Here is a 1,125,645-nt window from a genome sequence, read left to right as displayed (position 1 = left end):
TATACCATGACGTTTTTGTCACATTTTTTACGACATACTATACTATGACGTTTTTATCCAATGTTGACGACATACTACACTATGACGTTTTATCCTGTTTTTGATGACATACTATAGTATGACGTTTTTATCCCGTGTTTGACGACATACTATACTATGACAATTTTGTCACATTTTTGACGACATACTATACTATGACGTTTTTATCCTGTTTTTGACGACATACTATACTGTGACGTTTTTATCCTGTTTGTGACGACATACTATATACTATGACGTTTTTATCCAATTTTGACGACATACTGTATTCTGACGTTTTTATCCTATATTTGATGACATACTGTACTATGACGTTTTTATTCCAATTTTGACAACATACTATGACATTTTGGTGAAATTTTTGACGACATACCATACTATGACATTTTTACGACATGCTATGCTATGACGTTTTTATCCTGTTTTTGACGACATACTATACTATGACGTTTTTGTCACATTTTTGACGACATACTATACTATGACATTTTTATCCTATCTTTAACGACATGCTATACTATGACGTTTTTATCTTATTTTTGACGACATACTATACTATGATGTTTTTATCCTGTTTTTGACGACATACTATACTATGACATTTTTATCCTATCTTTAACGACATGCTATACTATGACGTTTTTATCCTATTTTTGACGACATGCTATGCTATGACGTTTTTATCCTTTTTTTGACGACATACTATACTATGACGTTTTTGTCACATTTTTGACGACATACTATACTATGACATTTTTATCCTATCTTTAACGACATACTATACTATGATGTTTTTATCCTATTTTTGACGACATACTATACTATGATGTTTTTATCCTATTTTTGACGACATACTATACTATGACATTTTTATCCTGTTTTTGACGACATACTATACGATGACGTTTTAATCTCAACACTGACAACATACTATACTATGACATTTTGGTGACATTTTTGACAACATACTTTACTATGACGCTTTTATCCCAGTTGTGACGACACGCTATACTAGGACATTTTTATCCTATTTTTGACAACATACTATACTACGTATGATGTTTTAATCTCAGAATTTACAGCATACTATACTGTGACATTTTGGTGAAATTTTTGACGACATACTATACTATGACATTTGGTGACATTTTGACGCCATTCTATACTATGACGTTTTTATCCAATTTTGACAACATACTGTACTGTGACGTTTTTATCCTATTTTTGACGACATACTATACTATGACGTTTTTATTCCAATTTTGACAACATGCTATACTATGATGTTTTAATCTCAACATTGACAACATAATATACTATGACATTTTGGTGAAATTGTTGACGACATGCTATGCTATGATGTTTTTATCCTATTTCTGATGACATATTATACTATGATGTTTTTGTGAAATTTTTGATGACATACTATAACATTTTTATGACATTTTTGACGACATACTATACTATGGCGTTTTTCTCATTTTATTTGACGACATACTATGCGACGACATTTTTGTTACAGTTTTGACAACATGCTATACTATAACGTTTTTATCGTATTTTTGACGACATACTATACTATGACATTTTTATCCTATTTTTGACGACATACTATACTATGATGTTTTTATCCTGTTTCTGACAACATACTATGACGACATACTATAAGATGACATTTTTGTCACAGTTTTGACAACATACTATACTAGGACGTTTTTATCCCATTTTTTAAGAGCATACTATACTATGACGTTGTTGTCACATTTTTGATGACATAATATACTATGACGTTTTTATCCTATTTTTGACGACATACTATACTATGATATTGTTGTGACATTTTTGACGACATACTATACTGTGAAATTTTTATTCTATTTTTGACGACATGCTATACTATGACATTTTGGTGACATTTTTGACGACATAGTATACTATGACGTTTTTATCCTATTTTTGATGAAATAATATACTATGACATTTTGGTGACATTTTTGATGACATAGTATACTATGACGTTTTTATCCTATTTTTGACGAAATAATATGCTATGACATTTTGGTCACATTTTTGATGACATACTGTACTATGACGTTTTATCTTTTTTTTGATGACATACTATATGATGACATTTTTATCCTATTTTTGACGACATACTATACTATGATGTTTTTATCCTATTTTTGACAACATACTATACTATGACATTTTGGTGACATTTTTGATTACACGCATTACATTTTAGTGATATTTTTGACGACACTATATTTTGACGTTTTTAATCACATTTTTGACGACATACTATACTATGACGTTTTAAATCAAATTTTTGACAACATACTATAGTATGGCTCTTTTTTTAACATTTTTGACGACATACAATACTATGACGTTTTTGTCACATTTTTTACGATATACTATACTATGACGTTTTGAAGACATTTCTGATGACATACTATATTTTTTATCACATTTTCGAAGAAATACTATACTATGATATTTTCATTACATCCTTGACGACCCACCATACTATGATATTTTGGTGCCATTTTGGACGACATACTACTATGACATTTTATACATACTATACTATCACATTTTGGTGAAATTTTTAATGACATGCTATACTATGTTTTTAATAAGATTTTTAACGACATACTATAGTATGATGTTTTTATAACATTTTTTGATGCCATACTTAACTATAGTGATGTGACTTGCCGTGCCGAGGTTTCGAAGCGTGTCGAGTAATCCAGGAAGTGTTTCCGCAATGTGTGTATCGAGGCTTGTGTCGTTTCAGACGAGTGATGTCATTGGTGACGTCCGAAGCCTTGCTGGCCGGCTGTACCACGTGACTGGTTCGGGAAGTGGTTCAGATCTATATATACAAACCACTAAGTGTAATAGCTTTTTTTGTCCAGTAGATGGCTTAGTAGAGCAAATGAAGCATCAAGAAGCTTTGCCCTTGAGTGAACCAATTTGATGAAAAGCTTCAATGCTTCATGAAGCTTCATCTGCCCATCACTACTTTACTATGACATTTTTAATCATATTTTTGACAACATACTATACTATGACGTTTTTGGTGACATTTTTTGACGACATACTATACTATGACGTTCATCACATTTTTTGACAACATAATGTATTATGACGTTTCATACAAAATGTTTATGGCATATTATACAATGACCTTTTTATACAAGATTGTTATGGCCTACTATATTCCAACTTCTTTCATTACATTTCTTATGACATATTATAGTACAATCTTTTTAATCAATAATTTTATGACATACTATACAAAGACATTTTATATTACTTTTTTTATATGAACTTTTTTCATTAGTTTCCTTATGACTTAATATACCATGACATTTAATATAACATTTCTTTCTGACCTACTATACTATGACTTTTGATGGCACGATATAGTATCTTTAATATAAATCACAACCCACTTTTACAAAAAGTAATCACATTTATTTTAATCATCATACATGTTCACCATATATTAGGTCTACCCACTTACTTTGATTTCACATCACATGTTCTCATGCATCACTGATGCCCTCTGATATACATCTCTCTAGCCTCTGGGTATCTCCAATACACCATAAAGGAAAGACATTTGTGCTACAGAATGTAGGCATGGCTTGGCCAGTCCTGGCTCCTTGGTAGTTGTCTTTGTCTCTCTGTCTGCCCCAGAAATCACAGTTGTAAGAGAGTCTCTGAATCCAATTTCTAAAACTTAGTCCAGGTTCCTGTGTGTCTCTGTGCCGGTCCAAGCTGTGGCCTGCGAGCTGGCTCCAGGCAGCCCCTCGCACCTCTAGCCAATGGTGACACCGAAGCCACACTGGAACTTGTTCTTACGGTGGTTGAGGAAAGCCCCTAAGGCCAGTGTGAGAGGCAGCGGCACCAGTTTCTTTTCAAGGGTTGCCCCAACCACCCAGTTACTGTCAACCGTGCCTGTAGAGATAGATGACAACGTAGAAGAATTTCAGGACATTTGATATTAATTAGCAATTTAAAAATAAATAGTCACTTAACTGACGTAGCTACTGGTGTATTTATACTCTATTTACCTTTAAAAAGCAAGTTAGCTTTGGGAACGTCCAACTGGTAACCAAAGGATGTTGTGGTGTCTTGCATCCTTGTGCTGGCTTCAAATTCAACTCCTATCTGCAACTGTATTAAAAAGCAGAAGTTAAAGGGTAGACTTGAATAGATGTGAGCCTGTCTTAATACAATACTCACATGCCAATATCAATAGAATGCAATCACTTCTCAGTTTTGTTTCCCACCTCTTAGCCTGAGCTCTCAGCTCCCTGCTCATAGTTCCTACCTCCCTACTCCAAGCAGTATTTGAAGGTATAAACCAAACACAGCATTAGTGAGGTGTCCACTGACAGAGTGCAGGCCAGTTCCCATTTACAGTTCTACAAAACTGCCAATTACAATCCATCACCACTGACGTCACACCTTTCCAATAAACGTGCAGCAGAGATATGTGAATGTCTGTCACTGTCAGGAAGGCCTACCTAGCTTTTGAACAGTGGTGGCACATAACCAATCTTGTCTTAAGGTCATCATTGATGGTGACTCTTTCATTGCATTAAATGAGGCTCATCATGTTCTCTCATCCGTAAATAGTTAGCAAATCATCCTCCTTAATCTCATCCTCATCCGATGTCTGCCAATTTGTCCGTATCTGCCAACAATTGGGGGTTAAAATCCACAGGTTTCCTTTAATGTAGAAAAGGTTATTTTAAAATCAACTGAAGCTACGTAATGTGAGGCTTCTGAGTGGTATCTTCCAAAGTTACAGTTGCTTTTTAGCACATCATTTCCTCTTTGTGTTTCCACAGACAGCAGCTGCAAGAGGAGAGTTATTAACACACAGGAGAACTCTTTGTCCTACAAGGACTTTAACTTCGGAAGATAACTACTTGACTTGTTTACCCCAAACTAATAAAGCCTTACATTACCTTCAGCCGAACTTTAGAATTTTTCTGCATAGAACAAGGACTGCAACGATCTAAAAACCTGCCGGTTCACACCAATTCAACGAGATGAAATGGTGTATCATCCCAACACAACAACTCCCTGTACCTCTGCTGTGTTTTTTTACCTTTTCAGTCTTATTTTGTGGCTGAATATAATTTGTAGCTTCTTAAAATATAAATGAGGATAGTGATAGTGAGATACTGGCTATGGCTGTGGCTATATTTGTAGTGGTGAAAAACAAAACGAGAATCAGATGGACTGTATTCATAATAAACAGGCCACAATAATATGCTGTAAGTTAGCAGTCAGGCACACACACGTGAGGACAAAAACAGAGGGCTCCGCAGGGATGGAGCACTGGCAGCAGCAAGTGAACATGCCGTCTGCAGTCATTTTCACTTGACCAGGGGACTTCACTACAAACTGACTGACCGTGGAAAACAGGTGATGTGCTTTACGTTCTAAAACCAGCTGCTGCTGTCAATTTGACTATCTGTGTTGCAGGTAGGGATGCACCGAATATTCAGAAACCGAATATATTCGGCCGAATATTGCAAAAAAACACACATTCGGTATGCAGTGGAGTAAGTTAAAAGCAAGGCCGAATAATAGCGGCATGTTTTGATAACGCAAACAAACAGCGTGCCATGATGGGCGGAGTAAAATGTCAGCAGTGTGGCGATCAATCAGTTACCACACTCGCATTTGCGACTAAAAATAGTTTTGAGCGAGCAAAATAGGCTTAAATCATTTGTTGTGCGAGCAGCCTACAGATTTCAACCAGCAGCAGAAACAAAAGGCGAATCCCATCGGTTGTGGGTTGAACGGGGGTCACAGACACAGACAGTAATGTATTCCTGTCAAATACAACGGCCATCGGCTTAGCGGCGACGGACAAGTCGGCTCTTCTTGGCGTGTGGACTGCCCAAAACCTGAACAGCTGAGCCAGCCGAACACAGGTACGTGAGGTGTCAGAGGAGAAACGAGCCGTTCACGGCCCTCAAACCTCACCGCACTTTAGGGACTGTTCTTTACTTATGAAGGGACTTGTCAGAGGAGGAGGGTGGCTGGTTGATTCTTATTTTATTTATTTATTTTGATCCCCCCTATGTTAATCACTTATTGATGCTGTTTTTGAAGTATGAACAAGTCAATAAGTAATTTATTCCATTGAAATATCATTGATGTATTATAGAAAAGTGATTTATCTTTTTATAAATGACAAAAGGCACATCTGTCTCATTTTCGCTGTGGTATCGTGATACTACTCAGAACCATGATATTTTCATTGGTATCGTACAGTGGGATCCAATTTTGGTACCATGACAACACTAATCTGGAGGGGGTTCATCTGCAAAAACTAAACAACGATATTCGGTATTCAGTACTCGGTATTCGGCCAAGCGTTTAATATTATTCGGCTTCGGCCACAAATTTTCATTTCGGTGCATCCCTAGTTGCAGGTGACAACATCAGCCGGCTTGAGCCGAGCTCAGACGGCCAGTTCAAACTTATGCAACTTTTCTCTGCAGCATTCTAAAATGGCTTCATCTCGTTGCAAATCTTCGGTCTGAACTGGGCTTCACAGTGACCACATACTGTTTCAGTGTAAATAAAGGCATGCGTGTTGTTTTAAGACAGACTTCAAAAGACGCAAGCCTTTCCTTTAAGCAAATATGCAGGGATGGAACCAAAACACTGCATTTGAGCAGTTTTGTAAGACAAAACATGACCAACAGAACTATACCCACACACGTTCACTAATGTTAGGTACCTGATCATTGGCTTTGTGATAGTACGTAGCATGAGCTCCCGCTCCACCCAAAGTCAGTGTCGCAACGTAGTTTTCCCCTGAGGAGAAAAAGGGGATTTAAACATCTATCACACTGACAACATAAAACAATGAGATGGAATTAAGAACCACTCAATTTAAATCCAGGTCACAGAACAGCAAAGTAACTAACCACAATTATAATTTGACAAATACACAATTATTAAGTGAACAAAGCAAGACAGTAAAATATGAATTCAGGAATCAGTGCAGTGCATGGTTCAATACACACAGAGTGGAGATTTACCTGTGTATCTGCCTAAGAGGGAGGTGACAGCTCCTTCCTCCCCAGGTCTCCTGTGGTACACCAGCTCACCACCCAGAGCCAGTGCTGGTGTGATCGACTGGAGATAGTGGCCCACCAAAATGCCTGTGGGAAAGTAGTAAAGGAGTCTCCATTATAATGTGTAGTCCCTTCTCATCCGTATTTTTAGTATAGAAGTGTCTGAACATTGTGTAGACTGCTGATACTTCCCTCTACACAGCGAGCTCAGACACAGATTTGCTCCGACACCAACAAATCCCTTATCTGTCATTTCTCCTCTTAATAGCAAAGATGTACAATGTGCAGAACATTTAAATCACACTCTCATTTTTAACAGTTAAAATGAAAACGTCGCTCACCAGTAATCCTCAACACCTGCCGCGTATTAACGGTAATTCCATGACTAAGTTGTTGACAGGCCAAGACTAAACGTGCTTGTGGTTTGATTAAAGTGCTCTCTGAAGCCTGTCTCAGCCACAGCTTGTTAGTGTAACTCTGCTGTACAGCTGCAAGTAGAATGAATGTTCCTGCAGTTTCTTTCTAGCAGAACCCCTCCTGAAATTCTCTCAGTTAAACTTTCATTCATATCAATAATCTAAGCTTATAAATATTTTTAGACCAGAGCTTCTGGTATTTGGCTTGAGTAGTTTGTAAAAAATAAGGTGCGTCAGATTTAGTAGGCTTGGCCGTTACTTTAATGTCAGATACACATTTAATTGGCTTTTAGGTAAGCTTTAACAAGTACTGGTTCAACTGAAGAAATCTGGTATACATATATATCCAAAGCCCACCCCAAGTTTCTTAAAATCTGGGGCCCCTTTATTGAACATGTCAGAAGAGAGATGTGTCAATCTGTGAACTAACTTTATTGGACTGCATTGTACTGTTGTGTTGCTTTGATCTGCCAGGATTTCAGTTATCTAGCCTTTATCTTGGGCGTTCCTCGACCTCAATTGGTCTTGGTTACACTGCCTCTGTTCCTGACCCTCATTTCAGTCATTGTGTGGATTGAAATGAATACGTGCACTTTTTCTGTGAGTTGGCAGTTTGGTTTGTCTTGTCCTATTCTGTCATGTCTATACTTTTATTTCTGTTTGTTGCATGGTAAGAAAGGGGGGAAAAATCATACATACATGTGTATAAAAAAGACTGTATCCACAGACAATCTATATTAAAGGACTGATTAGGGAGAAAAATACTTGACTCAGACATCCCTACTTATTATGCGATATTAATGTCAGCCCTATCACCCAGCTGTAAACCATGGTTATATCTTATCACTGATCTCACACACAGCATACCTGTTGTTGAACTTGTTATTAGCAATATATACAACAAAACCTCACGTACAATTTAGTGAAAATTAACGTACCAGATCCAACAAGCACGTCTGGATTTCCAAGCGTCACAGCAGAGGTGAAGTCTTCGCCACGATACTCCATGTCACACTGCCAGTTCACAAACTTATGCTGCTGAGTCTGCAGCACACAAAAAGTACAACAAAAATTATGATGGGGGAACGACCACGTCAATGACACTTGAAAAGCTGAGAGAAGACACACAGACAACGACGAGTCTACATACCTGGATGGCTATTTTGGAGCGTACAGCAGAAGTGAGCTGGTGGATGATCTGGGCGTTCAGACTACCAGTGTTGTCCATATCTCCAACCATGACTGGGAATGACTGAGGGGGACAAAACACACATTCATCAGCTTTCAAGTCATGTAGACAACATTTGAAGTCTTGTCATCTGTATTAAAAGGTTGAGTTATTGATTAATTTTCATCCATTCATCAGATTGACTATAGCCAAGAAGATTCAAACCAAAAGTTCTATATATAAACAGCATTTTAGGGATTTGTTGAACAGATGGGAAAACTATCATTACCTCTGCTGGTCCAGTCTGTTTACTGCCGACGTAGGTGGAACCGAATCGATAGCCAGAATCACCCAGGGTACTGAGGGTAATAGTATGGCTGACCTGGAAGTGGTTACTCAGGCCCTTGTTGACCACTAACCGCACCCCTTCCATCTGCAGAGGGAACACCTCTAAAGCAGGAAAGGGGGACAAAAAGATCTTTGTAACTCAACATCAGACGATCATATGACAATAATAACACTGTTATAACAATCCCAAAATTATTACTTAAAAAGGTGAACAAATGTGAGGAATAACCTGCACATCTCGCACAATTCAACAACTGATTTTCTGACCTTTACATTTGCGGTGGCACTCCTCATATGTGCCTGGGTTTGGGAGCGGGGAATCTCCTTCTGCTGACTGCTGGCCAGATCCAGATGCTGGAGGGACGGAAGACACTGAGGGCATAGTGAACCCTGGAGGGACGGACACCAACCCTGGGACCCCTTGACTACCTCCAGCTGCAGCTGGGGCAGGACTGGGGGAGGCGGCAGCCAACACACTGCCCATACTCTGAGACTGTAACAGACTGGAAGAAGAGATAGACGGGGGGTGAATAATTTATGTGATTCATTAATTATATCAGCGTAATTCAATCACACAGCTGCAGGCTGCTGACTGTTAAGATAATCCTTGAAAAGGTGTGAGTCAAAATTGGAGGAGTGTCATTTGACCAGTGGTGGAAAGTACAGTACATTTATTCAAGTACTGTACTTAAGTTTTTTCATTTTATGTTACCTCACACCTCCCCTCCACTGCAATCTGGGAGTTTTTAATCCAATACATTTGTGATAAGTTTAGTTACAAGGCCATCTGAGGCACTTGTTATTTGAGATATTGGGCTTTAAAATAAAATGTAATCAGCTGAAATTGAATAACATATTTAGATTAATAATACAAAATAGTGTTGTCATGATACTGTAATTTTTTCTTTGATACAATACCTTGATATCCAATAGCATTTTCAAGACCAAGGAGAATATTGACATTGAGAGCATAGATTTTTATTAAAAGATAAATCAGTACCTTTATGACAAGGCTATAAAGTGACAACAATGGCCTGTCCTTCCTTGGTTATTGGCATAGAACAGCTGAATGACTGCACTTCACAATAACAATTAGAGAGAGCATAAAGGCACAGTTGGTGCCAGTGTATCGATACTGTGGAAAATGGGTATTGAAACCTTTTTTAAATATTCAGTATCGATAAACTGATATTTTTTTACCACACTAATACAAAATACAATTAACAAATAAACTATGATAATAGATTAACATAAGTATGTATTGTTCCTCAGGGTGGGAATTTACAAGCTGCACTGCTATAGCCTATACAAAGTAGTAAAAATTGGCTCCACGTGATGAACACATCAGTGCATTCGTATTTATAATAAAACTAGGGCTGCAACTAACGATTATTTTCATTGTCGACTAAGCTGTCACTTATTTCTTCGATTAGTCAATTAATCATTTTATCAAAAAATGTGTTAAAATGTTGAAAAATGTCGGTCTGTCTCTCCCAAACCCCAAAATGATGTCATCTAATGTCTTGTTTCGTACTCACCCCAAAGGGTTTTAGTACACCGTCATGGGAGAGCGTGTAAAGCTGCCAATATCTGAATGTAAGAAGCTGCAATAAGAGTATTTTGGGGTACTTTTATAGTACTTTTCTATGAAAAATGACTCAGATTATTCGACTACTAAAATAGTCACCGATTATTTTAATAATCGATTAGTCGACTAATCGTTGCAGCCCTAAATAAAACCATATCATATCACGTTCCATTACTCCGAAATGGTCCCTTAAGAATGTGTATGTTCCCCTGTGGTACTTTAAGTATTTTGATACTTAGACTTCTGTACTTTTAGTTATGTGCAATTTAAACGCATGACTTCTACTTTCTATTGTATATATTCAGAGTGCAGCAGCCAGTTTTAACAAATACTAAAAAGGTCCGAGTACATAACTCACTGGCCCCCAATAAAACAGAGAATCTTTTTTCAAATACTTCTTATTGTTTTTAAATGTTTTCTCTCCCTACTGTGTTGCTGACATGCTCACAGAGTACACAACAGAGAGATCCCTTAGATCAGGGGCGTCAATTATACGGCCCGCTGGATGATTTTGTACAACTAATGGTGAAGCACTTGAGAAGGTTAGGAAGTACCAAGTTTCAGGAGCAAGTTAAACAGTGAGAAGCTTTTCCACCCTGACCAGCGTACAGTTCTTTTCTTTCACTTTGCACAGTGAGTAGTTGACATTAAGAAAATTAAATTTAAATTTAATTTAATTTTCTGAAGACATCATAGGCTTTTCGTCATCTGTTTTATAAATCGATGAGCGTTCTTAAAATGTACTTCTTTAAACAAGAAAATATGGGGATGTTTGTTACTTATAGGATATTATGCAATGGTTTTATTGGTCCAACCCACCTGTCATCAAATCGGACTCTATGTGGCCTGTGAACTAAAATGAATTTGACGTCCCTGCCTTAGATTATCAAATAAAGGTCTACTCACTGTATGTAAAATCAACTCTGAATCAGCTCATGGTGCTTTTAGTCATTATATAAAATATTTGCTTATCAGGACTAAGCAAATCTTTTTTCACAAGCTTTGGATTCTTAAGTACATTTTTATTTGTTTTAGGAATTATTATTATTGTTTATCTCCCCATTTTTCGAGAATAATAATACCTTCTTATTTTGTTTGTTTTTATAATGTCCTGCTTGTTTTTATATATGTAATATTATTTTATCTTTTAAGATATTTTTATGTTTGTCGTGCATGATGCATCTTAAGCACATTGAGTTTACACTTGTCCTATGAAATGTGCTTTATAAATAAAATTGACTTGACTTTTTCTTGTGACAGAGTATTTCTACACTGTGGTACTGCTACTGTTACTTAGCTAAAAGATGTGAGTACTTTTTCCACCACGGCATGACTTGCAAGGTTTGATATAAACATATTAACACTGTACTAAGCATACAATCACCACCTCCTCACAATGTATCCAATGCACTTGGGTACAGCTAGCTTCAGAAGCGTTAGCTCACTTACTCAGCTACCATTAACTTGGCTAGCTCCAGTGGTTGATCTGTCCTACAGCAGGGTGGCTGTAGCTCAGGCCCAGTTCAGTCAGACTCATGATATATATAATTGATTAAAAAGGAGCCTGATAACCACAAGAAATATCGAGCTGCGATTCGTGGTTTGCTACAGAGGCCACATTTGAAGCTAAGCCGGCAAAACTATCCGCTGGCAGTATTTAACCTGTGAAGGCTAATGTAAGCTAGCAGGGTAGGCTGGTTAGCTAACTGGCTAGGTAGCCATGTGGAGTCGACCACGAGATCTCTTCTTCTTTATGTTTAAAACACAGTAACTAAGAATATGATATATAGCGGGTTAACACTCCCAACTATCTCCTTATTATAAAAAATATTCCTGCAATTTAACGGTTTAGCTACTCACGCTGACGGTTTGGGTCCAGGGGTAGTTCAACACCGGTAAAGTTCACCACAACGTCCCTGACCGTAGTTGACCAGTGCCCGCCTATTTTCAGATACTTGTCCGCCGATTGGCTGACGTACATCTCATCTCAAACGCTATTGGCTGATTTTGCTGCTGGGACCGTCCCCTTTAAATGACGTATGAAGGGGCTCATTCGCTCAACGGTGGTTTCATTCAATCTCTGCTGAATGACATTCCAAGGGTACACCTATTTTAGGGCCCTTAGTGTATGGTTACATTTACAAACTGTATACTTACACTGCAGTAGTATGTAAATATAAATATTAAATAATAAATAAATAAAACCTAGGCATGCATGGGAATTTTTGTGGACATTTTTAAGAAGATAATGTCCAGGAATACACCACATGCATTTGACAAATGTTATAAAGCAGAAAAAAGCAGTATTAAAATTTCTGCAAAGTCTGTGGTTTCAAAGTGGGCCCCACCTTCCAAAGCAATCACTAAATAAATAATAAAAAAATTGGCAGAGAATTTTAACAACAGCTGAAACCTGAACTGAACTTTTTTTTTGTATGTGACATTTACACTTAAAGTATCCTGCTTTCTAAAGCCTAGTTCACATTACACAATTTTTAGCTCGACTTTGACGTCACAAGGATCTTGAGAGCCACCTTGGGTTGGAGGCGAGTCAGCAAATAGTCTGACACGATGAGTCCTCAAGTTCGAACAAGCCTACAAGCAAGTCGCCCCCTAGTCTGTGACTAGAAATGCTAGGAAACTGAACAAGTCTGACACGACAAAGAGCATCAGCTATGGATACGTCCCATGTCGGCACACAGGAGGACGGAAGAAATGTGAGGAGGACAAGCTGCAGGGTTTTCCAGGTCCGCTTATTAGCCGCGACTTTGGGCTCGGTTTTTTGTAAAGTCACTTACAAATATTGGTAGTTGCGGCTTGCGTTTTTTTGGGCTTGTTTCTAATGTGGAGTTGCTTATTTGGGCTTGCTCTCTGTCGCTTCTTTTGGGCTTGTTTCCATAGCCCTGGTTGCTTGTTCTTCTCCCGAGATCAGGCAACACTGACAAGTCAGCAAGCAACAACAATGGCAGCGTCCACAGGATCACAGGGAGCGAATTGAGTTTGGACCCAGGCCCTGGAGGCAGATCTGATTCAACACTGGGAAGAATATCCATGCCTTTACGATGTGTCTTCTCCAAGGTGTTATCTGGGGCTCTGTCGTCAAGGGCTCTGTGGAGAAATCTTATGGTGTGCACACAGGTCGTAACGCAGCTGGAGAGACTCCCGATGACAGAAACACACATCGCCAGGTACGAACACTCAGAAAATTACGATAGTCTCTACGACGTAAAATCGGGGTGAAAATCGTGTAATGTGAACTAGCCTTAAGCGTACACCAACTGGCAGTGTGCAAGACTAACTGAAGCATCTTTTACAAAAGCACAAGTATAAGAAGATTAAATTAAAAACAAGCTGAAATGAGGAGTTCGTCAGTTGGACTTTTATTAAGGCGCTGGCATTGACACACAACAGAAATTTGCTGCCTGTCTTTCTACTTAAAGCCTCTGGACATCAAGTCATAAAGATAGTAATTTCTCCAGGATACAGTGATGGGACAAAATGGTCTCAGGTTACAAACCCACTCAGAAAATGGTCATGTATTAATTCAAATGTTGCCTGCACTGAGGCTACAAAATAGGGGAAGCCAAAATCTATCATCAACAAGGGCACTCGAGAGGCAGACGCGAAGAAGGAAAGAGGGCTCACACGTGGGTCCCCTCTCTGCTGGTGTTTTGTAGTAACATATCGGTCAAGGAAACAAGAAGAGGTCAGCTGGAAATTTCACAGTATGATTGCTTTAAATCTGAAATACATATAGTTTGTGACATTGTACTGAAGTTGAGAAGTCTGAGGCTGTAAGATAATCACACAGCTGGTCACACTTACAGTTTGTCATAAGCAAAACAATGAAAAGCTGAAAATCCTTTCTGGCAGTGACTGTGCTTTCAAGACCAACTAATAAGGGAAGGTTTGGGTGCCATTTTGTCTATAATACAAATGTGGGATACAGTAGGAGTCTGACGTTAGACTAAGGCACTTCAGAGGGAAGAGCGGATACAGAACCTACGTTAAAATGACTGACGAAGTTGCCTGGTTTCAATATGTTGAGTTCAGGCTCTTCCCATCCTGTCAGACCTAAGAAAATGCTGCCTGGTGCAACGACTGTAAAGGGATCAAAGAAACTTTACAGTTAAATACTGACTTGTTGTAATTACTGGATCTGTGCTGTAATAAAATGCACTACAGTGTCACTGATGTTACACTGTTGTCATGTAATGTTTTATTTCTGCAGTAAACACTTTTAAAATAAAATAAAGTCCACTATCAGCAATACGGTTTCAGGTGCTCTGTACTGGAGCACCGCAGCAGCCCAGTCAGAGCAAGTGGTCATTTTGGTTTCTGAAGCCATCTCTACCTTACTTTTGTAATTCTTTGTCTACTCTCCCAACTTTGGTTCCCTTTTGAAGGATGTTAATTTGGTTTAACTAGGGATATGTGTATTATCAGTCTTTTTTACACTGCACCACCAACTGTCACCAAGAGTTGGTGGGCAAACTGTTTTTATAACCAACCTGGAATGATGGCAAAAGCAACAAAAAAAAAAAATGTAACACTCAGTGGCCACATTATTAGGAACACCTGCTCATTAACAAACAACCAGTCAACCACTAAATGCGTAGAAGCATGCAGACATGGTAACACCATTGAGGTCTGACCTGACTGAATGTCAGAAGGGGGAGGAAATGTGACTGTGAAATGATAGTCAGCGTTAACCTCCTGGGGATTTTCACACAAGTCTACATGTTGACAGGCAAAACAAACAAGAGTGGCAGCTCTGAGGGGTACAAAAAGCAACTCATTCATGAGAGAGGTCAAATGAGAATGGCCGGACCGGTTCAAGGTGACAGGAAGGTGGACAAAGAAAACTACAGCGAGACAGGCTCACCAACACTGTACAGCAGGTGGAAAAACGTTGCCTGGTCTTGCTAATCTTTAATTCTGCAGCAACATGCAGATGGTATGGTCAAAATTTGGTTTAACAACATGAGTCCAAGGTTTCAGGCTGGTCATAGCAGTGTAATAATGGCAGTTTTGGTTACTTAGCACAAACTGAGCGTTGTTTAAATGTGCCTTCTGGACTGTTGTTGCTGACCATGTCTGTGCATCCCTTGTTGGCCAGTCGACCAGGGTTGGAAATTAGCAGCACCAGCCAAATGCTGGTAAAACATGCAAGTGGCTGCTAAATTTGTTTCACTCACCAGCCAAAAAACAATGATCTATTGAGCTGCTGACAGATTTGGGAATCCATCAGCCACAGTGGCAGGTGGACGATAGAAGTTACTATCCAAACCTGCCATCTTCAAATGGGTATTTATTAGCAAGACATAATGCCAGATCAGTGAACACGTCATCCCAAAAGAGACAATGAGTCTCCTCCAATGGCCTCCAGAGTCACCAGATCTCACTCCAACACAACATAAATCCACAAGAGGAATGAGCAGCTGACAAATGTGCAGCAACTGCATGAGGCTCTCATGTCAACATGAACAGGTCTGTCGAGGGAATGTTTCCAGCACCTTGTTTAATCCATGCCACTGGGGTCCAATCCAGTACCAAAACAAGAATCTAATAAAGTAGCCACTGAGTGAAGATGTTAAAAAATGTGGGTTTCCTTTAAAGCATGTGCTCAAGACCTGTCAGCAGGATGTGCACACAGGATGTGTAGTTCATCTGCACAGCGAGGATGTGAGCTGGGCTCTATCATCCAAGTCTACCTTTGGTTTCACATTTTCATTCTTACAGCAAAGTACAAAAAAAAAAACAAAGAGTCAATGACAATGTCAAGAGTGGCACAGTTCAATGACAGACTTAAGCATTGGCCCAAATCATGTGTACAGTGACCATCTCCGGCAGCGATAGTGGGAAGATAACAGTTTACCAACATATAGACAGACAGAACTGGAAAATGCTGTAAACTCAGACTGGAAATAAAGAGCCATCTAAAATAGACCATTTTGGTGGCAACATAGGGAGCAGTAATCATCACTTGGGATCTTGTGTGATGCGTAGTCAATATTGTGTGATGAATGCCAGGCGCCGTTTTTCTCCTGAAAAGAAAAAAAAAACCAAACAAGACAAGTTAGTGTGTCTGCAAACAACCATATGAATGAGTCACGGCTTTAGCAAACCTGCGGAGCAGACAGCTGGCTGTGTGTGCGCTGATCAGCTCTGTGTAAATCTAAGTTGACTGCTGTTGTGCAGCCCGAGGACAACAGCCCTTAACCCTTCACCTTTAAATCCTGTAAAACTTCAGTTAATCTTCTTGATGAAAGAGGATATTACACATTAGCAAGGTTGCTGGTATTTGCTCTCTTTCAAGCTACAGTAATCACTTGTTTCTAGTGTTAATGAACCAAAATGCTCATTCATATACTCACAAATCAACCTAAACCAGAATGTGGAAATGAAAAGTTTCTCCAAGATTATCTACCTAATTTAACATATTCCTTGTTTATGAATGTCAAAGTGGGTTCAAGGCAACCAGTCAATCCCTGGACTGGCAATTCATAGCTGGGCAGTTGAGTAAGTAATGACAGCACACCAAAGCACCTCGGCCGAAAAAATGCCTCAGTGGCCCTCTGTGTTCTGCATCACCAATGAACAAGCATTGTATTTGTTTTAAAAATCTCTGTCATTTAAAAAGCACCAATATACCCAATAATAGCTCAACAACAACACAGTGAAATCAGGACAAATTAATGTGCAAAAACAGTATTAACAAAAAAAAAGGAAAGAAAAAGGTGGTAATACTGCATATTGCACTGTTGAGCCACCTTTTATCACCACAGGGGAAATTCCTTCACCGTGACAGCTTTTTTTGAGAGCAGAAAACCCCCCTACTAGAACCGTTAATCAGCACCAACCTATAAAACTACTTCAGCTGGGTTCATAAGTACATTTAATCCTGAAGGGTTTTTTCAGTCTGTTTTTTGAGCTCTTGAAAGAACTGACCATTCACTCAGATCGCCCCCAGTTCATTGTTTAAGGCTCCACCCTTATCGTCTCCGTCAACATCTGGGTCGACAGAGTGAAACTCTGCCACATACAGGCTCTTATCAATGCTGCTGGGGATGGGCTTTATGTCAGTGACCAGCTGATCCTCAATGTTCTTCAGGTTGTAGCGGTCATCTGAAGTTATCAGATTGATGGCCAGACCCAGATGACCAAAGCGCCCTGCAAGAGGAGAGACATCATTTAGCTATTGTTTGTGGTTTGTAGTGTAATGAAAGATTTTGCAAGTTGTAACTGTAAACAAAACTGTTAAAAGTGTGAAAAATTCTGAATAGTTCATCTTACCTGATCTGCCGATGCGATGCAGGTAGGTCTCTGCATTTTTGGGGAAGTCAAAGTTGATGACCACATTGACTGCCTGGATGTCGATACCCCGAGTAAACAGGTCTACAACAAAATATGTATGTTAGTCAATCATTATTAATTTAAATTTGCACTTTACATTTTAAAATGCAAACTCTCTTCACCCACCTGTGCAGACCAGGTTTCTGCACAGTCCGTTCCTGAAGTCATGGAACACACGGTTCCTGTATTCCTGCATCATCTTCGCATGGATGTAGAAGCAGGAATAACCCAGCTGGGTGATTTTCTTGGCCAGAAGCTCAACCCTCTGGGTGGAGTTGCAGAAGATGATAGACTGGTTGATCTGAAGCTGTAACAGAAATATACAGATTTATGATTATTGATGACTGAAAGAATAACCTGCTATTGTACTATGCTACCTGTCTCAGGTATCTTTTGGCTACAGTTTATTCTAAGGAGGCCAAACCACTATCTGTAAGCTGCACGCCACTCCCTGGTTATTTGCCTGTGTATTTGTGGCTCTTCTTTTCTTATCCTGTTTTGTCTTTTTAATTTCATTTTGAATCAAATTTTATTCATGACATATGCACATCACTGTCCTAATATGAGAGCTGGTGTCTTGAATTAATAAATTAATAACAATGCACACTTCAAAGAGGACTAATCGCAAACTTTTGATCATATTTTACAAGTTCAAGTCAGCTATAGGTATAAAATCCTCAATCATATGTAATTCTATATTGAGGTATCAATATGCACATATGATAATACACTACATTTTCTGTAAAATCTTATTTTAAATTGTAAAAACATTAGTGAATAAAATAATCAGCATTGAAACTTAAAACCAGAGAGGTAGTGCTGCTTTTTTTTGCCTGGTATCGATTAACTCCCTGAAACTTTTAGGCTCTTAATATCCAACTGATAAGGGCTAAAAACTCACCCTAGAAAAGAGTGTGTTAAGACAGTGGACCTTCTGTCTTTCCGTCACATAGGCATAGTACTGAGTGATGCCCTTCAGGGTCAGTTCCTCCATCAGATTGATCTCATAAGGCTTCCTCAGGTGCTTGCTCTGGAAAAATCATTCACAGGTATATTGTTAAACAAGATTTTAATTAATATCTTTTTTTTTTTTTTTTCCGGAGAAATAAAATACAGGGTTCTCACCATGAACTTTTGCACACTGATGGGGAAAGTGGCAGAGTAAAGCAGGATCTGACGATCTTTTGACATGAAGCTTATTATATCTTCGATCAGGACCACAAAGTCCTGGGACAGCAGCTTATCTGCCTGAAAAATACAAATATTAAAAAGAAAACTTAATGATAAACACAGTCAACAATACTGACATTAGGGTTAAGTAATTAAAAGACCAAACATACCTCATCCATCACAATCATTTGGGCCCGGTCCATTTTTGCCACACCCTTCTTGATCAGGTCGAGTATCCTGCCTGGTGTCGCGATCACTACATGCACTATTGGGAGAGGAGGAGACAAACAACATATCACAACAACTTCTGAGAACAGCTGCACATTTTTAACCAATGAAAAAAAAAAAAAAAAAATTAAAAAAACAAAAAGGACAAGCGTGAGTTGTCCTGATCTTATGTGCCATGACCTCAGAGTAACAGGATAAAAACATTCCATGAAACACTGGTCAGTAGTGTCACAGAAAGAATTACTTATCTACAATTTTCCATTTCTTTCTATCTTGAATATTAATGGAACTACAAGTACCTATCTCATCGAGGCGCATGATGTCATCCCTCAAGTTGGTACCGCCTGTAGTCGCCATGATCTTGACCCCTCCTAGGTGCTTGCTGAGCTGAATACTGATCTGGCTCACCTGCAGGGCCAACTCTCTCGTTGGCACCATCACTATGGCTGGATTGAGACAGAAATGGGAAGGGCTGATGAAATGCCAGGGTTGATGAGATGCATAGAGACAATAAATAAAGTGGTGCTTGCAAATAGAAAATAGAAAAAAAAAAAAAAAACAAAATACACGTATTCTAACCCAAAACCCTGTTAACCAACAGTAGAAATAAATACATTTGAGACAGAGTGGTGCAGTTATCATGGACTTGACCTTATCTTGTTTAATCTTGTAACTGCAATGTTTATGCCATGTGCTTTGTCTGTTGACCTGTATTTCCCCCAAAATTTAAAATATTTCCACAGTGCTGATTTATGCTAGAATAAATAATGTTATCTTCATCGTCATTCACTTGGCTGCTTGCCATCTGCCTGCTGCTGTTAGACAGTGACAGAGAATTTTACAAAGCCGTAACCTAAAGATGGTGATACTGATCGATGTTTTCACTTTGCACTGATGATATTAGATCACTGATCACTGAATTGGTGTATCAATTCAGATCAGTGGTTCATTAAACCCCTACTTTTTTTGGCTTTCAGGAGATGTCAACTGAAACTCACCCTGGATGTGATCTTTCTTCAGGTCTATCCTCTCCAGGAGAGGGATGAGGTAGGCTCCACTTTTTCCTGTACCATTCTTGGCTCGAGCCAAAATATCTCTTCCTGACAGAGCGATAGGGATACTTTCCTCCTGTTGACAGACAGACAAGTCCCGTCAGTACAATGGGCAAGGTTCATTGGACATGACACTGACTTGGAAATAAGGCAAACAATCAGGCAGACCTACACACAAATTAATATTCTATACCTGACCCTTTCGAATCCACAACAGGGCCTTAACATCACACCACAATACAACAATATGTGCTACAAAGAAGAGCATCCATGACTGCAATTATTTCCTCATTTAAAATTGTGCAATCTGCTGTTCAGATATAGCGGGGATACGGGGAAAATCACAACCCTTCAGACCATACAACTGAGAAGTGGTTTGTAGGAGTGCATGTACATGTAATGGGATCCTGTGGCTGGCTAAAGGAGGCTTCAAGACAGGCCCCAAATTCTCTTCCATTGACATGCACATGCAACAATGACAGGTTAGGGTGAAGGATAGTCAAATGCATTTGTCAGAGAGCCAAATGAAGTCTAAAGCCCAGTACAGACCAAAGTTTTGCAGCAAACAGAACCATTTTAGAACGCTGAACAGAAAAGTTGCATCAGTGTGAACTGGCCAGCCTCCGCTGGACTCTCAAACTGGTTGATGGTGTCACCTGCGACTCTGCTTGACAAGTCGCCAGTGACTGGTTTTAGAACGTAAGGCACATCACCTGTTTCAACAGCCAGTTGGCTTGTAGCAAAGTTTGCTGGCCAAGTACGGTACAAACTGTCCACAGGCAGTGTGCTCATTCCCTGTGCCATTCCTTGACAACAGCCCTCCATCCTCGCCAAGCCCATCTCATTTACATCCCCGCAGCTGTTGTCATGTGCATCTGTCTCTGTCCTCAGTGTGGTGGTGTTGGGCAGTGGGTCACTGATGCTCCCCAAAGTATGTTCGCATGTCACACACACACGTTGACTGATTAGTCTGCCATGGTTATTTACATTATTGTGGTGTATTTGTTATTATGAATACAGCCCATCTGACATGCAAGTTGTTTTGTTTATATTTTGATTCTGTTTCATCAGAACTGGAAATGCAACTGAAGCAAGTAACTCACTTTCACTATTCTCAATCATAATTAAGGAAGCTACAAATTATCTTCAGCTACAAAATAAGCCTGACAATCAAAGCGGAAGTACCAAGAGTTGCTATGGAGACAATACACCATCTGATCTAGTCGTATTGTTAAAATGGCAGGTTCTCACAACGTTGCAGACCGGCACATTACAAATAGTTGCAAGTTTCAACTCCTCTCATCATGAATGTTTGGTCTGAACTGGGCTTCACAAAGATGCCTGAAGTGAATAAATGGATCATTTTAGTGAGTCAAATCTGGAACTGTCTCAACTTTGAAACATAAACTGAGGTAACAAAGCACTGTTCTGGGTTTTGGTGAGTCAATTTTAGAGGTCTGATTCATGAGAACGTTTGGTAGGTTCGTTTTAATTCAGTCTCAAGGTGGTTTGCAAAAAACACAAACCAAGCTCCCTTCACATAAACAAACGGGGCCCTAAGTTCTGACATAGTTACTTACCTGGACAGGGGACGGTTTCTCCCATCCCATTTCAAAGATTCCCATTAGTAGTTCCCGCTTTAGGCAGTAGTCTTCGAATTCATTTCCCTTAGTTGATGTCACATCCTGGAAGACCAGAGCAGAAACATATGAGACTATTGTTTAATAGGATCCAGAGGTTGATGTGACAGCATGTCAAAAACATATAAAAATTCAACAGAATATGTGGAAAGTATCTCAGAGTTATAAACAATGGATGTGAATAATTATGACTGGTAAAATCAACAGTTACGTTACCGAAGTTTTCATTCTGGTGTCTTTTGGGGGAAGTTCCAGGCATTTCTTCCAGTCATCTCCAAACCTAATTGTAAGAATTTGCGTTGTTATGTCTGAATAAATAACAACACACACAGACAAAGGAGGGCTCTGAAATATACTGAACACAAAGTGCACAACAGCAAGACACAATGGAGCCACTATTAGGGTAAACTATTGCTGTTGTTAAAATACGTTTGCGGTCAACTTCATTGTGCAAGATATACCCATTAGAAGTTTTGTACAAGAAATTACACTTGTATCTATATTTATAATCTGGAGATTTTTTGTATCCAGCAGAGCTTCACAGATACAAAACTTGCGTTTCTTTCAATACAGATTAGCTGAGAGAATATATGTCACTGGATCTTACTTGATGCCCCCACTGCTTTGAGGAATGCTGGTCTTTTTCTGGAGAGCACTAGGCTGTTGGGCAGTTGCAAGGAGTCCCGGCTGTCCTCTGAGCTGCCCATTTGCTTGTTTGTTCAATCCAATCATTGCTGCTGGGTTTGCTGTTCTTGCTGTAGCCATGGATTCGACACACTTGAACTGGCAAAAATCCTCAGTATGTTTTATTTGCCTCTTTTTGTGATGGTTGCTTTTACTTAATGCACCAGTGTGTAAAAAAAAAAATTTAAACTAAAAGCTGAAAAAAAAAAAAAAAACTGTTTTCTCTTTCTTTTTTTAAAGAATGTATTGCGTACACAATCTGACGTTCAGACCTCTTGAAAAGAAGAAGCCTGCCTATCAATTCTGTCTATTTACAAGACAACTCTCCAAAAAAGGGAGAAATTAACATTTATATCAATAAATAAATTGACCAAAACATAGACTCTTTCTTTTCTTGTCAGAGTACTCTTATTCTTGCTGTATTGATGATCCAAAATTTTCTTTATGTTCTTCGTTAATCTTGGCTTTTTAAGTCCAAGTGCTATTTTTATACATTCATAATGGCCAGTAGTAAAATACGATCTTCTTGGTCACGTCTCAGACTACGATTTGTTCCTGTGACATCAAAAAGTCTTCTTCTCTAGGGCTCAATACTGGCTCAAAAAAAAGTCACTCCAGCACTGTGTTTGTCTTTCACATGGACAGTTCAGTTTGAAAGTCTGTGGTTATGTCTTTCTGGTTTCCTTTACTCCTGCAGCAAAACTTGAGATAGCAGTCTGCAAAGTGCTTGGGGGATTGCCGATCAACAAGAAGTCCAGGTTACCTGTCAGGCCATAAACAATCGTGGGTGGTTAGTTTAGAGCAAGTGGCACAAAAAATAACAAAGGGCTACCCAAACTTTAGCTACTATCGATCAATAACACATATCAGATGGGTGCAAAAACCACCTTCGATATGCTACAAACAATGCCACGTTAAGCAAAACCATCAAATGCCAGCAACAAATGCTAAGGTTCAACCGCAAAACTAGTTTAATTTAAAAATGACCTGGTAATAAAATATCAAATTAATGTTAACAGGCGAAACTGTGGCGTCAACAGCTTCATTTTTAACACGAAATAGCAAGTAATAACAACCGTGCCAGTGCGGCTTTGTTCTGATACCTTTGGTTTATAAGCTAGCCTAAAGCTAACTTAAGCTAACGTAGTAAGAGTTGCGAGCTAACACCAACTGACGAAGTTACGTTCAAAGTTAGCTTAGCTAGTTGGCCACTAAACTTTAAACCCTTCTTGAACAAAACGTAAAGTAGAGCAAAACACTGGAGTACTGCCCGTGTGTATCTTCTTTCATAAATAATTCGCTGTCACTGTCGAAAGCATAGCTAGCAGGGAAGAAGTTAACTTAGTAGCACACCTATAAACAGCGTAAAACTTTAGGCATAGCAACGTGGCTTTAACCGTCCAGCTAGCAAGCTAACGCTAACTTTTAATCGTATTCCCGTTTGCTATATGGACCGTGTGTCAAACCTCTCACCAAGAAACAATGAGAACAAAGCAAACCTGCGTGGTTCATTTCAATTCGAGTCTGTTACTTTAACGTTTAACTCAACCTGACCAAACGGTTAAGTTATCATGCTAGCGTTAGCTTAGCCGGAGTTAACGTACACGGCAGGGTTAATCAATATGCTTGAGAAATAACTCTTTACCCAGTCGGAGGAAGATGCTACCTTCACTTTGCTACATCCACCCAAAGTTTTCCCAGTTGTGTCGTTGCTTTACTTTATAGCGTCAGTTTTAATTAAGTTTCGGTAAATACTCGCTGTTTCGAGAATTCCACCGAGTTTTTTAACTCTTTTGTCTCTTCTTTCGGAATATTCACAATTCAACATGGCCGCGCGCTCGTTTTTGGGCCGGTTGTTTGCCCCAGAGGACCGCCCACCGACCAATCACAGCACGGCTTTCAAATTCTCAAATGTTACTGAGAGACAAGCTGCAAAAACCAAGACAAAACTCAACTCTGTTGGACACGTTTTATATAAAAATAGCTACACATTTTTACAATATAGCATCACACACACACACAGGCTCATAGAGTGGGTTATTAAAATGACAGATAGAAGGATTTAAACTGTGCAATATTAAGTCAAGTTACAGTTCCAGTAAGCAGACTGCATATATTTTACATAGGGTGTCTAAATATGTTCTTGCCCTTCATTTCCTGTCATCACTCTTCTGTCCCCTGTAAAAAAAAAAAAAAAAAAGCTCCACCATTAACTGAAATCTCCAGGCAGTTTTTAAAGCACTCCTTTGTGTTCAGCCTTCATTGCATGCAGTGGCACATTTCTGCTACTACATATATGCATATGGAGAAATCCAGTTGAGCGCTGCAGCAGCTTGTCAGTCACTAGTTTGGTCCCAGTCATCAACTGGGGTGCCCACAGCAGTGGCTGGATGAGGAGAGAGGTTGCAGACACTATGTCCAGGCATCAAAACCCGACGAGGGATTGCAGCTGTGACTGTCTTTTCTGGGAAAGAAGACTAGCTTGTATTTCAGCTGCAGTCTTTTGCCAGCCTATCATCCCTTTTGGGCACTGAAGTCTCTTTGTTGGCTGGCTGTGCAGAGGTAGTTGCAAGTTGCACTGGACAGTAACTTTGAGCTAGTAAAATGGAAATACAAGCATGGATGGAGTCTTTGGAGAGTGGGAGTTGCTGCAATGAGGGGTGTGTGGCGTAGTCGACGGTGAACACCCATGACTGTGGCTGGGGGATGGGGACCCTAAAGAAGAGGCAAAGAGTACAAATCAAATGCTGGGATTTAATTGGCTGTGTGTACTTGTGTGTGTGTATGTGTGTGTGTGTGTGTGTGTGTGTGTTAACTGTGTGCATTTTCTTACCATTTTCTGTTATGCTGCTCCGATGTGGTGAGACAGACACACAGTGTTGATCTCTTATCTGGTTGGAGCCTCTCCCTCGTAACACATCTGCTATCTGCAAAAATATTTACACTCTGTTACAACCTTGTGTGCATGACCTGTGAGTGTCACACTGATCTACAAACAAACAGCTCTTGAGCCAAACGAGCATGTAACACTGGTGGAGAAAACACTGCACCATTCAGGTTTGTCCTCTAGAGGGAAGGATGCACACACTTTCTTTCCCATCTGGCCTCAACCATGTCTTTGACTATCCTAACCAGAGCTGAGTCAAGAGGGTTTTGCAATGGTTGCATTTGTTCTGACGTAACTGAACTATTGGTGGGATTTTCCATCGTAAAATTACAGTGTGTGAATGAAAATTTGGACAATCACAAAGAAGTCGTTCAGTCATTTTGGTCACCTTTTTTTGGGAGTTCATTTTAATTTTTTTTTTTTATCTAAATTGTCCTGATGCCGCAACTCACAACCATGAAAAGACAAACAATAGAGTAAGAATGGCATTTCAGCTAGGTCTATTTCATACTGCATATTTTCTGTCTCTCTGTTGTCCCCTCACTCACTTTCTTGTTCTTGGCCACCATCACAGGGGTGTCATTATGGTAGTTCTTGAGACTGCTGTCAGCTCCACTCTTCAGCAGCAGCCGCACCGTGTCCACCTGACCCCGGCCGCAGGCACTGTGAAGGGCTGTGTTCCGACTGTATGACTGGCTGTTGACATCACAGCCACTCTGCAAGAGAAAAACACGAGAAGTTGACACAGATGTGATTCACAAAGAAAGCCAGAGGAGACGCAGTTCAGCATAGAAAGTGAAACAGAAGACAGATCCATGGAGAGGGTGAGTGAGAACAGATAGGAGAGATGAAGAGGAGAAAAAGCTTTAAAAGGAGAGATGAAGGAAGGAGAGAAGATAATTCTGCCCATGTACAACACATCTGCTAAGCTCTGATAATAAAGCTATACTATTAATGTTTTGCTCCGATTCTTTGAAGGCCTTATCTATACACGAGAAAAGAATAGTAACTTAGTATGCAGCTTACGAGCTGGAAAGAGAAAACCAGACTTATCAAATAGAGCTGAGTCACAACCCCTCTCTCCCCTCCCTCCTCCCTGCCCACACACCCTCATTACCTCAATGAGGAAGTGGACCATGTCTGCGTTATTGCTTTCCACCGCGTGCATGAGAGGACTCTGGCCACTTTTGATGTCCTGATGAGAGTATAAAAAAACACCATCGGAAAAGTCAGAGGATGCACAGACGGTAAATGTTAAATTTGTGAAGTTGTGAAACTTAGTCAGTGCTGAGTCAGTGCAGCACAGGGACTGACCATAGCGTTGATGTCAGCGCCTGCGTCCAGCAGCATTTTGGCCAAATCTTTATGGCCCCGCAGCACCGCCAGATGGAGAGGGCTCAAACCTGAGAACAGGGACGAAGCAGAACCTGAGTTTCATATTGAACCAATTTAGACACACATGTACACACAATGGGCATAAGTCCAAATAAATGCATATACACACACCTGCGTAAACCTGTTATTACACATACTGCCTCCACACACAGTACACAGAGACACAGGCAGTGTGTGGCATAACATTTAAGTGTGTAGGACTTAGTGGCATCTAGCAGCGAGAACTGCAGATTGCAACTAGCTGAAACGCCTCCCATGACCCAAGCGTGAACTGCCAGTTGGATTCCTTCACTGTTCATTGCCGAATTATCAACAGAGGCCTCCTCCTCTCCAAACAAACAGACCAGGTGTCTTATTTATAATATAGTGCATAAGATCCATACTACAAATGTATGTACGGACAAAAGCCAAAGTGGCGTGCATCAAAAAATATTCAACCATTTCTACAATCAGGCTTCCACCTCACCTTCTGTGTCACCAATTTCCCGTCTCCAAAATGTTTGTGAGCATGGGTCAAAGTTTATCCCATCAATTCTGTTTTTATAGATCGCAGCTTCTGCATGGGAAGTGGTGCACACCTCTTTTAGGCATCGTTTTGTGCACACGCCTGGTGACCCCTGGTAATTAAAACTTGTAAAAACACTGAATAAAGCAGTGTCCATTACAAATCAGGGTTTCTCTGACATTAGCCCAGCACATGCTAATGTGTGCTCACCTTTTTTTTTCTGGTAACTTAAGATCCAAACGTTCAGGAGTTGTTGTTTTTTTGTTTTTGTTTTTTTTTTGCAGGAGCTGAATTATCCGCAAAGGTCTCCTCCTTTCCAAAGCACATGGACCCGGTGATTTAAACCGGTAAAAACACTTAATAAGGCAGTTTCACGTAAAAATGGGTGTTTTTCCGATGCTGTTTCAGTTCATTGCCAAACGCAAAAACCCAAATGGCCCTTTCCAGAGCTATTGTCTGATTTGTCCACTCTGGGCTACTGTAGAAACATGGCAGTGCAACATGTTAGACTCCGTGGACAAGGACTCGCTCACTATGTAAACATAAACGGCTCATTCTAACGTAACAAAAACACGACGATCCTTATTTTCAGGTGATTATACATACATACTTTTATACATAAAAGAAAACACATTTATTATAATATATTCCATTTCTGCCAGTATATCCCCCTAAACCCTACACACTGGGCCTTTAAAGTGAGTTTAAAGCTTCTCCATGTTTTTTTGGGACTGGTTAGCAGACTGCTACCAGATGGCGAGCCAGGCCGAGAGGTTTCTGTCACTGAAAGATTCATAGACTAGCAGGAGCATCTTAAACTGAATCATGTGGTACACAGGAAGCCAGTGAAGAGACCTGAGTATTGGTGTGATATGTTCACCTTTCTTCACCTTTGTTAGAACTCTTAAAGCTGTGTTGTCTAGACAGGAAATTATTCCATTACATTAAAATGAAAGTAGACTTTGCTATTTGGTTGAAGTTGTTGTAATTAGATCTGATCCCTGCTCCACAAATAGAATTGTAGAGAGACGAGCCTATGTGTATTTTGGGGACTTTCTTCTGTACCCAGACTTGTTACTTTCACACTAATGTCTCCTGTGCTTTAACATCACAGGCATACGCTGGTGATGTGACAATGTGAGACTACACAAGACCACAAAGGAAGGACACGTCCTTTTCTCTTCCTGCCCACACACCCAAAAGCAACCAACCCCACACCTACCTGAAAAGGCTTCACATCTCTTATAGCCCCCAACAAGCTAGTAAGGTAGACTGTGGCTGTTCACTATTTTACTGCTCACACATGTACTGTAAATGACCTGATGTCAAAGTGTCTGCAATTTCTAGATGTCAATATAAACTTGGTTACACACATATGGAGTAGTGAGAAAAAGGCAGCTGACCACGATGCCCAAAACTTCAGCGTAATGATAATGGCTTTGCTTGTACTCATTAAATTAAACACATAAAAATCACTAAGGAGGAAATGGTCCAGCACAAGCCTTTATCAGATTAAATAACGTAATGAGAAGAGCGAGTCAGTCATCTGAGAGCAACTTCTATACAGACTGAGGGGCCTCCTCTGTAGACCCCAACTTACCCTCATAGTTTCTGATCTCCAGGCATGTGGAGGATGAGGAGCGAGAGAGCAAGACAGATAGACAGTCACGCTGCTCATATTCGCAGCAGAGGTGGAGCGCCGTCTGGCCATTACGGTCCAAGGCAGCAGGGTCGGCCCCTTCTCTCAACAAAGCCTCTACCATGTTGGCCTGCTGGGTGATCACTGCCAGATGAAGTGGAGTCTGAGGGGGAGGATGACAGCAAAAACGACAGTTTAGACAAACCAGTTTATTCAGGTCCATAACCACAAAAGCCAATACACAGTGTCTCAAAATAGTTTTCATGTTTCACACTGCAGCGCACAGTAGACGGCATTCAAAAAGCGTAAACCCCCCACTAATGCTGAACAGTGCTCCAAGACATTATTCCCATCTCTTAAAATTTGAGATAAATAGATTTGTTACCCTGCATGGATGCCATTATTTCGAAACAAGTCTCTATGTTAGTGTCACTGTTCTGACTAAAAATGCTCATCTAATAGTGGAAATCCCAGATCCTGAATTTCACCAAATGCAATTACTGTATGCTAATATAGTTCCTCTCCCAAGGCTTTTTTTGACAATCTCAAAATTACAAATCCATAAAAGAAACAGTTTGACATTTTGTAAAAATACGCTTTTCTTTCTGGTGGAGAGTTAAATGAGAAGATATCATGTCTGCTGTCACTAATTTTTCATTGTCTGTTTTTTCTCCTCAAGTTGGGGAGGTCTGTTTGTATAAGTTTGTGGCTCTTGACCTCTCCTGACACATTTCTTATTTCTTTTACTAAACTGTTTTTTTTTTTTGCAGTTTTATGTGTGTACAAATAATAAATAAATAAATAAATAAATAAAAATAAAATGTCATGTAGCAAACATGAAGCCACAGCAAGAGGCAACCTCTGGAGCTGAAAAACAAAGCTAACATGAAGTGCCAAAACTGCAGTTCCTGGCTTCTTAAGCGAGTTAGTCCTCATAGACACTCATGTTAAAATGCAGAAAGCAGAAATAAACAAGGTTTACAGCCTGGTACAACAAACGGCTTTGGTCTCTATAGCTAATTTTAACATTCATGACAACTGTATGGGGGGTGAATTTTCTTACAACTCAAAAACAGGGCTGCTTGAGTGACAGGATGTTTGCAAGGCATTGTTAAATCTATGAGTCAGATTCACAGTCTTTTGGCAACGGCCAAAACGCCAAAATCTGAGGCTTCAAAATGAGAGTCCACAAACCGATGGGTGACGGCATGGTAGCTACATCCACTATTTGATACAGTCTATGAGCGAGAGCAGGGAGACAGTTAGCTTAGCTTAGACTGAAAACGGGGAAACAGCTAGCCTGGCACTGCCTGCAGATAACAAAACTTGACAAACACCTATAAATCTCACTAATTATCACATCTTGTTTCTTTAATCAAAGTGTAAAAACAACAAATCATCATTTTACAGGCATATATGCCTGAGTATTTCGTGACTCGGTGCTGGTAGTTGGATTTCATTGCCTTTGGACAGAGCCCTCTCACTGGACCACTGTTTCTAGTTTAAATGTTAAGCTAAGATAACTGGCAGATGGCTGTAGCTGCATTATGCTTGGGTGGTATCAAGGTATTACTGTTTATACTGTATTTAGAAATTCCAAAGGTATGATTTTCTCCTCTCCTGCTCCTCTTTCAATTTCAAACTGATACAGAGATGCTGTATTGATGTGATGTAGTGCACAATATGCGCCACAAGAGGTCAATCTCCACTGATGGAACAGGCAGTGGAGCTAAGAAAGACGTCAACTGCGAGTGGTGGGGATAACGTTACAGAACTAGTAAAAAAGAAATATGCCTCTGTGCCTATGTGGGGGAATTGCCATGTATAACATTATCTTTAGGTCACGTTGTTCTACTACAAAAGCAGTTAATTAGCAACATCATTTTATTCAACACATGATCTCAGTTCAGCCCACTGATCATTCCATTCTGCTCCTGTATGTTTGCACAATGACAATAAAGACATCTGAATCTGAATCTTATGTGTCAGTATCCGCCACAGCAACAAGTGTCATCAGGTCGTCCGGCAAGTAGGGCGCTTATTTCCTATCTATTCATTATTCTATGGGACATGAGTATTTAAACCAAGTAAGACTTGTCTAAGTAGATTAATTGCATATTAGAAACACAGCATTGTAGGCTAGACAATGACATACACACTAATATGACCTCTATCACCAGCAGCTCAGCTTTTACGTTTTTGTTGTTATTGTTTTTTTTAACACAAGTACCGTCATATACTGTATACCTGGTGAAATGCCAGGAGGGTATGAAGGTATGAAAAAATATCTGCATATTAACTGATCAGACCTGAGTGTGGTATGATCTCTAAAGCTCAGCCAGAAAGCCAAGTGTTTCATATATCTTGTTGCCAACCGGACTAACTAGAAGTTACATCATAAGATCCGTGTTGGCAGTAACAGATACAAGACAGGAAAAATAACAAGGTAGGAATTTACAAAATCTTACAATTAGCACATCTCGTAAGTGAGGTTGGCGGAAGAGTGCTGTTATTTCTAGTAAAGGCCTGCTTTCATCTCTAACCTGTTCTACAGGTTAAAGGTCAGATACACAAAAGCAACAATGCCTGTAAGGACGGGCCAACGCCTAAAATAAATAAACAAGGAGGAACCATGTCAGCTAAAATTAGAAGTATTAAACATCAGAAGATCATGAGATACAGGCATGTGTGCGCCGTGCCTATTCCCACATATATACAAACACACCTAACCCACATATACACACAACACACACCCACCCACAATGCCAATATTCATAGTCATCAGCAACCAAATCAAAGTCCAAAAAAACAGCAGACTGTCAAAGATGAGACCTTTGCACCATATATCACAGAACAAACAACAACAACCCTTGCATGAGACTGTGTGAGTATATCCAAACAAGGAGGAACATTTATTAGGTGTTTGCCTGCAAGAGGACGTGCTGATTGGATACACTTGAGCAATCTAGGATGTTCCTTTGGGTGAGGTCAGCATGTATCATCCTGTCGATAATTATGTCAACTCCAGTCACTGAAAAACTTCTGTTTAAATTCAGCAACGCAACAGTTCAGTCATAAAGGGAAGTCTTTTTAACCTGGACTTTTTTAGCTGCTATTCAAGTTACACAATCAGCGCAGCAATCGGGAACAGATTGTTGTTCCAAGTTTCACTTTTGCTTTATTGTTACTGTATGTGAGTGTGTGTATGTGTGTGTGTGTGTGTGTGTGTGTGTGAGTGTGTGTGTGTGTGTGCGTGCGCGTGCTGGGCATTTGTTCCAGTAAAGACTATTAAAAAAAGTAGTCTAGCAGTGGGAGAGTGCCTTTGTGGAATTCCTCAAGTGTGTCAATGCCAGTGTTCATCTCCCGTTTCCCTGAATCCAATGACTCACACACACACTTACGGATACAGAAACACACAGAAAAGAGCACACACACACGCACATACAATCATATCCCCTATAAAATCTACATTTCTTGAACTTCCTATAATCAGTCACTGTGAATAGCAGCCATACTACTATTTTGACCCCACACAGCACTAATGAAACATGTATGGTAGAATCCAGGAGTACCTTCCACACTAAGGCCTTTTAAGGCCTTAAAAATAGACCTCTCAAATTTGGCAGAGCCTAGCTGTGGCTTCCTGTAAAGGATTTCAGAGTGACTCAAACAAAAATCCAGCAAAGATAAGAGGAAGGGTGGGTAGGGAGTGAGGGGGGGGACGCAGGGCGGAGAGATGGAGGAATGAGGAAGAGGCGGAAGCGGCAGAGGGGAGTCCAGGGGAAAGACAGGATAACAAGGGAAAATCCCTTCTCTTTCCCCTGGGTCTGTCCTTGCACACTTGCATTCCTGCAAAATGAGCAGCTCAACATTCGGGAGGTGAAAAGATGAGAGGAGGTTTCTGGGCACGAAGAACAGCCCCGGGCTGTAGGCAGAGCCAAACACAAAGAGAGGTGGAAGGCAACAGACAGAGAGTCTTCTTCTGTGGTGAAAAGTATAGCGTAAAGCAAGTCCTGTTGCACAAATAAACATCACATGCTCTTACGTCAGTGTTGTTGACGTTACTCTGATAACACCAGTCAGTTCATCAGTTATGGTGACAAACCCTGAATTATGTCAAGATATATGCGGCCAAAGATGTAAGAAAAGATACTGAAGTAAGAGCGAGACAGATAGAGAAAGCACAGAGAGAGACAGAGAGAGAGAGAGAGAGAGAGAGAGAGAGAGAGAGAGAGAGAGAGACGCGCAGCAAGGGAAAGTCCCCGTAAACTACCCATTGAACCAAGGTATGTTGAGAAACAGCCCAAAGCAAGGGAGGGGGGGGGGGGAGTCATGTGACTTCTCGGAACAAGGATACTAAAGCACACACAAACACACAGAGATGTCTCACTCGTGTACACACACTCACACACACATTTAAAAAAAGGCATGCCACCAGCAAGCACATAAAAGCTGGGGAAAAAAAAGAACTGATATAAATCTGAACAAAAAGATTTTTACAGTTCAGTGAATGTGACTATTTGCAGAAATGTTTTTAAACAAGTGATTATAAATTGTTACGGATCATCTGCATGCTGCATTGCAGAAGTAACACACGCACTTTGGTGGATGTCTTTAAAGCACATGACCATAACAGTATGTTTCGTGTAGGTGGCCCCTGGAGATTCAGTCCCCAAACCCCACTAGTGTCAGTGCCACGCACTACACCATCAGCTGTGGGGAGAGCAGCGAAACGTTGACTACTACGCTGTGTGTTTGTGCAGCCACACTGATAGCATGACCAGTGTGGGAGTATCAAACAGCTGTCTCTACCATCATAGTAGTTCATGGAGTGGAAGGCAAATCAAGCACTGACACTTGCACTATTGTTCAGTTACAGTACTGATAGTAACACTCTGTCAAAAAGTTCCATACGCAAAACCACAGAAACTCAGGATTTGTCATCAACATTGGAGGAGCTGTATTTTATTTTTTACTATATCTTTGGGAAGTTGGCTGATGCCAGAAAGTGTTTTCAAGTCTGTCTGGTAAACTTTATGTTTTGAAATATAGAAAGTTCCCTTTTGAAGTCTTTATGCCTGGTAGTTAAAACCACACAATCTGGTAGGCAAATGACTGTGATGGGACTTGGGCCTGAAAATCTCCCTTTTTGGGTTGGAAATGCATTTGGCATAATATGTGTGAGTGTGTGAAAAAAAGGTTTGTGAGTGTGTGTTTGTCGCGTGCATGCATTTTCATACTAGGGTTTACACAGGATATCACAAAACCTATTCTGTCAAGCCTCAGCGATGAGGAAAGACAACAACCAATGATAGCACAAGCGTTATTTCTGGTAAGCGAGCCTGTGGTGTCCTGTGTGGTGTGAAACTCCAGCATTGAGAACTAAAGCTCTGCACGACTCAGGTGCTTTCTCTGCTGAAGGATGAAAAAGAGAAAGCTGGCAGAATGCAGAGAAGGTGGAGACAACAGAGGGGAAGAGTGCTGGCTTGAGGCCAGTGGTCGGGACAGCCCTGGATTGGGAAACACTCAAAGATTACTCCTTGTGCACATTCCAGTAAGGTACACTGTAACTGGTACAGTCAGTTTTCATAAGACTACTCTCCTAAGTGAAAGTTTAAAGACCCTTTGCCCATTATTATCATTGTAACTAGTCAAAGTTGCCCTGGACAAAGAGTCAGTCAAGAAAAAAGCAAATGTAATATGAGTTTAAAGTGACATGATATCATGTCATTTCTCCACTCTCTTCATGTGCTTTGAGTTAAGAGGCCAAGACATGAGATATGAATGCTGGGTTCATGAGAGTTCATGGGAGTCACACTTCGCACCACTTAATCATCTCATCTGAATTTCACAACATGGCAAATCCAAAATGCAAAACCTAAAAATCCCTACCTACAGGGACACCGAACACTAGAAAACCATGTACAAAATAAAACAAAACACTGGAAAACACATGTAGTCCCTCCGGGCATGTGCTTGGCTTTGGCTTGAGGCAAGTGCAGGTGGAGAAACCAGGAAGGGTGAATTCCACTGCATAACCATCAGCAGCGATGACTGTAAGAGAGTGTGATAACACAGTGCAAGGCAAGGAGGAAACCAAGGCACTTCCTCTTTCATTCTTTTCCATGTTACTGTTATCAGAAGGGTGAGGCGGCACGGGGAATGTATTTTACACACTGTGGTTGTCTGGGGCAGAAGTTCCCTTCTCATTTCTATTCTATCTTTCATTATGTTATACTGACTGAGACCGAGACCTCTTTCATATGTGTTGCGAAATAGAACTGAAACATTTAAAAAAAAAAATGTGGATTGGAAAGGAGGGCAATATTTTCCCACAAATGTCAAACTATTGATTTTGAATTCTGCATTTGTAAATGTAATGACAGCAGCTATGTGTGCATGCATGTATGTTTTCATAGCACACAGAAAAATGTTGGTCCCTTACAAGTTCTTTTGCGTGGGTTGAGGTGCTATATAGCACTGCTGCCACACAAACAACTTTTTAAGTTGAGTTGAGTTTAGTTTGACTGGGACAAAAAAATAAAAACATGACATTAAAATAGCCTGCAAACGGTGTATTTTCAGAGGATAACAAATGAAAGGAGTGGCTCTTGACCTTTGCCCCACATGAACGTTAATATTCCAGGCTTGAAAGGGTAACATATTGAATTCCTCAATAAGAGTTTAGTACTGCATGCATACAGAAAATCTCAAAAATCTAAAACAATATAGTAGTATTTGCCACCTCTAATGGCTCTATGTAGTCGAACTATATGACAAATGTGCTATACAGCAGTGGTCCCCAACTGGTGGGTCATAGTACAAAAAAAAGTGGTTTGTTGGTCCATTCTGAATGGACCGCAAGTGACTTGCGAAGGTTTGTACAAAACATGCTTTATTTTAAAGCACAGTGAATTGGAGGCACAAAGCTGTTTTTTTTAAGTGCCATTTCTTGCTGTAGAGTCAGTGACAAACGGACAGCTACTTGACAGAGACAGCAAACTAGCTCCATGACATGGCCAAATGCAAGTGTGATGCTGAATATATTAAATTGTGTGGACCTTGAACTGATGACTTAAGAGAAAGCTGGACTCAGTGGCTGGACCAGTTGGGAACCACTGCTGTATAGCACCTTAAGATGTGTGCCATATAGCACCAAACAGATTCCCGGAGCCAAATAGCTGCCTTTGGGTACTGTTTAGTACCATTTTTGTTTAGTGTGCTGCAGAAATGTAACACATGCGTATCAAAAGTGCATTTGGTTTACCTGACGGAGGTTGTTGTAGACATCAAGGCTTCTGCGAGCCAACAACAGGAGTTGGATCAGTTTGCGGACGATGGCCAACTCCCCCTGCACCACCGCTATATGGAGGGCTCTGTAATGGATACACAAAAAAACAACAGACACAAATAATTTTACTCTACAACAGCTGAAAGAGAGATTATGCAAAAGGATATTTAAGTGGGTCTGACTGTAAAACCCCACACCAGCACTTTAAAAGCTCAAGTTATATCTAGAAACTAGAAGCAAAATGTCTTCTTGACGTCTCAGCCAGTTACCTGGCAACCTCACAGCTACGCCAAATTTTTTAAAAGTTTGTTTTACACATACATGGCTTTCGTATGGATTGAACTCATGAGATACAACATGTTTATTGACAGCTTTTGATTTGCTGGTAGGCCGATGTTGATGCCCCTGGACCAAGTCAGGCAAGGTTTCTTCTGCTTTCTGTCTTTATCCTGATCTAAGATATGCAGAAACTGTTGCTCTAATGTATATAGCTATATCACTCATGCTGATGAAACATCACACATTTTCTTCTCGCCTTTAAAATCTAACCGGCGAAAGACTTTAGTTTTTCTGAAATCAGAAGTAACAAATTCTGCTTGCTCTTAATTATCCCACGGCAGTTGTACCGTGGAGCTCCACAAATGTACAGGCATGAGTCACACCACCCTTATCACACCCTTATCAAGACTAAAGGGGAAACCACTATCTATGGTCTATACGTGAAGCGAAAGAACAAACGCAGGCCAAAGTTTAGGACAGGGAAAGGCAGGAAACTAAGCGGGGGGAGGGCATGCTAAAGAACACCGTATAGCAGTTTTCACATTTTTCTTTTCATGCTGTCAGAAGAAGCAGCTTCCAGTAAGAGCCAGACTGATTTTATGTCACTTCCTGTTGTCAGTAACAATGGCAGCATTCTTTATCTTGCTCTGTGTGCTGTGAAATCCAGCCATTAAGCTGTATGGTTTCTGACAGGGGCTTTCTGTAACCAAAAAAGGAGGGAGAGGTTACACTTGTACTTTGCTTTGTGATCAGTAAGTCATAACCAGACAAAAACCAAGGCACACTGCTTTGCAAAAGTTAAAAGGCCTTTAATAAATGGGCTTAGCGCCTACGCATTTCAACTCACAGTCCTCATCTGGGCATCATGCCGAAATATTAAAGGCTTTTTAACTTTTGCAAAGCAGTGTGCATTAATATTTTTCTGTTTATGAATTATTAATCACAAAGAAAAGTACAAGTCTAACTTCTCCCTCCTTTTGGGTCACATATGTCCTTGGATCCAAAGAGCACCTGTTCTTGATACCTGCATGTGTGAAGTAGCACTCCTCAGCCAACCTACTTTGCAGGGGCTTTCTGTATGTACACTCAGTAAGCTTCATCCAATGGGGAAGTCAAAATCAGACGTATAGTATAATCATGTCACAGGAAACAGGGACGCTTCTTGAGAAGTTAAAGCACCCTTGCACAGAATTTGAGGTCAGAAAATAAGTTCTTATAATGACAACAGCACTTGCAGCACTTCCACTGACATGGAGTCATTAATGATGGTAATTTCCTGCTTGAAAAAAATATAGATTAAAGAGACCTCTCTGAGCAAACAACAGACACCCAGACATACAGTGCTGAGCTCTGCATTTACACACGGCTGGTGTTTGGTTCAAGGAATCTATCTATGTGCCTTATTAACAGTATCAAATTACTGTAATTATCTCTTCCAACCACATATAAACCAAACATCTTACATAATCTCTATATTCACAGTGGAAACATTCAGATTCTTTGCAACTTGATGAAGGCAAGTATGAACAGAATAATGCCTCCGGTTTGTTAAACTGAAGGATAAGCATGTGCCAACCTTCACTTGGTGGTTGCAGGGAAAGAAAAACAAAGGCTCTGCTATGTCGGTGCATATAACTCAACTAAACCAATAAATAAGTGCAAAATGTGTGCATGTGCACATACATGCATAAGTGCACATGCATGAGCCAGCAAGGACATCAACTCTCCAACTACATGCTGATGTGCACGAGCAGGTTAGAGCTGCAACTGCAATAAACAATCAGATGATTTGCACCTGACATCAGAGCGAACAGCAGAAAAAGCAGAACTGCACATTGGAGCGGGAGTGTGATGGTTCTTTCCTCAGCTGGTGTGTGTTCCTGTAACTGAACTCAGCACTGTGAATAAATCTGTAACAACACAAGATTTATTAATCATATTTACTGTACATGTACTGTACACTCATTGGCACCTACCACATGCCTTGAAAAGCCCCTGCAGAGTCTCAGCAATAAATCTTTTTGCAAATGGTGTGATAAATCATACTACCACCCTAGATACTTATCTCTCAAAGCACTGAGCTCAAATAATGTGTCAATAGTTGCCTTCATATTAGAGCCGACATGATTATTGTGGCCAAAAGAGTTCACTTCAACGATATTATCGCAATATCTATATATGATATCTATTCATTTTCTGACATTGCGCGAGAGGCAGGGTACACCCTGGGCAGGTCACCAGCCTATCAGAGGGCTGACACATAGAGACAGACAACCATTCACACTCACATTCACACCTACGGCTAATTTAGAGTCACCAATTAACCTAACCTGCATGTCTTTTGATTGCGGGAGGAAGCTGGAGTACCTGGAGGAAACCCACAATGACAAGGGGAGAACATGCAAACTGAAAAGAAGGGCTCCCCCACCACAAGGATCAAACTAGGAACCCTCTTGCTGTGAGGCGACAATGCTAACCATTGCATCACCGTGCCACCTATGACATCTATACATAAAATTGAAAAAATATGGTATCCGGTAAAATTCATCTTTAAATGAATGTACGCAACATTCAGAGCATCAGTGTAGCAGAACACTATTTGCAATGTAAAGATACGGCAGAGTAATGACGTCCTGAGCAGAGAATGAAGTCAAGCTACCTCAGTGGTTTGTTGGGGTAACCAAGTCCGGGCACACATGTATGTTAGCGCATGTGTCTTACATTGGCTAGCTCATCGCAACCGCTTTGCACTGCAATCACACAGCAGGTACCGCCGATATCAGGACAGTATTCTTGCGGCAGCAGCCCACCCTTTGGTTCCTGCATGGTTAACACCATTAGCTCTGTCAGCACTGTTTATGGTGATAGCAGCATAGCTCAGCCACCTCCATGTTGAGAACCGTGTACAACTCACACACTCTGAATTTCATCCACAGCCCCTTCAACTCTGTTTGTTATATTTTCTGTCTTTTGTCAAATTAATTACACTCAAAATACAAGTGTAGGGAGGTGGAGTGAGTCTGTAACCATAACTGTATGAAATCATATAAAAAGAACAATTACACTTAATGGATGGTGAAAAGGCAACTAGAAGCATTGGAGGAGGGAGACAAAGCGAGAATGGATAAAAAAAAGACAAACGATTTAAGAGGTGCTGGATTACACATGACATCATGATGTGTTTTATTAACATGATATTAATATTTAATTTTTAAATGTCGTCAGTGCCAGTATATTGCAACACCCCTACTTCTAAAGTGACTCTATCTCTCTTGTTATACTCTCTTCTATCTGCATCCATCTCTCTCTTTTTCTCTTAAGATGAAACTGTGCTGTTTCTAGTTCCTGGAAGTGGGGCAGACCACAGCCCCAGATAACCCCAGGCACAGCGGCACTGACGCAGACAGGAGTCCCGAGCCTGCCGCGTTACTGACAGTCACAGTGTGTGTGTGTGAGAGAGAGTGAGAAGAAAAGAGACTGCGAGAAAAAAAAAGAAGAAGGCTGAGAGAGAAGGCAGCATCGTGCGGTATCCTGTTTGGTATGGAGGGTGAAGGACGCAGCTGAACTTCAGACTAAGCCTTAACATATGCTGTGGTCTGTGGACCAGCTGAGCAATGAGGTGATGTGTCAGTGGTGTGAATAGTAAACAAAAGAGAAGCAGAGAGCCCGCCCCACAGTCCGGTTAACAAGAAATGACGGTTTACAGTCCGCTATGCTCGTCACAAGGAATGCCACGACTTCCAGATTTTGTGGATAAAGTGGTCGTGGGGGAAACCTGGATGAGCAAGCAGTTTGTTGTATGGTGGGATCTGGGGTTTTTCCATCATAACGGTAACAACTCATTGTCAAAAGCAATCATAGTGTATTTTACAGTAATGTGCTCAGTTTTAATCTTGATTCAGACAGTTATTGAGTGAGTGAGTGAGTGAGTGAGTGAGTGAGTGAGTGAGTGATAGCCCTTTGAAGCTCCTATATGAGCTCCATTCTTGGATGATACAGGATATTGAACATTAATCTGCACACATCTCAGGTCGGAAAGCTCCTCAGAAAACTTGGGCTCGCAAAAGCAGTTCAAAGCACAGCACACACAATCTCACAGATAGTATGATTCACTCTTTCATGCCACAGTTGAGCGTTGCTGGATGATAGCAAAACAAGTCGGAGGAGGACTGTGGACTCATTCACACCATAAGCAAACACCATCTTTTTCCTATGTAGTTGCTTCGGTGTGTGAAAAAGGAACGAGTGACTGGCTGTCTGACATATACGTGAACATATACAATCAACAGAAATACCTTAATTACTATCAGTACCATCATTAGATCAGATTAGTGCCCTAAAGGATGTGTGGCAGTCTGCAGAACACGCACTGCGAACTAAGAGGCAGTAAGTAGAGTTCCATTTCTGGTGGTAAGTTGCTGTGTTGATATGTGTGCAGGTTGTGTTCAGTTATTTGCCGTTATAGAGTGTTTCTGGTCATGCTAGTGGCGTGGCTGTATGGTGGTAATGTCAGTCAGTTGGTGCAACCACTGTGGTCCAGTCTGAAATATCACTATTGGATGGACTGCCATCAGATTTGGCTCAGACAGCCATAGTTCCCAGAAGATGAATTCTAATAACTTTTCCTCTGGCGCCATGAGGCCCTGATCACACAGAAAGGCGCACTGCACTGCCTTTTTTTTTAAAAATTGAATGCCACCATGTAATCAATCTGCCGTGAATTTATTCATTTATTTATTACACAGTAATTAGTAGCTTGTTACTAAAATGGACAGGCAGAGGGTACTACCCAGTAGTTTGGCGGACACAGGGAAACGGAGATCTGTGTGGGTAAATGAGACCCGAAAAAGAGGGTGGATCACGTGGGGGTACCACAACTTGGTCCAGGAGCTTCTCCTCAATGATGGCCATTTCCAGGCATATTTTAGGATGACTCAGGGGCCGTATAGCTCTGCACACCCAGCAACCGCTACCACCAATCTCTCCTCCTTTGTACACCAACTATAAACTTGTGACCACCACAGAAGGCCCAGCTCTCAAGTCATCCCATTGGACAATGGGGAAAAAGCTGTGATGACGTGGGGTGCTTTTCCGCTCTGAGTTGAAGTTTGTTCAACTCGCTCCAGCAAAAGGCCCCAAGAGTGCAGAAACACGAAGCGCATCACAACTCAAAAACTGGGAACAAAAAGGTTCATTCTCATTTAAAACTATTACAAAAACCCGCCTCCAGCTGCTAAAATGCTTTCTGTGTGATCAGGGCCTCAGGTACACAACTACTGTATGGATTGCCATGGAATTTGATACACACATTCATAAACAGTAATAGCTTTGATGATCTGCTGACCTTTCATTTCAAAAACTGCATTTCCATCGACCATAAATATGCTTTACATTAAGTGCCAATTAGCTAATATTAGCACGCTAACATGTTAATCTAAGATGGTGAACATAGTTAACATTATCCACTGAACATCAGCAAGTTAGCGCTGTAATTGTGAGCACGTTGCCATGCTGACATGAGAATTTAATTCAAATCATGTGTACGCCCCATGGATGTATACCGAGAACTAGATACAGCGTTCAAGGCAAGGCCCCGTTTATTCCCATGAAAGGTGGCATGGAGTTGGCATGAAAGGTACATGAAGCCAAAACAGTTTCACTTCCCCTGTTTGAAATTACCCCGTATCTTCCACATCATTGAGCCCACAGAGTAAGAGTGGTTAACTTACAGTTTAGCCCTCTGCTAACTTGAATGGAGGTTAAATGATTTGATTGTGCAGCTCTTCTTGACATTGGAAATGTTGTCAGTCTAAATGGATCAAATATATCATTGAATCTATGGGGGAAAAAAAGTCTTTTGGGGCCCAATGGCATCACATGATGGACCCGAAGATGTAATTCCACTGTTTGGCCTCTATGAAAATTGTCTTGAAAGCCCAGCTCACTTCCTAGGGGCCTGGTTTCACCTTACAGAACCACTAGTGTGGCTATAGACTTTTAGTCTCTTGTGTTTGTGTCTTTTCTAAAAGTTTACATGTGGTTAAGAGCATATGCAGAATTACAACATCATTAAAAATCAAAGTTCTGGGTTTACATGACATGGTGATTTAAAATGATCCAAGTCAGCAAGTAAGGTAATGATTCAGTAAAGGTGTTAGATGACAGTTTCAATCATCAGAGTGTTGCCAAACTCTGCATATAAAAGTGTTTTTATGCATGTAAATGCACTGACTGACTGGAAGCACCTAAGGAATTTATTTGTAGGAGCTGTAAGACAATCAGCACATCTCGTGTACAAATAATAGCGTGGATAAGCAAGTGACAAGAGGTGAGAGAGAGAGAGAGAGAGAGAGAGAGAGAGAGAGAGAGATGAATCTGATAGAAAGAAAGCGGTAAATGAGGAAGTGAGGAACGGATGTTTGGGTTTTTTGAGCCCATTCATTTAAAAACACAGAGAAGAAAGAGAGAGAGACAGAGACACCTGAGAAAAACCGCAATCGTGTTTAAAAACTGAGCACTCACTGGTTTTCCCGAAACTAAGGGGCTCAGCAGCGCTGAGAACAGACGATGAACGCCCTATTGACGTAAGAGGACGCGCACGCTCCCCGTCACTCACTTTATGCTGACACGCATACACACATACACACTCATGTACATACAGACGGTGTGAAAAGTACAGGGGGGCTGAGAATGTTTCTTTCTGTAGAATTCACACAAAGTTTCAGACGACCACAGAGCAACAAGTAGTTACTGCAGAAGCCTGCCGAGGTCTCCACTTCATCGCAAAGGGGCCAGATTTTTGAAAAGTCTTTGCACTGCAGCTTTGGTGCATTAAATCTCATAAATAAAATATCTCCATTTAGATCTGTGTCTGCATTGCAAATTTGGATAACATTCTCGTATGACGCTCCAGAGAGGAATGTCAACAATTTATTGTCATAATACAAGTATATATAAACAAAAAAAAGTACCGTTTATCATGGCTATTGTGAGTGTTAGCGTAGTTAACATTGCACTCTACTTATTTCCTTGCCACTATCTGTTAATAGGGGATGTGTCATGGTGATTATGAGTTTCTCGGGCAGATATGGGACAATAAGCAGCTGTGACTTGTCACGGGACTTATGGCTCTGCTAAATGTTGGTCATCACGAGAATGGATGCAAATGATGCTGATACTTTTTGAAACCGCAACATCAAAGTCATTTAATTCTTGGACATGCTATGTTTCCAGTCTTATGACTCTGTGTGAGCGTGTGTGAGCGTGTGTGTATGTGTGTGTGCACTCTTGTATGAGTTTGACATTTCAGTTAGTGTGTGGGTGGATGTTAAAACTTTACACAAAGTTAAGTATCCATGCGTTAAAGCCTAATATTTGCATTCATGTGGTCTCGAGAACTCCTCCAGTGTCCTGTGTACGGTACTCTCAATCCTACGCCCTGAGAGACTCAAAATTATAGACTCAAGCAGCACGGACTCATCTGCTACAGTGTCCAGGTTAACGTGACTGATCAAAACCTTCACTGACACTTTGTGAATCATTCCTGATCTACACTGTACCAGGTTCCCTTAAAGGAAGTGAAACAACAGTTGGATATAAAGGGGGCACTGACTGTACCTGTTCAATATGAACAACCAGGTGAGTCACAGGGAGCATAACAAATAAACTGAGATGATATTACAGATGCCTCACAAACCACATCCAGGTTGCGCAATGCCAGAAGTTTGTTTATGAGGTCAGATCTTCACTTGCTGAGACTGGTGTTTTATGGGTGTATCCCTGTGACTCACTTGTGTTAACTTGTTTTTTACGTGACCATTTCAATTTCACTCTTTATGACCGTGTCGACGGTCTCCCCTTGAGAAGATAGTTCAAGTAGTAAAAGTGTCAGGCCTGCAGAGAGGCAGCGTGCAGAACTGCAGTCTGTTATTGGCTGGTACGGAGCTATGATGCCAGCTGAAATGTCACAGAACTTTTATCATGTGAGACATTTTAACACGTCACAGTAGGAAAAGATGAGGTGTAAAGAATAAAATTAATGATGGCTGAATTCCATTTAGCTGCCGCAATTTCAGGATCCTGGTAGTGAGCACAGTGTCACAGTATGACGGCTTACAGGGACGTTTGAATACTAATAATAGTAATACCTACTCCTACAAGTTAAAATGTCTGCTGTGGAAAACATCTAATGGTTCACGCACAGAGGAGGATGCAGCTCTATAGACAGATTTACCAGATCCATGAACACACATAGATTATGTGTGAAACTTTAAACATGAATAGTTACCACTTTAAAGAAAAAACAAAACAAAACTTAAAGGAATACTTCACTCCCTAAATGACCATATGTATATCAGTTAATCACACCATGTTACATGAACTTTGTGAATGTGTTCACGTTAAACAATAGCAAAACTGGTCAACAGTATGATGTTTTTTGGTGGGCGTCGCTCAGCTGGAGGCAAAACAATTCTCTACAGACATTAGCTAGTGCTAGTTAGCTAGTTCTGTTGGCTTGTTTTAGGCAATGGCAGAAGATGATGCATTCAGAAATACTCATTCCAAGTGTCAGAGCGCACTTTGGCACAAACTGCACCGTTCCTAAATTTGAACCACTCTCTGAATGTACCCTTTGGTTATCCTGAGCACCACACTTTCGGAGCAGCAGAGCGTACTCCCGGAACTCTGTACGGGGAGACGTAGCAGCAGAGCGCTGAGTGGAGTGAATGTGTGATTTACGTAACCATTAGTCAATTTATAAAGGTATATAACGCTCTGTTTCTTCGTCCAACAGGGCTCTCTTTTTCATGTAGAGCGTCACACTGAATCTACGAACGCACCATGTCAGGTCACTCACTCACTCTCCAGAACTGTGAGTGTTACTTGAATAAGTAAAGACTGACCAATGGGACCAGACTAGCCGACCCGTATGCTCTCACTCAGTGGATGGATGATTTGACAGGATGTCGGCTTTGTGGTTGATTACTGTGCCAATCTTACAAAGAGAGACAACACCTGAACGGTTTCCTACGGTTTGTTTTGCTATTGAAACTAATGTTAGCTAATGTGCTAAAAAGTTAGCGTTACAGAGAAATACAGTATTCCTCTTAATACTTCCCCAATTTCTGATGAGGTGGACATGATAACCCTTAATACGCACAACATTGTTTATCCCTACAACAGGAAATACTTTTTCCCTAACCTGATATGAAGTGTGTGCTGCACATGAGAGCATTTTTGATCATCGTCTCCGTCCAGTCCTTTCGTCTCATCGCATTTAACCATAGTCGTCTTTGTTTTTGTTGACAGGCAGTGGCGGCTGGTATGTAATAAATTTTAAGCTTTGAGTCATGACTCCTTCTATTTTGGCTCTCAATAACACAACAATATGACATTTTAAAAGTCCTACGTAGCCTACAGCCCTGTGGTGGAGAGTCGTGCTTTGCCTCCAGCTAATGAAATGACGTTGTTGTGATGGTGGACCTAAAAGGGTCTTTATGAAAACATCTGTTTACAAACTCACTTAACTGGTGCAGTATAATCCCAGTTTTACTTATGTAATGTAACATAAAGGATGAATCACAGTAGTCTTTAAGTTTACTGTATGCATCAGTGACTTGGATATGTGGCATAACTTCCAACTTAAGCCATTTAAAAGACATTAACATACGTGTCTCCATCCTCATCTTGACGTGTAGCCAGACTGATAGCAGTCAGCAGGTTTTCAGCTGGGTGGGCCACAGGGCGGTGCGGCTCTGGGACATGGGGCAAACAGTACACTGGGTATGGAACTGAGTGGGAACGACACAGAGAGAAAGAGACAGAGGGGGAGAGTGAGACATAAAAGTCGAGAGGCAAAGAGGAAGAAGAAAAAGAGAAAATTATTAAAATACATATAATAATGGAAACACAGCCCTGACACACAAGCCATTTTCTGTAATAAGGAAGTGTGCAACTGTGCATGTAGGAGTGTGTGTGTGTGTGTGTGTGTGTGTGTGCGTGTGCGTGTGTGTGTGTGTGTGTGCATACTATTCAGTTAGGCTGTGAGTTGACCCAGTGAGCTACTTTTGTCCATGCAGAAGAAAAGCTGCAGAATAGCTGACTGGACATTTTCCCATTGATTCAGTGGCAGTGCTGCATCACCTGCAACTCTGCTGCCTTTTCTACCACAGTGTTACAATGTGACCCAACATGTTAAGTAAGGAGGAGCGTGTGCTGTGTGTTGCTTAAAACCAAAATAGTGTCATGTACCAAAATAAGATAATTTAGAGAGCCCCTGCAGGTTGTGTCATGATGTTCCTGCATCTCCCACTTAACATTCGCTCAACAGGGTGCACAGACACACATTATGCACATATATATACCCAGCTTGATTATTTTGAACATACAAAATTATGGTTTCCTTAGAAATACAGTGCTATAGATGAAACCTTTGAAGTGTAACAAAGTTCAACACCCGATTATTACATATATGGGTAAAAACACTTAAAGAATATAATAAAAAAAAGTTATATAATAGAGTGAATGTTGGCCAGCATGTCTTACCATAATCAAACTGGTGCAAAAAGCGGATGGGATATCTATCTGGACTCTGTGCTGCCTCGTCAACCCGCCTGGGAATCACTGCTGCTCCCAACCTGCCTTCATCCGCGGCTCTCTCCAAACGCCCAGTAAAACCGTCTCGTATTGTGAAGTCCGTTTCTGCCGCAGGGGAAAAGCGGTCTGCGCTCTCTGATGGAGCCGGTGACTGTCTCTGGGTCTCCGGCTCGACAACAAACGGGCGCTTCCTGAAAGGAAGCCTGGAGGAAGATTTGTCCGCTGGCCGTTTGCGAGGAGCACCGGTCTCTGAGCCCGGGACGCTCCTGACCGTGGGACTGCGTATTTCCAAACTGTCCGTCCCTGTGCACGTGGGTGGTGCAGGTGAGCCGTCCGTCACCCGAGCGTCCCTGCTGGTGCAGCTTTTACAGTCCGGAGTCCTCGACCCGGCGCTCCCACGTTCTCGGTTAGTGGTGCGCAGATCCAGCGGCGCGGTGGCAACCGACGGATGGTCACCGTTCATGGTCATGATCCTCGGCATCAACCGGGGGGCGAGGGCGCTCAGGATCTGAAGAAGCTTCAGGTGTGTGCGCGTGAAGAAAACTTGTCGACGTTCAGTGACAGTTTATGGGATCACTCCATCCAAAGTGGCCAATAGTGCGCCTTTCCCATCCCCATGAAATCAAATGGGCAGCGATCAAATCATCACTGTTTCCTATTAGTGTCACTTAAGTATTTTAGATAAGCGTGCAAATGTATTTTCGCAGAAGAGCTAATAGAAGTTTGGTGTAGATAGCTCCTAATGTGTATCCCAGCGCACCTATGGTAACAACTGCAGGTACAGTGCAGCGCTCATCTTTTAATGAACGCACAGTGACACTTGACTGGTGCTTTCCCCAAACTGAAAGCGATTAGCGCTCAAGGGCAAATTACACTGCAGGAAGGAGAAGAGACAACACTTCGTTGAATTCATAATAATTTCTGCATTTCCGACCTCTCTGACATCTGCCTGTTTTGCATTCAAGTTCAAAACAACTAAGGCTGAATTTCTCAAGAAGTTCAAGGATCGATGCTTTTCTCGGTTCGGGTGCTTTGGTCATGTCTCGGTGCAGAAAATGACTCAGTCTGGGTCAATGGTTTTTACTCTTAACGTTTACCCCATCTGCAATTTAATGCACTCTTAATTATTAACATGAATTCAGCTGAATGTGTTCAAAGGCACACTTTTATTTCTTGCTTTGAATGGTTCAGTCATGTTAATAATAAAAGCTTCAGGAATAAATTTAAACGCAGTCAAGATGCCAAATGCAAAATTAGCTTTTCCCAAACATGAGGAGCACTTAACATAAACTAGTTTCACACAGCATGAAGAGAAGTCTTTTGCAAATACAGTCACCAAAGTGTTACTTAATGTAAAGTCTATTTCTTTGCTTTAGTGCAGAAACAAACTGTCCCACTCCTACTTTATAGAGAACGCAACAAGGAAAAGACTTTAACAACATGCAGTCTGCAAAATGATACTGTTATTCTGAATTGGGCGTATTATCATGCTTAAGTCATGTTAATGTCAGATCAGTGTAGAGTAGGCAAACAAAAACAGAAAGGCACTGAAACTTAAACTTCCTTTCTGAACTTTTCTGTGCCCTCTTGATGTCATGGAAGGGATTTTTTTAATGTTATTTTGTTCACGTTTCAGTGCCTTAAGTCAGCAGAGAGAACGTTGATTTTCACACCTCAGGCTCATTATAGAGCAGACAATATTGTCTCAGTTGTGGCACATTACAGCTGATTATACTTGTCTACAAATGACAGCTTTCTGGTAATAGCTCATAAATAGACTCATAAATGCTCCATGTTCTGTATCAAGTGAATTCATATCACTATGAATAAACAAGACGTAAAAGCTCGTGTAAACTTTATGCTTCACTCTATAATGTTTGACAGTAGTCTCCTTTGGAGGATGCAGATTTTGCACGTTGCAGTAAATCAGCTACACAGTGTCAGTCAGTTCATCTGTTGCCTCGGGCTGGTCATATGTCACCAAGCTGCAGAATCAGAGCTAAACTTGCACTCCCAAAAGCAGGAATAAGGAGAATAGAAGAAGAATTCAGAGAGAAGATGCCCTCTTCAACAGAGTGACTTAATGTCACTGCTGCCCTGTGTGTGGCCATGTTACCACATCACAATACAAACCATAAATGCACGTATAAACCTGCATATGCACCCACGCACAAATTACATCTATCTCCTTAACGTTATCCTGAGCCACCCTCAGACCAGGGTCTGATTACCAGGGTCACTTTGGGACTTTCCTCTTTCCACTGAAGTGTGGAGCTGGCAACAGAAAGTCAAGCTTGGTGTCTAAAGTCCCTAAAACACCCTGAGACTATACAAACATGCTCTGCAGCTGTCAAGGCACTCAACCATTATGGTCCCCCCTGGCATTAAGTATCATTGTTTATAAATATATAATTATGGGCCCACCTCTATAACGGCCAGTCTCAACCTGAACACACACTCGACAGAGTTCATTGCTTAATGAGTGAGACATTAACTGAGGTTTCGCAATCTTTAAAAGCACATTTATGTACACAGAGAAAACCCATACCCCTTTAATATTTAGGGGTACCATATTTCTGAGACACTGTAGCAGGATAACAATGCAGATCATGAGGTAACATGAGGCCCCCTTGTGCCAGGAGAGCAAAGGTGCAAGCAGGATGCAGCTAGACTCTGAACTAAGCATTTAGAAATACATCTCCAAAATAATTAATCTACATCTGAACAATACAGAGCAAACTGCTGCTTTTTGGCTGCTGATTAGTAGCTTTAATATTTGTATTTTACAGCAGGCCGTGGAGCTGTTACTGCAGCATGTACAACTAGAGAAAATCCAGCAAAGTACTTTTGTTGAGTCTTAAGATTTTAAAGTATTTTTAAAGCACATATATGCCCTTCAGTGAAGTTAAATTAAGACGGATTTGGGGGCATTTAAATGGGTCAAACAGTCATATTTTAGTGGCAACAGTGAAATGGCTGAGCAGTGGTTGAGTTAGTGTCTCCCTCTTGTGGATGTTGAAGCAGAGGTTGTTGGTTTACTCAGTCTAATGGTGCAGATTGTGTGCTATGCTCGTGCCATGTGATGTTTTAGTGGCACCAAAGACACAAGAAATAATCATGACAAATGTATCCTTTACTGAAGGTATTTAGACATTAATAATTTATCCATTGCAATCCTGAAAATATCTGATGATTTGTACCCTATGTGTGTCCCACATAAAGAATAGCCTTCAAGTTCTGGATGCAAAGTATCTGGCTTGTGGGTGTGGGGTTTTAGTAGTTATCACTCTGTGGCTCAGCACCCAAATTTATCTCTGACATGCTTGTAACATATGAACCTTCTAGTACCCTGAGTAAATCTGGGGCCGACCTCTTGACCATCCCAAGAGCCAGAACAAAACACGGCGAAGCAGCATTTTATCATGCAGCACAAACCTCGAATAACCTCCCAGATGATGTTAGACAAAACCCGACTCTGACTTCTTCTAAGTCAAAGCTAAAAACCTTTTTTACACTGCCTTCTTCAACCTGTAATGACTGCGACCTTATGTTCAAACTCAATTTGAAATCATTTTGAATTATCTTTTTATCTTTGCACCTCTTGTCTGCACTTTAATTTTTGATTTTTTAAAATTGTAAATCATTTAGTATTGAATTGACCTTTCATATCTTTTTTTCTCTTCACTATTTTCTGTATGCTTTATTGTGTTTTATATTTTATTGCTCTGTAAAGCACATTAGATTGCCCTTGTGCATGAAATGTGTTATACAAATAAAGCTGCCTTGCCTAGCAGTGCACTGACTGTTGATAGAAATCATACAATCTGCAGCGTTCTTCTCATGTCTTTTACACATTAGTATATAAAAGATATGAAAAAGTTCTTCAAAGTAAGACATTTACATGTTTATAGTTTATGTACAGGTAGTTAATAACCCATGAAACAAAATCAAATTTACTTTTAAAAACTTTTGTAAAGCCATGCTAGCTTGCTGCTCTGTGAGGCTGCACATAGCCACAGTGGTGCTTTGAGCTAAAAGCTAACGTTAGCGTCAGAGACTGTATGAAAGATAAATAAGCTTTTGAACAGTTTGGGGTCAACGTGCTGGCATTCCCAAAATCGCAATGCTAACACACGTAGGTAAAAAGTAGGTAAAATCTTTACCACGGTCACCATCTTGTTATTTCAACGTCTTTGCCAATGTTTAGTGTATTAGCATGCTACCTAGTGTATTAGCTAACTAGTGTATTAGCATGCTATCTAATATATTAGCTAACTAGTGTATTAGCATGCTAACAACTGTATTAGCTAACTAGTTTATTGGCATGCTAGCAAGTGTATTAGCTAACTAGTGTATTAGCATGCTAACAACTGTATTAGCTAACTAGTGTATTAGCATGCTAACAACTGTATTAGATAATTAGTGTATTAGCATGCTAACAACTGTATTAGATAACTAGTGTATTGGCATGCTAACAACTGTATTAGATAATTAGTGTATTAGCATGCTAACAAGTGTATTAGAGAACTAGTGTATTAGCATGCTAACAGCTGTATTAACTATTGTAGTGACATGATAACAACTGTATTAGCTAACTAGTGTATTAGCATGGTAGCAAGTGTATTAGCTAACTGGTGTATTAGCATGCTAGCAAATTTATTAGCTAACTGGTGTATTAGCATGCTAGCAAATGTATTAGCTAACTGGTGTATTAGCATGCTAACTATCAAATTAGCAGAAAACAAAGTACAGTCGAGGGCCGAGGCAAATGGAAATGTCATTGATTATACTGGTACTTGGTCTTAGAGCAGGATATAGACTAATAAAAAGTTTGACCCGACGATGGCGCTGAAGGAAAGGTTATGTAATCATGAAGTAAAGTTACCTGAGAGTCCATGACAGGTCAGAAACCTGCAGGGCCACACTGCTGTCCTGGTTGAGGAGACATACACTTACAGGTAAGAGGGTCCCAGGCTGACAACCACATGATAAGCATGATTTTAAACAGATGGTCGTTATAAATATATTCATAACATTATTTAGCTTCTTTGTTTGGGTGTTTCATTCTGAAATGCAATATAGGCTACTTTACATTTTAAAAATGTTGATAAATAGGCTAACTCCATCATTAAATGCTTCATTTATTCAAGATAATGTCCTCTGATACCATTGGGACAACTTAATAATGTTTAAATTAGTAATCTGTCATTTGCCAAGAGTCATGTATCTTACATGTAGGCCTAACATTACTGTCAAACACAAAGTTCAACTGAGAGAGATGGGAGGGCAGGTGGGCAGGTGTAATATTTGATCAGAAACCAAAATGAAAGAGTTTTGACCTGATGATGGTGCTAAAGAAAGAGCCACCTAAGTAATAACAATTCATCCTTTGTGGGTCTCAAATGTGCATATTAAAGGTCTAGTGAGTACAATAGGGGCATCTAGTATTCATAACTGTCTTTTTATTAGTTTATAATAACCCCAAAATAATCATTGTTGTGTTTTCATTACCTTAGGATGAGTTGATTAGTCCATATCTACATATGGAGCGGGTCCTCTCCATGCCCCCAGGAACAGCGCCAGGTTTAAAGTCAATGTTACGTAGTAGCCTAATGTGGAATTTCAACTTACGGGTCTGTAATGGATGCTATTGGCCCCAAAAAGACTTCTTCCCATGAACTTACATTGTGAAAAAATGTCTGTAAATCATTTGAATTTGATGAAAACCATACAGAAGACATAGAAGTGGTAAAATACAACCATCAAAATTGTCAGTACATTTTTAATACTAGAATTGAGAAAAAAAAATCACCATATAAGTATTCAGTAAAATTTAAATCTGAAGTGGTATGCCAACGGCATGAACAACAGTTTCATTGATAAATCATTTTGTAAATCAAATGATTTTGACAGCAGAGCATTTCTAAGTCTCTTTTTGTACAAAGACAGTGACACAGATGAATCCAGTGAATTAACATTTTCATTCCATAAAACAGCTCCACGTTATTTGAAAGAAAACCGACCACGAGATGTTTTATACAAAGGAAGATGTCTAGTTGTGTATTCGATCCATTCAGTCCAACAACATGTCTAACGTCTAGAAAAGCTGCACAATTGAACCATTTTATCCCTATTCCCTATTGGGGCAGCAGCTCTTTCCATAGGGACTTGGCTTGGGAACCAAAGGGCTGCCTGCTCAAGTCCCCATACAAACCCAGTATGGAGGACTGGTAGCTGGAGAGGCGCTAGCTCACTGCCAAGGAGCCCCCAAGCAAGGCACCAAACCCCAACTGCCTGGGGCACCCGCCCACGACAGCCCCCCACCCAGTGCATGCATAGGTCCTGTTTGTGCATGTGTGTATTTCAGGCTGTGTGTATATGAAAACAGAGTGGGGGCAAAAAATTGAATTTCCCCTCAGGGATTAATAAAGTCTATCTAAATCTAGAGGGCTAAACCGGAGGGCTAAACCGGAAGATACCGAAACTGGCAGTTTCTAGAGCGCTTGCTCTATGGGAATGCGGAATGAATGGGTAATTGTACACACAGGAAGTCAAACTTTTTTGGCTTCATGTTCCTTTCATGCCAACTCCATGGCAACTTTCATAGGAATGAACAGGGCCCTGCCTCCAGTGCTGCGTCTAGTTCTCTTTATACATCCATGGTCTTCTCCCATAGAATCTGCCATGTTGTTCTACAGTAGCCCAACAGATAGTTGCATAGTTCTCCTACATGCTCTTTAGTTTCAGTACTGCAACCTCACAACTAGATGACATAAATCCTACACACTAGACCAGTGGTTCCCAACCGGTGGGTCAAGGTCCAAAAGTGGGTCGCTGGTTCATTCTGAATGGACCACAAATGACTCCTAAAGGTGTCAGGTTCATAAAGAAGACACTTTATTTTGAAGTACGGTGAATTTCTGGCACATATCTTTTATTTTGAAGTAGCTAGCTCGACGACCTGGTCAAACACAAGTATGACACTAAATATAATAAACTGTGTGGACCTTGAACTAATGACTAACGCAATTTAATGGCAGTAGTTGAGACATCACAAATAAAAACTTCACGGTGACACTAGAGGAAAAGTCACAGGATCACAAAAGTCATTGGGATTCATCCTCTGGGGAACATGAATATCTGTACACAATTTCATGTCAATCCAACCAACAGATCTTAAAATATTTCAGTATGGAGCAAAGTACTGACGTGACAAAACCCATTTAACTTCACAGTAAACATTGCTTCCTGCTGACAGTCAGGTGAAGATGATAATTCTTTTTTATCCAAACTGTTGGAGTTGCTGACCATTGAACTTTGCTTTGAGGCATCCTGTCTGTTAGTAGGCAGTCCACCTGTATTACGTGTCACTCAGGTCTGATGCACTGCTTTCATTCTTAGTAAATGTTTAATTTTGAGTTCACACCTCCCTGTCTTCCTCCCACCCATTTCTCTCTCTGTCTCTCTTTCTCTGTCTCTCTGCTTGCCTGCCCGAGCAATAGAGCAAAGAAAACAAACCTGTTTGGCTGGCTGCAACCAGGAAACCAATCAAAGGGTGCACCAAGAAGAGAGAGAGAGAGGGTGACGTCAAGAAAGAGAGACGAAGAAGAAGCAGCTGTGTTTCAGCCAATGACAGAGGACATGTTTCCACTGTGCTGTGAGTAGATGTCTCTGCTCTGTTGACCCTGACAGTGTGTGACTGCTGTGCTGCTCAGATGTGCGCATGAATATTGGTAAGTGTGCTGAACTGGGGGTAAGACAGGCTGAATGTGGAGGGGTGGAGGGAGCTGGGATGGTAGAAGTTGAAACTGTTTCAAGGGTTCAGTATCAGTGTTAAGCCCTTGTTTCCTTTGTTTTCAGTTGACTCTTTCTCATGCTCGGCCTCTTGTGCTGTCTGACTCTTAACAAAAACAGCTTGTGTGTAACAGACCTTTATTTCTGTATTTTTCTGAAGATCTGACAGAGGATTGAGAGGCAACAAACGGACCGGAGTGGCTGTTTTGGGAGGAAATACATAGCTTTGAGTGCATTTTTGGAGATGCCTTATTTGTACATGCTATACACTGTTGGAAAATGTAGTGCTGTTGGATTATTGTTATATGGCTCAAGGGTAGAAACTGTTTGAGGAGGCTGAGATGTGTGCTTTTCTACTGAAGTTTGGAACTCACAGAAGTCATTGTAAGGACAATAAAAGTCAGCTTAAACACTCAAAAACTTGAGCCAGTATGAATAGCTGCTCCTATTTTCGCTCCTAGAAATTCACTTATACAGACGAGAGCTTTCACACCTTTTAGAAACTGTAGGACTACCGTTATTTATCGTCACGCCCCCTCGCATGCAGACAGACTGACATTTAAGGTCACTTTTGATTCACATCACTTCACAACAGCTGAATGATGGCGGAAGCAGGTTCAGGAGCCTCCCTGAGCCCGAAGTCGAGCTCCCAGCCCCCTACAAGTGGAGACCGGCGGTTGGTGGACAGGGCCCTCAAGAGACTGGAAAAGCTCCACGAGCTGTGCACTAACCCCCGGCTGGGCCTGAGGAACAGTCCGCCATACCTGCCGGAGCTGGTATCTGAGACGACAACACTGTTAACGAAGGTTTGGGAGCCCTACCGAGGCCCCAGGGCAGGCAGCCAGGTGCCACGAGGAGATGAGGCCAAGTACCTGAGGGTACATGTCAGAAACCTGCTGGATAAGACAGAGAGGGCCGTACTGCTATTTAAAGAGGGACGGGAGAAGATATTCGAGGAGACATCCAGTTACAGGTAAGAAGGCCCCTGGCGAACATACATCTCAAGATAAAGACACATGACATTCTTAAGCTTCTGTTCTTGAAGTGTTTCCTTCCTTTTTAACGTAATCACAATAAATAATCAGTCATTTTTTAAGAGTTGAGTCACATTTTTCTCATTTTGAAATATCAAAAAAGTTTTAGTTGCATTAGATTAATTCATCATCAAATATTTATTCAACAATCAATCAATCATTTAAGTCATTTATCCAACCAAAATGCCAAAATGCTCTGCTTCCAGCCTCTTAAATGTGAGAAATATTGTAAATTAAATATCTTTGGGTTTTGGACTGTTGGTCGGAAAAAAAAAAAAAGACATTATCTCGAGCTTTTTGCTATCTTTGGACACTTCAATGATCAGTTGATTAATCTAACAGATAATCTACAGCAGTGGTTTTCAAACATTTTGTGGCCAAGCCAAAATCTCAACACGCCTGTATTTATATCTGTGCACATTAGCTTCTATAACATGTGTTATCACTCTTATCACGACATAAGACAATAAAAAAAGGAAATAATAAGACAAGTAGCTTTCATGATACTGTCTACTGCCATTTTTGTCTCTTTTCTTTCAATGGTAGGTCGTCTTCGCTGGTGCTTTGTTGTAATTTGCGCCGCACAATAAAGCGAGTCATTGTCCCACTCATGGCTTTCTACTTTTAGATATTATCATCCCTCACACTGGCTGCCAATCAGGGCTTTTGATGTGTCACACACTTGTAATTCCCATGTGCGAATGGTGACAAATAGGTTCCCTGAGAAGGTTTTTTTTAATGTTAAATTAAATTAAAGTACATTTTTAAGGTAGAGTTTGCCTCTTTATTAGGAAATGGTTGCACACAACATACTGATACAGTCACTTAAAAATCAATTTATATGTTTTTGTATAGGCCCAGTTGAATATTGTGATAATAATGTCTGGTTATCACAAAATCCCACGGCACACCTGGATTGGCATCACGGCACACCACTGATACAGATTAACTGATAATGAAAATAAATGTTGCTTTCAACCTGAAAGCTCATATTTTTCTGTTTTTAAAGGGTTCATGCAAATAAAAAAGAAAAAAATTCTCTCTTTCCTGAAGCACGATCCAGCCATTTTTGTTTTATTTGCACATTTTTAGATGTCTATCTTTGGTTTCTGCCACCACGGCACTGTACAACAATGAACAGTCTGAAAAAGATGAGCGCTCATAGCATTAAAACATGATATGTAAAAATATCAACAGCATTTATTTCCAGAAACAAAATCCCCATAACGGGCAGCATGGTGATGTGGTGGTTAGCACTCTCGCCTCACAGCAAAAGGGTTGCCGGTTCGATCCCGGGCATGGGAGCCCTTCTGTGCAGAGTTTGCATGTTCTCCCTGTGTCAGCGTGGGTTCTGTCGGGGCACTCCGGCTCCCTCCCACAGTCCAAAGACATGCAGATTGGGGACTAAAGGGCTCTAAATTGTCCGTAGGTGTGAATGTGAGCGTGAATGGTTGTCTGTCTCTATGTGTCAGCCCTGCGATAGTCTGGCGACCTGTCCAGGGTGTGCCCTGCCTCTCGCCCGATGTCAGCTGGGATAGGCTCCAGCCCCCCCGCGACCCTCAAGAGGATGAAGCGGTTAGAAGATGAATGAATGAAAATCCCCATAACTTTAGATAATTACTCTGTGGATTATACAATGTAATGGAGAAACTTCCTCTGGAACTAGATGCTTATTTCAATCTTTAATTAAAATTCTGTCCATTCAAACTCACTCAATCAAAATGTCCAAGAACTAAAAACAAAATAAAATTCAAACTATCTTACAAGGCCAGGTACCACCCGACGTAACCAACTATTTACGGGTATGCTCATATTGTGGTCACCATTTTCTCTACAACTCAACCGGATCATGTTCTCAAACCGAAAACATGATCTTTGTCCAGATGAATTCCTCTGTGTAAACTGACTGTTGGGTCAGAGAGGGGCCACACATCCTTCAAATCTTTATCCGGGACCATGGGACTGGGGTTCGGGCTGTTTGCTCAGCTTGTGCACTGTAAAAAAGTACAAGAACCCAAAAATAGTCTTCTGGAGTCATAACCTAGTACATGAGAGTTATGATAGAGGCGACCCTCCTTTTCAACACCAAATGAACTGAAATAACTATGTTACACTATCTATAAGGAGCTGCAGTTAAAATGAAATAACTTCCGCAGTTCCCACAAGTCAAATATAGGCTTTATTGCGTGCCGGGGGAAAAGAAACGACCACGTTCTGTAAGTTTGCTGTTTGGCTAAAGTGGATAATTTGGAGCAGCTTAAAAAGAGTGGCTTTTTTTGGGGGCTGCGTCCGCTGCTCCTGTCAGGACTACTAATGACGAAGGTGGAAAAAGGGCCAAACCTGCGTCTTTGTGATGCTAATGTGGAGGAAACTTGGCAAACGCAGTGACAGGCTCAGTATGTGAACAGCTTGGGAGAGAGGCTGTCTGGCATTGAACACACATTTTTCTTTCTGTGTATGTCCATATAGTTGTCTCCACAGAGTGTACACAAATATCCGCTTTTTTTACTGTATCTTTTAACCTGCATGTGGCCTTAAAATCAGGACTCGGTGAGCTCTCAACTGCTCTGCTGTACTCAATATCAATACTGTGACGAGACTGTAGTGCTGACTATTAATGCTTTACAAAATATTTAAAGAATAATGTGGATATAATGACTAATTGGGTGAAGACAAATAATAGAACAGCTAACTGTCCGGTAAGTTCAGAAAATTACATAATTTTACCGTAAAGCAGCCTTTAAAACCAGGAAAAGACAACACTTACATAATGATGCCCAAAATATATGAGGTTATGTAGTCTTATATCACAATATCAATATAGTTTGAATATATTTTGCAGCTCTAGCTTTGCTTACTGCAAATGAATCTCGACACTTTACAATATTTAGGAGGGACTGGACCTGAAAACATTGTGCTAAGTGAGGCTTTTACTGTGATTAAGAGCAGCAGGTAAAGTTTTAATAACCAGCGTGTCAGAGTAGAACGTTTTTATTTGAGTTTTTACTCTTTACTACTTGATGTTTCTCAGTCGTCACTGTCCATATATCAATCTATTGATCCATCGATCCATCAGTCCATCTATCCGCCTATCTATCTATCTATACAAAATTAACTTATAAATTATGATGCTTTATTAAAGATTAAAGGCTATGCATACACAGACAGGTGTTGTCAGTAATGAGGCTAATATTCAGACATACTGTACCTTAAAACTTCAGTTGGTCCTTTTACTAGCCTGGTGTAGCCACATATTTTGACAAATGAACGGCTGTCTCAATTAGACGCTTGGTCTGGTTGCCGGATGTATAAAACTGGGTTGTTGGCTACCTCAAATTATGCGTCCATTCCTTGATTACCCTGTAAGTTATTCATTTTCCTTTAGTCCGTAAGGGTCCTCAGATTAAAAGAATCACAAGTGTTTGCCAGGTGCCGTTATATTTGAGTGTCGTAACTCACTCTCTCTCTGATGTCTGTTAGAGCTAGATCAAAAGAATGACTCATAACTGATGTATTATCTGAAGCCTAATTTTTAAGGACGTATTCATACTGGTTTAAACGCACAATTTGATTCGATTTCCAGATCTTTGCTGAGCAAAACTTTTGTGTGAGGGGAATTAAAGGCCTGTCCCAAATATACGCCCATTGATTTCAGTGATTCACGCAAATAATAGCCCCTGAGCTTGCTTAAGCAGGGATTTACATGAAGTCACTATACGATGGACAAAGTTGTACTTTTTTAAGATTATTTTTTCAGGGCTTTTTGCCTTTAATGGACAGAGACAGGGTGAAATGGGGAGAGAGAGAGAGAGAGTGTGAGAGTGAGAGTGAGAGTGAGAGTGGGGGGATAACATGCAGAAAGAATCGCAAGCCAGAGTCGAACCTGCGAACCTGCAACCGCGATGATTCGCCTTTGTATATGGGGCACACCGGCACTATCCACTACGCTATAGACGCTCTATAGTTGTACCTTTAACTCCACCACATTTGTCTGTTTTACTGTTTATGCCCTTTCTGTCTAGCGAAAACCAGGTGTCTCTAAATTTGGTGATTTTGAATGTGTTTGTGATAAACTGAAGGATGAAGTGCTTCTTTATTCAGCGAGAAAATTCTCCATGAGCCATGAACACCACGAAAAATTGACTTTTTAGAGATATGTTGTTCTCAAAGGGCAGCCTGCCACAAACAAATGATGATCTAATAGAATATGATGCATCGCTGTAGATTAAACAACCCATTAGTATATGAAATAGTTAAACTTAGCATAAACCTTGAACATCTATAGCAGTAAAATGCAACATAGACATGAAAGCAGCATTAATATTAATCCTAAAACATCTTACGTAATAGTAAAACACGGAGCATTTTTACTGCACAATGAGGAACTTAACTTTCATGCTTTAACTACATTTTGCTGATAAAATTTACACATTTACTTAATTAAGGTTTTGAATGCAAAACTTTTACTTGTAGTGGAGTATTTTTACAGTGATTTTTCAGTGTGTTGAGGCCCCGCTGAGCTCTAATCTGCATACAGATCCCTCTCTGCTCTACCATACAACATACACTCATAGTATGCAAATTATATGCAGATTTTATTAAAGATTTCATCCGAACATCTGATAAGGCCATATTTATCATCTCGCACACACAAGATAGCAGATGGCCTCTTCACCACAGCCCGGTCTGCATGGGCAGTCATGTGGCAAATTCACATAGTGTTATGTGTCATGTGGCTTCAATGTCACAGCGAATTGCGTAAATATCCTCTTTTATGTTTTTTAAAACATTCTGCGATAATGTCATCTTATTTTGCAGCTCGTCAATCCACAGACTCAGATAAGTACTCTGTCTGCGTCTAATAACACTGACTGTTGGATGGTTTTAAGTTAAAGTCTGCATTTAGTGGGTGAAATTTCAATCATGTGAAGCTAAAAAGAGAACTGAGATAAGACTGATGGTGGAGGTGACAAAAGCAGGGGAAGGTTTGAGCGGCTGGAAGGTTATTGTCTGTGACAGATGGATGGCTTTGACTGGAATTTATGAGGCACATGCAAATGTGCAAACTGCGCTAATCATATGACTTGAACTGTAAGCAGAAACAACATAAGAAAAACACATGCACTTATTAGTCAATGACATAATAATCAGTTAAGGATGAAAACTAATCTTGAATGAAATGAAAATGAAATGAAAACTGTCCTAAGGCGCGTAATTTTAACACTGGCAAATATTTGATCAGCACTAAATATCTTAGTGTTCTCATCATGTTCAGGGTGTGGTTTTTAAATGTTTATTTACACTTACAATATTTAGTAATTTCAACAATTTTGCAAACAAACACTGACAATAGATCTCAGTGGATTTTAGGATGCAGAATTGATTTAAATGTAGAAAATATGAGCATTAACATTCAAGGTGAGGGTCATTCAGAGACAGCTTTAGGGTCTGGGACATGCTGCATCTGAGAGGCTGTCACTAGTGTATGAAAGTGGTACACAGCTACCTATAAATATGTCGAGCATCAACAGTCAGCCTAACCGAGGATTACCGTTATGCAGTGCACTGTCCGGCCTCGCTGCTGCACACAATATCATAGCCGTTGGTCCGAAAACATCTGCGCTGGTGTGTTTGCTCTAAATTTACCCACCATCATTCTTTTTCATGATATTTTTATGTATGCGAGGCCAGCCAGAGCGAGAGATGTGGCTTACACATTTCCTCCCACGTTACCCTCCCTTCCTGAGCACCGTAGAGGTTTTCTTTTCCTCGGTGAGGTGGAAATTCTATGACCACCACCCACATGATCAAATGTCCCTCTTATGAGTGTTGAATCACTGGAGGAATCTGCAGGTTTCCAGACGTACTTCGAAAATGTCTCGCAAAAGAGGAGATGAGAATTTACTGCCTGTATGAAATTGTGTGATTTTAACAATAGTGGTATTACTGTAGATCGTGTGTTTTTGAAATGAGTCCAAATTCAAAAAGGCAACATACATTTCAGCACATTTTAGTGTTTTTTAGGTGTGTTTTATTTCTTAAAGTAGCGTATAATGGAGTAACTTTGATGCAGTTAAGTTAAGGTAAAAAGGTAAAGTCCTCCTTCAGTCAAACATGTATTTTGTGCATTGTCACTTCACTTGAAAGTTTGACCTTTGCTGAGCAGAACAGTCTCTTCAGTGAAGCAATAAACACCTTGTCTTCCTAGTTAATTGAACTTTTTTTGTTTAAAACCACATCAGTGATTCACATCAAAGTCTTTTAATATGTATTATGTAAAACATGTCCGGAAAGAAGCTTTAAAAATACTTCAAAGACAAAGTGATGCAATTTTACTTGTTTTGCATCATACAGTTTGTTGTTCAAGAATGTTTTCTGCTGGTGTTAGAGTAGATTAAATTAATTTTGAGCAGTTTTAATTAAGTTTTAGTGCGGGATTACCTGTGGCACCAATCTGCATGTTGGCAGAGGGTAAAATGTTTTTTTAAAAATAATCTCTGAGTTGAGAAATGCGCAGAAACTATTGCCAAAAATAAATAAATCAAATGTTTTAAATGACCCTAGAAGAGAAAGTGAGAATAGTAACTGGTAAAAAGTGGCCTGAAGTGACACACTGGCCACTGGAACATTTTGTGGTATTTACAAACGAGCATGCAGCAGAGAGCATCCTGTTTGCTAGCTGGACCTGTTGTGTGTGTGTTTGCAAGTGTGTGTGAGTGTATCTATGGAAAGTATCAGCATGCTAGTGTCACCTTAAATGAAGCAGTAAAGTGTCGAAGGTACAGTCAGTGCTACATGTGTGTCCCCTAAAAGCAGCTATAGAATTGTATTTTATTTTATGTTTCCATTTTTACACAGTCTATTCAGAGCCAGCTCCCAGGGTTTACCACAGTAGTCACCTCTGAACATGCTCGTCTTCTTTCACACCCATGACTTCACACACCTACACCGCAAGTTGGAGTCTTAACTCTAAGCTGGTGATACTTTATGCAAAACTTTAAGCAAACAAGTTTTCAAACAGTCACACAGGTGGATAGCAAAAGAAGATTTTTGTGCAGATATGAATGACGCAGGTCTCTGACACTTTGAGCTGTTGGAATATCATAAAGAGGTGGGTGAGGTGAGGATTATGAGTCTGGGGCAAATGTATTATTGGCCCACAAGATGGTTTCATATGTTTCAGGGTTTTTTTTCCCAACACCACAGGACCAGAAAATGTTGACATGTCCGAGGAGAGTTTACCTTTCTATCTATTTCTGCAACCACAACTGAAAGTCTGCTGTGTTCTTCACTCTCAGGAGGAACTTGACCAAGCTGTCCCTGCTGTTCAGTCACATGCTGTGGGAGCTAAAGGCCATGTTTCCAGGGGGTGGTTTTCAGGGCGACACCTACAGGGTGACGAAGACAGAGGCTGAGGAGTTTTGGATGCGATCATTTGGAAACAAGTGAGTGTGGGGAATTTTCATAACGGGACTTCTGTTGTTGATTTGTGCGCTTCAGGTGTGTCCACATTCGCTACATGCTAATAATGTGTTGTGACAGGTGTATAGTGCAGTGGAACACTTTCAAAGAGCAGCTGCGGAGTGTACATGCATTCGAGGAGGGGATGGAGTCCATGGCTCTGAAGTCAACTATAGATCTCACCTGTAACGACCACATCTCTGTATTCGAGTTTGACATCTTCACCAGGCTCTTTCAGGTAAGGTGACACATTCCAGTTGAAGGTTATAAACTGATTATTCAAAGGAATTATAATTACAGTCAGTCGCTTGCTTGCCAAGAGTTAGACAAGAAGATGGATATCCCTGTCATATCTGTACAAGAAATACAAAGCTGCAGACGGTTATCTTATCTTAGCATAAAGAGTGGGAGCAGGGGAACAGCTAGCTTTGCTCTGTGTGAAGGGAACACAAAAATCCATCTACCAGCAACTCTAAAGCTCTGTTATTAAATGTTGTTTAATCAGAGCACTAATGTGTAAAAGCAGTTCACGGGGGGTATGTGCTGCACTGTTTCTTGGTTTGGCCAAAGATACTTAATAACAAAAGATAACTCATTACAAGCTGCACCAGTGGTATAAAAATGGTGTACACTTCTGGTCTCCTAAGTTGGCGTGGTCTCCTCTACCCTGCAAATTTGGATGCATTGTGCACGTGTGGATGGATGAACCACTTTCTGACTTTATGATGCACATAACTGTACATATTTCTTATGTTTCCTTTTATTCTATTCTTGTTTATGCTATTAATTGATTGAATTTCACACTTACAGCCTCAGCACAGTGACGATATATTTTTTATTTTTAATATTTTAATGTCTTAAGTTCTAGTGCTAAACACTGCAGCTTAATGCACATTCTATTATTTATTTTTTTATTTTAATGTATATTTTCATTTCTACTTTATTTTATTTTACTTTACTTTATTGCTTTTTATTTATCTATTTCACACTGTTATTCTTACTTATAATTCTCTATTCTTTACATCGGAGTGACTGTAACGAATCACAATTTCCCCTCTGGAATCAATGACGTATTTCTGATTCTGATTCTGAATCAGATTCAAAACTCTACAGCACTATATACAGCACAAACTTAATGCCTGTTCCTTATTTTGCAGCTCGTTTTTATCTGCTGGTTTAATGTCTGAAGGTCAATTTATCCCAGCACCCATATATGTGTCTATGTTTTTTAATTTCATTTGGCTCATTTTTATGCTCCGTAAAGTGACCTTGGGTGTTTTAAAAGGTGCCTTCTAAATGTATTATTATATTGATTATGAGTTGTTGCCAGATCTCGCAAGAGTGTGTTGCTAAAACCAAGACATGTCTCTGACAAAGTTAATTTTCTCCTTATTTGTCAATCTGGAAAAAAATGAGTGTCAAGTGGCGAAACCCTCGTGGCACAAATACAGGAAATGAATCTAAAGTGGGTCATCTCGGTTTATCGGCGGTCTCTGGTGTGGCACAGTGATTTCATGAAAGCTGGCAACCTCATGTTGATGATAAGACTCTAAAAAGTCACTGTGCTCCAGCTAAGTCATTTTCTCTCTCAGTTTTTGTACAGTTTTAAATAAACAAGATATGGTGTGCTGACTCATGTGTTTAGGAGGAGCTGGTAGGCAGATTTAATTACGGTCAGAGCCAGGCTAGCTGTTTTTCCACTGTTCTCAGACTATGCTAAGCTAAGCTAAACTAACTGGGTCTAGCTCCATATTTAGGATACAGACATGAGACAGGTATCTTCTGATGTACAATGAGAAATGGGCACTCAGTAGACTGCTGATCTCCACCAGAGCTGACCACAGGCAGTCCAGCAGACACAGCTTGTTTCAGAAGCTTTCCAAAAGCTAATAAAAATATCTATTTTGGATGGAGCTGTGGTACATCACTCTGAGGAGATCAAGTTCTCCTGCTAACAGGCACTGTATGCAAAATATAGATAGCCTACGATGTAATTATGAGGATTAATGTATTTTCTATAACTAAAACAAAGCCACAAATCTTTGATCTATGTCATTCACAACTGCACTTTTAAGGCTATTAACCATGTCTGTAGGTGACGAACTATAAACACAATTAAAACAGAAACCATTTAACTATGTTGCAAACTTACTTACTTATATAGAAGTAAAAATATCAAGGAAAAACCGCCAAATCAACAAAAGCTGCAGTCTACAAAATCCAGCAGGCAAAACGCTCCGCTTCTGAAATGCCCCTGGTGTGGTATGACCTTGTGCAGCGGACAAAACAAAACCCGGAGGCAACCTGCAACCATGACAGGTCCTTGAACATACAGTCATCCATGTGCACACAAAGTATTAGGCTGATTGGTCCAGTCGTTTTTAAGATTAGCTGCAGACAGACAGATACACACACTCGCACATGACCAAACACACAATCCCTTTCAGGCTTATGTCTGGCAGAGGTTATAACTCTTGGCAACAATATTTCCCAAAATGTTAAACTATTCCTTCAATGATGAAACATCCTCTCCTGTCTCCTCTCCTCCCCTCTCCTTCCCTCTCCTCTCCTCTTATCTCATCTCAGCCGTGGAGGTCAATCATAAGGAACTGGAACCAGCTCGCCGTGACTCATCCAGGCTACATGGCCTTCCTCACCTACGACCAGGTTATAGCTCGTCTTGAACACTACCTGCACAGACCCGGGAGGTGAGGACAGGCACAGCACAAGCTCTGACTGATGCACTTCCCAGAGAAGCAAAGCTGATTTATGTCACACATATCTCAAAACTCAAAATAGCACAGCTGAGGTTGTTGAGTGCTCGAGTTCAAATCTGGCAATTGATCCAGGCTGTAAGAAATGAGGTCCTTGAAGCAACACAGAACCACAGCACTCCAACTTTAAGTACCTGGCTGTTCATTAGCGGAAAGGGGAATTCATTACTTTTTAATCTATTTTGAAGTACCATGAGCTTTTGGCATATTTTTCATCAAACCTAAGCTTGCAAGGTTTCCATCTACCTTTCAAGAAATGTCCTTGTTGAGCCCAGCTCCAAGAAATTATGTAGCTAAATAATAAGCAGGGTCCAAGGTGTCATGCAGTTGGTCTCAGTGGTGGAAAAAGTACTATAGAAGTACAACAATGTCAAAATACTCAGAGCCCTGCATTCAAAATCATGCTGAAGTAAAAGTGCACAAGCACCTCATTCTTTTGAAGTTGCCTGAGGAAGACCGTTTGAGTCGAAACATTGCTTTTTTAGTCATTAAAAACTTACTGGGAGCTCTAATTCAGTGTGCGGATTTTCTTCTTCTTTCTGCATGAATCAGTATCAGACCAGCACAAAAAGAGAAACACAAGTGAGGGAAGCAATGTATCTTTTTACTGACTGATTTGTTTAGCACAAACAGTTTGTAATCTTTTGTGTTTACTAGCGCAGGGTAAATATCCTTTGTTCTTTCAACATCGGGTTGTGTTGTTAATGTGCGAACTGGCTAACTAGCGTCTTTAATCCCTCTTGTCAGTCTTCTGGTTCCCCTTTTTTAAATGACAGATACAGACAACTGTCGTCTGCATGCGTGGAGAGTTATTTTCTCTCACACAGGCACAGAACGCACATGCACGCTGGCTGTTAGCTGTAGTCTTTACGATGCATTCAAGTGCAACTTTTTGGCCGAGACACAGGTGACATGAGGCAAAGCAACAGTGGGCCTTTGTTCCCATTAGTTCTTTGATGTTGATTTGGTGTGTCTGGGCCAAGTACCAAAAGTAAAAGTAGTCATAATGCAGAATGGTCCATTTCAGAGTCATATACATGTATTATTTCAAAGGATAATAATTATTGATGCATTAATGTTTTCATCATTTTCTTGTTGCAGCTGGTGAATGTGAAGCTGATAACCTATAGTATTACATCAAAATTTATTAATTGACCTATATTTTTATTGACTTATTTTTTGTATCAATAAAAAAATAGAAGTAAAAATACACTTTAATAAATATATAATATAATATAATACAATCTAATCTAATCATATGTTTATACTCTGTATATATACACTGATCAGGAAAAACGTTAAAACCACTGACAGATGACATGAACAGTACTGACCGTCTCGTTACAACGCCATGCTCTGCTGTGAAACCTTTGGTCCTGGCATTCATGTGGATGCCACTTGAAGCACTTCAGTCATTCAAACTCCACTGCAGACCAGTTCTCCCCTCATGGCAATAGCACTCCTTAATGGCAGTGCCAGAAATGGCTCGAGGAACATGACAAAGAGTGCAAGGCATCAACCTGGCCTCCAAATTCCCCAGATCCCAATCTGATCGAGCATCCGTTGGACGTGCCAGTACCCCACTCCACAACTGTCAGGTCTCAAAGAATCCAACGCCCCAGTGCCAGACTCCAGTGTGTCAAGTGGTATCCACATGAATGCCAGGAGCCAAATGTTTCCCAGCAGAACATTGCATTGTAACAAGATGATCAGTGTTATTCCCTTCACCTGCCAGTGGTTTGAATGTTTTGGCTGATCGGTGTATATGTAGAAGCATAAAGACGCATTTTGGTATTTTTTCCTTTGTTGCCTTTTCTCTCTTTGCTATTCTATTTAAAATGACTGATGGAAGAGGGGTAGACAGAGGAATATGTAAGTGTAGACATGAATCTGTAAATACACAGAAGAACAACTAAGCAAGGATATGCCCATGTGGATGTAAGGGATTGGAGTATAGTAAAGAATAGTACCCTGTTTGTTTTTATATTTAAAAAAATTGTAAATAAGACAGAAAAGTGTCTCATGGAGAGCAAGTCCTTGGCCCCAATAAAAAGAGAAGTATAAAGACGAATAGAATGGAAATACCAACGTAAAGTACAAAGGGAAATAGTGTACTTACAGTAGTTAAATTCCACCACTGGTTAGTGTACATGTATGTATGCTATAGCATCAACATTACAAACCAAAGCTCTATTAGTAGCAAGAGGATCACTGACGCCATAAAACAAAATAATGTTCAAGTGACTTAACTGTAAACAAGTGTGAATTACAAGCATCTCTTGCTCTCCAGCTATATCTTTCGTCTGAGCTGCACACGAATGGGCCAATGGGCTATCGGCCACGTCACCAGTGAAGGTGGCATCGTCCAGACCATCCCCCAGAATACACCTCTCTACCAGGCGCTCATTCAGGGCTTCAAGGAAGGCTGGTTAGGAGAAACACACACACCTCTTGGCTTCATTTTCTTCTTTGTTTTTGTGTCTGTTCTCTCAGCGCTGTGTGTTTATGTGCCTGCAGCTACCTGCATCCAGATGGCCGCGATGTGAACCCTGACCTGACGAGCCTGTGTGAACCGACCCAGAGGGGCAAAGTCAAAGTAACAGAAGTAAGTGAATGTACTTCATACCTCTTTATCAATTTATCAAACTGCCAAAAAAACATCCCGAGGCGTTACCAAGACACCACATGAATCACAGCCTGAGATGTTCTCTTACTGTTTCCTGTCTACCCACCAACACCAACACCACCACTCTAACACCTGACAGGAGCAGTACGAGCTTTACTGTGACATCGGCAGCACCTTCCAACTGTGTAAGATCTGTGCAGAGAGGGATAAGGACACACGTATCCAGCCCTGTGGCCATCTCCTGTGCCAACCCTGCCTCACGGGCTGGCAGGTATGAAACCCCATCCACTTACATATTGTAGCCTAATGTACAGTATTTTAAAGCACATACTAATCATCGGCCAAGTGTTGAAATGAGACTGTTACGGTAACCATTTTGTTTGTTCAGTGGCGTGAAACAGTCTACATTTACTAAAGTAGATTTATTTTCATAGGTCGGTCTGAACAACAGCGCTCCGATGGTTTGGTGGTTGGTTGTCTCCCCACAGTACTGTCACAATGCTGGTTATTTGAATGTGGTTTGGGGTTGATGTCAAAAATATGCTGGTGTTTAACAAAGTGTGAGTGATTCACATGCGCTGTTATATAAGAAAACCCTCACAAATCAATGCCATGACTGATTTATTCAGTTTAAACCAATGAATTACAAATACCTCAATACTAACACGTACAATGTTTCACTGAAATGTGGAACAAAAAATAGCCTTGCTTTAAAACCACTATGAACAAAGTCTATAAAGTAACTTCCATGTCATCCATGTGCTTCTATGCCTGGATATTCCCATTCAAACTTAATGCGGAGCTATTATACTGCCTTCAGAAGGGCATTAGAGCACTTTTATATCACACTTCAGCTGCCATATTGCATAAGTCAGCCTTGTTGACACAACACCACACTTAAATAAATATTCACAACACCCATGCTTATAAAATTAGGTCACATTTCATCCACAAATGTGTCACCTTTCACAGGCCAGAAGAAGAACTGTGCACTCCACACTTTAATGCTCTTTAACCAATTCTTTGCATGAGAAGATAGTTTGATAATTTACCGGAAAGAAAAGCACAAAGCTTGGTTCAGCGGTTTAAAAAAAGAAAGGGTGTGTGAAGTGAACCATTACTATCATAGACAGATGCAGTCAGCACGTAAACTGACAACTGTAAAATGATAGACTTTTAGCTGGAACAGATCTCTTAATGTCAGACATACGGTCGTCTTACAATTAAATTAATTATATTTGACTATTTTAGATTGCACACAAATCCCAAAAGTCTGTGTGTACCACAAAATGTAATCATCATGTGGACAGCGTGTCCTGTATGCATTATTCTCCTCTAACGGGGCTCCCCCCGCTGACTTCCTACTTCCTCTTTTAATCACAGAGTGACACCGAAGACATCCAGTCAGATTTAAAGCTGCTGCTGGCAAATTAAAGCTTCATGCTCTGCTGCTATTTCTTTCAGTCAGCCAGCCGCTTCCCATCTGCTCTAGAGGTGTTTAAGTCTGTGCAAAGGTGCAGAGCTTCATGTCCTGACATTTGGCTGATGACTTCCTGTGCGAGCACAGGCTCACATCCTCCTCAAATTGTATCGGTCACATTCACTTTGAGTAAGAGTGTGTGCGAGAGAGAGTGAAGGGGAGAGGGAGAGAGAGAAAGAGAGAGACAGGAAAAGAGAATTAGATATGCTTCGTGGACGTCAGACCACAATGGAAAAATTGTAAGTTAGTCTAGATTGTGGTCAACCAAACTTCCTCATGAACAGCGAGTTTACAATACATGACACAACAATGAACAGAGCCAAGTAACTTCAAAGGTGTCTGCAGATGTTTGCAGCTGAAAACTACACGTTAACAAAACACTACCAAAAGTCTATTAATTTTGAAAGCAGCGTGGGCAAGTGAAATAGTTTTAAATAGGCCAAATAATAACTGCAGGTGTATCAGTCAGACTGCATCTGCAAAGAGGGTCAGTGGTCACAAACAAAAAATGCACAAACGTCATAAAACCTGGGGAGACACAAAGCCTGTGTGCTAGAGCAATGACAACAAACTGTTACGATTCATCTTCATCTGGTGTACGTTTGTGGAAACCGCAATCTACAGAGTCTGTTGAACCTGGTATTTCCACCTCCTTCATCTTTCGAAAAGCTGGGGGCTTCATTCTTTGAAGTCAAGTCCAACATATTCCACTACACACGCTTCAAAAGACAACGTGTTACTACCGGTCTCTACATTCACATAGTGTTTCCATTACTCTGCCCCATGACCGTTCGATGGTGACTATCTAGCAGAAGTCGGCTGGCCACACCTGCCCATACTGTCGCTGCGACATCAGAGGGACAGAGTCCATCCTTGTCGAGCCCTACCTGCCAGGCAGCGGTCACTGGGAGGAGGAGGGCGAGGAGGACACAGAGGAGGCGGACCATGAAGACATTGAGCTGATGGTAAAGGAAATGGCTGCCCTGAGAAAGGTGCGTGAATACGTCAATCACTAATCCTAACCCTAACCCTATACCTGGAAAACGAATGACATCCCCATTAGCCTCAGCTGGACTTTGTGTTAATGTGACAATGTGCTATACTAAGATGCTGAACGCTGTAAACACCTGCCAAACATCAGAGCATATTGATCGCACTGCAGTTGTACTACTAGCATTACTACAGACCTAATCTAAAAGATCAGTAGCACATGGTCTAAAGCAGTGGCTCCCAACTGGTGGGTTGCAGGTCCATTCTGAATGGTCCACAAATGACTCGCAAATGTGTCAAGTTTGTAAAAAGCACACTTTATTTTGAAGTACAGTGAATTTCTGGCACAGAGCTTTTATTTTGAGGTGCCATTTCCTTCTGTAGATTGAGTGACTAATGCACAGCTACGTAACAGAGACAGCAAACTAGCTCAACGACATGGCCAAATGCAAGTATGACGCTAAATGTATTAAACTGTGTGGACCTTGAACTGATGACTAAGGAGAAATCTGGACCCTGAGGCTGGACCAGTTGGGAACCAGTGGTCCAAAGTGCAGGGCACAGGTGCATTTAGGCTGTGTCCATCAACTTTTGGCAGTTTAACAGCACATAATCTGGGTCAAGGGATTGTATCTAGTCTTTTAATTAACGAGAGGTGTGTTTGGGGTGTAACATGACTTCAACCAGTCAGTGTCATCTCCCGTTCCCCAAAAGCCAGGTGTTCCTGCACCTGGTGCACTTTGTACATTGCAATTCAGCAAATTGGAGGAGTGAGCTGTTTTGTGCTGAGAGTAATGCAGTCAGAGCAGTAATGTTACTGCAGCAAATATCGTGGGACATTAAAGCAGCACAACTCAAACCTGTAGTTATAAACGTGACCAAGCAAACAGAACTAAACTTTTAGCTTCTGAAATAATCAATGTAGTCACACTGCTCCTCATAAATCTGCACAGAGCCTCTCTTAATGGGGAGTCGGACTGCAGCTCTGCTCTGCTCTCTGCTACGTTAACATTTTAATGAATGTTAATCATGTATTATTTCACCAACCCTCAACCCATCCGCGTGTCTCTATGTGTGTAACAAGCAGAGAGTGCATGTAGGAGCATGTTACTGTCTGAATAATGTGTCCTTTAATAGCAGGAAAATACTGCGTCATTCTGACTTCAGATCAGGTTTTTGATGGTCAATGGCCCAGTTACTTTCTGCTGCCTCAAAATAGCAATTCAACTTTGGTCATGTATAAAACTACAAACATTCTGGGATAGAATAACTCAGATTCTCAAGAGAGTTTTAGGTTACAAGATCCCAAGGGACCCACAGATTATGTACTTGGGATTAATACCTGAGGACATTATTCATATGAAGGACACTTATCTGTTCAGAATCCTTATACTGGCCTAGTAAAGGCTTAAATAATTGAAAAATTGATAACAATTCACTGACAATGTCCCTGACCACGCCTCATTTTAAGTCCCATGTGCCCAAGGTTGCACAGATAGGCCCAAGTACATTTGCTACTGGTGAAAATGGCAGTTGCATCAGTCTGAAAGTAGCAGTGACAGTTGCGCTGTGCCCATCTGTGCACCAGGTGTAAGATAGGGACCTTAGTCTTGTTTCCATGTGTTTGTCTCTGCAACTCATCCGGCCTATAAGTAAACTTACAGGGAGGAACTGTATCTATTGCAACATGCATCCTCATCCTTCCTCCAGCTTGTTTGCCACTTTAAAATAATGCTCTCATACTGTATGATGAATAAATAACCTTATTTTTTAATTCCTCACTGACTGCCTACACTTTCTCTCAACAGATCTCCAGTTTGGATTACAAGGTTCGCACCTCCCACCTGAGCGCTCCACCTCTGCCCCCCAAGCACAGCACAACCCCACGCTGTCCATCTCCCTCTGACCAACCCCAGACATCCGAAACCAAGACACTGGACAAACACTCCCACTCCCACTCAGTGAGTTCCCGCAGACACTGAGGCTATTTGCATTCTGTTGCTGTATGACTTTCTTGGCAGTTTGATGAAGCGATGTGTTAAATTTCTCCATTCCTCACAGACAAACTCTGAGAAATGCTAATTCATGCACAGTGCTGCAAAGGTTCACCAACTGTAGTGTGAATATATGTAGCAACCAGGGGTGGAGGGAACAAATTGTATTTGCTCTTGTTGCTGTAACAAAGTCTTTTTTTTATGTGTGTGTGTGTGTGTGTGTACTTGTACTTTTTGACTATTTTAAAAAAGTAATTTTGCTTGTACTAAAGTCATTTTTATATGTCAGGTTTTGTACTTACCTTCACCCTCGGCAGTAGCTGATGGCTGCATAATCATTGTGACACGTGTCCTCTCTTCAGCAGGCCCACAGCAGCGGTGAAGCACGTAGAAGACACAGAAAACAGACAAACATGAAAAGGTGAGACAGTGTTTACAGCAGAGCAGTAAAGGAGGAACATGCTGCTGTTGTTGTCTACATGTCTACATGTATACATATATATCAGAAACCTTAAGGAGTCTAAATTTGCTGCTAAAGCCTTATAGAGCAACTTCTCCCTACTGAGATTATTTATAGTCTCAGTTCCAATTGTCTATAAGGGAACGCTTCCACCAAGTTACTGTAACCTTTAACAAGTGTTTAACATTATGCTGGCAACCCACTGGATGGCTTTAAATACCCAGATCAGCTGTGCAAAGACTCAGCACATCAAATGAATTAACTGATTTTGCATTTTGTGGTTGTCATGTATTTGTTTTAGTTTTGTATCATACATGTTTGTGTGCATATGTGTATTTGTTTTTTTGTCTATGCAATAAAATCCTTGTAACAAAAAGAATAAAAATCAGGCATTTACCTGTGGACTGTGTCAAGATTAATATCACTGGTAGCAAGACAAATAGAATGACTATTGTGATTATTAAAGATATTTTCTATGCTACCTGTAAGTCCTAATTCTTTGTGTTTCTTTATTGTTAATCAGACAATTGCTGATATTTAATATCCTTATTTGATGAGGATAGAAGATTCCTGTTGGCTTTTGTTGATGCTGTTGCTAGTCACACATTTATGCATGTGACACGAGCTTTACTTTTATAAGGTGTCAGTGGTAAAAGTCACACTGCATTCACCTATATTTCCATTTTGTGTTCTGTCTTAAGCAGCGCTGATTTCCGCACAGAAGCAAAATTTTCCTCTTCCTCTCAGAAGGATGTCAACAGTAAGTTATGGCCTGTTTTAACCTTGTATGCTGAACTGTGCCCATACTAAATAGACATTAGATTATTCTACAATATGCAGATGATGTTGTCCTAAAAGAAATTTACAGTGTTGTCTTCCAGTGGTCCCCAATCTGTCACGCCTCCCTTCAAGGCCCAGACACACCAAACAGACATCGAGGTGGTGATGAAGGCCAACTGTTGCATTGCCTCACATAGCCTGCGTCTTAGCCAAAAAGTTGCTAGAGGCAATAGCCAACCAGCACATATGTACTGTGCCTGCATGAGAGGAAATAATTCTTCATACCAGCAGGCAGGATTAGTCTGTGTTTGTACATTCAAAAAGGAAAACTGTAAGATGGTCACGACGCCAGTTAGCACACATTCCGATGCTGAAAGATGTGTAGGCAAACAATTAACAAACTGGTTGTGCTAAAGAGCTCAATGGCTAAACACATAATCTCACATAATATAAAGACTGAAGTCGTTTGTTTGCTTCCCGTACTTCTGTTTCTTTTCTGGTACGCTGAACCAAACTGTGATGTCATTCAATGACAGGCCTCATCGACTCTGACGGCAATCCAACATGTTGAATCAGCTGGGGGGGCTTGGTGTGTCAGGGCCTTTAGACACCAATCAAAAAGTGCAGTTGAAAGCATACTGGGAACACTGGGAACCAAAGCAGCCCAGACAGCCATTTTTTATAGACATAATATTATCAAGACCGTGTACAGCATGTTTCTTTTTGGTTGTGTCCTCATTTTGTTCTGTTATGCAAATGAAAAATGTGAGTTCAACTTTGAGGTTTTACTTTTACTTTTTAAGACACAAGGCTGGCATGCTGCTGAGCACTCGATTTGCTTTTCTCCATCTCAAAATTTGTGCAGACCGTCCTGACCTTTACATGTTGTTATGCTTTCTGAATGAACCGTGCCAGCCTGAATCCTGTTTGCTTTGCCAACATCGTGTTATACTGTTTAACAATGCTTCATTTTATTTCTGTTTATTTTATTATTATTTATTTGTGTTTTTTCATTATAAGTGAGAGGGCATTTGTGAGGGGCGAGATTTAAGAAGTTCAGAATAGGTGTTACAATACAAACACAATGCTTTGTGAGGGCCTCACAGTTATGTAGACATCCCAGCCTGTATAAAGATATGCACCAATGGGTCTTCCTGTTTTTAATGAAATTTGACCAAAAAACTGAAGCTTTAGACAATTTTTAGATATTTTTATTTTATTTTAGTTAAATTTGTGAGTTTACAATGTAGTTTCAGTTTTTGTTACTTTCTGAAGTCTAGTTTTTATTTTTATTTCATTTGACTTAAATATTTTTTCACACCTTGAGTTTTTAGTTTAGTTTTAGTCAACTACAATAACCTTACAAAGCATTGCAGCAATTAATAATATCAGTGACACATTTGTGGCCCATTTGACTTTAGTTTCACTTTGTTTTTGCAGTTTTACACTCCCGTTTTAGAACCACTTGTGTAACCATGTAGTCTTAAATTAAAAATCAGGGCACCCGGTGGCTTAGTGGGTAGAGCAGGCCTGCCTTATACAAGGGCAATGTCTTTGCCACAGCGGTCGCAGGTTCGATTTCAGCCTACAGCCCCCTGCACATCCAGACCGCCCCACCCAATGAAGGCAAAAAAGTTAAAAAAGTAGTCTTTAAATCCGCTCCAATCCAGTAAAGGTACCACCCCAAACTTCATCTGTAACCTATAATCTAATCCAGGTCTCATGATAGGTATCATTCACTCATTTAAGAAGTTTTAGGTGATGGACTTTCCTCCTTCTCATGTAATTGTATATTTAAGTGTGACATGTTTCTGTGTGTAGGTGGAGTAGCGTGGCTCTGACATGAATAGAGGGACGAACAGAGAGCGGTGCTCAGAGGAGACAAGCATGACCTGGGAGAGGTGACTGCATCCTGACAGAGAAGCCATCTCTGCAAAATAAAGACTCTTTTAATAGAGGGAGAAATACTCAGCGACTAAAATATCCTCATTCCAGAAATCAGCTCTCATTGAATGTAAAAATAGTCTCTGGAGTCATGTTTAGCTGTAAATGACCGGCGTGTCAGCTGCACTGCTGAAGCTGTGATGTGTGTGGGCGGGGACTGACAGGAAAATTGCTTACTGAGGCCTCCTACTGTTCAATAATCACACTGCCATTATCTCTGCAGTAGGTTCAGTACTGATTCTTTATAATTAAAGTGTTTCCGGAGCCTCCTTGAGATTATTTAATGAAAGGCTTGATGAACAAGTGAAGGGGGCAACAGCTTATTTAGGGTGAATATATGAAACAATATAAATATGCTACCTCGTCATTTAACTCATAACATATGTCTGCTCTCATAAATAAGTTTTGTAAGTGAATAAAGGCCTCTGTGTAATTACATTTTATTGAAATTAAATAAACCTTTAACTGACACATGATTGAGTGTCTGTAGTTTCATTGTGTGGTGTGTTTCTTCCATTACAGACATGACCAGACAAGTGAAAAGTGAATATATTTGAGTGTTTTTATTTTGGCACGTGTGTTGGATATATGGGGGAGAAATTTTAAAAGGAGACAAGGCACCAGTGAAACACAGAAATTAAAGTCAGGGCTTCAAAAGAAAATAAGAATGAGGAGAACCAGTGGGAGACATGAGGAGAATAAAGTGAAAAATGGGTGACTTCTTCAGGGGTTTGCTGCCATGACGTCCTCAATCCAGTAGAGGAACTCACACAGTTTGACGTAGACCCCGGGGTAGTTGGGCTGAGCACACCCCCGACCCCATGACACCAGGCCGTGGACCTCTCCTTCACACACCAGAGGGCTTCCGGAGTCACCCTGACAAACACAGAGGGAGCGAGTGTGAGCATGTGACTCATTTTCACACAGACACACACACACACACACACACACACACACACACACACACACACACAGTGCTGTGGTAGTCTTTGGAAACTCACATTGCAGGCATCTCTGCCTCCGTCCAAGTACCCAGCACACATCATCCTGCGTGTGATCATGCCGGGATAGGCGTTATGACAGTCCTGCTCATCCAGGATGGGCACGTCCAAACACTGCAGACGGGTCGGCAAGTTCACCGCTACAGACGGAGCACAGATAGTCATGGAAACCTCAAAGACAGGAAAATGATTTTATAGGAAAAGGCCGGCAATATTCTGTGCTTTTGTTGCTGTCAACAAATTCCATGAAAAATAAATGTGTCCATTTCTCAACACTTTCCCTCCCCAGCTTGTCTACGACTCTCAGACTATCAGTTTGTTCCTGCTGAATCTAAAATCAGTGAATCTTAATAGAACCTATAAAAACAGGTCACAAACATATATGTTAATAAAAAGAAAAGGTAAATTATTCCTAAAACACTTGACGCTGAATATATTAAACTGTGTGGACCTTGATGTAATGACTAAGGAGAAATCTGGACCTGTGGCTGGACCAGTTGGGAACCACTGCCCTATTGAGTATTTACCACAGCAGGATGGTATATGTGGAGTCAGCTACAGCTGCAGAGTGAACTAGAGTGCCAATATTTAGTATGATAAAGGAACATGTTTCAATGGCTACATTTACATGTATACTAATGTTCCACTATCATTCAAAACATGACAATATTCTGATTTTGATAAGGGTTGTGTAAACAGCATATTTGATTTGGATATTCTGAATTAGGCCTTTTTCTGAAGGTAGCCTTTTCCGATTATGACGTGTGAAATGTACTATTCGGGGTTTTAACAGCATCCCCTGGACATGTATAAAATGTTTGCTTGACCCCTGTCCACCCTTTTGAGTCGAAATCAGTCGGTGTTTTAATGTAAGCAGCCGTATTTTGAAATAAAAGCTTTTCAACTTGATTCAGATGCATCTGTTTCTGCTCCACGCATGAGTGCCTGAGGTTCAGTTTACCCTCCCATGTGCCCATTTTCTTAAAGAGCACTGTCCCTGAGCACACTACTATCCCGTTCTTCAAAGTTTACAAGGCTGCTGTGACAATGCATGCCCAAAAGAAAAGCTGGCATTTCTGGTCAGATGGAGAAGCACTCCTACTTTTACAAAGGACTTGGACATCAACAGGTTTTTGGATATGCACAAACATGACATTGCTGACCTTTTCAAGGAGGTGATTGACGGAATAAAAGATGGAGGCTGTGTTAGCAGGGTTGAACAAATCCACCACTGATAGGAAAATCCTATTTTGATGCAAAGAAGCAAAATGACAAGGAGCTCCAGTCGTTTTGCTTTCCATTAGCCAGGTAAACAGCGTAGTAGGAATAAGGGCAGAAACTTGAATATGTGGTCAATGATGTCTAAAGTTTTTGGACAATGACAGAGGTCTATGATGTGAGGAGGAGGAAGAGCTACATCAGACTTTGGCTACACTGGCACTTCTTCTTCTCCTTTAAAGCTGCTATGTGTTCATGTGTAACTTGAAAATGGTTAACTTTAACACCCCCTGCTGGAAACTTAGATAAGAAGACACTGCTGCACCTTCCCCTCGCTGCCTCAGGTCTAACTTGTTCCAAAAGAACACATTGAAAACACTAGTTTGCCAAAGTTTTGCTGTCAGAGTAATTTAAATAAGCTAAAATCACAATATAAACCACCTGTTACATGATACGTGCAATGGTGTTGCGCTTGATGTTAAGATGTATAAGTTAAAACATTTGAATCAACCCACGCTCGCCGTCGGGGGCGGAGTTACCCCAGCCAGACACAGAGCAGGGGAGCCCCCCTATCGGGCACCATGTGGGCAACGAGATGGGCGCGACTGCTGCTGTCTCCTCCACCGGGTGGAAGAGCTTAATCAGCATGATGTCGAAATCCAGCGTCTGGTAGTCATAACTGCACACAGAGAGACAGAAAATAAGCTTCAGACTTCCTCTGCACTGAATGAATGAATCCGATGAGAGTAAAATTGTGCAAAAGCGAAGAAGATTCTCAGGCGGTAGTTTTTCACTTTGTCACTCACCTGGGGTGCCAGATGATGGTGTTGGTCTTCATGAGCTTCTCTGTACCTTCAAACACTCGCAAATCATGTTCTCCCAGCATGATCTGCATGGCAGTGGGACTGAGAGAGGAGATGAAATATACCAGAAAATGTGGATGCGGAAAAAAACTTTCAGTAGTTTATGTTTTTGTAATTCCACATCATTCTTCATCCTTTCATTTTCTCTCTTTCTGCAGAAACTACATTACTTTTAGATTTAGCAGATGTACTCCGCATATGGTCCTAAATTGAAAAGCATTTGTCTTCCGCCTACATGTTTTGTTTTTTAAATCTTAAAGAGAGAAAAATGCACAAAAATGAAGCAAGAAAAATGAACCTTGGCAACAAGATAATGTCTGTAATATTTAAAAAGCTATGTTGTCTCCATCAGAGCACACTTACTTGTACCAACAGTGGGCTACGGAGAGCACCCACTGCCTGTTGATGAGCACCCCACCACAGAAGTGGTAGCCATAGTTGAGGGAGGCCATGTATGGACGAGAGTTCGGCTCACACTCATACCCACCAATGATCCTGCCATCTTCACGGGGAACTGCCGCTGTCACACACACAAAAATAGATAGAGGGGAAACAGAAAGAGTGAGATGTGTGTTTCAAAGTGATCTTTAACCACAGTACACATCTACGGCTCTGTGTGTATTTCTGTCTTTACCAGCAGCTCCGATCACCAGCAGCAGAGCCAGCAGTCTCATGGTGTCATGCAGAATGATCAGAAGACACCTGAACACACCCCGGCTCTTATTTATGTCCCACAAGCCCCCGCTGTGCCTCGGCCTGTCCGCCCTCCCCTCCTCTCTTCCCTCTTTCCGTTGACCCCACCTGTGTCCTCAAAGTCTTGGCACCAAGTCTCACCTCAAATCTGCTCCCTTATCACACTCCTTTTTTTTAATGTTTGCCTGCCTCTGCCCCATCCTAGCACACCCCCTGTGGTTATGTCATCTGTGCACCTCATTTACACATGTGGACCAAGGTCTCCAAACATTTAACACCTGTTTATGGTTCTGTCATGGGTCACTCATTGCTGGTGAAGCTGCATTAAAGAAACAGAGAAAACAGTTACACAACCTTCTTTTTAGGCTTTGTTCAATATGACAAAAGAGATAAAAGAAGAAAATTACAGCAATTTTGAACCGAGAAACTTCGCTGGCAGACAGTACATTATTCATAGTTTGGTTAAAGAAAAATAAGTAAATGCATAATGCTTTTTTATGGCTCTGTTTTTTTGTTGGCCTTGAATAAAAGCCAAGAGAGGTGAGAAAGAAATCATCTGCTGCATCAGAAGCTGAAAACAACACGCTGTTTGCTGTTTTGCTGGACAGGAATCAGCCGCTTTTAAGCTCTGATGAGAGCCAATGCCATTTCATTCCAACATGTGCATATGTGTACATATCTCCTGCTCCAATATATGTCAGCAAGTCTTTATTAATGACCCCTCGAGATGTACTTGTTTTCAAGGGGTCCTCAGCGACAGTGATATGAGCACAACTAGACAATCAACAAAAACAGAAATAGCAAAAAGATGATTTACTGATACCAAATGTGACCAAAAAATAAACATTAACATCAAATAGTAAGACAATACAAACTCAGGAGATGATATAAGTCCCAGTCAGAGCATGAAAACAGATAATTAATCATAGATTTAAAAAAAAAAAAAGTGTAACACATTCTCAATCCAAATCGTCAAATACCAGCTCTTGGTCAGTGGCCCTGCACGTCAAGCTATGACACTCTAGCACGCCACGGCATGTGAATTTACGCTTTTTACACACATTGTGTAATTTCAAAATAAACTTACATTTTCACAGTTTCAACTCTTTAAATATATACAGGCTCTTTCAAAATAAACTTATAATGACGATAAAAGGTTAACGTTTGGACAGTACGTTGTCCTTTGAGGCCCACATCAGTAACGTTACTACTGTCTGCATACTTTCAGCTACAAAATATTAATCATCTTCGCCTGTCACTTACACCTCAGAGCGCTGCTATCCTCGTTCACTCTTTGGTTACATCCCGTATTGATTATTGCAATTCTGTCCTCTTTGGTCTCCCTCTCAAGCGTCTTGCCCGTATCATCACCAGATTACCATCACTCCTGTGACTTCACTGACTTCCTGTTAAATATTGCATCGATTTCAAGATTCCCCTTCTCACCTTTAAGGCCCTTCATAATCAAGCCCCTTCCTACCTGTCTGAACTCCTTTGTATCCACACACTGTCTTGTAGTCTTAGATCCTCTTCTGTGATCCAGCTCACATGACCATCTGCCTGCTTGACTAACTGATGATGACTTTATGATGTTGATCTATGGATACATTGCTGCTTGTTTTTTTATCTCGTAAGTAGTCCTTAAGTGCTCTGAAAGGCACCTATAAATAAAATGCATCATTATTATTATTACTATTACTTCCTTAAGGTTAAGGCAACAAAAGCACATTGTTAAGTTTAGAAGAAAACATAACGGGCTGGCTTTAAAAAAGAACCTTTGTCAGCATGCCACGAATACTAGCACACTACATTTTTTTTTTTTTTTGGAGATATTTCTGGGGCATTTTTGCCTTTATAGATAGGACAGTTAAGCGTGTGGGGGGGGTAATGACATGCAGCAAGGGGCCACAGGCTGGAGTCGAACCCAGGCCGCTGCGGCAACAGCCTTGTACATGGGGCGCCTGCTCTATCCACTAAGTCACCGACGCCCCAGCACACTACATAGTTATTAAAATAACTCAACTGACTTTTGGTTCACATGAGAAACGAACTTGTGTCTCTCGAGTGAGGGCCTGGAGTTTGTTTAGTTGTCAAAATCCAGCGCTTGGGCAGTGACTTGAAGCATCAGACACTGACGAAAAAAGCCCACCTTTCACAACAGCATAATACGCAGTCAGTCGGCGTTATAGTCTAATGGCGCTTGGTGGCATCAGGGGGAAACATGGCGGAACAAGAGAGAGTCCAAGTCGGGTGGGCAGCAGGGGTGGTGGATGGGTCCAACAAACACTAACTTTCACCCAAGAGAGCGGTGTTCACGTCCCATCAGATTATAAAGCCAAAGCCTGTTCTTTTTTCCTAAACCTAACCACGTGCGTTGGTTGTTGAAGGAAAAAAAGAGTTAATTTGCGCTGTTGTACCAATGTAGTGCCTTTATTTTGAAAGACTGTATGTAAACATTAAATTTCTTGTGAAAATAGAAGTGTATTTTGAAAGAAGACAATGCATGTGCCACTCAGACGTTGACACGGTGTCCCAGAACATTAACAACCAACACACCCAGGGTACCTTGCACATCGTATCTGGTCGTGGAAAGTCCATGACCAAACGTCAATATGTGACGAGGTCGGAGTGAGAACGTGTTGATCTAACACCCCCTGCTAAAGAGAGAGCCTGTGACGAAGCGTTAGTATCTGGGAGTGAGATCGGGCTGAAAAGTAATGTCAGTGTTAGCATTAGGTAATAAAGTTAAAAAAAACACAGAAGTGTTAAAAGTGTTACTATGGACAGGTGCCACTGATACTATAATAAAAAGACATTTTTTGAACATGGATGGAATATTCACAGGTAGATTATTTCTATCACAGGGAGCTTTAAACATTAAGGCTTTCATAGCTATTGACTTAGAGACTGCAGGAACAGAGAAGAGCTGAGTAGAGTGTCTCCACTAATAATTAAATGGCAAAAGGTGCCATAAACTGCTGTAAATAATGAGGGTAATTGAAATGTAAACATTTAAAAGTTAACTATATATAACACAGGTGGTTACATTAACTTATTGTGGTGTCTGCTGAGAAGGGAAGTTACACGTGTCACCCACGGCCACATTTATTTAGGTGATAGGTGCAGAAAATGATCCGTCGAAAGCAGAGTACGGAAAACAATCTCCAAGGCCGAAAGACGCAGCTCACTTATTAACTGAAAGGATGGACGTGGCACATAAGAAGATAAGGTTATTTTTCAGGGGCAGGGAGCGGGGCGGGAGGAGTGGGCACAGATTCAACAGTGGGTGGGCAGAGTTGGGTGGAGGTGTGGAGAGGGGGAGGAGTGGGATGGTGCATGGAAGGACACAGAGGAGTTTAGGTATAAATGCAATGACTGATGGATCATTCATGTCCAGTCTGGTTGTGAGAAGGCTCGAGTCAGCCACAAGATGATTGGCCTGATTGTTGTCACACTCCTGGGCGCTGCAGGTAAAGCACGTCTACAGTATGAACACTTTCACAGTGAAAGAGAAGTGTAACTGTGACAAATATAAAGACTCTGTTTCTTTTATACCACAGCTGCAGCACCCACTGATGACAGGATTGTGGGTGGCTACGAGTGTGCACATCACTCTCAACCCTGGCAGGTGTCTCTCAATATTGGCTACCACTTCTGCGGTGGCTCTCTCATCAACGACCGGTGGATTGTCTCTGCTGCTCACTGCTGGCAGAAGTCTGTATTACATTAATGCGTTCAATGTTTCTGTACGAACTGTATGTTTAAAAGAACTATAATAATTTTGTTCTTTGTCTCTGCTACAGCCCTTATTCACTGATTGCCATCCTGGGTGAACACCACATCTGGAATAACGGGGGCACGGAGCAGTACATGCCAGTTGATGCCATCTACTGGCACCAGAGCTACGACTACCAGACCCTTGACTACGACATTATGCTGATGAAGCTGGCGCACCCCGCCATCTTGAACGACTTCGTCAAGCCCGTCGCCCTGCCCACTGCCTGTGCTGCACCCGGGACCATGTGCACGGTGTCCGGATGGGGAAACATCTACACTGACCAAGGTGAGGAAGCACCTGATGTTCACGTTAAGAGTCATTAAGACATTTTTCTGACTCTGTTGTGAATCTGTTGTTTCTTGATGTTTTTATTGAGATCACTTGAGGAAACAAAATGTGACAAATGATGACACTTATGGCCCTCCATAGATTTGAACGCATTTCTTTTTCAAAAGCCTTTAATAAACTATTGAGGACTGATATGCAATAATATCTTGACTGCTGTCATAAACCAAAACAGAGCAGACCAACTCACCTGGAACAAAGAAACTAGGAGCATCTATCACAAAGAATATCAAACCTTTATGAAATAAAACATTAGCCAGGCAGGAAGAGGTGTTATTGTACACAGCAGACGTCATACATCTAAATACTGTAGCTGCTGTTTAGACCATCATCTACTAATGAATCAAGAGACAGGATGCAAAAAGATACTGGTGGTTTAGGGCTAAAGTTCATCTTAGAGGAAACCCTGTAAAAGGTATTAGAAATATATTTTGTGACTGCAAAACTTCACATATATACAAGGACAGGATTTTGTTTTCTTCAAAAAGGAAGCTCCAAAGTTAACCTGAAAACATAATTTGACTAATTGACCAATTGCTAAGCCCCGCCCCCCTCAGATACTCCTGCTCTTTCAGAAGGTTTTCCATTCTCTCCAGCACATATTTCACAGTGATAACCACGGCTTGAAGTTAACATTTTTGCTCGCCAGCCATTTAAGCTAGTGGTTTTCCAAAGTTACTAGCCACTCAGCATTTTAAGTAGCCACACTGTTGTTGTTTAAAAATACTTGAATAAGATTTACAATCTTTTTAAATGTTAATGACGAGGGCAGCCAGTGGTGCAGTAGGTAGGCCATGCACAAAAGCAACATCTAGAGGTTCAATTCTAGTCTGCAGCATGTTGTCTCCCTCTCTCTTTCCCTTTGACGCTTCAAACTGTACTGTCATTAAAGAAAAAAAAGCCCCAAAAAATAATCTCATCTCAGGGACTGACCAATTACTGGCCACGATATTCAGAATTTCCATGATTATCGGAGTTGTTTTTATGTGATAAGTGATATAAAAAATGAACAGCTCTACATAAATTCCTTGAAAAATGTGTTACTTTGGCTCTGATGCCGCCTGACTTCACTCCTTTGTAGCCTCGATCAACGCGCTAGTTTGCTGTCTCTGTCAGTAGCTATCCATTAGTCACTCACTCTACAGCAGGAAACAGCCCTTCAGAATAAAACCCCTATATCAGAAATTCACTGTACTTCAAAAATAAGGTGTGATTTTTACAAACTTGACATATTTGTGAGTCACTTGCTGTCCATTCAGAGTCGACCCGCGACCCACCAGCTGGGAACCACTGCTCTACGCAGTTGCCCAACACCCAACGTTTCCACTAGCAACGTTCTGCTGTTAGTACGTTAATGGATGCAGTATGGGCGGGGTTGAGGAGTGTCCCTATGTCAAGCCCTGATAATAACAGCAAAATATTTACCATTTTAAACTTTTCAGTAATTTATAAATCCAAGTGTCCAGTCTCTAGTCGATGACACTGAGGGACAACTGACGGCAGATCTCTATCAGCTGTTGCTAAGCTAATGTGGCTAACTAATGCTCACAACCTGATGGCTACATACTGGATATAGTGCTAATGCTAACAGTGGCTAAAGATCCAAAATCCAGCTTGACAGGCTTGCCGTACCTTGCTGTGGCTGCTAAGCTATTATTGGACAGTTACTATTTGGGGGTGGGGGTCAGTTGTGGCAGATAAATTAAAACCAATGGCTGTTTTTTTCTTAGCTACACAAAAGTTGGCATTTCAGAGATATCCACAAAGGTCTGATATTGTTAAAAATATTGACTCAGCTATCTTAAACTTACTGTTTTTCTTACTTGCAGTGTTCAACCCGTTCAACCTTCAATGTGTGGACGTCCCCATCCTGTCTCACAAGGAGTGCGACGGCTCCTACCCCGGCATGATCACTGACCGCATGGTGTGCGCTGGGTACCTGGAGGGAGGCAAGGATGCTTGTCAGGTATTTCCACACAATTACACATCACATAAAATAAAGCTCGGCGATCTGTGACTGTAAAATATTAACTGGGATGAGATGATGAAAGGACTAAACTCTGCTTCTCCTCCCTGCTCAGGGTGACTCCGGTGGTCCGATGGTGTGTAATGGGGAGCTGCAGGGTATTGTCTCTTGGGGACAAGGCTGTGCTCAGCCCAACTACCCGGGCGTTTACACCAAAGTCTGCTCTCTGTTGCCTTGGATCAACGATATTCTCTCCAGTTACACCTAGGCTGTGATCTCCCATCACAGAGCAGTGTGAGAGAGGGGAAGGCAGAGGGAGATTGAAATTGAAGGAGACAGAGACAGGAGGCGGTGGTGGGTAGTGTCAGACAGAAAGGCAGCGGGAGAGCGGCTGAGCGAGCGAGAGCCACAAGGAGAAACAGTGGGAGAGAGGGAGAGAAAGAGAGATGTAAGATGTGTTTAGTCAGGGCACAATCAATAAAATCTACCATTTTGTGATGCATCAGTGTGTTTATTATTGTTGACAATACTGTAGTGCTGCATCTGCTCCCAGCGCAGATGCTCCTGGGAAACTGTGTTACTGTTTTCTGAATACTTTATTTTAATTCAGGGGTGACATTCCAGCAAAGTAAATAGAAGCCACGGTCCCACAATAACACCTAATGTCACAACACTGCAAAAATATCCCCAAATTGCATCAGCTTGTGAGCAAATCCAACCCATTGTGTGTGAATGAGTTTTTCTTTGGCCCACATCCCCAAACTATCACTCCATGAGGTTTCCATCGAAATAAGACACACAAACTGTTGCTCTCACCTTTGTTTCCTTACTTGTGCATCTAATAAACAAGTTAAGAACATTGGTGTTTAGCTTGATAAATCTACATGAACAGTTTTAAAAGGTTTTGTCAGTCTTTTAGGGGTTGTTTCGGAGCACATGAATATCGCCCTCATTTTGATTTTCTTTCTCCTGAGTGCAGAAGGTTTTATTCACCTGGAAAGGAAGGGCGCAGATGTTGCAACACCCCATTTATCAATGTCAGTGTGCGACAAGAATCTGAAAAGGACTTCTGAAAATTGTTCAATGAGGTTACATTCAGAACTGAGAAGTTGGTCTCGAGTCTCCTCTGTGGCAAAAAATGTGGTGTCAGAGAAACTCAGAGAAAAGAACAGTTTGTTTCCTCGGCAGGAGGTCTCCCTTATCATCTATAAAAAGTTTTGTGGTGCAGAAGTCATGTGGCTGAAGATGAGTCACATGCTCTTCCATCATTTTTTTCCCCATCACACTACTTCTCCTGACAATATTTCCCTTCATACGGACAAAGTCTGAAATGATGCTAAAGTCGTAAAGGCAGTGTTAGGGAAGAATGAGCTAGATGCAATCAGTTAAAACAGCATTTTGCATTTGCTTGCAAGCTACATTCATATTTGGATAGTGATTCAAGGGGTAAAGTACTTTAATTGTTTTTATCATTATCATAATTTTTATTTTACCATTGCTTCTCTAGTGTAATTAAACCTCCTTTGACCAGCCCTGCCCCCTTTCTTTCATCCTGACCTCTGTGAAGGCAGAATCTATAGAGGTAAACTTGAATACATTAGGTGTCAATTATTCTGAAGTATTGATTATTGCTGTTTATCAACAAATCCTCAGAGAAGTTGCCTCATACTGTTTTATACCCCCACTTGGACTTTGGTTTCTGGAAGGCAGTTATCGAAGTCAGTGGTTCTCAAATGGTGTAATGTGGGATTTTGTAAAAACCACACGCTATTATTGAAATATTAAACTGGGCCTGTACAAAAAGTTATGAATGACTGATTAACTGACTGTATCAGTATGTTGTGCACACCCATTTCATAATAGAGAGGTGAAACTAGATAAAAAAATGTCGTTTAATTTAATCTAATTTAAAAAAAAAAAAAAAAACTTCACGGGGAACCAAATTGGTACCGTTCACGCATGGGAATTATAATTGTGTAACACATCAAAAGTCCTGATTGGCAGCCAGTGTCAGGGGTGATAACATTTAAAAGGATAAAGCCGTGACCGGGACAATGGATCGTAAATAGTGCTTTTGTTTTTTGGTTTATGGCCTGAGATCAAGTGGGAATATTTTTGCGATAAACTCAATTGAGTGGAGTTTTTGCTACAATGTGACTTTTTAAAGCAGCTGTGCAGGACTTTTTATCATTTATAAAACTGTCCCTAGTTCGTATCATTCCCCCCTTGAAGATCTGCATTTTTATTTGAACCCAACAGCGACAAAAAAGCCTTTCTCTATATGGCTATTTAGCGTAGCCTCGGTCGGGTTGGACACAGCGGAAGTCAGCAAACCAGAATATGGCACCCAGAGGCGGAAGTAAGTCTGCACGCCTGCTGCGGTCCGCAGCCATTAAACCACAGAAGAAGAAGGAGCTGTGTTTACGGGTAGGATTTAAGAAACAGGCTAAATGACATGTAGTAGGGAGTAGTGTCTTGTACAGTAGGTGGTGGTATGCACCTGGAAGTTGTTTGCGATCCGCCAATAAATTGAGAGAAGAAGAAGAGCTGTGTTTACAGAGAGTGTTGTTCGAGTAAACAGTACGCAACAGGCATTGCTGAACACATAACAGTTTTACCAGATGTATCTATAAGGACTTGGTTGTACTTTCGATGTCATGACGGATAAAGAAGGAGCACCATCTAAAAGAAAAAGAACAGAAGAACAGAAGAAGGCTAAACGGACAGTGACAGGGCTCGAGCCCAAACGCGTGTAAACCTCGGTCGGGCATTCACCAAGTGGAGAGAGCTGAGAGATTTGAAAGGTTTTAAAACTGATCCCGAGTTGGCCCTTTTCCTAATCGACAGGTATGTAATTTTTGTTTTTATTTAGAGAATATACCGCAACTTGTTAGACATTGTTTCACTTCAATATATGACAACATAGAAGTTATAAGCAAGCTAAATGTAACGTCAGCTGATGTGAACCGCTTTTGTCTAGTAACCATCAATCAATCAATCAATCAATTTTATTTATAAAGCCCAATATCACAAATCACAATTTGCCTCACAGGGCTTTACAGCATACGACATCCCTCTGTCCTTAAGACCCTCACAGCGGATAAGGAAAAACTCCCCAAAAAAACCCCTTTAACGGGGGAAAAAAAACGGTAGAAACCTCAGGAAGAGCAACTGAGGAGGGATCCCTCTTCCAGGACGGACAGACGTGCTATAGATGTCGTACAGAACAGATCAACATGATAAATTAACAGTAATCCATATGACACAGAGAGAGAGAGAGAGAGAGAGAGAGAGAGAGAGAGAGAGAGAGAGAGAGATATGCAGGTAATGACAGTATCTTACAACAACATTAATGGAAGTAATAATATTATAGTTATAGTTCTGGTTACTGCGGTACAATATGTTGAAAGTATGTATTAATACCTGGCAGTATACATGTGTGACAATAATCATATGTGTATAATAACAGAAGAAGTATGACTAATGACTAATGATGGCAGCAGCAGCAGGAGGCATCTGGCGGGACCACAGCAGCAGCACAACCACACATGTCACGCTGTCCAGGCACCGCTGTGATATGAGTTAATCTGAGAGACAGTGGAGCACAAAGGCTCCGGAGAAGAAGCCGAGTTAGTGACATCCAGAATGGCCGGGTTAGCTAGATGCAGTAATAGGATACGAGAGAGAGAGAGAGAGAGAGAAGGAGAGAAGGGGCCCGGTGTATTATAGAGGGGTCCTCCGGCAGACTAGGCCTAAGTCAGCCTAACTAAGGGCTGGTACAGGGCAAGCCTGAGCCAGCCCTAACTATAAGCTTTATCAAAGAGGAAAGTCTTAAGTCTAGTCTTAAATGTGGAGACGGTGTCTGCCTCCCGGACCGTAACAGGAAGATGATTCCACAGGAGAGGAGCCTGATAGCTAAAGGCTCTGGCTCCTGATCTACTTTTGGAGACTTTAGGGACCACGAGTAACCCTGCGTTCTCAGAGCGCAGTGTTCTGGTGGGATAATATGGCACTATGAGCTCTAAGATATGACGGAGCTTGACCATTTAGAGCTTTATAAGTTAACAGTAGGATTTTAAATTCAATTCTGGATTTTACAGGGAGCCAGTGCAGAGAAGCTAAAACAGGAGAGATATGATCGCGTTTATTAGTTCCTGTTAGTACACGTGCTGCTGCATTCTGAATTAGCTGGAGAGTTTTTAAGGACTTACTAGAGCTACCTGATAATAGAGAGTTACAATAATCCAGCCTTGAGGTAACAAAAGCGTGGACCAATTTTTCTGCATCTTTTCGGGTCAGGATAGGCCTAATTTTCGCAATATTACGCAGATGAAAAAATGCAGTCCGTGAGGTTTGCTTTAAATGAGAATTAAAAGACAAATCTTGATCAACATCTTACAACAAACGCCACAAAATTATCTGTGACTGTGACCATGAACACAAATATACAGCAGGCAGTTGTCCTCAGTTTATAAGAAATTCAGAGCTACACCAGAACATTTATGATTTTCCTCTCGCTCTCCAAAACAAATGCATGCGGTAATTGCCGGTTGCAGTCGAGATTTTACGACACCAGGCTGTGGGTCATACCGCTTCGACCAAAGGGGGCGCTATAATCAACGAAAACGTAAAGTTCCGCATAGCTGCTTTAAATTGTATTTTGCTATAATTTTGTATCACACGTACATTGTCAATTTTGAACTGCTTTTTCTAAATAGCTTTAGTTAACCAAAATAAGTTCCTCTGTCGGGTATCTTCTCTGTGGTTCAACTTCTTTGACTGTGAAGTCATTGGTAGCTTGCGAGGCTATGCTTTTAAAGCAACTTCCCCAACACTGTGTAAAGATCAAAGGTCATTTCCTTGGAAGTCGATTTTGCTTTTGGATACTAACAAAAGCTTATGCCTGCAAGATCTTAACTCCTACCCCTGCTGGTATAGATGTGGTTCGACCCCTCCAGGAGATGCTCTGTCATCATCCTGGTTCAGTCCAAGCAGGACATTCGAATCAAAGGCATCTTTTTAGAGCAATATCCAGTATAAAAATTATCATCATCATCATCATTATTATTATTATCATTATTATTATTAGAAGTAGTAGTAGTAGTGTATTTTTATTAGTATTATTAAATTTCATCTTTTACTTAGATGACATTTTATGACCTTATTTGTTTTATTCTCCTTGTGTTTAGTTTTATTGTACAGCACTTTATTACTGTGTTTTGAAAGGTGCTATATAAATAAAATTTATTATTATTATAATTTTTTTAACAGGACTTTTTTGTTTGTTTGAGTTTTTTGTTTGTTTTTCTAAGGGATTAATTCTGTGAGGTTTCTAAAAGAAAAATGGTGCTCTATTGTACTCTTTTTCTTTTTGAAAAATAAGGTCTTGAAGTCACTGAAGGGGGAGCAGGGGTGTCCAAGTGTTTTTGAATGGGGGCCAGATTAGCTGATGTGAAAAAAAACAACAACCCTGAAACCAGCTGCTTCTTGCATCTCATGGGTTGATAATAACATCCCATATACGAGACATGCAACTGTTTCATCTTACTGTAAAAAAAATAATCAACTTCCACTGCTCCTGAAAGCTGCAGCCCCTCCCTGTCGACTCTACACTTCTTCAAAGTGGCCATGTCTGCTACCTAGCAGGAAATGCTTGATGGGTAAATGTTTGTTTGCTTGTTTACCCTCTGTTTATGAAAACGCATTAGTTCCACATATGTAGTTTGTATTCAGTGCATGTCTACAAACTTCATCATAGTGCTGCCATCCTGCGGGACCCCGGGCTGGACTTTGGACGTGCCTGACTTAAGGCTTATAGCAGAAAAACATGAAACTGATGCAACTCAAGCTTGAAGTCACATATTTCTGATTGATCACCTCACCAAAAAAAAGAAAAGAAAAGGACCTTAAGCTATTGTCACAATCCAGGTAACCTTTATGATGCTCAAAAACACTGCACTTACTTTCACTCTTCAACAAGAAAAGAGACGTCATACCTGCCATAATTGCCTCATCTTTTGTCCATGGAAGGTTAGTTGTTGACAGCTCTGCCCAAAGTGATGGCACACATCTTGCCTGACACCTTGGCAGCAGGCAATAGACTGCCTGAAATCAATCGATGGGCAGTTGCACAGAAGTATCCCCCATCTCTTCTCCACAGACAGGAGTGTGGCTTATCCCTCTTCATCATCATCATCACCGCACTGAAACAAGATACACAAAGAGACGAGGTGATGAAATGGAATACGGCAGGAAGACAGATTAGTAATTGAGTGACTAAATGTAAAAATTTAAAGTCCCTTATCCATTCATAATTAATGTATTCATACTGCAAATACTGGGGAATGGGGTTTGAATTATTAATTGGCAACAACCACAGCAGACATCCCTCCTGTGATGAGTCGGGAGACTTTTAGTGCTGTATAATGCAGAAGTACCTGCAGTCCGTCCACATGTTCATCAAGCTGCATTATAAATCCACTAAAATCAAAGAGGGTTAAAAACATTTTAAATCAGTGGTGAAATCTTAATGTGGAAGGAATGTCAAAAATAAAGTGAATATTACGCCTTACACAAGAAGACCCCAGAACCAGAGCAAGGTTACTTAGTATTAGGAAACCCATTAGGTGGTACATTAACTTACCTTTTAGGAGAAACAGGTCAAAACTCCAGCAGCACTTGTACTATATAAAATAACTTGTTGGTCTTGAAATACAGTTGTTCTATGTACTACAAGTGTTGCTATTGTTTTGACATCATGCAAAAAGAACACAACAATTTTGATTCAAGCTCCCATCAATGTAATCCACATAAAATGTGAATGTCTTAAAATACCTCAAATTAAATGCAACATTTTAGAGTAAGAACAGGAGGAAGATCTGAGGGAACAGCGATTGCAATTATGTCACGAAAGTAGAAAAACACATTGACATTTGCTGAGTCATTCAATAGTACACAGTGGATGTGACACCCATTTAATATGAGCTTTCCTTTTGTTTGTTTTTTACCTGTTGGTAAAGTAGCTTGGTATTTAATGTCTTCAAAAAAAAAAGACAAAAAAAGAACAAAACTTGCTGAATCAAGTTTTTATTTTAAAGGTCCAGTGTGAGGGATTTATTATATATATTGGCAGAAATTGAATATAATGTTCATAACTATACTAATGTTTTCATTAGTATATAATCACATGAAAATAAGAACTGCTTTGTTTTTGTTGTCTTAAAATGGGTAGTTTAAATCGACATACGGAGCGGGACCTCGTCTAGACTGAGTCTAAATGTAGCAATTAAAACTCTTTTGTATTATATTATTCATTATACATGAAGACGAGAGTCACTGAGATGACATGTAACCCTTAGCCTTAAGCGGGATTTATACTTGTCTGTCAGCTCCGAGCAGAGCCTACGCCGTAGCCTACGCACATGGCCTACATCGTTGTGAGCATTCATACTTGTGTGGTGGTGTGTCTGTGTCACTCTGCAGTTACACCTCCAAACCAGTAGTTGGGGGTTTTTGTGAGATGCTGTAAAATTTAGTTGACTCAAAGCACACATTAAACATGGCTTCATAGAGACAATTTCAAACATAAGCACACAAATCAGCTTCACTATAACTCACAGCATTCACAGACAAAGCACTTGTCTTTATCTGGACACATTTTCCCCACAAATACAACATGCTAATATCTTTAGCACAAGCCTATGGCATTTTACAGTGTGTAAATTAGCCTAGCAGCTAGCTGACTTTTTCCTCTACTCATATGAAGCCACAAACAACAGCAACATTTAACAAAGGTAACGTTATAAAATTCAGCTCCATTACAACTACAGCTAGCTGACTGTCATCTTAGCATTTCCGTCATGTGTTCTGCTTCCAGACAAAAGAGCAAAGGGGATTGATCATTCAGGTATGGTGGGCGGGTCACAAAGCTGCTCCAACTGCAGCTATACCTGCTCACTATGAAGGGCCATTTGTGTTTTTGTGTAGACCACTGTAGTCCTCCCACATGTTGACACACAGGGGAAATTTCCAATAGATGCCATTAAATCCCACACACTGGACCTTTAAGCCATTACTGTGATGTAAACTGCAATCTCAATAAACAGATATCTGCGTATGCTCAGACAAACTGATAATGATCAAAGCATAACACATAATGTAAGGAAACCTTTAAGCATCACATAATGCTAACTGAATCCCATGTACATGTATAACTACAGCAGCTACTATTAGGAGGCTTTATTCATCACGTGGTTTCACACCTAATGCAATAATGGCATAATAAAGACTTAATAACATAAGAGCCATCTTTCTGAACTGTACCTTGGAATCTGTTTTCTTTTTTTAAGTATTTCTCATGACCCAAATGATTTGCTTGAAACTGTTTATTTGTCATAATGTTCAGTTCAAAAGATGGAACATAAACAGCAAATGATGTTGAGCTGTTTGACTGAACATGCTCGTTCAGATCACTTAGTACGTGGCCATGGTGCGCTCCAGCCAGTCGTTGAAGATGCAGACCTGTGAATGAAGAAAACCAGAGTCAGTGAATCAGAATTGCATTGCAGAATAAACTGGACACAGTGTGTTGATTAAATTTCCATTTTTTTGTAAGTTACCTTGGCGTAGACACCAGGGTGGTCCTTCTCAGCACATCCGTAGCCCCAGGACACAACACCCTGCAGCTCACCGTTGCACACGACGGGGCCACCAGAGTCACCCTGTGAGCAGACAGTGTGGAGTGTGAAATGACTTAGAAAAGTTTCACAAAAGCCAACAAGCAAAGCCATTTCATAGAGTTACTGCTGTATCCCTGCGTGAACATCGAATTACATACCTGGCAAGAGTCCTTGCCGCCCTCAAGGTATCCAGCGCAGAACATGGCGTTGGTGATCATGCCAGGGTAGGAGTTATCACAGTCCTCCTTGGACAGGATGGGGATGTTCAGGCACTGCAGCTTGTTCCTGTCAGCAGCTGGGGATCAAAAGAGAAAGATAAACTGAAGCTGCACTGTAGCAAAACATCCATGTTGAGAGCACAATGCAGGAGTTATCACTCACTGGAGCTCATGGTGTTGCCCCAGCCGGAGACGGTGCACATGGTGCCAGCAGGAGCACAGCTGGTGGGCAGAGCCACGGGCTGGACATACTTGTTGAGGGTGGCGGGCTCGCTCAGCTTGATCAGCATGATGTCATTGTTGATGTTGTAAGAGGTGTAGTTGGGGTGGCGGATGACGCGGGAGGAGCTGATGAACTGCTCGTTGCCCTCGATGACCTTGATGTTGTGCTCTCCGAGACGCACCTCAACACGGCTGAAAACAAGCGTCAAACAGGGTATTTTCATGCAACACTAGGGAAAAATGGGTGCAATATGTCAAACCTCTAAGACCTGACCTGCGTGTCCAAATATCTCATGTTACGTGTGCAATTGCGAGAAGCCAAACTGCTATATAGAGGCATTTTGATTTATTTTATTTTTTATTTTTTGGTTGTGTTTAGATATGTTATATCTCTTTTTTCATAGCCATCCCTTGGAAATAGGAAGAAAAAGATTGGATGAGTCGATGTTAATGAAAACACAGCTGCAAGATTATATTTGTGATAAAAGATTATTTCTTACTACTTTCTGTTTTTCACTGCTTGTACTGACTGTTGATGTGGTAATGCAGCATTTCAACATAAAGAAAAGTATTAGGAAAGATTTAGTGACAAAACACGGAAATTATCATCAAATATGAATCCTGAGGTGAGTAAATTATTTTGGTTTTTGGATTCCTGTCATACGATCACATGCCACCGCTTTTAGCGTCTTTACATCGGCTCCCTGCCCGTTGTAAGATTGACTTTAAAATTGTATTCATTGCTTCTCTCGACCTGGCTCCAGATGGTATTTCTGACCTTTTAATCTGTTATGAACTTTTGCACAGTTTGAGATCCTCGTGCAGAGGTCCAGGCTGAAGACTAATACCCTTTTTCCATTGACACTCTTGGCCCTGCCATTGTCAGCTTAGAGGCCAAGCCGCTCCGGAGATGGACCTTCTCTGGAGTAGGCCCAAAAGCCAGGCCGCTCACCCTCAAGTGGGTGGCGGTGACTTGTCGCCAACCACAGCCAACCCCCAACGACCCCACTTCTCCCCCCAAAACAAGCGTGTGTGTTGCAAGACTCTACTCACCTCTGTCTGCGGAAGACCAGATAGAAAGGAGTTTTTAAAAGTCTCTGCGTGTTCAGCTCACAGTGCTTTTGTAGCTTCTAACTGAATCTCTGTGATGTGGAGTTCAATATGGTATATTATATTAAAAGTTGTGTGAAGTTGCTGCTCAAAAACTCAACATTTCCTTATTTTTCTGCTTCACAATAAAAGCTTATACGTAACAAAATAACAGGAGACTTTTATTGTGAAGAATCTACAGGAAATGAAATGTGTTATACAGAATTAGCAGAACTTTGTTAGTCGCTTTTCCTCAATAAAGGCTAGTCTGATAATATGGCAAGGAGCAAAGTGAATGCAGAAACAGGCTCAGTGAGATGTGAGATGTGAGATGAAGAGCTGCAGATAACAGGCTCTTACTTAAAGGGGACAGAGCTTTTGCAACCAGGGCCTCGAGGCTCTGGAACAACCTGCCTGAGGGTGTAAGGCTGTCTGAGTCACCGTCTTTCCTAAAAACGTACCTCTATCGGAAAGCTTATTCTGATTTTATCTGAGCTATTTTATTGCTATCTTATTGATTTTAACTCCCATTTATTATCTTGATTTTAGTTTTGTCCTTATCTGGTCTTTGGTGACATTTTATGACATTTTTTAGTTTGTTTCATTCTCCTTGTGTTTTACATGCGTCTTGTTGTATTGCAGGTGTGTTTTAAAAGGTTCTATAAATAAAGGTTTTTATTATCAAATCAGACCTTTAACCCTGAAAAACACAAAGAGTGTGCTTACGACTTGTAGCAGTGAGCAGCAGACACAACCCAGTTTGCGCTGACCAGGGAGCCGCCACAGAAGTGGTAGCCGGAGTTCAGGGACACCTGATGGGCCTTGGAGTGAGGAGTGCACTCATACCCTCCGACGATCTTGTCGTCCTCGGTGGCAACTGAAAATACACACGTCAGCAACAAGTTAGTTGTTTGCTTTAAGTACTCGACAAAAAGTTGCAGCAACACAACACAGACGTCTCTTTGAATGCAGAACGTCCTTTTGTGTATTTTTAGTCAAACCCCAAAGTGCGCATTTTTAGTCTGAGTACTGAGGATGCTTGGAGATCAATCAGCTGCTCTCTAATTCAAAACCCTCGCTGTGGGGAGATGCTGTTATTCTGGATAAAGTTCTGGGATAAAGGCCAACAGGCTGTTAGCAGACAGGAAGGCAATCTGCTCGATAAGAACTTCACACTCACAGGCAGCTCCGATGAGCAGAATGAAGACCAGAGACCTCATGGTTGCTGTGTGATCGTGTCGATGAGAGGACTTCGCCTGGAGCCCTGGTTTATATCCGAAGTCGGGAGAGCTGCCCTGCTCTCCGGCCGCCCTCATTGGTCAGCGAGGGACCAATCTCTATCGTGGGATGTTGGGGTTCGATTTCCAGAATTACACATTAAAAAAAACACCTTTCCTTGAAAGCATGATAAGCAAGGATAGATTTCATGTCAGCAAATTTGGAAAACCATGAGGGAGAGTTAAGACTATGGATCATATTGGCTCCTGCATTATGTGTTTATCACTTCAGTACAGTACAATTAAAAACACAATATCTAGACAATGTCGTGTTAAAGTGAATCATTACTTCACGTTCCTTTATGGCCACACGACTTATAAAATCAACACTAACAGCCCAATTGATTGTTTTATTAATATTAGGTGTGTCTTTAATCCTGACAATGACAGAGAGGTTAAACATTTCCATACTAGTTAATACCTAGGAGTAAGTACACGGTATTTACGTGCAGTTTTGAGGAGCAGTGATAGTCCTACAGTTTTTATACGTCATATTACTCAATTCCATTTCAGAGAAAAAGTGTTTTTCAATCCTCTTTGTTAATCTTTCAGCTGGAGTTACTCAGTATAATTATGGTTTTGGAGCAAAATAAATGATCTTCCTCTCAAATATGATTTATGGCTATTAAGCAGTGTATGGAGTTTGAGTCAGAAGCACGTTGTCCAGCTCATCTCTATATGAAAACCTCAATGATTAAACTGCGAGTCTGCGAGGGGACCATTTTTCACAATGAGTAATTCTCATACTTAGTTTAAAGATTTGAACGCTGGATTTTTACTGGATTATTTTATTTCGGTAGAGGTTTGAATCCACCACCTGAAAGCTGGCTCATGTTTATCTGGTCAGAGTGCACAGGTACACAAGTCACCTCTATATTTAGACACATGCGAACACAGTATCTCACAGCTGTGTGTTTCTCAGCACCTGTTACCTGAAGATTAAACCCAGATATGAGGGGTAAGGCTGCCTTGGAAAACAAATGATGATCTTTGTAATATTTTTTGAAAGGCCACGTTTATATACTACAATTTAAAAAATACTTTGTCATAAGTTCTGCAAAAAAGTGGCAAAGGGAAAAATTGAATGGTTGAAAATACTATTGAAAACTGGGAAATATATAAAGGAGGCAAGGGGGAAATTTACTCAGTATAAAGTAAGTCATAGGTTCCACTTTACTTCTGCTGGCTCACACTTTATGTTGGAAGTGTCAGACAGGAAATGTAGGAACTCTACACGCAATCTGGGAAACTGGTTAACTCATTTTGGGAAAAAGTTGTGGACCACATAGGGAAGTCTTATGGGGGACCAAACAGAATTACTGAATATTTTTAAAAATATGACCTTATTGTGATAAATGTAGGGGTCGACACAGCTGCTCAAGTGATCCTCAAATTCTGGAAGAGTACATCACCTCCAGATTTTGAAATATGGAATGAATCTATGTTAGAAACTGTTTCATACGAACACGTTTGCAAGGGTCAGCAATTAATTTGAAAGCTTTAAGAGGTCATGGGCAGGCTTTTTTGATTGTAACATGTCTGTTGAACTGTAACAATGTGGGATATGTTGAGTTCCAATAACAGTACTGTCGGTTTGTTCAGATTTGACAGAATAGATAAATAAAAAACATTTAATTTAAAAAGAAAATCAGGGAAAAATTAACTTAAAAGTATTTAAAGTACTCCTGATGACGGTTAGGAGCAGGGGTCAGCAGCCTTTACTATGAGAAGAGCCATTTTTTTTGGTACAGCATACACCCCCAAAATCCACGTGAAGCCTCATAATTAAGCCTTATAATGAAGGTAACACACCCTATTCGGTCTAAATTAGCCTACTGATCTACATGAGCATTAATTAATGTGTTTTGCAGAAGGTGGCTGTTCTGCAGGGGACTACTTGATTATTTAGTACTTTGCAGCATTGGTGGTGAAAGCAAACAAATTAGAGGAAAATGTACTGCACCATGAGCGTAGGACGCACATTTTAGTTGACGAAATATCACTTAAAAACTATAATAAATAAAAATTAAAATGTAAAAAAAAAATATTCATTGTCATATATATTTTTTTGTCAAAGCCACAGGGAGCCACTGGAGAAGAGCTAAAGAGCCAAAGAGCCACAGGTTGCCTCGCTCTAGTCCAGAGGGACTGAAACATTAGTATGACAAACAAATTGTGATGCTGAGCGGGAGCAGTGAGCTGGATCTTTCTTCTCAAAATTGTACTTGAGTAAAAGTAGTTGAGTGTTACCACAAAAAATTAACTTAAAGTTTCAAAATAAAAAAGGTACATTTCAGAGTACTGAACTACGGAACCCCGGAGGTCCCAAACAATGATAGCCTTTTGTACACAAGTTGGTTTTCTTGTAGGACAAGTTACAGTTTTATCCTTTTTGTTAGCACATGGTGACCTCATGTAACCCAAAGCACAGCTTTACACAACTTCAGCCTGGATATGGCTAATCAGCCACATAACTGAAAACACCTGTGTGGGTACACATGGCCTTTACTATTTCATAATGCATTGTAATTCTTAGGTTAACTGTTTTTATATGCAACTATCCCCATCCAACAATAAATAAGGTGCCAATGGAAGTAAATAAAGTAAAAAGTCCCTGAGTCTCTATTGACTATTCATTTAAGTCCAGTGGGGGTAAGTAGTGGGTGTGGGGGAAGATCATGAGCCACTTCCACTGACTAAAAAAGCAGAATACTTGTCTTTGCAATGCAATGAAATACAGGCATCAAGGTAAGGTAATTTATATTTCCAAGTGTCGTCCCAGCCAGCATGGGCTTACAAGACACAACAAACAACAAAAACAAGAGCAGCAACAAAAGAATATAATCCACCTCGGTGCATGTCAAACAATGTCAAACAAAGTCAAAGCAGGTAAGAACACAATCCTGCTCCTCAGACATCACTGCTGCACAACATAACTCAGGCACATCTGAGGCACCGTCTGTGTCTGCAACTCATCAAACATAAAGCGCCCTCCTACACTGCTGGTGCCTTAAACACAAGCTGAGCTATAGGTGAAACACTCTGTAAACAGGTACTGAAGTCTACCTTCATGCTGCAGACATTCTAGGGAAAAGCCTCAAACTACAATCGCTATGGTAAAGGACAACAGAGCAAAACGTTGATTTCATTTTCAACCTCTCCCACATCACACAGGTGACACTTTCTAGTTCCTTCTGGAATTGAGAGGGAGCGTCCAGTTTCCACTGCCAGAGGCAAGATACCACAGCTCAGCTGAGCACTGACAGACCTCTGTGCTCCAGTCAGGGTCAGATTCTGATTAATTTATTTGTCATTTTTATGCTCCACATAAAAATGAAATAGTGTTTCACATACGCCACCAATCGATAGAAATGCTGGTTAAGAGTGACAAAGTACGCTTAATTTTGTTTTACACAAAACTTCTCTGAACATTTCTGTTTATAATGTTCATATAATATTGTTTAAATTTGACCAACATTACAAAATAAAAGGCAGTGCATTCGTAGCATGAATGGAAAAGCACTTGAGTACATCACCATTGTACTTTAGTATAGTACTGGAGTAAACATACTTAGTTACATTCCTCCACTGGTGGAAACATTTTGCAACAAGATAATGTGATATCTTGTAGTGTATGTATAAATATAAAGCAGTAGGGAGAAAGAGAGGTGACACAGACTCATGCCAACAGCACATTACAAAGTGAATAAATATTGGAAATAAGACACAAGGCAAAAAATGACAAAACAAGTTAACATGAAAACTTATTATAGAAACGCCTAATGACACAAATGTGTTTTGAAAAGTGACTTAAAGATGATGTGGACTCTGCCAGCCTGAGGACCTCAGGCATGTTGTTTCACAGGACAGATATAATTTAGAATACAGTTAATTTGTTTTTTCTCTGGGTCCATGTTGGGCATATAAAGTTTACTCGAGTGGAAAAAACCAAATTCATATTTTACTAGTACTGATGGTCTCACATTTATAATATTAAATGGCACCACTGTTCTGTTGGTGAAAAAAGTATTTGTTCATATGCCGATACATGAGATGGTGAAGTGATGATTAATTTAGAATATAATAAATAGTGTTTATAGGAATATGTATGTGTCAGTAATATCAGCCCATGACCAGTGGATACATTTTAAATTTTTTTATTTCTTTATTTATTTACTTCCCTGTTCATTTAAGAGGAAATTCTGACCTCTGTAACCTGCTGAAAACTCCATAGATTGTCATTTATTGTGTTAATAATTGCATTAATTGCACGAATACCTTCTAATAGAAAGAACACAATAATTGCACAGAAGACCCAACGAGTAATTTAAGACACTTTATTTCTTTCATTTGACTCCAGCAAAGACAAGATGCTATTCAGACAGCCAATGTGTGTCTGATGTGGAGGCTGGGTGTGGAGTTAATAGCTGGCCATTGTCTCAAGCAGCCAGTCAGTCTGCACACACACCTGAAAATGAAGACAGATATAAGTAAGTTTGCTGCAGTGTATCACAACACACATTAAAGTGGGTGATGGTTATATTTTTAGTTGTTGCAGTGAAATGTTACCTTGGAGTAGACACCAGGGTAGTTCTTCTCAGCACATCCGTAGCCCCAGGACACAACGCCCTGCAGCTCACCGTTGCACACAACGGGGCCACCAGAGTCACCCTGAGACAGAGAGAGAAGTATTATGTTCACAATGTTCACAGAGAAGTGAAAAAATGGCGCTCAATCTGTAAACTCAGTGGTGGAAAATCAGAGATACACACCTGGCAGGAGTCCTTGCCGCCCTCCAGGTATCCGGCACAGAACATGGTGTAGTCAATCATGCCAGGGTAGGAGCGTTCACAATCCTCATCAGACAGGATGGGGATGTCCAGACACTGCAGCCTGTCGCTGTCAGCGGCTGCAGCAACACAGCAAAAAGGAAGAGTGCAGTGGGGATGGATTGTTAGAGATAGCAGGCAACGTCTTTTCATATGTGCGTTTAGACACAGAGTGTTTTTACTCACTGGAGCTCATGGTGTTGCCCCAGCCGGAGACTTTGCACATGGTGCCAGCGGGAGCACAGCTGGTGGGCAGAGCCACAGGCCACACGTAACTGTTGAGGGTGGCAGGCGTGCTCAGTTTGAGGAGCATGACATCATTCTGAAGGGTGTAGCGGCTGAAGTCGGGGTGCTCGATGACAAGGGAAGCTTTGATGAACTGCTCGGTGCCCTCGGTGTTCCTGATGTGGTGCTCTCCCAAACGCACCTCAATGCGACTGAAATAGATAAAACATGGTGGATGATAATAAATGGATTCTTGTTTTTTTTTTGTCTTGCATCAGATAAATGCACTAAAAATATCTAGAGTGTGCTTACGACTTGGAGCAGTGAGCAGCGGACACAACCCAGTTCTCGTTGACCAGGGAGCCGCCACAGAAGTGGTAACCAGAGTTCAGAGACACCTGATGGGCCTGGGAGTGAGGAGTGCACTCATACCCTCCGACGATCTTGTCGTCCTCAGTGGCAACTGAAAACAAATGTAAAACAGCCAGATAGAGTTATTAGTTTGCTGCAGTATAGCAGGTATACCAAAGTGCGCCGTGCATGAAGTACTCCATCATACTCACAGGCGGCTCCGATGAGCAGAACGAAGATCAGGGACTTCATGGCTGCAGTGTGATACTGTCCACTCACCTGAATCCGCTTTTTATATCTACTCCAAGCTGCCTGATTGGTCCGATAAATGCCAATCAAAAAAAAAACTTGATACAGACTACCAGATGTAGGCGGTTCATTTCAGGTGAGTGACCCATAAGTCGAGGTCTCGCAGGCCTGTGGTCAAATAATAATCAATTCAATATGGCTGAAGCAGCTGGATTGTTCACACAGAGCCTTTAGTCAAGGCCGACACTGATCAGCACCAGAGCAGGCAGCCAAGATATAATCAGCAGTACATAACACTTTACCTAGAACAAGCCGAACATAATAACCAAAACTCACTGGGTGTATATTTTATAATGAAATTAATTCCATTCATTTTTATCTTTAACTCAGAGTAATTACAGTACAGAAAAAAGAAAACCATAGCCCATTGCTCATTACTAATTGCTGTTTGACAACCTATTTGATTGCTTTTTGACATTTCACAGTCACTGCTAATGACGTCTGTGTGGTTAAAAATATAACTGAGACAGTGTCGTTTAAGCACCTCTCTAAATGTGAGGAAAAATCCTATCACAAATGCCACCGTTCACTAAGAAAACACTGTACGTAGTGGATTCTAAATCCCTCTAAATCCTTCTGTGGATTTTGAATCTTCAGACTGCACCTGCTCTTCTTAATCTCCCACAAATATTCATGTGATTCATGCATATTTATCATGTGAAATTGCAGCTGCTCCTCTGTAATGTCTAAACAGTTGAATGTACCTCAGGTTGACTCAAACCTCACCGAACAGCAGAGCTGCACTGAATTTTACCCCAGATATCAGGATAACTGACTGCGCGACTGTGCAGATTCTTTCTTTATTACACAGTCAGTTATAATTCTTTGTATTGATTTTAATTCTCACTCCATTTTTACTGTAACAATGTTTAAAAAACACCATCTGATTACTTTTAAGACACTCAAACACAAAAATGCAGTCCCATTTACAATCTATTCACTCAGAAGTGTCCCTGCCGGTGATTTCATACAGTAATTGTTCGAGTAAGTAATTTTGTTTCTTGGAGCTGTTTGTCTCTTCTCACTTCACTGAATCAACTCACGTTCTATCTAAAGACATGTTCTCTGCTTTGCCAACTGTGGTTGTGAATCAGGCCATCTGCAGTGCTGTAACCATGTCCTCTCAGCAACAATCCATCCATCACAAGGTTAATGATCACAAAATGATTCCTGTGCTAAACATATGTACAGATGTTATTCCACGCATAGAGTACTCTGCAAAAATGTCACATGGAATGTTTAGATTATAGAAATGCATCATGGAAACTAGTTAATGCAGATACCAAGAGAAAGTGTAGTTTTACTGAATAGTAATTGAAAGCAGTGGTTCCAAACTAGTGGGTTGTGGCTCAAAAGTGGGTAGCGGATCCATTCTGAATGGCCAGCAATTGACTTGTGAATGTGTCAGCTTTGTAAAAAACACACTTTATTTCTGGCACAGAGGTGCCGTTTCCTGCTGTGGAGTGAGTGACCAAGAGACAGTAACTTAACATCAACAGCAAGCTAGCTCAACGACACGGCAAAACGCAAGTATGACACTGAATATATTAAACTGCATGGACCTTAAACTAATGACTAAGAGAAATCTGGACCAGTTGGGAACCACTTATTTAACGGACATGCAGGTGTATGTCATATGAATAAGGCTTTTTCATGAAAAATGCACACATTTGCTACACTAAGTTTTTTAAATGCTTGTTTCCCCAGTGTCCCTCCATTGTGAATGGCATTTAACATGCTTCTTGGGAGATTTACAAGAACAATTCTCCCCCCATGCTGTATGCTTGCACTAACCACCCCACAGCCACACAATATTTGCTTTTCCAATTCCCTGAAAAACTTTTTCCAGGGTCCTGATTGGTCAAAAGTAACCTAGGGGGTGTGTTCATCAGGTAAAGATTAGCAGGTCCGTTCCATATAAACCAGGGCTCCAGGTGAAGTCTCTCATCGACAGGATCACACAGCAACCATGAGGTCTCTGGTCTTCGTTCTGCTCATCGGAGCTGCTTGTAAGAATGTCTTTCTGCTTGTGTTCATTAGTTCTAATCACTGAATTAAAAAAATGGTCACTTATTGCTGACTATTTGACCTCCCGTGTGTTTTCAGTTGCCACGGAGGACGACAAGATCGTCGGAGGGTATGAGTGCAAGCCCTACTCCCAGCCCCATCAGGTGTCTCTGAACTCTGGCTACCACTTCTGTGGTGGCTCCCTGGTCAACGAGAACTGGGTGGTGTCTGCTGCTCACTGCTACAAGTCGTACGTCACATGCCTTATTATAAAGACCAGTATTATCTGCTTTTAAAAGGCATCATGAAACTCAGCTGCCACTAATCCTCTGTCTCCTCTCCAGCCGTGTGGAGGTGCGTCTTGGAGAGCACAACCTCAGAGTCACCGAGGGCAAAGAGCAGTTCATCAGGTCCTCCCGTGTCATCCGCCACCCTGAGTACAGCTCCTACAACATCAACAATGACATCATGCTGATCAAGCTGAGCGAGCCCGCCACCCTCAACCAGTACGTGCAGCCTGTGGCTCTGCCCACCAGCTGTGCTCCTGCTGGCACCATGTGCAAAGTCTCCGGCTGGGGCAACACCATGAGCTCCAGTGAGTAGCACCTGAATTTAGCAAGCACTTACACAGTGTTTATGAGCAACATTTACATTTGTGTTATTCTAACTCTTTTGTTTTACACATCGTAGCTGCTGACAAGAACAAGCTGCAGTGCCTGGACATCCCCATCCTGTCCTTCGAGGACTGTGATAACTCCTACCCTGGCATGATCACTGATGCCATGTTCTGCGCTGGATACCTGGAGGGAGGCAAGGACTCTTGCCAGGTACGTTACAAAAGGACTCTACAGAGGCTCTTGCTCCAGATCAGTCTCATTTGCAAATCCAAAACATTGGGAATTTTCTTCACATATACACTCTGTGTTCTCAGGGTGACTCTGGTGGCCCCGTCGTGTGCAACGGTGAGCTGCAGGGTGTTGTGTCCTGGGGCTACGGATGTGCTGAGAAGGACCACCCTGGTGTCTACGCCAAGGTAACCCTAAAATATCTCTTTATAATACATAATAAAGCTATTTGACAATGTAATTCCACATGTGTGACCAGTTATAATTAACCATACTCATTCTGTCTCCATTCACAGGTCTGCCTCTTCAACGACTGGCTGGAGCGCACCATGGCCAAGTATTAAGTCTGATCTTGCGATCGCCATCGTACTGTGCTGCCTTTCTATCATTATTTGTTGTAGAGTTTTTAACAGTGGCACTGTTTTACATTTGAGTCAATAAAGTCTTACATCTTGACTTTTAAATGATGCTTGTCTCCTGTCTTCATACATCACGGTATCTTCATCACAATACTTTAAAATGCAACTTGATTTATCACACAGGTGTTCAACTGTTTCCTGCTCCTCAGGATACAGTAAAAACAAAGCAAAGTCACTTACTCATCACTGCATTCTTTATGATTTGGTGGGTTGGACACCACTGACCATTTACAAGCAACAGCACTGGTGTATTTTTATCTTTACAGCAATATTGGGCAAACCTCTGGACTACCTCTGCATCCTTCTGTGAGTCAGCTCTGGTAGTTTTTAATGCAACCCGGGTTTTAAGAGATCTGGGGAAAACTGCATTCTCCTACTGTTCACCTTAGACATGGAACAATCTTAAAAAAAGATCTAAATTTAAAAAAGACGTATATCCATTGATGAATTGAAGGGCATCACAAAGAATGTGGTGACAGAGACATGTGCTTGTTTTTCTTGTGAGGCCACTATGTTTGAATTTGCTTTATTGTGGACGTTTGTATTGTTGCATTTTAGATGTGTTTTGATTGGCTGCTACCTCGGCCAGGGCTCTCTTGTAAAATATATTTTCAATAACTTCCTGGTTAAATAAAGGTTAAATAAATAAAAAAACAAAAACATTTAAGTGACAAACTTGTCATAATAAAAACATACAATGTGCTTAGTTTTAGAATTAAATCGATTTTCATTAACATGGCCGAAGCTAACTTCTTTATTAGCGATTAAGATGACAAATATTTTCACAATTAATCGTTTAGTCAATAAAACATAAAGAAATGACATGAAAAATGCTGATCACAATTTCCCAGAGTCCAAAGTGACCTCTTTGAATTGCTTCTTTTGTCCAACCAACAGTCCCATGCACACAGATAATGATTATTTTGCTTGATGATTAATCTGTTGATTATTTTCTCCATTGATCAATTAGTTGTTTGGTTTATAAAATGTCTGAAAATGGTGGCAAAACGTCGATCAGTGTTTACTGACGCCCAAGATGACATTCTTAAATGTCTTGTTCTGTCCACAACTCAAATATATTCAGTTACCTGTCCTAGAGAAGTAAAGAAACCTGAAAATATTTTACATTTCTATCTAAGGACACGTTGGCTGCTTTGCCTGTGAAAGCTACAATCAACAACTGTGGTTGTGAATCAGGCCATCTGCAGTGCTGCAACCATGTCCTCTCAGCAACAATCCATCCATCACAAGGTTAATGATCACAAAATGATTCCTGTGCTAAACGTACAGATGCAATTCTACGTATAGAGTGTACTCTGCAAAAACGTCACATGGAATGTTTAGATTATAGAAATGCATCATGGAAACTAGTTAATTATTTATTAATTTTAATTCATTAATATTATTTATTTATCCTTTATTTAACCAGGAAGTCCCCTTGTGATTGAAAATCTTTTTTATAAGAGAGACCAGGCCGAGGTAGCAGCCAATCAAAACACATCCAAAATGCAACAAATACAACATACATTACAAAAGTCCACAATAAAGCAACATCTATTCAAACATAGTGGCCTCACAAGAGAAACAAGCACATGTCTCTGTCACCACATTCTTTATGATGCCCTTGAATTCATTGATGGATATAAGTTCTTTTTTAAATTTTTGATCTTTTTGAAGATTGTTCCATGTCTAAGGTGAACAGCAGGAGAGTACAGTTTTTCCCAGATCTTTTAAAACCCAGGGTACATTAAAAAGCAACCACTTGGAGAAGCGAAGCTGGTAACTACCAGAGCTGACTCACAGAAGGATGCAGAGGTAGTCCAGAGGTTTGCCCAATATTGCTTTATAGATAAAAATACACCAGTGCTGTTGCCTGCAAGTGGTCACTGGTGTCCAACCCACCAAATCATAAAGAATGCAGTGATGAGTAAGTGACGTTTTAGATGTCAAAACACAGTATTTATATTAGATACAATATAAGCACCAATTGCTTTGTTTTTACTGTATCCTGAAGAGCAGGAAACAGTTGAACACCTGTGTGATAAATCAAGTTGCATTTTAAAGTATTGTGATGAAGATACCATGATGTATGAAGACAGGAGACAAACATCATTTAAAAGTCAAGATGTAAGACTTTATTGACTCAAATGTAAAACAGTGCCACTGCTAAAAACTCTACAACAATACTGAAGTTAGATTGATAGCAGAAAGGCGGCACAGTATGATGGTGATCGCAAGATCAGACTTAATACTTGGCCATGGTGCGCTCCAGCCAGTCGTTGAAGAGGCAGACCTGTGAATGGAGACAGATTGAGTATGGTTAATTATAACTGGTCACACATGTGGAATTACATTGTCAAATAGCTTTATTATGTATTATAAAGAGATATTTTAGGTTACCTTGGCGTAGACACCAGGGTGGTCCTTCTCAGCACATCCGTAGCCCCAGGACACAACACCCTGCAGCTCACCGTTGCACACGACGGGGCCACCAGAGTCACCCTGAGAACACAGAGTGTATATGTGAAGAAAATTCTCAATATTTTGGATTTGCAAATGAGACTGATCTAAAACGAAGACCCCTGCAGAGTCCTCTTGTAACGTACCTGGCAAGAGTCCTTGCCTCCCTCCAGGTATCCAGCGCAGAACATGGCATCAGTGATCATGCCAGGGTAGGAGTTATCACAGTCCTCGAAGGACAGGATGGGGATGTCCAGGCACTGCAGCTTGTTCTTGTCAGCAGCTACGATGTGTAAAACAAAAGAGTTAGAATAACACAAATGTAAATGTTGCTCATAAACACTGTGTAAGTGCTAGCTAAATTCAGGTGCTACTCACTGGAGCTCATGGTGTTGCCCCAGCCGGAGACTTTGCACATGGTGCCAGCAGGAGCACAGCTGGTGGGCAGAGCCACAGGCTGCACGTACTGGTTGAGGGTGGCGGGCTCGCTCAGCTTGATCAGCATGATGTCATTGTTGATGTTGTAGGAGCTGTACTCAGGGTGGCGGATGACACGGGAGGACCTGATGAACTGCTCTTTGCCCTCGGTGACTCTGAGGTTGTGCTCTCCAAGACGCACCTCCACGCGGCTGGAGAGGAAACAGAGGATTAGTGGCAGCTGAGTTTCATGATGCCTTTTAAAAGCAGATAATACTGGTCTTTATAATAAGGCATGTGACGTACGACTTGTAGCAGTGAGCAGCAGACACCACCCAGTTCTCGTTGACCAGGGAGCCACCACAGAAGTGGTAGCCAGAGTTCAGAGACACCTGATGGGGCTGGGAGTAGGGCTTGCACTCATACCCTCCGACGATCTTGTCGTCCTCCGTGGCAACTGAAAACACACGGGAGGTCAAATAGTCAGCAATAAGTGACCATTTTTTAAATTCAGTGATTAGAACTAATGAACACAAGCAGGAAGACATTCTTACAAGCAGCTCCGATGAGCAGAACGAAGACCAGAGACCTCATGGTTGCTGTGTGATCCTGTTGATGAGAGACTTCACCTGGAGCCCTGGTTTATATGGAACGGCCCTGCTAATCTTTACCTGATGAACACACCCCCTAGGTTACTTTTGACCAATCAGGTCCCTGGGAAAGTTTTTCTGGGAATTGGAAAAGCAAATATTGTGTGGCTGTGGGGTGGTCAGTGCAAGCATATGTCACATGCAAGCATTTACATCAGTGGTTCCCAACTGGTCCCCCCACACCCTCCAGATTTCTCTTAGTCATTAGTTTAAGGTCCATGCAGTTTAATATATTCAGCTTCATACTTGCGTTTTGCCGTGTCGTTGAACTAGTTTGCTGTTTATGTTAAGTTACTGTCTCTTGGTCACTCACTCCACAGCAGGAAACGGCACCTCTGTGCCAGAAATTTACTGTACTTCTAAATAAAGTGTGTTTTTTACAAACTTGACACATTCACGAGTCACTTGAAGTCCACTGAGAATGGACTCATGACCCACCAGTTTGGAACCACTGCTTTCAATTACTATTCAGTAAAACTACACCTTCTCTTGGTATCTGCATTAATCGATTAATTGTTTGGTTCAGAAAATGTCTGAAAATGGTGGAAAAACGTCGATCAGTGTTTACTGACGCCCAAGATGACATTCTTAAATGTCTTGTTCTGTCCACAACTCAAATATATTCAGTTATCTGTCCTAGAGAAGTAAAGAAACCTGAAAATATTTTACATTCCTATCTAAGGACACGTTGGCTGCTTTGCCTGTGAAAGCTACAATCAACAACTGTGGTTGTGAATCAGGCCATCTGCAGTGCTGCAACCATGTCCTCTCAGCAACAATCCATCCATCACAAGGTTAATGATTACAAAATGATTCCTGTGCTAAACATATGTACAGATGTTATTCCACGCATAGAGTACTCTGCAAAAATGTCACATGGAATGTTTAGATTATAGAAATGCATCATGGAAACTAGTTAATGCAGATACCAAGAGAAAGTGTAGTTTTACTGAATAGTAATTGAAAGCAGTGGTTCCAAACTGGTGGGTCGCTGGTCTATTCTTAATGGACTTCAAGTGACTCGTGAATGTGTCAAGTTTGTAAAAAACACACTTTATTTAGAAGTACAGTAAATTTCTGGCACAGAGGTGCCGTTTCCTGCTGTGGAGTGAGTGACCAAGAGACAGTAACTTAACATAGACAGCAAACTAGCTCAACGACACGGCAAAACGCAAGTATGAAGCTGAATATATTAAACTGCATGGACCTTGAACTAATGACAAAGAGAAATCTGGAGGGTGTGGGGGGACCAGTTGGGAACCACTGATGTAAATGCTTGCATGTGACATATGCTTGCACTGACCACCCCACAGCCACACAATATTTGCTTTTCCAATTCCCTGAAAAACCTTTTCCAGGGTCCTGATTGGTCAAAAGTAACCTAGGGGGTGTGTTCATCAGGTAAAGAGTAGCGGGTCCGTTCCATATAAACCAGGGCTCCAGGTGAAGTCTCTCATCGACAGGATCACACAGCAACCATGAGGTCTCTGGTCTTCGTTCTGCTCATCGGAGCTGCTTGTAAGAATGTCTTTCTGCTTGTGTTCATTAGTTCTAATCACTGAATTAAAAAATGGTCACTTATTGCTGACTATTTGACCTCCCGTGTGTTTTCAGTTGCCACGGAGGACGACAAGATCGTCGGAGGGTATGAGTGCAAGCCCTACTCCCAGCCCCATCAGGTGTCTCTGAACTCTGGCTACCACTTCTGTGGTGGCTCCCTGGTCAACGAGAACTGGGTGGTGTCTGCTGCTCACTGCTACAAGTCGTACGTCACATGCCTTATTATAAAGACCAGTATTATCTGCTTTTAAAAGGCATCCTGAAACTCAGCTGCCACTAATCCTCTGTTTCCTCTCCAGCCGCGTGGAGGTGCGTCTTGGAGAGCACAACCTCAGAGTCACCGAGGGCAAAGAGCAGTTCATCAGGTCCTCCCGTGTCATCCGCCACCCTGAGTACAGCTCCTACAACATCAACAATGACATCATGCTGATCAAGCTGAGCGAGCCCGCCACCCTCAACCAGTACGTGCAGCCTGTGGCTCTGCCCACCAGCTGTGCTCCTGCTGGCACCATGTGCAAAGTCTCCGGCTGGGGCAACACCATGAGCTCCAGTGAGTAGCACCTGAATTTAGCGAGCACTTACACAATGTTTATGAGCAACATTTACATTTGTGTTATTCTAACTCTTTTGTTTTACACATCGTAGCTGCTGACAAGAACAAGCTGCAGTGCCTGGACATCCCCATCCTGTCCTTCGAGGACTGTGATAACTCCTACCCTGGCATGATCACTGATGCCATGTTCTGCGCTGGATACCTGGAGGGAGGCAAGGACTCTTGCCAGGTACGTTACAAAAGGACTCTACGGAGGCTCTTGCTCTAGGTCAGAAGATGCAAATCCAAAATATTGGGAATTTTCTTCACATATACACTCTGTGTTCTCAGGGTGACTCTGGTGGCCCCGTCGTGTGCAACGGTGAGCTGCAGGGTGTTGTGTCCTGGGGCTACGGATGTGCTGAGAAGGACCACCCTGGTGTCTACGCCAAGGTAACCCTAAAATATCTCTTTATAATACATAATAAAGCTATTTGACAATGTAATTCCACATGTGTGACCAGTTATAATTAACCATACTCAATCTGTCTCCATTCACAGGTCTGCCTCTTCAACGACTGGCTGGAGCGCACCATGGCCAAGTATTAAGTCTGATCTTGCGATCACCATCATACTGTGCCGCCTTTCTGCTATCAATCTAACTTCAGTATTGTTGTAGAGTTTTTAGCAGTGGCACTGTTTTACATTTGAGTCAATAAAGTCTTACATCTTGACTTTTAAATGATGTTTGTCTCCTGTCTTCATACATCATGGTATCTTCATCACAATACTTTAAAATGCAACTTGATTTATCACACAGGTATTCAACTGTTTCCTGCTCTTCAGGATACAGTAAAAAACAAAGCAATTGGTGCTTATATTGTATCTAATATAAATACTGTATTTTGACATCCATAATTTTGAAGTGAGAAACCTGTAATTGTAAAAACATACTTTGCAATGTGCTTAGTTTTAGAATGAAATTGATTTTCATTCAACATAAATATGGCTGCAACTAGCGATTATTTTTATTAGTGATTAATTTGACAAATGTTTTCACAATTAATCAATTGTTTAGTCCATAGAATGTCAAAAAATATATTTAAAAAATACAATAATATTCTTCTTTTGTCTAACAAATAGTCCCAAGCCCAAATACTCTGTCAATTTTGATAGTAAATACAAAGAAAAGCAGCAAATTTTCACATTTAAGAAGCAAAAACCAGCAATTATTTGACACTTTTGCTTTGAAAATGACTGAATCGATTAATGGATAATCAAAACAGCTGGCAATTAATTCTCTTGGGATCCACTAATCAATTAATTGACTACTTGTTACAGCTCTCAACACAAATAAATATATGTCCAGTGCAGTAAAGTCCTGCAATAATAAACAGACAATGTGGAAAAAGAAGACCTTTGAGCACATTTGTTATATAAATAAATCCTGTGAGAGATGTCTGACTTTCATGGTTTAAAAGTCTCATATGAACAGAACTCTGAAGCAGTACCAGTTTTATCCCTTTAAATGTCCATTGATAGTACTAATTATTAGTAGTAGTTATTTTCTTAATTGATCGATTAGTTGTTTGGTTTATAAAAGGTCAGAAAATGGTGAAAAACGTCAATTAGTGTTTACTGAAGCCCAAGATGTCCTCAAATGTCTTGTTTTGTCCACAACTCAAATATATTCAGTTATCTGTCATAGAGAGGTAAAGAAACCTGGTATTACTATATATTCACATTTTAAAAGCTGAATTTAAAACATTCTGACTTTTTTCCCCTTACAAAAAAAATACTCAAACCAATTTATGGATTAGCAAATTATTTGGTGATTAATTTAATAGTTGAAAACTAATTGATTAATCATTGCAGCTCTTATTTCTTTTACTCAGATTTGGGTGTTTTTTGTTGTTTTATGCTGCATTCTGATTTTCAAAATATTAATAAAGAGTAAATAATTATTTTATTTATTTTAATCAGAATAACCTAAACCCTAGTGGAATAAAATCCGCTCTGCAAGCTGCCTATTACCGTGAGAGTCACGTCAAGTTAAGCCAATATATTTATAGAGCATTCGAATTAAACAGATACACAAGTGCAATAGACAAAATAACAGCACTGCGGTTATAGTTATGATTGTGAGAGAATATAAAGTAGCAGAAAATCATTTAATTGATAGACATCAAACGCACAGTCGGAGCTGATATAAATACAGACTGAGATGTTCTTGTTTTTTTTTTAAATGTGACAAATGTAATCACGTTACTGTGGAAATTTGATTTGGTGGCATATTAAATGGCACAATATGCGACTGTATGTCATAAATTGAGTCAAAGCAATCAACAACATCCATTAAACTTAGTGAGTGATTATTATTGTTGTTGTTTTTTCATTTAACAGCATTTTTGGTGTCATAGAATTTTACTTTTCCCCAGTTGTAATATTGAACTGTTTAATCTATCTGCATGTGTTTGCTTGAACTGTTTCTTAAGTTAATGCATTGAGTAGTTTCTTTTTTATTCTTTAACTCATTCTTCATACTGACAATTTGGAAATACTATCCTATCACTTTTCATGGCCACTGAAACTGAAGAGCTGAATCACACTGACTAAAACCGTGAGAAAGAGAAATAATTCATCTATACATTGTGAAGTGGTTGTTCTGTGTGTGAGAGCTTTCCCTGCAGCTTTCATTTGCGAAGGCCAAAGCCACTCGGTGGGCCAATCTGTGAGAGAAGCTCCACCTGGCACTGCGTCTGGGGCACAGTGAAGGTCAGGATGCTGATTACAGCCTGTACAAAACATACTGTACTGTACTCAAACCATGCCTGTGCAACAATGCATCAAACTAATGTAAAACACACAGGTTCAAGGTACATTTTTGGAACAGAGCTGAGAAAAAAATCATTAAACCAGAGCCCCACTGAAATTATATAGCCCAGAATTTTAGTAAGTATGTTTGCATCTTCCTATTTGCACCATTTGAGGGACATGTATTGTCCATAATTTTCATTTTATGTTCCCATAATTTAAGACATCTAGTCAGCTGTAGTTGTCTGTGTGCTTGTTGTTGTTGTTTGGGAAGATGGATGTGATGTGAGACAGATGAGTGTTGTTCACCTCTCCCTGTACAGTGACTGATATATTCATCATTGACAATCAATAAAAAGACATGTGAAAGCTCTACTGGAGGGTTTTGACTGGTCAGCAGCAGCGACAGGGGCGTGTCACTACAGTTGGCAAGGTTTCAAGCAGTCAATAAAAACCCGGCATGAGTCAAGGTAATCTTTGCATCTCCATTTGGCATCAACCAATCATGAGGTCTCTGGTCTTCGCTCTGCTCCTCGGAGCTGTGTGTAAGTATAGACCACATTCAGAAATAATCACAGAATATATTCTGTGTGGGAAATATTTTGCCTTCCAGACAGTAGATTCATTATGTGCCAAAGAAAATCTATGACACAGACAAACATCAAAGAGGCAAAGGGGATTAAAAAAAACTGGGCATTTGCCGAGCAGTGGCACCCCAGACACTTTTCATGGGATCACTGAAGATCTTGGGGTGACACACCAAAACCAAAAGCCTTAACTGAATTTCAGGAATTTGCTTATACTGTTGTAGTATGTAGGCTAGTTGAAAACTATGTCAGTATGAGAGTTACTGATATACTTTGGTTTCTTATTTCACAGATAAATTTACATATTTTCTTACATGCAAAGACTAAAACTGGTACAGTTCAAATTAAACCCAAATGTACAGCTTTAATTTGAAGGAGTGTACAAATAGTAAGGAACAACATACATCTTGAGGTGATAGTTCAAGGGGACCCCTTTGAAAATGCCCATGCCAGGTGTTCCCTTGCCAAAATTTAGCCTAAATTTGGAGCAATATTTACCTTCTTGTCTTGTTTCATGAGATATTGCTTTCTCTGTACTGGCTGGAAATTGAATGCACTACAGCCTCTTAAAAGGGAACACCACTTAAATTAAGAATTTCAATATTTCCATGGGGGCGGCACGGTGGTGTGGTGGTTAGCACTGTCGCCTCACAGCAAGAGGGTTCGATCCCGGGCGTGGGAGCCCTTCTGTGCGGAGTTTGCATGTTCTCTCCGGGCACTCCAGCTTCCTCCCACATTGATTGATAACTCTAAATTGTCCGTAGGTTGTCTGTCTCTATGTGTCAGCCCTGCGATAGTCTGGCGACCTGTCCAGGGTATACCCTGCCTCTTGTCCCCCCGCGACCCTCAAGAGGATGAATGAATGAATATTTCCATGGCCATGAATTTTTTTTTATTTTTTTGGACTCATAGTGTTAATTGTCTTATTCATATTAGCTTTGTTCTATACGTTTGAGCCATAATATAGTTTTGGTTTATTTTATCCTTATCTAAACACAAGGTAAAATAAAAAATACACATATGAAATTATGAAACTGAACGCAGGGTGGAGCAATAATGTGTGAAGTGCATAGACGTAAACTCCAGGTGATGGAAATCAGGTGTGTGAAACTGGAAGCAAACAGTTTTTGACGGTGTTATGGAAGCATGTCGTAAAGTATTAAGTATTAGTGTGCAGCCTAAAACTTATTTTTTGCTTAATGGAATAATGATTACATGCGGACAATGCTGCCGCCCTTCTGTGTTATGGAGAGCATGTGTAGTTTGTTTTGAGAATTAATGAATCGCCAAATCCAAATAGATGACATGCAATGAACATTGGTTTATACTTAGCCTAGAACACGCGTTCAGAACAAGTTCACCCGTTCATCCCTCAGTGTCCTCATATACTGAGACAATTACCTTGCTTTCAGTGTCATCTACAACACCTTTCCCAATTTATTGTCTATATACCCTATGACATCACAAGTTTGAGGTTTAGCACACTCGTTTTTAGATTCGGTAGAGAAATGTTATGTTTTCTTATATTTTTGAACTGTCATAGAACATACGAAAAACATATATGAATTTTAGAAATGGCCGCAGTTCCCCTTGAAGAACAGCAGATTTGTTTTTGGGTACATCTATTTTATATGTAAGTATTTTTTTTCAGTTGCCACAGAAGATGACAAAATCGTCGGAGGGTATGAGTGCACTCCTCACTCCCAGCCCCATCAGGTGTCTCTGAACTCTGGCTACCACTTCTGTGGCGGCTCCCTGGTCAACGAGAACTGGGTGGTGTCTGCTGCTCACTGCTTCAAATCGTGGGTGCTCCTCAAACATCATCTCCAACACTAGTAGTTTCTCACAAGTCACCATTCTCTCCGTGTCACTCACAACTTCTACCTCTCTTTCAGCAAAATGGACGTTGTCCTCGGTGACCACAACCGTTGGTGGCTGGACGGCAATGAACAGATCATTGCTGCTGAACTCGTGATCCCTCATCCCAACTACGAGTCCTGGCTAGTTAACAATGACATCATGCTGATCAAGCTGAGTGAACCCGCCACCATCAACGAATATGTTAAGCCTGTGGCTCTGCCCACCAGTTGTGCCTCCGCTGGCATCACATGCACAGTCTCTGGATGGGGTGTGACCATGAGCTCCGGTGAGTATTAACACTGAATCCATGCAGGGCTCCTGTTATTCACTCTCTGTTTGTCCATCATTCTGTCTCTGGCTCTGCATCTCCACAGCTGCTGACAGTAACAGGCTGCAGTGCCTGGAAATCCCCATCCTGTCTGATGAGGACTGTGACATGTCCTACCCCGGCATGATCACTGAGGCCATGTTCTGTGCTGGATACACCGAGGGAGGCAAAGACTCCTGCCAGGTATCAATCTCTGCTGTTGCAAAGTACACAAAGTATTTACTACTTATGAGAATCCCTAGCTTACGTGAGACTTTGATGTTAAACTGCTTTGCTCCCCCATTATCAGGGTGACTCTGGTGGTCCTGTTGTGTGTGATGGGGAGCTGCAGGGTGTTGTGTCCTGGGGCTTTGGGTGTGCAGAGAAGAATCACCCCGGCGTCTATGCCAAGGTAAAAAAAATAAATAAATCCCACAGCAATCATTTATTTCTCTATTACGATACAGGAATATTCTCAAAGCTGGGTGTGACACAGCTTTCAATATGCCTTTTCCATTTATTTTTCTTCTTTCTTGCATCAGACTTGCATTTTCACAGACTGGCTGCAGAGCACCATGGCCACTTACTAAGTCGGACTCATCACACCACTACAGCTGTTTCTATGCTACAGAAAAACCCTGTGCTAATGCAACTTGGCCTGTTGTAATGGAGATTTAAATTAAATAAATAAATATAACAGCTACATTTTAAGTGTGTTCCTTTGCTTTGTGTCATTCTGGCTTTTTCTGTCCTTCTGATCTACATAACAAGTCCACAAGACATGAGGGAAACAGTTTACTTAATATTATTTAAAACCTACACTGTATAATAAAAGACATTAGTGGTAAAATGGTGGGGCAACAACTAGCTACTTTGCTAAGATGCAAAACATTTAAATTAAACAGTTTTACAACTTCACATAAGCGTTATTTCACATATCCCACACTGTTTAACACAGGTGATAATCCGACTGAGCACTCACCTGTTCTCCTCAACGTGCGGCTCAACCGTTAGAGTGCGCTGTCATGTTAGCTCAGCTTTAGCTACGTTAGCTCTACCGAGGAAGCACATTTTCACCATGTTGTCCTGCTGCTTTCAGTTTTTTGTAATCCTTTCAAAAAAAGTTGCCTGAAATCCTTAAAGCTTGTTTTCGACCAACTGCCACTCCTGCCGAATAATTACACGAAAGGAAAGTTAAAAAAAAAAAAAAAAAACGTCGTCTCGGACAAGCTAGCATTAGCATGTTTTCTTCCGGTGAATCACTCCAACTTAAATTTAATTATTTTAACCGGCAGTTTGGTTCATAACGACGTCTCGCGGTTCGTGGGCACCAAGGAGTTTATTTGTTTTATTTTATAACGGCAGACATTGCAAGTTTTATGGAAAATAATCCACATCGTTTGTGTTCACTTTACTATATTTTTTAAAAGTTCTGCCAATGACAAGTAATAACGACATCAGTACTTTGGCAAACAGCCAATCAAATTGCAGAAAAGCAACAGGTGGCCACACCCACCTGTCATCGTTTCTGTGCCGCATCCATCTTACGATGCATTCAGGTGCTCCTCGGTATGTTCATAGCTACGTTCCAATACCCATACAGTCTATGTCCAATACCCATACTAACGTATTTTAATGTTCTACTACTACGGTTTTGCAGTATGCAAGCCAGCATTCTTTACTGGTTTTTCTGACCCGCAATCCTCTGCACAGTGTTATATATAGTGTTATATGTCACACTGACTGAGCCGCAAACATGACGGCATGACAGCTGATTGACAGCTGTCTAAGTTGTAATGACAGATGACAGCGCATACAAGTGACTGATGACCAGTCGAACAGTAATAATAGGAATATTAATATTTAATTGAATAAAATATTCATAGATATAACCAACAAAAAGGGGGATAATTAAATAACAATGACACATAAATGTATAGTCTATGTAATTTTGCTATCGTTAACATAATATGTTAGAATGTATGCACTCTTTATGTAATACCATGAATACGAGCTCGGTGAACTGCATTTTGTTTTATCTCCATGGTAAGGATACATTAGTAAGAGGGTCAAAGTTCAGGGCGTAACATTATGAGGAAGTAGTATATCTCAGGTGTGCATACTGCATGCAACAGTACATACTTTTTAAGGGCAGCTGCAGTACCTATTAAAAGTATAAAGAAAATGGCACAGATGCTACCAAGAATATGTGTTGTATTTTATTGCTCAGAGCATTTAACATCCCAGTGAAGATTCATGTTGCTATCCAGGTATGATGAAACAAATTTTAAGCTTTATATTACCAAGGAATTTTGTGCCAGACTTGTTGCTGCACCAGTCAAGGGCATAAATATAGACAGTGCAGGCAGTGCGGTTGCACTGTGGCCTCTGAATGCTAACTTAGAAATATGTCTATATTTTCTCAGATTGAAATGTTTAAATCAAAAGAAAAGTACATTGAGCATGATTCCCCCTCTTAACAGTTATATTACAGTATCTTATAGTATAATAAAATAGTATATATTAAAAAATAATCCAAAATAACATAGAGGTATACAGACGCACAACTGTCCCATGTGAGTTATTTTTAAGAGTCAGAATAACAATAATTTAATAATATCTTGATATTTGTGCTGTGGTTCTTGGTTCTCACTGTTAGTGGCTGCAGTGAGTTCAGCGGAACTCTCCTTCTTGGTCTGATGACCAAGTCGGACCGATTTGCCGACGCACCACCAATGTCAAACAAGCAAACCATGCACTGACCTCAGGATTTGTTCTGAGGGAGCTGCTTCATTAAACAATCAGAGGACGAATACTCTTCACCCGGGAACCTTCTTCCGTCAGTTTAGTCTTCCGTTTGTTCATCGCGGACTGTCTAACCGGACAAGATGCGCCTCACGTTGCAGATGTTGATCTCCCACGGCCGTATGGCCCGGAAGATGGGTCTGAACCCGGAGTCCAGAATCAACATGCTGCGGAACATCTTGACAGGACTGGTCCGACACGAGAGGATCGAGACCACGATGGCCCGAGCTGATGAAGTCCGCTTCTACGCCGAAAAGGTAACGACACCTCGGTGATGCTAACAGCTAGCTAGCTAACATAGCTGTGCATTAAGCTAGTGTTACATTACAATAACGTTAGTTTAACCAACTCTGAGCAGCCAAATATAAACAGTGTAAAGTTACAGATAACATAAACTGTGTCCTGACATGTTGTTGCTGTTAAGGAGCAATATCAGCCACCAGGCATTAGGTGTCCATATAGTTTTAAACTTGAGGTAACTTCTCACTGTTGTCATTTCATAAAGATCTGGTGTTATTTAATATTAAACTGATAGTTATGCTTATGAGCACCATAGACATATGATGAGCACAGTCTATAACCAATGTTGGGAAGGTTACTTTTGAGATGTTACAGGTTACACATCTTTAGTTACCCTGTTTAAAATGTAGTAAGTAAGTAACTATTTTAATTACTTGCTCAAAGTAATGTAACTTATTACGTAAAACTTATATTAATAGCCCTGGCTATTATTTGCTTAAATTAATGAAATCAACAGGCCTTTAATTCTTTTCACACAACACTGTTTCTCTGCAAATATGGAAATACAAAGTGTTTATTTAAACCAGTATGAATAGCATTTGTATAAAAATGAGGTTTCAGATAATATATCAGTGTTAAATCATTCATTTGATCGAGGGACAGACGGCACACCAGGGAGAGAGTGAGCTACGGCACCCAACATACTGACACAACACGACTTTATCCTGTTACTCCTACCTGTTACCTGTTATCCTGTTACTCCTACTGTTACCTCCTACTCTAAAGGAGTATGAATAACTTACAGGGTAATCGAGGAATGGACACATAATTTGAGGTAGCCAACAACCCATTTTTATATATCCGAAGAATGTCTATAAAAATGAACTGCTTGGCAGCCAGACCAGGCCTATAATAGAGACAGGCATTTATTTGTCAAATGTGTAGCCACACCAGGCTAGTAAAAGAGACTGGGTGTTTAATTGGGACTAGGCTTTTATTTTAAGTTTTACAGTACATTTGGGGCGGCACGGTGGTGTGGTGGTTAGCACTGTCGCCTCACAGCAAGAGTGTTCCCGGTTCGATCCCGGGCATGGGAGCCCTTCTGTGCAGAGTTTGCATGTTCTCTCCATGTCAGCGTGGGTTCTCTCCGGGCACTCCAGCTTCCTCCCACAGTCCAAAAACATGCAGATTGGGGACTAGGTTAATTGAATGTGAGCGTGAATGGTTGTTTGTCTCTATGTGTCAGCCCTGCGATAGTCTGGCGACCTGTCCAGGGTGTACCCTGCCTCTCGCCCGATGTCAGCTGGGATAGGCTCCAGCCCCCCCGCAACCCTCAAGAGGATGAAGCGGTTAGAAGATGAATGAATGAACAGTACATTTGATTATTTTTTTGAACTGGGCAATAAAGCTGAAAAATGTGGATCGCAGAGATTGGTGTTACATCTGGAAATATATTATAATATATTCTACATATAAGCTTTTTTTTTTACTGAAAAGAACACATTTGGTGTATCCCCTTTGTAATCCCCAATATTTTGATTGGTAACTGTAATTTAATTGCATTTTTTGGGGGGTAATTTAATGACATGTTCCTAGTTACTCCCCAACACTGTCTTCAACAAAATGAGTAATAAAACAAGCAAATGCAATATGAGCACACTTCATTGACCTGTTATACAATAACCAAAATTGTGTGGGCTGATAAAAGGCAGCTGGGTCTTCATCAGACAAATATTGAAATATGTGTATCAAAGTAAATGTAGGCAGTAGGCACAGAGCTGATGTTTATCCCTCATCATGCACAACTGATTGAAATAAAATACCAAAGCCGTACAATACAAACCATCAGATATATGGTCAAAGGTCAAAAAGTTAAAGAAATTGCAGAAACGTAATCTTGAGACGTGAATGCCTACATACATAACAAAGATATAGTATATTTGAATATTTGTATACAGAGATTTTAAAAAGAGAGGTGCATCGTAACACGATAACACTACAAACCGTATCAGACCTTAATCACTTTTGTGCAGATACATATCAAAATCTTGCCCTTTTCTAAGTTCACTGAAGTTTTGGGAGCTTTGATTCAGAGCTATGACACTCTTCACTTTTTCTTCATTGTATCTGGACTAAATATTGAACAGTGTGACCAGTTTAATCATATAAAAATATTTACACTGTGCAAACTGTCAGTGATAATAATGAGAGGATGGTCAAAGTATTCCTGCAGAACCCCTGAGACCTCCTGCAGGACGTTTCGGGGTCCCTGGACTTGGAAAGACAGTTACTGCACCACCTGATGACTTTATTTTGATCCGTCCAAAAATGTTCATCTCACAGTGTCTTCATGTTAACAATAATATTTTATATGTAGATAGTCTAAAATGCAGTATATTTGGGTTTTTATTTCTCTTTCATCCACACTCAATGGCTCTGACTGTGTGTTTCTTGTTATCTCCGACAGCTGGTCGATTACGCCAAAAAAGGAGACACTGATGAGAAGGCGATGAAAATGGCCAGTTTCTGGCTGACGGTACGTTTCAGCAGCTCCTCTCATCTTTATGATGTTACAAGCTGCGTCACTCTGAACGTAAAACACTTAATGTGAACTTGTTGTTTAGTATAACTGTGCTTTTTACCATCAGGAGAAGGATCTTGTCCCAAAGCTCTTCAAGGTCCTCGCTCCACGGTTCGAGAATCAGACGCAAGGCTACACACGGATGGCACGCCTCCCCAGCAGACAGAACCTGGACAAAGCTAAAATGGCCGTCCTGGAGTACAAAGGCAACCCCTTCCCGCCGCTTTATCCTGTGAGAAAAGACAATGCACTGACACTCATCAACCAGCTGCTCAAAGGCTACAGAGAGGAGAGGGCACAGCAGTTAGCTGAGAAGGCTTGATTAAAACCAACCTGGTGTTGGACCAGAGATGATGGTCGCTGAAGGGTGATGGTGGAAATGCTTCTGAGGAGTCACCTGCACATGCTGCAGGTCATAGCTGAAAGACACTGATTCATTTCTTCACCTAAAAACAATTCAGATGTCCAGTGTCGACTAAAGCCAAGAATGTTTCTGTAAAAGGACGTTTATGACTGATTATGTATTAATAAAATATTATTTCTTAACAAAAGGAGAAGGTTTTCATTTTGTTTCTTTGGCCAACAAAACAGCAGCACACAAGGAAAAATGCTTTCCTGGTACAGATTAAAGGGCTGCTTGAGTGATTTACAGTAGTACTGCGGTTTGATTAAGTCAGGGGGCTTGTGAGACAGATTAAAAACAAAAAAAATGGTCAAAAATATGAAGCAGCAGAGGAAGAGATATGACTTTAAGCCCTTAGTATGGGTCAAGCTCCAAAAACACTGGATCCTACATTTCCCATAATGCAACCAGATAGCATGTTTCATGTTTTCTATATGCCGACTTCGTTCAGAAAAAAAAACTCAATTTAATTTGGTTGAAACTGCAAAAACTATTTATGAAAATACAATGTCAGCAGTAAAAAAAAGTCTTATGTTGTACCATATTGTAGTGTTTTTGTTACTTCATCATCATCATGGTTTGTTTTTGTTTTGTTTTTTCAAAAAACAAAAGCTTAAGTCAGACAGTATTTAGACAGACAGACCGATAGATACTTAATCCCCAGGGAAATTAAGGCACCCAGTAGCTTTTTATACAACACAATGCATACAAAGACACAGACACATATACTGATAAAAAACAAGGTAAAAACACAGCAGTGAAATGATCGTGTAGTCCCAGGACTACAACAGAGAGCTGTTATTACAGTAGATATGCTTATGATGGTAGTACAAATTTGTGGTCCACTGCAGGTATTTCAATGTAAGCTGATTAAAGTGTAAGAGCAGTGCAGAAGTAATTAATACTTTGCTATGGCTGAGTGCACTTGTGGATATTTTCTTTTTTGTAGAGGGTGCTCCAAAGTAAAAAAGTAAAGACTGTATTAAACAAGGAATGCTTGGAAATATAAAATATAAAAATCACAGAGGGTTAAATATGAAATGCTAACAGAGGGTGAATATCTATATAAATACAAATGCAAACAGGGTGTACATAGGATAATGTAAATGCAAATGTTAGGAGGTTAACATATTTACATATTGTTGGACTCAATATGTCATGGAAAAATTAATTCAGAGCCCTGGTCAATGGACAGCGACAAATGGGAAATTGAGTGTCCTTCTAATCAGCAATATGAAACTCATCTATATATATATATATATATACACACACACAGCTGTTGTCTTACCTGCAGAGGTGCTGTCTCCTGGTCTTCTTCACCATGAACTTCTTGGTATCTACATAGCTGATGCTATAGCTATCAGATTTTTGATTTGGGGAATTTAAAAATGTGGATATATGTTGTTTAACACTACAGCGTACTGATAGTCAAAGCTATGTACAAGAAATCTGATTTCATTCAACATTTTCTTATGCTTATGTTGCATGAGGCCCCTGGTACTCGGTCAGAGGCCTGGGGCCCGGGACTTAAGCCCTGGTAAGTCCGTACATTAAAGAAATACTTCAATCGCAAAATGACCATTTGTTTATCAATTACTAACCAGGTGTTACCTTGAATTTGTGAAGAAAACTTTGTTTTTCTCATATGCCTCCACAATGGACGGAGAATCCAAAAAAGTCTTTTTTTCTTTTTTGCATTTTTGCTAAAACGTTACAAAGATTTTCACATTAAAATATTTAAACTAAACCTCAAGCAAAATTGTTTAAGACAAAGAACAAATTGGGGGCAACGAATCACCAATAAAATGCAGCTGAGAGTCGGGTCATTACTTTGTTTATAGTGATCACAGAAACATAAAAGCTGGAATAAATAAATGTTACCAAATGTAAAGTGGAGGACTGATATTTATTAAACAACAGCATATCTATCTGTTCTCACCTGTGATTGCTATATGAGCTTCAATGATAAGATTAGTTGACTAGACCAAATTATTATGATCCCTTTAGGAAATTTGGCGTAATTTATCGAAGCTAAAGCCGAACTATAGGCTACAGATCACAGTGTAAAAGTGAACCACCACATCACTGCTGATCGCCACAGAAGACAATGAATATAAAGGGAAACTTTGCTGATATTGAACCAGCTGTGTGGCATCACAGTGTGTGCAGATGAACAGGGTTTGGCTTTTCCCCTGTGATGCTGCCAGCACCTAGATCTCCGCCGCTGGACAGGCAAGATCTCCAGAGAAAGTCAAACAACATTCATCTGCACACAATGTGATGACACAGCTGGTTGAATATCAGTAAAATGTTTCCCTGCTTCCCTTCAGTGTTACAATCATTAAAAAGCAAAAGCAGCATGTGTATACATTCAGTAGGCTATATCTTCAGTAGCTAGCTAGCTAACCCTACACTTTTCAGGGTTTGATTTTGGTTTTGGAACAGGGAAGAAACGTATATCTTTTTCCAACCTCTCCAGGTAACGAGTATCATTAATACACGACGTGCCCCAGGCACAACATTTAGCTCCAAATCCACAAAACCAGCCTGAAAATGAAGGAGATCTGAAACAAATGGAGCACAGCTGTGTTGTTCTCGGACCCTGGTCTGTTCTGGCCCGATGCTATGTTATGATTGGCCAGTCTGCGTCCAGAGGCGGGACTTAGCGAAGGGGCGATTAATTCAGTTAGTGAAGAATGTTTGCCTTTTTTAGATTCTTCGTTCACTGAGAGAAACAGTTTTCTTCACAAGTTTAGAGAAACACGTGAGTAATTTACATGGTCGTTCTGTGGGTAAAATATTCTTTTATGGTGCCTATGGCTGGATTGATGTAGAGAGATGCAAAAGAATTAGTGGACAAAATATTTCACCAGTTCATCACAGAATAACTGCTGAACTGAACACCACAAATACTGTCTGAATTTCTCCTTTAAATTCTGTGGTGGTGATTAGCCTGAAAGCCATTTACAAATTTAGTCCCTTCTTGGAGAACAAGCAGAGAAAGGCTGGGTTTGTTGTGACTCTGCACCTCACAGAGCAGGATACTGGCAGGGACTGTGAAATAATTAGGCTAGCCTACATCAGATTGTGACCAGCCTGGAGTCTGTCCCTGTGGTGTTTTACTTTAATGGAGTCTTGTAATGAGAACAGATTCTAAATATGATTTACGGATATTAGATCGACTCCTTTGGACACACGCCCTTGTCCTAACTGGAACACAGACGCTCTGGCTTATTATCACCGCAGCCAAATAACACACACACCCAGACGAGGCCTCTAATAAAATCATATTTTTTATTATTTTGGCAAAAAGTGTATATGTACAGCATATTTAGAATCGTCATTTGACACCATTAAAATGCATTTGAACAGTGCTTCAGTGATGTGCTCTTAACCAGATCGCTCTGAGTAGCCTAAAAGCTGTGCTGTTTTCTGTCATGCATACATAATCTCTTTTTGTCAAGTTCTCTTCGCTAAAGTGTCTCGGTCCTGTAATTGTATGTCAGTATGCACAGGGTTGAAGCAGTGATACAGTAATCAGTATGCCTGTCTGTTAGTCGAGTCAACCAGTGTCTATTCCGTCAAAGTCATGGCAACCATAACAATAGGCAACAGCAGACAAAATGGCAGACGTGCCAAATATAAACCGGACACAATCAGAAATAACGACTAGTACTCTAATTCAAGTATCATTCTGTTTCACAGACTACGTTACACCTCTGACTACACTCATACAAGTTACACACCACAGTCCTAACATCCTACAGTACTCCATTACAGCGAGATTGCCATTGATAAATCTGTGGAATATTAGCTGAGTACCATCAGTAATCAGAAATCAACGAATGCTCCAGATAAATTTGTTAGCGTCCTTTCACATATTTTCTGAATAGCAGGAAGCCAGTGGTCAACTTAAGTGACAATCGTTCACGACTTATCAACTTCAGCAATCCAGTGTTAAATTACATTGACTGAGCGTGATATGTTCCGTAAAATGTCCGCACAGTCGACGACATTTTTCAGACTGTATTTACAGGTGTATGCGTCTGGGATACTACTCAAAGTGGTGTGAATACAGGTTTTCGAAGCAGTCGTATAAGGTGACATCATCACGAATAAACAGACTAAGACCAGGAACATTAAAGTGCTCCATGCAGGACAGACAAAATGTACAAGTTGTGTTGCCGTTTTCACAGTTCATCTGCAACGCTTTTTTTTTTCTTTTTAATTGTCCTAGCTTAATGTTAGGGGATACAAAACTAGTAATATTTGTTTCGCTTTTTGCAAGGTTCTAGTGAGATAAAGCCAATGTATATCCATGTTTCAGGTACCAGACAAGGGTGAGGATGAAGTTACTTGTATTTTTTAAAAAAGGCAACCTTCCCCACAGGCGTTTAAATCATGAATGTGTCGCAGAGAGAAAAGATAATTCGACAAAAGGTGTACTGTAGTGTTCCAGTAACTTGAAAATCACCCCTGTCCTTGTGCTGTATTGCATCAGTACATTCACCAACGTCTACATACACATAAATGACATTTTTGAGCAGGCATATTCTGCACTCTGGTGTAAAGTCAACTAAAATCGACACAGTATAATACTGATTTTATGTTGTGTTTCAGACAGCCCAAGGTTTGGGTCCAACAGAATTTATCCGGTTAAAAATATACTAAAGCCTATTGTATGTATTTACAAAAGTATAGATTTCAATACACACAATAAGCAAATATCGTATGGTCACATGGAGTTACATATATCAGCTTCTTGGACGGGAAATACGATACAAACATGCGTGTTTTTACGAGTACCTAGAAGTGCCCACAGTAAACGTGACATTTTACATTTACACATCAGCATATCAATCCAGAATAACCAGCTGCAATGAAGGCATATAAGAATATAAATTAACCCAACAAACTCCATAGAATATTTATGCTTTATCAAAATGTGTCAAACATAAAAAAAGTCCTTTATTCCTAACATGACTTGAATAAATGTAATGGCATGAGTTTTTTTTTTTCTGATGGTCACAGCACCAACTGGAATTTAATGATGTGGAAAAAAACATGAAAACAAATTTCCTTTTTTTCTTCTTTTTTTTAAATAAAAGTATATAGAGTGGTAGCTCTCTCTCCAGTTTTAGCTATTTACAAACTCTTCCAGGCACACCATCAATGCCTCATGAATTTTTGAATAGAAGTATTTCAAGAATTTTGTTCACTTCCACATCGTGCACAGCTATCATCCTATTGCTCTGGCTACATCCACTTTGTCATCTCTCTCCCTGTGTGCCTTTTACTGGTCAACATCAAATATTTATTGCTTCTTTATTCTTTAACAAGCTCAGCACTTCTATCTCACAGCCATCCACCCCCCCCTCACTCACTCTTCCATTCCATTTACAGGTGAAAAGGGACCGTTTAGGGATTCTGATGATTTCTCTTCTTTGTCCGTCCAAACTTTTTTTTGGCTGTTTTTAAAACAGTAACACCTCCATTTCCACTCTGACTCTTCTACTGTGTATTGTCATTCTGTCCATCCCCCCCTCTCCCTCTGTCTTGCCTTCTGTCCTGCCTCACGCCTTCGTTCCGAACCCTCCTCCTCCTCCGCCCTGCATGCTGAAGTACTCTGTGAAGGAAGGGAGCCGGGGTGGCAGCGGGGGCGAGCGTGCAGCAGGGCGTGGGGGTATTGGAGGCGGAGGTGGGGGCAGTATCGCCGTAAGGTCGGCAGCGGTGGTTATGATCTTCTGCTCGCTGTTCCTCGGCACCTCGGGTCCTTTACGGGCCACCGTCTCCTCCACCGTCTTCACGGGGTCCTGGAAGGAAGGTGGGGATGGGTTTACACCTTTGACCTGCTCTGATCCTCTGGATGTAGGTTACTGTGCAATGTGTAATGTGGACCTGGTTGACTCTGTGTCAGAGACACCACACTATACATCACATTCTGACAGCTTCCTTGAGAGCTCAGCAGCACTGTGGTGGTTATATAGGTCAAGGTAAATTACACCTGTACTGGGTTTCCTGACTTCCAGTGCAGTTACATTACTCTCCACACACTGACCCTGCTGGGGCAGAGGTCAGCAACCTTTAATGTCAAGAGATCAGAGTATTTGAGTCTTATAATGAAGATAACAGCCTATTGTGGCTAAAATAGGCTATCAACATTGCTGATAGGTCTGAATGAACATTCGTTAATTTTTTTTTAAATTATTTTATTTTATTTCATTTTTTTGGCAAGGGTTGGTGGTGAAAGCAACAAAAAAACCTAAACTCTCCACCCATCACTAAATTCTCTACTTTTGAGATTGTGTGGGGGCCAGGATGCAAATCACTAGTATATATTTTGGGAGTGCCCTGTCATAGAACAGTTTTGGTCTGAGAGGCATTTTTAACATAAAAATACCTTTCCTATCCAATACTATTATTTTAGGAAAAGGTGACTTTCAACCTGGACACTTTAACGAATACTTATCCAGTGTTTTGATAACCGCTGGTGAGAACACATCACAAGACACTGGCTGCTTTGAACTGGTGTTCATACTTCGGTTTTATATTTGTTAATCATCTTGTGATTTAATATTCTTTTTAAATCTAATGTGTGTATCAACGACTTTCATTTCTGTTTCTAACCCATTCCACAAATTTACTTCACATACTGAAACACATCTTTGATTTACATTTGTTCTGAGCTTCGTTTTTGTGAACATACAGTTCCATCTTAGTTCATACTGACATTCTCTTATCAATTAATATCAATATCACAATATGGCAAACATATGCAAAATATAGCTGCTAGTAATGATTATTTTCCATTATCAATATGTCAACTGTTTGGTCCGAAACTCAAACATATTAAAGTTAGTTTAACATATGACAGGAAAAAGCAGCAATTATTTTTTAATATTAAAGCTGAAACTATGAAATATTTTGGCATTTTGTTCTGAAAATGACTTTAATGATCTACCGACTGTCTAAATAATAAATGCAATTAACTGTTTTCCACTGTAATGCCTTACAGTGTATAGGACCAACATTATAGTAAATCCTTTTGTTTGTTTGTTTTTTTGTCAATTTCATCTTTATTTAAATAATTTTGGTAACAGTGACATGTCAGTTAAATACCAGGTAAATGCACATTTTTACAGCCTTAAGGATTACTGTATCTATTGATTATTATTCCAGTCCAGTGTTGTCTTTTTGAGTCTTGTATTGAGCCCGTATTTCCCATTTCCTTTCTAATTGTGCTTCTTGTAGTCTCAGTATGTGTCAATTTCTCCATTAAAGAGATTTTCTCCACAATTGTTAGCCACTGGCCCTTCGTTGGTGGTGTTTCTTTTCCCCAGTTCCAGTAACAACGTGCTATGATTAGTAATTTGGCAGCAGAAAATGCTACAAATCTAAAATGATAAGATCCCTTCAGAGGTTTAACAATTGAGTTATCGCCCAGCTCTTCCTCCACAAAATATTAGAAAGACCTTCTGATTGATTTGGATTGTTCTACCCAATCTCACTTGTCTTTATTGTCCTTTGATTCTTTGTTTTTAGACACAGTATTTAGCATTTTTAATGAGCTGCAGCCTCTGTATGGATCATTAGGCATTCTTACAACCTGCAGTTAAAGAATTAAGCCCCAACAACTTAAATGTTTTTATACTAAAACCAGTATTTTATGAGTAAAAAGAAAAAAAATCTTATGTTACATTTGTTTTTCAGTCTGGCTTCTGACCACATTAAAGCGCAGAAACTACTGTGATCACCTCAACATTCACCCTCCAGGCTGAATGCTACAAAACAATAACACTGAATACTGTTTAAAGCTACAACAATCAGATTTACTCTCTTTACCAAACAACCCTGGTCTAATAAGCTCACTGTGTCAATGCAAGTAATCGCACGCACCTCCATCTCCTTCACTTAAATAAAGACAAGACTGAGTGCATTTTATTTGGAAACAAAGGAGGAGAGATTCTCATTACCCACATTTGATACCAGGGTTATAAAGACGAAAGGCCAAGTTGAAATCGTGGCGTTTTACAGTGCTTAGATTTCCAGCAGCAACACTTTGCATTGTCTTTTCAGGGTCTTCCAATTAGATGTCTGTGGATAATGTAGGAGCTCTGGTGCTAGATTTCTAACGAGAACCAGGAGAGGTAAGCACATTAAGCCTCTTTGCACTGGCTTCCAGGAAGTCGGACAATTAATTTAATTCGGCAGTGGTACTAAAACACTTAATGGCTTACATCAGAACCGACTTCATTCATTCTGAGACACTTTCAAATGTAAATTAAAGAGTTGCTTGTTTTCTCTGGTGCATTTTGAGCTACTTTTTACTGCCATGTAACTTTATTAATTATAATTATCTGTAAGTTCTGATACCTTTTTATACAATGAGCATTTGAAATGTGCCCGTCCTTGTCATAGTGTCACCTATCATGTATTTTGTTGCTCCTTTGTGTTGTATTACTGTGTTGTATTAGTGGAGCTGAAGATTCAGAGCTTTTCCTCCGTCACTCATCTATGTGCATTTATGAAAAAACCCAAAAACTTCTCCGAGCCAGACAATTCATCACCACAAACACGACACCTTAATTTGGTCTTGTCAAAGTTTCTACTTAATCAGTATTTCCCTGTGCCCAAGTGTTTCCATATCAGTGCGTGTGCTACGTTACGCTGCGCTTAATGTCATTCACCTGGCGCCCACAGGAGAAGACGCCAGCTTCCGCCAAGAAATAATCCTCAAAAACAAGCCCTCCTACAAACTGCATTGTTACACTGATGCCTTCTAATTTGAGGCGTCTTTGTTAGATGAGACAGCAGTTAATTTCAAGGTAGGTTTGACACAGTAATGTTTGCATTTTTAAAAGCATCAAAAAATGAGCTTGGCTTAGATGAATCTAATTACACATAGCGAGTGCTGCAGAATGAGTGGGGGCTGTTTAAACTGGATACAGATACACATATATAAAACACAACTACATTTCTCATTTACCTTTGACCTTTCTACGTCTCCATATACTGCACTTTTTCATGAATGGGGCAGATTTAATAAAGAACAATACTAGTTTAAACACGAATTTTGCTTCGACAACTTCTATCCAGGACATTAAGCATGCATACACAAAGGTATTAAGTTTGACTCACTGATTGGATGGAGAAGAGTTCGGTAAAGTTGGGTTGAGAGTCTCCCAGGAAGGAGCCGTTACCATAGGCATGATGGGGGAAACTCTCAGCCCCCTCGCCTGCTTTCGGACTGGACAGCAGGATCCCGATCTGGGACGTCCGAACATGATATGGGAAGTTCTTATTGGCTGCTGAGGGTCGTGTGATAACCTACGGGACAAAAGGATGAAAAGATTGCTGTTGCTCTGATGTTAGGAACAGAGAATAATAAGAAGTAAGAATAAGAGTATGAAATAAAAGTGTGTAAATATAAAGCAATAAAATAAAGTAGAAATGAAATGTGCATTAAAATAAAATAAAATGTGCATTATGCTACTGTGTTTAACACTAGTACTTAAGATATAAAGATTAAAATATTAAAATAAAATATATATCATCATGATGATGAGGCTGTAAGTTTGAAAATGTAACTATAGTAGAATAAAACAACCACAGAATTAGAGTAAACATAAGGAATATGTACAGTTATGTGCAGTGTATGTCAAATTAATACATACATTCGAGAGGTATATGATCTACGATGTCTGGTTCCTGCCTCAGACCTCAGACCTCAGTTATGTATATGTGTTAGAGATGGCAATCGAGAACAAGTTCCAGTTGAGAACCAGTTCCAAATTGTTGGATCAATCAGAACTGTATGAACCCAAGTTTATCTGTTCCTTATATCGATGCTGGCAGGTTTTTCTCTTAAGTGTCTGCGCTTCTTAAAACTCGCAACAACACACAGTCATGGCAGAGAGGAAGAATCGCCTTATTTCATGAAGAATGATAACAACAGTGCTGCTAACAATGTCCGTAACATGATAATTATAAGTCAGGATGAAACACCAGCAACGTGCTGAAACATCTTTCTACACAACTCGGCACAAAAGCCATGTGTACACCTTTTTCCACAAGACCAGGCGTACACATGGTTTTACCTGAGATAGCTGTGAGTGATGGCTTTCTGCAAAATGTTAATCGAAGGCACATTTATAAAGTTGTTCTTAAATTATTTATGAGTGATGAAATGTCAGCATTATCTTTATTCATCTCCCTTTGAGCGGTCGTTTAATTTTATCCTGTAGAGCACTTTGTAAAGTCAGTTTCCACATGAGCCCTATGAATGAATCATTGATCATCCTCCCGACGTTTAATAATAACTGTGTTTGACATTATACCACCATGATGGTTTGGACAAATGTTTAAAATAGTGGCAAAGACACTAGAGATATCTACAGCCATGTGTAATGGCGGCTGCTCTGGCATTGTTGGACAACCTCAGGGATGCAACACAGTCCGTGAAATTGCTCTTCCTCACCGTATTTCTCATTGACAGGTCTAATGAGTGGTAGAAGGGCACAAGTATCAATATGCAAACACATGTTGAGGGGCGTTTTTACATCCATTTATGATGAATTATGGGTGCACCACAATGATTGAGATTTATAGAACTGAATCACGTGTACGCACGGCTTTATGACACTGCCAAAAAAAATGTGTGAATACATTTCTGTCATAGTGCGCACACACACAGTTTTAGTCATGAAACTACACAGAGTTTTATGCCCCAGGAATGCCATGTGTTTCACTCTACACACAAGTGCCAACGCTTCCCAACTGAGCAAAAGATAAATATCCTGTTTTATAATAAAGCTGAAAACCTGTCTAGGCTGCCGTTTTTTCCACACAGAAAAATGAACATGGATCAATAAGCAGGGTGTCCAAACCTTTTAAAAGGAGGGCCAGATAAGATAATGTGAAAATACCTGGAAGCCAGCTGCTTCTTGCATCACATGAGTTATAAAAAAATAAAATGATGATAATAAAAAATAAGAAACATACAAATGACACAAACACTGCTATTCCATCTTTCAGGGTGCTTTCAGACCTAGAGTTGTCTTGCTTTGGTCCGAATCAGGGACTCATTTTGTTACAAAGAAGCATAATTGCCTAGAGTTGGTTCGTGTTCTCACGGCAGCATTTACAGGCGGACCAGATAAAATGCCTTGTGCGAGAAAGCTGCTCTTGATTGGTCAGAATTTCCATGCAGGAAAAATCCAGGAAGTAAACCAAACGTTGAAGAAGAGTACACTTGCAAGATAAATGTGACACTTTCTAATGTCACAATGGAGGGACAACTACGCAGGTTGATTTTAGCGCTGCTCATCGTGGACTATATTGCTGTCATTGTTCATTTTAGTCAAACCATACAGTTTGAAAACGAGGCGCGGCTCCAACTAGAAAACAATGTTTTGATGCATTGGATGTGCTGAATGTGCATATTAAGACAGTACAGGAGGAGGCGCACATTAATAATCCTCCAGGACTGTAACATGCTCATGTTTAACCCAAACAATGTGTCATGTGACTGCAGTTGGTTCAGATCCAGGTCGGAACATGTTCTCACCACCACGCCTGTAACCGGACTGAGACCACCTCTTCAAGAAGGTCTCAGTCTGGTTGTTGTGGTGCGCACCTGAGTGTGATTGCTGTGTTCACACCTGCCCCAACGAACCACACTCAGAGGGCAAACAAACTTGAGTTTGACTGAACCGAACCAAACAGGGCAGGTGTGAAAGCACCCTCAGTGAAAAGGTATTTGTGCCACTCTGAAAGCAGTAGCCCTCGCTGTCGACTTTACGCTTCTTTGTTGTGGTCGCATCTGCTAAAGAGCAGGAAGTGTCTGCTGCTAGGTTACTGTACATTTGCTTGTTCACTGTCAATTTATGAAAACACATCACGTCCACCTGCGTAGTTCCTTTTTGGTGCAGGCCTACAGACCGTCTGATACTGCTGCCATCATAAGATGAACAGAAAAAATGTGAAGTGAACCTCCTTGATTAACCAATATTGTGTGGCTGTCCACATATAGTATATTTTGAAAGACATGCTGCGGGCCATTCCTAATCAGTCCGTGGTCCACAACTGGCCCCAGGGCTGGCTGTAAGGTAAGGCAATTAAAGAATCCATAAGCAGTCAGACTGATGAGCAGAACTGATAATGTCACTGGTGTCAATACAATCTTATCAATTCCCATCCCTAATGTGTGGTTTTTATCTTGTGTGTTTCGCCTTGTGTTCTTGTTTCTTTTGTTGTGTTTTGATTTATTGCTACTGCAGCAAAAGCACTTGCCCCGCAGGGACGAATAAAGGTCTTGAACTTAAACTATAAACAGTATATACAGTAGCTAGCACATAACCAGAGCATATAAGGTAGGGATTCTGGATTGCAATGCATGCGGCGAGCAGGAACATGAAAGGACATTTGCGTGAGCAGTACAGCCCATTAGTAAAGAACAATGTGTCGAAGGTGAGGAAGAGGTAGATAATGATGTGTGGAGGAGACAATCAGCATGTGGCAGTTATGACTCAAGGATAGTGAATAATGTATGACTGACAGTGGCAATAATGACTCTTGAATAATGTGAACTATGTGGAAGTGCAAGGGTCTGCATGAGCTTGTGTGTGTGTGTGTGTGTGTGTGTGTGTGTGTGTGTGTGTGTGGTACGAACGAGGAAGACGATGTGAGCGTAGAGGTGGATGCCGAGCTGGATGCCATTGACGATCTTCTCCCTGGCCCAGCGAGGGATCCCGAAGTTGGCGATCAGAGCCATAACAGGCACTGCGAAAAACCTGAGGAAGACAAGTGAGTAGATTTAAGATAACAGGAAAAAAAATACATTAAAAGAAGAGGAAAAAGACGAGAACAGGACTGGATGGTGAGAGAAAAAGAGGCAGCAGAAACAGATGTAAAGCACGCAGAGAGATAAAGATGGAAGAAGAGGAGAGACGCAGATAATGAGGCGGGAGATAGAGACAGCAATGAGAGAGAGATACAGAGATAATATTAGTCTTTGTAATCTACACTTCATTTGAAGCTTGTGCTATTACACCCAGTGAGTGAAGGGCAGAGAGCCGAGCAGTGTGCTTAGACGAGTTTTTCTCAGGGTTGTTTAAAAAGGGAAAACACTACTTTACAGTACAAAGCTTTAAACTATCTAGCACACATATATATGGAAGCATAAATTATTCTAATAGAAGAGACCTCATCAGCTGGGTAAAAATAGATGTTTTCCTCTAGCAATCATTCACTCAAGCACAATTATCTACAGTGTTAGTAGAGCACAGCGATCGAGCACACAGTGTTGTAGGAGGGTTGTGTAAAATAAACAACTTTTCATTCCTGGACCACTAAAGCATCAGCTATCTCACGCACATTTTTATAGAGCTGCATAAATTATTCAAATTGGAGAGACCTCAAACAGAGAAATGTGTATTTTTCTACTCCTGCAATCTCGCTCAGGTGCTATTATCTGCGGCGAGGGCAGAGTTAGGGAGGAAGCTGTGCAGGGCTCACCATAGCGTGTACGTGGTGAAGAAAGGGACATAGAAGGGCTGTTTCTCAGGGTAATGCTTCAGAGAGACCAGCACGGCGTAGCAGAACCACACGTAGGCCAGCAGCTGCAGACCCATCAGTCCGTAGCCTGCGGGGCTGTCGTAGGCGTACAGTACTTCACCTGGGTCAAAGAACTGGCACAGGGACATGAGAAGTTACGCCACAGAGGAGACACTTTAAATGAGCTAAACTTTTTTTTTACACAAAGCAGAAAAGGAGCAGTTTGGCTTGGCTACACATTGTAGTCTGTGTCCTAATTACTAAGATGGATTGGTCGTGGCTCGGCTGATGCACTGCGACGACCGAGCCAAAGCTCAGCTTGTTGCATTCTGCGCCGGTATTTGACATTGACACTTCTTCTCCACAACTGGGTCATCGGCATGTGTGTGGACAGGTTTGCGTGTGTGTGCGTGTGTGTGTGTGTGTGTGTGTGTGTGTGTGGCTTGCATCTGCAGATGCTAGATTGTATTTCACAGTCCAGTGACTGGATAGCGTTGGGCCATACCGGGTTACCCGTTACTACATAATGCATAGATCTCGCAGCTCGGTGTGGAGATTCCTGGGATCCAACCAGCCAGCCTGAGCATGTCAGATTCCCCCAACTGCAGGCCCGGCACCAGGAACACTCCTCAACTCTTTATTTCAGTTCCAATTGTAACCTAGTTTGGCGTATTTTTAGCAGGAGCTCCCCTGAGCTTTGAGCTCTTTAATAGCAGGGACCATGTAAGAGGGCAGGCAGCAGATAAATTACACTGCTTCAGATCCACATATTGCAGTGTGAGAGATGGCTATAGGCTCCAGCATTAAATATAGCACGAATACTTCCACTGCACTACTCCCACTGGGTCATTAAAAGGCTGTATTCAAAGGCTGTAATCCACTGTCCCTGAATGTACTGTCATTACATCCGACTGTGCCAAAGCCTCTGCAGAGTGCACGGATGTACTGTATGTAGCTGCAACCCTCCCGAGTGCCTAATTAATTCATGAGCTCATAATGCTACACATGCTATAACATCATGGCTGATGAAATCTGTTTCCTTCCTCACACACAGACAGTCTGGTTAATCAGAGCGCTGATTAGTGGTCTGATCTATGATTTATTATCTCAGGTACAGTACTAAGCACTGCAAATCTCTCTAGTCGTGTTGGTCGTCGGGAGTTAGGAGTCGTCTCACTGTTTACTGTTTAGACCCATAATTTGTAACTCATCAAGGAGTTCCTTTTTTTGACAATCAACTTGATGCATATTCATAATTAGCAATGTATCAATGTAATTAAGTGTCTTGACAGAAAAAGCTATTACAGCCCACGTTGATCTGTGGGCTCGACTCTTGCATGAATATTTATGGGATTATTAAAAAAGCCAAAGAGAGCAATAATACGGGTGCAGAGATACCGTGTCAAGTCAGAAATCATCACCAGTAATGCTGGGCATTATTCAGACGCTGCTTTCAAGTCACATCTGAAGTGCTGAAAGTGTTCATGTTTTACTAGCTGGAATCTGAACTTTGAATAAAAGGGAACCAAACTTCAGAGGACTTTGTTTTTGGTAACTACTGTATAGGTGATTTTTATTAGGGCTGCCATGAAAGATTATTTTTACTGCTCATGATTCTGTCAGTTACTTCCCCAGTAAATCAATACATCTTTGTCAACACAGTGTTGTAAAGAGAAGTGTTAGAATAGTGGAAAATGTCCATGGTAATTTCCCAGAGCATAAACTGAGGTCTTCATATTGTTTGTTCTGTCAACTCACGGTCCAAATTTACATAATATAATATAACAGACAGTGAGCAACAGCATTTGAGAAGTTCTTGGAATAAAACAACAGATTTTCTAACTTAGGTAGCAAACCTACAACTACCGGTAATGCCCTGCGCCATACCGGACCAATGAACGCTCATCTGAAAAACAATATGGTGGCCTGCTGGTAACAGGACTTGTATAACAGTTAAACGGGAAGTTAAAATATGTGTCTGAAAATGTTTTAGGTGAGAAATAGGTGACGCAGTAACAGAATCTTGGCTTGTATTTGATCAGCACTGCCTAGTTTTACAGTTTGTTCACAGTATTTTCAGCCTTTTCAGCCATTTTTACAATACAGGAAGCAGTATGGTGCCTGCTTCCTGTTTACACACTCTCATATTACAGCCAAACAGTGCACTAAAATATGTTTCTAGAAACATTTAGGTGAGAAATAGGCGACACAGTAACAGACTCTTGGTTTATATTTGATCAGCACTTCCTAGTTTTACTGTTTGATGAGTTTGGTCTGAGTTTGAGCGAGATGAGAGGGAGCTCTCTCTCTTGATCTGCTTCTGTACTCTGTAGCCACTTTCCCATTGCACCACAAAAAACCCAGTAACACCCACTAACATCTGGCTTTTATATGTAATAGGAAAGGTTACAGTCAGCATTCACACTCGGGTCTAGTTACTTTGCAGCAGACATGGGTATTTATCGGCTCTGGTTATGGCATTAATGGAAACACAACAACCTGGTGAATGAGCTCATTACATCCCTTTTCTGATGAGATGCAGTGATCACAAAATACGATCCATATCTGCCCAACAAGTACTCAAACATCGATCCAAATTAGTCTGCACTAAGCTTGAAATAAGACTGCTTTACTGTTTACTACCCAGTTTTACAGCCTGTCCTTGACCCAAAACATGGCAATCAATCAGTTAAAAAGGGAAAGAAAAAATAAACACAGAAAGGCGTGCTTGTCTGCAGCAGAGCTGTATAAGCAGCTCTATTCTATTGGCAAGTCTATGGCCTTTTTTTTAGCAGGTTTTATCGTGTTAAAAAAGCCTGCGTACATGCGCAAATTTTGGTGGAAAAGGGGTGCTTGTGTCCGTGGTGGTGGGCATTCAACAATGAGGAAGTACAATTTGTAGTTTGAGCAACAGCCCTGGCACCAGCGAAGCAGGAAGATCATGTCACTGGCAAGACGAGGGAAACTTAACATAGTTCATTTACACATATTACCCACAGTGTTATGATAGAAAACTGTTTAAAATTTGGTGAAGTAACCCTTCCTACCGCAGTAGCTTCAGTGTTTACCACAGTGCAGTGTGGGTATTGTATGTGTGTGTGTGTGTGTGTGTGTGTGTGTGGTACCTCTGCCTCATAGATGAAGAGGATGACGTAGGTGATTGTGTAGACTGTCATGTAAATGCTCAGCTTAACCGACCCACTGTGACTGATCCTCGCCCTGACACACACACACACACACACACACACACACACACAAACACACATACAGACAAATATGGTGAAAGGTCACACACAAGTTAGAGGAAGATAAGAAATACAGACACACTGAAAGATACACAGACACATGCAAACACACATACAAAATTCCACATTTGGATCTTAACACACAAAGCAAAGACAGCTTAATCTAAAAAGCAGCTATTCAACACCACACAGCACAAAGGACTGGTGTGCTCAGCTCTGAGAGTTATAAATATAAAATGGCTGCAGACTCATGGACACGGCAGGCTGTGAAGAAATCTGTCCACACTCACAAAATCAGAAATGAATGCCTCTTCATTTGCAGTCAACAAACGTAACGAGCATTTTCAAACACCCTTTTGCTCAGACTAATTCAACACCACACACCAGAGACGACATATCAAAGTTGTCGGGTAGTTATCTCAAAACTGTCAACTTATCAGTTACTGCAGATAAACAGTCGTGCTTCTAGCTTGATGGTGATGCAGTTTTAAGTTTATTCACCTGGGCTTTTAAGAGGGTTTAATAAGTCGAGGAGATCACAGAATCTTCTGAGCCCAGAGGAGGATGTAATCCTGGAGTCGAAAAAACCAGCTTAAATCTTGCAAGCTCAGTTTTCGCTACAAGAGTTCAGTCTGGAAAATATCCACAGAGATTCAACTGAGCCCGGAGCAGGACCGATCTTCAAACTGTGAGCAGTGGTTTAGATGATGACTCACCACAAACCAATACCTTGTGAACTGCCATTTAATTGAGCTGTTTCTTGCATAAAACTGACTCAGACACCGGCGTGCAGGAATAGCTTGGGAGAAATCTAACAACGTTTCGAGAACAACTGGCATGTTTGATAATTGGGATTTCAAAATTGGAAATGTAAAACTGGAGAGCACTCATGAATCATCTGTTGTGCCGGCTATCTGAAATGATGCCCGTCTCGAGCAAATGTCCACTAAGCCTTGCCAGGGAAACAGTCAGCGAACCAACAATTTGTCAGCTGGCCGTGCCGAGCGAAAGGTAATCCTGCAGCTGACACAAAAACATGAACACGACATAAAGTTCATAGCGTCGATCTATCAAATTCCCCCTGACATATCAGGTGTTCATCCGCACCGTCACGTCCCGGCTTACTAACTGACTTTTTGATTGGCATCTAACATTGTCATGTCATGAGATACTGTTATGACTGTGACAGCGAGGCCTGACAGCGGGAGACGGTGGCAGCATAAACACACCCGCACAAGGTGACAGGCTTGGCTAAAAAGAGACACACACAGGCTTGACAAAACACACACACACACATACACACACAAAAGCTGAAAAAAAATTGCAAACCCCCACCTGGTGACAGTGAAACCTTTGCCCAGTAATATGAGCATCAGAAGGAACACCAAGAAACTGACGGAGAACAGTAATTTCCCTGGAGACGGACAGAGAGGAGGAGTGAGACAGGGAGAGAATTAGGTTGTGGTTTCCAAATCTGTAATATCAGAGGGGAAAGATAAAAATCGGGTCTTTGCACGCACGCAAAATCATGCATGGTCCTGCCTGCGCCCGTCAAACCAGCTGATGCACCACTTCAGCCGCTCACACATCCATCATCGTGCGCTCGTTCATTCTGCTCGGGCAGTGAGTGATTCAGTCAGTCAGTCAGTCAGTCGGTGGCCAATGTGGGAGAAGAACTCACCAAGTATTTTCAGGCTGCCGTTGCCAACTCCATCTCTAGCATACAGGCCCCAGTAGACACAATGGAACAACAGGCTGAGCACTGCCAAGTAGAAACGACGCAGGGAGCACAGAAAATAAGGAAAGAGGAGAAGGAGGGGGGATGAGGAGAGCAGGGGAGGAAGAGCAGGAAAGGTAGAAGAGACGGAGATGTCAGAGAGAAGAAGTAAATAAAAGATAGAGAGGACGGGGAGATGATAATGAGGAAGGAGAGAGGGCAGGGGTAGGAGAAGAGGAGAGGAACGGAGAGTAGAGAAGCAAAGCACGAAAAAAAAGAGGAATTGATAAAAGGAGATGAAAAAGGAGCAGACGGCTCGAGAGGAGTGGGAGGAGAGGGAGAAGGAGAATTAGGGGTGGCAGGAGAATAGAGAAAGGGATTTGGAGAGGGGACAAGTGAGCAAGATAAGGAGGGGTGGGTGGAGGGTGGGGTGGGGGTGGGGGTGAAAAAGGAGAGGAGAGGTTGAGGAGGGTATTCGTCAGTAACAGCATGCTCCAGTGAACACTGTAACGCAGCACGGCTGTTTGCAAAAGTTCCTATTCAGAGGCTAATAAGGGCGATAATATCTCGCCTCTTGAAGTGGGGATTAAGGTATGAGATGCTGCAGCCGTGTGAGGGGCTCATTGTCGTCTTGAGTGTGTGTGTGTGTGATGTGGCACGATGTGTGTATTACGGTGTGTGTATTCAGGACAGACGCACTCACCCTCCACACCTGCCGCTGTCATAAACATTTTGTAGGTTGTGTGAAGAAGCTGTCTTCCCTTCAGATTGTCTGCAGGGGGGGAAAAACAAGAATGAGATAGAGGTGATGGAGTTGTGTGTGTGAGTGTGTGTTGGGGATAGAGATAAAAAGAATGGAGATATGCTAACAGATGGCGGAGGAGAGCGAGGGAGGTACAGAGAGTGAGAGACGGAGAGAATAAGAAAAGGGAAAGAACAAGGGAGCGGGCCAGATAAATTGGGGGGGAGCGACCATTAGTATGCATCCATCTTGTGACGCCCGTCTCCAGATGAGGCCTTATACATCTTCTCCACTCTCTCTCTCTCCCTGAGCTGTGGGGAAATATTTTTAATGCGTATTTAAGCAGCCAATTTTACTACCAAAACACTCCTGCAAACAGAGGCAGCCCCGGGGAAAATTTACAGGGGGAGGAAGGGTCATAAACGTTCACACACACACACACACACACACACACACACACTCACAGCTGCCCTGTATAACCGCAGGCTTGGCCAGCCAGACGCTGCTGGATCCTCCTGTGACTTCCACAAACGTACTCTAATGGTGGCTGTCAAAAGCACGTTTCTCCCAAAAGGCCTTTAGGCGCGTTTTGCTCTATTTGCACGACACTCCACATTGTTAATTTTTATGTCCTTTGTTTGAATTTAACTTGTGCAAATAAATAAAAACTCAATAAAACTCAAGCCTCCATGTCTGTGAATACTCAAATGAAGCCGGCAGAAGCAACATGCACGTGGTGAATGAGATACAGCGGTGCCTTCAAAGCCTCCTCTCAATCTGCATGAAATCACAAAAAGATTTCAGCAGAACTCAACAGCCAAAAGACGTATTTGCACCTCATTACATTATTCTGCTGCAGCGTGGCAAGCAAAGCGAAAAATAAACTCAGCCTAACGACGAGTATTTAAGGTTGCACTGCCATTTCTCTTTCTCATTTTACTGTAGGAAACATTTTACTACAAAACACTTGACTGACACTGAGTTAATCTGAGGAATATATAATGCCAGTTTTGGAGTTTAATATTCAGATTTCTCTCATTTTAAAGGATTAGTTTGCCCAAATTACATAAAAACTAATTACCAAACAAAACAAAAGAATGACTGTGTTTCTGTTGCTGTTGAATTGTTCATATAATATTGCTTTTAAAAGCAGTGAGCACAAAAACAAATTCACTTCCATTCAATCGGGGTGGCTGCAGAAATCTCATTGACAGATATCTCAAAATCCAGGCTAAGAAAACTGAAAGTGTTTGCATTACAGTTCTCAACCTGAAGGTCGATTAAATGAACGAGAAGGACAAAAAATATGTTTGTTGCACCATTAAAAAAAAATGACTTTGGTCTATTTTTGGTCGTTTTTGTTTTCTTTGTAAAAATCTTTCACCCTTTCAAGCTTTTATAAATTTTTTAAATGAAAAATGTCTCTGTGGCTGAACCACTCATATTCATTAAGGATTCATTAGGGATTTTTTCAAAAGAACATCTTTTTCATCCTTGTACAGTACAAAGACATTCAATGTGCAACTTCTGTTACGATTAAGGCTGCGTATTGTTTAAAAAGTGACGATACCAGCACCAATACTAGTACCCTCAAGGTGATACTGATACCAACTGAGTACTTCATTGGATACCCATAATATGAATGGAGCGGCGTGAAGTATAGCTGTCACAGGGTGATGGTATATGTCCTTGTTTTAATAAATTATTTTATGGTCCACATCGACAGTTGTTGTCTGCATGCTGACTTGGGTCAGTAATCTTCCCCAGTGGCAGTTATCGAAACCTGCCTTTAAAGTCACGCACCATACCCTTTATATAGCCATACTTTTGAATGTTTTGGTGACATCTCGGCATGCTGAACTGCCAACTCCGTCCACTCGACTCCACCTCACCAAAGACTTTATGACTTGTAGCTGCTGCTGCATGAGTGTGAGCTCTGTGCCGGGGACAGTTGATAAGTCCGTCCACACATACACAGTGACAGGGCTAACTCTTCCCATCATATGGTTAACGTTACCTAACTGTTATCAAGATTTAACAACAGACTCAAGTTGTTTTGGTGTCAGCGTGACGTTATCGGGACTGTTTACTGGCTCAGTGTTGGTTGTTAGATGCTGCTGTGTTAGCACGTGCTACCCGGGCATACGTTGAACTGACTGTTCGCCACGGGGAAAGCGGCTCTGACGAAAGCAGCAACAGAAAGTTTGCTTGCTGTTTGATGATGGGAGTTTGGATGTACCGGGATCAGACCCCTGGAGCAAAAAGGGTCGAACGCAGTCATCATTTAACTGGAGAATGTTTTGTACTACTTTAATGGTCAAGGTATCTAGTACCGATGCCCAGCCCTAGTTACAATGGTGCAACGAATAAGGCAAAAAATTCTAAATGAGTTAAAATAGCAATAACTACTGTTATAACATTATTAAAAGTAACAGGTGTTATAAACAGTGCAAATAGCTCAGATGTACAGTGCAGCATTAAAACCAAAACAGTGCAAACACAATATAGTCCCACTATTGTAATAAAGTCAGTTGTGCCAGACATTATGGGATCAGTCAGACAGATTACAGGGGGCGCCTAGTGGACTGCTTCAGTGCAGTTAAAGCTCTATAGAGAAAAAGCTATTAGTCTGGAGATGCAGGCGTAAAAGGTCTTAGAACATCTGCCAGATGGAAGCAGTTCAAACAGACGGTGGCGTGGGTGTGTGGGGTCCTTACAGATGCTGGAGTTACTTGTGTTACCCTGGTGCTCCTGTACGAGAGTCTAGACCAGCCTTCACATTCAAGTGCACAAGATAAGCCTGTTCACCTACAGTGAAAGACGCTGATCAATATAGACTGCAAAGTGAAGAGCAAAGGAGCTACTGACTGTCTTCTTCCTAAAGTCTGTCCCACTGACTTCTCACCAGCACCCCTAGTGGTCCGAACATAAAAATACTAGCTGAGAACACTTAAGTTAATGACAGCTCCCTTCTGAGAAGTAACAGTTGCTGCAAATTATTGAAGCCCAAAGTATACTTTTGCTGAGTCTACACCAACCTATAAGAGCCTTCGTCTACGGATCTTACATAGCTGCACATAATCTGTAATTTTACATCACTGAGGAGAGGCTACGTGATTATTTAAGAAACCCTTCAACAAATTATAACAAACACAGAAAACTTTAACTACAGATGAGCTACTTTAATTTAATCATGCAGAAGCTTACAGCAATATAACAGTCATATCAACCAGGCATAATGACTGCAATCAAACACAAATCAATTCCTCAGACTCGGAAGATCAAGGCTGGAAGTAAAGATGCAAAAAGTCCAAAAGTCTCTAAACTCAGTAACAGCATCTCGCTCAGTGGAGTGAGTGCGAACAGAATGAGCTCCAGCACTCGCAGTAACCCCATCTCATCAGGCTCTTGTTTGTCTCATTCATGACAACAGCAAAACTGTTCTGCTTGTTCTCGTTCTCAGGTGGAAAGACTCTGCTCAGCTCCAGTTCTTGTTCAGAGCGATGCAGTGTCCCTCAGCAATTGATCAGGGTATCTGCACTTCTCTAAAACCTTAAGTTCTTATACCTTTTCTCGATCCCTACATGGACGTCCCTCATAAAATCTCCTCCTCTAATGTCCCTACATTAGATCATAGGTACGCCCGCCTGATGCTAGCTTTTGCTGTTCTGTTAATCAACCGTCTATTCTAATTCAGGTACTTCCCATTTTCATCAGCCATCTGTGTCTGCTCAATAGTCTCGGTGCTAAAGTAAACTTTATAATCATCATGAAGTTCATTCTGAAACATTTCTGTATAAAATCATTAGAGGTTCAATATTTATCAAACTCTACTTGATTAAACACATTAAGTATAACTCACACACATTTCTACTCACTGATTCAGTGTCCATTACAGAATGACTTACAATATAAATCACGAGACTTCATTCATTTAGCAGTTCATTATTTTGCCACTCATTTCTTTAGCATTTTAAATCTCTTTTCTGATCTAACCTCCATCTTCTCTTACTGCTGTTTCCCTGCGGTGGTTCCTCCTCTCTACTGGGCCCTCACTCTGCCTGCAGTGGTGACAGGTTACTTAGGTTACTTATTGGTGACATACAGGTCAGGTAATCGATAATCAGCTCCGGTTCTTCCTCCTCTGTGTCTTCCTATGGACTGTCAGAGGTAGAATGGGCTTGTTGTGGTTCTTCCTTTTCATTAGGTTCTTCTGCTGCTTCTGGGTTTGGGTTGTTTAGTGTTTGTATTTGTGTTTCGACAGGGCTATTATGTGGCCTTTTTCACTCAGGGAGGCCTCGAGGCCTCCTATAAAGTCGTCTGGATTTAGCATTGTCGTCCATTTTTCGAGCCACTTTGACGCTTGAAGGAAAATATCAGTAGAACATTGCACTTTAAAATGTAACCATCACTTTTTTTATGATGCCTTTGTGTTCAGTTCAATGTTCAATTTGTTCAATAAAAGAATGTTGGAAAAATCTCTCATTTTTTATTGGTTGCATTTTACCAGTATACTGAAGGCTGCAGGGAGGTACTGAGTACACTTAATATCTAATTATTTATCGCAAGTCATATCGTTATTGCAACATTAGCGTGCATCACATCATTTCCGCATATCGTGCAGCCATAGTTACAAACCAAAACAGGCAGGGGACCTCTTAGAGATACGGTAAGTGAGAGAATATGTTAAATTGAAAGTGAATCAATCCTTTAAAGTTGAGGTAAAGTCAAATGTGAGATTAACATTGCAGGAAGGCTAAACATATAACTGCCGATGCCTCACATCCATTACACTCACAGTTTGAGCTGCTCCCGTTTGGGCCTCAATTTAGGGTCCTTAGAGCCAGTCAGAACATATATAAGAAGTCCTTTATTCCCGATGTCATACAGGCAATGAACACAGAATGACTGTGTCAGGGAACGCTACTATTTTTATAAGATGTGCTCTCTTTTACTCTATCTATCTGTCTATCTATCTAAACACATTTTACATGTTAAAACAACTTGTTGAAAATGTGAAAAGACTGGGAGCTATATAGCACTGAATTGTGGAGACCAAAAGTTGGACTGTTTTTCACCATTTCTGTGTCCAGGATTTTGTTTTTGGCGGGACTAAAAGCCTGCTTGATTACAATTTTTGTTGTTGTTTGACAAAATAAATTTAAAAAGTACCATTCTGTGGAGGACTGAGAAGAATGAAGTCGATCTTTGGGCAGGTCAGTGTCCTCTGGCTACGACTCTGGTGGCTCAAACATGAATGGCTGTACAAGTCCACTAACACTGTTAGACCGAGCATCCATTGTTCATTTGCTTATCCTGTTAGGGGTTGTGGGGGGAGGGGGCTGACACAGGGTGATAGGCGGGGTACACCTTGGACAGGTCACCAGACTATCACAGGGCTGACACATAGAGATAGACAACCATTCACACTCACATTCACACATATGGGCAACTTAGAATCACCAATGAACCTAACCTGCCTGTCATGTCTAGACTGTGGGAAGAAACCGGAGAACCCGGTGAAAACCTCGACGGCCAATTTAGAGTCGCCAATTAACCTCACATGCATGACTTTCGATTGTGGGAGGAAACCTGAGCCACACTGACACGGGTTCGAACCAGGAACCTTCTTGCTGTGAGGTGGCAATGCTAACCACTCTAACCACCATGCTGACATCCATTGTAGTAAAAATAGTCAAAAAATACGCACATTCCAAGGTCCACTTGGAGTGGGTGCTGGATATATATATATATACAAAAGTCATGAAAAAAGGAAAAAATGTACCGCACACCAAGTCTCAGCTCCCACTGAAGGCATCATACATCATGTAACAGCAGTTTGAGAAAGAGCCTTGTGCTCGAAACGTCACAGCGCAAATAAAAAAGCCTTCAATGGGAGCCGAGACTTGGTGTGCGGTACATTTTTTCCTTTTTTCATGACATCCATTGAAGTGCCACAGTTAAAGGAGGCTGCAGCTTTCCAGCAAGTGGGCGTGGTCTCAGCACATTCAGCAGACACGCCCCCACCATCCCAGATTTTGAAACTTAATTTCATGCACTTGGAGACTTTTTTAATAACTCAAATTTGACTAGGTGCTTAACAAAACATTTTTCTGTTGTGTGACAAACTCATTACACATATTTATTTTTACCCGGACTTTAACAGCTTGGAAGAACGGAAGATGGCTGCACAGGAAAACCTCACAGAACATGAAGGAAGCAGGGAATGACAGAGTTTTCACTGAGCAGTAAGTCATTCCTTAGGGCTCTTGTTCTCAGCTGCTTTGGGTTATTTGAGCTGTGACCTTCATGTGACAAACTCGCTTCACTAACCTCAAAGCTAGCGCTACCTTCTCCATTCAAGCGTTCACCTTTACACGAAAACCAAGCCCCACTCGCGCCATCCTCTCTCTCCTACTTTCTATGTTGCTCATGCTCTGTTCTGACAAACCCCCGGCCCCGAGAAAAAATAAGCACATGCTCCCCCTTTTACTTATCGGGGAAAACATGAGAACTTACTCCTATCCCATCAAGAAAACATGTAGACTTTATTATAGATTTGAAGCAAAGGGCACTTAATGACTGCTGCGGGCTCTGAAAGTCAGAAAAAATTGGCCGGTTCATGGAGGAGGAGAGGTACAGTAAGTGGAAAAGACAGTACTTACAGGCAAAGTAGCAGGAGAGGAGGAACACCATGGAGAAGATGACCAGGAACGTGATGTCCGTCTCCAAGATTCCTGTGAAAAGAGGGTGGAGGAAGTAGAGGAAAGAAATGGAATAATTGATGAGAACGAAAGATGGGAAAAAGTGGGAGATGGTGAAAAAGGGAGAGGAGGTGAAATCAAAACCAGAGTCAATGAGGTTCAGAGAATATCAAGGTGAAGAAGAGAGGGGCAGTAGGGGAAGAAAAAAGTAGAAAAAGGAAGGGATAAAAAAAAAACAAGAGAGGCAGGTACGTGATGAGGATATCGGATTAGTTAAGAAACCCAGAGAGTTACAGTAGGGGGAGAGGGAGAGACAGAGAGAACGTTGAAGATGTAGGAATAATTCATTTAGAAGCTACTTGGGCCCCCTCTTCTTTTCATCCCTTCCTCTCGGTTCATCTATCATCATTAATTCATTCAGCCGTCCCTTCATTATTGTAATTTGTTCAGTTCAGTGTGCTTTATTGGCCGTGCTAAGTGGTGTTGGCTTGTGCCATCAGCAATTCCTTCCATAATCTCTCTCTTTCTGTCTAATCACTCTTACCGAACTCATCTGCAGAGAAATGCTGTGTCCAGAAAGACTGGCCATTGGTCAGTTTCATCTCGTACTCCAGCTGCAAGCCATCGCCCTGCGAGAGAAGACAGAGGAGGAAGAAAAGACAGAGGAGGCAGGTGAGATAAAAAATGCATTCAGGCTTTGTGATCTGTACAAGATATACATTAAAGCTTAAAGCCGCACAATCCTGTGGGTCAAAATGGCAATGAGACTAATGATTCTTCAGATACATTTTTAAACATATTCTTATGACATTTTGATGATGGAGACCTGCAGGATCTGTTTGTTGGACTTAAATCCAGCATTTTACATGAACCTCTGACTGCTGGATCACCCAGACAGCATACGTGTTTTGAAATGTAAGAAATCAAACCGGTGCAGGGACACTGACAGAATCAAATACCACAACATCTTGGTTTCTATACATAAAATGTGATAATGTTTTGAGGATGAACCCTGACACATTCATAGCATATCTACAAAAGAGAACTTTTATTTTCACTTATTGTCCACAGAGATACAGCACATTCTCACATAGAAACAGATCCCATCCAGTCCATCATAACATTTCCAAAATTTTTCGTGCAGCCACACCTGCTGTATTTCCTCTCTAGAATGCTCAATCAGTGAATACTGAAACCAAGACTCTCCAGTAGCATGTATCAAGTAAAGGTAACAACCCACCAAACCACTTTGCCTCTCCGCCACGATGTCACAATCCAGGGTAAATAGAAAATAAGCACAATTTTCAGTAATCAAAACAAATAAATTGTCCTGGTAGTGGTTTACCTCATCCTATATTTTGTATTATTTTCCTCCCTTTGAAATGAGAACTATTTCTATGAAGAAATCAGATATTCTCTGAGAGTAAATTGGTAAATTTCCTTGGAAAAACTCATTTACAAGAAGAAAAGTGATATTCTTTGAGAAGCAAAAAGGGCATGTGACATAGTATAAAGAGTGGCAAAGTCCTGGAGGAAGTCATGGTGGATGGAAGGTCAAAAAATACAGGACTTTGACATAGGACACAAGGCTTCATGTCCCATGTGAGTCAACGTTGGCTTCTCATTTTCAGACTTAGATGACTTATTATTTTCAGTTTTTAGTAGAGCTGCCCCCTGAAAGTTGGAGATTCAAATCTTCAGTCGGGGACCCCTCAGTCAACTCAAATTCCACGGTGTGTGTGTTAGTCAATGTGCAGTGCACTTCTTCAGATTAAGCTTTAGAGTGAGCGTTCCTCACTTTCATGCTGCTCTTCGGTACAGGCCGCTGCAGACACAGAGGCAGCCTGCCTGAGGGAGGAGATAGGCTTTGCACCCTAACACGCTGACTTAACATTATCATCTGCCTTCTGCTTAGAAATGGTGAATTTGCAGCTCAGAGCAACTTAATACAGTACAGTCTCTGGTTTTTGTTCGATATCTAGTTTCGGCAAAAATGTTGTTGCACATTTACGATCCGTCATTAGCATAGTTAGCTTGTCTACTATATTACGTGAATGTCACTGTCACGATGAATGTCCTCCTGAACCCTGTTTAAACTCTTAAACTCTATATGTAAAAAAAGAAAAGAGCAATGCATGGATGGATAATTGTATTGAACAACCAAATATAATTTGACTGAAATAACTCTAAATAGGTCCATCCTTTGTTTTTAGGATGTATAGTATTAAGCTGCTGATGTTTTTCTTGTATATTTGGGGGGGTTTTTTTGGGGTTTTTTGCCACTTTCATCTCAGATTTTGTTTTTCTCTTAAATTTACAATTTTATCTCAGAAATTCTGTTTTTTTTTTCTTGGAATATTACCCCCCTCCCATGGCTACGTTTTTTTATTTTTACCTGCAACGGTCCTTACATTCCATTGAACATATGACACATAAAAAAATCATAAACCAAAATGGAGAAATGCATATTTGATAGTTTTCGGTCTCATAATGGCACTCCCTTCTCTTTGCATTAATCTGTTGGAAAACCATTGGTTCTCTTTCAGAGTAGATGACAGAATGTTTTTGGTACAAGTGCCAAAAAAATTCAGTGGCTCAAAAGGTAGTGCAGGTCGTCCATTAATCGGAAGATCAGAGGTTCGATCCCTGGCTCCTCCAGCCTGCATGTTGAAGTGACCTTGGGCAAGATACTGGACCCCAGTTTGCACCCGATGGCTGTACCACCGGTTTGTGAGTGTGTGTGAATGGTTACTGCGTAGCAAGCGGCACAACGTATGGTAGCCTCTGCAACCAATGTATGAATGAGTGAATGTGACATGTAGTGTAAAAGCACTTTGAGTGATCAGAAGACTAGAAAGGCACTACACAAGTGCAGTCCATTTACCATTTGACAATACAATAGCCGAGTCTGGAACCAATACCAAAATTAAACTTGTTTTCATTAGCTCACTTCATCTATCGACATGTAAAGCAACATAATGAACTCCCTTTACTGTCTTTTACCAAAAGTAGCCAAAGTTCTCAAAAGTTAAATGTTGTCGAAACAGCTGCACAAGAACTTTGCTTGAATTTTTTTTTTAAATTGTGATAAATCAGGATCTATTTATATAATAAATAGAGCACCAGACTAACTGATACTTGCTGCTTTTCATTTGGTACCAAAAGAGTACTGAAGATCAACACCCTGTCTTATTAACAATGTTGATACACTGACTAAGCACGTAGAAGCTCAGCGCTCAGAGGGATCAAATACGATCACAGCAATGCAGCCTTTAAGACCAGGAAAACAAAAATCTGGACTTCACCACCAAATTAGGTAAATTAAAATCCCAAAGGATGTTTAGTCTGTTCAGTCACAAAGTCAACATCCTGATTTCACTTGGACACCGTGCAACACATCCATAAAACTGATGAAAAACATCTTAGCTGCTTGCTGATGATCATGAGACAGTTTTGCTTTTTTAAGATAACTGACTCATCTTTCTCTGCTGCAGTCATTTCCCACTGATGTCCATTCTTCACACCAGAACGTCACAAGCGCGAACACAACGACAAAGGTGCCGCATGCGACTCTGTGATTCCGTTTGATGCGACTGTGTTCAAACGTGAAATTCCTGCCTACTGAAGCAGAGGCCAGATTTCTTCCAACCATTCCTGGTACAAGAGGAGGAAAACATCCAGATCCTCCTTGGGGACGGACACACTGTCGGTTTAGCTGCTCGGTGAAATTGTGCCATATACTCAGTCGGTCCCCCAGCCGGCCTGGAAGTGCCTTGGGATCCCCCAGGTGTGTGTGGAGGGAGGTAGTGGAGAAATGAAAAAAGGAATCTAGGCTGCTCTGCCTTCTGTGCCGCCAATGAGCAGATGACCCAGATTAACAGGAAGGAAGGAAGGATGGATGGATGGATGATAGCCATAGCAACAGTTTTCTCTGCTTTAATGCAGAGTCCTCTCTTTTTTAATCTTTAATAGTGTGACGCACTTATAAATTATTCGTTTGACTCATTATAATTATATGTCAATCAGATATATTTGTTCTAAGGTGCGATGTTATGAAAGGCAGCACAGCAAGATAATATCTAGGTGTGTAAACATGCAGTGAAGAAGAATTACCTTGGAGAGAATAAACGTACCTGAGTGTTAAACCCCTGCTGGAATGATGTTAATTTTTTTGCAGTCACACAAATAAAAAAGTGTCAAACTGAAAGTGAATTTGGGGAGGTGAGAAAAAAAGTGCGATGGGGACCGGGGGGGGGGGCGAGATGGGTTGACAATCAGAGCACAGAGAGCTCATTTCACACACACAAGTTCAAAGCCGATGGAGTTCGCGCTTGTTGCGGTGGAGCGAGGGAAAAGAGTGAGTGAGTGAGGGAGGGGGGAGAAAAAAGACTTTGATTTCATTTGGCAGCCTGAGACTCCATCTCACTCCCTCTATCAAAAAGGGCGAGAAGCATGGAGCGTGCACTGCCACAAAATCAATACAGACACAAAGAGCAAGGAGACAGAGATAAAGAGAGTGATAGATGTAGAGGGGGAGAAAGTTAAAAACACAGGTAGGGAGAAAGGTAGACTGAAGAGAAGGGAGCACATGCAAAGAGGGGAAGAGAGATGTATGCAGAGGGGAGAGGGGAGAGATGAGGGGAGAGGCAGCACTTCACACAGCGGGGATTATCTCTCGGTGGGACTGACAAGGAGTCACAAGATGATTTTGGGGTTGCTTGTTGGTTTCAGGTGTAAAAAGCCATCTACTTCTGATATACTGCACTGATATATCACACAATGAATGTGCTCTAACCATAACACCTGTGCAGTCTTGTACATCTTGTGCCCCCCTGAGCTGCAGGTAACTGCATTTAAAAGGGACTTCTGGGAGTCTTCTGACAGTGTGGATCTTTTATCTGGACAAAAAGTGTATATAGATAGCTGAACATTATGCTCATATGTGATTGTTGGACATGTCATTCCAAAACTATAGGGCAGTAAAGTGATACTTTGGGTTGTATGAGGTACTTATCCATAGTCAGTGTGAAACCCACAGTCAATGTCACTCAGACGCATCTCTCTCTTTAAACCCATTCAGTCTCCCTCTGCAGAAGTTCCTCTGTATACTCTGGTTCCTCTCGTCTCCACAGTAAGTGGCATTTCATCGTCACCGTCACGACCACTTATTTTTTATTTTGTCATATTTATTGTCTCTTTTATAAACTGCTGAAAGGCTGACCCAAACAGCTGACCTGCAGCCTAACACAGCACGCGCAGCACAGTTGCGGTTACTACATGTGTAGGAACATGGAAGTTCTATGGGTGAGAAAATCTAGCGCCAAAGGAAAGGGCTGTCTGACGGCCAGGTAAAGCAGTGAAAGTATTGTCAATGTAGCGTCCACTTAAACTGATATTGATTTTTTTTTCCGGTGAGCTTTTGATTAGATGGCTATAATTCATTTTGCTGCTAATCCCCATCCACAAAGTACTCTGCCTCTCCAAACTGGAGGCACACTGGGCCGCCATCTATTTAAGGTCAGACGAAGTCTTTGCACTCAAGTCCAAAGTAAGTCCCAAGTCAAGACTGACAAGCTGCAAGTCCTAAAGTTTGAGTTGAATGCTAAACAAGTCATACTGGACTCTTAAACTAATTCATTTCATTCATTCATTTTCTGTAACTACTTATCCTGTTGGGGGTCGCAGGGGTGCTGGAGTCTATCCTAGCTGACACTGGGCAAGAGGCGGGGTACACCCTGGACAGGTCACCAGACTATCACAGGGCTGACACATAGAGACAGACAACCATTCACACTCACATTCACACCTACGGACAATTTAGAGTCACCAGTTAACCTGCATGTCTTTGGACTGTGGGAGGAAGCTGGAGTACCTGGAGAAAACCCACGTTGACCCAGGGAGAACATGCTAACTCCACAAAAAAGGGCTCGACCACCCCAAAATGTGGACCCCCTACCCCAGGTTCAATCCAAGAGTCAACATTAGCTTGCTAACTATGTTCATATTAGCCTTGACTTTCCCTTCTTTGAAGAAAAAGAAGAAGAAGAAATACTAATACTACTCCTCTAGGGGGAATTTCATTTCATTTCACTCTGTTGTCATACACACATGCCCAAAATACACACATGCACAAACAGGACCTCTACATGTATTAAATGGAGAGATGTCAGGGCACATGGGGCTGCGCTTGGACAGGCACCCCGAGCAGTTGGGGGCTCAGTGCCTTGCTCGAGGGCACCTCCACAGTGCCCAGGAGATGAACTGGCAGGTCCACCAGTCCTCGCTCCATATTTGAACCACCAACCCAAGTCCCCATGGACTAAACTACTGTTGCCCTTTGTGCAACTTCTTTTTGATTGGCCTGGGTCTGACCTGAGTCCAGGTCTTGTGACTTGAGTCAACACCTGCTGAAGGTATTACACTGATGATGAGAGAGTAACTCAGTCAACCCCATTTCACAAAATCCAAACTACCCCTTTCATAAATTTGTGGGGCTCACGTAAGGCAGCTTTTAAAAAGAAAGGTCAAATACACATTATCCTGATGCTTAGTATCTCACAAAAATATTGTTTTCTGCTTCTCCTATAATGCGACTTATGACATATTTTCATTAGACCTCTCCTGCCTGGCAGATGCCAATGTCTTTTATACTCCATGCTTCCACATTGTAAAGCAGGCTTTCTTTCTCAGACTTGACAAATCTCCTCCAAAGCCAAATGAGCCAAGTGTCCCTTTAATATGCTGCTATAACAGCCTCTTCTCCTCTGGGAAGGCTTTCCAAAAGATTTCGGTACCTGGCTGCAGGGATTTGCTCCCATTCAGCCACAAAAGCGCTAAGTGAGGTCATGGCACTGATGTTGTGCTTATAAGGCCTGGCTCAAGGTTGGCGCTCCGACTCATGCTGAAATTGTTTGATAGGGTTGAGGTCAGGGCTCTGTGTCGGGGCCAGTCAAATTCTCAAACCTCAAACTCAAAAACTCTTTCTTCATGGAGTTCGCTTTGTGAAGGCTTTCCCAAAACTGTTGTAAGAAATCAATAGTCAGTCTAAAATATCATTGTGTGCTGTGGCGATAAGATTTCCCTTAATTAATAAATGAATCGAGAAAATAATCACCAGATTAAAAGCAACTGTGGTCGATGATGAAAATAATTGTTAGTTTCAGCCTTGACAAAGAGTTTTCTGACACACAAATAATATTGTGGGAGAATCACACCCTTAAGTATTGCACTCCATGTTCAAACTGTGAGCGACACAATCTACAAATCATCAGGTTTGTTCATTTCCTATAAAAGTGAGCATCTCTCCCGAAAGACTCCAAACACTGTCAAATACTCCCGTTATTGTTCCTTGTTTATCACATTAAAGAAGTGCAATGTTTCAAGTCCAAACTGACTCCCCATCTGGCGCAGAGTGATAGGATCCGTCTTCTGCATGCGACTGTGTCTGAAGTCTTTGTGAGACATACAGTTCTACAATTTTGGAAGAGCTGCGGTAGATGTGGGTGTGTTTCTGCATTGTTTGGTCTATAAAGATGAGTCACCTGGCCAGTCTAATTTCAGCGCTTCCTTGGTTCCCCACTGAGGTAATTTTGTTTCATTAGCAGCAGCTCTGCTCGGCATAATAAAGCGAAGGCTGATTGCAGGCATTCAAGTTTTTTCCATTTCTCCGCTTCTCTCTGAAAACCGCGAGGATAAACGCCTCATAAAACTAACGCTCAGACAACAGTTGCCGGGGTCGATGGCAAGCAATGAAGCCATGTTATTGAGCTGTTCTGTCTTCTGTTTATTTCCAATTAATGGTATAATTAGCTCCAATTAACGAGTGATATTACCGTAACTCATCAAAACAGTTTCATGAAAGGCAATAACACAGAAATAAGTGTTGTCATGAGAAAACTTTGCAACTGTACAGTCCACCCCTACACACACACACACAAGCAGAGTTGGATTGTACAGTGTGACGTACGTTGTTGATGCAGGTTTTTGAGATGATAAATATGATTCATGCAAAGATATCTGCAGACGAAAAATTACCATTCAAGCTTGTTATTATTAGTGATCTTTGGTTACTCTGGCAATTTACTTGTCGGAAAAAACTGACTGCCAGAGGTCCTCTGGTCTGTAATTTGCGATGACCTGAATTTTATTTATAATGATTGTCTTTTTTTTTTTTTTACTCTCCCTGATGAAATAATGATTATTTGCGGCCTTGAGGTTTCCTGCAATAATTAAACAAGTGAAATTGCCTGGAAATGTTAAATAACGATCAACCTCACATTTTATCATTTCGCACAGGCAAGACTACATCTGGGAATTGAGAGTAGACATCCTGAGGTTTTGAGGGGCTTATGAGCTGATATAGATTTAAACCCACTTCAGCACAGGTAAAGACTGAGATGGAAAGTACATGAAAGGAGAGCTGGATGAGAGCACAACAGGGACAAAGAGAGGAGAATAAGCAGCAGCACATAAAAGTGAGGGCGCACGGGAAAATGCATGGAATGAGCAAGAGGCGAAGGAGAAATGAGACCAGCGAGATGGCAAGATGGAGAGGAAAAACACAATTAGAGATAGGCCGATGGAGAGAAGCAGGAGACCGAGAGGTAAATGGATATGAAATGGCGTGGAGCGCGTCACAGCTTGGTGACAGAGTTGAAAGAGAGCAGGACGCAGCCAATGATTGTGAGCGACAAAGGAAGAAAGACGGAGAGGTGTGAAAGTGTAAGGGAAGCGAGGAGGCGAGCAGTGAGAGACGAGGGGTGGAAATTGGCTGCGGGGTGCGGCGTGCCTATGTCCCCCGGAGTGGAGACGAGCTTTTACACTTTAGTCCAACAGCATTAGGGAGCGTGTCTATCAGCAGACGCTGGCGTGACACTAAACCACACTGTGCGGGAAGCATCCATTTTAATCATATCCCTCTTCAACCAACAGCACAAAAACAAACCCACCAAAAAAAAAATCTCTCTAACACACTCCAGCACTCACAGACTCATGACCAGGAGCGTGACACTGATGCAACCCAGAGTGTGACACTGATATGCAGGCAAACATCCAGTGATACACATTCAGCAGAAATCGCACTTTAAAAAACATGAGTATGTTGCACACAGAAAAAAACAACACACCTATTTCCTGGGTTTTGTCCTTGACTGAAGACCTCTGCGTAGGAGGATGTATCACCACCGAGCAGAGCTATCATTATACAAGCTCATGATTTCTTCAACGAGTGCCCCAGTCCAGACTCACAACAACAAACAGCACACCGCAGCCAACGCTGTGCTCTTTTTCTCCCGGCACACCATTAGCACAACACTGAGTCCCATTATAAAACAACACAATACTTAAAAGTTCCTGAAGCTAGCTAATCAATAGACTACAGTGGAGCCCTTGTTAAGGCATGTTTAGCACAGTTTAAGCAGAGAGTCATATATTAAGAGTCTCTGCACTTTGTTGTACAACTGTGGCATGGGAGAGAGATAACGCACTGCATGGTGTCCAGAGGCAATTCAAAGAGAGAGATGCACAGATTAAGAATCAGCTGTGACATATGAGGAGAGGAGGGCAAGTGGGTGTGAGGGGCATTCTGGACAGCAATTATTATTGTCATGTATGTTACATTTGGGATTGGGTCTAAAGGTCTGCAACATACAACAGCGTTTGATTACCATTAGTAGAACAAACATTTTCAATATTACCTTTATGAGAGTCTATCAGTGGTAAGTATTTATGGTATCTACCATTCTATTTTTGGAATCTACCTATCTATGGTATTAGTCTTTCAATCTATGGTATCTTATCTATCGTATATATCTGTGGTAGGTTTTTATGGTACCTATCTGTCTATTTTTGGAATCTATTTATCCATGGAATCTATCTTCCAATCTATAGAACCTATTTATCTATCTATGGCATCTCTCTTTCTATCTCTCCTTTTATCTATGGAATCTATCTTTCTATCTATCTTTCTATCTATGGCATCTATATTTCTATCTATCTTTCTATCTATGGCATCTGTCTTTCTATGGAATCTATCTTTCTATCTACAGCATCTATCTTTCTACTGTATCTATGGAATCTATATTTCTATCTATCTTTCTATCTATGGCATTTATATTTCTATCTACCTCTGTATCTATGGCATCTATCTGTCCATCTAACTTTCTATCAATGGCATCTATCTCTCTATCTATCTTTTTATCTATGGAATCTATCTTTCTAGCTATCTCTCTGTGGCATCTATCTTTCTATCTATAGCATCTATCCTTCTATCTATCTCTTCATCTGTGGCATCTATCGTTCTATCTATAGCATCTATCTTTCAGTCTATGGCATCAATCTTTCTATCTATATTCCTATCTACAGTATCTATCTTTCTATCTATGGCATCTATCTGTCTATCTTACTTTCTATCGATCATCTATCTTTCTATCTATCTCTGTATCTATGGCATCTATCTGTCCATCTAACTTTCTATCAATGGCATGTATCTCTCTATCTATCTTTTTATCTATGGAATCTATCTTTCTAGCTATCTCTCTGTGGCATCTATCTTTCTATCTATAGCATCTATCCTTCTATCTATCTATCTATGGCATCTATCATTCTATCTATAGCATCTATCCTTCTATCTATATCTCTATCTATAGCATCTATCCTTCTATCTATCTCTCTATCTATGGCATCTATCTTTCTATCTATAGCATCTATCCTTCTACTGTATCTATGGCATCTATCTTTCTATCTATCTCTCTATCTATGGAATCTATCTTTCTAGCTATCTTTCTGTGGCATCTATCTTTCTATCTATAGCATCTATCGTTCTATCTATCTGTCTATGGCATCTATCATTCTATCTATAGCATCTATCCTTCTATCTATATCTCTATCTATAGCATCTATCCTTCTATCTATCTCTCTATCTATGGCATCTATCTTTCTATCTATAGCATCTATCCTTCTATCTATATCTCTATCTATAGCATCTATCTTTCTATCTATCTCTCTATCTATGGAATCTATCTTTCTAGCTATCTTTCTGTGGCATCTATCTTTCTATCTATAGCATCTATCGTTCTATCTATCTGTCTATGGCATCTATCATTCTATCTATAGCATCTATCCTTCTATCTATATCTCTATCTATAGCATCTATCCTTCTATCTATCTCTCTATCTATGGCATCTATCTTTCTATCTATAGCATCTATCCTTCTATCTATCTCTCTATCTATGGCATCTATCTTTCTATCTATAGCATCTATCCTTCTATCTATCTCTCTATCTATAGCATCTATCCTTCTATCTATATCTCTATCTATAGCATCTATCCTTCTATCTATCTCTCTATCTATAGCATCTATCTTTCTATCTATAGCATCTATCCTTCTATCTATCTCTCTATCTATGGCATCTATCATTCTATCTATAGCATCTATCTTTCTTTCTATGGCATTAATCTTTCGATCTACGGCATCAATCTTTCTATCTATATTCCTATCTATGGCATCTATCTGTCTATCTTACTTTCTAACGATCATCTACCTTTCTATCTATCTCTGTATCTATGGCATCTATCTGTCCATCTAACTTTCTATCAATGGCATCTATCTCTCTATCTATCTTTTTATCTATGGAATCTATCTTTCTAGCTATCTCTCTGTGGCATCTATCCTTCTATCTATCTCTCTATCTATCTATAGCATCTATCATTCTGTCTACGGCATCAATCTTTCGATCTATGGCATCAATCTTTCTATCTATATTCCTATCTATGGCATCTATCGGTCTATCTTACTTTCTATCGATCATCTATCTTTCTATCTATCTCTGTATCTATGGCATCTATCTGTTAGGGCTGGGTGGTATGACCTAAAATTTATATCACGGTATAAATCGAATCCCTTCACGGTAACGGTATATATCGCGGTATAAATTTAGGTGTAAAAGTTATAATAGAAGTGTTTCTGAATGGGTTTTGTAGTCCCTTAGCAAAGCTAAATTGATAAAAAACAACAACAACAACAACAACAAAAGCAAAGATATAATGTATTTTTTAGAGCATTTATTGTGCAGAATGCAGATCTCAAAACTCAAAATTAAAACCCAGTACTCTATGGTGCAAAATGTCCCCTGGGATCTATATCAAAAGGTAATTTCCTTCTTTTAGCAAAATCCTAAATGACTGAATTGTGTTTTTTCCACCTGGACCTTTATGCTCTGCCATTTCTCCTCTAATCATCACACTGTAACCTGTGACAGGCTGCTATGATACCACAACTATCACACATTCACATATGGAGTTTTTTGTGGAGCCCCTAGCGTCACATAGGTTTACATTACCAAAGGTTTATGACAAACTCTCTTGCCGAAAACCAACTCCCGTGTGTGCACGGCGAGAGAGGAGAGGGAGAGACGCTGTGCTGCTGCCAGAGGAGACACTGAATGAGTTCCCTCTGAGCGGTAAGTCGCTAAAAGAATCTGAGAAGTCTGGGGCTGTTCATAAGATATTAACTCACTCACTCACTCACTCACTCACTCACAAGTTCTCCAGCAACACATGTTGCACGTGCTACGCTAAATCACGGATGTGAACCAGCTCCTCTTGCTCCGCTGTCTCTGTGCTCACAGCCATTTTCACACTGAGGCAGGTGCGATGACATCATTGACGATAGGACGGTAGAGCGCAAATATCTACCGTGGGCCAAATTTATGTCATTTCTACCGTCTACCACATATACCGTACAGCCCTACTATCTGTCCATCTAACTTTCTATCAATGGCATCTATCTCTCTATCTATCTTTTTATCTATGGAATCTATCTTTCTAGCTATCTCTCTGTGGCATCTATCTTTCTATCTATAGCATCTATCCTTCTATCTATCGTTCTATCTATAGCATCTATCTTTCAATCTATGGCATCAATCTTTCTATCTATATTCCTATCTATGGCATCTATCTATGTTATTTTGAATATTACTGTGCATCATAGGGTTAAATTTCCTTGCAGTTTTCTGCCTGCTTAACTTAGATTACTTTACTTCTGGAATTTAAAATGTAGCCTAGTGCAAAATGCTCAAATGGGGAAAGCACATACTGGGACAGAAATTATGCTCAAGTTGATTTAAAATTTATGGCGAGAGACAGCACAAAAAAGTTTCACAGAGCCTTCCTCAGGGTGTGCTGGTTATATTTTCACCTGAGCTTTCTTATTTTAATATCTGATGCTGCTGCTGCTCCTTGCACCTGAAATCTATTCATTGAGTTGTTTGGCTTGACTGCAAAAACTTAAAACTGTGATTTAAATTGTTAAAATAGGTCCTCCTGGTGCATTTAACAACCACATGTCAATAAATGTATAGATATCTCAGACCTTTATACATATTCTTTTGATGTATATTTTTAATGGCTAGATGATGATGGCAGTGTTGACATTTGTTTATCAAAGGAGCAGCAGAAAACAAACAAATGACTGCACGGGTATGTTTGCATGTGAGTCCCCCGAGTCTGTCTGCATGATGAAGGTGGTGTGTTGCCATGGCAACCGCCAGGTAGTGCACCTGCCCCTATAGAGAGTAAGAGCCGTCGGGGTCAGAGGGGGAGTCAGAGGTCAGTGCTTACCCCACACTTGCTGAGAGCGATGTACCACCATCTCTCCCTCACCGAGCGGAAACTACGGCCGCCCACGCAGCTCAGAACCTCCTCATTCCCGTCTCCTTCCACCTGAGAAGGAGAGATAGAGGAAATGCATGGAGGTGTGCACAGAGGATGTTGTTATCCACAAAGGTGGCGCGTTTTTACCTCAGAGACGCTCTGAATTATCACTTCAGAGTGGGAGTCTGATATATCAAGATACAAACATATTTCACACCCCAATATAGCCTGAAATGTGGCAACAAGATCCACTAACCACCACAACAACAGAGTCACGCTGGCAATCACACTTCCTAATGTGATAAACAAACATGTTGTGTTGCTTATTGAAAAAAAAAAAAGTGAATATTATTTTTAAAAGGTGCTACAGGAGAGAAAGATCTTTTAGACCCTTTCTGCTCGACTGAGATGCATCATGCACAGTGGGAATGTGTGAATCAGTGAAATGTTACAAAAACACATTACAGGCCATTAGCGTCAATGCCTCTCTCTGTTTCCATTTGTTTACCTCTTTTACATGTTTCTGCTCCCTTTCTTTTTTGCATTACAAAGACTACCCGATGGGAAAGATGAAAATAAGTTTGACTTTCTGGGGATAAAAAAGTGACACTCACGCACACGTATATCAGAAAGCTCAGAGGTTAGCTTTAACATTATATTCTCCTAAGACAGTTTGCTGCTCAGAACAAGTGTGTGTACCGTATATATTTGTGTGAGTGAGTGTGTGTGTTCGCTCTTACCACACAGCCTGACCAGGTGTAGCGTGTTGTGAGGTTGATGACCTGGTTGTTCTCGGGCCTCAGCACTGCCTCCTTTTGGTAGCAGTTCTGACGGAAGACAACACAATTAAATTCAAATAGGAAGGTTTAAAACACTCAACATTGCCCAAGCTGAAGTTTCTGTTGAATCTGCACAGTCTCTCATCTTTTTATACCGTACTTCCTGCAGATTTCACAAAGTATTATTCAACAAAGCTCAGGAAAAAGTGCCCAAACTTGATGCATGTTGCTGTGGGTTATATACATTCAGCTGTATGCATATTAAAGGAAACCCTCCACCACAAAATGTTTGTGTTTCAGCTACTCATCCCATGTTATGATGAATTCATGAAGCAAACTTTGTTTTTCTCGCATGCCTCCTTGGTGAACGAATATTCCAAAAACCAAGAAACTTCTTGATGAATTGCAGTAAAAGGGGTCCATGTTTAACAGCAGCAAAACTATATTAAAACATCTGTTCCTGAGACCCTGTGTCCTCATATGAGGACATCACATTTTGGTTTACTTGACCTTAAACTTCATTCTACTTAACTTAGACCTGTTGTCCTCATTCGTGGACACTTTTTGTGCCATCTAGCGGGAATAAGAGCACAACACCCCAATCCACGTAAAAACAAGATGGCGGCCATCTCTGCCAAGTCAGTCTGCAGCCAATCCCCACACCAAAGTGGACAAGGTCCAAAACCTGATCACATATTATGGTTGAAACTTATTTATTTATGATTAATAATGTTTGTAGTTTGGTAAGGCAACAAAATTGACCAATTTTAGCAACAGTAACAAGCTAAGACACTGTTAATTAAGAAGTACTCGTTTGAGGACACTGGAACTTCATTGTTGTCTCATTTAAGGACATTGGCACTTAATTATTCTTGACAATATTTATTTTTTTTATACTTATCGGGTCCTACTGATCCCAAATAGCTAGGAGAAACAAAAGTTTTGGTCTCAAGAGGATAATCCAAGTCTCATTTATCCAGTTGTATGCTCATTACCTGCCAAACACATGCATTTTCACTAGAGCCTCATTACTTAAAACACTTCTGCATGAACAGTCTCATGCACAGATGAGTAGCGTGCCTCAGCAACTCAATGGACTGCACAAGCTGAGTTCAATCGCATGCGCTTTCCACGGTGTGCTACTCATATGTGGAAGTGTTATATAATGTAATATTTTAATGATACTGCGTGTGTTTGGGAAGAACTGAGCATCTGACTGGTTAAATGAGACTTGGAATATACTGCATGAGTTGTGTGAGAGTTTGTATTTTGACACAGTTTGCTGATCATTAAACACAGCCCCCGTTTACCCTTATTCATCAAGAATTTTTGGATTATTCATTCACCATACAGGTTTTCGGAAAGAGTAGGGTTTCTTTGAATTTTAATGTAACACAAAGCGAGTAATTGATACACAAATGATCATTTTGTGGGCGAGGTATTCCTTTATGTAACAACAGAGCATCAGTGAAAACATAAGAGACTGTTTTGCCAGTGCAGAATATACAAGGTGTGTTTAATCAAAATGTAATTGAAATTGTGGCTGCTTTGCCTTCTGGTCTACCGAGGCTGCTGTAAGAGGAATTAAAATTTATATTTTTTTGTTCCTTCTTCGATGGATTTCTGTTTATGTGACTGCTGAATATTGGTGAGTGCAGAATGAAGGCTGTACTTTTTGATTCTGGGAAACTGACACCAAAATCTGTCTGAGAGCTGAGAAACGTTGGGCTGTTTGTAGCTGTGCTGGAAATATCTCAACATAATGACACATCTGTGTATCAAAAGCAGAAAGAAGAATACACCAACAAATGACTACCAGGGCTTAGAAATTAGGGCTGTGTATCAGCAAGAATCTGGTGATATGATGTGCATCACAAGACAGGGCTTACAATTCAATATAGTGTGATACTTTAAGCAAGGTAATATATATTGAGTTTTTTAAAAGTCAGATTTCAGGAAAAATGTCACAATATAAAGAACATGCCAACATATGCATCAAAAAGATTGATTTTTTTAGTCATCAGTGTGATGTGTATTTGTATTTGTCACAGTCCCTGTAACATCCAACATTATGGCACGACTTTTTGTGCAATCTGAGAAAAGGAAATTGCCTGTGTCACAAAGATTAGGGCTGCACTTGAAAGTCGAAGATTCAAATCATCAGTTGGAAACCCCTCAATCAAGCAGTCCGTTTTTTTCCCACTCAGTGTACAGTGTACTTCTGGGGATGTTTTGGTCACCAGATTTAGCTGCAGACTCTCCAGTACAGGCAGCTGCAGACCCAGACCCAGGGTGAGTTTGAGTGAGACAGAGACAGCTGTCAGGAGCAGGAGAGGCTCTGTCCGGTCAAGCTTCAAGAGAACGTTATTTTCTACCATCTGCTTAGAAGTGGCGAATTTGCAGCTCACAGCAAAATATTCTCTGGCTTTTGTTGAATATCATGTCTGGGCAAAAAATGGTGCACATTCACAATCCGTCTTTAGCATAGATAGCAGTCATTAGCTCGGAGGGCTAACTTGGCTTGTTTACTATATAACATGATTGTCTCTGTCACCCTGAACATCCCACAGAGCCCCACTAAAACTCTCAAACTCTATCTGGAAAGAAAATAGTCAAATATCCGTATTGAACAGCCAAATCTGATTTGACTGACCAAAAAAAAGAGGTGCTTTTCAGTGTTCTTTCCGTAAACAAATTAATAAACTTAAATGTACACAATTAAAAATTTTGTGGTTTTGAGAAGTGATACTGTATCACAAAAAATATTATACTATACTCCAGTGTGTCGCACTTTTCTTACACTCCTAATAGAAATGCAAGGTATTTGGTGCTAGACCATCTTAGCATGAGCATCCTCATGCAGTGCACAGCACACCTGATAACCCTAATAACAGTTTTTACTCAGAGGCTCACCTTACTTTGATAACACAGAAACCAACAGATGCCGTACACTGAGCTGGTTAAGCTTTAAAATGGGCTAGCAGGCAGTACCAAGGTCTGCCTACAGTAAATGGTTGCATTATACATTATTCATTGGTTGTGAAAGCCATTTAATGTCAGCGTTATATACTATATCATGTTATATCTTTAGAGTACCAGCTGACTGTGGCATATACAGACGACTACAACACAGATTAAGAATTCATGCACGCTACTCCTATAGCCGAAGCCCATATTTCATGAATCCACTATCTTTAAAAGCCAGAGATCTCAGACCTAAGGCTCCAAATTATGGAGGCAACCAGGTGTTAAATGTACGCTGCGCGGAACGTGGACGGGAGAATAAGTTTATGAGGAATTACTCTAAATGCATACAGTGTAGTCTGTTAAGTACGTGGAAAGAGATGCACTTTCTGTTGTTTTGGCTTTGTACTTACGTAATTGGATTTGAAATATAACAATGACTACAAGGCTGAAGTGCTGATTTTCAGTTTTACAGGTAAACATCGGCTCCCCTAATTTTGAACAGTGCAGCAGTACAAAAACAAGGCTGTAATTCCTAAAATGTTCACGCAATATGGATGTAAATATCCTCAAATCAAGGTTGATACAATGCACTTTACCCTTTTAATCACTGTTCAATTCACGAGCTAATGTGTTTGAGTGCTGGGCCAAGTACAAGAAAACAGAAATCCATCTACAGAAAATCTTCCTGCTATTATTTTCTGTGCAGCAGCTTCAGTTTGGGCAGAGGTCTCTGGTGTCTCACTTTGCGTTCACAAGTATGGATTGTACCATCCTTGATCACTGCATGTATCATCAATAATATATCGCTGACCATGAATGAAAACCCCTTCAAGGGCTGAGAAAGACAGCTTTGTTTTATTCTGAGCAGCATGAGCAGCGCGTCATCCTTTAGTTCAAGTCGAAATGTGAAAATTATCAAAATTGGAGTCACAGGGCTTTTTCATTACAACACTGACATGCAAATTGGTAAATGGAGGTGTGTTTCTCTTTAATAATGGCTTGTCAAAAGACATGATGCGGAGGGTGTCAGTGTCTCACCTTTTCGTGCCTCTTGTACACAGCTGGCCACTGAGAACTGTCATCAAAGTAGAGCAATATGTTCTGACAGCAGCGAGACTGCACAAAGGAGAGAGGGAGCATAGATCAGAGAGGAGGCAGCGAGATGGTTTGAGATTTATACGACAAAAACTGTTTCCAAAGTCTGCAGGCTACAACAGTAAAGCCAGGCATGGGTAAAAGAAGACTGAGCGGAAGAACAAAACAGACGCAAAGAAAGATAGAGCGGGGGAGAGAAGAAAGGAGGAGGAGGGGACAGAAAAAAAAGAGGACGAGGAGGGTAAAGCAGGAACAGCCGGAGGAAGGAGGAGAGGGGAAAGAAAGAGCGATGGCATCAGTTGAGATGAGGTAAGAGGAAGGAAAGAGGGAAGGAGAGAGAAATAGATACTAAAGCAGAGAAAGAAAGGATGAAGAAAGAAGAGTAAAACACTTGGGCTGCCAGAGAAGAAAGCGTGGGCAAGCTGAAGCAATGTGGTAAAACTGATTGGAAATAAAAGATGTAAAACAAATGCAAGATACAGACACAAACAGTCTGACATACAGCTACAGCACAGTGAAGGTCTTAGCACACCGAGTCCGGATTTTTTGTCCAAAACTGTTGCACGCTTAAAAATAAATAAGACCTCCCCTTGTGTCTATCATGTTTTCACACTGACTCCAAAATTCATTCAGTCATTAAAGTTTTGCACATTTTCTCGCATCCATCAAAAGCCTAGAAAGTTGTTTGATCAAAAGGTGGTGAAGACAATGAGAGGAAACCTTTGGGACACACATCTACATCCGCAACAAGAGAGAGGAAATTGGCACACGGTTTCATTTCACAACTCAAATAGCCCACTTTCAACAGGTCAGATTGTAATACTGGTGGATGATGAGGATGAGGAGGAGGATGTAATACAGGATGAGGACAGCACACAGATACAGACAAAGAGCGACAGCGTGGAGACAGAGAAGGACAGCTCAGTTCCTTCACGTAGCCGCAGTGCCAAATGCAAGATGCTGGCAGAGAGTGGCGACAGTCAGGGAGGTAACTCAAGTGCAGAGAAGCAAGGGAGCAAATGTGTCTCTCCCCTTAGTCGTGTATTGCGAATTATTGCATTGAAAAGAATAAAATGCATTATGATATGTTTCTGTACATAACAATTTTTATCAGGTGACGGATGAAAAAACGCATACAAAAACATTTGGACTTGGTGTGCAAAGGTCTTACGTCGTCTTACCTTTGGATAGCGGAACCGGAAGTCCAGACGTCCAAAGTCGGTGAGAAAGCAGAAGCGTGTGAGGAAAACCCAGTCCTGGAGTCAAGAAACAGAAGAGAGAGGGGTTAAAGGTTCATTCAGCTATTCAGTTTACATAATCGCCTATCCTAGTGGAGGTCACAGGGGGGCTGGAGCCTATCCTGGCTGACACTGGGCGAGAGGTGGGGTTCACCCTGGACAGGTCACCAGACTATCACAGGGCCGACATACAGAGACAGACAACCATTCACACTCATATTTTACAATTTAGAGCCACCAATTAACCTGCATGTCTTTGGACTGTGGGAGGAAGCCGGAGTACCCAGAGAAAACCCACGCTGACACTGGGAGAGCATGCAAACTCCACCCAGAAGATCTCCCCCATCCCGGGTTTGAACCAGGAGCTGGTCTCCTCGAACCAGTTGGCATTGTGAGGCGAAAATGCTAACCACTGCACCATTTGTTTCACCCAGGGTTAAAGGCGAAACAAACAAAAAAATTAACATGGATAAAGCAAGGACGACATAAGTTTAAGACTCCACAGCCACACTAGCAGCTCTGTGTTCACATGGTTAACTCAGAACTGAGTACCACATTTCCATGGTAACAATCAGTGACACCTGCTGACCCTTAGCACCAAATGACAAAAAAGGAGCAAATCATGGGTAATAATTTATGGTTTAATAATGATATAAAGTAAAAATATGAGAAAGGAAAGACTTTCTAGAGAGCGTTAGAAATATACAGCCGCGAGGAGATTGTCAGTCATTTTGAGTTGTGAGCATGATGACTGAAAAGTTGGCAGACATACGAGCTCTGCTACATTAAGCATCTCAGCTCTGCATTAGGTCGGCGCTGCTTTGAGATTTCATGCTACTGTCTGGAAGCTTTTGTCACAGTTACAGTTTTTGCTGAATTTCCCAAGGAAAATGTCTTTGTAATATTTTCTGATGGAGTTGAAGGGAAGGGACTGCATTTATATAGCGCCATTCTACCTTACCGGACAAAGCACTTCACAATTTGCCTCTCATTCACACACACACACACACACACACACACACACATTCATACACTAGTGGTGGCCAAGCTGCCGTGCAAGGTGCTGGCCTGCCCTCTCAGAGCAACTTGGGGTTCAGTGTCTTGCTTAATGACACTTCAACATGAGGACATGAGGAGCAGTGGATTAAACCACCAACCTTGTGATTAATGGAAAACCTGCTCTACCTCCTGAACCGGTGTTTGTTCAGTTAACCATGTTTTAGGGGCGGCTGTGGCTTAGAGGTAGAGCAGGTCGTCCACCAATCAGAAGACTGGCGCCTCAGTCCAGTGGCTCCTCCAGTGTGCATGTCCAAGTATCCTTGAGCAAGATACTAAACCCCAAAATGCTCCCAATGGCTGTTCCATTGGTGTGTGAAAGCGTGTGAATGGTTGCTGAGAAGAAAGTGGCACCTTGTATGATAGTCTCGGCCACCGGTGTGTGAGAATGTGTGAAAACTCAGTAGTTTAAAAGCACTTTGAGTGGTCAGAAGACCAGAAAAGACTTTTGTAATGCCCGACTCAATATAATTCAAATGCGGAGGTGGAAATAAATTGCTGCCCTTATTGTGTTAATCGATTATGTGACATCATATCCTTTTCAAGAAAAACAAAGCCAAAACGAAAAAGCAGAAAATGGTTGACAGTCCAAGAACATGGACCTTCAGCTGCTTGAATAGCAACTCAAATTCAGCCAGCCCGGTGTAAACTCCCCGCTGAATCAGCAAACTTTCTGTTGCTGCTGTTACACAGATTAGGCCCAGTCTGCTGTGAGGCCAGGAGCTGGGGTTTGAGCCGGCTGAATTCCAGTTGCTGAAGCCACTACTATGTCCGTCTGTGGAGCTTTCGCCCACTCTCTTCCTGATGAATATTCTCCCAAAGGCAAGGACCCCAGGGTGCACAAGCTTGCTAATTACGCTGATCAAAACCATAGTCAAAAGTCTCGTTTTGTGAAACCAGACCTTGATGATGTTGTGAGGTGAAAAGTCAACAGATGACAAAAGCTATATTGACTCATCCTGAGCAGTGTATGTCAGTACCAGATTTCATGGCAATCCATCCAACAGCTGACAAAGACATTTTACTCAAAACCACAAACGGCTGCCTCTTACTGCCCTGGAGGAAAAGTCCGGGGACTACCAAACTCAGTAGCATTTATTGTCTGAGAACTATGAATGTCTGTGTAAACATTTGTGTCAATCCATCTTATAGATGTTGAGATATTGCACAGGATAAGTGAAACCATGACCTGCTGTTAACGCTAAAGGAAAAGTCAGGGGAGAAAGGGATTCATTCTCTGGGCACCACGGTTATCTGTACCAAAACTAAACATTAATCCATCCACACAGATGTTGAGATATTTCAGCCTGGACCAAAGTGGTAAACAGAAAGACCAACAGAATGATAATAAAATCTCGAAAGCTAGCGTGGCTAAAAGGAATGTTGTGCAGAAGCACACAGAGGAAAGAAGAGGTAGAAGAGGGAAGGGGAGCCGTAGGGAAGAGAAGAAAGGAAATAAAAGTTGGAGAGAGGGCATTAACGGGGCAATAAAAGAAGAGAAAGAGAGGAGGAGGGGGAAGGGGAGTTGAAACAGAAGGGCAGAGCTTACAAAAAGTTAAAGAAGAGATTGAGGAGGAGTTAAAAAAAAAGGTTTAGCTATAAGAGAAAAAGAAGCAAAGTGGAGAGGAGGGTGGTAGTGCCAAGAGGGTAAACTTCTAGAGAGGGTAAACAGAGAGGGCATCAAGGGGCTGCTGAGCACATTAATGAGGGAGAGAGAGGTGGAGAAGAGGCGAAAAAACCTATCCATTCTTAATATTATTCAGCCATAAGCTTGGCAGCATGAGACCAGATAATAGTGCTGATGGTGTACTTCACTGAGCTTACATAAAGCACTGCAGCAGCATCGGCGTGGCAGATCAGTCAGTGGTGGTCTATATATAAATATATATATATATATATATATATCTCCTATACAGCTGTGAGCAGACACATTTTGTAGATATGGATCACATTGCTGAACACAGCACTAACACCACATCACTTATATGATGTTTACACACTCTTCCCCTTATCTGGAGCACTGCCCAGTGTAAGTACGTCCTACTGAGGCAGACAGGCTAAATGAAGAGCTCTGAACCAGAAGGAGACATCAGATCTTTAAGAATAAGTAACAGCTAGTCTTGTAAAATTAGTACAACAAATGAGAGACGTTTTATTTAGACGAATGGCGCGAGAGACAGACCGAGGCTGGACGCAAATTTAGAATACTACAGATTTGTGGTAAATGCCTTTTAATCAATAGAGGGCCCCATTAACCAAGCGCATGGTTAACAAAATGACTGAGAGACTAAAGCAGTAAGTGATTAGACTGAGATTACAGCTGGATGATATTGACAAAGTAAAATACTGTATCATTTTTAGGCTTTCTACAGATAAATACACATTAGTCTAGACACGACTGTTACGACAATATTCTTCTCCAATATGTTAATAATATATTGCTAAATGAAATATTAGAGGACTATAAATATGTTTTTCTACAAAATCTGCTTTTTAATCAGCAACAGTCTTGCTAACAGATTAATTGTTTGAGGGAAATAAGCCAGAATCTCTTCTTCCAGCTTTTTAAAGTTACATATTTGCTGCTTTTCTTGGTCGTCCTTGATAGTAAACTGAACATCTTTCGCACTGTTGGTCAAACAAAACAAACAATATGTCAACTTGAGCGCTAGGAAATTGTGATGGATATTGTTTTTTACCATTTTCTAACATCTTATATATACATCCATCCATTTTCATCCGCTTCTCCAGGGCCGGGTCGCGAGGGCAGCAGGTCAAGCAAAGCACCCCAGACGTCCCTCTCTGTAGTGATGCTTTCCAGCTCCTCCTGGGGGACCCCAAGGCATTCCCAGGCCAGATGAGATATGTAATCCTACAATCCAGCGTGTTCTGGGTCTACCCTGGGGCCTCTTACTAGTGGGACGTGCCCGGAACACCTTTAACAGGAGGCGCCCAGGAAGCACCTCAACTGGCCCGAACCACCTCAACTGACCCCTTTCGACGCGAAGAAGCAGCGGCTCTACTCCGAGCTCCCTCTGGATGTCCGAGCTCCTTACCCTATCTCTAAGGCTGAGCCCAGCCACCACACGGAAGAAAATAATTTCAGCTGCTTGTATTTGCGATTTCATTCTTTCGGTCACTACCCAGAGCTCATGACCATAGGTGAAGGGACATAGATGGACCAGTAAATCGAAAGCTTTGCCTTCTGGCTTCTCCCTCTTCACCCCCACATTCGGTATAATACAAATATCATTAGTTGCAGCCCAAATTAAATAATACCAACCTTCTACAATTGTAAATTAATCAGAGTTTAATGTTATCCACACAAACAGCCATACAAGAACTTTGCCTAAATATAATACACATCAATTTAGTTAACCTGAATATTTCACCACTTTTGATGCTACAGACACAATTTTGTCGATATTTGATGCATATTTTCTTCCAGTGCAGGTGCTAAAACATCACCTGAGTTTTGGTACCATTACCAAAACATTTCTCCTATAACCTAGTTTAAAAACGAGCATGGGTTTGATGCCCCGATACAGAATGAATTTGCTTTCTATCCATTGTAGATGAGGAAATATCATATTGAAATAAACAATACTAATACCTTTTTCCTTACCAAAATTAGCACATGTACGCAGGTTTTTTAAAAAAAAACAACAGGAAAACCTGATAAAAATAAGCAATAGAGTCCTTTCCCATTTTCAGTAAACTAGAGCCATGTACACAGCTCTGCAGCAGATGAGCGTGCCTTTCTGTTTTCTTTTTTTACTGGTGTGTCACATTTGATGCCACAGACTGGAAAACAGGTTAGTAAACAGCAAAAAGCAGCATGGAAGCCAGTGAAAATGTTTCAGTGGTTACTTCTTTTTATATATACAGTACAGGCCAAAAGTTTGGACACACCTTCTCATTCAATGCGTTTTCTTTATTTTCATGACTATTTACATTGTAGATTCTCACTGAAGGCATCAAAACTATGAATGAACACATGTGGAGTTATGTACTTAACAAAAAAGGTGAAATAACTGAAAACATGTTTTATATTCTAGTTTCTTCAAAATAGCCACCCTTTGCTCTGATTACTGCTTTGCACACTCTTGGCATTCTCTCCATGAGCTTCAAGAGGTAGTCACCTGAAATGGTTTCCACTTCACAGGTGTGCCTTATCACGGTTAATTAGTGGAATTTCTTGCTTTATCAATGGGGTTGGGACCATCAGTTGTGTTGTGCAGAAGTCAGGTTAATACACAGCCGACAGCCCTATTGGACAACTGTTAAAATTCATATTATGGCAAGAACCAATCAGCTAACTAAAGAAAAACGAGTGGCCATCATTACTTTAAGAAATGAAGGTCAGTCAGTCCGAAAATTGCAAAACTTTAAATGTGTCCCCAAGTGGAGTCACAAAACCATCAAGCGCTACAACCAAACTGGCACACATGAGGACCCAGGAAAGGAAGACCAAGGTTCACCTCTGCTTCTGAGGATAAGTTCATCCGAGTCACCAGCCTCAGAAATCGCAAGTTAACAGCAGCTCAGATCAGAGACCAGATGAATGCCACACAGAGTTCTAGCAGCAGACCCATCTCTAGAACAACTGTTAAGAGGAGACTGCGCGAATCAGGCCTTCATGGTCAAATAGCTGCTAGGAAACCACTGCTAAGGAGAGGCAACAAGCAGAAGAGATTTGTTTGGGCCAAGAAACACAAGGAATGGACATTAGACCAGTGGAAATCTGTGCTTTGGTCTGATGAGTCCAAATTTGAGATCTTTGGTTCCAACCGCCGTGTCTTTGTGAGACGCAGAAAAGGTGAACGGATGGATTCCACATGCCTGGTTCCCACTGTGAAGCATGGAGGAGGAGGTGTGATGGTGTGGGGGTGTTTTGCTGGTGACACTGTTGGGGATTTATTCAAAATTGAAGGCACACTGAACCAGCATGGCTACCACAGCATCCTGCAGCAACATGCCATCCCATCCGGTTTGCATTTAGTTGGACGATCATTTATTTTTCAACAGGACAATGACCCCAAACACACCTCCAGGCTGTGTAAGGGCTATTTGACCAAGAAGGAGAGTGATGGAGTGCTGCGGCAGATGACCTGGCCTCCACAGTCACCGGACCTGAACCCAGTCGAGATGGTTTGGGGTGAGCTGGACCGCAGAGTGAAGGCAAAGGGGCCAACAAGTGCTAAACACCTCTGGGAACTCCTTCAAGACTGTTGGAAAACCATTTCAGGTGACTACCTCTTGAAGCTCATGGAGAGAATGCCAAGAGTGTGCAAAGCAGTAATCAGAGCAAAGGGTGGCTATTTTGAAGAAACTAGAATATAAAACATGTTTTCAGTTATTTCACCTTTTTTTGTTAAGTACATAACTCCACATGTGTTCATTCATAGTTTTGATGCCTTCAGTGAGAATCTACAATGTAAATAGTCATGAAAATAAAGAAAACGCATTGAATGAGAAGGTGTGTCCAAACTTTTGGCCTGTACTGTATATCTCTCTTACTTATTCAGTCTCTCGTTCATACTCAGTGCAGACTTATTTGGACCGATGTTTGAGTGCTGCATGGGCGTAGACGGATGGTATTTTGTGGCGGCACATCATTGCATGATTTCATCTTTGCCAATTGGAGCGGGAGCCGATAAATATCCATAACTAATGCAGAGTCATTTGACCCAGGTGTGAATGCCAACTGTAACCTTTCCCATTACATACAAAAGCCAGATGTTAGCAGGTGTTAGTGGGTTTTCTGTGCAGTGAAAAAGGGGTTTAAGAATCCAACCAAGTAGGTTATTCAAAGCCAACTTCACACTAGAGCTGAAACAATCTGTCAAAAAGGAGGTAGTCAATTAACGAAAACATAATCTGCAACTGTTGTGATAATTCATTAATAATTTAAGACATTTTTTCAAGATACAACATCAAATATTCCCTGTATGATTCCAGCTTCTCAAATGAGTTCAATGGCTGATTTTCTTGTCTTAAATTCTAAGATAAGATAAACTTTATTGTCCCTACAGGAAATTTGTTTTGGACACATAGCTGCATAGCAAAGTGACTGCAGACTGTTGGTTAGACAAAATAACTTCACATTGGGCTACTGGAAATGGTGATGGGCATTTTTCATTATCTTGTGACATTGTACAGACCAAACAATTACAGTTAATTAGGAAAAATGCAGCAGCTTAACTGGCAATGAAAACAGTCATTAGATGCAGGACTATTCTGATTTATATCAGGAATCACCTGATCAAAGAAAAAGTAATCAAGCCAACTTTCAAAGCTTGATTGTTGCTGATATTCTGTGCCACAGATACAATCTGGTCAGTACTCAAAGTACTGAGCTTCGAGATTCAGCCTTATACTCGTGCTTTGCTATAACATCCAATCCTTACTGGAATAAGATAAGTTTTCAGGATATAATGACACAACAGGTATTCATTTGTCACTTCACAGAACAGCCAGTTTAATTATTCTTCATCAATGTAGCTTTAAAGACCAGGAAATCACAATCTCATAGTATACAAATACCAAAATCCCAGAAGATACAGTCTCTCATATCAGGAAATGATATTACACTGTATTGCTGGATCTCCAGGTTCTGCTTCAGGTAATGTTAATTTTCTCGAAAATCAATCTTACTTTTCAAATGTTAAACAAGCAGATCCAAAACAACTGCATTCACACAAAAGTTTCACCTCAGCCAACCGCACACTAGAATATGTTTCACATTTCAGCTTCTTCGGGGACTAGTGCACAGTTCTCCTCTTCTTTATTAAAGCAGGCCTTAAGGTTGGTTATGAACCCTTGATCTCCACCCAACCAGCGAAACTCCCCGTGCACCATTATACTGTAATTACCTCTGCCCTGCGTTCTCCCTACATAAACAAGCACAGTAATTTCTGTGCTGAGAAATAAAGTGCAACCAGAGCAGTGTAGCGTGGCTAGCCCTGCTGCCTCCATATATCACAGCAAACAAAACCGCAGCCATATTTCAGCCGCTGCCAGGCAGCTTCATCCCCCGGAGCCTCTGGGTTATAATTCATGGCAAACTCCAAAAGTCACTGAAGCCCGAGACTCACTCCCCCACCTCGGTGTGTTGTCCCGGGTGACGCTCAAGGCTGCGGCCATGACAACCAGGGCAGCAGAGGGGAGCACTGACCCAGAGATGAATCCCTGGAGAGAGGAGAGAGGGGTGGCCTGGCTGGGATGGTGGGGGGTATCATTTAAGGCGCCACAGGGTACGACTGTGAAAGACCCCCTTGTTGGACACGAGCATCTGTCACACACTTTTACAACATGACTGCTCTGAAACCAACAGGCATACCCACACACACACACCCCAAATGTCACCCCCCCCCCCCCCCCCATTATTATTGTCATAGCAACCACAGCATGCCTTAGTTTGCAGCTGCCATAGAAACATCAAAAGGCCAAGCCGTCCATTCGAACACACACAAACACTTTTATTTCGTCATGCTTCCGTTCACACATCCTTCAAATTTCCTAACAAACACAGCAGTTGTATCATACAGCTGAGCCTGAACAATGGTGTTCAAAGCAGGTAATTAGTTTTACTTCCGTCTTGCAATATAAGTCAATTATTGAGCTTCACACACACCAAAGAGGACACAGTGTTTCGCCTTGGATTCTTTCCAGCAGCAGTGCCGAAGTGTGTGAGCTTTATTTTGCGACACCGGAAGATATTTAGCGCGTCCGCTGACACAAGAAGAACTTAAGACACATGGTTATAATGTCATGATGTCATTTTTAAATCATGTTTAAAAAAATGCTCTATGTTCACACAGAAATGTAAAATAAAGAATTAAAAAAATGCTTCTGATAACTGAACTAACCAGCAAGATAAAGTGATTTAAATGTGAACTTAAATGTGACAACACTAATTTAACTGCCTAACGCTCCATGTCTGTCACTAAAAATAATGAGAAATAAACTCACCACAAAAAAACAACAACAACAAAAAATAATAATAAAATGCTTCCTATACCCCATATGCTATTGAAATCACTCCTGCATGTGGGGGCAGGTTTAACACTTAGGGTTGCAACAGTATGCAATTTTCACTATACAATAACCGTCTCAGAAAATATCGCAGTTTCACAGTATCACGGTATTACAGAATTTATATTACTAACAATCACAATGACCCTTAACCCTATGGGCCCTAGGTGTTTTTGGGGTATTTTTACTGCCTTTACTTTTAAGCTCATTTCACAGTCACTCTAAAGGCTACATACACGTACTATATCTTGGGTTTTTTTCAGGACAATCTGGGCTAACGAGATTTGCCATCATTCCATGTCGTTCTATGTGCCGGTATTTTATATTAATTTTTATATCAATGAGAAAAACAAATCCGCGTTACTAAATTCTTACATTTTTACATGTATCTCACCATAGCAAGTTGGAAAATGACATATTCTGCCATATATGAAGAGGGGAGACTCTCTGGAATCTGGCAATATAAGAACCATGATGGTGGGACACTCTGTCACTTCACAGTTATCCAAAACATGTGGTTTGTGCCAGGCGGAAGTAAACAAAGTTTGTTGTTGTTTTTCAGTTTCAGTTATATATTGGGGGGACATTTTGGGCATTGGGACATGTCCCCCTCAATGTATATGGTGACTACGGCCCTGTCAGCATGCATAATTAGGCTACAGTTGTCTGTGTGCGCAAAGGTGAAGTACGCTGGTCTTGTCATACAAAGTTTGATGGAGTGTCAACTGGACAATATGGAGATATTTGCATTTTGAAAGCCGGACTACAAATGTGGATAGACAGGGAGAAACACACGCAAGCCTAAGACGTGGTAAGATACGATATTCCTCACTATATGAAGTGACTGATAACAAGATGGATTGTAAAGAAATTTGTCAGGTTTTTATTTTGTAGACACTTGATCTGTATTTATAGCGTGATGGGATGACAGCACAATGATGTGTGTGGTCCTGCGCTTTCATGTGATATGCGTGGCATTTCTGTGTCGCGAGTAATCCATTCAAGAGTAATGTGTGTGCTAAGCTGTATGAAAGCTCTGTTATACATCATTTTAGTGTACCTTTATCTTTTTTTTTCGCTTGGAAAACATTGGACTACCGAGAAGTGCTCAGTCTTGTTGGAAAACTATGATTCCGCTGTTTCACGTGATATGCGTGGCTTCTCGCTATGACGCACAGTCGCGGAGAAAATCAATAGAGAAGAACAGGTGTGAATTTTGACGCACTATGCATCGATCGGGCCCATAGGGTTAAAGGAATGAAAATGGAAGGGTTATTTTTGGTTGCCCAGATGTTTTGTTGCTATATCTGACACTTAAAACCATTTTGTTAATGGTGTAAATGTGTAAAAAGTCTCCCCTTTGAAAATAACTAAAATAAGGGGGAGATTCTCCATCCAGTTACATTTTTTTTTAAATATTGCAGATAAGCAAATATACACAGTATGATAACTATCAACTTTAATATCATGGTATACCTTGAAACTGGTGTATCGCTGCAACCCGACTTACAACTGACATCTAGTGTTGGTGAAGGTTCTCAGTCAGCCGGGGCATGGTTATCTTAAGTGCTATATCGTTGGCAACTGGGCTTGCTTGAGTTTCTTGAAAACGTTTCCCCTTACAGAGTCATTAAGGTCATGTGTGACCTCATGTGACCTTAACAACTCTGTAAGGACTTTAATGACGTAACTGTATGGGTTCATACCCACATGGAGTTTGAAGCCTATGACTCCGCACCAGTCCATTAGACCTGAAGAAGCCTCTTGGATCAGAGGTGAAACGTCTTCAAGAAACTCAAGCAAGTCCAGTTGCCTACGATACAGCACTTAAGATTGACATCTAGTGTTTCATTCGATAATAACAACTGATGACATTTAACAAATAGAACATTGATACAAGTTATTTACATAAAAATTGTATCTGAATAGTTCCAGAAGAGTTTGAGTCAAGACATCAAAACCAAAGATTGTTACAACTCCCCATGGTCTCCTCTAACCAACTCTGCATTACAGTCGTAGAGACCAAATGACTCAAAACCAAATTTTGATGAGAAAAAACTGGTATACATACAGATGCCATACCGGTCATGTGGACACAATACAGGACAAAGCAAAGCTAGGCACTGTCAGGAAACAGCAAAGTGTATCATTGAGCAATGTGTGTGTGGCGAGCAAGGAGAGAGACAGTGTGTCTACACTCGGGACAGGCAGGTGAGCCGGACGTCAGGTTTTTAGTAATCCATGAACGAATATCAGCCAATAACAATTGGTGGCTGCTGCTAAATGCGTACAGGGGAAACACTGGGACACACATAGCCACTGATTGTGATCCCAAGCGTTCAAACAGGTAGTAAAGAGTCAATAGCTAATCAATGAAAGAACAGGAAGTTAATCAGCAGGGTGGGACATGAAACCAAATTCAATAAATTATCAAAATTATGAGTCTCTTACTGACCCAAGTTTATTCATGTCACAATTTTAAATAAATGTCTATGAAACACCCAATGACATCTAACTTCAAGTTCAACCAACCAATCTGACAACAGCACAGTCATTGGTCATACAAACAGTACTGTGGTTGAACTGGACCAACACATCGAAGCCAGCATGAGAAAAGAGATGAACTATATGACCAAAAGTAAGTGGACTCCCCAACATTACAGCCTTATCAGATTGTGGAAAATTTCATTTCGAGGCCCACAGAGATTAATATGCTGCTACAAAAGCCTCCACTCTTCAAAGAAGGCTTTCCAAAGGATTTTGGTACCTGCAGAGATTTTCTCTCTTTCAGCCACGAAAGCACCAGTGAGGTCAGGCACAGATCTTCAGTGATAAGGCCCGGCTCGCAGTTGGCGTTCCAGTTTATCCCAAAGGTGTTTGATGGACTCTGTGCAGGCCAGTCAAACATCATCTCAACAAAACTCAGACTAAAATTTCTTTATGGATTTGGCTCAAGTTGAAACAGAAGAGGATCTTCCACAAACTAGTGATAAGTCCCACACTGAATGTCTGCTGTGATTATTTTTCCATTTTCTGATTAGAAATGAGAGTTGAAAAATGTTTGACTTTGGGTAAAATGCAGCGCTTGTTATTGTCAGCAGCCATCCAATCACAATGGAGAAGGGGCGGGAGACAAACACAGCAAAGACCCAGTCATTACAGAGGACGAATAACAGCTGTCATTTTTCAGCTGGGTAAAGAAAACTTTGGTGGACACAACCTTATTAAACACCAGTGATTGTCCGGCTAATACGAATGTTGTTGGACAAGAGCATAATGACCAAACAATCAACCTACTGACCAGAACTTGGAGGTTGAAAGCACAATGGTGTTTAAAATAACAGTGTATGCAGTGTTAACAGTTCCCCTTGAATGGATCTACACTTTTTACTACACTTTGTACTTCTGGCTATCGCAGTTAAGCTTCAAATGCGGCATGAAAGGTGTTCATATGTGAAGATTATCTCGCTGAACAAAACCTGTAAGTATCATAAACTTGTGTTAGCCACAGAGCTTATTTTCTGACATAACCCAAAACGCAATGCAAAAATCACATTCACTTTGTCTTCCAGGAACCAGCGCGATGCTAAACTTCCGGGTTTTGACGTCAGCCCTGGCACACTCTCTTGTCCTTGCTCTATGGGCCATATGATGTAAATGATCCAGATAATTTCATACCCAGGAGGTCAACTTTTTTGGCTTCATGCACCACTGAGCAACAGGACCCCACCTCCAAGGCTGTATCCAGTTCTCTTTATGCATCCATGAGCCTGTTAATACCTGGTATTAATATGCTTCTTGGGTGATCCAATGATGCAGATTGGAAGTGGACAGCCATAAATACAAGACACATTTTAATCCAATCATTCAAATCACTTGTCAAGGTGGTCTGGGACACATTTGACCACATATCTTTTGTGGTGTAAATGCCAGTGCAGTCTAGCGTTCCCAACAAGTTCTTCATCGTCAATGCAGGTGGTTGTTTAGCGCTCTAAAACTTTTGACCAAAGTGCTGCATGATCGTCCATTGAATTGGACTTGTTGGATTCCGCTGACAGCAGTATCTTCAGCTGTGCCGACACAAACACTTACACGACTAGTGACCATGCTGGCAAGCAGCTTGCGAGAGTGTTTAAGGGAATGATATGGCTGGGGCCCTTTGACGTTTGAGCAAAATCTTAACACAAGTGGTCAGCCAAAGATGCATGTTAGACAAAGGTACCAATGGCCATGTTCTTCGGCTGTCCACCTGTGTTTGGATCACTGAAACGCATGTTAATACCAGGTGTAAACAGGCTCCATGTGTCATGCTTATAGCGGCTAATGTAGCCTCCAGCTGCTAGCCTCAGGCAGAGATAAGGAGCGGACCAAAAAGTTTCAACTAAACTCACTTTCTAACTCAACACCTCCAGATTTTTTTCAAACTGTTTGGGACTCCACAATGACTCAGGTTTATACAACTTTTTTTCACATATGAAGTAGCACTCCCAGACACCTGTGAACAGGCTTGAGTGTGTAAAATCAGTGAAGTCCCCCTTTAAAAAGGCAGTCAGCTGAGACTAACAAGGCCAAGGTGGCATGCACAGGCCAGCATGTCGCTCAGATAACAGCACACTGCACCACCAGGATCGAGCTATTACACCAACTTCAACAACTAAACGAAGCAGCCGCTAGTTAGCTGAGTGCAGCTGAGTGTGTGTGTGTGTGTGTGTGTGTGTGTGTGTGTGTGTGTGTGTGTGTCAGTGGAGAGCAGAAACTGAGCCCTGGAGAACAGCAACAGTGGATGAGGTGTCTACCTTAATCCCCTTTTAGTCTTTTTATTTCCCCATGGCCACTGCATTGTGATGCAGAACCACTCAGCCACCTCCCTGAGTGTGTGTGTGCGTGCTTGCACATGTGTGCGCGTGTGTGTGCGCACACCCCATTAATCAAGTGCTATGCCTTGATGCAGTATCCGGTCAATTCAGCATCTCTCCGTCTCATTCCCTCCGTCTCTTTCTTTCTTTCTTCTTTCTTTCTTTCCTCCCTCACAGTTTCTGTTCTTTCATCTCTGTAGCTTTCTGTCTTTTTCTCGTTCTCTCTAGATCCCTGTTTGCTTGCTAGGCCTCATTAACAATTAATTACCAATCAGCTAGTCAAGTCACCCCTGGACCGCTGGGCTTCTCAATGATTCATTAGTCAGGGTTACACAACGCTGCGACGCATAAACACACTCACGCACCGACACACACAAACACACTCAAGCTCTGTCCCTCTCTGTCTCTCAGGGTGTTTCACCGGAGCTCACGCTGACTCTGTAGACATGCAAACACACGCAGACATTAAAGGGAACATATGGACCCATGAAAACGCTCAGTCAGATGCACACACCTGCACACACACGGTGCCTGTATCTTATCACAATGTCCTCATTAAAAAGAGATGCGGGAAAACTGATTGAGTCGGAAATTCTACACATCCAGGGTTCCCGAAACTTACTTCAATGTCAACTTGAAGGATTTTTCAGTGACTTTCAGAGTCCTGTTTGCAGAAATTCAAGATTTTAGAACTGGCATATCTGAAGATAAGACATGACATTAATTAAAACAAGACATCACATCGCCTCTTTGCTTCATGATCCTATTATGTCCAGAAATCCTGGTGAAATCCTCCATTTCAAAACTGCTGCTATATCAACCCCAACATCCATCACAGTGTTTTTCCTCAGGATGTAAGATGTTGATTTTAGGATGGAGAAAGGCCCAGTGAGCTGAGGCATGCTGATGAATATGGCCGCTGGATTTTTAAATTAGAAAAAGAACTTTCAAGGGTATGTGTTCATTTTCATTAATTTCCAAAGACAAAAGTTTAAAGACCTTTCTGGTCCAATCCACAATTTTTCATTAAGTGCAAAATCCAAAGACCAAAAGACATTTTAACCTGTCCATAGCCACATTTTTACAGAATAAGTATTCAGCACTCATTCTCTAAACCCCAAACCTCTATTCCTGAGAGACTGCAGAGAACTGGGGCTGAATGATTGATTATTTTTAATATAAAAGTTACAATTTGAAGAAGTGTCATTTTAACATTGTAAGAGCTGACTATAAGTTATATACTTATAAGTGTCCTAACAAGCTGTAGAAACCAGGTTTAAGCTGTCTACACTTTTACTTATTCTATCTAGCTGTAGTTGAAGGAACAGTGTGTAGGATTTAAGAGCATCGAGCAGGGAGGACTGCAGACTGCAACCAGCTGAAACGTCTCCTATGTGCCAAGCGTCAACTCCTGGTTAGGATGATCATTACTCAGGAGGTCTTTAGCAGAAGCTGTATTATCAGCAGCAGTCTCTTCCTCTCCAAACCAACAAACCAGGTTAGTAAAATCAGTAAAATACTAAATAAAGCAGTTTTATGTTAAAATTCTGTTTTCTGATGCTGTTAAACTCATAGTAGAAGGGCCACTAGCCCAACACCTGCTAATGTGTCCTCACCTTTTTCCTCTGATAACTTAAGATCCAGACGTTGAATTATCCACAGAGGTCTCTTCCTCTTCAAAACAAACACACCTGAGGCCTGTAATACGAAGCCAGTTCAATTTACCCAGGATATCTTTTTGTTATCTGGCTTGATGAACCCCAACACTGTCCATCTGGATAACCAGTACTACAAAGCTGGCTATCAACTGGTTCAGTCAACGCTTGGTTTTCCTATCCAGCCATGAGCGCATTCATGATCATCAGAACCATGAATGAAGTAGGCTGCTTCATATCATATGAGATGAAACCGTACCGAAAAATGTCTCTTAGAAAGTAAAATGTCGATGGCGACAAGGATGTAAACGATACTCTGTAATCTTAAAACAATTCTTTGCTGTTTAGTTGGATGATGATGATGATGATGATGATGATGAATATGTCACATAAAACACTTTAAAGTAATGCCAGACCGTTTCTGTTACTGGCCGATGCAAACCCAATCTAGAGCCAGTGTTTGGTTTGTCTGTTCTGGGCTACTGTAGAAACATGCCAGTGCAACATGGCAATCTCCGTGGACAAAGACCTGCTCCCTATGTAGATATTACTGCGTGACAATTCTTATTTTCAGGTAATTATACACACACAAAAACCCCTTATGTAATATATCATAATCAATGTCTGCCAGTATATCCCCCTAAATCCTGCACGCTGGATCTTCAATCAATGCAAGTTCTTAAGCCGGCCAAACAGCAAAAAATAAACTCATCTGTTGCTTGGTTAATAAACCCTCTGCACACTGGTGTCTTTCACACTTGGACTAAATGTGGGCTCAAGTTTTCCACAGATCACTGGCCAAGTTTAATTCGGGGTTGACTTTTCTTTGACTGACTGGTTTGAAAAACAAAAGAAAATAACTGCATGAATTATGCTTGGTTAAAAACAAAACAACGTATTAACCCTGCCCCTTTATGTGGTGCTGGAATAATTGGAAAAAAATTAGATTCCGACTGATAAATTCACATCTACGCCCCCTCAGGTCAGAACAACAACTCAGAAAGTTGGCAAAAATTTTGAGACCTATCTAATATGTAAAATCATGGTAGATGAAAGTAATTGTTCGGTTGATGGTAATAAATTTGCATGTCATTTATTTGCTCAAATTTGTAATATAGTATTGTAAGTTGTAATCGTTAGCTGCTGTCCAACTAGAGTGACATATACGAGTTAGAAAAGTTATTTATTAGCATTAGTCAGGTCAAGCAATATTTCAGTAGTTTCAGGGAATGAACTAAGCAGCTGTGGCTGAGGAGGTAGGGCTGGTGTTCGATCCCCGGCTCCTCCAGTCCACAAGCATCCTTGAGCAAGATACTGAACCCCAAATTGCTCCCGATTCAGTGAGTGAATTCACCCACCAATGAATGGATGAATGTGACTCATAGTGTAGAAAGCGCTATACGATCCATCCATTTGGTGCAGCAACAAGTCTGGGACAAAATCACTATAATATAAAGCATCACATCTTCTTTGTAGCGCCCATATCGTTTGCACATTACGACTAAAAGCTCATGAACAAAACAATTTCCGAAGAACAACTTCCCCACTTAAAAAATGGGACCAACCCAGGATCATGTGAATGCAGCATAACACAATGTAGACCACAGTTACAGGCCTTTTGTTTAATTTATAGAAAAGAATCACCATTGAACTTACAATCACAATATTGGTCGAAAAAAAAAAAATCGCAATTACATGTTTTCTCCAAATCATTCAGCCTTATTGGAAACTGAGGTCTGACACTTGTAACAGCAAGTGTCAGCTGTCAAAAAGTAACTGAACAACACATCACCCCAACCCAACAGTCTGACTAGAAGTGTGCTTTTGTAGAAGTTCAACATCCCTGTGGACACAGGGGGGAAACAGGCTGCTGAAGGAGTTCAAGGATTTTATTTCTTTCCCAGATTGTCCCAGCTGGATTCAAAACACTGACCTTCCTCTGACCTCAAAGCCACTGCTGCCTCTCAAAGGGACATTTTATCGGGGCCTCCACACGTCATGAGCCACTGAAGTTAATTGTACACATCGACCAGCCCGAATAAAGCTGTTGACCAGTCTGCCGCACCGATGCCTTTGGATAACTTTGCTTGTGATTCTCTGAAATTCTCCAGCCACTCCACAGTTTCCAACAGTTCATCCCTCCCAGTGTGGTAAATTACATTTGTCAATTTGCAGCTCTGCACAAACTCTGCCTTCAGCTCTGCAGACATTGACACAACCACGGCATCATGGGATTGAGGCCGAGTGTTTTTGTGTGCGAGTGCTGGAGTTTGTTCTGTGAATGTGTGTCTGTGTGTATATAAATCTGAGAGAGAGAGGGGATGTGGAGGGGATATAGTGGGTGACCTTGGGGCAGAAACGCACGAGCAAGACTGATGATGTGTTAAAGTGTACACACACACACACACACAGTATCAATATGTCAAGGCAGGTGTTGCCTGATGTCATTCAGAGCGCGCTGTTGTTTTGCTTGCGTTGTCAAATGATCCCTGACGGGTTTAGAGGCACAAGAGTAAGACGGAAAAACCAACAACAAGGTTCAAGAAAGACTCTGAAAAGCAATAAAGTGCATGCCTACATCTTTAAAGGTTATTTTTTACTCTTCTCATTTGTCTAACAATGCAAGTAAAGATAAAACAATTGCCTGCTTACTTGTTTAATCAATGAATCCATCTGCAACTCTTTTGCTAATCATTTTCTAAGATAACATGCTAAAAGTCCATTGGCTCCAGCCTCTCACACTGAGGTTTTTGCTGTCTTTTGTTGTTTGTTTGCACCTTTTATGATAGTAAAATAAATATCTTTGGATTTTTGAAAACAGAGCTGTTCACTTTCAACTCTGGGAAACTGCGATGGACATTTTTCTGACATTTCGTAGACCGAACGATTGATTGAGAAAGTAATCATCCATCCATTTTCATCTGCTTATCCGGGACCTGGTTGCGGGGTCAGCAGGCCAAGCAAAGCACCCCCAACGTCCTTCTCCCCAGGAACAGTTTCCAGCTCCTCCTGGGGGACCCCAAGGCATTCCCAGGCCAGATGAGATGTGTAATCCCTCCAACGCATTCTGGTTCTACTCCAGGCCACCAGCAGGACATGACCGAAACACCTCCAGTGGGAAGCGCCCAGGAGGCATCCTGATCAGATGCCCGAACCACCTCAACTGACCCCTTTCGATGCTAAGGAGCAGTGGCTCTACTCCCGAGCTCCCTCAGGATGTCCGAGCTCCTCATCCTCTAAGGCTGAGCCCAGACACCCCACGGAGGAAACTCATGTCGTCACTACCCAGAGATCATGACCATACGTGAGGCTTGGGACTAAATGGACCAGTAAATTGAAAGCCTCGCCTTCCAACTAAACTCCCTCTTCACAACAACGGTCCAGCGCAGCACCCGCATCACTGCAGAAGCTGCACCAAACCACTGATCCATCTCACACTCCATGCTACCCTCACTCGTGAACAAGACCCCAAGATACTTGACCTCCCTTGCTTGAGAGTTCAAGTGGGCCCACCACCTGCAGGGACAGAAATCAGGGTCTGGTGCATAGCGTGCCCGGCAGCAGGCAGTGGTGGGGCAATGATCCCTGGCGTCGTGGACTGACTCCCTTGCTTAAGAAAGTAATCAGATCAACTGATATTCAAAAAAATAGGTGGCACCCTACAATGCTTTTCAGGTGTAGAACTTATTTATGTGAAATCTCTTTTATTCATGGCCTTACGTAAGAAGACAGGCTGACTAAAAGTATATCCCTATTTACCGCAGAGGACTATAAAAGTAGGTGCCCTCCTTGTCAAGAGCTGAGGTGTCTCTCACACACACACACACACACACACACACACACACACACACATACACACGTTTGGAATTTGCCCAGTGTAACCTACTGCTGGCCACTGAGCAGCTCCACTGGAGCAGGTGCAGATTCAGCGCTGCGTTCAAGGGCATCTCGACGAGTGATGGATGGATGAGTGCTCCTTGTTCAATTTATCCATTCAGATTTCCTGTCGTCATCGTGGGGATTCAAATCGGTGACTTCAATCTCTCAGTTCATGGCGCACTTTAAAGTCAGAGTTCAGGGAATGTGAGCAAAACAAGTCAGCCTGCTGGAGTGAGAATTAAAGCTCAAACCGCCTGCTGTCTCATAGATTACATTCTTCAGTATTTTGGGGGGAGCCAGGTAAGGTGATATACGAGTAAGGTGATATACTGGTGTTAAGTATTTTAATGCACTGTTTGGCAACACATGAAAACCTGTGGTACATGAAGCACCCGAGTGGTTGGGGCACAATATTTATAATGTGTTAGAATGCAGAGATGAACACATGCCCCTTTTTTAAAACAGCACTTTGCAACAGTGCAACAAGATAGTCGCTCCCCTGCTGATGGTCCACTGGAGATATCAGTGGCCGAGGGTGCTCATGTTTGAGATTAAACAATTTGTTGACTAATCAATAACTTCGATCAAGTAGCCGCCGCTGGTTCCAGCTTCTCAACTGGGAGCGTTCACAGCTTTTAAATATCACTTTATATCTGGGAAATTATTTTGCTATCATATTCTTTCTTATGTTTGTTTAACATGAACTTGCTTCGCCTCTGGTTAGAGTCACAAGACACAGCTGACCTCACAGACTAAAAGGTCAAACGTGTCCTCGGTTGCATCAGAGAGATAAATATTTTGACTTGAACACAATTACCATAATGCTCCAAACAACCATGAATCATCTGAATTAAAGCTCCACAGCCAGTCTTGTTACAGAGGCTACTCTGTCTGCACAGTGGTCTGCCTTGCTGAACTCATATCCAGACCTTAAGACAGCTCTACTGTACTACACATGTATGTCAAACTTGATCCACCAACTCGTGAGAATACAAACCAGAGATGTGGAACAGCAGGTGGGAGCCTCCTGAATCACAAACAGCCCTGAGCTACAGTATCTGCTCGGCTGCTCAGTTAACATTTTAACTCGCAGATCTTGTAAGGGCAGCGATGATGTCGATGCTGATCTGTCTGAAGACAGACCCTGACCAGACTGGACTGAACCCAGTGGCTCAAGGATCGCCACCAACCCAGCGGTGCGCGCCAGCAGCCATATGACGCACACCTGTAACGGCTCCTCTCATCATAAACACAAACACCGCTGCTCATTTAGATTTAAGAGAGGGAATAAAACCACGCATATAAAGCTGGGTTTGGCTTCGGGATGAGTAATCACAACTGGAGGCTCCATTGGTCGCCGTGCACTGGTGGGGTGCCGCTTACTGGGGCTACGATGATGCCAAAGACCATCACATTGAGGGTGAAATATAGCGTTACGCCACAGATGACACGCACGCAGATGGCGCGCAATTGCAAGGCAGCACAGAGGTGAGTGTGTTTCATCTGGCGGCAGTAAACACACACGTAAATACCCGAGGCAACTTGGCGGTGAATTGGCCGGTAGCCTCCTCGACTATCCGCGGAGCAGTCCGCCACAGAGGCACCTGCTTGCGGAGACGCAGTCGAGTCCCTTCCCCACTCCCACTGTGGCGGTGTCATTGACGCAAGTGGCAACTAATTAAAGAGGCAAAGAAGAAAAAAGCAGCGCTCACCTCTTTGGTGTTGACGATGCCTTTGACGTATTTCCCGAGGACTGAATCCACGAAGAAGACGCTGGACAACACAGCCAGGCACAGGAGTCTCTCCCCGACCCTCACCTCCATCTTTCTCTCTCCCCGCTGCCGCTCGTCTGCTCTCCGGGCTCCCTGAAGCCTGTCTCTGAACGGGGCCGCGCACGGAGGAACGGCTCGAGCACGGAGCGCGAGAGAGGCTGAGAGGGTGCGCGTGCACGGCGGTCCCTTCAATGCATGTGGCCCCCCTACAGCAGCTGAAGCTGGATGGCGGCTGGTGCTGGTGCTGGTGGTGTGTGTGGCTGCATGGGAGGAATGGGGGGGTTAGAGAGTGCGCGCGCCCGGTTCCGCTCGTGCTTTGAGAATGCGACACGTCCACACATTAAAAATGCTTTCCCTGATTGCAATCATGTTTTCATTAGAGGTCACACACCTCTAATGAAGTAGCACTGAGACAGATGATGCCTGGCCTCCTGGCTCAAATTATCAGATCACTAATCAGCACGATGGAGATCAACAGGACCTGAAAGGCTGATTCTGCTGGATTACTCAGATATATTACATTTTAACACTGTTTGCAACAGTATGCTTGTATGTAGACTATATATACTGCAAAATAGAGGTCTATTAGCAAAATGTAAAGTACAGTGAATTAAAGGGGGCATACCTGTGTGGTGGTGTGTCTGTGTCACTCTGCAGGTACACCTCCAAGATCAGCGGTTCCTGTGAAGTGTGCTGTAAAGTTTAGTTGATTCAAAACACACATTAAACACACATTAAACATGGCTTCATAGCAACAATTTCAAACACAAGTACACAAATCAGCTTCACTATAACTCGCAGCATTCACAGACAAAGCATTTTGCTTTTGCTGGACACATTTTCCCCACAAATACAACATGCTAAGTCTATGGCATTTTATATTGTATAAATTAGCCTAGTGGCTAGAGGACTTTTTCCTCCACTCACATGAAGCCACGAACAACAGCAACATTTAACAAAGGTAACGTTACAAAATTCTGCTTCATTACAACTCACAAAGTTCACTGACAAAACAAGTGTCTTATACTAAACATGTTTTCCAAACAAATGTAACATGCTAACATTATTAGCACGAGCCTATGGCATTTTACATTGTATAAGTCAGTCCTAACCTACATCTCATCCTGGTACACCTTCCTTTCTGTTAAAGACAAATCCAAACTGTGAAAAGTCATCAAACATGCTACCAAAATAAAAGGGCACCACTCAGACCTCATTGACAGATCTTCACACACAGGCAGTTAAACGGAAGGCCGACACCATCATGAACGACCCCTCACATCCACTCCACAGTTCATCTCAACTCCTCCCATCTGGCTGCCGTTACAAGGTACCATTAGCAAGAACAAACATAGTAAAGAAATCATTCATTCCTACCGCCATCAACATTATCAATAAATCTTAAGGGTTTGACTCAGGGTTCTTAGATTTATGTGCTGCTCTATACTGTATTGGTATGTATTTTATACTTTTATACTGTACTTTTTTTGTCTTTTATGTATTTTTAACTTGTGTTTTATTGTGAGCCACGTCAAAGACGAATTTCCACTGCTCTGCAATGGACAATAAAGTTCTTTCTGATTCTGATTCTGATTCTGAAATTATCCTAGTGATGAGCGGAGATTTCCTCTGCTCATATGAAGCCAGGATGAATCACACAAAAGACTTAAAATGCTATTTTTGTGGGGGCTTTATTTTCTTCACAGTTTATTGTTTCTGAGATAAAAGTAAATAAAAGTCTAATTTCCACTGAGGGAAATGGTTTCAGCTTACAAAAACAGACAGGAGATCTGCGTTGCCGCGATGTGCAGTTACATTTCTGGGGAGGTGCACGTCAGGGTTTGTTGACGCAGAGCCTACGCTGTAGGTACGGAAACAACAGAAGTATAAATCCTGCATAAGCCCAACAAATGATACTGTTATGTAATACTGAATTTGTTATCTATCAATTTGAGGAGGACAGTTATATCATATTCCAAGAAGGTGGGACATACTCTTTTAAGTAAACTGACCAAACCTTTTTTTTTTTTTTTTTTTGTAATATTTGGTTGATTGGGACAAGACATCTAATCACTGATTAAGGCTAGTGTAAGCATGGTTAGGGGAGACCAGGGTTGGTTGTCACAGTGCTTATAACAGCTATAACACTAGAGGGCGCTGTTTCATTATGTTGATATCAAACAGTTGGCCTGACATCCTGCTCATTTTGCACGTGTAATTTTGTGGAACAAACACAAAACGTTGAGGTGGGGAGCTATTACTCATTACTTCTTGTCACAATAAGTTGTACATATGAAAGGGATACCAATTTCAAGCCAAGATCTCAAGCTTTCATTTAACATAGGAATGACTATTGAAAGATATTTTGATGATGAGCAATTCATACAAGAATAAAAAGTGTGACAACCAACCCCTGTCTCTGTACTTTGATCTTATTTCACATGCACATTTTTCTTATCATTATGAAATAAGACTCCCTGTGCATTTCTGTTAAACTTTATTGCTGAAGTCCGTCTGCAACTCATTCAGTACAAAGCTGTATTTCCTCACTGTTCATCACAATCATGTCTCCATCAAAGGTTTTTTGCAGCATATTGGCTGTGACAATTTTATGACCTTATGATTAAAACTAGGTGAAGCTCATGTCATTTTCCTCGCCTCATGCATTGCAGGGTCAACTTCCTGTTTGAATCTTGCCCCACCCACCTACATGATGTTACACCAATAAGGTGTACAATATTGATTATGTGGTTTCACCACGAAAAAGGTTTTTTTCAGTCATCAGGTGAGAAAATAAACCTTGTATTCTTATACTGTCCCATTTGACCTTATGACCCAAATCAGCCTTAACTCACTCTATTCAAATATAATCCCTGTGTTCAAAATGCTCCTGTAGTTTAAGTACAGAATTCTGCATGTTCAGAAAACATGCAGAATTATTGCAAAATCAAATCAGTCAATTTTACTATACATTATTTGATTTTAGGTACCTTAATGTTGTCACCAGTTTGGGGCAGTTCAATCCATTCAAAAGCATCATACTTTAGAAGATGATCATGTTTCATATGTTAAATCTTTGTCCCCAAATGAACTACAGCTCTCAGAGTACAGTAAAATGTTTAAACTCAGACATGCAGTGGATAAGAAGTATGAAGTATTATCAAAAACTATGATACAAAATGACCAGTTACACAGCACTGAGTCTTAGTCACGCTGTGTTATCTTGAATTTGTGAGGAAAACCTTGTTTTTCTCGCGTGCCTCCAGGGAAATCAGCAAACAGATTGATTTATTGATTTGATTAAGAACAGCAAAACTATATGAAAACATCCCTTTATAAGCTTCCACACAGCCCATGCAGCATAACGCAAGTCTCATCTATCCAGTGGTATGCTCAGTACTTCACAAACACATACATTTTCACTAAAAAATACCTCTTAGTATGGCTTTGAGGACAGATGAGTTTCCCTGTCAGGTCAGTTTCAAATAGTAATGTTTTAGTAGCAAATACTGAGCATACAAACACATTTCCATGGAGGCATGCCAGAAAAAGTTTTTCTCACAAATTAGAGGTAAAACGACATAATTAATTGATATACAGATAGAAGTGATATCTCTTATGTCAGTGCTTGCTGGGCCTGAAGTTGTACAATAGTGTTGGAGTAACTGTGGAGCGCCTGTGGACACAGTTGCAGAGTTGCTTATCTACTGAGAGACTAATTCTTCTTAACTGGAGGGAGCATAAAACAGCCTGCTTCACATGGGACTCTCGGCTGAAGGAATACCTGGACTTACTTAATACTGGACGAGCAGCATGACTGTTAGAAGACTTCGATATGGGGCTGGAAGACAATGGGGACACGGTCTGTACACTTTTAAAACAGTAGCCTCCAGTTTAAAAGGCTGGTATGCAATGGATGTATGGGATTGAGTGTATGTTATATATGTTATCTTATTGAATGGGTGTTCAACCTCAGAGAAGGAAATAACAATAAAACTCTTAGGAAAAAGACATACAAATGGTCATTTTGTGGGTGAAGCATTCCTTTAAATAACTGTCCGTGTCTGTGTAGAGAAAAGATTAAATATATATAAATATCTCAGAGCTTTCTGCATTGTGTATTATTTAGATTTGATCTGACGTTTAACAAAAGGTCAACCCTGTAATTGACATTTCCCCAAGTCCTGATTCAATCACAATTTGGGTAAAATTCAATTAAGAGTTTCTGGTGTTCACAAGCGTAATCTTAAACCACAGTCATATACAAAATAAATCAAGTCATCAGAGACGCCAAGAATATCAACTGGATTGAATTCTGATCTCTCTGTCTCTTATCCTCATTGACTTTTAGTTAACCTTTACGTTGATCAATGCAAAGCAAAAAGGTTGATTCATGAACACAACAGCGAGCTCATGGGAGAATATTTTTATTTAGACAAAAATCAACAGAGGAAGAAACCGGCCTACTTGCGGCATATCGGACACAACTTTGTCATATGAAACCTGCAAAGAAAATGCAGTCAAATCAATCTGTAATCAATCTGATTAGCAAATCTGAAAGTAAAAATATCTACATGAATCATAATGTTTAATATACATTCTTTTTTCTTTTTAATTATTCACAGGTTTGCACTTGTGGTGTTTTGAATAAAAGAAAATAAAAAGAAGTAAACTTAAAACTGCTTTGTTTCCAGTCTATGGCTTGTTTTTTGTTTTGTTTTTTTAAAGGCTAATCATATTCTACATCAGCATTATATTTTACAGTGCGGAGCGATTTGCATATGGAGTGCAGGCAGGTTATGGCACTGACTAGCACCTGCATTTTCAATGATACCAGTTAACAGCAAACACTAAACAGCAAGAACAGCACATCTGTTCCAAGACTCTCGCTGCACTCTTTGGTTCGGTTTTGAAACCGAACGCAGTTAGGATCTCTAACTAATTAGTATTTGTCATCAGGTAACATTTCTGAGGAATGGTTGAGGTCAGCTGCATCGACACGTTGATGCATCGGTGAAAGAATGAGGTTTCATGGTAGTTTATAACAAGTGTTGCGGTGTATCACTTGGTATGCTCACAATGAAATCCAACCTTCAGATTCAAACACATTGCACAGATAAATCACAGCATCTCTGACTGAGGAAACAAACACTGTGGAAAAAAATATGATGCGATGCTGGTGTGTGTAAACTGCATAGCTCTACTGTAAATGTTGAAGCAGCTAGCTCATGTTTTGCAGCAGCGCTTCACTTTGCATTGCACTTCAACGAGATCAGCCCGGGGCGCAGAGAAAGCTCGAGTGTGAGGAACTTTTGAAGAGTAAAACTGCAAATGTACGCTGTACAATCTGGTAATTGAACCAACAGACAAAAAAAAAAACAGCATCAGGTTGAACTACTACAACTAGTTTGTACTCACAAGGATCATTTGTGATAATAAAGTTCTGTGGATCATCAACAATTAGACACTGTGAAGCAGCTACACTAAATGAGACAGTAATGAATCAACATTTCTAAGTTGCAGGAAGAATACAAGCGTCAGAAATACCAGGGATATTGAAAACTACAAAGGTAACACTGCAAACTTATTCGTCCAAAACACCAGATGGGCTCTCTGGTACATCACCTGCAATCAGGTTAGCCTGACGCATGAGTGGTCATCGAGGGTAAGAGGCATACAGAGGTCAATAAACAGCAAGTGGGTGAGTTTGACACATTTTTAAGAAGTTTTCTAGCAGTTCACATACTTTATAAAACAAAGTGCTGATGACCACTCAACCCTGCTGCTGGCTTCATAAGCAGTGGTGTTTGCAGGATTGATGAAGAAGTCAAGTACGTCACAGACAAAAAACCATTGTCCCATAGTGACTTGAGGTCGCTCTCAACGGCAGATGATTAATACTGTGAATAGTCTCTTGACTGTAAAGTGCCATTCCTGTCTTTATGTGAACACACGACACAAACAAAAGAGGACGCGCTCGCGTGTGAGCTCATGTTTCTCACACTCCACGGAGACTGGAGTGATCGCATCAATGTATACATGCAGACTCCACTTGAACCACACAAACAGGCACAGAGCAAAGACAAAAAAAAAAAAAAAACAATGACACATATAAAAAGCTTAAAATACACTCGCATGGATTGACAAACTACTGCTAAAGTGCAGAGTGAGCATAAACAGCGGCTAGTAAAGCAAGTACAAACTTCAGCCCAGTATCTCCGAGAGGATGAGTGTATTACTTTCTTCCTCTTCACGGCCCTGGTTCTCTCCATCAATCTGACTAAAAATATTGCAGTAAGTACTGCGAGCTGACAGAACTGAGCATGGTCTAATCCTGTAGCATGACTTTGCTGCTGAAAATCCTGCTCTTCTACAGGGGGAGGATTTTGCACTTGGAGCTTCAGCTAAATCCTATTCATCACACAGCATCCCCCTCTACAGACCTGGCAACCCCTCGCCCTGTTACCAGGCAAGGGCAGGACAGTGCCAGCATTGTTGGCATCTATATTTAGTTGGACCTGATAGAGGGACTGACCCTCCGAAGGACATTTTTGTGTGCTTCAAAGTGCTTCGGTGGCAACGCGCTCAGAGGAGCGCCCACAGGTTATCAAAACACAAAGTCAACTCCGACTGTGATGGTGGGGAGCAAAAACATCTCCTCCACCGGCCACTTTTAGTCGGCCAAATACAAGTTTAGTGGTTTTTACACAGCACTACTCCTGCGATTTATTTTCTTGGTCAGGGTCCTTTTTTTTTGCCTAAAAGCCTCTGATTTGTAGAAACAGATTGTCAGGCAGGAATTCCCCTGACTCAAGAGAAGTGGTATTTTGACACGCTGCATACTGTGCAGAGGAGTAGTGAGCGATAACGCCGGGTCTGGAACGGGACAACCTGAGAGGAAATCAGTGCAGCGGACTTTAAAATGTGTATTGATAGCTGAGTGCTTTTTCCTGCCCTTTTCTCTCTTCCTCTTGGAGAAATGTCGAGAACTGCTTCCATGAAAATTAAAACATTTTGCCTATTTCTGAGCTCTGAGAGTGTGTTCGACTTTTTAAAGCAAGTACTTGTCTTTGAAAAAAATAAAGCGTCTCAGTGCATCCCCGCATATTTCACCCAAGCAATGAATAAAATGCAATCTTTACATTGGTAATAACAGCACCACAGGCAGCATCTAGATAGGGTGCTGCATCCCTGTGTAATATTCTACATTTGCTCCATCCTATCAGTGTGCATTACTGAGAGGAGGACACGAGTTTAATTGGAACGGCCGGGGGATGTCGGAGCAGCTGAGCCAAAAGAAGCAGAGGTAAATATTGAGCACATTCAAAAAAATGTGGAATAAACAGCATAAGATTACAATAAACAAACAATATGTTGTACAAATCAACAAACAAAATGGTAATGATTCAAAGATTAAAATACAGCAATAGATATAAATAACAAAAGTAACACTAATGCATAGGGTTAATAACATGATTAAAAACTGCAACAGAATCTCAAGAAACAAGTAAATCAATTCATCCAGTTTAGAGCCTTTCAGTCTGTTCTGTTTTAGCGTTGTAATTCTATTTGGGAGAGAGTCAACAGAGTTACTATCCACAAAGTGAGCTGTATTGACTGCCAAACTGGCGTAATGGAGAACACAATGTGGAGTTATTAAGTGTGATTTAGAGTGGCTCCCTAAAGGACAAGTGGCCATTTTGATGCGGATGACTCTATACAGAAGCATATAGTGTGCCTACCACTATCTGATTAGGGCCTCAAATGACTGCCTTGGCCGAGATGAATCGCCCATTCAGGCCTCGTCTTAAGTATCCTCTGCGCTGCTTTATGTCCGAGCCTCAGCTGCCCAACGGCAACTCTGTTAAGTATGTGTGCTGCATGTGTGGGTGAGTGCCGAGTCTTTGATCTAAGTAGCTGGTAAATTAACATTTTTGCTCTAAAACGTGACAGTCTCTTGTGGGTGTGTTGTGTTCGTTTTGTCTGCCAGCTTCGCATCGGTGCACAATGGCGCAAGTGGCGAGAATTGTAAAGCAGAGGAAGTTGTATTTCAGTGCTGCTTGATTTCTTTTGTCTCTCAAAAACTGGGCAATCACTTAGACTACCCCCCTCCCCCTTTCTGTTTTGTTTTTTCTCAGGATGCTTTCTCTCTCCCTTTTAGGCATTGCACTGCTTAAATTAGTTTGACTTTCATTTACTCTTTCTCCCTTCACTCCTCGGGTGAACTGCAGTCTTCTTTTTTTTTTTTTTATCTAACCTTGTTTAAGACCCAACACCACCAGCATCAGTGTTGTTCTGGGCTGCCACAGCAACTAAGCCCTCCCCATCAGCAATCTTAGTCCCTATCCCAATAGCTAGCTCCCCGCCCTCGTTGGAGCCGATGAAGAGAGAAGCGGCTTCCCCAGAAGAGGCCGACACACCCCTATCGGTCCGTTCCAGTTTGCGATGCTTGCGTGGCTCCGGGGGTGTGTCCTTCTGGGTGAAGACGGCGCGAATTCTCTCCACGCAGACGTTGGCAGCCTCCCTCGTCTCCCTGGAGAGCTGCGATAGGCTGAGGAAGCCGTGAGGGAGGTCGTCCACCACGCACAGAGTGACAGGCTGGTCTATGTTCCTCAAACGCTTGGCAAACATCACAGAGTCATCCAGCATGGGGTCTAACGCGCAAGCCTGAGAGAGGGGAGAAGAAGAAGAGGAGGAGGAGGAGGAGGCGAGAGGGAGGGGAAGGGGGTGGGAAATGGTGAAAAGCAAATTAGGATTCCCTTCAGACATGTCAAGAATCTTAATTAAGGGATGAAGAAAAGGAAGCCAAGCATCCCAGTCTCTTTTGTCCCCGCTTTCTTTACATTCTCGCTGACTCACTCGAGCCACTTTAAAGTCAGCACCAATTTCTTCATTTTCATATTAACACCCTTCTCACATGAGAGAGCAGGCTTCAACCTCCCCATCGCTCCCATCACACTCTGTCTCACTCTGATACGACAATGTAAGCAGTGCACAGTCCTCGGTAGTCTCTCTCTTAACATTTTTGCCTTGTTCAACCTCCTCTCTGCTCCTCCTTTCCCTTCACATCATAAACAAATAATCCAAATCCTGGAGACATTTGAATGATCAGCTTTCTAATAGAGCATCCCACATGTAAACGAATGTTGAAAGTTGCAACGACTCATCTTTAACGCACAGACTGACAGCTTGACACTGTGTATTAAACTGTGTAAATGCTCTCCCTCCTATATCAACCCTGTCAATCAGTCAAACTGCTGCTTCTTCTTACCACTATATGTACAGGTGGCAGCCCCTTCAGCATGCTATCAGGAGCCAGCAGAGGAGAACAGAACGGATCCTTGACCACTGGAGACGTGTGCAGCCTCATCTCAGAGAGCTGCTCTGAGCGCAGCGGCTCAAACCCCAGGGGAAACTCCCTTGGGTGCTCTAGCTCTGATCCCTCCTCTCCAGCAGGGGGTGGTATGGCCACTGAAAACAGGTCGTTGGACATGGAGCCATCTGCATCCTTGGAAAGGAAGAAACTCACTTCTTCTGGCTACATAAAAGAAGAGGTAAGAAATAATTCAGGTGAGGTTAGACAGCTCTGAGTCCAGGGAGAAGGTAATGTCAAGGAAATAAGAGGAAAGGCATAAAATATTAGACAGGCAAACTTGATTACAAACACACACGCAGCACTTTGTCCTTGTGAAAATCTTGTAAAAACCTTGGCTCGGTGCCTGAGACTCTTGGCTGAACAAAACCCCATTTCAAGGAGGAAAAGCATATTTAAAATCTTGCGTCACCCCTGCTCGCTATTTCTCCCAAGCCAGCCACTAATCCAGGCCGCCTGTGTGAAAAGACATGCAAGGATAATCTGCAATACCTTGCCGGTACCTGCATAACCAAAAAGTTTTGATATCCAGTCAGCATTTTATAGCCAAATCTATTTATGAGGCATGGGTGACATAATCTGAGCTGAGTTCATTGAGATGAAACATGCACATCACTGCAGGGTATACAGCACTGTATGACAGAGGGCCAAAATATCTCCAAGCTGATGAACTGCTCAGCCTCTTAAAAAGGCTACAGCTGTACGCTAAATCGTTTTAATGCGAGCTGTATGCGGGCAGAGATAACCTGATCAAAGGTGGGAGGCTGGTATGAGTTCTCTTCATTGCAGTGGTAAAATAATTATCATCGAAATACAGGTTGAATTCCCCAAACAATCCTCACTAACAGCCAAGTGTTCTTTTAAGCAACAGCCCTTAGCCATTTAATGCTGTTAACTTCTCGTGGATAAGAGCATCAACTAAGAGCATGCTAATCTCAATGTAAACATGTTCAAGCGTGACATACAGTGTGCTCGGAGAGCAGCGACGTGCTGCGAGAAGTAGAATTGTTGTGGGATCCCAGGTCTTGGCAAGTCTGGCTCTTCACAGATAATTTCCTGGATGGGAAGACTGAGTTCTCTGAGGCTACAGGGGGGTCAGCGTGAGGAGATGAGAAGGATGCCTCCGAAATGCTCTTCCTCACTGTGTCTAAGAAACCAGATGGAGAGAGAGGGTGAAAATAGACCAAAGAATGACACATTTGGCAAAACCAAATAAAAATGTTTGAGACAAATACATGGAGGGAATTCAAATGGATGACATTTTTTTCAGACACCAGAAATAGTAGTAAAAAATGGGCCCAACACACTCAAATAAATTGGAGAAATTCCAGTACACACATTGGCAACTGTACTCACATAATTTGGACGTGCCCTAAATTAAGAACATTTTGGGAAGAAGCCTTTGAGGCTCTTAAAGATGTGTGCCACCAAATCTCACAATAGATCCAACGGTGGCACTGCTAGACGAAATACAAGAAGGCACTGATGGAAGGGCTAAGGACGTGTCTTTCACAAATATTACTAACAGCAGCAGTTAAATGAATTATAATAAAGTGATTAAAACCTGAACTCCCAACTTAAAGATTATGGACTGAGAAGGTATAGGAAATCTACCAGATGGAGCAAATAACATACTCTTTGAGACTCCTGAAAGTAAAACTAAAAATGTATTAAAAGACAGAGCCCTGCAATGGTTATACTAATATTCAATTTCAATTCAATTCAATTTTATTTATAAAGCCCAATATCACAAATCACAATGTGCCTCAGAGGGCTTTACAGAACACGACATCCCTCTGTACTTGAAACCTCACAGCGGGTAAGGGAAAACTGCCCAAAAAACCCTTTAACTGGGAAAAAACAAGGTAGAAATCTCAGGAAAGTAATCTAATTCCTTCAATACACTGTCAGTGATACATGTGACTTTGTCTTCCCAACTCATCTCATCTCCTTATGTGTACACACACACACACACACACACACACACACACACACACACACACCTAACTCCCTACCCCTAACCCCGATCCATCCTTTTGTTTTGTTTTTTTGTGTTATTATTCATTCTTTTTTCTGACTTGTACCTTTCTTCTACTCTAACCATTACGCTCAACACTTCTAGCTGAAGTATTTTTTTCCCATTATTCATTACTATTGAATTTCAAAACGTCCAGTTTGCAAGGAAGGTTTCTTGCCAGTGTGTAGGAAATCATTGGACAGATTGGCAGAAACGGAATATAATACAATAAGTATGTTTTCTTTAGTATAAAATCACCTGAAAATAAGATTTCTTGTGTTTTCGTTTACTTAAGAATGAGCCATTCATAACTACATACAGAGCAGGTCCTGTTCTACAGAGTCTGCCTTGTTTCTGCAGTAGCTCACAACACACAAACCAGTCTGTGCATTCCAGTACCCATACTTCCATACTATAGTATGCCAGAAAAAGATTTAGCATGCCCCAATACATAGTATGTCAAATGCAGTACGTTAAAAATAACCAGGACGCTCTACTACATCCTGTTTGATTTTGCATTATTCAAGCCAGCATGCTTCTCTGGCTATTCTCTGCACATTCTCTGCACAGCGAAAGATACATCACATCCACTGAGCCATAAACAGATGACAGCTGATCGACAACTTTACTTTTAAACTATGGACATTGCAAAGTAATAGCAGCAGAGCTCTCCGGGTTGACCTCTATCTCTGGCGAACTCGGTAAGTGGCGTTTTTCTGTTATCTCCAAGGTAACGGATATAAAAGCAAGCGGGTCAAAGTTAAGGGCGTAACAGAGAGACAGTATAATGTCCCGATTGTGTGCAGGGCAGCTGGAGTGCCTTCTGAAAGTAAAAAGAAAAAGTATGCGATTCAGAATGCACCCAAAGGCTCTGGATGGATTCACGTTTTCGTGTTAGCCACCATAGTTAGCTGCTCCTCCATGATGAGCAGCTTCAAAATAACACTGATTTTTAATGTGAAACTGCTTCATTCAGTGTTTTTGCCGGTTACAATCACCACATCCTTTGTTTCGGAGAGGAAGAGACCTCTGAAGATAATTTGGCTCCCAGTAAAAACCTCCTTAACGTCTTGACCAGAAATAAGGTGAGCACACATTGAGTTATCAGCAAAAAAAGGTGAGCACACATTAGCAGGTGCTAAGCTAGCAGCCCATCTCTGACAAGCCAAACAGCATTTGAGAGAGACTGATTTGTAACATGAAACTGCTTTGTTCAGTCTCAATCAGCAGGTCTGTTTTGGTGAGGAGGAGATCTCTGTAGATAATTTGGCTCCCGGTAAAAAACTCCTGAACCAAGACCACTGAAGGAATCCTAGACAAGGACAAGTTTCAACTAGTTGCCATCTGCGGTCCTCATCTGTAGATGCCACTAAATCTACCTAAATCTTACACACAGCAACTTTAAATCTTTATTCTGTTTTTACTACATTATCTATAAACCATATCGATTCAGCTGAAAAAGTTTTTTTTAAAACTGTAGGCAAAATTGTGAAAATGATTGTGCAAGTCACTGAAACTAAAATAAAAAGTGAGTTAAAAAATGTTTGAGACTGACAGAAAGTTCATTTAAACATTACCTTGAACCACACAACCTACAGTATATGGTGTGTGTACAGGATAAAGAGACCACTCACATTTACTTGGGGTCAATAGCAGCTGAAGGACACCGGGGGGGGAAAAAAAAAAAATACACAAATAGGAGTACACAATCACTTTCACTTATTCTCCAGTTTCCACTTATCATATGTCCTCTGGTTGACAGCCAACAGTTAAAAGCCTAAAATGCTAATTGGGATGTATCAGGAAGAAGAGAGGAGAGGTGGGTGGAGGAAATTCAAATAGTGCTGTCATGGTGATATCATCCGCCCGCCCCAGCCGTCAAAACACAGCTGTAAGCGTCGTCATGGCTGGTCTCTTCACAAAGAAAGCTCTACCGATCTCCCATCTCTTTAATAATGAACCATCTCAGCACCATGATGGCCTTTTAATAATGTACACCCACCAATGACAATCTCATTAGTTTGGGCTTGCAGCTGTGGGGGTGTCACCTAGCTAAGGGGACACCGGGGAAATTACGATTCGCCACCAGATTTACGGTGGCTACAATTAACAATTACTGTCGAAGCTCGGCTGCTCATAAGAGGTGAATTGATATGAATGGGCTACGGGAGTGTTACGCAACAAGGTGGGATAAAGTCATAATTGGTTGGCTGAATGCTGAATAATGGGGATCCATGTCAATAACCTCCTCCATATGGGCTTTAAATGAAATTTGGGGCCGTTGATGTTGCGCTCATAACACTTAAATTGGCTTAATGAAGACACTGACAATGTGGGCAGCCCACACACACACACACATTCACACACACACACACATTCACACACAAACACACACACATACACACACACACACACACACACACACACACACACACACACACATTGAGATCTGATCTGAGCTTTCAGCGGATAGACGTGATCAAAGACAGGAGCAGATTGCATCTATAGAAAACTTTGAACACAGTAGCTGTCAAGCAAAAACACATTTATGCCACCCACATCGCGTCTAATGTTCCCACCTGACTGCACATGCACGCACAAACACACCCGTACACACACAGTCACAGTCGGTAGTATACCAGTGGCTCCTCGTGGCGCCTCTGCAGCTGTGCTTGGAGAGGCTGAGGCTCTGTTGGGATCCAGCAGAGACTGGATCCAGTTGGTGGCTCCCTGTCGGAAATCTCGGAGCAGCAGAGCCGTGTCTCTTCTCACCAGGCTCAGCGTGCTCACTCTCTCTACCTGCGTCTCTGTCTGCGGCTCATTGCCTGGAGAAGGAAACACAGATGAAGGCTTAGCGGGGAAAGATAGATGTACAAGAGAGATGAAAGTGTTTTTGTTATTCTTCAATCAGCATGAATGAGTAACAAAAGAGGAGATGGGAAAGCAATAATGGGAGCGGTATAATAGTAAAGAAAACCACTGCCAGATCGGGTTCAATACTGCAATACAGCAATTTGTATTATAGACAGGAATACATAGTGATGACAGAAGGAGTGAATAGAAGATGATTAGTGTTTTAGTGCAGTTATTGAAGGCGACACAGGATAAACAATATCTCTGTGTCAGATTCTGGCGTAGTTGGCCAATTACTACAGTCCTCCTTTTCTGGTGAGACAACAATTTATCAAAAGACTTGTAGGAATTTCTCCTGCTTTTCACTGCATTAATGACAACACATGAAAAACAATCTATATGCTAATAAGCCAAGTCGTTAGCGAAGATTTTTCAGACGCGATACAACACGGCGAGAATAAAATCCATAGAGATTTATGATTACAATTTTTTATATTATATGTACGCATTGTGTGCCACATGAGGAATTGAGACAACGGTGAGACCCAAGATGAGAGTGAAACACTTTTATGATTAATATCATCATTATTACAGTCTTGACATGAAAAAGATGGGCACTGTTGACATTAGTTGAATTGACACAGAATGTGTTATAATTCTGCTCATCAGTCAGGTGTTTTATCTGTTGTCAAAGCTGCCTGCTTTTTCATATCATGAACTGAATACTGATATTTTGTGATTAAGTGGCTGGTCAGGTTTGGTGAGTAATTTAAAAACATCAATTTGGGCTTTTATGTGGTTATATTAGAAAAGCTAATGGAATAAATTATATTAACCGAAACGGTGAAAAACAACTGTTCCAGCCCTATTAAGAAAAACAAAATCTTAATTTAAAACTAAACTTAAGAGGGAGTTCTGATTTTGTGGGGTTGTATTAGGTACTTATCAAAAGTCAGTATTTGGTGGTCGACATGCTCCCAGTTTGGAGAAGCAGGCAGGAGTACCACCACAAAAGCTAAGCATTGTACTGATGCAGACATGGGCAGCAGCAAAACATATGTTAGTTACTTACAAAAAAAGGCACTATATATTTAATTAACCGCCTTATTCCTACACATAAGCGTAACTGTGCCGCACACTCTATTACACCGCAAGTCAGTGTTACTGTGCCATCAAACTGCAACAAAACTTTCAATGATGCGTGCTTGTTTTTCAAGGCTATTCCAACAAAGAAGTGAAAACAGCTGTGGCTAGTTGCACTGAATATAGACATCAACACTCCACCTGCAAGACGGAGACAACTCACTGTTTGCAGTTAACATTTCTCTAAAGAGGATTATGTAAAACCACTGCTACATAAGTGAGCAAGACACTTGCTGAGGAGACACTGCTGTACCAAACCATCAGGTGAAATTACACTTAAAGCCAACAAATAAATGAAACTAATTACCAAACAACCAGTGAAAGGAGTAGTGCTGGCATCTACTGATTCAGAAAGATCCTGAAGTTGAGTTGTAACCAGGTCCAGGCATGGATAAATTATGAAAAACAGTTAGCTTGGGCTCTTTCTTGGCCTGCGTACTTCCCAGAAGTTTCCCTTCTCTCTTTTTCAGCCCATTCAGTCTCCCTCCACAAAGGTTTTTCTGTATGCTCTGGTTCATAAAAAGCATCCTTCTGCCTCCACCGTAAACACCATTACATTGTTGTTGTCATAGTAACTCATTTTGTACTTGTTGACTCCTCCATAAACTGCTAAAAGGCTGACCCAAACAGCTGACCTGCGGAGTAAGAGCCCTTACACATGCCATGTTTTGTGCACCCTCAAATCCATTGTTTTTAATGTAACTGCACAGAAGGCTCATTCAAAATCGAGGGCAACACCATCGCAGCAGGCACGCGTTCACATGCACCTGTTTCTCAGGATGTGACGACAGCACCCTCAGATAAACAAAGCTCAACTTTTGAAAGGCAGCTCCATGCACCACAGGTCATGTGACAACAACCAACCAAACACAGCCAAAAAAATATCTTCCCTTTCTTCCATGAACATCGGTCTATGATAAATATGGAACGCATGTTGATCATTCTAGAGCAGGGCTACCCAGAGCTTTACATCTGTCTCACAGGAACATTTTATACACTTAAAAAACAACTTCTGGAAGAAAATCGGCTCCAATATCTGGTAAATAGACTACGATACAGTGCTGGTTATAGTCACTTAGCAACGTCACTCCCAACCTGCCTCTGTGCCCTCAAAAGTTGGCACAAAGTAGGCACAAGGCACCCAGCGCCCAACCTTGTGTTGTTTTTTTTAGGTGGTAAAAGACATGACATCTGTTCTGGCCCTAATACAGTGTGCCGCACAGTTGCACTTATGCGTAGGAACACAGAAGTTCTACAGTTGGGAGAATGTGGTGCAAAAGGAAGCTCTCTGATGGCAAATTAAAGCAGTGAAATATATTCTCAATATAGTGTCCACTCAAACTGATACTGTGTTTTTATTTAGGTGAGTCTTTTTTTTAAGTGGCTAAAACACATCTTGCTGCTAACCCCCAAAACAGCACATTGTTTGGCTTCTGTGGCGGTACTCCCATCTGCTTCTCCAAACTTGGAGTGTGCCAACCGCCATCTACTGTAGGTAACAGCTTAAACAGGTGGGCTTTGAGATGGGATTTGAATAATGTAATGCTGTCAGACTGTCGAATGTGTCAGGGTAGGGAGTTTCAGAGCCTGTGGGCAGTGCAGCTGAAAGCACTAGCACCCATGGCGCTGAGGCGTGAGGTGGGGGTGGTCAGGAGGCCAGCAGAGGAAGAACGCAGGCAGCAGGAGGGGGTGTGCTCCTGGAGAAGGTCGGAGAGATAAGTGGGAGCTAGGTTGTGAGGGGCTTTGAAGGTGAGCAGAAGGTGTTTGTAGTCAATGCAGTATTGAACAGGGAGCGAGTGTAGTTGGAGGAGAACGGGGGGGATGCGGTCGGATGATGTGGTGCAGGTAATGATCCCGGCAGCTGAGTTTGACTGATTTGAAGCCGATTATAAAAGTACTTCATACAACTCCACTTCCAAAAATCCTAACTATTCCTTTAAGTAGCTGTCAGCATCATTATTGGTACCAACAATACACTACAGTAAAGACCATGATGTTAAGAGTATGTATGATGTGGAGCAGCAGAAATATAAGTTGTTTGAAAGAAACTACAATGGAGGAAAATAAATCAAACTTCATTCTCAATTCTACCAGATAAAACAAGAATCCTGACTTCATTTATTTTTGAACACACACACACACACACACACACACACACACACACTCTACCTGCGTAGGCACTGAGACACCGGGAGAGCACACTAAGTGGCAGCAGGGGATCCATAAGTGTCAGCAGACGGGAGGGCGATGCGTAGGCGGTCAGCAGGGTAGCTGGGTAGGCTGCCACAATGCCATCTGGCATTCGCACACCGAAGGCAGCAGCGCGCATCGATGTCGTCACACACAAGTTGCCTCCAGCACTGTCACCAGCCAGACACACTTTCTCTCCAGTCCAGCCTGGAGAGATAAAAATAGCAGGTAATGATAGAGGTGAAGAAAAACTGGAAAAGAAACAAAAAACAAATCAATGGGGGAAACACAGAAAAATGGAGGACAAAATAAAAACAGACAAGACCAAAAAAACGTCTTTTTCTGCAGCTATGAGAAATCCACTGTGGTGTGGAGGAAAAAGCAGTGTGACGCACATCAAGTAACAGGATCTCTTTCCTCCACCGTAACACTGCTGAATATTTGGCTGCTTTGAGGGGGTGTTGTCTCGCTGTCTGCCTCATGGCCATGATACTGTCTTCTTGTACTACAGCACAAACATATTGCACTGCGATCACTGTTAATTTGACATAGCGTGCTTCAGCGGGCGGATGTACCCGAAACCGACCAGATGTCTTTTGTTGTCTGCCGGAATATTGAGCATCACAATTTGCGTGATATTGCAGAACAAAGGGTACAATGCAAGACATCGTGCTGCAGCATGATTACTTTCAAAGTGATGAATGAATCCTCTTGAGCAGTACAGGGACTTGGTAAATGTAAGGGAGGATCTACAGAGGCAGTTCACAGGGCACCTTCACTCTGGGAAGGAGTTTTACCCTGTTGTGTTGTGCCTGCTCATTAATTCTAATAAACCAACTTTCTTTTACCTGCCTAATGTATTTAGCATTTCACCTGCACATACTTTTCCCATTACCTTAGAAAGTAAACGAAAATGCACTGGGGAACCAAAAAAAAAAAGAGCCAGTGCTCCGATATAAACAATGCTGTGTGAGGTGTGTGTACCCAGTAGGTGGTGGTTTCTCAGAGCCCAGCAGTAGGCGTAGAAACACTCCTCCAGAGCCCTTGGGAAGGGGGCCTCTGGGGCCAGAGAGTAGTCCACAGACAGGATGGGGACACCAAGGTCCTGGGACCAGCTCTTCAGATAGGGCTGCATGGGACAGGAGACACGGGTATGCAGCAGTGAATTTATGAATGGAAAAACACTCAGTTTCATTTTCACAGTGAATAAAATACATGTTGTTAAATTTATGAGAAACAACAGCGGCCACAATAAAACACAGAGGAAGGGAGACAGAGGGAGAGAGACGTGTGGGGGTGAACATTAAGAAGCAAGGATAAAAAGTTATGAAAATTATGTGTCCCTCTGATGTCATCTGTCTGCTTTCTAGCTTACTGTCTAGACAAGGGGAGAATGAGCACTGCCCTCACAGTCACCTTCATTTCCTTTCTTCTTATACCAATGTAAAAAAAAAGGTGCCCACATGTCCTAGTTTGTGGGGATGAAGGAAAAAGACAAAGACAAGGGGATGGTGTGGATTTACAGGGATTGTCTCCAAAAACAAACTCGCTGTCAGAATACCGAGCGTTTCTCTTCTTCTCGTTGCCACAGTCAGGTTAAGTGTTTACTATTCTTATGCCAACCCAAGGCAAGTTCTTAACTTCGCAACTGCAATGCGGTGACCTTGAAATGTGAGAAAGGCATCAAAAGTTGACAAAAATATTCCTTCCACAAAGCATTCGTCCTTTCCTCCTCTGTCTTTATCTTCTTCCAACACCTTTTCGACTGGCTATGACATGGCTGGTGGTGAAAGCGACAGCTCTCCATTCTCAGTACCAGGAAAAACGCGGTGTGTGTATGTTTGCATGTCGCTTCTCCCACCAGTGATTCAGTATGAAAAAAAAGTAGCAGCTCCGGCAGTCAGCTGTGCCGTCTTAAAGCGCTACCTGTCACAATAAATCTCAGAGTGAGACTGCTGACAAGTGAGTGTGCACGCAGTTCAAGCACTGCTCAGGTCAATGTGGGTTTGTACGAATCAGCAAAGGTCCTCCTAAGGTGTGTGTATGTGTGTGTTTTAACAACAGCCTCTGTTGCTACTGAGTGTCAATATGTGCCAGAGTCCATGGGCAGGTGTGCCATTCAGACAGTTCATCATCTCCCTGCAGCTAAGGGCTCACAACAACTGACCCACAAGGCAGAGGAGACATATGGGTGTGTGTGTTTTTGTTGGGCTGGGACCAAGGCTAGTTAATTCTACATGACTCAGGAAACTCTTTTCACTCACACGCGCACACACACACACACACACACACACACACACACACACACACACACACACACACACTCTACCCACAAAGAAAAAAACACACACTCACACTCTGGTTCAGAAGGTCCCATATCTGTTCTCAAAGCAGGAATTAATGGGAGCTGCAGTCCCACTCATTCTCAGACAGGCAGAGCAGTTAATCTGCAAGCTTATACCTCTGCCGGGATCCTGTGTGTGTGTGGTCTGCACCAGAGTTGCTAAATGCACAGATGCCAGCACATCCATTCCTGTGATCTCAGCTTAATTGGGCATTGAAAGCACCAAAGGCTCCTGCCACTGAAGTCCAAACTCCTCATCTCGCCCAGACAACTGGAGAGACAGGACTGAGGAAAGGATACGGGAGTAGAGGACATCTGAGACGAACAAGGAACAACACTGGCCTCTGCCCTCGGAGAAACTTTTCATTTTCCTCTTTCCTCTTCCGTGGCCTTCCATCGGGGATTAAGAGAGCAAAAGGCAACTGGTAATATTAGGAAGGAGGCGAGTGCACATTGCCCAAATAAGACAAGAAGGGGAAGTGAAGAAAGGACACTAAGTGAACAAAAAGGATTTTGTGAGATATTAGAAAGATTTAGAGGGAGGATGTAATAAAAAAAAAAAAAAAAAGGCAAGCCCTGAAGAGGAAGAGAGAAGGATAGTCTGACAAGTCTTCCATTAGTGCCCAGGGTAATCTTTCTCTGCGGGGTTGTACAGTTCTCCGTTAATTCAACATGACAGCCCTGTTCACCCCCGTCTCTGATTGCTCCCTCTCATCCTCTGGTTGCTATGCAGCTGCAGATCAAGGATGCCCATGTCCTTGGCGATTTCACACAGCCATGTCTCTCGGTAGCTATAAGCAGCCGGATGCCACATAAAGACACAGCCACAGATGACCACATCAGTGTAGGAGATGGGGGGCCAAACTGCGTTAAAACAGGCTTTCTCATCAAGATGAACCAAGTAGGTTAAATGCTTCCTTCCTGCTGTTGTTACACAAATTGCCACTTATATAAAAATAAAAAATAAAACTGGCTGACAAAATAAGATTTTCTTTAAGTGCTTTCCAAAGTAAATGACAAGAGCCAACACATTTTATGAAGACATGATGCCAAGGCTTATGTGTGTGTGTGTGCATTGGTGTCCCTTCGTCTATCAAAGTGAGCTAAAAATTTAATCTGGGACGTGAGCTCCTCCTCCATGAGAAACAAAAGAGGGGTGAGGACGAAGTGAATGACAGGAAGTAGTGATTTACATGAAAAAGAAGAGCCAGCTTTGTGTGCACCTTTCCAGTAAAGAAGGCTTGGAGGGAGGGCACAGTGTCTCTGGTACGTTTTCAAGGATTAATTGCAAAATAATTAGTTTAACAGCTCATTACATGTCACACTATTGACAGAGGAAGAGATTCAGACTGGTAACTCCTCTGCTGCTCTGCTGTCAACGACCGGCCGTCTCGTCAACGCTTCAATTAGCTGGGGTTCAATTACAATTAGTCTGAGAAAACACAGACAGAAATTGAAGCATTGAAGGGACGAGAAGGTGAGCTGGATGAGCTTTAACGACACTGACTTAAATTATGGGAAAACAACTGAGCCGGGTGTCTAATGACAGAGGTGTAGTGTTGTCAGAATTGGGATATAAGGAGGTACCACATCACATGTTATACCAATGTTTCCTGCATTTAGTGATCATGGTTACAGTAATCAACCGCTTTTATGGATAAAAAAATCTTGGGACTGACTCATTCCTCTACAAATGCTGTTTAAATAATTTCTAATAGCAATCAATTAGTTGAGGGGAGCAAGTTTCCATACAACATGTGGAAAAATACTCAAAACTCAAGTTGGTTTTTTTTTCCTTTACTAAACTCCCATGATACTTTGCCTTGGGGTAACCAGTTTATTCTCAGCTGGCTACCTGAGGCGGGTGGTGCGTGATTACTGAAATAATGACAGGAAAAAGAAAGCAATTTTCTCTCAGTGAAATCTGTTTTTGAGATGCAGCAGCAGAACTTGGTGTTCCTCAGGCTACCTTGTGTAGTCTACTCAAAAAAAAGAGACAGTCATGGCTGATAGTGACAGAAACAGAAAACGAGTGCACACAGGGAAAGCTCCTGTGGTGGAGACCGCCCTCGTGAAGTGGATTGTTAATGACCAGTAATGTATAGCTCACTGTGACAACTGTACTGTATTTGGACTCATTTAGAATGTTAATGTTATCATATTTGAAACGGTCTGTAGAGATCAATTCGATTCAGACAAACGTGATCACTATAAGCAGCTTCCACTGTATAATCACAAACATTGTCACATAAACAGAGGAGGCAAAATACTACATTATAAAAATATGTGAAAAGTCCCTTGTTTGCAGTTTTTCTTGAAAAAAATAAAACAAAACTAATCACTTTGCCTTTCTAGTGAGAGTAAGGAAAACTCTAGTTAGAAAGTACCATCTCACCTCATGTGACTTGGAGGTCTGGGCCACAAATCCTCCCCCGTGGAAGTGGATCAGGAGGCAGGGAGATGATGGGAGGCGCTTGGTTTTCAGCCCCAGTGACAAAGAGATGGCGCCCCCCTCAGAGCGGGAGAGAGATAGCAGAGTCTCGCTGTCCTGGAAAGAGTGAGAAAAACTAGAATTACCACCTCATGGTTTTATGCATCTGCCAACCAGTCAGTTTGGGCTATACATGAAGGCATATATATTAGATGTAGTGAAGACTATTTTAAGAGAGGATTACAAAGGACTGATTGAGAGCTTCTTCATTTGGTATAACGACATTAACCTGAATCCCAGTATCAGCAAAACCAATGAGCTTGTGGTGGACTGGAGGCCCTCTGTCCTGGTTATCATCCAGGGAGAAGCAGTGAAGTGAGTGCACTGATACCAGTCAAATTAGTCAAAATGAGTCAAATTCCTTGTATGTGTTCAAACAAACACATACAATAAAGCTCAAAGTTGGAGCTATGCTGCTTCAAATGTGGATGTTGCTGCAAAGAAGCTGCAGATTCTAAAACACAGATGCTTCACACATATCTTCAATGTGACAGCAGAGAAGATATGTACAAATCACCACAGTTTGTGTGGACACCAGCTCAGTATCAGACCAAATGTCTCCCCTTCTATTCCCGAGTCATGGCATTGAATAATGGCAAGAAGCATGTTTTTGCAGAACATAATGATGTCGCAGCGGAGTTGACCTTTCGGATATAAAATGTCATCACTTCATTATTTTATCCTATTAAACATTTGTGTGAAACTGTGTCATAATTAGCTTGTGAGTGCTTGAGTTATGGCCAAAAACATGCTTTGTGAGGTCATGATGACCTCTGACCACCAAAATCTAACTGCTAAATATGAAGAAAATTCTCTCATGGCGTTCATGAGATATGTTCATAAGAATGAGACAGAAGGACAACCCGAAAACAAAATGCCTCCAACCACTGCTGCTGCCATCATGGAGGCATTAAAAACAAATCACAAACAAATAATAAATAACATCACATGATGACAGATGGTGATGTTTGCATCACTCTGATAATTGTCCAGAGACTGTGTATATTGCAAACACAGCTTTGTTTTCATTGTTAATATATTTTATTGCTAGTGTTAGCAACAGGGCTCCTTTGAGAGAAGGATTAACTAGCGGTTCTGCAGCAGCTTGCTGCCAGCCTCTCCTGCGCCTGCATGAACGCACACTAATTCCCATTCATTAACAGGAACAAGGAGGGAGGGGAGTTGTGGCCGAGGAGGAGGGTTTCCGCTGATGCAGGCTTGTATTCTGCGACATAAAAAAAAAAAAAAGACGCTGTTGTTCAGTTGCGGCATGATCAATGGTTGAAAGTGTTTGTTGATAGCATGTCTGGTTAAATGCCAGGCGAGGAAGAAAGGAGGAGTGCAAGCTTGGATGGAGCGGGAGTCTCCCGAGAGAATTATGGAAGGAGGCAGAGGAGAAAAAGTGAAAGTGATACCTATGACAGAGGGGAAGAGAGAGAGCGCGATAATGAAGGGATTAAGTCCATGAGGATGAGCGGGAGCTGTCGTTTACTCCAGCTCGGAAAAATACCAGATATGCTATTACATATTGTTAGGAATATTTTAAGAATTTGTATGACTGGTATATGCAAGGTGGTTTAAAAAGAGCCAGTGGAGGAAAACTGTCATAAACTAGGTCACACAACAAACACTTAACACTTAGACAGGCTGCAAGGAAGCAGTTTGAGAGTGTGTGCAGCAAATACAAGAGCTAGTCTAGGTTTGCATTAAATATGACATTACGAAGCTTCTCTTATTGCTGTTTCCACTGTGCCACTACAGTGTGAACTGAATAATGATTTAAGTACCTGTCCTTCGCGTAAGTCACAGGAGATGAGCCTCATCTGAACTGGAGCAGTGCCAATGTGTGCTGATGGTGGGGCTATGGTCACAGATGCTCTGTGGTTGGCCGCCAGGGGAAGGTCAAAGGGCACGGGGGGCACAGAAAGAGCCCGGTTCACCTTAACTGGCGTGGATGTCATACTGGCAAGACTCTGGAGGAAGAAAGATGAACAGAAAGAATTGAGACAGAAAGGCAGAGAGAGAAAGAGAAGAGTGCAAGTTACAGAGCCAGTCAGGTCACCGGAGAGAAAGAGAGAAACTGGATGAATAAATCATGAACCCCATTGAATAAATTGAATTCCACTCTATTATTACTAACGGCCTGTAGGCCAAAATGCATAATGATAGAAAGGTACTTTTACCAGAGGAAAGTAAAATATTCCTGTTAGAGTTTTAAATTAAAAACAGGGCAGAGCACAGTTCTGCAAGCTTGGGTTAGTGGTGACAACACGGGTAGATTAATGTGTTTGTCTGCATTGACGGTCAACTTACAGACAGGACTTCTGTCTCTGTTATGTTCCAGAAGGTCTTCCAGAAGTGGACGTCCAGGTTCTGGGTGATGCGTTCAAATTCTGCCCCTCTCAACTCCGGGTCGATGGCGTACTTCCCTGAGGTAAAGAAAGAGCTGGCTGCTACACCTGGGGAAGGAAGGACGACACAATGAGGAAGGTATGATGATGGGTAGGAGACACCACAAACGTGTCATGCAAGAAAAGAAATGGGATTAGAGGTAGAAGTAAAGGGAGTAAAAAAAAAAAGAGGTATGTGTGTGGTTGAGGAGGTATTGAAAATGGAGATAATAAGTGATTGGCAGACAGAAGCTCATAGCAGTGATGTCACAAAGACATAAACAGTGGGAAGGATGGCAAGAAGAAGGGGACATTAAAAGACAAAGTACATAAAACAACAACATGAGAAAACAAACTTGCCAAGAATGCAAATGGCAAAAGGAAGAAAAGAAATAAAGATGATAAAGAAGAAAACAGAGTGCTAAAACACCAAAAACCTCAGGGATGTGGCCACAGTTGAGAACAATCGTGAGACTAAGCAGTGAATTTATATACTCACAGCACTACAATCTTGTTGCCACTGGTTAAAAAGTGAAAGTATTTCATGGTATTGCAATTAAATTCTCCCCTGCTTTCAATTCTCTGCAAGGAGTGACGAAAAGGGAAGGAATTGCACTCGATACCATGACCGTACTGAACTAAAATAAACACACAGGACAGCTAAAGCAGCTCAGGAGCTGTAGGATGGAAGCAACGTCTTCTTTAAGTCAAATAGCCTGTGTTCACTACAGAGGGCTAAGATGAAGGGGTGAGGGGGGGTCCAGTACACTCACCATATGGTGCAATACCTCCTGCCTCCACTGTGGTGCAGCACAGAGCACAAGAAACCATGAGAGTCGAATGATCCCTTTTATGAATGTTAAATATTTACGTGTGTGTGCACGGTGAAAATGTGTATATGATGGTGCATGTTCTTCTGTCTCTGCCTCTGTACATAACTGTGTGCATGTTCAAAACTCTCTGAAATATAGACGAAGCGCGGCAGCTAGCCCCCGAGATTCAAAAGGATGAAAGAGCATCTACAATCCAAGCACACAACATCAAACGGTACACAGTCAGGGGCCAAAGAGCAATGTAGAAGAAGCTTGTGGATGAGTACGAACTATGAATGAGAATTAAGTGACTGGATGATGAGAGGGTACAGCCGCAGACGAGATGATACTGACCTATTCCTGACTGATGGCGTCTGTAGTTTTCTCCAAAGGCCACGAGGCCAATAGCAATGGTCTGGAGACAGGGCCGGATGGCTGGAGTGAACTGGGGGGACAAAAACAGAGACATGCTATAAATTCTAACTCACGGTCTATTCAAAATAAAGAAACAGACTACAATTAAAACGGCTATCAATCAAGCGGAGAAAGTAAAACATAGATGATGGGATATCAGAATATGAGATGAGTCTACAGCATTATAAATTGATGGAGACAGTACTAGAGAGGTTTCATCATTTTTTCCCTTTAGTTTGATTCTGACCTCTGTCCGCTGAGGGTTCAGCCTCTCTCGTTAAGCTCAACTAAGAACAGAAGCTGTGGCTTTAAAGAGGAGCCTTTCCTCTGTCCATCCACATCTTTTACTCACTTTATTCCACCCGCGGGTTTGGGCAGCAAGAGTCATTTGGAGCTCTGGATTGCTTTCCTGGCTTACATATCACACTTCTGACCATGCTTACTGTGCTTTCAGGGTCAGTGCTTTTAATGTGATGAACTGGTGACAAACTAACCTCTGGCACAGTTTTTATTAGGTGCTCTGACATCAATAGGTCACTTCTTTTTTAAAACAGCGTACTTTTTCATTGTTAGGCTATGGGAGCTGTGGGGAGCTTTATTCTGCATTTGGGATGTAGTGTTTACATGAGCAGAAAGAAATCATTTTATTTATATTCCTCACATACATGAAAAATACTAATGACTAATAACAGGCATGGTAATGTCATGTGACAGTAGGAAATGAGAGTGACAGGAAATATTAATCACTAAACTGTACATTTACTACCACTTAACAGCTTCACTGCCAATTTCTTTTCTGCTCCGATTTCCAACAGCTGTCTGCGCTACGCACATCCGCATCTCTTTCAACTGCACACACGCTATGTAGTTCCTCACCTGATGTTATTCCTAAAAACAGCTATGCTACTCTTGTTACACTGTCCTCCACACTAGTGCCAGCCTATCAGTGTCCCTGGGAATAGGACAGGGAGGCAGTCAATGAAGATATGCCGTGTCTTTCATTACCGAAAGACAAAACTCTGTGTCTTCATCGTTCCAGAAATGAGATGCTATCTCACTTACGTCACCTGGCTGAAGCCATGCTTGCCCAGGTAGTCAGCGGCTCTCGATAACTGGGATAAGGTGTATTACTTGCAACAGTATCCTGGTTTCTTTCAGAGTACTCTAAGCAAGCATATTCAGGTTTCTCATAAACAGGAAAAGACCTAATTCAGGTTTCTGAAAATGGTATATGCCATCATTCTTGTCCATGTGAACACACTTACTGACAAGTCTTAATATGATCACAAATAATGACATTTCTAGGAGCTGCAGAATGTAACATGGACAGTGACATCTTCAAGTACCTTTGCCTGAACTGCGGATGTGGGTACATTCAGTTGCTTGTCTGTATGTGTCAAGTGAGAATTGATGAGTGTGATGTTGATTTCCATTATCTTTTCATTGTACTGTTGTGAGATGTTTGACTAATGTTGTTTTGCCTACAGAGGTAACTTTGCACACATTTCACTCAGCTCATCTCACCTGAAAGCCGAGGCAACGGCCATAGAAGCAGCCCTTGTGCATGGATGCGTATTCGCGGACAAAGCTCTCGCTGAGGCCACTTTCATCCTGGAAAAAAAGGTTGCCATGGCTGTTGTCATGTAGCAGGCGCTGGGCCAGGTAGAGCAGGGCGCGCAGCTGGCACAGAGCATTGCAGTAGGCCTCCATCTCGCCCGCATTGTGGGCTACTCTAAAGAAGATGCTGCGGCGGTTGGCGGTGATGTAGCGCCCCTTCTGGATGATGTGGAGAAGGCAGCAGCGCACTACCTACAAAAGGGTGAAAAATATGTCAATACAAATTTGTAACAATTGGGAAGTCTTATCACTAAAATGTGGTATCTATTGTCCCATGCCACCCTCTCCATATGCCGAATTAAAATCATCATTGCATGGACGGTTAGGCTGAATTGCAAGCAAAAGCAAATCACATACATGAAGTCATTGGTTAATAAAAGGACAGACAAAATGATACATGTATTAAGATACTGAGATAATGAATGATAAACTTCAGGTTATTATTTCTTTTCTACAAAATGGATGCATTTTGTGAAGCACAGTTCCTTAATTGTGCATTCATTAAAGAGCCATGTCTTCTGGGTCTGCTTAACTTGTAATTAAGATTAGGGTGGTAAGCTCGAAGGGAAAAAACGATGTATGATAGCATGCCTGAATGCGAGCATGTGAAAGGCTTGCTGCTTCACCAGGGTCTTACAGATTAGTCCAAATAGCACTGTGGGAACGAGAAGGATTATGAATGTGGAAATCGAGAGGCAAGAAAACAGAGCGGCATTCATTTGCTGCTCTGCTAGACTCTTTCAGTTGTGGTGGGCTGCAGCCACTGAAGGTCATGATGTTTCATCGATAACTGTAGAAGATAAAGTACAGTGGGTACAGTAGATATTCTGCAGCTGGAGGAATTTATCTAACCTGATTTGCAACATAAAATCAATCTGTAAAACAAATGTACTGACCTTGAAACAAAGCGATATGAAGGTAAAGAGGGGCTGGTGAGCAGTTTCTCACAGTGTGGAGAGAATATTGATAAGAATGTATTGCGGTATGGGGGCTTATTATTCTCAAAGCTGCACTGGGTTAAAATGGGAGCACAGACGCAGCTCCAAGACTTGCCTTGTGCACACAAAACATCCCACAGCTTACCTTAACCAGCGAGCGGTAGCCGTTGGCAGGTATGTGTGGGTCAAAGTCAAAATGATGGTAAACTGCAGAGAAGCCGGAGATAACGGGCTCCAGGCTGCGAGCATGCTCCTGGATGAGCTTCATGGTATCCACCAACCGTCGTGCCGCGTCACCCTGCGACCCCTTCGCCCCTCCTGCGAAGAAAGTGGCATTCTCTTCGCACACGCTGTACAGGGCCGAAAACACTGCCTTGGTGTCCATCACTAGGAGCGGTGAGACAGAGAAGCAAGGCAAAGGTTAAAACAGGAACAACTGTAGGCGAGGGTGCATGTGCATAATGATATTTTTAATAATCATTATGATTCTTTATGTATTCTGATGGGTAACTTCTTCTTTTCATTAGGCAGATTACTGACAAAGGGGCTTGTATCCCAATAACACTCACTGATCTTGCTATTAATTACGCCACCTTGCTGACCCCCATGCATACCTCATTTGTAAAATTAAAGATCTTTTTTCCTGTAGTTGTTAAAACTCGAGTGTCAGCTGGTATCTGGCTCTGCAGCATGAAAAGGAGCACCCTGATCCCTATTCTGCACTGCACCCACACTTGTTATTAGCATGTAGACACTGTACGAGGTGGGATATCATTGGATATATCCTACATAATGTTCTCTTACCCCTATTAACTAATCCCTCACAGCCTGGTGTATAGAAGCCCATTGATTGAAACGTGTTAAGCAAGCCTTGAAATTAAATGATGTAAAGCCGGGCTAAGCAGCCAAAATCCACCGAGATCTAGGCAGACACACATGGAACAGGAGGAGAAGGCAGAGGCCCTTTGCTAACGTCATGCTGCTGGGAACAAACACAGTTATTAGTCATACACTGCCAGAAACACATAAACAAACTCACATGAGAGTCCCAAAGGGAGGTATACAGCTGAAAACACACAGCTGAGTCTGTTTATCAAGTGTGCCCATATCCCTGCCCTAATGCAGCATAACAGAGATCTATGTCCCTGTTGGATTCCTGCTGTGGGACTGACCTCTCCTGTCAGGTCACCTGAGACCTCGGTTTCCTCAACGCCTAAGCCTGGGAACAAGCTGGTACTTACTGTATAGGGTGACTGGCATGCTGAGAGATAAAGGAAAGAGGAGAAGTGCTGGACACACAGAGACTAAAACAAAAGGAGCAGCTACAGCAGTGCCTCCAGAATAGATGAGAAAGTAAGAATTTTAGGGGAGAGGCGGAAAAATAATTTCTTTGTTATGGATGGATGTTAACCAATTACCTTGCAGGACTGAGGCACATTTATGGAGAGATAATAGATAATGATCAGTACAAAACGACTGTGTTAAATCATCTTTAATTTAACTATGCATACCCAATGAACATACCAAATGACATCAGTCACCCTTGGGATTAGCACACACCCATCCTCAAACTTTTTGCTATTAAAACTTCAACTAAAGAAAGCACCAAAGCAGTGGAGAAAAATAAAGAAATAAAGTAAAAACAGCACAGCACTTTCTCCTCACAGATCCCCACAGCAACATCCTAGGATGGTGCGAGGAGATTGCATATGCATGCTAAAAAGTGTACAGATTCTACAGAAGTGAAATATTGTTTTGGGGGTCAGAGAAATAATGGAGCCCTTATCGCACAATTATTCTGCTATTCCCTGCCATTCAGGAAGAGTAATGGGAGAGGCAATTTCAGTTTACTGGGAGGAATCACAACCCCGACATCTATGAAAGAGACATTTATCAGCCGGATGACTTCTAGCACACACGTATATTACATGAAAAATCTCTCAGCCATTGCCCGTCATCTCATTTTCCTGTCTTGTCTTTGCCTCTCACTTCACTTCTCTTTCACAAAGAGCTTTTTTGCCACATCCTACAAAGCAAGACACCCCTCTGTAGGCACATATTTCCATACTGGATGCCAATTTGTCAAAGTTTAGCAAGGGATAACTGAATTATATCACAAAATGTTTTGGGGTTGGCAAAACTTCACCGTCCGCTTCAGTGTAGCACTCTGCTACTGGCTTAGATTATGCTAAAAATGAATGGGGACACTGACATAACCCAATCCAGTGAGGCCTGCTGCCTCGCTTCTCCGTCCACTTGGCACTGGAAAACATGCCTCATCTGAACACACCCAACTTAACACCATATGTTACACAGTGAGGCCTTGTAACATACCAGAAATCAATGACAACACAGAAACATGTAGGCTAGTTATGTATCATATCCACTTATTAATGTCTCAATTTGTTATAATTATGTGACAACAGGAAACCCTCTGTGTATATGTGTGTGTGATGTTTCCATCAAGCCCATGATGAATGTCTCTTTGAATTTAGAAGGCATTCCCTAGCTGTGGGGTGTGAGGAAAAACCAAAACAAATCTGCAGAGCCGAATGAGCGGACTACACAAAGGAGCATTGCAGAGGGGGAGAAGTTTTCTGCTATAGTATCAAGTTCTATGTATTCCCACAAAGCTTAATAAAAGTAACTTGGGGCCTGATAACTTGTCATCGATTCAACCATGTAAAAGGAACACCGACATAAGCTCGTCTCATGACTTCAAGGAAAACTCTGCACTGAGACAGAATTTACATTGTGCTATGATATTGGACGGCAATGTCATTATCTATGATTGCAGCAAACTGTCTCCCTAAGCTGCCTCTGAACATCAAGACTAAAATTTGTGATGTCTGGTGAAACTTTCTGAGATTGATTCAATGACAGTTAATTAACATTAACGCAGTGGGCTGGGTTTAAAAGCATGTTTTTACCCAAATTACTTTTACTGGAATTCGGAGCTTACAGCTGTAAATAAGCAAATGTCCCCCATCCCAGGTTCAGTCATTCTAGTTGTTTCCTTAGTACCTGTCTCTCGAAAAAGCTTTAGGATATGTCTCTCCATGAGACAACATTACTATAGAGTGCTAATTTTAGAGAGACGTCCAAACAAAACAGAGCTGTACAGGATCATGAAAATAATGTGAATTACATTTTTTGTTTGGATGTTTTCTTATTCAAGTGACAAAGATTGCAGAAGTGTAGCAGGACAGAAGGATAGATAGTTAGAGGCACAAAATGTTAGTAAATTGGAGTTTTGCACATATATTATGTAAAAATTAACCATGTAAATTCATTATAAGATCAATGAAGGAAGCCTACTGTTCTTGCATGCATCATTTCAAAATAATTCAGCGACAAACACACAAATAACAGAACAATCCAGGGATTGTTGCTCCATCTCAAGCTTTAGCCGAGAGCCAGTGGATTACGCACCAATTGTGAATGTTCCGAACCCGACAACACAGGAAACAGTTACTTCATGTGAAAAAACTCAACTCCTCGCGTAAGCATAAAACTGGAAACACTAAGACACACACACAAAGAACATCTATAAATACACATTCATCAGTCTGCATAAGCACAAGCATCAGTGTGGCCTTGGGGGACACAATGACGGCTTTGGTCAAGCAGTCACCCAAATGCTGCAGGACCAGCAGTCAAACCAGCTTGGGCGGGCAGCCAAAATTAAAATTACATTGCTTAATTAGAGCTGGGGGTACAACTCTCTCAGCTGGGCAAGCCAATAGGCCTTATGTTGACAGAGTAAGCTAGGCGTGAACTTTATGAACCCCTGGATCAGCATAAGCTGCTCTAAAACTTGCTTAATGATAATGAAGCCAGGGCACATTATACCCTTGTCTAACTGCAGGGAGTATATCGTATGCAAATACTATGCAAATGAACACAGTTATGTGAACCAGAACAATCTTATCGAGAGCTCACTCAGAGTTTAGACATGCCATGGCCCAGTGAAGAAGACTTCACCTTTGTTTGACATATCGTCATCCTTTTATCAGTGCAACAATAAAGGTGCCACTACACAAAACTTGACTCACCTGCTGCCTTATCACCTCTGTCTTTTGCACATCAGCAAATGTTCCTCATATCCAAGTGAAGCAATGTCAGAACCAAGCAACATGTTTCACCATCATCCCTTACTGTGTTACTGACACAAGTAGCCACTGTAATCCCACTGCAACCATTAAGTTGCACCTGTTCTCGCAACATTAAAGATGGATGAGTGTAGGCATTAATAAGTCATGTACAACAACCAACACCAGCGACATTACAGACATATAATGACTCCAGCGGGGCCCACATACAGTGTGAATTGAGTGTTTGTATCAAGCTACCCACAGGCTGCTTCTGGCAAAAGCTGGAAGAGGTAAAAAGTAAAAGTGTTTACCAGCGTCTGAGTTCAAGGCTCTGTCCTTGTCTGTCTCCTCTCTTCCACGAATGCAATGAGAGCATGGAAAAGAAGAAAGAGAGAATGAGAGAAAGAGAAGGGGGGGGGGTAGGAGACAAGGTTTTCCGATTGGTTTTGTTCTCCCTCTCACTGTCTGTCACTCGCTCATCTTCACAATGTAGCTCTTCTCCTGTCAGCCTTTGTGTGTCAGCCTGTCATAGCCAATTCTGCTCAGCGGCATCGTGTTGTCCTTTGCTTTCCTCTCTGCTCATCCCTCCCATGCCTCTTTTAAAAAGGGGAAGGGAAGCTACAGACAACCCTGTCCCAGTTAACTTTCTCCTTGTGACAGTGGACTATTTTGCCATTGGCTATTCAGCTTGCAACTCCCTATGACCTTCTACCTAATTGGCAGATCACCACAGACAGACATTGGCAGGGACACAACCGAGAGATTATATGGTGATAACAATTTTTCAAATCTGCCTTTTTCCGCTCTATCGCATCCTGAGTGCTTCATTCACTTTTAATAAGATCACAAATCGATTACAAAAAGTAGGGGGGGAAAAATCAATAACTATCAATAAGTCTATTCATTCATTCTATCATTTAGGCTTTGACATCATAAAAGAATGAGTACACTATCAATCAGATCACATACTGATGGCTTAAAATGTCCTTATTTTGCCTAACCAACAGTTAAAATACTGTACAAATGAAAACAAGGGAAAAAAACTAACAATTTCCTCATTAATCTATATGTTAACATTATTGCATCAAACATTAAAGCCACTTACAATGAAGAAAAAATAGGGAGTGCTGCACTGGTTGTTCAGACTGCTGGAATCTGCACTTTGCATTGGCACTTTGCACTTTGATGCTGATTATTTTTCCTATTAATATTCATTTATTTTTATTTTTAAGGTTCCTAGAATTAGGGTTGGGTATCGTTTGGGTTTTTTCTGATACCGGTGCCGAACCGATACCTCAAAATATGAGGTTTTTTTTTTTTTTAAATGGAGGTTGAAAAGTGGCACAAATGGGCCACCTTCCAGAAGTGTGTGAGTATTTTGTATAACAGTTTTAAATTATAATAAAAACAATGTTTTTATTTATTTATTGCTGAAGCAAATTAGAAATACCTAGAAATGAATAGGTATATGAACTATATTAACAGTTTTAAAATATAATAAAAAACATTTAACAAATTAACATTACAATAATATTAACTCTATTAAATGTCTGGTCTCCCCCCTTCACGCTTAAGCTGTCCTATCAATTAAAGGTGTTTTGTTTTCGGTCCAGTAGGTTTCGGTTGTATAGGTACCAGTTCCATATAAACACAGACTTTCGGTACCCAACCCTACCTAGAATCTGCCCATTATGTCATGTTATGTGTTGTTGTCCATCATTGTTTTGTGTGTTGTATGTTTTGTGTATTTTCCTGGCTGCAAATCTATTTCCCTGAAAGGGACAATAAAGATACTTTGACTTTGACTTTGACTGGGTTAAGGCACTGTGTGGTTAACTGTAAAAAATCAGATGCTCGTCAGGGATAGAGCAAATAGTTACATAATGATAGATAACAAGACTGGCCCGCCCACTCGGTGTAAAAGTCCAGGTACAGGCAGACACTCTGACTGTATTTAAAAATCCTTTGAGTGCCTCAGATGCATTTTTGGACTGCCTGCCTATACCATGGACTTTTACAGTGAGTGAGCTGGCCAGTCGCTGTTTCTTATCTTTACTAAAGCCACTTAATTTCTTTGCATGATAATAATTTTGAACTACTATCTTTTCATAGCACCTGGGTTAGACTTCTGTTTTGAACAATATCTATGTCGCACCTTTAAACATAAATTTGTTGTTTGTGTATGCAGCTGAAATGTTCTGCATGTGTGCCAGCTGTTAAGAAATAATCTTTGGCAATGAAAGCTGAGCATGGACAGCGTGTGCGAACAAAAATAGAGGGATACAGTGTAATTCAGGGAAGATATTCAGGGGGGAAATGTGCCCTTAGTTTAGACTTCTTGGCTGATATCACAGATGTCAGTCCCATAACTCAAGGAATTGAGACATGACCCTTCACCCACCCGCAGAAATACAGACACGAAAACACACCCAGGAACACTGAGTCACAGACACCACGAAGAGCAAGTCCCACTTGTTGCTCTTATTGTCTGTTACTGCGTGTCATGAAAGGCATTTAGACATGTTGTAATGGGAAATGAGTATTAATGATAAAATGAATGATGGAGGAACTACTTCAGTTTCAGAGTCCTGCTATTGTGTATGTTGGCTCGTTGTCACATTTTTATGACTTGCTGGGAAATTTCACAGTACATGACTATAATTACTGTTATCAGTAGCACGTGTGCTTTCCTTACAGTGATAAATAAACATGTCTGCAGGGGAAAAGGTCTATCCCCTGCAAGATGAAACCTGTGAATTAAGAAAGTTGGTGAAAAGTGAGGCCATGACACATTGAACAAATGACAGGTATTTGGCATGGATCTCTTTAAGTTGTTGTTTTAATTTCTTAGCAATGCTAGACTGGGTATTTCCGGCCATTTTCTCGGTTTTGTCATACACCTATCTATACTGACGTGTCCAAGACTTTCCACCTGTATTTCATTATTGTCTTTTAGTACATACAATGACCAAAAAAAAAAAAAATCAAACACTTTGTTTCTGGGCCCATTTTTCACAGGGTTAAGATCTAAGACTTTTGTGTACTCAATAGAAATACTTATCTTAAATTTTGGTTGCAAAATTGTGAAAATCCATGTTAGTGAGCACTTTTCCTTTTCAAAGATAATCCATCCACTTGACAAAAGTGGGCCAACAACCTGATCAACTCTCTGAAGATGTGTCACTGCACGATTCAAATGATGGTTACACCAGATACTGACCCTGACTGAAAAATGCATTTTGATGTTTTTCCCTTGGGATGTGGCGCACAACAGGGAGACGCTGTGTCACCATCGTTTGCATTTAGCATCGAACCACTGCCCTAGTTAATAAGAATAAATACCCTCATACAGGGAATCACTGATAAAGCTGGTACTTTCTGCAGATGATATCTTATTATTTTTAGAAAACCCCATTACCCCTGTCCCCACCCTTCTACGTAACCTTAAGGAGTATGGTATAGTGTCAGGGTACAAGGTAAATACGAATAAATCTGAAGCCATGATGACAGCTGGGGAATGGCCTTCCCAACTAGATGATGTGGTCTCTTTCAGAAGATCCAAACAGGGATTTAGATATCTTGGTGTAACTTTGACAGCTAAAAATACACAACTATTTTCCTCACATTTTGATAAATTAAAGTTGCCTTGTTCCTTGTCATTTATTGGCAGGATAGAGTCAGTGAGAATTAATATTTTACCAAGGTTACTTTTCTATTTCAGTCTCTCCCTGTTATACCACAATCTACGCTTGAAGTGTTAGAAAAACAAATATCTACATTTATCTGGCAAAGGCAACCAAGAGTTCGGCTGAAAATACTGATGTCAACAAAAGGGAATGAAGGTCTGGGGTTGCCCAACCTGAACAACAGGGCAGCCCAGCTTCGAGCAGTGGTGTCCTGGGATGTGAAGAACTTAAATACCGGGTGGGTTTCCATTGAACTAACTGCTTACCTGGAACATCACTATCTATACTTCCATTTCTTAGCCAAAAACTGCAAAAAAATTAATAATATACGGATCAAAAACACTTTGAAGGTCTGGAATTCAGCCCAAAGCAACTAAAGGGAGCTATAGCTCTTTATGTAGTTCCAATCTCTTCACTGCATAGTGAAGTATGTCCTTTATTGTTTCGACATTCCTGCCAAAAAAAGCAACTTTTGTACCAAAATAAAAAGCAACCAGTTGTTCTTGTTTGGAAATACCTGCTTGTTCAGCTAGAAGTTAGAAGCAAGTTGATCCCTTCCACAAGGAAAACTGTGAGCTCCTAACAGTCTAGTTTAATGTCGAGCTACTTCTTAATGTCAGTATGATTAACTGTGCCAATCTTGTTTAGTCCATTTCTAAGTGATGGCACTCCTGTGTTTCTCTTATCAGGCCTAAACAGACACAATCAATATGTTTGAAAAGTCTGTCTAAATGTGAGTCAAAGGATATGAGAACACAGTGGTCGTTCCTTGAAGTGGAACTCACTGTCACATTACAATGCGCTCTTCCCTCTCTGCAAGTAGAAAGTCTCAACATCCTTCTAATATTGAGACCAGACAGTGTTAGGCCTTTTATGTGTTTTCTTCTACAAGATAAGGTATCTAGTAAGTCTTTTTGAACGTGGCCAGATATCTGATACTCCACAAAATGTCATGTAGTGTCTATAGGAAGCGGGCTTTAAAAATAGTAAACTTTGAGCAGTCTACAGGCGAAAGGAAGTGCCAGCAGCGGGGGCTCTGTAGTGTCGTGTTCAAGAGGCTTTGACCCTTCTCCCAGACGGAGCACCTTCATACACACAAGGCCAAACTGAACAACAGGAAACAAGCAACAATGAGCCTCCACACCCCCTCCAAGTGGGACACACAGGGCTCCCCTTGAGTTTTATAATACAGCGCGTTCAATGAAAGAGAAAATAATAAATTTGATCTTGAGCGGAACGCAACAAATAAGATTAGGTAAAAACTCCTCTAATCCCATTACACAGTTCTAAGTCTATTATAAATGAACCATTCATAAAAAGCCAGGTGACGTTTTTATTACTGGAGCACAGACACAGACATTGCATGGCACATTTTGGGCTTCTGACAAAGCTAAGGAAGCCTTTTGACTCTAGTTCTGGGCAGGTTAGATTGTTCCGGTTAGTGAGACAGCGGCCTAGTCAACATCAGGGCAACAGAGGGAGTTTGTTTAGTCATAACAGCAGATCCACAGTGCCCCAGGCAGGCAGCGTCCTGTAAAGTCTGCTACCTTCTGCCCATTAGTCACCATATGTTTCCCTGCCCTCATGCCACACAGGCTGAACTGATGACGGCTTCACCAGTGACCCTCTCAATTCGGTTAATCGATTTATGCTGGGGAGGTTAATCCAGTTACACTCCATCCCTTCCCCTCCCCTCTTGTTTATGTTTGGAGTACCTGTTCAGATAGGTCCTGTCCGTATCAGCGGCTGAAACTAAAGGCACACATGGTGAAAACGTGAATACAAACACACGCTAGGAGCTACACACAGTGATGACGTTACTACTACTGCTAGAACTAACACGACTAATGCAGCTGTGACCTGGGGATGCTCGTAACTATGGATATGGCAGCAAAGGAGGCTGACCGGTCACTTCTATCATGACGGCTTTTAAACACTCTACACACAGATTTCAGTAGTGCCTCCTCGTGTAAGTGTCACACAACAATCGCAGGACCTACGCAGCTGATACAGACCAAGCGGCTTAAATGCTAGTTGTTCATTTCGGCTACCCGAGGCCAGCTAACGGTCATGCTAATCAAAGCTAGCGGGAGGTGACGTCTCGGGAAAGTCAAAAAAGAGGGGACGTTAATGAAGGGACAAGAGACAGGGTTGGGGGGGCTGTGACGACGTCGGCGTGACACAGACAAACTCACCCACTGGACCCTCTTTGTGTTTGGACGAGCGTCTTCCATTCACACCTTTCTCAAATCTGCTACTCCCACCACTCTTCTTGTTCGACGCCATCTTCACCCACTCTGTTTACGCACCGCCTCTCTCACATCTCCGTTACATACCTACCTGCGGGCGACAGGCCCCGCCCACACCCAAAATGGAAGCCAATGAATGACTGCGCTGCGGTCCAGTAGCCAATCACGACGCTAGAAAATATATAACTGCCCGCCCCCGTCCTTCCGCCCGCCCCGTCAGTGCAGATTATACTGAATGGGCATTATGTTTGTGGATGAATTACACAAGACGTTGCTGGATTTATTTATTTCTTCACACAACTTTACTCTTTAAACACCCACAGAAATAGCTGAAAGCAAATACACTGTCAAACAACATTAAATCTTAAGTAAAATGCAAGAAATTAATTATAGATTTTTTAGTTACAAAAATTAAATAAACTGACAGCAAAACAATCTCACCACCAGCCCAACTCAGAAGCTGTTCTGGAGCTTTCACACAATCTTCCTCAGCAGATAGAGCTGCTTGGTTGTTATGGCTTGTTATGAAACTTAGGTGCTGACTTTTTTTAAGCATAGGTGTAGGTGAAACATCCCCCTCCATATTTGAACATGTGCATTTACTCCCCCTTAATAAATACATAAAAGAAGCTGAAGAATTTTAGTGGACAAAATTAAGAAATGGCACCAACTGGGGCAAAAAAGAAAATCACCAGAATGCAGTTATTAAAGCTCATTTCCCACTGCACAAAACACCTGCTAACATCTGGCTTTTGTATGTAATGGGAAAGGGGGAAAGGTTACATTCACACCCGCGTCAAATGACTCTAGTACTCACAGGTATTTATCAGCCCTGGCTTACCAGAGTGATACAATGACCTGCCACACATGACACTGTCCATTTCCACCCAAGCAGTGCTCCAACATCGTTCCAAATTAGTCTGCACCGAGTTTGAGATAGAGACTAACTAAGTAAGACATAAAAAGAAGTAACCACTGTAGCATTTTCACTGGCTTCCATGCTGCTTTCTATTGTGTACCAACCATTTCCGGCCTGTCTGTGATGTTGAACATGACACACACTCGTCTGCTGCAGAGCTGAGTGTAGAGTGTATCGAGTGTATCAGAGTGTATCGCCTATTTTTGTGGGTTTTCAAATATTTAAATAGGCCATATACATGCAAGACTTTTAGTGGAAAAGGGGTTTAAGTGTTTGATGCCCAGTATTTTCTGGTTGAGCACCCCAAAGCCCCTATTTCAGTTGCGTCCCTTCCAATGTTGAAATACAACCTATGCCTTTGACTTCAAGGACTTCTCATCCGTGTTGGCTTGAATTTGAGTCTAATGCCATGACTAGGGGCGACTCTATTTGCACAGGAAGATCATGTGTTACCTTAGCAAGCTCTGAACTGGTAGTGAGTGCAGGGCTGCAGCTACTGTTTGAGGACACAGGAGACATGTCCTCTATCGTTTCTCTGTTTGTTTTGCTTTGCTCTGTTGAGGAATTTGGGCTCATGAAGGGTAGTTTCTAATTAATCATTTTAGGTTATACTCATAAAAAGACAGACATGATTATTTTCTATAGACTCTTTAAAATGGTACAATTTTGAGTAGACAACACACTTAACATAAGGCTGTATGTCTCTTCAAAATTATCTTGGACTTCTGCTCTTAATATTTCTATAATCCTGGCTATGGCCCTGACTGCGGGGACCCAGTGGTGAGATTGCTCCGTCAACTGCTGTTTCCAAGGTCAAAAAACAATGCTCAGTCTGAAATTAAACACGCTGTTTGATCAATATGTTATCAGATGCTGAAACTGTACCTGCAGGCTATGTACAAAACTGCGCAGTGAAGAATGAACCTGCTATTCAGATATCACACAGATAGACGTCAGCTCTCAAAATACACTCAAAACACTCTCTCTTTCTCCTTCCCCTTTCTCATTCTCTCCACTTTCCTTCAGGGTTTCTCCAGCTGGATTTGCTCCTCTTCCTCCTTAACATTGCCCACATCCTGGTACGGGCCATGTGCCTGGGACCGCTCGATCTGATCATATGTGGACCAACACTCATCCAGATTCAGCCCCTGGTGTGAGAGATAAGGGAGACAGAAATTGAGTACACACACAAAAATCAATTAAACATACTCATGTGAAATCGATTAGTGCAAGATAAGACGTTCATTCATATCTTTGTTCCTGCGTTCAGCAATGTGACTTGCACAAGTGTTTACCACATGCCATGACGTGTGTCTGACTCTGAGAAGATCGGACTTATTTACCTGGTATATGTTTTCCTCTTCCTTCTTCACTTTCTTCTTCTCCAGTTGGTTCAGTCTCTTTGACTGTGAGGGGAAAGCAGAAGTTATTTGAGTTGTGAAATGACACAACTTCCCACGGAAGAAAGGCAAAAAAGGAGAAACTTATAGCTGCGTGTGAACAATCAGAGCAGAGCTGTCTCACAGAAAGCAATAATTTCTGTTGGGTCAACATGAATGAGAGCTACATTTTGTTAACCACTGCTTCAGCATTAATGCGGCGAGTCAGGGGTAAGCTATCTGACAAGTCAGTGCATGGTAATGTACACACGGTTATAACACAGTGACCTCCTGACCTTGAGGAGAAGGGTGCAAGACGGCACAAGCACACAGAGGAGCAGTAAGATTCCCTCAGCCATCAGGATCTTGTTTTTGGTGCTCTCTTCTATGTTTATTGTCTTCTCCAGGTACTCTGGGCAAACACACAAAGTTCAAAGGTGAAACGAATGACACATACATGTTTTCAATGGTAGGCTGTAACTAAGTACATTAACTCAAGTGCTGTACTTTAGTCCAAACTGGAGTTAGACTATCAGTGTTTTACATAAGTAGTTTCTTTTTGTGCCACTGTCTAATTGTACTCCACTACAAAACATTACTATACACACTATACAAAACAGTAGTATCATGTAACAAAGCACTCAAGTACTGTACTTAAGGACAAGTTAAGGGTACTTGTACTTCACTTAATGATTTTCATTTTATGCTACTTTACACTTTCACCACTGGGAACTTTAGTCACTAGTTACTTAGTTTATTTTTTATTTTCTTTCAATAATCTTAAATTGCAAATTGGTTATAACATATTGTTATTGGTTGGGCCATCCAGCAGTATATAGAGTAAATTAAATTAGGTCCACCTTTACCAGCTTCAGCGTTAAAGTAATGAATACATTAATGTTTCAATAATTATAATTAAATAATATATATTATTCTGAAATGGGCCATTCTGCATGATTAGCACTTTTACTTTTGGTATTTAAAGTATATTTTGATGCTAATACTTTTCTACTTTTACTTAAGATTTCACTTTCACTCGCAACAGATATTTCTACACTGTCGCACTGTTGTAAAGAACACAAAACCCCTGAAGGGTTTATAAAATATGTTTTCTTATGTATTATACTGTTTATACAAGCAACACTGAAACGTAGTTTGTTTAAGTAATTTTTCATGACAACATTACATGGTTCCAGTGTCACAGATGTCAGGGTTTGCTGCTTTTCCTTTTAATTATTTCAATAATTTAATTTTTTCACAAATCAAACAATCATTTAATTTATCAATGGACAAAATAATCACAAATCAGCCCATAATGAAAATAATAATTAGCTGCAGTTTGATACAAAGTAGTCAAAACATGAGCTCCACTCCACTTGGAATCCATTCATGGGATAGATAAAAGCCATATTCTAAACCCTCACTTTCTAGTAAGTCATATTTATTTATTTATTTATTTACATCTTGTAGCCAATCACAAAAGGAGGCCCTGATTAGGCCTTCATCTTCTGCAACTGCGAGTTCCTTTGCTCCACCTCAACCAGCAGCTACAGTAAAATCCTGCTTCTAGATGGATGCATGAGTCGTAATAATTTAATGACATAATAACAGTCACAGCTTTCTACATTAGTACTTCTACTTTTAATAATTTGAGTACATTTTCCAGATTATACCTATACAATTTTCTTAAATATCATTTTCAATAAAAGGCTTTTTGTAACACAACGATCTTATTTTATTTAATTCTATTTCTATGTTTTTTAAATGTTTGTTTCTGTGCGGATACAACTTAATATTTTAAGTAATGGATTGTCTGTCTTTTTTTTTATATGGCAGCCATAATTTAATGTGTGTTTCGTAATTTCTCATTTTAGTGTCTGTTTTTTCTTTTTTTTTTTTTTCTCTCTGAAAACTTGTTGAGGTGTTCGCCCTCAAACTGGCCTCTCATTGTGATGCATTGCTGTCACCCACCTGCATTCACTTATCAGTCAGGATTGGGTGACATCCCCTACCAAGTTAATAAAATGTTTGCTTGACCCCTGTCCACCCTTTTGCACCCTGATGAAGACCTTAGGGTCAAAACCGGTCGTTGTTTTTAATGTTAGCAGCCATGTTTTTTGAGTAAAGGCTTTTTAAATGAATTCAAGTGCATTTGTTCCTGCTCCACGCATGAGTGCCTGGAGTTCATTTTTTCTACCTAAAGGGCTTTGAATATTTTTAAACTGTGGTATTAATACTTTAAATGATCTGAATACTTTCTCCACTAGGCTACTGTGTGTTTTATTAGCAGGTAAGACATCAGGCTAACTAAACATTTATGTAACAGACTTATTTGGAAACACAACTGCACTATGTAGTATGAAGAACCCAGTCTAATCTATATAAAATAGATGAATAAAGAATTGATAGGTAAGGGTAATGGTGTTCTCATATATCTCAGATAATGCACATAATCCCCCAGTGGTTGTTTTACATTTCCTCATCTGCCATCTGTGTTCAATGAGATTATGAAGCAAAATAGCATTTCAGTGTGCAGATGCCTGTATACATTAGCCTGACTGCAACTTGATCTAATCTCGGTGCTATTTAAAGTAAATGACCGGGCAGCAGACTGTAATAAGATGTAAAGATTAACCAAGCTGCAGTATTGAACGATGCTGCCACTCACACAGCTCCTGGATGGACTAATGTTAACAGGATTTATGGCTTATGAGGTGTTAGCACTGCTCAGATCTGCTTGACTCCATCTCACTCCATCACACACACGAACACTCACTGAAGACCTGCAGGTAGGTGCCATGGGAGAAGACAGCCTTCCCCAGAACACACTGGTACAGTCCAGAGTCTTTCAGCTGGACTCGCTCAAAGGTTATGGAGCCACATGTAGAGATACCGGATTCCTTGCCGATAGCCACACGGTCTGAAGCAGTCACATTTTCGACAGTCTTGGCAGTGCGTTTGATCCAAGTGTGTTCCCCTTGACCCGTTGAAGTAAAACAGCACTTCAGCACAGCTCGGTGATGAACCTCCACCCTCACGTATGGATTGTCCGGCTTAAAAATTACCTTACTCTGAGCAGTACCCACTGTGGAGGAAGCAGCTGTTATTTAATGTTTTGCGCATTTGTTTTAAACTTGTTCATCATTTGATTTTAACACAACATTTGCCAGATTATCTAATTATGATTGCATATATTGTAATAGCATAGCCTGCATTTACAATGGACATATAAGGTCTTAAAGTTAACTTACAAAACTAATAAAAATGAGCTGTAGATGTGTAGCATAATTAACCAAACCTAACAGAGCAAAAACACAGCATGATAGCACAGCACAGGAGATGTGGCTCACTGAAGCAGAACTTAAAGGAACTAAATGTGAAAAAATACGTTATATAGAGTAAAAACATATACTTATACTAGCTTTAATATACAGACTTGCTTATTTTCTATCAAACCCAGAGGAGTATTGCATCTACAAAAATATAAACTATTGTTTACACACTTAATGAGTATTTCAGTCAATATGCTATCTTAAAATAAATTGATGTGACTCACCGACAAAGCTGAAGAGGAGAAAGTTTGTAAGTGTGCCCATTGCGCTCACAAATATTTGATCCAGAGATCAAAAAGCGTACTGAAATATCATAAAGGAAAACTACTTGTACAAAACTGTTCCCAGTCTTCACTGTTATGGTACTAAGACACCGGTATTTTTTTTTTAGTCAGGATTTACACTTGAATGATTTTGGACTGCCCCACATTTGCATTACAGTTTTATCTGCATGCATTTAGAAAACAGATCATGATGGTTCCTCATCGGTGCTTTGGTGTGGCTTGAGGTGCTATATAGCATCACAGCCACACAAAGAACTTTTGAGGCCCCTTTATGATTCTTTAGAGGTTCCCTACTGTTCCTTTCCCCAGTAAACTAAACTTAACTAAGCTGAAGAACAAGCAGGGGAGCTTTGAAGTCTGGCTCTTCAGCTTATTTTAGCTAGCACTACACTAAAAAGCCTACAAACAGTGTATTTCCAGAGGATAACAAATTAAAGGAGTGTGCACGGAAATTTTCCAGGTTTGAAAAGGTAGCATGTTGTGTTTGCATTTAGTACAGCATTCTGAATCTCTAAAGCCAACATTTTGTAAGAAATGATTAATAATCATTCATATCTTAAGTAAAAGTGTCATTTAGAAGCATACTGACTTATCCATGGTTATTTGGCATCATTCAGGGGTCCCCTCAGAAGTTTAAAGACAATACAGTACTATATGGTCTCTAATGATTCTACATAGCAGTGTGTGACAAAGGTGAGGTATAGCACCTTTGAAAGGTGAGCCACAGAATTGCGTTTGGGTACTGTTTAGCACTATTTTAAAGCAATATGGTGCTAATGGGTCCGTATAGCACAGTTTGACAAAGGTGCAATAGAGCACATACTACGAACAGGTTGTTGTGACTGTCACTGTACTGTTTAGTTCCATTTTTAAGAGTGTATATCCTCCTGAGACCTTAACTTTTGTTTGGTATGCATTTTTAATTCCTCCTAGCTATTTGGGATCAGTAGGACTATATAAGTATATATTAAAAAAACTATGTTAACAATAATTAAGTCCCAATGTCCTCAAAGGAGACAACAATAAAATCCCAAAGTCCTAAAATGAGAACTTCAGTGTTACTGTTGCTAAAATTGGTCAAATTTCTCGCCAAATCAAACAAATAACATTATCAATCATAAATAAACAAGTTTCAACCATAAATTGTGATCAGGTTCTGGATCTTGTCGACTTTTGTATCAGGATCGGCTGCAGACTGACTTGGAAGAGATGCCTGCCGTCTTGTTTTTACATGGATTAGTGTATCGTGCTCTTATTATCACTAGATGGCACAAAAAGTGTCCACGAACGAGGACAACAGGTCTAAGTTAAGTAGAATGAAGTATAAGGTCAAGTAATCCCAAAATGTGATGTGCTCATGACGACACAGGGTCTGAGGAGGATGTATTAAAATCTTGGGATATGGTTTATGAAATGACATACGAAGGATCCTCTCTAAACCCTGTGTTTATAAAGAGTCAAACCAAACTAACCATGAACCCAGAACCATTAGCTCACAAGTTATTCTAACACAGGTGCGGACTCATGACTATATAAAAGGACAAAACAGGAATTTATTTCCCCAATTTATTTAAAAAATGAAGAATTAAAAAACAGAACGTACCACAATTTTCCTTAAGTATACATCATTAAAGAGCCTCTTACAAGATAAAAATCAAAACCCAAATACACAGTATAGTTCTTGCATATTCATTGTTTATAGATAGACAAGATGGCAGATGCCTGCATGACATGGAGCAATGTCTTTTCTACACAGGGCACTGGCTGGCTGAGTCGGCGGAGGGCTCGCATCCTATTGCTGTAATGGAGGTGGACACAAAAGCAGGATCCTGGGATCATCTCTCAATCGTTATCAGTCTTTTCGTCGTCGTCTTCCACTGTCAGAGGTCACAGTCCTCCATGAAAGAGCGCAGACGAAACGGTGATTGTGTTTGTAGGCCGAAGAGCCCTTGATGAAGATCGTCGGAACAAGGCACCACTCTATAAATACATGTTCTATACATCTAGGTATTTGTATATAGAATGCACGAGGAAAAGCGTCAGGAGGAGAGACAGCGAGTGAAGCTGGTGTTTACTGGGTTTCACCTGCTGACCACTGCAGCTGGACAGTTAAAAATCCCCGGCTGAGATGATCTGTTTAAATGGATCCCATCGGTAAGCTGGATAGCCACAGTACAGAGCGGGTCAACACTTTATCGTGCACACCAACAACAAAAAAAAAACAAAACAGGAATTTGTTGTTACAATATTTGCAATGCTTGTTAAACTCATTCATGCATAGACAAGTTACAGACAAGTCCTGTCTCTCTCACCATTACAGCCAAATGCATAGCACATAATTACAAAAACTTGTTTGGGGAAAAAAGAAAAACAGTAACAAAACCTCCCCGACCCATTTAGGTAACATATGATAAAACTGTATGGTAGGAAAAGGTGATCATGCCATCACAAGTGAGCATCAAGAGCTGTACGTAGTTAACAGGAGGGCAAATTTACGTTTTCATCACAATTTGTTTTTGTCCTTCGAGCTAACACCTATTTACAGTTTCTAAGAGGAAGACGTGGGGAGAGATGGCAGTGATGTTCAAACACAAACTCATATAATTTAGCATCGTGTGAATGTAATGGCACTGAGTTTTGCAGTTTTGTTTTGTAGCTGTGGCAACAACAGTGAGAATGCGTGTCAGGAAGTGATCGTGATCACAGTGCTGACGACTGAGACTGCCGTTTTCCTTCCTCCAAACCCTTAAACGTTTCCTCTGTGTCCTCATGTGGCTTCACCGTCTTGTTGGGTGTTTCTCTGCTGCTGGAGCTGGTCCCACGTGTTCAATAACTCTATCCTGTCACACCACGAGCTGCACTGAAGTGTTTGCAAGGAATCACTGATCTACAGTTTCAGTTTGGCCATAAGGTGAAGGCAGTCTAATATTCCTCAGCTACTTGTTGCCAAATGCTGGAGTTTGGGGAGAGGAAAAGCGGCTGCAGGCTGTGAGCGACCAGTCCTGCATCGGCATTAAGTGACACGCTACTACTGTACGCAGATGAAGCATGTCGTTAAGAGAATTACAGCTCGTATGAGGATCTAACGGTGCTTTATGTCTTTGGTCCTGTGTGCACAGCCACAGTTATGCCACTACTCAGAAATTATATCATCAACATCATCATAATTACAATCAACTGCTGAATAAAATACAAACACAGAGCTCAGTTTTGATACAAATATTGCTATCAGGGAAAAAATAGAATCTTTTGCTAAGAACATGAGAATCTAACATCATATAATACAGTTTATAACCCCGTCTTAAGTCCGTGTTTTGGATCAGGAGCTGTGAATCAGGAGGAAGGTGACACTGCGGAAATGATGCTGGCACTGAGTGACCTTTGTGAATACTTCTGTAGCACTGGGCTCTCAGTGTCTGTAGGTGTGTGTGTATGTGTGTCTACATTTCTTAATACAGTGAGCAGAAATCCTACTCTCATGTTCTCTACACATCTTCTCATGACCGTCTGGTTCAAGCCGGCTTCAAATACCCAAAGCAACCTCTAAACTCCGCCCCGTCCCTTTCTAACATCTCTCTCCTTCTCTCTCTACCTTGATCTACGTTACACATTCCAGGTTCTTGCGTTTCGTCTTTTCTCGAACACATTCTTTTTCTTTGGCCCAGTGCGGTAACAGTTTCACTCAGGTGAGGCAACTCGCTGACCAATCGGAACTCAGAGGAATAAATAAAAGTGGTAAATACAAAAAAAAAAAAAAGAAAAAAAAAAAGACTCCATTATTAACAGCATGATTACCTATAGTGCTACTATTTATAAATGTTTCTATGTGACCTAATGACAGTAAGAACCCTCAAAATAAGCACATCCTTAATTAAAAAACTTTGTAACACACATACACACACTTTCACGCATGCAATCTTTTCAATAATGAGTGCTGCCCACGTGAAGCCCAACTGTTCAAAAACGGCACTACATAGAGAGTAAATAAATTTCGCATAAACAGTGTGGGTTCAACTTGGTTTGATCAGAAAAAAGTGCATCTCCGTGGTGCTTTGGCATAGACTAGAAATAACACTATATATCAGCAGTAGTATTTCCATACATCTTCAAACGCTACATTGGCCCCTTAAGGCTTCCACCTGGTTAGAGCGAACCTGGCGGGCAAACATAGGATTTCTCCTTTACTGCACGTCTGCTATTGGCAATAATGTAAATCATTCTCTAGCGTGCATGTCTCCGGTGTGCGTATGTGTGTTACAGCAGATTGCAATCACTACATTTTGTTAGGCAGCATCTCTCTCACAGCAAAATATTGCTTCTTCTTTTTTTTTTGGCACCTCTCTGCAAAAAACAACCTCCCACTCAAAAGTAGGATGTCCCGTTTTTTTTTGTTTGTTTTTTTTGTCTTTGTATACCTCTCTACCAAGCATGCACACAAACAGACACACATACACATGCACACACCTCCCATGTTCGTCACTGAACCACTGCACTGTGCATAAAGCCCCCTAATGCAGCAAAGGGTCCAGGCATGACTTGTGAGGGTTTAGGAATTTCCAGGGAAGCCTCTGAAAGTCACTCTCGCACTCCAAACCAGCACCAGTAGAAATCTACACGGGAAAAAAACAGACAAGGGATAGTTTGAATGAAAGATTAAAAAACATACAAAGCTTGATCATGCGCAAGGGCAAAACATTCCACTGTGGAAATGTCTTTCTCCACTGTTCTTGAAATCCTGTTTTTGTTCCTCTTATTTTCCCAGAGTTTCATTGATTCACTGACTGATTTCATAGTTTGTCACTAAAATTTCTCTAATCAGTTTTCCCAACTTAATAGCTGTGAAAATGCAGATGAGATCAGATTAAAAATAAAAATAGTTGACTGAGTCACAGCATGTGATTTTCAGACATGTTTGCCCACCTCTCAGGCTAGATACAAGACGCCCTATCTTACTTATGGAGGTTGTTTGGGCCAGGAAGACAACCTGCCAAAAGTCTGTCCACTGTGCTTCCTTCTTGGCTAGAAAAATTATCTAACAAAGAAATCCAAGTTTTATTTTAATTTACAGATGCTACTCTCTAAGAAGATCCATTAAGTGACCATCAAGTCTCTACCAAGTAGTGCTGTCATGATACTGGAATTTCTAATTTTGATTTAATACCTCAAAAAATATAGATATTCAATACTATAGGGAAAAACTGACACTGAGGGCATACAATCTAAAAGCATAATTAAAGGACAAATATAGCAAGGCTTCTAGCAGGACAACAGTGATTCTTCTTAGTAGCAGAGAATATCAGAAAGACTGTCGTAAACATTAACAGTAATTAAAACAATTATTTTTTGCAGTAATGCACATGTTGAAAAGCCTCTGGGATTGCCATTTCAAATGCTATTAAGTGCAAGTAAAAAACAAACTGTGACAACATCACTATCATATAAACTAAAAATGATTTTAAGCAGGCAGCATTACAGTTATCAGTAAAGGTGTGTCATATTTTAGATCTAATATATTTTATCCATTATGTCTATTTCATCCTTTTTATCTTATTGTTCAGTATTTTACTCTATTTCATTCTCTGTAGTTTTAATGGTTTAATCTAATAGTGTGCAAAGCAACTGTAATATCATTAAGCATTTTTATTATTTATCTATCTAACCAGTTCTATTTTTATTCATATTTTTTGCTGGATTGGTGCAGAAAGTCGCACACATTCCCATTATGTTGTTGGAAAACATCTTGTGTCTGAAGCTAAATCTAAACCCCTGATGATTAACAATGATACTTAATCAGATTCTTCTGTTTAAATTATACTTGAGCATCACTTTAAATATTTTAACAATACTTTAAATACACACAATATACTTTAAATGGTTTGGTGTCTCACCTAGTGGCCAGCAGGTGGCGTGATGGTGTCTTACTGGAAGTGACCCCCCTCCAGTGAGAACTTGGAAAGGGCCTCCTGCAGCCTGTGGTGCTCCTCTTCTACAGTCTGCAACACACAAAATCAATATCACCTTAGGAACTGAGGACAGGCATTCGCATCCCCACCCCCTCACACACATGCACACACACATGCACACACACACTTCAACCTCCTCCTCTTAACATCCTCTCTTCGTCTCCCTCGCTGCTTCTCTGACACATCCCATTGCAAGCGCTGGACATAATAGCCATTTTCAGAGAAGTCCAATTTCACAAGGCAATTTTCAGCCAAGCAATAACAGCAGCGGTTAAATGGTTTTCTATTCTCTAGTTTCTCTTTTGTGCCATTTTGGCCCCATTTGTCCAAAGTATACCACAGCTCGCTCCTTACTTAAGTTATCCTCAGTGAAATCCTTGATGCCCAACTGTGTGTCTCTTTCCAGTCGGCTCCCATCTTTTGTTATGTCTCTCATCTTTATCTGCCCCTGTCATACTACCTGCTCCGTGCTTTTTTTCCTTCTATATTCTCTCTCTCTGTTCACCTCCCCTCACCTGTAGTCTCTTTAGTTGTTCCTCCAGACTGTGGAGCCTCCTGCACACTTCCTCCATCCTCTCCTGGGACAACACCAGCGGTGCACTGATGCTCCTCTCCTCCTCTGCCTTCGTCCCCGCGCCTTCTTTTTCACAAGAGTTATCGTTCTCCTCCTCCGCTCCCCTGTCTGTTGTCTGGCTTTCTTCTGTGAACGGAAAGACTCAATTTAGATGTGTCATGAGTCAGCGTTGTTTCTAACTGCAGTAGATTCTGACCAATAAAACTGTTTCACAAATTATCTATTTCTTATTCAAATACAGCAGGCAGGTGTAAAGATAAGTAGTACAGCCTAAAAGTACATGTGGTCCTGTGCAGAGGTAGGCTGTGGGCATATGGTGGTCGTTAGACTGAGTTAGGCTGATCTACATTTTGCCAACAGGTGGTTTCAGTGGTAGATTTAAAGATTTCTAACATCAGAAATGTGGACTTTCACTCAGAAGAGCTTGACTCAGTTCAACAAAAGGTAATCAAAAGACGGAGAAACCAAATTAGGTAAAGCATTTGTGTCAATTAAGATCTCTGAAAATTCAAATGCAATACTATTTAATAATATCTACAGCCTAAAATTTATAAAAAAAAAATTAAAAAATATTTTGGGACCTGCAAACACCCTGAACTGAGCCTTATCTGGTCATGCAGAAAGGTTTGAGAAGAACATGACACGTTTAAAAATTCTGCGAAAGAGAGGCTTGTGTTTTTTAACTATTCTGAGGGAATTTTGTTTTGTTTTGTGATGAAGAGAGGAAACAAAATGAAGCAGCTGATTGATTATGGAGGCAACATCTGGACTTTTATGAAGGCTATGAAGCTATACAACCAAAATTAAACATGCTGTTTAAATGAATAGTGCTTTAGTCGAGGTTATAGAGGGTATATTAGAATATACAGGAGAGTTCACCCACTTCCTTTGTGGTAACCTACTCATCTATTGAGAAGGACACCCATCTCATTAACTACCACCGCACCACTCAGTGTGACATTTTTGGAATTACACTCATTTGCTTATTGGCAGATAATTAGATGAATAGATCTGTTAAATATGAAGCTACAGCTAGGAGACAGCTAACTTAGCTTAGCATGAATGTAACAGGGTCAATGCTACAGCAGTAAAATGTGTAACAAAGTCAGATGTACATTTGTGTTATTAAGTATTATAATTACACAAAATTTCTTTCGGTTGTTATTCCCTGACACACACTTAGGCCTCCATAGTCACAATGTGGAATGTTTGATACTGTACCCCTACGTTCACCTTTGGGGGGTACCCTACCTATAATGTGGTGTCTCCTGCCTTGCTTCTCCCCTTTTGCTGTTGTACTCCATGGGAGAGGTAAGCGACATTGTGCTTGTAGTGATTTCTGTGTTTTAGCGCTGTTAAGATATGTTTATGAGCTGACCTATAAAACATATTCCTGTGTAACTTGAACTGTATAGGGGCTCAAGTTTATATGGTTGTAACTGACAGAGATTTAGTTTTTACCTCTTGCTGTCAGATATGTTCTCCGTGTTTTATTGCACTGAATTGAAAGTAACATGGCCGCCCTTTTGCTGTTGAACTCCATGGAAGAGGGGCATGAGTTAAATGGTCATGATTGAGGGAAGATTTTGTTTTCACCTCTCACTGTCAGTTGTCAGGAATAAACGGAGACCGCCTCCAAAGTTATCCGCAACACAACGCAGACAACACTAGAGTCAACTGGTTACATTAAGCCTGGAGACAGGTGGAAACAGCAAGCCTGGCTCCGTCCAAAGAGCCTATCAGCACCTCTGAATAACTTGTTATACCTTGCTTGTTTTATTTGTCCAAAATAACACAACCTTTCTTGGCTCTGAGCAACGCCTGCTAACTTTAAAATCATGGAGATGATTTCATGAAGTCACAGCTCACGGCCAGCAAACATCTGGCATACTAACCTCTGTAAAACCGCAACTTGCCATTTTTTACACTTATTTACTTGTATTTACTGACTGAATGAGTGAATTTTCGAAATTGTCAAACTATTCCTTTAAAAAAACACAAACACCTACCTGTTGACTGACAGCTATCTGATTCTTGACCGGGCCTCTCGGATTGGTCCTCTCCGTTTTCTTCGTCAGGCTGAGAGTCTTCTGATAGACTGATGCTGCCGACCAGCAGCCTTTTCAGTGACATGACTAACACAGGAGACACATTTCATTAGAAGCACAGGCACGCTGCTATGAAGGAAAGGAAAGACAATAAAGATATAGAAATCATCTGTAGAGCCACAAGGAACCCCGTCATTCACCTTCATCCAAAGCACTGTTGGCCACCTTCTCCTGATCACTGTTGGAGTGGCCTATCAAGTCGAAGCCTTTGTCTGACAGGAAATCAATCAGTCTGTGCCTGGGGTCTGAAGACTTGTCATCCGTCAAGCTGTCTTTATCTCGATCTACAGACAGACACAAAGAGCTTAACTTTGGCTCCAGCTTTCCAGAAATGTGTAACAATAACAAATTTGTGCCATTTATTAAGTGCTCAGCTGATAAAGCGCTGCGGCCTCACCACTGCTGCTTTTCAAACCCCCATTCTCAGTCGGGCTCAAAGGGGCATTCAGCCTGACGGGGAGAAAATGACAAAAGAAATGAGATATCTCGAGATGGGTGAACTTTGGCAGCCGATGAATACGTCCTGCTCTTTCAAACACACACACACACACACACACACACAGATTGACACATACGTGGGACTGAAGGGAGCTCCTCCACTTCCAGGAGGCAGTGCCAACCTCATGGGTGCTCCACTCTTCTTCAGATCATCCACTGCTGACTTAATCACATCAGTCCAGCTGTAAACACACACACACACACACACAAACATCAGCTTACATTCCTCCTATCATTTACCTTTAGAAACACACATGGTTAGTCTGTGTATCCTTACATTTTCCTCTCTCCAACAGATTGAGCCACCAGTTCATAGATCTGAGCGCCGCTGTCCCAGGTAAATATCACATAGAAAGCCTTCCGATCTGACGGCGCAGGAAAAAAAGCAGACATTAAAAGGCTGAATGATATCGATCCCGCAATGTAAGTGAGCGTATTTGTCTGTGAAACTACTGCGCTGTCGTGTGCAGCTAACCTGTGGCCACCTCACGTAGGAAGACTGAGTCCAGCTTGATGATGGGGCTCAGCATCTGCTTGCCCTCCTGCATGGCGATGTTACTCTTGCTCTGACATTTGAGAACCATCTTGTCGTCCTGCCTCTGTAAGAGCACCAGCAGGTCCCCGAGCAACACACACTGCACCTCTGAGAGACAGAGAGGAGAAGGAGTAAGACGGTGAAGTGGACAAGATGTAGACAGACAGGGAGGAAGAGATGGAAGAGAGTGAGATAGAGAGGTTCTCTGCTTTCTGTTTCTCACTGCCTTACAGCTGATTTTTTATGTGTATGGCTTCATTACTTTAGACTCTTCTTTTTAGAATCTATATTTATTTATTAATGCATATGTCACCAATTCCACATATAGTTTACAAAGCTTATGGCCTTGATTGTTTTAGTTTCCATCTATTGTCTGGGTATCTGTTGATCCAGGCTGCACACACTTGCCCATATATCAATAAATAAAGTGGAACTGAGTTGAATTGAGATTGGGTTATTAAACATAACTGTATATAAAAAAGGAAGCCAAGGGGCCAATGAGACCTCAAGAAAAAAAAAAAAAGAAAAAAAAAAGAATAAACCCTAAACTGCAGCTGGGTTTTCTCTTCTAGCTAACATTGATTTTTCAAATTTGAAAAAGGGAAATGAGAACGGAAACAAATTGATAATAATGTTCTCAACATCTCAAAATAAACCACTGTTGGGTTTTTCTGGCCTTTTGGAAACAGATAATTGAATGTGAAAGCAGGGCTGTGCAGACCTTTAGAGGGGCAGGTGCTCGAAGTTAAAAGCGGGCATATGAAACAATACTTTAAAACACCACATACCAGCATAATTTCCGATATAACCTGTTGAATTACTGCAACCCATATTCAAACTGAATGTAAAATGGAATCTAACACCAGACTGCATCATGCTATTGTCACTGTCCCCCACCCAATGACAACAGAGGGGGACTATGATAAGTAAAAATGAGGAAATTATGAATCTTAAAATGTTGTTTGAGCTGTTTTCCTCTTCAAGTGCCTCAAAAATAGTCCTGTAACTGTAAAGAGCCAATTATCCTTGTGTTTGCTTTTTATTTTATTTTCCTTTAATACCACTTGTGAACACTGTGACAGTCGCGTACAAACAGGGCCTTGTTTAGACGGGCAAGGAAATGCAGCCAGGTGTGTTGCATGCCTGGGAGGCCCTAAGCTTTTTGACCATGGTCATGGCGTCAGGGAGGAAGGTAGTGGAGCGATAATGCAATTATGCGACCTAACTTTGCTTGACGGTCTCTCATTCCTACGGCACACGTCAATTAGAACTCACTGACGTGCTACAATGCAGTGACTTAGCGGAAAGCCACCTTCGTAACAATCACATGAAATTTGGACATAGTCAGGGTCGTCCTGAACAGGAATCCTTTTAAAATTTCATATAGTCTGTTACAGATTTTTTTAACGAAATTCCTTATATGAGGAAATTTTGAATATGTTATGTAGCAATTTCAGATGACTTTCTTTTTATAAGTCTCTAAACTGTACACTTAAACCATATGAACCTTTGTATGGTCATAGTCAGCGTCACCCTTTCAGCAAATCCACGAAGAAAGGTTTATATCACAGGTCAAAGATGATATGGCTATTGGCTACTTGATGATATTTTAATTTGGAGCTCCCTTCTTTTCAAAATAAAAGAGTACTTTAAGTAGAATAACTTCTAACTTGATTTCATGTAATGTGCAATGATGCCGTTTTACTTGGTATATCAAAAGTGAGAAGTTATGCTGAAATAAATGGGCACTTTGGACATCAAGGGGCAATTGGGCAAGTGCTCGAGCACCCTCAGCCTCCCCCTCTGCACATGCCTGCATGATAGTTAATTTTATTATTCATTCATTTATTCTGAATGGGGGTCTGTTAGGGGTCGTGGGGGGGCTGGAGCCTATCCCAGCAACCAGCCATGCTCACATTCAAAACTTAGGGCAATTCAGAGTCACCAATTAAATGTAATACATATAAATGTGAGCCTAATTAATTGTTTAATGTTGATGAATAATGGTACAAAAAATGGTTCTGCAATTTTTAAATGTCTGTGAAATGTTTATGTTTCAGCAGCAGATAATCCCAGGTAGTTAGCATTCATTTCATGCACACACAAGCATATATTTACCAATTGCCTTCTCCTTTGTGACTCTCCAGGTCACAGGGCCTTCATAAAGCATCTTCTTATGCGTCAGGTCGATGTTCTGGAAAAGACACAGTGAGAATAATGAGAACATTTCCTGCAACAAAAATGTCAAGGAACTAAATTCTGCAATGCTCAACACTGCATGCAAACAAACTTTGCTGACAGAGCCTCACCTTATATTCAGTATAAAGCTCATTACTGGGTTTGAGCCCTGATGTGTCCAGTCTTCGCTGGTAGTCCTTCAGAGTCTGGGAGCAGAGAGAAAGGTTAGCCGGTCATAGGACAGACGGCACAGGAGCAAAAGTAGTCTAACAAGCAGAGGCCTTCAGAGGTCTCAAAATGAATTTACTAGACTCCAATTGGTGCCCAATCACCACATAACAGTGTGTTGAGTGATGGATTGTGTGTTTCTCACCAATAGGTTCTCCATCACTTTGACCTCCTCATTGACATGGTTGAGGATCTTTCTACAGCACTCTGCGCTCTGCTGGATCCTCTCCTTCTCTGTCGGGTCCTCTGTGGAGAGACAGAAAAACACAGAGCTGGAGAAAATACAGCTTTCACAGCAGAGCCCAAACAAAAGCCATAAATCACGAGCGTGCACAAAAAAACAGTGCCATGGAGAGTAATCGATTGTTTAAATGTTTTGCTGGTGCGCTTAAGTTCATCTGCATTCATCCTGTGTTCTGATGAATATATGGTTTAAAACACTAGCATACTAATCATCTGCATTCTGATCTAAAAATGTGCCACTGACTTTTACTTAAAACATTTACACAAACGCATAGATCATCCTATGGCTGTCAGAAAAATTTAAGCCCATGTATCAGCTGGCAAAATCTACATAGAGACCAGACATGGAGTTATTAGTAGACAAGCTTCTGTTATTTTTAATCATTTTCATTCCACCTTTTCTGTTGAACAAGGCAGGATATAGAGGGAATAAAGGGCGATGTAAAATGATGTATAGATTAAGAGAGGATGTAATGATAATGTTTACACCGTGGTACGTGCTGCCTTAAGATATCTGGATGTAGTAAAGCACTATAGGATTTTTGCATCAATGTAATGAAGTGTCTCAAATGGTCAAGTATGTAATCTGCTGAAACAACAGAAATTCCTGTCGATTTCCCAAAAATGCAGCATACTGATATCTAGGGCAGGCCTCTGAAAGTCAAACACTCAGATCTTCAGTTAAAGACCCCTTAGTTTCCCGTCAGTCATGTTTCAGTCTGCAGATTTAGCTGCAGAGTGAGCACTCCTCTCTCTGGTACTGGCAGCTTAAGACCCAGACCCAGGGCGGTCTGATTAAAGGCCTTTGCACACTTAGTCTGTTTTTTCATCCGAAATTGTCGCACGTCTAAAAAGACATACCTCACGTTGTGTTAATCATGTTTGCACACTGAGTCTGAAACGTTTGTCCATCATTAAAATTTTTGGAACAGGCTCGCTTTTATGTGTTTTTGCATCCGTCAGAGTTATTAAGACACGTTTGACCAAGAATCAGTGAGAAAAAATGTGGTGACACAGCTGCTACAAAACAGAGTTCATAATTCAGATCAGATATTAATATTCAGGGTGGATGATGAAGAAGAAGAGGAGGATGTAGACAGCACACAGAATGCGGAGGACAGCTCTGCTCCTTCATGCAACCGTGGTGGCAAATGAAAGACAGGGAGGGAATGGTGACAGCCAGATAGGTAACTCCAGTACAGATAGGCAAAGGAGGAAATGTGTCTTTTTATTTTGACACACATTGAGAATTTTCACGACGAATACAACAATAAAACACTTCAGACTCAGTGTGCAAGGTTTGTGTGCATAACAACTTCTTCATAACATCAGCTTAATACGATACAGTCTCTGACTTTTGTTTGATATCTAGTGTTGTTGCACATTTCTGATCATCATTAGCGTAGTTAGCTCACATTAGCTTAAAGGGCCATCTTGGCTTGTTAACTATATAAATAGTCAAATTTTCATATTGAACAACCAAATCCGATTCGACTGACAGAATTCTGAGTTGGGTGCAACCCTGCTACTATTATGATATGAAATTAAATATAGCGTGACAGAGGATTTTGTCTATTTCACATTTTAATCAGTAGCATAATAAGGTTATCTGTCATCAGTGAAAGCTTCAAGGTCTAATAAAGATGTCTACACAGGAAGAGTACTGACACTATTGTGAGCCACAACCAGGCATGGGACAGACACACGCATCCAAACACACACCTGTGCTCTTGGCAATATTTTCCAGCAGCAGCGGGTATTTGGTCAGTCTCTGCATCTCTATGGGAATGATGTCCTTGAGCTGCAGCCTGCGGCACTGGGGCTTACTCTCTGCCTCCTGGGATTAAACATACACACAGAGTGTGTGAGAGCACATGTATGGACTGGACCACCCGTGTGACCTCTTGCATGTCCATGCATCTGTGTGTGTGTATGATCTGTGTGTGTGTACCTGTATGAAAGAGTTGAAGCGTGGCTCTTTCTTCTGCCTGCTCTTGATCTGGTCCAAGGCCCACGACTGATGACTGCAGAACCGGGCTGTCAATTTCTGGAACCACTCTCCCTCTGTACCTTCAAACTGGAAAACACAAACACAAAACATCACTGTGTTGTAATAGCCAATAGTAAAAAAAGAATGAGAGGAATAAAGAGATGGACAGATGGAGAAAGAGCTGGAAAAGGTATAGAGCAAAGACAACTCATATAACGGTCTGACTGTTACAGCCAATATTTTACTTTTATAGATAAACAGCTTTCAGCATTTGTGCAACCAACAAAATCAGATTTTGGCACAACTACTGCCGAGTTGTGTTGAATTAAACTGTCAGCAGATATCTATTGAGGTTTTGTTACAGCAACATACACGCTGAGAGAAAAGAGAGATGGAATAATATAAAGAGAAGGATTATGATGACTCACTCTGTTGAGCACTGTGGTGCTGATAGATTTGACTATGAAGTTGTCATCCAGACGCAGTTTCTTCAAGTTCTCGTAGAAGTTATCTGCGTTCACAGCCAAAGGGAAACAAATGAATAATTTACATTTGAAGTACAGTGAGCAACTCTTCTTTATTCAACAGGCACCGAATATTTTTTGTAAGTGATGCAACTATTTCTGATGTCTGAATTATTCTTGACTTAGGCGAGTTGTACAGGAAGTTAACTTTATCACTTGCAACAAATACACATTAAAAAAAAAGTTTCACGCTCAGAACACACAAATTTAGATTCACTACATAATGATCTGCTTGTTGGGTGAAGGCGAGCACTAGTAGCATCCCAGTTCTCTGGGGAGGACACAAACTCAGGTCAGACAAGGCCTCCTTGCAGCAGCACTCACAGTGCATCTCAATGATCTCATCCAGGTTGGGGAAGATGGCGGCCACCTCAGGGGAGGTCAGGAGCTCCTCTCTCTCCAGGGGCTTTGAGAAGACCATCTGAAGGACACTTAGCATCCGCACATGGGCGTGCTCCGTCGCAAACAACTCTGAGAGGAAACAGAGAGTAGACACGGCATAAGAAAGAAACCATCTATATCTATTAATTTCCTTCTCATGAAGTGCTGCTTCATCGCTCCTCTCCTCTCCTCACCATTGATGACCTCCTGCCTCTTGGTCTCCTTCTTGCTGAGACTAGACAGGGCCTCAGGGGGAGCCAGCTCCCTCCAGTTGGGCGGGTCCTGCTCAAACTCCAGGAGGCGTGGATCCACCTCGTCCAGCTGTGGGGAGGGGCTGGTGGGGGAGTGGCCGGGCCCTTCAGGGAATGTAACCGGTCCGTCGGAGCTGAGGAACGAAGGACGTGGGAGAGTGATAATTTAGGATGGATCCTACTGTACAGCGTAACTCAAGTATGACCCAGGTGGCTATCAAGTGATGGTGGGTGGCACCAGTGGAGGTTGTTGGCTGTGGAACAGCAGTAGCTGTGACCTGGTAGTTGCATTTCTTATAAATGACACCAGGGATGTCTTAACATTGGATGATGTCACGATCATAATGGCTAACCTGAGAATCTTGCTATCTAGCAATGTCCTACTGCTTTTGCTGTAGCCTATCATATACATATTACATATGATATTACAGTACTTTTGTGAACCTAAGACTTTGGTAAACCCATTTTGCGCACCCAAACAAGTGGTCCACATGATTAAAGGTATGTTTTATGAGAGGTGGAAGTAACAAAAGTAACTGATTAACATAGAGGCAATAAAAATACATGTGAATTGAGAAATAAAGTGATAAATTATCAAATGATTTGATTAATTTCGACCCAGTTTGATTAAAACAGTCCTCATATGATAAAAAACAGAGCCATGTTTCATCGTTTTCCTCTACAAGTCATCAGATCAAAGCCAACTATTTAACTAAGACACTGTTAAAGTATTACATTTTATGTGATGAGAAAGCTATATATAGTCTGCAACTGAGATCATTCTAACGAAGGAGATGCATCTTATTGTCACTTTAATGAGCAGTTAAAGGCTACTGAACTCTGCTCTTACACTGTCGATCCACTTTCACTGCAGCATCACAAACTAGCTTGATTAGGATGTATTACCACACCGCTTGCTTTCACGTTTTCAGTAAATGATAGAATGTAATAGTGAAAAACATTGTTAGCAGACCATTGGAGTGTTTGTATGAGGAATTCTCTCGCTTCCCTCTCACGTTTTGCCACCATCCTGCCAAGGTAAAAGCTCACGAGGAAGCCTGGCCTACAAGTTGCGATCCAAAAACTCGTCAGTGGGCGTGGTTTTCATTGAGATTTTGGGCGGCAGTACAAAAAATTGCTTGCTATAAACAATGAATGTTAGTTGGGTGACACTGTTTCAAATAAAATGTCCATCGAGTTTATCAAATAGATTGAAAAACTGTCATCCCTCGCATCCCTGAGGCCACTTTCCTGAAACAATAAATGGCAATGCTGTGATGAATCTAAGACGAGGAAAATGAAACATGACTGTTTTCATCATTTAACAACTGTTTTAATCAAATTATCTTTAAATTGATCAAATTAATTGATATTAATCACTCTTTTTTTCACTTTACAGCCATTTTCTTACCTCTCAAAATGCATTTTTGTTAATTAATTTTGTTACTTCAACAGCTCATAATGTTTTCACAAGAGATTTGAAGAATTAAAAAGTGACTATTTACCTATTTTTATTTTATCTATTTTGTATTGAAACAAATTGAGGCCTCATTATACATCGAAGTGGAACTTTTCCACAAATGTTGATATGAAACATATGGCGTCATGTTATCTGCAAGTACTTTAAAAAAGATATATAAATGGAAAATGCCCTTGGACCCCGAAAGGTTGATACACCTTTGCAAAATCTTACAATATATATCTTACAAAGACAAATAACTGCTAATAATATAGGTTAAATCAAACTGAAGCTTTTCAACTACAAGTCAACGTCCTTTAGATTAAGAGTCGTGACAGTTTTGTGTTGCACAGTAACCGTCACATGATCCACTTATTATCGTATTATTCTTATTATCGTATCTTTAATCCACACCATTACAATTTTATGTGTTTTTTTTCTCTTCTAGTCTTGTTGTTATTCGTCTGTTGGCCTTTATTTGCACAAAGCCACTCTCCACTGGACCTTCATGATGACAGCAGCTGTCATTGTAGGGACTGCTCAAGAAAAAATACAAGAGAAATGTACTGAGATCTTTGACTGAACTTGACCCCTGCTGGCTCACTCTGGGTCATGTTCATTTTCAGGACATTCCCCTCTGAGTCCAGGCAAAATACAACTGACTGTGTCTGGAATTTATAGTCAGCTAACAGCAAATAAACTAACCCTTAATAAAAGGTTAGCAACTAATGCTTACTACTGATCACTAATCATGTCTCTACAGAGCTAAGCGTCTGACCTTCCACTGAAAATAAGAGTGCTGTTTAACTGTAAGTCACTGTCTGTCCCTCACATAAGACTTCAGATCTCTCTGAGGGCGAATAATGAGTCAGTGAACCTGTCAGTCTTATTGATTCACATGGATTAATTTAAATACACTTTCAAAGCAATCTATCGATCAGTTCTGTATGAGCCAGGTGTGCTTGATCCATCGATATTCTCATTATTACCAACTGTTTTATTTATCTGCTTTCTGATTATTTCAGAACTGCTGCCCTCATCCTGTTTTATCTGCCAGTGTTTGACAGCCTGTCTGTCCCTGTGGTGCACCTCTCCGACCAGAGAGCCATTAGTACGGGGGTTTGTCCATCTTACGGATGGAGGTGCTGGGGGGTGAGCGGGGCAGGTGATGTTGTCGTGGAAGAAGGCGGCTGCAGGTCCACATCACTACGGGAGCGAGACTGTTTGGCCCGGGAAGAGCCACGGCGGCGAGAGGAGTGCCGGTCCACGCGGGCACTCTCGCTACGCCCCACTTTCCTACTGTAGGGAGGGAAGGAGGGAGAGGGTGAGGGAGGGATGAAGAAAAGAAAGGGACAGAGGAGAGAGGAGGAGGAATTGGGGTAGAAAGAAAAGTAGGAACAAATGCAAGAGAGGACAGATGGATTAGGAAAAGTTAAAGAGGAAACGGGGTTGACGAGGAGAAAATGAGAACAGACGTGAAGAAGGAGGAAACAAAGATATGCCACAGGAAGGACAGGAGATAAAGGCAGTGACAACAGCCATGTGCAGCCAGTGTGCACAGACATTTGTGTTAATAATGAGGGTTAAGAGGAGGAAAAATGATTTTGGTAGAGCAAAAACAGACAGGAGAAGAGAATCACATCAACAAAAGATGGAGAAAGAAAATGAGTGATAAATGAATATGCATGACGTATTGTATGACATGCATACACTGGTTAGACTACAAAACACAGAGTATGCTTCATTTACAACACTTCCTACATTTCCTAAAGTACCCATGCATTGCTTCTACATCATATTTGTACCAGGAGTTTGCAGTAAGGCAACTTTACTGGTCATTCATGTCAACAAATCCACACAACGTGCATTCACATCCACTAAAAATCATCCAACTGATCTCAACACTCAGGCTTTCTCTAATTCCTTCACAAGCAGATACGTGATACTTAGCCATGTTTGTGTCGTGTGTCAGGAGCGCAGGGCTCACTGTGAGGAATGTATGTGGGTAAGTGTTATTTGTGTGTTGTGTGATCTGTATAAGGCCTGAAGCATGTCCATGACTCAGTCAAGGCGCTGACACCCACCTTGTCTTCCGTCTGTAAAAACACGGGACACCACATCGTTACACACCCGTCTTTCAACAGCTATTAGCCACAGTAGCAACCATATCATGCAAATGCACACCCCCGACATGATATCCTGAGCTAGTTCTAACCGCTGTCAGAGTAGCATGCCAGATAAGATGCCAAAGCCCCCCTGGCACAACATGTAACCGCACACACTGTGGAGACAAGCAGGACAAAGGACGGGCCCTGGCCACAACAGACGCAGACATCTTGGAAAGCACACGGGGCGAGCAACATAAACTAAAATATGAAATTAAACTCATTGTCCATTTTTGACCATTAAAGCTAAAGTTGGTGACTTTTATAAGAATAACTTTTTGTCTGGAACTGTCACTACATTCACACAGTAGTGCATGAGGGCCTGATACACCAAGCTGATGGTCAGCTGTTGGTTAATGCCAGGTGGTCAGTGAGCATCTGTCGCCCACAGTCAGCCCTTGTTGGCTGTTTACCAGCATGTTGAATTGGTGTCAGGTGGGAGGAGCCCACAGCAAACAAACAGCTAAAGTCAGGAGGGCTGTGAGATCGAACAAACTTGTTATATTAGGTTAGATTATGTGTTTTAGCCATTGAGCTAGGAGACACTTCATAACTGTCTGTAATTTTGTTTCCTAGGGCACAGTAAATACATATCCTTTTATTCTTTCAACATGTAGTTGTGTTGTTAAAGTGCTAACTGGCTAACTAGCATCTTGAAAATTCACCCTGCTAATCTTCCAGTCCTTTTTAATGATGAATACAGACTGCAGCCACCTGCTGGTATGGAGAGATATTTCCTCTCACTCAGGCGCAGAGCATATGTCCTAGTTGGCTGTTGGCTGTAGTCTAGGCGGTGTGTTCAAGTGCAACTTTGTGGCTCAGACGCCGCCGATGTGAGGCGACACAACAGTGGACCTTCCTTGCTACTAGTTCTTTGATGTTGGTTTGGAGTGTCTGGGCCTTGAGACAGTCTGACAATCAAATTCTTCCTCCTTCTTTTAGTGTCTCAAATTTGCTAGAATCCATCGCAGCTGAAGGAAAACCACCAATCAGAGCTGAGAAGTCTCTCGGGCAGCACTTAATCATATCAGTCACTGCTCAACCTGTCAAGCTAGTGAGCGCTGATCAAATATGAATCAAGACTCTGTTACTGCACTGCTTATTTCCCATCTCAAATGTTTTCAGAGACATATTTTAGTGTACTGTTTAGCTGTGAAATGAGGAAGGTGGTCCAGCTGGAGGGCAGTGCGTCGTTTTGGCTCGACTGTTTCCAACATGGCCGCCGGATCACAAACTTTCTCATTTTACAGCTAAACAGTACACTAAAACATGTTTCCGAAAACATTTGAGATGAGAACTAAGCAATGCAGTGACAGAATCTTGATTTTTATTTGATCAGCGCTGCTCAGTTTGACAGTTTGACTGCAGTTCATGACGGCGGCGTCAGGGACTCCTTGGCTCTGATTGGTTTTCATTGACGTGCAGTGGACTCTTGGAGGAAAATGATTTTTTTCACAGATTATCTGTCTCATGTACTATTGTGTGAATATACAGACCATTTCGGCAATTATAACAAAAAATATTTTAATAAAAGTTACCAATAAAAGCTTTAAATAAATAGTTGCACAGTCTGAAGATTACTGAACTGCCTTGCTGTAGATGAAGTAGCCAATCTTCACATTTTTTAAAGCTTTAGACAAACTTATCAATATCACCATTTCTATTTGTTAGCTAAAATGTCTGACTTAAATGCCAAACCTGTTTACTGGGCAGAAAGTTGCAGCAGAGAGAGCCTCATCTATAGTCAGTGCCATAGAACCGTAGCAATTACAATTGTCTCAGTGTATCTAGAAGGAAACACCAGTGCATTGACCAACAAGTACCTGAATCCAATAAAATAAATAAGAGAGTCAGAACTGCACAAATAATGCCTATATGCAACAAAAACTGCAATGAAGCTCTGTTGTAAACACGAGGAGATGCACAACAGGACACACACACGAAAGGACATGAGTGGGACAGGATGATGTAAGGAAGAGAGCACACGAGCCGTTGTGAGAAGATGAAGGAGAGAGGGCATGAGGGACAGGGAAGGCAAAGGGCTGGAAGGTAGGATCGGGTCCGAGTTCACCTGGTCAGGGTCCGTCTCAAACCTGCAGGATCTGTTAGCTAGCGAGCAACGGGCAGCATGACAAAAGCTTGCACACGGCAGGGACAGACTGCTGGGGGAGTTTTACCACGCTCCCTCAGCCTGAGCACCTCAGACGTGTCACTTCCCCCTTCCCCTTGGCATTACAGCTATGCAGTCTTTACACCTCCCATACAGTCTAATTATAATCTGATTACAGTCTCTAATCCTGTAATTTGTTATTTCTCAGTTACTACACTGCAGTTATAATCTCACTTCCCTGAAAGCTTTTTCATTACCAACTCCTTCCTCCTCACCTGTCACCTTTCTCCACATTTTCCTCTGTGGGAGTGTCCATGGGTGAGAGGGGCTCGCCGATGGTCAGCCCTCCTCCCAACCCGACGGGGGAGATGTCACCCCCGTCTGACAGGGTCGGAGGCTCTAAGCGATTGCTTGAGACGCCTGGAAGATTAGAAAAGGGGAGAGGGAACAAACGAGGAGTTATGTGTTGCAGTTTTTTCTGCTGAAAGAGAAAATAGTGGTTCTTTTAATCGCAGACTTTTTAGTGTTTGACTGCAAGCAATTAATAAACTAACACATTTTTTAAAAAGCAGTTATGAATTGATTATTCAAAATCACGTTATATTCTGATTTTAAGATGGTGCTCATCCTAAACAATATATCTGCTAAACATTAACAAGTCTGCATTGTCACTGTGGGCATGTTAGCATTTAGCTTAAAGCACCGGTTTGCCTCACAGAGCTGTTAGCGTGGCTACAGTCTTGTCAGTGAGCAGGTTTACCATCAATGTGCGAAGACTCGGGGCTGTTGGTGGTGCTGATGTTGTTGCCCGACCCATCACTGATCTCTAACCCAGACAGGGAGGCGGGGCTTCCAGTGGAGCCAGGCTTCCTGCTGGGGATGGAAGGAGCTGCAGAGTCGGTCAAGGAGCATCTGCCAGGCGCTGGACCCTTACGCTCTGGATTCACTTTCTCCTTTTCAGCTGAAGACAGGAGGACAGCAACAAGTTTAACAGAGCTGGACTATAGACGAAGGAAATTAGGGCTGCACAATATATAATTTTTTAAATTGCCATTGCGATGTCAAGTTGCGTGATTAAGACATTGCAACTGCAGGGATTTTCTGAGTTAGCCGAGATAACAAGAGATTATCAGTAGAAAACTGCACATAAAAATGCAACCTTTTTTTTAATTGGTGCCTTTGCAGTTAGTTGCACAGAGCCCCAAAAGTCCCGAATGGTGATGTTCTTTTATCTTGTGCGCACAAAAATACAAAAAATATTACCTTCCGAGACTTTAGGGGCTTCGTACAATGTTCAGTTTTCAATTTGTTCAATAATTTCCTTTAATTTTTTTTAATTCTACAAGCAGTTTGTTGTATTTTAGCGGTATACTGAAAGCAGGAGAAAACTGAGTACAATTTAATGTCTGTTTATTTATCTCAAGTAATATTGTTAGTTAGATTCAACAACATTATCACATATTTTCCGCATATCGTGTAGCCCTAAAGCAGATGCATGAAAACATGACCTAAGAGCACTTCAGTCAGTGAAAACGGGACTTTGTGAGACAGAAAAACAGACAGGATGAGTATGATGCAATCAGGGCCTCTGTGGTCAATGAGAGGGTTAGTGTGGTGCAAGAGGACACCCAAAAAACCCGCAGGCGAGATACTATGTGAGCCATGTGTGAGGGTTTTTCTGGTGATTACAAAATATACAAAACATAATTCTTCAAACAACCACCCCTGAAAAACAGAACACATCCCCTCCCAGTTTGATTTGGGACATGCAGACATGCTAAAGGGTTGATTAGTTGGGATGTGACCATTCTACAGATAAAAGGGGGGGCGGGGAACTCCGGACGACTAGTACCTTCAGCCTCCGTTTTAGGTTTGACGTCAGCTGTAACAGGAAAGAAGGGCAGGACAACATGTTCTCATATCCAGGCCATTCATTGACATCAATATTTAAAGATACCACATGTAGTTATATGTCAGTATCATACACTATCATAAATATTTATGCAATCTGTAAATGTAGGATACTTTCGAATATCATTTAGAAATGGATAGAAATGAAATACAGGGCTCATGTGTGATGTTTGCTAAGACACAAAAAGGTAATACATACTGGTGCCTCCAATCCAGCTGGGGATGCCGGGGAACACCCCTCTGGGCTTGCCCTTTGTGGATTCATCCTTCTTATTCTTGAGAGATAACACAGATGAGAGCAAGGGAGAAGGCCACATTAAAAAGAAGTCAAATCTGTGCAGAAGCATTTGTATTCCTGCAGCCCTTAAAGGTTTTATAAGGACAGTGCTGTGCATTTATTCACCTGTCTGATTACTGATTGTTTTAAATTTAGTTTCCCTGACAGGATGTGATGGTAGCTTACCTTTACCAGCTGTCTCCTGAAGAAGCCTCCTCTGGACTTCTTACTGTCAACTGCCCTGGTTTTAACCCCAAGGTGCTTCATAAAGAAGGCCACCGCTGAAAAGATGGATTGGCTACGGGAGAAGTTAGAGAAAGATGCTCATTAATAAAACCTAAGGCTGCTTTTACTCTTGTGTTAATGTTCTGTTTTGCAGGATTTTTTGGCTATAATTAAACTTATTTAAATTCATGGCAGTACAGTTCTTATAGACGCATCTGTCCTCAGTGTATTTCACATTAAAGGCTGAAACAAAGTATATTTGCATAGTCTCTGGTGCCACTGAGGAGAACGCTGAGAGACTTGCACAAAATGGACTTTGCAATGAGGATTAAAAAATGGAGATGGGCAGATGTAAAGAGGTGGGAAGAGGGGAGGTGGAGAGTTGGATATGTTCAGGGAGGAGAAGGGAGGAGGAGGAGGAGTTGGAAAAAGAGTGGGGAGGAGAGAAAACGTGACAGAGAAAGACAAAGGAGGAGTTGGGAGAAATAAGAGGAGTTGGAAGGGGAAAAGAGTGAGGGAGGAGCCTCTGGGGATGTGCAAACAACAAAAGCACAAGTGTCTCTGTTTTACAGAGCATGCTGTCTGAATACACTGACTGCAACATAAAGAACTGTAATCACAAAGGACCCAAATGGTTAGGAGAAAGCATACAAAGTGCATGACAAGGTTTAATAATTCACGGTACGTGCATCACGTTAATCACGACGTGAGAAATTTAAGAATGTATTAAAATCTTTCTGAGGTGCAGTGACAATGTCCCTAAACACATTACGATGACATATGTACTTGTAGAAAGGACGTTTTCTATAGAAGAACTCAGCTGAATGTGAACTCTCTGAATCTGGTGCACTTGAGCCAGTATGCAAAAATCTTGTGGTTTGACCACACCCAGGCATGCACAGTTCAAATCAGCTTCACATGCACAAATGCTCAGTCAAGCAGAACTCTCATGCAAATATTTTTTAACTTTACAGAAAAGAAAAAACTTCACTCACCATTTTTCCTCGTCCGAGACAATTGAAGGTCTGAAAAAAAAAAGAGAGACAAGTGTCAGTGATGTTGCTTTTGTAAAGGGACCAAATCAAAAACAGACTCACGCATCTTGCAGCATCACGCTCACCTCTCCTTTTTAAGTAGCATTTTCCCTTTCTCTTGCTCGACTGAGTATTAACTGTGTTTTGGGCCGGTGGAATCTGAAGTGACTAAGCTTTTCCTGATCCAACTCAGAACTGATTGTTGTGTTTTTGTGTTCAGAGCAAAAGCTATTGAACATATTCTAAAATTTGCAACAAAAAAAAATGAGAAAAGAAAAAAAAAAAGATTAAAAAAGTAAGAGATGCATCAAAAGCTGCACCTCTGTCTGCTCTTATTTAAAAAAATCAACTTGCACTCTGGAAGATCTGCAAATAATTCAAACTACTGCCTCAAGACTGTCTAAAACTTTCTCTGCTCTGGTACACTGTCTGCAAAGGGAGTCCGGTGTCAGAAATGGTCCAGCACAGCGGAAATGTCTATTTAAGTGTGTTTTTGTCTGATGCAACATGCAGGCAAGACTGAGGAAATTGGATACTCATGTTTTGCTCTGAACATAAAGGGTGGGAGGGGTTTCCCTGGGAATTCCCTGCATAATCCAATGAAACAGCCTGGTTTCCTCATTGTCATGACCGGAGAGACCAATGAGAAAGGTCAGTGTTGTGGTCGAACGGGAGGCGGGGGTCAGTGGGTGCAAGAGTGTGGGAGAAGTGCGAGGGCAATAGAGAAATGACTGCTGGCAGTAATGAATAGAGTGAATGAATCTTTTGTGCATTGGAGATAAAGATCCAAGTGTGTGATAGTAACTGAGTGAGTCTGAAGTCGAATTTTCGTGTCTTTGATAGAGAGTGCTTTGCAGGCTTTTTGTGTCTTCTCCACTGATAACGTGGTTATATCCACAGGACGAGTGCTGCTCGTGCACAGTGCATCTCCTTTCATTTCTGTTGTTCATTTTTTTCCTCTGTTCTGACAAGATGAAGTTAGACAGTCTCCTGCCCTCTTGCTGGCCTCCTCTCCCTCTCTGTCTGACTCGCTTCTTGTAGAGGATAACACATTGTAGTTGGCCACAGGGTCAAGGATAGATTAACTTTCCCCCAGATCTCTTGCTTTCTTTCTTTAACCGTGTCCAGGGCAGGAGCTATCCAGCAACGATAACCCTCTGGCCTCTTCTCTCCCCTTCCTCCTTCCGCTGTGCAACCCCCCACCAACAACACCACCCCTCCCTCCGGTTGGCAAAATGCCAGGAGAGAGCCTTCCTGCCAGCGTGGCACTGCTGACTCCATCTTTTCCTCTCTGCCTCTTCATTTCCTTCTTGCTCTGTTGTGCTCTCTTCCAATCACTGTTCCCTCTCCGGCTCTCTAGTCCAGTGCGCTTGATTTTCTCCATCTCCTGCTGGAGTTGTCTCTGTGTGCCTGGCAGTAGACTGGTTATGTGCACAGTTAATGCTGAATATACCTACTATAGGGCCTTATAGAAAGTGTAGTGCCAACTTTTTTAATCTGACAAACCAATCATCTTCTCAGGTTTAAGGGTGAAGCAGCAGGGAGCAGAGAAGACACAGAAGGATTTTCCCTACTGTCCAATTACTATTTGAAGGTTTACTTTTAATAATATCCTCATGACACAGAGAGGTGTTGTTCTCTTTTGTGTGAAAATTGCATTTCATTTTTCAATCAGTCAAAGGCCTCATGTGCCCCATTTCCACAGTTCTTCAGATGCAGTGGAAACGGAAAGGTGTCTCAGGGTGTTTTAAAACCAGAGAAACTTTTCCCCTCTTTTTGCTGGGTCTGCACTGCAAGGAACAAGGAATGATTGTGGTTCTTACAACGCTGTTTTGAGAGACTTTTTTAGCTCCTACATCAGAGACGGTGCTCTCTCAGCACAAGAGGAACCAATGAGTGACGTAATGTATGATGACAAGTCAAACACAGCCAACGCAGCACCAGCAACCGACATTTTTTAAAAACCTGTTTGCCATTTAAACAACAGCTCGAAGCAGACAAAATAGAGGAGAGCCCAGCAAATGGACTGACAGTGAAGACCTGGCTTTAAGGAACATAAATGTGACGGTTGCAATATAACACGATTTTGATTGGTCAAGGGGAAAGTAACGTTGCTATACTATTCGCCGGCCGAGTTACAGTACATGACGTCAGTGTTTCTATTGCTGGTGCAAATGCAAACAGAGAAAAAGCCTTTGAAACTATGTAGTTCTCTGGAGGAGCTCCGCAGTGGGCAGAACTGTTTGGTCCGAAAATGCCTTTAGTTACTAGTTTAGCTCCTCTAGTTCCATCGTTCCAAAACCTTTTGGGTCAAAAAGCCTTACATTTTTTTCCGAGCAGCTATCTCTGGAGCAGAAAAGTAAAGCCAAGAAGGGAGTGCCATTATTGGCAGTTCTTTGAATTGCAAATTGTATTGTCCTCCCTTAAATCTTCAGACACTCATGTTAAAATGCCCAACGTTACAGCAGAAATAACAATCTGGTATTTTGGTCTTTAACTGGCTGCTAATTTCAGATATATCAGATGCAGTATGTCAAAAATACCAGGATGTTCTGCTACATATGCTACATATGGTCCGAAAAGGACATAACTACAAAAATAATGACGGAGAACTGCAGATGTGATTTCACTGTCAAAAATATACTATATTAAAATCTACAATCTGTGCAGTTATAACTTTAAAGTTAAACTACATATATCACAAAGTAATAACAGCAGAGCTCTCCGGGTTCATCTTCGTCTTCGGCAAACTCGGTAAGTGGTGTTTGTTTTATCTCCACAGTAACAGATATAAAAGCAAGAGGGTAGAAGTTCGGGTCCTTAATGTTATGAGACAGTAGTATGTCCGAGCTGTGTGCATACTGCATGCAACAGTACACACTTTTTAAGGGCAGCTGCAGTACCTACTTAAAGTAAAAAGAAGAGGTATGCAATTCGAAGCACACCCTATGACTAAGAGCTACCCCTCGCTCCTCCACAGCTCCACCTTCTTGTCTAAATACAGTAACTTCTGGCTCCAATAACAAAACAAAACGCCGATGGTCAAAATGCCAAACCCGAGGCTTCAAAAGGGTGTCCACAAACCAAAGGCTGATGTCACAGTGGCTACATCCATTATTTTATGCAGTCTATGGTTGTTCCTCAACTTTGAGGGAGTCTCCTGGATCATATGACAGTGCTTTAGGTTTATGTGGTGTACATTTATTTTCAAGTGCAAGTAAGAACAGAAAAAGGCACTTGATTTGCTGCATTTATCCGAAACTGACCCAGAATCCAAAGGTGAACTGATTTTCTCAGGCACTATCTTGAGCTTCAAATCACTAATGGCTGCGTACACTACCTAAGTGCTCCTCAGAAGTTGTTGCTGACCTCTCTCCTTATGTGTTAAGACTTGTGTAACTTTTTACTCAAAGAACCAGATATTTTCTAAAGCAGAGGTTCATTTTCTGCTCTGATGATTCAACAGGGTGAGTTTCATGTCCTTGCAAGCTTTTAAAGTGCTCACCAATATCTAATCTCATTTAGAAAAGGTCTCTGACTTATACTTCAGGGCACACAAAATGGTTCCTTCGTCATTGCTGTTCTATAATAGCTGGACAGTGATGCTGCCAACAACTCTTCCTAATAGGAGGAATAAACAATTGCTTTTTTTTGCTGTTGTAAGAAGCAGTGGAGGAGAGAGCGCTCACTGTGTCTCAGACATCTTGTCCAGCAGGTTTTCAGCTACAGACTTCTCCTTCATCTCCATCGGGATGCGGTCAGTGGGATAGTGGCTCTCCACGTCGATGAGTTCCGCCTCGTTGGGCGTCATGCCCATCATCCTCTTTTGCCTGTGTAAGATACAGCAGAAGGAAGCCAGGGTTTGGCCAGGTTAGTACTGAACATAAAGGATTATTACAGCATACTGATTGATGCTTTCCCCATTCTGTGAGTGTACATATAATATATGACTATTCATCTACAATTCCAAGAAAATAGAAACCTTTATAATTCACCAAAGACAGTGGTCATCATCATGCTCTGACTGTGCTGCTTTTCAACAGTTCAGCCTGAAACCTCACATCAAATAATTTTCCTGTACATCTAAACTCAAGGCAGCTCATCTAAATGTTCATTGATCAGGTTAAAAACTAAGCAAAGCAAAAGAATCACATGAACAAAATGCTACTGAAAAGAGAAAATGAGAATAATTAAGATGACCCTTTCTTGCGTTCATGCCTCTGCTGTTCACAGTGAAACCTTTCCAGCAAAGACAAATGTATATATGGCTTTAACTGTGAAGGAGACTAAGGAACTGCATGGTACAGCACGGATCTACTCAACTCGCTCTTTTTTTTTGGTTTTCCAGTTGTGGATAGTACCTGGTACTTTTTTGGTATCTCATTCGCTGAGGTTCTTAGAGAGCTGAGCTGATAAAAGACGAAGAATACAAGTGAAAATACTGCTACATGCTACATATGCACACTTTGCTGAACACTACACCTGATCATCCCGCCTACACTGAGAGGGCTAGATTTCATAGTTATAGTTTAGTTAGATCTTGTAAAATTGGTTGTGAAATAGAAATACAAAATAGCTTCCTTTGGGATAAATGACTAATTTAAAGCAAGTTTCAAATCTCTTCAAGTTTATTTTTATTTTGCGTTGCGTGAACTGCAGCCAAATGCTGCCTTGTATATCGAAGACTGATCTCAAAACACACAATAGTATTGTATTTCTGTGTGGCGATATATCGTCACATAGTGCAAGTATCTTTTTTTAATATATAAATTATTAATATGACAAATGCAAGTTAAACTTCAGGTAGCCACTAGACTTCAGTCCAAAGATACATTTTGCTTTTCCTCCAACAATGGCTGAAATGAGATGAACAAACTGAAAACTTTATTTTATTAGATAAAATAGATGTTGACAGAGTTTTCCTTTAGGGGCATAATTTACGGTTTAAAAATGGTGATAAATAGCAATATATCTCAACATATTTTTTCGCAGTACTCAGCATATCACAGCATATTTAAAATCGTAATAAAATTGTATTGTGACGTAAGGATCGTGGATCCTCTGGTGATTCCCACCCGTGCAAAACAGTAAGCTGTAGTGTTGAGTTGTAATTAAAAGTGAGCTTTTAGCCTGCTGGTTAATTAATTTTACTGGACGTCTTTCAAAACTTAGAAACAGTGACAAGAAGGAGCTTTTGAGAAATTACAATAAATTCGACACATTTTCTCTTTAGGTTTGACTTCAGTATCTAATAAGCAGAGACTATCCTGAGTGCCATTACAGTACACTCATGTCGTGATCAGAGCTAACTGCATAAGGTCCCCCAACACACATCAACCAATACTCCCAAACCAGAGTACTGTATGGTGATCATGACTTGAGACGATTATTGTGGATTTACAGAGGAAATATTTAGGGTGGTCAAGACTAGTAGCTAGACAGCGCTAAAGAAAGGTCTGGAAACACACCTTATCATTCTTCTATTGTGACAAAAAATGCTGGCTTATTTGAATTTTAGCCAATCACAATTATCTTGAGCAGCGATAAGCCAATGATGCAACGACGTTCATCTTAAAAAATAGTGTCAGAGGGAAACTTTTGTTGTTAGAAAATTTGCAGCGGGGGAGGCGAGCACTGTTATTTAAAATGGCTAATGCTTCGCAAAAGACAATGCCGCAAAAAAGGAGACGCTTGTCAAGTGTGTGATGCAACTTTCAGTGATTTAAAAAAAGACAAAAATAATTTGATAATCTAAGGTGAAGCTTGACTAAACTGTAGCTCTGGAGGAGCTCACTGGACCATGGATGGTTTGCAAGCTGCATGTGGCTCTTGTAGAACATTATTGTGACCATATCACAGAAGCTTGTGTGAGGTGGAGCTAATTGGTACACTGGTAAAGTCACTGTCACTGGCGCGTGCTGCTGCCAGAGTAAAAGATGTGGCAAAGTGACTCGAACTGGCTGTGTTTGAGAGTCCTGCAAAACGAAATCCGAACATTTCCTTGCTGCGTTCACGAGTTGTTTTACTAGTTTAATACCTTTACAACAATTGACTGAAACAACAAAGCAGGCACACCTTATTGCCTGATCAAAATTTTGTCATAACATGCCATTGTCAGCATGTAAGTTGTTAGCTCAGAGGTTGTTGTTTCCTGTAGTGAAGGGGACTTTGAAAACAGTAACACACAAATAGCAGAAGCACTGTCTACATCTGGTCAGTCAAACTAAAGGTTAATATTTCTGTTTAAAAGGAAAAACATGAAGCTGTGCTTCTGTATCATCATATATGCAAAGTGCTGGATAAAATTTGGTTACAAAAAAAAAACCAGACTATACGAGACTTGCTGAGTAGAGTTCAGGATGGGGATCCTCACCTGAAATCTTCCAGCTGTTTGGCCACTTCAGCAGCCTGCATGCTCTGAACCTCCTGAGCATAACGCTTTTGGGTGTCCTCATGGAGCAGATCTGGACGGGTTCGGTCTTCGGGCAAGAAGACAGGAGAGGTGAGTGAGTGAGAATTAGAGATACAGTGAAGAAGACACTGAGGTGTGTGTGTATGGGAAAGAGTATATGATGACTAAATACACTACAGGAGAAGAACTTACCCAATTCATAGGCTACATTAGATGGTAGTGCCACTCTGAGGATCTAAATGAAGGAGCGAGAGACAAAATTGGTACAGAGACAAAAATAATACATTATTTATCAATATATTCTAAATACAAGATGTTAAACATTTACAGCTTTGCTTTGCTCTACACTCAGTTGCCAGTTTATTCAGTAAATCTTGCTAAAACTATTCATTCATTCATTTTCTTATCCTCTTAGGGGTCACGGGTGTGCTGGAGCCTATCCCAGCTGACATCGGGCAAGAGGTAGGGTACACCCTGGACAGGTCGCCAGACTATCACAGGGCTGACACATAGAGACAGACAACCATTCACACTCACATTCACACCTACAGACAATTTAGAGTCACCAATTAACCTGCATGTCTTTGGACTATGGGAGGAAGCCGGAGTAGCCAGAGAAAATCCATGCTGACACAGGGGGAACATGCAGTCTTCGCACAGAAGGGCTCCCCCAAACCTGGAGTTCAAACCCCCCACCCCTGGTCTGGACCAGGAACCCTCTTGCTAACCACTGCACCGTGTCGCCCTAGCTACTAGTAAGTCTAATGCAAAGCAGTCTAATACAACAGTCCTGCAATAAATCCTACTGACATGTAGATTTTAATGTTTAGCTTTTGTTGAAACTGTTTGACAGAGGTGTTGATTAAACTGTAGGGTCATTTTGGAGGCTGCAAGTGTTTCTATTATTTTGTCCATTCCTTTTAAATCAGTTCAGAGGCCCGTACTATGAAGCAGGATTTATAGACCTAACCTGCTCAGTTGCACTCTTTTTTTTTTTTTTTTTTTTTAAGTGTTTTATGCGACACATTCTGAGCAGGGATGCACGATATATATCAATAAATAAAATAAAATCAGCCGTTAATGGGACATTTTTATAATTATGCATTATTCCGATACTTAAAATTATAGCCGATAAAAAGTGCTAATAACACAAAGCCAGACTGTTTTCATTGACGTAACAAGGGAAGCATTTACACACCTGACACAGTGGGTGGCGGTGCATGGACTTTTGAGCTTGATTTGTGAGCCACAATTAAACAACAACAAAAACAACAACAACAACAACTGCAGCACGTTGTCTACAGAGCAAAACATGTTGTGGTGTGGACTTCTTTCACAGTTCCAGAGGAAGATGACAGGATTGCGCTGAGGGTCTGATCTCCAATCTCTCTACATCCTAGCCTTTCTTACCCTCAGGTGTGCATACACTACAGGTTATACTCTTCTTTAAAAAAAATAAAAAAGGGAAATTAGTGGTTATCGTACCGGTTATCAGCCACTAGAAGCGAGTAATTATCAGTTATCACTATTGGTTGAAAAATCTTTTGATATTTGGACAATATTACCAGTGTTTACATCTTATATTCTATTGTAAGATTATAAACTATCGTTCACATTACACTGTGATGAATGTGACTTTCTGCTGTCCCGGCAACAGAATATTCCCGCATGTAATTTCTATCATGGTTTCATTTCATATTAAATTTAGCAGGCCGCTTCATTTATGGTTCTTATGATGTCACTTGTAACTAACAACACCCGCCTCTTTCACACGAACTCACACAGCTGGATAGGAAAACCCGGATTTGACTGAACTAGCTGTCAACCAGACACCAGTTTTCCAGACGGCCAATGTTAGGGTTCGTAAAGCCAGATTGCCTGAAGATATCCTGGGTATATTGACCTGACTTCGTAGTAAAGGCCTCAGGTAGGTTAAAAAACAGAAGTACCTCTCTGTATAAAGTGATTCAGTTCAACAGCAACAAAAATTACATCCACCAAAATGATAATAATGTTGAAACAATGCCTCTTTAAAAGATTTGTTGCATTAGTTTCAGCCACACGTGCCTTATAAACTGGCAACAGAGGATCTATTGTTTCTTTGTTATGTGTTACCTACATGGCTCGGGTGTTCACTTTGTCTTCTATGGTTTCCTTCTTGTTGCATATTGCTTTTGAGAAGCACTTTGTGACTTTATGAATACATTTTACTTACTTACAAAAAAAAACCAGTGGTACCAAGTAATAGGAATATAAATAAAGTGTGCAGTAGCTACACATCACCACAAGGGGTCATTTAAACCTTAGAAATAAAACAACTAAGAGGAAAAGCCCATATTCCAAATGGAAGAAACACTGTCACATGAAAATAACCACACGGGCCAACGTCAAGTCAGAGGGTCTACTAAAGATGCAGAGGGTTTAAAAAAAGAGACGAGTCCTCCCAAAGGGCTTTCCCACGATCCTGACAGGAAGCTGTGGGGTTGGACGAAAGACAGACAGACAGCGGATAGACAGACAGGGAGCCAGAGCAGCACACACCAGCTGAGCTGACAGACGAGTGCAGTACACGAGATGTGAGGAGGAAATATAGCAGAGGAGTGACAGAGGCCAGGTGTGCAGGGGAGGAGTGATGGGGAGCGACAGACAGAAGGTGAAGGCTGCAGCAGCACAGACACAGAATAAAGGCAGAGCAAACAGAGACGAGCACTCGCAAACAAATCATGTGCACACGGTGTCTCTCCTGAGTTCAACTTATAGACTACAGCTGTGCCGTATATCAAATTCCTATCGATGTTACACAATGAAAAAAGAATATAATATCTGTGTTACGTTGGCTGCTATGTTTATCTGAATTGATTTTTAGAGAATACACACCAGCACAGACTGAAGGAGCAAGAATTAGCGACTGACACAACTCTCTGAAGCTGAGAAACACAGAAATATAAAACACAAAGAAAGAGAGCCTGTAGGGAGACACTAGAGTCTCTCATTATATGACTACACTGGAAGCGTTTCAAACCACATAACTAAGCAAATGTAAATCTGATCACTTAATTCATGGAGCATCTGCAACATCTGCTAAGGCAATATCAATTAGGTTATGAGTCCTAACAGAGCAATGGAGGTCCTTACAGATCCAAAAAGTTGCACCCAACCTTAAAAAAGAGCCATTACTCCCCCTCAAAAAACAAAAACAGAGTTGAATATCCAAACACACTCTAGGAAAATGGAATCAGATCTCGTAAGGTCATCAGATAAACTACTTCCTTAAAGCAGCAGCACATCACTCCCTCTGTTAGAGTGCATATATGAAATGAAATACAGTAATAACATTTATTTTTGGGGGCTAGATCATGCCTAACATACACTAGAGGACTTTTAAAACACTTAAACGTGACACCCTCTCACATCTAAAAACAACCTGAGTTCTTGGTCACATGTTTCAAAGACTGGGGATCTTTTGGGGTCACCATTTGCAAAACTACAACTAGATTCCTTTTGGGATTATTTCCCATTTTGCTCCTGGTGGAAAATATTACACCAAACTCCCTTTAAGAAATATGACATTTAAAACAAATCCTTCTGTGGCTGCAAAAAGACATAACTCTGGGAACTTAATAAAGGAAAACTACACCCATTTTCAAAATTCATACATGTTATTCCTAGAGTCTAAAACAGTCCAAAAACATGAGTAAACATGAACAACTTTCTCCCAAATCCAAAAACTGGACAGCTGAAACTCAAATTGATGATGTCATAAAGTACAGTGAGGAGCTGCTCCACAGACGATGACAATGAGTTTAATTTAAAACTGCAATAATCATGTTTAAAGTGAGGAATAATTCACTTCCGGGCAATATTCAAAAAATGTTTTGAGACAGAGAGGGGGGTTGTAAGTCTGTGTATTTCAGTGTTTGAGGTGGACGTGTGGAACGGGCTGCGTGATGAGTTGAAACAAAGCAGAAATATGAGTTAAAAAACTTTACAGAAAGATATTTGTGGCAGATATATAGATGAGGAAAGGTTGTGTTAGGGGAGTGCATATTTATTTTGTGACACTGGGAGGTACTTGAGCTGTAAATAAAGTGGGTTTATTACCTATCTATTTAACCGGGTGGTAAATAGACTGGGGATAGTCGTACAGTAAATACATTTGGGAATTTGTTGAAATAATATGAGTTAAAAGAAGAAATGTAAGACACTGTCAGACACTGTTATCTTTGTCTTTGTATAATTTTTGGTTCGAAATTAAGTCAGTCATTCATTCAACTGAGAAAGACGTCCTAGATGACACTGAGAGCATATGGGAACATTTTCTGTTTCAGGACTGAGAACACTACGACAGAATAAAGCTCATTTGAGTGTAAAAAAAGAAAACAAACATTCTGTGAGCTCATAAACTCAGTCTCCTATTTATTGTCTATGGAGCAGCTCCAGACTTTGTACCCTATTATATCACAAGTTTGAGACTCCTCTGGTTTCTGGCTTTGAGAGAGAGCAGCTCATGTTCACAAATATTGATTGAACTTTCTTTGGCCATGAAAATAGCACACTGGAATTCTTAATTTAGATGGTGATACCCTTAAAGATAAAAGGTGTCATATGATGACTTGTCAGTTCTGCATCAATATAATCTATAAAGTGTATTTGTGTGCTTCAACGTGCTGCCAGCCTTCGTTGGTCAGCTGTTTTATTTCATATGGAGGAGACTGTGGGAATGAGTTTTAAAGAAAATAAGATTTCTCTCTAAAATAACTGCTAGTTCGTAGATCAGATACACATTGAAGTCAACGCCGACTCCAAAGCTCCAGCAGTTTCTCCTCCTTTTCCACAGTACAAAAGCCTCCCCAGAGTCCCCTCCATGTTTACTGTCTATGTGGTTTGCGACTTCCTGTTTAGTGCCGCAGAGAGAGCTGCTATTGGCTGCTGAATTTAAGTATATGCACAAACCAAGACTAAAAACTTAGGATGATATTAAAGATGTTTGATTTTCTCGAGATAAGAAAAAGACATAAGACAGCTGAGTTTTATGACCACCTTACACAGGAGCGCACCAACTGAAGTGAAACTCTAACGATCCTAATCCGACACTGGAAATTTGTCTGCAACAGTGAAACTGGTTGAAAAACCATTTGGTGTAAGGCTGGCATAAGTTTCATGAGAATAAAACACTGCATGTGCCCGCTTGTTATCAGCGTGATGTCCCTCCCTCCCCGGTCTCTGGCAAGGTCTTTTGTGTTTTGCTGATTTATCCGTTGTTTTACCTTGAGTTTACAATAAATTCTATCAGGTCGCTCATTATTTCAAGTCCGTTCGCATCCACTCTTTACTGGCATACAGACAAAAGTCTTAGAGGAAATGCATTGTAGTGTGCTACTTACTGCACCCTTGTCCAGGAAAGTGTTGAAGAACTCCACAAATTGCTTCTTGGTCTCTTTGGCACTGAGGTTCTTAAAGAGGTCAGCATGGAGGTAACACAGCTGAGAGGAGACAGACAGACAGAAGATCAATGAGTGCAAACAAAATGTCAGCGGGCTTTTAATGTCCTGCGCGTTGCATTAATGCACCGTCTGTGTCGTTGTTACGTCCACAGTTATTAGTTAGTATTTGATATCACAAATCATATGATTTACTGGTATGTCATAATATATAAAAGTTAATTTCACCTGACCTCACAGTCAAGCTGCTGACATAAAATGAACAAAGTGCTGTTCATCAAAACACAGAGACTAATGGGGTATTTAAATCATAATGGCAATATCTTATAAAACAGTGGTCACTGTCAGCCATAATCACACACATACCTCAATCTCTGTCTTCTACGCCACTGATTCAACAGTGAGAGAGTTTTTAAAGGAATACTTCATCTGCAAAATGACCATTAGTACATCAATTGATCATTGTGTTACCTTGAATTCCTAAAGACAAGTTTGTGTTTCTCACATGCCTCCACAATGAACGAAGAATCAAAAAAAACTGGAACATTTTTAATGAATTCAAGTAATCAGGGTCTGCATTTAACAACAGCAAAACTATATCAAAATATCCATTCACAAACATTTACATCTTCTGGAACAGATGACATAATCCACATGACTTCAAAAAGAATTGGGAGAAAAACGGTGGAGAAAATGGCCAAAATTTATTTGGCCAACGAGGCAGACTCAACATGATTACTGTACGTACCATATGACACCTTACTTAAACTAGGAAAATTTGTCGTAAATGTTCTTGTAAACGTCCCATGACCTCATATTTGACTTTTTTCCCTGTGTACTGCTCCTCTTTTTTTCCTTTTTCTTTTCTTGTGTTCCTATACTTATTGAACTTAAAAATGTTCATAAATAAGAAGTATTAAAAAAACATCCATATACAAACTCTCACACAACTCGCACAGTATAATCCAAGTCACATTAATCCAGTCGTATGCTCAGTACTTTCCAAAAACAAGGCATTTTCACTAAAACGTTGACAATAACACGTCCATACAAACAGTCTCACACATGCTCAGGCTTGCTCGCGCACACTACTTGCAGGTAAAAGTGTTTTTATGTTGTAACTTTTTAGCAAACCTGTGTTTCGGAAATACTGAGCATATGACTGGATAAATGAGACTCGGATTATACTGTACAAGTTGTGTGAGAGGTCGTAAACATGATTTTATTGTCTGTACTGAGGGTACGTGCAGAGTTTGGCAAGCGAGCATTTATGTATGCAGCTTCCTATATGTGGAATCTTCTGCAGAAGCACTAATTGGTTCCTCTTGGCCGTTTCAAAACAGGTTTTTTTTTTTTGGGGGGGGGGGGGGGGGGCATTTTTAGCCTTTAATGGACAGGACAGACAAGTGTGAAAGGGGGAGGGAGAGAGGGAGAGACATGCAGCAAAGGGCCACAAGCTGGAGTTGAACCCAGGCCGCTGGGGCAACAGCCTTGTACATGGGGCGCCTGCTCTACCACTAAGCCACCGACGCCCCGTTTCAAAACACGGTTGCAGGATTTTTGTACACAGTCTTCTATATGCCAATGTCAAGGTGTGTCTTAGTTGGTCTTTGTTACCAAGTGTAGTTGCTGTTTTTTGAGTTTTTATGATTCATTTCTAGTATATATTAACATACTTTTTGACTTTTCTCTGTCCTAATCTTATCTTGTGTTTTATATTGCTTGTTTTAGAGCTTTACATCTTTATTCTGTGTTTTTGTTTGTTGATAAAATTTATAAAAATGGCTGTTATGATATAGTTTTGCTGTTGTTAAATGCAGACCCATGTGGCCCTTTTTTGGATTCTCCGTTCACCACAAAAGGTGCCTGAGAAAAACATTTTATTCTCGAATTCAAGGCAACAGGCAATGAGAAACTGTAACACAAATGAGAGGGTGAAGTTTTCCTTTAAACTGTAACAAAATAAGATTTTCTACAAACACACCTGGTGTTCTGACACTCTTTTGTTCTTTACATGAACCTTGGTGAGGTTGAGGGGTTTAAAAAGGAGAGTGTTTCATGACTGTGGGAGGTGAAACAGTACCTGGGTGGGTCACAGTGACTGCATGCAGAACAAAGGGGAAAGGACAGGCATGCTTTATATCAGCACTGACACACATGTAGTCTCACACACACACACACACACACACACACACACACACACACACAAGAGGCGAGGTCTCCAAACGTGCAATGTGAATCCACACTTATTTGCTGTTTCATGTGTTTCATACAAACTGTGCCTGCTGTGTTATCAAATAAAATCTATTAGGTACAATTCTGACTCTCTGTGTTTACAGTGGCATCAAATCAAGCGCTCTCTATTCACAGGTAAACCATCTGTCTCTTGTGTATTTTGAGGATGCTGGGATTACTTCAGTGTCCCAAACTTGTTTGGCTGCAGGCAAAGCTTTTTCGCTACACAGAAAACCTGCAATGCAACATTAACTACTTGTTCTACTTTTAGCTGCTTTAGTTCATATGACTGGACGAGTCTTTCTTTAGAGCCTGTCTGACTGCTCGTCTTGTTTATTCAGATGGACTGTGTTGACCAGTGACGCTGCCAAACATCTCAGTTTGTGAATAAAAAGTTACCACAACCAAAACAACAGAAACAAGACCCAGGCTGTAATATTTAAAAGAAATGTTCTTCTATGTTGAAATGAAATATAATTATATTCTATTACATAAGTGAATGAGCAATCATCAACAATATAATAAACGAGCAAATTAATCTCAATCATTATTTTAGTCACAATCTTGTAGTTCTTTTAACTTCCCTGTGAGGGGGGCACAGGTGTGGCCCCAAATTCCATATGACCAGAAAGTCCCTGGTTCCCCTCCAACCGGGGACTTTGCACGTCATACCTGCCATACCTCTTGTCTCTCTGTCTCCATCCTCATTTCCTTTCTGTATCTTTAAAAACAACAACTTCCTTGTGGATTCATGACCTGTTTCACATGTTAAATCAAACGCCAATGTGATGCGCCAGGTCAGTATAAGCAAAAACTGTAAACTAAATATGTGTGCGATTAGTCGACTAGTCAGTTGTAACCCTTGTTAGTCGGCACCAGAAATACTAGCTGGTTAAACTTAACCCCCGTTTCCACTGTGAAAAGTTGTGGGTGGTACCAATGGAACCATTCTGTACTGTCCCCATTTTTGGTCCCCCCTCTGTTGGAGTACCTAGCACACAGAGCTCTGGTACTAAAAGGTGGAGCTGTGAACACTGCAGTCCGTTGATTGGTCAATAGCAGACGGTCACTCTGCTCAGGGCTGAGTTGTTGCTGGTTTTGAGGCTCATGTAACCACTGTTCAAACCATTAGTCTTTATATGACACACACTTTTAGTAATGAGTGGATCTTCAAGCGTTTATATGTATATATTAATTTTGACTGGGTTAGGTGAACTGCATATATTCTAATCCTCACTCAGAGAATAAAAAGGGCAGTGGAGCATCATTCCTGTGGGCTCCAGCAACACTAAACCCCCGAATTTGCCTTAGAAAAACTAAATGCACAAACCTGCTATTTTTAAATATCCCATGGAGAGAGACTCTCACTGCAGCCTGTTTTATTTTGTTCTGAAAATGTCGGCATGTAGCCTCGTTCTGTGGACAACAAACAAGGGGCAGACTTCACTCTGTGTCACCGATAATGAGGAAATACAGTGAGTGCTGGACGTAGCAGTGAGTGACAACAACCCCGCCCACATGATAGAGTTCTGCTGGCAGTGGAAATACTAGGGTCTAGGTACCATGTCTGAAGGGTAACTTGTGGTTCCAAAGGTACCATACCAAAAGTGTTTGGTGGAAACAGGGCTTAATTGTTCAATTATTATAACATTCACTCAATAAAAATACTATTGTAATAATCAGACTAATTTCCTAAGATACTGTAAAACTTCTATTAAAAGTCTCATCCCAATTAAAAACACAATCCCTTTTACTTGCCTGGTGTAGTTACACATTTTGACAAATAAATGGCTGTCTCAATTAGACGCCTGGTCTGGTTGCCAAGCAGATTATTTTCTATAGAAGTTCTTTGGATGTATAGAAGCGGGTTGTTGGCTACCTCAAATTATGTGTCCATTCCTCAATTACCCTGCAAGTTATTCATATTCCTTTAGTCCCTAAGGGTCTTCAGATCAAAAGAATCAAATGCCCGATGCCGTAATCCGATGCAATGTCTGTCTATCGAAGCCTAATTTTTTTTTACAAGTAATATTCATACTGGTATATTCATAAGTTTTATGTCACATTTTCCAGAAGAATATTGTTTTGACTAAATGTTATTTGCTAACTTTTATTCAGCGAGTTCATGTTTTGTAGGATAATGTACAATGTTATGTACAATATATGCAATATTTTTTCAGACAATGTTTTAAGTTATAGATTAAATTGTGCATAATTCTGACTGTTTATTGAGCGTTATCTTACTTTTAGACTAGTCGACTCGTCTAAGTTTAAACTTCTGTTTTTAACATCAGGAAAATTAGTCCTTAGAAGCATTCCTATTGTACACTAATACTGAACTTACTAAATGTATCAGGCATCTTGCTGTCTAAAAACATATATAATACAGCTGTAACTAATAATCACTTTTGTACATGAAAAGTCAAAAAGAATCCATATGGGCATTGGATCAAGGACGTTATGTATCAGTTACAATTGGAGAAAATCTGTTGTTTGATTAAAGGATCTACTGTACGTTTTTCTGCCACCTGGCAACCATTTTTTACTTAAGTGGGAAATATGGAAGCTGAAAAATTGTAATGAAACACGCTATACTCCCCCACTTATGTCACACAAGTTAAATAAATTGTCATCATTTTTCCACCTTTTTTCCTTCTCTATTAGATTAGATATATTAGGTGTTGTTTCAGCAGTAGTATACAAACAGGCACACACACTCTGATTTACACACACTGCAACACCGTGTCTACAGAGAGTGTGTAGTGAAAGCAACCTTTGAGCCAAACAGACACTTATGTCCTGTGCAGACAGCTGTATTGATTAAAACAGGCACAAATCTGTCCCATCAGACGTGTATGAGATGGATGACTGAAAAACGTGGCTGAAACACATCCTGTGTAGACAGGACGTTGCATTATGGGAGTCCTAGTTCTCACCAGGGGGGCTGGGTCAAACTGTAGGATGACATGTTGCAGGAACACCAGCAGGTGGGTCGGGTGATCCTTCAGCAGGTCTATGTTATTGAAGTATGGGCTCTGCTCATCCGGCACCTGAGAGGGAGAAAACAAGCAGAGCAAAGTGAAATAAGAGAACATGATTAAATTACACTCAGCTGCTTTTGTCTGTGCCGCCCTTTTATTCACTCACATCATTCAGATCATTCTCGAAATCCTCATCCTCAGCGCCGATGATGCTCATGGCTGGGTTAGAGCACTGAGCCCCAAACACGCCCTGCTATGGAGAGACAGAGAGAGGGAGAGAAAGGGGAAGAAAACAAGACAATTAGCAAACATTATGGGCTATACTTTGAACTGGTAGGCTTCCTCTTTGACGCCCTGAGCCCCCACTGAGCAGAGCCAGACATAAAGACAGTGAACTCTCCCAGTGAGAGATCACATCAAGCGGAAAGCAGGAAAACTTCCCAGCATCCAATCACACCTCATTAACAGAGAGACAGAGACTCGATGTGTGTGAAGGTGTGCGGTCTGACGAGGACGTTCTTGGAAATCACTGACAAAGCACGCAATATTTACAGTGTTTACTTGTTTAGTAAAGCTTATTCTCTCCTGAAATAAATCAGGAGGCTACTGAGTATGGTCTTAAGGCTGCTGTGAGAGAAAAGTTCATCTTGGGTGCATTAGTACAATGGACAACCAAGAAAGGATGGCAGGAGAGATACCTGCTCACCGATACAACTAGGCTGGACAGCTACAAAAAAGGTTTTTGGAGAAATGCAAAAAAAAAAAAAATGTAAATTTATTTAGGACATCTGTGCACAAAAAGAAAGGTGCTCAAAGTGCAAAAAATAATTTTAAAAAAGTGAATAACTTTCATTATTTTAAAAAAAAGAGAATAAGATTTAATTCACTTTTTTAAAAATTATTTTTTGTTTTATTATTTTTTGTGGCTGCTCAGCCCGGTTGCATTTGGTGTGCGGGTATCTCCTCTGCTGCTCATGAGTAACGGACAATGATAATGAGTGATAATGAACTGATAATAAGCGATTAAAAATATATTTTTTTAACTGAATAATTTAATATTTCATTAAGATGGGTCCCCCCCCCCCCCCCCCAGGCAAAACTAAAACATTTACTTTAGGTGTTGAAATCAAGGGGGAATAATTCAGTGTTAAACATGCATTGCAAAAAAAGCATCTTCGATTTGAACTCTGTTTTAAGTTTGGCCAAATTTTGCCTCTGGAAATGTTTTTTTTTTTGGGGGGGGGGTTCAGAGCAGTGTGGAGTTCACTAATACACTCAGAGGAAAACGCTCCCCAAACTGCCATGACGTAAACCCTCCAGGTCTAAAAATGTAACTAAGCTAATCTGAAATTAAAGGTTTATGCCAATCCTTGCCTTTGAAATCCATGAATGGGAAAAAAATGCATCGGAACGGGTGACCAATTTACCCCCACCTTTTACACCCCGCACCACTTCCCCTGCACGCATATACGCCCAAAACACACAAACAACACATAGCTCTTGTATTCAGTCCTCTGAAGGCCGCAGACCCAGCGCCGCTCCCAGGGAACACCCAAACACAAACACACATCAAAAAGCCAACACTGTACAACATTTACCATTGTCCGATGCTAGGTGAGCAGAGAGGACAGAGTGTGAGTGCGGAGCTGTGAAGAGGTGTGAGGTATGAGTCAAAGTAATGAATGGAAAAAGTGACTCCAACTGTTTCTGAAGGAAAATAAGCCTCGAGAAACTGTTAGAGAGGAGCATTTTTGTTTTGTTGAGTTATTTTATTGATTGAGAGTTATGAATATTGTTCCATAACTCAACACATCCAAGTTTCATGTCCATTTTGTAGCACCTGAAGTTCATAATTCAGCACAGGGTTGGGTGATATCACAAATCACAACACAGACCTTCATGTAACCTGTTATCCTCAAATTGTGACCTTTCACAGTATTTCTAGTGATCAAGTATTTCCCGTAAAGGCCCCAAAAATCTGGAATAATCTGCATGATAAGAGTTTGTGACCTCATTATTTGCTAAATCATATCTGAGCCTGATTTTAGTTCAGTTTTATATTGTCATTTTTAATCACTGCGGTTTTATTCTTGTTTTATGTATTCATTGCACTGTTGCGGCTGTCGGTTTTGGCCTTTTGTAACTTTCATTTAGAAAAATGCTCTATAATAAAATGTGTTGTTTAGGGATGTGGCAACTGTAAAATTCTGGGCTGATACTGATGTTTTAAAAGAAAGTACTGAACTGTTTGAAAATCATTATTACACTTCCTTTGAATAAGCACAAATTCAATCGCACACATTCATGAAAAAACCTTTTGTATTGCTGTGAAACATCAACAAATTTCTCCTTACATCAGCTGTATTTATTCACATTTCTTGCCAAAAATGTCATTTTACAAGACAACATTTGAACACATCATGAGAGCATTTTAATTTACCTTTACCAAAATCTCAGTTTTTACTAAAAAAAACTTGAATGCATCACAATGTAACTCAATGCAGCCTCCTTCAGCAGTTAGTTCTGCTAACTGCTAACGTTAACAAGCTCTCCTGCTGCATGGATGTGCTACACACAATGCAGCATTATCTGTAAAACAACATGTTGACAGTGAGTTTCCTGCATCCTTTCTCCCCAAAATTATCCTGGGGAAGATCTTTGTTCATCCCAAACATGTTTTCTATTGTCCCCGGGATGACGGGATGCTCTTGGTCTCAAGCCCTATGGTTTAGTCTGCGCAAAACTGATGTGACATAATAGAAAAACATTAGCCACTGCCATCAGTAAATGTCATCTTATTTACCAATAAACCATGGCAGGCAATAAGGAGAATATCTGTTGATACCGATATGCAACCAATAAACTGGTGCATCCAAAATATTATTACTATCTATGTACACAAAAACAATAAAGATTTGTCAGCCGTCAGATATTTTGTCATATCATTTCTACTGTGACAGATAAACCTTGAATATTTTTGGTTATATGAGGCAAATGTGAAAAGCTGTATGGCAAAACTGGATTCACGAGATAACTCACAAAATAACTGGATTTGTCAGACTTTCCTGCGTGGCTAGATTAAAAATTTAATTCTAATTTAATATTATCTTATCTTTTTAAAGCATTGCATTTAGATAATTACCAATATTATGACACAAAATTATATATACTGGAACAAAAAAATGTATTCAATTCTAGTTTTTTTATTTCAAAATGCTCTATTAGCATGAATGTCAGATAAATGATATCACCAAAGCCTCACAAATAATTCAATTTTATAATGAAACCAGAGAAAAAGAGGTAAATATATAGAAGAACAAAAAATGGTAGAAAACTAACAAGCATGTTGCATGTGTGTGCTTGTCTCGGCCATTTGCTGTCCGTCAAGTTGTGTTGAAACACACTGGGCAGCAAGACGCGCCCTGCCTCCTTCTCCTGGGAGTATATTTAATTTCGAGAGGTCGTTAAACTCCATGAAATCTGAAAATACAGAGTTGAACTTCTTAAAATAAATGTTCCGTATTTTGCTGAATGTTTTACACTGTAGGAGGAAGTGCAGCTCCATCTCTATTAATATCACTTTCTTTCTAAGTATTTCTAAAAGACTCATGTCATCCATGTGTTACATGTTCTCTGTGTGTGTTTCCCAAATTAATAATGTAGACAGACTTAATAAGAAATTATTCTGATTGGATATGCAGCATTAATAATGGTTTCAGATGTGTTAATTGATTTAAATAGAAACTGAGTCAACTGAAGCATGTTACTGTACATACATGTTCACAGAGCATGTTGGGTTATATGTGTGAATGTGTGGTTATACGCTGGTTGTTGAAGTGTTATCAAGAAGGAACTGAAAAATCACTTAGTGGTGGAGTTTATACAGGAAATGTCAGTGTGTACACGACCACGATTCAATTCATGGCCTGAACACAGTGTTTGTGTACAGTGGCGGCCGGGAGAGCTGACAAATGCTTTGAGGTCAAGGTGAGTTCTTGTAAAGAGAGAAACAGAAAAAGAAAGGGCGAAACTGAGAGATACACAGACAGACAGAGAATGTGTTCATTCATGGTCGTATCCAGTGGGCTGCGGGTTGAGAAAGGCCAGTGTTGGAGCAACATGTGTGGGAGGGGTTAGCCAAACAGAGAGTCACAGGCCTGTCAGGGCCATGGACGCACATCTGCATGGACACTCAGACATAAACACACGCCGACACACCAACACAGAGGGACACACATCCTCTTTTTCACACAAGCACCCAGCCACTGAACTCTTTAACAAAACAAAACCAACACCACTTCACCAAGGCAAACACAGACGTAAATCACGATGACAACAACAGCTATGACTGATGAGAAAAAAAGCAGATCTAGAGGTTTCCTGGTGGAAAGATGAGATGCGTTCACTGCTACAGTCTGAATGACTGGTACAACTTTTACCTGAGAAGGAACCAGACATCACGTACAGTATTTAATTTCCATGTTTTGGTCGACATAACTTCATTAAAAGAAATTCAACTGTCTATTTAATTCGTCAGTTGGCACCTATGCAGAATTTTCATAACTCTGGTTACTCTGTGTATCTGTGTGGACATGTAAAATGGAGCGGATGACCTCATCTCCTTAATTCAAGCATGTCCATTGTTGCTTCGTGTAATGAGCTTCGGCCAAAAACAACAATGGCAGACTACTGGAATGTTTACCGTTGGCACTGCTTGGTGTCATGGTTACTTTACACTTCAGCTAAGTTGCCTATTGCTGCACTCGTATTGGTTAGTGAGCACCTTTATTCTTATATCAGAGGAGAATCATCAGTGATGAGGTCTCCAATAGGTGTTTAGAAAACAGAGCACTGGCCTGTTTACACCCTTACTTTCGCAGTGAGGAGGGATTGCAGTAGACGTTCTATGCCCGTGAGCATCTGAAGTTGTTATTGTGTTCCAGCCTGGACAGAGATGTTTCATGTAGAAAGATTTTTTCTTTTTATTTAAACATGGGGGAGCAGAGATGATCTGTTTTTAAAAAATATCTGTACATGTGTAGACAGGTCCTTAATCCGCAGAGAAAGTCAGCATGGGTTTTTTCCAGGTACTCCACCAAGCAGGTTAATTGGTGACTCTGAATTGCCCGTAGGTGTGAATGTGAGCGTGAATGGTTGTCCGTCTCTATGTGTCAGCCCTGCGATAGTCTGGTGACCTGTCCAGGGTGTATCGGCACACTTATCTCTTGGGTGTCTTGCCCAACGTCAGCTGGAATAGGCTCCTTACCCCCCCCCCCGTGACCCCTACATGATCTGTCTCATACACTGTCTGGATATAGTGACAGTTTAGAACTAGTTTAGAACTTTGGGAAAGCACTGCGACTATGTTGCCCTCATGATCGCAGCATTTCAGCCTCCTCATTACAGGAGATACTGAAGCCGATCCCTTGTTACTGTCAAGTCTTGGTTGATATCTGAGTTACTGTAAGACATGTTCATACTCCGGGAGATAAATTGGAACAGTCAGGAGGGGACGGCAATCGTGGTTACGCAGAGGGAAGTAGGGAAGGTCAACTCTGCTCTGCTTAACAGAGCACAAGAAGTATAGCGAGGGGCAGGAGCCTCCTCTGCCCAGACGGAGCCAAGTGGTACATTCCAGCATATGGCACAGTTCAGACAACAGATGGAGACAGTCTGTGATCTTCAACAGTAACCAGACCCTCTTCCCTTCACCTCCATTAGCACATGATAGCTGGCATAAGCTCCAAACTGCGAGGGTCCTTCCTGTCTGATACAGACGTGGCCGCGTTCGAGAGGAAAAGACCACAGGCGTACGGTATTTGAACAGAGCGTCCCAGAGGTGCCGAGATCAGCTCCGGTGCTCCTGAGAGTCGGCAGCTGCCCCCCCCCCCACCCGGCCCTCCCCACCCTCCCATCACATTCCAGCACTAACTAAGTGTCAGGTGGCATCAATCCAATGATAGCCATCAAGCGTACGTGCCTTTGTGTGTGTGTGTGTGTGTGTGTGTGTGTGTGTGTGTGTGGTAAGACTGAGCACGTATGTGGGAGGGGGCCATTCCTATGTGATTGTGGGGAGCTGCTGGTGAACGTGTGTGTGTGTGTATGGGTGTGTTATATGACAACTGGTCTTTACAACAGCATTCCTCTGCATCTCTGACCAGGCCGAACTCTAATACTGTACAGAGGCAGGAGAAAAAAAACAGCACCTGTTTCATCAGACCTCTTGAATATTTAGACAGAGTAGCAACATACTTTAGCATTTCATATTTCCACCAGGTCACTAAGAGGTTACGCTGCGGCCTAATAATAGCTAAGTCTTTGTTACATCACATCTTATGCAAACCCCACGTCCATTGTGAAACCGCTGAAACAATTAGCTGTTTTAGTTAAACCCCTCAGACCGAGAAGAGAGGAGGAGGCAAGTTGTTGTGACCTCACCCCGAAGTGGGCATCTTCAGCGTCCATGCTGCAACCGCAGGGGCTCAGACCTGTCAATCAAGCTCCTGCAATAACATGACGGTGGCTGTCAGAGGAGAGTGTGATACGTTTAGTACAGCAGGATCATGACCAGGTCAAATGATACAGTGTACAAAGTGCTTTAAATGTGCTGATATCATGTTTTCCAGAAGCAACCAGAGGAAAAAGTTCATCATTAAGAGGATTTCCCAAAATGATTCAACTCATTAATGCACACCAGTTAAAGTCTTTTTCTTTGTTTACCCTCACAGATGAAGATATCATTAACAATGGCATTAAAACAGACAAATCATTAAAGAGAGGTGAAAAAAACAGTATACATTTATGCAACAGTTCATACATCACTCCACTTTACAGGTGTTCTGAACCATTGATTATGTTACCATTAATTAGCCTGCGGTGGTCGTAACAAACCTTGCACGATGAGATGAAAGATGAACAGATTTCCGTAAATAACATTTGAGTTAAATGATCAGTGGTTATCAGAAGAGGACGAGGACACAGAGAGAAGCCTGGATACTTCACTGCAAATCTCCAGGTATGCTCATGAAACATCAGCTGATGTCGCAACACACTGTCTGATGAAGCCGTTATCTTATCAAAATCACAGCACAGCAACTGTCAACGGACTCCTATTTCACTGGTTTCACTGGTTACACAATAAACAAAAACCTAAAAAGTAACACGTAGACACACACAAAGTAGGAACTATTTGTGTGGGCGGAGCTAAATGAATTATTGCACAAACAAACAAACAAATTGTAATCTGTTGTCACTCATTATTCTTGTACAAATAGGCCAATATGCTGTAAACTTATTTTTTTAAAGGGAAACTTAAATGTCACCTCCTGCTAATATGTTTTAAGATGCATGAAAATACTCTGCTTTGAATACTGATTTGTGTGTGACATGGATTTTCTCACAAAAAAAGTTTTTAAAAAATTATGTAGTTAGTTTAAGATTGTTACAATCACACCTTTTCCTTCTAGCTCACTGAAAAATACAGAATCTATACAATCTAAATATGCAAATAATTTTCTTTTTAACTGCCGATTGCAATACAACTCCTACCCAGGGGCCACCTGTGACCACGCCCATGAGTGATGCTGGGTGTAGAGGTCAAATCGACCGTAACCTGTCAACCACAGAGGGCAGTGACACACTGCCGACACATGCCAGATAACTACAGTTCCTTGTGTGGCAAATTGACGCAGGCTGCAAGAGCGAATCAGTCCCCACAGACCCCCTCGTTCAAATGCTCAACTTTACAGCAGAAATAAACATGTTTACAATATTCTTTATCTTTATGGCTAATTTCAACAGAAATGACAACTGCAAGGGTGAATTTATATATAACTCACTTGTTTACATTTTAGTAAGACTTAAAGTTACGCATAGTTAGGGGCATGGCCACTTTGAGTGACAGACTGTCTGTGAGGCATCACCACAGTCTCAATCAAACATGGTCAACCTCTGGCTCCAAAAATAATCCAAAATATGGCGATGACCAAAATGTCAAAGACGAGGCTTTCAAATGGGAATCCACAAACCAATGGTTGACGTCACAGTGGCTGTGTCCATGTTTTTATACAGTCTGTGATTTTAAGTTACTCTTTAACAGCAAAACTTCTTAAAGGGATAGTGCACCCAAAAATGAAAATTCACCTATTATCTACTCACCCATATGCCAATGGAGGCTCAGGTGAAGTTTTAGAGTCCTCACAACATTTGGTGGAGATCCAAGGGGAGAGTGGGTAGCAACACAACTCCACCTAATGGAGGCTTACGGCGCCCCAGATTCAAGCGTCCAAAAACACATAATTGAAACCACAAAATATCTCCATACTGCTCATCTGTAAAGATCCAAGTGTCCTGAAGCCCCGACATAAAAAGTTGTTTGGAAAAACGTCATTTAAACTCTGTTTTTAGCCTCATTGTAGCCTGCAGCTCTGACTGCCTCTCTGTGCACCAACGTTTTTCCAAACAACTTTTTATGTCGGGTTTTAGGACACTTAGATCACTACGGACGAGCAGTATAGTTATAGTTTGTGGTTTCAAATATGTGTTTTTGGACATTTGAATCTGGGGCGCCGTAAGCCTCCATTAGGTGGAGTTGTGTTGCTACCTCCTCTCCCCTTGGAACTCCACAAGTGTTGTGAGGACTCTAAAACTTCACCTGAGCCTCCATCGGCATATGGGTGAGTAGATAAGGGCTGAATTTTCATTTTTAGGTGCACTATCCCTTTAAAACAGTAATACAAAAATAGACACTGTGACGGGCATCACCACTGTCCTCTGTCTCCTCTCTAAGGATCCAGTCCCGGGACACTGAGGCACATACACTCTACTTATTTTTGTTTTAAAACGACAAGCATTTTAGCACCATTTCAGAATTATTCTCCATCCATACTAACACGGCTATAAATGCATATCACATGATAATTCACGTTCAGTGGGCGTATGGGTATAAGGCGGTCAAGGCAGCCGAAAACAGATTGGAATACGTTGCAAGGCAAATACAGCAACGCATCAGAGCTGTACCAGGAGCATTATCCATCAGAGGAAACCATGGCAATGGGAAAGGAGTACCCACATGAGAAAGATGACATCACAAAAGGCGTAGCTATAATGGTTTGGCTCTACATATCAGAACTGCTAAGACCAATCAGGAAGTGAATGCCTGCGTCATCATTTTTTAAAGTCTCCGTTCCTGCCCCTCCAGACTGAAACGCAACCCTGGAGTTTTCAAACTGAAACAGGGTCAGCAGCGTTTTCAAAAGTTATAGTGCGGATGTAGCCTAAAATGAATGTGCTGAAAACAACACACCCATTCCAGCAACAAAAAACAATGCCATTGGTCTAATCTAAAAGATGCTGTGATCACACAACAATTGACAGTGGCTTCATATTGGACTCAGCAAAGAGTCAATAGTAACCTGATTACATGTGCTTTTTAAAAGGTCAGCCACGTAGAGCATAAAAGTGACAATTATTTAAACTTTAAGTGCAGCCATGAGATGTAAAAATCAAGATTCACTGACAATGCTCTCTCTAAATGAAAAATCAGTTGAGGTAGCTGCAGATGAAGAAACACTCGGTATGTATCTTCCTGTACTGAAAACACTAAAATTAGAGCTTCACTCTGGCACAATTACTAAATGCACCTGGCCACAGAAGCCATTGTATAAGCACAGGTCACTGTTCTCCTCTTACGTTCACTCACAATAGGCTGTGTCCTGTCCTCTATATGTTATGAGGGCAGCATCCAAAAATAGCACAGCAGCTAATGGCTATAGCTTGCTGTGTTTGTACTGCTGTTTATCTGGCGCTCTCATCAGGCCACAGCCTCATTAGCAGAGACTGGGGGATTCCTACCAGCACCGCTGCTCCCGTACTTGCTGCTCCCTGAGGTGCCTGGGCAAAGAAAGAAAAAAAAACTGGGGGAAGGTGGCAAATGGGGAGGTACACAGACAGGAAGTGGGTGTAATTTCCTCAGGAAGCTATCAGAGCCATTTCTTGTATGACCTATCAGATGAAAAGAGAGACAAAGAGAGAGCGAGACGGGGGAGAATGAAGGAAAGGCAGAAAGAACGATAAAAGGTGAAGAAATAAGAGTTCAGAAATGTTTCCGTGAGAAATATGCAGACAAAACTGCATCAGACAAAACCTCCTGTGCCGCTCGTGTCTTAAGTTCACGTGGGAAGCAGAAAAGGAAGTGAGCATGCAGCATGAACGAAACCCAGCGATGAACAAATGAGGAACAGAGTGCTCATGAGAAAAGAGTGTGAGGAGGAGACAACGGCCTTAAACTGCAGGGTTATAGACATTTGCATTTTGAATGGGTTGAAGACACGATGGAGATGTCACAATACACCACGACACGTAGAAATGAAATAAAAATGGGATCCTCGACAACATGAAAGTGTGGTCATACTTGCATCTCAACAATTATTTTTTTCAAGCCTTTACAGAACTTAAAAATGCCAGGACTTCATATAGTTGTTATACTTTTTCAGACTTCAGGATCTGTACTGCACTAAAATTGTAGGACTTGGACTAGTAAACACAACTGTAGCTGCGAGCACCAGCCTATATGAACCCTATAGACTAAACAGAGAGAAAAAAAAAGCAGGGGGCCAAGTGAGGAGGGAGGAGGAGGAGGAGAGGGAGCGTGGAGAAGAAATTCAGAAGTGGGGACACACTGCAGCAGGAAACGAAGAACAAGGCAGCAACAGTGGAAAGAACAAGAAAAAAAACAGGCAATGGAAACACAAGTGTGAGAACCTCTGGAAACTCTAACAAACAGAGAAGCATCCAGAAGCTGTGTTTGAGCTCAGACCTAAACCTCAATGCTTACAGCCTATGCAAAAACACACACAAACAAGCACACATACACACACACACACACACACACACACTGAATGCTGTCAACCTTGACCAAATGGCTTCGGCTGCAGATGGCAGAGTTGACAGTGAGCTAGCACCTCGGTGAAAACAGGCCCGGAGGCATCTGTGACTAGAGAGCATATGTGTGTGTGAATGGTGTGTATATGACTTTATATTTAAATTGTTATATAACGGGAAGGTGTTCAGAGCCTAATAATGTACATGAACAGAATGTGTGTGTGGACGCAGAGTTTGAGTGAGACCTGAGGTGTAAGATGCCAAAGTTGACTCAGTGTAATAAAGAAAAAGCCATGGACCACAGCCATGTGCAGTCACATGACTTGAAATTAATTTTAAAAAGTAAATAAATAAAAAGATTCAACGATATTTTTTGTCACATACACAAAAAAATGTGTGAATAATGCAGAATAATTTGCATTTGAGGGTGTGATAAAAGACGTGTGTAATAAACAATAATAATTAGAATAAAGGCAGAAATAGGAATCAAAATATATATATTTAAAAATTGCAAAAATATATAAAAAATGTAAAAATATCTATAAGGTAAGTATTGAAATGTGGGCTGAGAAATTTCAAAGCATGTTAAACTGTAAAATATACACAAATCACAACTGTAAGGCAAATTATACACTATGAAAATGTAACTAGTTATGCCTCTTTTTTGGCAAATGTGGGAAAAATATAAACTAAGTAACTCGTTTTTGAGCATGCTTTAACCCTTAAACTGAGCACACTTGCTTGATTTCTTTCAAAAACAAAGGAGGAAGGCACCAAAAGAAGAAATGACCCAAAGATTTTGCAAGAAATTAGTAAAAAGATGAAATTAAAAACAAGAAAAAAAAAGATTTTAAAAGAAGTTTTAAAAAACAAAAAAAGGAAATGACCTGAAATGCTTAAAAATTACAATAATTCTGTACCATAATTTTTAATATGTATCAATAACAATAATAATAAATATACATTTTCCCTAGATTTTTTGCCTAGTTTAAAAAAAAAAAAAAATAAATTCTAAATCTAAATTTCTAAATTAATTTTTTCGCAATTTGTGGGACATTTCTTACCAAGTTGCTCAATTTCTTTTTTCCCCATGTTTTTGTAAGAAATAGCACCAATTTGCTCAGGGTTCATAGATTTGTATACTTGCAAAATGTGTCACCAAGTGACACTTCTGAGGAAGGCGGAAGTTTCCACCGAAACATGTCAAGGTACGTAACATCCTAACACATGTCTGAGATAAAAGAACAACTTAAGTCATTATTTTGTGACCTAAAAATGAAGTCACTGGCAAATAAAGGCAGACAAATTCTGGCACTCTACTGACTGACTAACACATGAAGCTCCATCAACATGTCATGAGAAGTACTACCACACTGAAAACAGTATAACAGGCTAATACAGCAAAGTCTGAGAAAATGATGTCATTGGGCTAATGATGGATGGGGCTTGAGATCTTAGAGGGGATCTATGATGATCATTCTGAGGGTTATACTTTCTTTGTTTCTACTAGAACATGTTTGCATGCAGGGACGTTCCATATCATATTGCTGACAGTAATACTGGTATGATCTCTAATTTGATTAAAAAAAAAAAAAAAAAAAACAAACTTGTGACTATGGCAATACTGTGACTTGACATAATGATGTCATAACTTTCCGCACAGCAATTACAAGCTTGACTGAAAACAAATTGCTACCAGCTCCATGGTGAAGCAGTCAGTACTAAAAAAGGAGCGACCTTAGTAGTAAGGAATCAGTGGCATCGTTAGGCCTGAGTGTCCGAGACCACAGCCCTGAATGTTTTATGAACAGCCCTTTTAGCAACTTGCTGCTCGGAGTAAAATCAGTCAGTGGCTCCACCTCAATCTGTAGATTTCTCAAAAATACAAAAGAAGGAAAGGTAAGAAGTTAAGCCTATGTGGTAACTTTTTTTCAGTATTTTGTAATATCATTAGGAATAATATTATTGCAAAAATACCCTGACATATCTGGATATATTTTTAGGACAATATCACCCACCCCTATTTTCATGCTTTAATATTCTAATAACACTTTATTCTCCTCTGTCTGTGCTGGAACACCTGTATTATCCATCTGCCTAAAAATGCTAAGTTGTAGTGCCTGTCTCTTTAAGTCACCCTCCTGAAAAAGCCCAGTCTGCTCTAATGGGTCAAGCTTCCCTGTATCCCAGTGTCTCTGCACCATCATTGCAGCTTGGGAATGACTCTAACTGAACATAGCAGCACGTTCTACCATGAAAAACCTCCAAGAAAAGCTTCTAAGGAAAAATTTTCACAACTGCAGTTTCAGCAGAAATCTGACCCGGAATCACAGAAATTCACAACACTGGCAAATAAATTACATGTTTTCATGTAGCGTAAGGTGCAGGGGTCGCTAACTTTCAACTCGCTAAGCTGGTAATTTTGTATCAGTCTGTGTCCCCCTCTAAGTTCAGAGGTTGAGGTCAGTCACTCTGATCAGAGCTGATCAGATCAGATCAATGGATAAGAGGAGCAATTGTTTGTGAGTGGAAGCAAATTTCCAGAATTAGCTCAATTAGCAATTAAGTTTTCATACACTGTGCCGGATGTTCTGCTGCTCTGTCTGTGCCCAGATTACCCTGGGCATACCATGGGTATATATATCCCAACAGTGCTCCTAAAACAGTCCAAAAAGAGAAAATCAAAACATGGCGGCAGATGTTTTAATCATGGCAGGCCGCCGTAAAAATAAATTAATGTGTGGGAAACTATAAGCTACATGTAGCCAAGTATGTAATGTAAACACTTGCAGTGGCGCTCCTGGAGCAGATGACTATAAATAAATCCTGCGTGATTGGACGTCAGCTCGTCTCGAAAGTAGTATTAGACAGTCTGAAGCCAGGGGTTCTTGCTCACATGATTACTTGAATTATTTGAAACTTTGGCCGCATTTAATATGAACATCTGACATTGTAGCATTATATACATGTGACAGGAAATAAGGAAAAGCAACATGTCGCCTTAAAAAAGACTGTTACAAACTGGAAGTGTGAAGACAAAAGTGGGCATTTATCAGGCATAGAAGGCATACTGAAAGACACAATGGAGTTTGGTTATGGGAAGTGCCTGACCCACACTAGTGACTAAAAGTACAGACACTTCACCCTCTGCTGCACTGATTTTGACCTTTAAGCCCCCCAACTTAATGAAAGTGCAAAAAAGGTAATACTTCTGAACAGATTAGCCTCACAAACAACACAAACATCTTAAATTATTCCACAAATAAGACTTGATTAAAGATAAGGCTCTTATCAGCTCACAGAGATAAGACGTTTCAAGATAACAAGGCCAAATGTGACTGACTGTCTGCATGTTCGCTGAAGAAGGTAAAAGGGCAACAGAACCGTGGTCTGAACATTACAGAGGGCTAAAGTTATCCCAGAAATCTCGTCACAGCGCTGACAGCAAAGCAAACAGCAGAGGAGAGGGTGCACTGCCAAATGCTGAAGATAGTGTGTGCACACGGGAAGTGACATCAGCGTATGCGTGAGAGAGGGAGTGGCTCGTCTGTGGTGAAGGTGCAAAAAAAAAAAGATGCCTTCTCAAACACTTTTTCCTCCTCATTTTGACAACCACGTCCTTTTTTCTTCTACCATCCCTCTGCATGTCTCTACATCTTGTTTCATTTTCCTGTCTCTCTTAACCTACCTCCTTCGTCTCCTCGACCTTTCACTTAAAATAAAGTGGCCCCTTGTGCGATCGCTCCAAGACAGCCAGTGCATTCATTGCCGGCAGACAAGGGCCAATTATGTAATTTAACAACCATTACGTAGTGGCTAAAATAAGATTATGGCCAATAGTGCAGGGAAAACACATGCAGGTCTTTTCATTGCCTTACATGTTCTCCAGCTGTGACTCCAAACGAATCATATTGTTTAATCCTCCTGGGTTTCCTGATTTCAAAAGGACTTTTTGCGCCACTGATCTGTCTCATCTGAGAGTTTTACTGCAGTGACCTTTTCTTGGTATGATTTTATTTGGACACAATCGCTGTAGAGAATCATTGACCTTCTCTTCATATGATTTCAGTCGAGCGGACATTGCTCTCAGAGGTTTTTAATGAAGCTCCACAATCTCCAACCCCCCACCCCCACCCCTTAAAAAAATCTCCCAGCATTTTAAGGATGATGTTAAACATGCTATCCCGAATAACAAGCTACTGCTGAGCCTCCTCCCTTCTTCATGCACACTGACATGCACATTCGTCGAGCCCTAACACACCTCTTCATTTTCTCTCGTCTCTCCTTGGAGCCAAAGTACACTTCACTCGCATGCTCCAACAAACTGCCACCCCCGCCCCCGCCCCCGCCCAAACGCACCCCCTCCCTCTCCCTCTGTCCCCATATAGAGGTCATTGGCTTCATGGAAACAGTTGATAGGCTGGGGCCAATCGACTGGCATGGATTGGCAGCTCACAGTAAACCTCCAGCTCGGCCTAACTGCTTCCATCTGTGTGTGTGTGTGTGTGTGTGTGTGTGTGTGTAGCAGTAATTGCTGAGGCAAAAAACACACAGAAACATCTGATTGACATTCTGTGACAAAAACCACCCTTCATTCATTCGCAGCTCCGTTCACGTGTACAGCGTTCGCTCGCTGCCGATTTTAAGACAACACCAAACAAAGCAGCAGCAGCAACAACAACGAGCTGATGCTGAGCGGTTTTGGAAGGAATTTCGCCTGCCCAGAATCAAAGTCTCCAAAGCCAAAAATGTCTCTGGACTTGCACACAAGCACACCTTGGTTCATGATGCTAACCTCATGCCAATGGTTTGCAATCCAGATATGCAACATTCTTCCCTCTCCCTCGGGGTGGACCGATTAACAAGGCATCAAAATCACGTAGTAATTCAATTGTTATCTCGAACACTGGTTCTCTGCGCTGATCATAATCAATGTTTTATCTTCAGTTTAAATCTACAATTAAATAATGACTCCAACTTTGAACACTCAAGATAAGGCAAACAACTGAGCTGATAACTTCCATATTTGACAGTCTACAGCCAATATATTCCCAAACAATGTAAAAGGGCACTCCACTGATTTAGCATTACACTATTACAACACTGTCTGACTCACAATGAACAGGTTTTTTAGTGGGGTTGTGGACTGGCAAGAATCTGACAGATACCTTTAACAGTACGGGGGTTATGATTCAATATACTGCAACATACTGCGACTCTGTAAGCAAGGGGATTTGTAGTATAAAAATTAAAACAGCAGAACAAGCAATATGATCTTTTTTATTCCAAACATCCGTCTTCTACGTCAAAATCTGCTACCTACAGTACCCACAATGCAACTCGACCACCAACACTTCAGTTGGAGATTTGAGCCTCGAGCCCCCAGCCTCAAGCAGAGGCAAAGCAAACTTTCTAACTCTGTCAGACTCGCTGACTCACGTAACGTCACTTGAGATAATTTATCTGATTTCATGCAACTTCCTCTCAAGCCACAAAGGCTTTACACAATAACACAGATAGGAATATCTTTCAGTTTTAGGGCTGCTGGTCAAACAAAATAAGCGATTAAAATATGTAAACTTGGACACTTTTTAACACTTGAGCTACAATGACTCAATTATCTGATTAAATAATGATGAAAATAACTGTTAGGTGCAGCCCGACTACATTTATCTGTATCAGCCTGTAACTGCTTTAAAAATACGCTGTGTCAGGAGAGGTGATATAATTTATTTTCAGTATGTTATGCTTATATTAGACAATATGTGCCCACACACTTTACAGGGAGGATTTCAATAGAAACCTACTCATTATGTAGTCAAAAAAGTCAGTTACAAGTTCCCTAAATTGCTTGTTTTGTCCAAAAACTGTTCAAGACCCATGCATAGTAAATTTTAGGGCTGCAACTAATGATTATTTTCATCATCAATTAATCAATTAATCAGTCTGACAGTCAAATGTCAGAATAAACACGCCCCGTTTAATTTCCCAGGGCCTGAGGTGATGTCTTTGAATGGATGTTTTATCCGACCAACACAGTCCAAAAATGTAAAGCTTTTCTGCTGATTATCATGTATAATAATGGAAGGCATCAAATTCTAACAATTAAGAAGCATGAAACAGGCAAATGTTTGCAGTTTTTGCTTAAAAAAAAAAAAAAAAAACACAACTAAAACTATTAACGAATAGTTAAAATAGTTGCCAAGTAATTATCTGTTGAACTACCCTACAAATCCTCATAAATGCAAAGCTTAAGCCAGAAAATTTGGGGCATTTTTGCTTGAAAAATGACTGAGGAAGTTAATCGATTATCAAAATAGAAAGTATATACACTTAAGAAATATTAAGCAATAAATAAGAACATACTAATCAAGTACTTTTGGCCCACAACATCACGGTTACTTTAAATCAATGGGTAAACATCACTGGTGGAAACTAGACAAGCGGTGCTTTTACATTTAATCAAAAATGATAAATCTTGGCAATATTCAAAATGACAATAGAGATAAGTTTGTGTACTGTATAACTGCTAAAGTGTCATTATCATGTATCCATAGTAGGGCTGCGATTAACGATTATTTTTTTGATAAATCAATTAGTTGTTTGGTCTATAATACGTCAAAACTTGGGGGAGAATGTCAAACAGTGTCTGCTGAAGCCCAATATATTGTCCTCAAATGTCTTGTTGTTCATTTAACTGTCATAGAGGAGTCAAGAAACAAGAAAATATTCACGCTTAAGAGGCTGGAATCAGCAAATTTAAATGATTATTAACTTAGCTGGTGATTAGTTGACAACTAATCAATTAATTGTTGCAGCTAATCAGTGGTGTTAGCGTTTATTACAATATAAGAAATAGAGGATTCCTTCTGTTTGTAAAGGCCTGGGTGCTGGCACACACAGTGAGCACACTGTCTGCAGAAACACTCACTCAGACTGGAGGACCTTTCACCCCGCCATACCCCCCATCATTCACTCCTCAAGAGTAAACATCATCTATGGAGTCGAGCCTCGCTTTTTCCACCCTGACCCTCAAATGAAAGAGCCCATTCTCTGTTTCCTCCCTCTCTCACTCACTCACTCACTCACTCACTCACACACTCTCCGTCACATCGGCTTTCCAGCCATCTGTCTGACTCACTCTTGGACAGAGGGATGTAACTCTTTCCATTTTCTACCTTTTTCTTTTTTCAGAGTGTGAGAAGCAAAGCGCTGAAGCCGACGTTCAGACTTGCAGGAAATTCTCTTATCATTAAGCATGAGAGCTGAGATTGACTGCGTTCATTTTGGTCTCTGAAGCAGTCTTACATTTGTGCGTGTGTGTGTGTTTGTGAGGCAGATGTCAACTCTGCACACATGATTCACGTCTCACAAATGCACTTGACCACGCAAACTGTGAGCAGGGAGTCTTGTCTAGTTAAACTGCAGTGTGTGAATCAGTCCTGGATGACAGCTGAGAGATGACAGAGATTGGCAGGTGGAAACGCTGAGCTGCCTGCATGAGCTAATATAACTTAAAAATCACTGTGAATGAGCTGATATCACACGACTACTGAACTAGGGGGACGTATGTGCAGCTTCACAGTTTTCCAAAATTGGGACATTAAAACAAAAATCAATGTTTAGCCTACATTAAAACACTCTGCTCCGACAAAAGGGCAAAACAAGACATCGAGTCTACTCATCATGGGGAGCACTGGCTGCAAGGACAGCTGTGAAATGCATGTCTGAGTATATAAACCTGATGAAGTCACAGTGATGTCATCTTGGCATGACTGTAAACATGACAAAGCGAAAGTGGAATGATATAAAACATAAAAATGTTGTTAGGTGGAACTGTGAGACAGAGGCAAGGTCACTGTTGTTGGTACAAACACAAGATAACCAGCTTTACACATGCCGCCATTATTTGTTTACATTCTTGTTCCTGTAAATCCGTTCCTAACGCCTCCTTCCCGGTGACATCTTGCACTGCGTAAAAGACGGCAAGCTTTAATTGGTTGGGGACCAATGTGTCTGTTATCTTTCGGCCGAGTCACAGCAAGAATTTCTGACTCTTTCATCACTTAGTCCAACAAAACTATTGTGTAATCTGAACCCAGCATTAGAGGATATGGGTGTGAACAGGGCTGGGTATCTGACCAACCCAGTGCTAGAATAGTAGTATCGATATATCTCTAGTCCAGCAGCGATACCTGCATCATATTGTTCCCAGATACAAAGACTATTTATACGGTTTTGCTCTCAGCCAATCACCACAAGCGTTCTTTGATTCAATGCGATGTGTACCTGGCCCACTACTGCAGCAGCTACAGCTCATACAGAAGGCATGTCCAAAGTCTGGCGCAGGAGCTAGCTGTGGCCAGTGGACCAATTTTAAATGGCCCGCCACTTGTCTTTCAAAATAATACTGTATGTGCTCTGCCGCACAATAGTTCACGTTGCATTTTTTCCGTTCACCTCACGATGGCGTGAATAAGTAGGAGCTATGCAAGTGGAACTCGAGAGATTTCATAAACACAAGGTAAACAAACAAACATGGCCACAGCACAAAAGCATAAAGTCTACAGATAGGGCTGCTGCTTTCAGGAGCATTGGAAATTTGATTGCTTTCTCGCTGATCGATGAAACATTTGCATTTGTCCATTTGAATGTGACTTGTTTTTAAATAACCCATATGATAGGAGAAGCAGCTGGCCCCCATTCAAAAAGGTTTGGACACCCCTGCCACACAGTTGGAGGTATGGTGAAGTCCAGCTTGGTGTATCTGGTGGAGTTAGCAGTTCAGCGTGTCGAGATGCCACCAACGCGCTGGTGGCGTTTCTGGTGGCACTTTATGATACTGAATACTTACACTGACATGATGGGTATCAAATGAAGCACTCTACATTAGGGCAACTGGTATTTGTACTGTTATCACTTTTTAAACAATACTCAGCCCTGTGTGTGTCAAAGATGAGTGAATTTAACAGGCACGGGGAGTCTAATTTAGAACAAACTACTGAAGTGCATTGTGGGAAATGTAGAACCAAATGTTTCCTGAGCTTGACCCATGGCCTCTGCTGCTTTCATTTTGACATTTCAGTTTTTAATTTGTCTCTCACAGTTTGTCTAAACCCCATACCATTACAGCCATACACACTACTGATGGGCAACATGGCTAAAATCTTCTATTACAGTAGATTGAATCTTAAATTGCAATAACATCGGCGTAAGGTGTCTGAATTCTGAATCTGAGATGTGTGAATTATATAGTGCCACAATAAAATAAACAGTGTCCATGACAAGCGCACAAAAATGAGTCACATGACATGACACCTGTCACCGATGATGCAAAATTACAATAATTAGTATGGTAGTAATTTAGAGCTCACTACAGAGTAAACAATTACAAGGGAGTGGTGAACGAGGGCGTGACTTTTATTACAGGTTGACTCATCGTAGTAGTAAAAGCACAGGTGTTACAATAACATCAATGGCAGTCAGTGGCTTCATCAATGGCTTCGTTATATTCAAGTGTCCCAGAGTGTCATGATGGTGTGACAGAGAACCAGCAGCTAAATGGAACACAGCCATCATTAAGTTTATTGTTCACACCTGTGCTTTTATGGTGAGAGGGCCTATTGTCGTCTGTTTTAGTATCGTTGTGTCTTTTCATGCTGTCGTCGTCTTGGTCTCCCTTGAAAACGTGACAAAATATTATGATGTGTTCTCTAAAAAATTCAATTGAGGAGCCATTTAAAGATAAAACAACCAGATGGAAACGTCTGTTTGTTGTTAATCCAGTTTATAATCCAGTAAATATACCAGCCAAACCAAGCTGCATTAAATCCTGCTCACTGATTTACAGCATAACCCTCACTGGCTGATTGATTTGCTTTATTCTTTATCGTTTAAACATGTGCACCACCCTCATCGGTTTACAAGACACCATTACAATATCGTTGCAGTTATCAACCCAAAGCACATGTTATCTTACTGTGCAGTCCTCAACAACGTGCTCCGCCTTTTATCCCAGGCCTGGAAAACATAGTCTGCCATAAAAAAGTTCACCTTCTGAAACATAACTCTGAATTCTCGTGGTCATAGAGACAGAAATCAACATAAATGGAGGTCATTTTACTAAAAAGTACAACTGTTATGTCTTCGTAAGCAAGACAGTACAACAAAAAAATGAACCTCACTCCCAATTTCACTCGTCTCACACAGCGAACAAAGTCAGTTCTCCTCTGAAGTGACATTAAACCGATCTATCTTCACACGGCCTACGACAACCATGGATGTTTAAGAAATAAAAACTCGTCTTCCAGGTGACAAATCGCTTTTATCTCCCTCATATATGTACAATAACATACCGCATATGTATCCATGATCTATTCCAACAGCTGCAGAAACACACACTCACACCTCACAGTGCATCACCTAGTTCAGTGCTGAGATTAGCTGTGGTTTCAGGTATAGCTTCGTTGAAGGCGCAGTACAAAATAACCACCTTCCTGTATACACACACATGCACACACACAGACTTTTGTAACTTCACCCCATCTCACCCACTGAGCTCACTCAGGAGGAATCAGTAGATTTCACTGCTGACCCGCTGAGAGAAGAAGAGCAGCCCAGTCCGCTCTGTCTCTCATTATCTGCTGCCTGTGCGTCAATCTAACTGCAGCCAGAGAAGAATACCTGTGTTCCCTTTGAAGTCCGAGCCTGACTACAGAAAATTATTAGCTTGCCTGCAACACAGCTCCAGGCCCTTAGGACACCCCCTGGCTGTTCCACTGCGGGTGCCATTACCTGTCATTCCAGTTGTTGGGTATCTCTCATAGAGGCTAACAACAATAGCACGCTGCAGCCCTATCCCAGTTTATCCTCCTACCCTCTGAGAGACAGTGGATGTGGGTGAGTTTACGTAGGCCTATAACAATAGAGAGAGCGAGAGAGACGAGGAGGGGGAGAGAGAGTGGCACAGCAACTCAGATTAAATAGCCAACATTCCTTTAAAAGGAAGAGAAGGTAGCCTTTGGGCTCCAGACAGGCCTGCACTTGTAAAACGTGGAGGGAGAGAGAGATGACAAGTGCAGTGCTCCTCTAGTCTAGCAGAGCGTAACAGGAAGTGGCAGGGCCCTGCTTCACATGGGGCCTCTGGGGTGCAGCGTCTGGCTGGGAACGTGTCACAGTCTCCAAAACCGCCAGCTGCAACGCCCTTAACACACACATGGCCCCGTCTAATAACTAATTCGTTATTATAATTCACAGGAATCATGAGTTTGTTAAGTCAGAGCCTGCAGAGTAAAAAACCTGCAGGAGTCAAAGTCACAGAGGTAAGTCAAACTGGCCTGGCAACACTGAAGTTGTTTGTTGAGGAGTGATTAATAAAAACATGACTGATGGCTTACTGGCAAGCACAGCCCACACTGTTCAAGCCTCTCTATCTTTAGTTAATGACTGCAGTGAGATAATGAAGCCGCACTGGATGTACAGTAATTGCAGTTTCCTGTGAGCGCAGGAAACTCTCGCTTATGCTGCACTGTAGGCAATGTCCTCTGTTTCACAAGGCAAAATCATCATGGGTAATCAATTATATGCAGACACTAATTACTGAACAGTGTCTGGACTGAAACTCCCTCTCTATATAGGCTGATCAGATGAGTGAGTGGTATAGGAAAAAAGCAGGGGGGAGAGAAAACTAGGAGGGACTCATGTCATACAGAGCCTCATTTCATACAGAGCAAAAAACATGGATAGATTACAAAACAGGACTACCGGGCACAGGCACAGGGGACCCAGAGTGTCACGGGCCTTCACCTGCAACATTTCATTTAATCAAACACCAGCAAGACTTAACAGGACTACAAGGGACACAGAAAAGCTGCAAAGAGACACAACATGACTACAAAGAGATGCAAATGGTCTGCAAAGAGAAACAGAACAACTACAAGAAGGGGAAAAACAACCACTGACAAAGAAACTACCAAAAAAGATGCAAATTTACTTCAAACAGGCAAAAATTACTAAAAACACATACAAACCAACTGCAACAAAATGACAAAAAAGGCACAAAACTACCCCAAAGTGACACAAAATGACTACAGAGAGATGCAAAGGAACTGCAAAGAACAGAACAACTAATCACAAAAATCACCAATAAAAAGTCACAAAATTACCACAAAGAGACACAAAATGACCAAAAAACTACCTTTAAGAGATGCAACATGACCACAAAGAGATGCAAAGGAACAGCAAAGAACAGACCAACTAAGGAGCAAAACAACCCTAACAAAAAATTACCAAAAAGACACAAAATTACCCCAAAGACGCACAAAATGAGCCAACAAACCCACAAAACAACCACTACAGGACACAAAATGACAAAAAAAAGGGCATGAAATTACCACAGTGTCACAACATGACCACAAAGAGATGTACAGGAACTGCAAAGAACTGAACAACCACTGACACAAAAATCACCAATAAAAGACACTAAATCACCTCATAGCAGCACAAAATGAGCAGAGAGACCCACAAAACCACTACCACAACCACTACAGGACACAAAATGACAAAAAAGGGCACAAAATGACCACAAAGAGAAGCAAAGGAACTGCAATGGCCCCTGCAACTAAGGGGCAAAACAAGCCTAACAAAAAAAATCACCAATAAAAGACACAAAATTACCTCAGAGAGACACAAAATGACCAAACAGACACAAAAAATAACCGTGAGAAGACACAAAACAACCCATAAAAATCCACAAAATTACTTTTACGAAATGCAACGCGACTACAAACAAACACAAAACAATGTACAGTGGCAAAACAACTACAAAATCTATGTGTCTTGCTCCTGTTTAGTAGAGGTGGTGGGGCCTTTTGCATGTCTGTGCCCAGGGGCCCAATGTCTCATAATCCGCCCATGGCGAAAACAAAGTTGACAGATAGGAGGAAATAAAAAAGTTTGATCTGGCACTGATTATCCAAATTAAGACACAGTGCTGAGAGCCTTTGTTTTACATGAATAGAGCAGGAAACAGAGATAACATAAAAAGAATAAACAACAGTATTTTCCTTGTGAGAAACAACCACAGCACCTCTGTGGTGACTGTCAGCAGGACACTCCTGCAAAGATAAGGATACATAAAATTTCACAAGGTCACCAGCTATAAACTCAAATGACACCGCATAGCCCGCTTTGGGAATATTAAAGTGATTTGTAGTTTGGTAGGAGACCTAAACGACTCGTAAAATCCTAGATGGCTTTGGCAGAAAAATTCACACGGGCCACCTCTGCTACCTGACGTGCCCACATAACTGCCTCTGACACATGCTTCAAGTTCCCTGATGGGAGTCATTTTGGTGCCAGGGCCACATTCATTAACCACAGTGTTAAATAAAAGCATTATCAGCTCGTTTTTTTATTTATATACAACCACAGAGAGCGAGATATGCCGTGCAAAGGCAGCATTCCTGTATGTGGACGCTACCGTCTGCAGCTCTCGAGCTGTGGAGGGCAGGAATAAGCCGTTTCTCTCGGTAAAACAAACATCCGTGACGGGCTTTAAATTTCACCACGCAAAGCTCCTCTGGAAAAGGTAAAACTCTTTGTAATGTTCGTCAGCGACAAGTGTTGAAATAAAATACTCACCCGTGGATAAAGAGAAAGCGACAGGCGAAGCGTCTAATAGGTTTCCTGTTCGAAAGTTGCCGTGTGTCAGTGGGAAAAAAAACATTGTACGCGGAAGTACACATCAAAAAAAAAAAAAAAAAAAAAAAAAAAAGCGCAGGGGACCGACACACGGCGGATACAAAGTAAAGATATGGCGCAAAAAATATAAATTACAACAACATTAAAACTGCTTCAAATGTAACTCTTCGCTTAGTTGTGCCTTTTGGCTCCACTGACAAAGTTTTCTAAAAAAGCAAACCGTGTGAAAAGCTTGTTTCCGCACTGTGTTACACAGTAACTCGTCCCCATTCAGCCCTCACCTTGTGCCACACTCAGTGTAAATATTCTATAAGTGTTTGTACATGTGCATTTCATGTTAGTCTCAACAAAATATGAGTCTAAAGTATGTTATATGAAGTGTTTTGACTGTTTCATGCACTTTGCAACACTGCTCCGATCTGCTGTCCAACACTTTACTGATGCTTTGATAATTATTCTCTAATTTCCTGCAATGGAAAGCTGTTGCACATTTGTCTCTGAGATGCCTGCACCTATCAGAAAATATGCTTCTTCCTCTTATATGTTCCTAAACAACCTACATCAAGCATAATTTATTCCACTTTCTTTTGTCTTTTTTTTTTTCCACAGATGTGCTCTAATTTAAATACAATGCACACATGTTAATGCACCGTAAAGAACATGTCTGTCGGGAAATCAAAGAAACTGTCTGCAGAGTTGAATTGCTCAAATCAAACTTTACTACCTGCCTGGACACCCACTGGTCTAACCTCTACTCCAGCCTCCTTACGCCACCTTGTGGAGAAACACAGGCACAACCTGGTCGCCTGCACATCTGCTGTTTGACTTAGTGGGACTGACCTCACAGTTTGACCTGTGCTCCCAAAGTAATGACGTAAAATTGCATCTATATTAAAAAAATCCTCAATAAAGGGGGTTTGTTTTTGACCTTGGAAACAGCAGGTGATCTTCATTACATTTAGTTTTATGGAATTGTAGACACTCAGATTTCTTTTATGTCCTGAAATAAACACTGTTTGCTTGTGTCCAGTTTTATATATGCATTACAGGTTGACACAGTGTGCAGTTTCTCCCTATCTAATTTGGTGGTGAAGAGTCCAGGCTGAGCTGTTGTGCTGATGATAGTGAATTACTTTTCTTTTTGACCTTTATTGTGTAATAAGTTGATAAGGGAACAAGTAGAAACAAGTGCAGAGACATTTAGACAGTCAAGAAAGAAGATTAAATGAGGTGAAAAAGAGACATACAATAAAATAAATACAGACAAAACACAGCAAAACAAGCTGAAGCTGGTGAATTACAGTTTATCAGGGACTTTGTCATGCCCTAACAAAAGCGTAAGTGTTCTTTAATATTGTGGGGGACACATGTGAAACTGGGGGTCTTGGGGTCCGCCATCGGAAAATCTTGAACATGTAATTTCTGGTATTCTGGTGATATTTCTATGCACCAATCTGTGCCTTCTCTGCAACACTTTATTGTGTGAATATCTTTAATTTTGTCAGAGTAAATGTCCGACACTGAGGAGGACACGTCCTCTGCGTCCCCCCGATACCTACGCCCATGCTTCCTAACTACACTCAACCTCTGTGTCTGCTTTCCCCATCAGGTTCACTCCTCTTCGCTTTCATCATGCTCATAACCTTGATTACATCACACATTTCAGGTGGCGTGTGTGACGACTTGAAACTGTAGATGTGATAGCTGAGGAGGTTATACATTTTTTTTCATCGACTGTGAGAATGTACAAACATTCCTCGGTCGTGCTGTTCATGTCCAAACTGTGTGAGTGTAATTAAAATATGTTTTCAAACCTCATTTGTCCCTCACTCAGATGCTGTGTCACAACCTGGATTTGGATTCACACTAGTAATTACCAGATTGGTGGTGAGACATTGAGATAAAGGAAAAATATACTGTTTAGTGTCTGAAATTATCAGCATGTGTTGAATGTTTTTTTTTTTTTTTTTTTGACATTAATTGGAGTTATTGCATACACACCTATACAAAAGTAATAAAATACAAGCCCAAAAAATGTGTGTCTGAAAGGTCATGACACCTTCAGCAGGCATCCTAGGAATTCAGGTACATGTTCAATGTGATGGCTACAACTGTGTTAATACTTTTGTTATCATTGTTTTCATTATTATTATTATTATTATTATTACTATGGCATAAATGTGTGTTTTCATAGGGATGTTGTATGAAATGCAAGTAAATCAGGAAGATTTTAATCACTAGATCAGGAGCAAGTTGTAAAAATACACAACACTATTAGGGTTTTAAATCTATATATTACTTGTATCAGTCATTCTCAAATCATTAAAAAAATACTTTTGTTAATTGAATTAAATGAGGACAAAATATGGGCGGTTTTACAGGAAGCCACACAAATTTGCTGTGCTGAAATTGAACTTTTATTTCTTAATTTCTTTACAGTGTGGTAAGAATTACATCATTATTTCTATCAGTGCAGTTAAATTCCTTTTTTCTTTGTGACTTTGTTTTTTGTAGATTTTAAAACAATACCAAAATTTGAATTTGGCACAGATGTCACATCTGACTGATCTATAACAGAAATTATTTACTACAGGAAATATAAAGTGTTCGGACAGAAATATTTAGTTTAATTCCAAATATTAAAAATACTGTGGTGTCCACCTTTCGTTTTGCTGCTCGATGTCACACACTGTGTACATTCAACAAACTCACAGTCAACAACAGTCCACTATCCAGAATAATGTTTATTGCTTTTGAAGATATTAATCTTTTTCTTCTTTTTTGCATTTTCCATTTTTCCTCTTTACAGTAAAACAAAGAGAGATGACAGGTAAAACCACTGCATTGTCATTTTTGGATGTGTACACACACATACACACACAAAGGAAACAGTATTTACAGCTGTTAGTTTCGTGAACTCCACGTGGAGGTGACTGGAGGCCTTTCCCGTAGCAACTCAACAAACATAGAGCTTTACATTAACTTTACAATAGAGCTTTCACAACTAATCGTATACCGCCACTGTTTGACAAACCATAGGCTATAAAGGCTATGAAGCTGTACAATATGGTGTAGTGTTCACTCTGTGCTGAGAGACGGGGCCGCAGGAGGGACGTTGGTCATTAGATTTGCAAACGTAAACAGTTTTCTTTTTTTCTTTTAATGTCCTCAAGCAAAACCGATTGCTCTGCTGCTGGCATGGACAAAAAGTACTGATTGAAAAATAATCAAAACAGATTTTCGGGGAAGGATTTAAAAAAGAAAATGCAAAGACCAATATTATTCACATTTGACTAATTACAGTACAGTTACACTGGGTGAATGCTAACTATAAAAATAAGTCTACCGGCATATTTTTTAACCCAAAGGGTTCGTACGTTGGGCGTCTGGCAAAAATGACCGAAGGGCACAATTAATTGGGGTCGAGAAAATCAGACACAATTCCCAGTGTGAACTCTGTCCTCATCATAGAAAAACATCTTCAGAGTGCAGATCGTCTGCCATTAATAATTTAAACTTTGATACACCTAAGCTTATAATTTTTCCAACATGTTTAAATACTGAATTAAATCACAACAATACAGCTAAATCTTATCATAGTGAATAATAATTAAATGTAATGTACACCATAATAAAATATATACACTGAAATATTCATACAAATTTCTAGGTTGGTCCGGCTCCCTCTGCTCTCTTTTTCTTTCCTTTTAGAAAATGTGCAGAAAGATACTTGAACCACAGGACAAAATAAATATTCACAGACTATCACAGGTAACACTATTAAAAAATATGGGTTTCAACATTTAAATTAACCTGCAAGAAACAATATCACATAAAAGTAAGTGCAAAATAAACTCAGGGGCAACAATTGTACTCACAGGATTACGGAGGAAGATGATGAAGGAGACATTGAGTGAAAGGACCACTGGGTGGCAGTATTTGACTATGTCTCAAAAGTCATAGTGATTATATATTTATATATATAGTCCAAATCTCAAGAATTACAGGACAAATCTGTAAAATTGGATCGATCTGAGCATTATTTGTTGTTCTGTTCTGTTAGTATAGGGATGTTGTTTGTTAATGTTTGTCAAGGCAGGCATTGCTGTGTTGCAATTTACCACCTCAGTGCCTTCTATCATAGCTCGGCTGCAGACAGCAAATTGTAGAGTCCTGCTGGCAACGCGTAAAACAAGTCTACAAAGCATGGAGCGATCATTTGGTGTGAGAGATCAAAACAGAAAGGACAAGATGGCGATGCAGACAGCCGATACTCTGAAAACTGTACGCCCCATATATTCTGAGATGGACGAGAGACGGTGGTGTAATGGACTGTGGGCAAGTTAAAAACTTACACAGCAAACAGGGAAACAGTAATTTCAGAAGTATAGAACATAACTGCCTTTCCTGGAAAAAAGTATCTATCGAAAGTGATTGTGGAGTTGACAATTTAACACAGAAAAGTGTCTCCGAGAAAAGAAAGAAGAGAAAAAGAGAGTTATCAGAGCACAGACGGGCAAGATGGTGGACGCGGGAGAAAATGTATTAGCTGTGTATCATTTTGAGAGTCTCTGTCTCCCTGTGTCTTTCATGCAGAGCCATGGAGGGGGAAAGTGACGGAGGAAGGGACGGGGGCGGGGGACTGATGGGCATCAGGCTCTTCAGAGGATGCGGGGACACTGTCGGGGGAAGAGAGGAGATGGGTGGCAGCACGCTCCCTTTCTTTCCATCCAGCACTATCTGTGATCGGGTCGCCAAGCTGGATTCCTTCCTGATGCCGAATTCATGCTCGTTTTCGTTCTCCGAGCTGCAGTCGCTCAGATCTGTGATCTCCAGGTCTGAGTCTGACTCTGGGTCCTGCTTCATCCCTCCTCTCCTCTCTGTGGGGCTCTGCTGGCCCGTCCCAGTCCCGGCTCCCACGCCGACCGCTCCCAGCCCCAAATTCAGCCCCACACCTGGAGTGTTGGCCTCCACCCTTTCCCTCTCCCCTATTGCCGCCCCGTTGCCAATGTCCGTCCGACCCATCGTCAGGGTCCCCGGGTACGGTGGCAGGCAGAGTCTGACTGGCTGACCACCCGCTGTGCCGTTTGTCCCTCCGGTTTGCCCTGCCGCTCCCCTCTCACCCCCACCTGCCTCTGCTGGGGGTAGCAGGGAGGAGAAGGGGTGAGGCAGCTGGGAAAGGCTGCTCTGCAAAGGGTTGGGGTAAAACTGGGAGGGGTAGAGGGAGCCAGGGGGCAGTTTGGGGCAGTTATTGAGAGAGAAGGCCCCTGGGAGGTAAGGGTTGAAGCCCCAGGGGTAGTCAAAGGGTGGGTTGCGAGGGTACGGGCCCAGCAGGGACGGGGGTTTGGTGTAGCACGGGGCACCTAGGACAGAGAAAATCCAGAGATGGAGGTTAGCTCTCAGAGGGGCCAAAGGTTTCTTGACATACAACATCCAAGAATGTTCACTAATTATGCTCATCGGTATTAGCAATTCTAATCAGAAGCCACAGGGGCCGATTCTGGCACGGCTGCTTTCAACAAAAAAAAAAAAAAACCTGATGGTTCATTTATGCATGCCAGAACTGAGCAGTGCTACCACCTCACACTGCCGAAAACCAGATGTGAACACAAAGATTCTGCACTGCAGCGGAAAAAAAAAATCCCATCAAGCAGAGTTTACATCCTCCAAACATTGTAGTATGTATTCTTGTATGTTAAAAAAAGGAGATGGGAAGCCACAGCTGCACATCATCACAGCGGTGACAGTCACCTTGTTGAAAAATGTAGCAGAGAAATAATAAAGAATGCATCAGCACCCTGGTCTGTGTGCTTCCAGAGGTTAAGCAACTGACAGGGAGGAAACTTGCAAACTGTCGATCTCCTGTTCCCTGAGTGTTCTCGCGTGTCACCGCATCATTTCAGATTAAGCAAAAACCTTAAGATGGAGGCAAATTAAATATAGCACCGCATCTTACTCAGTTCCTTGTGAGCATCGCTCGGTAACAGAAAAAAGGGGGTAAATTTGAGGTGATGCTGGAATTCAATTTTAATGAACAAACAAAAGCATTGCCTCACCACCTACTGTACTTCCTTCCAACTGACAACCAACTCAAAGATTCCCTCTCTCGGCTGCACCCTCCACCTCTCTCAGCCTTCCTCACTCTCTCTATCTCACTCTGTTATTTACTATGCAGGGCTAATTTGACAGTGGTGAAGTCTCTGCGTGCTGGGCCAGGAGTAGCTGGCAGACACATGAATATTGAATCAGTCAGGCAGGCCTCACTTGCTTATGAAAACACAGTAATGGGCGCCCACAGGCCACAAACTGAAGCCTGCACCCTCAATTAGGGCCTTCCTGCCTGGGAAGGGATTAGGACAGCAGGGACACATGGGAGGGAGAGGAGGGTGAGAAGGGAAGAAGGGGGGAATAGGACCTGAGGACAAACAGAGTGGGGGAGGAGGAGGAGGGAAGGAGGGATGGGGGGCAGGTTGTGTGATGAGGAGTGCATGTGTGTGTGATCTGTTTACACACTGCCTCTCCAGCTCTGCACATTCGCACACATTCTGATGCACGTAAAAAGAGCATGCAGAGGTGCAAACAAAGACAGATGCATTAACGCATATGCACTGATAATTATGTACACAAATTGATGCCGCGTTCGTCGACATGTAGAGAAAGAAGGGGACAAAAGCGGAGAACTGTGTTGAAAAGGTGGAAGGTTTCTCCAGCCTTCACCTTGTTTCTTACCACCGCTGAGATGCATAATTCACAAGCTAACCTGGTCTCTCTCACCTGAAGCACAGCCTCACTGCGGGCTGCGATGGGACAGCCATCTCTCTTATTTCCTTTAACAATAAATGTTCATGCCTCCCCATATCCTCATTCCTCTCCCCGCTCTCCTCTTTCCCTCTACCTTCTCCTCCTCCTCCCTTTGTTTAAGGAGGTCTGTTTGCTGCCTGTACGCCTCGTGCACCCTCAATACAAGCTGTCTCCTTCCTCACGAAGAAGGCTTTGTCTCTGGGATACAGAAAGATTCCTGCTTTTTGCACTGGCACTCAGAGTTTCTGACAAACTTTTCTCCCTCTATTAGCTCACCTGAACCGAGGAAGGGGAATGCATCCAGCCTCAGCTTGTCTCCTTCGGGCCCTGGTGCAGTGGTGCCTCGATCAAACAGGGATGTTCCCCTGCCAGAGTCTGGTAAACGAGGAAACAGGGACTGTATGGCCTGGGAGACGAAAAAGGGGAGAAATAAAAGAGAGTGGAAAAAGATTAAAATTAGTTTGCCTACTTCCCAAATAGAGCACACACACATTGCTATAAATCCACCCTGATGGCGCTGCTGCGTTGCACGGCGAGTAGTCGTATGTTGACAGCAGTGCCCTGCAGAGTGTGATGCAAACAGTGACAGAGTCGCAGCAAGGACAGGATAAAAAGGGGTATCGTGGGACTTGGGGTAAAAAGGGAGGTAGGAGGACGCGGAGGCTCAGAGACTCAAAGGCAGGAAGAGTACAGAGTCAAATGGAGACCAGCGATTAAGATTGTGGGCACAAAGGACAAATGACGAGGGGAGAGGGGGATTGTGGGCCTTCGTCCTGCGTGGAGGGACACAGGACGAATAGGACTGAGATCTGAGGGAATGACATCCGTTCAGGATGTAGAGCAGCTGTGTGTGTCGGTGCGCGCGTATCTTTTCTGTCTGTGCAAAAATCTGTGAAGGAGAAGGAGGCAAGGTAAAAATAAATGGAACAGTTGAATCTCAGGAATCAAGGGGACAGAGGGGGGATTTTGTTTCCCCCCTAGCAGGACTTTGGATCAATAGTATCTGTCACCCCGCAGCCCCAAGTTTGAAAGGTGAGACTGTACTCCCGAGCAGCAAGATCTGCGTTGCTTAACAAACCGCATTAATGACCCGCCATTGATCTGATCTGACGCGACCCCTTTGCTTTCTATTTCTTTCATTTTCAATCGATGACAGATGGATACGCCATCGGAGACGGGGATGAGAGAAGGAGGGGATAACGTCTTCTTTTGTTTTAAGGACAAGTTAAAACCGTCCTCCCTCCACTGTCTCCTTCAGAGTCTGTGTCTCCTTATCCCATCTTAAGGATGGCACAGACAAATGATGGATGATTCTCTCCTACTGTACTTTCAAGTTGCGTGTACTTTCTAGGACATCAGATGCTTAAAATAAAATTACCAATTACCATGTGCAGCCATATCCAAAATGCAATGTGAGATTTAACACATTTAAATTAATCTGTTCATTTTTTCTTAATATCTTTTCACTTTAAAAGTGAAGTTATAACATTATTTTTAGACTAAATTAGGACATTCTTCTTTCTCTCTGCGATCTTAAACCATTTATCTCCGTAAAAATTTTACAGTCTCTCTGGACAAATAATAAGTATTCTATTACAATCACTATTAGAGACGTGAATGAAAGATAGAAATGATGATTACCATCCATTCTCTTGTAAAAAGCGAACGCACAGCAGGGGCCTCAGAAATACAACAGCAAAATCACTAGACTGAAATGGATTTCAGTTACCTGAATTAAATCACTATTAATAAAAAATTAAGGAGTGGAGCACCGTGTCTCGCTGTTTCTTCTCCTTTTTTCTTTGGTCCAGTTTTCTCTTTTGTTAAATTCCCTGTGTATTTAAATGACATTTTCATTGCCACACACTCTAACATCAAGGAGTTAAATAAAATATGGGTATAATTTAGATTTCAGTCTGTATGTGTCAGTTTTTCTATATAATTTACACTTCATTATCTGCATATTTATCTTACAAAAAATACCTTCCTTTTCCATTTCCTCCCTTCCCAGTCCCTTCATCCTACCCTTCGTACCTCTGGGGTGCAGTCTGGTGCCGTGGAGCCCCCATTGAAGTGGTTCTGGGCCAGGAAGAAGGGAGAGTTGGCCATGTCCAGGATGGGGTAGTTCACCAACACCACCTTACTGAAGTTAAACTTGTAGGTGAAACGCTTTCCTTTGGTTTTGTGCAAAATGCGCTTATTGTAGTAATACCTGCAGAGGAGGAGGAGAGGATATCGAAGGAGGGATGGAGTGGGGGGGATAAAGGATAAAGGGAAAAGGAAGAGGAAAAGGAAAAGAGGAGGGAAGGATTAATATAATGCTCGCATCAAGGTTTTGTGTTTGAGCGCTAACAGAAACGAATAAGTAAACAACTTCAGCGCTGTAGGACAAGAGCTATGCTGATTTCCCACTGTTTTTATTCATCTCCGCCTTGCTCAAATCAATTCATGTCTGACTGCCTTGATTCAATACAATATGGTTCTTTAAAGGGAAATTTTATTCAGCTGTTAACAGACAAAAAGACAAAAAGCCGAATCCCTTTGAGCCTCAAACCCTTAACATAAAGTCAACGTTAGAACAAAAACAACAAAAGAAAATAGTACTTTCAGTGTTTGCAAAATTATATCAACTCAAAATCTAATATGGGTATTAGATTATGATATAATATGATATGGATTATGGCATTAAAATAAATGAAAAGATACTATTATGATCTTTAAAAATATTGATGCCATAAAATGAGTAAGTACGCATATTTTATACTACGTTAATAAAAGGATTTTATTCGGAAAAATATATATTTGTCACTGCTGGAGTGAAAATAATTTACTGAGTTTACCGATAAATGAGTTATTTCTTTGAATCATCTGAAGCAATTTGGGCTCTGAAACATGATATCCAACCCAGGTGATGTGTAAATGTAGATGACGCTGAGAGTCTGCCTCCGTTTTCAAAAGACAACAAGAGGAGTCTCCATGGCAACGACCTCAGGTGTCTCCCGCTGGGCATGTAGAGCCGTCGTCATGCCTGTTTCCTGTGCCACCCACTGAGGTGTCACAATGTACAGTCTGCCAGGATGCGGGGTTGATCAGCGGTAAAGGCAAAACATGGAGCCATCTGGATCAGGTAGAGGAGCCGAGCGCTCAGGTGGGGGTGAGGGGAGGGGAGGGGGCAAATTGAAAAACCTGCCGATGTCTTATCGCGAGACAGAAGTTTAAATCTCGGACGCCGTTTCTTTGAGCACTTCTTTGTTTTAAAGTGACCACAGTGGGTGCAGCGAATACAGAATGCATTAGACAACCTCAGCATTAAACACCGGTGAGCAACGCCTCATTATGCAGACGCAGAATATCAACAAACACAGCAGCATGTAAGTATCAGCATGTATCCACAGTGGCTGCGCCCAGTGCAATGATGTGTACGTGTTTTGCTTTGCGTGGCAATTGTGCCGTGGCCCTTAATTGAGCAATTAAGTGAGGCTAATTAAGAAGGCTAATTGTGGCCCCAGCCAATTCATAACAATTAGACTCTGACGACAGCCCCCATTAACAAGAGGCCAAAGGAAAGCAGAGGGAGGGGGGTGGGGTAGGGGGAACAAGTCGGGGTAGTGAGTATTTGCATAAGAGAACTGTGTGTGCAGTTGGGGGTGTAAACTGCTGAAGGTATGGAGTGTGAACGGTATTGCTTTAATCACCTTCGGCAAGTTCGGTGCCGAGCAGTTTCCCCGTACTCCACTCTGGAGAAGAAGTCCAAGCAATTTCAAACTGGGGCTTAATTTTGAAATCCCTATTGAATTTTTTATTTGGCAGCTCAATGGTGAACTTTCCATTAGGATGTCCACAGATAAGGAGAAATTGAGGGTATTGACGTTCCCCAGGAAAAGTCCCACCTTTATCTTTCCATTAAACCAACATGAAAAAGAGAGACATTAAGTGAGGACTCAGATAAACAAGAGTAAACAATTTATGTAAACCGTTGCGCGATAAACATCTTGATTTATCTGATACCAGCAGTGTTATTGCTTGACATTCAACACATCATGTACAGACACATACCTCAGCGCCCTGCTCAGCTTGTCGTAATTCATGTGAGGTTTGCATTTCCTTATCCCCCACAGCCGAGCCACCTCGTCTGGGTCCTTGATGACAAACTCTCCGTAGTCGCCCTGCCACGCGATCACCCCCTGATACTCCTCCTTCTGCAGCAGCTCCAGGATGAAGTGCCACAGCTGGATCTGTCTGGACCCGGGGCTCGACTCGGGCTTGTAGGCCCAGTCTGGGAAGGCGAACCCTGGGCAGAGGGAGCAGGAAAGAGGGGAGGATGAGGTTAGGGCCTGTCATTTGTCCCGCTGTGTGCCGGGGGGACCACTGTCTGGATGACTGATGAGTGATGGAGGTGAGGGATGATGTGTTTAATATCACAGCACGTGCCTTGAGCAATGTTAGTCTGCGCTAATGCCCTCTAGCCTCAACAGATTGGTCAGCGGAGTGATGACAGCTCGCTGGGAGAGATCTGATTGATGCTGCTCGGGCTCTAATTCTTAGAAGTCGAATGTATGCACATCATAGACGGAGTTAAGTAGCTTTTTTCATCCCACAGTGAACCTGGCACTAACTAGCCTTGTAAAAACATTAGAAATACAACCAATTACTACCAGAGACTGAATTTGTTTACCAATGTGCATGTGTATGGTTAACTTTTTTTAAAAAGCTGAAAGTTTTAGTTGCATTTTTAACACGTATCTCTGATTTTCGTGATGATGGTTATGTTTTTATCATAAACTGAAATTTGGCTGGTTACACTCAATTCACACACGTGACCTGGGTCAAGAATTAGAGATGTGTTTGAAGATGTGTGCATGATAAATTGATGCAAAAAAAGAAATTATACCCCTTGCATGAGCTTGATGGTGGGACTGACCTGGCGTCCAGAGTGCTGGCACCGGAGGGAGCAGCAAATCACTGACGCAGTTACAGTCCATACCTCCACAACACCTGGAACGAAACAAAGAGATGGCACAGAGGACAAAGACAGTCAGTAAACAATGATTACTTGACTTTGGCGTGTGAATTTGTACATTCTGAAAAAGGTGAAAACAGGAGGAGAGACATCTCATAGAAAAACATCTGCTAAAGCCAGACACAGCTAGCCAGCAGGGTTATTCCACTGAGCTGAAGTTGAAGAGTGTAAACTTTGTTGAAAATGGAGGTATTGCATAAGGGTCTAAGGGCGCAATATGAGTTCAAAAACATACTTTAAATCGATGTGAAATATGGCAAGGTTATGTTTCATATGTCTTTGGTAGAGATCAGGTGTTTGATGGATGTGATCTTGTGTGGCCACCTGCGGCTGTGTCTGATGCAACACGGTGGACATCCCAATAGTGCATTTATGAACAGGAGAAATTAAATAGACTTTTGAAAACCAAGTTAGAGTTGAGCCATATTATAAATTTAAAACAGGAGCTTTTAATGTATAATGTGGTTTGGCTATTCCTCGGTGGAGGTTTTAAATTCAAAAACGACACACTAGGGCAAAAATCTCTGTGTGCAACGTTATGTTCAGGTGCACTGCCACTAGCTGCAGAAACTAATATGGTCAAGGAAAGGAAAGGCTTTGTTCGTTACGCGATTTAGGCATTTAAACCAATGAAGATAGGGTAAATAAAAGAAACGCCTCACAGTGTAACCCAATACAATTCAGCATGAGCACAACTACAGCCTCCAAATTTACCATAAAGGTAAATCAACAGCCCATCTAAAACACCTCATTATAACCTTCATGAAGGAAGCAGGATTTATTCTATTATTGTTTTAGACTGCCTTAGTTTCACCTAGCTGCATTCAATAACCGACAAATGCACAAGGCAAGGGCGTAGGTTTCATTTCAACATTGGTGGCGGAGTCCACATGTGAAAGGGCGGCTTTGGGGTCCTCTGGCTGAAAATTTTGAGCATCATTTCCTGCATTCTGGTGATTTTTTATTCCCAAATCTGTGTTTTCTCTGCATCAATTAATAGTGTAAATGTCTTTAATCTTGTGAAAATAAGAGCCTCTGTTATGTTCATGTTTTTATTTGGGGAGACAAATGCACCGTTTTAAATATAGAGGGGTACATGTCCTCTGCGTCACCTCAAAATCTACACCTACGGACAAAGTATAAAGTGGCATAAAATGGAAATACTTAAGTACCTTAAAATCATACTTAGCACAATACTTTCAGTGCTTCCCACCACTGGTCAATAACAACAGGTTTTAATTAATATTTGAAATAAAAAAGACGCATAATAAGCTTCATGGTAGGTTACGTGATCATCTGAAAGTTAAAGTCAACAAATATAGTGATGAATATATTGATGTTCGCTGAACACTTTCATATTCAATATCACAAAGGACCAAAAAATACAAAGTGTATACAGCTGCATTCGACAAAAGTGATTAAAATGTATCTCTTAAACTCAAATCTGTCAAAGAAGTGTTTCAGTTTTTGTTTTTAAAGGAATATTTCACACACGTAATGACCATTTGTAAATCAGTCATGCCGTGTCACCTTGAATTTATGGAGAAAACTTTGTTTCTCTCACATGCCTCCTCGGAAAACGGGAAACATATTGATTATTGATTGATTAGGGACCACGTTACAACAGCAAAGCTATGTCAAAACATATGTTTACAAACTTTCACAAAACTCTTGCTGTATTATCCAAGTCTATGTTACAATTTAAAACTGAAATGAAAACGTATCTATGCTCCCTTCAAAGGCAGACGTGAAATTTTGTAAACATATGTTTTGATATAGTTTTGCTGTTGTTGAATGTGGATCCCAATCAATCAATGAATCAATATGTTTGCCGTTTTCCGTAGAGGCATGTGAGAAAAAGGTTTTGTCATGAATTTGAGGAAACACTGCATGACTAACTGATTTACAATTTTTCATTTTGTAGGTGAAGTATCCCTTTAATATCTCACCTGACATTTGTTTTTACAAAGACAGTGAGCAGCATACCTGTGAAGGCACCACAGGTATGCACGAAAACCTCGAAAAAACTTTTGACTTCCAATCTGTCACACTGTGTCACGCTCCCTTTTTTTTATACGCACGCAGTGTATTTGAGCACATCCCAAAAAAGAATGTGTGCGTTAAATGACAGCTGATAATTATAACGCCTCCGACAGAAACGCATATAGACGTCTGCTGACAGGAGGAGGTAAGGAGATTTTCAGTGTTTCCATGACGAGCGATGGGACCATGAGACGTGATCTAGTTTGGATATCACAGTTTCATCAGGGTTGTTTTACAAAGCTCAGATGGAAGAGATGCCCTGCTGCTACACTGGTATCTTTAATGCTGGCCTCTCTATCTCTCCCTTCACTCTCTGCCTCTATTTAATTATGCTCTGTGAATTTTGGATTTTCCCTCCAGCATTGAAATGGAACGTGAATTATTAAGGTGTGTTTGTATAAATTATTATTGCTAACTCCAGGCATTTCTCTCTCTCTCTCTGACCGACACCATCTATCTATCTATCCATCGCTGGCTCTCACCCTGCTTCTAGCCTTTGGATTGTGGCCCCTCTCACTCTCTCCTCCCTCTCTTCATCTTTCTTGTTTTCAAGCCGCTCCTTCTGTCTTCAAATATAGAGTTGGCATTCATCCTATCTCACTCACATTTTTTTTCTCTTCATATCATTCATGTTATTTCTTATTTTTTTATCTTCTTCTGTCGGCCTTGTGTCTTTGCCTGTGCTCACTTTCCCGTAATGAGTCAAAGTTATCACCAGGGTTCAAATAACAGTTGTGTCTTCACAAAAAGCTCCCCATTTTCATGTGGGATTTTTTTTTCTTCCACAAAACTATACAACACGTAGCCTGTTAGATCGTTTGTATTCAGCGCACCAGCAGGATATCAAAACCCACATTGGCCTTCGCACAATTAGAAACGGCTCTCTCTTCTGAAACGTCCTTCCATTAAAAGTTGATATAACCTGTACATCTGACTGAAGGCCTCAGTGGAGATTGGCTGTAGTCTTTAAAAAATAAGATATTCCTTGTGTTCGAGGTAGTAATCTATAAGTTTCCTCTTCCCTGTGGGCTACAGGTCATCAATACTGCATCATCTGTTACATTTGCCATATTCTCGTGGTCCGCCGCATGTATAAGCTCGTCTCCTCCGAGGATAACATACTATATGTGTGCTCCTATCTGTCAGGGTCTCGCCAGCTACCTCTCATACCACCTACACACCGCCTACATCCATATCCATCCTCCATTTTCCTATCCAGCAGCCTGAGTATACAGGTGAATCCTCCTTTCCTCTTTCCCACCTCCTTTCTATTCACACACACCTATCCACTGTCTGCTCCCCCGCCCCACCCATCTCCTTTTCTCTCCCTCTCTTCCTGCTCTGTGTGTTTTGCTTCGGCGCAGTAATTTTCCGTTTGATTTCGGAGGTAATGCATTTTTTACAAATCAAAGAGGAAGCCAGGCAGGCCCCCCTCCTCCTCCTCCTCTTCGTCCTCCTCCTGCCTCCCCTCCCTCCCTCCTCCTCCCCTCCTTCCCTTCCCCAGTCTCCCGTTCTCGCCCCCCTCGGCCCCCCAGGCCAGAGAGGAGATAAAGGAGCCCCCATCATTTCCTTGTTAGTTTTGATTTGGGCAGCGCAGGGCTTTCAAGTTCCCCCCATCACCCCCAGAAACATTATAACTAGCAGCCCAGGGAATACTGTTCCTCGTTCGCACACACTCTTACACACACACACACACACACACACACACACACACACACACACACACACACACGCACGCACAGACTGTCAGATACAGACACTCGCAGATTGTAATGGATTGTACATGCACAGTAAACACAGTCTCAAGCAGATATGCCACAAATACACAGGTATTCAGGTAGCCGACGCGCACACACAGTGAGGAGCAGCACACAAAGTAAGACATGGAGCCCATAGATATTGACTGAATCAATATAGACACACTAACACACATCTCACCGAGCTGAAAGAGAGAATGCACTTTGTTTACTGAAGACGGTGCTGATTGAGCGCAGAGATGTGCGCAGACAAAAACACAAATGCAACTGTGGACACAACAGTCCAAACAAAGGACCTCTCTCCCACAAAAGGCCACCTACAAAGTCTGGATGATGGATCACACAGTTACCGGTGACAATGGTAAATACATACAATAGAGGGCACGGTGTTGCCATGTACATTCACATGTTGACAATAGCACCTTCTCCACTCAAAGGAAACCTCAGCTGTGCTCCTCCACATGTTGTCGAGTGTGGGCCCACACTAGTTTTAGCAAACACACATCCCTGCTGAACCCTCTGGTGTGTTGATGAGTCAGAGGCTTTTGATAATTCATTGAGTTGAAAGAGTCGGCTGGTTTTAGTGACAGTTTAACTATGTTTTTAGGACACGACAACAAGGACGCAAAGGCTTCACACTCACATTAGGTCAATGGCTGGTCATGGCCGAAGTGTAATGTCTTAGAAAGTCTCAGAAAGGTCACTACACATCTTTAAAAATCATCTTTAATCCTGCAGTAAGTGATTTTGGGGTCTTGTGGGGAAAAATGGAAACAATCTGTAAACTCAACATTTACATATTTTCACCATAAGGTTGATATGGTGAACAGGTTAGCCCGCAGCTGCATATTCACACCTCCAGCAAACACAGAGCATCATTAGCATTCATTTGGAGCATTCATATTGACATGTATATATCATAATTATCATCTGGAGCAAACAAACACATCCTGCTGTTGAGTGCTGTGCAGCAAGTGCATGGAAAAGTTGTCTCTGTTCACCTTAAAGCCAGACTGGCTAGACTTGTACGTGTCTTTTTTGTAAGATATTTTTGGCTCTTTTTTACCGTTATTTGATAGGACAGATACAGCCTGACAGGGAAGAGAAGGTGGGGATGACATGCAGCAAAGGTCTGTGGGTTCAAATCAAACCCACAGCTGCTGCGGCAAGGACACAGCCTCTGTACATGGGGTGCCCCCTGACTTGTACGTATCTGCTTGAGCACTGTGGGTCAAACACTTGAGTAAAGTTTTTAAGCTACGTGTACTAAAAGAATGTTGTCTCTGGCAGGTAATATTACGTCTGACCCCACTTTTTATTATTTGAAGGGTATCAGCTTTTACCATCACACAGAAGATTCAGAGTCTCACAGGCTAGACTGAACAGGTTGAAGCAGTCTTTTGTTCCTCAGTCTGTCAACCTATTAAATCCAAATATGGCCTCTAAGTAGCCTCAGCGTACTTTGGTGGAACATTGAATGTAATATGAATGACTAATTTGTTGCACTGCATCCACTTTAAGTAATGTCTGATGTGATTCCTAGCATTTGTAGTGTGATTTTGTAGTTTGATTAAATGTTCTTTTTGTATTTATGTGAAAGAGTTGACGTCCTGGAACGCAAGACACATTTTAGATTTTTTTTTGACAATAAAGTGAAGTCAAATCAAATCAAAGTAAGTCTCAAATTCACTCCCTTTTAGCTCTATATTTCTCTCCATCTCATGAGCAAATATATGGTTGTTAAGCCGCTGAATGTTCCACTTCTGCTTTGTCTGCTGTCGATTATTGTTGGACAGGTAGTTTACAGTGGGTTTTAGAAGCCTTCTCACACACTCTGTGAGACTAAAGGAAACTGCACACTGTTCATGATTCTCTGCAGGTTCATCACTACATCACCCCTTTCACATTGTGTACAGTCATTTAATCATCTCTGAATATAAAAATATTGATTACAGCAGCATTGAACTTGTTTTTTCTTGATTTTAGAACTTTTGCTGTTTATACTTTTGTTGTCTTAAAGAATTTCCTAACTTTGGATCAATAAAGTACATCTGTCTATTCATCACTCTTTGTCTCCTTATATGTTTGTCTGTTTGCCTTATTTCTCTTTTCTTTTGCCTGTAAAGCATTTTGTCAGTTCTTTGTTGCATACTTGTTTTAGTGAAGTCACATTTTTATTAAGTTTATTGAGGTATATAAAGTCACCTGAATTTTACTGAATGAAATAAACCTGCTGAGGTAACACAGCCTGTCTGCTCATAATTAGAGTTGTTCTGTACTGATGCCAGTTTAGGAAATTAATCCGATACTGCCTGAAACACTGGATCGGGTATTGATGATGCACCTATCCGATACTAGTAATTTATCACTAAACTTTCAAGTAGTTACACACCCCGATAAAAAAATCAGTTCCTCTTTGCTGCTCTTAAACAGTAACCTACACAGGAAGTTGCCCGTCAACTGTTGTTTTAGAGCCACAAAAAAGAACTGATATCCGGTAAAGAGTGCAACATGAGCCATAAGCAAAAGTTAAGATCAGATAATAAGAGAAATTTCTATGGCATTTCTTCTCTGTATGTATTTGTACACGTTTTACAAAGGGTTTAACCTGAGACATGCCACACAATAATGAAAGCAATCATTGCACATCCATGCAGGAGTAGTAGTTTACAGCGAGCCCGCTCTCACTCTTAAGTCGTCGAAATCTGACACTTGAAAAAAAAACAATGAAAAAAACGGTCCCTTAACATAGGCATGATACACAGCCAGGTGCCGTTATAGTTTAACACGTCGGGGGGAAAGCAGTGGGACAAGGAGGAAAGTTAAGGTGGCGAAAGTCCGACAGCATGGCTCCAACAAAGACCGACTTTCACCCAAGAGAGTGGTGTTCTGGTACTGTAAGATTCTAAAGCCAAACCCTGTTATTTTTTCCTTGACCTAACCACGTGTTTTTGTTGTTGAAGGAAAAAAAATGTCAATTCGCAGTGTTGTACTGACGTAGCGCATTTATTTTAAAGAGACTGTATGTAAATGTTAGATTTCCTGTAAAAACGGAAGTGTATTTTGACAGAAGACAATGCATGTAACAGGCAGAACTTGATACAGCGTCCCAGACCATGAACAACCAACGTACTCCGGGTACCTTGCATGTCTTATCTAGACGTGGAAAGTCCATGACCAGACATCAATATGCGACGAGGTCGGAGTGAGAATTTGATACAGCTGTTAATTTGTTTTTTAACACAATGGATGAGTAGTTGTTAACAGCCAATACGCAAGTTCAGGTATTGGAATCGGGAAGGCAAAAATGGTATCCGAACATCTCTATTCGTAATCATGAATAAGTCAGGGTTAAGAGTTTTTAAAAAACATGTGGAAAGCTATATGAAATTAAGGTCATTAGTTTTAGTTTTAGCTGCGAACTTGATGCAACATTAGTCTGGCAACAAAATATTGTCCAGGAAAAATGGACCAAAACAAAATTAGAAGCATTTTCAAAAGAGTTCATAAGCCAGAATTTGATGAGTTTTGGGTGTTTAAAAGAGATTTGTAAATGGATGCGTATTTTGAGTGCAACATCTTACCAAACACGACTTAAGTATACATACTGATAGAAGTTTGCAACCAGGCTGGTAATCTATAGGACCAGGCCCGTCAACAGAACTGGCACAGTTGTGGAGGTTAGTGGGCCACTGACGGGAGCGAAAAGGAAACAGTGTGCGGAATATACTGTAGTACCAACTATGTTTTGAAATTCTGCAGAGTGACTGGGGTAGAGGGAGGAAGGGGGGCAGCCTGACATTCAGGCAACATTATATCTCCAGTGCTGTCTAAAGAAGGAAAGAGTGATGGGTCACGATATAAAAAGATAGAAAAATATGAGAGGCATGAAGAGTCTGGCCTCTCCCGCTTTCTTTTTCCACTAGATGAAACGGGCTCTGTACATCTGTCTCATCTTCCTTTTTTTGGTTGCCCCTGAAAGAGGCCCAACTGAACCCTCTCTCTCTCCCTTTCTCTATACTTGCCTCTCTCCCGCTATCTCTGTCTTTCCCTCTCTCTCTGTTCCTCTCCCTGGTTAGCTCTGACACACTGGTCAGCCTCAGGGTGGAAGAACAGAGGGACTCTGCTATGGGTTTGTTAGAGGAGATGGAAAGAAGGAGAGAGGAGAAACAAGGAGGGGAGAGAGAGAGAAGAGAAGGAGGAGGATGAGGAGGAGGAGGAGGGGGAGGTTTGGTCAGGAAGAGGGAAAAAGAACCTGTCCATCCAAATGTTAAAGAGAAGAGTCAACGTTAAATCAAATGTTATCACTACAATGCCCTGTAATTCTTCTGATTGAGCTGAATGGCTTGCCTAAATTATGAAATAGCATTTCCAATTGGTCATACAAGAGGAAAAAAAATGAATTATTTATAGATGTTTTTTTAATCAAGTTGTTTTATATCAGGTTTTTAAAACATATTTTACCTCTAAACATATAGCATAATATCTATCTAATCCTAAATATCTACTTCTTTCTTGTACAAAAAAAATAAAATTGGTCCCATGATATGTGAGTATGGAGTTTAAGATATGTCTTAACGTTTGCAAATACATTTTTTTTTTAAACTTTGAACTCACCCAAAACTTCAACAATTAGCTGCCCTTGTAGATCCACTGACGTGTAAAAATTTTGCAAAAAAAAAAAAACAGGGCTGTCACTATATATGAAATACACTGTAAAACTCAAGGGATTAAATGTGCGCTGAGAAACAGATTCTATTGTTTAATTTACCTTATATCACATGTCTGTCTTGGGACTAGAAATAAGTGTTCTCTTAAATTTAAATTTGTGTGTTTCATAGATCCATAAATAAATCAAGTTCAAGTATTAACAAGTTAAATTTAAGACTTTGTAAGACCTTTTTAATACCACTTTAAATAAAATTTAAGACCAAACCTGCGATGGAAGTAGAAACCGTAGAAAGCGTAGAAAGTCAGGTTAGTTACTTTGGTGTGGCACGTAGCTTTACAAAGATAATATAAACAGAGGAGCATTATCATTGGTCTTTCCTGGCAAACAATAACTCACGTCATCTTAAAAATATGTCAGCGACCAACCTATCTGTCCTTTTCCAAATCTCCTGCACGCAGGGTCTCTACAGGTACAAATAAGTTAAATTTAAGGCTTTAAATCTAAGGCCTTTTTTTATACCACTTTAAATGAAATTTAAGACCAAACTTGTGATGGAAACACACACCAAAAGAGAAAATATACTCTTTCCAAGTAAACAAATTGATGTTGATTCAAAATGAACAGTCAAAATGACCCTGATGATACTTCCTGTGCTTACGGCCCTGATCCCCATTTTACCACATTTGAAGCACCTCGACATACGGCGCAGTTTGCTTCGTAAACATTCCCAGGCTCTGGCTTTAATCGCCACAAGTAATAGTTGTTATTCTCTTAAGTTGTTTGTCCTTACACTTGCATTTTCCCATTCTTCCATAGCTTTCAAGGTCCTGGTTTAACAGTGCAGACTCATTGCGTGATGTGAAGTGTGTGACGGGGCAAAAATAGGGGCATTGTGCACATACAGGTGTGTTGAAGTACAGTACGCCATCTAATAGTGTTTCCCTCCCGTTAAAATTATGTTTCCTATAACACCAACACCAAAAATTGTATCTGTGATGTGATAAAAAATCACATCACCGATTGCTTACACCAACACTACACTGGCCTATACCTCTGTTGCACCTACATTTCCACATGTTGGCTTCTTTGTACCATGAGCTCTATATAACCTACACACAGTACATCATACTGCCATATGACAGACTGAGAATTCAGTGCAACGCTGTAATAGGAACAGACAGCAGTGCAGTACTGTCAGTACATTTAACCAAGATGTATAGTTACAGGAGTACTGAGGCTCTGTGACTCTGCTTGTTCTCCCACAGAGCACCCATTACTCCACACTGCAGGGGCAAAGCTAATACTGAGTCCTTCACACCGAGAGACAGGCCATCACCTGACAGAGCTGCCAAAACAGAATATCATTCAGTGCGGTTCAGTTAGAAATAGCCATACACACTACCTGTACCAGCCGATGTGGTAACGGTGAAGCCAATGTGATGTTTAAATGGATAATAGGCTTGAATATATGTTTAAAAACTCAGATGTATGACAAATGACAATTATTGAGCCTGTAAGTGAAACAGCTGAAAAAAATGGGAAACATTTCTTCCCACTATAAAATAAATTGGTCCAATAACAGACCTCAGTTTCAAGGTTTAAAAAATAAGGCTGGCATTATAGTATATTGTACTTCCTGACAACGAATCCCATGAAAAGACCAAAACTGGCAAGGCATTAGTCTTACTCTGTAGCTTCTCAACCCAAAAGCCAATTCATCCCTTCTGAAGACATCATCCTTTAAAAATTGGTCTTAAGTATTTCACATATTTAACAGGCTGAGAAATTTCTTTTTTTTGCCAAATTTTACCCAAACTGGAACACATTAAGCAATTGTTGGGGTCTATTTTCAGCCATGGATTGATACACATTTGGTGACCCAGTGAGTGTTTATGGTACCAGGAGAGAGTATGGCTATGTGGTGGCTGTGTTCAGTTTAACAGAGGCATAGATTTCGGGGGGGACACAGGGCAAATGTCCCCCTCAATATTTAGAACATGTGCATTTGTCTCCCCCCAGAAAAAACATTAAAGAAGCAGAAGACTTTCATTATAACAAAATTAAGGACATTTAATTAGTGTCTGGCTCTGTCCTAAAATTCAAGCATACTGGGTAGACATTCTACAGGATATGGGGAAAATTCTTGGTGTTGCTTTGTGTATGAATCCTGTCTCTTTACTCCTGGGTCACCTGTGTCAAGATGCTATTGTTGGATAAGTGACAAACCACCTTCTAAGGCAAACTGGTGTAAGATAATCATGTAGTGTTTTCCTCTGGAATACCTGACCTGTTTGCTTCACTCCACAAACTACACTGTGGCTTCAACACTTGCAAGCATTTTGCTTGATTGACTTATAGATGCTGCACCTATGGATTGCACTGCTGTTTTGAATTCATATCTTAATCTTTGTTTTTATTCTTGATGGTTGTGCAGACCAGTGTTGTGCTGCTCAAAAAGCCAATAAGTATACTTGACAAAAAAATACTTTTAATTGATGCAGAAAAGGCACAAATATTCACTGGAATGCAGAAAATAAAGTGTTTGAAAAACATTTCCAACACCCCCGAAATGTGAATTAAAATGAACATGGCAGTTCAACAGTGTATCTCATTTCTTTTTTTTTTTTTGTTTTTTTTTTTGTAAATAGACTTTATTTTGATTTTTCCATTAAGGGAAAAGGTGCAGAGTTACAGTTGACATCAGCCAATCTAGTCTTCTGTATTCACAGTCTAGCAAAGACAAATCAATATACAGAACAGAATGTGTGCAAGATGTAAGATTATGAAGAGATCAGATTGTAAATTCTCTTCTTTAATGTCTCAATGCTATAATTAAAGTGGTTAAAGGAGCACCAGTATATTGTGATATTAAGGTTTAACTCAAGCAAAGACTATGTATCCTATAAAAGGGGACAAAGTTGTATAAAACTTTGCTTGAGATCCTCCTAGTGAATATCATCATCTCTCTGATCTGTTGTGTAAATGGGGGAGGCTTTGTTGAGTTCCATTTGAGTAAGATGAAAGAGTAGTAGTAGATGATAGAGGCACCGATTTGTATCTTTTCTGCATCAATTAAATGTCTTTAATTTTGTCAAAATGCACATGTTTTAAATACTGAGGGGAACATTTGCCCTATGTCCCCTCTCAAAATCTACTCCTTTGTTAAAATGAACATAGCCACCACATATCTGTACTCTCTCCTGGTGCCATAAACGCTCACTGGGTCACCAAATGTGTATCAATCCTTGCCTGAAAATAGATACCACCAATTTGTTCCAGTTTGGGTAAAATTTGCCAATATTTAAGAAATTTCTTAGTCTGTTAAATAAGTGAAATACTTGAGACCAATTTTTAAAGGTTGACATCTTCAATAGGGATGAATTGGCTTGGTGCTGAAAGGGTAGAGAAGTTGTAGAGTAATGAAAGACTAATGCTCTGTAAGTTTTGGTGTCTTCATGGGATTTGTCATTAGGAAGAACTTTACATAATTATCTCCCTGCTTTATTATTTAAGCCTTGAAACAGAGATTTCTTTTAAGACCGATTTAATTTATTGTATTATTTCAGTCATGGGCTCAATAACTGCGCAATTTGTTCCAGTTTGGGTAAAATTTGCCAAAAAATTTAGAATTTTCCTAGTCTGGCCAAGACAGACGCAAGTGCTATAGTTATTCTGATGTTATCAATCATTTTCAGATACACTGAAGGAGAAATAAAGGCACACAAACTTAAAAAGGATCAATGACAGAAAGATAAATATAGAATATCACCAGCCTGGTCCAATGAAAGTCCAGTTTCATTCATGTGAAGAAGTTTTGGAGCTCTAATGATTCAGGGTGATGTTGAGCCTGTTCGGGTCATAAATGGGATCTTCTGATAAATAAGGAAACCTGCTTTTTGGAGGCTTTCATTAAAGGTGGAGAACTCCAACAAGTTTAAGAGGAGGTGAGTGGAGATGAGGATGTGAGCGCGTGAAAACGGTATTAGTGTGGTATGGAACGCGGGCCTTAAGAAAATAAGGAAAAGAAGGGGAAAAAAGGATGAAGAAAAAAGTATCAATCGATAGGGTTAAATTATTCATCGTCATTAATTATCGATCGCTCTCCGCTGCCGGCTCGTCCGCCTCGCGCCAGAGTTGAAAGGAGGGAAAGCGCGCTTTATTAAAACCGGCTCGAGCCTCATTGTTTCATGTCCCGCGGCAAAGAAAAAGCTCGAGTTTGGCTCTGCCCGCGCCAGTAGAAAATACACACACACACACACACACACACACGCACACGCACGCACGCACGCACGCACACACACACACACACACACACACATTGCTCCACCTCCCTCTTTTACGTTCTCCTTCTCTCCTGCTCGCGCTCTCTCTCCCTCTCTCCGGACGCGCGGGAGGAGCTTTGGGGAGCCTCGCGCGGTGTTCACGGGGCGGCTGTGTCTCGCGTGGATCGATGAGGGATCAATGGCTCGCGCTGACTAATAGCCAGAGAGCGCCTTTGATCTCGCGGCTGAGAGATCAAAACCTGCGCGAGAGGGAAGAGAAATAGGAAAAGAAACTGCGCCGGCGAGCTGACCTTCACACACACACACACACACACACACACACACACACACACACACGTTTACGCAAAAAAAAAAAAAAAAAACACGTAGCCGACGCACGCGCGCAGCTTTTAGGAATTTGACTGCAGGATATCCTACCAGCAAACAAACGATGAGAGAAGCATCGCTAACGAAACTTCTCGATGCGAATATGCATCGGACACACTTAGAATAATAACCCATCTGTCTATAGGCCGTGACAGATATCCTCCACACTGTCTCCTCGCACGCGGACGCGCACGCGCGCGCCACCTTGCTTCTTAGGCCAAGTTGTTGCTCTTGATTTTGACTTCCTCAGACAAGGTGATACGGCGAGAACAAGGAAACCATCTGTTGTTTCCAGCGAGCAGATGAGTGTCCTATGGGCTCAACTTCACGCCTGTAGAGACCGAGGAGGTGTGTGTGTGTGTGTGAGTGTGTGTGTGATGGAGATAAGGGGGGAGGAGGTTGCAATATCTGGGAAAGAGTTTGAAAAAGGCAACAAAATTGTCTTAAAATGGAGGTAGGCTAATTTTGTTTTGGAGATTGTGAATAAATTGCTTAGAACAACTATAGTTCTGCAATAAACTAGTGATACAAGATCACTAGAATTTACTTTTACACACTGTATGAATATTACAACAATGTAGTTTCCCGTTTAATGTCCTGTATAGGATCCTGGGAGCCTTTTAACAGTCCAAAAAACACACAGAATTGCCATATTACATTGATAGTCAATGACGCCTCCTAAAATTCTAATGTTTGCTTATTAATATAACTCCTGATCCCCTCCTGAGACTTCAGCTTCTGTTTAGTACACATTTTTAATGTCTCCTGGCTATTTGGGATCAGTAGGACCTGATAATTATAAAAAAAAACCAGACACTGTCTATAAACAGGAAGAAGTATTGATGAGAAGAAATGATGTCCTCATTTGGGGACGATGGGATTATCTTAGTGGACACAAGTGTGTAAAGTATAAAACTGATGACCTGTTGTGCAAAAACTAAATTACAAATAATGCAACAAGTCTAATTTAGAAACACTCTGTGAATTTTCCTTGATCCATACCTCAAGCTAGGACTGTAATTTTGTCTGTAGGAACAGTCCGTTGCACCTAATTGGTCCCAATGTCCTCAAACGAGAAGATAATAAAAGCTTGTTACTGTTGCTAAAATTGGTCATATTCGTTGCCACATCAACCAACAAACATTCTCAATGATAAATTAACAAGTTTCAGCCATTGAATGTGATCAGGTTTTGGACCTTGTCCATTTTTGTGTCAGGATCGGCTGCAGACTGACTTGGCAGAGATGGCCGCTATCTTGTTTTTACATGGATGAGTGTATTGTGCCTTTGCTGCCATTAGATGGCACAAAAAGTGTCCACGTACAAGGACAACAGGTCTGAGTTAAGCAGAATGAAGTATAAGATGCAACAAACCCAGAATGTGATGTGAGGTTAAATTTCAGAAGTCTGACACATGAAATGACACATTAATCTCAAGCCAGGGAATGGGAGGTCATTCAATACTTCTCTGCATATTGGATTTGGAATAAGGAGCAATATATTATCATGACACATGCAGCACTCCGGCCTGTGGGACCCGAAAACAACGAGAAACAAAAGCACATTTCAAACAGAACACAAGGGTTAATAAACCCCTTATCCGTCACTAAAACTCCACCATCATCCCTTGCAAAGTAGCGTCTTGTTTTCCACACTTTAACCTGAGGAAATGCACTTCTCTCCCTCTCCACTCATCCTCATCACCCTCTCTCTTTATCCCCCCCACCATTCACCCGCACCCTCCCCTCTCTGGTCAGTGAGTTACTCTCTCTATCGCTCTCACTTCCCGAATTAACCACTCAAGAAGTCACCACCGACTCAATCAATAGCTCATACATAAACCCTGCTATAATCGCTCCCCCAGCCTGTCTGTCTGCCCCCTCCCTCTCCTCTCGCTCCCCTCCCCTCTCCTCACCCTTTACCCCCTTCTTCATTCAGCTTCTAACTGACACTCCTCCCGTGTCCCACTGTTTGTCTTTTTTTTAAGTCTTCATCCTGTCCTCTAATTATTTCTCTCCTCTCATATTCGAGCCTCTGTCATAAACACAAAGGGGGGTGATTGTGCTTCAAAGAGCCTGACCTCGTGTAAATTTGACCTAATTACACAAAGGGAAATGTCTCTTCTCTAAAAGTTGTTCCTGACCTCAACCAAAATAGCACATACTAAACGTGTAATGCAGCTCTCCAGGCGTGGTCACATTTATTTTGCACTTATCTCCCATATATAAAGATGTCGCTTTTTGTACAATACCGTAAAAGATTTTGTGCTTAGAATTTGGGGAATTCTAAGACTTTCCTTTTGCTTTTATTTCATTTACATTAACCTTAAAATGAATCATATGAATAAACAACTTAAGAGTACAATGATTCACAGAGGCAACATTTTAAATAGGGGCCACCTTGAATCCCTCTCTCAAAATCCAAATGCATAAAGATGCATAAATGAAAAATAATCACATCCCATCTGGACTTGTTGTGAATCTTTTGCTGAATACTTAGTCTGAAATGTGACCTGGTGCTACTCTGGGAGTGTTTTTAACTCCTCTGGTTTCACTAACCCGACTAGCTTCCTTTAGGGACTCTGTATTTGTGTAGCATCCCTCCAAAATTTATTACAGGATCACTGTAATTCTTTTAAGTGCGAGGGCACCATCGGCCCATCATGTTAGCGTGTCCAGCCAGAATGGGCCCAGTATTGCGTTATAGCAAAGACAAGGAGACATCAATATTGCATTATCTCATGTTTAACTGTGAGACACAGATAGTTGTTTTGGGGGCCTTAAAGATATTGTATTACCAAAGGAGATACAGGCAGACATCAACACACACACAAACGCAAGAGGAGAGAGAGGGAGAGAGAGAGAGGGAGAGGGAGAGAGAGAGAAAAAAAAGGGAATAACACACAGAGAATTTTAAAATTATAAGGCCTCTACACACCCTCTGCTCGTACCCCTTCTCTCTCTATCTCGCTCTCCTCTTCTCTGCCTCTCTCTGCCTCTCTCCAAAGTCTTTGATTCGTCCGTATGGTTTGATCTGCGAGAGAGCGAGTTTTGTAAACACATTTTTCACGATCATATAGCCACGGGCAAGGGGAGCGTGAGGCGCGGAGGAAGAAGAAGAAGGAGAGGGAGAGAGGCTGAGAGAAAGAGAGGGAGAGAGAGAGAGAGAGAGAGAGAGTGTGTGTGTGTGTGTGTGTGTGTGTCAGTGTATGTGTGTGTGAGGGACGTTTAATGAGCGTGCAAGATGGAAAGACAGACTGACAGAAAATGCAAGGATAGAGCCTCAAATATGACTTACTGCTATACTGCACACAGCAACAAAGACGCACACACACACTCTCTCTCACACACACTCACACACACACACAAACCAGGGAGCCCAGACTGATGGTTTTGGCACAAGTAAAGCATCACAGGGGTTGACGAAATGTGAAGCAACAAGGAGAAAAAGCAAGTTATTCAGTTTTCCTCATCATGCAGAGGGGGGTGACACTCCAGCACTGTATTTCCCGATATGACACTTCCTGACTGGTGCAACCAGAGTCACACACACACTCACACACACACACACACACACACACACACACACACACACACACACACAGTGATGCATCTCGTTTGGGATGATGAACACAGAGAAAAGAGTCTGAAAAACAGATTATGGGGCGAGCCAATAAAACGCAGAGCACAGACGGTAAACACACCGTGGTGTAAAGCTGAACTAATAAAAGTGCGAGACTCTCATTCCTTACATTTCTTTTTTTCTCTCACTTGGTTGAAACACTTTCTTTTTTTCATCTGGCAGCTGCTAATCCGGTTAGGTTCGATTGGCTCCGGTAATGGCGCTAACGCGTCGCCTCTATACCGAGTCCTCTCCACGGGACACGGCGGAAAGGAGGCGACTCCGGCTCGGCGTGAGCAGCAGACAGACACCGCCGATGGTAATAATGACGGAGGGAGAAGATGAAGAAGGGAAATGTGTGGCTCAATTTGTCCCCTGAAACTTTCAAACTTGTATTCATATTTGCAAAATAATAGAGGCAATTTGGGCTTCCTTCTTTGGAGAGAACAGCTTCAAAAAATAAATACATTTTTTGCAACATCCCTGGACTCGTGCATGAATTAAAACTGGTGCAACGTTGCATATGGAGGCCTTTGGGCTAATACTATGCATGCATTATTACCCCACAATAATACTAATACTAATATTTAAAACACCGATAACAGTGATAATGGTAATAATTTGCATGCACATGGAGCCAGAGCCGAGCACATCCTCTAACTTTCTGATGAATTGGCTCCTTGGACTTTTGGCAAAGCACGGGCTGGGGTTAGATACAGGCCATCACATTTAAAGTGCTTTTCCACTTCGAGATTTGTTTGTTTTCCTAAAAGACGGGGAAACACTCCTCAACAAATTCTGCACAAATCCCCCGCGTCCGTCGTTAAAAAATGATTTTCTTTTCATTTTTCCTTTCCTTCCATTCTTTCTTTTTTTTTTTTTTTTTTACTTAGCCTACTGCTTTTTAGAAAGAAGAATAGCTGCGAGCAATAAAGTCGGTTGTCAGAATATGTGTGTGGTTGTGTGTGCGTGCGTGTGTGTGCAGTGCAGTGTGTAGTGTAGCGTTTCCTCTTCCTCTCTCTTTCTTCTCTCAGTCTTTTCTGTCCGGGGAATTGTTCTCAACGTCCACAAACACATTGCAAATACCCGCCGGCCCAGCTGCATCGATTTCTAATTAGACGCCAGGATAATCGTTGGAGAGAGATGAAAAAAAAGGAGAGAGTGATAGCGAGAGCGAGTAAATAAATATATAAACAAATTAGAGCCCAGATTAATTGAATGAATATGAGCATTAAAAAAGAAACAAAGGTGATCTTGGCGGATAAACCTTGCGTGGACTGAACGGGAAAAAAGGCTTATATACGCATAAGAGGGGACCATACATGCAGGGAAATAAGGGGCGCATGAGTGGGGAATTAAGGCCTGCTTTTTATTTTGCAGCCACTCATTCATGTGCATGTGGATCTGATTATAAATTCCAACATTTACGCACAAAAAGTTCCCATAAGTTGAGATATATACATGCAAGAAAACAGGGATGTTGTGCAAGAAATGAAAGCAAGTAGTAATTCAATCAGAAAAGTGGGACCAAAATAATGTGTGCATGTGTAACACAACATGCACTGATAATTGCTGCACGCATGTTCTGCAGACCTGCACCCGAAACTGTGACAGCAATCAACCTTGAACTAAAGCCACAGCTGGATTATCCAACTTCTCTCCTGTTCAGTCAAATTTCCACCCAGCCTCTCCTCCTCCCTCCATCCCTCCCTCCACCCTCTTTCTGTCTCCTGACAGAGTGTGACAGGGGGTTAGCCGGGGAGCTCAGGTAGCTCGTTTACTTTAATTAACGTTTCATCATCCTCGGAGCGGGACCGCGCGCCGTATATACTCTTTCATGCTGCTCCGTCTCTCATCCCTGTTCTCCATCCATTCATCATCGGCCCTCCCCTCTCTCTCCCTCTCTCTCTCTCCATCTCTTCTCTTTCTTTCTCCTCCCCACCTTGGGGCTCAACTCTCATCTTTTTCTCCAACAACTCGCCATATCGCCCCCTGCTCTCTGTCTCATGTCCACTCAGGCATATACAGGATAATAATTCAAACACTTTCCTTCCTTACTTCCCTCCTCTGCCTCTTCCTCCTCCTCCTTCCTTTTTTAAACTTTGCTACTTCTTTTCCTCACCTCAAGTCCTACTCTCCCCTCCCTGTTATTAACCACATAATTAAAGGTCGGTTTAATCATCATTTTTTATGATTATTTAACACAAATAAGCTCTTAAACAAACTCAAATGCATGCTCAGACTATTAATATGGAATATTATAATAATTCCTAGGATTATACAGGCCTGTAGGTGGGTCGGGATGGACACATTATGACTGTTAAGGGAGGAGGAGACGAGAGAAGGAAGCTTATTGAGCGGTATTGATCGCCTCTGATCATATAATGGAAAATAAACCTCCAGTCGGTGATCATCATCAGGCAACCAACCGCAATAGATAAAATCAATTTCAGGTCTCTTTCAGGAGGCTTTGAGAGCCAATTAGGGAGCTAACGTTTCTATAAGAGCATTATTTATGCCTAATACAGTTATGTTTGTAGAAGCAAACAAAATTATAAGTGGTTTTTAAACTGTGTGTAAATGTTTTGTTTGCTCGTGTGTGTAGGAGGAGGGATCCAGGAAGAAGTGGGCTGCAGCAAGTAATGAGGCTGAAGGTAAGAGACTGGAAACTCCGCACACTTTGCGCAGTCTTGTGCGTAATAAACAAGGAGTTTTTTTCCCATATTAAGTTCTGCTAATTTGTCCACATGTTTTGCTCCCAGTTAAAGGGCGGTAATACTTCTTTAACACACTATACGTGCGCAAAATGCCATCTGAGGTACAGTGTTATTATTAATAACTGATAATTCAATTTTTATTCCAAGTTAACTGATAAAAAACAAAGAAAACTCTCCTCACTCATCACTCACGTTTCTTTCTTTCTTTTAAAAAGCTTTTTGGGAGATGAAAAAGTGAAAAGATGACGTGATGAATTAGTTTCTTTGAACATATTTTGAAATGAGCAACGATGCATATTTAGAGTAAAGTTTTGGTGTTTGGCTGAAGGCTCCTCTCATTAAATAATTTCTCTGTGTCTTTATTCTTGCAATAATTGGCCCTCACTCACATTTGAACTTTGAAACATTTTCTTGAGAGTTAAATTCATTTCAAGATTTGCATTTCTACATAAATCATTTTTAAGTTTTGGACAATTGAGTTCATGAGGCCTGCAAAGGTTCATTATGCTAACTGCAGTTATGCAATTACAATTGTAATAGAATTAAAGCCTAAGAGGAAATCCTTTAGTCTAGATGTGTTTGTATTGATTTTGATGGACATTACAATAATCCTTTAATATTGATTTTAGGTTATAATAGAATAACAGTCATTCAGGGGAGTCTGCTGATACACAGAGGGAGTCTATGTTGTAAAAAAATCCAAAGATAAAAAGTTGGAGGACGGTCAAATCACATAAACATGTCTTATATTTCGCTAACTTGTTAATAAAAAAAGAATGATGAAAATGAATCAATAAAACCAGCAGTAAAAACTTGAGACCATCACAAACCAATAGCACTAAATCCCCTTGGAGTCATCTTTGGAGCTGGAGTTTGATGAAGTGGTGGAAATGGCAGGTGTTATATGAGGCAAGAATAAGATAAGAGAAAGAAGTAAAGTAAATGCAGTTAGACTCATATGGTTCAGTGTGGTCCGGGCGTGACTCGAACACGGCCTGGGACTCAGCACGGAGCATTTTGATAGTTTAAACAGTTTAAAACACTTACAGTGGTAACTGGATTTGTAGCCTTGTGGGGTTAAGAACTTGATGAAATCCACCGTGCCCACTGGGACTACAGAGGTGAGTGCTCACATACAAATTGCCATTGATAAAGAGAGAAGGGGAAGCCTCAACATCACCAACCTTAAACCCCATCCCTCTCACACGGGCTCAGACATCCTACCCAGAGTGCACTGCAGCTGGCACCATCTGGGACCCTGGGGGAGGTGAGATCGACATTATCGCATACAAATTTTGCAGTTGTTTTTAAATGGAGCCTCTGACTGCTGGGCATCAACCCACCACAATGTATGCAATCAATACTGTGTGACATGTGGGGAAAATTCAGTTTTGTTGAAGTGCAAACGTACCAAGTGTTGACCTTTGAGAGTGCAGCCAGTGACTGCTGCTGTTCAAAGGTGCCATCAATAATGGAGGACAAACTACAACAAGTATGTCTATAGGCCTGTTTGCCCGAATTTCTACAGTTGATTAATTGGTGTCAAACAGCAGACCCTCAGAAAACATTAAATGCCTTTTAATAGAACAAATAATCATGGTGACGTCAGAATAGGTAATTAGAATTTAATATAAACCACAAATTAAATATGAATGAGTGACTTAAATAATATTTGAAATAGTCACATGACTTCAACGTCGCCACCACAACCAGGCTGTAAAGCCGTGTTCAGCGTGATGACGTTCTGCAGTCTCATTTCGCCACTCTTTAGCAACCGCCTTTTTTAAGACACGTAAAAGCTTCAAAATTCACATGTGGGGTATTTACTGACAAATTTTATGTCGTAGAACAAAATGTGAAAGTCTGCTAAGCTTGTGTTAAGACCTTATTCAAGGCATCTAATCGATAAACCAAGCAGAAACCTCCACAGCTGAAAAGTGAAGCCAATGCAGAAGTGCCAAAACTGCAGTTCTTTGAATGGCCACTTGAGGCTGGCTCCAAAAGCGAGTCAATCCCCATAGACCTACATATTAAAATGCCCAACTTTACAGCAGAAATAATCATGTTTACAGCCTGGTGCAAAAACGGTTTTGGTTTCTAAAGCTAATTCAAATGTTCCTAACAACTGTATGAGGGTGAATTTTTTATATAACTCCATTGTTTGCATTTTAGTAACGCTTAAAGTTATGCGTATTGGGGCGTCGGTGGCTTAGTGGTAGAGCAGGCGCCCCATGTACAAGGCTGTTGCTGCAGCGGCCCGGGTTCGAATCCAGCCTGTGGCCCTTTGCTGCATGTCACTCCCTCTCTCTCTCTCCCCCTTTCACGCTTGTCTGTCCTATCAAATAAAGGCTAAAAATGCCCAAAAAATGTCTTAAAAAAAAAAAAAAAGTTATGCGTATTTAAGGGTGGGGCCACTTGAGCGACAGGCTGTCTGTGAGGCGTAGCTACAGTCTCTGAGTCAGATCCACCCCTCGCTTATCCACAGCTCCACCCTCTTGTCCAAATACGGTCACTTCTGGCTTCAGACAACCAAGATGCTGACTGCTGAAATGCCGAACGCAAGGCTTCAGAATGGCAGTCCACAAACCAATGAATGACGGCACTGTAGCTACGTGAATTATTTTACACCACCTATGATTTTATGTCATAGAACAAAACATGAAACTATCTTAAGTTTGTGTAACTACAAACATTATCTAAGGCACTGAACCAAGTACCCATTAAAAAAAACACTCAAAAAGGAACCAGACGTGCAATCATGCTAACTCGGTTACACGTTTCAAGACACATTCCTGCAGCGCTCTATGAAGTCCTGTTAGCGGTTACTGGTATGAAGATTGGACAAAGGCGCCAAAAGTGTGGGTAGACAGGATCTAAAATCACGGCACCAAGTGAGCTAGACTTGTTGAACATTGGATTTTTACAAAGCAGCGAGCACAGTGCAAGCATCATGTTTGTCTGCAGTTATGTAAAAGTCCCATAACAGCATAGCCAAATATCTAGGGTAGAGCTGCATGGATGAAACAGCCAATGTGTACGCAGATATTTGTTCATATATATGAACAAACAAAACATAAGATAGTCAGAGAAAGATAAGATGAGTACCTGCCTTTAGGGATCATTCTCATGGATCCAAGCCCTCTGCATTCTTACCATAAACCTAATCACAACAGCTACCTAAACTCATACGTCCAACTTGAACCTACAAATCACGATTCTTCATAGCTTCTTGTTGTTTATATCTAAACATAATCATTTTTTAATCTCACCTCTAGTCATGAGATTTTATGGGGCTATCGTGGCGATTCTTCCTATGGGATGCTAAATTTTATATTAGAGTGCATACACTTGCAAGAGGCCCACGTAACGTAACATTTAGATCTTTGTTTGTGAACTTATTCCACCATTGTAGGATGAATTAGATAAAAACTTGCACACTCTATGTGGTTGTTGTTGTTGTTATAGATGGATGAGAGTATACAGAGAAACCTTGGCTATCACCTGGCCGATGAAACCTCCTGTTACATCCCTCAAGGGTGTATATTATTACTTTTCCAGCATCCTTCCCTTTAGTCCATAATCATTAGTGTTTCCATATGATCTAATAATATAATGTGGGGGTGTCCAGGTGGCTTAAGGGTTTAAGACACCGACTACATAAACTCAGTGTCCCTTTTGTTGCATGCCACCGCTCCCCTCTCTCCCCTCATGGTCTGACATCTCTCTATTATAGCTGTCCAATAAAAGCAAACATGCCAGATAAAAATGAATTAAGGGGGTACAGGTAGACATGCTCCTCAATGAGATGTGAAAAAAAAAGAAAAACTACTGGTAAACTTCTTTTCAAAGCTAATTTTATAAATCAGATTAAATTGACTGTATTTAAGCCATTTTTATGAATTATTCAAGTCTTTTGAAACTTTCTTAAATAAACAAACAACAAATTTATAATAGATAACTTGATAAAGTGATGTATAAGGGTAAAGAACCGAGTAAAAATCAATCACTAACTTAACACTGAATTTAAAAACAGCCTTGTTTTTTTTACTGTAGATCGTGTTATCGCCTTGTTTTCAGTAAGTTTGATATGCCTTACTGGTTGACTGGGTTACTCGGACCTTTGGGTCATGAAACATATTCAGCACATTGATAAACAGAAACTTTGAAGTCCAGAAAAATATTTCAGACACAAACAAGATACGGCAAACTCCGAGTTCAACAAGCACAGATTCTAGATGAATAGATATAAAGTTTTAAATGATATACTGTCAAATAACTCTTCTGTTATGACTGTTTCCTTGTTTACGATGATTTCTGTGTCTTTTTAATATCCATCTCTGTCTCCACACACACACACCCACACACACACACACACACGCAGATCAGTATGTTCCCAGTCACATACATACAGACACACACAAAAAATTCAATCTCTCCATCTTTCTGTGTTTCCATCTCCCACTCTCTCTTATACAGACACACACACATACACACAAACAAATGTACATACACACACTTGTGTGTACACACACACACACACACACACACACACACTCACACTCACACTCAGCACCCGCCTGCCCCGGCCCCCGTCGGCCCTCTCGCCTGTGTGCGCGTGTCAAATCGAATCTCCACCTCGGTGCGTAGTACACCTGCTGTGCCGGCATATAATGCGCTGCATACAGTGAGTGCACGATGACGGATTACTGAATTAGACCAATAATGACAAGTGACACTTCTGTTACCGCTCCCTGAGCCACTGCAGAGAGACGGGGAGAGGTGTAAATAAAGAACAGACACAGCGACGGAGAGACGGAGAGAGAAAGAGGGAGAAGGAAAAAAAAACAATAAATCAGAGACAAAGGAAGTCATGGAGACGGATTGGGAATTTTCAGCTTGTTCTGTAAAAATAAATAAGTTCTGTTTCATTCAAGTGCAACTTCTACGTCCTGCATCCTTTTCTCTTTTCCACTCTCTGTTTCCACGGTGACACTCAGTTGTCACAGACTCATGATGGCAGCTCAAAATAGATCCATATAACAGTCACCAGCATAAACCACAACCTTTTTCTTTCTCTTAATACAAATGTCAGAACGAAGTCCCACCTGGACTCAGACTGGCCCTAAAACTTACATGTGGTCAAGGCATCAGCTAAGGTAACATGTAGGCAACATTGCACCAACCTCGCATGTTTGGCAAGACAGAACTGTGCGGAGAAGTTTTGGCGTGTTTTCATGATGAATATACATGAAATGTAGAGCAGGGTAATTTGCGAGTGTCCACCAGTCATAGACCGGGGCGGTGTATCTGCAGGATGTCTGGCCCCCCCATGGACCCAGGTCTCCGCAGGCCTGTGCTCAGGATACTAAACCATGCCAAATGAGGAAGAGGAGGTGCAATCCTCCCTGGGACCATATGAATAAATCAGCCTACCACCCGGTGCTTCTGTATCGGGGCAAAGACTGACTGGAAGAGTGTGCATACAGAGAGATGCACACAAACACATGCATTCATTCATACATCCAATCATGCAGAGGAGAAACTGAAAAACAGTGACTGTGTAGGTGCGATAGGTGCGAAACACCAGTGGCTGTCTGCTTGCTTTTTGGGGTTAGACGCAGACTTTATGATATGAACATCAATGAGAATATTTGTGTTGGCACTCTGTCAATGATGTCAATTTAACTGCCAGGCTCATCATTCTGTCTGTATTGTATCATAATGGGGGAATCAGTGGGGAATATACGCCTGCCAAGTCCTCAGGCCGCTGTGCCACAGTCGTGTTTGGCTTGCGAGCCAACGCTCAAAGGTGCGGACGACTTCCAAAACTTACACCTTCTGTATAGCTCTGAACAAAAGAGGAACAAAGCTGAAGAAGGCTGCTGTGGAGAAGTAGTGAGCACTTAACTGGGACAAACACACACACACACGCCGTAGAAAGGGGGAGTGGAGGCACAATTGGAGTTGGAAACAGAGAGCACAAGAGCGAGAAGGCAATAGGGGGAGCACAGAGGAAGGAAGACAGAAAGAAATATTGACAAAGCCTAGATATACACATAAGTCACCCGACACGACCCGCCTGCTCCCTGTATTTTATAGAGCTGCTCTGCGCTGGCGGAACAGCGTGACAGGCCAGTTCCTTCAACGGAAAATATGGTCCCTCTCTACCCTCCCGCCTCTCGCTCCGCTATCACTCCTGTTTTCTGTCTATCCCACCTGATATCATTCTGTCACCTCTGCGCCGGGCTCTTTTTTCCATCATCCCCCCCTATTTCTTTCCTCCCCGTTCTCGTGCTTTTATTGGTGCTCTACATTCCCGGCCGTCATGTTTCACTCCTCTCTTTCTATCCATCTTCATGTCGCTCTCTTAATCCCCTCTCATTTGCTCTCCTCGGCCCTCATCCCTCCCGTTTCTCTTCCTGCTCTCCTGGAGCCGTTTCCGCGCGCTGTCCCATTTCCACCTACTCCTCTCCGTTTCCCTCATTCTTCCTGATTCATTTCCTCTCCGCTATCCCCCCCATTTGTGCCACGCACATCACCATCCCTCTCCACCCTAAGCTCTCCTATCTCCATCGTACACCTTTCCAACTATATTTCCTCTGACCTCCATGGTTTCCCTGTAGTTCCTCAGTCACTGTGTCTCTCTATCAGATCTGTAAACTTTATCCATCCACTTCTTTAAACTGAATACCTGAGCTTGGCATTTTCACTTTTGCCCTTCTCTTTTTTCCTGCAGCTTCTTTCTTTTGTCTCTCCCCTCTGTGAAATTAAGCATATGCATTCACCACATTTTCCACGATGTTGCTGTTTACACTGTTGTCTTATCCTCCAGCCCTTTCTCCCTCCTTTCTTCTCTTTTCTTCTTCTTTCTCTTCTCTCCCTCTGCATTCCAGCCGGCCCTCCCTCTCTCATCCGCAGCCTGAGCACAGAGCCCCATGTGTCGGAATCAATTAGGGCTGAGAGCCGTCGCGGCCGCTCTTTCACGGAGGTAAATATTAAACTGCACCAAGCACCGAGGAGGAAGAGAGGGAGAGAGAGGAGGGGAGAGAGGGAGCCCTCCGTCCCTAATCCACCGCATCGATCAGGCGGGGATGAGGGTAATATATTATTTTGACAAGATACGATTCTCCGACGCGCACCGCTATCCCCGGCGATCGATTTCTTTTTTCTCTCCTTTTTTCTTCCCTTTTCTCCCCCTCAGCGAGTGGGACAGAGTTTGTGTGTTACTGTGTGAGTGTCAGAGATAGGGTGTGCGTGTATGTGTGTGTGTGCGTTGTTGTCGGCCTCCTTGGCGTGTGCATGTGCACTGGAGTGTGGATGGGTGACAATAGGAACAGCATTAGGAAATGTGGGGAAGAGATGAGGATGGTGCTGCTAGTAGGTCTGTGCTTTTACAAACAAGCTCCTGTCTAAACAGCTAAATCACACGCTCGCCCAAAGATGGATCGTTGAGGGAGAGAATCTGAGAATCGTATTTTGTGTTTATTTTCTGGGGGTATATGCATGGCGAGGCACGCAAGGAAGGATGTCAGGGTTACAGTTAGTCAAATCGGCAGAGCTGACCTATTGTAAAGTTAAGTGTCCTCCCCCGCACAGTCCCCTCTGCTCCCGTGCCTCCTCTCTATGTCGCTTTGTAAACTGTGTCTAAATGCTAAATTCACAGATCAATTTTTTTTATTCAACCTCTCCCCCCCATCAACGCGCTCCCTCTGCACCCCCCTGCCTCTGTCCTCCTTGAACAGCTTCACATCTTGTTGTCCTCCAGTGATGGAGAGTGTCCTAACAGCCTTATGTCTCTCTCTCTCTCTGTGTGTGAATGGGTGGTGGTCTGTATGTCTGAGTGTTTGTGTGCAACTTATTCTCACAGCAGGAAATAGACACAAAAGCTGAAGTTCTCACATCACATCCTATGGATAATGATAGATCTAGCTGTAGCAGTGCTGAATTCAAAAACTACAAATTACTTTGACAGCTTGTGTGATATTTTTGTCGTAACAATGAGTGAGTTTGTAATGTTAAACTCATTGAGGATCAACACCTAACTCTAAAGCTCCACACAGCTTCTAGTCCCTTTTAGCAACCCAATCGGCAGAATAAATGTTGGCATTGTACATTTATGCTAACCGCGGATATCTAACATTTGTACATTGCTACAGATAAATTGAAACTTTATGTTTCTTTACATTTCAGCAACACTGTGTTTAATGTTATGTTTAGGCACAAAAACCACCTGGTTATTGTCAGGAAATGATCATGCTGTTTTGGCTTCAAACACCCAGTTTTAGTGCCACAATCACGGCAGGAAATGCTGCAAATTCTCGCTAAGAAAGAACCAGTTTTATTGTTTATTGGTCTCGAACGGTGCTCTGCTGCTGTCTGCAGATTGGCAGCTGTTTTGCCTTGGTATCATGCCTTCCACCATCCACCTCCCAATGACAAAGTCAGCTCACATACATGTAATCACAGCTACGTCACTTTATAAACATTGACGTATAAATCAGTGGCTTGAAGTAATGTACAATGTCAACAATTTCTTCTGGCAGCTGGACTGCTTGCTGCTCATGTTTTTGTTTCTCCGACCCAGAGACAGACTGCATGGTTGAGTCTCTCAGCTCTCATGGACAGCTAAACAAAATCATAAGCAACCATCTCATACACCTACATAATGTGAATGTATGCTACCTGGCTAGCATGAAACTGCATAAAAAAATCAAAGTAGACCAGTGGCTAGAGCAAAACACCACGACTTCTAGCAGGATAAATAGCTACATATTTGTATCAGGTGATGGTGGAGACCAAAATGGAGCAAAAAGGCCTGTGAATATTGGCAAGAAACATAATTCCACAGCAGCTCTGTCTCCTAGAAATTACATTAATGCACCATCATTTTGAAACTGCAATTACATTCAGAGAAAAATGTAATGAGGAAATGTGGATTAACGAATCTGGCAAGGCACCAAAATTTTGATACTGAATTATCAGCAAAAACGTAATTCAGTTGCAAGCAAATGTCCACTGACAACATATTTGAGTAGTTTTACATCAAAACAGGCAATCTAGCAATACAGTCTCCTCTTGTCATGACTACAGCACTATTTTTAATTACCTTTTTTTTATTAATATTTATCTTTTTCTAAACTTGACCAAAGTACTTTGTTGTCTCAATCTAAGACGGGAATCTGGATGCGAACCCTAAGTTCTAGTGTCAAGATCCTGCACTTTCTATGCCCACCATCCTCCCCAACTACCTCCATCTGAAACCTATGCGGTGCATGAATGTAGCATTTCGCTACCTGAAAGTAAAAGCTCTGAACATAATACAGACAGCGATTACATTGCCACAACAACATAATTAAGAAAGCAGTTTAGTAACATACAAACATTTTTCTAGGAGGCAGGGTTGTCCCATTGTGATGCTCCTGCTTCTCTGTGTGTGCTGGATGTGTAAGTAGGCAAATGTTTGCTAACAGGTTAGCTATAAGTACTTGGCAAGCTATAGCTAAGTATATCCAACCCTATCACCAGAAAAAAAAGTTGATACTGGATGATTCTCCAAAACCTCGGCATACGTCAAATACTGTCTTAAGAAGGACTACTTTCTACAATATCTGCGCAAGGCAGCTACAGTTTGACTCAGTTTAGTAAAAGATTGTGCTGAGGGGTAATAAATAAGTTAACATGAATTAATGGTGAAGGGATGCAAACGTGCTGAACATCAACCCACTGCCCTGACACCCACACCCTCAAATGATGTCTACAAAACCTACATACCGAAAGGAGCATGTTAGCAGAGCAGCAGCAGGAGCTTCAGTGTCACAAAGGATGCGTTCAGATGCAGTACAGACTGTAGGTTAGCTGCATTTTGGCAGGGCTCAAAGCCAAACACACAATCACTACATTCACGCATGTAATACGGAAGAAAATAAACTATTAGTGTAAAAATCCACTTTGGGTTGTGGGTATTTGGATATAGCGTGTATCAAAATGGCGGTTACATGGCCTGTGTAGGTAGCTGTATTGATTAAAGGAGAAGCGTATTTGTTCCGTTAGAAAGACAGTTGTTTGGGATTGTTTTCTTAGTGCAACTTAAAGTTTTGTTTTCTTAGATTAAGATTATTATGTTCAAGGTAAGCAGCCAAAGTCAGTGCAGGCCAAATGAGATCAGGCTTATGCATGAACATGTGTGATTGCTACATGCAGACATGATGACCCCGGCAGACAGCAGAAATACAACCCACAGGACACTGGGTGACGCAATACAGAACTATCAAGGTTATACAGTACCTGTGAGTGGATCAAGAGTGTGCGCATTTATATAAAGAATTTCGACATGCATGTGTGTGTCTACACTCCATAAGTATGTATGTGTTTTTTTGCGGATGACATACTTCAGTTCCAACCTATCCTTTTGAATGTTGTGGTGATACAAACAAGTCATGTCTTCATGCACACACACCCACCCCGGCACCCAACCGGTTTCCTCTCTCAGAAAGCTAAGTCCAAACAAGCACGACATCACCCGCTGGTGTCTCCTCCAGCTCGCTCCACTCTCTCTTACTCCTTGTCTCCCACTTTCTCTGTTTCTGCCTGCCGCGCGACTTAGTTTTCCTCTTTCTTTCTGTCCGCTCTTGCTTTTATTGTGCCATTTTCTGCCACTTTGGTCCCAGAAAGGGAGGCCATAATGCAATCTCTCCCCCTCTCTGTCCCCTGCTGTGAGGGAGAGAAGCTTGGCCTGTGTGCTGGGCCGGGAAGAAGGGGGAGAGACGGGGTCAAGGTGAGCTCTAATACACTATTGATCCGCCCCAATTGAAAACCTGATGGAAATTTTACCCCCCTCCCCTCCTTTCCTCCTCATCCTTCCCCCGCACCCCTCTCTCACTCTCTCGCGCTCTGTTTTTCTCCCCCCCTCCTTTCGTCTACCGCCCCCTCTCCCTTCCTATCTCCCACTCTCCTCTTCCCTTATGTCTTTTTTCCTTTCCTGTGTGTATCCTCCCTGGTGTCTAGAGTCTTCCTCTTTTTCAGTGTCTATCGCCGTTCACTCCAATCTGTTTTCTCTCCCAGCTGAATGTCTCTTTCAACCACTGACCACTTTCTCTCCCTTGCTATCTATCTCCGTGCTGGGCAGCATTCTGCCTCCATGTCTTTTAAACCGTGCCTCTAATCATTTCCTCCCCTCTCTTCTCCTCCTTTTGGTCTCGCCATCTCCCCTTTTTTTAAAGCCTGCTCCTCTCTTTTTCTTTTAAATCCCTTGCTACCCCACCCCTCCCTGCTGTTTCTGTCTCTCTCACTCATTTTCCCTTATCCCCCTCTCTGAGTGTGCATCAGATGGTCCATTTCTCTCTAACCCAGTGCATATTGATCCCTATGGCAGTAGCATGCAGGGTGAGGGCTGTGAAGACCACAGCTACAGTGTATTAAACGCCACAAACGCTTTGGACGTGGGGCCTGAGACACGCCTCCCCGGCAGGGCCCTGTCAATAGCTGCTCCCTCCTGTCAACAGCAGCCAAATGGCCTCTCAATCTGGGACTTGTGATGGGCTACAGATTGGTACACAGAAACTGCAATGGATGCACCACAGAAAAATAGACAGAATCTTGATGGGAGAAGAGCCGGAATAAAAAAAGAAATAAAATACGGAGATGTGTATAAGGTAATTTTCCCTATAATGGTGAGCTGACTTTAAAAAACACATGTATTCAGCACTGATGTAAGTGAATGAAATCATGTAAAATCATTTCCATTCAGATGCCTAAAATGTCGCACCACAAAATCTATGACCTCAGCTTTCAATTTGGCCCATTCTTTGCCTTAACAGGCTTCATAATAACACACTCTTGTCCTGCAGTTATGTGGAACAGCAATTATGGACGCAGTCGAGTGTGCTGTATACTGTTCAGGCACATCAAACAAAAGAGGCACAAACACTGGGAAGGCCTGAACAATAGAGATGGCAGCAACAGAAGTAAACCTTTTACAGCTACCCATTACTTTCCCACTTAACAAGACAGACCACAGCCCTCTCCCTCTCTCTGACTCTATGCAGAGTTGGCTGCTATCACCGCACTGCTCGAGTGGGAGATAAATGGAGTGAGTGCGTGTATGTGTGCGTTTGATTTATGTACTGTTGTGTACGTGTCAGACGGCCGAGCTATCAGGACCACCATCTCCCAATAGACATAGAAATGCTACAGCAGTGGAGGGACCCCTCTGTCGACCCCGGGACCTCTGATACACATCTGGAAACAACAGAGCACACCGAGCGGGGATTGGAGGGGTTTGCTGGAGGAGGAAGAGGAGGAGGAGGTGGAGGAAGAGGAGGAGTTCCTTCATTGCTTCTGTGCTTTTTGCTTTTTTTTTCATTTTCATTCAAAGAAGATTCACTTTGTCCCTCACTCTCCATCTCTCCATCTCCTCTCTGCCCTTCTCCGTCTCGTGCTGACGGGAGGGAAACGGCCTCTGTGCTTTCACCTTACACTCAACTTTACAACTTCTGCCCGCTCTCGGAGGAATAATCTCACAGGTAGCAGCGCTCCAACATGCAGACTGGAGGTCCTGGTTGGTTGCTTTCACATTAAGCTTCTGTCAGCGGTGTCAGGAGTTACTTCTGTATGATCCTGATCTCACGGGAAATGTCTCTTATTCAAAGGATACCAGTGTGTAAGAAAAACCATGACCAAAACCCTATGTACTACCTTTGTTTTAATTTCACCTCTCACCCTAAACTCCTTTTGACCTTCAACAGTTTCACATGTAGGTTGATCTATTTTTAAGTCATGTATTGTGCACGTAGTAAAATATCAGAACTGTGAGAGATAACTGCATCTCCCAGTCGCCATGTTTTCTCTATACATTGCATTGCCTCTAATTTGTCCACTAACCGGCATTCAGAGTTCAGACACCTGTTTTATTTTCCCACTTTTCTCTTTCAATCACTCTTTTCTTCTCTCCCTCGCTGTCTCCTCTCTTTCTCCCCCCTCTCTTCACCCTCTCCATCTATTTCTTTCTCTCTAGGAAGGAATCAGTCTCACCTTAATTGCTCTTAAATCGGATTAATGACTGACCGGGGACAACTTGACTTAATCTCTCTTCTAGTAAATCTCTTCCTCTCCCCTCTTCTCGTACATCACTCTTAAACATTTTATCCTCTCTCGCTCCCTTTATCTCTTGTCCTCCCTTTCTCCGTCCTCGGCCCTTTCTCCCCGCTCGTTCCCCTCTTCCTCCATTTCATCTCCCTCCCTTCTTTCTCCTCCCTCCGTCTCTCCATTACTCTCCCCATGAGTCAATCATTCTTTCATCTTTTTTGGCCGCACTCTGTCATGCTTCAGCTCTGCTCGTCATCCGGGTCCCTTCATCATTTTCCCCCTCTTCTTCTCGCGCTCTTTCGACAACTTTCTATCATCCCTTAACTTCATCATCCTGAGATTTTGCCAAAACCTCTTTGACTTGGCTGTCACTCTGTCTCTCCATTCTCCACTTTGTCTCCCTCTCTCCCTCTCACACTCTGTTTTACTCTCCCTACAAGGTTGGCCAGTCGCAGGGTGTTGTGTATGTGTTAGCGCACGTCGATGTGGTCCTGTCATTGCCTCCTAAGTGCTTTGGCAATACTAGGGATCTGCTGTCATGCCAGTGCAACTAATCTCAATCGAATTACACTGAACTTGTATTGAGATGGAGATAAAGGACATGAGCGTCTGTCTGTGTGATTGCTCAAGCAGCTCTGTGAAAAAAAAAAAGAAAAGAAAAAAAGATGCTCACACACACATTCAGGGAGTCATTTTTGGTGGCAATGACACCATTTTGATAATTAGCCTAAAATAGATTCATGCCAATAAGACAAGAAGAAATAAAAAAGTGCATTACAGTTTAATATAAAACAGCTGCAGCCATGTCATACCGAGGTGATCCTTGTTAAGGGTATAAGGGCAAAGAAATTGTGCCACCTTCCAAACCCCTGCAGTTCAAAAAACTGAGGGAAAAAAGAGGCCAGCCTTGTGGACAAAAGCTCATTTTCCTCTTGGTTGCACACTGCTGCAGGCAGGCTAACATGCCACAGGAGAATTCAACCACTCATACCTTTGTTTTCCTCAGGTTTTTCTCAACTTTACACACAGCAGCAGCGCCATAACAGGGAGCGAACCACGATTTCTATGTCAACCCACAAGGCATGTGCATGGCTTGTCCAGCCCAAGGCACATTCGATGATCTGAGAGCCACAAAGTCGTCCCCTCTTTTTTTTGATTGTGACAGAGAAAAGGAGAATCTGTCATTTCCAAATGCGGGCACATTTGTTCACCTTCCAGTTTTGCTTTGAGCCACTTCCACGTCTCCCTCTTTCTTTCTCCCATTTCTCTCCCAGTCGCCAACTCCTTCAAAGCCCCCCCCCCTTCCACCTCCCAACCTCTTTGCATGCCCATCTGCTTCACAGCGCTCCTGTATCTGTCCTCTCTTGCTCGTTCTCTCTCTCACACAGTGCAGTCAGGATTAAGCATTTATCTCGGTGGTCCTCCTTTCGGCCCTAAACGCCCGTGAGGATGATAAGAGTCGCTGGGATTTGTCAAATTGTGCGCCATTGATTAACTGACCTTTCACGCCTGCAAGTCTCTCAGCCACTCCACTAACTGCCGACAGGCTAGATAGAGAGATAGATGGATACATCTGGCTGTTATTATTGTGTACAAGTTTGTAGTTACCAGGTGTGGCAGCGAGAGACGACAGGGGTATGAGGGCCACGGGAGAGAGTGTGGGGGGAGTCGAGGGAGAGGGAGGGGAGGGGGAAGCAGGACAGAGGCTTGGAGATGGTGGGAAAGATACCGAGGAGTCCTTCAATTGCCCTATAGGCCTGTGTGTAACAGGTAGAAGTGTGTCTACGACCAAACAGTAATGCACGTTGAATAATGAATAATAAAACACAAATTTTAAGATGTGCCAAGAGGCTAACATGAGAAAGGAAGAGTTAGTGAGGGAGCAGAGGAGCCGGAGGAAGTGTTCGTACATTGGCTGGCTGGAGGAGCATCTTGCATGTGATCGCTAATGGCCAAGGGCAACTGCATGGCGCATTTGACACCTTTGATTATTCACAGACAGGTCTGTGCTACTACACCGCTAACACATTTTTAAGGAGGAAGAGGAAAGAGGTGTTTCAAAAAAATAAAAATAAAAATAAAAATAAATAAATAAGAAACCATGAATCCAAAGCTGATCAAAGTATCTGACCAAGAAAATCTTGTTAAAAAACTGATGTAACAATCAAAATATCTTTGGTTAATTTGCAGTGAGAGTTCTTGGATAACATTTGTGGACAGAGAGCATCAAAGATTTCATAGAGTGCAGTGATACATCCTTAAATTAAAATAAAAGAGCAAAATTACTGTTCTACTTCCAAGTGTCACAATGTCACCTCCACACTGACACAGTGCAATTTTAAATCAGCATTAAATGACTCCTCCCACATAAAAACATCCTAACCTCAAGTGACATCAGGTCCCCATGTTGTCAACATAGGGTGCATTTTGTGTAATTAATGAGCGTGGTTTTAAAAGTCAAATGAAGGTAAGTGTAAGAGAAAAGCAGCCGAGGAGAGCAAAGGGAGACTGAGATATTGGCAGGTTGAAGAGGAAATCCACCCACCTGGACCTCCGCGTCGCCCCGCCTCAGAGATGCACCTGAGGCCGAAGCCCGATCACCGTCTCTCGGACTCGGACTGGAGTTTGTCCGCCGATGCGCGTCGTGTGTTCCGACCCGGGATGGAGGGAGGAGGCGAGAGGGGGGAAAGTGCCGCTGTCGCTCTGCACGAAGGCGTCACTGGGAAAAAAACAACACATAATAAATTAAATTAAGGACACAGAAATACAAGTGCACGGATAAGTTTTTAATTCAAATCAGAAATTAAACTCTTATAGAGTAAATAAATTTGGGGAGCGGTGACGCTGTGGTGCAGCTGACTGGAGCCGATCCTGGGGCTTGTGTTGTGCTGTTTTCCCGCAGGACCACTGCTGCCACATGGACCACAGATCAATCACCTTATTTACTCTTTACTGTCATAGGCTACAGTAACGGAGACAACGAGACGGAGCAAGAGATGCCAAGATGAGAAAAATCACTATAATAACCCTATAATGACTTTTGCACACTTAATGACTTTATCGCACTTGATGGTGCTCATTCCTCCACAATATCCCAACAACCCGCCCTTTAAAGTGATTTATAATTTTGCTGTATTTACACAGAAGCCCTCTGATATGTATATATGAGGTTATAGCTCTTTTTACGCACGGGCTGTATCCGGGTTTATCGGCACACAGAGCGGAGAGGCCCTGAACGCAGCTCAGCGAGAGGCTCTGCTGTCTCGTTATCGATATATGAGAAGCTTGCTGGAAAGGATATTGACCGCACTAACTAGCCGCACTTTGATCATACGAAATTGCTTTCCAGATGACAACACATTAAGGATGAGAGCATTTTTAAAAAATCAAAATCCGCCTCTCGCGCCAGTCAGAAGTTTCTCTTCCGAATGAGATGGAGATGAGGAGAGGTGAAAGCCCCCATAAGTCGACTGCCTTGATGAATCAAAGAAAGCCAATACTCTATTTCCAAAAAGAGTAAAGTGTGGGGAAAGAAATCGGAGAAAAGAAAAATATATTACACCCAAACTCATATATCCTCAGTAAAGAATCACGAACACAACCCCGAAAACTGAAGTTTGTTTCACAGCTTGTGTCGGACTTAAAAACTCAGGTATCACCTAAAAAAATACGAATTTAATAATAGATAATAATTCTAATAATCATCTTTAAAAAAATAGAGTAAAATAATAGATACACGAATTGTAAAAAAATGAAAACAATATTTCTATTTTTGTTTTATGGAAGTTACGGCGAGTGGTTAAAATAAAATACGGACAGAACAGCTGTAAATGAATTTAAAAATTTCCGAAAAACAAAATTAAATCGATTAATCAGAGCTGATAAAATTATTATATTATGGTAAGAATATAATAGCAGGGTTTTAAACTATGTGGAAAAGGTGCACAAGTTCACAGCAGGGTGCTTTGTGAAATTAACTCAGGTGTAAATAATTCGTTCGATAATAATATTATTAATAATAAAAATAATAAAAATAGAATAGGCCTATTAATTTGAAACGAAAATTAATCTTATAATACTTTTTATAGGAGAGCTGGTCCACATAATTCAATCTATAATAATAATAATAATAATAATCATCATCATTATTATTATTATTAATATTATTATAACTGTAAATAACTGGAGCAGAGAGCAGCAATCAGAGGTGCTTATAATAAATGCCTGCACAGTGTGTGGTAAATAGCAGCCGCGTTAGAGCGCACATATTATAACAAATGTAATTGGACGGGTTAACGAGTTCAAAGCCAGTCGTGCAGAGGTGAAGGATGAAGGAGGGGAGGGTGAGTGACGTGGGGAGAAATTTCCCCAAATGCCATTTAATGTCGGAAATATTTCCACCGAGTATTGACAGCGGAGAGACGGATGAGACGGCCGGCGAGAAGCGGCACAAAAAAAACTAGGGGAAATAATCCAATTAAAAACGGCCTGAGCTGCTGGACAAGGCTGCAGGAGAGAGGAGAGGCTCAACACGTTGGCCTCAAACTTCACACACACAGGAAACACACCGGAGGAGCTGTTGCAGGCCAACAGGCTGAAGCACTGTGAGGTTGGCTGATAAGTTAAAAAAAAAAGGCAGAAGAGTTTTAATAATGCCGGGAAAAAGCTGCAAAACATGAAAATAATTCATTATAATTCAGCAGTGTTTTATTTATTCCCTGTACTTATCTAAAAATAATTACATCCAGAATCAATAGAAGACATATTATTTCTTATATCATCTTTATTATAAGTTTTAGTAAATATATTTGTTGTAAATAAAATAAAACAAATTAACTTAAAGCTTTCTCCACTTGTTTTTCTGTCACACGCGCACTCCACGCACACACACGCAGCCAAACTTTGTTGAGGCAGCTTGTGCAAAGTTAGATGTGAATAATTGACGGCAGAAAAACAACATTGGCCGGGGTTAGGGTGGATCCATTGATCGATCTCTTAATCTGCAATAGTTACATGCATGTATTGATTTACAAACACTGTTTATCTGGAAATATACTGGCACAAATAATTGATGGAGTACACCCACGGCGCACATAAATATGCATCAAAGTTGTAAGGGGGTAAACACCTAAAAAGGAAAAAAAAATCTGAGGAGAGAGAGAGACCAGCGAATCCACATAAAGATTATTCCAAATATTTTGGCTCGGCGCTGTATCGATGCGCCCACTTCTGAAACTAACTCCCATGCGAGTCTGAGAACACACATACAAATCATCGGCTCCACTCGTGTTGGAGTAAACTTCGGCTTTTTCCTTTGGTGAACACATTGACGGATGGTCACACAGAGTCCAAGAGTTGGAGCATATGTGCTTTTTTTAGAGTGAGGGAAATATTTTGTGCAGAAGTGGGAATGATATAAAGTTAAAAAATATAAAAATGTTGGTGTATATGGCTGCAAAATCATTTGAAAACTCTTCAAGGCAGCAGGAGGCTGAACTTGAAATTGATCCGAATTGATTTAAGTCCAGAAACTAAAACAATTGATTAATCATTAATTAATACAAAAAATGCAAAATATTAGCACGTGCAATTACATCCAAAATGTGAGGGCAAAGCAGGAGCAGCACAAAACACACACTCACACACACACACACTCAAAATAAATGAACCTGAGCCCAAACATGACACACACACTTTCTAACATATTTATAAAGGTAAATTAAATGGGGTCACACACACACACTCACACTCTCTCTCTCTCTCACACACACACACACACACACACACACACACAGAGGGAGGGAGGAGATGCACGGGCTGAGGTCTCGTGCAGCTCGCCGTGTGTGAGTGGCTGTTTAATTGACTGATTGATACGGCGGTGTGGAGGTGAGGGCTGGACGCCTTAACAAATAGAGACACTTAAAGGCTAATCCGGGCCAACGCCGACAGCTGAACGCATCAAAGTGCTGCCGGGTAGCCGAGTCTTTCACACCTGCACATGCACGCCAAAACCAGGCTAAATATTCCCCCTCTCCTGCAGTGCGTGTGTGTGTGCTTGCAGAAGATTTAAACTTGCACAAAGTTTACAAAAAGAGAGTTAAAATAAAACCCAAGCATCCAAATAATAGCAAAAAGATGCTGCGTAAATTACGCACGGTTCAACTTTTTGGTCACACAGCAATCCTTAAACAGATAAACAGAGACAACACTAGCAATAGCAGAAATATTAAAATCCACAATAATATCGCCGGCACAAATCCATCACTCTCACCATGGCGCACAACTTTTTTCCACAATCAAATTCCCCAAAATTAAATAAAATAAAATCCACAATAAAATGTACAAATGCAAAACATACCTCCGCTTTTTATTTTCAGGAAGTGCTGTTAAAGCTCTCACCGGCTGAAGTGCGACCAGTCTATCCACACGCATTCACTCTGACGGCGCAGCGAGCCAGCGACCGGAGAGGCAGCACTACTACCAACCTGAACCCGTAGAGGAGAGCAGAGGGAGGGAGGGGAGACGAGGAGGAGGAGGAGGGAGGAGGGAGGAAAGAAGAGGAGGTGTGCATCTCTCTCTCTTTCTCTCTCTCCCTCTGTGTGTATGTGTGTGTGCGCGCGTGTGTAAGTAGTTAATTAGTAAATCCCCATTCGCTGTGCCTCGGGTCGGTTTGTTTTCCCCGGTCGACAAGCCGAGGGGAAAGAGAATTTGAAGTAGGATTCGACCCGTTTCCGCTCCTGTGTCTCATATATGAGGTTTGTGTGTGTGAGAGAGAGGGTGTGTGTAATGGTGTGTGTGTGTGTTTTTTTTTCTTTTAGGGCTCTCTTTGCCACCACCAAGAGGAGCCTGTCTGCCTCTGTCTCACCTCCAAGCCACCGAGGAGTCACCAAGATGCTGACCCCCAAACGTTGCTCAACTTGATTCAGGGAGCAATTCTCCAAAGAGGCAAAGGAAGTGGTGGCATGGAGAAGTTACTGGTGCCACTGCAACTGGGATTCAAGTCTGAAACTATAGAGGATCATTGCCACTTCCTCTCTGTAAGTGGAGTAAAATGCAACCTGGTCACAGAGATATTTTCCTCCTCTTCTTCTATGAATATAAAGGAAACCTAAAACGCCACTCACCAAAGGTCGAGCTTCACCTGTCAGTCTGGCTTCAGCAGAAGAAGAAACTCACTGTTGTCAACATTTTCCCTGCAGCAAAATCCACAATACGATGAAACACATTATCTGTCTTCAACTCAATAGCATCACTTCTATCAATCGTCTGAATAAATGAACTCACACACAAACACACCAGCGCGCACACACACACACACACACACACACACACACACACACACACACACACAGAGCGAGAGTAGAGTAGAGGAGAGCATGCCCTGGCTCCCGAGCCAGTAAATTGACTCTGCCCTTAACAAACTTTAATTATTTAATTGATCCCCAATCAGCAACTTAATAATCAATTAGGTAAACCTATGGAGCTCACTTGAGCGCAGAGAGCCGGAGTCTATGACAAGGGAATCACAAGAGGAGAGGAGAGGTGAGGGGATCGAAGGATGAGGGAGAAAAGGGGGACTGGAGCTGGAAGGAAGAGCGGTGTCTGCTGGGTGTCTAGTTGGAGTTAGGCTGATTTATAATGTCTCTGACAAGGGAAGAAAAGGTCAAATTCTTGGACTGATAACACAACATGCACCCACTGGTAAAAAGGGTAAGGGTCAGAGCAGCACTGACCAGACGCTGGAGGTAAAAAGAAGCTTTTGAGGTGATTATTTTATTGGTATGTCTTGTTATAGTGCTGAGCTGGAGTGTGAGGTAACTGGTGCTGATTGGTTGACTGGAATTAGAGTTGAAATGATTGGTCAGAATTTGTGTTAAACTTTTTAATGCTGGACATTGACTGGTTTCAGCTTCTTAAATGTTAGATTTTTAAAAATTTCTGTTTTATATCATTGTGAATTTGATATGTTTGGGTTTCAGACCATTTTATGAGGATGTCACCTTTGGATTTTCCACTATTTTCTGACATTTTATTGATTAAATGTTTGATTAACTAATCAAGAAAATATTCAGCAGATGAGTCAATGATGAAAACAATCATTAGTTTCAACTCTAATTTAAATTTTTAAAGAAAGCAAATTAAGTCCTCAGTCCCTCACACACCTCTGGGTTTTAATTGGTATGATTTCAAACAAAAAAATTGGTATACAAAACTGTTGGGGTCCAAAAACATTAAGTATATGGAGCAATAATAGTACAATGTGGACATGGTCACAGCCATACATCACCACACACTCAGATACAACCCTCACACCTCTTTATCGCCCTCTAGTGTCGACTGCTGCTCTCAGCCTTCTATCACTCCTTGTTAACCCCTCCAGCTGACACTTTCTCAGCTCCTTGCCCAGATTTTTTTTTGGTGTTCACACCTGTACAAAGCTGCACCCCATGCTGCTTTTGTGTATTTGATTGTGTGTATTTTTTTCCCTTACTGTATCTCCTGCTTGACTGTGTGTTAGGAGCAGGGAGTATCAGACGCTCACACACTCAGCAGATGAAAGCTTTGCCAATACTGCGAGTCCCCTGAGGGTCATGGCAATATTGATGTGACCACTGGTGTGTGTGTGTGTGTGTGTGTGTGCTGCCTGTGCATGACAGCATTTGCACATGTATGCAGTGTCTGTTGCACTTGTGCGTGTCACCTCTAAATCCAAAAAGGGCAAAAGCAGGAGTGGACACACGCCGAAACGTGCCAGTAACCTCTAAGCACTGATCTCAGACCAGCACGTTCTGATGTCCACAGCGGGGGCGTTTATGTATTTATTTTCTTTCCCCCGCTGATCCCTGCTCAGCAGCTGGAGCGTCTGCGCCTCCGACACCTGGGAGGTATATGTGACAGAGTGGGGAGGCACTGGAAGAGGATGAATAACTGACCTATCACATCCCCATTGACTGAGTTAATTAATATAAGTAGAGCAGGGGATTCTTAGCTCACTTTTCACTGTATGGATTTGCTGTCTCCTCACATTTGGTATGTTTTATGTCTATTCAATGCAAATCCAATGTGTTCTGTCCCGCAGCCCGATCATGACAGCTAATTTTGGTATGTGAGCTGTTCTGATAGGGCAGATTTTAATTGTGGCACGACACGGGGCCTCGCTGTGACTGATTGATATCAAATCTCATGTGAATGGATGTCAAATTGCAGCAAGTGAACTGGTAAAAGGCTCGCAGCCTGTGCATTATATTTCCGCTCGAGGCTACTGTATACTTGTTGTCAGTCTCTGTGCATCTCATAGATCTGATAAAGCTGGAATGTGATGTTTTGAGAGAATAGAGGAGGTTCTTGCGGGCACGGAAATAAGAAGAGGGAAGCAGCGAGAGCAAGGGAGGAGGGACAGTGGAGGGAAGGACAAGGAAATCCTCATAGACTCTCGGACTCTCTTATACATGCAAACACTTTCTTCTTCTTTGAGGGTGTGAAAGACAAGAGAGAAGGAGGATGGGGGGGAGATGACACAAGCAGGACAGACAGGAAGACAGGCAGAAGAAGATGGGAAATGGAGAGAAAAGGAGGGGAAAGAGAGCAAGAAAGAGCTCCACTGCCTAGTCTTAATCTGAGCTGTTCTGATCAATAGCCCATTTCCCATTGTTGCCAGAGCTGTTCGATCGCTACACCACGGAATTAACACACCCACTTTAATCTAGGGGGAGAGGAGCGAGGGGAGGGAGGGAGAGGAGGGGGTGGACGGGAAAAAGGGGAAGAAGGGGGTTAAGGGGGTGAGTGGGGAGCAGCTGTGGAGGCATTCTCAAATGAAATCAAATCTAATTGTTATCACTGTAGCTGCTGCACTTATTACTACCACTGTTACAATTATCCACCCACCATATAGCTCTTTTTTCTCCCTCTCATACCTTCCGTCATGTGGTGTAAACTGGACGTAAATAATCCGAATTAGTGTTTATTTGTTCCATTTTGCTGGCTGCAGATTGGATTGGGTTGGGAGGCTGAGGGAGGGGGAGGCTCGGCTCACTCCTCGGTGACAGAGAATGGGGTTTGTGGTCAGGTATATTGTGCCGGATACATTCTAACATCTGGGTGTCTCAATTCTGCTCAGCTGCTGGGAGACTGTCTCGGCGAGGTTTCACGAGATAATGCTGTTATGTTACGAGAATGTGTTTGCGATCGCAGCGTAACCTTGTTAAATGTTGGAGGATTTGTTCTGGTGGCACCAATCAGCCATTTTATTCCTGGCAGTCATCTCAAATCATTTTTTTCACGTGGAGCAACCTAAAAGCATGATTTGAAAAGTCTCTTCACACAAATTACAAACATACATATATGTTCTCATGCGGTTCTAGTCATATAGCCATGCAGATAGTTTTGGCCTTATGTGGCCACAGTTTGAGATATTTGAACAAATCAATGGAGGTGAATGGCATTTCAATTGTTAGAAATTGCAGTTATAAATTCAACATCAATGTGTCTTTCCAAAAAATGAGTCCAGCATACTCAAAATAATCCACAGACCTCAATGTGAACATGTGAGCAGCTCTCATTTAAACTATTTCCAACTAAACAGAGGTTCACAGTTCAGAGCAAAAACTGTGGACTATCCAGAATATCCAGGACTTTGTTTCTGAAAAGAGGTGTTAGTCATGCTGCTGGCATTGCTCTGTGTTGATCATTTGGTCCAACACTTTGGTGCAGACTGAAATATCAACAACTTTCAAATGGATCATCATGAAAATTTGAACAGACATTCATAGTTCCCACAGGATGAAGCCTATCGACTTTGGAGATCCTCTGAGTTTTCCTCTAGCGCTACTATGAGGCTGACATTTGTGGTTTTGAGTGATGTGTCTCAACAACTACCAGAAGGATTTCCATGAAATTTGTTAAACATGTATAAACCCCACTCTGGATGAATTGTAATAACTTTGCTGATCCCTTAACATTTGATTTAGCCCAATTATCAAGTCACATTTTCAGTGTATTGTTAATTAGCTTCAGTTGTACTTTGTGTTTAGTGCTAATCAATGTGTTAGCATTGTCATTGTGCTCGAATGCTAAAGCTAGTGTTTAGCTGAAAGCATCATCGTGTGCTAAGGTTCTGTATGTGACATTGAGAGCATTAATATAAGCTATGGTATGCTATGGTAAGATATAGAGGAGTAACGTTGTCCTGAGTAGAGAGTGAAGTCATGCTACCTCTGTGTGTGGTGTAATCTGAGCTTCTCTGTAGTTTGTTGTGGTAAAGCTAGCTCACCGCTGCCACTTTGCACTTGCTCAAACAGCGGTTACGGCTGATATGCAGATGTCATTGGCACAGAAGCGGGGCACCCAACCCCAGCTCTGTCAGCACTGTCCCTGTTGTTTAGCACCGTTTATAGTGTTAACCTTTTTAGCTGTTGGTTCAGACTCCTACATGTTTAAAGCCAAGTCCAGACATCTTGCACACTCTGAATTTTGCCTAGAGCCCTGTTCAGTAAACCCTCATAGAGACACTAGCATGACTGTAGACCTTTAGTTAAAGGTGATTTTTTTTTTAATGCTGTAAGCACCAGAATTGAAATTCCATTCAAGTCCACTGTATTGGAATGGAGGCAGAAAATGAAAACAAAATCAGTTGTGCCGCTACATACAAGAAGTAAGTGAGAAAATTTCCAAGTTTCTTTTTTGTTGTTGTTTTATATTTGGGTGAACAGACTCTTTAAATCTTTTTGTATTGTGCAGCTATTTTAAAACAGCCCAGCAGCCACCAACATTGTAACGATGATATTTGGTTGAATTTTGGTTGTGACATGGGATGACCAAAATGAAATGTCAGGACAACATCTAATGCCGAGGTCAATTGATATGACGACAGATGACGATGACATTTTGTTGGTTTTAAGTTGTGTTGCTAAGTAACCAAAATCCAACATCTTCCAAACATTTCATGCCAACGTCATCTTAACGCAGAATACCGATATTTGGTTGTAGGGTATCAAGAACGAGAAGAATAATGTTAACACTGATATGGAATTCTAACGTTAGCAATCATTTAAAATATCATCAACCCGATTTTCATTCCAACCAAAATTTAACATCTGTCAGACGTAAGAGTCCGACATCGTTCTGATGTCATTTTCACGTCTGGTGCCAGCAGGGAGTAAGTCTGTATTAAATGTATTGTTTATGGTCACTTGAAACTGAAACTCATCTTGGGTGCAATATTTTACATCATAAATACATCAACTGCAGGTGCGATGAGTCTTTGACTTCAACGAACCGTGGCATGTATAGCGATTACAGGTTGCTACATTCAACAAATGAAATGTAATAAGCATCAGCTTTGAGACTAACCATCATGTCATATCATACAGAGCGTAAGCAATCTATTCAAAATCCATTGGTCACACCACCTTTAGCCAATATTTCTATGTGGTCATGAGACATAATGAAACATATGGTACATTTCTTTAAGGGAGATATGTGAAGTTCAAGATATACGTGCTGCATATTTTGAACTGCTCTGATTAAAGAGACCAAACAGGTAACCAAAGTCTTTTCCCCTCTCACAACAAAGCTTCCAATTACTAATTCCATTACTAAAGTGAATACTTGTGCTTTCTCAGTACCAACACTTGAGTTTAGCTGTTGAATATTGTAGTCTACAGCTTTGGGTGTTGCCAGCGGAGTCTTTGCTTACTGCCTTCCACTGAGACAGCTCGAGGGGAAAACACAGCACAGAAGCTCTTCCCTGCCACCCGAGGCAATACCCAACTTTTCCTCCAATCTATTCTACTTACTCTAGTTCTTTTGAAGTCATTTCATAACAGAGCAATTTTCTCGTTAGCGTTTGGCTTTAATTGTGGGTAATTAAGCGTGCTCCAGCAGTAGAGAGAGCGCTGTTCGGAGGACTGGGGGGAAATTAGCCGTAGTTCAGCTGTGAAATATGGGGTTAAGTGGGAGACGGGGCAGGGAGAGGAGAGAGCCGAGGGGGGTCAGTGACTCCAAAACAGGGGGCACGCTGTCTTAAAGGAAAGCTACTTTGGGTGCAGCGGAAGATGGAAAGGCAACAGAGGGAAAGTGGGGAGCACAAATAGGTAGTTTTAGCAAGAGGCACAATTCAAACAGAAGCTCAACAGGGCTGAAGGAGGCACTGTGGGGAGTGCAAGAGAATAATGATCATTTGGAAGAGGAAGGAGAAACAAATGAGTGGACACAAGCTCGAGAGATTAAATTTGCGACAGCGTGCTGACAGAGGAAATACACGTGGGGAGCATGAAAAATACAAATAGGAGAAGGCAGATTTTGGCAATATTTGCATGTCATCATATTGTAATTTGCGCATTTTATGCATGATTTAGTACAATAGCAATAATGCATGTAAATGGCAGGTTTTTGATCACTAATGCAAAAAGTCTGACTGTTAATACAGTATACTAGAGATTAGAGTTGTTTGGATACCACCAGTATCGGAAATGCCTCTGATACCATCTAAAATCCTGGTTTGGGTATCAGCGAATACACAAGTCTCTGCAATGGTCTGATACAATGCAATTTATTGGTAAACTTTAGGTTTGCACTCACATAAAATGGCTGTTTTCCCAGAAATCAATTCTTCACCACTCAAACAGTAGCCCACACAGCAAATTGTGCTTCGCAACTGGCAACTACTATTTTTTCGAGTGGCAAAGAGGACGTGTTTTCCAGTAAAAAGCGTACCGTTCGCTGTTAGCAAAATGTCAAACTAGATTAAAAAAGAAACTTTTATGGCGTTCATTCTCTTTATGTATTTGTACATGTTTTACAAAGGGTTTGACCTGAGCCATGCCATATAACAATGATAGCAATCATTTTACATCCATACGGGTTTCGTAGTATACAGTTGCTCATATTTTTTTAACTACAGGTATCGGATTGGGACTCTGTATCGGCCATTTTGCAAGTTTGGGAGTTGGAATTGTTATTGGGATGGAAAAAAATGGTACTGGTATATTTCTACAACAGATAATCTGAGAAATAGTCAATATAAAGAAAAGATTCTACATCGGAAAAGATGGATTATTATCAACCGAGGGGTATCGGATTGGAACTCTGTATCGGCCAATTTGCAAGTTCAGGAATCGGAATTGTTATCGGGAAGGAAAATGGTATTGATACATCTCTACAACAGATAATCGGAGAAATACTCGATATAAAGAAAATATTCTGCATGAGAAAATATGTATTATTATTTGATAGGTGCAGGACTGCGTGTTTCAGCAAGCATTACTACAAATGTCATGCACATCTGAAGCTTTTATTAACAGGTGCATCGAGTCAAAAATTTGGATGAAGATTTTAGGACCAAAACATCATTAATAAATTGAGTGATCAAGAGTGTGCGGGACTTTTAGTTTCTTCACACTTAAGTAAATAAAATGAGTGCATTTCATACCACTGCCTCACCCGAAGCAACTGTGTGTGTGTGTGTGTGTGTGTGTGTGTGTGTGTGTGTGTGTACAAGCAAACCCTGTGGTGGCACTAACTGTCACCAAGTGGATTATGGACTTTACACAGAGTGACCCTTGATTAAATGCAGCACCCTGCTGAATAGAGCCCCTGCCCCTCGCATCCATTAATGCTTTTATTTTAACCCCGTAACAGCTATAAACGTCGGTGTGGCCATAAAGCAGATGAGGAATGATTGGAGTCATTGACTGTACTGTCAAATGCTCAGTGGATGGGGACATACTCCGCTGGGCCCTTTATGAGCGCTCCATCCCTCGGAGGAACCATCCGCACTGACTATAATGAACCTGTTAAAGCCTCTATAAATATTGGCTCCCATGCTTAGTGATCGTTTGAATACCTCTGAAATAGAGCGCCGTTTGCAAACAAGTGGCTGGGCGTTCGAGGAGGTGAAGCTAATACCTAATCAATGGAGGGACGCTCCCTTGCAGTGGGCCCTCGCCGAGTCTTGATTCATACGGAGGGTGCGGATATAATGTGGTTTAGAATAAGCACAAAACTGCCGTATTGATTAACACATTATCAGTGTCAATAGGAAAAGTTCTTTCAGGAAGAAGTGGAAACTGCTGGGGTATTGGCATGGTGATGCAGAAAAGAACACATATCAAGACTGCGGTGGGAACTAATCATCTCCCTGTCAGTCTTAAGTCAGAGGAATTCAGACTCAAGAAGTCTCAGGCAGGGTCACTCTCTGTTTGGAGCCGATGGTACAGATAGGATGTGAGTCCAGGTTCTTCAACCTCAGGAAATCCAAAGATTCCCCAGTCGACAAAAGGAAGATACTCTCCATGATAAGGGGAGATGTAGATTCACGAAGTCTTAAGTGAGGCTACTGTGCTACATTTCAACTACTTAAAGGAGAATAACACTGAAATTCACAGCTGAATCATGAAAATGTAGGCCTGAATTACCCAACATAATCCATATCACTGTGAGATACTCCAGTCAAACGGGGTGTACACCAGACTCATCCACCTCTGCTTCTAATGTGATTTTTGACTTGCAAAGCAAACATGAACTGATAAAAGGTGGTTTCTCCTCATGTATTCATCTAAAACAAGGGGAACATCTCAAGAGGCCACTCTTCAGTTGCATCGTTAATCAGTGTAAAGTATTTACGAAGTGCAATAATTCATGAATGATGTCAAAAATGAAAAGCTGCATCTCCTGTCACCAAAATACAAATGACCACTGACGAATCACAGTGGCTTTTTAAAAGGAAATGTTTCATCTGAAGCAGCAAAACACAGGCGCAAAAAAGTCAAACTGACCAAATGAGCAGGACTCAAAACTACGGTCTATCTGTACAGCCACTAAGGTTTTACCGGAAGCGTTGAGTTTGCATCACACGCATTAAATGTGTGAATGTCATCCTTTGTGTGTTCAGTCACATTTGTCAAGGTATTGTCTCGTGTATTTTCATGTGTAACTGCATGGCTAACACAGACACTTGAGATGATCTACAAATGAGAAAATCAGCTGAAGCCATCTCAGTTTTACAAGTGTTTTTTAGGCCTTGTGCAACATGAACTTGAAATCTATGAAAAGGTCGTGATGACAGCCTTTTTGGTCACCTTACGTCAGGAGAGGAACCACGAGCAAGGGAGGAACAGCTTTACACTTTTAACAATGCAAACAGTGAGCATCCGTGCCATATTTAATCAGTGTTTGCCCTGATAAAATGTTAAAAAGAAGCCTAATGTCAAAGACATTTCTGGGTAATTATCTTGAAAAATCGCTAACATAAAACTACAAATGTTGAAGGTGCTTGACGGTGCAAAATATCCAGACAGTAATCACTCAAGGATCTGATCCATATGTACTGCACGTGGTAAAAGAGCCTATGTGACCTTGACCTCTTGAGCTGCACTGGCTTGTTTTGAAACTGAAATCATGAAGATAACATAAAGCTAGCAAAGATGTATAAACTCAACCAAACACTGTGCGAGTTCATAGGGTCAGTCGTCCATTCTGTATCAAAGCAACAGCACCAGAGGGTATGTATTAACTGGGCAGCAAAGATTATAGTCTCACTTCTCTGCCCTCTGCTTGTGTCTCTTCGACATATGATGCTGAAATTTTCTTTCATTATGGCATCTGCAAGCTAAATATGAGCATTTTGTTATGCTTAGAGATGGTGTCAGAAAGCTGCTACATGCATATTCTTGTGGTCTAGGAAAATACAGATAGCTTAAAGGACAGGGTCATAATTAAGTCTATGCATATACATGTACATAAGACTGCAGCTGCATGGTTATGGTCACCTTTAAGCAACAATTCCATAGCATAAACATACCTAGAAGTCAACAAACGTCAAAATAAGGACCTTCACGCGCATATGCACGACCTGGGCAACTTTTTTGAAGTGGATCATTCCCCAAGTTCATGTTCACTTCCCTTACCGCTCTTATACTTTTCATCTCACATTTGTCTGACATCAGCCTCTTTCTCTTCAACGTCTGAGTCCCCGAAGCCGCAGTAGGATATAAATCACAAATGCAACGCACAAACACGTTTTCACTTTGAAGCAAAACCCTTTTAGGAATTGTTGCCGGTCTATTTGGAGGGAGACGTATTGCGTACTGCGCGCTGTTCGACAACTCTCCGGCGCAGGAGCGTACACAGCCTACATCAATCAATTTCTGCAGGAGGTGCGCATGTTTCCCTCTCACCAAAGTGCATTATATTTCTCATGAGAATCTTATCCCTGACGCGTTTCTCAATTATTAATGCCACTTGTCCGTAACAGAATAGGGAAGTAGGATGCTTACCTTCACCGATGCACCTTCATTGACTTGACCAGCGGCTCCCACTTGGGTTGTTGGGAATCCTGTCAACGTGCGCAGAGGACTGATGGTAATCTGGGCAATTTAACAGATCGGACCGCGCATCCTTCCTCTTGCATTAAACTACATCGGTGAAGAGTTACACTGGCATGATCTATGAGTGGCAATGTGAGTGAGTACCGCCCGTAGGGGGGAGAGGACAGAAAAAATCAAGATGAGTGAGATGGGGAAGCAGCGCGCAGGACTGGAGCGGGAGAAAAGTTGTCCTCGGAGCAACAAAAAGTTGACAGGAAAAAAAGGGACTCCACTGCCACCAGCTGCTGTCCGAAATTGGTATGATGTAGTTTTACATAAGCAATCTAACCCCTCAAAAAAGGAAAGCAGGGAGAAGCAGGCAGGTGTGAGGGGAAGACAGGCGCGAAGGGGAGAGATCCGGGCGCAGAGAGGGATGAGAGGATGAGAGCGCAGAGAGAAACTGAGAGAGAGAGGGGGGAGGCAAAAAGCAGCTGAGCCTGAACCTCCACCTCACATCAGCCCGGCTGCATTTAAGTTTCTATCAGCTGCAGACTGTGTTGTGCACGTGTTCCCGTGGACGTGAGACAGAAAATTGACCTGCACGGTGAAGAGACCGCACAAGGAAAATATATGTAGACGGGTGGTGGCCAGAAAGCGGATCGATCGGGTTATAATTTTGTCCAAAGTCGAGGGAAAATAAAGTTCATGGAGGAATGAAATTTGAAAACAGATGGCGAATCCCGTCGCCCCTAAATAAGATTCGATCTCTGGGAATGGAGTGTAGATAATATTTGGTTGGACGTTTGATGAAAATGACGGATTTTTCATTTTGGACAGGTGGGGGTAGATGGAGTGAGGGGAGACGGGAGGAGGAGGTGTGAGAGGAGGGTGGGGGGCAGCGTGGAGGTGAAAGAGGGTGGATATGATGTGTCTGGGGACAGAAACTAAACTTGGGAGAGGAGGACGCAGTGTTTTTCCCCCCTTCAGATTTCATCCAAGGATCTCATCCCCTTTCTCCATTTGCCCCCAGTGCGCACACAATACCCCCCACCCCACACACACACACCTCCCCTTACTTTCCTCCACCTCACCCCGCAAAGAGGGGCGGCGGGTGGAAGGAGGAAAAGGAGAGAAAACAAGAATACCAAATAAATGAGAAATTTTCGTACAGGCCCCGCTTCCGTGCGTTCCATGCTAGCAATAACAATTAAATATCGACCGCTTTCCCGGCCGGAGAGAACCTGAGATACCCAGAGACTGCCAAGTACCGAGACCCCCCCTCCCCTCCCCTCCATTTCTCCCCATCTTCCACATATGCACTCACTCACTCCCTCACTCTCCTCCTTTTCTCGTCATCCCCTCCCTATATACCTCTTTTCCTTCTAATCCAAGTCCATCAGGCCAATCTCTTCTAATTTGGTGTATCTCATTTCTCTTGATTCCATCCCACAACCCATTTCAGCTCCACTTTTATCATTGCTGATTTGGGGGTGGCCTCTCGGACACACTCCCATTTTCTCTCAATGCGAGAGGACTTCCTCACACCATGCATGTTAGTTTATCAAAATCAATTATGGGTTTGAGATTCGCGTTCCCCTTTCCCTTTGGATGTGGAGAGCTGCGAGCTACACTGGCAGCACTCTGCCTCAGCTTCGCTCTGACAATTGATGTGTCATTTTCAGCACATCTGTGTATCTGCTTTTCAACACAACATGCTTACAAAGACACTTATTGACCCAGCATTGTGCTATTAAAATATGCTGTGTTTAAAAGGAGAGTAAATACAGACACAAATGTGTTGGGAATTAGCAAAAAAATGCTGCACAGGAATGTCAAAACCAAGAGGAAACGAGATGTCAGCGTGAGACTGCAGCTAAATGGATAAGCAGTGAGATCACTGTGATGCTTTGGGAATCTTACTTTGTGTTTTCCTCATGGCACAGATTTCTTGGATGAATTCAGGTTTGGTGAGCTATAATTTGGTGGCCTGTCATACCAGTCAGAGATAAAAGTGCACAAATAAATGCTGCAGAGGTTAGTCACAACTAGATTAAGGAGATAAACATGTCAAATGTCATGTTTTTGGCTATGAGTTGTTATAAAATGGTAAAAAAGATGAGCTCCTGACTCCTTGAGAACATCTTTCCTCTTACTGGACTGTGTAGTTTCCTTTTATGGTGGACGAATAGACTCTTGGCGTTTTATGAAACCTCTGAGAATCACTGTAAAATGTGGCGAGCTATAATTTGGTGGGATTAGAGACGGTCTAAAAGATAAAAGTGCACATGCATTTGCAGCCCATATTGTTTCTTGACCTCTGGCAGGATTTTTCTGTGCTGTACACGAATGCACCTTCTGGCCATTTATTTCAAAACCTGTGTGGCTCCTTGTGCAATATGATGACCTGTAATCTAGTGCTCTATATCCAACAGGGAACAATAGAGTCTGGGGGGTTTCAGACTTTAGACAAAAAGACAAACAGGTAGACTCCATTCCTTTGCAACAACCTCCTTTTGTTGATTGACGGGCCCCCTGGATTTGTGCAACTCGTGACAAGACTGCTAGAGGAGTGGCATTATGTTGGACTTATAAGTCCTGAGCACGCCAATGCCAACTTTCCAAACGAATTGCACAACTATCAAAAGTTTCTCCATCATTGTCGTTGTGTCTTCTCTCACTCCTCTTTATATTTTTTTTCCGCCTCAGAACTTCTCTCTGCTCGCACCCAAGCCATTCAATTTCTATTTATTTCACCCCCACCTCACCCACTCCTCCACCCCTCCACTCCTCGAGCTCTCCCACCCCGCCACCCAACACCTCCTCTCGGTCTCCCTCATCCTCCTTCTCATCTCTCCTTTTTCACACCTCTCCGCATCCCCTCGCTCGCTATTAAAACCCATTCTTCCCCTGTTGTCGCCCTAATTCTCCTCTCCTCCATCCCGCCGTCTTTTCCCTTTTCCTTATACTTCCCTCCACCTCGTTATCTCCCCCGTTTGACTTTAATTAGTTAATGCATTAATTATCTACGCCCCAATACCTGCACCATTAACATACCCTCTCCTCCCCGTGGCTCCCCTCTCTGCCTCACCCCGAGGCCTCTGGGCTGGAGATGCTGTATGGACACACGGGTGGATGCGCGCACACGCACAGACACACAAAACTCTTCCCTCCCTCTCTCTTTTTTTTTTTTTTTACCCCATGCCTCTTTTTCACTCTATTTCTCGCTCTTCCACTCTTTGCCCCCTACCTATTTCCCCCCAAGTCATCTCTCTCCCCCCGTCTATCTTTCTTCTGCCCCCCTATACTCTCCTCTTTTTCTCTCTGTGCCTTGCAGTCGCCTCTGCCGGCTGGTCTCTCTCCCCGGCGACGGAATTATGAAAAATGCGCCCATCGACAGAGCGCCTCAGCTTCGATTAGCCGAGATGGGACATGACAGGCCGCGATCAATACTTATACCGTCCTATAACGTGTCAACTAATGAATCAATCTCGGCTAAATTTTCCATTTTTCAAAAGCCGACGCGAGAGACTGGAATATCCTCTTTTGTAAAGATATTATTATCGATTTCGTCGGCAATTTGACATCGGGGGTAGTTAATTCCACTCTAGAATAAAATTGAAAACACTTGAGATTGAAGTGAGAGAGGGAGAGAGAGAGAGGGGAGGGAGAGGGGAGGGGAGGAGGAGAGGAGGGGAGGCAAGGGCAGGCAGGAGGGGAGGGGGAGACGGCTGTTGACTTGATAAAAGAGAATGGGAAGATGGAAGGAAGGGGAAAGGGGATAGGAAGAAGAGATACTACTGGCAGTGTTGCAGAGACAAAAGCACTATCTATCTATCTATCTATCTGAGAATAAACATGAGACAGAAATACAGGAAGAAGACACTTATGTTTATTATGATTATTATGATAATGAGTCCTAAATGTCCTAAATTCTAGAAACGCTCCTGTGTACATGCTACAAGGCTGCTGCAACTGTATTTGCTTTTTTGCAAAGATGAGTAAGGACATTGAAAGATTAACAACAGGCAAATCATTATATCTATCCATCTATGCATCTATCTATCTTGAATATAAATGCAAGATACAGACAGACAGGGATAAGACACTCTGACTATGATGAGGGTTGACAAAATAAATACCTGCACAACACAATCTAATATGGTCTTGCATTAAAATCTACCACATATATTAGATGTATACTGTTCTATTTTTAATGCATCTGTGTCATAGAGGTGTTGAATGAATTTCTGAGGCTGTATATCCTGTTTCCTGCTCAAAGCACTCTCTTAAGATATACACTCAAGAAATGCTGCTTTTGTTAGGCATTACAAAAGCTCGTCATGTGGTGAACTCTAGCCAGTGCTTGTGTCATTCAAGTGGTGTTTTTGGTGTATGAATTATCAATGAGATGGTTAGAGAAATCCTAATTAGAAGCAATGTTGCATTTTGGGGCCCCTTTCTGAAGTACTCTCAGAGTTGCGAGTTAAACTGGAGATTTTATGTCTGTTTCTTGTTCTTGGTGCTTTATGGCAGTGTGCGCTCTGATAGAGTACCCCATCTTTCTGATCCTTCCTCCTCTCTTTTAATATTGAGCCTGACTTTCAGCTCATGTGTCATTTTTTGCACTGTTCAGGAGATGAAGGACCGTCCTACTGCTGATATTCCGGCTGTTATTAGGGGTTAGGGAATGGGGAGGCTTGTGATTCGATTTCAAGCTGTGTTTCCCATCATACATATGCTTAAAGTGTAATAGCTGTTGTGTAATCCTGTTAAAACTAAATCAAAATATTCTCGATAAGAAAAAAATGATGTTGCATTTCAGTGTTCAGTCATGCGTTTGTCTGCTAAACTAAAAGGAAGTTAGCAGACTGGTTTAAGGCGATTTCAACAGCACCGTTAACGTTTTCTGTCATATTAACAAACCGTAAGTTATGATAACATCACCGCCTGTGTGTTCCCGTGCGCACACGTACACACGCGTGACTCTGTGTGTGTGTCAGGAGGGGGAGAGAGAGAGGCAGAGAGTCAGCATGTGTGTCAGAGTGAAATATAGATGGAGGAGGCCGGTGTGTGTGAGGGTCAGCGAGGTGCAGTGTAACTGTCGACAATCACAGCCTTATTTACCTGTCAAAAACACTATCATCCCACACAGCCCCAGCCAAGCAATTTCTCCTGTCTCTTCCTCCCTCCTCTCCCTCGCTCCCTTTCTCTCCCTCCCTCACTCTCTCCCTCTCTCTCTACCTCCAATTACAACCTAGAGGGCTATTTCTCTCCAGGACAAAAACACTCCCCACAAGCCCTCCCTCTCCTTTCCGATAGCCCCTTCTCTCTCCCCATCGTTTCTACCCTTCTCTCTCTTTTTTCCCACTCTCACCCGTTCTTTTCCTCTGCTGAGAGTTGGAGAGTGGAAATGAACAAGCTGTAAACACACACCACTTATCACAGTGTATGCTGTTGTGTATTTGCTGGCGAAGGCTGGCGAGGTGAAGGCTGTGGTATATGAGGCCAGAGGTGTGGGCTACTGTACCAGACGGAGAGACGTGAAATAAAGATGCACCACAGGTTGAAAGGCAGTTTGATCAATGCACTGCTGGTCGCTCGCTACACCCTTCTGCTCTGAAGCTGCAACTGCTGAAATGTGCACGGTTACAGAGTATGTTGAATCTTTGTACAGACTGTGTAGGATAAGTCTTGTGCTGTCTGCTCTCGTATACTGTTGTGAGGCCCCGCTGTCCCTGAAGGATGCCGCTGTCAATATTCTATATTTTTGTTACTGTCAACAAATCCCAAATAAAAGACAAAAACCATCAATGAATTTATTCTACTAACAAAACTGTGTAGCCGAAGCCGGAAATAGCTTATTGCTCTCTGGTGACATGATCCTTCTGATAAACACAGGAATTGAAGCTAAGTTTATGTCAATCACACACCACCCTGGTGCTAAACATACCTGTGTATCCATCAACAGCTGAAAATAGTCTCTAATAAATGCGCTATATACTAATGTTTAAGTTAAGTTTGCTAAAAACTACAGTTTCCAGCTGTTTTGGGATATTACTGAGCCTTTTTTAAAATATGAAACTCTGTTTGTGTTCCAATAGGATATGAAGTATACTTAAGATTTAGGTCCTGGGCATCAGGGTGAACGCACAAAGAGGGTCAGGAAGTTGGAAAGTATTAAAATATGGAGCACATTGTGGGTTTTTGTAGGTATAGAATACTAGCCTCATCCAAAAACATGTTAGTAGGGTCATCAGCAATGTTTAATCTGAATAATTTAATTTCTGAATAAGAAATAAGGTGCTAGTTGTCTTTATCTGCTGCAAAGCTTTTTGATTTCCCCCCATCTGTCTTACTGCATAACACTGTGGTCACAGGCAGGTGCAACTACACTCAAGCCTGTGTACTCACTCTATAAACAAAACCTAAATGTAGTAGATAAAAAGCCACGGGATCATCACCTTTCTTCTAATTTTCTAACTTCTTATTCCACACTGATGCATGCCCACTGTTCATTCATGATCTGTCCTCTTATAGGATGCCTGGCCTATGCCACCAGCGGCAGTGGGAGGTGACCAGGCACCGAAGTTCAGCTGGTCAATCTGTTTCTTGGTTAAGGTAAAGAGGAAGTGGAATCCCCTCCCCACAAACATTAAAGACTCAACCTTAAGCTCTTTCTTCAGTCAGCACAAAAATGTTATCACCAGTGATTTGCTTGTTTTCATTGTATTCATCATACTTATTTTATTTATGATTTTACACTGATGGACTTCTATGTATTGTTCTGTCTCATGTGTTGTATGTGCTGCTCTGTTGTTGTTATTTTTTAATATCTACCTGCCCAGTGACAACAGATGCAAATTAGCAGCTAGCTAACTCTGGTGCAATTGCTTGTAACTGTGCTCTGTCCCTGAAAAAACATAAACAATACAAAAAAAATCCTTTAAAGAATGAAAAGAGTGGGGAGTCGGTAGCGTAGTGGATAGTGCCAGCACCCCTTATACAGAGGTGATGCCTCACTGCAGTGGTCGTGGGTTCGACTCCAATTCACAACCATTTGCTGCATGTCATCCCCCCACTCTCTCTCTCTCACTCCCCCATTTCACTCTCTCCTGTCAATTAAAGGCAAAAGCCTGAAAAAATAATCTTAAAAAAATATATATATGAATTGCTACACATATATTATGTTGGTTTAGTAGTGTCCAGTGTAGAGCATTAAGTTGTATTACAATGTCACTGTAATAAACTTAAAACACAGAAATCTACAACGCTGTTGTGAGTATTACGGTTTTAACTGTTCTGCTGCATTTAGGAGATTGGGTGCTGGATTTCAATAAGAGAAAAAAAGTTTTTTTATGGCTGACCATGTCACCAAAACACTAGGAAGGCAAAAAAACGGACAATACCCCTTCAATTTGGATGTTTTTGAGTCAAAGAACATAATGGCTATCCAAAAAGTACTGTGCTGAATACTTTGAGCATGGCACTGTCCGTGGTGCTGAAGTTGTTTTCCCTCAGAGGAGAAATATTTTCATATTTATGTTGTATTTAGCCTCCGAAGTCACAAAGACAATACGTCTTTTGGGAGTTGGGGGGCCCCATAATGTTCAAACCACTCTCATTAGATATAATCAAAATGTATTAGTAATATCCATTACTTGTAGTACGGCCTAGTGAATACATTGTTTTAGAAATTCATTATCTTTACTTTTTGTCATTCTATTAAAGGAACAGTGTTTAAGGAGATTTAGTGGCATGTTAGCGGTGAGGACTGCAGATTGCAACCAGCTGAAACGTCTCCCGGTTAGAATTCCTTCAGTGTTCATTGTTCAGGAGGTTTTTACTGTCAGTGTATTTATCCACAGAGGTCTCTTCCTCTCCAAAATGGACCAGGTGATTAAAACCAGTAAAAAAAAACTTAATAAAGCAATTACACATTACAAATCAGTGTGTCTGGGTCCCCCACTAGCTCACCTATAGAGCATGCACCTGTGTAAAAAGGCTGTGTCCTTGCTGCAACAGTTTCGGGTTCCCTTTGCTGCATGTTATTCTTCTTCTCTCTGTCTCCTTTTTCATGCTATAGCTGTCCCGTCAAATAAAGCCCTACAAATATCTTAAAAAATTGCCAATGTGTGCTTGCCTTTAATCTGATCCAGACGCTCAGGAGGTTTTTACCTGAAGCTAAATTATCCACAGGGGTCTGTTCCTCGCCAAAACAAACAGACCCAGTGATTTACACTGGTAAAAACACTGAGTAAAGCAGCTCCATGTGTTTTATTAATGCTCTTTTTGCGGAGGGGTTGCTTGTGGTGGGTGACACAAAGACCCGACCATATCTCAAACCAGTTTTTGGTTTGTCTGTTCTGGGCTACAGTAGAAACACGCCTGTGCAACATGGCGATCTCTGCGGATGTGGACCTGCTCCCTATGTAGATATAATCGACTCATTTTAAGGTAATGAAAACACAACGCTTCTTATTTTCAGTGATTACACACTAAAGAAAACATACTGATTACATTATATAACATTTCTGCCAATATATCCTCCTAAATCCTACACATTGGACATTTAAAGGAAATGTTTACATGTATTTGGTTTGGCACCACAGTGACACCGACAAACACACACACATTGTGTATACGTGTTTGTGTATGTCTGTGTGTTTGTGTGTGTGCAATACATCTGTTAATGGCATCATGGCACCGTACTGCAGAGATGTAAATTTAGATTTATGGGATGTTGGTTTGTTAAGTGAATTTTTCAGGATTTTGCCAGTAATCATCTTTCTACAAAACAACATAGCAGGCAGATTATTGAGTGCGATGGCAGGCGGTTTGACAGACAGTGACAGATTGGAACGACTGCTCCGCCGCCTGACTCAAAAGCCACTCGGAGGAATTTTGCTGATACATGGCTGTGGCGGATGCTTGGGTGGCCTTTTATTTCCTGAACTGAGTCGTGATGCCTGTGACTGAAACATACACATGTACACGCACACATACACACACGTACGGAGACACATGGGCAGACTGATAGCAGTCCGCTGTCTGTCTTCGTGACTGGCTCTGTGAAAAGGCCATCTGACAAAGCCATTAACAGGGCGGTGTAATACCTGTGTCTGTAGTGAGCTGAGTGACACAAAAAGACATTTATGGGCACTGCCATGACAGGAGAAGCACTGTGACATCTGACTGGATTGCGAGCTGCTTGACAGACAAAGGCAGGCAGAGACACCAACACCAATGAGACAGTGATGGAGACAAGAGACAGGACGTGTCACAGAGAGCGATGGAAGCCTCACATGCTCTACAAGACTATGTGATAGCTACACGTGGGAATATGTCAGCATAATTTCACTCACTGTATCGACACTTCGGTGCCAAAGTTTTTCAAAATGACCAAAAAGGGGCTGAGATTTTACACAGCTGGGGTCAAGTTTGAGCGCACAAGATGTACAGTTAATGGAACGCTGAGTGTTGTATCTTGAAATTTCACCACAAAAATGAATTTTCATTATCAGTAAGTGTAGCACTTTGCTGTAAATTATGGGGAATTGAGATGTCATTTTCGGATTCAAGCCAGAGAATGGACACACCTCTGTAAAGAGTAAAAAAGAGAGAGGGAGCCGGAGAGAGTTACAGACAGTAAGACAAAAAGAAAGTGAGGGCAGAAATGTAAAGTGGGATACAGAGACAAAGCGTGAGACCAAGAGAGAAAGAGAAAGAGAAGAATGATGTTGAATTGAGTGTGTGTGTGTGTGTGTGTAGTGTGTGCAGCCAGGGCAGCAGGCAGAGGCAGCTAAGCAGAACCAGCCAGCCCTCACAAACCAATCAGGCCTTCATTAGGCTGGGCGGGAGGGATCGATGGCCAGCCCGCATCAATTAAACAGCACCCGCACCACACTATATATACACACACACACACACACACCTTTTCTATACACTGCCATCCACACCACACACACAACATTCACACACCTATTATGTTACAGCAACGCTTAACACATACACAATATAATATGCACACTTATAAAAAAAGAGCAGAAAATTTGCAAATGAAAAACCCAGTTACATATCTTTCATACCTACGTCACTCAATGCTACATTTAAAACAGCCAAACTGAAAACAAAATACAATAAACTCCTGTGCTCTTCTTAATACAGTAAACCCCACTCTGCTAATTTGTGCAATAGCTAAAACACTCACTGATTTTCTTCATCAGCAAATCCATTTCTCCAGGTTTTTCTAACACCTTTGCTAATACTATAGTCTCATACAAAATAAAACACAGAATAAAGGTTCTTGGTGTTATTGAGGGCTCTCACAATTCCCGTTTCTTACTGAGTATATCAAATTAGAATTTAAAAAAGGATTAAAAAATGATCCAAAATAAATCCTGCCTTTGAAATGAAAGAAAAAGAGTGTGTACCCTTAAAGGCATTCTTCTGAACTGCAATCACACTGTAACCTGTCCGTTCGCTCTTTCAACCCCGACATACACTCACAACATCGATAACACCCAATTACACACAAGCTCACACATGGTGGGTCCTGAAAACACACAATTACATGCGCTCCGGACACACTTTTTATTAACACTCAATTACACACGCGCATAAATCACTGACGAGCCGGTGCACCCACGAGAACGGAACTGGGGATGTGTGTGAGGGATGGATCTTTTTATTTTTGCCACTGCTTTCGCGAAAGGCCAAAAATTATTGAGAGGTAGGCCTAAAGAAGAGACAGGACAGGGAATGCTGTACATAGTTTACAGTGGGTAGACACTGTGTGGCATGAGGTAGACTACAACACCTTGACCATGTCCTTATTGATATAGTTTGGTCTTGGCTTTCAGATGCAAAAACAGGACCGTTGACATCTAACCAGCAAGTGTTCAGTCTCAAACACAATCAATGCAACGTAGTCAGATATATTTTCTACAGTGTCCCAACACCAAAGTTCAGTGTGCTGAAAGTTCACCAAACAGGAAGATTCCCAAAATGCAGTGGTTCACACTTTTACCTAACAACAAGAAAGTGTTGCGTTTGGTGTGGAGTTTGATTGTGCTTCCTATGTCACATGGGTTTCCTCCAGGGGCTCCATATACCTGCAGTCATTCAAAGGCCTTATGCTCAGGTGAAAAATGACTAAGAAATTAATACTGTCTCACTACCCATAGTCCAGTCCAGCGATACTCAACTTATGACCGATGGCGTGCTTGGTGGCTCGCCAACCATTTTCTTATTCTCAATAGAAATAGACTGATTGACACCGGGTATTTTAAATGTAAATAAGATGTCAGTGAGTATTAAAAAGCTTTAAAATAGAGCTTGTACATACATAAGAATGTGCAATGGGAGGATTCCACAGACTTTTCAAAAGAGGTCTGGGAAGCCCTGAATGTCCTTAAATCCTTGAGACATCCCTGTGTACACCTGATCTGTACAGGGTTGAGCAACTGGATTTGCTTCTTTGCAAAGATAAATGAGAACAGTAAATGTTGATCGGTTGAAAACAGGCAAATCGTTTGTTATATACGTACAGATAAATAATATTAATGTTTGTTTATTAACTGTTAAATCCTGTAATTTTAACTCAAAGCAAGTTGAGTATCCCTGGTCTAGTATGTATATCCTGCACGACATGCAGTTACACACTGGGTATAATTTGATGTGTGGTATAGTGCAGGGCATGATACTGACTGTGACGTACTTTGAGACATTTTAAAGCAGAATCAAAGATGCCACCCAAATGTAAACACAAGTGTAGCATCGCCACCAAAATTCAAACCACACTGTATTCAATAGCTCCTATATATTTTCAGCATGCTCTTATCTGTAAGCTTTGTACAGATATAATACCAACTCAGTTCAACTGAAAATATTGAGAGGTAGGCCTAAAATAAACAACTGAAAATAAACAAAATCCAGGATTTTTAGTTTGCAAGACAAACATTTTAATCACGTGTGTGTGTTTAGAGCTGTAATTTAAACAGTCAAAATACTGGTTAGAATTTTGAGGCATTTGAGTTATTGAACGTCACCACCTTATATCAACAACGGATGACAGAGCAGAATTTTATAACCAAGGCAAAGCTGTAGGTTTTGTTTCAACATTGGGGGGACTCATGGAATGTTTGGGGGGGTTCACCACCAGAAAATTTTAAGCATCAAACACTTGGCTTCATGCATTCTGGTGAATTTTAATGCACCAATTTTTGCTTTTTTTGCATCAATTAATGGTGTAAATGTCTTTAATTTTGTCAAAATAAAAGCCCTCTTCTACGGTCATGTATTAATATATATTTTGAAGGGGCCATGTCCCTTGGGTCCCCTCCCAAACTCTACACTTTAGAACCTCAGTGTTGCAATGCTATATTGTTTGATCAAAAACTGACTCAACTCAGTTTAAGTACACAGATCTGGGAAGTACAAATACCATTATGAATTATTATTGGGATTTAGTAGGTTAAGCTATATTACACAACCATATCTCTTAATGTTGAATTTAAAACTGTTCAGGAAAAAAAACAAGATATATATAAATGTTTTAGAGCTTTATAGGACAGATAAGATGCAGTGCCTCTCCCCTGACCGGCCCACTGACACAAGTTTCCCCCTAAACACCCGCTGCGCTGCGGCAAAAACAGCGTGGTGAAAATATTCAACTCTAAAATAAATGTGTCTGTATTGGGCGATTACCGGGCCACGCTTCCTGAGCCCCGCGCGTCACCTGCTCGCCGTGGCATTGACACATCAGTCTCCCGCGGCTAACGCAATGTGACAGTGTTGAGATTATAATATCTGGCCCGTATTACCGGGCATTAATGCCATTACTGCACCCTGCCCGCTCAGGTGGGCCACGCCGGGACTAAGAGGGAGAGGGAGATCAGGAAATTGAGAGGAGGCATTGAGGAAAAGGAGGGAGGAGGAGGACGAGGAGATGGATGAATTTGAGAAAATGGCCTGTACAGTGCGGTGGAGAGGAGGTATAAACATCTGACAATCAAATGAGAAAGATGGGGCGTTTCTGTCTGATTTTATGGCATTTCAGGAGGATGCGTTCAAGGAGGAACTGTGGTTTATTGTGATACTGCGTGTGGCAAGTAAACCATTACTGAATAATGATGCTGAAATCTGCCAGAGTACAAGTTTGTGTGTGTGTGTGTGTGTGTGTGTGTGTGTGTGTCCCTCATGACAGAAGAGGGGCTGCTGTGTGATATAATAACAAAGAAAAGGGCTAAGAGGGGGCAGCCCAATTGGATAAAGCTATTCTAATAATGAACAGCTGAACAAGCACCATCACTTCACATGATTTAATGTTTACACCACGCCACGCCTGGTTTCATATCGCTTTTCAGGGGACTTCATTTGTTTCACCCAAAGAAAACACTTCTATTCCACAGCCTTGTTGTTTTAATTAGGGAAATTAATAAATAAGAATAAATTAATGTGGCCTCCTCGCCTCCTCCTGTACCGCCCAGAATGGTGGCAGGCATCGCTGCCTGCCTCCCTGCTCGCTCGCCTGCATGGGATGTATTTGTGTGCCATAATTAACGCTTAATAAGTAAGTGATTCATTATGATTAGCGTGCGGATTCGCCGTAATGGCCCCTCTCTGTGCTAGCAATCAACCTCACTCTGTTTATCCACACATACGCCGCCTGATCCATCTCTGTCTGCGCTCCCCCGATCTACATATCCGCCACTGTACTCCATTCCTCTGGTCCTGATGCCGGGCCATTTGTTGGGCTGCTGGTGGAGGCCTCTATCAATCTGAGTGTCATTAGGGATGAGGAGGAGGAAGGGGCCTCATCAAAAAGGGGGGATTGTCATGAGACAGGAGGATCGCTCATTGTGGCGATGGGGTATAGATGTGAAAGATTCGTTTATATGAAAAGGAATTAATAGGTTTGTCAAGTGCAAGGATAAGTTGGTGCAAACACGGCTCCATGTGTCAAAGGATCAGTTATTATCACTCATGAAATGAAGTATGTTGATGGGTGCTTAGCACAAACCCCAAGAGTGAAGGAGATTAATTCATTATTGTTGTAATTTTTGGGTTAGGGTGGGGGAACACTAAAGCACTGTGACTCTTGTAATGCGATAGAAACTCATTTAGTTAAAGTCTCTCGGGGGCAGTTTGTTTATTGTTTTGCATTTACTTATTCCCCCATGAGGGTGGTGTTTAATTCACCATTGGTGGAGTAATCTGAAAAGCAGTGCTTATGATGACACCACGAGGCCTTCGTGACATGAGCAACTGATGACAGACAGACTGGAGTGAGAGCTTTAGAAAACAAACTGTACAAGTACAAATGACCATTTCAGTGAAATCATTTTGTACCAATGGACACTTTGGAAGGAGAAGTTAGAAAGGATATGTTATGTGTTCTCACAAGCCATTTGTACATTGAAATCATTACTACCCGTACTGGCAAGAAGATTTCTCTTCAAGTGCGACTCCAGTGTGAAGGTGGGGATGTGCTTGTTTGTATAACATGTTGTCTGACCATGTCTGAAGGCAAAAGGGTTGGACCAGTTTAACATTTTCAAACCGGTTTGATGGTAAGCTGAACACCGGACTGGACAGGTATACCAAATTTTACCACTAGGTGTCGCATTACAATCAGTAACTGCACCCAAGTGGAAAAACATTGTGTCCTAACGGCAAGCGTCCCAACTATCATGTCACATTGTGAAGCATTGGACCTCTCTGTCCACACTGAATCCATTAAATATGCGCTTCTGCTACGTCATGTAAACAAACCAGTTACCTATCACTTGTGCACTCGAGATCAGACTGGGAATCCATCCATCTATCCATTTTCAACTGCTTCTCCAAAGCCAGGTCACGGGGTATTCCAGACGTCCCTCTCCCCAGCAACGCTTTCCAGTGGCCTCCTGGAGGATCCCCAGGTGTTCCCAGGCCAGACAACATATGTAATCCCTTCAGCGTGTTCTGAGTCTGCCCCTGGGCTTCCCACCAGTGGGACGTGCCCAGAACACCTCTCACAGGAGGTGCCTAGGAAGCATCCTGATCAGATGTCCGAACCACCTCAACTGACCCCTTTCAATGCGAAGGAGCAGCAGCTCTACTCTGAGCTCTCTGCGGATATCCGAGCTCCTTACCCTATTTCTAAGGCTGAGCCCAGCCACCCTTCAGAGAAATTTCATTTAATCCGGTTGTATCTGCGATCTCATTCTATCGGTCACTACCCAGAGCTCATGACCATAGGTGAAGGTCGGGGCACATAGATGGACCAGTAAAAGCAAAGCTCTGTTTTCTGGTGTAGCTCTCTCTTCACGGTCTGGCACAGTGCCCATATCACTAGATGCTGCGCCAAACTGCTGACTGGTGCCATGACGCTGCACTGTACTGATACAGGCTACTTTTTAATTTGCCAGAACAAGTCATAATGACCAACTGTGACTCATACATTGGACTGGACTGGAAAAACTGGAAGTTGCCCAAATCTAGAGGGTAAATATTTACAGTTGTTCCAAACAGCCACACTGTAAGGCTAGGTGAAAAACCTGCTGTCACAAGACGAGACATGATATTTGTTTAACCAAGGAAAGTCGTGCACAGTTTCAGTCTTTAAAGGGATTCATGGTGTTGCACTCATTTGTACATACCGTAAGTGACAGGTATATTTGTATGAAGAATCAAAAAAGACAGCTTAAGAGAGAAGTTAGAATTCTGCCTCACACATATGTGGCCAACCAATAGGTGAAGTAGATGTGATTGTTGGTTTAAGAAAGTTATAGAAACTGGTGGACGCAACTCTCCTAGTTCTGATATCAGAAAGGTACGCAGAGATGGAGAACAAAAAGCTAAGTCCTCTGTTGGACAAAACTATGTCCCAAAGTTTAGCTGAAGCTAATGTGGTATTTATAGTCTTTTTTAATCTTTTTTTCCCCTCATTGTGTTTTCAGTGTTTTCTTATTGAGCTTTGTTGTTTGTTTTTTATTCCTTCATTTTAAAATTGGAGTTGTACTAAGAGAGTTTTGCTTCACAGCCAGGACAGACAAGAGTGACCGATAACTCTTTTGCAATACATGTGGATATGGAAGTACTTAAATAAAGTCCTGTTAAATGATATATATGTAATAATAAAAGGTAAATAAAGTAATGGTATAATAAAGTGAAATAAAGTATTGTTGTAATAAAGTTAAAGTGTTGTTGTAATAGAGTTATATAAAGTACAATCATAATAAAGTTATACAAAGTGTTGTTATAATTAAATAAATCAAAGACTCAACTTGAAGCTTCTGGTCGACAGTTAGATGTTAGCATTTAGTGGAAAGTTAAACTCTGCAGCAATGCTGTTAAACATGAGGATTTCTTCACTGTGAGCTGGAAACACATTAACAGCTCTCCATTTAATATATTCATAATATCTGTAAGTCACACCGGTGCAAAATTGTCACAAAATGTGACAAAACAGTCACAGTCTGGAGCCCTGCAGATACATAAAACACATGCCTCACCTGCTCACACACTATCACCTAGGAGAGAGTACTCAGGATGGCGGGGAAGTGTGTGTGTGTGTGTGTGTGTGTGTGTGTGTGTGTGTGTGTGTGTGTGTGTGTGTGTGTGTGTGTGTGTGTGAGATGTATCATGTTTGTGAGTACTTTTTGTGTGTCTGTGAGAGGGAGAGAGTCATAAAATAGAGGGAGAGAACTAAAACACCAAAGCAGTGTGAGTCTGTGATGAAGTCAGGCCACGATACATACACAAGTAGAATGGATATATCGCCCACCCCCAGCCCCAAAAAACAAATTTGCCTAAAAGGAATTTACAATCTGTGTAACCTACGACACTCTCCATAGACTCTAGATTCAGAGGACTATCCTTCCAACAAAAACAGCAGCATCAGTTGTTTCAGCACATCACCAACAATGACAGTTAATTATGTTCAAGTCATAAAGACCACTGGCAGCTATATGAATTATGGTTCTTTCTTCCAACCATGAGCATGATTGTTGCCTAACCCAAACCAAATTGTTATTGTGTCTAAACATAACAAAACTTGAACCATAGTGGTGTCAAATTAGAAACCGTTTTTATTTTTGCAATGGCGATTTGTGACTGTTTTGGAAGAAACCGAAAAACGATGTCATCCTGTCAATCAGGGTATCAGATCAGAAAATTCTTTGATGTTTCTGGAGGGCAACTGACCTTCTGCTAAGCCCCGCCCCTTTGTCATGGTTTGACAAGCTGTCGGAGTAAGCATGGAGCCCACACTGTAACTAACTGCACTCCCTGAAGAAACATTATCATATTTTTGGAAAACTGAAACAGTGATTCCAAAGAGGAGCAGACAGAGGGGTCTACAGTCTGTGTTTGAAGGATATATCCAGAATGTCAAACTGACTCAGCAGCAACAACAGGTTAAAAAGACAAAGATAGTTAGAAGCTAAAGCCGAACTATAGGCTACAGATTACAGTGTAAAAGTGAACCACCACATCACTGCTGATCGCCACAGAAGACAATGAATATAAAGGGAAACTTTGCTGATATTGAACCAGCTGTGTGGCATCACAGTGTGTGCAGACGAACAGTGTTTGGTTTCACCCCCGTGCTGCTGCCAGGACCTGGGCCTCCACCGTTGGACAGGCAGGGATCTCCAGGGGAAGTCAAACTATGACGATGACACACAGGTTGTTGAATATCAGCAAAGTTTCCCTGCTTCTCTCCACTGGTTCCTGTACAGCAGGGTCGGTCTTTTTTCACTGTTATAATAATTAAAATGCAAAAGCAGCATGTGTATACATTCAGTAGGCTATATCTTCAGTAGCTAGCTAGCTAACCCTACATTTTTTAGGGTTTGATTTGGGTTTTGGAACAGGGAAGAAACGTATATGTTTTTCCAACCTCTCCAGGTAACGAGTATCATTAATACACGACGTGCCCCAGGCACAACATTTAGCTCCAAATCCACAAAACCAGCCTGAAAATGAGGGAAATCTGAAACAATTGCATTAGGTGTAGATGTTGTCGGAGCCTGCTCTGAGCCAGCCTGATGCCATGCTATGATTGGCCAGTCTGCGTCTGGGGGCGGGACTTAGCAAAGGGTCAATTACAAAAGGTGGATTTTGTCATTTCATTAGGAGGAGTTCCTGGGATTTGGATAGCCTATCTTTTAATTGGGGATTCCAAAAAGTAATTTTCAGGTCTCACACCCCTTTAAATAAACACACATGCAGACAAACATGTAGGAATGTAGATACACACACGCATGCACGCACACACAAACATGCACTAACAACTCCTCATTCAGCTCGGTGGAGATCTACCTGAAGATCAACTCAATGAGCTTTCTCACCAACAACTCCACTTGACAGCAGTCTGCTTGAGCCATTTTGTACCCTGTGAGAAAGGTTTGCACTTTCTCTCAGTGCTCCCCCCCTCCATACCTCCTAGAATGTTCATTGCCCAGAAAATAATTTCTCTAGTCATTTCAGCGCCTTTGTGAGCGGCAATCAATTTCTCTTCTCTTCATGATGGTCCCGCGTGTGGGCACAGAAGTTTGACCTTCTCTAAAAGATCTATCAATTTATCCGTCCATCCTGCAACCTATCCATTAATGTTTTCATCTTCCCCTGTTGTTTTTTTTTCTTCTCCTCTCTTGCTGCTCTGACTGTTAGGTGGTAAAGTGGTTTTAAGCTTATGTGCTCTTCAAGACCTGTTTGTGCAATTATTCCTCAGTCTTAGAGCTGGACCAAAATCAGCCGGGGGAGAAAATGATGGTCATTTTGAAGAGGAGAATATGCACTTGAGACAAAGGAAAGGGAAGCCCATTTTGAACATGGTGACAGTTGTGAACCCTGGGAGGGAACCGGGTCGGGCTAAGGCTAAATGACATATCACATTACCAGCTAGGGGTCACCCAATTTCGCCCAATCTACTACCAGCATTTCTGTGGCGACAGTTCTGTTAAAAGCTAACCCATCATTTATCTGTCTGTCTCCTGCTCATACTTTCATCTGCTGCTCTGTAAAAACATATATAATATATATGATATTTCTGACATGTGTACTTATTTGATCAAAAGCATACCATTACCAAAAAGACAACATTTTAAATATCATTTATTTTCCTGCACCAATACTGCTACCCACATTTGTATCTACAAAAGGTGTGAGTTTCTGGTAGCACATGTTGGTGCTGGCAATTTGTTTAGATAAGTATTTGTGTTCAAGGGCGCTACACACAGTTGGTTATATAATTTTAACTCCCGCAGACTAACATGCAGTGGATCAGCTGAGGGGGGCTACATGGCGCACCATGCTGTTATTCAGACGATGGGTTAACATTAAGAGCGCTGTGGTCACAGGACCACACATTGCTGTGAGTTTTGACCACAGACTATATGTAAAGTTGGACGAGATGACAGCTCCCCAAAAATGAAGCCCTCTGGTGGATGGCTGCAGTACATGTCATAAACCCTGCCCCCTATGTGTTAGCAGATTGGAAATGGGCCAAACTAAAAAAATCTAAACACACGTTCAATTAGTTTTTTCCCTCCAATTTTAATTTGTTCTTACTATGCTGATGTATGTTCAAGTGTTTATTTTTCTGTCAGTGGGTGTCCTCGCCATCAATGCCCTCGGCAATTGGGTCAGGCGGGTGTATGAGTGGGAGCTAAACACGTTGGCTCTTCTTCCAGATCGCTACTTTAAATGATGTCATCAGCACAAGATGGCAGCGGCCAGCTGCGTCTGGGATATTTTGGCTTCACTTTTGTACAGAAGGAAGACATGGAGACGTGCTGTCCATCTTCATATACAGTCACTGGTTTTGACAGTTTGGTTGTTTGTAATCACCGCAACTGCACCAATGAAGGAGAGACGGTTAATACCAGCTAGCAGCCCCTCCTCTGTATTATAAATGGTAAATGGACTGCACTTACATTGTGCCTTTCGAGTATTCTGACCATTCCAACCATTTACGCGCTCTCACACACCGAGCCATTGGGAGCAATTTGGGGTTCAGTATCTTGCTAACAGATGCTTCGACATGGGGACTGGAAGAGCTGAGGATCGAACCGTCGATGTTCTGACTAGTAAATGACCTGCTCTACCTCTGAGCCACATCTGTGCTAACATTAGAAAACTGGGCTAATTACACATGAGCAAATGCACGCTTGTGGCCATCACTTGCAAAGCGATATTCATTCTGAAGGTAGGCAGTGCCTGATGTGACAGACAGGGAAAGCTAGCTTGCTAGCTAATGTTAGCTCGCTTGCCCATAAATACAGTGGAATATAGTGTTATTGGTACATTTTCCATTTTCTTATGCTCCATGCCTCTTTTTCGACTCACTGTCAGCCACGCAGCATCTCTCATGTAGCGGGGTTTGTATTTTTCATGACCAGTATCATACAATAGTAAATGTCTCCTTCACACATACTTCTTAGCTAGTGGTTGAGGCTGCAACCTTGCCGGTCAACGTTCACCAAAGCTGAACTCCATGCAAAGCCAAGATGCACATTTTGCTTTGCCACTGACAGTGAATGTTTTAATTGCCGCTCTGCTCACATTAAATGTAAGTAAGCGGAAGGCGAATATTCAGCTGTGTTAATTTTGCTCATGTGTGACTGTGCTCTAACACTTCCTGAGAGGCGTGCAAACATAATAGCACAATGGGTTCTCACATATGTTGAAAAAGTTGTGCTATAACAGTTGATAACCTATGCTATATGGGCTTGTTGAAACACAGAAAAAAACATCATCTATCAACTTGCATAATAATGACGTTCTTCTGTTGGTAGCACACCATGAAAGTTGACAGTGCATCTTCTTGTTACACCAGCCAATTGGAAACACCCACCCAGAGGCTCAAAGTGTAGATGCTGATAACACAAATATGTCGAAAAACAGTTTTACCCTCTTTGAAAAATATAAACAATAGCTCATGCAGAATCATTATATTCTATATTTTTCTTCTAACTGAGAAGACAAGAAAACAAATTTCAGTTCACCATTAAAATCAGAAAAACAAGCTCTTTTATCAAGGACGTTGATTATTTCAGCACTGAACAGGCATGAACAAAACAACTGTTAGGTTTGGGGAATATTAACATCAATTATTATTATTACTGGTGTTATCCCATGACAGTGTTAGAAATATGTACATTTTCTCTGGCTGAGGACAAACTACCGCTAAGATAAATACTGATGAATTTATCAGTAGATGCATGTCCTCTATGAGCACGTAATGATGTCGTCTAAAAGGGTGCACCTTCCTTTCTGTGTCAGTACCACTGGGAGAGAGCTGACAACATAAGGAGGTTCCAGGCTCCCTGAGAGGGGTCGTGACCCCAGGAAGTAAAAGCAGGTTAGGAAATAGTGACGACTGCCTCCTCTCTTCCTGTCTGGAACATAAAGCCAGACAGGAAGGACAGATAAATGATTCAGACCTGCACGAAATAAGTTTGTTTTATCCTGAACATGTGTGAGGTTGAATTAAAGACAAATTCTGCTAATTGTTAAAGCGCTCGTCTCTTTATAATTCCGACATAATCCCTTTAAAGTGATGCTGTTTAATCTTTGCTTTTTGTCTCTGTCAGACTGTCAGCTACAGAGAACTTTGGCTCTGCAAAGCTTCTCTCTATGGGCCTATTCTCCTGTATCCTCTCCATCTCACTGATCCCCTTCTCTCTTTTCCCCTCTCCCCGCTGCTAACACTTTTCTCCTCTCGTCCCCTCCACCTCCACCAGAGCCTTTCCATCCTCATCTCTCTCCCTCACTCGTTTTCTCTTTCCCTCATTCACACTCCTCTCTCTGTCCCTTCCAATCTCTCTCCTCCTCTCGCTCCCCCTCTCTCTAGCTCACAGGACAGTATTATATATTCCAGTCTCATGCTTTGCATGATTTGGGCAATAGATGAAGCCATATCCCTCTCTCCTCTTCGGGCTCTCCCCTCCCTCTCTCTCTCGCCTTGTTGTTTAATGTTTCAATTTGGAGGAAGCAAACATTCAATCAGACAGATTAACTGTTTAATGCATGTCATCAGTCAAACTGTCTACGAGAGGGGGGCCCCTCGGCCTGGCGCTGCCTCTCTCCCCCCAACTGCCGCTACGTCCTTCTCACTCCCCTGCTCTCCACGCGCACACTGTCTACTCTCATATAGATGGGCCCATCCAGGCTCAAGCCTAGACGCAGAGGCGTCTGTGCACACACACACATACACATGCACACAAGTACAAAAACACATATATTTACTCATGCACACACACACATCCACAAACAGACATATTCATGAAACGTACATGCATGGACACACGGTCATAAGCACAATCATATACTTAGACAGCCATATGCATGAAAAGCCTCACGCTGATATCCATATAAATATAGTTGAAACAAAGCAGAGAATGCATCAGGACACCTGCAACCAAAATAGAAAGCGCGTGTGTGCGCGTGTTTCGAAGGTGCGAGGATTACATGAGACATCCCATGTAATTCCAATGCCACATATACTGATGTGCTAAAGGACGCATCCACTGATTCACTTACAATTGTGAAACTGCTTTACACAATTAAGTCATGCTATCTTAACAGACAACACACATGCTCATGCACACATTCTGTTTCTCCCTCAAACACACACACACACACACACACACACACACACACACACACACACGCTCACACACATCCCACAGGCCAGTGGATAGGGAAATCAAAGTGACACGGAGGTAGAGCAAGGGAGAGTGAGAGATTAGAGGAAATGAAAAGAGTAAAGAGGAAAGAGGGAAAGAGGGAACGGGAGGCCGAGCGTGCTGCAGACTGAGTAGACTGTAAAATAGGGAGTGATGCTCACACTGAGTTTATAAATGATACTGTATAAACTCTGGATGAGGATGTAAAGAATGACATCTGTGACGACAGCCTGAAACATGACTGGGGTTTCCTGGTCTGCTAATAACTGTTAACCTGAGTGTAAACTGGTGATGTCTGATACATTTATCTTTATCAATAAGTAAAAACAACATGTTTGCAGCACACTGATCCTAAAGCGGTGGTCACGCTGTTTGGTGATTGACTATTTTTGAGGCGTGCGTGTGTAAGCTAAAAGCCAGTGTCAGAATGATCTGCAAATTTCTAACTTCTCTGGCTGCTCACTTTTATCTGTAAATATTCTATGGTACATGATGTCGCTGATTTATCAATAGTGATGAATTTGCATGTATTGTTGTTATTGTATGAGCTTGACCCATTATAACTGAAATATACTTCTGAAATGTAAAGATGACCAAGGGCTCTAGTCATTTGTATTAATACAGTCAGTGAATTTTTCTTCATATAATAATTTAAGGACCAAAAGCGACCTAAATATAAACCTTAGAAATTTAAGAAATGTACAGTAACCAGTCCCTTAAAAGAAAAATAATATTAATAATTTAAAAAATATAAAAAAATATTTAAAAAACATACATGCATACATACACATACATATATTGCATTTTTATTTGTTTCATCTATGTTTTATGTCACATTTATTTAAATTATATTCTGACGTTGAGACTATTATGTTAACCTTCTCTATCAAAGCTGCTTTTAACTTTTGATTTGTATATTCTGAGTTGTTACTCTTATTCTTATTACACTACTGGTGATTTTGCTGGTATTGCTATCACTGAGGCGTATTACTCCGATGCTGTTATATTTGTGACTGTATTGATTTTGTAATTTTATTGGTTTTAAGAACATCTTGCCAAAACACTGAGGTTGAAATTTAGCTGGCTGGCTAACAAAGACATATTTACAACAATGCTGATTAATGTCCCTGTAAATAAATAAATTAAATGCAATGAAAAGAGACAGATTTACTGCATAAAGAGGAACACAAAGATCCACAAATTTGACACTTTACATGAGGTAGTGATGTAGACTGAGAGTTAAGAAGATAGCGAGGTCTTATAGGAAGTTTTCTAAAGTTTTATTTGCATTATTTGTGCAGTGTATAACAGCTCCTGCAATTTTCACTTTAATTTCTCATGAGCTTTTTCTCTCAACTACAAGGCGACATGGTATCTCCTGTGGCAAAACAGAATCTTTGCACAAAAGATCTATGCTAAGTCAAAGGTTGTTTATACAGCTAACGTTAGATTATGTGCTACTGTCTCGTTCTTGGCCTTTTTTCTCAAATGTATTAAAGTAAAAATAACTCCAAGTGATAAAAATAGAGAAATGTATGTGATGGCTGCAGAAATCTGGGGCAGCTAATAGTGGTGTTGCACTGCTCATGAGCTCGTACGCTGTAACGCTTCACATGCCAAAAACCCAGAAGGCTCTACTAAAGTGTAACAACCTTATAAGGCTGCTGAACAGCTGCTTCACACACTGCCTCCCTCCATCATTTTCTTCTCCGTCCCTCTTTGTTTTACTCTCCCCTCTCATTCATTTTTATTTTATCTCCCAGTGCTGTGGAGCATCTCGTGTATCTCCCTCTCTCCCCCACTCTCTGACCACAGCGCAGAGGGTGGCCAAACCTGGTAAGTATTGACAGGGAGCTCCAGTGACACGGAGAGAGCCAGTCAATGCCCAGACACCCAGGGCAGGGGTCAATGACAAAAGGTAGGCCGCCTGGAAAGAGGGAGGGAGGGAGGAGAAGAAGAAGAGAGAAAGGGAAGGCAGTTGATAGATGGTGAGGACGGGAGATATGTGGTGAGATAGTATAACTTTAAGGCAAGATAAATACAAGGTGAAAGAAGAAAAATCAGAGGCAACAAAGGAGGAGAACAAAGAGGTTGTTTATATTTCAAAAATGGCATCTGACGGCCTAAACATGACTACATGTAAAATTAAAGGCATTCAGCTAATGATAATGTAAACAGACATGGATCAAACTAATGTGAACAGTGGCTGCAAAATGTTAAGAAATAATAATTGCTGATAATCCAATCAGTCCTAATAAGGGTGGCTGGAAACTGGAGAAGGCAACGTGGAAGTTCAAGACAAACTGCAACGTGGGGAATGAGAGAGATTGACATGAACGTTCCTCTGAGACCGCGGATGGGACAAGTGAGATAGGACGCTAGACTAGGATTAACAGAGCTATACCAACACACACACACTCAGAGGCACACAGAGTGTTTGTGTATTGACACAGAGAGAGAGTGTCAGTATATATTGAACGGCGGGCAGTAAGTGAGCCCTCCTCTCCCGACCATCCCCTCCTCCATCTCTCCTTCTCTCTATCGGATATCAGTCCCTTCTCCTCTAATCATTTCCTTCCTTTTGGCCCTCTCTTCTTTCTAATGCAATTATCCCTCATTCCTCCTTTCCTTCCTCTTTCCCTCTGTTTCTACTACTCACAACCACCTCTGTGCTACTTTTCGGCTTTACTTTGTAAGATTTTTTTTGTTTCTTTTTCCCCCTTTTTTCGTTATCTCTCTAGTCATGTTCTGGCTAACAACGCTGTGTCTACCATTGTCAGTTGTACTTATTGTTCCTCCTTGTTTGCTCTTACCTGGCTCTCTCCTTTGTTTTGATCTTCAGTGATCAGTCTCCCGTAGCCTCGGCGTGTGACAAAAAGGTTCTCATTAATCAATATCACTCTCCAAATGTGATAACATTCTTCTCCGAGCCTCTGCAATATGGCAAAGAGAAACATACATAAGACTTCTGAACAAATACGGGGGGGGGGGGGGGGGGTAGAAAAAAAATAACCACCACTTCATCATCAAAGACTTTGCAGCAAAAAGGTGGGTTATATTAGACTGCCTGACGGCCATTAGCATTATTTGTCAAAGCTGTGTAAATTGTATGTGTCCATCATATCCAGTTCATTTTACCTCGTGGCTATCATTCCTATCTGTTGATTAAGTTTGTGTTTGGAATGCATTTATGCCGACTTTTCCTCCAGGGATTAGATCATTTTCCAGTTTTGTTGACTGTAACATTTTTTTCTTTCCACAAATATCTTACTTTAATAATAAGCTCTGCAAGTTGCCTCATGCTACGTTGAAAACTCACAGATCAAAGCGTTAATTGCCAGACCTGTTTTATAGCTGTCGATTGCTGCTAATTGGAATTGTATCTAACACGCTGCACCTTTTGTGGCAGTGATTGTATTTGTGATCAAATTATTCAAAGACACAAATGCTGAAAATGAGCAACTGTACGGAGCATCCTTTATGCCTGAACCGCAGCTGTTATTAGATATTATTTATCCAGCTTTCATTTGTGTGTTCAATTAACTGTCATGTTTTTTTGAGATGGTGCCAAAATGTCTAATGAGTCTAAATAATACATTTTTCAAGGCCTGTCTCCACAGCCATTTGTGATAGGCTACATAAAGCTGTAAATACAATATGGGAGGAAAAACATACTGTCTTTTTCACACATGAATAGAGACCTCTTTCTCCTGCCTCAGGCTATGACCCTGTTAACACTTTCCACTCACTGTGAAGTGTCTGCAGATTCCTTTGGTCTCAGGTGATGCATGCAGGCCCCATTGTCTCACCTTTGCAGGGGCTGGGAAACAGCACGCCCCCCTAAAGTGGGAGCGAGTCATCCCTGCTAATCATAATGCTCTTTAAACCCCAGTGCTTGACATTTTCCCCTCAAATTAATTTGTTTAAAATAAAATCAGGAGCAATTTATCTGATTTAAATTAGATTACGACTAGAGCTGATAGAGTGGAAAGATGGAAAGATCATATCCTCTCTACAGTGCAGTGTTACAGTCTTTGCTGCAAATGCCCAAGGCTCTTCTTATCAGAGAGGTGGAGATTGGTTTGTGTCTCTGCCAGTTTACCTTGACACTCACACTAACTCTCTCCAACCTCTTTCTCTCTCTCTCTCTCTCTCTCTCTCTCTCACACACACACACACACACACACACACACACACACACTTTTGCCTGTTATGTGATTGCATGAACCAGCACTAACTACCATTAGTAGTGGATTGCAGTGGTGTGAGCAGGTATAGTAAACTACAACAACCAGTTTCCCAGCCCCTTCATCAGTGATATATCTCCACAAAGCACACTAATTTGACACTGTCTCCTCGTGCACAGTTATTAGTTTGCTGTTCCGTTCCGTTCTGCAACACTTCATTTCTCCTGTTAGGTAAAACACGACAGATAGGAATCCGAGTGGAGGAGGGGGTGGTGGGGGTGGGGGTGGGCGATATTTCACAACAAGCGCATTGGCAGACAACCACCTTTCCTCGCAAATTTGTGAGCCTCGCTTCCTGCATGCCCCGCGCCCGGTGCTCTGCCGGAAACAGATGGTTCCCGGAATGTCCTCGAGCGGAGTTCCGAAGAGCTGCTAGTAGCCCGAGAGGCGCGTGAAGGAGAGGAGGGGAGGGGAGGAGGGGCGCGCGGTTGTCTCTCCGACAAACTTAACTTCATCTGCCTCTTCTCTGTAGCTCTCCATCTTCCTGCTCGATTAGGATGCTTAATAATAGTTCAATATAATTACACTGTCAGGCAGTGGAGCTAACGTGGCTTCATTTCACTGGTACTCTACTCACTCCACGTCATCACGGTGAAAAAGTGCTCCAGCAAAGCCTTCCTTGATAGACAGTTTAAGATTATATAACCTGTATTAAATCGTGTGTCGTCACAAAATCCTCCTGAAACCGCGAACTTGTCATTTGGGGAATATGTGTTTACTTGAGGGGTCGCTGATTGGACAAAGCTTGGGAAGCCCTGAGATACACGTCATGGCTGCTAGTGACCCCGTCAGGATGAATGGTGTTTTTGGTCGTGCGTATTTTCAGTGATTAGAAATGAAGTTTGATTGGCTTTACATTAAAACAAAGAGTGCTGATCAGGATGGTGTCAGCACCTTGGACAGTGAACAGATGTCCACACAGGCTCTGTGGCTGTGGTGCTGTGGGCCCACACATTCAGCACCCTGGACAGCAAAGCCAACACAACATGGGACACTGATCAGAGACATTAAAAGACCTCATCTGAGCTTGTGGTGGTTTTGTGAGTGTTGCTCAAAAAACTTAAGCTACTTTTAAAAGGCCAGGCGAAAGGAAAGGATCTAATAGTACCAGTATGAATAAATGAATGCCTTTATTGTCACTGCATGTTCACACACAGCGTAATTTGCTGCCTCTCATAGAAGAAATAAATGTTCCATTCACTCTTTGCCCCCACACACACACTCACATAGCCACACATTAGAATGGGATGTGGCTACTATATGATAGATATGATAAATAAGGTGCTATAAAAAGGACAGGATAAAGTGTATTTACAGTAATGCAATGTATAGGTCATTTGTGAAACATAAAGTTTAACTTTTGTGGAGACTGTCTTAAAAATGTTTTCACCTACACATCCAGCTGTATTTTTTAACCTACAAACAGTGTTTGGGAAGTAGCTAGACATCTAGTATATTATCATGACAGATTACTTTACCCAACAATTTGTAAAGTAGTTAAAAGTAGTAGTTAAATGACCAGCTAAAACATTACAATGTTGCTTATATACTAGGCTATACCTTCAAGATTCAAGATTAAGTTTATTGTCCAACGACTGGGAAATTTGTGTTGGGCTTTTTCACCCCTGCTGCAGCCATAAAACACACTGTTAACTGCATCAGAAATCCACTAATGTAAAATGTCTCATTCTACATGAATGAAGAAGAAGAAGATATACATTGAAGAAGATTTTTATTTATAAATCCATGAGGGGAAAGTCAATTTTTTTTACTCTGTTGTCATATACACACAAGCCTTAAACACATACATGCACAAACAGGACCAGAACATGCATTAAATGGAGAGATGTCAGAGGAAGGGGGGTTGATGCCTTGCTCAAGGCCACCTTAGCAGTGCCCAGGAGGCGAACTGGCACCTCTCCAGCTATCAGTCCACACTACTACTGCCCCGCATGAATGAATGAACTTTATTTACATAGCACCTTTCATGCACAGAGTGCAGCACAATGTGTTTTACAATTCAGTGGCAGAGACAAACAGCAAAGAAATAAGACCGTACAAATGTACAGCACCCATTCAAGGAGAAATAAGTTGAATAAATTAATCATCAATTAATTAATTAATCAAATAGTTAAAAAAGAAAAACATCTTAAAAATATTAAAACACATACTTGTGAGTTAAAGGCTATATTAAAAAAAATGTCGTTAAAAACTGTCCACTGAGCCAGCATGTCCAATATTTAAAGGCAGGATGTCCATATTTGGGGGGCGTAGTAGCTAAAGGAAGCATCCCTTAAGGTTTTTGAAGTGACAGGAACAGTTAAAAGATGGTCTTTTAACTGAGGGACGGTTCGTGGAGGGACATAAGGTGATAGGGAATCTGTTATAGGAGGGGGCGATGCCATTAAGAGCCTTTAAAACAATACGAGGATTTTAAAATCAATTCTAAAAGATATTGGGAGCCAGGAGTTATGTGGTCTCTCTTTTTAGTCTTTGTTAAAACTCTGGCAGCAGCATTCTGAATGGTCTGTAGTTTTCCAATGGCAGTTCAGTGTATAAGGTGTTACAATAGTCAAGACAACAGGAAACAGAAGCATGAACAAGCGTCTCAGCATCTCGCTCAGTGGAGGTCAAACCTTAGCTTTACTACGTAAATGATAAAATGCAGTTTTTGTTAATGAATTACAATAAGATTTCAAATTGAGATCAGAATCTAAAATGCCATTGAGGTTTCTTCTTCTACATCAGTGGGTCACATACAGCTCAGTATGATCGCACATGGGCTGGACCAGTGCAACCATTGTATAATAACATGGCAGTTAATTAGTCTAAAGAAGTCCATTCCAAAAAAGTTCATCCATTTAAAAAACAAATGATGAACAGCCTGCAATATCCTCAGAAAATTATGTCTAAACTCCAAAAATATGCTTCAGTGTTTCCACATTTAGTCAGTCTACTACTCACTTTCATTAGATGGGCATTTTTTTTTCATAATTTTCCACTTAAGTAGAAGCTGTTGAAGAAGCAGGTAGGTTACATCCTGCTTTACAAACCATTTACAATCTGATGTTTTGTCAGTACGTGTGCGGCAAGGTTCCACTAATATTGTTTCAGACAGAAGTCTGATACAGATTATTTTATACTGAAGCTGCTAGTTGACAATATTTTGCACAATGTTCAGTATCTTTAAATTTAACCACAGTGATTATCCATTGTTATTTCAGAGAGCTGTATTCTGGTCGGGGTGGAAAAGCTTCTGAGGCAGCATTTTACATGGTCATACATACATACATAACTTGCTGCTGAAACCTCTCAGCCTTCACAAGTGCATCAATACTAGGTGTGCAAAGCCATCTAGTGGGCTGGATTGGACCTTGTGGCGGTCGGTTCTGGCCCCCTGAGCCATATGTTTGACATCCTTATGAGTACATTAAGATAAAAAAACCTTCTCTACTAATACAAAACAGCATTTTTATAGCTTAAGTAAAGGGTCATACTTTTTCCAACACTGCTTGCAAATGACTCCAAAATACTTTAGGCTAATGTAGCCAGGGGTCCACTGCTAAAAGTGTCATTAAATATAAAATGTTGGTCAAAAGCAAGAAAACAACAATAAACTAAGAAACCCTGCTCTATATTTGAGCCCCATTAATGGACTGGAAGCATCCTTTCCGATTAGCCCGTTGTAATCCGCAGCTCATCCCTGTCTTACGCCCCACTTGTCCTACACCCGATACTTTGATCCAGACTCGGCGGCACCTGACGATCCGGCCCTTTGTTATAGAGCACGCCGGGGCTAATCTCACTGACCCGGCGCAACCTTGACCACCCACTCCCCCGGCCTTGGGCTTGGTTCATCGCCGCCCCGGACACACAACGCTTCCCGGGAGAGAAAGCCGGAGAGAGAGCCCCTCTTGATCGTTTCATCAAACGCGTCCCCGCTGCGAGAGCATGTGCGCGCCGCCGACCTCCCACTCGTCCCAGCAGCGGGGATAAGGGGGAAGTCGATGCAACAGCGCCAACACAGTCAATGATCCATAAACAGGAGCCAATAGGCGAGTGGGTAATGAGGGACTTCATTTGAACTTTATGTAAACAATAAGGAGCAATACTTGGCTTGCCGAGGGAACGGGGCACATAGGAGGGCTGGAGCCGAGATGGATGGACAGCTAAAGCGTGAAATGAACGGATCTGGAGTCTTGCTGAGACATACAGAGATTAGTGGTGTGTTGTTGTCTCATTTGCTTATGAATGGAAAAACTGCGCGTGAAAAATAAACATCCAATTTCACAACAGATGCTTTTACTCTGACTCTAAAGCAATGGGCAATAAAACACACACACACACACACACACACACACACACACACACACACACACACAAACACACAAACACTTAAACTCAAACAGAGAGAGAGAAAGAGAGGAGAGAGGGAGAGAAGCACCTTTCACCGCCCCCCCCCCCCCCACCCACCTCCCCTCCTTCCCCCTCTATCTTTCGTTTTCTCCCCCCACCCCACTCCCCCCTCCAAACACCCCCCTTCTCTCTCTTTCTCTCTGGAAAAAACGGCAAGGAGGCGCGACTCGCAGGGCCGCACATAGCTGATCAATATTCGATTTAGTTGCTAATTTAGGGCCTTTCTATAGCTGTCATCCCGTGATGTATGAGTCCTAACCCGAGGTCGCCGCGGAAAAGAAGAAGAAGAAAAAAAAATAAGAAAAAAAAAATCAAACACCAGTCAACTTTTCACTTAACAATAGAGCGACTTGAATATTATTTATGGGCGAAAGACCCACTTTATGGGTGAATTGCTCCTATCGCTGGTGGGATGATGAAGCGCCTTGTAAGTACATGCCACACAGGCTCTGACACCGGCGTAAACAGACATGCAGGCAGGGGAGAAACATGTAAACACACGGGGGAAGCACGCTGCTTTTTAAAACAGGCGCAAAGCCGTGCAAAGAGGGGAAATATTCATATCAGCGCGCGTCAATATCTCGGTCTCTTGGAGTTCACAATGCAATTTGAACGCACACATTTGATTAATGGCGTTTGTGTGATAAAGAGATCCCCCCCCTCTCCAACCTTTCCTTTCCACCCCCTACACTTACTCGCGTGCACACGCTCACACGCACGAGCCACGGACTCGCATGTGCACACAGGCAAGCAAGTTTGGGATGACACAAAAGATATCCTATTTGTCATGCGGACTAATATTATGTATTATGGACCTAATTGTTTTTGCACATTGCTTTAGGCACACATGCACACACACACGCGCACGCACGGGCACCCATCAAATCTGAATGCTGCTGTTTTATTTTGCCACTTAATGTCTTCCCGATCGATCACTGTTCTAAGGATGTTATCAATAATTTGAAAGCTTGATTAACTTCAACGTTTCCATAACAATCCTACCGAGTTTATCCTCTCTCGAATTTTTAATTAACGCGTGCTTAATTAGTTCGAGATCATTTGGGAGTGAGATACTTTATTTTAGGGGAAGAGGGGAGGTGGGGAGGAGGAAATTAACATAAAAATCTCTGCTGATAAATTGATATATTATCAGGAAAGAAATGTTGTAGGAATTTCAAGGCGGAACGAGTCATAAACAGACATCCATCAAAATAAGACAGCCTGAGACAATGTATGATTCTTTGGCAGTATATATTTTTTTTAATTATTTAATGACTATACTATTCTAATTTCTCCAAATAATGAGGGTGTAAATTCTTTCTGGCTGAATCATTCATAGACAAAGAGACCGATTTATAACATGCAGCATAAACAGGAAACCAATTTCCTCAGGTGACAAAGTATTTTAAGGCGCAGTCAGCCTAGTTACATACACTGCATGTATTGCAGTCTTGAACTTGCTCCAACCGCTATCACCCTGCTTAATTAAAGTGTAACTTTCTGAAAAAGAAAAAGAAAAGGCACAAATGTAGAGCCTTGCCAAAAACAGTAGAAAATCCACTGAAATTGTTGACAGAAATTTCAGTATATTTGTGTGGCAATTGGTCTTTAAGTGCAAGTAGTAGGCTGCCATGTAAACCATTGAATGAATAAAAGGCATTTTAATTAGAGTGATTAGTTAAAGAATCAATGAGCTGGCACCAGCAGACTCACAGGGAGACCTGAGATCAGCTAATGGAGCAGTAGAACACTAAAGTAAGCTTTTACACCCCTGCTTTGACTAGAAACTCCTTTTATTATTGGCTCCTTCCTGCAAGTGCAACCTTCAAATTCTGGGAGTTACAGATGGTGTAAAAAGTCATTTTAATTCTTTATAAAACTGGTAATAAATATTATCAATGATAGATGGAATTCTGTTTCCTTTCTCAGATGCATCACTAACAGATCATGTGGCTGTATAGGCGCTGGGTGTGTGATTCTCACTGAATTCTGAATTTTTACGCAGGCCATACATCACAGATCCAGTGTGTTTAGGAGTCTCTTTGCATATAAACTAGGATATGGGGAGTGGGAGCGTGTGTATTGGCTGCTGCCAGCTGCCATGCAGCCTCCAGGTTGTTTGGTGAAAGTGAGAGTGTGATTTCCCCAGACCCCGCTCTCCGGGGACACCCGGCTCCCCCTGCCATCTCCCCAGAACCCCAACGGTTAAACGGACAGGTCATTGATGCACGCATGCAAGCGTGCATGCAAGCGCGCGCGCACACACACACACACGCACACACACACACACACACACACACACACACACCCTCTCTGCCTGCCTTTCAATCTGCTCTCCCTAGATGGGCCCCCGCTGCCATATAAAGGCCGCATTTCCCTGGTCATTACCGGCAAGTCAAAGAGAATCTCTCACCTCACTGTATACACGATAATCAGATCAAACCTGGAATTACCGTCATTAGAAATATTGCAGGAGGCGAGTCATAAGGAAACGACCTCGTGAATAATAGCCTACACTGCCAATGAAAGTTGTAATTGTAAATCTGATTCTACTCCTCAACCACATGCTGTAATGAGCACCCAGCATTGCTTAAATGACTCAAATGAAATTGGTGCCGATTTACCAAGCATGAATGACAGCTCATATGAAGATGTGTGCTGGGAATGAGATATGATGGGGGTCTGGTGATGTGTGTGTACGTGCATGTTTTGGTTGCGTGTGTCTGCATGTGTGGATGGAGGCGGCCCTTGAATGGGGTGTTTAACAGTGGTATTAATAATCTCCATGATCTATGAGCTCGTCTGGTGTCACTCAGCCATTAGAGACACAGTCTCTCTGTGTTCTCCACACCTCGTTTCCTCCCCCTCGCCCGTGTCGGCCCCCCAAAATAATTGTGTGTTAATGGGTGAGGAGGAGGGGCAGAAGGGGTGGGAATGAGGGGGATTAGAGCCTGAAGAGAGAGGATAGAAGAATTATCGGGGAGATGGGTCACTGTTAACAGAGGAGATGATTAGATGTGATGACTGACCCTTCCTGGTCACAGAGACGGTGGAGGAGTTATGTGGCAATAATTAGGGGACAAACACTGAGCAGGTGTGAGAAGGATTGACGCGAAATAAACAAAAAGCAGGAGGTGTGAGGGGTCTTAGGACAAGATATATCGGAGTGTGTGATTTGCCTGTATTCCTGTGAGATGGGGAGATCCAAAGCCAGGTGAGGTAGCCTAAAGCCATTTACAGGTCCTAATCTGGGTGGAATGAGCCGTGAGAGGAAGAAGGAACTAAAGTACACTGACTAACAGGTCTCCCCTGACCCCGCTCCAACTCCCACTCTCCCACCTCTACTTTTCCTCTCCCTCGTTTCCTTTCTCCTTCCAACCCCACTTTCCACCACTTCCATCTACAAAACAAAGTTGCCTGGCATTGACGGGACCCTGGAGGCCGTCAGCGAGGAAAGGTGGGAGTCACCCTCATCCAGGAGAAAGAGGTAAGAAAGCGAATAAGGGAGAGAGGGAGAATGGAAAGGGGAGAGTGAGGAGATTGAAGCGTTTCTAATTTAAATAAACCCTTTGGCAGACTGAAACTGGCAGCGAGCTTCCCCTTTGCTCGTGAGGAAGAGAGAGAAGAAAGGAAAAGGGGAAGAGAAGGAGGGCAAAAGGAAAGGAGAGATAGATAGATGGATACAGAGATGTCTCCATGCTGGTTTGCTTATCCGCATGGGAGTGTTAGAGACCAGAGGACAGGGAACGGGGGAATATAAAGAGTGAAGAGAAATAAGATAGGGAGCTAGATGGAAGAGAAAAAGAGGGGACACAAATAATGGGGGAAAACACTGACAAGATACAGGAGTTAAGGGAGGGGAGGATAGGAAAGAGCTGTGAAAGTTAGGTAATAGAGAATTGTGTGTGTAAATAGATAGAGGTGTGATCCATCTACTGGGGAGAGTTCAACCATCCTGTCTCCCACACACACACTCAAAGAAAGAAAGTCAAACAGGGTCTCTCAGCAGTGGGTCCGATCAGTCTCATCTCATCAAAACTTGGCTGAAGTTTTTTGGATGGATCCCAGCTCCAATCTACTTGAGCCGCCACACTCTTCTCCGTCACACTGTCTCCCCCTGTCTGTCCCTTTGGCTCGTCACAGCAGCCGCCTGCTCACTGGTCTATACACTCCTAATGGGCTGCCATGGAGAGAGAAGCTGCAGCAATACAGGCTGTAATCTAAAGTCTCACTACTGAACGCCAGAGGATGCCCATTTTGTTTGTCTGCTGTTTGTTAGGGTGGATGGGTAAGAGGCGACAATGGGCAAACCATACTGCTCGGAGGCTCGGAGGAGGAGAAGTTGCTGAGGACGGGCCCCCAAAACACTGAAAAACTACAAACAACAAAGCAAAACACATAATCAGGGCTGCATGGAGATCAAATCTGCAGAGCTGGCACATCATATTTATCTAGAGATGAGTTGATTGGAAAATTCATGAGGCATCAAACTAATTACAATATAATTATTTACAATGAGGATATTTTAAGATCGTAAGCGTTATTTGCCAAAATCAAATTTCCTTCATGGCTTAATAAAGTTGCATTGAAATTCTAAGTTATAAATGTCTGCTTTTTTTGTTTATGGTTTGTCTCATGTTGCTTGAAGGTCATTTAAAGCCCTTTTTTATTTCCCAACACATCACTTCACATGTTTGATTAAGCACCACGCTCACATGCATATACACCGCCTATAACAGGTATATTACCGAGTCAACAAAAAAATCAGGGGCTTGACACGCCTGTTGACAAAAATGACAAGACGCGATTACACAGTCTCTGGATTAAAGGTGCGTGTGTGTAAAGGCGCGACATGCATGTTGTGTACAGGCCCACAGGTAGGGGTAAAGTCTATAGGATGGATGGAGAGAGGGGAGAGAGAGAGGGAGAAAGAGAAAGAGGAGGAGGAGGGGGGGGGACTCCCGACCCCCTCCTTCAAACATACGCACCGAGAACTGGCTCCGGCTCCGGCTTCGCTGGAGTGGAGAACCATAAATCTTCATATAGCGGCTGTTTTGATTAATGCAGCCGAGTCGAGCTAGGGGGCTGGACCTATCCCATTACGGCCTAATGGAAGATGGAGCGGCGCTGTCTCCACCACTAGGCCCCTGTCATTTGTTCCACTTTGCAGTCCATTTGGCCGAGAGACTACAAGCCACTCCATCAAAAATATTTTCAGAGTTAATTTCCGCCCGCTTAATTCGCCTTGATTCGGATTGCGTATCGAATGGCAGGATCGATTTTCGCCTGGCGTCTAAATTAAATAAAAGAGAGGGGGGTATACTTTAAGTCTGCGTTTTCTTTCTTTTCTCTTTTCCATTCCATTCTTCCACCTCTTTTCCAGACATCCTTTACCGTGGGCTCCTTCTTTTTTTACGATGCATCTCATTTCCTCCTTTCTCTCAGATTTTGATAGACCCATGTTTGCAGAGGAGGAGGAGGAGGAGGAGGCACAAATCTGATTGTAGTTACAGATGAAGGGAAACCTATTGATAGAGGAGCTGGGGTGGATGGATTTATGGATTTGTCATGAATTACAAACCGATACATAAAAACTTGGGCATGCTGGGAGACACCTTTTATGACAGGTAGGTTAGAGAAAGAAAGAAGGAAAGTAAAAGATCCTATATCCTCGCATGACAACACCACGACAGCTCCACAGTGTGTAGATCCTGAAAAATAGATTTGGAAAACATGGAGTCAAGAAAAATTGGACAGGCCTACACGGGAAAAGTGGGGTAAATTAGGGGCATCGGGTATTGAGGGGGTGAAAAATAATAGGGGGGAAAAGTAGCAAAAAAAGAAATGAAAAGAGGCAAAAAGCACAGTGACAAATTGGTCGAGTGTGTCGCGAATTCCCTTTTAGATTTAAAGCTGCGTGTAGCCTATCGTCATATCTTTCCAGAGTAATTTATTTTCTCATTTCTCTCTCTCTCTCCCCTCACTACCCTTCTCTCTCTGTGTGTGTGAATTTATCTGGTAGTCACGTGGACAGAGGAGGGGGAAAAAAGTCAATAAAAGTCTCTGGCGACAACTGTTTCCCCCATCGGTCTCTTGTCTCCTTCTTGCATTATCTCTCCTGCTTTGCTTTCTATTTGTTTATTCGCTGGAGCTGCTTTGCTCCTCCCTATTTCCTCCTCCATCGCCTGTGTTTCCTGTTTCGGATCCTCTCTCATATCATAGGACTACAAGCTATACCTACTCCTCTCCAGAGAGGCCTATTGATTTTATTCTCCCACCAACAGCAAGCCCCACGCTTTGAAATTACTAAATCAGGAAGCTGTAGGATCCATCTCTTGTATCCACCTCAGAAATGCTTCGATAAGCGTCAGAAAGTTCTCAGAGGCTTACGAGTTACAAATGAAGGCCGGCGAGCTTCGGCCCGGAGACATGGAGCCACTTGTAGATTGCTCAGATCAACAAAAGAATTACATTTGAATCAATTAGATTTTATTACTCTCTGCCAAATCTATAAGTCCATCTGCAGCCCTAACAGGCACGTAGATCATATGAGTCCTTAGGAGTATCAGACTGAGGAACAAATCCTGAAGCCTGGGCTCCAAAAACAAAACATCCATTTCCTCACTGAAATCAAAACATGGCAGTTATTGGCAATGATTTGATATTTGATGGTCTAAAAATTCTTAAAATGGTATCTTATTAAGGAATACAAAATGCAACATTTATAAGCTCCAGCATATTACAACAATGACCAAAATGCCACTTGAAATACTCTCCAACATTGGTGGGAGACATATTCAAATCCTTTTGGAAAATAGGTTCAGCATGTAAATACAAAAGTATACAATTTGCAGGCAGAATGGTTCCTGACTGTGCTATTTTCTTTTAGAGTGATCTGTTTGTTGTATGCCAATACCAATACAGTAACTGATAATACTCTTGCAAATCCAAAAATATGAGGAGGAAAGGCTAACTTAAATTGACTAGCTTATTTTTCCACAAGAAACAGTGATATTTAAACATTTGCCACCGTTACACAAAAAAAGATTTAATACATTTATAAATGCAACAATACAACTGTATTATTTTTTAAAATATGTGGACATAGTAACATCAAACCTCTCCTCACCTGGACAAGCATGTATAATCTTCAAAAACATTAGGTTAACTTTAAAAGAACTTTAATAGAAGTCTGACACCTGTCCTTTTCTGTCATAACGTTTCAGTCCACAGCTGTAAAAAGACATTATCAGACATAATTATCAGCTGATATCCATCATTGGATATTAATAATTGCATTTTCTCATTTATTAGCCAAGAGTATACAAGCCCCGAATATACTGTGCATCCGTAATTAGACAGGCATGAATGTGTAAATAGCTTTTTTAAGTCACGCCTGGTCGAAGCTGAAATAATTTCAGCTATGTCATATTAGAGCTAGACAGATATTATCCACTGATAGTAGCTTACTGTAGGTCAATGGTTCCCAACTGGAGGGTCACGGGTCCATTCTGAACAGACTCATGAACATGTCAAGTTTGTAAAAAACACATTTTATTCTGAAGTGCTGTTTCCTTCTGTAGAGTGAGTGACTAACAGACAACTACTTGACAGAGATGGCAAACTAGTTTCACGACATGGCCAAACTCAAGTATGACGCTGACTGTATTAAGCTGTGTGGACTTTGAACTAATGACCAAATAGAAATCTTGACCCTGTGGCTGGACCATTTGGGAACCACTGCTGTAGATCAATACCATCTTATATATCAACTGATGACAAAACGCAGCACAGTCTTGCCAAAGATATGTCTGAGGTCATAAAAAACTTTCTGCCATGACATAGTTTTCCAACTAAAGAGTACTCACTACTTTATTTTGAACTGTTAAATTCCATGCTCAGTACATATCTTGGTTACAGCACTTCAATAACTTAAAGGTATGCTACGCAGGAATTTTTTGTGATTTGTGATTCTCACCTGCAAAATTGGGAGCCAAAATACAGGTAGAGGACAGAGTCTCTCAACTCAACTTTATTTATAAAGCGCTTTAAAACAACCACAGCTGAAACAAAGTGCTGTACATAAGGTCATAAAAACAACAAAACAGTGAGATAATAAAAAGCAGTTAAAACAAAAAACAGTAAAAAAAAAAGCAACAAACAAATAAAAAACAGAACAAGGTCTCATGCTGGGTTAAAAGCCAGTGAGTAAAAGTGGGTTTTAAGGTTGGTTTTAAAAACAGACAGTGAGGAGGCCTGTCTGATGTGCAGAGGTAGATTGTTCCACATTTTTGGAGCTGCAACGGAGAATGCGCAGTCTCCTCTAAGCTTTCGCTTGGACCTCGGTACCTCAAGGAGCAGCTGATCAGCTGACCTGAGGCACCGGGCAGGGGCGTAGGGGTGAAGAAGCTCAGAGAGGTAGGGCAGGGCGAGGCCATTTAAAGATTTAAAAACAAATAAAAGGATCTTGGGGCGGCACGGTGGTGTGGTGGTTAGCACTCTCGCCTCACAGCAAGAGGGTTGCCGGTTCGATCCCGGGCATGGGAGCCCTTCTGTGCGGAGTTTGCATGTTCTCCCCGTGTCAGCGTGGGTTCTCTCCGGGCACTCCGGCTTCCTCCCTTCCACATGCAGATGGGGGACTAGGTTAATGCAGATTGGGGACTAGGTTAATTGAGAACTCTAAATTGTCCGTAGGTGTGAATGTGAGCGTGAATGGTTGTTTGTCTCTATGTGTCAGCCCTGCGATAGTCTGGCGACCTGTCCAGGGTGTACCTCGCCCGATGGGCTCCAGCCCCCCTGCGACACTCAAGAGGATGAAGCAGTTAGAAGATGAATGAATGAATAACAGGATCTTAAAATGAACTCTACAGTGCACAGGCAGCCAGTGGAAGGAGGCCAGGATAGGTGTAATGTGCTCTCTCATTCGTACTCCAGTTAGCAGACGAGCGGCAGCGTTCTGAACTAACTGGAGACGTGCAAGGGAGGACTGACTAACTACAAAATAATGTGCATTGCAGTAATGCAGTAATCCAGCCGAGACGTGATGAAGGCATGAATTACTGTTTCAAAGTGCTGATGTGAAGAAAGAAGAAGAAAAGGCTTCACCTTTGCAAGGTGCCTGAGGTGAAAGAAACTCGACTTTACTACTGCACTAATTTGGCGGTCCAATTTAAAGTCACTGTCCCAAGTTAGTAACAGTAGACTTCGCATAAACTGCCAAAGGACCCAGATTAACAGGGGAGGAAACACAGGAGCCACTGGGGCCAAACACCATCATCTCTGTTTTTTTTTTCTATTAAAATTTAAAAAGTTTAGGGCCATCCAGGCTTTGATGTCTTCAAGACACGACAGCAGGGGTTTGAGGGAAAAGGCATCGCTTTTACTCAGGGGTACATATATCTGGCTGTCATCAGCATAGCAATGAAAAGCGACACCATGCTTTCTGAGGAGAGACCCTAGGGGAAGCAAATACAAGGAGAAAAGCAGGGGTCCTAAAATTGAACCCTGTGGGATCCCATATAAAAGCGGAGCGGAGGAGGATTCACAGGCATCAAGACCAACACACATAGTCCTGTCGGCTAAGTAGGACCTAAACCAGCACAGGGTGCTACCACCAATGTCCACAAAATGTTGTAGACATTTTAACAAAATGTTGTGGTCTACAGTGTCAAAGGCAGCGGTCAAGTCGAGCAGGACAAGAACAGCACAGTTGCCACTATTTATCTGCAGTCTCGGCAGATAAATACAGCACCACGCACTTCTAGTGGGTCATGAGTCATGAGTAAGAGGGATTACTTGTGTGTGAGGCTAAACATTGTTTTGGGGTTTTGAGAATCCCGCATAGTAAATCTTAAAGGGATCCTTACCACCAGTGCTTATTTGTGTAAATAAAAATACAGATGATTACTGATTATTGATTTACTGATTCAACATCAACAAGAAATCCTGTGTCAGTCAGACTACCATCTGTTGAGTTTACTTTATTAGTCATGTGTAGTCTAACACATTGTCAGCAATAGAATGAAATGTGTTGGATGAGTGAATGAGTTGTATGTACGATAAGATAAAGATGAAATAAAAATGAAATAAAGTGATGATAGAATCTAGTTAAAATAAGATACAATGACAAATAAAATGTGAAATATAGGGCTAAATACACATATGAAAATGAGGATTGTGTGTAAAAGTAAGTGACAAATTTATCCAACAGTATTGCACAAATGTAATTAGAAAAAGAAATGATATATGGGATGAGAAAAATGGATATACATACATAAAAAAAGAGTTTGTGTGTTAATGGCGAGTGTACACAACAGTATCGCATGTAAGATTGTCACAGTCCAAGTTCAATAGCAGCAGTAATGTTGGTGGTACATTTTTACGTAAATTGTAATTGTGCAGGTAAGTGGATACATGATGTAGAATATGAAGGTTTATGAGTCGAGACGTCATATTTATTGTGTATTAATGCATCGCATACCCATACTAATGTTTTCAACATTTTAATTGAAAAAAATACTTCGTAACTATATCTGTCAAATATATTTAGTGGCATTTAAACAATATTTGCTGCAAATATGTGCGGCAACAACTCCGACACTATGTACAGCAGCCTGCGGGCCATGCTACTGTCGAGCTGGTGGGGTTGATAAAATTGAAGGGTCTCTAGGTATCCTTGGGGGGTTTACACTTCCACAGCAAACAGGACTGATGGCCGACCCACCCGGCAATATGACTTGTTCACTCAGCCCCTCCAATATCAGTGTCTCTATTTCAGTCGCCACATCTGTTATTGTCTGATTCTTAAGAAAAAAGTGGCTGAGCAGAGGATAATGAAATCAAAGCCCAACACACACAGTCAACAAGCCCCTGGTAAGAAACACACTGTGTCAATATTAATCTCCCTGACAGAAAGTCGAAATATGGCATCTGTCACACATCATCTTCCCTCTCTCCTGTCTTTCTGCGGAGTGGAAAAAGATGGAGAGGAGGTGGTTTTGGTGGGAGTGAAGAGGGGGAAGTTGTTGGAAATTGAGGACATGGACCGGAAAGGGCAAAGGATTGTGGGATTTTCAAGAAATAGTTTGCTGTCGTCTTTGTCTCCTTGCATTTGGTGTGGCGTGCATTTGGAATATTCAGGTGTTTTAGTAAAGTAAAAGTAAATTTCAAGGTCAGTTGTAAGCAATGGCACGTCAAGGGCACTTCTTACAAAACCTATTTGTTACAAACTACACGACAGAGTGACGCTGGACACCAGTAGAGATCATCTGCATTAGTGTTTGAGCAAATATCAGAGAACTTGAGTACGTAATAACTCAAATAACATAAACTGCAGTTAATGTCCATCTTTGAGAGCAATCTCTTTCGACTAAGACTCAGAAAAGCTAAATTGATTTGCCTGCCACGGGGGATGAGTCAATAATCAATACTATATGTATCTCAATAATCAAATACATCTTGTGCATCGCTGTCGGCTGCAGCCTCAGCTTTGAGACAAACACTGGGAGACACAATTCACACATTTGACTTTAAATGACCAATTTCTTTAAAAAAAAAAAAAAAATCAGGTATCTTTTTGTGGAAATCTGTAACTGATACAACATTATTGATTTATTTTATTGCATAAGATAAATATATCTTGTCTTTATTGTGAGTAAATATGTTGAATTTATATTAGCAGTTATTTCATATGTTTTTTAAATGTCTACATTTTGTCAGAATTAACGGTAAAGTGTTTGACTAATAGTGACATTTCAAAATTCACACAATAAAAGGACAGGTCTCGTGATATTCTATAGTGTTATTATCAACCAATCCCACAAAAAGACCAAAACCAACAATGAATTAATCCTTCTAACAATCACTGTCTGTGTAGCCAAAGCCTAGTATAGTTTGGTTTTCCGTGCCGTAGACCTTCTTATAAAAAACTATTAAAAACAAAAAGCGAGACACACCACTGGACTGGGCGACCTTTTCCTTCATCACAATGCAAGCCACCAACCTTGTCTCCTTGAAATTAAATTTGTATATAACTAAACTGCTTTCTTAATTATGTTATTTTGGCAACATAATCGCTGCCTATATTATGTCCAGAGACAACATTTCTTTCAGGTTACAAAACACTACATTCAAGGCTTTGGAAGGAAGTGGTTGGGGACAAAGTGCAGGACATTGACACCAAAACCTCAGGTTCGTGTCCACACTCTAGTCTTGCTTTTAGACAGGAAAAGTACTGTGGTTCGGGGCACCCATTAGCTCACCCCGTAGAGCAGGCTTTATCCATGCCACAGCAGCCGCAGGTTCAATTCTGACCTATGGCCCTTTGCTGCGTGTCGTCCCCCCTCTCTTTCCCCCTTTCATGCTAACAACTGTCCTATCGACAAAAAACCCTACAAAATATTTTATGTTAAAGTCACGGAAAGGTTGTAATTTTGGTTAATTTCTTTTATAAAAAACGTAATAACAAAGATGTGTTTGGACAAATGCACTTTGGTTAAGGTTTGGGAAAGATCTTCATATCAGTTAAATATTAATAAAAAGAGTAATAAAAATAATAATGTGGTCATTATGAGCGGTTACTATATTGTAAGATTGGCCGTTCTGGCAAAAAAAATGAATTATATTTTCAGTGAACATTTTGCAGATGCATTCAGCAACTTGCGGCAAATGTTAATTAGCAACATTTCCTCAATATGCTAATAAAAAACATTATTTGTTCTGCAAAAAGTTTCCATCAAAATGTATTTGCTGTTTCAGATTAGTTGCATATAAACGTAAATTCTAGGAGACAGGGCTGCACATGCACTAAATACTAGAGGTGGGCCGTATCATCTTGTCACGATGATACCGGTGTAAGTTTTAATATCATATGAAAAATTAATATTGTGATTCTCACAGTATTTCGGCTTGTTGGCACTGACGTCATACTGTTACCCATGGCAACAACAAGCATGGCTGAAAGTGAAATTATGACTGACTCAGCGGTGTTTCCAAAAAGAGGTGAAGCTTCAGTAGTGTGGAATAAACTGTGGCGTCCTAAATGTTTTCTGAACAGCCCCAGACTTCTCAGACCCTTTTAGCGAGTTACCGCAAGTTACCCTCCCTGCAGTAGGAACTCATTTAGCGGCTCCTCAGGCAGCAGCACAGCATCTCTCCCTCTCCTTTCTCACTGTGCGCACATGGGAGACAGTGTCATCAAGTCATGTTGTCATAAACCTCTGGTAATGTAAACCTACGTGCCACTCACTGCTCAACAAAAAACTACATATGTGAATGTGCAATAGCTCTGGTGGCATAATAGCTTGTCACAGGTAACAGTGTGATGATTAGAGGAGAAATGGCAGAGCATAAAGGTCAAGGTGGGAAAAAAACCCATCTCAGTCAATTAGGATTTTGCTAAAATAGAAGGAAATCACCTGTTGATATATATATAGATCCTAGAGTACAGTTTTTGTATTTAGGAGCTGTTTAAATGTGTAATTTGTGGTAGATTTTATTTTGTTGACTATTAATATTGTATACAGAATCTGAATCTCACTCTGAGTTACTGTTGTTGTTCAAAAACTAAAGAAATTAGAGGTAATTTTTGTTTATTTTTTACTATTTGAAGGCAAACAATAAAACTTTATTACTTATTTTGTTGCAATTCTATTTTCTTAAATTACATACAAATTCTTTCTATTTATTTATTTGCCCTATTGTCAAGAATATCGTTATCGCAAAAATACCCTGAATTATTGTGATATTATTTCAGGGCCATATCGCCCACTCCTAGTGTGTAGGCTACTTATAAAATCATTTGCAGCTGAAAACAGTCCCCAACAAATGCCCATTTTACTCATGTTTCAAGACTTTATAACCTGTAGTTACAACTTTAATCTTTAGTAGAAATAAATGGGCTTTTCCCCAGCATGTGTCACTCATTACCTGAAAGTCACATTGTCGATTTTAGTCTTGTCATGGGATTCTCTAATAACTCTAATGCAGCATTTAATGCTAATCTAAGTTTAGACAACAAGTACGTTTTCGTGCCTCATACCAAACTGGCACTTTAAGTCTAATGTGCATACAAACAATTTTCAGTAATGCAATATGATCTCCAGATGCAAGCACATATTCTATGGTGGATATTCAAGGTGGAAATGTAAAAAGCAACAAGTCAGAGTACACGAGCTTCCTGACTGCAGGGCACCAAAACTAATGTTGCTTTCATAACAAGATGCTAAAGGGCAGCAATTACAAAACAAGATTTCTTGGTGATGAGATATAAAATGTCCTCTGATATTTCATCAGGTTTCCCATGCTTGAGGTTTCTCCTCCCCATGCACATCCGCTATCCTTTATTTATCCTTCAATCATCCCGCACTCTCTTCCCCTTTTCAGCCTGTTATCTCTTTCTCCCACTCATTTCATCCAGAACACTTTCCTTTCTTTCATCCTCTTTCCATCTGCTTCCTATTCCTCCCACCACTCTTCTTCCTCCTCTTCCTCCCTCCTTCTCTCTGTCTTTTGGACATTTCTCTTAGTCCTCTCTGTATCCCTCCACCCTGCCTCTCCACCCCCTTTTCCCCCTCTTTCCCCTGTGATGAATGAGTCTGTCTGCTGGGTGCAGTTCATATTTACTGAGCAGGGGTGCGCACACTGTCAGTCTCTCTCGCCCTCCACATCTCTATCCCTCCACTAAAGAGACAGAGAGAGCAAGAGGTTACAGTGGGATGGGAGGAGGAGGGAGGCCATGGTCAAGAGATCCACTCCAGGAGTCAACGCGATAGCAGCTGGCTTGGTGGGGAACACGTTAGTCTTGACCAGCATAGTTTCTCAGTGCAAGCATTAGAGGTGGTTGAGGGAGAAAGAAATCTTCCTCACCTCTTGACCAACCTGTCAATGTGGTGATACTAATAGGGAATAAACAGCGTCTTTCCATCCCTTTATGTGTAACTCGGCAGCCCACTCTCAGCACTCAATGCAACACAATTTAATGGCGTTTTCTCTCTCCTTCCTTTGTGTGAGCCATGCTTTTAGGCACATTTGGACTTGAGAGGGAGAGAAGTAAGAGCCGCTACCACTGCAGCTTACCAAAGGCCCACAAAATACCCGGTTTCATCTACGCCCACACACACCAGTGTGTTGCGGGGAGTCAAACGGTGTGTTTTGACCCGTGTGTTGACCCCTTCATGAATAAGAGGAGTGGATGTGGGCCTGCCGGAGCCCAAAGGGACAGGCCAAGAGCCGCTGCAAAGCCCTGCAGAGCCACCATCTCTTCCCACACACTGACCTCCGAGGCCAGCCAACACCAAAACCACCGTAGCATGACGACACCAGTGACACCCTGCGCCAACGCACACAATGTGTTCCTCTGCCAAATTGACAAAAATATAGACAGTAAATACAAGGAAAATTGGATAGCTCAAATTACATCACAAAAAGAAAATCCCCTCAACTGGACTTTTATAAGATTCAATATGGGGTAATTCAATTCTCAGACTGCAACCTAAAACACTACCGACTGTCTGTCAAAGAGGGCAGATTGAAAATGTTTTTGCCATTTGGTTCTGGGACAGGGAAGGCTAAATAAATGTAAGGTTTTATGTTTCGATTTGTGGATGATTTGCAGTAGACTCCCAGCCAGCGCAGTGCATCTATATCTCAGCTGATTATACATTATGTCACTGTAAACATTCATATCATGTAGCTGTGTGTCAGAACCTAAGGAGAGAGAGTGAAAGAGAATCAGGGGAAAATAGCAGCAGGAGAGGAAAAGAGTAGAACGCCGAAAGAAGGGAAGGAAAGCATCATGCCATAATCATCTGAATATTAGGGAAAATTGGACACGGGAAAGGCGAAAATTGGATATGGGAAAGATTTCTGAGGAGCAGAGGAAAGCCTGAATGCATCAAATGTGAAAACAATGGCCGGTATCAAAACGGATGGAAACAAATGTAGGCCCCTGTGGATAAATCACTGCTGTAAAATATCCTTTAGAGGTTCTAAAAGCCATCGTCCACAGACAAATGACAGGGTCAGAGGTCTTACACAGGGAGCACTATCAGCTGGAACAACACTGCTTATGATGGAGGAGGAGGTATGATGAGAGGCTTCACAAAGGGAAAAGAAAAAAAAAAATTCTATATGCAATGCCGACCACAGGCTCATTCTATATCATACTGTAGTTCTAACAAATTGCCCGAACTTCTGAGTGAGAGACATTTCCTGAGCTCGCCTATTCCCTGAAGCATCCTTTCCACAGCTATCCATTTCCCCCTGGTGCCTCAAGAGAGGAACTACTGCTGTTTCACTGCGGCCTTTCAGGGAGAATTCATCGGCCGACTCATCTGCTCCAAAGCTGATGCAGGCCTCAAACTGTGATGTATCCGGCTATCACGCGCCAGACGATGAGATACACGCACGCTGCACAGAAAGGGTAAACAGTACCACCTTTATTTGTCAGGATGCATTCTCTGCCGCCCTGTGTTTGTGTGCTGCAGCCCCCCCACCCCCACCCCGCTCCACCCCACCTCCTCATCCCCAGATCATATTTGTCCATCTGCCTGCCACGCCGATGGAACATTCCAAAAACGGCTGCTGTGCAATCTATCTCAATTTTCCAAATCTATTAACTTTCTTTGTGTGGCCTGCCTCTCCTCAAGCCCGATCTTTAAAAACCGTGGTTGTTCAACAATTATGATAACTGCAACAGGGGGAATTAGAAAATCCACCCATTCATCTCTCTGCCCCTCCTCCGCACAGACATGACGCGGCTAAATGAAAAATGGACACACTTTAAGAAGTATTGATTCCAGCTTTAAACAAAGGTACAGTCAATATTATTTACTCCTAAATATATCTTTGTTATCTGCGCAGGAGTCGTAGTTACTGCTCTGTCCTCGTAATTGCGGACATAAAAATAATAGACCAATTCCCACCGAATTGACCGAGACAGGTTTGGTTGTGGCCCTTGTCCTAGTGATGCATATCCAGGGTGTAAATGAATGTGTGAGCAAGGTTTTCCTCTGATGACTGCCCTACTAGAGGCAGATATGTATTCCAATCCAAACAGGAAATAAAATGCAAGAGACACAGTGAGATTTGTTTTTAAATTACAATGCATTTCAAAGGTACTCTGCAAAACTAAAAAGGCAATCATCTTCTTTCTATTATTGTTTTTCATGCATTTTATTATAAAAATTGTGTTTTCCTCTTCAAAGAGTTTTGTAATGTATCTAGTTTGGGATTTTTTCGAAGGTGTTTCTTTTGTGAAGCCCCCCTGGGGTTTGTTCTCTCATGAAAAGTTTTTCATTTTTATTTTTTACCATAGTATATTATTTTTTGCATCATGCCAAACTTCTTCCTGGCAAAACAGACCTCTGAGTTTCTTATACTTTGGCGAACACTCTCAGACAAATACAATGAGTACATTAAGTTTAATTTATTGGCAATTTTCAGAATCCAATTTTTCCAAAGCTAAAGAGTAATAAAAGACCTCATATATGTCAGTACCCTTCCTGTTTAACAGTACAATTTTAAAGCTGTATCCTATTAACACGATTCTTAGTATTTGTAATGTAATAACAACAGTGAAAAAGAAATAAATTAAACAGCTGTACAGATTCTTTTGTAAGTGTTAATGGTTGCGCATGAGATGAAAAGCTTAAACATATCTCACACATACATTAGAGTGGATCTTAAAGTCTGTATTAAAAGGGAAAGTTCACCCCATTTTTCCTCTTACCTGTGGTGTTATTTATCTGTCTAGATTGTTTTGATGTGAGTTGCCGATTGCTGGAGATATCAGCCATAGAGATGTCTGCCTTGAATATAATGGAACTAAATGGCGCTCAGCTTGTGGTGCTCAAAATGCCAAAAAAAATTTAAAAAAATTGAAAAACACAACAGCAGTGTCTCTTTTCAGAAATCATGACTTGGTTACTCAAGATAATCCACAGACCTTGTTGTGAGCAGTTTCATGTAGGAACTATTTTCTTTCTACCAAACTACACACACCAACACCCACCATGCAGAAAGAGGCGTGCATCTACTCATTGTGGAGAGGCTCCTGCTCAGAACAATGCAAGATGCTAAAACTGATAGTTTCCTCCTTGGCTGAGCTGTAACATTAGCTAGCTCAGTGGTGCTAGGTGAGCTAGTGGCATGCTTCCTTCTGCGCCGTTATACCATTGGTAGAAAGAAAATAGCTCTGACATGAAACTGCTCACAACAAGGTCTGTGGATTATCGTGACTAACTGGGTCAAGATTTCTGAAGAGAAATTTCTTTTGAATTTTTCAAATGTGTTTGTTTTTTTTTGGCACTCTGAGCACCACAAGCCAAGTGCCATTTGAATCTTGCCACACACCTTGCAGTGATAAAACCTTTACCTGATCTGTCATCGTGCATGCAACTTCAGTGCCCACATTGGTACATGTTTAAATTAATCTTCTGGTCACATGGATCCTTGCAGATGAAGCTCTTCCTACATTCTGTACAACTTAAGCCTTCCCCGTTCAGATAATGGACATTATGGACCATGAGCTACATCAAAGTCTGAAGACTAGCAGTACAATGAGGACAGTCAAGTATTAGAGGACTGATATCTAGAGGACACTTGGCTAACTACACCATAGTGCTAGTCTGATGATACCGGACATGCTGCTGCAGAAAGCCAGTCAGTAGAGGAGACAAGGGGCATTATAGACAAGGGTGAAACTCAGGTGTATCCTACAGTGACAAAGCTGGAGAGAGAAAAGGAGCGCACCAGTGAATAACTTGGTATTAAGTGGCTTTTACAGAATTTAAAGGCAAGTAAGAATTAATGAATATACGGTTAAATACCAGTTAAAAAATACATCTATTTTTCTACACACACACACACACACACACACACACACACACACACACACACACACAAAAACACAACAACCATTAAACATCTTTTATCCATGTGTGGCTAATTTCTTTCAGTTTCATTATAATTTTTGCCCAGTAGACAGATCTAACTACACCGGAAAAATACAATTTTATTCTTAGTAAGAATATGTATACAATTTCAAATCGTTATGCATATTGATGTGCCTGTAAGGAGTTAAGACATTAACTTGCAAATTCAAGCATGTTGGTTTGTCATCTGCAAAACAAACAGCAAAACATATAAACCTCCTCGTGTATAATAGCTATTAACATAATAAAGCAATGATTTTTTTCAATTTGGGTAGAATCTGGCAAAGTTGCTCACCTGTTTGTTTTTTTTTCAGTTGAATCATAAAAACCATGGGATGGTGAAATGATCATGATGAAGTGCTCAAACCCTGAAGAATTGTTCAGCAATTCAGTTCTGATATTTAATACGGTGCAACAACAGGAGCAGAAGGAATTTTCTGACCCTGCTGTAACTTCTATCCCTTGCAACCATAAAATTAATCTTCTTAGTCAAACAATTTTTCAAAAAATTGAGCATATCAGAAAAAAAAATTAAAACACCTGAGTGTTCACAAAATTCACATTGAATCTCAACTGTAAAATAGGGCTGCAACCAATGATTATTTCACTGTCAATTAATGTGCCAATTATTTTCATGATTCATTAACTGCTTGATTTGTCAATAAACTGTCACAAAAATAGTCAAATGCGCCCTGTGTCCACCGACGTCTTTTGACAGTATGTTTTATCCGACCAACAGTCCAAAAATCAAAATCTATTCAGTTTATTATGTATGACGCAGAGGAGCATCAAATTCTCACATTTAAGAAGCATGAAACCAGCAAATGTTTGGCTTTTTTGCACACACAAAAAAAATACTAAACAAATTATTTGATGAACTAAATAGTTGCCAGTTATTTTTTTTTCTGTTGATGTAGTACTTATCGATTGATCAACTAATCGTTGCAGCTCTACTGCAAACACAACTTTGCATTAACCACAACCCAACACCTCTGACTGGCAAACATATTTAGATGAGGTCTTGTGTAATTGTGTATGGTTTAGCGGTGACAAAACAATAGTTGTGGACAAGGGACTTTGGTGAGAGGTAAATGGCCATTGATGGTGACCAACTGTCTGCACAAATTCTCTCTGGTTTCATTTAAGGTCAGCAGCAAGCTTACATATGAGCCTTCTAGCCTTGACAGAGCACATGTACATATGAACGTTTATTGTTTTAGGTTTGTGGAGATTGAATGTTTAATTCAGCAGCAAATAATAAGTAGAAAAATACGCAGAAATTGCTCATTTACTTGTCAGCGTTTGGTCTTTCAACTTTGATCTGATTTGGTGAAGGCACAGTGATCAACATGCTGTTCAAAATGTAGTTACTGGTATCAAATAGTTTAGGATTTTTTTTAAACAAAGAAGACAACCATGTGAGTTTAAATAATCAATTAAAATTGTCAAAACAGTTTCAGTCCTCTGGTCCAAGCAAGAAATTCCTATGGTAATGACTACAAAAATAAGCTTTAACAAACTCTTCAGTGACACATCCAGCTGCAGTGTGGAGGATTAGTAAAAGATCACATATAAGGTGGCTTACTTGTGCTGCTTTTCTCTGCCTCAGCTGGTGGCGTCTCCTCATAGTGTCCAGTTAAGCGTGGCTCAGTCACTCCCTTAACAAATGCCTCCAGGCCTTCAAAGTCCCAATTCCCAAACTTTGTTACATGGCAGATTTCATGTGTCTCAGGGTCTGCCGGCTCCTCTTCGACTTGTTTACAGTTAAAATCATTCCAGCTCATGCTCTCATGCTCTGCTGTTCATTTTTCTTCTCTTCTTTGTGCTGAGCAACATTTAGGGCGTCCTCGTCCTCTTTTTGCACACCTGATCATTTTTTTTTTTTAAATCAGGAACAATTTATTTTGCTTTTCAGGGGATATTTTTTCACAGTAATGCTTTTGTTTTAGGGCGTCCTCTTTTTGGTAGTGTGACTTTTGGGACAGTTAATTATAGTTTGTACAGTTTTGTTTGTGGGCCGACCAGATGACTTGGGAAAACAGATCATTCTGATGGCCAAAGACAGTTTTTCTTCATCCCCTGGTTGGGTTTCAGTCTTTTTAGGACAAATGAGTGGATCTTCATCTCACCTACCTCGAGACCTCTGTCCTCTGTGTTTGCGGTCGTCTGAGGATGCTGAAGTTCCATCTTGGTGGACTGTTTCATTTTACCAGCTGCGTTCCTCGCCAGCCTAGAGGAAATGTATTGACCTGCAGATACAGAGAGCAGAAGCCAATGAATGCTTGCCAAAACATTTTCTACTTCGCAAAAATGAACATGAGGTAATTAGCATTTAATTTTACCATTTTCTGGATTAATTTACACGAAATTAAGCAGCAATTTTTAGTACATCAATTAAGCAATGACTTGAACTACATATTATCTGTCGCTGTAATGTCATAACTAAATAATTTATATTTCTGGCAATGTTGGACTGAAATTTCTTACAAACACACTGAAGCTGTTATCAGCACTTATCAGCAGTTGAATTTTTTTTTTTAATGGAATAAAAATCATGCTGTTCTAAAGGGACAATTCATCCCTAAATCAAAAACACATATTTTCACTCTTAACCGTGTTATTTATCAATCTACATTATTTAAGTGAGTTGCCGAGGGTTGATATATCAACCATAGAAATGTCTGCCTTGTGTTGAATATAATGTAGGGCAAAATATAAAATTATATGATTTTGATTTTGGGGTGAACTGCCCCTTTAAACTGGACTGCTATGTTTTAAGGTCCATCTCCTCTTTGAAGTACTTTGGATAAACTGCCTTAATGCCACAGGAGCTCTCTGTATCTGAGGTTTTATCTTTATCTTCATCCTGTAGGCATGATTAAGAGTCACTATTGCTGAGATCATTTTATTGTTTCCACAAGATGAGACGTCATCGTGCATGCAGTTATGAAGGCCACTCTCTCATAAGTGTGAATTAAATGTATTACTATGTAATCAAAATGTGTCACATCCCGTCAAATCGTTTTAAATACAAAGGGGAGGTTATTGATTATATGACAAACGGCAGAGGCCAATTCACAGTAAATGTGTGATGCATGACACGTGCTATGGCATACAATGATAACCTTAGACTTGTTTGTCATTTAGGTATGTAAATTATTCACACACCAGCCCCTTTATTAGGTACATCTATTAAACTGCCCCTTAACGCAAATAGCTTATCAGACAATCACGCGGCAGCAATTCAATACATTTAGGCATGTAGACATGGTCAAGATGATCTGCTGAAGTTCAAACTGAGCATCACAATGGGGAAGAAAGGTGATTTAAGTGACTTTGAACGTGGCATGGTTGTTGGTGCTAGGTCTGAGTATTTCAGAAAATTCTGATGTACTGGGATTTTCACACATAACCATCTCTAGGGTTTACAGAGGATGGTCCGAAAAAGAGAAAATATCCAGTGAGCTTGTTGATGCCAGAGGACAGAGGAAAATGGCCAGACTGGTTCAAGATGCTAGAAAGGCAACAGTAACTCAAATAACCACTGGTTACAACCAAGGTCTGCAGAAGACCATCTCTGAACCAACAACACGTCCAACCTTGAAGCAGATGGGCTACAGCAGCAGAGGACCACCCCAGGTGCTACTCCTGTCAGCTAACAACAGGAAACTGAGGCTACAATTCACACAGGCTCACCAGAATTGGACAATAGAAGGTTGGAAAACATTGCCTGGTCTGATGAGTCTCGATTTCTGCTGTGATATTCAGATGGTAGGGTCAGAATCAGGCGTAACAACATGAAAGCATGGATCCATCCTGCCTTGTGTCAACGGTTCAGGCTGGTGGTGGTGGTGTAATGGTGTGGGGGATATTTTCTTGGCACACTTTGGGCCCCTTAGTACCAACTGAGCATGGTTTAAACACCACAGCCTACCTGAGTATTGTTGCTGACCATGACCATCACTTTATGGTTTCTTGAACATGACAACGAGTTCACTGTACTCCAATGGCCTCCACAGTCACCAGATATCAATCCAATAAAGCACCTTTGGGATGTGGTGGAATTGGAGATTCACATCATGGATGTGCAGCAGACAAATCTGCAGCAACTGTGTGATGTCATCATGTCAATATGGACCAAAATCTCTGAGAAATGTTTCCAGCACCTTGTTGAATCTATGCCACAAAGAATTAAGGCAGTTCTGAAGGCAAAAGGGGTCCAACCCGGTACTAGCAAAGTGTACAAGTGGCCAGTGAGAGTATATACCGGTATGTTAATATGTAGTGGTACATTGTTTAAAAATAAGATTCCAGTTTGTATTAAACAGTGTTTAAACGGAAGTATTGTAGATGATATGCTCACTTCATTTCGTTATGAAAGAGTGAACTGTTAAGTCCTAACTGAAACTAATAACGTTAACGTTAATCAGCCGTTCCAATTTGCGGAAGGATATGAAAAAAATTTAACTTACTTACCAATCATGTATGTGGCGTTCCTTTAATTTGGGTTCTTCATTAAGTGTTTTCGGCGTACCTTCACTTTTAAATTGACTTTAAATTTGGCCCCAGAAGGCCGGGTGCCATTTATGGTCGACGTTATACAGCAACGGCGCTATTTAAGCTAGGTTTGTTGTTAGCCGCGCTAGCTTGTGCTTCACTAACGTTAACGTTACTTCACCATCGGTATTAGCGATATATGTCACTTACTAACACTTGCTATGATTCAGTCTGCTTGTGTCCGCTAATTATAAATGTTTAAACGTCTCCAGTGACAAAACTCAGTCGTTTTACTATTAAAAAACTCACAATTTTACGAAAGGTGAATTGTCAACTGATTTGTGGCAATTTTCACCTGTGTGTACTCCGCCGGTAGAAGGATACGCGTGTTTTTTATATACCCGTCTGCCCCTCGCGGGCGGAGATTCTACGTTAACCGCAGTACTGTTCAAAATGTGTGATCCGCCCACCCGGGATACACCGTTCATTGCATCAACGCTCAATTTACTACAGTGTAAACAAATAGGGCAGCATGTAAAATCTTAAAGATTTAGGATGAGTTGTACCAACAATGATTAATTTAATCTAAGATTAGCTCTAATAAGAGTTTGGTAAAACTAGGTTTAAAATGAGTAAATCCATATTTGAGATTAAGCAGAGCTCAGTTGCACAATTAAAAATTAATGTCAGTTCAGTAAAGACAAGTTTATTTATTCAACCCTTTAAAACCTAAGAAAACTTGCCTAATTACTTTCAAGGACACGAGAAAAAGGCAATTGGCAACTTTACAAGAAATGATCCAAAACTTAGCAAGAAATTAGTAAAAGTTCCATCCATCCTTGTGGACCCCGAAGTGTTCTCAGGCCAGATAAGAAATTCAGTCCCTCCAGCATGTTCTGGGTTGGCCCCGGGGCCTTCTACCAGTGGGATGGCCCAGAACACCTCCAACGGGAGGCGCCCAGGAGACATCCTGATCAGATGCCCGAACCACCTCAACTGACCCCTTTCAACGCTAAAGAGCAGCAACTCTACCCCAAGCTCCCTCCAGATGTCCAAGCTCCTTACCCTATCTCTAAGGCTGTGCCCAGGCACCCCATGGAGAAAACCAGCCCATTTTCCATAATTTTCTAATATGGAATGGGCCAATTACCACCCAATTTATCTCAAGTGGGCCAGACCAGTAAAACCAGCGCATAATAACCTATAAATAACACCTCCAAGTGTTTCACTTTCTTTTGGCGTAGAGCAGTACAAGTACATTCTGAAAACCTTAGTCCATTTACAAAACAGATGATTAACACCCTGAGATTTCTTTAAGACTGTATTCTGGTAAAAGTGAAAAACCTTTGAAGCAGCATGTTACATGAAGTACACTCCTCACTGTTTAACTCCTGAAACCTGGAACCTCTTGGCATTCACAAATGCAGCAATATTAGATGTGCAAAGTCATCCAGTGGGCTGGTTCTGGCCCGCAGGCCATGTGTTTGACACCCCTGAAGTATAATGTAATTATACTTTGTGATGACTTTCACAAGTAGAGTAAATAAATCCTCAAATGACTCTTTTCTAGGGCTTATTTTTGGCTTTACTTGATAGGACAGTCTGGGTGTGAAGGGGGAGGGGGGGGGGGGGGTGATATGCAACAAGGGGCGGGCTGCAGGCTGGAATTGAGCCTGTGGCCCCTGCAGCAAGGGCACTGCCTTCATATATGGGGCGTCTGCTCTACCCCTAAGCCATCAGGCGCCCTCAAATGGCTGTTTTCACACAAGTCCCCAATTCAAAGTTTTACCCTTCAATGTTACCCAGCTAAATATAGCAATGCTCCTCTTAAGAGCTGCCCCAGATCTATCTTTGAAACAAAAACACCTATATGAGTCAGTAATAGTTTAGTTTTTACTTCTTTTTTGTATTATTACAAGCCAATTCTCCAATTTTCAGTTTCTGTTGAAAGTCACCATCCTTTTTCGTGGGCATTTAAAGGTCTAGTGTATAGGATTTAGTGGCATCTAGTGGTGAGGTTGCAAATTGCAACCAATTTCTCACTTGAGCCTAGCATGTAGGACAGCTACAGTGGCTGATGTGAAAATGCAAATGGCCCTTTGTAGAGCCGGAGTTCAGTTTGTTTGTTCTGGGATACTGTAGAAACAACGTGGCGTGCTTCATGATAGAGGACACACTCTGTATGTAGATATAAACCTCTCATCTTAAGGTAACAAACGCTCAACAATTCTTAGTTTCAGGTTATATTTCTGCCACTATATCCCCCTAAATCGTTCACACTGGACCTTTAACACTTGCAAACAAATAAATGCAAATAATTTGGCCTCTCACAATGACTTAACACACAGTAGCTTCACACACACAGTGTTCATGCACTCAGCGTATAATTTATTACATTTTTACAAATAATACAGCACTGACCTGTGGAGGGGGGAAAAAATTCATTATCTGTAAGTTTGCTCAACTGTGCCTCACAACATACCCTCAAGTGTCCATTATAATAGTGTTCTGCCACCAGTTTAGACCTACCCTGCACAAAAATCATACAAGGCCCGGGATAGTGCTTAAAAAAGAGTTTCATGCAATAACAAACTCGTCATGTGTTCAATTCACTTTTCATAAGTTAAAACAGTCATCTGAGTCAAGAGTGTTACAGAAAGTTCATATAAATAGTCATATATATATATATATATATATATAGATATGAGTTTTGACTTAAACACATTCATGAAAAAACTAGTAGAAGCCTGGATGCAGCTTCTATAGTTACCGCTTCACGTCAGCCTAGCTTATTTACAGTCCTCTCATGAAAAGCTCAGCGACATTTAGCCACGTGCCCAGAAAGATGGTGAGAGCGAGCAAACCTGCGAAGGCAGTTGGGGCAGGAATATGGCTTCTCACCCGTGTGAGTTAACATGTGAGTTTTTAAATGGCCTGACAAGCGAAAGCTTTTCCCACATTCTTGACATGTGTAGGGACGCAGGTTAGTGTGACTCCTCCTGTGCTTGCCCAGATCACCAGAGGAGGTGTAACGATTGTGGCAGTCTGGACATTCAAAGGGCTTTTCCCCAGAGTGTATCCTCTTATGCTTCACCAGGTCGCCAGACTGAGTGAAGCTCTTGTCACATTCAGTGCATTTGTAGGGTCTCTCACCAGTGTGGGTGCGTTGGTGGTTTCGCAGATGTGCAAGACGAATGAACCTGTTGCCGCAGACTGTGCAGTGGTAAGGCCTTTCTCCGGTGTGTGTCCGCAAGTGTATTTTTAAAGCCCCGAGATCTCCGATCTTCAGCCCACAGTCCCCACACTGGTGAGCTTTGTCAGTGTTGTGGACTTTGGAGTGAACCCTCAGGTTTCTTGAGGTGTTAAAGCTCTTCCCGCACACATTGCAGTGGTAGGGTTTCTCACTGGAGTGCGTCCTCACGTGGAGATCCAGACTTGACTTGAACCCAAACTCCTTTCCACACTCAGAGCAAGAATATTCCTTCTTGCCGGAGTGTGTGGTTAAGTGGCACTTGAGGTGGTGCGATCTTAAAAAGGCCTTGCCACAAATCTGACATTTGTATGGCTTCTCCCCCGTGTGTATTTTCATGTGCTGCCGCCAACCGCTGCGCTCCACAAACCTCCTGCCACAGTCCTTGCAGACAAACGGCCGGTCACCTGTGTGGGTGCGCATGTGATCCTCCAGGCTTTGAGGTGTGCCCATCTTCTTGCCACACTCTTGACACTGCACACCAGTGTCCAGACAGATGGGCTTATCCTCAGATTCCGTGCTGTGCGGTTCATGACACAGATGAGGCCCTTGCCCCCAGGTAGCTTTGAAACTCTTCCCACAGTCGGCACAGCTGAGATGCCCTCCTCTGGTAGACACTGACATGTTGTGCCAGCGCTGACAGTGATTCTTCAGATTCTTCAGGTACTGGAAGCTGCGTGCACATGTTGGACAGGGGTGAAGTCTGCGGGGAGGCGCAGAAGGGTGGACTTCACGAACATGGACCCTAAGGTGTACTTTAGAGTTAAAGGTGCTGCTGCAGACAGTGCAGGTGTGTTTAGGGATGAGGTTTAGTGTGCGGCTTGAGAGGCAACTTTTCAGCTTGGCAAGATACTGTTTCTGATGGACCCACTTGACATGCTTCTCCAAGAAGTCCAAGTCAGTGAAGGAGACAGTGCAGTGAGGACATGGATAGAAGTCAGATGACGACTCTAAGTAGGAGAGGAAGATACACACAGTTAGCAGAGTGCATTAAAAGAGGGTGATTGTTATGATTTTACACTTCTTTGTTTCACAGGCAATTTTATTTCGGAGGATATTATCAGCACAAATGTAATATAGTAAGTGTTTTCATTATCCTACAATGAGCTGTTTATATCTACATAGGAAGCGGGTCCTCATCCACAGAGATCACCATGTTGCACCGTCATGGCTTCACAATAGAACAGAATGGACAAACCAACACTGGCTCCAGACAGGGCCATTTACATTTTCACATCGGCCACCATCTCCAACGAGAGCCTCAGAGAAACACTGATTTGTAACATCAACCTGCTTTATTCAGTGCTTTTACTGGTTTAAATCACTGGACCCATTTGTTTTGGAGAAGAGGAGACCTCTGCGGATAATTCGGCTCCCAGTAAAAACCTCCTGAACGTCTGGATCAGAAACAAGGTGAGCACACAATACATTCTTAGAGAAAATAGATGAGCACAGATTGGCAGGCGCTGGACTAACATCCCATCTGCGATGTGCCAAACAGTGTAGTAGAAACACTGATTTGTACAGTTTGATTCACCCCGGACCAGTTACACAAAACACCTTAAGTTTTCTCCTTTAGTATGACACTTAAGGCTTAAATTCTCCTTAGCTGAGGGACTTACACTGTTGCACAGAATCCCATAAAAGGTTAACTTAGTCGGGGAAAACCGTTAACTAATTTACTGCATTGAAAAAGATTTTACAGCGATAAAAGTTTCCATGGAGATTGCTTGTTTGTTTGGGACTCACACTTGTGATGCCTGTTATTGTCTCACAAAGTTGGCTTTGGTAGTAAAAAAAAAATGTCAGAAGAAAAGAAGATAAGAAAACCAAATTGGTCAGAGGAGGAAACGATAACAAGCCTGGAGGAATACAATCATAGAAAGCACAAACTACAAAATAAATTTGATCCCCAAATACCAGAAAACAGTAGGAAGAAATTACAATGAAAATGAATTCAGTCAAATCTATAGTGTAAAATCAAAAGTGTATCCATCAGGTTCTCGTGGGTGCAGAAAACGCGTCTCAGGGTGTATTAGTTTTTTACATTTATCACTATAAACTCGGTCATGTTGCAGTTAAGATAGAGTCAGAAGTACCTTAGGTTGGGGTTTTTTACCCTGCTTCGGTTGTTAAGGTCTTTTGTGCAATGGTCTAGGGATCCCTTACATATAAGACCAAGACAAGGAGAAAATAATACATATTTACGTGAACATTTTAAGGAAGCCTTAAGGAGAAGACTTAAGGGTGTTTTGTGCAACCAATTTTATTACGAGGAAACCTTAACTAGGACTTTAATGGACATGTTTGTTTTTTGTTTCGTGCAACCAGCCCCTGGTCTGTTTGTTTTGGAAATCAAGAGACCTCTGCGAATAAATCTGCTCCAGGTTAAAACCTCCTGAGCAATGACCACTGAAAGAGTTGCAACCAGGAGTTTCAGCTGGTTGCAATCTGTAATCCTCACCACTAGATGCCACCAAATGCCCTGAAATCTTACACACCTTGCTTTCAGTTTGCAGTTGGAGAACTGTCAAATGGCTATCTGTGGAGTTCTAGCACACATAAATGATATGCTTTTTAAAGCTAAAATTGGCTTCATCTAATACCCTGCCATTGTATTACGGTAATGAAAAAGAACCCTTACTAGCAAATAATACACCTTAGGACTGTGTGTTTGTCATAAACTCCTACCTGTGCAGAGCTCCTCTCCTTCTCCATAATCCTCCTGGATGTTGTCTGTCTCCTCCTCCTCCTCTTTACTGTCTCCCTCCTCTTTAATCCACGACTCTGACTCCTCCTTGACAGCAGCTTCAGTGAAATCATACTCTGACTGATGGTCAGAGTCACACTCGTCCTTAATGAGTCCCTGTTGATGGTGAACATCTGACCTGCACGCCAAAGTGTCCGGCTTAGTGTCTAAACAGCTTAATGAGCCTCCATTGTGCTCCTCACTAATCTCCTGTGCGTGAGGTTCCTCCTTGATCTGGATGTTGAGACCACCTCCGTTGGTGTGCACCTCACATGAGCCTTCCTCCTCTCCACCCTCCAGCTCTGAGTCATACTCAGTTTTAACTTTGACCACATCGCGTTGATTCGCTCCTCTCTTTGCTTTGTTGAGCAAAGACTTGGCAGATTTCATCTTCATGTTGTCACCATTAGGATGTCGGTGTGTAGTAAGCTGTGGACCAGAGGGAAACACATAGAGGTGAATGAAGGCAAAGACAGCTACGTACAAGGCAATGCAGGCGATATAAAACCAAAACCAAGCATCAGACGTCTCCACTGCGGTCATCTTCCTGTTACTGACCGTTAGCATCAGAGCTAACGCTACACTAACGCCAGCATTAGCTTAGCAGCAGTGCTAACACAGTCAATCTTTAACCGTTGTAACGTTAGCTTAGCAGCTGTCAGCGTCATTCATCCTTTGTCTGCTATGAAGAAAAGACTCACCTGTGAAAATCACGCAATTCAGCTGTTTTTAAATATTAACGCTAGCGTTTACTGACCGTCTACATCACTGAGTGGTGATAATAACACAGGAAAAGCAGCACACTTCCTTTAGCTCTGACCAACCAGCTCAGATCACTGGTGTCCAGGTTACAGCCCACAGTCTCATTAAAGTGACAGCAACCTGAACTTTCGTTTAGGGGCCATTTTTAATTTCTCCGAGCTATTTGGGATCAGTAGGACCCGATAAGTATAAAAAAAAACTAAAAACTGTCACTGACAAATAAGTCCTGATGTCTTCAATCGAGACAACAATAAAGCCCCAGTGTCTTCAAACGAGATGACAATAAAGTCCAAATGTCTTCAACCAAGACAATAAAGTCCAAATGCCCTCAAACAAGATGACAATAAGGTTCCAGTGTCTTGAAACAAGACAACAATCAAGTCCCAATGTCCTCAAACGAGACGATAATAAAGTCCCAATGTCCTCAAATGAAACAACAATAAAGTACCAATGTCATCAAACCAGACGACAATCAAGTCCAAATGTCCCCAAAAGGGGTGATAATAAAGTCCCAATGTCCTAAAATGAGATGACAATAAAGTCCAAATGTCCTGAAACAAGACGGCAATAAAGTCCCAATGTCCTAAAATGAGATGATAATAAAGTCCCAATGTCCTCAAACAAGATGATGCTTAAGTCCCAATGTCCTCAGACGAGTGCTTTCTAATTAACAGTGTCTTAGCTTGTTACTGTTGTTGCCATATCAAACTACAAAAATTATAAATTACAAATAAACAAGTTTCAACCATCAAATGTGATCAGCTTTTGTACCTTGTCCACTTTTGTGTCGGGATCGGCTGCAGACTGGCTTCGCAGAGTTAGCTGCCATCTTGTTTTTACATGGATTAGTGTATTTTGCTCTTACTACCACTAGATGGCACAAAAAGTGTCCACAAACGAGGACAACAGGTCTAAGTTAAAAAGGACGAAGTTTAAGGTCCAGTAAACCCAAATATGACATCCTCATAGGAGGCCACAGGGTCTCAGGAGATTATCAATATTTTACATTTTATTTTATTGGGAGTAGCTTAATTAAGAACTTTACTTACTCGCCTGCCTATTTGATTGGTAACAATCTGGAAGTATTTCTTGCGACAAGCTAAGCTTTTAATTTCATACGTTTTTTAGAGCTAACTCCACATACACACCTCTGACTTCCTTGAAAGTGGTTGCCAATAATCAATAATAGAGGTCAAATACATTTCCAAACCTCACATGAAATCTACCGCACCAAAATCAACTGGCCTATATTTAGGACAGGCCTTTAATTCCTTTTACACAGAACTGTAGTTCAACGAAGATGGAAATTTTTTAAATTGTTTATTTTAAACCAGCATAAATTTTTACTAAATTTTACTAAAATTAGGCTTCAGGTAAAGTATCAGTTATAAACCACAACACCACTTTATCAGGTTAAAAAAATACTTACAACTTGGATTCATTTTTATGAAAAACCTGTTTCATTTTTTCTTAAGAACTGTGAATACTTTACAAGGTCATCGAGGAATGGACATATAATTTGAGGTTGCCAACAACCCGTTTTTAAAGATCCGATGAACTTCTATTAGAAAAAAAGCTGCTTGGCAACCAAACCAGGGGGGAGCCTATCCCAGCTGACACTGGGCGAGAGGCGGGGTCCACCCTGGACAGTTCAACAGACTATCACAGATCTAACATACAGAGACAACCATTCACACCTACAGGGAATTTTTAGAGTCGCCAGTCAACCTAGCCTGCATGTCTTTGGATTGTGGGAGGAAGCCGGAGTGACTGACACAAGGAGAACATGCAAACTCCACACAGAAGGGCTCCCCCACCCCAGGGTTTGAACCTCCCACCCCCGGGTACCTCATGTACAAACACACTCACAGTCATGTTCCACAGACTTTATTTCAGCCGACTCAGGACAGAGAATCTTGACGCAATCTTCTGTACAACACTGTTCCCTTCTTTGAAAACAAAAACAAACACAACAAAAGTTATGTACAAAAATATGTTAAAAAAGAACATACATAAAGATACAGGACAAAAAATAAACAGTATTAATGCTTATTTGTGGAGGGCTGTTATAAATAGTGACCATATTTAGCTGAGTTTGCTTAACTATGCTGCGAGTTTTCAGTTCATGATAATTTTGTTCATTTGATAAGAAGCCAGTAGCATCTTTCTGAGTTCATCCGTGACACCGTGTGCCACCTGAGGTTGGACAACATCCCATCTTAGCATTTCACGTAAATAATGGGGCTCATCGGCTCCATGCAGTGCAAAAAGGAAAACAAAAAGAAAACAAAGAACACTAACGTCAACACCGACCAGTGAACAAGTAATTCAGTCTCAATGCAAGTAAAACTGCTGTCAAGGCTTCTCAGTATCTCTCACCAGGAGAACTCTTTCCATTATCTTTGTAATTTCAACAGAGTAACATTTACCATACTGTATTTTTTTCCACATCCCATTTTTTTTTAAATCAAATTGTAGCTATGATTGGCTAATACAATCAACTAAGCAGACAAGTTGCCTGAAAAAAGCAGTCCAGCAAAACTAGCCAAACACCAACATACATTTCATGTCAACAAAATGTAATCAAATGTTTCAAAAGGACACATAATTTCACCATTTTATGGACGAGTTCTGTCGTGTTGTTAAATTATTACAGGAACCGAAGACTAATATCGAAAACATAATCCTTCATTTCTTTTTTGTTTTTACAAAAAACAATTCATGAAACAAGATGTAAAATATGTAATTGTTGTTAAGTGCAAGCCAGTCGACTCACAGACAAGGCAAGACGTGAAGGCAGATGAGCAGAAAAACAAACAGAAGTGTAACAGAGCAGGTGAATGAATATGCAAACACATACTCAGGAGTCTGTAGCTTAGAAGCCTGCCATATATTGAGTTACAATTATAAATCACTCATATCGACTATGATATAAAAACCATCTCACAAGCGACTTTGACTGTTTTTTACCTGCGCTGAGCTGACAATCAAAACCTTGCACATTAGGCTGAACTGAGTCTTTTTGTCCTCAATGGCAATTTTGATTGTCACTTTTCGGGGTATAAAGCACATGTTGGTTCCAAAGAGAGCGGCTGTATTTTGAACACCTCTGTTGGTCATCGAGAAGGATTTTGACAACAGTCCAGCTTCAGTCTTTGTACGAGACTGACTGTGGAGTGTGCTCACACCTCTTTTAGTGATCACAGACAGGATGCAACATTTTGTTGATACGTATAGCAGTTGCAGTGCATTCTAGAGATAGCTGGCTTGGTCATGTGAAGCACTGAAATACAGTACGGCAATACATAATACAATAAAAGACACTTAATAATTCATTATACAGTGTATGTACAACTCTGTTCAAAATGCTCACGTTAACGTGCTGTCATAGCTCTTTCTTTTGGACTTTGTTTTTTTGCCTTGCAGCTTTCAAAAAATTAATTTATCATATATCAAACACTTTACAGATTTCTCCCATCTCTTTTAACCCTGTCCTCTTTAAATGACATTGTTGCTTCCCTACATAGCCATAGTGGTCAGGTGCTGATGCCCTAGCAGCCCCTTGCGCCCTGCTCCCACCCCTGGGTGCCCCCCTCCGTTGCCGTGGCCACAGTATTCTTGCAGGTTCTGACGCAAAGTAACCAGTGCAGAGCCCAGACAGGCACGATTTGGAGCCAAGACACCCCCAGGCAGCTGGAAGAGGACAGTGGCCACCCCTGCCATGCCGTCATCTGTGGGCTCTAGAGTGATGGGCCCCACCTTAAAGGTGGAGTAAGAGAAGCCCATGAGCTGAGAGAGGAAAGGGTCGGAGCGGCAAAAGTGCTGGTAGCCGCTGTACGTGGATGGGTGGTGATGGTGTGAGGCCGGTGTGCCAGATGTGGTGCTGGCATAGTGGTGGGTGTTCAAGTAGTGCAGCGGCAGGTGCTGGCCGCCGTTGCCCCCTCCGCCCAGGGTGAGGTGATGGTGGTGGTGGGCCGTGGGTCCGGAGCCCGGGTCATGTTTGTAGGAGACAGCTCCCGCCCTGCCCCTCTGGCCCACCACCACTCCTCCTAACTTGCTTGTGCGGGCATGAGCAAGTGATACAGTGCTGCCCCCGACCCCTCCACCAGCTGAGGGCAGGTAAATAAGCTGGGGCTCCTCCGGCTCAAGGTATATGGTGAGTTTAGCAAAGGGCCTTGACGCCATCTTGGTCATCTCCTGGATGTGGCGACGCTGCTCCCGACGGAAGTCCAGGAACTGCTTGACCTTCCACAGGAGGACGCAGACAGAGAGGAAGAGGAAAAAGCAGGAGAAGAAAACAGAGAAGAAGACGAAAAGATCGATGTGGGCTTGATCCTGTCGCAGAAACAGCAGGCCCTGGGACTCCCCCTGTTTCTCGTCGGTTCCCACGCCTCTCAGAGCGATGTAGAAGCGGCTGGATTTCAGAGAGTGCACCTCGTGGGGGAAGGTGATGACCACACGATCTCGAACACCGCGCACAATCAGCACTGTCTGTGGTTTCCACACCGTGATGTAGGTGATGAGTCCTTCGGCCCGCTCCTCTGTAATTTCTCTCTCTGCCCCTGGGGGTTTCGCTTGCAGCTGCAGTGGGTTCTGAGAGAGCACGGGACCCCCGAGACCGGATGAGGCATTGGCAAACACCTTCATAGGGGACGGAGGTGAATCCTTATCCACACCAGTCGTCGTCCCCCGAGTCACGGACTCCTCCTCGATCTTGATTGTGTGAATCCCCGTGTTTCGGTCTACATCAACGATGAAGATATCATGAGAGTTGGACACATACACCTCCACCTCACCAAAGGTAACATCAATGGTGACCCGAATGTCCACATTGGTGAACTTTGGCTGCGCAGAGAAAAACACAGTGCGCCCCTTGGGCAGGTTGCGAATGGCGGGATCATGGAAGCAGTTGGCCTGGGACGTGGGGTCAAAGCAGCACTCTGTATCCACGTTGAACTGACGGTAACACTGGCGCCCATTAACTGGTGTGCCATTGAAGGAGTCTTTGCACTTGGCACACTAGACAAAAGAGAACAACACAATTAGAGCAAAACCCAGTATTGTATGGAACAGGAACAAACTTTTTTGTAAATATTTCTTTTATCAATACAAAGAAACAAAGCCACCTTCTTTGCGTATAAAAATATGTTGTCAACATATTGCTATGTGAAAGTCTTTCCATAATAGATGCATGAAGTGCAGGTACGTACCTGTTGCCTGTAGCAGTCTTTCCGGTCACTCTGAGGGCTGCTGAGACAGGACGAGGTCTCTGTGTTGTTCTGACAGGGACAACCTGTACCATCGTGTTCATTGCACGTGTCTGCATGGCCATTACACTGACACCTGCGATGAAGAGGAAGAAACCCAATCACTAAAAAGGAACATTTAATATTTGTGCAATATTTGCACATCACATCTATCTAATTCAGGGGCATGCAGACATTTCCATTTCATTCCTGGCATTTTTCTGTTGCTGTAAGACCAGACAAAGCATTAAGTTATAAGAGGAATCATCCTTTAGTAGTAGTTAGTGTAGGTTATAGTGTATGATTTATATCTGATAGGCCCAGCATTGTAAGCATGTATAACATGTAAGTGCTCTGTAATGTTGGTCACAGCATGGGATTCCACTGAGAGCTTAGGAGCAAATATTACTCACTTTTCACACTTTCCCTGCAGCAGGAAGAAGCCACTGAGGCAGCTCTCACACTTATCCCCCACGCTGTTGTTTTGGCAATTCACACACACAGCGTTCTCTTCTGTGGGACCCTCAGACACCCAGTTCTGGATCTGATGTTGGCACAAAGAGAGATGGACAACCGATGAAAAAATATCGAAGACAGTGCTAAAGATTCAAGAGTTAGCACACTACTGGTGTATTTGTTTTTACATATCATCAGAAGGCAACACAGACGGCAGACACATACGCTGTGAGGGTCCAGAGGGAAAAGCCGAGGGTTCTCAAGGGCCTTCTTATGTTCATCTACGGATAAACACACAGCGCTGTTTCCCCTGCAAAACTCCCGACATGGACGACAGGTTCCGCCCCCCTTTGCAGAGCCCACAAACAGAGGCTTACACTTCTCGCAGTGCTTACCCTGGAAAAGGTTGGAAAATAAATCCTCACCACTGGGCATGGACAAACTGTGTTTACAGCAGTGAATGAGTGTGTTCTACTCTAAGCACTTACTATGGTGTTGTTGTGGCACTCGAGGCAAACATCTGGTTTGCTAACGCCAGCACAGTTGCTGTGTTTGTTGCAGCTGCACTGAGAGGAGCAGTTATCCCCCACAAATCCAAAGTGACACTGGCAAACTCCTGGGGACACGCACGTCCCGTTCACACAGCCCTGTGCACACACTGGCTCACACTGACCAGAGACACTGTACAGGAGAAACACAAGAAGAGGAGATTTGGGTAAACCTATGCAGTTACTATGTTGGTGTATTTAGTGCCTGAGTCATAAATGCTGAATCCTGATCTCACCTGCTGAGTATATAACCCTGTTTGCAGGTGCAGTGATATCCCTGGGGAAGGTCGTGGCAGTCCTGGGTGCTGTTGCAGTGGTGATGGCCATTGGCGCACTCATCCTCCTCTGGACAGTGGAGGAAGGACCAGCTGCTGTTTCTCAGGGGGCAAACGCCCTCACTCACACCTGACAGACACAGGAGGGTAGAAAGGTGAGTGAAGAACACATTAAAAAAACATGAAAATAGGTTAATTAAAGGTGCAGTAAGTGATTCTAATCTAAAATACTTTTGTCAAATTCAGCAGTCCTTAAGGTATGCTTGCTGTCTGTTCTGTGTGTGTGCTAAAACTTCTGGTGTTCATACACAGCCCTGGCTTTTATTTTAGGAAACCAACAAAGTATTTTAGCCAATCAGCAACACGGGCCGTTCATGCTCGTGCACAGGACAGGGAAAAATCCATGGATGTATAAAGAGAAAGGCCGTGTGAGCGAGAGGGACAGTAGCTGGACACTGATTGGTTTCACTCCACAGCTTTCAACTTCCTGGATGCAACTTAAATTATTTCTCACCATCAAGTCCTCCTTGTAGGCAGCGTCCAGCCCCATTGCCCCCCCGAGTAGCACACCAACCACACTGAGGCCTGGCAATGCACTGGGAGCACTGGGTGAGCTGGGAGCACTGGGGAGAGCAAGAGTCCCCTCCTGAGAGCAGACGACCACACTGACCTGCCTCACATCGCAGGGGCACGAAAGATGGGCTCATGCACTAGAGGAAGGGGGGAGAGGTTAGCTGAATATGACCATGATCTTATTAAATAACTCAAGCTGAAGCAGGGCGGATCTTACCTGCTGCAGGGCCATGCTCCACACACAGTGTTGCCAGCCGCCATCAGAGCCTCTGGAGCCCAGACAGAGGCTGCAGTTGCTGAGACTGTGGCAGGGTGGAGGGCACGGCATAGGGGGAGAGGACTCCACCTGCATGGGTGACACATTGAGCAGGGCGTAGCTGAAACACGTCCAGTCGTAGGTGGGGTTCACACTCAGGATGCGTCTTGTCTCACCTGAAGAAATCATAATACAGTCATTTGCTTCATGTTTTTTCCATACATGGATAATTCATCTATTCCAGCTTTAGACTTACATTTAAAAAAACGAAGAATAATTTCCTCAAGACTGTTTAACACTACTGCCCGTACCTGTGCGTTTGAATTGGCGAGTCCACATGCATTTTCCCGAGGCAGTACACTTGGGGCAGTCAGAGGCCTCACAGCTGGTCTCGGTGCAGTTGCTGGACAAGAAGATCTCTCTCTGGTTGATCCGACAGTCATGTTCAGACGTACAGCTAACAGAGCTGCTGATACAGGCCCCCTCTGGGCAGTTTGTGCACCACTTACACTGCAGAGCAGGCTGGGGAAATTCAATGAGGGGCAGATTTTAGTTTAAAGATAAAAGCTGTTTCTCTTTGAGCTGCTGATTGTGTTGGAGTCGAGGTCTTGTGTGTTACCTGCGATGGACTGGAGAATGTTTTCGGGTGTCGGGCGAGGCATTCACTGCAGGTCTTCAGCCTGCGACACTGGTCAGGCTGGCGAGGGGTCGGGGAACAGGGAGACGTGCCAGCGAAGCAGCCCATTCTGATGGAAAGGAGGGGAGAGGATTGTGGGGAAACATTTCATTTAGTAGCTGCACATAACTTCAGGCTCAAAAACAGATGTCTGCTTCCAGCCAACATGTTACCTCTCAGCAATGTCAGAAGAAGCACAGGTCCCCCGACACCAGACGCAGCTGCCTGTGGTGGTGTTGCAGGCCTCTGGTGTGGGCAGCAGTGCACAGGGATCAGAGGGCACAGACAGGGTTAGGAGTCTACCCAGCGTTACACCATTGAAGCCTCCTGATAGGAAGAGACGGTCGCCCCAGCTCGTCATGGCGAGAGACACTGAACGATTTACTGGATCACCTACAACTGAGACTGGAGGACAAAGATAAAGAGTGTTAACTTCTAATTAGACCATAACTGAATCTGCAGAAAGACACTAAGATAGTCACCTGGTTGTATCCAGGTGTTACAGTTAATCTGGTACAGAGACACCGAGTTACTGTAGTCCTCTGCTTCTGTCCTCCCCCCGACAATGACCATGGTGTCTTTGATCATGGCTGCAGCGTGGAAGAAACGGGACAGGGGCTGCATAGCAAAGAGATGATACAGCAAGAATAGATAAGTTATCTATATGCAGCGGACTGATAGAGGATAAATGCTTGGCTCGTCTAATTTACTCGCCTGTAAGAGGAGATGAGATGAGGTCGGCCTCTTACCTTATTACCCCGTGAGGGGACGAGCAGAGACCAGGTGAGATTGGGGTAGTACAGACTGTAGAGCTCGCCTGATGGCTCCACAGTTTCCACGTGGAAACGGTAGCCTCCGAAGACATAGATGGCATCAGTCTGCTCGTGGTAGACTGCTGAGTGGCCATATAAACCTGATAGAAGAACACATAAGGCAGAAAAGGTTTAAGTGCAAAAAACTGACTACTATGTACCTGTAAAATCTATGTTACAACCATAAAAAGAAAACAAAAGGCCTCACAAACCTGTAGGTGGTGTGCCAGTGTGTGGGGCAATGGTCCAGTTTCCAGTATGAGGGCTGAACTCCAGCAGATGGTGGTTGAAGCCGTTGTCTGGAGAGTAACCTCCAATCAACAGCACAGAGGAGTCTCGGCGTACAGTTAAAGTGTGGCCTGCGACCGGAGGCAGTACTGTGCTCTGTGGAAGAAAAAGGAAGAAAAGAAATATTGAATTTGCTAGAGGTAAAAATGCACTGCAGATTTTAAAGACATTTTATATTTCCGCAATCATTCTAATCCTAACCTTGTGTTCTCTCCACACTAAACTGCTCAGATTGAGACTCCAGGTATCCATGGCAACACCGTTTTGAGTGACACCGCCCACCACCAGCATGAAGTTGTGACTGCCTCCAGAGCCAGACTCGTGAATGGTGAGCAGTGCAGAGGCGTGATGATAGCGAGGGCTCGGAGTCGAGCCTTCCTCCACAGAGCTTGTCAACATTTGGGTCCAACGGTGCTCTGACACAGAATATCTGAACAAACCAGGGACGAAATTCATCATTACACACATATGTAACAAGTGCATGTGCTATATACATTCAGTATAACATCATCTCATGTTAATTTTGTCTCTTATCCTTTATTTATATTTTTTCTGTAAAAAATATTTGTATTTTCTTTATTTTTTTTAGTAATTTGTTTTTAACTTTATTTTTTTTGTATCACCATTAGATGTCTTTATTTTATTTTTTGTTGTTGTATTTATTTCTATTTTTTTATTATTTTTAATTTGTCTTTTTTAAACTTAATTTGCACATTTTTTATTATCACTATTATTATCTTTAACTCCATGTATAGATGTTCTAACCTATGCATGTTTAACTGTCCAGAACTACTTATTATATACAATTTAAAATGTTTGTGACAATAATTCTTCACAGAAAAGTCTTTACCTGTAGACATTTCCCAGAATGCCCTCTGACAGAGAGAGTCCTCCATACATCCAGAGGTTGCCCTGCGGTCCAGACACCAGAGAGTGTCCCATCCTGTGGAGGAACCTGTGGGCCTGGTTCTGCGGAGCAACAGTGCACAATCAATGTGTGTTTGTGTGTGTTGGGGTTTAAAAATTTAAATAATACATTGCAAAGAATCTGTTTTATTGTGTTGTGTTCTTCCCCTACCACTGTTAGTTGTGTGTCGAGCAGTGTTTCCCAGACCAGGCTGTTGGAGTCCCGAGGAACTGAGCAGTCTGAGCCAGCCCAGCTGTCAGAGCACACGCATACTCCCAGAGACTGAGACAAAACATAATGTGTTAGTCTGCAATCTAGGAAAATTTGTTCTCTCATCTTTGAGAGTTTCGCACAATAATTTGTGTGATACTGGCTGGGTAACATGACTATTATCAACAAGACACATTTCTCGGAAATAAAACCAGATGTAAACTTACTATATTACAAACTCCTCTTCCTTCTGCTATTCCACAATCCTGAGGGCACAATGGCCGGTCACAGTGGGGTCCACCATATCCCTGAGGGCACTGACAAAGTCCCCCCTGGCACTGGGCTCCACCTGGACACACAGGCGACCCCTCTTCACCCTCATCAGAGCTCTGGTGACACCGCCGCACCCAGAAAGACGCATTGAAGCCTTGAGGTTTATTTGAGGAGACGTTGGCCTCAAAGTAGACTGAGATCACACCTGGTGGTAAACGAGAATATGATATAGTGACAGTGACATGATGACTGTTGACTGTGTTTAAATGCCCTCTATAATTTGATTACTCTATGTAACATGGTTGACAGTAAAGGACTTCCCCTATGTCCTGAGGTGGCGTAATCTGCTGGGTAGTTAATAGTTAGTGGTTAATGTGTTTAGAGGTGTGTGGGAGCTCACACAAAATAGCTCAACTTTTGCTGTGTGCCTGTAAAACACTTGATTTTTTGTAATTTCTCCAGGCAATAATATTTATTACTGAATATGTATGTGTGTGTGTGTGTGTGTGTGTGTGTGTGTGTGTGTGTGTGTGTGTGTGTATGGATACCTGAGGTGGCCTCCACGGTGATAGGCTGAGTCCTTGTGGTGCCACAAAATGCCCCAATCAGATTGTGATCTGAGTGCACGACTCCATTGGCCAGGAAACGAGGGAGGCCATCAAACACGTAGACATAAGAGCTCTGCAAAACAAGTCAAAGGGAACATAAGGGAGACGGTTGTACAGAAAGGAAAACTGATAGTGTTTGATGAAGTGTTACTTTGTCAGCTTATTTCTTTATTTGGTCTTATTGCTGTGTTAAATGACCTTGTTAGATATAATCATATTTAGTCAACCTCATCCTGTTTTGTTTTTTTATAGTCAAGTTTTAGTTGATGAAAAGTCTTTTAATTTTCTCCAAGTCAAAGAAACCTGGTACTATTTCCATTGAGTCCCGTTTCCACCAAGCAGTCTAGTACAGTTCAGTTCAGTTCGATACACATTCTCTGTTGGGGTACCTAGCACATAGATCTGGTACTAAAAGGTGGAGCTGTGAACACTGCAGTCTGATTATTGGTCAATAGTGGACAGTCACTCTGCTCAGCGCTGAGTGGTGGCTGGTTTAATGTAACTACTGTTTGTACCCTGGCAAGTCTTACATGTATTATTAAACTATAACTATAAAATGAAAGGATGTCTTGCTGCCTCTAGCAGCAGCTGTAGACTGAGAAGAAAATAACATAATTCACTGGGCCAACTGCCGGCAAAGTGGAACGTTAACTTGTAATGTTACTCAGTGCATGAATTGACAATGTGAATCAATCAGCTCACCTTCAATTTTAACGTGCCTACACTGACCATTACTTTAGTTTTTATTGTCTCTCTTGGATGACATACACTTTTAGTGATGAGTGGGTCTTCAACTGTTTAAAAATATATATTAATTTCAACGGGATTATGTGAACTGCATATATTCTAATCCCACTTGGAGAAAGAAAAAGCATTGTGGAGCTTTGTTGCTGTGGGCTCCGGCAACACTAAACCTTTGCAGTTGCCAGAGAAGGACTAAATGCACAAACCTGGTATTTTTAAATATCCCATGGAGAGAGACTCTCGCTGCAGCCTATCCTATTTTGTTCTGAAAATGTCAGCGCGCAACCCTGTTTTGTGGACAATAAATGAGGTGCAGGCTGATAAAGAGGGAAATACAGCGAGTGCTGGACAGAGCACCCCGCCCACATTTAAGAGTACTGTTTGCACTGGAAATGTTAAATGGCCATAGGGTCTAGATACCATGTCTGAAGGTTTAATTTTAGGTACCATACCAAAACAGGGCTTTATTTATTTGTCATTCAAAACTGTTGACATTTTAGTGCTTTACAGTCCACAAATTATATTGAACATTTCTAGTCCAGACAAAACTTATAATTTTGTCATTTTTGTCAAATTTTTTATACCATCATGATATGATGAAAAACAGTCTGAATAATTAAGAATGTAGCTTTGCATTAAGTGTCTGGTCTAATTGCATCAATTTAAGAAATGCATTCAGACACTGTTGCTTTAACTTAAGTAAGTTAATGCGAGTCCTCCTGATTCTGCTCACTGTATGCTGTCGGTGTGTAGTCCTGATATGTTGTGTGCAACACAAGAAACAGAAGTGCTACACTTCAAAAAAGAAAAGTCAAAATATTTTGTGTACTCTTTTTTGTCAACAGATAAAGAGATGTGTTTTAGTAAAGTTTTCATTTTTGAAATTACATTTTAGACTTGTTATTTTTTGCCAACAATACTGCATGTTAATATAGTAAGACTTAGTGATCTGCGCTGTCTCCTCATTGTCTCATCTTAGTCATGGGAAAAACGGTCACTGACGAACATATTTAGTCACAGAATTTTCTAATGAAATTAACACTGGTTCAATGCTACAGCTGAGCTAACATTTTCTTGTTTGTACTCACTTTACAATGCGTATGGGAGTCTGGGTGTAGAGTGAGAGCTACAGGTGGACACAGCTGTCTGGGCAGACAAGGTGCCAGGTTCTCAGTCACCGACAGGACCCACAGGCAATGAGAGAGGCCTCCTTTCCCCTCTGTGCCACTTCGCCATCCCAGAGAAGAGGAGAGAGGCATGGCAGAGGAGGTGGTGGAGGAGAGCAGCACAGAGCGGCCCTGGCACTGGCGGTAGCACGTGCCATTATTTCTATTGGACAGAGAAAGATGTCAGGATAGATGAGTCATGATGAAGGAATATGAAAATAAAAAAATCAAATGATACGTCCACTGTTTTCACACTTACTGCTTTTATTAATATCATATTATAGTTTCCATTCCTTGATTTTGAATTAGTTTCAATCAGTTCGGACACAAAAGAAAGGAAAAGTGTGCACTACACTCAGATCATAAGATGAAGATGTTCTTACCTGGGGTCTCCGTAGTAACCAGGCAGGCAGGACTCACAGTGTGGTCCCTGAGTGTTGTGGGTGCAGTAGCACTGGCCCGTCTGGTTGTGACAGTATCCTCGGAGAGGGTCGCCATGGCCGTTACACTCACACTGCACACAGCCGCCACCACCAGCCAGGGCTGAACCGAAGCTTCCTGGACGGCAGTGCTCACAGTGGGGTCCTGTAGTCCAGTCTGAAAGACAGGGGAAGAACGTCAGCAGAGCAAACTTCAGCAAATGCAGTTTAATTTTAAGAACTGTGAGTATGACTTTACCTCATTTTACATTTACCTGATTCAATATGAAATGCTAAAGATGACTAAAACAAGCAATTGAAATGTTTTTATTTTGTCATTCAACATTTATTTAACCAGGAAAAGCTTCACTGAGATTGAACTTCCCCTTTAAAATAGTGTCCTGGCCAAGACAGGCGGCATCACAATTAAATAAAGTTGCAGACAGAAAATCTTGTCAAAAACTATCCTCGAAGACACAGAGGCAAAGGGTTGACTTCTACATATAAGCCACATATTACCTTGGCATTCGTCACAGATCCCAGGTGCAGTAATACAGGTGGAGTGGAAGTTGCAGCCACAGTCTACGTCACATTCAACACCACTGAGAACCAGCGTGGCGGGGTCAGACGTCCAGCCAAGGGAACATTCACACTCAAACCGCGGGCTTCCACTGCACTGACCCTCACGACACTCGTTGTAACACCTGTGGGACGGGAGAGAAAATAATAGCGGGGTCAATCCTGATGACTAAATGGTTAAGTGAAGAAGATTTCTAAGTTAACAGAGATAAAGGATGAACTAACACAGAAACACATTTTTAGCTGAAGACTCTTACGTCTGGTTGCAGTGCAGTGTCCCATCCCCCGTGTATCCTCTCTCACAGTGACACTCATAGGACGTGGGAGTGTTGATGCAGGTGGCGAAGGGGTGACAGTTGTGGAGACCCAGCCTGCATTCCTCTACATCAGGACAGGTGGGGTAGGACCAGATCGCATCTTGCTCTTCATCATCCAAGTGCTCCAGCTCCATCTCCATTTCCAGGGGTCGAGGTGGGGCCGAGGTCTGAGGCTCAGGGCTGGAAGAGCAGGACGTGTAGACGTGAAGTTAGACAGGTATAGCCATCTGTATGTCCATTTATATGTCAATCCACTGTGTTATGGCTCTATGTTTAAGTTCTGTTTTGTTTGAAACATAGTGTTGGCAGATATTCTCAGACATATGAGGGTTTTAATAAGACAAAAATCAGCCATCATTAAGGTGGAAACAGACAACTTCTCAACCTTCCCTTTAGTGTTTCCAAGTGGGTTTTATTGTTGGAAGCAAGTACCACAGCTCCCACAGCTACTCTGACTGTTCTACTGTGTGCGCTGTTTCCACTAGTGGGGAAACTAACTGCAAAGAAATGGTTTCTTTCAAGACATACATTGGGGCGAGTGGATTTTATCTAATTAATGAGCCTTGCAAATGAAACTGTATTGTAAAAAACCCCTAGGATCCTCTCCCCTTCCAATGTGTGTGCCATCACATATACATTTTCAGCCTGTGAGAAACACTCTATCCATAATATTTAAAGTATAGAATAACTCATGAGAGAAAAGCCCTTGTCTTGTGAAAAAAGTCGTATGCTTACCACATCAAGTCATGAAAGTGTAACAAGAGATATCTTACTTTGCAGCCCGTGCTTCAGCCACAGCCACACTGCAGTTATACACCGAGGGGTCGTCCATCCCTGCCCAGTCTCCTCTCAAACATCTGAAAAGATGAGTGGGAAAACATGGAATAAATACAAGAAAATCACAATACAAACAATGACTAACATATCAGCACTTTGATTTTAAAACAAATCAGTCATATTGGCACTATGTATATTTTTCTCTGTAGTGTACTTACTTTCCGATAGTTGGATTGTTGTAGTCGCCACACCAGCCACACTGGAATGTTCTCAGGCAGTCTGTGCACGTGTTTAAAGCTGAACATTGCTTACATTGGGGAACCGAATGAACACTGACGAGTAAGAGAATAAGAGAAGAAAATATTAGTCAATAATTTAAGGTTCATTTCAACTCAATGACTAAAAAATAAACCTTTACATTTTAAAAATCAGTCAGTTCTTTGACTTATTTTTAAGTAATGTGAGCGTACTGCTGTATGTGTTCAAGTTGAAATCACCAAAACTAACAGGAAAGCAGGTAACTGTATGTGCAACTGCAAATAGTTATCTAGTGAATCCGCTACAAATAAAACCAAGAAAAAAAAGTGTTAAAAATGTCCTGGTTTTACCTGTCGTACCAGTCCCTGCACTCTCCATAGGGGTACTTTGTGAGGTAGGCAGCAAAATAGAAGCAGGCCTGGGCTGATTCACACCATGCACACTGGCTGGAGTTAGAGAGGCACTCACCACATGTCTTTCTCCTTTGCAAGACAAAAAGGACGGAGTTCCATGTAGATTGTTGCTTATATCAAGTATGATCAGTAATTACCGGTGTCAAAAACATAGTTTTTCAACTCACTGGTTGCAGACTTTAGGACAGCCCCTTGAGTCACGAATGGATCCATCTAGTCTTCCCCGTCGACTGCACTGGTAGTCGCCCTTCTTGCTGGAGTTTATCTGCCACTCACAAAAAGGGTCCTGCAAGCCAGAGTTAGCATTGCATGAATTAAGATTACAGCAGAACCAAATCAAGCTATTTAAAATCAGCTGCACAGTGACACCATAAACATTTAACATGAGCCTAGCACACACTTCTCTTCTGAGCATCTATCAGCGATTATAGCCTCCACATCCAGATATCTTCATAACTGGAGACAAAACTGTCTTCCTCTATTAGAAGTAGATTATAAACCCTTGAATATAAAAACGACTCACTGCAATCGGTTGAGAAATACTACACTGCTTTTTATCCAGAAAAACAGCAGCTCCCCTGTCTACTTCCATTTGTTTACAGGCCAAGTCTTGCTCTCTCCAATATGGCGGCAACGTTGATGCAAAATTCAGCAGCCAATGAGGCATCTATGTTTTCATACTTATGAGTGACATTCTACGTTAAAATGAGGTGTTATCTGTGATGTACCTGAGTACAAGCTGAACAATCTCTGTACTCTTCACACAAGGTGCAGTGCTGGGGTGCCAGCAGCAGATGGCGCTGACCCTCTCCCTTGCCTTCCCCCTTTTCTTCAGGGCAGGGCTCGAGGTCTGGGCTGTCTCGCAGCAGGCAGCGGGACAAAGATGGACACCATCCACAAGACTGGTCGGACAGACAGGCCAGACAGGACATGTAACCCAAACAGGAACCTGAGCGGTAAGGCTCCAGGAACAGGAAGGAGATCTCCTAAAGGGAGAGCAAGGTAGAAGTGGTTATGGAGGTAAGAGTTTAGCGTTTCTGCCACAGCTGGATAAAACTCATTGTGCAAAAACATGACAGAAATGTACGCAGGTTAAGTCTCTTTAGGTTTAACAGTGCCGGCACTCACACTCCCTCCAGGCAATGTTCTGTTCCATGTCAGGGCCATCTCACTGGTCTGTCCTGAGCCCGAGTTGTTCAGGTAGCCCTCAGCCTGGACAAGGTAATGGTTGCCCCTGGTCAGGTTAGAGAACAGTCTACTGCCGTCTGTGCGGGCCAACAGCTTCAACTCCTTCTCCTGCTGGGCTGCCCAACGACCAACCACCTCCTGCTCCGACAGTTTAAAGTGGAAAAGAAAGTGGACTAGAGTTAAGTGAATGTTTTTGACATGGGACTGTGAACATGGGACTAAAATGTACTACATTATCTCTGGTGAAAATAATATTACAAGTAAGGCTGTTGTGATAACCACAATATTACTGCAGTTTTGACAAGTGAACCACAGCGGATGGTAAGCAAAGCCACAACTGCTATGTTCAAGTTTGTTTTTGTTCCACAGAAGCACAGCATATTTACACTCTGCAACAAATTCAAGCAGCGTGACGAGTCGCCAAGACATGGAAAATATTCATCTTTGACTAACACGCTGCAGCTGCTGATCACTGTCACTTTTTACCAAGCTGTCCAATCACAGAGGTGGGGCGAGACAAATACTTAGCAACTGTTTATTTACAATACTAAGACTAATCATCACATCGCTGAACAAAAAAAAAGTGCTTCAACCCTTCATTTAGAGCAGGTTCTCTACCTTGTGCTGACATTTATACTTCCGCAAATATTCTGTGTCACAGGAACAAGATGCAACCACAGCGTCGCAACTGAAACAAGAACTAGAGCTGAGTGGTTGTATGCCTCTGCAAACCCGCAAAGTTGCACTTACAGTTTATATCCATGTCAGTGAAAACATGGACGCTCCACACACACAGGATCTATACCATCAGCAGAGGTTTAAGGTGGGCACCCAACATTAGTGTCACCAATTCAGTATCTGATCAAATGTCTCCCCTTTTGTCCCAGAGTTTTGGTCTTAAATACTGGACACAAATGTGTTTTTGCAGAACATTATGATGTCACGGTGAAGTTGACCTTTGACATTTTGGATATAAAATGTCATTACTTCATTATTTTATCCTGTTAGACACAATTTTGTCATAATTAGAGTATGAATCCCAAAATCATGGCCAAAAAACATTTTCTTATTTTGTTAGGTCACAGTGACCTTGACCTTTGACCTACGATCACCAAATTCAAAACAGCTTATTCTTGACTCCAAGTGGACGTTTGTGTCAAATTTGAGGAAATTCTCTCATGGCCTTCTTGAGATATCACAAAATTTCACGAAATGAGATGGAGACTGACACAAGGTCACAGTGACCTTTGACCACAAAAGTCTAATCATTACATCCTTGAGTTAAAGTAGATGTTTGTGCCAAATTTTGAAAAAATAAAAAATAAATAAAAATCCCTTCAGGTGTTCTTGAGCTATTGGGTTCACGGAAATTTAAGGGACAAGGTCACTGTGACCTTGACCTTTGACCACCAAATTCAAATCAGTTTATTCTCGAGTTTGAGGGAAAGTTTGTGCCAAATTAGAGAAAAAATTCCCTCAAGGCATTCTTGAGATATCGCATTCATGAGAATGGGGTAGATGTATGCGCTGACGGACAACCCGCAAACATAATGTGTGGTCATGAGTACTGCCGGTGTGAAGGCCTAAAAACGCTGTGTCCCTTATTGCACCTCATCGCCCTTAAGTGCTTTACATTTAACAATAAAAAAGTATTTAATTTGTTTTAAAACATCATCCTCGTGATTTCACAAAGTAACAATATACCTAATATTTTCCTGACAAAAAGCTTATTTACAAAACACTAAAATCAGGATAACTACAGTAATATGTTCAAACAAACAAACGAAAAAAGGCGACAGTACTGCATAACATGCTGTTGAGCCACCCTTAAAGAGAACCATCCTTAAGAATTCACATGCACTCTCCCTCACCAGTTGGCTGGAGTTGGGCCCTGAAGCCATTCGAGCCTCAAAGTGGAGCCTCTGGATCCGTGCCCACATGGAGACAGTTTCAGTGGGAGGGGGCGCAGGTGGAGGGGCCCCCCACAGTGGGTGGATAAAGCCCCTGAACTGTAGGGCGACGTCCATTTCTGTGGTGGGGCTAAGGATGATGGTGGTGCTGCGGAGGATGGACACCTGGCGAAGGGGTGAGGAGGATAGAGGACAGTGGAGGATGGATGGAAGTGGAAACACATCAACAGAAGCACTATTCTCTACAAACTGCTCCACAAGTTTGACAAACTACTTGAGAGGAATCTTTTCTATGAGTACAATAAAAAACAGAACAGTGACAAAGAACACAAAAGAGAAGTGAGCACTGAGGTCAAAAGGTTGAAAAGCCATGGTAGAAATTAACAATAAAAGTGAAACAAGCATTATATTCAAGGTGGAGTCAAAGTGTTGGAGGAAGGAAGGAGGAATAAGCATAAGCAGAGAGGGAAGTAGTTACAACCACAGCTAGTACAGTTAGCACTTGAGATTTGGACTCCGTACCTTGTCAGGCTGGGAGTCGTTGCGGGGGTGCTGGAAGGTGAGCAGGTGCAGTCCCGGGACATAGTTCTCGGTGCGACAGGAGTGGAGGGAGGTTAGGAAAAGGGTACGCTCCCCCCACCAGCCGTACGCCCCTGAGATCTGGTCCACACGGCACGCACTTCGCTCTGTGAGACCGAGAGGGAGAGGTCAGCACACAAAGAACACATCTGACCTCTTAAAATCTCATAATACAGCAGTTTCTTAAAGTGTGCTACTGCGCTGAAACGAGTCTGATCTGTGACTTTTGTGTGGCATGTGTTCAAAAAGAGTAAAACGACATGACCTCACTGCAGCGAGGAAAAGTACACAACTGAACAGGCAAGTCAAATCATGGTCTGAGTAGCCTGTCCAATCTCAGCTGGGTGTAGTCACGTCACTGTGCTCCATTTCTGAAACACGCCCAACATAAGTCCCTCCCATGTCGACTCCCAACATCTTATTTTTCAGTCTGAGGCTTAGCTCTTGTCTTCTGCCCTCCTTCCTCCCTCCCTGCGTCTCACCTGACACCGGCAGGCAGGACTCATTCTGCACACACCAGCCGAATTCACCGGGGGCACGGGCCAGTGAAGCTGGAGTGCCACTGAACACCAGACAGGACTGGCAGTCAGACAGGAAGCGAGCCAGGCCCAGGCAACCAGTGCTCCCACACTGTGAACACAGACATGGGATTATAAACTCCATCGATAATCCTGTCAGATGTTCATACAATTACATTAAAGTGTAAGTGTGTGTAAATTGGGGGTCTTACAATGTGGGAATGAATATAACAATAATATGGTTTTACTAGTTATGTGTATGAATGTGTGTATGCATCAGTCAAAGACAGAGTAAGCTGAGAGAAGTGTTACCTGATTAGTGGGCTGGTACTCTCGACAGCGGCCTTCACACCAGCTGCACTCTGGATTCTTGAGGCACATACTTTCGTCTAGCGCCTCAGCACAAACAGTGTCCTAATAAGGCAACACACACACACAGTTTCACAATTGTGTGAAAATCCCTCCTACTGATATGACTTCCAGCTCTCTTGTTTTATGACACTTCTACTCACCCTGTCACCTTGATCGCTACTGACGAACAGCGGAACTTTGTATGCCACCAGGTCTCCACGGGCCACTCCGCTGTAACCCCCAGCAACCAGCAGCACCCGGCCCTCCATCACAGCAGCAACATGCGAGTAACGCCCCCTCACAGGTTCCCCTCCTTCGAAAACATTAAAATATTGTAGGCACTGTATGTGTAGATGCATGAATAACAAACAACAAGAAACAAGCGGAAAGTCCACAGGAACTCACTGAGTGACCATCTCTCCCCAGCAGACACCCATTGGTGACAGCCCAGATGGTAAAAGAAGATCTCCTCATCGTAGCACTTCTCCTCTTGATAATGAATGTGAACATTCCCCCCTTCAAGACAGAAAGAGAGGCAGGAAGAAAACAGATAAATACGCACAGGATGGCACTGATTAAAGTGAATTATGTCTGCTCATTTTCTCGATGCTTACCGTAGACCACCATGTAGTTTCCAATGACAGTGGCTGTGTGAAAAGCCCTCTCTCTGGGGCCGGTTGCTGGGAAACGGGAGCGGAAAGATGTCCAAAACCGCCTGTCCACGTGGAACACGTCTGTGTTGTTCACCCTCACACTGAACCTTAAAAAAAATATACAGGTGTACTTTCAGTATGTATAAAGATGCTGTGTATGTTTTTTTACTTGCAGGATAATTCTCAAAAAGGTCTTTGGGTAACCACTTCTTCTTTAGTATTTCAAATCATTTCTACCTCTGCTGTTGTTATCTTTATTTTTTTATTTGTGCTTCATTTAACAAGCTTTCCTGCAGGAGTCACTTTTTCTGTCTAATCTAATGGGACAAATAGTTTAAAATTCACTTGATGTGTACAGAAATATACAGAAAGCACAGGTGCAATCTCTAAAACAAAAAGAGATACAGACCAAAGCTAGTCAACAAACAGTTCTCCTTCCTCATTAACAACCACAAATAGATAAGAGAGTATAAAATATTCTTACTGGCTGTGTGCGTGTGTGTGTATATATGGCAGAATTTATACTTCTGCTTTGAATCGACGCCATACTTACGGCATAGGCTCTGCATACAGATAAGAAACAAAAAATAGTACAGACAATAAAGCCTCCACAAAAATAGCATTTTAAGTCTCGTGTATGCTTTATCCTTCGGGAATGTGTACTTCAGGATTTATCCTGGCTTCATATGAGCAGAGAAAATCTCTGCTTGTCGCTAGGCTAATTTATATACTGTTAAATGCCATAGGCTTGTGCTAATAATGTTAGCATGTTGTATTTGGTTGGAAAACGTATTTAGTATGAGACAGTTGTTTTGTTGGTGAACCATTTAAGTTGTAATGGAGCAGAATTTTGTAACGTTACCTTTGTTAAATGTTTCTATTGTCCCTGGCTTCATATGAGAAGAGAAAAAAGTCCGCTAGCCACTAGGCTAATTTATACAATGTAAAATGCCATAGGCTTGTACTAAAAACATTAGCATATTGTATTTGTGGGGAAAATGTGTCCAGATAAAGACAAGTGCTTTGTCTGTGAATGCTGCAAGTTATAATTAAGCCGATTTGTGTACTTGTGTTTGAAATTGTCTCTATTTAGCCATGTTTAATGTGTGTTTTGAATCAAGTAAACTTTGCAGCATTTCACAGAAACCCCGCCCCCAACTAGTGTTTTGGAGGTGTAGCTCCAGAGTGACACAGACACACCACCACACAAGTGTAAATGCTCACAACGGCGTAGGCCACAAGTGTAGGGTCTGCCGCACAAGTATAAATCCTGCTTAAAACCGTATCCAGTATGCTAATGCACAAGAGGGTGTGTACCTGGCAGTGGTAGGCCTGTGGCCTCCATAAACCAGCAGTGTCCTGGATGGACTGTGAAACACCATGGAATGGCCAGCAGTGGCTGGGGGCTTCCCACCAGTGGGCTGAACAGTCTCCCACCGTCCAGAACCATGCAGGCCAAACCGATACAGAGAAGAGGAAAACATATCCTCCTCAGTGCGACCTGGGGAATGAGGGGAAAGAAAAAGGAAACATACTGCTTAAGAATGATTTATTTCTCATGAGCTACATGTATGGTAATCCAAACACAGACTGCCAAATAAGAATATAACATGAAACCCACCTCCAAATACATAGAGATAATTGTCAACTACAGCTGCAGCGTGATTGGCCAATTTAGGAGACCCGCGTGAATTTGAAAAGCCATGCTGTTGCCAGTCATCGTGAAGTGGCCGATACATCCAGACATCACTGGCCAGGGAGCCGTTTGCTAGCTCTCCTCCAAAGATAACCATATTACCCATCCACTCTACTGCCGTGTGGGAATGACGAGCCACCTGACAACAAAGGAGAGTCAAACAGTGCAGACAAAGTTAATGAAAAGGACAAACATGTCACATATCTATGCAATGCAAAAACCTGATTACTACAAAACCTTCATTCACCTGCACTTGTAAGTAATCAGATTTCTGCCCTACCGTATCTTCAACCACATCTGGCATATTTTCAGTGAATTTGTCATATGACGCTGTGGGCTGGGGAAATTTTTTGCCTGGGCCTCTGGACTGACATCAAAATGAAGGGATAGACTCCCACAAACCATGTTCATTTGTATCTGGATTTTACAAACAATCAATCTAATGTTTAACTGTAGATACCAACTTGGTAAGACTTGTACATTTCAGCTTGAGTTTGTGACAAACTCTGGATAAAAAAAATGGGTGGGAGGGTCTACTTCACTTCCTGTTTCCTGTTTGGCAGAAGCAGCAGCATGAACTTAGGCTCCAAGCCACTAAAACTGTTTTTTTGCTTTCTGGCCTTTTAAAATATTTTTACTATCAATATAAACTTTTTTTAATTATACATTTAGGTCTTATAATGAAGATGTGTTGCTGAAGTGTGGATGGACAGCGCTTAAGAGATCTTTGATGGATTGACAATTCAGGCATATTGGATTCTCTTCATCACCTGCTGTCATTGACTGTGCACTGTCTACTCAAGGAAAGCTACTCTACTTCAAGTTACTGTGGACACTGTGAAGAATTAAAATGCCTTAAAAAAGGTGATGAAGATTTTGTCACTCTATCTATGGTTCATGAGCTGCTGGAACAGCAAAAGGCTTATTATCGTCCCATATCTGTCTTGCGTACTTTTAGTAAAGTTTTACAGAAACTAGTATATTCAAGAATTAAAAAACGTTTAGGAAGTGAGAGCATATTGTACAGCCATCAGTATGGTTTTTGAAGAAAAAAAAAAAAAAAAAAGAGTCAACAGAAATGGCCCTTTCGCAGTTTGTTCATGAAGTCTCTACAGCTTTAGACAATAAAAAAATGTCTTTGTATTTTCTTAGACTTGTCAAAAGCCGTTGACTCCGTTGATCACAATATCCTTATTGCTAAACTTCAAAAATATGGTTTTCATGATGTTGCTCTTAAATGGTTAATTAATTATTTAAAGATCAGAGACCAATATGTATACGCAAAATTCAAATAAAGCTAAGCTTCTTTGTGAGGTACCTCAAGGTTCCATCCTTGGACCTCTCTTGTTTTTGATATATGAATGATTTACCCAGGGTCTGCAATAATGTACTGCCTCTTTTATTTGCTGATGATACATGTCTTAATGCTTCGCATGAAAATTTTAGCACACTGATTCAAGAAGCAAATAAAGAACTATCATCAATCTCTAAACGGTTTCAGATGAACAAATTCTCTCTCAATATAAATAAATCTAATTTCATAATATTCGGTAACACTAATAAAAAGTATACTTAAGAAGAAGCCAAATTATTCATAGACAGTATTAGAATTACTCAGGTTCCTCATGTTAAATTTCTAGGAGTCATAGTAGATGACAAATTAACATGGGAATACCATATTGAATGTGTCTGTAAAAAGACTATTGAGTCGATTGGAATATTGAGTTGTTTGTTCATTGATAAATCATTCTTGTATTTTGACTTTTTATGACAGCTTAATTTATTTGCATAATATTTACTGTACGACGTGTGGGGTGCCACATGTCCCACTTTTCCCAATATAACTTTGTTGATTCAAAATAAAATTTTGAGAATGATGAGCTTTGCTAAAAAATCTGATTCATCTGCTCCTCTTTTCAGTAGATACAAACTGCTATCAATCTTTAATGTGAACATATCCCTGACTTGCTCAAAGGACATCCATCTTCCATATTGTCGGACTTCCCTGAATCAACATACACTGAAATACAGAGGACCATTTCGTTGGAATAATTTACCTACATCTCTACAATCAACCTCTATATTATTGCTGTTCAAAAAACATCTGAAAAAGTTTTTAATGGGAAAAGATTTGTTCAAATTATTTTTTTTTTTTGGACCTCATTGTAATGCATCACACCTTGTATACATTCATTTCTGTATATCAGTTTTATATTACTACTTAGCCTGACACCTTGAAGTTGTTCATTGTTAGATATATAGGGGAGGTATTCTTTAAAAGCCTTTTTGGATTCCATCCTCTCCTGCACAATGTTTTAACTTTTTGTTATTTTATTGTCTTTTAATGTGCAAATAAACTAAACTAAACTTACCTGCTATGACTGTGTTAAGGTTTCTCCAGCAGAATTCTAGCAGTTTTCACTTGGTCTTATCCTTATTAAGGAAACCAGGTTTCTTGTTTACATGACATTTAAAGTATCAGGTTACTGCATGGAAACACTGTGTATGAGATGCAAGAGCAGAAGAGAGCAACTTACAGGAGAGTGACCATAAGATCTGCTTTCCCACTGGTTGGATGTGAAGTTATATTTGATCAAGTCACCAAGAGCTCTGTTCAGGTCAAACCCTACAGGAAAGGAAAACAAGTAATGTTGTAAAAGTCAGATAAAGGACTGCAGCTAAAATAAAGGGGGTGGAAAGTGAGACTGTTCGCTAAACATTAAAAACAGCATCAGTGGAATTTAAGAGTATGTCTCCCTCACCGCCAAACAAGTACAAAGCTCCAGTGGAGGAAAGGTACACGCCAGCAGAACCTGTCCTGGGAGGCGTGTAGGGGTTTCCCTCACTCACTCGCCACCACTGCCCTGCCCCGCTGTCATTATGGAAACCAAGCTGGCAGCTGTGACCCAGGAAGCCTGGGTTACACAAACAGCGCTCTCCTTTCTGAGACAAAACATAGATAACGCTTATTCAGGAAAGAATGAGTGACCCTTTAGTCGAAGAATGATTGCTTTGTACATTCACGAAAGCTTCCCCGTCCCTACTCTTACCTTGTCACACTGGCCATTCACAGAACAAGCCTGGGAGCACATAGGGGTTGTACAAGCTGCTCCTCCCCAACCCTGATGGCAGTGACACTTCGATGTGGAAGAATCACAGCGACCATGTCCGCCACAGGCTCCAGGACACACAGAGAAGGTGTAAGTTGCGTTGAAGCCCAGGAGGTTGTAATTAGCATCGCTGAAGAGATGAAGCAACATCTGGAACACAGAGAATAGTGGACACAAAGTAAATATTTGCCACAGTTATCATAGGTCAGAGTTTCTTTCATCACGTCTTGATTGTTTACCTTGCCAGACTTGGCTTCAATGGGTTGAGGCAGAGTGTTTCCACTCAGGCTGGCTAGGAGAGGGCTCTGGTAGGAGTCTCCATCATACACAAACAGGTAATCATAGGTACACTCTGTGTCCATGAAGGTGAAATTTAAGACAATGCGGTGACTGTTGCTGGGAGCTGGAAGATATAACAAGGCGGGAAATATAAGTAAAATGAACAGTCTCTTGGCTGCAAGTTACTTGTTTAAAATCGACAATCTTCCTGTACATGAAACAATATCTTGACCCATATTACCTTTGATAAGCCACTCGCAGTTCCCATTGACAGAGTAGTTCCCTGGTCCATCTGTGACGTAGCCTGGTGGTCCCCTCAACACCTGCCTGTGGCCCTTGCAGTCCCCTGCCTGGCACACAGGTGACTCAGCCAGTAGCAGAACCACCAGGATGAGGGAGACAGGGAGGGGGGAGGCCATTGCTGGCACCACCTGAATAATGGGAGGCAGGATGCGAAAAGAAAATCACTTGATGTGGGTCCAGCAGAAACATTTCCACCACAAATATGCAGCAGCATCATGCAGCGTTTGCATAATTCTTATTTGCTGCAAAACCCCAGCTGAAGTCTGCATTCTTCTGCACAGTGCAATGCCATTAACACTGCAGAATTAAACAGAGACAAAGGTGGCAAAAATACAAGGCTTGATGCGCAATACGAGACTCAGAAGCGGTCTCTGAGAAAAACACTGATTCTAATGGAGCTAACTGTTAGCACTGTGTACAGTGGTGTTAGCTCACAAATGTTAACGTAGCAGTGCACCAATCAAACATAAGAGTGGCGTTACACGAATGTTTTCACACATGCAGTGTTATATAGAAAGATTGATATTCACTAACACAGTGTTTATGAACTGTCTTGCTTAAAGCCAACTAGCTACATATAAACAAACTAGCAATAAGGGGCTCTCCGCAGGCTATCACAACAAAGCTAACGTAAACGGTTGCTAAGCTAAGGTAGCTAGCTGACTAGCATTAACAGTCAGAGGCCGTTAGCTGGCTAGTTTGTACATTTGCATCTTCATACTCACCAGTTCCCGTCTCTTTGCCCCCATAGTATTTTACATTTTCGGCGACCCTTTAACGCTAGCTACCACATGAGCTAACCTATGGCTAATGGGTGCTCAAGACTGGCAGCTAGCTGAATTAGCTAGTAGCTGCTGCTTCGGAGTCAGCAGAGGACAGCCCTGAATGAGGCTACAACTCAGCGGTCTGCTAAGCTAGCTTGTTAGCTAGCTATCTGCAGCGGCTCGGCTGAATCCAGATGCGCAATCGTCAGTGGCTGCAAAATCTACCACGAAAAGTCAGTCTTGAGAGTAATTTATCATTATGTAATTACGAAATTATGCTTCTACAATTCGGATGTTACATCAGCAGGAAACGCAGCCAGCTAACAACGACGCCTCTTAACGGTATCGACCCGATTCCTGCAGTCCATTTTGAGGACAGATGCCCGTTGTTTTGGTGTTTATGGCTGGCTAGCAGTAACCGGTGGTTGCCAACACAAAAGGCAGCGCTGCGAGTGGCACGTCCCACCACTGCCATCCAGTGGAGATGAGAAACAACGTTTAAACATCTGGATATGAACCACACAGAGACAGTAATGTATAAACCACCAGTGCATTTTTATTATATTTTAATATATGGTTCAAAAAAAAAAAAAGTTTGTCACATCCTTTACCTGTATGCAATCTCACCACATCAATATGCATAATGTTTATCAATCAAGTGCTCATCTGGAGACAGCAAATTCAGATTTCTGCATACCAGAGCAGTAGTAATAGTCATACATCCACCCTCAAAGTCTTGCCTCAGCTGTGTCCTGCCGAGCAATACAACTTTGTGTAGTGTGCAATGAAAAGCAATCAAATACAAAAATGTTAGATCACTACATTTGAGCAGAATCAACAAAATCATATAAAAATACAATGCTTAAAAGATTTCCCGAGCATAAAGGCACTCCATTCAATTCATTCCTGATAGAACTGAAATTGCTGAAAATGTAAAGATAATATAGCTACTACCACGACAGCCCCATGACCTACTGAAGCAAGCAACTTCAATTATGTTCACACTCTTTTCTTTATTCACTACTCGCATATTAATGATTAAGGATGTCACAGATTTCCTCCAGCATGATGACAAATCAAGAGAGACTGTTTATCAGTATTGGTCACTTTTTTAAATTCTGGTCTGTCTCTCCGTAATAAAGTGAGTAAAGCCCGGTCAATCCAGTTTCCTCCAGCTAAGGCACATCTAAAAACTTTGGACTCCATCATCCTCTGCAGGCTGAGAAAACCATCACATCTCAGTTGCTGCAGATTCCTGTAGGCCGTCAGTATCCAGCAGTATGCATCATGCAGCTGCAAGCCTTTTAATAAACTGAATTTCTTTATGACATTTTTTTCTGACACAAGTTCCTTATGCTAAATTTAAAGTTAGCCCCAGTCTGTCTTAAAAACTGAACTTTTGTGAGGTTTTCAATCAGTGTATTGTGTCTTTAATATTCTTTAATGATCCCATGCCTGTTCGTCTTCCTAAATGTTGTTTCATCTCTCCTCAATGGCAGATTTTAATCTTTTATTTACTACATTAACTTGTAATTCACCCCTGATTGAAGTGTTGTTCATCTTGTTTTTTAAAAAAGCTCCGTTAGGTCAACAACTATCCCTCTGCAGTACACTGGCCCATCATGAGGTGTGTACAGCTATTTTTGCTGGAGCCACAATCATAGGTGTACTATGGAGCCCAGGGCCGAAAATAGGATACATCCTCTCATCAAACTTGTGTGTTAAAGTGACAAGGTGCTTTGCTGCTCCCCCGTCCCAAAATGATACCTCTCCCTTATCTATATTCAGCTTAATACGGATCCTTTCAGGGCGCTGCTGCACCTGCACCTCTGTACGCTCAGGTGTCGAGACAGTGTAGACCCCTTTGCTCAGTCCTATGGACCACACACCACGGTTCGTAGAGACCGTGAACTTCTTCTTTCGGGGCACTGACTCCTTGCACACGCCCACAATCCACTTGGGGTTGTCACCAACAATAACATCCCATTTGTGTTTCCCGGAGGTGTAACCTTCAGCACCGACGACAAAGACGCAGGGATCAAAGCGCTCCGGGTTGTCTGGGGTGGTCAGGCGCTCGGAGCTCTCCTTCACACTGGACAGGTCTGCGTTGATAGAAAGCCATGGAGAGGCTGAGTTTGGGTTCAACACCACTGGATCTGCACACAGAACGAAAGAAGACAACTATATTATAACAGTAAAATTTGTTACTAGGAGCTGTGCTGAGGCTCAAAAATCTATATAGTTAGTTTATGAGTCTATATACTGGAGTACACCCCAGGATTTACTATACTATATACTGGAGACCAGTTCTTTTTTTGGCAACCCAGTCCCATTGCCTGTCATCTACATCCTTCCGAGTCGCCACTGACTCTCCTTTATGGATTTTAGATATCTCAATATGAAATATAGTTGTTGGTAAGGCAGGAAGGAGGAATCATTTAAGTTGTGCTCTTCTTTTAAATTATTATATGGAACTCTTTTCTTCTCCCTGATTATGTCTCCCAAAGAATTAACGCTGGAATCCTGCCTCCCTGTGCTGACTAATGGTTTGCCTCCTGCTAGAAATAGAAGAATATGCCAGAGAGGACAAGATGGGAGAGAGATTCCTGTAATTTTAAGCCTTTTATGGACTAAATTCGCAATTCTGCATGAGAAATTAATAACTGGATTATCAAGTTCTGCAGGAGGATTGGGATAAAATCATAAAGAAGCCAAAGATACTATGTTGTTAAAATTAGCATAGTAATTCACAGCTTTGCTGGGAGAATGACATACAGAGCCCTGTCTCCACAGCCGAATGGCAAAAAAAGTGTTTTAACCTTAACAGTTGGTTAGAAGAATTTGTGGAGTTAGCCTTTTGAAGCCTGGAGCGAAATCACCTTTCTCATGCTGCTTTCAGATGCCTTTCGCAATTATTTAAACCTTTGAACCTTGAGCAATTTGGTGCGACTTCTATCAATAACATGGGAAAAATGCAGTGAGTAACTTGGTAAGAAAGGTCCCACAAAGTGCAAAAAATTAATAGATTTATAAAATTATTTCTAAAGTTGAACAATTGTGAAAAAAGTAAGGAAAAATTATATTAATAATAATTATTATCATCAAATAATTAAAATTATATTACAGAATTATTGTAAATTTTTAAAGCATTTTTTGCGGGTCGTTTCCTTGTTTGTTTCACTAATTTTCTTGTTTTTAATTTTCTCTTTTTACTGATTTCTTGAAATTTTTTGTGGGGGGTCATTTCTTTTTTCGTTGCTCATTGTTTTCTTCCCATGTTTTCTTAAAGAAATCAAGCCAATCTGCACAGGCTTCAAATGGTTAATATGGATGGAGCGAGATGCTGCCACATTATGGCAACGAGATCCGGAGCTAGAAGAACTATGGGAGGCAATAAGGTCATTTGAACTCCATACCAGTAGAGTGTAACTACTTCATGGATTTGCTCCAAGATGTGTGTTAATGCCTGAAAACGGTTGAAAAATGAATGAATAAATAAATAACAGTAACATTTGTTGAGTATACTAACAAAATATTTAAAGTCATGTAATGATTGGAGCCTGAAGAATATGGTATTTTGTGACATTATTCAAGCCAGAGCTCCCCTGGACCAATGTTTCATATACACCAATGCAATTTTAACAGACATTAGCCAGCTCTTTAAAAACGCTTTTTCTTGTTTCCTATCAACATTAAACAGACAAACCCAAATTGGTCCAGTACAAACTCACAATCCTTAACACCACAGGCCATTTTCAACTCTGACAGTGTAATGTACTCACTATATCTGACATGGGCCTGCATGTTCTTCCAGATGTTGAAGCTCAGAGAACCGACATGCTTGCCCATGTTCAAAAGAGAGTCGTTAGGGAGACAAGGATCGTCCTGAGTCCACTGGGCTCTACAGCAAAGATGGCAATATGTGAAGTTAAAAACAGACATTTGATAATCTACAAAACGCAGCAGAAACCTGGTTTAAAGAGCAGAAAATGTGTAACTATGCAAAAAATGTAAATGTATGGTAAAATGTACTTTTCAGTCTACTTTGCATTAAACATTTACACATGTAGATTTACACTGCGTTTTATTAGTGGTTACACTTCCTCTCATTGACTTCCCCTCAGCCCTTTGAATTACATAACAGCATACGTCACATGTGGGATGGAAACAGAGTGCAGCTGCCCTTATACACTTTCAGCCCAAACTAGCAGTTATAGGATCAGCGCTATACTGCCTTTTACAAATTATCAGAAGCACCTGCAGACTCATTTCAATGAGGTGAAGTCGTCTTCTGCTAATAGCTGCACTGCAATATGTCGGCACTTTGTAATTAGCTGCATCAGTTCCTGATGTAAAAATTTCTGTTTGTGATCTGTATCATGATTACAGATTTATGATGTTTTGCAAAATAGCAATTCTTTTACAGTTTACAGATAATGTTGGCAATAATGAAATCACACAAGCAGAACAGTACAATAATCTAAGTAAATATTAACTGCAATTAGTGACATGACATTTTTCAGTAAAATATGAAACTATCAATGAGATTCTGCTAATTCAACGAGCCAACCTGCAGAGACCAGAACTGAAAAGCATGCCAGATATTACATTTATTTAATTTTATTTATTATTTAATTAATTTTCCAATTTAGTCATCTTCTCCTTCGGTGGTAAGCAACCTGAGTTTTACTGTCACCTAACTAGGAAGACATTTTTTGTTTTAAATGCATAACTGCAATGCATTGTGGGTGATAAACATCTCTATAGTGACCATGGTTGTTGATTCGCTCCCACACCCCTCTCTGGGTCGATCTCAACAAGTTCACTTGAATGCCTTTAGTCAAATGGCACGACATTTATGATGGCGGTAGGACGGCAGGTGCCGAGGGGAAGTCAAGGAGGGCTTGCTGAACAGCTAATGAAACGCAGCCATTGAGATTTTATAGTTATTGCCACAGTTAGTTTGCAGTTACTTACTCTCTCTTTAACTTCTGGAAATTCTAAAACACAAAAAAGAGTAATTGAGATTAGCTAAATTGTTTTTTAGACATCAGAGACAAACACAGGTGCAGTCTTACAACTGTGGGGAAGAGCTGCCTTGTCTTACCCGCAGGAAGGGCAGATCCTCGTTGCCCATCTCTCTCTTCAGAGTATCACTGATCTTGGTCAGAGTTTCAATGTCCTTGTTTGTGTTTTCAATCAGCTCCTTTACGGCAGCAATCTTCTGCTCCTCCTCTGCAGCCAGGGCTTTGAGACGCAGAGCTTCCTCTGTGACGAGCACCTTGTGGAGCCTCTCAAACTCTGCCTTGATCTGCTTCTCTGCCTGCCCCGCTTGATACTGCGTTAAGAGAAGAGAGTTTACATTTAGAGCGCAAATACAAGTGTGAATGAAGATATGGGTAGTCTCTGGTGTGTTACATGTATTGTAGTCTCATTGCACTGTATGTGTGTACTTGAGTATCATGCATGTACTGCAGAACAATATAGCTTCGTTCACATTATAAGCAAATGTAGACCAAACGCGACTTTGTTTTGCTCTCATGTGACACAGATCAGATTTTCTCCGATCAGATCCGGCCCACTGTCCTAAATCCGATAATCTGACCACTCGCCACACGACCGCTGTGAGAACTGGGAATTGATGTGTGTTTTTCCAAAACATCCATGCTTTCTCCACATCATACTTAGATGTGCAGGCGCAGAGCACCCACCATAGAGTGTTGGAGCAATGTGTTGAAACCAAAGAAGAACAAAAATGGAAGACTGTCGTAAGTGAGTCCTGCTGTGACAGCCTTAAAGTGTCGACAGAGATATGGAAATGTAACTCCAGAAAGCCCCAAGTCTTGGAGGAACTGTTCCTCTGTGAAACTCCCTACATTGTGGCCCCACCATCCCTGACTCCTCTTCCTCACCCAAACCTCTCTCCACAGGACTACTAGCAGCGGTTGCTAAAAAGTGATGAGAAGGTGATTCTGCTTTTGGTTCACTGTGTGAACCACCATGTTGCTATGATCGCAGGTCTGTTTATGTCACCAACTTGGGCTTGGTGGATTTTGCCCGATGTTTCTGACTTGAAATTCCAACTTTAATGACTGTTCCATTCTACTTTTCCGTGTCAGAAGTCGTTTTTTTCCCTGAGTTTTGGGGTACATTGGATTGAATGGAGAGTTCTGTTCACACTGATGTCAGATATGGGTCACTTGAAACATAAATGTGAACAGTCTCGGCCTGACAGATCTGATCTGCGGGAAAAATACTGGAATTAAGCAAGAAGCCTTGTAATGTGAACGTTTTCTATTTCTGTCTCTCAATCTGTAAGGGAAGAACTCCTTCAAATATCCAGCAGTATGCATATTTTTGGGGCACTTTATGTAATAGATCCCTGTGGGGAGCTTTTTCCTCCACAGAGGTCAAAGGTCAAGATCTAATACAGAGCAGTCTTGGTGGGGCTGAAAAGGCGGGGCGGGGGGGTATTTGGGTTCAAGGCCTGAAAATGTCTGACGGCAAAGGACCAGTTTTACAACTTGTATAATGATAAACTAGTTTAATGATTATACACAGATAGATGTCATTTGAACACCGTGAGACAGGAGAGTAACTTTACCTTGATGAACTCCACCGTGTTGCTCAGTTTACGGGTCATTTTCTTGTATGACTCCACTTTCTTTTCAAAAATCTGGACTTTGAAGTTCAGCTCATTCTGCAGGGTAAAAAAAGAACATGATGTAACCAAAAGAAAAAAGCGTCAAAGGTGTTCAAGGCTAGAGACTGGTGTTGTGCTGAAGTCTGTGTTCTCTGAACCTGTATCCAGATTGGGAATCCAACAAGGTATCCTCATCATCTTCTTCTTGTGTTTTTCCTATTTTGTTAAGTCAAAAATAGCTGCTGCCTATAGAAGTCACTGCCAATATAGACTCTACAGTTATAACAATCCTATAATAAACCTAAAGTAACTGTAATTTTATCAAACCCATGATTTCTGCACTACTGAAAATCAGTGACCTGCATTTACACAGGATGAATTTTCACTGTGGACATGAAGTGGGGCTGGGGGGTTGGTGTTAGCCGCACACTAATATCGCAGTAGACTGTATACCGTTTCAGGAAGGCATATGTAGGTACGAAAAAATAGCCACCGCCAAAGCCCAATTCTAACCAGCAATAAATTAAAAGTTAAGGTCTCAGCTATAAATAAATATGTTTACATGTACACAATTGTTTTCTTAAATGAGGTCATTTGTGGTTAAACACATGTTGTGCACTGGTGCCAACCGGCCCCACCACAGGGTCGGTTGGCACAGTGTTAAAAGCCAGCAAACCATCATTCATCACAGACTTTCAAATGTTATATCAAAACGTAGCTGATTCCTTTTTCTTTTCACCTAAAGTACAACTTTTCCAATATTTTGGTCTAACACAGTTTTATAACACATTTAGTCCACAGACCACTTTTTTACTTACGACACTATAAAAATGAAATGTCACGCTATCTAAAAAGTTAGTGACTTCCAGAAGTTTCAATAAAGTCCCAATATCCTCAAACGAGTACCTTCTAATTAACAGCGTCTTATCTTGTTACTGTTGTTAAAATTGGTCACATTTGTTGCCATATCAAACTACAAACATTATTAATCATAAATAAACACGTTTCAACCTTAAAATATGATCAGGATTTGTGCCTTGTCTATATCCGTGTTGGGACTGGCTGCAGACTGACATGGCAGAGATGGCTGCCATCTTGTTTTTCTATGGATTAGTGTATTGTGCTCTTACTACCACTATAGATGGCACAAAACAGTGTCCATAAACGAGAATAACAGGTCTAAGTCAGGAGGACGGGAGGATATATGTGTATATATTTCTTGAATTGATTTTTATTTACTTATTTTTTCCTGACTTACTTCGATTGTTTATTTACAACCAAACTTTGTACTCATTGCATTCTGTTGTCTTGTTTGGAAAATACAGTTTCATTATTTATAGCTATCATCTTTTAATGCAGAGACATTGTTCATTGTTCCTGACTTGTTTACAAAAAAAAGGAGAATGGCAGTTGTAATTATGTATTATTGTCACCTGTCTATCCCTAATAAAAAAAAAAGATTTTCAGATTTATGAAACCTATCTTCTACTTGTGAAAAAAAAAAAAAAAAATGGAAGATACACTGCTTTTTCAGACCTAGATCACACTGGACCAGACCTTTTACACAGAGTTTCAGATTTGTGAAACCTTTACTCTAATTGGGCAAATGTGAAAAATAGCTATGTTATTGAAGTACATTATTGTCACATTATGGCCTTTGTTGGTTATGGGATAATCAAGGAAAACATGATTTTATTAAGGGAACACACACACACTCGACACCTGGTGTGAGAGCTTTACCTTACACATGGGTGCCCCGTCTCTCACTGACCACAGCTTATGTGTGTTGTGTAGAGTCACACAGTCCACACACACGGGCTCCTCATCCTTCTCACAGTACAGCTCCAGCGGCTTCAGGTGCAGCCTACAGTTGTTCTCATTGGTGGGCCGTTTCCGGTTCGTACGCAAACTCGACTCTTTGAGGAAGGTCTCGCACGCGCTGCTGAGCGCGCGGTTGGCGATTGGGTCCTCTTCCTTGAACACTTCCCTGCAGACGGGACACTTTCTGTTAAACTGAAAACTCCTCTGCAGACACTCCCGACAGAAGGTGTGGGTACACGGCAGCAGCACGGGGTCCCGGAACACGCCCTGACACACGGGACAGGTCAGGTCCTGCTGCATGGGCAAAGTCTCTTCCGGCATCTCTTCATCCATACTGTCAGCCATGGCTTCACGGGCCCGCTTCAGTTTCCTTTCGGTATTCACTAAAACCCCAAACTGACGTATAATAAGCACTAACCTGGCTCCGAGTGATGTGTCAAGCCTTCACCTGTTTGGTAACGCAAATAAAAATAAAAATAATACCGAGAACAGGTTTATAAAGTAGAAAACACACTGCTCTGTCACAGTGCGCACCCACTTCGTGACTGTTCCACCAACTCCATTTCCGTCTTTCTTCGGTGTCAGACAGTAAGCATGTTGGAGGTTTATACAGCACTGCCCTCTAGTGGATCTGGAGGTTGTAACAGAAATGATTACAGTCAGTTCTTGCTGTGGAGGTTTGCACATCTGCACCTGTCTGCACACCTGATAAAGACAGGGACGCTCTCTCTGCTATATTAAAGTACACAAGGTGAAGTCAGGCAGTTTGGGACACTTAAAGTTAGATCACCAAGAAAACCACCTCGAGTGTTACTTTTAAAACATGTCATGGATCTCTGCTGTATTTCTATAAAGAAAATATGTTGCCAGATAAAATAATTTTTAAATGTTGGACCCACAAACATTGCAAGAACCCCTGCTTCACTTTGATGACACGTTCAGGTAAAATGGGACAGTCGTGTTTGTTTGTTTTTTAAATTGTTAAATCCATTTATCAGTTTGTAAGACTTTTGGGGTCTACACAGTTACATAGTGACAATACAAACCATGCATTCACACTCCACAATACACTTAATAACACGTCATAATGCGCACTGTAAAAGAAACACTAACAGTTGACATAGTTTACATAACACACACACACATACACACACCTAAAAAACCCTAAATAAATCGTCTGTGACGGAATCCATCGTAATCTAACAGATAAATAATATAATTTAACATAAAATAGAAAAGAAAGTCCATAACACATTTACACACCAAATAATGCTATTAATTAATAAAGTTTCTTTTCAAGTAATGCTTAAAAATCTATTAATGCATAGTAGCATTAATAGATTCAGTTGAGGAAATATGGAATATTTATAGACATAAAAATACACTATGATATATCATTCAATAAACCACAGCGGTATGGCATCAGTGGTAAAGCGTTAGATTGGGTGAGGCCTTACTTGTCAAACAAAAGGCAGTTTGTGAGGCTTGGTGATCAATGTTCAACATGTTACTTGTGGTGTCCCCAGGGGTAAGTGTTGGGCCCCTTAATTGTTTAGTCTTTATATCAATGATTCATGCAACGTATCAAAAGTATGAAAACTGGTGTTATTTGCTAAATTCAGAATTCAGTAAATCAAAACTATTATTTGATCATTAAACCAGAACAAACTGCTGAAAAGTAATCCAAGTGAGACAAAACCAAAGCTTGAATTACTTGTGATAGTTTGTTGTGTCAGATATTTTGAACATATCATCAGTTCAGTTATGAATTCATTAAATCATTAATGCAGCCTAACTATTTATTAAAAAGATCACCCAACTCTTCTGCCATGCTTTCCCTGTTCTTTCACTACCTGTTTGCTTGGTGCCGTATTGTCTTCAGTGGACGTGTGTGTGATAACAGTCATGACTAATTCTGGATTATTGTGGCTGACATGGACTCACTGCATCATTTTTAATATTTTTTATGTGACAAAAGCACTGAAAATGTCTGTAATACAGCAGGATGGCACATGATATCATAACTATTGCTTTGTGTTTTTATATTGTTTGCTCATTATGTGACCTATAAGGATAGAATGAGACTGCTTCTTAAATCTCCACGATGGTGCAGTGCCAGCCAAATGTTTGTAAATGTTGTTGTGCCCACCTGCCCTGCTTTAATATGAAATCTTCTATATTGATATATGGGCAGGCTCTCAGTCTCAGAAAATGGTAGCATACAGGCCATGGCCAACTCTGGGCCAGTCAGCCATGTAAACTTGATTAACCCATATAAATTTAATTTAAGTTTTCAAAATGTTTTGTCTGATGTTTTGTCAGTTTTTGTTCACAGGTCCTGGAGAAACAATATATTATTCAGCTGTAGTCGAAAAAACAAATAAATACGACCCTGAACTTGGCTGTTTACTTGACATTTTGCACAGGAAGGACCACGCCAACTTGTGTTCCTGCAGGTTCCAGATAACTCAACAGCTGCTGTATCACTTTGCTGTATCATGAGTATGTTTCTGATAACTTTCTGCCTTCCTCTTTCAACATAGCAGAGTGTGTGAGAGTGCCAACTGGACCATTACTTTATCTTGTGTTAGCTGTTTTATTGTAATAAAATACTGTTTTCATTTTGGACGGATGATTTTTTTTTTAAACCTTTTTAGATTTTTCATGTTTTATGATATCCAACAGATGGAGCCACAGTGCCATCATGTGACACCACATGGTGACTAGTGATCACCTGTTAGCCTCCTGGAGTAAAAACTGATCACCTTGCTGATGTCGGGGAAAACGCCCTTTATGTAAAATGCAGCTTGATGATCTTGTCAGTACTATTGAGGTGGAGAGGATCAGATATATTAGAAATGAGTAGGCAAACTTATTTGCTGTCATCTGGCAACCTTTTATTCAATATTTAGAGAAGATAATGCTCTTTCTTTGTCCCTTTTTTGGTTTTGCTTTTCTCTTTTCTATTCCTTTTTTTCATTGTGTTATTTTCTATAAATCCATAAAGGGGATGGTGTCTGGAGAGACAACTTTGTTAAATGCACTCATATCTTCATACTGCATTAGTATCTTCACCAATAATTTCTATATTTGTATATATTTGCTAATGACTTAGGCCAATCTCAATAAAATGCCTCACGAGACAAGAGTTAAAACTGCTGAAACAGACAGTATTCAAGCTCATCATGACATCATACGTGGAAGACGTGTGTTGGTGTGTAGGATGTAAAGAATGTAATGAATAGGTTTTTTTAGTGTATATTCACCCAAAAATAAGAATCGTTGTATTTTTGTTACATTAGAATAAGCCATTTATATCTACGTAGGGAGTGGGTCCTTGTCTATGAAGTCTGCCGTGTTGCGCCATCATGCTTCTACAGTAGCTCTAGATATCTAGATAGGGCTATCTGTGTTTTTGCAACAGCCACCACATTCAGCAGCCCCTCCACGAGGATCAGTGTCAGAAAAGAAGAGATTTTGTTGATGTGAAACTGCGTCATTCGGTAGTTTTAGTGGTTTAAATCACCAGGTTAATTGGTTTTGGAGAGGAAGTGACCTCTGCAGATAATTCAGCTCCCAGTAGAAACCCTCTGAATATGAAATTATCAGAGAGGTGAGCGCACATTAGCAGGTGACGGGTTAGCGGCTTGTCGGTGACACTCCAAACTGCATCAGTGATCCCCTGATTTTTAACTTGAAATTGTTTTATTCAGTGTATTTACTGGTTTTAATCACCTGGCCCGTTTGTTTTGGAGAGGAGGAGAACTCTACGGGTAATTCAGCTCACGATAAAAGCCTCCTGAACAGTGAATACAAAAGGAAACTTAATTAACCAGGAGTTCATGCTTGGCATATGGGAAAAGTTTCATCTGGTTACAGTCTGCAGTCCTCACCACTAGATGCCACTGAGTCCTACACACTTCTCCTTTTAAGTGCAGACACACACACAAACATTTAAAACAGAAAGCAAAACATTGTAGCTCAGTGTTGCCATGATTAATTGCACGACAGCTGCTTTGGACCTGAGACAGTCATCGCATGAAGACACTGCGGGCACGTTGTAGCCTGCAGTCAGTATCCATCATTTGTTAATATTATTTACCACAACTTAGATGCCCTTTAAATCTGTACAGGACTGGAAAAAAAGGAATCAAAGAAAGACCTTCTCTCTTACATCCCCCTCATTTCTATGTGTCATATAAGTTCATATCGATGGATTTCCAGCACGTTTAATCATCATGAGTCTGCATCACAACTTGTTTCACATCTCTAAACCCCTCTTCCCACCTACCTACACATTAATGGATTACTGAATGGTATTTGGGCACAGGCCCAGGGACTCAAAGTGTCAGGGGCCCCTTCACTCAAATTAAAGGTCCAGACACACCAAACCGACTTCAGAGAACTAGCGGCAACAAAGCCCCCCTTCTGTGTCACCTGATGTCACTATGTCTCCGCCAAAAATTAGGACATGAACACACCACAAAGACAACAGCTGATGGCCAACTAGCACATTCTGCGCCTTTGTGAGAGGAAATAACAGTGGTCTATAATAGTCATTCAAAAAGGGAAACTGGAAGACCGTCTTGACACTAACTTGCCAGTTAGCACATTACCACAATCCAGCTTCCAAAGAACAGAGCACATTTCCACCTCAAAGATGCATAACAACTACAGAGGCACGCAAAAAGGAACAAAAAGTCTATGTTTCTTACTCCAGTGTATGAGAAGTGCTGGGGCCTTTTGCATATCTGTGCACAGGGGCACATTGTCTCACTACTCGCCCACACGTCCACAGACACTTTTCATAGTACGCATGGGTTGCCATGTGTAGTGTGTCATGGGTCAGTGTGACTTTTATTTCACTCTGATGTAGTCGGATGGAGCTTTTCATTGGTGCAGCTCCAACATGTAGAAATAGCACCACATTACAAAAAGTATGACCACAAATTCCCTTTGTTATTGCTAAGTTTATTCCTGAAACAAAGTGTTTTCCCACACTGTCGACACAAATGTCCAAAAGAAGCTACATTTCCTTCATATATCTTTAGCATGTATGTTTCTTCCTGTGAAGAAAATCACACTCAATCTGTGTGAAAATCACACTTAAGTTTTTTTTATTTAACCCATACTTAATCAGGTAAGTCCCGTTGGGATCAACAATCTCTTTTATAAGGAAAAGCTAGCCAAGATAGCAGCATACAAAAAAAGTTAGCCAAACAACCGCACAATAAAAAACATCGAAGTTACACAATAATGTAAAAACGAAATATTACAACACTTACGCACAATGTAAAACTAAACATGCTGCACTGGTAAAGACAGCGGTAAATCTAACACAGGAAACCCTTAAGGGTGAGGTGGGTGCTCTCATTTTACAAGTGAAGCTATGTTAATCGTTTTTTTTTTTTCGCCCTGTGCTGAGGTTTACAGTTGGGGCGGGGGGTGTTTAGTGATGTTGATGTGGGTGTTGTAAACATTGAGCACAGGCTTCACAGAAACCAAAATGACAATGACACTGACGATGCATCTCAACTATAGTGATGTTTTCATCATAAAACATAGGATTGCGTAAGGTGACAAAGTGGCAAAGATCCAGACCCGACAGCTACCCCTTTAATATGTGGGTGTATTTGGTCACAGTAGGCAATGCTCTATTCATAATGATTAAAAATAATAATAATAAATTCAGTTTCAGTATTACAATATAAATTTACAGGTAGCTCAAGGCTGGACAAAGATAGGGAGGCCACACACAAGTGGTAACTAAAAATAATGCATGTTAAATACGACAACAAAGTACACCTCCCACCCATCCCAGACACAGAAACACCCCCATCTTGTCCACCCTCAGTTGAACGCTGGTATCGGAGGAAGCATTTTTAAGACCACTGAGGGCGACAAGATTTCAGCTGTTATAAGCAGAGGTTAAAAAAATCGGAGCAAAAACCACATGGGACATAAAGGTGTCACGATATACTGGTGTTGATGATAACCGTGATTTAAAAATCCATCCATCCATCCATCCATCCATCCATCCATCCATCCATTTTCATCCACTTCACGGGGGCAGCAGGCCAAGCAAAGCACCCCAGACGTCCCTCTTCCCAGCAACGCTTTCCAGCTCCTCCTGGGGGACCCCAAGGCCTTCCCAGGCCAGATGAGATATATAATCCCTCCAGCGTGTTCTGGGTCTGCCCCGGGGCCTCCTACCAGTGAGATGAGCCCGGAACACCCCTAACAGGAGGCGCCCAGGAGGCATCCGGATCAGATGTCCGAACTACCTCAACTGACCCCTTTCAGCGTGAAGGAGCAGCGGCTCTACTCCGAGCTCCCTCCGGATGTCCAAGCTCCTTACCCTATCTCTAAGGCTGAGCCCAGACACCCCACGGAGGAAACTCATTTCGGCTGTTTGTATCTGCGACCTCATTCTTTCGGTTACTACCCAGAGCTCATGACCATAGCTGAGGGTTGGGACACAGATGGACCAGTAAATCGAAAGCTTCGCCTTCCGGCTTAGCTCTCACTTCACCATGACGGTCCAGCGCAGCGCCTGCATCACTGCAGAAGCCGCACCAAACCACCGAACCACCTCACGCTCCATTCTACCCTCACTCTTGAGCAAGATGCCGAGATACTTGGACTCCTTCGCTTGAGGCAGTAATAAACAATCCATCTTCTCTTAAAGGAATACTTCACTCACAGACTGACCCTTTGTAAATCAACTAGTCATGCCTCGTGAAGTTATCAACGGGCTGAAAACATTACAACCCAAACCAACCCATGTGACCCAGCCCGTCTGAGAACGTCACATAAAATACTAAGCCTGAGCCTGACCAAGCCTGACCCCCACAAAAAGCACAAGTCAGCTTTTAATGCCTGGGACACACCAGCTGTGTGGCGGCACAAGCTACAAGTGTCTCCAGTGGAAAATGGACCAGCTTGGTGGATCACCAACTCTCCACACTGTATTTCCTCGCCAGAGAAGGACAGAGAGCCCTTCACAGATGTGAACCTTGAGCTGGCAACAGTCTGGATGGTCCTTAATCCTCTCGTCCTTGACATCACAATGTCTATGATTTCTGAAAATTTGAAATGTGGATTCATCAGACCACAACACACTTTTCCACTTTGTGTCAGTCCATCTCAGATGAGGTTGGGCCCAGAGAAGTCAGCAGCACTTCTGTATCTGGCTGGTTTTCCAAAGTGCTCCTGAATCCATGTCGTACTATCCTTTATACAATCAAGTCAGATTTGAATACAGTGCCATCTGAGGGGTCAAAGGTCACAGCCATTCAGTGTTGGTTCTCAGCCTTGTCCCTTAAATGCAAAGAATTGTCTGGATTCTCTGAATCTTTTGCTGATATTATAGATTGTTGATGGTGAAATCCCTAAATTCTTTGCAATTCTCTAACTGTTGGACTGTTTGCCCCCACAGTTCTTCAAAAAGTCACCATCCCTGCTTGTGAACACCTGAGCCTTTCTAAGATGCCCCTTTCATACTTATTAATGATAATATCATTTGTTACCAGTTAACCTGTTCACCTGTGAAATGTTCCAACAGGTATTTTTTGAGCATTCAACAACGTTCCCGGTCTTTTGTTGCCCCTGTCCCAACTTTTTTGGAATGTGTTGCGGCTTCAAATTCAGAATAAGTGCAGCCTATATCTTACAGAAATATTAGTTAAAAAGGATTTACAAATCATTGCATTCTGTTTACATCTTACACAATGTCCCAACTTTATTTGAACTGGGGTTGCACATAATATCCAAGAGAAGGCAGACATCTCTACAGCACTCAGCAACGCACACCCCAAAAATCCAGACTGAAAAATAGCTCTGCAGGTAAGAAGATAAATCTGTGTTTTTTAATTTGGGGTGAACTGTCCCTTTAAATGCATTTTGTCAGCAATATGAGCCCTTCTCTCATTCCTTCTATTAACCAGGCAGATTTTATGTGTCATGACTGACTCATTTAAATGGCTGATCAGATGATGTCACCATCGCTGCTGCCATGGTTAGGTTGAGTTTTATTGACATACTAACCTACAATGTGGTGACGCCACTTTTAGTCAAAAACAGAAACTGCAAAAGGTAGGAGAGCATCAAACGAGGTTTATGCATAATTTGCAGGTGCTCAAACAGCAGTGAAAACGTGCTTTGATATTTTATCCCTTCATCATGAATAATTCATAAATATGCATCTTACATTTCTGTGATTTACACATCCCACAGTAATCATTTAAAGACTTTGAAGATGATGCAAGACTGAATTTTGTAATTGATTAAATTGATTTAGTACACATATTACAACTGGCTGTGTAAAATGAGTGGTTGCAATTCAAACTGCAGGCCAACACTGTAGGACAGAATAATAGGAATCAAAACTGGAATGTGGAAATGTTTTTTTCTCATATTTGTGTTCTTTCAGTTCCTCATGTGACACACATCTCCATGGTTTCACAGTTTACTTTAAAACAAAAACCTAAAATTAGGGGCACACTCACACGCCACGTGAAAAACTCATGCTTTTACCTTATCTCATTTTAATCATATTCTTATCTGGAAACCTCTCACAATCAAAGGTGGAAACCAGATGATTCATGATTCATGTAAGTGCGCTGTGCAGGAGAAATGTTGGTCAGTGACATGCACTGAAACTCTAACAGGTAGTGAGGGCAAAAAAAACAACCTTTTCCTGTTTAACACTTTCTTGGTTAAGACAGGAAAGGCCTCTGATAGCGGATATGTTTGGTTTTAAAGCACAGAAATGCTTCTACAGTTTGGTATTCAACTAAAATGTATGTGTGTCTGATTTTCATATCTCCTTTACTCTTTCAAGTAATAATTCATCCTTTTTCCTCGAAACATCTGAAAACTGTAGCCTCACAAGTTATGATATAACTCTTCAGGTCCAACTTTCTGCATCTCACCGCTCAACCGAACAGTGAATCTTCAGACGTGCATTGTGCTTCCATCTTATGTAAATTGTTTCTTGCATATCACAAGTCTATTAGTTTCCAGCAATGATTATTCTTGTGTTGGTGGTGGGCTGAAAAAGTCACCGAGTGAGTTTCATGGCCAGATGTTTGCACTTCCATCAGCCTCTCTCACCACAAGAACTGCATAAACGCTGCAGAACAGAAGGGGAAAGAAAAGGTGTGAAAACAAACAGGAACACACTCTGAACCTTTTGCTCTATACATAGGCAAGGGGAAGCAGACAAGACACTTTAAACCCCGTGCTGTCACAGGTGTTGCATGTCGGTGTGCATACTCGCATAAAACTGAGAGAAAAAAAAAAAAGTGATAAAAATCTTGTGGTTGTGGAGGAGAAACCTTATATGAAATGGTTAGTGAAAATGATTTAGGGAGAGATTTGACACTGATATGCAATACATTAATAGTATCAGGTAATTGATAAGGCTTTTAAATGTCCTGTGTTAGCTACTTGCCGCATGCATTTCCTCCCTCATAAGACAATTTTTTAGAGTATTTTAAATCCAGAATTGGTTACATCCATGTTCCCTAGCTTCTTCCATGTCTTTGCTTGCACATTGCAGCATGTCTTGGCATGTTACCACCACCTGTTGAGCACTGGCATAATGTGACACCACCTGCATGCATGTGTGTTACAATAAAACAGCTCAATTGGGCTTCACGTAAGGTGCAAAACTTCACAGACAAACTTCATTCTGATTAGACAGTGAAGTCTATCAACATGACAAAGGTGTGAGCTGCTTCTGCTGTTTGTGTGTCTGTACATGATGTTCCAATTAACCTCTGTACATACCACAGGAACCAACCTCAGCTGTTTCTGCGAACTGGTATAATAAAGATGAGCAGCGTGACTGGAGGATACTTGTTTCATTGCTCTGTTGTATGCAGTTCTACAGTTTTCACTTCTGTCTCACATTTGCAACTAAGTATTTAAATCTGTACTTTTTTTTAAGGTTTAGTTTCAGTGCTTCAGTTAAGATCAGTCTTGTATCAAGTCACTGCTCAATTATGATTACACCTGCTTTTAATTTTGTGTCTACCCTTAACTATACTAATGTTTCTTTTTTGAATCTGTGTTAGTGTAACTACTGTAGTGCCAGTTTCATATGTTGAGCTGTGACCTCGTGTCTTCCTTTTGCTGTTGTCGCTGTGCACGAATGACAAATCCGCCAGCCAGCAAAAGTATGAAATGCCAAATCCCATTAAGCATGCCACCAGCAAGGGCATGAGTACACACATGAATGAATAACCTCTATTCAACTGCAGGTTAGAGAAATTGAAACTAAAAAGTAGAGATCATTCATGCAGTTAATCTGATGAAATGGCACGAGGATGGTCGGTCTCTGATGTGGTTCATAAAGGAAGTTGAAGAGTGTTTCTGCTCGGGAAAGGGTGATCTGATACTAGATAGTCTTAAAGTAAGACTTTCTGCACACTGCTGTTCAGTGAGTAGAATAAATGCAGATGTTCCACTGAGGTTGCCAGCGTCACTTAAATGTCAGTGAGCATTCGGTATTGTCATCTTTCTTTTCAGCACCGACTGATTCTGCAGTGGGTGTTAATTCAGAGAAATGCTATTCATCAGTTTCTGTGGAAAGTGCACCTGCCTACTCACACGACTTCTGTATATCTGCTTATCATTACTTTATATTGGTGTAAAGTCCCTTCATTAACATAAGACAAGAGAGCAGCATGGAGAGTACTAGCTTGTTTCCAGACGGTCCAGATCTGTGTGTGTTCATTATTTATATCATTATTTAATATTTGAAGATTAGAATTCACATCATTACATCTCAGCTGCTTTCGTAGGCCAGTTTTCTGTTTTGTGTATGTGATCTTCACCTTATTAACTTATTACTGAAAATAAATTAAATCTTGTTTTCATCAGTTCCATATATTCGAATGATGTTAGTCTTGCTTGTATTGTGTGTTCCTTTTATAAGTATGCACTTGTTTTACTGTATGATCCAAACACACAAGTGCTTTATTTAAAAAGTCTTGTGAGATTTTTATTGTGGGTTTCGTTATCTTGATCGGTTATGAACAGAAACTGATATTTGCATGTTTTTTCATATAGAGCTAGGTAGAGTAGAGATGATAAAATCAGCCAAATATAAACTGTACTCTCTGTCGTCAATTTTGTGACTGAGATGGCAGATAGAGGATGGACAACTCTGCAACATGAAACTTTACACTTAAAACTTTAGGAGAAGTTAGATTGTGCAACATCCCTTTTTATACTTTCTCTTTAATGATCAGAATGAATGTACGTCCGTCCTCCTGAGGCTGCAGCTGTCACTCAAATGACATATGGTTTTTTAGTCAGTGACATGGTAGCTTTGACTGAAGTGAAGTGTACCAGCCTACTCACACATATGACATCGTATGTTTATGTACAGTCATGTCTGTAAAGTTCTATCGTCCTTATTGTTCACTCAAACATGTTCTCGGTGGGTGTCGGCCTTCGTCAGGGTTGCTCCTTGTCACCCATCCTGTTTGTGATATTCATGGACAGGATCTCGAAGTGCAGCCTGGGGGAGGAAGGGGTCGGGTTTGGGGGCCTCAGAATTGCATCTCTGCTTTTCGCAGACAATGTGGTTCTGTTGGCTTCATCACACTGTGACCTCCAGCATGAACTGTGGCGGTTTGCAGCTGAGTGTGAAGCGTTTGGGATGAGAGTCACCACCCCCAAATTGAGGCCATGGTTCTCTGCTGGTAACCGGTGGATTGCGCCCTCCAGGTTGGGAGAGAGTTACTGCCTCAAGCGAGGGAGTTTAAGTATCTTGGGGTCTTGTTCACGAGTGAGGGTAGAATGGAGCGTGAGATGGATTGGCGGTTTGGTGCGGCTTCTGCAATGATGCGGGCGCTGTGCCGGACTCGTGATTCGTGACTCGTCATGGTGAAGAGAGAGCTGAGTTGGAAGGCGAAGCTTTTGATTTACTGGTCCATCTACGTCCCAACCCTCACCTCTGGTCATGAGCACTGGCTAATGACCTAAAGAATGAGATTGCGGATACAAGTGGACGAGTTTCCTCCGTAGCGTGGCTGGGCTCAGCCTTAGAGATAGGGTAAGGAGCTCGGAGTGGAGCCGCTGCTCCTCTGCATTGAAAAGGGGTCAGTTAAGGTGGTTCAGACATCTGATCAGGATGCCTCCTGGGCACCTCCTGTTAGAGGTGTTCTGGGCACGTCCCACTGGTAGGAGGCCCCGGGGCAGACCCAGAACACGCTGGAGGGATTACATCCATATACATGGATGGATGGATGTTCACTCTTTAGCTGTTTGTTCTCACACCTTCAGTTCACAGTAAGAAACCATACAGTGTTGGACCGTGATGTGGTTTGAAGCATGATAGTGTGCCGTTGACATTACCATGCCATTCACTAAAAAGTTGTAGTTGACATTGTGATTCATATTTTTGTGCATTGAGGATTTTAACTTGCTGCGAACTATGAATGTCCTCTCTTCAATAACCAGAATAAATGCATGTCCTCCTGAGGTTGAGTGTCACTAAACTGTCAATGAATATTGAGTTTTGTCACAACATATATACACACGACATGTCACAATATTAGTAAGATGTATTTCTTTTCAACAACAGAGTCTGAGAGGAAACTGATGAGGTGGGTGTTAATTCAAAGAAATGTTTTTCCATCAGTTTCAGTGGAAAGTGGTACAGTACCAGCCTACTCACGCATGTGACATCTTATGTGTTCTTAAGTTTTATTGTCTTTGTCAACATAAGACAAGTGGGCAGCTTGAAGAGCACTAGTTTGTTTTACAAACCTGTGAATCACCATCCAGATCTCTCATTTGTTCAGTGTTTTAATAAATGAAGTAATTTTGTTTTCACAAAGTCTTTGTGAACATAAAACATCATTATGTTTTTTAAAAGTGGAAAAGTGGAAATGGACAACTTTTAACCTCCCTCACGTTTCAGAGTGGTATTACTGTTTGCACTGCTGTTGCAACGACAAACAGATCGCTGTGCGTTTTCCTTGGAGCCAAGCAACGGGCACAAATGAAAGACACACTGCATTTTGTTTTTCCAAGTTACTTCAGTTTATTCACCGTCTGCCATTTCTGGCACAGGGGATACTAACTGCAAAGAACTTAAACTGATACTCTTTGGTAATTGGAGATAGCCACAGGTTGCTACACTGGAAAACAAAAGTGCTGTTCCCTTCCTGTTTTGGTGGTACAGTGGACGACTTTCTTTGTGGCTTGAATTGAGCCTTCATTTTTCCCAGGAGTTCCTACCTGATGGTGAACAGAACTGCATAGTTAAAGTAAGGCTTAAAGGGAAGGCCTATAGCCATTACACTGTGCAATCAATATTTACTTCAAAGCAAAAAAACATTTCTTACTTTTAAGAGGTAATTGTTTTTTGTTTTTTTGAAGAAAAGAAAAAGTAAAAAATATAAAATCAAGTTTTAAATCACAACAACTCTTAATAATAACAGTTGCTCTAATGTTTTTTAAAGACATTAACATTTTCTGCATGGCTGTGCTTCTACTTGTCACACTTCACACATGGTCAGAGGCGGGTTTTGTTCTCTTGTCTCTTCCTCTATAGATGCATTCACCATTCAACACTGGATCATTAGAGCTCATTTCTGCCGTGTAGTGCCAGCTTACTGTGGAGTATACAGTATCAAAGGATCACAATTCAGTAAGTCATTACCTTGAATTTTATTTTTTTTATCATTTATCATAAATCATTTTTAGATGATGCCTATATTGCTCTTGGCATATATCAATATTTAATATTTGAGGATTTTAATTCACATCACTTCAGTTCACCTGCTTTTGTAGGCTGAACCTTTTTTGTGTAATTAACTAATTACTGATGAACATAAATTGAATATTGTTTACATCCTTTTTCTCACTCTTTTGCTGTTTGTTCTAACAGCTTTAGTTCACAGTAAGAGGCCACAGCGTTAGTGTGTGTGATGTGGTTTGTAGCGTGACAGTGTGCAACTAACTTCACCATGCCATTCACTAAAAAGCTGCAGCACAATGAGGTGCTATAGTCAAATATTTAATCATTTACCATGACCTCATGATCATCTGTGCAACAAGTTACATATGCTAGTCAACACTGTGATTCATATTTTAGTGCATTAAGGATTTTAACTTGCTGACAACTCTGAAACTAAGTGTTACACATGCTTTCTATGTATATTAATTTCTCTTCCCCATCTGCTGACACAAAGAAATTCTGTACATACCCCAACAGTTGAATGACTGAAATGTACACAACTTTTTGTGGCGACAGAGGGAACTGAGATTAGGTCACTTGGCATCGTACCTTCAAACCTTTCAAAGCTTTGTACTGCTGCACCACGGTGAAGGAAATGCATTGTGGTATTTCAGCCCCCACATTTAAGGTCTCTTATGTCACCTCCAAATATTTCAAAAGATGATGCCCATCTCTCTGATCAGAGGGAACACAATGACTGATGCACATGTTTGGCAAAAATGTTAAAAAAAAAACAAAAAAAACCTTATTCTATATTTTAATTTTTGACTTCAGGATTCTTTTCATTTACATTTTTCCAAAATGTTTGTTTATGTTTTTTAGAGGACAGAGATAGATAGATAGATAGATAGATAGATAGATAGATAGATAGATAGATAGATAGATAGATAGATAGACAGCACCACCATGTGGTTCAAACAGACTTCACAAGTAAGATGCTTTAACCAAATGAATGTATACATGTCCTCTTCATTTTCTTCTTCTTCTTCTTCTCTTGCAGAAGTTCAATGATGGACGACTCTGACGTGATTACACTGACGGGAAGCCTCCTTGATGGCTTTGACGATTTATACGACAACACCTCTGATTCATATGAAGACTATTGTTGTGAAGGGGGTGATGTATGTGACCTGAGCGAGGGCATGAATTTTGAGGCGGTCTTCATCCCAGTTCTGTACTCGGTGGCGTTTGTTGTGGGTGTCCTGGGGAACGGAGTGCTGCTGGGGGTTCTGGTTCAGAGCAGGAGGGCCTGGAGTGTGACAGACACCTTCATCCTCCACCTGGGTGTGGCAGACGTCCTGCTGCTCCTGACGCTTCCCTTCTGGGCTGCACAGTCGGCTCAAAAAGGTGGATGGACCTTTGGCACCCCCCTCTGTAAGATCACTGGAGCTGTTTTTACGGTAAGAGGCGTGCATCAAAGGGCATGATGGGTAACAGAAGGTTGTTGCAAAAAAAGATTTTTCACATCTCTTTGTACCCTCAGATCAACTTCTACTGTGGGATCTTTCTGCTGGCCTGCATCAGTCTGGACCGCTACCTGTCCATCGTCCATGCTACCCAGATGTACTCCCGCAGGAACCCCTGGGTCGTCCAGTTCAGCTGCTTGGCAGTGTGGCTCTTCTCCCTGCTCCTCTCTATCCCTGACTGGGTTTTCTTGGAAGCTATGAAGGATGACAGGCGAAACAAAACCGAGTGTATTCGCAACTACTTCAGGTTTTCCTTGGAGTCAGTAGGTGACTGGCGGCTGGCATCACGCCTGCTCTACCACACAGTGGGTTTCCTGCTGCCTTCAGTCATCATGATCTTCTGCTACTCCTGCATCCTGCGCCGGCTGCGGTGCGGCTCCCAGGGCCTCCAAAAGCAGAAAGCATTCAGGGTCATCGTGTCCGTGGTGGTGGTTTTCTTCCTCTGCTGGACGCCATACAACATCACACTCATGGTGGACACGCTTCATTCCAACTACACCATGGACACCTGTGGAGTCAGAACATCTCTGGAGAAAGCCAAGATAGTCACCTCCTGTGTAGGTTACCTCCACTGCAGCCTCAACCCCATCCTGTATGCCTTTGTGGGCGTGAAGTTCAGGCGTCAGCTCCTGGAAATCCTGAGGTCTCTGGGCTGCAAGCTGTCGACAAGTGTCAAACTGCACTCTGTTGGTACGAGCAGGAGAAGCTCCATCTGGTCTGAGTCTGCCGACACCTCTAACTCCATCGCTATTTGAGAGAGAGAGAGACAGACATATCAACAACCACATGTACAGACCTGCCCAGACTTAAAGACTGACTGACATGAAGACCGAGACAGCTGAGCGCAAAGTGTTAATGTAAATTTCCTGTGTTCTGTAGCCTTAAACAGGCTATGCATTCTTTCAACTTCCTGTTGTTCTCACAGTGTATGAGTAGATGAACATGAGCATGACCATCAGACAAAAATAACATTGTCTTTCAGGGATTTGAGGTCACACACCTGGACTTGTTGGCAGCTATTTTTCTTGTAGTAGAAATATAACATTTCCCTTTTCTGTCTGCAAGGTAAAGTGATAGCGACTGTTTTACAAGCAAAGTTTTAAATTATGTATATTTTATACCATGATAATACTGTATATTGCTTTGTTTTTCTCAATAAAGAATAAAATAGTTTTTTTTCTATTCTAAACCAGTGTTTTCATCATTACAATAAAACATCAGGAGCCTCTGAGATTTAAAAAAAAAGGTCTTCACTTGTGACTGTTTTTTAGGCAATAAACACACCTGCCAGATTCAAGGCCTTGAAGTGACTTTAGACCATTATGTAAATTTAAACAAAACTAGAAAAGTGCACCCAGTGGAGCACAGCTCTCCGACAGCCGCCCGCCCAGGCTGACCACTTAAAACAGTCTTGTCATTTTAGCAGAAGCCCTGCAGCGGGTTTCAGAACTATTAAAATACACGTTGTCTATTTTTAAAGCAGCTGCAACGTGTTGCACAAACGTGAGTTTTCCCGCAAACAGGCGTTGTATGTGAAATATGAATATCCTTACCATATAATTATTATGATGACTGTATTTTTAATGACTAAGACACAACCATATATCTTTGATCCATGTTTTTTATAGCTGGACTTTTAACAGTATTAACTTTGTGCCATTGTCTGAGGGCTACAAAACAACAGAACAGGAAATGAACACAATTAAAGTTGACAAAAAGTAAAAACATGTCACTAAATAGCCTACTTACTTATGGTGGAAGCACAAGTATCGAGGAAAAATGACCCAAAATCTCCAAGTGTACAAAATATGGCAGGCAAATCGCTCCACTTCTGAGATGTTCCTGGTGTGTTGTGATGACGTGCAGTGGACAGAAGGAAACTGTGTTGCAGGCAGACTGCAGACAGACATTTATAACTCCAGACAGATTACATTTGCAGTGTAAACGAGACAGCCCCACAAACTGCGCCCACCACCAGTACAAGACAAACCCACCAGCATAATGGTTATCTGAACCCTGCTACAAGGTGCCACTGTAGTGAGTATATATGAGGCCATACATAGCAATAATCAACTTTATAACTCATTACACATGAAGACATAATGCATTTTATAAGCAGGGTAAAAGGTGTGTAAAAGTAATTAAAGGCCTGTGCCAAATATTGGCCTGTTGGTTTCAGTTGTTAAGCAAATAATAGCCCGGGCTATTAATTAAAGTTTTACGGTAGTTTGAGTAATCTAATAGTAAATATGTTACAAATTACATTTTAGGCCATGTATTTAGTAATCTGCAGTGGAATTAGCTGCTTCTCTTTTAACCTAGCTAGCTGATTACTTTTGTCGTGGCTTTGGTTTCCAGGCCAAGAGGCAAAAGGAGGTGATCGTGGACTGACGCATGGATATGGTGGGTGGGTCACGTAGCTGCTTCAGCTGCAGCTAAACCTACTTGCGCAGAGAGTTGCACATGGTGAAATTGTTCCTTCCGGCTCCTTCAAAGGGATAGTGCACCCAAAAATGAAAATACAGCCATTATCTACTCACCCATATCCTGAGGGAGGCTCAGGTGAAGTTTTAGAGTCCTCACATCACTTGCGGAGATCCCAGGGGAGAGGGTATAGCAACACAACTCCAACCAATGGAGGCTTACAGCGCCCCAGATTCCAGCGAAAGCACGTGAACACACAATGAGGCGAAAGACAGAGTTCAAATGACGTTTTTCCAAACACCTTTTTATGTCGGGGCTTCAGGACACTTGGATCACTACAGATGAGCAGTATGGAAATATTTTGTGGTTTCAATTATGTCTTTTTGGACGTTTGAATCTGGGGCACCATAAGCCTCCATTAGGTGGAGTTGTGCTGCTACCCCCTCTCCCCTGGGATCTCCGGAAGTGTTGTGAGGACTCTAAAACTTCACCTGAGCCTCCATCGGCATATGGGTGAGTAGATAATGGCTGAATTTTCATTTTTGGGTGCACTGTCCCTTTAAGGCCAAGATGGATGATAAAAGACAAGGACTAATTCATCTTGTATTGTGACGAACTTTAGCGGATTAGGACATATTGGGTATGGAATTCATCTGCAGATGCTGAGGTTCAAAATGAAGCCACAATGAAAACCAAAATGTGGCCTGAAACAGACTAGGTAAGGCTTGTTGTTTTTCAACACATTCTCACTCTGATCTCATCACATATTGACGTTTGGTCATGGACTTTCCACATCCAGATATGACGTGGAAGGTACCCTGGGTGTGTTGGTTGTTGATGATCTGGGATGCCATGTCAAGTTCTGCCTGTTACAGCATTGTCTTCTTTCGAAATACACTTCCATTTTCACAAGACATTTACATAGTCTCTTTGAAAATAAACACACTACGTCAGTGCAACAGTGTGAATCAATGTTTCTTTTCCTTCAACAACAAACACATGTGGTTATGATTTGCCAACACATACACATGTTTGGGTTTAGGCAACAAAAGCATGTGGTTGGGTTTAAAAAAAGAAAAGAAGAGGGTTAGGCTTTATAATCTCACAGGAAAGTTTGTGGTTGTTGTTCCCTCCCATCCACCGTATTTGGACTTCTGCCACCTTAAATTTCGCTCTTGCCTCTCTTGCTATGACAGCAACTGAGTACATATCATGCCGACATGAAAGCAGCTTTTTTTGTCTGTGTCTGACGCCGGATAGTGTTGCCCAGGCGCCGGAATTTGACGACTTCAGAGTGAGACTAGGTGTTTTTAGCCGAGATTACATCTGGAAAATTTAGCAGCCCCTACTGGCCAGTTAAGAGGTGTAAAGAGTCAGCAGTCGACGAAAACAGTCAATGAAACAGGTTTTTTAACAATTGTGAATCACTGCAACCACGAGAGCTTCTTAAACATACAGTCAGAAATGTGCACACAAAATATGAGGCTGAATGGTCCAGTAGTTTGCTAGATTAACAGCGGACAGACAGATATACACACACACACACACACACACACACACACACACACACACACACACACACACACACACACACCAAATAATAAAATTGATCACTTATTTGAATGAAAAGATTTATTTTTATATATCTAATTGATGAAAGTGAGAAGAAGGGAACTGTGTACAGCAGGGGTGTCAAACTCATTTTTGTTTGTGTGTCACATACAGCCCAGGTTGATCTCCAGTGGGCCGGACCAGTTAAATCACTGCATTAAACCTGTGAATAACAACACCTCTAAATGTTTCCATTTCATTTCGTGTGAAGAAGTACAAGTACATTCTGAAAAGAATTAACATTTTGTCTGCTTTTCCGCATTCAGTCAGTGAACTTACTCACTGTCATTACATGTGCATTTTTCTGTGCATGTCCTGTGCAGTAATGCACAGTAACATCACCACACCAAACTAAGGTGGCAGCTATTAAGGAAGCAGGTTAAATTATCACTGCCTGCCCTACTTTTGTAGTCCTTTGAGGCTGCTTATTGACAACACTTTGCACACTGTTTAATATCTCTAAATAAGACCACAATAAGTATTCATTGTTATTTCAGAGAACTGTATTCTGATCCTGGTGGAAAAGACTCTGAAGCAGCATTTTACATAAGGCAGGCTACTGAATATTTAACCAGCTCCTGAAACCTGACACCTCTTAGCCTATACACATGCATCAGTATAAGGTGTGCAGAGTCATCCAGTGGGTCAGATTGGACCCTTCGGCAGGCCAGTTTTGGCCCACAAGCCATATGTTTGACAGCCCTGGTGTATGGTGATGAGGACTTTGTCAAATTCTGTTTATCACATCCAGATCAACACCAAATTTGAATGTTAGCCTCCTTGTATTATGTTTGTTTTCCTCTATGATCCAAACACACAGGCATTTAAAAAGTATTGCGCACTGTAGGAATTTGTGTTTCAAAGTTGTAATCTTTATTGTAATTAACAGAAACTATACAGCTTGTAGAGAAGTTATAAAATCAGCCAAATATATACTGTAATGAATGTTGTGTGACTGAGATGGCAGATAGAGAACAGAGAAGTTTGCAGCATGAAACTTCACAATTTGAACTTTAGGAGAAGTTAGATTGTGAAACATCCCTTTCTATCCTCTCTACCATCTGTATGCATTGAGCATGGGAGATATTTTAATATATTAACATTCTTAAAATGTTCTAAGTGCTTATGATATAGTTAGGATCCGGTGATCAAACAAAGAACTCATACAGAGATGAAACCTGCAAACCAACACGTAGCGGTTTCAGTGGAAATTTCATACATCTTTTTGACAGGAAATTGAAACAAAGTGACAAAAAGCAGCCGCACATCCTCAAACATGTGGTTTGAGCAGAAGGGTGACAAGAAGTATCTGAACAATGAGCACCAAGATGTGCCGTGTCCTGTGTGAGACTTCTCAGTTCAAGACACAAGTATCAAAAAAAAAAACCAACATGTCACCACTGTTAGCCCTTTACAGCACCTCTCATTCATAATTAACATGAGAGGCAAATATTTCACAACAGCAGGGGGGTGGTGGTGTTTAAAGATATTATCACCTCTTAAACTGGTTGATTGCAGCAACAACCAGTGTTGTCTACAGTAAACAGTTCAGTCTAGAAGCAGCAGCTCTGCTGGTTCGGTCACTGTGTCAGAGAACAAAGCGAGCGACAGGTTCATAATCTCTCCCACAGTTAGAGAGTCGAGATCTTGGCTGCACACCCATTCACACACATCAAACTCTGTGCGGTCGGCTATGTGGTCAGCATGCACTGGTCTTGTTTTTAGTCATCCAGTCACGATGCTCGATGCTTTTCTACTTTGATGAAGCAGTTTGTCTTGATCATATGGGGGACTCAACTCCCTTTATTGTGGACAGTTTGTGTTTGACAACAACTTTTTAACTTATAGAAGAGTCCTGATTGGCTGCTTGTCTCTTAGCTGATTAACTCTAGCTCACTCATTCCCAACCCCCACTAGGGGTCACCACAGCTTCACAGTGGGTTGAGAGGCCTTCTTGAATCTTTCTTTACTACATAATGACAAAAACTGTCTGTGGGTGTGTCTGTTCCACGTTTTTCTCCTCACTGACTTGGTCAATCCATGTGAAATTTGGCACAGTGGTAGAGGGTCATGGGAGGATGCGAATGAAGCAATATTGCATCAATTGGCCAAAGGGGGGCGCTACAGCAACCGATTGAAATTGCAAACTTTGAATGGGCATATCTCATGCCCCGTATGTCGTACAGACATGAAACTTTGCACAGAGATGCCTCTCCTCATGAGGAACAAATTTGCCTCAAGAACCCATAACTTCCAGTTTACAGATTTTCCGCTATTTTGTATTTTTTCAAAAACACTTAAAATCGATCTCTTTCTAGGAAGTTTGACCGATCTGCATGAAACTCTGTGAACATAATCTAGGGACCAATATCTAAAGTTCCCTCTTGGCAAAAGTTGGAAAACTTACTAAAACTGAGCCTCTATAAGGCAATGAATATTGTGGAGGGCGTGGCTCATCACATAAAGGTGTATAACATCTCAAGGGTGTCACCGATCACCACGCAACTTTGTAGGCATATGACCACACATAATCTGAGGGGATCCCTCCATTATTGACCCCATCAAACAAAATGGGGGCGCTACAGAGCTAATTTCTTATCTAGGCCTAACTGCCACATCGATTTTTAATAAACTTGGTAGATATGAAGAACAGGACGCCTCAAGGTGAGTGGAGAAATTTAACTCTAATTGGCAACTGGGTGGCGCTATAACAACAGAAAAATGCTTAAAAATGGCTCAAATGCGACCGATCGCTGTCGCTCCCACTGTGGCTGAATGTTTTTTTAAACATTTTAACTATCTGCCTTTCAACGTGCTACCTCAACTACTAATGTACAGTTTTAGCCCACCAACTATCCCACTATTGGTAATGGTACTACTGTACTTTCAATAAAGCAATTAATTGTATCAAATTCACAAAAACACTGTCTGAATACATTGCTCTTCTTAATGGGTTCAGTTGACTATTTAATCTGCAATTTCCTTTGACCTGTATCCCAAACACACACCATTTGAAACTGTACATGGGGAACTGTGCACTCAATGTGTATGGACTAGTTTAGAGGATGTAAGAAAACTTACAAAGAACACACAGTGAGTATACAGCCTTTCATTTATGTTAAGAACACTAAATGAACTTGTCATTTTTTTAATTTAAAATTGGTATTTTAGCTATAAACTTCAAAAAAGCATGGTGAGGACCTGAACATGAGCTGTACTCACAGAGTCTTCACTCTCTGCTAAACAGAACAGCCTCATCCTGCATTAGAAAGCACACACTTAATCTTCTGGGGTTGCCCTTCAGTTGCTCCCTTTTGTACTAAAATTTATGGCATTCTTGAAACGATTTTCTCGACCAAAATGACCTTTAACTTTGAAGCGATGTACCTGATCAGACTAGAGGAACTCTAATGGAGGAAAAAGGATAAATATCTGCTGAGAATACTATTGGTGGCATGTAAGAAATCCTTAACCAAGAAACCCCCCCCCCCCACACACACACACACACACAATTAAATACCAAAAGGCTAATAGAACAATGGCAAAGCGTCAGGAAGAAGAAAAACACTAAACTTGTCAAAAAAGAAGCCTATTACGTATGTATGATTATTAGAAATTAAAGAAAATGCATCATACAGACAGAGAATCGTACATAAAGTTCATAAAAATATCAAGAAATCTTATTTCTGAGGTAATATTGATAGGAAATAATCTGCTCATACTCCATCCAAATCATTTCACACCAACTTCTGCATATATTGTGCTCACTATTTGGGTTTATTATACAGTTTGTCAGTTGTTTTGCACTGAAAATAACATGAAATATTAAACTACAGGGGTGATCATTTTACTCAATGATAGAAAAGGGGTCCCTTAAAGTAGAAGCTTGGGAACCACTGCTCTTGCTGACACAGGAAATACCATTTCAGTCTGATGCAACACTCATCACTAATTATAAGCAGTAATGCTATCAACTTGACGTGCTGCTGCTGTCACAGTCAACCAGCATTTCTCAAGACCACATTATCATGAGACTTCAACTCCAGATGAACTTGAACGCCATTTCTTTGAAACAAAGAGGAACAGAATTGAGTGGCCTGGGAGAAGGGAGTTTGTATCTACGTGTATCTAAACCAACACTCAATAATGAAAGTACATTTAATTTCATGTCACATGCTTATGAGTCAATATCGTTATCTAGCCTTGAATGCGGAAACAAATCGTGCCTGGCAGGTCGTAACCTGCACAGCAAAAAGGTAGCAAAACCACAAGTGTAGTGCATGCACTGTGATCTCTTATTATAAATAAGATTTTAGCTCGTTGAACGTTTTGCTTTCCTCCGACACCAACACTTTTTTCCAGTCAACTGCCCTCATGCACAAAGCACACCACTGTTCTCTCCACCAAACAGACAAGTCTTCTGATGAGAGTAAACAGAGAGCTGTGAAAAGGCCGCCGCAGCAACAGAGAGCTGGTTTTTCCTCCTCCTCCTCCTCCCCCCACTCATCTGCCTCGCTCTCTGTCACCTGACTGGTGACATCACCACCTGTTTGTGTCATCCTGTGTCCTGCAGTCCACACACCCATGTCGCAACAATGAAGTAAAAGAAATAATTAAGGCTGTGGGATTTGCCGAAAGGGAAATTCCGTCACTGCTTTCTCACACACACACACACACACACACACACACACACACACACACACACACACACACAGCACAATCGTGGAATCCACACAGTCTTTACTGCCTGAAGATAACAGGGTAACATGGAAAGTGAAACAGTTTGTGTTATCAGCAGTGAAGTTATGAACTCTGTCGGGGTTTTTAATGGCAGATCACAATTACAGGATATTATTATACTGTAAATATACTGTTTCGACAAGAGCTTATATTCCCAACAGTTCCAATCATTATGACATTAGCTTTATGATGATTGTGCAGCAGTTTAAAACTGTTCACATGTTCACAGACACAATTCTCTCACTAAAAAATAAAATAATGTAAAAATAGTTTGCTTTCAATAATAATAACAATAATAATAATACACAATAAAAATACAGATATCTACAATTGAATTAAGAACTAATGATTGAGCGTGACAAGCTACAGTGATTACAAATAAAAGTACAACACTATGTGTACGTCATCATGACTTGGCTCGGAAACCTTCACATTAAAGTGCAATGTGAAAGACTCATTTTTATAAATATCTGTTTCTCAACACTATGTCATCTTCCCTTGAACCCATGACATGATTTCACACTGAATTCCCCAGCAGCAGGGGTGGAGCATTATTCAGGTCACTTATGAGTCACAGGGCAGCATTTCTGTCCACCGATCAACACTGAGGTGACGGCGCTTGATCTACAGCTGTCATCTGTTTCATCTCTTCCCCCGCATGCTTCTGGTCAGGCACAGTCGCTTCGCCCAGACCCAGCTCCCATAGCGAGCCCTCTGATTCAACTGTAGCTCGTTTCAACATGGCCAGCGTCCGATTCCTGAAGTTTCCACACAGGCCAAGATAGAGCAGGGGCCTGAGGCAGGCCTGCAGGCAGCCCAGCCCAGATGTGACCATCAGAGCTCTCTCCATGGAGTGCTCATGATTACCAGATGAAACATCACCAGGTTCTTTGGACCTGCTCCTGAAGGTGTCCACAATGAGTGCGAAGTTGTATGGCACCCAGCATAGTAGGAAGACAACTACCAGGGGCAGGATGACCATGACGGCCTTCTGCTTCTGGACGCCTTTAGAGCTGCGCTGCAGCCGCAGCAGGATACAGGAGCAGATGATGATCAGGGCGCCTGCAGGCAGCAGGAAGCCCAGCGTGTGGTGGAGCAAGCGTGCGGCCAGCCTACCATGAGTTACTGGCTCAGAGTAGCTGCGATCACACAGTGTTCTCTCCTGTGTCGTTTCTTTCGTCTCCACCAGGAAAATACACCACGGCAGTGTGAGGATCAAGGAGACGATCCAGACCGACAGGCAGCTGATATGAGCTAACCTGGGGTTATCATGGGAGTACAGCCGAGTGGCGTGGACGATGGACAGGTAGCAATCTACGCTTATGCAAACCAGCAGAAAGATCCCACAGTAGAAGTTGATCTAGGAGAAAAGAAAAGGAAAGGAAAGCTTGAGTTATCTTGTGTAAGTTGAAAACTTGCAGCCATATTTTTATCACTTTCACTTCTCCCCTCATCTCGCTTCCTCCTAGGAATGCCTGGAGGAATGTGGTAGTCAATGGGGAGTATAAACAAATGAACATATCAAGTACAATGACCCTGGTGTGCCAAGAGTCTTCATCAAACAGGAAACAGCAGTCTACAGCCAAAAACACCCTTCTTACATCCCTCTTTCACTTTCCAGTCTTTGCCTGTTCCACACACAACCTGGTACTTACATTAAAAACAGCCACACAGATCTTGCAGAAGACCACGCCAAAGCACCATCCACCTTGCTGAGCGGCCTGTGCAGCCCAGAAGGGCAGTGTGAGCAGGAGCAGGATGTCCGCGACACTCAGGTGGAGGATGAAGGTGTCTGACATCCTCCAGGATCGCCTCCTCTGAGCCAGAACGGCCAGGAGTAGTCCATTCCCCAGCAGACCTATGACCAGCTCCGCAGAGTACAGAAGCGGGATCAACACCGCTTCACTGGCACTTTGCTCAAAGTCCTCTGGGTACTCATAGTCCTGGTAGTCATAGGTGTCATTCTGGCGGAATAATCCATCGAGCTCCGGCACAATGTTCATCTTCTGTGGAGACAAGAAGGTTCAGCTTCAAAGAAAGAAATCCAAAATGCTGCAGTGGCTCAGAGACCAGCTTATATAACCTCCTCTCTCTGTGTCTCAACTCTGCTGTGTCAAAGTCAAGTTTTGAAAATCTCCCCTTGGGAAGTCCAGCTGAGCATTATAAACACGCTCAAACTCATACATCACAACTCACATGGTGCGATGTCACCGGATGAGGCAACAGCAGAGTGGGTTTGAACGGAAAGCCCAGTTCCTCTTCGTCACACACAAACACACGAACACACAACCTAAGCTGCTATGTCATGCACGGTGGCTGTGTGGTACACTCACTTTTTAATATTGATGGAGGTAGATAAGCAAACACAACATGAGAAACAGAAGTGCCTGTAGGACTACGTGCTGGTGAGACACACTGGTGCGCAGATAAATATGGATTATAGAGCTGGATCCGGTTTGAAACGGAGTTCAAATAAGAAACAGACAGGGAAAGACTTGGCTTCATACTTTAAAACACACTAAAGCTGACATTATCAAACAGGCTTGTAGTTTAAGCGTAGTTTGCGCATGTGATTTCACTTACCATACAGGGCGCAGGTAGCCTCTCTGTGCACTGCGGACTGATGACACTTAAAAAGGACAACCTCCACAGATGTCTTCACACCAGGGTCAACAACTCTGCACGATGAACCACCGTCTGTGTTTTTGGAGGGAGGACTGAGGAGCTCCTGCAGCTGTCGGGCGTCCGTCAAGGCCGGCACAAAAACGCACAAATCTTCCTCCGAGTCTCAGCGCAAACTTTACGTATCACTCAACTTAAAACTAAAAGGGAATCTCATGTTTAAGTGGTTTGAGGGTAAATCACCGAGACAAAACCACCCCGGAGAGCAGGAGACACCAACAGGCGGGCGATGAGAGACGCTGCGCCTCCCCTGTAGGAAGTTTTAAGACTGCGTACAGACTTCGATCTTATCTGTCACGTGCACTCAGCTCACTTTACATGCACTTTATTACTGCCATACCCGATTGTTGTGGTTCACCAAGGGTCACCTCTTCTCACACGTTGCCAACTCGCTGCCCAGTCTGCCAACTCTCACGAAAACCCGAGTCACTTGTTCAGCCGTGTTTCAAAATAAAATGTATAGTTAAATTACCCTCAGTGTCTACGCATAAAAATCCAAGAAAGGAGGCTGAGAATTAGACAGTGTTCTTCCAGTTGTAATAAAAAGCACAGGATGTGATAAAAATGGCTCAGTGCACGCGGATTATTCCATTATTGGGGGAAACTGGTGTTTTATTTTGAAGGCCAAATTACCCAACTTCCGCGTTTCCGCTTTCTGTGCCTGACTTGACGCAACGATTGTACATATATGAACCTATGCTGTGAACACAAAGCAGTCAAACAATGAGCCGCACATACAGCTGTTCTCCACTAGATGGAGGTGTTGTGTTCCTAAAACCTGAGGACAGCTCCAACCTGCTGGTTATCAGGATATATTTAAGATGGAAAAAATCAGCAATAGGTCTTTTAATATCAGTGCTTGAGAGGGATAAATAAATAAAATTGAATTAAATCAAATTGGGTTCTCTCCGGGCATTCCGGCTTCCTCCCACAGTCCAAAGACATGCAGATTGGGGACTAGGTTAATTGGTAACTCTAAATTGTCCATAGGTGTGAATGTGAGCGTGAATGGTTGTTTGTCTCTATGTGTCAGCCCTGCGATAGTCTGGCGACCTGTCCAGGGTGTACCCTGCCTCTCGCCCGATGTAGCTGGGATAGGCTCCAGCCCCCCCGTGATCCCCAAGAGGATGAAGCGGTTAGAAGATGAATGAATGAATGAATAAAATAAAATAAATGAAAATAAAATAAAATAGAATTAAAAATAAAACAAAATAATATAAATAAAATAAAATAAAATAAAGTCAAACAGCCTGAGTTAAAAATAAATAAAGACAGAAATCAGAGACAGAAGTAGAAGTAGAATTATAACATGGCTTAGTGTTTGACATATGTGCTAAACAACCAGGGTAGTACTGTGGAGACATAACACATTTACTTAAAGGAACAGTGTGTGAGATTTAGGATAGGGGCTCCGGAGCCACATGCAGCTCTTCAGACCCTCTCCTTGTGACTTTGACATAAAATGATCTGGAAATGAATACAGGTTAATTTTTAACATTCAGACTTTTATTTGTCATTATTGTAGGCCTAAAGTGATTGTTGCATTCCACAACTGTGAACATGTGAAGCCTATACATTGAATTAAAAAATGTTTTACTATTTCATCAGCTAAAATGTGCTTCGCACTTCTACGACCAGGTGCCTTTTCCTCTAAATTTTGCTGAACTTCAGCGAGCCTGGAGTCTCTTTAGCATGGCTAGCTATGGATTTCAAATCTAAAAAAAGGAAAAGTCTCAGAGTGAAATAGAGGATTTAACAGTGTGTGGACAGATTCGTGTGCTTTCACCACCAGTACTGCAAAATTAAAGTACTAAATAATTATAAATAGTTGACTGCAGAGTAGCCACCTAGTAGTAAATCATATTAATGAATGCTGATTTAGACCTATTTGTAATGTTGATGGTTGATGGATGGACTTAAGCGGCTGGCCAATAATGGCTCCTTTAATAGGAAAGGTTGCCGACCCCTGATTTAGGGAGATTTAGTAGCATCTAACCTTGAGCTCTGCAAATGCAACAAACTGAAACTTCTCCATGTTAGAATTCCTTTAGTGTTTATTGTCTCTTTTTTAATCATTTTTTAAGGCTTTTTGCATTTATTGTAGCACAGCTGGAGAATGATAGGAAAGGGGGGAGAGAGACAGGGGACAACATGCTGCAAAGGGCCGAAGGTTGGAATTGTACCCAAACTGCTGCAAGGACTCAGCCTACATGTGGCGCACACTCTGCAAGGTGAACTAGAGGTTGCCCCACTAAGGAGGTTTTCACCGGGAGCCAAATTATCCACAGAGGTAAAAAATAAAGGCGTAACCTAAAGATGATGATCTGGATCGATGTTTTCACTTTACATCGATGATGTTGGCTCGTTGATCCTGAATGTGAGTAAGAGTGTGTAGGATTGAGGTGGGTATATTGGCAGAAATTGAATATAGTGTATAATCACCTGAAAATAAGAAGCACTGTGTTTTTGTTACATTAGAATGAGCAGCTTATATAGGGTGTGTCCCCCCCCCAAATATTGAAACAAAAATAAAGAAATAAAATGCATTGATAAAGATGAAACCAGTGGTTCTGGACCTTCTGACTTGAGATTGATATGAAAAATTGCAATCTGAAAAGTAACTGTCAGAAAAATGTAGTGGAGTAAAATGAGTAAAATGTACAAAATAAAAAAAAAAGAAATACTCAAATAAAGTACATTGGATTGGTTCTTAAATACATGAGTAACTGTACTTATATTCCACCACTGGCATTAACTATGAGACCTGTCGATGCACTTGGCAACTGCATGTTGAGCCAGAACAAAGTTGGTCATAGTAAACTTGCAGAGAGAACCTATGGTGTTGATGCATATATAAACATGACACTATATATTTATTCCAAAATATTTATTATAAAAAAAACTTTGTACATCACAGAGGATAGATTTTGATGTAGGCTAATATGCAAAATTAAAAATGAGTTACACTGTATACACTCCCTCTTTTGCAGTGTTGTAAAGCACACAGCTGTAAATGGATGATAAAAAAAAATTAACCAGAAATGAGAAGTTCAAGAGATATGAGATATGAGTCTGACTGCTGAAGCCCCAGGCTACATCTAAACTGCTGAACAAGCTTTTTTACAAGTATGAAGAAATCTAGATGTTTCCCAAGATTTGACCTACGGACACAAAATCAACAAGTTCTCACTAAAAAGTGACGTGACAACATTAGCAACATCAGCATGTGGGATGTGGCCTTCTGGTTTACTCTATGCTCTACTCTCACTTCATGATATCACTACAGTATTTCTGAAAAACAGAAAAACAAACGATGGAAGCTGCACCATACCAACAATTAGATGTCAAAGCACCAGTGGAATAAATGCACCACTTTCCCCCCTGAGAACAATTTTTTAGTCTTAATTAAGCTGCAAATATATTTTTATTTCATTCTCTTTTCATTCCAGCTCACACTCTACTCTCTGCCCCTCTCCACTCCCTGCCTTACAAACACACACAATCACAACCACACACTCATCTCCCCTCATCTCCCCCCTCCTGTGTCTAACCAGTCTCACACCATGACAGAGTACGAGGTGTTTTCGCTTTCTGCAGAGCTGAAAGATCCTGTGACTCTTCCGCGCCTCCTGTGGCGCCATTCCTCCATCCCCAGCAAGCCTCTCTGTCCCAGCAACCCTTTACACATTTTGGCCAGCTCCCTCCTGAACTTCACCCCCACAAAACCGTACAGCAGAGGGTTCAGGGCGCAGTGTGACAGCCCCAAGCTTTCAGTGATCACAGTCCCGATGTCCACCACATAGCCAAACTGGCAACCACCTCCCACCACGTCCAGCTTGTGCAGACTGTCTACCAGCTGGAAGCAGTTGTACGGTGCCCAGCAGATGACAAATACAGACACAAGGGAGACGATAAGGTGGAGAGACTTGCGCTTTTGGCGGCGAGTGGCGTTGCAGAGAGACCTGAAGATGCGGATGTAGCAGTAGAGCATAATCAACAAGGGGAGCCCAAAACCCAGAACCACACTGAGCAGCTGCAGCCCCACCTGCCACTGGGTGGAGTTCTCGGTGAACCACACCTGGCACATGAGTGTCTTCTGACGGCCCACAGTGTACACCTCCTCCACCTCTTTGAAGTATATGTCCACTACACTCAGGCCCAGGCAGCCCACCCAGATGAAGGCACACGCAATCTGGGCATGGCAGGTGTTGCGCTTCCAGCTGGAGCTGACAGCATGAACGATGGCCAGGTAACGGTCAAAGCTGATGCAGGCCAGGAAGAGGATGCCGCTGTAGCGATTCAGGGAGAAGAGGGCACCGGAGATCTTGCAAACAGCCAAGCCGAACACCCACTGGTGAGCCCACTGCACTGCAAACAGGGGCAGGGTGAAGGCCAGCAGGAGGTCAGAAATGGCCAGGTGAAGGAGGAAGGTGTCTGTCAGAGAGAAGGCGCAGGCTCCGCCAGACTGAGAGTTTCGGTAGCGTCGGATCACACACAGCACCAGCACGTTGCCCACAAGAGCCAGGACAAACACCAGACTGAACACAACAGGGGAGTACCTCTGTGCAAAACCATAGATGTTCTCCTGTTCGCATGGGGCTGCATGACTCTTGCTCGTTTCAGGGGACCAGGTAAAATTGTCATAGTCGTCATAGTCCTGTTGACAAGAGTGAGGAAAAGAGTTCTGTCAAATTCTTGAAACAGACAGGTTATCCAAGAAAAATGGACTTCTCAGCATTTCACAAACTTTATATTGTTTTATAATTTACTTGAGCCTTAATGGAGTAATGGCAGTTGTTTACAAGGAGGTCATGAGATTCTTAAAATGCAAAGTAAGATCTCTTTCAGTATTCTGTCTTTTCAAAAAGGAACTTTAAAGATAATTGATATTTGTACTAGATACTGTACAACATCTGAGTAACTCAACAGAAAACATCTTTCAGAGGAATATGCTCACGATGGATTAAACCTGTTCATGTTATAGAGAATAAAATACAAACAAGACAAACATCTCAGTTTGTGTCTCTTAATGCATGTTAGAGATTAGAAAAATATCCACTCACCCAGTAATCTGTGGTTGCAAAGACTTGATCCATACTTGTGTCAGACAAGGAGGCAGCAGAACACCTGAAACCCTCAAACAGTCTGGAGAGCACACTCACAAATACAATGGGTAAACATCTTTTTTTTTTCCCCTCACACTCATCCAGATGATCAGAAAGAAGAAGTCAAAATTTTAGGAACTGAATCTTTACGCATTTCAGACAGATGCAAACATAGCTAGTGGGAATGGATGACTGTGATAGGGAAATTGTGACATATCTATTTGAAACGTGGCTGCAGACAGCGATAAAACTCAGACAGACAGTGCATGACTGATAATACTATAAATGACGATACTGTGAATGGAAAAATATTCTCTTGTCTATCTTCTACGTCATTTACTCCAGATCCAATTTATGTTGCAATTACAGTTACAATTCTTACATGTCATAATATTGGAAGGGAACTAAATTTATTGGAATGTATCCCTCAAGAAGTGAAAAGTGGTTTTGCAAAACAATTCTTTCAAAAAGGAAGAGAAGTGAAAGTGCTGGGTTGGCAGGAATTTCGCAGTAGTAGTAATCCACTATCTTCTGTTCTGCTTGCTTTGAGATATGAAGCTTTACACGCAGACTGTATTGTAATAAGTGGGTTAAGATTGTTACTGATTATACAAATCTACGAAAATGTCAAAATATAGAGGAAAAACAAACAAACAAACAAAAAATAGCGTGATAGTTTTTGGTTTTGATTTTAGTGATTTTTATCTCCAGCACCTTTGCAAACATTTGGTCAGGCGGAATGTAGAGCTCTGTTCATATGTAGTACATGTTGAAAGAAACAAATTTAATTCTTGCTTACTTACGCTCTGAGATCTTGTAAAGAAGAAAGGAAGCAAAGAAGAGGCTGGTGGTTTTTATATATGGTTAGATGCACTTAAAAAGAACACATAATGAAATGAAGTAATTTGTCCCTATATGTGGTTAAAAATTACAGACTCTTAGAAGAAAACATTAACATGTTCATAAGACATGCTTTGGATAAACTGACACCAAAATGGCATCTGCAAGAATGCACTATGCATTGAAATGAAATTACTGATGTACACTGTATAATTTGTTAAGAACAAAATGATGAAACAACGGTCAATGGAAACCTAAATCATCAACCCACTCAGGGCTGGATTCAAAATCATACCGAAAATCAGAGTAAAAAAAATTGAAATCACAGGCTGATCTAAGCTGTGTGAATTTTATCACAGCAACTCATGATGTGACTCAGTAGTGTGTTTGGTCCCTGCGTACCTGTATGCATGTTCCTGATGAGTCGGTGGATGGTGTCCAGGGAGATCTCCTTCCAGACCTGGATCAGGGCATCAGTGAGCTCCTGGACAGTCTGTGGTGGTACTTGGTTGCATTGGATGCACCGATACATAACATCCCATAGGTGCTCAATTTGAATGCCGGTCAAAGGCATTAATGTATTTGTCATCCAGAAACTGCCTACACACTCTAACCACATGAGGCCGGGCATTGTCCTGCATCAGGAGGAACCCAGGGCCCACTGCACCAGGAGGAACACAGGGCCCACTGCACCAGGAGGAACCCAGGGCCCACTGCACCAGGAGGAACACAGGGCCCACTGCACCAGGAGGAACCCACGGCCCACTGCACCAGGAGGAACACAGGGTCCACTGCACCAGGAGGAACACAGGGTCCACTGCACCAGGAGGAACACAGGGTCCACTGCACCAGCGTAAGGTCTGACAGTCATTCTGAGGATTTCTTCCCAGTACCTAACAGCAGTCAGGCTACTGTTGGCTATGACATGGACGTCTGTGCAACCCTCCAAGGATATTCCTCCACAGGTCATCACTGACCCACCGCCAAACCTGTCATGTTGGATGATGTTACAGTCATTACAGACTCTTTCACACCTGTCATATGTTCAATGTGAACCTGCTCTCATCTGTGAAGAGAGCAGGGTGCCAATTGTGGACCTGCCAGTTCTGGTGTTCTCTGCTGAATGCCAGTCAAGCTGCACGGTGCTGGGCTGTGAGCACAGGTCCCTCTAGGGGATGTCGGGCCCTCATGCCACCCTCATGAAGTCTGTTTCTGACAGTTTGGTCAGAAACATGCACACCAATAGCCTGCTGGAAGTCATTTTGTAGAGCAGTGATCCTCCTGTTCCTCCTCACACAAAGGAGCAGATACCGGTCCTACTGCTGGGTTGATGCCCTTCTACGGCCCTGTCCAGCTCTCCTCATGTTACAGCCAGTCTCCTGGTATCTCCTCCATGCTCTTGAGACTGTGCTGGGAGACACAGCAAACCTTCTTGAGATCGCACATATGGATGTGCCATCCTGGAGGAGCTGGACTTCCTGTGCAGCCTGATTGGGCTGCAGGTACCGCCTCATGCTACCAGTAGTGACAAGGACACTAGCAGAACACAAAACTAGAGAAGAATCAGTCAGGAAGGATAAGGAGAGAGCAACTGTCTGTGACCACCACATGTAAAACCATTCCCTGTTTGGGGGTCGCCTTGCTTTTGCCTCCCCTCTTCAAATAACAATCAGTTAAGAAGAGTTTGGTGAACCCCTGGCTGCTGACCACAAACAGACACATGCAGACTCAGCTGAAGAGCACTCAAATGCTGGTTCAGAGAGTAAGTGCAGCGATGAGTCACAGAGCTGTTTTTTTTTCTTTCTTTCTTTTTTTTTTGCTTTACTTCCACAAACTGGAGCAGGGACAGACACGATGGACAAAATAAGCAAATTCCCCTTTCAGTATGTCTTTATGATTTTTTTTCAAAAACAAACTGTGTGAGGAACTGAACACTGATGCTCCTCACATTTCGCGGTTACTTCTGTCTCGCCTGAGGGTCTTCTGGTAAATTATATTATTGTGCAATACCACTGCTGTTTTGTTTCCTTCTGTCGACTGTTTAAATGATGAACAGTGCAATACGCACCACAAAGGCATATTGTTAAGTTATATATATATATTGTATGACTGTATGTAATCTGACACACTTTTGGAGGAGTGGAATGAGGACAGTCCTTGCTCTCCGACTTCTCCAAAGTGCCTTTTTAAGTACAAAATAAAGAAGTGTCTGGTGCATGAATGGAACACAGAATGGGCCTAGGAGGCACAGTCCCAGGGGCCCAGAGTGTCAGGGCCCCACCGGGGCTTTCACCTGCAAAATGTCACCTAAACAGACACTCACCGATCAAGAATAGCCACAAAAGGACCGCAAAGATGTGCAAAACAGCTGCAAAGACACAGAGACTCAGGACATCTATGAAAAGGGGAAGAACAACCACAAAGGGATACAAAATGACGATAAAGAGATGCAGAGCAACTACAAAGTGACACAAGATGACAACAAAGAGACACAAAACCACAGAGGCTAAATAGCTATAACATCTGTATGTCCTGCTCCTATGTAGGAGAGGTGATGGGGCCTTCTACATGACTGTGCCCAGGGACCCACCAACAACACACCTCCATGCTTCATGTTTTTAAACTTTGCATGGTGTTTCACTTTTAAAGAAAGTGTGTATCTAAGAAGTTAAATCCTGACTCATACTGGATTTTTGAGGATGATAGTAACATTCATATTTGAGGGTTTAAAAATGCAACTAAAATATCAGCTGATAGTTTCTTGAAAACAAAAATAACAACACTCAGATATTCTTGATACAAATCTTTTTTACAGACAAAGCGGGACTTTTTACAGCGTTTAACTCAACTAGACATCGCCCTCTGGTGGACAAACTGTGTAATGGTGACACTGTTTCTAAATGACCTCAAACCTAGTTTGGCCTTTCTGTACTGAAGTTTCTGACTTAAAGGCCCTCTTAGCTTGGAAAAGGGGCTGTATTTCTTTTTCTTTTTGGTTTCATTTTACAACCAATCCCTTTTTTAAAAAATGTAGCACTGTGAGACAAAACCCAAAAATGAGCTTGCAATGTGAGAGGGAATGAGTCATGGCAGAGCATAACAATGTATCTATCTGTTCTGACATGTCTTGGCAGGTATTTTTGTAATCTGAGTTTACTTCAGCATAGTTTAGAACAGTCTGCTGCTTGGATCTGTTAATACCAACTGCAACTGGGGTCATATTTTAAGGCCACACCTCAGTAGGTGTAACTTATGTGGGCGGCTTGAGCTGAATGTGTCTGGTTATTCAGTGGCTTCAATAGTCAAGAAAAAAAAAAGAAAGAAATCTCATGGCTCCCTAAAAAGATCATAAATGTGAGATGGAAGAAAATGCATGACCATGATACAATCGAGTATAATTCTGCATTTAATTTCCACCACCACAGTGTCTTGTATATGTACATAATCATGATATACTAGCCCTTACCCATTGGTAGCTTTGTCACCTTCTACCTATGCCAATCCTCAATGCCTGTGTGCAGTTTCACATAGATTGACCACGTCAGTGAGTAGAAAAATGTGGGACAGACAGAATGACTGACTGACAGAATGACACACTGACAGTTTACGTGATTAGTACAACATACTATACCATGACTTAGTCATACCAAAAATTAGAAAAAACCCCCAAAACATTGGGCCACAGGGGGAGCCACAGCGATCGGTCACATTTTAGCCATTTTTAAGCATTTTTCTGTTGTTATAGCGCCACCCAGTTGCCAATTAGAGTTAAATTTCTCCAGTCACCTTGAGGCGTCCTGTTCTACATATCTACCAAGTTTAGTAAAAATCGATATGGCGGTTAGGTCTAGATTAGCTCTGTAGCGCCCCCATTTTGTTTGATGGGGTCAATAATGGAGGGATCCCCTCAGATTATGTGTGGTCATATGCCTACAAAGTTGCGTGGTGATCTGTGAAACCCTTGAGATGTTATACACCTTTATGTGATGAGCCACGCCCTCCGCAATATTCATTGCCTTATAGAAGCTCAGTTTTAGTAAGTTTTCCAACTTTTGCCAAGAGGGAACTTTAGATATTGGTCCCTAGATTATGTTCACCGAGTTTCATGCAGATCGGTCAAACTTCCTAGGAAGAGATTGATTTTAAGTGTTTTTCAAAAAATTCAAAATAGCGGAAAATCTATCAACTGGAAGTTATGGGTTCTTGAGGCAAATTTGTTCCTCATGAGGAGAGGCATGTCTGCGCAAAGTTTCATGTCTGTACGACATACGGGCCATGAGATATGCCCATTCAAAGTTTGCAATTTCAATTGGTTGCTGTAGCGCCCCCCTTTGGCCAATTGATGTAATATTGCTTCATTCGCATCCTCCCGTGACCCTCTACCACTGTGCCAAATTTCACATGGATTGACCAAGTCATTGAGGAGAAAAACGTGGAACAGACACACAGACAGAGTTTTCGTCATTATATAGTAAGATATTACATAATTACGTTACAAAGAGATAATCAAAGTGAGTCACAAAAATGACTTTAGACTTGACCTGTCTAAATCAAAAAAGACTTGCACCTAAATTTGAACTTTAACACCAGTGACTTGTGACTTCACTTGGACTTGAACCTTCTGACTTTAAAATACTTGATACCTTCCCCTACGCACAAAGATTAAATAGTAGTGCGATGAATCACTTCATTTCTGTTCATTTCCTGAATCAATTCACTGTAATGCTTTTCATTCCCAGCAAGTCAACATTTAATTCCCCAGATCCACTTTGAACCAATCCGACAGCATCCAATAAAGCTGCAGGAGAGAGCCGTATTACGTTACTGGGCGCCAGTCAGAAAAATGATACCAAAGATAGTCTTGATTGGATCCAAAAACTATGAAGTGAAAAAAAAACCCCAAAACAAACCAACTGCAGTATGCAAAATCTGTGGGTCGAAAATGACAGACAGAGAAGCAACAACTTCCATAAACCTTGTTTAAACACAAAAATACAAATTTTGAAAAGCCTTCATGATTTTTGTGAATTCAATAAATTGTTTCTCTGTTGTTAAAATGGCGTTACATTTAGTGAAGAGCAAATTATGATTTTTTTTAGGACTTGAGACTAACTTGTGACTTGCAAACAATAACTTGGTTCCACCTCTGAGTATTGCTTATAGGATTAATCCCTGTGCTTTTTTGGCACGAGCTTTACTTCCTCATTATTGTGAAGCCTCACAGACTCCATGGCTGCATGTTTAAAAAAAAAGGCTGTAGAAAAGTGTTGACAAGGACACGCTTCTCTTTTCTGTAAAGTGGGCTTGAAATTGAAAGGTACATTATATATATTTTTCTACACCCACACGCACAAACTGAGAAGTAACTTTTCCCCTACAACTATAACTGCACTGAACCAGTCCACTAAGTGCTCACTATGATCTGTCAGGTACAACTGACTTCATTACAATACAGTGACAGCTGCTGTGACTAAAAATTAACGCATTAAAAACCAGAACACACGATGTAAAAACATGGGGTGGGTGAGTGTATTATTCTGTGTACACAGAGCTATTTATTGCTATTTTAACTTTTCTTTTTTAAGCATATTCATTAGAGCATCGATGCCGAAGTTGCGGACTTGTACAGCGACAAAGGTATTCTATTCACCTCTGTACAGTACGTACCAATGTCAGAAGTTTACTGAAGCACAAAACCTTTTTCAATTCACAGCTCATATTTTACTATTATTTTCCCATCCATTGAGTCGGGCCCACAGTGTGTACACACACCACACCTACCCTAAAGATAAAACCTGGTTTTTGACTGGTACTGTACTTTATGCCCACTTTGCTCTTCAGTTACTGACCTTGTCACATTAGGTGCACCCTCTTGAAAGGCGATACGCCCAAAAACTAAACACTTGGGTTTTGTCTTTATAAGGTGTTTGCAGCTGCCCAAATAGTCACTGTTTGCTATGTCATATCACCACAGAAACTGGGCTCTGCTGTGAGGTATAAGAGTTGTGGCCATGCCTTTGCCCTCCTGTTTGTGGATTCAGCCCGTGGCCATCTACAACGCCAGACCACCTTTTCAGGAGCCGTAAAGGAGCCTCAGGAGGTGAGATGTGAAGCAATGTTTCCTCCAAACCATGGTTGTCCAATTGGGCTACATGGAAGATTCTTTGGGTTTTCATTTAAATTAATTATACAAACTGATTCTTCTAATTTAAAGCTTCCAACTCTGGTTTCTGGTGCGTGATTAGTGAAATAAGCTCAAACTGGCTCTACTTGGAAGCTTCGATGGCACAGGATTGGACGCAGCAGGATATTTGTTTAGGGGGAAGCATTAATGCAAAAAGGACTGGAAAATGTTACCAGATGGGATCTTTCATTTTTCGTATCAGTGTCTTAGTACAATATGATCTGTTTTTACATTTGAATACTGCTTTGTTTCTACTTGCAGCGATGGCGTTCCAGTCAGGTGTGATCAGCTCGCAGCCTCAGGTCTCTGTCACACAGTACTCTGTGTCCCCTGGGTTAACAGACTGGAGTTCAAATGTGTGTGACTGCTGCGAGGACTGTGGCATCTGTAAGTGTTAATGTGTGTTTGTGGAAGCAAGTTGACATTAACCAACACTGTGACATGAATGTGACAATATGTGTATACGTCTAACCTCCAGGTCTTTGTGCAACGTTCGTCCCTTGTATCCTGGGCTGTAAGGTGGCTCAGGACAATGGGGACAGCTGCTGCCTGCCCTTCCTTCCTGGTGCCATGATAGCTTTGAGGACAAGCATGCGCAGCCGATACCACATTGACGTAAGTGTGCTAAAGTTGTTGACAAAAACAATAATACAGCTGATATCTTCCAGGAAATAAAATGCCAGTTTATAACTGTGAAATCTGGTCTATAAAAAATATCCTCCACCCCATACAATTTTTTTTTGTTGCATGAAATAATGATGTTTGTCACCAGTTTACTGTCCCTGTGCTTCTCCCCAGGGCTCGGTATGTGATGACTGGGTGGTCATGGCCTGCCTGCCTCTGTGTGGACTGTGTCAGATGGCACGTGAGCAGAAGAGGAGAGGATGAAAAGATAGAAATGAATCTGATTTTTTAAAACTACAAAGAAAGAGGAAATGTGGAAATTTACATTCCTTGTTTTGTACATGATTTCTGTATTTCAAATAAAAATTTAAATGTATTTGCATAACCATAGTTAGGTACTGTATTACCTAAGGATGTAGAATGATTGCCTGACAATCAGACTAAGTTGCACCTGTTTGTTTCACTTTATTATTCTATAACATGTTATATATATATATATATATATATATATATATATATATATATACAAAATATATATCTCTAATATATCTGAGACGTTGGCAGCAATTCAGAGACTATAATTCAGACAAAATGTCAACAGAGAAAAAAAAAATCAACATTTCAACAGGCCTGTACTTTTAAACTTAACACTGAACAATAAGTGACTGTATGTATGATGAAACTGTCTTTATGCAACAAACCAGTGATGAAATGAAGAAGAAAAATGAAGAACAATGACTTATCTCTGACATTACATAAGCCACTTCACAGTGGTGAATTTGCACACGTTATTTATTTTGGAATAAAATTACACCTGAATACTGCTTTTCTTGAATACAGTGTTATTCAGCGACATATATCATGTGTTCATATAATGTTCTATAAAAGGAGTAATTTATGTTATGTTTAATAACTGATGTATATTAATTGAAGTAACAGTATTTCAATAAAAAACCTCTTCGATTTAACATGTTGTGGCTGAATGTGAAAGTAAGAGACTGGGCTGCACCCATCTTCCTCTTTCTCACTTAGTGTGTTAAAATACCCACGGCATGACAAGCTCTCTGAGGAGGTGAGGTGAACAGCGTTCCTTGAACAGGTGAGGCTGACATTGCAAAATAATGTTGTTAATTTTAACTTCAAACACAGTGATATACTTGGCAACTACTGGCAAGTGTTTTTGTTATCAGACAAGCTTGTGAAAGATTGTGTGAAAGATTATAAGTGGGTGACGTCTCACAGGATATCACTGTTTGCAAAAGTTGTTACTGGGACAACAGTCAGTTTATAGACTATAAATATCTTTTTTGAATAGTCTGAATCTGTAATATAGGACAAAAAAATGGGAGGATTTTTATGACAGTTAATGTGAAAGGATTAATTGCTGCCATTACACACACATGGGTTGTCACAATGTTGCTATAATTTAGTCATCTATAGTCCATTCCTAAACTCCAGGACAAACTATTTGCTGTTTAGCCGACAATTGTCAACATTTATGGCATGATTTTAAAAATATCAAGTGTCTTATATAACAAAGCAGAACAAATGTCAGGGGGAGGAGGAGAAACAGAAGCAAAGGGTGAAAAGGGATATGAAAACTTTACAAAAGAGGAACCCACTTTTCTTTATGCAGCACAAGGCGAGAGATATACTTGCTGTTAACCACGCATACACATGCACATGATGGCTGCCTCATGTCACTTGTGTCCGAGCGTAGGTTGTGCACCTTCTCAGGAATTAACGAGACGTATCCACAAGAAGATACATGAACAGTCGGGGCAGTGTTGGCAGACAGAGGGAAAACTCACCACTGTCACGATATGCTTTATATAAACCATCTACAAAAACGTTGCTGTCAATTTTTCTGCCATGTTCCATGCTGATCTCAGAATTAACAATACAGTAACCTCCTCGGGTGTAGCTGTCTGAATTTTTCACATCATGCAAATCTGAAAGTCCTATACAGTCTAAGTTCTCTGGTGAGATCCTCCAGTATCATGCATAATACATAGACAAGTATGTGAATAAATCCATTCACGATACAGCCGTTTGTCGATGCAAACGCATGGTTAGAAAGCAAGTATAACTCCTGCCTTAGTTTTATTACACAGCAAAAGCTCAGGAATTACTGGAATGCTGTGTGACAGGACTTTTACGTGAACCTGTCAGGGTGTGAATGTCAAACCCCGTTGTTCTGGATGTGAGCCAGCAGAACCAACATGAGTCAAAGAACTTTTGTTTCAGAGCTCTGTTTTCTTTCGTCTTTCAGCATCAAACAAATGTGAGAGAACAAAGAACAAAGAAATCAGGATGCTTTCAGACCTAGAGTCTGAATCAGGGACTAATTTTGTTACAAAGTTGCATAATTGCTTAGAGTTGGTTCGTGTTCTCGCGGCAGCATTTACAAGCGGACCAGATAAAATGCCTGTGTGAGAAAGCTGCTCTTGACTGGTCAGAATTTCCATGTGGGGAAAATCCAGGAAGTAAACCAAACATTGAAGAAGAGCACACTTGCAAGATAAATGTGACACTTTCTAATGTCACAATGGAGGGACAACTACACAGGTTGATTTTAGATTTTACTATACTGCTGTCATTGTTCATTTTAGTCAAACCATACAGTTTGAAAACGAGGTGCGGCTCCAACTAGAAAACAATGTTTTGATGCATTGGATGTGCTGAATGGGCATATTAAGGCAGCACAGGAGGAGGTGCACATTAATAATCCTCCAGGACTGTAACATGCTCATGTTTAACCCAAACAACGTGTCACGTGACTGCAGTTGGTTCGGATCGAGGTCGGAACACATTCTCACCACAAATGAACCGCACCAGAATTTGTTTTTAACTGTACCAAGACCACCTCTTCAACAAGGTCTCAATCCGCACCTGAGTGCGATTGCTGTGTTCACACCTGCCCAAACAAACTGCACTCAGGGGGAAAATGAACCGGTTAGTTAAAAAGAACCAAACAGGGCAGGTGTGAAAGCACCTTCACTGACACAAAGGAACGGTCCCTCCAGCCCACAGACAAAAGGCCAAACAATTTTTAAAAAGGGCTTTAAATACTCCTGGGTCAGTCTATTATTATTAGCAAGGGTGAAATTAAACGGAAAATTAAAAGGTATTACAACTGTCACTTACATCAGTCTTTTTAAGGATGGCTTTTAAGGTGTATAATAACTAGAACTCACAAATCAGGCCACAGTTAATTTTACTAAGGCTGGAAAGAAATAAAACACACAAAATAAAACACACTGCCACCTTCCCCATCCCCAAGGTCCCACTTGGTACAGTCCACATTACCAAATCCTGATGGAGCGAGGGGCATTAATATGTGCACGTTCAGCAGTTGGGAGAACTCTTCCTTGAGGGCTTATTACCAGAAAAGGATCTCTTGGTTAAGGTTTGGAAAAAAGCAGTGCTTTGGGTAAAAATTAATAGATTTCTGTCAGAAATTGTTGGAGATATCCTACAAGGAAAACTTCTTCCAGATGTGCGTGTTCCTTAGAGCACCATCCTCAACCAGGAAGTGAAAAAACAATGACTAAAAATCAAAGCAAACAAGAAATAGTGGAACAAATACTGGAATCAAAACATACTAAATGAAGCAAATGTATTAATCAGCAAAACTGGATCCTAAATTTAGACGATAAACACACGTCACATAACCAAAACAAATTATTCAACTAAAGAAACTTTTCACCTGACTGGTGAGTGGAGCTCCCCAGTACTGATTATACTGCAAAACCATAATAAATATCCATGTCAGACTTCTTATTAAAGTGCACCATACATCAGACAGAAATGGAATGTAATATTCATAACTATGTTTTCATTAGTGTATAATTACCTGAAACTAAAAATTGTTGTTTTCATTACCATAGATTGAGCACACAGGAGAAGTTTCAGTTGGCTGTAATCTGCAACCTCACCACTAGATGCCACTAAATCCTACACACTGGACCTTTAAAAAGGTAAATTTAAATCGTTTGGAGAGCCTTACCATTAAATTATCCATCTACTGTACGAATACCACACATTTTAGAGACACCTTGAAGGAATACGTCACCAGCAAAATGACCATTTGTACATCAGTTACTCACCAAGTGTTACCCTGAATTCATGAAGAAAAGTTGTTTTTCTTGCATTTCTCCACGGTGGACAACCCTTTGTGAATTGAAGTAAATGGGGACTGCAGTTAACAACAGCAAAATATATATTAAAACATCAATGTACAAACCCCCACACAACATATGCAGTACAATCCAAGTCTCATTTATCAAATCATGTGCTTGGCAATTCCCAAACACATGATTTGTTGCTAAAACATTATGATTTAAAACATGTCAGTGCAGTCTCATGCACGGCCTAGTGGTTTAAACTCTGCTCAAACACACTCATGGTGTGCTACTATGAGCCATATTTGAATAAAGGTAACAACCTATTAAGTCTAAATTAGATTAGATTACGAAAAGGTCTAAATCAGCATTCATTAATATGATTTACTACAAGGTGGCTACTCTGCAGTCGGCTATTTATAGTTATTTAGTACTTTAACTCTGCAGCGTGGGTAGTGAAAGCAAATGAATCTGTCCACACACTATTAAATCCTTTATTTTCCTCCAAGACTTCCTTTTTTGTATTTGAAATCCATAGTAAGCCATGCTAAAGAGACTCCAGGTTAGCTGAAGTTCAGCAAAATTTAGAGGAAAAGGCACCAGGTCGTCGACGTATGACGCACATTTTAGTTGATGAAAAGGTAAAACATTTTTTAATTCGATGTATAGGCTTCACATGTTCACAATTGTAGAATGCAATAATCACTTTAGGGCTGCATCAATGACAAATAAAAATCTGAATGTTTTTGTCAAAGCCACAGGGAGCCACTGGAGAGGGTCTTGAAGGCTGCATGCGGCTCCGGAGGCTGCCTACCCGTTCTAGGTGAAAGCATTTTATATTGTAACATTTATAACAAAAATACATGTGTTTGAGAAGTACTAAACATAGCACTAGATAAACGAGACTTGGATTATACTGCACGAGTTGTGTGAGAGTTTGTAAACTGATGTTTTAATGTAATTTTTGCTGTAATGTTTCAATTCATTAAGAAGGTTCCCCATTTTTGGATTCTCTGTTCACCATGGAGGCATGCCAGAAAAAAGTTTCTTCACAAAATCCAGCTAGTTACGATGACCAACTGATACACAAATGTTCATTTTGTAAGTGACGAATTCTTTTAAATTACTTTGACAGTTTTAGAAATATTCTGTAAAGGTATGAAAACGGGGTCACCATGTGCAGTGTGAATGGTGATATGTGTATGTATACATAAGGATTGTGGTAGCAGTTCTATTAGAATTGTTTGATTGCTTAGAGAGTAGGAAGCCTGATCTGATAATGCAACTTTCAATCTGACTGTACAACATTACAAGTGATATAAATCCTGCTCTCTGTCCTCAGATTCCTGTACCACGTTCATCTGGTGAACAAAAGGCCCAACAAACAAAAACTGATGAAAGTAATGTAAAGGACAAATTCTCTGCATGACAACAAGACAAAATGGCGAGTCTAACTTATCAGCTGTTGTCAGTTACACTTGCTCTCTGTGCTGTTCACCTCATCAGTGGTTACAGCTTCAGGAACTGCATCGAAGACCCATACCCATATGGACAAAGTTTCAAATGCATCCTTCGGAAGGAAAGTAACTTGTCTGCTGTTATAGGAGACCTGCCGCAAACTGCTGTCAATCTCACCATCACCATTAACCCTGTGTGGCACATTCCCAACATGAGCTTTGTTAATCTAACAAACCTAGAATACCTCAGGCTAGATCATAATTACTTAAGGAAAATCGATCCGTTCGCTTTCCAAAACTTGACTCGACTCAAATCTCTGAATGTGTCCTCTAACAACATATCAAAGCTCAACCCTTATGTGTTTAAAGACCTGCACAACCTCACCTATCTCTCGCTGACAAACAATTCATTAAAGCAGCTCCCTGTCGGCATTTTCTCCACTCTTGTCAATCTGGACACTTTAATCATGAGGCAAAACTTTCTGACAAATTTCTCAGGGATTGCTGAGTCTGTGTCACATCTACCAAAGCTGAGGGTACTAGATCTTTGCTTTAACAATTTAACCAATCTCAAACACTCAAATGCGTCTCTACCCAAATCTCTCACGACATTATATATCTGTAGAAATAATCTGTTAACATTAGGATGTCACCAGTCGTTTCTTGGGTTCATTCAGCTGCTAGATTTGTCATACAATCCTCGGCTCCCTACAATGGCTTTTCAAGGGGTGGATTTAAGTCATATAAACTATCTGCGCTTGCGTTCAACAAGTGTTAAGGTAGTGGAGTTTTTAAACATCAGCAATGTCAACGCAGGTTACGTTGACTTCTCTGGCATGGGTCTTAAAAATGACACCCTGCTCACAGAGCTATGTACATCGCTGAAGGGAAAAGTGAAATCGATTAAACGAATGGGCCTGAGTAATAACGGGATCAAGAATCTAACAAACTACACACTGCAGTACTGTCCTACTATCACAGGGAGTTTGAATCTGTCCCGCAACAACCTGAAAAGCACAGATTGTCTTAAGTTTCTTGATAAACACACACAAATAAAAAGCTTAAATGCAGAGCATAACCATATCACCAGTCTTCAATCCTGTAAAAAAAAAAAAATGGTTTATTTAAACCATCTGGAAGAGCTAAGCTATCGTTACAACCGCATCCTCTCAGTCAATGCCTATGCTTTCAGTCATACACCAAATATCAAGACACTAAAGCTTAACATAAACACAGTTTCTTTTCTCCACCGGAAAGCTCTCAAAGGGCTAAAAAGCCTCGAGATACTCCGTTTGGACAATAATCTCTTAACTGATTTGTTCAATGACACCTTTGAAGATAATGTCAACCTGCAAACCCTTAACCTACGCAACAATCGCATTGCTGTCATTTTCAATGGAACCTTCCTCAGTCTCAGGAATCTGACTACACTGGACCTAGGAGGTAATAAGATCACTCATTTTGAGCAATCTGGCCTCGATGGACTAACAAGTCTGTCCAAATTTTATCTAGATGGAAATAACCTCAAAGAGATTGACACCTCCCTCTATCGTGTATTTCAAGACACACTAACAGTGCTGGATTTAAAAAGTAATCAGATTTACTTCTACCACAAAGTGACCAGGTCACCATTTATGAATCTCAGTAAACTAAGTGATTTGAAATTGGATGGGCAACGGCCACATGGCCTCTCAGTATTGCCCCAAAATTTTTTCCGTGGCCTCCACTCACTGAAATCTCTGTATCTTGCCAACAATAACATCTATTATCTTGCTCCTGATGCCTTCGATGATCTGACAAACTTAACTTTCCTCTCACTGGAAAGCTGCTGTGTTGGGGTGGCACAGCTGCAACCTGGCATTTTTAAGAATCTAAGAAATTTAAACATATTGAGTATGGAAAATATGGGCATTCAGACCTTCTCAAAGGAGGTTTTTGGGAATCTTACAAAGTTGCACAAACTGCAGCTCAACCGCAATGTGATGCAGAGCATTCATTTTGAGATACTAGACAGTTTACCTGAACTCCACTACCTTGATATACGCAATACTCCTTTGAGCTGCACCTGCAAGAACCACTTGCTGCAAAACTGGACATTGCATAACCGCCGTGTCCAGGTGGTCTATCTCTACAATATGACGTGCCTGGATGATGACCAACACAATTTCTACAACTTTAAGACCAATGTTTGTTACATAGATCTAGGAGAGTACCTGTTCTTGAGCACAGCGATTGTGATTTTTCTGTTCACAGTCACTCCATTACTTTATGTCAAACTCTACTGGAAGATGAAGTACGGCTACTATGTGTTTCGCTCCTGGTTTAGTGATCAGTGGCGCAGACTCCGAGAGCAGGAGGAAAATTGCAAATATGATGCATTTATTTCCTACAATTCCTCTGATGAACAATGGGTCATTGAGCAGTTAATGCCCAACCTGGAGGGAAATGGATCATCTTTTAAACTTTGCCTACATCACAGGGACTTTGAACTTGGCCGTGATATTGTGGACAACATTGTCTCTGCTGTGTACAGCAGCCGGAAAACTATCTGTGTGGTGAGCAGGAACTTCCTGACAAGTGAATGGTGTTCTCTGGAAATCCAACTGGCAAGCTACCGGCTCTTCGACGAGCACCGGGACGTTCTCCTGCTCGTGTTTCTGGAGCCAATCTCTGAGAGGCAGTTGTCGTCCTATCACCGCATGAGGAAAGTCATGTTGAAAAAGACGTATCTGCAGTGGCCTGGCTCAGACTGCACTAACCCCACACAGGCCCAAGAGCTGTTCTGGAATAAGCTACGTAGGGCGATGAGAACAGGGAGCAGATTTGAAACAGAGGAAAACTGCAGTGAAGGTCGTGAAAAAGAAGACAGAACAGAACATGCTGATGCTCACACCTCAGATGAAAACTATTACTTGCTTCCATAAAATGTTTTGACATTTTTACTGGTGATTGTCAAGACAAACTTCTCACTGTGATAAATGAATAATACAGTTTTCTGCTGCAGGGAATGGGTCATGAAAATATGATGTAAATGTGCAGTGTGACAATTCATACAAGCATGAATCAGAAATGTCATTTAAAATCATGTACTCAGTTTAATCATATTTAGCAATGCTTGACAATGTATGTCTTTTTTTAAATTATCCCACAGTTGTACAAGAGTGTTTCATTACATTTAAATGTTTCCTACATACACAACTAAATATCAAACAGCTTTCACAGTAGCATGTTCTTGGCTCTTGGTCTGTAAATAATCTCCCATGACGAAGAAATGTGTACAGTTCTGCATAATAACATAAATGCTCCAAGGATGCAAACAAGACATAATTGTGTGTTTCTTTATCACAGCATAAATGGGACAAAAGAATAAAAGAGGTAACTCTAACAGCTATAACTGTCACATTTAATACTGTGTTTTTAGTAAAATATGAGCACACAACATATATTCTTGCCAAACAAAAAGTCCTGATGGTATTAATTAAGAGAGCACTGTTTTTTTAGTTAACCAAAGTAATGTTCACAGGCATGTCTCTATGCAAAGCTTCACCACACATTAGTACAGTCTCATAGGAGGGAAGGACCAACGCTCAGGGCTCGGGAAAGAAGAAAGGGGAGCTGCTGGGTCTCTTTCAAGCATGTAAGATGGTGGGTAATGCGTCATGTCAGTGTGGTGGGACCTGAGGGGAGGGCAAGTTGAAGGGTGACTGAATTGGTTGAAAGCCTGGAAGCTCAGTTGAGGATAGTTATTTTGGGCAGAGAAGGGGGGAGCAAAAGAGTATCTGTCAGTTTCAAATGGGTCTTTTCCCTGAGGAAAGTGCACTGGCTCTGCTGAACGTCTATCTGGCAGCTGTGGTTTGTAAGGAAAGAAAGGCTCGATGCTGCTGCCACTGTACTGAGACCCACTGCTCCTCTCTGGAAGTGCTCTGGTGTGCTTCATAAAGCTGTCTTCAAAGGAATCAAACATAACAGCCCCTCTGCTCTTTGGCCTGTTGAAACTGTCTTCCCAGTGCTGAGAGGCTGCGGCTTTTTCTCCCCAGTGTGAGGTGGAAGAGAACAAATGATCACTGGCTGTAACTCCACAGGGCTCAAACTCCATGCAGAACTGTGGAGGGCTAGCTGGTCTGAGGATATCATCCAAAAGGCTGACAGAAGTCTCTGCAGGGCTTGTCAACCATTCAGCAGTCTTCACAGAAAAACCAGAAGGCATTTTATTCCAGAGTAAGGGAATCTTAAATTATCTGAGGATTACTATCGACAAATCTGGGGAAGTAAATAAGTCGCCATTACTGCAGTGGCATCTCCCTTGTGTTTAAATGCAAGCTGTCCAAAGAAGTGTGCAATTTTCTAAATTTACTTTTACTTTCTATGTAACGCTACTTCTTGTCTTAAAGGAGCAAGTACTTCTCATGTTCCTTTTTTGTAAAACTGTGATTCTACTTTACATACAGTATAGTAATACAGTATATTTTGGAGCCAGTAATCTACTTTTTACTTCACTACATTTGACTTTTTCACCTTCATTACAACTAGTCTGCTCTAAATGCAGGAATTGAGTCAATGGGTGGAGAGCACGTGAGGAGCACCTCTACTGCAGGTGCTAAGCTGCCTGGAAGAAAAAAGAAGCACCATTTGAGTTCTGACCACAGTGTGGTGATGACGGAGCAAAACCCAGAACAAGTGGCAACTTCTAGTGACAATCTGTGACCACACCTGGCCACACAGACAGCAGTCACTTGATGAGGAGTTGTGCCTCCTGAAAAACACTGAGCTCTCCGCCTTTCAAAACTCCTCATCTGACTTCTGCAAGCACACTTAAGTTCATACTGTAGGTGAGAATGTAGTTAGTCAGCTAATGTAAGCTATGTTAATTTTTTATGTGTAATGTTAATCTTTGATGTTATGATAAGGAAGAGAGGGGTAGAGAGGAAGAAATGGAGACAGAGCGGGGGATTTTTCATATCTCAATTGTTTAGACTTTCCTTATTCTGATTTTTCAGTATTTTGCACTGACCTGCACACCCTAAAAATACTGAAATGGAAAGTAACTTTTACTTTAAGTAATATATTAACCAGATTTATTTATTTATTTATTTATTAAGTTATATGTTTTTTTTTTATGTAAGTAATTGCACTTTTACTTAAGTACAGGTTTTCAGTACTCTACCTACCACTGCCAGTGGTCCCACAGAATAAAAAACTCAGTCAACTGACTGCAGCCTTATTGGGAAAATAAGCTTAGTTGCTCTAACTTGGGCAATGAACACAAAGTAAACGTTACTGATATAGAGAAGGCGTTCAATGTTGTCTGGTGTTTCGGTTTTATGAGTGAGAGGTAACTGACTCATGACTCTCAGCTGAATGCATCATGGTTACTCGTAGTGACTGCAGGCTGCTGCTGAAATACGAATAGAACGTGTGTATTCTTGTGTAAGGTCTACATTTTACTTAAATCACTTTTAAATACATTCTTTATCTATGACAACCACTTGTATAAGTAACTGAGAGCAACCACAGACACATTTTGCTGAAAGTCACCAGTAAACAGTAATTGAACTGAAACAGTGGCAGGTATGTTTAGGAGGAGCTGTTTTTTTTTTTTTTTGTCACCATCAGGAGCCGTGACCAATGACATGCCACCACAGTAATGGCGGCGCTGAAGATAGCGGTCACCGGATTCGTCTATAGAAAGGGTAACAGCTGGAACATATGTGGACTGAAGTAAAAGAGTGGCAGAGTGCAGGACTTACCTCTTCTAGGTTTTGGTGTGGCTGTGACCTGGACTTCCAGTTAAAATGCCCACTTCCCCTCAGCCTGAAAGATGTGGTTGTGTGGGTGTCAAATCGTGGCTGACTGGCAGTGTCGGTCTGAAACGCTGTTGTTGATATATTTAAAAAGGAGAAGACACGACTGAAAAACTGTCCATAAACTATAATATTTACAGTGCTTACTACTGCTTTTTTATAACAAGAAATGTATTGTATGGACTGACGCGAATACATGCTGTTGTTTGGTACTCATTCAACTCCCGATAACGGCCACTTTAAAGGATAGGTTTATAATTCATAATAACAGGGTCCATCTTAAGACAATAGTTAATTATCCCTCCTGTTCACACTGGCCAATAAAAGATGCTATCCAAATGTGCTGTCAGCATAAGTGATGGTGACAAAACCCACAGTCCTCGTTGTGTGCAACAGTGTCTGAAGTTAATATGAGTTAGACAAAGCACTAGACTTGTACCAATTAATCGGCAGTGCTTGGAATTGGGCCGATTTTCATGACCTGCGACCGGCTGGTCAGTCTAAAATATGCCGATTTAAAACACTGGTCAAATTCCTGCCGCGCCGCATGATTAACATCGTGTAACATCAGCAGCGCACACACACGCAAATGTGCAACTCACAGCTTGGGCGATGTGAGGAAGTGAAACATGGGCAGCTTCTCACCTTCATCATTCACATATCAAAAGAGAGAAGGAGACGTTGTTAATTGTCCGTGTTAAACTGTGCACTGTGCTGCTTGAAACTGACGAAACGCGTGTCCACGTGCCGAAGAATGTGCACCTTTTTTCTAGTTGTTAAAATAAGAATTTCCATGACACTGCACTTTGTAGATGTGAAGATCTGTGTGAATTTTCCACAGGAGATATTTTTACTTTTTTATCTATTCAAGAAATTACCCACAAATGCTATACACCAAGAAATATTATTTTATTTATCTGTGTTTTCATTTTTACTTATTTATTTTAATACTGTACCTGAAGTTATATTTGAGCAAATAGGAAAATGTTTCTTAACCTGTGTCACTGTTTTTGTTTGTTTGAGATGATTATTGAAAAGCTGGTTGCATCTTGGTTAAAATGTTCTCATAAAGGAAAGATAGAAAATTTTGCAATATCTTGTGTGCTGTAAAGTGGTTTGTAAAAAAAAAACAATGAAATCGGAATCAGCCAAAATCGTTATTGGCCGTCCAAACACTGCAAATCCGAAATCGGGATCGGCCAAAAAAATTGTAATCAGTGCAAGTAGTCTACAAAGCACTATGACACTGTTAGTATCCCTCCACTGAAGATAAACAGAGAAACACGTTCCATGAACACAAAAAGAGTAAATTTAGCACTCAAAGTACTAACTTTGGAAGATGCAGAGCATGCAGGACACACAATACACATTCCTGCTATTCTGAATGATGGACAGATGGCAGTGATAACAGCGATTTGTAATATTGGGCTATATAAATACAATTTTGGCTTGACTTGACATGCAAAGACATGTAGTAATGTTCCAAGGCAAGGAAGAAGACTGCAAACTGGTAAACACAGATGTAAACAATGACCTAGGTGGTAAAAGCATCAATACTTGAATGGAGTTCATTTTCATTACCACACTTACAACGACACGATCCCTGTTAACTGTACATCGATAGAATAAAAAGTACCAAATCTACGAGATAAGCAGATCTACAATCAGATTTTCAACCTATGGCTGCACAGATGAAACAATGGGAAAGAAAATCAACTGGTCCTCAACTTGTGGCTGTTACCGCATTCTCTACAGCAACAAACCCACCACGTGACTGGAGGCGTGTCTTCAGTAACTTTTTCTGTACCAGCACTGTGTGGAGGTTGTTGATAAAAAAAGAAAAATCTATTGTATTTTGTGTGCCTGGGACTTTTTTTAAATTCTTTTTGTGGTGGTTTTGAATGAGGTATCAGTTATCCATCTGTATTAATAGTTCTGTATCAGAGTTTAAAATTAACATATTAAATGTTAGGAGCATTTGGCTCTGTAGGGCAGCTTTAATATGGACAACTAGCACTGTCAATAATGGAGGTAAAAAGTTATCGATAGGAATCCTTGAACATCAATAATGCTGGAAAAAATTAACTTATTAGTCATTTTATATGTAAACTGGGAACCATTATATCTCTACGAAGAATTTTGTGATTGAGATATGTTAAAAGATACAATAAAATTATTAGCAATTATAAACAACCATAATCATTGATAAATTACCATATTTTATTTTTATGAGAATCCCAGAGTTGTCTAATATTTTAGAACTTACCTGGAGACAAGAGTTCATCCATCATGGTTGGCTCCTGATGCTGGACTTTCTTTGCGGCGTCCGCACCAAAGCTGAGGCACCGCTGCACCTCGAGGAGGTTCTCCTGAAGCCAGGGTCCATGCCTCTCCCGTAGAGCTTTCAACAACACCTCCCTGCTCTCTGCCACCAGGTTTCTCCTCCTCAGATGCGGGAACTGCAGACAGTCACACAAACCTGCTGCCAGTGCGCTGACAGACTTAGATACACAGTCAGGGTGTTGTCTTCTCTGCTGTATGTCAAAGCTGTCAGCGGTGTGTGAGCTGGGGAGCTGAAGTGGGCTTGGGCTGAGACCATGAGGTCGTGTTTGGTGGACAGGAGACTCCAAACACTGGTTCTTTGGGGTGTGCTCTGGAGTAGAAATCACATGACGCTTTACCTTTCTGTTCAGTGTCTTCACATTTGCTCTGACAACAGTGGGAGTCAGCTGTGACTCTCTGCCCTTTTCAGACATGACAGGGCTGCTCTTCTTGCTCTCCGTCATCACTACAGGGGGCGAGCTGTGTTTAGATGAGAGAATGCTTTTAAAACTTTCAGATGAAAGATCAAGCTGTTGCTGTGGTTTCTGGCCGGGAGTGATATCTGATCCCTGACTGACTTTCTTCTGTGTCTTCTGGCAATCATCATTATCAGCACCCACCAAATCATTTGTGGAGAATGGAGAAGGAATGTGAGATGTTGAAGATGGATGTGAAGTAGCATTGTTCTTTTCTTGAACTTGCTCTCTGCTTTTCTCCAGTTTGCTCTGCTCACTTAACAAGCGTTCAATGTCGATAGACTTCACCTCATGGTTGAACAGACCGTGGTGTCCAATCAGTCGACTGTCTGTGATGATACTGGGCTCCTGTGCGGCAGGAATGACAGTCGGAAACGGTGCAGCTCTTCTTGCAGAGCAATGACAGCCACTGTGACAGCAGTTCTGGGAATGTGCTACATCTTTACTGCTTTGGCGATGGCAGTGATGGTGATGTGATTTGGGCTTGGAGGCCTCTCTCCCACCACCTCTCATCTGACTCCTCTCCTTGCGACTCCTCAGTCGTTTAAGTTTGTGCTGCTGCCCATCTGTCATACAATAATGGTTTGAGCATTTGCAGTCTACAGTGAATCTGTTCACTGAGCAATGTTTCTTATCTGTTGTTTTTATTTGCTTGTTGAAAACATTTAAGATGTTTTCTTTGTCTGGTAAAGCCCCGCCACACACGTGGCTCATGCTGCATCAGATTCTGTAGAAACAAAACTGCAGTTAGTCATTTGTAATTCTGTAGAAGATATAAATAAGAGAGCTGGGGAACTTCAATGAGGTAGATTATTTTTTCATGCAAGAGAGTGCAGAGTCTCTGCTGTGAATAGTTTAGCAGAGACAGACAGCAGTTGACATGTAGGCTACAGTTACACACTTGCTTTACATGAGCATTAACTCTGCTCATGTTAAATTCACACAGAACCCTCAATTGAGGATCAGTTTTTGAGGCAACTAATGTGTGCATCATTTAAAAACATTACCACTAATTAAACAATACACACCTTGCAAAGTTCTGCACAGCTGAAATGCAGCATTTACAGTATTTTATTAGTACCAAGGCTAATTTTGTCAAAAATTCAGCTGCAATAAAACAGATTCAGCCCTTACCAATCAACCATGTAATGCATGGTAACGGCTACATAGCAACGCTTATTGACCCCTTTATTATTTCTGTCTCGCAGCAGCTTGTGCTCTGTGATAAGACTCACAGAAACCACACAGATATTTGCAGTTCAGTTCAAGTCAGCAGTACTTTAAGATCATAAACAAATGCTGATAACAGTGCAGCTCAGAGGTTCTAGCAAAAAATGCACATGTGGCTTTCAGCTGTTGATGGCATTTAGATGAACTTTTACATTATAAACCAGAACAGCTGCTGGTTTACCACAGCCACAGTCTCTGGGGATTTTATCACTGTAGACACGATTCATACACAGACAAAATCCACAGAGCTGGCAGTGGGTCTGGGCTTCCCACTCTACGGTGACACATATCTAATCTACTTGGGCAGAGGTGATATCAAAATGGCACTTCTAAAGTGCAGGACTCACATCACAATGTGTTCAAACAGGCTCACAGGCATCTTGTCATTTTGCAGTGGGAAACTTTGTAAAAAAAAAAAAAAAAAAAAACTATCCAGGGGAATTGACTTTAATTTGAGTTGCAAATAATTTTGAGGCAACTATTTCCAGGAAAGGTGTTTTACATTTTGCACAATTTATTCCATGTGCACCATGTCAAAGGCCCTTCACTTTATAGATTGTGAAAAACAAATCCAATTTATGTAAAAGAGAGCTCACTATATTAACTCATTCTGTCAATAAAAGAAGATATATGCAATATATATAGTCATTTCATTTCCGTAACTGCTTATCCTGTTGGGGGTCATGGGCAAGATGCGGGGCACATCCTGGACAGGTTGCCACACTATTGCAGGACTAACATACAGAGCCAGACAATCATTCACGCTCACATTCACAATTTTAGGCAATTGAGTCACCAATTAACCTAACCTGCATGTCTTTGGATGGTGAGAGGAAGCTGGGGCACCTGGATGGGGCCCACACTGACACAGGGGGAGTGTGCGTGCACCACCATGTTGCCCCAATATATCTATCTATATATATATAAAGCATAACAAACTTTTGACTCTTGGATGCCTTAACACTTTGTACAAGTGGGAAGTCAAGACAATTTCTGACACAGGCCAACAGAAAACATGACCTCTCTGTACCTGGAAATGAACCAACCAAGTTTATCTTTGTCTCACCTATTTTTAAAAACTGCAAAAACAATCTCACATGGGTAAGCAACGGAAAAGCAGAAAATGTGACACCTGACTACCCGGAAATTAAACATTTAGCATTCAAATATTGGAAGGTCTTTCTTCCACCCCCTTTAAACACGGCATAATATTAATATTGATCACAACTTCAATGCAACTGCGCCCCCTGCGGTTCAATACCCGACATTTGGATTCATCCAAAGCACAACTGGAACATAACTGTTAGCTATTCTTGCTAGTTGGTGGTTAGCAAACGGGTGACGATAACGTCCACCAGGTGCACTTTAACTTGAAGCACACGTGTACAAAGTTAAAGTATTTAGCTGTAGCTGCTAAGAACACTATACTCTATAACTCTAGGCGCATGTCATGCGATAGAAACAGTGAATCTGTCACGAAACACTTTTATATAAACTTAAAATCATTAATTAACAGCGCTGCTTACCGTCTGTCGTTTTATTGCCCCCTGTAGATCTGTCGTTGCTCGGCAACATGTAGTAGATGTGTTTCCCTGCGCAGCACCAACTCCCTCGAACACCAACGGCTAGGGCGAGTCCACTTTCACAGACGCGGGGGGGAAACTGTCTCATCTTTTATATTCTTATTCACTTGAACAGTGCTTTATTTGTGATTTCATTATAATATGTGCTTTTAAAAATCAACCCCAAGCACACAGCACTAGTAAAGTGTCAGACGATGCTAAAATGTATCAAAACATATGCGTTGTTGCCGTAGACTATAATGGTACTGGCAACTATAGTGAAAATTTACTTCCTGAAACTGAATTAGGAGATGACGATTTTTTGATTTCATGGTAGCATTTATTCTTTAATATCTCTAAATATAGCTTCTGTATAAAGCTCTGCCTTTTCACTTTTGCACAGTAACTTAGAGGCGCGCATGATTTATTAACAATCTGTGTAACTCGTGTGTGTGACCGCTATTTCTCTCTTAAACTACATCTATCTTGTGTTTTAGCAAACAGGCTAGCTACTGTGGCTAATTCTGCCAACCTCCTTAGACTTAGCTAGCGACTTCAGCTATAAACTATTGATTTATCGGTTTGTTTCCGATGTCAAAATAACTGAAAAACCCTACGTGACTGCTTTCCCAACACAGATAGAGCCAAGTCATGAGTGCAGAAGACCCAAACCCCGCCGCCACACCCACTCCCTGTGAAGACACCCAGGGAGATGGACGATGGATGTCTATGGTGTGTGAATTATTACTATTATTATTATGAGTTTTCTATCTCTTTTTCCCTTTGTTTACATGGCTACAGTATATCAGCCGTGGATTATGTGGCTTTCACGGTCTGCATTGTCGCTAATGTTCAGTTTTATGAATTTACAGTAAAGAACAAAACATAAATAATTCAGTAGTGATGTATTGTGGTGATATATAACCGTACTGAAAGCTTAAAACAATCCTGACAGATTGATATGAGAGTATGCACTGATATTTGATCCACTGAGAAAATACTTTATGTGGTTTCCAAGCTAATGTCTTCCAGTTTCCATATAAATACAAAACATTTTTTATGTGTCTGTAGTTCTCATGTACAGTCAAAAATAATTTCTGAGTCTGCGTATTTGTCCTTTTACTTTGTCTCTTTATAGCACAACCGCTTTGTGTCTGACAGCAAAGACAAAGAGCCTGATGTCCTGTTTGTTGGAGACTCTCTTGTTCAGCTCATGCACCAGTTTGCGGTAAAACACAAATCACACACTCTCCCCTGTTTGTGTACAAAGTTTGACAGCTTGTCTTGTTCTCATCATCAGCTGTGCTCGCTTTGAAATTGGGTGAGCTTGGCTTTCAACACCTGGACGCTTTGTTGTTGTGGTTTGTCTGCAGATATGGAGGCAGCTGTTCTCTCCTCTCCATGCCCTCAATTTTGGGGTGGGTGGCGATGCAACACAACATGTGCTGTGGAGACTGTGCAACGGTGAACTGGATAACATCAGCCCAAAGGTCCAAATCACTGCCAAAAATAGAGAACATGATCATGCTTGTTTATTCACACAGTAGAGTCATTGTGCTTTGTGGTAAAAATCTAAATTCCAGATACGCTGACCCCAAACTGTCAATGACATGTGCTCAGTCTAGCCTTTCTCTTTTGTTGTTGTAGGTTGTAGTGCTGTGGGTAGGCACTAACAACCATGGTCACACCGCTGAACAGGTCTGTGGAGGCATCATGGCTATTGTCCAAGTCATCAAGAACAAGATCCCCAATGCCAAGACGCTCATACTTGTAGGTTTTTTTTCTGATGCATTCCTTAAAGGAAGTTTTAATCTAGTTGCCCACATGTCCGTTGAAAATGACAAGTGAAGTTCATACAACCATCAAATTGCACAGTGATGTCACCCGTTTAAGTTCCATCTCAGCTTTGAGACACAAAGACTACTAGAATGTGTGTGAACTGTTTGGAGATGCTGTAAAACTAAAGTCCATTTTACTAGCCGGGTGTGGCTACATGTTTTGACGGATAAATGGTCTGGTTGCCATTGACACTGCGAGGCAATTCATTTTTATATTAGTTCTTTGGATATAAAAACTCACAGTTCATTGGCTACCTGCTAATGTTTGTTAGCTTCCCAGACTGCGCATATAAATATAATTGTTTAAACTTTTGTCAACGTGGATATGCTACATGTCCTTAGCTCTGTTAGATTCTCCACAAATCAGTCATTCAGTTAATTTTACCGAAACCATGAGCTAGTATAGTAAGTAGTAAGTATAATTCATTCAGATTTACCGGCATGGTAAACAAGAGAGAAGAAAAGGCGCTGATTCTCTACTTCTGACATGGTCTGAATATGTATCCTTATATTCGCATCCTTATATTTGTTTAGTCAGTTAGGGTCCACCTAACAAAAGAATCAAAACAGTGTCAAATAAAAATCAATCCAAGTTGTGAATATTGTTTTAAGAGGATAAAGGGAGATGCTGGTGCCATACTGACACAACACCAGGTTTAAATAAACAATGTGATAGCATTTTCCATTTTAGTCAAGCAACAATTTTTTGCGAAAGGAATTAAAGGTCCGTCCCATTCAGTGATCGAAGCAAATAAAATCTTGGGTGTTAAGATTTATGGTACGCTACTTTTCACTCTACATTTATAGTCTTTACTTGTTGGAGGTAGGGCTGAAATTGAACTCCCTGTGTTGTGTGTTTGGTGAGGCTAAAACTTCATGGGCATTTCAACTGACATGTGGCTGAATTTTCAGATAGTAAATAGTATTTATACTTACTTACTTTATACTTTTTTATTTCTGGTACTGTTACAAAAAAAAGCTAAGGAGCGTTCCATCTTTCAAACCGTAACATCCATACATGTGTTTTCCAGGGTATACTGCCCAGAGGTAAACTGCCAAACCCTCTGCGGGAGAAGAATGCCAAGGTGAACAAGCTGGTCGAGGAGGCTGTATCGTCCCTCCCCCATGCATCTTTCCTCAACGTAGACCCAGGCTTCGTCCACTCCAATGGTAGCATCTCCCATCAGGACATGTACGATTACCTTCACCTGACTACTAAGGGCTACCAGGTTGTGTGCGAACTCCTGCACGCCCATCTGAAGTCCATGCTAGATAAACCTGCCGAGAACTGAGCGACCAGGGCACAAACTTACACTACCACAGTGGTCATCATCCCTGTTTCAGGAGAGCATCACACTCAGTTCATTAACACCTTGAAGGATAGATAGAATCAATTACTTGAGGCAAAGAGATGCACAGTTTATTTGTCCTCTCCATGGCTGGGGTTGGTGACCACTGTTACATATAATGGGACCATTAAGCTTTTTTGTGTTCATGATACAGTCAGAAATATAATGTGCTGTGCTAGAGAGAGAAGTCTTGCCTCAATTCCCAGTAAGCACGTGTTCCACTAGCTTTTGGTTCCCGGTGTTTTTCCATTGAAGGATTACTTCATTTTTCTGCCACATGATCCAAATGATAAATATGATACCGGGAACTTCCTGTCTGTCATCCATGGGGGTCAGAGCCAGATGGTGACATGAAGGGATGACACTGGAAAACACAGTAAATAAATCCAGTGCTTATGAATAAAAGCTTTGAAAAAGATGCAGCAGCTTTTTACTCAAATGAAGATACGCTGTAGGTCAAAACATTAGTTGCTGCACTTCATTAAAAACTTTATTTAGAGCTGTGCCGCAGATCTCGCCCCTTTCATGTTCTGCTCTCATGAGACTGTAAGAGCCTAATTTACCTCAGGATACGGACAGATATCTGCTTTCTAGAAAGACAAACTCTTATGCAACACATGCTTTGTCCACCTGAGGCTACTGGAACAAGTACTAGTTGGGAAAGAGATGAGACTTTGGGTCTTTAGGTGCCAGGATATGTCTGATAAAAAATAAAAATATACTATAGCTGCCCTGACCAAGAAATTGCTGTAATTCATCATTTTGGTTTCTCAGTTTCACCAAGTTCCATGGCTTGCATTTATTTTTGCGATAGCTTTATTTTCTTTGTTGTGGTGTCTGGTGTCTTTTGTATTATGTTCATTTGAATGACCAAATGTTTTTGATTGACCATTACTGTTTACTTGCCTTTTATTATGTCAGAGGTCTCATTATTGTCCTTGTAACTTTTTGCTTCACCTATTATAACAGCGACACATTTTGACATGAGAGGCCGTGTTTTGTTGCAAACATAGATGTATTTGAGTAGGTTGTGAAGTCGTATAGATATATCTAAAGTCACTCGTGCTTCAAGTTTAATGTCATCTGCAACATAATGGCCGATCAGACCATTTAAAAAGGCTTTACTTCACACTAAAAATGCTTCTGAGCCTCTTGGATAAAGATTGTGCTGCAGGACTTGAATTATGCTTCAGGATGGCTGATTGTGTAAGCAGTGGAAGAATGCATTAAAGATGAAAAATGGTTTCAGTGTCCCTTGATTAATTTAACAGATCCAGGCTGCTGACAGAGTAAGAGACCATGATACATTATCACTGATGCAGTGCTACATTTTTGGAACCAGCAGCTTCATTAAGATTACTCACTCACAGAGATTTACTGCTTTTGGTTGACTGGTTTTGTCCTGGTCTCGGTTGTGAGAACAGAGCTGAATTTCTGAAACATGAGGAGGGTGAACAAGTCTTGTTTTGCCCTAAAGCTGCATCCAACATTCATCAGACATAATACAATACCTCAAACTTGCAATTCTGGCTCCTGATTCTAGATCACAGCAAGCATGATCTTACATGTGACAGTTAATGGCATGTCCGCAGCAGTGGTACTGACAGGGCTGATAACAAGCACCCAGAATTGTGATTAATTGTAAGCCTATCTGTAAAGCGTGACGAGAAAGCATAGAACACTAAATGTGTTTGTGACACACTTAACCAGTCAAAGTTTTAAGGGCCCAGCACAGAACAGTGGGAGGACCCCATTGAAACTGAAGGAACTGTTATTTTGTGCGATGAATCACATTTTTGAGATGCTCCAAACTCACAAAACTTTGTACACGCATCACAAGTGGTGAAAAATTTGATATTTTATAGGTTTTGTGCTTGGGTGCGACAGAAGGGCACAGTAGCACCCCCTGTAAAACTTTCAACAAAGTAGCCCTTGCGGTGCATTAGAGCTAGATGTATAAAATCTGGGAGGTACATGTAACATCCCAAGACTAGAGCCATGCCCTGAACCCAACAGAAAGTCAGCCATTTTGAATTAACTGTGCAATTTTAGTATTTTTTTTTTTTACTATTTTCAGGGGTCATACCTAGAGCTTTCACCCCATCGACTTCAAATTTTGTCTGTGCCATCTTAAGATCTTCATGAAAGTGTGTTAAAAGCTTGAGATTTCGTCAAACGGTGTTGCCGTGGTGAAGCACAAATTTCATGTTTCGCCATGAAACAGGAAGTGGTTTATAGCTCTACTGTCCATGGTCAAATCTTCCCCAAATTTCACACACTGGATAACAGTCCCAGGCTGAAGATATCTAAATGCCAATGATTACTTATAGCACCATCCACTGGCAACAGGAAATGGCATGTTTATTACTTTGATGTACTCCTCCTTGCAAGTTGACCAGATCCACCTCATTATTTGTCTAAAAGCCTTTAGACCTTAATGATGTTTCTTATGACGACTGAGTCTTTGTATTTCAATGTTTCGACATGAAACAGTAAGCTGTTGTAACACGACTTTACGTAACCCAATCTCCAAATTTCACATGCTGTATAAGGGCCAAGTCATAGGCTCAGCATCCACATGTCTGCGAGAGTCGCAAGGGTCCGCTTTGGTCTACGTGATGTAAATGATGTCATCCAACCATGTCTGCAAGGGTCAACACGGATCCCTATGTGGGCATCGGTGTACAGTCCAAACTCCAGTCCACTCCAAAACACTGGGGTCAAGCTGCAGCTGCCTCACCACGGTGAAGTTAGTTTGATAATTGGCAGACATTCACCTCAGACTGAGCAGCATCTTCTTATTTTCACTTTCACTTGATGTCAACAGGAGGAGGACAGGAAGTTCACCTTTTAGCCTTCCTGTTTACTGCTGGAAGCGGACACGGACCCCTCCTCAATCATACTATGAATAGAACTGCATGTCCGTCTGCATGACCATGGCTGTCCGCTGACGTTTAAAGTGAAAGGTGAGTCCAAAGTGTAACAGTCAAGGCCTGACGACATCTACATGCCCATATTGACTCAGAGTCATAGTGCCACCTACTGACAACAGGAAGTCAGCCTTTTGTGACAAAGATCGTCTGATTTACGTAAAATTTAGACTGTGTCATTCACAGATAATATAAGCAACATGACGTATAAACGGTCAGCGGTTTGGCGCAGCTTCAGCAGCAATGGGGGTTCTGCGCCGGTCCATTGCGGTGAAGAGGGAGCTGAGCTGGAAGACGAAGCTTTCGATTTACTGGTCCATCTATGTCCCAACCCTCACCTTTGGTCATGAGCTCTGGGTAGTGATCAGAAGAACGAGACTGCGGATACAAGCGGCCGAAATGAGTTTTCTCAGTGGGGTGGTTGGGCTCAGCCTTAAAGATAGGGTAAGGAGCTCGGACATCCGGAGGGAGCTCAGAGTAGAGCTGCTGGTCCTTCATTTTGAAAGGGGTCAGCTGAGGTGGTTCGGACATCTGATCAGGATGCCTCCTGGGCGCCTCCCGTTGGAGGTGTTTCAGGCATGTCTCACTGGTAGGAGGCCTCAGGGCAGACCCAGAACAAGCTGAAGGGATTACATATCTTATCTGGCCTGGGAACACCTTGGAGTCTTCCAGGAGGAGCTGGAAAGCATTGCTGGAGAGAGAGAGAGACGTCTGAGGTGCTTTGCTTGGCCTGCTGCCCCCACGCCTCGGGCACAGATAAGTGGATGAAAATGGATGGATGGATGGATGGACATATAAATAGTATGTGCTCTCTAGGATGGACATATAAATAGTATGTGCTCTCTAGCACAGCATAGTTGACACAGGAGGTGGTACAAAATATGCAGTACTTAATCTCCAGCACCATGGTTCAAGCTGTGAATAATGTCTGAAGTCGTGTACGTAGTGTCTGGAATGCACGACTACGTCAACCTGCTACCCGCCAACACCTTTGACATGCAGGAAGGTGCAGGGGCCTGTTCATTGCTGCTAGCAGCTTTAATTTATAATTGAATTGAACCTTGATATAACCAGGAGTAAAAGACTCATTATGATTAAAAACAATCTATTTCAAGACTCTCCTAGCCAAGACAGGCAGCAATACAAATAACATGCTCACAGTCATGAAACAAACCTAACAACAATAAAAAGTGTGATCGTATAATTACAAGACCCTGCAAGAAAAGTTTCCATTGAGACTTTAAAGACAGGCATATTCTGAATCCTAATCTTCTTTAACTGTAGGTCAGTATCATGTGGGTCCCTCACCTTCTCACCACAACGAGCCATTACGCAAAACCGCAATCACTCTTTTTTGGCAAAGTTACCCATTTCCTGTTATTCACAGTCACCCACTGTGAAAGGTGCTGGGTGGGCAGGCTTCACGCTTCACGTATCTGGCAGTCGATGAATGCGCCACGGCTAAAATTTCAGACATCAACACCATCGTTTATAAAGAACTACAGCAACAGCAACCATCTTATTCCAGCACTGGGACTGAGGTTACCTACAGGATTTCTTCACCTCGACTGGCTTTGGTACAACATGGGATTAAGGATGTTCATGTTGGTGGTTCTTGGACTGCTTGTATTTACTGATCACAGCCAAGGTATTGTGTTCTTATATATCAGAGTGAGACAAGATAATGAGTTTTAAAAGTAATCTTACATCCTGTGTGTGCATTACAGGTGATCCTGAGACACGGGAACAATCCCTGACTGTCAGCACACTCACTGATGGTATGCAAGATTAATGATTAAAAACACATTTTCCACAAGAGTGGTTCAGTAATATCTAAAGTTTTGTATTTCCATTTGCACTTAATTGACCCTAATAAATGCAATTAATCTATTCTATTTGATATCATTTATGTCGTAGCGTCTGCGGTTGGAAAACCCATGACAACTGCAAATCCAATCCACATCCCCAGACACCATGTCAGGCTGTGTAACTGTAAAGGTGAAAGAAGTGTATACTGTGAACAAAACACATATCTAGTCAGCTATCTGCAGTTTATATGTAAGCAGAGCCTCAGCATTAGCTGAGTGCATTGTCCTAACCCTATCTACTCTTTTGTCTTTTCATATGGTCACCCAGGAAAGGGAGGAGAGACGGTGAATGCACGCTGCCCTTGTCACCAGTCTGGCAGACGCAACGGCAAACAAGGAAAATGTGAGTTACATATAGCGTATCAGGTTTATAAAATATTAAAGTAAAACAATCAGTCACAAGTAAGTCAGTCTTGTATTCAGTAACTCAAACTAAGGGGAGAAACCAGAGGTGAAAATACAGTTTATGTACTGGTCAGTTCTGAGATTTTGGGCTACTTTAACATGTCTTCTTTCAGACTAGTGGAAAGAAAACATCCAAAATACACATTTAGGTGTTTAGTTCAGTTGAGATTTCTGTTTTGGAAATGTATGTAAAAGTGTATATTTAAATAGATAACGCCTAATTTGAATTTTTACACATTTAAGAAAATACGATACGACTCAGCTGGGGAAGTTTAAGGTGATATCTGTTGGTTAAATTTTTACACGTGTGTCTTCTTTGTTTGTCTGAAAATGTGGGGGATTTTACAAATGATGATTTTGAAGGCCATTTTCTCAAAATGAGTTTTTCCTCATACTCCGATCCAAAAATCCCCACTTCAGTAGCGCTTACATACACCAGACTTTCCAGTTTTATTCCTATTTATGTTTTGAAGGTTTTTACCAAGGAGTTCGTTCATGTATCATTCATAGCCTGATTTATAGAACATTTTATTCTGAAAAACATGGCAAAAATAGATTTTTTTTATAGCTGTTGACAGTGTTTTTTGATTTATATAGTGATAAAAAGAGACATCCAAAATCCCCTCTGTAAAAACCTTTGACATAAATATGACAAAGTTAAAAAAAAAAAAAAAAGAACTTTGAACTTGGCTTTATCCAATGTTCAGATTCCTGTTTTGGAAATGTATGTAAATCAGCACATTTTTGTATGATAATGGACCATTTGCGCATTTAAACATAACATTTCAGAAAACTTGGAATATAAAAAATAACTGGTTTTCTGTAAGTTATCAGCTGGGGAAATTCACCTTTAAGGCGTCTCCCCTTAAAGGTGAAAGGTGATTATAAACTCTTCAGGGACTTTTCAAAAGTGTTAACTAAACAATTTAAAATATTTTGGACTGTGAACTTAACCTGTTATTTTCTCACCCTATTGCTTTATCTGTGTGGATTTATTCAAACCACAAGTGAAAGCATTTTGCCAGAGGAAGAAAAATAAGAATCTGAAGAAGTGCAGCTGGAAACAGAAGAGGGGCGTTCACACCAGGAAGTACGGTCCCAGTGTCCCCATATGACCTACACTAAGAAGCACTGAATATCCTCCCCCTGTAGTGAGGTTTATGCAATGATTACTGTCATACACATTTCTTTGTATACAAGTTGTACTTTTATAAAACAGCAAAACATTTCTGACTATATTTCACCAACAAAAGTCTGCATAACTGTAACTTTCTGACTCGACACAAAGACACTGTATATCCACAATAAAGTCTCCACAACGTTGATTGTGTTGATTATTTACTGATTAAAAAATAAATACCATGAATTACAGCATGATGAGATGCACATTTACTTACAGTTCTAATAATATAACACATAACAGAAAAGCCGCAGGTGTTTACAGTGAAGAATTGCAGCTGGTACCAGAAGAGTGTGCAGGTATTTTAGAGGAGTAAATTGTTTATACAAAGTATTGAATTACTTGTATTAAACTACCTCTGAGGCAGTTACAGTTAAAGCAACAGTCAACACCATAACACTAATACAACTACTTTCACTTGCTAATATTGAAAACATGTCACCTAAAAAACAGGCAATGCAATAATAAGGTGATTTAATTCCCTTTCAGTGTCTATAAATGTTAATATTCTGTTTGATAATGAAAATAAAACCGATAAAAGAAAGTATCCAACGGCAAAAAAACCCTGTAACTTAAATCAAAGTCTGTCATACTTTCACATTCTTCTTTACCTCTCCGGCAAAACCCACAAGGACTGATAATATAGCATCAGATTATAGACTGTACAATATCTTCACACTCATTTTACAGTAAGACTACTCAGACCGCAGAGGGAGCAAGACGTCTTTCAGTCTGACTGTTCAGCTCAACAGCCTGGAGACAGACAAAGCAAACACACCCATCAACATCAGACTGCCTCGGCATGGGAGGTGGAGGGCGGAGGCTAAGAGGGAGAGAGGGGAGGAAATAATGACAAATAAATCACGTTGCATTTAATACAGCATGAGATATCTGTAACTGTATAACAACTATTCTGATATGATCACTGACAAAATTATTTATGTGGCTGTAATCATCTATGTTTGTCAAATATTCCACACTATACAACCAACAGAAACTAAAACACAAATTAACAAAAACATTTTAAAATGATCCTGTCAAAACATCGGCACATGTTCCGTTCATATTTCTGCTTGTCAGCTGATCAAGCAGTAAGGATCACTCACCTGAGAAAGTGAAGGTTTGAGTCTTGTACAGTGTGATATTGGTCACAGGGTTCCTCGCCTTACATATGTATGTTCCCTCATTCTCTTTCTTCAAAGGGAAAGTGATAACAGGGCCAGTCGCTACAGCCACTGACGACTGAGTTTTGAAGAACCATTGGTATTTACAATCGGGCCGAGAATCAGCGGAGCACACCATGGTCACGTAGTTTTTCATTCCTGTTATGAATGGACCAGAGATTTTCACATTCAGAGGGCCATCTGCAAACACAGAGAGACGGAGTGAGTCAGCGTGATGGACAATAAAGTTATGAATTGCTTTGGCACAAAATGCTCAGTCTTTTTCAAACCTATAACCACGTTTGCTCTGAGCAGCATTGCAAAACTAGAATTACTGCCTCGCGGTTGCATGCCTCCGTCAGGTTGCACTGACAGGTTACATCTACATCTGTGAAATCATGGATGCTTCACACACATCTTCAACCTGACAGCACAGAAGATCTATAAAATCATCAGTGTCAAGGTGTGCACAAAAGATTAGTGCTACTAATAGTATCTGACCAAATGTCTCCCCTTTTGTTCCCGAGTTATGATGTTGAGTAAGGGCAACATGCGGAACATTATGATGTCACAGTGAAGCTGGCCTTTGACATTTCGCATATAAAATGTCATCACTTCATCATTTTTCCCTATCAGACATTTATGTAAGATATAGCCATAATTAGCACAAGAATTCTTGAGTTGTGGTTGAAAACAGGATTGTGAGGTCGCAGTGACCTTGACTTTTGACTACTAAATTCTAATCAGTTCATCGTTCTGCACAGAGAAGAAATTTCCTTGCGATGTTATTGAGATATCACATTCACAAGAATAAGAGGGATGAGGTCAGTGACCTTTGATCACCAAACTCTAATCACTCCATCATTGAGTCCAAATGGAAATTTGTGCCAAATTTGAAGAAATTCCCTCAAGGTCTTCTTGAGATATTGCGTTCACAACAGTGGGACAGACAGATGGATGAACAGACGGATAGAGGATGGATGGACAACCCTAGAAAACATAAAGCCTCTGACCACGGTTGTCACTGGTGCAGAGGCATAAAAACTCACTCAGGTATTTCTGGTCAAACTCTTACAGTAAATATACTGCATCCTTCCTGAAATCTACACCTATCCCCAGCCGCCATGTTGGAAAAGGACGACCGATTGAGTACTAAGTAGCACCCACCAGCCGAAGCAACTTTCTCATTTTATAGCTAAACAGTACACTAAATTATGTTAATGAAAACACTTGAGGTGATGCAATGCAGTAACAAAATCTTGATTCATATTTGATCAGCGCTGCCTAGCTTTACACTTTGACTGCAGTTCACAAGCAGTGATCGACATAATTAACAGCTGTGTTAGAGACTCCTCGGCTCTGACTGGTTGTTTTTGTTCAGGTGCGGTAATGCCATTAGGAGCGCTACAAGGCAATGGAGTATAAGCAGAGGAATATAATTTCTTTCACAGATTATCTGTCTCATTTAGTGCTGTGTGAATAATGTGACAGTTTCAGCCGGTCAAATGATGTATTTCTATTTTTTCCTTCCACTGTTCTGCTAAGGAAGAAGCTAAGGAAGTTTTAATACACTGTCATGCAACATTTAAAATGAAATGAATATTGATTACCTTAAAACAAGTTTAAATGAACTGAACAAGTAAAAAAAAAAAAACACTCTCCATCATTTCCTACAACACTCACAGTTCACCAAGAGGTTGTATTTGGGGCTTCTATGTGGACCAGCCTGATTGATAGCAACACAGTGATATACCCCATCATTGTCCATCGTCACTGGGGTGAAGTGCAGTGTGTTGTTTATAGCGTGGTAGAACATGTTTGATTGTGAGCTGGAGTTTGTCATGGCGAGGTACTTGTTGTCCTTCATCCAGTAGATTGTGTCATAGGGCCCAACAACGTCACAGGTGAGAGTGAAGTTCTCCGAGTTTATTGGGACTGTGTTGTTTTTGATCATCACTGACTCAATTGCCTCTGTGGACAGAGAGCACAGCAGAAATCAGTATCTGATCAGTTGTACAGTCACATGAACATGCATTGAAGGAGTCCTCTGAATTTTCTTACCAATGACTGTGAGCATCTTGGTGATATTGCTGATCTGTTTCGTCACGTTGTTTGAGGCCACGCAGGTGTACTCTCCACTCATATTAAAAGACAAACGCTCCGTCGTATACTCTGAATTATTGCCCACGCTGGAGCCATTGAACAACCAGCTGAACTCACAGGGAGGCACCGACATGGCAGAACAGGAGAAGGTCACGTTATGTCCTGTCTCACCAAAATCTGGCCCATAAATCACAGGTTTTTCTGGTCCATCTGAAACAGCAAAGGAGAAAATAAGTTTGCATAGTACCGTATTTCATCAACTACAAATACTATGGGTTAAAAAAAAGTTAGTTACAGTGAAATAAATCCTTAAAATGTCCAGTGTGTAGGATTTAGGGGGACATACTGCAGAAATGTTACATAAAATAATAAGAGCGGACCCTCGTCTACTGAGTTCGCCATGTTGAACCACCAAAACAGACAAACCGAACACCTGCTCTAAATAGCGCCATTCGTGTTATCACATTGGCTACTGTAGTTAGCTGCCCTTGCCCAATGAGAACACTGATTTTTTTTACGTGAATATGCTTTATTGAGTGTTTTTGCCAGTTTAAATCACTGGATCCACTTTTTAGGGAGGAAGAGACCTCTGCAGATAAATCAATTTATGCCAAAAACCTCCTAAATGACTAGATCTTGAGATAAGCAGGTGCTAGGTAAGAGGCCCGTCTTCGACATGCCAAAGAGTGTCGGAGAATCACTGATTTGTAACATGAAACTGCTTTATTTAGTGGTTTTACTGGTTTAAATCACCGGGTCTGTTTGTTTTGGAGGGTAGGAGACGTCTGTGGACAATTCGGTTCAAGGTGAAAACCTCCTGAACGTCTGGATCAGAAACAAAGTGAGCACACATTCAGTTATCAGAGAAAGTAGGTGAGCACACATTAGCAGGTGCTGGGCAAACAGGCCCAGGCCCAGCGTTTTAATCACCTGGTCTGTTTCTTTGGAGAGGAAGAGACCTCTGCAGTTAATTCAGCTCCCAGTAAAAACAATCTGGACAGTGAACACTGAAGGAATTCTAACAAGGTGAAGTTTCAGCTGGCTGCAGTCTGCAATCCTCACCACTAGATGCCACTAAATCCCCCAAAATCTTTTACATTTGACCTTTAAAAGTTACTTACAGTTCACAAGGAGCCTGTATGGAGGGCTGGTCATGTTCCAAACCGCATTGGTAGCCACACACTGGTAGTCTCCAGTGTCGTTTTGTTCCACTGGGTTGAAGGTGACCATCTTGTTTTCCATGTGGAAAACAGTTCTGTTGTCTTCATGCAGTGGCTCACCATTTTTCATCCAGTAAACATGCCCAACAGGTCCAGTCACATTGCATGTTAGCTGATAAATATCACCTTCTATGGCAGGATCCATGGGTGGTTCTACTTGCACATGTTCAAATCCATCTGGAAACAAAGTACACAACCATTTTTAGTGCTCTCCTGGGCCACATACATTCTTACAGAAACATTGAAATTGCGACCCAAGTCTCACCAAAAACAGTGAGCTTTGTGTATGCAGTGCTGGTTTTGTGGGTGATGTTGTTGTAGGCCACGCAGGTGTACATCCCACTCATGTCTTTGGTAACATGAGGTGTGGTATACTCAGACATATTGGCCACCAGAGTATCATTGAAAAACCATTTATAGGAGCTGGGAGGGTTTGATGATGCGTAGCAGCTGAGTGTGACGTTGTCTCCCGTCCTTACCACATTTGGACCCATGATAGTTGGCATCTGTGGTCCATCTAAACACACAGATATTACTTTAGATCATCTTCACTGAAAACATTTATACAACACAGAGGTGTACATGAATGGAGAAGTCCACCTTTGAATATACTGACACCAACGATCGAATGTTGGTTCATTTCAGTTGATATTTTTTTGATTATTCCACTAAGTGTGTGGTCGTCAGATACATTTACACAAGTCCTGTATTTAAGCTACTTCATACTTCTACTCCACTACAATTCAGAGTCAAGTACTTTACATTTTTACTTCTCTACATTTATTGAAATGCTTTAGTTTACTAGTTACTCTGCAGATGTAAAATATAATCAACCAGTAAATTATGATGACATGTTCAGTTAGGTGTGTACATTTTTTAAGGAATTTTGGTTCAGTTACACAGTTTTGTGCTTAATTTAAGTATTTTTGACCACTCAAGAATTGATAGAAATAGTCAAAATCCCTCCAAAATACCAAATTAAAACATAGACCTTGAGGACCACCATAGGAAATAATTTGGTATCAAAAACTTTTCACATTTGGAGATTTCTGATAGACTTGCATGTATCAGCAATTTGATGGTGAGCACTTCTACTGTGGAAACTGCTGCGAAACCCTCAAATTGTCATGATACCTATGCAGGCCATACATCCTCTGAATGTCCGAGCTCTATAGTTTGTGGTTGTAGAGTTTCATGAGGCTGTATTATCCTCAGTTGAGGTTACAATAGGTCATTTCATACAGTGTCATCCATAAAAAAAAAGGTCTCATTACAATGAAATGGCTAATATGGGGGCTAACATCATCACATATGAATAAATTTGGGCTCATTAAATCCAAAATAGTCTCAGCTTTCCAGTCATATGCAATTTCAAGACTGCTTAGGGATGCCAGGATGCAGAAATATTTTGAATACAATGGGCAAAAACAACACATTTTTACAAACAACTGCATGTTTTTTGCTTAAGCCTCTTAAAGACAGGAGGTGAACGCATAAATGCATCAGTAATTAGTCTAATAATATCATTCTGAAATGTGCTATTCTACATAATGAATACTTTTACTTTTGGCACTTACAAGAATATTTCAATGCCTATACCAGGGTTGGGCTACCTGCGGCTCAGGAGCCACACAGATTTTTTTGATTATTTTTGGTCAAAAATGGCTCTTTTGATGGTAAAGGTCGCTGGCCCCTGGCTTATACTTTTGAAAAAGAGGCTTTCACTTGTGACAAAGTATTTTCACACTGTGGTATTACTACTTTTACTTACTTTCCTATGTTTTTTAGAATTTCTTTTTATAAACTGCTGTATTAATGTTAATGTTAATTAATGTATTATTTTGGCAGATTGAAAAAGTCCTCAGGGTAAGACGTCATGGTGAGTACTTACAAAAAACCTCCAGCGTGAAGTTTTGACTGGATAATCTGCTGAATGGGTTGGAAGCTACGCATTGATAGTTCCCATCGTCAGATTTCATGACAGGATTGAAGGTGAGGGTGGCGTTATCCATTGAGAAGTGTCTTGTGCTGTCAGGATACAGTGGGGATGAATTATACATCCAGATGATCCAGTCCACACTTCCAGCTGTCTCACAGGTCAGAGTCAAAGTGTGGTTCTGGATTGGCTGAGCTCTGACAATTTTTACTAACGCCATGGTCACTGGAGCTGCGGAGAATAAAAGGATGGTGGCAAAACTCCAAAACGTATATGATGCACTGGCTTACTGGTTTTGCAATTTTTTTTATTTTTTGAGACAGACTAAATAAATATTTTGGGAATATTTGCTTTATTTGAAGTCAGCATTCATACCACTCTCATGACTGCTGAGTATAAATCTACAGCGAGGAGGCTTTTTTCTTTTAGCTTAGCTTAGCTTAGCATAAAGTGTGGAAACAGAGGAAAACAGTCAGCCTTGCTGTATCCAAAGGTAAGAAAATTAGCCTACGAGCACCTCTCAGACTCAAGTTGTGATTTTGTCAGTGCAGGTGGGTGTTTTATTCTACTTTTGGATAGAGCCAGGTTAGCCATTTCCTCCGCCTAAGCTAAGCTAAATGTTTGCTTGCTTAAAATGTCAAACTATGCAGTAACTTACTCAAAACAGAGAGCATCGTGTAGGCAGTGCTGTTCTTGGAGGTGATGTTGTTGACGGCCATGCAGGTGTATATCCCACTCATATTAAGGGTTAGCGGTCCAATCGTCAACTCTGAGGTGGTAGCCAGCTGGGTATTGTTGAAGTGCCAGCTGATGTGGCTGGGAGGATAAGAGGCGCTTGAGCAGTTGAGGGTTTGCAGTGTTCCCATCAGAGCCATGGATGGCCCCACAATCACTGGTTTCATTGGGCCATCTTTTCATGTCAAACAATTAATAAGAAGGTTAAATTTCTCAATGTTTCTGTTCTTTGTGTGTATCGACATAAGTGAGAAAAAGAGATTAAGATACTTACAGTTCACTCTAACCGTGTAGGGGCTGCTGGTCATGTTGCTCACAGCATTTAAAGCCTGACACTGATAATCTCCAGTATCTGAAAGTTGGACTGGGTTGAGAGTCAGTGTCCTGTTGTCCTGGTCAATGAATGTTGTATTGTCAGCAGTGATAGGTTCACCATTCTTCCACCACCAAATGCTGGCAACAGTTCCAGTCACTTGACAGTCCAGAATGAACTGGTAATGAAGGATTGGTAGTCTACCTGTGTGGTTCACCACAACTGCTACTATTGGCTCTACAGAAGAAGAAGAAAGTAATTGAGTAATTTGAATTCACACATGTACGTGAATTCAGTGGGTATGACATACGCCACTGAATATTTTGAAAAAATTGTCTGACATTTATTAACTTTCTCACTGGGAGTTAGATGAGAAGATTGGTACCACTCTCAAGTCTGTCCGCTAAGTACTGTATATGGCAACCACCAGTAGCCGATTAGCTTAGCTCAGCATAGAGACCGGAAACAGTGGGGCACAGTTAGTCTGGCTCACAATGCCAGAGTGCATTCTAGCACAAAGTGGACTGTTCATGAATTCAGAGCGCTGTTGGAAAGTACCGTTTGAAATTGCTTTGATCCAAATCAGGGACTAATTTTGCAAACAAACTTGAGTTTGATTGAACCAAAGCAAAAGGGCAGGTGTGAAAGCACCCACAATCAACATTACTAATATGCCTAAATGAGCAGTAAAATTTGGTGGTGAAGGCAAATTAATCCCTCCACTCATTATTAATGTCTCTATTTTCCTCCCAGACTTTTACATTTTTGGATTTGGAGTCCATAGCCAGCCTTGCTTGGAACACTCAAGACTAGCCACCACTCCTGAAGTTCATTTAGATATGACATCAGCAGCATTTATTAGAAAGGTGCCAGGCTGTAGTTGTAGTTGACAAAATGTTAAAAACTTTTTTTTTTATTCTTCGTATAAGAGTGTGTGTAGGAATTTCATTAGGCCTAACAATGATAGCTAAAATTTAAAATGTTGTAATAATTAAAACGTGTTTCATTTCCATGTGATTTAATTTTTTTTACAGCCAGAGGGAGCCACTGGAGAGGGGTTAAAGAGCCACATGTGGCTCTGGTCTGAGGAGACGGAGCAACAGAGCGTCAAGTGGAGTTAATGTGTGATTAATTTAACACTTAATTAATTCATGTAGAATAGAACACTCTGTTACGCTTTGTCTCATTTGTTTATTAGACTACACACAAAAACCGAAGTGTAAAAACATCTCAGTTGATTGCCTGGCAACATGGTGACAACAGGATGTCAGGAAGTCACAGCCAAGAAAAATCTGGCACACAGCCCTACCTGCTGTTAGGTAGATTTTGTTATCTTTGGACAGAGCCAAGCTAGCCGTTTGCTAGCTCTCTCCCCCTCAGTTAACCAGCTGCAGTTCCAGGTTTGTATTCAACAAACAATTGTACCTGGTAGCAGACAGAACTGCTTAATGAAAACGAGGCTTATAGAGAACCAATCTACACTGAACAAAAATATAAATGCAACACTTTTGTTTTTGCTCCTATTTTTCATGAGCTGAACTCAAAGATCTAAATCATTTTCTATATACACAAAAGACCATTTCTCACAAATATTGTTCACAAATCTGTCTAAGTCTGTGTTAGTGAGCACTTCTCCTTTGCCGAGATAATCCATCTCACCTCAGAGGTGTGGCATATCAAGATGCTGATTAGACAGCATGAATATTGCACAGGCGTGCCTTAGGCTGGCCACAATAAAAGGCCACTCTGAAATGTGCAGTTTTGCTTTATTGGGGGCATCTGGGGGGGGTCAGAAAACCAGTCAGTATCTGGTGTGACCACCATTTGCCTCACTCAGTGCAACACATCTCCTTCACATAGAGTTAATCAGGTTGTTGATTGTGGCCTGTGGAATGTTGGTCCACTCCTCTTCAATGGCTGTGCGAAGTTGCCAATCCAGAGCACCCCAAACATGCTCAATGGGTGACATGTCCAGTGAGTATGCTGGCCATGCAAGAACTGGGATGTTTTCAGCTTCCAGGAATTGTGTACAGATCCTTGCAACATGGGGCCGTGCATTATCATGCTACAACATGAGGTGATGGTCATGGATGAATGGCACAACAATGGGCCTCAGGATCTCGTCATGGTATCTCTGTGCATTCAAAATGCCATCAATAAAATGCACCTGTGTTCGTTGTCCATAACATACGCCTGCCCATACCATAACCCCACCGCCACCATGGGCCACTCGATCCACAACGTTGACATCAGCAAACCGCTCACCCACACAACGCCACACACGTTGTCTGCCATCTGCCCTAAACAGTGAAAACCAGGATTCATCTGTGAAGAGAACACCTCTCCAACGTGCCAGACGCCATCGAATGTGAGCATTTGCCCACTCAAGTCGACTACGACGACGAACTGCAGTCAGGTCGAGACCCCGATGAGGACGACGAGCATGCGGATGAGCTTCCCTGAGACGGTTTCTGACAGGTTGTGCAGAAATTCTTTGGTTATGCAAACTGATTGTTGGAGCAGCTGTCCGGGTGGCTGGTCTCAGATGATCTTGGAAGTGAACATGCTGGATGTGGAGGTCCTGGGCTGGTGTGGTTACATGTGGTCTGCGGTTGTGAGGCCGGTTGGATGTACTGCCAAACTGTCTGAAACGCCTTTGGTGACGGCTTATGGTAGAGAAATGAACATTCAATTCACGGGCAACAGCTCTGGTGGACATTCCTGCAGTCAGCATGCCAGTTGCACACTCCCTCAAAACTTGCGACATCTGTGGCATTGTGCTGTGTGATAAAACTGAACATTTCAGAGTGGCCTTTTATTGTGGCCAGCCTAAGGCACACCTGTGCAACAATCATGCTATCTAATCAGCATCTTGATATGCCACGCCTGTGAGGTGGGATGGATTATCTCGGCAAAGGAGAAGTGCTCACGAACACAGACTTAGACAGATTTGTGAACAATATTTGTGAGAAATGGTCTTTTGTGTATATAGAAAATGATTTAGATCTTTGAGTTCAGCTCATGAAAAATGGGAGCAAAAACAAAAGTGTTGCGTTTATATTTTTGTTCAGTGTAAATGCAGATGGTGTCATTTATTCTATAGCCATTACGCTGTGCAATTGACACTAACTTCATAATAATAAGTTGAAGGAAAAAACTTGTCTGCTGAAGAATATTCTAAGTGCCTTTGCTGAGAGAAACAAAATCAAATACACATAAGGGACCCTCGAAAAAACTACAAATCCAACCTTACCCACAATCCTGATCATTGCACTTTCGCTGCTAAACCTGGCCGTCACTGTGTTGTGAATTATGCACTTGTAAGTTCCGGAGTCGCTCACTGTAACCCTCTCTAGTTGAAGCAGCGGACCAGACTTATTCAGGTACATCCAATTAAACATCCACCGGAACATCGCTTGAGGGCTGGACTCTGCTGAGCATGACAGCGTGATGTTAGACCCTGTTTTGTACGTGGACTTCATCGGCATGATCGTCATTGATGTGTTATGTGGACCATCTGATGAAGCAACAAGAGGAAAATTGTTTTACGGGTTGATATTGAGTTATTAGAGTTTTTAAAATACATACAGTAGGCCAATATTGTTAACTCACAGCTGATGTTCAGACGCACAGGGAGACTGATTTCATGGCCTAAACCATTGGACACATTGCACCTGAATGGCCCCTCATCGTAGCGGGTCACCCCAACCATGGTGAGAGTGGCATTTCCATTGCTGAACTGTACTCCCCCACCCTCTGTGACCTCAGAGTCCCCTTTCAGCCAAGCATAAGACAGGGACGAGCCGTTGAGCACAGAGCACGTAAGAACTGCTGTGTCATTGAACTCCACCAGGTTGATTGCATTTGCCCTCAGAGTCACACCTGAAATAGGCACTGCAGAAAAAGGAAAAAAAAAATTGTCAAGTCTTGTAGAAACGTGGAACTGCAGTGGACAAGCAATGTTGTGTCTTCTCTCAACAGCAGGCAGACATAGAAACGGGACATATATAATGATTCAAGCCTAAATTGGATGGCAATATTTACCTGTTGTTCTGATGGTTAGTGAGTGTACTACTTTGGCCCAGACTGAAATTATTACTATTGGATGGATTGCCAATAAACTTGGCAGAAATATTCATGTCCTCCTGAGGATAAATTGTTATCACTTTGATACCTTACCATTGTATCTAGTGCCATTGTCGGGTTAAATATTTTGTTTCATAGCTAAATATGATCAATACTAATGAGATTCCCATTCCAACATATCCTCATACAATGGATATCTTATGAAAATGCACATACAACGGTTGATATCAAACAGTTTCGTGTCCAGTGAATTAGCCTCTTCACTGTTAAGGTTAGGTTTAGGAAAAGAATCATGGTTGGTTGTTGTCACGTAATGTACTTAACGTTAAGTTATGTAGGTTAGATTTGGGATAGTAAAGTTATGTAGGTTAGATTTGGGAAAGTAAGGTTATGTAGGTTAGGGATGGAATGTAAAGCAATGTTGGTTAGGTTTAGCAAAAGAATCACAGTTGGGTGTTGTTGCGTTATGTAGTTACATAAATTACGTTTGGTTAGGTTTAGAAAAAATAATCATGGTTGGGCATCATCACATTACGTATTTGATATAAAGTTACGTAGGTTAGAGTTAGAACAGTATAGTTACGTAGGCTAGATCTGGGAAAGTTAAGTTATGCAGATTGGGTTTAAGGGGAACTGCCCATTGGTCCGACAGCCTATTGTTCCGACCATATTAAACCCATTGTTCCGAAGTCCGTTCCGAAATCATCATGATGCCCTGTGGTTAAGGTCGGGTTAGGATTAGGCACAAAAACCACTTGGTTAGGGTTAGGAAAAGATCATGGTGTGGGTTAAAATGAAAAAGAAAGTGACAAACACATAAGCTGTGAGCCTGCTTCTCTTCAAGCCTTTCCCAGCTGACCCAGAGCCAGTCGCGGCACACCATCAAGGTAGAAATACGCCCGCCGGGAGCCATTCAGCACCGTGGACCGTCGGACTAATGGGATGTCAGACCAATGGGCTATCGGACCAATGACATGGACCCGGGTTTAAGACAGTAAAATTATGTGGGTTAGGTTTAAGAAAGTAAAGTATAGGTTTGGACAAGTTAAGGTATGTAGGTTGGGTTTAGGAAAGTAAAGTTGCATGGGTTAGCTTTGAGAAAGTAATGTTACACAGGTTGGGTTTAAGAAAATAAAGTTACGTAGGTTAGGTTTCAGAAAGTAAAGTTACATAGGTTAGGTTTAAGAAAGTTAAGTTGTGCAAAGGTTAGGGAAAGTCAAGGTATGTAGGTTAGGTTTAAGAAAGTAAAGTTATGTATAGGTTTGGGAAAGTGAAGGTATGTAGGTTGGGTTTAGGAAAGTAAAGTTGCATGGATTAGCTTTAAGAAAGTAAAGTTACATAGGTTAAGTTTGAGACAGTAAAGTTACGTAGGTTAGGTTTAAGAAAGTAAAGTTATGTATAGGTTTGAGAAAGTTAAGCAATTTAAGTTGGGTTTAGGAAAGTAATGTTACATAGGTTAGATTTGAAAAAGTAAAGTTGCGTAGGTTAGATTTAGGAAAAGAATCATGGTAGGGCATTGTCATGTTACATACTTTACGTAAAGTGACATCGGTCAGATTTAGGAAAGTAAAGTTGCGTGGTTTCAATTTGGAAATGTAGTTACTTAGGGTGGGGTTAAAAAAGTAAAGTTACCTGGGTTAGGTTTAGGTAAAAAAAAAAACAGTGGTGGTGACACACCTTAAAATAACTCAAAATACACTTGGTTTTCCCACGGGGGAAGTCGTGTGTTCGTTTGACTCATCCAAGACTCCATCCTAACTCTTGCAGACTTTCCCTTTTTATACTATATATTTATATTTATCTTTACTCCCGTCAGCTCATTTATCACGTGATCGCAGCCTTCATGGTTATGCCAGTTACATACAAATTCTGGTGCATTACTTTCATAGGTATATGTACGAACAGTGCATGAGAACATTCATCGTCAGCTGAATCGGTGATACTCAACTTACAGCCCGAAGGCCCACAACAGAGTGCCAGGTGGCTCCTCAAACATTTTCTAATTCACCACGAAAATAAATTCACTTGGATTTTGTTGTTTTGTTCTTGTAACATTAATAAGGTGTCACAGTGGATTAAAATGCTTCAAAACAGAGCTTGTTTATCAAAAAAAGTGCAAGGGGAGGATCCCCTGAACCCCCCTACATAGGTCTGGGGTGAGCCCCAAATATCCTCAAGTCCTAGAAATGCCTGTGTACACCTGACCTGTGCCACATTGCTGCAACTAGCCTCTGACCTCCTCTCGTTTTGCAAAAGTGCCCCCCAGGCAAAGCAAAGCTGAGCTGCGGTAGATGTAGTCTTATTTCAAACCATACCTGACTTCCGTTGAGTAAGAGACTAGATTTGGACTAATACAGTAATTGGACCAGCTCCATTATGTATCGATATGTGTTCATGCACATCTAGTGATGACATTTATACAAAATGAGAAGACTGAAGTTTTTTTTATTTTTCATGAAATATTTAATATGAAGACTGAAACCAACTTAGGACTCAAGTAAAGCTGACTTGCTCTGCTAGCTGTTGCCAAAGGCAAGGTGACCTTAACAGTCACACACTCCCACACTGCTTTATTCTTTGTCTTGCAAATCAAAACTTGTCAAACACAGAAGTAGACATTGGAGTGTGCAAATACTCACTCGTTGGTGTTTTTTTCTTTTTATGATATCAGGTTTTTCAACACAATAATGGAGAGGCTATGCATGCCTGATCAATTAGTAAGCATTAGTAGAATGTGAGAAAGTATCCTTACCTTGGACTGACAGTGTTAACTGAGCACGAAAAGAATTCACTGCCTGTAACGTGTATACTCCAGAGTCTTCGAGCTGTAGTGACCTTATAGTCAACGATGAAGAGGTTGAATTGAATGTAACCCTGTCACTCCAATTGTCACTTATGATTTCATTTCCTGGGAATATGATCACGATGATGTCGTTGTCAAACAGCCATGCACCTGTAGTGACAGTGTTCCGGCTGAAAAGTGTGACTGTACTGCCCACTGGTAACGGGTCCTCAGAGGGATATATTGTCTTATTAGTTGCAGCTAGAAACAGAAAGCAAGGAACAGATTCAGTCACCCTTAAATGAAGTTATAATCTGCACACCAGCCAAAGCAAGTAGCAGGTTTAAAAAAAAAATTATCATTAAGATTTATAAACTGGCTCTCATCTGAACTGAATCAATGTGATAAAAATTCAGACTTACCTGCTGTAAAGGTTGTCGAAACCAGGATCAGAACAAACACAACTGGAGACCCCATTTCACTCTTCAGTTTCTTTTTGGTTTGATGCTTCCTTGCTGGCTAAATGGCCCTCACCCTGGCTGGGATAAATTCAAATCTGGCGATACTGTATAGTCACAGTCGCCTTTTGATCAGCAAATATTTGCTCTACTTCCCCCAAGCCTTCTGTTTGCATGATGTAAATGCTTACCCCTACCATCACCAAGCACCACCTCACAGCCCTGGCCACACCTTGTTTTGCCCTGGTCCACATCGGTCCACACCAAGGAGTGTCCATTTACTGTAAACCTCAGTGGTTCTGCAGCTTTTAACCAACCAGAGGATGGGATGGATGGATATTTTGTAAGTGTACTGTATGTCTCTGAAGCGTAACAAAAGCAAATACCCATTCAGTGAGGAGTTGGTTCTTTTATGCAAAATATACTTGTGGGCTTACACAACACGTCCTCCCACAGTGCAGGTGGAATAAACATTGGAAAATTCAGAAAAAGACTGCCAACAAAAAAGAAACGCATTTAATATTTCTTATTTAAAGGCCATACAAATTCATTTAAGCACATTTTGGAATACAGACATTTTTGCTGTTACTGTTATTTTATAATTACTGCATTATTAATAACAGTATCAACAGGATTTAATGGAGGACAACAGACCATCTGTTTGTTTGCTGGACGTTTCTCTTTCTCTGTCTTTGTTTAATGTAGTTCAGACAGAATTTATATCCTATTTCTTTACAAAGGAGATTTGTTTTCATAGTAAGACTATCATTTAAACATCTGAATTTGTCAAATAGCTCTAAAGAATATGCCATAGGTGTCTTTTGAATCATCATCAACGGTCTTCCAGTTTTACCTCCCAACTGTCAGCGGGCTTTAATGAGTGATTTTGATTTTCTTTTGAGCTCAGCCACAGAAGAACGAGTATTTCCTCATCGTACATCATAAACAATGACAGCAATTCAAGTAGATATAATAAGCGCTGTAAAGCACATGGAAGGGCAACAAAGACCTAATGGTACAACACTGTGCAGTGGGGTTTATTAAAGATAAAATTGAGTCGTTTTATGGTGGGGTGGCACAGTTAATATACCTGTACCTGACTGCTGTGTTTGAGGTTTGCTGTCATGCAAAGTATTTTTAGCTCACTTCAAGTAGTTCTTATCAGCCTGAATTCATTGTTTGATAAGAGAAAACACATACTCCATGCCTCACAAGTTTAATGAAGACAATCTGTGCATTCCAGTACCCATACTACCATACTATACATATGCCAGAAAAAGATTTAGTATCCCAATAGATAGTAGGAGAAATGCAGTGTGCCAAAAATACCAGGATGTTCTATTGACAGCTGATTGATGGCTGTCAGAAGTCGCAATGATGGATGACAGTGCATTCAAGTGACTGATGACGGGTCAAACAGTAATAATGGGAATATTGATTGTTTAAGTGAACAAAATAATCATAAATATTACAAAAAACATAAGGACATAACTATAAAAATAACAATGACAGAAAAGTGCAGATGTGATTTCACTGTCACAATTCTACAATCCGTGTTATAACTTTAAAGTTAAACTTCATACATTGCAACAACAGCAGAGCTCTCCGGGTTGATCTGGCGAACTCAGTAAGTGGCATTTTTTTTTTATCTCTAAGGTTATGCATATAAAAGCAAGAGGGTCAAAGTTCAGGGTGTAATGTTATGAGGCAGTAGTGTGTCCCGATTGTGTGCATTGGGCATGCAACAGTTTTACTTTTTAAGGGCAGCTGCAGAACCTATTAAAAGTAGAGAGAAAAAGCATGTGATTTGGAACACACCCAAAGTTTCGATCCTACTTGGATCTTCGTCAGGTCAAAATCTTCATCAATTTTTACCTGATGAAGATCCAAGCAGGATCAAGATACTGGGGCGTGGAAATAGAATAAGTTTGCAGACATTACTTTTTTCCTCATGCATGCTGTTTTTTTGATAGCCTTGCACATTACAGCATACTAGGTCAAAGACAAAAATATTTGACACGACTGATTTTAACCATTTTTTCCATAATTTAATCGCTGAATCAAAAAACAACCAAACATTTTAATCTTGAGACACATAGAAGTGGTTGTGAATGTTATTGCTCAAATGTTCATTGTATCAGAGTCATTCATGGACAGAATGAGCCACCAACATCTGTGAAAGAAATGCAGTTGATAGTTATTTCACAGCATACATGATATTACACTGTACACATCCAGTACTATTGTGCTCAAAAATATTTGTCCATTTCATTCTCCCTCCTTAAAGGGACAGTTCACCCCAAAATCAAAATACTTTTTGTCCTCTTACCTGTAGTGCTGTTTATCAATCTAGATTGTTTTGGTGTGAGTGTTGGAGATAACGGCTGTAGAGATGTCTGCCTTCTGTGCTCAACGCATGCATTTTGGCACTTTGAGCTCCACAAGCTGAGTGCCATCTAGTTCCATTACATTGGAGTGAAGGCAGCTGTCTCTCCAACACTCTGTAACTCACACCAAACACAATCTAGATTGATCAGTAGCACTTCAGGTAAGAGGAAAACATATATTTTTGGATTTTGGGGTTCCTTAAGTTGAAGTATGACTGAATGTTTGTGTAATTCTTTACACTGTTAATTAATTTTTTCCAAAATGTATTCGGCAAAACAAAGGAGACACAGTCTAGAACACGCGTTGACTTTATTGGAATTAATTAAAGGCGCTGTATGTAAGAATGTGGCCAAAACGGTTACTGCACTCAAATTCAAAATACTGCCGCGAGTCGTGTCCGCCCCCCCCCCCTCCCCTACAGATTCAAGGTTGCTGGACAGCGGCACGCTGGAGACTGATTTGTTTGGCCACGGCTGCCATGGCAGGGCCGCATTGCCGCGTCCTTGATCTTCGGTTTTCCAGTGGACTGTTCGAGCAAGTCCGGCTTCTCTGCTGCTAACGCTGCTGCCGGGATACAGCTGAGCAGGGGCCGGCTGCTAATGCTACTTGCCGTGCTGCTGTAGCTCAGTCATAACTGTAAGTGATGCTGAGACTCTACTGACTGCGTGACTGGTAGATGGCGGTGGGTGGCGCAACAGGCCAAAACACGAATTCAAAACCTAAACTTGATTTGCGGACTGTAAAATTTTTTTATTAATGCAAATATTCTGGCCGTACTTTGTTGTCGGTGAGATCAGTATGTTATATGAACATTATTCCTTAGTCTCTGTGACATATTAGCATGATTTTATGACTATTTGCTTTAGATTTCTTACATGTAGCTCCTTTAAATTGATTAATATCATTTTTAACCAAAACTCCAATTACATTTTTTTTCCTTTTTTTCCAGTGACAGTAAATTAAATATCTTTGGGTTTGGACAAACACAACACATTTGAATCTTACAACTTGGGCTTTTGAAGATTCTGAGAGGAATTTGTCCCAATTTAAGGCATTTCATAGACAGAACTTTTAACTGATAATTGTCATAGTAATCAATGATAAAAACAATGATGAGTCACAACCTGTTGTCATGACAGGAAGCAGTTTTGACTTTATACCTGCCCCCTGCTGCACATATCTAACAATTTAACTCACATATCTCGTTCAAGACTTGAACTGATCTGAAATAATGTAGAAAAATCACAATTTTGAAGGAACAACATTTGACAATATGCAGAATTTAATTTCAACATCTAAATTAGAATATTTTCAAGTGTATGAATGATAAAAAAAAACCAGTGGTTCCCAACTGGTGGGTCGTGGTCCAAAAGTGGGTCATGGGCCCAATCTAAATGGACCACAAGTGAGGTTTGTAAAAATCTAAATTTATTTTTAAGTACAGAAAATTTCCAGCACAGAGCTTTTCTTTTGAAGTGCTGTTTTCTGATGTGGAGTGACAGCAACAGACAGCAAATTCACAGAGACAGCAAACTAGCTCGAGGACATGGCCAAACACAACTATGACGCTGAATGTATTAAACTGTGGGACCTCAAAACTAATGACTCAGGAGAAATCTGGACCCCGTGGCTGGACCAGTTGGGAACCACTGATTTACAAGTTGTTCTGCAACTTGCCTGACACTGAGAAGAGGAACACAACCAATAGTAGCAGTGGCAGGAGCCACACATTGACTGCCTGTTGTTCAGACCCTGACAACGGGAACTCTGTAGGGACAAAAAAAAAAGTTAGGATGAAGTCAGGAACAGATGGAGAAATATAAAGGTTGTCACTATACTATCAAACTCACCTCCTATCAGGATGTTTGCAGTGATGCTGCTGTTGATGTTGGTGTGATTGTTGAAAGCCAGACAGGAATATGCACCACTTTGGCCCTCGCTGACACTGAACAGCTCCAACAGTGGACCTGTAGTGTTCACGAGCTCTCCCCCGACAGCCCACTGAAGCTGAGCTGGAGGATTGGACTGTGCCGAACAGAGCATGGTCAGATTGGATCCAGTGGGGAAGGAAGTCGTGTTCTGTCCGTTTACTGTTAGCGCCATGTTATCTGGACCATCTGAGAAAGAGACAGAAAGAAAAACCCAGAAGAGAAGAGGCCTGCAGCATTTTAGAGCTCTGTTAGCGAAACTGGACGGACAAATTATGATTCAAACGACACTGTCCTACTCACAGCTGATAGTAAAGTTTACTGCATCACTGGTGCCATTACTGACAGCATTGACCACATGACACCTGAACGGTCCCTGGTCGTAGCGGGTCACGTTGACTATAGTGAGAGTGGAGTTTCCATCAGTGAGTTGAACTCTGTCGCTGGCTGTGACCTCAGAGCTGCCGTTCAGCCAGAGGAAAGAGAGAGAGGATCCAGAGGAGACGGAGCACTCAATGACCGGTGAACTGTTGAACTCAATCAGGTCAGTTTGATTCATCCTCAGTGTCACGTTTGAAATCAGCTCTGTGAAAGACAAATGGAGGAGACGATCAAGATGTTTCAACATACTGTACACTGTGAGGCTTTGTAGTAGGCGAATAATGAAGGACCAGCACCCATATCAAAAAATGGATGTTAATGGTCTCATAAGCCTCACTGTGGCCACTTTATTAGGAACACCTGTACAATCTAACAACCTTGCCATAAGATCTATCTTTACAAAGCTTTCTATGACAAAGCTCTCTGTCCTAAGCCCCTCCCACCAGGCGAGTATGGCGCACTTCATACAGTAACCCAGTGTTTCCCATACATTTTTACTTATTTCATTTAACAGCTCTCCATTTATCAGACCCTAAATGAGACAGAAATTAGCTAGCTACTACACTCCACTTCGCTGCCCGCCACTGTGGACTGCTTCACCAAGAGGAGGGTGGACAGCGGCTCCAGGGACGGACCCTTGGTCGGTGACTGTGGCCACTCAAATTCAGTGGTCACAGCTGCAGCACTGAGTCTAACCTGTGTTAACAGGAACAGAGTCGGGGAGTTAAAGTGGTCCGGACCCCTTGAGCTAGTTTTGCACTGGCAGGATTCGAACCAGAGCTGCTGCCAGTGAAGTGGTCTGTAGCAGCGGCAGGGAGTGAGGCGGAGGATACACGATAATTTGAGGCTCTAACGTTAGCTAGCTTTATGGGCTCAGGGATGTGTTAGGAGCTATTGACCCAGCAGACGAAGGCTCTGTGAAACTGAAAGAACAAGAAACGCAGAAGGACAAGTTAAAGGTGAGTGTTGACAGACACAGATACACACAGACACTGGGATGGTCACGTGAGCAAAAAGGGCACCAAAACACACCCGCACTAACAGCAAGGAGGGACCTATTTGGTGGTTGTCAGTCCAAATATCACAGGGCAGAGACATGAATTCCTGTGAGGCCTCTGTGAATATTGTTTGGGAATACTCGTTTCTCGTTACAACAAGAACCTGTTCCAGTAGAAAGGGCAGTGTAAACAATTCGTCAGCACAATTTTCTCTGCCTCTCCACCCTAATGTGTCTCGCTGAACTTTGCAAGAAGTTGGCAGTCACTTTCTTTTATGCTTCTACTGTTCAAATGTATGTTCCAGTTTCATTTAATATAAGTCTTTTTTACTTGTTTGGCTGTTTTCTGTCCACACATCCTTATTTGCTTAGATGATTTATGCTTGTCCTGTTACAGCATCAACTTTATGACATTTTCTGTGTGCCTCTAAAATTCATTTCCTTGTTGACTGTAAATATTGTGCTTGGGTGCGTCATTCAGGGTTAGGGTCACAGCATTCTCAGAACCCATCGGCTGTATTCGGCGTCTGACTTCCGGCAGACGGCGATACAGCCTCTGGGGGTAGACCCCTGATTTTTTGGCATTCCGGTTTGATTTGGGCGGAGGAGGCGAATTTCCATTTCCGACTTCCGTTTATATATAAGTAAATATGCTGAACCATTGCAATGGATTCAGAGTTTGCAGTGACGCCAATTATGTTCCGCCTCATTAGTTCACCGCACGGACCGTTTAACCTGGCAACAACTGCAGCTGGCTCAAATGTGATTGGTCAATATTACGCGGTCGCGGACTACAATTAGCCTACAACTGGAAACCAGGGCTCTTCCACTCTTCATCCGGAGGCAAGATCTCTGGGGTTTGCCTACAGACTCTACATTCACTGAATGTAGAGTCTGTATAGAGACTAGGGTCACAGCATAAGCAACATTACATCAGCATGACAATCTCTAAGAAACAAATAATATTTTTCGGGAACAGCTTTATATGGCTTCAAAGGGAAACCATACAACACCCGTATGTTTTTTGTGATTCACTGTATTTACTCAACAATGCCCACAGATAAAGGATTTGTTTGCCCATGTTTCTGTGTCTTAGTTTAAAACTGGAACAGTACTGAGCAAGAGTGCTGCAGCTGGCAGAACGTAACCATTCAGGGCCATTTATGAACCATCAATTCACATCCACTAAAAGCCCTTGTCTTTGCCACTGACTAACTGGGTTAATTCAGGGTCTGTCTCAACCAAACCAGAATTTGTGATTTTTGGAACTGGAGACAACAAACATAGACGGCTTTGTGAGATGTAATTTGTTTCTGTTGACTTTGAATAAGTGTGTTCTACGATGATAAAATTATTGCTTAATTAAATGGAGATTGGAGGGTTTTGGCTATTTTGGGGCTGTTTCTGGTGAAACAAAAAGGATCTTTCTCGTTAACGCAATGGGTCTATCTCTGTAGGGATCCTTTTAATAATGTTGTCAGACACTTACAGTAACAATCTAAACATGTCAGTGCAAAAACCAGCACTTTTAGTGGATGTAATTTGACTTTGCACTCATGCACTGAGTGGTAAACATTCTAGCAGTCTCTCTGAATACTTGACTAATTTTGAAAATGATTGTTCCCATTAGTCACCTGGACACAAACATATAGGAAAGTAAGGTCCACTTTGAAAATACTTAAGTTACCCTTCAATAATAAATAGTAATAAAGTAATAAAAAGATTAATATTATAAAGAAAAGGCAGAATGGATACGGGCTCTAGTCTCTTATCAACTGACTTAATACAGCATTTTTGGATTTGATCTTTTCCATGCAGATCAACGGGACAGACAGGACAGAGTAGTGATTATTTCTGTTGGAAATATTCCACAAAGTAAATCCATATTTCAGTTGCTGCTTACCAAACTCTCACCTTGAGTGACATTTGTTTGCTATCGTTTGGCTTTTAATGCGATGTTTAGGAGAGGCGTTAGAGTTTGTAATTAAAAACAGTAACTGAACATCAGCCATTTGTCTCACCCAGGACAGTGAAGGACGCACTGGCACTAAGCTGGGGGTCATTGCTCTGCACTGTGTAGACTCCCGTGTCAGCCACCGTGACAGAGCTCAGGGTGAGAGCTCCAGTGAGGACGTTGACTGACGCCCTGCCGCTGTGACTGGGGAAGACTGCCTGCTGGTCTCCCAGCCAGGTGAGGATGAGAGACTCTCCCACTGCCCAGCTTCCACTGTTCAGAGCAGCTGAAGGAGACAGAGACAGCGTCACAGAGTCCCCGACTACAGCAGGGTTGATGGAGGGCTGGACCTCCACAGCAGAGGCCAGAACACCTGAAGAAGAGAAATATATTTGTTATTCACTGTAATAAAAATAACACAAAACACCTTTCCTCTCTCAGTTTAATCACTATAACTTACTCATCATACACAGAACCTACCTTGTGTTAAAGCCCACAATACAACAGCCAGGGTTCCTTTGCTTTTCTTCTCCATTTTGTATCGATGGTCTGATGATGTCCTCACTATTTCTCCTCTATTATACCCGTATATGATGGCCAGCCCCCCACTCATAAATACCTCCAGCCGCATACTCCAGTTCTTATCTGCAGGTGGTTTCTGGTTATTTGGTGTTCACTCTGTCAAACTTACAAAAGATGCATTACATATTCTGTTTACTATCTTGGGTGAAGTTCTGTGAGCAAGATGACAAATTATGACAGAGGGTATGTGAGGCAGGATTAGGGGGTCATGGGCTTATGGGTGGTGTTTCTTATCCCCCCCTTTTTGGCTAAATAAAACAAATTTTAAAGGAAACTTTATGCTGTTTTTCTCATCAGTGTCATGTCTGTCTTTACCATGATGTCTGCTCACTTATTAGGTAAGGCTTAGATTTTGTGAAGGTTTTCTGTTTTTGTCTTTCCACCCCTACTCCTGAAAGTTTCGGTTTGACACTTTCGGCTGTGTGTGGGTGTCAAATGAAAACACCTGCACCTGCAGCACCTTTGTGTCGTACGTTTGCTGAGAATGTTAATGTTCTCTGCTCTGTTTATTCAGTGTGCTGAATCTCGCAAGTAGTTACACAACAACCGATAAACCAACTGATTGTTTAACTTAAAAGAGGCAGAACAAGATTTACTGTATGATATGATAGACCAGCATATTAATTACACAATTCAATTGGTGTACTTCTTCAGAAATGCTGTCTTTTCTAGTATAGTGTAAAGGGTAGTCAAACCATTTTATCTCTAACAATACCGCTCAGCAAACACCTGTGGCATTATTTGAGCAGCGGTGGTGCAAAGTTCAGTATCTGAGCACACAGGTGTTGTGTACCTGACACACAGGAGGTGAGATTGATGACCAGGTTGCATTATTTGTAGAATATGAAGGCAAGTAGAAGTAGCAGTAGCACTGGAGGACAGATACTCTAGACTTAAAATTCAGCTTCTACTTATTGAATTTAACAGTTTGTCATCAGGCCTTTTAAAGTTGTTGCATTTTCATTTGACACTTGGTGTTGTCTGCTTGGCAGTGTTATAAACAAAGGCGGAAGGAGAACTCATATTTTTTTTTACTAATGTGTCCAGATGATAATTTGTATGATAGGGAAAAATGCCACATTTGTACTGATGGTTTAAAGTCTTAAAATCTGGTGCAGACATACAAGTATGTAACAATACAACTTTAAAATATCACACTTTTAATAGTAAATCAGTCATGATTTCTGAAAAATGAATGACTAACATGTGTTCATTGAATGTTTTCCATATGAAATATTTTTTACACTGCATATAATGCTTGCATGTCTTTATATTCAACTTGTTACAAGTTCATAGATATCAAAGACTGGATTGAGCTCTTTGTAGTTTTTGAGATACAGCAATTTTCTTAACAGTAGTCCCATGTACCCAAAGACCAAATATAGTACCAGAATTACAGTTTACATCTGCGTCTGTGAAAGCATGGATGCCTCACACACATCTTCCCCCCTAACAGCACAGAAGATCTGTACAATCAGTACAGTTTCAAGAGTAGCGTCATCACTTCAGTATCTGTCCAAATACAGCTTCTGCTGTTCCTGAGATATGACGTTGAGTAACGGCCAGAAAAGTGTTTTTGCAGAACGTTATGATGCTATCACTTCTTCACTATATCCTGTTAGACATGTGTGTGAAATTTAGTCACGATTAGAATATGAATTCTTGAGTTATGGGCAAAATCACGCTTTGTGTGGACCACCAACTATTAATTAGTTTATTCTTGAGTGGACGATTGTACCAAATTTTAGGAAACTCCCTCAATGTCTTCTTGAATTATCACGTTCACAAGAATGAGACTGATGCCAGGTCACAGTAACTTTGACTTCTGACCACAAAAATCCAGTCACTTCATCGTTGAGTCCAAATGGACATTTGTGCCAAATTTGAAGAAATTCCCTTACGGTATTCTTGAGATTTTGCGAATGGGACAGACAGGTGGACAAATCGAAAGCATAATGCCTTCAGCCACGGCTAATGCCTGCACTGTGGCATAAAAACTCACTTTTCAGCCAAACGGTTTGACTGACTTTAAACATTTCTTCAGATCTGTGTTTAGGCACAGATGGGTTTCTTGTAAACAACCAAAAATTATGTTTACATTCAGTTTTCCACTCTAAAACACATGCGTATCTCTGAGACCTAACAAACACGCTGAGTGCATTTCCTTCCACACAAAAAATTTGCAGCTCTGGTATTGTCTCCATCATGTTTCCTAGCATACAGTTTACCATGCCTTCAGCATTCTACTGAAGTAAAAGTACGTAAGTATTAGCATCCAAAGTACTGAAGTAAAAGTACTCATAATGGGCAATATAAATTCCACTACTGGATTATAACCATGATACATTATGATTGAATATCACCTTAATGTTGATAGTAAAGATGGAGCTAATCTATAAAATCACATCATAATTTATTAGTTGATTATATTTTGTGATAATTATCTGAATCTAAAAAGTGACTAGAGTTGCCAAATAAATGTAGAGGAGTAGAAGTGCATGTATTAGGCAGCATACAGTGACAACAGCATACAAATACTCCAAAATAGTACTGAATTTTACCACCAATGGTTCTAAAGTTAGAAAGTCTGACTTAGTCCAAACTGCCTGAGGAGCCTCTCCACACATCCAAATCGTATTGTTTGAATAATTCTGCCATGACATTCAAAATGTGTGGTAACCTGCCACATTAACAACCTCACATCAGTGTGTGAGGGTTTTTGTTTCTTTTCAAGAGTCTGTACAGAAAAACGGTCCCAGTCCCTGCACCAGCTGCTAGCTTAAGTCAGACAATATTAGTGCGCATGTCAGTTCAGGTGTCTGAGGTTTATCACATGACGTAGAAAGTCTCGTTGATCATCCCACGACTGTGTGTCATATTCTGTTTTGAATGTCATATGCAAAATGTAACTTGCACAAATTTGTATGCAAATGTTTTGTATAAGCCTTCATTAAAATAACTAAGGTATTAAAACAACAATATAACAACAATAAGAAGAATAAGAATAACAAAAATAATTTCTAAAATAATCAAAATTTCACTGAATGCTCCTGTTAACATCTCACTCATTTAGTCTCAAACAGCTGACTCATGCCTCCATCTTGTAATCCAACACCCTGACCAGAGGAACCACATTTTCCAGTAAGAGAGCAGAATCATCCGGCTGAGTTTGTCACCTGAGTTTGTCCTGACAACGCCCTGTTATTACAGGTATATGGATGCTTGTGCGGCACGACAAAGTAGAAGCCACATTGGTTTGTTATTAATGCTTTCAGGTCACATATGGGACACCTGAAGTGTGGGCTTTCCTTCAATGTGTATGTGATTTTGTGTAATATATTATTAATATATTTTTTATTTAGGGTCATCAAAACATCCTTTTTTCATCTTCAGAACATTGCTAAGGTCAGACCTTTTTTTAACCCAGGAAGATGCCGAAACATTCACTCACACTTTTGTTATCAGCCGCAATTCCCTTTTCACTGGACTACCCAGAAAGTCAATAAGAAAACTACAGCTAGTCCAGGAAAACAGATCACATTACCCCACTGCTGAAGTCACTACACTGGCTACCTGTTTTAGAATTGATTCTGAAGTTCTTTAACTCATTTATAAAGCTTTCAATGACCTTGCCCCCTCCGTATATCAGAGATATATATAATTTTATGTTGTATGTCCTCCACTGCTTTACTTTTATATGTTCCTCATGTGAGAGTGCTTTCTGATTTCACGCCCCTTAACTGTGGAATTCACGACCTCTGGATATGAGAATGGCTCTCTCTGTATTTTTAAATGTGAATTAAAGACCTATCTGTTAAATCTGGCTTTTAATGTGGAGTAACATTACAGTCTTGATTTTTAAGTTTCAACCTCTGGTTTTTACCTTTTTTTTTTATCTCTCCTGTTTATTTATTTCTATTCTATTCTATTTATTTATTCACTCTTTTTTTATTCTATGGCATTTAAATGGTCTTTTTTGTTAGTTTGTTCTGTTTTGGTTGGTTAACTTTTTTAATACTTCATTGTCTTGTGCCTGTGTCATTCCAGTTTTGCCACGTGAAGCACTTTGGGCTGCATGTTTGTATGAAAAGTGTTACTTGACATAGGGTGATTTTTTATCAATTATGATACAGATAATGATTGTGTTGTTTAGCTGCTGGTATGATGTTGCCTAACCAGCTTTAGTCTGCATCTTTGCTCCTTCTGTTCACATTAACACAATCGAAATACATCTTTGGACTTAAGTGTACCATCATTATACTGTTGAATTGAGTTTAATTAAATTACAGGCAATATTATTCTGAGTGAATTACACTGAAACACATACAGTGCAGTGAAAGAAAGCTGAATAAGGACTTAATTTTGTTAACTGAGAGAACAGTGCCCCCCTTTGGGAAGTGAATAGCATGCCATGCCTACAACTGAGAGGTACAAAGTAAAGAATAAGAATTGAAAAGCCAAGAAAATAAAAGCAAATAAAAAAAAGAATGGTAAAAGATGTTGTTTTTCTCCCCAAGATCAAAGTAAACAGATATTTTAGTGCAGCTGGGTAAGAGCAAAGTACATCTAGTAGAGTTGTAGATCATAGAAACATTTTATAACATATATTATATGCCATATTTCATTAAAAACAAGTGAAAAGAAGAAAATATATACAATAGAGAGATTTACTTTACGAGCACAGAATCAGTATCATTAACATTTCAATGACGGACAGAAGCGAGTCCAAGTTTTTGTGCAGTTAATCATAGATATTATACCACTGACATATGCCATGTAATCGTTGTCTTTGTATTTTGTTTTACCACGACTATACATTTACAACATATAGTTTGCACCCTGACGAAGACTGGTTGATGTTTTTAAAGTCAGCAGCCATGTATTTGAAATAAAGTCTTTTTAATTGAATTCAAACGCATTTGTTCCTGCCTCACGCATGAGTGCCTGAAATTCATCTTTTGTTCCTATATAGTTTGTGATGTTTCGACTAAAACTTGAATGAAGCTTCAGCTTTGCTCTGCTGTCGAATGGAGACCTTTATATGTGGTTGCTTTAACATGAACAGTTTTAAATAGTTTCTTAGTTTTGCTTCCTCATTCCAACCAAACCTGAGGTCTAAAATAATATGAAACAGGTGAGACAACACCAAACAAAAAGAGATGGATTATGTTGTTGCGTCACAGGACAGCTGCAAGAGCAACCAGAGGCCTCTGTCTCCCTCGTGTGTTTGCTCTGTGTGACTCTCTTATCTGTCTTATTTGTTCAGTTTCAGGAGGCTAAGAGGGGTATTGGTGTGTCACTAACCACAGCCACTTTAAAAACACATCCGTATAATAAGTCAGTTATTCTCTACATAGAAGGTGACTTCACAAAAAGTGAATTAGTAACACATCCAGGTCAGAGGTCAACTTCAAGTCAAACAATGTCTCATGATGCTGGGAAACACCAAGAGTCAGCAACGGTGTCGACAAAAGGTTTACAAATGTGTCACCATCAGAGATATTATTTATAAAACAAGAGCGGTATGTAAGATTTCCTGGCATCTACAGGTGACCAGCTGAGACTTCTGTGAGTCAAGCATGAACTCCTAGTTAGGATTTGTTGAGAATTCATTGTTCAGGAGGTTTTTACAGAGACAGATTATCCATAGAGGTCTCTTTCTCTCCAAGAGGCTGCTGCTTGGTTTGTCTGTTCTTGGCTACTGTAGAAACATGATGGTGCAACATGGTGATCTCTGTGGATGGGGACCAGCTCCCTATGTAGATAAAAATGTATCATCCTAAGGTAACAAAAACAAGACGACACTTATTTTCAGGTGATTATACACTAAAGAAAACATACTGATTCTATTATATTGCATTTCTGCCAGTAACTTTTCCCTAAATCCAACACACTGGACCTTTAATAATACAAAATGTTAGCATTTTTTAACAGGATGTGACGGCAGCTGAACACTCAAACACCATGAAAATGACAACAGTTAAAAACTATGTCACTGTATCTTTCATAAAACTATTTAACACATACAATGGAAAATTCCACTGTAGTAAAAAAATACTGCAGCTCTGTATGTGTGTGTATATTAATTAAATTACACCATAAATTTGTGCTGAGCCTTTGTATGCATCAGGTTACATTTGACATTCACTGTCAAATGTAACCAGGTGAAAAACAGGTGACACATTAAATGGATAAACTCTGTTATTGCAGTCCTGTGGTTCACATTAATTTTGGATGCTGCTGTTGCAAACAATGAGAAAGATATATAAATAATACTGTGTAAAAGGAGTACACTGTCAAGTATATGACTAACTATGAAATATTGGTCAAATATATTAGTATTTTGATTGGAACTGTGCCATTATGGGGTTTTATAGCCCACAATTTTAAACTGTTTTCCTAAAAAAAACGTATATACACACACTTACATTTCATTTTGTTTCATGGCAGATATTTTGTCACTTATATTTACAGGATTTCAGGGTACACAATATTTGATGACGACATGAAGCTGGTCTATTAAAATGGAAAAACCAGTGTGTTTAAACATGATAGCACCCCTCCAGTTTTAGCCTCCTTACACTGGCTCCCAGTATGTTGTAGAATAGATTTTGAAGGTTTTACTGATTACTTTCAAGGCTCTTCATGGTCCCTCTCCCAGCTATGTCTCCGACCTGGTAGTGCCGTATACACACCAGGATGTACTGGAACAGCCTAGAGTCAGTGATTAAGTCCCTTCTTAAAACATACTTAAAATCAGAGAGCCTTCCCTGATTCTACTTAAGTTTTAAGTTCATTTAGACTGTCATTTCCTAAGTTTTTAAATACCATGTGTTTTTATTAGTTCTTTTAAAAGTTTTCATGCCTTGTCTGTTTTAATTATTGACATGTAAAGCACTTTGTAACTCTGTTTTGAGAAGTGGTTATGAATGAAGATTATATCATTATTATATTGTAAATTAAACATAGTGTTATGGGAGAGAGAAAGGCAAATAAATACATTTCAAAAACAGCAAAAACAATCATTAAAGCTTAAAAAGGTTTAAGCTCTATGGATCAAAAAGCACCAGCAGTCCCACGCTGACGATCATTGTTAACAGTCCACAGAGCGGCACAGCCTCTGATCCAGAGACAGGAACACCTGTGTAAAGATGAAGATAACATTGGATTTGATATGAAATCTGACACTGATGTCATAGCAGACACAAGAGCAAATACTAAAGAGCTGTCACCTTTAACTTCTACCATCTTGGTGGCCTCAGCAGAGCGTCCAACAGCTGTATTTTCTGCTATGCAGGTGAAGTTTTGGACAGTACCCGGTATGGAAGGGGTCCACAGGAGCTTATTTTGATGGACAGCAAAGTAGGTTCCGGTGGGGAAACCGTCCCTGAACTCCCACCTGACTGTACAGTCCACGTTCAAGGTACAGCTCGTCAAGCAGGTGAATTTATTCAATCTGCCAGGAAACACTGTGTCACGTCCGCTGATGCTGACGACCCACGGATCAACTACAAAATAACATAAAGTTTACTCCAGTATGATCAACATTAAACTCCTTATACTACTCCTCCCTTCATGAATACTTACAGCTGAGCAGATACCCCAGGCTGAAAACTCTCATCTGCTGAAGCGTCGGCACGGAACTCTCACACAGGTAGAATCCAGCGTCAGAGGGCAGCGGTGAGTCAAAGTGAAGTGTGAGGTTGTTTTGCAGCAGCTGCATATTTTCACGCAGGGTCACCTTCTGTCCGTCTTTGTACCAGACCACCTCATTCTCCAGGTGTGAGGGGTCACCTGATGGAGCACCGTGGCAGACCAGGTCCAGTGGCCGGTCGAGAGATGGGACAGTGTTTCGTGGACTGAGCTGCACAGACACTCGATCTGTAACAGAGGACACCAGATGCAGGGGATTTTAAAATCATTAAGAAGGAAGAAGCATCTAAATCATGTATCACCAATTCTGCATTGTCATAGTTGACCTGAACCATCAGTGTTCCTCACACTTAGCATGTTTAATGTTGAAATGCTTCTGCCTGTCAGAGAAATGTTGGCTGTATGAGGATCTGAATGATGTGGGACAGACACTGTAAGAGCAGTTCCCAACCTTTTTCCTTCAGGGATTCCGTTTCTATCATTCACTAAACTGACGACCCTTGACTAAGTGAAATATTTTATGGATATATATCAAATTGTATTCAGAGCGTAACAATAACTATACAGAAGAACTGATAAACTGTGCACTTAACTCAAACTGTGAACGCAGTAACTCCAGGATGTTTGTGTAAAACAAGCACTTTGGATGGATTTTGAGCAGATTATTTCCTTTTCCTGTTCCTAATAGATGTCTTTTTTGGACAAAGTCAGTCTTCTTTTCATCCTGATGTTTGGCCATTGTTAAATTAGCTCTCTGGTTGCTGTAACAGTACTTTTCTGATGTGGATGAGGCTGTTCAGCAGGGTAAAGGCTCTGTGAATATAACTCGTGTCCAGGTCTTCACTGTGCCCTTATCCCTGCCCTGTGCGGTGTGTTTTAGGTTTTATATCTTGAAAAACATTCTAACCTTAAGAAATAACAGTTTCATTTAAGGTTCCTCACAGAAATGAATGAAAGAATATCAAGAAGGCTTTTACAATACCACCATTGCACTTTGGTGACCCCTAGTGGGAGTTGGGAACCAGTGCTGTATATGGTTGAAATTATAGTCCTGTACTGTATTGTATTTTTGTGTTTTAATTATTGAAGTAGGAACAATTGAAGCTCTATTCATCAAACTAGGGACTGACAGAGTAGTTTTCCACATCATGCATAATGCATATAATAATGGATTCAGTACTGCAATGGACATTATTAATATCATTAAAAAGTTAATCACAAATATAATAAAAATTGTGTAATTATGTAAAATCTATGCAACAGTTAACACTGTCATGGAAACATGTAGGCCTCTGTACTATGTGCTGCTAAACAGAAACAATGTGAAGTAATCTTGCATTTTATGGGATGCCACAAGCACAAGTGCCTGACATGATGTTTACCCTTTGTCAGTGTGTACATTACTTGATATCCAGGGACATGACTAGATATGATGACTGCTCTGTCACCCGTCTGATGATGCTAGTTTAAGATCCCTGACCTGAGTATAAGTATCTTGTTCAAGGCTCACTCTTTGCACTCGGCTTATTCTTGACTGTTTGTTGTGAGTCCATCTGCAGATGCTGAATTAAACTTACAGAAAGACAAGTTTCTGGGTCGATGTGTTTTGTTTTGTAGAAATTGCCACCACAAAAGTATCAAAATAAAAGTCTTGTTCTGTTAAAAAATGTCTCTTGTGACTGACAATATTTTATAGGATTGTTAATATTGATGAATAAATGCATAAGCAGCATGTCAAGGTGGAGCTGATTTTATGTTCTCTATATACTGTTTGGTATTTTTGTCCAGTTGTTTCCAACCTAGGGGTCATGTGCCCTAAAAAGGTCCCAAGAAAAGTCTGAGTGCTGGTAATATAATTTTAAAAAATCTTACCCTGAAAAAGTACAGATATATCCCTCTAAAATGTAGAAGAGTAGATGTATAAAGTATAAGTACATAAGTATATATACAGGTTAAGTACAAGCAGCCTACCTAAAAACTGCATATAGAAGTATTCTGTGCAGGGTTACTGTCTTTAAACACACTTAGCAGTTAAAGTGAAAGTAAAAGCCAGCCTTAGATTTACCCATTTGGCGTTCCACCTTGCGATATTGGTGTTTTTATGGCACTATGTCTCTTGGATACCTGCTGCTTACTACCTGGCACTTGGTCGCTACCTTTTCATAAAGCCTGAACATCCTGAACACACAAGATAAGAAGAAAACACAGGCCGAGGGCAGAGTCTGTGGAAAAATACACCACCACACACTTCCAGTGACCCCTTCGGTTAATGTACCTATTTCCTTTCCACCTACGCACATCTAATGCAGTGATAAACCTGCTGTACTTACTTTTAATCTCTACAACGGAGCTCATACTGCTGGAGACTCCTGTTTCTGGATTGAGCACGTTACACTGTAACACCACCGTATTTTCCAGTCCATTCGGTGCCCAAATTAACGTGCTCCCGTTGACTGTGCGGCCCTCGAAGGTCCAGGTGTAGGTGCAGTTTGGGCGGCAGGAAGAGGAACAGGTGAAAGTGGTGCTGAAACCAGCCGTCACCTCACCGGTCCAGGAAATCTGCTCCCAGGCCTCCAAACCTGGTGCACCTGAGGGAGAGGAGGAGTCAGTATGGCTTTATCAGACAATGTACGATGTGCATTTATATTCTTACTATTTCTTCTTACTCATTGTTAATTTGAGTTAAAGGTTAACAGTAGTGGAGACTGGGTATGGTTGTAACAATGAGATGGCTGTGACAGCACCACTTTCAGCAAGATGGAATGTCCATTATGACTAATATATGATATGACCACTTCCTTCCTGAGCTTGTGAAATATGTGTGAAGACCATTATATTTTGATTACTACTGGACTGTTGAAACAGAATATTGTAACTTGTTAAGATTAGACAGTTGTCAATTGGGTAAAATGTGAAGTATTTTTTTTGTTCATTTCAAACCACTATGCTGCTACAGCTGGCTTCAGGGGTGGGGGTGGTTGTAACATTTTTAAGTGCTAGGCTACAACTAAACCCAATGATAACTAAACATCTTGCTCTTTTTTCAGCATGCCAGGAGAGTCGGTGAGAAAAGTTGATGAGTGAGCTGGCACATGTCTTCAAGTCTACATGAGATGAGGTAAGGCAGGGAGAGACAGTAAGGTCTGTCCCCACAGAATGCTCTGTCAGGTGACATTGAGCAGACACTGCAAGAAATTACAAAACCTCAGAGAAAGAGGATCAACACAGCTGCCATGGGTGATCACAGCAGTCAAAAGGTTGCGGCAAGAATATGTCCTGACTGATTCACTGAGGCAGCAGACTTGTATTTTGGACCTAATCCACACAAAGCATTCAACAGATACAGGTTAGCAGGTAACAACTTAGTAGGAACTGGTTATTAGTGTCAGTTCGGTTTGGTGCAGTGTCTGCAGTGATGCATCTGCACATGGTCATGAGCTCTGGGTAGTGACCGAAAGAATGACATCGCAGATACAAGCTGCCAAAATGAGTTTCCTCTGTGGGGTGGCTGGGCTCAGCCTTAGAGATAGGGTAAGGAGCTCGGAGTAGAGCCGCTGCTCCGTCCGCGTTGAAAGGGGTCAATTGAGGTGGTTCGGGCATCTGATCAGGGTGCCTCCTTGGCGCCTCCTGTTAGAGGTCTTCCAGGCACGTCCCACTGGTAGGAGGCCCCGGGGCAGACCCAGAACACACTGGAGGGATTACATATCTTATCTGGCCTGGGAACGCCTTGGAGTCCACCAGGAGGAGCTGGAAAGCGTTGCTGGGGAGAGGGACGTCTGGAGTGCTTTGCTTGGCCTGCTGCCCCCGTGATCCGGCCCCCGATAAGTGGATAAAAATGGATGGATGGATCAGTTTTTTTCTGTATGCTTTGTGTAACTGTGTAATTTTAAATTCTTTACTAATGTCAACACAGCTAACCCCAGCTTGTCTTAAAACTTAACCCAGTGATGGGGCAGGTTGTATCTATGAAACTCCTTGTGTTTGACATCATTTTTCAAATTCTGTGGTTAAAGAATTGTTAAAGAAGCTGGAAACACTGCTATTTTTAGAAGACAAACAAGGTAACTTAGTGTCAAAATTTAAAAGCTCTTAAACATAAATTCAGCAAGTTATAGATGCTGAGCCAAAAAGTGTTGAATCTCTATAGTCTCCCCTATAGTGTTAAATCCACTCAAGCACAGATGAAGTCATATTGAACTTCAGAGCATGCAAATCAAGGCCAGTCTGAACTTAGAATACATAACTGAATCCTGAGAATTAAATTATTATATAGAATAGGAGGATACATGAGGGGCATATTCAGTTAGTTAGCAGAATAAGAAATGCAACATTCGGCGCCAACACTCTCTTAAACACATTCTTAAAACAACCTTAAACCATCTATCTGTTCGTATATCAGGTTTTTAAAACTCTCCCTAGAGTTACAGTCCATGTAAAAATCAGCAGTCAGTAAACAAAGTGCTCTTACCTATTAGTGCCACCAGCAAAACACAGTAAAGACTCCTCCTGTAGGGTATCATGGTGTCTCTCATGTCTTACTCCACTGTGAGGTTAAACAAGAACTACTGTGCCTCCTTTTTTTAATACACTAACTACTGTAACTAAACCTATGACGAAAATATCACTCATTTCAGTCACACCCATTGTCTTGTTTAACATCAGAATTCACATGATGACGAAATTGATTTCGAAATTTACAGGCAAACAGGAAATCTGTAATTACAGCACAAAGGTTATACTGTGTGGTGTTTTGGTGCGTTTTGAAGCATTATGTGAAGTGAGTTGTAAAGACAGTAATCTGAACGTTGATTACTCTGTGTGCGCTTGGAGAGCATTGTAATGTGCACACATGATGCACACAGTGAAACAACAGCGCACTGTCCAGAGATGAAACGATCTGTAGAGAACTTTATGATGACACAGTGAAGGTGACCTTTGACCTTGTGGATATACGATGTCATCACTTCATCATGTATCCTATTTGATGTGTGACATTCTGTCAGAATTACTGTATGAATTCTTAAGTTATGGCAAAAAATGTGTTTTGTGAGGTCACACTGACCTTGACTTTTGACCTTTGACCACCAAAACCTAATTAGTTCATCCTTGAGTCCAAGTGGACAGAAATGAATGTATCATAAAATACAAAAATGTAAATAGTTCTGTGTATGTGTGACTTCATTTTTCTTTTGTTTGTTTCCTGAGGCCTTGGGCTACATAGGTGAAGACTCAAAGCATTTGTTTGTAGTTATTTTGTGTTGAAAAATAAATAAATTTGTACAAATTCTAATTCCGTTTTTATTTTTATTTTAGCTTTATGGTCTTATAACTATTTATAATAGCATGTGGCATTATAGCCACATGTATATTCAAACACACGCACACACTAGATGGCACTGTCTCACAGGAGTTTGTCATGACCTGATGTTCCCTCCTCTTTTTGACATGGCCTAATTATTAACTACAGTCAATGGCCTGAGTGATTTTATCACTACAACAGTTTCTCGGCAGGCCTAGCTATAAATGGGTGTCAATGTAATTATTAAGCAGCTTCACAGTAAAGCATCTATTCAGCTCCTGAGATGGAAACGATATATGATCACAGTCTGTCATTGTTTAGCCTCAGGGACATTTGAGTCCTGTTACATGGGAGATATGATTTGAAGCAGAATACAAAATTTTTCTTACAATAAAAGTTCATTATCATATGTGATTCCCACGGAAAATGTATATTCAGGTGTAGCCAGCACAATAGTAAACCATAAAAAGTTGGTGTGTTTTCTGTCAGGAAATAATGTCATTTATTTATTAAGAGATTTTAGTGCACAAAGGAAAAAAATACACACGTCCTTCCTGTAATCTTTGTGCTTTGTTATTTGAGTAGATTGTGTTGCTGTGATGACGTCAAGTTGGCACAGCAACGTATTCATTCACCTTGAACTTTGAATTTATTGCAGTAATTGAAATGCAGTGTCATCCGGTTAATGGTTGTAATTTTGCATACTGTTTGCGTACAACGCCTTCCGCCCCCTTCATGATTTTTATTTTTAGATGTTTTTTTTTTTTTCAGTCTCTTCTTAGGTCTCTTCAGCTTTGCACTTATGTTGACCTCAGGCATTGTAAATAACAGACACCAACATGCTATTGTGCCCGCTGATTATTTACATGTTCGCTGTATTTATGGAATGCACCATAAACTTTGCAAATATGAAAACAAAGACAACAATACACTGTTTCGAATCAGACTCTGTTAGCCTGATACCACCAGACCAAATTGCAAATGAACATTATCAGCCAGAGCAAACAAAACATGAGCTCACAGATTCGCCTGGCTCCCAGGCCGAGACTCTGTGACTTCTACGCACAAGATAAAAGGAGACCAGTGTGATGTGTGTGGATATGCACATGCAATGTCTACACAAGTGTCACTAAAGTGAGACATGCTACACAAATACAAAAATTCAAACAGTTTAATTATCTGAATGAGAAAAATAAATTATTACAAATGCAACCTGAACTTTACATTAACTTCTTTCTTTGGTCAAAGATTAATCACACGTTCAGTCTAATGAGTCATGCGGCACTTTAAGAAAAAACTTTGGTCATTACAGATTACTGACATAACACAATTCACTATCAAAACAAGTATGAGACTTATTCCTTAATTTGCCCTTTAAAACACAGAAAAGCCCTTAACATTAGATTAAGATGTGTGGTAAGGGATCCCTTAATTTGTCCATTCATTTGAAAGGGCAAAACCAAAACCCCTTCATGCACCTTAATTTGGAAAGCACATTATTGAAAAAAATAAGTAGAATTTAAGGGGAACATGATTTTAATGGATAACATGCACAGACAATGTATTTAAGTGGTAAAAAAACAACAACTTAAAACCGATGAAAACCACTTCTAATTCAAACATTAATTGATAACTTAAGGCCTTTTAAGGTATAAATTAAGTGTTGGTTTTCATATTTTTTTTACCCCATAAATAGTGCATATAATCCATTAAAAATTCCCTTACAGGGGCACCCATTAGCTCACCTGGTAGGACAGGCGCCCCATGTACAAAGGCTGTGTGCTTGCCGCAGAGGCCACAGGTCTGATTCCAACCTATGGCCCTTTGCTGCATGTCATCACCCCCCTCTTTCCCCCTTTTTACGCTAACAACTTTCCTATCAATTAAGGGCAAACAAGCCCTAAAATATCTTTTAAAAATACCATAATGCACTACAATCCATTAATTTTTTTCCTTAAAATATAATCAAAAATACCCTACTTTTATCGATATGAATGGGTAAGTTGACTGAACTTTAAGGGGAAAACATAAGGTAACCAGTAAGGTGTGGGAAAGTTAAGTTTGTAATACAAAATTTCATTACAACACAGGTGAAATGACTCATATGAAAAACTCACAGGGAGTTTGATCTTTGCTGATGAGTAACTAAAGGGGGAGGGGGATTCTAGCCACACACTCACTCATTCATCAGCCTGGGTTGGGAGACTTCATTCTCTTCATCTCATTTGTTCTGAACCAATAATTGTTTTAAAAAACGTGAGTCACTTGTCTGATGACATCGATCTGACTGAAGACAAATGACTCACTGTGTAAATAGATACTTACAACTGAGAAAAACACTCACTCAACATACATGTTATTTCATATATTTACAATGTATCTGCTCTATATCGGTCTACTTAAAGCTATAATCAATATTTTCATGCTAACAATCTATTTTATGATAATTTGAAAACACTGTGACGATGTGAAAGGGGGGTCAGCCCTTGGTGATGATGACCCTACAGAGAGTTATCACCTGAATTGGCAGCCTCCCTCGGCTTTATAGAGTGTTATAGTGACTTTCAGCTTATTGGTTAGCTGTCCAGTGTCAAACCCATTGGATTAACTTAAGAAAAATCTGAGGTAACACTGATTTAATCCTCACTCACAGCATTACCATCATCTTATAACTACTTTATTAACCTCAAACACAGTGTGTTCTGCTCTATCAACAAATGAAACTCTATCAGTGCAAACATACTGCATTTAATGCCTGAGAATAATGATACAGTCCCCAACTTCTAATGTCTACATAAAAGTTTGGTTATGTACAGGGTTGAGGGGAACTTACATCCATTACCTTGCAATGTTTCACTTCTCTGAAATACTTTCCTGTTGGCTCCAGGCCTTACAGGGAGAGAAAGCACCATATAATTTTATCACATAGCAACCTTTGTTGACATTTACCGTAAACTTGTCCTGAATAACTCTGATGATCACTTACAGTTCATATTGACACATTAGGTCACAGTTTCTGCATGCCCGTTGAACGGACTTTAATACCAACAAATCTGTAGATAACCATCTAATAGCCACTCGAGTGGTTTCCTTTATCTTTGGCTATCAAGTACTGTTTCTACCACTCAAGTAGAACTGGAGAGAAAACTCTTGTTCATTTTCATGCAAGCGTTTTGGATATTGTGGCAGCAGACCTTCCCCTTGTGCCATCATACAGTTTAACTTTATCATGGTGGGATTTAATTATAAAGATGTGTATCTGTATTGATCTTTAAACTGCTCCTTTGGACCAACTGATAACAAATCTTTGCATTAGTGCTACGTGTAGGTCATTACAGTTCACTACTGTACTGACAGATTAACAAGATGTTCACATGTCCTGATAAACACCAGTGAAAGGTGAATTATATATTGCTAAATAACCAATATTTTTGATTTTGTTGATGTAAAATAAATATAAAAATGAATCCATAATTGAAAAACAGTCATCTCAAATGGCATCACACAGTACACACGAGGAGTCAAACATGACACCACATCGATGTGAAACATTATGCTCAAGCAAACAACTGAATCACATAAAGAGAAAATTTCCACTCACATGTTATGCGCACTTTGCATTAACTGTGCACAGACAAACAAAGCTGTTATATGTGAATGAAAGCAAATAGGCCAGCATTGTGCTGTGTGACCTCAGTCACGGCAATAACTGTCACAGACTGGTTGATTATTAACTGCTGCTAAAGTGCTTTGACTAAATAAACTCAAGTCCAAAGTAGTCCCCTATAAAAGGAACTGAGAGAGGAGTGCAGGTTTTTTCACAAACCAAGTCAGCTGCTTCTGGCCCCTGGTCTACCCCCTCAGAGGATCCTTCACATTCTGTGAATCCTTCACATTCTGTGACCCTAAATCCTTCCCATTCTCTGGTCTAACCCCCTCAGAGGATCCTTCACATTCTGTGACCCCATTCTCTGGTCTAACCCCCTCAGAGGATCCTTCAGATCCAGTGCGGTTGCTTTCTCGCAAACCTGAACTGGGAACTTGTGTGGCATTGGGAGGCTGAGGAGCTGTTCCCTTCTGTCGTTCCCAATGGTCATCATAGGAAGGAGGTGAGGACGGTTTAGGACGACTTTTGTTCACTTGGAGCTCAACATATTCTGATGTGTCATTCTGTGGCCCAGGATGGACAGCCCCACCTTTGATCTTGTCAAACTTGACCTCTACATAATGGAGCTCCTAGAAAAGAAAAAGTGAGGGGGGACAACATTAGATCACTTTGACATCTAATTGATATCCTCAAAAATAAACACGACCATAAACAAGAGAAGCTGCAGCAGACTGTTGAGGTTAAGACACACTTCCTCTCTATTGTATCAACTGAATTTCTTCTTCCTGGTTCAATGCCTGACGTTGAGTGCTGTGGTAAACACAGGAGTTTGATGGAGGGTTGCTTAGTCACAGAAAAAACACAAAAACATGAAACTCCATTAGCTTGCCTTGTCAAAATAAATCAAAACCTTTATGAGTGGACCATGTGGGAATTCAATTTGAGGACAGACACAGGAAGCGGCCATGCTCAGCAGTCAGACAGGAGTCACATACATTTACAGGGCTGGTACCTGCGGTTATTCCACAGGCTAGTTAATAACATGTCGGGCAGGAAATCCAAAGTGTGGGATCATTCTGAGAAGGTGAAGGACGAACCCAAGGTGATATGCAAACTCATCTTCATTGATTGACTACAAACATGACGTATCATCTGAAACATGGAAGTAGCTACATGCCCATTAGCCACTTAGCACAATTATTACTGCTTTGCCCACAGCGTCATTAACAGGCGGCTCACTCAGTGTGTGACGTGCACTTGTAGATAAAATATAGGCCTATATTAATGAAGGTTCATTAGTACGGTTTGTATTTCTCTGTAATGTAGCACAGTGTTAACAATGTTACTGATACTATTCTTTCTCACACCTTCAACTCAAACCATTGTGTTGCCCCGCCCAAAATATATAGTTCAATAATTGAATCAGTATCATAAACATGCGGGCGACTAGTCGACTAATGGCACTAAATAACAGCTATTGCTCAACTAGGAAAATTTTTAGTTGAGGGCAGCCCTTCTTGCAACACTAATACTGTGCACTACATGTGATAAAACCATCTATTGTAATTACAACCCTGTATTAAATCAATAAATCATATCATTAATCATCAATCAATAAATGTTCAGTGTGTAGGATTTAGGAGCACCTACTGGCACAAACAGAATATAATATTCATAACTATGTTTTCATTAGCTTATAATTAACTGCAAATAAGCTTAGAGTGGACAAATGTTATAACTTTTTTGTCTACAGCCTGGCGCCTATTCCTCTAAATTTTCCTGAACCTCACTAGCAGTGGCTTGTCTTGAGTTTTATACTGGACTGGCTATGGAATCCAAATCCAAAAAAATAAAAAGTCTCAGAGGAAAATAAAGACATTAATAATGTTTGGACAGATTTGTTTGCTATCTTACCAAATGTTCATAAGTAGCCAAGAGCAGAGTCGTCACCTTGTGCTAAATCTTAAATATTGTGTATCAAACAAAACTCCAAAATATCTATTATACTGTATATAAAGTGAAACTGAAGACTTTTACCTTAGAATTTCCTGAGAATCCTGTGTTTTCCTGCCCTTCACCTCCTGAGAATCCTGTGTTTTCCTGCCCTTCACCTCCTGAGAATCCTGTGTTTTCCTGCCCTTCAACTCCTTTAAAACATAAAAAATAAACAATGAATTTAGACAATGTAGTAAATAATGTATAAACTGTATAAATGCACATATTCATATTCAACACACACACACACACACACACACACACACACACACACACACACACACTTGTAATACACATACCTGTTCTGCTGGTAGAGTTTTTTTTCTGTATCCTGTTCAGAAAGGTAATGAGTCATTAATATGCAGATTAGACATTAGACAGACATTATGTCTTAATGCAACATAATAACAACAACATAAATATATAGGGGCGGCACAGTGATCAAGTGGTTAGCATTGTTCCCTCACAGCAAGAGGGTTCCTGGTTTGAACCCAGGGTGGGAGGTTTAAACCCATCTGTGCAGAGTTTGCATGTTCTCCCCGTGTTTCTCTGGGTACTCCGGCTTCCTCCCACAGTCCAAAGACATGCAGGTTAACTGGTTACTCTGAATTGTCTGTAGATGTGAATGTGAGTGTGAATGGTTGTCTGTTTCTATGTGTCCTAGTGATAGTCTGGCGACCTGTCCAGGGTGTACCCTGCCTCTCGCCCAATGTCATCTGGGATAGGTTCTAGCTCTCTTCTAGCTGGTTCTAATGACATTAAATCTGTTCTGAGGATCACATTTGTCTTGTGTGGCACAAACGTCATACAATACAATGGAGCCTGACATCAGCACAATCCTTTTTATATTGTTAAGAAATACATATATATACATATATACATACATATATATACATACACACACACACACACACACACACACACACACATATATATATATATATACATACACACATATACATATATAATATATACATATATACATATATATGTGTATATATATATATGTATATATGTGTGTGTGTGTGTGTGTGTGTGTGTACAAATATGTTTACTAGTAATTCTAACATGACAGAGATGTAATTCTTTTAAGAATGCTTTACAATAATGACTTCTAGTCTTACTAGCGTACATTATGAAGACTTTTGAACAGGGTTTTGTGCAGTTCTGTAAGTGTTTCATGACACCCATTGCAGAGTTTTAAGGCATGGTAAGCCACATAATATATGACAGTTTAATATTTATACCTGACAAAAACAAAAGGTTAGACCATGAGGTTGAACAGTGTTGAGGTGCATTGTGAAATAACACTAAAGATTTACAGTCAAAGCTAAAGGCAGTCTTAGGACTATATGGAAAATATATAACAAAAGCACCACATAGGTAAGTGAGCCTTTGTTGAACATCAACCCTTTGAAGGTTGAGTAAACAAACTTTTACCAACGTCCGCCTGAGTCTAGTTCCACATTTTCTATCTGCTCTCCTGCCATGAACAAAGTGACACTTCCTCCTGCCTGGTCTCTGAGTCTGATTTTGGGTCCAAACCTGGTAACACTAAGCCATCATCTTTCTCATAGTTGTGATTGACTCTTAGGGATTAAAAAATGGCTCCTTGGTTATATCTTTAAGCTCTTTTACACTTACTTTTTTTGATAAAAGAAGTACCCTCCACCTCCAGCTGCTGCAAGAACGACTAGAACTGCAATGACTATTCCAGCAATGCAACCACCCCCACAGCCTCCTTTGTCATGTGGTTTGACTGAAATGAAACAGAGAAAAGAACATGATTTTTACACCACTCTGTAAACATGTAAACAGGAACTGTCTATAGTGCCCATGGATACAAAGCTTTCAGTAAATTCTCCCCTAAAGTGCTTCCACAAGTGGCCAGTTATAAATACATATTTATTTAATGTTAACCGTAAGGCATCGATTTCTACTTTGGCTCAGATGGAGAACATCCCTGAATGGCAGGATGGTCAATGCACTCTACTTAAAGGGGAAGTCAACAGATTTTTTTCAGATTACCAGAAGTATAACACTGTGGGTTGATCAGTATCTTACTATATAATGATGAAAATTCTGCCTGTGTGTGTGTGTGTCTGTGTGTCTGTTCCACGTTTTTCTCCTCACTGACTTGGTCAATCCATGTGAAATTTGGTACAGTGGTAGAGGGTCATGGGAGCATGAGAATTAAGCAATATTACATCAATTGGCCAAAGGGGGCGCTATAACAACCAATTGAAATGGCAAACTTTGAATGGGCATATCTCATGCCCCGTATGTCGTAGAGACACGAAACTTTGCACAGAGATGCCTCTCCTCATGAGGAACAAATTTGCCTCAATAACTTCCGGTTTATAGATTTTCCGCCATTTTGAATTTTTTGAAAAACACTTAAAATTGATCTCTTCCTAGGAAGTTTGACCAATCTGCATGAGACTCAGTGAACATAATCTAGGGACCAATATCTAAAGTTCCCTCTTGACAAAAGTATGAAAACTTACTAAAACTGAGCTTCTATAAGGCAATGAATATTGCGGAGGGCGTGGCTCATCACATAATGGTGTATAACATCTCAAGGGTTTCACCGATCACCACGCAACTTTGTAGGCATATGACCACACATAATCTGAGGGGACTCCTCCATTATTGACCTGATCAAACAAAATGGGGGCGCTACAGAGCTAATTTCTTATCTAGGCCTAACCGCCATATTGATTTTTGCTAAACTTGGTAGATATGTAGAACAGGACGCCTCAAGGTGACTGGAGAAATTTAACTCTAAGTGGCAACTGGGTGGCGCTATAACAACAGAAAAATGCTTAAACATGGCTAAAATGCGACCGATCACTGTGGCTCCCCCTGTGGCCCAATGTTGGGTTTTTTTCTAATATCTGGTATGACTAAGTCATGTTGCTGCTGCAACAAGGGCTAGCCGCACCTTTCCCTTGTGAACTACCAGTGTGCCCCACATTTAAGTCAATACAACATATAAACACTTTAACTATCTGCCTTTCAACATGCTACCTCAACTACTAATGTACAGTTTTAGCCCACTATGGGCAATGGTACTACTGTACTTTCAATAAAGCAATCGTACTACCAAATTCACAAAAACTCTGTCTGAATACATTGCTCTTCTTAATGGGTTCAGTTGATTATTTAATCTGCAATTTCCTATGACCTCTATCCCAAACACACACCATGTGAAACTGTACGTGGGCAACTGTGCACTCAATGGGTATGGACTATTTTAAAATTATTGACAAAATGTGCGATCAACACCATCCTGGTACCTGTTACAGACAGTTCATGGTCTGTAGACAGTTTTCTTCCAGTTACGTCATTCATCGCTTCGCAGGTGTAGATGCCACTGTCTGAGGGTTGAATGTTGTCTTTAGTGAACACAGCAGAATTGTGTATCTTTGTCCCATTCAGTATCCAGGTGTAAGTGGCAAGTGGTCTGGACTCAGCAGAGCAGGTTAAAGTCAAGTTCTCATTCGGACGTATCTGACTTGGACCTGTGATTTGAACATTTTCTGGTCCATCTGAAAAACAGATATTTGTAAAGCTCTCACAGCAGCACGAATTATGAAGAATATAAAATAAAAAACACCTACAAACAAAACATTCCAGCACTACAGTGTTATTTATGTCACTCGTCATTTTGAACAGTACATATACAGTTTGTCACCTACAGTTGACCTCCATGGAGTATTTAGCTTCAGCGCTGCTGACGGGGTTGCTGACTGTACAGGAATATTCTCCACTGTCTTTTTTGGTCAGGCTCTTAAAAGACAGCACTCTGTTCTCATCGTAAAGTATTATGATGTCAGACAGGATCAGATCTGAGCCATCCTTCATCCACTTTCTGGTAAAGACAAAGCCAGCAGCGTCACAGGTCAAGTTGACTGAGTTTCCTTCAATCGGCAAGGTTGTTGACGGCGTAACTGAAGCACCTGATATTATCTCTGTTGGGCAAAAGACCAAGAAAAATAGGAGAACAGGAACAAAAGAAATTGTTACTGAAGGATAACGGAAAAAATAAATGTCCCCTTGGGGATTAGTAACATATTTCTTCGACTTCTTCTTCTGCTTGCTCAGAGCTACTTCACTATTAGTTTGACACTTATTAACCCACAGGTTTCCTATTCTAAAGTTGCCTCCTCTTCACACTTACTAAATTCATTGAAGCACATCACTATGGCAACTACTATCTCCTTTATTAATGGACCAATTTAGCAATTTTCAGATACTATATCTATTAAAAATGTACTGCCTTCATGCCTGAAGAGGGGACAACTTCAGGATAGGAAATCTGTGCGGGTTAATAAGTGTTAAACTATTCGTAAATTAGTTATGAGCAAACCTCACTATAGAATGGCCAACACATTTTGAGAAGACTTCAAGTTGTGTCGGATTTAGGAGGACGTATTGGCAGAAATGGAATATCATATAATAAGTATATTTTCTATGGTGTTGAATCACCTGAAAATAAGAACGCAGTGTTTTCGTTACTTTAGAAGGAGGCGTTTATTTCTACATAGGGAAAAAAAAAACACAAGCACTGGCTCTAGATTGGGTCATTCACATTTTTGCATTGCAGACCAGCATCAATAGCCTCACCGCGATGAGACTTTAGAAAAAGCACTGATTTTTTTATAGTCAAACTTCTTTGATCAGCATTTTACCAGTTTTAATCAGCTGGTCTCTTCATTTGTAGAAAAAGAGACCTCAGCGGATGATTCGGCTCCCGGTAAAAACTTCCTGAACATTTAACACTGATGGAATTTTAACTGGGATAAGTTTTACCTGGTTGCAGTCTGCAATCCTCACTGCTAGATGCTACTAAATCCCCCTAAATCGTACACATTGTTCCTTTAAATTGGAGCGTTTTTGGACACCACTAAAAGTTGTAGTTTTATTTTTAATTACATAAGAATAGATCATTATCTATTAACTGACTGACTTTGCGGAACTACCACAGTATTAGGCCCATATTGGGCATATTAATATTGTAATTAATGTACCTTACTTACTATTAATAAGCAATGTTTAGAAAGCTATTGAGGGTAAACTCTTACTTAATGGCCTAGTAGCTGTGATATATGGTCCAGAGAAACAATGCATAGCTTTTTAATGACTAAATATCCAAAATACTGGAACGCATGTTTTTCCTCCTCAAATTTTCTGAATTCAATAATGTTCGGTGGGCTTTGGCAGGCCGGTTGTGGCCCATGGACAGTTGACAACCACTGTGCTAAATGATCCCATTTGTTCACCAGCTAGTCGCTCTGTCTGTCTGTCTGGTCAGGAAGCATAGGACTTAACTGCTCTATGTTACACAATTAATGTTTATCTTGTCTTTTTCAAATTATTATTTAATATAATATCAAGAAGCATTGATTTGAGTATACACACTTTGTCAATACAGAATATGCAGCTGGGCACTTATTTGTCATCTTTCTGATCACTTAACTATATCCACTAAACCTCTTCATTCTAACTTACCCAGTACAGAGACAACTGACGGCTGAGATGTCTGATATCTCAGAGTTTTGTTGTTAAAGGCCTGACAGCTGTAGTTACCACTGTGATTCATCTGAATGTTCATCAGTCTGAGCTCTGGTCCAGTATCAGACAGCAGGACTCCATTCAGAAACCAGTGAAACAGGGCAGGAGGTCTGGAGACAGCTGAGCACATCAAGCTGATGTCTGACCCTTCGCCATAATATTCTTGTGATGGAGATATTGTCACATTAATATTGTCGGGGCCATCTGCATTGTGCAGCACGTGGGGAGTGGAAAAAAAGAATCACCAAAAAGTAATGTTAGTATCTTGCAGAAAATGCTAGATTACATGCAGTTAAGCTCAGTGTGAAGCCTCATTATACGTTCAACTTTGACGCATGGATGCATATAATGCAGGATAAAGAGTATGCACATATAAGTTAGTAACTCACAGCTGATGGAGAGGTTTACTGGATCACTGGTGCCATTACTGACAGGATTTAACACACGACACCTGAATGGTCCCTGGTCGTAGCGGGTCACGTTTAATATAGTGAGATTGGCGCCTCCATCAGTGAGCTGAACTCTGTCACTTTCTGTAACCTCAGAGCTGCCGTTCAGCCAGAGGAAAGAGAGAAAGGACCCAGAGGCGGAGCAGGACAGACGGACAGTGCTGTTGAACTCCACCAAGTCTGGTGGGTCTGAAGTTACCACAACATTGGCAACACGTGCTGTGGGTGAAAAACACAGTGGTTTTTAAACTAACCGGGTTTTCCTGCCCAAGGCTGGATGAGTTCAGCTGTCCAAGCCACTCTGTATAATATCTTATCCTAGCTGTTGCCTAATGCTTGGTGCAATATTTATCCAGTGTTGGCTGATCTTACAAGTTTATTGTTCTTAATTTGTCTTTTAGTTTGGGTGCTTGCCACGACTTTTGCTGTGCCGCTGGCCACTCAAGGAGGTCATTTTTGTACAAGTTTAAACATGTTTCATTCTGAGCCTCAGTTGTCTCTGTACAAGCAAAGATTGCCGACCTATCTTGGGTCCAAATGCAGGGTTCAATATCAAAGGTTTCTTTACTTGCTCAGTCAGGCAAGTGGGTGAGCAATCTACTTTAACAGAGTCCATTTTTTCTTGGCCCTATACAAATTGCTTTATCTATTAGTGGTTATCAAATAACGATAAAGACCTAAGTTCATGTCTAATCTTTCGCCCATGTCCTCTAATGCCATGCAGCTAAACTTCTGTTTCCAGAATAACTGAAATGCCCGCTTGTGCTTCAGCTCATAAACTTTGTCTTTATCTGTTGCCATTTTCTCATGAGAGCCTGATTGATACTGAGCAAGTGCAACTCTCAACAGAGATGAGAAAAGGAATCAAGATGGTTCACCCCTTAGCTACTTACATTTTCAGCGTGGGAACAAAACAATGTGATTTAATAGTTTTTTAACACTTGCTAGATCAGGAAACTGAGATGCTAGAGTTACTAGCCTGATGTGGAATTTACTTGCCCTGTGCAATCAGGTTATCTTTATTGCTGAGTCCTGAAATGTATGTACAGTAAGTATTGTTTCTTTTTGTTCCATGGATGTTTGGTAAAACTGTTTTATATTTAATAAAGTTTTATCTGACACTATCACAGGTATGTCCAATTTTCTATCCATATTTTTTTTTTTTGCACAAAACCTTCTATTCAAACTCACTCAGTACAGAGATGGTGGCAGGTGGAGATGATTCATATCTCAGAGTTTTGCTGTTAAAGGCCTGACAGCTGTAGTTCCCACTTTGACTCTCCTGAATGTTCATCAGTTTGAACTGTGGTTCAGTATCAGACAGCAGGCTTCCATTCAGAAGCCACTTAAATTGGGCAGCAGGATTGGAGTCAGCCAAGCATGTCAGGTTGATGTTTGACCCTTCCGCGTGGTATTCTTTTGACGGAGATATTGTCAAAGTAACATTGTCTGGGCCGTCTGAGGGTAGAGAAAAAAACAACAGCAAAAAGTTAGTATGCACAACTGCATTAGCATACATCAAGTCATGAGAAAAGAGAGCCTGCAATAAACACTTTCTAAATGAAACTGATTGTACATTGATTTAGCTCACACTGTGCTGTAGTTTGCAGTGATGCTGTACCGGACTCCATTAGGTTGAAATGTGTTTTTAATACTTTGTACAGCTAATGGGGAAACAAAAAGAGGAATAATCTAAACTCTTTGTCTCTGTTTTCAAACAGATGTCGTCAGATAAAGAACTGAACATGTAGGTTAACTCACAGCTGATGTTGAAGATTATTGGATCACTGATGCCATTACTGACAGGATTGGACACATTACACTTAAATGGTCCCTTGTCGTAGCGGGTCACGTTTAATATAGTGAGATTGGCGCCTCCATCAGTGAGCTGAACTCTGTCACCTTCTGTAACCTCAGAGCTGCCGTTCAGCCAATGGAAAGACAGAGAGGTTCCAGAGGCAGAGCAGGACAGACGGACAGAGCTGTTGAACTCCACCAAGTCTGTGTTGCTGGCTGTTGCTGTTACATTGGAAACTGGCTCTGTGGGTGAAAAACAAAATGGTGTTAGATTAGCCTCCAAATAAGAAAGGTGCAGTACAGGAAAAGACTAAATTTAAAATTTACACTAGCAAAAAAGCAACATTTTCTCACTAATTATTTGGTGACCATGATACAAAGACCAAAACGCAATTTGGGCTCTCACACAATGCTTTGCACATCAGAGGGACATTTAACCAGCATTGATTTAACTCAGTGGTATTTTTAGGCTGTACTTTTTGGTAACTGCTCTTTGGAATAATTTTTCAAAGTAATGTAGCCCAATTGAACACCATCATAAAGTGTGGCCATAACAGCTAAATCTACATCTTTCGGATGCAGTCTCAACAACAGCTAAATATATACATACTATATAGGTGTACCTAAAAACAGAGTCAGTGAAATTATTCAAATCTCAGTTATGGCAACTATTGTGAGACCTATGGGCTTTAAATTTCATTATCTTACCTAACATGATAAGAGAGTGAAAGTTTATCTTGACCTTGGAAATAGTAGCCTGACAAGAAATAAATGTTTACTTGACGTCTTCATATTTTTTTTTTCTCTCAAGCTTTTACACAGAGATTTTTCAGTACTTGTTTTATCTCAGTATAAGAGATAGGACCAAGTCTTTGTTTTGAAAGTCACAAGTATGTATTAGGTCTTTGCAAACAAGTCCCAAATCAATCCCAAAGTCAAGCCTAAGAAATTCCAAGTCAAGTCCCAGGTCCTTAACATGCGTTTAGAGTCCTAAACAAGTCATAACTCACTCATAATGCCATAATGTGCATTTTAAAAGCAGAATAATAATAAATTTACATTTTACAAAAGTATTTTAAAATTTGGTAAATGGTAAATGGACCTGCACTTGTATAGCACCTTTCAAGTCATCCGACCACTGAAAGCACTTTTTAGACTACGAGTCACATTCACCCATTCACACGCATGCATACACTGATGGCCCAGGCTACCATACAAGGTGCCACCTGCTACTCAGTTTTTTTTAACACACTCACACACCGATGGAAGCATCATCGGGAGTAATTTGGGGTTTAGTATCTTGCTCAAGGATACTCCAACATGCAGACTGGAGGAGCCGGGGATCGAACCGCTTATCTTCTGATTGGGGGGACGACCTGCTCTACCCCTAAGCCAAAGCCACCCGAAATTAAATATTTGCATTTCAAATAAATGTGACTAAACCGGATTATGAAAACAGAAGTGCTGACACTGCATATTTCGTAGCATATAACACTGTAAACCAGCACCACCACACAAGGAATTCTGTATGTTTTTGGATTTAACTCATCCCATATTGGGAAAAAATATTTTCCCAAATTGGTTTGGGAGATGGCATCAAGTACTTTCAAGTCAAACGGCTCAAATCCAAGTGAAATAATGAGTTGTTGGTGTCAAAGTCCAAGTTGAGTCTTTGACTTTTGACTTTTTCGAGTCTAACTTAATCAAACCTGTGACTCGAGTCCAAGTCATGTGACTCAAGTCCACAGCTCTGCTTAGTACTATGTAATTATTATAATGTGAGGATGATATTAATAATAATAATAATAATAATAATAATAATAATGGCTGTTCTTGCTATTATTATTATTACTGTCTGAATTCTGGTCTCAGTATAGGCCTAGATGTAATTTGAAACCACTGAACACCTCAACACAATTATTTGAACTGACACAATGTCTATTTCTTGTTCAGTTGCTCTGCATAATTTCCATTCAGCACTGAAATAGATACATGTGAAATGTTGTCTCACCATCTACGTACAGTCTTGTATCACCTGTCTTCTGTTGCTCTCCAGATGGAAAAATGCTAACTCTGTATACCCCACTGTCATTTAGAGCCACATTTCTGAGCTCCAGAGATCCAGTAGACATGAAGAGGGTGATCCTGCCTTCATACTCTGGTGCAGTTAAGTTTGTACCACTGAAAGTGATTATAGGTTTTCCATCAAATGTCCAGCCCACAGATAAGAATGGTTTCTCTGGCGGAGTCAGTGTTGTGGTGAACATCGCCGTCTCTCCCACAGCTTTATTCAGAACATCAGGCAACACACCAGCTCCTTTGGTTAAACCTGGAGGGGACAGTTACAGGTCTGAGAACACTGCAATAAGTTGAATACATTGCAAAATGGGCCACTTGGAAAGAGAAAGCTGGTGCTTTGATGTAATATTACAAAGTTTAAAATCAAGTCCTGAATCATTTTGTTAATCAATATTTCATGAGTAATGGTTGGTTGCCAATTGTTATTTGATATTAGTAAATAAAAACTAACATTTATGTTATGATGAGAGTGATGACACATTATAGAAGTTATTGTGCACAGATATAATTACATGTTTGCCTTGAGATTCTGGCTTGTCCTCTGGTGTGCCTTGGGCACAATAAGTTTGAAAAACACTGGTCTATCTATTAAAAACAGATAAAAAGATGGCATTTTTGGCCATCAGCTTTCTTTTAAATCACATTACAGATCTAATCAAACAAAGTGACCAAGGTTGCAAGAGATCCGTGAGTTCATTTTCTATCAGACCAACACACACAAAGCAGCTTCATCGAACATGATTTTGATTCATACAGTATTAATAAAACTACATTTTTTATTTAGGCCTACATTAATTAAAAAAAACTGACATTTCAATGCCACCCAAACCACATGCAACACGGCTTATATATAAATGCAGCAATTAAGTTGCCTTTACCAGTTAGATTACTGTCTGTTATCCATGCTGCTAGTGAGCCTCAAAAGCATGGTTAGCAGACCTCAATATCAGTAGCCAAACTTCTCCACAACAACTTAAACGATTGTATCTTAAACACTGACAGCAAAGACAATAAAATGTATAAAATCATGATTCTTACCTATAAAAGCCACAGAGACAATACAAAGTAAAGGTAAAATATCCATTAATCGATCGTTGTGAGATGTGAACAGCTGAGGAAAGTTGAACCATCACACTTTGACTGTCCTACTAAATGTGAGAGTCTGGCAGCTCTAATTTTATGAGTGAGTAAATGCAGAGCAACCCACGCTGAGTTACAAAGTGTCTGCATAATGTCATAAACCCACTGAAGCTGCAGTCATGCCCTAAAGCTGCAAGACGTCGCCCTCCAGTGGTGTAAATGTGTTTGTACTGACATACTGCTGTGGTATTAGTGATTCCGGAAGCAACATGTGGGTTAGTAAACAGAGTATGTTCGTTATTTAGATTGGACAAAGCATACACATAAAAGCATTATAGCATACAGTACTGTGCAAACGTTTTAGGCAGGTGTGAAGAAATGCTGTAAAAACAGCAACAGCACATTTTGTATATTGACAAAAACAAACAATTAAACTTTAAATTTTTTTGAAAGCATTCTTACTTTACAGCATTTCTTCACACCTGCCTAAAACTTTTGCACAGTACTGTATTTATTAACCTGTGATATGATGCAGCAAACATAATGTCCATATAAGTTGACAGTTTGTTGTGGATATATCAGTTAATTCTCACTAATAGGTTGTTCAATTAAATCTCAAATTAAAAGCAACAGGACCGTCATGGCAAACTAATGCTGTACAGACATAAATGTTGCTCTACTAGAATAGTAAAAATACAAAATTATACATGGAATCTACAATAAATAAATAAAAAAATCTTGTTTTGAATATTCATTTTGTATAAACATAATACAGCTCCAATGAAGAGCTGGAACAAGAATAATATTCTATGTTACACAGAGTGGAACAAGACCTCTTGAGTGTAAAGAAAATGGTGGACCAACAAACCAACAGCCGATGCTGCCACATAGCTTGGATAAAACTACTGTCACACACAGTGTGTAACTAGGATACTGTCTTAATTCATGAATAAATCCCTGAATGTTTAGTCGTGTCAAACTGTGATATTTGTTGTTATTTGGGCATTTTAAAAAATGAACTCCTTCACAAGAAGCCTGTTTTAATTAATTACAAATGATCTTGATTGCTTCATGATCCAAAGTTGCTTGGTGCGTTCGTAGTTAATGATTGAGGATGCAAAACAGTGCAAGCGAGCCTTTCGGAGGTATGATGATGGAAACCCCCCCACAGTACTTCCTCGTGCTGCCTTGATAAATCGAAATCAACACACATTCCTCTGACATAAGCAAAGGCAAAGTGAAGGAGTGTGAGCCCTCTTTTCTCCCATCACATCTGATGAGTCTGCAGAAGGAATGGAAACAACTGTGATACACTTCATCATCCTGGGAGCCATCACAGGTGAGCTCTTAACAAATGACAGCAGGTAAAAGTTATGTATTTACTTGTTAATCAAAATGTAACGACTGATGCTTAACAAAGCTTTGGGAGATAACTACAAATGGGTAGTTCAGATTTTTTCACATTGGATAAGCTTTTCACTGGTGCTAATATGAGTGCATAAACACATTGGTTTAGTCGGCACATTGTGTGGATGAAAATATTCCTGTCAGCTGGCAACTTGACAAAAATACCTAAACCACAATGCAGCACTGACAAAAATGACATTCACAACAGAATACAGTACATTTGGTGTAGTGTTATACTGTATTAACTATATCATCTGTATGGACTGTTTAGTTTGATAAATAATTTCCTGCTATGGCTACTCTCATCATCAAATGAAGTCCATTCCTAACTCAGACAAGTGGAGCCCAGTACTTCCTTTCCATACTGAGTGTGTTGGATACACACACACAGCAATCAAAACTTAGCCTCTATACTATACACATACAGACACTATATATTGCATGTATTAAGATAGGATGGGATAAGATAAGATCGAACTTCATTTATCCTGAGGAAAATGGCTGTGCAGCAGCTGCAATACAAAGTTAGAGGAGTGCAGACACAAAGCATGCAATATACAAGGACTAACATAACAAAGTAGAGCAGCAATGTATAACAAATATACAATTAAATATAAACTAGATAACAATAAGGTGCAAATTATAGGAACTAGCTCACAGTAGAATTAAAAAAAATAATAACTATCTAAAATAAGGTGCAAACAGGTGCAACTAACAATATATACAATATATACAACAACACAAACAGGTTATGTATGAATGATACATGTGTTATAATATTATATCATGTAATATAATATGTATTATGGGAAAACGCTTTAAAAAATCTAAAAATGTATTGACTAGTAAACAATATATACATAAACCAGGCTAATTATTAAGCGTAACAGAAGAGGAAGTCGATGTCGTTCCTTTTTTCACTAATATTAGTTCCCTTGCTGTTGTTGATAGAGACAATGGGTAATTATTAACCCACATAACGAGTTAAATATATATAATGGACTGTATAATGGACTGCCACTGCTCAAGGCATCATAAATTGTGTGTCACTTGGTGCCACTATCTGCCCCATCAACAATCTCCAAGGCTGAAAAATGAAGCCAATGTGTAAATGGCAAAACTTGCAGTTCATCGAAAGGTGACTTGAAGCTGGCTCCAAAACAGTGAATCCCCTTATGTTAAAATGGCCAGCTTTACAGCAGAAATAAACGTGTTCACAGCATGGTGCAATAACTGGTTTTGGTATAATAACATTTCCTCCTTCATGACAACTGTATAGGGGGAGGATTTTTTTTTTTTTTTATAGCTTACCCATTTACATTTTATAAAGGCCCAAAGTTACACATATGATGTTTGGGTCTGTGGGACCCATTTTAATTTTTTATCAAAAGAAAAATGATACGATTATTTTTTCAAACTGAGACTCATTGGCCTTGGCTCATTTTCTGTGAAGAACATATATCAGAACACATTTTCTATGACCACACACTGTTTACCCCCACCCCACTACATATTTATATTACATACAGGATGTTTGGGTCCACTGGACCCGGGGCTAATAAAGGTGTGGAAATAGTAGGGCCTGTGTACCTTTACTCTGTCCTCCACCTGTCTGGGCCTGCTGTTAGCATGTGTGTTTTGTGTTGCCCCTGCCTTTCCCACACCAGGCTGCAACATTCAAGCACCAACACCTGCTGCTCTCACAGTCCCGCACATTTTACCCTCTGTCTTGTGGGATCCAATCTTTATTTTCTCATACTCCATCCTGCTGCAAATTGGGGGCGGGACACATTACATTTAGCTTTGTCAGTGTGGTTCCTTATCACAACTTTTCAAGATGGCCTTGCAATTGATTTTGGAAGAGAGAGAAGCTTTCGGTGATGATGCAGAGGTAGACTGACTACTGTATGTGTTCAGCTTGTGTTGTGTAAACTGACCTGAATGGGTTAAATTTCTAATGAAGTTCAAATAGATAAAAATCAACACATCAATCAATAGGTATGAAAAACCTTGCTTCATTTGTAAATCTGGTGATTTTTTTCCACTCATATTTTGATTATAATTGATTTTCTTTTTTTATTACATTTTATTAAAAAAAACAAGTAGCACTTTAATTCATAAATGTGATCTAACAATGCTGTTTATATTGCTTGTAACTGAGATGAAGTAAACGTCTGTTGAGTATTTTAACATAAAATTGTTTGATTGCATTGAATTAAAAACCCCAAAATGCAGTGGGTCCACCAGATCCACAAACAGTGGCTGGACAACAAAATATGAACACCATACAAGGGTTAAGGGCGGTCCGCTTTGAGTAACAGGCTGTCTCTGAGCTGTCGCTACAGTCTATGACTTGGATCCACCCCTTGCTGCTCCACAGCTCCAATCTCTCATCCAAATATGGTCACTTCTGGGTCCAAAAAAACAAAAACAAGATGGTGATGGCTAAAATGCCGAACCCGAGGCTTCAAAACGGTAGTCCACAAACCAATAGGTGACATTACAGAAACTATGTCCATTATTTACACAGTCTATGGCCCCATCTCAAGGTCAGATTAGCAAAAGATATCGCACTAATGATATGACAGTGCAAACATGCCCATAAAGTTTTGCAGGTGAGTGAGTTTTTTTTGTGTCTGATTGCAATTATCCATGAGGCAAAAATAAATGTTGCTTTTGCGCCAAGAACACAGAAGGCAGAATCATGGCAGAGAGGGAATAGGAACATAGTATCAATTTGCACCTGGGTGAGAACAGTCACACTGCAGTTATTTGGCTATCTACACCAGGCCACCAGGAATGCTGCTCAGTCTTGCCTCCAATTAATTCCAGTGGCCAATTATGGTATTACAGTGAAAAAATTCACTGCACTCCAAAAAACATTTTTCCCATAGTACTGCATTAGAAATTTCAAATCAGTAAAACAATTATGACTCTGACTCCTATGGAAGTTTGTATCTGTAAAACTTTCCTCCAGCCGAGAAAAGTCATTTAAAATCTGTAACATCATTACAATAAAGACTTTGAGTCATACAGTAAATCACTGGTGAAGCCAGGGGGAGCAACACTACTGGGCATATTCAGTGGTCCAGATACCCAGGAGCTCAGTACTTTTTCGGTGTATGCACAAGGCCCCCAGAAAGTGTGCCAGATTTTGAAGCCAATTTTCATAGTGGTCAAACAGTGAAACAACTTCTGGGTCTGTCATGTGATGCCATTGGACCAAAAAAGACTTTTCCCATTGTCTTAAATTGTGAGAGAGACATCTGGAAATCTGTGGATAATTTTTTGTCACAACCCCTGCAAAATGACTCCTCTTACTATCAGAATTTTATCTGTTTGGTCTGATAGAACTTTTTGTCCTACTTGTCCAGGTTTAGGAGCTGCAAAAGCCGCACGATCCTTTAGTGAAGTCTCCCCTCAGTGTAGGCCTACTCTCTGACAACCTGCTGTGTAAAATTAGCGATTTGACAATCAGCTTAACTTTATTCTGAGGTTTTGTTTCAGTTTGCAGCAAATACATTTTTTTAGAGAACCCTCAAAGTTTCAACTGAGATATGAAAAAAGTTACGATGCTTCAATGCGCATACTCAGAGGGACGGTACTGTATTTTATTTTATTTTTTATACTTTTTATTGTCATCACATTTTATGCACACATTGTACATATTTTTGCAATCTACTATGGATAAGAAAAGAAAAAAGATGACAACTTCTTTTTTTTTGACAAGATATGTTGAACCAATCAATATAACAACAAAAAACCTAAATAAATACTAAAAAAACTGACATTTCATTTCCATGTGTTCGGTCAATCTCAGGTTCATAACCGTAAGAATTAAAAGCAAAACAAATCAAATACATCCTTGATACTTCTTCCACCGAAGAAAATCTTATTTCATAAATCTATTTTTTCCTTTATCGAGGTCTCTCATCTACCTCAATATTAACAGGAAACAAACACACACAAATAAATAAATAAATAAATAAATAAATAAATAAATAAATAAATAAATAAAATAAATATAAATAAATAAATGAAAATAAATAAATAAAATAAACGAGAGTGCAGAAACAAAAACAAAGCCTTACTCAAAGCAAGGCACATTTAGTGCTCCCCCAAATGACTGTCCACCTCAAAATGAGGAACCAAGACTCATTACTTCAGTAATCACTCTTTAACCACATTATAATACATTAACCACTTAGACCATCTTTTATCAAATAATTTCAGGTTACCTCTCAGTTTATAAGTTAAATACTCCATATTATATATTTGTTGAACAGTATCTCTCCATTTATCAATCACAGGACATGTTTTTTGAAGCCAGTTCCTTGGTACCTGTTTCAGTGCAGTTACACACAGAACCCTTAACAAATATCTATCATTTTCATTTCGTGTTTTATCAACTGTCTTACCCAACAGCACAAAATCTATATTCAGATGAATGTCAACCTTTAAATAATATTAATTTCATTCTGTATGTTATTCCAAAATGATTTTAATGATGGACATGACCAAAAAATATGACTAAATTTAGCACAAGATCCACCGCACTCCCTCCAGCAGTTTGATAGTACTTTACGATTATATTTAACTTGTTGCACTGGTGTTATAAAGTAACGTGATTGTATTTTCCATGCATACTCCCTCCAATAGGGAGATGCTGTAGTTGTGTGTATATTCTGATTCATTTGCTTCCACGTTTCCTCTCCTATATGTATGTTGAGTTCTTCTTCCCATTTTAATTTGGCCCTCGTGTCTTGCTGCTTGTAGTTATTTTCTAGAATAGCATACACTGCTGAAATTTGATGTGGTACTCCAACACTGTTATAGTTCTGTAGCAAAAATTTAACAAGTGGGTGAAGTTCACTTTTGGTCTTTCTTCCTATCTTACTGTCACGGATATAACTTCTCGTTTGCAAATAACGAAGATGGTGGGAGTGTGGTAAATCATAATGTTTCCTTAAAGTTTCAAATGGCATTACTCCATTATCATCAAGACACTGTCCAAATATGGTCAGTCCTCTTTGTGCCCATATACTGAACAGTGCATTCTGTTTATTAGGTGTAAATTCGGGATCCTCCTTTATCTCTCTCAATGCAATTAGGTCATACTTCATTTCACAATGCTTTTTAATTCTACGCCAAATCTCCAAAGTATTTCTGCTGAATATATTTTCAGTTACTTGTGTTTTTCGTTGGATCACTGTACAGAAAGGTATTGTTTTTAATGAAACATGGCACATGTACTTTTCTATTGACCTCCACCTTGCTTTGGAATTATCGTTTAACCAGACCCCTATTGGGTGCATTTGAGCAGCATAATAGTAATGCTTCAGATTGGGGAGAGCAAGTCCCCCCCTCTCTTTGGCCAATTTCAATGTCTCCAATTTAACTCTCGGTTTCTTTTCATCCCACAAGAATTTACTCATCATTTTGCCCCAGTTTATAAAAACAATTGAACTTATATACACAGGTATTGTATGAAATAAAAACAAAAAGTGGGGGAGTACATTCATTCTAATTACATCTATTCTTCTACCCAGTGTTAATCAATCAATCAATCAATTTTATTTATAAAGCCCAATATCACAAATCACAATTTGCCTCACAGGGCTTTACAGCATACGACATCCCTCTGTCCTTAAGACCCTCACAGCGGATAAGGAAAAACTCCCCCAAAAAAACCCTTTAACGGGGGAAAAAAAACGGTAGAAACCTCAGGAAGAGCAACTGAGGAGGGATCCCTCTTCCAGGACGGACAGACGTGCAATAGATGTCGTACAGAACAGATCAACATGATAAATTAACAGTAATCCATATGACACAGGGAGAGAGAGAGAGAGAGAGAGAGAGAGAGAGAGAGAGAGAGCGAGAGAGAGATATGCAGGTAATGACAGTATCTTACAACAACATTAATGGAAGTAATAATATTATAGTTATAGTTCTGGTTACTGCGGTACAATATGTTGAAAGTATGTATTAATACCTGGCAGTATACATGTGTGACAATAATCATATGTGTATAATAACAGAAGAAGTATGACTAATGACTAATGATGGCAGCAGCAGCAGCAGGAGGCATCTGGCGGGACCACGGCAGCAGCACAACCACACACGTCACGCTGTCCAGGCACCGCTGTGATATGAGTTAATCTGAGAGACAGTGGAGCACAAAGGCTCCGGAGAAGAAGCCGAGTTAGTGACATCCAGAATGGCCGGGTTAGCTAGATGCAGTAATAGGATACGAGAGAGAGAGAGAGAGAGAGAGAGAGAAGGAGAGAAGGGGCCCGGTGTATTATAGGGGGTCCTCCGGCAGACTAGGCCTAAGTCAGCCTAACTAAGGGCTGGTACAGGACAAGCCTGAGCCAGCCCTAACTATAAGCTTTATCAAAGAGGAAAGTCTTAAGTCTAGTCTTAAATGTGGAGACGGTGTCTGCCTCCCGGACCGTAACAGGAAGATGATTCCACAGGAGAGGAGCCTGATAGCTAAAGGCTCTGGCTCCTGATCTACTTTTGGAGACTTTAGGGACCACGAGTAACCCTGCGTTCTCAGAGCGCAGTGTTCTGGTGGGATAATATGGCACTATGAGCTCTCTAAGATATGATGGAGCTTGACCATTTAGAGCTTTATAAGTTAACAGTAGGATTTTAAATTCAATTCTGGATTTTACAGGGAGCCAGTGCAGAGAAGCTAAAACAGGAGAGATATGATCGCGTTTCTTAGTTCCTGTTAGTACACGTGCTGCTGCATTCTGAATTAGCTGGAGAGTTTTTAAGGACTTACTAGAGCTACCTGATAACAGAGAGTTACAGTAATCCAGCCTTGAGGTAACAAAAGCGTGGACCAATTTTTCTGCATCTTTTCGGGTCAGGATAGGCCTAATTTTCGCAATATTACGCAGATGAAAAAATGCAGTCCGTGAGGTTTGCTTTAAATGAGAATTAAAAGACAAATCTTGATCAAATGTTACTACGAGGTTTCTTACGGTAGTGGCAGGGGCCAGAGCAATGCCATCTAGAGAAACTATGTCATCAGATAAAGAGTCTCTGAGTTGTTTGGGGCCAAGAACAATAACTTCAGTTTTGTCTGAATTTAACATCAGGAAATTGGTGCTCATCCAAGTTTTTATGTCTTTAAGGCAATTATGGAGTTTAGTTAATTGATTGCTTTCTTCTGGCTTCATCGATAAATACAACTGTGTATCATCCGCATAACAATGGAAATTTATAGAGTGATTTCTAAAGGAAATGTTACCTAAAGGAAGCATATATAGAGTAAACAGGATTGGTCCGAGCACAGAACCTTGTGGAACTCCAAAACAAACTTTAGTACGTAAGGATGGTTCATTGCGAACGTCAACAAATTGAAAACGATCAGATAAATAAGATTTAAACCAGCTTAGTGCTGAACCTTTTAAGCCAATTAAGTGATCCAGTCTCTGCAGCAGAATTTGATGGTCAATTGTGTCAAATGCCGCACTAAGATCTAATAAAACAAGTACAGAGACGAGTCCTTTGTCTGAAGCAATCAGAAGGTCATTTGTAATTTTAACTAGAGCTGTCTCAGTGCTATGATGCACTCTAAATCCTGACTGAAATTCCTCAAATAAATTATTATCCTGGAGAAAATCACACAGCTGGTCTGCGACTACTTTCTCAAGGATCTTTGACATAAAGGGAAGATTAGATATTGGTCTATAGTTGGCTAACACCCCTGGATCCAGGGAGGGCTTTTTTAGTAGAGGTTTAATTACAGCTATCTTAAAAGACTGTGGTACATAGCCTGTTAATAAGGATATATTGATCATATCTAATATATGAGTGTTAACTAAAGGAAAGACCTCCTTAAGTAGCCTAGTTGGGATGGGGTCTAAGAGACACGTTGATGATTTGGATGAAGAAATCACTGCAGTCAATTCTTGAAGAGAAATTGGGGAGAAGCAATCTAAATATATATTAGATTTTACAGCTGTGTTTGAGGTTAGAGAGGTACTATCTGAGGGCAGGAGGTCATGAATTTTGCCTCTAATAGTTAGAATTTTGTCATTAAAAAAGCTCATAAAATCATTACTGCTAAGGGCTAAGGGAATACAAGGCTCAATAGAGCTTTGACTCTCAGTCAGCCTGGCTACAGTGCTGAAAAGAAACCTGGGGTTGTTCTTATTGTCTTCTATTAGAGCTGAGTAATAGTTTGCTCTGGCATTGCGGAGGCCCCTCTTATAAGTTTTGAGACTGTCTGTCCAGATTAAACGAGATTCTTCCAGTTTGGTTAATCGCCAATTCCTTTCAAATTTTCGCGATATTTGTTTTAACTTACGGGTTTGAGAGTTATACCAAGGAGCGAACTTTCTTTGCTTTTTTAACTTCTTTTTAAGAGGAGCTACAGAGTCGAGCGTTGTTCGTAGCGAGCCTACGGTGCTATCAACAAAATGATCAATTCGGGAGAGGTTAAAGTCGCACGGAAACCTCTGTTACTGAAGGTATTGGTATTGAATTTAACGTGAAGTAATCTTTTCCTTAAGTTTTGCGACAGCACTATCTGATAAACATCTAGTATAGTAACTGTTGCTGAGTGGCGTGTAATCGAGAAAAAGAAATCAAAAGTAATCAGATAATGATCCGATAGCGAGGGATTCTGTGGAAAGACTTTTAGGTTATCAATTTCAATTCCATACGTCAGAACTAGATCAAGGGTATGGTTAAAACAATGAGTAGGTTCATGTACACCCTGACTGAAGCCAATGGAGTCTAATAATGAGATAAACGCGGTAGCCAGGAGTCATTATCAACGTCGACATGAATGTTAAAATCGCCTACAATAATAACTTTATCTGATTTAAGAACTAAACTGGATAAAAACTCTGAGAATTCAGATAAAAATTCAGAATACGGGCCAGGAGCACGGTACACTATAACAAATAAAAGTGGCTGCGAGGTTTTCCAGGTCAGATGTAAAAGACTAAGAATGAGGCTTTCAAATGAATTATAATCTAGTTTAGGTTTAGGGCTGATTAACAGACTAGAGTTAAAAATGGCTGCAACTCCCCCTCCTCGGCCGCTGCCTCGAGGAATGTGGGTATTATTATGACTGGGAGGAGTGGACTCATTTAGACTGACATATTCATCTTGACACAGCCAGGTTTCAGTGAGACTGAGTAAATCAATATGATTATCTGATATTAATTCGTTTACTAACACTGCTTTAGACAATAGAGACCTGATATTTAACAGTCCGCATTTAATTCTCCTGTTTTGTCTTTCTGTCACAGAAGAGGTTTTAATTTTTATGAGGTTGTTATGCACAACTCCTCTTTGTTTAATTTTAGATTTAAATAATTTAGGTAGTCGGGGGACAGACACCGTTTGTATAAAACTATTAAAACTATGGCTGGGTAACTGAACTAGAAGCTCAGAGAGGCGTTTAGGACTGCGACTCTGAGTCCTGGTCTCAACTCTGGGTTGTCAGGGATTTAAATTACTAATAAAGTTTGCCAGGTTTCTAGAAATGAGAGCAGCTCCATCCAAAGTGGGATGAATGCCGTCTCTCCTAATAAGACCAGGTTTTCCCCAGAAAGTTTGCCAATTATTAACAAAACCCACATCGTTTGCTGGACACCACCTGGACAGCCAGTGGTTAAATGATGACATGCGGCTAAACATGTCATCACTGGTCAGATTTGGGAGGGGTCCAGAGAAAACTACGGAGTCCGACATCGTTTTTGCATATTCACACACCGAAGCAATATTAATTTTAGTGACCTCCGATTGGCGTAACCGGGTGTCATTGATGCCGACGTGAATAACAATCTTACTGAATCTACGTTTAGCTTTAGCCAGCAGCTTTAAATTTGATTGTTAAGATAACAGTTCTCCACCAATTCAGGTCTTGCCTAATTTGTACTTCCAAACTTTTGTAGTTCAGCTGGTACAGTAAATTGGTATTTTCTGGTATCACAGTTCCTAGATATTTCACCCTATCCTTATCCCATTGCCATGAATAATCCTTTTTCAATACTTTGCAGACAGGGGCACCTAGAACCATCGCTTCACACTTCTGTATATTTAACTTGTAACCTGAGGCTGAACTGTAAGCATTAATAGTTTGCATTAATGCCGGTAATGATTTTTCTAAGTTTGTTATATATAAAACCACATCGTCAGCATATAAGGCCAATTTGTGACACTCCTCTGCTATGTTCACACCTTCAGTTTCTTTATTCATTCTGATATATGCTGCCAGGGGTTCGATACAGATTGCGAAATTAGAGGAGACAGTGGGTCTCCTTGTTTTGTTCCTCATTTTAATTCAAATCTATCTGACAAGGTGCCATTTACCCTAACCTGTGCTTTTGATATTGTATACACTGCTTGTAGCCATTTGATAAAGGTGTCATGAAAGCCAAATTTGGCACAAATTTCTAAAATAAAGGACCATGACACACTATCAAAGGCTTTTTCGGCGTCCAAAGTTAAAATCAGTGTTTGAATTTTCATTTTCTGTGAATAATCTATTATGCTCAGAGTTCATCGTACATTATCAAATAGATATCTGTCTGGAATAAAACATGTTTCATCTGGGTCTATAATGTTCGAAACAATCTTTGCCAGTCTATCTGCCAGAATACTGCTTAGCAATTTTTGGTCTACGTTCGATAAGGTTATTGGTCTGTAAGATCCACAGTCAGAGGAATCTTTTCCTTCTTTGTGTATTACTGTAGTTACAGAGTTGCACCAAGTGTTTGCCCATTGGCAGTGATCCAACGCCCAGTTAAATGTTCTCTCTAAGATTGGCAGTAGTTCTTTCTCAAATTCTCTGTAAAATTCACCTGTAAATCCGTCGCTCCCTGGACATTTACCCTTTTTTAATTTCTTTATTGCTACCTTAATCTCATCTAATGTAACTGGTATAGTTAGGTTTGCATTTTGTTCATCTGTTATTTGTGGTAGTCTTATTGCAGATAGATATTCTCTAATTTTATTTTGAGTAAGTAGGTTGTCCTCAGGATTATACAATTTTTCATCATATTTTGCAAATTCTTGTGCTATCTCTTGTTTACCTTTTACATTTATATTCCTGGTTTGATCTTTAATAGTTACAATATTTGATTTTATCTGTTGTTTTTTCAATTTATATGCCAAGTTTTTCATTGCTCTTGCTCCACTATCAAAGTATTGTTGTTTGGTAAATATCAAAGATTTCTCTACCTTTTCAGTTAATAATCGATCAAGTTTTTTTTTTTTAGTTCATTCAAAAGATTCAAAGTAGCACCATTTCCTTTCACCTTATGTTCCAGTTCCAATATCCTTATTGATTGTTCTATTTCTTTATTTTTTTCCCCCCTCTCTCTTCTTATATGAGGCAAAAGATATGATTTCCCCCCTCAGCACTGCCTTTGCTCCCTCCCACAATGTAACGGGTTTGATATCCTCTGTATCGTTAATTTCTAGATCATTTTTAAAAGATGATCTTATTTTAATCTTAAAGTCTTCCATTTGTAACAAAGAGTTGTTTAATCTCCAGAGAGTATGACCCACTTCCAGGTCGAGATTTGATTTCATAGTTATCATAGCATGATCAGACAATGTAATGGAATTTATGTTACATTCTACAACCCTTGATACATGATTTTTAAACATAAAAAAATAGTCCAGTCTTGAATATTTACTAGAGGATTATGAAAAAAAAGTATAATCTCTTTCTTTTGGGTGGAAAGTTCTCCACACATCTATCAGCCCTATTTCTTTAGCTGCTCCTCTCATTATTTTAGCAGCTTGATCTGAGCTATGCAATCTATCACTTTGTGTGTCCATACTTGGGTCCATAATTATATTTAGGTCACCTGCAGTGATTGTTATCCCTTGGCTTTCTGATACTATTGTCTCAACAACTTTTTTAATTAGGTCTGGACCTTCTTCAGGTGGATTGTAGACATTCATAAATGAGACCAATACCTCATCGATCTTTCCAACTATCATTATGTATCTGCCTTCTTTGTCTGTTAACATCTTTTCCAGCGTAAAAGCTATTTGAGGCATAATTAAAATAACAACTCCTCTTTTTGAAGATTTATATGATGAATAATAAACTTGGGCCTTTGTCAGTTTCTTAAGTTTTTCATGTTCTGATTTCACGAGATGTGTTTCCTGCAAGAAAATAATATCTCCCGCTTCTTTTTTAAGTTGTTGAAGTAACTTCTTGCGTTTTATCGGATTATTTATACCGTTCACATTATATGAAATAATTTTTAATGCTTTCATTTATTGGTAAAGACAGCATATAAGTTGAATTTGTCCAATAAATCACAGTCCATGTTATGTAAGAGAACTTTGGTTACACTATTTTTCAAGTTTTTAACATTATCATTATCACCATACCAAAAAAGTGAGACAGAAAAAGAAAAAGATGATGGCTTCCAGAAGTAGCAGTCACTATAAGACTGCCGAATAAGTATAGATTCCCTAAATATGAATAGGACTCTGGGGCTTCTCTCTGGAATTGCCCCAAGTGAGAAAGCAATAACAGCTTCCCATAAACAAGTTGTACATTGCTGTGAGCCCCCCAATCTATTTATACCATCTTAAAGTGGCCTGTTATTCAAATATCTTCCTTTAAGTGTTCATTTTCCCTCCCCTTATTTAGAATGCCTATTCTCGTTTGCTTTTTTTTTTTTTTTTTTATTAGTTATTTGTAATATCATTGTTGGCACAGCCTTTGAAAGTAGTCAGAGCATATTAAAAATAAAACAATAAATAACAAAAATAAATAAATAAATAAAGGGAGGGGAAAGTTATACAATTTCCTTTTGGTTCTAGACCTGATTTCTCCATAAATATTTAAACACAATTATGTGCCTTTGTCTTTTAAAATTCATACTTCTCTATGGGCGTTAGATCAAAAATAAATTAATAGGCTATATTGATCAAAAGAAGAAACAAAACTGCAGTAAATGTAAAACCCCTCGTTATGTTGCCCATTATATCCTTCGAGGTTTACAACCTCAAGTTTTGCCCAGTCTGCCTAACCTCGACAGCCTTTTCTCTTTTAGTTAGTAGGCTAGGTCTAAATAAAATACCAGCAGCAAATTTAAACACAGTACATTATGGGTTTCATCCCACTTTTTCGACCATTTATGCGTCTCAAATCAGTAAGTCAGAAAAAAAACCTAGGCATTCTATTCTTTTATTTTATTTAATTAAATGTCATACAAAAAAAAGAAAAAGAAAATGCCCCCTTATTTTTCAAGTCCCCTTGCTCTTTTATCATTTCAATTTGGCTTAGAGTTCAGTTCCTTGAAATCGGCGTCTATCCAGCCTTCACATAGGCTACATTACAGTAGTTCAGAAAATAAAAAAATATATATATATATTTGGCTGTTCGGTTTCTTCAAAGTCTATATGCACGCAGGTGTGCGGACTATGTGTGTGCAGGCCATTTTAGCCTATAGTTAGCATGTACCTTTGGGGCCAAGCTCAAGGCTTACCCCCAAGCTCTTTCAATAAGTCCGCAGCCGTCTGATAATGTCCCCCCAGTCTCCTCCACTGTTCAAACGGCGCTGAAAGGTTGCCGGTCTGGGTGTTGGGTAGCGGGTCCTCCTGATCCAGCAGGTGTTGCGCTCCGCTGATGGCACCTTTGGTATGCAGGGCTACAGCTGCCTCTCTCGCCGAGTTATACATCTGGGATCCGCCGTCACCAAAAACTCTTAACTTTGCCGGATAGATGAGATGAGATTTCACTCCTTTCTCTCGCAGTTCTTTTCTTATTGGGGCATATTGGCTTCTCTCTCTCTGCCTTCGTGGGTTATTGTTTTCCTCGACCATGCAGCACGGAGGACTTTTTGGCGTGTGTCCCATGTCAGAAATTTAACCACGATTGAGCGCGGAGCTATTCCACTCTGTATGGGTTTTCTCTGATATGATCGATGTGCCGCTACAATGTCAAGTTGTTCCTCCGCTGGTATCTCCAGCTTCTCCGAGATGAGCCCTTTCAGGAAACTGACCATATCATATCATCTCCCTCCGCCTTCTCCTTCACCTGGTGGATCCTTATGTTATTGTCTTGATTTGTTCTCCACATATTCCAGTTTTTCAGTGGGTCAAGACTTTAATATTACTTCTCTCTCTCTCCTCCAAATCATTTATTCTTTTTTCTGCAGCCGAAACATCCTCTTTAATGCCATTTAACGCCGCTTGTATCTCTCTTACTTCAGATGAGAGATGAGATGAGATTTTGAGATGTCTCCTTTTGTTTCATCAGAGCGTTGCTGAAATTCCGATCTGAAATCCTTGATTTGCGCAGCAATGTCTTCTTTAATGCACAGCACCAAACTTTCGAGAGTGTTTCTGACCGCCCCGTCCATGCTTGTCTTTTCCATGCCAAGCGCCCAGTCCGTCCATGCCACTAGTTTAGCCTCTGTATATTTCAAACATTTTGTTTAAGATAGCATATGAGGGATATCTTGGAGAGCAGTTCACAGCAACATCTCCCGCGTGTGCTCAACCGGAAGTCCTTCCGATACCTTTTTATGAAGGTACTGTATTTTAGCTTCAGAAAAAAATGTGTTTTGGTTTTTTTTGTTTGTTTTTTTGTCGACTGCAGTTTTGTGTTTTGAGCAGTTTCTACATCAAGACTTTACCTTGCCTTGATTTCAGCACATCATCACAGTGGTCTATTTTGCAGTGTCCTCATTATGGTCCTTCTCAGACCTCTGTCTCCTCCAGGTTTAACCAAAGGCGCTGGTGTGTTGCCTGATGTTCTGAATAAAGCTGTGGGAGAGACGGTGATGTTCACCACAACACTGACTCCGCCAGAGAAACCATTTGTGACACTGGGCTGGACATTTGGTGAAAAAAATATAATCAGTTTCACTGGTAAAAATTCAACTACACCAGTGTATGAAGGCAGGATCACCCTCTTCATGTCTACTGGATCTCTGGAGCTCAGAAATGTGGCTCTAAATGACAGTGGGGTATACAGAGTTAGCATTTTTCCATCTGGAGAGCAACAGAAGACAGGTGATACAAGACTGTACGTAGATGGTGAGACAACATTTCACATGTATCTATTTCAGTGCTGAATGGAGATTATGCAGAGCAACTGAACAAGAAATAGACATCATTTCAGTTTAAGTAATTGTGTTGAGGTGTTCAAGGGTGTCAAAAATGTGTACTCAGACCAAATTTCATATTATCATTATATCATTATTATAAGAATTATTATCTCATAATATAATAATTACATAAAACTAAAAAAAGACACTCACTGAAAAATCTGAGATGTGATTGAAAGCTTGTGAAAAAGTAATTGTTCCTGAGGTAAACGTTTTGTCAAATTACTTTTTCCAAGGTCAAAAATCATCTTTCATGCTTCAGTGGCTTCAATATGTAAATTTAAAGCCTCCAAGTCTTACAATAACTCCATCATAACTGAGATAATAATTCACTTGGCCTCTGATGACGATGAGCAATATGAGTTTTTCTTTAGATACACCTGTATAGTCTGTATTAATTTAGCTCATGTTAAGACTGTATCAGAGAGACAGTAATTTGACTTTTTTTGGTCATACTTTCTGATGGTGTTAAATTGGACTACAGTACATTGACAATGTATTCTTAAAAAAACACCACCAAAAAGTGGACATTACATTGCTCATTTATATATATATATAAAAAAATAAAACCACCACCAAAAAGTAGAGCCTGAAGTTACCTTCTAATGTGGAACGCATTTTCTAAAAGCCCCAAATAGCCTTTTTGATTCTCATTGATAAGTTAGAAAATCCTCAACATCTCATGATAAACAGATTCATTCTCAGCCACAGCAGTGTTTGTCACTACTGTACCTTTGTCATGTGGTGGCAAATAAAAAATCATTTTGTTTTTCACCCACAGAGCCAGTTTCCAATGTAACAGCAACAGCCAGCAGCACAGACTTGGTGGAGTTCAACAGCTCCGTCCGTCTGTCCTGCTCCTCCTCTGGATCCTCTCTGTCTTTCCTCTGGCTGAACGGCAGCTCTGAGGTTACAGCCAGTGACAGAGTTCAGCTCACTGATAGAGGCGCCAATCTCACTATATTAGACGTGACCCGCTACGACCAGGGACCATTTAAGTGTCATGTGTCCAATCCTGTCAGTAATGGCACCAGTGATCCAATAGATCTTTCAATCAGCTGTAAGTAACCTACATGCTCAGTTTTTCTGGATAATAACACTTTACAACAAGAACAGAGTGCTGTCATTTAAGAGCTTGAACAAAAAAAGACAGTGAAGAATATTCCTGCTAGCTAAATACTTCATGAATGTCAACTGTAGGTGACAAACTGTACATTAAGTGCTCAAAATGATGAGTGCTATAAATAACACTGAAATGTTTTGGTTGTAGGTCTGTAAAACAAGAGTTTAGATTTTATATTCTTTATCATTTGTGCTGCTGTGAGAACTTTACAAATATCTGTTTTGCAGATGGACCAGAAAATGTTCAAATCACAGGTCCAAGTGAGATACATCCGAATGAGAACTTGACTTTAACCTGCTCTGCTGAGTCCAGACCACCTGCCACTTACACCTGGATACTGAATGGGACAGAGATACACAATTCTGCTGTGTTCACTAAAGACAACATTCAACCTTCAGACAGTGGCATCTACACCTGCGAAGCGATGAATGACGTAACTGGAAGAAAACTGTCTGCAGACCATGAACTGTCTGTAACAGGTACCAGGATGGTGTTGATGCAGATTTTGCTGATACTCTTGAATATTGTGATCAACCCACTGTGTTATACCTCTGATAATCTGAAGGGTAGCAGGCTTCCTAAAGATGTTTCTTACAGATCCATTGCATCAACTAAATGTAACAGATAGCAATGGCTTGAAATGCAAAAAAAAAAAAAAGAGATTGTTCCAAAGGTCAGCATTGCAGTTCTACGCTTCAACATTGTCGGACTCACAACGGAAAGTATCATAAATCAATGCAGCAGAACCAGAGAAATGTCCTGGTTAGGACTGCAAATTGTGAGCATTTTCCTTAATTGATTATTGGTAAAATTAATGATGAATTAATAGACCAAGCGTGATTTTGCCGGTGAGTGTCTGGTGGCTGGGCCTTGGGCCATGGGACCCGGTCAGGCTCAGCCCAAATGAGTCACATGGGGCAGCCACCCTGTGGGCCCACCACCTGCAGGGATAAGCATCAGGGACGGGTGCATTGTGTGCTGGGCAGCAGGCAGGAGTGGGGCCCCGGCCGCGCTAATCCCTGGCGTCACGGACCGGCTCTGGGGAGGTGGGATATCACCTCTCTGGTGGGGAAGGAGCGGGAGCTGGTGCGGGAGGTGGAGGATTACCAACTAGATAAAGTTGGGCTCACCTCCACGCACAGCACTGGTTCTGGAACCAAACTCCTGGTGAGGGGCTGGACTCTTACTTACTCCAGAGTTGCACAGGGTGAGAGGTGCCGGGCGGGTGTTGGGATACTCACAAGCCCTTGGCAGAGTGCCGCTTTTTTGGGGTTCTCCCCAGAGAAGAAGAGGGTCGTCTCGATGCGACTGCCAGTTGCAAAGAGAGGGTCTCGGGACTGTCGTTTGTGTGTATGCACCAAACAGCAGTACGGAGTACCCGGCATTCTTGGAGTCTCTTGGCGGTGTCCTGGAAGGGGTGCTGGCTGGGGATTCCACAGTTCTTCTGGGGGACCTCAATGCAGGGCCGCCCCTCCCTAAACGCAGAACACGCGCTGTGCGTAGGGCCTCATCTTCCATGGGGGGCCACATTTTGCGCAAGGGGACGCATTTGCGCATATGCGCAATGGATGCGCACATGCGCTACCATGAGGCGCGCGTAGAATCAGCTCGAGGAAGGAGAGAAGAGACCTGACCGCCCATGCCTCGCTGCAATGATTGACAGCACTCGACATCTGAACAATAAGAGGGGTGCACTGGCAGGCACTTGCAGAGCTGCAGCAGGTGAAGAGTTGTCGACATGTCATCCAAAAGAGCCTCAGGAGTATGTGCACGCAAGAGAGGGCGGGCGGGCTCCATGGAGGGGGAGACCCGAGCCTCGGGGGTATGTGCGGGGCCGGGAGGTCGGATGCTCCCAAGGAGGGGAGAGGGAGAAATATAGCTAAATAAGATTAAAATAGAAAAGAATGTCTCTGTATTTTATTTCTGTTTTCAGTGTTTAATTAAGGTGGGAGAGGCGGAGGGCTGAGGGAGATTGGACGCCTCCAGAGAGGGGAGATGGAGAAATATAACAAAATAAGATTAAATAGGAAAAACCTGTCTCCCTCTTTTATTTTATTTTCAGTGTTTAATCAAGGGTGGGGGATTGAGGTGGTGGAAGTTACTTTCTTTTGATGAGTAATTGATGGCTATTTGTGACTCAGATTTATTTATTTATTTATTTCAGTTTGAAGTTATTTTTATTTAATATTTATTTATTTATTTCAGGTTGAATTTTTTATTTTATTTGACTCATACAGCCAAACTACTGTATCTACAGTACATTTGTTATTGCCAATAAGGGTTGTCAAGTTAAATGGCAAGTTGTTACATGGTCATTTTGTACCTATGATACATTTGGGATGGGGGCCTCCAAATAAAATTTCGCTTAGGGCCCCAATTTGGTCAGGGGCAGCCCTGCTTCAATGCTCATGTAGGCAATAATGGAGAAACCTGGAGGGGGATCCAGTCTACATGTGCTTTGTTGACTGGGAGAAGGCTTACAACCGCGTCCCTCACAGGTCTTGTGGGGGGTACTGTGGGAGTACAGAGTACAGGGCTCGCATGCTAGAGCCGTCCGGTCCCTGTATGACCAAGGTGGGAGCTGTATCTACATACTTGGGATAAAGTCACACACATTCTTGGTGGGTGTTGGCTTCCACCAGGGTTGTCCTTTGTCACCAATCCTGTTTGTGATTTTCATGGACAGGACCTCGAGGCACAGCCGGTGGGAGGAAGAGGTCCAGTTTGGGGACCTAAGAATTGCATCTCTGCTTTTTGCAGATGACTTGGTTCTGTTGGCATCATGATACTGTGACCACCTGCATGCACTGGGGCATTTTGCAGCTGAGTGTGAAGGATGAGAGTCAGCACCTCCAAAACTGAGGTCATGGTTCTCTGCCGGAAATGGTGGATTGCCCTCTCTGGGTTGGGGGAGAGTTACTGCCTCAAGCGAGGGAGTTCAACTATCTCGGGGTCTTGTTCATGAGTGAGGGTAGAATGGAGTGTGAGATGGATGGGCGGTTTGGTGCGGCTTCTGAAGAGATGCAGGCGACGCACCGGTCAGTCATGGTGAAGAGGGAGCTGAGCCGGAAGGCAAAGCTTTCAATTTACTGATCGATCTACATCCCAACCCTAAAAAAATTATACTAGACTATACATAATCAGGTGGTTGTGGTGGTACTGCATATAAATAGAAATATTTTGCATTCACCATGATGAAATCTTCATCATCATATTACTTGTGATTGTGTTTGTTTACAAAAAGCTAATATTGTGACGCGAATTACTAATGTTTGTTTTTGTTCTGTTTAGTTTCAGATGGACCACCTGGAGGTCTTTCACCTGGCGCCATTGCTGGAATAGTTATCTCAGCTTTAGTGGTTGTTTCTGCAGCAGCTGTTGGAGGGTACTTTATTTATAAAAATAAGTAAGACTCCCTTTTTTTAACCATGTATTAAAGGCTGACAAACTTTTAACACTAACCTTACTTTGAAACTCATTCACATTAGACTTACTGTAAAAATGTACACCAACCTTTGTAGAATTTTTATGAAAGGGATGAAAATGACAAAATAAAAACTAGTAACGCGCACTCAGTGGAGTGCAGATCTGCGTTGGGTGAGCAAGCAGCGGACGAAGCTACTCTAGACAATTCTTGTAATTCCAGCAGATGCGGCGCAGCATGTTTTAGAGACATCCAAGAAATACACACCTGCTCTAAATTTTGATGAAGCTGCGGTGTGATGCACAGATTCGATAGAGTCCTCCTGCTAACATGCACTGTATGTGAAATATAGATAAGCCAATAATACAATTATGAGGATGAATTTACTTTTAATAACTAAAACACAGCCACAAATCTATGATCCATGTTGTTCATAACTGGGCTTTTAACACTATTAACTTTGTCTGTAGACTACAGCACAACAATGCAGGACATAGCAACAATAAACACGAATAACACAGACAAAATTTAAATGCCAACTGACCTACTTATGGTAGAAGCACAAACAACATAGACAGAATGAATAAACTGCAATTATGCAAATGTACATATGAATAATAAGATGTAACAATACTTTTCTTTTTGCCTAGACAAAGAAGAACTCAATCTTTTCCTTTAAAAGTGAGTTTCAAACTAATCTGATTTGGTTAAAAGGAATAAATGTATTTTGGAGGGAGAGGCACTGAGTTGCTGTTTTTTTAGAAATATTTACTTAATATATCTGAGGATTTATGTTACTGACCTCTCATTACATCATACAGTTGATCAAAGCAGTGACTTTACCCTCTTTTTCAATTCTTGTCCAGCATATGATCAGAAAATGAGCAAAGCAGAAGCATCATAACCAGCCTGAGGAAAAAACAATGCTAATGTATGTCAATGTTATTCTTTTTATTGTAATGAATGTCGGTAAACATTTGTCATTTACTCATCCATTACAGAGGAAGATTTCATTTCTGTCGAATGCAATTCCAATTTACTCTGCTTTCAGGAGGTAGCTTACAGTAGGTTTAGCAGAGTTTTATTGCTAAAACCTTCTACTGGAAATTGAGTTTATGAATTGAAAAGGCTAAAATAGAATCACAAGCTTGACAGGAGTGCAGAGTTAAGTTGTAATTCTCTGAAGGTTTTATGCTATGGGCCCTTTTACATTTAATGTGTTGTTAAAATGAAAATGTTTTACTTATAAATAGCTATGCTGGCTCTTTTGCACGTAGACAGTCAAGTTAAAGCAACTGGCTGTTACTAAACAGTGGTGAATGTGTTTGCATTTATTCCTGGCATTTATGAATTGATGCAATAAAATTACTGTAATTATGTTATGTGTTTTGTGTGCTTTGTGTATTTGCAGTGTATATTGTTTGCTTTTATTCTTCTGTTCTCCCACTGTGTCCAACCTAAAACTGTAAGCCATGGAAACATACTGGGTTGGAATAGGACTTGCAGGTGATATGCAGTTTGGAAAATTGCACCACTAAATACTGATGATTTCTCTCTTGTGACAGCAACTAAATATGTATCAATAGTTTAAACAGTGGCGCAATATCATGGTGAAACACCGGCAACTTTGGAAATGAGGTTTAAATTTGACACATTTGACTTTTTCTCATGTCATCAAACTATAAATACAAACAATAATAATAATAACAATAATAACAATATCTACGTTCAGTCTTATTTTGCCTATCTTCTGTTGCTCTCCAGATGCTCTCCCCACTGTCATTTAGAGCCACATTTCTGAGCTCCAGAGATCCAGCAGGCATGAAGAGGGTGATCCGGCCTTCATACTCTGGTGCAGTTGAGTTTGTACCACTGAAAATGATCACATTTGATCATTAAATGTCCAGCCCAGTGATAGGAATGTTTTTTTCTGGTGGAGTCAGTGTTGTGTTGAACATCGCCGTCTCTCCCACATCTGCATTCAGACCATCAGGCAACACACCAGCTCCTTTGGTTAAACCTGGAGGAGACAATTAGGCAGATCTGAGAAAGACAATAGTAAACTAAGAACATTGCAAAATGGGCCACTTGGACATTATACTTTTTCAAAATCAAGAAGACATTTTTTTCAAAAATATGTTACAAAGGTTGTTTATCTATTAAAAAAAAGATAAGCAATCAAAAAAAGTTAGGGTGATTATCGATCATAACTGTTTGAAGTAGATGACACTTTTGGCCATCAGATGTCTTTTTAATCTATTAATATCTAATCTAATCTAATTCATGTCACAGGTCGTACACCATGGCAAGACTGAGCACAGCAACAAGACACAAGGTAGTTATACAGCATCAGCAAGGTCTCTCCCAGGAAAAGATTTCAAAGCAAACTGAGGTGTCAAGATGTGCTGTTCAAGCTCTTTTGAAGAAGCACAAAGACACGGTCGATGTTGAGGACAGTAGACGCAGTGGTCTTACTTTCTCACGAAATCTGAGATTGCCCAGCAGTGCCATCGGCTCAGAACTAGCAGAAACCAGTGGGACCCAGGTACACCCATCTACTGTCTGAAAGAATCTGACCAGATGTGGTCTTCACGGAAGGATTGCGGCCAAAAAGCCATACTGTGGAACTGCAGAAAAATGGCAGCAGGTGCTCTGGACTGATGGGTCAAAATTTTAAATATTTGGCTGCAGCAGAAGGCAGTTTGTTTGCCGAAGGGCTGGAGAGCGGTACAATAATGAGTGTCTGTAGGCAACAGTGAAGCATGGTGGAGGTTCCTTGCAAATTTAGGGCTGCATTTCTGCAAATTAAGCTGGGGATTTGGTCACGATTGATGGTGTGCTCAGTGCTGAGAAATAGAGGCAGATACTTATCCATTATGCAGTACAATCAAGGAGGTGTCTGATTGGCCCCAAATTTACTCTGCAGCAGGACAATGACCCCAAACATACAGCCAGTGTCATTAGGAACTATCTTCAGCGTAGAGAAGAACAAGGAGCCCTGGAAGTGATGGTATGGCCCCCGCAGAGCCCTGATCTCAACATCATCGTGTCTGTCTGGAATTATATGACAAGTCAGATGGATTTGAGGCAGCCTACGTCCTCAGAAAATCTGTGGTTAGTTCTCCAAGATGTTTCAAACAACCTAACTGCATAGTTTTATTTATTAACCCATGATATGATGCAGCAAAAATAATGTGGATATAATTTGACAGTTTAGTTTATGAATATATCAGTTAATTCTCACTGATAGGTTGTTGAATTAAACCTCAAAGGCTGTAAGCAAAAGCAACGGGAAGTCCAACAGGACAGTCATGGCAAACTAATGCTGTGCAGTCATAAATGTTGCTCTAACAGAACAATAAAAATATAAAATTATACACAGGGCATCTAGAAAAAATGTATGTAATTTTTTCAATGGATGATAAGGAGCAGTATGCATCAGTAAACACATGGAAGGCTTAATGTTAAAATTAATGTGTGAAATCATAAAAATTTATGGCAAAGGTTGATGAGATATTTCACTAAAAATCAAAAATGTTTGCCTTATGGTGGCGCTACAAGGAAAGGGATCACCAGAGTCAGACATTTTTATTCTCTTGGTGCCGTTAATGTCTGGAGAAAAATTTACACTTTCAATTTCAAAGCAACCACTACACTGTTGTTGAGATATTCAAGTCTGGACCAAAATGGTGGACCAACCAACAAACAGAACGATACTGCCACAGAGCTTGTAGTATAACAATAAAACTACTGTCACACACAGTGTGTAACTTTAACAACTGCTGTACAGGCTACTGTGTTAATTCATGAATAAATCCCTGAATGTTTAGTCGTGTCAAACTGTGATGATTGATGTTTTTTGGACATAATAAAAATAGAACTCCTTTTTGATGAGTTTTAAAAGATTCTGAGTGCTTGATGATCCAAAGTTGCTCGTTGTGTTCGTAGTTAATGATTGAGGATGCAAAACAGGGCTCTGAGTGAGCCTTTCAGGGGTATGATGATGGAAAAAACCTGCACTGCACAGTACTTCTTTGTACTGGCTTGATGAATCTAAATCAACACACATTCCTCTGACATAAGCAAAGGCAAAGTGAAGGAGTGTGAGCCCTCTTTTCTCCCATCACATCTGATGAGTCTGCAGAAGGAATGGAAACAACTGTGATACACTTCATCATCCTGGGAGCCATCACAGGTGAGCTCTTAACAAATGACAGCAGGTAAAAGTAATGTATTTACTTGTTAATCAAAATGTAACGACTGATGCTTAACAGAGCTTTGGAGATAACTACAAATGGGTAGTTCAGATTTTTTCACATTGGGTGGTATGAGCTTTTCACTGGTGCTAATTAGTTTAGTCGGCACATTGTGTGGATGGAAATATTCCTGTTAGCTGGCAACTTGACAAAAATACCTAAACCACAATGCTGCACTGACAAAAATGACATTCACCTGTATGGACTGTTTAGTTTGATAAATAATTTCCTGCTATGGCTACTCTCATCATCAAATGAAGTCCATTCCTAACTCAGACAAGTGGAGCCCAGTACTTCCTTTAAATAGTGTGTGTGTTGGATACACACACACAGTAATCGAAGCTTAGCCTCTACACTTTACACATACAGATACTATATATTGCATGTATTAAGATAGGATGGGATAAGATGGAACTTCATTTATCCTGAGGAAAATTGCTGTGCAGCAGCTGCAATACAGAGTTAGAGGAGTGCAGACACAAAGCATGCAATATACAAGGACATAAAGAAGAGCAGCAATGTATAGCAAATATAAAATTAAATATAAACTAGATAACAGTAAGGTGCAAAAGATAACAAAAAGCTCATGGTAAGGTGCGACCAATATATACAATACATACAACACAAACAGGTACTACATAAAAAGGAATTATATGAAAAGACACCACTCTTTAAAAAATGTACTTACCAGTAAATACTGTATACATAAACCAGGCTAATTATTAAGCGTAACAGAAAAGAAAGTCTAAGTCGTTCCTTTTTTCACTAATATTAGTTCCCTTGCTGTTGTTGATAGAAACAATGGGTAATTATTAACCCACATAACGAGTGAAAGAGGACATTGAGGGGTGAATTCACATATAATGGATTGCCACTGCTCAAGGCATCATAAATTGTGTGTCACTTGGTGCCACTATCTGCTCGTCAACAATCTCCAAGGCTGAAAAATGAAGCCAATGTGAAAATGGTGAAAACTGCAGTTCATCGAAAGGTGACTTGAAGCTGGCTCCAAAACAGTGAATCCCCTTATGTTAAAATGGCCAGCTTTACAGCAGAAATAACCGTGTTCACAGCATGGTGCAATAAATGGTTTTGGTCTCTAAAATTTCCTCCTTCATGACAACTGTAGGGGGAGGATTTTTTTTTTTTTTTTTAATAACTTATATATTATTTTTATAATGTCCAAATATGGTCTCTTCTGGCTCCAACAAAAACAAGACGGTGATGGCCAAAATGCCAAAGCCAAGGCTTCAAATCAACAGGTGACATCACAGAAGCTACGCCCATTATTTACACAGTCTATGGCCCTGTCTAAAGGTCAGATGAGCAAAAGATATCGCACTAATGATATGACAGTGCAAACATGCCCATAAAGTTTTGCAGGTGAGTGCAATTTGCCCTTTTTTTGGTGTCTGATAGCAGTTATCCATGAAGCAAAAAATAAATGTTAATTTTGCGCCAAGAACACAGAATGCAGAACCATGGCAGAGAGGGAATAAGAACATGGTGTCTATCTGCACCTGTGTGGGAACAGTCACACTGCAGTTATCCCTTATTATTATATACAGATCAGCTAAAAGATTAAAAAAAACACTGACAGGTGAAGTGAACAACTTTGATTATTTTTGTTCCAGTGTATTATTCTGCTGGGAAACCTTTAGTTCCGGCATTCATGTGGATACCACCTAACATGTTCCACCCAGTCAAACACCATTGCAGACCAAGTACCCCGTGGCAACAGTACTTCCCAATGGCAGTGGCCCCCCAGCAGGATAATGCACCGTGCCACACTGCAGAAAGTGTATAGAAATGGCCTGTGGGGGCGTGACAAAAAGCTCAAGGTGTTGACCTGGCTTCCAAATTTCCCAGATCCCAGTCTCCTCAAGGATACTATGATGTGCAGGTACCCCACATGTACCTCTAATCCAAGGTGGGCCTCCTTGGATCGGACTTGGCTCTGACCTGTCGAGGCATGGACACAGGATCTCTGGGAGTGTCCTGTGGGTTAATGGCACATGCCACAGTTGCTCATTCAGATCGGGATCTGGGGAATTTGGAGGCCAGGTTGACACTTTGAGTTCGTTGTCACATTCCTTTGGCCATTTCTGAGCAATATTTGCAGTGTGGCATGGTGTATTATCCTGCTGGGGGGCCACTGCCATTGGGGAGTACTGTTGCCATGACCCAAAACCAAAGGTTTTCCAGCAGAACAATGCATTGGAATAGAATAATCAAAGTTATTCACCTCACCTGTCAGTGGTTTTAATGTTTTGGCTGATCGGTGTATATTTATGATTTACACTGATATCTGAAATTCGTTATTATGGATCACACTGTGTAATATGATTGGCTACTACTTATCATGTTGACGTGTCAAGATCGGACATGGTTCAGATTGGGGCAAAGAGGTTATGGTTAGGGCTTGTACTAGCCAATCTCAGATATTCCCAAAGAAGTGGTCAATTTGCAAGAAAAAGTACATGGAGGAAAAAAGATGTGGTGAATGACTGGGAACTGGGGTTTGAATCCTGTGTGGGTCAGTGCTGGCTTATTCCTTTTGGACATAGTTGACTCATTAATTTCAGTTTTTACGATGTATAAAGCTGTTGAATTTACACTGTGTGCATTAACTTTAACATCTTAGACCCGTTCTTGTTAACATCATATTTTGACATTGCTGGGACGACCACTGTGCACCTGAGTGTAAAAAAATTGCCACACTGACTATTTAAACCCCAGGTGTAAATTGCATTGTTGACGACAGACATCTGGGTGCTAATAGTATCTGCAAAACAAAAACTGAAATTTTCAAACCATGAGCTGCAGGTCCATCGAAATATCCGCTGACTATAGCACGCCTGCCTGGCATGACAAAGCTTCTGCCTGGCTGCATCACTGCTGCTGTGATAACTGGGAAGTCTGGGACCCTAATTAATGAGCTTCAGTTATCACCAACTCTCTGAAGACACTCATAATAATTTTTTTTTTTGTCGACTGCAGTTTTGTGTTTTGAGCAGTTTCTACATCAAGGATTTACCTTACCTTGATTTCAGCACATCATCACAGTGGCCTGTTTTGCAGTGTCCTCATTATAGTCCCTCTCAGACCTTTAACTGTCCCCTCCAGGTTTAACCAAAGAAGCCGGTGTGTTGCCTGATGTTATGAATGCAGCTGTAGGAGAGACGGTGATGTTCACCACAACACTGACTCCACCACAGAAACCATTTCTAACACTGGGCTGGACATTTGATGGAAAAAATATATTCACTTTCACTGATACAAACTCAACTGCACCAGAGTATGAAGGCAGGATCACCCTCTTCATGTCTACTGGATCTCTGGAGCTCAGAAATGTGGCTCTAAATGACAGTGGGGTATACAGAGTTTACATTTTTCCATCTGGAGAGCCACAGAAGACAGGTGATACAAGACTGTACGTAGATGGTGAGACAACATTTTACATGTATTTGTTTCAGTGCTGAATGTAGATTATGCAGAGCAACTGAACAAGAAATAGACATTGTTTCAGTTCAAATAATTGTGTTGAGGTGTTCAGTGGTATTATATAAGACCAACATTCATTTTATTCATGTTCATATTATTATTATTATTATTATATAAATTAGAAAAAACAAGCACTACAAAAATCTGAGATGTGGTTGAAGCTTGGAAACAGTTAGTAAGTGGACTTTAAATTAACGTTTCTTTTTTTCCCCCTCAAACTAGTATTTCCAAGGTCAAAAATAATATTTCATGCTTAAATGGCTTCACTATGTGAATATTCAGATGGTTTCTCATCATGAAATTTAAAGCCTCCAAGTCTTTCAATAACTGCATCATAACTGAGATATGAATAATTTGACATGGCCTCTGATGATGATGAGCAATATGCCCATTTGTAATCAAGTTTAAGAAAATATATCATGGAAACACTGAGTTTTTCTTTAGACACACCTGTATAGACTGTATTACTTTAGCTCTTGTTAAGACCGTATCAGAGAGACAGTAATTTAACTTTGTCATACTTTTTGATGGCGGTCAATTGGACATTACATTGCTCATTTATATTTTAAAAAAACACCACCAAAAAGTAGAGCCTGAAGTTACCTTCTAATGTGGAACGCATTTTCTATAAGCCCCAAATAGCCTTTTTGATTCTCACTGATGAGTTAGAAAATCCTCAACATCTCATGACAAACAGATTCATTCTCAGCCACAGCAGTGTTTGTCACCACTGTACCTTTGTCATGTTGTGGCAAATAAAAAATCATTTTGTTTTTCACCCACAGAGCCAGTTTCCAATGTAATAGCAACAGCCAGCAGCACAGACTTGGTGGAGTTCAACAGCTCTGTCCATCTGTCCTGCTCCTCCTCTGGATCCTCTCTGTCTTTCCTCTGGCTGAACGGCAGCTCTGAGGTTACAGCCAGTGACAGAGTTCAGCTCACTGATAGAGGCGCCAATCTCACTATATTAGACGTGACCCGCTACGACCAGGGACCATTTAAGTGTAATGTGTCCAATCCTGTCAGTAATGGCACTAGTGATTCAATAACCTTCAACATCAGCTGTGAGTTAACCTACATGTTCAGTTCTTTATCTGACGACATATGTATGCAAACAGAGACAAAGAGTTTAGATTATTTTCACAGCTTTGTGAGGACTGGTTTTCCTTCCCTCACGGGTTGCACTACTTACTAGAAATGAATTTTTTCAACTTGACTCCAGTACTAACTACAGCACTTTATCAGCTTAAACAGTTTTGTTTAGAAAGTGTTTACTGGGTTAAGGTTAGGGTTATTTCTTTTTTTCAGTGACGACATCCGTTGTGCATTGTAATCAGCTATAATGCCTCATAATGAGTCATTTTCATTTTTCATTACATTTTGTTGACCTTATTTTGCTGTCATTTTATCCCTACAATCAGACGGCCCACACAATATTACTTTGACAATGTCTCCGTCAAAAGAATACCATGCAGAAGGGTCAAACATCGACCTGATGTGCTCAGCTGACTCCAAACCTGCTGTCCAATTTAAGTGGCTTCTGAATGGAAGCCTGCTGTCTGATACTGGACCACAGTTCAGACTGATGAACATTCAGCAGAGTCACAGTGGGAACTACAGCTGTCAGGCCTTTAACAGCAAAACTCTGAGATATGAATCATCTCCACCTGCCACCATCTCTGTACTAAGTGAGTTTGAATAATAGGTTTTGTGAAAAGTTAGTTAAAAACTTTCTTATATAAACATTTGTGAACAAAATGAAACAATACTTAAGTGAATAAACTTACATAAATTTGCACTCAAGATTTGTTTGCAAATTTTGCTTCTACAGGAACAACTTAGAGGCTATGTTTGCCTCTTACAAAGATGAACTGTTCTGAATTCAAGCCCCAGCAGCTTCACTGCTTTTGTTCCTGTTCTCATATTTGTCCTGATCTTTTGCCCAGTCGGTCCATTAATAAAGGAGATAGTAGTTGCCATAGTGATGTGCTAAAATGAATTTAGTAAGTGTGAAGAGGAGGCAACTTTAGAATAGGGAACCTGTGGGTTAATAAGTGTCAAACTAATAGTGAAGTAGTTCTGAGCAATCAGAGGAAGAAGAAGAAATACTTTATTAATCCCCATGGGTACATTTATTTTTTCCGTTATCCTTCAGTAACAATTTCTTTTGTTCCTGTTCTCCTATTTTTCTTGGTCTTTTGCCCAACAGAGATAATATCAGGTGCTTCAGTTAAGCCGTCAACAAACGTGTCGATTGAAGGAAACTCAGTCAACTTAACCTGTGATGCTGCTGGCTCTGTCTTTACCAGAAAGTGGAGGAAGGGTGGCTCAGATCTGATCCTGTCTGACATCATAATACTTTACGATGAGAACAGAGTGCTGTCTTTTAAGAGCCTGACCAAAAAAGACAGTGGAGAATATTCCTGTACAGTCAGCAACCCCGTCAGCAGCAATGAAGCTAAATACTCCATGGAGGTCAACTGTAGGTGACAAACTGTACATTTAGTGCTCAAAATGATGAGTGACATAAACAACACTGTAGTGCTGAAATGTTTTAGTTGTAGATCTGTAAAACAAGAGTTTAGTTTAATTTTATAATCTTATCATTTGTGCTGCTGTGAGAACTTTACAAATATCTGTTTTGCAGATGGACCAGAAAATGTTCAAATCACAGGTCCAAGTGAGATACATCTGAATGAGAACTTGACTTTAACCTGCTCTGCTGAGTCCAGACCACCTGCCACTTACACCTGGATACTGAATGGGACAAAGATACACAATTCTGCTGTGTTCACTAAAGACAACATTCAACATTCTGACAGTGGCATCTACACATGCGAAGCGATGAATGACGTAACTGGAAGAAAACTGTCTGCAGACCATGAATTGTCTGTAACAGGTACCAGGATGGTGTTGGTTGCACATTTTGTTGATACTTGAATATTGTGATCAACCCACTCTGTTATACCTCTGATAATCTGAAGGTTTCTTGCAGATCCATTGCTTCAACTAAATGTAACAGATTTATTTTAAGCTGATGAGACAACAGTGGCTAGAAATGCAAAACTCTAATTAGCTGCCCTTAAAGATACTCTTCCAAAGTTTAGCATTGCAGTTCTACACTTTACAGACTCATGACGGAAAGTATCAATAATTAATGCAGCAGAACCAGAGACATGTCCTTTTCCTCAATTGATTATTGGTAAAAATAATGATCAATTAATAATCATGATTTTCAAAAAAAAAAACATAAAACTTTGCTCATGCCAAACACCAAATGTGTTATTTCTACAATCAAAGCTCACAGCAACATATTGCATACTCCAACAATTTATCAGTTACATTTCAAACATCCGATCAAATTCTTAACGACCAATTAATCAATCGTCATAATTGTTATCATCTCTTGTCCTTGTTAAAGCTTTTTGCCTGTATTACATTAGCAAATCACTGAAGCTAATATTGCTGGGCGAATTACTAATGTTTGCTTTTGTTCTGTTTCGTTTCAGATGGGCCGTCTGGAGGTCTTTCAGCTGGCGCCATCGCTGCAATAGTTATCTCAGTTTTAGTGGTTGTTTCTGCAGCAGCTGCTGGAGGATACTTTATTTGTAAAAATAAGTAAGTCTCCCTTTTTTTAATCACGTATTAATGGCTGACCAATCTGGAAATCCATCGGTTAAAAAAAAAAAATAACCTCTTTACCTCTGGAGGCACAGCCTGGAGTTTTTCAACTAGCCGGCGGTGCCCCCAGGGAATCGCCGTGTTGTTTACAAATACTTCGGGAAGAAAACCAGCAGAGTTTAGCTATATATCACATTTTTCACGTTATTATATCACCATATAGACTAATCTGATGTTTGTTAAGTCTATAAACACAATGACTGAACAAACATTACTATTTCGGTGTGCACGTAATTAATATGGTTATCGTAGATTAGCTGGGCTAACTGTTAGCTATTAACGTAAGCCGTTAGCGTTGTCTATAACCATAGCCTGTATAAAAATAAGGTAATAACTCAATGAACGGTCCGTGAATAAAATATTTTTTCCAGCAGATATCTTAGTTACAACAAGATTGAGCTAGCAAAGCCGTTTTGTGTTGCTATGTGTGGTATTTATTCAGTTATGGGAAATCACGATGTCTAGAAAGCATCAGTGGCTGCAGCTGACAGGGACAGTTAGCAAAGCTAACATCAGGACGTCATCTGTAAAAAGCCTCTCGTTGCCGGATACGACATGAAACTACTCCAGTTAGCTCAATCACGTTGTAACTCAGACATCCGCTGGAAAAAATATTTTGTTTCACGTTGACGAGACGGCATTACTGAAGCGGTCGCTATGGCTATGGACGTGCAATGGACGCGGAGCTTGCTGTTTCTGTAGGTACACATTTCCTGGGGACACCTGTACGTCTCGGCCGCGCCCCCTCCATTGTGATTGGCTAAAGCGCAGCATCATTCAGACTCAAAGCCCCGCCCTCCCTCCCTCTCCAGTCATCTTTCACACAGGGCTGACTGACTTTTAACACTAACCTTACTTTAAAACTCTTGTAATTCCAGCAGATGCCGCACAACACATTTTAGAAGCATCCAAGAAATACATGTCTTATTTTGATGAAGCTGAGTTAGATAGTTCTCCTGTGAACACTGCACTGTATGTGAAATATAGACAGGCAAATAATACAATTATGAGGATGACTGTATTTTTGATAACTATAACTATTAACTTTGTCTGTAGACTACAGCACAACAATGCAGGACATACTGTAACAACAATAAATACGAATGAAACCGACAAAATTTAAATGCCGACTGACCTACTTATGGTAGAAGCACAAATTTTAAGGAAAAGTCATCAAAATCGGGCAGGCAAAATGTTCCACTTCCGAAAAACAGCTATGGAAGCCAGTACGCAGTGCAGCTGTACCCAGTAATATTAGCAGTGAAGATCACAAATAATGGGGATTATTCATCTCATACTGTACGTGCCTAACTTTAGTGGATTGTAACATATCAGGAATGTAATTTATCTGCAGATGTTCTGGTTCAAAATGAGACCAAAATTTTCTATAGCTATGTTTATCCCCCCCAAGCTTAAGCCTGAAATTATTCATACATCACTCACTTAATAGACAGTGAATCAACCTTGTTATTAAAAATAACTGGTGTAAGATCTAAAATATTTGAAACTGTTATTTCATATTCTTACTACATTAACTATCAGTTAATAATATTATATTAGAGTTTATAAATTTATTTTCTTTTTGTTTTGTTTTTTAAATAAAATACTACCCAAATATACCCAAACATTACATAAGTAAGAGTTTGAATTTTTGATTGCATCTGTTTCATGGCCACATTTGAACAATTCTTTGTTTCTGATATTTAGAATCAAAAACAAAGCTCCACCACCTTCTGATAATAAAGGTCAGTATTCACCTGATGTAACTCCATCCTACACTTAGACTATTATATACTGTATATTACAACATAGACAGGATGAATAAACTGCAACTATGCAAATGTACAAATGAATAATCAAACTTAACAAAACTTTTCTTTTTGCCTAGACAAAGAAGAACAGGTGTATGAGAACACTTCAGTGGTGTATGAGAACGCTTCAATGGTGTATGAGAACATATAAACTCAGTAATCTTTCCCTTTAAAGGTGAGTTTCAAACTAATTGATTTAGGTAAAAGGAATAAATGTATTTTGGAGGGAGAGGCACTGAGTTGTTTATTTTTTAGAAATATTTTCTTAATATATCTGAGGATTTATGTTACTGACCTCTCATTACATCATACAGTTGATCAAAGCAGTGACTTTACCCTCTTTTTCAATTCTTGTCCAGCATATGATCAGAAAATGAGCAAAACAGAAACATCATAACCAGCCTGAGGAAAAGAAAATGTTAATGTATGTCAATGTTATTCTTTTTATTGTAATGAATGTATTTTTTTTTCTATCGGGAAACATTTGTCATTTATTCATCCATTACAGAGAAAAAATTCATTTCATTTCTGTCGAATGCAATTCCGATTTACTCCGCTTTTAGGAGGTAGCTTACAGTAGGTTTATCAGAGCTGTATTGCTTAAAACTTCTCCTGGAAATTGAGTTTATGAGATTGAAAAGGCTAAAATAGAATCACAAGCTTGATGGGGCTGCAAAGTTAAGTTGTAATTCTCTGAAGGTTTAACGCTGGCTAATATGTCTGTTAATGTTATCCAGTTTCAAGTCTCTGATCATGTGTCGAGACGATTTGTGCACTACAGCGTACACTACGGGGCCCATCATAACAACCTTACGCCACTGATGTAGAGAGTCAAGTTAAAATAACTGTCTTGTTACTAAACAGTGATAAATGTGTTTGCATTTTTTCCTGGCATTTAAATATTGATGCAATAAAATTACTGTAATTATGTGATGTGTTTTGTGTATAACGTTTGCTTTTATTCTTCTGTTCTCCCACTGTGTCCAACCTATAAAGCTGTAAACAATGGAAACATTTTGGGTTGGAGTAAGACTTGCTGGTGATATGCAAAACAAGATACAATAAAACAACTGTAATTACAGGACTCTTGTCAAAGTTCATACTGAAACTCCACCATAGTGCTGAGTCGCAAAATGCCGGAATAAATTCACTGCAGAACACTTTCATACCAAAAGCTGCAGTATGCTGCCCTCCAGTGGTGGAACTAGTTGCTCTGGCAGCCTGGTGGATAAAAGATTCTGAGCAAAGTGGCAGTGACGTGATTTTAACTCTTCCTGACGGTAGAACGGAGAATGAACAACAGGTCTTTTTAGCTCGAGTTAGACTGTTGGTCAGTCACATATAGGTACATGTAAAATATTGTCTCACCATCTACGTTCAGTCTTGTATCACCTGTCTTCTCTTGTTCTCCAAATGGAAAAATGCTAACTCCGTATACCCCACTGTCATTTAGAGCCACATTCCTGAGCTCCAGAGATCCAGTAGACAGGAAGAGGATGATCCTGCCTTCATACTCTGGTGAAGTTGAGTTTGTACCACTGAAAATGATCACATTTAATCATTAAATGTCCAGCCCAGTGATAGGAATGGTTTCTGTGGTGGAGTCAGTGTTGTGTTGAACACCGTCTCTCCCACAGCTGCATTCAGAACATCAGGCAACACCCCAGCTCCTGTGGTTAAACCTGAGGAGACAGTTAGGCAGATCTGAGAAAGACAATAGTAAGCTAAGAACACTGCAAAATGGGCCATTTGGACAATATACTTTTTCAAAATCAGGAAGAAAACCCCCCAAATCATCTTTCCAAAAATATGTTACAAAGGTTTTGTGTTAAAAACAGATAAGAAATCAAAAAAAGTTAGGGTGATTGTCGATCATAACTGTTTGAAGTACCACTTTTGGCCATCCGCTGACTTTTAAATCACATTACAGATCAAATCTAACAAAGTGGCCCAGTTAGCAAGAGATCAATGGATTCATTAACTATCAGACGGACACATGCGGTTAAGCAGCTTCATTGAACTTGATTTTGATTCATGCACTTTTGTTAACATAAAACCAGACATTTCCAAATCGCCAAAACCACTTGCAGCACGGCTTACTATAATAAATTGCAGCAATTAAGTTGCCTTTACCAGTTAGACTACGATCTGTTGTCCATGCTGCTACTGAGTCACAAAAGCATGGTTAGCAGACCTCAAGATCATTAGCTAAACTTCTTTCCAACAACATCTCAAGAATGTTTTTCAAGTATAAAAATGTATTTCAAACACTGACAGCAAAGACAATAAAATGTATAAAATCATGATCGATCGTTGTGAGATGTGAACAGCTGAGGAAAGTTGAACCATCAAAGTTTGACTGTCCCAATAAATGTGAGCGTCCGGCAGCTGCAATTTTATGAGTGACTATGTTGCATAATGAGACAAACCCACTGAAGATGCAGTCATACCCTAAAGCTGCAAGACGTCGCCCTCCAGTGGTGTAAATGTGTTAGTACTGACATACTGCTGTGGTATTGGTGATACCACAAGCAACATGGAGGTAAGTGTACAGGGGATGTTTGGTTGGGCAATTTAGATTAGGCAAAACATAAACATGAATTAATGTGTGACATCACCAATAAAAAAAGCCTCTAGTGTTTCTAGTTTCTTGTGGTAAATTAAGCTTTTATAGATATTTTTGTATTGTTCTGGTTTGTATGCTGCATAAAAACAGTTTTCTAGTTGGAGCCGCGCCTCGTTTTCAAACTGTATGGTTTGACTAAAATGAACAATGACAGCAATATAGTCCACGATGAGCAGCGCTAAAATCAACCTGTGTAGTTGTCCCTCCATTGTGACATTAGAAAGTGTCACATTTATCTTGCAAGTGTACTCTTCTTCAATGTTTTTTTATTTCCTGGATTTTTCCCACATGGAAATTCTGACCAATCAAGAGCAGCTTTCTCACGCAGGCATTTCTTCTGGTCCAGAAATCCAGAATTGAATTTAAAATCCTACTGTTAACTTCTAAAGCTCTAAATGGTCAAGCTCCGTCATATCTTAGAGAGCTCATAGTGCCATATTATCCCACCAGAACACTGCGCTCTGAGAACGCAGGGTTACTCATGGTCCCTAAAGTCTCCAAAAGTAGATCAGGAGCCAGAGCCTTCAGCTATCAGGCTCCTCTCCTGTGGAATCATCTTCCTGTTACGGTCCGGGAGGCAGACACCATCTCCACATTTAAGACTAGACTTAAGACTTTCCTCTTTGATAAAGCTTATAGTTAGGGCTGGCTCAGGCTTGCCTTGTACCAGCCCCTAGTTAGGCTGACTTAGGCCTAGTCTGCCGGAGGACCCCCCTATAATACACCGGGCACCTTCTCTCCTTCTCTCTCTCTCATATTCTATTACTGCATCTTGCTAACTCGGCCATTCTGGATGTCACTAACTCGGCTTCTTTTCCGGAGCCTTTGTGCTCCACTGTCTCTCAGATTCACTCATATCGCAGCGGTGCCTGGACAGCATGACGTGTGTGGTTGTGCTGCTGCCGTGGTCCTGCCAGATGCCTCCTGCTGCTGCTGGCATCATTAGTCATTAGTCATACTTCTACTGTTATTATACACATATGACTATTGTCACACATGTATACTGCCAGATATTAATACATACTTTCAACATATTGTACCACAGTAGCCAGAACTATAACTATAATATTATTACTTTCAACAATGTTGTTGTAAGCTACTGTCATTACCTCTCTCTCTCTCTCTCTCTCTCTAAATATTGTCATTTATTTATTAAGAGATTTTAGACCACAAAAGAAAAACTATCTTAATTTACTGCTTTCGCTCATTCACACCTTCCTATAATCTTAGTGCTTTGTTATTTGAGTAGATTGTGTTGCTGTGATGACGTCAGGTTGGCACAGCAACATATTTATTCACCTTGAACTTTGAATTTATTGCAGTAATTGAAATGCAGTGACATTTAGGGGTAATGGTTGTAATTTTGCTTCCTCCCCCTTCATGTTTTTTATTTCTAGATTAACTTTTCTCCACGTATGTTCTTTTGAATTCATGATTAGTTCCATTAAAATGTGCTTTTCTTATTTCCTCTTTGGGTGTTACAAAGAGAATCCTCTGAGGAATTGTGTGTTGGCTTGTTGAGAATGAATAATTTTAACATTAGCTGATTTCAGCAAATGAATTGATTTGTGGCACATTTTAAATAGCTTTCTAATCTTTGGGCTTGGGGGGGGGAGGGTGTCAAGTATTTCCAAATCAAAAGGCTCAAGTTCAGGCGAAGTGACAAGTCAATGCAATTAAAGTCCAAGTTGTGTTGCAAGCCTTTTTTGATTCTGTCAGGTCTAAAGTCAACAAATTTGTGAGTGGAGTCTACCTCGAGTCTAAGTCATGTGAGTTGAGTCCACACCTCTGGTTTCCTCTATGATTTAAGTGGAACTACAGAGAGACCCATTGTTATGCTTATTTTTCCATGCTAGCGTTTTGGATATTGTGGCAGCAGACCTCCCCTTTGTGTTTTAATAAAGTTTAACTTTATCATGGTGGAATTTAATTATTAAGACGTGTATCTGTATTGATTTTTAAACTGCTCCTTTGGACCAACTGATAACATTAATCTTTCCATTACTGCTAGGTCATTAAAGTTCACCACTGTACTCGCCAAAAAACAAGCTCAAAGTATATCCATGTCCTGATACACACCAGTGAAAGGTGAATTAAATATAATTAAATAACCAATATTTTTCATTTTGTACGATGCAAAACATAAATCCATAATTGAATCACACAGTACACACGAGGAGTCAATCATGACACCACATCGGTGTCAAACATTATGCTCAAGCAAACAACTGAATCACATAAAGAGAAAATTTCCACTCACATGTTATGTGCACTTTGCATTAACTGTGCACAGACAAACAAAGCTGTTATATGTGAATGAAAGCAAATAGGCCAGCATTGTGCTGTGTGACCTCAGTCACGGCAATAACTGTCACAGACTGGTTGATTATTAACTGCTGTTGATTAAGTGCTTTGACGAAATAAACTCAAGTCCAAAATAGTCCCCTATAAGGATCCTTCAGATCCAGTGTGGTTGCTTTCTTGCAAACTTGAGTCAACTTGTGTGGCATTAGGAGGCTGAGGAGCTGTTCCCTTCTGTTGCAACTGGTCGTCATAGGAAGGAGGTGAGGACGCTTTAGGATGACTGTTGTTCACTTGGAGTTTGACATATTCTGATGTGTCATTCTGTGGCCCAGGCTGGACAGTCCCACTGCCTTTGTTCTTGTCAAACCTGACCTCTAAATAATGGAGCTCCTAGAAAAGAAAAAGTGAGGGGGAAAAACATTGCATTACTTTTACAGCAGTATCATATCAGTTGAAAAGATATCTGATTAATATCCTGTCTGAACTGAATTTCTTCTTCCTGGTTCAAAGTCTGACATTGAGCACTGTGGTAAACACAGGAGTCTGGTGAATGGGGGGAGGAAGCCTCTTTAAATCAGTCAGAATAAACCTGATCACAGACTTACCAATAGTATACAGTAGAAAAAGAATTTCATATTTAAAAGTTTGCAGATCACTTGCAACTGGGGCTTCCCCCTAATAGTCGACCAAATGTTAGCCAACCAGAAAGGTCATTAGTTGGCAAGATTTCATTGGTCGCTTAATCACAGAAAAAAATAAAGTTTTCATTAGCTAATAAATACTTGCAAGTAAGCCTATCTACAAACAGAGTGGGTCCTTTTTCACAGAGTTCGCCATGTTGTTTCTACAGTAGCCCAAAGCGGACAAACCAAACATTGGTTCCAGATTGGGCATTTTGCGTTTTCACGTTGGCCACTGCTAGATGCCACTAAATCCTACACACTGGTCCAGAGGTTGGTAACCTCCGACTCTGGAGCCACATGAGACTCTTTAGCCCCTCTCCAATTAATGTAGTCTTCACTTGAAATGTTAAAGACGACGAGTTTCGCCCATGGCTTCATCAGGTTTGTTGTCACATACAATGCACAGGTGCTTTTAACACGGCTGCACTGTGATCACATGCTGAGTAGACTCCTCCTTCTCCCCTTGCACAACGTTCCATCACCCTCCCCTTGATATAGAGAGATGTAGTGAATTAAACTGTCTGTTGTGGGGTGTACGTAACGCGATGTTTCTGGTTGTCTTCATGATATGGCATGTTCTCGGGTGGTGGGCATGTGTACAGAACCATATATGGAGTCTACTCAGCAAGACGCCTACATTACTTTCACAGGATAAGCAGCTTGCTCTCTTCCTGTTTTCAACACAGTCTGTCATAACAAGTGTGACTCAAAACACAGCTGAGTGTTAGCACGTGACTGGTTTCCTCAAACAAGAGTCAAAAAATGAATCAGGTTAGTTGGTTGTTTTGACATTGTAATGACAAATTGAACAATGAGGCATTCACGAGGACAGCTTCATATTCTATTCTTTATAAAGTAGCATGGTTCCTGTAATAGACAGGTGGGTATACGTATGTGTGCGCACACTGAGTGAGCGGGTGATACGAATGACGGTGACGACAGCAGAAGTGAGTAGGAAAACGGGACTACAGCCAGCAATAAAGTGGTTAACAGTAAATGTGCAGTGTAAGTAACTTTTTCTGTCAGTAGAGGCTGCCACTTCTCAAGACCAATATGGAGCTCCCATGTGTTGCTTTCCAGCTGCTGGTAGAGTGAAAGGGGTTGTGGTTAACCCCAAAGTGACTTTGGCCCTGGAGGTAAACAAATCTCCCTTGTGCTTTTTGACCACGGTCGGGGAGCTGTGACATATAACACGTAAGGGCGCATTAACTGGAGTAATCGGAGTATACAGGGCTGCATGTTCACGAGAGTATTAGTGGCATATTCATTTTCATTAGACACGTTAACAGCTTAATATTGTCTTTTTCGGAATAAAGGCAAAGACCAGAAAATTTTGTGCATGTTAATGTAGTCACTGACTGAATAGATCTGTAAGAAACATCTTTAGGAAGCCTGCTACCCTTCAGATTATCAGAGATATAACACAGTGGGTTGATCACGATATTCAAGAGTATCAACAAAATCTGCATCAACACCATCCTGGTACCTGTTACAGACAGATCATGGTCTGCAGACATTTTTCTTCCAGTTACGTCATCCATCGCTTCGCAGGTGTAGATGCCACTGTCAGAATGTTGAATGTTGTCTTTGGTGAACACAGCAGAATTGTGTATCTTTATCCCATTCAGCATCCAGGTGTAAGTGGCAAGTGGTCTGGACTCAGCAGAGCAGGTTAAAGTCAAGGTCTCTGTCAGATGTATCTGACTTGGACCTGTGATTTGAACATTTTCTGGTCCATCTGCAAAACAGATATTTGTAAAGCTCTCACAGCAGCACAAATGATAAAGAACATAAAATAAAATAAACTTTTGTGTTAGTGACCAAAAAACAGGATATTTCAGTACTACAGTGTTGTTTATATCACTCATCATTTTGAGCACTAAAAGTACAGTTTGTCACCTACAGTTGACCTCCATGGAGTATTTAGCTTCATCACTGCTGACGGGGTTGCTGACCGTACAGGAATATTCTCCACTGTCTTTTTTGGTCAGGCTCTTAAAAGACAGCACTCTGTTCTCATCGTAAAGTATTATGTTGTCAGACAGGATCAGATCTGAGCCATCCTTCATCCACTTTCTGGTAAAGACAGAGCCAGCAGCGTCACAGGTTAAGCTGACTGAGTTTCCTTCAATCGGCACGTTTGTTGACGATGTAACTGAAGCACTTGATAGTCTCTCTGTTGGGCAGAAGATCAGAACAAATATGAGAACAAGAACAAAAGTAACTGAAGTACCTAATGTAACTAAATAAAGGAAGAGGCAAACATTGTAATTACTGTTTTTCATGTCTACAATGTATCAAGTGTCTGATGGTCCACACTCAAGAGTTGTTAAAACATTTATAGATTTCAGCAATGCAACTTAAAAGTTTTTTGAGTTTGGATGTCTTTTTTTAAGTATCTCTTTGTTAAAACTAGTTTTATGCTTGACTATTATTCTTGAATCCTTTGCATATTGTGTGGCATTTGTAAACGCCTGTGACAGCGACAGTTGCTTTGTGGGAGCACTAGTTGTAGGGCGCCTGTCAGTCTCCCTCTTTTCTGTCCCCCCTCTATTAAATATGAAAGGAGGCTGAAAATCACAGGACACGTCTGTTCTGATGATACAAGTCAGCGGTCCTGAAATGTGTGTTTCTCTTCTATAATACACATTCTACATCTTGGAAGTGACGTCTTTCCACATATGGGCTTCCTTCGCCTTTCAAACGGGGCAGAGCTCCGTGGGAAACACCGGAGGGAGAAGCAGGTCCGTGGAGCTGTGCGCCAGACGAAAAAACAAGCACATTGCACCGAATGCGTGCTGCTCTGGCGTCGCTTTGGGTTGTGAGAACACATGGGTTTGTGAATGCTGACTAGATGGAGGGGGTGGAGTCTTACACGGTTTTTTTTCAAGGGGACAGCATGGGGAAAGTAATAACCGAAATCGCTGACCGTAAGATTACGTCAGTTAGAGGGTCTGAATGTCGGTTTTGGTATATTTTCGGTTAATTGCCCAGCCCTATTGTCTATATTGTTTTAATTGTTAATAGATTCAAACCTTCAGATGCTTCAGGTTTAAAACTATCTTTGTTGAACGCACGCACACACACACACACACACACACACACACACATTTATTGTTTATTCACATTTCTAAAAAAAAATATTAAATACTTAGAAACATATCACTCTCTTTGGGCGACTAGTGTCAATATCAGGTTTAGATTTTTCTAAACATTGATTTAATAAGAACTGTTACGACTGTTGTCGTAATTTATTTTGTTTGTGTGTGTTTGCTGCATGTGTTCTCTGTGCATGTTCTCTGTGTTTTCTGTATGCAAATAGGTGTGTGCCATAGCCCGGCGAGGATTGGTGAATTTGATCGGTGCTCGTTCCTGATTGGCTGCCGCCAAGGGCGTTCAGGTTTTTAAAGGACAAAGATGGCAGTTGCTTCGAGCTAGCAGGCAGACGTCACCTTCCTCCTCTCCCAACCGGCCACACATATTATTGTTGCAGTAAATCATTATTGTGTTAAAGACTGTTAAATCGTAGGGGTGGACCGCCAGTTTTGTTACTTACCCTTTTTCTCCTGTTCATTTAGTTAGGGAGGTAAGCTTTTTGTCATTTGTTTTTTTATTGTTCGGTTAGGTTATTTACTTACTTACTCCCTGAGCAGGATTGTTTTTGTTTGTTATTTTGGCCTTAGTCCACCCTGAAGTTACTATTTCAGTTAATTCTGTTATTTAAATATTGTAAATAAATTCGCACTATTGATCGTTCCATACGTCTTTTTCGTTGTGGCTACTTGGGACTTGGGGAAGATGGGGGCCTTTCATGTTGTGTCCCAGACACCCCTAGACTGGGCATAACAGAATCCTGCAAAGTGAAAGGTGTTTTGTAGGAACACAGAGCTACCTTTAAGCTTTTCTATCAATGTATTTGAGCTGTTAGCTTCTTTAGGTAATGGCTTCAGCTTCTGTATTGGCTATATTTGCCAGTTGCACTGATTAGAATACACATGTTATCTGTACAAATTATGCATGTGCCATCTTCTGAGAAATATCACTTCTATATCCACTAAACCTCTTCATTCTAACTTACCCAGTACAGAGACAACTGTCCGCTGAGATGTTTCATATCTCAGAGTTATTAAAGTCCTGACAGCTGTAGTTCCCACTTTGACTCATCTAAATGTTCATCAGTCTGAGCTCTGGTCCAGTACCAGACAGCAGGTCTCTATTCAGAAACCAGTCAAATAGGGCAGGAGGTCTGGAGACAGCTGAGCAAATCAGGCTGATGTCTGACCCTTCTACATAATATTCTTGTGATTTTGCCAAATTAATGTTTTCAGGTTCATCTACATTGTGCAGCATGTTGAAAGTAAAAAAAAAAAAAAATCACCAAAAAGTAATCTTAGCAACTTGCAGAAAATGCTAGATTACTGAATGACAATTTCATTATCAGTCACCCCAAAACAAATCTGAGATATGAAACGCCATAAAGTCTGTGCTAAATTAGATTACTGTAAAGATACTGCACTTACAACAAATAATGTGCATTTAAATGGTGATTGTATTTAACTATCATTATCCCTTTGTTGTAGTTACTTGCCACAACGTTTGCTATGCTACTGGCCACTCCAGGAGATATTATTTGTACTATTTAAATATTTTTCACACTGAGCCTCAGTTGTCTCTGTACATGCAAAAACTGCAGTTGTGCCTGAACTTTTTTCTTGCCTCTATACAACACTGGTACTTCAATTTATGTGTGTGGTTATCAAATAACAACAAAGACTAAAGTTAATTGGCATGTTTAATCTTTCACCCACATCCTCAAATGCCACCCATTCAAATCCTTGCTTGTGCTTCAGCTCATAAACTTTGTCTTTACCTGCCTCTATTTTTTCGAAAATGCCTGATGGTACTGCACATGTGCAAATCTCAGCAGAGATGAGAAGGAAGCTGTTTAATTTATTTTTTACCACTTGTGCAATCAGGCAACTGAGATGTTAGTTACCAGCCTGAGGTGGAATTTTACTTGCCCCAGGAAATCACACAATCCTTATTGTTGAGCCCTGAAATGTTTTTACAGCAAGAATGCTTCTTTTCGTTTCACAAATATTTAGTACAACAGTTTTGTATTTAAGAGGTTTTTTTTCTGATACTATCACAGGTCTCACCTTTTCTATCCATATTTTTTTGCAAAAAAAAAATAAAAAAAATAAAAATAAAACTTATTCAAACTCACTCAGTACAGAGATGGTGGCAGGTGGAGATGATTCATATCTCAGAGTTTTGCTGTTAAAGGCCTGACAGCTGTAGTTCCCACTGTGACTCATTTGAATGTTCATCAGTTTGAGCTCTGGTCCAGTATCAGACAGCAGGACTCCATTCAGAAGCCATATAAATTGGGCAGCAGGTTTGGAGTCAGCGGAGCACATCAGGTCGATGTTTGACCCTTCTGCATGGTATTCTTTTAACGGAGACATTGTCAAAGTAATATTGTGTGGGCCGTCTGATTGTAGGGATAAAATGACAGCAAAATAAGGTCAACAAAATGTAATGAAAAATGAAAATGACTCATTATGAGTAGGAGATATTGTTAAAATAACATTTTCTGGGCCATCTGGGGGTAGAGCAAGAAAAAACGACACCAAAAAAGTTAGCATGCACAACAGCATTATCATACATCAAGTCATGAGAAAAAAAATACACCTCAGGGCAATTTAATATAACAGAACAAGCCTGCAATTAACAGTTTATGAATTAAACTGATTGTATATTGATTTAGTTCATATTGTGCTGTAGTTTATAGTAATATTGTGCTTTATTTCAGTGGGTCAGAATATGTGTTTAATAGTTTGCACAGCTAATGGGGAACCACAATAAGAAATAATCTAGACTCTTTCACTCTGTTTGCAAACAGATGTCATCAGATAAAGAACTGGATATGTAGGTTAGCAACTCACAGCTGATGGAGAAGGTTATTGGATCACTGGTGCCATCACTGACAGGATTGGACACATGACACCTGAACGGTCCCTGGTCGTAGCGGGTCACGTCTAATATAGTGAGAATGGTGCCTCCATCAGTGAGTTGAACTCTGTCACTGGCTGTAACCTCATAGCTGCCGTTCAGCCAGAGGAAAGACAGAGAGGATCCAGAGGCAGAGCAGGACAGATGGACAGAGCTGCTGAACTCCACCAAGTCTGTGCTGCTGGCTGTTGCCATTACACTGGAAACTGGCTCTGTGGGTGAAAAGAACATTTATATTTGCCACCACATGACAGAGTCACAGTATTGGGAAACACTGAATTTAAAGTTTACATTAGCTCCTGCCACTACACACTAAAATTATCACCCAGCAGCTGTATGCCTCTGCGCACTGGTCAAGTTTCTATTATAGTTTACATCCATGTCTGTGAAAAAAAAAAAAGATTTTTCACATACATTTTCCCCCAAAAGCACATTATATCTACACAATAGCATTATGATGTCACAGTGAAGCTAACCTTTGACCTTTAGAATCTAAAATGTTATCACTTAATTTTTTATCCTATGAGACATCTGTGTGAAGTTTTGTTATCACTAGCATGAGAATTATTGAGTTACGGCCAAAAACATATTTTGTGAGGTCACACTGACTTTGACCTTCAACCATAAGATTGTAATGAGTTTATTCTTTGGTCCAAGTGGACATTTGTGTCAAATTTTAAGAAATTCCCATAAGGCGTTCTTAAGATATTGTGTTTATGAGAATGAGACAGATAAGGTCACAGTGACCTTGACCTTTGACAAACAAAATCTAATCACTTCTTGCTTGAGCACACTAGTAACCTGCTGGAGGTCATTATGTAGGGTGCCAATTGTGGGCCTGCCAATGCTGGTGTTCTGTGGTGAATGCTGCACGGTGCTGGGCTGTGAACACAGGTCCCACTTGAGGACATTGTGCCCTCATGCCACCCGCATGGAGTCTGTTTCTGACAGTTTGGACAGAAACATGCACACCAGTAGCCTGCTGGAAGTAATTTTGTAGAGCTCTGACAGTGCTTCTCCTGTTCCTCCTCAAACAAAGGAGCAGATACCGGTCCTGCTGCTGGGTTGATGCCCTTCTACGGCCCTGTCCATCTCTCCTTAGGTAACAGCCAGTCTCCTGGTATCTCCTCCATGCTCTTGAGACTGTGCTGGGAGACACAGCAAACCTTTTTGCGATCACAGGGATGGATGCGCCATCCTGTAGGAGCTGGACTACCTGTGCAGCCTGATTGGGCTGCAGGTACCGCCTCATGCTACCAGTAGTGACAAGGACACTAGCAGAACACAAAACTAGAGGAGAATCAGTCAGGAAGGATAAGGAGAGAGCAACTGTCTGTGACCACCACATGTAAAACCATTCCCTGTTTGAGGGTTGTCTTGCTTTTGCCTCTCCATTGTACCTGCTGTCACTTTCACTTGCACCAAAGCAGGTGAAACTGATTCACAATCACTCGTGCTTCCTAAATTGACAGATTGATATCAAGTGACTTGGTGTTAAAATGTGACCACCACCTTCTCTTGATTTTTTTAATCGTGTAGTAAGTGGAGACCTTACGGTAAATAGTAGGTGGGGCTACTGCAACTTTTTGGACGCCAACTGCCATTTAAAATCAAAGAAGAAGAGGAAAAAAGAGGAAATCATCCCCCAATTTACATACTCAAGTACTTTGAGAGTGAAAGTTTATTCTTAACCTTGAAAATAGTAGTTTGACAAAAGAGAAATGTTCACTGAAGGTTCATTTACTTGCTTTTCCCAGGCTTTTCACTACTTGTTTATCTTTGTTCGAGAGGTGGGACCAAGTCATTGCTTCGCAAGTCTCACGTCTTTGCACCCAAGTCTCAAATCAAGTCCTAAATTAAGATAAGAATGTTCTGAGTCAAGTCCAAAGTCAGGGTTGACCAATGTCCCAAGTCCTTGCGAGTCCTAACAAGTAATAATTTGCTCATAATGGCATAATGCTCCATTTTAGAAACAAATGAGACCGAACCAGATCATAAAAAGTGCTGACATTTCACTTTCTTAGCATGTAAATCAGTACCACAACACAATAAAATTTGTATTTTTCTGTACCTAACTCATCATGTGTTGTAAAAATGTCCTTAGCTTTCTTTTCCTAAGAGAAGTTCCCAAGAAGTACAATAGATCAAAAGGCTCAAGTCCAAGTGAATTCACGAATCATTGGTATTAATGTCCTATTCTTTTTGATTTTGTCGAGTCTAAAGATATCAAATTTGTGACTCTGACTATGTAATTATTATTATGTTATGTGATAATAATGGTAATAGTAATCGCAGTTGTTATTTTTGTAGCTGTTTCTGGTCTCAGTATAGATCTTATTTGAAACCAATGAACACCTAAACACAATTATTTAAACTCAAACGTCTTTTCCTTGTTGAAATGCTACGTGTGTTCTCTTGTCAACACTGAAATACATGCATTTGAAATATTGTCTCACCATATACATTCAGCCTTGTGTTCCCTGTCTTAAATTCTTCTCCAAGTGGAAAAATGACAACGCTATATTCTCCGCTGTCATGTAGAGCCACATTTCTGAGCTCAAGAGACGCAGTAGACATGAAGAGGGTGATCCTGCCTTCATACTCTGGTGCAGTTATATTCAAACCACTAAAAGTGATTATGTTTTTTTCACCAAATGTCCAGCCCACGACTGGAAATGGTTTCTCTGGTGGAGTCAGTGTTGTGGTGAACATCACCGTCTGTCCCACAGCTGCATTCAGAACATCAGGCAACACACCAGCGCCTTTGGTTAAACCTGGAGGGGGCAGTTACAGGTCTGAGAACGCTACAGTAAGTTGAGTACATTGCAAAATGGGCCACTTAGAAAGAGAAAGAAACCCCCCCAAATCATCTTTTCCATAATGCCTTACTAAGGTTGTCTATCTATTAAAAACAGATAAGCAATCAAAAAAACTTAGAGTGATTGTCAATCATATGTGTTTGAATAGAGGACCTTTTCGGACATCATCTTTTTTTAAAATCAAATTATGGACATCAAATCTAACAAAGTGACCCAGTTAGCAAGAGATCCTTGAGTTCATTATCAAACCAACACACACAAAGCAGCTTCATCTAACATGATTTTGATTCATACTGTTTTAGTAAAACTACTTTTTTTTATTTACATAAAAAAGTAATTTCCCAATCACCAAAACCACATGCAGTACAGCTTACTATAATTAATTGCAGCAATTAAATTGCCTTTACCAGTTAGACTATGATCTGTTATCCATGCTGCTACTGAGTCACAAAAGCATGGTTAGCAGACCTCAAGATCAGTTGCTAAACTTCTGTCCAACATCTTCTCAACAATGTGACAATTTTTAAAATACAGAAAATGTATTTCAAACACTGACAGCAAAGACAGTAAAATGTATAAAATCATGATTCTTACCTGTAAAAGCCGCAGAGACAATACAAAGTAAAGTTAAAATATCCATTGATCGATCGTTGTGAGATGTGAACAGCTGAGGAAAGTTGAACCATCAAAGGATTGACTGTCCAAATAAATGTGAGCGTCCGGCAGCTCCAATTTTATGAGTGACTATGTTGCATAATGAGACAAACCCACTGAAGATGCAGTCATCCCCTAAAGCTGCAAGATGTCGCCCTCCAGTGGTGCAAATGTGTTTGTACTGACATACTGCTGTGGTATTGGTGCTTCCGGAAGCAACATGGGGGTTGGTAAACAGAGTATGTTTGGTTAGGCTATTTATATTAGGCAAAACATAAACATGAATTAATATGTGACATCAGAAATAAACAAGCCTCTAGTGTTTCTAGTTTCTTGTGATAAATTAAGCTTTTATAGATCTTTTTGTATTGTTTTGGTTTGGATGCTTGGTTTTTATGTTTAAAGAGAAAAAATTTAACTCTCAATTTACAGGCAATACATAATCAAACTGCTGTTGAGATATTTTAGGCTGGATCAATATAATGGACAGATTAAAATGCCAGAGAGCCTGCAGTATAATTACAAGATGACACACATAGAATATAACTTTATCACATGCAGTGCAGGATACTGTGTTAATACATGACTTAACCCCTGAATATTTAGTCGTGTCAAACTGTGCTGATTGTTGTTATATGTACATGATATAAACAAGAAGTCCTTTGTTATTAATAATAAATGATTTTGATTGCTTGGTGATCAAAGTTTAGTATGTTCATGGTTAATGATTGACGAAAATAGTGCAGGTGATTTACCTGTCAGAGGTTCCTTGTACTTACTTCATATCACCAAGGATAAAGCACTGTGAGCCGTCACTTCTCCGATATCTGATGATACTGTGAAAGAAATGGAAACAACTGTGATACACTTCATCCTTCTTGGAGTCATCTCAGGTGAGCTCTTAACAAATGACAGCAGATAAAAGTAGTTTATTCAGTTATTTATCAAAATGTAATGATTGATGCTTAACATTGTCAGAGCTTGAGAGAGCTTTGAGAGACAGCTGCAAATGGGCAGTTCAGTTTCTTTTCCGCAAACGATGGTATTAACTTCTCATCTGTAGTAATATGAGTGCACAGACATATAAGTTTAGTCAGTAGATTCTGTAAATGGAAATGTCCCGGTTAGCTGGGAATTTGTTGGACAGTGAAAATTGCCACTTGACAAAAATACCTAATAACCCAATTCAGCACTGACAAAAAGCCATTCACAACAGAATGTAATACATGTAGCATAGTGTTATACTGTATTCTCCTCTCAGACTTTTTTGTATCATGGAGCTATTTTGTTTGATGAATATGTAAAAAATATGTTAGTCTTTTCCTCACTCAGACAAATGGAGCTCAGAACTTCCTTTTCACAGAGTCTGTGTTGGCCACACAGTTTTTTTTAAGTAGGCTAATATATGAACAAGGGAAAATACACTGTACAAACCACTTGTGCCAACAGAGGCCTCTAAACCCCACACACTGAACCTTTTATGTTTAACTCTGCATTTGTACTCAAGATTCATCTGCAGTTGCTTGTACAGCACAAGTTGAGGCATGCAACTATAACTAATACATAAATTAAGGAGAAGGTAGTTACACAATCACCATGTAAATTCAAGTGATTGATAATGAAATTGCCATTCAGTCTGATCGTAGCCTGAAAAGAAGTTGAACTCTTGTGTATATTAGGCGAATGTGGTTGTGGCTAACTGGGAAAGATAAAACTGTGAGGTCAGCACTGGTTAAACATTGCAAGCGCTAAGCAACAGTTGAAATAAGATATGAAACAAAGCTGAGGTCATCCTAGCTCGTCCATGATCTGTGCTGTCACCGAAAAATTATTGTAGAGTAATCTGCTGACACTTGTGACACATACTCCATGGCCTCACCATTCTTGGTAACATGTACAAATGAAATATCATCAATAATAATGTAAAGTATTGGGGAAAAAAGTCCAACTCACATGCAAACCTTTAACTTCAAGCTCCAAATGAGGTTTAGGTTTGTCAGAGAGAGCAGGTTTTTTTTATTGTCTACTGCAGTTTTATGTTTTGAGAAGTTTCCAAATCAAGATTTTATCTTGATTTCATCTTCTGTTGTGTCTTCTGTGCTGTGCTGCAATTTGTTCTCTATTACAGTCATTGTTTTCTGATGTTCTTACTCTTGTTTGCTTCTGTATTGATCCATTTTGATATTTTGTGCCTGTTCAGTCCTTTGGTGAACTGCAGTTGTTTTAAATGTGCTCTATGAATAAAGTCTAACTTGATTTGTTGACTTGAATTAATTTCAGCATATCATCATAGGAAGCCATTTTGCAGTGTCCTCATTGTAGTCCCTCTCAGACCTGAACTGTCTCCTCAGGTTTAACCAAAGGAGCTGGTGTGTTGCCTGATGTTCTAAATAAAGCTGTGGGAGAGACGGTGATTTTCACCACAACACTGACTCCACCACAGAAACCATTTCTAGCAGTGGGCTGGACATTTGATGGAAAACCTATAATCACTTTCAGTGGTGTAAGCTCAACTGCACCAGAGTATGAAGGCAGGATCACCCTCTTCCTGTCTACTGGATCTCTGGAGCTCAGAAATGTGGCTCTAAATGACAGTGGGGTATACATAGTTTACATTTTTCCATCTGGAGAGCCACAGAAGACAGGTGAAACGAGACTGAACGTAGATGGTGAGACAACATTTTACATGTATCTATTTCAGTGCTGAATGGAAATTATGCAGAGCAACTGAACAAGAAACAGACATTGTTTCAGTTCAAATAATTGTGTTGAGGTGTTCAGTGGTATTATATAAGATAAGACCAACATTCATGTTATTCATGTTCTTCTTATTATTAAATAGGAAAAACATGCAAAAAAAAATCTGAGTGGTTGAAGCAAAAAGTAAGTGTACCTTAAATTAACGTTTCTTTTTTTCCCCTCAAACTAGTATTTCCAAGGTCAAAAATAATATTTCATGCTTAAATGGCTTCACTATGTAAATATTCATATTCTCATAATGAAATTTTTTTTAAAGCCTCCAAGTCTTTCAATAACTGCATCATAACTGAGATATGAATAATTTGACATGGCCTCTGATGATGATGAGCAATATGCCCATTGGTAATTAAGTTTAAGAAAACATATCATGGAAACACTGAGTTTCTTTAGACACACCTGTATAGACTGTATTACTTTAGCTCTTGTTAAGACCGTATCAGAGAGGCACTACTTTAACTAAGTCATACTTTTTCATTGTGGTTAATTGGACATTACATTGCTCATTCATATTAAAAAAAAACACCACCAAAAAGTAGTGCCTGAAGTTACCTTCTAATGTGGAACGTATTTTCTATAAGCCCCAAATAGCCTTTTTGATTCTCACTGATGAGTTAGAAAATCCTCAACATCTCATGACAAACAGATTCATTCTCAGCCACAGCAGTGTCAGTCACTACTGTACCTCTGTCATGTGGTGGCAAATAAAAAATAATTTTGTTTTTCACCCACAGAGCCAGTTTCCAATGTAATAGCAAAAGCCAGCAGCACAGACTTGGTGGAATTCAACAGCTCTGTCCGTCTGTCCTGCTCCTCCTCTGGATCCTCTCTGTCTTTCCTCTGGCTGAACGGCAGCTCTGAGGTTACAGCCAGCGACAGAGTTCAGCTCACTGATGGAGGCGCCAATCTCACTATATTAGACGTGACCCGCTACGACCAGGGACCATTTAAGTGTCATGTGTCCAATCCTGTCAGTAATGGCAACAGTAATTCAATAACCTTCAACATCAGCTGTGAGTTAACCTACATGTTCAGTTCTTTATCTGATGACATCTGTATGCAAACAGAGACAAAGAGTTTAGATTATTTTCACAGCTTTGTGAGGACTGGTTTTCCTTCCCTCACGGGTTGCACTACATTCTAGAAATGAATTTCTTCAACTTGACTCCAGTACTAACTACAGCACTTTATCAACTTAAACAGTTTCATTTAGAAAGTGTTTATTGGGTTAAGGTTAGGGTTATTTCTTTTTTTCGACGACGACATCCGTTGTGCATTGTAATCAGCTATAATGCCTCATAATGAGTCATTTTTATTTTTCATTACATTTCATCGACCTTTTTTTGCTGTCATTTTATCCCTACAATCAGACGGCCCACACAATGTTATTTTGACAATATCTCCGTCACAAGAATACCATGCAGAAGGGTCAAACATCGACCTGATGTGCTCAGCTGACTCCAAACCTGCTGCCCAATTTATATGGCTTCTGAATGGAAGCCTGCTGTCTGATACTGGACCAGAGCTCAGACTGATGAACATTCAGCAGAGTCACAGTGGGAACTACAGCTGTCAGGCCTTTAACAGCAAAACTCTGAGATATGAATCATCTCCACCTGCCACCATCTCTGTACTAAGTGAGTTTGAATAATAGGTTTTGTGAAAAGTTAGTTAAAAAACGTTCTTATATAAACATTTGTGAACAAAATGAAACAATACTTACGTGAATACACTTGCATAAATTTGCACTCAAGATTCGTTTGCAACAACTTTGAGGCTATGTTTGCCTCTTACAAAGATGAACTGTTCTGAATTCAAGCCCCAGCAGCTTCACTCCTTTTGTTCCTGTTCTCCTATTTTTCTTGATCTTTTGCCCAACAGAGATAATATCAGGTGCTTCAGTTAAGCCGTCAACAAACGTGCCAATTGAAGGAAACTCAGTCAACTTAACCTGTGACGCTGCTGGCTCTGTCTTTACCAGAAAGTGGATGAAGGATGGCTCAGATCTGATCCTGTCTGACATCATAATACTTTACGATGAGAACAGAGTGCTGTCTTTTAAGAGCCTGACCAAAAAAGACAGTGGAGAATATTCCTGTACAGTCAGCAACCCCGTCAGCAGTGATGAAGCTAAATACTCCATGGAGGTCAACTGTAGGTGACAAACTGTATATGTACTGTTCAAAATGATGAGTGACATAAACAACACTGTAGTGCTGAAATGTTTTGGTTGTAGGTCTGTAAAACAGCAGTTTAGTTTAATTTTATAATCTTTATCATTTGTGCTGCTGTGAGAGCTTTACAAATATCTGTTTTTCAGATGGACCAGAAAATGTTCAAATCACAGGTCCAAGTGAGATACAGCTGAATGAGAACTTGACTTTAACCTGCTCTGCTGAGTCCAGACCACTTGCCACTTACACCTGGATACTGAATGGGACAAAGATACACAATTCTGCTGTGTTCACTAAAGACAACATTCAACATTCTGACAGTGGCATCTACACCTGCGAAGCGATGAATGACATAACTGGAAGAAAACTGTCTGCAGACCATGGACTGTCTGTAACAGGTACCAGGATGGTGCTGATTGCACATTTTGTTGATACTTCAATATTGTGATCAACCCACTGTGTTATACCTCTGATAATCTGAAGGTTTATTGCAGATCCATTGCTTCAACTAAATGTAACAGATTTATTTTAAGCTGATGAGACAACAGTGGCTAGAAATGCAAAACTCTAATTAGCTGCCCTTAAAGATACTCTTCCAAAGTTTAGCATTGCAGTTCTACACTTTACAGACTCATGACGGAAAGTATCAATAATTAATGCAGCAGAACCAGAAATATGTCATTGTTAGGGTTGCAAATTGTGAGCATTTTCCTAAATTGATTATTGGTAAAAAAAAAAATAATGATCAATTAATAATCATGATTTTCAAAAAAACATAAAAACTTTGCTCATGCCAAACACCAAATGTGTATTTCTACAATCAAAGCTCACAGAAACATATTGCATACTCCAACAATTTATCAGTTACATTTCACACATTTGTTCAAATTCTTAATGACCAATTAATCAATCGTCATAATTGTTATCATCTCTTGTCCTTGTAAAACCTTTTTGCCTGTATTACATTAGCAGATCACTGAACTTTTATTAGTCAGGGCCAGGGCCATAAATTATGCAAGACTATTCATCCAACATAATGTTGTCTACTGTATATAATCATGTGGTTGTGGTGGTACTGCATGTACATAGAAATATTCTGCATTCACCATGACAAAAACTTATTTTATCACTTGTGATTGTGTTTGTGAGTTTACAAAAAGCTAATATTGTGAGGCGAATTACTAATGTTTGTTTTTGTTCTGTTTAGTTTCAGATGGACCACCTGGAGGTCTTTCACCTGGCGCCATTGCTGGAATAGTTATCTCAGTTTTAGTGGTTGTTTCTGTAGCAGCTGTTGGAGGATACTTTATTTGTAAAAATAAGTAAGTCTCCCTTTTTTAAACCATGTATTAATGGCTGACTGACTTTTAACACTAACCTTACTTTAAAATTCTTGTAATTCCAGCAGATGCCGCACAGCACATTTTAGAAGCGTCCAAGAAATATACGTCTTATTTTGATGAAGCTGAGTTAGATAGTTCTCCTGCTAACATGCACTGTATGTGAAATATAGACAGGCAAATAATACAATTATGAGGATGACTGTATTTTTGATAACTAAACACAGCCACAAATCTATGATCCATGTTGTTCATAACTGGACGCTAACACTATTAACTTTGTCTGTAGACTACAGCACAACAATGCAGGACATACTGTAACAACAATAAACACGAATAAAACCGACAAAATTTAAATGCCAACTGACCTACTTATGGTAGAAGCATAAATTTTAAGGAAAAGTCATCAAAATCGGGCAGGCCAAGTGTTCCACTTCTGAAAAACAGCTACGGAAGCCAGTACGCAGTGCAGCTGTACCCGGTAATATTAGCAGTGAAGATAAGAAATAATGGGGATTATTCATCTCATACTGTACGTGCCTGACTTTAGTGCATCGTAACATATCAGGAATGTAATTTATCTGCAGATGTTCTGGTTCAAAATGAGACCAAACTTTTCTATAGCTATGTTTATCCCCTCCAAGCATAAGCCTGAAATTATTAATATATCATTCACTTAATAGACAGTGAATCAACCTGTTGATTAATTAACACTTGTTCTTAAAAATAACTGGTGCAAGATCTTATTTTGTATTCTTACTGCATCAGGGTTAGGGTTAGTGCATTAACTGTCAGTTAATAATCTTATTAGAGTTTATAAATTTATTTTCTTTTTGTTTTGTTTTTTAAATAAAATACTACCCAAATATACCCAAACATTACATAAGTAAGAGTTTGAATTTTTGATTGCATCTGTTTCATGGCCACATTTGAACAATTCTTTGTTTCTGATATTTAGAATCAAAAACAAAGCTCCACCACCTTCTGATAATAAAGGTCAGTATTCACCTGATGTAACTCCATCCTACACTTAGACTATTATATACTGTATATTACAACATAGACAGGATGAATAAACTGCAACTATGCAAATGTACAAATGAATAATCAAACTTAACAAAACTTTTCTTTTTGCCTAGACAAAGAAGAACAGGTGTATGAGAACACTTCAGTGGTGTATGAGAACGCTTCAATGGTGTATGAGAACATATAAACTCAGTAATCTTTCCCTTTAAAGGTGAGTTTCAAACTAATTGATTTAGGTAAAAGGGATAAATGTATTTTGGAGGGAGAGGCACTGAGTTGTTTTTTTTTTTTAGAAATATTTTCTTAATATATCTGAGGATTTATGTTACTGACCTCTCATTACATCATACAGTTGATCAAAGCAGTGACTTTACCCTCTTTTTCAATTCTTGTCCAGCATATGATCAGAAAATGAGCAAAACAGAAACATCATAACCAGCCTGAGGAAAAGAAAATGCTAATGTATGTCAATGTTATTCTTTTTATTGTTATGAATGTATTTTTTTTCTATCGGGAAACATTTGTCATTTATTCATCCATTACAGAGAAAAAATTCATTTCATTTCTGTCGAATGCAATTCCGATTTACTCCGCTTTTAGGAGGTAGCTTACAGTAGGTTTATCAGAGCTGTATTGCTTAAAACTTCTCCTGGAAATTGAGTTTATGAATTGAAAAGGCTAAAATAGAATCACAAGCTTGACAGGGCTGCAAAGTTAAGTTGTAATTCTCTGAAGGTTTTACGCTCTGAGCCCTTTTACATTTAATGTGTAGTTAAAATGAAAATGTCTTACTTTTAAATAGCTATGCTGGCTCTTATGCACATAGACCAGTGGCGTAAATCTAGACAGTGCAGGCAGTGCGGTTGCACTGGGGCCCATGAGGTGGGGGGGCCAACAGAGAAACTGGGTAGAGAATGAGCCCTTGGAAATATTAAGACATGTATTATTTTTGTTTATTTGTAAAATAGTCAATAGCATCTATGACAAGATTATAGGCTTATTCCAACTAAACTATAATAAACTATTAAAACTGTTAAATGAAATCAATAATTTGTCATTTTCTTTGGTATTTTTTGCGATATACAGTCATGCAATGATGACTGCTGGCTAATATGTCTGTTAATGTTATCCAGTTTCAAGTCTCTGATCATGTGTCGAGACGATTTGTGCACTACAGCGTACACTATGGGGTCCATCATAACAACCTTACGCCACTGATGTAGAGAGTCAAGTTAAAATAACTGTCTTGTTACTAAACAGTGATAAATGTGTTTACATTTTTTCATGGCATTTAAATATTGATGCAATAAAATTACTGTAATTATGTGATGTGTTTTGTGTATAACGTTTGCTTTTATTCTTCTGTTCTCCCACTGTGTCCAACCTATAAAGCTGTAAACAATGGAAACATTTTGGGTTGGAGTAAGACTTGCTGGTGATATGCAAAACAAGATACAATAAAACAACTGTAATAGTTTGGAAAAATCAAACCACAAAACACTAATTTTAGATTTCTCCTTCATGTGATTTTAACAGTGGCTGAATAGGTATCAATAGATTAAATATAGTGGTGCAATATGATGGTCAAACTCCAGCAACTGTGGAAATGAGGTTTGACAGTATCTTAATAAAGCTCCTCTCTCCTCTTATTGTTAACTTGATTTGATACATTTGACTTTTTCTCATGTCATCAAACTATAAATACAAACAATAAAGACATGTTGATGGTTAATGAAGTTGTGCCTGTGGAGTTTAATCTTGTTTGTTGACCTGACTTCATGGACAAATTAAAGCTAATCATCAGACTCTGACAGTCCTCTTTATGATTGCTGTCCCATGGCAGCTGTAATTACAGGACTCTTGTCAAAGTTCATACTGAAACTCCACCATAGTGCTGAGTCGCAAAATGCCGGAATAAATTCACTGCAGAACACTTTCATACCAAAAGCTGCAGTATGCTGCCCTCCTGTGGTGGAACTAGTTGCTCTGGCAGCCTGGTGGATAAAAGATATTGAGCAATGTGGTTGTGACGTGATTTTAACTCTTCCTGACAGTAGAACGGTGAATGAACAACAGGTCTTTTTAGCTCAAGTTAGACTGTTGGTCAGTCACATATAGGTACAGTGGTGGAAAAAGTCACATCCTAAAAAAGCCATTAAAAATTTAAAATTGATTGGTTCCATAAAAATACATGAGAAATTTTGAGTATTGGGTCATTTTGGTACCAGTAATGAAGGTCATTTTTTTTTATTAAAAGACACAATTTTTGTTGTCAATCTTCGTGTCTACATAAAGCCAGCACATTTGAAAGTTCTTCAGACACAAAAATGGCTAAAACAAGGAACCTAACGCAGGAAACATGCCTGAAGATAAAGATTCTCAGCCAGGAAGGGTACAGCTGCCGCCAGATAGCCAGGAAGTGCAGATGCAGTCCTTCAGCAGTTGGATACACTCTGCAGAAATACAGACGAACCAACAGCTTGGAAGACAAACCAAGATCTGGGTGTCCAAGGGTTTCTTCAGCAAGAAATGACCGCATCCTGATCCGCATGTGCAGGCAAAACCACTGAATGACATCACAGGAGCTTCAGCAGCAGTGGTCAAACCAAACTGGTGTCCAGTGTTCCACCCGCACTGTACGTGGCCGACTTTTAGATCATGGCTTAAGGTCCTACAAGGCTATCAAGAAGCCCCTGATCAATGAGAGACAGAGGTTAGCCCGGCGTCGTTGGGCCCAGGCACACAAGAACTGGACAGCCAGGAATTGGAAGAAGATTTTGTGGTCAGATGAGTCCAGTTTCCAGCTTTATCTTCCTCCTACTAATGTGAGGGTACGCAGAAGGCCAGGCGAAGCATTATCTCCAGCATGTACAGTACCTACTGTCAAGCATGGTGGAGGCAGTATCATGGTTTGGGGATGCATGAGTGCTGCTGGTGTTGGTCATCTCACTGTCTGTGATGGCACATTGAACTCTACCAAGTATTGTACCATTCTCGAAACCCACATGCTCCCTTCTGCACGTGCACTGTTCCGTCGAGGTAAAAACTGGATGTTTCAACAAGATAATGCCCCTTGCCACACATCCAAGGCCAGTAGAACTTGGCTGCAGGAGCACAGTATCCAGGTCTTAGAGTGGCCAGCTCAATCCCTGGACATGAGCCCCATTGAAAATCTGTGGTGGATTATCAAAAGGTCTGTTTCAAAGCATAAACCAAAGAATTTAGAAGAATTAAAAGCAGTAATTCAAGAAGAATGGGACAAGATTACCCCTCAACAGTGTGAAAGGCTCGTGGGCAACATGCCAGCCAGGATTAGAGCTCAACTACGTGCCAATGGCAGGACTACTAAATATTAATTTGATGATGTGATGGTTTATTTATTTTTTGTTCAGTTTTGAACACATTCTCTGTTATTTGTTGACTTTGATACCGACAATGTTGAGAACTGACATATTGAAACTGTCAAGAATTTAGTTTTGTTAGTTTTTCTTGTAAACAATAAACAAAAAAATATAATTTGTATTTGTTTGTATCGAATGCAGCCACACCTTTTGAAACACAAAAAAGATTTTTCCACAAATATTTCATGATAATATTTGAGATTGTGTAAAATTTTAAGGGTGTCCGAAAACTTTTTTCCACCACTGTACATGTAAAATGTTGTCTCACCATCTACTTTCAGTCTTGTATCACCTGTCTTCTCTTGTTCTCCAAGTGGAAAAATGCTAACTCCGTATACCCCACTGTCATTTAGAGCCACATTTCTGAGCTCCAGAGATCCAGTAGACATGAAGGGGGTGATCCTGCCTTCATACTCTGGTGCAGTTGAGTTTGTACCAGTGAAAATGATCACATTTAATCATTAAATGTCCAGCCCAGTGATAGGAATGGTTTCTCTGGTGGAGTCAGTGTTGTGCTGAACATCGTCTCTCCCACAGCTGCATTCAGACCATCAGGCAACACCCCAGCTCCTTTGGTTAAACCTGAGGAGACAGTTAGGCAGATCTGAGAAAGACAATAGTAAGCTAAGAACACTGCAAAATGGGCCACTTGGACAATATACTTTTTCAAAATCAGGAAGAAAACCCCCCAAATCATCTTTCCAAAAATACGTTACAAAGGTTTTGTGTTAAAAACAGATAAGAAATCAAAAAAAGTTAGGGTGATTGTCAATCATAACTGTTTGAAGTACCACTTTTGGCCATCCGCTGACTTTTAAATCACATTACAGATCAAATCTAACAAAGTGACCCAGTTAGCAAGAGATCAATGGATTCATTAACTATCAGACGGACACATGCGGTTAAGCAGCTTCATTGAACTTGATTTTGATTCATGCACTTTTGTTAACATAAAAACCAGACATTTCCAAATCGCCAAAACCACTTGCAGCACGGCTTACTATAATAAATTGCAGCAATTAAGTTGCCTTTACCAGTTAGACTACGATCTGTTGTCCATGCTGCTACTGAGTCACAAAAGCATGGTTAGCAGACCTCAAGATCATTAGCTAAACTTCTTTCCAACAACATCTCAAGAATGTTTTTTCAAGTATAAAAAATGTATTTCAAACACTGACAGCAAAGACAATAAAATGTATAAAATCATGATTCTTACCTGTAAAAGCCGCAGAGACAATACAAAATAAAGGTAAAATATCCATTGATCGATCGTTGTGAGATGTGAACAGCTGAGGAAAGTTGAACCATCAAAGTTTGACTGTCCTAATAAATGTGAGCGTCCGGCAGCTCCAATTTTATGAGTGACTATGTTGCATAATGAGACAAACCCACTGAAGATGCAGTCATACCCTAAAGCTGCAAGACGTCGCCCTCCAGTGGTGTAAATGTGTTAGTACTGACATACTGCTGTGGTATTGGTGATACCACAAGCAACATGGAGGTAAGTGTACAGGGGATGTTTGGTTGGGCAATTTAGATTAGGCAAAACATAAACATGAATTAATGTGTGACATCACAAATAAAAAAGCCTCTAGTGTTTCTAGTTTCTTGTGGTAAATTAAGCTTTTATAGATATTTTTGTATTGTTTTGGTTTGTATGCTGCATAAAAACAGTGAAAACATCCCCAACTCCTCCAGTCCGCACGTCGAAGTGTCCTTGGGCAAGACATCGAATCTTAAATTGTGTGTTATGGTGTTTAAACCTTATAAATGTATAAATGTAAATGTGTTGATGAAGTAGCCAGTGGCACCTTGTATGGTAGTTTCGCCCACCAGTGTGTGAATGTGTGAGAGAATAAGAGCTGTGCATAAATTCAGTGCATGGCATTTAAATATCCACAACAATATGACAACATCATTCCAAATACAGTGCAAGACTGGGGCTGTGGTTGAATTGTGTTTTTTGCTTAGTAAGGTTCCTTAGTGAATGACATGACCTGGAAGTATCTAAGCAGCAGCCATGATAAGAGCTAGTCAAATTTCCTAAATGCTAAGGCAAGGTGCTTCATTGGTTCTTTTCTTGTCTCTTTCATCCTTTGCAAAAACAAGGTGTGTCATGGCTCCCTAGGGCAGCAGCATTTAAAGCAACAGACCATTTGGCTGTTCATAGAAACAATCAATGTGCCTTTAATGCATTAATTTAATTTTAATCAAGTCATACCAATTGGGATTCACGTTGATAACTATGAGTGGACAGGAGGACAAGTGTGAGCAACCATTCTCAATGTGACAACCAAGGCTGTAAAGTTCGTTTGGTCAATTGTTTGGTCGTTATGCTTTTGTCCGACCACCTTTCCATTAGTTGATCAATCACTGGTGTTACTTTAAAAAGGTCATGTGTCTACCAGTGCCTTTCTTTCCCAGCTGACAAAATGCCAGCTGCTGTTGTTCAGCTGAGCAAAAAAGGAACAAATAGTCACATACTCATATTAAACAGCCACATCTAATTAAACTAGCATCATTTTGAGTCTGTTACAGCCCTAGAATAAACCAACTTGTTGAAGACTTAGGGGATTAAAGATAATACTGAGTGAACAGCTGACAGCACTGTTTGCTGCAGAATCTTTTGTGTTTTGAGTCAGGGTTGCAAGGTCCGCAGTTTCCCTGGGCAACTGGGCTACTTTCGCAATGTTGCTACGGGTGGAATTTTCTGTCTGCTGGTTGGACAGTTAGCTTTATAACTTTTGTTAGTTGTAGGGGAATGTGACAGTTATTTTTAGTCTAAAATAGGAAGAAACAGTGACAAGACGAATAAAAACAGTTGTGCACAACTGCAGCTTCATTAGAGCACTGAATAATACAGAACACTAGATGGCACTGTCTCACATGAGTTCGTCATTACCTAATGTTCCCGCCTCTTCTTGACCTGGCCTTTGTACTGACTACAGTAAATGACCTGAATTATTTTATTACTACAACAGTTTCTAGGTGTTCATGTAATTATTAAAGCAGCTTCACAGGGTAGCATCTATTCAGCTCCTGAAATGGAAACATGCTTTTTCTACTGTGATCACTGAACAGTCTGATACTGTTTAGCTTCAGGGATGTGACATTTGAATCTTGTTACATGGGAGATGTAATTTGAAGTAGAATACGTTAAAATTAAACTGAGAGGAAATATTATTATTGATGTTTTCACAACATGTCTTAGAGTATTTAAAAGTTTTTATTACATTAAAAGTTCATCATCATTTGTGATTCCCAAGGTAATACTGTCAGTTTTCAAACAGGCGGAGCCGGGACAATAGTAAACCATAAAAAGTTGGTGTGTTTTCTGTCAGCAAATATTGTCATTTATTTATTAAGAGATTTAGAGCACAAAAGAAAAACTATCTTAATTTACTGCTTTCGCTCATTCACACCTTCCTGTTATCTTAGCGCTTTGTTATTTGAGTAGATTGTGTTGCTGTGATGACGTCAGGTTGGCACAGCAACATATTTATTCACCTTGAACTTTGAATTTATTGCAGTAATTGAAATGCAGTGACATTTAGGGGTAATGGTTGTAATTTTGCTTCCTCCCCCTTCATGTTTTTTATTTCTAGATTAACTTTTCTCCACGTACAGTACAGGCCAAAAGTTTGGACACACCTTCTCATTCAATGCGTTTTCTTTATTTTCATGACTATTTACATTGTAGATTCTCACTGAAGGCATCAAAACTATGAATGAACACATGTGGAGTTATGTACTTAACAAAAAAAGGTGAAATAACTGAAAACATGTTTTATATTCTAGTTTCTTCAAAATAGCCACCCTTTGCTCTCGTGCACTGCTTTGCACACTCTTGGCATTCTCTCCATGAGCTTCAAGAGGTAGTCACCTGAAATGGTTTCCACTTCACAGGTGTGCCTTATCAGGGTTAATTCGTGGAATTTCTTGCTTTATCAATGGGGTTAGGACCATCAGTTGTGTTGTGCAGAAGTCAGGTTAATACACGGCCAACAGCCCTTTTGGACAACTGTTAAAATTCATATTATGGCAAGAACCAATCAGCTAACTAAAGAAAAACGAGTGGCCATCATTACTTTAAGAAATGAAGGTCAGTCCGGAAAATTGCAAAAACTTTAAATGTGTCCCCAAGTGGAGTCGCAAAAACCATCAAGCGCTACAAAGAAACTGGCACACATGAGGACCGACCCAGGAAAGGAAGACCAAGAGTCACCTCTGCTTCTGAGGATAAGTTCATCCGAGTCACCAGCCTCAGAAATCGCAAGTTAACAGCAGCTCAGATCAGAGACCAGATGAATGCCACACAGAGTTCTAGCAGCAGACCCATCTCTAGAACAACTGCGCGGGAGGAGACTGCGCGAATCAGGCCTTCATGGTCAAATAGCTGCTAGGAAACCACTGCTAAGGAGAGGCAACAAGCAGAAGAGATTTGTTTGGGCCAAGAAACACAAGGAATGGACATTAGACCAGTGGAAATCTGTGCTTTGGTCTGATGAGTCCAAATTTGAGATCTCTGGTTCCAACCGCCGTGTCTTTGTGAGACGCAGAAAAGGTGAACAGATGGATTCCACATGCCTGGTTCCCACTGTGAAGCATGGAGGAGGAGGTGTGATGGTGTGGGGGTGTTTTGCTGGTGACACTGTTGGGGATTTATTCAAAATTGAAGGCACACTGAACCAGCATGGCTACCACACACTGCAAAAACTCAAAATCTTACCAAGAATATTTGTCTTATTTCTAGTCAAAATGTCTCATTTCTAGTCAAAAAAAATCTCATTACACTTAAAATAAGACTCATCACCTAAAAAGTTTCTTGTTTTTAGGCAATTTTCACTTGTTTCAAGTAAATTTTCACTTGAAATAAGTAGAAAAATCTGCCAGTGGAGCAAGGTTTTTTTTCTTATTACAAGCAAAAAAAACTTGGTCCACTGACAGATTTAGAAAAATCTGAAAAAAACAGAGTAGAAAAATCTGCCAGTGGAGCAAGGTTTTTTTTCTTATTACAAGCAAAAAAAACTTGGTCCACTGACAGATTTAGAAAAATCTGAAAAAACAGAGTAGAAAAATCTGCCAGTGGAGCAAGGTTTTTTTTCTTATTACAAGCAAAAAAAACTTGGTCCACTGACAGATTTTTCTACTTATTTCAAGTGAAAATTTACTTGAAACAAGTGAAAATTGCCTAAAAACAAGTAACTTTTTAGGTGATGAGTCTTATTTTAAGTGTAATGAGATTTTTTTTTTTACTAGAAATGAGACATTTTGACTAGAAATAAGACAAATATTCTTGGTAAGATTTTGAGTTTTTGCAGTGCAGCATCCTGCAGCGACATGCCATCCCATCCGGTTTGCGTTTAGTTGGACGATCATTTATTTTTCAACAGGACAATGACCCCAAACACACCTCCAGGCTGTGTAAGGGCTATTTGACCAAGAAGGAGAGTGATGGAGTGCTGCGACAGATGACCTGGCCTCCACAGTCACCGGACCTGAACCCAGTCGAGATGGTTTGGGGTGAGCTGGACCGCAGAGTGAAGGCAAAGGGGCCAACAAGTGCTAAACACCTCTGGGAACTCCTTCAAGACTGTTGGAAAACCATTTCAGGTGACTACCTCTTGAAGCTCATGGAGAGAATGCCAAGAGTGTGCAAAGCAGTAATCAGAGCAAAGGGTGGCTATTTTGAAGAAACTAGAATATAAAACATGTTTTCAGTTATTTCACCTTTTTTGTTAAGTACATAACTCCACATGTGTTCATTCATAGTTTTGATGCCTTCAGTGAGAATCTACAATGTAAATAGTCATGAAAATAAAGAAAACGCATTGAATGAGAAGGTGTGTCCAAACTTTTGGCCTGTACTGTATGTTCTTTTGAATTCATGATTTTTTACATTAAAATGTGCTTTTCTTATTTCCTCTTTGGGTGTTACAAAGAGAATCCTCTGAGGAATTGTGTGTTGGCTTGTTGAGAATGAATAATTTTAACATTAGCTGATTTCAGCAAATGAATTGATTTGTGGCACATTTTTAAATAGCTTTCTAATCTTTGGGCTTTGGGTATTTTTTGATTCTGTCAAGTCTAAAGTCAACAAATTTGTGAGTGGAGTCTACCTCGAGTCTAAGTCATGTGAGTTGAGTCCACACCTCTGGTTTCCTCTATGATTTAAGTGGAACTACAGAGAGACCCATTGTTATGCTTATTTTTGCATGCTAGTTTTTTGGATATTGTGGCAGCAGACCTCCCCTTTGTGTTTTAATAAAGTTTAACTTTATCATGGTGGAATATGTATCTGTATTGATCTTTCAAGTACCCCTTTGGACCAACTGATAACATTAATCTTTCCATCATTACAAGGTCATTGTTCACCATTGTACTGGCCAAAAAACAAGCTCAAAGTATATCCATGTCCTGATAAACACCAGTGAAAGGTGAATTAAGTATTATTAAATAACCAATATTTTTTATTTTGTACGATGCAAAACATACAGTACAGGCCAAAAGTTTGGACACACCTTCTCATTCAATGCGTTTTCTTTATTTTCATGACTATTTACATTGTAGATTCTCACTGAAGGCATCAAAACTATGAATGAACACATGTGGAGTTATGTACTTAACAAAAAAAGGTGAAATAACTGAAAACATGTTTTATATTCTAGTTTCTTCAGAATAGCCATCCTTTGCTCTGATTACTGCTTTGCACACTCTTGGCATTCTCTCCATGAGCTTCAAGCGGTAGTCACCTGAAATGGTTTTCCAACAGTCTTGAAGGAGTTCCCAGAGGTGTTTAGCACTTGTTGGCCCCTTTGCCTTCACTCTGCGGTCCAGCTCACCCCAAACCATCTCGATTGGGTTCAGGTCCGGTGACTGTGGAGGCCAGGTCATCTGCCGCAGCACTCCATCACTCTCCTTCTTGGTCAAATAGCCCTTACACAGCCTGGAGGTGTGTTTGGGGTCATTGTCCTGTTGAAAAATAAATGATCGTCCAACTAAACGCAAACCGGATGGGATGGCATGTCGCTGCAGGATGCTGTGGTAGCCATGCTGGTTCAGTGTGCCTTCAATTTTGAATAAATCCCCAACAGTGTCACCAGCAAAACACCCCCACACCATCACACCTCCTCCTCCATGCTTCACAGTGGGAACCAGGCATGTGGAATCCATCCTTTCACCTTTTCTGCGTCTCACAAAGACACGGCGGTTGGAACCAAAGATCTCAAATTTGGACTCGTCAGACCAAAGCACAGATTTCCACTGGTCTAATGTCCATTCCTTGTGTTTCTTGGCCCAAACAAATCTCTTCTGCTTGTTGCCTCTCCTTAGCAGTGGTTTCCTAGCAGCTATTTGACCATGAAGGCCTGATTCGCGCAGTCTCCTCTTAACAGTTGTTCTAGAGATGGGTCTGCTGCTAGAGCTCTGTGTGGCATTCATCTGGTCTCTGATCTGAGCTGCTGTTAACTTGCGATTTCTGAGGCTGGTGACTCGGATGAACTTATCCTCAGAAGCAGAGGTGACCCTTGGTCTTCCTTTCCTGGGTCGGTCCTCATGTGTGCCAGTTTCATTGTAGCGCTTGATGGTTTTTGCGACTCCACTTGGGGACACATTTAAAGTTTTTGCAATTTTCCGGACTGACTGACCTTCATTTCTTAAAGTAATGATGGCCACTGTTTTTTCTTTAGTTAGCTGATTGGTTCTTGCCATAATATGAATTTTAACAGTTGTCCAATAGGGCTGTCGGCTGTGTATTAACCTGACTTCTGCACAACACAACTGATGGTCCCAACCCCATTGATAAAGCAAGAAATTCCACTAATTAACCCTGATAAGGCACACCTGTGAAGTGGAAACCATTTCAGATGACTACCTCTTGAAGCTCATGGAGAGAATGCCAAGAGTGTGCAAAGCAGTAATCAGAGCAAAGGGTGGCTATTTTGAAGAAACTAGAATATAAAACATGTTTTCAGTTATTTCACCTTTTTTTGTTAAGTACATAACTCCACATGTGTTCATTCATAGTTTTGATGCCTTCAGTGAGAATCTACAATGTAAATAGTCATGAAAATAAAGAAAACGCATTGAATGAGAGGGTGTGTCCAAACTTTTGGCCTGTACTGTATATGAAAATGAATCCATAATTGAATAGGGATGGGAATCAAGAACCAGTTCCTGTTAAAAACCGAGCCACGCTCTAGTGTGCTCACCTGTGTCTGTGTGTGTGTGTGCACATATCTGTGTGTGTCTGCGCGTGTGTGCGCATCAGGGCCGAACTCCGCCATGCGAGATACAGAGAGCAGAGGACGATTGTAAGGCGCGACCATGTAGAGACAGAAATGACATACCGATGTGTAAACAATATAAGTCATCATGTTATAAAGTGAAACGTTTCAATGTATAACACGATAAATGGTATATTGTTAAGTTATTATATGAAGCGTCCATCGCGCAAAATAATATAACTTTAGTTTATGAAGAGATTAGACGGAGCCCTCTCCTCTCCTCTCATATGCTTTACTCACAAGTGTGTGAACTGACCTGGTTATGAAGCCAAATAATCACTGTTGCCAACTCCTCAGTAAGAAAAGTAGCTATTGGCTGTCCTAAAAGTCGCTAGAAGTCGCTAAATGACATCATTACTTAATTTGCATAATTGTCCATATGCATGTAATTATAATGGCTGCTGTAGGAGAGAGGAATAACGTCGTGGGAGAGACAAAAACTGAGTAAAAAAAACCACCCTGAATATGATTAGAACTACAAATGAACCTTCTTTCAGTGATTTATATTAGACAAAGAAAATTTTACATTTACATCCCTCCCTGACTGTAAACCAGGTCGGGATCAGCCAGTGGCGGTTCTGTGCATGTGTGATTCACTCTGACTGCAGCTGGGAGGGAGGACTGGGCCGTCTGTGAGTGCTTTGGGGCGAGAAAGGAGCCCATGGCAGCATCCACTGCTCGTGCTCTCACAACAGAGTCTCCAGAAGTCTTCAATAACATTAGAAAAAGTCGCTAGACTTGTCGCTAGTCGCTTTTTTAAAAAAGAGTCGCTAGACGGGTCTGAAAAGTCGCTAAATATAGCGACAAAGTTGCTAAGTTGGCAACACTACAAATAATATAACAGTAGTTTCTAAAGAGCATCCTTAAAAAAATAATAAATAAATAAATAAATAGAAATCGCAATATATCGCTGGGGGCAAAAAAATCGCAATGTCAATTTATCCCAATATCATGCAGCGCTACCACCAACATGCTGAAGCATTTGTTGTCGCATGGCATTAAGTGCAGCTGCAGCAAAGTCTCAGCAGAGCAACGCCAGTGATGGTACATATGTCCTGTCCCATGTTAACAATAGCACGACGCTTCAGTGACAGATTCTGTAACGTTATTTGACGTAGATAAAAACAAATGCTGTACAAATATTCTTTCATTTGTTCCATTTTAGGTGAGAGCGGTGGACCAATTTCATGTTTGTTTACTTACACAAGCACTTATCTCTTGCTTAGAATAGAAACTCAATAAAATTTGTGTTGTTGACACTGAAAACCTGTAAGGTCTACTTTTTCTACACAGAAAATTCACAGGAGGAATCGATAAGATAAAGAATCGGATCAATAAGCAGAATCGATAATGGCACTGATATCAATAAAATCCTATCAATTCCCATCCCTATAATTGAAAAACAGTAATCTCAAATGGCATCACACTGTACACACGAGGAGTCAAAGATGAAACCACACACACTTAAAGAGAAAATTTCCACTCACATGTAATGTGCGCTTTGCATTAACTGTGCACAGACAAACAAAGCTGTTATATGTGAATGAAAGCGAATAGGCCAGCATTGTGCTGTGTGACCTCAGTCACGGCAATAACTGTCACAGACTGGTTGATTATTAACTGCTGCTAAAGTGCTGTGACTAAATAAACTCAAGTCCAAAGTAGTCCCCTATAAAAGGAACTGAGAGAGGAGTGCAGGTTTTTTCACAAACCAAGTCAGCTGCTTCTGGCCCCTGGTCTACCCCCTCAGAGGATCCTTCACATTCTGTGAATCCTTCACATTCTGTGACCCTAAATCCTTCCCATTCTCTGGTCTAACCCCCTCAGAGGATCCTTCACATTCTGTGACCCCATTCTCTGGTCTAACCCCCTCAGAGGATCCTTCAGATCCAGTGCGGTTGCTTTCTCGCAAACCTGAACTGGGAACTTGTGTGGCATTGGGAGGCTGAGGAGCTGTTCCCTTCTGTCGTTCCCAATGGTCATCATAGGAAGGAGGTGAGGACGGTTTAGGACGACTTTTGTTCACTTGGAGCTCAACATATTCTGATGTGTCATTCTGTGGCCCAGGATGGACAGCCCCACCTTTGATCTTGTCAAACTTGACCTCCACATAATGGAGCTCCTAGAAAAGAAAAAGTGAGGGGGGACAACATTAGATCACTTTGACATCTAATTGATATCCTCAAAAATAAACACGACCATAAACAAGAGAAGCTGCAACATACTGTTGAGGTTAAGACACACTTCCTCTCTATTGTGTCAACTGAATTTCTTCTTCCTGGTTCAATGCCTGACGTTGAGTGCTGTGGTAAACACAGGAGTTTGATGGAGGGTTGCTTAGTCACAGAAAAAACACAAAAACATGAAACTCCATTAGCTTGCCTTGTCAAAATAAATCAAAACCTTTATGAGTGGACCATGTGGGAATTCAATTTGAGGACAGACACAGGAAGTGGCCATGCTCAGCAGTCAGACAGGAGTCACATACATTTACAGGGCTGGTACCTGCGGTTATTCCACAGGCTAGTTAGTAACATGTCGGGCAGGAAATCCAAAGTGTGGGATCATTCTGAGAAGGTGAAGGACGAACCCAAGGTGATATGTAAACTCATCTTCATTGATTGACTACAAACATGACGTATCATCTGAAACATGGAAGTAGCTACATGCCCATTAGCCACTTAGCACAATTATTACTGGTTTGCTGACAGCATCATTAACAGGCGGCTCGCTCAGTGTGTGACGTGCACTTGTAGATAAAATATAGGCCTATATTAATGAAGGTTCATTAGTACGGTTTGTATTTCTCTGTAATGTAGCACAGTGTTAACAATGTTACTGATACTATTCTTTCTCACACCTTCAACTCAAACCATTGTGTTGCCCTGCCCAAAATATATAGTTCAATAATTGAATCAATATCATAAACATGCGGGCGACTAGTCGACTAATGGCACTAAATAACAGCTATTGCTCAACTAGGAAAATTTTTTAGTCGAGGGCAGCCCTTCTTGCAACACTAATACTGTGCACTATATGTGATAAAACCATCTATTGTAATTACAACTATTACTGTATTAAATCAATAAATCATATCATCAATCATCAATCAATAAATGTTCAGTGTGTAGGATTTAGGAGCACCTACTGGCACAAACAGAATATAATATTCATAACTATGTTTTCATTAGCTTATAATTAACTGCAAATAAGCTTAGAGTGGACGAATGTTATAACTTTTTTGTCTACAGCCTGGCGCCTATTCCTCTAAATTTTCCTGAACCTCACTAGCAGTGGCTTGTCTTGTGTTTTATACTGGGTTGGCTATGGAATCCAAATCCAAAAAAATAAAAAGTCTCAGAGGAAAATAAAGACATTAATAATGTTTGGACAGATTTGTTTGCTATCTTACCAAATGTTCATAAGTAGCCAAGAGCAGAGTCGTCACCTTGTGCTAAATCTTAAATATTGTGTATCAAACAAAACTCCAAAATATCTATTATACTGTATATAAAGTGAAACTGAAGACTTTTACCTTAGAATTTCCTGAGAATCCTGTGTTTTCCTGCCCTTCACCTCCTGAGAATCCTGTGTTTTCCTGCCCTTCACCTCCTTTAAAACATAAAAAATAAACAATGAATTTAGACAATGTAGTAAATAATGTATAAACTGTATAAATGCACATATTCATATCCAACACACACACACACACACACACACACACACACACACACACTTGTAATACACATACCTGTTCTGCTGGTAGAGTTTCTTTTCTGTATCCTGTTCAGAAAGGTAATGAGTCATTAATATGCAGATTAGACATTAGACAGACATTATGTCTTAATGCAACATAATAACAACAACATAAATATATAGGGGCGGCACAGTGATCAAGTGGTTAGCATTGTTCCCTCACAGCAAGAGGGTTCCTGGTTTGAACCCAGGGTGGGAGGTTTAAACCCATCTGTGCAGAGTTTGAATGCTCTCCCTGTGTTTCTCTGGGTACTCCGGCTTCCTCCCACAGTCCAAAGACATGCAGGTTAATTGGTGACTCTGAATTGTCTGTAGATGTGAATGTGAGTGTGAATGGTTGTCTGTTTCTATGTGTCCTAGTAATAGTCTGGCGACCTGTCCAGGGTGTACCCTGCCTCTCGCCCAATGTCATCTGGGATAGGTTCTAGCTCTCTTCTAGCGGGTTCTAATGACATTAAATCTGTTCTGAGGATCACATTTGTCTTGTGTGGCACAAACATCATGCAATACAATGGAGCCTGACATCAGCACAATCCTTTTTATATTGTTCAGATAGATATATATATATATATATATATATATATATATATATATATATATATAGAGAGAGAGAGAGAGAGAGAGAGAATATATATATATATATATATATATATATACATACATACATATGTGTGTACAAATATGTTTACTAGTAATTCTAACATGACAGAGATGTAATTCTTTTAAGAATGCTTTACAATAATGACTTCTAGTCTTACTAGCGTACATTATGAAGACTTTTGAACAGGGTTTTGTGCAGTTCTGTAAGTGTTCCATGACACCCATTGCAGAGTTTTAAGGCATGGTAAGCCACATAATATATGACAGTTTAATATTTATACCTGACAAAAACAAAAGATTAGACCATGAGGTTGAACAGTGTTGAGGTGCATTGTGAAATAACACTAAAGATTTACAGTCAAAGCTAAAGGCAGTCTTAGAACTATATGGAAAATATATAACAAAAGCACCACATAGGTAAGTGAGCCTTTGTTGAACATCAACCCTTTGAAGGTTGAGTAAACAAAGTTTTACCAACGTCAGCCTGAGTCTAGTTCCACATTTTCTATCTGCTCTCCTGCCATGAACAAAGTGACACTTCCTCCTGCCTGGTCTCTGAGTCTGATTTTGGGTCCAAACCTGGTAACACTGAGCCATCATCGTTCTCATAGTTGTGATTGACTCTTAGGGATTAAAAAAATGGCTCCTTGGTTATATCTTTAAGCTCTTTTTTCCACTTACTTTTTTCGATAAAAGAAGTACCCTCCACCTCCAGCTGCTGCAAGAACGACTAGAACTGCAATGACTATTCCAGCAATGCAACCACCCCCACAGCCTCCTTTGTCATGTGGTTTGACTGAAATGAAACAGGGAAAAGAACATGATTTTTACACCACTCTGTAAACATGTAAACAGGAACTGTCTATAGTGCCCATGGATACAAAGCTTTCAATAAATTCTCCCCTGAAGTGCTTCCACAGGTGGCCAGTTATAAATACACATTTATTTTATGTTAACCGTAAGGCATCGATTTCTGCTTTGGCTCAGATGGAGAACATCCCTGAATGGCAGGATGGTCAATGCACTCTACTTAAAGGGAAACTCCACAGATTTTTTTCAGATTACCAGAAGTATAACACTGTGGGTTGATCAGTATTTAAAATTATTGACAAAATGTGCGATCAACACCATCCTGGTACCTGTTACAGACAATTCATGGTCTGCAGACAGTTTTCTTCCAGTTACGTCATTCATCGTTTCACAGGTGTAGATGCCACTGTCAGAATGTTGAATGTTGTCTTTAGTGAACACAGCAGAATTGTGTATCTTTATCCCATTCAGTATCCAGGTGTAAGTGGCAGGTGGTCTGGACTCAGCAGAGCAGGTTAAAGTTAAGTTATCATTCAGCTGTATCTCACTTGGACCTGTGATTTGAACATTTTCTGGTCCATCTGCAAAACAGATATTTGTAAAGCTCTCACAGCAGCACAAATGATAAAGATTATAAAATTAAACTAAACTCTTGTTTTACAGACCTACAACCAAAACATTTCAGTACTACAGTGTTGTTTATGTCACTCATCATTTTGAGCACTAAAAGTACAGTTTGTCACCTACAGTTGACCTCCATGGAGTATTTAGCTTCATCACTGCTGACGGGGTTGCTGACTGTACAGGAATATTCTCCACTGTCTTTTTTGGTCAGGCTCTTAAAAGACAGCACTCTGTTCTCATCGTAAAGTATTATGTTGTCAGACAGGATCAGATCTGAGCCATCCTTCATCCACTTTCGGCTAAAGACAGAGCCAGCAGCGTCACAGGTCAAGTTGACAGAGTTCCCCTCAATTGGCACGTTGGTTGATGTGACAGAGGCACCAGATATTTTCTCTGTTGGGCAAAAGATTAGAATCAATATAAGAACAGGAACGAAACTATTTCCTGGTGAGGGCTGACTGAGGATATAAATTTAAAGTAACCAAATAAAGGAAGAGGCAAAGATTAGAATTACTGTTTACTGAATCATGTGTAGAACGTGCCAAGTGTCTGATGTTCCACACTCAAGAGTTCATACGTTTACAGTAGGGCTGGGTATTGCCACTGATTTCCTGAATCGATTCAATATAGTTTCTCGAAGTCCTGATTCAATTCAATTTGATTTGATTCAATATCAATTCAACTGGGGATATCTCAGTTACAATACCAATATTTGCAAGAACGTTAAAGAGATTCTCAGAGAACTAATAGTGTAACATTTACAAGGAATTACTTTTTAAGAAGAATAAATTCAAAACAGGAAAAAAAATGAATATTTTATAACTAAATGTTGTTTCTAGAGCAACAACAGTTATATTAAAACAGCAAAGTCACAATATAAACTTAAAGGGAAATTGAGGTTTATTTCAACCTGTCTCCTATCGTCCTAAATTTGTTTCAAGTGACTAGTGACATAAAAATAATAGTTATCATGTTAGCCGTTAGCCTAGATACAGCCAGGGTGCATAGTAGCGTCAGACCTGCTAAAACATAAGTGAACGGGCATACCTTCAAGTGCAAAGTTAGTCCACTAAACAAGCTTTTTTTCCACAAAGACCGCCTCATATCGTTAGGATAAATGTCAGAGAACATATAGAAAACGACATGTAAACGTGTTGTCTTACCTTACCGGTGTGGTGCCATGTTTGTTTATCATTTAGCTCTGCTTTCCAAAACACAGCCGAAATATTGCGAGAACAAGCAGTGATCTCATAGCGTGCCTGAACAAGCAGCAACAGCTGGAAGGCAGAACCGGACAGTAGCCTGAAAAGTTCAGTCATTTATTTTATGAAAGTTCGACTTTGTGGAGGAGGAATTTGATTTTGCAGAGTTTGATGGCCGCCCTTATTTATTTGAGCCAGAATACACTGACGAAGAGCTTTGTGAAATTGAAGAACAGAGGAGGAGAGAGAGAGAGGTGCAACAGGTAGGGGACGAGAGGGGAGGAATGGCTGCTGGAACGCTGCGTAGCTCTGGAGATTGGTGGTGTACCTGTGAATGCTGTGCCCCAGTGCCCACAGAAGAGGAATGCCTCTGTTGCAAGGAATGGGACCGGTTGCAGCCTTATTTTCAAGGTCTGGATGTGACCGAGGACGAGACACCTCCACCTGGAGTAACATTAGTTTCCAGCTGGGCTTTATCTAGAGCTTGCGAGATTTCAGGCACGGTATGAGATCGCTGATTGTTCTCGCGATATTTCGGCAGCGCTGTGGAAAACAGAGCTAAATGGTAAACAAACATGGCACCACACAGGTAAGGTAAGACAACACGTTTACATGTCGTTTTCTATATGTTCTCTAACATTTATCCTAACGATATGAGGCAGTCTTTGTGGAAAAAAAGCTTGTTTAGTGGACTAACTTTGCACTTGAAGTATGCCCATTCACTTACGTTTTAACAGGTCTGACGCTACTATGCGCCCCGGCTAGGGTTGTCACGATACTAAAATTTCAAACTCGATATCAACATCCAGGAAAATATTCAATACTTGATACCATTTTCGATACAGCAGCAAAAAATTAAGAGGCATGTCATTTTTTTAAATAAAGATCAGAACAGTAACATCAATGATGACAACAAAAAAATCCCCCCAAAATAAATAACAACCAGAAACAAGATCTGTCCATACAAATGTATTTATCTACAGCCCTGTTTATTTTCTGTGCTTCTGGTGAATTGGCACCATATTTTCGTTGCTGATCAAATAGAGTTGGTAGTTTGATGCTCCTGTTTCTACCTCACTATGTGATCAGAGAACCAGGGGTTACAGGAGAAACCAAATGTTTTTTCAGCTTCAATCTGTGACTTTACAGTTAACATAACTTTTCAGACACACATAATTGTGTTGTCCTATTAAACTAACATTGTCTATTAATGTTACAGACGGGCATGACTAATTAAGTTTTCTGCTTAGCTCCCACATTAACGTTAGAAGTTATATTTTAGTTTGATGCTGGCGACACCAGCTGCTCAGCTGCTCGTGAGGGGAGGGGCTGTACCTGCCGTCTGCAGCGTGCTGTGTTCACTTCACTAAATATTTCCAAAGAGCGCTTTTTCCTTTATCATTTTTGACCAAAACTGGCTACTCTGATCCTCCTGCAGCCGCGCTGGCCATATTACAGCAACAGAAATGTGTGCATACATGCACAGCGACGACAACAAGCCGGGTTGCAGCGAGGGCTCTGTGCCTGGCAGATGCTGCCTGCACAGCGTGTGTCCGTCGGACCCGTCGCGCGCACCACACAGGTGCTGAGGTGGCGTGCGCTGTTAGTATCGATACTTTTGTAAATTAGTATTGTATCCGGATACAGCGTTTGAGTATCGATACTTTTGACAACCCTAGCCCCGGCTGTATCTAGGCTAACGGCTAACATGCTAACTATTATTTTTATGTCATTAGTCACTTGAAACAAATTTAGGACGATAGGAGACAGGTTGAAATAAACCTCAATTTCCCTTTAATATCTCACTGCAAACAAAATAAAAATGTCAATAAAATAAATCCTATTCCTGACATCACAATACTGAGTGAAAAGACATCAGTCAGTATCAGTCCTCCTGTCCTCTCTGCTCCTCCCTCTGCTGCTGAGGAGATTCACTGCCTGCAGGTCACATGACCACCAGTAAGTTTTAAGATATGTGGTAAACTAAGCTAAACTGTTAGACATAAAATGCTGTTCTTTAGATTTTTCTAAACATTGATTAAATAAGAATCCTGCAAAGTAATAAGTGTTTTATAGGAACACCAAGTTACCTTAGCCTCAGTTGTCTCTGTACATGCAAAAATTGCACTTGTATCGTGACTGCCTGAACTCAATTTTTTCTTGCCCCTATACAACACTGATACACCGATTTATTGGTGGTTATATAGTAACAAAGACTAAAGTTAATTCTCATGTTTAATCTTTCACCCACATCCTCAAATGCCACCCAACTTAAATCCTGTTTCCATTCAAATCCTTGCTTGTGCTTCAGCTCATAAACTTTGTTTTTACCTGCCTCCATTTTTTTCATGAATGCCCGCATAGTACTGCACATGTGCAAATCTCAACAGAGATGAGAAGCTGTTTAATTTCTTTTTTATCACTTGTGCAATCAGGCAACTGAGATGTATGTGTTACTAGCCCAAGGTAGAATTTTACTTGCCCATGGGAATCACACAATCCTTATTGTTCAGCCCTGAAATGTACGTACCGCAAGTATGCTTCCTTTTATTTCACAAATGTTTAGTACAACCATTTTATATTTAAGAAAGTTTCATCTGATACTATCACAGGTCTCACCTTTTCTATCATTTTTTCTTTGCACAGAACCTTTTATTCATACTCACTCAGTACAGAGATGATGGCAGGTGGAGATGATTCATATCTCAGAGTTTTGATGTTGAAGGCCTGACAACTGTAGTTCCCACTCTGACTCATCTGAATGTTCATCAGTCTTAGATAACGTCCGGTATCAGACAGCAGGTTTCCATTCAGAAGCCATAGGAGTAAGGCAGCAGGTCTGGAGTCAGCTGAGCACATCAGGTCGATGTTTGACCCTTCCTCATAGTGTTGTCGTGACGGAGATACTGTTAAAATAACATTTTCTGGGCCATCTGAGGGTAGGGAAAAAAAACAGCAGCAAAAAAGTTAGTATACACAACTACATTATCTTACATGAGAAAAAACATACACCTCAGTGCAAGCCTGCAATAAACAGTTTCTGAATGACATTGTCTGTATAATGATTTAGCTCACATGGTACTGTAGTTTAAACAGATGTTGTACTTGATTCCAGTGGGTCAGAATATGTGTCTTTAATACTCTGCATGGCTGATGGGGAAACAAAAAAGAGGAATAATCTAAATTCTTTGTCTCTGTTTGCATACAGAGGTCGTCAGACAAAGAACTGAAGGTTAACTCACAGCTGATGGAGAAGGTTATTGGATTACTGTCACCATCACTGACAGGATTGGATGCACGACACCTGAATGGTCCCTGGTCGTAGCGCGTCATGTTAGCTATAGTGAGATTGGCGTCTCCATCAGTGAGCTGAATTCTGTCACTTTCTGTAACCTCAGAGCTGCCGTTCAGCCAGAGGAAAGACAGAGAGGATCCAAAGGAGGAGCAGGACAGACGGACAGAGCTGTTGAACTCCACCAAGTCTGTGCTGCTGGCTGTTGCTATTACATTGGAAACTGGCACTGTGGGTGAAAACAACATTATCTATATTTGCCAGCAGGTGATAGAGTCACAGTATTGGGAAACACTGAATTAAAGTTTACACTAGCTCCTGCCACTACAAAACTAAAAATATCACCCAGCAGCTGTATGCCTCTGCGCACCAGCCAAGTTTCTGTCATAGTTTACATCTATGTCTGCCCCTGCTGTTCTTGAGATATGACATTAAGTAATGGCCAGAAAAGTATTTTGCATATCATTGTGATGTCACAGTGAAGTTGATCTCTGCCATTTTGGATATAAAACATCACTGCTTCATCATTTAATCCTATTAGACATTTGTGTGGAATTTTGTCATAAGTTAGATAAGAATTTTTGAGTTATAGCCAAAAACATGTTTTGTGAGGTCTGAATGAAACTGTAATGAGTTTATTCTTCAGTCCAGGTGGACATTTGGGTCCAAACATCCATTTGTGGACCAAAAAGTGGACCTACAGAAAAGAGACTCAGTTCTTTTTGTGTTCACATTGCCAGTTCATTTGAAAGAGAACTCAGTTTTATATATATATATATAGTACCAGCCAAAAGTTTGGACACACCTTCTCATTCAATGCGTTTTCTTCATTTTCATGACTATTTACATTGTAGATTCTCACTGAAGGCATCAAAACTATGAATGAACACATGTGGAGTTATGTACTTAACCAAAAAAGGTGAAATAACTGAAAACATGTTTTATATTCTAGTTTCTTCAAAATAGCCACCCTTTGCTCTGATTACTGCTTTGCACACTCTTGGCATTCTCTCCATGAGCTTCAAGAGGTAGTCACCTGAAATGGTTTTCCAACAGTCTTGAAGGAGTTCCCAGAGGTGTTTAGCACTTGTTGGCCCCTTTGCCTTCACTCTGCGGTCCAGCTCACCCCAAACCATCTCGATTGGGTTCAGGTCCGGTGACTGTGGAGGCCAGGTCATCTGCCGCAGCACTCCATCACTCTCCTTCTTGGTCAAATAGCCCTTACACAGCCTGGAGGTGTGTTTGGGGTCATTGTCCTGTTGAAAAATAAATGATCATCCAACTAAACGCAAACCGGATGGGATGGCATGTCGCTGCAGGATGCTCTGGTAGCCATGCTGGTTCAGTGTGCCTTCAGTTTTGAATAAATCCCCAACAGTGTCACCAGCAAAACACCCCCACACCATCACACCTCCTCCTCCATGCTTCACAGTGGGAACCAGGCATGTGGAATCCATCCGTTCACCTTTTCTGCGTCTCACAAAGACACGGCGGTTGGAACCAAAGATCTCAAATTTGGACTCATCAGACCAAAGCACAGATTTCCACTGGTCTAATGTCCATTCCTTGTGTTTCTTGGTCCAAACAAATCTCTTCTGCTTGTTGCCTCTCCTTAGCAGTGGTTTCCTAGCAGCTATTTGACCATGAAGGCCTGATTCGCGCAGTCTCCTCTTAACAGTTGTTCTAGAGATGGGTCTGCTGCTAGAACTCTGTGTGGCATTCATCTGGTCTCTGATCTGAGCTGCTGTTAACTTGCGATTTCTGAGGCTGGTGACTCGGATGAACTTATCCTCAGAAGCAGAGGTGACCCTTGGTCTTCCTTTCCTGGGTCGGTCCTCATGTGTGCCAGTTTCGTTGTAGCGCTTGATGGTTTTTGCGACTCCACTTGGGGACACATTTAAAGTTTTTGCAATTTTCCGGACTGACTGACCTTCATTTCTTAAAGTAATGATGGCCACTTGTTTTTCTTTAGTTAGCTGATTGGTTCTTGCCATAATATGAATTTTAACAGTTGTCCAATAGGGCTGTCGGCTGTGTATTAACCTGGCTTCTGCACAACACAACTGATGGTCCCAACCCCATTGATAAAGCAAGAAATTCCACTAATTAACCCTGATAAGGCACACCTGTGAAGTGGAAACCATTTCAGGTGACTACCTCTTGAAGCTCATGGAGAGAATGCCAAGAGTGTGCAAAGCAGTAATCAGAGCAAAGGGTGGCTATTTTGAAGAAACTAGAATATAAAACATGTTTTCAGTTATTTCACCTTTTTTTGTTAAGTACATAACTCCACATGTGTTCATTCATAGTTTTGATGCCTTCAGTGAGAATCTACAATGTAAATAGTCATGAAAATAAAGAAAACGCATTGAATGAGAAGGTGTGTCCAAACTTTTGGCCTGTACTGTGTATATATATATATATATATATATATATATATTTTTTTTTTTTTTTTTTTGTCTTAGCATGTAAATCAGTACCATGACAATGATGAATGTTGTATGTTTCTGCACTTAACTCATCGCATGTTGTAAAAATCTCCTTAACTTTCTTTTTCCAAGAGAAGGTATTAAGAAGTATTTTTAGATCAAAAGGCTCAAGTCCAAGTGAAGTCATGAGTCATTGGTATTAAAGTTCAAGTCTTTTTTGATTATGTCAAGTCTTAACTTATTAAATTTGTGATTTGTGTCTAGCTCAAGTCCAAGTCATGTAACTGAAGTCCACACCTCTGCTTTGTACTACGTAATTATTATTATTATTATGTTATGTGATAATAATGGTAACAGTAATTGTTGTTATTTTTGTTGCTGTTGTCATCTAAATTCTGGTCTCAGTATAGATATTATTTGAAACCAATGTACACCCAAAAACAATTATTTGAACTCACAAAACACTGTGAAACAATGTCTTTTTCATACTATGCATAATCTCCAGTCAACACTGAAATACATGCATGTGAAATATTGTCTCACCATGTACATCCAGTCTTGTTTCCCCTTTCTTTTGTTGCTCTCCAAGTGGAAAAATGTCAACTGTGTATACGCCACTGTCATTAAGAGTCAGATGTCTGAGCTCCAGAGATGCAGTAGACATGAAGAGGGTGATCCTGCCTTCATACTCTGGTGCAGTTATATTCAAACCGCTGAAAGTGATTATATTTTTTTCACCAAATGTCCAGCCCAGTGATAGAAATGGTTTCTCTGGTGGAGTCAGTGTTGTGGTGAACATCACCCACTTTCCCACAGCTGCATTCAGAACATCAGGCAACACACCAGCTCCTTTGGTTAAACCTGGAGGAGACAGTTACAGGTCTGAGAACGCTACAGTAAGTTGAGGACACTGCAAAATGGGCCACTTGGAAAGACCAAAAAAAAAAAAAAAAACCCAATCTTCTTTTCCATAATTTATAACTCTGGTTGTCTATCTATTAAAAAAAAGTCAGGGTGATTGTCAATCAAATGTGTTTCAGTAGATGACACTTTCGGCCATCAGCTTTCTTTTATCACATTACAGATCTAATCTAGCAAAGTGACCCAGTTAGCAAGAGATAGATGAGTTCATTATCTATCAGACCAACACACACAAAGCAGCTTTTTAAAACATGATTTTGATTCATACAGATTAGTAAAACTAAATTTTTAAATACATAAATAAAAAACCCAGAAATTTTAATATTGCCCAAACTGCGTGCAACACGGCTTACTATTAATAAATGCAGCAATTAAGTTACTTTGATTAATTACACTATTGTCTGTTGTCCATGCTACCGAGTCACAAAAGCATGGTTAGCAGACCTCAAGATCATTAGCTAAACTTCTTTCCAACAACTTCTCAAGAAATTAATGTTTTTTAAAGTATAAAAAAATGTATTTCAAACACTGACGGCGAAGACAATAAAACTTATAAAATCATGATTCTTACCTGTAAAAGCCGCAGAGACAATACAAACTAAAGGTAAAATATCCATTAATCGATCGTTGTGAGATGTGAACAGCTGAGGAAAGTTGAACCATCAAAGTTTGACTGTCCTAATAAATGTGAGCGTCTGGCAACTCTATTTTTCTGAGTGAGTAAATGCAGAGCAACCCACGTGTTGAGTTACAAAGTGTCTGCATAATGTCATAAACCCACTAAAACTGCAGTCACGCCTTAAAGCTGCAAGACGTCGCCCTCCAGTGGTGTAAATGTGTTTGTACTGACATACTGCTGTGGTAACAGTCATACCACAAGTAGGGGTGGGCGATTTGGCTGAAAAGCGAAATAGTCGAATAGTAGTTTTTATACCATCCTGTGTATGTTCATTTATTTGAGTGTTTTCTAATGGTTGTGTTGACATTACATTTTCCTCCGTGTGCCTTGACTGATGACTGTGATTGAAATCAGAAGAAAGCTATTGAGTTTAAAATAAATGTGTTAAAATGTTTTCATTTTCTCCTGGTCCTTATTTTACGTAAGTTATAATTTTTTTTTCTCTTATAAGTATCGTTATCGATCAATATGAACCAGGTAGATCGTGATATTCCTCGCTATCCGCACTCATTCTTGCTGCTCACTCCACGCTGTGTTGTGTTCAGTGTTGCCAGATCTTGGGAGACAAACAAGCAAGCAGGACCAGCAACCAAAATTACTTTACAAATACATTATACTTACTGCCCTTGAACTCTACCAAACCAACTAGCCGACCAAAACATGGAAAGAATAAATGAATGAATGAAAATGAAAGTAAAGAAGTTGCATATAACAAGCCATTTTACTTTCACTGTAACAGTGCTGGTATGCTAAACAAGATCTGAATGAGTACATACTTCACACGGAATCTGAATCTGCACACTGCCTTTGAATCGTCTCCCTCTTGAAGTCGAATCTTTTAATCCTCTCCCTTTTTACAGATCTTCATTGTATTCTTTCCATATTTTGCCCACTTGTTAGAGAAATACTTAACGAACCTCCATTAATCATGCAATTAAAATATGAAAAGTCTCATTGACTGACCATCACCTGCGTGTATGCGGAGAAGGAGAGGGGGGGAGGGAGCGGAGCTGTGGAAACATCCTGCAGTCCAATATACTATCATGCGTTTAAATAGGCCTAACTTATTAGACGGTTATATACAGAGAAAGGCAACATTTAGAGAGCAAACCCAAATAAGCAACTCCACTTTCGAAACAAGTCCAAAAAAAAAAAAAAAAAAACAACCCCGCAACCCGTGACTACCAATATTTGTAAGCGATTTTACAAAAAAACAAGGTCGCGGCTTATAAACGGACCTGGCAACCCTGGTTGCGCTCACACAGAAAGTGGCGCCCTTTGTGTGACACCGTTGCTAGGTTACCAGGGAGCAAGTGAGTGTGTTCATGCAACCAACCTTGCACAGCCTGACCCCGAGGGTAACTTGCACGGCTTTCCTCGTGGTTTTTCCCGACAGAATACAATAACATTATCGAACGTTATATCGAACATTTTTTCGATGGCGCATAAGTGTTTATCCCGAGACAATATGTTATCGTTTTATCGCCCACCACTAACCACAAGCAAGATTTGAGTTAGTAAACAGGGTATATATTTGGCCTCTAGTTTCTTGTGACAGATTCAGCTTACATAGATTGTTTTTGTGTTGTTTTAGTTTGTGAGTTTGGTTTTAGTGTTTATTTACATTTGAGAATTTTGTACTGGAGAGGACTTAGGGTCCCTAAAATTATCAAGAGGAAGAAGAGTGGTAACAAAAACAAAGATGTCAGGACAATTAATAATTTGAGTCAGTAGGGTTCATTGTCTGAATATCAAATTGCATTGCAAACAGTTGTTGAAATAAAACATGTCGGTGGCACTACAGGGGAAAGGTCAGAGGATCAATGAAGTCAGACATCTTCAAAGCTCCATGAACATCTGGAGAAAACTTTTGATTTAAAGCAACTGATGATCAAACTGCTGTTGAGATATTTTAGGCTGGATCAAAATGGTGGACAAACCGATAGACAGATTAAAATGCCATAGAGCCTGTAGTATAACTACAACATGACACACATAGAATATAACTTTATCACATGCAGTGCAGGATACTGTGTTAAAACATGAATCAACCCCTGAATATTTAGTCATGTCAAACTGTGATGATTGCTGTTATCTGAACATGATAAAAACTTAACTCCTTCACAAGAAGTCCTTTTTAATTTATAAATGATTTTGATTGCTTGGTGATCAAAGTTTGGTATGTTCATGGTTAATGATTGACGAAAACTGTGCAAGTGATTTACCTGTCAGAGGTTCCTTGTACTTACTTCATATCACCAAGAATAAAAGACTGAGCCGTCTCTGATACTGCAAAAGAAATGGAAACAACTGTGATACACTTCATCCTTCTTGGAGTCATCTCAGGTGAGCTCTTAACAAATGACAGCAGATAAAAGTAGTTTATTCAGTTATTTATCAAAATGTTAAGACTGATGCTTAACAGTGTCAGAGCTTGAGAGAGCTTTGAGAGACAGCTGCAAATGGGCAGTTCAGTTTCTTTTCCACAAACGATGGTATGAGCTTCTCATTTGTAGTAATAAAAGTGCATAGTTTAGTCTAAGTTTAGTCCGTAGATTCTGGAAATGGAAATGTCCCAGTTAGCTGTGAACTCGTTAGACAGTGAATACTGCCACATTACAACAATACCTAATAACCCAATGCAGCACTGACAAAAAAGCCATTCACAACAGAGTGTAATACATGTAGTGTAGAGTTATGTACTGTGATTGATAATGAAATCGCCATTCAGTCTGATCGCAGGCTGAAAAGAAGGTAAACTGCTGTGTTTATAAGGTAGGATGTGGTTGTGGCTAATCAGGAAAGATAAAACTGTGAGGTTAGCCGAAACTGGTTAAATATTGCACCAAGCGCTAAGCAACAGTCGGAAAAAGATATTAAACAAAGCTGAGGTTATCCTAGCTCGTCCATGATCTGTGCTGTCACAGAAACATTATTGTAGAGTAATCTGCTGACGGTTGTGACATATACTCTATGCCTCATCATTCACAGTAAAATAAATGAAATATCATCAATAATAATGTTAAGCATTGAAAACAGACACCAGTCTCGAAAAAAAAAAAAAACGCTACAAATGTACTTACTGGTAAATAATACGTTCATGAACACAGAAAAGGAAAAGGAAAGGAAGTAATTCCAACTAAGTTCCTTTCTCCACTAAGAATTAGTTCCCCTGTAGCTGTGATTGAAATTTTCTATCTGTGGGAAAAATAAATGTTCCTCACATATTGGGCTGAAGAGGACATGGAGGGGCTAATTCACAAAGAATGGATTACAGGCACTGATAACATGAACTGTGCATCACTTGCAACTACTATGTTCTCCATCCAAGTTGAGAATAGCAAAAAATATTGTGCTGATAGTATTACAGTGCCGACATCCACCAGAAGTTTTGCAGGTGAGTGCAATTGACCATTTTTTCCTGACCGACAATCACCCTGACTTTTTTGATTGCTTATCTGTTTTTAATAGACAGGCAACCATAGTAATGTATTGTGGCAAAGATGATTTTGGGGGTTTCTTTCAGATTTTTATCAAGGATATTGTCCAAGTGGCCCATTTTGCAATGTACTCAACTTCCTGTGGCGTTCTCAGATCTGCTTAATTGTCCCCTCAAGGTTTAACCAAAGGAGCTGGTGTGCTGCCTGATGTTCTAAATAAAGCTGTGGGAGAGACGGTGATGTTCACCACAACACTGACTCCACCAGAACAACCATTCCTATCAGTAGGGTGGACATTTGATGGAAAAAATATAATCACTTTCACTGGTTCAAACATAACTGCACCAGAGTATGAAGGCAGGATCATCCTCTTCCTGTCTACTGGATCTCTGGAGCTCAGAAATCTGACTCTTAATGACCATGGAGAATACAGCGTTCTCATTTTTCCATTTGGAGAAGAACAGAAGAGAGGGAACACAAGACTGTACGTAGATGGTGAGACAATGTTTCACATGTTGCGTCTCTTTCAATGCTGAGTGTCAAAGAGTAATTATAACAATTGAGCAAGGTGGTTTTGGACAGATGAACTACAGCAGTTGTGCTCTACCTATGATGCGTTGTCTCCAAAAGTTGAAAAAAACTTGTGAGAAAAAAAAATTGACAAAAAAGGCAAAAATAACTGTATATAAATCAACAACGCATAAAGCATATGATGTGCCCTACATGTTCTATTGCAGTGAGAGAAATATTATAGTTCCTTAAAACACACTTAATATTATGGAGAAACAAATGACTTAGGTCTTCATGTTTAATTCATTTATTGTCTAAATGAGGGGAACACAGGATTTTTGAGGAGCAGCCTGAAGTAAAAACCACTATACTGTATATTTCAATCTGTCATCTCATAGAAAATAATTCCACACACTGTACCAATAGACGCAGAGGAAAAGTGATCAAATGTTAAAAATCTCACAATAGAGTGAACATTTTAGTTAAAGGACCATCATCATCAGCACTACTTAAAAACCCTGGAACACTACCGAACGAACAAACTATCAGACAAATAGCAATGACCAATCAGGAGAAAGGACTCTTCTGGTCTCAACTTCACAATATTCCTTTGTCATGTGATGGTAAAATAATTTTGTTTTTCACCCACAGTGCCAGTGTCCAATGTAATGGCAACCCCCAGCAGTACAGACTTGGTGGAGTTCAGCAGCTCCGTCCGTCTGTCCTGCTCCTCCTCTGGATCCTCTCTGTCTTTCCTCTGGCTGAACGGCAGCTCTGAGGTTACAGCCAGTGACAGAGTTCAGCTCACTGATGGAGGCGCCAATCTCACTATAGCTAACATTACCCGCTACGACCAGGGACCATTTAAGTGTCGTGCATCCAATTCTGTCAGTAATGGCACCAGTGATCCGATGAACTTGTCCATTAGCTGTGAGTTACTAACCTACATCCTCAGTACCTTATCTGACAATATCTATCTATCTTTTTTGTTCGGTTTTGTTTGGTTGCACTACATGTTAGAAACACATTTTCCAACCTCATACAATCTAGTACAATATCACTAAAAACTACAGCAGTCAGTTTCATTTATAGTGTTTCTTGGCTTTTCTGTTAAATTACTAGTGACCTGATGTATAAGAATGCAGTTGTGCATACTAGTAAGTTATAATACCTAATAATGAGTCAAGCTACAGGCCATATGCCTTTTTATTTTTGATTATATCATGTGACCTTTTTCTTATTTGCTCTTGTTTTTCCCTTCATTCAGACGGCCCAGACAACATTAACTTGACAATATCTCCATCACAAGAATACTATACAGAAGGGTCAGACATCATCCTGAAGTGCTCAGCTGTCTCCAGACCTCCTGCCCTGTTTCAGTGGTTTCTGAATGGAGTCCTGCTGTCTGATACTGGACCAGAGCTCAGACTGATGAACATTCAGGAGAGTCAGAGTGGCAGCTACACCTGTCTGGCCTTTAACAGCAAAACTCTGAGATATAAATCAGTTCCACCTGCAGCTATAACTGTGCTGGGTAAGTAGAAATGAACAGGTTTACGTGGCAGTAACATATTCAGAAAGATGGCATCTTTTTGTCAACTAGAGGCATTTGGATTTAGAATGTACAGTATGCTTAGTACAGATTTCCCCTTATATTATTCTTTAAATGAAGCTACTTTAAAGAAAATACTTTAAAAATTAAATCTTTATGTACGACCTTGTCTCTGTACTGGATAAGTTAGTTTTTTGGTTTTTTTTTTTAAACAAAGAAATTTTGAAAAAAAAAAAAAAAAAAGGACTGGATGTACCTGTGAAAACAGTTGTACTAAACAAAAAGGAACAATACTGCTGTACATATGCACTCAAGATGCTTCTCTTACAGAGACAACTTAAAGCTGAAAAAAAAAAACCTGCATGATCACAAATCAATAAATTAGAAATTCTTGTGTCCACAAGTAAATGTCCAACACACATACAAACCTTGAACATGCATTGAGCCTCATTACTCATCATAGATCATCAAAATAGGATTAATTGCTTCTCTCTCCATTGCTGCTCTCTACTGAGCCATCTCCTTTTCTTAAGCCAGAGAGGTGGCCAGTATAAAACTACTGTGTTTTTCACCCACAGTGCCAGTGTCCAGTGTAAAGTCAACTGCCAGCAGCACAGACTTGGTGGAGTTCAACAGCTCTGTCCATCTGTCCTGCTCTGCCTCTGGATCCTTCCTCTCTTTCTTCTGGCTGAACGGCAGCTCTGAGGTTACAGAAAGTGACAGAGTTCAGCTCACTGATAGAGGCGCCACTCTCACTATAGTCAGTGTGACCCGCTACGACCAGGGACCATTCAGGTGTCGTGTGTTAAATCCTGTCAGTAATGGCACCAGTGATCCAGTAAACCTCTCCGTCAGCTGTGAGTTACTAACTTATATGTGCATACACTAGGGATGCACCGAATATTCGGTAACCAAATACATTCGCCCGAATATTGCAAAAAAAAACACACATTCGGTATTCGGTGGAATAAGTTAAAAGCAAGGCCGAATAATAGCGGCATGTTTTGATAACACAATCACACAGCGTGCCATGACGCGCGGAGTAAAATGTCTGCAGTGTGGCAATCCGTCCCTCACTGCACTCGCATTTGCGACTAAAAATAGTTTTGAGCGAGCAAAATAGGCTTAAATCATTTGCTGTGCAAGCAGCCTACAGATTTCAACCAGCAGCAGAAACGAAAGGCAAATCCCACCGATTGTGGGTTGAACGGGGGTCACAGACACAGACAGTAATGCATTCCTGTCAAATACGGAGGCCATCGGCTTACCGCGACGGAGAAGTCGGCAAAACTAATCTGGAGGGGGTTCATCTGCAAAAACTAATGAAAAACTAAACAACAATATTCGGTATTCAGTACTTGGTATTCGGCCAAGTGTTTAATATTATTCGGCTTCGGCTTCAGCCACAAATTTTCATTTCGGTGCATCCCTAGCATACACTTTATCCTGCACTATAGGCATCCATGCTTCATAGCTGAAGGTGTCACAAGGCTTCACACTGAGCTCAGATTTACATCACCAAACATTTTCTTCAAGCTACTAACATTACTTTGATTTTTTTTTCCCACTCCCCACATGCTGCACAATGCAGATGGCCCTGATAATATTAATGTGACAATATCTCCATCACAAGAATATTATGGCGAAGGGTCAGACATCATCCTGACCTGCTCAGCTGTCTCCAGACCTCCTGCCCTGTTTCACTGGTTTCTGAATGGAGTCCTGCTGTCTGATACTGGACCAGAGCTCAGACTGATGAACATTCAGATGAATCACAGTGGTAACTACAGCTGTCAGGCCTTTAACAACAAAACTCTGAGATATCAAATGTCTCTGCCAACAGGTGTCTCTGTACTGGGTAAGTTTACATTTAAAGGTTTATTGGATATAGCATTGTTATAGCATCATCTGGAATGGCAAAGTGTGAATTCAAATCCACACATCCTAAAACTAATTAATAAGAATAATAAGTCAAGATAAACACTACTTCTGTTACATTTGGCCCTGTAGTAAAGTAAGATAAATCCAAACATTTAACACTTTTGAATTTAACAATTTATTTCTTAGCCTTGCAGGTAAAGTTCTCATTTCTGCTATTCAATAATTTACTTATTTCAACCCATTATTTTAAGTGGCTAAAATCAATATTTTTATGTTAACAGTGGATCACATAACTTCTTGTATGTGAAAGGTCTCTCTCATAGTGATGAAGCAAGAGAATTATCATCTGACTGCACTTCCCCTGAGCAATATTGAACATTTTAGTATCTTTCAGCTCATTGTTTTGGTTTCCCAGCCCCCAGCTTGACTGTTTTGGTTCACTCACTGCACTGTTATAAAAAAAAACACTGCACACTACACTGTCAAGTTTCACTTATAAATGTGATTTTCTGAGCTATAGGCTAGGTGGTTCCAAACTATAAATGTTAAAATAATTAAGTGCAGAGAGTCAGACATTTGGCACTGTATACAGTATATATCATTTGGAGATCAGTAATTATAATGATTGCGCTCTACAAGTTCCTTCATTATTTACTCATTTAACCCTCAGCAACTAATTTTCCGTTCTCGTATTTCTTCACATGATCTTTTGCCCAACAGAGAGAATATCAGGGGTTTCTGTCACTTCATCAACCAACGTGCCAATTGAAGGAAACTCAGCCAACTTTACCTGTGATGCTGCTGGCTATGTCTTCAGCAGAAAGTGGATGAAGGATGGCTCAGATCTGATCCTGACTGGCAACATAATACTTTACAACAAGAACAGAGTGCTGTCTTTTTACAGCCTGAATAAGAATGACAGTGGAGAATATTCCTGTATAGTCAGCAACCACGTCAGCAGTGATGAAGCAAAATACGTCATGGAGGTCAACTGTAGGTAGCAAACTGCACATTTACTACACTGCTTGAAAAAATTACAAGAACACTAAATGGTCACATCATAACACCAAGTCAGTTAAATTTCAGGGATATCAATCTGTCCATTTAGGAAGCACAAGTGACTGTGAATCAGTTTCACCTGCTTTGGTGCAAATGAAAGTGACAATAGGTACAATGGAGAGGCAAAAGCAAGACAACCCCCCAAAAGGGAATGGTTTTACATGTGGTGGCCACAGACAGTTGCTCTCTACTTATCCTCCTTAACCGATTCTTCTCTAGTTTTGTGTTCTGCTAGTGTCCTTGTCACTACTGGTAGCATGAGGTCGTATGCAGCCCAATCAGCTAGCACAGGTAGACCAGCCCCTCAAGGATGGCACATCCATACGTGTGGTCACAAGAATGTTTTCTATATCTCCCAGCAGAGTCTCAAAAGCATGGAGGAGATACCAGGAGACCGTAACATGAGGAGAGATGGACAGGGCTGTAGAAAGGCATCAACCCAGCAGTAGGACCAGTATCTGCTCCTTTGTGTGAGGAGGAACAGGAGGAGCACTGCCAGAGCTCTACAAAATGATCTCCAGCAGACTACTGGGGTATTTCTGACCAAACTATGAGGGTGGCATGAGGGCACGATGTCCTCTAGTGGGACCTGTGTTCACAGCCCAGCACCGTGCAGCTTGATTGGCATTCACCACAGAACACCAGAATTGGCAGGTCCACAATTGGCGCCCTGTTCTCTTCACAGATGAGAGCAGGTTCACACTGAGCACATGTGACAGATTTGAAAGAGTCTGGAGATACCGTGGTGAACGTTATGCTGCTTGTAACATCATCCAGCATGAGCGGTTTGGCAGTGGGTCAGTGATGGTCTGGGGAGGCATATCCTTGGAGGGTCACACAGACCTCCATGTCATAGCCAACAGTACCCTGACTGCTGTTAGGTAACGGGATGAAATCCTCAGAGTGACTGTCAGACCTTATGCTGGTGCAGTGGACCCTGCGTTCCTCCTGGTGCAGAGGGCCTTTGTTCCTCCTGGTGCAGTGGGCCCTAGGTTCCTCCTGGTGCAGTGGGCCCTGGGTTCCTCCTGGTGCAGTGGGCCCTGGGTTCCTCCTGGTGCAGTGGGCCCTAGGTTCCTCCTGGTGCAGTGGGCCCTGTGTTCCTCCTGGTGCAGCGGGCCCTAGGTTCCTCCTGTTGCAGTGGGCCCTAGGTACCTCCTGGTGCAGTGCGCCCTGGGTTCCTCCTGGTGCAGTAGGCCCTAGGTTCCTCCTGGTGCAGTAGGCCCTGGGTTCCTCCTGGTGCAGTGGGCCCTGGGTTCCTCCTGGTGCAGTGGGCTCTAGGTTCCTCCTGGTGCAGTGGGCCCTGTGTTCCTCCTGGTGCAGCGGGCCCTAGGTTCCTCCTGTTGCAGTGGGCCCTAGGTACCTCCTGGTGCAGTGCGCCCTGGGTTCCTCCTGGTGCAGTGGGCTCTAGGTTCCTCCTGGTGCAGTGGGCCCTGGGTTTCTCCTGGTGCAGTGGGCTGTTGGGGTCAACACATTAGGTCTCACCAAGGGACACCAAATATGTAGGGATTTAATTGGCTATCTGAAATAATTAATAATTATTATCAATAATTAATAATCATGTTAAATAATGTGACTTAATTAACATTAAATCACCTCGTGGGGCACCATTCCCGTAAAGGGGAAAATGATAGCCAGTTAAAGATATCAGTCTCATAAAATAGGCTAAACTATTAATTTGGAGTTTGATTAATAATTAAATTAATGACAACAACCAAAATTAACGGTAACGCCTGAAGGATTTCGGAGTTCTTGACTCAGCAGAGGTTGACTATTCATTCACTCTTGTGCAACATTAAACAGACAGCAGGTATGATTCCAAAGAATTATATTTATTCACAAACTAGCAAAGCAAACCAAAACACACAAATTCTAACTAACTATATACAAGCTTGGTGTGTAAGTGTGTGTGTGTGTGTGTGTGTGTGTGCGTGTGTGTGTGTGTGTGTGCGTGCGTGTGTGCATGTGTGTGTGTGTGAGAGAGAGAGAAAGAAGAGAAAGACAAAGGCGGGTGTGGTGATCAAAAAGCCGTTTGGCCTACAAAACAAAATGGCGGACAACAGGGAACTACAAGATGGCCGAATCAAAGCTTGCTTCAGGTTGGGGGAGGTGTTTGTCTGACTGTGTGGTCAGGACAAAGACAAAGGAAAAGAAGCGGGAACCTTGAGATGCCTGTTTGGGTGTAGCTCTGTTGAAAGCCTATTTGTTAATGAGTCTTTGTCAATGTATTTGTGTTGCAAACGGTCTGGATTAGTGCAGAGATCGTTTAGTTGGGTGCAAGAATCTGTTTGTGAATAGTATTAGCAAACTAAACACTTAGATTTGGCGAAGCCAACTAATCAATGACTTAACTGCAAACTATCATAACAATAACTCAATGAACAGCATCAAATCACATACAACAAGTTAAACAGTCTTGCTTAGCCTGTAACGCTGTGATAAGCTATGCCCAGTTGTTACGTTACCAATCCTTGAGTGAATGGGAGAAAGAGTCACTTGGTGGTGTACTGCTTTGTTAGCCGGCAGAAGAAGGCTGGGAAGGTGATTCCAGCTGCAGTCTTTGTTGTGTTCTTTGTTCCAAAGGTGAAACTCAGAGGAAGCTGGTCGCTCAGGGTTTAGCAGAGTTAGACGCTGGATGCTAACTCACTTGGTTCTTTGTTGCTGGAAAGCTAGTTGCAAACCTTGTGTTTGCAAGAGAGCCTATGATCAATTGCCCTCCCTTTAGTGGTTTGGGCTATGGAGCAAGGGTCTGGGCCTCTGTGCTGTGCCAGGCCCAGCCGCAAAGAGGTGTGAGCTGCTCCGCAGTTGGAGCTAGAGGGATCTGTGAGTTGTTGTAGCTCCAGAGCAAGAGAGAAGGCTTGGAGGGAGCAGACCTTCTACAGTGTTTGGTGACGTCACAGAGTCACATGTCACTGTAACAGTACTGTCCAATCAAGTTGTGAGACTTGTGTCTCACTGAGGTGTGAGGTGAGACCTCCTGTGGAGATGGGTGTCACCTAGTTCTCTTTGTTTGAAGACAAAGAGCATACAGAGGAAAAAGCCTTTAAATGTCCAGTGATGATTTTACCAAATGATAAATCATCTGTGGTTCTGTGAATCCCAACAGGGCCCTGGGTTTCTCCTGGTGCAGTAGGCCCTGGGTTCCTCCTGGTGCAGTGGGCCCTTGGTTCCTCCTGGTGCAGTGGGCCCTGGGTTTCTCCTGGTGCAGTAGGCCCTGGGTTCCTCCTGGTGCAGTGGGCCCTTGGTTCCTCCTGGTGCAGTGGGCCCTGGGTTCCTCCTGGTGCAGGACAATGCCCAGCCTCATGTGGCCAGAGTGTGTAGCCAGGTCCTGGATGACAAAGGCATTGATGCCACTGACCAGCCCTCTCTTTCCCCTGACCTAAATCCAACTGAGCACCTATGGGACTTCATGTGTCAGTGCATCTGACACTGCTAAGTACCACCACAGACTGTCCAGGAGCTCACTGATGCCTTGATCCAGGTCTGGGAGGAGATCCCCCAGGACACCATCCGCTGACTCATCAGGAGCATGCCCAGACGTTGTTGGGTGTGCATACAGGCATGCGGGCTCCATACATATTACTGAGTCACATTACGAGTTGCTGTGATAAAAATCACACAGGTTAGATCAGCCTGTGATTTCAATTTTTACTTTGACTTTCGGAGTGATTTTGAATCCAGCCCTCAGTGGGTTGATGATTTAGGTTTCCGTTGACCGTTGTTAGGTCATTCTGTTCTCAACAAATTATATAATGTACACTACCGCTCAAAAGTTTGGGATCACTTGGCAATTTTCTTGTTTCCCATGGAAACACCTATGAAATTAATCTGAATAGGCAGTATGGCAAATGAACATGACATGCTGACATTGTCAGAGTTAGAAATAATGATTGTAATGGAAATGATGAATGTGTACTTCAAACTTTGCCTTCATCAAAAAAACCACCTTTTGCAGCAATTACAGCCTGGCAGACCTTAGGCATTCTAGCTGTCAATTTTTCAAGGTAATCAGATGAGATTTCACCCCATGCTTCCTGGAGCATCTCCCACAAGATGGACTGGCTTGACGGAGTCTTCCTCCGTACCATACGGTCAAGCTGCTCCCACAACAGCTCAATGGGGTTCAGATCCGGAGACTGTGCTGGCCACTCCATTACAGTCAGAATTCTGGCTGACTGCTTACTCTTTAAATATTGCTGACACATTTTGGAGGTGTGTTTTGGGTCATTATCCTGTTGTAGGATGAAATTGGCCCCTATCAAGTGCTGTCCACAGGGTATGGCATGTCTTTGCAAAATCTTGTGATAGCCCTCCTTCCTCAAAGTTCCTTCCACTCTGTACAAATGTCCTATTTTACCACCTCCAAAGCACCCCCAGACCATCACGCTGCCTCCACCATGCTTGACTGATGGTATTAAGCACTGTTCTTGCATCTTTTCATTTGTTCTGCGTCTCACAAATGTTCTTCTGTTTGATCCGAAGACCACAAACTTGGACTCATCTGTCCACAACACCTTCTTCCAGTCATCCAGTGTCCAATGCCTGTGCTCTTTTGCCCATCTCAGTCTTTTCTTTTTATTTGCCAGTCTGACATATGGCTTTTTCTTGGCAATTCTGCCATGAAGTCCAGCATCCTGAAGTCGCCTCTTCACTGTTGATACTGACACTGGTGTTTGACGGGTACTATTTAGTGCAGCTGCCAGTTGAGGACCTGTGAGCCGTCTTTGTCTTAAACTACTCACTCTCAGGTATTTGTCTTCTTGCACAGTTGTGCATCGGGCCTCCACTCCGTTTTCTGTCCTTGTTAGAGCCAGTTTGTGCTGCTCTCTTAAGGGAGTAGTTAACAGCATGGTAAGAGATTTTAAGTTTCCTCGCAATTTCTCGCATTGAATAGCCTTCCTTTCTGAGGACAACAATAGACTGACGGGTCTCTATAGGAAGTTCTTTCTTTCTGGCCATTTTGAGTCTCTCAACAAACAAACAACTGCTGATTCTTCAGATACTAAACCAACCTAAAGAATGCCATGTTCCCTTTTGTGCTCCCTTATTAGTACAATGGTTTTCAGCTGTCCAACACACCTGCAAAGGGGTTTTCTAATGATCAGTTAGCTTTATAAAATGATTAACTTGAATTAGCAGCCATACCAGGAGATTGATGCAGAGGACTGACAGTTGCTGATAATAGGCCTCTTTGCAAAAATGTAAATCATTCTTTCAAAATCATCTGATTAATTTTAATTGTTTGTGAAATGGATCAAAATGTTTGTGAAAGGGAAAAAAATGTTTGTCAATTGCATGAAAATGTGTTTTTCTTTGGAAAACAAAGAAATTTGCAAGTGATCCCAAACTTTTGAGCGGTAGTGTACATCGTTAAAGATTTTCAGTTTGAATAATTTGCTCTGGAAGATCTGATGTGTGATTTCAGTGTTCCCTTAATTTTTTTAAGCAGTGTATCAAAAATGATAAGTGCCATAAATAACAGTGTGCTATTGAAATGTCTTGTTTTTCGGTGTGTAACTTAAGAGTTTAAAATTTTTGTATCCTTTAATAATAATAATAATAATAATAATAATAATAATAATAATACATAACAAATATCTGTTTTTCAGATGGACCAGAAAATGTTCAAATCACAGGTCCAAGTGAGACATATCTGAATGAGAACTTCACTTTAACCTGCTCTGCTGAGTCCACACCATCTGCCACTTACACCTGGATACTGAATGGGACAAAGATACACAATTCTGCTGTGTTCACTAAAGACAACACTAAACCCTCTGACAGTGGCACCTACACCTGTGAAGCTAAGAATAAAGTGACCAGGAGAAAGTTGTCTGCAGACCATGAATTGTCTGTAAAAGGTACCAGGATGGTGTCGACTGCAGATTTTGTTGATCGCCTTCTATCACTATCAACCCACAGTGTTATAGGCCTGAAAAACTGAAGGACATTAATGCATCAGAACCAAAAAAATATATCCTTGTTGAACACTAATGCTTTGCCTATATTACATTAGCAATTCACTTAACTTTTATTACAGTCCAGGCTTTACATTGTGCTCATCTCTTTCTCTGGTGTAATGAAGTCTACTGTATATAATCATGTGACTGTGGTGGTACTGCATATACGTAGAAATATTTAACATTCACCAAACCTATTTTATCACTTGTGACTGTGTTTGTGATTTTACAAATGGCTGTTATTGCAAGGTGAATGACTCGTGTTCTGGTTTTGTTTTCTGTTTATTTTCAGACAGGCCATCTGGAGGTCTTTCAGTTGGGGTCATTGCTGCAATAGTTGTCGCATGTTTAGTAGTTGCTTCTGCAGCAGCCGTTGGAGGGTATTACATTCATAAAAATAAGTAAGTGAACCAGACATTACTCCTTTTTTTAATCAGGTATCATGAGGTTACAGACTTTTAACACTAATCTTACTTTAATACTCCATTTCACTTTGATTATTTGCGTCAATGGACTCTTCAATTAAATCAAGTTAGTGCTGCGCATGTTGTTCCTTTTGTTTTTGTGTATGATTTTAGTGTTTCCCACTACTGGAGGCGAAGCACAGGATTGTCAGGTTGTCTGTGTTTTGATTTGATAAGCTTCTGTTTTTCACAGATTTCTGCAGTCTGAGTCAAACCACTTTTTGTTGGTTGACTTTTTTGATCTGTGATGCCGAGACTTTTTCAGATGGGATGAATCTGCTACCTTGTCAAATACAATGATCAGCCAAAACATTAAAACCACTGATAGGTGAAGTGAATAAGAGCAAAAAAGAGCTATAATGCTAACATTTTATACACACACACTACAGTAAAGTCACTATATAAACTCAACAATTTCTCACTAGAAACAAATCTAAAATGTCAGTAAAATAAATATTACCCCTGAAGCACAATACTGAGTGAAGAAAATATCAATATGTCAGCATCAGTATCAATCGTTCAGTCGCAAATGTTGGAAATCCATCATAGCCACAGAGAACTTTGCTGTGATGGCCTGTGTTATTTTGCATTGTTACTGCATTAACTGCCAGTTAACAATTTATATTCAATCCAAATATACCCAAACATAACATGTGGGTTACCCTTTGAATTTTGATTTGCATCTGTTTGCATGGCCACATATTAATAACTCTTTGTTTCTAATATTTAGAATAAAAAACAAAGCTCCACCACCACCCGATGATCAAGGTCAGTATTTATCTGATGTAACTTCATCCTACATTAGACTATTATATACTGTCTATTACAACATAGATTGAATGCAGAATAAACTACAATTACACAAATAGACATGTGCATAATCAAATGTAACGAAACTTTTTTAATTTTTATTTCTAGAATTGAAAAAAAAAAGGGAACCCATGTATGAAAACGTGAGGGCGGGAGATGTGAACAAATAAATTCAACGATATTCTTTACCCTTAAAGGTGAGTTTTAAAGTAACTATTCAGATTTAGTGAAAAGGGATACATGTATTTTGAAGGGAGAAGTAACAAGAGATTTCTGTAAAAAATATATTATCGTCGTTCATCTGATAAAACTATTATAGAACATTTGCTGACCACTCACTACAACATACAGTTGATCAAAACAGTGACTTATTCCTCTTTTCACTTCTTATCTAGCAGAAGATCAGAAAAGGAGCAAAACAGAAACATCATTTTCAGCCTGAAGAAAATGTTAATGTATGTCAATGGTACTGTTTTTATTCTTTCTATTCTTTTTAAATTTCTTTTTGAACAATGTAGTGCCACTTAACAGGAGCTGAATCACCACTCTACCTATGAAAGGTTATGTATTATATCATATACATATTATTGCCTCAACAACATAAATTGTTTACATGTAAAATATTTCTTAGTAAAGCTTTGAAAAAAAAAAAAAAAAAGCCAACTTGATGAGCTTTTCGCAAGCTTGTTTAGTTTTTTTGTATTACTAACGCCCAGGCCAGACTGCCTGTGTGAGCAGCACCTGACAGCCACCTTGCAGAACTGCTGTAGCTCACGCAAGTGCAGTGTTCACACAGACAGCATTGCTGCTGCGGCGCTGCTGCAGAACTGCCTGCTGCTACAACTACTGTATTTCCAAAATTAAAAGTTGACACTCCACTAATTTATTGAAATTTCCAAAATGTTGTTTTGTTCTCTGAAAAGTTTTGTTTACTAAAATGTTGACATGTTTGGGAAATGTTGGTTAGCTGTCTGAAATGCTGTTTTGTTTTGTGAAATATTTGGGATTTTGAAATATTGTTTAGTTTTGTGAAATGTTGTAGTGTTTTGTGAAATGTTGTTGTGTTTTGACCCTCAGGGCCACTGTATATGGTTCTTATTCAATACACGTGAATTTTATTCCTCTAGTAGATGGTTTAAATTAAAAATATTATCAACATCTCTTTTTTAAGTGTACAATAACATTTTTAACCAAATTAATGGGGATTAATTTATATATTGTATTTAGGTGAAAACGTCCCCAACTCCTCCAGTCCGCAGGTCGAAGTGTCCTTAGACAAGATACTGAATCCTAAATTGCGTTTGTGATGGTGTGTGAATTTAAATGTGTTAAAGGAGCAGCCAGTGGCACCTTGTATGGTAGAGTCGCCCACCAGTGTGTGAATGTGTGAGAATAGGTGCTGTGCATAAATTCAGTGCATGGCATTTAAATATCTACAACAGTGTGACAACATCATTCCAAATACAGTGCAAGACTAGAGCTGTGGTTGAATAGTGTTTTTTTTTTTTTTTTGTTTAGTAAGGTTCCCTAGTGAATGACATGACCTGGAAGTATCTAAGCGGCAGCCATGATAAGAGCTGGTCAAATTTCCTAAATGCTAAGGCAAGGTGCTTCATTGCTTCCTTTCTTGTCTCCTTCATCATAGGATAAACAGGACCATCCTTTACAAAAAGGTGTCCCATGGTTCCCTAGGGCAGCAGCATTTAAAGCAACACACCATTTGGCTGTTCATAAAAACAAACCATGTGCCTTTAATGCATAAATTTACTTTTAATCAAGTCATACTAATTGGGATTCATGTTGATAACTATGAGTGGACAGGAGGACAAGCATGAGCAACCATTCTCAATGTGACAACCAGGGCTGTAAAGTTTGTTTGGTCAACTGTTTGGTTGTTATGCTCCTGTCCGACCAAATTTTTATTGGTTGGACATTCACTGGTGTCACTTTAAAAAGGACATGTGTCTACCAAAGCGTTTCTTTTCCCATCTGAAAAATGCCAGCTGCTGTTGTTCAGCTGTGGAATAAAGACTGAATACTTGTATTAAACAGCCAAATCTGATTCAGCTATTATAATTCTGAGTCGGGTACAGCCCTAGAATAAACCAACTTGCTGAAGAGTTGGGGGTATAAGATAATAACGAGCGTACAGCTGACTGCACTGTCTGCTGCAGAATCTTTTGTGTTCTGAGTCAGGGTTGCAAGGTCCACAGTTTCCCTGGGCAATTGGGCTACTTTTGCAATGTTACTACAGGTGGATTTTTTTGTTTGCTGGTTGGGCAGACCAATTTTGCATACAAATTACTTGACTAATATCTATAAAAAAAATAAAAGAATAAATAAATTAAGTAACCCAAAAGCCTACCAAACTGACTCCAGGGGCCGTATTAACAAAGCTTCCTAGTGCTAAGAGTTGCTCTTAGTGACGAAATTCTAAGAAAATTCTTGGAATTGTGACATTTTCTTACAATTTTCTCTTAAAGTTAATAGTAGGTCCTTGTAAAGATAAAAGTTATTCACAAAGCATCCTAGACCTTAAAAGAACTCCTAAGGTGAAAAACTGTTAGGAGTTCCGCGCTCAGAGTCGCTCTGAGAACTTTCCTAAATTACTCCTAAACTAAGACTCCTTAGTAAAAAATTTAAGGCTAAGTTAGGAGCTTTATGCGAGCATTCTCAGAATGTCTGTGAATACGGCCCCAGATCAGCACCTACAGATCAGAATTATTACAGGTTTGTAATTTTCACGAACCTTTACTTTTATTTCATTCTTATTTTTTTGTTCTCAACTCAGTTCATCTCAGTGAGTTTCCAGAGTGGGTTTGCTCATTTCAGTGGCTTTTTCAGGCGCGCTGTGGCTCAGAGGTAGAGCAGGTCGACGTCCACCAATTGAAAGATCAGTGGTGCAATCCCCGGGTCCTCCAGTCTTCATGTCGAAGCAAGATCCTGAACCCCAAATTGCTCCCGATGGCTATTCCATCTGTGTGTACTGTATGTGTGTGTGTGTTAAATCTGAGTAGCAGGTGGCACCTTGTATGGTAGCCTTGGCCACCAGTGTATGAATGTGTGTGTGAATGGGTGAATGTGACTCGTAGTGTAAAAAGCACTCTGAGTGGTAGAATGACTAGAAAAGGTGCTATACAAGTGCAGGTCCATTTACCATTTACCATCCCTAACTCAAACACATGCACCAACGCCTCCTCATGTTTGCTGTGTTGATAAATTTGATCAAATTGACAAAAACTAAATCTAAAAGACATTTTCTATGTATTTTTGTTGTATTTTATTTTAGTTACTTTTGTAAGTGCACAATATCATTTCAGTTATATTTCTCTATTTTTCTAAAATTATCATTTTAATTTCAGTGGAATGTTTTTCACTGCATGTACACACACACACACACACACACACACACACACAACCTGCCTAATGTGCCCACCTCTCAATCCCAACTCTGCTAGTTAGCATAGAATTAACAGTTGCTTTACCTTCAGCAATTACATCTGAAGATAAAATAGTACATTAAGGGAGAGGAAGAGGAACCAGAGAGGAGAGAACTAACTAAGACAAAGCAAAAGGTTTGTTTGTGCGTCAGTGAATTGGTCTACCTGTCAAAAGAGCCATATTTTATGAATATACTGTATCTAATAACACAAGGCCCTTGGAGAAGTCTGTCACAGTCTGTCCTAATTATGGTTTTTCTGAGACCTGCAACTGTCAACCAGGCTTAACCGAAGGAGCTGGTGTGTTGCCTGATGTTCTGAATGCAGCTGTGGGAGAGACGGCGATGTTCACCACAACACTGACTCCACCAGAAAAAACATTTCTATCAATGGGCTGGAAATTCGGGGACAAAAATATAACTCTTTTCAATGTTAAAAACTTCACTGCACCAGAGTGTGAAGGCAGGATCATCATCTTCATTTCTGTCGGATCTCTGGAGCTCAGAAATGTGGCTTTTTAATGACAGTGTAGCATATTCAGTGTTTATATTTACAGTGTTTATATTTGTTATTCATTTCATTCACGTACATGGTGAGCAAATGTTTTACATGTTGCATTTCTTTTAATGCTGAGAATAAATTACTTTTAACAATTTAACAATAATAAAATAGTGCAGGGCTCAACATTAACCACCGCTATCTGAGAACTCAATGTTTTATCATGTGTTGTGTCAAGTTTGCTTTTACTCTCCTGGTCTCCTGTTGTATCCAACCTCAAAACTGTAAACAATGAAAACATTCGGGGTCGGAATAAGACATGCAGATGATATGCAAAACAAGATACATCAAAATAATGTTACAAAAGTAATTTGGAATATTGCACCCGTTTGTCATGTAACTGTAACTGTAACTGAATATGTAACAATATTTAAATATAACAGTATAATATAATGGTCAGACACTGGCATCTGTGGAAATGAGATTTAAATCTGACAGTATATTAATAAAGCTGTGTATATATCCTCCTATTATTTCCTTGATACATTTGACTTTCCCACATTTATAGGCAACAAACAATAAATACAACAAAAAATAAATATTGACGATTAATGAAGTTGTGCCTGTGGAGTTTAAGCTTGATTGATGACTTGACTTCATGGACAAGTAAAAGCTAATCAGCAGACTTTGACAGCCCTCTTTATGAATGCTGTCCCATGGCAGCTGTAATAAAAGGACTTTTGTCAAAGTTCAAACTCCACCATAGTGCTGAGTCACAAAATACCAGAATAAAGTCACTGCAGAACACTTTCATACCAAAAGCTGCAGTATGCTGCCCTCCTGTGGCGTAACTAGTTGCTCTGGCAGCCTGGTGGATAATAGATGTTGAGCAAAGTGGTAGTGATGTGAATTCCATTCAGGATGCCTTCCTGAATGTTTAACTCTCTGTGAAGGTAGAACGACAAATGAGCAACAGGTCTTTTTAGCTCGAGTTAGACTTTTGGTCAGTCACTACTTTGGTCCACTGACTGAACAACTACTTGCTCAACTGCCAAGACATTTAGGCCGTAAGGTGAATCAGAGAAAGTCTCACAGAAACTGATTTCCGCTCCGACATCTGGGGACTACATGATCTTTACTTCATAAAAAAGATCGATACATGTTCAGCTAATCAGCGGGAGTTCGTAGCTCATAACCTCGCAAGAGTCCTGTGATCGGGGTCGTAATTTCGGCAAATATCGCCATTCCAACGGTCTGCCATCCCGAATTCTGGTCCCTGAGTCCTGACAGTAAGCTATGGCGAGCCTGTAGAAGCTGTATTCCCCATGTATGTCAGAGATTTTCACTGGACACGCGAGTAATTCAGGCTGACACTACCTGCTTTTCAGCGAACTCCTCTGGTAATTTCATTAAAAGGCATGGCATATAGGTCCACAGTAGCTTATTATTATTATTATTATTATTATTATTATTATCATTGGGTCTTATAAGAGTGGGCTACAATGAGTACCGGGCCATCAAATCACAGCATCCGCGGTGAGACGACACAGAATTGCGTGCGCTTTTACGGCTGTCTGTCCGTCCGTCCGTCCGTCCGTGGCTATATGCCACCGGGCGACTATTTGGAAATATACGGTATGTGACAATAATCATATGTATATAATAACAGTAGAAGTGTGACTAATGATAACAGCAGGAGGCATATAGCAGGACCATGGCAACTCTTGTAGGCTGAAATCAAGACGATCACATTAACCAGTGCGCAATCATCAGACTTGACAATTATCACAGGAAAACAATCTTTGTTATATCGAGATAGCGAAATAATAAGTCATTATTACGAGATAACAATGCACAAAAAAAATGGCCGTTCTAGTATTCCGTACTGGACAGCTATGTTGTCTGTGTAATAATACGTCGGTTATGCCCAGGTATTGAATCAAATGTGTTTTAAGACATTTTTGCTTGGTTCACCTTATTGTCTATTTGTCTCATCGTGTTTCATGGACACGGCGATGTGAATAGCGCTGTTTCAGCTCATTTCTGCTCACTTTTGAGGACTTCCGGGTCTGTTTTCCTCTGCTGAATGAAACCATGGCGACACAAAATGCGGGTACCTTATTGGTGTAGCGCAATCACATGACGGCCGTGCCACCACTCGCGTACCAAATCTCATTATGCTCAAGTGGAACTGATCATTACGCTTAGGCGGAACAAGTGCCGAATTACGACCCCGATCACAGGACTCTTGCGGGGTTATGAGCTACGAACTCCCGCTGATTAGCTGAACATGTATCGATCTTTTTTATGAAGTAAAGATCGTGTAGTTCCCAGATGTCGGAACGAGATGAAACGATAACTGTGTTCACCTTACGGCCTAATTTGGTACATACATATCTGTCCCCTCAGGATAAATTCTGATAACTTTGTTGATCCCTTAACTTTTCCTCGAGGGCATGACTTTGTTCCCAAGGTCCAATGTTCCCCAGTTTATTATCCTCTTAACATGACTCATTAAGGAGACCTTTCAAGGGGGGTAGTGCCCTCTAGTGGCCAAAACAATCATTACATGAGGAGAGGAGGAAGCGACATCACGTGGCATAAAAAGCGACAAAGTCTGTGCAATATTGTACAAATATCCAGGAAGCCCCTAAATGGTGGATGGGAGGGGGTGGATGTGTGCTGGATAAACACCGGACTTTTACCCTAGACACCAGTATTTGCATCCCAAAGTCACAGCTGACTTCTATTGCTAATAACGTAGACTAGTATGCTAGTATGTGCAGCATGCTACCCTAGTGACATATGTGGTGTGTCGTATGTCTCATGACATACTTATTTAATGCCAAACCATGATGTTTTTCCTGAATCTAACTACATACTCTTGTTGCTTGAACCTCATCAGGTAGCACTGAAGCAGAACTGCGACCGTTTCATAGTGTAAAGAACATGTTTACAACTGTGACCAAACTGCAACTCTGGTTAATTTCTGTTTAATTTTGAATTGCCTAATTTTTTTCTCACTTCTGAAAACTTTCTATCCTGGTTGAACCATGAAAAGTATTTAGTAACTTTGTTTAAAACATTGCTGAATAAAGTTTATAATCATATGTTATATATTGTATGTTAACAGTTACTGCAGCAGCACGGCTGTAGACTCTTACTCTGAAAAGATCTGACATGTTCAAGTTAGTAAACTAACTCTGGGGTAACAATTAATAATGATCATAATTTCTGGGGCTGAGAACATGCAGTTGCTTTTTATTAGCTTGTTATGCAAGTTTGGAGAGCCACAACAACAAAGGGTTAATTAATAATTAAGTGTGCCAAGCCTGTGGACATCTTGATGACACGGTTCATTTATTGCAGGTAATCTAGGGACACTTATTCCGCTGTTGCTCAAACTCAGGCTCAGATAACGTTAGAAGAGGACCAAACTGAGTAATCCACCATGAACTACACGTTTCTCACAACAGCCATACTTGTATTCCTCTCCTCAGGTAAGAAATATATTCATGTTGGGTTTTTTTTTTTTAAATTCCTCTTCTAGACAACTACAGGTTGTGAACTGTTGGCTCACTATGTTCACATTTCAGCAAGTCTTTCCTATGGAGCTGGAGTGCTCCCCGTCGATCTACTTAGTGGAGTAAAAGGAGAGAGTGTGACCTTCACAACAACCGTGAAACCAACAGCGCAACCATTTCTGGCATTGACCTGGAGCTTCAATGGTACCACCAATATAATAACATCAACCAGTGCAGATGTAGTGGGAGCAGGCTATGAGAACAGGATCACCCTGGATAAATCTACTGGATCTCTGGTGCTTAGAAACCTGACTGAAAAAGACAGCGGAGAATACGAGTTAATCATCATCCCATATGGAGCCGGACAGATTCAAGGAACTGCTAAGCTGGAAGTGCTGAGTAAGTAAGACTTTAATTAATCTGCTGCTTTTTTTAATGTTAGGAAGGAGTTAAAATAATGCTTGTGTAGTATCAACAAATTTTGGTATGGAAAAATCTGAAACATGTCGATATTAACTTCTCTTATCATCTGTCTTTTCTTTTTTTGTGCACAGCCAAAGTGTCAAAACCCACCATGGCCTGCCCGACAGAGAACGTAGTAGAAGGTATAACCTCCCTGAACCTAACCTGCAATTCTGACGGCTTCACGTCTAGAGTGTGGATGAAGGACGGCCAACCTCTGGCTGCTGGAGGAAGATTCAGCTTTCACGATGGGAACAGAGTGTTGTCCATCAGCCCCGTGAACAGGATAGACACCGGAGAGTTTCTGTGTAATGTCAGCAATGACATCAGCTTCGATACCGCCAGATGCAGACTTCTAGTCTATTGTAAGTACTTTCAATTGTACTGTGATATGATGCTTTATATATTTTGAGTATTAGCTTTTAACTGCTAAAGCTCATTATATTTTTCCTTTTCTATTCAGATGGACCTGACAGACCAGTAATTGTTCAGACGCCAATAGGAGCAGAACTTGAAGAGTCCGTCTTTCTTAGCTGCTCTGCTGACTCCCTACCAAAGGCAACTTTCTTCTGGAAGTTCAAACACATGATGATGCATGGGCCCGTACACTACATCTATGAGTTAGCACCAAGTCACCTGGGGAGGTACACCTGCATCGCCCGTAACCCTACCACTGGCCAGGAAGCCTCTGTGTTCCACAACCTGCGTGGTATTTAAGCTCTCTTTCATAACTCTCTAACTTGTTAATTCTGATGTGTGATTGCAAACGAAAAAGACAGAGTAATGTTTTTTTCTTCTGATCCAGACTCCTCTACTCCCATCAGTGGTTCTATGTCCATGATGGTTTGCACTGTCCTGACCGCGGTGGCACTCAAATCGGTCTAAAGACTGCTTTTTGTCCATGGAAATGGTTTTTAAATGTGTATTAATGTGTTTACTTTAAATGATTTTTCTGTGTTAAACAGTACTGCTGTGTCTCTTTAAATTTTATGTTCACATAAAATGAAGGTGTAAACGATAAATGATAAAATGACAAACTAGAGGTCCTTCACATTTGCTTTTGTCCATGCAATTTATTTATAATGTTCTTCAGTCATATACATCTTTGACATTCATTATTGTGTTAAATGACTTGCTGCTGTCTCATTTCTCCTTTCAACTGTATATTAAGTCATCTAAAAGTATCATTAATATTGCTGTAATAGCACCTCTCACTTAAGAGAGCAAAGTACAATCTGTCCCCACTGCAGCTGTGGTCTCATGACTGCTATAATAAAACAATCTTGACACTACTAACATTTCAGGTGTTGTATAACAGACCTACTTAATATATTTTGTTCTTGTGTCATGCAGCCTTCAAACTATGATAAAGTGTTTAATGCTGTAACACTGATGCCTGATAAAGTCCTACTAAACTGCCACTACAATAAAGTTTTATTAAAACTCGTTATCAGATTCTGTTGTGTATTAATGGACACCATGTACTCTCCATTTGTTCCATTTTTTTTTCCACAAGGGTGCACCTACGCGCTGCTGCCATGAACCCTTAGAGATTCAGTGTATAGGATTTAGGGGGATATATATGCTGAAATTAAATATATTAATATCTATGTTTCCATTTGTTAAGAATCACCTGAAACTAAGAACTGTTGTGTTTTTGTTACCTTGTGCCCTGTTTCTGCCCAGCAGTACAGTATGGTTCAGTTCAGTTCAGTACGCTTTTTTTCTGTTTCCATTGTGAAAAGTTGTGGATGGTACCAATGAAACCATTCTCTACCGTACCAATTTTTGGTCACCCCTCTGTTGGGGTACCTAGCACACAGATCTGGTACTAAAAGGTGGAGCTGTGAACACTGCAATCCGTTGATTGGTCAAAAGCGGACGGTCACTCTGCTCAGGGCTGAGTTGTGGCTGGTTTTGAGGATCATGTAACCACTGTTCATACTGTGGCAGGGCTTGACGCTAACTTTTTTCCCCAAGGAGCACATGTGCTCCTAAGTTGAAAAAGTAAGGAGCGCACAAAGAGCTTTAGGGGCACAATGTAAATTGATCAAATAATGTGTTTTCCGTAATAAACGTGATGCAAATAGACATTTACAAGCAAAATTATTGAATGAATTTGTATACAAAATGTACAGGAAGGTAAAATCATCAAGTTTTGAAAAAGTATTGCAATTTCATTTTGTCTTTAATGTTATTATCTTACATATATTATCTTTGCAATATGATTATCTTATATAATGTTATTACTATCCTAAACATTCTCCAGGTCCTCTGAAACTCTGCAGGACTTATTTCCACCCTGCCCAGCAGTGGTACCGTGGCGAACGGTCCTTAACTGTGGGGAGAATGGAGCAGGCTTCCCCGGAGGTCTGCTGCTTTTCCCGGTCCCTCTTCTCCGCCACACTTTGACTTATTCCCACCCAGCCGACAGCCTGACCGTGGAGAATGGTCCCTAACTGCAGGGAGAACGGAGCAGGCTTCCCCGTAGGTCCGCCGCTTAACCATCCGTCTCCTCCACACTTTGACCTATTTCCACACTGCCGACAGTGGGACTTATATTCATCGTGCCGACAGTGGCTTGAAAAACCGTCCATAACCGTGTCATACGGGGAAGAGGGAAGGCGGCTGGAGTTCCTCCAACATTTGCGGTTAGATTATCATATTTTTTTATTGACAAAAATATAGGCTGCTTCGGCTGATTTTTTTATGCGCACATGTGCCCCTAAATATTTTTTACAGTTCACACACACCTATTTTTAGTCGCAAATGCGAGTAAAACGCTTGCACTATCGATCCCTGTGTGGAGAGTTTTATTTATAAAATAACTTTATAAAATAACTTAATACACTGGGCCAACTGCCAGTGACTTCTAAGGTGGAACATTAACTATAATGTAATGGCAATGTAACTCAATACATCAGTTGATGACGCAAATCAATCAACACACCTTCAATTTCACTTTGATCAACTTTAAATTCCATTAGCTTTTATTGTTTCTCTTAATTGACATACACTTTTAGTAATGAATGGATTGTAAAGCGTTTATATCAGTTTTGACGGGATAATGTGAACTGCATATATTCTAATCCTCACTTGGAGAAATGAAAGTGTCGCAGAGCATCATTCCTGTGGGCTCCTGCAACACTAAAGCCCCGGAGCTTGTCTGGGAAGGACTAAATGCACAAACCTGCTACTTTTAAATGTCCCATCAAGAGAGACTCTCACTGCAGCCTGTTTTATTTTGTCTTATTTTGTTCTTGTCAGCGTGCAGCCTCATTCTGTGGATGGTAAATGAGGTGCAGACTGATAGGGGAGGAAATACAGTGAGTACTGGATGGAGCAGTGAGTGACAACAACCCCCACCCACATGAAAGAGTACTGTTTGCGGTGGAAATGCTAGCAGACCTAGGGGCTAGGTACCATGTCTGAAGGGTTACTTTTGGTTCTGAAGGTACCATACCGAAAGTTTTTGGTGAAAATGGGACTACAGAATGAGCTGCTTTGTGGCAAAAGTAACCACTTTTGACAGACATGCAGTGAAGGTGTTCAGTTGCCCCATGTGCTTCCATTACAGCCTGTTGCATGGCTGCCGTCTGCTGCCGACTCACTCAATACTGGACCAATTTCAAAAACTGTTGTTAACATCAGTCTCTTTGACCAATTTACACGGGGAAATAGGGTCCAGGTTGAAAAATATTTATGTCATCCTTTAACTGACCCAACCCTTGAGGGGCGTCTGTGTGAATTCCCCCCCAGGAGAAAATTTTAGAAACTTAACAGCTAAACAAACAATTTTGGAGGATTTTAAAAGGAAAATCTTCAGTCGGGGGTTGTTAAAGTTTTGATGACTTAGTGCCATTTTAGGGAGCCAGAGTATGATTAATATATATACACACAGGAAAAGTGCACAGACTATGACTACGTGATAAACTAATCTATAATTTTTTTATGGCATTTTTATGACATACTAACACTTGAACAAAAACTACAACAGTCAACAGTAATAAAGCCTACATAACACTCACATATATTACATTCTACTTTTTCCCTTTTATATATTTTGACAGTCATGAGACAGAGAGAAGGTACAGTATCTGACATTAACTGTGCCTACTGGAGTACAGCAACTGCTTCTGCTGGGGTCCTGCAACACCACTTAGACAAACCACACACAGAGCTGCAGTACATCGTAATACTAGAACCAGTAGTAATATAATGGCAATTTGTTGAGTTCATTTCTGATTATGAATACATTTGCCTGTGACTATTTCAGACAGCAGTACATGATTGCTTAGCATATATAGCATTTTTTTTTTATATACAGTGGCTCACCAAAGTCTGTAGGTTTCAGCTTCTTGCGACAATGAAGATCTGTGGTGGAACATTTTAGTCTGGGCCAAAGTGCTTTTGATGACTGTGTAGCTTGAATTGGGACATATCTTAATATCACTGACTATTGACTTCTTATCAAATTATAGCTATTATAAAGTTTTATTAAAACCTTTTATCAAAGTCGACATGAGTTCATGAGCAGCAGGATGTACCTTCAAGCACCACCCAAACGCACTACATCATGACCCTGACCAGCCATGGCACAAGGCCAAAGTCTGTGATTTTCCTAAAAGTGGACAAGCTGATTAGATGATGAGCTAATGTACTTCACAGGTGAGTAATAAGAGTTGTACTGAGGGAGCAACCTGTGTCTGTAAGGAGGAGACAAAATTTTCACCACACAGGTGATTCCCAGTGTATAAAATATTCTCAAATGAAAATTCATATTGCTTACTTTATTATGCTTATACAGTCCAGTCAGCACACCTGTTGATATGAAAACATACCTGAAACTGTGTATATCGTATTTGTGTGTTGCACATTCTTGAGAAATAATTTCTCGGGTGTGTTTAAATCATAAATAATAACAACAACAGCACAATTTGCTGAAAATCTCCTGAAATTAGAGGGATGACTCATTTTCTGCAGGTGACACCATTAAAGTTGTCACCGTCAATGATAAATTAACTACTTAAACATCTAATAATTCCCATAGCCACAGTACTTTGTGTACAGCGGGTGGTGTTATTACTTATTATCACTGATTGCACTGTGATAATCTCATCATATCAGTGTGACATACTGTTCAGGCTGCAACATACTGAGGGAGTAAAAGTTTGACTGCATGAGAAAATGTCATTGTGCCACCACTGTGCTGTCAATATAAAATATTCAATCATGGTAAATCTGTATAGACATGATTGAATCAATACATGTAACTACAAGTAGATAACAACAATTGAACTAATTTTCTTTTACATTGGAACTAGGTTTTACTAATGAGGGATTTATTGGTGAAAAATAATCCAACAATGTTTACATTGACTTTTTATGAGTACATCATATACAGTTGTTGTTTTTACAGCTAAACAATGTGTATTATCTCACGTTGCCATTCCTCTGCATGTCTTATCAGAATTAAATGCCTGTCTTTGCCTAATGTCCTGTAATAAAATTTCCCAATCCAAGATATTTAATCATATAGAACACAGTAGGTCTATGCACAGTTTCACTAATAGAACTGGTAAAGTGTATTTATTTATTTATTAAAGTGTCTTGGCTTGATCTCATTAAAAGTCACAAATTCTTTGTCACTCAAACTGGAAATAGTTCTGACACATTTCAGTTAACTCAAAACTTTGCCTAATGTCCTGTAATAAAATTTCCCAATCCAAGATATTTAATCATATAGAACACAGTAGGTCTATGCACAGTTTCACTAATAGAACTGGTAAAGTGTATTTATTTTGCAGGCTTGTATGAGCAGATAGTGAATAAGCATGAGCATGGTGGCGGTGTGCGTGGCTAATCGTGGCCTCTCATGTGTCTGTGTATGTTTATGTATGTGAATGTACTGTGTGTGGGCACATGTACTTATTTGCTTGTCTGTATACATATACTCTATTTTTTTGTGCTTCTCTAGATGGGTGCTCTCCAGGTTAGGGTGGGTGGGTTGTTCGTTTGGAGTGGAAGAAAAGGAAACATGAAAATATCATTCCAAGTATATACTTACTGTATTTTGTAATTGTTTGCATTTCCAAATAAAAAATATTAATAAAAAAATTTTAAAAAAAAAAATTTAAAAAAAAAAACACTGACAGTGTGTAGACTTAAATAGTGCACATTAACACCTTTGAAATTGTACTGGACTATTTGTTCAACAACAATTACCACTATGTCCTGGACTCCTATCAGAAATTTGCTGTTGGTTGATATGAGTGTACCCGAGTTTGTTTATGGATCTGATTTATAACAAATCAGATAAGAACACGAATAGCACCCACACCAACTTACATTAATTGCATGGCTCTCGCTTATTGGTTTTGGATGAGGCACCACAAAAGATGTAAAGGTTGTAATAGGTGAAGGAGTCCATTGCCCCTCCCCTCAAACACAGATACTGTACTCACAGCACCTCCTCTGTGAAAACACTTTCTACGCGCCTGGAGACTGCAGGAGATATGAAAACATCTGTGATACTGGTGATAATCCTGGGAACCATCTCAGGTGAGAAATAAAGACTTTTAAAACCACTTTAACATCCAACTCTTCCATCAGGTCATGATTATTAAGGTCATCTGGATTAAATTTAGCCCTCAATGTAATTTAACCCTTAAACTTGACCTGATTTTAGGTTTAAAATGGGTCAAACTCGACCCAAGGTTTATTATTACAATTTCATATGTTAAAAAGTGTAGCATCAAAGCTTCTGTCACCGCAGGTCACAGTTTGATCTAACAAACTATAAAGACCAAATTCTTTCAATGCTATCAGAGTATGATTCTCAGTCATTTCATTTCATTCTCATCACTTCAGATACTCTAGATTACAAAAATAAGCTTTTAAAGACCTAACAACTTGCTTTTAAACAAATAACAGTCTTGTATCAGCAGTGCTTTGGTGTATATATCCCAGTGATCCACGGTGCATTGTCATCGAAGTCTCAGTAACATTTATTCCCATCATGTAACTGTCTCCTCCAGGTTTGAGCCATGGAGCTGGTGTGCTACCAGACAATCTCATTGCAGCTGTTGGAGAGACGGTGACGTTCACCACAACAGTGACTCCACCAGCTACTCCGTTTCTAATAGTAGTGTGGAGTTTTTCCGATATCCACGGTGCTCATTCTAGTATACTAACCTCGAGCAGCACAGACATAATTGAGCCAGCGTATGCAAACAGGGTCACCCTCTTCAGACCTACTGGATCTCTGGAGCTCAGGAATCTGACTCTTAGTGACAATGGAGAATACACAGTCATGATCATACCAAATGGCGGAGCACAGCAGAAAGGAATTTGCACGCTGCTCATACTCGGTATGTTGACGAAGATTTTGTTCCTTTAAGAGGAATCATTTTCATCCATTTTAACTGTATAAAACACACCTTAAGTCAAAGAATGTGACTTCTCATATATCATGATAGCCCAGGTTGACAATTAAAAATGTTTCCACTGATGTTCAATATCAATTATTGGAGAAACTAAATCTTTTCACAGCTATTCCTAAAATTAGGACTTTGACCCACGCCATATCTTTTCTGCAGCCCTTTTCTTAAGCAATAGCGTTATCAGTTCAATAAAATCTCACTTTAATTGACATACAGGGAGTGACATCAGTACCAATTCACAACTGTCCATCATGTTTAGTGTCAGGGTTATGTTACACAATGTTTTTAGGAGTTATGCTGCCACAGAAGCAGGGTAGAAAATCCACAGCAATTGATATGTGTAATGTCTTTTACCCTTTTTTATGACTTCTAATAACTGCATTGTTCATTTCAACCAACAGCACCAGTCTCCAATGTGGTTGTAACTCCCAGCAGCACAGACTTGGTGGAGCTCAGCAGCTCTGTCCGTCTGTCCTGCTCCTCCTCTGGTTCCTCTCCCTCTTTCCTCTGGCTGAACGGCAGCTCTGAGGTTACAGCCAGTGACAGAGTTCAGCTCACTGATGGAGGTGCCACTCTTACAATTGTCAGTGTGACCCGCTATGACCAGGGACCATTCAGGTGTCAAGTGTCCAATCCTGTCAGTAATGGCACCAGTGATCCAGTAAACCTCTCCATCAGCTGTGAGTTACTAATGTTAATGCAAAGTTATTGCATGTTCTTGCAAATCTCAGCGCTTAACATTTTCACACTGCAAATTTGCAGCTTGATCCCTGTTGCTTTGTTTTTGGTGATTCATTCATTTTTTTATTCATTTCCCATGTGCCACACAATGCAGACGGCCCAGAAAACATAAATTTGAAGCTGTCTCCATCACAAGAATACTATACAGAAGGGTCAGACATCATCCTGACCTGCTCAGCTGTCTCCAGACCTCCTGCCTTGTTTCAGTGGTTTCTGAATGCAGACCTGCTGTCTAATACTGGACCAGAGCTCAGACTGATGAACATTCAGATGAATGACAGAGGGAACTACAGCTGTCAGGCCTTTAACAACAAAACTCTAAGATATCAAATATCTCCACCTGCAGCTATAACTGTGCTGGGTAAGTAGAAATAAACAGGTTTACATGGTAGTTACATATTCAGTAAGTTGGCATTTTATTGTCAACTACAGGCATTTGGATTTGGTGTGTACAGTATGTTTAGTACAGATTTCCCCTCATATTATTACTTAAATTAGGCTACTTTAAGTTAGCAAACCTTTTTTGCCCACATTGTAGGATATTAAATCCTTATGTACTATCTGAATGGACCTACACTTCTTTAAATAACGTAACATTTATGATGCTTGACAAATACGACATCATGTTTTTTGATAAAATATCTAGATGTAAAATCAAATTCTAGATGTCCTGTGCATCACTTTCTTTTTTAACCCACAACTTAGCCTTGCACATTTAAGCTCTTTGAGAATTTAAACAGTGGATTTAACACTGCTTTACCACCAGTGTTGGCAGTAATACATTACAGTAATGTGATTAATCTTTACATTGACAACGACAGTTGCAGTCATTGGAAAGATCGTTAGCCTCTTTTATCTACTACTTTTTACCTTTCAAACATTGGAATGCAAGTAATCACAAGAAAATATTGGTTGATGACTTTATCTTCAAAATATGAGCAAAATGTTTTAAAGGAATACCTCACAAAATGACCATTTGTATATCAATTACCAACTGTGTGTTACATTAAATTCATAAAAAAAAATTGTTTTTCTCCCATGTCTTAATAGTGAATGGAGAATCAAAAAAAGGCAAATATTCTTCATGAATTAAGGTAATCAGGGTCCACATGTACCAACAGCGAAACTATATCAAGACATACGATTACCAACTCTCACACAACCTGTGCAGTATAATCCAAGTCTCATTTATCCAGTTGTATGCTAAGTATATCCTAAACACATGCATTTTCGCTAAAACGTTAAATTATAAAACAGTCTCAGGCACAGCCAAATACTGTGACTGGGCACATGTTAAAACTCTGTTTAAACAGAGCTCATAGGCACTCTCAGGATGCCTTACTCATAGACAGAAGTGTTTCATATTGAAGCATTTTAGCAAACATGCATGTGTTAAGGAAGTACTGAGCATACGACTGGATAAATGAGACCACACTGAATAAATGAGATCATACTGCATGTGTTTTGTGAGTCTTTGTAAAGGGATGTTTGGATATAGTTTGCTGTTGTTAAATATGGTCCCTGTTTACTTCAATCCATGAAAAACATTTGCCTTTTTCAGATTCTGTTCACCGTGGAGGCTTGCAAGATAAACAAGGTTTCTTTCATGAATTCAAGGTGACACGCAGTGAGTAATTGATGATCAAATAGACACTTCGCAGGTGAAATATTCTTTTTAACTGGCACTTTTTGTAGATACTTGTCAATGTCTAATATACCTTCGAAGGTGCTGTGTTTAACTTTGGGTTGGTAGTTGGACTGAACCATTTTCGCAAAGCGTCTGAATTTGATAACCTAAGAATGAGACAGTTCATCATGCATCTTTAGGGTTAGGACAGTTTTCATGAAATTTGTACCAACAAATAATCTTATAGTAAATCTTTAAGTAAATAAACTTAAAAATAAAACTTAAACTTAATCAAAATATTTTCTCCCACAGCACCAATATCCAATGTAACAGTAAATGCCAGCACGACAGAAATTTTGGAGTCCAGCAGCAGCTCTGTCAGCCTGTACTGTTCCGCTTCTGGTTCCTCTCCCTCTTTACTCTGGCTGAACGGCAGCTCTGAGGTTACAGCCAGCGACAGAGTTCAGCTCACTGATGGAGGCTCCACTCTCACTATAGTTAACATGACCCGCTACGACCAGGGACCATTCAGGTGTCACGTGTTCAATCATTTCAGTAACAGCACCAGCGATCCAGTAAACCTCCTCATCATCTGTGAGTCACTAACAGACACATTCATCACACGTTCATTAAAATCCCAGACAGTTTAAAGTCTTGCCACTGAGTCAAGCTTTATGTCCTTTTTTTCCTTGAGCTACTAAAATTACTATCCGTGATATTCTTTTTGATGCCGATCCATTTCCTCCCTACATTTTATTGGTGACCATATCTTTTTATGTTTCTTGCTGCAGACGGCCCAGAAAATATCAATCTGACAATATCTCCATCGCAAGAATTCTATGACGAAGGCTCAGACATCACTTTGATGTGCTCAGCTGACTCCGGACCTCCTGCCTTGATTCACTGGTTTCTAAATGGAGACCTGCTGTCTGATACTGGACCAGAGCTCAGACTGGTGAACATTCAGAAGAGTCAGAATGGGAACTACAGCTGTCAGGCCTTTAACAACAGAACTAGGCCTATGAGAAATCAAACATCGCAGACTGCAGCCATCTCTGTACTAAAATGTAAGTTGGAGTGAATTATCTGTTGTTGCTGAGGGCTAAAATAACTTGGGCTTTTAGTGTCTGCACTGCCTCTTTGAAGGTCAGAGATTGTAGAGGCTTTTGATGAGGCTTTTTCAAGTAGTCTGAAGGTTTGAAAAGAGAGAAAACGTGCACTCTTGCTTTACTCGTTCTGTAGGTCAGAGGTGATTTCAGCCTCGCTGCAAGAAGAAAATGTTGGCAATGTAGGTTTCGGCAACACAAATATGTTTCCGGATGTGATTTAGCAAGTCTGTATTTTTAGCGGCTTTTAAAGGAGCTATATGTAAGAAATCTAAAGCAAATAGTCGTAAAATCCTCCTCATATGTCACAGAGAGTAAGGAATAATGTTCATATAACATACTGATCTCACCAAGAACAACAGTACAGCCAGAATATTCGCATTTAAAAAACATTTTTGCGCATTTTTTTCCGCAAATCATGTTTATGTTTTGAATTTGTGTTTTGACCTGTTGCGCCACCCACCGCCGTCTACCAGTCATGCAGTCAGTAGAGTCTCAGCATCAGTTACAGTTACGACTGAGACACAGCAGCACAGCAAGCAGCATTAGCAGTGTCCCAGTACATAGCATGAGCATAGACTGTATGAGAGCATGAGCAACCGGCTTCTCCTCAGCTGTATCCCGGCAGCAGTGTTAGCAGCAGAGAAGCCGGACTTGCTCGAACGGTCCACTGGAAAACCAAAGATCAAGGACGTGGCGACGCAGCCCTGGCACGGCAGCCGCCCGTGGGCAAACAAATCAGTCTCCAGCGTGCCACTGTCCAGCAACCTCGAATCTGTAGGGGAGGGGGAGCGGACATGACTCGCAGCAGTATTTTGAATTTGAGTGCAGTAACCGTTTTGGCCACATTCTTACATACAGCGCCTTTAAGGCAACTAATGTGGGTGTATTTTAACAAGACATCGCTGCTTTTTCAGCAGGGACATTGCCATGAAAGCATTTGTTTTTTTACAGAGACTTAGCTGATTGTCCAGCTTGTGTATGCATTGGGAACGCACACACAGCACACCCTGAAATCCGACACATAATTGCAGTGATGGCTGAGCGAAAAAGGAAAATGCCTCGGCATCCAGACCCCTGACACAGAGGCAGAATTCACTGGCAAAGTCTTTTCAGAGAGGCTCAGGCAAGAAATATCCAGCTAGTGAAATTTAGTGAAACTGGATCTACCAATGTTTTTTCTGATGACTGAGTAGATAATTCCTAAGAGGTTCTTAGTTGTGTTGTTTGATGAAGAATTAGTACAGAGTGTGATATCCTTTGCTGAATGTAATGCAATTTTAATGGTTGTTTTGCTTGCAAAACAGGAAATACTGTAGAAGTCAGAGCAATTGATTTGTGTAATATTTTTATTCAACAATTGATGACTCCTTACTTTTTTTGCCTTTTTCTACCCATAGCTCAAATCTCCAATGTTGTAGTGACTCCCAACGCCACAGAGTTGTTAGAGCTGAGCTCAGTCTCTATGTCCTGCTTGACCTCTGGATCTTTCCCCACCTTCCTCTGGCTGAACGACAGCTCTGAGGTTACAGCCAGCGACAGGGTTCTGCTCACTGATGGAAACTCCACTCTCACGATAATTAATGTCACACGCTACGACCAGGGACCATTCTTCTGCCATGTGTTCAATAATTTCAGCAATTACACCAGCGATCCAGTGACACTCAACATCAGCTGTGAGTCCTCTTTGATGTTACAGCATCTGCATGCAAATGCTACACAGACCTTGAAATTCACTGCTTGATTCATGATTATTACAGCCATCATGTCAGGAGTGGTTTGGTTTAAATTACTTATTGTGCACCTTGCTGTTTGATTGTTGCAGTTTGGCTGATAGTGAGAAAATGAAAGCTGTGCTTAGTTTAATGATGCAGCTCAGTGTTTGAACGGCATCCTTAACAGTAATGACCCTTTCACACTGAGCCAAGCTGGATGCAATCTGCAGCTTGTCTCACGCTAATGTTCTTTTATTGGTGACGATATTGTTTTGTCTTTTTCCACAGATGGCCCAGAAAATATTAATTTGAAGCTGTCTCCGCCACAAAAATACTTTAAGGTAGGGTCAAACATAAACATGACATGCTCAGCTGACTCCAGACCTGCTGCCCAATTTATGTGGTTTCTGAATGGAAGCCTGCTGTATGATACTGGACCAGAGTTCAGACTGATGAACAGTCAGATGAATCACAGTGGACGCTACAGCTGTCAGGCCTATAACAGCAAAACTCTGAGATATGAAAAATCTAAGCCTGCAGCCATCTCTGTACGGAGTAAGTTTGAATACATTCAGTAATTTATACGGTCACAGAGCAATGGGTTTACATTTTGAAAATGTGGCTTTCTGCTATCCTCTTTTTATTTTTTATCCACAGCACCAATCTCCAATGTGATGGTGACTTCAAACAACTCACACTTGGGCCTGTTTGAGTTCAACAGCTCTGTCCGTTTGTCCTGCTCCGCCTCTGGATCCTACCCCTCTTTCCTCTGGCTGAACGGCAGCTCCAAGGTTACAAAAAGTGACAGAGTTCAGCTCACTGATGGAGGCGCCACTCTCACTCTAACTAGAGTGACCCGCTACGACCAGGGACCATTCAGTTGCAACGTGTCGAATGGTGTCAGCAGTGAAATCACCCAGCCGGTGAATCTTTTCATCCAACGTGAGTATGTGACAAAGGGACTTGTGCTACACACCTTCCCTGAGTTAAGATGGCAATTACTTTCAGGTTCCATAGAGACCCCAGCTGGCTCAGTGGCATTAACAGATCTAAACCACATCTATGGATCTGATGCTCACAACCCTACAGGCTGAAACCCTCAGACTTAAAGAACAGTGTGTAGGATTTAGTGGCATCTATTGGTGAGGACTGCAGATATCAAACAGCTGAAACTTCTTCCGTGTGCCAAGCGTGAACTCCCAGTTAAAATTCCTTCAATGTTGTTGTTTAGGAGGGTTTTACTATGAGCTGAGTTATCCAGAGACATCTCTCCCTCTCCAAAACAAACAGAGCAGGTGATTAAAACTGCTAAAAACACCAAGTATAGCAATTCCAAGGCACAAATTAGTGTTTCTCTGACCTTGGTCAGCTCGGCGTAGACAGGTCGCTAGGCCAACAACTGCTAATGTGTGCTCAACTTTTTTCTTTAACTTAGGATCCTGTTCATTACAGGATTTATCCATCGATCTGATCAGGTCAGCTCTAATCAGAACGACTGTTCAGTTATCCCCCTTGCAACTCATATCTCCACAAACTGCCTTTGAGTGGGGAAAAAGTGATTTAAACCGATAAACACACTGAATAAAGCAGTTTCAAGTTGGAAAAATCAGTGTTTTCTCACACAACTCATCATGGAGAGGCTGCTAGCTACGGTGGCCGATGGGAAAACACAAACGGCCCCAATCTGAGGCCAGTGTGTGATTTGGCTGTTCTGGGCTGCTGTGGAAACATAGTGGTGCAATGCGACATATTCAAATATCACAACATTTTTGACCAAATACCTTGATATCAATATTGCCATGGTATTGTAGGATTGATAGGGTTGATAGGTGCTTTGAAATAAATATTCGTACAATGGGCTTTTTGACAAATAATCACTACTAATGTAGATATAATGACTAAGTGAGGAAAGACAAATAATAGAACAGCTAGAACACTCTGGTAAGTTCAGAAAACCACATCACTTTACTGTAATGCAGCTTTTAAAACAGGAAAAGACAACACCTATGATTTTATATGTAAAATCTAAGACAAAACCTAGTGTCATATCACGACATTGTGGTTTAGTTTATATGTAGACATAAGTGTTTGTCCCTCATTTCTAGAGGTCACTATTGTAGACCTATTATTAATAGCAATGTCATCAATTATCAGTCACACATTATCTTCATAGACCAAATAACTAGACTCAGTGCTCATTGCAATGCACCTACAACCTGATCTAAGGGTAACAAATTATGAGTGTAAAGTGTGCTTTAACCACACGGACATAAAATGAGGGTCTTATATGCGTGCTTCAGTGATCTGAAGACTTTATTTATACCTAATACAGCACTACAACAATACAAAACTGTTCAGCCATGCACAGAAATCTACTACAGTCAGAAGCAAAATATTGAAAAATGCGTCAGAGATAACAAAATTAAACACAAAACTCAAATCATTATCACCGTCACCAATTCTACCTGTGTACTATGAATGCCTGAAGTTGTAGCCAGCATAAAAACAACCATTTCCATTTGACAACCACCATTATGAACCACCACTGACAACAAAACACACTGCAAAACACGTGTAACACCGAAATCTGTGACCCCTCCGGGTCCAACTGAACTAACAGCCCACATGGCTTATTATCATCAATAATGCAAAAGGAAAACAGGAGCTGGTACACACATTGACAATGACACGATACACACATTGTCCAAACAACAAAACAGCTAACGTTAGTCAGTTTAAACAAAGATGTACTCACCGGTCAGAAGCCCCGTTCAGTCTGTGGTCCTGATACGGCGTTAACAGTAATCCCGTTTCTCTTTCAATATGGCGCTTCGCCAGTTGAACTTCATCCCACACTTTATCGTTATCGTGTTGTGGCGTTTTTCTGCATCACAGTCAACTTTCCACGCTTGTTTGTACTCACGGAACAACAACCCATCCATTACAGACCACACAACATGTTTGTTTGCGAGCTTTGACAGCCGAACTTCAACAAACGTCTCTGGCACGTGATCGTTGAGCAACCAATCACAAGACGGGATCACGGGGCGGCTTTGCGTGAAATTAATACAATCATTTCTTTTTTAAATGTGAATAAATTTTGTTGTATTCACTTCCAAACAAACGATTGATTTAAAAAAAAATGTAATCTGAAAAATCTGAAAAATAAAGGAAATTGGTGCGCTCGACCTTTTTGGAGGAGCTCGAGCGCCCCCTGCCACCGCGCATGCTCGTAATCGCTTGGCTAGTGTACACAACAAATGCCATAAGCTTGTAATAACGTTAGCATGTGATATGTGTTTGGAAAACGTGTTTCGTATAAGACAGTTGTTTGGTCGGTGAACTCTGTGAGTTGTAAGTGACCCAAATTCTGAAACGTTACATTTGTTACATGTTCCTGGCCTCATAGTAGAGGTAGGCTAGCGGCTAGGCTAATTTCTACAATGTAAAATGCCATAGGCTTGTGCTAAAAACATTAGCATGTTGTATTTGTGGGGGGAAAAAAAGAATATTTATATATATATATATATATATATATATATATATATATATATAAAATAAACAAATGAATGGTAATTTATGAAGATAAGACCTTTTTGATCCCCAGGGGTACATTCACAAGCTTGGTTAAATTGAGCTCCTCCTTTACCAGATGCAATATTGAAGTGATGAAGACATTAATTTATCAATGATGATTATGATCCAGTTACTGTATATAAACTATATCATTCTGGAGGCGACATCTTGCTCAACTACTAAAGCGTGCATCGTGTCCTAGAATAAAGGCAAAAGCCCTAAAGAATAACCTTTAAATATATCATTCTGAAATGGGACATTCTGCACAGTGAGCACTTTTAACAAGTACAATTTTAATTGCAAGACTTTTACTTAGAGTATGTCTGCACAGGGCTGTTGCTACTTTTACTTTACCTACTTCTAAATGTGATTCACAGTCCCGTATACGTACAGCTGTTCTCAGCAAATTGTTCATTATCAGCACTGGCCCACAACAGTATGAGCTTTGTAACAATGGGTTTAATCCTGAAGACCGAAAGCAAAAAATAAAACACACAAAATAAGTATGATGGAACCATCAAAAGCCTCTACAATAATACAGACACTGCACAGACTGCAATAACTTAAAACAATCTGATTGGTTGTGTTACAGATGGACCTGACAACATGGCTATCACAGGACCCAGTTCAGTGCGTGTTAACGATTTTACAATGCTTTACTGCTCCACGATGTCTGTACCATCACCAACGTTCATCTGGCTTTACAACGGGAGGCCAACCAGTGTCCGTGAGGCTGCGTTCGTCATAAAATCCATCAGACCCTTTGACGGGGGGACGTTCACCTGCACTGCTGTGAACGCTGTTACAGGGCTGAATCAATCAGTGAGCCACAAGTTAACTGTTGTAGGTATGTGACAAAAAAAAAAAAGAAAAACTGTATATCTATGTGTGTTTTGGAGAAATGCATTAAGGATCCTCTTGGGTGTTTTTTTTCCTTCAGATTTCTTAGACTGTGACTGCTCAACTGCTGCCGGGAGAGCTACCATCATAACAGCTGGATGCTTTCTTCTTATTGCTGTAGTTGGTGGAACAATTGTGTATGGCATGATAAGGAGGAACAGGTAAGCATAAAACAGATCATGAGTTCTGCTGAAAAAAGCTCCTTAGTGGCCAGTGGTGGAATGTAATAGGTACATTTACTTTAGTACTGTACCTAAGTACAGCCTGGAGGTACTTGACTTGAGTATTTCCATTTTCTGATGTCTTAAATATTGTACTCTTTACTCCACTACATTTATCTGACAGTGATAGTTTTTTATGTCAAGATTTAACATGTAAAACATATGATCAGTTCAAAAAATGTTATTCATTCTTAAAATGACATAATAGTATATTAACGAGTTAAAATCAGTTCTACTATGACAACATTAAAATGCTGCTTACATAAATGCATCAATAATAATGATTCAGTAATACATAATACTCCACAACCCAACCATCAGAAAAAAATGTTGGCATTGCACGTTTCTGCAAACCACAGATTATTACTTTTAGACGTCATAATGTATAGCAGTGGTTCCCAACTGGTGGGTTGCAGGTCCATTCTGAATGGACCGCAAGGGACTCGAAAACATGTCGCAAAAGTTTGTAAAAAACACACTTTATTTTGAAGTGAATGGAATTTCCGGTACAAAGCTTTTATTTTAAAGTGCTGTTTCCTGCTGTAGAGTGTGTAATAATGGACAGCAAACTAGCTCAATGACATGGCCAAATGCAGTTATGACACTCAGTATAATAGACTGAGTGGACCTTGAACTGATGACCAAGGAGAAATCCAGACTCGTGGCTGGACCAGTTGGGAGCCACTGCTGTAGAGGATACAGTGAAAGTTAATATTTCAAAAGGGTTAATGTGTGGTTAAATTTAGGCACAAATACCACATGATCGCGGTTACGAAACGATCAATGTTTTGGCTTAAAATACCCACTTTTGGGAGTACACTGGAAGCACAGCGATGTCTCTGTGAAAACATAGTACTGATGGAAACTCATGACAGGTTGCTCCAGAACACTTGCATTTGGAGCCTCTGGAGACACAGCACATGGTTTTGTCTTTTGTTGGTCTTTAACAGTGGTCTGCAGCTTGGCAGGTGCCTCGCCAAGGTGTAACACCATCCACCAAGTCAGCTCACATACTACGTTACTTAAGACACTCTGATCTGACACATGTGCAACATGCAAGAGTAACACATTTGTGGTTTGCAGAAACATACAATGTCAGCATTGTCTTCAAGCGACCGGGTTTGCCTAATAAATACTTTGATTTTTTGATACTTAAAGTACATTCTGATGATTGATACTTATTTACTTTTACTTGAGTAACAATATAAATGCAGGACTTTTACATTTAATGGAGTATTTTTATACTGTGGTATGGCTACTTTTACTTGAGTAAAAGATCTTAATAGTTCTTTCACCACTGACAAAGGCTACAAGTGTGTTATCTTGAATTGTACATATGCACAGGATGACATAATTGTCCATAAAGTGAGACCACATGCACTTGGCTGTATTACCTAACATCTTGAATAAATGCAATAATTTATTAGAAAATACTTAACTGAAACAATAGTTACTTTCTTTATGATAATAACCTAATGAATAGATGGTTAAATGGTTTATGAAATGCTGTTCATGATCTCTGTTTTGAAGATGAGCGAGAAAAACTGATTCACAAAGTAATACAATGCAGTAACCTTACAGTAAATACTGAGATCGCAGAGGTTATTATTTATGTGTTGACTTAAATGTATAATAATTTGAGGCTGTAGCTTGTGATGGTTTTACATTGAACTACATTATACTGAAATGTGTCTCTAAAAATGTGGAATTTATATGGAGGAGCAACATATTGGATACACCGCCACGCCACAACACCACAACGCCACAAACGACAGCCTCAGAGATCAGTTTTGAATTAAAATAAAACCTCTGACACAATGGCAGCACCAATTAATAATAAAATATCATGTTTTGTATTGGATTGACTTACTGTACACAGGGGTGCCTATTTTTTTGGTCACACACATAATTCACATGAGACTCCAGTTGACATTGATGAATATTTTTCTCACTGCAGTTGACACAGCCTCGTTATAGAGTTCTACCCAAATATAACACATTGACTTTCTGTGGAAATTTGAGTTTAAAGCTGGTTCAAGTTTGAATTATGTGTAACATGTGGCCATATTTTAACAACTCCTTCCTTTTTATTTTTTCAGAAACAGCAGCGACTATCCAGCACATCGACAAGGTTAGTATTCATCTAATCCAAGTTCTTTTCTTAAGTTACCATGTAGGACGATGGAAAGACTCATTTCTCAGTGATAAAACTGACGTAATGAAGTGACCTAATGAATTTATTTAAACTGCACTTTGACTCCTCAGAATCTCTGAGCATGAGGAACAGACGTTCAGACGTGTATAAGATCTCAGTGACAGCACAGAATGGCTTGACTTCCTTTGACGGTGAGTTGAATGTGATCAAATTAAATTTGATTTTGAAGAGAGAGCGCCCGTGTGTTTGCCTTGAGTTCACAGTTTTGTATTTTTCTAACCATTTGTTATTTTTTCCTCCTGCAGCATGAACAAAATTAGGAAACACAAACACACATACTGTAAGAAGACGGCAGTGTTATTGTTTTTGTATTTATTTATTCAACCCAACCATTTTCTGCCTCCTTCAGATTACACTTCATTGTGCTGAGTTTGATGCACAGCTGCATTGCAACTTTTTGTGTAACCTGATTTTCTGATCATATCTGATGGTTTGCAAGAATTAGTTTGAGATGAACACTTATTCTGAATATATGTAAGAAATTACAAAAGGAAAAAATTATTAAAAGTATTTATTCATTTAAAGTAATATAGTAGTAGTAAAATAAAAGTAGTAGTAGTAGTACAGTAAAATAAAATAAAGTTCAGTGTCTTTTATCATTCAAGACATGTTGTGTAAATATGTGTATATTCAATAAAGATGTCATCTGAATCCCCAGTGCCTCCTGTGTCACTGCCTCTGAATACAACAAAAAAAGAAAAGTTTTATCACCATAAACATGATAGTGAATGGGCGGCACATTGGCACAGTGGTTAGCACTCTCGCCTCACAGCAAGAGGGTTGCTGATTCAAACCCAGGGTGAGGGAGCCCTTGTGTGTAGAGTCTGCATGTTCTCCCTGTGTCAGTGTGGGTTTTCTCCGGGTAGTCCAGCTTCCTCCCACACTCCAAAGACATGCAGGTTAATTGGTGACTCTATATTGTCCGTAGGTGTGAATGTGAGTGTGAATGGTTGTCTGTCTCTATGTGTCAGCCCTGTGATAGTCTGGTGACCTGTTCAGGGCGTACCCTGCCTCTCGCCCATTGTCAGCTGGGATAGGCTCCAGCACCTCCACAACCCCTAACCGGATAAGCGATAATGAAAAATGAATGACTTAACATGATAGTGACACATACAGCTGAGTGCAATATAGCAATGATGCCAAATTTCCTAAAGGGGTCATAAACTTTTTATTTCAATGAATCCACACAGCTTATCTTATCTTTGAAGCTGATACAGCAATCACAGGTGAGAACAGATAGATATGCTAAGCTGATATTGAAACAGATGCTGTTTATCATCTTAAATATGGTTTTTATTTAATAAATATATGCTCTCCACTATATATCTCGTAATATTTATCTTTCTGTGAGCACTGTAAACCATGTCATGACCTGACTTTCAGCTGCATTTTATTGCCGTTTCTTTGCCCCCAATTTGTTCTTTGTCTTTAACAATTGTGTTTGTGGTTAGTTTAAATATTTAAATATGGTGCAATTTGTAATGTGGGTTTTGAAAAGTACTAAATACTTACCTATTCTATTCAGATAATGAGTACACATGCAATTCAAACTGCACTAAAATTTGATCTTGACACTTCACTTTTTGCCCTCTTGATGCTTTTTCCAGTGACACTAATGAAAAATACAATATCTTGAGTAAAAATTTCTGTTTGTTGATTAATTTGAAAACAGATGTAAGTTGTTATATATCATTTAAGTGTTTGTCTGTGTGTTTTAATAAGTAAACTGGTGACTTCTACCCAGTATTAACTGGGAAAGGCTCAAAGTAAAGAAAATAAACTGTCTGGTCTCCTCATTCTCATTTTATAATTCCAGTACCACATTAACCATAAAACATACTGAGGTAGTGTAACTGAACTTCCCTTTTCTCAAATATGAATTTAGTCTTGTTAAACAAAAGAAAAAAGTAAGTGCTGCCCTGGGTCAGAATAAAAGGAATCAAAAAACCACACAGGTGTTCTTCGTGGCCAAGGAAAAAAAAATAATGTATAAAAAAGAGAAAGGACTGTCCTATTTGTAAACAGAGATATCAAGATGTAACAAAAGGTAGTCCAAACTAAGAGTCTGAGGCATTCTGGGGTAGTGTAAAAATCCTTTAATAAAACGGGGATATCAACACGTTTCGACTACACAAGTCTTATCATATCACTGTCATATCCTGATGAACACTTGTATAGTCGAAACATGTTGATATCCCCGAAATGTTAACTGAAGGTTTATGAATTCATACTAAATAAAAACTCAGTGCTTCACGTAGAGTCAGATGGAAAATCATCACACCATCGGCCTTGTTAATTATTATTACTGGGCTCTATAGAGCAATGTTTCTTGGTTCATAATTTATGTCTATAATAAATATTTTATGGCACCTGTTGTAGAAATAAATGGACTTTGTCTGTTATTTATGACTGACAGCATTCAGTTGCGTATTTGACCCTTAAACAGATGTGTACATGTGTATCGAGCTGGACTGGTCCAACACAAAGGATGTCATGGAGCTGTTGTCAGGTTGGATCTTATCATTTTTATTATTTTAGGCTATTACTCTTTAACGTGCAAATCATTAATCTGGTCACAAGGTTTGGACCAGAACAAGGACAGCGGAAGAACACGTTTGTCAGGCACTTAACACTGCACACAATCAGGCTGCAGTCACACATTACACAAGCTGGGCTTGTACTGCATGTAATCTCTACAATTACCTAGATCAACCCTAATTGGTGGTGACCTCATGTGACCTATAGGTGCAGGAGCAAAGCTGAAATCTTTGGTCAGACATTTGAGGGGAGGTTGGGGATGATGTGATCCCTCCGTCCCCCTTGGCGATGATGTCTTTGTGCAGGAGGCTCATAGAAGTGTCTACTAATGGTTTTGTTGCGACGTAAATTTTTACATTTCAGCACCATTGACTCTGCATTCCATCTTTGTATTTTTGCCTTTACACCAACCACAAACAGGAGATATGAAATAACAAAGACAATTTATCTGAGCTTTAAGAAAAGAAGAACTTTTGATAATCTCTCATCTGACTGCAAGGAAAAGCAGAAGCAGACAAACACACACTGTTGCCCTCTACAGGTTTCTACATCAGTCACTGGTTATTAAATACAACACACCATCTAGCAGCAATCACAAGTTTAAGGTGTCATCCAGAACTTCATTTCTAAATGAAATGAAATGTCATGAAAGGTCAGATTTTTATTCTATCACTCTGGATATTCCAACTCCAGACACTAAAGTCTATACAGAACAACACTTTGACTCAGAGTTTTTAACAATCAACCCAAGTGCCAGGACAAATGTTGGTATTGTACATTCCTGCAAGCCACAGATATGTTACATTTGTAGTTTCATATGTAGTCAATATGTTGATTCTTTGATTTTTTTTTTATGCTTCAATTTTATGTTATGATAACACTGTGTTAATGTGTGGTTAGGTCTAGGCCCCAAAACCACTTGGTTAGGGCTCGGAAAAACTTATTTTTAGCTTAAAATACCCAGTTTGATCGCTACAAACACAACAGGATACGACGTAATGCACCTCCTCCTGATGAGAAACTAGTATACATCTAATCTGGACAGATGTAACATACCAATGGTTTGCACAAATGTACAATCCCAACATTTTATCCTGCCAACTGGGCTGTAACAATAATGTTACTCTAATAATGTCTGACTTGGTTCATGTCAGTCAGGCGACATCATTACATATATACTGAAGATTAACTGAGATGAAAAACAATGGCTCTTCTCTGCGGTAAAATATTAACTCATTCAACAATTAACAGATAAGAACTGGCAGTTGCTACACTCTGCAGAGGTCACAGGTCAACCTGGTTGAAAGATCTAAAAGCTGAGACTTTTTAGACGGCTTTAACCTTTTAGGAAAATCAGACAAACAATTCAATTCACATTCACTCCTAAAAATGTTACATATACTTCCTCTGGAATCTCCAAATTAAGCTTTACTCTTTCCTGTACCAATGAGGACTGAAGTTCAAACTGTCTTTTAGTTTTAGACATTGGATTTTGTTTTTGAGCCTCATTTGTCATCCCATTCATATAAAGGACACTGTGAGTCTTCACTGTGTTTCTGGGACATTAAATAAGTCATTATGAGAAAGAGTGTGTGTGTAGTTAATTAATCAATCAGTTTATCGACACAAGAATATCTGATGATGATGATTTAAATGTGATTTTTTTGCTGCTTTTCTTTGTCATATATCACCCTTGATAAAAATGAGTAGAGTTTTGGACCTTTGGTTGGATTTTAAATACAATAACAAGCAGACCAAAATAAGGAATAAAATTCCCCTTTGTGTGTAAGAAAACTTAATCTCTTGTAAGAACTTTAATTTCAGCAAAATGTGTAGATGCATTGAATTGCTTTCTATACCAAGAACGATATGAAATTTAGTATCTTTTAAAATTTTATTTACTCAGAAACGGCTGTATAAGGTGAAAAGGAGTGCCTTTTTTTCAGGTGAACTACATTGCTTAAAAAAAGTTTGAATATAAACTGTGTCTGTCTGTAAAAGTGTGGTTTTACATTTACATTACAGAAACTTTACGTACTTGGGAGACAGCCAAAGAATCCATTCAGACCCCATAAAAACTTAGAGGTGTAGCGTGACTTCTGATGTTAAGAATGCGTCTGTATCACATGAAACTCCAGTGACTGTGTGAAACTACAGTATGGTGGTGAAATTCAGCTTTGTAAAACTCAGTGGTACGTTTGGTTCCGTTTTGACTGAATGTAAGGACACTGTGTTATAATAAAGCATTAGTAAATCATTTGTCTGTGTCAAGAAATTACTTTTAGATTAGATAAGATTCAGATTTTTTTGTAAACTGAGCACATTATTCTTTTTTTTCTGTTTTCAAACAACAAACCAAAAGACAAAAATGTAAAGCCTTTGGTTGACCTGCTAACAACTTGGGGTTGCAAATATAAACACCACTTCATTGTGTGAATAAAAACCTTGAGAAAACACTTTTCTATATGAAAGACATGTTCTCTTATCAATCACTCTGCACCGAATGAGCTCCATCAGCTCCATCACTCCCAGCAGACAGTGTGACAACAGAGGTTGAGCAACATTATATTTACACTGCGAGTGCCACTTTACAAAAGCACATTGTTACTGACAGGTCACATCGTATCTGGGTCATTTCTGTTGTGCAGCAACATTTCAGCCTAAAAACTTATTTTTTAAATTGATTTTTGATATTTTTGCGTTATATAGGAATGGTAATATCTTACTACATAATGACAAAAACTCTGTCTGTGTGTGTGTGTGTCTGTGTGTCTGTTCCACGTTTTTCTCCTCACTGACTTGGTCAATCCATGTGAAATTTGGCACAGTGGTAGAGGGTCATGGGAGGATGCGAATGAAGCAATATTACATCAATTGGCCAAAGGGGGGCGCTATAGCAACCAATTGAAATTGCAAACTTTGAATGGGCATATCTCATGCCCCGTATGTCGTAGAGACATGAAACTTTGCACAGAGATGCCTCTCCTCACGAGGAACAAATTTGCCTCAAGAACCCATAACTTCCAGTTTATAAATTTTCCGCCATTTTGAATTTTTTGAAAAACACTTCAAATCAATCTCTTCCTAGGAAGAGACCGATCTGCATGAAACTCAGTGAACATAATCTAGGGACCAATATCTAAAGTTCCCTCTTGGCAAAAGTTGGAAAACTTACTAAAACTGAGCTTCTATAAGGCAATGAATATTGTGGAGGGCGTGTTGGCTGCGTCAAATTATGCGTCTATTCCTCGACTACCCTGTAAATTTTTCATATTCCTTTAGTCCACAAGGGTCCTCAGATTAAATGACTCAAAAGGGTTTGTCATTAAAAGGAATCCAAGTTATGAGTATTGTTTTAACAGGATATAGTGGTGTTGAGTCAGTTTCTTTCACTCTCTTTTCTATGTCTGTCACAGCTAGCTAGATAAAAATAGTGGCATTGGCTATAGGCTACTGTATATGCCCTAGAAATGCAAACCCATCTCCGTCATTATTTTCTTTTCTTGTTTTATAATAAACTGTACATATATTTACTACATGAAATGGCTAAAAACAAGGTCTGTGGATTGTCTTGCGTGACCAGGTCATGATTTCTGATAAAGAGACATTCCTGTTGAATTTATCAAATGAATTCTTTTGATGCTTTGAACACCACAAGCTGAGTACCATCTAGTTCCACCATCCAAAACTCAGCCAGTTGGTGAAGATTCTCAGTCTATATCATAGGCAACTGGACTTCCTTGCAAGGAAGTCCAGTTGCCTATGATATAGCACTTATGAACACTTAGCTACTCACACCAAAACTACAAATCTACAGTGATAAACAGCACTAAAGATGAGGGGAAAATTCGTGCCTTTGATTTGGGGGATCGAACTGTCCCTTTAAGTTATTTGTTATAAACGAGACACATTTACAGAAAACATGAGGAATTAGTTCATGGGGACAGGAATGTTGTTGTGTAACAGGAATGACCCATCTGTGTGACACATCCCTGACTGATGTTTGACCTCCTGTTGTGCACATTCACATGTCAGGAATTATAGACACATGTGACACGTTGGGAAAACCCCATTGTTTCAGCTGGTTTGATGGTCAGGTCACAGTATTTGTTTACAATGAGAGACACAATATGAATTAACCCCACCCCCACCCTCATTTTTTCCCTCCAATTTAAAATTCAGTCTATCTGTAGACATTGAAGTCACAGACGTGTTTGTTAAGTTGTCTGAAGGAGGCTAAGTATCTGGACGTCTTTGATCCACCTCCCCCAGGAATGCTACGCCTCACTGCTGCTCCTCAAACATCGCCCTGTAAGAGACCCCAAAGCACTCACTGAAGAGGTCATAAAAGTGATGCACAACACGCCTCCACCACCATGACTCAGGCCTCTGCTGCACACTCATATGCATTCAGTACGGTCTAATGCATTTATATTCTAGTTGTCTCATAAACTGAGGAACTTAAGTGGCGGTTGAATTCTGATTATCTACCAAAAAGCAAAACAGTATGTGCCCAAAGTGTGAAGAAGGTCAAAATATGGTGTTTTCATGCCTGTTTTATAAATTCTGGTTTGGCCCGCTTATAAAATGTCAATGCTCGAGTCCTAATGCAGAGTTTGGATCATTTATAGATATCTAGCTGACAAACAGACTGATGCAACGCTCTGCAATGCTGCACTGCTCTGGGATGTTTTTATCTTCACAGCTGATTTAAAGTTTGAAGAGATATTAATTATAATCAACTTCATTTGAGTGACACCAGTGATCTGTCTCTCATCTTGTTCACGAGTGAGGGTAGAATGGAGCGTGAGATGGATTGGTGGTTTTTGTAAACTAGTCCATCTACGTCCCAACCCTCACCTATGGTCATGAACTCTGGGTAGTGATGGAAAGAATGAGATTGTGGATATAAGCAGCTAAAATGAGCTTCCTCCATTGGGTGGATGGGCTCAGCTTTAGAGATAGGATGAGGAGTAGAGCTGCTGCTTCTTTGCGTTGAAAGGGGCCAGTTGAGGTGGTTTGGATCAAGATGCGTCCTGGGCGCCTCCCGCTGGAGGTGTTTCAGGCACGTCCCACTGGTAGGAGGCCCTGTGGCAGACCCAGAACAAGCTGGAGGGATAACATATCTCATCTGGCCTGGGAACACCTTGGGGTCCCCCAGGAGGAGCTGGAGAGCGTTGCTGGGGAGAGGGACGTCTGGATGGATCAGTGATCTTGCAGCACAACTTGACCACTTTTTCCAACATGTTCTTCTTTTTGAGGCTAAAGTAGTGTCACATTAAAAATATTTGTGTTTTTCCAATGCTGCTCATCACTTTATTGTGTTCCACAGTAAAGGTTACAAACCTATTTAAAGATGTGCAATAACCAAGATCATGTCAAGGTTTAGCGTATAGATATAAGATCTGATGAGGTGTTTAGTGGCTGTTGATTCTTCTTCTTTTGACACAGATAAAAACAAAGTCAGGACACAGATTTAAACCCTGCTGAGCGCTATTTGTCTGATCAAAGGACATCTCTGCAAAAAACAACTCAGTCCATCGACCCACCTCCGTAGGTAGCTCCTGACTGAACACATACCCTCAGGCATCTTGGTGTATTTACACAGTGATAGTAAACAGTGTTTGTGCTTTTCATCACTGAGTGGGGGGCTGGAGTTGGTCCTGTGATGCTGTGGGTGTGGAACGATAAAAGAGCAGGAGCACCACTGACTCTCTGTTATTTTTTTATTTCAGAGAGGACACGTTTCAGCGTGGACAACAGGATGCTCGGGACGGCTGCTTGTTTGGTGCTTGTTTTATCAGGTAGATTAAATCCAGATGATGTGTTGATGGGAAATCTGCTACATCATGAATTTAGTTTGCTGTATTACCACCAAAATGTATTATGTTTCTCACCATTAAGGTCAAAGATATGACAGAGCTGCTCTTAATTTTCTATTTTGTATAAATAGCTATGTGTGCAGGTGAGGGTATCTTACCTCCAGGACCCCTGAGCGGAGCTGTGGCAGGCACAGTGAAGTTCACCACCACCCTCAGACCTCCTGCGAGTCCATTCCTCTCAGTCAGCTGGAGCTTCAAAGGGGTGAACATCATCACCTCCACCAGCACTGATATCATCGAGCCCGGGCATGCCAACAGGATCACACTGGACCGAGCCACGGGGTCCCTGGAGCTCAGGAACCTGCTGCCCGAGGACAGCGGGGAGTACACCGTCACCATCATACCAGACGGAGGGCTGCAGAAACAGGGGAGGACCAGACTGGATGTGTATGGTGGGTTTAATGTTGCAGTGGTTTTTCAATAACTGAGAAGAAAATATCTTAATGTCATTTGAAAAGGGTGACGATCCCTCTAAAAATAAGGGCTGTCTCTGATTTTTTTTTTTTTATAAAAAGATTAATAGATGTTCAGTGTTTTAGTACAGAAATCTTAATTTCAATTTATATCTTCAGATCTGTTATGTGGATGTCTCTGTGGTGGATACTATATTAATATAATTCAATCCAATGCAGTAATCCTGCATTAATTTTCTTTAATTAATTTTCTTTCAACATGACATTGCATTACATGTCTTTTATTTAAAACTGAGCAGTTTTTGAGTTCATAGTTTGATATCGCTGGGGAATATGCACAAAAGTTCCTGCTAGGATTCAAGGAGTCATAGGTTTTATTTGTCATGTTCACTGACACAATGCAGTGTCACCACTCTAAAATGAGCAGTGTGTAGGATTTAGTGGAATCTAGCAGTGAGGATTGCAGATTGGAACCTGCTGAAACTCCTCCTGATTATATTTTTGTTTATTGTTCAGAAGGTTTTTTTAACAGGAGTTTAATTATCCGCAGAGGTCTCCTCTCCTCCAAAACAGACAGACCAGTTTATTAAAACCAGTAAAAACACTGAATGAAGCAGTTCCATGTTACAAATCAGTGTTTCTCCTACGCTGTTTGGCTCATTGTAGATGGGTTGCTAGCCCAGCACCTGCTAATGTGTGTTCACCCTTTTCCTCTGATAACTTGAGATCCAGATGTGGAGGAGGTTTTACAGAAAAAAACTGGACTTTAACTGTGTAAAAATATTGAATAAAGCAGTTTTGCAGTGCTGCTTGTTGCAGAGGGGCTGCTAACTACAGCGGCGGACGCAAAATACTTGCATAGTATTTGTTGTTTGTCCTTTCAGGGCTACTGTAGATATAAACAGGTCATTTTAAGTTAACTAAAACACAAAAATTCTTAATTTCGGCCAATTACACACTAAAAAAGACACTTATTATATTATAATTAATTTCTGCCGATATATTCCTGTAAATCCTACACACTGGATCTTTAAGACATGTTTGAAAATTACAAGTTTGAGAAAAAGAAATATTTGGTAAAATATTAAATAGAATAGTTTGAAATTTTAGAACTGTAAAGTTGCTATAAGACGAATATTATAATACAACTGAAAATAAACAACACAATTTTTCCCCCATCTGTTAGACTTACAACCTTGAAATAGCTTGAATGGGTGAATTATTTGTGAATAATTAAATAAAATAACTAACTTTTTTAACCAATTTCTTTGTACTGACTCTCTTTATGTTGTGCCAGCACTAATAACCGGAGCCACCATCCGCAGCCCTGCAGCCATCTTGATAGAAGACAGAAGCTCCACCAACCTGAGCTGCGAGGCCTCCGGCTCCATCAGCACCAGAGTGTGGACGAAGGATGGCCGTCCGCTTTATCCGAATGACAGAGTCAGCTTCTCCATGGACAACAGGACGGTCTTCATGCAGCCTGTTCACAGCTCCAACCACGGCACCTACCAGTGTCGACTCAGCAACCCAGTCAGCACCATGACCGCGACCCACGATCTCACTGTCAACTGTGAGTACTGCTCACTGTACAGTCGGCTCCCAGTGACTATTTCTAGAAAGAAATAGACAATAAAGACTCATGTCAAGATGAAAACTGAGTGTATTTGTTGAAATATTTGGGTATTAGCTCTTAATTCTTATCAGTTATTGTAGTTTTTTAGGGACAGGTCTGAAGTTTACAGCTCTAATGCAGCATAGTCAGTGGTGGAATGTAACTACGTACATTTAAGTAAGTACAGATAGGAGCTAAGCACTGCACTGATGTATATATAGATATACATATAAAGACTAAATAAGACAGATGAAAACAACCAATCAGAACTGAGGAGTCTAACGCAGCGGTCAGTCACTGCTCAAGAATTGCTGTCAAACTGTTAAACTAGAAAGCACTGATCAAATATGAATCAAGACTATGTTATTGCATCGGGATGTTTTCAGAAACATATTTTAGTGTACTGTTTAGCTGTAAAATGAGAATGTTTGTGATCCAGCCATGTTTTGGACATGCTGCCAGTTTGAGTGCAGGTCATGAACCATGACTGACAGCTCTGCAGTAGATTCAAGCAAAAGCCATTAGATGCGTTAGGAAGAAGAGGAGGGACATGATGTATTCCACAGACTGCTTTATGTATGTCTTTCAGAATATAGTGACAGTTTCAGCAATTACGACATAAAGTCATTTTCATAAAAGAGACCAACTGGAGCTTTAAAGCAACTTGGAAATTATTTTGTGTTGATTTTGGCGGCCTCCTGTGGACAAAAGTGGTAGTGTTTCAATGAGCTTCATTGTCTTGACTGACTTGCTAGGGAATCTGACTCAGGGGCAGACATTCAGTTCAATTCAAGTCAATTTTATTCATAAAGCGCAATATCACACATCACAATTTCATCCCTCTGCCCTTGAACCCTCACAACAGATAAAGAAAAACTCCCCAAAAAACCCTTTAGATGGGGGAAAAAGGCATTAAGAACAACTTTATAGAAACAGATACTGTTCTCATTGTTACTCTCTTGATTGCTCACATACAGTAGGTCATATAAAGGTATTAGTATTAAATTGACACTTTCTCATAACCGACTTAAAACTCCTAGTAGCTGCTTTTAAGTACAAATTTGAGGTACTTCTACTTTAATATTTATTCTGAAAACACTTCAAGTGAGAGGGAAATTCTGTACTTTTAATTCACTGCATTTATCTGACAGCTTTAGTAACCAGTTACTTTATCAGTAACGATGTTTCCATACAAAACATATGAGGAGTGTAGCTGGAACAACTGAGTGACAGAAAATTTGGCAATTATTTTGATAATTCTGTAGTTATTTTTAATGCAAGAAAGCCAAACATTTTAAGATTACAGCGTATATGTTGCTTTTCCTTGAAATTATTTTAATATTTCTAATTTATCTGTAATAGTTTTAAATTGTGTACTAATGATTGAATAAAAAAAAAGCATGTGAATGTGTTGCTTTTAGCTTTGAGTGATGTGATGAGCATTTTTTATGATTTTATAAATTTTAATATGAACTAAAAATGGATAAATCGAGAAACTAATCAGCAGATTAATCAATAATGAAAATGATTATAAGTTGCCTTAAAATAACATTATAATCCTGCTTTTACATTACTGCATGAGTAATTATTCTTATGATATAATATATAATAATATAATGGTCACAGGGGACATTTTTCTTTCACTTTTAATACTTTAAGTACATTTTCCTGATGAATTTACTTGTGATGGGATGCATTCACAGTGTGGTATTCCTATGTGTGGTGTATGTGGACTTAAGCAAAGGATCTGAATACTTCCTGTACTTCTTTTCTTTCAGTTGGACCACATAACATATCAATTATTGGACCATCAGCAGCAGCACCCGGCCGCAGAGTCACCCTGCAGTGCACAGCGGACTCTGTCCCTCCAGCAAACTTCAGCTGGACGTTCAACAGCAATGAGACACATGTTAACACCTCCATGTTTGTCATAGAGAGGCTGGGGACAGAGAGCATTGGCAATTACACCTGCACTGCCAGAAACATGGTGACCATGCTGGAAAACTCCACAGTTCTGAATCTGAGAGGTGAGGTTGCACTTTGCGTCAGAGTTACTTACATGTTAATCCCAGATGCCAATTTTCAAGGGGTGATAACTGTTGTTTGTTGTTGTCATGAAGCATCCTGCACTGCTCCCGGCTGGTCGTTTTCACTGCTGCTGATCAGTGCGCTGACTCTGAGAGGGTTACTGTGACATGAAGAGGCAGGTGAGATTAATATTCATGATCTATCTGTCATATTTAAACACCTGTAATCTATCTTACTGTCATGTTAACTTACATAGCATATATTTTATTTTTTTCAGATTCTTCCTTCCGATGTGTTTGCTTATGACAGAGGACCTTGATTAAAATCAATACAAATTTGCTGCACAGGAAAAGTTATTTTGACTGAAGAGACTTTGGTGCTCAAGCTCAAGAGGAAACTCTCACCCTGGAAAAAAGATTTCTCTTTCATGTTAATGAAATACTCTTTTGGACATGTATGAGTGCAAATAAACACCCGCGTGTTCACATGTGGTTTCACAAATAATAATAACATAAATGCTTTTTACATATTCATTTATACTGAAGAAATATTCACCTGTTTTATATAAAAACACACAGAGGGTTACAGTTAATGAAACTTTTGTTATAGAAGAAAATGAACACTTTTTTTTACAGGCAGCAAACATATTTTTAGAAATACTTTTTTTATACTTAGACCTTTTTTTTAGGTTTATATATATATACATGGAAGCTGTTGTGTGAAATTCCCCTTTCTGGGTGACAAAAAGTTCAGCAGTGTTGCTTCACAGCTACAAACCTTGTGATCCTAACCCTGACCCAGTCACTGCGTATGACACACTGAAGAGTTTCCACAGACCACACCTCTCCTGATTCATCAAACAATCAGACTGAATGAGCAACTCTTGATGGAGTTTGATATAATTACATCAGGGTTTGTGTATTTAAAATTATGTGGGTGATAATATATAAGCATGATTGTTCCATGTCATTCAGTTTTTTCCTGGTATGTCTAACTGTACATAGTGCAACTTGTATTATTCAAAATTATCTGTGAATAAAAATATTAAATTTGCAGGTACTGTGATAATGTGGCTGAAAAATGGCGGGGTAGATTTACAAGATGAGACAAATATCCAGTCTAGTTTGTGGCAAAATAATGTTCCTGTTTACAGCATGGAATAAATTTACTGCCTTTTAATTAAGAAATTCTGCTTTTTTCCTTCTTTTATGGAGTCTTTTTAACAGAATTATTTGGGTAACTGATCCTGTCAACTGCAGCCTACACATCTCATCTCCAGTCCTGTGAATGAAGCTGTGGTGTCGAGTGTTACACGGATCATCAGTGACGGAAAAAGTATGAAAGCGACAAATCAAAAAATACATATTTTCCTCTTACATAGAGTGCTGCTTCTCAGCCTAGATTGTTTTGGTGTGAGTGTTGGAGATATCGGCCATAGAGATGTCTGCCTTCTCTTGAATATAATGAAACTAGATGGCACTCAGCTTGTGGAGCTCAACGCGTCAAAAAAAGAAAATACAACTCAACAGCAATGTCTCTTTACAGAAATTATGATGTGGTTACGCAAGATAATCCACAGACCTTGTTGTGAGCATTTTCATGTAGGAACTATTGTCTTTCAACACCCACCAACCATATCACTGCACAGGAGGAAGCGTGCATCTACTCATTGATGCATAGGTGTAGATTTCAGGGAGGATGCAGGGGACATGTTCCCGTCAATATTTAGAACATATCCATTTGTCCTCCCAATAAAAACATTGCAATAGCAGAGTACTTTTATTTAGATCAAATTAAAGACATTAAAGGCATAAACTGACAAAAAAAGACACTAATTGTTGTATAAAAATTCAAAGTGTTTGAGACTGAGATATTTCTCCTGAACCCTCTGTTTCATGTCCACCCACCAATCAACCCCCCCCCCCCCTCCCCATGTTGAAATGCAACCTACGACCTACAGAACTGCATCTGCAGCCCTTCTAGCTATTAATAGTGTACCAACACATTCACAGTGTTCAGTGCACCACTATGAGAAAACTGTGTGTGCTTTGACCTTGAAGAATGTAACTGACGATGCAGAGCTATGCCAGTCGCAGTTGTTATTCCTGTCTTGCACAGTAAAACCAGTAATTTACATGCAGGCAACAAGCTGAGTTCGACCAACTGAAACAGGCGAAGCTTTGCATCCCTGACCTGATTACCTTGGCAGACACCTGGGGCTAATTTAGCCAGGGTCTCTGATTGGTGGAGATAATCATACATCACTCCTCTGAGATGCAGCTTCTATCAGGAGACGTGACACAAGGTTGCTGGTGCGAGGCTATAAAATTAATGCAGTGCTCTGCTTTGTGCTCTTTTGTTTTCTCACGCTGTTATCATCCAGCATCTTAAACGAAACTGTCGAGCGAGGCGGGCTGGACCTTTGACCGACAGACTGAGTACATGAGGTGGTGATATCTGGACAAAGTTCACAGAATTAAAGAGGACATCAGATATTGCACAACACATTACTGATCAGTCACTGGAATTAAAACAAAGGTGGTGGTTTATGTGGCTGCACAGTCAAACAACAGTTCTCAAACAGAATGAGAGAAGATGGCGGGGACTGATGATCATAGCGGACTGAATATTTGATGTTCAAATGAAAATGTCCTGTGTGTGTCTCCAGGGAGACGTTGTTGCCATCACTTTAGTCATGGTGTTGGGTCTCTATTTCATCACAATTTACCAGTGGTGAGTTTTATATCACATAAACTGAATGCCTAATGTAACATAAAATACTAAATCAAATGGTAAATGGACCTGCACTTATATAGCACCGTTCTACACTCATTCATAAGCTGATGGCCGAGGCTACCAGGTGCCACCTGTTACTCAGTTTTTAAACACACTCAAACCGATGGAACAGCCATTGGGAGCGATTTGGGGTTCAGTATCTTGCTCAGGAATACTTAGACATGTGGACTGGAGGAGCTGAGGATCAAACTCCTGATCTTTGGATAAGTGGACGACCTGCTCTGCTTTCTGAGCCACAGCCCCGTAAATTAAGTCTTCACAAGATTGACAACTAAAGCAAGAAAAGTTGCTTTCTATTGTTTCCAGTGGAGGGTTAAACTGAACAAAATGCTTTTTTATCCCCTCAACATGTCTTTGTCAAATATTTTGCCGCAACTTAAAGAACTATTGACAGCAGGTATTTTGTTCACTCCACCAAAACCTATCAGCCCCACTGAGAGTGACCTTGATCCCTCGTCTGCTAATCTGAAGCCTGCTGCCAAAGCTGTGGGAGTATTATCTGATTCCGATCTAAGCTTCCAACCACATATCAAAAAGTTGTCCAGTCCTGCGTCCTGCATTCAAGAACTGTCTTAATTCCCTCCTTTCTGGCGTCAACCAAATGTCACTCTGTCGCTCCGACTACAGCTCAGAGTCCGGCAGGAAGGCCTCTCACTGGTTTTAACAGATGACATCACATCACCCCGGTCCTGGCTACTCCACATTGACTTCCTGTTCGTTTTAGAATTGATTTTAAGACTTTACAAATCACCTTTAAGCTCGTCTGGACCTGGCCCGCAGCCATAAAGCACAAATGCTGAACCCCATATGAGCCAGTTCGCAGACTTAAATCTTCCAGTGCAGTTCCTGTGGCTGTTACAGAGTCGAGGCTTGAATCTAAAGGTGACCTTGTTTTTGCCTTCACCATGGGCGGATTATGAGACTGTGGGCCCCTGGGCACAGATATACAGGCCCCATCACCATCTTTTTGCCTTTTTGTTGTTGTTGTTGTTGTTTTGTATTGTTCTTTACTTGTTTTTGTCTCCTTGAGGTAATTTTGTGTCTCTTTCTGGTTGTTTTGGCTGTTTTAGTAGTTATTTTGTGTCTCTTTGCAGTTTCTTTGTATCTCTTTGTCACATTGTGTGTCTTTCGGGTTGTTTTGCCTGTTTTAGTATTTGTTTTTCTGTCTCTGTGTGGTTGGTTTGCATGTTTTTGTAGTTACTTTGAGGCTTTTTGCAGTTTCTTTGCATCTCTGTAGTCATTTTGAGTCTCTTCCGGGTCAGTAATTTGACTGACATTTTGCAGATGAAGGCCAGGATGGCCCCTGACACTCTGGGCCACAGGCCTGTGCTTGGTTGGCCCGCTCAGTAATCCATTCATGACCATCAGGGCCCCTCGGCTTTCGAATGACCTCCTGAGGTGGTAAGGTTTGCAGAATCAGTGACTTCTTTTATATCACTTCTTCAAACACATCTTTATAGACTTCCTTTTATCTAATGTCGTCTTTTTATTTTGTGTTTTTATTGCCTTCTTTCATTTGTATTTATTTATGTTGACATTTTGAATTACGCATTTTTGCATTTCTAATTTTCTCTCTCTTATGTTTGGTAGGATTGTCTGGCTTTCTGTTGCCTTCTGTATATCTGTCTTTGCTTTTGCTTTGTCTGTCAAAGCACTTTGTAAACTGTTTTTAAAGATGCAATATAAATAAAGTTATGAAGTAAATAGGATCTTGACATAACAATTTTCCTCTTTTGATGATAGCACTCTTTGTGGATCTGCTGTCATGCTATAAGTAGTGTCAAAGTTCATGACCATCCTTTTTCCCATGTCTTGCTATCAAAACTTTTTACTTTATATCAATTTAGTTTTCATGATTTAACTGTAAAACTCTTTGCACACATGGATTCATCATCAGAAGCATCAGTAAAAGAACAAGGTCACCAATAAACCAACAAGCCACAGGACTAAAAGCAACGAAAATGATCATGTGAACAGCTATCACAATTTTCAAGACCTTATCAACAACAATTTGGAAAAACACAAATTTGCAGATGTGTAATTTCCCATTTAAAGGCCCAGTGTGTAGGATTTAGGAACATCTATTGGCAGAAGTTATATATTCCATTAATAACCATGTTTTCATTAGTTTATAATCAACATAAAATAAGACACCGTTGGGTTTTTTGTTACCTTAGAATGAGCTGTTTACTGTATGTCTTTATACAGAGTGCAGAACAGACAAACCAAACACTGGCTCTCAATAGAGTAGGCCTCCAGGAAGTGCGTCAAGCTTTGAAGCCAAATTTTGTAGTGGTGTTTGTCACATGATGCAATAGGGGTGAAAAGACTTTTTCCCATAGAGTTACACAGTTGGAAAGAGACGTCTGTAAATCACTGGATACGTTTTTTTAGCGCCACAATCCTACAACATGACTTGTTTCACTATCAGCATTTGATCCATTTGGTCCAATAGCATTTGGAAAGTCTGTAAGAGCTGCGAGATTAGATCACTTTATCCCCAGTCAAGTTAGCTGGTTAGGCTGGTGGAAGTTTCTAGTGCGCTTGCCCTATGGGCCCAGTGACGCAGAAGCAGCACCGATTATCCAGGTTACTTTATACGCAGCAGTTGCATGTTTTTGGCTTCATGTGCCACTGAGCATCTTTCATCCAACGCTATATCCAGGTCTCTTTGCCTTGGCCACTGTAGTTCTCCTACACACTTGGCACATGGGGGGAAAGTTACAATTCTATTCACATTTATATTCTCCTGTCTTTCTCTTTTAACACAAATTCTCACATTAAAAAGGTGCTGATATGAAGAGAGAACTAAAGCCCCGTCCAACAGTCTCGACAGTTTCCTCCTTTATAAAAAAGGGAAACAAAAGCATTACCACAAATCTGGTATCTCACTGCACACCCGTTAACAGCACAGCACAACTTTCTGTGCAAATGCTACGTTTACAAAATATAATTACATGTACAAACAAAATATCAAACAAACATTACTGAACTTTTTGTGGCTAGTTTGTATTTCTAATTTCATCTCCTGGAAATTTACAAACCACAATAATGTAGTAATGTTTGTGTGTTTTGAATTTGCTATCACATAAAATAAAATGGCATAAAACAAAATAAGGTATTTGCTTTCTGGCTGACGGTACAAGGGATAATATCAGAATTTCACACAATCAGGACGTCTGGTACTTTTAAATCAGCCTGCGATGATGCAGAGCTGCTGATGTTGACATATCCACAAATCGCAACTCATTCTTACTTATCAAGGAAATACTTTGTTCAAACAGCAAACTCTCTTTCTACTTTCTCAATAAATAAATAACAAACAAAAAGAAATAAAACATAATAAAATAAAAAATAAAATAAATAAAATAAGACAAAATAAAACAAAACAAAATAAATAACATAAAATAAATAAAATAACATAAAATTAACAAATTTAAACACAACAAAACAAAAACCCCAAATAAAATAAAATAAAATGAGATGTCATTGTCGTCATCTGACCACACGAGGTCGCTGTTCTACTGGTGGATGCTTCACAGACCGACAACAAGGGGAATAAATAAGCAGTCGGAAATCAAGCTGCCTGCTGATTGCAGTCACAAGAGAAACCACCGGCCTGTGGAGTTGTTGTGTTTTTATTGCAGGGCAAAGTGCTGAGAGAAGGGAAAATGCTTCCTGCCGCGGTCATGTCTGTATCCTCTTCTTCATTTTTTTCTTTGGTAAGTTGTTTTAATAAGACAGGTGTGCACACACTTCAATAAGCTGTTGATAACTTTGGGTGTTTGATATATGAAGCGTGAGGACTCTACAGGGAGTGGACAAACACTGGTTACTCACACTTTACTGCACTTTTTATTTATAGCTGAACTCGGATCAGTGTTGAGGTTTAGTGGCCTCGGTTCAGACTTTACCTTCCTCTTTGCAAATGCTCATTTTTCTGTCTGCCTCATATCGCCATCATTTTTAGACTTCTCACCTGTTGCCACACTTCATGTTTCTGCAGTGTATTCGACTGAAGCAGCAGAGACTGAACATTGACGGATCTGCCTCTCTGTAACTGTAAGTTCCTTTAATTTGTTGACCTAAAGCGACTAAAGCAAGTCATTTTTCAACAGCTGACTCATGATGACGCTACTTTAACTTCACCCAGCTCACTTTGTGTTAGTAATGGACCACAGTAGCCTCCCAAAATGCTGGTGCATTAATCCATATACGCCCTATTGTGTTGTGTTGTAATGTGTTTCTGTTATTTTGCCTGCAGTTATAAAACAATGAAACCTTGCAGCAAGTCACCTCTCATACTGCTGGAGCTGATTTACATCACATTACTCCCAGGTAAGACAAAATGTTTTCTACTTTTGAAAGGCTGATGTAGTAGAGTATATAGAAATAAGAAAATGTTGATTGAGAGACTCAGCTGTGAAACTTCCCCATTAACCCAGTAAAACACGTTCTGCAGCCTACGATCTATAAATGGCGCCCAGCTTCTCAGTGCTCAGAGATCTGAGAAGATAAGTTTGTTTGTTAAATGCTGTTGAGGCCATGATGTGTGATTGCAAAAGGGTCAATTAAATGTGAGGACAGAAAGAGTACTGCCAGAGATCAACAACATGTCATCTTTTTTCTAGCAGTTCTTGAGGCACAAGAAGTCAAAGTCTCATCCACAGTGACGGGATACCTGGGGCATGATGTCACCCTGCCATGCACATTCATCCAGGGAGCACAACACGCTGATATTACTCAGGTTCAGTGGGAGCTCAAGCCACCAGAAGGAGAGAACATCGTCCTTATTGTTTTCAATGTTAACTTTGGAGTCAGTGTTCACAATACGTCTCTGAAGGGCAGAGTGGAGCTTAAAGAACAATCTTTGATCATCAGAGATGTAGAAATGAGTGATGCTGGGCCGTACACCTGCAGCATTGCAACTTTCCCCAGTGGTTCATTTGAAGGAACCACCAACCTTGTTGTTCAAGGTGAGTATGAAAAGCATGTTGACGCAAATGATAAATAATCTTCAAAATCAGCATGATCCCAAACTAATAACTTGAACCTAATATTTTATTTCAGCTTTGACAGTAGATTATTTTAACCTGACTGTACATTGCTTGTCAGTGGGGCTGGGCAATATGGAGATGCTATATCAGTATCAAGATACAAGACAATGTGTCGTCTTAGATTTTGGACATCGTTGTACCGTGATGTGGCATAAATGGTGTTTTTTCCCCTCATTTAATTAGAGTAAAATTTTGGAAATTTATCAACCTACCAGACTGTTTATTTATTTTAATGCTTGCCTCAATCCACTTAGTCGTCATGTCCGGATTAATTATATTAAGTTTTATTCATAATGCCTGATATCGTGAATCACAATTTGCCTCGGAGGGGTTTACAGCACACAACATCCCTCTGCCCTTGGACCCTGACTGCTGAGAAGGAAAAACTCCCCAAAAAAACATTAAAAAAAAGAGGTAGAAACCTCAGGAAGAGCAAAGGAGGAGGGATCCCTCTTCCAGGACGGACAGACGTGTAATAGGACAGATCAACATTATAAATTCACATTAATCCATTATTTATGATTATTCATCAACAATCTCATTGTGTTAATATTTTCTGAGGAAAAAAGAACAACAAAAAAACAACAGTCATCCCTTCAACGTTCTGCATCAGAGAGCGTATCTGTTCAGAAACATTGTGTTCGATTATGTCTCCCAGTCCTGGCATTAAATTAAATTAAATCTTTGAGGAGATTTAAAAAAAAAAAAAACGAGATATATATCATGTATCGAGATACAGCCTAAAAATATCACAATATAATTTTCAGGACAGATCACCCAGCCCTACTCATCAGTGGGGAAAACATGGCTTGGATTCTCTTAGAACATAAGACGGATCATTTGATACAGCTGCTGTGGACCTTGTACGTCACTCAACATTTATACAGCAGTTATTAATGATAAATAATCACAGTCACGTTTCTTCTCCCAGAACAGATGCAGTTATCATCAGGGGCGGTTTCTGGTATTGTGATTGCTGTCCTGTTGCTGTTAGTCGTCGTGGCAGCCGCACTTTACCTCCGCTTCATCAAAAGGTGTGTGTGTTTGATGTGTATTAAATGTAGAAAGGAAACCTCTTCCCCTGACAAAGACGCCCTCCAGGGTTCAACATTAATGGGGTTTTTTTCCTAGTTGAGCAAGTGGGTCAGAAATCAACTTGCCCAAAATCAAATTTTACTTGCCTTTTAATTATTAGTGGTTATCAAATAACAACAAATACTAAAGTCAACTGTCATGTTTAATCTACCCCCACCCAACTAAACCACAACTAAACTGAGAGTGTTTCCAGGATAATTAAAATGCTCGCTTGTACTTCAGCTCATAAACTTTGTCTTGACCTGCTGCCATTTTCTCATGAGTGCCTAATCAGTACTGCACATGTGCAACTCTGAACCCTCACTCTAGCCATTTCCATCATCAACTCTTGAAAAAACAATGTGTAATTATTTTTTAACACTTACTCAATCAGAGAGGTGAGTTATTAGATTAGCAACTGACATAGCTGACGTGGCATTTTACCTGCCCTTGACAATGGGACAAACTTATTGTTGAGCCCTGCTTATTTCGTCAGCTGTCACAGATATGTCATTATCCACAGGTGTAGATTTTGGGGGGTAAGCGGGGGACATGTCCCCCTCAATATTTAGAACATGTGCATTTGTCCCTCCAATAAAAACATTAATCATTAAAGTAGCACAGGACTTTTATTTTGACAAAATTAAGGACATTTACATTATACAGTAAATTGATGCAGAAAATGCGCACACTGGTGTATAAAATTCAGCTTGATGCAGGAAATCAAGTGTTTGATGCTCAAACTTCTCTGGTGGACAACCCCTAAACCCTGCGTTTCATATGGTCCCTCACAATGTGGAAATGAAACCCACACACTTACCACATATTTCTAACGATAACTATATACTTTGTTTCCACTGATCATTATGTAATGGTATTACTGTAAATGTGTGACTTCTTATCTATTTGGTCTTTGATATTTACATATACAGCTAAGTGTAATTACAGGGAAAAAAAACAACAAACTGCACAATGCAGAGTTTTATGCATGCATGGCCATGATGAACCCTGCATGTGTATACAGTGTGCACTTTTCTATTTATTGTCAGACAGGCATTATGCTCTCTTTGCATGATACATTTTTTGCTATTTCTTTGAATTTCTGGGATGTACTGCATGTTTTAGTCATTCTCGGGATTTACTGCCTTTACTGAGCTGCAAGGGCGTACAGTAGGTTTGGTTTAAACAGTGGGAGGGACACATATGAAACAGGAGGCTTGGAGGTCATCAAACACTTTCAATTTTATGCATTCTGGTGAATTTATATGCACCAATTTGTGTATTTTCTGCCTCAATTTATGGTGTAAATGTCTTGATTTTGTCTGATACTTTCATGTTTTCATTTTGAGGGACAAATGCACATGTGCTAAACACTGAGGGGGATTTGTCCTTTGCCAATGCTATACACCAAGAATTATTATTTTATTTATCTATGTTTTTTATTTAGCCTATGTATGCCTTTTTTACTTAGCCTATTTATTTTAGTACTGTACCTGAAGTTATATTTGAGCAAAAAGGAAAATGTTTCTTAACAGGTTAAGAAACGTGTCAAACGTGTTTTTGTTTGTTTGTTTGAGATAATTATTGAAAAGCTGGTTGTATCTTGGTTAAAATGTTCTAATAAAGCAAAGATAGAAAATATTGCAATATCTTGTGTGCTGTAAAGTGGTTTGAAAAACATTAAATTGGAATCGGCCATCCAAACACTCTGCAAATTGGAAATCGTTATCGGCCCAAAAAATTGTAATCGGTGCAAGTCTATTAATTTGTTAAGCATATCTTCGGGCTGCTGTGAAACTGCACCTACTTAGAACAACAAAAAGTTTATCTTGGGTGCGTCGGTACATGGACACCTGCACACCAATGAAACCGGGCTGGACAGACATACATAAGGTTCACAAGCTGAGATCAAGGCAAAAAAAAGGTCAATTTATTTAAGACATTCATGAACAAAAAGAAGAGTGCTCAAAGTGCAAAAAATAATAATAAAAAGTGAATAGAAACAGCAGCAAACATTTTAGTCCTTGAGGGAACTGACGAAAGTCAAAGACAGAAACATTTGTTGCTGTTTTTATTCACTTCTCAAAAATATGTTTTGTACTCTGAGCATCCTTCTTTTTGTGTAAACCTTTTTTGTGCTGTCCAGCTCAGTTGCGTTGGTGTGCGGGTATCTCCTCTGTCGTCCCTAAACATATCTTCAGTATCTTCTTTGAATATTTATCGGTAATAAATCAAGTTTTAATTAAGTTCATTTTATATTTAGTTCATTTAAAACAAAAAGCTGTGCCTTTTTTGGTTTGTGTCAGCTGTTTTTTAATTTAAGAAGGGATATATAAGTTTATACAGAAAGGTTTATAGGATTAGAAAAATTCCTGTAGAACAGAAGTCAAATCAGCTCAATCACATGCAGAAAATCTGATCACAGAACTTTTGATTCCTTCACTCAGACGTGATCCTACTGTCAGACACCGCGTCTACATCGGTGAGAACACAAGCACTCTTCACTCTATTTCTACACAGCAACCGATTTGTTTCAGTTCCCGTGTCTGAAGCGTGTCTGTCTTTCAGATACAAATCCAACGATGGATGTGGCCAGGCCATCTGTTCTTCGACGAGACGAGGTGAGCTGGTCTGAAGCCACATCTCGGAATTTAAGCTGCAGGAAGTTTCAGTCTAATTGTGCTCTTGTTTCACTAAAGCACTGAGCAGTTAACTCTCCATCTTAACTCTGTCTCTCCATCACTCATAGGATGTGGTCTACTCTGACGTCAAGCTCAAATCATCCAGAGAAGCTAAACCTCCACCCAGTGAAAAACACACAGCGGATGATGTCACGTACTCTGAGGTTGTAGTTTTGCGCCAGGAGCATAAATGAGATGAAATGTAAGCTAAAATCATGATGACGTTTTCTTCCTTGTACAACTTGCACTTTTCAGCTGCTGTATGAAAGTTTCATTTACCATCATTTTGGTATCATTTAGTGAAATCAGCACATCAGCTGCTTCTAAAATAAAACCTAACCTCTGTGGCTCCTCCAGGCCGTCTATCCTACTCTCATAAAGGGTTTTCTCTATGGGCCCATGTTTCCATTACAGCCTCACAGCAGCTGATAAAATACAGTATAAAAGGAAATTTAATAATTCAATATATAGAGTCTGCAACCAGCCCAGTGGCTCTGTAAGGCTGTTCTTCAGCTAAATGCTCATGTTAACACGCAAACATGCTTAAAGTGACGATGCTACGATGCTGGTGTTTAGCCATAGATATGTAACAACAACTAGATGACCCCACGATGGCACCTAGTCAGTCCAATGGGACTGCTCGCCTGGCACATACGCCAAAAAAGTTACTAGCCATACAGGATTACCTAAGGATATATGTGCAGTAGTGTTTCTCCCACTGGACCTAGCCGCAAGTTCCTGATCAGCTCAAAGACTTTACACTGTGATGACGTCACAGATTTTTAACTCGCTTTTCTCAGCTTAGGAAAGATTTACAAAGGGAAAACCTCCACGGATCAAAAGTTCATAAATAAAAGTGCCATTAATAACCTTGTTTTCAGTTCGAGGTGTCCTGTCAACATTTAACAGATGTCTCTTTTCCACGGGGAAAATGCTTTTTGGGCGCTGTGGGATTTTTTCACTCTGAGTAGACACACAGAAACATTGGAAGCAAGGCTGAGCTGCTCTCCTGGGGGCCTGTGTTTTGCAGGTATAATGTTTACAATCCCCATCATGTCAAAATGTAAATGGCCCTATCTAAAGCTAGTATCCAATTTGTCCTTTCTGGGCTACTGTAGGACAACATAGTGGACTCTGTGGAAGAGGATGTGCTCAGCATCGAGATATATCTAGGTTTATTCTAAGGTAACATAAAGAGAGCGATTCTTAGTTTCAGGTGATTATACACTAATGAAAACATAGCTATGACTAATATATTTAATTTCTGCCAATATATCCCCCTAAATCCTACACACTGGACCTTTAAGCATATCAACTGCAAAATATAATTGTGTGTTTATTTGACCAGTTTAAAAGTTTTATCACATTTTGTTCCTGAAAGCCACGCTGAATCCATGCCTCCGCTGGGATCTGGATAATCCTGTTTTTCTTTAAATCAAAGGCACGCCAATCCTAGTCAAAAGTTCTGAGTAACACTTACTGAAGGTTTGATCCAGATCAAAACCAAGACCGGATTACATGATCTAATCTGATTTCAGAGCCCTTTTTCCTTTTGAACAACTCACTTTCAAGATTTTATCCAGTCCTTTAGCCCAGTGGTTCCCAACTGGTGGGTCGTATGTCCATTCTGAACAGACCGCAAGTGACTCACAGAGCTTTGATTTTGATGTGCCGTTTCCCACTGTCGAGTGAGGGACTAATGGACAGCTACTGAAAAGAGACAGCAAACTAGCTCAACAACATGGCCAAACGCACCTGCAGACGCCCTGATCTGATTTGTTTTAATTGTGATCCTTGACATCAGTGGAAGGAAGTACTTGATAACTTAATTAAAGTTTTTAACACTTTCTAACGGTTTGATCCAGATCAAAACCTCGACTGGATTACGTGATCTAATCTGATTTCACAATCCTTTTTCCTTTTGAGCAACTCACTTTCAAGATTTGAGCCAATCCTTTAGCCCAGTGGTTCCCAACTGGTGGGTCGCGTTCCAAAAGTAGGTCACGGGTCCATTCTGAATGGATCGCAATTAGTCTGAGTGGGTGGAAGTTCGCTGCATAGATCAGCCTCTCATTGGGCGGAACGAGCCACCCGCTGAAGTCCCGCCCTACCACCTCTGGTTGTGTAGCAGTTTTCAACCGTTTAACACGTCCTTTACTAACTTTTGCGGTGTTTGATCTTGCGGGGATGTAGCCATTTTTCTGCCATGGTTCGCGTCCTGTAGGCAATATTTTTGTGGGCGTGTTACACCAAAACCTGTTTCCCCCCGGCAATATTTTTGCAAGCGCGCCGTTGCTGTGGCACCGTCCAGAACAATTGTGATTGGTTGAAAGAAATACAAGCAGCCGGGGCGTTTTTTCCTTCAATCTCAAAGTGTGTGTTGGCCCAGCCAGACCTTTCTTTTCTTGAGAAAGGTCTGGTGAGCGAGACTAGATCGCAATTGACTCGTAAATGTGTCAAGTTTGAAAAAACACATTTCATTTAAAGTACAGTGGATTGTCAGCACAGCGCTTTTATTTTGAAGTGCTGTTTCCTGCTGTGGAGTGAGTGACTAACGGACAGCCACTGGACAAAGACAGCAAACTAGCTGGACGACATGGCCAAATGCAAGTATGACGCTGAATATATTAAACTGTGTGGACCTTGAACTAATGACTAAGGAGAAATCTGGACTCCATGGCTGGACCAGTTGGGAACCACTGCTTTAGCCAAAATCCAGTCATATTAAACAATGTGACCCTAAGGACCATGATTGTCTAAAATGACATCACAATCTATCCAGTAGCTGCTGAAATATCTCAGTCTGGACCAAAGCAGTGCAGCTAGCATAGCTTAACAGGGCAACGCAGCGACATGTGGACACGTTTGGCACCATTTGCTTTTAAATATTACAGGTATTACAAGCAGAAGCAGCCACAGTAAGCTGTTTACACCTCCAACACGTCTCTTAACTCACCATGCTGTGCAGTGGAAAAACACTCTCACCATGCCAACATGACCACGTCATTACAGCACATCGCATAACATTCATTCATTCATCTTCTAACCGCTTCATCCTCTTGAGGGTTGCGGGGGGTGCTGGAGCCTATCCCAGCTGACATCGGGCGAGAGGCAGGGTACACCCTGGACAGGTCGCCAGACTATCGCAGGGCTGACACATAGAGACAAACAACCATTCACGCACACATTCACACCTATGGACAATTTAGAGTTACCAATTAACCTAGTCCCTTATCTGCATGTCTTTGGACTGTGGGAGGAAGCCGGAGTGCCCGGAGAGAACCCACGCTGACACGGGGAGAACATGCAAACTCCGCACAAAAGGGCTCCCATGCCCGGGATCGAACCGGCAACCCTCTTGCTGTGAGGCAAGAGTGCTAACCACCACATCACCGTGCCGCCCATCACATAATATAAAGTTCCTATTCCTCCTTTGTTGACCATCAAAGGAGGAAGACAAAAACAGGAAGACAAAAATTGAAAATAACACAATGGACAGGGAACCAGCTCAGCAATGCAACAGAGTGTGTTAATGACGGCAAGAGGTCAGCGTGTTGAAAAGTGACACCAAACTTGCGCAATCTCTGCAGTAAAATTCTCTCTAGACTTCAATTTTTTGTCATTCAGCTAAATTGGACATCATGACGTTAAGAGAAGTGATGTGTACCTCGTGCCTTAACCAAGCGTTTGCATGTGAGCCTTTTTTCAGTGTTTAAGGGTTTATGAGTCAGAGAGGAAGGCCACTCTTTCAAATTCTCACTTGTTCTGTTCTGAGCCTTTTTGCTAACTGTAACAGCAATAAATGCATACTATAATAGAGCACTCTACGTATTCTGTTAGCACTGATACAGATAGCAGTTGTAGTAGTATTTCACCACACCCAGTACTGTGTCTGCTGAGGGTTTGAATCTCAAGATCCTGTTCCTAGATGTTGCAGTCTGATCGTGCATGTGTAAAAAGGTGATAAAATATGGTTTGCAGAGATGCCATGATGATGCACACCATCACTGAACATCCCCAACACTCACTCTCTGTTAGTTTCTGCCTTTCAGCTGCGTTTCCTGACTGTGTCACTTTGTGGGTGTGAGATTATGTCTGCTATACGCTCACTTTGTGTCGCCAGAATAAAATGTTTATTTGTTGTTGTTGCTGTGTTAAGATATTAACTTTAGGGCTAATTTAATTTCCTGTGTTGTTCCATTAAGTTTATATTTAAAATCAGTGCTTGGAGTTGTGATTACAATCAGTGTAATGCATTTGAGATGTTTAATTCCTGTTAAATCATGCAGACGAGCTGGCAGACAGCTGACGGAGCACAGTTCTGTCAATTGTCCCCACATTTGTGAACAAGACTGTTTGTCAGTGGAAACTGTTAAATAAAGTTCTATATTTTCACAGACATAATCACAGACGTGGTTTCCCTGGGATTTTTTTTCACGTACTGTAGAGTTCTGTCATGGCAGGAAGTAGATGAGAGAGATAAGACAAGTGCTGTTTGAAGAGCGTGCATTATGAAAGTCTTTCCATAGCAGTCTGTTATTACTCAGACATGAGAAGAAAAACTGCAGATACGTCTCACTGTAGCACAACTGAGAATGAGAGAACATTAGTCATGTGCTATTGTGTTAACAAATGTAACTCTGAGGACAAAGTGGATGATGAGGTTGTTGATTGTGATCTGTAGAATTTTGGCCCACTCCTCCTCAATGGCTGTGTGAGGTCCCTGGATCGTGGCAGGAAATGCCACATGCTCAGAGGGTCACAGGTCTGGTGAATATGCAGGCCGCACAAGAACTGGGATGTTTTCAGCTTCCAGAAATTGTGTAAAGATCGATACAGGTCGGGGCCTTGCTTCATCATGTTGCAACAGGACGTCATGGCCGCAGATGAATGGTATGACAAAAGGTCTCAGGATCTCGTCACTGCATCTCTGTGTAGTCATGCTGCCATCAATGAAACGCACCTACGTTCATTGTCTGTAGCTTTTGCCAGCCCATACCATAAACCCACCTCCACCATGGCGCACCCTATTCACAATGTTGGCATTAGCAAACCGCTCGTCCATACTCGCGACGCCATACTGCCCGATACAGTGTAAACCAGGATCCATCTGTAAAGACAACACTTCTCTAAAGTGCCAGACGCCATCGATGATAAGCAGTCAGGTCAAGGCCCTGGTGATGAGACCAAGCGTGTAGATGAGCTTCCCTGATATGGTGTCTGATGGTTTGTGCAGAAAGTTGTGCAACAAATTATTGCATCATCTGTTCAGGTGGCTGGTCAAAGGGTGTTTTCACAGAGTCCTTTTTAAACAAACCAAACTCAGACCTCCTTAAGTGCACCAAAAAGTGGACCTACAGAAAAGGGACTCGGTTCTTTTTGTGTTCACAGTGTCAATTCATTTGAAAGAGGATTCAGTTCTCTCTCAGGTTGACTTCAGCTCTAATGGAGCCTCAGTCCTCTTTCTGTTCACACCATAGCCTGTATACAATATATATATACATATATCGACGCATTTTTGACGTGGCACTGCAGTGCGGTTATGAAACCCTTAATTTTCCAATGAACTTAAACTTGGAAGGAAATCTTCGCGTCACTGTGTGCTGTAGATTGTTGCCATTTGATGTATTCTACATTCCACATCTGGAGACAGGCAGTATCTTCCGTAGACCAAACTAATCCTCGTCCTGTGTCTTTGCAAGTGTTACAGGCCGACGTTGTTTCATCTGTTTTTTATCAAGCGTCCCAGTGCAACAGCATGTGATCTAGGGGGCTAAATACAATGGCAAAGAGCAAAGCGAACAAAGCAATTGCTTTGTGTTTACAAGGCACAGGTTAAGTGAACAGCACTGCGGACATGAAGCGGAGGTGGTCTGAGTTAGGTTCGCTTCAGAGGGGTCTGAGTTCTCTTGGAGTGTTCACATATGCCCCAAAAATGCTGAGTCACTCCTTTGAGTCCATTTAAACGGCTGAAAAGGACCAAGTCGACGATCGTGCAAGTGAAGACGCTGGATGTGGAGGTCCTGAGCTGGTGTGGTTACACATCCCTTTGTGGTTGTTTTGTGTCTCTCTGTAGTCCTTTTGCATTCCTCTTTGGTCATTTGAACCTCTTCATGCTTGTTTTGCTGTTTGGGATTGTTTTGTGTCTCTTTGTTGTATTTTCATTGACTTTTCAACAAAACTCTAACAGTGGCTCTGGCTAATGCTGCCATTGGCCTATGCTTGGTAAGCCTGCTAAGTAATCCATCCATGAGACCAATGAACCAACCTTCTGACCCAAGGCCGTATTCACAAATATTCTGAGAACACTCTCAGAGAGCTCCTAACTCAGCCTAAACACTTGTAGTAAGGAGTCCAAGCTTAGAAGTGGTTCAGGAAAGTTCTCAGAGCAACTCTGAGCAAGCAAGGAACAGAAACTTTAACCTTAGTTGCTCGGTATAATGCAGTCTGTTAACAGATGTGACTGGTTGTCACAGACACACCCTTTTATGAGTCTGTAAGGTGTGGACAACCAGTGGAAATGAAACTGCTGACTGTGAAAGTGCTGTCATTGTTAGTGTGATCACTCTGCTGATGGAAGGTTGAGACAGACTCAAGTCATCACTGCTGCACAATCTAATCTGCTCAATTTCATTTACTCAATGACATCCAACATTTGGAGAATATTTCTCTGACCTCTTTCTCCTCTGATCAAGAAACTCTTAAACATCTGAAAAGTCCTCCTCCCTGCTCCTAACAGTTTTTCACCTTAGGAGCGCTTTTAAGGTCCAAGATGCCCTGTGATTGATTTTTATCTTTACAAGGACCTAGTCTTAACTTTAAGGAGAAATTCTAAGAAAATATCATAATTTTAAGAATTTAATCACTAGGAGCAACTCTATGTATTAGGAAGCTTTGTGGAGGTTTATTTAATTTTAGCACCTAGTGAGAGCATTTTTAGAGATAACCTTAAGTCTCTTTGATGATGATAACTTCATGTTTGTGAATATTGTGCTCCTAAAATAAAAACTTTGACAGATATTGTCTACAGTGCAGTAGCTGTGAGTGTTTTGAAAAAAGGGGATTAGTTGGTCAGTATTAAATCGGTATCATTAAGCATTTAAAACAGAAGTGGCAGTAGAAGTATTACTGTTGTCACCCACAGTAAGAGCATATTGCTGAAGTTGATTAATATTACAAGTCACACCCAAGATGTGAAAAACTGTTACCCACTCTTTACTTTAGTCCTGAGCTTATACTGTAGGGTCCTGGTTTTTGGTTTTACCTTGTAAGACATGCATTTCCACAGGAGACTTTCTAGAAAAGCTTAAGGAAATGAACCCCCATCTATAATTGAGCGTTAAGGAAACACCACCCTGATGAAGACAAGATAGCTGAACATGTTCAGGGAATAAAACATTGTTTGTAAACAGAGTTGCAGGGCTGGTTTAACTTAGACATGGTGGTCTGACTGACTGGTCTGCACCAGTGAGCTTGAGTGTCCATTCTCAAACTTAACATCATATAGTAATTTCACCTTATTTTAGACGCATATGTACAACTTGTCTGGTATTATCCATTACCTTTTCTCTGCACATCATCATCTGGCCACATGAGGTCACTGTGCTTCTGAAGATTAATGAAGACGACAGAGAGAAATGAACTACAGGAAATCATGATGACTATTTTTAGAAGACAAGAAAACTGAGAACGTGTCAATGAGGACGATGAAAACTTGCAGCAGATCACCCCTTCTCCTTCTATGGTTCATTCACGTCACAATCCCAGGTAAGACAACAGGTTTTAAATACTTAGGTAAAAGTGTTGGCAGCAAAATATACTTACAGCAGCACTTGGAAAGTACTCATCAGGAAGTGGTGTGGCCCCTTTCATTGTGTTATATCACTGGATTGTTGCTAGTGCATTAAGGTGCATATTAATGTTCTAATATTTTTGCTGTTTGAGATGAACTGTATATTAGCTGCACACATAGTTAGGCTGTTTAATTTATAACAATGCATCATATTTTGCAAGTTGTTCATGTTCTGTATCTAAAATTCAACTGACACGCTGTTAAATGTCGAATAACATGAAGTAAAACACAATGATGTAAAAGTATAAAGTACATTTACATAAATAAAAAGTACTCAAGTAAAGTACAAGTACTGCAAACTTGTATTTAAGTACAGTACTTGAATAAATGTACTTCAGATTTCCTTGTGTGCGCACAGGGGAGTGTTAGCCTGTGGGGGACAACAGCTTATTAAAAACAATGACTAAACTATAGCTGCCGTACAGCGGTGAGACAGGGCCCACATTTTGAGGAGGAGGAAGAAGCAGAAGCAGAAGCAGAAGAAGCAGCAGCAGAAGAAGCAGCAGCAGAAGAAGGAAGAGAAAGACGATGAAAAAAGGAAGAGGAGACAGAAATATGAGAAATACCCAGATCTAAACTATTTTCAACTTCTTAAGTTAAAATAACTTAGAAATCATGTGTCTCTAATCCACACAGCACAATAGGCCTTTTTTCAGGGAAGGCATTTTGACATGTCACACAGGAACAGCACAGGTCTAAATAATAGAATCAAGGATACTGAAATAAAGCAGCTAAATGGAATTTATCCATCATTGATTGTCTGTCACTCTCTGGAACAGAACAGAGCCATCATTGGTGTTATTTATAACAACTAGAATTGTCCTGCTATGACAAGTCAAAATGTCCGCTGTGAGAAAGACCTGCGTAGGTATCAGCATGTTTATTCTGCATCACCCAGACCTCGAATGAACCCACAACCTTAGACTCTCATGGTTAGTCATGATGTTGTTGAGCTACCACCAGAGTTGCATGTAAAGGGACATTTCAAACTTGTGTAACAAAAAAAAAAAAAAAAAAAAAAAGTTAAAGACAAAATTCTGAAAATGTATGTACTTCATCTAAACAACATGAAGATGTCTTATTTATTTTAACAAAGACTGATTGCTCCATAAGTGACAAACTGATGCTCTTTTTTTCCATTGACTGCTATTGTTAAGTTGAGGACAAAATTCAAAACGTCATAACTTCACTTTGTAAGAATTTAAAATTCAACACTGCTTCTACCGTGACATGAATCTGTTGTTGTATTATTCATGAACATTGGAATTTTTTTTTTTTTTTAAAGATAATTTTGGGGGCATTTTTAGCCTTTATTTGATAGGACAGACAAGCGTGAAAGGGGGAGAGAGAGAGAGAGGGAGTGACATGCAGCAAAGGGCCACAGGCTGGAGTCGAACCCGGGCCGCTGTGGCAACAGCCTTGTACATGGGGCGTCTGCTCTACCGCTAAGCCACCGACGCCCCCATTGGAGATTTATTTAGCAAAAATCTGCAGCAGCTGTTTACAGTATGTTTACACTGAAACATTCTCATGCAGTCTGGGCTCATTTTTTATATTTCAATAATAAGGATTGTTTTTGGAGGATAGTTTGAAGATGCTGTGCGGTGAATTTGGTGTTGATTGAGTGAAACATGTGGGTGCACTTAGGTGTAATTAGCTAACACTTTTTTATGTAAAAACAGAGTGCTGGACTTCCTAATTCCTACCAGGTCCAAGTGTGTGAAAACTTCTGCTCAGCTGGGGCTACATTTCAGTGAAAGCTGCAAAGTCGTAACGCGTACAGCTGATTTGTTATGAATTTTGAAAACTTTTTAACTTTAGATGGTCACTGCAGCACTATCATCCAACCCCAAATTTCAGTTGAGGAAGTTTGACATATTTGCGACATTTCATGGTAGGAAGAAGAGGAAGAAGAACATTGAGCAAAACAAGAGCAGAGCTGAGCAGAGCAGGCAGGCCCCTCAAAATGTTTAAGACTGTGTTGTGAAGCTAACACAAGGTATCTGCAGCAAATATGTTGGAAACTACAGTAGGACATTTACATCTAAAATAAGGTGAAATTGCAAATAACAATAAAGTCTACGGTTTGACTGATGAATCACAAATCTCATGCCACAATTTCACCTTTTTTCTAGCAGTTCTTGAGGCACAAGAAGTCAAAGTCTCGTCCACAGTGACGGGATACCTGGGGCATGATGTCACCCTGCCATGCACATTCATCCAGGGAGCACAACACGCTGATATTACTCAGGTTCAGTGGGAGCTCAAGCCACCAGAAGGAGAGAACATCGTCCTTATTGTTTTCAATGTTAATTTTGGAGTTAGTGTTTACAATACATTTCTGAAGGACAGAGTGGAGCTTGAAGAACAATCTTTGATCGTTAGAGATGTACAGATGACAGATGCAGGGTCGTACACCTGCAGCATTGCAACTTTTCCCAGTGGTTCATTTGAAGGAACCACCAACCTTGTAGTTCAAGGTGAGCATCAAATATTTGAAGTCATATCTGTAACTGCTCTCACATATAAGGTTTGGACTCAGAAGCTGAACTCGTAAGCAGAACGGGCAAAAATGCAGTTTATGTGATCAATAATCAAAGCAGGGTTTAAGTTAACAGGCAGTCAGAAGAGGCAAACACAGATGGGGCAAAGGCAGGCACAAGTCTATAGGTAGGCAGGGGCCTCCCAAAACTTAAGTTTGATTTATCTCAAAGCAGCGGGGTGACGTAGCTCACGAAATCAAGACAATCGTTCAGTTTGTGATAAAAGCACCAAATGTGGTACATATATGTAGAAGACATCTGGATATTGTGGCATCGCAGATTGGCATTCTGATGACTATGGTGGCAAGTCCTATATAGCCGCCAACCGAATACTATCTCCAGGAAACAGTATGTTAAAAACCTCCCAAGATGAATACTCTGTGTAGTTCATCAATGAAATGCTTTATAAACTGACTGTATCATTAGAAAATCAAACAGAGCAGTGTTTCCCTGTTCATTTTCTTGGTCACACCAAAAATTAGATAAAAAACCCAACATTGGGCCACAGGGGGAGCCACAGTGATCGGTCGCATTTTAGCCATTTTTAAGCATTTTTCTGTTGTTATAGCGCCACCCAGTTGCCCCTTAGAGTTAAATTTCTCCAGTCACCTTGAAGCGTCCTGCTCTACATATCTACCAAGTTTAGTAAAAATCAATATGGCAGTTAGGCCTAGATAAGAAATTAGCTCTCTAGCGCCCCCATTTTGTTTGATGGGGTCAATAATGGAGGGGTCCCCTCAGATTATGTGTGGTCATATGCCTACAAAGTTGCGTGGTGATGGGTGAAACCCTTGAGATGTTATACACCTTTATGTGATGAGCCACGCCCTCCACAATATTCATTGCCTTATAGAAGCTCAGTTTTAGTAAGTTTTCCAACTTTTGCCAAGAGGGAACTTTAGATATTGGTCCCTAGATTATGTTCACTGAGTTTCATGCACATCGGTCAAACTTCCTAGGAAGAGATTGATTTTAAGTGTTTTTCAAAAAATACAAAACGGCGGAAAATCTATATAACCGGAAGTTATGGGTTCTTGAGGCAAATTTGTTCCTCGTGAGGAGAGGCATCTCTGTGCAAAGTTTCATGTCTCTACGACATACGGGGCATGAGATATGCCCATTCAAAGTTTACAGTTTCAATCGGTTGCTATAGCGCCCCCCTTTGGCCAATTGATGTAATATTGCTTCATTCGCATCCTCCCATGACCCTCTACCACTGTGCCAAATTTCACATGGATTGACCAAGTCAGTGAGGAGAAAAACGTGGAACAGACACACAAACAGAGTTTTCGTAAGATAGACTGAAACCTGCCTTGTGCGCCCTCCTTGCCTCATGGTCGGCCATGCTTGTTAAATAAGGGGCGTGGCTATGATGCAGTCCACTTTAAATTATGTAAAACAATGTGATTGGTTTATAGACATCCTATCGAATACGTCTGTGCATTTGGGTGGAATCAGGTGATAGTAATCGTAGATCTAGACATCCTAGAAAAGTCACATCCATTGGAATAAACAGGGGATCTGAACGGTTTAACACAACATCACTGATGAAAGACTCACATGGTTTGGAGTTGATCATAGGAGGTTTTTTTTCCCTCAGGAGGGAAGACGATATTACCAAGAATGATTGCTGCTGGGGTGTTTGTGCTGATAGTATCGACCATGCTAGTAACAACTTACTTCATCATCATCAGAATAAGGTGTGTATTTTATGTGGGGGTATACAGTGTGAGCTGCTGAAAAGCAAACTCAAACTAGTTTTGATCAGTTACTAAATCTTTATCCTTCCTTTATTAGAAGAAAATTCACTTCTGACACCAGGCGGTCAAGTGCAAAACAACTAATACCTGTTTTCTTTACCTAGACGTGAGGTTTTGGTCGAACACCGTGTCTGTTATGGTAAGTTTCTCTTCTCTCTTTTTCTAAAAAGCACCACATTAACTTGCATGGCCTGGTGTGTGTTTCAGTTCCGCTGAGCTTCTCTGTCTTTCAGATGAAGGTGGTGCAGTGGTGTGTGAATGAAACGAGGTGAGCTTGGAGCTGGTTTGAGGCTCCGTCTTTAAATTGTAGTTGATTGTTTAATTATTTTGTTGCTATGACAAAAAAACGTCTGTTAAAACAAATCACCCTGAATACGAGAGCCCTAATTTCCTATCCTCCAAACACTTTCTGACACACAGGATCTTGGTCCACTCATCCAGTGACAAACACACAGTCTGCACCAATGAGGATGTCACACACTTCGAAGTGATGGTTGGCAACTTAAATAAGAGAGACTGAAAAATTAAGTTTTGTCTTTTCCTTGAAGAGGGGAAAAAAGACTCTTAAAGTTGTTGTTTGTTGCATTTAGCATCATTTTGGCTGAAGTAAAACTGTCAACACATCCTGACCTAAAGAAGTTAAATTGCACACTTAGAGCCTCAGCACAACAAAGATTTTCATTTCAATTTTATTTCATTGCTGTATATTTCCAAACTTCTATTTCATACTCTTATTCTCTCTTTTTTCCCCTTTTTTTTTTTTTTTCCCCTCATCGGAGCAGCTTTAAAGAATCACAACTTCCCCATGGGGATCAATAAAATATTTCTGATTCTGATAAATCAGTTGCTCCTTAAAGCTGGGGTAGGCAGAAATCTGGAAGCGGCAAAACAAACAAACAAAAAGGGCAAAAACTGACACTCTTTATCCAAAGCCCCTCCCACCAGGCGACCACAGGCATATGCACACGCTTCTTACGGTAACCCAGTGTTTCCCATACATTGATTTTGACCACAGGTCGGCAGCTGTAGCAGTTCAAGCCCCCTACTGCCACCTGTCAAATTGGGCTGGTGACCATTGCCGGGTCTAACCTATCCCCAAGCTGGAGGATTCAGGTTGCTGCGGTCACTGACTAGGAGTCCGTCTCCAGAGTTGTTGCCAGCTCCCCTCCCAATAAAGTTGTCCGTAGCAGTGGGCAGTGAGGTGGAGGACATACTGTAATTCAAGGCTCTAGCGAACATCAGCTCCATAAACGTGGAATTGAAGCTAAACTGTTAATGTTTTCACTTCTATCTCTGAAACACTTCACCGCTAATGATGCGTTTTATTTCATTTATTGTCGGACGCTATTTTATACACTTTTTGATAAAGCCGTTTTCTTTTTTTGGATTGCTGTGCAGTGTAGGTAGTTGTTGCCAGTGCTGAAATAGCAACTGTGTCTGCAGGATCATGACCATTAAATCAGGATTTCACCAAAGGGACGTGCACAATGCCATCGACAATTGTACAACAGCCAGTAGGAACACCCTCTTTTTTGAAATGACCTGTGATTGGCTGAAGTCTAGATTTTCTAAAGCCTAAAAATAGAGAAGAGTAGGTGCAAAGGTCCAGTGTTCTCTCAGTCCACCTAAATCATGATATGCTCAAAGATTAAAATGGGATTTTGCCCAATATAGCCAGAATTTGACCGCCTACTTCATCTCAAAAAAGAATGCAGATGCTATTCTTTAATTTTTTGTTATCAGTAAATCACATAAAAAAGTTAAGACCAACAAGGCGTCTCTCAGTACTTGGGCGTCCTTATGCCGTCAGTGCTCCTCAGCTCTGGTTCCACTGGTTAAAACCAAAAACCTGTGACTTCTCCAGGCCCTCAATTCCTGCTCTCTTAAATCTCACTGTACCTGAATCTTTCCAGCCAATTATGACAGTTTTCTGTAGGTGATGTTCCTCTATGATTGTCACTCATGTCATGCATCCAGTTTTAACTAACAAAACCTTTGGATTTAATAAACAATGGATGAGTAATCCAAACATTGGCAGCCATACAATCCTGTCCAAGCTGCTCACCCAGCATTAACACTGGAAAAAAAGAGTTCTCCTGCTTCCTGTAATGGGAGCCCAAAATGGCAGTGAAGGGTAAAACAAATATGTAAATACAACTCTGGTTTATAAACTTGTATATAAGCTACAATATATTGGACCCAATTGTTACAATAATCACTCTGCAATTCAGCAACATTAGTCGTCAGTTCAGACTGAAATATCTCAAATACTGTTTTACTGATTGCTATGAATTTTTGTAAAGACACTGATGGTCCCCAGAGGAGGAATCCTACTGACTTGATAACACCCTGATTTTTCCTATAGTGCCATCATGAGGTTGACATTTGCGTTTTTAGTGAATTTGCTCAGTACTCTGCTTTTTGACCAAACTACTGGCGTTCCCATCAGCCTCAACTGTACATTAAACTAATGCCTACCATACACTAGAACACTGGTTCCCAACTGGTGGGTCACGGGTCCATTCTGAGTGGACCACAAGTGACTCACAAATGCGTCAAGTTTGTAAAAAACACACTTTTTTTTTTCAGGGTACAGTAAATTTCCGACAGAGCTTTTATTTTGAAGGACTGTAGAGTGAGTGACTAACAGACAGTTACTGAACAGAGACAGCAAGCTAGCTCAATGACATGGCCAAATGCAGCTATGACGCTGAATATATTGAACTGCATGGACCTTGAACTAATGACTATGGAGAACTCTGGACCCTGTGGCTGGACCAGATGGGAACCACTACACTAGGGAGACTTTGAAAAGACTTAAGTCTGACACCCTCTCACATAGAAAGACAGTGTGCTTGGTGTGACATCTGCTCCTGGGCATCAACTATATGGTCTATAAAGATAAACTGTATTTGCACACAAACTTTGCAATTTGATTTAGCTAAAGTTCAGATTTCTCATTAAAATAAGTGTTGGTTATGAGAGAATATATTTTTGTATTTGAATTAAGATTATAATGAAATGATGTTTGTAGGACAAAGAGAATGCTGAATACGTACACATGATGGGTGGGGAAGGTATGGGGTAAAGGAATGAGTAAATGTTTTTTAGCTTGTTTGTTCTTTTTTTTTGTAAATGATGATTGTATTGACACATGCAAAAAAGAAAAACCCAATAAAATGCAGTTTAAAAAAAATAAAAAAATAAGTGTTGGTTGGTGGATCAGATACACACTGAATTAAACAGACTCTTGTTCACTCCTAGCTCCACCAGTTTCTTCTCCTGTTTTTCCACAGTACAAAAGAACTCCATGTTTATCTGCTTTGCTACTTCCTGTTAAGTGCTGTAGAGAGCCTTTATCTTGTCAAGACAAGATAAATACTGATGTAAGATGGCTCACACTGAGTTTTATGACCACCTTACACCAAACAATCAAGATCACAGGAGCGTGTAACAACTGAAGTACTGATTTTATTCTGACATTGGAAATTCGTCTGTGACAGTTTGTAACACTTTAAATGTTGTTGGTGTAAAGCTGGCATAGACGATGAACCAGGCCGACCTAACAAAGCACCTAGTTTGGAGCACAGCTGTGCCGAAGTACAGCTTCACAGAGACACTGGCATGGCTGACTTGTAATCTCAATTTAATGTTTGATACACTCCGAAAATGTGCTTCTTACAGCCATTTCTGTTTTTAGTTTCAGGGTGTTGCATGACTCCCACACAAACGCTGTTCCTGAGAACTTGACACAAGTTGCCTCATCTTACTGAAATTAGCCAAAAATACAAAGTTATGTGACGCAGTACTAGAGCTGCACAGATATTTATTCACCCGGTTGCTCAATTACAAGAAACAGTGAAGGTTCCTGTTTCTCAGAAGTATCAGAGAGGATCAAAGAAAGGAGAAAAAAACTGAAAAGGAAACAGTGATGATTTCCAGTTCTGCGGGAAAATCAGATTCTAGATGTCCATTGTTGTGATTTTTGTCAACCGGACATCACAATGTTTGGCAACTAAGATGTTCACTACTCTAACTCAGTTACCACCCTGTGCTTGAATCCAAGTCTCATTTAGGGTTAAAGGCTTTGTGAATCAGAGAGGAAAAGTGGAGTAGTTGTATTTTTGCTTCACATCTACGTACAACTTAAAAACCCAAAGTGTAAGTTTGCTTTATCATACCAAAAATATTAATATATTTAAAAAGTGTATCAAAACAGCACAGTAACAGACGGTTAAAACATACATGCAAGTGTGCAACATGAGAACCAACGGTGCAATACAAATGACCAACAAATGTGTCATGACGTGTTACCTTGAAGTCGTTAAGACTTTTTCTAACATGCCTCCATGGAAAATGCTTAACATTGATTACTGATTGGGAACCACGATTAACAACAGCAAACTATAATAATGCATTTTATTTATAGATCGCTTTTCATGGTACTCGAAGACACTTTACATTAGTTAAAAATGAAAAATAGAACACAGTAAAATACACACGACATCATTCACACATTAAAAGCTGTTTGTTCTGATAAGTGATTTGAATCAGGAGAGGTCAGCGCAGTCTCAAATGTGTTTGGGAAGAGAGTTCCAGAGGGAGGGGTCGGCTAAGGAGAAGGCTCTATCACCTCAGGTTCAGCACTTGGTTCTCAGAGTGGTCAGGAGGTTGGCATCAGAGGAGCGGAGTCTGCAGGAGGGAGTGTGGCGGGTTGAGCAGAGGCCTGTACTACGACGCAGGATTTGAAGTTAGCAAGGTAACTCTGGGATTAAATCTCAGTACTCCGAAGCTGGTTCTATTTTTACCGGGATAAATCACCGTGGCAACTTATACTGAACAGTCAACCTGCTCCGAAGTAGGTTAACTTCAGGGTAACGGATCACAGCCTGTCAACACCTCGACCTCTGGCCAATCAGATCACTGAAGAAAAAAGCATCCATGAACAAATGCCTGGAGTGACAGGTAAAAAAGAAGAGCATATATATATTGTTACAGATCAGCAGAATCATTTCATTGTTCCAGGGCTCTACTTCCACTGGTTTTAAAACAGAGCTTCTAACAAATGGAGAGATCATTTATAACAGTAAACACATGATTTAGCAGGATTTGAAATTATGCAAAGTTAACTTTAGTCCACAGTGATAGTGCTGCTACTTTTATTCTCTCATCACTGCAGCTCAAATTAACAAGAGACACATACGTCATGAGAACTAAAATATTTTAGTAAAAATAATCCATACACTGTTAATCAGCTCCCGTTATTATAAATGCCAGATTTCAGTCAGTCATTTCAGCTCATCAGTCATTAACTAGGCTACTTTTCCACCCTTTAATTCAGTAGCAGAAACAGTCTGGCATCATTTTAAAGTGTTTTATGTGACATATTCAGAGTAGTTTCGTCATCGTCCAGCTAAACAGCAAAAAAAATACTCTTCACTAATGTCACATAGGCCCATAGCTCAGTGATACGTGCACGAAATTTAAGTCTTGGACGAAGGTGAATTTTTGGACAGTGTTTTACTGTCTCAGACACTTTTGGTACCGTTTCATCTCATATGATATGAAGCAGCCTCCTCCAGTCATGGTTCTGATGATGTTGCTCGCAATTGACATCACTGCATCTTTCACATGCTCATGACTGGACAGGAAAACCCAGAGTTGACTGAACTGGTTGATAACCAACTTTGTAGTACTGGTTATCCAGACAGCCAGTGTTAGCGTCAGTCAAACCAGATAACAAGAAGATATCCTGGGTAAGTTGAACCAGCTTCGTAGTACAGACCTCAGGTCAGCAAGGCTGGAAGGAGCCAGGTTATGGGGGGGCAAACATTTGTTTATAAACTCTGACACAACTTGTGCAGTATAATCCAAGTCTCATTAATCCAGCTGTTAACTCTTAACTCAAAGTGAAACTCCTCTCTCTTCAAAGCCAGACTCCAAAGCGAAGGTTTCTTAGTGAAAATGCATGTGTTTGGGAAGCACTGAGCATACGACTGGAGGTTAGACTTGGATTATACTGCACAGGCTGTGTCAGTTTGTAAACATCGTGGTCCCCAATCAATCAATAAATCAGTATGATCACAGTTTTCCATTGAGGCATGCAAGAAAAACAACCTTTTCTTTATGAATTCAAGGTAACACGGCATTTCTAACTGACACAACATGGTAATTATGTGGGTGAAGTTTTACTTTAAACAAAGAAACAGAGCTGGCCTACATGATCTCCTCCAGCAGGTCGCTCCAGAGTCGAGGGGCCTCGGCTCTGGTTACATGCTCCTGTCATTGACGTGAACGTGACACACTGGGACAGATGATTGGAAGACAAATGGGAGTAACTGAAAATCCACATGCAATGGTGATGGCACAGGGAAAAGGTGCAGGCAGGTGCAGACACAGGTTTCAAGGGAAGACTCCTGCAGAGTACAGAGACAGGAAAGCAATGGCATGAAGCACCACTGACAAACTGGCATCTGACTGGAGAGAAGGAGCTGGTGCATGTACTGCAGGGCTGATTAGGGAGAGTGGAAACAGGTGTGCAGGTGAGGGCAGGTGACTGGGACCAGTGGGAAGGTCTGAGGGCATCTGGTGGGCAGGTAGAGAATGGCAGGTGAAACAAACAAACGACTCATAACCATTAGACTCACTCTGTGCTGTCAGAATATGTGACTGCTGTGTGAAACACTCTTGCGGGCTCATTTTTTATTTCCTGTGTTGTTTCATTTGTATTATATTGACATTTAGTGCTTAAGAAATTTGATTACAGTTACCATCTGTGCTGTCGGGATACGTGAGAACTCAATGTTGTTTTTTAATGTGTAAAATGACTAACATAAGGGCTCATTACATCTTTTAATTTGTTGTGCAGTTACATCTGTTTTCTGCTAAAAGTCTGTGCTTAAGATTTGTTTACAATCAGTGTAATGCTTCTAAGATATTCACTCCTGTTGGTTGTTTATCAGATCAGGCTGGCGATGATTGACGGAAACTGTAAATCGTCTCCACATTTGCTTTGAACCATAACTTGTTGTTGTTAGTGGCTTTTGCTTCATTAAGTTACGCATTTTTTCTACAGAGCTTACTAAATCTGTGGTTTCTCAGTGTTTGTATGTTCTGAAGAGTTCCGTAACAACAGGAGACACATAAGAAATATAAGGTAAATGCTGTTTGAAGGGAGTGGAAGACAGTACTTTTATTTTTCATACTTTAAAGGAAAACTTTACCCCCGAAATGACCATTTGTAAATTGATTACTCACCCCGTGTTACGGTTAATTTGTGAAGACTCACATGCCTCAATGGTGACCAATGAATCCCAAAACAAATTATTGATGAATTGAAGTCATAGGGGTCCAACCAGAAGCAAAATTATATCAAAGCAACCTTTTACAAACTCTCACAATTTGTGCAGTATAAACCAAGTCTCATTTATCCTGTCATATGCTCAGTATTTCCCTTATTTATACTCTCTTTAAAGCCAGACTTAATTGACAGAAACAGCAATTTTACCGGTGCCTCAATCAGACGTTTGTCAGTGTTTTAAGGCTCGTCCGCGCAGATTGGATCAACGGCGATCGCTGCAAGATGCATGTTGGTTAGATTTGTGTCCGATTTCATCCCGACTTGCTCTGATGTCATACAAAAGCATACAGTCATAATCTCGCAAGAGCAAGACCCAGGGCATGATGGGAAACACCTGGCTCTCACCTGATCTAACAGCTGATTGGTTTAGAAGTTGATTCAACAAGATGACTTTATAGACAAACTTTTCATTTTTGTTAAATTTCAGCGATTTTAAATTTTATTTGTCTGATTTAAAGGTTTATTTTGTTAACATAAAACATGTTGTGTGACTGACGGTGATGTTTAGTCGTCAGAGACTAAAGACATTCATCATAAACTATACAGAGTCTACTGTACATTAACACTGGACTGTTTAAATCACTGAAGTATTTAGCAAGACTAGTGGTCAGTGAGATGGGAGGATTCTTAAAATAACATGAAGGCCTGACTATATCTGACTGATCTTTAATAAAAGCTGTTGTCTTGTATTTTTTCCTCTGAAAACATTAACACAATTTATTTAGCCTGTGTAGTTGAGGGGACAGGTCCGCTCTGCAGCAGCAAACTCATATAATGCTGATTTACATGAGAATTTATGTGAAACAGAGGTTGAGCCATGAACATAAATTACAGATCGCCTGTGAGGCATTTTAATAGGATACTCTGTCATGATGAAAACACTGAGAGACTGAGAACAAACTGATATATGAGTCTGATAACATTTTAATTATCGACATCAGATCCAACAGGATGTGAGTGTTTCTGTGACTTTCTGTACAGACTAAAGGCTGCTGGAAAGTGTCGGAAACTGTCCGACCTGAACGCGGCTTATTATCAACGCTTCCTGCTGGGGGGGCACAGTTCATCTCGAACTAGCCTATTGTGTGACTTTGCAAAACTAACCTTTTACAACACCAAAGTAAAATCAGTTTTTGTTAATGATTCAGTTTCCTGTTGGAGAGAGCTGTCTCTTTGGGAAGTGCTGAGCAAACGACTAGATGAATGAGACTTAAGTTATACTGCACGAGCTGTGTGAGTTTGTCAACTGATGTTTTGATAAAGTTTTGTTTCTGTCAAACTCGGACCCCTTTTATTACAACTCACCAAGAATTTTCTATTTTTGGATTCTTTGTTCAACGGAGGCATGCGAGAAAAACTAAAAAAGGTTTCTGCATGACTTTGACATAACACAGGGTGAGTGACTGATATACAAGTGATCATTTGAAGTATTCCTTTAAGTACGTTTTGCTTATGGAGGATGAAGGACTTGTTATGGAGTAAAAGATCTGCGTACTTCTTCCACCCCTGGCGTTATGACAGTGTTTCCCTGTAAGATAATCAGACAAGAGATGGAAAAATGCAGCACACCTTCCTCTCATAAAGCAACAGACGTGCCACTGTGAGACTGTTTGAATATTTTTATTCCAAAAGAAGTTTGTGTGTCTATAGGTTTGAACAACAGGGCGATCTCTCGAAGAACATCACGGCACCTTCATCCCAACACCACCCGTCCCCCACCCTCCACCCACAGTCACACTATAGAACCTCTTGCTCTTCAATAGGAATAATAACAACAATTTAATCATAATATTCATCATCAGTTTTAATAATCCATTTAGCACTAGTATAGAAATATGAAAAAATACCAAAGAAAAGAACGTAAAAGTAAACAAAAAGGTTTGTTTTGTGGAGCGACTGTTCGGACACCCCATCAGATTTGTTTTGTGACCCTCCCTTCCCTTTAATTTTCCTACTAGCAATATTTTTGCACGCTCCTCTCGCCTGTCCGCACAATGCTTTGCAGCTCATAAACGCTTTCAGCTGATGGTTTAAAGCTGTCGATAGCCACGTGTTGGCCACACGGTGCTGTCACATATCAGATTTTTTGATTTTGTACACATAACAAACCAAAGAAGACACAGAAAAGAGACAAATTTTAAAAAGAAGAAAAAAACAACCAGTGGGTTTACAACCTTTAGACAACAAGGGAATTGGAAATGAAGATGTTGTAGACGAGTGTGTCTCTGTTTGTGTTTGTGTGTGTGAGTGTACTGTGACTTCTCCTGAAAAGGGGCTGGCTCGTGTTGCCTTGTCAGCATTCTGAACACAAAGGCAGAAGTAAACAGAGAGAGGAAGAGACACATCAAACCCGGGCCTGCTTCTGCTGACAGCAATCATTCGGAGAAACAGTGTAATGTGTGCAAACAATGTTATCAGTCATTATCTGGAGCACGACACTGTCGACAAATCTGTTCCGCTGCAAAATGTATACTTTCATACAGCGCTGCAATGTTGGCCCAGACAACAATGCCACTGTTTCCTTTTTCAGGGTATTTGTGAAGGGCTGAACTGGTTGGATTGCATGTTGCGTCACACACTTTGTATTACTGTTGAAAATGGATGGATGGGAAGCCAATGAGGGATTATGTTCCTGTTTGGGTGACAGCAGGAAGCTCCTCACTTCAAGGTGAAACAGCTGGTACATTTATGTGCATTGGAGGAGACTCTTGAGTGTCAAGGACTAGTTTTTTGGTAATTTTCTGTGAAAAAAGGTTCAGTGTTAGGATTTCCCAACGTTCTGTTAAATGTGTTGTGATCAGGGGACATTTCAGCTGAGAATTAATCTCTGTTAATACAGTGCAACCCTTAGCTCTGACTGAGGGAAAAGCAGTACCTCATAGTGTCTACTACTGACAACAACAGCGTAAATGATACCTCAAAGCCCTGTACTGGTTAAAAAAACTGGCCGAAGTCGACAGTGGGACTATTTTGCCTACCAAGCTGACACTGATGGTGAACCCACTGACATAACGACGCCTGTATGTAAAAGCTGCTATAAAACAGTGTCGTACAAGGGAGGAAACACTACATAATCTCGCTAAGCAGCTCAGACAGTGACAGACACCAAGAACACGACAGGTTAGCAATGAGCTAGCGGTAGCGCTGTGAAAAGCTGCTGTATTATATGGAATATGTAGCTGATCATGAGCGTCACATATCAATATGAGGCCTACTGTGTATCGTTAACAGTATGACAAGTTCCAAAACGACAAACGTATTAAGCTACGGTTATTTGGGAGTCTCATTTTGGTGCTTTTCAAAATGATTAAATTGTGAAATAGCATTGGGCTAATATTACTACTAGCTACATGTCACTTATAAACTACAGTGGCTTGACATTTTCACAAAGAACAGCGAGTAACATAACATCGCCCACAGTGATTGGCTTGCTGGAGAAACTTTAAGGTGTAAGCGGCCTGTTGGTTGAATTATAGTGTGTGATTTTGGAACTCTCCATAGAATAATATATGGGCAATGTGTAGGGCAGGTCTATGATACATAATCTTGACATTTAATCCAGTAAATATAACCAACGATTAGCACTGAATTAGCACTGTATGAAACTAGAATGAAATCCTTGTGCGCTCTCAGTCTCATGGTTTTACAATAAAGTGTGATCAAGCCTTGTGGACATTTTGTTTCTGATCTTTTTGGTGTCGATTATCAAATCAGTATTGTTTCAGTATTGGCGTATTCTGACAGTAAACTTGGTATCAAAGTCAACATTTTGGTATCGTGACAACACTATCAAGAACTGTGGTACAAATGGAGAAGGGAAAAGAAAAAGTCTATTGGAAACACTGACTGACTGATAGAAGTGAGAATCAGCTGCTGATACATTCATGAAATCTGCTGTCAGGACATCAAACCATAAAAGATAAACAATGAGCAAACACTGAACAGGATGATGGGAATTCAGTAATTTCTTGCGTCGAAAACGTTGCATCAGCTCACCATCAAACACCAAGAAAGACTTTTTTTAGAACAAAGTATGTCAACTGTAACTAAGGGTGTGTTTAAAACCGCCTCCTAGTTCAGTAAGTGGTGAATCACTCCACAGTGAATATTTCGGGAACCGATTAGATTCAATGAACACTGAGACACTGATGAGTCAATGACCTGCGGAGCAGAAAATGCTAATCCAGCACTTGATCATGATTACATATAAAAAAGAAAATGGGACGATAGGCTATTGTGGAAAAAAATCAGGACATTTGTTTCTGAGGGGACGTTTCACAGAGGTGTTCGTACCACAGAGACACAGCAGCCGCACATTAGAGTGATTACAGGTATGTTTGGAGTAAACAAACAGGAAGTCATGCTGCAGTAACCAATCACACCTCATTTAGTATGGACCTAAAACCAGGGTGCCTGCAGGTATCAGACACTTTAATGCTTTTTAAGACTGTTTCAAGATCATTTTAAACAAAATGATCTGATCTTTGGACAAATGATCTTCTTCTTATTAAAGCATTGCAGTTAAGTATGAAGATAAGTAGTATATTAATGTGATCCAGTCTATAGGTAGTTTTTATGTAGGTTTACAGTTATTAGAGTGAGTAAGTCACATTTTGACAACAGGTAGGTTAAGTATCAAGTTAAAAGACAGTATTAGGTTCAGTGGTAGGTTTAAAAACTTGCAACATCAGAAATGTTGACATTTATGCAGAAGAACTTGACAAAATTGATAAATGGTATTAGATGTTTGGGGCGTCGGTGTAGAATGAGTGAATTACAGACAGCTAACTAACTCAACAACATGGCCAATTGCAAGTATAACGCTGAATGTTTTAATTTGTGGGGACCTTGAACTAATGACGAAGGAAAAATCTGGAAGCTGTGGCTGGACCAATTGGGAACCACAGGTCTGAAAATGAGATGCTATATCTCAAGGGGCTACCCTTTCAATAAATCCAAATTAAGACCTCACAAATTCAAATTTTAGAATATCAATGACTCTGAATTTAAGACTTTTTAAGGACCTGCAGACACCCTGAAAAATGATCTGATCAGTTTCAGTAGTGATCCTTGATGATCAATGGAAGCAAGTACTTAATTACATTTGAATAAATACGATGATTGATCTGCAACCTGGTGGCCTCAACACATTCAGCATTTATTTTCCCTACAATTAAAGCAGACTTTGAAGGATTAGGCTGCCAGTGTTGTCAACAAAAGTCCATGAAAAGACCAAAAACCATTAATGTGTTGATCTATCTCACCATAGTTTCCAGCTTCTGCAGCCTGTTAGTGACACTCAGCGCCTTTAGTCCCACAGAAGACCTAACTCTTAAAAAAATGGGCACAAATATATTAATTTTTTAATTGTTTTTAGCAAACATTACTCAAACCAGTGCAGCGGTGTGACTCATTAATGCGTTTTAAACAATGGAGGTCGATAGCACAGAGGAATAAGCTACATGAGGCTTTGGCTACTGAGATCAGCTCATTGTTAGTTTTGGTGTTTTCACTGGATTTGTCCACAACAAGAAAAAAATACAACCAGCCTTGTCTCTAATGTTCTTTGTGATTACACCGCAATAACTTGCCATGAAAGCTACTTGGGAGATTGGAAATCGGTTTAGAAACTTCTGGTTTGCCTGCAATAATCATCAGCAATAACATAAAGTGTGCACAATTTAAAGTTAAAGGACTAAAACATGCAAATCCACCAGTGTGTTCCCTTTAAGCACCGCGCTAATAAACTGTAGTGTTTAGCTTCAGTTGGAGTTTAACAAAACAGCAGGACTTTAACATTAACAGCATAATTAAAAGAAACCAGGTTCCCTTCGCAGCCGGAGTGAAAAACATGTATTTCTTCTAAATCTATTTATCAGCATGTTTCCCTGTGTTCAGCCCCTCCTGAATGAGTCCCCCGCCACCGAGGGGAGTAATTAGGCGATCAAAAGCTTGAGACAGTATTGACAAGGCTATGTTGAGTCTATCACTCTGGCAGGAGCCTCCACTGAGGAAGGCCAAGTCTGTCAGTTAAACAGAGAGAAGGGAAGAAGCTGTAGCTACAGCCTGCTGGCGCATTAACAAGCCCCTTAAAAGATGCCCAGAATTAACAGATCAGGACAGATCTAATAATGGAAGTAGTTCAGTTAGGGATTTCTAATTCAAATTCAGTAGTGTCCTTTTCACTCTCTGCCTCCTTCTATCTCCTCTCTTTCTGTTCTCCTCTATCTTGGCTCTCTGGCTCTGCCTCGCCCCGGTCTCTCTATCTCCTCCACGCTGTGTGAACAGAGGTGAAAAAGAAGTAAAGACTTGGCAAGTGTTACCCAGGATAACGAGGGACATTAATTTCACATTTCAAAGCCTCTTGCTCTTTCTCCTTTTTTTTTTTTTTTTTTGCAGCTGTCTGATTATCTTACATTTGTAGAAGGGTGCCGTTGCTGGATACATGGTTCTCCTCACTTTGAGTAGTTACAGACAGACTTACAGGGAGCACATTGTTACACACACACACACACACACACACACACACAGTATAAAGAAAGGCAGACCGACAGTTTCCTCTTCTACCGTTTGCATTATGTTGCCGTCTTGAAGTCATTTCATCCACCTTCCCTGATACCATCCAGAAAGCAGCTATGGGGCACAGGGAGGGACACAAAACTCGTGAACACAATTAGCCGCAGTTGAGTTTCTTAGTATGTTATAACCCACCATATTGTCACACGTAGTCTGTATTTAACTCTGTAATTCCCACTTAGAACAATGGTAACAAAACAAGAAAGACAACAAAAGAAAAAAACAACAGGAAATAATTCTCTGGAAGTCTTTTAGTTGCTGTTTTAAATCACATACGGATACAGTATGTCCTCCAACAAGGCTTCATTTTACTAGAGGGGTAGTTACCTTCCAGGGAAGTGTCTGCAGGACAAAACCAGCACCCTCAAATCTAAAGGAGTGAGAGGGGGAGTAAGGAGAGAAAAAGAAGGCCAATGAAAACCATCATCTTGTCATGTGCATTTCCGCTCAGATTCGTCCCAACTGAACTGTTCTTCAGTTGATTACGAAGCTTAACTGACGACCATCTCACAGCATGCTCGTATAAAGTTCTGTATCTGTAAGCCTCGAGCTCAGCTGGAGAAAGGGTCATGGTTTGCCTTCATTCTCCTTTTAAAGGCCGTCTCATCTTCCATTGGCTTACGTTGCCGAGTTAATTTTTTTCCTCCATCACTCCCTCATTTCGTTCTCCAATAAATTTAATCTGTGGAAACAAGTGTTTCTCTCAGCAGCACAAATGGTCCTCAGTCACATCAACTGCCCTCTCACCCTGCACACTACTTCTGGTCTCAGTCCTGGTCACCCAGTAGATCTGTGGTGTTGCTGTTCTGTGGAGGTGGAATGGGTCGGGAAGTATGAGGCGGAGGGCTGTGGTGTAGCCGCCTTGGACTGGGCCCCCCTCCGCCCTCACTGTCTGTGTTGGATGAGGATGGGGGTGGGGGCGGGGGCAGCCTGGGCAGGGGTGCTGATGAAGGTGGTATTCTTGTTGAGGTTGATCCTATACTGCTGCCTGATCTCAGGCTCTGGATCCTCCGACACTCCTGGCAGATCCGCACGTGGGTGCAGCTGCGGGCAGGCAGCATCACAGGGGTAGGGGCTGGTGGAGGAGGGGTGGTGTTGGCCCCTAGTGGATCATCTAGGATCCGCTGGGGCCCTGGGCCCAGGTCAGGAGGCCCTGCCCCTCCTGCTCCACCTCCTCCACCTCCAGCTCCACCTGTCAGCGGGCCAGCTCCACTGTAGAGCTTGCCGTTGCTGAGGCGCATCTCCCGGACGAGGCGCAGGGGCCGAGGGGCCCCCAGGGCTATGCGTGTGGGATGGCGCAGGGCCACGGAGCTGCTGAGGGGCCGACGGCGGCGCATACGGGAGCTCTTCTTACAGGAGACGGCGTTTCGGAACTCTGTGATCATCTCCTGACAGACAGACACCTACAGGAGAGAAGGAACGAGGGAGGAAAGAGGGAAAGACGGAAGGGAAGGAGGCAAAGGTAGGAGGGACGCCACAGACACAAAGTAGGCAGGCAGCAGAACAAGACAGTGGTAAGGCAGTACATAAATAGGAGAGCGGAGGGAAAACAAGAGAGGTGAAAGGAAAAGCAAAAAAAAAAAGAAGAAGAACAAGGCGAGAACAAGGCAGAAGGAACAGACACAGTAAGGCATGGGAAAAGAAAAAGTCGTAGGAGAAGCGAGGGCACAGAGATCAACAAATGGAGGGATGGTTTGAAAAAAGAAACAAGGAGGTGATGGGGAAGGATGTGGAGACGGATAGAGATGGGAGAATATCCAAGGAGCAGAGAGAGTTATTACAATCCAAACACACAAAACACCAAAATGTTGTTTAGTTCATGGGCACTTCATTATGGCACTATGCACTATGAACGGACAGGCAGGCCTGCGAACTCAGGTGCACATACACAAAGGCACACTCACACACACCCTCACACACGCACGGTAAGACACCCACAGATCTTTGTCATCATTCCAACAGCATGACCACTGTAGTTTGCACACATGACGGACAAAATGCATCAACATGTCCACTACAAACAAACAACATTCTCATTGAAATCATAATTAAAAAAAAAAGTCATGTGCTCACATAAACAGAAACAATATTCATTATCGGAGAACAGACACTGATGACAGGAGTTGTGTGTGTTTGAGAGAGACAGAGAGGGAGACACACAGTGAAATGGGTGAGAAGTAATCCAAGAATGGAAACGAAGAATACCAGCGTACATGTGAGGCATGTAAAAGAAGATACATCATGACATTTAATGCCAGGGAAAAAGATCACACTACTTCTTTATGCAAGCAAATATTGGCATTTCTCAATATTGCTTATCCGTACCATCAAGTTTAGCTCACAAACACTTGCTGCCATACTGTTAAACACCAAACACTAAAAGGCCACAATGACTTCCAAAAAAAAAAAAAAGGCAGGACATGCAAAGTCAAAATTCGCTATTTGTTATTTACATTTTGGACACTACAGCAGTTCAGAGCCGCATACTTGAACATTCCTCTAATCTCGCATGCACATAACACACTGAACTTCAAATGTTAGAGCGCACACAAACAAAAACATTCAAATGGAGGCAGAAGCTGAAAGAAATCTACCCACTCTCACACAAAACACACACACACACACACACACACACACAAAACAACATAATCAAAAGGGTTGGCGGGATGCCATGGGAACCTACTGGGGTGTGTCTGTGGGGTCGGCGAGGGCAGGTATGGGGGCATACCTCATCGGTCTCTGCAGAGCGGCGTGTCGACCACACAAACTCCATAATGGCCACAAACACAGCAATGATGAGGCCACAGATCAGCACCACAAAGATGCCCCCAATGTTCTCCATGCCCAGACCTGAGAGTGTGCCAAAGAAGACAAATGTTAGTACACACATGCAGAAACACACAAACACTGGCACGGTTGTAAGCTTCATTTAAACGTGTTACTTTAGATTTATATTTACTGTTTGCTGTCTTGCCATGAGTTAGATGAGAAGATTGATACCACTCTTGTGTCTGCATGATAAATATGGAGCTTCTGCCAGTTAGCTTAGCTTAGCTTAGCACAAAACTGGAAACGGGTAAACAGCTAACCTGGCTTTGTCCAAATGTTACAAAAACCCCTTATGCTTGCTAAGCAATAGGCGGAGACTTAGGAACGTTAGCGACCATAGGACCTCAACTTGGGATTGCACACTGTTTAGATGGCCCAGGATTCCCAAGCTGCAACAGTCCGAAAAATATCCCACTGGATTTTGAGGTCATCTGTACAACTGCCTGTCAACCCAAAAGCAAACGCCCATTGTGGGGCCATTTCTCCGATGGCAGCCACCCTCCTTCATTGGTTATGTTGGTTAGCTTTAGGCATGAGGAATGAGACTGGTTGGGGAAGTGCTGAGCTTGCTCTTTGAAAAACGTAACTCACTACTCATTACACTTCTGAAATATATTGTCATTTTACTCTCTGCCAACACTAATTTGTTACACTACTCATTATAAATTGTTAATTTTTGTCCTTTCTCTTCAACATTTAGACCTCGTCTGCACGTGCCCCTTTTCCACAAGCTTCATGTTGTTGTGCTGTCAGTCGTAGTCGATGTTTCAGGATGTCTGTTTGTGCTCTTTAAGCATCTGAGGAAGAGCTGTTTTGTGGCTTGAAACATTATGCGGTGAATAAATACTCACTCTATTGGAGCTACTTGGTGTGTGGACATGTGTTTCTTGCTTTACATGTGGCTTTTTTTGTCCAGCACCCATCCCTAAATTGGGTATGAGGATGTGTGTGTTGTTTTCACCTTTGTTCAGGATGTTTGAGGCAACAACAATGTTCCTGTCATCTTTTGTACCGACAAACTGAAGGCTGCTGAATGTGAGCATTTCTATCTTCTAGGCTTGCTTGCTGCTTTGTGACGTGCATGCACAACAATTATGAAAATGAATCCAAGGATGTGACTGACTGTTGGATTTCGAATCAGTTGGTGGGTGACAACAAATGTAAGGTTGTAATAAGTTATTTGTTTTTGAGGTAACTTTAATAGTGTGACTGATATTTTATTAGTAATTTGTTACACCACTATTTACTGGGAAAAGTAATATTATTGCTGTAATGCACTACTAGTAACGTGTTACTGCCCAAAACTGGGTTAAGGTTTGTGTAAGACTATCAAGGTAGGCTTATCCAAGGCAGAATAGGAGGGGTCAGGCCTTTGCCCCCGATGATGTCATTCAGAATAATAATTAGCCATGTGCTTCTGTTTGGGAGAGCATACAGTATGTTTTTGGAAAAATGGCTCTTTAGAGCAATGAGTGTTTGATTTCAGGATAACAGGTGCTTGACATTTGGTAAGTGTCTATCAACGGAAATTAAACAGTAGCTCATCATTTTTCTTTTTATGCTGACACATTTAGTGAAGCGTATTCTTCAAAGACAATTTTTTTAAACCATACAAATATCCTGCTGTGTATGTGTTGATTTCTTCTCATGAAGCACATATGAACAATATTTTGGTTCAGTAAAAGTCTGCCATCAGTCAGCCTGGTTAAGGCAGTTTGGCTGGTTGCTGTCCTCTAAGCTCACCGGGAGCTGCTGCTGGGAAACATCTGCTTCTGTCTACAGAGACGTTACACGCAGGTGGGAGTTGATGTGGCTTGCACTATGTCCATGGTGATGTTAGGAACACGACCCAATCACATTGCATATCAAAATAAGATGAACGATTGCAGCATTACAAAATTTCAGGTGCACAACATGAAAGGAAAGTCTCAAGCAAAACAAAATGCATTGTTTCTATCAGATGACACTCATCAAATGTGTGAAATGCCCTGCCATGAATCAGGCTTTGCACTTTGATTTCTGTGCAGATTAAACAAGTAAGATATGGCATTATAAGTACTGGTGTCCACTTAAGAGGACCAGACTAGCTGCTTCCCTGTTTCCAGTCTTTTAAACTAAGCTAAACCAACCAGCTTCAGAGTGGTATCAATGTTCTCATCTATCTCTCTGCAACAAAGAGAAAAAGCCTGTTTCTTAAAATGTCAAAACTATTCATTTAAGTCTGAGAAAATCACTGAAATGACCTCACTTTCGTATCTCAGTTTGGGCTTGGAGACCACTAATTTTTTATCGACAGCCTGTGTAACAAACTGCAGGGAGTTTAATAGAGATGGGCCTTAGCACTCAGGGAGGGTCTAAGTGTAGGATTTTAAAAAATGGATTTCTCTGCCTGTGCGGCTCCAATTTCTTTTCAAAAAAATCTGTCTCTCGCAAGTATCTCAACTTTATGTAAGTGCAATACTAAAACGTTGGAGTGCTCTTTCAATTGAATTAAAAAGTTCAAATTGCCCATGATGAAGTGGTTGAGTGAATACCAGAATTACGGGGAACACTTCAGATACACAGTACAGATGAAGCTCAACGAAGCTGAAAAGTGAGGCGTGAAGTCTGTTTTTTCCAGACTTACCAAAAACATTTTCAGAGAGATTTTCGTTAGACAGCAGTGGGATAAACGCTGAGGCATTTCCCCTGTCTTTGTCATTTATACAGGTACACACACACACACGCACATTTAACACACTTGTGTGAACAGACACACTCACTCTAATAAAATTCCCATTACACACCACCTGAGACAAACAGAAGACATTTGGGAAAGTGGATTGTGCTAAGCACGCTTCACAAGGACATTAGGTTAGGCATTAGCCATTAGCTGGACTGTAGCAGAGAGTGAGGAGACTATTACTGAGGACATTAGAGAGAAGGAGGGAGAGGAGACAGACAGCTGTGGTCGACTGACCCTTGGCACGGTGGTCCTCCTCTTTGGGGCATTGGCCTCCCTCCCACCACCTCCTCTTCAGTATCTCCAGCCTGTTATTCTCCTGCAGCTGGAGGATGGCCAGCGTGATCTCATCTCTGAATGGAGACCCTGGGAAATGACAGGAAAGCAGGATAAGAGCAAGTGGTGGAGGATGAAAAAGGCGCAGCAAAAGAGCCTGAACAAGAGAAGGGTTATTTCAGAAGAGGAGAGAAACATGAAATGAGGAGAGAAGAAAGTGTAAAAGAAAAGGGGAAGGAATCGCAGGGATAGAATAGCTGTTGCAGCCTCGAGATGGCTATGAGTGATTTTACTTTGAGAATAAAGAGAGGATTAGTGAGAGATAAAGAGCGAGATTACAACTAGACAGAGCCAGTGGTACAGCTGCTAGTCACACAGCATACAAAGCATGTTATGAACTAGATACAGTAGAAAAGAAAGGGAGGTTTTAAGGGTCAGTTCACCAGAAAATGCAAATATATCTTCTCAGTTATTCCAGTGATTTCTATTCATGAATATAATCTGCAGGCCTCAGTGTGAGCAGTTTTCATGGGACTACTTCCTGCGAGAAAATACACCCTATGAAAATTGTTGACAGAGTGTTCTGCAAATTGTGACGGGATACTGTTTCTACATCACCTGTTAGAGCCGTTATCGTCTGAGAGGACAAATCAATTCCCACCATGACAAACCATTTCAGAAATACAACAGTTTTATCCCCCAGTGCGACACAGATCCTGAACTACTGCATCTCCACAAGCGTAAGCTTCCCTGTGAGTGAGGACTGGACCTGCTGTTAGATTTGTATGTGAACAGCCACCGTGTGTTGCTGTCCATGCTGATGTTGATAGAAGGTTTGCTTTTACACACTGTACCAAAGTCCACCAGCAAATCTGTGTGATCAGAGTGAATTATATTCAATAAAAGGAAATAGTTCAATATAAGCGTAATTGCAGTCTTGCAGAGTTAGATAAAAAGATTGATACTGCTCTTATATTTGTCTGTTCAATATGAGGCTACAGCTAGGAGATGATTAGCTTAGCTGGAGACAACTAGACTGGCTCTGTGCACATGGTAAATTAAATCTGTCTACCAGCACCTATAAAGCCAACTAACATTTTATGTCTTGTGTTCTTATCTGCAGAAAAAACGAAATATAAAAACAACAAGTGAGAGTTGAGACTGAACAAAGCTACCCACTTGACGATTTTCCTTCATCAGTACTGACACTTTTTACTCAGATTATATTCGTACTGGTAAAAAGTACATTCTCGGTACAGGATACTTGCTTCATCAGAGTGTTCGGCTCAACCCTAGTCTCTACTTTTGGTCTGTCATAAGACATCTTTCTCCTCCTTGTTCTGTCTTTTCATGTCTGTGTCTGCTCACCATGCTGATGTACAACTAACTCTGCACACCTTTGGTCCGTCATATCTCACTTTCGGTGCTTTTTTTCTCCCTCCCTCCCTCTCTAGTCGTGTCTTCCTCCTCTTCGTTAGAACAGATCACTGTGATGCAGTGACACAACCTCTGTGTGCTAAAAAGAGGAGCTTCAGAAGAGCTGGACGTGTGTGGAAAAGCAATTAACTGCATGTTCATTACTTCCAGTTGAAATACTTACTAATCCCTCAGATAAAAAATAAATCAAGCACGTACAAGACATTTTTCAGATCTAATCTCTCACCAATCAGTACGACTACATGTGTCTATTTAGCATAATTGATCTCATGCAGGTGTTTCTGCCTCTCCAACAGTCAATTAGAGTGGAAATCGACAGTTTTTTTTCCTTTAACTTACCATTATGAAGTAAATGTTGATTGCACAGAGTAATGGCTATAGCATAATGGCACCATCGACGTTTGGATTGGTTCCCTATGAGCCTTGATTTCACTGTGCAATTCTGTCAGCCACCGGGTACGATTGCTCAGGAAAATGAAGGCTCCATTTATGCCACAAAGGAAATAGTGCATCAATCATTACACAACCAAAACAAGAGGAAGATAGTGCTATTGTTTTCCCTGTCAGCTGTCATTTTCGGCAAAGTTGTCGCGTCTTCCTCCACCCCGCTCACCTCCAGCCATCGTATCCAGAGTCCAGGACAAGCTTAACAAAGGCTCATTCCTCTACTAATCCAAATCACTGGCACTTCTCCATCTTCTCCACATCGCCCCCTCATCTCATCTTTACCACATCTACCACCACCAGTGTCTAGACCCAGGGGGTTGAGTTTGCTGATGTTCAGGGCTGTACAGCTGATGTCTTTCTGACAGTAAACAAAGCTCAAGAATTTGATTGCAAGAAAATCACTGCAAATTCGATCCTTCCCAATCTAGGGGTCACAACCCAAACAAGGGGCTGCACGATGAATCTAAGGGACTATTACCAGTGGAGGAAACAAGAGGATCACAATACCCCTGTGATGGGAGAGTGCAAATAAATGTTGCTTCATATTGAGGGCTCACAGGCATTAAAGTTTGGGAACCAGTGCTTTAGCACAATAATAAAGAGGATATCTTCGATTTCTCTTTAAAGCTTGAGTAACGTTCCCAAACTGCTGCTTCGCTAATGTTTTTCTAACTGGACTGAACGCTACTTAAATTGTTTTATCGCTTATGTTTAAGTAGAACTCAGAGGACCATACATTATTTAATATGCTGCTGTCTTGACACTACCTATTCTTCTGAATGAATCCACAAGCTGTGGTAAAACGCCTGTAAAATACTGCAGCAGAGTTTTGTAACAGGTCCAAAAAAGGCTCAGTGTTGTATCGCCTGAGGCTTCCTTGCACTGGTTGCCTGATGTTATTTTTTAAGATTGATTTAAGGCCTTATTGATGAATTATAGGTCTAATCGAAGATGTGACAGCTGTATTTGTGATCGTCCGTGACCTTTAATCCCCTAACAAGGCCAATCGTAGCCTTAGATCATCAGGCATGACTGAGTGTTGCTGCAGAGGTTTGTAGGGTTTGAAATGCTCTGCGTGGAAATGATGCTGACTAAATCAATATTGGTGTTTTCAAAACCTATTAATAGCTTTCAAAGACTTGTGATTACTCCATTGACATGTTTTATACTGTATGTTTTGTTTCCTTTTTATGTTTTTTTTTATGTTTTTCTTTAAATGTTTTGCTTTTTTAAAACTGAAATTCTCTAATTAGTTAAATTATTATCTCTAATAATATGATTACTTTTAGAAGTCATGTTGGCAAAGAAAATCTCTCCCCCCTCAGGCTCATTAAATATTTATACAAACGAAAGTCATGTTCAAGCAAAATATGAATCTCAGACATAAAACAGTTAAAATACAGATCTAAAATATAAACATGAATAATTTATGCACTCACTGGCCACACCTCTTCAACTGCTTCTTAAAGCAAATAGCTAATCAGCCAATCACGTGGCAGCAACTCAATGTATTTACGCCTGTAGACATGGTAAAGACGACCTGCTGAAGTTCAAACCGAGCATCAGAATGGAGAAGAAAGAGGATTTAAAGGGTTTACAGAGGATGGTCCAAAAAAGAGAACATATCCAGTGAGCAGCAGTTCTCTGGGTGAAAATGCCTTGTTGATGCCAGAGGACAGAGGAGAATGGCCAGACTGGTTCAAGATGATAGAAAGGCAACAGGAACTCAAATAACCACTGGTTACAACCAAGGTATGCAGAAGACCATCTCTGAACCAACAACACGTCCAACCTTGAAACAGATGGGCTACAGCAGCAGAGGACCACACCAGGTGCTACTCCTGTCAGCTAACAACAGGAAACTGAGGCTACAATTCACACAGGCTCACCAAAACTGGACAACAGAAGATTGGAAAAACGTTGCCTGGTCTGATGAGTCTCAATTTCTGCTGCGACATTCAGATGGTAGGGTCAGAATTTGGCATAAACAACATGAAAGCATGGATCCATCCTGCCTTGTGTCAATGACTCAGGCTTGTGGTGGTGGTATAATCGTGTGGGGGGGACACCAAGGGGACACTCTGGGCCCCTTAGTACCAACTGAACATCATTTAAACGCCACAGGGTACCTGAGTATGTGTGTGCAGTGTACCCATCTTCTGATGGCTACTTCCAGCAGGATAACACACTATGTCACAAAGCTCAAATCATCTAAAACTGGTTTCTTGAACATGACAATGAGTTCACTGTACTCCAATGGCCTCCACAGTCACCAGATCTCAATCCAATAGAGCACATTTGGGTTGTGGTGGAAAGGGGGATTCACATCACGGATGTGCAGCCGACAAATCTGCAGCAACTGTGTGATGCTATCATGTCAATATGAACCAAAATCTCTGAGAAATGTTTCCAGCACCTTGTTGAATCTATGCCACCAAGAATTAAGGCAGTTCTGAAGGCAAAAGGGGTCCAACCCGGTACTAGCAAGGTGTACCAAAAAAGTGGCTGGTGAGTGTATATAAAGTAATATTAATTAATGTATACAGCATTGCAAATGAAAAAAATAGAATGTAGGACATGTTCTACATTTTCAAGTTATTAAAATGTTATGATAGTTACTACATCATCAGTTGCAACAAGCACATTGTAATGTAAGTTTGTTTGAAAAATTATGAACGATTCAGTGTTATTACCCAATGGCATGCCGATGCCGTAGCCCTTGGTGTCCAGCAGGCCTCCTATCTGTGTGAGATTACAGTTGAGGCCGCGGTGGTACTCGTTCATGGTGCTCTCCATCAGGAAGGCATACTTGGAGTTGACCACGCGGGCGATGCCCTCCTCTGTGCTTTTTACAAATACACTGGGCTGCTTGGAGTTCATGTAGTTCCACATCCTCTGGTAGGTCTGGTAACGTGAGTTCTGCAGAAGAAAGGGAACACAAGCGTGAGAATTAAAAGAATACTTCACCCACAAAATGATCATCTGTACATCAATCACTCACATCATGTTGCGCTAAATTCATTAAGAAAACTTTGTTTTTCTTTCATGCCCCCGCAGTGAATGGAGAATGCAAAAAAGGCAAATATTCTTCATTGATTGAAATCATTGGGGACCATGTTTAATAACAGCAAAACTATATCAAAACATCCAATTACAAACTCACACAACTCATGCTGTAAAATCCAAGTCTCATTTATCCAGTGGGATGCTCAGTACTTTGCAAACACATGCATTTTCGATAAAACCTTACAATATAAAACACTTCCGTCTATAAGCAAGAATAAATTGGGGTAAAAAATGCAGCTGAAAGTCAGGTCGCTACTTCGTTTACAGTGGTCATAGAAAGATAAAAGCTGGAATAAATGAATACTACCAAATATATAGCGGAGGACTGATACTCATTAAGAAAACTACATTTAAGATGATAAACAGAAACTGTTTCAGCATCAAAACAGTATATCTATCTGTTCTCACCTGTGATTGCTGTGTGAGCTTCAAAGATAAGATAAGCTGAGCAGATTCAATTAAAATAAAGAAAGTTTATGATCCCCTCAGGAAATTTGGCATCATTGGTCTATTATAAACTCTTCAATTTGAATCACTGTCATGTTTAGTCAGTAGATGTGTGGAGCTGAGCAACTTGTTGCGGAATATCTTAAACAGTATTTAAACTTCCTCATCATGGGTTTATCCATCTCCCCAATCCTCAGAAACAGTCCCTTCTATGTAGGAAAAAGTGAGTATGCAGTATTAGCTTTAAATATGTTGAATGTCACCGTACACAAAAGGAAACAAGCTCTTTAGTCAGTGTTTCTGAGTGATTAAATCTGTAAAAGAGCGTATTCAAAGTGTATAAACATAATTATTAAATGACATGTAACTACATTCCCAATGTAGTTGGCGAGAGAGGTTAAGTGTCTTATGATCTAAATAATGTCCCTAAACCTATCACGTTATATTTGTGCTTCAAAATCCTCATATATTCTCTGTCAGCTCTTTGGTTAAAGTTTGGTTAAGTTCAGACAACTAAAACCTTAGTTAAGGTTTGCATATGATTTTGGTGATGGTTTGGTGATGTATCTGTGTGCCCTGTATGGAGCTAGAACCAGCAGGAAATGATCTTTGCTCAGCATAAAGAGTAAACGGAGGGGGAAACAAACTGCAAACGTCAAAAATATCCCCACAAGCACCTCTAAAGCGGCGGCAGTTCTGTGTGACTGTATCTGCAGAGACGTGCCATGTTCTTGGAACAAACTAAGCTATATTGAGGCGCTGTTGGGCAAACAGAAGTGACAGATGTAGTCCCAGTGGTTTAACACTTAAACCAGAAAAGATTACACCAGAACAGATGAAACATCAGGTGAATATCGCTGCCTATCTTTAGTTTTTTGAGACTCAGGATTGCAAAACATGACATTTTTTGTTATATTCAGAAGCACTGGGGATACAGATAAACTTTATTTCAATAATTACTTAATTGAATACTTATTTTTAAATAAGTTATAATGAATTAAGGTCACAGGGAGCAACATTCAACAACGGCAAAACTACGTCAAAACAGCTGTTCACAGACACTCACACAAGTCGTGAGGTATAATCAAAGTCTCATTCATCCAGTCATATGCTCAGTATTTCCTAAACACATGCATTTGCACTAAAATGTTATAATTAAAACACTTCCACCTACAAATAGCACCCTGAGCATGTACAGAGTTTAAACACATGCGTGTGCCCAGGCTGGCTACTAAGCCGTGCATGAGACATGTTTTAGAATATTAGAATACATATAGAACATTTTAGTGAAAATGCATGTGTTTGAGCATACGACTGTATAAATGAGACTTGGATTACACTGCACGGGCTGTGTGAGAGCTTGTAAACAGATGTTTTGATATAGTTTTGCTGCTGTTAAACACGGACCCTGTTTACTTTAATTCATGAAAAATGTGTGCCTTTTTTGGATTCTTTGTTCACCATGGAGGCATGTGAGAAAAACTGTTTTTTTTTTTCACCATTTCAAAATAACACGCATGAGTAATTGATAAACAAATAGGCATTTTGCGGGTGAGGTATTCCTTTAAACACTGATTACAGATGTGTGTTTGTACACTCGGGTTCCTAACGTGTCCTATCATCTGTCTTTGAAGCAGAAATGAAATGGAGGTCGATAAAAATGAAAGGGGGAAGATGGTAAAAACAAAAAGAGAGAGATGCATCCTCGATAAACAGGGAGGGAAGTATACGTAGCACAGAGTGTGAATAATGACAGGCAGAGTAAAACATCAATGGCAAACAGACGTAAAAAGGAGAGGGGAGAGTAGAGGGGAATAAAGCAACATGAATCAAGGCAACAGATTATTCGCTCATGGCATAGCTGATGCATCATCTTTCATACAGATGGAGGTAAATCAGCACACAGGAGGTGGTTCAGCACTTAGCAAAATATGGTAAGCTCTAAAACAGGATTAAGTGTTTAAAGTGTACAATTACATGTTGCATCTCAGTGTGCGAGAAGAAAGGAAAGAGTAGAGAGGGCGGCATCTGTGTGTAATAATGCCGGTGTGTATTGTATGTGTGCGTGTGTGTGTGTTTGTGTGGATTAGGCATTGAGTGGGGTAATGTACTGTAGCACTGAAACTGGCTTATGTAGGCAAACATAGAGCACTCTTTCTTATATCCTCAATATGGACAAACACCACGAGAATGCAAAACACACAGACTCACAATTTGGCATGCAGCCATTTCCCATGCATGCACACAAATAAACAAATACATATCTTTTATACACTCACCTACACACACTCCCACATGCAAACACACCTACACACACACACACACACACACCGTTCTATGACAAACACAGATGCCGACACAGATGCTGCGAGCGCTCTCATAAGCAAACACAGGCAGTCAGCCACTTAACACAAACAGCCATAAAGAAAACAACAGCGGAACTCAGAGATATAGTCGCAAATATGGGGACAACAACTCACTCTAGGCACGGCAATAAAGACAAAAAAGGTGCACTAAATCACATATGCACACAAAACGCAAAAACTTTAGAAAAATTGGCACCATAAAGGCAACTCATGAAACTGTCAGATCCTAGAGTAAAATCAACTGCCATTAAAATCAACACATGTAAGCACAGATACAAACACACACAAAGACAAACACTGGCTGCTGCAGTGGGTCGTACCATGAAGAAGGTCATGGTGCTCCCTCCATGGATGGTGCCGTACTCGATGTTGGTCTGGTCGGCCAAGTCGTCCGGAGACTCGATGGGAACCTCCATCCTCTGGACAGTCAGGAAGGCTGCCAGGTTGGCCGTGTAGGAGGAGATGATGATCAGAGTAAACGCCCACCTGTGAGGCAGAGAGATGGGGGAGAGACATGTGGTAAGGGTGAGCAGGGGTGACTGATATGGATACAAACATTTATAATGGTGTATGCAGTTTCTGGATCGCACAATTGATACATGTAATAATAAGAACAAAAAAACGCTGGAAATACAGTTGAGCTTGGCACAGATGGCTCTGCTCGTAAGATGCTCCCTGGATTTAACAGGCAGCATGCTAAGCCAAAACTAGGAGTGCAATGCATAAAACAAAAACAAAAAAACCCAGGTATACAAGAGTGGGCCCGTAGCAAGTCATTAAATACCATTTTGACCTTTGAGCCATGTTAGGACTTAAGAAAGGCTGGAGGCTGGAGGGTGGTGGAGGCAAAGCTTTGCTGGCAGCAGCAGTGTGTGGCAGGGATCAGTGAGTAGGAGGTTATATTCAAATGGACCGCCTTGATGTGAGAATGGGCTCTGATTGGTTTGTGATTCACAAAAACGATGATCTGCCGCTGTCAGCTGATTACAGCTGGGGCATATGACTTCCACGTCCTGCAGGAACCATCGCAATGCCTCGTTTACACAAAAATACAAAAAAACCCCCAAAAAAACAGTAAATACACAGAAATGCAAAGGTAACCTTCAGATAACTGCACCCACATACAAACTGGAGTGCCACAGGTTCCACAGTCTGAATGAAAGAACTCACCAAGCTCTAACTCAGTGATGGCCAAGGCCGGAATAATCCTCTCCTTACACAGACAGCCTGCACATATATCGGTATATAAAATTTAATACTATGGCAGAGCATCTAGACACACCACCATTTACGAACATTTGGCTGGCACTACACCATCACGGAAGTTTAAGAAGCAGTCTAGTACCATCGTTACAGGATGTTAATTCTCTGCATGTTGCTCTTCCCATAGGAACGCCACAGGTGGGCAGTATACTGTGGGGTACAATGGCTGTAAATAAAGCTAAATGCAGAACTTACAAACAAGCATATTATCTTGCACATACAGTTTGCATCACTATTATCTGATAAATCATTGACAAAATGATGGCTGGGATATTTAATCTCATTACACATTTTCAGAGCAATACCAGATAATAATTCAGGAAATACAAATTTTTGTCTTTACTTATAATGATCACAATATTACTCTTGTTAGCATTATACTTGATATCAAAATCAATGCCATACTGTGAGCCAATATGGTAGCACATTATAGATTATTCAAATCATCTGCATTTATAAGATGATTGATTAGGAGTAGGATTGCATCATGATGCATGTGATGATGTAGTAAATTGCCTGGAAAATGTCTGAAAACACTTGACAAATTAAGATATTTTATTCCACTGAAAATCATTATAAAAATCCAATATTACTATAAATTAGTCCTGCTCATTGATCTGCAACAAAGCCCACAATGACCTAATATTCCCAGAGATGAGAGTACAGTAAACATTCCCAAATATATATTGTCTCACAGTATTGATCATCTTAACACCCAACCCTGAGCGTCAGTACGAAAAGGCACTCAGGGTTTCTGATAATATTCTACACCCACAACCCTCAAAGATGGGACACTCTTGTGACCTTTCCTGCGTGTCTCAAAACTTTCTTCAAGGAGAACATCATTTACTTAATAATATCCCCCTATCCCGTATCTTGCTCACCTCAGTGTAATTTGCTCTTCCTGTCTTCCTCTTCCCTTTATCTCCTTAGCTCTTAGCGATTATTATTTCTTTACTGTGCGTGAGTCTCTTTCACAGTCACTGTGTTGCCACAGGAATATCATCAGGCTACTGTAGTACAGCATTTCTGTGAACTTAGCATTTTTGTATTGTTTGCATGGTGCTCAGGGGACTGAAACTTATGAGCGATATGTCAGCTATATGCTTTAAATGTAAATGCTATTATCTCAAACAGCGGGTGTGCTGCCGTAGAAAGCAACCCTGAGGAAACAACGCAGGTTTTTCAAGAGGAAACTGGTTACCAGTGAACTAAAGAAAACAATATATAGACTCACACAAAAGTCACTTATGATTCACTAGAAGTGTGTGGTGGTGATGGTGTCCTCTGTCTGTTTATCCTTATTTTCTTCCTATTTTGGTTTGTTCAAGACATGTCTGGGTGTCAGCCTTTGGGTAGTGGTGTGCAAGCCCAGACAACAGCAGCGTGAGGTCGGGACCAGGATACACCACTGTCTCCGTCTCTCTCTCGTCTGCTCTGTAGGTGTGAGCTGCAGCTCGCTGTGTCTGTTTCATCGAGGGCGAGGTGGAGCCACAAACACAGGGCAAAGAAGCCAGCCGGGCAGGATGAGGCATGCGCTTCAGCTAAATTCACACAAAAATCCAGCAATGTAGCACCTTCCTCTGGGGTTGTGCTGAGGTGTGGGTGTTTTTATTTGTGCTTTAGAATGTAACCGCCATGAAACAATCAGAGAGTAATGTGTTATTTCTCTGAGTCACTGCTTTGTTCTCATTAACGCCGCTCCCTCTGATTCGCTTGACCACTGCTGCTCTCTCAGTCTCACTGAGCCGAGGAAGAGGGGCCAAGTTTAACTGTTGTGTTTACAAACAGTAAGTGACAAACTCTGCTTAGTATGCCTTTAAAATCTGGAACAGTTTAGTATATATACGTATTATCAAAATGGCTGATTCTGTTAATATACTTTGTTTAAAGACTCATTTGCATGGCTTGGACTTCTTGCTGTAATCTGTATTTACTACCCCGTCCTGTTGAATTGTTCTATCATAACCTTGTCTTCTAGCCATTTTATAATTTTAATGTGTCTCTATTGTATTTTATTACTGTTTTATTACTACAGTATTAATGTTTTATCTAAATTGTTTCTACCATTTTAGCATTTCTTTTTGTTTAGCACTTAAACCTCTGACTTTGTGCATTTTAATATCATTAATGTGGCGACATTTTAATTAAATATATAACCAATATGTAACAATGTTCAACACAAATTTAACACAATTCTTAAAGTTTAAAAAATCTGGAATCTACCAACATGCAAATAATTTTTACTTCCAAATTTGTTTTTGCTGAATGCTCCGACTTCACTGACAGTCTCCTCTCAGTGTATGTGCACTGGAAGCTTGAGTTGCATACTGGATCATGACCAGCTTCCAAACTAGCTGGGATGCAACAAAATCATGCTTGTATGACCACGTCTGAACACAGATTTAGCACAGAGAAACTCCCCCTTCAGCAGACTCGTGTCAAACTGCACACACACCATTCCGCACTTCACTCAAAACACACTTTTGGGTGAAGAGGGACTTAATAAAAACACAACTGTCACTTACCACACACCACTAACACATCTGGTGGACAGGGCTCTAGGCATTATCTCTGATCCCTGCTGCATGAAGCCTCCCACAGGGAACCACAGGCTGTTTCCCAGCGTGTACTGGTTCTCCAACATGTCCCTGCGCTCTCGCAGACACGGGTGAGGGTTGTACCACTCATAGGGGCTCAGCCTGGTGGGGAAACGCAGGTACAGTGGAATGACCTTGGGGTCAAACTGCAGTACAGAAATGCACCTCTGTCACATCATTCATGTCACTGCCAATAAGTCATTTCGATCCCTGTCAATCATTCTGCAGGAGGGCGTATAAGGTAAGAAATTACGATATATGGCAGGCGACTCATGTTCAACAAGATAAATGGCAATAGAGCTGCAGACAGTGGGTACAGTGTGTGATGTAATGTATTGACCTTGCAGCCAGGAAGAGCACACAGCTGACAGCCAGGTAGGCGAGCAGCATGAAGAGCCAGACAGCTGGAGAGAAGGGATCGAGGAAGGAGAAGTAACCCGGCTTCCGACCCTGGTTTAGAGAGAAAAGAGGAAGGGGAGAAAGAGAAGGAGAGAGATGGATGGAGCAGAAGAGACAGACAGTGACAGACAGACAGGAGGGTACAGTGTGTTAGAAAACAAGGTGTCATGTCTCAGCAGGCAGGGAATGTCCCCTCTGCACCACAGGAGGGCAGTGTCCTTCATTGCACGCTGATACTAAGTCTGCAGTGCTTTGATACGCTAATGCTACAATCCATAAATGCTCCGTTTCACAATGCCTACTGCTGAAGCATACTTGGCTTAGACCCAAAACCTCATTAGCAATGTAAAGCCACCACTGTTACCCAGTTACAGAGCGCTGACTTATTGGGCAATTTAAATTACACCTATAAATTTCACTGTAGACAGAGTGAATGCAGCATGCAGCATACTACACAAATACAATCCTCGGCTTCAAAGATGAGATCAACTCTTATGTAATATTCAGTCTGACTCCTTAAGAATCTTCAAACAAGTGTAGCCCGTCATCTTCTGTATGACCCTGCCAGCTTAAAAGCAGCGCCAACAAAAGAAATGAAATCCAATACAAGATCTGTAGTGAGTATCACCCAGCGGACGCCCTGCGGCCCCAGATAACACCCTCACCAGTTGAACTCTGTACAAGATGCTGATCCCCAGGGTCATGAACGGCTTAGAGAAGTCGATAACTTTCTCTCTCTCTGACGTGATGGTGAAGCCTGCTACGGCCAGGTCTGCTTTCTGTAGGATTGACAAAGAGAGATAGGAGGGCAGATAGCAGTGGAGGCGAGAGAAAGAGAGAGGCAGTGGAGAAGAGTCAGGGAGAAAAACGACAAGTGGTCAGGTAAGTGCGCAAAAATAGAACGACACTTGAGGCAGCACTGGGTAGATGAGAGCTCTGTTTGTACAAAATGTTGATTTCCCGAATGAAAAATGAAGTTTGACTATGGCACTTGACAACACATTTGGAAAAACATACAGACATGCACTCAGTCTCTTACCCTCTGGCACGCACACTCACACATTATCTACCGTCCAAATTAGGCTAATTGCAAGTAAGCACAAGGTGGCTGGTCTTTCCACCTGTACAAAACCTTGCAGGTCTCTGGTCGCTCTGCCTCCCCTCCATCTCTTCCATTAAAAGCTAATTGATGAACATGGGCCGCTAATTAGAGCTGAGTGATCAGGCAGTGGGGAGAGCATGGAGGGAGAGGAAGCGTGGAGAGCTGGGGGAGCACCAGTGTGGCAGGCCTCACACAGGGACCACAGTCTGTTAATTGAAGTATACCGTATGGTAATTAAGCAAAGAGGGGCTCTCATTAGCCTGCTTCAACCAGAGTGTCTGTCAGAGGCGCACTAGGCCTGGACAGGCAGAGAAAGAGGGGGGACAGACTTGGAACGAGGAGGGCTACTGCGAGGAAAGATGGTGCAGACAATTTTAGGCAATGCTACCACTCTCTTTTGGGGAATTATCAAGTCAGCTTTTGTCCTAGATAAGAGTCTTACTCCCCTCTGAGGGCAATTTGAGACATGGGAAGTTACAGCAGAGTTGTGGTTTGGGGCTACAGCGTGAGCGATAGTGTGGATGTGTGCGTGCATGCATGTGTGTTCAGCATAAGTTTCTGTTTGCAGACACACGGGTTAGAACATTTGAGCATGTTTCTGGTGTGTGTGAGACAGAGGGAGGGAGGGGGAGAGTACACTCACTCTGTTGATTAGCTCTCCAACCATGCCGGTCCAAGAGCCGTTGGGCTCTGGAGCCCCATACAGCCCGTCATCCACCAGCTTGATCTTGAAGGAGAATTTCAAGATGTCTGCCAGCTCCTTCAGCATGTCGACACAGAAGCCCTCATACTGGTCGTTGCCCTGGAAATCCTGGTAGTTGTCTCTGCGCATCACATATGGGTTTTCCTGAGCATGGGGAGAAACATGAGGGGGTTCAATCCAAAACTAAGAGGACGGATTACTGACTGAAATGTATTGGGCACATGATTGAAAAACAGGGATTTCTATTGTAAGAAATTAGCTGTTATGCCAATAATAAGTAGTCCAACAATTTGGGAAATTTGCTTTCTGGCAGAGAGTGATGAGAAGATCAATGCCACTTTCATACTCAGTCTGGGAGACAGGGCGAAGCTGCTACCCTGGCTCTATCCGATGTTAACATAATCCACCTACACCACTTCTAAATCTCACTAATTAAAGGTTCTGTATGCGACATTCAGAGCATTAATATAGCAACTAACCACTATTTGCCATGTCAAGATATAGTTGAGTAATGGCATCCTGAGGAGAGGATAATGTAACACTACCTCTGTGTGTACTGTAACAAGCTTCTGGCTGGTTTGTTGTGGTCATGGCCGTACATGCGTGTTCGTGAATGTGTCGATCCCACTGGCTGGCTCTTCACTGCTGCTTCACACTGCTCTCATACAGTTAATACTGCTGAAATCGTGTTGCAAAGGTGCTGTTCATGGAGTTAGCACCATTAGCTGCTAGCTACCAGCTGCCAGCTCACCCACCTCCATGTTGAGAACCATGTCCAGACAACTCAAATCCTCTGAACATCACATAGCACCCCTTTAATTATCATAGCTTGACTGTTTAATCAGTGCAGTCCAGTCTTTGTGCTAAGCTAAGCTAACTGGTTGTAGCTTCATATTGTACAGACATGAGATTGGTATTGATATTCTCATTTAACTCTTGGCAAGAAAGTGAATGAAAGTTGTTGAAAATGTTGTTGTCACTCACTGCTCTGTCCAGCACTCACTGTATTTCCTCCTATATCAGTCTGCACTTCGTTTACCTTCCACAAAACAGGGTTGCACACTGACATTTTCAGAATAAATAGAACAGGCTGCAGTGAGAGTCACTCTCCATGGGATATTTAATAATAGCGTGTTTGTGCATTTAGTCCTTTAAAGGCAAGCTCAGGTGTTTAGTGTTGCTGGAGCCCACAGGAATGACGCTCCATGACGCTTTCTTTTCTCCAAGGGAGGATTCACTAAATCTAGACAAACTTAATATATATTTTTAAACACTTGAAGATCCACTCATCACTAAAAGAGTCTGTCATTCAAGAAGACAATAAAAACTAAAGTAATGGTCAAAGTGGTCAGGTTAAATTTAAGGTGTGCTAATGAAGTCATGTCGTCAACTCAAACACTGAGTAACATCACAAGTAAACGCTTCACCTTAGAGGTTGCCGGCATTTGGTCCGGTGAATTCAGTTATTTTTCTCACACAAACATCCTTTATTTTCATAGTTACAGTTTACTAATATATGTAAAACTCTCCACGGTATGAACAGTGGTTACATGAGCCTCAAAATCAGCCACAACTCAGCGCTGAGCAGAGTGACCGTCCGCTTAACGAACTGCAGTGTTCACAGCTCCACCTTTTAGTAGCAGATCTGTGTGCTAGATACTCCAACAGAGGGGGGACCAAAAATGGGGACGGTACGGAACGGTTTCATTGGTACCATCCACAACTTTTCACAGTGGGGTTTTTAGTTTTTCTTGTGTGCCTCCAGGAAAAAAGAGCATACGACTGGATGAATAAGACCTGGATTATAGTGCATGAGATCTGTGAGTGTTTGTAACCAGATGTTTTCATACAGGTTTGCTGCTGTTAAATGTGGTCCCCAGTAAATCAATATGTGTGCTGTCTTCCATGGAAGCTCACTAGAAAAACAAAGTTTTCTTCAGGAATTCAAGGTAACACAGCACGAATCACTGACTAACAAATGGTCATTTCATTGGTGAAGTATTCCTTTAAAGTAATTCCATCAGTTATACACATTGGAAAGTACTACTCGTTTGCCAGAACAGTTGTGCTGGAAAGCCTGTAAACTGGGTGCACTGAGTTTTAAAGACATGGGACTAAACCAGGCTGGGAGAGTCTAACAAAAAGATTATATACAGCTGCATCATGGGAATAGTGGGATTCAGCATTTTTGGAGCTTGAGCAATACTTTGGTCTGAAAGTCAGGATATCTCCCCGGCTTCTGCAGAAACAATTTAGACCATTCTTCTTTTAATCTGTCTCTTGTGAGAAAGAACCATTGTGGAAGTCCAATACTAAGTTGCTGGAGAGCTCCTTTAAAATAAGTAAAATGGCTGCAGATGTTAGAGAGAGAGCCAAGAGGACAGAGGGATGTGACCACAGTCTGGCCATTGAAATAGGTAGACGCGGACAAAGTTGCCAAGAGAAGACAGGCTGTGTTTTCATTATAAGAACAGAGCCTGTCTTTTTCAGTAAGTGTACTAAATATACTGACCTAAAGGAAAAAATAATTTCATAAAGCTAGCATATATTGCCAGAGATCCCACAGCACATAAACAAGAGTAAAGTTATGTACAGCCTGGGAGAAAACAGCAAAATCTCTCGCTGCAAATTATGTATGCTTGCCACAAAGAAACGAGAAAACACTCTCTGTTCTACCATTTCTTTGCTATTTTATGTTTTAAATGATTGTGTTGTTTAAGATTAACTGTTCTTGTGATCATTTATCTTTTCTATGTTGTTTTCTTACCAATGTAATATTAAATAGCATGTACTAAAGATTTGACAAATACATAACATCAGCATTCAGCCATTAAAGCTTATTTGATGTTATATTATAGCACAGTGTGGTGCAGGGGATTTACTGTATCTGGTGTTTTTACACGTCTACACTGAGGCGAAGATGATGGAGCAGCATCATGTAAGGGATTTATTGATTTTCTGATACAACATTACTCATATGGAAACCAGAAGGAGACAACTTGTTGTGTTCCGACATTATCAGACCAAACCAGGATGTTGGCAGTTTGAATTTAGCAACACATCTCTCTCAGCGCTCTGTCAGTTTCTATGACAGCTAACAGTGACAGCAAAATTAGCAGTAACAGACCACAACACAGCATGAGCTGCAGCACAGCCTGCGCAGCAACACGAAAACAACTCTGACCTCACCAGCGCGGTGGTCCAGAAGGTAACGACGACCTTACCAGTATGGTGGTGACAATGAGCGTCTTGTTTGCCAGCGTCTCTGAGACATTGATATCCAGACTGGTGGAGTTCATTGCCAGGGTGTTGTTGGAGTACCAGACCCCGATCTAACAGAGGAGAGAAAGCAAGAGAAAATCTGTGCAACTGTTCTGTTGCTGTAGGTCACACACCATCTAGAGCAAATAAGTATTTCAGTGAATGTATTAAGACTATTGGTCTATTTTATAGAGTACCTTTGCATGTTGTATATTTTATGCTTTGCTTTGGTATCATACCCTTACACACTGTATATGCATGTTGATTTAATTGCCCCCAGTGGAGCCATACACATACCTTGCATTGTAAAACACAACGAAAACACCACTACTGTGTACAGGCAGAGTAATGAGCCGCGACAAGATGGCAAGAAAAAAATAAAAGCATTCATAATCAGGAGTTTCATAGCTATGTCTATTTTCATTTACTAACACCTTTCTTAAATTACATAAAAAACAGCACACATATTTCCATTTTATGTAGACAGTAAAGTCACTTAGGTATATAAGTGTGTGATTATGACCTAACCAGCATGCATGGGTGGAACCAAGGCTCACAGAGGCATTTCTCTGGGAGATATTACTGTACATCTTTCAATAGGTCAAAGGAGAGGTAATGACTCCTCAGACAGAATCACAGTTTTTCTGTAACACTCTTTATCCTGCCCTGACATTTAAGAATGGTCTTCTCTACAGTGTAGCTGCTGCTGCGCAGAGAGGTGGGCAGAGTTAAAATGTTAATTATCGCAACCGAACTCTCCCACAGAGTTAAAGTCGGGATGTACGTGTGGTTATCAGGTGGTATTTAGTGTTAGCATGGGAGGCATTTGGCCTATAGCGGCGCCCAGCAAGACGTATTAAGGGAAGGTGAGGAGAAAGTGTTTTCCTCCAGTCAATGAACCGCAATGTAATTCCCTCAGTCTGGATCTGCGGTGATGTGTGTACTTATGCTTCATTTAATCTCGATTTTGAAATGCAGGTGAAATGCATTTCTGGTTTCTATCTTCCCACACCTTTCCTTTTAATGCTCACTGGAGGAGTCTGTATTGACAGAATAACGCCACCAAAAAGGGTCCTAAACACCTCGTTGGCTGGGTCTGCCAACGTTTTATTTTGGTTCCCCACATTGTCCAACTACCCTTAACAAATGTGTTGTGGCATGGTACTAGTACATCAAAAAGATGAAATGCCCAGACTGACAGGGGAGGTCTGCTGCGGGAAAATGAATGAAAGGGAATTTATGTGTAGAACAAAAACTGTAAAGTGAGACTATGAGACTTTTCAAAGATGAAATGACAAGATTGCTCTCTCAAATCAAAGGTTGAAGTCTTAAGCAATAAAACGCACACTTGCGTTATTCAATGCACTCTGTGGTTTGGCTGCTACAGCCTCAATTGGTCGGATATGACCAGGTGACATATGTTAGCTCATGGTAGCAAAGTTTACATAGACAGTGATATGAAACTGACATTACTGAGTAAGTCTGCAAAATTTTGCTTTGTTGGTCAATGTTTTAACATTTTTGACTACCCTGAGATTGGCAGTTATGGCTGCCATTCAGCAAGTTACAAATGTTGTGTCTCAAATCTGATACCTGTACTTACACTTGCTATTTAGATCGCTTAAGTGGGTTCAAATTGGGAAGTACAGCCAAATACAGTGAACTACAAGTACCTGGATGGTGCACTTCTAATGGTCAAAAAAGTTATGTGTGGAACGTTGGACTCTTCTCACCCTTAGTTACCATGTTGCCTACATAGTGTAAAGGACAGGACCACAGATTTCAAATTTGTGAAATGGCGACCAGAGAGGAGACAACTCACGCTTTAAATGTTATTTCAACAACAGAACATAGTTAGAGTTTGGTGTCTAGACTCCAGCATCATCACTTTTCCCAGATATGTTTACATGAGATATTGGGGAGTGATAATGAAATATTCCCCCCCTAGCCAGAGCCTGCAGGTAGATGCTGGGGTGGAGGTGGGGCTGAAGGAGCAAGCAGCAGTACTGATGCAGGGCAGCAGTGGCATTGACAATGCAAAGGAAGAGCTGGGAGGATTTTGCAGCTTAAATAGACCACCAACTTGGGAGGGTGTGTTTTGTAGATGACAGTGATGTAGGACGTGTGTGTATGAATCAGTGCAGCTCGAGTTGACTGCCTGAACTAGCTCGATAAAGCAATTGCAAATGTTAGCTTGCTAACTAGCTAACAGTGGCATATTTTATCTTCAAGCACTGAAGAAACATGTATTGTGGTATAAGCTTTTTAATGTATGGACGTGCGTTAGGGGTGGGTGATACCACAAAGATTGTTTTTGATCAGACACCAAGTAAAAAAGGGCCAGAATCACCAATATTGATAGATCACTTTTCATTATTAAACGTGGCTTGTGAACTTGCATGGAGGGTAGGCCGTTATTTCTGAGGTGAATAATCAGTCTGCTAAACAGCTAATGATGACCAATTATAGTTTGACAATGTAACATTAACTAATGTTAAGGGTCTGATTTGACTACAGTATACCTGGCTATTTCCTATCTGAACCTCTCTGTACAGACTGCCAGTGAACTCTGTCTCTGTGTGCTGAAGCATTTCCTTCCTCCTCCTTTTTCTCTTTCATTAGGCCATCACTGCTATTATTTATCAGATTGAACTGGTCAGGGGCACGCTGTGGTGTGCTGTGCATGTCCAACACATGTTTGAGTGCAGACAACAGAAAAGCAGCAGAGAAGCCAACAGCACATTCACTAGATGTGTCCGCGGCAATGGAACGCTGTTTGACAGTTTTACTCTTGAAACACAAACACGTTCAATGTAGAGGAGAGAACTAAACCCTATTTTGGTGTCAATCTTATTGACGCAAGGATTGATCTTCAAAATAAACTGTGGTATTTATTGTATCGATATTTTGGTATTGATCCGCCCATCTCTGGTGTGTTAAATGGTCGTCTTCACTGTGGAAGAGTTTAGTGTTTGCAGCAGCTATCAATATTTGTAGATCAGCTGGTGATGGAGACAGCCAGTATCAGACACAAACTCCACGCTGTATGAGCAGTAACGTTATATTTCAACCATTTTTGTTTTTTGTTTGTTTCCATTTCTAATACAATAAATAAATACAGAAGATACAGCAAACATATATTTGGGTGAGTGATCACTGTTTGTCAAATGCTGGCAGTAATACTAAGCTGGGTTGCAATTCGTGGAGCAGAAGAAAAAAGCTGGCAAATCTTGCAATCTTCATTTCCGGTAAGTGCACAACTGCCATGTTTGGTTTGACACAACACTATAGGGCTGCAACTAACGATTATTTACACTGTCGACTAATCTGTCGATTATTTCTCTGATTAGTCGACTAATCATTTTATCGAAAAATGTGTTAAAATGTTGAAAAATGTCAGTCTGTCTCTCCCAAACCCCAAAATGATGTCATCTAATGTCTTGTTTCGTACTCATCCCAAAGGGTTTTAGTTCACCATCATGGGAGAGTGTGTAACGCTGCCAATATTTGAACGTAAGAAGCTGCAATAAGAGTATTTTGAGGTACTTTTATTGTACTTTTCTATGAAAAATGACTCAATTTGATTAGTTGACTACTAAAATAGTCACTGATTATTTTAATCGACTATTTTATAGTCATTGATTAGTCGACTAATCATTGCAGCCCTAGAACACTACCCTGTCAAAATTCCGGCATTACACAAGTAAGTATATAATATACTACAACATTAAGTATATGATTCAAGAGACAGCATCAGTCTCACTTTAAACATACCCAAATGGGGTTGGATTCATTCATATAAACAACAGGGTTTTATAAAACAACAACACGATATGATCACATTGTTGCAATGCAGTTCCACTGAAAGGCGGTAGATGATAATATCCATGATGATAAAACCCTTCTGATATTTTGACTTGTCTGCTCAGATGCCTGATGTAAATATGTACAATAACAATGTGAATAGACTGCAGGGCATTGTCGAAGAGGAGCAGGCGTACTTGGAAAAATCTGTTCACTGTAATAACATTTCATTGTTTCAGAATCATCGTGTCAAAACACACAAACTAAAGAGGAAACAGCGCTGTCGTCATGACCACATTAGTTTAGTATATGTCAACTGCAAGACCTGATCAGGTTAAGGTCAAGAGGAAAACAAGACACTGAAACCAATGCAAACTAAGCCTGAGGAAATCAGTTCTATACAAGACCAAAAGAAAAATAAATGTATTAAGCCTCCATGTAAATATTATATACAGCATTATACAGTAGGATGACTGTATATATAATGCTGATGACACTCTGTACTAAGCTTGAGGCCAATTGCACTAATTCCCTCCAATTAATGTCATTGTTTGAAGGCATGGGAAGAAAATAAACCAACCATTAATAAAATGCCATTTATGTATGTTTAAAGATCAGAGAACATCTAGTCAACATCCAACAAACAAACAACAACAAACAAAATGCCTGGGACAGGAAAGGTCCAAACATCAAAACACATTCATAAGACTACAAAAAATACTTTCCCCAGACTCGATACTAAAGACCTGCTGTAAAATCTTGCAACCGTTTGAAATTCAACTGATGAACAACACAAGCAGCTAATATATTCCTGTAACCTTGAGATAAAATAAATGTTAACACGCATTTGCGGCTGCAACATGACCCACATCTGATGGCAGGTTAAACTCCGGCACCGACAGGTGAAACACATCAAACCAACATCCCAAAGTAAAGATATTTGGCTGCTATCAGGGGAGCCTGCGATGAGGCTGACCTCAGTGTTAAACACCTCCTCGAGCACAGTGAAATCACGGGTGACCTGTAACTAACCCAAAGCCTATGGGCAGTGTGACCTGACTGCTGTGTGATAACAGGTGACTCCTGACCTCTTTGTGGCCTCCTCGGTGTTTCTCCAGGATCCGCAGGGTGTAGTTGGTCCTCTGACCTTTGCTGTTGAACTCCACACGCCCTGTCAGACCATCGTACTCCACCTGGCAGGCAGATGGAGAGAATAAGGTGAGAAGGCATGAGAGGGGAAGGAAAAGAGGAGAAGGGAAGATAAGAAAATGAGAGGAGCATAGGCAGAGACAGAGAAAAGGAGAAAAAGGAGAATGGCAAGCCTCTATATGAAACCAAACATTTTTCTTCTCACTATCCGTCATGATTAGGCAGACAGGTACTATCTACACTCATTAAGAGGAAGAAGAGGGTGAAAGACAAAAAGGAAGAAAGAGCTAGAGAGACAGAGGAAGTGTCTGAGGGTGGACCAGACAGGGGTGATCAGTTTTGGATCAACTAGGAGAAAGTGAGTGGCTGAGCGAGAGGCTCAGATAGAGCAGCGGAGAGAGTTGACAGCTCCCTAATAAGACTCAAAACTGCACCTCACAGCTCAGCTCTGCTTCTCCAAAAACCCAGGTGCTGGCACAGTAAGCGAGACCTATGATGAATGGCACGGTGCTGAAGATGGAGCACACCATGATGTTGACTAACAAAGGCAGATGTCGGGCCGGTGGGAAGGAGGCAATGAGAGATGGGGCTCAGGCTGCCTTGACAACAGTTAGTCGATGAGAGGGGAACACAGACGACCAGACATGGGAGATGACAAAGAGCAACAAGAGAGAGAGAGAGAGAGAGAGAGAGAGAGAGAGAAAGCGTTTACATGCAACATGAGATGAGGATGATACAAAATATACTCTAACCTAAATTCAATTGAGAGAAATTTAATTAACCAAAATTCTGATTAGTGATAATGTGTTACTGTACATTCTCAAATAGTTCTATTCTCAAATATATTTCTCTGATTAATATTGGAGATTTGAAATAATTGAGTTTTGGGCTGTAATTCTGACAATATGGGGCTGCAATAACTGTGTTTACATGCACACTAATATACCATTATTATTCTGAATATGACAATATTCTGAGTTTGATACAGGTCATATAAACAACAAATATCTCGAATTAGGCCTAAATCCAAATGAAATAGACATGTGGGATATGCCAGTATTATCTGGATTTTAAGAACATTTTGGATATGTATACAGCACATTCAGAATATGCAACTCAACTGGGGTTTGTGACACACAGCCTGTTGTCTGTTGTCTGGCTCTATGTGGATGTGCCATACAAAGACTAACAGTTTGCAAGGCTGGGGTAGAGATGCATGCTCAAAAGAAAAGCCAACATTTCTGGTTGGAAGAAGAAACACTTCTACTTTTAAACATTATAAAAGACTTGGATATCAACAGGTTTTTAGATATGTGCAATTATCGCAACACTGATCTTTTCAAGAAGGTGGCTGAAGGACTGAAAGTCCGCCACTGGTGGAAAACCTTGAAAAAATCATATTATGATGCAAAGAAACAAAAGACAGCAGCTCCAGCCGTTCCACTCTCCATATTTTGATGTGATTAACGACACATTAGGGCACGTTAATCACAGTAAGCACGGCTGCTTGTAAACAGGAGTATACATGGAATATTCATGTTCATCAGTCATGTAAACAGCTTAGTAGGATTATTGTCTTTTCTCCAAATAAGGGAAAAAAACTGAATATTTGTGCATGTAACCGTAGTCAATGATTATCTTCATTATCCATTTATAATCATTGTTTCGTCTAAGAAATGTTGGAAACTGTAAAATACTAAAGCAATTTCTTTGAGATCAAGGTTTTCAAAGTGTTTTGTATTGTCAGACCAGCCATCCAAAACCTGGCTCAGTTTACAATCACATACCATAAAGAAAAGCAGTAAAATCCTCAAGTATTAGAGTCTGGAACCTGCGTATATTTGGCATTTTTGCTTGAAAAATGACTCATGCCACTAATCAGAATCAGAATTTCATGGCCAAGTCTGTACACATACAAGGAATCTGAGTATGTTCTTATGTTGCTCTCAACAGAAATAAGCATACAGTTAAAACAAGGACAGCAAAGCTGGTAAACATGAACATTTGACTACTATAAAAAATTGACTTCTATGTATAGATACAGATATATATATAAAAAGTGTCCATATATATATATATATATATATATATATATATATATATATATATATATAAAAAACAACAACAACATGATAACATGATGACACTGCAATGGTGCAGAGTGCAAAGGGTGCTGAAATGTGAAATATATGAAATGAATCTGGGATGATTAACCTAACAGGTTGTTTTAGATACACAAGGCAGGTGGATATGACAGAAGATAAAGTGTACATAATGTATACAGTAGTGTTGTCTAAAATATTGATTTATCAATTCAGAATATTTTCTCGTTCTCTCTTATTATATATATTTACAACAGTCTTTCTGTATTTATCTTTCAATTAAAATTGTAATTTTGTGTCCTGAATGTCAGTTTTCCCCTATGGAATTGATAATGGTATCAAATATCAATATATTTTAAGGTATTGTATCAAAGTTAGAAATTCCAATATTGTGACAACACCAGTATAGAGCGATGCTGATGTATTGATAGTGATGATAAGCACACTGAGTAATTAGACTATGAAATAAATAATTTACAGGTAAAGCAGATGGTTCAATTATCTAATCAACAATCAAAATCCATGTCAATTAATTTTTAGTTGATAATTTCAGCTTTAATTTGAAGACACCCCCTTGTTGTAATAGGTATTTTCACTATTTTCTAACATTTTATGCTAATATCAAGTGTGGACGGCTAAAAAAAAAATTAAATTCTGCAAAACTGATACCACACTTGAAGCACATATCTTACCAGCATCTCTCGTGATGTATTTGTTTCTACATGGTGTATGAGCGTATTTATCAGCAGGTGATTTTTCGATAAGCGTTTACCATGCGCAGGTAGTTCATAAGACTGGTCCCGTGTTGCCAGATCTGAGGTGAGGTGCAGCTGAGCGGCTTCACTCCGATTTCCTGACTGCGGTTCAATTCCCTCACCGCCCCCACCACCACATGCACCGCATCAAACATCAGCGCTGACGAGAGCTGTGGAAGTGGGGAGAGGAGACAAGCAAGAAAAGGAGGGAGAAAAAAGGCAAAAGGGGGAGGGATGGAAACACAGCGAGGAGAGACAAAGGAGTCAAGGGAGTAGATGCAATGAGGAAAGATGTGCAAGCACAGATGATTGAACAGTTAACAGGGATGGAGGGAGGGAGGCAGGGAAAATAAGGAGAGAAGAGATGTGAGGTATGAGTAAACCAGTGGGGAGGAAACACAGATGGATACATCAATACACATTAAATACAAGCAAAAGACTAGCTGAATCTCTTTAACGGCTCCATGAATCAGTGTGAGGAATAAAGTGGCTTAATGTTACGTGACATACGAACAAAGCTTTGAAAATTACTCCTGAATGTGTGCATGCATGAAGTGTGCTGAGGACTGACCGCAGGGCCAGGGTACGTCAGGTCACAACCCTCCCACCAAGAGAGGTTGAGGCTCCTGATGAACTCCAAATAGAAGGGATGGGTGGTGTTAAACATGGAGAACCCCACAATGTTGGACTGCTCATCCACTATGTCATCCAATCTCAGGAGTGGGAAGTCCTGGAAAGGAGGAGGAGAAGGAGCGGGGAGTGTGTTTGCAGAGAGGGAGAGAGAGAAAATTGAGGTGAGTGACAATGTTGACAGTGTATCAAATCTTAGCACAGAAGAAAAATACCGTGCAAAGAAGAGTGAGATAAAGAAAAAGAGAGGCTACGGGGGGGTGACAGCATCTAATCTCTGATGGAGAGAGAAAAAAAGGATATAGACAGCTAGGAAAATGGGGAAACAGTGATACAGGGGGAAAGAGAGGTTGATGGAAATGACTCCAGTAGCTTTTCACAGAGATATACACACAAGACGTGGCATCTAAAGCATAAGAGCACATCATGTAGGGGGAAAAAATAATTAAAAAAAATATTCAGGCACACGGTATAAAGTGACACATTAATTCAAATGGTAGGAGGGGAAGGGAGTGTATCAAAGAAGCAGATGAAAAACACCGGAAGCGTAGAGAAGGTGACGGGTGGCAGAAGAAAAAGGGCGCATCACGTCTGTCATCACCTTCACCTCAGACCCCTTTTTCTTCAGTTTCTTTGCCATCCTCCTCTGCACTTCCACATCTTTGTACAGTGTGTTCATTCCTCTGATCTCTTTCTCTTTCCCTCTCCTCATCCTTCACCTCCTCTATCTCTCTCTCTCTCTCTCCATCACCTCTCTCCCCTCCCTTTATCTCATACTCTCTTTGCCTTAGCACCTTGGCTTGCTCATAAAGGGACAGAAGAGGAGGAGCAAGAGAGAGGAACAAGTGAAAACAGGAGATGAGAAGACAAAAACGAGAGATAGGTGTGGAGTTGGTGAGGTCTTACCATGGTGGTGAGTATGTACTTGTAAAATGCTGATGTCATCCCCAGCTCTGATGCCTGTAGGACAAAAGAGAGACAAAGCATAAGATGAAAAAGAAGGAGGCAGGTGGCATACAGAGTGTGGAAAGAGAGAATAAAGGAAGATGTGGAAAGATTGATGAAGGGAGAGAGAGGGGGCAAAGAGGGCAGAGTTATTGAGAAGCAGAGAGCAAAGGAGACAGTTGGGGGACAAAGCGGAAGCGAATATGGGGGAGGAGAGGAAGCATACGTTAATCACAGTTTTACATCATCAGGCTAACACTAGGACATTTCGCTGAGGGCGGACAGCCGCTCCAATGTGCCCAGTGAAAACATCCCATACACATTCAAACTGTGACTCACTGCGCTGGCTATCGGCATTACAGGCCGTACTATGAATCAGAACGAGCCTGGGTAACATCTGCACCGCATCCCAGCAAAAGATGTTCTTTTGTCAGATATGTTCTTAAGAGTGCAAGTGATTGTTGCTGGCAGACATGCATATTGTTCCCTATGCAGGCCTGGAGGGCAGAAGGTAAAAATGCATGTTAATTCTGTTGTGGAACAAACTTGCAGCCTTTGAGAGACTTGTTTTATTATTTTACAGACGGTAAGCTCTGCATGCCCTTCACAACTACAACCTGAATTTCCCAGATGGGTACATTAAAGAGAAAAATCCCTGAGTGTACTGTGTACAACTTCATATCCTGCTCGTACAGGCAGCTCTGAAGAATGTGTTGATGTTCGAGAACTGACCTTCTTCAGGATGAGATAGGAGACAGATGCGTTGGCGTCGATGATGATGGTGGCCACTTTGTCGTCACGGATCTCCTTCAGCAGTGGCGTAGGGTCCAGGTTGTCATCCAGCATCCTGATTGACAGCGTCTCCCGAGAGATGAGAAAGCGGCGGACCAGTTCCTCCAATCTCAGCAGGCCTGAGGCAGAGCCAAAGCACAGACGAGCTGCATATCAATGTCTGTATCAGTAGACACAACTCATATTTTCGAAATGTAAGCTTTGCAGGACCTGTGAAAATCTTGATTTATCCACGGGTGGTCATATATTTGTGATATTTTGCAAAGCGTGATCGATGGTTTGTCTAAGTCCCCAGGAAATGAAACATCATTTAATATGGAGTCTACAGTATGTCTGCATTCACTGTTTCTCTAAGAAGGACTTATTTTCATTTATTATGACCTCTACCAAGGAGGTTTTTTTATTCAGTGCCATATGTTTGTTTGTTTATCTGTTAATTAGCAGTGTACCGGTGTCTCAAAATGAACTTGACAGATTTTGTCAGGTGAAGATGACGTGGGCCATGGGCCAGGGAACAACTGATTAGTTTGTGCTGTAGACAGTGCCACCATTTGGCCATTTATAAACCACTTTACATGTTGCTCTTGATACATAAATAGTGCAGCAAAATTTGGCCTTCTCTGACTCTACATGAATCTTTCAGACTAAATCCATTTATATCCAGAGATTTTCCACCATCTGGATTTATTTAATCACTACAGACACACTGAGGAAAGCAAAGATACAGGCACACAATAGCGTGATGGCAATGAGTTAAGACTATGTGTTGCACTTTTTTTTCACTGTATGCTTGAATGTCTGATGCTTTTTAAATATAACATCATATGTAAGGGTGATGGGCAAAAATGAATGAACAAATCTCTTTGAACGACTCTTTTAAGTGTCTGGTATAAGAGGTCAGCGTGTAGAATGTCTAATACATGCCATAACGCTGTGCAGCAAAGGCACTGCATGAACAAGCCAGGACCGATTAAATCATTCGAGTTGAGACCTCCACCAGAAAAGGCCAGTGGTGTATTCAAGTGCTTCTCAATCGATCGTTCTTCCAACTTCGGTGTGTTCATGAATTAATGAAAAAGAGCAAAGGGAACAAATCAGGTGAGCCATGAAATATGATTGGTAACTTAATTTTCAGATCATTCCAACACCACATGAATGCAGCAAAAGGCTACAGAGGTAAGAAATGTCTGCTTCTTGCAGAAGATGTGAAAATTAATATTTTATCTTTATTGATGCAAACTTATACATGATGAATTTTTGTGGGGCGGGCAGCACCAGCTGTCAAACATGCATATACTACAACATAATATGATGGAGAAACTGACACCATATGTTGCAAAAAAGTATCAAACCTCTAAAGTACATGTATCAACTCAAAAGATCCAACACTTTGAAAAGAATTGGTCTGCCCATCACTAATACATACGCTATGGATCTTAACATATTTTCGTTCATTTGTTTTATGTTTCTAAGTGGTATCATTCTTGGTGCCACTGTTGCAAAGACAACCAGATCGTTTTCCACTTTCCTTTGAGCAAAGCAACCAGGCTCTTTTCTTTATGAGGGTAGAGTGTTCACAGTTACTTTGGTTGTTCCACCATCCCCACTTTCTGCTACTGAGATAGTAACTGCAAAGACCTCATATTGATTGTCTTTGGTAACTTGGGATTGATATCTGGGAAAACAGTGCCTCATCTTCCTGTTTTGGTTGCACAATGGTTGATGCACTTCCTTTGTGCTGTAAATCGAGCCTATATTTTCCCGAGAGATTGTACCCAGTGGCAGGCAGAGCTGCATAGTAAAAGTGAGGCTAATACTGATTCAATGGAAATGCAGATGGTGTCATTTTTCTATAGCCATTACACTGTGCAATCAACATTTACTTTACAATGATAAGTTCAAGAAAAAAAAAAGTGTCTATTTCTGCTGTAATGTTACTCGTACAGGTTTTGCCGGATCTTAACTACATTTGATGCATAAAATATTTGGATGAGCCCAAAAAACATTCCCCCCTCTTTTGGACCAGTGTTGAGCACAGCAGATTGCTGTAATGACATTACATTTGTAAGTTAAGCAGTAATGTCACGCTTTACTGTTATAAATTCAGTAATCACATTACAGCTACTGATCAAACTGATCAAAAAATTATGTTGTGACTTGCTTAACATAAGTTCTCCAATTGTCTGTATAATGGTTGGACGGGAAAAAAAATCATCAAAGGTGCCCACAACAGTGACGCTGTCCAGAGCACCAGTGGAGAGGCTCCTCAACCTGGGCAGTCTGTGCCGACTCTGAGGAGGAACAAGTAGTCTGATAAACGATTTGAGGAGATGTCCTCCTCATGAGATATAACCACTGCTTTAGTGATAAACACATCAAATAAGCTGGACAAATCTGCTACAAAGCCATGTTTTGACATTTTAGTCATTTAAATGTGTGTTCTTTCTTTTAAGTCTATCATCTAATGGTGTAAAGATTGCAAGTCTCTTTTATTATCTTATTTACATCTATTAATATATTATTTCTGGGCATGTTTGTAGTATGCCGTGTCAGGAAGGCCAATATCGACAATATTAAAGTTTCATTTTGAGTGCCGTCTTGATTCTCCAGTTGCTTGTTTTCTGATGATATGTGGGCATATGTAAGGTTTAATGTTATAATACCAACTTGCATTTACGTGACAATGTATCTCAGGCAATGTTGCGGATTAACACAAAGGTAATGTAATGAGTGAAACAAACTTCTTTCTACAGGGAGTTGTTAAGTTACATAATGCAACACTCCTTATTAATGTAACGAGTAATGTGTAATACATTACCTTTTTTGAGTAACAACCCCAACACTGCTTAGGACATATATAAATACTAAAACAAAAAAGGTTAGTTAGTTGTAGTTAATTTTTTTGTTGCAGAAGTTTAATTACTCAACACAAGATGTCTCTCACTTTACTGCACATTCAGTGCCGAAGGTTTCAAGTTTTCACATCACATTTGTGTAATTTCCATACTGGAGTGCTTATCAGTGCAGACTGAGTGCAGACTCAGTGCTTATGAGTCTGTCACAATTGAAATTAATCTTTGTACAATGCCCTAATATTCCCAGCGTGGTTTTAGGTATCCTAAAAACTCAAGGCTGCCATCAGCCAATAAGTATGACAAATTTCTAAACATTTTCTATTAACAGAATAATAAATCTAAAGAGTTGCGCAGCCTTGGCAGACGTATGCGCTCTTTGAGTGCTTTGTAATTTACTTTGTGTCTGTTGGACCATCCATCAGTGATAGCTTTTCAATGTTTTGAGTGATGTATATACTGTGAGCAGAATAGTAGTAAACCCACGTGTTCAAGAACAGCACAAGAAAATAACAAAAACTGAAGATGTCTGTCTGCAACCCTCTGCTGAAAAAATGGAAAGAAAAAGGGACAGAACCGCAGGAGCAGAAAGACTGAAATACAGTACTTGAGACAATTCACCCACTTCAAGCGAATTCCTCTTGAAAATGAGTATAACCAATGGCAGTCAAGACTCACTTGACATTGTGCATGGAATGAGCCTTTACTAGAAAGTCTACCCTGATGCTTCCTAATTGTAATTCCATAGTAAAGCACCCCTAGCTATGTAAATAAGTGGTGGGGCAGGCATCTGGGGGATGAGGGGAAGGGGAGAGGGAGGAGTAGAGGAGGGAAGAGGTAGCGCACAGAGCCCTTCAGCAGGAGAAAGCCTCTGTAAGCAGTGGGGTAATCACTGAACCAGGCCAAAACTTTAATTAGTTTGAGGAAGGAGGGGAAAAAATCAATGCACTTTACAGCTTCCTCTCCTCCCCTCTCCCGCTCTCCTTCTTTCATATATTCTCTCTCTCACACATAAGCTCTAACCTCTCTATCTCTCTCGTCTTAGCCCTGTGCTCCAGTTACCTCTCCCTGTCTTTATCCATCTCGCTCTTACACTTCCACCATCTCCTCCTCCTTATGCTCAGTCTCTCCCTCTCACTGTCCTTAACCTCATCCATCTCATGAAAACTGCATAATGGAATTAGGCTCAAACAGTGCGTTATGACCCAGGCATAGCGAGACAGGGATACGTCAGAAATGTCCCAAAATCTCTGACTCGCTCTCATCTAAGTGAATATCTGCGCTATTTTCACGGGCTAAAGAGGGAAAAATGTGATTAATGTAATTAACATGCGGCTGCAAAAATTACCAGTTTCTAAATACGTTACTTAATTAAGATGCGCGCATGGTGGGTGTCAATGAAATGTGTGACTTCACACATTCCTCGCCTCACTGACAAAAAAGGGAGAATGCCTACTTCACATGAACACACCACTCTACACTGGGCTAAACAAGATGAATAAAACAAGTGGGCTGGTGGTAAACATTGTCTGATGTTGAACCTCTGCAGCGCCACAGCAGAGCCGCACACACAATCCTACAAGTACCCCAAAACCCACTCAGACATACAGTACACTGGGGGCAACAATACACACACACACAAACATTCATAAACCAGCACTCAAACACACGCACATGTACGGACAAAGTGAACCCAGCACACAGAAAGAAAAAAAAAAAATCAAACACACACATACCGTGCCACACACACCCACACACAGTCGTTCAGAGTGTGGAACAAGCCTGTTGAGTGGCAGTTAGCACCTATTCTGCAGCCATGGCAACCAGCTCCATGGCGATAGATAGCGCAGCCAAGTGGGTCAGAGTCTGTGAGTGTGATAACCTTGTAAAGATCACCTTCAAGCCAAATATATTACACACATACACACACACACACACCTCCTTTAGTCTCTTCATCGGTAAAAGCAGCATCTTTTGGCCCGGACGGTAACTATGATGCTATCTGTTGTCTCTAATTCTTCCGACAGAAAAAGCCTGGTGAAAGACAAGGCTCTTATCTACACATCCTACTGATGATCAAAACTGGAAAAAGATGTCTGATGCCATTTCAAAGCTCTTTTACTTCAATGAAATGACAAGTCCCCAAGGAATGCAGCTTACTTTCAGGAAACCGCGGGATGGCTGGCTAACTGCTGGGCAGATAATGAAAGCATCTCAATGATTGAATCAATTTTTCATAATGTCACAGTTTTTTGTTTGTCAAAATCTACCCTTTTCACACTGTCACGAGAAATGTTCACAGACTTCAATGGTGCCACTTATTCTTTATGTAATTGCCCTTCAGTTCTTGTCTGGTCCTATTTGGCTGGTTTGAGCGGTCAACAGCTGCACAACAACTCATCCCAGCTCAGTTTCACTCAGGACTGAACAAAAAGTCAGACGATTATTCAGTAGCAAAATTAGGATTTTGCCACCTCCTACAGCACATAGTGTATTATTTCATGTATTCATAAGGCTTTGTTTGAACACTTCAGCCACCATCCGACCAAGCCTTTTAATTCCTGCGACTCTCGATGGGGCAGTGCATAATAAATCAATAAAACACTCTTTCAAAATGAAAATAAAGAGGGCTAGTGACTAAGCCTCGAATCCCCTGTGATGTTAAAGCTCTCTGAGTGCCTGGCAAGTTAAATCAAATGTCCCCTAAGTTCCTCCAATACTGGAAAGCATTTCAAACACGAATATTTATTAAATTGGTTTGGCCTGAAAACCCTCTAAGGTGGATAAGAGACAGTGTGCGAGAGCGTGAGTGGAAAAAATATAAGGAAAAAATAGGGAGGCTGCAGGAGGAGCCATGTTGTGAACTCTGACAACAGACAGAATTTTATGACCAGACTGTCAAAGTCTGTGTCCAAAAGTGCAAAACAGTCATATCCGCCCAAACAGTGTGAATGTGCCAACCCTCCCACAGAAGCATTCACACACACACAAACATAAATACACACATCCTAGGTGAATAAGCTCGCAAGAACACAACCGATGCACTTACACCCATCTCAACAACAAACACAGCCATGCAGTCGCACATAATGTACTGTGTAAGAATAAAGCAGGCTGGGTGTGTACTCACACTCAGCCTTGGCGCAGACCAGGCTGGCTGAGGGGTAACTGAAAGAGCGCAAGATGGCTCCTATGGCCAGGCTCAGGTCCTCGTTGCTAGGGTACAGAGTGACAGAGGCGAAGCGCAGGTATGGCAAGCGGGGCGTTTCCTCTGGACCAATCTTTACGTGAGGGATCTGACAGTAAAAGGAGAGGAGAGGAGAGGAGAGGAGAGGGAGAGAGAGAGAGAGAGAGAGAGAGAGAGAGAGAGAGAGAGAAACATTAAGGACAGCAAATGTGTCGTGATTAACTCCCCTCCAAACACACACAGCAGGAAAAAACTGTGAATAAGGAAGATCCATTAAAGAGGCTACAGGGTGAAAAAAAGATAAGAAGATAGCAGAGGCAGAGAACAGAGAGACCTTAAGGATAAAAGGCTACGGAAAGAATGGAGAAACAGTTGGAGGAAGTGGATGATGGTTAATTATGTGAGAAGAAGTTCAATAGGCAAGGAAAAACAGAATCTTTAGATACATTCATCATGACGCCTCCGTGGGGAGGACGGGCAGAGAGGGAGAGGTACTAGATGTCTGCGCGCACACATGAGACACACAGATTTGTACATATTTGTGTGTGTGTTTATCTCCCGCACTCACCTCCTTTTCTCCACATATGTGACTGACAGTAGAGCCAGAGGCGGGGCTGGAGGCGGGACCTATCACAGAGACGACGCCTTTGGGTAGAATCTGACACACTGAAAGGGAAAAGGGGGGAAAATAAACATTGGATATGCAGACACATACCTTTCCTTCTGCTTTATTTTGATGGCAGCACAGAGTTGGCATAAAATAGGGGCTGCAGTCAGGGGGAAGTGCGGAGATTAAAAATGCGGGGATTTTCACTTAAACCACGATTCCATGGTAGCAGCACAATCTGTCTCATTATAATCAGATTTATTTTGAGATAAATACTCGGAGAACTACAGCAGGGCAGGCCAGGGGTTGCCTTCTGCTATTACTCACTTGTTTAGACAGTCGTTTTTTTTAATGATTTTTTAAAAATTATTTTTAAGATATTTTGCTGCAATTATATCTCTGGCTTCAGAACAATGGCAACAGATTGGTGGTCGCCTTCAATTAACAAATGCCAGTTTGCATGATTATCCTCTCTCTAGGAAGACATTAATGTGGGAGAAACTGTTTGTCTATTACAATAAGTACTTCGCTCAGGAATAGCTCAAGCAAACACTATCTCTATGATTCAGTCTGTTCAAACATAGATTTCACTGTTCAAAACTCCCACATGCCAACAAATGTCTCCACTGTATCCATATACCCAGGCTTATGTGATGAAATTGATTTCAGCACTGGGTTGCACGAGAAATTCAAACATAGCCTTGATTGACTGTAACTTCTAACTTAGGCTGAAGTTTACGAGCTACGAACACTTTAAGGATCACACCAGCTGATATAGTTACGACATAAGCATGAGCTACAACTTAAGTCTGACACTTAGCTCTTAGTGTGTGTAAAGTCCTCCCTAAAATAGTGGTTGTCATGGCACATCATTTTGAAAGGTGGGAGGATGAGGCAAATTATACCAGCCATTTCACATTGGTTACGCGTTCTCCATGATAGATTATACCCACAAGTGATCTTGTGCCTTTTATACTCACAACAGAAATGCTAAAAACTGAATTGGGGTGTCTGCAAACTTGCAAAATAAACTGCATACATATAAAATAACACATATAGCACATTCCATTTGCAATGGGAAGCCAGTATTTCCAAGATCCCAGTCGGAAATCTCAACTGGAATGCCCCCATAGGTCGGATTTCTGACTCCAAAAGTCAGAGCAATGTCACCAACCTCGATGTCTAAATCCAAGATGGCTGCTCCGCACATCAGCAGTAGTGTAAACTGTACTAATATACTGTTTATTAGCACTTCTGTCTTATTTGTGTCTCACTAAATCAGATGCACGTACATAACTGTACAACTTGTACCTGTGTACATGTTGCTCTGGTGTTTATACGTGTCAAATACAGTTTTATGTGTTACTTGTTGTACTGGAACGTGGTCAAGTCGGGTGTGACATAATGCCTGGCTCTGATCTCTGACTTCTAAGGTAAAATGGAATGCAGCAACTCAGGTGGGCAACTACTTATAAAAATCCTCTGTGCCACATTTGCAATCTAATATATAGGGTGAAATAACTTTCTAATTAACAACTATCTATCTTATCATAATGTGTCTGTTATAAAGTTGCAATTTCATCTGTCCATCAACAGGGTACTGATATATTTAGTTATCACCTAATCATGATGCTTTGTCCTAGTTTGCATATTGTTTTGTTGTTGTGTGATCATTAAGGTGAGGTATTTTTAGCCGTTATGACAAAAAGTGCTTTTCACTGATTGGCCACAGGAAGTGAAACATCATTTTGGATGACAATATTTTGGTTAGTTGGACTTTACCCCAATGTAGCTACGATGCATTTTATGTCTCTGTGGTGCAACCAAACATCGACACAACTTTTTGATCATGCTAACTAGTTTTATTATATCCGTGAGGTGTTGACTATGCACCGTCAATTAAGCGAGAACTTACGAATCACTGGTGGAACAGGGTGCAGATCTTTTTTGTGATACATTTAGGTCAACACAGAAAAATGTATGTATAGTGTGTTTTTCATTTGAGGCAATTATCATGATTACCATACATCTCTGTTTCTGATTAATAATTTTTTGTCATTTCTCTGTTAGCTTGTGAAATTTCTGAATGACACTTGTTTTCTGTGGTCTTTTGTCCCAGTTACGCAGTAAGGATACAGTCCTGAAAGAAAGCATAAAAATGTGAGCCTCAGATTTTGTTTTTAAAATTTGAACCCCAATACAGCTAAGGTCCAAACACATCATTTGTACCTCGACCAAGGGGGTCGTGTTTTTGGTTTTATGTCTTTGTTTGTTTGGATTTTGGAAAAACTACTGGCCAAATTTCCATTAAACTTGGTGGAAAGGTTTAGCGAAGAGACCAAGGCAAAAAACTACTGAATTTTGGATCCAAATCACTGGGCAGATACATATTATTTTTCACTTTCGTTAACACTGCAAGATAGGGCACATGGCCTTGGCAGATGTCTGCACTCTCCAAGCGCTTTTCTAATTTTAATTGTTTGATGAACAAGCCATGCAACTATTTTTTTTTTTAAATCAGAATGTCACATACTCCCACTCTTCTACATGTGTGCCTTAAGTTTGCTCGTTTGCACATAATTGAAATGTCTCCACTTTGTTGAGTTGATACATGACTGATTAAAAGTGAGTGGTAACAGATGATGTTGCTTGTCTGTCTTCTACTTGTGTAATTGACGGGCCTGCAGTCTGCGTTACTGATCAATACGCTTATACGCTGTCTTGCCGGGAGTTAGATGAGACGACCAATGTCTCATGTCTGTACAACAAATATGAAGCTACTCTGAGCAAACTGGCTGCAGTCTGAAGTTTTGTATTTAGCCTACAGATATGAGAGTGGCATCAATCGTCATCTAACACATTCAGCAAGACAACAAATGAGCCTGTTTTTCTTTGCAATCATGTATCTCCTACTGACCACTAATATACAGAAGTTTGACCATGAGATGTACTCAGGAGCTTCATCTGGTAGCATTCATAAATACTGTTTTTGTGTTCAGTATCTTTTAGATGTGCAGTGAGTTCATTTGTATTGATGTTTTCTTTCTGCCCACGTGAAAAATGCTTTTACAGATGCAGCAGGAATGAGTCTAGTGACTGAACTGTAATTCTCACAGTCATAAAGCTCTTTTCTTGCTGGTATATTTAGTTGGTATTTTAATTCATCCCAATTAGTCCTCCTCAGTCCCTGCCACTGTCTGTGTGTGTCTGTATATGTGTGAGCGTGCATGCCAACACTGTGCCCATGTGTGAATGTGCTTGCAGAGGGGGATGTGTGTGCAAGCATGTGTGAATGCCTGTGTGTGTAAGAGTGTGTGCGTGCAAGCGTGCCTCAGACAGCCGTAGCTGTAAGATGATGAGCTCTCTGATCCAGAGACCAAAAACGCTGTGAGCAAACAAGCCTGTCAGAGTCTCCTGCCCATCGGTCAAGGACACACACACACACACACACACACACACACACACACACACATCAGACGTACACAACTCAAACATGCACATATGTACACAACCCTTCTCAAGCACACATAGACATTTTGCCAGTAGCTTGTGGCAGGGTCAGTGACCTATTAGAATAAGAGCAGGGGGTCTCTTGTCTCCTCAGTGACTGCGTTCAACAGTACTTCTTCTGTCTTTACAGACTCCAAACATTGTGCTTTAACTCTCTACATCAATACAAATTTCATGGAGCTGCTTCTGTGCCGCTGCTTTCTGCCGGCCTGCACTGCTGATCTGTTTTAGTATTTGATGAGTTGTTTTTGTCGTGGTCTGCACAGTAGGCAGTGCCAGCTGTTACTGGAGGGCACTGGTCCCCCATTTTTAATGAGACACGCTTACTGGCCCATTACTGGTCTCCAATGACGTGTAAACTAATCAGCACAAGCCCTTACTGGTTCCTAATCACATGAAAGTGGTAGTGTTTTATCAGGCTAGTCACCATTTGAGGTTCATGCTCATAAAGAGGCAGCTTTTTAGAAAATGTAATTATCTTTAAAAAAAAATTATTGGCAGCCATTTGGTGGAAATTAAATCTGCAGTATTTAGTAGACTGTCTTTCCTACTCTATTGTGGTTACTATTTATATGAAAGGATGCATGATTTTCCTAAAATAAAATCAATGCATAGACTCACACATAAGTAATCTCTCTCAATCATCACTTATGACCTGCTAGAAGTACACAAAGGTGTATTTACCTGCAGAGGCTCCTTCCTCTGCCTATATTTTCTTATTTTCTTCTCATTTTGCTGCGTTCAGGATATTCCTGGGCACAGCACGCATGTGAGGTCGAGAAGCTATGAGAGTCATGGACATATTGCAGAATAAACACAAATATAGCAAAGCAAAATGCCAATCTGAGGTTGGATTTCATATTCCCCGGTGATTTTTTAAATAGTAGACCATTAATTCCTGCATAGTTTACCTTTAATATTCCAAACTACTTATAATATCTCGTGGTATTTTAAGTGGTCACTTTCTGTCTGTGCTAATTACACACTATGTGCTATTGGACAGAGAGGACCTCAATGGATTCAGCGGGACTTGATCATTCTCTGATGGGCTGGGTGAATCTGCTCTACTGGTTTTCTTTGGCATGCATCGGCTCCACTCACTGGTGTCAGTAGTGTCATACTGGGAGTCTTTTTGCAGCTCATATATGTCCACCTCCACTCGGGCTCGAGACGGACCCTCCATCACGCTGTTGATGTTCTCCCTGGCCAGAGCCAGTGCCAGCCGCTCCCCGCGCCCACACACAGACTGGTCATCCAGGATTGCCGCTAGAGACACAGAGAGTGATAGGTGAAGGTCCTCTCATCTAACTCTTCGCCAGAAAACAAATAAGTGTATCTCCCAAAATGTCAAATTATTCCTTTAGTGTTTGTGATCATGTTGCTTCAAAGCTCAAGTCCTTTAGTCCAGGATATGCTTACATTATTTTGCCAAGCCTCTGTGTACATGAGCTGCTTTGGTTGGATAAAAATATTTTAGTGCGCACAGAAAATGTCAGTTTTTAATTTTGGATACTGTGCAGGTGTCAGATAGATTTTCCTGCCCCTGATGGATGCTTATTCTTACACCTGCGTACAGTACAATAGACCAAAAAGACTTCCATTTCCATTTGGATTGTATCTGTCAATCATTCTTTACTGTATAAAGTGAGCTTGGACACCAGCAAGTATGTTTTTACTTCTTATCTTGCCTTTAAAGGGACAGTTCACCGCAACAGTACTACAGGTAGAAGGGAAAATGTGTTTGTTTTATTTTGGGGTGAACTGTCCCTTTAAGTGCTTTATTATCTTTAATTGTACAGACCCAAAGTGGTGAAACATACTTTGAGGCTAAAAACAAACCATTAACAGTGTGTTGAGGAACTTTATGATCCAGGTGTAGGGAGAGAGGGCTGGCCACTCACCCATGCGGACGGAGGAGAGCACGGGGGCCTGACTGAGGGAGCGTGGCGGCATGGTGACTAGCAGGAAGGAGAGGATGTGTATTGACAGCAGCAGTGCTGGCAGAGCCGGCATCTTCTACTGCTCCTCATGGAGAACGGTCTGCGGGCTGCCTGTACCACCACCTGCAGGATCGGAGGACACACTGCACGTTAATGGACACATTCCCCTGGCACAAGATGTCTCTCTTTAAATTGTCATCCTGCGCCTTATGTTCAATATGCTCTGTCACATTTCAATGTAGCAGAAGCACCTGTAATTTGACAGCACATACAATAGACTTTCATACTCGACGATGAAGATGTTTCCTGTCATATCACAGAGGCAGTCCAGTCCCATGCACACTGTCTAGTAATACAGAAATACAGAACACACGTCTCTATTCATGTCTCCCGTGGAAAGTCTGCTGTTTAGAAGTGACAGGACTCAGCCTTGAAGAGATCTCCAGGGACTTCAAAGACAACATCACAACAGCTGGCACACAACGTTGCCACACATTCACTCATACACAGCTACACTGTATGTACACATGCATAAGTACATATAAACCAGTGCAGACAAACAGATACACAGTCACATACTAGAAGCACCAAACACACACAGTGACTCACAAGTACAAAGACAACTGCCTTGAATCCACATATGCCTGAACCTTACAAGTTTTCCATAACCCAGCCCCTGCCCCCACCTCCAAATACAAAAAAAGCACACAAAGGGAGCTCAGCTGAGCTCCAGTGGTGCTAAGCAGCCCTCTCCAGGAGTGACAAGGCCTTGCTCTGACTGACATGTTGACAAGGCAGTGTGAAAGGATGGAGAGATGAAGGGAGGGATGACGACAGAGAGGAGAAGGAGCGTTGTGTGACAGACGGACAGACAGGGAGGTTGAGGGAGGGCGGGGCGTTGTTGATAGTGGTGGGGGCTGTTGACCTGAGAATGTTGCAAATGTCTGGTTCACCGCTCTGAGCTTTAGACAGGTCTGACAGACAGCTGAAAGAGTCAGTTCATGACCTCCAATTGACCCTTGCAGCTGTAAACACGGGGGGGGTGCTGGAGTGGTAGAAGGCCGACCTCTGACCCTGACAAGTACATGTGGGGATGGAAATGAGCTGGTGTTGTGTGTTTGTGCTCACACTCGTGTGTACATCAAAGAGGCAGATGCTGCAGATTGTCGGTCACTGTGTTGAACATCCCTCCCACCTCCATTCTTTTTTTCTTTACAGCCCTTTCACTTTGAGATCTTCATTTAGTCTTTTTTTTACCTGCTCACCTTTCAAACACTTGTTTAGCTTTGATGTTTGAAGCACATCAAAAAAAATCTGCAACCCGATGCTTTAAATCGCTCATCACGTCTCATAAACCAACCATACTTCCCCTTCTCTCCTTTTTTTCTTCCATCTCTATGCAATTACTGACCTCCCTTTCTTCCAGTCGAACTTGCCTCTCATTCTCGGGTTTGCTGTGTCAAAGGGTGGGCAGGCGTGTGCGCGAACATGTTTGTAATACTAATAGCATGCTCCATACTGTGCAGATGGCTGTGTTGCTCTCATTATGGTTATCACAGCTCAAAGTGAACAGAGGCAAGGCTTATGCGAGGCCATCTGTATGTGTGACACAACATAGAATAACTGGCACACAGTGGGAGTCTCCCCCACCCCCCCTCCATTTCTTTCAATAAATCATTCTTTTTGTAACACTGTGTGCTACATTAAAGGTGACAATAAATAATAACTGCGGGACAAAGTAAAATGTTCCATGCTGTTTCCATATTGGTGTGCATGTATAACAGAGACAGTTATGCAACGGCTGATTAGTGGGACCTCACAGAGGGACCACTGCGGCACACTGTTGTGTAATGATGTAGGGCTGGGTTAAAATAATCAATTCATCCAATTCAAATTGGTCTTCATTTGAATGACCCGCTATCGACTTGTGTTATTTTTATTAACACAAGTCGATTATGTCTGTATTATTATTATTATTATTATTTTTACTCTGCTGTCTTTTTACTGTGTTTTTTATTATGATGTGGATCCCCCTGGGTCTGAAATAAAGAATGAATTGAATTGAATTGACTGATAAAATCTGAGATTAATCTTTTAATATACGCATGGATGTGTGAAGTTTTAACCCCCTTAATCTCGCCGGTAGCAAACGGACCCTGTGCCGAATTACTGAGGACCATAGTTTTGTGTGAGGCTCCGATGTTAGCGCTTCTTTTATCTGCAACTGTTAGCTTTTGGGTGTAATTTATGCTGTAGCAGCCGCTCCTCCTGCTGTTTGTGCGTCAGGGCGGCTGCGCCACTTTTATGCACACACAAACAGAAACGCCAACACGGAGTAGAGATGCCACGGTGGAGAGAGAAGTGAAGACACTTGAGCTAACGACAACTACGCTTATTACTGTAATCGCAACAAAACCTCCACAAGGAAAGAGTCAGTGCTTTATAAATACACCTGTTCAGCAAGCATAAACATGGACACATGTAGAAAAGCAATATCTCAATCTGCTCTGTCTGTAGTCTCTCATCCATTGCCGCTAATACTGTTCTACACAGGCACAGCACGCTTTCCAGCTATTAGCAAGTTGTTATGGAAAAGCTAAAACAACTGTTTATGTCTAAAGTTTTAGCTTAGTTTGCAACGAATCTCAAACTCTACCAATGGTAATGTGACGTGCAGGCAGTGAACTCCTCAGCAGCAGAGGGACGAGCAGAGAGGACAATAATTCCTTGTAAATTTTACAGTATTAGCCCTCTGAGAATCTCTTTCACATTCTAGCGAAAACTGGTAGTGTAACTAAGATATTGCCAATCAAATCAAATCGAATCAGTACCTTGGGAATCGAAATCGAATGAATTCAGGAAAACAGTGGTGATACCCAGCCCTAATGCACTGCACCGTATTCCATTGTGCTGGTTGCTGCTACTGTATTCTCTCCACACCACTGGTCTCTTTCTCAATTTACTCTTCAGCAAACTGTGTGTGTGTGTGTGTGTGTGTGTGTGTGTGTGTGTGTGGTGTCCAGACCTGTGTGTATATTCCAGGGGCATGTATGGGCATGCGTGCGTGTGATGGCATATTGATCGAGCCCAGCTGAAGTGTCGGGGCCTTCAGGTGCAGTTGATCAACACAACGTGGGGACCTATCATGGGAGCACATCATTTCACCAGAGCCATGTGATTGGTTATTACCAAGAAGCAGATTGCCATGATGACGAATAAGATTCCTAACTGGGGATATGCCTTCATCAGTGATGGGATGGAACCGGTGCTATTTCATTGTTATTGAGAGCCATTGACAGCATTAGACAGAGAAGATTACAGCATCTATACACCGAGGGGAAGAAGAGAGGGGAGGGAGGGAGGAGGGATAAGGAAGGCTGCAATAGAAGTAAGGTGAATGAGAGAGAGGTAGAAGCAGAGGGAATGGGTCTGGGGACGATGAGGGAATAAAAGAACAAAATTGAATACAGAGAGAAGAGATTGGAAAGTGTTTCTGCAGAAAGAGACGCAGAGCAGGATAGAGATAGAAAGAGAAGAGTAGTGGAGGAAAGTAAAGTGCTGTACTCAGGTATACTCTCTACATTTCAGAGGTAAATAATATAGCTTTCAATCCACCACCATCATAATTTATTTGACAACTCATATATGCTTTGCAGAAATAAGATTAATCTACAAAATATGTAGTCAACTTACAAAACACGATGCATTTTTGCATAGTAACAGTATATTAAATAGTTAACATTAAACTCCACCTCACCAAGTCACCACATCAAAATGCTGCTAGTAAGTTACAGTAATTAATCAATAGCTATAATCCAGTACATATATAATTTAACATACTGGGTACATGGGGAATTTCATACCCATCGCTGCTCGTTGTATCACAAATCTGGTTGGACTCCCTTACAAAAAGAAGTAATTTTTCATGACATTAATTTTTAAAGCTGCACTGCTAAACTTTCCAAAGTACCGCACATCTCTTCTCTGCCTGCAACTTCATTTAAGTGTTGTAAATACAGTGTGATCTAAAGACTAATTAAACATAGTGTTGAATTCTAAATCTAATGGTTAGTGAGTAGTAGTGAGTCCAAGGTTCTCTGAATTTCTCTGTAGACTTCTTTACTAATATTAAATTGAATATCTCAACAGAAATAGAGTGTAATAATAAAGATAAATCAAGTATTAAATGGAGAAATTCACTTACTGGTTGCACACAACATTACTGAACTACAAAAAAAAGGGATAAAGGGGAGGACGAAAGTGTATACAGCCTCTCGTAGGTGAAGAGATTGCACCGGAGGGGGGTATCTTTTCCAGGCAGGGGATTTTGTACTTGCTATCCTGCTTCAACTGTGATCATTTGACCTCTTGATTGGGACTTCTGTCACTAAAGATTGGTTTACACTTTTGTGTAGAACCTACGCCATAGGTACAACGAACTACACATTGTGGCGCCTGATAGGATTACAAAGTCTGTAAATACATGTGATGACTGCAGACGTCTTCTCTCTTTTCTGCGGTGCAGTAATTTCTGTAAAAGTAACTGCTGTTCAACATTTACACCCTCCAAATTCAACATGATCTACATAGCTTCAGTCGCATTTTGGTGGTGCAGATGTAGAGAGACGCAGACATGCACCAGCACGCAAGTATACATGTTCACAACGGCGTAAACCAATAGCAAAGGCTAAGGCGTAGGCTATGCTATAGGCTCTGCGTAGAGCCTACATACAACTATAAATCAGCCTTTAGGTCAAATCCCAATCTCCACCCTAGTGGAAAGCCTTTAAAGCTCAGACATATTCTAAGGCCAAAGCCCTGAACCCCACAGACTTCACTGAGCTTACCTGGTAAATGCTTGAGTGGTACACTTAGAAATGGGACTGCACTTTGCCAGGACATATCATGTTACCTTAGCAACAACAAAACATGTCATGTAATGTGAGTTTGGGACTTTTTGATTTAGGTTCTTTAACTTCTTCACTGCCAGGGCAATAAAGAGATCGGTGTCTGATTTGAACGTCTCTTGCCTTACAGAGTGGACGAGAGGTAATAGTCAAATATCAAATCTACTTGCTTTTGTCAAAACAGCATCAATAAGCAAAGGTAGGAGAAAGGGTTGATGCTTAAATTAGGTGTGTAATACAGCCTATGCTTGCGTTTCTCTGATTTCATATGGGGTGTCCATGCCATTATGCCCCATCTTACATCCTTCATGTTGATGCATTATTTTTGTGTACACCAGCTATGCTATGAAAGGCTTACAGAGAGTGTGCATTAAGTGCTCAAAATGTCTGCCTGAGAGCTCTCGTGCACTTGATGATTTGACCGTGGGACAGTCCTAAGCCCTTGTGGACTTTGCGGGAAGGCACCTCAAAGTGCGTGAGTCTGAGTGTGGACATTGGGATTGGGCCTTAGAAGTCCTATATTTACAGTATGCATTAACCTCGTATATGCACCATTTGAATTGAATGAACTGCAAACTGCCCTCAAGCTAAATTCTCCAAATTAGCCTGTTTTCAAAGAGATTTACAATCCGATGCTTTGTCAGGACCCTTGTAAATGATTTTATTGATTCTACTTGTCATTTGATTGTTGGTTGTTTAACCTTGAATGTCTTGCTCTTGTATGCAAGCTGAGTGGTTACCTGATTATCAGTGTTTCATGTTCACAGGTCTCTCTTGAGAAAAAGATCTTGATCTAAGTGAGACCACTGACTAAAAATAAAGCTCTTTTGCATAATCACTCCTTTTGATACTTAATTGTAAGTATAATGTGACATTTTGAATGCAGGAATGTTTTTATATTGGGGCTTTAGTGATTTTACCGAATGATAGGAGAACTTCTTTCACCACTACAGGGGAGTAACAGAATAAGTATAATGTCGTAGTGAAGAGTGTAGGGAGTCAGAGGAAATCCAGTCAGAGAGAAAGCAAGAGCAAACGGTGAGATGCTATTGCCGTGTTTAATCTGCGAGGACTCTGTGTCTGGCTGCTGTACGCGCTCTGTTGCTGTAGTAGTACACGGCTGAGTCCCTGTAGCAGTCGGGTGTCAGTCTGCAGGGAGCTGGAACAGCGAGAGGGCCAAGCGGAGCCAGACTAGTCTGAGCTGTACAGAAAACACTGCTTCTAGCCCCCCTCGCTCGCTTTCATTCTGCACCCTGCTGTAAGTCACCCGGCACGCTGGCACCACTGAGAAATACACAAAAGCAAAAATACATAAATATCCTGACTCGCTGTGTTCGCACACAGTATGTGTGTGTGAGTATAAAAGAGAGAGAGAATTGAGAGTGAGAGAGGGGACATTCATCCCAGTTGGAGATTTAGCTGTTTGGTGCACGCATTCATCTTAGTGTGTGTATGAAGGCATATGCATATTTGTGTGTTTGCTGCTTTGTGTGTGTGTGTGTGTGTGTGTGCGTGCGTGCGTGTGTGTGCAGGAGACTTGGCGGCTTGCTTATAGTGTCTGCAGTGCCTATTATGAAAGAGAAAACCGTAAAATCAGAGATCTTAATTATCTAGAGAGAGCGTGAGGGAGAAGGGGGAGAGTGTGTGGTAGGAGAGGGAGGGGAGGCAAAAGGAGGGCCAGAGTGGGCTTGGGGGGTTGTATAGAGAAAATCGGAAAACGAGGGAACGCTATCTTGCCTCAAACCCCCAGGCAGATGAGGAGAGGATGAACAGAGACTAAGGCAGAGGAAGCAGGATGAGCGATAGCGAGGGAGGAGTGGAAGGAGAGAGGGATGCATCGAAAGACAAAAAGAACTCAGATGGAGAAAAGCAGCTTGAGGGGGACGGAGGGGGGTGCGGAGAAGGAGAGGAGAAGGGTGTCGGTGGGGGGGCTGGAGAATCATTTGTTTTTCCCCTTCTGCCTTATTGTATGACACAAGAAAATCTGACAGTTATCATAATGGAAGGATGAATCATTCCCATAATTGAATTTGCAAGTGGAACGGCTTCAGTGGCTGTGGATTTAAGACGACTGTACCGCCGGCCATTATGGGACAGAAGTGTTATTTTGCTCATTCTTCTCACAATTAAAAGTCATTGTTGACTAGAGAGCGCCTGCTGCAGACAGCTGGGCTGCTGTCCCTGAATGAGCACGGTCAGGCCATTTCAGAGCATTTGCTAAACCCCCGGACAATATGGATGAGCTGGGAGGCTGGATTGGTTGGTGGGTGTGTGAGTGTACATGAGCAGTGTCAGTGGGTGTGGACAAATATCAAGGACCTTCCGTTCACCCCTTTTGGCTTTTTGTGGGATTAAGTGTTTAGTACTTTGTGTCTGCATCTAATATCAAAGCAGCAGCACATGTTCTTGGTCGCATTGACTCAGCAGTTTCACTTTGCACCCATTCGCACTTTCTGCCTCTCCTCTCCTCTTACATGTCCCTCTCTAATCTCACCATCTCTGCCTTTCTCTTCTACCGTACCTTTGTCCTCCTCTCTATATCACCGTCTCCCTGTTCCTCTCATCCCTTTTGTTTCAGTACTTCCATTTCTTTTTGAGGATTTTTTTTTACCCTTATTGCCATCCTCAGCATTAGGGGCTTTTGAGAATTTGGCTTTGAGGGATGCCTTTAAGGTGAGGTTAAACATTTTGAGCAAATATGATTTATTCATGTGATGTTGTCAACAGGAAGCCAGTACGTATATCTTAAATGAGATTTTTGAAAGTGTTTACTTGACTGCAGAGTCGTGGGTAAAAAGGTATAATATTAGCTTGGCCTTATGGAATAACAAACAACAATAATACAAACAGCTTGGGTAAAAAATGCAGTTCAATGTAGGTAGTGCAACAAACACGAACTTGTGAAGCTTACACAGTTGAATGTTTGTTTCTGAGAAGAGTTCCTCTCACTCTAACAAGATGGGGGAATAAAATAAACATTGGACACAGTAGTGCAATCTAATACAGCAGCATCGCAAACTGCAGCCACAAAAATGAGTTGAATCAACATCTCTCAGACCAGTCCCACTGCCACACAGAATTTGGACGATTCTGAGAAACCCTACACTCCATCCAGTGACAACATTTGCGACTGCAGTCTCCTGCATGAAAGTCAGCTGTTCCACATTAAAGCTTCTTTGTTACATTAAAGGGCACATTACTTCCTGCATAGTTACCATATGATCTGCACCAAACACTGGCAATGTACATAAATTATGCACCACAAAGTCTGTTAATATGAACAGGAATTTTGGGCTACTCACTCAAGGTTTTAAAAGATGTTTTTAGTTGTAAAGCACGGTTGAAGCGATTAGTTAATCAACAATTGATTGTTTATTAAATGTTCAAATTATTTATGTAGCAAAAATGGGACAATGTACATTAAAAGTATACTATGCACAAAATGTCGGCCAGTGTTAACACTATCGCCAGCAGAAGTGAAAGTCACCCCCAGCTCTGTCCACTTGGCATTTTGCTTTAATATATTTGCGTTTTTTTGGCACTGCGTCCACAATTTTCGAAGCTTCTTTGCACCTGGGGCCAGATGCATTAAACTGTGTGTAGATTCACAATTAAAACTGTGTGTGTGCACAAAGAAAGAAACATGCATACCTATTCTCTTCGTCAGATCTATAGAGTCATGTGTAAGTCTGATTTATGTTTTAAAATCCCAGTCATTGTGGCGCTGGGTACACATGCAAGAGCCTCATTTCCACACCCAAAGGGGCATCGACCTGCTGAGTCAGACAGCCACAGTTTTAGATGTATGCATATGTGAAGTCCAGACCCACAGTTTTATGTTATATGGGCAGAGAGTGCTAGATATTTTTTTTTAAGATCATTATTGTAAATGTAACATTAGCCTTGCGTTTACAATTGCCTTTCACCACTGCTCATTTTAGAAAGAACACCGCAAGGAAATGTGCTCTTTGTTACGATTATCAAACGGACAATGGATCACAGATATTTGTTTCTGGCTGCCAGCATTAGCTAGTGTAGCTAGCTATTTTAACAGTTGTCTCTTTCCACTTCAAAATGTTGATTAAAACATTGCCATCTGTTGACACTTTGACAATGGTTAATGCTAGAATGGATGGTCCAAAGGAACGTCTGCCAATCAGGAGAACAGGAGCATGAAACCTCTGGGGAAAAATATGACATGTGGCCTGGCTCTATGCCCCTAAAGAGCCTCCAGCAAACCCCGGTGACGCAGGCTGTGTTCTGCGTCTCTGCTAAAAGAACCAGAGGGAGGGCAGGAGGTCGGTGGGGTCAGTTGGCTTTCCTCCAGTGTCCACACACCCTTGGATTTAAAGCCGTGGACTCCTACCCTTCAGACAGATGGACTTGTCCCTCCTGAATGGCCATCCTAACATTAGCCCTAAACAACGTATCAACAGATGGCAACATTTATTTTTTTTGAAGTGGAAAGATACAACTTTTAAACTAGCTAGCTGACTAGCTAAGGCTGGCAGCCAGAAACGAACAACTATGATCCATTGTCCGTTGGATAACCTCAACAACAGTGATCCCTCTAAAATGAGCAGTGGTTGAAGTTACTTAATGCTGTTTTCAGGGAGGTGTGAAGCAGATGCTAGCTAGTGTTAGCGTAGCTAGCTAGATGAAATGTTGACTACTCCCACTACTGTGAAGTGATTGGCTCAATTAAATCAGATAAGTAATTGACTGAAAGGGGTCTGTGAGCCTCTGATTAGCCAAATTAAAAGATGACTGACAGTGACCCTGCCCTCTCAAGCTTGCGCAATACGTACCTCTAAAACTGGGTCACCTGCACTGCAGGTCAGTGATACTGGGCACCCATGGTTTGCCATAAATGGATGCAGAAACGCCATAAAACATCTGTTTGCATATTGATACTTTCGCCTGCTCCAACACTTGTTAGACCTGTCAGTAATAAATACACAGAGAAAGTGCTATTTCACTGACTGTGTCGTATTGCGAGATTCTCCAAAAGTGCCGGAGCAGCTGTCACTACACACAGCTGTGAATATTTGTAGCATCTGTATCACTAATTCATTAAGTTTCTGCATAATCACCAGCATCATTACTATTAAACGTCAGGATGATCAATGATTCATTCATAGAGCTCATGTTAAAACTGTCTTTACAAAATGCTTCACAGGGTGAAATTAAACAATCACTGACAAGGAGATGAATCTTAATAAAAATAATGATGATATTTATCGCTCATAAATAATTAGCTAACTTCAAAAATTAAATTATATAAATTAGTTAATAGGACGAGTGGACAAAATCCAAAAAGCCGATGATACAGGCACAGTATGAGTACAGTCATGTTAAAGATGGATAAAAATAGCATCAGTGTGAACACTTTTGGTTCTCATTATTTCTACACATTACTCTTAAATTAGTAATATGATAGGGACTCTCACATTGATTGTGTTACTGAATTCCATTGATGTCACGCTCTGAAGGAAAAGACAGCCTGGTTAATGCAGTTTTTTCTGAGTGGGATTGTGCCGTCCCCTCTAGCTGCACCTCCAGTCGCTCTGTTTGCGGTAGATTTGAAGTTGAGGAAACCAGACAGAGAGAGGGGGAGGAGCTAAACCATGCATAATCTTATAAACTAGGCAGACATTTTTTGTATTTGATGAGGTTTTCCCAGCTAAGCAGATTATATTTCTTTAGAGTATGGCAAAGATGAGGAGTGAATGGCTTGGCATTGCATGTGCAGCATTACGGTTTCAATTCACTGTAAACTGACGTTTTAAGACGTCACCTCTTGGGTTCTGGGAAAGTGCATTTTTAAGTTCATGAAAATTTATAGAATCATAATGTAAAGAGTAATACACGCTTGCACAAAGACTACGAACCACAAAAGCATCTAAGCAGACAATTTTTGATCCCAGTTGGGTCTTCTTCAAGGCAAGGAAAAAAAAAATGCAGATCCGACTGGGATTGAAATGTTTAGGCAGCCTTAAATGGATACTTAACTGATTTTCAGCCAGCTTAGTATATAAACAATGTCGATTAGTATGTGATAAACTCCCCTCCATCTTACCAGCACCCAGACCTCCCTGCTCATCTCTCAGCTCAAACTTTCACTGGCTCTTAGGCTGTCGCTTGAACTACAGATTGTACATCCACATTTTCATATGCCCACCACCACAGACTTAGGATATAGAGACAGATCAAGAGAGAGACTAGCCCTTCTCTTTGCCTCTCAAACTCTGATCAAACTGTCCAACTCGGCATTGCTGATCAGATATCAACCAAGTTTCTGTTACTGAGTTGCCTTTTTTTCACCAACCATGTCCTCAAAAACATATTTTAGTGCACTGTTTGGCTGTTATACAAGAATTTGTGAACAAGCGGCAGGCACCATGCTGTTTCCTGTACTATAAAAACAGGCTGAAAATACTGAGATCAAACAGGAAAAGTAAACAGTGCTGATCAAATGTGAACCAAGATTCTGTTTCTGTGATGCCTACTTCTGACCTAAAATGTTTCCAGAAACATTATTTAGCTTAATGTCTGAATGAAGCTCAGCCATAAGAAAATCAGGATGATTTTCTTTGTGCTCATCCATTCACAGTTCTCTTCATCCCACTCGTACTGCTTCCTTTAATCAGCTGACTGCGTGTGTTTACTCTTCTAGTTATCCAATCAAACTTGCCACAATCTCTATCAGCCAATGGCGATGCTACTGCTCTGCTGTCAGCTGTCATTTTAGGCAGAATTATTGCACCCTCCTCCACCCCTTTCACCTCCAGCCATCGTATCCAGAGTCCAGAACCAGCTCAACAAAGGCTCACTCTTCTACTCATCCAGATCATTGGCACTTCTCCATCTTCTCCACATCGCCCCCTCATCTTATCTTTACCACATCTACCACCACCAGTGTCTAGACCCTGGGGGGTTCCCTATTCCACTATGGATTCATCACCCTTCTTAAATCATACCATCTCTATGGGGTCTAATCGCCAAAGACTTTCCAGATTATTCATTCTTATGTGCACCGATTCTCTCCTGGCTGAACTGTGATGTGAAATCATTTGTCACCAGTCTGCTGCTATATTATTTCCTGTGGAAAATTGGGCAAAGCTTGCATTACTTCACCCACCAGCAGGAGCATTTATTGGTCCAGTGCAGTGCAGTGCATTTTGGTAATTGCAGGTTTTCTACCTCTTGAGCAAAAGACCTTTTGTAGCACCAATTTCAAAGGTATTTTCGTCTTTCTACTGCACAGACAGCACAGTTTTATTTAAAAAAAAATCTATCCAGCAGTGAAATAAAAAGTGTGCAGGCGTTACTCTTCTTGTCGGTGCTGATTTCCAGTAGCCTTGCACCCACATGTGATGTGCACACAACTACGGGGCTTTCTAATTTGTAGAATAAACATTAGTTGCAACCTGCTCGTAGGCGTCACATTTATTTCATGACTGACTATCACACTGTGGGTTGCATCAGGTGTTCGTGTTATTGTGTCCAACCCAAGTAACTCCTGTCTCTGGCTTTCTGTCTCGCTGTTACTCCCACCCACTTCCTATATGTTTTCACCTTGTCCTCCCTCAGCAGGGCTGCAGACACTTTGATCTCTCATTTTCAGACTCTGCTCTCTCGTCTCTTTCTCTTTTTCCATCCTCCCCCACCTCTGTATGTCTTCTCTCACAGCCTCTATCTATTTTGTCTCAGGAACACTCTATACCCCTGTCTCTTTACTGACCTCTCTCTTCTCTCTCCCTATCTTAGCTCTCACCAGTCTCTTCAATCTCGACAGTGCACTTTCTCTGTTACAGTCCCCCCTCTCCCCCTGTCTGCCCCCTCTCCCTCTTTCTCTTTCTCTCCCTCTCCGTTCATCGGACATGGATAGATTCTTCCCAGTGTTCTCCTTGACAAAGAGGCCCTCAGTCAGTGACACCGCCTGCTTGGGGAACCACCGTGCTCCTGTGACACTGTCACATCCGACTATGTCACACACAAACATACGCACACAAACACAAACGTCCACTAGCTGCACACACATACACAAACTCTCGAAGAAGGTTCAAAGAACATTGTATGTTGTGCTTGCTTATGCGTAAGCGTGTGTCCTTTTTGTTTTGTCCACGTCTGCGTCCCGATACAAGCCTGCGTGTTATGTGTTTGTACGTGCCAGCAGTGAGTTTGCATTTCAGCCTTCCTGCATGCATATTTACCACCCGCTGTTCAGATCAGTGCAGTCGGGGGTTGGTTAGGGGGGGTGAAGCTCAGTGCACCGCTTTCCCCAGGAGCTGTTTAAAAAAGATGTGCTGTTCGGTGTCACTAGCTGTCGACGCAGGTCCCACTTGTTGCAGCTGTGGCTTATGTAAGCACGGCAGTTTAATCACAATTAGGAAGCTCTCCTTGAACTCACTCACCCCCTGGCTTGTTTGGAGAGCTAAAATTTGCATTCAGAACAAAGCCTTGGAAATATAAGAGTGATATTATTACATGTGGCTCTGCAAAGAGAACAATGTCTGAATCAGAATAGAGCGCTGTCAATTGAAATCAGTGTTAGCTATCAGGTGGATGCCACAGTGAGTGTATGGTATGGGATTAGTTAAAGGATTTTAAAATAGTTTTGGTATTTGACTTATTATAAACCCACTGTTGGACTACAAACCCCTTGTGATTTGAATTTTTACTAACTTACAATTTCTCGTTCTTTTTTTTGTACTTGTCTTTTTCCACAACTACTGCTCCTTCTGTACAGGCGACCATCCAAGGAGGAGGGATGTCTCTTTGAATTGCCTCTCCTGAGGCTTCTTTCAATTCTTTTCGCTTATGTGCTAAAGGGTTTTTGTGTGTGTACGTGTGTGTGTGTGTGTGTGTGTGTGTGTGTGTGTGTGTGTGTGTGTGTGTGTATGTGTGAGAGTAGTAGTTTCCTTGTCTTGTTAGAGAGCTTAGCATCAATGGTGTGAGCCTGTGAAGCCCATTGAAAGATTTGGTTATACTCGGCAATACAAATAAGTCTGACTAGATCTGGTGTAGTGGCATCAGGACCTCCTATCAACATAATAATATTAATAATCATTAACTTCATTTATAGAGCTATTTTTATACAGAGGGACGCAGCTCTAATTGCTTCACAATAAAGATGCAACATAAAAACAAAAGGGACAACAAGAATAGACAGTAAACTGACAGTTGATGATAAATGAAATATGGAAGTGAAGGTGAAAAGTGCAGTACAGTACAGACCAGTAGGAATAGTAAAATGGGAGACTTAATGTAAAATAATAGTAACAAGAATGACATTATTAAAAGCCAGACTAAGTAAATAGCTTTTCAGCTGTACCACAGTCAACAAAAGCTGAGCTGCCTATTTTCTTGTGCGTATAATTGTGTGTATTTAAAAACCCAGCAGTAGAAGATCTGAGAGCTCATGTTGTGAAGAATTATAGAACGACAGAGTCTGCAATGTGGGCCGGTCTCAAACCATTAAAACTTTAAAAAACAAGTAAAAAAAGATAGTAGGAGCTAGTGGAATGTAGCTAAAACCAGGGTATTATGCTCACTCTTTGTTTTGGTTAAAAGTCTAGCAGCACAATTCTGAACAAGTTGAATTTTTTCAACTGACTGTTTCATAAGAATAAAATAAAAGAACATTGCAATAATCTAATAATAATAATAATGATCTAACCTATTAAAACAATGAGTAAGCTTTCAGCATCTTTATAAGACAGGAATGGCCATACCTTGGTGATGTTTTTTCAGGCTGTCTACAGGTATCAGAAAGTTAAATTGAATGCTTTTTAAGACTCGTTCAAGACATCTTTTAACCAAATCATGTTTTACTTATTTAAGCATCACAGGGAAGCATTGCAGTCTTGTCTAGAGGTAAGTGTTATGCAGGAATATGGTTATTAGAGTGAGTTAAGTCAATCTACATTTTGCCAACAGGTGAGTGCAGGTATGAAGTGAAATGACAGTATTATAGTTTTTTAAAGATTCACAACATTACCACACAAGACCTCACAAATTCAAATTTAGGACTATTTAATGACTTATAAGCCCTTATTGTTGTAAAATTGAATTTGAGACATGTTAAGACTTTTTAAGGACCTGTAGACACCCTGTTCTTCAGTGATAAAAGGCTGTTTTGGTCAGAGATGTCTACTGTAGCATTTCTGCTGACTACTGACACAGAGTATTTAAATTGTGTCTGTTACTGTAAAGTAAGAGCAGCTATGTTACATCATGAAAACACTTCGGAGTCAGAAGTTGACTTTGTTCGATCAGTCAGAGCACAGAGATGTTTGTGAATCACTTAGAGGGCATCTTGCTTTTAAAGTAACCGGATATTTACAGTGAACATGAAATAGGAAACGGAAACAGCACTGCTGTATGCAGGGAGACAGACAAAGGTAGAGTGTTTGCCTTCGCACTGCCATCGCTCTGTGATGAACCGATGAACCGACTCCACACAGCTCTCCCACTTAAGACACCCACGCGCCGCACGCACACACACAACAGATACATAGAGATGTACACAAATATATCCAACACACTCGCCTTCATGCACGCGCGCACACACACACACACACACACACACACACACACACACACAGGTTGTGGATTAAATGACTCAGATGGCATTTGCTCTCTCTGTCTCTCCCTCTCCCGCTCCCTCTCTCATTGTCAGGTTTTGCTGCCGTGGCAACAGAGTCGAGGACGAGAGGAGGAGGGAGTGGGAGTGGGGAGGAGTGTGAGGGAGACGGAGAGAGGAGGAGAGGAGCCGGTGATGGAACAGGTAAATGAGAGATTGGGGAGTCAGAGCTCACTGGTCATGTGAGGCGGGGCTTCGTCGCTGCTGCTGCAGTGTGTGTTTTTTTCTGGTGTGTGATTGACTGTGCTCTATAGTGAGAGGCAGAAACACAAGTAATGTGTTTGTGCTACGTGACTGGAAACAAGTGTGCACGCTGCTCATGACCCCGGCGTGTGTACTGTATGACTAGGACATGTTGCGTGTCCACTCAGATCGTTGTATAATTCTGTCACCCACGACTACGGCTAAAATTGGTCAACTGCAATCGAGCCATCACACTATCAGCGCTGATAGAGAGCGACTGGGAGGGGAGACGAAACGAGAGGAGGGAAAAAAAAGCATGAAAGGGGCAACTGAGTGCTGTGAAAGTGCTCTTGTGATTCAAGTTTACATGTGGGGCTTCTGGTTTGTGTTTTCGTCTGTACTAATTTGCTCTGCAGAAAGCAGCATGCTCAAATTTGGTTTGTTTTCAGCTGCCCCAGGCAAGAGACAAATTCTCTCTGACTGCACTTCTCAGACTCAGTTCAACATCTGAAAAGGATTCACTTGCAACTATGCAAAGTAACTATGCAAAGACCAAAATATGTAGGGCAAGCCACTGTTTCTCATTCAGGAGACAAACAATGACTCCTTCTTGTAGAGTTAAATTCTTAAGTATTTGTGTAGAATGCCAGGGTTAAAAATCCTGTCGGGGGGGAGAAAAAAAAAAAAAAACTTACATCATGTTTTTTTTTTGTTTTTCTCTTTTCGGAGGATTTGTATCAGATCTTTCATATGAGACATTTCACAAAGAAATCTATGTGCATGGATGTGTAACAGATGAGCAAGACTTGAATCATCCCTGAGTTAGATGAAGTGTATTTTTATGATCGCTGCAGGTATCATGAAAGGCTTTCAGGGAATCAATACGACAAAGTGAAAACATCATTATTAGTTTCCAGTAAATGTCTTTCTGTAGACAGACGTTGGACTTGACCAGTAAAATGATCAGTCAAGGTGGTGATTTTTAATTAACAACAGAGTGTTGTGTTTTATTTGTAATTAGCATTTGCAAGTACTTGCCGGCCAGTTCGCCCTCCCAGCAGCAACAAAGCCTTCTGCACATATTCACTTGTTAATGTGTTACTGTAATACATTTTTAAGTTAAGCAGGCGCCAAGCAGTGGACGTAAAAATAATTTAATTTAATGAGAACAAATGTAGTAATTATCTTGTTTACTCCATGTTTCTTTGCCTGACATTGTTTCTGGGTGTGTTTAGGATTGTGCCTTGGGACAAACGCATGAAAAATACATTCTTACTTTTGATGCTGCTGCTAAAATAGCTGAGAACTTTGCATTAGTGCCAGATGGTGAATATAAGCCATGAATAATGCCATGAGACTCGAGACAGCGCCAATCTGTGTTGACTCAGCGACAATCTGAAGTCTGCGTTTTAATAGATAATACTGACTTTGGCCTTTGTGTCACTGTGGCGGCAAAATCTGACTGTCACCAAAAAACTAATTCCAAATACGGTATCTACAATTAAAGGAATAAATAGCTCTATTTATTATCCCTAAATGTGCATGTGCACAGATAAAAGAACAAAACTGTGGGCACTCCTGGTGGCTGTAGTGCATTACATAATTGATCAAATTATTTATGAGCAATTTCATTACAACAGAAAAAAACCCCAGCACCATCCATTTTAAAAAGGTCACAGAAAGCGATAGGATAACACAATGAAGCCCTGAGGGATTTATTTTCATTGTGTCTCATGTTGAAAACAACATGCGTATGTATACAGCTCATGACCTTGGTCGATGTCACTCCCCCTCTTCCATGTTGTCTTTCATTCTGCACTCTGCAACATCCAGCACACTGGAAATGCCAGGAGAATAATTTTTAATAATGTTCTTTGCCAGATTGTGGAGTTGCTCTTATGCATAGAAAATGCCACATTGCTGGAGGAAGCAACAAAATAATGACTTTTCAGTACTCTATTTGTGTAAAGACATAAATGATCATTTTAATCAAATTTTGTCAGTTTTACCCTCCTTTTTCAATTTTACTGTATAAGCCCACAAACCATAAATACATTAATATCTGTAATACTGACTGTGAAAAACTGCTTTCATCCCACCATATTTTATCATACTAATCCTCAGGCTGTGCACATGCTCTATCATGGCTGCTTGTGTCAGATTGTAATTGTACATTATGAAATAAAAGTTTAATTTATTGGTATTTATGTTATGTAAATTTCCCCGAGATAGTTTGTCCAGCTCTGATTGATGTTAGCTGAGCTTTCAACCAGCTGCGATACATATTAATCAGATCAAATTAGTCATATAATTATGTTTTTAGATTTCTGGCCTAACCAGAGGCTAATGGTCAATATTTTTCTGGATTTTATTCCCTTAAAATTATTTCACAGTTTGCCAGAATATGTTGCATGCCTCCTCAGGATGTTGTATAATTCTGTCACCCATGACTGAGTCTAAAATTGGTCATCTCCGCTCAACACGAGACATCACACTATTAGGCCTGATAGGGACTGACTGGAGAGCGGTGAGGGAGGGGCTGTGAGATTCAGCAAAACACAGAAATATGGAGTGACTGGGCACTTTCAAAAATGTTGTTGTGCATGAGTTTTGCATAAAAAGCTTTTTATTTGTGTATCCATCTGTGCTAAATGCATTACCGACAACAGCATTCTCAAATTGTTTTCAGATGCCCTGGGCAAGAGACATTTTCTCCTTTTCTGTACCTCTCAGGTCCGGTTAAGAAACAAAAAAGGACGTCACACATGAAGCATAAGTGAGGAGTTTTTGAAGATTCAACCACTTATTGTGATTAATGAACACTAGTTTTGTTTCAATGTCGTGGAAAGATGAATGTTTTTTAATGTTGTCATTGTAAAAGCATCAAATTGCTTCAGTGTAACACAAAGGTTATTTTTTAACAACACGCCACACCAGGGTTGTGAGATATTGAAAGAAAAGCTGAAGAGAGATCCAAACAGTGCACATAGATATAAATAGATATGGACTGGAGAAGCATATGTTGTAATATAAGTGGCCATTACGTGGCCCCCAGTGTGCATGCAGTAAGTGCTATTTTCTACAAGGCCATGCTGAGATCAATAAATCAGATCAATCAGCTGGAATGGGAATTTTTAATCAATAACACGTTTATCAACATAAATGGTGGCTATGGAATAGTGATACAAATATAAGCCTACATTTTGTCGTATTAACAAACTAATTTGTGGCAAGTCACAAACTCACTTAGGTGAGGTTTTGCAGTGACGACCAAACAAGCAATGGAGTAGTATCTTTTCAAATAAGCAACTCTTATTTCTAACTCTTATTTCCCTGTTTCTTTGTTTCTATTAATAACATGTTTGTTGGAAAATGATGTAATAATACTGTTGCTGCTTCCGAAGAAGAGTGACAGCCACTGCTTGGGGGACAGCTGAGAGGCTGAGAGACATCTTTCACATCTAACTTGGTGAATTAAGAGTTTATTTTGACCAAAACAGAGTTAGTGATTGTTGGAACAGTGGACTAACAAAGACAGTTTTAGTCAGTTTTATTGTGTCTTTGTCAGGTTAAATAAGGTGTGTTTTACGGTGAGGTACCAAGAGAATTAAATGTTAAACGTTAAACGTTAGTCTTAGTTCAATGAAATGGTGTGTGGTTGTTTTTTTCTGGAAAATAGGCCAAAACAGCATGCTCAAACTAGTGAGTATGACACTTTACGGCCCCACTGCTGTTGCCTTTGTCGCCATAACAACTAATGTCAACAACAATCTTTTCTACTCGTCAATTATTCAGGGCAAACATTTCAATGTCCTTTCTGTTCATTCTAATTCTATGGGTGAAGCATAGAAAAGGGAAAAGAAAACGAGAAGAAAACGAGAAAGAGATTGATTGACTAGAGCACAAAATTCAAAACAGGTGTTGCATAACTGAATATTGTTCTGTTATAGTAGACACTTGTTTACCATTATCCTACCAATATTGTATCAAATCACCTCTGCCTATGTCACACATTGTTGTACTGTGTAATACCATTTTTTACATAAATATTCAAGGAAGAAATTAAAGGAATGTGATCTGGTAATATTAATTCACCACCGGCCACGGCCCTTTTACATTACACTGTCTCAATAAAGACTTTGCTTAGCTACCAACAATAATTACAAACACTGGATGTACAGATCAAACATGTATTGTGCTGTGAGCAAATGCAGCTACCTTCTGTTAACAATGGAGTATAATTACAGGTAAAAGACAGTGTCTTGTTGTGAGCACATCCTTTATATTCTCTTTGTGTATGAGCTGAGTGTATTATCAGTGTTTTCAGCTGCTCACATTTCAGAAGTAAGCTGTTAACTTTAATATGCATTTCATCTTGTCATGGCATGATAGTATTCAGACCAAGGTCAGCAGCAGAGCACCGGAGGCCAGAGGTCCGAAACAAAACAACATCGTATCAGACAAACGATGAATAATTTCTCGCCATTTGGGCTTTGATTCTATCTGTAAGTCAATATTTAATGTCCCTCACCAGCAGGACAGATTGGCTCTCCAACCATCTCCACACACCATATTTCAGCTGAGTAGGAGAGCCGCCTCGCTGCAGAAGAGCCATCGAAACACAAAATGAAAACAAAGTGCTGTGCCGCTTATTTTTAGCTGAAATGCAGGTCACTTTCAGGCTGTGTGTGTGTATGCATGTGTTTGTGTTTGTGTGTGTGTCTCCATGACCACAGTGTCACCTTCACAAGGTCAATTAAGTGATTCGGTTTGCCGTGCAGGGGTCAAACACTGCTGCACTACATTCAGTTCAGCTTTCTCATGCTAAATTGTTGGTTATCCCTCCGCTGGCTCTATGCTAATACGTGGTAGCATATGCTAAAAGCAATGTCTGTTAGAATATTTATGCAACAGCACCGTATTTAATGCAGGATTAGCATTTGTTTGCTCCATTGTTTCAGTAAATCAGTACCAAGCACTGGTGAATAAATGCATAATACATTTAGTTAGCCCATGGTACATTAGCCTTAGAAGTTTCACAAGTTACTACAGAATTATGAATATCCACATTCATTTTTTATACACTGTACAACTGGCATATCAAATTAGACTCACTCATTCACGTTACTTGATCTAGGTCAGGTTTTACTTAATTATGTATTAGAGATGTGTGTTTATTCAATTGCTTATTTATTTGAATTACTATTTGTGGTGTCACCTTCTTCATGCCTAACAGCTGTATTCTCCCACTCCTGGGTGCAGACTGAGTGCAATAAATTAAAGTAATGTGGCTTGAGTATGAAATTGATATGTGCTATAATGTCTCATCACTCAATGTGATGTCACGTGTATTAGTATACATTTATGTCCTATATGTGCTTCACATTACGCCTGCAGTAATGATGATGCACACCACATTCTACTGGTGTGCAGAGAAAGCACATAATCAGGCTGTTGGCATGCGGCACGTGTACCAGAATTAGGTTTATATATGTACAGTATTTATAATAGCATCCGGCCTGAACCCAAATGTCACAGACTCTCTCTATTAGATCGGCGCCATGAAACAAAAGCTATTTCTCTGTCAAAGGAGCTGCTGCATAAAGCTCTGCAATCATTATGACAATGTCCAAAAACTGCCCGAGAGAAGAGAAGCCAAACTCTCTATTTTCATAATAATCCATAAAAGAGTGGACACAAAATGGTGTTATGGGCAATGGAAAAGAGATCGTTTTAATTGAATCACCCGTATTAGCATTTTAACTGCAGTGTATGTCTTACAGTGTGTTGCTGTCCATGCTGCAGTGGTGATTATTGAGGAGCATGGCTCACGATTTGGCAACAACAAAGCGCGCTGTGTTTTTGAAAACGGCACTTTTGATATCCTGCATGTCTGAGATAAATGTAAAACACTACAACACGACGGCAAGGGAGACTAGTCGCCGCAGTTCCTGAATTTACTCGTCCGTTTTATTGCCAGTGTTTTCACACGGTCAAAAAAGCGTTCCCCCGAGGAAGAAATAGGGTGTGATTTGAAAGTTGCCCTATATTTGGCTCAGTTGCTTTCAAATGCAGCCTGTCAAGTTTCCCTGCGTGCCGCAGCACCTCTCACTCCGCCCGCCTGCCTGCCTGCCCGGCGGCCGTCCACATGGTCAGGTGAGTTATTGCCAGGTCTGTTCCTTAAACACCCCCCACCACACACGCACACACACACGTACACACTCCAAGTCGTCCATTACCGTGCCTGTCAGCCAAGCGTGCAATCAATACTCCCCCTCCAACAGAGTGCACACATGTGATGGAAGGCAAAAAAGCGAGCAAAGGAGGAGGACAGCAAGGGTAAAGAAGGGATGTTGGAGGGAGAGCAGGGAGGAGTGGGGCAGGAGAGGCTGGGGAGGAGGGAAGTGTTAGTGATGGGGAGTGTAGGGCTCGGGGGCAGCGGGTGAAGGAACAGGGGAAAAAAGAGAGATGACAAGAAAAATGTCCAGAGACCGGAGACAAACAACAGAGAGCAGTAATATATAACAAAACACAGAGATAGAGTGAGTGTGGGAGTAGGAGATGGAGGACAGAGATGAGGAGTGGCAGAGGCAGAGGAGAGACGGAAAACAGAGGGAAAAAAGAGAAAGTGTGTGTGTGTGTGTGTGTGTGTGTGTGCGGGCGTGTGTGTTTGTGTGAGAAAGAGAGAAATGGAGAGAGGTTGTGGGTGGATGTGGAGAATGCTATATATAATGGCAGAGGTTCAGGAATAGATCAGAGTGATTGTGTTTTGCGATTACCTAATGCTCACATCTGCAAACAGTAGCAGCCACCAGCTGACATCAAAGACCACACACACACACACATATCCGCACACATTTGCATGCACACACACACTCATTGACACATATACACGCAGGAATACACTCAGCAAAGTAACGTTGGCACACGCAGGGCCGGCAAACCTCATCTTCATGCTAAACTGAACTAACTCTCCACTAAAGAGCTTCTGTCGTCTGGCCCGGATTGATAACGGAGGCAAACAAACACAAACACTCGGACACAAACACACAGTCGCCGTGCCATGAACACATCTCATGCACATAAAAAGATTCATAATCACATATAAACACACAGACATGGCTGTATTGTAAACACTCACACCCAAGCTGCCGTGTTACTCTCCTGCCACACACATGCAGACACACAATGAGCCATAGCATGGGCATTAATTGTTCATTTTCAGCTCCGCAAGAACTCTAACCTTTTTCTGCTGCGGTTTGAGAGGAGGGCTACCAAGAATGGTTGAACACTGACAATAGAGATCCAGTTATTACCTGTAATTCTGGCCAAGAATCGACTCAATTTTTCAAGGGAGAAATAGCAGTGGAAGCCTGCTGTTTTCACAATGGGCGCTTGTGTGCGAGTGCATGCCTGTATGTTCACAACGTTCCTCTGTAATAAAACTCCAAACTTCATTGATGCAACAATGTTAAGTTCAACCTTGAAATTGCATTATTATTGTTATACAACTGAGTGGTTTAATCAGACGTGCAAGCCTCTATCCCCAAATCAGCAATATTCAACAAGTTGAGCATCTAGTGCAGAAGGTATGTCCGGGAATAGTGCTTCTACGAATCAAACCACTAAAACGCTACTACTGCATGCGGTAATGACCTCAGGTCAGCACTATAAAATTCTTCATGTGCTCCCACGGTCCCATAACCTTATGTGCCAGATGGTTTGTTACACAAAAGCCATCATTGGAAACTGTTTAAAAAAGGGCATTCACTTTCAAAAAATACTTGGCAGGTGATAGGACGAACCATCTGTCTATCACCATCAATGAGAACAGGAACCAAAGCCAGAACGCCCCTCTGTCAGTGAAGAAATACTCCAGTTTTGATATAACTGATGCTAGTGCAGCATCCAGGCTAACCGCTTTAGGAGCTGCCATTGTTGTCTTGAACAGTTGCCTCTCTGGGCTCTAGTTTCCTGGCACAGCGCAGGGTGGCGCAGGGTGGCGAACCCCGCGCAGAGCTAGTTTCAAACAGCCCGCTACCAGTTTGGTAGTTTGGCAGTTTGGCAGACCGAGGTGCGCTGAGATGGGTGTGGCGGCGCAGCAGGGGGAGGTGTCGACAGATCCAGCTTGGCGCAGTGACAGTTTCATGCCAAAAGGCTTCGCCAAAGGTGCACTAAAGCTCGCCAGCTGAAACCAGGTCTACTGTCAGCGCAGGCCGAGTGCAGCCAGTGTAAGCCGAAGTTTGGCTGACGGGCGGACAGTGCGCACACGTCACCAAAACCTCACAGGCAGGTTTCCAGAATGTCCGACACATTAATGATGCAATAATTAGCCAAAAAACCACTATTCAATGCAACTATCTGCAATAAGCACATAAATGTATCTCTACATCGACTGTCCCATCACATCTGATGTCAGATCAAAGGGGATTGGCACCGTTTGGCACGTTTGGCACGCGTAATGGAATCCCAACCTGATCTGATTAACACAGTTGCAAAATAATGAGTTCACATCTTAGAAAAGTCAAAAGAAAAGAAACAGAGTGAGACTGCGAGAGAGAAAGAGAGAGCGCGCATGCACGAGAGAAAAGCAAAATTGATTTACAATTGTGCTGACCTCCTCCCAGGCTACCTTTGCATCATCAGCCCGTGGAGGTCTGCTCGCAGTTCCGTATATTCGGACACTGCGTGCTTGGACCTCCCGGACCAAAACATCAGTTTTCTCCTGGGAGAAGTTTGGCCATCTGACACTGCTGCTCTCTTCCACCATGGCGAATTGAGTAAACTCTCATTACGCCTTCGCGCGACGCATTTAAGGGCGAGGAGAGGGGCTCATCTGATTGGTGCGTAAAACCCACTCCACGCCTTCTGTCCTCCCTCTTTCCGACTTGCGCAGGTAGGAGGAACGGAGGTGGGAAAGAGGAGTAGCTGCGCCAGGCGCACGGTGTGCCAAACTTGCAAAATCCGCCTGGCCACACCCAGTTGGCGAAGCGCAGGTGCGCTGCGTCCCCGCCTCGCCCGGTCTGCGAAACTAGAGCCCTCTGTGTCACCACACACACCTAAACCACGCCTGTAGCTGCCAGTAGCTCCTCACAGGACGCTGATTGGTCTGTACCACTGCTGGTGCAAACACAGCTACTTGAAGCCTGACAAGATGTGATTTCATGATACTGCGAGAATCTCATACCCATGCTCAGATGTATGAAAACTGCTAAGAGGCTTTACTGGAAAGCATACAATCTATGGATTCTGTACAGTAGGTCCTCTCAAAGATAAAGTTCAAGAGGAGTTGTTTTTTGACTTTATTATTGTTACATAATCTAATAGGTATGAAATAATACCATCTACACAACTGATTAAAGAACATTTAGTGATTAATTTCTTAAAGTTTGGTATAAACTAAAATCAGGACACATATACATCCGTAAAGTAATCATTTCAAAATCAAGGGAAAAAATCCAAGTATTGTACAAGAAGATGTGCAAATATGCGCGCGTCTGGATCCCAAACAGTTTCCTTCAGCCTCGGGAAGACCTGCTCCCAGCTGGCCCAGACTTCAGCTAGCTACTCTTCCTTCTTTGATTCCCAGCGATTGGGGAAATTAAATCATTTCTGCCTGTGTGTGTGAGAATGTGTGCGTTCTTGCTTGTGTGTATACAATCCTTTACGGTATGCCTCTGTGTGTGTGTGTGTGTGTGTGTGTGTGTGTTTCCTTACAGTCTGAGGTGTTGAGAGGGAAGGCTGGGGGCTCGGAGGGAATGCTACAGCCAGGGCACAGGAGGAGCCTCTCTCCTCTCTACTTAGACACTAAATTGCTAACAAAAGCCAACTATCACTGTGTGTCTCCTTACCAAGCTGTGGAGTCCAAGAATATCTGAGTGGGGAGATAGAGGTATGGAGGTGCTCCAGTTTCATGCCTGCATAGAGCAGGCGGTGAGCTGCAAGCAGCCAAGGTGATCCCTGCCAGCCATTTTGCCCTGCATTTAGTATTCATTTTCCAGGCGATCAAACCCGCTGCCAGGAGGTGGAGAGAGTATGTGTGCGTGTGTGTGTTTGTGTATTAATGCTCTCACACAAATTGAGTGTGTGTGAGAGTGCACCTGCATTAACAAACACATGGGTGTGGGTGTGCAGATGTAGGCTTAACACCCTCGCAGACTCATATATAACAAAAATGTTATGTTAGTGTACATGTGCGAGGATGTGCATACGTTAATGATTTTGCAAACACGTGTGCATCGTGCAGCGGGGCTGATTAGGAACACAGGGATGGAGGCAGAATAGGCCAGGGGCCAGCAGACCCCGGCTCCCAGTACACAGCCGGTGGAGTAAACCTGGATGCACACAGCTTCCTGCTGGGGAAGGATAAGGGAGAAAGGGGGAACACAGGAAGTAATGAGAAGGATAAGAACAAAGGAAGCAGTAAAGAGGGGTGAAGCGGGGAGAAGGAGGATGAGCGGAAGGAGTGGGTTTGGGGAAAAAAGACAAAACAGCGCAGTAACAGGATGAGCAGGAGAGGGGAGGAGGGGAAACGAGTGATAAGGGCAGAAAGAGAAACCAAGAGGGGGATGAAAAGTGTTCTGTTCTGGTGGTAGAGGAGGAGGAGGAGAAGAAGGAGGAGAAAACAGAAGAAATGGGGATAGACGACAAGAGGGGAAGGAGCTGAGCAGCAGTGCCCTGGCAGCATGCAGTGGAGGCAGGCAAGATGGCTGCAGGGGACAGAGCACCCGGCCAAATATGGTCATCAGGACCCAGCTCTGTCCTACTTTCTCTAATGGGCTAAACCAAAGCCTGCATGATGCAGGAAGAACCATGTATGGTCAGCGGGCGGCAGCGTCGGCTCTTGTCTCTTTGATGTGTCGTGCTATAATGAGTGATGCAGGACTTGGGCCTAATATATAAACAAAGCCCTACAGCATGCTTACACACACACACACACATGCGCGCGTGTGCACACTCATCCCTCTAATTCGTTTTTTTTCATGGTTAGCTAGTTGACATGCCGGCCCCATCAAGAAAACGGTGATGAGGGGATGCTTTTAGAGTGTGCGAGGGTCACTGAGCAGGTGGTGAATACATCGTACCTGTCCATTTGTGTTTGTGTGTAAATGTGTGCGCCTGCTTGCTAATGTGCATCTGTGTCACGCCACCCAGGCTCCACCGAGCTGTGTGAACACTCATCAATCTATGAAGGCTATCCTCAGGTTTCACTTCGGGCTATGGTGTAATAGACTAGAGATGCGCACCATACACACACCATGTGGCCAGGTCAACAACCTTCAGCTGCAACATCTGTACGCATGGCGGGCAATCAGGGATGTACAAATACAGATCGACCAAGGGCATCGCTGCCAGCGGCTCTCCTCCTGTTGTTGTTTGTGTCCTCTTTAGCTTTAGATGTGAAGGCGGTGCTCTCACATAAAAGCAACAGTGTATCTACGCTGTAAACATTATTTTTCTTTTAAATTATTCCCACTCCTAATTAGCTTCTTTTGTCTACAGTGTTTTTCTTGGCAATGTTGCCCACCCCAGAATGTGGGGACAAACTGACAAACAATGATTACAAAGGCGTTGTCATGGCCAGGAGCTAAAGCATGCCAACAGTAAAGCACTGCTTCTGATTCATCTCATCTATTTCAGTTGTCCTACGCAGGTCTTGTTGCTATGTGAGTTGCTATGATTGACCAGCGGGTCTCACATCCGTACACACAGCAAATTCCATTCCTGCCTGAATTAAGCCATTACATGAGAAGCAGTGCTTCAAAGAAGGGGTCTCTTTCATTATGGCTTCTGTGTCAGGAGCTGCTGAAACAATCACAACGCTGCAGCTGTGGAAACAACTTAAACAACTCATACACTGCACAATAAAGCCAGTCAGGCTGCAAGGAATGCCTTCAAATAATAGGGCTGCTAGGTGAGATGGCTTTAAATGTGACAAAGTGAAGTCCCCTTACACTGCTCCATATATGGACACATAAAGGGAGCTGTCACTCTGGCTGTCATTGAGGCGAACGAGTCTTAAATGATCCTATCACAAGGGTCTGCAGGCTAAAACAACAACAGCTATATACAACTATATACAAGCTGCTGGGTCAGTCAGGAAGGCTGCATATGGATTTAAAGCTACACTTGGTAACTTATAAAAAATAAGTAATAACTTAGGAGTCCATGAGACAAATAGTCTATAAAAACATGTTTCTCTGGCCCCTCGTAGTGCTTCTGATGGAATTTGCTAGAATTCTCTAATGGATTCTCAGATGAAGCTGTCAATCATGTCAATCACTGCTCGTCAGCTGTGGAGAAACTGTCAAACTAGGCAATACTAATCAAATATCAATCAAGAAACAAACATATTTTAGTGTACTGTTTAGCTGTACAATGAGAAAGTTGGCTCTGGCCAATGGAAATGCTTTATTTCAGCTTGACTGATTTCAACATAGTGGCAAAAATCCCCATCTTTTTTATTTTACAGCTAAAGAGTACACCAAAATAGGTTTCTGAAAACATTCAAGGTGAGAAAAAGCCAATGCAGTAACAGAATCTTGAGTCATATTTGATCAGTGCTGCCTAGTTTGACCGCAGTACACTAGCAGTGACTGACAGCTGCATTGGAGACTTCACAGCTCTGAGTGGTTGTTTTCGTTCAGCTGTGGTGGATTCTTGTAAAAGCCATTAAAAGCACAACGAGGAGGAGGAACATGTTTTTTTTCACAGATTATCTGTCTCGTGTACTACTGTGTGTTTATAATGACAGTTACAGCAAATATGACAAAAAATATTTGTATAAAAACTGCCAACTGTAGCTTTAAAGAATTGTGACTTTATTATTAAGATTCAGAGGAGTGAGTATACATATCATGGGGAAACTGAAACAAACACCCACGATGTACTTGCCAGCATACTGTAAACACTGGCACACATAAGAGATGCTGTATACAGTGTGTTTGTGACAGCCCCCACACAGATATACCCATTATCATCACAAATATGCACGATAACAGCACATTTTCAAATCCCTTCCCTCCGCCCAGGAAATGTTTTCAACAACAACTCTGGGATTTGCCCAAGTGTTCACATGTCACTTGCGTTCTTCTGCAAGGCACCGTCTACTTCATCAGTTGCTCATCTGGTGTGTGTTACAAACAGGCCCCAGTGTGAGGCTTAGCTCCTGTTCTTCCTGACAGCTACACTTACTATGAGGCCTGTTGGCTTCACAGTATTGGTTAGCATTCAGCTACAATGCTTCTTAACAACTCCGCTGTGGCTGCTAAGCCCCGTATTAAAGCATAGATAGCACGCCAAAATAGTTCTCTGCATGCCATGTTAGACAGGCGTGCTTTCATTCAGAGTCCTGCTGAGCTGAGAAAATTACAGACTTCTTGAAAACAAAACAAAAAAATACCAATTTCAAGTCAGAAATTACATGTCCCGTGTGTTTTGGCAACTGGTTTATAATTCTGTAAAAGAAATTAGGGTTTTTATGTATTACAAAACCACCAGTGGTCAGGTGTGATGGAGTAACTAGATAAGGACTGCAGACAGAAACAAGAAATGTGTCAATTTTAAGTGAGTATCTGTCAGCTTCAGTTGAATTTAAGTGCCATGGTGAAGAGTCAGCCTGTGGATGAACGAGGTTGGACTGAAGGAAAATGGGATAGTGAGAAAGGAAGACAGCCCTCTGTTCCTGTCAGGTGAGCTGTCACACTCTCACGGGTTCTGACAGTGGTTTGTTATGAGTTTGCATAATATGAACACTCGACGGCGGCCAGTGGGAGAACTGACAGAGCAGGAAACATGTGCGTGCAGGTGGGAGCATGTAAATATCCTATATTTGTTTATGCTTGCAGAATGCCTAGTAAGGAGTACATTAGATACGCAACTGTGTGCGTATTGGTGCACATTTAAAAGTCCACTGTGTAAGATTTAGGGAGAGTTTGTGGCATCGAGTGGTGAGGATTGCAGACTGCAACCAGCTGAAATTTCTACTGGTAAGAATTCCTGCAATGTTCCCCAGGTTTTCACGGGGAGCTGAATCATCCGCAGAGGTCTCTTCCTCACCAAAACAAACAGACTACGTGATTTAAAACCAGTAAAGCATTGAATAAAGCAGTTTCATGTTAAAAATCTGGGCTTCTCTGACATCATTTGGTATGTCGGAGACCAGCAGCTAGCCTAACATGTGCTTATCTGTGCTCACTTACATCCATCTTCTAACCGCTTATCCTCTTGAGGGTCGCGGGGGGGCCGGCAACTATCCCAGCTGACATTGGGTGAGACAGGTCACCAGACTATCGCAGGGCTGACACATAGACGGACACACCTACGGACAATTTAGAGTTACCAATTAACCTGTCCCCAATGTCTTTGGACTGTGGGAGGAAGCCGGAGTAGGGCTCCCACACCCGGGATTGAACCAGGAACCCTCTTGCTGTGAGGTGACACTGCTAACCACCACACCACCATGGCGCCCTCGTGCTCACTTTTTTCTCTCATTAATTAAGATCCAGACATTGAGAAGGTTTATACCGGGAGCTGATGTCTCTTCCGCTCCAATATAAAGCCAGTCTTTGGCTTGTCAGTTCTAGGCAACTGTAGAAACACTGTGGTGCAACATGGCAGCCTCCGTACACAAGCACCTGCTCCCTATGTTGATAGAAATGGCTCATTTCCATGGAACAAAAACATGACGATTCGTATTTTCAGGTGGTAATACAGTAAAGAAAACATTATATCATATTCCATTTCTGCCCATATATATCCCCCTAAATCCTACACACTGGACCTTTTAATATATCTGAGGTTGTGAAGGTGTGTCCATATCTGTCATAGTTCAGAATGCAGCCAGCAGTGCGCTGATGGCTGCGCTGCGTGGATGACACCTCCCGTTGACAGTGGGCTCGGAGCGAGGACGCTAGTCATAACATAACAGCAGGAAGGTGGGAGGACATCACCTCCAAGCACACACACACACACACACACACACACACACAGAGTGACACACTATGACACAGTGCTAAAGTCATATCAAGGTCCTTATTTAGATTGGCTATCATCTCTGACCTCTCTCTCCATCCTCATTAGTCGGACTAGACAGCCTCTGCAGGCCTAAAGCTGCCGCAGGCCCACACACAAGATGTCACATTGCTTCATCAGTGCCACAGTAACTAATGCACACAGCCTGTAGGTTTCATCCTGCTCATAGATGTCTTGTTGTGCCATAATTGAATACTTGATTGACGTGCAGTCTGGTTCTTATGATAGCCTTTTTGCTAATCTGGAACCAGGTGACAAATAAACTCAGCATTGATCTCCGAGAATCAATTTCACCTGCATTTTCTCAGCATGTGATTTGAAACAGATAACAGTAAGAATTATACAACATCGGGGCGGAGAGATATGAAGACTCCCGTTGTCATTGAAGGAACAGTTAGAGGTGCAGAATGACTGGAGAGGAGGGCACAACATGAAATCTGGCAATGCTCCAGTGCTGACATGAGAGCCAGAAATGGGTTCAAATCAGGTCTGTGTCACATTTCTCTCTTCACATTTTAGCTTCAACATAGTTCCCCCCTCCAAAAAAGACCCACTAATAAAATGCCAAAGTGAAGTCCACTGCAGACTCCTTTTAAATGTCAGAAGTCAAAATGTCAAATGCCCCTCGAGTACGACCTTAAAAATCAAAATGAAGGTTGAAACAAGCATTATCTCTGAACGTCATCTGCCCTTATCTAGGCATCCCATCCAGCCTGCTTCGCTTTTAATTATTAATGTTAGCATGGGTGACAGAAAAAAATGGCAGGTCTTTACCTGGAGGACAAAACCTTTCATTATCTCTTTCTTTCTTTTGGTCTTTGTTCCTAATTCCATTTCTCCCTCTCTTTTTTTCTTCTCCTCCCCCTTTCTCTGCATGTCTCAAGTCAATTCGGTTCAGTTCAAAGGGTCTTTATTAGCGTGACCAGCCCTGTGGCGAAGTGCCAGCTCACTGAGAGGGAACGCTATGATGGAACATCAGCAAACTGCAGGAATCTCAGCACCACTACGTAAACACACTCATCAGGTGAAGGGCAATCAACATAGAGATGAGAAGATGAGAAAAAATCTATGTGTGTGTGTGCGTGCGCAGTGTGAGGTGTGTGCGTGTGATCTCGTATCATATGTTATAATCCAGGCTTATGTATATTTAGCAGATGAAATTATTTTATTAAGCATACACAAAAGGTAAATGTGAGAACGCTCTCGCCCACACACGTCTAGCTTTGCTTTGACTGGCAGATATATTGTGTGTTCCATGCATTAGTCATGTTTGCAAAGGAGGACACATCCACAGCATGCCAAGCAGCTACTGCTGGAATCAGAGTGAGAGCGAAAGACAGGGAGCGAGTAAGAAGGTAGTGATTGGCTGGACTCATTGACTGTAGGAGAACAGGGGATTAGCATCTGTGACATCACTTTAAGGTGTCTGATGGGAGGTTTTAAATCCTGAAGTTGGATTAATTGCCCTCAGATAGCAAAGCCAGAAATACTGAATTTTGGCAAAGGCCCAGAGGTGGTGTGGAGCTGACATGGTTTAAGCAAGTAGCAACGACCACAGCTGAGTGCAGCAGCTTTAGAAACCTACTTCAATTTGACTTAATATCCCCTTTTTGGAACAATAATTTTCAAAATCACCACAAACATAGATAGATAAAGTGCAAAGAGTTATTGAGACCGACTCACTGTGTACTAACTTTGGATTTCTAAATCGAAGTTGAGGGGTTTTTTTGTTCAATAAGGAGCAGAAATACTGATGTTTCACCAGCTTCTGTATATTAATGCAGTCTCCCACTGAAGGTTTCTTTCATCTGTCTCTCTGAAAAAGAACAACATGCTCTTTGTCTGATCTACGTATTCCTCCTTTATTTTATTTTTTTATCCTTGTCTCCTTTTAGATCTTTTAGTTCAGCTGTGGAGCCAATAGGTATCCACATTTTTTATGTGCATTTTAAATTTGCTCATTTAAAAAAAGGGGGCAAAAACAAAATATTAAAAAAAATGTTCAAAAAATTGCAAAATGTTTTTAGACTTGGGGGAAGTGGAAAAACTGGTGTAACGATAAAAAGTAAACGCTACTAAGTGCAATGTAAAAAGATACAGCTAATGAATGACACTGTGTAAGCCATTCCAAGCTCTGTTCCTCATCTCTGGATGGCTTTGAACATGCTTTTGTACACACAGGGCTGTTACCAGAAATCTTCCAAGGGCACACAGTTGTAATATTAGTTGTTCAATACTTTCTATTTCCATTGTCCAGCATGAGCTACATTACCTACCGCTTATTTCAATGAACCAACTCTCAATATTCGCATAGAGGCCACTGCACACCAAGTCGGTACGTTTTGTCTGAAACTATCACACGTTTAAAATAAATTCAACCTCACTTTATGTCAATCATTCAGAATTCTGAACAAGTTCGATTTTCTGCTTTTTTCACATCTGTCAACACGTAGAAAGAGTTTTTTGACCAAAGCGTAGTGGAGAAAATGTGGCATGACCTGTGGGATACATGCTACATTACGTATGTTTTCTCCTCTGACAAAGGTGCAGATACATCCTCATCAAGAGAGAGGAACAAGGCACAGAGTATTTCATAACAGGTCAGATGGTAATATACAGATGGATGATGATGATGAGGAAGAAGATGTAATAGAGGGTGGGAATCACACACAGACAGAAAGAGAGGGTGTGGAAACAGACAGGGAGGACGGCTCAGCCCCTTCAGGTAGCTGCAGTGCCAAATGCACGACGCAGCCAGAAAGTGGCGACAGCCAAGGGGGTACCGCCAGTAGAGAGAGGCAAGGGAGCAAATGTGTTTTTCCATTATGTCTCCTAATGCAAATTTTTGTAACAAATGGAAAAATGTAATAAAGTCAGACTCAGTGTACAAGGTTCCTGTGTGACATTTTTGATTACAGGACAGGTTTAAAAAATGCATATCAAAAAAATTTGGTTAAAATTTGGATGGAAGACTGACTATTGTTGCAGACATGTCTCGACGGGAGATCTGCAAGTCCATCAGATCTACACTCCACTTGCCTCAGTCTGTCAAGCTGGTACCTTTTAAAGGAAAAGTTTGATGTTGTGGGAAACAGCTTGTCATTTATATATTTCAGTTTGGGTTTAGACACAAGACCCTCAGCTTCCAGTCTTCAAGCTAACAAAAGGATAACCACCTCCAGGCTTTAGCTCCATTATTAGCATACAGGCATGAGAATGGTATCGACCTTCCCATCTAACGTTAGGCAGCAAAAGCGACTAAGCATATATCCCAAAATGCTGAACTATGTCTTCAATCAGCAACTGTCTTTGACATGTGGGAAAGAAGTATCCATTGAAGGCCCCTGAAAGCTTAAGTATAGAGTCCTTTTTAAAATCACCACCCTTTCTAAACAAATGCAGTAAAGTGCAAGGCTATGGTTTTTTATGTGGGTACAAAAGTAAATGGGATTTTAACCCAAGTTTTCTTACCTCTGGACCTAGACTCATAGGTTCTGGTTTAACTTAAGTTCCCCATGCATTTCAAGCATATAGTGGCCATTATAAGAACTGTAAATAAAGCACGTCTGCAACTTGTGCAGTTAAGGTTCTTAGATCTCAACTGCTGTTCGCCCCACTCATAGTACAAGAGGACAAATCATGTGCTGCATATTCTCTGTTAGCTTCCTCAGTGACCCTGTGCTGGATACCATGGCAGCTCTTGTGAATCTCCTCTTGGTAATGAGCACATACCATCCCCATAATGGCCTAATAAGCACAACCAAGGGCGAACGCAGCTACACACTCTCTCACACATACACACACTGCTGTCAAACGTGCCGTAAAACACACACGCACATACACACACCCAGGTGGTCCCATATCCTCACTTTGTCTCAAGCCACCTTACCCATTAGAAAACCAATCATGTTCTGCACCTGGGCCTATCAGCGTTAGAGATTTAGAGCAACGCCAGAAATCTGACTTGTTTTCCTGCAATCTGCTTACTTCTTGTCCTACAAATGTTCCATTTGTCATAGAAGGAGGGAAAATCATGAATACTGGTGGAAAACCTGAACAGCATTTGGTAGATTGTTTATATATTAGAATAAATGGTTTGTGTCAGGCAGGTGCGTTTTTGTGTGTTTGTGTGTGTGTGCGAGAGAGAGCGTAATAGAGAGTCAGAGGGACAGTGAGACTAAACAGGGCAGAGAAAGAGCACAGAGTTTATGTGCTTTCAGAGTACAAATACTGATACGGAATCACTTTAAACTCATAAATGATAACAACAGAGATGGTCAACAAAGGTCAAAGAGGTCAACACTCTCTCTGTGTTGTCACCATAATAATGGAAAGGAGAGGGCGAAGGGTTGGTAAATGACTAATTCAAACTTACATTATGGCAAGTAAAAGGGTCAACACAATGACATGAACTCCTGCACAGCATAATGAGATTTTAAAGGGGCCTATGAACAAAGAATTCTTTGACACAGAATCAACCAAGCAGCTTCACAAAGGCTGTTACTGCAGAGTATTTGAACTAAACAGGATTACTGAACTAAACAGGATGAGTACTACCAATTCTGTTGGCAGTATTAGCACGCTATGCGCTAACAAATCGCTGTGTCTTAGTCTGATCAAACTACTTACTCTAACCCCACTACTTTGTTTTCTGGTTCGTAATAAGCATTACAACCACATGGAATTAAATACTACTCACTAGGGCTGCCTTTTTTAAAAAAAATCCAAATTAAAATTACCATACAAATGTGGGTAAATATTGTATCTGTAAGCAGGGAGCTTTGCTAAAACGCACACGTTTTTCCACTACAATACGATACAATGTAATCTCTATAAATAGATATCTGCATATGAATCTGAAGGCAACAGGACAACATTTTCATATTGGTGTTGGCCGAAATCCAATCTCAGAGCCAATCAGCTATTGTCTGACAATGATTTAGCTTTATATCAGCTTGTTTTTATTTATATGCATTCTTATGCAGATATCTGTTCGTAGAGATTAGCCGAAATGACCTGCACATGGAAGAGGAAGGCTTGGCCCAAATATCCGCTTGTAACACCAGATCTACCAAAACATTGGCCGCTGCCCCCAGAGGCTTTATCATCATCAGACGGTAGTCGATAGGCTACAATCCAACTCCTGTATTCCCCATTGCACTGGGAATACTGTATATCACTGGATAATGGGGTTGAGTGTAGCACTCAGATGAAAGGAGTATCCAGTACATATTATGTTCATTTTACAAGTACAAGTATCACCCAAGTAAAATGTGTCCATTTCTGTACCAGCGATCAAGGAAAATCCTCATATGGGCTGTTCGATCTCTTAGTGTTATGATCAAAAATGATCTGAGGCTCATAAATAATAAATAAAACAACTTCTGATCAAACCATTTCTACATCAGGTTTAAAATAACAACTTCTGGTTCGGTCCCACCCACTTCCCATTCAAGCTCTGTCCATTCCGAGTACAGACACAGATACAGAAAATTTAGTGGGTTGAACAGATAAAGGTACAGATACAGGTCTCTACTGGATGCCATGTTAAAAGATAACACCCATTAACTGCAATGGAAGTCGCTCACTGAGTAAAGAATTTGTCTATGACATAGGCTGCAACATAAAAATATATACATAGTTCAAAAACAGACGTAAATTGCATAGTACAGACAAGTGCAGACAGAAAGTGCATTAACATACATGAAACACTGCCCTTCATTTACACCCTCCTTATTTCGAGATTCAAGAGAGTTCAGGAGATTCACTGACAGAGGGATGAAAGAGTTTTTAAACATATTCACGTATCTCTTCTTGTATTCAATAGGGACCCTATGGCATCTACCTGAGAGCAGATCGTATTCTGAATACAGGACATTAGAGGGGTCGGCGATGAATTTCTTTGCCTTTTTAACTATAGTCTTTTCAAAGATCATTTTGAGGTGAGAAATGCTCACTTACCCACATCACTTTCATGGCTGTGTGGACCAGTTTGTTTATTTGTGATTTTAACTGAACTGATAAATTACCAAACCAAGCTGAAATTTCAAAATGTAAAATACTCTCTATCACAGCATATTAAAATAACATCATTGATGTCTGTTCAACCCCAAAAAACAATGAATATGTGAGTTGAGAGTTGGGTTGTTGGATCCCAGTGCATACAGAATTTACTTGGACGTTCCAAGACAGCTCACACAATGCATTTACACACACACACATGAATAACGTGCTTATTACCAGGATACTGGTGTATCCTGTTTATGTATCTGAGCTTGTAAACACCATGTCCTGATAACAGAAACTGGGTAAGACCTTATCCCGTTTATGAGAAAGTATGTGAGGTGGAGTACTCCAAAAGAAATCGGGATACTGTGGCATGTAAACACCTTAACACCTCTTAATGAAAGAGTTAAAATAGTGGGTAGCTTGGATGTAGGGGAAATTTTCCCTCTACTCAAAATCAGTGAACTCCATCATGACAACTCTGTCCCACCAGTCACGGCAGCAGATCTTCATCCACTGCTCCCTTGTTCCGTGCGGCGGCAGTGAAAGTGACAGGCAGACACCGGTCAAAGTCAAGGACCTGTGTAAAATTTCCTGTCGCTCTCATCTCCTGTTGCTGGCGATCAGGTGGAAGAGTCAAGTCTGCGGCGCTCTGTTGGCATTTAATAGTGCTAAGCCTGATAAAAGCGATAGTGGATTCATTTTAAGCCACAGACAGATTCGTTTAAGTGTAACAGTTACAGGATGTGAGAGTGTCAGATTAACGGTTACAAAATTCCCAGGTGCAAATAGGATGCAGTAATCAGTAACCGGGATTCTGGTATTCATCATGTATACGGGGAATATGAATGACCTGATTTCTCTGTGCTGTAAACACCATATCCCCAATATGACCATAACCGGAACAAGCCTCATAATCCGGTTATTCATGTACATGTAAAAGCACTAACAGTCAATATGTCGCCCAAGTATTTGTATGAATAAACCTGTATAATGATTGTGGATCAGTAGTGGAAGATGATCCCCCAGATAACCCAGGTTGTGAGGCTCAGATAAATGCATTCACCGTTTTACAGCCACTCCTTTTCCAGTGATTCTGTGGCTTTTTGGGTCAGTGTGCATCATGTGATCCTAGAGGTTGCAATACCCAGTGCGGCCACTGCACCAAAATCAGTTCTCAAGGGGCTTGATAGAGCAACAGTAAGCTCAAAAATCAAGCTATGTTTGAATTCTGACTGTTTTCAGTATACTTAATTTTGTCACTTTTCCAGTGTGGGCACACTACATAATCAAAACCAGCCTAGAAATATTATGATATATTTTAAAAGGACACAGCTTGAGTCTTCAGCTTTACTATTACTGGACAAACAGATCTATCACAAGCCCCTCGAAACATTAAAGTAGGGCTAAATCCAAACATGTGACATGTAATTATGAGTGCCCGTGTCCTCTGTGACACTGTGATAGCTGACTGCAGCCCTCTAATTATCCTGGGCTGTAAATATTGTATAATTCCATATTGAGCTACACTGGGGTAACACATCCGGTACTAAATACTGCTGATAACAGATGACACATTGACGCCTCCATCTATAGCCGCACCCCATGCCTAACCTTTCACCTGTCTCTCAACATGCATAATCATCATCACTCCCACACACACACACACACACACACACACACACACACAAACCACCCAATGCGCCATCCACCATAATCACTTTCACACCACAGAGGGACAGAGAGAAGGAAGAGAGGCAGAGAGAAACAGTGGCAGAGTGATTAGCTTGACATCACACAAAATAAGGGTGTGATAGAGGAGGGAGCAGGCGAGTGTAAGAGAAAAATGAAGAAACAGGTGAGAGGCAGGGAATGAGAACAAAGCTAATAAGACTGTGAGATAGAGCCAGTCACAGAACAGAAGCATAGAAATGAGAGAGAGGAAAAAGAGATGGGCAGTCGGAGCTAAAATAGAGATGGGACGTGGAGACACAGTGACGGCAGACGATGAAAATCCACACCATTTCATTTTTATTTAAAAGAGAGAGGCGAAAGAGAGAGAAGAATTCCTTAATGGTTGAGGAAAAAAAAAGAGCGATAGATAGAACATGCCTGGAGGATATCACTATATTTATACTCTACTATGCCATTATTTATTTCTTTCTCTCCCTCTCTCCCCTGCTCCGTTGCTCCCTTTGACGGGCCTGATTTTTAATAACATGCATATCTTTGTTCTTCTTCTTGATTAAGGGATGGAGATTGGGAAGACAGTGCCGCAGGGGCCAGTGAGGACCACACTCCTGCCGGATGGAGGACAAACCCTCCTCCTTCCCCTCCTTACAACAATCCCTCCATCCTTTCCCCCTCCACTCCTTCACAAATGCCGCCACCCTTCCCCCCCGCCATGTGTATCTTCATCCTATCATCAGCATTCCCTCTTGCTTTCTCAGTCTTGACTTCTCTCCCCTCCCTCATCCTGGGTAGCTTCCTCCTGCCCCTCCCTAACTCCCTCGTTCCCCCGTCTACACACCCCTCATCTTCATCTCATCAGCCACCCTGTGCATCCACTAGCATCCACTATCATTTGCATATGAAGGCCTCTATTCCACACCTCTATGTATTCATTTTGTGGGAATACCTCACAACCTAAAATTGATCCTTCTGGGAGATGCGGTTAAAATCAATGATATTCATATGTATCACAATATTCAATATGCAAATCACATTTAAAACAGTCAAACTGCAATTCAGCAATAGCCCACAGTGCACCATGACCAAAAAGAGTAACTAATGATTAAGTAATTAGTAATTAATGAGTCGTTACTGGTTTGCGCCACTCAGCTGGTTCAGAGTTAATCGGGAACGACTCATGAAGAAAGTGGTCGTCATTCACAGACACTCATGACTAATCATTACCTAATGACTCATTAATATAGTATTTCCCAGTGTCTTCTCTAGCAACTCGTCAGAGTTTTACAGGCACTACTCATTAGTGTTCAGTAATCATCAGGTTGTTCCTTCATAACTACTCATTTTTGTGCACCGTATTGTGTTACGGAACATTAAATATGTCTCAATCTTTTAAAAAGAAAATTAAAAAGCTTTCTGTGCACTTAATCACTTCGCTAGACTACATGTCAGTCTTTGTAAAAGAGCTGGATAAATAATTTAGTTTTTGTTTTCTTCCTACACCACCTCCCTTCTCCTCTCCTTCCTCTCCTCTACTCCTCCAACTCATCCTGCTGGTAACAACCCAATCCTCCAGCCTCCCTGGCATATTAACATGACAGCCGTCAGCACCTCTGTGCACCGTGGCCTTTGCGCTGCAAGTCTGTAAGGATGCGTGGATGCCTGTGTATCTGCAAAGATGTGTCACGGCACATGTGGTTCAGTCAAGTGTGCAGGAGTTGTGAGCACAAGCATACAGTACATGCATGAATACTTATTCAGAGATACTGTGTGTGAGTTGTGTATTTTCAGATGCTTGCTGCTTTTTGGTTTGTTGTACCTTCCATTCCACCACTTTAATTTGACAGCTATAGTTACCTGTTACTTTCCAGAATAAAATTTTATTTCAAAACATATTAAATATGATGCGCTGTTGTGGATTCAACTGCCAAACACTTTAGAAAGTACCCACAGTTAAAATTAAACACACTTGACTACAACATAAAATGCTACTTACATGTTTTTATATCAGCAGTACAATCCATTTATACAATGACATAATTCTGAAAGAGACACTTCTGCGTTATGTGCAGTTTCACTGACAAAAGTGCAGTTTGATTTCGATAGTTTTGGCTTTAGCTGGTTGGAATTTTGTATTTCTTGGTTAAAAGGTAGGGCTAGAATGGTTTGTGTATTCCTAGCGCACCATCACGGTATGGGGTCATGGTTCAGTGCATGCAGGCAGCATGCTGCAAGCAGAATACACACTATGTAGATTGATGCATGAAATATTGAACACAAGTTCACAAGCAGGAGTTCCACTTGAAAATGTTTAGCTGCACGGTGTAAGCAACATGTGCTGCGGTTAGCGCAATAAGCATATTGGCTTGTGAGGCAGTCACACTAAAGCGAATGCAAAAAAAAAACAAAAAACACCGGAGCTGGAAGACCCACTTGCAGGTTCCCAGTCAGCTACAACAGCAAAAGTCCCGGACACACCAAGCCGACTGTCCACGATTGGTCAGTGCCAGAATGTCTGTGAGCATCAGGGGCCCTCATCGGCGGTAGTTGGCTTTTTTCTGCCGATTCAGCATGTTAAATCAGCGTCTGTGACTGTAGAGCCCATCGGTAAATGAAATCACTCTGACCTGCAGTTCCTCTCAGCGCAAAAGAGGAGAAACGGAAGTGAGGAACGTAAACAAAGAGCTTCATTCAAGAAGGAGTGAGACCAAAACAAACGTGTTACATAAAGTAAGATTATTTTTCTTTTACCATTGAGCTTGTTAGCAGAAAGAGTTCGTGATGGTCTGTGTTACTGTTCACTGGCACACGGTAAATATGACCTGTTCTTTCAACATTGGATTGTGTCGTTAATGTGCAAACTGGCTAACTAACGTCAAGACCGTTTTCTGGTTTCCCATTTTGAATGACCAATACGGATTATCGCCTTCTGCTGGTGTGGAGAGTTATTTCCTGTCACGCAAGCTCAGAACGTACATGTTGGTTGGCCATCCATTAAAGTCTTTGTGGTGTGTTCATGTGCAACTTTTTGAGTTTCATTGCAGCTAGTTCTCTGAATTCAGTTTGTTGTGTCCGGGCCTTCACGGTGAGAGTTGTGTGTAAGATGAGGACCATGTGTCGGCGCTGCTCCACCACCTCATTTGACCCAGATGTGTGAGTCATTGGGATGGTATATGTTTGGGTGTTTTAAATGTTCTAAGGTGGACTGTGCAGGATTGTCGGTTACTGTTTGTTAACACATTCGCCAGCAAAAGCTGAAGCATAAGCCAAGCTCAGATTCACTCTCGTTTGGTGTTTTGCCTTGCTATTTGCCTTGCTATTTGCTTTTGCTATTTGCTCAGCCTCACCTGAGCGCTGTGGGGGGTACACACCCATAAACATCCCAAAAGCAGAAAATGATAAGGAAATAAGAAAATACAATCTGAGGGCAGAGTCTCTGTAGAAAAATACATCTCCACACAGTTCTAGTGGCTCATAAGTGATGAATGAAAGGGATTACTTATGCATAAGTCTATACATTGTTTTGTTTTTAGGAAAATCCTGCATAATACATCTTAAAATATAGCCACAGTGTAACTATTTGAAACCCCCATCCTTACGTACACCTCATTTTCTATCATTTTATGTATTTTGGTATGTTCACTTTCACTGCGTAACAAATGCTTTTCAGTTTTATAGACTACTGTGACCTGTTGCCTTTGTTCAGTGTTTGTACAGTGTAATACAGAAGTGTTTGACAAGCCCATTATTTTGGTAATGAAAATAGAGGCAAGAGGACTGTCTGTCTTTGACACTTGCATGAAATAAAATATATTCAATTCAATTTAACTTATGTATTTGGGGTTTTTTTTCCTGCTGTGCCGACCTTGACGTGAACCATGACTCCTTCACCATTATATCCCTATTAGAAAGTGGTTCCAATGGAAACTGTTCACTGTATAATGTGTGGTTAACCTAAAAGTTTGTAAATCATACAAAGTCTAAGCGATATAAAAAAATACTGTCCTTTTTACTGTGAACTGCGTGACGCTTTGTTTACTAAGATTAGCCAGTTATCTGGAGAAAGGACTCTATCGAGATAAACTGTAAATGTTTGGTAGTTTCTCGTGTGAACAATTCATTTGGGATGTTTTTTTGTTTTGTTTTTAATTTGTTACTTTTGTTTTCCTTCTCTCTTTTCCTTTTCCACATTTTGTTTTGTACACGCAAGACTGGAAGATGCTTTTAATATAACAGTGTTTTGTAATCCCATGTGAAATGGGCCAAAAAAAAAAAAAAAAGACATGATACTTGAATAGAAATGAATGAATACAGAATAATTGGGGCACTGATTCTGGAAGGGCACTTTGCTGCTGAATTTTTTAAATGTATTATTTTATTACTGCGAGAGCCGCAAGCAAACTCAGCAACACAGCGACTGATTACATTCAGTAATCTCAGGGATGTGTATCTTAAAACACGGCTAATCAAACTCTGTACCACCTACCATCACCAACAATGATTTAAGATCTGAGATGCAGGACTATGCTTAGTAATTGTGGTATTGCTACTTTTATTCAAATGACAGATCCAAAAACTTCTTCCATCACTGCTTTCTGTCATGTACCTTAGCGAGCATCACCACAGCAACCATACCCAAACAGACCTCTGCCTGATGCCTGCTTTTATTTTATTGGTCCAATATAGCTTGAGCAACGCACTGTTGCCTGCAATCAGCTGCTGTAACTAAATATGTGTGCGCCTGGGTGTGAGTGCATCGATGCATTTGCCTTCTTTGAAAGAGTAGAGAATACTTTGCATGTCTACAATATGTATGTCTCTGTGACATATCACATTTAACCCCTCGATTCACTCAACACCCCCCCCCCCCCGTTGTAAATTTCACACTACGATCTGTCACTATCACCCCTTTATTTTTGTTATTTTGTGCTATCTGTCTCACTGTGACGCATTTTTCTCTTCCCCCCCTTAAGCCTTTAATGCACGCATGTACACACACACACACAGATTGCAGATGTGCTGACACAAGGATATTCTTCCTTCCGCATGAGCCTTCTCCTCTAAGCTTCTGGTCAGGACAGAGCATCCACACACCAGTAACAGCTTAGAAACGGGATCTCATTCTCTGAAATCAACAACTACACAAACACACGTGCACAGAAACAAACAAACACACATACGCACGGTAACACATGTGCTTTATTTATTTTTCATTATCCTTCACCTTCTCTGGAGGCCTCTGTCCCCCCCTACACAACACTTGCTAATAGTCGCCTTTCCCTCCCTCGTTCCCTCCTGGAACAAAGGTGAAGGGCACAGAAAAGAGACGATGAGGGAGGGAAAGTGAGAGAGACTATAATGGTGATGTTTTTCAATTGGGTTGATTTATGGTTGGCTGTTACCATTATTTTACCATTTACTCCAGCGGACTGGAGGAACCAGGGTGGACAGCTCGAGCCGGAGGGGGGTCAGTGAGCAGAAGAGGGAAAAGGCAAACACCAGAGCCACAGGAAACACACAGTATAGGTCGGACACAATGAAGAAGATTGCTGCTTTTAGGGTGAAGACAACGAGGGCAGAGAAAGATGGGAGAGAACGGGGGAATAAAGGAGTGAGTGGGAAAAAGATAAGGAGAGGCAGAGGGGGCTTAATGAATGTAAAGGCTATAACAATGAGGTGAGGTAAATTGTCCATTAACTCAAGAGTTTCTCATGCGTGTGTGTTGCCTCACCATAACATTCCAATTTAGCAGGTTACACTCTGATGCCTCCTGGCCAAAGACACGCAAAGCGCCTTTAGGATACTGAGTTAAACTAAAGTGAGACAGAGGAGAGCGATTGAGGTGGACAGATAAAAGTGTGACAGAGGAGAGAAAAGAGAAGCAAAGGAGAGTAAGACAGAGAGCACAAGATGGAGGAAATGTAGTGGTGAGGAAGAGATAAGGGGAGAAGATAGCGGAGCCAGAGAGGAAATATTGGAAGTTGAGAAAGAGAGCAATAGGGGACGAATGGATAATTCGGCTGGAGAGGAGGAAATTCACAGGGGAGGGAGATACCATCAGTTCTTCAGATACGGAGGGAGATAGCCACTGCAGAGGGACAGGATCGAGATTTCAATACAGACCCGAAAGGAACCAAGAGCACTGCATTATCACACAGCAAGAAACACAATTATTACTTTCGACAGCCTCTGAGAGAGGAGAACAAAAAAAACAAAAAACAAAGAGTGAGCCCGGCCAGCCATGATGCTCAACAAATGACACAACAATTTGGTGGCAGAAAGGGGCAAACTGGATGGGAGGTTAATCCGTTTTAATTGGTCTGTGCAATCACAGAGTGCGATGAGGAAGATAATGACTTCTTACTCTGATGTGGCCTAACTGGCTAAATTGAGTCTGTCACATCAATGTCATTAAAGTGATTCCACAATGGATATCAAATGTCACATATCAATTAATTTTTAATGAGTTGAACAAGTGCACAGCGATAGATAAGGCACCTCATGCTACAGCATATTTGCACACCGCAGTGTCTGACGCTTGCGATGGCAGGAGTTTGGCAGCATTTCCATACCACAAATCAAACACAAAGGGACACCTGTCATTAGCACTTATAACGAGTCAATTCGGTGTCTAAGTAGCTTGTAGTGCCATGCCAGGAGTAGCCACACACACTCCTTTAGCACCTTAGCTGCTAGCATGACATTGAGTAATCCTTTCTGGCTGTAGTCTTTGTAGGAAGACAACATTAATTTAGCTACGGTAACCTGAGCAGTTTTGACAAATGTCAAGCTGAAATGATGAAACACGTAGAGACATTATCAGCAGTTCAAAGGCCCCTCTGTTCATTAAACTGCTACACTGTGTGTTTAAGCACTGTTTTGTTTATATGTTTATGAATGCATGTCTGCGCCCATGAGTGTGTGTGTGTTTGGATGTTGCTGATGTGTGTATAGAAAGGGAGACAGACAGACACAGACTGTATAAAAAGGATTAGCTCACTATTATGGAGAAGCTGTCAGATGCCTATAAGACCAAAACACATTTCCCCTCCCGTCTCCCTTTAACCGATGTTGCTTAATCTCCACCCAGATCCGCCTCAGAAAGACTTAAGGGCTGTTAGTGATTCCTCTAATGCTTTCAGATGAACCCTATGCTCTGACATGCATTCAGTTAGCAAGAAATAAACCTTAAAGTGCACAGCCCATAACACTGAAGGAAAGGCAGTGAAAACTGTGTATTTCACCCTGAGTGATGTGGGGGAGGTTCGGTTATGCAGAGGGTTATTCATAACCAGCAGCTTGCCATACTGGAGGCTATCAAACTCCAGTGTATTAGCAGTTCACCAGGCAGGGTTTCTAATCACACCACCGCTGCACAGGGCTGCATGGGCTTATAAGGTGCTGGTTCATATTCTCAGCCTTGGGGGAGCACTGGGTTAATATTCCAAGTGCCTATAGATGAGTTATGATTTGGAGTGGAAGTGCAGGGAGAGTTATGTAATATGTGCTATCCTTATCAGCAGTAATAGACATTATCATCAGTTTGTTTCCGGCAACTGAAAAATGGGAAAGCTATCCCTACAAAATGACATTACAGTGGAACTCTAGAGATGAATGCTTTTCTTAATAAATGTACTGACAAAATAGTATCATTAAGCAGTTGACAGCATAATTGGTAGGTTATTTTGAAAAACGAAGCAATGAGTAGATAATACAGTACAGATGATCTCAGATGTTTTCATGTCTACATGGTGCACTTCAGCGCCGTGATTTTCTTTTTAATTAGTGCCTCCATTCTTTCCCATCAGTGCATGCACGATTAAACGAACGTGAGGGTTAAAATGATAAATACCACCGGATGAACTTACAGCACTTTTCAGTGCAGTAAATGAACGCGGCCACATTTCTTTTTATCAACATGCCCTCTTGGTCTCTAATGAGCCTCACACCTTCAGCTTTGCTTTGCTCGAAAGCAAACATTGCTCATGTTTATTCATGATATGCCAATATGTGCCACTTCAAAAGATTGTCCGGTTGGCACTTTCAAGAGAGTTCCTCTCTTCCTCTCTCTCTCTCTTCCTGAGTTACAGTAGCTCTCCTTTGGCCCAGCCTGCTGCACCTGTCTCCCTGCCAGGACTCAAGCTTTATTTACCGTAAAGCTTTCACACAGATAAACACAACAACTCAGCAGCTGTCGTGCACGCAGGCACACACACATACACACACGCTCACACAAGCACGCGCTCAGATTTTGGCTTATGATCAGAGCAAAACAAAACACGGCTGTTCTGGGCTCGCCTGTTTGTTTGATTCCTGTCTTTCTTTTTGTCAATTGTTCTCGCTCAACACACCTTCCTCATTTTTCTTCCATCCTCAATCCTCTCTGCTTTACCTGTATGTTCCCGTGAGAAAGCAGTGGCCTGAGCTGGAGGAGGTGGTCGGAGGTGGGAGGAGGGAGGATAGTGAGAGAGTAAGCCCCCCCAACCCCCCCCACACACCCCCTTCCTGACGGCTAATCGATGTGTTTGGGTTTCCCCCTGTGGCTGTGGCCCAGGCGCCTTGAAAGGTGAGCCCAACAGAGCTTCCGCCTTCCTCCACGAGAGCACAGAGAAAACCAGCCGCCCTAAGCCTGGCAGATTAGCTAGCCACTGGAGGACTTTACACCTTTCTGCTGAGCTATCGCTTCCTATCTCCTCTCCCCCACACCTCCTCCCCTCTGCCTCCAACATCCCCTCACTACAGAGGGCTTGAAGGATACGGTTGTACACACATACTTCCCTTTATTAGCATATTTTTAAATTTGGGTTTTCTCTTAAAATGGATTATTGTACAACAGTGTTTTAATATCAAAGCCTCAGTGGGAGAGTAAATCAGGTTGCTCTTGTAATAGCATAGTCTCCCGTGAAAGAAGCTCTATGTTTTCTCTGCTTCACAGCAACACTGAGATGGATACACAGAGGCGACAGAGATGATGGCCCACAGGTAAGCATTTAGGTGAATTACACACACATGCACATACACATGCATGCAGACAATCACACACATCACAATCATCCAATTGGTACATTGATCTCTGCAGCAGCATGGCTCGACAGGCCTGATTGCCAAATGAAAACAAAGGCTGCATGTACAGTGTTGACACACATCATCAGTCACAGATAGCTCGCGGTCACAATGATTACCTGCTGTATGTAAATCCATCGAGCAATAAGGCAGGTTATCCCCTTATGAGGTGGTGTTGTTATTATAGTAGACAGGATATCACCAGCGAGTGCCACCGGCCAACTGCTTACGACTGATTATGTCTCATTGAGACTGGATGGCGAAATTGGAAAATGGTGATATCAGGGGCCGAGGTTACACAAATCTTCAGGCAGTGCAAATAATGGCTCCGCGTTTTGTCCTCATTTGTCGGAGTGGCCAAAGGTCTGACATTGTGGGCTAAACAATGAATCTTCACTGGGGAAACATGTAACTGCTAATTAGCTGCCTGGCATGTGTTTCTACCAGGATACAATCAGATTAAAGGGCGTCTTATTTTCTGATGTATTATGCAGATTATTCCCAACTGTCCTGTTAGACCTGCTGTATGTAATGTGAAAGGGGTTATTTGTAGTTCTGAGTCAGAGAATTATCGCGTGACTGCAGTTCCCCATTTTAACATCTTTCTTTGTGCTCATCTGTGTTGTTCCCAAATGAAGGACACAGCTTTTTCATACATTAAAACCCTACTGTATGCAGCCTGTCCAGCACCAAACAGCCAGGCCAGTCAAGAGAAGAAAATGCTCACGTTTTAGATTTCTGCAAACTGCGAATATGTCTGATTTGTGTCATACATATCACATCAACGTTTCTAAAGTGTCGTAATATATAAGCTGACTTTGTCATCAGGATGTCGAGGGTGTTGGATGGTGTGTCACCTAGGTAAGATGCCTGCCAAGCTGCAGACCAATGCAGACCACCGTTAGAAACCAACAAACAATAACACTTGAAGAAGGGAGAGATGACTGGTTGCTCTGCATATACAAATGTAGACCAAAACCTTGTGTCGGGGAAAAAACAGGATTGACAGAAAAGCAGTCCAGGCACTTCTAAAGAATATAGCAAAATATCTTTCCTCGTTTTTCTATATTTTTCCGGAGTGCCTGGATGGCCTTCCTGTCGAAACAATAGCACTTCTTGTTTTTTGGCAACCCTTTGCAGCTTTTCCACTGGTGTGTGTGGTAGCAAACCTGGGTGGGTTTTTTTTACAGAACCTGAATGTTTTTAGCAGCACATCGCAATGTTTCTCAGTGGCATTTGTGGCATCGAGCCTGGGTGTTTTAGCGGCACATTGTGGCATTTCACAGTGGCGACTGTGGCACAAAACCTGGATTTTTACCTACAAAACGCAGCATTCCCAAGTGGCATTTGTGCAACTGAACCTGGCTGTTTTTCACCGACATCACTGCTTTTCCAGCTGCTTCTGTACCACCAAATGTGGGTGTTTTAAGCCAAAACATGATACCTTTTCCTAACAATAACCAAGTGTTTTTTGTGCCTGAATCTAACCACATCGTCACCACAGTGTTGTTGAGAAGCGTGAAGTTGCAATGCAGATTTTTCTTCTGGCAACTGGGCTGAAATGACAGACGAAGGTAGTGACTAGTGCGTGGACATAGTGGGGCATTAGGAGGTGGTGGAGACAAAAAACATAACATTCTCAAGGTGGCCAGATGACTTAAACTGAATACTAATGTTTCTGCAGGGTGTTTAAATATGCAAGTGTTTGCTGACACATTCACCATATCCGCGTTGTGAGGAGATAATGTGTCAGTGTTGTGTTTAGAGCTTGTTTCTGCTGTTGTTGCAGATTTAGATGCCATTATCAAATAAAATGAACATAGCACCCCATATATAATACCGACAATCTATTCCTAATCCACAATTTGCTCACTAATACCCAGTTCTTAACAGCTTTAATCTAGCATCTTTTAAGTAAGGCACACAATATGTTGTATCCCAAGTTATCCCACTGACTTTCTTATACTATTTTCTACTCCTGACCTGCAAACAGCAGAGCTGAGGCAGACTGCAGGTGCTAATAGACTGGTATCACCTGTGCGGATTGGAGGAGTATCTGCTCTCTCAGCCTGTTTTACTTTGGATCAAAGACTGTCTCATGAGCAGTCTGAAGTCTTCTGTGCATCTCAGCATGTACGCAGCCCACTGATTCAAGCATCGACCACACACCGACGCTGACCATGACATCAGCAGTATGCAGATGAAGCCCACCCCTCCCCCATCATGTATGGAATTCAAGAGAACCATTATGAACATAAGGCAGCCCAGTACGGCTCTTGACAGATCACTCGTCTTGACACAGACGGAAAAGACGCCTACGCAACATTTATATTTCACATACAAGCATGGTAAGCATAAACACAGCACACACACACACACACACACACACACACACACACACTAGCTACATCAGATGTTCATGAAAACAGACTCACCACATGCTTACACTCACGCATGTGAAAAGACAAACTCCTCGTCAATCTTCTTGTGTACAAATACAGTTAATTGTGCACATGTGTAGCATTTTTTTTCAGGTGACTGTGACATGTCTGAGTTTGGGGAAAGTAAAAAAATCACCTCAGCACTTGGAGATTCAGGGAATAGCACAAGATAAAGTACGCCAGCTTTAGACTTTGATTCCTCCGCAAGTGAATAGCTCAGGAGGACTTGGAATAAACACTGGTCAAACAGCTCTGTGGATTACATCAAGTACCACTGAAGCAGAGACAAGAATTGTTTTTCATTTTAACTGAGCCTCTTGGATGATGTGCTGCTATTGTTTAGCTTAAGTGAAGCAGAAAAGTATCGCCCTCAGGAAGGTGTCAAACCGTTTAAAGAGTTACTTCGCTTTAGCGCAGCATGTTTACTTTATGTCACGCACACCTCCATATGAGCTTAATTACAGTCAACACTTCCTTCCCTGGGTGTCTGAATTTACATCATACACAGGCTACCGTTTTACATCTGAGTTAATCTGAAAGTTATACCCCATAAAGGCAATGATGCAGATAATATTGTTATCTTTGCCCATACCTTGGACAATATTTTGCACATTTCTGCACATAACTACCACTTCTAGCTCTTTGATTTTTAGTCAGATATATTGTACATATTTTATAGTATTTTTAAAAATATTTTAATTAGAATTTTCTTTTATTCTTTACATTTATTATTACTAATTTTTTTTTTTTTTTTTTTTTGCAATAGTGCTCCATATCAGACTCCTTGTATGTGAAAACCGACTTGTCAATAAACCTGATTCTGGGTCTATTTGAGATATTCCTGTATATGTGGCTGCAGTGGGGGGCAGCCAAATTTTGACTCAGTGGAAAAAATGCTGCCATATTTTTCAGACCCACCACACATGAGTGGAAATCTAAAGTCCATAAACCCCAAATGAGTTAATTAATCACATCTGTTGTATTTTTTAAATTCAGTTATAACGACATGATATGAGCCCATTTGGAGTATTATGTTTCATTGAGTCAATTAAATATTCAGCAGTTTTAAATCAGGCAGTAGCCCATAATCAACTGCTGCATCACCATTTGGACCGAGGCAGCTGAGCTGGAACTGACTCGCATGTTAATACTTTTGATTGGTAGAGCTGATTACAAGCTCTTGACTCACAATCCCAAAATACCAGTGTTGTGAAGATGATGAGACACAGGGCAAAATGTGGAACGTGGTGATGAAATTGGGCCTTAGCCTATATTTTGATAAGAAGCACAGACGGCGTCTTTTATGTTTGACACACTAAATTTAGCTTCATTTACGTCTTTGGCAGGCAAATCATTTTTAATCAGTGACTCAATTACTGAGCACAATCTTGATTTTATGTTTTAAACTGGAACTTGGCTGAATCACAAAGAAGCAGTTGTCACTGAGTCAACAGCAAACAACTTCAGTTTATGAGTAAAGCTGGAATGTATAAGAAAGAAGGTGAGGGTGCCATTTTGTTCAATAATCCTATTCAGTGCAAGCAGGTGTCTTATGGGATATTTGCAGCCCAGAAGAAAATGTTGGCATTGTACATTTCTACAAACCACGAATACGTGACATGTTTACATTTCATACGTATATCAGCGTTGCCAAAGTGATATAGTAGATGAGCTGACTTTGTCATCAGGAGGAAGAGGGGATGGTAGATGGCACATCTCCTAGGCGAAGTAGAAAAACCTGACAGCACTCACTAATAAGTATAATACTTTTGATATAATGGATTGCACAGCAGCAGTCAAACAGACGCGTTTCAGCTCATAGCCGTCCTCAGCGTTCTTCGAGGCGAGACACCTGCCAAGCTGCAGACCACCGCTCAAGATCAAAAAAACAACAAACTGTATTTCCTATGGCCTTTTAGCCTTCAAATGTGGGTGTTTGTTGTTTTTTCACTGGGCATGGTGCCATGAAAAGTAGTTGGTTTTTAATAAGACATCGCTGCATCTCCTGCTGGGATGGTGCCTCCAAAAGTAGGTATTTTAAACCAAAGGTTTTGACGCCCAAACCTAACCACAGCGTTGTTGAAACAAAGTTTCAACATATCCACTGCATGATAATGTATAAGTGTAACATGTCCGTGGTTTGCAGAAACCTACAATGCCAACATTTATCTCCCAATCAGGTTAGATGTGTTGCTCCTCAGCTGAATTCCTCATATTGAGCTGCATTCTTAAACACCTACAGGCCATCTGAATACAGTGCAAACTTTTTTGTTCAGCATATGCATGCTCACATTACTGCAGATTATGGAGGAAAAAAAAAAATATATATATATATATATATATATATATATATTGTACCATAATTATGCCAACAACCCAGAAATTTATATGGCAATATCCCCAGGTGACTGTGGTCCCATACAAGCATTGAGTTTGAATTGAAGTCTAATGTTTAAGAACAGAAATCAGGAAAAAAATTCTGTTGTAGTCACCTAAAATTATTTTTTCGCCTTTATTGGGCAGGATAGTCTGAGTGTGAAGGGGGATGACATGTAGCAAAGGGCCACAGGCTAGAATCGAACAAGTGCCTTTGTATTTGGGCACCTGCTCCACCCACTAAACTACTCGGTGCCCTGGAGTCACCTAAATTTTAACATTAGACATCAGACAACTACAAAACTCTGGTTTCTATCACCTTAAGAATATATCACGAATTTACAGAGTTGTGTCTCAGCTGGATTTCGAAGAATCTGTCCATGTGATTATTTTCAGTTAACTCAACTTCTATTACGCTGTCTTTGCATGCATAAAAGATCAATCAGATAGTTGCTGCCGAGCGCTCACTGAGACCAGAGAGTGGAACACGCCTCCCCAGTTTTTGGATCTATACGCTGGCCTCCTGTCTGTCAAAGAACTGATTTAAAATTTAACTGTTGGTTTATGAGGTGCTAAATGGCTTAAGGCTGAAGGAAATCTTTGACCTGCTGTTATGAACCATCCGGACCTCTCAGATCGTCTGGGGCAGGTCTGCTTACTGTCCCTACATTCAAAACTAAACACAGAGAAGGAGCGCTCAGATTTATACACTACATAACCGTTTCTAAATCTGTTTTTATAACATTTGTCACTGCATTTTATTAGGTTAAACTTGGGACTATTTATTCATATCTTGCACTGCACTGTAGCCGCACTGTAATCTTTATCCTGTCTTTTGATTAGTCTCATTCTATTTTAGTTTAAGTTTATCTCCTATATTATTTTGTTATGGTGTTTTTAAAATCCTGTTGTGTCTTTCTAAATCACTTTGTGTCTTTTATATCGTGTTTAAATGCCTGGTGTAAAGCACTTTGAATGGCCTTGTTGTTGGAAGAATCTATACAAATAAACCTGCCTTGCCTTAATGTGCTATCAGTAGGCTGCCGTTTTGGCTTTTATAGGTCTTATTAACAAATGCTGGAAAAACCTGGGTGGCTGACTGATTGAAGAGATAAAAGTCACAACCTCTTGCTACTCAAATTAAAATTTACTGATTTTTTTTTTTTTTTAACAGAAGGATGGCACATGTGCTGGAGTCTGCCATTTGCCCAGGTAGAAAACACCGTACATACGGATGATTTAACACCAAACTATTCTGATAGTAATGTAAGAGATGAAAACTCTCAGGTGAGTGATTTCATTAACATCCCAGAATGAAATGTACATTTAAATTAGATGTAATTTCCTAAGAAAATGCTGTGTCGTGTTTTGTAGATGTCAAGTTAAGATGAAAATCAGCCGTGAGGATATGAGATGGGAACCTCCAATCATAAAAATCTATCACTGGGACATTTGTTGTGGACATCCCCGGACTAGTGACGTGAAATCTTTATTTTTTATGATTAATTTATTTTCTATTCTGCAAAATTGATTGCTGTGTATTATTCATGACACTACAAATTGTTCCTTAAGTCCAAGCAAAGATGGTCTATTGGCACTTGCTACAAACCTAAATTATGTACATATCTTCTCATAGAAAATCACTACAGTGAAAAACCTTGTGTGATGAAGGATTGAACCAGAAGCCAAAAATCTCTATTCGCACAGTGATGTATTAACATCATCTATAGAGACAGACAGCTTTAATGGAGAGGCTTTGTTTGTTGTGTGACTCGGGTGAGATGAAGATCTGTGGTTAAATGTAATGAAGTATATTTACTCCAGTACTGTACTTCATTTCTACTTATTGGCATGTACAAAAATTCTACTCCACTTTATCTTAGAGACAATATTTGAATTTGACTTGATTTCAGATTACAATTTCACACCCTTCTATCCAATGAAAACCATGTATCTCCAAATTTGGTTATTGTAAATGTTAAACTTACTTTATGTGTTAAGAAAAGTCTCCTTCTTCTTAAGCTAAATCAACTATTTAAAAATCTTCTTGGATCAGCTGAAAAATGCATCATCACAAGGAGCTGTTTTTCTGACAGCATGAAAAGTTGACTTTTCAGAAATACATGGTTCTCACAAGACAGCCATGCTACAAAGATGGTAATCTTATATATTATGCATTGCTGTAGATTAAACTACCCAACAGTATAAAAAGGAATTAAAATTAGTACAACCTTAAACATTTACAGCAGTAAAATTCAACATGCACATTAATGCAGCAGTAATAATAATCCCAAAACATCATATGTAATAGTAAAACACTGACAGGATCCGTCTTACTGCACAAAGAGTACGTTTACTTAAGTAAAGGATCTGAATACTTTTTCTATCACTGCTGACGACAAAATCCATTTCATGTTTTATTGTTCATTATATAACTAGTCCGTACCCACTGGTAGCTTTGTCAGCTTCTACCTAGTCCAATCCTCAATGCCTGTGTGCAGCTTCACATAGATTGACCACGTCAGTGAGTAGAAAAACGTGGGACAGACAGAATGACTGACTGACAGAATGACACACTGACAGTTTTCGTGATTATGTACAGCATACTATACCATGATTTAGTCATAGCAAAACTTAGGGGGAAAAAACAACATTGGGCCACAGGGGGAGCCACAGCGATCGATCGCATTTTAGCCATTTTTAAGCATTTTTTTGTTGTTATAGCGCCACCCAGTTGCCAATTAGAGTTAAATTTCTCCAGTCACCTTGAGGCATCCTGTTCTACGTATCTACCAAGTTTAGTAAAAATTGATATGGCCGTTAGGCCTAGATAGGAAATTAGCTCTCTAGCGCCCCCATTTTGTTTGATCGGGTCAATAATGGAGGGGTCCCCTCAGATTATGTGTGGTCATATGCCTACAAAGTTGCGTGGTGATCGGTGAAACCCTTGAGATGTTATACACCTTTATGTGATGAGCCACGCCCTCCGCAATATTCATTGCCTTATAGAAGCTCAGTTTTAGTAAGTTTTCATACTTTTGCAGAGTTTCATGCAGATCGGTCAAACTTCCTAGGAAGAGATCAATTTGAAGTGTTTTTAAAAAAAATTCGAAATGGCGGAAAATCTATATAACCAGAAGTTATTGGTTCTTGAGGCAAATTTGTTCCTCATGAGGAGAGGCATATTGCTTCATTCGCATCCTCCCATGACCCTCTACCACTGTGCCAAATTTCACATGGATTGACCAAGTCAGTGAAGAGAAAAACGTGGAACAGACACACCCACACACAGACAAAGTTTTCGTCATTATATAGTATAAGATGATTCAGGTCAAACGCAACATGGCTGGTCCTCAACTCCACTAGTATTCTAACAGCATGTCTTTGTCCAGGTACACTTGAGAAAATATGTGGAAATTCTGTCTGATCACTGCTGTAGAGTCTCGCAGAGCTGAGCCAAGTCCTACATATATTAATGATCGGCTTCAGAGTGAGGCGATACCTGTAGATATCATGATGAGTGTCATTATTACACTGTCAGGCAAACTGCTGCTCAGCAGGAGCAACAGTGAAACATTAAAATTTAAAATAGACTCACTAGACCAAGGCTGACAACGCTGTTACCTGAATGACTTCTGAACAATTTTTTCACACAAAAGCAATTATGTAGAAATGTTCCAGAGTGGATGAACAGTACAAGACTGCTTGCAGAGGGCTTCAGCTCACACTGTAATAAAAAGACATTGCTCTTCTGCTGTAATAACACCATCTAAATATGGGGTTTTCAGACATCTTCACAAAAGGCTCCCCAAACAAATACATGTGTAATTTCAATCCACTATAATCTACAACTATTCATACTGTGTTGAGTGATGATAATGAAGTATCTGATCACAACAGTTACGAACATAATACGCCCTCACTATCCTACCTCGCAATAAAATAACAGTGAAATTAAACCAGTTGTTCTTATTTTGTAGAGTGACCCCCTCAGGCCTCCTCAGGGGTCTGCAGACAGGTTTGATCAGTGATTGCAGTATGACATCCCCTGCTGAGACTCCATTTTCCAGCTACGGGCTGCGTCTGCTTAGTAACTGATTAGATTAAAAAGGTGTGCTCTTTCACTTTGAAATTTATTTTCTGATCTTCTGATACATGGTCTGACACCATTTGACAGATAAATATGGGTATTACCCATGAGGCTGGCAAAGATTTGTGAGTGTGAAATATTTTGTAAACAGTGTAGTAATACTATTTTGAGTTTTTAAAAAAGTTTTTCTTTGCAAAGTTGAGAAAAACAACTGTGAATATACAAAAAGTTGAGGAGTCAAACTACTGACTCTCTGTCTGGCCTAATTATGAAGAGTCTTCTATCCTGTTTTAATTGTTTTATCGTGCGATTTAATGTTAATTCTGCCTACAAACTAGCTTCCCCTTGTGGTGCAATAAAGGCTGCATTTCACTGAATACAACAAGTGAATGAGGCGAGCTGGGCCGCAGCTGAGGCTTAAAACATGATGAGCACAGTGACACGAGCGAACCCTCTGGTAAGAATCAAGAAATTGACACAGACTTAATGAGCAGTCATGCCACCATGAAAACAACACGCAACACTACCCAGAATGCCTTTCGCCAGTCTTGCTATATTCTCTCGGGTACACGTCCTGGAATGACCTCAAATCAAGTCTTTAGGCCTTTGTCACTTCCACACACTCACACAAGGCAGCGGCAATCTAGCGGTGAAACATTATAGCTGTGACTTTCTGAGCCTCCGCCAGCCGGCTGATTAGGACGAGCCGGGTCAGGACTGATCACCTGTGCCTCAGACCGTATTACAATTACACTGATAGAATACTGACCTTTTCTACTAATGCTAATGCAGCAGAGTGTCACTGCCTCCTTTAGTGTTGTCGTGGGTGTATCTACTGAAGCACTAAATAACTAGAAATACACAAAGCGGTTACAGTAACAGTACACGTATACAAATGATCACACTTCCACCCGGTTCACACACATTATACACATTGCTTTTATCTTCTTGCAATCCAATCTTAATGACTCCATTAACTGAGAGGCCATTAGCGGCATTCACTTTATGGCCAGCCAAACAGCCCAGCCGGGAGCACATTATGGAAAGGGCATGTGTGTCCTAATGTCCATTTCTTCTCATCCTCCTCACACACACACACAGTCAATCTTTCCCCCCAAGGCCAGCTAGCCTGAAGCAAGCAGGAGTGGACAAACGACTAAGCAAACAGGGCCATTTTTTGTGCTCCATTAGGCAATGAGGAGCAAAGGTTTAGTGCAGGCTGCAGTGCCTCGCGCTGGTGGTCAAGCGACGGAGGATTGAAGGCAGACGAAAACTGAAGTGCTGCTCAGTGTTAGAGGAGATCTCATATCCCAAATTAGCCCCGCTCTCTTTGGAGCAGGGGCTGTCTGAGACACTTCAGGGGTGAACTGCCATGCAAGAGGCATCATGGGGTGTGATAGCAGAAGACAGTCACAGAAGATGATGGATTCAGCGTTGATAACAGTCTAACGATTATCTATTCCCGCGATAACACTTTAGATGTATACCTATTAGAGAAGCACATCCTGCTACATTGCAGCACAGTTAAAGAAATAACAGCTGCTGACCACCTTTGAAGAAAGAACAGCTGTTCCCAACAAAAAACTGTAAAATTATTAATGATGCAGACAATGTGACAATGGTTATTTTGCCTATACAATAAGCGGAGATCATCAAGGATCATCAAGGAATGATATTGTCAAGGACAATAAAAGCTGCACCAGAAAAGCAACCAGAAAAAGAAAAATCTACACCAGCGATTAGAAAATCTAACCCTGAGGGATGATGGGATCGCTGATCTGAAAGGACCCAACCAGTACAAGCAGGGGCAATGGGAAGCTCTGAAACCCAATGCGAAAGATTATCTTATGAACCGTGTGCATTGCCGCCACAATTTGGACCAAGTCGAGTGAAATGATCGGAGCACACTGTAACCACACAGTATACTGCTGCTGTGGAAAGCACTTAAGAAGGGGAGACCGAATGACACGGACACGTAACTGATAATTTGGCGCATCATCTCCATATTGTCTTTCTGTTTCTGCGTGTCTGGGCTCGCTGAGCAGAGTGCATGCAATTCAACATGCATGCTTTTTGACTGGAGCTGTACTGGTTGTAAGGAGTGACTCACACAGTTATTTTGTGACTATGGGGCTCAGCTGGGGAAAGCCTGAGGTCAAAGTTCATTTGATGTCACAGAAGCAAATACTCTGCATGACATGTACATGAAACCTCCACGAGATGACAAATGTGCGGCACATGGACAGAAACTGAAGCGAATGGTTGCCATCCTGCAGTGCTTTCGGGCTGTTTTAAGCTCCGTGTTTGTGCCGTGTCATATTTCATTGATATTGTTTTGTGCCCTGTGCTATGGTTTGTTATTTCTTACTCTTGTACAATACCATCAAATGCTAAATGCATCTTTTCTGTCTCCTGCTCCAAGCTAATCTTTAGCTCTGCAGGCAAATGGTTTCTCCTGCTGAGAGAAGAGCAGAGATACTTCATATTTCATAGGAGGGGGTTTGAGCCCAGCCCAACCCTGATATTAGCTCACTACTCTGGGAGCAGTGGGTTTCAGATGGTTGTACTTTACTTCCGCTGAGCAGGACTGGACAGCGGTTTCTGCTGGCTGCTTGTTTTTCCCCTCTCCAGAGGGGTGTGAGACCATTTATCAGCTACCCAAAGAACACGTATCGATGTGCAACACAGCCTGGGAATTCAGCTTTTATTACACTTTAAACTGCAAGGTCAACTTGGCGGGAATCCGTGTCAAAGCTGTCAAGCGTGGAAACATGAAACAAATAGCCCACGCAGAGGATGCGGTGTAAAACATCGAGATAAGGAGCAAACGTTTCACCGTGACAGCCTTGGTTTATGTTCACACATGTGGAATCAGGTAATACACTGAGAGGTTTCCCTGTTAACTTGTTTTTTTTTGTCCCTCTTGGGGCTGACAGTGCAACATTAACAACTTGAGAAAAGATAAGGCGAGTTAAAGTTTATGTCACATGATTGAACATAATGACATCATCCATCTATCTGAGGAAAAAACCTCAGCTAATATTATTTCTGCCTCAGCGTGCTTTTGTTTATGGCCACTTGTCATATCAAAAGTCACACCAACTCTTTCCACTTTAACTCAGCGTCAAGCAGAGGAGCCATGTTGTGAAGCAAGGGCCCTTGTGACAATGTAATGTAGTCAGTACTGTCATGCCTTTGATGCCATCATATGCCAGTCCTCCTCTCTCTTCTCTGGGTTTTCTGACAGTGACAAAGGGGATCGGCAGCAGCGTGTTATCAGTGTGCAGCTGCAGTAATCGTATTATTTAGTAATCTTAATTCTGAGAGGCTGACCAACAGTGTGAACAAAGCGGGGCCTTGCTAAGCCCATCAGAGTGCTCCCATGGAGCAGAGGTCTTTTCCTGCTCCGCGGCCTCTCTAGACTCACGCACTCCCTTTTTCCTCTCTGTTTCTCACCCTCCCTCCTCGATGTGTCCTCCTCTCTGTTGCTTTCCATCTCACACTCACTTCTCTCATTCCCCTTCTGCTCTTGTTCTTCAATCTCCAGAATGTTTTTCATTCTCTATCATGCACGCTTTTTTCTTTCCTTTTTTTTTCCACCCTCCCAATCTTTCTGTCTCTGTAACGCTCTGAGCTGGGAGTTTGTGTAATGGCGTTATTCACAGTTCATTGGTCTGTTTGAAGGGACTATCTTGATTGAGCGTCTCCCGGTGCAGGGCCTGGTGACTGTGGGAGTGTATAAAGATGTGGATGTGTCCGCGGAGATAGATGGGCTTAGTAATATGCAGGACATTGCAGAGGCTGGGTCTCAGTGTACGGTTTCATCCAAGGCAACACATAAGGAGATAAAAGGACGCTGAAATGACATGCGGCCGGGGTGTAATGCTCAGGGCATTAGACATGAAATGGAGGCAACAAAGAACTAGTCAGGGAATCCGAGTCATTCTCATTAGCTGGTTCACCCTCTTCAGTTTTAGCCCCCTTCCATCTCACCCTAATGAATGCAAGTACACTGACACAGAACCAAAAAACTGCTCTGTGAAGCAAAAATACTCACCACTAATTAGTTCAAATTAACCTCAGGACCAATATGTAGGCATGAACACACACACACACACACACACACACACACACATACATACACACAGAGAAAGGCACCTCCTTCGCCTCTTTCTGACACCACTCTGATGCTGTTGTAAGCTTGGCTGTAAGATCAAAATCTCTTTCTTTGGCAGATACACACACACACACACACACACACACACACACACACACACACACACGCTCAAATTGCCTGGAGCAGAGGAAGCACAGGAAAGCAAATCCGCTGTGAAGACACCATAAAACCAACACTGCAGAAACACGGTCCACGTCCCTGTTCCTGCACATATGAGCTGAATACATGCTAATGACAAACAGAGCACATGTGATCACATACATACACACACATAGGAAGAGAGAGAGTCCTACTTACAGAATGAATCAGACGGTATCAGAAGCGCTGTGCCATATTATCGCTGTAGTAGTGAGTCAACACAGGCATGGAGATCTGAGACCACAGGGTTTTTGCACTTCAGCCGAGGAGAGGGGGGAGGTATGCCGTGGGGGAGTCAGAGGGGTTCACACTGTGTCACTGGGGGTGAGGACATATAGAGGGAGTACAGAGGGAGGATTCCAGTGTTTATACTGAGATGGAGAAAATAATCCCTTCAGAGCAAGGCAAGAAAAATCAACAACTGATGAAAGGAGAGGTTCGATTCTGTGTGCAAAGAAAATGAGGGATTGATTGGGCCGGTGGTTTTCTTCTTTCTATCTCTTACTTTAAGGGGGGGGGAGAGAGACAGCAACAGCCCGTCTTGACAAATAAGAAAAGGAAGGGATGAAAAATTAGTCAATCAAAATGGGGCTCCACCTTTCCTTTTATGCTGTCTTTTTTTTTTTGCTTTCCTCTGTCTGCCCACCTCTTGTTTTTCTCTGGATTACGGAGGGGCCTATGAGCAGAGGAATGCCGGCATCAGAAAACCAATCACCTCGCCAGACGACGAGAGAACATAAAGGAGTAAATGACAAGCAGATGAAGGGGAGGATTTCCGACACCTGCTCTCTCCCTCTGTTTCTCTGCCTGCCTCCCTCTCTCTCCTTCTCTCACTCCAACCTGTATTTCCTTTCTAGTAACAGCCCCCTCCCTCCCAGCCTGTTTTTTTAGTGCATGGGCTTGCCACAGCACTGACTGAGGTGGATGCAGATGAAGTGAGATTCTCCAGAAGCTACAAACAGAGGGATGCTCCTCTTCTCTCTTTCTGTCTCTGCTTTCTTCCCTTCCCTCTGTCTCTTCCTCACACACTGCATAGAATGACAATGAATCGCACACTGTCTACTGTGCCGGCACTGGGTGTCTGCCTGGCTCTCTGCCTGACACTTGGAATAGGCAGTGTACCCGTCTTCCTGTCTGTCTGTCTCACCAGCCTCAGAGCTTGTCTGTCAGTATAGCTGTCTGTTTACCGGGCCATCTTTCAGTCTGTCTTGCTGCCAAACACTAAGATACAGACCAGGCAGGTGCAGGGGGGACATAACCCTACTCTCCTGCTCAAGTGCCCCCCCTGGTGTAAATCCTGACCCCTCCTCTGCCCATTGCGCTAACTAGCCTCCAACACGGCACAGGCGAATTAGAAAGAGACTCTCAGTCTCCAAGAGGATTTCAAACAATCCTAGTTAATTCTCTATTTTTCTTTGCTTGCTTCCTCTTCTTCTTTCTCTCTCTACCTGTTTCCTTCTCTTTTTTTGGCCTTTTTTTCCCCTCCTTCTCCTCTCCTCTCCTCAGTGCCAGTCTCCTTGCTCGTTATCTATTCTGGACAGTCTGTCCCTCCTCTCTCTCCGTCACAGAGGGAGCATGAAGAAGAATGGTGCTGCTTCATAATGTATTTCTCCACAATGAGTGAGAAAGATGGTGAAAAAGAAAAAAGGGAGAAAATGTGGGATAAAAGGAGGGTTTTTTGAAATTGTTCCTTTAAAAAAAAAAAAAAAAAAAAAAAAAGCCCTCCTCCCCCACAACAAATCAGAACAGAGACCCTCTCGAGGGGGGCTTTTCAATTACTCGCTTTTGCCCACAAGCCAATCTGGAAGAGTGGCCCAGCTCTGAGGTGTGCACAAAAGTGTCGTAATCTCGATAGGATATCCGGGCGATAAATCCGGACATGTCCAAAAGCTCCATACCATTGCTCAAGCATCACTGCAGCCTATTTCATTTCAGATTAAGTCCTAGAAGCTCAATCGCAGGCTCAACAGGTTGATTGGTTTGCTGTAAGTCAACTCCTCTGAGGCTTGTCACCTCTGCTTTTCTCTACTTCCCGTAGACGGCTTCTCGTATCTCAGTCGAGCTTGTCCAGGCTCAACTCTGCAGGTTCAGTCCTCGCTGGGATGGTTCGAGCTGATGGCTGGAGATGGTGGTGGCGGTTAGGTGTGGAAAGCTAGTTGCTGGAGGGTGTATGTTGGCTTCCATGCTGCCCATTTGGTGGCCATCTCTGCAAGGCTTCAAATCTGGAAGGAGGGGAAGAAGAGAGGCAAAGTAGAGAGGAGAGCGAGTGAGAGTGCAGGAAAGGTTAGCATGGTGACATTTGTGTCACTCTGCCTTATCGCGTACGTCATTCTCCTCCTCGTCACACTCCACCCTGCCTGTCGTCCTGCTGTCTATTCCGTCCTTGTCACTCCTCCGACTTTGCTGCTTGTTTGCTCCTTCCTCCTCTCCACTCACTCTATGATTTGATCCTTTCACTCTCCCAAACAAGCTCATCTTCAAACACTCTGCCCCCGTCACATCTCTCCTCTATTCCCTACATCCAATCTTATATCTACACCTAGCCTGCTTTCATTCAATCATACCTCCTGTCTTTTTCTTCAATTCCAAGTTTGCTGTCCATCACACTCCACAGTGTCCAAGAGGCATGTGAGGGAGCACACTCAAGGCCAGAGAGAGGCCTCTGACTGGTTAATGTGCCTGAGGCAGCGATAGGGCTGCAGTCAAGGCTCAAAGCATTGGTAAGGTACAAGTTGTCATACTTGATGGGTGTAGACAGCCTGGTGTAGGCTGCCATTTTTATTCGAAATTCAAACTAGCATTTCGACTTGGGAAAACATAAAATATTTTATCTGTTAAGATGTATTGGACTTTAATATTCTGCAATGCAGAAAAGCAATAGGATGTGCCTTGTAATCCAGTGGGATTGTTCCTAAAACACACTGTCCCTCTGATCCACTGCATGCCCTGCTGCCCTCAGTGAACTGTCGATGCTCTCTTTGCTGACGTAAAAAGGAAATGAGGGACATGAGAGCTGTGCTGAATGGATAATCATGACACCATCTCAGAGGTAATTGGAGAGAGCATTTTGGATTCAGCACCATGGATGGAGATATGGTGCAGAAAGACATGGCTGTTTGCAAACTTGTAGCCTTATAGCAATGTTAGCTTGTCACTCAAGTGAGGCACCACGAATGAGTGAAGGAGAGTTAATTCTACAATGTATTTTAGGATAAGCCTACATGGGGCATGTTCAAACAAATTGCACATGAGTTTGAATTGAACCGTGAAAATATGGCAGCTTTCATATAGACTGGCATCACTTTGGCTCTCAAACTAATAGGAGGGTAGCAACAGTCAGCTCATGTTTCAGTGTATTACACAATATAGGGATCACGGTTTAATACACTTATATACTGCAAACAAAGTTGGACTTGTAAGGGGTAAAATTAGGGGAAATGTTATTCTACATATAAATAAACAGAAGAATAAAAATATGTAGTTGAGAATGTCCTCATACAGAAAAGGCGCACATGTTTAAACTTGTGTGTAGTAACATTCTCAGTTTGACACAAACCCCAATTTCCATATTTCTACAAAAACTGGGTTAAGATTAGGGAGTCACAGGAGGACATCTTTCTAAAACTGTAAAATCTACAGGCAGCATTCGAGACCTCTGACAGGTCAGAACGTTAGCCTTTGATTGTGCTCTCTTTCATTTAAAGCATGCAAATAAAAACATGTTCCTTTTTAAGATCACAACTGATCAGATCTAGCTTATACTTTGATCATTTTTCAGCTCCACGATGCATATTTTCACATTCATGTACCTTTATTTTGTGCCAAGATGTATTCTTACATCCCTTCAAACTAACAGCATTCCAGGCAGACAGGTATGTATGCAGATGACAGATGGCAAACCTAACATTGGCTTACACAGACTTGGATGCCTGTTGAGTTTCTTTTTTTTTCATTTCCTAATAAATCATACTGCCTTTTGTTAAATAGATTGTCTTGCTCTGAAAATAGCAGCAGGATGTCAAAGCCTAACTACCCAACAGGTAGTCTCGCCTCTGTTACTATGCAACAGTTTGCACCTGTTGAATATATAAAAGTCACTTTTGAATTCTAATCAAAAAGCCCACAGTTTATAGCTGAGTGATGACTATCTTCTTAATTCAGAACAGCACAGAAAAAGCATGCACTGCTTTCAACGTAGATGTCAACCACGCAGTGACAATATCGTCTAATTTACCAGAACAAAACGAAATCATTAAAAAGGTTTAGTGACTCTTTGCTTTTTTTTTCCACAGTCTAGTGAGGTGATGGTCCATTTAAAATGAAACATTAGGGGCCATTCAGTGTAACAGTTCCAATCAATATTGCTGCGTGGATAGATATGACCCTCCTGTGACACTCCTATCCTCCTAGGACCATTTAGGATAAGACCGTGTGTGTGTGTGTGTGTTGGCTCACTGGTAAGGTAACTGCTCAGTGTCTGCATGTGTGTGTGTCGCACGTGTGAAAAGATGTAGGTGGGTGTGAATTGGTGTGCAGAAGGTATACCAGCAAGGAGTGTAGAGACGAAAGTGCGTGTCAGACAAGTGACAGCGTCTAGGTGTTGTGTGTGTGTGTGTATGTGTGTATGTGGACATGTCAGAGCTGTCGTGCCTGAAGCAATTAAACACATTGATCTACTTCATAACCTTCTGTTCCACCAATCCCACACACTGAGGCTGAACACACACCTCTGCCCTCTCTGCATTGTGTCACAGATGCACACACATGAAACGCCATCAAAATGACTGACACAGACACAGAAATAGCAATCCTGTCACACACAAACAGCATCTCCATTCATTGCCTGTGTCAGGAAAGAAACTCAAACGGTGTGTCTGAATTCAAACAGAATGTGGAGAGGAGCTTGAAGAGACCGAGAGAGGGATGGAGGAAAGGGGGGGAGGGGTGACACAGCCAAAGAGGGGAGGAGAGAGGGAACGAGGTGGACAAGAAGCAACAAATTGAAGTGAGCTTTTCAGATTTAATCCATATCCATCAAACTGGACAGGCCTCTTTATGTCTCGATGGAGGGAGGGTGAAGAGAGATGGATGCTGGATTAAAAGAGGACGGAAGGAGGGATGGAGGGAAACAGGTGGGGGAGTGGTAGGAAGGTGGGCTGGACAGTGCGAGTGGGTGAGAGACTCAAGGATTCCAAGGGAAGATCCATCAGTGGTGAAAATGCTCTGAGCTTAACTGCAGAATGAAGACGAGGAGGCAGACAGATACATAAGAAACAAGAAAACGAGAGGTGAAAGAGGATGTATAGAGAGGGGGAAAAAAGAGGAAGAGGAGGACGGACACTCACCCATTTCAGCGGGCTCTCCACAGGCGAACACAATCCCTGCTCTGTGATCCCATCCTGGGGAAAGGCGCAGCGAGATCCTGGAGCTCCCTCCGCTGAATACCAATGGGGCTGCTAATATCAGCACACACACACACACACACACACACACACACACACACACACACTCACACCGGCACTGTGGAGGGAAAGACATAAACACACAGAGTCAAGTCTGGGGTAGTTGTTTAAATTAGCAGGGAGAAAAAAAGCTGTTCAGTGATGCAAAGAGCATATCACAAAAGAGGAGACATTGCAGCACAACTGCATTTGCATTCTTTTCTTCCTCTCTTATTTTCTCTTTCTTCATGAAAAAAGCATCAGAAGCAGTGCTCCAGCCAGAGGCATCAATCCACACACACATACACACGCTCACACACTGATATTTGCAGCCTACATAAATACTTACTGAGCATATATTCAATCCCAGCGAGTCCCACAGTCGACTCTATTCCGGCTCTCAGCTCCTCGGCTTCCAGGGGTGTTAGAGAAAAATGAGTTGTCCGCTATTTTTCCTTTCCCTCCCCGTGGGTTCCTCACAGCAGTATCTGATGCAGAGATAAAAGGATACGAAGGCGTCCTCCCTTACTGTCTCCTCATATGCAGTGTACATCCAGTTTTTTCTGTATCCATTTGTTGATTCAGTTCCAATTCGTCCTCCTGCCTGTGGACTTTGCTGTGATTTGGCGACACGCGACGGCAAACTGCATTCACTTAGTCACCCTCCCCTCTGCCTCTCTGTCTCTCCCTTGCTCAATAGTATACCCGTACCTCCTTGGCTTTCTCCAATCTAATCAGCGCTCTCTCTCTCTCTCTCTCTCTCTCTCTCTCTCTCTCAAACGGCACCCTCCCACTCTCTCCCCTCCCTCCCTCCTCCTTCCCAGCACCCACTCCGTTACTCTCCCTCTCTCTCCCTCCTAGGTATTTTTTCTCAAAGATGAATATCAACTCACCCCCCCTCCCCACCACCACCACCCTCTCTCTTTTCTCTGTCAATCTCTGCGATAAGCATTTGAAATAAGGGGAAAGGCAAAAAAACTGGCCATGAAGGAAACACACACTATCCGAAACAGTCACACACACACACGCCAAACAGAGAGAGTAATCATAGGGATGTGTTATATCCCTAGCCAGGGTAAACTACCCTGACAGAGTTTGACATGGCTACATGCTCAGGGTGACAAACACTATCACACCACCACACGACTTGCCTCATACCCTATGACACACATCACGCACTGACACACACAAACATATACATATCTACCCACACACACACACACACACACACACACACACACACACACACACACACACACACACGCCCACAGCGCAATCAGATGTAAACATGCAATTGGGCTCAGAGACTGGGGCACATATTGACATAATGTCACTGATATGCACAAACATAACCAGGGGTAGAGGAGGTAAACACACACACACACACACACACACACACACACACACACACACACACACACACACACAAGCATAAATCCAATCGAAGCAGGAGATTAGATCAAATGTGCATGCAGGCGTACACAATGGTGGAATGTAACTAAATAGATCTACTCACAGGAGTGGAATTTTTGGGAAACGCAGGGTACACGTCCCCTTCGATATTCAGAACATGTGCATTTGTCCATCTCAATAAAAACACAGAAATAGCAGAGGATTTTGTTTTAGAAAATAACAGACATTTACACCATAAATTGATGCAGAAAAGACACAATTTGGTGAATAAATTACAATTCACCAGAATGCAGGACGTTCAGTGTTTGATTATTGAGATGTTTTTGTTTGTTGTTTGATTTGGGCATTTTATGTCTCCATTGGGCAGCTGACAGCTGGAGAATGACATGCAGTTATGTCGCAGTTTATGGCAATTACCAACGCCTAGGCCACAAGGCCGCCCTTTAGATTACAAATTCACATACAAAACATGTTATCATGTTATTAACATATGATGCATTTTTAGATATTTTACGATACAGCTGTTGGTTTATACGCTATAAAGTAAATGAAGTACTTAAAATTATCTTTAATTTAACCATCCACAAAATTAAAAAGCTGTTTTCACATTAATGCATAATAGAAAGGCAATACTCTGTGAAGCGCCTTACTGCACAGCGAGTATATAGTTTACATATTTTATATTGTTGTAGGCCTATTTCTACTTTTGTTGTATTCCTACTTTTACTTAAATAAATGATTTCAATAGTTCTTCCACCACTGGTTGTACACATGCACACATACAGTACAGTCACACATTGCTGAAAATCTTCTCTCCTCTCACCAGAGCACCCTGACACTTCATGTGGGACTCCCTTGAATGGAGCTGACATCCTCCTCACTATTTATAATGTTCACTCATATAAGGCACAACTCCACAACAGCATGAGCCCACTGCAAGCAGACAGCAGTCTCCAGAGAAGCCGCTCACACTATATGATGTCACTGCCTGACTCCCATATCCCACTTCTATCACGCTACGCTGTCTCATCCCCCCTAACGAGACTGGGACGTTGGCCTTATGATGCCTTTGTTCCTCTCTGGTGCTCCGGTCGGTCCAAGTAGCCTTTTCAATATAGATCTTTTTCTTAACCTTGCAGCCCCGATGCTCCCTTAGCATTTCATGTCCTCCAAGGCTATTAAACTCACCACAGTGTGTTGAATCATTGATTTTGTCACTCTGTGCATGAGGTGGCTCTTTAATTGCTAGTGACAACACTGGGTTGCCCTACAGTGATATTTGTAAGTTAAGATTTTAAAAGAGATGTTCAGTTACAAGACTGTTGTTAGATTTTAAATTAACACAATAACATCTAAATCGGCTGTGCGTCCATTGCTAATTAATCCACAATGATCCAGTCCAATCGAATATCTTATATACACAGTGACATGATGTAAAGTTAGGGCCTATTTGTGTCTCCCATATTGACTAATACCCTCTGATTTGAGCCTTTGGATACATCAACTCTGGTTCGTCCACTAAGCTGTCCCCTAATCAAACAGGGAAGCAAATATAGTATGTGACAATGCTGAGCTGTCTCCTCTGCTTTGGTCTCAAACAGCCCCCCCACCCAATGCTTCATCGTGTTTTCACCTATTCACTTTGCATCTCATAAAATAATGCGCATCTCAAGATGTCTTTGTCCAGTGGGCGGACAGTGCTGGAACACCTATTACTCACTCATGCTTGAGCCTGTTAGACGGCAGCCATGTCACGCCAGAGGTTCCCTTAGGCCATGACTTTTTTTTTTGGTGTGTGTATGTGTGCATGTGTGTGTGGACATTTGGATATGACTGTTTCTGCATCCGCCCGACTTGCAAATCTAAAATTCTTTATTGGGTTCGGTGCACGTGGTGTGTGTGTGTGTGTGTGTGTGTGTGTGTGTGTGTGTGTGTGTGTGTGAGGGTTGGGAGGGTTGCGTACACAGCTTTACCCCTGGCTGTGACCCACAGCTGCAGTTTTCAGGAAGTCAGGAGGAGTCTCCATGTGCTGTCTCTCCCATTCCATCACACACACTGACACACGCCCCGCAGTCCCAGCGTGTGTGTGTGTTGTCTAATTCACCTCTGGTCTAATTTACCCCTCTCTTGGTTTTCAGCACGACTAGGTGACACTGAATCTGCTCTGTGAGGGTGACTGTCTGCAGATTATACCCCAGTCTTTTTATGTTTAAAGTACATATTGATAAAGCAATATTCAGAAAGAAAATCAGGCAATTTAACTTAATACTACTGGTGATTTTTTTAGGCCTCACTGAATTAACTGAAAGTCTGCTGTCATTCTCTGTTTTGGTCTCCCTCCTTTCTCTAAATATGCATTCAACAGCTGTCTCTCTCTCATCTCCATCCCACACCACTTTGCTCTTGACAAATTGATGTGGAGCGCTTTTACATAACAACTACGTAGCACACACACACATAGACATAGACACACACACACACATACACACACACACACACACACACACACACACTCCAAATAACCATCCACAGCACAAATGTAAATCTTACTCAACCATTACACATACACTTCACTGCAGGTGTTACGAGCCCGGTGTTTGCGAATGCGTATTCATTGTAAGAGCGTTCCCTCACTTTTTCTCTTTGTAGAACACAAATGTGGCTCCCGTGTTAACTATTGCTTGGAAAGCATGCAAAAGAGGGGAGGGAGGGGAAGACAGAGGGAAGGGGGGTGGGGGGTGCATTGACATTCTGCCCGAGCACTGCACTCTGCTCGTGGAATAATGATTAGCTCCTCAGTATTCTAGTCACAAATGCTTCACTATCAATGAGAGAGAGAGAGAGAGAGGAAGGAGGAAACATGAGGGAGGGGACAGAGAGGGTGGAGACAAGTGGAGGGAGGTGGTGGGGAGCAAAGGGGAGAGTGGATGAAGTGCGAGAGAAGAGGAGCACATGGGGAGAAACAAGGTGAGCAAGAGAGCGAAGGATGAAAAAAGTGAGGCGTAATGGAGGACACAACACAGATGAGTATATAGTATGACATAAGCAGTGGACGTAGGTGCAAGTATGCTGCAGTACGCTCACACATACACACACAAGCACACACACACAGATGCACGCTGCATGTGTTCAACGTGCACATTTAAAGAAACGCAACAGTCAGACAAATTTGCAAACTAAAAATGAAGCTAGTGCAAGAAGCGCGTGCACACAAACACTATTGTGCAGCCTTGCATCAACACACACACACGAATGCACACACACACACACACACACATACACACAGAGGGAGAAATACACCACTACACGCGTGGAGACTACTTTGTCAAAGTCACAGCAGGTACAGCCACCTCAGCAAAGAGAGAGACAGAGGCTATGTCGCAGGGGGGGAAGAGAGGGAGAGACAGAACAGGGAGTGATGATGAAAAAGGAGAAAAAGAAAATAAGAGAAGGACAGAGGGCAGAGAGGAAGCACGTGCGAGCAATAAATATGCAATCACAAAGCATAGAGAATGATAAATGTATACCATTACTTAAATAGGTCAATCATACATTAATAACTACAATATGATAATAGAGTTGGGAAGTCAGCTGTAGCAGACTGAGTAGGTTTGCATAAGCGTGCTCACTTAGTCAAATACAAAGAACTACATCATGTTTTTGCACGCCCCCTAACTCAGTCTTTATTTTTTAAGACGGATTATCACAAGAGAAGTGAAATGTTTTTTAATTAGGATGGAAAATCTAAAGCTACGGTATTGTATATAATTTAAAAATGTCACTTGCAGAGCACAGAAAATAGCATCAATCACTGCAACAGATAACATTAATATTAAATGGTATAAACAATAGATAGACCAAATGTTGATGCTTTGAGTTCAGACTGATAAAGTGTATCTGCAACTTCATGATGTTGCGGATGGGACTGCATAACCATATACAGCCTAACATCTCCTGAGCTGCATGTGTGAAATATGAATTCATACTAGCGCAGTAGAACCACTAAGTTAAATATAAATATGGATGCATGGTTTTGACTAATATTACACTCCAAGCAGAGGCCACTACTGTCATTTGAGATTCTGCATGTACATCTCCAGTAGTGTATATACAAATATAACTTAATAAAACATGCCTGTCTCCAGCATAATTTGTCTTGCAGAGACATATTGTGTAGCACTGCACATACAGTGCACTGACCTTAATGTGATTTATGATATTTTCCCTCTCCTGTAGCATTACCGCTATGTGTGATGTTCACTGCTAAAATTTTTGACCTTTAATGGCTACATGATGGTTTTGCTGTGATATTTACAATGCATCCCTCAGAAAGATACTGCGGTGTTACTTTAGTGCTGAATGAAATCAGTTGTGTCTCGATCACATCTGAGATGTAATTTGCATGAAACGCTAAAGGCAAAAATTATTAGTGTGGCATATAAATGCATGAATCAATCCATTGAAGAGTGTTCAAACAGCACTTAAAAGACATTACAACACAAACTGCCACTTTAAATATAGCACAGTAACACTGCAATTATTATCTATACAGAAGAAAAAAGAAATGCAGTTTTAAGTCATGTTACCTTGGAAACAAAGCTGTGCCCAGCAACTACAACTTGCCAAGATGTCAATAAAAATGCCATCAACAGAACATGACTTTAATACTTCTCCGGGGACTCAGTGGTTAGTGTGTTTACAGTGACTGTAGAAGTTTACTGCGGGACTATATTTCTTATTTCCAATGATTTACTATAATCTACCTCCAGGATATTGTAGCCATAAAGCATTTGCAGTGTATCCTTCAGACAGATTATTATAGCATAACTATAGACCTTTAGCCTGGGAACTAGACAAATCTGCGAGCTACATATTGCAGAATGGAGAAAGATTTAATTTATATTTTATAGCAAGGTAAGAGTACCGTAAATGCAGTGGTATATGGTCACTTATTTATTTGTGTGTGTGTGTGTGTGTGTGTGGGGCGGGGGGTCGTGACAAGAGTTGACAACAGTGAATCTACTTTTTTGCAGTTGCTAGTTCTAGAGGAGTGTAAGTAAAAAGAATGTGGAGTAGCAAGCTTAACCCATTTGATAAAATAGAAATTTTGATTTGATCCGCTAACACACAATCACATTGTGATTAGGAATGTGTGAAAACGAGTTGGCAAGGAAGCTGAAACAGTTAGCTCAAAGTAATGGATAAGTGGTTGAAAAATAGCTAAGATAATGAATAACTTCTATATAGTGAAATTAAAGTTATGAATGAATGGTTGAAATAGTCAGTAGCTGAAGAAGCAAGCTCCTCAGATATTTAACCACAGTTAACCACAAAATCAAAAAGACCTTCTTTTCCTCTTACTTGTAGTGCTATTTATCAGTGTAGATTGTTTTGGTGTGAGTTGCAGAGTGTTGGAGATATCGCCCAAGGTAATCCACAGACCTTATTGTCAGCAGTTTCATGTAGCAGCCATTTTCTTTCTACACCCATAAACCAAATCACAGAGGTAAGCGTGCATCTACTGCTTGCTCACCTCGCACCACTGAGCTAGCTAATGCTCAGATGAGAAGAACACCATTAACGTTTACATCTCACACTGTCACGAGCACAAGCCTCTTGTCCATGAATAGATGCATGCCTCCTCCTGCGCATTGACATGGTTAGCAGGTGTAGCTCAGCAGAGAGAGTATAGTTCCTACATGAAATTGCTCAAAACTAGGTCTGTGGATTACCTTTGAGAAACCAGGTCATGATTTCTGGAAAGAGACATTGCTGATTTTCAGATGTATTTTTTGGCACTTTGAGCCCCACAAGGAGTGCCATGTAGTTCCAATATATTTGAGAGAAGGCAGACATGTATGGGGACGATATCTCCAATAATTGCCAACTCACACTGAAACAAACTAGACTAATGAACAGCACTACAGGTTAGTGGAAAATATGTATTTTTGATTTTGGGGTTGAATGTACCTTTAAGTAGCAGTACTGCAGTGTAAAAAGTCCTGCATTCAAAAGGATGAAATGCAGGGATGATTTTAATTACTTCATATACCGCTGGGTAGCTTAATAACAGTATATGATGTGATAAATAACTACTTGATTTTTATATTAATAATTCAAATCTGCTTGGAAGCAAACATGGGCTCCTATCCACTCTGCCCTTGTGAGGGATGTGCTGCACCACCTGCATTTTGAAAAGATTAAATTCTCCTTAAGAGGCTGTCAACACAAATTCTACCAGATCTGCCAACCCTTTTTTGACCTCTTTAAGAAAAATGCATTAAATTATTTCCCCTAACTAGCCCAGTTTAAATATCCACAACCCCAAAATCTTTTTTTTTATTTTTTAGATTATTTACTAATTTTCTTTCATTGTTTTAAATAGAATTATACATTTCATCTGTAATAATTTTAATTTTTAACTTGTTAAATATTTTCTATATTTTTGTATCATAAATTGTTTCCACATTTATACTATCGCCACTGTTTAACTTTGAAAACCCCAATAAAAGGTGTTAGATAAAGCTTTAAAATAAATGCCGTGGAGTAAAAAATAAGTTAAATATTCGCCTCCATCCATAGTGTAATGGAGTATAGAGGTATAGAGCACCATAAATCGGATATTCTCAGGTCAAGTACAAAGTAACGCTGCCTCACAATGTCACTGAAGTTACTGGCTTTGGTATGTTAGCTGCTAAGCTAGTTAGCGTTACATTTGACCACTGGAAAAAGCTAACGCCAGTGCTAACTAGCTAAAAGTAAAAGATGAATACACCGTTAAAAGAGCTAAAAACTAATGGGGAACCGGTTAGAGTGGGTAAAAGTAATCAGGGAATGGTTGAAGTAGCTAAAAGTGAGGGATATATCGTTAACACATTTTAGCGAAGCTAGCTAAAAGTAAGCTAGGCTAATGGATAAACGGTTGAACGGCCATCTTGTAACATCCGTCGTAACATAAACGAAAATCGGACAAAAAGGCTTATTTTTTAAGAAGGAGAAAACACTGCAAATGTTGTCTCTGTTTTAAAAAAAAAAAAGTCACACTTAAAATTTAAATCTGCTTGTGACAGTTTCAAAGCTGTGTACCCACTCTGTACTACTATTCTTACCTGGAGGTGTAACATAAGGCAGGAACAGAGCTCCTGGTGTCCTCCACCTGCACGGGACACTGTGATGTCAGCGAGTTTACTGCTGTGAGAGCTGAATATGCACATTTCTCTCCTGAGGGTCACTTGGGTATTTTTAGTGTTTATGATATAAAAAGAGGTGAGAATCACAGGGATGCCCAGGGTGAGGGCAGCTACTGCATGTGTGCTTGTTTCTCTGTTTTTTATCCATTTGTAACAAGGACATTCCTAAACCTGATGGTTATTTTAGGCCCATGAATCTGCAATTCATTTGGTTGTATTAAGAGATAAAACCCTTCTTTCCACTGCCTGCCTCTACAGTCAAATGCCATGAATAATTTAAATACACAATTGTAGGAACCATAACACATGCAAGCATACACAGCCGTTTATATTCCCCTCAGCTATATACATGCATGATTGTAAATCATTTACTTGTATATTGGTTTGTGTGTTTTCAGCGAGGCGCAAAAATACAAAGTTAAGCACTTGACATGTCGATTTTCAGTGAAACTAAAAATATTTCCTCTGAGCAGAAGGTTTTGTTCTTTGTCAATAAGTGTATTGTTACAAGAAATAACCTTGCCCTTGCCTTTTGTTACATTATAATTGGAAAACATGATCGCATTATTATATGTGCACTGAAAGATGCTGAACTCAGCTGCATTTCTTTGTAAATATTAAGATGGAGAATGGCTATGGACAGTTTGCTGTTTGCTGAACTAACTAACAAGACCAGGCATGTCAGCCAACATCATGATATAGCATAAAAATCACACAGTCAATATAATTTAAAGTACATTGAAATCTGTTTTTTGAATCAGCGTGGGAAAAATCCGTTGTTCATCAGTGCTCATCAATGACCCAAAACAAAAAGCAGAACCACAACATTAAGTCAAAGCTAAGGAATAAACAGTCAGACAATATACTCTAAAGCAAATAGACCATTATACTTCAGTCAGGCTGCTTCCCTAGAGCGCAAGGGTCTCATGATTTCACCTCCAGCGTCAACAATTTCATTACACATCTGTGTTTGTTGAATGTGTTTTCAGTTTCAATGTTTGGCATCAGGTATGATAAACGGCACTCCACCAGAATATCAGCTCTCAAGATTTGCTGGGAAGGAGGAAAAAAATCATGTATTTATCGACTGGTTGCCTGTTGACTCTCTCAGAAAAGCACTGAAGAGCAGCAAGATTCTTGGCACTGGCTTCTTTTCGCTCCTCAGGAGCCCTCTCTTTCCTGATATGCTTCTCACTCTGCAGAAATGCTGCCATTTCCCCATTTCAGTTCCCCGCACAATCATCAGCATTTCTCCCTCCATGACATGAAAACAAACTAAGACTGAGTGCCTCTGCGTGTGTGTGGTTTCAAACCCCCCTGTCAGCAATCACTGGGTGGGAGACAGCCATAAACTGTGCTTTAGAAGCCTATAATGGGCTACTGCAGCGCTGGCAAAACTTATATCATATTATGCCTCTTCCCATTTAGACACAAATAGGATCATTATTTTTGGTAACTCTACAGCAAGTGCTGGATAATTTCATTGCACTACTTCCCACTGCATAATGCTGTACTTCAGCTAAATCATCATAAATCTTGCTACATTCCGGTTATCATTGTATTTAATTACAGCACAAAAGCAATCAATAACATAATGTCCTACAAATTATTGGAACATTAAGCTTGATCTACTATTCAAACACTAACATTAGGGTGCACGTCACAGAAGCAGAGAAACAGAGCGGTTTGAGAAGCTGCACGCTGACTCGTGCTGAGTGGGTCTGTATATTTCTCAGCAGAAAACCTCACACACTGTTTGTCAAAAGGCAAAAGTGGCATTTACAGCAGGACGTGTAAAGTCCATCCCATCTGACGGGATGGGGGCAATGCCCTCGCGTCATCCACCTTATAAATTGATGGACGCTCACAAGAGTGAAAGCTGAAGCGTTTTATTATAAAGAAAGCAGAAGACATTTCATGGGCCACCACTTGTCTTCCTCTAATAAACAGGGGCAGTAAATACACGGCCAATTTTACAATCTGTTTTTCAATGAGTTTGAAAGACCCGTTTAAGGTACATTCTGTTCTGCTGAGTGTTTCATCTATGAATGAACATTTGATTCATTAGTTTTACAATTATCAATGTTAATTTTTCTGATCAAGAAAAGTTGGAAAATGATATTACTACACAGGGTGGGACGTATGTTTACACTGGCTTGGTAACCTATCAAACTATGTACATACAGGGCAATAACTCCATATGCTTCAATTATCAAACCTAACTCCAACAGTCTATATTCTCAAACTAATCCTCCAGCCTTTCTCTACCACGTTGTCCTTTTCACATCAGTTTTTAATCTCCATTTATACAGTCTCCTCCACAATGAACTCGATGGCATGCTGCGGTGACTGGCTCGTCTCCACCATGGTGATTTCATTACCATCCATGGTGATCGTGGGGACAGTAATGCCCTGAGCTCCCAGAACGGAAGAGGGCAGGATGACGACCTGTGAGGTGCCGTCTAGGCCACTGAGCTGATCAGACGGGATCATGACCGTCTCAGTACCTCCTTCGCCCCCCTGCAGAACATAGATGGTCTGCACTTGGCCAGAGTCAATCTCCCCTGTGGAGGCCAGAGACGACAGCACCTTGGCCCCCTCCAGCACCTTCTGGACATGGGCAGCCTCCGCTGCTTGTGCTGCCTGCTCAGCGTTGTCCACAGGCAGGTCTCCGTGAAGCCGGATGTGTTTATCCAGGTTGGAGCGGGAGCGGAAGGCAGCAGGGCAGTGGGGACAAGGGTAGGGCTTCTCCCCGCTGTGGGTGCGGGCGTGCTCGGTGAGCCGGGCAGCCACACTGAAACTCTTGCCGCAAATCCAGCAGCAGAAAGGCCGCAGGCCGCTGTGGATGCGCTCATGGTCCTGCAGATGGGGCAGTTGGCGGAAGCGCTTGCCACATGTGGTGCACTAGTAGAGATGAAGGAGAATGGGAAAGTGGACAATGGGAAAGTGTAGAAAATATTAACAAAATGGTAAGAGGGTGGCAAGAAAGTACAGTTATGTTCACAACAGTGCCAATGCACAAAACTCTACTGCAATTAATATTTTCTGAGACCTCTCTTTATATTTTTCTGCAGATGCAGCACTTCTGGCTGGGGTAGAGGAGGAGCAGAAAGAAAAGGGTACGGGGGGGAAGACAGATACAGAGCAATAAAAACTACCCAAGTGTGTTACACTGCAACTATCTTTTTCCTATTGATTAATCTGCTGTATATTTTCAGACAATCAATTATTTGTCTGGTCTATAAAACATCAGACAAGATTAAAAAAATGTGCATTACAAATGTCCTTCATCTTAAGGCGATGTCCTCAAATAGCCCAAATATATCTATCTACCATTACAGAAGACTAAAATTTAAAGGAGCAGTACGTAGGATTTAGTGAGCTCTCGCAGTGAGGACTGCACATTGCAACCTGCTGAAACTTCTCCCATGTGCCAAGAGCGAACTCCTGGTTAGGTTTCCTGTAGTGTTCATTGTTCAGGAGGTTTTTACTGAAAGCCGAATTATGCTATATTATCTTTACACTAAGGGTGACACACTTAATTTACTACTTCTGCTACTATGTCCTCCTAAATGCTACACACTGACCATCTAAGAAGCTGGAACCGAATAATATTATGCATTTTTCTCTTGATAAATGACTAAAATGATGATCTGAATATCTAATCGATTATGATCTGTTTAGAGTTTGCATGTTCTCCCCCTGTGAGCGTGGGTTTTCGTCCCACAGTCCAAAGACATGCAGGAAACTGGTGACTCTAAATTGCCAGCAGGTGTGAATGTGAGTGTGAATGGTTATTTGTCTCTATGTGTCAGCCCTGTCTGTCTCGCAACCTGAATGAATGAACTAACCGATTACTTTTTGCAGCTCTACACGTGTTTAAGGGATAGCATGATCAATTACACAGTGGACACCAGACAGAAATGTTGTTGAAACACTGTCTCTCTGCTCGCTACCACCTGAGTGCAGACACAGAACTACAACCAGATACTTGATTAAACCTGCAGCACTACAAAAGAATGACTTTGTTGTGCTTTGCTTTGATTCCCACTGGGAACACTCAGATTGAATCTGTAATCCCTGCTGGCAGTTTTGCAGTTTCAGTATCTCTGCGAGATATACTCTAATAAATGTCCCTTTCCCGTTGAGTTTGCTCTTTATATACTCAGTAAATATAGGTGTTCCTTCAGGAACGCACAGTATATCTGATTTAAATCAAAATTTATCCCCGAGACTGTGTGTTTGAGAACCAATACTCCCTGAACCTCAATCTTTAGCATGCCCCATAGATATGGCTCAAAGCAAAGCCACAAAAGTTAAATCAATTTCTACAGTCCGACGTGCAGCGATGGGCTTGGGTGGGTCTATAGTTGATGTCCTGCCTCGTCACCAGAGCAACAGAGAGAGAGGGAGAGAGAGTCCCAGAATAGTAACAGGCACAGAGGGGAGCTGACAGGCCCTAACTCAGCCCTGTCATTAATCACAGGTACACAGGGAGGGAGGAAACACCCGCAGGACACACACTGCACAAATGGCCATAGTCCAGAACCGGAGACATGGCCACAGCCATGAGCAGGTGTGACCATGAGGGGTGAGGCAGTGCTGTCAATTTGAAATACAGGTGTTAAAGGGTTTGAAAGCCTTGTACAAAAAAGGATAAATTTTGATTCAGAAGGCTGAGAAAAAATTCCCTTTTAATGCAATCGCACACACCACCACCACCATCATCCTTACCTCAAAGGGCCTCTCATCAGTATGTGTCCTCATGTGAACGCTGAAGGTGGAATTGTAGGCAAATTCCTTGTGGCAAATCTGACAGCGGAAGCGGGGTCGGTTTTTGGACTTGCCGAGCGTTCCTTGGAAATGGGCCAGCACATGCTCCTCCAGGGAACTGTTGCAGGTAAAGCGGCGGCGGCAAGGCCTTACTGGGCATTTGAGAGGCGTCTGGCCTGTGTGGGATAACCGATGGAGGTCGAGACCCTCCTGGGTCATGCAACGGTGGCCGCATAGGTCACACTCAATCTGTGGGAGGAGGGAGAGAGGGAGGAAGGAAAAAGAGTTTGAGAACAGACAGAGGGGGTAAATTAATGACAGGAGAAAAGGTTGGTGTCTTTGTGGTCTGGATGTGACGTAACCAGGACGTCATAGTTTGATCACAAATGGGGACCTTTGTTGGATGTCACCCCGCTTTCGCTAACCTCACTTCCTTTCTGTCTGGACTGGCAAAATGCCAAAAATGGTCGGTGCTCTTGTTTTCATCCTTGTTAGAAATAAATCTGTCTCTTAAGATTTAGCAGTCTCTCTCACTCTGAATACCTTTGCAATGGAGAAGAAAAACCTGCCCAAAAAAATTAGAATTATCATTTATCTTCAGTGTTCCCAACCTGTCCTGTGCATCGTCCTCGGCCTTGACCCCGTCCACGACCAGTGTTCTTCTCCTCCTCTGTGGTAGGGCAACGCTGCATGTGGATTTCCAGCACAGACTGGTTCACAAACTGGGATGAACAGTGAAGACACGTCGCTGGCTGCTTGTCTGAAATGGAACAGTGTCAGGTTTTAGGCAGGTGGTCATATTCTCTCATCATCCTACAAGCTGCCACCATGCCATGCTAATATCTGATGGCTGATTTGAGCACGCTGATTGCTCACCGCCGTTCCAACAATCGTGCTGCAGCAGGTGATACATAGCTGCTGATTCAGACGAAGACAGTTTTTCAGTGACAGCAAAGAATGAGCCTGTGGTTGATGGGTGCTCATAATGTGAGGACACAAGGTGAGTTCTACCTAATGTTTGTTGTAATTAGTGATTAAACAATGGGCCTTTTCTGTTTAAGTATTTTCATGAAAACAGGTGAAAAAAACTATTTATGTTCACTTTCAGGGTCTCGGTATCCTGCATGCTGAATGCTCAATGTCATGACTCACCAGGATACCTGAATGGAATAGAGCCATTGTTAATGTTATGACTAACACTTGTGCTTTGTCTACTGTAACAAGACAAAATGTCTGCTGTTAAAAAAAGGCCTGTTAATTGACATAAAATAAATCAAATAATTTTGACTGTTAAAGTCGTTTATCAGGCAGCAAAACATTTGTTGGTTCTAGCTTTTTAAATGTGATGATTTGATGCTCCTCTCTGTTAAATGCAGTTAAGTGATTGCGTTTTTTTCAAGATCTCTGATGACATCACCTTGGGAGATTATCATGTGTATTTCCCATAAGACCCAAAGTGACATCCTCAAGCTGCTTTTTCGTCCAAAACCTTGTAAAATTCAATTCGAAGTGACATAAAACAGAGAAAAGCAGCAAATCCTCACTGTTGTGAACCAAGAACCAGCAAATGTTCAGCATGTTTTTGCTTAGAAATTGATTAAGGTTAAATATGGATTTTTAAAATCATTGCAGATCATTTCTCTGTCAGTCAGTTAATCAGTTAATCTTTTCAGCTCTTATCAGCTGGTGCCCTAAGCTGTAATTTGGCAAAGCAAACCGCACTCTCACTGGGTTTCTCTTGAGAACCTGGCTGACACTGATGGTCCATCAGCATGTCTATAGGTCGTCTCGCCAACATCTTGCAATCTGCTAACCATCTGTACTGTCTGCCCAAGTGGGGGCGTTCCGCTGCGTTCCCAGTTGGGACCCTCTAATTAAACCTTTAATAAGGACAATGTCAGCCTATGGCCCTGGACTGATCAATGGATCAATCTCTCCAATCATCTCTCTCAGAGGAGCAACGTACCTCTGACCCCTGCTTCACGCTGACTCTTCAAGCTTAGCTAATGAGGTTGCCGGGCCAACGCCCCCCCCTGATTAAGATGAAGAGTCGTCATGTTGACCCACTTCATTTACCTCCACCTTCCTCCTCTGTTCTACATGGGACTCAAATCAATGCAAAGTCATTGACCTAATGCATCAGAGGAACAATTCATATAAAACATGGATGTATGATTGTAAATACACAAGAGAAGCCACCCAGGCAAGCTGGTGGGGAAAATTATCGCCTTTGCATTAATCAATAGTAATTCACTGCATGCTGTATTGATATGATAAGAACATCACATCTTATTGGCTTTCATTACAAGCAGGCTAAAAGGGCTTTTAACTGATTTCTTGATATGCTCACCTCATTTGGATTAATGAAAATGGTCACACAGTGAAAGGATGTATGACATAAAAAGGGCTGTCACAGTGATGGATTTTCCCCTGTGGTGATTAAGGGCGGCTTAACAACGCAATATGTTGTATTACTGCCATTTTTTTATGCTTCTGCAAATTACTTTATTTATCCTGATAAAAGTGTTCTGTAAATATGCTTTGTTGTTTGGTTATTATTAGGTATATTGTTGACAAAGATGACACAGTTCTAACACAAATTAAACACTTGTTTGTGGTTTATGCAGAAGCACAGTGGAGCATTGAGGTGCAATAAGGGGCACAGCGTTATTTCAGCTGAGACCCTTTGGTTGCATCTGGTTGCTATGATACAGAAAATCAGTGGAAGTAAAAATGTCTGCCCAAGGTAGAGTCATTTCTCTAGATAAAGGGAAGGCTGAAAAAGGTAGGGAGAGAAGATGGCCCCATCTTTCTGTGTGGGTTCAGTATGAATGTCTCCTCCATTGTTGCTGTTCAGCTTTGTGACAGTTGGTTTTTATGGTGGGCTATTTGTCCTGTCCCTCCTCCACTGTGATTGGACGGCTGGGTAAAAAGTGACTTTTATCCAAAGCTGAATATTTTTTGAAACTCTTGACAACCAGAAAAGAACAGTTAATGTGCAGAGCTCATCGCAGAATAGAAGCTCAGCACCCTATCACATTGCTGGCATTTGTAGCATAGTGTAAATACTAAGGCTGCCCCTGACTAAGAATTTTCCAAGTCAACCAATAGTCGTCATTTAGGGCCATTAGTCGACTAGTCACCCACATGTTTATGATATTCATTTAATTATCAAATTATATATTTTGGGCGCGGCAACACAATGGTTTGAGTTCAAAACCGTACTAATGAACCTTCATTAATATAGGCCTATATTTTATCTACAAGTGCACGTCACACACTGAGCGAGCCGCCTGTTAATGATGCTGTCGGCAAAGCAGTATTGATTGTGCTAAGCGGCTAATGGGCATGTAGCTACTTCCATGTTTCAGATTATTTGTCATGTTTGCCTGCAGAGTTTATGTCCTTCACCTTCTCAAAATGATCCCACACTTTGGATTTCCTGCCCGACATGTTATTAACTAGCCTGCGTGATAACCGCAGGTACCAGCCCTGTAAATTAATGTGACTCCTGTCTGACTGCTGAGCGTGGCCACTTCCTGTGTCTGTCCTTTCAAATTAAATTCCCAAATGGTCCAGTCATATAGGCCCTGATTTATGTTGACAAGGCGCAACTACTAAAAGAGTTTCACTTTTTTTTCTTCTTCTGCGACTAAGCAACCAATGAAATCTTGCCGACTAATGACCATTCTGGTCAACTAACGTTGCGCACTCCCATCAAAAACAGAAAAAAAACATAAATATAGCCCTTGTTGTGGTTGCTTGCCATCTCCTGCCTTCCTCTTACTGATTTGTCAATAGCACTGCATTGCGATATTTTGGTTATCGTGACAGCCCTACATAAACAGCTGACAAAAAAATATATTTAATGACAGCCCAAATGACTTGTATGTTATTTCCGTTAGCTGCAGGTTGCTCATGGTAACCATAAAAATATGGTGGTGAGTAATATTATGCCAGGCTGAGCCCTGGACTCTCACCTTGATGAGTGAGCGAGTGCAGATCCAGGTCTTTCCTGCGTTTGAAGGCCTCTCCACATTCAGGGCAAGGGAATGGATGGCTGGTGTGGAGCAGTCTGTTAAACACAAAACAACACACACACATTTTCACACAAGTTTTAAACTTGTTTTATCCTGCAAAAAAAGAATCACTGGGACATGACTCCAGGGGGGAAATAAAAGGGCAAAAATGCCTCACAGGGACAGGGGGAATAGTCATACATAATTATATTACAAAGTATAAAGACTTAAAACATCACAAATGTAAGACACATAAAAAATGTAATAAAGAGGGGGGAAAGCCATGTTTTGGTTTTAAGCTGCCACCCCATATGTGACTCACAGGAGGATTACCATTAAGTATGTGCTTAGCTGTGCTTCAGGTTAAATAAGGGGTATTAGCTGAGTGTATAACGGATGGAGATAAAAAAAAACAACAACAAAAAACCCACACACAAAAAAAAAAACAGCAGTAAACTGGGAGGAGTCCGAGTAAGGACATGAAAGACTATATTTATCCATTGCATAACATTACACTGGGTATAGCCTTAGGGGAGGAGAGAAGTGTTAGGATGTATTCACCTAATGCGGCCTGCTTTCACAGCACAGAAAAAATAAAATACTGTTTTTTGAGCAGCTTCCCATAATCACAACAAGCACATATGATGTTTAAGTTTAGGAAACATAATGCTCAACTAGGTATTGCAGTGATACAAGTATATGTATAATGTATATCATACTGCTACAGCTAATGTTGCAGCAAAAGTACTAAGCTACACAAGCCACTTAAACTAAAGAAGGATGCCAGAGGTGATGTGCAAGGACCTCTCAGTGCCCGTATGAGAGGCCAGGCTGTTTCTGTTCCCTGTTAAATAGACAAGAGAAATCAATATTTTAGGGACAGCTGACCCTGAGGCAGCTGGGAGAATTAAAATTTTAGTCAGGGTCACCTCTTCTCCCAGCCAGATGTTCTTTAATGAGTAGGGGTGACACCATACGTACAGCATTAGCACTACATGTAGGTACACACTAACTGGAGTTGAAACGATCTGTTGATCGACCAAAAATTAATCAGCAGCAATTTTGATAATTACTAAGTCATTAAAGCCATTTTTAGGAAAAACTGCTGAACATTTACTGGTTCCAGCTTCTGACGTGCAAAGATGCTGCTTTTCCTCATCTTCTAAAAATAGGGTACTGAATGTCTTTGTTCAGCTAAACGTTTATTCTTGACCTTGGAAATAAACAAGATCTCAAGTATTCTTCAATAAACTCCATCTGATAATGAAGGCTGTGGGATGCAATTTAAAGCTCTGGACAAAAGCTCATAAGTTGACCTTCAGTTACATTTTTTAAAGGACAAAAGCATACATTGGAGGCTTTTTACAGACCAATTAATGACGATTTATCAAAAATATTATTGGCAGGTGAACTGAAAAGCCCTAACGCTGATCCCTGCTAGTACTGCAGAAACTGCCTGTATGGTCCACTGGCTTCCAGAACATGCCACTGGTTTTGGTAGTCAGTATCAAGACAATCGCAAGTGTAGTTTTAGGCCACATTCATATAACTAAGTTTTCATTTAAAAACAAAAATGATCTTTTGCAACATTTCAGAACTTACGTCCATCCATACACCCCTGAAATGCATTGCCATTCATGTTAACTGGGGGTTTGTTCAAGGATGTAAACAGGAAGCAGATTGTCTACTCTGTGGTTGTTTATGGAATTACAGAAAATACTACGAACACAGCGAAAAGTAAGACCAGAGAATTTTTTTTTTTGTGTGTGCTTGGACTGACAACAAGGTGCAAATGTGACTGAAAGGAACACAAGTATAAAACAGTCAACGTCATACAGCAACATAAAAACGCAGTACATAAGCATAATCCATCGACAGAGGAAGCCATGGCAATGGGAAAGGAGCACCCAAACAGGAAGGATAAAATCACAAAAGGGGTTCCTGGTCCGAACCCAGGGTGGGGGAGCCCTTCTGTGTGGAGTTTGCATTTTCGCCCCGTGTCAGTGTAGATTTTTGAGGGCACTCCAGCTTCCTCCCACAGTCCAAAGACATGCAGGTCAACTGGTGACTCTAAATTGCCTGTAGGTGTGAATGTGAGTGTGAATGGTTGTCTGTCTCTATGTGTCAGCCCTGTGATAGTCCGGTGACCTGTCCAAGGTGTACCCCGCCTCTCGTCCAATGGCAGCTGGGATAGGCTCCAGCCCCCCACGACCCCCAACAGGATAAGCAGTTATGGAAAAAAAAAATCAATGTTGAGACTGATAAGGCTCAATCGGGAAGCGATTTTCAGTTTCTGCTTTTGGCTCTCAAGCACATTGGATTCAAAATTAATTACCGAAGTTAAAATGATAAAGTTCAGTGTTCACATGCGCAGCTAGATCAGTGTCCTGCTGGTTAAACACACTACAAGGCCTTAAGTCTTAAATTTGACCTCATAGACACTGTTTTATTTCACATCCAATGTGCTATAGCCAAAGACACACACACACACACTACGTCCTCTCCCCCTTGCTCAACCAGGCAGGACAGGACCCGGCTCTTCCCCCATCCTGGGTTGTTATCGTTATCATCTTAATTTACTGGGCCTCTGCCTGTCAATCATATGTGGCTGCGGCTCAAGGGCACCCAGACATCTCAGTCAGTGTGTTTGCTACGCAGCTTTAAGGTCTTGCTCAGTAGTCAGACACGGCTCAGCTACTACAGCTCCTGGCAATAGGGAGGAGGTTTATCTAAATCCTGTCCTGTGCTCTGTTTGAAACCATAATTCTAATGTATTTACACCGTAAACAGGGTCGGAAATGATTGAATGTTGACAATCTTTTCTCCATATGGAAATCCAAAGGTTTAGAGCATGTCAGAATGTTGAATATGATGTGCTGTATGTAACTGAAGGTGTTTAATGTGTTGTAGTAATTTCCACGCATAGCCTGCAAACAAAGACTGCTGAATAACCAATGTTACGAAAGTGTTATTGTTGTTGTGTCATTACTTGTGATGTTCAAGCTGATCCTCGGTGTTGAACCGCGACGGGCAGTGAGGACAAGCGAAGAGATGAGCAGCTCCCTCATTGTCCAGAGTACACACCTGCATTGAGGGACACAGCAGTCAAGGTCAACAAAAAAAAAAAGGATTTCACAGCAAGTTATCTCCCAAAATATAATTCTCTTTTTTTATAGAAACGTGGAAAGGTTTCAGAAGTGTGACAACAAATAACAAAATGAAGTGCATCTCTTAAAGTGAAAAGCATTTTATGAGACTGAATTCAATATCTACAAATGTGTACAAATAAGTGTCTAAAGCCCTTTCAACAGCACCAAATAAAACTCATGTACTTCAGAACTGTTGCTGGAAAAAATCCTAGGGCAAACATTGGAGTTATTTTAATACAAGGAAAATGATAGAGACTGTACCGGTTTGCGTCCGCGTTTGCGCCGCGGCTCTGTTGATGAGTGAATGCGTTGGTGTCTCTTCAGGGTGGCTGCCTGGGAGAAGTTTTTGCCACAGTCATGGCAGCCAAAGGGCTTGTTGCCCGTGTGGCTCATGCTGTGGCGCAGCAGGCTCTGGGAGTTAGTGAAGGACTTGGTGCAGACCTTCACAACAACAATAACCACAATCAGTGCCATTGTCTCATTTACAAAAGCTTAACCACATCTTGAGAGGGAATAAAAAGTTGAATATGGCTACATTTGCTCAAATTACAATTTTCAAAACAACCTCCTTTGTGCAGAAACACCAGAGAAGCTGTCAAATATAATGAGGGCGGAGGTTCCGATTGTGTCTGCTTCAAATCTAAAACACTTCAAAAGCATTACATCATCTCGCTTGTCTGCTTTATGATGTAAGTGACATTTCCGTCAAATGAAATAATCCCTCAGATTCAAGGAAGGACATATTTGATTAAATTTTGACTGGCACCTTGCACGTGAAGAGCTTCTCTCCGGTGTGGCTGTAGACGTGGGTGCGAAGAAAGACGCGTCGGGTGAAGGTTTTGCCACAGTAGGGGCAAACGTGTGGTAGTGGTGTCCGGGCCCAGTCCTGCAGCAGCTTGGCAGGTGGAGGGTGGTTGGTGTTGTCCGAGTCTGCTGCAGTGCTGCCCTCTGATTCTGTGCCCTTATTTCCTGACAACACAAAAAACTTTTAAGAACCAAAGCATCCTGCAACAAATGCCTTATTTTGGGGGTTTCAAAACAAATATTTTCATTTACCTTTAAGCGCACTAACGCCGCTCAGGATCCTGATAGAGGGCCTACTTCTCTTAGCAAGGGGCGAACCTGATTCACCAGCAGAGGCAGATGGAGAAAGCAGCCGCTTTGAGCTCTGTGCAGCATCTTGAGGTTTAGTAGTCTCATCACCAGTTTCAGCTCCATCCACCACCTCTGTCGCTGACATGAAGCGGTGCTGGCGGCGATGGTACAGGTACTGGGTGGTGTTCATGAAGCTCTCGCCACAATGGGGGCAACTGTGTAGCGGCTCCTTCAGGTCATGCTTCTGCTTACGATGGGAGACCAGTCCTTCCTCCTCACTGAAGCTCTCTCCACACTGAGTGCACATGAACAACTCAGGCTGTGTGAAACTGGAGGTGTCACTCATGGTGGAGGGAGTGGCATCCAGGCCCTGCTCTTCAGTCCCGTTGCTTCGAACACAAACTTCCTCTGATGTCTCTTCAGGAACCACTTCCACCCTTTCCTCGCCTTTCTGACGGTGTTGCTTGCGGTGGTAAAGAAAAAGGGTTGTGTTTAGGAAGCTCTCCCCACACACAGAGCAGCGGTGTAGAGCTTCCTCAAAGCCGTGTTGGGTCTTGCGGTGGGCCACTAGTTCAGACACCAGGCCAAAGCATGAGCCACAGTCCACACACAGGAGCACTGGTTCTGGCTTAGGCTTTTTGTTGGCCCCTCTCCTCCTGGGAGAAGAATCCTCTTGAATTGAAGTCGAGGCGGCTGCCTCAGTAACAAGAGGTTCGGAGCTCTGAGCTGAAGAGTTCTCTGCAACTTGCTGCCCCTCTTCTTCTGTTATGGGATCCTCCTCTGGTTCTGGTTTAATGTTTTCCCTGATTTCACTGTTCGAGAGAGAAGAATCATCTGGATTTAAAGTCGCATTGGAGCTCTGAGCTGAAGCCACTTCCAGCTCAGGTTGTGAACCTCCTGGCTCAGGTTGTGACCCTTCTGGCTCAGGCTGTGATGCTTCAGGCTCATGTTGTGATGCTTCTGGCTCAGGCTGTGCACCTTCAGTTGAAGGTTTCGACTTGCCAGCAGACTGCTGACATGTCTCTTCTTTACGGTGCTGCTGCCAAAGGTCCAGGGTCTTGAAAAGTTCATCACAGTCCCCACACTGGTAGAGGATTCTGGGCTGATCTGATGTCACATTTGCACTGACCGCAGCCTGCTTGAGAACATTCTTCGCTGGCTGCACCGAGGGGTGTTCTGTTTGGATTTGAATCTGTGGGACTGCAACTGTCCTTGATATATTTATTACCTGTTGCTGCGAAGACAAGAGAGGAAGAAAGAAGAAATCAGAGATTATCTTTTATGTTTCACTTGTTGCGTTTGTTTCTGTGTATGAAAGAAACGACTCCCTGTAATACTAATCAAATAGCTCTTTCAGGTGAATTTAACCTGCGGCGTTTTTCTTATATTTCATTCTTTTTGGCAGATGAGGCATGAGAATTCATTGTTGGGGTACTGAGGTCAATTAGAGCTGTGTGTGTTTATAGCCAAGGTTCCTCTGAGAGCTCCAGACAGCCAAGATAAGGCCTCGGCCTGGCTGATAACTATCAAAGGCCCATCAGGGTTGAATGGGTCACTCCACAGGGTTTTACATTGGCTCCCTCAATCTATCTGGATGATGAAAACAAAACATCAAGGTCGAGGTTAAAGACGTCTGAAACTGTCTCAATTACAGCAGTTCAACATGCCTCAGATACTGAAATGATTTATGGTGCTTTTGTTTTAGCATTTGGGTATTTGAATATTGAAGACCTCCTCCATGTGCTATGGCTGATTTAAGATGTTTTTTTCCTTTAACAAATACAGACTGCATGTTAACATCAGATGTAATGTAATGAAGACTGCTCATAAAGTAGTATCAGAGACTTGACTGATGGTCTGCTTAGTGTGGTTTTCTTATTTGTGCTCTTACAAAAAATATCTTTTAAATAACGTATCCTTGTGTCTCCTATTCAAATTGAAATTGGCCCAATTCAGTGTGTTTGCATTCACTGTTTTTGTCCTAGTGCATAATAAATGATAATTAAATGTGTAATGAATCAAAATCTGAGGTAAAAATATTTTAACAAAGACATAACATTTCTGTAAATCTTCCTCCACAGCTCCAGCATGCACAAAAACAGCAACATTCCCAGATACAGCACAAAAATAGTCTCTGTTACTACACTGGACATAAGGTTGCACATGATATCAGTGGGAAGTATTACTGGGAAAAAGTAGGCTCTGTCCTGTGTTCATAACAATCATGTTGTGTTGCTCAATTGCCTTTCACAGAAAAACAGCCTGTTATAAAGGCTCAGAGCTCAATATATATTTTCTGATAACTGGATAGGTCTTTACCATTCAGAATGAAACTTTTCACACTGTGCAAGAAAACCTTTGCCAGCCTTAAAATGGAGGCAACTAGAAGAACCTGAGTTTTTATTATAGATTTTTTCACCTCCGTGCAATCCCAATGTCTTTCTCCCTCACAGAATAAAAAAAAAAAAAAAAAGAAGTGAAATGTTGTGATCATTTCAGTCTTCATGTACCTGACAGTGTGATCTCATCTTCCTTCACCTGCACATTGGAGAAGTCTTAAAGTCATATTTATGCATTGTCTGACACAATATAATATTTGGCATTTTCTATGTTATTTCATAGCCCCATTATTTTTTATTATTTTATTTTATCATTATTTTAAGAGTAAAGCATTTATTTTAATTTTTGAATCAAGGCTTTTATTGTAGAAGTTAAAGTGTAGTTTTAAGTGGAGTGGTATTGTATCTTTTACAAAAGGGAAAAAACAAACCTAATCTTTTTGACCTATGTGATAAGTGCACAAGGTTTTACTTTGTTTCTTTCATATTGTATTTAATACAGCTTCGGCTAACAGTTGGAGGACTATCCAAAATTATTATGGCTTGACTGTGTGTTGTTAGTTGGTGTTGAAGCCAGTAAAGGATGATATCCTATACAGACAATTCAACTTTTCTCACTCGCTCACTTACAATAAAGTAGACTACACTGCAGATTGGTAAACATTTGAACGTGGGAATTAAATGCTGAATTAAGGCAGCATGGTGTTTTATCTTAATGCAGAAGACGACATCAAAGCTCTCTGTTTATTTGAAGCATCTATTGCACACATTGTGGTGCTTAACTGCTGCTTACATTAAGCTGCTGGTTGCAAGTACCGAAACTACAAACATGGCAGATGACATCCCTTACTATGCAACACCTCTTGTTTAAAACAGACTCTATTGGCATTGTCATGAAGATAGGTAGCAAGCCGCTAGCCACATACACTTAAAGTCAGGTCTAACAACTTTTGACCATGCAGTTGGCTTCTTACATCTTTTGCAACTAAGGAAAGGATTTAAGCTTTCAGAGAGCAACCCCATTGAGTTTGATTACCAATTACTAAATCTCTGTTGGAGCCTCTAAGGCCCCCAATCACACTAAAAGCATTTTGGCAGTTGGAGGCAGCTTTTTGTAATTGTTTTTAAGGACAATTTAGCTTTTTGTTCACTGTTTTTGTGTTGCTACTCGTCACCGGAGTGCCCCGAACTCTTTGAGTTGAAAAAACTTCAACTCAGGGTGTAAAAGCGCCCCACGTAATCTCCGCTTTTTTCCCCACTGTCTAGTCGCATGATCTGAGAGGCGGTCCTTCTGTGGTGGTCATGACAAGTTTACAGCTGGTAAACAATGGAGGAGAAACTGGTGGTAGTGGATGCTGGATACCAAGAGCTATATGACTCAGCGGGCGTGGAGGCATTTAAGTGCAGTACTTTAAATTTCGCGTACGTAGTTTTCATACATTTAAACTGTTAACAATTAACATGAACTGTTGGGTTGCATATAGTTAATAGCTTTGTACTAAGCTAACGTGAGAAGCTGATGGGGCGGGTTCCTGGCAACAATAAAAAAGCCGCAACAGGCGTTTTTTCACAAGTGGCTTCAATTTTTTTAAAAGGCAGAGCGGTGCATCTTGCGTGTTGCAATCTACAAAATGCTTTCTGTGTGATCGGAGCCTAATAGTGCCGTACGTAGGGCTTGGTATTGTTTAAAAAATACCAGAACTAATATCAGTACCTTTAAAATGATACAGATACCAAGAGAGTACTTCACTCACCCAGCCCTAGCCCTGTGTGAAGTGCATATACAGTATTTTTAGTAAGCTGATAAGAAAGTTTGCAAATGCATCATACTTAGCTCCAAAATGGGAATCAGAGGAGGGGGTGAATTTGTTTTGATAGAGCAGGCATATTTTGACTTGTTTAGTGAACAGTTTTGAGGAGACATTCACACTATCTGATCTCAATGTCCTATCATGAACGTTCCCTGAACTACATCACTAATCTGAGAAACGAGTAGAAACATTTGTTTAAAGAGGTCGTTGCAGCCGCAAACAGCCACTGTTTTACTGCAATGTCACATTGTATACACAGAAATTATGCTAATCTATCTTATGAAGTGGGGATGATGCAATAAACCAGCTTATAGGAAAGTGGAGTCCAGGTAACCATACGGTAGCCAGGTTTTATAGTGTTTCCCCAGCTGATTCATCTACGAGAAGGCCCATGAGCGATCCATCAGGAGAAAGGGTGGCACTGACTGATGCATTTCTCATGCTCCTCTTCCCGCTGGCGACTCAGGATGCAATTTGTCTGTCATGAGTGTCACTGTGCTTTATGGACATGTGCTGAAGACTGTAAGGATGGAAGTCCGGGCACAAGTTTAGACGGCCATACTGTGCTGCCAAACAAGGGCCAATGACTGCTTTTAACCCTGAGGGGCTCTCTGAAGCTGTCATGGGAAAGCCAAGAGAAAAAAAGTGCCAGTCGCACCGAGTCTCAGCTCAATATGTCAAAGTTAAACGGAGTAACTCGCCCCATTATACAACTCTGGAACTCTGCAATTCAAATAGCATCTTTGCTGAACTCAGAATTAAGAGAGCTCAGCAATATTTCCAAAGAATATATTCCAAACAGGACACGTAATGTAGAAAATATTGGAGACAATGCAAAAATCCACAGGTCTCTGAAATTCACTATAAGCCCAAACAATAGAAATACAACTAGATTTACATATAGAAGCACAGATTTAGTACACAAGGGGAAAACACTGAAAAAGATTTCAGTCTTGAAAACTAATTGTTCAGAATTATTGAAGGAACATTCTGGTGATTTAGCTGAACTTTTCTACTATGTAATAATGGCGTACGAGACCTCAATCTGGCCTACTATCTTTATTACATCATCCCCACCTGCTCCCAATCTTTACCTCTACTGTCATTTATCCAAATCATGCCCAAAAAAATGCAGAATTGACTTATGTTTCTTTTAACTATGTGGTTATTGAAATGTATCATATGACCAATTAGAACCTGTCTATTAAGATGGCATGTATGCTCTGACTTCAGAATAGAGCTCAACAAACAACTCTGGTATATCTGATGTATACACACATGCACTGTCAAATATCCCGAAATATAAACCCCGCTTTGAAAAACAACACTTCAGTGCCCCCAGGCCAAAAACATTTTTTTACTGCAAATATCCATTCCTGTGTTTCGGGTGTAAACTGCAGTGGCACTCTGCTGTGAGACCACAAATGAGGTTGAGTGTCTGTGGTGAAATCTACATAGAAAAATCTAGCATGGTGATATTTTGCATGGCAATATTATATCAATCATGGATGCTAAATATTAGTTTTTTATTATATAAATTATCAATACTGCAAATAAAAATTACACTTTTGGTAGCCTACTAGAATGATAACATCAATTGCTTGTTCAGTCCACTAGATACATTGTGCTGCAATAAAAATGAAGTGTGATGAGCAGACTAAACATTTTATCTTATTAGATAAAACAGATGTTGACTAAGTTTTCCTCTGGGGGTATAATTTGCAGTTGAAAAAATGTTGCAGTATATCGCAACACCCCTGATAACAAGAAGATTGTGATGGCGGTAGACTACCAGTAGTGAGCAACATGCTAACCTGTCAACGGATTTGGTGTTTTTGTGTTTCTATCCGAGCTAAACTACAGAATATTCATTGTTCTCAGCATCAGTGAGAACTCAACTCCTGGCATTTGCTCTTGTTCTCCAACACTAATTTGGAAGAATGAAATAACCAGAGTATTTAGATTTAAAAGTGGCTTGTTTTAATTAATAAATGCTGTGAGTTAGATCTAATTCATGCTCATGTGGTCTGTGTGGATTTTAAAAAAGTAATATGATACATATTTAGAAAATGAGGTTAATTGTCAAATATTTTAAAAAAACTGTGTTAAATTTGAGATCAGAATTTGGCGGCCCTGCTTTCACCGGCAAATCCACCAGGCCAAAGCAGCCAACCCAGGGATACTGTGCACTCCATAATCAATCCACTTTTAGCACTGCCACGTTTTTGCCCGTTACACCTGTTTGCCTCACTAATGAGTCATTACTCTGATAAACAGCGTGCTAATGTGTTATTTTGCCATTAACCTAGACAGAAAGCAGTTCCAGGTAGCACTTAAGTACTTAGAGAACTGTTGAATAACCTGCGGGTCTTACTGCACGGCCGCCGCCAGTTTATCAGGGTAAAAGTTAGAGATGTGACAGACATACTGGTGCAATGACACACTGACTGATATTTGACTTAAAAAGTTCACCAGTAGAGGTACACACATATGTGTTCCAGTGCCAGTAAAGAAAAGGGTTTTATACCTGATGTCAAGATCTTCATATCTACTGAATATCTACTGTTGTGTTGCAGTTTGACAGTTTGTCCACGTCGGCTAAAACTTCTCTAAACCTTCATGAGTGTAGGATTTATTGCAGGACTCTTGTCTTTCACTGCATTAGTTAAGGTAGTTGTACCTAACAAACTAGCTTATTCCCTAATAAGCACTGTCATCATCGAACCCAAAAAAACATCTACTTGTTATTCTAGAACTAAAACATATGACATCAGCGTACATCTAAATCAGATATTAATACACAGCAATCCCTTTAAATGAGTTGGTAAATCATTATGAACGACTCAATGTTAAGTGCTCTGATCAAGGTCACTATTACTATGATGAGTAGCAGAGCATTGTCAATTTATTCCTAAAGTCATACTTGTCACTTCAGTGTCATTCTCAAGTTCTGGCACAGAGGCTTTTATGCCATCAACCTGCTGGACGTTTCTGGCCACACCGCCACAGTATTGATGTTTGATGTTCAGTTCTGTTCCCTGCTTAAATCAAGATCCTGCACTCAGGACACCCAGGCTCAACCCCAGTGATAGAAATGGGACTGTGCCAGTATTTACCCGACTCTGTAGAAGTGGAACAGTGATGGGGGTGGTTCCAGATATTTCTGGCGGTTCATCCTCGGCAGTGCAAGTCAACTGGTGCTCGAGTACCTCTTCTAGGGTGTTGAACTCCTGGTAGCAGGGGAAGCACATGTACACTGACGAACTCTCCATGGCTGCCAGGGGATTAGAAATCAAAAACATTTCATAAGAAGTGCAGCAATGCAAAACTGATTTAGATAAAGGTGAAACAGTTCACAACTCTCAGCATGCTTAGAATATGAAAGTAATAGCACAACGTGAGCCTTATACCGATGCCTACCAAGCAGTGCATTTCATCTGAAGATAGGTTGTGAACATTGCCCTCTTCTGATGAAAAGAAGTGCCTGCATATATTATCAAGACAACAGCTTGGACACATGCGCCAGGAGGCTAACCCTGAGGTTGCCAGGATGACTCACCATGCTCTGAGCCCTTGCTAATTGTTATTTTGACCATGCAGGTTGCTGCTCAGGTAGACCTTTCCAAGTCTTATTCTCTCTCTGCCATTTCATGGGGCTGAGCCGAACGTTTAGCTTCAACATCAATTAGATATGTGCTATAATTAGACCCACTGGATGTGCGGTCTAGCTCATGCTGCTGCTCAATGTAGCTATAATCAAAACACGATCTCTGCATTCCTGCCCACGCACTGGATGCCCATCAGATCTATACCACACTATCAAAGCTCAGCTTTGAAAAAAGAACCTTGAAAAGCAAAGAAGCTCGCTGGAGGACATATTAATAACTTTGAAATACATAAATGTGGCACACCTGCTAGTTGATCATTACCAGTTGCGACAAGGGGTGGTATTGTTTTCACCTTGTGATTCTGTGTTTGTGTTGGCAAATGTGGTCCTTGCGACACCCTTGGCAGCAGGAACTAAAACAGAAGCAGTTTGAATATTTCCCCCATGTTTACAGATTTGTCTGTCAACAGAGTCTATCACCATGATAGCATGACAACCCTGCAAAAACCAGCCACAAAACTTTGCAGGTGTGTGGTTGAGATCACAGTAAAGGCTGAGTTTGAAGATGGGCATGGAAGAAGGGGGTCTGGAAGCTAGCAGCTAGAGCAATCCCATCGAAACATGGTCTCTACTTTAAATTGTCAGACAAGGCTATCACTTAAATGGATAAGGTTGGCAATGTCCAAATTCATATCCATATTTTTGACATTGTCGACAGATGCCATTACCAAAACCAGTAATAACTGTTGGTATGTTGGCTGTATGTTCCTCTGTCTCCAAATGCTTTCAAGCTTCACAGCATGTCGCTTACACTTAGTCCCAAGCCCATGTGTTCCTACTTCAAATTCTGTCATTTAAAAAAAACAAACTTCCTATCCAAAACAAAAAAAGAAATGTTCTAAAACACCTGGGTGCTGTAGGTTTTTTGCAAAAGTTACTCACAGTCAATAAAATGTGTTTTTGCCTGGAGCTGTGCTCAGCTGCAGGTTTGGTGATTTAGTCAGTATACACAGCAGTAGGACAGGGAGACTCGTGGCTCACAAATGTGTTTTCAACAGTTTTTAGACTACAGTGGATGTCATGAGGCTTTATCAGGCATTTGCTACACAGGAAATACTTGTTAGTGAGATAAAGTCATTGTTGGTTTTGTTTTTTTGGGGTCCTATTAATAATAGAAAAAAAATTGAATAGAGCCACACTTATCTTTTAAACAGCCAATTAGAGCATAATAATACCCCACTGCCCCCTGTTGGGATGATAGTCTAGTGAGGTCTGTGTCTATTTGTGTCCTTTTTTATCAGCACAAACTACATTGTCCTGGTCAGATACAAACCACTGTGTTTGTGCAACACTGCTACACATCACTCGGGCAGAAACATTAAAGGATCAGATATGAGGTGTTCTGCATCTGCTTTTATCCATTAACCTGTAGGCACCAGTTGTAATTTGCATTTTGACAATGTGCAACATTTTTGTCTGAACAGGAGCTCATCTTTGTTCCCAGGGTTTTCTGATCACCAGCTCAAAGTCCTCATAGTGTGACACATTAAAGGGATAGTTAGAATTTTTTGAAGTGGGGTTGTATGGGGTCCTTGTCGTCAGTGCATTACCTACAGCAGACGTCAGTCAACATACCCCCATTTTGGAGAGGCAGGAGGGGAGTCTGACATGGAAGCTAAGCAGTTGTTCTGCTGTGGATGGGGGCAGCAACAAAACAGATTTTAGCCACCTAAAAATGTTAAAGTGTGCATAATATTGAGAGTATTTTCACCACTTTCACATCAGACAGCCTGTTTCAACAGGGAGGCTGTTAATAGCTTTAGTTCCCCATCTATGCCCTTATCAAAGCCACCAGACTCCATTAAGAAAAACATTTATTTTAGGTTGCTGACCACGGGAGCTGCTGGTCGTCTGCTGCCTCGATTAGTTAGTTTGTATTATTGCATGACTTTGGTGAATCTGAACTTACCCTTTTAACCACAAAGTTACATGCACAACACAAACAAAAATATCTTATCAAGGCTCCACAGACCAGCAGCTCCTGTGTTCAGGGATGTTAAATTACTGGTTTTCTTAATGGAGTCTGGCTTTGAAGAAAGCGATATAACAGCTTCATTTGCCCAAAGGAGATCCCTGTCTGACATTACGGTAAAGCTGTGAAAATACATTCAATATAGTGCACACTTAAACTGATATTGATTTTTGGGGGGTAGACCTTTCTTTAGGTGGGTGAATATGTTTTGCTGCTGTCTCCTCCACAACAGTACATTGCTTAGATTTAATTTCAGGCTCCAGCCCACTTCTCCAAACTGGGGGGCATGCTGACTGACATCCTCTATATGTAATACACTGTATATGGATAAGTACCCCATCCCTTTAAGGAGACATTTCAAAGGGTTTAATGTTCTCTGTAACAATTTCCCTTGATCAAACGTTCAACTTCTGTTTCTCTGGGTCAGTTTGTTTAAATCACCCACCCGCAGCTTATGGTCTCCTTAAGTTTACTCCTTAAAACCTACGCCCTCACATTTCTGAGCAAGACAGTCCTCTTGAATTTTGACATTGACATCACCACAGTGGCTGAGTGGATTTTTAACAGTCAAACTGCATGAAACGTCCATGTCTTTTGTTATTTGGCATTGTGAGCTGAGGAGCCTGCCTTTACAAATCTCTTACAATGTCATTTCAATAGATGTAGGTCCCTGGGAACATTGGGATGACCCTGTCTAGGCGCTATGAATGTTGTTGCATGATAAGCACTGTGGAGGCTAACCCAACGTTAGCCGATACTTGACTGTTTATTGCAGGGTCAAAAATGTCAGTCCGATGTTGACTCGAAGGGAGACACGAGGGACAAAATACACACCAATGACACCTAGTTCATGTATTCACCGGCTAATATCAAGTCTCATGTTAGCTCCGTTCACTGTTTTCCTTTGGGGGTCTAACCCGAGCTAGCAGGAATGACAGCCGAGTCGAAGCTAACGGTTAGCAGCTAGCTAACAAACTGTGTTATCTTCAACCAGCGCCGTGTTGCTAACATGCAGCGATGGCCATTTTTCCTAGCAACATGGCTAACGTCCCTCCGGCGTGGTAGCTAGCTCTCTTGCTAGCTCAGAAACAACCGTCAGGTTGGTGCCTGATAGCGGGTACAGGTGCCATGTTAGCTTGCAACTAAACTCCTTTTACCACTTGGACCACTGGTGCTTACTTTGTGGTACCAAGGAGAAGAAGAAGAAAATACCGAAGAAGGAGGGCGGGATACGCTTCTTCGGTGGTATAATGGCGGCGAGAGACTAAAAGTTAACATTAGCTGTCTCCCCCCGTTGAAAACCTCCATACATAGATACCAGCGCGCAATATGTCACCGAAAAAGTAACATTCATATAAAATAAGTAAATATTATTCAACATAACTCACCGCACTCAGGCGTTACCGGTCGAGGAAATAGCACAACAACTTCAGTTTTTTCTGCATGTTACAAGGCTCGATATGATTGGCTGTATCGGTCACTTCATAAACCAATAGTGGTCGTTTACATGTCACTGAGGCAGTTTGTAGTCCAAAAGCGCGCCAGCAGGATTAGTGCAGTCCAAACATCCTGCTGGTGGACTGGCAGAATGTTAAATACACAACGCCAGATTTATAAAAACAACTCACAGTTTTAATACTTTTGTAATGAATTTCGCCTTTATTGTAAAAAGTCCCTGAAGTATATGAGATTAAAATCTGCAGAACAACTCCTGAGAAGATTAAAAATGTATTATTAGTATGATTACCTTTATTTAATCTCAAGAAAATCATTGAGGGCTGGCCCTCATATGCAATGATGAGTATAAATACAAAAAACAATCATGAACACAATGGTGCTTCTATTTTATATATATATACTTTGGACATGTCCAGCACTAGACAAATGGTGGAAAAACATCTAGCAGGTAATATCTGATGTCCTAAAAAAGGTGTGAAGTCTTTGTAACACTGTCTATCAAGGTTGAACCATGCATTTTCAGGACTCTGACTTGTCTTATTTTGAAAAGAGATGGATTATCTTGATTTGTACAACAGCTAAACTGATGCTGCTGGAGCACTGGAGGAAAAAACACCCACCCCCACATGAAGAATGGACTACATCAATGCATCAGTTGGCTCAATAAACTTGATCAGGTTATGTCTACATGGGGCCCTTCCATTAGCTGGCTGCATGCAATGTAGAGGTCGATGCAGTAATCAATGCAACTCAAAGACAGCTAGGTTTAACCTTGGAGATGATGTCAGCGTGTGAGTGTGTCAGTAGTATTTATTTATTTTTGTTCCTTTAGTTGAGTTTGTTTCTTTTTTTCATCTCTGGTATGTACAGTATTTGAGATTGTATATGTTTATAATGCTTATTTGTGATGAATACTTGTTTTGTTGTTTGGACTTACGATAAAGAAAACTGTGCATTGTAAAAAAAAAAAAAAAAAAAACAACTAAAAACAACAACAACAACAACAACAGCAACAGATGTTTATCAGTCCTTTGGCATTTACAATACAATCATTGAAACAAGAATATAAATAGAAACAAGATAATACAAGATACAAATTACAAAAGCAAATGAACTAAAACATGTAGGCCTACAATATTTATGTATCAGTAGTTAAAACTATTAAAACATGTAAAGAGGAATTAAGTGGTCAGAGATCATAGATTTAAATTGACCAAGGTTTACCAAGTGATTAATTTTTAAAGACCTCTGCAAGGAGTTCCAGACAGTCGGAGCATTAAAAACAGAGGGCAGTTCAGTACAAACTCTATAGGGACTTGCAGTAAAAGCCAGTCATTAGATCTAGAATGATGTCGTCCACAAGACCTCTGTAGCATAGATACGCTATTAAATGGCTGCTTCCCAATTAGGGCCTTATGGATTAATAGAGACATATGCTTATCATGTCTGTCAGGCAGAGAGGACCACCCAACCTTTTCATACAGGATGCAGTTATGAGTACTCTAGACAGAAGTAGTGATTAAGAGTGGAGGCAGAGGCAGTGGTGTAAATATAGACAGTGCAGGCAGTGCGGTTGCACTGGGGCCCAGGGGGTGGGGGACCCTGGAGAGTGATTGCCCCTAAGAGAGACTGCCTCTTCAGAAATACAATTGTAATTACCAAAGGAGTCATGTTAAAATAAAAGTAGTGCCATTTGCTATTTATGGCCTCAAAAAGGCCAAGAAGGCCAAGTCAGTAGCAAAATTATGTGCTTAGTCTACATAAACTATAAAAACTGAAAATAAACTACAAATATATTTTAAAAAAAAACACTTAAGTCTTTATTTGATCATGTGATGAGATGCTGGGATATATGGTAGTTAGTTTAGACATAAAATCTGACAGGCAGTGTTGCCAATTTAGGGACTTTGTCGCTATATTTAGCGACTTTTCAGACCCGTCTAGTGACTCTTTTTCAAAAAAGCGACTAGCGACAAATCTAGCGACTTTTTCTGATGTTATTGAAGACTTCTGGAGACTCTGTTGTGAGAGCACGTATCATTCTTATTCTTCTCAACAAGCAGCGGATGCTGCCGTGGGCTCCTCTCTCGCCCCAAAGCACTCACAGACGGCCCAGTCCTCCCTCCCAGCTGCAGTCAGAGTGAGTCACACATGCACAGAACCGCCACTGGCTGATCCCAACCTGGTTTACAGTCAGGGAGGGATGTAAATGTAAAATTTTCTTTGTCTAATATAAATCACTGAAAGAAGGTTCATTTGTAGTTCTAAACATATTCAGGGTGTTTTTTTGACTCAGTTTTTGTCTCTCCCACAACGTTATTCCTCTCTCCTACAGCAGCCATTACAATTACATGCATATGGACAATTATGCAAATTAGGCAATGACGTCATTTAGCGACTTCTAGCGACTTTTAGGACAGCCAATAGCTACTTTTCTTACTGAGGAGTTAGCTACAGTGCTGACAGGGCCCAACATAGTTATGTGCACTGAGGCCCATGGCAGTGATGGTCCTGGATCAATATAAGCAACTCTACCCAGGATCATCGATGATAGCCCTGTTTCAATATAAACAAATTATCCAGAGTAAACATGGTGATGATACCTCTGGATTAACATAAATAAATTATCCAGGATAACATAAGCACTGCAATCTTGAAAAAAATAAAGGAGGGAAGATGTGTCTTTCATAAATTTTTGCAACTGCAAAATGCTAATGTCCTTACTCATAATGTTAATTGTCAGTATTTTAGCTTATTGGCAAGCCTGCTTGTTAGCGTAGCCTACCTAGTTAGCAAGCTAACTTGCTAACATTCTTGTCTACTGGCAAGTTTATTCAGTAGCATAGCCTATGTAGTTAGCAAGCTAACTCGCAAGTTTGGTCGTTAGCATCATAGACATATGGTTAGCATAGCCAACCTAATTAAGCTAACTCACTAATGTTCTAGTCTATTGGCAAGTTTATTTGTTAACATAGCCTATGTAATTAACAAGCTAACTCACCAATGTGCTAGTCTGTTGGCAAATTTGTGCATTAGAATCGCGAACCTAGTTACGATAACTCACTAATATTCTAGCCTATAGGCAAGTTTATTTATTAGCACAGCCTATGTAACAATTTAACTCGCTAATTTTCTAACCTAGTTATCAAGCTAGCTTGCTAGTATCATAGTTTATTGGCAAGTTTATTCATAGTATAGCCTATGTAATTATCGAGCTAACTCACTAGTCTATAGGCAAGTGTACCTGAATAAGAGGATCATTTATTAAGGGGAAGTTTGCAAGAGGATCATTTTTGTTTACTCATTAGTATAGCCAACCTAGTTAGCAAGCTAACTCACTAATATTCTAGTCTATTGGCAAGTTTATTCATTAGCATACCCTATGTAATTAGCAAGCTAACTCGCTAATATTCTAATCTATTGGCAAGTTTGCTCGTTAGCATGGGCCAACCTAGTTAAGCTAACTCACTAATAATCTAGTCTATTTGCACGTTTATTCAATAGCATAGCCTATGTAATTAGCAAGCTAACTCGCTAATATTGTATTCTCTTGGCATCTTTATTCATTAGCACAGCCTATGTAATTAGCAAGCTAACTCGCTAATATTCTAATCTATTGGCAAGTTTGCTCGTTAGCATGGGCCAACCTAGTTAAGCTAACTCACTAATATTCTAGTCTATTTGCATGTTTATTCAATAGCATAGCCTATGTAATTAGCAAGCTAACTCACTTCTATAGGAAAGTTTTCTTGTTAGCATAGCCAAACTAGTTAGCAAGCTTACTCGCTAACCCTGCAGTAGCTTAAAAGGTTTTTGTTTGGTGTTACGAAGGATTTTATTTAATTGTCCTAACTTTAATTTGGAAAACTAGCTTAGCGCTGGAGAAACAAAGGGATGTTGATAGGAGCACAGGAGCAGCACACTGATGTTGTCACAGGGCTGTAATTGATTGCAGTGTTGATCCTGTAATGCAATGTGGGATGTTGACTACTTGGCAAAATCACGTTGTGTGTTACCACCTACACCGAGCATAAATCCTCTCAAATCTACTGTAAATACAGAGCCATTACAGGACAGAACTCTTTACCAAATCACATTATTAAAATAAATACCAGAGCCTCTTTAAAGAAAAATATTAAAAGAGTATATAATGCAATAAATGAAATGATACAACTGTGCCACATTCATCTGACTGATTCAAAATTCAAATTATTCATTGTTATATGCACAGGAATTACAAAGAATCAGTCACTGGCAAGGAAAATCTTAGATCTCAGGCTACCGTCAGTGATGCTCATTAAATATGTATGCAAAGGAAAAAGAAAGAAACAAAGACAAATATTTTCAGCATCCCATAAGCAACATTGTTTGCCACCTGATGTAACCACAGTCTGAGTTTGTTACTGCAGCTCTTCAAGGATTAATTGCTGACTCTTTTCACCCTTTTCATACAGCGACAGTAGTAATATGACTTCAGCTGCCCTTGAACGCCCACACAGATTTATTAAATCTACAGCAGCCTTACACTTATCAGATTTACCCTCCTCAGAGTGAAAACAGCCAGCTGCATTGGGTATTATATACAGGGGTCACTGAAGGTATAGACTAGCCCACTCCACTCATTTCCCAGAATTACATAGTGCCCCGTTGTGCCCCATGGCTGATTGGGAAGATGAGCAGCTCCTCCAGACTGCTTAACTTGACTCCAAATGGTATTAAAGAGCCGGCCGGGCATTCAGCCAGAGGGGCCGGGGCCACTCAGGCTCCACAGAAACTGTGCAATCTGCTTGACACACTGTGGGATAACATTATTCAACCTTGACATACCATATCACCACGATGAAGATTTAGCAGCCATGTTTTTCATTGAAGGCTACGGTTCAGGGACTGCAGGTCCCAGGAGAGGAGTGCTGTCTTTTCACGCGGCGCTGATTGCTCAGCATTCACACAAATGCACCTTCTTCATGTTTTCCTTCCTTTTCATCTTTTGTTGTGTTGTTTTCACAGCGCCTCTACCTTTAGGCTTGTGAGCGCAGCTGCTGTTGCACTCCAGCGGAAACAGGTGAATAAAAATGTACTCTAATGGTAAAGGATACAAACTCTATTCGACATGATATCAGTATGAATGTTGATACTGGGAGATACACTGAATATATCCCCACATCAGCGGTCTCTTTTAGGGATGTAGAGTAGACATTTAGACATTTAAGTAGATATTTTCATCAATAAAGAGTTCAAAAGATGTTCTCTGAATTTTGGAGATTATATTCCCAATGAATGTACTCTGGCAGGATATTGCTTGTCTGTAGAAGACTCTCACTCTTGTTATTCACCATTTTTATCGATGTGGGGTCAATGAGCTGGTTTGGATAAAAGATGTTGGGAGATATCAAGAAGATAATTCTTGTAGATTTTAAAGTTTCTTACAAGTTCGATTCCTCATATCTAGCAAAAAAAGCTCATAGCTATTTATCTTTATCTTTATCTCTGCATTTTACCCCTAAAGTTAAAGAAATATGTTATGAAGCAAAACAAGCCTAACATCTATTTATCTGATCAGAGTCTTGTTACAAAATAGACTCAAATTTGGAAAACAGATTTCTTTTTTTCTTCACATCTTTTAAATGACATCCACGTCTGGTTATCTTTAAAGGAGCAGTGTGTAATATTTAGGGAGATTTAGTGGCATCTAGTGGTGAGGACTGCATATTGCAGCCGGCTGAAACTTCCCCTGGTTAGAATATTTAATTGTTCAGGAGGTTTTCTTCAGGGAGCAACATTAGACGCAGAGGTCTCTTCCTCTCCAGAACAAACGGAGCAGATGATTAAAACGGGTAAAAATATCGAATAAAGCAGTTTCAGTTACAAATCAGTGTTTCCAAGACACTGTTTGGCATGTCAGAGATGAACTGCTAGTCCAGCACCTGCTAATGTACGCTCAGCTTTTTTCTCCACCAACTTAAGATCTGGACCTTTAGGTGGTTTTTATCAGGAGCCGAAGTATCCACAGAGGTCACTTCCTCTCCAAAACAAACAGACCCTGTGATTTAAACCATTAAAAACACTGAATAAAGCAGATTCATGTTTCAGTATATCTCTGATGCTCTTGTCGCGAAGGGGCTGCTAACGGTGGCCAATGCGAAAAACGTTAACCCTGTCTAGAGTCAGTGTTTGGTTTGTCTGTTCTGGGCTACTGTAGAAACATGGAGATACAATATGACAGTCTCCGTAGACAAGGACCTGCTACCTATGTAGACATAAATGGCTCATTCTAAGGTAACAAAATCACAATGATTCTTCCTTGCAGGCGATTATACACTAAAGAAAATATTATATTATATTCCATTTCTGCCAATATATTCCCCTAAATCCTACACACTGGACATTTAAAGATTGATAATGTCTTAGTTGAGGTGTCCCACATCAGATTCTTTACAGACATTGTTCCCTTTAAAGGTCCAGTGTGAGGGATTTAGGGACATCTATCGGCAGAAATTAAATATTCGTAACTTGTTTTCATTAGCGTATAATCACCAGAAAATAAGAATTGTTGTGTTTTCCTTACCTGAGAATGAGCCGTTTATACCTACATAGGGAGCGGGTCCTCCTCCACGCAGTCTGCCATGGTGTTCTACAGTAGCCTATGATGGGCAAATTAAACACTTGCTCTCAGCCACTGTTCTCCTACATGCTTGGCACATAAAAGAAGCTTCAGTTCTACAATCTTAATGGTAGAGGCCACTAAATCCTATGCCCTACACCTTCAATATATCTAATTTTGTGAATCTTATTATAATTCAAGACACATATCATATTCATACAGCAAAGTGGAAAGGCACCAAACCCTCATATCCCTTGTCTTTGACTGATTTTGTAAACTAACAAACATAAATCACCCAGTAGTAAAAGATTTCTTTTGCCTGCTAATTACATCATCCTGACAATATTTCCCATCTTCAACAGATATTTTGTGAACCTAAATCTTCCCTCAGAAATGATCACAGACTTGAGTTCATGTTTATGAATAGAGGGCGAGGACGGGGCCAGGTCATACAAGGACAAAGTATTTAATTCATCTGAGGTGAACTTGAGGGGCAGAGTTAAAGGTAACCGAGAAATTTTAGTCAAGCACCGGGCAGCAAAGGTTCTGCCAGAGCCTATAAATATTTTCTACCGAACACACAGAAAGACGAAAGAAGAAAGTTCATAGACACCCCGAGACTTCATTAAATCCTGCTCTTCTTTTACAGCACTGAACAGCGGATTCTGGTCTGAATGAAAAATATCACTGTGAGACGAATGTGAGAGAGAAGCCTCCTTTGGTCCTCGTTAAGCGGCCATGAAGATATTCAGCCGTGTTTGAGGTGTGTGCTGAAGGTCCTTGAAGTCATGGGAGTCAAGTGAGAACTGAATTCACCATGCTGCTTAGAAATCTTGAAACAAAAGTGAGACCATATCAAAAACAGGGATGACAGTTTAAAGAAAGTGTCACTGAAACACACCACCGCCACACAACACTAAGAATACCAACATGCTAATTGTCTCTGTTCACACGTCTGATATAATCAGACTGTGGAAGTGCAAGATTTCATCAGTCAAGGTCAAAAACATTTTCACTGACATTTGCAATAGCATGGTTTCCATAACAACCGTTCTGATTTCATCACTCTGAAACCGGTCGCTTCCAGAGTTCACTGATCCGCCCGACTCCACTTCAGAGCATAACGAGAACATCATTTAATTAATCCCTCCATGAAAAGGTTTCATTCAGCGCTGATGCAAATCCTGTGACTCACACCTGATAAGCAACTGTGAGTTTTCATATTCAGAACATTTAGTTAGCAACATTATTATGTAGAGGGGAAACAGGCCTTAGAAAACACCCGCAAGTGAAACAGCAGTGTTGATTTGTTAATGTCTCAACACCTGAGCTCAACGCAGACTCAACAAGTGTTCTTATCCTCAGCACACTGCTCTCCATGCTGATGCATTTCACTTCACTTTCACCTCAAACTCTGAAATTTGTCTTGTGTCTCAGGACGTCAAGTGTTTCACATACATGCACATAAATACAGAGCATTTATCCAAACAGCAAAACCATGTTACAAATCACATCAGACACTGTGGGAAGTGGATGCAGTGACAAATTAATCATTCCTATTATGTTAAGTGCTGGACCCAGGTACAGATACATATTCTGATGTAATAGTGTGACAGACTGAGAAACAAAAGAGCTGCTCAACCTGTTGGGAGGCTAAATCTTCTGTGTAATGGCAATAGCATGGCTGATAATGGATAGCATCAACAGCATGAGAAGAATCAGTTGTATAAGCCAGGATTACACAACAAAATCCTCTACATGCATCTTCACTGTATTAGCACATTTCCTTATTACTGTATTCTGCAGTCGTGGTAGAAGTACTCCTCCTTGACTGAGGTAAAAGCACCACTACCACAGTGTCAATGTACTCCAAGTTACAAGTCATGCATTCAAAATGTTACATGGTTAAACTACAGATGCAATCTCAGCTAAATGTAGTTAAAATATCAAAAGTATAAGTGCTCATTATGCAGCATTATTTCACATTTTATTTTTATTATTCACTTGATAATGATGCACTGTAGTTTTTAATCATTTATTCACTCATTTTCCATAACTGCATATCCAGTTGGGGGTCATGGGGTAGAACCTATCCCAGCTGACACCCTGGACAGGTCGCCAGACTATCACAGGGCTAACACATAGAGACAGACAACCATTTACACTCACATTCACACCTACGGGCAATTTAGAGTCACCAGAAACCCACGCTGAAATGGGGAGAACGTGCAAACTCCACACAGAAGAGCTCCCCCACCCTGGGGTTCAAATCAGGAACCCTCTTGCTGTGAGGTGACAATGCAGTGTATTTCTGTAGCATTGACATACATACAGAATTTCAATTTCATATGTGGTTTAGGTTGGAGCAAATTAAAAAGAATTATTTTATATATTTTTGATTAGTTTCATTCACTTTGTCATGATGCACTATAGTTTTTAAGATTAAAAGTTTCTAAACTCTAAATCTAAAAAAGTAACTAAAGCTGTCAAATAAATGTAGTGAAGTGAAAGGACAATATTTGCCCGTGAAGTGTTGTTGAGAACCTGGATAAAATATCTGCACCTGTTTTTCTTCTGGACTGTGGCCAGACCTGTGAAGCAGCTGCTTGTCTTCTAATAAAGGAATACTTCAGCCACAAAATGACCACTTGTAAATCAGTAAGTCACACTGTGTTACCTTAATTTGTGAAGAAAACTTTTCTTTCTTTGCATGCTTCCGTGGTGAACTGCAACGACGTTGTTGCTAAAGTGGTCCCCAATCGATCATAAACTAATATGTCCGCAGAAGCATACGAGAGAAACAAAGTTTTCTTCATGAATTCAAGGTAACACGGCACGGCTAATTGGATTACAAATAGCTGAAGTGGTCCTCTAAGTACATTTTGCTAATAATACCTCTGCAATTGTACTAACTAGTAAATGCAGGACTTAAATTAGTTATGGATTTTTTATTGCATTGTTGTACTTCTATTTGGGCTCTGCAAAGGATCTTAAAACACTCAGAGGTACTTGAGAAACTAGAGATTGGCAGAATGGGAAAAAGCTAAAAATCTATGTTGTTTCGGACTCAAACACATAATCAGTTGTCATTTTTGGTATGGAAATTCCATCTCTACTGGATCACTTTTTGGCCCTAGACATGCTGTGTGGTAATTTGACTGAACACATCGCCGTATAAACAAAGCACTTTCTCCGTGTACACAGGTTAATAAATAAACATGCTGTTTTAATGTCATTATGACTTCCCCGCTGTGCTCGAGTAAACACGGCTCACTAATTCAGGTATAACTCAATCACGAATGTGACACAGGAACAGTTTCATCACTTTATTAATGAGTTTAATTATTTATACCAACAAACAAAAACTGTCTCTCTCTCTCCATCCCTCTCTCTTCATCATCTCCTTTATCCAACCGTTCTGTTCCCAACAATGACATTTTACCCCCCAGACAAGGGTGATAAAAGAGCGAGGTCACAGCAAATTAAAAACAAAGTGTGACAGATCAGAAGGTGGAAAAAAAAATTAAACATTAAAATAGCACATTTAGTCAGCTCTTCATTTAGGAAAAAAGTCAGGAGTACTGAGGATGATGTCCATGGTCTACCAGCACACATACACACACACACACACACACACACACACACACACACATACACATACATTCCCTGCAACTGTGCTCAAGAAACTCACCAAGTATCTGAGAAGCATACACACCGTACTGACAGGACGGACCTGTCACACTCATACGACACACAGTAAGCAAAAACAGGAGACGGTCGGACACAGGAGATGATGCATGTCAATGGACAGATTCATTATTTCCTCCAGACACACTCACACACTCACTCACACACACACAGAGGGTGATCCGTACTCTCTCCCGACACTACGACCCCACAGATCCAGAGGCTTGTAACATTCCCTTCACATTGAAGTTAAATGGAAAACTGGAGTTCCACCTGTTGGCTAACATGTGCACCTGCATACACACAAGACCACTGATTGGAAAGCACACACCAACGTCTGGATCTTAGTACAGTATCTTGGATGTGAAAATCGTTTACATGTGACATTGCTTGACTAAAATTTGGAATATTAAAAAAAAAAACCAAACAAACAAACAAAAAAAAACTTAATCCCCTGACTGTACCACCCCAGTGGAAAAAGAAAAGTCCCCCACCCCACCCCCCAAAAAAAGACACAATACAATAAATAAAACAGTTATGACAACATTTATGGGGGAAAAGGGAAAGTCGTAAAGAGAGAAATGGAGGGAGAGAGAATAAAAATGAAACATTTTGTTCTGTTTTTCCCCTCCTGAACCAGGGACTGAAATGAAATCGTATTTACAGACTGCGACTGAGGATAAACAGTCCGGCCGCTGCTGCGCCGGTCTACTAGAGAAAAAAAAATTACAAGAACAACAATATAATAACAATAATAACAAAAATAACAAAATAAAATAAAATAAAAGGTACTTGATATTTACAGTTTAGCAGTGAAAAAAGGAGGAAAGAGGGAAGCAGAAGGCAGAGGGAGGAGGACGAAGAGGAATGAAAGGGAGGCTCCAAAAGCTGTTGGGTTTCAGGGGTGTGAGCGTTCCTCTCTGGTCTGGTTATTACTGAGATTAGAGGAAGTAATATAGCGTGGTCAACTTGGGCTGAACATGCACGTTTGTGTTGTGGAAGAAAACTGGTTCATGCCGCCAGTGGACTGTTGAGGCTGAGTAAATCATTCACGATCAGTTCCCAGAGCCACAAGAAGAACATGATATGAGCATCACACAGGCAGGCTGTTTGGGAAGGACCAAAGAGGGTTTCAACAAATCCTTAAGACGAACCAAATTCATTCAGAGTCGTCCTCCTGCACAAACAATAACTGTGTCTACAAGCTGAAATGATAATGACGAACCGAGTGAGCAGCGGAAGCGGCCAGTAGTCTCTCTGAACCCTGTGCACCTGATTCTTCAAACATAATCAAGTCGATAAGAACCTCAACACCGTAAGGTGACATAATTAATGAGGTGATTTTCACCCTACAGTGCGAGGCAACTGTGTTTATGACATGTGAGACATCACTGAGGCTTCTATATGAGATGCAACAGCTGGACAGTACATGTAACTCGTCCCCTTTGCTTCCTCTCTGCTCCCTTTGGAGATGTGCTATAACATGAAACGCTTGGTTTCCAGCTTAACCAATGACATGAGCTTATACTGAAGAGACTGAAGAAGTGCACTCTGCTCCCTCTCATTCACATAAAAGGCAGTCGATATTCAGAAAGAAACTTTAAAGACTGTGGTGCCCTCCTTTGTAATAAAATTTAAAACCACCTCTTATCTAAAATGAGCCAAAATCGTTTTGTTTGGTATCAAACTGGGAGATTTAAAAAAATTCTACACCATCGGATCGGGCGACCTGACAATACTTGAGTAAAGTTCAGGGTATGGAGTGACAGAGAAGCCACTCATCTACACAGTGGGTTGTATGATCAAACATGTACAGCACAAGTGTCCCATTTTTGACCCCACTAAGGTTGATTGTCAATATTAGTCAGGCCTTACACACGGCCCTCATTCTCAACTCCGTAGCCAATCAGGACCCCATTCAATGGCACCACGGCCACACATAAAATACGCTATTGCAAATAAAATGAACATAAAAAGGGATAAAAGTCAACTGTAGATTATAATACAGAAAATCCACATAACATATACAGCCCCCCTCCTCATCTCCCAAACATCCCAACCAATGCTTCTTTACTCCAACGGGCCAGATGAGGGCCAGCACGGACTTAGAACTGCAGCTTATATTAAGCCCAAGCATGGCCGCCTAAATATCCTTAAAACAACCCCGCAGCTTCCTGAAGCTAGCAGCCACAGAAATCGCTCTCTATATGAAATTGTTAAAATTCAGGGAACATAGCAACGCTGAGTGTTTATGTGGGTGTGTACAGTTACTTCTCTTCTATTTTAAGGGTTTGGAGCCGGGAGGAAGTTTGAGAGGGAGAAGAGCAGAGGAGAGAAAAAGGAAAATGGGGACGACAAAAAGAAAGGATGACAGAGGGATGGATGCTCAGGTGCTGTTGTTGATGGATCCAGGTGCTGAGCTGGGCTGGGCGGTACTGTCTGACACACTGCCCTCTGCAGGAGGAGAGAGGGAACACACGTGTCACCAACACAAGGTTAATCTTGCAGAAAGAACTCACTAGCTTGGTAGATAGTTTGGGATATCAAGTGATTATAATGTGTCTAAAAATAAATATTAATGTCGTTTAGACACATAAAAGTGTATAACAGTTTAAAGTCTGGGCAAAGGCTACTCTTGGGATGGATTTTAAATGGTTCATCGTTTAAGTTGAGACTGAGATAAAGATTAGCTTTTTGTCAGGGTCATACAGGCTAGAAATGCACCATGTGGGCAAAAGATACTTTGACTTCCACTCTACTTTTTAAATATTATTGGACAAAATGTTACTTTTACTTATTTTACAAATTCACTAGTAAGGTGGCCGAGACACGTTGAACGAACTGCACATCCAAAACAAACTCAAGCACATTAATAGGGCCATATCATCTTGTTCTCCATGTTCCTTTTATAAATTTTATTATCATATGAAAAATTCATATCGTGACACTGGCAATAGTTAGACTTGTTGACATAATCATGTCATACTGTTACCCACAGCACCAAGAAGCATGGCTAAAAGCAAAATTTTGCTACAACAGAAGGAAATTGCCGGTTACTTTATATTTAAAGATCCCAGGGTACATTTTTTGAATTTGAGAGCTGTTTAAATGTGTAATTTGTGGTAGATTTTATTTTGTTGTACTATAAATATTGTATATAGCATCTGAATCTCACTTTAAGTTACTGTTGTTAATTACAAACTAAAGAAATTAGATCATTTTTGTTAAGTTTTTACTGAATATTTGAAAGCAAACTGTAAAACTAGATCACTTATTTTGCACTTCCATATTCTTAAATTAATAATAAGTGTTTTTTTTACTAATGTGTCATATTGTCACAAATATTGTTATCGCAAAAATGCCCTGAAATATCAGGATATTATTTTAGGGTCATATCGCCCACCCGACACATTAACAGAAAACAGAAAGGCAAAAGCCACAATGAAAGTGGGCGTCTACGGGACGTTGACAATGAAACATGTGACTGTTATGACAGGACTACTGTTACCTACACATGTGGAAGAATAATGTTCTTGCCGGTTTAAAAGTTATTTGAAACTTTTGCTTACTATGTTATGTTTTGCACCTGTGTTTTCCATTAGTGCCTTTTTTAAAATTTGCACAGTGTTTTGGACATACAGTTCGTTCCTACTGTCTCGTCACAAGATAAAAAAAATAAAATAAAATTGAAAAATAATTTTAAAAAAAGGAAAAAAAAAGGCCATTGAAAACATGAATAACTGCACAAATAAAACCCAAATGCAATATGGTCCGTCAATGAAAAATACATCATCAAGAAGAGCTTCATTTTGTGTTACATACCATGTGAGGCAGGCGATGTCTGTGCACGAGCGTGAGGAGGAATGAGTGTGGAGTTCAACTGGGGCTGGATAGACAGCTCTGAGGGGGGAGACAAGGTAAACCAATTTTAATGACACATACATACTATGGCTGCAGTGACACTGAGTGAAGGTCATCAGAGGTCAAACATGCAGGAGATAAAGGGGAATGCAGAATGACACTGAGGTAAACTGACCAACGGGACTGAAGTTGAAGAGGAGCGGCAGTTCTCGTCCGCTGGGCAGGCGGGTGTTGGGCTGGCGCAGCTCATCGAAGAAGGCGTGCGCACACGCCTCCAAGGGAGACAGCCTAGTCACCGGCGTGTATTCCAGCAGTCGGGAGCAGAGGGCGATGGCCTCTGGTGGGGTACGAGGCTTAAACACCTGACGCAGGGGAGACATTTTAAAATTTGGGTTTATGTAAATACAAGACTTAAGGTGCTTTCAGACAGCGAGTGGCAGCGGTAAGGAGAGGGAGGGCAGCTCTTTGCTGCTATATTTTGAGTTTATGATGTCTTCCATCTTGCCGCCGTGGCTCGCCATGTGACCATAGCAACCACAGAAACTGATTTTACTGTAGTGCCCTGAGTTATACACCTCTTCAGACAGAACAGACCAATCAACAACATCAGCTTCAAAGTCTGGTTATTCAGTCTGGGACAATAAATAAACTTTATGATCCTATTTAGCAAAAACGTGCTATATCGACTGTCATGTTGTTATTCATTTTCTCTATTTTAAAGCTACAATAACAAATACTGAGCGGCAGCGTCGGTGACTTTAAAACTACATTCAAGGTTCAAGATTATCGTTATCGTCCCACTAGGTGAAGTTTATTTTTGCAGGGTTCCCATAAAAACAGAATATAAAAGAAAACGACACATCAACACAATAAATCAGCGAGCTAGAGCGGGGAAATGGAAATTCATACAAGTACACATGTATAAGAGTGCAAGGGAAGTGCAGGCAATGAAGCATGAGTGCTGTTTGCCATTAAGCATATCAATAGCGTTTGGGATGAAGGAGACAAGGAATCTTTTAGGCCTCCAAACGGGTGCCCTAAAACAACATCCTGATGGCAAAAGCTTAAACTTCTTCAGGAGTAGATGGTCCCGGCAGTCAAATATAGCAATAGTGCTTCTAAGGATCTGCTTGTTATAAATGTCCACGAGCTTGGCCTGACAAGAGTCTAGCTAGCTAATGAAAACAAAAAATCTATTTATATTGTCACAAATCATCAAATTCTAGTTTCTTATTTTGATACTTTCCCTTTTCCAAAATAGGGCTGGGTATTGGTACATTATACCTTTAATGATTCCACTGAAATAAGGTACATCTCCAATATTGTTGGCTACTACTTTATAACTGTCCATGATTCCACATGGTTGTGGTAATCCATGGTTTCTGGTTGTGGAATGATTCAACTGGCCACACATCCTGACCCAAACAAGATGGTTGCGTGGTTGTGCCTCACAAAACGGGCAGAGCTGCACTGTAGCCGCCTCTGAATGGCGTATCGCAGGGATCCACAGCAGGAATGAGACAGCACCTTACATTCCCACCGTCACACCAGTGCAAGCAGAATCGAAACGTCTTCAGTCAAATTATACCTGCGTTAGATCTTTTTTGTGCCGGAGGTCTGATCCCAGACTGTCCTGACTCCCTGCTGGATCAGCAAACTTTATGTTTCTGCTGTCTCTGGAGCTGCTTTCCTCTGAGCTGACAGTCAGTTCAACATCTGCCTGGTTAGCAGGAGCTAACATCCAACACTGAGCCATTAAACAATCCCAACAAACTCACAGAGACACAGAAACTACTCGGCTGTCGTTAAACCTGTTGTTAACCGTTAGGTAATGTTAGCAATGTGATGCCAACAGTTAGCCCTGTCACTGTGTGTGCGACTGGGTGAACTTTCACAACTGTCCCAGGAGCTCACACTCCAGCAGCAGCAGCAGCAGCAGCTACAAACTATACAGTCTGTAGTGTGGTCAAGTCGAGCGTGGTGTATTGACAGAGTTGGCAGTTGAGTGTGCCGAGATACCACCAAAATGTTCTTTGGTATGGCTGTACTACACGCTACTCCATATTATGGGTATCAAATGAAGTACTCTCATGGTATCAGTATCACTTAAATGCCATTTCAAAAGATACAAACACTAAAACTTCACACTGATATTTGGATAACAGCTATCCAGGACTATTAATATTCTCCAGTGGTGGAAACATACCTTTGTCCAAGGGTGTGCTTTGATCTGAGGGAATTTGAACTCTGTGTAGTTAGGATTCATTTCCCGGATCTGCTCCCTTGTTGGTGTCCCCAGGACCTGTTAAACAAGAATGAAAAATTAATTTTCATTAATATTAATCGCAATCATCGGTATGTCTTCTTGCATGCCTGTACACACAATGTGTGGGACGAATTGTCAGTGCGGGTATTAACACAAATATACTTTGTTATAGGCAGTGTCTGAAGGTAACTTTTCGACTGTCAGCCAAGCATGTTTTTTACCAGCTAAAAAATAAAAAAATACTTTCTTTTGTGTCACATATATATTTGTTTCAGTACATTTCATTGAGATAATGGAGTATTTTGTTGAACAGAAACTTTAATAAGAGGCCAGAGCAAAATTTGAAGCAAAATGATTTTAATATACTGAACAACTCATCACTACATCCTCAGTAAGCAGTGCTGCAGTGTATATGTCTAGGGCTTGTATTGTAAGAGGTAAGAGGAAGAGGAGTGAACCTGTACTGTGCTGCCATTGATAGTGTGGGAGGCAATAAAGAGTTTTCCATCTTGGTTCAGACTATGTGGCCTGTGCTCTGTGTTTATTATTACCTTCAAAAGTATGGGCACAACTCATAACCCTCAGCTACACATTAGCATCACGGTAACTAGCAGCAGACCAGCAGGAAGTGGTATTTTCACAGATCAGCACCGTAGATTCTGCACCGTAAAGAGTGATTTAAAACTAGGAGCGTTCAAGATGATCAGCTCGCAGCACTGTTTAGGCGTGCATAAAAACACATTTGCAGTATATGTGTGTCCTTAAAAGAGCAGCATGCCCCTAAATTACACCAAAACCTGACAGAGCCTGGTTATAGGTAACACAAATGTCATTTGTTGTATTAGGTGTAAAGCTTACATCGTCCTTCTGGATAACTTGTTCCCAATTTAATAATACCTGTATGTTTAAATAAATGTTGCGTCACTGGAAGTTTTCTTTACCAAAGTTCTTACAAATGTAAAACAGTTTCTTGGTACCTAAAGCCAGCACTGACAGTAGTTTCGTTTCCAAACTTTACACCGTGTCTCCTTTCATCTAGCAGCTTGTGCAATCAGTTGGCTGCCTGCCACTGTTTGTGGTATCCCTACTGTACCTTGATGATCTCTACTAGCTGGTCCACACCACTGTCCCCAGGGAATATGGGCTGGCCCAGCAGCAGCTCAGCCAGCACACAGCCGGCCGACCAGATGTCAATGTTGGACGTGTAGTCGGTGGCACCAAAGATGAGCTCTGGGGCACGATAGTACCGTGAGCAGATATAGGACACATTTGGCTCCCCTCGAACTAGCTGCTTTGCACTGGAAGAGCGAGACGAAGCAGAAAAAGACAGTTCAGGAGGGAAATGTCAGTCAATGTGAACCTTTAAGTGTTTGCGTTCACAAAACCATGTAAGCAACCAAGACGGAGAGGTAAGAAAGACATATGAAAGATCAACACAGGGAAAGTCAAGACTGAGGAAGAGACGGCTACACAAACAGACAGCCAACTCAACATGCATGCTGAGACACAGACAGTAACAATAATGAGAAGAACGATAGAGACAGACAGACACGTCCAGAGGCGGAGTCTGGTACTGACCTGCCAAAGTCACAGAGTTTGAGGATGGCCGTCTCTGGGTCCACCAGGAGGTTCTGGGGCTTGATGTCTCTGTGACACACGCCCTGGGAATGGATATAAGCCAGACTGCGGAACAGCTGGTACATGTACACCTGAGGGGGACAGAGAGTTGGCATGATGCCCGACAATGTTTAATAACTCAGACAGAACCGTACAAATATTCCAAGAAAAGCACAAAAGCATGTGAGGACATTCAAGTTCACTATTGTCATGTGCCAATGTTCAGTCAAGGTTCCTGCAGTGTTCACAAAATTACATTCAAGACATTTTAATACCACACAAAATACACTTTAATACCTCTTTCACGAACAGACTGGCCAACCTACAAAAGTATGATGACAGACAATTTGGCCTTGAGTTAGCACATTTCTCACTACTTCCCAGCAGTGAACAACAATTCCTAATAAAATAAAATAAAATGAATGCAGTCTGGACCAAGATAAGCTGCAGAAAATGGATGATTGGATGGCTCAACCAATTCAACAAGATTAATTCTATTAAATTCATTTACATTTTCATAAAATCAACACTTGCTCATTACGAGATGATGAGCTCCCCATCTACTGTAATCCACGAAATGGACTGGGCAACATCCTGCAAGTACAAGTCACTGTCGCAAAAATCCCACTTTTAGTTTACAGATGTGTAACAACCTTAACAAAGGCTGCAATCAGACACAAAAACATTTGTAACTTTCATTACTGCCTACATGAGGGCAAGAGAAACTGTCAGACTTTTGCAAATTAATTTAAGACTTTTTTAGGAAACTAAATTCAAGGTTTTTAAAGACTTTTCAAGACCTGCAGATAGCCTGTCAATGAATTACGTTGTATAAGTTTGGATACTATGAATTACAATTTCATTGCCGTTTAGGCTGATAGTCTTATGTGACCTCAGCTGACCTGAGCTAAGCTTGAGTCAGCTAAAGCAGTGGTTCCTAACCGACCTAACCTCCTCCACGAGGCCACAAGATAAATCTGAGGGGTTGTAGGACAATGATGGCACAGGAAAGACGGAAAGATATTGTTCTGCTGCAAAAATATATGCAATTTATTTTTCAGACTTATCTTTAATTGTTGCTAATTTCTAACTCACATTTTGTAGACACACATGGGCTGTAGGGCTGCACACGACTAAAATTATGTCAGTCAAATCAGATAAGGCTGTTCAATACAAATATTCGTTCTTTGTTCTCCATATAGGCTTTGAGAGTTTGAACAGGTTTCGGTGGGATGTTCAGGGTGACAGCGACGTTGACATAACATAGTAAACAGGCTGAGTTAGCCTCCTGGGCTAATGTGTGCTAACTATGGTAACAACGAATCGGAAATATGCAACATTTTTTGCTGACACTAGATATCAGACAAAAGCCAGAGACTGTATCGTATTAATTTGCTGTGAGCTTGACATTCACCACTTCTAAACAGAAGGCAGAAGATAACGTTATCTCGGACCAAACAAAGACTCTCTTCCTCTGGCAGCAGTGTGAAAACAAGGAGCACTCACTATATAGCTACACCTGGGACCCCAGATGTAGACTCAGACATCCCCAGACGTACACTGCACACTAACAGACAGAAAAACAAACAAACACATTGACATGATGATTTGAATCTTCAACTTTAAGTGGGCAGCCTTCACAGACTGCGATGAGGGGCTGCAATCTGCCACTTTTGAGGGATCACAAGCCAAGACTATAGGTCTTGAGTATAGCTGACTGCAGCTGTGTAACTGTACTACACCATCTGGCTCTTTTACTTATCACAAGGTAATGTAATTTCTTTTGGAAAGACAGGAGCACGTGTGTGTGTGTCTGTATTTATTTTCGTCATATGCCAGTCACTTCAGTATGTGCCCTGATTGTGTTTTTGGGTGCACTGTGTAGGTGCGTGTTGTAAGAAGCAGCTGCGTGGTGTCTGATGCCGCCCGCGGTGGCATGTTTCTACAACAAAATAACACGGGTGAAAAATCCCCCCTGAAGACGCGCAACTATCCTCATTCAACCCCTGTTTGACATTTGTCTACACATTCTAGGTCAATGAAGTCATTCTCAAATCAAAATTGCTCACACAGTGAGTTCACATCCATTTGATGTGTCTGTAGAATGCAGACGGTAGGCATCTTAATATGACAAATCACTGTCATCATCACCATTATCATCATTATTACCCGCATGATGAAGTGACAGCAGGCTGGCCACAGATTACTAAATGAGTACAGACAAGATGACTGAGGGATGAAAGATGATGTTTAAAAAGGGGGGGCAGAGGGAGAAGAGGAGGAGAGGGGTGAGGAAGACCCAGGGGACAGGGAGAGGGGGTGGAAGACCCCCAGAAACGCTGTGATGGAAGTGTGTCGCTGGAGGACGGAGGGATGACAGAGGAGAGAGAAAGAGAGGGATCAGTATGCGTCTCAAAGCCACAGGGGAGCAGCAGGCTGAGGAAGGGAAATGGGCCATGAGACAGCTATAATGTCCTCTCTGCTGCTACAGACACAGTAAACACACAAACACCCTCTCTAAAATGAGCACCCTTTTAGACACAGAACCAAGTGTATTGCAAACAGATTAATTCCCATGGGTCCATCTTTCCCTTTCTGCTCTCATAATCCTTAAACAGTGAGCCGTCTGTGAAACACAGAGAAATACTTGGCTGGTTGTTGCGTCTACAGGCGATTACTGAACAACATTTTATTTTCCACTGAATTTCGTTAAAAATCTCTCAATAATTGATGAACCTCAATTCAAAGAGACTAGGATGAAATATTTAAATCCAATCCCAGAGAGGGATAATGACCAAGCATGGAGAGTGGTGACTCATCGTGAATGCAAAAAGTGCAAATGTAACCCATTAGTCTAAGTGGATCTATCAGCTATGGCATGTCAGAGTTGCAGATTGTGACTTTGAGTCTCATCTTTTAAGGATTAAATATTTACATTTAATAGTATACTTTAAACCATCAAATCACCAAGAGATGTCACAGATCTCTAACTTGTGAAGCAGCTGCCTTTTAAACAGATCGTCCTGTATATTTCTTCTGTGTGGTTCCTACAAAGCTGCATGTTCGGCAGTCTAGATGTCAGGGGTTCCCAAAATGAATGAATGCAGCATTATGAGTTACAACTAAAATGCATTTTAGATACATTAATCCCAAATCACTGCTGAAATGAACCCAGAGAATGTCCACTTAATTTATATTCTGTCCTTTTTTTTAGGATGAACAAACAGGGTTGAAAACATATAAGTAAGCCTTGTGGACCAGAGGTTTCTCTTTGTCCATTATTTTGACGGACAAGGTCGTAAAAAATGTAATCATAATCTCTTATTACCCGTCATTTCAGTTTCATCTTTAAATAATAATAAGACATAGTTAGCTCAATTTAATTTTCATTCATTCATTTTAATTGTGTAACTTATAGAGTACACATGTTTTAGGGTGTAGTACCATTTGCTTAAGTACCGCATCACACCTATGACAAGCAGGCATGCATGTGCATACTTAAGTCGTGGCTCATTTTGACGGTTATGTAACCATTGTTCCTACAGCGTCAAGTTTACATAGACCTATGTTAGTCAACTATAACTATAAAAAGAAGGGACGTTTTGCTGTTGTGTCATCTTTGCTGATTAACAATTAGATAGCTACAGACTGAGGAAAAAATTAATTTGCTGTGCCGAATGCTGGCAGCTACCGGCAACTTTTGAAGTGGAGTGTTTTCTTGCATGTTATGTAATGCAACACACCTTAAATATCAATATGACAACTTTGCTCGTTCGATCTGATTTTGTTGTCTCTTGCAGGACACAGGCTTTAGTGATGACTGGATCTTCAAGTGCTTAAAAAATGTTGTGCTGTGCTCCGCAGCACTACACCCGTGTTTATAGAGCCATGGCGAGAAAAGATGAACAGAGACACGAACCGTGCAAAGTAACTGCAGTTATGTCAGCAGTCAGCCGCTGTGACATTTTACAGTGGTATGCAGCAATAGATATCAATTGGACAGGGGTGTGAATTACTGTAAGTTACAGTTGAACAGCCTCACTGTTCTAATCTGTCAAAATGATGGACAGCCTTCACATGTTCAGTCAATGACGGGAAATTTTCAGTTTACGAAATGTGTCGTGGACTTCTCATACCAAAGTAGTACGTCATCCCTGAATTACTGACTTGAATAAACTTTGCCGTTAGGGTGAAATGCCCACATATACACTCAGCTGTGTGTATGCACATGTTTTGTGTGTACCCACCTTAACATAGATGATAGGGATGGTGGTCTTGGCCTTGTTGAAATGCCGAGCCACCCTGTACACTGTCTCGGGGACGTAGTCCAGCACCAGATTCAAATACACCTCATCTTTCTGGAAAAGAGGAAAAAAAACTTCATCAATAAGAGCAAAAAGTGAACTATGGTATTAAACCAACCAATCTAATAAAATGTTCTGTTGTAAATTGGGAGAGTAAGTAAACAAAAAATAATTATTGTGTCTGTATGCAGTGATTAGCTGTATGATTGAAAATTGCTTTTAAAAGGACAATATGAAACATTCATCTGTTGCTCTGAACTTATTATCTTTAATGAATATTTGCTGCAAACAATGATTAAGTAAACAATTACTGCTGCTGCAGCTCACTGACAACATTTGGTCACTTTCAGTAAAAAATTAAACCACATCTATCATGATGAGTGTGAGCCCAGTCAGTAAATATTCTGGGGTAAAATGAAGTGTGAACAATGTCCGACTCAAATACTGGGGAGGATATTCAGGCTTTCTGACACCAATGTAATGCTTCATTCATAAACTATCACATCGTTTGCTATAAAATAGGATACACAAATGCCTGCTTTTTACAGCGGCTGAGTTAGAAGACGATGACAAAATGTAGTGTGCGCTGTTGCACATGGCTTACATATAAAAATGCACCTTGATCTGAGGAATCCTCGGACACAAACATTGTGTTTCTACAGTGTACAGTTCAGAGGTTATGGATCAAAAGCTGATACAGCTCAAGTTTTCTCAGATGCAGACACATTTAATACAAAAGCAAACCATAATAATAATCTGAGGAATTCAGCAAACATGCTTGAAAGTAAAGAGTGTGAATTTAAATGCACAACTAGAAGGACACTCAAGGAGCACAGACCTCCGCCAAGGCCAATAGTCCAGTCTTCTATGATATGCAAATCTGGATGTATTTCCAAAACTGTTAGAATTAAGTCAAAATATAGTTTGCCCAGCTGAAGCTTCAACATCTCAGCTGTGCATCTGAACTGGAACTGTTTCACATACTTCAAATACACTTGTGAAAACCAGAAAACACAACTTATAATGTACATTATGTAGGAATATCAAATGCTTGGACTGAAGTAACATCATGAAGATGGCAGCTTGTTATCAAGAATGGCTGTCACGAAAAACTGTCACAGCATTCACAAGGACAACATTTCTACTTGAGTCAAATTTGAATTTAATCTCTCTGGTGGAGTTTATTTCAAACAATTTACATTTGGATATGAGTAAGAGTGTAATTAGTTGCATAATATGTGTGTATTTAAGTTTCCATAGCCACACCTTAGTTTGGGAAAAGCGTTGTTAAAATCATGGCAGTGTTACAATTGTACCGGTTCTCCCATGAAATCACCGTCCCCGAGTGTTTGCCAACTACAGCTTTGTGTGTGAAGTTGGAACAACATGTGTAGGCTACCCCAGAGGATTACTGGTACCTGTGAATGTCGACTGTGATATAGCTTCATTTTATTTCCACAACTGGATATGTTTTGTCACTTGTGAACTATCCAAAATTGAATTGGTCTTCCAAGTTTCAAGAAAATCAGACCAGTAGTTTTTCCAGTAAACCTGCTAACGAACAAAGAAGCCGAACCGAGCACAGAACAAAACCTCCCTGGCGGAGATAATAAAGACTGGGATCAACTTGTCTGAAATATGTCTATGAATCATCCTTGATGCATGCGCCATTAAATGGCTGGGTGTGGAGGCAGAGCACATCATCTCGAAACTTGATTCCTGCTGTAATGTCAGTGCATACACACCTTCTCTCCACTGGAGTAGAAGAAGTAACGTAGCCTCACAATGTTGCAGTGGTCCAACTTCCTCATAATTTGCAGCTCCCTATTCTGCAATAAGGAAAGGAAAAAAGGAGAAGGAAGAGAAATGCAAACATTGTGAATTGTAAAAAAAAAAAAAGTGAGGTCTGTAATTTAGGACATTTAACATCATATTCTAATCCACAGTGTCATTTACATCTACTAAAAGCCACCTCATCCTTTATTTTAGAGGCAAAGTTAACAGCTTTACTGTAATTATCTGACTGAGTGGGCCTGTCTAAACATACCTTAAACCTCTTGTCTTGGAGAACTTTCTTAATCGCCACCATCTCCTGGCTGTCGATGAGGCGAGCCTGGTAGACCACTCCAAAGGAGCCATTTCCTATAACCTTTATGTCTGTATAGGACACTTCCTGCGGGCGATCGGGGCCCTGGCCAGGTGTGGCTACCACCGTCGTCACCTTGCCACTATCTCCTGTGGGAGAGAGCACAAATATGCCTTGTTAGAAAGAAATGACAACAACTCTGTAAAGAAATGTGACTTCACACTAATGTTACATATCTACTGTTTAAAAAGTGGAAATGATAATAAAGAACAACCATATTATTAATGCATAAAGGGATATTTAAACATGTGAGAAGCACAGTTACACGACCCTCTCCAGTTCAGCCTAAGTGTGCCTGCGACAGACAAGTTAAACATCAACAAGCCCTCCCTCCTTCTCTAAATGGTTGTGACCTATGTGGTGGCTCCCCAGACACACTCCACTGGCTGGTAATGAGCTCCTAATGCTTCCCACAGCACTTTCCTGCTGCTCCCCTGGGTGAAACTAGTCCAAGCCCTTTTCATGCTGGAGACACACATATGATAGAGGTCTACTCGACCCATGTTCAACCCCAGTTAGACCCAATTATGTGAGACTGTGGTCAAATACCCTTTTTCCAACATGATCAGCATGTTTATGTAGGTTGTCTAAATGCGGGAAAACTTGCTAAACATATGTGATAGAGTCCTTTTTTCATTGCCAATATACCAGAGCTGGGCACACAGCTTTACAGCAGATGAGTATGCATTGTTTTTTTTGTTTTTTTTTTACTAGCGTGTCACACACACACACACACACACACACACACACACACACACACACACACACCGGAAAACAGGGGTAGTAAACGGCAGGATGGAGGCCAGTGAAAATGTTACAGTGATTGCTTTTTTTATATCTCTTACTTATTCAGTCTCTCTTTCAAGCTGTGTGCTGCCTAAATCAGAACAATGCTCAAGCACTGCTTGGACAAAGACGGGACGACTGTCGTGGCGGTGCGTCTCAGTATGGTGCTGGACAAGGGGTGAGAATTTGCATGTCCACCCTGGTGTCACTTTTCTATTACTGCCAATCAAAGCTGGAACCATAATTACTGTGACTACTACAGAGTCATGTATCTTAGGAATGAATGCAGATAGGAAAGGCAGATGTTTGTGGGTTTTTGTCCTGTGGTAAAGTGGCTAAAAAGTAACCCCTTGTCGTCACAGTTAGAGACAAGAGTCTACAACAGTATTCTAAACATGCAACAGCTATAGCACAAAATTACTTGTATAATTTCCACATAAATGAACCAATAAAATCAGTTTTAGTCTTCTCCGTTGGCCAAATTTCTCCGCCCCTGGCTTATTCATGGAAAGTTGGCTAAATGTTGCCTGAACTCTAATGACATAAAATTAAATTCTCGTTCCAAAAAGGAGTGCCTGGAGCCGGCCCCTGCATCCCATGTTTAATCCACTTCAGGACAAAAGTCTCAAAGGCAGGCTTGGGGGCGGGGGGGTTATGTGTGTTGATCCGTTCAGATTGCAGATTTAACCTGCGGTTCTGTGTCAATCCGAAATGAGTATTACAGTCTCAATCACAGTTCCAGCTCAGCACCTCTGCAATTGCAATTACCTCAATGTCCCCATTTCAGTAATATAGATTTACCCCAGGGATAGGTTGATGTAATCTCTACGTAAGGGCTAGTTAAGCACATAGTTGGATTTCGTACATTTTTGTCACATGCTATAGATGTTCTGTTGGTATTCATTAAACTTCTACATTCAAATACATTCTGAATGGTGCATTATTATTTGCTATTATGCTTTCTTTAAGAGCTAAAGCACAGGTACGTGTATTATTATTTATGTCAGAATGCTTGACCTTGTGAAAATCAAACAAAATGGGATGTTCAACATCTAACTGTAACTGACAGCTCTAGTTAGGGTCAAGTAGCTGCTCAGTGTTTTACGCCTGTGCCTGTGTTGGGTCAAGAATGATTTGACAAATCGGCACCAGAAGCAATGACACTGGGAGGGAAAGAACAGCAGAGAAGAGGCCCATTGCCAAAAGGCTTGTCAGAGCCTGTGATAAAAATTGCGTGGACAGTAGCACACCCAGAAGTGCTACCATTTCCAGGGCTTGCTCACTTCGCCTGTCTCAACAGGACCCCTCCTGATCTCTACTTGGTCTCTTAGTCTCAAAATGGAGTCAGAAAATGAAGCATTTTGGTCTCTTTCGTGGATTGACAAAAAAACTGAGATAGTAATTTGGCTTCATCGACTGCTGTTTGTGCCTGTGTGAAAAACAATTCGTGACTAAATAAATTCAAAATTATATTTCCATCTCCAACTGTTTAGTGATGAGAAGAGACAACAGTATACTTTGCTATTTTTTGCAATTTTCCAGCCCAAACTTTTTCAAGGTTATCAGCAAACAGCAGCCGATAGCGTATCCACATGATTGGCCTAGATCTGATCTCTTGCCCTCAGGTCAGCAGGAAATATTCAGCTTTTGAGATCAGTCACTGTGGTTCCTGCACATTCCTGTATCCCAGCTCCACACAATACAATGTTCCTCTGTATTTCCTTTTAGCATCACTTTCACTCTTTTTTTAAACAAGTTAAGTCAGAGGGGAGCACATTAAATATGGAGCAGCTGTGGCATGATAGTCCCTTGAATAATGAATGCAAAGATGAGCACTCTTGCCCAGCTGTCAGTGAATAGCTTTGGTTTCTGATATGTCAACGCAGGCCTGATGAGTAAGAGAAAAGAGATGAGTAGAGTGACTCTCCTCACACCCACACTAATAAGCAATTAGCTTGGAGCTTGTTTGTGAGTGTAAAAACCCAAGCTCACGTTTAACTTGATTAAATGATCAGCAATTGCCTGATAATTCACAAAATATATCTTACCATTAGTGACCTATAGGTTTATTAAAAAGGCACCTTGACTGATGTTGTGTGGTGATGGATTTACACGAGTATGGTTTGGATATTTGGATAAATCCATATGTCCACACAATTCCCCTCCTTCACAATAGAAGATGCTTCAATTGATCAAACATCAAGCAGAATCACATGACACACACATACCTCTAATGATCTTTAAATTTGCAGTTTATGTACTAGTGTTGTCAAAAATATTGATTTATCGATACTTATGGGTTCTAAATATCTGAAATGGCTTCTATTCTATTCTATTCTATTCTATTCTAATGGCTTTCTTGCTCTTTCTAAGTGTTAATGTTAACTGCAGTTATTGTGCTTTTTTCTGCGGCTTACCGAGAAAAGAAGAGTTGTCGCTCTCATGTTATAGCCTTGTTATATTTTAATTTTTTTTTTTTAAATTGCATGCCCTCAATTTCAATTTTTCCACATGGTATCAAAAATGGTATTGAATTTGAAAAATTTTTCAAGGTACTGTATCAAAGTTAATAATTCCAGTACTGTGACAACATTGATTTGTTCTTGTTGGTGCCTCACAGTCTCAAGTTGACACTCCTGCAATGCATTGATCCAACTATTAGTCTCCCATAACTGATTCCAATACTTCAACTCAACAGGATCGAGTATGGTGCTCTCTTTTTCCTATATAAAGAATCTATACACAACACTGCGTGGAACTTATTGAGGTCTATCTTATGTAAAGTACCATCAGGCCAGAGACGCTGTGGCACTAAATCCTCAGTCAGAGGCCCACACTCACACAATGGATTTCATAATAACATTAATGAAGAAAATGTATTTAAGTTGGATTGGTCACGTCTGACTTCAAACCAATGCTAATGCTAAACTAACCCTTAATAAGGTCTGCACCACTAGATCAGTATCTTTGCATTCCTTTTGTTGACCACTTACTGTGCCGTTAATAATATGTGCAAGTGTTAGCTCACGGTTTGCAGGCAAGATGGAGACAACTGGGATTTTAAAGGATGTACAACATGAAAACACCTTCAGATTCCGGGCAAATATTTTGACACTTGGGTAACCAGCGGTAGAAAGACATATATCAGTGTTTAGGAGTAAGTACGCCAACTTTAAAAATAACATGGGTAACAGGGATGGGCGAAATGTTAAAATTTTCAAACTCACCACCTAACAACCAGCAACTGCCAATATATTTGCGCGTGTGTGTGGTGGAAAACCAGTGGAAAACCAGTGACTTTAACATGGTTTCTCATGTGTAAATACACTGGAATTACAAGGGACTAACTAAACTGAATTAAATTGAAACTATCATGTATAGCAATAAAAGCTAGTGGGGAATGATCACTAATATTAACATTCTTATTATTATTTGAACAGGCTATTTTTGGTTTAAATCAATGTCAGACTGTATCTTATTTAGGCAAAGTTCTTGTGTTTCAAAATATGGTATTGAACAGTTTCAATACTGCCACTAAGACTTGGGTATTACATTGACATTAGTTTAAATAATTTCAAATGATACCAAGACCTATGAAAGAAATTGTGACTGATATTTACTCTGCCAGTTTTAATCACTTCACATGATTGGCAGCATCCCTAAAGGCTCTAATAAACCAAAATGGCTGAATATTTTCGGTCAGTCTCAGCTGGTCTGTTACCTCTTGTTCCCACTGATGACTTAGTGTCTTTTAAAATTGCAGAAGACACCATTTAGTTGTCACTATTACCGTATTTTTCTCTTTCTGTCATCAGACAGCTGAATGGGTATTGAGTAGTGATTCAGTTGTGGCTTGTTAATGCTACCTGTTAATCACCAACAGTTATTCCTTCACTGCTGCACTAAAGCAATTGATCAAATCACTATTATATGCTGCCAAGTTGTCTGACAGCAGTAAATAGAGGTTAATGATGACATCTGTCTTGTGTGACTGGCAGCATTGGCAGAATCACAGAGGGGTAGAGACAGCAGAAAGTAGGCAGCCTTCTTAACATTGCTGCTACACAGCATGTAACCATGTCTGAGCAGGCAGACATCATCCTGCCTCAAGCTCAGTTTCCCCAATGCACATTAAAAATCAGAGCCTGTGGTTTTTGGATTTATCTTCTTCAGAGAGCTTAGTTTTGGGTGTGAAAATAGTCAGGTTAGTTTGGCCAAAAGGTGAGATAGAGAGATGATTTCAGATTTAACCAGCTTAGTGTCGATGTCGGTTAAAACACCACTTTTGTGAGGGTTTCAGTAAGTTCAAGGACCTCTGAGACAAGAAGAGCGCTTAATTCTGAAAACAGTACAAGGGGAAAAGTGAGCTTGTGAATGAGCCAAATCACCTGATGAAGATCTGCTGATTGGCCGCATGAACATGCAAAGACTTACTACAGAGCAGCTTGAGTTGCCTTTGATCTTTGACTTCTATTCATTGTCATTTTGCTCTAAAAATTAATTATTGATAAGTGTTACTTTCTATAAGGCCGCAAAATAACTTGTGTTTCTGTCCCATTGTGAAAATGCTATTTGACACAAGAGCTGTGATGCTATTTTCTTCTTCTTCCCAATCTGTCCTCTGCCACACCTCTGTCCAACCCTACAGATCTTCAGCCAACGGCTACCTCTGCATAGCTACATGACCCCTGAGCATTCTGCAAGTTCTTGTCATCACACTAGCAAAACCAACTCGTGGGGACTTGGCTGTTGGCAAACCAGGGTTTTCAGAAGAGGCATTGATATAGTGAAGCTAGTTAGCATATTTAAAATCAGCGTATAAGTAAAGGACCTGCTTATGGAAATGATAGCTTCCTCTAAGGTGTACAGAAATGTAATTAATTCAGAACCTCTCTTCCGCAAGGTTGAGCAGGCAATGTGCCAAATAAAGGCTCACCAAACTGTTTCCACTGTACAATTTGACTGTACTATACAATATACTGTAATTATACTATGCTGTAATTCTCATTTGCTTTATGAAAATGACCTTAGGTGGATTTATGTACAGGACCTGCTGTTTAGACCAGTGCATAGATGCTTTCATATCTGCTCAAGTGTAGGCATCCAGGTGAGTACTGAGATTGGGCGAATGAGTCACTATTTGCTGGCTATTAAGAATCTACAATTCAGCAATGTGGGATATTTTCTAATTTTATTTTCCATATCTTCAGGCTACCACAAGACGTATACTAACGCGATCCTGGTCCTGAGCAAGATCAGACTAGACCGGGGACGACGCCTAAAAAGTTAAACCAGATAATTTCAACCTACTCTTTCCAAACGTTAGCAAGCTAACTTACTGTAGCTAGCTTCCACATCTGACATTAATGACGAATATATTAGAGCGGCGGCTAACACCAACTCTGTTCTTGGGTTACAGTGCAAAAATACTGGTTAGGTAATGTTGCCGAAAACATTTACATAACGTAATTTACCGTCGAAATATCACCGGCTTAGCTCCAAGCTTGCAGCCAGCAGCTAACGATAATGTTAGCTATGTGGTAAAAGCCCTTGATCGCAATGGATCTTTAATGAAAAACACAGCTAACGTTAGCTGGACAGCTAACCTAAGTTAGCTAACCAGCTAAAAGCCTGCTGGCTAAGGTTAGCCCCGCGACAATGATCGACACTAAGAACACTCCGACACATTCGTCTAAAAATAACGCACAAGCCGAGTCTTTGTATTAACGTGTTAAATGGGCTCATGATAGAAATACAAATTAATACTCACTAGGCAGTTTCAAATTCCCAAAGCTCGTCGAGCTGCTTCCACTGGCTTGTGAAGCCCCAGTTTTTCCTGTCGAGCTTCCACCGGCTACTGCTGATCCGGCACCGGCTGCAGCGGATCCGGGAGCTCCGGGAGGCTCAGCGAATGAGCTGGTCCTGGGCCGCCCGCTGCCGCTCATATTTGTGTGAACTAAAGCCGGGGCAAGGTTGGACGTTATTAGCAGCCAGACCGGCACAAACGTAAGCTATTTGTGTATATATATTAATTTTCGATATAAATATAAACTACACTTACAGCGTTCTGTATAGGTTGTCCGTCTCCCCCTTTCTTCCTCTGTAGAACGGTGATGGTGGGGGGACTGGGGAGTTGACGCACAACGACGTAAAGCTCGCAAGGTGTACTGGGAAAATGAGTTGTTGGGGTCATAGAGTTCAAACTACAGTACTACCGAAATATGACATAGAATTAATTTACGACGAAAACTATAAATGTAATAATTAATACTTCAATGTCGCTTTAAAGTTGGGTTATTAACATATAGCTAACACAACGTTAACGGGGACAATGGTGCTTTTAAAACCAACAAAGTAACTGTATGTTAGCTTAAGTTATTTTGAAACAGGCTAACCTCCACCAGAGCACATAAAATAGTTTACTTAAAATTACCGAATTTAAAATAAAAAAAATAAATAAAAGAGGGGGCGGGAATAGAGGGATCAAAACGGGTTGGGAAATAACTGTAATCCAACCGTCGACACAAAAACTACAATACCCATCAGTCAAGCACAGTATATGACTGACAGTCAGTTGTCCAATTAGAGATTCTGAAACGTTGAGACTACCGCATTGGGCGGGGCCTCGTAGCACAAGAATGGAGACGATCGGCGGGCAAACGTTTCATTTCACGCATTGAAATGCAATTTCCCACGGAAATTTTTCTTATTTTTGTATTTCCGTGCCACAGACGGTGACAAGGGGCTAACAAGAAGACATACGCTTGTGTGAACGAGGAGTGACGACTACACGAGGGATCGTCCAACGAGAGTAAATGAGAGGTAAGGGGAAAGAAGGGCCCGCCGTAGTAGCCGGAGAGCTTCGGGGAAAAGTGGGTAGCGCCGCCTGACGGACCGCCCGACGAACCGGGGAGCCGCTGTCAGGAAACCGCGGTGCCGAGAAACAGGTCTGCAGTATCGGAGGGAGCGCCGCCAACAGCTCTCCATATGCCATCACACACTGTAAACAAAGATATGAATCACATTTGTGTGGAAAAGCAGACAACGATTAGTGAGGCACTTCTGAGCGGTGGTCGTACTGTTAGCATTAGAGGGCCGTCATTTGGCTAACGGCTGAAAAATGCGATGTTATCTCGCGGGATTGTTCCAGGATATCTGTGTAAACACTGCTGGGGCTTCTTATTGTGCACATTATTGACCAGTGTGCTGTTACTGTTTGCGTTGTGTTACACTGAGACCATACATTTATCATATAATGGCTACTACATAACTGCTGCTACTACATAACACCAGGTTACACAGTGACACTGTTTCGTTTGACATGACCATTTCATTTTTATTCTCTCCCACAGGTGTGCTCTGACACCAGCCTTCTGGATGACAAAAGTAGTCTTCATTCATTGGACACAGCAGTGAAGTTTCAGCACCTTATCACCTGTCACACATCCCTTCATGATACACTTGCAACCTCTATAAGACAACACACACACACACACACACACACACACACACACACACACACACACACACACAGAGTACCAGGATGGCTGAACAGCAGGAGGAGACAGAAGATGTGTATGTGGAGCACCAGTATATGTGCAGCGAGTGCCACCAGCTTTTCAACACCCTGGAGGACGTGCTGATCCACCAGCAGATCCACACTGGCCAAGAGGGAGAAGGAGAAGGCGAGGCAGGGGAGGTCATGACCATCCAGGGTCTCCCAGAGATGGGGCAGACGCAGCAGTACCAGTGTCTGGAGTGTGGGGCCGTCCTCGTGAACCCGGAGGAGCTGCTGCAGCACCAGGAGATGCACATGAGAGAGGCGGGGATGGAGGTGGAGCAGCAAGGTGAGTGAGCTGATTGTGTGTTGAGTGAGTTCTTCTGTGTGGAGTGTGCATGTTCTCCCTGTGTCAGTGTGGGTTTTCTCCGGGTAGTCCAGCTTCCTCCCACAGTCCAAAGACATGCAGGTTACATTAACTGGTGACTCTAAATTGTCCGTAGGTGTAATGTGAGTGTGAATGGTTGTCTGTCTCTATGTGTCAGCCCTGTGATAGTCTGGTGACCTGTCCAGGGTGAACCCTGCCTCTCACCCAGTGTCAGCTGGGATAGGCTCCAGCCCCCCGTGACCCCTAACAGGATAAGCGGTTATGGAAAATGAATGACTGAATGGGGCGTGTGTTTAGATATTCATAATGTACAGACAGTCTGTACATGATGCAAAATCATGCTATTTTGTGGAAATGAATTCATGGCTTTTTATAAAGAAATGCCTGCATTCAGGACGCCCACCAGTTCACCTGGTAGAACAGGTGTCCCATGTACAAAGGCTGTGTCCTTGCCGCAGCAGCCACAGGTTTGATTCCACCCGACATCCCTTTGCTGCATGTCATTCCCCCTCTTTCTCTCCCCCTTTCAAACTATAGCTGTCCTATCAGATAAAGGCAATTAACCCCCCAAAAATATCTTTAAAAAAAGACATGCCTGTATTCAATGCTAATGACAAGGAAGCAAACAATCCTCAATAAAACTGAGAATGGTTCGGACTCTTCATATTCAATATTCACACCACTAGAAAAATGAATAAGATAAATCACAGTTTTTCATTCGCATAGCTGCTAATCATAGTAAGACTGAGAAACAAACAACACTAACTGCCTGTATCTGTGACCTTTCCCCAGAGCTGTGTGAGGTTTTGGAGACAGAGGAAGGGTCAGACGGTCAGATGTCGGGGCCCGTTCAATACCAGTGTCTTGACTGTCTGGCTCTGTTTGATTCACCTGAGACCTGGCTGGAGCACCGGAGGACCCACAGCAGGAGCACCACACACAGCAACACAGAGGCCGTGGTACGGGAAATATATTTAACAATTTTGTTGTAGTCTGAAAAGTAAAATTATTATACCCTTTTACTATGAGAATACTACAGCAGTCTTTCTATCTTTGTCACAGTTATTGATGATTTAATAAACTGACTGGTACTGTTGGTGCTGTGCTCTTTAGGAGACACAGTAACTGATAAATTTATTAAAATAAGTTGCTTGAATTGAATATAGTTATATTAATAACATGTTATTAACAGTGATAAGTAACATGCATATTGGGCTGCAGTTGTTAATGCTGTAGGTGATATTCTGCAGACTCATATGCATCCTTGAACTAGATTTATGTGGAGTGTCAAAGGCATCGTCATCTTTAGTTGGAGTTTCGTTTGAGACGATCAAAACAGAGCGTGTGTGCATTAGACCGGCAGACACTTAAAAATACTGGGTTCAATTTTATTATGGAGTGAAATTGACGATGGATGAATCAACTGTAAATCTGAGCTGTAATTTACTTCCAAACTCTCCACTGTGCTGAGTCATTCACATGCACAGGTCAAAATCTCTGCATGGTAAAGACACTTGGCAGTTTCATTCATTTAATTTGGGTCGGGCTCTTATGCTCTAGAGTTCATTCAAATTGCTTCAAAGTGAAACATTTATCTCAGTGGCTCTCTGGGTTGTGTGGGCCAGCGCAGATTGGTTTGCTGCAACTGCACTGTAATTCTAGAAAGTACTACTTTGAATGGGTGTCATGGCCAGACAGCAGACAGCGAGTCTCCGAAGCATCTGATAATTAACTAAAAGACATGAATCAGAGCAACGGCACTGAGCTATTAGGATCTTTGCTTTCCGAAATTAAAGAGCAATTATTAAATATTGCTTAATTTCTGTGTATAAATGTAATAACCAGTGTTTTTTTTTTGGCTCTGCAACAGGAGTATGTGCTACAGCCTGATGGCACTGTCACTCCACTGCACAATATGCAGAACTACGTGCTGAGTGAGCAGCAGGCTGGGGAGATCTTGGCACAGGTACTTTGGATAGTAAACAACTCGCATCAAAGGAATTAAATAAAAATTAGATAAAGGGTTTTAAGGTTGGTACATTTCTGTGTGTATTTTTTTAGGTACTCGCTCAGCAGCAGCAACAACAACAACAACAGAAGAAACGTCAGTCTGTCTCCAAACCTTCTACACCCTCCCGCTCCTCCCTGCTCCCTCCAGTGACAGCGACCCCCGGCTCTGCCACCATGCACCTGCAGATTCTCACAGCTCAAGCTCTGGCAGACAACCCCACCACCCCCAGCCAGCGCCACTCCAAGCTGCCCCCTCTGTTGCCTGCTGTGGGGCGGAGCTCTTCAGGAAAGCTGGGGGTCCTGGAGAATGGGGTTCAGAGACTGGAGTTAAGGTTGGCCCCCAGTGTCCAGGATGACTCCCAGCAGCCAACAGAGGTAGTGGTCATCCATCCTTATGAGTGCTCCGAATGCTCCCTTCTCTTCCAAACCCCAGAGGACTTCCTCCAGCACCAAGGAGAGCACTTTCTGGGTCAGGACAAAGAGAGCGGAGAGCCAGGCGTCATGAGTGGCTTTGACGAGGTGAGAGGGAGGGAAGAGACTACAGAAAAGATGGAGGACATCAGGATTAGAGTGGCAGAGAAGAAAGCAACAGTGTGGACCAAGACCCAACAGTGTGAGCTCTGCAACCGCACCTTCACCTCCGTCAACCGGTTGGCTGCTCACAAGCGTGTGCACGAGCAGGGCACGCATGAATGTCCAGAGTGTGGCAAGGTGTTCAAGAAGGCGACATCACTGCAGACACACATGCGCACACACTCAGGCGTGGCCAGGTACCTTTGTGTGGACTGCGGCAATGGCTTCACCACTGAGATGACTCTTATCATGCACAGGTAAACACAACAGCGACCGGATCACTGTGAGAAACTGACGGCTGATATTAAGTTTTGTTTCTTCTGCTGCCTGTTTCATTTTTACCTCCTGGTGTCTTACAGGAAGTCCCACACTGCAGATCCCCTGCACAGGTGTCATTTCTGCAACAAAACCTTCACCAACATGACCAAGTACCTCTACCACCGTAGAACCCACCTCAACCGTGATTCATCTGCCACACCTGCCCCTGTTTCCATGGTAATAAGCAGATCCCCTTCACTAATTGTGTCCACAACCCCAAGTTAAGCGAGGCAAACACTATAGGATTTGGGCCAGTTTTAGCAAGGTTGATTTATTCCAACTCCCTCTGTACGAGGGATACTGGACCGCACCAACTCATACTGTGCGGTCCAGTTGTCACACTGATTGGGGAAAATTCACAATAAAATGGTACAATAACTGGGTAGAAGCTACACTGTAAGACTAGTTGAGAAAGAATGCACTAATCTCTGGGAATTGACTCCTGACTCTGCTTCAACTGTTCGAGAGCCTGACTACAGCTGACTGAAAATTCAGATTTTACAGAAATGTATCAGACCGTCAGACAGCAGGTCAGGAGCAGTTGATTGGTCCTGGCTCCCCCTATACGACGGCTGACGAATCTTAAATTCAGTCTGCCCCTAAAATGAGTCATGTGGCTCAAAATTCGGGTCAGAAACAGCTCAAATCACACAGTGCGTGCTCAGCTTTAGTTTGACATTTCAATCTAACTTATGCTTGTTTTCTTCTGCAGGTCTCAGCTCCAGTAAGAGCATCTATCTCTGCTCTTGCCATCCTACAGAAAGCACGAGAGAAGAATTCGCTTGCTGCTGAGGCAAAGCTCAACCTGCTGGCCCCTCTCACAGAGGATGAGATGGAAAAACTGGGAGAGGAACCGATTGAAAGCTCTCAGAGCAAAGTGGAAAGAGGTGAAGTGGCGAAGCAGGGGGAGGACAGCAACATGGAGGTGTCTGCCCCGCTTGAAGGCAACACTGATGATCTCCAGCAGGTGGGAGATGCCACCAAGTCTGGCTCAGCTGCAAATGCTGCTTCGATGGATGACACCGGTGATGGAGTCACAGCTGAAGCTGCATCATCAGACAAAGGGCCTTTTTCTTGTCGTTCATGCTCAAAGACCTTTCCCTCTCAGCTGCAGCTTGTTCACCATCGACGCAAGTCCCATGTCCCTGAGCGCAGCTTCGTTTGTGGTGTCTGTGGCAAGGCTTTTAAGAAGCAGATCCACGTGCGCAACCACATCCGCATTCATACTGGCGAGCGGCCCTTCCAGTGTTCTGACTGCGGCAAAACTTTCTCCTCTCTAGCCAATCTGATGAGGCACAATCTTATCCACTCTGGTGTTCGACCGTACCGCTGTGATGTCTGCCACCGCTCCTTCTCACAGTCCTCCAACCTCCGTCAGCACAGCCTGCTGCACACAAGTGCTGCGACACTGTGTTGCCCGGACTGCCCTGCTACCTTTCGTTGGCCCACCAAGCTAGCAGCACATCGCTACACCCAACATCCAGGGGCTCCGGCCCCTTTCCCGTGTCCCCACTGTGAGGCTGGCTTCCTGACTAGGAGACAACGAGACAGTCACTGTCTGGAGCAGCACCCCACCCTGGTGCAGGCTGGCACAGGAGGAGAGATGGGCACAGAGACGGACAACCAGGCAGAGCTGGGCAAAGATCTGACTGCAGAGCCCTCCACCTCAGCCACAGCAGAGACAGAATCAGGAGATTCTGCCAGTCTAGTGCGGGGAGGTCTGGACTGCAACATCTGTGGGAAGAAGCTCAACTCTCCTGCCAATCTGCGACTTCACAGATTGAGCCACTTTGCCTTAGGCCCTGGGCGACCGCGGTGCCCCTCCGGGAAGCGGCCCAAAGCCCACCAGTGTCCCATCTGTGGCAAACTGTTTGTCTCGTCCTCCGGAGTTGCACTTCACCAGCGAGTCCACACCGGGGAGCGCCCCTTTCCTTGCCAAGTGTGTGGGAAACGCTTCCGTCAGAACACACACCTGCGAGAGCACCTGCGCACACACTCGGGCGAACGGCCATTTCGCTGTGAAGTGTGCGGAAAGGGTTTCATCCAGAGCATGCACCTGGCCGAACACCGTCGAACGCACACAGGCGAACGGCCACATGTATGTCCGCAGTGTGGCAAAGCCTTCAAGACCTTCTCCAATCTGAGGAACCACAAGAAGACCCATGCCAGGCAGCAGAGGCTGGATGAAGAGGCTGCAGCCCAGGCCGCCATGGAGACCAGGTCTGCTGTGGCAGTGGTGGACGCTTCAGCAGTGGAACTAGCTAACGGGCAGCCTCAGCTCATCCAGATCCAGGCCTCGGATCTTCAGCAGGTCAGAACGTGTATCCTACTCCCCCCATCCCTTGACACTTGACAAAGCTTATGTGATCTGGTTGCCATAGTGACCTGTTTTAGTCTGATCTAATTAACTATTTAAGATTGAACTTTTAAATTAAAATTAGTAAGAGATTATACGAGTAAATGTGTCTGCGCACTCTCTGCCGTTAGTTGAACTTATTCTGATTTCCGTTTCCTCTTCTCAGACACAGGGCACTCCTACTATCATGTGTAACGAGTTTGGGGAGACGATTGCCATCATTGAGACCAGCGAGGGAGGAGCGCTACCTCTGGAGCAGGCCTTGGAGATCTATCACACAGCTTTGGAGAACGGCCTTGCGATGGACACAGTTGCTGTGGACGGACTGCAGCTCCTCTGAGGACGAGTACAAGTGGACAGAAAATAAAAGTTTATTCCTCTGAATTGACAAGTTCAGTACGACAGTGTTAGAACTGACTCTAATTGACTACTGAGAAGTTCAGACTTATTGGATCAGATAATTATGTCCTGGACAAGAACGCTATGAAATGTCAAACGCAGATGAAGTTCAGCAAACAGACCAAAGTAATTTATCGACCCTGTTTTACAAAGCTATGAGAGGGATCAGTGTTAAAGTTTATTGAAAGATGAACACTAAAATCATGGATATGACATTCATTATGAAGTAAGGACCATTGGTTGTGCCTCATGTCATTTGTATAATTAATTTGACCATTTCACAAAATGGATGTGATTTTTCTTCTGTTTGATTGTGCTGTTGTAAATATGTGAAATCAATAAATGTTTTTCCAAGGTGATTAATATTTGGAACCCACGTTCTCATTTAACACATATAGGGATGAAACATTTACAGGTGTGGCGATTAACTGGGGTAAAATTCTCTTTGGTTAGTTTAATCATTTCAAATTTTAATTGCAGTGGCAACCCTGTTTGACTAAAGCACTTTGGAAAACTCAAATATTGTCCAGCGTCAACCATAGTTAGCAACAGTCTCCCAGACACATGGCCACAATGTTAATGCTAATGTAATGTTAATTTCATTTGTGGTTTTCATTTAGGGCTTGGTGATACGAAGAAAATCAAATCACAATATTTAGAACCAAATACCTCAATGTCAATAGACGATATTACGGGGTCGACTACTGGTGTTTAAACACTTAAACAATTATACTTTTTATATATATTCATCATTCATTCTCCGTGACCACTTACCCTGTTTGGGGTCGTGGGGGCTGGAGCCTATCCCGGTTTACATTGGGCGAGAGGCGGGGTACACTCTGGACAGGTCGCCAGACTATCACAGGGTTGACACATAGAACCATTCACACACACATTCACAACTACAGCCAATTTAGAGTGACCAGTTAACCTAACCTGCATGTTGTTGGACTGTGGGAGGAAGCTGGAGTTCCCGGAGAAAACCCACGCTGTCACATGCAAACTCACTGAGTCACAGAAGGGCTCCCCCACCCTGGGATTCAAACCAGGAACCCTCTTGCTGTAAGGCGACAGTGCTTCTGTAATGTAGATATAATGATTAAGTGGGTAAAGACAAATAATGGAACAGGTAGAACAGCCTGGGAGGTACAGAAAATGACATACCTTCATTGTAATACAGCCTTTAAAAACAAGAACATATCATCATATAATGGTATCAATATAATATCAATAAATTGCCCAGCCCTGTTTAATTGGTGAAATTATTTCAGCACATGTTAACAATACCACGATAATACTGATATCTGTGATCATTTTGGTCACTATAATCGTGATATGTAATTTTCAGTTTCATCTCTAAACTCAAGCACTAATAGTTCACATAAGTAGAGGCAACTTGAGCTGCTGTTACATTTCAAAGGAGACAGACAAAAATGATGCTTCATTTTAGATACCGTTTGTGTATCTCTGCTTAAGGAAAACCCATTTTTCACATTGCCAGCGATAAAATCACTTTAATTGAACACCTATTTTTATTTGCATACTGAAAGATACAGATACAAACTTAAATTATTCATATAAATTCCTCTCTTGTATACTGGAACAGCAAAACAAGGAGTATAACACAAAAACATTAATAGCCATATTTATTATTGTTTTTTTCCATTTCATGTGTTTTTACCTTCGGTATCAGGTGTCTTAAAAGTCAACTTATGTTCAATGACAGATTTTTCCTTATCAATAATATAACGAGTCTACTGACTCTACAGTAATTATTTACAACACAACCAAGTCTTGCACAAAGACACAACCAGTATTAGATCCTACCAGCTCTCTTTGATTCATTCCCCTCCCCCCCACTTCCCCCAGTTTTCTCTCCACCTGTCTAAAAAGTAGGTCTGGAGAGAGCAATAAAGTGACAAAGGGAGGAAGGAGGGAAGGAAAGAGGTGGAGGAAGGAGTTGTACAAGTGTTGAGGCTATAGAGTCAAACTAAGCGAGGGACAGAGAGGCATAACAGGGCTGTCTAAAAACATACAGCTTATTACTGCTGAAAGAATATAAAGGTCCACGTTGAGTTGAGTTGTCCTCTTTAAAATGAACAATAAAAATAACTGCACCGCAGGTCCTTGCTGAGGTGAGAGGCCAGTCAAGGGAAGACTACAATGGAGGAACTGTTCAGGTGTGGAGCAGCTTCTCTCACCTGCCTCCAAAATTATAAAAAACGAAACAGCTGGCAGAAATGAAGGAAAAGTCCAAACTAAGGACCGGGGTTCACTGCAATGATATGAGTAGTAATAATAATTATAATAATAATAACCATAGGAATAGTACAACAACAAACTGAATATGACAATGTTAAATACAAATCAAATTATTTTAAAAAAGTTAATAAAACTGCTTGGCAATAGAGGATTAAGGCCTTATCAGCCTGACCTCTACGACTAAGAGCCAGGATGTGCCCATTGACTCCAACCCACCTCCTTCCTTCATGGCGAGCAAATGAGAGGCACAGGAATGCTCGGTTCCTACCTACTGGCATGTGCTAGCGTCAGTCGCAAGAAGGGAGGACTTGGCCAGACAGGTAATTGCAGGAATGATGGCACTGCCAGAAGTCCACTTGAGTTTCAGTCAATGTTTTTTTCAGTCACTCCCAGTAGACCTCCCCTGAAGGTCTACGTGCGAGCGATAAAACGGAGAAAAAGATCTTTCCAGGTCCATAGTAACGAGTTCTCTTGTCGAATCAAATCGTTTCCGGCTGTCGAGGGCCCAGCCCCCTAATGTCAGCAGAAACAAGATACAAGCTTACAACAGTTAAGTCTAAATACAGGTTGTTCCTCAAGCAGACACTCTCTGCTTCAACTCCTCTAAACGCTATTAAAAACAAATATCAAAACACATAATGTCCTTGTTTTAAAACTGCTGACTTACACCGTCTCAGAATGGGTTAAGCAGGTCTCTCCGTCCCAAAACAAGAACCCTTTCTTCTTCAAGGCAAATGAGTGCAGCTGTACAACAATGGTCCTTCGTTCACTGGCATCGGTGGGAGCTTTTTCTCCAAGGTGGTTAATACAGAGTGCTAATTCAAGTGTGGGAATTAGGAGTTTGCAGGATGTGTGCGTGTGTGTGTGTGTGTGTGTGTGTGTGTGTGTGTGTGTGTGTGCATTGTGGTAGTTTTTGTGCCACTGGCTTTTCATGTGTCCTTTTTTTTGGTACTAGGGTCACACATTACCCAAGGAAAAAAGAATTGCATACAAAAATCTCTCACTCCCACAGGTTGGCTGCTGAGGATGGACAGAAATCAGCATCTATCCAGAGGAGAGTTAAGAGTGTGGATTTAAAAAAAAAGTGTGTGAAAGCGTGAGGGGGGTGTGGAAAGGTGTGACGTCAGTCACTGATTGGTCAATCTAATTTGTCAGCGTCCCTCATCTAGAAGAGTCCTGTGAATCACGAGGATCCTCCGGGCTCCCCTCTGTCCCTTGCTCCACATCTTCATCCTGCAGGTCCCCACCTCCTCTCAGAGTTCCTTCTCCTGACTGGGAGCCAGAAGGTCCAGGGAGGGAGCTAGCCGAGTCAGGGATGCCTAAACCAGAGACATCAGAGGGGGCAGCCGTCTGCATTATCTTCTGCCGGACCTCCCTGATCTTCAGCTGCAGACACACCTTGGTGGGAAATATGTCAGAGTATCTTGTCTGGAAGGCTGCAGTGGCCTGAGCTGGAAACACAAGAGCAAAAGAAAAGCACTCGCTCTGAAAATGCTTGTAGACATAAACAGAGTGTGTGTTTGTGAGCATGTTTACTCCCTGCCCTTTATTTAAAAGGAGTAAAATCATATTTCAATGTAGGGCTGTGTGCAGCGTATTGAAAGCCCCTCATCGACAACTGCTGCAGGAGCGTGAGCCCCGCCACGCAGTCACAGTGACAGAGCTAACTGCTAGCATTACATAGCTAACATTTACTTGCGCTTATTAGCAGGTTTCAACAACAGAGTTGAGCTGTTTCAGTGTCAGTGTGAGTTTGCTGGCATCTGTATAACAGCACCAACATAAAGTTCTCTTATCCTGTGGGATGTCAGATAAACAAGGACGTCACCTGAATAGGTGTCCTGGTTCAGTGTGGCCCAGGACACATTAGAATCCACACAGCTGAAAGAATGTGGCCCAGACCACCCCTGAATGTGGTTTGGGTGATGCATTTGGTGCATTCACGCCTGTACTTAGAGTTGTCTACGTATGATCCAGTCACCCAGGATGCATTTTAATACCAGGTGTAAACAGGGCCTGTGTCGTACCTGATGGAAAGAAGCCCTGCTCCTGGAACAGCTGCATGACCAGTGCTCGCCTCTGGTCCAGTGTTCGTCGCAGAGAGGAGTACGGCACCTTATCAAACTCCAGATCTGTCAGGATATCTTCTCCGTCTGTGGCTGGGAGAGGGACAGACAGGCAGAGTGGTTGTTACAGTGATGAACAGCTTTGTTTATGACCCTTCAGCCCCTCATCATCTTAAAAAGCACTCTGAGATATGAGACCAACCAAGCAGGAAAAATATGGTAGTGAATAAAATGTTTCTCCAAATCAGTGATTCATGTCTGGTTCAGATACTTTTTATTTATTTATGTTTTTTGACTAGTCTTAACCTCAGTTTGACAAACAAAATCTTTATCCAAGGTCCACTTAGTAGCTTTTTTTGGGAGCTTTCAGCTGCATCTTTAAAGTTTTGTTGGCCCACAAACTCCTACATGCCTACTTGATATATTTTACTACATCATGCCATCTTAGGTTTTCATTGCTGGAGGAAAACAATAAAAGGAGAAAAAGTTAAATTAAGAATCAAACTAGAATTTCCACCCCACAGTTGTATGCCTCCATCACAATTTACATTCATGTCCGTGCAGACTCATATGTAGCCATGACAATAGACAATATTTCAAATGTGGATGTTGCTGCAAAAAAGCTAAACATTCTAAAATGTGGAGGCTTCACACACATCTTCAACCTGGCAGCAGAGCAGCTCTATATAATCAGCACAGTAACCAGGTCAGTATCCGACCAAAAATGTCTCCTTTTCTATTCCTGAGTTATGGCGTTGAATTATGGACAGAAAATGGGTTTTTACACAACATTATCACCACAGTGAGGTTGACCTTTGATCTTTTGGATATAAAAATGTCATCACTCTATCATTTTATTGTATTAGTCATTTGTGTGGAATATATCATAATTAGTGTATGAATTCTTGAGTTATGGCCAAAAACATGTTGTGTGAGGTCACAGTGACCTTTGACCACAGCGGTGCAGAGGCATAACAACTCTGTAATGCAGCATGCAGATACTGTGTCGTTACTAAGTGAACTGTGGCCTGTAGGTATTTGGATGTATACTTCCATAACCAGACCAATAAGTTGCTTATGTTTTTAGTCATTAAAATAATCACTTTTAAAAAACATGCACAGCAAATTTTCAATGAGATTAAAGTAACTAAAATAAATCCAAATATGAAGAAGGAATTTATTTAACAATTCAAGGATAAAACCCTTAACATGAACTCTCATATTTTCAAGGCAGTCATTAAGACAATCACCTGATTGGAAATATATTTAGACTTCACTGCATGTTACCTGCTCTGTCGAAGGTGAAGATGTCTCCCTCACACTTGGCGGCACTTTTAGGCGTGTTGGGTTCAGAGCTGCAACTTGAGCGCCGCCGACTCTTTCTCTTAGGAGAGACTTGCTCGTCAGTGGCCGAGTCCAAATCTACAAGCACACAGAGGAAACAAACTTAATCAGCAGAGATCAAATCTCAGTATTTATCTGAATTAATCATGTACCTAAAGTGAGCAAAGACTACATAGTTCTACATTTTCTTCCATAGACAGCAGCAGTTATCTGCTCTGTTCACCAAACGACCCTACAGTACTCCTAAAGCATTGAGTCAGATTATTAAGTGACTGAAACCTGTGGAGTTCTTCCTCTTGCGGCGATAGCTGCCCAGAATGGCGCGGGGTGAAGTAGCCAGACTCTGCAGGGTGGGTGAAGGCAAAACCTCCTCTGGCCGAAACTCTGGCAGCTCGGCAAAACGCTCCTCGAAATACACCTCCGACAGCACCCTGCCAGACCAACACACGCGCACACACACACAAAATATACAGTATATATACACTGTCCATCAATAATTTCTGCAACCTAACACTAAAGAATCACAAAGGTGTTAACTCACTTGTCCACCGAGTCAAAAGTCTTCTTGAGTGGTGGTGGGCGGGCCTTGACTTTTTTGGGTGTAGGACCATCTTTGTCAGTCTGTGGGGGCGGTAGGGTGGGTTCTGTGGCTGATGGAGGGGGGAGAGGAGAGGAGGGGAGGGACTCCTTCCATCCAGCCTGCACAGAAAGTTCAATTTAAGTATTTTATACAAAGTCACAGAGATTTTATGTTTGAACAACTGTGTTGTTTCCGGTCATGATGTCAGAGCTAGAAACCGTTGTGTGATGTTCCTGTCACCTCTTTGGCGGTTGTGCTTTCTCTGTGTCGCATGTCAGAGGAGTCCGCTGCACTGGAGCCCTCCAGGGGTCTGTCAGAGGACGGCGGCTCCTCAGCAGGATGTGTTGATGGAGACCCTGTCTGCCCTGCTTGCTCAGGATCAAAGGAGAAGCGACTGGTGGCTGCAGCTTCCCTCTCCCTCTCCTTTTCCCTTTCTCGCTCCTTCTCCCGCTCTCTCTCCCGTTCCCTGTCTTTCTCCCTTTCTCTGTCTTTTCCTCTACCTCCTCCTTCATAGCTGCCCACAGGGATGTTCGCCACCGTTGCCTTCACCTTCTGAGGGGTCCTGACGGGAAGCTGGGTAAGTTTGGGTGTACCTGGTGTACTGCCTGTAAAACAGCAAGATCAAGATGAGTTACTTCAACAAACTCAGAGTGCTGAAGCCTCAAATTAGGTTCAGATAAACTTTGGAAGGCATTTTTGTAGAGAAAGAGACAGAGGACAGAGGACAGAGGACTGAGGACCCCCCCCCCCAATTCACTTTAAAAACACATTTATTCACATTTAAAACACACATATTTTAAGGTAGGTAACATAGTCCCCACTGCCCACCTTCTGGTCTCCACTGGTTTGCCAATGTTAGCCCAGGCCCCTCTGCACTGTACACCACCCAGGTTGAGCTAGCTAATTGGGCCATTAACTGATAACACTGTCCTGGGATGAGACCACAAAACCCCTTTAGCATTGTTAACTCTGTTAGCAGCACTAGCTGAGCTGACACTGATGCTGACGACAGAGCTAAAGGTGGGCACAATGGTTTTACAGCAACGTTGTTGGGTTGGGACAGTGTTAGTAGTGCTAATTACTAAATGAGTGGCACTACTAGCCAGCTCCCAACAAACCAGGTAGCATGTAGTGCAGTTAACTAAATATCCCTAGTGCATATGGAGACAAATTTGTGAATCTATTCTTTAAGCAGTGGCCACCTACAGGAAACCCTTTGCTAAAACCCAACAGCACAAGTCAAACACAGGCACATAACATGAAAAAAATGTTCATGTCCCTCTTAATGTCATGCAGCATTTTCCCTCCATCTCTCTTTTACATAAATATTAACAAAGTAAATTTTAAATTTCATCTCCCGTGTAAGCTCTTAAAAGAGATCATTTACTGGGATGAACATGAGCGGGGCCGATATAGCTACAGGCAGCATATCATTTACAAAAAACATAAAAACCAATTACAACCTTGAACACCGAGTGTTGAATAGAAACAATGCACGTGGGCGTACCAGGTGTTTGGATCTGAAGTGGAGGACTGCAGGGCCTTATGGACACAGCTGAGCCACTGGGAGGTGCCACTGAGCTGCTACTGCTGGAGGTCTGCCTCTCCTGATGTCTGTCTGAATGCGTCAGCATTTCTGTCTGCCTCTCAGCCTGTCTGTCAGTTTGTCGATCTGCGGGTCTGTCCACGGGCAGGTGCCTGTCTGCCTGTCTGTCCGGATGGGGCTGCGGATGTGGGTGCGTGATTGTGGCATGGGTTGTTGTGTGTTTGGACAGGATGTGGGGGGAAGCACTGGAAGGGCTCGAGACAGAGTAGACCACGCTGGGGGGTACCGCTGTCATGGAGACCACCCCTGTTGCCATGGTGACGTTAGGTGAAGGAGGGTAGATGGCGGTGACTATCTGGCCCCCGGAGCCTGAGGCAGGGGCTGAGGTGGAGGGCTGTGGAGACTGAGCTGTGGCGAGAAGCGGCGGCTGACCTGGATGAAGGAAGATGTATTCAATCAAAAGAGACACGTGTGGATATTGTAGTTCAGGGGTCGGCAGTTAAACAAGCAAGTTAAACCACGGGCCAGTTGTTTCAGTGTTGCTCATTGGACAATCTTTTACAGGCACAGTGGAAACACCAGACTATATTCTTTCTACATCTTTTGTTTGTCTGTTTTATTTCATGTTGGAATTCACTGGAGATATAAGACTGTTTAGATTTATAACAGAGGGCAGACTTTTTTTTCCCATGGATGTCTGAGCTTACAGATTTAAAACAGCTTATGTTGACACCCATTTGGCAAAACAATTACTCATGTATGCAAATGTCCTGTGTTACGAGACTACAGATATGATTGATAGTTTGTTCACACATAATAAACATTGTCCCACTTTGATTACAGCTGAATAAAAGTCATTAACACAAATCTGTTCGGGTCAAACAGACTCAAGTCATGGCATCTAAATGTGTTTGAATTCACAGGGTACAGTATGTACGGTAGTGTGTTCACACCAGAGAAAGTGACTGTATGCATACTAAATATGGACGGTTTTTGGAATGCGCTGTTGATGGACACTTTTTTCCCATAATGCAATGCACATAGAAATGGAGACGCTGCTAGCAGCTGGAAAAAATGTAATCATGTGCAGATGGTGGTTAAAAAACTTGAAAAACAAAGGAGTAAGTCTTAAATCTTTGAAAACCACTTTGATGTCTATTTGTGAAGTTTAATTGCCAGTGGCGCTCCAAAAGTCAAAGTCTGATTGATGTCACACATATTTTATCATTTCCTGTTGGTATAAAATGGTGAAGAATTCTGATTTTTTTTTTTATGCTAATTGCTAAAACAGTATACTGATGAAGAGTACAGACTGTATTATATTAGGATGTAGTACTGTTGGTATGGATTTTTTTGGACACAGCTTTGGATTCCTCTCTTTACGTTGCAGTGTTTGATGTTATGAGGTCATATTTACTGGGATTAAAATAAGCCTTTTATTTACTTTGTTACTGACAGTAAATTTATTGAAAGAGTTTTCATGTAAGCTACAAAAAAAAAAATAATGGAAAACTTCAACATTCGTCAGCCAGCTGGATTTATGCAGGGCTGCTATTTGCTACTTTTGTTTTTCATACAGCTAATTTCAGGTTTGGAAATTAGCACCAGCCACCAGCCAAATGCTGGTAAAATAAGCAGCGGCTGCGAGATTTGCGTCACTCACCAGCCAAAAAACAATGGTAATCTATTAAGTGGCTCATGGATTTTGGAATCCAATAACAACAGTGGCAGGTGGATTAAAAAAAAAAAAGTTAATTTCCAACCCTGGCTCACTGCATACACTTTCTCTCTGCAGCACTGACCTGCAATCAGCGGCTGAACCAGCGTTTGTCCAGGCGGTGCGATGGCTGTGAACCCAAGTGTTGCCAGGGGTGATGGGACATATGCAGAACCAGGCACTGGCAGGGCTTGCTGTGTGGTTGAGGAGCCTGTTGTCGTGGAGACCAGAGGCAGAGTGGATGGGACCCCTGGAGGGGACTGGACATAGGTGATCCTGGATGAAGAGGTATAAAGGTGATTTGAAGAGAGAAATATGTGGTATAAAAATGAAGAGGACACAGGGAGAGTGAAGAAGATGACATTTTTGTAATGAAAAAATGTCAAGAAAGGTGTAGCAGTCGCGACAGAAGGTGTTATGGTACAATAATGAGCCAGAGCAGGAATGAAGGGAACAGAGACATGATTAGAAGGAAAGAGGAAGACAAAAAAAGAAGTGCTGCAGTGAGGGTCAGTGGGTGAGTGTACATCACAGCGAGCTGCACTGGATGACTAGCGCTGTGTGTGTGTGTGTGTGTGTGTGTGTGTGTGTGTGCTAGAAGCTGAGAGGTAGTGTGGGGGTGGCAGGCAGAGGCAACTTGGGCCACCAGCAGCATGACTAACACATCCAGAATAGAGCTGCACTGCTACAGCTGCACCCCTGCCGGAGTTTTTGTTTCTCGCATTGTCTGCTCGCTATGCTTTAAGAAATCTGGACGTCTCTGCCATAAGAAACAATAGAAATTCATTTATCTAACACATAAGCACCAAAATGTAACTGGACTTAGAAAAAGAAAAAGAGTCATTCATTTCTATAACAACACCTGTTTTAATCCCACTAATAACAATAAAAGTCCACTCATAATAAAACCCTGTTTAAACCCTTGATGGGCACAAAATGGACCATGCGGAGAAGCATTTACTTCATCTGAAATGGCTGAATAAACCTTTTATCATCTATTCAATGGGTAAAGTTGTTATGCAAACACTTTTTCTGATTGCTTTCTATTTTTGGAGTAAGCACATGAATTCTGTGCATGCACACTCAGCTGAGTTAAGTCCAAGATGGTTGCAAGGGAATTATCTTTGGTTAAGCGATATTTACTAGTTTTAGTGAGACTCAGAAACAATGCAAGTCCAATTAGTGGTTTGCTGTTCCTTGCTTAAAAACAGCAGAAGTATATTCTGAAAAAAAAAAAAAAAAAAAAGATGTTGCTTCAATAGGAAGCATGGCACTAAACCAATGGTGGTGATCAAGGCTTGTCCATCTTTTCAAATGTTTGCTCATGTGCTGGAACTCCTTTCTCTAAATATTTATTCTGGAGCACGTACACAGGACATGCAAACATAACGCCTTATTCACTTTTTTTTCTTCTTCTTTTTTTTTTTAAAGCACTGTGTGAATCCTTTCATGGAAGTCGTCAGTCGGATTTATATCACACAGAAACAAATATTTGGCTTATGTAAACTTCAAAGAAACTGACAATAATGGAACTACTACAGAGATCAACAGGAGCCTAGGGTAGGATGAGCGAGGCTGGCATATGTTCTTAAATGGGCGCCTGTTTGTCAGAGCTGAGTCAAGCTTTACTGGCACATAATTTGTTTATAGACCCTTTCAGACATCTGATCTGTAACATTGTTGGGTTCATCTATCTGGAAGAAGAAACAGCTTTTGGGCTTTTAAATATACTGTAGATCTCTCCATTCCAGAGTATTTTAAGAACACGGGGAGAGCTACGGTGCTTCATTAGACAGCATTACGTACATATAGCACATGCAGACTAGAGTAGTCAATCAAAAGAAAATTAATCTGCAACTATTTTATAATCAATTAATCATTTTAGTCATTTTTCAATCAAAAATGTCAAATATTTGTTGAATGCTGCTTCTTAAATGTGAGAATTTGCCATTTGAATGAAGAGTCTAAGTTTTTGAATGTTGGTTGGACAAAAGAAGCAAATTAATTGCCACTGTATGTTCTGGGAAATGATGATAACCATCTTTCACATTTCATATACTAAAGTGAAAATGACTGTCAGATCAGTAGACAATGAAAATAATCATTAGCTGTAGCCCTAATGCCGACAGCATCCACATTGTTCCAATTACATTTGTGGAAAAATTAGGTACAATATCTAAGTTTTGCTCATGTGCTGCATAATTTGTAGGTTAAAGCATTTTGCTGGGTTTTCACCTTTAAGCAGCTGGAAAGAAGTTGAAAATTGAGGACAAACTGGCTGATAATCTGATCAATGGGATTTTCCTAGATGGATTTCTTTTGCTTTGTTTCCCTGCAATGCTGGACAAAATAAATCCTGTGAAAAAAATGATTCTCACCTGAAATGAGACCATCTCTTCCTATCATACATTTGGCTCATGCACAGTATTTTGTTTGTAAAAGAGTATACTTGACAAATTCAATTTCCTTGCACATTAGAAATGACAATTGGGCCGACATTTAGAATTTATTATACAGCTATCCTGAGAAGGCGGCACACGTCACAAGTTTGGATCATTTTGTGTTCTGAAGAACACAAAATACTTTTGCAAACATGATGGCAACATGCTAATTGACAATGCATTTACATGGTTTAGTGAACCTGTGAAACACCCTTTTTTTAGCCTTCATTCAGTGGCAGGTGGGTGAGTTTAGTCTCGTGAAAATAAAAAGGGAGCTAAGCAATTACAGAAAGGCATTTCACAGTCAATTTAGAATGACTGTCGGTGCTGAAAACTAATCTGCCCTCTTTGTTTCCTTTTTTTGGTGCACCAAAGTGGTGACGTTTACCACTTCAGCACAGACTATGAGCCCACAGTTACTTGAAACTGTTTTTTGAAATAGCTGCGGTCTGTGTCTGTAGCTTGCCAGATGTTATCAAGTCAGCAGTGGTTTAAGAGGTATATGATCCATATTCATTCCTTCATTGTTTGTTACTTCCTACCTGGTTGGTGCTGGTGGCAGCAGTACAGCCTGAGAGGGGGCTGATCCTGGAGCCACCACAGCAGCTGTGCCCACTGTAACAGGGAAGGGGCTGGCAGGGTGGACAGCTCCACCCTGAGGCAGCTGGGACTGGACCACAGGCATGGGAGCTATCTGGATGATCTGGCATGGAAAGAAGAAGCCACAAAGAAAGGAGCAGGACAAAAAAAATATGAATGCGCAGTGCTAGTGTTGAGCTGATGATTTAGTTTTACTCTGCATTACAGAATAAAAAAATACACAATTATAATGTTCTCATGTCAGTGTCTCCATTAAAGTGATCACTGACCTTGCTTCCCGTCTGAGCACCGTTCTGGACCGGAAGAGGTGGAGCCACGATGGGAAACTGCTGGGCAGGGGCTGGCGCTGTCCGTACTGTTGCCATGGGAACAAGCATTTTGCCCTGGAGCACTGGAGACTGTGTTTGCACTGAGGCAAAGACAGAGAAAGAGGGAGAACAGGCATTTTTTAGGAGTCACCACATGCTAACAGCATGCAATAATATGCATGTTATTATAACTGCAGTTTAAAACTCTCACCTCTAGTTCCCGGGCTGACCACTCCCACTGCTGAGCTGGACGTATATCCTGTCAGTGAACTTGTCCCCTGTTGCTTTCCATTGGCCAGGGACATGTGTGTGGGTGGAGCTGTGGGCAGGTTGAAGATACTGGTTGGCTGGCTGAGCTGCTGAGGTGGGCTCTTGGGGTTTGTGTTGGCAGGTAGGGTGGGCAGGATGTACTGAACTTGTGTGATGGCCTTACCCCCATGTGGTGATATGGAAGAAGCGGGGAGGAACTGGGGCTGAAGCAGGGACAGAGGCAGGGGCCCGTTGGTTTGGCTATGCGGTACTGAAACAGCAGAGGAGGGCAGGGCCTGCTGCTGGGAGGGCTGAGGGTGGTGGGAGGGGGTGATGAGCTGTACAGCAGGTTGAGCAGACAGAGCCCCTCCTAACACCAAATTAGTCACTACACCACCAGGGCCCACGCTTGCACCTACAGGATTGGGTGATGATGAAGAGTAGTACCCACCCCCTGTTGCTGGGACCCCGCCTCCTGATCCTGAACCAATCAGAAGTTGTGGCTGCTGATGGGGAGTCAGGGACTTCCTCTCCGGCGGGTGCGGACTGGATGATGTGCCTCCATCTCTGGGTTTACTGGCGATGGGGAGCGGTGTGCTGATAACAGGACGCATGACATTGGTCACCACTGTAGATGCCACCCTTACGGCGCCAATGCCCACCAGTGGGTTCCCCCCAAGTGAACCTACTGATGAGGAAGGATGCCCTCCAGCTGGAGAGGTAGAGATGACAGACTGGCCAGAAGGGAGGGAGAGAGATGAGGCCTGCACTCCTCCACCTCCTCCCTCTCCCATATATGTGTCCTTCCCCTCTCCCTCTCCTCTGTCCTTCCTCCTGTGATCTGAAAACCCTCCCCCTCCTGATCTCCCCTCATCATGGCGCTTGCTGCTGGGGTAGGAGGACAGTGAGACACTTCTGCCATGAGGGGTATGGTGTGCAGAGGATGATAATGCAGAGGAGCAAATGACTGGGGCAAAAACTCTCTGAAAAGGAAGACAGACAGGGAAAATTTGACAAAACATGGATGTAACTGAGGGCAAATACACTGAAAAGCTCAGTAACAGGAGAAAAATGATTACTCAAGCTGGTTACCTTTCGATCACTTTCGTCACCAGAACCGTTCTCACTATCGCTGTCCGTCACTCGCTCCTTACACTTAAGATCTATGGAACTGCTGGGATAAGGGTCCTCTGTGGAAAAGACAAATACGCTACAGCTACACTTGACAATCCTTAAAATGTATAAGTTAAGGGGATATTAGTATCAAAAATCAAAACATGAAAGTGGTTAAAAACTGAATGTACTTTAGCGCACCAGTGACACAGGAAGCAGTGCACTAACACTTTAATTAATCTAATCGAACATTCAGTTTCATGAGCTGAGTAGGTCTGATTTCTCACCGATGACATCATCGTCTCCCTCCTCCTCGCAGATGACCATGCGCTCCTCATCACTGGTCATGTCCTCACTGACCCCCCGCTGGGACTGTGACAGGGGTGGGGCATGACTGGAAAACTGACTGCCACCATCCCCACACATCTAGAAAAAAAAAACAGGTAAAGTCAGAAATGCTGTAGCAGAGAAGCTTATGAAACAAGTAGGGCTGACACCTTCATTTGATTAATATGCTCTGGTCTGACCAAATTCTCGACAGACAATCGCTGATGTCACTTTCATAATAAGGCTGTGTGTCCAGTAAGGCGTTTTTATTCCCTGCTGAAAACAGTAGACGCTCTTCTGAAAATGCTCAGCTGGGAGCGCAGCAGTGCTTTGGAGGTACTGAGTGTTTTTAACTGTGACGCTTTGGTTGCGCCTGTTTGCTACAATATGGAATACTGACAGAGTTAAAAATGTCGGCAAGAAGTACTCGCTCTGGATGAGGGGAAGGCTAAAGCATGTAGGGACAGAAGATGAACGCTCTAGTCTATAAGGCCAACAATAATTATTTCTTCTCCATTGATGTTGTTGTTTCTTAGCATTCGTACAAATAGGATGTGACAGTTGGTCTTTGTGGTATTTGTCCTGTCCCTATTCCAATGTGACTGGACAGCCTGCAAAAATGAGAAAGTAATGAGTGCAACTTCTGACCCAATGGTGAACATTGTTCAACTCTCTTCACACTAAATGTTTAGCTCTTACCGCCTTGTCAAACTGCTGGGGTTTGTAGCATAGCATAAGTACATGGCACTCACATTGCTAACAATTAAAAAAATACATTGCTTCCAGAGAGAAGAAGAAATAAAAAAACTTTGGTGCATACACAACTCTTCAAGTTAGAGTGCACTCAATGCACTGTGGTCGATTCAGTAAATCTAGAGATAACGTACAGATTATCTTTTACCATCGACTAAATGATTGGTCAAGTAGTAGATAGAATTTCAGTCAACCAAGACTTTCTTTGGTTGACTACAGCTCTAACAACAGGTTACTGTGTCTTCTGTGTATTTTCTGTAAAGTGTGAGAGATTTCACACTGAAAAATGCATTTTCACTTTTCCATATACGGGAAAAGCATGTCTGCCAGAGAAAACTATTTCTGTTGCAGTGACTCCGCTGAAAAACAAACCAGCTTTGTTTTTTTAAATCAACTCTACAAGTCTGTTTACAAAAACAGCAGCAGAACACTGTTCATGTCTCCAGCAGTGATAATGGTCTCCAATTTACAATATGCAAAATCACGTATTACAAAATCATCTTTCCAGGTCTGTGAGCTGAGCTCCTCGCTTACCTGTGCCAGTTCTGCCAGGGCTTGTGTGTTACCCCTGTCACTCCGCTCCAGGCTGTGCATGGCACTTTGAGAAAAGGCTCGGGGACGGGTAAGCTGGCCCACATGACCTTCTCCTGTACTCCTTTCAGACACGCCCACAAGACCTGGACCAACCCCCTTCAGCTCCACAGAATGGGGCTCTATCATGGGGCAGAAAGAGGACTGTTAGAGGACTGCAATAAGAACACCCTAAATTACACAATAAAGAAATATGTTTTATATTGTGAGAGCCAAGTGAAACCAACCTGTGGACTCAGACATGCTCCTCTCTCTGATGTCTTTGCCCCCTGGGACCCCACGGCCCTCAGAGCTGGACTTTTTCCTGTCTTTGTTGCACCACTTCCAGTCTGGGTGGGCCTTAAAGTGGGCCTCTTTTACCTGGGAACAGGAGATGGGACAAGATGAAGGGAGGGCGTGAAAAAAAAATACATATATAGTATATGTACAGAAGCATTGTGTCTGTACATGCATCTGTGTACCTGGAAGGCCAAATCATGATACTTTTGTTTCTCCTTCGGCCCAAGGGCATACCACCACTCCCCAAGAATCTTGCTGACTGTCCTGTTGTCCTGATTTGGGTGCCGCTGGTGCACCAATGCTCGATGACGCTTACTGAAAATCATAAATGCATTCATTGGTCTCCGAATGTGGTCCTTCTCCCTCTGAAAGAGTGAGCAAGAAAGATACAGAGATATTATTTAGTGAGATGAGCATTAAGCATTTGATGTTCTAGTTAGAGCAGTGAAAAGACTACCTTTCCAGGGCTGCTCTTATCTCCATCTTTGGGCAGCGCACTAAGGGACTGAGTGCGCCTCTTCACTGGTGATGTAGAGAGTGGTGGCTCTGGTACAACTCCTGGCAGGAAGCTGAAGGAAATAAAAGCAGCCGTCTGTTTGTTATCTTTATTAGATATTTTCCTTGGGGACAATATGCACATACAGGCATACAATTTCTTTTTCCCTCTTTAATATTTAAAACGGGGAAATTTTCAACTTCATAACTAGTGTGATTTATCTTAGAGCTGCAAATCTATCAGATGTAGACACAGAGTACAAGTGGTTCATCTCCCATGAGATACATCAGAGCAGATTCAGCAGATAGCTCATCCATTTCAATGGCTGACAGCCTGGCCACTGCCTTTCATATAGTGATAGAGCCCAGAGATGGAATGCTTTTGTTCCCATCTGCTTTGTTCTGGCATTGAGCTCTTCTGCCCAAATTAGCGCGAGGATACAGAAAATATCACACTCCCATACTGTATGTGTGGGTACACAGTACCACACAGAAAATTACTGTGAAGGCTGACTAGGACAAATACATAACCACTTTTTATATACGGACACTGTCAAGGGTATATGTGCAGTGTGTAACTTTGTGCATTTGTGTAATCTCACAGCTTTCAACACTGTAAAACAAAGAAAAAGAAAAAACTGCACTCACGGGTCATCCACGTCACTCTCTGTCTCACTGTCAGGCCTCTCTGCATCTCCTTTCTCCTTCTCTGGAGGCGGCTCCTCAGAGGAGGGAGGAGGCCGGGATGGAGGACCTCTCTCTACAATGGGAGGAGGCTCTGCAGGCTCCTGTGGCGGCGCTGCCACCCCCTGACACTCTGAGGAAGAACAACAAAGATGCATATTCCTTCGGGGTGAAGTAAACAATACATGGTATTAAAAACAGCATTAAAATCCAAACACGATTACACATTTCCTACAGCCATTAAGTCAGACATAAATGTATTCAGTACCTGTCTTTAGACTGGCTGCTTGGGGGTGGTTGACCGGGTGCTGGCCCTCTCCTGGCTGAGAAGAAGCATCTGATTGGGTGGGTGCCAGGAAAGGGACCAATGAATGCCAGGGGAAGACTGGGACTGACCGGGGCTCTACATTGGTCCACACTGCAGAGGAAAACAGCACTGTTTATGACAAACAGCCAGCATCATCTGATGTCCAGAGATTCATCAAACACTTCCCTTCTCAGAAACCACATTCAAAGGAACAAGGCCTTCTTGCTTTCAGATTACCAAGATGCTATTTCCTTATTTGGGAAATCAGGAACCTCAGACCACAGATACATTCATACTCCAATCACCATCCCTTATCATTTCTTACAATTAGTTTGCAATACTACCATACATGTTTTTTTAACCATTTTTGAGTGACAGAAACACAAATACACTTAATTAAGCATCAGACTAGAGCTCAATGCTTTGTTGTTAACTCCTTATTATAGACAGCACTACTAGCTTTCATTTGAGGCATCTAATAAGGGTCCAGATAACACCTGGATCACTAGGTGAATCCAATTAACTACGAGGCACGATACAACAATATCAGTACTTTGAGAACTACAGTGAATATCAGTGCTGCCACAGTATCCCACCTCCAGCCACTTAACTGGTTAAATCACTCCAACAACAGCAGATGTACAAAAGGACTCTCTGTTCTCAATAACAGGCTGGATGGAGAACAGAAGCTCGTACACTCTGAACCCCCATAAATAAGCAAGGCATATTATCTTTATTACCATAATTGAAAGAAATATTTGAAGAAGGATGCTTCTCCCAAAAACTCTGAAGTAACAAAATATGTTTGCTATATGCCTTCAAAAATAGCTTCTGTCTAATATTAATTCTACACAGGGGATTACATCATAGTACAAGTCAATAATAATCAAGTATTGCTGTATGTTTACAGATCTGGGAAAAGGATACTGTATTCTCACACAAACAGTAAAGTAAGTGACACGGACTAACCAAACATGCTTAATCCTTGTCGGAGATACTGAGGATTCTCTGATGAGAACATGGTTGAATGAAATCCTTGATGTTTATCCCAAGAAAATAATAATAATAATAATGATATGTCCTTTTGAAATCTCTCCTCTACAACACACAGAAATCCAGGTGAAGCAGCATCTTTAATCCAAACTCTCGAGCTGATATTGCTGGGATGCTCACAGATGACGACAGGTGCTCAATGGTGTCTGTATCCGTTTCATCCCTACTGGTTGCGGTCATCATTCACAGTAATTACTGCATCATGAGGATTTTAAGATGTGGCATGTAGAGGGATCCTTGTTTTTAATTCCGATGCGAGTTGAAATGAAATATGTCTGTCAAGTAGAGTCCATCTCTCCGTATCGCAGAATGCCGCAATCTAATAACGCACATGTAACAAACATCAGTGGACAAAATGTACTATAAACGATTGCAATACATCACAAAACTTAAGTTGGACTGGTAAAAATGCAACAGTGTATTGACGACCCACTGAAACGATGATTATGATCGAAGGCAAGGTTCCTCCTCCCTTTGGTCTAATTACCCCCGATGCCCTCTCTCCCTGTTTGTTTACATTACTACAGCAGCTTGGTCATGAGGGGGTTAACAAGGCCTCTAGCCCATCCACGGCCTGGATTAAAACATCCGTCCGGAAACTACGCAGTCTTTCTGGGCCATGTCAAACATTGCTCTGCGCTACAACACAGCTGCAGACAGGTGGGTTTGGCAGCTCTAATAAAGCACATACAGCCCTCGAGTGTAAACGCTGGAGGGCTGCTGTAAAGAGGGACCGTATCGATCAGGCTAAGCAATACTGCAACAAGCAAATTGGGGCGATCACAGCTAAGGTGATCCGTCTAACTTGGAGGAAGAGCGGCGAGAGACACTGGTGGTTGTCCAAGTGTGCACTGTTTACTCACACACCGACTTTAATACTTGGCGATTCATATATTAAACCAACAGAGACGCTAAATTAGCTGCCTCTTGCAACAGCCGGAGCCTCAAGTGCACCGCTCCAAATTGGAACAACCTCTCGGGAACGCCCCTGGTCGTGCACCCGCCGCACAGACAGAGGCAAAAGAAACGATATTGTTCTCATGTCTCAACTACAAAGGCGTATTCACATGTACTGGCTGCCAAAATAATCCGGCTAGGACTGTTTGATAAGTGCATTACACCAAATACTAACTTGTTTTTCCCATCACCTGCCCCCAGAATTGTACCATGCACCTGACTTAACCTGGCAGTTCAGTTAACACCTGCCCAGATCCAAAATCGCCTATAAAAGGATAGCGACCAACTTGGGTTTATCCGTGTTTACTAGGCATTAGCAGATGTCGTTGACTGTAAATCTGGTGCATTCATCCATCACCCAGTGCTTACAAGCTCGCTATCCATCGGTTTGGTTATCAAGACAGCAAGCAAACACTATCGTCTCCACTACAACCTCAGCTGGTCTCTGTACTGCCTCCAATTCACCAGCTCCTGTCCTACCTGGCCAATCTGGCCACAGACCTGACGTTAGCTAGCAACTGATGAGTCTACAACACAGCGATAAAAGCGACCACGGTGAGGACTACTGGCTCCGGTCGGCGAGCAGAAACAGGGTGATGAATCGCAGTTGTTTCTCCTCCTCAAGGCAGCAAAAGGGCGGCTGGTTGGAGATGAATACTGGACCTGAACCCGACGGGGGGGCTTCACGAGAAGCGATACAGTAACGTTAGGTTAAAGCCGTTGGTGAGATCCGTCCGTCTGCAGCAGGTTAGCTAGCCACTTCGTGCGGACGACATCGGCGCGCACACCGTCCAGTGTGGTTAATACTTGGTGTTACGAGTGTTGTTTTGGTCCAGAAAAGTCCTCGTACAGCATCTCCACAGCTCCCAGCCCGAATTTACTCCCTTATTTTTGTCTTGTTCTCTCTCTCTCGCAAGCCTTGGCCCTTTCTTTCTCTTTCCCTCCCTCTTCCTCTTGTTGTAAACTAGGCTGCTTGCCCCCCCCCTTCACTCGCCCCCCTCCCCTTCTCGTCCTGTCAACCTCGCCCAGCCTTGTCCCGCCCTCCTCGGCGAATCCCGCTCGCCTATTGGCTGAGACAGCTAGCTGTCATCTGCCCGCCGCGAGCCCTGATTGGTCAGATGTGCACTGGAATGCCAGTCATATGCAAATTTCACCCGGCTTCACCACCAACGGCTCTTATTACCACAAAAACCGCGCGTATCTTAAATAAACAAATCCAATAAATAAAAAAATACAAAGTAGTTCTACTGTATCTATACGGAAACACCAGCTGGTTCTCAGTTAATACTCCAAAAATGTGTATTTTTGTGTTTCTTTCAGTAAGCCCACCCCTCGCTCATGTCATTGGCGCAGGAGTCGTAGTAAACCTTGACTGACGCGTGCACCCACCAATCAAAAGCCGACACTCAGATGTAGGCCAACCAATGGCTTAACAGAAGTTAGTCAAGATCCCTCCCTCTTACAAATGCTCGGCTGAAGCTGTAATACCCATAAAGACCATCCGATGCAGGAAGGCGCTAGTGAGCTATCTACTGTTTACTTTCCACGCTGCTTTTGGTCTTTTTATGCAATCTGCACAGGGGGTGGATGGTCATGAGGGCGCTGGGGTCAAGATGACAAAGCACATTCACACCCATTAAACCTATATGACTATGTCTGCTATTCGTGTGTTTTCTCCAGAGTTGTTACACTCAAACATAAATGCTGAGTGTATTATTAAATCAGCAATATTCATTTGTGAGAGAGGATTATAAAACCATTTCTCTGGTAATGCTACTTTGCTTTTAGGAACGCAGCTAACAGTGGGGAGGCAAGTGATGTAATTTTCCAGCATTAAAAGCCCTTTCAAATCCCCAAACATTTTTTCCATCTCTCCATCATGTAAATGTGCCTCCTCCAGACAGAATTTAAAATGTTCTGATGCAACACTCGCAGGGACACGGAGAGAGGGAGAAAGAGAGAGATGAAGAAGAAGAAGAAGAAGAAGAAGAAGAGGAGAATTGAAGACATAAGAGTAGGGGTGGTTAGAAAGAGAGGGAAAATGGGTGGAGAGGACCAGAGGGTAAAAATAGACTGAGAGTCATTTTCAGCAGGAGAGGCAGGGAGGGAGGCCTGGAGGAGGAGGGTGGGTGGGTTGGAGAGAAAACAACTTGTGAAAACAGAACTTCTCTTAAAGGGAGGAAGGGCAAGGGGGGGCAGAGATGGGGGGGGAGGGGGGGGGGCAGAGGGAGACAAAGAGAAAGCATTTTAAATACACCTATATATTGTTTAGGTACGACACAGTTGCGACAAAGAGGAAGAAGTCTGGTACGCATGATTTGGTTTCCTGTCATACTGTGTGAGTCAAGAAGTCATGCTCAGCTTAGCTCATCTATCCATAAGACAAATACAATACTGGGAGGGACTTAATTACCACTACCAGCCAGTCAGCTCATCAGGAGCTTGGTAACTGACCAATAAGGTTGTGAGAGCCACTGGCAGCTGCTGTCCTCAGTAGTAAAAAAAGTTAACCCTCTCAGTCCTGGGTTTCATTTCTCAAAGGAAAAACAATGAAAAATCTAAATTTGGTTCTGTCAGCTATACAAAACAAAAGAAATATTCTAGCATCTCACACAAAGAGGAGCATATTTAAGGTGCATCTAAGCTCCTTTGACTGTATCTTGTCAGGTCATCATCAGTAAAGCATCTTACATCATGTAAAATTACAGGGTGACTGTGTATTCTTCTTTTAAGACCTGAGGTTTCCAGACAGGGTTAAACTAATAGGCATTAGAAGAAGAGATAAAGAGAGGGAGAGTAAGAGATTAAGGCTTATCAACTGCACCAAGGACTCAACAAGTAAACCCAGCGAGCACAATGTGTTAAGTGGAGGGAGCTGGGCAGCTTGGCCGTGTGAGTGAAAGGAAAAGAGGTTGAAAGAGGGCAGGGGTGGGGATGAGGGATTACTGTGGCTGCTCAGTGGTTACAACCCTGGGTAAACATTACAAGCTCTTGGTAATGAACTTCATCTGACCAATTATTCAGAGCAGAGTAATCAGATTTTCCTGTTGCCTGCTTTGAATACGCCTGAATTCTGGATTGATTTAAAAATACAGCAAATACATTTGAGTAACAGTCACACTTGTGTCACTTAAGGGGTAATTTCAACTGTCACATAACAGCTATTAGATCACAAAAGATGCAAGATAAGATAATCTGTTAAATGCATGCATGTAAAGTTGCAAAGAGGTGGTGAGGTGGATATGAGACAATGGTGGGAAACTACAGAATTCTAGCGCTTACTCATATATAAAAGAGATAAGCACTGGAGACCGGCAAGAGTAAGAGAGGTGTGAAAAAACAATAGAAGAGAAATTCCCCCTCAGCTGAGCTTAACTATCTCTTCCTGCTGCTGTGCTGGCAGTGCAATATCTGTGTAGGTGTTCAGCATCTTTCATTGGCTGTCTCCTCTTACAGACATCATGCTTTTTAATGTGCGTATGTATGCATGTCTCTACCCCCCCAATTACATCTGTCAAACGCCACGTGACTTCACACAAGAAACTTTTCCTCCTCCTCTTTACCTACGCTGGCACCGTGCAGGCGGAGCGCCGCCTTCGCTCCCTCTCCCATCCCATCTCTCTCATCCCTTAATTCATCTTCCACCCCTGTGCTCTGTGTCTCTCCCTCCCACAACCCACCATTTGCTCCGTCCAATTATAACTCGATCCACCAGTCCTTTGCAGTTACCATGGCAACAGCTATGTTGGGCACAGGTCCCCGTGTCGCCTGTGGTCACCAGTCTGCCACTGACCATTACCATCTATTGAATCAAGATAAAGTTAACCAATCATTTTTACATGGCTTAAGGACGCCCAGAGGGAATGGCTTTGTGGTACGAAGAGGAGATTTTTTTTTTAACGCTGAACTCGACCATCATTTGTTCTAGTTTTATTTAGAGCAGAAAAAACAACTCATACTCCTTTTTTTGTTATATGTTGCAAAGAGAAGACCCCACTGCTGTGTACTGAGAACAATTAAATAACATTTACTGGGAGCTGAATAGATTTCATCACCCACAAATTGCACTTTACACTCATTGGCTACACATGCAGATTCCCTGACTCTCTCTTCCCAACAGCAAGTAATTAGCATCGAGGAAAATACATGACAGTTTAAACTTCAGACCAGTGTTCCCTCCATCCACTGTGTGAAGGAACTTGTAATGTTTATGTTTGGCCATCTGGGGGCACTACTAGCCTGCAGATAAATGGCCAACGGACGGGCAGCAGCAGAAAACCAGTGCAAAGACTGTGGAGTGAGAGATGCAAAAGGAGAGGAGGAGAGTGGGATGAAGGAGAGAAAAGACATTCCTGAGCTAAACAAAAACTCTTCTCATTCCAAACTTTGGGATGTGAGGAACACATGCAAACTGTGATCTCCTGAGAACAATCAATGTCGGTTCAACTGAGACCCCGAAGAAGCAAATCTGAATATCGTTCCAACTTTACATGCATGCAGTCAAAGTCTTGGAGCCACCTCAGACTGAGGAGCCCCACTGCACCAGCGCATTTTGAGAATCTCCCTAAAGTGTGCTTCGCCCAATAGGAAATAGGATTATCGTTGCACATGACTTTTGTGGTAAGTCTTGAGGGCTTCACATGCGCTTTGGTGCCAGTCTAGATGGCTGTGTGATCCAGATGTGGTTGTTGCCATGGCCAGGGAGGATATGCAGGGCTTTAAGCGTTACGTAAAGCAGGGGCGGGAGGGAGTGGGGATGTTATTCCCGGGTATCCGTATCCGGGTAGACCAGGATGAAGAGAGCGAAGTGGAGAGGAGGGGAAGCGAGAACACTGCAATGCGATGGAGCAAAGGGTTAAAACGAATGTGTCATAATTTTTTAGAAAGAAAAATAAAAAAGTGAGATGGAGGAAAGCGGGAGGGCAGAGGAACATACGTATGCGGGTGCAAAATAAAAACGCGAAAAAGTGTATTCACGTGTACTTAAGGGAGTGTGACATGTTTACTCAGTGTTGCTCAAACAGCGTGAGCATGTGTGTGTGTGTGTGAGCGTCATCGAGAGATGGAGATAGAGAATCATGCACACTTAATAATATACAAAGCCTATATTGTAATTTTACTTTCAGTTTTGAGCGTGGGGTACTGACGTATGAGTGACATTGAAGCATAGATCACAACATTCACTGAAGATGCTAAAAGTCCGCAATAAAAGATTTTCTGTTCAAGAAACAATGATGCTAATAATAATAATCATGCAGTGCAGTATGTGAGGTGCCAAGCAGTTTCACTATGTGATCATACAGAGAAAGCTGGTGTTTCTCTTGAACAACAATCACACATTTAAGACCTTGGCAGCAACAAAGTCATCGTGATTCTCTCTATAAAAAGGACACCATACACATTTTCTTCACTGATTCCAGAGCTAGATTCATTTAAGTTGCCACTCAAGAATGCAACAAATGTAAAATATATAAATAAATGCTCATAATAAAGATTGTAATTTTCCAAATAACAGAAAACAGTAGCAGGAGTGGAAATAGCTGTTATAAATATAAGGAATATTTGATCTGGAACATTTCACTCACTGCTTAAATAATTCAGAGGAAACCCTCCCATTATCCAGCATCGTTTCTGTTTTAGGGGATTGACTAAAAGACGGACGAACGAGGAGCCACCGATAATGTGTTGGTGTGTAAACACATGTGAGCGTGTTGAAGTTCCTCCTCTCTCAGTGGAAAGTGACACAAGCACACGTGCCCCCCCCCCCAACACACACACACACACACACACACACACACACACACACACACACACACAGATACACACGAACACACACGCAAATACAGGGGCTGCTATTTCTATTTGTGAATATTCTGTGTTATGTACAGGCTACATCAGTGTGATGTTTGCTTTGTTGCCATGGCAACAGACGTTTGGTGCTCACACATCATATCCGGTGCTCAATGATTGACGCTTGGTTACTCTGTCTCACTCTCACACACACACACACACACACACACACTGCATGCAACACACACGTCACACCATTACAAAAAAAAGGTCTCATCCTTCACCTTGTCACTGACACTTTTCTGCCTGCTCATTTAACCGTTCTGATTTTACAGGAAGTTACAGGGACGCTTGAAAAATTTACCAACTTGTTAGCGCGTCTCAGGTGGGGAGAGCACACACACACACAGAACACGCGCAGCTTTGTCTTAAAGTGTGTGACGGTGCGGAGCTTAACTGAGCCAGGCGACTGACCCCTTATTTCTGAGTACATGAACAAATACACAGAATATAAATGTGCACCGTATATGCAGGGTTATAATGTACATAACACAGACAAGAGAGGAGGAATTCACAGACTTCTTCTCTCTGAACTGTATGAAATTTATTAACCTGCTCCCTTCGTCTTACATATCGTGGTCTCTTTGTCTTCTTACACATTAAATCTGCAGTTTAAGTTCTGTGAAGTGTTGGAACTATATTGCTTTGCTGAAATATTGTCCTTTTATTAACTGCCAGAGATTTCAGTGATTTCATTCACTCCTGATGAAATGAAAGTTCCTCCCTGACCGCTGGAACATTTAGTTGACACATTTTATTTATTCATCTAATTTTTCGCTTCAATTAAAAGGCTTGACGTATCCTCGAGTTTCCCCTATCCCTGAACCAGTGCAACGTGTCGTCACTGATGAGTTGTTATCAGATGCAGGAGAATTTTTCATAATCTGGGTTTCATGCGACATGTTTTTAGTGCTTTCACCCTCATATGAACATAATGCTGACTGATCAAATGCGTGTACTTTGTGGCATACATATGATCAAGTTTATTCTGATACTCGACGTGTACTATTTGTTACCATTACACAATACAAATGCAAATATTCTTCAAGATCAAGCAGTGTCAATATTATTTCTCCAGAGAGTTTTAAGTACCAGTTCCTTTTTGTGAAACAATTCCCAATGAATGAATTTTTTAAAGAATGACAAGATTTTTATCATAATATATTCTACCACAAACATAATAACTATATATATATATATATATATATATATATATATATATATAAAACTTAAAAGAAAATTATCTGTTTTTCATTTGCTCATATTTCACAAGCTGTTACGAGGACACCAACACCTACACAAACTTGCAAATCACAAACATACCACACATGTGATTCCACACACACAGGCGATTGGTGTTTCCTACTTTCCCTCGTCTTTCACACTCTCCTACGACCATATGCAAGAGCTCACACAACCTTTCTAACTCCACAGCAAACACCCTTGTGTGCTCCTCGCTCAAAGATCAAAATAAATGCACATGCACGCTGGCAAGTGTTCACGCACTCACACAAAGAGGTGCTATTCATTCATTCGGCGTCTTTTCAGATGAAAAAAAGAGGGGGATCTGAGGAGGGACCGTACACTCAAAATGACAGCGTTCCCTTTCCTGTCCACTTCTCTGTCACACTTGTGAATGTCCACACAGCGATACGTACATACACACTGTGGGCAAACGGCTCTGGTGAGGTGAATTACACTAACTGATACTATGTGTCCATGACAGAAGTGAGAAGTAGGCTCTTATTTTCAGCTGATGATGAATAACGCTCACACACACTCACACACACTTTATAGTACAGCAATTTCCCACACAGGAGCTTGAGAAACAAATTCTTCACACACCCCCACAATACATTGAAACTTACAACATATATCCTTCATACACACACACACATTTAGAATCAACCCACCTTAGTATTAGAGGCCACGTACGCAGCCCACACCTTGTTTCACTATATTGTTACATGAGTCACTAATAAACAAACAAACAAACACATGAACATACACACAGCAGGAGTCAGCGGAAATAGTTCATAGTGAGTAAGAAGATAATAGTCTCTCGGGTCAGGAAGTCACACATACACACACACACACACACACACACACACACGCTTATAATAAGCATGTTGGTCAGACTTTGTAAAGAAATGAACGACTGCAAAATTTGTACAAAACTTGCTGTTAAAGCCTCCTCCTTTCCTCTGTCTTTATTCATCTACGCTGCCGTCCTCTCTGAGGCATTCCTCATTCTCTTTCTGAGCTAATCCTCATTTCTCTCCCTCTCTCTCTCTCTCAAAAACACGAAATCAAAAACAAGTTGATGGAAAGTGGCCTACATACATGTAGCCCACACGCTCTATTCCCAATTTTGCTTTCGTCTTTAAATGTTAATTTCATGTGCAGCACTGATTCAAAGCAGCCACACTCATTCACTCCATTATTTTCTTTTTCTTCAGATTTTTATCAAACGTCCTCATTCCTCTCTGTTATAAATCCATGATGTCGCATCGTGTCTTGTCGAGGTATGTGGTGTAGGTATGATTGCTACCACTTAGCCACGAAGTTTCTGTCTTTAATGACTTGGAATATAAGAGGGACTCTAATATAGACAATGCTAATCCTGTATAACGTACGGTCTAATCCCAATAGAAAACACAAAAACACACATGCCCATGCATACATTTTCTCCTTCTCTCTCTCTGACACTCACACATGGATGCACAGAAATAAAGCTGCATCCAGCTGGTGTGTCCCTTTTTTCATTTGCATTTAAAATCCAAATGGACAACCAGTTCAATTATTACTTTGGTAATTTTGTCTTTTTAAGAACAGTGTTTGGCAGTGACATAAAACAGTCCTTCCCTAAAAACCATCAGATGAACCAAGCTCCCTTTCTCAAAGTTACCGGAACATACGGCACAGATTATTCTTTCCTCACTGAGAGCTGACGAGTGAATTAAATGAACATAGTGAATTTTGTTTTGTCATCAGCAGTGATTCCAACCAGTCCTGACCTGGTGAATCCCAGATGCCTGTTTCAGGGCTTCGTGGGTCACATGACCAGCTTTAGCATTTAGTTTAGTTTAACCAGTAGACAGGAGGATGGTGGACAGAAGACTAGAGGAAGCCATATGGGACAACAGCATGTTGGCGAACTGGAGCTCCTTCCACTGGGCATCAACACACACAGAGGGTCGTGGCATGTTAATGTGAATCTGAGCCTCTGTTACACTGTGGGTGTTATCAGTCAAATTATTACGTTAAATTAAAAAAAAAAAACATTCAGCAATTTTAATACTTTTTTTTGTTTGAAACAAGTTTGATAGCTAAATGAATGTTTGTTCAGCTGATTTGGATTTATTTGATGAATGATATAAAACACTATGTTAATAGTTGGCTTGCATTAGGTTATCATGAAAAAATATAGAGAGAAACTGTTAACCGAGCAAGGTCCTCTCTATTTACTATTTTATCTAAAAGGTCCTTTTTAAGGCTTTCATACATCTCCCTCTCTTTCAATCTGTGTGTGTGTGTGTGTGTGTGTGTGTGTGTGTGTGTGTGTGTGTGTGTGTGTGTACAAAATAAAAAGAGAAACTCGTAGAGCTACATTTACACCTTATTTGCCTCGTCTTCTTATTATTTTATTACGTATGCCACTTGCAGTAGCTTCAACTGAATTCACATAAATAGACAGACTTTTTTTCAGTTTCTCCTCTGGTTCTTTTCTCATGACATAACTGCACTGTCACTGCATTTCTCTTGTGAAGACTCGGTTTCTGAGTTCAAGAAACACTGATATTAAACTGAAAATGCTGGTTAACCTTCTAGTTCAAAGCCAGTTAACAGGGCTTCTCCTCAGTCCATCCTGAGATGGCACCGTGTGTGTGTGAGATGTTGATACTACAGAGCCACTCAGGTACCAAAACAGATATCCTTTAGAGAGGTATAAGACATTTCCAATAGCAACTGAATGTTGTGAATATACTCAATGGATGGTACTTAAATTGTAAAAACAAACTACAAGATAATAATTACGCAGAGGGGAAAAAAACAGACAGCCCCTAACTCTTTATGCCACACAACTGGGGATGATGCAGAAAATCTTTCCCATGAGGCTGTTAAGTTCCAAAAATTGGGATTCATTAAAAATTAAATAGAGGAGAGTGTTTCCTCCATTTTTTATTTGAATGTACAGAGCTGCAATTTGGAACAACACAGAGGAATAAAGTCTGACTTGACTGATACTTTTAATATATTTAAAAAAAACTGTGTATAGACTACTTTTGAGGGAAAGTCTTATTTCTGAGAATTGTGTGTAATTGTTTTTCACTTTGAAATAGCTACACAATTTAAAACACACATTAAACAAATTGTCCCTAATTCATTTTCTGATCGAAAATATTTCCTTGCGGACAAGATATATTTTCTTTCAGATTTGCTTTGCTTCATTCTTTTTTCATGTGATTGGAATATTTTTTAAAGGTGCACAGATTACAGTATCTAATATGCTTATTCCACATGTCTCCTGCTTTCTAACTGCAGCCCAATTCACAAATTATGACTAAACTCCCTCAGTCGTCAAAGTTTCTCCTCATTCCTTCAAAGTAACTGACCTCACAGATAAAATACACCCACACGTGTGGAGCTATTCTCACCTGTGCCAGGACGTCCCATGATGATGTCCTTCCGGGGGACAGGGTGAAGGCTTTCGGCAGGGAGGATCAAGGGCAGTAGAGCGGTGGGAGAAGGGTGACAGGGAACTGGCTGCTGGACCTCACCCCCAAATCCCGCCCCCCTGTTCTCCTCTCGGTCTGCAGAGCTGTCCGTGCTACTTGGAGCGGGAGCTGTGACTGTTGTGCTGACGGTAACTGACAGGGCCTGCAGGGGGGTGGCAGGGGTGTCAGTGGTGGACAGGGAGGAGGGTGTCGGGGACACGAGCACCAGAGTTTGGGCCGGGCTCCGCAGGAGGACGGTGCCATTGGGAACTGTGGCTGCAGCAGCGTTAATAGGGACAGGAACCTGGAGGCCTGAAATGGGCTGAGGGGTGAGGGGTGTTAGGCCAATGTCTTTAGATGAGGTTTTATCTGTCCCTCCCTCGTTTCCACCACCTCCTCCTCCTCCTCCTCCTCCTCTTCCCAGGGGACACTCTGTAAATTTTGCCAGCGGGACTTCGGGATTCCTCACAATGACAGGGGAGTCCCGCAAGGCCTGTTGGGATACAGGGACCACACGACGAGGCCCTCCATCAGGAGTGAGAGGAGAGGGAGGAGTTGGAGACACCAGTAGAGGAGGAGGGGAGACAGCAGTGGAGGACGGTGGTGTACTGGAGGAGGGGGTGGTCACTCCTCTGGGTCGGGAGAAGGTGGGTGTGTGTGTGCGGGAATGTGAAGCTGGTGTTTGAGGGGACAGCACCCTGAAAGAGTTGTTCAGGTCCCCCTGCTCCAGCTCTGTCTTGGGTGTGTAATCGTGGTGGTGTGAGGGAAGGGGTGGTGGAGGAGGCGCGTCGGGCTTTCGTTTGCTGGGACTCATGGGGACTGTAAACATCAGGTTGCTGTGGAAGGAGGGCTGGATACCTGAAGTGTGTCTCTCCCTCTCACCTCCTCCAGCTGGAGTTGTTACCTTACTGCCCCCTGCCCCTCCTCCCCCCGTGCCGCTGGGTTGCCTGTGCCTCCGGTGTTGCAGGACTGGGGAAGCTGTAATTGGGGAGAAGTTGGCTGGCCTGAAGCCGAACAGTGGGGAGGGCGAGGGAGAGGGGGCAGGGGAGAAGGGTGACTGGTTGGATATGGGAGAAAAGGAGGGGGTACCAGAGCGGGAGCTCCCTAATGACACAAGCATGGTGGCGGCCTCACACTCATCGAAGTCGAAGCGTGACGACAGATCATGGGGGAGGAGTGAGGGGAGGACCAAGCGGGGTCTGGAGTCTCCTCTGCTACTGGTCTCACTGCTCTCTCTTGATGTGTCGTCCCACTCAAACTCACTGCTTGCTCTCCCCCGCAGGTCAGAGGGGGTGACTGTCCCTGAGCTGCTGCCTCCTCCTCCCCCCTCTCCACCTGCCGCCTCCATCTCTTTGGTCCTCATGGACAAGTGTCTTGAGCAGTATCCTCGACGCTGTGACTCTTTCATACAGCCCTCCCTGGAGCACAGCCTCCTCCACTGCTTACCATTGAACTTCTTACGGATACCATTAGGGGTGCACACCACATCGCCCTTCTTGTATTTCTGCTGAGCCAATGAGAGGGGAGTCCTGGAGCGAGAGGAGGTAGAGGAGGCTCCCCCACCAGAAGTGGGAGTAGGGGTCTGAGTGGGAGTGGTCTTTGATGGAGGTAGGTTTGGAGTGGTGTTCATTTCAGACCCCAGCAAGGCAGGGGAACGGGGTGGCTGAGGACTAGCTAAAGTGGAGAGGTGCGGGGGTCCCAAGCCTCGCACCACAGAGAGGTGAGGGGAGGAGGGGGGATAGCAAGTGGACTTGGAGATGATGTTTCTGTGCTGAGAGGACCCAGTATTTGGCTTGTGACCAACCGTGAGAGCCATGTTAAAACAAGATACCTCAGCGTCCTCCTCTGGAGTGTTTGGCTGTTTCTGTCTGTCTCTGTCAGAAAAGTTATCTCCGCAGCCATGACCTGTGCTGCCAGCTACACTAGAGGTCACAGTGGAGGAATGGGGTGCCGGATGTGTGTTTCCATAGGGATGCCCTCCTGCAACCCCTTCATGTGAAAAACCATGGCCCAACCTTGCTCCTGGTCCCAACATCCCCATCCCAATACTCAACTGGCACACCTCCCTTTCTACCTCCATCTCCTCCCTTCGCTCCCTCTCTTCCCTTTCCCTCTCCCGCTCCCTCTCCTTAGCCCTCCCACCATCCAAATGTGGAACCTCCCAGGGAGGTGTGAGGAGCCTCAGGCTTTGTCGGGACACCCACACAGCCTGAGCATTAGCCTTCCTTTTCTCTTTCTCTTCCCCCACCTCTCCATTGTCCTGAGTCTCTCTGTCTTCGCTCAGGAGCACCTGGTAAGGAAATGACACACCGGGGTGGGGGTCCACCTGAGTGACAATCCCTTCTCTGTACAGCAGAGGACCCCCTTCCTCTCCACCAAAGGGCACGCACACTCGCGTCCTGACAGCCACAGGTGCCATGCCAGGTGGGGGGGCATCTAAAATTAACTCCACCGTGCTCCCTGATGACGATGTCATCACAGTCCCACCATGAAAAGGGTATTTAACAAGGGTCTCCTGTCCTTGGAGCTGGACTTCAACAGTACTTCCACCCACCCTACGCACCACCCCTGGTCTGAACACAGGTGATAAAGGGCATGAGTTAGTCTCCTTAACCCTTCTGTCCCCTGCAGCCCCAACACCACTCTCCAGGGTCCTCCTCATCTGGCGAGCAAGAACTCTCTGGTTTTTCATGCCTTTGGCCAGAGGTTCAGCTACCCCCTCCGAAAGACTGGCCTCTTTATGGTGCGAGTTATGGAGTGGAGATGGGTAGTGAGAGTTCTTTTGATGAAGGCTTGGTCCTGTTGCTTCCATCACGTCCAGGTCAGCTGAGTGCTCACTGGCTGTATCAGTGGACGAGGAGCGCACTGAGTTAGGAGCCCCCTCTGACTCATTTTCCCCAGCTTGGAAATCTTTCTCCAGGGATTCTGCTGTCCTGAGGGCTTTATCCTCCGTGGAAACAAAATGGTTTGCTTCTGTAGCTTTACTATCCACAGTTAGCACTAATGGCTGATTACCTGAGCAATTATTACTTCTACTATTACTGCTATTGATAAAAGTATTATGGCTCCCAGCACTACTGTTACTACTGTTAATAATGTTGTTAATATCACTTTTAGTGTTAGTACTACTACTGATGCTGACATTAATGCTTTTATTAATGATATTACTAATATTGTTGCCACTCTTGAAATTATTATTGGGAGTATTCACACTATCACTGGTTTTTCTGTTAGTATTGCAGTAACTGTTGTGTATGAGTGCAGGGCTGGAGGTAGGAATGGTAGTCAGGGCACTTGCATTGTTAGCAAAGTGCTCATATGTGTATTTTTTCTTGGGTACACGAGCCTTAAATGTGGCTGTTTTCCTACTAGAGACAGAGCCTAAACTGGGGCTGTGATTGGTGGCCGGAGAGGGTGTGGCTGTGGAAAGTGGCGCTGGGGCAGAGGTAGGAAATGCTACAGTATCACTGGCCACAGCACTATTTCCATTTGTGTCCACTGTCTTCTCCTTTTCTGTCTTTTCCTCTGCCTTCTTCCCTTCTTTCTCGACTGACTCCACAGGTTTCCTCAGCTCAGTAGACTCCTCCCTCGTGGGGGTATTGCTGTTTGTGAGTGGTTCCTTGTTAGAGTTGGCGGCTGTGGGCGGAGTCTGTTTGCGTGTGGAGGGAGGGTTGGGTGTATGCTGCGTGGTTTTGACAAGTGTCTCCCTCTTAACTCTTTTGGGGTCTTTCTCTGGGAGCGGCTGCGAGCCCCCTCTCCTTCTCCCCCCTCTGCCTCTCGTTAACGGGGGAGAACGACCTCTGTGCTTCTTTAATGGTCTCATGTCTTCGTCGCTGTTCACAAAGTGCAGATTTTGTGGCGCTCCTCTTCCTTCACTTCTAAGGCACTCCTTTTATGTCTTTCTCTGCTTTTTCTTCTGCGCTGTCCCCCTGTCCTCTGTACAGCAGGCTGGAAAAGAAGAGGGAGACGCAGAAGACAGGTGGTCATTTATTATCTTCGTAATCAAAAAATTGCTGAGAATAAAAATGACGTCATACCTGGAAGTGTGCTACACTGCACTGGCTATCACATTGGCTCAAAATCTGACGTATGCTCTCATTCAACCCTCCATGTCTGCCTGATCCACTAGAGCGTGCATGCAAGCGTGTCCTTGTGTGCTTGTCTATCAGTGCCAGTTTGTGCACTCAAAACGAAAAATCTCAACATTTGTTATTCACCATTTCAAAAGCAGAGAGCAACATTTAAAAAATGACTGCTTCACGAAAAAAAAAGAACATGATTGCTTTCCTTATAAAAATCAGTATTCTTCCCTAGACCTTATTATAGTTAGCTTAATACTACATAATTCATAGCAAGTGGAAAAAATAGATATTTGTGTTTTGATAGTTATTATGAGTTGTGGATTTATTTCACAGGTAATCCTAGGGAAGCATGTTCTTAGATTGAGATTTAGGGCCTGTCTACATGTATGCAGATATTTATAAAAATGGGTATTTTCCTCCATGTATTGGCCTCTTGACTCACAGAGTTTTAGTTCAGTACAAGATTTTTTAAACGCTCCTGAGGTGAAGAGTTATCAAAACTCTGGTTACTTTGTATCTGTGTGAACATGTAAAATGGAGCACTTGGGAAACGTTAACGTTATCTCCTCAATTTGCGCATGCCCATTCTTGCTTTGTGTAATGAGCATGCACCAGAAACAACAACAACAACAACAGCGGACTACCAGTTTGTTTACCAGTTTATGGATGGAGATATTTTGTAAAACATGGGCCGTCTGGACAGAATATTTTTTCAAGACAGAGGGGAAAATTATCCATTTTCAAAAAAATGTCTATACATATAGAACGGGTCTTAATCTGGTAAACTGTGAGTATGGCATCACTTTTACAGTTGAAAAGGGTCAGCAAAAAAAAAAACAAAACAAAACAACTATAGGCAAAAAGCATACAAAGAAAGAAAGAAAGAAAGAAAGAAAGAAAATAAGAAAGAAAGAAACGTAAACATCCAAGGTCACTCGCTACGGTTTGTCTCTCACAGTACTTCAGTATCCAAATGTCTGCTTTTAACGAGGCCTACATCTCTTTAATTTCAAATGCATGCAGACACAAAAAAGCCTTTCTCTCTATCTAACACTCACACACACACACTACAGGTCGCCTGATCTCTCCACTGTACTCCCTCCAGCTACTTCAACATGCGACAACGTGGCTTTCTCACGCTATGCATTATAGACTTGATTCTGTGTTCAACGTCGAATTGCAACGGCAACACAGCATTTATTCTGATTTCCATCAGGAGGAAAAGGGCTGGCGGTGGCCTGAGTGAGGTCACCCTACAACATGAGTGAGGAAAAAGAGAAAGAAAGAGAGGGAGAGAGAGAGAGAGAGAGAGAGAGAGAGAGAGAGAGAGGTGGGAGTATGCGGCTGTTTGGCTGTTTGTTCAAATAGGCTGTTCTTGTGTAGTCATTGGGAATTTCCACAGTCATTCTAGCACTCGTTGGCCCTCTCTCACTCTTTCTCGATGTCTCAGTCTTTCCCAGTCGTCTTTTGTCATTGTCTCTCACTGACACACACACACACACACACACACACACACACACACACAAAAAGACAATATAATTGGAATAATATGCCATGGTAACATACGCCCAAAATGAGAGAAATTAAAAGGCTGGCACAGGATCAGGCACATTCACTGATGCAAGATTACAGGCTAAATACAGTCACACACACACACACACACACACACACACTCGTACACAGAAGTGTGCATATGTGCTTCCCTCAACTAAGCTTAGCAACTCACCAACACGCACAAATGCCTGCATTCCTGCAAATACAGACAACAACGCAGGCAAATTCATACGGTACACACACTTACACTTCCTGTCCTAGACACTGGAAAAGTTCGTCACACACACATAAGGTGACCTTGTTGTTAACTGTTTGCTCACTGCAACAAACAATACACAACCTAAACCAGGAACACCACCGCTTCCTGCTGTACAGAGATGCATCTCTTCCTGGTCCTGAATGACTAATAACCAACCCGAGTCCTTCACACACTCGTCGTTGGCTCTCCATTTTGACCTCTGCCCTCAAACAATACAGTATTTTCTGTTTAAACAGACACAGGGGCTTTCAGATTCATTTCTGAATTGCAAACTTATCAGTCCTTGTTTTCATTGTTTCATTATTTTTGTTACAGGTTGGCAGCGCACAGTAGTGAAATATACACATACTGATCGTTACCACAATGAATGCTGCTGATACCAGTATTAACAGAGACGCTGGTGTTTTGTATTTCATTGCAATAGCACCAAGTGTGTAGCTTCACATCTGGAGTTTACCTACTGTATGATAAAGTGATGCATCTTGCAGATGCAGACATTAAAAAAAAACACTGCTCTATTCATATCTGTGCACATCTACTATCACTTACAAAACAGTTTCTAAACAGTCTGCAACTGAAAAAGATGAGCACCGTTTACTTCATCTAAAACATATGAAAATAAATTACACAGATACAAAATAAGTGCAAAGTAATTTGATCTTTGAAAGCTTCCCTGTCACAAGACTCAAAGAATGAGATGAGAACACCATGCTTTACATTACACATAATTACAAAAACAAAATAAAAAGAACATAAAGTGAAACTCCACATTAATCACTTTCTTGCTAAAGTAACTTTTTCTTAAATTCAATGTAGAAATGATTCACCTCAAACAAAGCAAAAGGAGAGAAGAAACAAAACTCGGACTGCAGGAATGCACCTCCTACCAACACCAGGCCAACTTCATTAGAGCAGATTCAGAGGCCTGGACTGGGTGTGTTGGTCCTGTCATTACTGTGGTGCACTGGAAAAGACAGGAAGGAGTCAGGGCCACTTGACTGACTGTCTGGTTTACTGAATGACTCGGGAGGATCTGATCTTAGCTAAGAAAAATGTGTTTGGTCATGCTCATGGCCTTCCAAAATACTCCCGGCTTTGGCTGATAAGCTAGTAGCAGGCATTTGCGTGTATTCACGTTCTGTAACTTTGAAGGTGCTGGACTGCACAGCAAAGTATGTGCACAACATGTAGACAACAGAGGAGTTTCAGAATTAAACGTGGGCTTGTCTTTATTTTCAGTGCTGAGCATTTGGTGCAATTTTTTAACCTGTCAAAAACTTTTTTCAAATCATACAAAACTTCATCTCTTTTTGTTACTCAGATTTAAATTGAGGAAAAACATTTTCACTCTTCGACCACATGCTTCATTTGTGAATACATCCTTGTCGCGTGGACAAGCAATCATCTTATCCACAGAATTTCATTTCAAATTCCAGACAAAATACCAACGTTGTCAAAGACGCCAAATATGTTATACTAAATTACAGGGACAAGTGCATGAATTTATGCAGGAAGCATCTATAATTTCAGTGCTGCCATATAGTAACTGTTACAGGATTTTAACAATTCACAGTCCTGATTCTTTCCTGAAAGATCAAAAGCATTACACACAGTGTGTTCTCCGTAAACATCCCCTAATGTGAAAATAACTGCGGACCTTTAACTCCTAATGTTTGTTAGCTAAATTCCAAGATGCCAAGAGCACTTCTAAATCTAAATCTCCTCTCTTGGGTTTCTGTGCGTAAGTTGTTTGGACTAAAAATATAAAGGAAATTTTTGGAGAATCCTGATCATCCTCTGGAGTGAATTCAGACGAAGCGGAGAGTAACTCAGTCATAATTTAGGGGATTCAAGACGTCTGCACCTTCCAGCATTAGAGCAGGTTAAGAGTGAGATATTCTCTGCTCTGGTCTAAAGCTACTGTAAATCCTGAATAGACAGATAATCGACGGCTATCGTCTCCATGGCGTTGGACAGGACTCCTCCTTAAAGAGCAAAAAGATGCTGTTTCACCCAACACACACACACACACACACACACACACACACACACACACACACACACACAGGAGGACACAATGCAACCCCACTCCACAGCATAGCAACATCAAACTTTACACACACACACACTAAACGCTCTCCCTGGAATTTACAGTGCAGTCATGCATACACTCTTAAAATCTCCCTTGGACCTACATATCGTCTCACACTCATGCATTTATTGTGCCGTATAAACACCCGTCCACAAACACACTCACATGCAGGAGCTCTCACTCTGGTCTGTATTTGCTTATTTGTAAAAAGAAATATAAAAATAAATAAAAATGACTTTCATGGTATTAAATTTTAAGATTAAAAATGTTTTCATGCAATGAGCATCTTGCTGACAAGCATACATGTATGTGCCAAACACACACTCTCACACACAGAATGGTCATTCATAAGGAAATCTCATCTCAATGTCAACACTACATGAAGAAGTTGTACAGTACTGGGCTATACAACCCTAACGGACCTACGCCTCGATGCCAGTTTATCCGGTCGTTCGCTGAGAACATACTGTAGCCTATGCCCCACCGCAACATGGCACAGGATGTGTGTGCATGTGTTGGAGACATTGGGGCATTTGAGTTGCCTATAGCACGCAGGGTGTATGACTGTATGCAGCTGTCTTCAGGTTGTGTATACCTTGTTCAACGCTGCATTTGCACTATATGTCAGTGTGAGTGTATACGTTGTTACCAGGCACACTGCAGCTCATCCCTCTCCTAAAAGCATTTTATGGGTGTCTGTATGGGCGCAGGGCTGCAGTGACGGGGACAGGGATGGAGAAAGAAGAACGTGCGATGGCGTAACAGAGGAAGACAGTATGTGATCGTGAAGCCTACCATGGCCTTCGTACACACCAGCATGGCAGGGCGGCTTTGCCCTTAACTGGGTCACCGGGGAACACACTCACACATGAAACAGCAAAAAAAGAACATGCTCTCTGTTACACACACACAAACACACACACACACACACACACTTCGGTTTATGCACTCATGAGTGAGTGGGATATAATCACACATGCAACACGAGACGAGTAACAGAAAACATTATGTTAAGGTATTTTAGGTGTTGCAAGAGGCCAAGCTGCGAAGTGTGTGAGCATGCAAGTGTGTGACTGCGCTTGTTATGGAGAACATCCATTGTGACGTAGTATGAATACTGGCAGCTGTTTAGTGGGTGGCATTTCTGACTGTAGATATCATATCGATAAAAGAGAAACATTAAGGCCTGAAATGTGTGCATTCTGGCCCATATTGATCAGGAGGCTGTAGCATAGATCAGAGGTGACTGTTCCTGTTTGGGACCAAATGGCAGAACTGCCAATGCCACATCAATGACCAACTGCTCTACAATAAGCAAAGGTGCCCAGACTATCAGAGATCTGTTTTTGCATACACAAGTGCAATAATGAAGATGTGAGGAATGCATGCCAGTGTGTAAAATCTGCAGGACAGATGAGGACACTTGAGTCCAAATGTCAAAAACAAGCATTCATTTCCTGTGACTGAAAATACTCCGGCAGAGAAATATGACCAAACTGTTAAAAACTGGCCGTGCAGAGATGTCAGGGGTGCATCGACACTGATTGCAGTGCAGAAAGTGGAGTGTCGGCAGGGGAAAAGCCGAGAAAACACCGAATGCATCCCCGGCTTCTTTGCGCTGATCTGTGCGAGTACTACGAGAGGCGCTACACAATGTCAAAGGAGTATTATGACTCGAGGCAGTCAGCCGGTCTGCTGTGTTGTACGGTGCTCGGTAACAAACACAAACAACCGGTTTCAAGTGACGTTTATACCAACTAGACGGGCCTAATTCTTCCTCATACAACGATGTTTGGCATGCAAATATCCAGTACAGCGCTTGGTGTATACACGCAACCACTTCGGAGAGGCTTCCTTAATGGAGCCTGCAAAGTGACACTCTGTCTGTATGATTTTTAAAAACTTGGGGAAAAACCAGGAATCTTCCCGTGTTGGTGTTTCGCTCTAGTAAGCAGCTCAGTAACGTTAGTAGTAGCGGTGGTTGTAGTAGTCGTAGTACGCAACGGTAGCAGACTACTAGTACCCACATAATGACACCGTCAGCCAGACCACAAGGAAACGGGACGCTGTCTTGTTGTTTTCCATTATCTCCCCGGGTCCATTTTATAAACACCAAATTCAGCTTGCGTTGCTATTAGTAAACATTTGGGCTGCAATGCTGCAAATAGGTCGATTGCTTTTACTACGCCAGCGCTGCTCCACGCAAAACTCGGAAGGTCAAGGAAAAGTGCTCAACATTAACCACAATATTGTAATGTCACCCGAGGAGGGCTGTTATGTTTCCCGGTCGTCCGTGGGACTGCGGTAAAACATTTGAGAAAGTTTTTAGGCTGTTACACCCCCCACCCCTCCCCTTTCTCTCGGCTCTTCCTCGGCTCGCAAGCGGTGTCACTCCATTTCTTCGGACGGTATCGGAACAACCGAGCGACCGTTGGCAGTTTTCTCGTCTCGTTCTAACTCGCTGCTCCTGAAGATGGAAAATCCGTGTCAGTTGAGCTCGTCTACCTTTCGCTAACTTAGTTTCAACTCACCCAAACAGAGCTTTTCCCCTCGCCACAGAAAGATTTATGGTCCTATTTTGCTGATGAGGAGGCTGGCACAACTCTCGGTAACATCCCTTGGCTGTCGGTTCTGACGACTGTGCGGTCCGGACTCACACTTTACTTTTCCTCCGCAAAACATGTCTTTCCCCCACAGAAACTCAAACAAGGCTATAAAAAACTATCGGTCTTCTTTTCCACTACAGTCACAAAATGGTGAATGAACCACTAACAGCTGGGCAAGGCGACCAATCAGAGGTCGCTGACAGGTACAGTAGCCAATCAGCGGCGGCGCCACAGACCAGAGGGCGTGGTGGGCTGTCAAAGTCCCGTTGACAGACGGGGGGAAGCAGCCAATGGCGGCGGGGATGCTGAGCCAGACCGGTGTCCTGTCCCAAACTTTACAGTATCCAATAAGAGCTTTGGGAACCATAGGAACAGCATGAGGGAGGGCTGAGAGGAGGGAGCACATCATCAGGAGCCAATAGAAAGGCACAAATGCCCCCTCCCCTTCTGAAAAGGAGTATGTTTACCATAATTGACAGCACAAGTGCCATCCCTGAGCAGACGGTGATAATGCATCAACCCTTCTGCTTCTCCACATACAAGTTGGCGCAGAAGGATTAAAGCATCACGATGCGGTTGTTTGTGTTCTGTGACCCTGCATCCAAACATTAGCAATAAGTGCATTTTAATAGTTGTGTTGTTGTTGTTGCTGTTGTGTGGCAGAGTGAAAGCATCAACATAAGAGAGAATCGAGCACGACTGCGCGTTTAAAAAGTTAGTTTAGGATGTGGATAACGCTTATGTGGTGCAGCCGACGCATCGGTGCCCCTTGCAAACCGCTCTCCCTCTCCCTTTTCTCTCAGCAACAGACGCTGACTTTCACCGCAGTCAGCCAATCACGGCGCAGCATCCCGCTGGCTCTGACGTCGGTAATCTCTCCGCCCCGCCCACTCCACTGAAAGTGAACGGGACCGGTCTCGGCTGACGTCACTTCACCGGCAGGCGATTGGGCAGGTGTGCGACGTCTCAGGGCCAATGGGTGCGCGCGGCGGTGATGTCATCACAAGTGTTGCCACCAGCTGGACCGAGAGGGCGTGGTCTGGCGTAAACTCGGCTAACCCCGTGTTTGTAACTTGCAGGCAGTGGTGCTGGAGACGAACCGGTGTGCTGAGAGCTGACTGAAAGATGTGCATGTTTGAGATGATGGCACGTGCGCGAGACGGGCATCCTGCACGTGTCATAACTTCGATATATGACATATGCATGGTGACCTTTACCTCTGGGTAGAAACAGAGAAAGCTCACCATCTCGGTAGAGATATATCGCCATAATAGTAAACATTACATAATCCCCTGCTCTGTGTGTAGTAGAAAACCAGACTCATGCTGAGACAGACAGCCATGCGGGATCTCACAGGAGCAACGCCCCCTGTTGGTGTGATCTGATGCATGCATGCTGATCTCTCACTCAAGCTCAATGATGGGAGGGAAGAGATGTGAAGACCTAAAAACAGAAGAAAGTTCTGATTGGCTGAAAGGAGCTGTATATTTTGTGAGAGTGTGTTTACCACTTGTGTGTATTTGCCTGTTTGTGCACGTGTGTGTAGACCGAGGAGGGGGGAGACAGAGGATGGAGAGGCTGGATGTTCATCAAATGTTGATGTAGCGTGACATCTAGTGGTGATTGTCTGGCACTGCAACTTACATGTTTCAACAATGAACAATTTGTTCACAAATTTCTGCTAAACAAGTTTTTTTTTTTAATTCCCTTAAATCTTTCTAAAATCTTTGCCTTTTATTGGCAATTACTGGATTGCTTTCTCATTTGTATGCATCAAACAATTCACATTAAACAATTAATTAAATCAATGAAACACTATGAAAAGTGAACATCATTTTTTATGAGTCATGGATAGATGTTGCTTCTCGTTAAAGCATCACAAGCCAAAACATTTGGGAACCACTACACTAGAACACTTCAGTTAGAACATACAAGCTTGCAAGCTTTCAATATATTTGGTGTTTACTACATGTGCTGTAAGTCTCTATCGTCATCAAAATCCTTCCCCAAGATTTCTTTCATTCCCATGTAGACCTATCTGCAGCTCAAAACCAGTGAGATGGAAGTGTCATACTGGGTTTCCAAATTTAACAATCATAAAACAAACTGGATATTTCAGGTCAATACTGAAATCAATATTTGAGAGTTTAAAAAAATAGACTAAAAATATACTGGTTGATTTCTTTTGTAGATAAACACACAACATTACAGTTGATGACAACAATCACTTCAATTTGGTCATTAGAGAATTGTGACCAGGATATGTACTGAGCGGGCCATTTCACAGTTTACAAATAAGCTCGTCAGTGCTCTCTGGTGGACAAACTATGTAATAGAGACCCTGCTTCCTGACTGCTTCAAATAAATCTTCAGCACTTGTCATCAGACATTCTATTCTGATACCAGTCTATCTGTGATAAACTAATATCAGCCAGTACATTAACCTGGAGCATGTTATTGTCTGAATGAAGTAAAAATATGTAAAGTGATGCATATCACCATCCAGAACAGAGGAGATGCAGTCCTACAAACTGAGGGAACTGCACAAGAGAGGTCAGTAGGTTTCTTTTGTCGAGGGCCCTTTGGAGGAGTATTTTATATCAAGGCTTGATAAATAAAGAATTGAAAATGGCTGGAAAACACATGAACTGTCAAACTGGCTGCTCTGTCCAAACAGCAGTCCAACATTCTGCAGCCCAGCATGTGCACTACATATGTGAACAGTGCTGGACCTGGACTTCTGTTAGATTCCTGCAGGCTCTGCATTGCAGAATATAAAAGTGATAGTCAAGATACATGATAAGGCACACTACTATTGTACTTTTATCAGTGGACAGCATGTAATGTCCATATATTTAAGTTTTGAGTAAAATATCTCAGCAACTATTAAATGGATTGCAATGAAATATAGTACATTAATGTCCCTCTAAGGATGAGTTTGATCTTTTAACTTTTCAATCACTACCATAATCTGAAATGTTATTTTTTAGATGATGAGGAGTAAAGCTTTTACAGCATGCATCTACACACCCAGATGTTTTTATGTACATACAGTATGTGAGGGGTTTCCCTCTAGTTGTGATAAAGTGAATAGGAATGCATCCTGTCTGTTGGCTGTAATTTTGCAATAATCAAAGGTCCCGTGAGAAGGTTTAGGGGGTGTATTGGCAGAAATGGAATATAATATGTGTGTTTTCTTTACTATATCATCATCTGAAAATGAGAATTGTTGTGTTTTCTTTACCTTAGAATGATACATTTCTATTCACATAGGGAGCAGATCCTCATCCATGGAGTCCACTCTTTCTCACTGCCATGATTTTACAGTACCCAAGAACGAACAAACCAAACACTGGCTCTAGAAAGAGTCGTTTGTGTTTTTGCTTCAGCCACCATAGATAGCAGTCCCTCTGCAAAAAGCCAAACAGCATCTGAAAAACACAGATTTTTAATGCGAAACTGCTTTTTTCATTGTTTTTACTCATTTAAATCATCCAGTCCATTTGTTTTAAACAGCAGGGACCTCTGTGGATAATTCGGCTCTTGGTAAAAACTTACTGAATATCTGGATCTTAAGTCATCACAAAAAAGGTGACCATACATTAGCAGGTGCTGGGCTAGCAAACTGCAATGAGCTGACCAGCGTCTGAAAAACTCTGATTTGTAACATAAAACTGCTCTGTTCAGTGTTTTTACCTATTTAAATCACTTGCTCTGTTTGTTTTGGAGAGGAAGAGAGCTCTGCAGATAATTGGGCTCTTAGTAAAAATCTCCTGAACAATGAACACTGGAGGAATTCCAACTGGGAGTTCCTGCTTGGCACATGGGTGAAGTTTCAGCTGGTTGCAATCTGCAATCCTCACCCCTATATGCCACTAAATCCTATGCACTGCTCCTTTTATTTAAAGACTGAAATATACATAAGTGTTAAAACTGTTGTTAAGTTGATATCTTTTAAGGCTGCATATAGAAATAAAATTATTTTCATTATTTTTTCTTTTGTATATCTAATTACAATTGCCATTACAGTGGCTGCAATGCCGTACTATGAAGATCAATAAAGGCACATCATGTAATTTTTTCAATGCGTATTTGCATCTCTTTTCCATGCATTAAACTCCAACAACCACCCCACCTCGTTAGCATGTCCCCCATCTCTGTTTCCCCCAGCTCTACTCTCCCCCTCTCCATGGGAGCCTGACCTCTGACCTACACCCTTTACCCTCTCTCTGTGCGCTCATCACTGGTCTGTCAGTCAAACACCAGAGACCCTCCTCTCCTGCTGAGTTCTGCTGTCAGATGGGCCTCAGGTACAGACGGCAGCAGAAGAACACAGAGAAAGGGGAGAAGTAGAGAAACATTGTCAGTCTTGATGAGAAGAGAAAGGAAGACCATTACACAACCTGAGCTTGACAGATTGGTAACTGGACATAAAATAAACATATACGTTTCCCCAAACTGTAAATCATTTTGAATGAACTAGTCTAAAGACAAGCAGTAATCTCATTTTGTCTCCCCACCGTTCACTTACTGTAAACTAAATGTAAACTAACCCCAACTCCACACAAACACAGAAACAGAACCACATCAGGAATGTCTCTCACCTCAGCAGACACTCACAGTAGCATAACCTCTGATCTTTGCCCCTCGCCTTGACCTCTCACCCAGCCCACATGGACCATGCATGCCCCATCAAACTCTTGACAAGTGATGAAAATAGCAAACTGGAAGACTAAAAGGTTCTCAAAACAACAGCTTTGCTGTCATGGAGACAGCGTGCTCCAATAAAACGATCAAAACCAACAATAAAACTCAGATTCTCTGGGTTCAGTGTGGATTTCAGGTATACCACCATGAAGTTATCCACCCAGTTTCACCTGAAAGCCGGTCTACAACAGCCCCTGCAGCAATGGATTCTTGTTACCTAAAGGAATGGAATCATCAGTGATGGCCTTGGATTTAAAGTGGAAACAGATACCCCATTTTCCTCAGAGCCCAGCAACTACCAGATTTTCCACACTTACTTTGGTTGTTCCACATCTGCCAATTTCCACTACTGGGGATAGTAACTGCAAAAAAAAGTACACTGATACTCTGGTAACTAGAGATAGCTACTGATAGTCACTATGGAAGACAAAAGCACTATTTCTTCCTGTTTAGGTTCTGCAATGGTTGATGCACTTCCTTTGTGCCATAAATCAAGCCTTAAGGTTCCTGGGAGATCTTGCCCATGTGCAGGCAAAAGTGGATAATCAAAGTGAGGCTTGTAGTCTAAACACAGATGGTGTCATTATTCTACACAGGTTTCCCCACACATTTTTACCAACAACTTTTTAAAAATTTGCCATAACTTTTCCATGTTATTTTACCTGGGGCGTCGGTGGCTTAGTGGTAGAGCAGGCGCCCCATGTACAAGGCTGTTGCCGCAGCAGCCCGGGTTCAAGTCCAATCTCATGTCCTCATCAGGATAAATTGTAATAACTTTGGTGATCCCCTGACTTTTCAACTAGGTTTTCAATTTGTCCAGTACTTTGTTTTATGACCAAATACCTGAAAAACTACTAATATTTCCATCAACCTCACCTGTACTGCATGAATTCCTACTTTGCAAATTAGCATACAAACATGTAAACCTAACATGCTGAATACTAGTTTTGAGCACTGCTGTACTGAAGTGCAGCATTATTTTAATTACATAACATTTTAATATAACAGCTTATATAAATTATAATGTCTGATTTTGGTTTTAAAAGTTTCAGTTAGGCTTTTAACACATTTTTCAGCCATCAAACTTCCACAGGCTACCTGAAGCTGAGGCTAATTCTACAAAAGCATTTTTACATAAGTGGCCAAGAGTCTCTTAATAGATTTGTACTTTTTTTCTCCCACTGAATTGTGTACTCTTTACCTTGGGCTTTTAGTTACAGAGTGTGTTAGTGAAGGAACGGAGGGGCTCTTTGTGTATCATGTGTCAGCGGAGGACAAGGCTGCTCCTGTGGCTTACAGGAGGAGGCAGAGGAGTCATGATGTCTAATAATGTCTGATAAATGGTGCACATGGATGCATGCAAGGTTAGGGATTTAGGGAAGATCATACCAGCACACACTGGTATTAAATCTTGAGATAAATCCTCTGAGGACTTGAGTAAAAAGATGCCAGCACAAAAGGACGTATGGACAGAAATATATAAAAATCTCTGTATATTGTATACCGATGCCACTGCCTCTGTGTCACTGCTGAATGGGAAAGGTAAAGATAGCCCATCGTAGCATCATTAAAGAGGTGGCACAGAGAGCCGACATCCATACAGGCTGCAGTATGGAGAACAGTAGGCCCTTGTGCTCACTGCATTCTTGTTCACAGTAACTTTACACCACTCAGCTGTTCCTCAGGGTCCACGTCATGTCCCGGAGCTGAAGACAGGCCTCTCATGGACAGGCGTCCTTGGACACACAGATTCCTGCCTGCATTTGAGACAAGATGAGAAATGAATGGTTATTAAGCTTTTTCAAACCAGGGCACCCTTTTATGCTTACCCATTCTGTCTCCCTGTCACTTCAGTATTTTTGTTTTTCTTATTTCAACTTTTGCATTCAGTTTTGCACTTATCACATAGTGTATAGTGTAGTTTCATATCCATATATGAGTAGTATATCAGAACACCACTACTCCAATGATATGAAGTTCCCATTCATAAAAATTAGGCCATCTACAACTTAAGGCAAGTTTGATTTAAGACTTTTTAAGACATTTTAATGCCACTTGGAATTAAATTTGAGACCAATTTTACAATAACAAAACATGAAGGAAAAAAACACATGAACCGACATTTATTACTTAGGGTCAGGGACAATTTTACCCAAATATTTATAGAACATGACACATGAATTGTGGCAAAGGCAAGTGTAGAGCAGTACTCGGAAATAGCTTCCGTCGATTTTGTGTTTCTCACCCTGCATTTAGGATTCCACTGCCTTGAGCCATGTGGCTGTAAATTAAATATGAGTGTTGTTGGTTCTTCTGTTCTGATCTATATCTGATTTGATCTGATCTATATTAATGCAAGAGGCATTCAGGACATTACAGGAAAGAAATGTTAATTATTATTTATTTCAAGATTCCATTGCAACATCAGAAAAAAATTGATTCATGAAATTCTCTTTCCCATATCTTAGCAATTTTAAGAGTATTCAAAGATTGATTTTAGACATTTTAATACCAACTAAAGCCTTGTTTTTTTTCATTAATTTAAATGATTTAAATGCCTTCTCAGACTTTTTAAAGATATGTTTGAACCCTGGAAAATGAGCTGTATCAACAGAACACACCTAGGTGTTGCTTTGTAATGGATCAAAACCAAATATATGCTCTCACCCATAAATCTACCAAGTTAGCCTTTTATAACTTCACATTTAACAGGGTTTTTATTACAGTGATTTTGATGTCTACAGCTTATTTCTTCAGTTTTGATGAGATCTTAATTCTTTAATGTGTTAAAACTTTACAAGAAATGTACAACAAAAGAAATGTAAATGGTCCCCTTCACCCATCCTTGAGGCACCCCACCTCACTTTGGGAACCACTGATTTAGTGAGCAGAAAGGAGAAGTTCAAAGTTTTAGTTGCTGTCTTGATATCTTACATCCTATTGCCACTTTATCTTATCTGATCTATTTCTATCTTATTTTATCAATATAATTTTTTATCTTATTTTATATTTATTTTTTTAAATCTTATTCTGTCTTTATTTATCCTATTATATCCTTACTGCGTATGTGTTTTTAATTGCTGAGCTTACCCATTCTCTTGTCTCAATACATTTCATTGTACTATTGATTCTGTACACATGACTAATAAAGTAAAACTGAAAGCTTAAGTGAACTGAATAAAGTCTGAGATTTTTTCATTCATTGAGTGACTTTAAGTAGCAGAAACCAGTTAATAAATGAAAACAAGCATCTGATTCATGTTATCATCTCACTGGCAACTGAGTAAAAGAATAAAATGCATCTCCACACAGTTGATAGTACTAGGAAATACAGTATTTCAAATCAGCTTTAAGCTGTGTAATATGCTGTGCAGTATTACAACAACAGGGGGAGACATTCAATGTGAAATGACTAAGCAGATAAAGCAAAGAAAACCATTTTTGTTTTGGTACATAAAAATGGCAAGTTAGACCAAGTTCATGGATTCTTATTTACTCTTCACACATCAGATCAGACACTGACATTTCAGTCCCCTGTGTGAGAACAATTAATATGATATTTCTATTGAGTTCAAATAGGTCGAAGAGAAAGATTGGCGGGAATGAAGGAGAAAAAGGAAATACAAGCATCAGAGTTTCAAACAAACCACATCAATGTGCGCACACATTCGTCTGTGCTCGGTGTGACAAAGTGCCGTCGCTGTGAAAGTGCCTTACTCTTGTGTGGTGCAGCTTTTCTCTGTATGGTGGAGGATGTGGTGAACTTACTAGCATGCCTCTGTATGTCACTATACCCTAACTCTCACAGAGGATGCAACAGCTGTGTGTCTATGTGTGTGTGCATTCACAAAGACTGATTGCTGTGCAGCGAGTGCATAATGCACAGGTTGTGGTTATATGTGGAGCACGGAACCGGCTCTGCGCAGGTTTCCGCGAAAGCAGGCGCTCAGAGGAAGCGAAGGGAGAGGGATGTGGCACAGGTGAGAGAGCACAGTGGTTCCTGTGGTCTTTCTCTCTCCTTCACTGTGAATGGAGCACCCGGATGATTGGTGTGTCAACAGATGGGGGCTGGGAATCTCTACACACACATGCACACACACACAGATACAGATACAAATACAGTGACCCTCAGCAAGGTCAAAGAAGGGAAAACCAGGTTACGTGAGCCGTACGTCACGCACTGACATATTGGGAGCACAGAGGCCTCTGTGTCAGTAAATCCTTTGAATCACTGACTCCAACATTTTTCACTAGTGAACCCTTAAATTGAAGTCTGCTTGTGACCCCTCCTCATAAACTGAATATGTCTATGACTTATGAGAAGTTGGTCTACAGAGTAATTTTCCCTCTTAACCCTCATATGATTTCACGGGAGTAACTGTTAGAGGCCCAAGTAACTAAAAGCTAGTATTTCTCAGAAAAGTCAACAAAGATTAGAGGGAAGTCGTAAAGAATTTGTGTAGCAGCAGCATCTCTCCTATCCCATCAATCATCACCATGACCCTCCAACAACCCTCCTGCTTGGGGCTCTTGATTGCACCATTGCTTTAAAAGATAATTTCAGATTTTGTCACTCACCTGCCCATACAAATTTTGAAAAAGTCATGGGTTGCTGTAATCATTCCTCCTCTCCACACAGGCCGTGAAGTGAGTTTACACTGGTGTGACTCACAGTCTTTTGAGCACAAAATGTCCTCTATCTGTTACAATCCCTCCACCTCTACTCAATGCAGAAATACTGTCTGGGGACACAAAACGGAAAGTCTGTATTAGAAAAGCTGAATTTGAAAGATATCCATTTGATTCATCTTACTCATACTTTTGAAACTGCTTATTACTTTGAAGTGCACCTGAATGCATTTTTGTATAAACAGAGGACAGTGGGTTTTCTACCAGATCTCTTCCACCGTAGTCATATTAGGAAGCGATTACAGTTTGAAGAGGAGGAGTGATTAAAAACACAGATAGTAGATCAAGTTTATCTATTAAACATCATGGTCAGCAAGCAAACAGTTACTTGTTTTCATTCTTAAAAATGTGATACTGCTATTGATAAAAATATGAAGAAAACTTAAACCTTAAAAAAACATGAACTGTATTTTGCACAACACCTCTGAACAAAAGTTGATTCTTATGTCTTAATGTAAGACGTATTTTGCTTTTGCTTATATTTGTGTATGCATGTCTCTGTATACTTGTGTGTTATGAGACTGAGCCTTCATTTTGTGGTGTTTCATGTTCTTAATTGCATTTTATTTCTAACCTGTCCCATATGACATTAAGACACTTTAAGTGCCATTCAAGGCCAGCCACTCTTTACCCTAGCAGCTCATCTTCCTCCTCCTCCTCCTCCCCTTACAAACATTTGCCTGTAAGTGCGCTTAAGACAAGGGAGCTAGTACTGACGTCACGTTAAAAGGTAAATGGGTGAGCCTTATGTGAGCATTATGTGGGTGAGTGGGCAGCAGCACTGCAGACAAAGTGCTTTTCTTTATCACTGCTAAACATATGACCTCAGAGGCCTCTACATCCTGGCAGCCCCGAGTGAGTGTGTGCGCTCATCTCGTCCACACAACCATCAGGGATCACGAAGTCCAAGATACAAGACATGTCCTTGCTCTTTAAGAATTGAAAAAAAAATGAGTGATTGAAATAAGGAAGAAAAAAATGCTTTCAAATATTTATCCTGTAAATCAACTTTTCTCATTTAGTGTCGTCCCTGCTGAGTCAGCTCACATGTAGGCCTGATTCACTCTTCTGTCCTTGTTTGGGGAAGTAACATCCTTAAATGTGCACGAAGCACCTCTTCACATCAATGACACATTAATTCATTTTATTTAATCTATAAACCCCTGGACTTTAATGGCTCATAGGTGTTGTTAACGAGTAGGCTTGCAGCAGTATGAGATTTTCACAGTATGATAACTCAGAAAATATTGCGGTTTACTATAAGTCAAAATGACCCTTAAAGGAATGAAACCAGAGGGGTTAATTTTTTGGTTGAGCAAATCATTTACTATAATTGAAACTTGAACCATTTTTTGAATAAAAGTTTGTGATAAAATGATAAAATAAAGTTGAAAATGACCGCTGCAACCCTTCTGTAGACCTTTTTTTTTTTTTTTTTTAAATGGGAGTTTGTGTAAAATCCATCTTTTAAAATTAGCTAGAATAAAGCTGAGATTCTCTGTGTAGTTGCATTTTGTTTCGATATGTGCAATTGTACACGGTATGATAACTCTAATCGTCAATTTCAATACCTTAAAACCAGTATACCATTGAAACCCTTGTACATATACACATACATGCAAACACTGTAACTGTACAACTATCTTTGTATAAAGCAAATTGTGAGATACAAAAAATAATAATAATAATAATAATAAAAAAAAAACAAAGACAAGAAGAAACAGTGAGGAAATTAGTTACAAACCAGTGCATGCCTGTCTTTAGGGGATTTTTTTAAGCTTACATTACTCTTTGGACAGTGCACATTTGTTTCTCCAACATTTAGACTAAGCACTGTATGTTTTCCCATTGTGTAAATAAACATTTCACAAAGCATTCTCATTTGTTATCTTACATTTCTTTCATTTTTAATTTTTAGCATTCAAAAAGTGGCGGAAACATGTCTCCAGTGTAAAAGACACCCATTTAAATGGACTGAAACATCTTTTGCTCTTTTTACTCTTTACACAAATATTTTTAGATTATTTGTATGCATGAATGTGTGTTCTCATGTTTGTAAACCAGTTTGTCTCTACTTGCTTCTAAAATATCTTTAAATTGAAAAACGTACACGGTAACGTCACATATAAAAAATAGTTTGGCGTTAGAGGAGTTAAAAAAGAAAATGGCCTCCTAGCTTACCTGTTGGATGGATAGGAAGCTAACGGTCAAGCTAGCAGCCGGTAAGCTTAGCATGGCCTTGTGAGTGGAAACCGGGAAAACGGCTAACGTTAGCCTGGCTCTGTCAAATGTTAACAACATCCCACCAGCACACTTTAAGCTCACAAAATAAAACTTTGTATTTGGTTGTAATCCCCAAAAACACAGACGAATTAGAAAACGACCGTTTTAAAGAGGGGTTGCGGTTTGGACTATTTCTTCCTGTAGATGGTCGCCAGGCAACCAGCGGAGACTCCGGGACGTTTAAGGTCACGGGCACCAAATGATGCTGCGTTCAAGTGCTCCTCGGATGGTCCCTTTTTCCAACTTGGAAAGTCGTTCTTCCGGCTTTGGTGTGCTCATGGTCTTAAAGTCATAATGTGGAAACAACATGTGTTACAAATAAGATGTGTTGAATGTCATTGCTCAGAGCATTTAAACAACACGTTGATAAAAGTTTGTATTTTCAACAGTGGTACTCAATTTATGGCCCGTGATCAGGTGCCAAGTGGCCTACCAACCATTTTCTAATTCCCAGTGAAAATAACTTGATTCACAATGCGATTTTTTTTTACTCTGGATTTGAATAATGTGCCAGAGTGTGTGGAAAAAAGCCTCAAAATACAGTTGGCTTATTTTAAAAAAGTGCCCAGAGGAGGTTTAGGCCAGGCCCCGAATATCATTAAATCCTAGAAATACCATTGTGCAACATCGAAAGGTTGAAAACGGGCATTTATTATATATACTGATAAATATTTCTAATGTTAAAGTTTTAAACTGGCGTCTAGCCTCCTTCAATTTTGCAAAAGTGGCCCGTGGGCAAAGCAAGTCGAGAATCCCTGCCCTGTAACTACTAAAATATTGCTTTACCTGACGAGTGCTAGCAAATAACTTTTCAAACTCACATTGTCACACTATGTGGACAGCAACTTAAAGTGGAACATTTTTTAACCATGAGTCAGCCATGTTTCTGCATATGTGACGTCAACTCGGGAACACGTGTGCCAATATCTTTGACTTCCTGAGTTGTTTTTCTGACTTGAGGGGGTGTTCATGTGGATTTTCCCTGTCGGTAACTGATTTTTCTGATTATTTCTACACCACATGATTGCAGGCTTAAACTGTTGCCTTCCAGAAAGCACAGCTGTGAGGACTTCTTTTTTAATTAATTGTAATTTTGAAGAATATAAATTCCACAAGGCCTCATATGACTGCCGACTTGCTGTTGACGAGACAAAAGTCAGGGGGTTAATCTCTTTGTTTACAACTAACACGGTAATAAAACACCACTGTCTGATTGTGTGTCATTAATAAATATGGATGTATGAAAGACGAGCAGACACAAACAAACACAGTGATATTCATATTGGGTTTCAACCGGTTTTAATTAACCCTGATTACAGCTTAATTACAAGTTTGAAAAAAAAAAAACAAAAAACAAAACACGAAAGAAGTGGAGAAATTCAATGTTACATCATGGTATTAACTCTCATCTCTCCATCTGAGTGTTATGTAACTGCTCGGGGGAGACGAGGCGAAAGAAGAGAGACTGAAAGAGGGAGAAGATAGACCTTTACACAGTCAAACAATACACATCTTTTTTCTTCTCTTAAAATGATACAACCCCCCTCCCCTCCCACCCACCCCAAAAAATGAAAAAATATACAGAGGCAAAGAGAAAAAAGTAACATTATAAAATAAAAATTACAATACATGACAAAAAAAGATAAAATCACTCCCCCTCTGTCCCTAAATAAAATCCTCCGCTGCTGCTGCCCTTCCCTCTCAGTCCCCGATGTTATTTCTCTGTCAGCATCAAAATTAATATTACACATTTTAGTTATATTACATTTGTAAAAACTAAAGACAAGAAAAAAGGTCTCAGGTTTGGGGGCTTGAAGGTTTAAAACAGGGAATAGAGTTTGGGGGGGTTCCACATCATCCAAAATGATGTAACACAACATTAAAAAGCAACAGCTAACAGAGCCATGGAATAATAATAATGCCAGGTGGAGAGGTAAATAACCCAATGAGAACAATAATAACAACAATAATCAATAGCAATATTGACATCAGAAAAATAAACTGAGAAAACCTTTACTCTTCTGATAGAGAAATGTTTGTGCTGTTCGTCTACCGTTCTTTGACTGTAGAGGCCTGAAACAGGATGTGAGAGAGCCTGCGTTACAATCAATCTTTATACCCTGCAACATCATGACTGAGTCAGAGCACGCCGCAGTTTGCAGGAAGTCAGACAACGCCTGAAACACAGCGAGGAAAAATGAAACAGAAAGAAGAGAGGAACGGTGCAGAGCAGACAAGACTGATGCCTCATCTGTTGCCGAGATATGAAAAGTAGTAATAAGGCAGCTGTCAGTTCAAATACAGACACAGGACTTGGTGGGTTGTGTGTGTGTGTGTGTGTGTACATGTTGTGACATGCTCCAGTCCAGACCACAGGGGTCTGATGAGGAAATTCAATCAACTCAGCTACACAGACCGCCTGGAGGCCATCTATCTCACAGTTCGCTGCTATAGATCCGTCTTGTCGCTGGTCAGGCGGGGACAGGCCACCGGTCAGCATGGCTCAGTTAACCAATCAGACGCCTGGATGACCTGGCCACAGAGATGAAAAGCTCCAGGATGTTAAAACATAATCACAAGTATAATTATTTGTGTATGTATGAATGTGCATAGTTTGAGGAGAGGGCCTTTAAGGACAGGGCCTCGCATGTCCGACGTTTCCAGGCTGTCTTACAGTAATGATTAACCCCTTAAACCCTGCTCTCTCCCCCTTTGCCCAACCCAGAGCTGCTGTGTACTTTGGAGCATTGTGCTAACTGGCCTAAGAGAAAAGACAGGATTACTACTTTATAACCCATGAGCTAACTCTGAGCACACCCACCCACCCACACACACACACACACATAGAGGGCCTGGAGAGGTGGCCTGGGGCCAGCACAGCTCGGGCCGGGGTGAACCCTACTGCGCTGAGCGAGACTGTGCAGACAGGAAAGAGCAGAGTGCTGTGTGCTGAAAGGGCAAGCTACTGCAAATGAAGTGAACAGCAGAGTGAACCACACATCTGAATCATTAGCAGTCTGTTCGAGTCCTGTTTTTTTTTTCCCTTCCTCTTGCTGGTCTTGTTCTGGTGGACTGGCCTGTGCTGTTTTTCCTCTGGCTCTTTTGTCTATGAAACAAATGTACAAGAAAAAAACCCGTACCCGGACCCGTACCCCGCATCAGTCTGCCCACCCCACCCTCCATACCACATTTCCTAGTAAGCGGCATGACATGTCTGACCGCTCAAAATAATCCACTTACAAAAAAAATCCTGAATCAATCATATCATTAAAATGCTATCGCTCTTTTAAAATCTCACTTTCTTTAATAATTTCATTTAGAATATATAAAGATATAGTCTGTATGTGTGTTATCAGAGCTCAGTTTGCACTTTTGTACATGCTATAAAAACAAGGCATAGAGAGGCAGTGTCTGTGTGTGTGTGTGTGTGTGTGTGTGTGTGTGTGTGTGTGTGTGTGAGAGGTCTAAGATGTTCTCTGCTCTCTCAGACTCTCACACTCGTGTAGTTAACAGGCCTGGCAGTCTCACACACGCACACCATCTGAGGATGACGCCACTACAGAGCTGGAGGTCCGGACAGAGAGCAAGAGGGAGCATGTTTAAGAGCTAAAGGCAGTGTTGTGCATGTGTGTGTGCTTGTGTGTGTTTTGCTGGTTTAGTTTAACACTATCTATGATTGTTAGAGGAGCTTTAGCTGGTGAACTAGGATTCTGTGCTGCTGGGACTTCCGCGAAACAATTTTCAGTGTACAAGCCATGTTAGGTGAGGTGAGAAGGCTAGTTAACGGTTACTGGAACCCCTCAAACCCTTCCCCTCCCCCCGCTGCCTTCTCCTCATGGTCCCCTCAGCAGTCCTTTTCTCTACGCTGAAGTACTTCTTCACTTTTCTCTTTTCCTCTCCTCACATCTCCCTGGGGTTAAAATTATTTCTGTGAGTGGAGTCGTGATCTTTCCACAGGTGGTCCGCAAGAGAAAGAGGGGCAGGACAGGAGAGAGACAGAAGGAAGGTTATACAAAAGTCAATAGCTCTGAGAGAACAGTGTGCCAGAGTCAAAGTCTGTGGATGTGTAAATGTGAACGTGTGTTGAGTCTTGCGTCGCGGTGAACACTGTTAAGTGTCCATAAGCAATGCTTCCAATGTGAATCCCCTTCACTGTTGGCTGTTTTGTTGTTTTTATTTTTTGCTTGTGTGTGCTTGTGTGTATGGATCCGATAAACATACAGCAATAGGCTTCCCTGAGTGGAGTGGGCCAGGTTTAAGAGTCAGTCAGACAACACCCAACAGCCCCACTCTTCAGTCTTGGAGACACAGTTTCCTTTTTTCCCCCCATGATTTTTCAGTATCTGTCAAACGTAACAAGGGTTTCATGAGTCAAAGATTGATTACTTCAGTCCTCTCCTTTCTTTGCTCTCTTCCATGTCACTCCAGGGCTGTGGGTTTTTAGATACAGGCACTTATCAAAGTCCCGTCAGCTTATAGGAAAAGTAGCATAGGGGAGATCGTGCACATCCTCATTCTAGGTGTGTTGCTGAGTTTTAAGGGAGTGTGTGTCCCCTGAGGAAAGTGCTGACAGGCTGCTGATCCTACTGATGGGGCCTGAAGGCGGGAGCTGTGCTACTGGGGCAGGGCATCTGGAGCTTCACTGGCCAGGTGGGAGGGGATCTTGGAGCCAAGCATCATGAGGGAGCCTCCCTCAGATACCAGCCCTGTTACACTCACTGTGCCTGGGATGGCTGAGTCTGAGTGAGTCCCACCTCCCAAAGGATGTGTCCCAGAGGAGCCCTGATCCAGACAGAGAATTGGTGGGGGCAGAACTGACAGAACACGAGTCTTTGAGGTGTTGGTTTTCTATGCGTGTATGTTGGACTGAGCGCTCAGTTCACTGGAGGTTTCAGGAATCTAGTTTGTCAGTGTGGGAAAGGGATTACAGAGGGGACATTTACATACTCCTGTTCCACCTCCAGTGCTTCCAGAGCAGTAGTGTTTGGGCTGTGTCTCTCATCAGCAGTCTTTGTTCTCCAGAGACAGCTGGGCAGTGGCACGATGCAGCTCAGCGCTCACCCTCCGCTGTGAGGCCAATGGCGTGGCTAAAGAGCCCTCGTACGCCAACGGGGGAGGACTGTCCCCTTCTCCGCTGCCTGTCCCGTCCTCCTCCATCTCCATCCGTCCATTACTTTGCCTCTCTCTTTCCATCTCTTCCTCTGGTCGTACTTTCTTGTCGTCCGACTCCTCCTGCGAGGCCTCCATGCGCTGGTCTTCGCTCCAGCGCCTCTTGAAGCGCAGCTTGAGGGGGATGCACTTTGTCTGGGGAGCTCCCACTGAGCCCGTCTGAGGTGGAGGGGTGTTACCTTCCCCTGGTTCAGTGGGTTCACTCTTGAGGGTGGGCAGCATACGATGCACATTGGAGTGTGTGTGCTGCGAGGTGAAGAAGGGCATCAGGCCAGGTGGAGGCGGAGCAGGGGCTTTGAAGACATCCTCGTCCAGGTCCTCGTCAGGATGGGGTTGATGCTGGGGCGCAGCTGTGCCGTTAGCAAGGTGGTGGTGATGGTGGTTGTCAGGGGCTCTGGAGTGGCGTGAGGAGAAGAGATCAAACTCCTCATCTCTCTCATCTGGGTCCTCATCACTTATGTCAGTGACCTCCACCTCTTCCTCTGACTCGATATCAGAGATGGGCTCCACCTGAGCAGATGTAAAAATGGGAATCGAGACGATGATGAACACAGCGGCAAAAACAGGAAATGGAGGAACTCACTGACAATGAATTATGACATTTTAGTCCAGCATTGTTTTAAGACACAGTAAACACCACTGAAGCCTATTTTAATAATATAAATGATTAAAAATATAGCTTTAATAAAAACAAGTTTGCTCTAAGACAATGTCTGCTGGTGTTATTATTGTATATTAAATATACATTTAAGATCTTATGGTGATTCATGTCACACATATCCCTGCATAGACCATAATGGGGAATATTTGGGTCCATGTATCTCACCTTTATCTTGGGAAGTCCTGCGCTGTTTAGGGACTGCGTTGAGGATGAGGCAGAGAGGAGGCCTGAGCCGCTGGCTGAGCTCAGGTCACTACCGAACGACAGCGAGGAGCCCAGGCCAGAGGTAGACGACATGGACCCAGATCCTGAGGACAGGGAGCTCTGCCTGGGTTTACTCTGGCTTTGACTCTCCCTCTGCTTCCTTCCCAGTGGTGGTGGCTGCAGCTTGAACTTGAAGGGAGACATGTGTGGAGGCTCCTCACCCAGGTGGAGTGGGTGATGCATGGGATGAGAATGGGTGTGAGGGTGGGCAGAATGAGGCGGATGCGGGTGGTGGTGGGCGGAGTGACCCAGAGGTGGATGGTGGTGCCGTTCTCCTCCCCTCTCTCCTCCCCCTGCCGTCGCTGCTCTTTCTGCTCTCTCGGCTGCTCCCCTCTCTCCAGTCAGACCGGCCTTGTCTGCGGCGGGCCGGTGGGGCTGAGGGATGACAATGTTGGGGTACTGGAGGAAAGCTCTGGGGCTGAGGCCGTAGTTGTACACCGACTGGGTGTGGGCCTGTAGGTAGCGCTTCATGTCCTCTGGGTTGAAGGAGAAGTGGGAGCCTAACATGGGTGACAGGGTGGGTGAAGGGGTGTAGGGGAGGTGAGATGTTGGGGTCATGGAGAGCGCTGGGGACAAAGGAGGAGCCAGGAGGCCAGCTCCTCCCGGCCCTGGCAGAGGGGACACAGGGAAGGGTGACAGAGACTCGGGGTGGATCCGGTGCCCTGTGTGACCACGGGAGCCTGGGTGCCCAGCAGGGTTACCTGGCCCTCCATACATGCGGAACAGGGTTTCATGAGACAGACGGGGATGGATGATACTCCGGTAACCTCCTCCTCCACCACCACCACCGGGTCCTCCTCCTCCACTCACACCCCTTTCTCCCCTTTCCTCCCCAGCTCCCGTGTTGCCCTCCTCAATCTCAGAATTGACCGAGGTGCCATCGCTGCAATCGCTGACGGAGCCTCGTGCCATCCGTCGGGCCACAGAGCTGAACATGCCACCAGGGCTGCGCAGGTCCTCGTTTGGGGAGAGGACTTCGGAGGGCGTTGAAGGAGGAAAGCGAAAGTGAGTCCCTGCACCGGTGGGGACGGGAGGCGCGCTCTGAGGCACACTGCTTCCTAGAGACGTCAAGGGAGGGAGAAAAAAAAGAAGAGGGGGGGAAATACTGAGAAATAATATATTATGTTTTCCTGTGTAATCCTATGTAATCATGCTATCCTATCGTGGGATTTGAAGATATCTGAACATGCACAGACATGCACACACACAGCACTAGACTATCCAGGCTTACCAGTGGAGCCCATGTCGATGAAGGGGTAGTTGACCAAAACAAGTTTATTGAAGTTGAATTTATAGGTGAACCTCTTGCCTTTGGTCTTATGGAGGATCCTCTTGTTGTAGTAGTATCTGAAAAAGAGAACAAAGCAAAATATTAAGACTGTGCTCACACATACAAATAAAGACACACATCAGGGTTAAATAATTGACTGCATTTCTTAACAACCAAGAAATACAGATACTAATCCCTGGCCTATTGACAACACCTAAACATTTAATTTAAATTCACACCTCATTTGCAAATATCATTTTCTTCCTGAAGTCAATGAGACTATGACAGATGCGCCTGCACAGTCAAGCACACACTTTAATAAGCATGAGTCTTTCATGTTGCCCCCCTCCCTTCTAATGATAGATATTACAGAGTGTTGTATGACATTAGCACAAAGCAGACCCAGTAAAGGGAGGGGGGCCGGAGGAAGAGGACGAAGAGAGGGGAGAAAACAGATAGATGAGAAGCGGTGGGTGGACGGACTTGTGGAGCAGCAGTGATGTGTGGAGGGATAAACAAATAATTTAGAGACCAGAGGTCAATGCACGATGCCAAATGTGGATTGTAATAGGTTGTAAGGCCACAAGGGTGTGTGAGGAGCTGTGTTTGTCTGACAGGTGTGAGTGGTACCTTCACTAATTTGTATCAGTCTAAAAGGAGGTCAGGAATTAGAAAAAAGAAGTCTTTTTTGCTTCTTTTAAATTCAGGTTTTGACAAACACACAACATTTTCTGTCATTCATTCTGCTAGATGGACCCATCTCTTTATGTAACAGCAAAGCAAAGCCACCAATAATTCACCCCATCTTTATCTGTTTATGTAATGGCCATTCTCTGTGTGTGTTTTTTTTTTCAAGCTTTCTCTCTCCCATGGCTCCTGCCTACAGTACAAGGCTCCATTTTTATTAACCTTTGTCCAGCTACAGCTCTTTATGTAACATCTCTCTGCTTTCTTCCCCAGATCCACATCCACTTTATGTAACCTCTAGATCCCTGGCTGCCAACCCTCACACACTGAGGGAGACGGAGCGAAGGAAAGAGGAAGAGATAAAGAGCAAGAAAAGGAACAAAGATGGTGTGTTTGTCCGTGAGGGAGATAACAAGCTTGTGTGGCATGCTGCTCACCAAAAACTACCACCTATCCTTTCCAACATTACCCCTGGCTATCGAACACAAGATTTATCCAGACTGCGCATTTGCTCATCATGTCTGCATACCTACCTACCTGCTTTTATAGCACTCGGCTCTGCTTTCCCTTCCTCCAGCCATGTGTCTGTTGGCACAAGTTAAGTGAAGTGTGCTGACAAAGACAGGGGCTTCAGGGTATGCAGGTAATGCAGAGTTAATCAGAGCCCATTGACTATCATTATACTGAATAGTAGTTATCCAGACGGCAGTGTGTGCGTGTCTGTCTGTTTGGTGGTGGGGAGGTGTCGCCCTTCACCCCCTCTTATTATGCTTATTACACAGACTGGTTGGGCCGTTTTGCTCTGGGAACAGACTGTTGCTCTTTTTCACTTGTTCTCTTCAACCCTCCTCCTCCTCTCCCTTTATCCTACTGATACCTCTCTCTCTCTCTCTCTCTCATCAATTCACCTCCCCCTCTTTATCCCAACTCTCTCCATGCGCTCTCCACTCGTCCCCTGAGGCGATGGGAGAGAGAAAGAGAGAGAGCGAAGGAGAGACAGAGAGAGACAGGACAGGCCTGCACTGTTGAAAACATTGTTTACGCCAGGCACAAAGCAGCATGTAATTTCTGCTCTAAGGGAGACACTCACAAGGGCCGGGAAGGAGGGGAGAGAGGCTGTCGGGAGCAAGGGGACGGACAGAGACAGGCAGGAAGTCAAGCAGAATTAAAACCACAACAGGATTGTGATCGAATTAGTTGATGATAGAAAAGTCAACAGGCTGTGCTAGGGCCCACATATGGGTCTCATTTAAATACAGATTGCAAGGGTAGAAGACATAATCCAAAGTATCTAAAAAATATTTATCTTATGTATCACAGAGCATCACTGTACCCCGTAATTAAAAAAACAAGTAATGACTGCACTTTTATCACACCACACATACTAAAATTCGATATGAGCCAATTACAAGTGCAATATGTAGACTTAATATGGCAGTCTAATGGTGAGGAACCAAAAGAAGCAAAAAAAAAAAAAAAAAAAAGTCATGCATCGTTCTCACTCGCTGCTAGTAAGTAGTATGCTAGTTAGCAAACACTGTGTAAATAAGCAACCTGTGGTTTAATTTTCTTAAAGGGACAGTTCACCCTAAAATCAAAAAGACATTTTTCCTCTTGCCTATAGTGTTGTTTATTAATCTAGATTGTTTAGATGTGAGTTGCTGAGTGTGGGAGATATCAACTGTCTATTATGATGGAACTAGATGGCACTCGGCTTGTGGTGCTCAAAGTGGCAAAATATGCATTTGAAAAACTCAACAGCAGTGTCTCTTTCCAGAAATCATGACCTGGTTACACAAGATAATCCACAGACCTTGTTTTGAGCCGTTTGTTGTAGTAACAATTTTCTCTCTATCAAACTATACTCGCCAAACTTATCACCACGCAGAGGGAAGCGTGACTCTGCTAGCTCGTCTAGCACAACTGAGCTAGCTAACGTTACAGCTTAGCCTGCACAGTGATATAATTGATGGCTATAGTTCGGCAGAAATAAAATAGTTCCAACATAAAACTGCTCACAACAAGGTCTGGATTATCTTATGTAGTCCGGTCATGATTTCTGGAGAGAGACATTGCTGTTGAGTTTTTCAAATGTGTTTTTGGCACTTTGAGCACCACAAGCTAAGTGCCATCTAATTCCATTATATTGGAGAGAAGGCAGACATCTCTATGGTTGATATCTCCAACACTCTGCAACTCACACCAAAACAATCTAGATTGATAAACAGCACTTCGGGGAAGAGGAAGAATAAGTACTTTTTGACTTTGGTGTGAAATGTCCCTTTAATTTTGTGTGAAGTGGCAAGTGTTTTTGTTCCTATCTGTAATATTGGAGGCAGGGGACGCGCAAAAGAGGGATCAAAGAGAATAAAATAAAGATCTTCTCTTCCACAGACATTCATACACAGCAGATAGAGGCTAAACTTCCTGACTCTCCACTGCATCATTTTGTTGTCAATCCCTGCAGAGCTTCTGAGAGAATTTCTCCCTCTTTTGCATAAAGTTAAACATTTTCAACTTTTGACCTCTGCCTTTTTTCATGTTGTTTATAACGCTTTTCATCAGCACCACAGACTACAGCTTCCAAAGTTACGATGAAGTCAAATCAACCCCTCCTTACAACAAAAACTGAACATTATAGCCTTCATGACCACGAGACTTATTGTGAGCTGCTGTATTAGAATGCTTTTATTTTAGAAAGGTGGACCTGAGTGTGTAATTGGCATAAATATGGAACCGTCCCAAAGGCCGATACTATCACTGTGCTGACACATCTGTCTGACCCTGGCTCATAGCAGTTGGATAGTAGGGAGTGCAGCCAACTAAAATCTTGTGTGCGCTTGGCTGCACACACACATGCAGCTAATACAAAGAACGCAGAGACGCATAGTTGGAAGCAGACAACAACTTTGCGTAATCCTAGCCGCGGCAACTGAGGCTGTGTTTAGAGCACATGGTCACCCGCTCTTTCTCCATGCCCCCTCCTCCTGCGCCGTCATACAGGCAGACAGTCTTTGAAGAGCATTTGAACTCACTTCAAAAGAGAAGAAAGAGATTCTTTGAGTGCCTGTGTTTAGCTGCCCACCGCACTCGCCTTACACACACATATACACACAAACACACACACACACCTCTCCCATATCCTGACTGTATAACTGCCATCTCATTCAGGCATACTCAAACACATGGACGCATGTGTGCCCCCACACACCCCCAGAACGTATCATCCAGAAGATACGGCTTTATCCCGCTCCCTGTTTAACCAAAAGAGTAGATTGTACAATCAATGTATGTATGGATTTCGGCAAAGCCTTCAGGGAAACAGAGAGGAGGCTTTCTATCAGCTCAGTTGTTACTGTGTGTGATTCTAGGCCAGGGATTAAGGCTGCGATTACACAGACCTGCTGTGGTCCAAAACATTATGATCAAAGCAGAGAGAGACCCACACACCAGAGTGCAGGAAGTCAACAGCAATGAATGAACATAGACATATCAAAACAGCACTTTAACCAGGCTAGACATCATGTAAACACCGCAGTATTATCATTTTCCATTGTTTTATTTTAGATCCTATTTTTATACTGGTGTCACTACTTCACCTGAGTAAATATATAACAGGAAATGGGAATTACGGAGCATTGTTGGGCAGCACCTAAATCTTGGAAGGACAAGTGTCCATAGCTATAGTAGCTGCTGGTCTTATCATCTGTCAATCATTCATCATCAGAAATAAGTAAAGTATGCAAAAAAGACAAAGGCCCATAAAGACAAGCTCTCGATAGAGACAAAGGAGTAAAATACTTCAATCAATGACATCGATCCTTACAGATCTTGACAGCTTGCCATCCTTTAACGGTACAGTCCCTGATGTCGATCTAATGTTTGGCGTTAGCACCTGTCAGCACTTCAAAAACTTGAAATCTTTAGAGGCTTATGCCGAATTTACAGACAGGTGGGTAAAGGACACTCAGATCTACAAGCCAAATTCCAACGACGCAATCATCCGGACAAAGATAAGCAAGCTAACGTTATGCTGAGTGAATGCTAACAAAGCCTTGGTAAATCGTGCGTAATTAATGTACCAGTATTTTACAAAATTAAATACATAATGTTAGCTTACCTTTGTGTCTGACTACATACTATATATACTACATTTGGTGTTTTGAATCTTATTCACTGAGTCGTTTTTTGTGTTAGTTCAGCAGTTCTTAAGATGATTACAGTAACCGCCAGTGGATGGCACTCTTACCTTTGTCCTCCCAAAATGGCTAACCTGATACTGATGACAACCGAGTAGCCTATTTCTTACGCTGAATAATATAAACAGCTTTAACCAAACCTTTCCATTTGCTTATTTAATAAACGAGCCAAACTTCTGAAACTACTGAACAGCCACAGTATTGTATGAAACTGGAAAAAGTTGTTACTTAAGGGAGTTTATTATTTAAAGTTTATTACGAATTCATTTAAATAAGTTGCTAATAGCTCTGTCCATCTGCTCTGTCAGATACGATTACAATATGTTCACTGTCCACTCATATTAATTTCCCCACTGGACTCATGGCCTAAGATAAGAAATAAAGAACTTGATGAAGCATTGGATGCAGATATATTTAAATAAGTGCTTGTGGTAAAAACGGAAAAAAGAATTGGGCCTAAATGTGTACCATATGTATATTCAGTTCAGGCAGTGAGGTATTACTGAAGGACAAAAGACCTGTCTGCTATGGCCAACTTTTTGTATTACCGTATGATACAATATCTGTATTATCTTACTAATCTATATCAGTATTACTCTCCCTTTACACACACACACACACAAATGTCAACACTGAAAACGAAGTGAACCAACCTGCTTGTGTGTGCGTGGACAGGCTGTGCCTTGCCCATTGTTGGGCTGTAAATAGGCACTGACTGTGACAGGAAGTTGGGATTACAATACTCCCCATGAGCCCCGTGTTTATTTTCTGCCTCTTTCGTCAGCGTTGGCCGTTACACACACATCCCAGCCAGATCCTTCTCCACACACATGCAAACACACACACCAGCTGCTCACGCTCAGGTGTGTGTGCACAAGTTGCACACGTGAGGGTGCTTTGTGTCAGAGCCAGGTTTGATGAGTGTTTAGTGTCTCAAAGAGGAAGTGTGTTTGTGCAGGGATGTGGGCATATTTATATTATATTATATTTATATATAGTGTGTGTTTATGTGTTAAGAGGGGGGAATCTGGTCAGGGTCTGATGAGGACGATCACATGCTCTGTGGGTGTGAATATGTACTCGAGCACACTCTGGTGTGTGTGTGTGTATTCCACCCTCATAGAAAATAAAGGCCTCATTCAGTTAGGGACAATGACATACACACGACGCTCATGTACGCTGAACACATACATGCTGCAGATAGAGACAATGGAAAGACAATGCAACAAGCATAGGTTGAACACAAAGTCATACAGTGGCACTGTCCCTGGGTGCTCCCTCTGCACTTTCCCTCTGGCCCTGGGTGTTTCCACACAATGCGCTGATGCAGAGAGAGGCCTTCTGACCTATAAACAGGCCCAGCCAGCTACATGAGTAACACTGTGTGCATATGCAGCAGTATTTCCTGCAGGATGTTTTGTAGATGTGGTCACTGGGGTTACGTCTAAATGCACATCAGAGCCAGTTTTAGTACAGCAGGTTAAAAATGGCTGCTGTATTTTAGGGTTTCCTTGGATGACAGGAACAGTAGCATTACACCACCATACCATGCCATCATTTCCCTTAAAAACAGGCTCTTAGAGGCATGTTCTCATGTAGTTCTTCATGCAATAAACGGTAAAATGTTGTGAATTTACAGGATCAGCATACCCAGAAATCTTGTGGAACCTTCATTCTATTTAAGTGTTTTTCAGTGGTGGCAATTTTCCAGCTGTGGTGGCCAATCACAGTTAAATGAATGTTGGACGTGAAGCAAACACTACAAACATGTGCGCAGCCAAGCATGCATTGGCAGGAGTCCGTGTACAATGGTGCATTTGTGTATGTGAATGTGCACATGTGCTGTGTTGTTAATCTTTGCCAGCTGTGCACGGCAGCCCCCCGACCTCTGACCACTGTGTTGGAGCCAGTGCTGGCTGCTTACTGGAGGACAGGGGGGCCTGGAGGTCTCAAGGAGCTGGGACCTCTTAGCATGATTACACTCATTAAGCCAGCACTCTGCAATGACTGATTGGCACCAGGCTTCATTTCCCCTACTCTCCTTTGTGCATACAGGTCTTTATATGAGAGAGAGGTGGTGGCGCAGGGAATCAGGAGGAGGGGTGGTGGCTTGGTCTTTTTATTAGTGGACAGGTTGACTTCCCCATCCTTCCAAATGATCCTTCAAGATGAAAATGCAGCTGGTGGTTAAAGATGGTGTCCTTGCTTTCATTTATTACTCGCACCAAAAAAATCAAAAAGCCCTGACTTTAGAGCCGTGACACACTCCGTAACCAGCCTTAATATTCTATTGCTTTGTTTTTTTATGCATTTGATACAGAAAAACAAACTCATACATTTCCAAATTAATAAACGGGACGATAATATGAAAGTCTAACCTCTTTCAACATAAAGCATGCCCACATGCATGCACACCCTTGCACATAAACACACACACACACACACACACACACACACAGTGGGAGTGTAATCCTCTCAACAGGAGTGGGAATTTCACAGCGGCCGTGGGAGCGGGAGACCAAGATGACGCATGGACTGAGGCTGTGTCCCCTCGACGGAAAGCCAACACATACGCACATGTCCGCACACACACACACACACAATGTATCAGTGCTGATTAAGGGAATTTCCACCATGTGCATGGCAGACAGGAAAGAATAAGATCACTGAAGTAAAAAATAATAATTACAAAGGCTAAGTGATGAAAAGAACACTTCAAAACAGGCATGCCTTTTCAAGTATGCGAGCATGTGTGTGTATGCTAATTGCCACATGCCGACTCTCGTCTCCTTTATTAGCAGACTCCAGGTTTTCTCCATATGAAGGGCACGAGGTGGCCTGCTCTCCAGCAGTTTGCTCCATATGGGGACTGTTACCATGCACATGTGTTTGTGTGCCTCCGTTATAACTTCATTAATCTTTAGTGTCATTAATCCTCTTGCCACATTACTATTGATGTGCGTCTTGCAAGGCTTCATTTCCAGTGTCTCCTGCGGTGAAGGACATATCTGGTGTCAAATCAGGTGACTACACGGACGTAGGTGTGTGTGCATGTGTGGGTTGTTTTGTTGACTGTCCTTCCCACTCTAAGCCTAAAGTGTCTCTGCTCAATTTAGAGGCACAGAGGGAGACGGCCTGGCCGTAGGAGGGTGGATGAGGACACAAGAGCGCCAGAGGGGGATACTCCTGTGTAGAAAACTTTCTGATAATCAGCCTCTAAGGCCGGTCCATCAGATGGCACTAAGACCCGCTATATATACACACTTCCTTTAGCCTAAGCTCCAAATCTGTTACAGCTCTAGAGGATGGACATGCTATAAATACACAGCTTGACCACAAGTATCCGCATCCGTATCTTTTTTCTCTCTAATTCAGGAATCCGACTCCGAGTCTGAGTGTGTGTGTATCACATGCACATATCAGTAGTCCATGTTAATGTCCCCATAGGATCTCATCTGTATGAGACATTATCTTAATCTCACCAGTGTAAATGACCGCACATAAAACCCCACCCTAAATTAAGCAATTCAATGCATTTCCCGCCTTTAATGGTCTACGTTGGCTTTCTTTAAAGTGATTATCCTAATCTTGGCTTCGTTCAGCAGTAAACATTAACAACAATCCGGGGACACACAACACAGTGAATGAGATGCTCTTTTTACAGCAACAGTCCTCCAGAGATATGTGATGTCTGTAATACTGGACTCTAATGTGCTGAGAGGTCACTATGTTATAGTATAGATCCCAAGATTGATTAGATGTACAATCAAGCAACACTGTGACCTAATGTCTCACTGTGAGAGCCAAAAACACAAATGAAATCAGAAGCATCTGTTGTGTATCTCAGATTTGATCCGTTTTATGGAACCGTTTCTACCTTGGAAAACACCAACTGTTTTGTTGTCTTGAAACAATTTGCTTTATTGACATGTCAGTCCAATCTGATTTACCTCATGCTTAACAAATCCAATTTGAAGGTCAACAGAGCAGATCTAGCCAGAGAAAGACTCAACTAACCATCGGATGCACAGTTTAAAATATGCACAAATATTATTCCTCACAATAAAGTGAGTGATTGAGGTTTTAATCAGAGTTGTACTGTACCTGATTTCAAAATACTTGACTAATGGTGTTAAAATGTCACATTCTCATGTGATATTAATACCTGAACTTGAAGCTTGGGGTCACGTCCAAAACAGTGTTGTGACACGCTAATGGGTTTGGCTGAGCAGGTGTCCATTGATATAACCAAAAGGTGTAAAGGTGTGACCGGCCAAATGGGTCAGTGTTGTAACTCCATTTTAGTAGCTAAACTTCTCCAGGTCAATAGCGCATGAAGGCATGTGGCCAGGGTCAGTCTTACGACATTTACACGTATTATAGACTTGGTTAAGTGCTATTAGTGCCTTGGCAGGCATGACTAATGCAATGTCTGGGTGAAACAGAGCCAGAGAGTTAAAGCTATTGGGGTCTATGTGTCTGAATGAAAAGCTTCCAGCAGGTCGTTGCTATAACTGGAATCAAATGCCAGGGTCACAGACCATATTCTCAATTTGTTTCTTTATAATAAATGTAGCCTCAGGAGTCTCTGTGTGTGATTAAGAGTCAAAACATTATTTGCTAAATATATGCACCAGTGCACCAGTTTATCTGCAACATATACTCACATCCCTTTTGCACATGGAAACCATGTCGCCACCAAGAAGGAAAATGCAGTGTATATACTTGGCCTCATGATGAAGCATTTTAAAGTGCCGCACTTCAGGAGTTCATGACCATAGGTGAGGGTTGGAACATTATAGACTGAAAAATAGTCTTCAGACTCAGCTTCCTCTTCACCACAAGAGTCCACTAAAATTGCTCCCGCTGTATAAGTCCAAACAAATCCCATTCACCTCTTCCGTCATGCCACTACAGAGCCTTTTCACTGCTTTGGTGACCTCCGCTAGAGAGAGTTAGGGCAATCTGGTGGCCTTGTTGTTGGTGCGCAGACTAATAGGTTGGACATCTCTAAATCATGTCCAGCTGAGGACATTTGGTGCTTGTAATTCCCTGTCTCTCTCTCCTCTCATTTCCTCTCATCTCTTCCTGTTCATCATCTAATAAAAGGCATAAAATGCCCAGAATTATTAGAAAAAGAGGTATGCAAGTCTTCAAAGTCTGCCTTCTCTACAGCCAGGCTTAGGGGTTCCTTAAAGTGTTCCTTCCACAACCTTGACAGTCTCCCTAGTCGAGGTCAGCAGTTCTCCTCCCCTGCTGAGAGGAGCCTGGGAAAGGCACTGCCTGTTCTTCTTGAATTATCTGGAAAAGGAGCAATTTCATCCTCTGTCCATGAGTTGAAACCCAGGGACAGTGCGATCTCAGGCTCATTCCCCTCAAAAAAGATGACATGGCATGCCTCGAGAGCTAGTAGCCGGTCAGTTCACCAAAGCCCCTGCTTTTGTCCACTGACCCTGTACAAATGCACTTCAACTCTACAATTGTCCACCACTCAAAAGATTGTGGCTTCATGTTAACTGTGTTGAAATACCAGGTCTGACAGATTACTGCAGGTTCACTCATCAGGCCGGGTTTCAGAGGAGAACCAACCTGTTGTTGATTCATGAATCCCTCTTAGTCTGGCCCTCAATAACCAGTCAGTGATTTCGAATTAATATATTTCATCTATAAAAGTTATTTTTTTCTCTCTTACTTAATTTCATCCCGCCATTCAAAGTGCAGTGTGGATTTACATTATCGCCTTGGCCATTCTAAATCAACAAAAGCGTTTTTGTGTCATTTGATTGCAAGGCCTCTGTAAATTAGTCATTCAACCCGAGCATGTAGGCTCTTTAAATATTAGCATATGGTAAATGTTAATGTGAATATGCTGCCCTGTCAAGTCTACAGATCCTTATCATAATCATGAGCTCGCCTGGTGTATTTGCTGATCCCCACAGAGGAGAAGTTAAAGGTCAGGAACAGGAGCAAATAGCGATGAATGAAAATGCACTCCCACATACAGATACACAAAGAATCAAAAACACATTCAGCGTATTTCTCTGTCATCATACCTGAGAGCCCTGCTCAGCTTGTCGTAGTTCATTTGGGGTTTACACTTCCTGGCCCCCCACAGCCGGGCCACCTCATCCGGGTCCTTGATGACGAACTCGCCGTAGTCCCCCTGCCAGGCGATGACGTCATGGTACTCTTCTTTCCTGAGCAGCTCCAGGATGAAGTGCCACAGCTGGATCTGTCTGGACCCGGGGCTAGACTCAGGCTTGTAAGCCCATTCTGGGAAGGCGATCCCTGCAACAGAGAGATAAAGAGAGGGGAACGATAAGCGTGCGTTACTGGAGCTCAACGAATAACACTGAATGATGTTACGACGAGCACATATTATAAATTTCACTGAAAAAAAAAAACTTCTAATACCAAACAGGTATCGACCAAGTACCAAGTATAGATCACACACAACAGAGCAGCACAGTCAAGCACAGAGTGGAGTGTCCTCATTCATATCTCACATGTAGCTGTGTTCACTACTGTCAAGTCTTCACAAGATTTTTCCTTTCAGTCAATCTTTGAAACAGGTTTGTAGGTTATTCTCAAGCACTTTCTATTTCATTGGACAGTTTGACACCATGGAAGAGGAAGAGGAAGGGCAGGGAAAAGTAAAGACCTCAAAACAATCTGAGAAACACTAAAACATGCCTTGACCTGCTACATCCCAGGATGCCCCGGTAAATCTAATAGTCTTCATCTTACAAGACGGTCTAAAAGTACACCCACATTAAGATGGCTGAATTTGTAAAGACCTTTTTTTTCCTTTCTGATTCAGCCCTCCATCCAGACAAAAGCTGTGTTTTTTGTGTTAATTTTAAAACGCCGCCTGGTATTTCAGCATGTGCGGGGTAAACAGAACTTTCCCAAAATTATTTTATGAAGCTGCTATAAAAGACAGATTTTTATCGCTGCAGCAGGCTGCTTGGATGTGACTGCTGGTTAACAGGTAGTAATCATGGGCAGTGATTGAATAACTGTTTGACACTCGTTCAGTTGTCTGACAACAGAAAGAGAAAACTATGTAAATGAAACTATACTATTGAATCTGGCTGTCTTAAAACACTACAGATGACCACAGAGAGCGGGAGGACACTGAATGGAGGTGTAACCAGGCCTCCAGGTGCAGCTCTGGGCTTTGAAGCCAATTTGACACCCAAAAACACTTTTCCGCATAGACTTAAATTGTGAAAGAGACATTTATAAATGAATGGATATATTTTTTGAGCATCACAACAACTATTGGGAGTGATCTATTTGGTCTGATAACATCTCTACACTTTGGAACAGCTGCACAGTAAAATAATATTATCCTTGTTCAAGACAGCAGAGGGCCAAACCAGAGGTTCGCCGCTTGGCTGGCAGAAGTCTCTAGTGCGCTTGCTCTATGGGTCCCACAATGAGGAAGATAATAATTAATATTAAAGGTAATTTATGTCTATACTCTTGTTACAGGAGGGGGCTGTGTGGCAGCTAAGTTAAGAGACAACTATGTGTCTAACCTTTTCTGCATTTGTGCATTTAAAATGTCAATACAGTCGATATTACAGGACAGCTGTTGTTATTGACCTATATTTATGGTTTTTACCAGATGTTGGCTGTGATACAGTTTTGTTTTCTGCAGAATGAAACCAGGGCCAAGACGGAGATTAGGCCCTTGTGTTGTTCAGGTGTTCCACTGTAGCCAGAGGTCTCTACAAACATGACCTAGAAATGCAAGTGGAGATGCAAATAAAAATGTAGACAGCTAATGTGGGGGTTAAGTGATGCTTTTGTATAAACCACATTGCTCTACTGTCATTACCACAGTGGCTCTTCACAGGAAACACACACACATACTGAAACTACAATACTGAAAGTTGTAGTGTTAGTGGGCTTTATGGAACAGCCAGGCACATTAAAAAAAAAAAACCTTTCCACCTCTCCTCCACCTCTTTCCTCTCATGCAGTCATTCTTTCCTATGACCGGAGGAAAACAACATGGCCAGTCATCTCTCCTGTCTATCCCTCCATCTCTCTCCACCCGTCGCTCGAAGGAAACGCAGAGTAAGAGACAGAACGAGACTGTGGGCGTGGGTATATGACTGTTTGCATGAGCATGTGTGTGCCCAAATGTACAAGTTAGAAAGAGTTTATGTGCCAGTGCTCGTGTTTGAAAATGTTTGTGCAAGTCTCCCACTAACATTCTGTCGCCTGGGTGGTCAAGAAAATTTGACACGACCGAGCAAAATAGACGATTACAGTATAATATTCAGCCAGATATAGCCTGGCCTGGACTTTATTTTATCAACAATCATCCTTATGGTACTGAATATTGCACAAATGAGGACGTGGAGTTACCAAAGAAATAGAATCCACCCTGCTACAGTGTCGTGCAGGAATTTTATACATGCTGATGTTGTTTTATAATGTTTGGTGCGAATAATGTTCAGCATCACATTACACTGAAGAAGCAGAAAACTTAAATTAAGCGTATGATGTAATTAAATGCAATATAATGGAGGATAAGTGCTCTTTACCTATTTTTTCCACGAGTTACATATAGAGGATTATCTGATATATGCTCAACGTTAGATATATATATGGACATGGACTGAGCTTTCTGTCTGTGCACAGGTTTTGAAAGCTTACAGACAAGGACGAAACAGAGCAGTGCCACTGAGATCGTGGAGGCATTGTAGCAAATTTCAAGCAAGGCAAAAGCATAGCACACGACAAAGACACTTTAAAAATGGCAGAATGGGATGAATCAGTATGATAGTGAAAAGAATTCTCCGTCCACATGTTGTTTCGTATTTAATGGCCTCACAGACCATCTCTGTCTACAAAGCTGCCTCGGTTAAAGGTATCACAACCTCCGTCACTGCCACTATGTTGGTTGTTGTCAGAAATTTTAGACGAAGCAGCAACCTCTAGGGATGAAAAATGAAGCCAAAAACAAAGTACCAAAAACTGCAGTTCTTTACAGCAAAATTAAACATGTTTACAGCTGTGTACAAAAGACAGTTTTGGTCTCGATAACTAATTTCCCCTTCATGACAGCTGTACGGGTCGTTAATTTTTTTTCTAAACGCACTTGTTTACATTTTATTAAGGCTTCAAGTTACGCATAATTAAGGGCGGGCTGTTGTGTGACAGGATGTCTGCCATTAGTGTCCTCAGGGTCTCAGTCGGATCCACCCCTCGCTCCTACACAGTGCCAGCCTCTCGCCCAAATATGGTAACTTCTGGCCAAAACCAAGATGGCGACAACTGAAATTCGAACTTGAGGCTTCAAAACGGGAGTCAACAAACTAATGGGTGACAATACGGAAGCTACATCAATTATTTTTTACAGTTAATGCTATTGGCTCTGCCCTCTAGTGCCATCTAGTGGATGTATCTTTCAACATAAAGGGCAGTGACGGTAATGTTTGAAATAAACAGATCAGTTTCGTACATATACAGAATATAAATGAGCCTTAATAAAGCAACTTAAACACCCCTCTGTCAATGTCAAAATTAATTCAAAGCTATAACTTATAAAACTAGATTTATGAAATGGACATTGTTTTAAATGGGACATGAGTTTGTATTTTTCTACTCTCAAGGTTTATTTCATTATTACTTCCTGCTTTGGGAGGACACAGTAAGACCTATGAGGCTTGAATGAAGCCAGTGTTTGCAATACGTTTAAGTGCACCGCATTCAAATGGCAACGGAGGAAATGAGACAGGCTGAGCTGGAGACTGGAAAACAAACAGGCCCAAATCAACAGATTATGGACGTGCAAGCTTGTCAATGGATTTGCTGGATGACAGCCTGCGGCAGAGATAGATAGCCCTGATAATCTCTGCTGCACTAGCCTGTTCTGACCATTTAGTCACTGTTGCATAACACTAAATTATGTTGATAGCACATCTGCCAGATATTTATGAATCTGTACATAATACCGGAGCCTTTCACCAACATGAGTTAACTACTTTACGGTTTTTGCTTTTTATGCTATATAACAGCAGAGGCAGGCACATTTTGGTTTCCAGTTTTTCACTAAAAATAGGCAGAAAGGAAATTTATGTAGGCTAATAGCGATAACTCACCAACCTCCAACCACAGTGATATCATTTCAAAGGCATGGTCAATGAATCACTCAGTTGTCCCACCTACTCAGGAGTCATTCTGCGACTCAAAATAAGGATTTCTGAATATCAGTCAAACAATGTGCCTACACATTTTCCATCTCCACATTCCAGACAGGAATTTATCTGTGTTAAATATTCTGTAGATAGTAGGTGGCCAATGAGGCAACGAACAGGTTGTGCAAGCAGCTTAGCTACAGATTATTGTTCTTTATAACAAACATCACAATGTGCAAAGTGTGAAATGACCATGGGTGTAAAAAAAACTGCATCAACTGTGCCGTCTGTGGCTGTAATTTCTCAGACTTTCCAGACCTGCATAAGTAGGTAGCAGTTAGCATGCAAATGAACCAACACTCACTCACTGTCATTTAACTTTCTTTTTCCCACCCTCCTTCTCCTCTTTCACTTTCAAACACTTGTTGCACGTTCAAACCCTTAGCGAACTACAATCACAGAGGAACATGCCGGGGGCAATTGTAAACATACTGGCCCAGGCCGAGCCTCCAACAATAACACACAATCACCCACACACACACTCCCACTGCAGAGGACATCACATTCTTTCCAGACATAGCAAACTGATGGTGGCTGTGTCAAGGCAAGTCGAGATGTGACTGGTCAAATCCCCAATCTGGCTGAGATGAATGGATGACCACTGACCCTGTGGTGCTGCTGTCAAGCTGGAAACTGCTCCAATGAAGCAGCAGCTGTTCGTATTGGGAGCTTTTACAGGGTGTTAAACTGTCATGTAAAGCACGAGTTGCTAAAAATGAGCAAACAAAGCTCATCAAGCAGACATAAGATGAATATTAAAATGAAATCAACAACATCACAGCTTTTAAGAGTTTGACTTTGTGTGAATGTGAGTCAGTGATTTCATGAGTGTGTTTATGTCTGTCAAGATGCATCTGTAATGAGCTTTTTGACTTTGGCATGGACCACAAAGGTCAATATACACACACACATCATATTTCAGGTCCTTGAGTGAAATGGATCCCATGTAAATATTTGGAGGACTGGCAGCCAGGCTGTGTATGAATAAAGTCAAGAGGGCATTCTCTACCTGAAGTGACACATGATTCATTGTTATAAGCAGTATATAAAAGTGACCACGTTGCATTGTGTGTGTGTGTGTGTGTGTGTGTGTGTGTGTGAGTGAGAGAGAGAGAGAGAGATGGTAGGGATTAGGTTTAGAGGAATGCTGAGAGCAAGAACAGGTGCCTTTGTCCTTCTATCCACCCAGAGTCCAACCCAGCCCAAGCTGTCCTGACTCACACTGGATCAGCTATCACACACACACTCTGATCTGTTTCATCAGCCTTGTACACCCAATAGGAGAATTTCAACAGGGAATTTTTGGAATCTGTGTGTGTGTGTGTGTGTGTGTGTGTGTGTGTGTGTGTGTGTGTGTGTGTGTGTGTGTGTGTGTGTGTGTGTGAGCGCACAATTTGTGCGAAGTTACGATGTAGAAGATAGAGAGAGGAGTAGCAGGCAGGGACGAGCCCGCAGAGTATGACCTAACCCCATCCACCACACTTAACCTCTGTGACCTCGACTCTCCCTCTCTTTGGCTCCTCTCCTTCCTCACCCCCCCTCCCCCTCCCTCCCTCCCAGGGGAGACACCAGATAGCCATTACAGCATGCATGCGCAAGTCTCACACTCTCACACACACACATATACATAGACAGACTCAGCATCAATAATGTAGAGACTGGTGTGGCGGGTTGACGATAGGGGTGCGCCTAATCTCTGGCCTGGGACACTAGAGAGTGCAAGTGCGTCAAGAGGTGTGTGTGTGTGTGTGTGTGTGTGTGTGAGGGACAAGTGAGGGGCAGGTGGTAGAAAGTGATGCAAAGGGGAGGAAGAGGAGGAGGATGAAGCGAGGGGGGTCACAGTGAAAGAGAAGAAGGCAAGACGAGATGGGGTGAGCAGTAGGACAAGTGGAGAACAGAGAAAAGAAAGTAGGAGGAAAAGGGGACGGGGGAGGGAGATCGGGGAAACAAAAGTGGGAAGAGAGAGAAAGAGAGACAATGGCATGAGTGGGAGAGGAGAGAGGGGGTGGATGGAGGGAAGGAAGGAAAAGGAGGGGGGCGGGGGTTTAAGGGAGCGATGAGATCATAGCTCGTCTGGTAGTCTGTTGTCATCCAGATCAGATTGCTTATCCCCCCCCCCCCCCCCCCCCACCTCCTCCTTCCCTTCATCCCCTCCTCCTTCCCACTCCCCTCCTCATCCTCCTCCCTCCTCCTCCTCTCTAGGAGTGCGGATGCCTCTTTTCCTCTGTGTGATCTTGGTGGCAGGCCCCTAGCAGACTTCTAACACTGCTGCTATTCCAGCTATGTGCACCGCTCACTCGTCCAACAATGACCTCCACTCTCTCACACACACCACGAGAGCAGGAAGGGGAGGGGCAGAGGAGATGAAAGCAAATGAGTGAGAAAAGAGTGAACGTGAAAGAGAAGATGACAAAAGACCTGGGAAGATGAAGAGACTGGCCGCTGCGTTAAGGCTGGTTAAAGGGCAACTTCTTAAACAAACTTCAACAGATAAAGTTGCTCTAAGTGTGTCTGTGTTCGCCTGCTGCATTCTGGCACAGTTACTCACGACTTAATGTCCTATTTCTTGTAGTTCATAATTCATTTGATGTGTCATGCCTGTCTTGCATTCTCTCAAATGCCCTTCTGACGACACTACAAGAGAAAAACATAAAACAAGCAAAAAGGGCCAAACTATCTTCAGCTCCAGCTTCTTAAATATGATGATTTGCCTCTTTTCCTTCACATACATGACAGTTTAAGGTACCCGTAGCGCTATGGAGCAATGCGGGCAACACAATACACGTCCCTGGTGCCAGTTTAATGCTATTCAACAAAAGTTGGTAGCTGTAATACACCAAAAAAATAAACAGTAACAGTACGCCAATAAAGGCAGAAGAGGAAGAAGAAGACTGCTAGCAAGCAAACAGGGATGTAAACAATGCAAGCTTTGCAAATGTTTTATGAGGAAGGAAATGTATACAGACAATGCATTTGGCGAGAAACAGTTTTTGTTTACAAGCGAAGTCCACATGGTACTTCTGACGGAATAGTTTTTGGACGAATGGGTGAATAAAACAAGATGTTTGAAGATCTTGGGCTAAAAAAATGTACTATTTTCTGACATTTTATTGACAAAAAAAAAAGAAAAGAAAATTGACAGTGATTTAATCTGTGATGAAAATACTCGTTAGCTGCAGCTCTAAACATTTGACATCACCCCAAAGGCACGACTGACTGGATCACTGACCTGAAAGTGCCAAGGAGGGCGAGAGCTGATGGGAAGGAGGCAGAGACAGACGGGCAGTCAGACAAAGTAGTAGAGTGAGAAAAAAGATGAGGAGGAGAGATTCCCAGAGCTGCGAGTCCTACTCAGCAGCAAATAAACTGACAGGCCTGTGCCAAACTAACAGTGGAGTTGCAGACTCAGGGTTTTTATACAGGGCCAGGGCCTCTGAACAGCCATTAGCGGCAGTTGGCTAGCGCCGTACTACTTTAACCCAACTCAGCTTTAGCGTGGATGTGGGAAATGACCAGTGCAAGTGTGTGTGGGTGAGGGGGGTGAGGTCACCGTCGGCTCTGAGAGTCTGTAAAAGCACTAAAAATTGAGAGACAGTCAGTTATTTGCCTATAGCAGTACATTCATACACAACCGTGTCTTTGTCACAGCTGCTTGGATAAGTGAAACTGCCTGAAGCGCCGAGCTTGGGGAACAGAGGAGACAGAAACACAAGACCAGGAGGTGAAGGGGAGGGATGGAGGGATAATAAAAGACTTGGAGGGTGAGACAGAGAAAGTAAGAGTGAAAGGAGGGAGAGAAAAGAGGAGGGTGGGCTCTGCAGGAGGAGGAGGAGGAGGAGGAGGAGGAGGGTAATCAGAGCCCATACGCCTGAATCCCAAAGTGTCTGGACTCTTCCCACCAAGTCCATTAAAAATTCATTAGGCCAATACTTGACGAAGACTAGAGAGTGAGACACACAGAGAGAAAGACAGGGACACAGGGGAGTGACAGAGAAAGCAAAAGTTGGGAAACATGATTGGGAAAGAAGAACAATTTGTAACAGAACTTTTTCACTTAAAATGTACTTATTAAAAATGCTACTTGAATTTTGAAACAGAGCAGAGAAATTTAAGACCAATTTTAGAATAACCAAAACTGACATCAATTACTTAGGGAAAGGGACAATTTTGGCCAAATGTTTGTAACATAAAATGTGACTTTTTTTGTCTCGTGGTGGAGATAGGGGTAGAGAAGAAGTGAGAAATACGTTGCATTTCTTTGTGAGATTTTTGGCAACTTTGTGATTTCACTCTGCATGTGGCACGTTGTTAGTTTCGCTACCCTGATCTGTGTGACGGCGAGAAGCATTTGGTAAATTGTAGAAAAAAAAAAAGCTACCTATAATTTTGAGATTTTACAATGCAAGGGTAGAAATAAAACAATTCATAAAAATTCTACTTCCCATACCTTAGCATTTTTAACACTTCTGAAAGATTGGTTTAAGACAATTTAATACAGATTAAGGCATTATTATTAGATTAATGAATTCAATGCCTTTTAAGACTTTGTAAGGATCCGTGGAAGTACTAGTGGGTCTGCAAATAACAGATTTTCACTATGGATTAACTTGCTGATTACTTTCTCGATTAACACAGATTTATTTTTTGGTGAGAAATGTCTGACGTCTTCATTGCTTGTCCCAAAATATTCAACATCTACCAAAGAAACGGAGAAACCAGCAAATATGTACATCTGACAGACTAAAACCAGACAGTTTTTGGCATTTTGTTTTACAGAAAAAAAACATACATATACAATTAATCAAGCATCAAAAACAGTTGCCAGTAAATCTTCTGCCAATCCACTTATCAGTTTGCTCTCAACTACAAGCAGCAAACTAGTAGACTAATAACTGGACTGTCTAACTAAAATGTTTTAGCATTTGGCTGCATGTTTTTTGCAACTCAAGTCTATTTAACCAGAAATGGTGGGATCAGATATTTTAAGCCGCCACCAGTGGAAATGTCTAGTGGAGATGCAGATTAGCAGAGCAACTGTTGACTGTTCAGCTTAGTTTCCATTTGAATTTCACACTGGTTTACTTTTAATTCTGCTGAACCTGAGTTCGCTTATGATAAATAAGTAGGCAAGTTGTTTGATTAATTACACAAGCTTGGTTTTATTGTAACATGCAGAGTAGATTTTACTGGTTTGGAAACAATCTTGAAAAGAAATGTGGGCTGTGAATAATCCAGATGGAGGCTAATTTCCCTTGGAGGAAAATGTTCTTGTTGGAGCCAAGAGCGTTCATGCCCCCTGCCTCACCTGAGTGCCAGGGGGGTTAAACATACATCACACAGAAAAACATGTTGGCCTAGCAGGCTGCTTAACTATTCTTCGAGGTCACCCACGGTCTACATTTTCTATAGGCTCTTACTCACTGCCATATAGGTGCAGGAGAGAGAAACAGAGAAAGAGCAAGTGGGAAGAGAGTGCTTTGTGGCCTTGGAGAGGCCAAAAATAGCACCACACACACACACACTTACACACACTGGGGTTATTGTTCAACAGTGAGCAAGAACACACAACATGGATGGGGAGAAGAGGGAAAGTACAGAAGTGCTGAAGGAGGAAGAGGAGGAGGTGATGAGGGAACAAGTGGGACAGAGAATGAGAAGGGCTTGACGTAAGATTCCGTCTCTCGGCCTCTCTCTGTATAACTCGTCTTCCAGTGAACAGACAAGACGTCTTTTCCAGGAAATTGAAGGGGAGGAGCAAGATGGGGGAAAAAAAGCACGGCCGTCCGTAGGGATCCACTCTTCCAGAACAAGCTCCTCTCCTGCAGCCCTCCACATCTAGTTCACATACTCAACTGCGAGACAGTAAACTTGTTAAGTCATGACGTGGTTCAAATGTCCATTAGTTGAGAAAAAAGGTTGTGAAATCTGTGGAAGAGCGTGCGTCAGGGTTAACTTTGAAAGCAGAAACTTCAAGCCTACATGTCATTCATCATTTGTCTGATCACTTTATTAAAACTGAGAAGTGCACTCAGCAGAGTGCAGTTCTCTGCCAGGCAGCCGCCCAATCTGATTGCGGCCACTATAGACAGTTCCAGCACACACACCGCAGTGTGTTTCAGAAGAGTCCCAGAAAATACGTACCTTGTCTATCTTTGATGGAGCTGCAGCGCCCACTGTGCCACCTCAGAGCAAATCGAGTTCTCCTACTAAGACACACTGTATGCGAAATATTGATGCAAGGTAATTATAAGGATGAATGACACAAATCTATGATCCATGTCATTCATGACTAGACCTTTAATGTTTTTAATTTTGTAGGATGCAGCAAAGTACGAAATAACAACAATAAACACAACTAAAAAGACAAAAAAAAATGAACATAGCGTACTTACTGACTTAGGTTTATCACAAGTATCACAGAAAAAATGACAAAATCAACAAAATCTGCAAGTCTACAAAATCAGGCAGGCAAAAATACTCCACATCTGAAATGCTCCTGGTGTGGTACCATGCCGTGAGGGGGACACAACGAAACCGCGTCACAGCCGTATTACAGAGAATTGCACCCAGCGGTACTGTCCCTTTGGGCTTCTACACAGTCAAGATGGCAGCCAAGATTACAAAAATGGTTGTGTTATTCATCGCTTATTGTGCCTAACTTTTGTGGATTATACCATTTCAGGTGTGGAATTAATCTGCAGGTGTTTTGGTCCAAAATGAGACCAAACTTTTCTATGGATTCAGTTTTTGAGCTACGATAACCACCAAAATGTGGCCTGCAACAGTCAAGGTAAGCCTTGTAGTTTTTAGTCAAGACAATTGCAGTAAACTTGCAGCTCCTACCAACTGGTTAAGAGGAGTGAGGAGTCAGCAGTCAATGACGGTATAAAACAGGCTTTTTTCTACAACTATAAATAACTGCAACCACGAGAGATCCTTGAGCATACAGTCATAAATGTGCACATAAAATATTAGGCTGATTGGTCAAGTAGTATTCAAGATTATCTATCAGGTTTGGACATTAACTTTCTTGTCCACCTGCCACTGTGGCTGCTGGATTCCAAAATCTAGAAGCCACTCAACAGATTACCAGTGTTTTTAGGCTGGTGAGTGAAGCAAATCTAGCAACCACTTGCATATTTTACCAGAATTTGGCTGGTGTGTTATACCAATTTTCGATCCGGTTGTCTATGGACGATGATACACACTGAAAACCAAATGCATGCTCATACTCAGGCTTACACCTAGCGGAAGTTTTTTGAGGTTTTGCCAGTGATTTTGCATAATATAGCCAATAAACTAAAGATTACTTTACTCTACTGCTGAGACTCAACTATTTATCAAAGCAAGCCATAAGTTTTTAAACCGCTTTCCAGTTTTCCACACAGCCATTTAATTCAGTATATTTTTAAAGTCGACTTGCAGATAATTGAAACTGGTTTGAGCTCTCTGTCAAAGTTACATTAACAAAGTGTTCTAGTGTAGTTACGAGTCGGCAAAAATACACAATTTTGACAGGACAAGAAGAAAGTTATAAGTTAATTTTCACCAGCAGTGAAATAAATATAGGCCTTTGTCTGCCTAGATCAATAAAAAGTTGATGCACACTCAAACATAACTGCCAAATGTAATGTTAAGAAGACTGAAATATGCAGAATAACCAGGGTATATCAAGACTGATAACAAAAAAGAAAGAAAAAAGTTTGATTGAATATGATCATCTACGAGGGGGTACCTGGTCTCTAAAGAGGCTGAGTCTGTTTGTGGGAGCTTGATATTAGGCTGTGATGACCCCAGTGCTCTAGTATCTAACCACGTGGGACAACTAAACACACTATACAGCCAATGTAACTAGCAACATGTGCACACAGCAGGCAATTTTTCACCTGGGAGCTCTAAGAAAAGGCACACACACACACACACACACACACACCCCTATCCAGCTTTTTCACATGGGAAATGGAAGACTAAAAGAGCAAAAGTCACAATTGCATGTAGGACGAGCACCATGTAAACAAAAACACTGTCCACGCACGAATACACACAAAGGCCAGAGGCACTGCACCTGATGCGCTCTCAGGTGGGCTGGACAACTGGACTCTTCTCTGTGTAAATACACTCATAAACAAGCCTGGTGGGAGTGTGTGTGTGTGTGTGTGTGTGTGTGTGTGTGTGTGTGTGTGTGTGTTCCCCAGAGTGTGTTAAGAGCGGGAGAATAATATTGTGTCAGTGAGAGATGAGTCCTGTTGCTCTCAGGGTGCTGTTAGGTATATTTACTCTCACCAAAGTGACGCACTGCTCCCAGGACATTAACCTTTCTCCTTAGACATACACACGTACAAATACACACACACACACACACACACACACACATTCAGATTTGGCAGTGTGACAGCCCATTGACAGCCTCATACACAGTTCAGTTGCTAGCATAAGTTTTTCCTTATCAAATAATAGTAAAATGGTTACAGAGTGAATTTTTATGGAGATGCGTGACCATAACTAAAATCTTGCACTGCTAAAATGTAAAAGGATAAGATGTAAAAAGTTATGTCGCCACTAAATGGCTTCAAATGTTTAGGAAAATATCTCTATGTCTGTGCATCTACGCTAAACTACACGGTCATTTTCCCATGATCGGCCAATCATTTTCTTCAAAGTTACTTTTCGGGAAAAGCTGTTAAGACCTAACACAACCATGTTACAGGCCAGAGGCGCCTCTCTTCTCTTTCACTCTGTTGCCCCACCTCACACGCTGGTGTTAATGTACTTCTCCAGCCAACAGCTTGGCAGAGAGCTCCCAGCTGACGCTTAACCTCTGGTTCAACAACACACTGCCTACACTCACTACTGCCTGCAAGAGTGTGTGTGACTGTGTGTGCACCTCTGTGTGTAGGAGTGTATAGGGATGCAGGTATAGGAATAATCTCAGTATTCATATGATGTGTACTGTTAATATTTTCTTCAAATGTCAAGTTTACCTTTAAGAGCTGAAATGATAAACTCCATCAACATTTAGTTAATTATCTTTCGGTCTTTTTTCAAAATGCCAAGTATTTGCTGGCTTTTCTGTTATACCTGACAATAAACTAATTATCTTTGGGTTTTGGACTGCTGGACAAATAAAGTTTTCAAGACATGAAGATGTCCACATGGGACTTTAGAAGGGGCACACAGACCTTTTTTTGTTGCTAAAAATAAAAAAAAACCTTGGTATAGGAGTCCAACTTTGGTTTTAAATACTCAGGTTTAATTGAAAATGCATGAGTTTGAGAAGTAATGAGCATGGATAAATGAGACTCAGATTATACAGCACAAGTTGTGTGAGAGTTTGTAGATGGATGCTTTGATATAGTTTTGCTGTTGTTAAACGTCTTTAATTTAATATATCATTTAATTATTCTTGACTGTAGAAGAGTTTTACGTGGCCACAGGGCAGCAGATATGTGTCTGTGATCCCTTACAATATGCAGTGTGCGTGTTTGTCAGGTCCGTGGGTCAAAGGGTGACTTTGCCACACAGGAGTAAAATAGACATGGCATGATCGAACCATTAATGTGTCAGGTGTGCTTGTGTGCTTGTGTGTTTGTGTGTGTGTGTGAGAGAGAGAAAGAGAGTAAGAGATAGGTGGCACTTTTGGGAGGTGGTTTCCTGGAATGTGGTACTAGAGCGGGACAGGATGTTAGCAACTGTTATGCACCACAACAGATCAGTTTCCTGTGTGTGTGTGTCCATGCATGTCATTTCTGATACACGCCAAAATCTGTCAAGAATCAAAACCGACTCAGGAAATACAGAGGCATGAATTGAGAGGATGTTAATCAGAAATAAAAGCTGTTTATGTTCTGTAAGAAAAAAGTGGAAGTAGTACAAGCATGTTGGAGGAAAACAGTGAGGCGTGTTTCAAAAATAAACAAGCGCAAATTTAAAAAAGCTGCGACCACATATGCGCGAGCATCCACATGTCGCCCATTTCCTCCAGTTGGCAGTTAACAATCAATCAGCTGACTTTTGGGCTTCATACAGACACACACTTGACCTCCGTGCCAAATTTCAGCCTTCTAGGACAAAAACTGTGGCCACCAAAGAGGGAGGGGAGAATTTTGTGAACCGACCAACCAACCGAGTAAGCGAGCTATAGAGCTGCTCGTCGCAGCTAAAAATATAATAAGAATGAAACAGTGACGCACACTTGTTGCAGCAGACTGTCTTTCAAACAAATGAACATGCACTCAGACCACGTGCAACTACTGGCCTGTACGTGTATATTCACTGACTCACTAAGGTGTGCACGTGACAGCAGGTGCTGAAGATGAGCCAGAATTTCCAAACATAAATGACAGTAACACACACAGAGCTCAGACCTGCTGAAAAGATACACAGAACCAGAAAAACAAGTCCACAATAACAGCTTCAGACTAAAACAGCCTGTGTGTGTGTGTGTGTGTGTGTGTGTGTGTGTGTGTGTGTGTATATTCATGTGTGAGTGTGTGTCAGTGCTGACTCAGTGCGTGAATGTTTTTGTAATTCAGCCTTCACAACGCAAACTCTCCTCCATTCTCTCTCTATCTATCTCTCTCTCTCTCTCTCTGACACTGTCTCCTAGCAACCAGACACTTAAAGCCTAAAAATAACCCCCCAGAAACGAACAGAACAAAAAAATAAAGCATAAACGGCAATTAATCCTTTCAAGCCTGGAACACGGACTCAAATAGACCAGGTATTAGAAAGGGAAGAGCAGGGCAGGAGCAAGGGAGAGCGGGAGATGGAGAGACACAGAGAGAAAGGAGTGGGAGGCTGAATCTGCCAGCAACAGGTAGTTGTTAGGAGACAGAGATCTGCACTACATGAGTGTGTGCGCACAATGTGTGTGTGTATGAGCGCGTGTGTGCCCACTAGCCTTGGCTGGGAACAAGACAGAACTTTTCCACCCTCTCCAAAAGCAAGGGCTGCTCAAGGCAAACAAGGCTCCAGTGTACACGAACCCAGCAGTCCTGCAACAAGCTGGCAACAAGGCCCGTGTTAAACCGAGTTTGAAGAGAATAACATGCCGCACGTCAAAAATACTTAGCAAGGCCTCTCTCTCTCTCTCTCTCTCTCCCTCTTTGACGGCGAGCACTTTTGTTGTGATTTTTTTCCCTCCCTCCTCTTCCTACAACATTATGAAATAAACAACGTTATGAAACGACGTAAAAGACAACTGAGTCATGAGCACACGTGTACACAGAGGCCTGCTGTCTAGCGTCTGAAGCCGACACATTCCACAGTGGATTAAATTTTCTGCGTGATGGCAAGTGAGAGACAAAGCAGTGAGACACCTGATCTTTACACCAGATGTCGAACACTTTAGTTTGTTCTTGTTCTTTTAAAATCAAATCAGGGCTGTGCTGTGCACCTTTATCTTTCATTTGTATCTGGTGGGTTTGTCTCTTGAAATGGCGGAAGCGTGTTTAAGTCCTTTCATGGAGTAAAACTGTTATAAGGGTTCTGATTAACAAATCAGCCAGAAGAAAAACCAAAAAGTTAGCAAGAGATAAGCCTCAATTTCTTGCAGTTTGTGTCATTATTAGGGCTGCAACTAACGACTGTTTAAATTTTCATACTTCATCAGTTGTTTAGGCTGCAAAAAAAGTACCAAGAGCCAAGAGGTACAATTAATTTGTACGTGCCCAAGGACAAATGCCACCCCCACTCCTCCACTCTCCCGCCGTTCAGCTTTCACATTAGTAATATTGTTCTGTACCCGAGTACACTTGCGTCATCTTCTATGTGACATTTTAGTCATCATCTACATGACATATGTCATCGACTTGACACCTTTGTTGTGCTACAGTGTAGAAAAGGGTGCCACAGATGGACACTGCTGCCCTGGGGACCATCATCAGTGGGGACTGGTGGAGCAGTGAAGCAAAGTTCTACCCCTAGCAGGAGGTGGAACTGCTGCTGTCGGGTGTGGAGCTCTCTGCCTCCTGCTGGGGCTCGGACTGCAGGTCGGAGGCAGCAGTGAAGCTGGATCTGGGTCTGTCCGCAACAGGCTGCTCTATTCTTAATTGAGACTGTTTCATAGTAGGTTAAAAACTCCTTGTAGTCATGTTTAATAGCAGTCCACTTCTGTGTTTTGGTACATTTGGCGTTCACACCAGATGTGTACCGTACCAGAGTACACATGAACCATACTTGGGACCACATTTTCAAGTAGACTTGGGCAAGGACAGCGTACCGTGCCCAGGTACAGCGCACAGTGTTCATACTAATCAAACAAACTCGACTTTAAAGTCTGGTGTACTCCAATCTGGGCCCAGGTCGCTGATGTGAAAGCCCCCTAAGGCAGTGTCTACAAATCTTTCTTTGTTAAATAACAGTCCAAAAGATATTAAATTTACATTTATTAAAAAAATAGGAAAATGGCAAAGTCTCACATTTAAGAGCTTGCAATGAGAAAAGGTTTTCTATTTTTGCTTAATAATCACTTTAACATTTAATCACTACTCAAAATTGTTGCAGCTTGATCGACCAGTGTTTTAGGTCTCTAAAATCATGCGTGGTCCGGATGCAAAGCGAATTAACTTCACATAATTTTTATTACTCTGACCCTGACCTTATGTAACAGAAAAAGGTAGTCAATGCAATATGGACCTCCAAGTCAAAAATGAACTGTGAACTCATGACCCTTGTCTGGCTGGGCTGAATTGGTGCATGTTACTGTGTGAATAAAGCATTATTTCAAAAGCAGATTCACTTGGTTGTACTGTACTTTGTCAGACTTAAAAAAAGTTTGATAGAACAATCTCTTCTGCATGTGATAGTTTTTTAAAGTGGGCTTTGAAGGACATCACATGCTCAGATATAAAGGTAGTTAACTCCTTGGTAAATCAGTCCTTTATGAAGGCTCAGTATATCTCCAAGTGTAGTAGGCAGCCACTTTCAATATTTTGGACAAAAGGCTCCAGCTTTAATTGAAATGCAAACACTGTACAAGACAGAATTGTGTCTACAGCACTTGCATTTTCAGACCTTTCCAGACACCTTTTCAGATGACAGGTGATGTCAATTAGGTGGTATAACTTCAAGCCATTCAGTATTCAGTGAGTTTGACATGCACATGTTGTCTCATTTCCCAAAATAGTCTCACTATAATCAAAGACCCTGCAAATGTTTTGAGCATTTATCCTCTTGATAGCGACCGGACGTTTCCATACATCAGCAGCTGTGATTTAACCCAATTCATTTTTTAGAAATCGGGTGTGATTATGCAGCTTTGTTGATCTAAGCCAGGCTTTTGAGCTGTATTGGTTGGTGACAAATCTATCTGCCGGTAGCAAAATTGCTAAATAAGCAAACTGATGACCTACCACTCGCCCTTTGCATGATGGGTTATGCTGGGTTAGTGTAGTATGAAAAGCCCAAGGAATCACTTTCATTTTTCTTAAAAAATGTGCTGTATTTGTATGACACAGTGAGCAGGACCACAATTATTCTATAATTAAACAACCTAGATTAGAGTGTGCCTGATGGAAATGTTTATTTTTATGCTGATGATGCTAATATTTACTGTTCTGTCAAATGTACTCTGCTGGACGGTCCTGGGACAGTGGCAAACGTTTATTTATTAAGGACACTCTCAGGTTACTACTACCATATTTATGTACTTATTTAACCAAAACTTTTAATGCCCTTTATGAAGGACTTATTTTTATTATTCATTTCCAAAATATGCATTTAATTGAACTTAATGTGTGCTGCACCAATCCACAATAGCATAAAGGGACAGGTCACCTTAAAAGCAAGGTTTATCAGTCTAGATTATCTTGGTATGAGTTGCAGAGTGTTGGAGATATCATCTGAAGAGATGTCTACCTTCTCTTGAAAATAATAAAACTAGAAGGCACTCGGCTTGTGGTGCTCAAAGCACCAAAAAAGTACATTTGAATAACTCAAGAGCAATTTCTCGCTCCCTGGAAATCATGACCTGGTTATTCAAGACCTTGTGAAGAGCAGTTTCACGAAGAAACTATTTTCTTTTTACCAAAGTACACCCGTCAACCATATCAACACTAAGTAATAATTTACTGTCCCTGTAATATAGAAGTTATCTTGTCCTCTGCTTGGGGTAAGAGCTCCCACACCTAATTGTCTTGCCAGTTTGCAGGTATTTTCTGTGCTGTTCTTCTCTGAGTTAGCTGCTAACTGCATCTAGCTGCTTTTAAATTCTCCCAACAGTGGGTTGCACACATTACATGTCCTCAAAAAAGCAATGTCTGTCTACAGAAATCATCAACATCTCTATGGCCAATATCTCCAACACTTAGGAACTCACACACTCAAGAGAGTACTATCATGAATAATTCTTTGGGATACACACAAATGTGGTAAGAGGTGAAATCATCTGATAGCAGTACAATGCATGCAACCCATGATATAGTTTGTCAACATCTGCCTTAACATACAACTTGCCGAGCAACATCAGGCTTATAGTATTCAAATTTCCTCTTTTAGTAGTGCAGCTAGTGCAGCCAGAAGCTGCTGCATAAAAAATGCTTTTTGAAAAATATCTGACTGGACAAAGCAATACATTCATTGCAATGACACATAGTGTGGCCCTGACTTCTGAATAGATGCAAACTTGATGATCTATTTAGACCCAAAATGCATGGTATTCATCTGCTTTTTTGCCGCCGTTTTGATTTTAAGCCTGTAAACAGCCAACAAAGTATCTAACTGAAATGTAGCATCTAATGATGATGCACTAACGGACCAGAAAGCCCCGTCGGATTCTTGTTAACCCCAGAGAAAACCTGAGACATGCTTTATGCTGCTGTCAGTCAAAAAAAAAGCAACACGCAGGTCTTTTGTCTCATGTTATTGAACTACTTTCTCCCTAAATTACATGCCAATTACACATTAATGATGGGTAGCACAGCCCTCTCTAATTTTTTGGAGATGATGCTTTATTTTTTAATAAAATGTGGGATTCACACAACATCGGCAAAATAGCTTAAAGTGTCATTTGTTCACATCCTCTGTCAGACAGTTTTCGGTTTTGTGAACCATTAATGCTTCTAGACACAATTTGCCTTTATTATGCAACTAGGGTATTCACTACTTAGCTATCTTCAATACAATAAATGGCTATCTAAAGCTATGTTTAGCCAAAATAATTCCCTGGTCCCTGGTTTGATACTTAATGCCTGTGTAGGAAAAAAAAAAAGCTTTCATTCATTTTCTGTTACTTATTCAGCTGGAGCTACCTTTTATTCTAAAGACACAACAGCCACAGAAAAAAAACATCTTCACACTCATCTTCAATAACTCAAAAGCTCAAATAGGAAGCCTGTGGATGTGCTATATGTGTGTGAGTGTTTGTGTGTGCCTCTTGTTATGAGCTGCGTGCTGTTGTTCAGACGAGAGGTGAGAGTGGAATAGGTGACTGGCCCTGGGGAATCATGTTTTTCTCTGGTACTGCTCTGATGCTGCTAACTGTGCTGATGATGTCTTGCATTCACACAGCATACACAGTGAGTAGCGTGGTACAAACATGGGCACGCACTCCCAGTTTCCCAGAGTGTTTTCTGAAAAGTGAAAGCAAGTATCACAAAAGCTGCCAACTACAAAACAAAAACATACACTGACAGTGCTTGTATGTGGAGGGAAAACAACATCAAAGTATCACTTGTTGACCAAGTGAACATTCTCCCATCCAAAACATACACTTCCTTGTAGACTATGTGATCATCAGGGGAGACATAAACCTAACTTAAGGGTGAAGCAGAGGGCTGGTGGCCTGGTATTCTGAACAGGCCCTTGGGTGATGAGTGAACAGGGGACATGGGCAGCTTGCCAACCGGCGCTGTTGTCCCTAACACCTTCCTGCTGCTTAGGGTAGAGCTGCATTGGAGCTGTACATAGCATCCAGCTTCCAAGGTGCTAATTTATGGGTAATTACAAAAATTAAGGATGGGAAGTTTCACAGCAGCATTGCATCATGATGATGGTGAGATAAACAGACTGAAGTTAACAGGTCTGCTCTGATGTTTACAGCTGAAATGCAGGTCTTTACCGGACAGGATTTATTACAGACTGGGGCTGTGTTAGGTAAAAATGATCCATCAGATACCTTTCAATTCTCATTTTGAATTGGAATTTCTCAATTATGGGCTCAGTAAAGGTGTATCTTATCTTATCTTAAAAGATAACTGCTGGTGCTGCAGCAGCGTTTACTGGCATAATTTTACTTCACAAAGCACACTGGCAAACAATATACATCTACATTACCACTGCTGCTCCTTTAATAAAGACTACTTCTCCCAAAAAAAAAAATCAACATTTATACATCAATTAGCTACTAGCTATGTGTTACGTTAAATTCGTGAAGAAAACTGTTTTTCTTGTGCACCTCCACAGTGAACAGAGAACCCAAAAAAGATTCTTGATGAATTCAAGTAAACAGGAATCGTGTTTTACAACAGCAAAACTATCAAAATCCTTTTTACAAACTTTACAAAGTTTTTTGCTAAAACAATATGATGTAAAATACTTCCGCCTACTATTAATTTTAATGTGTTTATTCATTCAAATTTAATTTAGTTATTTCGATTGTTTTTTGGCGGACTGGGACTGGTGCTTTACCCCCTCTTGTACAGATCTCCATTACCCTGTTTGTATTGTATTTTTATTTTGTTTGTCAAGACTGAATGTCTCATTTGATGTGTAGAATGGTCATGTACCAACCTAACCAAAAATCAATAAAAATTGGAATTATGACACACAAAAAAAGCAAGCCCTGACCGCACCTCAGCAACTGTGTGCGTATGAGCTTAACTTGAGCAAAGTTGAAACGCATGCACATGCTCAGGCGAGGTACTTCACTGTGCATGAGACTGTACTGACATGTTTAAATCAGTGGTTCCCCACTGGTCCAGCCACGGGGTCCAGATTTCTCTTTAGTCATTAGTTAAAGGTCCCACAGTTTATTACATTCAGCATCATACCTGCGTTTGGCCATGTCGTTGAGCTAGTTTGCTGTCTCTTGCAAGTAGCTGTTGGTTAGTCAATCACTCTACAGCAGACAACACTTCAAGCTCTTCAAAATAAAGGCTGGAAATTTACCGTATTTTAAAATAAAGTATGGGTTTTTTTTTTTACCAACTTGACACATTTGCTATTTACTTGTGGTCCATTCAGAATGGGCCTGTGACCCACTAGTTGGGAACCAGTGTTTTAAATCATAACATTTTAACAAAAGAGCATGATTTTATGAATTACTGAGAATACCACTGGATAGATGAGACTTGGATTACACTGCACGAGTTGTGTGAGAGTTTGTAAAAGGAGACCCCATTTACTTAAACTCATAAAGAAAGTTCACCTTTTTCTAAGTCTTTGTTCACCGTGGAGGCATATGGGAAAAACAAAATATTCCTGATGAATTTGAGGTAACACACAGTGCTTGATTAATATACAAATGGTCATGAAAGTATTCCTTTGATGCATTTAAGTATTCCTTTAATACATAAAATGTATTTCACATTAGTCCACACACCTGGAAATGTACTAAACACAGTGTATTATACAGCAATACAAGCACATTTAAACTATCGGGCAGCGGTAGACTTTGTGCCCTAAGTGGTTCCTGTGCGTCAGCAATGTGTGAGCAGCACCAAAAATACACACTACTTCACTAGGTCCCATCAACCTATTCCTTCCTCCACTTCTAGTCTATTTCTCTATCAGTCCCCCCATCCCAACCCCCCTCACCGCTCCTGTTTGTGCGTCCAACCCTGTGCGCTTTCCTGCCATTCTTCTATCTCAGCTAATTTTAGATGAAGGAAAAAGCTCTGTCCACATCTGCTAGTCATTCTTTAAGAGGTTTGTGTGTGTGTGTGTGTGTGTGTGTGTGTGTGTGTGTGTGTGTGTGGGTGGGATTGAGAAGAGAGAGAAAGGAAACTGGGAAAAGGTCAAAGGGAGAGAGAAGAAAGGAGAGGCGGTGGAATGGGTGCTGAAAAGGAAATAAAAGGAAAGGTATAAAACAACCAGGCTAAAGACAGAGTCACTGTCACAACCAGAACAAACGTTTATCATGACTAAAATACAATTGTTTGGATTTAGAGTGTTTCCTCTACATTTACTTCACAGTGGTGAACCACAAAAGCAACAGACTGCCATCTCAAGTAAAGAGAATGCGAGATAAACTAAACATCATAATTTAGCTCAATTTGCCCCAAAAGGCACGGACAGTGCCTTGAGAGGGAGCGCTTGGAAACGGTGCTCTCTTTAATGATCATGAATCATCCAAATGTGAATAATTTGTACTCTGAAACAAAAGAAAGATGGAGAACCCACAACCTATAGTTTTGACATCCTGGCCACAGGAGAGGTCAAAGCTCAAGTAAAGGAATGTGATGCGCACAAAATAATTGCAGCAGGATTGTAGTATGCAACACATTCCTTTCCTTCACGAGCTGTAATGCTGCATTTAAGTTTTACTTCAGAAGAAATGAAACATAACCCACATTATAAAGTTACAAAAATAGGGTGATTATCCAAATAAGATTAACTTACAGTGTATTTTTGATTAACACTGACTACTTGCTTGCACTAAAAGCCTGTTTCTTGGCTCATTTTCCTGTAACATTAAACCTGCAAGAGTGGTGTTTACAGTGGTGAGTCACTGGACAAGCAACAACACATGCTGGCTGATTCAATGAATTCAACATTCATCATGTTGTCATGTCGAACACAGATTGTAAAAATATCAGGTTTACGTCTACGAAAGGCTACATGTGTCCGCTGTAAAACACGACCCAAACAAAGACTCTTACTGTCTTGACTAGTGTGCGGTGACATGGTTGTCTTTCGCCCCGAGAGGACAGAGCAAATCTCAAGAAAAACACACTCTCACACGCACAAAGCCGTAGACAAACACACACACACACAGGCAAATGCACACAGGCGGGATCCTGGCAATCACCACTGTGCATAACAGTGGGCTGTGAGGGGGACGCAGAGGGCAGAGCACAGCGTGTTTATGTGTTTGTGTTTATCCTGTCGTAAACAGGGACAAGAGACACATGCCGTGTCACCGCCTGTCACCACTTTCTCTTCTTCCCCTACTGTTCTCACCCTTTGCTCCGTTTCTCCTGTTTTCCATCAAGTCCTGTTCCTGTGCCCTTGCCCTTGTGTTGCGCCCCTTCGCCTCATCGCTGCCTCCTCCTCCTCCTCCTCCTCCAACCCTCACCCCACTTGGTCAGCTTGTTAAGCATGTCTCCTAAAGCTGATTAAGTAGTGTTGATCAGCCTTACGTAACATTCACCTCGTACAGACGTCGCTGCCAGCCAGCCAGCATACGGTCTTTGTGCCTCTGTGTATGTGTATCTGAGAAATCAGAGAAGGAAAATTCGCTAATGAACATTGCCCGGCATGGAGTATTTGCAGTTGTAAGACACACGCACACATAAGCCTGTGTGCATGTATTACTGTAACACTATGTCTTCTTGGTCTAGAGCCAAGTCAACGCATGGTCTCATAGACATGAGCACCTCTGAGTATGTGGACATTTCAAAATAGTGAAATGTCCACATCCTCATAGCTTCCCAAAGTGTGTGTGTGTGTCTGTGTGTGTGCTTCTGCTGCAGTCTGTGTAGATAATCACTGCTTATTCCCCAGTTAGCATGGGGCCGCCAAGCGAGACCACGCACCTACAACACTGCGGTAGGGGTGTGCAATGCACACGCCAGCAGACACACAGTTGACATGACACACTGAAGGCATAAATGATCAGAAAACATTTTACAACCACAAGCATACAAACACACACACTTTAACACTGTGTTGGCGGTGCCTGTAAACAAAGCCCTGCTCCAGATCTCATTAATTGGTGGAGTGATTGAGTTAACGAGGCAGCGCGCACAGGCAGGTTAGAAAGGTCGACTTGCCCAGCTCCTCTTCCCTCCTCTTCTGGTTTGCTCTTGCGCTCTGCCTCGTGGGAAAGATTAGAATCCTCAGCTGGAGCAAATAAAGCTGGACGTTATGCAAGAGCCCGGGAGAGGGAGGAAAAGTGCGAGAGAGAGAGAGAGAGAGAGAGAGACAGAGAGAAAGGCTGATGATGATGTAACTTGAGAGAAAAGCAAAATACTGAAATGAACAAGAGAAAGAGAAGAAGAGCTACAGAGGTGTGTAGCAGGAGGCCTTGAAGCAGCTAACCGTACAAACATCTGCTGTTGTCATACCTTTCTGTACAATATGGTGCCAGTCATCCATCTTAACAATGGCAGCCAATGCTCCACTATGCAATGAGCTCAGCGGTAAACACACAGCTGTCTTGCACCAGCCCTCTTTACTCTCACACATCCTTTGCCACACGCAAAACCAGACCACTCAATGTAAGGTCAATATAAGTGTTATATTTGGTTTCATTATTGCAATGCTCCTGATTCAACCTTCAGTGTTGTTCTGACTGCCCTGCTAGACCCAGAGTGGCATCCAAGGTTAGTGAATACAATAAACACTTAACAAAATGTAAACACAACAGAAGGCTTCTCTAAAATGTGCAGTTTTATCACACAACACAATGCCACTGATGTCACAAGTTTTGAAGGAGCACGCCATTGGCATGCAGACTGCAGGACTGCCTGCCGGTGAACTGAATGTTCATTTCACTACCATAAACCATCTCTGACAGTATATCCAACATCCACACAAGTGTAGACTATGTGAAATCACGCCAGCTCAGGACCACATCTGGCTTCTTTACCTGCAAGATCATCTGAGACCAGCAACCTGACAGCTGATGCAACAGTTGGTTTGCACAACCAAAGAATTTCTGCACAAACTGTCAGTGGCTGGTCTCAGACAGTCTAACAGGTAAAGAAGCCGAATGAGAAAGTCCTGAGCTGGTGTGATTACACGTTGACCATGTCTACAGGCATACAGATGTTTTGAAAACTATATTTTCCACTGCATTTTGGCTTCTCATCCTCATGCACACTGTGTTTCAGGTCACTAAAACAGAGGTTTAAAGAAAAAAAAACACCTTCTACGGGGGAGATTTTTCAAAACTGGATAATCTCCTCATTTCACACATGTCAATTGTTGCTTTGTGTGATGAGCATGTGCCAGAAACATTAGAAATGGCTGACTACTGGCTGTTTATGTTTTGTTAGAACTGCTTGGTCTAATGACTACTTCAAATTTTAACTAGGTACTGTTGCGCCACCTCAAACAGAGGCATCTGCTGCTCCTAATGTTATTTGGTCCAATTCAGTGACCACAGTTTAAAGTCTACAAGAAACAACCGTTTTGGATCAGGCCTGGTTGAACCAGATGAGGACTGGAAGGAAAACTTTCACATGTCCAGAACATCAGTCATATCTTTGAGTGAACTCCTTCATCCTTATATCATAGAGGACTCAATGGAGATGAGATCTCCAGTTGGTGTTTTGGCAAAGGTAACATTAGCCTGTACACTTTACTACCTTTGTGATGAGGAGGGACTGTGGTTAACAGAGTTGTTCTTGCCTTCAAGTGTGTACGGATGGATTATGGCTTAAGTTGGCAAAGTGCTCACTTTCACATTTGTAAACAAAATTTTAAAGAACAAAGCCTTTGTGTGCGAGTATGGAAAAAGTATTAGATCTTATGGGAGCAAAAACAGAGGTGTTGCGTTTATATTTTAGCTCAGTGTAAGTAGCTCTGATAGAGTGCAAACCAAATTCAAATTTCACAGTATGTAAGTGTAACATGCCCTCCCTGAGTGGGGGGTGTTTGTACAATGCACTGTCGCTCTGATCTGTTGCTCTGCTGCCCTATCAGTAAACTAAGCAATTGTTCTTTTTGTTAACACAATGGAATACACTAGCGAGCTAGACTGAACAGATAATCATGACACCAAACCATCTGACTTTAAGGATTGTGTAGGAGCAAACACCATAAATGGAAAAATCCTGGATAAAGGTGAGAGGGGTTGAAAATTCACATTAATTCTACAATGTAGTTTACAGTGTTTGAATAGGACTGAAACAATTAATTAAGAAAAATAACTGCCAACTTTTCTGATATATTAATCGTTTTGGTTATTTTTTCTGCAAAAATTGTGGAAAAAATGCCAATAATTCCCCCAAAATGCTGCTTTTCTTTGTTTTATATCATTATAAAGTAAATATTGGGCATCAACTTGGACTCTGGGAAACTGAGACAGATTGTTTTGGTATATTCTGGCATTTCATAGACTAAATGATTAATCTATTATTATTATTATTATTATTATTATTATTATTATTATTATTATAACAAATGGCAATAATTGTTATTCTATTAATTGAAACATTTTCATGCAGACAAGAACAGGAAGGTCTGAAAGAGAGTATGACACAAAGGACCTGTGTTGGACAAGGACCAAGGATGATGAAGCAACATGTTCATATTAAAAGCTACTGCACATCCATCACAGATTTTTGTCTGGGGAAAAAATGCACAAAAATGTATATAAACTGCTTTTGTGGGTTCAGAAAATTTGTGCGGGTGAAAATATTTGGGCAGACCTCAGTTTGAGCAGATTTCCTACTGCGGAAAAATATTCTTGACCAATTGAATCCTTTGTTTCAACTGATGTCATACTTGGGTCATAGCTTGCTTGCTGCCAAAATGGGCGAATGTCTTATCACGTACTTCTGCTTCAGCAGCTGGGATGCAATGAACATAGTTATGTCGCTGATGTGCACTTGTTAATGCTGTATGTTTGTTACAGAACTGGCTAGCCAGAACAGCTGGCATTAGCATTAAATTTGGGTCCAACGGTCTTTGGCATTCTCTGTCTGGACAGATTTTTGTTGTGTGGATTGAGCACAGGCGCTATTTAGGAGGAAATTCTTTTTTTTTTTAAGGAAATGGAACAAGGCAACATGTTTAATTCATAACCAAACCATGTGTGCATAGTTGTCATGAAAATGCTGAAAATCTGTGTCCAAATTTTCCACATTTTCACATCGCACTGGAGTGTAACGGCTTTAAATCACTGATTCAACCCCAACAAAATGTCCTACCTTTACTAAATGTGATTTAAACATTAACATAATTCAACAGACACTGTTCCCTTCACCATACTTATTTCACTACTGTTACTGCTGACTGGGAACCAACTTATGTATGCCATAACACTATCATATACACTTATTATATTAAATGCTGCATTGTGTCACTTGTGATTTAGATGATGCTGTTGATAAACCATGCAAATCAAGTAAAAAACTATACAAAAAAAAACAAAACAGGTGTCAGGAGACAGAGAGACAGAAAAAGGAAGTGAAAAAAGACAGAAATGAATGAGCGTCGCGGAAGGAAGTTCACAGAGATAAAACACTGACTGGCAGAGAGAGAGAGTGAGCAGTGAACTTTCTCCCCTCCGTCAGTATACTGCTTGGATGGTGTTATGTAAGAGCTGAGTGTACACACCGATTACCTCCGCTCGGTGGAACTCATAACATGAGGCGTCTGTGCGTGTGCATGAGTGTATGAGTGTGTGTGTGTGTGTGTGTGTGTGTGTGTGTGTGTGTGTGTGTGTGTTGTGATTTGTGTGGGTGGGTACGTGGGTACATGTGTGTGAACATACAATAGTGATACCTCTCAGTTACATTTCACGCACAAAGACATGAACACACATTATACAGACAGCGCACATACAAACTATTGTCCTGATTCAAAAGGGCTCAGATCATCCATCCAAGGTGTAAGGTAGCACGGGGGGTTTCCCATGAAGTGACAGCTGAAATGGCTCACAGTTACACCTCCACAATACCAGGTTGATGACACACACATACACCCACATTCAAAAGAGCAGACTCAGTGCAATGACACACACATCTATTGATTAAGGTGTAATCAGATTTAGGAAATACTTCAACTACTGTACTATACATTACTTAAAATCTAAATTGTGTTATCTTAGTTAAATTAAGGCAGAACCAGGAGTAAAACAGATTCAGTCTTCCACCTCTGACATCACTGTAGCATGCAACTGATGTCTGTTTGAGTTTTAATTCGATTACAGTTGTGGAAAATTAAATAATCCTATTAATGTGAACACAAGACATTAACATGGTCTTTGCAATTTTCTTTCCCTACCTTTCCTTCCCTAGAGCATATATGCAAGTTTTTTAAACACTGAAGACCCCATTAAAAATAGGCTATGGCTTTCCCAATGACAGTAGACCAGAACCGTGATCCTGGTGTTTCACATTCAATGTCACGGACAGGCCAAAAGCAGGTTAGTAAGCAGTAAAAAGCAGCGAGTAAAGTAAAGATGTTTAAACCTTGAGTCTGGTATAGAATTGCAACTCTATTAGTGTTTTAGTGCAGTGGAAAAGGGGCTTTATTTTGTAATCATCTCTGACCATTAATTAACCATAGTTTGATCATTGCTAACCAAACAAACCAACCTAAAACCTAACCAACCTAACCTAAAACCAAACTATTACCTTTAACCTGGTTATTTAACCTTTAATCTGGTTATTTAAAGTAATCATGGGTTGATATTTATTATTTGGGCAATTTTGAGTTACAATTTATGCCAAGGTATCAATCATCAAACAAACAAAAAGGCTTCTAAGCCACCTGCCTCCAACAAGCACACTGGAAAAGTGGGCAAGGAGCTTCATTCAACAATACGAAGTGCACATTCATGACTGTCATCTCATAATGAAATTTATCCTGAACCAAATATCAGCAATTACAGATAAAATGCATGATGGCGGCAAAAATGTTGTTCCCAACCCTAAATTACACAGAAAACCAAGTTAACGCATTAACGTCACTGACATGAGTCAGTGAGTCACACACACACGCGTGCGCGCACAGATCCCACGTTCCCACACACACACCTCTGCACTCTGCCTCCTCTCACAACTAACCTAAGGGAGAGAGTGTACCTTTATACAGAACCCGGCTAATACTTGGGCCAGACGAACACAATAACCCTACTAACACAACACCCACACACAAACAGTGAGGATACTAGCTGGGGGCCAGCTGGAGAGAAAGCTGCGTGCGAGAGTGCGTGTGTGATGTTAGATGCACGTGTGTGTGTGTGAGAGAGACTACAAAGACCCTAGTGTACATTAGTGTGTGTATGGGCGAAAGCAATTCACTAATATTATGGTTACATCACTTTTAATTTGTTTTATGCACTCTTTCTGTCGCCTGCAGTCACAAGCACAACAGGCTAATTTGATTGACATCTTTTGGCAGCAAAAGATGCTTGTTTCCAAGGTTACATGTATACAAAGTTTTATTATTTACCACAGATGCATACAAGAGCGGTTAAAAACCACAAATGGCAGTTTACAGTAAATATGCTAATAACATCTACATCCACAATTGATTAGTTGCCCTGGATTTATGTTGTCATCTCTTTAAATAAACTACTTTTAGATGCCATTGAGTATAACTGATGTGATGTGCACTGTCTAAAATCACAACACCCTCATTTGAATTAGCTTTTAATCAGTGATACATGGAACAACTTGCTTGAAATTCCATTGAAGTGGGTTTAAGAGGCCTGCTGTCCTTCACTTAATCATCTTTTAAGATCCCTTATAACCAAGCACCTTTTGTCCATTTCCTCCATCATGCTACTGGTTGTCCCTTTTTAGCTCGTCATCTTTCCCCCTTCCCTTCATGCTTTGTAAATCTCTCTACTGCCCTTGATCCATTCTCCCCTACTTTCCTTTTCCCTCTCACCCTGTGACTGGTCAGGGGATCTAGCTCACTGTTCTCTTCATCAAAAGCGTTAATCCCCTAAAACAACAATCACTGTGTGTGCGTATGTACAGTAGGGCCTATATGTGTGTGCGCCCACCCGCATGCAACTGCCTGGCTGTTACGTAATTTCACTGGGCCACATCTGATGCTAAAAATGGACATGGATAAAACTATTGTGACCGAGGGCAGGGCTACCGTACAGAGGCACTGGCGAGCGCACACGGCATACATACACACAGACAGCGGGGGCTGGGCAAGCAGCTTATCCCTGATGTCGTGAACTAGGATGTACACTTTAAACCTTTTCCATAATTGATGGTCAGTCAATCATCAGAAGATAGTCATTTAAGTATTTTAGGTTGCAATTGCACATTTTTCTTCTATGAAAACTTCACACATGGGTTATTTTTGCAGCACAATTCAAGTAAATAAACAAAGGATCAAACAAAGAAACTATGTGAAACATCATAAACACAGTCTGTGCAGTCTGCACTGTGAAATGTGTGACTTTGTGTTAATAAATATTTGGCGGATCAGCTGTGCAAGTGAGCTTTGTAAAGAATTTGTAAAAGGAAAAAGCAACCACAGTGAACTGTCTGTCTTTGCCAAAGTGTAAAGGTCCAGACACACCAAACGGGCTTCCAAGGACTAGTGGCAAGAAAGGCTGACTGTTGTGTCGCCTTTTGTCGCCTTCCTTAAAAATTTCACTTGATGACCACACCGCAAAGACTACAGCCAACGGCCAACTCGTACGTATGTTTTGCACCTAAGTGAGAGGAAAAACTTCACATACTAGCAGGCGGCGGTAGTTTATATTTGTCATTCAAAGTTATGTAGTTGGCAACTCAATGTTGTAAATACAAATGACACTGAATTGGCCAAAAAAAAGGCAACAAGGGCTGACTGGTACCAACGGTGCGGGACACACTGCAAGACCTAGGGCAACAGCTGCTCACCGACAGTGCGACATTGACCAACGGCTGACCTTCAGCTTGGTATGTCTTGGTGTGATTTAAGAACGATCCCGTCTAATGACAGGTTTGCGTCAAAACACCCAATGGTAGTTGACTGCGGAGACAAGACAAACAAAATAAAAATAAATCAAATAGGATATGTGATATGTTTGGGTCTAAAACTAAAAGAGTGGAGAGTGGTAAAGCACATACTGTGAGACTAGCTGGCACACTCACTTATGGACAATCTCCTTAGGAAATATGCAATAAGACGAGCACGGATCTATGTGTGTGTGTGTGTGTGTGTGTGTGTGGAGGAGGAGGATATGCTATATGATGTGCAGTGCTGATGGCTGGCTTTGTCATTAAAATTTAATCACTCTGCTTTCCTATAAATACCTTTCCAATGATCCGATGCATTATTCAGTTTCTCTCAGGCCTGCACACACACACACACACACACACACACACACACACACACACACACACACACACACAGATAGACAAGCAGAGAGAGACACACACACACACACCTGGAAAGCAAAGAAAAAAAGCCAGTGCCCTGAAGGAAGGAAGTCTTATGAACATTTAAGAGGACGATGGCCAGTGGGCAAAAATAGAGTCAGATGTTTGTCCTGCTGTGAGTGCAATCCACCGCATTTTATTCTGCCCATGACCACACATCTTGGAAGGAGCCCAGGGCTGTGTGTGTGTGTATGTGTGTGTGTATATATAGACATATGTTGAAACCACTACATGCACTGAGGCCAACTTGCACTTGATACCAGCTTGTGGTCCAGTCTGACTTTCAGCTCATATTGTGAGTTTTCAGGTCGACTTGGAGGACGTTACCACCAGCCGCCACCTATTGCTGATACATTTCGACAGTGACTGACAGCTTTCTGTACTCTTTGAGCCATGTTAGCAGACAACCACGCTGTATCTGGCCATCGAATCGTGCTGGCTGGTAAATCCAGGTGTCCAGTGAAAGAAAGCGAGACAGGGTAGGGTGACATGAAGCAGAAGAGAGGGGGAGCGAGGAGGAAAGAGGAGGAGGAGGCTAATGGAAGAGGAGCTGCCACTGGGGTATTAGTCCATGGATTGGTGACACAGAAATGATAGTGAGAGGGAGGAGAGGATAGTGGGCTGGGAGGGTCAATCGATGCTTAAAAAGGTTTCACTCCCCTACAGGGACATGTGCATCTGTGTGTGCGCAAACACACAACAGCCTGTTCCAAATGAAAACACAATCTCTCTCTCCTACACACACACACACACACACACACACACACATACACTTCATAGGATGGTTCCATCTGGCTCAAAAGTCAGAAGTCTAGCGAGAGAGCAGCATTCGGCAGCCGGCCTATGATTCCAGCAAGAGGTAGATAAGCAATCACTTGGTCTAATTTAGGCCGAGACCGTGGGTTTGTGTTTCTAAATCTTGAAAATAAAAGACAATGCTTACTGTATTGGGTTGTCCAGAAGGATGAAATTAGATCAAGTAACCACAGCTGATAAAATGCAGAGGATGTCCTCTTTCCACTTATCTCTTTCCCTCACACACACACACACATATACACACATACACACACAGGTTGCTACTGCTTACCCTACTGGACAGAGTACCATTTTGCTTGCAATTATTTGGCATCCGTATGTACACACCTGCAAACAGTCCAGCTGCTATTTTGCACTATATGCCTTTGCTCAGAGCTGGCTTCCTTGCTGTTAAGGTGGTGTTAACTAAAATTCAAAGTGTACAAGTTTATAACACCTAAAACTACACAGAATCAATCATTTTATTAACAACTGTTTGGGACACTTTGTTCCCACACAGACACGCTTTTACCTCCGACATGACATTCCAAGCTAAGACCCTGCCTTTCAAATGCACATAACTTTCTCACTCACATACATAGGCTGTGATGAGTTGGCTCAAAGTTCAAAATGAGCTCTGACGTACAAAAGAGAACAGGTCTGAACATGGAGGGAGAGAGAAAGAAACAAGGTAAAGACACAGAGAGAGCCAGCACAGTGAGAGACAGACAGCCCGAGGAAGAGGAAAGACTGGTTGAAAAGAAAACTCCAAACGTGATCTTACATTCCTTACATGGGGTGGAGGGAAGGAGAGAGAGAGAGAGAGAGAGGTGGGAAGAGAGAGAAAAAAGAGGGAGGAATGGGGGAAGGGAGAGAGGGGAGAAGAGGCGGAGGAGGGTGACAAGAGAGAAAGTTTAACTTGGCGCCAGGCAGCATTTCAATACCCGACAGCCAACCACACAGACGCTTGCACAAAATATCGACACTATGCAAGTGGCACAGAAGTCCTTTTGGTGACTTCCCATCGTCCGAAATTAGATTAGATATTTGCCCTCCACCCCCGCTCCCTGGGTCCGGCACAGAGGCAGATTCCCAGATAAAAATAGCCAGAGGAACTATTCAAACACTGCTGCCTTTCTGCAGGGAGTGTCTGCTGACTGCACTGGACTTAAGGGGTTAGAGAGGGGTTAGGAGCTCCACTCACCACCTCCCTGAACCAGAGGGCCTGGGACAGCAGGACAGCCCAGTCCCTATCACACGTATGCACTTACAGACACACACGACCACAAAGCAAATTCAAACTCCTGTGTACAAGTTGTGATTTCTGCAATTAGCAAACAGAGAATACTCTCTCTTATAGACTGCTGTTGATGTTTTCAAATTGCCAATACTGTACATGATTAATAATGGATTACTATACGCAATTTAACACACAGCCTGTGGGCAGACAAGTACTTGCATTCACTGAAGGCCTCTGTTTAAATAAAGGCCCTCATCTTACACACAAGACTGACAGAATGCATGAAGGCCATAAAAAAGTTCAGAAAGTTTCACAAATGCGTGCGTTAATCTTAATTCACAGTGCAGACAAGATCCTTTCCTTTTATTCTGATCCTGCCTGGAAAGTAAATCAGCAGCCACACTGTGTGCTGATCCCCACTGTAAAGATGCCCTCAGCATGACCAGTATTATTGGGGTTAATCTAAGAAGATTAGGAGTATACATTACAACAACATGAGGGCCGAGCCCTATCACTGGCAAAAACGGCCACCGTCGGTACAGTGGCATCAGCACAGAGGATTATGAGAAAATACTGTGTGTGTGTGTCTGTGCGTGCAGCAGGCCAGGCTGGGTTGTTGTAGTGGGGTTCAGAGGTGGTGCACCGGGGCAGGGATGAAGGAACAGTTAGCTTCATGACTGAGTGACTCACAAAGTGCTGTCATGGTCTTGACATCCAACACCCTGATTATACTTCAACCAGCAGAGAGGTGACACTCCAGGCTCTAACCTAAAGGACGGGTCATTATGTTGTGAGGATCCAAAATAAAACCTCTCATCTGGAAGGATCAGAGGAATACAGTTACCTGATCTCGACGTGTGTGTGTGTGTGTGTGTGTGTGTGTGTGTGTGTGTGTGTGTGTGCGCACGTGCACGTCACCAGACTCAGATCGGTTTCAATGGTGCCGCTGTCACCAAGAAGCTGTTAAACATACACCCACATGCAGCGACAGACACAGACTTTGTTCACAAGTAATACCTTTGCACAGCTGCCCACCCAGAAAACCCTGTTTCCTTCATACACACACTTGATATTCTTTTACAATAACATGCCATTCTGCGCCGCGCTCTGAGTCACCTCTGTAGCTCTGTAAACTCCCCATATTACATTACAATACACATGCATGCGCAAACACAAACAGCTGCTGAACAGTGCAGGTCAATCCATGCACACCAACACACCCTACTGCATTCCCAACATGAATTTTGATACCCATTTGAAAAGAGACCCTGTGTGTGTGTGTGTGTGTGTGTGTGTGTGTGTGTGTGTGTGTGTGTGTGTGTGCTGGAGTGAATGTGTATTTTGAGGCTGCTAGCTTTAATTTAAATCTCTTAAAATAATAATAATATGCATTATTAATTTGAATGCATTTTTTTTTCAAATCAGTTTTATTCATATTGTCCTGAGGAGGTATTAAAAATATGTCTGTATATGAATGCATGCATGCCTTTGCAAGTCACAGAGTGAGTCTGTTCAGGAAAGGCTTGCAGAGATAGTAACTGTTGTGTTTTCCCCTCATGTGTAATGCAACACAGCCGGCAACTATTAACCTTCTAAGCAGGAATGTGGGAGGTCCAAGAATTCCAATAAAAAGCAGCAGTGTGTGTTGAGTGTGTGTGTTCTGTGTATGTGTACTCACATATATGTTAGTCAAAGTGTTACAGTTATCTGTCAACAGTCGGTCCCATCCAGACATGCAGACCCATCCAATTACTGTCCCTGACCAATAACCAATACGGTCAATATGGGGTCATACTGTGGTGCAACCAATGGCATTACAGTAAAACTAGGCTCACCTCATATCACAGACATACACACATGCCCTGAGGACACAGTTAGCTTTGCCGCTGTGTTATCAGCGCAAAAAGTGAATTTTAAATGGAGCTCTTCAGTGTCAAACCTCACAACCGTGCAGCTGATCAAACAGGTCCGAGAGGCCAATAATCTATAGGACTTGATCGCCAGATCTGAGGTTAATGTGTGGGTCCCTGGGGCAAGCAGGGGTGAACAGGCCGCTAGCGGTGCTGGATAGCGGTCAGAAGCGCCAGGGCCGCCAAGGGTAATGCTGCCTTGTTGGCTGTGGTCTCTCTGGTCTCCCTGGTCAAGGGCGGCACAGGACTAATGGTGGGGAGGTCCATTAGTGTCGACTGGCTGAGCACATTGTTCCCTTTGGTCACATTCCTGGCTAAATACAGACATTTCCACAACTGAAGGCCCGCTCTACCAGAAGTCATTTGTCAACTTAATGTCAAAAACTGCCATATTGAAACTTTTACGAAGTACTGTTTCTACAAGGAAAAGTGGGCAATCCTGCTTCTGTGCTAGGAATGCTCAATCTATCTCTTTAATATTGAGTGTAAAATTCAGTATTTTATAACAACTTTAAGCACTACATAATAATAAATATCCTAACAAGTGTGTGAATAAGCTGTAAAGTGCAGCATAGGATTTTAGCCCACAGTTTTGAAAGCAAATGTATTTTGGCTTAATAGCTTTAGCAGTATTCCTAACAGCTGATAAGTTCAAACCAGCAATCAAAGTTGATTTTTGGCAGCTGTCTCAATTTTGCCACCTTTTTCAGATACAAGATAGCCAGTTTTGTTCTGGAACATCATCTGCTTCAGGCTTAAAGCATGTTGTCTGAGCCTGATCACAGCAGGGCACTGTCCCATAAACCAGGCTGTAAAACTGTATTGGGATAATGGGAGGTAGTGGTTTTGCTGTGGTCAGCACTGCGAGGGAGTTTTCACAGATAAGGCTAATCACTGCGCTTATCATCACAGCGGTTGTGTGTTGAGATTGAAAAGCATATGCTCGCAATCGCACACATAAACCCACACAGGGAAAAGGTGAAATGTTCCCTCTCAGTTCCTTGCACACAAGCTACCCTTTTGTCTCCTGCCCTGCCACATCATAAGGCAGGACTGTGAGTGTGACTGTGTGTGTGTCTATGTAAATGGTAAAATGGCTTCACAGCACGTCAATCACTCTGGGTGAGCAGCACAAAACAATCGTCATTAAACAACGTAGTTGAATGACTGATGAGAAATAGACTGGGATGTCTACATTTATCTCAGTCTTTCTTTCACCCTCTGTGTGTCTCTCTCTCTCCCTCCCTCTCTCACACACACACACACACACACACATACACATACACATACACGCACACGTTTCACACGAATACAGAAGTGCGGTCTCTTCACTTGTCAAAAGCACCACCAAACTATGAGCTACTCCGCACCATTATGAGTACAATGAGAGGTCCCTGGCCCCACAAGTCTACACACAATCAGCCCCAAGGCCTGCCCCACTCCCACCATTGTCCCATGCTCCATACACACACACACACAATGGCCACTCCAGAGCCAGGGGTCCCACTGTGCAATTCCATCACACAAAGACACACACCAGTCCTTATCCCGTCAGAGAGAGAAAAGAATGACAGAGGTGGCAGAAGAAAAATTGTAACCCTTGGGGAGCGATGGAGAAAAATGAGTGAAACACAAAGTGTAAAGTGTGTGGCAGGAGTGTAGATAACATATTAGGGAGGGTGAGGCATACAGTAGGCAAGTTATTATTATGTATATCCTTATCACTTGAGCTTAATCAATCATTAGCACAGCCTTTGAGGTATATAAAAATGTGGATATATGACCGTGTTAAGTGTAGACAAGATACCAACAACTCCCTTCTGCTGACTAATGCAACCTGTGGAATACTTTACAACTAATCCCCCAAACTACGTCAAACACAAACAAAGACCAGGTAAACAGCAGTGATTAGATATAAATTAAATCAGATACTTTCCAACACCACAAAACCAACACCAGTCTGCCAGCAACAACAGACGTAGCCATAGCCCTGCCATTTCCTGCTCCATCATATCAATTCTCTATCTCAGCAGAAATCCTATCAGTTCACACTAATGAAGTGACTGTGGAAAATGGGAGTGCAAGGGGAAGTGTCCAGTGATGGAGAGACAGAGGGTAAGCTCCATATAGAGGCAGCTTACCGTATGGGACATAATCCTACATCTCCAAACATCCCAGGAAGGGATGATTACATTCTTTATCCTACACATATCCCCACATTGTGATATCCTTCTGTGGCTAAGAAACATGTTCACTCTAAGTGATGGGCTGTGCAGAAGTTAAGGGTTAAAACTTGTGCCCTGATTGCAGCAACAGCAGGAGATCAGACAGATCAGGGCAGCATGTCGGATTAACCAGTTCCATAATTCAACTATTTAAAGGTGCTGTTATAAGATCAGATTTGTTGTTAGATAATGCCTCTCAGACAGTGTTGCTATGTTTACCAACCAGTGCTGACAGGATTACTCAATTAGTTATTCAACAGAGTTTTCATCAAATTCAATTTTGACAACTTACAAATGAACTGGTGAAACTTAAATCCTCACAGGGGGCAAAAGGCGGCATGCCTTTCTACTTTTTAATAATAATCATTTGCTGATCGTTGATTATTGATATCCAATAAAGTGTTTCAGTCATTTATTAAGCAAAATAAACCAAATGTGTTCTAGTTAGAGCTTCTTTATGTGACATTTAAGGACACTGTAGTATACTGAATATCTTTAGACTGTTACCTTGGTGTCAAGGAAACTGTGAAAGGCATTTGCATATGTTTCTGTATTTTCATAGACCAAATGATTAATCAAGAAAGTAATCAGAAATTGTTTGCTACAGCCTCAGAACTTCAAGATTTAACTTTGAGCTTAACATTATACACACAAAAATTAATTTAAAAAATAATCAAGAATCAAAACAATAATTCAAGGCTGCCCTGTCAACAAAGTTAAATAATAAATAAGACTGGTTGGATGGTTGCACACACTTTACACCCCTGCTCTTTACCTTTACACAAAGGCTAGATGACAAACACAACCAGCCTACAACACAAACACACACACTGACCACATACATCAAACCCATAACATAAGCACAATCAATTTTTAGTACCTTTCCCTGAAAGGCTTAAGCTATCTGCTGCCACACAAACACTGAGCTCCTTGTAATAAAGGGCTACTTGTGGTGGGATATGGTGTGATGTCATGGCAGCCTCCTCGGGGCTGCTGCAAGGAGTGGGTGTGTGTGTGCAGGAATGTGGAGGTTTGAGGGGCTGAGGCTGGGTGCAGCAGGAGTCAGGAGGGGACAGGGTGGGGGAAGGGAGGGGAACGTCCCAAGTGGAAAAGGGTCCCACACAGTTTGTCAGTCACTCACGCGGCCCCACACCACATGCTTACCAGTAACTTTTAGGAAGTCATCACAAGGAAAAAAAAACTCATTACATGTGCATTTTGTTTTACACAAAATAAATAACTGTTATATACTTTCAGATCATATCCCCGAGGTCCCTTGTGCATAAAGAAAACCTAATTATGTGAACTGATACAAATCAAACTCAGATTTGTTACTACAAGAAAGGGTCATGTCAGGCTAAGTCTATTACGGACACTCAAAAATAATAAACTGAATAGCTGGCACAAAGTAGTACTTCCACTTCCTCCTTTCTGGAAAAAAAATGCCTTGGCTTCAAGAGAAGGGAGCAAGAACAAACTTATGCAAGCATTTCAGGAATTAGACGCACACACAGACCTCAGCTGACTACTGGAAACCCCCCCTGCTCTCACTTCAATATGCTGACAAGGCCAAGTCCCTCACAAATGTATGATCAGTTAGTGGGTTAATATCAGCTTGCTCCGTGTGTACCTGGCTAGATCCAATCACCCTAAACACCACCGCCAGGAGGAGAGGAGTCTTAAAGTGACTTATCAACACGACCACATCTTTCTGTCTCACTCAGCCAGCACAAAAAACACACTCACACAGTGCTTCCAGGATTTTCAATCTGTTCTCTGAAAGGTGGTGGATGGTGAAATTAGGTTGTCAGGGTGACACAGAGGATGTCGCTGTAACAACTGTACAATAGTTAAACCACTTCCTCTTGAACCGGAGTACAGTATCTAACCTGCACCAGTTTTCAGTATCTTATCTAGATAAACCACGCTCTGTGGCAGTGATCCTGAGAACTAAAATCAACAGGTTTTTTGATTGGAAGCGGATGTTGATAACTATCTGGCTTCATTAATCAGAAATGCAGTTAAGTGTTAGCTTTGCCGACAACAACCACTGCAAGTAAACAAGAAAGACAATGGTGGGTAGATAATCATAGCAAGAGCAGGAGCAAACTTACCGCTGTCTCCAGGTGTTTTCATTTTTCTGCTTTAGCTACTTTAGCTGGCCGGCTAAAGTTAGGATCAAACAGGATGAATTCCACACAGTTGCTTGTGGAAAGAAAAGTCAGTCTGTCGGCCTCTTCCTCCCCCTCTAGTTCCCAATCTGGAAAACTAGGTGAAGATACACGGCAAACTTTTTGAGCTGCGGCTTCAGCGGCTCTCTGTGTTACCGAGCCGCCGCGCTCTCTCGGTCCGTTTCCCCGGCTCTCTGCCGACCGAGCAAACCGAGCGAAGGGCTTGCTTTCCTGGGAGCCAAGCGGTCAAGACCTCGCTGTCGGACCTCGCCTCTCGTCCAGTAACTCGCCTGAAATCAAGTTGCGGCGGAAAGCGACCAACCGTCCCGACTCGAGCCAGCCGAAAACCTTTCTCTTCTCCTCTAACAAGTTGTTTCGCTAACTGTCCGGTCGCTGTTTACTCCGTCTCAACCGCATCTTCGTCGCTGTTTGACATCCCTCCGCCGCGAGGCTTTGTTACTTCTTTGACAGAAATTACCGTTTAGAGAGGAACCTCTTTTTCTGTAGACTTTTTTAAGTCCTCCACTCTCTCACACCATTCAGTGCTACTCTCTCCTCCCCCCGTGCGTCTCTCCGTCCTCGGGGTGTCGTGTTTCGCTCGCTCCTCTTCTGAGCGGGGCCCGCCCACACTGACGGGAGAGAAGGGGGGGCTAGCGTGGCGAGTCACGCCCACTCACCACGAGCCGGGGCCCGGGCTGGCGTCACTGCAGCACGCGGCGTTGCCTTGGAGACCGCCACAGCGCGCTGCCGTGGTGACATCACATCCGAGTCCTACGATTCGAGAGAGGCGCGAGAGCTGCTCGGTTAACGGTGTCCGTTTACGTCAATCAGGGGTTACGGTTCTAATGAGTCCCTGTCATATCGGGATAATTACGCTTATTAAACTGGCAAATTAAATATGAAAGCGTCAGTTAGTGATTAACACTGAAAACAGGAAATTAAATATTACAGCATGTCTTATAAATTCAGCCACCCTGACACACTGCTGCGTTTATCTGCACTGATGGAGAGCAAGCTTATTTAGGCTACTCAGAAGAATACGACTGAGAACAAGTTGGGTTTTTTTAACTTAAAGTGAAACTATCCTGGTCTTTTCTACACACAATCACTACATGTGCCATTTTTAGTAGTAGCCTATTACAATTACATTTGAGCTGTAAAATTATTATTTTTATCATTATTATTTATTTTTTCTGACAATGTCTGAAAATTTTGTGGTTAATCTATTGATTTTGTTTGTTTTTGATTATTGTTTTGTAGGTTTTCTGTTTTCCTTGTTACTTATTTATTTTTGCCTTAGATTTTTTCTTGTATATTTGTTTTACTCTACAATGTAATGTTTGCTTGTGTGGACCCCAGGAAGAGTAGTTGCTACCTTTGTAGTGATGAATGGGGATCCAAATAAATAAATAAATAAATAAACCTTCACTCAAAAACAGGATACATGTGCAGAGCTTGCTTTCACATGCATCTGCTGAAGGGGGAAAGTTTCTCTGTGCCCACCTTAAGTCTGAGCACAGTGATGTAGTGGAAGCTGATGAGGTGGGTGTACTGTAGTACTCAGTAGCCGGATAGCTTACCAGGGAGGAAGTGGGAATGCTCTCCTAAATATTCCAACTGCTTCTTGGCTGGTCGGTGAGTATACTGTTGTAACTATATTTACGGCACACATTATATTTTTAGGTTATTTTTATCACTTAAATAACTGCATTACTTAAGTAGTAATAGAGTCAGTCGTATTGAGTTACTGGTAAATTATTATTTGTCATTTATAACACTTTTTATATTGTTTCATCAGTATTTTCATGTGCTGTGTGTAAGTGGAGTCATTGTGTTCCCTTGGTTATGAACTATCTGGTTCCTACCTGCCCTTATGTTGTGGGGTCAGGTCTGAGTGATACAGGAGAGAGAGTGTGAGTGTCTTGTGCTTAATAGTGAGGAGGAGCTGCTGTACCCCTAAGTTGGGGCGTGTATGTACTGTCTTTCAGTGTCATGGTCCAATATGCAACAGGTGTGATGAGAGCACTTGAATCCCCCACTGAGAGGAAACCTTTCTGCACCTTAGCAGGTAAACTATTGAAATGAAACATATTTGCATATTAATTGATTTTTTCAATGAAAAGGAGGAGATGTTATTTTCTTTTTCAGGAAAAAAAGACAAAATTCTGTAGCTTCTAAAAAGAGAATATTTTCTGGTTTCCTTAGTCCTGTACATCTACAACAATAATATTGTTCAAACATCTCATTAAAGGTGATTTAGCAGATCTGTGAGGCTGTACACTGGCATAGGGGTGCTTTGAGCAAAATGCAAGTGCCAGCAGGCTAACATGCTGGCGAATAACATGTTTACTATGTTCACCAGATCATGAAGAAGATAAGACAGAAGAAGATGTCCCCTCAATATTTAGAACATGTGCATTTGTCTCCAAAAACATGAAGGAAGCAGAGGACTTTTATTTTGTCAAAATTAAAGGCATTTACAGCATAAATTGATGCAGAAAGTGCACAAATTGGTGTATAAAAAATCACTAGAATGCAGGAAATTAAGTGAAATTCTGTGACATTAATTTTTACAAAAATATGATAATATATCTTCAGGGAGTGTGGTTAGTTACAGTGTGGGCTCAACTGAAAAGTCAGAGGATCATTAAAGTTATTAGGTTTTTTATGGCTCACAAGAATGAATATCTGTACAAACTGCATAAGTACAAACTTTCGGCGCCAGAGGAAAACTTAATGGATCACCAAAGTCACTGGGATTCATCCTATGGTGATCATAAACATCAAATCCCAATTTCAAACAAATTCATCCAACAGCTGATGATGAGACAGCTGGAGCAGTTGACACTGGGCAAGAGGCAGGGTACACCCAGGACAGGTCACCACACTATTGCAGGGCTGACACATAGAGACAGACAACCATTCACTCTCACACCTACGGTCACTTTAGAGTCACCAGTTAACCTATCCCCAATCTGCATGTCTTTGGACTGTTTTCCAAGGAAGCTGAAGTACTCGGAGAAAACCGATGCTGACACAGCAAACTCCGCACAGAAGGGCTCCCACACCTGGGATCGAACCAGGAACCCTCTAGCTGTGAAGCTGTGAGGTGACAGTGCTAACCGCCACGCCACTGTTCCTTGTTACTAGACACCCAGTAGTTAATTAAAGGTAGCCCATAATGTATACAAAAATGCTGTCTGTAATTTAAAGCATTATCTGTGATTGCTATTGAGTTTAAGTCCAAATTCTGGTGTAATTCTGATGAAAGTTGGCGTACAGTAAAATTATTCTTATGTACTGTTAAATGTACTTTTTTTTACTTTCTTTGCAGTCAGTGCTGTTTTTGATTTTGGTACCCACAGCAGCAAACGCCTTTTACATAATTTGAATTTCTACAGAAATACAAATTCTTCACATAAAACAACGAAATTAAGAAGAAAAAGAAAAGCTTGTGGTTAATTTGAATATGAACCTGCATCCTGTTCTGTAGCTGGTTTCTCATGCAGCACTAACTCCCTTTTCCTCTTTTTTTTTTACAGGTGCAGCCATCTGTATCTGACCTTTAACTCACAATCAAACACACATGTACAGTGACCCAGAGTGTGCATTAGCATATGCTGTATGCATGTGCATATCAACAGAGATATCCGCTCATGTCATATGTAACTCTTTCACTTGATCAGATGTTCAGCATGCCTCGTTTGATCGTGAACACCGGTGTCATGCCCAGACTTGCTTCCTGTCTCCTGACCTTCTGCTTCCTCGCGTGGCGCTGATATGAAGCTCACACGTGTTATTGATAAGAGCATAAGAGTGGGTGAGGCGTCATACATGGGAGGTGAAGTGCATCTCCCCTTTTGCCTTCTCGTACATTGGCACCTGGTGCAGTGGATGGTGGCTTTATGTGTGTGCATTTTTTTGTTACCCCGTTGTGACGTCAGCGACACACACCACTGCCCTGTCTTGTCAACAGGATAAGACAGAGGTAGTAAAACAAAGTCAACAAAGTCCCCTGACAGCAGCAACGTCCCTACGGTGTGATTTACAAACAGGATTTCTCCTCCCTTCGCTGGCCATTCTCTGACAGGCTCAGGAAACCCACTCTGCTCCCCGACTGATAAGCAACTGGGCCTAAAGAGAAATAAAATGGGACGCTTAACCTTCACATTCAGGAAACAGCTATCCTGTCCTGTCTTCTTCGGAGCAGGAAAACCTCAGCACAGACCTGCGTGGCATTTTCTCACATGCAGGTTGACAATAGGGCAAAGAGCTGGGAACAAGAGAGTTGCCCTATTCCCTTGTTTCTCTGTTTGTTGCTGTGGCATGCATCCACCACATATCTATAATTTTCCTATTTTCTGATGTCTGTGTTTCATGGTTGAGGTGAAGAGCTCTTCAGCATCCCTTGGGCTCTTCACACAGAGGAAGAGATGAGAGTGAAGAAATCAAAGAGAGGACAAGAGGAAAAGCTCCAGAGCAAGGAGGAGGAGGAGGAGGAGGAGGAGGGGAAAAAAAGAACACCTGACAGTCAAATAAGAGTGATTTAGCGATTAAGTGCAGGGTGGACAAACAGCTTCTCCTCTTTGATATTTCTGTGTGTATTTATATGTGTGCCTGTCATTGACTTGTGTGAGTGCGCTCTATTGTAACTCAAGCACAGGAGATGACATTTACAGACAAATCTACAGCACAGTACATTCTGAACACTGATAAACACAGTGCTTCACCCCACACCTTCTCCTCCTCCTCCCTCGCTCTGGCTGTTTATCCACCTCTCCTGTTTTCTCTCCCCCATTCCCTCTTTACTTTGCTGCTATGCCATACATTTGCAGTCCTGTCGTCTTTTACCACTCATCCATCCATCCATACGTCCGTCCACCCTCCCTCACTCTCACACCTCTTCTATTCCTCGTCTTTCTCCATCCTCTGCCACCTCTCCATGCCTGCATCGTTCTCCCTCCCTCACACTCATCACTCACTTCCCCTCTTCAGGTCATTATTATTTGAGCTGTAAGCTCAAGGTTACTGGACTCATGAGTTGAATGTGTGAAAGGAAATGTAGTTTCTATTTTCATCTGTTTTGGCCACGAGTGTATATGCACTGCTCGTCTGTTCTCAGGTTTTACACACCTCATATTTCTTATTTCCCTGTTGAATACAACATACAGGGCTGAAAAGTGAAGCCATCGTGGAAATGCCAAAAGATGACAGCTAAATTTTTTTATCGTACTCACCCGTTTATGTTTTATAAAGGCGTAAACTTAAGCATAATTACGAATGGGGAGCCCTGTCTCACTCTGAAGTCGTTGAAATCCGGCACTTGGACAGTGACTCGGGCGTCAGAAACCAACAAAAAAGGCATCCTTTAATGTTGGCATGGTATGCGGCTGGTTGGCGTTATAGTTTGACGGTCCCCGGTGTTGTCATTTCTGTACGACCCCACTTTCGTGAGTAATCCATCCAAGAGTAATGTGTGTGCAAAGCTGTATGAAAACTTTGTTATACATAATTTTAGTGTAGCCTAACTTTATCTTTTTTTTTCCGCTGTGAAAACATTAGACTACCGACAAGTGCTTGGTCTTGTCGGAAAGCTGTGGTTCCGCTGTTTAATGTGATATGAGTTCACTATGACGGATGGTCGCAGAGAAAATCCATAGAGAAGAACAGTTGTGAATTTGGGCGCACTATACGTCGTTGCTTTTTAACCTATTGGGTTAAAACGTCTCTTGGATCAGCTGGAAACGTTAGCCATGTTGATCTTGAATGTGACTGCTGCGCAGTGGCGCTGCCTCATGTGATGTCGGATAATCGGAAAAATGAGTCAGGCTGATATCGCCCCAGAGGGTTGGAACGCGACCTCACACTGCGTCTGATTGGATATTCAGAGGCAGGACCAGCTGTTTCAAGTGAAAATTATCAAAATATTTAATATATTGTGTGTATATATGACAATAATGATGATGATAATCATACATTTATTATCATCATCTTTCTTTTCTTTTCTGGCTTAAGGAGGGGCAGTGTCCTGTCGCCCTCAATTGGCCAGCCGCCCCTGTCCGGTTGTATGTTCCGTCCCAGAGGATGGCAGAAAGTTGAAATATTTTAACTTTGAACAGCAATACCATCTACCATCTTGGCTACCGGCACCCTCTGTTGACCTCACCTAATTTTACGGTCCTGCTCTCCTCCATTAAAATGATATCTGGTGTGCCATCCGCTTGTCTGCCTGATTCCATGTGAACGCAGCATAAGGCTTAAAGTCACACAAAATTAAGGGGTTGGCCACTTGGAGTGTCCTCTGGTTCTCAGTCAGATCCACCTCTTGCTCATCTAAAGCTCCAACCTCTTGTCCAAATATTGTCACTACTGGCTTAAAGAAAATCAAGATGGCGATGGCCAAAATGCCAAACTCGAGGCTTCAAAACAGTAGCCCACAAACCAATGGGTGACAAGATGGTAGCTACGTCCATTATTTTATACAGTCTATGGTGTAATCTCAGTAAATGTGCTTATTTTAAATACCTTAAAACTTTAAATAAAAGGACTTGTGTGATTTCAATATTTAATTGGAAATTGTCAATTACAATGAACAAGATGTTCAATATAATTAGGCACACACCACAGACAAAATATAGTATATTTGTCCTGTAGTTAATTGCTGTCTGTTGCTGTTGTTGTTGTTTTAGTGTATCTTGTAACAGATGGTGGACCTTTGCAGCATGCATTGCTTTCAATAAAGATATTACAATCAGTCTCATTAGGATGTCAGCCCTTGCCAGTTAATAGTTTTTAGGTTTTTGGTTAAAAAGAAAACACTCCAAGCAACTTAGCAGTTATCGTGGCAGGCAGCTCAACATGGAGAAGACTTTCTCTCAGAATTTGTAAAACTTTTAGTATCTTTGGGCACTTTGGCTTATGCTATCAAACTGAAATAAAGGTCTGACATACTTGTTTTATAAGCAGTATCCAGGGCTCCCTGGGGCAGAGAGCAGAGACCTTTGCTGCGTGTTATTTTCCATCTGTCAGCTTTATACTATAAACTCTGTAACACAGGTGTAAAATGCCCTGAAAACATTCTTTAAAAACTTGCATCTATAAAAAAAAAAGTGCATTAGAAGTGTCTAATCAGAATGATCAGGACAACATTTCAGATTTGACATTATTGGATATTATTTTCTGCTGTGTAGGAGAAAGTACATTTTCTGTATGAGCAGTGCATTTTTCACATTTCATTTTTGAAACTGTCACATGTATTTGGCCATTAAATTTGACCCGGCTGGATCCTTGGCGAGTGAACTTGATGATGTGTTTGACAAACAGAGTGTATCACAGAAAAGCCTTGTCTTATTGGTTCCACATCATCTGTAACTCCCTCTATCTCCCATCCCGCCCTTTTCCATCCCCTCCGTGCTTTATGTGACTCTATCCGTTCCTAATCGGAGTGACAGACAGACGCTCCGCAGAGAAAGACGGAGAGAATGAAAGGGAGAGCGGAGATTTTGTCACTGGAGCGTTTGTGTGTATGTGAATGCTCGCAGTTGGGTGGGTGTGTGTGTATGTGTATGTGAACATCTCCAGATATCTTCCCTATAGATTGAAGGCCTCACCCAACCCCCATCCTCACCACTCTGAGCTAAGGGATGTGTAATCCCAATCAAGAATGGACCACATGACTGTGCCAAACAATCACAACTGATATCAACCTTAGTGTACAGTGGCTCAAGAAGGTCAAAAACCCTATAGACTTTTTTTAGCATGTCATCCAACCAGCATTAATACACACTCCGGTTTCTTCTGGTCTGCTCCTCTGTAACACAGATGGCTCGAGTAAGTGTAATTACCGTGGACAATGGGTGTGGTGGCCCACTAACCAGTGCCACCACAGGCAGTGCAGACACTCACACACACACACACACACACACACACACACACACACACACACACACACACACACACACACACACACACACACACACGCGCATGCAGAACCTGGTTTCAGCAACCAGTGGAAGCCAGGCAGGATTATAATTCCTGGACGGGGCGTTAAACAACCAACAGAGGTGTAATATGTACATAGAGTAGGTGATGATTCATACCACTGGTGACGTGAACAAGTGCACACACACACACACACACACACACACACACACACACACACACACACTCATGCATGAGCAAACACACTCTCCTTAACGCTATCCTTCTTTGGCTTTCTTTTTCATTCACCTGTTCTTTATAAGTGCTTCAGTCATCTTTAACTTCCAACAAGTGATCTTACATAATCAACTTCAAACAGCATTGTATGCAACGCCTGCAAAGTTAAACCTCTCGTTCAGCTTTAATTCTTCATGCGGAGAAGTTCTTGCACAGAACTTTGACTGAGGAGAAAAAGGTTTTGCTCCTTGTGTGACGGTGAAAGGGGAAGGGAAGATGGGTCGCTGGACTAAAAGGCGTGTAGGGTGAGAGCAGACCGGATGAAAGAAAAAGCCGGCAGCTGAGGGGACAACAAGTGCAGCGGGGTGTCGGTTAATGCCTCCCCCCCTACATCACACACACACTACACTCACCCTCCGACCTCACCCCTTCGAAACGGCATGAGCAAAAAAAGGACAGAGAGAGGGAGAGAGGAAAAGAGAGCAAAGCTGTGGAGAATAAGGAGTGGGAGCGAGAGAGAGGGAATAAGAGAGTCAATGGGTTCTTTGTCATCAAAGAACTTGTTTATTTTCAAGCTTGCCAGTCCAACCGTCGCGAGACACAGCCAGATATCACTCCCTCTGTCTTTGTGAAGCACTTTTTCGCCCTTCTTACCCCAAATAGGGTCATAAGGGGTCAACGTTTGAAAACTTTTTAAATTATTGTGAAATAATTTGCAACGTTGATTGATATTTTCCTCTCTACGAACAAGAATTTGAAAAAAACATCTAGGGCGTTCAACCGTCTAGTTGAGACCCGTAGCCCCTACACAGTTATCCTCTGTCCACATTCTCCCTCCCTCCCTCTCTTCCCCAGCTGGTATTCGCACATGAGTAATGGGATTACCACAGCGAGTGGTGAGGGTGGTGGAGGAGGGAAGGAAGGCGGGGTGGGGAGGGTGACGTTGGAGGACAAGTGAGACAGAGGAAGAGGGGGTTTAACGGGAAGGCCGAGGCGGCGGCAAGAGGTCCACCTGGGAGAAGCAGAAGACGACAAATGTGGGAAATAGCTTGATGATGGTAAAAACACGCACCTTACACACAAATAGAAACTTCCGACTTCTTCATGATGGCTCCATGATTGCACCGACTGATTTTCTCAGATTCAGGGCCACTTAAAGAAACCCATCATGTCTTACTATTTTCATCTGTGAGGCCCTAGACAGAAAAACCACACTCTCTTTCTGTTGGATTACCATGGCAATGAGGGAGCTATTCAAGAACAAAAAGCTCCTTTTGCGGTGGGTAAAGTATGGAAAAAGCAAGCGGCCAGTGCCCATATGAAAGCGGGGTGGTGGGAGTTGGAAAGAGAGGGTAATGTGAGAGCGGGTGGAAGGCACAGAGAATGTGTGTTATATTAAACCAATGTCTGGCAGGGTGTCAAGCCTGTAATATATACACAGAGCGAGGGGAGAGGGAAGGGGAACAAGAGCAAAGGAAGGGAGATCAGTTAATTTAGCTCCAGGGACGTGACATTGATGGACGGGGGCCACAGGGGGAGGACTGAGGGGAGGGAAAGGAAGAATGTAACCTGCTCAGATGAGGGGGGGATAGAAGAAGAACGTGAGTGAGGCAGGAGGAGTGTTGAGGAAGGTGCAAGTGTCAGGCTGGAGAGGAGAGAGAGAGGTATGCCTGGCTGTGTGACAGTAGCTATATTGAGCACAGCGTGTGTGTTGACACTGTCTCCTGTATCTCACTGAGGAACAAACTCTTCCTATTGGCACAGTACAGAGCTTCCTCTTCCCCTCTGTTACTCTTCTCAACCCCTCAGTGACCAAAGTGCACGCTGTCTCCCTCGCATCCATCCCCTCTGTTTTCCTTCCTTATCTCTGATTTCAATATATTCTCAGTCTCACCACTACATCTGTCTTACTGTCACCTCTTTCCACTCAGTGCAATTGCTTTAGACTCACTGTACATCTCTCTCTTTATCCTCTCTCTCTGTGTCAGTTGTATTCAGTTATGTTTCGTGCGCATGAATGAGAGGCAGCTATTATTGCATGGGCAACAGCAGCCAGACCTTTGCCAAGGCCTAATATCCCATTGCCTTTACTTTTACAGGCAATATCTTAATGGCAAGAGATGGAAATTACAACTGCTACAATAATTTGTTGACTAGTTGATCAAAAGACAATAACTTCATCTTTTTTTTCAGTAATTAAGGTTTCACCTGCTTCTGTTGCTCCCCTCAACTCTATGGAGCTTTTTTGCCAACACATTCTCACTCCGACCTCATCACATAATGTTTGGTCATGGATTTTCCACGTCCAGATACTACGCGCAAGGTACCCTGGGTGCGATGGTTGTTGACATTTTGGGATGCCATGTCAGGTTCTGCCTGTTACATGCATCGTCTTCTTTCAAAATACACTTCCGTTTTCACAGGAAATTTACTGTTTACATATAGTCTCTTTCAAAATAAATGCACTATGTCAGTAAACCACCGCAAATTGACATTTTTTTCCTTCAACAACTAATGCACCTGGTTGGGTTTTGGCAATAAAAGCACGTGATTAGGTTTTGGAAAAAAAACAGGGCTGGCTCTATAATCTTGCGGGACACCAACACCGCTGTCCCAGGTGAAAGTCTGTGTTTGTTGGACCCATCCTCCTACCTGCCCTACTCGGACTTTCACCATCTTTCATCCTTGTCCCCTCGAGTTTCCCTTTGATGCCACAGAGCACCACAAAACTATAATGGCGACTGGCTGTGTATCATGACGACATCAAAGGACATCTTTCTTTGTCAGTGTCTGAAGCCGCAAGTCACTGCCCAAGCGCCAGATTTCAGCAACTTCGGAGTGAGACCGGGTTGTTTTAGCAACTCTTAGGTCCCTGTTAGCACGTCGGTGGGGAATATACTGTATTTCTCAAAGGTTGGTAGAGACCAAACCAGAGCTCAAAGGAGAGTGAATATTGGACACATATTCATCAGGTGGTCAAAAACACAACTCAACAAAGAAAAAAAAGTTAGTGTAGGTTTAATCATCTATTAAGAGTGAAATTACTTGACTTGGACAGCTTCTAAAATGTGAGAGTTGGCTGTTTTTTCCTTTTGTTTTATTGTAAAGTGAATTTTTTTGATTGTTGATCAAGCAAAACAAGCAACTTGAAGACCCTGGGGAGTGGTTATGGGCATTTTTTACTATTTGCTGGTATTTTATATACATAAAATGAATCATCAGGTTAACTGATAGAGGAAAGTAATCATTATTCACAACCGTAGTGACACTATAAGCCGGGGTTTGGTGTGGCAATTTGGTCTGCAGATGTTGGTTTCCTCCTTTTGGGGGTGTTATTGTGATGGTGCCACCAAAATCAGTAGGTTTCATTTCCACTGCATGGTTTGGTACCATCTTAAAGTTTCAGGCGAGCTAGAGGGTTGAATTAAAATACTGCAGACCACTGACTGGTCAGAAAGAAACATCTCTGGGGACATCCTGCACAAACCCGCCATTTTTAAATAACCAAGTTACTGTCAATAGTGATTTTTAAATCAACATGATCCAGATTTTAAGAAATGGCAGGCTGCAAAACTACACCACACACCATGCTGTGCAACTGAAAAACTGCAGATGATCCTCGGTTTGGTTGCAGAGGAAAGAGTTCAGCGAGTGTCGCACTGAAGATGATGTCACAGCAGTTTCATGTGGTGTTACTGGTCAGCAGAGAATCCTACCCACACTGAGAGGACACTATCTGCAGTGGAAAATAAAGCAGAGAAAAGGTCCTGGTGCCAAAAGTGAGTTGAAGCCGAACCATGCAGTGGCAATGAGGCATTAGTTTTGGGAGCATGACTATGCACAGCATATATTAGCAAGTTGAGAAATGTGCTTACTTGAAAACTGGAAGTCTGGCCCGATGGTGGCTCTAGACAAAAGGTCAGAGAGTCAGACATAAATAGTTTAATATTTAAATCTGCTCAGCAAATTTCATGCCAGTTTCTTTTTCAGCTTCAAAGTCTGAAACAGATGGAAGGAGGTGATCACAACCTTCACTGCTTTGCAGAGATAATGGAAGACTTTTAATAAAACATAAACAATAACAACAGATTAAAAAACAAGGAATAAGAAACAATAGTTGCGTGGCAATGTCCTACCTTTCATCCCTTATAGTACAAACATTCCTGACTCTGTTCCTCGCTCTCATCCATATGTGTCACAGCAAGTCCAGAATTAGATTAGGTTTCTGAATCACTCCCTCTCTTGTGTTTGTGTGAGGCATGTACTGTATGTGCGGAAGAGGTCAGATCCAGTAACAGCCTCAGCTTCTCCCCTCCCTCTCTCACATCCTCAATTAGTCATCCTCACACTGGGCTAAGTCTGGGTCACTTGCCCCCTCCCTAGAGTGGATCACCCAGAGGTGCTTGGCCACTAGCCATTGAATACCCCTAACCCACCCACTCAATACCACACGCTCATCACATACAGAGAATAGCCCCGAGCCCTGGACAGATGCCCCTGCAGCCACATAACACCCAGGGGCTTGTTTCAAACATGAGTTCACATGTTTAGGTGGGGGTGGGATGCAGCAGCAGATGACGTTCAGTGGTACATTAATGCATTCTACTCTAAGTGACGTTTGGGGATATTTTTAAAGTTAAAAAACATTTTAATCACAACACTTAGCAGTCACAGTAGCTCATAAACACACACACACACACACACACACACACACACACATGCTACCCTCTCTGACACCCAGAGGACGATCTGGAAGAATCCGGCGGAATCCGTCTCCTTGGCCAGTACCCTCAGTACCCTCCACCCCCCCTCGTCCTCATCAGCTGGGCATGGAGACAGCAGGCCTGTAGGTGGTTCAGCTATGTGTCATACATTACATGCCAGTGCAGGGGAGGAGGACTGACACAGAGCATGTGTTACACTTGCTCAGTTTGATGTGCTCTGCCCTCGCACAGGCACCACTGTGGGTGGCTTAGCTATGTGTCATAATCACCATCATCCTTTTGCTTTGTCGGATTTCTCCTCGTATGTGCGTGCCTGTGTGTGTGTGTGTGTGTGTGACTGTTGTTGCTTTGCTATACTGTAGGTCCCTTTGTGGAGGTGCCGCGCAGTGGGCTCATTCACAGTGTGGGAGCTGCTGTTGTACAGTGGCACTGATTCATTTTTTTCTGACCTGTGTGTGCCACTGTGTATCGCAGATTGACGGGTTATGTTTTACATCATGCGAGAACTAAACTAATTATCTGTTTACTGTGTTATATATTATGTCCAGAGCTCATTACAGAATATAGACTATAGATAATAATCAGAGTAGAAGCTACAAAACATTTTTACAGTGTGTCAAAGAAAAAAACGAACTCAAGGTCACCTCACTAGCTTTTTTCAGGGCTTTGAACTGCATCTTGTGGTCTTTCTTATTCGATGAAGAGTGTCACGACAAAGTTGTTGAGGCTGTTTAATACTGTATATTGACCACATTGTCAGGCAACACAATCGGCAGAAATATGTTGCCATTTTAAGTTTCTGCAAACCGCACGTATGTTATATTTCTTATGTTGCAGATACATTGAAACTTTATGTTTTTTAATGTTTCAACGACACTCTGGTCAATATGTGGTTAGGTTAAGGCACAAAAAACCCACTTGGTTATAGGGAAATTTCGGTTTATTTCAACCTGTCTCCTATCGTCCTAAATTTGGTTGAAGTGACTAGTGACAGATAATAGTTAGCATGTTAGCTGTTAGCCTAGATACAGCCGTAGCGTCAGACCTGTTAAAACCTAAGTGAACGGGCATCCCTTCAAGTGCAAAGTTAGTCCACTAAACAAGCTTTTTTTCCACAAAGACCACCTCATATCGTTAGAATAAATGTCAGAGAACATATAGAAAACGACAAGTAAACGTGTTGTCTCACCTTACCGGTGTGCTGCCATGTTTGTTTACAATTTAGCTCTGCTTTCCAAAGCGTGGCTGAAATATCGCGAGAACAAGCAGCGATCTCATAGTGTGCCTGAACAAGCAGCAACAGCGGGAAGGCAGAACCGGATGGCCGCCTGAACGGAGGAGGAGGAGGAGGAGGAGGAGAGAGAGAGAGAGGCGCAACAGGTAATGTTAGAGGACGAGAGGGGAGGAATGGCTGCTGGAAGGCTGCGTAGCTTTGGAGATTGGTGGTGTACCTGTGAATGCTGTGCCCCAGTGCCCACAGAAGAGGAATGCCTCTGTTGCAAGGAATGGGACCGGTTGCAGCCTTATTTTCAAGGTCTGGATGTGACCGAGGACAAGACACCTCCACCTGGAGTAGTTTCCAGCTGGGCTTCATCTAGAGCTCGCGAGATATATTTCGGCCACGCTTTGGAAGGCAGAGCTAGAGGGATAAACAAACATGGCAGCACACTGGTAAGGTGAGACAACACGTTTACATGTCGTTTTCTATATGTTATCTGACATTTATCCTAACGATATGAGGCGGTCTTTGTGGAAAAAAAGCTTGTTTAGTGGACTAACTTTGCACTTGAAGGGATGCCCATTCACTTAGGTTTTAACAGGTCTGACGCTACGGCTGTATCTAGGCTAACGGCTAACATGCTAACTATTATCTGTATGTCACTAGTCACTTGAACCAAATTTAGGACGATAGGAGACAGGTTGAAATAAACCGAAATTTCCCTTTAAGGTTGGGAAAAGATCATGCTTTGGCTTAAAATACTCACTTTTTGTGGAACTATCTTGGCAGGAAACAAAGTGATGTTATGGTAAAAACACAATTGCTTTTCATGGCACTATCCCCAGTAGAAAAACAACAACGGTATGCTATAAAACACCCACGTTTGGTGCCAATAAAACCTCTGGAAAAGCAATGGGATGCTAAAACACAACGTGTTTTGTTGTTTGTTGGTCTTGAACAGTGGTCTGTAGCTTGGCAGGTAACCTGAGGTGACCTGCTATCCACCATCCTGCCTACCTCTCACTGAAAGTCAAAGTCAGCTCATATACTACATCACTTTAGCAACACTGATGTGATATATTTGAAAGGTACAAATGTAACAAGGGATGCACGATACTGGATTTTTTGCCGATATCCGATATGCCAATATGTATCAACTTATTTAGCCGATAACTGATACTGATATATCCACTTTTTCACCACCTAATTTTAGTGATCATCAAGTCTGGCCCACCAGCAGATGGAGACATGAAATATGATACTTTTCAATGTATGTAATATTCATTTATTGTAAAAAAAAAAAAAGAAAAAAAAAGAAAAAAAGAAAAATCATGTTGGTCAATTCAGATAGCTCATTTTAAAGCAGATACCTTCCAATACAGATGACATGCACAAATTATTGTGCATCCCTTAATGTAACATATCTGTGGTTTGCACAAACATATAAAGCCAACATTTTCTTCTTGCGACTGGGCTGTGTCAGATATTAGGCTCACATGATTGACTGTCCTTATTTCGTTTCGGCTGGCTGGTTGCGGGTGGGACATACCAATTAGCTCAGAGGCCGAGGTGTATCAAGTGCTCGAGTGCTGGACCGAGAGAGGGCCTAGACCTCTTGGCTTACTTGTCTTTTGCCAAGAACAGTTAAGTCTCAGTAAGTGACTCTCTGTAATCTTTAAATTCTCTGGTTCAACATAATATGTAGCAACAGATGTCTGGTCAGGGACGATACATTAAATGTTTCCTGGATATTTACTGAACATTGTCACCACATCAGTAAACACACTCCACTTGTCCACTTGTTGCTTAGTGTACGGCTCTATACAAAAAAATAGATAAGTAAAGATATAAACCAGCATATTCAGCTGAAAGTAAACACACTCTAAAAATAAACACATCTCAAAAATGCATCTCTAAACATAATCAGTACTGGATTATTTGCCAACTTAAGTTTTTCACTTTAAAATATAGAATACTAAATGTTGTTAACCAAAACAGATATAACCATACAATTTCTGAAAGAAAGGTTTGGCACTTACAAACAGAGCACGCACACACAGGCACTCATGTATATTTAAAATATAAGTAACTTTGTACAGAGAAGATCCTACTTTAACAAGAGACCTTCACCGTTATCCCATTTAGTACGTTTATTACCACACTGGTGTAGCTCTAGCATTGGTTCAGACTAAAATATCTAAACAACTACTGGATGGATTGCCATGTAATTTGGTACTGATATCCACAACCAAGTCACCAGAAAAAATTTTAACATTTTACGCTTCTGCAAACCACAGACATGTTACATTTGTACATTATTATGTAGCAAATGTATTTAAACCTTATATTTTAATAACACTGTGGTTAACGCGTGGTTAGGTTTACGCCTTATTTCCATTCACGTATGTGTACAGAGACGAGGCAACCAGAAGTCCATTCATTCCTATGGGAAGCTGAGTGATATTCGATGTGCCTGCGAAACTCCTCCCCTCCGTAATATTTCGGTCTGGAATTTGCCCCAGGTTTTTTTTAACTTTTGCAGTGGATTTAGGAGACACAGTGTGCAAGCTTAGCTAACAGGCTATTTCCTGCAATTCAGTTGCCCATACTGATTGTCAAGTCATTATGACTCGTTCAGCCGTTAATACGTCTTATTAATGAAATATTTCACAAAACATGCCACGTACCTGGCAGGTCAAGTAATGTTCCAAGCTCATATTCAAACTACTTGATGGCTAAAAAACGGACAAAATTAGCCTCTCCCTCATGGCTGCAGGTAGTTTCTATCAGGTTTCTATCCATCCGTAAAGAAATGCACTTCCTTGCGCTGAACACTAGAGGCATCATCTGTATATTTACGTGTCTATGGACACCAGTAACATATGTAAGTAAGTGGTGTAAGACACAAAAACCACTTGGTCATGATAAAGAATATATTATGTTTTGGCTTAAAACACTTGGTTTTGAAGGGACAGTCCTTGTGAGAAACACAGCGATGTCTTAGTAAAAAACAACTACTTCTTTTGGCACTGTCCCTGCTGGAAAAACAGCAACAGGTTCCTAAACAACGTCCATGTTTGATGGCAAAAAAGTTGCTAGAAAAACAGTGATGACTGTTGTTGGTGTTGAACAGTTGTCGGCAGCTTAGCAGATGTCTCGCTTATGCATGAACGCCCTCCTCCTCTAAATAACAAAGTCAGCTCATATAAGCCACTTTAGAAATGTTGATATGATATGAATGAAACGTGCCAATGTAATGTATAAGCAGTTAGCAGAAACATACAAGACCAACATTTTAATCTGGCAGCTGGGCTGATATCCATGGCCTAAAATGTAAGAACGCTGGTGATCCCGACTTCTCCTGTATCACTGCCAGTAGATTATGTCCAACATTTGGTTTATCAATAAATACCTGCAAATCTAATGACATTCCCCCCAGCCTCAGCTGTACTTTGTGTGAAGTGCTAATTTAGCAAATGTCATATTTAGCTTGTGTCTAAAATGTCCTGCAGCTGCTGTTGTTCTGGCAGTTGTGCATAAACCATAAAACATTCCTCACTTACAGACAACCTACACTTAAAACAACGCTGTCACGGTAATGGTTAGGTCGCACAAATGCCTGTTTCATTGTTGAATGTAAAAGTTCACTCTTTACCTTGACCCTTACCTCAAGGTCCACTTTCAGAAGCTTTATGTAATTTTTCTCAGCAGATAGAGTTAAGATTTTTTTTCTGCTATAACACTTTTGCTGTTTGCTCTGGATACGATAAAGGACTGTCGTCAGATCGTCCTGGTGATTGTTGAGGAGCTTTAAATCAGTGGAGAGAATGTAAGTCATCATGTGTACCACTGTGGGGAAGAGAGGAGGTGTGAGCATTATGGAGGGTTTCTCTGGGTGGTGGGAGCTCTATGTGATGTGTCATTCAGGGGGGCGGACGGCATCCCTGCTGTGCCCACTGTAGCAGTGCGTTCATGTGTGTGTTTCTGAGTGACGTTCAGATCTCCATAAAGCTGTTGTGATGAAGGAATGGAGGAGGCAAATGCACTAAATGACTGTCGCATCTTTATCTCTCCCACAGCGCTCTGATGTTAATTTCCGTGGAGTGTCGGCATCCTGCCTTCATTCAGATTTTTGGCTTTCTATTGACAAGGTGAAGGCAGAGGGAAAACAGAAAAGATGAGAAGAGGAGGATAAGAGATCAGAGTGGCTGAAACATGCGACATCCACAGTCTCGCTGCGGGATATTTATGTGATGCTGATTACACCATTGTTCCAGATTTACCCTGAGGCGCTAAATTGTAAACACTTAATTGAAATTGAATAGATGGCAGGAAGTCAAAGAACAGCAACAGTATAAAATGAGAGTTCATCAAACTTAAAACTGGAGGAAGCATGGCTTGCTTCAGACACTTCTTTTTTCTTCGTGTACTTAACCACACACCTCAAAGTGACTGAATAACAATGCCACTGGCGAGACAAGGCCAAATCTATCTCTAATCTTTTCAAGCTGTTTGATGAATGGAAGAAAGTTCATTCAATCAATTCATTTGTGTATTAAAAGAGATTTCTGTTGAAGTGTTAAGAGCTAAGGTTACTTTTCTATTATCATGATGAAGAAAAAATGAAAAGAAGACGAAACAAAACATGTTAGTCAAAGAACTAAAAACAATGGTGATGTCCTTGTTGTACCCACTCTGCAGAGATGTGTAGTTTTTGTGCTATACATTATAAAGCTACAATGTAGTGGCGAGGAGGACAAAATAAAGTTTGCTGAAAAGTGTTGTTTCTGGTTGAAAGTTTGAACAGCGATGTCACAGTGTCCTGGAGATCAGTTTGACATCACTGCAGCAAAGTGAGAAGTTAAACCACTGGGGGGCATCAAAATCATAATTCCAGGAGGTGCTAGGTTACTCTTTAACTCTTCCCCTCTCCCTCTGAGCTCATATTTACTCCATGAAGATTTTATCCTGCTTTAATTCAGTGAGACTGTGTTTATTTTTATACACCAGGATTTTTTTTCTTACATTTTGCTGTTATGGTTTGGCTCTGGCGAGCTAGAATGATGCCAAGCGTTTATGTGTCATATTAGCAAGGTTACTATGTTGTAACCCCAGTTCTGTTAGCGCAGGTGGAGCCCACAACTGGACTATATGGGTAATACACTGCTCCAATCAGAAGCGCACATTCACCCACTGAAATGTGCATGAACATAACTGGACAATCAGGACGTGTCTGAATATGTGCAGACCCCATAGTATGTAAGGGAGTACCATGACGATGTCCGCCATCCTACACCCTCTTCATGCAAGTGGCATAGGAGCATACCTAGCAGTCCCTAGGTAGAGCGCTAACCTGTGCTAGTACAATTGTTGAACAAGAGTTACAATATTAGAACCTTTGTTTTATCTCACACAGGCTCTGCCCTCTATTGGACTCTATGGGTAATGCTCTCCTCCAATCATGAGCAAGAATGTGCGTTCCAAATCGCGTACCTTTTCTTTTTACTTTTACTGTTACATGCAGTACTCTAACAATCGCGACGTTCTACTTTCTCATAACATTACGTCCTCAACTTCGACCCTCTTGCTTTTATATCCCATACTATGGAGATAAAACAAACATCATTACTGCAGATTCGAACATATTATATTTGCGAAAGTGAAATTACATCTGCATTTCTCTGTCATTTTCATTTTTATAGTTTTGTCCTTTTGTTGTTTGTAATATTTATGATTATTTTGTTCACTTAATTAATATTCCAATTATTACTATTCGACTGGTCATTAGTTACTTGAATGTCCTGTCATCTGTTTGCAGCTCAGTCGATGTGACATATCATCATCGTGATGAATGAACGCCCTGTGGTGACACAACATAACCCAGCCACACAGCGACTTCATCTGTGAAGAAAGCTGATTGTCGTGGTACTCATTTATCTGTGGGGTCCAAATGTATTCAAATAGGCATGTAGCCTACATTTATGCTAATTTCGGGGGGCGAATGCATGCTCTGATTGGAGGAGAGTATCACCCATAGATTCCAGCAGAGGGCGGAACCTGTGTGAGATATAACCACAAGGTCATCGCAGTGCAACAATCTCAGTAATTTATTCATCATTAAAATTTAGAAGTTAAGCAAATATGGCAAACAGACACTGATTCCAGCTTCTCACATGTGAAAATTTGCTGCTTTTCCTTCTTTTATATTATTGTAAAATAAATATCTTTTGGAGTTTTGACTGTCTTCAGACAAAAAAACATTTAAATGACATCATCTCAAGGTCTGTGAAGTTGTTATAGGCACTTTTCACTACTTTATGACACACTGCAGGTAAAAATTATCACCTCTCATTAGTAACTGACAGTTTTGTTAACTTGTTAGTTAATGTGTTACTTGCAATTCACAAATCTGGTGCCTGAAAATTACCAGCTGGATCATCTGCAGGGATCATACTAAAATAAATCCTGATGAGTGAGAAGATGATTTTTTACAGTGAGCTTCTCCTACCTGGATAATTTTCTCGTTAAGTGCTTTAACACATGCACTACTTAGAGTAAAATACAACAAAACTCTTTCCATGGCTGGCTTTGGTAGAGGGCAGGAGGTCGATAGGTGTGTCAACAGTAGTTTATACTGACACACACACACACACACACACACACACACACACACTGCTGCTCAGGGAGCGAAACCAGATCTGTCTAGTGGCACTTCACCGCTGGCACTGTCTCTCACTGGCACCGATAACACACACACACACACACACACACACACACACACTGGCACTGTTCCTGGTCAAACTGACAGCTGGCGTTCTGTCTTCTCGTACCACTGACACAGTGAGGCCTTATTCGTAGCCAGTTCCACCTTTACTGGGGTTCCTCCAATGCCAGTGGAGTTGCGACTGTGTTAACTGACTCCTCACCTAACCAGATATGTCGCTCTCCAGTTACCCGCCTCATGCCATAGAGTGGCTTTACCGTCATGGAGAGCGACTTTCATTTCTGAAATGATGTCAAACATTTAGTGCTCCAACAATGGTGCGCACTAAAATTATGATCCCCACCAGGCCCACAGAAAATAATTTGCTCCCTCTTATAATAACTATCTGGAGATACTGTGACATTTTGACTCATCGCTGTTACATAGCAACAACACTGAGTCTAAGAAAAGTACTTGTGTGATTATCTAATTTTGGAAAGAAAAAGAAAAACAACTATTAGAAGAATATGATTAATCTGACCTGAAATAAACCATCAGCATGAGTTACAGTGTATGGAAGAAGTACTGTGTGTCTGAATGCTCTGTGAGAAATCTAACAGAAGTTAAATGTCCAGTGTTTAGGGGGATATATTGTCGGAAATGGAAAATAATATAAGTTTTATTTAGTGTATAATCACCTGAAAATAAGAATGGTCGTGCTTTTGTTTCCTCAGAATGAGCTGTTTATATCTACATAGGGAGCTGGTCCTTGTCTATGGAGATCGCCATGTTGCACCGCCATGTTTGATTGGGCCATTCACATTATCATGCTGGCCACTGTAGTTCATACCCCCTTCGCAGCAAAAGTGTCGTAAAAAACACTGATTTTTAACGTCAACTGTTTTATTCAACCCGGTCTCCCTCCGAAGTTGGCAAAATCTAGTGCTTGGGTGGTGACTTGACGGCGTCAGACACTGACATAGATAGCTGTCCTTAACAATGGCATAATACGTGGCTGGTCCCCGTTATAGTTTAACCACGCTCTCTGTGGTGGGGGGAATGCGGCAGGACAAGAACGAATGTTAATGCGGCAAAAGTCCATGTAGGGTGGGCAGGAGGCATGGTGAATGGGTCAAACAAACACAGATTTTCACCCTGGAGAGTGGTGTTCGCTTCCTGTAAGATTATGAAGCCAAACCTGGTTCTTTTTTCCTAAACCTAACCTAAGGTGTTTTTGTTGTTGGAGGGGAAAAAAACGTAAATCTGCATTGTTGTACTGATGTAATGTGTTTATTTTTAAAGGGATTGTATGTGCATGGTAAATTTCCTGTGAAAACGGAAGTGTAATTTGAAAGAAAACAATGCATGTAACAGGTGGAACTTGACACGGCGTCCCAGAACATCAACAACCAATGCACCCAGGGTACCTTTCACATTGTATCTGGGCGTGGAAGGTCCATGACCAACACTCATACGTGAGAATGTGTTGTTTTATTCAGTATTTTTATTGGTTTAAATCTCCGGAGAAAAAGAGACCTCCGCAGATAATTTGGCTCCTGGTAAAAAACTCCTGAACGTCTGGATCAGAAATAAGGTGAGCACACATTAGCAGGTGCTGGGCAAGTGGCCTATCTGTGACATGCCAAACAGTGTCAGACAAACACTGATTTTTAATGTGAAACTGCTTTATTAAGTGTTTTTACCCGTTTTAATCACCTGATTTGTTTGTTGTGGAGATGAAGAGACCTCTTCGGCTGTCAGTAAACACTTCCTAAACAATTAATACTACTGGAGTTCTAACCGGGAGAAGTTTCAGCTGGTTGCAATCTGCAATCCTCACCACTAGATGCCACTAAATCCCCCTAAATCTTACGGACTGTGTCTTTACGATGTTACTGTTTCCAGTATCAAGAATGAACCCTAAAGCTAAACCTGAGGGTGGATTACAATTAAAACTTTACACATTGTTGTTTTCTGGTTGATTTAGTATTTTCAGACTTGATATTTTAAATAATATCAAATAATAATATCAAATATAAAATGTGCAAATTCTTGATGGTGTCTTCTTCAGATTTCCTGAGGTGAGGTGGGGGTGATGTGCACACTGGGGAGATTCTCACTCTGTAACTTAATATTTGTATTTCTGCACTCAAATGTTTTACATAGGATAAAATACAGAAGAACTAACAGCTAAGTGCTCTTGGAGTATCAAAGTTAAAATTACACATTAAGCAGAAAACTGGCCCTTGTGCATTAATGTATTATTATTATTAATACTGAAGCATTAATATATAATTTTTATTTTGTAGTTGCAGTGGGTTGAAGTGGAACTAATTTTAATTATTCTATATACTGTTAGGTTGTAACTGTTGTTAAATAAATGTAGTAGAGTAGAATGTACAATATTTCCCTCTAAAATATAGATGATTCACAGTGTTGTGTACATAGATGTCTGAGTACTGGATTAAATGTAGTTCCACCACTGAGTATATAAAACTATAAACAAAAGATGTCCTTAAAGTGGCTTCATTTTGGGAAAGCAGAAATATTACATATCAATGCGACAACACAGCAACACAGATCTACCCGAGTCACCCTGGTGATAGGATCACATGCTCACCACCGCCGTCCGTGACTCAACTTGGAGGTGGGTGTCTGAAAGCTGTCACACTTACACACTCCAGCATCCTACCTAATCATCCACCTACTGTGCCACACAGCAGGGTGGGGAGGAGGGGGGGAGACAGACTGAAGAGGAGAGGCAGTTAACAAGAGAGGGAGAGCGATGAGCCTGAGGAGGTGGAGGAGGAGGAGGAGGAGGAGAATGTGGAAGGAGACAACAAAACAGTCAGACAGAGAATCAAACACTTCTGGATGAGAGGACAAGGCCAAACGTATGCGATGCTGTTTGTCAATTAGAAGATTTGTGCCCTGACTCATCGGAGAGAAAATAAATGGAGGGAGAAATGAAGATGATCTGACTCCTCTTCTCCCCTCCATCAACAAGTCTGCAGAGTGAGAACTTATCTGCAGGGTGTGGGGACACAGGATGAGACTCTGCAGCCCTCGCCTACATGAGTTCCTCCTGCTCAGTGTCTCAGGAAATTGATCTAGTTTGGGTCGATGCACTGTACCACCGATCTAATACTGAGTAAACATAACCCCAGTACCCATCGGATAATACCACTGACGTCCCCAAACAAACCTAAGACAATGGATTGTTTTGACCCAGCCAGTGTTATTTGCCCAAACTAAAATATTGTTCAGTGCTGCAATGATTTGTCGATTAATCACTTAGTTGCCTGACAGCATAACGATCCAAACACCCCGAATGTCAGATTTTGTTTCTTTTTTTGGGTCTTGTATCTTAGGCTGTGAAAAAAGTGGAAAAAGTGTGACTGATGACCCAGGGCCTAAATGGGAGGGGGGCCCTCAAAAAGCCTGGAATGAAAAGTTTTGTTTGCACTTTTTTATTTCTAAATAATTAGTGCCACACCTAATTCAAATTCGGAGGAATAAATCAGCTGAAAGACTGAACTTTGCATTTAAAAACAGTTGAAGCTCTCTGAACCAGAGTTGACCAAAGTCCTTCACAAGCATAAAGAAACTAACAAAATACAGAAACACAGGGCAAACTAACAAAAACAATATGTGGAGTCAAGATGTCAAAGATCAGCTCACATTAAAAGCCAAAGAAAAAAGGTACGTCTTCAGTAAAGTCTTGAAAGATTCAGCGGTCTGAGCAGTTCTTCTCTGCATGGGTAAACTATTCCAAAAGTTAGGAGCAGCCACAGAAAAAGCTCAGTCACCTCTATTTTTTAGACTAGATCTAGGGCCATCCAGCAACATCTGACTGGATGTCCTCAAAGCTCTAACAGGTGTGTGGATGCGTAAAAGCTCACATAAGTAAGGAGGTGCCGTGCCAAAAACAAAAACAAGCAATAAAATCTTAAAATCAATCCTGAAGTGGACAGAAAGCCAGTGAAGTGAGAACAAGACTGGAGTGATGTGCTCATGTTTTCTTGTTTTAGTAAAAATCCGAGCAGCAGCATTTTGCACTAACTGCAATCGACGGAGTGATGACTGGTCCAGACCCACATAAAAAGAGTTACAGTAGCCAAGCCCAGTTGTTATGAAAGCATCTATGACTCTCTCAAAATCCTTGTAAGACAGATACAGTTTGACTTTGGCCAGAAGTCTCAGCTGGAAAAAGCTGGTTTTGACAACAGAGCTAATTTGCTTGTCGAATTTAAATGTAGTGTCAAAAACCATGCCCAAATTTTTAACAAATGGTCGAAAGCAAACTGAGGGGAATGAAGAATGGCTAACATCAAGGGTGGAGCAAACAAGACTGATACAGAACAGGTGTGAAGGGAAGACTCTGGCAACAGGGAGGGACCAACGAGACAGGTGTGACAGAAAACAGGCGGGAAAACACTTAAAGACAGGAAGCAAAACAAGACACGACACATGAGGAGAGAATCTACAAAATAAAACAGGAAGCAGATTAAACATGAATGAATAACATGAAACAAGGAACACAAACAGAAAACTCTCCACTCTCCACAGTATGAACAGTGGTTACATGAGCCTCAAAACCAGCCACAACTCAGCCCTGAGCAGAGTGACCGTTTAGTACCAGATCTGTGTGCTAGGTACCCCAACAGAGGGAAGAGCAAAAATGGGGACGGTACAGAATGGTTCCATAGGCACCATCCACAACTTTTAACAGTGGAAACAGGGAAAAAAAGCATACCAAACTGAACTGTACTGCTCGGTGGAAACGGGCCTTAAATGCAGCCAAAGTCAAGTGAGTGACTGTTTATGCTGCTGGAGGACCAACACACACTGTAGTGTCTTTCTCAAAGAAAGGGAAATCAGGGTTCCAAAAATTAAGAGAAAGAAAAAATTTAAAGGCAGAAAGGAAAGGGAAAGAAAGCAAACTGACTGTAAAAAATATTTTCAAAAGGTGTGTAAGAGAGACAGGGATCAAGAGAGGAAGGGCAGGGGGCCCACAGAGAACGCTTATGCATAGGGCCCAAAATTTGGTGCTACACCCCTGCTCAGATATGTTTTTATTCCATAACTGTATGAACAGCACAAATCACCTGGAATCGCAATTCACATCATGATTCCACCACCCCTAAATCTGACTCTGCATCCACACTCACGCCTGTACAGGAGTAGCAACCATTGCTCCCCAGAAAGCCGGAATCATAAATGTGTCTTTCGTTCTCCTCATCCTCATCATCATCTGGTCACAAATTCACTGGCTTCCACTGCACATCGACCTCAGTGTCCTCCACGTCTTTTTTCATTGCTCCTTTGCACATGTGCGTCAGTTCAGGACTGTGACCAATTTACACTGGAATCTGATTTTGGACACATTTTAAAAAGTAATGTGAAAAGCCAAAGAAAAAAAAATCAGAATTGAGCATGACTATTTCTGACTGCTGGTTAGACAACACAAGACAAAACACATCTGAAGGAAATTGTAATGGATTTTCAAATGTAGTGCCAATCAAATGATCTGCAGAGGGATCAATAATGAAAACAATTGTTAGTCACAGCTCTGAAACATGGTCACTTTGACCCAGAGTCTGACAAAACAAGCTGAAGTTTTACAGTAAACCTGTCACAAAGCGACCTTACACCAAACATATATAGCAATTTCACTGTGGCAGACAAATTTCCAATGTCCGAATAAAATCATGAGAGTTTTACCTCACTTCAATGATGTGCTTATTGCCAACAACCAACAGCTGCGCCCTCTCCAGCACCAAACAAGGAGCAGCAAAGCGGGTAGACATTGAACATGGAGAGGATGTCGGTTAGGCACAAGAACTTGGCTGTCTTGTACTGTTGAAAAAATGGAGAAACACCGAGTTTTGGGGTGAAATTTGGCGTGTATCTGATCCACTCACTGGCACTTACTTTAGTAAGGAACCTCAATACAAAAATTGACAAGCATACTGTCATCATATGACAATTTTCGTCTTGTGTCTTCAGGGTCATGTGTTTTTGCAGACATGTTAGCAGGTGTTATCAGGTCATATTCCTTAAAGGGAGTTTGACATGATGTTTTCCACCAGGAGCAGAATGGGAAATAATCTCAGGAGGAACTCCAGTTGTTGTCTTGCAAATTTTGTTAAACTCAAATTGTCTTTGGATGTGAGAGGGTGTTAAGACTTCAGTGTTTTAAAAGTATTTTCCAAGTCATCTAGATGTATTGCATAAAAATGCAAAGGGTCAGATTAAAACAATTTGTAACCACGCTAGGGTTTTCAGCTAATGGTTTCATTAGTGATTCATCTCCTCTTCTGATTTATTAACTAATTATTGATCTAGACAACATCAGAAAACAGTAAAAGTAAAGTGCTAATCACAATTTTCTGCAGCCCAGAGCAACATTATCACATGATTTGTTTTGTCTGACCAACTGTCCAAAACCCAAAGAAAATTTGTGAGTTGGTGAGTATGGAGGACCTCAAGTGTCATGGAAATGATATAAAAGATTTCATCTATTGATATCTGATTGGGCAATAAACATATTTCTCAAATGAACCAATTAATCCATCAATAAGTTTTCTCAATGGATATATAAATGCTTGACACTTGTGGCCCTCCATAACTAAGAGAGCAAAGAGCACCACAACTACCAGCCCAGAATGGTTGCTGATCTGTGAGGGAATATATCAAGTCTAATAGCACCCTCCTCTGGTCAAAAACAGGCATGACCAGTTGAAGTACATTTCCTGTTTCGGAGATGAGGTTTCCACGTGAAACCTGTGGTTCGAGACGAAAATTGACACTCAGACTCGAGACGAAACAAGACAAGAGGCGGAGGAGGAAGATCATCTGTACAGTTTTTGTCTCCTGTTTTATTTGGATGAATGAAACACTTTCAGTTACAAAAATGACTTAAAATGAACAACACTGTACAATGAACAAGTAGAGTTATTTTTCTTCTTTTTTTTTTTGGTTTTCAAGATAAATACACTAAAAGGCTAACTTGCTACCACAAGGGAGAAGAAGGGGGGAGACAGAGAGGGAGATGGGGATTGGAAGAGAGGGGAGGAGGGAGGACGAGGGGGCTGCTCACAGGACGGAAGACACAAAGGGAGGTGTGATGGTGATACAACCATACCTGCACACACACACACTCACATACACACACACTCACACACTGACCGACTGTTGTGACAGGAGGGGAATTGAAGCTACGTGTACTAGGAAGTTGGCAAACAGTACACTACAGTTGACAGTCCTGTGTGGGGCCTTTGTTGCTGTCCAAACAAGGAATCTTTTTGTCTTGTTTTTTTGCAAATTGCTGCAGCAAACCGCACCACTCCCACTTTCCAGCAACCCCCACCCAGTCACACACACACGTGCTCGCCCACAGGTGGAAATGTAATAGACAGAAGCCCTCCCCCTCTTTAACAGCTAACAACAAGAAACCACTTCCAGAGAAAAAAATCCTAGACTTCCCCTTGTCAATGTTTGACAGTTCACTCTTTCGCACATACACACACAGGCATAGACAAACACCCGGAGGTAAAGGTCAGACAGGTAGACGTTAGGACCAAACATTGGGTGAACCAAATGAAAAAGGGGGGAGGAGGAGGAGGAGGGGGGCGGGGAGAGGTGAGAAAGGGCTGATGGGAGTCAAGCTGTACTCTCCGGCAGCACGAGCAGAAGGGACGAGAACTTAAGAAGGATCAGAACAGCTACAAAGATACCAAGAGAAACTTCATTATCATCATCATCATCATCGTCGTCGTCGTTGTCATCATCATCATGATCATCATAATTATGAGAAGATTATTTTTCCAATGACAAATACTTAAAAATATACATTTCATCATCATCTTAATTATCATTATTATCATTATTATTATTCCCCTTTGGATAGCCGAGGTTAACGCTTTAAAGACCGGCTCGCTAGGTGACGGAGGAGAGAGCAAACAGGAAAGGGATGGATGGATAGAGATAGAGATAGAAATAGAGGTGAAAAATGCAGTGGAGGCTTTGTGTTGAAGAGAAGGTCAAGTTAGAGCTCTTTGGTTTTATTCTTTAACATCTGACTCGCTTTGCAGTGTTGCTGGAGAAACCTTTGGACTAAAGCTGTATTGTAGAAGAGAGAAAGAGAGAGAGGAAGAAGAAAGGGATGGAAGAGAGGAAGAGCATGTGTGGTGTGGATGAGAGTGGGTGGAGGAAGAAGAAGCAGCTTGTTTGTTTGTTGTTTTCTTTGCTCCGTTCGGCATGTCTCACTTTCTCCGACAACAACTACATCTCTCGCGCTTCCACATCCAGAGGTATTTGCTTTCTAATGGAGTTTTCATATCTTGACAAGTTCAAGCATTGATTCTTGAATTTTAAAGGAATACTTTGACATTTTTGGACTTTCTTGCCGAGCTTTAGATGAGAAGACTGAGGTAAATATGTAGCTACAGCCAAGGGATCGTTGCCTCTACTTAGCATAAAGACTGGAAACAGGGGGAAACGGCTGGCGTGACATCATCCAACGGAGGTGGCAATCATGAATCACTTTGGTGATTCAAATAGTTTTGTTTAGTTCAGTTTGACATTTTTTCCAAAGCTAAGTGAATGCATCAGTGCTCACAGCATGCGGGAAACAAACTCATCGCCATTCATATTCTCTATGTGTTGCTGTATTCTTCATTTCTTCATTTTCACTCTGTTGCTGGTTTAAAGTTGTCACATTAAGTACCAAATTGTTCATGTACAACCTCTGCTTTAAAGACTAAACGCTCAGCAGACACTTACACTATTTTGTAACAGTGTTATCACAGCATATGAGCCTTTAAACCAGGCAGTAATGTACTGTGAGTCAAGGCTGACCTTCGAACAATGCTCTCGGTCACCAGTGGGGGGAGCTCCACAGCTAAAAGCTACTGATTCAGTATATTTAGTTTAGTTTTAATATGGTGTTGAAGATTTTTCACGTGTGCGGAGCACCCCAGTTGACAAAATCTGTCTACAAGTACCTCTAATGCTCAGTAATTTAAGGTGAGACACCCCAGGTGAAACATAGTTTCAATGCACTGGTCAATTTTGAGGTTTTGGGATATTTTGTCTTCTTTCACACTAGTGGAAAGAAAACATCCAAGATAAACATTAAGGTGTTAATTTTAGTTCAGATTTCTGTTTTGGAAATGTATGCAAAAAGTGCATATTTAATTATATAATGCCTTTTTGAAAACGGGTTCCAGAGTGCAATTTTTTGGAAACAGCACCATCTGCATTGTCATGTAAACTTCCACCTTCAATCAAAAGGCATGCGCAAGAAAGTTAGCCATCACAACAACAATGGGCTCTGTTTGTGCTGCTCACCCTATTGAATTTATCAACGCTCCTCCAGCAAAGTGTAGATTTACTGTGGCAACTCCACCTTGTCGTCCGTGCAGACAAATGTTTGTGCGGCTGCCATTTTATTTGTTTATACATCATTGCTCTTTAGAAGGCAGCGCATGTGCACAGTTGTGTGTTGGTTTACTACAAAGTCACACTGCCAACTATTGGCCTGGCATGTATACTACAGCATTTTTGGTCATTTTTACGGATCTGATTGTTATCAAAACGTTGTCGTCTGAACAAGGAACTTTATTCAAAATGAAAATGAGAAACGATTCTGTTTTTAGTGGATCATTTTTGTGTAAACATGGCCTTAATGTAAGTAAAAAACTGGGTAGTATCTATATGTTCACCTGGGGTATCTCTCGGTTACGTACTTCGTTTACACTGTACAAAAAATGTAAAAATGCCAATTTGCTGCTGGAGCTATTTTTTGGACAGCTGCAATGACTTCCTGGAGTCATGTCGTCTGCACTCTCAGCAAGAAAATTAGTATTTCCTAAAAGTTAAGCTATTCCTTTAAAGCTCCTTTTATAGATGCTATTGTAAAGGTACATCTCTAGCCTGTGGAGACGATGCAATTGTGTGGAGAAAGGAATAGAATCTTGTGGAGGAAAGTGGCATTTCCGAACACTCCAGCGGACCTCAGGGTTTTAGGGAGTGTGTGCATTGTGCTGGATCCCATGGCAGGGCATTGACTTTGGTATCATTCACTGGGGGGTATCCCCACCGGAGAGATCTACACTTTACATCCGGTCCCTCAAACCCTGAGGTTCATTGGAAATGCAGCGGAGCTCTTCTTCCATTTCCTCTGAATGCATAGAAAACAACAAAATGGACTCTTGGAGTTTGATCACATGCACACCTCTCCCTCCAACTTCCAACGTCGCAACACACACCTAGTTGTGAGAAGTGTCTGGATGCGTCACCTAGCAACCCCGATCTCAGCCGTTCCCCAGCTACCTGCCCTGCGGCGCTCCCTGCTACACATGGACATCAACTGGTCAATATGGCCCCTCATCAGGCAATGAAGACCTAAAGGCGAGAGAGGGCTCGGCGACCTCGGTGATAAAGTTGCTCTGAGGCACGAATCTTAAAGCTTTTTTCAGCCCAAAAATGGATCCAGATTTGATCCTAGATCTGCGCCAAAGAGCAGCTTTAAGCCCACAGTCCGTGTTTGACAGGGAGGGAGCAGTGAGGGACAGATACGAGGAGAGGGCTGTGTTCAAAGCTCAACACAGACAGTGGGGGGTGTTTTCCAGGGGGACAAGGTGTGTTTGTGTGTGTGTGGACCGGAGCATGAACCAGTACGGCCTTTTGACCTTAAATGGCACCTTCTGAAACCCACGGAGAAAAACTGCAATCCAGTTGCTGATCTGTTCCCAGATCAGTCTCAAACCTCTGTATTTACCTCCAAAAGGACAACGACCATAGACCTTTACTGTGTCTGCACCCGGCCACACCAACACACTGTTCACGTGTACCCTGATCCCCACTTGAACCCCGCATTTTAAAGCATTCATCTATTTGGTTTATCATCAAAGAATATGAGGTATATGATGAACTATCTCTCTTTTACATCCTACAGTGGATGAAGAAAAAAGTTTAAACCAACTTCTAGAGAAGTGGAAAGAAAAAGAGACAAAAAAACAAACCCTGAAAGAGACAAAGTGAGAAGTCAGAGGGCAATTTACAGCTGGGAATCTAAAATCACCCTCTCCTCTCTTGTCTCCTTCTTTCCTCTTTATCATGTAAAAAACTTCAGCCTTTGCCCCAGTTGATCTTCTTCTTTTGTGTTTTTGGTTGTGTAGCTGTAAAGCTTTCAGTGTGTTCTCCCTGTGGAGAAAATATCGAGAACAGAAGCAGCACCGCGTCTGAAAGAACACCTCATGCTGTAACTCAGGCAGTTTTTCACACATAAATCATATTTATGTGTTCTCCATCAGAACAGAATTTCAACTTGCCATTTCCTGTCTTATTACCAGGAGAAACAAAGGCTTGAGTCTGTCCAGAAAGCCTCTACCAAATTCATTTTCCTCCTTTGTCCTGGAAATAATGAGGTGTTCATCTGCACAGTGCTGCCTCTCACGACTGTGAGCTTCCTCTCCCCTTTAAGAGGAGAGTCGTCTCAGTGAGGAGGAGAATATCTTTATGGCTGACCATCCAATCAGCCATATTCTCTTAGTAAGTCCCTACAGGATCCATGGTTGCATTTCTGGTATTATTTGGTTTAAAGAAGTAAGAAAGAACTTCAGTAAGGGGCAAAAAAAAAAAATCCATCACAAATACATCCCAGAATATGAAAAAGCACCTCTAGAAATAAATTAACAAATAAATAGCAAGGCAACAAAAAAAGATAAGCAAAAAAAAAACAAAAAAACACAACCCTAACCTGAATAAATAGTACAATCAAAAGTCTAAATCATCATTAATAAGAAGAAATTAAAAAAAGTCCAAAGAGAGATAGTTAAAATTTTTGGTCTAAAATCAAGTTATTATCATCAATGTTTTTTAGGATCTTTTTTTCTCAAAGTCTTTTTTGTAAGTTTTTTCTTTTTAATACATTAGCGATAAGTAAGCAGTAGAACATAGATCTTTTTTCTACAAAATCTATAGAAGCACTAACAGATACATTCCGTCTAAGAGTCAATGTGGAGAAAAGGTTTCACCTTTAAGGTGCAAACCCCACATCTAAAGTTTGGTTCGTGAGACGATTCTCGTGTGTCGACTGTTTTCTGGTGTGGATCAAACCAAATATTCTTTGGATACGTTTATGTCCAACTCTCAAACCGTCAACTTGACTGAGGCCGCTGCTGTGTGTGTTATTCTGCGTCTGACATGTGTGTTAAGCCGTCTCTAGGGTCAAAATTAATGACAAGACATCACTGCAGACCCTTTTTACTTTTCTTTTTTTGGAACCAATCGGCATCCCATTAACACTCACACAGAAAAACGCAGTGTCACCTCGGACAAATTGACCCATTTCTGTGCCCTCATGCAGAGAAGGCAGCACATGTTCCTCTCTACTGTGTTTGGTTTGGTTCAGTATTTGGTTTGGCATTTTTAAGGTTTTGCTATTCAACTCTTTGTTTTTGGCTTTTTGTGTGTCTTTTTTTATCTGCCAAGACAGTCTGTTTCTTTATCTAATAAAAATCTGGAAGCTAAATTTTCACAGTATTTTTTCCAACCACCTGATAAAAATCTCTAGCACGACTACGAAAAAAATAAGGAGCTCTTGTAGTAAGTAAGCGAGTACGTTATTCCAAATGAGTAGTAAGCACTAAAGTACAGTACATAAAACGGCATCAAGAGACACAGCAGAGATAAAACAATCGGAAACAACCAACAGAAAAATAAAAACAGATTTTTTTTTTTTAGAAGATTTCAGTTCAGTGAGGTCATTTGCGTTTAGCTCCATCCAGGACCAGAGAGCTGAGCTGGAGAGGCAGAGGAGGGGAGGAATTGTCTGTCCTTCTGTCTGTCCGCCTGTCTGTCCGATCCCTCCATCCGTGCTACACAGTTTCAGAGTGGGGCGAATGCTGCAGCCCTAAAGCTAACAGACAGACAGACGGCTTCACCTCTTTCAACACCTGCACTTTGTCCTCCTCCCCTCCTCCCTCCAGCCACATTTGGTTAGGGTTCTTTTTGGTTTGCTTCTGTCATTCCTTGGGTTTGGGTTTTTTTTTTTTGGTTTGGGTTTATTTTTGGTATCCTTTTACAAAAAAAAAGTGTGACGCCTTCTCCCCTCACTACAGTGTGTCCCTCCTTCGCCCTGCCCCAGTGTACCCTTCGTTCAGGGGGTTCGGAGTAAAGGATCAGTTCCCTAAATAAAGCTTCCCCCGTGGGTTTTTAGGACAGGCCAGGTGGAGGGGATTACCACCAGGGGGGCTGACATCCTGTTCTCAGCCCCTCTGTGTCTTTATTGTGTTCACATGTCTTGGCTGAGGCTCTTTAAGAACAGCCCAGCCTTGAGAATGCTTTGGTTTCCATTTGAGAATTAATGGCAGTCTGAGGTGGAAAATGACAGTGAAATGTGATCGATGGAACGATGATAGAAACAGACAAATACCAGTAAACATGTCTAGACAGACAGGTGTCGGGGGCGTCTATGCTGATTGACGAGGCAGGAATGAGAGCCGGCTGTGACTAAACTTGGCTTTATTGACTTATTTAGCCTTCAGTCTCAATGGTTATTACTTCAAATCTCCAATCACGGCCCTATTTCATACTTTCAAAAATGGTCGACCACTCTTAACAAATGTCAATTTTCAGCGTGTGAAGTTTTTCCCAGGGCATGTTTCATTTAGCCACGGAGTCACCGATAATGGGTTATCTTTAAGAGTGAGGAAAGAGCGGTCTGATTAACAGCGCAAAATGTCACATGTTTAGGTCTTAACAAATTCATTCACACCTCGAAATCATCTCGCAGCGTGCCAACTCTATTTTGGATCTACGGCACTTGGTGAGCGTCTTTTCACCTGCGTCATCTCTGTTCCTGCAGAACAGTTAGAAACAAAACAGAAAGACAACACAAATGCATATGATGAGGACGATGATGATGATGATGACACTGATGAGGATCACACTGCAGAAGCTAACGCTAAAACAAGCTGCAACAATAAATAGGAGTTGGATTGTAAAATGGCACTAATAAATAATTACAAAAAACAAATTCCAACTGTACTTCTCAAAGTGTAAAAAATAGATACTGAATAACAAGCCTCTGTCAAGGAAACGTGGAATAATAAAAGAGAGAGGAAAGCTATTCTATGCTCTTCGAACCAGAGGTAGGTAAAGAGACTAACGTGAAGATACAGTGGCAATCATTCATACATGAGCTCTTGACTCATTCAGTAACAATCTTTTACAAAATTATTCAATATATCTAGCATGAAAACCTATAAGAGACACATGAGTTGACACAGACAGGATGAGTCGATGGCAGGATGGATTGGCTCTGGATGTGTGTGTTGGTGTGTGTGTGAGTAGCAGTAGCAGTAGAGTCCTGGTCCTGGATAGCTTCAGTATTTACACGTCCTTTGAATAAAGCTTTTCTCTCCGTATTTTTGGTTTTTGGTATTTGGGATTTTGGTATGGTTGTCGTTTTTTTTTTTTTTTTTTTTTTTTTGTCATTGTGTATTCCTCCTCCGCCTCCTCCTCAGGTAAATTTTTGGTTTAAACTTATCCTCCCTACTCCTCTTCCTTCAGACCCGCAGCTTTTCGAAAATAATTTAAAAAAAGGGAAAACGTAAGCACAGTCCTCCTCTCCATTTTTTTTGTCCTTGCCGCCATTCCTTTGTCACATAGTAAAGTTATCTTTTGTCATTTTTGGTTTATTCACTTCGACATGCTTCTCCGCCGTCTCTTCCGTCTCTTTGTTAAAGAGTCATTGGTTTGTTTTCCCTCAGAGAGAAAGAGTGCAGAGGCGCCATGTCGATATCACGTGTTATTGACAAAAAGGTCCCACGTTGCCTCCTCTCCACCGGTTTGGATAGATAAAGATTTTTGGTTTCAATCTTCCCCTTTCCCCCCCCTTCTCCCCTCCTTCACTTCTCTCCCTCCCTCTCTCCTCTTTCATTCTGTGTATTTTTGGCATCGAAAGACTGGGAGAGAAAGAGAGAGAGAGCCATTGTGAGAAAAATAACGGAAGAAGAGCGCAAGAGAGAGAAAGAGATAGCTTTGGTGTGAAAGGCGAGGTTCTCGTTTCCTTCTCCCTCCTCCTCTCTGATTGGCCCTTGGCGCGGTCACTCAATCTTGGCCCCGCCCAGAGAGGGCGGGCTGTGTGCCATTTCGCTGGAGGAGCAGGAAGAGGCGGGACTGGAGCAGGGGGAAGGGGAGCAGGGGGTGGGGCTGATGCTGCTGGCCGAGGGGAAGGGGGAGGCCTGGGAGGCTTTGGCTACAGCGGCGCTGACCATTCCGGCACCGGGGTTCTGGCCCATGTGGAGGAGGGCGGGGTGGTTGAGGAAGAGGGAGGAGGGGAGGCCCCCTGCCTGGCCCCCAGAGGCCCCCAGCATCACCTTACTGGCCCCCTCAAGACTGGAAAGAGGCAGCTGGCCACCACTGGCTGCTAGGGCTGAGGGAGTGAGGAGAGAAGAAGTGAGGAGAGAAGAAGTTAAAGGAAAATTCCACTGTTACAATATAGCAGGATAGTTTTTTGGTTTTATTTTTAGCATTGTACTACTTGTCACTGTGAATTCCTCATCACCTCATTCTCAGTAGGTTAATCTTTGGTTTAAAGTACTTCTTTAATACCCTTTAGAAAATAAGGCCCCGTTTATACGACAATGATTTCAACTGAAAACGGTAAACTCTAGTTGCGTTTTGGCCGATCGTTTACATGACAGCGGCGTTTTGGGTGCCCGAAAACGCAACGATTCGAAAACGGGTTCCAGAGTGCAACTTTTTGGAAACGGCAGCATCTCTGTTGTCATGTAAACTTGCAATATGCAGTTCCTCTGAAAACGGAGACTTTTTGCACGTGCACATTATGGTTCCAGTCACTAGGCACGCCGGCCGTTACAACAACAATGCTGAGCTCTGTTTGCGCTGCTCACCCTGTTGATTTGAAGTGAAGTGTAGATCTGTTACTGTAGCAACTCCACCTCGTCGTCCATCCAGACAAAGTTATCTGTGCATGCTTTCGCCATTGTGTTTTCTTTGTTTTGGTTTGTAATCACCGTGTTGTAGAGGAAGGCGCTTCAGCGCAGGCGCATGTCACGCCATGGTGTTGCTTTGCAAATTTACACTGCCACCCATTGGCCTGTCGTGCATTCTACAACGTTTCAGTAGATTTTGCGGCTCCGTGTGATCAGGGATCGTTTCAATAATGTCGTCATATAAACGCATAAGTTTTTTAAAACGCAAAGGACAGACTTTTCTGTTTTTAGAGAAACTGTTGTCATCTAAACAGGGCCTAAAACTAACACAGTCTTCCACCCCCTTCTTTTGTCACATAGTAAAGTCTTCCCATGCCTTCTTACATATAAAATTCAAGGACTTTTAAAGGATTTTTCAGGCCCAATTCCTTAAAATTCAAGGACCTACACAGCGTAGTTTGAAACACAGATAAAGGTTAATTACTGTTACAACACTGAGAATTTTTATAATGAGAACTAGCAGGCTGTACAGAAGCTCAAAGACAACAATTCAAGAAAGAGAGAGGCTCAAATAGGTAAACACTTCATAATTCTTCTTCTACAGACAGCAGACAAAATCAGAAGAACTTAATTTTTGTTCTTGCACAAAATAAATTATTATAAATTTTAATTCAAGCACTTACAATGACCCAAAACAACCAGTCAAAGCGGAGGAGTCTCTAACACTGCTGTCAATGTTAGCTTGTTAGCTTGTAAACTGTCAAACTAGGCAGTGCTGATCTAATACAAATCATGATTTTGTTACTGCATTGTCTATTTCTTGTCTCAAATGTTTTCAGACACCTATTTTAGTGTACTGTTTAGCTGTAAAATGAGAAAGTTTGCTCTAGCCGGTGGGTGGTGCTTTTGGCTTGACTGTTTCCGACATGCAGCTGGATCACAAACCTTCTCATTTTACAGCTAAACAGCACACTAAAACATGTTTCTGAAAATATCTGAGGAGAGAAATAGGCAATGCAATAACAGAATCTTGAATTGATCAGCGCTGCCTCGTTAGACTGCAGTTCACAGAGTGATTGACATGATTGACAGCTGTGTTAGAGACTCTCTGGCTCTGACTTCCGTGAGCCGTGGTAGATTTTAACAAATGCCATTAGGGGCAGTAGGAGGAGGAGGAGAAGGAGAGGGACATACATTTTTCACAGACTTTTTATCCTATCTTCCTCTTTCAGAATATAGTGACAGTTTCAGCGAATCTCTTAATCTGTTAAGTTACCAACTGTAGCTTAAATAGGAAAGACTCAGCGCTTTTGAGTGGTTGTTCTTTGTTATGAAACCCTTTAATTTATGTGTTTGGTCTATCAACACTCTTCTGTTAGTCTCTTTCAAGTAAATAATTTCCTACAGTACCCCGCCAAGCCAGAGAACGTGCCTGAACGTGCTGCATTCAGCAGAGGTAGGTGGAGATAACCGTCACCACCTCTTTTAAATGGAAAGCTAAGGAGTGTGGTTTCTCTGGAAAAAGAGGTGCACCTGTCTGTTTTTTAGGCGGAATCATTTGAGTGGGAGTTGAGAAACTTTTACTTTTTCCACACACAAACACAAAAAAATTACAAAAATTGCCAGCAGAGAATAACTAAATATTATCTAATGTCTGTAGCAAGATACTCTTTTGGGATCAGATACAGCACAGCAACAGGTAAGCTTACATGAGTGGTCTGTTGTTATGGAAACAAGGTTGATGATTGGCTGTGAACACAGCTACATGCAGCGCTTCTTTCATACACAAAATGTTTCATGGGAACACGGACTAATAATGTTTGTGATTGCATAGCAACAGCAATACACATAGTTTTTATCCATTGGAGAAGAAGCATTAAGCACCCATAGTACTTGAAGCGTCTGGTGGGTGCGCTACATTATGGTCTGTCGAGGGTACTTTTGGTAAAGAAACTGTTATTTCTGCCTCCTCAGTCATCGATCTCTTGGTGTGTGAGTGTTGAGTGTCAAAGTGGTGTGAAACAGCGAGTCCAAAATGCAGCTCTTGCTCTGCGAGGGTCTGATGTTTAAAGTTGACGGTTTAAATGTTCATCATGTCGATTATTGGTGCATGTCATATATAGTGCATGAAACATCCCAGTGTTGCATCATCACGTGTTTAGGTGAATTTCTCTTTTAAGCATCAACACATTTGACCAGTGATGAGATGAAGAAATGAAAGGCTAAAGATGAGTGAGACACAGACAGACAGACGCACACATAGAAACTCAGCCCACACATTACCGTAATGATCGTCACTCACACATACACACGTGATGGGATGGAGTCATGGAGGTCAATGGCAACATGAAAAACTCTCCCTCTCTGCGTCTCTGTGCCTCAGCTGCTTTGGATGAGCAAACACCCTCAGCTGCCTATTCATCCGCGTCTCCAGTCAGTAGTCTACCAAGTGCGATTTGATTCACCTACCATGCATAACTGCATTACTCATCATCACACTTCTGTTTTTAATACATCTCGCTCCCCCCCTCTTCTCGTCCTCACACCAGAAAGTATGATTAAAAATTAGCTCTGCTGACGGTGGTGGGGATTGTTTAGTGGTCACTTCTTCAGGATCGTGCTCTTATTTTTCTTGTGCTATTCTTGTGTTGTTCTCAAGTGTAGGAAGGTGTGTGAGAGGGGTTGCGTCGTGCACAGTATGTGTCTGAGTTTTGAGCGTGTATGTGTGTGGGAGGAAAATGTATTGCCAGGACATAAAAACTCTTCTCTGCGTATTTTTATGTATTCTGTGACCCTAAGATTTTCCCAGAGAGTAAAATATAATGTACACCACCTCAGCCGTGACCTCTAAATTATATTCTGTTTATCAGTGAGCTTTCTCTTTTTTTCCACTTGCCCGAAATAAACCCATTTCAGCGTCTCTCTTTCTCTCACACACCTTGGATAGTGGCCAGGGGATTGTTACCGAGGAGGGCTTGGTTCATCCCTGTGTTAACTCCCATCACAGTGTTCCTGTTGTGTCACACAAACACACACACACATACCGCACCATACATGTGCAAGCATATATACGAACACAGACAGGCAGAGGAGAAAAGGTGAGAAAAAAAGCAGGTTTAGCAGCAAGGACAAGCGGAGGGCAAATTCATCCCTGCACATATAATGAGCTGTGGTTTGCTGACAGCTGGCTGTACGGCTGTAAACAAGAGGTTAGAGATGCAGAAGGAAACAGAACATCTTGCAAAAACACTTATTAACTATGCATTTATGTTAGAAGTGATTCAATACAAGAAGACAGGATTCTGCACCAAACAACAGCACTGTATCATCTGCATGTGTGTGTGTGTTCGTGTGTCTCGGTCGCATTCACCTCAAGTTTGCAGCAAAATCGGTGATGTAGTTAGACACGTCACCATTCTTTTTACCCATACGCCATAAGCTGTGAACACAAGAACCACACACACAAACACACACAGGGTTAGAGTACACTGCAGCACAGGGGAAGCAGTGCTGCCCAGTGGCATGTTGGGATGTTGTGTGCGTGCGTGTGTATACAAACAATCACTGTGTGTGTATATGTGTGCACAGTGCCATCAATTTAACTACAAACTGCAGGTGAAGCGAGCATGGTGCAGTGCAGTGTTCATGCTGTGCATGTTTATGGAAATGTGTGGTTGTGTGTAGTGGCACTGTGATTTGTGTGTGTTTAACCAAGAACCAACCCAGAGGAGGGAGCACATGAGGTCAGTCTGAGCTGCTCAGCCCTGGCTTCCTGTTACATTAAGAACTGATTTTAAGGTCCTTTTCCTTGTATACAAAGCCGTAAATAGGCCAGGACTGAGCTACATTGCTAACTCCTTTGTTAACTATTTGCCTTCAAGAACACTGCGATCATCTGCTGCTGGTTTACTGGAGCTTCCAAGCAACAGCCGAAAGAAAATTGGGGATGCAGCCTTTGTCATTTACGCCCTGAAGCTATGGAACACACTACATATGGATATCAGGGAAGCCAGCTCGCTAAATATTTTTATGAGAAATCTGTTCACTCGCTTTAACTAGGTATGACTTTCCTCACACAGGTCTGAAACACTTTCTTTTTACACTTAACACTGCTGCAGTTAATTTAAAATGGTATATCTTCATTGATTTTATGATTTGTTTTATATTTTTTAATTTATGGTTTTGCTAATATTGAGCTATGATGCCTTTTCTTTGTGTTTTAGTTTCATCCTAAATTTAGTTTTTAAAACTGTTTTTAAATGTTCTTTCGTAAATTGCTTTGTGGGGCTGTTTTATATTCATTCTGTCTGGTTTCATGCGAAGCACTCCGTGAATATATCACCCTTGTTGTAAAGTCCCACATTTCTTGTATGAAAGTCACAATATAAATAAGTTTATAATAACAATAATAATAATAACAATAACCATAAATCATGTACTCTATATAAAGATAAAGCTTCCTCCTTCTGTACAAAAATGAAGCCCCAATATTCTTGGTATGGGCGCTGCCATCTTGTGCTAGTGACGTCATTTGGAGCCAGAGTCTGTGCAGTAGCAATCGGGAAGTGGAGCTAACTAATGACTAAATAATCAAAACCACTAAAACTACAACTACCTAAAATGAAAGAAACCATCTTTGGGAAAAATGTATTTGACATGTACTCTGATCTTATAGTTTGGCCCATGTCCCATTCGCTAACATAGAGGGGGCAGGGTTTATGACATACACTGCCACCAGGGGGCAATCCAGATGTTTCAGCTTCACTTTTGAGGAGCTGTCATGTCGTCCATCTTTATATGCAGTCAGTAGTTTAAATATTTTGCCTAAGTGCATTCAGTTGTGGTTGCCATAAAGCATATTGTAATTCAGATGAATCTTAAAGGGTTTCTCGCTTACGTAGTTGGGCAGATGTTGTAGGTTTGGTTTGATTAATTCAGGCTTTGTAATCCTTCTCTCAAAAGTCATCATTTTGAGATCTTTACTGCCAACCTAATATATTGCAGATGAATGGAAGTTTGTCTGTTTTAAATGTTTTTTTTCCTCCAGAAACTGTGTACTAGTTATTAGTTATTATCATTTCTAAAACACACTATTATATTTTAATAGGGACTAATTCAATAGTAGAAAGTAAATCCAGTTAAACTGTAATCTATACTGTGGTATATTTTGGACTAATATGGACATTGCTACTAAAGAGAGATTTTTTTTAATGAAACAATTTAAACCACATCTTAAACTAAATTCCCCTCCATTCTACTGGGATGGAGGCAGAAATCTCAGGGGCCAGGTTTGCTCAATAGAACTAGTTTGTACAACATGTTGTCTGACCTCGTCGGAAAGCAAGGCTGGCGTGAAAAGCCAGCCATCACAGAGAGCGACGATGATTGTTGAAATGTGGAGATAATGGCAAACGTTTTCAGACAGTCTCTCCTTGAAGGCATTCCTAGCGCTGTACTCGTTTGTACACATGAAAAGAGGCAGAAATAGTTGTGTATGGAATAAAAAAAGATGGCTAAGGGAAACTTTAAACACTGCCAGCTTTCTCTACTTATCACAAGTGGGCGTGAATGTTAGATTGTTAGTATCAAAAAGTTACAGATATTGTCAGATGTCAGAAAGATGTGTGGTGCAGTGCCATACTAATGAAGCACACTGGCCCCCTACAGCAACAGATATCTTAAAAACTGGCATAAAAAGAAAACTATCTGGCTACATATCCCACAGGCAAGTGGAAATGCGTGGGTTTTTTTTTTAGAATTTGGATGAACTGATGAGGTAAAATATTCAAATTTGCCCTGACCATATCTGCATATTGTGAGCGTCTCATGATCTCTTACCCTGTGTTAAGGTTGAGTGTGCTGTGGCTGGGAGTGGCTGGGCTGGCCGTGCTGCGGGGAGGAGGAGGAGGAGTCACTGGGGAGGGTGCGGAGCTGAGGGAGGGGTGGGTGGAGGTGAGGCTGGAAGTCAGGGGGCAGACGGGGGACATGGTGGTCACTGTTGTGCTGAGACTGGTCACGGCCTGCGACAGCTGGCTGGACATCTGGCAGACACAAAGGAAAACAGATTCAGGTTTCTGAAAACAGCTGAAAAATGGGAACATGTTTACCATCAACTATTCCTCCAGATATTTACCATGTGAGGGCTGTAGCAGGGTGGTTTGTGCGTTGGTGGGGCAGTGGGGGGCTGGCTGGGCAGGGGAGGGGTGGCACTGGAGGGATTGATGCGTTTCTCTTTCTGCCGGCGGTTGCAGAACCAGACCCGGATCACCTCCTTCTCCATGTTGAGCTGCTCTGCGATCAGCAGGATCTCTTCTGAGGTAGGCTTCTGGTTCTGCGAGAAGGTAGGGAGACAGGAATTCACATTATTTCAGCAGTGCTATGTTTTAGCCACATCATGACATTAAAATGCTCTGCGGAAAAATCACGATTTAACAAATTACTGTCCAGGATTTAGAAGATGCTTTAAAATCACTTAAGATACCATTTTCTGTTTAACAATAATCGTTAATCAGCTTTTTAAAAATTAGACCTCTGCAGATAATTCAGCTCCTGGTAAAAATAAAAATAACACTTAAGGCATTCTTTACAGAAGTTTCAGCTGGTTTTAATCTGAAATCCTCACTGCTAGGTACCCCTGAATCCCCCTAAATCTGACACACTGAACCTTTAAATAATGGGGTTTATGATCTTACCGTCATGAATGCGCGTTCCAGGGCCACGCGTACATTCGTCTCGATGCTGGTTCTCTTCTTTCTGCGGCGACCAGGAACCCCATCGAAGCCCAAAGTGGGAGAGGACAGGGAGCTGGGGCTGGGCAGGGTACTATCTATGGACATGGTCTCTGATGGAGGAAAGCAAACATAAAGACAGACTGAGTGTCAGACTGATTGCTGTATTCTTTAAGCACCTATTTTAAGTATAAATGTAAAGTACTGTTATTTTGATGAGGGCTCACCTGCATCATTGAGCCACTTCTCCAGCAGTGGCTTCAGCTTGCACATGTTCTTAAAGCTCAGGTTGAGGGCTTCAAAGCGAGAGATTGTGGTCTGACTGAAGTCATTGCCATACAGCTTCCCCATGGCCAAACCAACATCTCCCTAGTGGAGGGATGAAAGAAGTGCAGTCAAAACACATCAAAGACTAAGAGACTGCTAATGGAACCTGCACATGCACACACACACACAGTAGGTGTCTCTCCCTACCTGTGTGAAGCCCAGTTTGATGCGTCTCTGTTTGAAAGTGCGGGCGAACTGTTCCAGCTCCTCCAGGTCACTGGGCTCCTCGGGGTGAGAGGTCACTGAGGGCACTGTGGTCACACCGCTCACCTCCACACTCTTATCTCGCTGTGGCAGGTGCAACGTCAGAGGAATGAAAGTGAGAACGAAGAGGGAGAAACAGAAGTGTTTGTTTATCGCTGGTGCAGAGGCTGTGTTTTCTTTTCCACTGACTAAAGCTTCAAAGTTTTCTCGTACCTGTGCTTGGAGTCCCATTCTATTTGGAGCAGACAGCAGGCTCCCTTGGTTTTGCTGAGGTAGCGAAATGAGATTTGGTGTTGATAGGAGTCCTGAGGAGGAAAAAAAAAAAGAGAAATTGATCAACTATAATTACAACAAAAAAAGTATATTAACAACTTATTTCTGTCATAGTTCCAGTAAGAGGCCGGCCCACCTTGCTGGCCCTGCTGTGCCGGTGGGAGGAGGAACTGGGCAGGAGATGGGAGCGAGTGGCCGGGCACCAACACCAACTGCTGGAGCTGCAGCAACTGCTGGATGTCCTGTTCAGTCAAGAGTGAATGGACAGATCAGAGAGAGAATACGCTTCTATTAAGTCATAAGGCTAAATGGAAGGCTCAGTCACACAAAATGTGTTAATGTGTTATCTCTCTCTGCCTGAGGAGAGAAGCATATTTAGACATGCCAAAAACATCGTAGTAGGAGGAAATATGTTGTTATTGTATGACGGATGAGAAAAAGAGATGGAAAATGTGTGCATTCGTGCAAGGTGGAAAGTATGAATCATGAAATATACGACAGACATGCAAGAAAAATTGTTCCATAGCTTGATACTGGTTCCTCAATCAAGCCGCTCACCAGGAAGTGGCTTTGATTTGCAGTCAGTACCTGGGCGGTAAGCTGGATTGGCTGGGAGAGGGTGAGCTGGGGTGGAGGAGGTGGGACGGGGACACTTTGGGCTGTCTGTTCCTGTGTGCTCTGTCCCTGCCCCTGGGACTGCGACTGGGCCTGCTGCCCTGTTTGTCCCGCCTGATGCTGCTGCTGCTGTTGCTGCTGCTGCTGGGCTTGCTGATTTGCTGCTGCTGCTGCTGCGGCTGCCTGAGCTTGCTGATTGGCTTGGGCAGCTGCGTGGGCAGCATGAGCGGCGTGAGCTGCACTGGACTGCTGCACAGCTGCAGCCAGGAGCTGCGCTTGAGCCTGCTGCAGCAACAACTGTTGCTGTGCTGGCAACAGTGCTGTCAACTGGCGAAGAGAAAGATGTGAGGAGACAGGAGAGGAGAGGAGAGGAGAGGAGAGGAGAGGAGAGGAGAGGAAATGAACGAAGGAAATGGACAGAGGGAGACAAAGAAGGAAACAAAGTGTTCAAAAAGCAGCACGAGTGAAGCAGCAGGGTAAAAGCAAAGCAAAGTGTGTGTCCAGGTGCATGTTAAAATATTAAAAATCTGCCTTACCCCTGCTAGCTGGGAGCCGGTCAGCATGAGCTGTGTATGTTGCAGGGCCGTCTGTGAAGGGGTCGGGCCGTGAGAAAGAGGAAGGGCCGGGGACATCTCACCACATTCCTCCATCTTAGTCTGTTTGAAAGACGAAGAAAAGGGAAGCAAATGTAGAAGTATTAAATTTAAATATATATAAAAATGAGTTTTGCTCCACCAGAACATTCGCATCACTCCTTTACTGAAAAAAAAAGTAATTACACTTCTCCTTCCTGACAAAAATGGCACAGAGTAACTATTAAAAGCATGCCTGCACTAAAAAAAAAACACTCACAGCAAATTTAAAAAAACACAAGACAGGGAACCCCAGAACTTAAAACAGGTCAAAAACCAAAGCTAAAAACTACAACTACACAAGCTTACCTGGCTATTTGTGATAATGACAGGCAGTGTTGATTATTTAAATTCAATGAGTTTTTCAAATGAATGCTTATAATCAGTCACAAGTACGCTGATGAGAAATGTGTCTCTATCTGTCCCAGGCACCAAGAGTCCACTCTTCTCTCTCCTAACACAAGAGGAGGATGTTTCCTCCAAGAATCAGGCATGTTGTAACTGGCAGGGGAAAGCTCTTCCAGCTTACTGTTTTGCATATATATATGCAAATTAGGACCATTGCACCTTTTGGTGAGAGTTGTAGCATTATAGATTTATTGCTATTCTCAGTGCGCTTTGTGAAGGGAGAGTGCCATCATACTCTCTGCTCTGAGCGAATTTGTTTACATTCAGTCGACACTGTATGAACCTCGACGTTGAACATGACAAAAGAACAATTGAATGCGCAGCAACGAATACAAAGCTGAGGCAGCTATACTGTCAATAAACCTATTATGGGACGTTAAAACACAAAAGATGCACAAACAGAAGACCAGACACACGCACAGACATGCACAGGCAGTTAAGTGACACGGACACACACACATGCACCCACCTTGCTGCTGCTCAGGGTGGGTGAAAGGGGAAAGGGGTTGACTTTCATTGACTGAGCCTAGAGGAAACAAACCAGACATCTCATCAGAAATGACTGCCAAAAATTACTTTAAAAGCATTCTGTTTAATTTAATCTATTTTCTTGCTCCTACAAATAGCTGATTTATCAACAGAAGATGTTCTTTTATCAATATTTGTCTTTTTTAACAACTGTTTTAGTGATTCTTCAAGCAAAAAAGCTGAACCTTTACTGCTTCCAGCTGCTTAAATGTGAGGATTTGCTGCTTTTCTCTGTTTGATTTCATTGTCAATTGAATATGTTGGACTGACACCTTTGCCTCTGAGAAACTGACAAACATCATACAGTACCTTTTCCTATTCATACCTCCATGTAAAATGTGCTTTAGCGATGCTGTGTTTAAATATGGTCATGCCAGTAAAGCTACTTTGAGGTGAATTTAAATGAATATAGACTAACGGACACATTCATCGAAAATGGAAACAATCAGCCACGTGACTGTCTGATTCGCGCTGATATCTCTTTTGGAACATTAATGATGTAGGTGAAAGAGGAAGGAGATAGCCCATAATGATCACAGGAGTCAGGCGTACCTGGTGATTTGATTCAGGTCCATTCCGCTCTGAATCTGCGTGGGAGGGAGAGGAAAAAGTGAGAAATTGATCACGTTAGAGCAAAAAGTCACGCACACACTACTGCGATTTACATTATAATATACAGCTGATTACAAACAATAGAAATGTACTTTATATATCTGTAACTACATCTCACCTGTGCCCTCCAAGGGTGAGTCAGCCCCTACTTTCTCAACCTCTACTGGCTTTGACATCCTGATATCTGTAACAGGAAGACACACACACACACACACACACACATATATAAATAAGTCAGCAATGTTGATTCTTAAATCTGTCTCAGACAAACAAAGAAATGCAGACAGAAGCATTTAGAAAGCAAGTGATCAGAATCTCGATGACGAGAGGGGAAAGAAAAGAAGATGGCCAGGGTGTTGAATATAGATAGGTTAAAGTGTTTTCAGGTCACAGGCCAAGCCTACACACACTGTACACCAAACAGTGTGGCTGAATCATTCACTAGTTGAAACCTACCCACAGCCATTCATTCTTTCCAATTAGCGGTTTAACAAAAGAGTAGGTTGACCCAAGGTGTTTGCTCTTTCTAAATTTAACTCAAGGTGTTTACGTGGGAGCACCTCGCCACTAAAAGTGTCACATGTTGTGTGTCATTCATTACAAGACCCTATCACTTCCTGGTTGATACTGTATTGGGACAGTCCCATGGCAACAGCAGTGAAGACAGGGAGGCATGAAATTTAAGTCTTTAAATCTATCACAAAAGGAGTAGAGCATTTTGGCAGCAGAGAGCACTGGAAAGATGGGAATGAGGATGATTTTAAGAGTTATGGCAGAATATATTTGTGTGTGTACATGTCTGTACGTGTGTGTGTGTGTGTGGTTTTGTTTTATTAATCACCCAATGGTATCATCTCTCTACAAATCTTTTTATTTGTTGGAAACCACAAACTGAAAGACAACTTTTTGTTGTGTCCATTTGAAACCTTTTTTTCTCTCGCTCTTGTTCTCTCTTTCCCTAACACACACGCACACACACACACACACACACCACACACACGCAGAGCTACTTCCCTTTTGTGAAAACATGCAAATCCGCCCAACGACCAACTAATTATATCTGCCACCTGCATAATAAACTCTCAGTCTCCCTCCTTTTTTTCTCTCTCCCCTTTCACCCTTTCCTCTCCCTTTTATCTCTCCTCTCTTCACCCTGTTGCTTCTCTTGTTGCAGATGATAGCACGCCGACGCCATCGCAGTTTTTAATTTGCCCATCAGCTTATTGTTGAGCTCACATCAATAAGACACACTATAAATACAGAAAACACTCTTATATGACTCACGCAATGCCAACAAGTAAGTGGTCAAGCATGGTTTTCACCATCAGGGGGCAGCAGTGACACATGGAGAGGATGACCGCTCCGCTGACCATCACTGACCTGATGCCACTTTTAAATAACCAAACCATCAGTCCAGTGCAGTTGTCATGAAGACAAGATAGAAACAATGAGCCACTCACATCCAGCAGCACGAGCACATTTGTTGCAGTGCCACACGTGTGAACAGTGGACTTTGGTACATGCAGTGTCTTTAGGGGAAGGGGGAAGTGGTGACCAGCTAGAAAAGCTCCACTCTGCTGCCACACTGGTTATAACCTTAGGTCAGGAAATATACACGCACACACTGACCGCAGGGTTTCCCTCAAATAAATGGACTTCTGCAAAAAAAGCTAATTTTGTCACCAGCCATGTGGATGCAAACATCTGCTTGGTCTTTTATTAGGGTCTTTGTGGTTATTCCAATATTACATACATACATACATACATACATACATACAGCTCCTGTTTTGGAATTACATGGCATTGTGGCTATTAGTGAAACTGAAAAACTGCCCGATGTTGCTCAATTTCCAGTGAAAATGTAAAGTCTTCCACTCATGATGCATGCATTAAAAAAAAAAGAATTACCATGCGTCACCTGTATTACACTAAACTATCTTGTGCTCCAGTCATCAGTGTGTGCAGTGTGTGTACAGTAATACCAAAAGCCAAATATAAAATGACTGTCCAGCTCATAAAACAGCTGTAATGTGAAGTTCCCAAAGTGCTGCCTCTTGCTCTGTACTGCCCGCTCGCAGGACACGCGGGGAAGGTGTGTATTGATTCATGGTTCAAAATGGCCTACAGACAGTAGCATGGTGGATAATGTGGTCAGTAATACAGTGGTGGGACAGTATATCAAGATGCTGTGTCTTTTTCTCACTTCCCCTCCCGACTTCCCCTTGTACCGGGTTGAACGCAGAGTGCTAAACCCAACACTTACTGTCAGCGAGGCTATTAATATTAGCCTGCTCTCTCCCTCTCTTTCACTCTATCTTTTAAAAACCTCCCTTTCTCTTTTACAACACATTGCTGCACACACACACACATACAGATGCACAACTAATTTTGCTTGACACAGAGCAACGTTTTTAGAATTTTAGTGATGTTGTTTAAATAAGTATGAGAATAAGAGGCAGCGTCTCTTAACAGTGGCTCGTTGTTCTACTTTGGTAACAAGTTAATTTACAGAAGTGTTTCTCAGACTACTTTGTTAAATTACTGTGTGTATTTCGTCCCTCATTAAGCTGTTATGCTAATCTCACAACAAAGCTCAGGGTTTAACTTTGTTCCAGTAAGAGCAGAGGGCTGCATCATACTTGCTGTGTCTTAAACAGAGCAGTTTTAATGCTGTATAATCCTGTGTCATGAATAAATGATGCAATAGTAAAGGAACAAGGAACAACAGTGACTGTGCTCAGTCTGGACTGTTTCTGTTACTGTCCTCTGGGTATTTTGGCTGAGATGAAACTCCGCTGCAACTACCCTGAATCTCCCCCCCCCAACTCCCCTCCCCATAAACCTGCACCCCACTTCCTGATTCAGGACACAACCCTGGCGCCAAGGGGGGTGTCTGGGAACTGGAGTCACCGCACCTACTAACTATGGATTTGAAAAACCAAGGGGTGCCCAATTTGATTGCAAAGAAACGCTTTCCGACTAAAACTGTGCGCCCAAGAGTCGACCAGCTTTAGCACATCTGGACGGGAGTGAAGACATAAGTTGATGTCAAAATTTGAGAATGAAAAAAGGATTTGAACAAATGTAAATAAATTAAAATAAGTGGATGAAGAGAGGCTTTAAAATTTAAGTGAAGAATCACAGCGGAAAAATCTAACAATAATTTAAAAAGCTACAAAGGTTTCAAAGCAGCATCATTACAGTCTGTGCTGCTGACGTTGTTGGCCGTTTTATCTGCGTTAAGCTTCTGTCTGTCTTGTGAACTACACAACAAAATTACTACAATGATAAAACTGAGCTTTTAAAACACTTCATGAATAAAAGAAAATGCTGTTGGAATAAACAAGGATGTCACGTTGTCAATGAGAACCTCCCTGACAGTTTGCAAAATTATATAAATAAGTGAAATAAATAGTGAGTAGTTGAGAGAGGTTGTAAATGCAGAAGGCAAGAAGACTACACTGACCTTACAAATAATTAATATTGAAATTCCTCGTTTATTCACTTATAATTTTGGCCTAAATTAACAAAACTGTGTAATCAATTTTTAACTAAGCAAAAATGAATTTCTGACATTTTCGTTCTCACATTAACCCTCTAACCTATTACACCAATATTGACCTTTGTTTTATTTGTACTGAGATCTAATGTTGTGCGTTTTTTGCAGTATGGTGCTCAGGATGCGTCACTCTGGTCAGAGTAATGTACTGAAGGTCACAGCAGTGACCACATCAGGTTACGATGTGACTCTGTGATTTTTTAGTCCATGAATCACTCCCTGATAAAAATGAAACATGTAATTTTAAGAAATCATATCAGGACATCAAAGGCTAAGAAATATGAGCTAATTGACATTTAAACATTGATTTCTGGTAATTGGTGAGTCATCCAAAACCCTGCTGTGCTTCTCTTTACGACACACTGTCGGTCAACTGAGACTGTGTCTGACACTTTCTCTCAGCTGAAGCTGACCACCAAAACAAGGCCGAGGGGGCAACAAGTCACATTTCTCTGCTTTGTTTTCATACATTTTAAAATACTGACAATGGCAGCTATTTGAGGCATTTCCCCTTTTGATTATCTGTCTTTTTTAAAAGAAGTATCTTTGTATCTAAATGCTTTCAAAATGTGTTTTGAATTAATTGACATACATTTCAATTTCAAAATAGGCAAAACAATAATCAGTGCAACCCCCCAAACCTCCCACACACACACACAGAAAGTTAACCCGGGTGTCAAAGTTGCATGGTAAGAAACCTTATCAGCTAAATACCTATAAACTGAAAACAAATGCAACACTGCCGCAGTGCTAGACACTAAAAAGAAAAGGTGTTTTATGATGACAAATGAAAAATAATCCCAATATACAAAAATACTGACTGCAACACAGGTTTTTCATCACAACTGCATTTTAAAAGACATTTCCAAAAACTTTCTTCTACTGTATTTTTCTCAAGCATTTTTAGCATTCAGTATTCAGTATAAACACACACACACACACACACACACACACACACACACACACACATAGGCATGCTATGGGCTGGAGAGGTGGCTGACCTTTCCCTCTGCATGCGACAGGCGTCCACCCATCCATCCATCCATCCATCCACATCTTTCTCTCCGTACCACCTCTCTCTTTGATGTTCTCTAATTAGCTGAGCTTGTTAGACCCAGTGGCATTAATCAACAGTGAAGACACAGTTCTCTTCCTCACACACACACACACACACACACACACACACACACACACACACACACACACACACACAGTGCCCTCTCCCTCACGCAAAGCTTAATTGGTCTTGTTAAATGAAGGCCAGCAGAGAGAGGGCTGCACAGACAGTCACTCACCTGGCAACCACATACTGGAGAAGTCCTTTGCTGCTATTGCTGCTGTCTTGGTCATATCTGTGTCTGTGTGAGAGGGTGTGTGTGCGCGGCGCGCTACGTAAAGAAAAAACTCTCCCTCTCCCACTCTCTCTCTCTCTCTTTCAAACCAAAAAGGAGGAGTGTATTAAATCATATGGTTAGAGAGAATTACTCTCTCTCTCTAGTCCACACCCCCCAAGCCCCACCTCCTCCCCACATCCTGCAAACAACAGGAAGTAAGCCTCAAAAGAGGAGGAACTCGGCACAGAGGGGAGAAAAATACAAGACTATAGAAGAAGAAGGAAAAAAAAAGAAAGGGGGACATGCAAGAGGTTAGAGAGTGGGAGAGAGTGAGTGAGCGAGGAGATCGAAGAGATAGATGAGGTGAAAAAGAGGGGGATGACGAGTGCCGACGGAAAGTGATGGCGCGGCTGGAAACAGCCACTCACTCACTCACTCACTCACGCAAGAGAAAAACAGCAGGCTTGACATTCTGACCGACGAGTGTATGATACACGATATGTGACACAGTGTACCTTAAAAAAAAAAAAAAAACTATCCAAAACTCAACTGAGCTTTGAGTTTTTCCTCAACTCTAAGCTCTTCTAACAAGCTCTCGTGGTTGGTTTTGTCTACCATGAGTCACGACCATCTCTCCTTGGTCATATCAGCGTCTATGACTGTGGGGTTGTTGTTAGTGAGTACATCAGTGGGAGGAAGGTGGTCGGTCGAGGGAGGTCGGCACCAACAAGAGAAGATGTGAGACATCCTCAGCTAACTATACCAGCCACAGCTCCACTCTAACCCGAGCGGAAGGAAAAAGTCAGTCACAACACTCACTGTACCACTGACCACCCCACACTGTGGGCTGCACACAGTGATGCACCACACAAAGCCACACCACGAATCTCTACACGTGACGGATAGTTGTGACCTGAAAGTGGAACATTGCAGATTAACTAGATATGAGCCACTATCAGTGCCGCCCACTAGGATTAACAGACTAAGAAGCTGCTAAATAAGTGAAACTCTGAAGTCAGGGAATGATCTCAAGGAAGCAGAATTGCATGTTTCAGCAGAAATACTGCCTAGATTTTCAAATCTGAAAGTGTCAACGTACTGCTCCCACAGTAGGCCGAGCCGACCACAAGGTGGCACTCTTGATTCTCTAATCCTGATGAACAAATAAGCTCCATCTCTGGAAGAGAGGACGAGCGGACCACTGATCACCCCCCTCCCTCCCCTTCCTTCTCCCTTGGTCCGAGTTCACTAATTCAAAAGCTAACGGCAGCAGAGTTCCCAAGTTTAACCTTATAAATACTTTATGTGGTGATTTACAACAGCCCAATGTACTGCTGGATAGACGCTCACTAAGAAGTGCATATAGCCCTGCACTGGAGGTGCTCTGTTACACAGAGACATCTCTTTTAAATCTGTCCTCAAACACATACAAATACTGATGTTCTGAGATACATGAATATATATTTACTATGAGGAAAATATCAGCACAGAAACCAATAGTTTTATTTTAAAAAATCTCACAAAGGCACAATGTTTTTTTTTAGTAAAAAGATGGATTTACAGTTGAGAGGACTGGTCATTTAATGACTGGTTGACAAAAATAAAATTATCTACCAGCTATTTTGATAACTGATTAATCTTTTCCGCAACTTTTACAGAAAAATGCCAAACTTCTTACTGTGAGGATTTGCTGCTTTCCTTAATCAAAGGTAAATGTGAACTAAATGTCTTTTGGTTTTGGCCTGATGATCAGATAACACATGGAATTTAACGTTTCCACCTTGGACTCAGTTTTATGAAATTTTATAGACAAACAATTCATTGATTAATCTAGAAAATAATAAACAGATTACCCATAATGAAATAATAGTTATTTACAGTATTTTCTCTCACAGTTCTTTCTGTTTTTGATTGATTGATTGAAGTTTATTTTGAACATATTAAAAATAAAAAGAAAAAAGAAAAAAGTTAAAGAATACAACAACAAATGATAACATGGAGTGCTAATAAAACAAAAAACTATGATCACAGTCAGACACCTTAAGATGCAGGTGGGACGTCAAACAGACTTAAGGCCTGAGACAACTCTTCAGTTACACCAATTTATTTGGCAGCATTATTTTGTTTATCGTTATGTGAACGGACAGACTGCCAGGCCTGTCCAAGGACACTGACAGACTGCGCGTTGGGAAGGGGGCGTTTCTGTGGGTCAGAGGTCGTCTGGGCAGCCTGGCTTTGGCCGTGACCTTTGTTTAAACTCCAATCTACCCACATAACTACCAAAGTGTGTCTCTGTGCATGACTCTGTGTGTGTGTGTGTGTGTGTGTGCGTGTGCGTGTGTGCAGATTTGTTTGAGTTGCTCCAATAGCTCGCTGGTGGATCTAAGTGTGTGTGTGAGTCGTACGGTTCATGGCCATGGGGGGCCTTCCTGCCCCAAGGAGGTCTGAGCCTTGGTTACCATGGAGACCAGACCTAGTAACACTCCTGATGATTTGCCACTTAGATGATATTGGGACAACGGCAAATGCTTTCAGTGGAACACGACATATTAACACATACTGTTTAATAAACAGTGATATTACCTAAAAAAAATTGAATAAATGAGCAAAAATAACGAATAACTAATTATTTTGCTGATTTTTAAGTGGTATGAGCGATGTTTACGCAGTGTGTGCCACCACTAGAAGTTATGTCTGTAAGATAATAAACACACACACATATATACACACACACAATCTGATAGTGGGACCCCAGGGAGGAGGATGGGGGGAGGCTGAGGCCTCTAGAGCACCATCAATCACTCCACTGTCAGAGAGACGGAGCGGCAGGGAGGGAGGGTTGGGGGGGTTACTAAGAGGGAGAAAAAGAGGAGTAGTAAAGAAAAAATGGGAGGGAATGAAGGAGAAGAGAAAGAGTGATGGGAATGAAGGTGAGAGATAGAAAGACAGGAATAAAAAGATTTGAGAGAGGATGTTAGCTGCGGGTGAGGACGCTGTGTGTGTATAATGGGTCATTGCAGGGACAATTCAGAGGTCTCCAAACCAGTTCAGTATCCCTCCATGGCTCGGTCCTCCTATATCTAGTGCAGCCTCAGGCCTGGAGCACACACTGGCTCTAATTCATGTAATCCATCATATTCTTCTCCTTATAGAGGGGACAGACCACGGCTCAGTGATGGACCCACCAAGTCCTATACGTAGCCCAACAGCAAGACTCTATTCTACAAGGTAAGAGATCTGAAATCCAGTCTAGTGCATAGGTGTGTGTGTGTGTGTGCAGTTGTAGCCCCATGAGGAGTTGCAGGATTATAAACAGTGGGTCTGGCAGTGTGGAGACTACAGAGGTTGAGGTTTTGTATGAGAAGCAGCAGGGGCTAAAACACACTCACACTGTTGGCTGCCATGGGACCTGCACCATCTCACACACACATACACGCCGCCTACACCTTTACAACACCTATTCCTCTCCTGTCCTAATACCTCTCAATCGCTCCTTTTCCTCTGGCCCCTCCACCCCTCCATCCTTCTCTCACACCATTCCCCTCTTCTCTATATCATCTCGGCAGCCCGTGGGGAGCCGGGCTTGTCTAGACAGACACTGTTCTCTCCCACGGCGCTACCAAGGTTGAAGCTCAAATCTTTTTCTTTTCACCCTTCTCTTTTACCCCCTCTTCTTCTTCTTCTTCTGGAAGAAGAGCGAAGGGTCTACTGGGAGGGACCTGCGGCCTTCATCGCTGCCTCGAGGAACATGGAGGCCACTTTAGACCAAACTGTTCACTTACACTGCAAAGCAGACTGTTGTGTATAAGCCTCTATATTCTCTCTCCCAATTAAAATACAAAAAAAAAAAATGCACTTCAGTTATGGCAACCATTGTCTGTGTGTGCTCCCTCCACCCACCCGTCCCCTCTTTCACCTCAGTGTGTTCTTCACCTCCTCTGCCTCTCTTCCTTCAAACCCTCTCATCATCATCCCACTCTTTCCTTGCGACCTTCCCCCTTTTTTCTTTCTCCAATTCAAACTTTCTCTTCTCCTCCTCTGTCTCTCTTTCTCTCTCAGACCTGCTGGTCAGCAGCAGCTGTGACATCACTGGCCACTGTTCTCGGCTCGGATTGGACACTCGGCCACGTTGCCAGGCAACAGCAGTGAAAGGTCTCAGTGTGAGCATGTGTGTGCGGCGCGCGCGTGTATGTGTGTGTTTATGTCTGTTTATAGCTACGTGAGTGAAAGGTGTGTGAGCGATTTTCCTCGCCTTGCCCTTTATCTGTGCATGAAGAATGATCAGAACAGATCTACTTCTGTGCTTTATCTCAGATCAAAGCATGTAGATGATTGGGCTGCCTCACCACTCTACTCCACCACAGAAGAAGAGCGATGTATGTGCATTGCGTTAATGAAAAAGAAAGATGGTACGAGTGTGCGGGCGTGTCAGTGTCTGCACTTGCGTCGAGCCAAATAAATGTGTACGCTTGTGTCGAAATACGGGTATGTGTCTGTATGTTGTGTGTGTGTCTAAATGTGTGTGTATGTATGTGTGTAAGCCCCCGGGAGCGGGTGGTTATTGTATCTGACACAGCGGCTCTTTCTCGCGCCTCATATTTCTGGGCCGATCGATTCCTCTGACTCCCGACAAGACAATAATCGCACCTCCCTCTCTCACTCCATCACTACCATTATTACTGACCTCCCCAGGGAATGAACGGGGTGGAGGGAGGGAGAGGGAGAGAGGGATGTGGAAGGAAGGAAGGATGGAGGGGAGGGAGGGTGAGGAATGAGAGGGGGACATAGAGTTGACAAAATGAGCCTATGATGATGAAAAAGCAAAAAGGGACAATGTTGAATATGAGGCGGCCTGGAAAAGGGACATCAGTGGGGCAGAGAGGAAAAAAAGAGGGTGAAGTTGAGATAAGGTGATGGAGGGATGAGGTCTGGGGGAGAAAAGAGAGCAGGAAAGATAGGGAAGTGACATCCGTGTGAGGTGATAGAGTGAGAGAAAGAATGAGAGGAAGCATAACAGGAAAGAACGGGAAGGAGGCCGGTGCAAAAAAAAAAAGAGAAGGAAAAAACGAGCAATATAGATCATGGCTAGAAAAGAAAGGAGGACACAAGTGAAGGAGTGCAGAGACACGGAGGGCCGAACGGAGGGACAATAACGGAGAGAATTAGTGGAGGAAAGATGAAGGATTCGCACTATCTTCTTCTAATAAAGGAGAGAATGAGAGACAGGGACCAGGGGAGGGAGATAGAGGAAGGGGGAGGGAAAGGGTGGGGGTTAGGCTGAGGTGAAAGAGAGAAAGACAGAAAATATATAGGAACACACTCACGCTAACACACACACAGAGCGATGGCTGTAGCGCTGTGGAGGTCAGCGCTCAGAAATATTATTAAATTGACAAGAGTACAATAGTTGATTGGCAGGCTGACTCCTGCGCTGCCATTCAGTGGAGAAGAATAGAGACAAGGGCTCACACACACACTCACACACACACACACACAAACATACACACACACAACACACAAAATGCATGCACATCTGCAGTTTCACAGTACAATCAACACAGCATGTAGGGATGTAGAGACACACACACACACTGTCTTTTGTCTGTTTTGTGCGTGCGTGTGTGTGTCCATGGTTGCCTGCATGAGCCTGTCACTGCTGTGTCTCTATGCTTTGAATCCAGATTACAATTACAGTAATTGGCTCTCAATTCAAGGGATTGCTGTTTGACCCCCTCACCTCTCTCTCTCTCTCTTTTCCCTCGCGCTCGCTCCCTCACCCATCCACACACATTTTGCCTCTTCCTCTACTAACCCCCCCACCTCCTCCTCCTTCTCCTCCTCATCAATATTCCTCCGCCTCCTCTCTACCTGTATCGCTACATCCATCTTTCTCTGGGTGCAATCCCCCTCCCTCCTTTTCTCTACCTTATCCCTATTCTCCCCTCTCTACACACACACACACACACACACACACACACACACACACTCACACACTTTATCCCCAGATATAACTATCCTTCCTTCCTGTTTTCCATCCATCCTACTCCCTAGCTGTTCCCCATCACACCACCATTTTTTTGCCACTTTTCCCTGCCTCATCTCCCCCTTTCTACCTTTCTCTGCGATAGTTGGGGAAACAGGGAATCTATTGTATACTTTATTCATGCTGTATTTATTATGGAGAGATAGCTGCTCAGCCATACAGTCGGGGGGATATATCGTGCATTTGGGGAAAAGAGGTGAAAGAGCGATAGATAAAAAGACGGAGGTAAGGAAAGGGGGTGATAGAGGTGGTGGTGGTGGTGTGTTGGAGAGGTGGTGGTGGTGGTGAAGCGAGTGAGAAGGAGGAGGGGGGTTAGGAAATTGGTCTGGCTAGCGGAACAGCTTTTCACCTCTCTCCCTCTCTCTCTTTTTCTCCCTCTCCCTCTCTTTCTCTCTCCCTCTCTCTATTCTGCTTTGTATTCTGCAGAGATGACAGGGGGAAAGCTTTATTGCTCCGAGTTTGTATCGATCGGGGCCCTTCTAAGGGGGGAGGCCGGGGGACGCGCTGAGCAGGCCCTTTCTCAGCGACTGCGGCTCCAACAACCACCCCCTCCTCCTCCTCCTCCCCCCCTGCCCAAGTCTCCCCTCCTCTCCTACTCCCCCCCCCCTTCCAAACCCTCCTCTTGCTCGCTAGCTTGCTCTGAAATTCAAATTCAAGGCTCTTATTCTCAAAGGTTAGGAGAGGGAGAGCACGAGACAGCAAGAGAGACAGAGAGATTGAATGAAAGAGAGACGGAGGCGTCTGCCTTCTTCCCCTGACTGAGGCCTTGAATGGAGCTGGGATCTGATAAGAAGACCCCACAAACACAAACAAGGGAAGAAATAGAGAAATAAAGGAGAGCAAAAAAAAAAAAAAAGGCAAAGAGGAATATATCAACCCTCTTCTTTTCTTCCTTACATCCTTTCCCCTCTCACTAACCGTCCCCGTCCTGTCCTCCTCCCTACTGTATCTTCATTTTTTTTTCCGAGGTAAGAATGATTTTGTTGACAGGTGAAGAATGAGCCAGGTCCGGGCATGCATAAACCTCTCTGCTTTTGTCCTTGTTAGAGGGACACTAGGGGAGCAGGGATCCACTGGAGACAGAAAGAAAGAGCCCATGTGGATCACATGGAATAGTTCACTCATCTGTTGGAATGAGTACAAAATAAAAAAATCACCTCTAACACCGGCTTGCAAAACAGAAATCTCGACAAAGCAGAGACAAGAATTGAACAACAAATCACTGCGCTTCAGCCTTCTTTTTTTTCACCTCCTCTGTTTGACAAGCATTAAATAAAAAGGGGGCAAGACCCGACGTCAAAGCCGCAGCCAACTGACCAAACACTTGACTCATACATGGAAGTGTCCCTGTGTACACACACACACACACACACACACACACACACATAGCCTATTTATCCGTTAATGGCATGCACAGTGCTGCAGCGAGGCTTGGGAGGAGAACAGATTGTCCATCAGGGGGTTACAGGGTTCAAGTCCATGACCAGAGGGCTAGAGGAAGGTTAGGGGTTTGTAGGTTCAACTCCCAGGGGGCGAGGAGGATCCCTGCTGTCTACCGTCCGACCCCAACCCTCCCCCTTAAACCTCCTCCAGGACAATATAACCCCACTGCATCACCTCCCTCCGCCCTCCTTTTCTCCTCTCCATCCTGCTGCTGGCCCTTTTAAGCCCTGCTTAGTCTGATCACACACGTGTAAACCTGAGCCTAGCCTCCAGACTCTCTCCATTTGTCTCAGATGTGCACATGCATGCGCACATGCCGGCCTGCTCATAAACAAACACAAACACACATGCAATCGTGCAGATAACTCCCTGACGCACAAACATATTCCTAGAACTCTGATGCACTCATACAGTTCAAATACAAATGATTTGCTCTTGCTATCTACTGTTTCTCCATATTACAGCAAATCATTGTATTTCTGACCTACATCATGATTGAAATGGATTCTTTCTTTTTTCCAAATCCATCTCACTTACTCCTCTCGTGAAGACCAAACAGAAACACACGGCATTGCCTTAAGCTATCAGTTGCAGCAGATGTGAGTGGATATGAGATATTTGTGTAAACATTGGATACATATACTGTATATATATGTTGTCATTGATATTGCCTGTGTGGTTTACGTGCAGCTCCAGATTGAGTTCGGTGATAGAGTATACATCAGAGACGTCTGCTGGATGCTACATGCCTGATTCATAGAAGAATACACACACACACACACACACGCACGCGTACGCACACACAGAAAAATAAGCTGCAGGCCTGTAACCTGTCTTGTTGGCTGGATGGGTGGATGCATTATTAAACACGCAGGATTTCATATGTAGAAACAGAATATGAATGCTGCACTGGGTCCAACCATGGACATTCGCTTGTTCGCTTCAGTCTTCATTCTTTTTCTTGAAACTCTTTAACTTATTACACTAAATATTTACCTTATACTTTAGGAACTGTATTTACTTAATATTCTGCTTCTCCATATTGTAATCCTAATACTGCTGCTTTTGTTTTCTCTGCATATAGGCTGCATCACGTTGTTGTTGTCTGTCTATTCATGCTGTTCCTAAGGTTACCTACTGAACCAAAGGTCTAAAGATAGATGATGGTTAATGTTGTACAGATTTTAAATCCCTCTGAGACAACATTCTGATTTCATATAAATAAAACTGACTCAATTTGACTTGTGCTGCTTTTGATTCCAGTTGATTCAAAAAGTCAGTGGATCAATTTGAAAATGGACTGGGGCCTTCTACTGGCCGAGGATGTCTGCTTTGACGTCAGAAATGGGACATCATATTTTGGAGATGAAAGGTCACAGGCCACATGGAGAACGTATAATGTCATCCTCCTGGTGATCACGGGTTCGAGTCCTCATAGGAAGCCGCCATAACTGGGTGAAAACCACTGAATCCAACTGATTAACCAAAAGGGCCCACACACAAAGAGCGGTCGAACAGCAACTAAACCACAACACGAGCACTGTGTGTGTTTACATCTGTAGGGCGGGCGGGCCGGGCCCTGGCTCTCACGGTAATCGATGAACGAGGGAGGAAAGGGAGGTAGCGGGCGAGGCAGGGATGTGTGTGGGGGAGGGTGGGTGGGAGAAAATCGGTAAAGAAAGCAGGTTATCTCCCGTGATTAGGGGAGGGGGAATCCCCGTCTGGGGGGGGGTGAGGAGGGGTGAGGGAAGACCGGGGTTCATTGATAAAAAGGGAGAGAGGGAGGGAGAGGGGAGAAGGGGAGACTATGTTTGGCATCGAGAGAGAGCAGACAATTATCTGTATTGATTAGAGCGGCCCAGTACTGTGAAGACTGAGAAAACTATGACTGGATCAATAGAGAGAGAGAGGGAGGGAGGGAGAGGGAGAGAGGGGGGAGAGAGAAAGGGAAGGAGTTAGAGGATAGACAGACCAATAGAGAGAAACAAACGACGGAGATAAAAGATACATATAATGCAAAACATAAAGAGATAGAAACATAGTTTATGGTGCAAAGCGAAGTCAAAGACCCAAGGTGGCATAAACGGTGAGAGGGGAGTTGGGGGGGGGGGTGAGACAGGGAGAGTCAATGAAAGCACGAGGAGATACATTACATTGTTGATGTCATTACTCTTTATCATTGATTTGTCAGCACAACCACAGAGTTCATTCAACAAGCCCACCAGAGCCCTCCCATCACCACAGCACACAGCTAAGCAGAGAGAGAGGCAGAGAGACTGAAAAAGACATTAACTAAATACACACTGAGCGACCAAAACCTGATCATGGAAACTGGTGGACACAGACAAACCTGGCAACCCAGAAAACACTGACTAGGCCAGTTCTGCCAGCAGCAAAGGGTAGACACCCGGGATGTATTAAGAAAACTGGGTGTCCAAAATGGTGCCCATTTTCACTGACAGGGCATGTACAGCAAAAAAAGTTTCAGGCTTCTTCATTTTTGGCCCCACAGGACATCCACATTGGAGCCCTTGAAAGGCCCTGACACATCAAGCCAACGGTTGTTTGTCAATGTCGGGTCATCACTGAGCATCTGTTGCCCTAGTTTTTGCGGCGGGTCCTGCACCGTTGGCCCTTGGCGTTTTTTTGTTTCAGCTGATTCAGCATGTTGAATCGGCGTCGGAGCCAGGAGAGCCCACCAGTGAATGAACTCACTTTGACTGACAGTTCAGCTCAGTGCACGAGAAGAGAAACAGAGGTGAGGAAAGCAAACAAACAGCTAAAGTCAAGAGGGCGTGAGATCAAAACAAACTTGTTATATAAGGTAAGGTTACTTTTAGGCATTGAGCTCTTTAGCAAAAACAGTTTGGAATTGCTTGTGTTACTGTTCACCCACGCACAGTAAATATCCTGTGTTCTTTCAACATTGAGTTATGTTGTTAATGTGCTAACTGGCTAACCAGCACCTTGAATCCATCCTGTTAGTCTTCCAGTTACCCTAATGAATACAGATTACTGCTGCTCGCTGGTTTGGTGAGTTACTTCCTCTCACACAGGTGCAGAATATATATGCTAGCTGGTCACTGGCAGTCTTTGCGGTGTGTTCAAGTGCAACATTTTGGACGAGACAGAGGCAACACAACAGTCGGCCTTCATTGCCACTAGTTATTTGATGTCCGTTTGGTGTGTCTCTCTGAATACTTGATATGGCTTGAAAATACTGAGTTTGTATGTGCTTCCAACTGTGGATGAGAAAAAGTCTTTTTGGGACAGTTTGTGTAGTGTGTGCTACAATACAGAGAGTGTGGCCCCTAGTCCCAGGCTGTTCCTGAGGGCTTAGTAGAGACAGCAGCACTTCCTGCAACCTGCTGGAGCCTGTGTTCAGACAGAAAAAAAAGTTCTTTACCAAAATAAAACTTCAAGGGTTCCCAAAATACCAAGAGTTTAGACCCCAAAAATGTCAATATTTACTTATGGGGAAAACTTGCAATGCCATTATTGCAGCAAAATATGAGGGAAAGTCAGCGAAACACACGAAGCCTCCTTGTTTTGCTTTTATTTATTTTCTCCTATTGTTATATCTTATCATGTATATTACTTTTTTACTGTTGAAATGATTTATGTTTGTGATTTATTGCTCTTAGATTGTTAAACCTTTTACAACATGCTTTGGCAACACTGCGCTTAATTGTGGTCATGTCTATAAAGCAAATTTGAATTTGAGAGAGAGGTGGAGAGAGAAAGGATCTGAGATGAGAGAGGGAGGGGAGAGTGTGTGTCGGAGGGGGGAGCTTTGAAAAATATCAGGAGGGAGGCAGCGCTCAGGTAGGGGGCCTTGCTGTGGGGCCTCTTTTTGTCCGGAACAAAACCAAAATGGTGGAATAAGGGTGGAACAAAAGGTACACAGGGGGGAAACAGGAGAGTGACAACCTGTGCTGAGTAAAAACATCCTGCTGGCACACACACACACGCACACGCATTAATCCCTAATCAGACCCCATTGAGCGTGTGTGTAAGTACCCACTCACTACACTTCCGGTTGCAACTTACATTTCATGGAATCCTTGGCCACATTACCCAGGCAACCCAGACACACACACACACCAACGCAGGGGGACCGCATCTGTCATGCCTTAATTTATTGAACATTACAAGATGATAGAATTCAGCCTCCTACTCTCCTGATATCTTTTGACACTGAAGAGGAACGTATTGTCAGAAAAGGTTTATACAAAAGCAAACAAATAGATGAAAAAACATAAACTCTGAATGGGGGAGCCGGGCTGGATATTGAGGAAACCTTTGGTAAGGGCAGAAAATGTCAGGTTTGACAAATGACCTTTTAAACATGGAGCAGATGTAGAGAGTCATGTACACTGTGGACAGGGGGCAGCTCAACTGTCTGTCTTTTAACAGCAAGTGAAAAGATAAGCGCCACTGTTCCATACTGTTAAAATAAATATACATTACTGCAAGTTTAAATCCAGAACAAACCAAAGTGATTCCTAAATCAAAAGTGAGTTTTATTCTAGCGGGAAGGAGGTGGAAAAGGCAGTTTTTGGACGTGTAATAAAGCCACAGAGGACGGAACAAAAAGAGAGGGGGAAGTGTAAAAAAAAAAAAAAAAAAGCATTTGAGATGAGGGTGAAACAGACGGAAGAAATAGTGGTGTAGAAAAACATGAAAAAAAAACTGAACGTAAGAAGGAAAAAATTTGACAAAGACAGAGAGGAAGGGGAGAACAGGACATGAATTACAGGTGTGGAGTTATGCATGCATGACATCACTGGACCCCTCCTCCAGCCCTTGGGAATGGGCACCTTGGAAACGGTCGCTAAGGGAACAGAGTACTGAGAGAGAGAGAGAGAGAGAGAGAGAGAGAGAGGGGTGGACAAGATTGTTGAAAAAAAGAAAAGAAAAAAAAAAACAAGTGGTACAAGATAGATAGCTAATGAAACACTGAATTCAACCCCAGACAGGGCAAAGTCACGTGGTCGGAAAAAAAAACTGTTCATTCCCTAACCAACCAGCATTTACCTTCCTCATGTCCCATTCAGCAAATGGGCCACCTCTGCTCATAAAGGGTGAAAAAGCAAGCTCCATCACAGCTAAAGCCTGCATTGTCCTCCTCCCCCATATACTGTGACCTCTCATCCACTCCAGCATTTAGAGAAGGGAGATTTAGTGCAGCACCGATGCAGCATGATGGTAAAAACCGGCACATGATAGAGAGGCAGAGATGGCCTCGGGTCTCCGGTTTTAACACATGGAGAACTATTGATGGAAAAACATGTTGATGGACAAAGAGACGCTGGTATAGTGAAATGTCAGCTGTTAATGTATATGGGTGCTTGGAGGTCATTTTGGCCAAGAAGCTAGAAGCTCCATAAGTGGATTGAGAAATTGAAGTTAGCACACAACACCCACTTTGGTCTTTTGAGGCGTCGGAGTAATGAACACACAAACCCGAGCCCACAGGAAAGAACCGCCGTGCCATTCTGACCTCAGCAAACTCTCCTCATCCCTGCAGACGATGCAGTGTCCACACTCGCACATGCACAGTGGCTGAATGGATGCACTTTGCCTGCCTCTGTCCTCTCCTTTGACCAGTAAACATCATTCCCAGCTTCTAAGTTTAACGGCTGATCAACATTGCTGCATACTATCACCACATCAGATGGCTGCAAAGAAACAAAAATATATTTTGCATCACCAAAGACTTGCAGAGTTTATGCACATAACAAACACCCACATTCAGCAGTGCATTTGGAAAGCAGTATCATATACATATCAAAGCCTTAGATTTGGTATGTAATATAGATTTAGTATGCATGCATAATATGTGATCAATATCTGTTGCTGAATAAAACATGCTCCTGGCTTTTGACAGGCCGATTTGAAATGGAGATGCTATGCTAATACCAAAGGCTTCGGTGAGATTGGCCCTGAACCCTCCACATACCAGAAGTTCACATTTAGACGCTCTCACCTGCACTCTCCATAATGCATGAGCTGCCTGAATATATATCACCCCCCTGCACAGCTCACTCACACTCACACACGTCCGTATGCACGACAATGCAGCAACACACCAGTGTGCACAACGATAGGGGCTTATACACACAAGATAGCCACACACTCCTCTATGCTGGCACATACGCACTCACCCAGTCCACCACAGCTGTGCACAAAATAACCTGAAGACACAGACTCCATGGTGAGAATCTGATACCATACATGTAGAAAAGAAAGAAATACAGCATGGAAAAAAGGCCTATTTGGTCTCGGGGGAGAAGAAGAAAAATGAGAGAAAACAAAACTTTGCAGTAATTTAGAAGCAGCATTTGGCACCCTTAAATCTATTTACTGACAGAATTTTTCAGACAGAAAAACGACATAACTGTTATAAAAGCTTTGATTGCTATGGAACATGTAGGGGCCACATCCAGTAAAAACTAGAAAAACGGATGAAAAAAAAAACCACACTGTTTTTCTTCTTTGATCAAGTGGTGTGAGACACACAGGCAGTGCTTAATCAAAACACTGGTAAGCCATCCTGAACTTCTGGGCTTTCAGCAGCAGGAAACAGGGTCAGGGTTGCAGAACAACTCAGTGTGAACTGGTCTGGAGTTTGTGTGTGTTTATGGGTGTGTAAGACGGCTTGTGTGTGCGCGTGCGTATGGGTCTGCTGTTTACTTGTGAGAGACCGTGTCAGTGGTGTTTGCTGGCTGCCAATTAACACACACACACAGTTTTTGAAAGGTAGAGTCAGCCGAAGCGAGGGATGAGGAATGGAAAGTAAGAAAAGTAAAGGCGGTTGAACAGTTGGTATTGCAGTGGGGGAACATTACAGCTTGGCAGATTATGATTTACTTTGCATTACGCTCTTATGATAGCCAATAGTAAATATGCATTTACAGGGCAGTATGTCTGTTTTAGAAGACAACTGGATTTACTTAGTGCTTCTATCTCTCTCTGTCTCTCTGCCCCTGCTGGTCTTTAACCTTGGCCTCTGGTGCTTCTGCCTATCGCAATAAAGTCACCCCCCCCCTTCCTCTCACTCTCTCTGTCTTTTCTTCCTCCTCCACCTCCTCCTCCTTCTCTCTGTCTCTCTCTGTCCCCCCGGCACCACTGTTGTCCACTGTTCCACTCATTCATAGTAAACACTATTGATTTTCAGCAGGGAAAATAAAAAAAAGGCCATGAATTTTAATGCCCCTATCTGTCCCCTTCTCCATCTCTTCCTATCCCCCCTGCCTCTCCCTTCCCTTCACCCCCCTCCACCTCCAACCCGTCTTTCCTGAGGGGAGGATAAAGAGATGGGGATCGTGCGTGTATGTGTGTGTGTGTGTGCGCCGTATGTGTGAGTGTAAGGTGGTGCTATACTGGGAGGGGGGGGTTGCATTTCTCATTTCCCAGCTGTGCCTCTCTCACACAACTGCCCCCCCTCCTCCTCCTCCTCACCCCATACACCTCTCCTTCTCCCTACTACCCTTCTCTCCTCCTCCGTCCTTCTCCTCATCCCTCTGTCGCTCTCCTCTCCTCTTCACACCAGCTTCGACTCTGGGGAGAGGAAGCAAACGAAGCTCTCTCTTACACACACACACACACACACACACACAGAGTGATTGTCACACACAGATAGGGGCTGTCCCGTTCTGCTGGTGTACACGCACTTAAACAATCACATGCACACACACTGCAAGTGATACAACTGCCCCTTGGTCAAGGCCACGCACAGGCAAGACAAACACATACATATAAATGCCCTGATTTACACACACACATAAACACACACACACAGGCACCATCAAGCGACACCAGCCATTCACCACGTTTCAGCAGCGGTGGAGTCAAGTATTTAAAATTTCCTTCTATGTTACTCTCTTCCTTTTTCTTTCCAATGACTTCCTGCTCCATCCTCGCTCTCGCCCCTCTGTCTCGTTGCCTTCATCTACCTTCAAACACCCCTCCTCCCTCTCCCGTCTTTTCTCTACCTCCCTTGCCAGGCCTCTCTCTCTTCTACTCTGTGTATTGATTTTGCTATAAGCGGTGTCCCGGTTGCGACAGGTTAGCGCAGACAGACAAAGGCAGACTTCATCAACCAGCGTTAAACACGGGAGCCACGTCCTCAATAATCACTCCATCACACAAAAGACGACGAGAGAGAGGGAGAGGAGCGAGTGGAGAGGAGCATGTAGAGAGTATTGACGAATGGCGAGGAGAAGAACAGGAGGGGGAATAAAGGGTGTTGGAGTGTTTTCAAGGTTGTCTTTTTGTTTTTCTTTAATTTGCAGGAAATTTTCCACCACCTGGATTAGACACCAGGAGGTTCACGCATACGCACATAAACAAACCTGTCTCTCTTTGTTTAATTTGTCTGTTGCTCCTGTTTTACTAAACTTGGCACTCGGCACATGCATATGTTTGAGGCATGCTTCACGTTCAGAGCAACACCAGCTCCAATTAGTATCTTATTAAATTTTTGGTTCCAAAGGAGGAATTTTCTTCTACTAACCTCATTATAACAGTAAGCGTATGTGAACTTTGCTGGTCTATTTAAAACAGTTCGAATTCATGTGTGTGTGTGCGTGCGTGCGTGTGTGTGTGTGTGTGTGCATTTATCTGTGTGTGTACGCAGACAGTTTTCATCTCCACTTAATCTCCTGGTCCTAATTCAGAGTGTACATTGAGCCGCCTAATAGGATGTGACTGGAGCGCCTGCTGCAGCGCTAGCTAGCTAGCCGCTAATGAGAGAGCCGCCACAGCCGGAGAATCAAAGCGCTTCATCAGCACTCCTAATTACTGTAAACCTCGTTAGCTGGCTGTAGAGCTAACATCTGCTCTCGCTAACAAAGTACATCCAAATATAACACGAGGCCGGCCTGGTGCGTCCGGGTGAGAATCATAGAGTGTGCTGCTACCACACCACACCCTGTGATTTTATTGTTCTAGCCTGTGTTGCAATTGTAATGGCAGCAGAGGAGGTTTGCTGCTATTGGGGTTGAAATGCAAAACAGAGGAAAAGAGTCTGAGTTCAATACCAAGTTTACATTGTAATAAAAATAAAGGCACATTTCTCTAATTAGCTGTGGTTACGGAGGGCGGCTGCTGTTACAAAGCTCGTCTGTGATGTTGTATCATACACTGAGGTCTGAGGGTGTTAATGTTGCCCATCTATGAAGCAGCAGGTGTGTGGACAGCAGGTTTCCATGTAGCTCTGTCTGTTTGCCTGCTCACCCCCTCTCTGTCTCTGATCAAAGCACTTCCTTTCAACCCCCCCCCCATCACCACCACTACCACCACCACCTTCTGCTGTTCCTCTCTTCCTCCTCCACCTCCCCTGGCCTCCACCTTTTCCCCCCATCATAATTTGACTGATGATTACACTTGTCACTCAAGGCAGCATGTGGCCAATTAGGAAGAGGGTGGATGGCGAGGGGAGGGGCGAGCAGGTTGTGATGAAGGGGGTGGGCGGCAGGAAAAAAAAATTTGGGTTATAACTTTTCATCGCTTGTTCCACTCAACTTCGCCTTTTTAGCTCTTAGCTGTAGGAGAAACAAATATTCGTTTCTGTTCAATTTTCCTTAAGAGACTCGAGAAACATCCAAGAGCCGCTCTTTCTTCCCCTCTTTCCGACGCTCCGGCCTTGTCTCACACTCTCTTGGCCACTTCAGTATCTCTCCATGTTCCAGGGTAATCACAGACTCATTTAAAGTCACTTTTGTACACTACCTCTGACTGGTGGTTAAGAGTGCGACCGCAGACTAGGCTTTTATGGGCCTTAATGTGTCCTACAGACACTTTGGCAACCAGGCTGCTGCTGCTGAAGATGCGGGCAGAGGCGGGGAGGGTGGGTGGGGGGGCAGGACATATGAGGCCAACAGCCATGGCGACTTAACCAGGCTGAAAAAAGGGGGAACGAAAGAGGATGAAAGAGGAGGGAGGGAGAGGGACGTGCACGACAAAATGGACAGAACATGGGCGCGTCAAAAGAAAGGGGAGAGAGAGGTCACTTAGTCACTCCTTCGGCACCCCCCACACTGCGCCTCCTCCCTCGTCCCCTTTACAAGCAGACAAAGGGACAGAGGGGTGCAGCCCTTGTACAGGAGAAGGAGGGGTTTACGCCTCCCTCTGTCATCCCCCCTTTCCCTCTGCCCCCTAATATTTATGGACGACCAGTGAATAATATTGGTGTGGATAGATGCAGGTACGAAGGTAGCCCAGCTGTAGTAGCTGAGTAATTAGCAGCCCACTGGGGGTGTTTCAGAATCTAAAATGTTAATTTAGACTGGAAAATGATCTATTGGAATATATTTTTTGACTTTAAAATCATTGGTCATTTTTTGGAGCAAGGGTGTAGGTTTCCTTTCAACATTGGGTGGGCACATATAAAACAGGGGTTTTGGGGGTCCTCTTCTACAAAATTTTGACCTGCAGTCTGGTGAATTTTAATGCACCAATTTGTGCCTTTTCTGCATGAATTTATGGCATTAATGTCTTTACATTTGTCAAAATAAAAGTCCTCTGCTACTTTTACGTTTTATTGGGGTGGAAGGCAAACAGTCATGTTCTAAATATTGAGGGGGGCAGTGTCCCCTGTGTCCCCTCTACACCTATGCTAAGGAGTATCTTATCAATATCTTGGCACTTGTTTACACAAGCAACGAGAAAAAGAGTGGGACTATGCACTTATAAAAATAAAGGCAGAGTAAGAGAGATTGCACAAGGGAATGAGAGGGAGAAGAAGTGGTGGAGTACAACAGATTAATTTCAGAACAGGGCGCTCCTGCCGAGAGAAAGGATGGAGAGCAGGAAGGATAGAGGGGATAAAGAAGAGGGAAAATGCAGAGAGGAGGAAGAGAGGAGGGAGATTAAACATGCATTCAACTCTCTCAAAGGGCTGAGCTGCTTTTGGAGACTCTCCGTTGTGTGTGTGTGTGTGTGTGTGTGTGTGTGTGTGTGTGTGTGTGTGAGAGAGAGAGAGAGCTGTGTGCACTCCAGAGGGTGCATTTGCGATGACGTGACATTGCTTATAGCAGACATGTTCGCTGCCTCTGCCTCAAAACCCGATCGGTAAGCACTCTCATCCACCCTGCTTCTGAAGGACAGCAGTGGAACCCCAGAGGTTAATAGGACCCCTTCATTACCATAAATCTTATCAGCTAAATGAAATGGAGAGAAGGACCTCTGATTTAGTCGTCCGCTCCGCCGGGCTAAGGGGAGACACCCAATCAAACCCCTGGATTTTATTGGTCTTTTTTATTATCTAAATGTACTGGCACATGAGCGAGGTGGCAGAGGTTACAGCCTGCGGCAATCAACAACGAAAAAAGACAGCAGCTGGCGAAAACACGTTGTTGGTGTGTTTATGAGAGCACAGTCAACTCAGCAAATAGGCTGTTCAGACCTTGCATGTTTTGTTACAAAGAAACGCACAAAGCTTTGAGTCCCACTGACCAGAGGAATGTAGAGAGTCTGCCGCTGAGCCTTTGTGCTGATGTTTGAATAAATCAGACAATCTTGGGTGGAAAAAAAAAAGCACTAAAATCAGATAATCAAGAGTTCAATATGATCAGCAGGAGTTCAAAAGCTTGTTTTGACTGCCTAGTCTGATGTGGGTGATTGGCAGCGTGTGGCGAAGCCTACTCCAACCCTGATCACAGCCATGGCGCCACTGACCGAGCGCCAACACACACACTCAGTACAACAGGATGCCCCCCGCGTAGAGGTCAAGTATACTTGAGTCCCCCATATATACGTCATCTGTGTGTTACTGAAAGAGAAAGAGAAAGAGAGAGGCAGCGAGAAACACAGAAAGAAGTATAAATCAATACCCAGAATGGAGTCAGGTGGTTTTGTATGTGTTTATTCCTGCTGATGTGTTGATTAACTGCCCCCCCACACACACACCCACGCACACTCCATCTATCCCTCCCTGTGTGTGTTCTCCAGGTGATAAGTCTGATTAAGTGGCCTGCTCACCCAGCCTCTGATTAGAACTAATGCTGGGCTGTATTTCACTGGACACAGCCACCAAGTGCACAAAATTATTCCTCTGAAGTGCGAGTCCGTGTATGTGTGTGTCAATCCCGTGATATAGTGTGCAGCGAACACACTGGAGAATAATGGACGGCCTGTAAATGCTACTCATCAAGCTCTTTAGATGAATATGTTTGCATGATTTGCTTGCCATGAATGCTCTGAGTGTCTTTGTTGGAGTATGCATATTTGAAAGGTCATTGATTGGTGACAGCGTGTGTGTGAGTGTGTTTATATGTGCGTGTGGTGATGGTTATTAATACACTAATGGCTGATGGGGATGTACTATATATGTGTGTGTGTGTGTGTGTGTGTGTGTGTGCTCTGGTCCGTCCTGTTCCCCGGGAGAAACTCAATACCACTCACTGTTGCTAATGAGCTTTGGGACCTCATCAGCATTAATACTACATTAGTCTCAAACCAACACACACATCAATACACACACACATACTATATATAAATACAACCTATTGGTGCATATGAGCACCTGTGCAAATCCATAAAGAAGGTAAACAGTTAATAGGATTAAAAAGAATTTATAACATAAATAACAGTGTTATCAGTACACACTTGGATTTGTGTGGATTAATCCAAAACCGCGTAACAGCTTTAATTCCCAAACGTATCAATTTAAACAGAATATTGTCACCTTAAGTACATAACTACAAGGACAGCTCAGAAATGATGCTTTACTGTTATAAACAAGCCATTTCTGCCGCCAGATGATTTTACTGGTATTCAATGATTACTTATAATAAATTTCTTGAGCAGGATTTCAAGCGCTGTCAGTTTCATTGCATTAATGCATCAGTTAAACATAAGACGTCACTGCCGTGGCTCCTTTGGGCCTCGTTACATTGTCAAACTGTGTCTGAGACATCTACTTGAGCCTTATATACGTAAATAGCCAAACCGATAGCCCCATTAGCTCCTGAAGCATTCTGCCGTCAGCCTGCTGCATTCAGGACCCTGTGGCTGGCTCATACACTGCAATCTAATTCTACTACCACAGGGAGAGGAGAGGAGGGAGAGAGAATTGTATTGTGACAGAGAGCAGGAGGGAGTGGGAGGGAAAGGGAGAAGAAGAGGAGAGAGAGGGCTACAGAGAAGGAGAGAGGTAGCTTAATGCAATAAAGCATGTAGTATTGACATCTTTCTCGTGTCTATTGATTCCCCATTATGTTGCTAACAAACCCAGGTTGACATTTTGTCATTTGCAATCATGTTAACACTGCGACTTGCACGCTCCCCTCCACAAACCGATCTATACCTACACACACTGGTTTGCACGTGTGCTCATGCTTGCGCACACACACACACACACACACACACTCTCTCTCTCTTTCTCACACAGACAGACACAGAGCAAATGGGTAAGCACATGCATGGTCTCACATCAGCCATCAGAGACATGTGGCAGCACCCTATAAATATGCAGAAATGTCTTGAAAGTAGCCAGGAAGCGCAGACACGAGACTGTTGACTTGGTGACTGATGGATTAAGACTGGACATTTTATTGGACTAAAAAAATCAGATTAGCCTACATGGTCGAGAAAAGTTATGAGGAATACAAAAATCAGTAACTGTATTGTTAATGTTGCTGTGAAATCCACAGACAGAAACAGAACAAGTCGGGTGTGTGTGTGTGTGTGTGAGAGAGAGAGAGAGAGAGAGAGAGAGAGAGAGAGAGAGAGAGTTAGAAGGTATATGGTAGGAGATGGTGGTTAATGGTGTGTGACAGAAGGTGCGTAGCTGAGATGAACTGAATCTAGGTGTTTGTGTAAGTGTATGTGTGTGTGAGAAAGAGAGAGGGGGGGAAAAAAGCAGTCTCTGGTCTCCTTGATGTCCCATCATATCAAGTCATATCATATCATATCAAGCCCTGCACTGTGTGGGAAACCTGCGGTTTCTCCTCTATGTCCCATTAAACTTTCATACACCAGTTAATGCTGATGGCTTCACAAACCACTTTACTACACATACACACACAGTTCACATAGCGGTGGCCCTGACCTGTACCTTCACAGACACAATGCCATTAAAAATAGAACAAAACCTGGATCAGTTAAAGCAGCTCACTACCCAGGTGGAAAACGGTCTAACATCCTTGTTTTATGCTATATGATGCTTCGTCTGTTTCATGACGATGTGCCTGCGTGTGTGTGTGTGTGTGTGTGTGTAAGAGAGAGCCCCCATAGGGGTTGTGCATGAGTGCTCGAGGCCTGTTGTTACATGAAAGAGAATGAAAACACAGGGGGCAGAGAGGGGTCAGGTGGGGCTAAATCAAACCCTCCTGCTGTGACCTCTGACCTTGTACAAAGCTCCAACTCAAAGGAGTCAAGGAGCTGCCACCAGTCAAAGAAACAAGTTAACTGAGACCTTGAGTCAAAAGAGCTAAAACTCCCCCAAAGAACCTGTGTGTGTGTGTGTGTGTGTTAAAATCTTGTGTATGAGCTACCAGTGGAGGTTGGGGAAGCACAGATCAGAGCTCAGAGGTACAAGGCCTGAACTAAACAGCAAGTTACTGAGGACACTTCTGTGGTGTGTCGACTCTTTGTGGGTGAAAACTTCCATCTGATGCCATCCCTTGTTGTTTTCCAATGCACAGTTCTTTAGGAAACAACAACACAGTCTCGTTTCAGTCCTGAGATGCTGAACTGACCCTGCACCCTTTACGCGACAAACCCTCTGAGTTTGAAAAGGACAGCACCTTGTACTGTGTTATCAGAGTGGAATAAAATCAGCATAGCATTGTGAATCACTGTTATCCCACCATCTAAGGAATCCAGCAGCCTGTGTACACATCCCATCAGTTTGCCTGCTTATTCAGATGCTGGCCCTGGCCCGGGACACTGCAACATAATGGCTCATCCGTGGTTTACTCTCACCTCTCAAGCTCAAACTGGGTTTTCCTCTCCCTCCTCGTTTTTCACTCTGTCATCTACTCTTACTTTCACCCACTTCTCCCTCTCTCCCGCTCTCTTTCCACATTTTTTTTTTATCTCATTCTGACATTCGCCATTTTTCAATGTGCGGAGCGCGAAAACTCCTCCTCCCCGGTCCCCACTCCTTCCCCACGTCCTCCCTCCAACCCCTCTCCCCCTTTTTTTCTGTGTATATCTCTAGAGATATGATAGGTAACAGGTTCCTCTCATCCCTCTACCCTCTATTCCTCTCCCCTCTATCACCTATCCGTTTATTGTCACATGCTGTGCACTGCTGACTGAGTATGTGGAGTAAGGGTGAAGCCTGCATCTCTGAAATCAAATGGGCTTGAACTGATCTGGAAATGAGAGGGGAGCTGTGCACTGAGGGGGGGATGCCTGCCCCTTTAAGAGCCTATCCATCGGATAAGGTGCACACCAGCCACATTTACGCACCATTACGCACTGATACGCAAGTTGTATATGCATTAGTGAATAACTTCAATACTGAAATGCGTCGGAAATGCAAGCCCGTTGACCTCATACGGTATTTTCCCTCACTTCCCTACACTCTGCAGTCCTCTGGTGTGCACACAGGACAGAAAGCACATTAGAGCCAGCGCATCATTCCCTCTCCAAAGATGCAGTGGGGGGAAAGGGTGAGCAGCTGTTGCATGTCTGAGAAACAGTCGAAGCTGGACTGAGCTGGAGCTCTCTCACAACGACAGTCAGTGACATACTGAAGCCAGCCCGGCTGCTCCCACCATGCGTCCTTTTATTCCGCTTCAGCGCAGATGAAACGCAGACGGCGCCCCAGCCCCAGCCGGCACCCTCCCCCCCTCCCTGACTCCACACTCCCTCTGCTCCTCCGCTTTCAACCGTGCAGCAGCCAAGCAGCGATGGGACAGAGAGATGGAGTCACTGGAAGTGTATTTCCAGTGTTGTTTACAAAGATGCGAGCCTTGTCCCCTAACCAGCATGCAGGTCAGAGCAAAAGCTGTCACCGTGGCGAATCAGAGATGTTCGCCAAGCAAAACCGAGTCTCCAACAATTCATCTACATGAATAAAACACAATGTCAAAACAATATGAAGTAAAATGAGAGAATAGCGATGTTTTCTCTCTCCCCTCTCGTTCGTTCGTACTCCTCCGTGCACCTACTCTCTCCTTCTATCTCCCCCTCTCCCTGCTTCCACCGGCCCAGGAATCGATCTCCGCAGGATCGATAAGTTGGCATGAATATTCCCTGCCTGCCGAGAGTCTAGTTGGGGAGAGACGGAGGCTGAGGCTCAGGCGCAGGCAGTGGAGGAGAGGGGAAGGATGGGGACGGAGACAGGAGAGAAATACACTCGGAGAAAGGGACATAGTCGGCGTGGAAATTAAGCAACACACGGGTGGAACAGTGGCGCATCGTTCCACAGAATGGACAGCAAAAAAACCCGGACATTTTACTCAATTAATTTTCAAACAGTCTGGACACTCCAGCGCGCTCGGGAAAAGCTTCTTTGATTTGAACAACCACCCCGCAAGTGTAAAGGACTCCGTTTAAGCCTTCAAAGGGAGCCGGAGGAGTGTGTGTGCGTGTGTAAGTGGGTGTGTGCGCCGACAGCTCTCCCCGCTGCAAGTGCATCGGTACCGAGCAAGGCGGGGCGGGTCTGCATGGCGGAGTCTGACCGACATGGACGGTGTGTAGCAGGGAGAAGAGAGGAAAAAATGTCTTACCGGAGTTGGAGCGGAGAGCCAGAGGGGACTTGAGACGCCAGGCGTTGAGGTCAGGGGCAGTTCTCTGAAACACGAACGGCACCGGCAAGGGAACAAACATGATCTTCCTCCGGCTTCTTGTTTTGATGCAAATAATCTGACAGAAGTACTGTAATAAGCTCTGTCCTCTTCTGAAGCCTCTGTGTCTTCGTCCGTTTCTCTGGTAGACAGCTTTGGGGGAATATTTGGTATGGAGAGCTCACAACATTCGCCGTTAGGTGTGTACACATGTAGCCCAGCTGCGCCCTTTTATTTACATTTGTGGATGTCGACTGGTGGCCGGCATTAGTTTTGGTGTAAATGTGCATAGAACATATATGTAGGATGGTCCCTTGAGTGCAGCAGTTTAGCTTACAGTCCAGACTAA

The 1,125,645-nt window shown here is 41.5% G+C and overlaps 45 protein-coding genes and 1 long non-coding RNA gene across 83 annotated transcripts; 16 read left to right on the top strand and 30 right to left on the bottom strand.

The window, feature by feature from the left end:
• Positions 1-3,500: 3,500 nt before the first annotated feature.
• On the bottom strand, positions 3,501-12,637 carry tomm40 (translocase of outer mitochondrial membrane 40 homolog (yeast)). The gene is made up of 9 exons (XM_049584544.1): positions 12,541-12,637; positions 9,360-9,595; positions 9,034-9,194; positions 8,727-8,828; positions 8,515-8,620; positions 7,125-7,247; positions 6,821-6,897; positions 4,125-4,227; positions 3,501-4,008 (listed from the first exon to the last, which is right to left on the bottom strand). Exons 2-9 carry the CDS (start codon positions 9,574-9,576, stop codon positions 3,869-3,871), a joined length of 1,029 nt encoding a protein of 342 aa, XP_049440501.1. The 5' UTR covers positions 9,577-9,595; positions 12,541-12,637; the 3' UTR covers positions 3,501-3,868.
• A 1,406-nt stretch (positions 12,638-14,043) lies between these two features.
• Positions 14,044-24,665, bottom strand: ddx61 (DEAD (Asp-Glu-Ala-Asp) box helicase 61). 2 transcript variants are annotated; one of them, XM_049583790.1, is made up of 13 exons: positions 24,456-24,665; positions 22,734-23,573; positions 22,343-22,406; positions 22,067-22,171; positions 20,433-20,562; positions 19,734-19,880; positions 19,377-19,471; positions 19,162-19,284; positions 18,938-19,066; positions 18,163-18,343; positions 17,977-18,078; positions 17,632-17,853; positions 14,044-16,727 (listed from the first exon to the last, which is right to left on the bottom strand). In XM_049583790.1, the coding sequence occupies exons 2-12, from the start codon at positions 22,889-22,891 to the stop codon at positions 17,639-17,641; spliced, it is 1,449 nt and encodes a 482-aa protein (XP_049439747.1). In that variant the 5' UTR covers positions 22,892-23,573; positions 24,456-24,665; the 3' UTR covers positions 14,044-16,727; positions 17,632-17,638. The 2 variants fall into 2 exon arrangements, with proteins under 2 accessions (XP_049439747.1, XP_049439748.1); XM_049583791.1 differs by having other exon boundaries at positions 24,477-24,665.
• Positions 24,666-24,778: 113 nt separating this feature from the next.
• bcl3 (BCL3 transcription coactivator) lies at positions 24,779-48,276 on the bottom strand. The gene is made up of 9 exons (XM_049584236.1): positions 47,352-48,276; positions 46,477-46,597; positions 36,504-36,612; positions 29,198-29,399; positions 27,012-27,100; positions 26,815-26,892; positions 26,246-26,413; positions 25,644-25,737; positions 24,779-25,525 (listed from the first exon to the last, which is right to left on the bottom strand). The coding sequence occupies exons 1-9, from the start codon at positions 47,881-47,883 to the stop codon at positions 25,407-25,409; spliced, it is 1,512 nt and encodes a 503-aa protein (XP_049440193.1). The 5' UTR covers positions 47,884-48,276; the 3' UTR covers positions 24,779-25,406.
• Positions 48,277-51,864: 3,588 nt separating this feature from the next.
• cblc (Cbl proto-oncogene C, E3 ubiquitin protein ligase) lies at positions 51,865-77,204 on the top strand. Of its 7 annotated transcripts, none has more exons than XM_049584234.1 (14): positions 51,865-52,360; positions 54,905-55,135; positions 55,357-56,169; positions 63,529-63,675; positions 63,773-63,929; positions 66,278-66,399; positions 68,756-68,893; positions 68,983-69,070; positions 69,231-69,362; positions 71,381-71,563; positions 73,370-73,522; positions 73,921-73,976; positions 74,717-74,775; positions 76,617-77,204. In XM_049584234.1, exons 3-14 carry the CDS (start codon positions 55,796-55,798, stop codon positions 76,634-76,636), a joined length of 1,629 nt encoding a protein of 542 aa, XP_049440191.1. In that variant the 5' UTR covers positions 51,865-52,360; positions 54,905-55,135; positions 55,357-55,795; the 3' UTR covers positions 76,637-77,204. The 7 variants fall into 7 exon arrangements, with proteins under 7 accessions (XP_049440191.1, XP_049440188.1, XP_049440189.1 ...); XM_049584231.1 differs by having other exon boundaries at positions 51,866-52,360; positions 54,905-55,059; positions 73,918-73,976; XM_049584232.1 differs by having other exon boundaries at positions 51,866-52,360; positions 71,384-71,563; positions 73,918-73,976.
• Positions 77,205-77,287: 83 nt separating this feature from the next.
• LOC125893518 (trypsin-like) lies at positions 77,288-80,506 on the bottom strand. Its single transcript, XM_049584237.1, has 6 exons — positions 80,456-80,506; positions 80,185-80,341; positions 79,765-79,863; positions 79,474-79,637; positions 77,741-77,880; positions 77,288-77,615 (listed from the first exon to the last, which is right to left on the bottom strand). Exons 1-6 carry the CDS (start codon positions 80,493-80,495, stop codon positions 77,463-77,465), a joined length of 753 nt encoding a protein of 250 aa, XP_049440194.1. The 5' UTR covers positions 80,496-80,506; the 3' UTR covers positions 77,288-77,462.
• Positions 80,507-83,917: 3,411 nt separating this feature from the next.
• On the top strand, positions 83,918-87,105 carry LOC125893519 (trypsin-2-like). Its single transcript, XM_049584238.1, has 5 exons — positions 83,918-83,984; positions 84,075-84,228; positions 84,318-84,577; positions 86,467-86,603; positions 86,719-87,105. The coding sequence occupies exons 1-5, from the start codon at positions 83,945-83,947 to the stop codon at positions 86,869-86,871; spliced, it is 744 nt and encodes a 247-aa protein (XP_049440195.1). The 5' UTR covers positions 83,918-83,944; the 3' UTR covers positions 86,872-87,105.
• A 7,867-nt stretch (positions 87,106-94,972) lies between these two features.
• Positions 94,973-98,040, bottom strand: LOC125893520 (trypsin-1-like). Its single transcript, XM_049584239.1, has 6 exons — positions 97,991-98,040; positions 97,537-97,687; positions 95,663-95,913; positions 95,440-95,576; positions 95,222-95,323; positions 94,973-95,123 (listed from the first exon to the last, which is right to left on the bottom strand). The coding sequence occupies exons 1-6, from the start codon at positions 98,028-98,030 to the stop codon at positions 95,076-95,078; spliced, it is 729 nt and encodes a 242-aa protein (XP_049440196.1). The 5' UTR covers positions 98,031-98,040; the 3' UTR covers positions 94,973-95,075.
• A 4,370-nt stretch (positions 98,041-102,410) lies between these two features.
• Positions 102,411-103,851, bottom strand: LOC125893522 (trypsin-1-like). The gene is made up of 6 exons (XM_049584242.1): positions 103,705-103,851; positions 103,454-103,604; positions 103,103-103,353; positions 102,860-102,996; positions 102,657-102,758; positions 102,411-102,555 (listed from the first exon to the last, which is right to left on the bottom strand). The coding sequence occupies exons 1-6, from the start codon at positions 103,742-103,744 to the stop codon at positions 102,508-102,510; spliced, it is 729 nt and encodes a 242-aa protein (XP_049440199.1). The 5' UTR covers positions 103,745-103,851; the 3' UTR covers positions 102,411-102,507.
• A 1,889-nt stretch (positions 103,852-105,740) lies between these two features.
• On the top strand, positions 105,741-107,117 carry LOC125893524 (trypsin-2). Its single transcript, XM_049584244.1, has 6 exons — positions 105,741-105,810; positions 105,908-106,058; positions 106,153-106,403; positions 106,499-106,635; positions 106,740-106,841; positions 106,950-107,117. Exons 1-6 carry the CDS (start codon positions 105,771-105,773, stop codon positions 106,995-106,997), a joined length of 729 nt encoding a protein of 242 aa, XP_049440201.1. The 5' UTR covers positions 105,741-105,770; the 3' UTR covers positions 106,998-107,117.
• Positions 107,118-109,184: 2,067 nt separating this feature from the next.
• LOC125893523 (trypsin-2) lies at positions 109,185-110,591 on the bottom strand. The gene is made up of 6 exons (XM_049584243.1): positions 110,504-110,591; positions 110,256-110,406; positions 109,911-110,161; positions 109,679-109,815; positions 109,473-109,574; positions 109,185-109,365 (listed from the first exon to the last, which is right to left on the bottom strand). Exons 1-6 carry the CDS (start codon positions 110,541-110,543, stop codon positions 109,318-109,320), a joined length of 729 nt encoding a protein of 242 aa, XP_049440200.1. The 5' UTR covers positions 110,544-110,591; the 3' UTR covers positions 109,185-109,317.
• Positions 110,592-112,041: 1,450 nt separating this feature from the next.
• On the top strand, positions 112,042-113,433 carry LOC125893521 (trypsin-2). Its single transcript, XM_049584241.1, has 6 exons — positions 112,042-112,117; positions 112,214-112,364; positions 112,459-112,709; positions 112,805-112,941; positions 113,043-113,144; positions 113,253-113,433. The coding sequence occupies exons 1-6, from the start codon at positions 112,078-112,080 to the stop codon at positions 113,298-113,300; spliced, it is 729 nt and encodes a 242-aa protein (XP_049440198.1). The 5' UTR covers positions 112,042-112,077; the 3' UTR covers positions 113,301-113,433.
• A 2,571-nt stretch (positions 113,434-116,004) lies between these two features.
• On the top strand, positions 116,005-118,931 carry LOC125893525 (trypsin-2-like). The gene is made up of 6 exons (XM_049584245.1): positions 116,005-116,050; positions 117,744-117,894; positions 117,988-118,238; positions 118,327-118,463; positions 118,570-118,671; positions 118,802-118,931. The coding sequence occupies exons 1-6, from the start codon at positions 116,011-116,013 to the stop codon at positions 118,847-118,849; spliced, it is 729 nt and encodes a 242-aa protein (XP_049440202.1). The 5' UTR covers positions 116,005-116,010; the 3' UTR covers positions 118,850-118,931.
• Positions 118,932-120,974: 2,043 nt separating this feature from the next.
• On the top strand, positions 120,975-124,555 carry mrpl17 (mitochondrial ribosomal protein L17). Its single transcript, XM_049584776.1, has 3 exons — positions 120,975-121,321; positions 123,772-123,840; positions 123,953-124,555. The coding sequence occupies exons 1-3, from the start codon at positions 121,148-121,150 to the stop codon at positions 124,205-124,207; spliced, it is 498 nt and encodes a 165-aa protein (XP_049440733.1). The 5' UTR covers positions 120,975-121,147; the 3' UTR covers positions 124,208-124,555.
• A 3,007-nt stretch (positions 124,556-127,562) lies between these two features.
• On the bottom strand, positions 127,563-191,419 carry tmem145 (transmembrane protein 145). Its single transcript, XM_049584419.1, has 15 exons — positions 191,175-191,419; positions 169,923-169,997; positions 168,685-168,762; positions 164,641-164,727; positions 163,868-163,969; positions 150,795-150,879; positions 150,212-150,283; positions 143,508-143,576; positions 142,769-142,849; positions 142,423-142,501; positions 140,968-141,061; positions 137,804-137,976; positions 136,959-137,079; positions 133,427-133,615; positions 127,563-130,101 (listed from the first exon to the last, which is right to left on the bottom strand). Exons 1-15 carry the CDS (start codon positions 191,283-191,285, stop codon positions 129,862-129,864), a joined length of 1,656 nt encoding a protein of 551 aa, XP_049440376.1. The 5' UTR covers positions 191,286-191,419; the 3' UTR covers positions 127,563-129,861.
• Positions 191,420-196,591: 5,172 nt separating this feature from the next.
• Positions 196,592-229,921, bottom strand: lipeb (lipase, hormone-sensitive b). 3 transcript variants are annotated; one of them, XM_049582987.1, is made up of 14 exons: positions 229,792-229,896; positions 224,222-224,262; positions 219,962-220,203; positions 218,786-219,070; positions 217,202-217,292; positions 215,959-216,104; positions 215,433-215,618; positions 213,550-213,702; positions 209,795-209,939; positions 208,790-209,017; positions 205,264-205,449; positions 201,573-201,754; positions 200,506-200,772; positions 196,592-199,901 (listed from the first exon to the last, which is right to left on the bottom strand). In XM_049582987.1, exons 3-14 carry the CDS (start codon positions 220,199-220,201, stop codon positions 199,497-199,499), a joined length of 2,514 nt encoding a protein of 837 aa, XP_049438944.1. In that variant the 5' UTR covers positions 220,202-220,203; positions 224,222-224,262; positions 229,792-229,896; the 3' UTR covers positions 196,592-199,496. The 3 variants fall into 3 exon arrangements, with proteins under 3 accessions (XP_049438944.1, XP_049438941.1, XP_049438943.1); XM_049582984.1 differs by lacking the exon at positions 224,222-224,262 and having other exon boundaries at positions 229,792-229,921; XM_049582986.1 differs by lacking the exon at positions 229,792-229,896 and having other exon boundaries at positions 224,222-224,471.
• Positions 229,922-230,116: 195 nt separating this feature from the next.
• cd79a (CD79a molecule, immunoglobulin-associated alpha) lies at positions 230,117-235,843 on the bottom strand. The gene is made up of 5 exons (XM_049582988.1): positions 235,700-235,843; positions 234,920-235,228; positions 232,440-232,555; positions 232,108-232,170; positions 230,117-231,912 (listed from the first exon to the last, which is right to left on the bottom strand). Exons 1-5 carry the CDS (start codon positions 235,737-235,739, stop codon positions 231,787-231,789), a joined length of 654 nt encoding a protein of 217 aa, XP_049438945.1. The 5' UTR covers positions 235,740-235,843; the 3' UTR covers positions 230,117-231,786.
• Positions 235,844-239,495: 3,652 nt separating this feature from the next.
• On the bottom strand, positions 239,496-302,091 carry arhgef1b (Rho guanine nucleotide exchange factor (GEF) 1b). Of its 9 annotated transcripts, none has more exons than XM_049582692.1 (33): positions 302,005-302,076; positions 283,921-283,985; positions 277,649-277,735; positions 277,438-277,551; positions 272,210-272,308; positions 267,018-267,060; positions 266,787-266,892; positions 264,103-264,243; positions 260,375-260,404; positions 259,341-259,452; positions 259,077-259,152; positions 258,819-258,848; positions 257,727-257,927; positions 257,242-257,386; positions 254,776-254,787; positions 253,826-253,990; positions 251,176-251,366; positions 250,925-251,071; positions 250,505-250,587; positions 250,038-250,163; positions 249,809-249,923; positions 247,989-248,089; positions 247,747-247,821; positions 247,556-247,631; positions 245,378-245,545; positions 245,180-245,267; positions 244,980-245,084; positions 244,802-244,854; positions 244,545-244,688; positions 244,306-244,431; positions 242,238-242,422; positions 241,648-241,752; positions 239,496-240,369 (listed from the first exon to the last, which is right to left on the bottom strand). In XM_049582692.1, exons 2-32 carry the CDS (start codon positions 283,945-283,947, stop codon positions 241,678-241,680), a joined length of 3,246 nt encoding a protein of 1,081 aa, XP_049438649.1. In that variant the 5' UTR covers positions 283,948-283,985; positions 302,005-302,076; the 3' UTR covers positions 239,496-240,369; positions 241,648-241,677. The 9 variants fall into 9 exon arrangements, with proteins under 9 accessions (XP_049438649.1, XP_049438650.1, XP_049438652.1 ...); XM_049582693.1 differs by having other exon boundaries at positions 283,921-284,005; positions 302,005-302,069; XM_049582695.1 differs by having other exon boundaries at positions 277,649-277,732; positions 283,921-284,005; positions 302,005-302,065.
• Positions 302,092-304,934: 2,843 nt separating this feature from the next.
• On the bottom strand, positions 304,935-349,004 carry erfl1 (Ets2 repressor factor like 1). The gene is made up of 6 exons (XM_049583849.1): positions 348,973-349,004; positions 313,787-313,860; positions 312,922-313,156; positions 310,900-311,077; positions 309,142-309,271; positions 304,935-307,427 (listed from the first exon to the last, which is right to left on the bottom strand). Exons 2-6 carry the CDS (start codon positions 313,845-313,847, stop codon positions 306,610-306,612), a joined length of 1,422 nt encoding a protein of 473 aa, XP_049439806.1. The 5' UTR covers positions 313,848-313,860; positions 348,973-349,004; the 3' UTR covers positions 304,935-306,609.
• Positions 349,005-420,871: 71,867 nt separating this feature from the next.
• Positions 420,872-426,091, bottom strand: LOC125893854 (zinc finger protein 572). Its single transcript, XM_049584791.1, has 3 exons — positions 426,031-426,091; positions 424,440-424,926; positions 420,872-422,698 (listed from the first exon to the last, which is right to left on the bottom strand). Exons 2-3 carry the CDS (start codon positions 424,891-424,893, stop codon positions 421,314-421,316), a joined length of 1,839 nt encoding a protein of 612 aa, XP_049440748.1. The 5' UTR covers positions 424,894-424,926; positions 426,031-426,091; the 3' UTR covers positions 420,872-421,313.
• A 1,039-nt stretch (positions 426,092-427,130) lies between these two features.
• On the bottom strand, positions 427,131-452,841 carry megf8 (multiple EGF-like-domains 8). Its single transcript, XM_049583367.1, has 44 exons — positions 452,373-452,841; positions 451,586-451,775; positions 451,305-451,468; positions 451,006-451,215; positions 450,718-450,898; positions 450,493-450,581; positions 447,881-448,094; positions 447,577-447,760; positions 446,221-446,366; positions 446,012-446,122; positions 445,768-445,919; positions 445,568-445,669; positions 445,220-445,367; positions 444,681-444,844; positions 444,120-444,323; positions 442,189-442,386; positions 441,789-442,046; positions 441,228-441,346; positions 440,998-441,129; positions 440,608-440,721; positions 440,386-440,469; positions 439,553-439,792; positions 439,236-439,420; positions 438,681-438,894; positions 438,220-438,460; positions 436,328-436,460; positions 435,734-435,984; positions 435,468-435,578; positions 435,240-435,358; positions 434,591-434,819; positions 434,314-434,485; positions 434,039-434,202; positions 433,772-433,907; positions 433,463-433,694; positions 433,233-433,359; positions 432,925-433,135; positions 432,575-432,789; positions 432,299-432,494; positions 431,746-431,914; positions 431,450-431,642; positions 431,187-431,357; positions 430,919-431,049; positions 430,470-430,602; positions 427,131-430,278 (listed from the first exon to the last, which is right to left on the bottom strand). The coding sequence occupies exons 1-44, from the start codon at positions 452,394-452,396 to the stop codon at positions 428,779-428,781; spliced, it is 8,661 nt and encodes a 2,886-aa protein (XP_049439324.1). The 5' UTR covers positions 452,397-452,841; the 3' UTR covers positions 427,131-428,778.
• Positions 452,842-452,960: 119 nt separating this feature from the next.
• Positions 452,961-461,458, bottom strand: trim35-28 (tripartite motif containing 35-28). Its single transcript, XM_049584259.1, has 6 exons — positions 460,795-461,458; positions 459,016-459,111; positions 457,519-457,749; positions 457,389-457,411; positions 456,194-456,312; positions 452,961-454,567 (listed from the first exon to the last, which is right to left on the bottom strand). The coding sequence occupies exons 1-6, from the start codon at positions 461,218-461,220 to the stop codon at positions 454,032-454,034; spliced, it is 1,431 nt and encodes a 476-aa protein (XP_049440216.1). The 5' UTR covers positions 461,221-461,458; the 3' UTR covers positions 452,961-454,031.
• A 12,982-nt stretch (positions 461,459-474,440) lies between these two features.
• Positions 474,441-477,288, top strand: cxcr3.1 (chemokine (C-X-C motif) receptor 3, tandem duplicate 1). Its single transcript, XM_049583515.1, has 3 exons — positions 474,441-474,544; positions 475,635-476,034; positions 476,118-477,288. The coding sequence occupies exons 2-3, from the start codon at positions 475,642-475,644 to the stop codon at positions 476,853-476,855; spliced, it is 1,131 nt and encodes a 376-aa protein (XP_049439472.1). The 5' UTR covers positions 474,441-474,544; positions 475,635-475,641; the 3' UTR covers positions 476,856-477,288.
• Positions 477,289-483,891: 6,603 nt separating this feature from the next.
• On the bottom strand, positions 483,892-487,975 carry LOC125893696 (C-X-C chemokine receptor type 3-like). Of its 2 annotated transcripts, XM_049584551.1 has the most exons (3): positions 487,459-487,975; positions 486,531-486,881; positions 483,892-486,235 (listed from the first exon to the last, which is right to left on the bottom strand). In XM_049584551.1, exons 1-3 carry the CDS (start codon positions 487,459-487,461, stop codon positions 485,474-485,476), a joined length of 1,116 nt encoding a protein of 371 aa, XP_049440508.1. In that variant the 5' UTR covers positions 487,462-487,975; the 3' UTR covers positions 483,892-485,473. The 2 variants fall into 2 exon arrangements, with proteins under 2 accessions (XP_049440508.1, XP_049440509.1); XM_049584552.1 differs by lacking the exon at positions 487,459-487,975 and having other exon boundaries at positions 486,531-487,059.
• A 2,479-nt stretch (positions 487,976-490,454) lies between these two features.
• Positions 490,455-492,753, bottom strand: cxcr3.2 (chemokine (C-X-C motif) receptor 3, tandem duplicate 2). Its single transcript, XM_049582571.1, has 2 exons — positions 492,621-492,753; positions 490,455-492,214 (listed from the first exon to the last, which is right to left on the bottom strand). Exons 1-2 carry the CDS (start codon positions 492,651-492,653, stop codon positions 491,114-491,116), a joined length of 1,134 nt encoding a protein of 377 aa, XP_049438528.1. The 5' UTR covers positions 492,654-492,753; the 3' UTR covers positions 490,455-491,113.
• A 2,031-nt stretch (positions 492,754-494,784) lies between these two features.
• Positions 494,785-517,368, bottom strand: si:dkey-250k15.4 (uncharacterized). 2 transcript variants are annotated; one of them, XM_049582570.1, is made up of 4 exons: positions 517,247-517,368; positions 513,959-515,217; positions 511,639-511,763; positions 494,785-494,912 (listed from the first exon to the last, which is right to left on the bottom strand). In XM_049582570.1, the coding sequence occupies exons 2-4, from the start codon at positions 515,202-515,204 to the stop codon at positions 494,868-494,870; spliced, it is 1,416 nt and encodes a 471-aa protein (XP_049438527.1). In that variant the 5' UTR covers positions 515,205-515,217; positions 517,247-517,368; the 3' UTR covers positions 494,785-494,867. The 2 variants fall into 2 exon arrangements, with proteins under 2 accessions (XP_049438527.1, XP_049438526.1); XM_049582569.1 differs by lacking the exon at positions 494,785-494,912 and adding an exon at positions 509,426-510,074 and having other exon boundaries at positions 517,247-517,364.
• cnfn (cornifelin) lies at positions 498,012-501,278 on the top strand. 2 transcript variants are annotated; one of them, XM_049582575.1, is made up of 4 exons: positions 499,490-499,602; positions 499,948-500,073; positions 500,165-500,301; positions 500,485-501,278. In XM_049582575.1, exons 2-4 carry the CDS (start codon positions 499,950-499,952, stop codon positions 500,572-500,574), a joined length of 351 nt encoding a protein of 116 aa, XP_049438532.1. In that variant the 5' UTR covers positions 499,490-499,602; positions 499,948-499,949; the 3' UTR covers positions 500,575-501,278. The 2 variants fall into 2 exon arrangements, with proteins under 2 accessions (XP_049438531.1, XP_049438532.1); XM_049582574.1 differs by having other exon boundaries at positions 498,012-500,073.
• Positions 501,344-508,825, top strand: tlr21 (toll-like receptor 21). 3 transcript variants are annotated; one of them, XM_049582566.1, is made up of 4 exons: positions 501,344-501,409; positions 504,201-504,290; positions 505,190-505,257; positions 505,777-508,825. In XM_049582566.1, exon 4 carries the CDS (start codon positions 505,876-505,878, stop codon positions 508,813-508,815), a length of 2,940 nt encoding a protein of 979 aa, XP_049438523.1. In that variant the 5' UTR covers positions 501,344-501,409; positions 504,201-504,290; positions 505,190-505,257; positions 505,777-505,875; the 3' UTR covers positions 508,816-508,825. The 3 variants fall into 3 exon arrangements, with proteins under 3 accessions (XP_049438523.1, XP_049438525.1, XP_049438524.1); XM_049582568.1 differs by lacking the exon at positions 505,190-505,257; XM_049582567.1 differs by lacking the exons at positions 501,344-501,409; positions 504,201-504,290; positions 505,190-505,257 and adding an exon at positions 505,425-505,535.
• Positions 517,369-517,550: 182 nt separating the features above from the next.
• Positions 517,551-521,712, top strand: pafah1b3 (platelet-activating factor acetylhydrolase, isoform Ib, gamma subunit). Its single transcript, XM_049582572.1, has 6 exons — positions 517,551-517,615; positions 517,921-518,014; positions 518,421-518,510; positions 518,656-518,772; positions 518,930-519,052; positions 520,152-521,712. Exons 2-6 carry the CDS (start codon positions 517,934-517,936, stop codon positions 520,410-520,412), a joined length of 672 nt encoding a protein of 223 aa, XP_049438529.1. The 5' UTR covers positions 517,551-517,615; positions 517,921-517,933; the 3' UTR covers positions 520,413-521,712.
• Positions 521,713-526,997: 5,285 nt separating this feature from the next.
• On the bottom strand, positions 526,998-549,932 carry LOC125893472 (hemicentin-1-like). The gene is made up of 17 exons (XM_049584177.1): positions 549,777-549,932; positions 549,364-549,669; positions 546,268-546,549; positions 545,887-546,153; positions 545,714-545,803; positions 541,161-541,451; positions 537,935-538,216; positions 537,576-537,839; positions 534,284-534,559; positions 533,933-534,184; positions 533,230-533,505; positions 531,604-531,855; positions 531,240-531,515; positions 530,077-530,328; positions 529,699-529,986; positions 527,959-528,216; positions 526,998-527,675 (listed from the first exon to the last, which is right to left on the bottom strand). Exons 1-17 carry the CDS (start codon positions 549,925-549,927, stop codon positions 527,593-527,595), a joined length of 4,146 nt encoding a protein of 1,381 aa, XP_049440134.1. The 5' UTR covers positions 549,928-549,932; the 3' UTR covers positions 526,998-527,592.
• A 4,241-nt stretch (positions 549,933-554,173) lies between these two features.
• LOC125893248 (hemicentin-2-like) lies at positions 554,174-562,112 on the bottom strand. Its single transcript, XM_049583812.1, has 5 exons — positions 562,000-562,112; positions 559,862-560,119; positions 557,466-557,759; positions 557,111-557,386; positions 554,174-557,019 (listed from the first exon to the last, which is right to left on the bottom strand). The coding sequence occupies exons 1-5, from the start codon at positions 562,061-562,063 to the stop codon at positions 556,928-556,930; spliced, it is 984 nt and encodes a 327-aa protein (XP_049439769.1). The 5' UTR covers positions 562,064-562,112; the 3' UTR covers positions 554,174-556,927.
• A 1,875-nt stretch (positions 562,113-563,987) lies between these two features.
• On the bottom strand, positions 563,988-579,545 carry LOC125892533 (carcinoembryonic antigen-related cell adhesion molecule 5-like). 2 transcript variants are annotated; one of them, XM_049582509.1, is made up of 12 exons: positions 579,373-579,545; positions 578,267-578,584; positions 576,220-576,498; positions 575,650-575,916; positions 574,399-574,677; positions 573,947-574,213; positions 572,134-572,406; positions 571,732-571,983; positions 570,077-570,191; positions 568,732-568,763; positions 568,475-568,584; positions 563,988-567,066 (listed from the first exon to the last, which is right to left on the bottom strand). In XM_049582509.1, the coding sequence occupies exons 1-12, from the start codon at positions 579,416-579,418 to the stop codon at positions 566,683-566,685; spliced, it is 2,622 nt and encodes an 873-aa protein (XP_049438466.1). In that variant the 5' UTR covers positions 579,419-579,545; the 3' UTR covers positions 563,988-566,682. The 2 variants fall into 2 exon arrangements, with proteins under 2 accessions (XP_049438466.1, XP_049438467.1); XM_049582510.1 differs by lacking the exons at positions 573,947-574,213; positions 574,399-574,677 and having other exon boundaries at positions 579,373-579,541.
• A 1,094-nt stretch (positions 579,546-580,639) lies between these two features.
• On the top strand, positions 580,640-637,797 carry LOC125893471 (carcinoembryonic antigen-related cell adhesion molecule 5-like). The gene is made up of 18 exons (XM_049584176.1): positions 580,640-580,753; positions 595,546-595,863; positions 609,027-609,305; positions 609,663-609,929; positions 610,451-610,723; positions 610,889-611,140; positions 611,751-611,859; positions 613,630-613,667; positions 613,811-613,882; positions 631,186-631,503; positions 632,326-632,604; positions 632,962-633,228; positions 633,473-633,745; positions 633,912-634,163; positions 634,973-635,087; positions 636,064-636,101; positions 636,245-636,342; positions 636,529-637,797. The coding sequence occupies exons 1-17, from the start codon at positions 580,708-580,710 to the stop codon at positions 636,316-636,318; spliced, it is 3,270 nt and encodes a 1,089-aa protein (XP_049440133.1). The 5' UTR covers positions 580,640-580,707; the 3' UTR covers positions 636,319-636,342; positions 636,529-637,797.
• LOC125892535 (carcinoembryonic antigen-related cell adhesion molecule 5-like) lies at positions 618,432-628,884 on the bottom strand. Of its 2 annotated transcripts, XM_049582512.1 has the most exons (7): positions 628,775-628,884; positions 627,818-628,135; positions 625,295-625,573; positions 624,574-624,840; positions 621,250-621,522; positions 620,833-621,084; positions 618,432-619,053 (listed from the first exon to the last, which is right to left on the bottom strand). In XM_049582512.1, exons 1-7 carry the CDS (start codon positions 628,818-628,820, stop codon positions 619,025-619,027), a joined length of 1,464 nt encoding a protein of 487 aa, XP_049438469.1. In that variant the 5' UTR covers positions 628,821-628,884; the 3' UTR covers positions 618,432-619,024. The 2 variants fall into 2 exon arrangements, with proteins under 2 accessions (XP_049438469.1, XP_049438470.1); XM_049582513.1 differs by lacking the exon at positions 618,432-619,053 and having other exon boundaries at positions 620,855-621,084; positions 621,246-621,522.
• Positions 637,798-649,161: 11,364 nt separating the features above from the next.
• LOC125892534 (carcinoembryonic antigen-related cell adhesion molecule 1-like) lies at positions 649,162-662,209 on the bottom strand. Its single transcript, XM_049582511.1, has 11 exons — positions 662,023-662,209; positions 661,074-661,391; positions 658,052-658,330; positions 657,476-657,742; positions 653,731-654,000; positions 653,305-653,564; positions 652,855-652,955; positions 651,569-651,600; positions 651,353-651,429; positions 650,043-650,153; positions 649,162-649,939 (listed from the first exon to the last, which is right to left on the bottom strand). Exons 1-11 carry the CDS (start codon positions 662,066-662,068, stop codon positions 649,556-649,558), a joined length of 2,145 nt encoding a protein of 714 aa, XP_049438468.1. The 5' UTR covers positions 662,069-662,209; the 3' UTR covers positions 649,162-649,555.
• A 2,162-nt stretch (positions 662,210-664,371) lies between these two features.
• On the top strand, positions 664,372-705,921 carry LOC125892539 (hemicentin-1-like). Its single transcript, XM_049582520.1, has 20 exons — positions 664,372-664,476; positions 665,748-666,065; positions 666,732-667,010; positions 667,348-667,614; positions 668,211-668,489; positions 669,224-669,409; positions 685,338-685,664; positions 689,809-689,820; positions 693,571-693,849; positions 694,005-694,271; positions 695,850-696,131; positions 696,329-696,604; positions 698,044-698,319; positions 698,647-698,913; positions 699,016-699,300; positions 702,527-702,781; positions 702,875-702,995; positions 705,155-705,186; positions 705,321-705,401; positions 705,516-705,921. The coding sequence occupies exons 1-20, from the start codon at positions 664,431-664,433 to the stop codon at positions 705,518-705,520; spliced, it is 4,140 nt and encodes a 1,379-aa protein (XP_049438477.1). The 5' UTR covers positions 664,372-664,430; the 3' UTR covers positions 705,521-705,921.
• A 1,803-nt stretch (positions 705,922-707,724) lies between these two features.
• On the top strand, positions 707,725-718,057 carry LOC125893470 (carcinoembryonic antigen-related cell adhesion molecule 16-like). The gene is made up of 7 exons (XM_049584175.1): positions 707,725-707,779; positions 713,544-713,612; positions 713,762-714,082; positions 715,401-715,676; positions 717,497-717,745; positions 717,839-717,925; positions 718,024-718,057. The coding sequence occupies exons 1-6, from the start codon at positions 707,725-707,727 to the stop codon at positions 717,910-717,912; spliced, it is 1,044 nt and encodes a 347-aa protein (XP_049440132.1). The 3' UTR covers positions 717,913-717,925; positions 718,024-718,057.
• A 6,044-nt stretch (positions 718,058-724,101) lies between these two features.
• On the top strand, positions 724,102-734,862 carry LOC125892536 (nectin-3-like protein). Of its 2 annotated transcripts, none has more exons than XM_049582515.1 (8): positions 724,102-724,264; positions 724,549-724,604; positions 724,807-724,880; positions 725,177-725,518; positions 726,531-726,633; positions 729,121-729,155; positions 729,242-729,294; positions 729,423-734,862. In XM_049582515.1, the coding sequence occupies exons 3-8, from the start codon at positions 724,817-724,819 to the stop codon at positions 729,546-729,548; spliced, it is 723 nt and encodes a 240-aa protein (XP_049438472.1). In that variant the 5' UTR covers positions 724,102-724,264; positions 724,549-724,604; positions 724,807-724,816; the 3' UTR covers positions 729,549-734,862. The 2 variants fall into 2 exon arrangements, with proteins under 2 accessions (XP_049438472.1, XP_049438471.1); XM_049582514.1 differs by having other exon boundaries at positions 725,174-725,518.
• A 1,973-nt stretch (positions 734,863-736,835) lies between these two features.
• Positions 736,836-744,706, top strand: LOC125892537 (nectin-1-like). 4 transcript variants are annotated; one of them, XM_049582519.1, is made up of 6 exons: positions 736,839-737,121; positions 739,342-739,686; positions 741,350-741,449; positions 741,614-741,648; positions 741,743-741,777; positions 741,930-744,706. In XM_049582519.1, the coding sequence occupies exons 1-5, from the start codon at positions 737,052-737,054 to the stop codon at positions 741,769-741,771; spliced, it is 579 nt and encodes a 192-aa protein (XP_049438476.1). In that variant the 5' UTR covers positions 736,839-737,051; the 3' UTR covers positions 741,772-741,777; positions 741,930-744,706. The 4 variants fall into 4 exon arrangements, with proteins under 4 accessions (XP_049438474.1, XP_049438473.1, XP_049438475.1 ...); XM_049582518.1 differs by lacking the exon at positions 741,350-741,449 and having other exon boundaries at positions 736,837-737,121; XM_049582517.1 differs by having other exon boundaries at positions 736,836-737,121; positions 739,345-739,686; positions 741,614-744,706.
• Positions 744,707-750,516: 5,810 nt separating this feature from the next.
• On the bottom strand, positions 750,517-863,068 carry grik5 (glutamate receptor, ionotropic, kainate 5). 2 transcript variants are annotated; one of them, XM_049583825.1, is made up of 20 exons: positions 861,547-863,068; positions 800,598-800,759; positions 799,798-799,962; positions 795,148-795,245; positions 794,523-794,688; positions 788,481-788,659; positions 787,710-787,763; positions 786,745-786,903; positions 786,191-786,343; positions 783,256-783,360; positions 778,327-778,434; positions 775,043-775,246; positions 773,963-774,076; positions 773,239-773,348; positions 772,827-773,000; positions 769,356-769,521; positions 765,850-766,075; positions 761,234-761,362; positions 758,129-758,295; positions 750,517-756,848 (listed from the first exon to the last, which is right to left on the bottom strand). In XM_049583825.1, exons 2-20 carry the CDS (start codon positions 800,707-800,709, stop codon positions 756,213-756,215), a joined length of 3,225 nt encoding a protein of 1,074 aa, XP_049439782.1. In that variant the 5' UTR covers positions 800,710-800,759; positions 861,547-863,068; the 3' UTR covers positions 750,517-756,212. The 2 variants fall into 2 exon arrangements, with proteins under 2 accessions (XP_049439782.1, XP_049439783.1); XM_049583826.1 differs by having other exon boundaries at positions 758,174-758,295.
• A 13,416-nt stretch (positions 863,069-876,484) lies between these two features.
• LOC125893614 (zinc finger protein 624-like) lies at positions 876,485-899,801 on the bottom strand. Of its 2 annotated transcripts, none has more exons than XM_049584373.1 (10): positions 896,529-896,632; positions 895,734-895,891; positions 888,429-889,701; positions 888,139-888,341; positions 887,634-887,813; positions 887,213-887,307; positions 884,185-884,279; positions 880,816-880,964; positions 880,166-880,453; positions 876,485-878,335 (listed from the first exon to the last, which is right to left on the bottom strand). In XM_049584373.1, exons 2-10 carry the CDS (start codon positions 895,887-895,889, stop codon positions 877,736-877,738), a joined length of 3,039 nt encoding a protein of 1,012 aa, XP_049440330.1. In that variant the 5' UTR covers positions 895,890-895,891; positions 896,529-896,632; the 3' UTR covers positions 876,485-877,735. The 2 variants fall into 2 exon arrangements, with proteins under 2 accessions (XP_049440330.1, XP_049440329.1); XM_049584372.1 differs by lacking the exon at positions 896,529-896,632 and adding an exon at positions 899,645-899,801 and having other exon boundaries at positions 876,486-878,335.
• Positions 899,802-909,634: 9,833 nt separating this feature from the next.
• Positions 909,635-931,131, bottom strand: gsk3ab (glycogen synthase kinase 3 alpha b). The gene is made up of 11 exons (XM_049583850.1): positions 931,044-931,131; positions 930,753-930,938; positions 924,098-924,285; positions 923,796-923,879; positions 921,994-922,104; positions 917,708-917,838; positions 917,223-917,427; positions 916,070-916,165; positions 914,039-914,225; positions 913,825-913,902; positions 909,635-912,456 (listed from the first exon to the last, which is right to left on the bottom strand). Exons 2-11 carry the CDS (start codon positions 930,925-930,927, stop codon positions 912,389-912,391), a joined length of 1,323 nt encoding a protein of 440 aa, XP_049439807.1. The 5' UTR covers positions 930,928-930,938; positions 931,044-931,131; the 3' UTR covers positions 909,635-912,388.
• Positions 931,132-931,520: 389 nt separating this feature from the next.
• On the top strand, positions 931,521-938,875 carry znf526 (zinc finger protein 526). The gene is made up of 8 exons (XM_049583574.1): positions 931,521-931,804; positions 932,335-932,829; positions 933,661-933,827; positions 934,739-934,834; positions 934,930-935,708; positions 935,811-935,946; positions 936,482-938,080; positions 938,292-938,875. The coding sequence occupies exons 2-8, from the start codon at positions 932,526-932,528 to the stop codon at positions 938,463-938,465; spliced, it is 3,255 nt and encodes a 1,084-aa protein (XP_049439531.1). The 5' UTR covers positions 931,521-931,804; positions 932,335-932,525; the 3' UTR covers positions 938,466-938,875.
• Positions 938,876-940,153: 1,278 nt separating this feature from the next.
• On the bottom strand, positions 940,154-979,504 carry cicb (capicua transcriptional repressor b). Of its 2 annotated transcripts, none has more exons than XM_049583546.1 (21): positions 979,283-979,504; positions 968,705-972,712; positions 956,148-956,297; positions 955,844-956,012; positions 955,158-955,269; positions 954,883-955,065; positions 954,649-954,781; positions 954,365-954,543; positions 953,038-953,176; positions 952,730-952,827; positions 951,600-952,620; positions 951,350-951,489; positions 951,023-951,183; positions 948,125-948,315; positions 946,284-946,754; positions 945,017-945,381; positions 944,738-944,895; positions 944,476-944,636; positions 944,140-944,274; positions 942,814-942,945; positions 940,154-942,237 (listed from the first exon to the last, which is right to left on the bottom strand). In XM_049583546.1, the coding sequence occupies exons 2-21, from the start codon at positions 972,585-972,587 to the stop codon at positions 941,948-941,950; spliced, it is 8,271 nt and encodes a 2,756-aa protein (XP_049439503.1). In that variant the 5' UTR covers positions 972,588-972,712; positions 979,283-979,504; the 3' UTR covers positions 940,154-941,947. The 2 variants fall into 2 exon arrangements, with proteins under 2 accessions (XP_049439503.1, XP_049439505.1); XM_049583548.1 differs by having other exon boundaries at positions 944,476-944,627.
• Positions 979,505-985,652: 6,148 nt separating this feature from the next.
• Positions 985,653-991,204, bottom strand: LOC125893182 (uncharacterized). The gene is made up of 3 exons (XR_007449841.1): positions 990,935-991,204; positions 988,643-988,806; positions 985,653-985,821 (listed from the first exon to the last, which is right to left on the bottom strand). It is a non-coding gene; the product is annotated as an uncharacterized LOC125893182 (long non-coding RNA).
• Positions 991,205-994,443: 3,239 nt separating this feature from the next.
• erfl3 (Ets2 repressor factor like 3) lies at positions 994,444-1,049,676 on the bottom strand. Its single transcript, XM_049583607.1, has 5 exons — positions 1,049,015-1,049,676; positions 1,009,340-1,009,574; positions 998,362-998,477; positions 997,032-998,188; positions 994,444-996,715 (listed from the first exon to the last, which is right to left on the bottom strand). Exons 1-5 carry the CDS (start codon positions 1,049,034-1,049,036, stop codon positions 996,038-996,040), a joined length of 2,208 nt encoding a protein of 735 aa, XP_049439564.1. The 5' UTR covers positions 1,049,037-1,049,676; the 3' UTR covers positions 994,444-996,037.
• Positions 1,049,677-1,084,346: 34,670 nt separating this feature from the next.
• pou2f2a (POU class 2 homeobox 2a) lies at positions 1,084,347-1,125,342 on the bottom strand. 7 transcript variants are annotated; one of them, XM_049583599.1, is made up of 16 exons: positions 1,125,240-1,125,342; positions 1,096,291-1,096,356; positions 1,096,113-1,096,147; positions 1,095,502-1,095,558; positions 1,094,529-1,094,648; positions 1,093,936-1,094,319; positions 1,093,514-1,093,619; positions 1,093,318-1,093,409; positions 1,093,048-1,093,188; positions 1,092,801-1,092,942; positions 1,092,538-1,092,686; positions 1,091,979-1,092,176; positions 1,091,684-1,091,886; positions 1,089,216-1,089,284; positions 1,088,784-1,088,857; positions 1,084,347-1,085,322 (listed from the first exon to the last, which is right to left on the bottom strand). In XM_049583599.1, the coding sequence occupies exons 1-16, from the start codon at positions 1,125,337-1,125,339 to the stop codon at positions 1,084,994-1,084,996; spliced, it is 2,265 nt and encodes a 754-aa protein (XP_049439556.1). In that variant the 5' UTR covers positions 1,125,340-1,125,342; the 3' UTR covers positions 1,084,347-1,084,993. The 7 variants fall into 7 exon arrangements, with proteins under 7 accessions (XP_049439556.1, XP_049439557.1, XP_049439554.1 ...); XM_049583600.1 differs by having other exon boundaries at positions 1,093,966-1,094,319; XM_049583597.1 differs by having other exon boundaries at positions 1,093,048-1,093,409; positions 1,093,966-1,094,319.
• Positions 1,125,343-1,125,645: the final 303 nt, after the last annotated feature.

The sequence above is a fragment of the Epinephelus fuscoguttatus genome, linkage group LG8 (genome assembly GCF_011397635.1).
Source record: "Epinephelus fuscoguttatus linkage group LG8, E.fuscoguttatus.final_Chr_v1".
NCBI lineage: Eukaryota > Metazoa > Chordata > Actinopteri > Perciformes > Serranidae > Epinephelus > Epinephelus fuscoguttatus.
This window is presented reverse-complemented; position numbering and strand designations above follow the sequence as displayed.

Excerpts from the sequence above, each read along its gene's own strand:
- tomm40 (XM_049584544.1), bottom strand. The coding sequence starts at position 9,576 with ATGGGCAGTGTGTTGGCTGCCGCCTCCCCCAGTCCTGCCCCAGCTGCA. Across the intron at positions 9,195-9,359 it reads GTGCCACCGCAAATGTAAAG|AGGTGTTCCCTCTGCAGATG; the intron begins GTCAGAAAATCA and ends TTCCTGCTTTAG. Across the intron at positions 4,009-4,124 it reads AGCTAACTTGCTTTTTAAAG|GCACGGTTGACAGTAACTGG; the intron begins GTAAATAGAGTA and ends CTATCTCTACAG.
- ddx61 (XM_049583790.1), bottom strand. The coding sequence starts at position 22,891 with ATGGCTACAGCAAGAACAGCAAACCCAGCAGCAATGATTGGATTGAAC. Across the intron at positions 22,407-22,733 it reads CAAAGCAGTGGGGGCATCAA|GTTTGGAGATGACTGGAAGA; the intron begins GTAAGATCCAGT and ends TCTTACAATTAG. Across the intron at positions 19,285-19,376 it reads AAATGATTGTGATGGATGAG|GCAGATAAGCTGCTGTCCCA; the intron begins GTATGTTTGGTC and ends TGTATTTTTCAG.
- bcl3 (XM_049584236.1), bottom strand. The coding sequence starts at position 47,883 with ATGCCGAGGATCATGACCATGAACGGTGACCATCCGTCGGTTGCCACC. Across the intron at positions 26,414-26,814 it reads TGGTCCACTTCCTCATTGAG|AGTGGCTGTGATGTCAACAG; the intron begins GTAATGAGGGTG and ends TTTCTCTTGCAG. Across the intron at positions 25,526-25,643 it reads GAGCAGCATAACAGAAAATG|GGTCCCCATCCCCCAGCCAC; the intron begins GTAAGAAAATGC and ends CCTCTTCTTTAG.
- cblc (XM_049584231.1), top strand. The coding sequence starts at position 55,796 with ATGATGGCGGAAGCAGGTTCAGGAGCCTCCCTGAGCCCGAAGTCGAGC. Across the intron at positions 68,894-68,982 it reads CAGGGCTTCAAGGAAGGCTG|CTACCTGCATCCAGATGGCC; the intron begins GTTAGGAGAAAC and ends ATGTGCCTGCAG. Across the intron at positions 74,776-76,616 it reads CTCTCAGAAGGATGTCAACA|GTGGAGTAGCGTGGCTCTGA; the intron begins GTAAGTTATGGC and ends TTCTGTGTGTAG.
- LOC125893518 (XM_049584237.1), bottom strand. The coding sequence starts at position 80,495 with ATGAGACTGCTGGCTCTGCTGCTGGTGATCGGAGCTGCTG. Across the intron at positions 79,638-79,764 it reads ACCATCATCTGGCACCCCAG|TTATGACTACCAGACGCTGG; the intron begins GTGAGTGACAAA and ends CTCTGTGTGCAG. Across the intron at positions 77,881-79,473 it reads CTCCGCCCCCGACGGCGAGC|CGGTGAACTTGCCGACCCGT; the intron begins GTGGGTTGATTC and ends CTCCGTCTGTAG.
- LOC125893519 (XM_049584238.1), top strand. The coding sequence starts at position 83,945 with ATGATTGGCCTGATTGTTGTCACACTCCTGGGCGCTGCAG. Across the intron at positions 84,229-84,317 it reads GCTGCTCACTGCTGGCAGAA|CCCTTATTCACTGATTGCCA; the intron begins GTCTGTATTACA and ends TCTCTGCTACAG. Across the intron at positions 86,604-86,718 it reads GAGGCAAGGATGCTTGTCAG|GGTGACTCCGGTGGTCCGAT; the intron begins GTATTTCCACAC and ends CTCCCTGCTCAG.
- LOC125893520 (XM_049584239.1), bottom strand. The coding sequence starts at position 98,030 with ATGAGGTCTCTGGTCTTCATTCTGCTCATCGGAGCTGCCT. Across the intron at positions 97,688-97,990 it reads TCTGCTCATCGGAGCTGCCT|TTGCCACCGAGGACGACAAG; the intron begins GTGAGTGTGAAG and ends GTGTATTTTCAG. Across the intron at positions 95,914-97,536 it reads GCTGCTCACTGCTACAAGTC|CCGTGTTGAGGTGCGTCTCG; the intron begins GTAAGCACACTC and ends GCTTGTTTTCAG.
- LOC125893522 (XM_049584242.1), bottom strand. The coding sequence starts at position 103,744 with ATGAAGTCCCTGATCTTCGTTCTGCTCATCGGAGCCGCCT. Across the intron at positions 102,997-103,102 it reads GGGCAACACCATGAGCTCCA|CCGCTGACAGCGACAGGCTG; the intron begins GTGAGTAAAAAC and ends GTGTTGCTGCAG. Across the intron at positions 102,556-102,656 it reads ACCCTGGTGTCTACTCCAAG|GTGTGTGTGCAGACTGACTG; the intron begins GTAACATTTCAC and ends CTTCATTTTCAG.
- LOC125893524 (XM_049584244.1), top strand. The coding sequence starts at position 105,771 with ATGAGGTCTCTGGTCTTCGTTCTGCTCATCGGAGCTGCTT. Across the intron at positions 106,636-106,739 it reads GAGGCAAGGACTCTTGCCAG|GGTGACTCTGGTGGCCCCGT; the intron begins GTACGTTACAAA and ends CTGTGTTCTCAG. Across the intron at positions 106,842-106,949 it reads ACCCTGGTGTCTACGCCAAG|GTCTGCCTCTTCAACGACTG; the intron begins GTAACCCTAAAA and ends CTCCATTCACAG.
- LOC125893523 (XM_049584243.1), bottom strand. The coding sequence starts at position 110,543 with ATGAGGTCTCTGGTCTTCGTTCTGCTCATCGGAGCTGCTT. Across the intron at positions 110,162-110,255 it reads GCTGCTCACTGCTACAAGTC|CCGCGTGGAGGTGCGTCTTG; the intron begins GTACGTCACATG and ends TTTCCTCTCCAG. Across the intron at positions 109,575-109,678 it reads GAGGCAAGGACTCTTGCCAG|GGTGACTCTGGTGGCCCCGT; the intron begins GTACGTTACAAG and ends CTGTGTTCTCAG.
- LOC125893521 (XM_049584241.1), top strand. The coding sequence starts at position 112,078 with ATGAGGTCTCTGGTCTTCGTTCTGCTCATCGGAGCTGCTT. Across the intron at positions 112,118-112,213 it reads TCTGCTCATCGGAGCTGCTT|TTGCCACGGAGGACGACAAG; the intron begins GTAAGAATGTCT and ends GTGTGTTTTCAG. Across the intron at positions 112,942-113,042 it reads GAGGCAAGGACTCTTGCCAG|GGTGACTCTGGTGGCCCCGT; the intron begins GTACGTTACAAA and ends CTGTGTTCTCAG.
- LOC125893525 (XM_049584245.1), top strand. The coding sequence starts at position 116,011 with ATGAGGTCTCTGGTCTTCGCTCTGCTCCTCGGAGCTGTGT. Across the intron at positions 118,464-118,569 it reads GAGGCAAAGACTCCTGCCAG|GGTGACTCTGGTGGTCCTGT; the intron begins GTATCAATCTCT and ends CCCCATTATCAG. Across the intron at positions 118,672-118,801 it reads ACCCCGGCGTCTATGCCAAG|ACTTGCATTTTCACAGACTG; the intron begins GTAAAAAAAATA and ends TTCTTGCATCAG.
- mrpl17 (XM_049584776.1), top strand. The coding sequence starts at position 121,148 with ATGCGCCTCACGTTGCAGATGTTGATCTCCCACGGCCGTATGGCCCGG. Across the intron at positions 121,322-123,771 it reads TCCGCTTCTACGCCGAAAAG|CTGGTCGATTACGCCAAAAA; the intron begins GTAACGACACCT and ends TATCTCCGACAG. Across the intron at positions 123,841-123,952 it reads TGGCCAGTTTCTGGCTGACG|GAGAAGGATCTTGTCCCAAA; the intron begins GTACGTTTCAGC and ends TTTTACCATCAG.
- tmem145 (XM_049584419.1), bottom strand. The coding sequence starts at position 191,285 with ATGGAGGTGAGGGTCGGGGAGAGACTCCTGTGCCTGGCTGTGTTGTCC. Across the intron at positions 163,970-164,640 it reads ACACCTGGTCAGGCTGTGTG|GTGGAAGGAGACGGGAATGA; the intron begins GTAAGAGCGAAC and ends TCTCCTTCTCAG. Across the intron at positions 150,880-163,867 it reads TCGCTCTCAGCAAGTGTGGG|GGCGATGGCTTGCAGCTGGA; the intron begins GTAAGCACTGAC and ends CTTCTCTCGCAG.
- lipeb (XM_049582984.1), bottom strand. The coding sequence starts at position 229,882 with ATGGCGTCGAACAAGAAGAGTGGTGGGAGTAGCAGATTTGAGAAAGGT. Across the intron at positions 215,619-215,958 it reads CAGAGACAGAAGTCCTGTCT|AGTCTTGCCAGTATGACATC; the intron begins GTAAGTTGACCG and ends TTCTTCCTCCAG. Across the intron at positions 201,755-205,263 it reads GGCGCCACGAGGAGCCACTG|ACACAGTGAGGAAGAGCATT; the intron begins GTATACTACCGA and ends CTGGTTTCTTAG.
- cd79a (XM_049582988.1), bottom strand. The coding sequence starts at position 235,739 with ATGGGCACACTTACAAACTTTCTCCTCTTCAGCTTTGTCG. Across the intron at positions 232,171-232,439 it reads CTTGCACCCTTCTCCTCAAG|TCAAAGAGACTGAACCAACT; the intron begins GTCAGGAGGTCA and ends TTCCCCTCACAG. Across the intron at positions 231,913-232,107 it reads AAGAGGAAAACATATACCAG|GGGCTGAATCTGGATGAGTG; the intron begins GTAAATAAGTCC and ends CTCTCACACCAG.
- arhgef1b (XM_049582692.1), bottom strand. The coding sequence starts at position 283,947 with ATGGACGCTGAAGATGCCCACTTCGGG. Across the intron at positions 251,367-253,825 it reads ACCCCCCAGCACCTCCATCC|CTCCGACGGACCGGTTACAT; the intron begins GTAAGATGGACA and ends TTCGTTCCTCAG. Across the intron at positions 247,822-247,988 it reads AAGTGATGGAGAACCTATTG|ACTCTGAAGGACTACCAGCG; the intron begins GTGAGAAACACA and ends CTCTGCTCCCAG.
- erfl1 (XM_049583849.1), bottom strand. The coding sequence starts at position 313,847 with ATGGACTGTAACTGCGTCAGTGATTTGCTGCTCCCTCCGGTGCCAGCA. Across the intron at positions 313,157-313,786 it reads GCCAGCACTCTGGACGCCAG|GGTTCGCCTTCCCAGACTGG; the intron begins GTCAGTCCCACC and ends CCCTCTGCCCAG. Across the intron at positions 309,272-310,899 it reads CACCAGACTGCACCCCAGAG|GCCATACAGTCCCTGTTTCC; the intron begins GTACGAAGGGTA and ends TTCGTCTCCCAG.
- LOC125893854 (XM_049584791.1), bottom strand. The coding sequence starts at position 424,893 with ATGAAGATGAAATCTGCCAAGTCTTTGCTCAACAAAGCAAAGAGAGGA. Across the intron at positions 422,699-424,439 it reads AGGAGAGGAGCTCTGCACAG|AGTCGTCATCTGACTTCTAT; the intron begins GTAGGAGTTTAT and ends TCTCCTACTTAG.
- megf8 (XM_049583367.1), bottom strand. The coding sequence starts at position 452,396 with ATGGGGGCAAAGAGACGGGAACTG. Across the intron at positions 430,603-430,918 it reads CTGCAGGGAAAGTGTGAAAA|GTGTCAGTGTAATGGCCATG; the intron begins GTGAGTAATATT and ends TCTTCATCGCAG. Across the intron at positions 430,279-430,469 it reads AAGACTGCTACAGGCAACAG|TGTGCCAAGTGCAAAGACTC; the intron begins GTACGTACCTGC and ends TCTTTTGTCTAG.
- trim35-28 (XM_049584259.1), bottom strand. The coding sequence starts at position 461,220 with ATGGCTGACAGTATGGATGAAGAGATGCCGGAAGAGACTTTGCCCATG. Across the intron at positions 459,112-460,794 it reads ACGGGGCACCCATGTGTAAG|AATGAGCTGAACTTCAAAGT; the intron begins GTAAAGCTCTCA and ends TTTACCCTGCAG. Across the intron at positions 454,568-456,193 it reads GCAGGCCCATGTCAGATATA|ATCCAGTGGTGTTGAACCCA; the intron begins GTGAGTACATTA and ends TTCTGTGTGCAG.
- cxcr3.1 (XM_049583515.1), top strand. The coding sequence starts at position 475,642 with ATGATGGACGACTCTGACGTGATTACACTGACGGGAAGCCTCCTTGAT. Across the intron at positions 476,035-476,117 it reads TCACTGGAGCTGTTTTTACG|ATCAACTTCTACTGTGGGAT; the intron begins GTAAGAGGCGTG and ends TTGTACCCTCAG.
- LOC125893696 (XM_049584551.1), bottom strand. Across the intron at positions 486,236-486,530 it reads TCTGTGTGGCTGTTTTTAAT|ATCAACTTCTACTGTGGGAT; the intron begins GTAAGTACCAGG and ends CTTTTCTCCTAG.
- cxcr3.2 (XM_049582571.1), bottom strand. The coding sequence starts at position 492,653 with ATGGATCAAGTCTTTGCAACCACAGATTACTGG. Across the intron at positions 492,215-492,620 it reads TTGCAACCACAGATTACTGG|GACTATGACGACTATGACAA; the intron begins GTGAGTGGATAT and ends TCTTGTCAACAG.
- cnfn (XM_049582574.1), top strand. The coding sequence starts at position 499,785 with ATGGCACAGGATTGGACGCAGCAGGATATTTGTTTAGGGGGAAGCATT. Across the intron at positions 500,074-500,164 it reads CTGCGAGGACTGTGGCATCT|GTCTTTGTGCAACGTTCGTC; the intron begins GTAAGTGTTAAT and ends TCTAACCTCCAG. Across the intron at positions 500,302-500,484 it reads GCAGCCGATACCACATTGAC|GGCTCGGTATGTGATGACTG; the intron begins GTAAGTGTGCTA and ends GCTTCTCCCCAG.
- tlr21 (XM_049582568.1), top strand. The coding sequence starts at position 505,876 with ATGGCGAGTCTAACTTATCAGCTGTTGTCAGTTACACTTGCTCTCTGT.
- si:dkey-250k15.4 (XM_049582569.1), bottom strand. The coding sequence starts at position 515,204 with ATGAGCCACGTGTGTGGCGGGGCTTTACCAGACAAAGAAAACATCTTA. Across the intron at positions 511,764-513,958 it reads GGATGAACTCTTGTCTCCAG|CGTTTCAGACCGACACTGCC; the intron begins GTAAGTTCTAAA and ends TATCAACAACAG. Across the intron at positions 510,075-511,638 it reads CACACCAAAACCTAGAAGAG|ACTGCTGAATGGTTGACAAG; the intron begins GTAAGTCCTGCA and ends TTTTCTGTGAAG.
- pafah1b3 (XM_049582572.1), top strand. The coding sequence starts at position 517,934 with ATGAGTGCAGAAGACCCAAACCCCGCCGCCACACCCACTCCCTGTGAA. Across the intron at positions 518,511-518,655 it reads AGCTCATGCACCAGTTTGCG|ATATGGAGGCAGCTGTTCTC; the intron begins GTAAAACACAAA and ends GTTTGTCTGCAG. Across the intron at positions 518,773-518,929 it reads TGGATAACATCAGCCCAAAG|GTTGTAGTGCTGTGGGTAGG; the intron begins GTCCAAATCACT and ends TTGTTGTTGTAG.
- LOC125893472 (XM_049584177.1), bottom strand. The coding sequence starts at position 549,927 with ATGCGGCTGGAGGTATTTATGAGTGGGGGGCTGGCCATCATATACGGG. Across the intron at positions 546,154-546,267 it reads AGTAAACTTTACTATCAGCT|ATGGTCCAGATAACATGGCG; the intron begins GTGAGTAGGACA and ends TCTCTTTCTCAG. Across the intron at positions 531,516-531,603 it reads CACAAAGCTCACTGTTTTTG|ATGGATTTGAACATGTGCAA; the intron begins GTGAGACTTGGG and ends CTTTGTTTCCAG.
- LOC125893248 (XM_049583812.1), bottom strand. The coding sequence starts at position 562,063 with ATGAGAGACACCATGATACCCTACAGGAGGAGTCTTTACTGTGTTTTG. Across the intron at positions 557,760-559,861 it reads CTCCGTTGTAGAGATTAAAA|ATCGAGTGTCTGTGCAGCTC; the intron begins GTAAGTACAGCA and ends CCTCTGTTACAG. Across the intron at positions 557,020-557,110 it reads CAAGATGGTAGAAGTTAAAG|GTGTTCCTGTCTCTGGATCA; the intron begins GTGACAGCTCTT and ends ATCTTTACACAG.
- LOC125892533 (XM_049582509.1), bottom strand. The coding sequence starts at position 579,418 with ATGGATATTTTACCTTTACTTTGTATTGTCTCTGTGGCTTTTATAG. Across the intron at positions 576,499-578,266 it reads TACAAGACTGTACGTAGATG|AGCCAGTTTCCAATGTAACA; the intron begins GTGAGACAACAT and ends TTTCACCCACAG. Across the intron at positions 574,678-575,649 it reads TGCCACCATCTCTGTACTGA|CACGTGTTGCCAATGTTGTG; the intron begins GTGAGTTTGAAT and ends TTTCACCCACAG.
- LOC125893471 (XM_049584176.1), top strand. The coding sequence starts at position 580,708 with ATGGAAACAACTGTGATACACTTCATCATCCTGGGAGCCATCACAG. Across the intron at positions 613,668-613,810 it reads ACCACCTTCTGATAATAAAG|ACAAAGAAGAACAGGTGTAT; the intron begins GTCAGTATTCAC and ends CTTTTTGCCTAG. Across the intron at positions 634,164-634,972 it reads CCATGGACTGTCTGTAACAG|TTTCAGATGGACCACCTGGA; the intron begins GTACCAGGATGG and ends TGTTCTGTTTAG.
- LOC125892535 (XM_049582512.1), bottom strand. The coding sequence starts at position 628,820 with ATGGATATTTTAACTTTACTTTGTATTGTCTCTGCGGCTTTTACAG. Across the intron at positions 624,841-625,294 it reads AATAACCTTCTCCATCAGCT|ACGGCCCACACAATATTACT; the intron begins GTGAGTTGCTAA and ends CCCTACAATCAG. Across the intron at positions 621,523-624,573 it reads TGCCACCATCTCTGTACTGA|AGAGACTATCAAGTGCTTCA; the intron begins GTGAGTTTGAAT and ends TCTGCCCAACAG.
- LOC125892534 (XM_049582511.1), bottom strand. The coding sequence starts at position 662,068 with ATGGATATTTTACCTTTAGTTTGTATTGTCTCTGCGGCTTTTACAG. Across the intron at positions 652,956-653,304 it reads TGTCTGTAACAGGTACCAGG|AAAGGAGGCTGTGGGGGTGG; the intron begins ATGGTGTTGATC and ends AAACCACATGAC. Across the intron at positions 650,154-651,352 it reads GATTCTCAGGAAATTCTAAG|CAACCCTCCATCAAACTCCT; the intron begins GTAAAAGTCTTC and ends TCTGTGACTAAG.
- LOC125892539 (XM_049582520.1), top strand. The coding sequence starts at position 664,431 with ATGGAAACAACTGTGATACACTTCATCCTTCTTGGAGTCATCTCAG. Across the intron at positions 667,011-667,347 it reads GATGAACTTGTCCATTAGCT|ACGGCCCAGACAACATTAAC; the intron begins GTGAGTTACTAA and ends CCCTTCATTCAG. Across the intron at positions 669,410-685,337 it reads GAACATTCAGATGAATCACA|CAAGTCTTTCCTATGGAGCT; the intron begins GTGGTAACTACA and ends TTCACATTTCAG.
- LOC125893470 (XM_049584175.1), top strand. The coding sequence starts at position 707,725 with ATGTGTATCGAGCTGGACTGGTCCAACACAAAGGATGTCATGGAGCTG. Across the intron at positions 714,083-715,400 it reads GACCAGACTGGATGTGTATG|CACTAATAACCGGAGCCACC; the intron begins GTGGGTTTAATG and ends ATGTTGTGCCAG. Across the intron at positions 717,746-717,838 it reads CACAGTTCTGAATCTGAGAG|CATCCTGCACTGCTCCCGGC; the intron begins GTGAGGTTGCAC and ends GTTGTCATGAAG.
- LOC125892536 (XM_049582514.1), top strand. The coding sequence starts at position 724,817 with ATGAAACCTTGCAGCAAGTCACCTCTCATACTGCTGGAGCTGATTTAC. Across the intron at positions 726,634-729,120 it reads TACCTCCGCTTCATCAAAAG|ACGTGATCCTACTGTCAGAC; the intron begins GTGTGTGTGTTT and ends TCCTTCACTCAG. Across the intron at positions 729,295-729,422 it reads CTGTTCTTCGACGAGACGAG|GATGTGGTCTACTCTGACGT; the intron begins GTGAGCTGGTCT and ends CATCACTCATAG.
- LOC125892537 (XM_049582516.1), top strand. The coding sequence starts at position 737,052 with ATGAGGACGATGAAAACTTGCAGCAGATCACCCCTTCTCCTTCTATGG. Across the intron at positions 739,687-741,349 it reads CACCAACCTTGTAGTTCAAG|GAGGGAAGACGATATTACCA; the intron begins GTGAGCATCAAA and ends TTTTTCCCTCAG. Across the intron at positions 741,450-741,613 it reads TTCATCATCATCAGAATAAG|ACGTGAGGTTTTGGTCGAAC; the intron begins GTGTGTATTTTA and ends TTCTTTACCTAG.
- grik5 (XM_049583825.1), bottom strand. The coding sequence starts at position 800,709 with ATGCCGGCTCTGCCAGCACTGCTGCTGTCAATACACATCCTCTCCTTC. Across the intron at positions 787,764-788,480 it reads CCTATCTCATCCTGAAGAAG|GCATCAGAGCTGGGGATGAC; the intron begins GTCAGTTCTCGA and ends TTTGTCCTACAG. Across the intron at positions 773,349-773,962 it reads TCTTGTACAGAGTTCAACTG|GGTCGGAAGCCGGGTTACTT; the intron begins GTGAGGGTGTTA and ends TCTCTAAACCAG.
- LOC125893614 (XM_049584372.1), bottom strand. The coding sequence starts at position 895,889 with ATGGAGAGTTCGTCAGTGTACATGTGCTTCCCCTGCTACCAGGAGTTC. Across the intron at positions 889,702-895,733 it reads TTCCACTTCTACAGAGTCGG|CAACAGGTAATAAATATATC; the intron begins GTAAATACTGGC and ends TTGTCTTCGCAG. Across the intron at positions 880,965-884,184 it reads GCACTCGCTCACTCATCAAG|ACAAGCAGCCAGCGACGTGT; the intron begins GTGAGAGTCCAG and ends GTTCCATTTCAG.
- gsk3ab (XM_049583850.1), bottom strand. The coding sequence starts at position 930,927 with ATGAGCGGCAGCGGGCGGCCCAGGACCAGCTCATTCGCTGAGCCTCCC. Across the intron at positions 916,166-917,222 it reads AGCTAGTAGAGATCATCAAG|GTCCTGGGGACACCAACAAG; the intron begins GTACAGTAGGGA and ends CTTGTTTAACAG. Across the intron at positions 912,457-913,824 it reads GACATCGCCTGCCTCACATG|AGGGCAGTGTGTCAGACAGT; the intron begins GTATGTAACACA and ends CTCCTCCTGCAG.
- znf526 (XM_049583574.1), top strand. The coding sequence starts at position 932,526 with ATGGCTGAACAGCAGGAGGAGACAGAAGATGTGTATGTGGAGCACCAG. Across the intron at positions 932,830-933,660 it reads GATGGAGGTGGAGCAGCAAG|AGCTGTGTGAGGTTTTGGAG; the intron begins GTGAGTGAGCTG and ends ACCTTTCCCCAG. Across the intron at positions 934,835-934,929 it reads CTGGGGAGATCTTGGCACAG|GTACTCGCTCAGCAGCAGCA; the intron begins GTACTTTGGATA and ends GTATTTTTTTAG.
- cicb (XM_049583546.1), bottom strand. The coding sequence starts at position 972,587 with ATGAGACCATTAAAGAAGCACAGAGGTCGTTCTCCCCCGTTAACGAGA. Across the intron at positions 955,270-955,843 it reads GAGAGTGACGTGGATGACCC|CTTCCTGCCAGGAGTTGTAC; the intron begins GTGAGTGCAGTT and ends TATTTCCTTCAG. Across the intron at positions 948,316-951,022 it reads CTGCCACCAGCACCAACCAG|GATCACCTATGTCCAGTCCC; the intron begins GTAGGAAGTAAC and ends CTCTTCATCCAG.
- erfl3 (XM_049583607.1), bottom strand. The coding sequence starts at position 1,049,036 with ATGAAAACACCTGGAGACAGCG. Across the intron at positions 1,009,575-1,049,014 it reads GAAAACACCTGGAGACAGCG|GGATCGCCTTCCCAGAATGG; the intron begins GTAAGTTTGCTC and ends TCTCTGTTGCAG. Across the intron at positions 996,716-997,031 it reads CAGGACTTCCCAAGATAAAG|GTGGAGCCCATCTCTGATAT; the intron begins GTGAGATACATG and ends ACATCTGCTCAG.
- pou2f2a (XM_049583597.1), bottom strand. The coding sequence starts at position 1,125,339 with ATGTTTGTTCCCTTGCCGGTGCCGTTCGTGTTTCAGAGAACTGCCCCT. Across the intron at positions 1,094,320-1,094,528 it reads CCGGCTCCCAGCTAGCAGGG|TTGACAGCACTGTTGCCAGC; the intron begins GTAAGGCAGATT and ends TCTCTTCGCCAG. Across the intron at positions 1,092,687-1,092,800 it reads GAAGTGGCTCAATGATGCAG|AGACCATGTCCATAGATAGT; the intron begins GTGAGCCCTCAT and ends TTCCTCCATCAG.